Here is a 1153433-nt window from a genome sequence, read left to right on the forward strand (position 1 = left end):
CGAATGAAGAAACGAGCAAGAGGCCGAATGGCTTGTTTCACGTAGCTATCAACCTGAATTCGGGAGATAGTGGGTTCGAACCCCACTGTAGGCAGCCCTAAGGACGGTTTTCTGTGGTTTGCAGTTTTTACACCAGGCAAATGCTGGGTCTCTACCTTAATTAAGGCCACGGTCACTTCCTTTCCACTACTAGCCATTTTATATTCCATCTTCGCCATGATATCGTTATATGTACGCGAAGTAAAGCAGAACTGAAAAAACACGAAGAATTGGATCACACACAATAATTGACTCGTAACCATGGAGTTGATGCGAATGACTTGAATCATACTACAGGCTACAGTGCCTTAACAGCCATGCACGGTCAGAATAACACTGAATGGTATTCCAACGCAACATCAAAGAAATAACCATTCAGAAACCTAAAACTGATTTTTGTTTGAGTCACTAGTCCATACACAGGTTTGATGCAGCCCTCCATGACACATTATCCTGTGCTAAATTTTTCATTGCTACGTAACTATTACATCCTAAATCTGCTCTAATATGCTTGTCGTATACATACCTTCGTCTACCCGTACCGTTCTTACCTCCTACACTTCCCTCAAAAACCAACAGAACAAGTCCCGTTTGTCTTAAGATGTGTCCTACAATTCCATCCCTTATTCTCGTAAAATTTATCTAAATCGATCTCCACTCACCAATTTGATTCAGTACCTCTTCATTCGCGATTCGATCTATGCATCTAACCCTCAGCATTCTTCTGTAACACCACATTTCAAAAGCTTCTATTCTAGTTCTTACCGAGCTAGTTATCGTACATTCTTCACTTCCATACAATGCCACGCTCCATACTAAAGGCTTCAAAAACTTCATTCTAATTCGTATATCAATGTTCGAAGTGAGCAAATTTCTCTTCTTATGAAAGGCATTCTTTGCTTGTGATTGTATGCATTTTATGTCCTCCTTACCTCTGCCATAATTGGTTATTTTACTACACAAGTAACAATTTATCTACTTCCTTTAATATTCAATTTCCTATTGTAATACTTCCTGCGTCACTTGACTTCGTTCGACTGTACTCCGTTAGATGTATTTTGGACTTATTTAATTTCATATTTTCTCCTTCGGCAAGACCCTGCCCTTCAGCAATTTCTTCAGATCATTTACAGGTTCATATCATCGGCAAATCTCAAGGATTTGATTTCCTGTCCTTGGATTGTGATTTCCTTTCCAAATTCCTTTTTGATTTCCTTTACTGTCTGTTCTGTGTGAACATTGAAAAGGGGCGGGGACATACTGCAGTATTTTCTTCACTCATTTCTGGATTGATAATTTTATTTTTCGAAGCCCATGATTTTTACCAATGCAGAAACATTTTTGTACAGATTACAGGCAATTCTTCGTTCTCGGTATCTGATCTCGATCATCTTCATAATCCAACCAACATTATCGAATGCCTTTTCTAGATCTACAGACGCCATGTACGTGGGCTTGTCCTTCTTAATTCGGTCCTCTAAATTCAGACGTAAAGTCAGGATTGCTTCACGTGTTCCTACATTTCCTCTGGAGCCAAATTTGTCTTCTTCCAACTCAGTTTCAAGTTGTCTTTCCATTCTTCTCTAAATAATGCGTATTACAATTTTGAGGCAATGGTGAGATAGTTTAACGCTTGTCAGCTCCGGCTTTCTTGCGAATATCTATAATAACATTCTGCCGAAAATCGGGTGGCACTTCTGTATCACACATCTTGCACACTAAATGAAATAACTTCGCCATGCTGGTTTCTCCTAAGGCAATCAGTAATTCTGAGGCAATGTCATCGTTTCCCGCTGTGTTGTTCCTATTTATGTCTCTCAAAGGTCTGTCGAATTCTGAATTCAAAATTGAGTCTCACATTTTATCAGCATCAACAGCTTCTTCATGTTCCGGAACCATATATCATCCACTTCTTCACCTTGATACAACTGTTGTGTACAGTATGTTCCTGTCATATTTCTGCCTGGTCTTCTCTCCCTAGAAGTGGTTCTCCATCTCAGCTCTTAATATTCATACAGCTAGGTTTCCTTTCCCCAAAGGTTCCCCCTATGTTCCTGTATGCATTATCTACAGCACTTTTCCCAGGACCATAAAACATTCAACATCCTTACACTTCTCTTTCAGCCATTCTTTCTTAGCTGTCCTGCACTTCCTGTCCACTTCATCCTTTAATCGCCTGTTTTACTTTCTGCCATCCTTAATTTTGAATTATTATAGTTTCGTCGTTCCTCAATCAGGTCAAATATCTACCGAGTTTTACGTTGACTTTTAGTTAATCTCTCCTTTCTTCCTAACCTTTCTTCAGAAGCCCTACTGACCTCATTCTTCACGAATCTCCATTCTTTCTCTAATGTGTTCACTTCAGCCTTTTCATTTTGTCTTTGTGAAACACGTTTCTTGAAACAACCCTTCACACTCTTTTCTCTCAACTTTCTAGATTCTGTTTCCTTGTATTCCTTTCTTCAATTTCTTCAACTAGAGATGAAATTTCATGAACAACGTGTTGTGGTCAGAGTCCACGCCAGTTACTGGGATGGTCTTGAAATCCAACACCTGGTCTCTGAATCTTTGCCTAATCACAATGAATTCCACAGGAATCGTCCACGTACACAGCCTCCATTTGTAGTGTTTGAACCAAGTATTATCAAAGACTAAACTATGATCGGTGCAGGATTCAACCAGCCGACTTCGTCTTTCATGCCTCTGTCCAAGTCCGAGATTTTCTACGGCATTACCTTCTCTTCCTTGGCCTACCGCTGCATTCTTGTCCCGCATCACAGTTAGATTATCGTCTCCTTTTAAATATTGTATTAAATCTTCTATCTATTCATATATTCTTTCGATTTCTTCCTCATGTGCTGAACTGGCTTGGTGTCTATCTTGACAACAATGATTCGTTCACTATGATCATAGTAGTACTCGTAGTTTACCCGCTGCTCTGTCTTCGTATTCATTAGTAAACCAACCCATGCATGTCCCATTTTTTATTTTGTTGTGATAATTCTGTAATCGCCTGAACAAAACTCTTTTTCTTCCTGCCAACGTACTTCACTTATACAAACTACATCTAACATTAGTCTATTTTTTCTCTTTTCACACTCTCTAACCTAAAACGACGTTCGAAACTTCTAACATTCCACGCCCGACTCACAGAATGTTAGTATTCATCTTCCTAATGATAGCCCTCTGCTGTGTAATCCCCACCTAGAGATCCAAATGGGGGTCTATTTTACGTCCGAATAATTTTACCCGGGTGCAAGCAATCATCAGTACATTATTCATTCACACAGAGACACCTGCATGTCCTCAGGATTTAGTTACGGATGTAGTTTCCCGTTTCTTTCAGCTGTGCAGGCGATATCATACAATTATCCTACTTCTTAAAGGCTGCTACCTCTCTTTCGATGAAGCATTCCATAGTCTGGTCTCTGTACAGGTACCCGTCCGATATGATTGCACCCATGGCTCGGCTGTCTGCATCGTTGGGAAGCGCAAACCTTCCCACAGCGGCAAGGTCACAAGCTTCCCAGAGGAGGTTTACTAAGATAGATAACTTTAATCATGTTCTCTTCATGTCATTTCCAGCTATGAAAGTAATTGGCTATGGGATAAACATTGGAGAACTCAAACGTTCAAGTTTAGAGTGATTGTTTTTGAACTAACCCATTCTGGTAACATCAAGACTCGTCATATTCCAAGCCACTATTCGTACAAGGGGTTGCCTCAGTTGCCCAATCGAGGATGCAAACGTATGGTCCCACATGTTTTTGCTCAAGTTCCGCACGCTGACGAACGGTTGGTATGGTAAGTTGAGCTATATAACCATTGAGTTGGTTAGAGTCGAGTAGCTGTGAGCTTGCATTCGGGAGATGGTGGGTTTTAATCCTACTGTCGGCAGTCCTTACGTTTGTTTCCCGTGTTTTCCCATTTTCAAAACAGGGAAACGCTGGAACGCTAGCTTAAGTGAGGCCACGGCCGCTACCTTTCCAATACTAGCGCTTTCCCATCCTTGCGTCACCGGAAACGTCCCATGTATTGGAAGACGTTAAACCACTAGCAACAATAGAAAAGTTGCGCTGTAATAATGGATGCACGGATGCATGGTTTGTTTTGAAACAATTAGCTGGTAAATATGAATAAAATAAGATGAAATGGAAGAATTGACACCTAGTAGTAGTAGTAGTAATAGTAGTAGTTGTGCAGTTGTACAGAATAGCGTGTCTGCCTCATACCCAGGTGTCATTCTGGGCTAGTCTAAGGATTTCATCCTGAACTGAGGCCAGCAACGGGGTCCACTCGGCCTTATGAGTCATACTGAGGAACTAATGATATGAGGAACAGTAAAATAGAGGTTGTTAATAGAATGAGCCAATAGTTCAGTGGAATTGTTGACTGTCTGTATTGGCTTGAGATAACACCTGTTTTATCAAGAGCAATAGCCTTACCATCAGAGAGACCTAAAATGTTCTTTTCAGATTTGTGCACGGCAGACTCGACTGCAGTCTTACTTTAGTAATTTAAACATGAAGTAAAACCTTTCACATTTATGGATGGACCTACAAGTCCGATAGTTCGGCCGCCACCGTCAGCGTTTGCACTCTTTTAGCGGTTAGCCTCGACATCGAACTTGAGCTTGTAAGGTGACCATGTGAGGTTAAGCCTGAAGTGGAATCCAAGCCTGTTAGGTTAAGCCTGCACACGTAGTCAGCGTTGGGTGTTGAGGTCAAGTGAGGTTACACATGCAATCTTAGCTGATACACCTCAGTGGTGGATGCCTCCTCTTATGCACTGGCGGTGGCAGTTATGGGTGAACTGACCGATTTCTACCACTATAATGGTTGATTTTGAAGCAGTTGGGGACAGCCTAACTTCGGACTGATGCAGAATTAAGATTGGCGTTACAAAGCTTTATGCTCATAGCCACTTGTTGCCAAATATTACAAGAAAGGCACTGACATCTTGCGTGAACGTAGTTCATCTTCGTATTCAAAAGATAGGATAAAAACCTCGACATTTTTGAAAATTGACGCTTATCCGATTTATTCGAAATACCGCCTGATTTGTTCATTGATGATATACAGTATTTATTATCGCTGTAATATCAAAAAATCATTACTTTTGTTCTTACATTATTGAGTCTCGAAAAACCGATAGTTGAAAGAAGGTCGTTAAATGCAGAATAGTTTGTTAAGAGGTACGTGCACTTTAAATATAAACATAGTGTATTAATTTGCATTTTAATCTGTATGATATCCTCTATTACTGGGCTCCATATCATCAGTTGTTAATTATTTATTTAGAAATGATACGAATTAGAGTCACGTGGAAATTTATTTGAGTAGAGTAAAAATGATAGGTGAAGACGATGCTGAAGATAATAATTAAGGTGGTTTCTAAGCAACAGGAAGAACAGCCAAATTTCCATTCCGAGGTCTTTTCATGATATATTTTAGGCTCGAACGGTTATGATGCATGTGGGAACTTGGCGAGATCAAAAGTCACACAGAGTAAAGGAAAACTGCCGTAGTTCAGTGCTCTTCTTTTGATGAAACGCGAGCAAATTCAAATGCAATTACATGGAGCCTGTTGCTATTCCTTCAGAGTGAGAAAGTCATGTTCAGTTACGGCTTCAAGCAGACACTTTAAGTACCACCAAATTATCTTGGGATTCTCGCGTTTAAGTACGTGTTCCAACAAATCAGCGCTTCCTTCCAACTTTCCTTTCTTTTATCTCTCCTTTACGAGTTGTTAAAGGGAAGTGGCAAGGAAATGAATGGCTTCATATATCTAGATAATGTGATAAAACACCTGTTAGTTTCACAAGTGCATGGTTAGTTTCGTATGTGTGATATACGTTGTGGAGCAAAGACGGCTGCTTTCGCACTCCCCATTCCTTCAACTGCCTCCCTTTATAAAATTCGTGTATAATATACTGCTGTGAAGAGAGGGCGTTCTTTCGTTAGGTATAGCCTAATTATGTGAATAAATTTCAAATAATAAACTGTCTACCGGTCTGAAACCATTTTCATGCATCATAGGTACTTTCGCAGTATCTGGACTTGACCATTATTATAATGGTTCCTTTCTGGTGAGAATCTGACGTGGAATTTCTGAACTGTAATGAACTCTATGGCTGAAATGTTTCCGGCACATTTCTCAAAATGTGTTTCTTACTCAAACGTAGAGGTATACATCTACATATATAAAATTGGATGTTGGTGTATTTCAAATTAATAGAATCAGAAACTACTGCACCGATTTCGCTGTAATTTTCACAGTTTGTTCTTATTACATTTAAGAGGGATTATGAAGTGGTTTGAACGAAATCTGATTGGTAGTCCGGCACTAAGGGGTGAAAAATAAAATAGGGTAAGATAAGCAAACCGCAAGACAAGCCTGATCAGCGGATTGCCTACACAACAATATATGAGGATTATGATGTGTTTCTTAAAACTTATTTCTGCTTTTATCTTCTATATAATTATATAAAAAGGAACAGTCAAAGTTCTGTCCCCATGGCACAGGGGGGTGAGAAGGTAAGAAAATGTCGCAAATTACAGAGATTACGGGTGAATGTGTGTATGTTCCAGCTTAGCTCTCAACCAAATTTGATACTCATATAACTTACTATCTGGAACAATTACTGTAAGGGCAAGAAACCCCTAGCATCCCCCTAAAGGAAGGGGGATGAAATTTAAAAATCCGAAAATGACGATATGAGACGAATTCATAGCCTTTGGGGTCGCTGAGATGAACTGTGACACTCTGAATGCTGCTTAAGTCAAAGTTCGTTCCCAATTGGTATGGTAAACATATTACGACTTACTGTTTTTGTGAAAGAAAACTGTAGGGTAAGACACACATACGGGCGGTATCGTACAGTATATAGAATGACTGTCATGACTGACTGACTGACTGACTGACTGACTGACTCATTCATCATAGCCTAGCCAAAACTGCTGGACATAAAGATGTAATTTTGGATTGTTTCCGGAAATTCCTTTTTAAGGGGGTGCGGTGTAAAGAGGTTAAACAGAGGCTGAATACTTTTTACGAGGATACTTATATCTTAAAAACTGAAGATATTACAGACGTTAAAAAATTGGTATTTGGAATCTTCTTTAAAAATGAACAAATTTTTTATTTTTGGAAAATTCAGTTTAATAGGTGTGAACGGCATTGACAAAGAGGGTGAGTTTTTAAAAAGACTATATATGTCTACAGTATTTCTCAGAAAGGTAACATTTTACACACAAGAAAATTGGTATTTGGAATGTCCTGTGAACGTAAAGAAACACAGGTAATTTGTTTTCGGAAAATCCGCTTAAGGGGAACTGAAAAAGAGGATGAATTTCTAAAATGAGCGTATCGATAGCACATCTCAACACTTAACATGTTACAGCCCTGAAAATTTGTATTTTTAATCTCTTTTAAAAATAAAGAACCACATATTTTTTCCAGAAAAAACACTTAAGGACTGAAAAGGGAGTGGCATTCTCTCAAAAATTGAAGATTTTACAGACGTGAAAATTGGTATTTGGAGTCACCTTTAAAACTAAAGGAATACGAATTTTTTTGTTTTCAGAATATCCACATAAGGGGGTGAAAGAATATTTTAATTATTTGTATGAGGATACTTATATTTCAAAAATTAAAGGTGTTGCAGACGTGAAAATTGGTGTTTGGAATCTCCTTTAAAAATAAAGAAACCTGATTCTCTTGTTTCTTGAAAATCCACATAGGGGGAATAATTGAGACATTAGTTGAATTATTTTTACGAGGATATTTGCATCTCAAAAGCTGAAGATGTTATAAACGTGAAATTGGTATTTGGAATCTGCTTTAAAAAATAAAGAAATGTGTATATATTTTTTTTTGTTTTCGTAAAATCTACTTAGGTGAGTTGGGGTGGGGGTAGGACAGATAAAGGGGTTGCATTATTTCTATGGGGATACTTATATGTCAAAAACTAAAGATGTTACTGACGTGGAAATACCTAGGAATTTTGAATCTCCTTCAAAAGTAAACTTTCATTCGACTTGAGAGAAGACTATTTCCCACACCTACAGTTCTAAGTCGCATCTTAGAACCCAAAAGGCAATAGAACAAACGTGGTTTACAAAGACTTTCTGGGGTAAATGAAACTCAATTCTTCGGTGAGTTTTTATACTTTAGGTATTTTCAGATAATATCTTAGCACAGTACCGAGGAACGATTACTTGTATCAGATGACGAAATCCACGCGAGCGAAGCCACAGATACATACTATGTTCATTTACCATTGGTACATACTGCCCTGCCAAATGTCTTGGACTTAACATTTTTACTTGGACTTACTATTAATTCCTGTGCTTTTTCTTGCTGATTCTCCTACAGCATGCCTGTACGCCTCCCACTCACTTTCTATACTCCAAACCTGTTAACCGGCCATTGTTTGAAACTTTTCCCTAATCGTACCCACGTACTGCTAATTTCCTCAACCTAGATATTTTCTACGTTCATCCTTCTGCACGCAGAATCCATTTCCTCTACACTAGGGTTAGTGATGCTTAATTACTTTAATTATATTGTCGAAATAATATATTTTCTAAATTCAAAGTCAGTTATGATGTAGTCTATTACCGAGGTATTTGGCAGCGCAGTTTTGGCGATATAGCAGTGATCTTGCACTCGTGGGGTGGTAGGTTCGATTCCCACTGTCGGCAGCCCTAACGATGGTTTTTCGCAGCTTCCCATTTTCTCACATATGTTGGGGCTGTACTTCAATTAAGGTCACGGTTGCCTTAAGACCTGTCTACGTGAGTGAGACATAAAATAAATAAATTGCAATATAGTCTATTATGGATGTAAAGTCCCTAATCACACGAATAGCCTTATACTTGAAAACGAATTAGCAAGTGCTAATTACATATTAGCACGCAAATCTAATAAACGCTTCCCGTTCGTATTAGCTTCCATATCTGCCCTTCCCTCTCATCCCGATTATATCCAAATAACCTTCAGTTCTAATTCCAATGCTCGCATTTTGATCACCCATTGACACTATGCTGCCGTTGCTGTTGACGCAGACTACACCACTCAGTGCCGAAAAAAAATCATTTTCTCCTCCACATGGTGAATACACTGAGGCGTATTAATTCGTGCAACTACCAGATCTATCCACATCATTAGTTCATTTAAGTACCTTTATGCATATTGTGTTTCTTCTAATAAACAATTCCACACCATACTCTACCTTTTCCATTTTAACACCATTAAGACAGCTGCCTCGGTGGACCAGTGGTAGAGTGTCGGCCTATGGCTCCCTAGACAGCGGGTTTAAACCCAGCGGAGGTAGTCAGATTTCTGTTTGTTGTTGTTTGTTGTTTAAAGGGAACTTACAGCTATTTGCTTTACGTCGTACCGACACAGATATGTCTTACGGCGACGATTGGATAGGAAAGGCCTAGGAATTGGAAGGAAGCGGCCGTGGCCTTAATTGAGGTACAGCTCCGGCATTTGCCTGGTGTGAAAATGGGAAACCACAGAAAACCATCTTCAGGTCTGCCGACAGTGGGGCTCGAACCCACTATCACCCGATTACTGGATACTGGCCTCACTTAAGCGACTGCAGCTATCGAGCTCGGTAACTTACAGCTAGGTCATAGGCCATCAGGTTTCTGAAGGGTGGATAAAAGTCCATTTAATACGCCGTGTCGTGCGATGTCAGCATGTAAGAAACCTCTAGAGACCCTTTTGGTGTTTACGCGACAACGTTTCTTTAAAGCTCAGCCATAGACTACTAACAGAGATTCCGTTTACTCTGCCATCTGGTAGAGTTGCCCCTCGAAGTCGATGAGCAGACAGTCAGATGCGTCAAGTTGTTTTGCACACAGTAGCTGAGGCAATACGATTATTATTATTTTACCTGTTAAGAATAGTTTATTATTTAAAACCTCTTCCGAGTTATCTCGCTTTACCGAAAATCATTAACCTAAACACATACAGACACATCCTCTTTGCTCCAGTTCTACCTTTCTTAAATCAATCAATCAATCAATCAATCAATCAATCAATCAATCAATCAATCAATCAATCAATCAATCAATCAATCAATCAATCAATCAATCAATCAATCAATCAATCAATCAATCAATCAATCAATCAATCAATCAATCAATCAATCAATCAATCAATCAATCAATCAATCAATCAATCAATCAATCAATACTGATCTGCATTTAGGGCAGTCGCCCAGGTGGCAAATTCCATATCTGTCGTTTTCCTAGCCTTTTCTTAAATGATTTCAATGATTTCTTCTTCCATATGCCCCATTGATACTGATAGCACTCCGTCGAATTCTACATTGTTCGCGAGTTGTTTACATAGAGTCCCCGGTCTGTCGAATACAAATGGGATTCCTTCACTCCCATAGGTCTGAAGCTTTCCAACACCCACAGTTCCAGTGAGAATTTTTACTTTAACAATTTAGATACCACCGGTGAATTGGATATTCCAAGCGCTTGAACATAAGGGGAGATTGTTCTTAGAATATCTCCGAGATGCTCCGAGATAGCAACTGGTATATCGACTCTCTTGGCCACTTACTAGGCCACTCGCCGGTTGGATATCGTTCAACTACGACCATGACACCTGGAGCCCACACTACAACCCATAAAATAATTGAAAGAATGTTCAAGTGTACATTAATGGTGAATACTTTATTATTAGCTACGTAATTACAGCAAGTAGCGTTGGATGTAAGAGTTCTCTAAAGACTAAAATATTTTCCTGGATTTTGGAAAATCTGAGATTGATAGTTGTTCATTTGTCGTAAGCTCTAACACAGAGACTGGGGTGAGATAAAATAACTTCAAATCTGACTGTTGCCTTACGGATATTATTTTAGTTTTAAAGTTAGAAATACATTGGGAAGGCCCATAAACTCAAACGATCTTAAAACGATGTTCTAATCGGTGTCTAATGTCATGAAATATAGAAATTTCTTCGACTTTCATGACCATGCGTATCAGATTGCTGGCATTGCGGGAATTGCTTGTTAGGAATATGGAAGCTGAAGTTGAGTAGTGTGAAGACAGGTCACAGTTAATTGCAACGCAAATACTGCGAATGTGGTTTTTTTACTACTGCGCCAAGAAAATATTGGAGAGTGCACGCCGTTTATATCCCTAAACTCTATAATCACACTGGCTTTTGCCCACCGAAACGGATGCAACAGACATGCGTTTTATCATTGCTATTGGGCAAAATATTTCCTGTAATTAATCCATTACCCCATGTCTCGAAATAAAAACTGCAACAATAACTTTTATTTCAGAAATTGTATTTTCATCTCTCTAACCACCGAACTAAATACAAGCCATAATTTCTTCTTCTGGTCGGCTGGGGTAAACTACAAAACTCTGAACTCAAAAAAAATATAGTAGGCACCACTTAAAGTAGTTAATATCTACTTATTGAAATTTAGTAAATTGTGTGTGTTTGTGTGATCCAGTTAGTTCTATAAACCTTGGTAATTATTATTTATTTGTAGTAATTGAGATTAGTGATAATGATTTAGATTTTACGTTGAGTAGTTCCCTAGGTGTACGGTAGATTACGTGTTCGATTTTGGGTTGGGAGAAAGGAAGATATAATATTAACTTCTTTTATTTAAATATTGGTTGGTTCGTTGATAGAATACTTACTTACTTACAAAGCAGCGTTTAAATTCGTACAGGCAACAGACACAGTATCTCGAAGAGCATTTCGCCGGTTAAACCTATCGCGAATGTACCGTATCATTAGCCACCATCGAGAATAAAGAGAATAGTGTACTGTAGTCAAGAAAAATCAACTTATGCCTGTATTCTGGTAACTTACTTGTAATTTGTAGATTTTAATTTCTATTAGAGCATAGTACTACAAAATAGCAATAATGGAAGGCAAAGTACGTTCTAATACAATGGGTGCTGCGTCAGCATTTTCCCACATTTTTGGCGGGAAATTTGAATTTTTGCTGAGTCAGCATTTTTCTGTTGTGGAACGATCATTGACCCCTAGTCAGTGACGTCACCATGGCGTCAAACCTCACCTGCGTGGGCTGACCTAACCTCACATAGGTGAGGCTATACGTCATGATTACGTTTTAACCTAACCCTGCAAACACGGTCGCTAACCTAACCTCACTGGATCACGTTGGCGACCGAGTTTTTTGGGGAGGGTGTAGAGGGTCCACTCCTCACCCCCTGGATGCCACCTTCCGACCCCTAGCAAAAACATGGGAAGGTATATAGACTGCTCTTTCTCCCAGAGGTCCACCTCCCGATCCTTGACCAAAAATATTTATGGTTTCTTCGGGAGTATACTAGAAGCCAGGCATGGCACTTCGTACAGTACACTCTGATGGGCGCGTGTGGGAATAGACTTTACTGTTCAACTCTTAACGTCGAAGAGTAAAAGGTGGCTAGTGCGCATGCGTAGAGGTAGCATACATGCGCAACTAGACATAGTGCACTATAACAGACAAGGAAACAGAAAGTGTATACAAAAAAATTACTAACACATCGGACTAGCGGACTAGCAGATAGTTCTGTATCTTCTGCTTGGTTGCGTATATGAAAGAGATGTTAGGCTCACCTGCCAATATTGAATCCATACAACTTGTGTGTGATTCCCTGATGTTTTGTTACTCTGTTAATAGAAGGGGGTAGGTGTGGAGGTAGGGGGGAACGCATTACGCGTGTTGGGGGACGTACAGCATGCGTCCTCTGCCAAGTAGCGGAATTGAGCAAGATGGCAGCGTGCCTAGCAATTTTGAATGCATACAACCCAAATTTGTGCTTAGAACATACATGGTCGGTTGTTACTTTTCCGTGTTCATGAATTTAAAATCTACATGTATTTTGTAATGAACAGAAACGTTTTGAACAGTAAGCGTACAATACCTTATGTTCTGAACAGAAAATAACGTCTACATGTTCATTTTTGTGAAGGAACCTCGCCATTTTGACACTTCTAAGAGGAGTCGGTAATTGGGACGCTTTGAAAGGGGGAGAGTGGGGTTACGTTAGGGTTTAAAGGCAAGGTTAGGTTAACACACGTGTTAACCTCACCTACAAGTTACCTTACGTGTTCAACTCCTTCAAGGGGAGTCATTAAAGATCGTGTGTGAGGTTAGTAACAAAGTTAGGTTATAATGTCATAACAACGTTCTAACCTCAGTTACATGTCATCAAATTGATTAAGCTTTTCTAAGAGCAGACGGCAAAGTGCCTGTGTGAGGTTAGTTTAGGTTAACACACGTCTTAACGTTATTTGCAGGTCAGCTAACCAATTCGGCTTCTTCAAGGGGGGGGCAGGAGGGGGGGTGACACATCCAGTTTGACTCTTCTAAAGGTGCTTATGACCTGACGGGTCAGAACCGCTTCTAATAGCAGAATTAGCTGAAGCCTACAAAAATTAATTCTTTAAACTCATGCACAAAAAGCACTTACTACTTTGGTTAAATTTCTCTTTTAACGTTGACAGCTCTGATATACTTACGCCTATGATAAGTCTTGGAACTGGAACATAAGCTTCAAACCTACGTATGAACTAATACTTAGTTGTAACATAATAAACAAAAATTAAGACGAGATGCTTTCTTCTTCCTAAATTTAGGGTTGAAATGTTGATATTGACATGCAGGCTATTCAGATGTTAACGCAAGCTTCGGGTTAGTGTAGAAAGAAACGGGTTACTACCCCCACACCTATGAGAAGAATACAGACACTCAGTCCCTGCGTTAAGCTATTTATGTATAAAAGATCATCGACTAGTAAAATTTCATTCATGTAACATATGTTCCTTCACATACTATTAGACAATGAAACACACAATAAAAGCAGTTTCGGTGGAGTCGAAATTTTGTTAACTGATTCGGTCCTTCAAGTGGACCCCGTCCGTTGCGACTCCTCCAAAATGGTTCGTGCCTTGACCGATGTGGATAACTGATTCGGCTTCTTCAAAGGACCACCATCCGTTTCGGCTCCTCCGAAGGGGTTTGTAACTTGACAGATTTGGCTAAATGATTCGGCTCATTCAAGGGATTCTCATCCGTTTCGGGTCTGAAGTTGTGCGTTGTGCTTCTTCAGAAGAATACAAACATTCAGTCTCCGAGTTAAAATATTTAGGTACAAAATATCTTCGACTTAGTAGAATTTTATCCTACAAATATTCCCTTACATACTATTTACAGTAAAAACACACAATATAAGAGAACTGATTGATAACAATAGTTTTTGTACACTCAGAATTTTGTCCCAGACATCTTCAAAAATTCTACACCTCTACTCATGCATTGCTAGACCTAGCTAGGTTACAAGACTCAGCATATACCACACATATCAACAACCACAACAACAAAATCCGTAGTTCTAGACGACATTATATTGATATTAAAGAACGCATTTACGGAAACATAACACTTAATACAACATGAAATCACCATGAACAAGAACATGAACACGTTTAATGATGCACGCACTTCTATCACATCGTTGTGCATATCGTACTTACTTTGCCTATATTATAGACTTATAACTAAAAACGGGGGATTATTCATAATTAATATCAAAGCATGCATACGGTCTTCAGTCATCAAGTGAAATAAATGCATGACGATATATTCCAACTAGTGCTGGGAATAAGGAGGAAGTCTCGAACTGGATTCAACTAGACGAACGCAAGAAATCTGACGCGCACTAATGCACATCCGGAAGCAAGCTACTACGATCTGTCTAAGCATCCATAATAATAATAATAATAATAATAATAATAATAATAATAATAATAATAATAATAATAATAATAATAATAATAATTAGTTTACTGTGTTCTGATCAATATTTGTAACAATAGTAAACTTCTTTCAGCGAATCTCAAATATTTCTATGGTCATGGGAGCTACTTGAGCTGATTTTCTTTTTTTGCTAATTGCTTTACGTCGCACCGACACAGACTGGTCTTATGGCGACGATGGGATAGGAAAGGGTTAGGAGTGGGAAGGAAGCGGCTGTGGCCTTAATTAAGGTACAGTCCCAGCATTTGCCTGGTGTGAAAATGGGAAACCACGGAAATCCATCTTCAGGGCTGCTGACTGTGGGATTCGAACCCACTCTCTCCCGGATGCAAGCTCACAGCCGCACGCCACTAACCGCACGGCCAACTCGCCCGATGGTAAAAAGAACAAGAAGAAATCATGGGAGGTTAACAGTATAAGGGTAAGGTTCTGAATAAGCTAGCCAGACAAGCAAAAATTTAATGTATAAGCATTTTATGCGAGAATCACATGCTGGCACGCCGATTCACGACGTTGCCAAGTCACAGGAATAAACAGCTGAAGCTGAGGGGCAAGTGGGAACGTACTGTTACAGTAAACAGGTAAACATCAAACATGAAAAGACTGTGACGAATTTAGATGGTTTTAATAAAGACATTCTTAGGGTACGTTTATGCTGCAGCTTCGCAGATGGCACATGGATGCTCGCGCTAGCACCTCGCTGCTGGCTATAGCCAGGCTGCTAGCCATGAAGCTTTTACCCTGCAGCAGTCCCGCGCGCACGCTACTGGCAGCTCTCAGGTGTAGTCGAAAATTGAAAACAGCGGAACTGATAGTGGGTTCGAATCCCACTATCTTCCGGATGCCAGCTCACCCCATTGTCGGCAGCCCTGAAGATAGTTTTCCGTGGTTTACCATTTTCACACCAGGCAAATGCTGGGGCTACCTTAATTAAGACCACGGCCACTTCCTTCCAACTCTTAGGCCTTTCCTATCACATCGTCGCCATAAGACCTACCTGTGTCCTCTGCTCCTCTTGTGTCAACTGAAGTAGAACGAAGTTTTTTTCAACGTACAAGGCTTTGTTGGCTGAAAATAGGAAATATTTTTTATTTGAAAATTGGTACAAGGTATTCATTGTATATTGTAACTCAGGGCTCATAAACTGAAGATACAGAAGCTTGTAAAAACAATCACAGCATGCTTTCTCTATTTACTGACAATTTTAATAAAATAAGACGCAAGAACAACAATATCAAATTGTATAGTTTAACTTCTCTTGTGCATTTTATTCATAAATAAATGGTACGTTGTCATAAACTGACATATAAATTGATTTTACAACTGGAAATTTACCTGAAATATAATGCTGTCAAGTCATATTTTTATGTTATTTTCCATATATTGGTAAATTTTAGGTCATATGAGCAATTTTTCTGTGCATGTTACGGTGATTTTTAGGTCATAAAAATCATAGCCTCAGTTATAAGGTGTAAAGCGCCAAGTATAAACAATAAGAAGGCTAATATCGTAGCATGGTTATCCAGTAAATCAATTCCACACTCGGCTCCACAAACACGCGCGGAATTGTTGCAGATGTTTAAAATGAATTAAGTCGCGTTATAAAGTTTACGAACTTCACGTTGTCACTCGTGAGCAATGTCATAGCGTTGTACGCTTGCCGCCGTACGTTGCCAGTACAGTCGGCTATAACATGAATGGGCACGAGTAGAGGGATTCGTGTCACAAGGAAACACTACTTTCAAACTCGCATACACGGAGAAATTAGTTCACGAAGCTATTGAAAGTATTACGACAAACGCATAGATGGTCTGTGTTTGGCATGCTGAAACCATCCTAGAAGATGACTTCAAAAGGGAGGTTATTATCGATAAAGCCTTGGAACCGGTAATCATCAACCTGCAAGGATCTGCATCGCGTACTTATACGAGTGATGGAGAGGAGAATACGGAATAATAAATGAGGTACGGTGGAGTAATTTTACTTGAATCTCTGACAAGGTATCGAGAATCCATTATTTACAGAATTTACATTGTTATTGCTTTCACATTGCGTCTTCGTTCAAATATGCATTGATGTGAAATTCATAAAACTAGCCTATATGTAAAAAGTGTCTTGTAAACCGGAGCTTTGTAGCTCAATATCCTCAATGGCTAGAACTTCCGAAGTAATCTTACGGGATGATTTACATAGTAATTAAAGCTAACAAAACAACCTAATGTAAGGATGAAATGAAATGGCGTATGGCTTTTAGTGCCGGGAGTGTCCGAGGACTTGTTCGGCTCGCCTGGTGCAGGTCTTCTGATTTGACACCCGTAGGCGACCTGCACGTCGTGTTGAGGATAAAATGATTATGAAGACGACACATACACCTAGCCCCCGGGCCGGCGGAATTAACCAATGATGGTTAAAATTCCCAACCCTGTCGGGAATCGAACCGGGACCCCTGTGACCAAAGGCCAGCACGCTGACCATTTTGCCATGGAGCAGGACAATCTAAGGATAACTTTTAGCTATTGCATTGTCTCCCGCGTTAGAACGTCATAGTTCGTATTATCCCTCTATTTCTGTCTCTGTCTGTACTACCCGACATCGTTCGTGCCGCCTAGTATAGAGCTGCATTATAAATGACGTAACGCTTCACGTCATCAATATTAGTTAGCAGCAGGAAAACGTTCAGAACACCCTTCATATGAGTGAGACTGCATACGACACTGGGGACGAGGCATTTGTCTGCAGTACCACTGCCTTCGTGATGTACTTCACGAACGCAGTGACAGCACCATTAGTCCACAGTCATAGTACAGCTCTAGGCCTACCTGCCTACCTATTTCTTTTCCTGCGTGCATTAAATAGTCACGAATTGTCAATAACATGCGGCCATTTGTTTACCGAAAAATACAGTTTCTCTCAGATGCACCCCTGAATGTTGCCGGACTGAGTGGCTCAGATGGTTTCATTGCTCACCTCCTGACCCCAACGTGGCAAGTTCGATCCTGGCTCAGTCCGGTGGTATTTGATGGTGCGCAAATACGTCATCCTCATGCCGCTGGATTTTTTAATTTTTTTGCTAGTTGCTTTACATCGCACCGACACAGATAGGTCTTATGGCGATGATGGGACAGGAAAGGCCTAGGAATGGGAAGGAAGCGGCTGTGTCCTTAATTTGTCGATAGATTAACTGCCACTTAAAGAACTTCTACAGGACAAATTTCCGGCACCTCGGCGTCTCCGAAAACCGTCAAAAGTAGTTAGCGGGACGTAAAACAATAACATTATTACTATTCTGCATGTCAAAGATATCATTCTTATTCACACTAGCCTACTCTTGTTGAGTATAGGAATGTGAATCGGACTTGTTTTCCTAATTCGGTGAGTGGACACGGTGAGAGTGATTTTTCTGAGTTTTCCCAATCCTTTCTTTCTTTCTTTCTTTCTTAATCTGCTTACCCTCCAGGGTTGGTTTTTTCCTCGGACTCAGCGAGGGATCCCACCTCTACCGCCTCAAGGGCAGTGTCCTGGAGCGTGGGATATTGGGTCGAGGGGTACAACTGGGGTGGATGACCAATACCTTGCCCAGGCGGCCTCATCTGCTATGCTGAACAGGGGCCTTGCGGGGGGATAGGAAGATTGGAAGGGATAGACAAGGGAGAGAGAAGGAAGCGGCCGTGGCCTGAAGTTAGGTACCATCCCGGCATTTTCCTGGAGGAGAAGTGGGAAACCACGAAAAACCACTTCCAGGAAGGCTGAAGGGGGAATCGAAAGCACCTCTACTCAGTTGACCTCCCGAAGATGAGTGGACCCCGTTCCAGTCCTCGTACCACTTTTCAAATTTCGTGGAAGAGCCGGGAATCGAACCCGGGCCTCCGGGGGGAGCAGCTAATCACACTAACCACTACACCACAGAGGCGGACTTTCCCAATCCTTTCGGGAGAAGTCACAGATTTTAAATTCCCGTAGCAGCTATTTCAGTCTCAGCATCAAAATAAGTTCAAGGAAATGTCTAGTTCAGTCTTACCGTAGGATGATTTTTGTGGTTCCTCATTTTCACACCATGCAAATGCTAAGGTTGTAACTTCCTTGTAACTACCTTCAAAATACAGTGTTGCTGGAAAGACACCTGGGAATTCCGAAATGAAATGCTGCTTCAGACACAAGACACAAGAATGTGACGTATTATGAGTCAAGGCTGATATGTTGTTAATACGAGTACATCGAACATAGTGCATGTAAGAACAACAGTCATGAATACTTACGAATTGTCGTCAAATAAATTTAATATTATTTTAAAAGGATTTCCTTCCCTCCTCTGGAAGACAGTTGGTGTCTTTCATTCATTTCAATACTTCCCTTGCATTTCAAGTAGGCAAAGTTATACTCTTTGCTTTCCATATTGAAGTTACGAACTGGTCGGCAAATAATACCCAGAATCGTAATTCAATATTACAAATCCTTCTCCAGGCGAGATATCAATCCTCAGTCTAATGGATGTGACTGAATTCCAATAGATTGATGCCACTCTTTCTTAGTAAAGTTTACTTCGAAACTGCAGAATGTGGGAAGTCCCGCTATCATCTCATACACACACCCCCTCTAAAAAGTACTCCCGCATCTCTTCTTGAAAAGTTTGGAACTGGCATTTTTCTTTCCCTCGCGTTGAATCTTGCATGGTTGTATATATATATACGTCTTGAAATAATCAGTACACGTCTGGCACACTCCTTGCATTATGTTGTTCGGCTGTTCAATTGCGTTCATATTATTAGCCTACATTATGCTAGAGATTTATTGCACCATATTTTTGGAGATCCAAATATAGCTCGATTTAAATTATCTGTATTCAGAATGAAACATTCAACAACGGCTTCTCTTAAACGCAGATTACAATGTTGTATGATTCTGGTGAAAACGTACAGTGACTAAGAGAGAAACTGAGCTGATACACTAGAATGATGGATTTAACTTACTAGGAATTTCACGTGTTATGTCCGTTCAGTTACACTTAGAGAAATATTGATCGTGAATTTTGAAATTTTATTTCTTTCCTTTTTTTCCTAGTTTAAAATATGTAAGTTGCCCCGATGTGTTTATAACTCACTGTCCCAAAAGGGAACGAACACCAGAAACAATTACCGACTAAACGGTGGCATGATTGCCCATACTAGATGGCCTTAATATAAAGATAATAGGTTGAACATGACTGGGCATAAACAACAGGCTAGGAGGCGAAACATCTGCCCTCTTATAGAAATAGTTAAAATCCTAAGTGGGCTTATGGCCCAATGATACAGTGGCTGAAAAATGAAATGGCGTATGGCTTTTAGTGCCGGGAGTGTCCAAGGACATGTTCGGCTCGCCAGGTGCAGGTCTTTTGATTTGACTCCCGTAGGCGACCTGCGCGTCGTGATGAGGATGGAATGATGATGAAGACGAAACATTCACCCAGTCTCCGTTGCAGCGAATTTAACCAATGATGGTTAAAATTCCAGACCCCGCCGGGAGTCAAACCCGGGACACCTGTGACCAAAGGCCAGCACGCTAACCATTTAGCCATGGAGCCGGACGATACAATGGCTAAACCTATTCTACACCGAGGTGAATAGGTGAGAAATATTAAAGCCAAATATGATTAAAGGTATTTAGAGGTTTTGAAAAACTGTAGTCACCCCATTCAAGTTGAATGGGAACCAACAGAGGGTCATCACTCCTTATTTCCTTACATTACGTATTTCCCAGTAGGGAATAATATAAGGTCCTCAGACTTTCCGAAAATTCCACATTTAAACCACCAAATTTAGAAATTTACATAAAGAAAAGACGCTGAAGCCTTCCCCTCACACTATGAGCAGGAGCTATCACGTAGCTATGAAAATTCTGCCATTACCTTCAGTTGCTGGGCCTTCCAAACGCCGCCTGCGCCACTGCCTCCTGGTTCAAGACAATTCACCCTCATCACACTAGAGCAATTCAGGCCATACGGCCTTAAAGCGCCCAGCTTTTAAAATATTTTTTAGGAGAAGCTTCCAAAACTCTTTACTGATAGGATGGATTCCAGTACACGCCCCAATTTTAATTGGATAGAGAAAATATTTACAGGTTACACATAGGTTGATTACTATTGGAAAAGAAACAACCTGAAGTGTAGACAACTTTAATACATAAACAAAACAATCCTCAAAACTTAAGGTTGGCCAACAGAAAAAATAAATATTCGTTTTTAAAACAGTTAGAGTTCGATCCGCTAGAGGGAGCAATTAAAGCGATGATAGAGACATCTAACAGTTGAATACGAAAGTATCTTGTAGTACACCAGTTCAAGTTTGTTTACATAGATGGCCTTATAGAAGGCGTGCAGTTTAACTGGCCGGGGAAGGTGTACCCCGGTAATAATAATAATAATAATAATAATAATAATAATAATAATAATAATAATAATAATAATAATAATAATAATAATAATAATGATAATAATAATAATAATAATAATAATAATAATAATAATAATAATAATAATAAGTGTGAACGATGTCCTCTGTGTTACGTGAAAATTGAACACAATAATGAATGTTACCACCTATGTTTGACAATTGCAGTTGTTATTATTATTATTTCAATTACAGCCATTGAGCAAAGTTAATCATATTCTCTTCAGGTGACACGCAGTCCTTAATGGCGCAGTGCAACCGCAACTCACAGCGTCCTACAGCTGAAGTGCCCTGAGGAATGACCTTCGGGCCCTGGGCACTGGTTTGTGGCAAGGCGTAAACGAAAGCCACCAGCGGTTGTTTTTAACTACGCTGTTGTAAATGACCCGTGTGTTTTTGAAGATAGTCTGGAAGCCAGTGAACATTACTCGGGAAATGAACAGTCAGCAGACGCAGAAGACGAGGGAGTCTTGTAAAAATGCATGTCATATGCGGAAAGTGTGCCGTTTGATGCCACACAAAATGTGACCGATGTCCCAAGTGGTATAATGAGACATGCCACTTATAAGCCTAGATCTGTTTGTACCTTTAGTTACACATTCCTTTTCTAATAACATCTATATATATCAAAGAAGAGTTTTGTCTGTACATTGCTCAGAAATTAAAAAGGATAGTATTTCTGTATTGGTCGTGTCCATAGCATCAAGGAAATGCACTTTTTAATTTTCCGTAATTTCTGTCTGTCTGTCTGTCTGTCTGTCTGTCTGTCTGTCTGTCTGTCTGTCTGTCTGTCTGTCTGTCTGTCTGTCTGTATATATGTATGTACACGCATCACGAGAAAACGGCTGAAGAGGACTTAATGAAAATCGGTATGTTAAGTCCGGGAATAGGCCGCTACAATCTAGGCCATGAATAATCTTATTCACGATGAGAGAAATGGTAGTTTAAGGGAAGAACTAAAATTTAATTCTCAAATGTTTATGTTATTAGTGGTCCTATCTTAATGAAAATTGGTATATAAAGTCCCGGAATAAGTCGCTACAATCTAGGCTATCGTATTCACGCTGAGACAAATGGTAGTTTAATGGAAGGACTAAAATTAAATTCTTAAATATTTATCTTATTAGAGAGGTCCTATCTTAATGAAAATCGGTATAAACGTCTGGGTATAAGTCGCTACAATGTAAGCTATAAATAATTTTATTACCGCTGAGTGAAATGGTAGTTTAGAGGAAGGCCTAAAATTTAATTCTCAAATATTTGTGCTATTAGTGGTCCTATCAACAAATACTACATAACTAAAGTTATGTAGCATTAAAATTTCCGAACATTAATTCTTATACACCGTACCAGCTATGATAACAGAGATATTCATGAAATTGGACTTTGTTACTAAGTCGGTACCAACGCCGAGAAATGTGTAAACAGAATTTAATGAAAATCGGTATATAATACAAGACAGAACAACTTTCAGAAGTGTGATACGAAATTTCAATGGTTTCCAGGAGAAGGAAAAAAGGAAAGGTAATAATAACATCTGGACACAAGAGAGAAAGAAACAGCAAAGTGAAACAACGAATAACTATTGGGAGTCAAGAAAAGAAGGATTAAGATGAATGCACAGGGTTACTTTCCATGGTCCTTAGATGGCCAAAATGGAAGAAAGAAGAAGAAACTCGGTATGTAAAGTCGGGGAATAAGGAACTACAGTCTACGCTATAAATAATTTTGTAAGATGTCATAATGTCACAGAGTCGAAAGAAAACTAAATGTGAAGGCCTACAATACAGAAAGCTCATAACACTGATCAACAATAACGTTACATTGACCATTGTTTGTTGTGATGTGCTTTGTGTCTCTCCTGCCAGTCATCTCCGATAGATACGATTACTGCTGTATACAGAGTATTTTTTCTTAATTTGCTTTACGTCGCACCGACACAGATATGTCTTACGGCGACGATGGGATAGGAAAGGGCTAGGAGTGGGAAGGAAGCGGTCCTGGCCTTAATTATGGTACAGCCCTAGCATTTTCCTTCTGAGAAAATGGTAGACCACGGGAAACCATCTTCAGGGCTAGAGACAGTGGGGTTCGAACCCACTACCTCCCGGATGTAAGCTCAATGCTGCCCTTCCCTAATCGCACGGCCAACGCGTTCAGCCGACCGAGTATAACAGCCTGTCTGAATATTGGTGGGAAGTAGCTGGGGAGTTAGATAACTTTCCTTGGTTCATAAATTTTCTGATACTACTGGTACGTAACACACCGGTTCATCATAGCATTCAATCCCTACTGTGAGGCACTGAATGGAATGAGCAGTGTGCATAACGGAATAATGGCAGAGGAGTGTTCACGGTTGTCTGCTGCCTGGTCATTCCAGCACTGGAACTTTGGGCTGTTAAATCGGCACCATAGTACAGTTCGTTAAAAGTGAGAAAATGTGCGGTTTTTCATTTGATCGAGAATTTTATATGATAACATTTCTTTTAATCGCTACATTCCTACAGATGCTTTTGTAACCGCCTACCGAGCTCGATAGCTGCCGTCGCATAAGTGCGGCCAGTATCCAGTATTCGGGAGATAGTGGATTCGAACCCCACTGTCGGCAGCCCTGAAGATGGTATTCCGTGGTTTCCCATTTTCACACCCGGCAAATGCTGGGGCTGTAACTTAATTAAGGCCACGGCCGCTTCTTTCCCACTCTAAGCCTTTTCCTGTCCAATCGTCGACGTAAGACCTGTCTGTGTCGCTGCGGCGTAAAACAACTTGCAAAAAAAACGTAACGCCCTAATTTGACTACAGTTAGGAAAACCACAAAGGCGGCCTTTCTGAGAATCCCGTAGCGAAGCACGGGTACATCAGCTAGTCATGTAAAAAGTACAGTGCTTTTTTGATGAAAAGTTTTGTCAGTACTAAAAAGAAAGTTCCTTACGTTTAATATTTGAATTTTACAAGACGTAATTTTGTGCACATTTTTTTATATGTCCAGTGTTCGCGAAGTAGTAAAATAACCGACGGTTTTTATTATTGGCACTAGGCTACTTCCCAAAGTTCTGCTCCATACAATAACTTCATTTTAACTACAGAATTAAATGCATTTTTCTGAATTTTATATTCCATGTTCGGCATATTTCTATCCAGTATATTTATATTAGCCAGAGAACTAACTGAATTCAGTTTTGCTCTTTATTACCGGTTCTTTCGATCGATTGCTGCTTCTAATCGACAAGAGGTAAACTTATTTTTTGTAAGAACTTCTAGTTTTGCACTTCCCATCCACAACTCTTCACTCTTTCAAGGTTTATAACCCCGTTTTACACACCATAACTCTGGTTTTCTGTGGATGAATTTTCAGATTAAACTCTTTATAATAATTTACTATATCATTAATACTATTTTGCCTTTGACTGGTATTAATGTGAGTGTAAGGATATCGTCTGCGAAGATCAGACCAGGAATAGCCTATATTGTTTCTTGAGACATGGAGAGGCTCGTCTCTCAAAGCCTTGCAATTGGAAACTGGCATTAATAAATAATAAAAAATGTTGGTGACGATTTGCAAACCCCATCTGAGGCACAGTTTTGAAAATATCTCTCCCGCTACTACACTATCTTTCAGTTTCATAGAATATTTAAATTCCACACATGCTTTTTCAATTGTTCTTATAATCTTTCTTGATATTCCAATCACACACCATTACATACGACAGCCCGTACGTTCACCGAATCGAAAACTTTCACCAAATCGATTGCGTGATGAACAGTTCGCTACTTTTCTTCTTCATGTATTTATTTATTATCGATTCCACAGACTTTTGTGTTATCACATGCCATCATTCCCATGGGCGCCCACAGGATCTTTTCCAGGGGGGGGGGGCACATTAACAATTTTCTTGAATATAAAAACCAATATAACGACAGCAACATTAAATTGTTTACAGAAATTTCCGGTTATAACAGATGCTAGGTGACTGTCAGTAATTGCAGTTTATGAAATAATCTGGTATGATATTAAACAATTGAACATCAACATTTTAGAATTCCAGGGGGGGGGGCAAGTGCCCCCCCTTGCCACCCCTTGCGGGCGCCCATGATCATTCCCTTTCTAAATCTTAACTGGAGTCTCGACAGGATGGAACACCCCTTCACCCAGTTCATTAGTCATTTTTCCACTATCGCTGCTACTTAGAAAATCTAGTAACGTTATACGTCTGTAGTTACTTGTATTTGATCTCTAACACGTTCCTTGTATATGAAGTAAATTACTACATCCTGCCACGATTTGGTACTCTCACTTCTTCAAATATCATATTGAATACTAGCAAGATACCCGTGCTTCGCTACGGCATTATACTGAAATTTATAATTGAATGCTTATTGTATTAGATATATAATCCGCCGAAATTCGCGATCTGACTCGTTTTCTGCGAGAATCCACCAAAATTCCCGATCTGACTGGTTTTCTATGATCTTACGGCACGTTTCCTCCCACTTTTAAATCTTCCTTTCCAGCAATCGATTTCGTACTTCCCGGGCTAGGCTCAGGTATTCCTTCCGGTCAGTTGGGTCCGTAAATCTTTGCCATCTTTTCCTATAATACATTTAATATGGATAAAATCCTTCAGGAGATCCGGCGTGGTGTCATATTGGGTGCCTTGGCGGCACTGAACCCGCGGCCGGACTGCATTCTTAGTCATTACCCGTCCAGGAGCCGTTCCCAGCGCGGTCCGCAAATTTGACGACGGTCCGGAATATTATTATTATTATTATTATTATTATTATTATTATTATTATTATTATTATTATTATTATTACTATTATGTGTTGCTGGAATGGCTGATGACAGGGAAAACCGGAGTATCCGGAGAAATACCTGTCCCACCCCCGTTTTGTCCAGCACGAATGCCACATGGAGTGACCGGGATTTGAACCACGGAACCCAGCTGTGAGAGGCCGGCGCGCTGCCGCCTGAGCAATGGAGGATCCTTATAAGTACATTAATAACAGTGAAATCAATTGGTCTCACCTCCTTCTACACCCCAGCGCCGTTAAGTTCATTTACCGCCACCCCCCCCCCCCCCGCCAAAAAAATTAAAAGAATGCTTGTTTCTTTATGTTTAAGGGAGATTAAAAACACCAATGTTCACGTCTATTACCTTCAGTTTTGAGATAAAAAAATAATTCACTTTTTTCACTTCATTTCGCAATAATCCCCCCCCCCCTTTTAAATGAATTTTCCCGCAAATAATACTTGTTTCTTTAATAGTAAAGGATCTTCTAAATACCAATCATCACGACTCTAACTTCTTCAGTTTTCGATTTATGTGTCCTCATGAAAGGAATTCAACTCCTTTACACTCCCGCCCTCTAAGATGGTTTCCCCACCAAAACGCGTTTTTCTTTGTTTTTAAAGGAGGTCCAAATAAGAATTTTCACGTCTGTAACAACTTTAGTTTTTATTAGATGTATGTATTCTCATACAATTCAGTCAATTAATTTTTCAATTCTTTCAACCCCCCCTCCCTTCATTGGATTTTCCGAGAATATGTGTTTCTTTACTTTTAAAGCAGATTGCAAATATCAAATTTCACGTCTGTAACATCTTCATTTTTGATATATCAGTAGCCTAATTAAAAGAATTCATCACCATTTTCAGTCACTTTTACCCCCCCCCTCCACCCAAGTGGTATTTCCGATAACTAAAAGTACACGTTTCTTTATGCTTAATAGAGATTAAAAAAATTCCATTTTTCACTTCTGTAACATGTTAAGTTTTTTTAGATATACTGTTAAAATTCTCATTTTAAAATTTCACCCCTTTTGAGTTCCCCTTAAGTGAAGTTTCCAAAACAAATCACCTATATTTCTTTACATTTACAGGAGATTTACACTCACTCTTTACTCTGTAACATTTTACGTTTCCAAGGTATTCTGTAGATACAGTCTTTCAAAAAATTCACCCCAATTTGTCACTCCTGTTTAACCGCCATTAATTGGCTTTTCCAAAAACTAAAAAATACGTGTTTCTTTATTTTTAAAGGAGATCCTATATGCAAATTATCAGTTCTGTAATATCTTTCGTTTCTGAGATATGTGTATCCTCAATTAAGGCATTGAACCCATTTTTCACCCTTTTACACCCCTCCTATTAGGATTTACAGGAAACAAAAAATACGTGTTCCTTCATTTTTAGAGGAGATTCTAACTACCAATTTTTACATCTGTAAATTTTAAAATTTTAAGATGTAGACACACTCATTTTAAAAAAATCACCTCCCAATATTTGGATTTTCCAAAAACGAATAAATACGTTTTTCTTTACTTTTAAAGTAGATCCAAAATACCAATTTTCAGGTCTGTAATATCTTCAGATTCTGAAATATAAGTAGCCTCATGAAAGGCATTCAACCCATTATTCACCCTTTTACACCCTTCCTATTGGGATTTTCCGAAAACAAAAGAATACATGTTTCTTTATTTTTAAAGGAGATTCTAAATACCAATTTTTACATCTATAAACTTAAAAAGTTTAGAGATATAGATACACTCATTTTAAAAAGTCACCCCATTTTCACACCCCCCATTAATTGGATTTTCTACAAAAAGAAAAATACTTGTTTCTTTATTTTTTAAGGAGATCCCAAACACCAATTTTCAGGTCTGTAATATCTTCAGGTTCTGAAATATAAGTAGACTCATGAAATGCATTCGACCCGTTTTTCAACCTTTACCACCCTTCCTATTACGATTTTCCGAAAACAAAATATAAGTATTTCTTTATTTTTAATGGAGATTCTAAATACCAATTTTTACATCTATAAGCTTTAAAAGTTTTGAGATATAGATACAGTCATTTTAAAATATTACCCCCTTTTCACCCCCATTAATTGGGTTTTCCAGAAAAACAAAAAATACGTGTTTCTTTATTTTTAAAAGAGATCCCAAACACCAATTTTCAGGTCTATAATATCTTCAGTTTCTGAGATATAAGTACCCTCATTAAAGGCATTCAACCAATTTTTCACCCCTTTTCACTCCTCCTATTGCGATTTTCCGAAAACAAAGAAATACGTGTCTCTTTATTTTTAATGAAGATTCTAAATACCAATTTTTACATCTGCAAACTTTAAAAGTTTGGAGATATAGTCACTCATTTTAAAAATTCACCCCCTTTTCACCCTCCCATTAATTGTATTTTACAAAAACAAAAAGTACGTGCTTCTTTATTTTTAAAAGAGATCAAAAGTACCAATTTTCAGGTCTGTAATATCTTCAGTTTCAGAGATATAAGTACCGGTATCCTGATTAAAGGCATTCAACCCATTTTCCCCCATTTTCACCCTTTTTCATCCCTCCTATTGGGATTTTCTGAAAACAAAAAAATACGTGTTTCCTTATTTTTAAAGAAGATTCTAAATACCAATTTTTACATCTGTAAACTTTTAAAGTTTTGAGATATAGATACACTCATTTTAAAATTTCACCCCCATTTTAACCCCCTTACCGAAGGAATATCCAAAAATCCTCTCTTAGCGAGCACCTACATCATAACATGAATATATCCCAAAAATTTCATTTCTTTATGTCCAGTAGTTTTGGCTCGGCGATGATGAATCAGTCAGTCAGTCAGTCAGTCAGTCAGTCAGTCAGTCAGTCAGTCAGTCAGTCAGTCAGGACAAGCTATTTTATATATATACTAGCAAGATACCCGTGCTTCGCTACGGTATTATACTGAAATTTATAATTGAATGCTTATTGTTTTAGATATATAATCCGCCGAAATTCTGCGAGAACCCACCAAAAGTCACGATCTGACTCGTTTTCTATTAGATTACGGCATGTATCCACCCATTTTTCAATCTTCTTTTCCAGCAATCGATTTCGTACTTCCCGGGCTAGGCTCAGGTATTCCTCCCGGTCAGTTGGGTCCGTAAATCTTTGCCATCTTTTTCTATAATCATTTTTAACATGGATAAAATCCTTCAGGAGATCCGGCGTGGTGTCATATTGGGAGCCTAGAAGGCACTGAACCCGCGGCCGGACTGCATTCTTAGTCATTACCCGTCCAGGAGCCGTTTCCGCACATTTGACGACGGTCCGGAACATTATTATTATTATTATTATTATTATTATTATTATTATTATTATTATTATTATTAGTATTATTATGATTATGTGTTGCTGGAATGGATGATGACAGGAAAACCGGAGTATCAAGAGAAAAACCTGTCCCGCCTCCGTTTGTATAGCACGAATGTCACATGGAGTGAACGGGATTTGAACCACGGAACCCAGCTGTGAGAGGCCGGCGCGCTGCCGAGGATCCTTATAAGTACATTAAGAACAGTAAAATCAATTGGTCTCACCTCCTTCTACACACCATCGCTGTTAAGTTTATTTACCGGCACCCCCCACCCAAAAAAAATTAAAAGAAGGCTTGTTTCTTATGTTTAAAGAAGATTTCAAACACCAATGTTCACGTCTATTACCTTCAGGTTTGAGATATAAGTATCCCCATAAAAATAATTTACTTTTTTCACTTCATTTCACACTACTGCCCTCCCCCCCCCCCCAAGTGAATTTTCCCGCAAAAAAATACTTGTTTCTTTAATAGTAAAGGATCTTCTAAATACCAATTATCACGACTCTAACTTCTTCAGTTTTTGATTTATGTGTCCTCATGAAAGGAATTCAACTCCTTTACACTCCCGCCCTCGAAGATGGTTTCCCCCGAAACGCGTTTTTCTTTGTTTTTAAAGGAGATCCAAATACGAATTTTCACGTCTGTAACAACTTTAGTTTTTATTAGATGTATGTATTCTCATTCAATTAATTCAATTAATTTTTCAATTCTTTCACCCCCCCCCCACCTTTCATTGGATTTTCCGAGAATACGTGTTTCTTTATTTTGAAAGCAGATTGCAAATATCAAATTTCACGTCTGTAACATCTTCATTTTTGAGATATCAGTAGCCTAATTAAAAGAATTCAACACCATTTGCAGTCACTTTTACCCCCCCCCCCTCCAACCAAGTGGTATTTCCGAAAGCTAAAAATACACGTTTCTTTATGTTTAATAGAGATAAAAAATACCATTTTCACTTCGCAAGCTGTCCATAGATTAATTTGTTGATTTTTCACTTCTGTAACATGTTAAGTTTTTTGAGATGAACTGTAAAAATTCTCATTTTAAAATTTCACCCCTTGTGAGTTCCCCTTAAGTGGAGTTTCCAAACACAAATCACCTATGTTTCTTTAGATTTACAGGAGATTACAAACACCCACTTTTTACGTCTGTAACATTTTACGTTTCCAAGATATTCTGTAGATATAGTCTTTCAAAAATTCACCCAATTTGTCACTCCTGTTTAACCGCCATTAATTGGATTTTCCAAAACTAAAAAATACGTGTTTCTTTATTTGTAAAGGAGATCCCATATACACATTTTCAGTTCTGTAATATCTTTCGTTTCTGAGATGTATGTATCCTCATTAAAGGCATTCAACCCATTTTTCACCCTTTTACACCCCTCCTATTGGGATTTACAGGAAACAAAAAATACGTGTTCCTTTATTTTTAGAGGAGATTCTAACTACCAATTTTTACATCTGTAAATTTTAAAGTCTTAAGATGTATACACACTCATTTTAAAACATTTACCCTCCCCCTTTTTAGCCCCCAATATTTGGATTTTCCAAAAACGATAAAATAAGTGTGTTTATTTATTTTTAAAGGAGATTCTAAATACCAATTTTCACATATATAACCTTTACAAATTTTGAGATAGATACACTCATTTTAAAATATTACTCCCTTTTCAACCCCCCCTAAATTGGATTTTCCAGAAACAAAAAAATACGTGTTTCTTTATTTTTAACGGAGATCCCGAACACCAATTTTCAGGTCTGTAATATCTTCAGTTTCTGATATATAAGTAGCCTCATTAAAGGCATTCAACCACTTTTTAGCCCCTTTTCACTCCTCCTATTGCGATTTTCCGAAAACAAAAAAAATACGTGTTCATTTATTTTTAATGAAGGTTCTAAATACCAATTTTTAAATCTGCAAACTTTAAAAATTTGGAGATATAGATTCACTCATTTTAAAAATTAACCCCCTTTTCACCCTCCCATTAATTGGATTTTCCAAAAACAAAAAATTACGTGTTTCTTTATTTTTAAAAGAGATCAAAAGTACCAATTTTCAGGTCTGTAATATCATCAGTTTCTGAGATATAGGTACCGGTATCCTGATTAAAGGCATTCAACCCATTTTTCCCCATTTTCACCCTTTTTCACCCCTCCTATTGGGATTTTCTGAAAACAAAAAATACGTGTTTCCTTGTTTTTAAAGAAGATTCTAAATACCAATTTTTACATCTGTAAATTTATAAAGTTTTGAGATATAGAGCAACTCATTTTAAAATTTCACCCCCTTTTTCACCCCCTTAGCGGAGGAATATCCAAAAATCCTCTCTTAGCGAGCACCTACGTCTTAATATGAATATATCCCCAAAATTTCATCTCTTTATGTCCAGTTGGTTTGGCTCGGCGATGATGAATCAGTCAGTCAGTCAGTCAGTCAGTCAGGACAAGTTATTTTATATATATAGATAGATTTTCACTATGCTTTCGATATAAAGTTATTCTCAACCAAATTCCTCCCAAAATTCATTACTGACACCTGAAATTGCTCTCTCTTTTCGCCTTTTCTCTATTAAATCTTTTACTTTACCATCTGAAATTTTCTCATCTAAAGTCGGCAGGGTGCACTCCATTCCCCTCGATATTCCAGTCCTTTTTTTTAAATTTCAAACTATCCTCCTCATTTAATAGCTGTCTGAAATGTTCGATCCATTCACCATTTCATGTTCACTTTTGCTGTGATTTCTCTTTCTCTCCAGATTTGGTTTAGGCCTATGCTATTCCACACTTTCTTGCTGTCTTTACATTTAGGATCTCTGTATATTTTGCCAGCTTGTTTCTTCTGCCATAAGTACTGTGGTGTGCATCACGGTGACGTAATTCTCACAATGTCATGCAGTATCATCCACTCAATTACAAACTATCTTGTTATTTACTCTTTTACCAGACTACGAACAATAATGATTCCTGCTTCATTGTCTGGATAGATGTGGTGTTGATGTATCCTGGAAAAGAAGTAAATATTATTTCCGTTCAGAAGACTACAAATTGGTGACCCCGACGTGATCCCTGTGAGTTGAAATTCATTATTTCTTCCCCGTATGAATTGTTATATGAGGGCCATTCATAAAGAAACGAACCGGAGGCTGTAAAACGAAATCCTGTACCGTTATTTCAAAAGGATTGCCCAGCACTGTTGAGGAACTTGTCCTACTGCGACACAAGGCGGCGAATGGCCGTCTCGTCAAATTCCTGGGGCTGCGTTGTGAACCAGTTCCGAACGTACTGCTTGACGCCGATGTTCAAGGTAATCGTTTGCCTTTCAGAGCCTTCTTTAGCTGACCTTGGATTTTTTGGTTCGCGGCGACCCTGCATGCTTCCACTGGAGACTTTGTCGTTTTGACCACTCCTGACAGGAATTCATTCCCTTCCTTGGTACAGCGCAGCAGATGGTCAAGAGAGAGGTCCATTTGACATTCTTCCTGTGCTGGTTGAATACTATGAGGCACTCATTGGTCGCACTTTTAGCCAAATTTCAATGTCCTTAATGATGGCGTGAACACTTCCCGACGCTCACTCTGACCTCTGCGTTAATGGCTGCACAGTCACTTTCACACCAGGCAAATGCCCTAACCACAAGGCCAACTCGCTCGGTAAAATACAAATGTTTTGAAGAGTATATCATTTAACAATGGGACAGAGCCATGCGGTCGCTAACATAAACTGTACCTGCCACATTGCTATCCTTTGTCTCTACTCGCTGAACTTGCTGTTGCTGCTTCGTCTGCTCTCAGCTTCCATGTTTATACTTTATGCGTTCTGATGTTATTTGAGATTGCCGTAACAAGCTTATAGTGACTTTCCTAAAGCCGTATCTTCTCTTGAACTGCCCGACAAATTTGCTAGAAAGATCCATTCACCGAAATGAAAACGTTAATGAATGAAACATTAAGCACCTCTGTAGATCAATGGTAGAGTGTCAGCATTTGGATGCCAAGATGGCGAGTTTATACCCGGCAGAGGAAGACGGATGTTTGAAGGGCGGAAAAAAGTCCGTTCGGCGCTCCATGTCGTACTACAGTGGTGGAGATTTGTATAAAGGCACGTGATTTTGTGTGGGGGAAAAGTTATTTACTTAATTAGTACTAAATGCATCTTTTTCCGTACAGTTTACAATCATATCATACAAAATACATCCTCATTTTACGTTCAGCACTTGTACTTGAAAGAAAAATACATATCATATACCTATCTTATACCTATGTGGAAACTGATATAAAGGCAATTATGTAGTTTTGTTAGAATAAACTAAGTTGAACAGTAAACATATCACAACAATGACCAAGTACTTTATCGAACTTCCATTGTTATTAATAACTACCAAAATCTTCTTGGGCATTGATTGCATAAAAGCAGTGATCACTTCTCCTGAGATTGAGGTCCACTCAATTCGAATTGCAGTTTCGAACTCAGCAACTGTCGCTAACTGCCATCCACCGTGATAAACACGTATTGCTAGGACCCCTCATAAATTATCTCTTGGATTTAAATCTGGACATCTTGATGGCCAGCTCACAAGTGTAATTCCTTTACCTGGAAACCACTTTGTTGTCTTGGCAGTCCTGTGAATCCCTGCCTTATCTTGTTGGAAAATGAATTTATTATCGTCAGATTCCTCATTCATAAGAACCAATTCAAATTGCAGAGTTTCTATGTAACCATCAGATTTAAATTTGGGGTGTAGCCATGCTACTATAGAAGTGCCTTTAGCACAGAATGCCGCCCAGATCAGAACGTTGACACTGCCAAAATTTATGCTTATCCGAACTTGTTCTTCTATTCGAAGATCTTGCTAATACTGCTGAAACCCATCTGGCCCATCCAAATTAAACTCTTTCTCATCGCTGAATATGACTTTGTTCCATTCTAAGGTCTATGACATACTGCACGTTCTTCAGTGAACTTCACTCTAGCCTCATAATGAGCACTGTTTAAAGGTGACTTATGGAGCCGTTTCTTGAATGCAAGATTCTCGTCTTCAGCCAGGATACGCCTAGCCCGTCTGGAAGTGACGTAACTGAAAACCAGCAACGATTTTTAGAGGAACACAAGCTGTTAACTTTTGCTTTACGGATAATGAAACAGACAAACATCAACAAACAGAGAATAGGAAGAATGTTTCCAGAAGCAGAAAGAAAATTACGTTCAGAAAGGATGAAACAGTATTGGATTGACAAAAAGAAGAAAACCTCCATAAACCTGGCTAAAAATTAAAATTATTATTATTATTATTATTATTATTATTATTATTATTATTATTATTATTATTATTATTATTATTATTATTATTATTATTATTATTATTTAGACAAGTTGAAAGAAAGGAAAAAAAAAGAAAAGAGTGTGAGGGACTGTTTCAATGAACATTTTGCACAAGGACTAAATTAAAAGGCTGAAGCAAACACAATGGAGGAAGAATGGACAGTTGTGAATAATGAGGTCTCCAGGGCTGCTGAAAACTGATAGGAGGAAAGGGAAGATCACCTAAGAATCAATAGATAACTCAGGAAATACCAGACCTGATTGATGAACGACGAAAGTAAAGGAATTCAAAAAAATGAAGAGGGCAAAAAGGAATACAGGCGATTAAAGAATGAAGTGGATAGAAACTGCAGGACAGCTAAGGAAGAATGGCTGAAGGACAAGTGCAAGGATGTTGAAGGTTGTTTGTTCCTTGGAAAGGTAGATGCTGTATACAGGAAAATCAAGGAAACCTTGGATAAAAGAAAACTAGGTGCATGAATATTAATAGTTCAGATGGAAAACCACTTGTAGGGAAAGAGGACAAGGCAACAAGATGGCAGGAAGATATCCACCAGTTGTATCAGGGTAAAGACGTAGAGGATATGGTTCTGGAACAAGAAGAAACTGTTGATGCTGATGAAATGGGGGACCCAATTTTGAGGTCAGATTTTGACAGAGCTCTTAGGGACCTAAATAGGAACAAGGCACCTGGAATTGACGACATTCCCTCTGAATTACTAACTGCCTTAGGAGAAACCAGCGTGGCGAGGTTATTCGATATACTGTGTGAGATGTATGAGACAGGAGAAGTGCCATCCTGTTTTCAGCAGAATGTCATTATACCTCTTCCCAAGAAAGCAGGTGCTGACAAGTGTGAAAACTACCGAATCATTAGTTTAGTATCTCACGCCTGCAAAATTTTAACTCGTAGTATTTACTGAAGAATGGAAAGACGAGTTGAAGCTGAGTTGGGAGAAGATCAATTTGGCTTCAGAACAAATTCTGGAACACGTGAAGCAATCCTGTCTTTACGTGTGATCTTATAGGATCGAATTAAGAAGTACAAGCCCACATACATGGCGTTCGTACATCTAGAAAAAGACATTCGATAATGTTGATTGGACCAAGGTATTTGAGATTTATGAAGGTGATCGGGAACAGATACCGAGAACGAAGAATTATCTACAATTTGTATAAAAATTAGTCTGCAGTGATAAGAATCGAGGACCTTGAAAAGGAAGCAGCAATCCAGAAAGGAGTGAGGCAAGGTTGCAATTTGTCCCCCCTACTTTGCAATATTTATATAGAACAGGCAGTAAAGGAAATCACAATCTAAGGAGAGGAAATCAAAACTCTGAAATTTGCTGATGATATTGTTATTTTATCTGAGACTGCAGAAGATCTGGAGAAAATGCTGAGTCGTATGGACAGAGTTTTGGGTACGGAGTACAAGATGAAAATAAATAATTCCAAAACAAAAGTAATGGAGTTCAGTCGAACGGAGTCATATGATGCAGGGAATACTAAATCAGGAAATTAAGTCATAAAAAAGTAGATGAATATTGTTACTTGGGTAGTAAAATAACTAACGATGGTAGAAGGAGGACGCAAAATGCACATTAGCTCAAGCAAAGAAGGCCTTTCTTAAGATAAGAAATTTGCTCACTTCGAACATTGATATAGGAATTAGAGAGATATCTCTGAGAACTTTCATCTGGAGCGTGACATTGTATGGAATTGAAACATTGGACCATAACTAGCTCAGAAAGAAAGAGAATTGGAGCCTTTGAAGTGTAGTGTTAGAGAAAATGCTGAAGGTGAGATGGATAGATCGAATCACGAACGACGAGATTCTGAATCGAATTGGTGAGAGGAGATCGATTTGGCTAAATTTGACGAGAAGAAGAGATAGAATGATAGGACCGATCTTTAGAAACCCAGGATTTTTGCAGTTGGTTTCTGAAGGAATTGTAGACGGTAAGAACGGTAGCGGTAGACCAAGGTATGAATATGACAAGCCGATTAGAGAAAATGTAGGATGCAACAGTTTCATAGATATGAAAAGGTTAGCACAGAATAGGCTGGCATCGATAGCAGCATCAAACCAGTCTATGGACTGATGATTCAAACAACAACATTATTATTTTAATTTAATAAGAAAAACCAAAGAAATAAGAGAGAGAGAGAGAGAGAGAGAGAGAGAAAGTCAGAAAATATCCACCTGATGAAAAATTACAAAATTACGGCAGGGTCATACAAACCCAGGTGCGCTATCAACAGGCACTAAGTTACTAAGGAGCTTCAATGAACACTCACTTGTAGAGGAGTTGTGGTTTGAAGCGGTTATTGGTACCTCCGTAGATGTCTTTGGTGTGAAAAATGAAGGAAGGACAGCCTAGTAACTCAGTGTGTCAGTGAATTGATCTGCCCTATACCAGTTGAGGTTTAAGTGATGCCATGGTGTTAAAATTTTGTCCAATACGAGCACCGTAAGCCAATGACATAAGCCGTCACACCGCAGTTCCCTTATATACTATCGATCTCAGCGTGGATCGACCTGAAAAACTAGGGAACAGAAGGACGACGCACGCTAACTGCGCCACTGATATTGGGGTTCACATAATTGATTCCGTTGATTTCTACGCCGCTTAGTTCAAAGTAGATATTCTTTGTCAATGCAATTTATGAACGTTCCAAGCTTGGAGGTGAATATTGCGTTCATCATAGTTGATATAATCATGATAATAATTATTATTATAAGATGAAAAGATAAGAAGAGAAGAAGAATGTTATAAGTTTTACGTCCAACTAACTGCTTTTAGGGTTTTCGGGGATAGTTTGTTTCATGAGGAAATATGGCGTTAAGTCAAAGTCTGCAGCCGCTGTCATGGCTTAGAGCTTAGCCCATTTGCTTGCTGTGTGACAGGCTCAGATTTATGATTCTGCTACGAATTTAAAGAGAACTATCTCAGATTGGAAAGGATATATTTTTCCTACTTTTATTGGCATTTTGCAACATGTCCTTGCACGAGTTAGTGTTACAGGTCCTACTTACGACCGTGTGTTTTATATATGGTAAGTTATGAACAAGAGAGTTACCAGTAACTGACTTATTATATTGAAGAGATCGGGATTGCCTTACATGGTGCATTTTGAACCATTCCTGAATGATGCTCATTAATTATTTTTCTTTCATCACGTACCGATAAATAGAACGGTATATTATAGCGTATTGTTATATATAGTATATTATTACTTCGTACAAGCAGTTTCAAAGGTTGTGAACACAATGAAATTAAATGGGGTATGACTTTTAGTGACGGGAGTGCCCGAGGACAAGTTCGGCTAGCCAGGTACAGGTCTTATCATTTGACTCCCGTAGGTGACCTGAGCGTCATGATAAGGATGAAATGATGATTAGACGACACACACACCCGGCCCCCGTGCCAGCGGAATTAACCAGTGATGGTTAAAACTTTCGACCCTGCTGGTAACCGAACCCGGGACTCCTGTGACCAAAGACCAGCACGCTAACCATTTAGCCATGGAACCGGACGTTGTGAACACAGATGAAGCATGAGACGAATATTCAAAGAACTGTGTACATTGTGATGACTCGCCCCTACTTTCTAAGTGGTTGCTCCGGATTCCCTGTTCCCGATTATGTACCGCTAAAAAACAAGAGTAATAGTGTTAACTTTGAGAGATGTTCCTTCTTAACTATTTCCTCACTTCATCTGAGTCTAGAAATATAATAAAGTGGTAGACTATTATACCATCCCGTTCACATAGGCCCTATTTCATCTATCTGGATTTTCCCAAATTTATTGGCACTTGATCTGAATTTGCCCTAGTTTTACGACCGAATTCTCTTCCTGACGCCCACAACAATATTGCTTGATTTTTGGGTGGCTTGTAGTGTGCTGGTACGTTGTATGTAGGTGAAGGGAAGTGTATAAGGAAAAACAAAATATCCCAGTCCATGAGAGAGAGAAATTAAACCTACGCAGTCTAAATCCGTGTCTCGGCCTGTAATAGAACCCGAGACTCTCTGAACCGAAGGCCAGTAAAATGACCATTCATCCGTATAGATGGACACCGTCCTTTACATATCCTAGAGTTAATTAATCAGTTTCCCTTAAAACACAAACACAATAACGCATATTTTCAGCAACGTTGGCTCTCGACTAAAAATCACGCTGTTCCCTTAAATGTAAATTAAGTAACGCTGTTAATAACAAAACTGAAAATAGGAAATTATTTATTTTGTCCCAATAGCCACTGGTTGAGAAAGAAAAAAATTCTTTACATTCCTGTTCTCCTGCCGGAAGAGATAATGACAATTCCGCCCACGATTTGAACGATCTCCACACTAAACAATATATTTACTAGAATGAATTTTACGAGCAGGTCACTAGACCACTTCATTTATTCGACCAGGAACTAGAATTGATTTTAGGAAAAGGAGCGGTTTCTTTTTTTTCTTTTTTGCTAGTTGCTTTACGTCGCACCGACACGGATAGGTCTTATGGCGACGATGGGACAGGAAAGGCTTAGGAGTGGGAAGGAAGCGGTCGTGGCCTTCATTAAGGTACAGCCCATTTGCCTGGTGTGAAAATGGGACTGTGAGCTTGCATCCGGGAGATAGTAGGTTCGAATCCCACTATCGGCAGCCCTGATAATGGTTTTCCGTGGTTTCCCATTTTCACACCAGGCAAATGCTGGGGCTGTACCTTAATGAAGGCCACGGCCGCTTCCTTCCAACTCTTAGGCCTTTCCTATCCCATCGTCGCCAGAAGACCTATCTGTGTCGGTGCGACGTAAAGCCCCTAGCAACCAGAAAACTGAAAATGGGAAACCACGGAAAATCATTTTCAGAGCTGCCGACAGTGGGGTTCAAACCTATTATCTCCCGAATAGTGGATACTGCCCGCACTTAAGCGACTGCAGCTATCGAGCTCGGCGGGAGTGGTTTCGACAGGCGTTCCAGCCACGACCTTTCCTGAATTAAGTGCATATTTTACTTATTAACCCATAAAGTTTTTCTTAAAATACACAATAACGAACACCAATTGGTCTGTGTTATTAAACCGTTTTGAATTATATCAGTGAATCGTTTATATTTTCTTCGATTAACTGTGAAAGGAGTTTTTCCTGTTCGACGTCGGCCAGACGTAAGAATAGCTACTTTAATTCCAGCGACGCAAGCCTGGAGTGCGGCTGGAGGCTGTGGGGATGACATATGGCTCGTTGTGACGTGTCCGAGCAGAGAATAGGCTGTAGGCACTTGTCGCCCAGCTGAAGACAAATGTCATCGCTTAACTCCTCCCTGAAATTCTCTCTCAACCTACCTTTTAGCCTTTGTGTGGATAATGTTATGTGTATCCATAATGGAAGATGTGGCATTAGTTCTAAGATAAGGCACACAAAACCATCTCTACGACAAAGGAGCGACAGTTTGAAATCCTGGAGGTTGTCGACACTAAATGGGAGCTCAAATGAAACTTGTTGTCATGAGCATTTCCATTCTAACTTCAAATTGCACAAATATCTTGAATGTTTTCTAGAAAAACATGAAATATTAGTATATCATCCGCTCATATACCTCACTGAATTGAATTTAACCGCGAGAATCGCGGGTGGAAGGATGCCATCATTTCACCAATAGCTAGTAGTTTGATTCTTGTCAGGATAATCGATATTTGAAGGACAGGAATGTCTATGATAGTCCAAAACAATTGTACTGTAGGAAAGAAGAGAAAAGTTACTACCTTCCATCGTAATTCATTTAGTTAGTCATAATCCCCAGGATAAGGAGTTCGATCCTGGCTCAGGTTCATAGGATTCAAGTGTATTTAAATACTCTTTTATTATTATTTTTGTAAACAAAGGAACAAATCCGTGTGCAACAGCCCACTAACGACCTCGGTCTGCCAAAACGACTTCTACCTAACCAGACGGTATGCAGGTACTGGACTGTCACATGGCCAGTGTGATGGCATCCTTAACCATACTTCTTAACCGGATCCGCTACCTCTCGTATGATAAAATAATGTTGTTTGCTTTACGTCCCACTAACTACTTTTACGGTTTTCAGAGACGCCAAAGTGCCGAAATTTAGTCCCGCAGGAGTTCTTATACGTGCCAGTAAATCTACCGACACGAGGCTGACATATCTGAGCACCTTCAAATACCACCGGACTGAGCCAGGATCGAACCCGCGAAGTTGGAGACAGAAGGCCAGCGCCTCAACCATCTGGGCCACTCAGCCCGGCAACTGTCGTATGGAACAACTCCTCAGTTGGTCTCACAAGGCGAGTGAAATCTATTTGAGTCCACCTTTCAGAATTTAAGTCTTGGTCTGTCCAAAAATCGAACCCGGGTCCGCAAGAAGGAGACAGGTATGCTACACTAACATGTCGGAGCTGGATATTCTTATTCTTCAAACAGTAAGCATCATTTGAGTATTAATCTTACTGATCAGGTGACCGGTGGTAACTTATGGGCTACATAGCCATCAGCTTGCATTCGGGAGATAATGGGTTCGAACCCACTGTCCACAACCCTAAAAATGGTTTCCAGTTTTCACACCAGGCAAATGTTGAGGCTGTATCCACGGACACTCCCCAACACCCAGCCTATATACAGTATGTCAATGCGACGTAAAACAAATTGAAAAAAAAAGTATTAATCTTAACCCGTTCGTCCGACTCCTTGTTTGAATAGTCAGGGTGGCAGCCTTCGGGTCATAGGGTCCTGGATTAGATTTCTGGCTAGGTCGGGGATATTAGATGCATTTTGTCAATTCCTCTACCTGTGTTAGTGTAATTGCACAGCATCATGTACCCACACCACACCCGACTTTTAACCGCCATAGAAGAATGAATATGTTTCCTCTATTTGCGTTACATTGCACCGACACTGACACATTTTATGATGACGATGAGATAGGACAAGGCCACTATGTCCTTAATTAAGGAAGAGCCTCAGAATGTGAGTATTATGAAAATGGAAAACCACGGAAAATATTCTTCATGGCTGCCTATTACCTCCCGAATGCAAAGCCACAGCTACGTGACCCAAACCGCATAGCCAACTCGCTTGGTAAGCATGCTAAAGTAAATATATCTCTCTACACAGGATTGGAGTCATAGAGGGCATCCGACCATAAAACTGCGTCATGTCCACATGCGAGACGATATTCGCACCCGTGATCCCACTGGGGAACGTGTTAAAGAGTGGTAGAAGAAGATGACGACCATTTTGCTATTGATTTTACGTCACACCGGCTCAGACAGGTCTCTTGGCGACAACGGAACAGGACAGGGTAAGAATGGGGAGGAAGCCACCCCCTGGCCTTAATTAAAATAATGCACCAGCAGATGCCTTGTGTCAAAATGGGAAACCACGCAAAAACATATCCATGGCTACCGACCGTGAGGTTTTAACCATCATCTCTCGAATGCTAGCTCACAGCTATGTCGTCGGAACCACCCAGTCAAGTCATTCGATAAACTTTTTTTGCCATTTGTTTTACGTGGCACCGACACAGATAGGTCTTATGGCGACGATGGGATAGGAAAGAGCTAGGAATGGCAAAGAAGTGGCTGTGGCCTTAATTAAGGTACAGCTCCAACATTTGCCTGGTGTGAAACTGGGAAACCACGGAAAACCATCTTCAGGGCTGCCGACAATGGGGTACTATCTCCACAGCTGCGCGCTCCTAACCACACGGCCAACTCGCCCGGTGCTCGATAAACTAGAAAAAGAAGAAGAAGCTCAAGCCATTAGCCACGGATCTACAAATGTTGCGTGGAAATACAATTACTGGATCAAGCTCTTTAGTTTTGAAAAAAAATCTGTGTGCATTACCCGGGATTCGAACCACAGCCACCTTAATGAAAAGCAATTATGAATCAGTCAGTTATCACTCCTGCTGAATGGAATAGGCTGGGGTATTTTACTTAGGACGACCAACCTTAATTAGACCCTCGTGTTGGAAACCCCGTCTTCTATAAAGTAAATCTTCCTGATCTGAAGACCTCAACGGATTACCGGATGTCCTCAGGCTACTTATATCCTGTTCCTACCTTCCCTACTTCTTCACTATTTGCGTAAGCACGAACATTTTCTTCCGTATGTTTAGCGGAGGTAGCGCAAAGTAAATTTCATGCCAATTCGCTATCTTGACTGAAACACGGCTGTTAGACCACCGTACCGAGACGTAATTGCATGTAGCTGTAATGGCATAGTGGTTACGTGACTGGTGATCAAATGGCGATCATTTCCAACTTGTGACAAACAACTTTACCGTACTGACGCCATAAATGAGAAATGTGTTTCAGAATTATTACTAAAATGAACGTACTAAATTTCACCTACTCTTTGATATCAATAATATATGAAAATGCTAATTGCAGTTCGAAAGAAGGGGGCCTTAGCCATATAATATTGTGGTAGTTAACATTGTAACTTTCAAGTTTATTGGCACACTTCCACGTACTGAACTGAAAGCGTTATCTGATGTTCTGCAATAGGATTAAAGTTGCACCTTCAGAGATTAGAAGTTCAAATCACGACAATCTGAGGAGCTGGTCAGCGTGAAGCTACACTTCGAGTTCTACAATGTCCATTGTAATTTTCATAACTATATCCTATTTCAGTATTCCTATCATCTACAAAAAATCCTAAAAAGAGCAGTTAAACACACCACCATTGTACTCACAACAGTACAATTTAACAAGTAATGTTTACATTTCCAGGCACACTGGGCTGATGACCTAAAATATACTGAACAGCAAGTGTCAATCATCATAACGACAATATTGATGGTACCCCCTAGATGGAGAATTGAATAACATATACTGTATGTTGATAATATATCTTTTTTATAATAATCTGTTCGTGGCAACGATACAAACAGGTCTTATGGCGATGATGGGGTCGGAAAGGGCTGGGAGTGGGAGGGAAGCGACCATGTTCTTAAGGTACAGCAATATATACATATTAGGCCTTACACCACCTCCCTAGTCCCATACGAACAATGTATAGTCGCCAGCATGTACAAATATAGTAGCTCAGCTCCGAGGCTCTGAAGGCGCCCTCCAAAGTTATTCCCATACTAGCAATTATACGCGGCTTCACTCGCGAGAATTTCGTAATTTGATCTAAGTAATCGTTCTTCGGCATTGTACTAAGACATTAACTGAAAATTCCTGAAGTATAAAGTATGTTTCTTTATGTTTCTTTATTTTTAAAGGAGATTCAAAATACCTATTCCACCATCTGTAACATCTTCAGTTTTTGATATATACATAAGTATCCCCATAAAAAGAATTCAATCCTTTGATCAGTCCTTCCCCGACTCTCACCCCCATCTAAGTGTATTTTCCGAAAACAAAAATTACGTTCCTTTACTTTTTAAAGGAGATTCCAAATACCAGTTTGTAAGTCTGTAAATTTCAAGTTTTGAGATACAGATATCCTCATTTTACAAATTCACTCCTTAGTGACGGAATATCCAAAAATCCTCCCTTAGCGAGCACCTACATGTTAATATGAATGTATCCCCAAAATTTAATTTCTTTATGTACAGTACTTTTGCCTCGGCGATGATGAATCAGTCAGGACAAATTATTATATATATATAGCACAGAAAGCCATATATATATATATAAGCAATGTATATTAGGTCTTACACCACCTCCATAGTTCCATCATAAAAATGTATAGTCGCCATCTTGTTCGATTGTAGTATCTCTGATCCGACGCTCTGAGGAACTCCCCCAAAGTTATTCCTATATATGCAATGCATACTTATGGCCTTACACCACCTCCCTAGTCTCATTAGAACAATGTATAGTCGGCATTTTGTTCAGAATTCCAAGTTCAGCTCCCAGGCTCTGAGGTCAACCTACAAAGTTAATTTTAAACAAGCAATATAGGTCTTATTTCGACGATGGGTTAGGAAGGGGGTAAGGAGTAGATTGAAGCAAACTTTGACTTAATAAAGGTACAGTCCCAGCACTTGCTTGGTGTAAAAGTGGAAACCACAGAAAGCCATAGTCAGGGCTGCCAACAGTGGGATTCGAACCCACGATCTCAAGAATGCATGCTGATAGCTACGTAACCCAAAACGCCCAGCCACTTGCTTAATCGTTTATGTTTTTAATTCGTAGTTCTAGGGTAGGCATATGACAGAGTACCGCGGGCAAAAGGTGTTAGCCGTACGAATACATTCTTCAAGCATCAGTCTACTCACCACTACACATGGGTGTGTGGCGAAGCCACGTCATCCCTCCGCCACAGGAACCTAGAGGGCAACAGTTGGACCTAGCCACACTAGGCAACGCCAGTGAATGCGTGTAGACTGCCCACCTTCTTTATGATTTCTATGGCAGCATAATTAAAATAAGATATAGTAAACAATTACATCGAGTGCCTTTCAGGGAGTTTGGGCTCCGCATAGTGCTATAATATATTCTGCTTGTATAAATTGATGCTATATTCACCGTGATCAGGTGATACGTTAAAATAGGTCTTACGAGAAATTAAAGTAGAAGAGCAGAACCTTATCAACTGTGCTACGCGGCCATTCCTACTCTGAGATATTTGCATAAGCCTAACCCTAGATATAACCTACTGCATTCTTTCGAAGGGCGCTACCATCAATTTTTTGAAAAGTGCGTGGGAACTTTCCTTATAATCTGACTGTCTATCTACTAATTATTCAATCTGGAGTATGCTTGGATCCTCAACTATCACCACTAAAGTTCATGCGGTTATTAATCGGGAAACCTCACAAACCCGTCTTAGTGCGAAAATAAGGTTCACAGGATCTGACGTAGAGTAAGGACATTTCCCACTGCTTTCCTCACGGGAACACAAAATGTTATAGTGGCTTGAATGTCGCCAGGACTAACATATAGGTACACTTGTCATACTCCCAGTATCATTACACACTTCGTCCATTAACTCAGCTGCTTCCATATCGGTAGTCCCTCTGAACGTCAGTGCGATTCGAATCCGGGACACTCGACTTGGGAGATACACCAGTAAGCAACACTCGTAACAATGGCAATTTTCAAACAAAAAGCAAACCAAATAACTAGTTTCTTTTTTGTTACAACAAGGTAAAGAGGGGATCGCCTCAATCAGTCTACACAGTGCTGGAAGCGGAGCGAGTTCATTGCAGCGTGTATTCCTGTCGCCGGTCCACCCCTGAAGTGTTTACAATCCACTAGATATTTGTTTTAAACTGTTTATATATCCCCAGCCTATGCTAATGTACCGCACTTAATTGCTAGGTGCTATTCGTGCGTGATGTTGGCTGGGGGATTGCCGATGCTTTTGGCCGTCATATTGGAAAACCTATCCCAGTCACGTGATCTCCTGAGAGAGGGCTAGAGAGGTACATTGTTCAGCTCCATTGAGACAGTAATTTTCTCTCATATGTAGAATCGATTTTTGCAATATATACTATGAATATTTTGTGAAGAATAGTAGTTAATAATCGCATGGAGATTTATGCGGTGAAGTACGTTAGTTGGGTATATAGTCGTCACATTCCTTAAAAATGGTGCTGAAATTAAGATAACGTTATATAATATCTCATTTACGTAACACAAACATTCAGTATTTTGAAAATATGCATTTGATCTGAAAACTTTATAACTTCAGTAGCACAATTCATTTCAATTGAATCAGAGAAACTGTATCGCTGACTTCTATCGGAGGTGACGACTACGTTGGTTGTCTGCTGTTATCGAGGGCAGGGATTTCCTCCAGATCTCCTTCATTAGCCTCGTGTTTGTAAATAATTTAGTATACTGTATTTACATGCTATTGTATTCCATGGTTTCCTACTTTCACACAACGCCACTCTGGCTTCCTTGTGAATGATATTTGATTCATATCAGTATCAAAACATAACTATCAGTGCTGTGGATATTTAACACACTTATCTCGGAATTATCGCGAATCATATATATAGCAAAGAAAATACGTACAATATGAATTTTGAGAAGATATTTTCATAAGTCTTCCACTTCGGACATCCATTACAACACATTAGTGATGGAATATGCGATTCATTTTACTGAATCGATTCATTTGATTCCGTTCACGTTACTGAATCGATACATTGGTCCGATTTATGGCACATTAGAGTCACCGGTCCTATTACATCTGTATAGTGTCTACTGATAAGACAGCAACAACAATATTCAAAGCTTGCTGCTGCCATCTGGTCTTCATTCTATGAACTACTTTCCTACGCGTCATCTAGCTTTCATATTCAGGTTTCTCCATCAGCGACCTCTTCGCATCAAATTTATTGTTACAAAGCCTTGCCCCCACAGTGACAACTCCACTAAATAGGTATATACAGTAGAATTAGTAAAAAAAATATCTGCACGCACATTAATAGTTAATAATAATAATAATAATAATAATAATAATAATAATAATAATAATAATAGAAGAAGAAGAAGAACTGACGTAACTCAAATTGTATACGCTAACTTATGGTTTTTCCTCAGTTCTCTGAAAGTCACAACTCTATTATATATACAGAATTAGATATAAAAATACGTGTTCGAAATAAGTAACGGTAGCCTACATATTAAGTATAAATCAAACAGTTTGCTTTACCTCGTACCAACACAGACGGGCCTGATGGCGACGATGGGCTTGGAGTGGAAACGAAGTGGCCTTGGCCTTAATTAAGGTACAACACCAGCATTTGTCTGGTGTGAAAACAGGAAACCACGGAAAACCACCTTAACGGCTGCTGACGAACCCACCATCCCCCGAATGCAAGCTCATACCTACGCGACCCTAATAGCATGGCCAACTCGCTCAGTCATGTTTGAAAATATGTCTATTTTTATCACTAGAGATATTTTTCGTCATATTTTGTATAGGCTACCCGAGATGCAGAGTAGCCCTATTTTTTTTCTGATTCAACAAAATTTTATTTAAGTTATTGCGTCAGTCGGCTCACTTACCCACTGTCCACTTACACCGATGACCTCGTGATTCGATTATTGTCATCTTGTGCAATGGTGCGATATACGGACTGAGAAAATACAGAGCGGTTCTTCCCAACATAAAACAGTCAATTTTGAGTCATAAGGTAGGCTAGGGAGTTGAGTTGAATTAATTGTCGAATGCCAATCAAATTATAATACTGATTCATTAAACTAATAAATAGAAGAACCTAATAAAAAGTAAAGCAAAGTCACCTCCGTATAGTCCTTGGAGGAGTGTAAGGTAAAGGCTTTCACCATTGTTAACCTCGGCACGTGATGGGGTAGAGTGGTTAGCTCTACGCCCGGCAGCCGTTGCCCCCAGGAATTAACCTGGTACTCATTTTTGGCGTACGCTGAGTGAACCTCAGGGCCATATGCACCTCCGGAAGAGGAAATCACGTTTCCTAAATTTTACGATTTCCTGACGGGGATTCGAACCCACGTCCTTCCGGGCGAACTGAGCACGCCTTTACTGCCTTGGCCAGGCAGCCCCGAAGAACGTAATAGCCTACCTATTTACTAGCTAGTTACTTTGGAATTATGTTTTGATTACCGTGCCTTTTTTAACACTTCAAATAAATCCATATAGTATATTATTTAAACCTCCCAGTATGAAGAGGAGAGTGAATGCAAAAGTGTATTGTTTTCAAATGGGCTGAGAGCGAGAGCCCGTCTTAGCGTACGATTCTTTCAGTGTGCCGTGGCTCTGTTTGTCTCGCTGCAGCGGAAGTTCGGCTCCCCGCCAATGTCCACAGTGCCGATATGAGCCGCGTGTGTGTGTGTTGTGTCTCATTGAGCCGTGATTGCGTACTATTATTTCAGTGTGCTATGGCTCTGTATGTCGCGCCCACAACGGAAGTTCAGCTCCCAGCCAATGCCAAGTGTACCGATAATGAACCGTGTGTGTGCGTTGTGTCTCACTAATCCGTGAGTGAGCCACTCAGCGCTGTCTGCTGCGAGTCAACGGAATCGTGTGCCGTGAGCTCGTCGTTCCCGAAAATCGATTCCTCAGATACTTGAATGAATCGATGCACTGCTTCGAAACATATACTCAGTAGCCAACACTACAACACATTCACACCAACCTTGGAACTCACAATATACAGGTCATGTATGTTTGAGGTTTCTATTTTCCTTCTTTTTGTTTTCTTTTTTTTACAATTTGCTTTACGTCGCACCGACACAGGTAGGTCTTATCGTGACGAAGGGATAGAAGTGGGAAGAAAGCTACTGTGACATAAACAAAGGTACATATATTTGTCTGGTGTTAAAATAGGAAACCTAGGACAACCATTTTAAGGGCTGCCGACAGTGGGGTTCGAACTCACTATCTCCAGAATGTATAATAATGCCTATGTGACCCAAATCACGCAGCCACTTGTTTTGTTTGAGGTTTCTAAATACATACACAAGGGAGGAGCACAAATTAAAAGTGGCAAATTGGTATTCTAAAGTACCCGTGTTAAGATAAATTGGCTGGGGTTCACATAATCCAATAATCATGAAGTGGTTAACGTTAAGAAGCATGAAAATCCCATTGTTTCGTTTCCTTATGCAACAGTCCACACACAATGGTCCGTACAAGGGAAGTTCGTGTACCGGGGAATCATCGAACTTACGTGGATTATCCACGCATGCTAAATGAACCAAAAAAAAACACAACGGCCGAAACATTAGATTTGTTTCGGAAGTTAACTAATTCTACCTACAGAAAGAGTAAAAGTTAGTATGTTTCAATTAGCGCCTTTGACTACACAGAACTGTGTCACGTACTGCGTTTACTCGTCAAAGGGCCGCTACTCCATACCCTACCTGCAATTCGCACCGCCCAAAAGCTGATTTGAGACCACGCTGGTATTAGCGTCCAAAAGCTGATTTGAGACCACGCTGGTATTAGATTCTTGTTGTCGTGTGGGATAAGTGGTTGTTTGTATAATGACTATCAACACATGAAAAGTTATTTTTGCTTTGGAAGAAAAATATGGATATGAAATTAATCCTCTCAACGTTGAAGAACATGACGTGCTGGACGATATTGACAATATGTAGATGGATCATCTATTTATTGGTTTGCGTCTCTTTCAAATCTTGTGTTTATTTTCTTACGTACTGGCATTTACAGGTATCATCAGAAACTGCCTCGAAAATTATAGCGTTTACGTGGACAGCATCTCTTGTCTCACGTTTGCCTCAAATGACATATCGCGTGATTTTGAAGCAAACGACTCGGATGACGAATATTTGATAGAAGTTGATTAGCCAACGCTAAATTTGAATTCATAGATATTGACTACAAAAGGAAGGCTGTTGAATATTGGAGAAGTGGTTTTCGTCGCTAAAATAAAACTTCCGTCGTGTCAAGAGCAAAAATTATATCTTTATATGGGAAAACCATGTAACGAACAGTGGAGTGTGCTGCGACAAATTTTGGAAAATAGTACGTATTGTCAGAACAAAATATGATTTTACTTATCGAAGTAATGAGATAATTCACTATGTGACCATCCAGCAGTGGACTATGGAAGTTGCTTATGACGAACAATGCGCGGATTTTAAGGTATGCCACACGTGGTTGAGTAACTTCACATAGTGCAACGGTATTTTTTCGTGGAAAATAATATATACGTAACGAAGGAAAAGAGGACCAACAAAGAAATATAAACCATGGCGACAGCAGAAATATTAGTAGAAGAAGTTGAATTTGTTATAGAGTCCTACAACCACGAACACGTGTGTAATTTTGATCAGAGCAGGTTAAATGTGAATATGCACACGGGAAGCACATTGACTTCAAAAGGGAAAAATTACTTACCACCGCAGTGCAATCTGCGATCTCCACCACACACAGTTACACCGTATTGCAGACAGTTACCGCAAGTCGGGGACCTTTGAGGATCTTATGCATCACGTTCAGATAGTCGTATTGTATGTTTGGTAAGAAGGTGAAAAAGGTAATATTTTCGCATGAAAGTACTCATGTTGGATGCATGAGGTCCGGAAAAATGGGATCTAAACTTGTGAACGAATGGTTTAATCGCGTAACCAATTATAATGCACCGTTCAGTAAAGCTGACCTCCTGCAGGATTCCTTTCCCGGGCATAAATCTGTACAAAATGAAGATAACGTACAACTGATGGTAATCCCTTCTCGTGCCACAGCTTAGTGTCAACCACTATATGTATTCGCGTTTAGAGTATGGAAATGCTTTATACGTAGAATATCTGACACTGTTGTATTATTCAATTTGGATATACTTTCGACGCAAAGAAACACCATCTTGAAACTTTAGTCTCTGACATATCAAAACTTGTCTTATATTTATGTGAGAATTAGGGACATCAGAGGAGGATTCCAGGCAAAAATTGGAATGACGAAATATACAAATTTAAAAGTTCTTACAGAAGCAGAGTAGATTAAAGAAAGGTGGATGGACTATGTAGACGATTTGTACAGGAAAGATCTAAATGCTCCTGACGATGAAATTACTGTGTTGTCAGAGCCAGAACCAGATATCCTAGAAAGTGAGGTCGAGTGGGCCCTAGAAAGTATCGCAAACAATAAGGCATGTGGTTATGATGGAATCCTAGCAGAACCGTTCGAAATCCTAGGACAGGATCCTGTGTATGTACCATATTCAATATGTCAGCAAATACGGTAAACCCAGCAGTGGCCAAAAGATTGGAAAAACTCAGTGTTCATCCCAATTCCAAAGAAGGGTAGTGCTAAAGAATGTTCAAACTACCGAACAGTCACACTTATATAGCATGCTAATAAAGTTATGCTCAAGATCCTGCAAAATAGGTTTCTGTAGTATGTAGATCGAGAACTACCTGAAGAACAATCCGGTTTCCGTAAAGGTAGAGGAACCAGAGATCAAATAGCTAATATTCGCTGGATTATGGAGAAAGCAAGATAATACCTATGCTTTATTGACTATGCTAAAACCTTTGACCGTGTTGACCACAATAAACGGTGGCACGTACTAAAGACTAAGGGAATACCAGATCATCTTATTTGCCTTATGAGGAATCTCTACTCTGATCAGGAAGCTACGGTGAGAACCCTATATAAAACAACTGAATGGGTCAAGATTGACAAAGGTGTAAGTCAAGGCTGCATATTGTCACCTTACTTATTCAACTTAAATGCGGAGTATGTGATGAGGAATGTCAAATTAGATGGAATAGAAATTGGAGCTAAAATTGGTGGGAGAAATATAAATAACGTTAGATATGCAGATGGCACCACACTGATGGCATGAAGTGAAGAAGAACTAAAGTATCCCCTAATGAAGGTGGGGAAAGAAAGTGCAAAAGCTGGAGTATGGCTGAATCTCAAGAAAACAAAGATAACGGCAACTAAACCTATCGCCTCCTGGCATATAAATGGTGAAATAATGGAGGTTGCTCCTAGCTTCATCTACTTAGGCTCCAAAACAACTGCTGACGGCGACTGCAGCCATAAAATTAAAAGACGTAGGCTCCTTGGAAGGGAGGCAATGGCGAACCTTGACAAAATTGTCAACAGTAGAGACTTAAATTTAAGAACGAAGATTCGTATAGTGAAGACTATGGTCTTCCCATCAGCAATGTACGGAAACGAGACCTAGACAGTAAGAAAGCCTGAACGTTAAAGAATAGACGCATTTGAACTCTGGTGTTGGAGAAATGTCCTTAGAGATCCTTGGACTGCGAAGACATCTAAGACGTCCATATTACCGGAAATCAACACAGGCTGTTCACTGGAAGTTCAAATACTCAGACAAAAACTAAAGTACTTCGGTCATATTATGAGAAACCAAGATTCACTTGAAAAAACCTTAATACTGCTGGAGACTTATGGTAACAGGAGAAGAGGGCGACAACGGATGAGGTGGATTGATGGCATCAAGAAAGCCATAGCTCTCAATTTAGAAAGACTTCGGAAAATAGTACACGACAGAAGGAAATGGCTCACATTGTTCTATGGGGTCATGGAGAGTTGGAAGCGACTAAACGACTAACAACAACTATAAATCAAAACTGAAGTCTCCTCGTTTTTGTCCCATGTGGTAATATGCCTGATACCGAAGACAGTGCCTGACTATAAATTCTGGAGCCTTTAAGTATCCTGTGCAATATTGTTTTGACAACAGTGGCGTAAAATATTCCATTTGCCTTTATCCTAGCTTCGTTAGGTGTGGTTGCTGTAAAGCTGCTTTGTGCTATCAACATTGCTATCACGAGCATCAATGTTGCAGATACTATAAGGAGTAACTTGCTTTCGTGTGTAACGTACGTTGTTCTGCTGTTGTAATATTTACATTTATACCTTTATTTTCCCCCCACAAATGTCTTATTGTATTACCTTTATTGATTCTCAACCAATGCAGAAATTGCATTATTTCCCTTAATGACGCTATATCATTTTTGCGAAAGGCTGCTCAGTTATTTGCGGAATGGTGTGTGAACCCACCACGCGCCGCAGCCCTGCGCAGCCAAGCGCACTAATTCAAACATACGAACTCTAACGTTTTCTGAAGGTCAGATGAGTTAATTTCTGAAGTAAATGTTCGGGCCATTGTGTTAGTCCTGGCCCATTTAACGTGTGTGCAAAATTTACGTAACATCGGTGACTCCTAGATACGAGTAATTCCCTTGTTAGATGAACGTCACATGAAATAAATATATCGGGCTGTTGATCACTTTAATCCAAGGATCAAAAGTGAAACACCACAAAGTGAAGGGAGACAAACTTATGTTTACATGTACACTTACATTTACGGAAGAAATTTTTATGAACTGCATGAACATGTATATTTCGCAATGTTAGGAACTGAGAACATCATTGTCCATACCCCTATTTACTTGTGTGTAGCTAACCTATTTTTTTTCCTACGTTACGCTACTGTCTGTATTGTCACGAGTAACTTTAATTTGGTGGGTCGAGGAATGAGATTCATCTCTCAAGATAACTACACACCATGCCGTCATGTTCATGAGATTTGAGGAATGGAAGTAATCCTGGGTGTAACTCAACTATCCAGTGGATATCTTAAACAAAGAGAACAATTACTCAGAAATTATTATTATTATTATTATTATTATTATTATTATTATTATTCTTATTATTATTATTATTATTATTATTGGCTAGAGCTGGCTTAAAATTTGCACTAGCAAAAGTAATTAATTATAATAATTGATCAATATGATCAGTATGCCAAGCAAGGTGTTCACTGGCATTTTGAAAGGGAGGGTGAAATCAGTGGTTGAGAGTAAGTTGCATGAAAACCATTGTGGTTTCTAACCACAGAGGGGCTGTCAGGATCAGCTTTTTATCATTTACCAGGCAATTAATAAATCCTACGAGAGAATATACAGTTATGTTTATGTTTCGTAGATCTAGAGAAAGCATATGACAGGGTACCGAGGGAAAAGATGTTCGCCATACTGGGGGACTATGGCATTAAGGTCAGATTATTAAAATTAATCAGAGGAATTTATGTCGACACTAGGCCCCCCGGTGAGAATTTATGGTGGAATGAGTTCTTGGTTCAAAGTCCTTGTACGGCTAACTCGCACGGCCCAGTTAAGTTCTGTGATGTTGTAAAGCCAAACGACATGGGATGTGATGACATTCTAAAGTGAAACACATACGTATCAAACATCCTAAATTACTAGCTCAGGCAGCCTTCTGATCTCAAGTTGGCGGGTTCGATCCCGGCTCAGTCCGATGGTATTTGAAGGTGCTCAAATACGTCAGCCTCGTGCGGTTAACTTTACTGGCACATTAAAGAACTCCTGCGGGCCAAAGTTCAGGCAATTCGATGTATCCAAAAACCGTAAAAGAAGTTCGTTTGACTCAAAACTAATAACAAATGTGTTATTTATTATTATTATTATTATTATTATTATTATTATTATTATTATTATTATTATTATTATTACTATTATTGGTCCGCCTCTGTGGTGTAGTGGTTAGCGTGATTGGCTGCCACACCCGGAAACCCTGGTTCGGTTCCCAGCTCTGCCACGGAATTTGAAAAGTGGTACGAGAGCTGGAACAGGGTACACTCAGCCTCGGGAGGTCAAATGAGTAGAGGTGGGTTCGATTTCCACCTCAGCCATCCTCGAAGTTCTTTTCCGTGGTTTCCCACTTCTCCTTCAGGCAAATGCCGGGATGGTGCGTAACTTAAGGCCACGGCCGCTTCCTTCCCTCTTCCTTGCCTCTCCCTTCCAACCCTTCCCATTCCTCCACAAAGCCCCTGTTCAGCACAGCAGGTGGGTCCACCTGGGCGAGGTACTGGTCATTCTCCCCAGTTGTATCCCCCGACCCGTTGTGTCGCGCTCCAGTACACTGTTCTTGAAGCTGTAGAGGTGGGATCCCTCGCTGAGTCCGAGGGAAAAACCGACCCTGGAGGGTAAACAGATTAAGAAGGAGAACAAGAATTTTATTGTCTTTACGTCCCACTAACTACTCTTTTACAGTTTTTGGAGACTCCGACGTGCCGGAATTTAGTCCTTCAGGAGTTCTTTTACGTACCAGTAAATCTACCGACACGAGGCTGACGTATTTGAGCACCTTCAAATACCACAGGACTGAGCCAGGATCGAACCTGCTAACTTGGGGTCAGAAGGTCAGCGCCTCAAACGTTTGAGCCTCACAGCCCGGCATTATTATTATTATTATTATTATTATTATTATTATTATTATTATTATTATTATTATCAAACATTCTAAATTTCTTACAATTACCAAGTGTTCTCTTTCATTACAAACCATTAGTCTATAGGGTCAGTACCGGCAAATATCAACCTATGGGCCAGCGATCATTTATCTCACTCTTCAACTGCTTCACCTCGCCATTATTTTGTCAAAACAGTTGTGAAAAATGAGGTCCACAGAACCTATTATCATGTCGTTGTGACATTTCATTGCAGGCCAAGTTGAATAAATCTATCTCAAAATTACAGTTCAGAGGAGGCTCTTATAATTAATGGAGACAGATAATGGAATATCCATGTACTACCTGTCTCAAAATTATGTTCATTTTAAACAATTCAGCATTTTCACGTTGTCGATAAAATGCAAGAATAAAGCAGTCAGGAAGTTTGAAGCAAAACGATGAATGTATTCTTGTTCTCTTTAAGAATGAGAGTGTGTGGAATAGGCTATTTGGTGGTGCACACATATCGACACAAACTATATGTGAACGGCTGTATAGCGTACTCGGCTAGACACTCATCTTCTGTGTTGTGGGCAGTGAGGTTGAATCCCAAAACAGCCAGTTGGCACTTTATACTGTTAACACGTGTAGGACTCGTTTCAGTAAATTTACTACAATGTCATAATGGCTGAATGAACAGGGTAGCAACCTTCGGTTCAGAGGAACACGGGTTCGATTTCCAGTCAGGACGGGTATTTTAGCCACGTCTAGTTAATTCATCTGGCTCGAGTACGGGTGTTTCTGTTCGTTTTAGGGCACATCTCTTCATTTACACACATCACACTATCAACCACCACATAAACATGCAATAGTGAACACATACCTCTACATAAGCTTGGCGTCAGAAAATACATTCGGTCGTAAAACTGGACTTGTTTGAACCCCACTGTCGGCAGCCCTGAAGATGGTTTTCCGTTGTTTCCCGTTTTCCCATCAGGTTAATGCTGTGACTGTACACCTTAATTAAGGCCATGGCCGCTTTCTTCCCACTCCTAGGCTTTCCCTATCCCATCGTCCCCATAACACCTAGCTGTGTCAGTGCTACGTAAAACAAATTGTAATACAACATCTAAACTGGACTTGTTTCGTATGCAGTGCTTATTCCAAGCACTGGAAGAAGTCTAAGTAGAAGAATAAGAAGAAGTTAAAATGACGTCCTATGAGCATGATTCTGAAAAACCAGATTATTTTACTATTATTTTTATTATTGTTACTATTTTTTCTTTCTTTCTTTCCTACTTTCTTTCTTTCTTTCTAAATTCGTTTACCCTCCAGGGTTGGTTTATCTCTCGGACTCAGGAAGGGATCCCACCTCTACCGCCTCAAACGCAGTGTCCTGGAGCGTGAGACTTTGGGTCGGAGGATACTTCTGGGAAGGAGGACCAGTACCTCGCCCAGGTGGCTTTACCCCCTATGCAAAACAGGGGCCTTGTGGGGGGATGGAAAGTTTGGAAGGGATAGACATGGAAGAAGGAAGGAAGTGGCTGTGGCCTTAAGTTAGATACCGTCCCGGAATTTGCCTAGAGGAAAAGTGAAAAACCACAGAAAAACAGTTGAAGGATGGCTGAGGTGGGAATCGAAAACCCTCTTCTCAGCTGACCTCCAAAGGCTGAGTGGACCCGGTTCCAGACCTCGTACCATTTTTGAAATTTCGTGGCAGAGTCAGGAATCGAACCAGAGCCTTCGGGGGGTGGCATATAATCACACTAATCACTACTTTAGAGAACCGGACATTATTATTATTACTACATATTGTACGTAAGTTTTGGTCTATGCAAATGTGTGTCTGAGTAGTGAATGGATTATTGCTAAGTCCATCGTTGTGAGGTGGAATCTCGGCGTGGTGGTCGGAAATTACACTGGCACTATTGGAGGCTAAATAGTTATTTCTTCTACAATACCCGAAACAAACATGATCATCTTTAAATGTTTTTCATATAGGATTAAAATTTCAGAAACGGTGAACATTTTTCGTCACAAACGTTGAACGATACAAGCACACCGAATATCAGACTTCAGACGTGCTAGTCTATGTGATAATATCTACTAGGATATCCCAATACCCCCATATAAGACATGAACCACCACAGCTGTTCGACGAAGGAAGAACGTTTCCCGCGGACTGTGGTTTGCAGGAAATATTCCATTCGATATGACTGCCTCAAGCAGTACAAAAATTGATCTATTGAAATCCATAAATTGTTTCCGCTTTGCGTGGTAAATTTTGTACCACTAAGCAGCAACATATATTTTTGATATGATTAATTTTCTTGCTGAAACGTGTACATTAAATGAATGGATTGCCCTGCGGAAGTACACGGGGGACATGATTACCAATTCTGCGTTATCCCTGATGAAGAATAATCAGTTGATTTTTGCGAGAGTCAAACGCGTGTCTGAATTACGGAGTGTGAAGAGTCAGTATGTCATCGGCGGGCATGAATCTCCCACTTATAAACATCTGCTCTCGTTGCCCTTCATACTTCCACACCACACCAAACCCACGCCATGGTTACCGGTCCCCTCCTACATTCCTGTTTCGGAGAGGTACTTTATAAGTTATTCTGAGGTAGACTTTACTCAGAAACAATTGAACCCGTTGTTACGAATTAAACACCGACTGGTTCATTTAAACCGTTTAATCGATGATTACTCAGGTAGTAAAAAAGACACAGACACCCACACACATACACACGCACACACAAATATACTCTACAATAAATGACACTTCACTAATTCCTCACTATTTACAATAGCCACTTTACCTCACAGCGTGTCTTCGGCCGGCAGTCTTTTTCTAGAATGTGCGAGCCTTCGTAATTTTGACTGATATGTTTCAACTTTCACTTCCCTTTGAGTGCACTAGAGTGACGTTACCCAGCAACTCCATGTAGTCAGGTTCGATTACATGAAAGTTGGCACTCACAACTCAAGACGACTCTCCATTTGGCTCGACTCAAGACAAGACCGATAACTCGCACCATCAACACACGTGACTTCTCTACACACTGAATTCTCCGCTTACGATTCGTAACTGATTACTCAACACATAACACTCAACAACAACGCCACAACACAACAACCAATCTTCGAGATCAGTCTGATTATATGCACCTGTTGCTGAAGTTCTAGTATCTTCGGGGTACGGCCAGAGTATTAATGTTCTAGTTTCGCCTTCCAGAATATTCATGCAGACACCAGACGTACGGGAAAACAGAACCAAATTCGTTTCATACCCAAAGGAAGGCTGGTTTCTCCCCAGCCTCACTCACTGAAACGTTCCAGAAAATACTGAGAGGGGCTTCCAGAGAGCTGACAGTCGCATTATCACGTAACACTATAGAGATTGTGTTTGTTCTGGATGTCCACAGGGGTTGTATCTACATGGGAGGTGAATTATATTTAGATAATACGTAAAAATGAAGTCTGGTAAAATATAAAATGCCAGGAACACACAATACCATGTTCTACTAATTTATTTGATCCAGTGGATGTGCCTGCCATGTCCGTAGACCCTTCCAGCACTATGAAAAATTCTACAAATTCCTTCACATTACTCGTTTATTGCCGGAAGACATCACCAGCCATGACACTAATGCGGCGAGTAACTGTTCGCCAGGAATGGCTTATTGCTACAATTTATTGACATTCATTGATCACAAATACTTCACAATACTAATGATGCACTCTTTTGTAAACTCCCCTTCGCGAAATGGAGTTCGAAATCTTTCGAGAGTTTTACCGCTACTTTATATCTTGTATGTACTACTGGGCTATCACAGCTGTCACCCTGTAAACTTGACAACGGTACACGACAGAATTATCGCAGTTCAAATCATCATGACCTATGCTAGTCAATGAACATTAATCAGGTGACGCACGATTACTTGTTTTCAGAACGATCGATTTTACATCAGTTCGTTGCCCACTAAGTGTCCGTATTCGTACTTATATTAAGTGTTATAAAGGCGTTCTGGACTGAACTTTCACAGGCCAGGTAACATATTGTATTAAGCTAACTTTTGCAATTTTCGTTTTAGAAAAGCGCACTTCTCAGTCAGTTTTAAATTACGACGACATCATGTCTTCGTCCATCCGCTTCATTGACGTACTTCGTATCATTTTAAAAGATAATAATAATAATCTTACCCTTGCCTGCGAACCATGTGACCTTGCCGCGGTGGGGAGGCTTGGGCGTCCCATTGAAGCCATTAGGCTACCAGTAGGTGCAACCATACGGGATGGGTATCTATCGAGAGACCACACTAACGAATGGTTCATCGAATACGGGGTAGCAAACTTTCGGAAGTTGCAAGAGCGGCAGTCTGGATGGTTCAATGATATGGGCTTGTAATAATACTTACCATGGCTTAGCTATGTTGAAACTGACACGTGGCTGAAAGCAAGGGGAAACAACAGCCGTAACTAACTCCCGACGACATAGAGTTCTTTCTGTATTAGTGATGTACTTCCTCCCAGGCAAACTATTCCCGAGGAAAAATAGTTCCCCATTCGTATCTCTGGGTGGGGACTACAAGAGAGTGGGCAATCATCAGAAAGATGAATACTGACGTTCTGCGAGGAGGAGTGTGGACTTTTAGAAGTGTCAATCGTTGTGGTAGTTTAGGGACTCTGAAAAGGGAAAAGGATAGATAGATAGATAGATAGATAGATAGATAGATAGATAGATAGATAGATAGATAGATAGATAGACACCAAGCCATGGTCCACCAAAATGGTGCGGGACTATATGCCCGCTGTTTCAGCGGCTGATGAAGGAATCGAACTAATATACGAAGAGAGAGAGAAGATTTAATACAATATTTAAAAGGTCACGAGAATCTAATTATGATGGGAGATTGGAATGCAGTGGTAGGCCAAGGAAGAAAAGGTAATGTAGTTGGAGAATTTTAATGGGGAAGAAGGAATGAAAGAGGCAGTCGGCAGAGGAAACATAAGTGCAGTTTTGGTTTTTCCCTCGGACTCAGTGAGGGATCCTTCTTCTACCGCCTGGAGCGTGAGACTTTGGGTCGGGGATACAACTGGGAAGGAAGACAGTACCTCGCCCAGGTGGCCATACCTTCTATGCTGAACTGGGGCTTTGTCGGGGGTGGGAAATTGGAAAGACAAGGAAGAGGGAAAGAAGCGGCCGTGGCTTTAAGTTAGGTACCATCCCGGCATTTGCCTGGAGGAGAAGTAGGAAACCACGGAAAACCACTTCGAGGGTGGCGGAGGTTGAAATCGAACCTACCTCTACTCAGTTGACCTACCGAGGCTTAGTGGACCCAGTTCCAGCCCTCGTACAAATTTTCGAATTTAGTGGCAGAGCCGGGAATCAAACTCAGGCCTCCGGGGGTGCAGCTAATCACGCTAACCACTACACCACAGAGGTGGACAGTTTTTTGATGGGTGAATAATTGTATTGATACAATTACTGTTAAAATTGTTAATATTGTTTTCATAGTATTATATTATTGCCATTAGCAGTTATTATTAACAGTGTTCTAGGTTAAAACTGGTTAAGTACATCCCTAACTAATCCAGAATAAATGACTATTATTATTATTATTATTATTATTATTATTATTATTATTATTATTATTATGATTATTATTATTATTAATATTATTATTATTATTATTACCCAGTATCGTGAGGACAACTGTGAAGAGAAATGTGTTCGCACTCTATCATCGGCTATTCAAGTTCCTCCGAGGATTTCCCACTTCAGTTGCAGACGAGTTTCGGGATGATATGCATTACGTTCTGTTCAGATTATAGCTCAACGCACTACTGCCAATACAGACAGCATATAACTACATACGCCCGTACTAGTTTAGACAAAAGTCTACAGACAACAATCACACGCACTAAGTAAATAGAGCTGTTGTCAGAGATTTTTCGGGCCTCTAAACCAGAGAAACGGTAACTTTTCCGCAGCAGAACCTCAGATATCACATGCAGGTGGCAAGTGCTACAGAACCAAATACGGCTCTGCTCTTTGATAGTAATCGTCAACCGATTTACTGAGACTACACAAGGATTGACTCCCCATGCGCGAGTAATCAAAACATTTTCTATGACACATGGCTAATTTTGGCAAACCCTCGGCATAAAATTTGAACAGATTCGATTATGTATGACCAACTTAGGAATTTCAATTCTTCCTTTAGTTATGTAAACAAGCAAACAAGCTCGTAGTTTAATGTGGCCGTTGATGTCGTGATCATAGGCACAAAACTTCCAGTCTTACGTGAAATCGGAGCCAGTAGGACGTTGATTTTCATTTCATCCCACATGCATTAGCCCGGATTAGAACCATGGTCACCTCGAGGAGGAGATAGTGATGATGTTAGTTAACTATGTAAAGTATGTATATATATATATATATATATATATATAAATACACCGATGAGCCATTGGATTATGAACACCCTGAGCCGGAAACATGTAGAGGGGGAAGAGTAACACATGACATGCTGGTAGCAGAACTTCAGGCTTTCTGTTACTAGTGTCTCCGACATGAAAATGGGAAAAGCGTCCGATCTCTCCACTTTCTGCAGAGTGCAAATTGTGGTGGCACGGTGACTTGTACCAGGATATGCGAAACGTGCGGCCAGTGGGTTGCTCTCGTGCCGCAGTTGTGAGCATATATCGAAAGTGGTGGAAAGACACTCACTCAACGATTCCAACGAGGCCACAGTTCGAGAAATCGCCAACAGGTTCACTGTATGACAGGACACTGTTTGACAGCACACGCACCATCGAGAACTGCTACACATGAGACTTGCGGAGTCGACTACCCGGTAGAACTACAGTGCTAACTGCACTCCACCGAGAGCAATGCATGAGATGGGGACAAAATTATCGCCACTGGACTGTAGACTGGAAAGGGTTCGTCTGGTCTGACGAATCGAGATTGTTGGGTCATCACGTCGATGACCGAGCGCGTGTACGCCGATTTTCATAAAAATCTATGACACGTGGTTGTTCGGTGGGGCGGAGACAAGCTGGCGAAGGAGTTGTGATGAGCAGGGTGGTCTTTCATGGGACGCACTAGGGCCTGTTATTCCGATATACCAATCCATAACAGCTATCCAGGATCTGGACGTTATTGGGAACCAAGTCCATCCGTTCATATCAACAGTGTTCCCTGACGGTGACGGTCACTATCAACAGGACAGCGAGCAATGCTGCCCTGCCTGGATTGTGAAATATTGAGCCAAGGAACATGGCAGTGAATTTGCTTTAATGCCGAGGCCCCCAAATAGCCTCAATATGAACCCTATGCAATATTAGCGGTTGCGCTAGGAGAAGCGGATTCGTGGTATATCTCCACCACCCAGCAGTGTACGTCACCAGGAGGACCTACTGTTGCCCTTATGGAGCACATAGCCCAGGGTACCCTTCGCCCTCTAGTTGAATCGATGTCTTACTGAGTTGCCCCGTTTCTATAGACAATAGGCCTATGTGATCCTACGTCGTATTAGGTGGGTGGTCATAATGTAATGGCTCATCGGTATATATTGCTATTGGTTTTCCGTCACACTGGCTCAGACAGGTCTTATAGGGGGAATGGAAAAGAAGCGACGGCAGCATGAATTCAGTTATACTGTAGTTCCTGGTATGAAAATGGGAAACAATGGAAAACCATCTTTACGGCTGCCGACAGTGGGACTCGAACCCACCACACCCCGAATGGAAGCTAACAGTTACATGCTGCGAACCGCGCAGCCATTCGCTCGGTATGGAAAGAAGATATTTTTTTTTGCTAGGGGCTTTACGTCGCGCCGACACAGATAGGTCTTATGGCGACGATGGGATAGGAAAGGCCTAGGAGTTGGAAGGAAGCGGCCGTGGCCTTAATTAAGGTACAGCCCCAGCATTTGCCTGGTGTGAAAATGGGAAACAACGGAAAACCATTTTCAGGGCTGCCGATAGTGGGATTCGAACCTACTATCTCCCGGATGCAAGCTCACAGCCGCGCGCCTCTACGCGCACGGCCAACTCGCCCGGTAAGATATTTTTTGTGATTGTTGTCGTTATATAGAGATGACATTAGAAAGTTTGCATTTTCTCCATCTGCAAAGAAAAAAATCAAATTTTATAAATTGTTATCTCAGCTTTTATGCTATTATTAGGCCTGCATATTTTACAGCGACAGGGCTATTATCTTGTCACCGCCTGAGGCTGTTGCATTGAAGATGGCTGTTGTACCAACACCACGTGTTTTAGTGTGCACTGTACATTGCACAATTTACTTTTACGTGATGCTGTGAAATGGCACTAAAATGACGCCGTTGGCAGTGTTGTATCGCGTAGTGACACTCCTTAATGTCAAGGTGCTCTGTTGAATAGCCAGAGTAAGTTAATGTGAAGAACTCGTGAAGTTTACGATGAGAAAATGCTGTAAATTCGCCCAAATAAAGGGCCACTCTTCTCTTCCTGCAGAGGCGCTTAAGGGGAAAATAGCCTACTGTCAACTGTTTTATGTTGTTTCGTACAACGATCTCATGAACACGCTAAGGTTGCCTTTTACGCGTTCTTTCTTCAACCGGGCTGTGTAGGTCAGGTGGTCAGTTCGGATGTCTTTGAATGTGCTAAACGACGTCAGCCTCGTGTCAGTAAATTTACTGGCACTTAAATCCAATGGGACCAAATTCCGGTACCTCAGCGTCCCCGAAAGCCGTAAATGTAGTTAGCGGTTCGTTAGATAAGTACAATTATTATTGTATCTTCCTTGGAACCGTGCAAGTTGGCCTCGCGATATCTGTTACGTCGTTGTGAGCTTGCATTCGCGAGATGGTGAGTTCGAGCCCCTGCCAATAGCCCTGAAGATGGTTTTCCGTGGGTTCTCATTTTTACACAAGGCAAATCCTGAGGCCTCGGTGGCTTATTTCATAATCCTAGCCGTTTCTTGTTCATCGTCGTCATAAGACCTCCCTGTGTCGTGCAACGTAATGCAAGTAGCAATTATTTCTTTAATTCACAGAACAGACGGACTTGCACATTCGAGATTTCTTCGTTTTATGTTACTTTAATACAAGCATTCCATTGTGAAACACGTCTGGTCTACTCTCCTGTAAGTTGCCTCAGATCGAGCGGAAAATTGTTCGAATCCCTGATTGATTGGCGTACTGGCCTGCGCTTCAGAGATCCCCAGGTTCTATTCCCGGCTGATCCGGGGATTTTAACTGCGTATGATGAATTCCTCTGGCTTGAGGAATGGGTATTTGTGCTAGTCTTCAAACACTTCTACATGCAGCATACCGCTCTACCAACCACTGCGGAAACACAAAATACACTAGCGAACATATCCGTCCACATAGGTTTGGCGCCAAGGAGAGCATCCCGCCGTAAAACTGGGACAAACCAACACAATGTGCCGAACCCATTGGAGAATAAGAAGAAGAATAAGAAGAAGAAGATAATGGTCTAGGGGAATGTACTAAACTTTCTGTATTAGAACTTCCTAAAATTAATTTATAAGCCATTGGCTCTTCTTTGATAGAATTATAATGTGAATTCCTGTTATGTTTTTATCGCGTTCCTGTTTTGTCAAATTGAATGGTAATATGTCGCGCATAATTAGGGGATATTAATTTCCCCTGGATTGTTGTTCTGATATGTTTTATTTTCAATAATAACTTATTATTTTGGTTGGGGATAACACGCGTGATTTCTGTGACCCATTTGGAGCTGGTCAAATTAAATCTTCTGCTGTTGTATTTAAAGTTAACGTTCGTTTCTTCCCGTAATACTCATTTTTTATTCTTAGAAGAGTGTGTTTCAATACATCACATATTGTCAGCCACTTCCCAGCAACCATAATTTCCATTTTTTGACTGTAAATGAACGTGTTCCTATGCGGATCATGTGTTCGGAAATTGTCGTATATCCACCGTCACTTCCATCTTCCAGATTGTACTTTCCTATTTTAAAGTAACTGTTATTAACAACAACAATAATAATAATAATAATAATAATAATAATAATAATAATAATAATAATAATAATAATAATAATAATAATGGTGCATGGCCTCAGGAGAGGTCTGGTGCAGGTCTTTTTCTAGCAGACGGCTTATAGGCGAGCTGCTTATATGTAAGGATGTGGACCTACCTAAGATGATATCTAATGACGAAGACGGCACACACCCAGCCCCGAACTAGACGAATTAACCAATTAAGTTTAAAATCCACGACCCAGCCTGGAATCGAAGAATGTTCTTACACTAGGCAAATGCTGGGATTTATCTCAATTAAAACCACGGACGCTTTATCGCCAGCCCTGCCTCTTTCCAATCCCACCTTTCTGAATTAGTATGACGGTAATAATAGAAAGGAATAATAATAATAATAATAATAATAGTAATAATAATATTAATAATAATAATAATAATAATAATAATAATAATAATAATAATAATAATCTCGGATTGCCAAAATTACTAAGCGCTAATTATTAGATTTGGAGGCATATAGGCGACCTGGGTGTAACCTCCGTCGTTATTCCTCACAAATTTGTTAACGTAATCGGTACCATTGTTAGTGCTTCTAGCAGTGCCACCGAGAATTTCATGATGGCAAATTTGATTGCCAGGAGATAGGAGATGTTTGTGTGCACCACATTTGTACTATAGCATTCTGTTACTGTCGAAATAAATGACATGGCGAGACAATCACTTTGTCTTCTTCGGAAATCTACTAGATTTACTGTAATGGGGATCGAACCTACAACCTTGGGCACACTTTCCATAAAATTAACAGCGCCGACAGTCTGTATATACTTCAGATGAATGTTGATAGTAATAATTCATAATTTTCTACAAACGCAGTTAAATGAGCAGCTGAAGTAACTGAAGAATCCCTCAATTTTTTTCATAATAATATCAGTTTCCCAGTTTCACACCAGACAAATGCTGGGGCTGTACCTTAATTATGCCACGGCCGATTCCTCCCCACTCCTAGGCCTTTCCTACCCCATCGTCGCCATAAGACCCATCGGTGTCGGTGCGACGTAAAGCAAGTTGTAAAAATAACATTTTTTTCGACGAAATATAACTAATGTTCACAATCAGTGACAATATGCACTATTAAGAACTCACTTCCTTATTCACACACATTCATATACCATCTTTAAATTTCTAACTTGTTCCGTTTACCGAAATATTCTTGGAGTAACGACTAGATCAGTGGTCCGCAGAGTGCGGATGGGGGTGACGGGAGACTTCTCTGGTTGGGCGTGTCTAAGATTGGAAGTTCATATGACGATACAAACTCCATCTCACTCTTGATCAATTATTGGCTAGCCTCAGATTCTCATTAAAATAAGCCAGACATAAACTCTTCCACTTCTGTTCAAAATTACGGTAATATAATTTCACTGAAACACTGTACCTTTTTTAATGCTATTTGTTCGGGGCGTCGACCCATGTGGATCTTTTGCCCCTACTGGCACCATATTGTATGAACCTGCGTGTAATTGGAATGGCAGTAGTGTGGAATGTTGTGCGTGAGGAAAGGGAGATTAAGAACGTCATAAACAGCCAGTCCCCAGGCCAGGGATGTTAATCATTAAAAGCCCCTGACCGGCTGGAAATCGAACCCGGGGCCGCCGGGTGACAGGCGGACGCGTTGCCCCCTTCCCCGTGGTTCCGGACAACACTCTACCTTACTTAGAATTTCACAAGTGTTGACCTGAAAGGCTAGCAATTTGACCTCGCCAGCACGAGTTCGGAGATTAGGTGCTGTCACACGAACCTACCACCCAAGGCGCCAAATTTCACCCATTGTAACTTAATGACAATAAGCCACTTGGCAATGTTACCGCCACTACCTCGCTACGCTACGAGAATAGATTTTTCTTTCTCAGCCTGAAACTCGTTGTCACTTACTGCAAAGACTAGGCCTATAAGTGAACAGTACACTGTGGTGTACAGATGGATTCCTGAGCGTTCTTGGTAGGGGTAGTTAGCTTCTGTTTAGGGGTACAAATATATCGTCATAAACATAGACAAGTGACTGGATCACAGCAGTAAATAAGCGATCCCGGGAACGGGTTTCGTCGAGAGCCAGTTCTCCCACGAAAATATCAAACAAGGAAGAGGATGCAAATTTAGTTGTACTGTATATGAACCTTCAATATCTGCTTCAGCTCTCACCGGTAAGGTTAATTATTCAGAAAACAACAATTCGCGAATATAAAGAATATGATCCAAACCTAGGTTTCATCTACATTTTTGTGATTAACTAGGAACGACCACTTGGATATTTTACCCAACAATAGTTTGAAACCTGTAAAATTTACAAGACACATCTAGACAAAACATCCGAAGCATGTGAGTAAACCAACAGGGTTTTTAAACGTCACGTGTAACAATTGAAAGCAAACATAAATTTTCTAGAAAAGCATGGTAAAGTTCCTAAGAAAGCACTAGAGCATTCTTAGAGGAATCTTACTTAGTTGCAAAATCTATGACGCAGCATATTATTGGTGAGAAATTACTTCTCATATAGCTGTAAATACGTGCACTATCATGCAAGGAGGAATGTGTGACGAGAATCTAAAGGAGATACCACTGTCAGGAAACACAGTGGCTCGGCGTATTGATGCAATGTCCTCTGTTATAAGAAAATACAATTATTAACACGCCTCCATGGCAGTCCAAAATTCAACTTGCAAACTGGTGAAAGCACGGATATTGTAAGTCACGCTCAGCTTCTTGTATGTGATCGCAATACTCACCATCATGATATCCACGAGAAGTTTTTATTTTGTGAAGTTCTGAAAGGGAGGACTAAAAGAGAAGATATTTTATCACTTGTGAATTCTTCTTTCACAGACAAAATCTCTCACGCACTCATTGCGTTGGTATATGTACATATGGGGTACCTGCATTTACTAGGACTTAAAAGGGATTCAGAGCAGGAGTGTTGTTAATTCATCTGTAATATTTACACACTGCATAATATATCGGGAAGTGCTGGTTTCAAAAGTATTACAGCCCGAAGACAGTAAAGTGCTAAACGAATCGGCGAGTATTGTGAATTTTAGGAAAGCAAAGTTAACTCCTTCGTGTCGTTGTGGAGCTGAGGATGAACTTCGTCCTTACCTATTGGACTTCAGTCCTACCTTTGCAGCTCTGTTCATGGACGAGAAAAGGGGTTTTACATGTATTTGAGAAACTGAATGACTTCACGTATCAACTTGTGAAAATTTGGATTATATAATTCCACCTTTACAATACTGCAAGTGTCTTTATTGAAAAGACTACATTAAATTACATTCATGATACATGTTTCGTCCTCTTATGGGACATCTTCAGTCACAAATACAAAACATTAAAAATAAGGCGAGGACACGTTGAATTGAGTAGATAAAAAGTCTTAGTATCATGTGACGCGGCGTGGTGGCGTCTTGTCAATCATCAATATTAAAATGGTGCGGCGTGAACATGATGTGAAACATGAAGTCCAATAAAATCATAAGTTAAAAATGTTGTTCAAAACGTCGAATTGTCAATTATAAAACACAGTAAGTGGCTGTGCGAATAAAATTATGTGCCTATTGTACAAAAACAGTGTTGAGGTGATGCCACCTTACAACAGCTTTCTTGATTAGGACGTGGAGTTATACTGGTGATACAAGTTGAAACTGATAGTGTGTTGACAATAGGGGCCTAAAAAGAAAAAGATATATGAATGAACTAAAGAAATAAAATTCAATTGAAATGTAAACTAAGTTCCCATCCAGTCACTCACCTCCTTGCCCGTCCTACATCGACCACTCCACCTCAAGTGCTAAAGCTAACTGAGTGACGTCCTTGAAGGTCGTTGAGGACTGACCGTGAGGGGAGGTTGAGGGGAGTTTGTTGTAAGGGGAGAGGCGTGAGGTAAAGCATTACTCACGCGCCTTCGTGAAAAGAATTTCTTGATTAACTCCTCGACAAGTATATTAATGTCCACCGATATCTCATTAAGATTATAAATCGGGTTGCATTTTTGATCAATATTTATAAAAATGTTTTCTAAAATATTCAATAGGTTACCTTTCTTACATAAATGGAGAATTTGAAGGTCTTGTTGTATGCCCGTGAATGAATGATTAGTATCGTCCATATGAGAACCGAATGCTGAGAATCTGCCTACGTTGACTCATTAACATGTTCACCATACCTTATATTAAAATTGCGGCCTGTTTGTCCGATATAACTGGCGGAACACTGTTGGCACTTTAATTTGTAAACACCTGATTTCTGAAATTTCCTACTGCCGCTGTTGATAGTGTGTTGATTGAAGAAAAGATGAGCGTTGTTATTGGTTGTTTTAAAAGAAACGTTCATATTAAGTTTCTTGAAAACATTCGTGATATCGTATATTTTATTGTAACTATAGGTGAAAAGGTAGTAACTATCTTCTTTCTTTTCGGTATCCTTAGTTAATGTGGAAAATTATTTTTTCTCAATTTTGCTAATAATTTTATCCACAAATTGCCTGTTGAACCCGTTTCTTTTTGCTATAAAATAAATAGTATCCAACTCATTTTTACGATCTGCTTCTGGCATGGGTATATTATAAGCTCTATAAATCATACTGTAAAAGGAAGCCCTCTTATGTGCTGCAGGGTGTACGGAATTTTGTCTAATTACGTTTGCCGTTTGAGTGGGTTTCCTGAATATTTTAAACCTAAGATTATTAGAGTCATTAATAATTGTTATGTCAAGAAAATTTAATGCTTTATTATTTTCAGTTTCGAAAAAAAAATTACCTGCGAATCCATATTGTTTAATTGTTCTAATACCTCGTGTCCATTAGTAATGCTATGGTCTATGATAGCAAACGTATCATCCACGTATCTCAACCAGATTATTATACCATTAATGTTGTTAATTTTGCTCTTTTCAAGAAGATCCATATAAATTTCCGCCATAATTCCCGAAGCTGGGGCTCCCATTAGAAGACCTTCCTGTTTATATATTTGGCCGTTGAAAGTAAAGTAATTATTAGCGACGACGAACTCCAAAATATTAATAAAATCGGCTATCTCTTGCCTACTCAAATTACTATATTTAAGTAGATTATTCTTTACAAGAGTTATTGTTTTTGATACTGGAATATTCGAGAACATATTTTTGACGTCAAATGAATACATCTTATAGTTTGATTGCATGTTTAAATCTTTAATACGATCGCAAAATTCTTTGGAATTCTTCATAGACCTATTACCCTCAAATTTTTAATGTTTTTTAGAAAATTGTGTATAAATCTAGACGTCACCCGGTTAGCTTTAGCACTTGAGGTGGAGTGGTCGATGTAGGACGGGCAAGGAGGTGAGTGACTGGATGGGCACTTAGTTTACATTTCAATTGAATTTTATTTCTTTAGTTCATTCATATATCTTTTTCTTTTAGGCCCCTATTGTCAACACACTATCAGTTTCAACTTGTATCACCAGTATAACTCCACCTCCTAATCAAGAAAGCTGTTGTAATGTGGCATCACCTCAACACTGTTTTTGTACAATAGGCACATAATTTTATTCGCACAGCCACTTACTGTGTTTTATAATTGACAATTCGACGTTTTGAACAACATTTTTAACTTATGATTTTATTGGACTTCATGTTTCACATCATGTTCACGAAGCACCATTTTAATATTGATGATTGACAAGACGCCACCACGCCGCGTCACATGATACTAAGACTTTTTATCTACTCAATTCAACGTGTCCTCGCCTTATTTTTAATGTTTTGTATTTGTGACTGAAGATGTCCCATAAGAGGACGAAACATGTATCATGAATGTAATTTAATGTAGTCTTTTCAATAAAGACACTTGCAGTATTGTAAAGGTGGAATTATATAATCCAAATTTTCACAAATTGTAATTTGACAATACGGGCTCTAATATGAAGTTTTTCACGTATCACTTCAAGGTCGGAATAGTAATATCATCTTGTTGAGTAACAAAGTGATCGCGTTTAAGAAGAAGCAATTGGAACTGTGGAAAAAACAGTCAGGAAAATATAACTGAGAAATGGTTCCGCGCCTGAATAAATTCTGGGAACAGAATGAGGTGGCCTTAAGTAAGATTAATGCCTCTGTTACAGAATATCTGATTTTTTTGGCGGAAATGCAAAGCTCTTCCCGAAAATTCACCTGGATGTGACTGGATCCGAAGTCCATTTCATACGAACGTAACGTCCCACTTGCCAAGAGTAGAAGAAGAGGGTCTAATAGAGCTATCAAGGGACTCAATGAGTTCAACTCGAGGTCTCATGACAATTTCTGGGTACTGAACTTATTGGGATTGAATATCATTATTTAACAATAAAGTCGATGGACGTTCTTTGGCCTTTCGCATCAACTTATTTGTGTAATTCATCATTTTCCGCAATGGTATCCATCAAGACGTAGCAATGATCTCACTTGCAGCTGAAAGAGGATTTGTGGATTGCAGCTTCAAAGATTCACTGCCCTCATAGCAGGTTAAAGCCCACCCATCTCACTGAATCGGTAGGTGAATTTGAACGACCAGTGTTGAATTTCATAGTAATACATGTATATTTATTGAATAATTCTGATTAGTTCAGAGTATGTTATAGATACTGCTCTTCTGACTCTTAATTCCTTTTAAGCATTGCTAATGTATGTGCTTTTATATTATGTGTGTTATTCCATTTGGTGTTTTCGCAAGAGCATTGCCATTCATAATACTTTCGCTTCGAAAATGTTAAAAATATTCTAAATGAACTATGCTAAACTGAGCAAGATGGCCGTGAGTTTAGGGCCACGTAGCTGTGAGGTTCCATTCGGGAGATATTTGGTTCGAACCCTACTTTCGACAGCCCTGGCGGTGGATTTCCGTGGTTACCTGCATTCCCACCAAGTAAATATTGGGGCTGTACCTTAATTAAGGCCACGATCTCTCCCTTCTCACTCCTAGCCCTTTGCATTCCCGTCGTCGCCATAATACCTATCTTTGTCGGTGCGATGTAAAAAATATATATACAGGGTGAAGCGAAATTCGCGCACTCGGGCGTCGCAGCGCGACTTCTCGCATGCCAGCAATAAAAAAATGTCTCTCAAAAAAGTTCGTCCTGCGAGTATATCCGGCAGAAAAAGAACGTTGAAGAGTGGCAATCTGGCAACACTGTAACCACATGTAGTGTAACTACCTCTGTCCGCACTTACCAAGTCGTGCTGTATAGGAGGTGCAGAGGATAGAGCTTTGGGTTCGGTCCAGGATTGAGGCGCACTTTTTTTATTTGCTAATTTCCATCGGACATTACATACTGTAGTACAGTAAGACACCGTTTCTTATGTCACATGTATCCTACATTTACAAAATTTTGTAACGCTGAACACGTTGTAACGCATCTAGTAAATGAAGTGGTGCGAATAAATTCACGCCCACGACTTGGAAAGGGCGTCTTTCAAAGCTGACCTAAGAAAACGAATGTTCGTGTATTTCTGAGATCGTAGTATGTAAGTGCAAATGGTTTCTAGAGGACACGCTGCAATCGCTGTTGACGATTAAGATGCCAGATACTATACCACCTGGACTACATTTCGTTCGTTCGTAATCTGTTTTCCCTCCAGGGTCGGTTTTTCCCTCGGACCAAGCGAGGGATCCCACCTCTACCGTCTCAAGGGCAGTGTCCTGGAGCTTCAGACTCTGGGTCTGGGGATACAACGCCCAGGCGGCCTCACCTGCTATGCTGAACAGGGGCCTTGTGGGAGGATGGGAGGTTTGGAAAGGATAGACAAGGAAGAGGGAAGGAAGCGGCCGTGGCCTTAAGTTAGGTACCATCCAGGCATTTGCCCGGAGGAGAAGTGGGAAACCACGGAAAACCACTTCCAGGATGGCTGAGGAGGGAATCGACCCCCCTCTACTCAGTTTACTTCCCGAGGCTGAGTGGACCCCGTTCCAGCCCTCGTACCACTTTTCAAATTTCGTGGCAGAGTCGGGAGAATCGAACCCGGGGCTGTAGGGGTGGCAGCTAATCACACTAACCACTACATCACAGAGGCGGACCTGGACTACATTTGCGAAATAAAAAACATACGCCTCAAACCAGGATCGGACCCCTCGACCTCCTGCATGCTAACCCAAATCTCTATCCACTGCACCAATTGTACAGCGCTAGTAATATGTGCTGACAGAAGCAGTTGCCTTACATACGGTTCCAGTGTTGCCAGATTGCCGCTCTTCTACGTCCTTTTTCTCCCGGATATACTCGCAGGACGAACTTTTGTGAGAGATATTTTTTAATTGCTGGCATGTGAGGAGTCGCGCTGCGACGCCCGAGTGCGCGAGTTTCGCTTCATCCTGTATATTGTGCCAGAAAGGCATATGGCCTGGCACATCATTTTTTATAGGTCATTATTTATTAAAGGGCTGCCCAGCTCTAGCGTCTGAAATAGCTGTACGAACGACAGTTTTGGACTCCGCTGCTTGCTGCAGGAGTGAGAGAGACAGCACGAGAGGGGAAGAGTCCGAGTGACGTAATCGCCACATGTTCTCGACTTACCCTATAGAATTCCCTGGAAATATTTCCGTAACTTTTGAATGCTTAAGATACAGAAATGAGAGCTACACCAACGTGAAGCTCACATTTTGAAAGTATAATAGTCGAAATTTGGAGTTAATCCATCCAGTAACTTTGAAGATATCAAAGGTAGAAGTTTGTAGTACGAAACAACTTTTCTGTCGCTTGGCGCAGTGAGCCAGCCCACAGCGGGGTATATAAGGTCAACGAATTGACAGGTATACTTAGTTGAAATCCGCAACTCAACCATGGGAGAAGATTATGCTGCTGCATCGCGTTACGCGAAGTGAAAGTGAATCGTGCCGTAATACTTAGAATTTCGTCGTGCGAGACCACGATACTTAGAAATTTCGACCGCGTCTCGAACGTGTGAAATATTTTAAAGCACTTCAAAATTGAGCTTCGTGTTACAAGACTTAAGAACTTTTCTACCAAGTAGCGAACTTGTGATTTTGAAAGTGTGTTCAGGTTGAATTTAATACAAGTGCTAGACTTGTCAATTTACAGCGCATTGTAGACTAAACTATTTTCAATGTGTCACTCTGTCACTATCACGTACTGTGATAAGAACATTGGAAGGACTGTGCGCGATAATTTAAACTTATGACTGTTGACAGACTCATGAATTTTGAGACGTTTCGACGTGTGTTTCGTCTGTAAATCTGATTTTGAACTGTTCAATGTGTTATGCCAATAAAATACTCAGTTATTAGTGAGATTGAATGTGGCCAATATTCACGTATTTTGTGAATGTTTGAACGGTATCATTGGAAAAGAGACTGAACCTTAAGGACATTTTACGTCGGTAATAGGATATATGAACTCTGGTTAGGCTAATTCACACAGGCAATCTACTTAAGAAGTGAATTCTAGAATTTTAGAGACTGTCGCATAATCATGTGAACTGAATTTACGCATGATTTTCCATTGACTGTGACTTGAATATAAATGCTGAATTTATTACGTGATTTTTGAATATTCTGAACTGTGCCCAGTGTTCAGTTCCATGCTATACGAACTGTGCATTTAAAATTCGTAACTTAAGAAGTGATTCCATTTTCATCGTAAATATTTTCCACAGAGACCTGACTTGTGTTTCAGACTGTGCTTAAAGACTGTGTTATTTCGAGTCACATGTTAAGTACTGCGTTATAAAGTGCAAGTATGAACTATGCTTTCAAACTCATCTAAGTGTAAAGTGCAACTAATTACTCTTAACTGACAGTGCTACGTCTTGTATTTTCGTGCCAATTGAACTTCCCCCTGTGTCCATTTTCTCTGACAAACACCGGAAATCTTGGTAAATTGTCGAAACCTCGTATTACTTTAAACATCAAATCCAGCGTGGGACGGGCTACATCGTTGGAGATACGTGGTGACATCGAGGGATGATACGTGGTAACATCGAGGGATGAGACGTGGTAACATCGAGGGATGAAACGTGGTTTGCTGCTGTTGGTGCTGAGTTCGACATCAGACTGATCGTCTTGGGAGTTCCAGCCGCCGAGCATTGGAGCCGCATTGCAACCATTCCTGTTGCTGAATTCAGGTGATATAAGTGCATTTTACAATCTTTCTTGGGTGAATAATCTCAACATATTGCACTAAAACATAAACTGACTTATTGCCAAGGCACTCTATCAACCACAATACCTAGTGCTACGTTAGCCAAGTGCAAGTGCGTAATACATAAAAATATTTTGGTCGTGTGAATTTCAATTTTACCACCTATTGAAATTGTAGGAAGTAAATTATAAGAACTGTAGATCTATTTATAACGATTTAAAAAGACTCTTGGATCTTTCCGAAGCAAGTGTAATTTGGAATCATTCTATTACAACTGAATAGGACTTAAGGATTTTTTACAGCAAATGTATAATTTAAAGTCCGCCTCTGTGGTGTAGTGGTTAGCGTGATTAGCTGCCACCCCCGGAGGTCCGGGTTCGATTCCCGGCTCTGCCACGAAATTTGAAAAGTGGTACGAGGGCTGGAACGGGGTCCACTCAGCCTCGGGAGGTCAACTGAGTAGAGGTGGGTTCGATTCCCACCTCAGCCATCCTGGAAGTGGTTTTCCGTGGTTTCCCACTTCTCCTCCAGGCAAATGCCGGGATGGTACCTAACTTAAGGCCACGGCCGCTTCCTCCCCTCTCCCTTGTCTATCCCTTCCAATCTTCCCCATCGCCCGCAAGGCCCCTGTTCAGCATAGCAGCTGAGGCCGCCTGGGCGAGGTACTGGTCATTCTCCCCATTTGTATCCCCCGACCAAGAGTCTGACGCTCCAAGACATTGCCCTTGAGGCGGTAGAGGTGGTATCCCTCGCTGAGTCCGAGGGAAAAACCGAACCTGGAGGGTAAACATATGATGATGATGATGTATAATTTAAAATCATGCTTAATCTATTTAAAAAGACTTTAGGATTTTTGAAGCAAAGTGTAATTTGAAATCATATTTAATCTATTACGACTTAGACAGACTTTAGGATTGCACAGAAGTGATTTGAAAGATTTAATATTTAATTTGAAGTTTGAGATCCTAGTCGGTTGACGAAGTAATTTAACCTTAAGGTTTATGAGCAAGGTGTTTATCTCGAATTTTATTTAATTTGAATCCATGAGTGAAAATTTAATTGGACTTAGGGTGTATTTAACTGAAATTATTGAGAACAATAATTCATTCTGGACATTTTACAAACATCATGGGGATATATTGTAACCTTTCCAAGGCATCAGTACATGAACCAGTTACCATTGTTCATAAATATGACGTTAGAATGGAGCACCATCGGTGAGCTTCGAACTCAGCCCGGTTTGTCGAAGCCTCACCCTCCCCTACTAGAATAGTTCGCTAGCTGAGTCGGTATCGCATTTTCGGGTCTGTGGACTGTCCGATGGGGCGGTAAGTCCTTTAGAAAAATAGTCTCTATAGTAGGGGGAAAAGTTAATTATGAGAGGAATACCATTTCATTACTAATGAGAAGAGAGACAATATCTTGTATAACAAATTTTTACTTATACTAGTGAAACACATTATTTGCATGGATATGCCATACAAACACCTTACATATAGTAACTTGGGTGATCTTGACGTTTAAATGTTCGGTGGTCCTTTTCTACACTTCATTATACGTTTAAATATTCAAACTTAAGAAGGCGTTCCCTCTCGAACTATTACACTACCTCAGACTTAGAGAGGCGTTTTCTCTCTAATTATTTCACTCTACACTTATATTACATCACACACATATTTAATCATTATGGACACACCCCGCCGTAAATCTGTTTACCTGCCAAGAATTAATATATTCAATTTTGCATCAAATTATGATATAAGTTTGCTAGTATCGTATGAACTGAAATAGGCAATTTACACTCCCAATCCTTTGAAAGTCGCGTTACAACACTACCTTAAGTTAAACGTTGCCAAATGTGCAGTATGATAAACACGCTCATTTCATTAGGATTTTTATCAACACATATATCAGGACATTGTTTACACAACGATGTTACCTATGGACAAGCATTTAGCGACTTCAATACCAGACATCATAAACAAATTATTATAGCACTACCTGCAACAAATGGACAAGAATATATACATTTCACATACACACAATGAGCCGCAGGTGGCCTTATTCACCTGCCGCTTGTGACAGTAAGCTTTACTGTCTCCTGCAATGAACTCAGGACCTTCTGAGACAGGGTATATCTGACCTGGAATTCCCTATACGCTGTGAATAATTAAAGAAATAAATTGGAGGGATCCTTCATTTAATGCTCATTTGGAATCTCTGCGACGTTGGCTCTATTTAAATTAACACGCGTAATCTTTGTGCCGAAAGGAAAAGAAACTCGCCACTTGTATCTGTTCTATTTCACTGAAGAAAACGCCTTCACTCCCCCGTTTAAATGGGCTCATAAAACTCCAGCTGTGAGCTGCCCGTGCCACACTTTCAAAGAGCGGTCCACTAAGCCTTCTCGGGCAATGGCTTCACGGCAAATAATCTATTCACTTCTTTCAATACTGGCCATCATGGCATCACACAAATCACGGCCCTATATCCTGCCGTAATCAACATATTCACATCGCGATATGCGCCTCGCGTGTCTTAATGACAGATTCCAAGGGAATTTCACATTTCATTCCACAATATATATTATGGCTACAGCCTGTTCAGCCATTTCATTTCCTCTCGGTACATTGACCACGATGCAGATCTAATGATGATCTCCTGCCACCAGGGTCCAAATTAACTTGCGCATTCGCGAACTAATTAGCGATGTAAGATATCTACCCCAATCTCATGCTCCATTCGTTGTTCTAGCAGTTTTAATTCCTAGTAAGGAGGATTTCCGAAAAGCTTGTGAAGTACAAAAAAAATCAGTTACTGAGATATCTTGAGGACTCCTATTGGCTGTAGAAAGATGATAACTGGAGTCGTTTACGTAGAATATTTAAGCCCTTTTACTTGACAGTACTTCACACTTAATTAATCTGAGGTCCTTAAATTTACGTCATGCATTATCAAACCGTTGTAAAAAAATGGAAGTAAAATATGGTCGTTCCCAAACCATGAAGAAAGTATTCTATAAAAGACCCAAATAAAAAATGAAATTATGATTATTATCCCTCTGAAATGGCGTGCTTGCAGTCTACGTTATATCTAAGTGAAAAATCTACATATTTACAACGGGACACGACCTTCAAAGATATAAATACTTGGAAATGTACTCAGCCTTCCGGATACCACGTTCACAGCTTTACAGGAGGGCACTCCATGGATTTAAGCTGCTTGCATCACGTTATCGGCGATGTGAAGACCCATGATGACTTCCTGGCAGGTCATACACATGACAGCGACGTTCCAGACGTTCTCTGCTACCAGACGAAATTCCGACAAACAGCTAGATGACTCGTTCACTCCGGTACACAGGCAAAATTCTGGCATTCAACTGGACGTCGGCGTTCACTCCGGCGTTCTCGTAGACATGTAAATGAGGGGAAATTATCTCAAGTGAATGCGTTAGTTTATTACACACCACAATTTGAATATATGGTTGGATCTGCTCAATAGCACGAGCATTCCAACCCAATGCCGGTATTGTCTCTGTAGCCCGACACTGCTCCCTTCTCATGTACCTATTCTTTTATAAACAGCATACAGCTATTCTAGGTCCTGAATAAAGAATGTCACCGGTTAGGCCACTACTGGATTAAAATTTCTCGTCTCACACGACCACACTTCAAGCATATTCTATTTCGCCTAGTCATGCGTAAGTCAGGCTCTCAACTACATTATAGATTTATAGACGTGACACTACCCTTAATTATGCCGACACTGAGCCGTTCACGCACTTTCTTTGTATCTCTCAATTATGTCGAGACACACACACACAACTCCACGCACTGGGATACCTGGCTATTGTGGTTAATTGAGCCGTATTAGTATCGGCACATATGAGGCTCGACGCACGACCTCTTCGACACACGGACAGCGGTCATTTCGGTTTCGTGCTGCTCCCACTATATTAATTAGCGACACACTGTACTCGCAAAAAAACTTACTTAGATTGTGGGTATTTTCGCAGATGTTCACAGGCTTTAATGAATCTGCATAACACTGCTCAAATTACAAGATTATTTCTTCACAAACGACTCATACACAAACCACGACGAAATACTACCGTACTGGCGTTACACTGAGAATGCACTGGGTAGTGTCTCCTCCTCAGCTCATGAATATATAGGCGCGCTACGCTAGAGACCCGAATACTGAGGGTGGGGGAAAAATGCAATCCTTTCTCACACGTTGGTCCGTTAATACGCAACGTACAGTGACGAACAGGGTATCAAAATGTAGCTCCTGTATTCCCATCTCCACTGAGTGACTGTTATTAAAATAACTTCGTAGGTTCTGAAGCAATCTTAAAAGCGTCCTTTAGTCTCTGGCGGTGAATGATGACGAGCACAGGGGATTCCTTGTGTTCGCTCTCACGGTTAGGGTCCAACATCTGTTAGTCATTAAGACGCGCCCTTGTTTACAGCGTAGTTACCGCTCTGTCAGTTAAGTAGAGCACTTCTCGGTCTCATAATGTAAAGAAGATTATATTTTGTTCACCTTTAACAGCATTTAAAATTCTGCAATTTTATTTCAATCTGAACATGTTAATGGAAGATTTACTTTCAAGACAATCTTTAGTATTTGAATGAATAATAGAAGCAGGATTATTTTTCTTCAAATCGTTAATAAATTTATCAGGAAAATTTTAATACCATCTATTATTCGCCCTGCGAAGCTTCCTTCTCTGTACCTGCTCCAAAAAGACGGTACACTACCTGAGATCCTTCCCATGCTCTTGTGCGCAATAACTTTTGCTGGTACTATACTAAGGGAAACACAGATGTGGGTTGGTAAATAACTAATTAGTGACAACGTTTCTGAAGTGAAATGTGTCAGGTTCTTCGTTCTCAACGGGCAACCAATGATATTTCCGAGTTACAGTAGTATTAACATCAAATCTTCAGTGCCATATTAAGTAATAATAGAGGATTAATTTCCACAAAGTTATCGATATCATGTGCCTTAAGGTGCTATAGGCTTCCAGTTTTAGTGAAAGTGATGTTTCTGAATTTGCTCTTTTCTTCGTCGAGTGCTTTTCTTTATCGCACATATTCGTGTATGTTTCAGGTTGCATTAAATATATTGGTTATCAGTTTATTAATCACCACACATAACACTCTGCTCCACCACAATAACACCCAGCTACCTACACATGGCACATGCCACCCACCCTCATCGGAGGGTCTGCCCTACAAGGGCTGCACTCGGCTAGAAATAGCCACACGAAATTAAATTATTAAGTTTATTAATACCATTTATTATTTTTTAGAAAAGATAACTGCCATAATTTGACGTCACAAGCCACTGTTATTATCACTACTACCATGTCCGACTCGTTGGCTGAATGGTCAGCGTACTGGCCTTCGGTTCAGAGGGTCCCGGGTTCGATCCCCGGCCGGGTCGTGGATTTTAACCTTAATTGGTTAATTCCAATGGCCCGGGGGCTGGGTGTTCGTGATCTCCCCAACATCCCTGCAACTCACACACCACACGTAACACTATCCTCCACCACAATAACACGCAGTTACCTATGCATGGCAGATGCCGCCCACCCTAATCGCAGGGTCTGCCTTACAAGGGCTGCAATCGGCTAGTAATAGCCACACGAAATTATTATTAATATTATTACTACTACCATAAGTTCTCGTGAACGGAATTTTTGTGGAATGTAATGAGTAGTAAGGGGGAAGGAAGGAAGTAAGAAATGAAGGAAGGAAGGGAGGAAGGATGAATGGGATTGCGTGACATAAAAAGTTTGCGGAGGACTCGAGTAGATGTTGCTTCATTTGGAAGTACTACAAACTGTAACTGCTTGAATCTTTCAATCAAAACCTCTTTACATAACTTTAAAAATATCTTCCGTGTGTAGTTTGTGGCCTCAGGCAGATTTCCAGCTTTAACATCTGTATACCGTATTAACTGGGATTCTCAATTATATCACAGTAACCTACCTGTGCAGACCGTCTGATTGCAACGTATATACAAAATATAGATAGATAGATATTAATTTGACCGATTTCCAATATGTTACTTACTGAAAATAATTGTTCCAGAATTTTACTACATTAACAATGTTATTGTTTTTACGTCCCATCAAGTACGAGGGCAAGTCAATAAGTAATTGGAAAAATATTTCAACATAGTCACCCTGATTTTCGATGCACATGGTCCACCGTTTCACACGCACTTTTCACCGTCTGCAGAAAAGGTTTTATTGTTGCACAGCGAGCCACGTATGCACCGCTTCCTTCCCCTCTTGATTGGAGCTGAATCGATGGTCTCTTAGAGCATTTTTAAATGGACCAGACATGGTAATTCGGCGGGGCGAGATCGGGAATGAACGCAGGATGCTCAACACCTGGAAACGCAGCATCTGAAGTGTTCGAACATTCTTCCACGTTACAGAAACGTTGCGTCATTGAGATAGCCAGTTCTCAATGAGAGTAACTTTGAGAAGTGCTCTGCTCAGATGTGAAGTGAACTTGTAAACTAAACAGAGAACCTCCTCTTGTTACCTGCCCTGTCTTCTCTCGTATAATAAGAACGATGAGAAAGACCTTCTTCCTCTATCATCATGACCATCAGATGCTAAGAAGTTCAGAAGCTGAGATGTTAAGATGATCTCATATTAAGACGTTAAGATATTAAGACCTTCCGACGATAAGATGTTAAGATATTCAGCAATTAAAACCTTCACAATCTCCTGTCGGTGATGTATACAGGCTCCAAAATCTCCCTCCATCTACGACATCACATGGTTCAGTAAGATCTGATGTTCTATCCCTTCTTCTTTCGATTGTGTATATCCGTCACCATGTCTCGTAACGTTTATTCAGATAGGTAGAAAGTTCGCACGTTTCGTAACGGTCATGTAGGAAAGTTCGAAAAGTAGCAGTTACCAAGTTCTGCCTCTTCAAAATATGGAGGGTACGGTATAATTCTACAATCTCGATGATGTCCTTTTCCTGAAAAATGGCTAAAATTAGCATGGCGTGCCCGGTCGCCTGACCTCGGGTTACCGGAAATTTACTGCAAGCTATTAATACGGGTGATCTTGTTACTCAAGATTTAACTCGTTCATTTTTCCTTATTGCACTGATATAAATAAATGAGATGATAATGTGAAATCGGTGACTAAAAACCCTATGTATATGTATCAAAATTTAGAATGGCCTAACATAAATTCAATATATGTATATCTTACAAATATGTATATCTTACAAATTAATTTCACAGTTTGATAACTGTATACACATGGTGTGATGTTCAAAACATCACAAGTTATATAAATTAAATTTAATGCCTTCTAGAATCAGTGACATACTTTCCTTTTTTTATAGCAAATGTATGAGCCACAGGAATGGTGGCAATTCATTACAGATGTGAATTAGCATATCCTTAAAACTAATTTTCGAAGAATCCATACATATACGCCAATCTTAATTATTGTACACAATGTTTAGTTTCGACATCAAACCATTCACATGACAACAAGCGCAGAGCGAATCATCTTTCCTAAAATAGGCTATGGTAATAGGTATTAATTTTTGTTTCAAGGAAAAAGATACGTTTCGTGTCATTTCTCAGCAAATTCCATTCCTGAAATCATGAAGCCGGGTATTCTGCATCTCGCTTCGTCAGGTGTGAATCATGCACTAAGTCATTCAGTTCGTTTTGTGTAGGAATTTGCGGTTTACTTACTTCCTCAGGACTGTGAGATGAATCGGTCGATACTAATGCCATCACTCTGTTATGTGAATCGTTATTCTCTGATTATGAAAATTCTTGACAATTTTATCGAGCTAACGGTATTGGTTTATTATTGCCGTGAGGTACTGGTCGGATGGCTGGATGCAAATTGGGGTATGAAATTCCCCGTTTATTTTTTATGAAAAACCTGTTATTTTGGATGTGCAGAAATAACAGTCATTGATATGTTTTCCTTGAGCACACCATATCATGGGGACTGCAAAAGGCATATGCTGTTTTTTTCTCCTTTCATCCACTGGGTCTCTTTTACACGGAGCCTGTTGTAAGTTATATGTGGCCCGAAAACTTTATCTTGGTCACCGAGTGAATAGTTGGTTTCCTTTAATTAATAGTTAAGAATTCCCCACATTTGAAACAAAATCAATACAGAGAATTAGTAGGCCTACAACCACGTGTGTCCTCCTGCATTGTTTAAGCATATAAAAGAAATGAAAATGCGTATGGCTTTTAGTGCCTGGATTGTCCAAAGACATGTTGTGCTCGCCAGATGCAGGTCTTCTGAATTGACACCCGTAGGCGTCCTGCGCGTCGTGATGAGTATGAAATGATGATGAAGACGACACGTACATCCAGCCCCCGTGCCAGCGAAATTGACCAATGATGATTAAAATTTCCGATCCTGTCGGGAATCGAACCCGGGACCTCTGTGACAAAAGGCCAGCATGCTAACCATTTATACATGGAGCAGTATGTTTAAGCATACAAATACGACAAAACTTCAAAATTCAAAACTTTGTATTGTACCCGCTCAAAGCCTGAGTCCCAACCAGCATTCATCTCAGGGAGTGTTACGGTCCGAATCCATCGCAACTAATACTCAATAAAAAAATATTTTGAGATATAAGATCTCAAACTAAATGTAAGGGCGCCATCCAATCAGTACTACAGTGTTGAACGGGACACTCTAATCTTTAACTTTAAGGCTCATCATAAAACACACAAATTATGTATATATATATTCAGATCAAAGGGAAATTATGAAGGCTCCATCTTAGGGATGGGGACGGATATTTAAACGGTCACCAAGGGTTTACTATTCTACAAGAACAAGAACCTGGAACTGTTTCCTTGCAAATGCTAAAGGAGCATTTTATTTAAGTAAACAAAATCATTTTTACACACAACAAAATCTGTTGACCCTTGATTTGCCGGTAATTTGGCAAATTATTCCTGAGAAATGATTACATAATATTTATCACTTTTGACCACCCTTCCATTTGAGTGGTAGAACCGTTGATGTCTGAAGGTATCAGATTTACCTTCGTTAACACCATGACCATATTTGATCATGGACCAATCACCTGTTGGCTAAGTAGGCGCGATCACATGGACCATGTTATCGCCTCCACTTTGATTGAGATGAGACCAAACCGGGAAACTACAAACTCTCCCCGGGTTCCTAACCAAGATATGCTAATCGTTAGTTGAAGGAATACGACAAAGGGACTCTAACCTAATGGTCCAGATGTAGGGATTTGCCTTCATTTTACACATATTAACTTAACTTATTATTTACAACCAATTGACATTATTACGTTAATTCGCCAGCTGACTTGCCTAGTATCATCCATCATCAGCATCCGAAATAATAAGAAAAATAAATAAAATAAAAAATATTTTATTAAATATTATTATTATTATTATTATTATTATTATTATTATTATTATTATTATTATTATTATTATTATTATTATTATTATTATTATTATTATTATTATTATTATTATTATTATTATTATTGGAGATCATGATTATCGTAAACCGTAATCATCCTCGGAATAATATTTCAACTTTTCGCGATTTTTATTTTCATCTTAAATAAATAAAAGTAGCTTCTTTGATTATTCTTCTTCTCCTTCTTCAAATATTCTCATTATTATTATTATTTTTAGTTAAAAATCTCAAATTATTTATTTCAACTCCCAACATCATTATTATGTCCAAAATATAAAAAAAAGTAAATTCTTCTTCAAAAAAAGTAGTTTAAAAAATATTTATTATTATTATTATAAATTCAAAAAAATTAATTTCGCCTGTTACACGGTAATCCACTCTTAATACGTTTAACGCATAACCCCTTTTACAATTATGATTTATTTTGGCACTAATCAATCCAGATATGATTTACTTGGAATATTATTATTATTAATAGTATTATTATTCTTTCGAGAATCTTTATTTTTATTCCCCATCCTTATAATTTAGTCACATACGTTCTCTCCCAAACAGAAATCACCAAGATCCGAATTCACATCGGTCGGGACATAATAGTGTTCGAACCCGCAACCTTATTTTCGTACTGTCGTTAATTCATGGAGACCATATGCTCCTAAGACAATTCTCAAATCACATAACACCTCGCAGTTGGGCAAATACCTCCAATCTCTGCAAGTGTTAAATTATTCCTTCCTTTTCCATTTTGAAGTCCATTTATCCATCGGAACTCTTCAAAACATTTTCACTAATTAACCCTCGGTGTGTGGACTCTATTCTGCCACTCAATACACCGGTATATAAATACAACCTCTATGTGGGCCTTAAGATCCATCTATTTCTTCATCAACATCAGTACAATTCACTTTCATTTCGGGCCGGATTTCTGTCCCACAAAACTCCAAATCTCAACTTTTGGCTCAATTCCCTCTGGATCTCAAACATAGCGTGACCATATTATCAAAATGACTATCTCGTTTCTACCAAAATTATTAATGATTATTATGGAGTCCAAAAACGTTAAATCAAAAATTAGTGTTAAAACCGGATTCACTGCACAAATTATAATTATTCACGGCACATGTGATCTCCACATTTAAATTACTTTAATTTGCAACCATTCTATCCAACTAGGCCCGTGCCTTTATTCTCAAAGATTATTATTAAACACGCCTTTACACATTACCAAATTTTAAGGTACTACTTCGACACTTGTACAGATTGTTATTATTTTGTCCACTGGCGAACTTCACGATATTTATAGACAAATCAATGGACTTCATTCCGTCCCACAACAATTTAAATCACTTGGCAATCCTACCCCTGGATTATCTTAACAACATGCCTTAATATCTATAAAAAATCCGATAACGGAAAAACACTTTGGAAGCACTTCTAAATGAATATTAACATTATCTTTACGTGAAACGTGCTCCATATCATATCAAACAACTCAAGCACTTGAATGAACAACTCAACCCTACTATACTCTATTTAGTAATCAAATTTATGATGAGTGCTCGATCTAATCATGTACATATTAATTTGTCCCTTTGTCTTTCTATCTTTGAATTTAGACGAGACGGAAACGGCTCGTTTTACAATCAAGTTACCATGATAAAATAATATGATTTCCTCCCCCTAACGATAGCAATCTACAAATATTTGAAAAGGTTACTCATCTCTTCTTTGTAGTCTGCTAAGCCGGACGAGAAGCACAGGCCCCGTCCAGTCTTCAGCCCTGCATTCCATTGGTATTCATGCCAGCTTGAAGAATTAATCCTTGACCCTTTTCAACTTTACACATTTTGCATGAAAACAAATAAAATAACTGTTGCACTCTGGAATAATTTCCACCCTAAATTCTACTCACAAATTTTACACTCTCGGCCTTGTATCTAGCCCACTTAATGTAGATATACATTCTTCATTCCTTTCCCGGAGACTAGGAACATGGGATATCTCGGGATCCCCTTTACAACGGCCCGTGCGCGCACTTGAATTTCCCGTCTCACTTTCGCGTAGCTGACCAGGTATCAGTTTAGAATCGACTGTTTACTAGGTGACATAAACACTCGTGACCGTTCTCACGTAACGCACTTCCTAATCTGTTGGTAGAATCTCACACTCCGTAAGTTATGCTTTACTGAGTCCTGTCTATGTGAAACACTTCATACTAGTATACTGCTCAAGACTGTAATATGAGCTACATCACGTCATGAATCACTGTACTATGTAACAATATAATACTTCGAACCCTACTCCATGAGTAAGTACACACACACACCCCTGGCATAATCACGGCTCGAACAAATATCAGAAGTAGTTGTCACGCACCCCTGGCGTGGTATCCGCTCCGACCGCTTTGTCAAAAGTAGTTACGCACCACTGGCGTGGCGACCGCTCGAACACTTTATCAGAAGTAGTTACGCACCACTGGCGTGGTGACCGCTCGAACACTTTGTCAGAAGTAGTTGGTCCTTGTCCACGACCTCATATTTATACTCGTATCCCTTCTCTTCCAAGTTCAACGGAGGTCATCTTGGGACGCACAGTCCCGATATCTTCATACGACAATTTGCGGTTCGGCCCGTGGCTTAAATATCTAATGATATAATTATGTTCTCAAAGGCTCTATACCAATTCTCAACTATTATCGTTCGCTGGTAATGGATATAATCGCGAATTTAGCTGCCGTATCCCGGCTTGGGATTTCGCTCTCTTTTGTGGCTTCCTTTCCCTTCAGCCAATCAACGAATAGCGTCCATGAATTCTCAGAATTACACCATGCAATCTCCCGCAATAATTAACTTTTTATAAGTTTTATGATATAGTAAGGCTCCTAAATTCCACTTTATTCTGAATTGATAACTCATTTCCTTCTATCAGTTTAATCCACGGAATTAGCCTCGCTAGTGCTTCTTACAATACGCAGTTGTCGCCTCGCTTTGGTCAAGTGAATTTTTCCATTGGTCCACCTAAACCACGTGACCGGGAAGGTTCATATTTTTTTCTTCCAGTGCCAACCCCGCGTTCAACTCTCGCTAGTTACATGGAGATACCCTGCCATGAATTCTCAGAAATTTGCACACGGCTTTCTGCGCTATTGCCTCTACCTAGACTGCCCGGGGCTATGAAAACCTTCCGCAACTAGTCAACAACTCGTGCCTTTCTCTTTCCCCCTCGTCACAATTTCTGAGAATTCTAATTCTGCAGTTCATTGTGTTGGTTAATCTCAGTGGAGACAATATTCTGTGCATGTTTCACCATACCATCTCGGCCTGGCCTGTTCTTACTGTATGTACAGTACGATCTTCTCGCTTCTGAAAATGAAATATATATTCCTCCATAACTAATTATAATTGCATGACGCTTATCACACCCCCACCAGGGCGCAGTATGCAACAGCTATATCCTACCACTACGGTTTAAACATATACTGGTAAATGAAAATATTGAGAAACAGAACTTCGTACTCTATAACACAACCGCTTTACACAAGACAAACGGTTCTGATCTCATCCACTTCACAAAACTGGTATTTAAGCGTGCAGTGGTTAACATAAACCACGATATATCATCTTCCTGATGCGATAGAAGCATTTTTTAGCTAAATAATCAGCAGATTATTTGCAATAAAGTCCACCGCTCCCTCTCCTAATTCATTAAACCTTGTTGAGTTGCGTTATAATTACTAATATTATTATTTGTCGTATCCTAGAGGATAGATCAGGCTGGACACTGGATAGGTTTCTAGGCACAAATGACTGTACAAGAACAACACCAAGTTAAGTGGCCTTATGCCGAACTGAATGTATTGAACGATTACTGAAAATTACACAAATATATCCAATTATGCACAGTTATGTGTTATATAAATTTTCTTCTCCTTATTAGGGAACTTCCTAACCCATTTACATTCAAGCTAACAAAAGGTCTTTGGTTCCCTGTTTCCCTTTAATAGATAGTTCTGGTTAATACTTCTCTTCCGCGCTGTGGGAACTTCCCGCGACGTCTTCCTTCTTTCTCCTATGACATTCTCTGACACTGACACTCGCTAGGCTTGAACACTTCACACGCTTCAACCATTAAGAGAATGCAGCTCTGACAACTCTAAGTCTCTCAGAATGGATGTCTTCCCTTATATTGGACTCTGTTACTGCCTGTGTCTAATCCTTCCGTGGTTACCTCTTCCCGATTGTCTTATTTCCCGTAAGTGAGTCTTTCTCCCTTGCTCGAGTCTCTAACCTGATGATTTAATGTTTATTACTTGAACAGTTCCCGTAATGTCTTTACTTTAATCTGCGGACTCCTGCATGGACCATCAACCGATCACCTGAGGAATGCGACCAACGTTAGCTTGCAGTCTTTGGTTAACTACCCGGGATTGTCTGCATACGGTGACTATGTAATTGTGACGATCAGCTCCCAGCTTATTTACTGTTTAATTGCCTGATCGATCGCTACTGTCCATATGGCTTCTTTTCTGACTCGGCAGACATTACCGGACCCGTTTAGGAGTCGATTTCAACCCTTAACTACCCGGTCTGACTTTAAGTGATTTCCTGAATGCCGCTCCCTGACTGCTAGGTCCTGACTCCGAGCCCTCACTCACTATCTCCTCACTACCAGTTGCCAACTCTCGGCCTGACCGACTTACTGTTGCTGACTGACTTGGACTCGCTCCCCCTTTCTTGTGTTTCGGGAACCTACGATTCATCGTCGACTTTGTTCTACTCGTGATCCTGAGCAGGCGTTATCCCATTGGTCGGCGCCTTCCCTTCCCCATTGAGGTTGCCGTCATCCGTTCTTTCTCGAAGCTTGGGGAATGTGTAATTTTCCGTGGCTACGTGCGTCCTTGCGAGTTCTCATCTACTGCCCTTTGAATATGTACACTGGTAAGGATGGCACAAACATCCTCTAGTGTGTTCTAATTTTTCCTCATGCCCTGGTTAGCTTCAAATTCTCAAGAACTGCATTGTTTTATGTAAACTTACTCACAGGTATTTTATTACGCTGAATCCTGAGCACTTTCGTAATTCGGTATTTCACTATGCCGTTGGTATGATTCTTGGAATTGAGTTTCCCTTTTACTTAAATGTATGGTACTTGTTTTACCCTACTCGTCATATTGAGAGGTCGCTGTTCGATTCTTGTTCGAACCGTTCGCCCTTTCGTACGCGGGCTGAGAGACGCACCGTGTTAAAAGACAGGACATAATATTATTGTGATAAAAATTAAATATTCACCTCAGTAATGAATGTTTGGAATATGTATTTGTTTCTTAATATAAAGTGAATGATTCGGTCAACTATTGAGTATTCGCCATTCCGTACTTCATGCTTTTCATCGTTTCTTAGGTAAACACTCATAGAGTTGTGTTTATTAGAAACGGTTTTAGTTTGGGAGCTTGATGCATTGTCTTGGAAAAAACTTTCACGGTGTTCAATCTTATGTCCGATAAGTCATTTCTACTTCTACGTTATTAAAGTTTCTTACTTTCTAACCTCTATTTTTGAAAATAGTGTTTCTCCCTTATTTTGTGTATTTTTTATTTTTACAGCTTGCTTTACGTTGCGCCGACACAGGTAGGTCTGATGGTGACAATGGGATAAGAAAGGGCTAGGAGTCGATATGGAGCTACCGTGGCGTTAATTAAGGTACAGCCCCAGTATTTGCCTGGTGTGAAAATGGGAAACCACGAAAATCCATCTTCAGGGCTGCCGACAGTGGGGTTCGAACCCACTATTAGACGGATGCAAGCTCACAGCTGCGCGCCCCTAACCACACGGCCAACTCGCATGGTGGTAGGTTTCTTGACAGAATATCTTTCTGTTCCAGTTGAAGAACAATGCAGATTTTATGTACAGCAAAGACCAAGAAAGAAAGCTTTTTAGGAGGATTGGCGTAAATGTCCGGAAGTTCTGAACTTGGAATGCATGCAGCACTGATACTAAGAAATTAACATTTTTCATCGTATGTTGCTAACAATCGACTGTGCCACAGGTACTTTTTTTGATAGTTGCTTTACGTCGCACCGACACAGATAGGTCTTATGGCGACGATGGGACAGGAAAGGGTTAAGAGTTGGAAGGAAGAGGCCGTGGCCTTAATTAAGGTACAGCCCCAGCATTTGCCTGGTGTGAAAATGGGAAACCACGGAAAACCATTTTCAGAGCTGCCGACAGTGGGGTTCGAACCTACTATATCCCGAATACTGGATACTGGCCGCACTTAAGCGACTGCAGCTATCGAGCTCGGTAGCAGGTACTTAGAACAAGATGACCATGAACCTCTAGTAGAGAAGATCATGTTGTCTATGTAAATGGGGAGTTCGAAGGAAGCACACAGAAATCCATACGATAGAATTTCGTGAAAGTGTTCTATTTTATTATACAGCTGCAACTATTCTGAAGAATTATCTCTCGGGGAAATCATCGAAGCGACATATCGCGCAGCAACTGCTTCCTGAGGACTGTCACAGATGGATGGAATGTACAGGAATTTGTCCGGGATGACATGATCACTGATCCCAAGTGTTGGACGATATTTTGTGGTCAGCTGAGATAGTTATCCACAGTGATTCTTTATAAATGGGTACATTTGTCATCAATTGGCTAGTTAAAAACTACTTTAAATTGACATAGTTTTGTCCGAAAGGAACAGTGCAGTGACTGGTAAAGATATACGGAAAAGTTGAAAGATCGTATATGACCAGTAATTTCTCCCGTAAATGAAATTTCACAATGTACATTCCTGCAAAATTCTGCAAATTGCCATTCTTAGAAAGATATTGACAGTTGGCTGAACGATCGTATTGCTAGGCAATACACAATTTATCTATCTACTGTTAGCAGTTAAAAAGCGTAAACCCCAACAATTTGTACGACTATTCGTGGATGAGTTACTCCGATACAGTAGAATAATTAAGTTGACGCACTTTGTAATAAGATTACTCTAGCTATAGGTGACTTTGGTAGATTATAATGTACAATAACTAATGGAATTTGAAGAGTATTTACCATGCAAAAATTGATTATCATTTTACATACATGTTAGCAGCCTCCGTGGCTCAGGCGGCAGCCCGCCGGCCTTCAAATACCGGTCACTCCACGTGAGACTTGTGTTGGACAAAGCGCAGGCGGGACCGGTTTTCCTCTGAGTACTCCAGTTTTCCCTGTTATCTTTCATTCCAGCAACACTCTCCGATACCATTTCATTTCATCTGTCAGCCATTATTCATCGCCCAAGAGGAATGCGACAGGCTTCGGCAGCAGGCACAGTTCCTATCCTCGCCGCTAGATGGGAACTTAACTTATTCCATTCCTGACCTGGATGAAACTGGAAACAGGCTATGGATATCTCATTGCATACGTGGTCCATATTTGGACATGTCGCAAGAAGAATATCTTTAACAGAAATGAATATTCTGAATAAAAGGACACTAAATACCCTCTTGAACCTACTATATGGACACCTAACACCAACTGAAGTCCTTTATGAATACTGTAATATTCTATCGCTCACTAATCTCTGCCAGTCAGTTTCAGCTCTGTCCATAATAATATAAAATAAAATCAGCTTTCTGTCTGCACTTTTTGAATACTAACCTCATACTTGGTTCTTACATCAAACAGGATAAATAATGGACCCTGTCGGATTCATTGCATATTTAGTGGGTAGGGTTTGTTTGGTGTTATGCAGGACGGGAAAATCGACGGGAGGTGAAACCTGTCACCGGGAAAGAGAACTGTTATAATTTGCAAGGCTATTACGAAATTATTCTACTTTTTCTTCCTGGTAGTTTGATGGAACTCTCAGGATTCTCTGCATCCTAAAGTGTATTTCTTGTTGTTGCTGATAACTAGAGCCCGGATTTCCATGCAAATGCATGTTTTTAAATAAGCTGGTTACAATTCTCAAACTATGCAAATATTCGTTTCATGGCTTAACGATTCCAAATAACCGTTCTTTTTCCGTGCATATTTGCATGATTTGGCCTTTTTAGGACAACATTCATGCATAATGCATATTTTGAAGATTTTGGATTTAATAGCGAATATTTGGACGTCTAATATTGCATAAAATGACTTTTCTTGTGACTTTGGCGCATATATAATGCTAACTTGCATGATAGTGCCTTTTAGGAATGTTGGTTTGCAGAATTTGGGGCTATTTTTCCACGTTATACAGAATGTCTATTACTGAGAAACGGAGAGAATGTATGCAGAATTTGGGGCCTTTTTCCACGTTATACAGAATGTCTATTACTGAGAAACGGAGAGAATGTATTCCTGGCATCGTACATGACAACCAAAATTAGTACATAATCCAATTAACCAAACACTTTCTTATCTGCTGCTTGAGTAAACATTGACGTAAGCCGGAAGGCCCCACGTCGATCTGTGTAATTCTTGGGATTAAATTGTCCCAGTTATACATTGTTATAAATCGAACCATAAATTGTGCATTACTCACTGACGGCTCATTCTTTCGTCTGTGTTAGACGAACAAAATAAAACTTGTATCGCGTTTCTGTGATGCCGCGTTACAGAGCTAGCAGCTGGTTTTGCACTGAACCCTCTTCCGTTGTTATCCTGGATTTTCCTACCGGGAACTCTCACTCGTCACTTTGTTACCGCAGCAGGCAATCAATGCCAGTTATTGAGGAGATTTAAATGTGTCTGCCATCATAGCTGCGGCAGCTAGATATAAGTTGAAAAAAGTGATCCGTTCAAATCCTGATTTTGATTCGTCAAGCTTAAATATGACGTATTGTAGTGAAAATGAAAAAGACGTACAATATGACCTCACTTTGTCCCAAATGTCTTCAATTAACTATGCACTGTCACTTCTTGTGACGTAGAACTTCAGTGCTTAAGGATGTGCTGACAGATAAATGGATGAGCTTAAATCAAGGCAATTTGGAGAAATTAGTTGTTGCACAAATGTTTCAAAAGGAAGGGAATTTTGATTGTGCATATTTCCAGTTTATCGTGCATGTTTTTCCATTTGACAGTGCATGAATGCATGCATATTTTGAGATTTGATAGTGCATGGAAATCCGGGCTCTACTGATAACATTCTTATAAGTTATATTAAAGGTCATGTTCTGGTGGTCAACTTGTTAATCTACAAGCTCAATTTTGTCTTTGTAATTAAATCGGATTGTAAAATATTATATGTTCCAGGAGGAGTAGTGAACTATCAGATTCCCGAAGACACAACTCGTGAAACCGAAGAGGATTTAAGTGACATCTCCTACGACGGGGAACATCTTGGTGGATTGCTTGTAGGTGGCTTGGGACGACTGGTTGACGGCGAAGTCGGCGGAGACAATTTCCGGCTTGACATTGGCTATGGCAGAGGTGAGTTGTTTTCCTCGCAGTAGTCTGTTGAGGTGCTGAATTAATTGCATGTTCTATGTCATCATGTTTTTCTACCAGCTTTCCTGCACTCGAGTGCGGTCGCAGATGCGAACTGCGTCATTTTACGCCAACCTTAAGCGGAGGGATGTATTCACTATTGCGTGCCTCATTGGTGCCAGGCATTGTGGTGTTTTGTAAGTGCATGAAGAGGAGAGTATTGGGTCAAACAAAAAAAAACCAGTCCCCAGGACAGAACGATTTGCCGCACGTGATTAAAATCCCTGACCCTGCAGGGAAATGAACCCAGGATCCTCTGAACTGAAGGTCTCACTGCTTACCATTCAGCGAAGGAGTTGAATTGTTTACGCCATCATCTATAGATCTATAATAACTATCGTAAAACTGGTATGATTTAGTACAGTACAAGCACAACATTTCAAAACTAGTTTGCCTCTTCGCAAAGTTACTCATCCTCTCACATTCACTTTCTATCCTTTCTTTAAAATTAATGAGTCCCACCACGGCCTGTAATAATATAAGTGAATCTACTACTGTACACTTAACTGTGAAGGAAAATTAATAACACTTTTATGTTTAAAGAGGCTCCTGGACAGAAGTTCGTGATGTAGCAATAGAAATCTTCTAATCTGGTACTAGGAGAATATTAATACAGGAGTAGTATACAAGGAAATCCAGTCGACCGTCGATATCTCGAATCACTTCGGGAGTTAAACTTCATTTAAAGTTACAGAAATTTCGAGATATAGTGAATTCAACGTAATCGAATCATACGAATCTACGGATTGATACTGTATACCGTGTTATCTATATATATATATATATATATATTATATATATTATCTATATAAAATCTCTCTATATAAAATAACATGTCCTGACTGACTAACTGACCGACTGACTGACTGACTGACTGACTGACTGACTGACTGACTGACTGACTGACTGACAGGTTCATCACCGCCGAGCCAAAACTACTGGGCATAAAGAAATTAAATTTTGAGGATACATTTATCTTTGTTTTCGGAAAATCCTCTTAAGGGGTGTGAAAAAAGGTGAAAAAGGGGGTGAGTAACTTTTATGTTGATACTTATATCTCAAAAACTGAAGATGTCACAGTCTTGAAAATGAGTATTTGAAACCCTCTTTAAAAATAAAGAAATACGTACTTTGTGTTTTTGGTAAATCTCCGTAAGAGGGGGTAAACAGGAGTCACCAAGGGGGTGAATTTTTTAAATGAGCATACCTGCGATATATCTCAAAAGCGTAACATGCTACATACATGAAAAGTGGTATTTGGAATCTCTTGTAAAAGTAGAGGAACACGCGTAATTTGTTTTCTGAAAATCCACTTAAGGGGAAGTGTTAAAAGGGGGGTGAATTTTTAAAATGAGCAATCTATAGTATATCTCAAAAACTTAACACATTACAGACGTGAAAATTGGTATTTTAAACCTCTTTTAAAAGTAAAGTAACACGTATGTTTTTGTTTTCGGTAGAAACACTTAGGGGGGCGGGATGACGGAAAGAGGGTTAATTATTTTTAACTAGGATGCTGGTATCTCCAAAAGTCAAGATATTACAGACGTGAAAATTGGTATTTGGAAACTTCTTTAAAAATAAAGAAACACGTGTTTTTTGTTTTCGGGAAAAACACTTAAAGGGGGGGGTTAAATGACTCAAAAGGGGTTGAATTATTAATACTAGGATACTGGTATTCCAAAACTGAAGATATTACGGACGTGAAAATTTGTATTTGTTATCTTCTTAAAAATAAAGAAACACGTATCTTTTGTTTCCGGAAAATACACTTAAGGAGCTTGGGTGGGTGAAGAGAACTGAAGAATGTGTTGAGTTATTTTTATGAGGATACTTATATATCAAATACTGAAGATATTACAGACGTGAAAATTGGTATTTGGATCCCCTGTAAGAGTGAAAGAACACGCATAATTTGTTTTATGAAAATCCACTCAAGGGGAAGTGTTGAAGGGGATGAATTCTGAAAATGAGCATATCTACAGTTTAATAAAAAAACTTCCCACATATTACAGACATGAAAATTGGTATGTTTAATCTCTTTTAAAATAAGGTAACGCGTGTTTTGTTTCGAAAATTGTCTTAAGTTTGTCGTGGTTGTTGTTGCGATTTTTTATTTTAGTTGCTGTATTCTCAAGGTGTTTCCTATAAGAACGGCTGCGATCCACGGTCACTCCCAAGTTCTTGAGAAATTTACTCTTCATAAGGTTTGTTCTTCCAAAAGGTACTTCAATGACATTGTTCGCCATCTTGTAGTTGAGACTGAAACAAGACACCTCAGTTTTAATTGAGCTTGGTTTAAGCCTCCACTTGAAAAAATAGCTTTTAAGGGTATTCAGATTATTTTAAAGCGTTCTTTTCTTTCAGTTTCGGTGTTGCTCCTGTGCCTTGTAGCAAGAGCTATATCGTCATTATAGAAGAACTTCTTTGACAGAGCTTCCGGTAGATCTGATATGTATAGGTTAAAGAGGAGATGAACCAGGACTGATCCTTTTGAAAGGTCGTTGTTCATTGTACTAATTAAAAACCCAGAACATCCCTTACGAGTTTCAGCTATAACAGACAACAACACAACACCAGCAGCCAGATTTAAACAGCTCTGATTCTCCCTTAGTTATGGTGGCTGGTAGCTGCTGTTAAAACGTTCATGGAGTATGACAGGGGATAAATGAGAGCGACGACCGAAGATCGCGGAGAAAACTCTGTCCGCCTCCACCTTTTTCGTCTCAAATTTCACAAGACCGACCGAGATAAGGAACCAGGATGCATCGTTGAGGACAATGGTTTGCCTGGGACAATAATCTCCTTTTTAAGTGACTGCTCCTCAATTATATAATAGGACGTATTATTGGAGCTTTATGTTATCTCATGTAGCCTATGTAAGCCTAAATGAAATGAGTGAAGAACCGGAATCACAAATAAGGCACTACCTTCAGGTGTAAAACTACAATAACGGCGTATGGCCTCCGGAGAGGCCTAGTGCAGGTCTTTTTCTCATAGACGGCCTATTAGGCGACCTGCATCTATGTGAAGATGAGAGCCCTACCTAGGATGATTTCTAATGTTGAACACGCCACACACACACACCCAGCCCCCGAGCCATTGGAATTAAACAATTAAGTTTAAAATCCCCGACCCAGCCGGGAATCGAACCCGGGACCCTCTGAACCGAAGGCCAGTACGCTGACCATTCAGCCAACGAGTCGGACAGGTGTAAAACTGTGTCTATTTCATAAAAATCTCCTTTGTCTCGTACAATTTTTATCTGATCTATATCAGAATATTCAAATGGAATATAATTCTGGCCAAGCTATAAAGCAATATTTTCCTACATATTGACATTTTTAAGATAATATTTGCTTAATCAGAACTTTAGACATTTCAGTTTTCTTAACTTCCTGAGATTTAAGAATGACAGGAGGACTGATATGTTGCTAAAATGGTACGTGTAGTTCACATTCATGGGGGGTGTGCCTGAAAAGAGCTGCTTCACCTCGGGGCGAGGACACGAGTTTATTTTTTGTCTGGCACCGTGGCTAAATGGTTAGCGTGCTGGTCTTTGGTGGAAGGGGTCCCAGGTTCGATTCACAGCAGGGTTTGGGGATTTTTTCCTTCGGTGCATAATTCCGATGGTTCGGGGGCTGGGTGTATTTGCCGTCTTCAGGATTAGAATTCATCAGGCCCCATTCTCACAGACGCGCAGGTCGTCTGTGTAGGCGTCAGCTCGAAAGAACAGCCCCAGACCACTGCGGAGGACACTCGCCATTATTATTATTATTATTATTATTATTATTATTATTATTATTATTATTATTATTATTCGAAATTTGTAATTAGTTTAGCCCATGCTAGTGCATTTAACTCTTACCAATCGTGGTTTGTGCATCTTAATTTTAAAAACGGGAGTAGTATTTTATTTACGTTCCCTTTCCTCGTCGGGGAATAGTGTGGGGCACATTCTTCACCCTTTCATTCATCCCTCCCAATGGTTTTAACTGTACTTAATTCTTCCCACACCTCAAACTATGTAATATTTAAGTTAGTATAGTACTATCAGTCAGTCGATGTCCACCTCCATGGCTACTTGGTTAGCGTGCTAGTCTTTGGTCAGAGGGGTCCCGGATTCAATTTCAGGTAGGGTCAGGAATTTTAACCACCATTGGTTAATTTCGCTGTCATGGGGGCTGGGTGTATGTGCCGTCTTCATCATCATTTCATCCTCGTCACGACGTGCAGGTCACCTGCGGGAGTCAAATCAAAAGACCTGCACCTGGCGAGCCGAACATGTCTTCAGACACTCCCGGCACTAAAAGCCATACGCCATTCCATTTTTCAGTCAGTCCATATTCGCTCCCTCCAATAGCGATTGCTAACTTCCGCGTATGTGACATGCAATTTGCGTTCCTTCATACACATATCGGGCATCACATTTGTGCGTTCAATCAATCAACAACTTAACTGAAAATACGCTCATTTTAGGTGTGATAAAGAAGGATAATGCTTATGGCTTGAGACAACGAATACTATTTTCTATCGCGAAAGAAAAATAAAGCTCATAACGTTCTCAGAACTCTCCAAATAAGAAGTATTCCATTGAGAACAGTGATGCTATTTGGTCGAGAGGCAGATTACGATGCTTATTCTGTATCCACTGTCAGTTGGCATTTTAGATATACTATATTCTAGGAACAAATAAACGACCCGCCACAACGAGCCGGAGTCTCTAATTAGCGGTTTACAAGCAGCGCACAAGGTAGTGCGTTCCTTTCACATCTGAGTGCACTCAGAGCAGCTGCTCTACTTTGTATTCAAACGTCAGTGATATGAATAACTAAGCCGGTGTATTTGATCATACACAGCTCCACCAGGCGCACTCAAACGCTGTGTTGACATGAGTTAAACAACATCAAAACTGTACTACTCATTCAACAGAATGTGAACACTGCACAATCTAGGAGCTCAACACTTGTTTGATAGGCTAGTCTGATGAATACACGTTATCAAAATGTTTCTTTGCTCAGAATATATTGGCGATTCATATCCAGCTAGGTCATTGTATACTCGTATATCACGAAAACGAAAAGCGTCTCAACCGAGCAAGAGTTAGTGTAGGCCCTACAGTAATAACGAACAATATGGTCTTCTATATCACTGAACACTGTTGCATTAAAGGCAATATAAAGCAAAACACGAGAGCTGCAATGACTGCGGGAATATTATCATTCTTCTAAAATGTAAAATGTAAAACAAATGAATTAAGCGGATTTGTATTACGAACTCTTCTTATGAGGTTCACCAAATGTTAAAACGGATCTTTATCTGATTGCGACCAAACATCACAGTGAATTTCTGTGATAAGTTAAAGTTAAATGAAAAGTGAATAATAATAAATGGATGGATCTTAGATCACACTAGCTACGTTACGGTTTTCAGAGACATCGAATTTCCAGAATTACGTTCCACAGGAGTTCTTTCACGTGCCGATAAATCCACCGGCATGAACCCGGCGTATCTGAGCCCCTTCACATACCACTGGATTGCGTTAGGATCGAATCAACTATCTGCGCCACTCGAGCCACTTAGCCAGGTAAACATGAAAAGTTCCTGTATTATAGGTTTTGATTGCTTAATAAAATCATTGTTAGCTTTTCGCCGCAGTGGTAACGGTTAAAATTTAGTCTGATGTTTGATGTAGAGTGTCCAATGATATTTGTCACATATTTTTTTTGACGACCGGGCGAGTTGGTCATGCAGTTAGGCGCGCACGGCTATGAGCCTGCATCCGGGAGATAGTGGGTTCAAACCCCATGGCCGGCAGCCCTGAAGATGGTTTTCCATTGTTTCCCATTTTCACACCAGGCAAATGCTGGGGCTGTACCTTAATTAAGGCCACAGCCGCTTCCTTCCCATTCCTAGGCCTGTCCTGTCCCATCGTCGCCATAAGACCTATCTGTGTCGGTGCGACGTAAAGTAAATAGCAAAAAGTACATATATATCCGTGTCTTTAGCCACGTAAGGCGAACATTTAAAGAAAGAAAACCGGGCAATATTGAAAAGTTCCATCGACATATACTTTGTCACATGAACAAAGAAATTGTAAATTTGTATCGCAAGAAAATACAGTATAATAACGTTACTTACGTCATTGTTGTAAAGTAGAAAATCTTCCTTTCGATTTGTATTATGACTATAGGCACTAACAGCTTCATGCACATCAGGTAATGCCTTCGCCATTGGTGGCAATGCAGCTTTCTTCACGTTCTGTAAGTGGCGTCGAATGCGGGTAACATCTTTTGTTGTTAACGATAGTTCATTTTCATGTTGAGAGATTACCGCAAAGTGCAGTCCTGTCTTGTACCGAGCTCTATACAGCTGATCTGGAACATACTTTTAGCACAGATGTTAGATTTCTAAAATACGCTGACGACGTTACGCTTGGTACTTCATCTACTCCAATGTTATTGCTCGTACCCTCGACTACGCTGCACACAACCTACGAATAGTTAAGAAATAACGGACTCCTCTTATCCCCTTCTAAACATCCTTGCCAGATAGCGGACTGTTCTTACTATTACGGATGTACACCTGGAGCAGTTCATCTTTCCAATTCTACCAAATATACGACTCTTGGGCTTGCATATTTTGGATAGTCGCTGGCATTGTCATATTACTCATATATGGACTAATACTGACCAAATACTGAACATCCAATGTAGTTGGCCGTGCGGTTAGGGTCGCACAGCTGTGAGATTTCATTCGGGAGATAGTGGGTTCGTATCCCACCGTCGCCAGCCCTTAAGTTGGTTTTCCGCAGTTTCCTATTTTCACACCGGACAAATGCTGGGGATGCAGAATACTTAAGGCCACGGCCGCTACCTTCCCAGTCCTAGTCGTTTCCCCACCAAGCTCGATAGCTGTAGTCGCTTAAGTGCGGCCAGTATCCAGCAATCGGGAGATAGTGGGTTCGAACCCCACTGTTGGCAGCCCTGAAGATGGTTTTCCGTGGTTTCCCATTTTCATACCAGGCAAATGCTGGGGCTGTTCCTTAATTAAGGCCACGGCCGCTTCCTTCCCATTCCTAGGCGTTTCCTTTCCCATCGCCTCCGTAAGACCTATCTGTGTCGGTGCGACGTAAAGCAAATAGAAAGAAAGAAGTCCTTTCCCAACTTTCCGTCGCCGAAACCTTCCATGTATTAGTGCGACGTTAAACAAGTAGAATAAATGCGTACTTGGTGGGGTACAGACCCTGTATGTCCCACAATATATCCTTGAGAAAATCAATATTCTTCAGAATCGTGTTATGGGTAATGTCTGGGAAGCTACTAATTCATTGCTGATAGAGGTTGGTGAGATGCCATATAATATACGCCGTGAGATACTCTGCTGCAAGAAATTCCTTCTTCAACGTTCGAGTTTGACTCAACACTCACTGCTTACTGCACTTCGGAGACTAGATGGTATTACTACAAAACACATCAGAAGAGCTCAGTACAAACCATATCTTCGTGTGCAGTGTTACAAATAATTGGAGTATATTCTACCTCTCACTCTGAAATGATCAAGTATTCATGGATTTCAGTACCAGTACACTCGTTCTTTGAGTAATCTACCCATATACTATTCACCAGCAAACTTCCAACCCTACGTCTCCTCCCACAGGTAGGCTATGTTATGAAATTCAAACAATCCTTGTGGCCGTTACGTTTCTTTACCGATGGCTGTAAATACGAGGACGTCTTTAGATTTGCATGCTAATGACTGCAAACTTACGAAAAAGGCCTGTTCTCCTCACCATGTGCTATATCGATTTACAGTGCTGAAATTATCGCCATCAGAGGAGCTCTTAGGTTCTCCTGGCGCAGGAAATTCCCATTAGCATTCATTACAACCACTGATTAAAAAATTGTTCTCAATAAACTTCATGATTCCTCAGTGGCATACTCAGAAATACGCCTATTTGTTTGATACAATCGACATTACTTTACAATTGAAGTCAACAGGCCATCATTTATCATATCTCTGGATCAAAGTACATTCTGGCATCGTGGAAACGAGAAAGTTGACGAATCGGAAAAATTTATTGCTCTTGATGTACTTGGCAACATGCATCCTCTACCGTATGTGGACTTTTATCACCTCGTTCGAAATCAAACATACAAAAAATGGCCATCGAACTAGGAAATATCAACAACATACATAGGACTTGACTATGCTCTAATTCAACTCACCGTCTGTCAACAACCATCGTTTTCGGATCTCCTACACAGCCGAAAGTCGCAAGTATCCACAATTCCCATGCGATTTAACCATGCAACATTCCAAGCACACCTATTCCCGCAAAGTAGTGATCACTTCTTCACAGTATTAGTGTCATTCCCCAGGAACTGGTGTCATGAATTACATTTTATTTCAATGTGCTTATTAATCTGGACCAAGGATTCAATTAATGCATTCGTTTGGTATGTTCGAGAGTTCCTTTTCCAACGTCATTTCCCTGCTTCAGGATGTAAAACACCTAGACGTTCAAGTAACCCTGATACATTTTTTAAATCATGTGTTTTTGGTATTGTTGTTGTTTGAGTCATCAGTCCATAGACTGGTTTGATGGAGCTCTCCATGCCACCCAATTCTGTGCTAAACTTTCCATTTCTACGTAACAATTGCATCCTACATGTGCTCTAATCTGCTTGTCATATTTATACCTTGGTCTACCCCTACCGTTCTTACCAGTTACATTTCCTTCATAAACCAACTGAACAAGTCCTGGTTGTCTTAAGTTGTGTCCTATCATTCTATCTCTCCTTCTCGTCAAATTTAGCCAAATCGATCTCCTCTCACAAATTCGATTCAGAATATCTTCATTCGTGTTTCGATCTATCCATCTCACCTTCAGCATTTTTTCTAACACTACACTTCAAAAGCTTATATTCCCTTTCTTTCTGAGCTAGTTATGGTCCAGGTTTCAATTCCGTACAATGCCAATTTGCATTTTGCTTCCTCCTTCTGCCATCGTTAGTTGTTTTACTACCAAAGCAACAATATTCATCCACTTCCTTTAAGACTTCATTTCCTAATCTAATATTTCCTGCATCACCTGTCTTCGTTCGACTGCACTCCATTACTTTTGGTTTGGAATTATTTATTTTCATCTTGTACTCCTTACCCAAGACTTCGTCCATACCATTCAGCAGCTTCTCGAGATCCTCTGCAGTCTCAGATAAAATAAGAATATCATCGGCAAATCTCAAGGTTTTGATTTCCTCTCCTTGGATTGTGGATCTCTTTCCAAATTCCTCTTTGATTTCCTTTACTGCCTGTTCTACGTAAAGATTGAAAAGGAGGGGGGGAAACTGCAGCCTTGCCTCACTCCTTTATGGATTGCCGCTTCATTTTCAAAGCCCTCGATTCTTATCACTGCAGACTGATTTTTATACAGATTGTAGATAATTATTTGTTCTCTGTATCTGATCACAGTCACCTCCAGAATCTTAAATACGTTGGTCAAGTCAACATTATCGAATGCCTTTTCTAGATCTTCAAATGCCGTGTACGTGGGCTTGTCCTTCTTGATTCGGTCCTCTAGGATCAGACGTAAAGTCAGGATTGCTTCACGTGTTCCTACATTTCTTCGGAAGCCAAATTGATCTTCTCCCAACTCAGCTTCAACTTGTTTTTCCATTCTTCTATAAATAATACGTGTTAAAATTTTACAGGCATGAGATACTAAACTAATAGTGCGGTAGTTTTCACACCTGTCAGCACCGGCTTTCTTGGGAACAGGTATAACAACATTCTGCCGAAAATCGGATGGGACTTCTCCTGTCTCGTACATCTTACACACTAAATGGAATAACCTTGCCATGCTGGTTTCTCCTAAGGCAGTCAGTAATTCAGAGAGAATGTGATCAATTTCAGGTGCCTTGCTCCTATTTAGGTCACTCACAGCTCTGTCAAACTCTGACCTCAAAATTGGGTCTCCCATTATGAGGTGATGTGTACTATTTGGACTGAATGTGGACACGAACTATTAAAAGTTGGAATAATATGTACGCCAAACCTCGATTCTATGGCAATATGTGCTGTAAAGTTTTATTTATTACTCTTTTTATATTGATGTATGTGATGGTCAAACGTATCCAAAGATCATTAAAAATAAAAAAATAGTCTAAAATACTGACTCTATGACAAACTTCACAATCGTGCAAATTATATCAGACCATACATTCCCTGGGTACACACGGGATGATTACCACATGTTTGTCCCCTTAAAATATCCACCATCACCAACGTACATACCAGGGCTGAGTATCTCGAACAGTACAGCGCTGGCCTTCTGACAGCACTTTGCAGGTTCTATCCTGGCTCAGACCGGTGGCATTTGAAGGTGCTCAGATATGTCAGCCTCGTTTCGGTAGATTTACTGGCATATAAAAGAACACCTGCGGGACTACGTTCCGGCACCTCGGCATCTCCGAAAACCGTTAAAGTAGTTAGTGGGACGTAAAGCCTATAACATCATTACAAACATAGTTTCCATATTACCTTCGATGAATGAAACACAAAAAGAAACGGAAATGAAATGCACAAAAATACTATTGTGGGAGCACCGGAAGATTAGGGAGGAGGTCGAATACAACTATTTGAGTTTGATGTACGAAGGTAGCTTACGTCTAGTGCTTATACTACCGAACGGGTTAGCTTAGTGCGTTGAGTCACAGTGAGCTATGTTACTAGCTCTGAACTCGGGAGACAGGTGGGTTCCAATCCCCCGTCGACCGTTCTCGAAATGGTCTTTCGTGGTTTCCCATTACAGTCAATCAATCATCATTGATATGAGTTTAGGGCTGCCACCAAAGTGGCCCATTCCTTATCAATTATATACCTAGTCTTTTCTCCAATGATTTGAAAAGAACTTGGAAATTTTCGAAGTTTCCTTGATAAGTTACTTCAATCCCTAATTCCTCTTCTTATAAATAATTATTCTTCTTCTACCGCTTTTCTCACATCTGTGGGTTGCGGGTGTGAACTGTGTCACACATGTGTTTTTGCCCCGTTTACGGAAAGATGCCCTTCCTGACGTCAACCCAATATCAAGGGATATAATCACCGTTGAGTGTTTCTGTGGTGGTTGGTGGTATAGTGTACTGTATTGTCTGAATATGAAGAGGAATGTGATGGGACAAAAAATAACACCCAGTGCCTTGCTCGGAGGAATTAATCAGTCGTGATTAAAGTCCCCGACCAGGACGGGAATCGACCCGGGACCCTGTGACCGAAGGCCTCCAATCTGACCATTCTGCCAATGAGTTGGACCTCTTGATATACATAATTATATGCCGCAATTTGTTCTCTTGAACTCCAACTTTATTTTCATATTCTGACCTTTACTATCTTTAAAAGCTCCACTCTAGCTTATTCCTCAAATCACGTTAGATGCTAATTTAAACTGGGATGCACATGTTTCAAATAGAAAACGTAAAATATTCGGCGTGATGGCGTCCTCAAAAGACTCATATACTGGAATGAACAGTCAGCAACTAAGGAACATTTATATTTCCCTCATTCATTCTCACCTTCTGTACATGAGTACTCTGTGGAGTAAATGCAATATTAAACTCATCAAAGATTTAGAAGTGTTCCAGAAAATAGTAATTTAAATTATGTACAATTTCAAATTTGCAGTGCTATCCACTGATATATATATAAAACAATACCGTAATCTGCCTGTTAGAACACAAATTGAGTACTCACAACCTTTGTTCATGTATAAATGTAGGAATAATACGTATGTATCAATACAAAAGTACCTTCCAAAGAGATATCGGCCCTGAATAGTGTAAACTTACAGGAGTCCCGTAAGGTTACAATACATATAACACAAGGTCGAACAACCAGTTCTATCTGGACTAATCCACTACAACGAAACGTGGCAGTAACTGTGTTACATTCTCACCATGCAGAACTTATAATAGCCTACCCTAACGAATAAGAGAACGTAAGAAATTTGGTATTTTCAGAAAGAAACCAACGAAGTGCTTATTTGACCAGTATTTCAAAGACTATAATAACAAATCCTAGTGTAAATTTAGCTCTTTCGATATACTGTGGAATTGTGTGAAACAGTTAGTTAGATTTTGTGAGATTATCACTTGCCTTGAACTTATACCAGGTGTACGCAAAAGTCATTTCCGGTTTAACCAAGAGATGACGACAGCGAACAGTACGCAGCGCATGTATTTGACATATACGTCAGTTTGTTCGTCTGACATTAACCTACCAATACACACAAGTTGAGTCCGCCAAATACTAGCGTCTGTGTTGTATCGTTCAGTGATCATGTCCACATTTGCGGCACTCATTCCTTTCCTTATTTAATCAAAAGAAAAAAGGGTGTGGAAAATCACCGTTTGCTGGTAGAAACATTTGGTGAACACGCTCCATCGATTAGAACAGGTGAGACATGGTTTCGACAATTTAAACGTGGTGATTTCCACGTGAAAGACAGTGCGCGCTCTGGTAGACCACAAGCGAAGACGAGCAATTACAGGAGTTACTGGATGATGACACAACAGTAATTGGCATAAGAATTAAATAAGTCAGAAGAAACAATCATAAGACGTTTACGAGCAACGGGAAAGGTCAGGAAACTCGGTAAATGGGTCCCACACGATTTAAATGAACGGCAAATGGAAAATCGCAAAGTCTCTTGTGAAATGCTGCTTCAACGCCACGGAAGAAAATCATTTCTGTACCAAATTATGACGGGTGACGAAAAAGGGATTTATTTGAAACCCCGAAGCGGAGAAAATCGGGGCTGTCACCTGGCGAAGCCAGTCCTTCAACACCAAAGCCAAATCGCTTCAGCAAGAAAACCGTGCTTTGTGTCGGGTGAGACCAGAGCGGTATTGTGTATTATGAACTCTTGAAACTCGGCAAAACCGTTAATGCACAACGCTATCGCCAACGAATGATTAATTTAAAACACGCATTGATCAAAATACGACCGAAATGGGCCAGAAGACGTGGCAAAGTGATTTTGTTACACGACAATGCGCCGTCTCACACAATAAAACCAGAGAAAGACACCTTGAAATCGCTTGGATGGGACATCCTTCTGCATCCGCCGTACGCTACCGACCTGGCGCTATCTATCACTTCTTCGCTTCAACAGGGCATGCGCTCGCATAGCAGCACATAAGCAATTTATAGAAAGCTGGAAAATGGCTCGACGAATGGCTTGCCGCAAAAGGCAAGCAGTGTTTTGGCATGATATCCATAGCATACCTGAAAGATGGGCGAAGTGCGTAGAAGCCGAGGACCAATATTTTGAATACACAAAAACGAATTTCCCTTGAAAATTGCGTGTTTTCATTACCACAAAACCGGCTAAAACTTATGCACACATCTGGTAGGTGTTTTAAATATTATCTATGTTGTTGCTAATATTATTGCAGTATTAATAATAATTTCGTGTGGCTTTTTTTTAGCCGAGTGCTGCCCTTGTAAGGCAGACCCTCCGATGACGGTGGGCGGCATCTGCATTATGTAGGTAACTGCGTGTTATTGTGGTGGAGGATAGTGTTATGTGTGGTGTGTGAGTTGCAGGGATGTTGGGGATAGCACAAACAACCATCCCCCGGGCCATTGGAATTAACCAATGAAGGTTAAAGTCCCCGACCCGGCCGGGATTCCAACCGGGGACCCTCTGAACCGAAGGCCAGTACGCTGACCATTCAGCCAACGAGTCGGTCATTGCAGTATTCATCACCTCGTACTGTATATCTGACTTTGTAAACAACAGTTCCTTCTTTGAATACTTCGCTCATTGAGATATTTTAAAAGTAAATAAGTATATAAATAAATAAATAAATAAATAAATAAATAAATAAATAAATAAATAAATAAATAAATAAATAAATAAATAAATAAATAAATAAATAAATAAATATTTTTTTGCTATGGGCTTTACGTCGCACCGACACAGATAGATCTTATGGCGACGATGGGATAGGAAAGGCCTAGGAGTTGGAAGGAAGCGGCCGTGGCCTTAATTAAGGTACAGCCCCAGCATTTGCCTGGTGTGAAAATGGGAAACCACGGAAAACCATTTTCAGGGCTGCCGATAGTGGGATTCGAACCTACTATCTCCCGGATGCAAGCTCACAGCCGCGCGCCTCTACGCACACGGCCAACTCGCCCGGTAATAAATAAATAAATAAATAAATAAATAAATAAATAAATAAATAAATAAATAAATAAATAAATAAATAAATAAATAAATCCACGCCGTCTATCCTCTAATAGCTCGGAACATACCAGTCGAGCAGCTCGCCTTCTTACACCCAAGTCTTCCCAGCACAATGTTTGCAACATGTTGGTGACGCTACCCTTTTGCCTGAAATCACCCGGAACAAATTGCACTGCTTTTCTTTGGACATTTTCCAGTTCTGGGATCAAGTAATCCCGGTGTGGATGCCATACACTGGAAGCATACTCTAACTGATACATTACCAGAGACTTATACTGCAATGCTTGAATACCCTTATGACCAAGTGAAGAAATCTGTAACCTGTCATTTCGACCTAGTTAGTGTGATTAGCCGAATAAAGACCTTTCCTTATACTATTAACATCTTGGTACTTACAATGATTCCTGTGTGGTACATTCATCCCATTAACACATTCATTCAAACTGAGAGGACATTTCGTCCTGGTGAAACTTATAACCTGTATTTTCATCTCGTTTACCATCATGCATCGTCTGTTTTCCGCCTCACAACATAGTAGAGGTCATTCTTCAGAAGCTCATAATCCCCTACAACAAGAATCTGCAAAGAATTTTTAAAACGGGCGAAGTGGAAAGCTCGACTATATTTTTACAGGTAGACCTACTTAACAAGAAAACCAAGTTTTCACAAATTTACTGGTAGAAATGTAACGTCATATAAATACAAAGTAGACCACAATTATTGTTTGGAAGACAGCTTTACTGTACTAACAAGGTGAATAAAATTGCTTTTTTTAAATATAACATTTGACCGAATTGGGGGTCAAAGTTAGTATTACCCATCATCAAAATTGATTAAAAATTTTCAGCTGTTACTGCTGACCTGTATTGAGATTTTACATATCTAATCTTTGAAAATGTATTTTCACACAGGTAGGTAAAACCAGAGATAAACACCTGAGTAAATTACCTGAGTTCACTATATTCATCACTTGGAAGACGCTTATGGAATACTATTACATGCTTCTTTTGGAATTCGCCTTTACGCACTTCATCTCACTGCAGATTAATAACTTCCAAATCAAGGTCAACTGGAATTTTCTCAATTGTACTGTGAACTGGATTTTGAAATATAGAAATGCCCTTTGCACTTTACATCAAGATCCGAAAAACGTTGCTGGAACTGTTGTTAGAGCCAGGAACTACAGTATATGGCCTGAAAATGTGTGTGGGAGTATAGATTTCTCTTTTTTCAATTTTTGACAACATCGGAAATACACGCGGCAGCTTTATGTGATTTGTGACTCAGTGAAAGCCAGTTACGTCTAAATGACTTTACTGCAGTCCAAGTGTCACATATTTGTACTGTTTTGCTTTGTTGTTTCAAACTGAATCCATTAACAAACCCTACGACGTCAGCTGCAAATGTTAATGTCCAAAGCCATTCATTGTTCGATAATAGTGTTTGAGGGCGGTTTTTATCGTTGAGAAAAATTTCATTCTCTGCTTTGAGTTCAAAAATGTAAATAAAGCCTTACCACCACTGAGCCACCGAACTGCTGTATGGTAGAATACGTCAGGATATTTAGCTTCCACTTCTGACAAACTCATGGAAATGACGGTAGTTCAGTCCATGAGAACGAATAGAGTTCACCATTGACTCAACTCGTCTAAAATCACACGATAGATTCAGATATTTTGCACAAAGCACCTGCTAATGAATAACCATAGGCTCTGAACAACTTGCATTTTCACAAACCTTTCAAACGTTTCCAACTAAGCCTTTGCCTGTTCCAAATATATTTTTACCACCATCTGTTGTGACTCATTTTAGCTGATCCCATTTCAGAGTGTACTTTGTTAACATTTTTTCAACCTCCTTGTAAATATTTTCGCCTCTAGTTGTTGTTCCACGCAGAGTATTCAAAGAAGCTAATTCTTCAGTCACTTCGAAGTGGGCATTGACTCGTCGAATAAACAGGAGCAATTGAGCGGTACCTCCAATGTCTATCGACTCATAAAGAGACAAGGAATATCACTTGAAATCATTTGCTGTATTAATTAATAGGTTACTGATGTTGCTCCAAATGCCCTCAAGTTTTCGAGTAACTGTTCTCACAGAAAGGCCAATGTTATTAAATTCAATTTCTCTGGACACTTTTCTTCGGCTGCTACACGTAAATATGATTTAATAAACTCACCATCAGTAAACGATTTTCCTTCCTTAGCTAACAAATGTGCTACCTGAAGATGTATTTTAGTTGTAACCCCAATTTCAGTTTTCATTCTTGTGAAGAATCTGCTCTGTAATGAAATACTCCGTTTTAAATTTTCTGATTTTTCTGATCGTTCCTACCCTATGCTTTGGACATACTGTGACGAGTGCTTAGTCTCGTAATGCCGACGTACATTGTACTCCTTTAGTGCAACTGCACAATGAACACAATAATTCGCCATGTAATTCAGTAACAAAATAATTCTCAATCCACTCTGCCTTATAATCACGACACTCGAAGTCCACTTTTCTCTTATTTAAGGAGTTTCGACAGCGACAGCATGCACTCATATTTAAACGAAAGCAAAATGTCGTAGAACGTGTGACGTAAAGCAAGTAGCAAAAAAAAATGTCGTAGAACAGTGATACACGAGGCAAGGTATCGCTGCGTATTTATAACTGCGTGTCATCACAGCAGAGGCCACGAAGCAATGTGCGAATGCGAAGATATAGGGGCACCACACACGATCTTTCTCGCAACTCCTCAACTCCCAGAACACATTGCACTGTTTTTCTTTGGACCTTTTCCAGTTCTCGAATCAAGTAAGTTAGGGCGAGTACCAGTCATAGACAGTACGTATCAGAAAACGTAGGTTTGTTCCAATACAGTTTCATAGAATTTGAAATTAATTCCATCGAATTTTTGAGCTTCATGATGTATTATCCCAATTTTAAACCTTTTTAATATTTTTAGTATTTGGACATGTAAAATCGTGTTTTAGGTCGTGGGCCTCAAAAAAAAAATCAATGGGCCAGATCAGGTCCGCGGGGCCGCAATTTACCGAATTTTGTCCTACAATATAACGTCATTTGCAAGAAGCCGTATTTTTTTATTTCAATTCTTTACCCATATCATTTATACACGTAAGAAAATATAAATTTAATATAAGAAATTTAAATTGTAATCATTAGAAGGATAAGTTATTCTAATTATCTGAGTTCCATTTTCTGGAATTTCGAACTCTCTTTTGTCTAGTACAATAGCCCACATTTTCATGAGTAGTCTCCCATGATCTATCATACCAAAAGCCTTGGATAGGTCAATAGCGATACGGTCCATCTGAATTTTTGAATATCAAGTATTTGCTGTGTCTTGCTGGAATATAAGCTGAGACAGTGGTGCATTTTAGAGTTAAGAAATCAGCTCCTTGTATCCGCCAAAACAGCCAGGCGGAACGATACTCGTCTCTCCGAACTTGTTTAAACCCGTACCCTCACTGACTCGACCTGCCTGTCTAAGTACTCGTCTTGTGCGTGTATACTCTGCTGACAATAATTTCGTGTGGCTATTTCTAGCCGGGTACAGCCCTTGTAAGGCAGACCCTCCGATGAGGGTGGGCGGCATCTGCCATGTGTAAGTAACTGCGTGTTATTGTGGTGGAGGATAGTGTTACGTGTGGTGTGTAAGTTGCAGGGATGTTGGGGACAGCACAAACATCCTGGCCCCGAGCCAATGGAATTCACCAATGAAGGTTGAAATCCCCGACCCACCTGGGAATCGAACGCGGAACCCTCTGAACCGAAGGACAGTACGCTTACCATTCAGCCAACGAGTCGTACATTCTCCTGATGTCGACTGGTTTACGCTTACATTGTACTCGTGTGCTCACCACGTGGGTAGAATTTGTCCTGAACCACGTGGTGAGGAGGAGGAAGAAAAGGGTTGAGAAGTGTACTCGTGGACTCACTGCATACGCAAGCATTTTCCAACTGACAATCTTTGTTTATCATTGAGATTGAAAATAATTACATTGAGTTAGTTATTGAATATTTTTAGTCATGTAAGTTACTTACATTAGTATATGTATTCCTTTACCTTTCTTTTTGATTTGTTTTCCTCGTCACCCATAGGTTTTAGATACTTTGCAACATATGGCATTTGTGATTTCAATTATACTGCTTGTATTTTAAATTGTTTAAAATAATTGAGCGGGATCCAATACCGTACTTTACGTTTAAAGTACATTATGTTATATATAAGTGTAGTTGTATTATATTACTTACTATACGTTGAACGTTCCGCCATTAATGTTTAATATACGAAAGATAGCTGTTGTATCACTGTGGTCAGTAAACTTAATCATATTGAGGAACATTTTTGTTTGATTCCTGGAGAGTCACACTGTATTTGGTATTCATCAAAAATATTCGGGTCTAGAAACAGAGACGTAAGATGACGTGATGAATATACGTAGGTAATTAATGTTACCTTTCCCTTACAATGGTTTTGCGTGTTAAATGTTTTTGGATCTGGGATTGTAGAGGTAATAACTGTAAAAATGCACTATTATTTTAAACATTTCCGAACTCGCAAAGGCATATTCGTTTACATCCTGTAAATTTTGTATGCGTTCCGTCTGAAGCATGGATTATGACATCAGAGGTTTTCCACGTGCCACTTTCATCATTTTACCTATATTCGTAATTGAATATATATTATCGCGTAATTTGTACATTAAACCACCCGCGGTCTCGGCTTTATCTTCATCATGGTGGAGTCCCATATTGTTACAGTTTAAGCTTTATACAAGACACTGTGATACGCACTGACCTTCCGAACTAAGTCACAACTTAAATATGGCCGCACTGCTCCACGCTGGGAACGCCTATTGAGTACAGCAAGAGTAAGGAATACCAGTGCCAATTGTGTCAGTCTCGCCATACTTGTGCAACTTCAGTGTCAGCTCATGGCCTCAAAGTCCGTTAGGCTTAAAAGAGGTTACCAGCGTTGCTTCTGCAATCAGAGCAACGCCTTACCTTCAGGTGCAGACAATCCAAAACACCGGAGGTGTGCCTGGGAAAGCAGCTACAGAACTGGCGAGCTAAACTGTCCTCGGACACTGCTATCACAAAAAGCCATACGATTAAAGAAATGCAATCCCTACACATTCCACATTCTACTGGTCTCAGTTACCTGGTCTGATTGCTATATGAATGTGCAATTTTGGCGGCATTACATTCATAGTATGCCATTTTAAGTAGCACTAAAGTTCATGATAAATTAGTGCTAAATTTAAGCTGGTGTATAACTGCAAGGGATGGATCAGCCCACCTGCTTAACCTTGGGTTCTCTGGCTCATCACAATCTGCAGTAGAATTACAACGCTATCTACTACATTGTAACACCGTCCATCGGCCACACAACTCCGCACAAATTAACCTGTGACATCTAGTGTGCTCCGTTTACGTTATTGCGCCACTGATTCTGGAACTGACTCTAAAATTAAAATTCCCTCTTGTATTGGCTCGCTGTCTGCATATCTATTACTACTTTGTCCATAAATTGGCAGTGAACAGTGGACTCTTTTTCCGACTAAAGAATCTTCGATATCATGCACCTGCTACGTACTGATGTCAAAGTCAGAAGATATTTCAGGCCTGCTGGACCCATCCGACGTTTTAAATTCCAGTGATTCGGTCATCTGCCCGGAGGCTGTTTCTTTTACCGTACACCAATTGTGTGATATTCGGCCAGCTTCACGCCACAAATGACTGCTCCATGAGAGGTGACAGATCCCAGAAACCAAGATGTGCTAACTGCAGTGAGGAACACACCGCAGCTACAAGGGCTGCATTACCTACGCCAGGCTTATCCACTCCCAAAACTATAGACTCCCCTTCCCCGGTAAAGGTGCCCGGAGAATGCACTTCTCAATCTCTCTGCTTGCTATATACCCCCGAAAGCAACGTTTGACTCAGCTGATATAGATAAAATTATCCTGCTTGGTCAACAATTCCTGCTTGCGGGTGATTTTAACTAAAAATGCTACGACGGAAAAGTTGCATCTCCACCGCACGACACAGCCGACTAGCAAAGTACTGCGACAGCTTCTCCTGATTCACGGACTGGACTGGCACACCTACTACACCCACAACCCTAATCTCTGACCTGACACACTGGACATTGCCAGCTACCTAAACAACGGTCACCACCATCGACGCCCTTGACCTTCCAGTCCTCATAACTCTAGCCTCTAGTCCAGTCCACCTACCCACTTCCATTCCACCCTAACATGGTATCACAGCCCAAGAGATCCACATCTAAAGAGAGGGCGGAATAGGCAGAAGAAGAACTTAGCCAATCTTGTCCAAAAACCACAGAATACGTGCCCGGAAACCAGACTAGCTAACCTAAAGTTTGCTGATAGCTCACTGCACAGGATGGCTAGGGGTTACAGTAAGAAACGGACATGCATGCCATCCCTTCACTGACAATGAGGATTGGCCCATATCGCTTTTGACAAGGCCATCAAGTGCCTCTCAGAAATCATTCCCATAATGAAAGCCGAAAATAAGCTAAACCTACGAAACAGGCTCATACTCTGTAATTCTTCCATACGGCCAATTCCTGAATATGTTCCATTGAAGGGAACGCAGCCAAAATCTACCTCGATAGGGTCCAATGCTTCCAGAATAGATCTCTACGCATGATTTCTGGTGCACAATTGTTCTGACGGAATCGAAAAATACCTGGCGATCTATAGATAGCCCAAATACATTTTCCGGGTTGTCTTCTGGATTCTGGTGTTAACTTCAACCCAAATGACCTCGTCTCCTCATGGAGCAATGAAAACACTGAAAGCCTTAGATACAAGAAAGGCTGTAATTTGTTTCATAGGTTCGAGGCATATAGTCTGTCTGCCATTCTTTGTCTCGTGTTATGCTACGCCGAGAGAGGGAGGAAATCGGCTTTGTATTTACCTGCTCCCAGAATCACTTCACACATAATTTCGCTGGACTTCACAACCTGTCATATTAGGTAAGAGCTGGAAAGGATGCAATGATTGTTAGCAAGTCCCAATTCAGCCATTTGATACTACCTCTAACTTGGTAAATAAATATGGGTAGCCATTTTTAGTGTGTTGTGTTAAAGGAGCAAGGGACCTGGCGGCGACGGGTATTCGAAATTGTTTCCGTCTTAACCTTGCATTAATGTGGAACTCTGTGGCTCCAAGAGGGTAGAATAGCCAAGAGGGTATTGTAGCCAGTACCTTAAGTCGTATGCGCACGTTTTTAAGTAATTGCCTTCGTGGGCCACCATGTTCATATAAATGTACAGTTTTTGTAACAAATGTTTGTCTCCATTGGAGATTGCTCTAAATTTATTTACATTATCTTGTAAATATTACAACTTTTGCCCACATTTTAAAATATCTTCATACTTTCATGGGACATGTACTCCTACTGGTGCTTGAGACTGCACCTATAACGAAGAGCCGAAGTGTCCTCTAGCAATTTAATAAAATGTAACTTTAAATGGTTTTCTAATATTCTAGATAGATATAACTTCGTAAAGAAACATTAAACATTTTGGGGATTACCCTTCCTCCAAACACTGATAGACTTGTGGAACTATCAATTACGTGAGAGTACTTATATGATTCCTAAACATTGCCTACACCATTCTTTCTTTCCTTTGCCATTGTTCATTCCGGAAATACCTCTGCTTAGTTCAGTTAATGCGCATGCGTAATCTCTGGATTTTCTCACTGCGTACATTACTACTCTGCTAAATTGTCGGTCATCTCGCAAATAAATGGGCGCTTAATTTTGAGAACGACCAGGAAGTATTCATTGTTGAGTATATGAACCTTATTATTGAGATTTTTTTCTGGATTTGTATTGACTTGTAACCCAATCAATACACCGTATTGCACACTTGTTCCATTTAAGCGATATCGTGCTACACGTTACACTACGAGAACTCAGGTCACAACGTACAGGTGCTGTTACTGTTAGTTTACGTTCACTTTCCCTTCATGGTCGGGCTGAGTAGATGAAATACGTCAGCGCCGTGTCAGTAAATTTACCGGCACGTACAAATCTCCTGCGGGACAAAATGCCGGCACCTCGGTGTCTCCGACAATCGTTCAAATAGTTAGTGGAACATAAGAACCATTAACTGTATTATTATTTTCTCTTCATAACATGAAAAATCAACCAACTTTCCTCACATTTCTACCGCAGAAAGGACTAATATAAATGATAAACAATTCAACGTTAAAAAATACTGAAACTAGGAAGTTATTAGGAGTGTATCAAGCAGCATTTTTTGATAAACACAAAAGGTATACCTTTAGAAATACTGCAATAATATTTTCACGAAGTTTTACTTATTGTACTTCAGTCGTCTTGAATAACGGGCGGTGACCGCAAATTAGCCGGAATAAACATATAAATATATTTATAACTGATGTTTTTATGTTACATTTAGGTCTAAGTGAAAGGCATGCGTTGATATTAGCTCAATATACAAATCATGAATTTGTTAAACCTGTCTGGTATCCTGAGTTATTGCGGCGTCTGGTGTGTATCGCCAAAATATAAAGGCGATGTAGAACTGGACATATGTGCCTACTTCGAAAACCTCCTGGACTGTATGTGGAGAGGCGGAAAATCTCATATTCTGGACGGAAAGTGTTACTCACTGTTGCAAGAAATGAACCACTGATCATTGACTTGTGCGTGCTTGCCTTGGTACACACAACAATAAATTATATACAGGTGAAGTATAACTGAAATGTACAATGAGCTGAGAGACAGTCAATGCTTAAAATCTAAGGTGTTTGTAGGGGCCGTTGATCTTAAGTGTTAGGTCCCTTTAAACAAAAAGTATCATCATCATAAGGTGTTTGAACATTATTCTATAACATCCATCATTGCTATAATCTATTAGTGTGTCCGTGAACTGGTCCCTGAACCTCTTATTCTAAGGAACACGACACCCCCGAATATTTCCGGCACAACAATGCACTTCAAATATCTCATGAACCGCTGGACATAATAGTGGCTATAACACAGATAACCTGACATAAGAATACCAGTGATTCTTGATCAACTCCAAGAACTGTATCCGATTCCAGCCTCAATATATGTAATATTTGAAAATAATACCCTTAACCCCAAAACTGTACCATATGTATATATGCTAATATTAAGTAATTTTAGAATAGTGGTATCATGTTTATTTAATGGCATTCTTGTTTAGTTTTAAGTTTAGTACTGTTTATTCTGTACAGTCGCTATTAAGTAAGTTCTCTAACAGCTGATGATGACCTATTTACGGGTTGAAACCGGTACTGTTTTTATATAAATTATTGACACTATGTAAAATAGAGTATTGATTACGTGGAGAACTCATCCTTCATACTTTTACTATCCATCATTGCTTCGTAAAAACAAATTTCTTGTGAGGTCTAAAGTATACAAAGACTATTGCTAATGGTCAACTTGCTTCTCCAAAGAAATGAGCAGCAGGAGAGCGAATTACACGTACATTCTTCATTCGTGTTTGTCTCTGAGCCACTCTTGTTGCTTTGTATGATATTCGGACAGGCACAGTATGAACTCCCTCACAACTGTATGTATGAAGAGTTACAGTATATTCGGGAATTCTCAAATGTTGTTTCCATATATCGCTTCCTCTTTATTTAAATGATCAGTTGTGACATATGTGACAGCTCTGTCGTTACACTGGCGGAGCGCTACCGTGGCTTTCCACATTAAATCCACCCCCTAACTGCTCTGGTTTGTTGGGAATCTCGCTATCAGCACTGATTTGGTGAGTAAAGAGCGCTGATCTATATAATCAGTCTAGTGGCCTCCGTGGCTTCATGATTAGCGACCTCTCCCATTTGTTAGCAACATAGTACTCACACCTCTCAGCAGGGATATGCTAGCACCACAGTCATGAAATCGCTCCCGTTTAATTAACAGCTAAACTGCTGGTTACTGATAACTCGGAAAAGCACGTGACAAACACCTTGCTGTCTTCTATTGTAAGTCTTCCACCTAAGTGTAAAATTTTGTTCAGCGATCTGGTTGTACCAGGTTATATTCTCCATTCTGCCACGAATTCAAGGACAGTTTCAGGCACTGGAGTGGGCAACTCTTAGCTTCAGGTGACAGAACTGACTGTGGAATGCGTCTCGCCATATTACGAGAGGTCTATTCGTAGCCATCACCCCTTACGTCAACACCAAGTGAATGATAGGATGACGACGCACATGTAGACAGTTTCCTCAATATTTTTTTTCTTGCTACTTTGCTTTACGTCGCACCTACACAGATAGGTCTTATGGCGACGATGGGATATGAAAGGCGTAGGAATATCTCCCGAATATGTAAAATCTTTAGACTATATACGAAACGCACCTTCATTTTAAATAACTTCTATATGTACATAATTTCGCTTACTCTTCAAATGACGGAGAAAATTATTATTCCTTACAGGCATCATGCTCTGCAGTCAGTGACGGACACCCTCGCAGACCTACAGTTCTGTGGCTTGGTTCTAAAAGGGCCAATGTCATTTTTGATCGAAATTGAGATATTAACTGATACAAACGCGTGTTATCCTGGCTCGCAACATGTTAAAAGGGCCAATGTCTCTGTTAAGTACTAAACGAACAGTTAACGTTTAATTAAATAAGCACTTGCCAATAATGTTAAAATACCAGTAAAGATTAGAGACTTGGCAATTTTTAAAGAATACGATAGAAAAAGTTAGCGTTTAACAAGGTGACTTCCACAATGAAAGTATAAAGTTATTTATAGTTGTTGAAAAAAATAATTGGAAAACTATAAGCAAAACTTCAAATGCTCATAGCTCAAAAACAGGTTTTTTGACATTGGCCCTTTTAGAACCAAGCCACAGAGTTATTTTATGATTCATAGCAGGAGAAAATCAGAGAATGCAACATATTTCTCTCGGCTTTAAAATTACCCCACCTAATATATCTGAACACTGAGGTAACATGAGGTAGAACTTTTCCCTTTTGTGTATGATTATCTATCTGTTTGTATATTCCTTAAATTTCGAAACTGCTGGACTTATTTCAACCAGACTATGTATTAGGATTCTACTCATTCAGGATTGTGTTATCAGGTGCATATGATGTCACGGTGATCACATGGAGCTGGTATTTTCAAGAAGATTATTCTCCAAGATTTTCGTTAACATTAGGTATATCAAAAGGCTGTATACAACATACGTTTAAGAAAATGTTATTTGCGTTTCTTTATGCCGTGTACGTATTTACCGTACGACGGATAATAACCCAGAATATTACGAAAAGGTGGATTTTTAGTCCAAGTCCCATGGGACATGTCGTGCATGTCACTTCAAGGTGGGCAACGTGAAAAATTAAAGAGCCATTTGGTTCCTTTCGAGAGGACGGATATTAAGCGTGGTATCATCAATGTCAGAGTGCCACACTAGTGGTCAAATATACAATATGCAACCTGAGAACCATGTAGAGTTTCGCACAAGTTCGGATAAGGAACTGTACCGTACAATAAATTCGTAAATCGTCATAATTCTCGACTTTGCTCAGTTTCATCATATTTCACGTTACTATCAATCGCTTTCGCGCGAAAATACCATTTTAACATGTCACATTAAACGTGTGAATGGAGCCGTGTTACTTCGCATAAATTCCTGAAGGTAGCATGTAATCCACTGTAAATTCCCGTGCGAAGAACGGGTACAAATAATGCTAGTGGCAAATAAAACGCGTTGTAATAAATGCCGTGTGGAGGTGTGATAAATGTACTATCACAGAGTCAGGCTTCACTCTGTCCAAAAGGAACGAACGTGTGTTTCCAAACAAAAATTACACATTTCTCGAACACAAAGGAGGAGTGTCTGTTGAAAAGGCGCTATTTCCACCCTGAAGAATTTGTGGAAAAACGCAAGGAAGCGTATAAATAAGGCACATAGAACAAACCTATAATCGGGTGTGGTACTACCTTTAGGTAATTACATCATTGTGGTCTGGTTTGCTAGTGGTATTCGATATAATTCAACTACTGGTATGCATGTGGACAAAATCTTTCTTCCTGTTTTTATTAATCCGTTTACCCTCCAGGGTTGGTTATTCGCGCGGACTCAGTGAGAGATCCCACCTCTAGCGCCTCAAGGAGAGTGTCCTGGAGCGTGACACTTTGGTTCGGTAAGATACAACTGGGAATGAGGACCAGTACTTCGCCCAGGCCGCCGCACATGCTATGCGGAAGAGGGGCCTTGTATTGGGGATGGGAAGATTGGAAGGGATGGACAAGGAAGAGGGAAGGAAGCGGCCTTGGCCTTAAGTTAGGTACCACCCCGACATTTGCCTGGAGGAGAAGTGGGAAACCACGGTAAACAGCTTTGAGGATGGCTGAGGAGGGAATCGAACTCCACCCCCCTCTACTCAGTTGACCTCCCGAGGCTGAGGGAACCCAATTCGCGCCCTGGTACCAATTTTCAAATTTCGGGGCAGAGCCAGGAATCGAACCCTGGCCTCCACTCAGCCTCGGGAGGTCAATTGCATCAAAGAGTTCCTGTGACACTGCATCTAGGATATTGCCAAATGTTGGAGTTCCAGGGCGCATATGCAGAACGAAGCCACGGATAAGCACTGTTAACTAACGGAAGAAACTGAGTGTCACTAAAAGGTATATTGAGTGTTCTCCTGAATTTAGGGATTCGGTCATTTTCACAGACGAAAGCCAATTTAATGTCTTCGTGTCATTTGGACTGCGATACGCACAGCGGCAGCGAAATTAAGCCGTTGAAGATAAAAATCTACGACCCACTATCAAACACGAAGATGGATCCGTGGTGGTATTGGCCTGTATGTCAAATGTAAGACATCGAAACAATTGTGAACAAATCGGCCCTACCCCAGTTTATCAATACTACGTAAGAATGTTGGGGAAAGTGCAGCGAAACTGGGATTGGGACTATCTTATTATTTTCAGCCAGACAATGACCCCAAGCACACTACGTGGATTGTGAAAGTGTGGTTATCGTACAACACACCGAGAAGTTTGAGGACTTCACCATTGTCTCTAGAAGCAGGTGCAAAGGCACAAAGTCAACAACACAAATGCATTCAAACAGATGCTGCAAAACGAGTGGCAGAAGATTCTTTCTTCAGTGACCCGAAATTACGTACAATTCATCTCTGGGAGGCTAATTGCTGTTAAAAAAGCTAAACGAGATCCTGCCGGCTATTGAACATTATTGAATTTAAGAACGTTGTTACAATAATATAAGGTTGCATGCTCAATATTGTGGTGCTTGCATAAGCAAATTTAGATTATGAATTAATTTTGCTTTGTATAAAGTATTATATACATTGAAAGAAATTATATCCTGCTGTAAAAATGTCCAGAGAATACTAGTTTGTGTTTATAACAAATGTAATGCAACTGAATCAACATCTATTTTGTATATTGTACCCTTGTAGCATTACGGTTATGGGTGCGCTCAATCACGATAGCAACTGTATAACCGTATCAGTTAAGAGTTCGGCTGTTTGTCTAATGGTCAGTATAATGTTTTTGGTTCAGAGGGTCCCGAGTTCGACTCCCAGCCCGGCTGAGGATTTTAACTGCACGTGATTACTTCCTATGGTTCGGAAAATGGGTGTTTACGTTCAGCTTAATGCATTTCCTGTTCATACACACACAACACACTATTAACTACCACAATAACGCGCAACAGTGAATAAATTCCTCCACATAGTGTTGGCGTCAGGAAAGGCACCCAGCTGTAAATCTGGGCAAATCCGTATGAATTGATGACCGTAATAAACTAGGAAAAGGCCAGAAATAATAATTGTTTTTGCTATTCTGCTTTACGTCTCACCGACACAGATAGGTCTTATGGCGACGATGGGACAGGAAAGGCCTAGGAATGGGAAGGAAGCGGCCGTGGCCTTAATTAAGGTACAGCCTCAGCATTTACCTGGTGTGAAAATGGGAAACAACGGAAAACCATCTTCAGGGCTGCCGACAGTGGGGTTCGAACCCACTATCTCCCGGATGCGAGCTCACAGCTGCGCGCTCCTAACCACAACGCCAACTCGCCCGGTGAAGAAATAATAATAATAATAATAATAATAATAATAATAATAATAATAATAATAATAATAATAATAATAATAATACGAAGAAGAATCGTATCAAGTAACACCTAGCTCATTGAAGTCTAAACATCACTGCTCGGAATACTCCTTGCTTAAAACGGGTAGCCATCTACTTCAGAATTACCGCATACGGAGATCACTGTCACGATGAATATTCATGAGACTCTCGTTGTCTTTCAATGCTAAACTCTTTATCGTAAAGTTAGTTAAATAAATAAATAAAATGATGGTGATAATGACAAAAATTGATGATGATGATGATGATGATGATGATGATGATTGTTGTTTTAAAGGCACAATCATACAGGTCATCTTGTTGTACTGTTTTCTCTAAATTTTTCATGGACAACTATTAGTTTTTGTCATTCTTTTATTATGAATTGAAATAGTGACGATTTCGCTTAATTTGAGAGAATGGAGGAATCTTGGTAATCGATGCTCTTATTTAACACTTTCAAATGGCGTCATTGATAATTTCTGTACATTTTACAGTTTCACTTTATAATATTTCGTATTGGCGTACGAGTACCATCTCGCCTGTACCCACTGAAATTACTATTCGAATAATGAAAATAGTACCACACTCAGGGCCAGTAAAAGTAATTCAAGTAGACATGTACATGAACATAGGCTGGACAATTTATTATTTTTCCTTCTTTAGTTTTCAAAGAATTTGCATCGAGTTTTCACTCCTAGTTCACATATTAACACACGAGCCATGGAAAAATCTAAAAGCTTCAGTTCAGAGTGAATTGTGATATTTTCCGTACATAATTTCGGAATAGGCACACTGCTTTCGGTGCTATTTCAAACATTACAGCGGGAGATTGCCTCTTCCTGTGCAAGTTAAGACTTACAAGATCAAAGAATCTCTAACCTAGATATTAAGTTCCGCAAATCTCTGACAAGGGAGTATAACGTACAGGGGAATCATGGATCTTACGTCAATTTTTCCCTCACGTTCAGTGAGCCAAAAATAACATAACAGCTAAAATATTTCTTTCGTATATTAACTTATGCGACCTACGGAAAGCGTTGAAGTTCACATGTTTGAACTGGCACGCTTGGCTACGTAGGACTGCGGCACGTGCTGGGTTCACTGGTCGAGGGACCGCGCCACAAATCTTCTTTTCTATTCTTTTAGTAATTGCACACCACGTCGCGAAAATGATGTAGTGGCATTTAGTCAAATAACGTAACCTGCATTGATTGTGGGTCAATAAAGGCAATAGGTTAAGATTATTGTAGTGGAAATAAAGGTTAATCAGTATAACAATAAAGCAAGTTACTCCTTACGACTTCTGCAACAAGGGTAGAAAAGTTGGTTCTACACCAACCACACCTAACGAAGCGAGGATAAGGGCTTAGTATCGCATATTCCATATTTTTCTTGCAACGGAAAAATATCTTTGCCTGTGCTGAATAACTTTATACAAACAACCACTTGTCCCATACAGTGAAAAATGAAATGAAATGGCGTATGGCTTTTAGTGCCGGGGGTGTCCGAGGACAAGTTCTGCTCGCCAGAATCAGCTCTTTTGATTTGACACCCGTAGGCGACCTACGCGTCGTGTTGAGGATGAAATTATGATGAAGACGACACATACACCCAGTCCGCGTGTCAGCGAAATTAACCAATTAAGGTTAAAATTCCCGACCCTACCGGGAATCGAACCCGAGACCCCTGTGACCAAATGCCAGCACGCTAACCATTTAGCCATGGAGCCGGACGTCCCATACAGTGACTATAAGCTTATGCCAGATTTGCCTCTAAATCAGCTGTGGGACAGTGCGAGTTGCGGGTAGGGTTAGGAGTAGCGGCCTGCGTATTAGCGCGCTAATTCAAACATGCGAAGTTAACGCTTTCTGTAGGTCGCACGAGTTAATTTCCGAAAGAAGCATTTTGGCCATTGTGTAATTCATGGCTCATTTAACGTCTATACAAAATTTATGTAAGATCGGTGATTCCCCGTTACGCAACCTTCCCTTGTTAGAGAAGATTTAGCTCACTGGATTCAGAAAATTGGAAGAGTAAGATTTTTTGTGTGATTCCCTTAGATACCGAAGTCGTTCCTCTACGTGTCGTAATTTGAAGTCAAATTGGTTTTCTTAGATTTACTAAATACAACCCAATTTGTATTTCTATTCCAACTGTTAGTTTCATATTAATTTCAAAGTACAGTATATATATATAGGTTATACTCACTGTGTTATAAGCTCTTGGCTACCCCTAAGAATTATCCTAATCCCACAACGAAATCTAGTGAGCAACTATTTACTGTTGCAGTATACATTAACTCATCCTCCCTGCCTCATGTCCTCCACATCTCATAATTCCAGACGTCCTCTAAGTTATCGTACTTATTCTCTCTTTACCGTGATTCATTCAAGGATCTACTGCTTTGAATAGTAAGTACTTCTCCGCAGGCAGACTGGGTAACTCAGACGGTAGAGCCTTTTGAGTTGAAGTTGGCGGGTTCAATCCCGGCTCAGTCCGGTGGTATCTGAAGGCACACAAATACGTGTGCCCCGCGTCGTTGATCTATTGACAACTAAAAGAACAATTGAAGGATAAAGTTCAGGCACCTCGGCACCTTTGAAAATCCTAAAAGAAGTTAGTTAGACGTAAAATCAATAAAAAGTTATAAATAACTTCCCTGCAATAAGTTAAAAGATCGTCATCGTTTTTTCCTTCTCCCATTATCACGTCCTCCTTCATATTCCTCACGAATTTTTAATTTTCAAATTAAACTATCAAATAATGTACTTCGATGGCATTAATACTCCTTTGAATGATTATTAGATGGCCGTATATTTTCCTACACTCTCAACTCTCTTAATTCTCAATCACATCATATTATTCAAAGTGTCTCAACGAACTCAATTTGAAGTACACCTTCACCATAAAAAAATTCCCGAGAATTTTTCTCCCTTTGTATTTTCGTCTACTTTTCATTTAAATGGAACTTGAAGGACTCATCATTTTAGGTTCTCCATCTCGTCAAATCCTCTCTTCCTGGAACTCTAAGATATGCCCTGTATTAGTTTCCTTATATTTTATATTTACCTACCCTCTCAACTCACTTAATTCTTAATTCTTAATCCCATCATATTATTCGAAGGGTCTCAAAGTAGTATAAGCCAGGGATTCGGCGGCCACCCCCACCTCCGGCTCTCGGGAGAGGCCTCCACCTCATTGACCTCCTGCAAGGTCATGTTTGTAAACGAAGCCACGTGTTTTTGACAGCCACGTGCTTTTTTGACAGCTGTCAAGCTGACATCCACATGCTTTTTGACAGCAGCGATCTTTATTGTAAACAAGGCAAGTGTTTTTTGACAGCCACGCCCTTTTCTGAAAGCTGTCAAGCTGACAGCCACGTGATTTTCTGAGAGCGGGCATATTTAATCAACAAAGCATCGTGCTGCCCTCCTTATGGTACTAAACCTCATCATGGTGGTGGGTAATTTAAAATCCACGTGCTTTTTGACAGCTGTCATCCGCCATCGTGCATCGCTAACCTCAGTGCTGCGATCTTTACGGCACAAAGGCGGGCAATTTCCACTGCTTTTTGGACAGCTGCCATCTTTAAAAAGCAAAGCATCGTGCTGCCATCCTTACGGTACCACTTTTGGAATGTGGTGGCGGCAATTTCTACGTGCTTTTTGACAGCCGCCATCGTTAATGAACAGAGCACCATGCTGCCATCTATACGGCACTACCTATGAAATGTGGTGGCGGGCAATTCCCTCGTGCATTTTGACAGCTGCCATCTTTAAACAACGTTTCCGTAGTTTCTGATTTTCGTAGTAGGCAAATCACTGAAGTTGAACTTTTGCTGTATACATATTTTGTAAATGATTGTTTACTAGGCGAGTTAGTTAAGCGATATGTGCAGAGTGTGTTTCCGTAGTTTCTGACTTTCCTATTAGGCAAATCATTGAAGTTGTACTTTTGCTGTATACATATTTTGTAAATGACCTTTTACTAAGCAAGTTAGTTAAGCGATATGTGCAGAGTGTGTTTCCGTAGTTTTTGATTTTCACACTAGGCATATCATTGAAATTGTACTTTTGCAGTATACACATTATCGTTTACTGAGCGAGATAGCTACGCTTGGAACTGAATGCAGGCTTTTGGCACACAATCTAGTCATTAGAAATTGTATACCACCACCTCCCCTACCCTACCGGTTATCATTCTGATGTTTCGATCAACGGGACTCGAACCAGCTAACCTCGGTGTCAGACCGTTAATGTCCCCATCCGACGGGTGGTGAATCACCATCAACTGCGTTATACCTGCATGCATTAAATTTAAGTGCGGCCAGTATTCGGGAGATAGCGGCTTCGAACCCCACTGTCGGCAGCCCTGAAGATAGTTCCGAATTTTCACACCAGGAAAATGCTGGGTGGCTGTACCTTAATTAACACGACGGCCGCTTCCTTCACCCTCCTAGCCCTTTCCTGCCCGATCGTCGGTCTTCCTGACAACAACGCTAAGATGTAATTACAAGAAACATAAGGACCTGTTTTACGGCCGGATGCTATTCCCGACACCAAAGGTGTAACAAGTAACAGGACGTTACGTTGCCGGAATTTGAATCGCAGTATCCATCATTTTTTTCTAACTAAATGTAAGTGTCTGACTTGTGCATGCAGGAACAAGGTAATGCGTATTTTTGTTGAGATGACATGTCACTTCCGTTCAAGTTTTCGCAAGCAGTAGCAGAAACTAACAGTAGTGTTCCCATTTGGTCTTATAGCTTGGAGGAGACTACATGCATACAAAAAAATTATGATTTATTCTTTTTCCTGCTCCGTTCTTTTAGATGTGTGTATCTTAGGTAATTCATATATCTGTGTGTAAGTGGTATCTCGCAACATTCTTGTCCGTGTGAAATTATTGTTTACTGGGCGAGGTAGCTACGCGATATGTACGCAATGTGTTTCCGTAGTTTCTGATATTCGTACTAGGCAAATCATTGAAGTTGTACATTTGCTGTATACATATTTTGTAAATGATCGTTTACTGTACGAGTTAGCTACGCGATATGTGCAGTGTGTGATTCCGTAGTCTTTGATATCCGTACTATGCAAATCATTGAAGTTGTACTTTTGCTGTATTCATATTATCGTTTACTGAGAGATTTAGCTACGCGGTAGGTGCACAGTATGTTTTCGTAGTTTCTGATTTTCGCACTACGCAAATCATTGAAGTTTTACTTTGCTGTATACATATTATCGTTTACTGAGCGAGATAGCTACGCGATACGTGCGCAACGTGTTTCCGTAGTTACTGATTTTCGCACTAGGCAAATAATTGAAGTTGCACCTTTGCTGTATACATATTTTGTAAATGTTCGTTTACTGATTGATTTAGCTACGCGATATGTGCACAGTGTGTTTCCGTAGTTGCTGATTTTCGCGCTAAGCAAATCGTTGAAGTTGTACTTTTGCCGTATACATATTTCGTAAATCGTCGTTTACTGACCGAGATAGCAACGCGATACGTGCGCAATGTGTTTCCAAAGTTTCTGATATTCGCACTCGGCAAATCATTGAAGATGTTCTTTTGCTGTATACATATTTTTAAATGATCGTTTACTGAGCGATTTAGCTACTCGATATGTGCACTGTGTGTTTCCGTAGTTTCTATTTTTCGCACTAGGCAAATCATTGAAGTTGTACTTTTGCTGTATACATATTTCATAAATGATCGCTTGCTGAGCGAGTTAGCTACGCGATACGTGTTACAGTGTGTTTCCGTAGTTTTTTATTTTGCCACTAGGCAAATCATTGAAGTTGTACTTTTGCTGTATACATATTTTGTAAATGATCGTTTACTAAGCGAGTTAGCTACGCGATATGTGCACAGTGTGTTTCCGTAGTTCTTTATTTTCACACTAGACTAATCATTGAAGTTGTACTTTTGCTATATTCATATTATCATTTACTGAGCGAGTTCGCTACGCGATATGTGCACTGCCTCATGCATAAGATCGCGTTGTTATAGGAATGTATGTACCATAGGGACATAAAGCTATGCCTTGACAAAGCAGGAGGAGGAGAAGGAGGTTATAACGGTCTATGTATAGCCGCTATCCTGTGCAAGCTGTTCAGAATTCTAGTCTTATTATTTTTTCTCTTAGAACAAAGGTATCCTCTGACATGTTCTGAACACATGTTGTATGTGTATCGTGTTCTATTCTAGTCTTGTTGAGTTTTAATGACTTATTTAGTGATCTGAACACATCAAACAATGTTCTGATCACATGTTGAAGTTAACGACATCGAGCACAGTGTTCGATTCTACTCTTCTAGTCTTCGTATGCTTCAATCACTTCTTTTGTGATCTGATCTTCTTTGAACAAAGGTATCCCCTGACATGTTCTAAACACATGTTGTTAAGTAACGACATCGAGTACAGTGATCGATTCTAGTCTTGTTATGCTTTAATCACTTATTTAGTGACCTGAACACATCAAACAATATTCTGAGCGCATGTTGAAGTTATCGACATCGAGTACAGTGTTTGATTCTAGACGTGTTATGTTTCAGTCCCTTCTTTTGTGATCTGCAAGTCTAAACTTGCACAATGATGCTATCGCTGCAACACGTGCACACTCTTGCCTTCGCGATGCATGTTCGATAAAGCTATGTTTGAGAGAGGAGGAGCAGTAGGTGGAGGAGGATGAGGAGCAAGAGGCCTTAACAGCCTATGTATAGCCACCATTGTTCAAAGATGGCCACTGACAGCTGTCAAAAAAGCACGTAGAATTTTTCAAATTACCCGCTACCACATATGAAAGGTATGTGGATTTGTTCCGTAAAGATATCAGCACTGTGCTCTGTTGATTAAACGTGGAGGCTTGTCAGAAAAGCACATAGAATTTCAAATTGCCGCCACCACATTTCAAAGTTAGTGCCGTAAAGATGGCAGCACGATGCTTTGTTGATTAAAGATTGCCGCTGTCAAGAAAGCACTTGGAAATTGTCTGTTACCACATTTCGAATGTGGTAACTAAAGATGGCAGCATGATACTCTGTTGATTAAATATGGCCGCTGACACCTGTCAAAAAGCCTGTGGCTTTGAATAGCACGTGGAATTTCGAATTGCCCTCCACCACGTGCATAATGATAAGGTTTCGTGTCTAAAGCGGGCAGCACGATGCTGTGTTGATTAAAAATGACCGCTGTCAAAAAGCACGTAGAAATTGCGGCTACCACATTTCAGAGGTAGTGCCGTAAAGATGGCAGCACGATGCTTTGTTGTTTAAAGATGGTGGCTGACGGAATTTTTTCTATTGCCCGCCACCACATTGCAAAGGTAGTGCCGTAAATATGGCAGCACGATGTTTTGCTGATTAAAGATGGTGGCTGACGGAGTTTTTTTATATTGCCCACCACCTCATTTCAAGTGTAGTACCGTACGAATGGCAGCAAATGCTTTGTTGTTTAAGGATGGCAGCTGTCAAGAAAGCATGTGGTAATTGCCCACCACCACATGTCAAAGGTAGTGCCATATAGATGGCAGCATGATGCTCTGTTGATTAAAGATGGTGGCTGTCAAAAAGCACGTCGAAATTACCGCCACCACATTTCAAATTTAGTACCGTAAGGATGGCAGCACGATGCTTTGTTGTTTAAATATGGCAACTGACAAAAGAGTAGTGGAAATTGCCCGCCATAATGCCGTAAAGAGGGCAGCACTAAGGTTAGCGTTGCAAGATGGCGGATGACAGCTGTCAAAAAGCACGTGGATTTTAAATTACCCACCGCCGCGATGACGTTTAGTACCGTAAAGAAGGCAGCACGATGCTTTGTTGATAAAAATGCCCGCTGTCAAAAAGCACGTGGCTGTCAGCTTGACAGCTGTCAAAAATGGACGTGGCTGTCAAAAAGCACGTGGCATTATTTACAATAAAAATGGCTGCTGTCAAAAAGCACGTGGCTGTCAGCATGGCAGCTGTCAAAAAAGCACGTGGCTGTCAAAAAGCACGTGGCTTTGTTTACAAACATGACCTTGACAGAGGTCAATGGGGTGGATGCCTCTCCCGGGAGTCGGAGGTGGAGGTGGCCACCGAAACCCTGACATGTATTACATCACAACGAACTCAATTTGAAGTTCAATCTCACCTTCATCATCAATGTTTTTCCGCGTATTTTCTCCGTGTATATTCTCGTCTGCTTTTTACTTAAATGGAACTTGAAGACCTCATCTTTCTAGGACCTCCACCTCGTCAAATCCTCGCTTGCTGGAACTCTAAGATACGACCTGTATTATTTTCCTAATTTATTGTGTAAGCTTTCTATATTTAAAACCTTACATTCGGTACTAGTTGTTTGGGTTACTGGGCACACAGCATATAAGTGGGCGGAAGAGCGATCAGTGAATGCACTTCAGCGACATCAACATTGCGGTTTCATCGCAGGTTGTTAAGGTCAATGAATTCATTTGCATATTAAAAATTAAGGTCCGCATCTACGGTGTAGTGACTAGTGTTATTAGCTGCCACCCCCGGAGGCCCGGGTTCGATTGCCGTCTCTGCCACGAAATTTGAAAAGTGGTACGAAGGCTGGAACGGGGTCCATTCATCCTCGGGAGGTCATCTGAGTAGAGGTGGGTTCGATTCACACCTCAGCCATCCTCGAAGTAGTTTTCCGTGGTTTTCCACTTCAACTCCAGGCAAATGCCGCGATGGTACCTAACTTAAGGCCACGGCCGTTTGCTTCCCTCTTCCTTGTATATCCCTACCAATATTCCCAGCCCCCCGCAAGGCCTCTGTTCAGCATAGCAAGTGAGGCCGCCTAGACGATGTACTAGTAATCCTCCCCAGTTGTATCTCCCGAACCAGAGTCGTAAGATCCAGGACACTGCCCTTGAGGCAGTAGAGGTGGGATCCCTCACTGAGTCCGAGGGAAAACTCACTCTGGAGGGTAAATCGATAAAGCAGAAGAAGAAGAAGAAGAAGGAAAAATTATCTGAATAGTGTTTATATATTATTTCAAGTGGGCAGAAAATCGGGTCATTTTCGATACAACATAGGCCCTACATTGCACGATTTCCTTCCGTTCTGTTTACGACATTGACCGGATAGTTTATCGGTACCTCAAAATATTTTTGTGATGAACTGGTATTTTCTCTATTATATTTTATGAAAGCTATGCTTTACAAATACTTCTAATAGAATCACGAGTTAGTCAGATATGTTGTAGTTTGTTGCTTGACTTTAAATGATCTGACAAACCCATTACCAATCCAACCATGCTTACTGGCAATAACATTAGTTAGATTATTTAATTAAAGGCATACTGTATATCTACTTGTTAATGCATTTTAGGTGTTGTTGGTACTTTGATGGTAAATATCTGCGTCTGCAATAGTAATGAAACTCACTCGCTATTTAGAGGCTAGCTTTTATCAATGGACGTCTAATGGAAAGTTTTAAATACTATTTTCAGAAATTCGTCCGGCTCCATCACTAAATGGTTAGCGCGCTGGCATTTGGTCACAGTGGTCCCGGGTTCAATTACCGGCAGGGTCAGGAATTTTGACCATCATTGGTTAATTTTTCTGGTACGGGGGCTGGCTGTATGTGTCATCTTCTTCATCATTTCATCCTCATCACAACGCGCAGGTCGCCTAAGGGAGTCAAATCTAAAGCCCTCCACCTGGCGAGCCATACATGTCCTCCGACAGTCGCGGCTCTGAAAGCCATACGCCATTTCATTTCAGAAATTCAATGAACAGGGAAAGCCACATAGCATTAAAACACTGCCAGAATCGAGCATTTAATTGTTGAAGTAAGTAATTGTATTAGGTACTACTGGATGAATGACAGGAATTTAACTCTTCTTAGTGGTAATTTTATCATTTCCTGTCATTCACATGCAAGAAATTGTATATCGTAGCTTGCACGCTTCAACCCCTTGTATTTTTACATTATAACCAGAAACTTATAATGTGTCAGCTTCCTTCGAACGTGAAAATATTGCAAAATAAAAACATGTCTATTAATATCGAGCGTAGTATAAATCAAAATGGAATATTCTTAAAAGGTCGGTTTTTCTTGCGGTTATAGTGTCTTTATTTCATATACTATACTCCGGTCAACATTTCGTTTACCGAGCTCGATAGTTGCAGTCGCTTAAGTACAGCCAGGATCCAGTAATCGGGAGAAAGTGGGTTCGAGCCCCACTGTCGACAGCCCTGAAGATGGTTTTCCGTGGCTTCCCATTTTCACACCAGGCAAATGCCGGGGCTGTACCTTAATTAAGTCCACGGCCTCTTCCTTCCACTTCCTAGGCCTTTCCTATGCCATCGTCGCCATAAGACCTCTCTGTGTCGGTGCGACGTAAAGCAAATAGCAAAAAAAAAAAAAAAAAAGAATTGTTTAATTGTGAGCTTCGTAGTTACAATCGAACGTTACCGCCCTTGTCCTGTGCTGACCGTGTTCGCTCTTTCGCTTTACTGGAACGTACGCATGGTACGTGCACTGCCTACATTTACGTCAAGCGAGCCCGGCGGCACTGGTCTGGTCCCAACTGAGTCTCAGCTGAGTAACTCTGTTCTAGAGAATTGTAGTTGTTGTTATTTCTCTTCTTATTCCACTAGTTCCTCAAATTAGATATGGACTATCTTCCAGGATAGCCAAGAACAACGCACAATATTTGAATACTGGCAGATAGGACTTCTGCATTTCAAGTTGGAGAAGGCTAATTTCCGTTTTACTGACGTAGTGCATGAACGCTGACCATTTGCCTGTTTTACTGGCTTCTTCTTCTGAACGTCCCCTGTACTTCACGGATTCTGGCAACTCGCTTGTTACATCTATCATTCCATCGGCCGATCGTTTCACGATATTGCTATATCGAGTCACCTACAGCGCAATACACTTATCACTCACAGTGACACGTTCGCTTGCGTAGCTAGTTCGTGATCAACTGTAAATTAAAGTTTCCATTGTATGATTTCCGGACGATTTGACCTCTGTGAAAAGTATGACTTGCAAATGGCATTCTCTTGTGTAGTGCACCCGACGCTGTTACCAATGTCAGAAGTATGAAATTATTATGTTTGTTATTGTTATTTACTCTGAATGTTACTATCTGAATAAGATTTTAACTACAAAGGTTGTAAGGCACACAACAAACGGTGCAAGCAGTTTCATAATAACCTCTACCACACCATGTACATGAAGGATATACAGTAACATATTTCAACGTATCAAGTTGAAGAATATACGCATTGCAAGATTTCCTGTCGTAATTAACTAGCCTATGAAGGGAACTGTAGTTTCAGCGCAGGTGAAAGACATCGTGTTCCTTTTATTTTATGAATTCTCAAGGGTTCCATAGTAATTGGAAATCATACAATATAAAAATAATATAGTCAGACTTCGTATTCCTGTAGTGGGCTACCTGGAAGATTTTCCACTTCAGGTATTCTCTTCAAATATTTTCATCGTAAATTGTCCCTACTTGAAATCTGCTTTCCGTACCTGGACAGAATTCCTCTTTAACCACACTGACATGCTCTCGAGTGAGAGAACGGCATGAAATTGTGTGATCTTACGTAATGCGTTCTTTAAAATCCACACTCTTACTTTCAATATTTCTGGCTTTGTGATTCTTGAAGTGGTCTCATGTCGTTTGGCCACTTTGAAGTTAATGATTCAATCAATGGAGGAGCCCGCTCAACGAATCCTTGAATAGATGGTCACAGAACTGTAAAAATAATAGGGAGGACAGGGCAAAGATTGTGGTCTAAATATTTGCGTGTTTGGGAGGGGGTGGAGGCTGAGCGAGTTTAGGCAACTTTCAGAGATAAGTGCAATAACATACTTAAGAATTAATTGAGACCGAGATGAAAATGACAAGCATTCGTCACTAAACTAACCGAAATCAATGTTATGTATGGTAAACCACGCAGCATATTTAAAAATATCTTCACATCTTCAATCCTTCGGAGCCATCTATAAGCATTATTCTTTACCGAAATTAACCAGACCAATACCTCTATCAACTCAAACGTACCATCGCTTCCCTCTCCCCTTCTCAAGTCAAGAAATTAGTCTATCAATCGTACCGGTGTGTAGAAATGACGGAAGTTCTTTATCTGATTTAGAATATAATAGAAATAGAAATATATTTATTTAAAGTTAATTACAAGTGGGACCATAGGTCCCTTTGGCTGTAACTAACTGCACTTTAACTTAAATGTATCAACTAATATACACAATAGAATAAAAAGAATACGAAGAAAGCGTAAGATATATTTTCCAACTGAGGATATAAGAATAAGATTAAAAACTAAACATCTAAGAGATTACAATAATACTTTTACCATTTCATAAAGATAGACTATACTAGCAAGGAAGAGAAGACATAAGAGAAACCTAAGAATTTTAATGCCGAAGATGAATTAGGAACAAAACTGAGCATCTTAAATATATCTAAAAGATTACGATATTTTGTACTATTTAATTAATTTGGTGGAAATTCACTTACATGGCTTAATAAGTGGAAAGCTAGCGGTATTTAAGAACTTTTTCTGAGTTTCGACACTACTTTCCTGTATTGCATGTAATTTGAGATCGTTGTATAATTGAGAGGCAGTGATAATGAACGACCTACTGCACTTTACCGTACGATGCTGTGGAACCTGAAGGGTGTTAGCTGTAAACCTATTGTCCAGATCATGCACTTGACTCATCTGAACAAATGACTTGGTCAAATATGAGGAGCATTAGATTTTAAAATTCATAGGAGTAAACAAGCAGCTGAGTATGATCTTCTATACCTGAGTTTCAACCACTCTGCGGCTTTGTAGTAAGATGTTAAGTGACAGTCTTTACGAATATTGAAGACGAATCGCACACAGGCATTCTGAATACGCTGGAGTTTGCTATTATATTCTTCTGATATACCGCTGTACATTACTGCGCCGTAATCTAAAATATAAAATACTATAGATTGGATCTACATCTTTCTCACCGAAAAAGGAAGATACGGCAAGTTTCGTCGAAACTGATACAATATGTCAGTCACTAACTTGACCAAATTCTTGGCATGTAAGGTCCAGGACAGAGTGTTATCCATTAGAATACCTAAATTCTTAACACATTCCTGATACTTGACTACAACACCGTTTGCAATTATTGGAAGAATGTCCCTGTTGAAAAGATTTGATAAATTTCTTCGATATCCTAGACAAATAACTAAGGATTTGTTTTCATTTAATAGTAAATTATTACTTAGTGTATATTGATGTAGTCTTTCTATATCTAGATTTATTTTACTAATACATTCTACAACAGGAAGATGGTAATAGATCTGTAAATCATTGGCATACATATGATGTCTCGTGTGCCGTAAATCTCCAGGAAGATCATTTATATACAGCGAAAACAAAAGGGAGCCCAGAATACACACTAGACAATTTACAGAAATTTTGTTTGTCAAAAACAACACGCATTCAAGAACGCTTCAAACCAAGGGAGAGCTGATAGAGATAAGCCCATTGTAAGTAATTTAGTCAGAAGAAGGTCATGATGAACTCTTATCAAATGCCTTGCTTAAATCGAATAGTACCAGAAGTGTAGTTCCTGTCCGTCCATTGCAAACTTGATATCATCGGTGAGTTTGAGAAGTGCCGTCATAGTTTTATAGCCCGTTCGAAAACCAGACTGAAACGTGTTAGGAATAGAATTAGTATTTAAATACGAAGTGAGTTGTTGGTAAACAAACCTTTCTAATCTTTTACCTCATATTGACAAAATACTGATTGGCCTTGAACCATCAAATTTTTGAGGAGAAGGAGGTTTAGGAACAGGTTGGATATTGGCCATTTTTCATACAGCTGGAAAGACTGCTGATTGTAAACTGAAATTATACAGGTGAGCTATAACCGCAGTGATTATATCCAAAAAGTTAATTAGGCAGGAATATAAGATACCACCTGGTCCAACAGCCTTGGTATTCATGCTCGTTGACTACATCCTCTGGGTAAATGTACGAAAAGTGTAAGAGATCATGTTGAGGTTCATTTGTGTTCATGTAACTATGAATAATATCGGATATTCTGTGAGAATTGTTCACTGGTGAAATGTTTAGGAAACAATAGTTTTGCAATTCTGATGATATGAATGAGGAAGTAAGTTGCGAATTTTTCTTAGCTATACGTAGTGATTTTATAGTTCCCTAGAGAGCAGACGGAGTTGAACTCTTACTGAACAAAGAATGCATGTGTTTTACTTTGGCATCTCGGATCGCGAGTTTGGTTTTATTACGCAAGATGCGAAAGGTTTCAAAGTCTTGAGGTTTTCTGGTTTTGATGTGATTTCTTTTTGCCTTGTCCCGCGCGGAGGTAAATTTCTTAACTGCATAACTTATCCACGAGTTGGGCGGGTGTTTGGCTCGAATTACTCATTTGGTATCGCTCCTTCACGCGAACAGTAGTCAAAGAAGTATTTCAGACATGGCGCTATATTCCAACCCGTGGCCTTTAATATAGCCCCAGAAATCTTATCAATCCCGGCTGCCCTTCTAGCTTTCAATTTAAATATCTTAATTATCATAGGAAAATTCCAGTAATTCATCAGTATTGGGCGCCTCATCTATTTGAGCATTATATACTTATATCCAACTAAATGCACATACTACTGACTGAATACCGGTGCTTCTGCCTTCTGTAAGTCCTCACATATACAATCCTCTTCTTCATTAATGATTCCTGGAATGCCCTCACTGGAACCTGTTTCTGCTTCAAAGTATCGTTGCATTTACCTCGAATGCTCCTTAAAATTAGTATGGCTACCAATTATGTTTGCCATCATGTTATCCTTAGCTGCCTTTTCGCTAAATTCAATTTTCTAGTAAGCTTCTTCAATCTCTTCTTACTCCCGCAACCATTCGTAAGTCTATTTCTTTCCATTTCCGGTAAAGATGACAAAAATTGTTAGTGTTAAACTTTAGAAGTAATGTAAAGAAAGGAATAGATTTAAGTGATCTGATAGATTCCGCTGATGTGGAATTATTTGATAAAATAATCAGCTACGTGGGGAACGACACAGAAAGTAACGTTACTGTAATGGTTGATCTGAACATACCAAATGTTAACTGGGAAGGGAAGGCGGACGACATAATAAGCATGACCAGCAAATGGACTCGGAAGCGGTGATGACAGTATATGAAGCATGAAGTCCAGTAAGGATGACAAAAAATTGTTAGTGTTAAACTGTAGAAGTACTGTAAAGTGCCATGTCAACAATGTATATGTTAATAATGCGGTGATAAAAAACGTTTGATATAGGTTCGTATGAACGATAGAAAGGTGGTGAAAAATATTATGTGTGTTAAATATCCATCCTGGAGGCTGGATTGATTCTGTTTTTTTTTTTTTTATTATTTTTTTTTTTTTGGCTGGCGATTATTTAAACCTAACGAACGAAAAATTAGCGACTTGTGCCAACAAGAACAGTTACTTATAAGCTTTCGCTTATGCGCATTAACTTGTCACCAACGCTGTAGTAGGCCGTGCGGAAATATTGTTCGTAATCACAGTTGGGCCAGTCCATTGGGATTTGTAGTACAAGTTGCATCAATGATATATCGTAATACGGAAAAGACTCAGTATAATTTGCTGAAATTCTTTATTAGATTTAGACCTTCCTGTGAACTAATTTATGAACAGTTTAACCTTTGTGCTTTCACAGCATGTGTCAAATAAAATGACAAAGGCATCTCCAAACACTGGCCAACTATGGAATGCACTAAGCTATTTCAAGGATGATTTAATCGAAAGTGATGTTAAAATATCCGCCTCTATGGTGTAGTGGTTAGTGCGATTAGCTGCCACCCTGGAGGCCCGGGTTCGATTTCAGGCTCTTCCACGAAATTGGGAAGGTGGTGTGAGGCCTGTAACGGGGTCCACTCAGCCTCGGGAGGTCAACTGAGTAGGGGTGGGTTCGATTCCCACCTCAGCCATCCTGGAAGTGGTTTTCCGTGGTTTCCCACTTCTTCTCCAGGCAAATGCCGGGATGGTACTTAACTTAAGGCCACGGCCGTTTCCTTCCCTCTTCCTTGTATATCCCTTCCAATCTTCCCATCCCCTTCGAAAGGCCCCTGTTCAGCATAGGAGTAGAGGCCACCTGGGCAAGGCACTGGTCATCCTCGCCAGTTGTATCCCCGACCCGGAGTATGAAGCTCGAGGACACTGCCCTTGAGGCGGTAGAGGTGGGGTCCCTCGCTGCGTTCGTGGGAAAAACCGGTTCTGGAGTGTAAACAGATAGAGAAGAAGAAGAAGTGATGGTAATATTATCCACTGTTCCTTGTGGGGCGTCAATCCTAAGGTAGATGGAAAAAATGTAAAAGAAAGAATAAATCAACACCTTCAATTTATAGGAATCAAAACAACGTCGTGGGAAATCGTTGACACAGTCCTTCATACAGACACCTTTGCAGAAGGTAGAAGAGAACCACAAAAGCCAGGATGCTTTCTTCCCCAACCTTACAGCTGCCTTTGTACAATGCTGTCCGGCTCCGTAGGTAAATGGTTAGCGTGGTGGCCTTTAGTCAAAGAAGTCCCGGGTTAGATTCCCGGCAGGGTCGGGAATTTTAACCATATTTCTTTTATTCCGCTGGCACGAGAGCTGGGTGTATGTATCGTCTTCATCAAGATACGCGGGTCGCCTACGGGAGTCCAATATAAAACCTGTACCTGGTGAACCAAACAAGTCCTCCGACACTCCTGGCGTTAAAGTCATGCACCATTCCATTTCATTTGTGCAATGCTGCTTTCCCGTTCAGAAATTAAAAAATGCTTTCAATAAAAAAATTCTTTGAAACGTATACAGAAAGATCTGTCCTGGATCAAAGCACTTTGTGAAGGTATTATTTGCAGCCAATATATACAATATTAACGTGACGGGAAATCATACCGTTTGCTTTTATTTTCTATGAAATATCCGATTTTGTCTTGAGAGCTGTCCTGAATAGTCTTGTAATGTTCGTATCAGGAGAGCCGTCAATGCCAATATTATTTGCAGACAGTCAACTCTACAGCTATCATGCAGAGTTTCAATGACTGGTGCTGCAAGCTCTGGTCTCTGGAATAACGTGCAAGAAAATATGGCGAGTTGTTACTGACTAGGCACGCACATGGTCTCGGTATTTGGGCACTGGAGACGTCTATATGCCAATCTTCATCACGTAACCTGTGTGGCTCAAGCTTCACATCCTAAGTGCGGCCAGTATCCAGTATTCGGGAGATAGTAGGTTCGAACCCCACTGTCGGCAGCCATGAAAATGGTTGTCCATGGTTTCCCATTTTCACATCAGGCAAATGCTGGGGCTGTACCTTTATTAAGGCCACGGCCGCTTCCTTCCCACTCCCAGGCCTTCCCTGTCCCATCGTCGCCATAAGACCTATCTGTGTCGGCGCGACGTAAAGCAACTAGCAAGCTTCACATAGGGTATGCGAAACTGTCAGAGTAAACCAGACAGTAAAGCTCTTCATCTCCGAACTCAAGAAAATGCTCATTAAGGCTCAGAGAGATTACACGCTTGGCATTGCCCCAGTTTCCCTTTATAACTAGTGGGGTACATGGATTTCATATGATGCTTTTCTACGTGATAATTTTAACAAGATTAAAAAGTTGTTGATGTTCTTAGATGATAAATTATCCGCAGCTGTAGTAAAAGTGAAGTCTTTATTGAGGAATCTAAATGTGAAAACTGAACAGTATGGACTTCACTCTTTCAAGTTACTGCTGGGTGGCATCATCAGTCGAAACTGTCCAAGGAGATCCAGTGGAGTGTGGTAGAAGAGGTTAACAGCATTCTGGATGGATTTCCTAACGAGAAAATGAGCGACGTTTATCAAATAATCCAGAAATTTAAAAAATATGAAGTGTGCTGATTTAGAGTTCAGGATAAAAGCCAAATTTTCACCGCAGGTTTCGGTTGTTGTTGAGCGGCCATTTTCTGTTTATGATGAAATTATGCTTTCAAAGAGGCAGAGTCTGACTTTTGAATATAGGCTATTTAAATGTTGAATGCGATCAAATACAACATTCCTTATATTGTGAAGTTATAAATATAAGATGATGTTTTGCTGCATGTATCCTTGAATGTGCTGAAGTGTGTCTTCAATTATAACAGCACTGTTTTCAGGGGCTAACATACTCCTGTTAAAGGTACTTCTTTTTGCCTATGACTATATTTTTTGCTCTTTTTATGAAAATGTTATCTTCAAAAATAAGTCTCTGGTCGTTACCTAGCGTGATCAGCATTTAAGCCCTCGGTTCAGAGAGCCCTGGGTTCATTTCCAGGCCGGATCGAGGAATTCAATCACGCGGACTGGGCTTTGATGTTTGTCCCAACACTCTCCTCTGCACATTCAGATAACACACCACACTACCAACCACCACATTAACACGTAATACTAATTACATCCCTCCACATAAGGCTGGTTCAGGTAGGCCATCCGGCCGTAAAACAGGGTCAAGCCACACGTAGCTGAATCTACATATATTACGTTCATTAATCCTGTGGAATATGTCCGTAAAGGAATTTCATTAACTGATCCTTCCTAAAGTGGATTAGGGTTAGGGAAATTGGATTTCCACCTTATCTACTGCATTGAACTTCAAATACATATATGTTTATGATTATCAGGTTTCGTTGTAAGATGCATCCAGAAACTAAGAAAATCATATATGTTCGTAGCTTAGAATGAATATGTACATTCTTAAAACAAGATGATGATGATAAATCCACCCGTGATGATTTGACTAGTGAATACTATTGAAAACGGATGTGAAAGGGAAACAATTTGATAGTATGTAAGGAAAGGATAGAGAGCTGATTGGACAATATATTAACCCTTTCAGTCCAGGTGTACAGTATACTGTACATCAAATTCATTAGCTTATAGCACCAAGAATTATTAGTGAATAGAGGAGTTCTCTATCTTGCTAGAGACTTCTATGCTTTATCTTTGTTTCTCAATTGGTTGAAGTGACATCTACCAACACATTAGTGAATTATGAAGATAAACAACAAACATGGCAGACAAGCATGCTGTTAGTGGAGGTAAGTGGGTTAATTTTATTCTTTATTTTTAACATTTTATTCTGTTTAGCGTAAAGTTCTGTTTGGGGGTTAAAAATAAAGGTTTGAATAGAATATGCATACTAATTATAGTTAGTCTTTCATATCCCTTGCCTCATAACATCCATGTATATTAGCATGTACAGTATACTGTACATGGCGTCCCAAGTGTTGCAAATAGTGTGACTGAGTTCATTATCTTTCACAAAGTTTTATTTATATACCTGGTAGTTTCTAGTAATATAGAAGAAGATTAAGTGTTGTATACTCTAGATTGTCTCTTAGAAATGTAAAAAGAAACTTTGTTTTTGTTCTCCGAGTTCCCTAAAATATATTTTTGTTGAAATTCAGGCACATCAAGGATGAAAATGAACCCAAGCGACGTTGATATGATTTTGAAGTTGTTGGAGAATGGAGATGTGTCTGATGTGGAGGAACTAGCCAGTGATGATGAGGATGAACCACAAAGCAACCACAAATACAGCGCATTGGTACGTTATCACATTCAATATTATTACACATTATGAAACTCCAGTACTCTTATGGCAAACTGAGTTGCCCAAATTTTTAGCTAATAATTATTAAAATATAGCTTTATTTTGCTATATGTTTCAGGAGCTGATGTTGAGATGATATCTGTAAGCAGCCCAACCGAGGCAAGTGGCAATGGATATACTACTTCTGGAGATGCTGAACTTTCTGTTGAAGATATTTTCCTGACACAGAGGCCTGATATTCTGCTCCCATAACAATGTGCAAACCAAACAAAACTTTAATTACTTTCCTCAGGTTTAATTGGCTTGTATGTCACGTCTTTCTGAAGTACTAAAATATTTGTTTTCTCTGAGTGATGGAGTACAGCCAAATGCTAGAAATGCTGGGTTGGCACAGAAGGAGATAATGGATTTGTTAGATTTCAGGCTTAGGGTAACTGAAGCGTTTGTGAAAGTTGATAACCAATTCAAGGGTATCAAAAGAGGAAGGCTACCTACAAGCCCTGTATGATCACCTTCAAATAATAAAAAACAAACAACTGAGACGAGACCACAGAGGGAAGTGCGGACGGATAGTGTTGATCACTTACCAGAGCATGATGGCAATAAAGAACCTACTCGATGCAAGAAGATTAATTGCACCCAGCGATCACACATTATCTGCACAAGAAGGGGAGTACATCTTTGTATAAATAGGAACAGGAACTGCTTTGCAGCATTTCATAAGCAATGAAATGAATGTGAATTGTTATGAAGCATTTCCTTGTCGGTAACATGTGAACAAAATATAAATATTTGTAAACAATTATCTGTAAACAATGAAAATATCTCAAAAATAGATAATTTCAGTTCTATAAGAATGTATAGCTTACCATTTAGTACAGTATAAACATTGTATACCTCCAAATCCTGTCCTAAGAAGGTTGCCATCCCAAGGTAAAAGTTTAGGATTCAGCAACACTTGATACCAAATGTACAGTATACTGTACATTATATTTTTTTTAACGGAAGGTCTCTCATCAACCAAATTTTGTAAGTACATCCCCAGTATGACCTAAAATCAAAATCCAGTCAGAAATAAATTTTCTTTCTAAACAGAAAAAATCTTTGTAGATTTGTTTGGTGGCATGTGAGTACGAAACAACGTGTCATCTGCCGTTGGTGGTGGTGAAACCTGTGGTTTCAAAGATCAATTGTTATGTACATAAGAGGATATAAAAATAGCATTTCAGCCATAGACGTTCTTTTGTTTCTCCTCTAGAAAGAAAATCTCGAAGAGATGTGATGATGACTAACTGTGTAATACACTAAATTGTTGGTCCCATGATTATTCAGCACATGGTACAGGAAGTGTATTACAAACTGTGAAAAGCAGATTTGGGAAAGTGTGTAGTCTGAAAATATTAAAACGCTTTGATCAGAGAGTACTAACAGGACAAAACCAAGGAAAGACGTCCTTGTCTTGATAAATTCTGTGCTGAAACTCATATCTAATTGAATACGCTATTATTTATGACCTGTTTTGGGGATTTGATCACAAAGGTTGAGATTAATTCATAATTGATCTTAGGGGATTCTTTATGATGGAAAAGGACAACGATACAACTTTTGAAGCTTAGTGAAGTCACACAAATTTTCAAATGATCCACAGATAATGGTATATATAAGTGAAATCCTGTCTGCTTTCGTATCAAAATTCAGTTACTAATTGTTGGTGCAATGGTGAAATTCACCGACGTGGCATTAATCTTTTAAAAATGTTTTCTTTCTTCCCCTTTGCTAGTGGTTTAATTTCGCAATAGATACTGACTAGACAATATTAGATAAATGATGGCATGCACACTGTACATAGCGAGCAGGACCTACCAAGCATTCTTTTATATCCATGGGTTCAATTAGAGTCACCTCATATTTCCATATATTAATGAACCTAACCCCGATGAATGCTGACTCATTCATCTACACATATTTCGTGCAGGACTCCTGTGACATATATCCGTAAAAAGTTAGTAATTAATATTTTCATTAAAAGGTAGATTTGGGATAGAGGAATGGTATTATTTTTATTTTCCATTATACTGAACTTCAAATCTACATGGATTTATTTCATTTCTTATATTCTTATGACCCTTTCGTTGTAAGCTGCATTCAGAAAATCGTGTAATCGTGGCTTGGAATAATCATGCATATTCTTAAAATACTACTACTACTACTACTACTACTACTACTACTACTACTACTACTACTACTACTACTACTACTACTACTACTACTAATAATAATAATAATAATAATAATAACTGCATTCCATGAAGCAGTCAGGGATTGGAAGTAGGTTACATTTCTATGAAGCAGAAGTATAGGTGATGACCATACAAGACAAAGTGGTAGCCAAAAGGAACAAAAGTACGTTACCGACGTCAGACACGTACGTAACAAAACACTGTAGAAAATGTCATATGGGCAAAAAAAGTATACAGGACAACAGAAGTGGCTGCCCTGCCTTATTACCTGTTCACTACACCGAGCGACATAACAGCGATTGTACGAACCGTGAAAAATGAATTTAGGTTGAAAGGTCTTTAATTTTAATATTAAGTTCATTAGCCCCACGCACGTAAGACAAAAATGTATCAATCAATCAATCAATCAATCAATCAATCAATCAATCAATCAATCAATCAATCAATCAATCAATCAATCAATCAATCAATCAATCAATCAATCAATCAATCAATCAATCAATCAATCAATCAATCAATCAATCAATCAATCAATCAATCAATCAATCAATTAATCAATCCCGATCTGCATTTAGAGCAGTCGCCCAGGTGGCAGATTCCATATCTATTGTTTTCCTACCCTTTTCTAAATGATTTCAAATAAATTGGAAATTTATTGAACATCTCCCTTGGTGAGTTATTACAGTCCCTAACTCACCTTCCTATAAATGAATATTTGCCCCAATTTGCCCTCTTGAATTCCAAATTTATCTTCATATTGTGATCTTTCCCACTTTTAAAGACGCTGCTCAAATGTATTCGTCTACCAATGTCATTGCACGCCATCTCTCCCCTGACAGCTCGCAACATACCCCTTAGTCGAGCAGCTCGTCTTCTTTCTCTCAGTTCTTCCAAGCCCAAACATTGCAACATTTTTGTAACGCTACTCTTTTTTCGGAAAACAGCCAGAACAAATCGAGCTGTGTTTCTTTGGATTTTTCCAATTTTTTAATCAAGTAATCCTGGTGAGGGCCCCATACACTGGAACCATACTCTGGTTGGGGTCTTACCAGAGTCTCATATGCCCTCTCCTTTACATCCTTACTACAATCCCTAAACACCCACATAACCATGTGCAGAGATCTGTACCATTTACTCAAAATCCCATGTATGTGATTACCCCAAATCAAGATCTTCCCTTATATTTACACCTAGATACATACAATGATCTCCAAAAGAAACTTTCACCCCATCAACGCTGTAATTAAAACTGTGAGGACTTTTCTTATTTGTGAAACCCACAACCTGACTTTTAACCCCGTTTATCACCATACCATTGCTTGCTCACAACATTATTAAGGTCATGTTGCAGTTGCTCACAATCTTTTAACTAATGTATTATTTTATACAGAATAACATGATCCGTAAAATTCCTTACCTCTCTTTCCAGTTCTTTACTCATATCATTTATATTTATAAGAAAACATAAAGGCCAAATAATACTGCCATGAGGTATTCCCCTCTTAATTATTACAGTGTCAGATAAAGCTTCGCCTACTCCAATTCTCTGAGATCTATTTTCTAGGAATATAACAACCCATTCAGTCAATATTTTGTCAGGTCCAATTGCACTCATTTTTGCCAGTAGTCTCCCATGATCCACCATATCAAATGCTTTAGGCAGGTTAATCGCAATACAGTCTTGCTTGGGATAAAACTAATGGCACTATTTGTCATACTAATGAAATAATTAAGTGATTAAATGAAATATTGTTACTAAGAGATGCATCGAAATTGGGAAATATCCCGGGGAATGATGACTTACAGTAGTGTGATAATGAAGTTAAAACACACTGTAATTTCCCAACGACAACAGCAACAACAACAACAACAAGGCTACAATAAGCAATTCCAGGTAAAGAAAATATTGCAGCAAATACTACTAGTTAACATTCTAAATCCAGCATCATCGTATACAAATTTACTCACAACTTAAGTATTTCCAGTGCTTAATGCTACGGTTTGCAATACTATAGGCCGAGCTTACTGCTAGCTTAAGATTACAACACCATCATACACAAACTCACACATACCTTAAGTATTTCAAAATTTTACACTATGACTTACAACAACAACAACAACAAGACTACAACAAGCAATTCCATGCAAAGAAAATATTGCAGCAAATACTACTAGTTAACATTCTAAATCCAGCATCAACATATACAAATTTACACACAACTTAAGTATTACCAGAGTTTAACCCTAAGGCTTAAATTTCTATAGGTTGAGCTTACTACTAGCTTAATATTACAAAACCGTCATATACAAATGCACACGCACCGTAAGTATTTCTAAATTTTACACTATGACTTACAACAATAACAGCAGCAACAACAACAACAATAATAACACCAGTACAACAAGCAATTCCATGGAAAGGGAATAATACAAGAAATATCACTAGTTAACATTCTAAATCTAGCATCATCGTATACGAATGAATACACAACTTAAGTATATCGAGTGCTTAACACTACGGCATACAATACTATAAGCAGAGCTTACTACTAGCTTAGAATTACAACACCGGCATATACAAATTCACACATAAATTAAGTATTTCAAAATTTTACACCATGACTTACAACAACAACAAGAGTACAACAAGCAATTCCATGGATAGAAAATAGTACAAGGAATGCTACTAATTTAACATACTAAAAACAGCATCATATACAGACATTCACACACAACTTAAGTATTTCTAGTGCTTAAAACTACGGTTTACAATATTGTAGGCTGAGCTTCCTACAAGCTTAACATTACAACACCGTTGAACTCTTGAACTTACCATTCCATCGTTGGTCGGCCACAGCTGCTGCAATAGAGCAATATCGAACTCTTAAATCTCGGGACGTAGCGGGTATATTTCGGTCACGATCTTGACCAAACGATGGGGTTCAGAAGAAAGCCTAACTACTTGAAATGAGTAGCAAATATGTGCTTACTAGATTTTATTAAATTAGCAAAATGCAAAAAATTATGTTTATAAGTCATTCATCAGAGAGGAAAAATTTAATTATTTAACATTTAAACGCAGTCACATTGCATTGCGTGAATGTTATCCTTTATATTTATAGAAGAATTTTCTTCGGAAGAAAGTAGAAAATATCACAAATTAGTGGAGAGCGAAAACTAGAAAGACGGAAGTAAAACCTGAAGATCGGGCACCTTTTTGATCCAGACGATAACTGAGGATTAATCCACACGATCCGCAGAAAATCTGACCTTCAACAAGTAGAATTCCAGATTTACATTTAATTAAGGTTATCCACCAGTCAAATACCTTGCCAGATATGGGAACACCCACCGAATTGACCCTTAATCGAACCAAATTGACTATCAGTTGCTTTGGATAGGTTGCGAAATACTACTGGAAAGCATGGTGTTCACTACAAGTTAACATCAGCAGTCATAATTGAAACTGAAATCCCACCACGTATTGTCATCTCGTGACACACTTAAGTTATGGAATAATCTCGATGCTGAAACATGCATCACCCATACAGCTGTTCAGAAGGAACCAACAATAACTCGATCCGAGAGGATCTTACATTACGTCGTTCCGAAGGAACAAAATTGCGAAATGCAGGAAACTCTTATTCATCATGCATTTAGAAGAAATGCTATACACTGAAGTTAAAGAAAAAGTGGTAAATAACTTGAAAAATATTCTTGTAAAACCAAATTTCAGGTAATGAAATGTCGTATGGATTTTAAGTGCCGGGATATCCCAGGACGGATTCGGCTCGCCAGGTCCAGGTCTTCCTATTTGACTCCCGTAGGCGACCTGCGCGTCGTGATGATGAAATGATGATGAAGACAACACATACACCCAGCCCCCGTGCCATTGGAATTAACCAATTAAGGTTAAAATCCCCGACCCAGCCGGGAATCGAACCCGGGACCCTCTGAACCGAAGGCCTGTACGCTGACCGTTCAGCCAACGAGTCGGAAACCTTTTAGGTTATTAACGGTTATGTTAAGTTTAATAAATTTACAAGTCCACATGATAAAATAAAATACAAAAATACCAAAGGGAAATCTAAGGAATTCTTTCATTTAACAAATTATGACTACCATTACAAATCCGTCTACTTATGTATGTCCCAATAAACTAACTACAAATTATTGATAGACCAAAGTCTCACCTACGATATAAAATGAAAGAACGAAAATTGAAAATAAAATACATTCACAACTGACGAATCGAAACCGCATTCGTAACTCAAGTCTCTAATAAATAATCTAAGTGTCCACACGCACACTATCAAAGCAATCGGACGTCTGAACGACAAAATAATTAAGTCAAGAAATAAATTAAAATACTAAAGTTCAATGAACTCGAACACGCGGGGCAAACAGCAGTAATAATCAATCTCCGTTAGCTCAGTATCCAATGCTGGACAAGCCTCACGTTTATGCCACTAGTGGTTCCATGCTCTTATGTAACCACATTCTAGCTGGTAAGGATTGTGCCGAAACATGGCCTCAATATTACTTTGCTAACACTCTTCGCATTACATACACTACTACAGACACTACCATCGTTCAAGTCACTTCGCAGAAACACATAACCTAAGACTTGGATATAAACAGACGACACCCTAATCCTGTCGTTCATAATGTCTACACACCCTAACAATAACATCTATATACTCACGCAGCACCCTAAACCTATCGTTGAGCATATGATACGCGCAACGTCCAAACTCTATCGTCGAGTGGAAACTGTTATGTCTACTCATCCGTATATCATGTCAGGCGAAATCGTAACTTCAAACATAACTGCTGATGTTTAACTTGAAACCTTGTCGAAACTATAGCACACAATGAAACGAAGCTTGCCACAGAATGAACGCAAGTCTGGAAATACAACAAAGTCCAATCTCGTCAATAAAACTTGAAATTGAAAATTAATAACGCGCGGCTACTCAATCCACGACTCAAACATGATCTCAACACACTCAGTGAAATTTAGAAAAATAATAAATTCAGCGCTCGTCTAACTTTGCGTGAATATCGCCAAAACAATAATCACCACCATTGAAAATCCACACTGAAATTCTAGGGTGAGGCCCAAAAATCGCCTACCACCTCACTGTTCCAAACATCTCTATCCACGAAATATCCAGTGAAGCGAAAATAATTGAATCTACACAGCCAAACAATCACTTTAATAACGTCCAATATCTCATCCCACAATGTTTCCGATTTAATGACAATCTCGTCTCGTGATAAAAATATACAAAATGGAAATTTGTTACAACAATTAGATAACACCAACCGTGTTTTCAGAATGCCCTTCTGTTCTTGAGGTTGCTTACTATAACATGCACTATGCTGACTTTATATAAATCGTTATTTGGACTTAACTGCCAAAAGCTACAATCTTCTACAGAAATTGTTTATAACGGGGAGTTCTGGATTTGAAATCATAATGTGCGTCACAATGCCTTACTTTGACTCTGACCCTCATCAAATCAGTCAGCTGTTCCGGATTGCTAACGGGACATCATTATACAGCCAGTCTCAGAAATATCACATTTAGTATAAAGCCTGTCTCAAAAATTCTACGCCATCGACAAATATAGCCTGTCTCAAAAATTCTTCTCCATCGCCTATCATCACGGCGGCATTACTTATGAAATACAGTCTTCCTATGACTTCAACATCTACACAACTACTCTCTCAAAATATCATTCCGACAAAATCCATTTCTTCCTGTTTCAAAACCTTGCAAGCCTTGATATTCCCATGACGAACAATTTTATAAGAATATTTTCATTCATTTCATTATATCTTTCGGACCTCAAAGACAAAATAACATACCGTGATTTCCTATATCACAAATTACACGGAGTCACAAAAATTAACTTCCCACGAATAAATATAACTTTGTCAGTCTTCACTGGATTCCGAAACGAACCCAGATCTTCCTCGACATTTCTGTTAAATACATGTTTAACACAGAAAAATTGTATCATGTTCTAAATATTATTATTATTATCATTATTATTTCGACTATTTTTTTCTGAACTCATAGGATATTCGAAATTATTGTATTCACCGTCCGCCATTGTGGTGTAGTGGTTAGCGTGATTAGCTGCCACCCCCGGAGGCCCGGGTTCGATTCCCGGCTCTGCCACGAAATTTGAAAAGTGGTATGAGGGCTGGAACGGGGTCCACTCAGCCTCGGGAGGTCAACTGAGTAGAGGTGGGTTCGATTCCCACCTCAGCCATCCTCGAAGTGGTTTTCCGTGGTTTCCCACTTCATCTCCAGGCGAATGCCGGGATGGTACCTAACTTAAGGCCACGGCCGCTTCCTTCCCTCATCCTTGCCTATCCCTTCCAATCTTCCCATCCCCCTACAAGGCCCCTGTTCACCATAGCAGGTGAGGCCGCCTGGGCGAGGTACTGGTCATACTCCCCAGTTGTATCCCCCGACCAAGAGTCTGAAGCTCCAGGACACTGCCCTTGAGGCGGTAGAGGTGGGATCCCTCGCTGAGTCCGAGGGAAAAGCCGAACCTGGAGGGTAAACAGATGATGATGATGATGATGATGATTGTATTCACCACGACTACATTATCGTTATCACCTTCCTAACTTTAATCACTTTGAACAATATCTCAAAAATTTAGCACATTATTTAAACTTCGCATTTTACAGTTTCTCAACGTGATTTTTACTGCTCTGTAGAGTTTTACGGGACGACCAGTAATATAACACTCTCGCCTGGTCAATTTTAAATACTGACTCGATACACGCACTGGAAAATTTCATCGGGAAAAACAAATTCTATCTACAACATTAATACAAAATGTAGGCAGACCTGCAATGTAGTCATCTTTCTGACTCTGGCTACATTTTAGCCAGCTGATCTCAGATTCAGCCAATCATGACTGTAGAATATATCATCTTCTTATAGATTACTTAAAAATACACAGATTTTACACTCGCTATTGATTACCAACACAAATGACGCACATTACTCGCTTTTTATCACGCGAACGAACTTCCCTCTCTGCTGTCGACTACGACTGTTTCCCGGGACTCTGTTCTCGTTCACTCTAATAGTAGGCCAGGTGTTTCAAAAGATAACAAAATCAGACCTCTCTCTGACTAGCCTCCAAACCTCCATTGACAATTTCAAACACACAATGTAATAAAAGGAAATCAGCTACGTATTTTAATTAGATATCTATGCCTTCACGGTTTTTCGTCGGCGGAAGCTCAGGAAAATTTCTATCACCTTCAATTAAATACTCTACTTGAACCATCCACATGAATATACAGGGTGAAGCGTAATTCGCGCACTCGGGCGTCGCAGCGCGACTCCTCACAAGCCAGCAATAAAAAAATGTCTCTTACAAAATTTCGTCTTCCGAGTATATCCGGTAGAAAACGGACGTTGAAGAGTAGCAATCTGGCAAAACTGTAACCATATGTAGGGTAACTACCGCTGTCAGAACAGTTCAGTCGTGCTATATAGTTAGTGCAGTGGGTAGAGTTTTTGGTTGGCATGCAGGAGGTCGATGGTTCGATCCTGGGTTGAGGTGCAGTTTTTATTTGCTAATTTCCATCTGACATTACCTACTCTAACACAGTAAGACACCGTTTCTGAGGTCACATATATCCTACATTTACAACATTTTGTTACGCTGAGACAACAAATACCTGGTTAGACTAATAAGAAATAGACAGCTGAAACAAATGACCAGTCATAGGACAGAATAACTACACAAACAATATCACTTTCGATATGCTAAAGATCATAGCACAGTACAATAACACAACATCTACCTCGCCATTTACATACTACATGTAAAATAAAAATGTTATTTGTTTCACGTCCCACGAACTACTTTTTAAGGTTTTCGGAGACGCCGCCATACTACATGTAATATGTTCGCGCAGATGTAGCACATTAGCACTAATATTGTCCATAGTAAATTCACGCCCACGACGTGGAAAGGGCGCCTTTCAAAGCTGACGAATGAAAACGATTGTTCGTCCATTTTTAGAATCGTAGTATGTAAGTGTCCGCCTCTGTGGTGTAGTGGTTAGCGTGATTAGCTGCCACCCCCGGAGGTCCGGGTTCGATTCCCGGCTCTGCCACGAAATTTGAAAAGTGGTACGAGGGCTGGAACGGGGTCCACTCAGCCTCGTGAGGTCAACTGAGTAGAGGTGGGTTCGATTCCCACCTCAGCCATCCTGGAAGTGGTTTTCCGTGGTTTCCCACTTCTCCTCCAGGCGAATGCCGGGATGGTACCTAACTTAAGGCCACGGCCGCTTCCTTCCCTCCTCCTTGCCTATCCCTTCCAATCTTCCCATTCCTCCGCAAGGCCCCTGTTCAGCTTAGCAGGTGAGGCCGCCTGGGCGAGGTACTGGTCATTCTCCCCAGTTGTATCCCCCGACCAAGAGTCTGAAGCTCCAGGACACTGCCCTTGAGGTGGTAGAGGTGGGATCCCTCGCCGAGTCCGAGGGAAAAGCCGAACCTGGAGGGTAAACAGATGATGATGATGATGAGTATGTAAGTGCAAATCGTTTCTAGAGGACCCACTGCAATCGCTGTTGACGATTAAGATGCCAGATACCATACCACCTGAACTACATTTCATCATCATCATCATCATCATCATCATCTGTTTACCCTCCAGGGTCGGCTTTTCTCTCGGACACAGCGAGGGATCCCACCTCTACCGCCTCAAGGGCAGTGTCCTGGAGCTTCAGACGCTTGGTCGGGGATACAACTGGGGAGAATGACCAATACCTCGCCCAGGCGGCCTCACCTGCTATGGTGAACAGGGGCCTTGTGGAGGGATGGGAAGATTGGAAGGGATAGGCAAGGAAGAGGGAAGGAAGCGGCCGTGGCCTTATGTTTAGGTACCATCCCGGCATTCGCCTGGAGGAGAAGTGGGAAACCGCGGAAGACCACTTCCAGGATGGCTGAGGTGGGAATCGAACCCACCTCTACTCAGTTGACCTCCCGAGGCTGAGTGGACCCCGTTCCAGCCCTCATACCACTTTTCGAATTTCGTGGCAGAGCCGGGAATCGAACCCGGGCCTCCGGGGGTGGCAGCTAATCACGCTAACCACTACACCACAGAGGCGGACCTGAACTACATTTACGAAATAAAAAACATACGCCTCAACCCAGGATCGACCACTCGACCTCCTGCATGCTAACCCAGAACTCTATCCACTGCACCAACTGTACAGTACGACTAGCGTGTGCTGACAGAGGTAGTTACCCTACATGTGGTTACAGCGTTGCCAGATTGCTACTCTTCAAAGTCGTTTTTCTGCCGGATATACTCGCAAGACGAAATTTTGTAACAGACATTTTTTTATTGCTGGCATGTGAGGAGTCGCGCTGCGACGCCCGAGTGCGCGAATTACGCTTCACCCTGTATAATAAGTTATTTTTAAGACACAAATCCCGCACTTCCTTGTAGACGAGCGATGTGGGTTTCACCGCCAAGACCTACAGATAGAATGTGTAAATGTGGGTGGAGGAGATTCCTTTTATACCCTCTGAGAGGACGCTACCCTGCTTATGAAGCTTAGTGGTGCAATCTTCTAATTCCAAATCCGCTGGACCCATCTTCCTAAAATTTATTCCACTATTTCAGACAGAACTATAATTCCCTCTGGTGATGTTTTTATATTTTTCCCATACTTGCAACGGGCGTAATAATTTATTTCTGACATGTAACTTCGCGGGCTTTCTTAGGGATTGACCTCGGCACGTATCGCAAATCCGCCGGTACGGAAGCGAACTTTCCTCCAGGCTTAATTACAATTATATTCACCCTGTGGATTCTGTCTTCATGTAATGTTAATTAATAATTTCAGTCCTTTATTCCTGGATTAACCAGGAAATCTCCCGTTGTGAAGGTTTTTCCTAAATTGCTAAATTAGTCAGTACTCGAAATCAATCGAAGTGTCCCGGCATTTCACGAGCGGGTGGCTCGCTCGTGACGGTGAGTTCTGTTCCCACGGAGGGAGCGAGACTCTTGAAATAAAACATGGCCACTCTCAAAAAAGTTATTTGTAGCTGAAATAAATATCTGCAATTATTTATCATCGTAGAATTATGTGTTCACCGTCATATACAAAATTCACACGTACCGTAAGTGTTTCTAAAATTTACACTATGACTTACAAGAACAACAAGAATACAACAAGCAATTGTATAGAAAGAAAATATTACAAGAAATACTTCTAGTATAATATACTAAAACCAGCATCATCATGTACATGTTTCACACAACTTAATTATTTCCAGTGCTTAACACTGCGGCTTACAGTACTATAAGCTGAACTTACTACTAGCTTAACATTACAACACCGTCCTATACAAATTCGCACGTCCCGTAAGTATTTAAAAATCTTACACTATGACTTGGACCAACAACAACAGTGCAATAAGCAATTCCATGGAAATACAATATTACAAAGAGTACTACTTGTTTAACATTCTAAAACAAGCATCGTCGTATACAAATTAATACCTAACTTAAGTATTTCGAGTGCTTAACACTACGGCATACAATACTATAGGTTGAGCTTACTACTAGCTTAACATTACATCACCATCATATACAAATTCACAAGTAACTTAAATAGTTCAAAATTTGACACTATGACTGGTAGTACTTTGTAGATTGAGCGGTCCAATTACTAGTATCTTAGCATTGTAAATACAGCACGTCCATACAAATACACACATACCTTAATTAATTCAGATGCCTTAACACCAAAATTTACAGTGGGTTGAGCGTTGCTTTAAACTATGACACCATCACACAGAAATTTACACGCATTTTGCAGAATGCTTCAGTGCATTCTTGAAGCACCTTATATTTTGGGGGGAAAGCTCTAGGACAGCTGCGGGTAATGCGTTCCAATAATCAATTCTCCGATTTACAAACGAATATTTACCATAGTTTTCTACGATCTAACTTTAACTTTATGCGGATGAGCCTCCCTGCTTATGTAACAGGGCTTTTCTAGTGGACTGTTCAACTCTCCCCATTCTGGCTTATTCGTGTAGGCATTATACATGGCACATAACCGTGTTCGTTTTCTTCTATTCCCTAGTGTCTCCCAACGAAGTTCTTCTATCATACTTGTCACACTACTTCTGGGATTGAAATCGTTATGCACGATATGCATTCGCTGTACCAACTCAAGTTCCGTAATATGTCCTGTTTGGTAAGGATCCCATACAGTTGCTCTATATTTCTGGACTGGTCTAATGAGTCATATATAGCCCTCCACCTTCGCCTGATAACTGCTGCCCTTCAGCACTCTCATCGCGAAGTGTAATGTCATAACAAGGTAATAACTTAAAATAGATACAATAAAGTATTTGGACGAAATGTCCGTAATTTCCGTATCAGAATTCACCAAAATGGATCCCTTGAATTTAAATTTGATACATAATTTCTTATTCTGGGGCGCATACATGTGCACGTATTGGTACATTCTTTACGGGCTTTATCTGATCCTCCGGAAACGATTAAACCGGTAGGAATTACACCTAGGTTCTCCTATAATGATCCCACTAATGTAAAATAACTAACTATATGCTGACTTACATCAGTGAATGAATAGTTCATCAACACACAGAAATATATCATACACACTCAGAACATAAACAATTGCTGGAAGGCTCTCCTTATGCACATAAAATGATTCTCTAAGTAAGACAGGAGTACCATTTTTAGTGGGCCCGATGACCAACAATTACAATACATTGTTTCTGTGTATCAACACAAATTGAAGGCATGAGGAATGTTAAGTGTATAAAGAACACTGTATATGAAGCTGAGTTATTAGCTGAGAATACTACTAGCACGAATTCTAGATCTATTGGTGTGCGAATGGTGCTAAAATACTTCATTTAGAATGCACTGCATGTTGTCACTTTACAGATTTCCACTTTTTATTGCGGAGGAGAAGTGGACAAAGACCAGTCGTATGCTATTCTCACTCTCAATGTGACTGGCAATAGTGTACCACGGTCACAGCTACATTTTTTGATTACAGTGTTGATGATCCTAGCTATCTTCTGACTGATTCCCGTGATAGTGATGATTATGTTCAGAAATCTCCAATAAAATCAAATTTAAACCAGTCAAAAGGAAACTTTATCTCAACAGTGGACAAGGATGCATGTCCACCAGTGAAAAATTAGTTCCAGGACGTAAATCTGAGGAATTGCAGTGCCAGCGGCAATACACATAGGAGTTCTACGAAGATATGAAGAAAAATATTCTTGACAGTTTTAATAACTTTATAATAAGAAGAATGTACAAGATACATTTCTGTTCGGTTTGATGACAATGCAGTCCGTTGCACGGTACGTGTAATAAATAGCTTTGCTTCGTATTCTTATTCGAGTTTGACAATTTTTGCCAAGAAATGTTCATTTCACACGTTTAGGAGGTGACTAATTTAATGCAGCAAGCAAAAGAACGCGAACAATGCAATCAGTCTGAGTCCGCATATACTTAAAAGCACAGAATGATTTCATTTTACTGCGAGATATGTAGTTGGTTATATTTTATGAAAATGACAAGTGGAATAATACATTTGTACTGAACTATACAGTTCCTATATTGATTGATTTATTTATCTATTTTAGGTTAATAATGGTGCAAAGGAAGTCGTTGTTCTTAAAGAAGTGTTCTATGATCTTCATGCCATGCATGAAAAAGGAAAGGATCATCAGACTACTGCAGCATCGTATTCACAATGTATCACCATCCATGGATTAGACTGGTCTCCCTAAAAAATCAAGATCCAGTAAGAAGGCTCAGCCCTTCAGAGATCAGGAAGCTTCCCATTCCGATTTCCACATTATTCTATAAATACTTCCAAAAGGAAATGTTTAAGTTAATATTTGACAGTGAAGAAGATGCATATCCTTTAATTAGAGAAACATGAACCGAAAACGTTTCTCAAATGTTAATGAAGGATTAATAATGAATACTAGAGCGACATTTTTCGCACATGATTCAATCTGTAATTTGGACAACCAAGGTCTGATACATGGACTGAGTGTGATTCTTGAAAAGTGGTGCCGGGACTGAAAAAGATAAAGCAAAAAATCTACCTACTTATGCAATCGCGTTATAAAGCTGATGCTTTTAAAAGGATATGAAGGAAAAATATGAACTTGTCAAATGAGATAATTTTATGGAGGTTGTGTTTTTACTTCCAGTGGAATCTTACTGTGCAGTTATCCCAACAGGAGACATATTTGCTGTCATTAAGTATGAATTTTAACCAGTGTGTATATTCGTGCTGAGCTAATGAGAACAGGATGTACATCTATGATGAAGTAACGGGAAACAAGGAGTGTAATGTGACAGTCATCAGTAAAGCCGCGTAAGGTGATACCTCGTGTGTGACCATTCCGTATTTTAATCATAAAGACAAAGGTGTATTAGCAATGATTTCTGAAGTACGAGTATGGATATGACGGGTGTGACATACAGCACATGATGGAACATGGAAAATAGACTGAATATGATGACTTGATATTTTCATTTAATTTAATCTCCAGTAACATTTTATTATCTTTGAGAAATGATTTAATACTCTTCACACTGTTTTTCTGACTTAATAAAATTGTTTGTAAGGAATCGGTAAAGATGTTAAATAATTCTGTAATGAAGTACAAGCATTTGCGTTTTATTATGTTAAGTTTTGGCTTGGTACATCTTACTGCGTGCTGAATTTTTAAGGACAATTTTTACGATTATATTTTTTACTCAATATTTTTGTATAACCCTTAGGTATACAGCCGCATTAAATTAGATGTACAGTATTTGATTCAGCATGATAATTGAAAAATCAGGTAATATATTATCTGTAATATAGGATTTTGAACAACTTTTACTTCTTCTTCTTGTTTTCGAATAGGTCTACTATGGACCACGTTAAGTATCATTCATTTACGGTTCTTCCTCTTTCGATCGGCCCAGTACTTCTTCATCCTTTCGGAGTGGGCTTCTTTACGTTCTCGTGACCAGTTGTTGCCGGTCCGTTTTTTTCTACTTTGATCTTTGAATCCCTTAATTTTGTTGATGATTTTTCTGTATTCCTGTCTGTTGTACACTGCCTGCTGTGATATATTATTTTCCTCCATATCCTCCTTGACCCCTTTAAGCCAGCTAGTTTGTGTCTTCCTGTTCTCCATGTATTCCAGAATTCGCTTGGCTGTTCTCTCTGGTGGCATTCTTTTAATGTGTCCGTAGAAGCAGAGTCTTCTCTTCTTGAAGGATGTTGTGATTTTTTCGGTCCTTTTGTATAGTTCCTCATTTGGTCGCAGTCTAAATTCTTGACCCACTTTCCTGGGCCCTAGTATCTTCCTCAAGATCTTCCTTTCTGTCTTTTCAATGTTTTCTAGTAAGCCCTTCCTGTTCAGTGGAATACATTCGATCGCATATAGACTCTCTGGTTTGATGACAGTGTTGTAATGTCTGATTTTTGCAGTGAATGAAACTGATTTTTTATTGTAGACATTTCGACATAACTGGTATGCTGCTTCCATCTTTCTTGCCCTTTCCTGTAATGCTATTCCTGGTAGTCCTGTTGGGGTTATCCATTCCCCTAGATATTTAAACTTCTGTACTCTTTTAATTGTTCCATATTTGGTGACAATATTTTGTGTCGGATCCTTTTTGTCCTGAATCATTAGTTCCGTCTTTTCGAAGGATATCTGAAGTCCCGTCTTTACAGCAGTCTCTTGAAGTGTTTCAATTTGTACCTTGGCTGTTTATGCAAGCCCCTCCCCATGCCACTATTCCACAGCTATGAACAAACTGAACCAAATAACAGTTTCATACTGGCTATGTATCTTAAATTGTGAAATATATAAACCGTTCTTAAACTGATAATGTGTTTTTTACATTTACTGTTCCCGTCAATTGATTAACCCAAACAATAAACTTTACTCACTTTATGAATTTTGTAGCAGTTACACGTGATTACATTTACAGGTGATGTTCTGTACAATCAGTTCATTAAAATTATTCCTTGTATCCGATAGGCCTATTGAAAAGTTCATAAATTTTGTCTTGTTCATATTTAAAAACATTTTTTTTCTAACCAGGCTTTGACATTACGTACAGCTTGATTTGCTCGCTGTCTGACGAAATTCCAACTATTCCTTTCAATATAAATGACTGTATCATCTGCATATGTTACAAAGTGCGTATCTTCAACGTTTGCTACAGTTTTCACCAAATCATTTATCACTAGAATAACTAGCAATACCAATGGACCTAATAGTGCACCATTTAGGACACCCTTTATTATCTTCATTGGTGTGTTCAGAGAGTGGTTAATTCTGACATACTCTACTCGACCTGTCAAGTAACTCTCAAGCAAATCCAGCACCTTACATCAAATGCTGTATTTTCCCAATTTCTGGAGGAGTAAACGGTGCGACACAATATCGAAAGTCTTTCCATGGTTGATAAATATCCATTTGGGCAGCAGAGAAGAATTAAAATGTTCATATATTCTCTTGATTCAGGTGGATATGGCATCAGTCGTACCAGGATTTTTAATTAATCAGAACTGTCTGGGCGCAAGTATGTGATTTTTCTAAATATTGAAAGCTATTATTCTTTAAACACTACAGGAATATTTTGGATATTGTTGTAGTTATCGGAGTGGGTCTGTAATTTCTAATGTCATAAATAACCTGAAAAGGCTAATTCAGACGGAATGGAAAATTTCTGGAGAGTATTAAAGCATTTTAGAAAGGGGAGGAGAAAGGAAATTATTAGAGTTTTGAATAAATCAGGTGAACTCATAATAGATCCAAGGGAATCACAGGACAGTTGGGGGGTAGTATTTTGAAACTCTTCTCCACGTAATAGGAAATATTTCTGTTGACGTCGTGCGAACAACTGAGCTCATTGGGAGGAGGACAATGATGTTAGTGAAATTACGCTTGAGGAAGTGGAAAGAATCGTAAATATACTCCATTGTCATAAAGCAGAAGGGATAGATGAAATTAAAATTGAAATGATAAAACATAGTGGGAGAGCAAGGATGAAATGGCTTCGTAGAATGATAAAATTAGCATGGAATATTTGTGAGGAACCTTCTGACTGGACAAAAGCAGTAATTTCACCTATCTATCGTATAAGCAAAAGCACAGGAAGTATTGCAACTGTTATCTAGGCACTCATTGATCGGTATACCAGGCAAGGCATTCGTTGGCAATTTGGAAAGGAGGGTGGGATCAGAATTTGAAAATAAGTTGGATGAAAACGAGTGTTGTTTCAAACCACAGAGGGGCTGTCAGGATCATCATTTCAGTATTTGACAGGTAACTGAAAAAATGCTACGAGAGGACTAGGCAGTTATGTTCATGTTTCGTAGACCTAGGTAAGGCATATGTCAGAGCGCCTTGGGAAAGTACAGTATATTTGCCATACTGGGGGATTATTGGTTTAAGGGTAGATCATAAAATCAGTCACAAGCATTTATGTCGGCAATTGGGATGCAGATGTAATTGATGATAGAATGAGTTCTTGGTTCATGGTACATACAGAAATTAGACAGGGCTATAAGCTCTCACCTTCGCTGTTCGTAGTGGAACCTTTCCCATCAACCCCCATAGTTCATGGGACCATGTGACAACGAAGAAACTATCCCGACTGGGTCATGAACACATGGGACAACGCGTCACAGAGATCAACAGTCAAGGGTCCTTTTCTGTCCAGTGACAAATGCCACCTCATCCGGATTGTAACAAGTAATCCAAACACGTGAGACAACAAATGCCCTTACGACAGTGCGAGGTCAACCGCACCTCTTCCGTTCCGAGATACGAGCACAAGCCTCCCAGGGACACAGATCGTCCTCGGCTACGAATTACAACTAACTTAAATCTAGCTTACAGGCATAAATAACGGAAGAGACTAGTATGTATTCTTGGCAAAAGATAAGCAAAAAATTGAAGTTTAAAAGGTTTAATTAGCATAATCAAAATGTTATAACCCTGATAAATAAAGTACATGTGTTTAAATAAATATTTTTAACATTCAATGGGCAATGGACAGCCAACTCCATGCTATCAAAACCAGATAAAATACAGATCGCACCTTCACGAATGTCCTTAATTGGATTCTTAAGTTCATGGTTTCAGTACACACTTATTTACAGAATAGTCCATTCATTTGTTAATTATGTACTTGAGTGTTTCCTTATTCAATTATACTTGATTAAAAAATTGAAATGCTTTTTAAAGTTCAAATGTTTTACTGTTGATGTTGACCAACCTTTCATTAAATGTCGGCTGTTAAGCACTACTGATAAACACCTTTCACTATAACGTCTAAACATATTATCTATTTGCACATGATTAACGATTTTGCGAATGCGAAAATATTCCCCGGGAAGACTCCCAATTTCCATATTCAAGTAAAACTTATTTACTCTGGGATTAGTCTTAGAGTGGCCGCCTAATTTAAATATAGCTCAATCAAATTATATACAAAACGTAAACTGAAGGGAAAGCTAAAAAATACATCTCATATGATTACGACATGTGATCCATGAATAATAAAAATAAACTGAATCACGGTGAATACAAATCACCTCGTTTGATGACCAACAATACAAAAGTCAAGAGGATCAGAACCTCTTCACATCAACAACACTGTAAATGAATCTCACGATGTCTAATTTCAGCAAAGCAACATTTACATAAAAAATACACAGATATTTATAACACCTGGAAAAGAAAACATATTACACAAACATTGGCTGTATTCTTGTATTAACACGTTGCTGTGTGACTGGTAGTCCTCATGTGCCCTGGGATTCGAAGTAGTGGCCTCGATTTCACCATCAGTAGGGAATCCTTCAAAACCCTAGCTATCGCCTCTATATGGGTAATAATTAGTTATTCAGGCATTAATTTAGTCATATCTTGTTACAAATACGGAAACCAAATAGAAATATATCTCCTGCTAAGAGTTGGAAATTGTGTGTAGGAACCCGGCATCTTAACAACATTGAGATTTCTGTTCGTTTGACATCATCTTCGCCACGTCCCCTAGCTCACCAGGCCCTCGGCCATAAATCATTGTCTGGCCACGCCTATGGCACAAGGGAGGTGCATTACTTCAAACCAAGCTTCTGTACAAATAAATACATTCTCAATGCATCTTTTGCAACTAAATATTCAACACAATAACATTGATGCACCACTCACAATGCTCAAATCAGCTCGTGTATTTATTACACTCTTGAAATATCTCTCAGTATCATGCCGCTATATCATTTTGATTCACCTCAAATTCACAGAAGGGCGGGTGTCAGTCACAGCCCCTACATCGGACAGTAAACCACTGTTTCCCCTTGCTCACAAGCCAAAATGTTATCATTACCTCTGACAAAGATATGAGACTGTAAGCATGAAATGAAACGAGTTTACTATAAATAAAACACAGCATCTAATCTCAAATAAATAAAAAATACACATGGGCCTAGCTACTTTTTGGGAGGATGGACTTTCGAATCCAGGCACGTCGTCTTCTTCATACACAGGGTATACAGCCATTACTTAATCTAAAATGCAATCTACACTACAAATTTACATTATGAATAGAGTGTTTTTTCTATTCCCGCATTATGATACTTTCAACAGGCAGTGTTGAGGACCCTATCGTCATGTCATCCTGACTCATATTCAATAATTAACTCAGAGGAAAGCTACTACACTTAACTCGCACCAATATTAAAAGACTTTTCCCCTTCATAAAGCACTCTTGACCATATATTAAACCAACACATGCCCATGCAGTGAAATAAATCGGACTAAAGTGTTTGAAATTAGCCTTCTTTCCTTCCCATATAATCTCACATAATTAAAGATAAAAATTCTTCTGACCACTCTAAGCTAAAACTATATATCAAATTATTTTAATCCTATCCTTAGATTCCCTACCTATTTACAATAAAGAATATTGGGATTCACAAAGTCGTAAAATCGTACTCAACACTGTGACGGGTCCTCCATCGTTCGAGCCCCGGAAGGCTCGCAGGGTTAGCCTACTCAATGTTGCCGGTGTGGTAGACCATGGGTTCCAAACGTCCCTCGATGACTCTTGAGGCATCCATGGGTCTTGAGTTCACGAGCACAGGAACAATACTAATCACACCACGTTCAGAACGACTCCTTATCCAAACGTCACAGTTATTTTTCCACTTGCAATTTATGATTGCATTCACCCTCAGTATGAATATTAAATATTCATTAATCTGATTCCGACAAAGGCATTGCTACTTTAATCAGACCAAGCTAGTACAGTAACCAGTGTTTCGACACTGCTACAGTTTAAGCAATTTTAATAGAATGTGATATTGGATTCCTATGTTCAAAACCCTGTCTCGTATATCTGATTTTCTGCACACAAAGACTGACACTCCGTAATTCTCCAATACAGTTTTAACTTTGAGTTTTATTTATGTTATTTTACATGGACTTCCCTGCTTCGATTCCCGCGTGTCTATCCACACGATTTCACAGTTTATTCACGCGCACACCGCGGTCTCTCTCTCTATCACAAGACATTGTCTAGAGAACAGTTTCCTTCATCCGACATTCGGCACGATACAGCGTCACGGTCTCGCGATGCGAATGTACGACACAGTTTATTCAAGTGTCCGGCTCGTCGCGACCGACCCGTAGTTTGTACGGCACTATCGTTTAATCACGGTTTTCCATAAATTAAACCAACACATGCCCATGCAGTGAAATAAATCGGATTAAAGTGTTTGAAATTAGCCTTACTTCTTTCCTTCCCATATAATCTCACATAATTAAAAATAAAAATTCTTCTGACCACTCTAAGCTAAAACTATATATAATGATGATGATGCTTGTAGTTTAAAGGGGCGTAACTTCTAGGTCATCGGCCTACCTTCTCATGTATATATTTACTAGTAGTTACATACATAATCTCTGTTCCTCCTTTTCCACATTCGATAACTTTACGCAGTCTAAAATTTCTCCCCCCCTCCACCACAGTTTTCTTCTACCGCTTTTTTCCACTCTGGTAGGATCGCGGGGATGAACTGTGTCTGACCCGGTTTAACGGTCGGATGACAACACCATGCGCAGGAATGTATTCTTTGTTACGTGTTTCTGTGCTGGTTTGTAGTGTGATGTGTTGTGTGAATATGAAGAGGAATGTGTTGGGAGAAACACAAACACCCAGTCTTGGATACACTGTTAAAATCTCTGGCCCCTTCCGGCCGGGAATTGAACCCGGGACTCTCTGAACCGAAGGCCAGTACGCTGAAAATTCAGCCAAGGAGCAGGTTGGAACTTTCATTCGATGTTTAATCATTTAAGCAGAGTGTAACATTCAAGTTCATTTTCAGTTCTACAGACTGTATATCATTTTCATAAATACTGTTTTCTCTGATTTCTCTGCTTTGAACATTTTTAGTAGGCGAGCCTCTCAGCTTCGTACCATGGGGCGGCAACCTCGGACCCTTAGCTACGTTTGGCATTTCATCCAATTATTATTATTATTATTATTATTATTATTATTATTATTTATTCGCTGGAGCCATTGAGGACCATGTTAAGTCTTGTTACATTTGGCAGTGAACTTTGCTTTCTTTTGAGACCAGAATTACCTCATTCTTTTTGAGTGGACCTGCTTGCGTTCCTCTGTCCAAGGGACACAGTGTCTTCTTTTCGGTTGTTCGTCTCGATTTAGCCCGTTCGTCACTATCTTCTTTCGGAAAAGATCTCTGTCAAAGGCGTCTTGCGGTTTGATCTGCAGCACTTGAAGAAGCACTATCGTTTAATCACGGTTTTCCACTGATAATGCACTAGGAATGTATTCATTCTCCGCACTCCCGTTTACTTTCACGGTTTTCCACAAAGACAATGCAAAGTGCGACCATAGAACGGCCGTGTGGCTGTCTCAAAGACTCGGTGTCGACTTCTCCTTCAAACTCACAAGCGTAAGCTTATATGATTTCACACAGGATGGGAGGTAAGCAGAGAGACGGTCCCCACTCAAATTTTTAGATCTGAAATCCACGAGGTCTACGGTAATTAGCGATGCGTCAGATTGTGTGGCCTGCCAATCACTATCACTTGCTGTAGGGTCGGAAACGAAAACGATCAGTAGTTTAATAATAATTTAGCCATGTAAATCAGGTCTCCGACGGGGATTCCCTATTGCCGGTCCGGTTCACGGGTAGCGTGGGTACGCTCCAGCCGCTTACATAACTACTTGGTGGCGTAATTTCATAAATGATGTTATATTCGTCTGATTTATAATTTTGCCAAGGACCAAATATTCTCGATGTTACTTTGACGCGTGCTTTATGTTTAATTTAGACGACGTTCTCCCGAATATGCTTCCAAAATCACCTTCTCACGTTGGCTCTGCTGTGAGTCGGCATTTGTTTTACGGGTGGAGTCAACTAGATACATTTTTCTTCCTTGTCTTCCCTCATCGTTCGCTTTCACTTCTGGAGTTTCTTCAGTTACGAAACGCGTGAGATCGGCGTCAGCCAGTCGGGGATGTTGAGCAATGTGATGCAACTTAGCTCCCGTCCGGACAAAGAACCTGGAAGCATGTATACTTCCCACATATTAATTTCAAAATAAATATTGATAGTGCCGTTACGGTCACAATAGTTCACATGGATAACCTAATGAAAGATATAAATTGTTAGGGAGGGATTCAGTTAAGTAGAAATATAGTAAGCAGTTTGGCCTATGCTGATGTCTTGGTCTTAATGGCGGATTGTGCTGAAAGGATAAAACCTAATATCTAACTTGAAAATAGGTACAGTGAGTAAGGTATGAAAATTAGCTTTTCCAAGACTAAAGTGGTAGGCCTATCAGTAGGTAAGGAATCTAAGAGAACTGAATATCAGTTCAGGAATACGAAGCTGGAGCTGGTAGATCGTTTGTTGTTTTCCTTTTTTTAAAGGGGCCTAACAGCTAGATCTTTGGCCACAGGTAGGTCATTTCAAGTACTAAGGATGTGTATTCTTCCAGAATGGCAACAGAGTATGTGAGATTGAATAAAGGTGCAGCAACGCGTATGCAAGTCAGTTGCGATCAACAGTATTTTGTATGAAAGAAGTCAGTTCCCGGATGAAACTATCTTTATACCGATCTGCTTTCAGACCAAGTTTGCTTTACGGGAGTGAAAACTGGGAGGACTCGGGATGTCCTATTCATAAACTAGAAAATAACACAGGTATGAAAGTAACGAGAATGATTGCTTGTACAAACAGATAGAAACACTTTTAGGAGGTTATTCGGAATGAGATACACACTAATATAGGAATAAACTCCATTGATAAAACGGCATAAACTGGCTTCGCTGGAGAAGTCATGTAAGGAGAATGGAGTACCTAGGAGTATAAGGGACTTGGTCATATAGGGTAAAAGAAAGTAGAGGGAGACCAAGACAACGATGGTTAGACTCGGTTTCTAATGATTTAAAGATAAGAGTTATGGAACTAACGGAGGCCACAGTGATAGCTACAAATAGAGGACTATGGAGGTGTTAAGTAAATTCATAGAAATTTGCTTACTGAACGCTGGAAGGCCTAACAGCCTATTATGAATCTCTATGTGTGTATGTATGTATGTATGTATGTATGTATGTATGTATGTATGTATGTATGTATGTATGTATGTATGTATGTATAAATACTTCCAGATTTGTGAAGGGGTTTTACTATTTTTGTTCAAGCTGCTTTTGGAGGTAACTTAAGGTGAATAACTCATTGATTATATTCAGCAAGAGTTTCTTTAATGACTCGATATTTTCTTTAATAGTCCGGCTCCATGGATAAATGGTTAGCATGCTGGCCTTTGGCCACAGGGGTCCCGGGTTCGATTCCCGGCAGGGTCGGGAATTTTAACCATAATTGGTTAATTCCGCTGGCTCGGGGCCGGGTGTATGTGTTTTCTTCATCATTTCATCCTTATCACGACGCGCAGGACGCCTACGGGAGTCAAATAGAATGATCTGCATCTGGCGAGCCGAACTTGTTCTCGGACACTCCCGGCACTAAAAGCCATACGCCATTTCATTTTTCTTTAATAAGTGAAGCCGAAATACATCTTTATTTTCATTTACTTCACTCAAACATCCTTTCAGATCGTATTCTGTTACCGGTAAAATGAGGCTAGTATGATGGTTGTGAGTGATATTTGATGAGGACTCTGAAATACGCCTACAACGCTTTGCCATATCACCGGTACAAACACAGTTAAATGTATCAGAAATGTTTAAGTCATCTTTATACACTCCACCTTCATGTCATATTTCCTTTATCTCTTCTTCTCTAACTGACTTTTTTGTTATTTCAGTGACTATTCCCCAGAGCTTAACCCGATTATTTGCATTGCGATTGATCAGATTCCTACAGTACCCCAATTTCGTGTACACAATTAGATTATTTTGTTCCTATATTTCCTTTGCAGTTCTTCAATTTCCAAGATATCTTTATTTGTTAAATATTGTTGATACCATTTTTATCCTGTGTGAATAGATTTTACCAAACCTTAAGTAATTCACTCTGTTCCTTTATGTTCTTTTTATTCAAATTGTACTGTGCACATGCTCATGCAGCTTCTAATTGAGTTCACGAACTTATCAATTTTATGATCTAAATCGTTATTTAAGATGTCTTTCCAATGTATTTTACTTAAATGCTTTTGGAGCTGAATGTGATCTTTTTTTAAACAGTTACGCCGAAAAGGTTGTACATTACTAGGGACCGAGGCATTTTGAATGCTGAGGCTTACTATAATAGGATCATGGTCAGAAATGTTACTTTGATACATGACAGAGAGAATGTTGTCATTTCTCAATCTACTTTTAATCAAAGAATTATAAACACAGGTTTTACTTTACAAGATACTCCAGTAAAGTGGCTGCCTGGCCGAGGCGGTAAAGACATGCTAGGTTCACCCGGAAGGACGTGGGTTTGATTCCCCGTCAGGAAGGAAAAAGTTTTTTAAGGCGGCTGTTCTTAGAGTTTTCCACTCTACCCTACCAAGTGCTGATGATACGGATAGTGGAAGCCTTTACCTTCCACCCCTCCAACGGCCGTCATGCACTGTATGGAGATGACTTTTAGACACTGTAGTAAGATTGTTTATCAAGGACTGGAAATTCTTTTCTTGTAAAATGTTGAGGTATTCGTCACAATCGTTTTCGTTTAAAAGGTATATATTGTGTCCCCAATTATCAGTTCGCTTTCAACATGACATCTACCCTGGATATAAGAATACAACCTACCGATAAACCGCTACGTGGGCTATTCGTACGACCGATACTTTCCTGTAATAGCTACTTTATTGTTGTCATAGTTAATTATTCTGAGAAACGTAAGGTCATCTTACTCAAGAATTTCCATTTCGTAATCTAAACCATTTTAAATCATTATTACAGCGTTATCACACTTGTTAATAGAACCCTCGTTGTAACAAGATTTGTGCATTTCATGGTTACTTACATTTACATTATTCAGTGATCAACTTTCTGTTAAAATTATTACATCGAACCTACGATCATATGCTTTCAATACAAAGTCTAAAATATTCTTCTTTTTTTCTTATTCTTCTGATATTATGGGAAACAGTATCTAATTTACGCTTCTCTTCAGGATGATTTTCGAATCTACTCATTCAATTCTTGACGCCCTTACTCACCTCACATTCGGGCAAGTAAGGCGGGATGATTTAGCAGAGAAGGGAAGAGAGAGATAATGCTTGTTGTTTAAAGGGGCCTAACAACGAAGGTGATCGACCCGGGATGAGAGAGAGAGAGAGGGAGAGTGAGATGCCCTAGAAGAGGATATTAAACTCAACGATGGAGGGTTACCAACTTAAAGCCGTAAGGGGCTTTGATCAGGGTTCACCATCACTTGTCCAGACATTTTTGCTGATGATGCTTGTTGTTTTAAGGGGCCTAACATCGAAGGTCATCGGCCCAGACATTTTTGACGCCGTACATGGAGATAGCTGCCTTCAGAACCGTAAGCCTGGCAGAGGTAAGGTCATCCAGGATCCTTACTTGAGTTCATTTCAGATTCCCTTTGTCTGTAAATTTCTCTTCCCCGGTGTGATAACTTGGCATTTTCACGATAATAGACGGGGGTTTAGCACCAATTTTACACCTAACCCTGTGGCTCCGGTCAATATTAGTCAGTTTTATTTCTGCTCTATTGTCACGCACAACGTTCAATACCAGATTTTCAATGTCCTCATTTGAATCGGAAACAGGAGTGCCAATAATAATAATAATAATAATACGTCATCAGGGAATGGAGATCTGGAATGACTGAAAAGGAAACTCAGTGGGGGATTAAGAAAGGTTGTCGGAAAATGCCCTCATGTTGGAAAGTCTAGCCTTCGCAAATTACGTCGTTCTGATAATAGATGACCCTCACACAGCCAAGAAGCAAGTTGAACAACTACAAAATGTTGCGGCCGATACAGGATTAAGAATTCCTTTTCAAAAAATGCCTCAATGGACTCAGGCAAAGCAGATGACACGGACATAATTGTTACTCAGTTTGGGGACATCCATCGAGTTCATAAATTCAAATACCTGGGAAGAATTCTCACTCCCAGTGGAAAGGAAAAGAAGGCAGTAAAACAGAGGGTGAGGAGGATGGAGATGGCCTTCAGACTATGCCATGACACATAGAAGTCCAAGTCCATTTCCATTCAAACCAAATTAAGGTATTACTGTTCATTGGTTAGAACGGAGTGCCTTCATGGAGCAGAAACACTGAAAAGGGTCGAAGGTTCAGACCTTAAAAAGAGAGAAAAGAAGTTTCTACGAAAAATCTTGGGTCCAAAGAGGTAGCAAAATAACCAGCATACTTTCCGGTTGTGATAAAACCGGAAACTCTATAAAACCACCAAAAACATTCGTCGACGACGAGGTAAAGACTGACCTTCAGTCGACACATTAAAAGGATGAATCAAGAGAGGTTGGCCAACAAAAAAATCATTTTAGAAGGAAAGTGAAAAACACAGCCTGGGTGGCTTACACAAGTGCACAGAGACCTAGCAGAAGTGGGTGTCTAACAGGAAGAGGTACAGGACAGAACAACAACTAGTAAAATGTTTGCAGGAGTGAGGGATGCACCCGAAAAGCCACTGGCCAAGCCACGGAACATTTCGGTGGAAGAAAGAGACAGGAGGAGCCAAAGACTTAAGGATCTTCAGTGAGAATGCGAAGAGGAGGGCAATACTCTGCGTGACAGAAGGGCAGGTAGATTGTGTAATCGTGGCCCACAGATGGCCGTATCAATGCACGAAAATTATTATTACTAATAATAATAATATGTGGATATAATATAATAATAATATATAATAATATAATAACATAATAAGTAATATAATAATATGAGGATATGATATTCCGAAGAACCTTTAATATATTCAATCTCTATGGTGAGGGAACATGTGCATGTGTATAGAATGTAACCGACAGAGTTAGTAACATATACACTATAAGTAGCATCAATCAATCAATACTGATCTGGATTTAGGGCAGTCGCCCAGGTGGCAGATGCCCTATCTGTTGTTTTCCTAGCCTTTTCTTAAATGATTTCAAAGAAATTGGAAATATATTGAACATCTCCCTTGGTAACTTATTCCAATCCCTAACTCCCCTTCCTATAAATGAATATTTGCCCCAATTTGTCCTCTTGAATTCCAACTTTATCTTCGTATTGTGATCTTTCCTACTTTTCAATCAGTTACTACTGATCTGCATTTAGGGCAGTCGCCCAGGTGGCAGATTCCCTATCTGTTGTTTTCCTAGCCTTCGAATTGGAGCGAGCGCGCTGTTTGGCAAAAGCTGGATTGTTTGTCACTTTCACTACTGGAGCTTCCCGAAAAGTTAAATTCTTGGTGAAAATCACGTTTCGACGTTGTGAAATCTTCCCGAGTGGACTATTGATGTTTGTGTACCAAGCTTCTTTGTAACCCAAGCATTAAATGTTATTTGGGATTATCCTTATATTATCTTATTGTTTCCGTACCTAGTAAAACATTCTGCATTTTGTATAATCGTGTCCTACCTCTTTGTGTCAGCATACTCTAATGATAGCACTGGTATATCGTTAGTCCTTCTTCTGATCAAAATACGCATTCCACATGACCAGTGCATAATTTGTTACTTCACTGTATGCGAGGATTTATCGATTTCAAAAGCATAATATCTATCTCTAAAAAGCACTTCTTTTTTACTGTGCTGTATTTGTGTTGTCGTGTGTTGTCATTATTTATGATGAAAGGGATGAAAGAAACAAATGCCTGACTCACTGCCGTAGTGGTTCAGGACAGAGAACAAAGACATTGTAACTGTGCTGTATGACAAAAGTAGTCTACTTCAGTGCCGAATATAGACTTTCACTTTCATGAGTATGTAAAACAACACCAGCTTTCTATTTTGAAAAATGTTATTTATCATGATTCACTACATGTAGAATAAGTAATTCTGGAATTAAAATCTCCCGAAATAAAAACTGATATATAGATGGCGCGGATTACATGTCCTTAGCATACAAATATTCGTAAGCATATCAATATTCTTTTTTGCTAGTTGCTTTACGTCGCATCGACACAGGCAGGTCTTATGGCGACGATGAGACAGGAAAGGGCTAGGAGTGGGAAAGAAGCGGTCGTGGCCTTAATTAAGGTACAGCCCCGGCATTTTCCTGGTGTGAAAGTGGGAAACCACGGAAAACCATCTTCAGGGCTGCCGACAGTGGGGTTCGAACCCACTATCTCTCGAATATTGGATACTGGCCGTACTTAAGCGACTGCAGCTATCGAGCTCGGTATCAATATTTTAATGCGTGAAATGTTTCCGCATTTTGATAATATATCGAATCCAGGGTAGACCTCGATTGGTGCGGTTTCTAGGCCTGTATTATATAATGCATCTATCAATATTCTGTAACAAAGGGTAAATTATGGTACTGTAAAAGCCCATGATGATTTCATTACATTTATGCGAAGAGGTTGCCGTGAATTTATGCCTGAATTATGACAAATTATCTGGTAACCTGTGTTCTAGCGCCACTGCTATTTTCACTGTATTTAAATGAATTACCAGAACATTTCTACGCAGATGGCATTCAGAGTATATATATACAAACCCTAAAAACATCCAGCTATTCATTAACAAACTAAATGATGACCAGAAATATATAAAAGTCTGGACTAAAAATAATTCTCTTAAAGTCCATCCATTCAAATCGCAAGCAGTTAAAACAGGATTCAAAAATAATTATACCAAATTGGAAAGTGTTAAAATTGCTCCAATCCTATTCCACGCAACACCATTAAAAATAAACAAAACGGTAAATAACTTTAGCCTCATTTTTGAAAAGTACTTAAACTGGACAGAGCACACCACGAAAATTTGCCAACGAGTATTCTTTCCTTTGCACTCCCTTAAACGTTTATGGGATCTCTTTCCACTGAATACCAGGAAGTTATTACTTATTCAGAGATTAATTCTACTCCCTTCAATTATGGTGACGGAATATACAACCGAAACACCAGACTTAGCGTCAAACTTCAGGGGGCCTATAATACATGCGTCCGTTTTGTATTAAATATGTCCAGGTATTCCCATATATTATCCTCTCTTGAACAGCTGTCGTGGTCTTACTTGGCAGAGAGAAGAAATTTTCACTCGGTCACGCGTGCCCATAACATCCTCCACACAGACACACCAAGTTATCTCAGAACGGGTATTAAATACTCTTTATCCCCAGACAGTATATCTACAAGGTCAGAAAACTGTTCCCTATTGATCTTGCACATGTACAACACGGCAAGTGACGGTAACTCATTCACACCTGGAGTTCGTACCTGGAATTTCCTTCGGCTGTAATTACGCACATAGTAGAACTCTTTTTAAATTTCATTGTACACAAGTAACTCATGACCAGTGGCGTAGAGCATGTATTCTCTATAACTACATTGTCCATCAAAATGGCAGATAACAAAAGAATGCACTTTGGAAAACAGAGTGTTTAGAGAACCTAATCATAAGAAGAGAAAAATTCCCGACAATGCAGCTATTCATAATGAATATGTTACAGATAGGAACCTAGTAACTAGTGTCAAACGAGAACTCAAGTTGAACTGTTATTAAAATAAAATAATGAAACTAAATGAACTTTAGTGGGCTGTTAACGACATACAAAGAAGAACTGATATGTGGAACGGCCTCTAATTAGCAGATTTATGATTACCACCCTTTCTTTATACCCAAGGACTACTATAGCAACTTCCCTTACTTTCACAACGATTTCTAAATCTATTTCATTCCAACCTGCTCCTCCTTCTTAGTCCCTCTACCTCTCTGTTGAAATATAACGGGTCTTCTCTACTCCTTATCACATTTAAAGGTACATACTGTACCGGGAACACCGATGCGAGAAAGCAAGTTCGAAGTATGAGAGTTAAAATTCGCGCGAGGTGAAGGATAGGCAAGCTTGCCGAATTCGGCTGACGTACACAGAAGTGACGTGGCCGCCTCGGCCCGCCTCGCTCAGCGAGCATGACCATATATGGTAATCTTAGAAGTGAAGCTTCCACGGTGTAAAGAATTATTTAATTTATTTTCCGGGTTGAACCGTGTTGTACTTGTACGCATATCACGTACAGTTTGCCGACGTTTCGAATACATTGCAGTATTCATTGTCAAGGCGACTGAAATACCCCTACTCGATCCGAGGTAATCAGTCTCCCAGGCAGAGTTACACTACTAGAGTGGCCTTGATCTTGGCCTTTTATATCCTAGCCTATCTGGCTGGCGTAAGCCCTGGCTGTCTCGCGAGGCTTCTGGAAAGTTTATGTCACAGCCAGGTAGTGGGGGCTTGCCCGCGCTGTTATGTAATGGGGTTGCGGCCCGTGTGTTTATGTTGTGGTCTGTATGTCTTAAACTATGAATGATGGGCATCCAAGAATTACTGATTTTGTATCCTTCTTCTAAATTTATGTTATTCGGATGTTTCTTGATTTCGATAGCCTCGCGGATTTTTCTTTCCAGATTCCAAGGGATAGCTGCTAGGATCTTGGTCTTGTCAAATGATATTCCGTGCCTAGTTTCGTAGGAATGCTTGGCTACTGCTGAAATATCTGTGTATTGGTTCTTGGTGTGACGGATATGTTCTTTTAGGCGGGTGGAGATCAGACGTTTTGTCTCACCTACATAACAAGCTCCGCAGCTACATTCAATGTGATACACTCCAGGGGCCTGTAATTCTATTGTGTCTTTTACTGGTGGTAGATAACGGGCTAGCTTACGGTGAGGTTTATAGATAGTTTTTATGTTGTATTTGTCCAGTATCTTGCCGATCCTGTCTGTAGTGTTTTTAATGTATGGCAGTATCGCTGTTTTCTGGCGGGTCAGTTCTTCTTTCCCGTTGTTTTCTCCTGCGACGGTCTTTTCTTTCTTCTCTTCTGATTTTTTGAGGACTCGTTGGATGTTATTGAGCGAGTAGCCATTTTTCCTAAGGGTTTCCGTGAGGTGTTCTTTTTCTTCCTCGAGGTGCTCTGCGTCAGATATCGCTAAGGTAATGTTCAGATCCATCTGTAAAAAGTCTATTTGGAGTTAAGATACAATTATTTTTGCACCACCAACGTCGAGCCTATAATAACAACTACAAAGTACATAATTCTTGAGCAAATCTACCTAATACTTTAAGAGTTATAGAGGTGGATAATATCCACATTTCGAAATGCTTCATCGGCTCCAGGTATAAAAGCATGGCAATCTAGGCTACCGGGAGACAGTACTTCTCCATCGTCTCTGCAATACGGGTGACGGCTGGAGCTCTACAAGTGCGGCAGATCGGAGCTATGTCCAGCCGGGACTCGGTATTTCGGTGAGACGAAACTCTGACTCTCTAGTGCTCGGTTCCGTTGGAACATAGTATTTTTCTTCAAGTGCCATACTAGGACTTGTGTTTTCTTTAGAAACAGCTGCGTTCCAAAGGAACATATAATTTTTTCCAAGTGTTGCAATTTCTCCAAGTGTTGCAAATTTTTCCATGTGTCATATTGAACTTGTGTTGTCATAACAGACTGTGGGAAAATAGAATATTTCCTAGTGCCACATTTGAACTTGTGTTTTCGAAACCATCTGTGGGAACATAGAATATTAATGCCACATTTGAACTTATGCTTTCATCGCGTGAAGTTCCGAGAGAACAGATAATTTTCAGTGCCGTATTTAAGCTTATAGTTTCTACTTCGTAATAATTATTCACAGACAGTGTTAAGCATTCTTAAAGTGCAGTTAAACTTTAATGATTATTTATAGACTGTGTTGAACATTTCCGAGTGCGATTAAACTTGTTTTATTTATAACAAACATGGTAATATGTCTTGAACTTGCATGAAATGTAAATATTACGTTCAGAGTTGTGTTCTAATCGTAAAAATGGCAAAGCAAGCCAGTTAGGAACAGTGATAATACAAGTTAGCGCTATAAGAGAATATTTCAGACTGTCGTGCCAATATCAGCGGACTTACGTCGCGAACTTGACATTGTAAATTTGTACATAATTTTCCAAGTATTAATACGGCTGACAAGCAACGTGTGATCAATTACTCATTTCAAATGTTTTCTTTTCAAGTGTCAATTTCATGAACCTTTGATATGTGTGATTCAACGAGGTGTTTCAGTCAAAGATTCAAGTGTCAATTGTGAACATTAAAACCAGATTTTGAAACAAATATTAATTCAGTGAACTAATATCCCTCTCTGTACCAACTCCAATGCTTACGTTCCACCCCTTAGAACTAGCCCATGCTCTTCAAGCTAGTATCAGCGGCTAAATACGTTTTTCCTTGTACAATACCTGTTTTCACATTCCTGAACACTTGCGTAGAACCGATTCCATAAGCTGTTAACATTTTTATTTACCATTTTCCGCCTATAAATTACTTTCTAAGGACACCCTTGTTTCCGTCTCATCGACCATATAGTACTGGCCAATAGTCCTAGTTTTCCAACTTTCCTTTCTATAATATTCATTTTTAACTTCAACAGAAACAGCTTCGTAATCACTCTCTATAGAATTCATCTGGGTTTACGAGCACCAAGCCCACAATATTCTTCCATTTAGTTGGTTTCATCACTTTAGGATTCATCCCTGTCCTTCCTAGACTAATTTATTTGCCATTTGTTTGTCATGCTTCCCGTCGTTCGCATTACCTTCCCAATTTATATTTATTAAATTGAGATCACCCGCTACAGTCACGTTCCTATCCTTGCCGTTTTACGAATAGCTGATTATCTTATCAATAATTCCGAAACAGCCTCAGCGCCACACTTTCCATGTCAGCAAACCCCAAAATATTCAAGTTGCCTTTTATCTTTAGAGATAAGCCCTAACCAAGAATTCCGTGTTCCTCAACTTTAAATTCTTGGTACCTTACAATTCCTCTTTTGCCAGAATTAATACTCCCCCTCCTACCGTTCCTATCCAGTCTCTAAGATAAACACTCTAGTTCCGTAAGAAAAATTCCACATCCATAACGTCACTTATCAGCAATGATTCAGCCCCTATTACTATATCTGGTAAACACATATCTATTAACCCTTAAATTTTCAATTTATTTCTTAATTCAAATGTGATTATTTTTTATTCCAGAAGTAGTAAATTATTTACAGATAAAGATTTTTTTAAATCTTTGTCAAAATAAATATTTTTCATTTATTTTGATCAATCAAAATGTTAAGAATTAAGAATGTTTTAGGTATCGGTATATGCAAAGCTGTACGATTACTGTAGCTTCTGCCATACTTTAGTCTTAGGAATGTCCTTGCTCAAGAATTCTCGGAGGTAAACAACATTTTATTTGTTTTACCTTAACTGCTTAAATTTTACAATTAACTCCAGCTGATTAGCAAGAAAAATCATAAAATAAAGTATATTTTATTTTGCCATTGATGCTTTCACGGCCCGTAATTATAGACATGATACAATATAGGCTTTTGAGCTTATGCCATGTCAAGAAATTAAGATGAAATTCTTCACGTTTCGCAAAGAACTGTGCTCTGCGTCATCAGAAGAAAATCTCGACTCTCCACGAGATTACACGCAGATTACAGATCAAGAAGTAAGAAGCCTTCCTCGTGGACAGTCTATATTTTCTACTGATGACGCAGAGAACAGTTCTCTGCGAAAGGTAAAGAATTTCACTTTATTTCCTTGACATTGAATAAGCCCAAAAACCTATACAGTATCATGACGATATTTTATTTGTAATACACTAGCGACCACTAGCGAGTTCGTCTGCGAGGCAGAAGTAAATGCACAATTGTGAATTCGTAAAGCAGATATATTAAGCAAGTTAATATGAAATATTGTTCATTTAAGGGTTAAATTACTTAATTTATATCTTTCTTTAGAGTACATATACAGTTTGACACGAACAATTGAACGTCACCCTTAATTGAATTCCATCTCCCTATACTTAAAACCACCGCTTCGTAGCCCAACCGGCTTCCCTGAATGTACCTCCCTACGACCGTTCTAAACAAACCTCCGAAGTTATACGTACCATTGGGATTCAGGGGAAGGAAATCTGAGCGCAGAACCCTACCTCCTACCCTTCCATTAGAATATATAAATCTAACTCCCATTTTCCCCCATATCGACTCCATGGTTTCATTTAAATTCCTGATATGACACATATTGCATGTAACCTTTGGGAAATTATTCCTTGTGATTATATTAGACATGTTTTGCGAAATTACTAACTAGTTTGATTGAAGGCAGTTCAGGTTTAGGAAGTGTTATTCTACCGGGGCTCAACTTGTAGGATTCCCGCAAGTATAGCAGATAGTTTATATCCAGGAGGTCAAAACGTCTGTATCGTGATTGATCTGTCTAAGATGTTTGATACGGTAGATCGTGAGATAATATAGTCAAAACTGAGTGCTACTGGACTAGTCAAAAGAGTGACTAAATTGTCACTATATTTCTATAAAGTAGAACTCAGAGTATAGCGTAGGTGAAAGATTATCTGATCCCGTAGTGTTTAAGGGGGGAAATCCTCAGGGCAGTATTATTGGACCTTTATGTTTTGTTATATAAATGCGTAGAGGCGCGCGGCTGTGAGCTTGCATCCGGGAGATAGTAGGTTCGAATCCCACTATCGGCAGCCCTGAAGATGGTTTTCCGTGGTTTCCCATTTTCACACCAGGCAAATGCTGGGGCTGTACCTTAATTAAGGCCACGGCCGCTTCCTTCCAACTCCTAGGCCTTTCCCATCCCATCGTCGCCATAAGACCTATCTGTGTCGGAGCGACGTAAAGCCCCTAGCAAAAAAATTATATAAATTATATTAGTAATAAAATGGAATCAGAGATGAGGCTCTTTCCAGATGATGCTATACCGCATAAGGAAATAAATGAGTTACAATATTGTGAGCAACTGCAAAAAGACCTCGGCATGTTGCATGGGCAGCGGGCAATGGTATACTTAAGAATGGGGTGACAATTCCTAATGGGAACCATTAAAAGTAGTTAAGTGTTAATGTAAGGAAAGATCTACATTGGAGTAATCATATTAACGAGGTCGTAAAGAAAGGTTACAGACTTCTTTACATGGTTATGAGGATATTTGGGGGTTTCCGTATAAGTCCCTGGTAATTAAAGTATGCTTGCAGTATATGGCACCTACAGCAGGATTACTTGGTATGAGAACTGAAAAAAGGTCCAAAGGAAAGCGGCAAAATTTGTTCTGGGTGGTTTTCGAGAAAAGAGTAGCTTTACGAAAATGTTGTAAAGTACGAGCTGGGAAGACTTGGGAGAAAGGAGACGAACTGCTAGTCTAAGCGGTAGAACAAGTTGAACAAGTTTAAGTGTTTTTTAAAGTAGGGAGGATTATAATATAAAGAAAAATTGTAATTCAACAGGGAAAACTGGGATAAATATACGTTTATAGGAAGAGAAGTTAGTGACTGGAATAATTTACCAAGGAGGATGCTTGAGAAATTTCTAAATTCATTGGAATTATTTAAGAAAAGCCTATTAAAACAGATAGGGAATCTACAACCTGCGCAGATTACAGATCAGAGGTGGTTGAATGATGGTTCAGCGTCGTTCCAGCAGATGATACACCTTACATTTTAAATGAATGTTTGATTAATGTTGAACCAGAGCTTGCTATCGAAATATCCTCGGAAAATAATTAATTTCAGTTGCAATGTGCCGACTTCCATCCAACCAAGCCATGTTCCCATTTTCTTTCCTCCAATACCTCCTAATGGAATAGCTGGTGTCAGGCAGGCACTCAATAACAATACAGCATAGAAACAGATGGTCTCTCAAGTGATATACTTGTCAAATGTAGAACCACCAGGAATGGAATACTAGCTGATTTCGTCAAAGTCCCCCCTGGATCAGGAGCTTCTCCGAAACTATTGAAGCTAGTTTGGGTGATTCCAGTATTCGTGGTAGGCGTTAAATCGGGCCCGTTAACTTCCCAGTAAGTCCTAACATAATCTGTATTGCAAAAATACTGACATTCTTGTAAAAAATCTGAAGCGATGCATACAGTAAACGTGAAAAAACTTATATGGCATCAATATGGATTCAGAAGACTAATTCCTATCGTAACCTGTTTTTCAAACAATAGTGAAATTTGTGTAAAAATATAAAATTCAAAAATGTTATAAAGGAAAATAATCTTCAGTATGGTTGTATCCTTTAAACTGTTCAGTTTTCGAGATATAGATCCACTCATTTTAAACATTCGGCCCTTTTTTTCACCCCCTTAGCGACGGAATATTCAAAAATCCTTCCTTAGCAAGCACCTACTTTGTAATATGAACGTATTCCCAAAATTTCATTTCTTTACGTCCAGTAGTTTTGGCACGTTATTTTATATATAGAGAGAGATAGATGTACATTCACAAGATTTCTAGGACTGGTTATGGGCCAGAATGTACCATGCAATGAACATATTAAGCATGCTTCCAGAAAAGCTGCAGGAATAATTAGAGTAATGCATGGACTTAGAGGCGCTTCACCTTTCAATACTTTTGCTAATTTACCACAGACTTATCCAGTCACACTTGCCCTATATGTGTTTTATTTAGTCGTGTTACAATAAATATAGTTTGAAACCACTGCAGACGTTGTAAAAAGTCGCTATATTATAATTGTGAAACATTTAAAAAGTATTGTCTTCGTCAGATGTGAATTTTGTTCTCAAAATTCTTTACTTTACTAACCTTGAAAAATATGTTAACAGTTATAATGTGATCATCATTTTACTTTTTGGCTGCATGTGTCTTTAACACAAACATAAATACTGTATCTATGAACTCGTGAATAATCCACGTATAAACGTCCATGCCAAAAACAGGTTCTGATAAACACAATCCTGCCCTTTGAATCGTCTGACCGTGTGAATTATAAATGGTCTTAGTGGAGGCCACTTTTATTGGGAATTGGGAACATGCATCATTTTCAAAAATATTTTTTTTTGAAAAGTACACCAATGAAATAGTACGTAAACGTATTACATTGTGGTATGTTGCCTTGTTTTCTACCATTAAAAAAATATTTAATAGTGCCTTTCCGCAAGGCGAGTGAAACGGCCTCTGACGTAAGCGGCGCGCTGTGACGTCACGATCCCGTATCGCATGGAGCTCTACCAGCCGTTGTGCATCAGCCGTTGCTAAAGCCGATTGTTTATTATTCATGATCGCGAATAACTTCAGAATGACAGAAGAAAGGTTCAAAACAGCACAATCAGACAATCTATCATGTGTAGATGTCATCATTCTTGAAAAATAGTGACTTTTGTGGCCGCAGAATTTTGCGGATAAAAAGCAAGTTTGTAAGTGGCATCTTTTATATACGTGCAATGTACTGTAACCCATAGTATTAGGATAACAACTGAACCTGGATAGATATCACATCACTTTCAACATTTCCTTCTAGACTGATTCCCCTATTAAAGAATAACATTACATTTTCGGGCTTTCAGCATTAGTAAAGTAAGAAATCGGATTTCAGCACTAACATAAACATATAGGTAGCATTATAGTACTAGTCCGCTTCTGTGGTGTAGTGGTTAATGTGTGCCATTCCCGGAGGCCCGGTTTCGATTCCCGGCTCTGCCATGAAAGTTGAAAACAAATAGTACGAGGGCTGGAACGGGGTCTACTCAGCCTCGGGAGGTCAACTGAGTAGAAGGGTTTCGAATCCCACCTCAGCCATCCTCGAAGTGGTTTTTCGTATTTTCCTACTTCTCCTCCAGGCACCTAAGGCCACGGCCGTTTCCTTCCCTCTTCCTTGTCTATCCCTTCCGATCCTCCCATCCTCCAACAAGGCCCCTGTTTAGCATAACAGGTGAGGCCTCCTGGGCAAGGTAATGGCCCTCCTCACCAGCTGCATCACCATACTCAAAGTCTCACGTTCCAGGACACTGCCCTTGAAGTGGTAGAGGTGAAATCCCTCGCTGAGTCCGAGAGAAAACCAACCCTGAAGGATAAACTGATTAAGAAAGAAAGAAAGAAGGAAAGAAAGAAAGATCATAGTACTATAGGGCTATAATCTATCATTCCCAAAAAAATATATATTTATGGTTGGGACAACTGGCCTACTCACTTCCGGGGCCCATGAAAGAGAATTAAATATCTTTGTGGAGGGAAAAAGTTAAACATGATAAAGGTAAATATGACTTCATCTAGTTTTCACAAGTCGGGCTGAGTGGTTCAGACTGTTGAGGTGCTGGCCTTCTGACCCCAACTTGGCAGGTTCGATCCTGGTTCAGTCCGGTGGTAGTTGAAGGTGCTCAAATACGTCAGCCTCGTGTCGGTAGATTTACTGGCACGTAAAATAACTCCTGCAGGACTAAATTCCTGCACATCGGCGTCTCCGAAAATCGTAGAAGTAGCTAGCGGGGCGTGAAGCCAATAACATTAATTACATTTGGCTTTTAACAAGCTGAGCATATCAGGAAAGAAAAGTGTCCTGGTGACATTTTAGTCGTTCAATACAGGAATGTCTTTGGGTGCTGTGACTTTAATTTTTTTTCTGTTTGCTTTACGTCACACCGTCACATAATGGCGACGATGGGACAGGAAAGGCCTAGGAATGGGAACAAAGCGGCCGTGGCCTTAGGTACAGCCTCAACATTTGCCTGGTGTGAAAATGGGAAACCACGGAAAACCATCTTCAGGGCTGCCGGCAGTGGGGTTCAAAACCCACTATCTCCCGGATGCGAGCTCACAGCTGCGCGCTCCTAACCGCACGGCCAACTCGCGCGGTATTTTTACCCTTCGGTTTATTGACTTGGCTTGTATAACCTAAAACTTAGGCTAAGTTGGATTATATTTTAAACACCTACATCACTATTTTCACCTGTGTGCAATTATGTTATTTATTTCATTAATATTATGATAATTATTATAATTGAGCATTGTTAACTTATAAGACTCCAACAGACAAGCATTGGTTTTGTGTAGAGTTATACATTTGTTAAATTCACGTCGTTTCCTTTCATGATGTACACGCCTATTCTTTGCTACATTATAGGGTATTTAGATATAGCCTAAATTTCTTTACCAATTAAGCTCTTCAATAAAGACATACATAACTGTCCCATGCCAAGATATATTGGTAGAATTAGAGCTGTCAAAATGGTTCATAACCCCTTTGATTTATTATCTTGACATGGATCACCCAAAACATAGGTTAGGTTTGGAGAATACTTTAATAATTAGCATTATTTAATGCACCGTTTATTACTTTCATATTCCAAGATGTAATTGAAGCATTTAAATAAAGCATCATACATTAAAATTTAAAGTTTTACCACTAGAAACAGCTGATATGGAAAAGTGATTTGAAAATTCAAACAAATTCATCTTACGTTAAAATTTTCAAAAAAATAAACTGTAGACTTTTCCGATATATCACCAGCATTTCTCCAGCTCGCCAAAATCCATTTCTCCCTAGTTTTAGCGTCTTTGGAACGTTTATAAACAATTTGTTTGGGATGGTATGCGATGTGCTATTGCACATCGGAACTCTACACCATTTATAAGTTTTCTGCCTCACTGTCTGCACAGGATTCATTTTGTCTAAAATATACCACTCAGATTATTATCCAATGTATAGACCTCGAATTTAACCATACTAGACACCAACGTAAAGTAGAAATACGCGAAGTGTATCCTGCTTCTCACAGCACACTGCGTGTTATTTCGTCTGCTAATTCAGTCAACCTGTACGATGACGTCAGGCCAATGAGATCGCGTACTTGCGTGACGTGACATTTTCGTAGATTTTTATCATGTTTGGAGTTAATATTTGTACATTCTGATCACATTTTTGAATTCTGCATGCAATTTTGTATCAGATTAGCATATTTTTAATTAAAACCCCGGATCATGCATGTTCCCTATTGTTTTCTTATCTTTTGGATAGGCACGGTGGGATCAGAAGGTGTAAAGTTTATGCGGGGTATGAGCATAGTTTTACCGGAGTGAATGAATTTAGCAGTGATGTTGTACTCGCTTAAGTGAGTTATCACTAATTTTCCAATAATTAATGATTTTCATTAATATTTCTAATTAACATAATTATAGCATTTTTCTTTAAAACAATTTATGAGTTGGTAATCCGGGCGGGTTTAAGGAGTTCAAGAATTCCGTGGGGTACAATTGAACGTTGTTTATATCTTCATGTTAGATAGAATGAGAACTGAGGCAAATCTTTACTTCTACAGGTAACAAGTCGGAAATGGCATATTAATTAACTGTTGTACAAACATGGATTTTTAACATAAAATCGCCGTTGAATAGAATTGCCAAACATTTTCATTGATTTCTGTGGTATTGAATATACTATGTAATTACAATAACAATGTTTTGGAATTTTGATCGCTTCACTGTAGTAATCTATTTGAACTTGTAAATCGCCGTTTAAGTAACCATTCAGTGCAAACGGAATCATCATTTTCCCTCATATTTTGAGTCAACTTATTAATTCTAACATGAGATCACAAGGGCGATTTTTAACTGTACTATCAACGATAGCTGTTCTAATGGCATGTCTAACAACGGTTAACACCTGTCGGAAATCTTCATCAAGCAGAATTATTTTGCCTCCAGGGGGGTGATTATTATTATGTAATTTAAAAGTCGATCGACAACGCTTAGCGCTTTTTCGGAACTATTGACATCTCGGTCCAAATGATGAAGTCTGAGTCACGAAGAAGCTGTGCATCCTTGGGGTAGGCTTCTGTTCCATATTGTGCAACGGTCACAACGTGGCTCACTAGCTTGAATTGTTGGCAAGATTTGCCATGATATTGCCATGGACGTATGTATTTAAAACGGATACAGGTAGTTTGAAAATCGAATCTGATGTTCATTAATCTGGTAAGAAATTGGCAGCTATACCTGTCCATACAACTGGTAAAACAACCTTGTTTTTACCTTGTAAAATGTGGCACAATATTTGGTAGACAAATGTTTTACCAGAGCCCTGCGGTTTGTCAATGAAGTAACAATTGGGAATTTTATTTCTTACATTATGTAAGGCTTTCTCTGCTATTACGTTCTGTTCAACGTTTATTATTTCATAAGCTGTCTTGCCGTTCGTACGTTCTTCGTCTACGCTGTAGGTATCTGTTTTATGTTGTGCAACGGTCGCAACAGGGCTCACTAGCTTGAATTGTTGGCAAGATTTGCCTTGATATTTAAAATGATTCTCCAATTCTTGCAGTGTAAGGTTGTAGGCTTCAGGTACCGTGTGATGTCTCTGAAAATCTTCTGAAAGTGCGTCTTGAAATATTGTTAACAAATCTGGGATATTTGAAGAAGAACAGAATATGCAGATGGTAGCTAAGAGCCATTTTAATTGCTTTGGCATTTTGTGCCAGAGCATTGTTGAATTTTCTAATATTTTCTAGGTAGTTCTTAGTATAGTCACTATTCTGCTGTATGAGGTTATGAAGCACTTCACGAACGTAAATAGGTTCTAAATTAACCTTTCCCATGTGGCAACACATTGTAGCTGAATTGTCACGGGACTTCCCTGTAATAAAACCTTGAACTAAACCAACACTATATGTTTTCACTTCATTGTCTTTAGGAAAAAAGACGGACAGAACAATATTCTCTTGGAAGTTTATATAGTTGTCCTCTTGCACAGATGTTTTCTGATGAAGGTGAAGTAAGCAAGTTGATGACACAAAGTTGTTATCTTACACTAACTGCTGTCGTTGAGTATTGAATCTGTCTTGTCTAAAAGTGCGCTGAGCTTCTCTATATTTCTGAAGTCGAAGTTGTCATTGTTCATCATTTCTGGAATTTATTTTTCTGCTGTCTGTGACACGTTCCAATGGTGTGGAACGCCCTCTTGTTGGAGTTCCGTTTAAACAGTTTCTTCTTTTTTCACCTGTGACACGTTCCAATGGTGTGGAAAGCCCTCAGGTTGGAGATATACCTCTCGATCTGCCTGTTGTGCCCCTTGGCATCGTGGAATGAATTGGCAGGTCAATGTTGTGCAGGATAGGAGCGATAAAAGTATACGGCACTTGATTTAAAAACAAAAAGCTAATTGTAAATAAATGGCGCCTTATTCTTCTTCTTCTCCTTCTTCTTCTTCTACCTATTTCCCCCACATCTTGTGGGGTCGCGGATGCGAAGTGTGTCGCACACATGCATGTGGTCCTGTTTTCCAGCCCTGCCTGACTCTAACCCTATGTGGAGGAATGAAATCACTATTACGCCTTTCTGTGCTGTTTGGTAGTGTGGTGTGTTGTCTGAATATGGAGAGAATAATGTTGCGACAAACACAAAGACCCAGTTCCCGTGCCAGAAGAATTAATCACATGCGATTAAAGTCTACGACCCAGCCGGGAATCGAACCCTCTGAACCGAAAGCCTCAACGCTGATCATTCAGCCAAGCAGTTGGAGAGATAACGCCTTCCACGTTCTTCAAACATTGTAAACAACGCCTTCTACATTCTTTATGCAAATAAGTTTTTAGGAATAATGTTTCTTAACTAAAACATTAATTTTTAACTATTTGTTTATTTTTCCTCATTAGCAGAGAACATAATCTTCAAAATGATGTCTCCAAGATTAACTTCAATGAAGTACAGTATTAAGGAAGATATGGCGTAGCGACAAAAACACCTTTGAGAAATAATATATACGATTATTATTAGTGTGTTGTTTCATGTTTAATTTCTATTATTTTGCATAATTGTGAAATTTGAAATATACAAATAATGCGTTGCCCCTCGCTGTGAACTTCAAGCTCGTTGGGGTACTGATAGGTAAATAAATAAAATTGTAAAAAGAACATTTTCACCCACTGCCACTCAACCTTGGTGAACATTCAACAAAGACTGGAATTATGGAATTCGTTCTTTATTTGTTATATACCCAAAAATACAATACCATTAATGCTCCTAAAATTCCAAGTTATGCACTTCTAGCTTCTCCATCTCGCAGCTTGAGTGGATAGGTCCTTTGTGAGTTGGGAAATTTAAATCCACTCTTGAAACACACAATTCATCATGAAATAGTACTACAAATGAAATAAAGAAAGATTCAACTTCCAGAATGTTTTAGAGACTGAAGCAGTAAAGGTGTGGTCGGTTTAACCGTAAGGACATGGGTTCGATCCCCCTTCACGATGTTGAAGATATTTAAAAGCAGATTTTCCTTTATGGGAGGCATATCATCCTGAGGATCACTCAGCCTACAGAAAAAATTGGTACCTGGTTAATTGATACGGGAAAAATAATATAATGGCGTATGGCCTCCGGAAAGGCCTGGTGCAGGTTTTTTTCTAGGAGACGGCCTATTAGTCGACCTGTATATCTGTGAAGACGAGGACCCTCTGTGAAGATGAGGGCCCTACCTAGGATGATTTCTAATGTTGAATACGCCACACACACCCAGCCCCCGAGCCATTGGAATTAACCAATTAAGGTTAAAATCCCCGACCCGGCCGGGAATCGAACCCGGGACTCTCTGAACCGAAGGCCAGTATGCCGACCATTCAGCCAACGAGTCGAACACGGGAAGAAAGGAAGTGGACATAGAGCATATCACTCTGTTCCAATAAGTGCTGGGGTTACGGATAGTGGAAACCTCGACATTCCACTTCTCCAAGGGCCTCCATGGACGGTATGGAGTTGGCTTTACTTTGTTTTTATTCATGGTTGAGGAAGGTCGCTGAGAGTGGACACATATTCGTAAAGTGCAGAACGGAAAGGGACTGTCCATTTTACATAGCCGTAATCAGGGGAAGGAATAGTACTGTCTCCGAAAAAATAATTTGGCAAGGTGCCTAGAAAGATTGTTTCAAGGATCGAGAAACTGTACTACTTCTCTTCGAATTGTTGAATTTACCTTATACGTTCATTTATCAGAATCAACGAGAGAAACCTCAAATATACATATATATATATATATGAAACACTCTGTATATTGTCAGTTTATTAGATAGTATTTCGTATTAAAAGAACATAATGATTCACCAGTAATACAGGAGATCTGACGTGAAGCATTGTCCCAGGGCATTTTTTTCTTCATCATTAATTTAATTTCAGCCTAGTTAATGGTAAATGATGTGGTCTGGACCGCATATTCCGATGAGAGCTATTATGTACCACGAAATGGCTGCTAGGTGACAATAATAATAATAATTGAACTCACGGTTCTCCTGGCTGGTCGTAGGGTTCATTAACCACTTAAAACTGCTACTCGTCGTTCGACCTAATCAATTCCCCACACATGTTTCGTCATAGGTGTGTGTAACCCGGAATTTTAGCAAACATTTTCATTATAAGTGATGGTTTATACTAATTAACATGTTTATATTCAGGGGATGGCAATACCACATGGAGAATGAATCTAATTAATTTTTGACACCTGATAAACTCAGTGGATTTAATTAGCAAAATATTACTCTTTGGCGTGTGCATGAATGCCTTTAATAGAGAAATGATGATGATGATGATGATAATTGGTTTATTAAAGGTCAAGAATCAAAGTATTAGCCCCTGAGAAGAAAAGAGGGTTTATCTCACTCTCTCGCACACATACACGCGCGTGTGCGAGCGCAGAGAGAGGGACTGAGAGAGAGAGAGAGAGAGAGAGAGAGAGAGAGAGGGAAGTGCGGGGGAGGTAGTAAGGGAACCAGTTACAGTTTCCGAGGAGCCTTAAAGCTTCATTCGATGCAAGTTTTTCATATTCCAAGGCGAATTTGTCATTCCTTCTTAAGTGTCATGTTGCTAAATAACTTGGCAGTGATTTCTGAATCAATCTGATGTCATTTCATGATTACCGCACCGTGGAACTCTATTGATGCTTGAAAACATCAGCGCTTATTTATACATACACCATCATTATAGACCGTTATGCCTTTCAGCGTTCAGTCTGCAAGCCTCTGTGAATTTACTAAACGTCGCCACAATCCTCTATATGGAACCAGCTGTGGCCTCATTTAGTTATATACCTCTTATCTTTAAATCGCTAGAAACTGAGTCTAACCATAGTCCTCTTGGTCCCCCTATACTTATCTTACCCTCCATAACAGAGTCCATTATTTTCCTACGTAACCTATCCTCCTCCATTCGCCTCACATGGCCCCACCACGGAAGCCAGTTAATGCGCACAGCTTCGTCCATTGAATTCAGTCCTAACTTAACCTCTATCTCCTCATTCCGAGTATCTTCCTGCCATTGTTCCCATCTGTTTTTACCAGCAATTATCCTCGCTACTTTCAAGTCAGTTGCTTCTAACTTATGAATAAGATATCTTCAGTCCACCCAGCTTTCGCTCCCGTAAAGCAAAGTTGGTCTGAAACAGACCGATGTAAGGACAGTTTCATACGTGAGCTTACTTCCTTCTTACAGAATACTGTTGATCGCAACTGCGATCTCACTGCATTAGCTTTACTGCACCTTGATTCAATCTCACTTACTACATTACAACCCTGGGAGAGCACACATCCTAAATACTGGAAATTATCTACCTGTTCCCGCTTTGTATCACCAATCTGACATTGAGTTCTCTTGGATGTCTTACCTACTGACATCAATTTAGTCTTCGAAAGGCTAATTTTCATACCATACTCATTGCACCTATTTTCAAGTTCCAAGATATTAGACTGCAGGTTTTCGGCACAATCTGCCATTATGACCAAGTCATCAGCATAGGCCAGACTGCTTATTATATTTCCTTGATATCACTGAGCCGGTAGAGCACATTCAGTCCTATAGAAGTGATCCATATCCCCCTAAATTGCTTTATTCATTAGCCTTAAGACGAGAATATTTGTTGTCTTAGAATATCCCCTCGTATGCAGAGAAGGTTGGATTTCTTTTTCGCTGGATATTATTTCTTAAGTTGTAGTAATTCGCCTACAGTACTTCTGTACAAGGCATTATTAGTGTACTATGTGAATTGCTGTATCTTTACTTTGTAACATATCAGAGTGAAAATGGTACTCACGATGTAATAAGAAATGAGGATATGATCAGCAAATTTGCAGAATTATACCAGGTAATTCAAGACGTTACGAAGAAATTGAGTCAGCCCATAGAGGGTACGTATAGGAATGTATAATCTAGGAGGAAACCCTGTGTCATAGCCTGGAAATGTCACAAACAACATTATAGACTATTTTTTCTTTCAAAATTGCTCCCCATTTACCAAGTATGCGCAACGGACAATCAGTAAAGTGATAGCCTTTCATGCATAAAGTTCAAAAACTGTTCGGACTGTCGATGCAGGCATCCCGTCAGCGTTGCAAAATCCATAGTCGAACCTCACTGATATTCATTAATACAACAGTACTATAGACTTGATTTAAAACTTTTTCAGAGAATGAATGGACTACTTCCCCCACGCAGTTTCCTACATACGGCAGATGCCGTCCACCCTCGTCTGAGGGTCTGTCTTACAAGGGCTACACCAGGCTAGAAACAGGGACACGGAATTATTATTCTGTACCATAAAAATAGCTGTGCAGAACGTAAAATAATATAATAACTTCCATCGTACAAACAAGAAATGGGCGATTAAGGTACTAAGAAATCTACAAATAATTAATATATATTGTACTGAATCTGTGGTGGAAGGGAAGATTTCCTCTCATAAAGAGTTGTATTTGATCTGTTCAATAGTACTTTACTTTCAGTGTATCCATCCATATTTCGATTCTATTCATACTTCATGTCGCTTATCTCTCTGTCTGCAAATTCAAACTTGGTTCAACAAGCGAACGGCTGTGGAAAAATTAATTGAGAGCGTAATATGATTTTTATAATAGATTAGCAATATACTATGATATCAAAATTATACAAAATGTTACTCTATTTGTGGCATAATTGATTTTCTAACACAGAAGTGCCAACGTGTAAAAATATGTTTGGTGGTCTTTGTTGATTGGGTCATCAATACATAGACTGGTGTGACACAGCCCTCCTTGCTACTCTATCCTCTGCTAACCCCTTAATTTCTACGTAACAACTACATCCCACATCTAAACTAATTTGTTTGTCATATTAACACCTTTGTCTACCCCTACCGTAAATACCGCCTAAACGTCCCTCAGAAACTAACTGAAGAAGTTTTGGATGTATTAGGATGTGTCCAACCGTTCTATCTTAAAATTCTTCTCTTCAGATTTTGCCAAATAGTTCTCCTCTCACCAATTCGAATAAGCACACTGTTCATTCATGATACTATATACCTATCTCACTTTCAATATTCTTCTGTAACACCACATTTCCATAGCTTCTATTCTCTTTCCTTCTGAGATAGTTAAGGTTTATGTTTCACTTCAGACAAAGCCACGCTCCTGACGAAAGTCTCCATAAACGTCTTCCTGATTCCTGTATCATTGTTTTAAGTGAGTAAATTATTTTCTTAAGAAAGGCCTTCCTTGCCTGTGCTAGTCTGGACTTTTTATTCTCCTTAATTCAGCCATCATTAGTTATTCTACTATCAACGTAACAATATTCATCTTTCTTTAAGACTTCATTTCCTAATCTAATATTTCCTGTATCACCTGACTTCATTCGTCTGCGATCCATTATATTTTTTCCGATTTACTTATTTTCATCTTGTACTCCGTCTTCAATATTGTGTCCATGCCATTCAACTATTTCTCCAGTTCTTTGGCAGACAAAATCTCATCGGAAAAAATTCTTGTTTTGATTTCCGCTCCATGGATTTCGAATCCTTTTCTAAAAACATCTTTGATTTCCTTTACCGCCTGTTCTAGATAACCATTGAAAGTGAGGGGAGTCAAATTGCAGCCTTTCCTCACTCCTTTTGGATTACTGCTCCTTTTTCATAGCCTACCGTTCTTAGCACTGCAGACTGACGTTTGTACGGATTGTAGATAATTATTTTTTCTCGGTATCTGATCCTGATCAACTTCAGAATCTCAAATAGCTTGGTCCAATCAATATTGTCTACACCGTTTCTAGATCTACGAATGCCATGTATGTGGACTTGTCCTTCTTAAATCGATCCTCTAAGATCAGACGTAAAGCCATCATTGCTTCACGTATTCCAACATTTCTCCTGAAGACAAACTTATTCTCTCCCAACTGTACATTCAACTTGTCTTTCCATTCTCCTGGAAATAAGACGTGTTAAAATTTTGCAAGCATGAGGCACTAAGTAATGGTGCTGTAGTTTTCATATATGTCAGCACCTGATTTCTTGGGAATATGTTTAACAACATGCTGTCTAAAATCGGATGGCGCTTCTCCAGTATCATACATCCTACACACCAAATGGAATAACCTCCAATTCATGGTTTTTCACAAGGCGGTCAGTAATTCTAAGGATATGTCATAAATTCCAGGTGCCTTTTGCCTAAATAGGTCTCTCAAAACTCTCTCGAATTCTGAACTGTTCCAAAACCTAAGCAACTACTTCTTTCATTTGATATAATTGTTTAATACGTCCGTGCCATCATTCTGCCTTGTCTTCTTTCCTAGAAGTTGTTTTCTATCTGAACTCATACTACGATAATTTTCCATTCTCCAAAGGTTTCCTTGAATTTCCTTTATGCAGAATCTACCTTTTACACAACCATAAAACCTTCAATATCCTTGCACTTTCCCTTCGGTCGTTCCTCCTTGGTTGACCTGCACTTTCGATCTACGTCATTATTTAAGCGCTTGTATTATTTTGCGCCCTCCCTATTTTTTGCATTCGTGTAATTTCTCCCTTCGTGAATCAGGTCTAATATCTCTGGAGTTATCCACTGATTCTTACTTGACCTTCCCTTTCATCCCAACATTTCCTCAACAGTCCTATTGTTCCCAATATTCATGATTGTCCACTCTTCAAATATTGTTCTCCTTTAGCCTTGTCATTTAATTCTTGTGCGACATGTTCCTTGAAACACTCTTTCATTTCAATTTATCTAGATCCCGTCTTTACGCATTCCTTCCTTTCCTCAATTTCTTTAATAATTTCAGAAGACATTTCATGAAGACCAAGTGGTAGTCAGTGTCTACGTCTGCCCCTGGGAATGTTTTGAAAACCATCACCTAGTTTCTGAATCTCTGCCTAATCATAATAAAATCTATTTGATACCTTCTTATGTCTCCAGGTCTCTTCCACGTATACAGCCGTCGTTTTCGGTGTCTGTACCAATTACTAGCAAGGGCTAAATTATTATAATGAAGATTTCAACTAACCAACTTCCTCATTCATTTCTTTGTCCCAGTCCGAATCTCCTTCGGCATTACCCTCACTTCCCTGGCCTACCACTGCATTCCAATCTCCAGTAACCATTAGATTCTCCACCTCTTTTACATACTATATTAAATCTTCTATATCTTCATATATTCTCCCTGTTTCTTCATCACCTGCTGAACTACTTGGTGTACAGACCTGCACTGTTGCGGTGGGCATTGGCTTGGTGTATATATTGAAAACAATAATTCGTTCACTATACTGACCGTACAAAGTAGCTTACCCACTGTCCTATTTTCTTTATTTGTCATTAAACCAACTCCTGCATTACCATGTTAGATTTTGTGTTGGTAATTCTGTAGTTGCCTGACCAAAAATCCTGCTCTGCCTTCCAACGGAATTTTCTTATACCAGCTACATCTTAATTTAGTCTATCCCTTTCCCTTTGCAGATTTTCTAACCTACCACAACGAATCGAACATTTAACATTCCACGTTCCTGCAAGCAGAATGTCGGTATTGATCTTCCTGATTATTGCCCCCTCCCGTGTAGTCCCCACCCGGAGGTTCGAATATTTAACCTCCGGCATATTTTATCTGGGAGGAAGCCATCATCAGTGCATCTTTCATTCAAACAGACAGAGCTGCATGTCCTCGGGTTAGCTAAGACTGTAGTTACTCATAGCTTTCAGCCGTGTAGCTGTATCTCTAAAGCTAAGCCACGATAAATATTATTACAAGGCTATATATTTACCGGGTGAGTTGGCCGTGCGGTTAGGGCCGTGCAGCCTCTTCTTCTTCATGTGCCATGTCCTCGCAGAACGTTTGGAACACGTACGACATAGTTATCTGGTTGCCTGTGTCCTTGCCACAGACCATCACATCCTCGTCCAACCCAGCTCCATACCCTATGCCACAATACCAACGTTCCTTAACAGGGCCAAATAAATGAGACTGTGTGAACTATTAAGTATGCAGCCTTGCCACATCCAAGGCAATTGGCGGTAAAAGAAATACTTGCGTGGGATTCCAACCTCCGTACTCTCGAACACTGACCACTATCAGATCTCCGACAGCTTCCCTGTCATGTGAGCTATTGCTAGACTTAACATACAGCGGACAGTTCACAGCCTATACAATACCTGTTCCTAGTATGTGTTCTAACCGGCACCACCCTCTAGGACCCCGGTTACATCCTAGTGGTGATGAGGTTAATAACCTTACCCACCAGCTGAGGTAAAAAAAAAAGGAGAGAGAGAGAGAAAGAGAGGGAGGCACAGCCTGGTGTGAAGGTTGCTATTGTGTCCGCCCCCAATGGGTAGATAAAGCGAACACAAGAGAGAACAAGGGGCAAAAGTAAACCAACAAGTCACCGTACATCAAAAAATTAAAGGATAAAAACAACACCAGCCAACAACACGATACTAAAATTACCCAAAGGGAGAAATTGAGACACTTACCCGAAACGTAGAGGAAAAGCGGCTTAAGGCCCGTGGACACCCAAACCAAAAGAAATAGTTGCAGCGCTGCACCAAATGTGGTAAATGAAAACCAACTCTTTAGTGATATGAAAGAAAACTTTAATAGAAATTAAAATGAGAGGTAACAATTCAAAAGGATAATATCTGGAGGAAACCTAGGTTCATCATTAAAGGAGAAGATTAAAGTCAGATAATAAATTGAACCAGGTGTTAAAAAGAATGTAAATACTCGTTTAACAGTAATTGGATTAACTTGCAAGAACTTATTATGTTTTGTTAATAAATAGCCAACAAGGCACCTTTAAATAAGAAAATGTAGACTTCATTTAACAAATAATAAAGGAACTAATCCGTAAATTTCAACAAGGAAAAACAACAGTGACCTCCATACCAAAACAAGGTAATTAATATATTGATTTAAATGTGATCGATCACGCGTTAAAGAGAAAAACAAATACCATACTTAGTAAACAATCAGTAGATCCATGACCTTTAGGCCGGTTGCCTTTTAACTTTACCACAATTCATTCCAATTTCTACCAAGGGCAATTTCCAAGGTCACACGAAAATAATGGTAGAAGCTACACATTTCTCCCGGACAGAGTAAGAGGCGAAACCACAAAGAGGTTGGCCGAAATTAATAACTTTATATGAAAGAAATGCCAACGATACCAGGCAACAAAAATATTTCATCCAAGAAGCACACACGAACCAACAACAATCCCCATTAAAACAAAAAACCCACACAACAATGACCCAAACACACGTTGCCATAGTAACGGGAAAAGCGAAGCACAGTCTACAAATAAGAAGGAAAACAAACGGAATTAAAATAAAAATTCACAGAAATCCCAGAAACAACGAAATTATACAAGCAAGGAGAAATAAATCCCAGAAGGCAACAGGAACCCGAAGGAAAGCTAACCCCGCTACCTTGGAAACCGCGCCTTGGTTCACACCATAAGGTACAATCAAAGTGCAAAAAAACTTTTACTTAATTTTAAAATAAACATACTAATTTCTTTCACCGTGCGAACTGCATTCTAAAATGATTAATTGCCGAAACCGTTTCCTATGGTTCACAGACGCACACGATATCCAGCACAAATTTCGAAGAGGAAGTCTTAATCCAAATTATTATTATTATTTTTATTACTGTTATCTTGAAGTGCCCCAAAACACATTAATCTTCTTCTTCACGGCGAATTACCTTAATCCAAAACAGTTACATACCTTTGAGTCCAGAAAAATTGAGAAGCTCAAACCTGGCCATTGTTATTGAAGAGAAGCCACCCCGAGGCCCGGGAACTAAGGTTGTTCACCAAGGATCCTGGAGAATTATCGTAGCAAAAACATAGTCCAATAAAACAGTAGGAGGCCAGCAACTAATCCAGTAAGGGAATATCCCTCTTAATGAAGAAATCACGGTGGTTTTAGAACGACCTTCCGCCGCATAGCGGAACACACACTTTCACGTCCATCCATGGCGGCTGCAGAACGCCAACTCACACGGAAGTAGTGGCTCGCAGTCAGCACTAGACTAGCCTCACACTAACTCGCGCACGCGCAGTAGGCACAGACGCAATACTCAGAACAGCAGCGCATGGCATACCGTAACCGAAAAGTATATTGGCCAAAAGCCGATTGACACAGAATTTCCAGATGGCAACGCAAACGCCAGTTTGAAAAGGATATAGGGGGAGTCTCAAACGACTAAATACTGTCTCAGTGTGTGCACCTCCTTTTGTAAGGTACATGCACTCCATATATGTATTCATTTTACGAGTTAATTCGAGGTACCCCTAATGAATTAATAATGGTGCTCATAAGCCCTGCTGCCTTCCAGCCAGTAACCACACATCTTGTTAAATTACCCCGCTGTAACCCCGGTGTGGGGAGAGGGAACAATATCTTTCAGAATTGTAATAAATGCGGCGGGTTGTACAAAAATTGATCGCAAGGGACGGGTGGACCACCCGTTTCTCCAGTGGAAACCGTTCCTAGTACTATATAACATGTTAAACCAGCCTCATGTGCTTATACTGGTGTATTCAATGTTCTACGAGTTGGTAATCTAGCTAGTATCGACCCTGAAGTGTGCGAATCATAACTGCGTGGTTAGTTGTGCCGTATACGTGAAGGCGAGTCGTTTCGTGTTGTGTCGTAATACGTGTATTTATAACCCAAAATACTAATCGTTCTTTTATTTTGACCATAAGGCCATACTTGTCTTCAATCAGTTGTAAAGGAGCTGTGATCAGGGCATAGTGGCCTTGGATTGTGTGGGTGTTTCCATCGGCAAGTGTACACGAATGTAGCCTATAAGAAGACTGAATATATTGTCGTGCTTAACTAATTTCACCTGAATGACCACGATGACGACCTAGTACATCTAAGAGGGATGTCAGTTTTTCCAGTCGAAACCTTTCCTAAGTACTATATATCATGCGAAATTCCCTGTACTTGCGGTAAGGTATACATCGGCCAAACATGCCGGTCTATTGATACCCGTATCAAGGAACATGAACATAATATTCGTCTCAACCAGCTGGACAAATCAAAAATTGCTGAGCACGCTCTATCATCGGGTCATGATGTCATGTTCCAAGATGCTCGAGATCTTACCCACACTAGACACTACAGGTCCAGGATTATACGGGAAGCTGTGGAAACACGTAGAAATCCTAACAGTTTCAACAGGCACACCGACCATCAATAAAGTAATACCTGGTTGCCCGCCATTAATGATTTACGGAGGTAGTTCCCTTCCCTGTCCCTTCACTATTGTTATTTCGTCTCGGTGTTTTCCAAATTCGTACGTTCCTCATCGCCAGATGTTTCATTCCAAGCTTGTGTCAATGTCATACACCTGTCAATGTCATATGTTACGTACTCATGTTATGTGACTCTCTTAGACTGATTCAGATGGTTCCGTCAGCTTTCGCTTCGAACGCTAGCACTGGTGACGAATGAACGTACCATTTCCACTTCTATTATAACGCCTAAATTCAAAAGCTATTTGTTTAAGAAACCTTTCTGGTGGACAGTGGAGATTTTCTTTTGATGACCCAGAGCACAGTTCTCTGCGAAACGTAAAGAATTTCGCCTTATTTTCTTGATACTGCATAAGCCCAAAAGCCAATATCTTGTCTAGAAGAACGGGCCGTAGAAGCATCAATGTGAATACTATTTAACATGTTAATCCGTCCTCATGAAATTATATTGGTGTATTCAATGTTCCACGAGTTGGCATTTTGTATGAACATTTATGGAATAGCCTAGCTATACTGTATGTTTCAAGGAATTTTTATTTTATGTCATGGAAGAATGACAGAGCAATTAGTTTAGGATCTGAGAACTAATGATCGTGATAAAAATTCGTAAGTTTAGGCAAGCTAAATATCAAGCTAAAATCCAGGAAGTGACTTGTCAACTCAGAAAGATGTCAAATTCCCCTCTCATATAAAAATAATAATATTTTCAGTGGGTCAAGGATTAAGCCATGTAACAGAAAAAATTACCCCAGTGCCATGTGAATGGTTTCATACTAGAAATTTAAATGCTTGTAAAGTGTAGGCCAAGACTACAGATACTTAAAATATAATGCTAACAATAATTATAACTAATAACTTTACAATCAGCCTCATAACAACTAATCAGTATCACATGCATGTGTACAGTCTTTGAGTAGGCCGATTGTGGTGTGGATTGAATTAGGGTAAATTTGTATTCCCCTTGTGTGGTGTGTATCGAAGTAGGGTACATTTGTGTTCGCCCTGTGATGTAAAGTGCAAGTTGAGGCCACTGTCCCCGGAGTGAAGTGAGGTCGTCCGTTTAGCACATTTACGAGGTCCACCAGTGTTTCATGGGTTATTGTGGTTAAGATAGGGCAGTGCTCCCCTGCTGTTGAGATAAATGGCTATGTTTCAGCCCAGTTTCAGGTGTGAAATAATCAACTGTGTTGGAAATTTGTTTGCATGCTGGCGTTTTTCTGACAGACTTGTCAATACAGATTTTCAGCCTGTTCATTACATTTGTATTCTTGTTTGTAGACTTGGCATGATTTAAAGTCGTCAAACAGTGTATTTCTCTTAGTATTTGACTTCGGAAAATGTATTTGAGATACTGAAGCTAGCATGACCATGTAATGTTAGAGAAGGTGCCACTACCTTCCCAATCCTATCCATTTACCATCCTTCTGTCACCGAAAAACTTCGTTGTGTTAGTGCCACGTTAAACCAATAACAAAAAAATTAAGTGCTGCGCAATTGGTTCCGTCCTTAACAGAAAAGGATATTATATGGTCTTAACTGACAAACCCGACTCGTTGGCTGAACGGTCAGCGTACTGGCCTACGGTTAAGAGGGTCCCGGGTTCGATTCCCGGCCAGGTCGGGGATTTTAACCTTAATTGGTTAGTTCCACTGGCACGGGGGCTGGGTCTGTGTGTTGTCTTCATCCTCATTTTATCCTCATCACGACGCGCAGGTCGCCTACGGGTGTCAAATAGAAAGACCTGCACCTGGCGAGCCAAACCCGTCCTGGGATATCCCGGCACTAAAAGCCATACGACATTTCAGCTGACAAACAGCTTGAAAATGTGCTAGCCAGACTTCATATTAGACCGTCTAGCCGTATAGCCGTTTATCACATGAGTGATATCTCAATCATCTCATTGATTTATCTGATTGTTTCCTCTGTAAAATTTCTGTCGAGCACAAGTTAAATGTTGCAGATACTGTTCCTCGTGTAAACTTCTGCCGATGGGTGCTACAATCTGTGCATGGCGTAGATTTAGATCCTTCGCTCTTGATCAGGCCTGATGAAGCTTGGTTTCACCTCAGTGGGTACATTAACTCTCAGAACACTCGATACTGGGACACTAAAAATCCCCCCCCTCCCCGCGGTGCACGCGTTACTTCTTCATGACACGAAAGTGGGTGTTTGGTGTGGAGACGGTAGACGAAGGTTATTTGTACACATATTCTTTTTCTGAAACACTGACCTCCAAACGATACCTGCACACTAGTTTGCATGCCTTCTTTAAAATATTCACTGAGGGAGAAAGTGAACTACATCTACTATCAGCAAGTCGAGACTGCGGACTACACTTCTCGTAATTCTATGCCTGGAATTAGAAATTTGTTCGGTGATTGGATAATTAGAAAGGTTTCGTGGCCACCTCGTTCTCCAGAGCTCAATATATGATACATTCTACTTGTAAGGAATCTTGAAATAGAAAGTCTATCGGAACAACCCGCGTACAGCTGAGTTCCTGGAAAACGAAATTCTGATAATGATACGTGAAATAACGAGGCAAATTACGACGCCTGTTACGTAATTTCCTTCGAAGATGCCAGGTCTGCATAAATGCAAATGGAGATAATTTTCAGCAGCTAATATGATATTGAGGTAAGAAGATGAAAAAATTTGAATGCTTCTATCTCTTTCCTGTTTTTCATGGTAATGAGGGTGTTCCTTAATTCGGTCTTTTAGATGAGAAGAGTGGTTGTCTCACGCGGAAAGTACCAGTCGTGTTCTGAGGGAATACAACCTGTCATTCCCATCAGCTCAGTATGAGCGCCACCGAGGAAGTGGCCGTGCGGTTGCGGTCGCACAGCTGTGGGCTTGCACTCGAGAGATAGTGGGTTCGAACCCCAGTGTTGCCAGTCCTGAAGATTATTTTCCGTGGTTTCCCATTTTCATGCCTGGTAAATGCTAGGGATGTGCCTTAATTAAGGCCATCGGTAGTACTGTCCCACTACTATCCCATCGTCGCCATAAGACATACCTGTGTCGCTGTGATGTAAAGCCGATTGTAAAACATTACGTTACTTGGCTTGCCATTAATACTCTTCTCCTCTATGCTCTTGTCACTTCTCTCCAGCTCTTCATTTCACACTTTGTGCTTAATTATGAGCTAACAGCATTCTCCTTACTCATCCTGTGATTACGCTGCGTAATTCGATGGACATCCCGTAGTTCAGGAGAGGATCGGAGGAGCTGCGTGTTTGTTAAACTATGAATATGGAGGAACCACACAAGATAAATGCGTAGTTAACTTTCTGATCTTTGTGGGTCTTCATTAGAATTATTTTTCTACGTCATGAAAGTCCCTTGTAAGGTCCTAGTCTACCACTGAGTTGAGATTCATACATTAGTTCCCACAAAATATAAAAGTTTGTACTGTATTAGATATGGAAATTTAAGGTAGCGGAAATTTTTAGCAGTGGAATACGGTGTAGGAGGGATAATGACTGGAAGGTGCTTGGGGATTTGAATGAGACTCTGGAGTGGGTATGTGGGAAACTGGGAGTGAGATTTCTAGATCCTAATGTGTGGGTAGTAGATAGGGATCTGAGCTCAGATGGCCTTCACTTGAAACGCAGTGGTACATATAAGTTAGGAAATTTGTTTAGAAGGATCATAGGGAGGTACATTCAGGGAAACGGGGTGGTCTAGGCAGCGGGGTGATAAGGGTACAGGTATCTGGAAGTCAAGTAGGGATGACATAAAGCGTTAGCGCAGAACTGTAGAAGTATTGTACAGTAAGGAGTAGAATTAAGTAATTTAATAGATATATACTTACCAGACATTGTAATAGGAGTTGAATCATGGCTGAGAAATGATATAACGGATGCAGAAATTTTGACACGGAACTGGAGTGTAGAAATATGATAGGAATTGGAGGAGGGGCAGTATTCTTTCTGGTGAAAGAAGAATTTGTAAGCTACGAAAAAGTTAAAGATGACAAACAAAAAATTCCATGTGTAAGGCTCATCTCTAAAGATAATAGGCAACTTGATATTTTCGGAGTCAACGGAGAGGGAAAGGGTAGCCCTGACGCTGATTCAGAATTATTTGATATGATAATCAGTTATTTGGGAAACGATATGGAAAGGAACGTGATTGTAGCGGGTGATCTCAATTTACCAAATGTCAATTGGGAAGGTAATGCGAACGACAGAAAGCATGACCAACAAATGTCAAATAAGTTAATATGGGAAGGGCAGCTGATTCAGGAAGTGATGGAACCAATTAGAGGGAAGAATATTCTGGATGTGGTGCTGGTAAAGCCAGATGAGCTCTATCGAGAAACCGAAATAATAGAGGGTATCAGACATTACGAATCTGATTTTTTCGTAGTTAAAAATAAATGTGATAGAAAGGAAGGTATTAAAATTAGGACTATTAGGCAGTACCATATGGCTGATAAAACAGGCATGAGTGAGTTTTTAAACAGTAACTATGATCGGTGGAAAACAACATCTTGTTTACAATCTTGAGTTGACGTAAACATCAGGTGCTCACTACGTAACCTTGAGGTGACGTAACATCATGTGCTTGCAGTGCGGTTCCGTAGTTAAAGCTGAACGCTCGTTAGTACTCGATCAACAGCTTGAGCACGAAGGAAAGCCAGCCTTAACATGGTATGTCCATAATTTTTACAACAACATTGTAAGTTTACATGTATTGATTTCATAATTTTAACACTTGGTTCCTTTTTTTTTTCTCATTTTACAGTTGATGTCAACAGGGCTACAAATTTAAACTCATTTTAACTCATTTTGACGACACACTTATGTGAAATTAAATTTAAATATTAACACTGATGATGGACCTTAGTGTCCGAAAACCGGTTATGTTTTAAAAACGTGTGTGCTGATACGACTGTATATATCAATAATAATAATAAAATAATTATATCAGCACTGTCAAAATGGCTTTGATATTTTATAATGATTATAATTCGGTGGAAAACGGTAAATAAAAATGTAAGTAGACTCTAGGATGGGTTTAAAGCACATGTTGAGGAATGCGAAAACAGGTTTATACCTTTAAAGGTGGTAAGGATTTGTAACGACCCACTATATTGTAACAGAGAAATAAAGATAATAAGAAGGAGGTGCAGGTTGGAAAGAAATAGAGTTGGAAATGGCTGTGGAAGGGAGGATAAATTGAAGGAACTTGCTGGGAAATTGAATCTAGCAAAGAAAGCACCTAAGGATAACATGATGGCAAGCATAGTTGGTGGTCATACACATTTTCGTGAAAAATGGAAGGGTATGTATAGGTATATTAACGTTGAAACAGGTTTCAAGAAGGACATTCCAGGAATAATTAATGAAGAAGAGGAGCGTGTATACAAAGATCTTCAAAAGGCAGAAGTATTCAGTCAGCAGTACGTAAAGATTGTTGGTTCCAAGTATGATGTCAAGATAGAGGAGGTGACTTACTTTAAATAAGTATTAAACTTACCTATGATAATAATGAAATTCACAGTAAGATACAAAAGTTGAAAACTTGAAAAGCAGCTGGAATTGATAAGGTTTCGGGAGATATTCTAAAGACAACGGGTTGGGATATAGTACCATATCTGAAGTACTGTACTTATTTGATTATTGTTTGCATGAAGGAGCTATACCAAATAACTGGAAAGTTGCTACAGTAGCCCCTGTGTATAAAAGAATGGTTGATAGACATAAATCTGAAAATTACAGAGCAGTCAGTTTGACATGCATTGCATGTAAGTTTTGGAAAGCATTATTTCTGATTATATTAGATATGTTTGCGAAATGAATAACTGGTTCGATAGAAGGCAGTTCTGGTTTAGGAAAGGTCATTCCACTGAAGCTCAACTTGTAGAATTCCATCAAGATATAGCAGATATCTTGGATTCGGGAGGTCAAACGGCCTGTATCGCGATTGCCCATCTTAGGCATTTGATAGGGTAGATCATGGGAGACTTCTGGCAGAAATGATTGCAGTTAGACTAGACAAAAACGTGACTGAATGGGTGGCTATATTTCCAGAAAATAGAATTCAGAGAATTAGAGTAAGCCAAACTTTTTATGACCCTGTAATAATTAAGGGGGAATTGGTCCTTTATGTTTTCTTATATATATAAATGATAAGAGTAAGTGGAATTAGAGATAAGGCTTTTTGGAGATGATGTTATTCTGCACAGAGTAATAAATAAGTTAAGACATTGTGAGCAACTGCAAAAAGACCTCGATAATGTTGTGAGATGGACAGTAGTAAATGGTAGGATGATGATCAACGGGGTTAAATGTCAGGTTGTGAGTTTCACAAATAGGAAACGTCCTCTATGTTTTAATTACTGCATTAATGGGTTGAAAGTTCCTTTTGGAGATCATTGTAAGTACCTAGGTGTTAATATGAGGAAAGATCATCATTTGGGGTATTCACAAATATGGGATTGTAAATACATAGACTGACAGTGACAATGCAACACCAAGGAGGAGTGGTTCGAAAGGGATGAAAGTTGGGGAAAAAACAGAGACGGCACGGATGAATAATTGATGTTTATTTCAAACCGATATGCAGGTTACACAATGCGCACGGCATCGACTCAGTAGGATGTAGGACCACCGTGAGCGGCGATGCACGCAGAAACACGTCGAGGTACAGAGTCAATAAGAGTGCGGATGGTGTCCTGAGGGATGGTTCTCCATTCTCTGTCAACCATTTGCCACAGTTGGTCGTCCGTACGAGGCTGGGGCAGAGTTTGCAAACGGCGTCCAATGAGATCCCACACGTGTTCGATTGGTGAGAGATCCGGAGAGTACGCTGGCCACGGAAGCATCTGTACACCTCGTAGAGCCTGTTAGGAGATGCGAGCAGTGTGTGGGCGGGCATTATCCTGCTGAAACAGAGCATTGGGCAGCCCCTGAAGGTACGGAAGTGCCACCGGCCGCAGCACATGCTGCACGTAGCGGTGGGCATTTAACGTGCCTTGAATACGCACTAGAAGTGACGTGGAATCATACGCAATAGCGCCCCAAACCATGATGCCGCGTTGTCTAGCGGTAGGGCGCTCCACAGTTACTGCCGGATTTGACCTTTCTCCACGCCGACGCCACACTCGTCTGCGGTGACTATCACTGACAGAACAGAAGCGTGTCTCATCGGAGAACACGACGTTCCGCCATTCCCTCATCCAAGTCGCTCTAGCCCGGCACCATGCCAGGCGTGCACGTCTATGCTGTGGAGTCAATGGTAGTCTTCTGAGCGGACGCCGGGAGTGCAGGCCTCCTTCAACCAATCGACGGGAAATTGTTCTGGTCGATATTGGAACAGCCAGGGTGTCTTGCACATGCTGAAGAATGGCGGTTGACGTGGCGTGCGGGGCTGCCACCGCTTGGCGGCGGATGCGCCGATCCTCGCGTGCTGACGTCACTCGGGCTGCGCCTGGACCCCTCGCACGTGCCACATGTCCCTGCGCCAACCATCTTTGCCACAGGCGCTGCACCGTGGACACATCCCTATGGGTATCGGCTGCGATTTGACGAAGCGACCAACCTGCCCTTCTCAGCCCGATCACCATACCCCTCGTAAAGTCATCTGTCTGCTGGAAATGCCTCCGTTGACGGCGGCCTGGCATTCTTAGCTATACACGTGTCCTGTGGCACACGACAACACGTTCTACAATGACTGTCGGCTGAGAAATCACGGTACGAAGTGGGCCATTCGCCAACGCCGTGTCCCATTTATCGTTGGCTACGTGCGCAGCACAGCGGCGCATTTCACATCATGAGCATACCTCAGTGACGTCAGTCTACCCTGCAATTGGCATAAAGTTCTGACCACTCGTTCTTGGTGTTGCATTTGCTCTGTCAGTCAGTGTAAATGGTACAGATCTCTGTACATGGTTAGGAGGGTATTTAGGGGTTGTAGCAAGGATGTAAAGGAGTGGGAATATAAGTCTCTAGTAAGACGCCAAAGAGAGTATGATTCCAGTGTTTGGGACCCTCACCACGATTACTTGGATCTAGAACTGGAAAAAATCCAAATAAAAGCAGCTCGATTCGTTCTGGACCATTTCCGACAAAAGAGTAGCGTAACGAAAATGTTGAAAAAAGTTTGGGCTGGGAAGACGTTGGAGAAAGGAGACGAGCTGCTCGACTAAGTGGTATGTTCCGAGCTGTCAGTGGAGAGATGGCGTGGAATGACATCAGTAGACGAATACATTTGAATGGTGTCTTTAAAAGTAGGAAAGATCACAATATGAAGATAAAGCTAGTATTGAAGAGAACAAATTGGGGCAGATATTCGTTTATAATAAGGGGTGTTAGGGATTGGATTAACTTACCTAGGGATATGTTCAATAAATTTCCAATGTCTTTGCAATCATTTAAGGAAATGATAGGAAAACAACAGACAGGGAATGTGCGACCTGGGCGACCGCCCTAAATGCAGATCAGTATTGATTGATTGATTGATTGATTGATTGATTGATTGATTGATTGATTGATTGATTGATTGATTGATTGATTGATTGATTGATTGATTGATTGATTGATTGATTGATTGATTGATTGATTGATTGATTGATAGGCAGCTTTGAATTCTTCGTGTATTTGTATGCTGGCATTCTGAAGGCGGATGGTTCGAAACCCACTTTCGGCAGCTCTGAGGATGGTGTTCCTTATTTTTAGCATTTTGAGCTGAAGGATTCACTTAATGTTCTCTTAGAATTTCATTACTTTAGAAGGCCTTTCATGTGATTATGAGGACGCATCATCCACAATAAAGTACGTTCCATTCTAGTTCCAAAAAAAATGCATTTATATACTATACCTATATAAAAATGTAAACTACCTCGCATGGACTGTACTTCTACTTGAACTGATCGAACGGAAGTACGTATACTTGATATACTTTTGTATAAAAATCCACAAGCGTTCTCTATAGCTTTCAGCGCCGCCAACCACAGCGATGAATAGCTCTCGAGTCGTTCCTGTGATGGTGCCACTCCTGCTGCCTCCAAGCTACAATCGGTTCCCATCGGACACACTGCATAAGCTTTTAGAGTTCATTGTAATGTCGTATGCCACTTCAGGCACTAGAGAGAGTGAAAAAAGTGGTGAATGCGGAGAGTAGAGGAGTGAGTAAGATGGGGATATTTTACATACGCTGCTTTTCATTCCCCGGCAGTCTACTGTGCTGGAGCTCTGCAGTTGCTTCCCAAGTACGAATAGAAATCTCTATTGTCATTGAACATTTCCTTAAGAATGTGATTTTTTCTAAGGCACATATGGAATAATCGGTAACACACACACACACACACACACACGCCTTGCTAGACAGTAAAACATTATAGTATTCATAGTAATAGATACGGTATTAGCCTAAGACAATATTTTAGAATTGGTTATAATTAGACAGAGCTTTATTGTCCGCGGCGAAGTTAGGGCACCTGGCCCTCTCTCACACGTTTATATCTTTATTATAAGCAACAATTACTTTCTCAAGGCGCCGTTCATCTCTTGCGGAGCTATCTATAGGGGAAAAACATAAAGTGCAAAACATTTATAAATAGGACAACGAATTAACACATTAATGATGGGCTACGTTAATTAACGTAGTTTCATATTGGTGCGCGGGCGACCGGCTACATAAATTAACGTTTCCTCACGTTGCTTCATTCTTGTGTGATTTTTCCACTCCGCTGTTTATCAATTGAATTATTTCGTGTTGTTTACAAACTAAAGTCTTTGTTGATCGGAATTTACATAGATATATTGTTTCCTTGGCAATGCTTTCGGCACAGGAAGTGTGGTTTCATAACACTCAGTACCGCGTGACCGAGTGTTTTGTCAGGTGTCAGCATGGCGCGCCGTAGCAAAGACAGCTTGAACGATGATGAAATATTTCTAAAATTGCATTCTGATAGTTTATCTGATGTCCCCAGTGATTGTGAAAGTGTAAGTATTAGTGATTTTGAAGATGTGTGTCCGTCAACATCAAAATATACGCGCGGAAGTGAAAGTGCGACATTCAGTTCAGACGAGTCTGTTGCCGGCGACAATAATACGGGTGAAGATGCCAGTGATAGTAGTGACAGTGAGGTTGATGGATGGACAAATAAGGATGAAAACAGATTCCTAGAACCATTTATGTATTTTACAGGCCTCACTTATACGGCCAGTAATTCCGCGAGTTTTCCCGGAGGTAGTAGATCGTTCTCTAGAAGATGACTTGCTTCAGCTTCTTGTGGAACAATCAAACCTCTATAATGAACAAAATTCCGGGAAGTATAAAACCTCCCCAAAATCTCAGAAATTGAAAAATATAAATGTGATGGAAGGAAAAAGGACCCTCAGAAGCCCTGCAGAGTATGCGCTGCACACAAGAAACGCAAGGACACAAGGTACAACTGTTCGGCTTGTCAAGTTCCCTTGCTCAAGGGCAGCTGCTTCACGCAATACCACACTAAAATCAAGTACTAGAATCACTGGTAAGTGCTCTCACCAGGTTTCAATAATTTATTCCATGTCGTTTAAAATTACAAGTATTTATATTTCATCCTACTTCTCAAGCTAGGCGTGCTTCTGTTGCCGGTCCACAGGAAGGAATGGAGTAGTGCGCGCCCGGACAACAATTTGTTAAGACGGGTGAGAGGTCTTTGAATGTTGGAGTGTTTCTGACATACATTTACATGAAAAGGATTTGAATATTTCTTTAGCGCATGGCTTTTAGCGCCGGGAGTGCTCGATGGCATGTTCGGCTCAACAATTATGTAGCTGCTTTTCCCGGTACACTCCATGAAGGTGAGCTGCATATATCGCGGTGTGAGGGTGTAGGTGTAATTGTAACGGCTAGAAATGCGAAGGAAGTGGCCGTGACCTTGAGGAAGGTATCGTCCCAACATTTGCATGGAGATGAAGTGAGAAACCACCGAAAACCATTTAGAGGATGGAAAACGGGGTTTCGAACCTACCTGTCTCCTGAGTATAGAGCTACCAGACATATCTGACCGCGCAGCAACGCATTGAGAGAAAGTGTTCTGTCATTTAAAGGTACAAGAAGTTTTACATTCAATGGTGCATGACCTACTCCCTCGTTGCAAGATACAAATCAGCCATCACAGTATATTTCTATTTCATAGTTGACAGAAAATTCAAACAAGTTTGACCAACATTAAAACTCCCCTACAGGAATAACGCTAATTTGTCAAAACATGCGACGGTGCTCGTCTTCCAAAGTACTGCAGATAGAGCAATGAAATTTGATGTTTATGTACCAGTTGTCCTCGTATCTGTGTTATATGCTTTCGAACAGTATTAGTTCCACTATGTTCTTTTTTATACATCATGAATTTTAATATATTTTTACAGGTACTCCTTTTTATGAACAAAGTTTCAATTGTTATACAGTTAATTTATATTTAATTTGGAGGACAGTGTTAGTTTTAAAGGCGGTAAAAATGTAATATCGATATCTTCAGTAGTTTACAAGATGAGCACCCCACACCTTAAAAAATTATTTATCAGACAACACTTAAAAGTTATAGTAAGGAATGCAAACCTACTTCTTGTGATACAAAACTTTACAGCTCCAAACTCGGGATCAACCACGTCTTCATTCCTCCTTTTTTCTCTTCTCTCCTTTCTTTCTTCCATGGTCGTCAGTTCTGCCTGTTAAAAAGCATATTTCACTTGATGGTCGTCCATTTTCTGAAGCTGTCGAATGGTGTTCAGGCCTGGTTCAATCTCAAGGTGGTCAAGTACCTGAGCTCTCCCAATGTTTTCTATGTTAAAAGACAGAACAATTTCCAGTGCCCCCATTTTAAGGGTAAAGTAGCCAAAAAACACATTCTTGGGTATTTTAGTCCATATCACATTGCTGAACGACTCATTAGGGTTCTGGGTTTGACCATGAAAATCTACTATTAGAAAATATGGATGAGCCAAGTCCCGAGGTATAGGTTTTATTGCATCCAGAATAGAATCAGGAAAACCATGGTGTCTGTATATTTCCCATTCAGGAGTATTATACTTACACCATGAAACTGTAGACACGATCCTTGTTGAGGCCGATCACCTCAACTTTCCAAATCCTGCACACTTTCTTTATGGCTTTACCATAAAAATAATTTAGCGTGTGAATTGCACTATTAGATAATTTCTTTACTCCCCTAATTTCCTTGCCATCAGATAACTTCTTCCTCTTCATGGCTTGAAAGAATCATCTTAGCCTGGACCGTATTCTTTTACGAGTATGCCCCATGAATTAATTTTCTTATTTTGATATTTTCATTATAGGGATTACATGAAATAGCTCTAAAGTACCCTTTACTTTCACGATCTAAATACTCTCCGTATTTCATTCCTCTACTTTGCTCTGATATCAGAAATATGTGAAATACCATTTCAGCGTCCATCCGACCACTTGTTCCTTGAAAATGTCCATAACATTTTTCATGATTGTCGTTGTCTCCATTGTTTAAATACCATGCAATATATTATAAGCAATTCAGTACAGATCTCGTTCCCAGTGTCTAAACTTGTGCACTTCTAACTCCATTCAAGGTAATGCGATCTCTTTTCTGCAGCTCTCACTGCTACTTCATTCGAACCACTGCTTACTAACACAGTTTTCTCTGTTGAAATTTCATAGGGGCCAGGAGCGCAGGACGACGAATAAATGTACAATTAAAAGCGTAGGTAACTTTCTCACAAAGAAATCTGTGGTATTATATGTAATACTTTTAGAATTAAAAGTCACATTCCACTGGTTCAGACTCCAAGTTAGACAATAGTTTCCTTTGGACATGTTCACAAGATCTGAAGTTACGCAAAATAAAATCTTGTTATTTCTGCTTACTGTAATTTAACGGTTCTTGGAGTTATTTATTATCGAACAATCTTTCAAACAGTCTTCGAGATGTTTGAATCTTCATCTGAACATTCGTCGACTATTATGAACGACTGCTATTTCACGAGAACTGCCTCACGAGCGGAATAATGTTCTCTTTCTCTAGCCTGTAGTATCATTTATATTTTCCAGTCATGTTGTGTTTTTTCACGCAGGAACTGGGAACTTCAAGGGCATGAGATCTACCGATATACTGTGCACATACATAGTATCCATATTTACATGTTAGAAGTCACCGTGTCTCACCAAATAGTTGTTTAAATTTCTGCTCCTGATCGTGTGATATGCACAGAAAACTTACATGGATAGTTTAAGAATAATTTTATAAGAAATAATAGCAGCTGTAGAATCCAGAATTTCATAACCATAATCCAGCTTGTAACAGTTATAAGCTCGCACTTCCAGAATATTGCGGTATGGTACCTTATTTGACTACCGGAGAGGATATAGCGTGCTCGTGTATCTTTACTGAAACACTCAGTGGTGCAGGCACGGCGATGATACACTTACCAGGTAATATGTACACTAAATATATAATGTGTGGTAGCTATCCATACCAGTCATTCAATCTCTGCTAAAAATATGCGTCAGTATCTGTACCCTTATTTCACGTCCTTCGATAAAGTACATGCAGAAACACCTATTGAAGGTACATACGCTATGATATTGTTTCTCGTATCTTAAAATTACAAAACCTTTTACTTTCAACTGTGTTGTACGCTGCCATTCTTACAAACAAGAAATTATATGAGAAGGTCTATTATAATCTAGTATATCGACTGACCGTAAATTTTAGTAGTCGAATATTTTAAGATTACAATTCTTCGTTCGTCTAATCGATATGCATTTACTTGTGAAAGATCAGTGCCTTTGTATCTCGTTATTTCATTCACATGTCCTATTTAAAATAAAATATTATATAATTTGAAAACATAAATATTCTCGTAAATGGTTAGGCTACATCAGTTAAACATCAAGCATCAAAACGATTCTTTACTATTAAAAGAGTGAGAGAAACCTTCCAAAACTCTAACATCTGGAATAGGGTGGCACCGTATCTTATTTTTCGCTATTGTAAAGATATAATTAACTTTTAGTCATATGATACCCATGGTTGCCGGCTGCCATTTCATGATGGATACAGTACTTTTGTATCCATCTCTTGGCACAGGCCAGAGTAAAGTGTAGCTTCCACCGAAGTCCCAGTCTCATCCATGGCTGTGACAATATGGAAGCTGCTGGGGTATGGGTGGTGCTGAGTAATGACATTCAGAGCACGACTAGTGCATCTGAGTGTTATGAAAGGTGTTGCTCATAGGGTCAGTCGTGCTGCAATAGCACTTTCTGACCCAGTGAGGAAAGCAATGGCAAACTACCTCGCTCCTCGTCTTGCCCAGTACGCCTCATTTTGATGCTGCCATTGGTTTTTGCGGTTTCCTTATAACCGCATAAACTTTGGTGGTGCTATTTGAGGATCCAACCAGCCTCTGGGCCGATGACCTAACAGACAGACAGATACCCATGGCAACGCGTTAGTGTCCACACTCGGACATGTAGTTGACAAATCACCGTTGTCTAACATTTCCCGTAAACGAAGATTTATTTTTCAAATTCATTCAACGGACTGAAGTACGCTTCGGTATTCTTATAGTTCCACACCCTTGTGAAAAATAATTAGGACAGTGTAGCACTTCACTAAATTTAGTATGCCATAGAGCATATGCCCGCTATAGCTCTTCCTACAACGCATGCAGAAATTTTATGTGCCACATGTACACCTGCTTTCCATTGCAAACAAAAGTGATTCTCGTGAGAGCCTTGCCCTTGTGCTAAATGAAATTCAATGCTTTCAGTCGTTCACTTCCGTCATCATGTGTCTTGAAATTTCTTTACGAAATCATCCAGACTTCCAAAAGATGCTTAACTGAAATTTCACACGAATTGTATAATGTCTTAGGTATGTAATAATGATTCACACTCATGATGAGACACTCCAGATGTTTCGAACTACGAACTTCTTTTTGGTATTTTCGTTTCCTTCGTTTGTAGCTGCTGTAGCCTACTATTTTTTTTATAGTTTTCTCGATTCTCGTGGTCACCTGTAATTTCAAGTAGATTATTAACTTGTGGTTGATTTTATCAATGACCGAAATATTATAATTTAGCAGTAGAAGTTATGTAAGATGAATTAATACTATGTAGGTCTATGTGAAACGAATTTGAACAGGCAATTTATTTCAAGTACTTGATGCAGCAAGATGTTAGTCACCTCCGAAGTTTACCTATTTTTACTGTAGCCTATATCACTGTTAACGCGATTCCCGGCTCTGCCACGAATCAGTATTTACTTGAATGTTTAGAGAAGGGTGTATTAATGCTCAAAAATACTACTGGAAAGAAATTGGATAATTTTGCATTCTCTGCCATATTAGAAGCGATTTTCCTTGACTTAACACAACATGTCCAGGACAGCACCAGGATGGTACAAAAGAAATAAGTCAAGGCCACCTCCTTCCGAAAACTATCCCCAATTAATAACAAATGCAAGCACGGATGCATTTATGAGAGGTACGCAGGTTATTATGCAGAGCTCACACTCTAAGTTCGCGGGAACGTTGATCACCGTGTTTCAAGCACCTAATATAAAACAAAACAAAAAAGACACAACAACAAATCATCATCATCATATCAAGATTTACCTTAGAGAAAGCATAAGAATTAAGTTTTAAATAATGTAGTGAGTTATCAGTTGTAACGCACTACATTTTATGATATGAACGATGTTATTCCTTGAACTACCTTATGACTTATTCCCTCATTGCAACCTTCTCACGTTTATTTGGGATCATTAAGAATTTAGGCTCAATTTAGGGCTGATTTTGGGGGCTGTCCGTTCTGCTGTCATGCGCTAGAACCAATTATAGCAATACAAGTAATATCTTCCGTCTAGAGCTAGTTAATGGCTGATTTTTTCAGTGTCACCTTCTCGCCTTTATGTGGGATCGAAGAGCACTCGTGCTCAATTTAAAACTTAGCTGGGGGATGTCCTTTCTGCTGTCACGCACCAGAACCATATTATAACAATAGATGCAATGATTTCCAGAGTATGGTTACGTAGGCTAATTGAATTCCTACTTCTTTCGATGTTTCGTCTGCAACTACGGCAGATATCTTCAGTGATCTGTTCATTGGCCATTACTCTCTTCGAGTTTTGAGGTAACAGCTGTATAGATAACAGAAAATGTGGAAATTGAAATACAAATGTATGACGGCGGTCCATCCGGATAATTTTATATCTATTGCCGTAAGTAAGTTCCAGAACTCTGCGAAAATAAAACAGATCAAATAAGATAACACTAATGAAAATTCACGTGTAAGGTTGGCCATGTGAGTGTGTGTGTGTGTGCGTCGGCCTATTTGGTGTTGTCATGTCATCCGAAGGTACGAGGAAAGGTATCCTAGCAGGTTCATGAATTCAGGTGTAAAGAGTAAGAGATCCTGGCACGGAGGTTACAGACATTACACAGTTAAGTGAAAATGAAGTATGTGGAATTAGACAAAATCAAATTTCAAACTGAAAGCTCTTCGTGCACTCGAAGAGGTTATTATATCCTAGACTTAGTAGGATATACAGTAATAACAATTGATAACTAAACGTCTGAATTCGCTGTATGGCATGGATTTCAAGTTGGAGAAATGAAAAGTACGATCTTCTCCTTCATCTACAGCTTTTCTCAAACCCTCGTTAGGTTGCAGGTGTGATCTGTGACTCACAGGTGGAATTGGCACTATTTTCCACCCGAATGCCCTTCCTGACGCCAGTCCTAATAGAAGGATGTATTCACTATTATGTGCTTGAGTGGTGGTAGCTGGTTTAGTACGTTATGTGCTTATCGAGTTTAGCGTGTTTGGATAAACGCAAACATCCAGTCTCCGAAACCGAGGAATTAACCAGACGCGATTAAAATCCCAGATCCGTCCGGGAATCGAACCTGAGACCCCCTGAACTGAGGGCCTCAAGGCTGTTCATTCAGCCGATGACTAGGACAAATGAAATATTTAATTTCTTTCGATATACATATCCGCAGGAAGAATAATATAAAACGTCAAAATCATGAGAACTATTAGAGGAATCAAAAATTTAGGCTCCGGATAAAGCATTAATACATACATATTTATTATAGACTGTTATACCTTTCAACGTTCAGTCAGCAAGCCTTTGTGAATTTACTAGCCACAGCCATAATCCTTAATTCATAACTACTGTAGTTCTGTAGCCTCGTTTAGTTATATATCTCCTATGTTTAAATCCTTAGAAAGTGAGTCTAACCTTCGTCGTCTTGGTCTACCTCTACTCCCCTTACCTTCCATAACAGAGTCCGTTATTCTTTTCTCCTAGATATCCTCGTCCATTCGCCTTAATTGAGCCACCCCCGAAATTCGTTTATACGTACAACTTTACCCATCTAGTTCTTTCCAAACCTGGCCTTTATTTCCTCATTCCGAGTACCCTCCTACCATTATTCCCACCTGTTTGAACCAGCAATCATTCTCACTATTTTCATGTCCGTTACTTCTAGCTTAAAGACATCATGAGTTTATACCAGTTGTACCGGCAATTACTGGTACAAGTAAGCAAGAACAACAGTTAGCAAGAAACCATGAAAAAACATGAAAAGGAAGCAGCAAATACTCACCAAAATTCAGTAATGGGCCATAAATCAGAGGCAACTTAGATCGTAACCAAAATCATTTTTCCCGGTCGTATATATCGGAAGAAAGAAAGAAAAACACTGTTTAGTTTAAAAAATAACTAAATCATTTAATTACTGTGATTAAAGAAATTTATATATGACAGTCAAAACAAAACGATAAAGAGTGGCAGGTGCACCTACACGAAACGCCTAAGAGTAATTACCTAAGTGGTAAATTGGTTAAATACCAAGCTCGATAGCTGCAGTCGCTTAAGTGCGGTCAGTATCCAGTATTCGGGAGATAGTAGGTTCGAACCCCACTGTCGGCAGCCCTGAAAATGGTTTTCCGTGGTTTCCCATTTTCACACCAGGCACATGCTGGGGCTGTACCTTCATTAAGTCCACGGCCGCTTCCTTCCCACTCCTAGCCCTTTCCTGTCTCATCGTCGCCATAAGACCTATCTGTGTCGGTGCGACGTAAAGCAAGTAGCAAAAAAAAATTGGTTAATAATATAAAATTTGAATAAACACAACAATTAATAAAACGGTTAAATAAGTTAAACTTAATTGAAATCAAGGATACCTTGAAACGAGGGACGTCCTCTAAACTAAGAAAATTAACTGAAGTTTAACTTGAAACCAGATCAATTACAAGAAAATTTCTTTTTTCAAATAATGTCCAAGGACGAATTTTATTGCCCGTCAGAGGGATCGAGTAATTACCTTAACCTTACAAGGATTTACTTGTATATTAATGATTTTAAAAATTCCTTCTCCAAGAATTTTTGTACTTAAAGTGAAAGTATGTTAAAGAGAGGCCGTGAGATTTTCTTCTGAACCGGGACACAATAACCGCAACAGGGAATTAAATAACGTGCACAGAATGCATTTTCCAAAACCGGAGAGGCACGCCAAAATTTAAAGACACTAGAGAGGCCGTCAAATTGCCCCAAAATTACTCAACGCTTTGAAAACGAAGAACAAGAAAACACCATGGATAATGGGGTGCTCACCAAAAATTTGAAAACCGTCATAGATAATCGGAGCGAACAGGACGAGGCATAACGGAGCGTGCACACATAAAATCAAATCGCCGTGAATGGCAGGTTAGCTCAAACCAGCAGGAAAGTTCACAGTTTCAAATCATAAATCAATTAAGAAGATGAATAAAGAGCCAATAGCTCCCAACATAATGGCACGCTCGTCACAAATTCAATTAAACATCAATCCACCATTAAAACGTAATTAATAATAATCGAACAAATCAATAGTTCCCACTGGCAACGGTTGCCTTGGAAACATAAACATCAGTGAGCGTGCCGAAGCAAAAGGAAGGATTTACAAAGGAAAAGAAACACCGAAAAGATAGAATTAAACCAGAACTAGATTCCGATTCACGGAGATAATCTCACGATCTCAAACCTACTAAGAGATGCCTTTACATTATTAAATTAATTTCCACCAAACATCATTAACATAATTTGAAACAGCAAAAACGTTTATAACATTTATCCGAAAAGTATTACTCCCACAAACACGTAGCTGTTTTGTACAGTTATTAATCTGGAAGTTTTCGTATTGTTAAATTTCCACGTTCTTTCGAAATGAAGATTTATTAGACTAGGTGATCGTAGAACGGAACAATTTCCACAAGTTAAATTAAGGTTTTGAGACACGTCAATCCAGCTCCGGGCGAAAAGTTAAAATATAATTATCCAGTATGAAGACTTACTTTTCATCCATGAGAAGAAACCTAACGCACGGCGTCAGCTTGAGATGCAGCTTACTTACTTTCTTGTAGCACACAATTTAATCAGGAAAAATAACGGACGTCCACTCCTAAAAGAAGAAAATACTAAATAATAAAAGAAAAGTAAAACACTTCAGGGCCTTAGCCCATATCCACTGCATATCATCCAGACATATCTAAATAAAAAGATGCTCTTTCAGGGAGCTCACGCGCAGAGCTTCTATCCATCATGGTGCACGACAATGGACTAAGTTTGCGGTACAAGGCAAGCTGCAGCAAGAGGGGTAGGACAGCGAACGAGGCAAACATGAGGCTCGCTCTCAGGCTGGTCCGAGGCGGACCAATAGGTACCAGGAAATAATCGTGAATTACATCATAATAAACATTTAAAGACATTCCGCGGACGGAGAGCTACAGTAAGCGACAAATTGGCGCAGGAAATAAAATTAAAAGCGAGTTTGGAATAAAATTCTAAAGTCATACAAATTTCAAAGGCGAGTCACCCGGGCCTTAAATGTTGGGGAGAAAGGCTAAAAACGTGTCCCACTGGGACAGCTCCACCCAGCATTCTCTCGCGCAGAGCTAAGTTGGTCTGAAATCAGACCGACATATAGTTCCTCCTAATAGAATACTGTTGTTCGCAACTGCAGGCTCACTGCGTTAGATTTACTGCCCCTAGATTCAGTCTTGCTTACTATACTACCATCATGGGAGAAGCACACATCCTAAATACTTGTCTACCAGTTCCAGCTTTGAATCCCCACTCTGATATTCAAATCTCTTGGAATTCTTACCTACTGACATCAGTTTAATCTTACGAAAGGTAATTTTCATACCATACTAATTGCACGTATTTTCATGTTCCAAGATATTAGACTGCAGGCTTTAGGCACAATCTGCCATTAAGACCAAGTTACTATATTCTACTATATTTTCACCTAACTGAATCACTCCTAGCCACTTTATAACTTTCAGCTGATGATCTATGTAAAGTGTGAATGACAAAGGAGAAAGATGCCAGCCATGACTAACATCTGTAAGTAACTTTAACCAAGAAATCATTATAGCATAAATTCTCACAGCACCCCAATCGCCAACATAAAAAATTTTGATTGCATTTAATAATCTACACTTAATCGTATAGTCCCAAAGTACGCCCAACAACTTTAACCCTTGGTAAGCTGCCATATGCCTTCTCTACATCTACGAAGCATAAATGTAACTACCTATTCCTCTCGTAGTATTTTTCAATTACCTCGAGCATACTGAATATCTCATCCTGACAGCCCCTCTGTGGTCTGAAACCACAACGGTTTTTATACGACTTCCTCTCAACCAGTGATCGCACACTCACTTCCAATATGCCAGTGAACACTTGCCTGGTATACTTATCCATGAGATAGCTCGATAATTGTTGCAATTCTTCCTATTTCTTTGCTAATAAATAGGTCTAATTACTGCTTTTGTCCAATCAGAAGGTACCTCACTAACACTCCATGCTAATCTTTTCACTCTATGAAGCCATTTAATCCCTGCCTTTCCACTCCTGTGTACTTCACCATCTCAGGTCTAATTACATCTCTCCCTGCTGCTTTATGACAATGGAAATTTTTTACCATCTTTTCACTTAAGTAACTTCACCAAAATTACTGTCCCTCTGACCATGAGCTCGGTTGTCACCAAGAAGATTTCCTTTTACTTTGGTGGGATTTTCAAAGTATTCCTGCCACCACTCCAGTGATTCCCTGGGATCTATTGTGAGCTCACCTGATTTACCCAAAACACCATTCATTTTCTTTTTGACTCCCTTCCTAAAATTTATTATTACGGTCCAGAAAAGTTTCCCTGCTGCTTGACCAAGCCTTTCCAGATTATTACCAAAATGTTCCCATTAATTCTTCTCGGATTACACCTCTATTTGTTTCCCTCTGTTTACTTCTTCTGTGTACAATTCTCTGTCTGCATCAGTACTTTCTTGGATCCATTTCGATACGCCTCCTTTCTATATCTACAAGCTGTTCTCACTTTATCATCCCACCAAGATATTCGGTTTTTCATCTTTACACACGTCCGATTCGTTGGCTGAATGGTCAGCGTCCTGGCCTTCGGTTCAGAGGGTCCCGGGTTCGATTCCCGGTCGGGTCGGGGATTTTAACCTTCATTGGTAAATACCAATGGCTCGGGGGGCGGGTGTTTGTGCTGTTCCCAACATCCCTGCAACTCACACACCACACATAACACTATCCTCCACCACAATAACACTCAGCTACCTACACATGGCAGATGCCGCACACCCTCATTGGAGGATCTGCATTACAAGGGCTGCATCCGGCTAGAAATAGCCACACAAAAAATATCTTTACACACAATTGTTCCTAGGCATTTGCATGCAGTTTCCACTACAGCATCCCTGTATTCCACCCTTTCTCTTTCTATATTCTGAACCTGCTTACTCTTCACTGCTTGAACATTTTTGCCAATCGTACCCATGTACTTCTGTCCATTTTTCTCATCGTGGAGATTTTCTAGCCTTATTCGTCTGCAGATAGATTTAACTTTCTCTACCCTATGCCTAGATATACTTAGGTCACTACAAATCAGATACTAGTCGGTTTCATTAAAAATCCCTGGAATACCCGCATGTTCCTAACAGATTTCCTCAATTCAATTTTGGTTATCATTCGCTCATTTACGTGCCTAACAGAAACTATGTTGCGTGCAATGTTACTCCTGATGAGGTGTCCTACGCCAGACTCTGAGACAGAGTCTATTATGGATCAGTTGTTCATACCCTTCTATGCGTAACAATGCATATAATTAAGCTTTTCGCAATTGCTAATCCCATACTATCACAGAAGTCCAGCAAACGCTTCCCAGTCCTGTTGTAATCCATATCTTCCCCCGATGTACCGATCACCCTTTCGTATCCTTCAGTTCTATTTCCAAATCTCATTGAAATTGGCCATTAGCACTTTCCTGCCCTTGCTGCTGACCCTGACTACGATGTCTCTCAATGCGTCATCAAACTTGTCATCTTCATCCTCCTCTGCACCTTCACATGGTGAGTACACTGACACAATTCTGGTCTTAATTCCTCCAACTGCCAAATTTACCCAAATCATTCGCTCATTTACGTGCCTAACAGAAACTATGTTGTGTGCAACATTATTCCTGATGAACTGTCCTACGCCACAATCTGCCCTTCCCTTTTTAACATTCGCCAAATACACTTCATAATCTCCTATCCCTTCCTCGTCATCTCCGTAAATCATTAAATTCTAACACATCCAGACATCCCCTGACTGAGCCCATTCTACTTTATTTCTTCCATAGGCCACAGTAATATTGATTGCTCCCCATCGAATTCCATTTCATTCTCCAAATTGTTTCCAAGGAGTCCCTCGCCTGTCAAATGTGAGTGAGGCTCCGTTATTACTCCCATAGGTCCGAGGCTTGCTTAAGGCTGCTCGTCCACTGGAAGCGACTACACGCGGTTACGAGTTGAGGCGACTACAGGCGACTTTGATTCGTGCGATTACACGTGACTGGGGTCGTCCATTGCAGGCTACTTCGCGCGGCATCTGTACTCTGTACAGGTCTGTGTGTGCTTCCGTAGTGGACGTTGTCAAGTTATTAAACGTATTAAATATTCTGTGAGAGGATGATGAGGATTTAGTTTACATTCTGGAAAATCTTTACTTGACGAAGCGTCGGAGGAAATATCGCAAAAGAAGACATCGGTGCTGGGTAAACCCAATACTAGCTAAAAGGAAGCTAATAGTAGAATTCCATCATCTGCACAATGATCCGGATAAAGACCCCAGAAGTTCATTGATTATTATCGGATACGTCCAGAGACGTTCCACTATATTTTGAATGCAATAGAGCCAAAAATAGCCAAAACGTCAAACTTCAGGTAGACAATAACACCTCTGGAACATTTAACTGTGACTCTAAGGTAAGTGATATGAATAGATATTAAAAAGTGTTGATATATATATATATATTTTTTATTTATTAAAGAATAAAAGTTCGAATTAAGTATGCAATTTCATTTATCAGTGTAACATACAAAAAAGAGAGAAAAGCACACAATCCACAAGGAAAAAGTAAAAAGGGTTAAATAGAAATATAAAACGTTTAAATCTAATTTGAAAAGTCTCTAAATGTTGTTTTCAATCATACTCTCTTAGGTACTGTTTCCACTTAAATTTGCCTTTTTTCATTTCCTTTTCATTTAATATTACAACAGGAACTGCACAAGTTCCCGTATTGAAATCATAAAAATAATATATTATAAATAATAATAATAATGTTATAAGAGCCTTCGGCCTCTCACCGCTGGGTTCCGTGGTTCAAATCCCAGTCACTCCATGTGATATTTATGCTGGACAAAGCGGAGGCGGTACAGGTTTTTCTCCGGGTACTCCGGTATTGCCTGTCATATTTAATTCCAGCAACACTCTCCAATATCATTTCATTTCATCTGTCATTCATTAATCATTGCCCCAGAGGAGTGCGACAGGCTTCGGCAGCCGGACAAGGTCTATCCACGCCCCTAGATAGGGGCTTCATTCATTCCATTCCTGACCCGGTCGAATGACTGGAAACAGGCTGTGGATTTTCAATAATAAAGTTATTTGTTGAATGTACCGCTAACTACATTTTATGGTTTTTGGAGACGCCGAGGTATGGGAATTTTGTCCTGCACGAGTTCTTTTACGTGCCAGTAAATCTACCAACACGAGGCACCTTGAAATACCATAGCCATGATCGAACCTGTCAAGTTGGGCTCGGAAGGCCAGCGCTCTACCGTAATAATGAAAGGTTGATGAAAGGTGAGGCGTGATTCAGACACAAGTCCCCCGTATGGCATTCACCTTACTTGTAGCACTGTTAAATAATAATAATAATAATAATAATAATAATAATAATAATAATAATAATAATAATAATAATAATAATAATCAGGAGAAGAAGAACAGAGTGCACAATTTACGTTTCAATCACCTTTCACAAAGCGTCATCAGTTAATGGAGGAGACAGCTTATTAATGAGTTTTATTTTTAATACTTCATAGCCATCAAGATATGGTACATCAATGCATCTACTACCCTTAGTATATAAGCAACGTACGTGTAGTCTATGACTCAGAATAGATACCTTGTTTTGTGTACATCAACACACTAACTGTATGTATGTATGTATGTATGTATGTATGTATGTATTGTACCGGGAAAAAATGTCCGTCTTTGGGACGCTGACACTAGCTTGAAGAGCATGGACTATTTCTAAGGGTGTGGCATGGAAACATTGGAGTTGATACAGAGAGGTGTATTAGTTCATTGAACTTAAATTTTTTTGAGAATCTGATTTCATTGTTCATTGAAAACAAATTCATATCACCTTTCATACAAGTTGAGTTGAAGCGTTGTAACAGGCTGGAATCTCCGGACTCAGGGCCCTGGGCACGGCCTGGACAGGAACCACGCCCGTCCTGGACGTGAAATTCTCTACGTTCTGGAATTTCTCTAAGTTCTCGAGAATCTGAGAGTTCTCGAATCTCTAGGTGCACACGTTGCGGGGTTCGATCTCACACGGCAATGTTGATGAAAGGTGAGGCGTGATTCAGACACAAGTGCCCCGTATGGCATTCAACTTACTTGTAGCACTGTTAAATAAATTGACCTTTAAATATTGCGTTCACTCATTGCAAATTGAGTATGTCAAATGTTAATGAAATTGACACTAGAATCTTGATTCAAACACCTCGCTGAATCACAAATGTTCATAAATTATCACTTGAAAATAAGACGATTGAACTAAATATCTGGCCATGTGTTAGATGTCAGCCGAATTAATATTTTGTAAAATAATATATATAGTTATAATGTCAAGTTCATGACATAAGTTTGGTAATATTGGCACGGCAGACTGGAATGTTCTGTTGAGTCAATAATTATTGTCATCACAGTTCCCAACCCACTAATCTCGTCAGTTTATGATTGGAAACAATATTAAACACAAGATGCACAGTTTATCCAAGTTCAGGACACATTGGCACGTTTGTAACAAATTAAGCAAATTAAATGGTACTCGGAAATGTCCTATTCCGTCGATAAACAAAACTACGTGTACCTCAAGACTGTTAAGCAATGCCATTAAGTGATCATTAAAGTAGAACTGCACTTGGAAAGAGTCTAACACTGTCCATGAAAAATTATTACGAAGTATAAATTATAAGTTAAATTATGACCCAATGAAAGTTCTATGTTCGGTCGGAACTTTACGAGAGGAAAACACAAACTCAGATATGGCATGAGTACTCAAGCTCGTATGTTTCCACAGTCTGTTACGATGACACAGGTTTAAACACAAGTCCGGATGCGGCACTCGAAAAATATTTCATGTTCCCACAATCTGTTATGAACATAAGTTCGAACGTAATACTCTGAAATACTCTAAGTTTCCACAGTTCGCCACGAAACACAAGTTCAATGTGGTACTTGGAAATTGCAACATTCACAAGAAAAGTGTTATGTTTCCAGAGCTTGTCGCAAAACACAAGTTCAAATGAGACACTCGGAAAATTTGTATGTTCCCAAAGCCTGTTTACGAAACACAAGTTCAAAATACAAGTTCAAAAATATCACTTGCAAAAGTTACAACACTCACGAGAGAAATTCTAAGTACCTTCAGTTAGTCACTGAAACACAAGTCCTAACATGGCACTTGAAGAAAATAAAGTTCCAACTCCGCTGGAACCGAACACTCGAAATGCAAAGACTCGTCCGACCATAGGTTCGGTCCGCACTTGTAGAGCTCCAACCGTCACCCATGTCTCAGAGACAGTAGAGTAACACACACTGAATCTGTAGTCCAGATCGCCCTCCTTTTATACCAGATTGTGACGAAGCATCTAGAACCTGGGTATTATCCACCTCTATAACTACTAAAGTACGCGGTGGATTTTCTCAAGAATTTGACAGATTGCATATATTACGATGGCCTCCACGATGGCGGTGTCAAGACAACAACATTTTAACGCTAAATAGACTTTTACACATGGGTCGGGACGTTACCATACATGGTCACGCTTGGCTGTGTTGAGCTCACTCGAAGCGGCTACGTCACGGATGAGTACATCAGCGAGTTCGGCGCGCTGCCTATCTACCACCCCGCGTGTAGTTTAACACACATACTTGGAACTTCTTTCACATAGCGGCGTTTCCGGTTATGTATGTATGTGTATGTAGTGTGTATGTATGTATGTATGTATGTATGTATGTATGTATGTATGTATGTATGTATGTATGTAAGTAAGTAAGTAAGTATGTAGTTGCACAACATTCGTTACTACTGTATGACTTATCGAATCGCAGATATTAGAATTCTTAATATTCCCTTCACTTTAAACCTACTGCACGTCACTATGTGCTCGAACACAAAATGCTAGTGAAATACATGTACAGTGCATAAGGTGCTGTGAGTTTGCATTACAAACAAAGAGAAATACAGATATTTCATTCTACGGAATAAAGGTCTCAAACGGTTGCAAAGTGTCTTCGTTGGAATGCATTATTTACAAATATGCTGAGAAAACGTGAAGGAGAAATATTAGCATGTCCAAGTACTGAATAACACACGTATGTGCTCGAAGCCTATACACGCCCATTGCAGTCTATTGCTTCCCATAGTCTGTATGCGTACAAATAACCTCAATTGTACCTCTCCCTCACGTAGCCCGCATGGCTTACGTTATAAAACTCTAGCTGTGTCTAGCGAATGGCGAAGCAGTGGCAGTAGCATCTGTGTGCAGTGTACAGTAGATTGTGAATTCTGCACACGTGGTAACTGTATGTACGGCAAGCGCGAGAGTAACATGTGGTATCAGATGCAGCGAGCGCTTGTCCATCACTGCCAGGGGAATGAGACTGATTGAAAACCATTCCCCCCACTCCCATTACATTATCTCAGAGATCACCTAGTTTGGAGGAGAGAAGCTTGCTGGAAACAAACCGACTTGCCGGGTGTAATTCAAATGGACATTGGGAGGAAATTGTTCAAAACGCATGTTGCGCCTGTGTTTTATCCTGCTAGTAATGATTTAACATTTTGTATTTTAAATGGCCACTTACGAATAAAAATCTAGTTTCATGGATAATCATGAAGGCGGCCACCTGTGAGCTACATGTGTACTGCATATGTGGTATATATATAACTTCTGTGAAGATACTTGGTTGCCTAATAAACTAACCTAGTTGTTAATTGTTTCTGTTGGTATTACGTCGGGAAACATGCAATCAAATGTCTGAGAGAAACAATAATATTCTGAGGAATAAAAAAAAAGAAATGGAGCATTTCAGCGAAAATGGATTTGATCGCACAATCTGTTTAATTACTATTACCGTCATGAACACCTGACTACTATGGGTGAGAAATTCGTTCATTGATTTTTGATTCTGTGGTATGTACAGCGCGTTGTGAAGGACATGGAATTTGATTGAATCTGATATGTAAAAACATAAAATATTTTAAGGAATTTGAAACCATAGAGATTGAAATCTAAACCCATGCACGTTAAGGCGTTGGGGGAAACCTGGATAAGTAGAAAGTAATGGATTCCTACGTTGTAACACCACACTTGCGATCAATACTTGGAGAGAAACAAGAATATTCTGAAGAATAAAATATAAGAAATGAAGTATTTTAAAGAAAATAGCGTTTATCGTATATTCTATTCAGTTAGCTTCGGGAATTGAACTGGTACAGTTCTATTAATTTGTGCTGTTTTCGAAGTATGTCCAGGGCCAAATTAAGGGAATCTATTGCAAAATTCTCCTTCAAAAGTGGAAGACTCCTTCCTAAATTTCTCTACCACACTGCAAATCAAACCCATCTCCTTCCATGATAACAAAATATACCTTTACCGCATAAGCGAACAAATAACCAGCTAGTAATCATATAGTCAACTCAAGAACGCTCAAACATCATTCACAATATAAGCAAATGCCTTCATTCGAATATCATAAAAAACCCTAATACTGTACAATACTAAGCCAATCCTTAATGTTACTGAAACGTGCCAAAAGATCAACATAAAGCTTGGATGATACTTTAATTTAAAAATGCGTAAAGAAATCTGATCATGACATTCTCTGGAGGAGAGGAAGGTAGTGGATTCCAATATCCTTAATCTCGGTGCTGACTGGGATAAAGTGATTAGACCTATTCTCTGCTGCTCTTGACCATAGTAATTAACCTGGTAATAATTTTTTGTGTCGGATGAGTGCACCTCCGGTCTATGTGCCTATACAGAAGAGAAAATCTCGTTTCAAAAATTTTTAACTTCAAGATGTTAAAACGAAGCCAGTTACTGTAATTAATATTGTGATGGTGTCCGCTATTTCATTGACGGCTTTGGGAGGATCAAGTTAGCCTGGCTTCAGCCACAAGCGCATCACCAAGTTAGAGCACCGACCTACAGCCACTACAAACAACCAGTCAGATACGAGTCAGGCGTGCAAGGCCAGCCCCACTGCCACCACAACTGTCGTCACTCCATGCCTCCCGGCTGTGTGAGAAATAAACAGAAAGTTGAACCCTTTCGAATTCCAGAGAACCTCAGGGAATTCTCCTCGTCCAAAGTATCTGGGAGGGCTGACCTCCCTATATAAGGCAGGCCAGACGAGCTTCAGAGAATTCAGTTCTGCCAGCGACTGAGACGGCTTTTTTGGATTCAGTTCTAAAAGTGATTCAGTCAGCGAGGCAGTGCTGTAAAGTGAGTGCACTGCTGTGGAATACTGGAAAAGCTAGTGGTCAGTGTCGACGGAGTGCTGTTTGTGAACTGACTGAAAATGCTGAACAGTGGAACTGCGCGAAGAGGGACAGCGAGTGAAGATCACTATGAGTGTGATTGTGAAACTGTGTTGAGCGCACGTAAACTGTAGACTGTTCGGCCGCTTTCATTATAGAGTAAGTTCCATCGTGAGCTGCCCTAGGCTTTATCCCGAAGCAATAAAGCTATTATAAACTCCTTCGCAAGAAGTCAGCTAGAATATTCATCCACCATTTGGAATCCCACCTTTAGACTATATGAAAACAAAGTTGAAATGGTGCAAACAAATTCCTTAGATACCTTACATACAAAATAACTAATAATTACCCTAAATTGGATTCGTATGATGACTTAATGAAACAACTTGGCTATAAGTCTTTAGCAAAAGTCGAGTCACATTAATATGTTCACATCCTGGTATCCAGGGTAACCAGACAGACGTGCTCTCGGAGACTCAGGCTGGTGCTGATAGGTCTTCATGGGTACCTGGAACCATGCTGTCTGCGGTGTATACTACAACAGTCGAAGGGCCGCGTGGCGGAGCAGACGGACGGTGAACACGACAATCGAGGTAGTCCCACAGAAGTTCAACAGGATTGAGTCCGGGGATGTCTGGTCGCCGGAGAGGAACTTTTGGAGTCTTGATCGCGCTCTTCCAACCACGTGTGGACACTTCGAGCCGTGTGGCAAACTGCATTATCGTGCTGGTTGATCCCATCCTCCTGAGGAAAGGCGTTCATCAAATGAGAGTGGACGTGATAGCTGAGGATGGATTCATAAATAAATCGTTCAAGAGTGTCTTGCACGCGGTTGATGGGACCTAGACAATATCACAAGAACATTCACCACGTAATAACACTGCCCCTACCGCCTTGTGTCCGTACAGCAGTGGTTGAAGGCTGTTGCTTCTCCAACGTTTCTCGCCGAACACGCTGGGGTTCATCCGACCTATTCAACTGAAAAAGTGAATCATTGGAAGAGGTTATCTTTCGTCAATCAGCAGTGGTCCATTTGTCACACTTTTGAGTTGTTTTGTCGGTGCACCTGTGTTAACATGAGTGCAGTTTCCTTCCATCAACTCAGGAGTTCCATTCGCCTAAGGGTTCACTTAACTCTTATGGTTAAACCGTGTCTGGATGCCCCCCGGTTCATTTGGATGATGAGTGGTTCCGTTGAATTTTTGTCGGTTGATTTTCACATACCATCCTTCACCTCAGACGTCAGTGGTGCATGGAGCTCCGCAATTTCCATGACGATTATTCCCAATGGCGCCATTCGTCGATTCACGATATATCCTTACCACATGAAAGGTTCACAAAAATTGCTGTTTCTGAAATGGTGCTCCGTTTGCCGAAGCCGAACTCGGTTAAATCGCTTGCCTTACCCTTTACAGCAGGAAGTACAATGTGCACAGCCAGTCTGTAGGTTGAACTTTATACCCGCTTCACCAGTCCACGTTACGGGCCATACGCCATGGATTACGCACATATAGAACTTTTAGCAGATGGTCATAATAATGTGATAAAACTGTGTATGTGCAATGTTATACCCAGAGGCTTTTACGAATTGAAAACTTGTTAATGTACCGGAAGAGAAAATCAGATTAAGCTGTTCATGAATGTTGTACTGTGTTCTGTAATTTGTTGAGGTACTTAGCTTATTTGCAATCGCTGTTGCATGTTCGCTCGTTGTAGTCGAGCAAGCACGACTAAGGTATTCTTTACTTGCATCTATTTAAACGAATTTTCTTTTCAAGCACTGACCTAATCTATATATATAAAGTAGCTTGTCCTGACTGACTGACTGACTGATTCATCATCGCCGAGCCAAAACTACTGGACATAAAGAAATGAAATTTTGGGGATATATTCATATTAAGATGTAGGTGCTCGCTAAGACAGGATTTTTGGATATTCCGTCGCTGAGGGGGTGAAAAGGGGGTGAAGTTTTTAAAGTCAGTGTGTCCAAATCTCAATACTTTGAAAGTTTACAGATGTGAAAATTGGTATTTAGAATCTTCTTTAAAAATAAGGATACGCGTATTTTTTTGTTTTCTGAAAACCATATTAGGAGGGGTGAAAAAGGGTCAAAATGGGGAAAAATGGGTTGAATGCCTTCAATCAGGATACCGGTACTTATATCTCAGAAACTGAAGATATTACAGACCTGAAAATTGGTACTTTTAATCTCTTTTAAAAATAAAGAAACACGTATTTTTTTGTTTTCGGAAAATCCAATTAATGGGAGGGTGAAAAGGGGGTGAATTTTTAAAATGAGTGAATCTATATCTCCAAACTTTTAAAGTTTGCAGATGTAAAAACTGGTATTTGGAATCTTCGTTAAAAATAAAGAAACACGTATTTTTTTGCTTTCAGAAAATCGCAATAGGAGGAGTGAGAAGGGGTGGAAAAAGGGTTGAATGCCTTTAATGAGGCTACTTATATCTCAGAAACTGAAGATATTACAGACCTTAAAATCGGTGTTTGGGATCTCCTTTAAAAATAAAGAAACACGTATTTTTTTGTTTCTGGAAAATCCAATTAAGGGAGGGGGTGAAAAGGGGGTAATATTTTAAAATTAGTGTATCTATATCTCAAAACTTTTAAAAGTTATAGATGTGAAAATTGGTATTTAGAATTTCCTTTAAAAATAAAGAAACACGTATATTTTGTTTTCGGAAAATCCTAATAGGAAGGGTGGAAAAGGTTGAAGAAGGGATCGAATGCCTTTCATGAGTCTACTTATATTTCAGAACCTGAAGATATTACAGACCTGAGAATTGGTGTTTGGGATCTCCTTTAAAAAAGAAACACGTATTTTTTGTTTTTGGAAAATCCAATTAATGGGCGGGGGTGAAAAGGGGGTGATTTTTTTAAAATTTGTGTATCTATATCTCAAAACGTTTAAAGTTTATAGATGTAAAAGTTGGTATTTAGAATCTCCTTTAAAAATAAAGAAACAGGTATTCTTTTGTTTTCGGAAAATCCCAATAGGAAGTGTGTGAAAGGGTGAATAATGGGTTGAATGTCTTTAACGAGGTTACTTATATTTCAGAACCTGAAGATATGCAGGCCTGAAAATTGGTATTTGGGATCTACTTTAAAAGTAAAGAAACACGTATTTTTTCTTTTTTTGGAAAATCCAGATATTGGGGGGTGAAAAGCGGGGGTGAATTTTTTAAAATGAGTGTGTCTACATCTTAAAACTTTAACATTTACAGATGTAAAAATTGGTAGTTAGAATCTCCTCTAAAAATAAAGGAACACGTATTTTTTTGTTTCCTGTAAATCCCAATAGGAGGGGTGTAAAAGGGTGAAAAATGGGTTGAATGCCTTTAATGAGGATACATATATGTCAGAAACGAAAGATATTACAGAACTGAAAATTTGTATATGGGATCTCCTTTAAAAATAAAGAAACACGTATTTTTTTTAGTTTTTGGAAAATCCAATTAATGGCGGTTAAACAGGAGTGACAAATTGGGGTGAATTTTTTGAAAGACTATATCTACAGAATATCTTGGAAACGTAAAATATTACAGACGTAAAAAGTGGGTGGTTGGTATCTCCTGTAAATATAAAGAAACATAGGTGATTTGTTTTTGGAAACTCCACTTAAGGGTAACTAAAAAGGGGTGAAATTTTAAAATGAGAATTTTTACAGTATATCTAAAAAAACTTAACATGTTACACAGGTGAAAAGAGGCATTTCTTTATCTCTATTAAACATAAAGGAACGTGTATTTTTAGTTTTCGGAAATACCACTTGGTTGGAGGGAGGGAGGGGGGTAAAAGTGACTGAAAATGGTGATGAATTCTTTTAATTAGGCTACTGATATATCAAAAATGAAGATGTTACAGACGTGAAATTTGATATTTTCAATCTGCTTTAAAAGTAAAGAAACACGTATTCTCTTAAAATCCAATGAAGCGGGGGGGGGGGGGTGAAAGAATTGAAAAATTAATTGGCTTAATTGTATGAGAATACATACATCTAATAAAAACTAAAGTTGTTACAGACGTGAAAATTCGTATTTGGATCTCCTTTAAAAAGAAAGAAAAACGCGTTTTGGGCGGGAAATCATCTTGGAGGGCGGGAGTGAAAAGGAGTTGAATTCCTTTCATGAGGACACGTAAATCAAGAAATAAGAAGTTAGAGTCGTGATAATTGGTATTTAGAAGATCCTTTACTATTAAGGAAACAAGTATTTTTTGCGGGAAAGTTCACTTACGGAAGGGGGGGGGGGGGATAGTGTGAAATGAAGTGAAAAAAGTAAAATACTTTTATCTCAAAACTGAAGGTAATAGACGTGAACATTGGTGTTTGGAATCTCCCTTAAACATAAAGAAACAAGCCTTCTTTTAATTTTTTTTTTTTGGGGGGGGCGGGGTTGGCGGTAAATAAACTTAACGGCGGTGGGGTGTAGAAAGGGGTGAGACCAATTGATTCTACTGTTATTAATGTACTTATAAGGATCCTCCGTTGCTCAGGCGGCAGCGCGCCGGCCTCTCACAGCTGGGTTCCGTGGTTCAAATCCCGGTCACTCCATGTGACATTCGTGCTGGACAAAACAAAGGCGGGACAGGTTTTTCTCCGTCGTCAAATGTGCGGACCGCGCTGGTAACGGCTCCAGGACGGGTAATGACTAAGAATGCAGTCCGGCCGCGTGTTCAGTGCCGCCAAGGCACCCAATATGACACCAGGCCGGATCTCCTGAAGGATTTTATCCATATTAAAAATGATTAAATGAAAAGATGGCAAAAATTTACGGACCCAACTGACCAGGAGGAATACCTGAGCCTTGCCCGGGAAGTACGAAATCCATTGCTGGAAAGGAAGATTGAAAAATGGGTGGAAACGTGCTGCAAAATAATAGAAAACGAGTCAGATCGGGAATTTTGGTGGATTCTCGCAGAAAACGAGTCAGATCGCGAATTTCGGCGGATTATATATCTAAAACAATAAGCATTCAACTATAAATTTCAGTATAATACCGTAGCGAAGCACGGGTATCTTGCTAGTCTATATATATAAAATAACTTGTCCTGACTGACTGACTGACTAACTGACTGACTGACTGACTGATTCATCATCGCCGAGCCAAAACTACTGGACATAAAGAAATGAAATTTTGGGGATATATTCATATTAAAATGTAGGTGCTCACTAAGAGAGGATTTCTGGATATTCCGTCGCTAAGGGGGTGACAAGGGGGGTGAAATTTTAAAATGAGTGTATCTATATCTCAAAAGTTTAAAAGTTTACAGATGTAAAAATTGGTATTTAGAATCTTCTTTAAAAATAAGGAAACACGTATTTTTTTGTTTTCAGAAAATTGCAATAGGAGGGATGAAAAAGGGTGAAACTGGGGGAAAATGGGTTGAATGCCTTTAATCAGGATACCGGTACTTATATCTCAGAAACTGAAGATATTACAGACCTGAAAATTGGTACTTTGGATCTCTTTTAAAAATAAAGAAGCACGTATTTTTTTGTTTTTGTAAAATCCAATTAATGGGAGGGTGCAAAAAGGGGGTGAATTTTTAAAATGTGTGAATCTATATCTCCAAACTTTTAAAGTTTGCAGATGTAAAAATTGGTATTTAGAATCTTCATTAAAAATAAAGAAACACGTATTTTTTTGTTTTCGGAAAATCGCAATAGGAGGAGTGAAAAGGGGTTAAAAATGGGTTTGAATGCCTTTAATGAGGCTACTTATATCTCAGAAACTGGAGATATTATAGACCTGAAAATTGGTGTTTGGGATCTCCTTTAAAAATAAAAAGACACGTATTTTTTTGTTTCTGGAAAACCCAATTAAGGGGGGTGAAAATGGGGTAATATTTTAAAATGATTGTATCTATATCTCAAAACTTTTAAAATTTATAGATGTAAAAATTGGTATTTAGAATCTCCATTAAAAATAAAGAAACACGTATATTTTGCTTTCGGAAAATCGTAATAGGAAGGGTGGTAAAGGTTGAAAAAGAGGTCGAATGCATTTCATGAGTCTACTTATATTTCACAACCTGATGATGTTACAGACCTGAAAATTGGTGTTTGGGATCTCCTTTTAAAATAAAGAAACACGTATTTTTGTCTGTGGAAAATATAATTAATTGGGGGGGGGTTGAAAAGGGGGTGATTTTTTAAAATGAGTGTATCTATATCTCAAAACTTTTTAAGTTTATACATGTAAAAATTGGTGTTTAGAATCTCCTTTAAAAATAAAAAAACACGTATTCTTTTGTTTTCGGAAAATCCCAATAGGAAGGGTTTAAAAGGGTGAATAATGGGTTGAATGCCTTTCATGAGGCTACTTATATTTCAGAACCTGAAGATATTACAGACCTGAAAATTGGTATTTTGGATCTACTTTAAAAGTGAAGAAACACGCACTTTTTCGTTTTTGGAAAATCCAAATATTGGGGGTGAAAAGAGGGGGTGAATTTTTTAAAATGAGTGTGTCTACATCTCAAAACTTTAAAATTTACAGATGTAAAAATTGGTAGTTAGAATCTCATCTAAAAATAAAGGAACACGTATTTTTTGGTTTCCTGTAAATCCTAATAGGAGAGGTGTAAAAGGGTGAAAAATGGGTTGAATGCCTTAATTGAGGATACACATATCTCAGGAACGAAATATAATACAGAACTGATAATTTACATATGGGATCTCCTTTAAAAATAAAGAAACACGTATTTTTTAGTTTTTGGAAAAGCCAATTAATAGCGGTTAAACAGGAGTGACAAATTGGGGTGAATTTTTTGAAAGACTATATCTACAGAATATCTTGGAAACGTAAAATGTTACAGACGTAAAGAGTGGGTGTAAATCTCCTGTAAATGTAAAGAAATATAGGTGATTTGCTTTTGGAAACTCCATTTAAGGGGAACTCAAAAGGGGTGAAATTTTAAAATGAGAATGTTTACAGTATATCTAAAAAACTTAATATGTTACAGAAGTGAAAAATGGTATTCTTTATCTCTATTAAGCATAAAGAAACGTGTACTTTTAGTTTTCGGAAATACCACTTGGGTGGAGGGGAGGGGTAAAAGTGACTGAAAATGGTGATGAATTATTTTAATTAGGCTACTGATATCTCAAAAATGAAGATGTTACAGACGTGAAATTTGATATTTGCAATCTGCTTTAAAAGTAAAGAAACACGTATTCTCGGAAAATCCAAAGAAGGGGGGGGGGGGTGAAAGAATTGAAAAATTAATTGACTTAATTGTATGAGAATACATACATCTAATAAAAACTAAAGTTGTTACAGACGTGAAAATTCGTATTTGGACCTCCTTTAAAAACAAAGAAGAACGCGTTTTGGTGGGGAAAACATCTTGGAGGGCGGGAGTGTAAAGGAGTTGAATTCCTTTCATGAGGACACATAAATCAAAAACTGAAGAAGTCAGAGTCGTGATAATTGGTATTTAGAAGATCCTTTACTATTAAAGAAACAAGTACTTTTTGCGGGAAAATTCACTTAGGGGAGGGGGGGGGGGGGAAGGAGTGTGAAAGGAAGTGAAAGAAATTGAATTATTTTTATGGGGATATTTACATCTCAAAACCGAAGGTAATAGACGTGAACATTGGTGTCTGGAATCTCCCTTAAACATAAAGAAACAAGCATTCTTTTAAATTTGTTGGTGTGGGGGAGGGGCGTTAATTAAACTTAACGGCGGTGGGGGGTGGGGTGTAGAAGGAGGTGAGACCAATTGATTTTACTGTTATTAATGTACTTATCAGGATCCTCCGTTTCTCAGGCGGCAGCGCGCCGGCCTCTCACAGCTGGGTTCCGTGGTTCAAATCCCGGTCACTCCATGTGGCCTTCGTGCTGGACAAAACGGAGGCGGGACAGGTTTTTCTCCGGATACTCCGGTTTTCCCTGTCATCAGCCATTCCAGCAACACATAATAATAATAATAATAATAATAATAATAATAATAATAATAATAATAATAATAATATTCCGGACCGTCGTCAAATGCGCGGACCGCGCTGGAAACGGCTCCTGGACGGGTAATGACTAAGAATGCAGTCCGGACGCGGGTTCAGTGCCACCAACGCACCCAATATGACACCACGCCGGATCTCCTGAAGGATTTTATCCATATTAAAAATATTATAGGAAAAGATGGCAAAGATTTACGGACCCAACTGACCGGGAGGAATTCCTGAGCCTAGCCCGGGAAGTACGAAATCGATTGCTGGAAAGGGAGATTTAAAAATGGGAGGAAACGTGCCGTAAAATCATAGAAAACCAGTCAGATCGGGAATTTTGGTGGATTCTCGCAGAAAACGAGTCCGATCGCGAATTTCGGCGGATTATATATCTAAAACAATAAGCATTCAATTATAAATTTCAGTATAATACCGTAGCGAAGCACGGGTATCCTGCTAGTCTATCTATCTATATATATAAAGTAGCTTGTCCTGACTGACTGACTGACTGACTGACTGATTCATCATCGCCGAGCCAAAACTACTGGACATAAAGAAATGAAATTTTGGAGATATATTCATATTAAGATGTAGGTGCTCGCTAAGAGAGGATTTTTGGATATTCCGTCGCTAAGGGGGTGAAAAGGGGGGTGAAATTTTAAAATGAGTGTGTCTATATCTCAAAACTTTAAAAGTTTACAGATGTGAAAATTGGTATTTAGAATCTTCTTTAATAATAAGGAAACACGTATTTTTTTGTTTTGAGACAATCCCAATAGGAGGGGCGAAAAAGGGTGAAAAAGTGGTTGAATGCCTTTAATCGGGATACCGGTACTTATATCTCAGAAACTGAAGATATTACAGACATGAAAATTGGTACTTTTGATCTCTTTTAAAAATAACGAAACACGTATTTTTTTGTTTTGGGGAAATCCAATTAATGGGAGGGTGAAAAAGGGGTGAATTTTTAAAATGGGTGCATCTATATCTCAAAACTTTTAAAGTTTACAGATGTAAAAATTGGTACTTAGAATCTTCATTAAAAACAAAGAAACACGTATTTTTTATTTTCGGAAAATCACAATAGGAGGGGTGAAAAGGGGTGAAAACGTGGTTGAATGACTTTAATGAGGATACTTGTATCTCAGAAACTGAAGATATTACAGACCTGAAAATTGGTGTTTAGGATCTCCTTTAAAAATAAAGAAATACATATTTTTTGTTTTTGGAAAATCGAATTAATGGGGGGTGTGAAAAGGGGGTGAATTTTTAAAATGAGTCTATCTATATCTCAAAACTTTTAAAGTTTAAAGATGTAAAAATTTGCATTTAGAATCTCCTTTAAAAATAAAGAAACACGTATTTTTTTGTTTTCGGAAAATCCCAATTGGAAGGGTGGAAAAGGGTGAAAAAGCGGTTGAATGCCTTTAATGAGGCTACTTATATTTCAGAACCTGAAGATATTACAGACCTGAAAATTGGTATTTGGGATTTACTTTAAAAATAAAGAAACAGGTATTTTTTGATTTTGGAAAATCCAAATAATGGAGGGTGAAAAGGGGGGTGAATTTTTAAAATGAGTGTGTCTACATCTTAAAACTTTAAAAGTTTACAGATGTAAAAAAATGGTATTTAGAATCTTCTTTAAAAATACAAGAACACGTATTTTTTGCTTTTTTTAAATCCCAATAGGAGGGGTGTAAATGGGTGAATAATGGGATGAATGCCTTTAATGAGGATACATATATCTCAGAAACTGAAAATATTACCGAACAGAAAATTTGTATAGGGGAGCTCCTTTAAAAATAAGGAAAAACGTATTTTTTTTTTTTTTGGAAAATCCAATTAATGGCGGTTAAACAGGAGTGACAAACTGGGGTGAATTTTTTGAAAGACTATATCTACAGAATATCTGAGAAACGTAAAATGTTACAGACGTAAAAAGTGGGTATTTGGAATCTCCTGTAAATGTAAAGAAAGATAGGTGATTTGTTTTTGGAAACTCCACTTAAGGGGAAATAAAAAGGGGTGAAATTTTAAAAAGCGAATTTCTACAGTATATCTCAAAAACTTAACATGTTACAGAAGTGAAAAATGGTATTTTTTTCTCTCTATTAAAAATAAAGAAACGTGTATTTTCAGCTTTCGGAAATACCACTTGGGTGGAATGGGGGGGGGGTAAAAGTGACTGAAAATGGTGTTGAATTCTTTTAATTAGGCTACTGATATCTCAAAAATGAATATATTACAGACGTGAAATTAGACATTTGGAATCTGCATTAAAAGTAAAGAAACACGTATTCTCGGAAAATCCAATGAAAGGGGGGGGGGGTGGTGAAAGAATTGAAAAATTAATTGAATTAATTGTATGAGAATACATACATCTAATAGAAACTAAAGTTGTTACGGACGTGAAAATTGGTATTTGAATGTCCTTAAACAAAGAAAAACGCGTTTGGGGGGCGGGAGTGAAAAGGAGTTGAATTCCTTTCATGAAGACACATAAATCAAAAACTGAAGAAGTTAGAGTCGTGATAATTACTATTTAGAAGATCCTTCACTATTAAGGAAACAAGTATATTTTGCCGGAAAATTCACTTACGGGGTGTGGGGGGGGGGGAGGGGAGTGTGAAAGGAAGTGAAAATAAAGTGAATTATTTTTATGGGGATACTTATATCTCAAAACTGAATGTAACAGATGTGAACATTGGTGTTTGGAATATTCTTTAAACATAAAGAAACACGTCTTCTATTTTTTTTTGGGGGGGGGGTGTAAATAAACTTAACGGCGTTGCGGTGTAAAAGGAGGTGAGATCAATTGATTTTACTGTTCGTAATGTACTTAAGGAGCCTCCGTTGCTCAGGCGGCAGCGCGCCGGCCTCTCGCAGCTGGGTTCCGTGGTTCAAATCCCGGTCACTCCATGTGACATTCGTGCTGGACAAAACGAAGGCGGGACAGGTTTTTCTCCGGATACTTCGATTTTCTCTGTCATCATTCATTCCAGCAACACTGTCCAATATTTCATTTCATTTGTCATTCAACGATCATTGCCCCAGAGGTGTGCTTCGGCAGCCGGCACAATTCCTATTGTCGCCGCTAGATGGGGCTTTATTCATTCCATTCCTGACCCTGTCGAATGACTGGAAACAGGCTATATAGTTTCGATGTACTTATTCTGATCATAAACCGATCATTTTTAATCTTTCCTGGGTTCGTTTTCAACAGCCATCTTTTCCTTCGGAGAACGTTCTTAGATTACAGTAGATTCTCCTGGCATGTAAATAAAAATTTAAACACATTTGAAATAAACGATAGGAATGAGATGGACCGTCAAATTGTTCACCTCTATAATAAGGTCAACAATGCACGGAAGTATGTCATTGGTATCGCCAGAAATCCCGCACACTTGCCTACGCGTGACGATGGTGCTGGTCACATTGTAACAATGACACTGGCAGCAGGAGTAATTTACCGCCAAGTAGCGGTCTTGCACCTTGCTGTGGGGTTCAGAACATCTTTGAATAATAATAATAATGATAATAATAATAATAATAATAATAATAATAATAATAATAATAATAATAATAATAATAATGTTCTGGACCGTTGTCAAATGTGCGGACCCCCCTGGAAACGGGTTCTGGACGGGTAATGACTAAGAATGCAGTCCGGCCGCGGGTTCAGTACCGCCAAGGCACCTAAGACGACACCACGCCGGATCTCCTGAAGGATTTGATCCATATTAAAAACGCTTATAGGAAAAGATGGCAAAGATTTAGGGACCCAACTGACGGGGTGGAATATCTGGACCTAGCCAGGGAAGTACGAAATCGATTGCTGGAATTAAAGATTGAAAAATGTGAGGAAACATACCGTAATCTATTAGAAAACGAGTCTGATCGCGAATTTTGGCGGATTCTCGCAGAAAACGAGTCAGATCGCGAATTTCGGCGGATTATGTATCTAAAACAATTAGCATTCAATTATAAATTTCAGTATAATACCGTAGCGAAGCACGGGTATCTTGCTAGTATATATATAAAATAGCTTGTCCTGACTGACTGACTGATTCATCATCGCCGAGCCAAAACTACTGGACATAATGAAATGAAATTTTGGGGATATATTCATATTAAGATGTAGGTGCTCGCTAAGAGAGGATTTTTGGATATTCCGTCGCTAAGGGGGTGAAAAGGGGGGTGAAATTTTAAAATGAGTGAATCTATATCTCAAAACTTTAAAAGTTTACAAATGTAAAAATTGATATTTAGAATCTTCTTGAATAATAAGGAAATAAGTATTTTTTTGTTTTCAGAAAATCCCAATAGGAGGGGTGAAAAAGGGTGAAAAAGTGGTTGAATGCCTTTAATCAGGATACCAGTACTTATATCTCAAAAAATGAAGGTATTACAGACCTGAAAATTGGTACTTTTGATCTCTTTTAAAAATAAAGAAACCCGTATTTTTTTGTTTTTCGAAAATCCAATTAATGGGGTGTGAAAAGGGGGGTGAATTTTTAAAATCAGTGTATCTATATCTCAAAACTTTGAAAGTTTACAGTTGTAAAAATTGATATTTAGAAACTTCATTAAAAATAAAGAAACACGTATTTTTTGGTTTTCGGAAAATCCCCTGTAGGAAAGGTGGAAAGGGGTGAAAAATGGGTTGAATGCATTTAATGAGGATACTTATATCTCAGAAACTGAATATATTACAGACCTGAAAATTGGTGTTTTGCATCTCCTTTAAAAATAAAGAAACACGTATTTTTTGTTTTTGGAAAATCCAATTAATGGGGGGTGAGAGGGGGTGAATATCTGAAATGATTGTATCTATATCACAAAACTTTTAAAGTTTATAGATGTAAAAAATTAGTTTTTAGAATCTCCTTTAAAAATAAAGAAACACGTATATTTTTGTTTTCGGAAAATCCCAACAGGAAGGGTGGAAAAGGGTGAAAAATGGGTTGAATGTCTTTAATGAGGCTACTTTCATTTCAGAAGCTGAAGATATTACAGACCTGAAAATTGGTATTTGGGATCTACTTTAAAAATAAAGAAACAGGTATTTTTTCGTTTTTGGAAAATCGAAATATGGGGGTGAAAAGAGGGGTGAATTTTTAAAATGAGTGTATCTACATCTTAAAACTTGAAAAGTTTACAGATTTAAAACTTGGTATTTAAAACCTCCTTCAAAAATAAAGAAACATGTATTTTTTGTTTTTGGAAAATCCAATTAATGGGGGGTGAGACGGGGTGAATATTTGAAATTTGAAAAGTGGTACGAGGGATGGAATGGGGTCCACTTGTGGAGGGAAATTGTGAAATTTGATATTTGGATTCTGCTTTAAAGTAAAGAAACGCGTATTCTCGAAAAATCCAATGAAAGGGGGGGGGGTGATAGAATTGAAAAATTAATTGACTTAATTGTATGAGAATACTTACGTCTAATAAAAACTAAAGTTGTTACAGACGTGAAAATTGGTATTTGGATCTCTTTTAGAAACAAAGAAAACGCGTTTTTAGGGGGGGGGGAATCATCTTGGTGGGCGGGTTTGAAAAGGAGTTGAATTCCTTTCATGAGGTCACACAAATCAAAAACTGAGGAAGTTAGAGTCGTAATGATTGGTATTTAGAAGATCCTTCACTATTAAAGAAACAAAGTTTTTGCCGGAAAATTCAATTCGGGGGGGGGGGAGAGGAGTGTAAAGAAAGTGAAAAAAGTGAATTATTTTTATGGGGATACTTATATCTCAAAACTGAAGGTAATAGACGTGAACATTGGTGTTTGGAATCTCCTTTAAACATAAAGAAACATGGCTTTCTGTTATTTTTGTGTGTGGCGAGGGGGGGGGGGGTAAATAAACTTAACGGAGGTGGGGTGTAAAAGGAGGTGAGAATAGTTGATTTTACCGTTCATAATGTACTTATAAGGAGCCTCCGTTGCTCAGGTGGCAGCGCGCCTGCCTCTCACAGCTGGGTTATGTGGTTCAAATCCCGGTCACTCCATGAGACATTCGTGCTGGACAAAACGGAGGCGGGACAGGGTTTTTCTCCGGATACTCCGGTTTTCCCTGTCATCATTCATTTCAGCAACACTGTCCAATATAATTTCATTTCATTTGTCATTCATTATCCATTGCCCCAGAGGAGTGCGACAGGCTTTGGCAGCCGGCACAATTCCCATTGCCGCCGCCAGATGGGGCTTTATTCATTCCATTCCTGACCCTGTCGAATGACTGGAAACAGGCTGTAGATTTCTGATGTACTTATTCTGATCATAAACCGATCATTTTTTATCTTTCCTGGGTTCGTTTTCAAGAGCCATCTTTTCCTTCGGAGAACGTTCTTAGATTACAGTAGATTCTCCTGGCATATAAATAAAAATTTAAACACCTTTCAAATAAGCGATAGGAATGAGATTAACCGTCCAATTGACCCAACTGACCGGGTGAAATACCTGGACCTAGCCCGGGAAGTATGAAATCGATTGCTGGAAAGAAAGATTGAAAAATGGAAGGAAACTTGCCGTAATCTATTAGAAAAGGTGTCAGATCGTGAATTTTGGTGGATTCTCTCAGATAACCAGTCAAATTGCGAATTTCGGCTGATTATATATAAAACAATAAGCATTCAATTATAAATTTCAGTACAATACCGTAGCGAAGCACGGGTATCTTGCTACTATATATATAAAGTAACTTGTCCTGACTGACTGACTGATTCATCATCGCCGAGCCAAAACTACTGGACATAAAGGAATGAAATTTCGAGGATATATTCATATTAAGATGTAGGTGCTCGCTAAGAGATGATTTTTGGATATTCCGTCGCTAAGGGGGTGAAAAGGGGGTGTGAAATTTTAAAATGAGTGTGTTTATATCCCAAAACTTTAAAAGTTTACAGATGTGAAAATTGGTATTTAGAATCTTCTTTAAAAATAAGGAAACACGTATTTTTTTGTTTTCAGACAATCCTAATAGGAGGGATGAAAAAGGGTGAAAAAGGGGTTGAATGCCTAATCAGGATACCGGTGCTTATATCTCAGAAACTGAAGATATTACAGACCTGAAAATTGGTACTTTTGATCTCTCTTATAAATAAAGAAAAACGTATTTTTTTGTTTTTGGAAAATCCAATTAATGGGAGGGTGAAAAGGGGGTGAATTTTTAAAATGAGTGAATCTATATCTCCAAACTTTTAAAGATTGCAGATGTAAAAATTGGTATTTAGAATCTTCATTAAAAATAAAGAAACACGCATTTTTTTGTTTTCAGAAAATCACAATAGGAATCGTGAAAAGGGGTGAAAAATTGGTTGAATGCCTTTAATGAGGCTACTTATATCTCAGAACCTGAAGATATTACAGACCTGAAAATTGGTGTTTGGGATCTCTTTTAAAAATAAAGAAACATGTATTTTTTTGTTTTTGGAAAATACAATTAATGGGGGGGTGAAAAGGGGGTGATTTTTTAAAATGAGTGTATCTATATCTCAAAACTTTTAAAGTGTATGGATATAAAATTTGGTATTTAGAATCTCCTTTAAAAATAAAGAAACAGGTATTCTTTTGTTTTCGGAAAATCCCAATAGGAAGTGTGTGAAAGGGTGAATAATGGGTTGAATGTCTTTAACGAGGTTACTTATATTTCAGAACCTGAAGATATGCAGGCCTGAAAATTGGTATTTGGGATCTACTTTAAAAGTAAAGAAACACGTATTTTTTCTTTTTTTGGAAAATCCAGATATTGGGGGGTGAAAAGCGGGGGTGAATTTTTTAAAATGAGTGTGTCTACATCTTAAAACTTTAACATTTACAGATGTAAAAATTGGTAGTTAGAATCTCCTCTAAAAATAAAGGAACACGTATTTTTTTGTTTCCTGTAAATCCCAATAGGAGGGGTGTAAAAGGGTGAAAAATGGGTTGAATGCCTTTAATGAGGATACATATATGTCAGAAACGAAAGATATTACAGAACTGAAAATTTGTATATGGGATCTCCTTTAAAAATAAAGAAACACGTATTTTTTTTAGTTTTTGGAAAATCCAATTAATGGCGGTTAAACAGGAGTGACAAATTGGGGTGAATTTTTTGAAAGACTATATCTACAGAATATCTTGGAAACGTAAAATGTTACAGACGTAAAAAGTGGGTGTTTGGAATCTCCTGTAAATGTAAAGAAACATAGGTGATTTGTTTTTGGAAACTCCACTTAAGGGGAACTCAAAAGGGGTGAAATTTTAAAATGAGAATTTTTACAGTATATCTAAAAAAACTTAACATATTACAGAAGTGAAAAATGGTTTTTTTAAATCTCTATTAAACATAACGAATCGTGTATTTTTAGTTTTCAGAAATACCACTTGGCTGGTGGGGGGTGGGTAAAAGTGACTGAAAATGGTGTTGACTTCTTTGAATTAGGCTACTGATATCTCAAAAATGAAGATGTTACAGACGTGAAATTTGATATTTGCAATCTGCTTTAAAAGTAAAGAAAGACGTATTCTCGAAAAATCCAATGAAGGGGGGGGGGGGGTGAAAGAATTGAAAAATTAATTGACTTAATTGTATGAGAATACATACATCTAATAAAAACTAAAGTTGTTACAGACGTGAAAATTCGTATTTGGACCTCCTTTAAAAACAAAGAAGAACGCGTTTTGGTGGGGAAACCATCTTGGAGGGTGGGAGTGTAAAGGAGTTGAATTCCTTTCATGGGGACACATAAATCAAAACTGAAGAAGTTAGAGTCATGATAATTGGTATTTAGAAGATCATTTACTATTAAAGAAACAAGTATTTTTTGCGGGAAAATTCACTTGGGGGGGGGGGGGAAGTAGTGTGAAATGAAGTGAAAAATGTAAATAATTTTTATGGGGATACTTATATCTCAAAACTGAAGGCAATAGACGAGAACATTGGTGTTTGGAATCTCCTTTAAACATAAAGAAACAAGCCTTCTTTTAATTTTTCTTGGTGGGGGGTGCGGGGGTGGCGGTAAATAAACTTAACGGCGGTGGGGTGTAGAAGGAGGTGAGACCAATTGATTTTACTGTTCTTAATGTACTTATAAGTATCCTCCGTTGCTCAGGCCGCAACGCGCCGGCCTCTCACAGCTGCGTTCCGTGGTTCAAATCCCGGTCACTCCATGTGACATTCGTGCTGGAAAAACCGGAGGCGGGACCGGTTTTTCTCCGGATACTCCGGTTTTCCCTGTCATCAGCCACTCCAGCAACACATAATAGTAATAATAATAATAATAATAATGTTCCGGACCGTCGTCAAATGTGCGGACCGCGCTGGCAACGGCTCCTGGACGAGTAATGACTAAGAATGCAGTCCGGCCGCGGGTTCAGTGCCGCCAAAGCACCCAATATGACACCGCGCCGGATCTCCTGAAGGATTTTATACATATTACAATTATTATAGGAAAAGATGGCAAAGATTTACGGACTCAACTGACCGGGAGGAATACCTGAGCCTAGCCCGAGAAGTACGAAATCGATTGCTGGAAAGGAAGATTGAAAAATGGGAGGAAACTTGCCGTAATCTAATAGAAAACGAGTCAGATCGGGAATTTTGGTGGATTCTCGCAGAAAACGAGGCAGATCGCGAATTTCGGTGGATTATATATCTAAAACAATAAGCATTCAGTTATAAATTTCAGTATAATACCGTAGCGAAGCACGGGTATCTTGCTAGTATATATATAAAGTAACTTGTCCTGACTGACTGACTGATTCATCATCGCCGAACCAAAACTACTTGACATAAAGAAATGAAATTTTGGGGATATATTCATATTATGATGTAGGTGCTCGCTAAGAGAGGATTATTGGATATTCCTTCGCTAAGGGGGTGACAAGGGGGGTGAAATTTTAAAATTAGTGTATCTATATCTCAAAACTTTAAAAGTTTACAGATGTAAAAATTGGTATTTAGAATCTTCTTTAAAAATAAGGAAACACGTATTTTTTTCTTTTCAGAAAATACCAATAGGAGGGTTGAAAAAGGGTGAAAAATGGGGGGAAATGGGTTGAATGCCTTTAATCAGGACACCAGTACTTATATCTCAGAAACTGAAGATATTACAGACCTGAAAATTGGTGCTTTGGATCTCTTTTAAAAATAAAGAAACACGTATTTTTTTTGTTTTTGGAAAATCCAATTAATACGAGGGTGAAAAGGGGGTGAATTTTTAAAATGAGTGAATCTATATCACCAAAATGTTTAAGTTTGCAGATGTAAAGGTTGGTATTTAAAATCTTCATTAAAAATAAAGAAAAATGTATTTCTTTGTTTTCGGAAAATCGCAATAGGAGGAGTGAAAAGGGGTTAAAAATGGGTTGAATGCCTTTAATGAGGCTACTTATATCTCAGAAAATGAAGATATTATAGACCTGAAAATTGGTGTTTGGGATCTCTTTTAAAAATAAAGAAACACGTATTTTTGTTTTTCTGGAAAACCCAACTAAGGGGGTGAAAAGGGGGTAATATTTTAATGACTGTATCTATATCTCAAAACTTTTAAAGGTTACAGATGTAAAAATTGGTATTTAGAATCTCCATTAAAAATAAAGAAACACGTATATTTTGAATCGGAAAATCATAATAGGAAGGGTGGTAAAGGTTGAAAAAGGGGTCGAATGCATTTCATGAGTCTACTTATATTACACAACCTGAAGATATTACAGACCTGAAAATTGGTGTTTGGGATCTCCTTTAAAAATAAAGAAACACATATTTTTCTTTTTGTGGAAAATCCAATTAATGGGGGGGTGAAAAGGGGGTGATTTTTTAAAATGAGTGTATCTATATCTCAAAACGTTTAAAGTTTATAGACGTAAAAATTGGTATTTAGAATCTCCTTTAAAAACAAAGAAACACGTATTCTTTTGTTTTCGGAAAATCCCAATAGGAAGGGTGTAAAAGGGTGAATAATGGGTTGAATGCCTTTCATGAGGCTACTTATATTTCAGAACCTGAAGATATTACAGACCTGAAAATTGGTATTTTGGATCTACTTTAAAAGTATAGAAACACGTATTTTTTCGTTTTTGGAAAATCCAAATATTGGGGGGTGAAAAGGGGGGGTGAATTTTTTAAAATGAGTGTGTCTACATCTTAAAACTTTAAAATTTACAGATGTAAAAATTGGTAGTTAGAATCTCATCTAAAAATAAAGGAACACGTATTTTTTGGTTTCCTGTAAATCCTAATAGGAGAGGTGTAAAAGGGTGAAAAATGGGTTGAATGCCTTAATTGAGGATACACATATCTCAGGAACGAAATATAATACAGAACTGATAATTTACATATGGGATCTCCTTTAAAAATAAAGAAACACGTATTTTTTAGTTTTTGGAAAAGCCAGTTAATAGCGGTTAAACAGGAGTGACAAATTGGGGTGAATTTTTTGAAAGACTATATCTACAGAATATCTTGGAAACGTAAAATGTTACAGACGTAAAGAGTGGGTGTAAATCTCCTGTAAATGTAAAGAAATATAGGTGATTTGTTTTTGGAAACTCCATTTAAGGGGAACTCAAAAGGGGTGAAATTTTAAAATGAGAATGTTTACAGTATATCTAAAAAACTTAATATGTTACAGAAGTGAAAAATGGTATTCTTTATCTCTATTAAGCATAAAGAAACGTGTACTTTTAGTTTTCGGAAATACCACTTGGGTGGAGGGGAGGGGTAAAAGTGACTGAAAATGGTGATGAATTCTTTTAATTAGGCTACTGATATCTCAAAAATGAAGATGTTACAGACGTGAAATTTGATATTCGCAATCTGCTTTAAAAGTAAAGAAACACGTATTCTCGGAAAATCCAATGAAGGGGGGGGGGGGTGAAAGAATTGAAAAATTAATCGACTGAATTGTTTGAGAATACATACATCTAATAAAAACTAAAGTTGTTACAGACGTGAAAATTCGTATTTGGACCTCCTTTAAAAACAAAGAAGAACGCGTTTTGGTGGGGAAACCATCTTGGAGGGCGGGAGTGTAAAGGAGTTGAATTCCTTTCATGAGGACACAAAAATCGAAAACTGAAGAAGTCAGAGTCGTGATAATTGGTATTTAGAAGATCCTTTACTGTTAAAGAAACAAGTACTTTTTGCGGGAAAATTCACTTAGGGGAGGGGGGGGGGGAAGGAGTGTGAAAGGAAGTGAAAGAAATTGAATTATTTTTATGGGGATATTTACATCTCAAAACCGAAGGTAATAGACGTGAACATTGGTGTCTGGAATCTCCCTTAAACATAAAGAAACAAGCATTCTTTTAAATTTGTTGGTGTGGGGGAGGGGCGTTAATTAAACTTAACGGCGGTGGGGGGTGGGGTGTAGAAGGAGGTGAGACCAATTGATTTTACTGTTATTAATGTACTTATCAGGATCCTCCGTTTCTCAGGCGGCAGCGCGCCGGCCTCTCACAGCTGGGTTCCGTGGTTCAAATCCCGGTCACTCCATGTGGCCTTCGTGCTGGACAAAACGGAGGCGGGACAGGTTTTTCTCCGGATACTCCGGTTTTCCCTGTCATCAGCCATTCCAGCAACGCATAATAATAATAATAATAATAATAATAATAATAATAATAATAATAATAATAATAATAATAATATTCCGGACCGTCGTCAAATGTGCGGACCGCGCTGGAAACGGCTCCTGGACGGGTAATGACTAAGAATGCAGTCCGGCCGCGTGTTCAGTGCCGCCAAGGCACCCAATATGACACCACGCCAGATCTCCTGAAGGATTTTATCCATATTAAAAAAGTTATAGGAAAAGATGGCAAGATTTACGGACCCAACTGACCGGGAGGAATTCCTGAGCCTAGCCCGGGAAGTACAAAATCGATTGCTGGAAAGGAAGATTGAAAAATGGGAGGAAACGAGCCGTAATCTAATAGAAAACGAGTCAGATCGGGAATTTTGGTAGATTCTCGCAGAAAACGAGTCAGATCGCGAATTTCGGCGGATTATATATCTAAGACAATAAGCATTCAATTATAAATTTCAGTATAATACCGTAGCGAAGCACGGGTATCTTGCTAGTTAATTATAAAAGTCCCGAGCTCATGGATACTGTAAGATTTAACCGTCTATTTCACAGAGGCCTGCATAATGGAGAAGACTTTGCATTTATGAAATAAATTCACATCATAAACAACACGCTTACACCAAAGACAGACGATTGTCTCAGTATCCCGGTAGCCGCAATGTACATTACTTAAACCTCAATATATTAAAACTAAAATAAATGATGTCTATTTGGACAACAATGTGACCAGTACCATTTACTCGAGTGCACAGCAAGAGCTAAATCATTAAGATTTTTCGCCGAAGACAACAACTTTCTGTAAAGATCTGTAATATACACATTTTGTTTAATAAATCTTAATTAATTAAAATAAATGACGTTATTAAACACATAAAGGCATGTTTTGCCCAATCAAATGGATATTCTTCCATTCTTCATATCACAGTTAAAAATAAGAATAAGATTGGAAAATACATACAAGTATTAACTGCAGATGCAGATGCAAATGTTGTAGCATTCAATAGTAAATTGAGAGAGTTGGCCGTGTGGTTAGGGTAGCGTAGCTGTGAGCTTGCATTCCGGTCTGGTACCTTAGTTAAGACCACGGCTGTTTCCTCCTCACTCCTATCCCTTTCACATCCTTGCATCGCCGTAAGACCTACTGTATCTCCGTCGGTGCGACGGAAAGCAAATTGTAAAATAAACAAAAACCATTGGAAATATTTTCGATCAAGTCCTCTAAGCATGTGATTTGTCTATCGAGTTCTTAGTTCATCTCATAATCCGACTATAGTGTGAAGTTTCTACAGTGCTATTGTCAGTAATGGCAATAATGATTAGGCCTAATATAGAAAGCCATGGTGTAGGAAATTTGACGAACACCATAATATAAAGTAAACGGGCATATAACAAAGCCTATCGTGTTCAAAATGAGTACAATGAACGAATGAACCTTATAAACCAATCGTTTTCCGTGGTGTCCTCATTTTCATGCCAGGCAAATGCTGGAGCAGTACCTCACTTAAGTCCACGGCCGCTTCCTTCCTACTCCTAGCCCTTTCGTATCCCATCGTCGCCATAAGACCTATCTCTGTCGGTGCGACGTAAAGAGATTTTATATATAAAGCAATGTATGTAAACTTTGAAAACTTCTGGAACGAAAATATGAATTTATAACAATTAATGGAAAAGAGATATATGAGACATACGTAAATCACCACTGCCAATATAGTATATTACGAATTATTTTATATTTTCCATGCTTCAATAGGCCATGGGGGAAGAAACAGAATGACATCGGATCTTCAGTATCGCAACATCACCTGGAAAATTATTATGATTTACTTACGTCTTTGTTTGCACTGTCAGAAGAAGTCAAGTAATTTGAAAATAGGGACAATGACCAGAATTGTTCTACATTCAGCATTTAACTCTCGACCCCAATTCGATCAGATTGACATTCAGTCGCTAAGCTACAATGGCTTTCGATTTATAATGCTTTATCAGGATCATTTGACTAAATGCATTGTTTTGAAAACACTAAAAATTAAACGAGCAGAAGTAGTTGTCAGCCTGATTGATATTATCACGATTTTAGGACGTCCTGTAATATTACACTCTGTATAAACCAAGACACAAACAGAGTCAGGATTAGGTGGAAAGAGCGAACCGGAATATTGAAGTAATGTTGTATTAGATTGTCACTACGTCAGGAGTGGACGATGTGTACGTCATGCTCATTGATGGAGCAAATTCATAACCCGAACTGACTTACGGGGCTGTAATTCATTCCGTTTAAGAAAAATAGAATCGTAATCTCCATTTAGGTAAGGAATGTCCATTAAAATCTTTAGCTAAAATTCCCATAAAAATTAGTTGGTGTCTAAATATGTTTCGTAAAGCTTGCTTTCTTCACAGTCATTTTATAGCAACTGGTCGATCGTCATACGATGCGATTTTGGGATTTTCTGCTCGAGGTGAGTTTTTTTGGCCATATCTATGCCTTTCCACAATATTGGCAGGATTGTAACGTGTCATAGGGGCGCGGAGGGAAAAGCAGACTGCAAGAGTCAACCTCCCGGCTAAAGCGCTGCTTATCCGTTAACAGGACGTTATCCCACTGTCCGTGGGTCCAATCATGATGAGCAAGACACCATATTCGTAGAGCCGCGTGGTGCCTTTGTACGAGAGGAGTGTATCTGGCCGAACATACAGAGCAACCTCCCGAAGCCGACGATACACAGTCTGACGGAGGCTATGTGCCCAGAGGCTGCTATGAAATTTTTAGTGCCAGGCTGAGTGGCTCAAACGGTTGTGGCGCTGGCCTTCTGACCCCAAGTTGGCAGTTTCTATCCTGGCTCAGCCATGTGGTATTTGAAGGTGCTCACATACGTCAACCTCGTGTCGGTAGATATACTGGCACGTAAAAGAACTCCTTCTGGACTAATATCCGTCACCTCGGCGTCCCCGAAAACCGTAAAAAGTAGTTAGTGGGACGTAAAGACAATATTATTATTATTATTATTATTATTATTATTATTAGACTTTTAGCCAGTGCAGGTGTGGTGCTGGTAGGATGCCTTCAGGCACATAGGCAAGATAACGAACCTGACGCTGGGTTGTAGCATGGGGTCAATCTTGTCCGTACTGCCGTTTAATACTTCCTCCCTCCCGGAGCCTCTTCCATAGTCGTGAAATGACGTTATGGGCGACACCTGATGATTACTGTGGCCGGCCTCTAATCTGCCGATGATCCGACCACGTGTAATGTCATCCAAATGTGTTCTCTGTTCGGTTCTGCTTCCCTACCCCTCGAATATTGTGTGCCAAACGGACACACCAAGCAGGCAGAAACAGCAGTACCCAAGACCTCTGCCCGCACGGAGTTTTTCAGGCACACTAATCGGTCTCGAACTGAGCTGCCAGGTTTGACGGTGTGTTTTCGTGTTGTCCAGCCACAGTTTAGTTCGCACATCATCGCCAAAACGCAATGATTTCACGTGGATCTTGAAGATTCCTTAACTTACGGGCATGCGTGTATAATAGCATCAAACAGTAATGGTGCTTCACATTGGAAAATTAATGCATGTGACTACTACCGTGCAATCGTAACCTTGTTCTCTCGGCTTAACTGTTTCACATATGTAGTTTACATATTGAACCCTTTAGGTCCATATTGAGGGATACCTACCTTCCTTACCTATCAGCAAAGTTCATGAGATCTGTCTCATGGGTCGTTTCGGGTTCTTCGTCACTTGCTGAGGTAAAGGTAGGGTTCATTAATTCTAATCTATCTACTGGAATGAAAGGTCTGTTTAAAAGATTCCTATTTATTCAGGAAAATTCTGAAGCATGTCAATGGTATCATAGAAGTCAATTGTGTCCACTGGACACCACAATCATTTTTACATAAACGTCAGAACACTGGTGTGAGACTTTAACGTAACTGCCTGATGGGCATTCTTACTAGAAACCATTGTCTCAATTATTAATCATTTAAGAAAGGAAAGTCTTTAAATCCTTAAAGTCGGCTTCCATGTGAGACCACATGTACCATCATAGTGATTCGTTATGGTCCAGCCCTCGTAACACGAACTCTGGACTCTGAGTATAATTAAGGCCGTCCAATCGGTGTGTGCCACACAGTGGTTCTACGGCATGGACCCTTAATTGAACCGATGTGACCTGCGTCTATGTCATGGACCGACATCTAATCTTCTAAGTTACTTTAAAGTCATTGTGGATGATGACCGCAAGGAAATGATGCTACGATGGCATATGGCCCTAATCTAAGTCACTGAGGTTGATGACCCCCTGACCATCCAAGTTTCTAGGCTGAAGGCTAAACACAATTAAGTTACATCGGTTGATGACCAAAGTTCCACTTTACTATCCCCAGCACATTCACTGCTCAATCAATCAAAGTTCAATAATTACAACAATAGCAATGCTCACAAACTTTGTGGCAGTAAAAATCCATTTCCTTCGGATATGTCCCCTTAATCGTTACTTTACATGTTAATATTCCCCAGAAAACAAACTAAAATTTCCAGAATGCATCTCCAAGTTATTCGCTTGATTAAAGTTATTTCAAATGCGGTTTCACTGAATTTAATAATTAAATAAATTTAAATGATTTAACGAAATATTAACGAACAACAAATTTTATCTCCGCGGACTTTGGTTTCTTCACAAATTTCTACGCAGCTGTGAAGTGAGTTCAATATTGCGATGTTTATCTGGCTGGAAAAGAATTTTACATAATTCATGTCCAGCTATATATTCCTGTCTCGTGATATCACGCTTAAAAATCTAATCTAGTCCTAACCGTTATTAACACTTGGATATCCTAATAATCTACGTACAAACCAAACAACCCGCCATATAATTACGATGTCATATCTCATCATACCATTATGAATTTTGCACACCCCTCACAGACAAACCGATCATCACGACCATCGCTCTATATTTTGGACAACCCTGAAATTGGGTTACTCTGTCCCTTATACTCAAAGTTCGTGATTTCAAATGTTCATTACGTCCCCAATTACAGTATTTCACAATACTTAGATCATTACCGGCTATGAATTTCAACTAAATCCAGCATTTTAACGTTTCCCCTGGCCGAGAATTACAGTACAATCTCAACTCCACTTCTTTCCCGTTATTATCCCGCTGTCCGCTGAGGCCTCTCACCGCCAGTTCGCTTGGCAGTTACATGAAACACCTGTTTGTTCCAGTTGACTGGCTTCTCAAAATGCTCACCTTTTAAACTCTGCCGACATAATTAAACAAATACGATATTCTAACCAACAAAATGCACAAATTATGCTTCAAGATGCCCACACTAATTATACGCGTCGCCAATTTATACCGCTATGGATTTCTATGAATTTCTTTCCATTCTCAACATTATGAAATATTCCTCGGGCTATCATGTCCCGGCTTCAAATGACAGGACTCTAACCTGATTCGCACATCTCATCTCAACTCATATAAAACATTCCTCGGGCTTCCGTGTCCCGGCTTCAATGACAGGTCCAACCTGATTCACAAATCTCATATCAACAAACTAACCTCTGTTTCCCAGCTCCACAATTATCATCGACCAAGAACTGGAATGAAATCCTTACTAGAAATCCCGACGTCTAATATCGCACAATGCATTAATCATGAATAACTTCGCATAAATGATATCGTATTTAATAACTTGATTTTTACGAGAAATGACTGAAACATTCTACTAGATCTTTTATTGTCAGTCAGACACAGTTTTAAATGGGCATAGAAAAACGTTTCTCTCCGTGACCAAATTCATCACCCTAGGCTCTCACCCGACAGCGCGCTTCCACTCGATTGAAAATGAGTAACCATGGATTATTATTATTAACGTCAAATTGCAGACAGAAGAATTTTACGTTGAATGAACATCTTAATTTGACATCACAAAATATAGGCAGTACACTCACACGGATGACGATCTACATTGGACGTAATATCACTTCGGAACCCTATGCAATCTTTTTACAACATTATACGGCACTCGCAAGACTTCAAACTTTTATCCAAGTGGAAAATAAAACAAATGACTCTTTTAGTCGTACTCTCACATTTACAAAACTTAGTAGGGGTGACCACTGCGTCGTATATCCCCATTCAAATACAAGAAATCACGAGACAAGATATAAGAGGTAGTAAGATGGAAAGTCACCTACCTCATGTCACGCCAGTATTCGTCATTTTATTTAGCCATTTTTACATTCATGGCTTCACAATTCATTGTTAATTTTCTTCAGGTTTCCTGGAATAAAGCATAAAAAAAAGAAAATACCCTTCACTTGTTTGTTGAGTGCACACGATGGACTATAGTTATTTACGCACACGAATTACTTAATCACATTAGAATTTATTCAGTACTTTGACCGTCCTATCTGGTATAATTATTTCACTCAAGAAAACTATCTCCTCATGGAGTCAAGACTTAGCCGCAATGGCTAAAATCTGCAGTTGAACTCAGTCTACTTTCGTTGGTTTGATTTCGCAGAGCAGCTCAACAATTTTTCGTCCGCTTTGTATCACAAATGCCGGAGAAGGAGACTTCGTCATGGCGTCCCTTCATATTTATAGCAGTTACCCCCTCTCTTCGGATCTCTCCCTTTGCCGCCAAGAAAATTTCTATAAATTTTCTGACTTACCTAAACTGCAATTTCAAGAGTTTTGAAAGTGACTACATGCTTGCTACATTTCTGGCGGTAGTGTTCATGGACATTTAAAACTTTTACGGGTTCGATTTGTGAGATGATTGACCCCCTTTGATAGGCACTATATTTTTTTGACTTGGCGTGGGTCGCCATGTACACGCGCTTTGAAATAGTTCACAAAAATGACTTGAGATTCTTCCGCCGTCGACACGTGTGGTTGACGTCACGTACCCCAGAGCGTGGGACCGAAAGTAATCACCCCCTCGTCACGTGTCAAATCCATGCTATCAAGAATCCAACTTTTAGTTTAATTGTTACATTATGCATAATGTTCTTAGGGCACAAAGGTCATGGGTTCAATATTTTGGGGTTTTCAGTCGACTTTCTTTCATTCTCTCACGTTTGGAAATGACATTTCTTTAGACCTTTCTTTCGTTTAGTCGCAGGAACCTTACCCTTGTCTGAAGCCATAATAATTTATTCTAAACTGTAGCAACCATTAACACAAATACCGCTGTGAATGTCCTGCATGAACACAGGAAATACGAGGAAACAGCAGAAACGTGCGTGACATGTAGCCAACCTAACAATTTGAATTTAAAATCCATTCTAGGACATAAGAGGATTCTGCAACAAAGGAATAGTTTAAAGTTGTCGCACTCACAGTTCGTCACGGACTTGAGCGGTTTTAATATGAATCGTTGTGCCTATATAAATAGTTTCATATGACCAACAAACATCAAAGGATGAAAATAAATGGGCAAGGGGGTTTCTGCGCCAAACCATTCAAGTGTTATAATGTTCTGTTTAATGTAAAAGAAAAAGAATAGTATATTTTGATATGATGGTTCGCTTAATTTCTTTATTCAAGAACACCGCCCAAATACAACTGGCCATTAACATCATTGTCCGGGTAATGTGTGATAACGATTTTATTTATTTTCAATTATAAAAGAATTGCCCTAAACTTTTCGATCAGTTACATACATCACCGGCCATTTATGATATTAACTAGAAAAGAAACAAACAACAGTAATGTTAATATACGGCAACCACATCATCCTCTTATTGGAAACTGACTTGCCTTCCACTCTTCAGAATCACTTTAGGTATTCCTGGTAAGGACCAATATTTGATTATCAGAAGCAACTCGAATCCACGATACTGGAACAATGCGCAATTTTAACAAATTTTGAGCCCTATCAGCTTCTGAAGCCACATCCAAAAAATCTCCATATTTCATTCAAATAAATTAATTTTTCTCATCAGGAACCATGCATTTATAAACCATACTCCGTTTCTTCAATGACCCCGAAATCCCTGTCACAAGGCATGTAGCTGTGTCCACTAACCAAGCATTTCATAACTGTTTGAATGTGAGGGCCATCATCACAATTCTATTTTTGTTTTGCCCAGTGCAGTTGTCACACCGTATTGATAGATTTTTCTTTGCTGTAAAATCTGACATCAGTACTTGAAGAAGGCACGACGATATTTCGTTTCCCCCATGGTATGCTAGCCCCTCGTGCCACATACACATGAAAGATTCGCCTGAGTCACCTACATTAACAAAGAATTTATAGTTTGCAAGCTGCCCACTGTAAGACATACTGCTGTGTGTTAGCAGTGGGGAGAGACTACTACTACTAAAATGTTTTCATTCCTCCCCTGAAGGGGGAGGCGGGCCTTTTAGACGGTGGCGCCGTCTCTCAAGCCGGGAGATTTGTTACGGTGAAGGAGATGCTCGGGGAAGGTGACGGGGTTGGTGGCCGTGGCCTATACTAGGAACTGTCCGGACATTCGCCTTTGTGCAGGAGAATGGAAAACGACGGAAAACCATTCTCAGGACAGTCGATGGTTGGGACCAGCCGTGAGGTCCAGCCCTGTCCCGTCTTCTGAAGGCAGAGTCGTAGAGCCACAGTAGAGCCGTGGCCACCCCTCTTCTACTCGGTTGGCTGATCAGAGTGCAGAGCTGTTGGACCACGAACCAGCCGTGGCCACTTACGGGCCGAGACCCACTCTGCATCTATCGACCGACCGTGGGGAGAGAGGGACCTGCTGAATGTCTACTAAAACTGAGCGAGTGTCGCTTAAAGGTAGCTACGAATTCTTCATGTTTTTGGTAAGCAAGTATAAAGGCCGCAACGCACAGAAAGCTAGGCTAAGCTAATATAAGCTACGCGGTGTTATGAAAAATATCGCTCCCAATGCATATAAGTACGATGACACACACAGGCCGCCATGCTAAGCTATACTATGCCAAGCTAAGCTAAGCTAAGCTAGACAGATCGCTAGGCAGGCGATTTTCTTGGCTGTGGCTGGCCTGGCGCATGCGCTTTTCATTTCTGAGCAGTTGGTCTGGCGGCCTGTCGTGTATGTTTAGTCGTGTCGTGTGAGTCTCTTCCGGAAGTATATCGTTATTTTAATACAATGGATGACAGGCCAAAACCAGCCGTACTTACATGGCATAAAGGAACGTAAATAACATATACTTAAACGTTTGTTATATACAGTATTTTGATAGATTTTTGATAGACCTATATCTACGAAAATATTTGGGAATAATCTTCTTATAAATACCAACTCCGTGTGATTACCATGACCTAATATGCACCTGATAACACAATCCGGAGTGAGTAGATTTTGTTGAAATAAGTCCACCACTTTTCCACTTTTAGGAATATACAAACGGATAGAAAGACACCAAAAGGAAACGTTCTACCTCTTTTTTTCCTCAGTGTTCAATTACATTAGGTGGGGTTAATTTTCAAGCCGACGGACATGTTATGCATCCTCTGATTTTCTGCCGTTATGGATCCTTCAAATAACTATAGCTGTGCGAGGGTGTCACTGGCTGCAGAGCATGATGCCAGTAGTAAGTAGAATTATTCTCCGTCACTTGAAGAAATAGCGAAATTACATACATAACAAAAATTATTTAAAATGAAGGGGTGTTTCACATATAGTCCATATATTTTACATATAATCAATAGTCTAAGAGGAGATTGAAAAGAACCTCTTCTGGTCCTCCTATAAACCCCCAGACTATTCAGTGATTTTTAAATGTTGTGCATATCGAAACTTGTTCCTGGACGTTTAGACTCTAAATATGAAGTTCAGTAGAGATGTAGTCAATAGTGTAAGAGAAAATCCAGAAAATCTCTTCTGGTCTTCATATAAACCCCCAGTCTATTCAGTGATTCTGAAACGAGATTCATAATGGATCCTGCTCCTGGATAGGTAGACTCTAAACATGAATTTTAGTCGGGATATAATCAACAGTGTAAGAGAAGATTGAAAGAAAATCCTTCAGGTCTTCATATAAACCCCCAATCTTCAAATATGTGCATATCGAAACCTGATCCTGGATGAGTAGACTCTCAATGTAAAGTATGCTCGAAATATAATCAATAGTGTAAGAAAAAACTGAAGAAACCTCTTGTCTTCCTGTAAACCCCCAGTCTTTTCAGTGATTCTTAAAAGATATGCATACTGAAACATGCTCCTGAACGAGTAGACTCTAAAGATGAAATTTGGTTTACATACAATTAATAGTGTAAGAGAAAACCGAAAAAAAATTTCTAGTCTTCCTATAAACCCCCAGTTTATTCAGTGATTTTTAATTATATGTATATCGAAACCTGGTCCTCAATGAGTAGACTCTAAATATGAAGTTTGTTTAAGATCTATTCAGCCGCTTACCCGTGATGATGGAAGAAACAGACAAAAAGACGGACACGAAATCTAAAAGCTACTGATATGATCTCGGGTCGACCTAAAACGGATAAATATACAGTATCAAACAATTGGCGAAATATATGACATAACAGACAGTGAGCCCCCTAGAATTTTATTTATAACATTACAGATAACGGACCCCTCGATCTCTATTTATGAGATAACATACGCAACTGGTGGCTTGATTTTCTGATTTTCATCCCTCCTTTAGTGGTTGTGTGTGCGTTCCCTTACTGCCGTATTTCCTTATTTCCTTCGTATTTCTTTGCCTGTGATACTTTTATAGTTAATGAATTGTATTGTGCGTGATAAATGATACAGAACTGTTAGATTCACTTTAGATCAACACAGAGAATACCCCCCCCCCCCTCACAACATGCACTACGTATCATTTATATCGTTCATCAGGGCTATAATATGGGACTTACATCAAGTGCTATCTAGTAGGGACGTCCTTAAATACTGCATATTAAATTACGTTTTTCACTTCGACATTGACGCTGTTACGTATATCACATTCCATGGCAAAGCAAAATTTGATATAGGTGGCAGTTATCGGCCTACCGTTTTCCATTTCTTCTCCTCAATTTACTTCATTATCCATAACAATAATTATACATATTTGAACGCTAGGTATAAGGGCAACACCCATCAGGGCAGTGTTTATGCTGCACTCACTTTGGAAGGGATGCTAATGTAACGCTGCTTGCCGGCGGGGCTTCAGTTACGGACCAGTACTAGCATGGGTAAGCATGGACTGAGGTTGGTCATGGCAGCGTGCTACAGCATTGACCACAGCTTCCTACTTATATTGTACAATATTTATTTAGTTATTTAATAAATTAATCACGGCTTTTACTTTCGTTTCGCCTTCCCTTTGCACTTAATGAAGTACATTTATGTGGACTGTGGAAAGAGCTAGACACCGTACCATATGTTCAACCAAATCGAACACGAGGCCGAACAATACAACAATAACTTTTTGTCAAAGTCAAACGTAAACTCGCAGAAAACTGGACTGTTTCCAGCTTAGGTAATTATATTGTCATTACAAGATAATTAAGTAATAATTTAGTATCTAAATAGTATAGACGGGAAATCTTGCTATTGCAGTAATTGTAAAATTGCGCTGTCGACTACGACTTTTAATGTGCTTAGTAATAGGCATATTTAGTGGTAACTACGCATCTCAATTAATTTAGCAATAGTACTGAAGCTGAGCAGTATTCATTATTCTCCTTACTGATCCCGATAGCTGCAGTCGCTTAAGTGCGGCCAGTATCCAGTAATCGGGAGATAGTACGTTCGAACCGTACTGTCGGCAGCCCTGAAGGTGGTTTTCCGTGGTTTCCCATTTTCACACCAGGCAAATGCTAGGGCTGTACCTTAATTAAGACCACGGCTGCTTCCTTCCCATTCCTAGGCCTTTCCTGTCCCATCGTCGCCATAAGACCAGTCTGTGTCGGTGCGAAGTAAAGCAAATAGCAACAACAACATTATTCTCCATCAATTCTTATTCCTTTGCGTGTCATCAGTATTACCTGTACCTCAATGAAGTTATTAACACAGATGTCAACGACCGCCAAGTTCCGAAATATTAACGCAGAAACACATACTAAGTTTCCAATCGTTTGTACTTATAGTGTTAGTCTCATTTTTTCCGGCATTATTGGTGTACTGTACAGAGCTGTTAAAAAATTATTCGACGGTTGGAACATCAGAATATTAGTAGCGAATTCCGTGACAGCCAGTATCTGTATCCCGTTATTGTATTTCATTGTCGACTTCTGATTAAATTAATAGTCGAATAATATCTTAGTAAGGAGTCGAGAAATGCGAAAACTTCGTAGAACAATATCAAATATTAGCATCCATCCATAGCTTTCCTTTGTAAGCAACAATGTATACCATAATTATCTTCTTGATAATAGAATAACTTCATTATATGCTCCATTTCCTAAAACTTGAGGACTTAAAGCTCAATTTAAGGTATTAACGTTTTCGCTCGGCATCTTCGAGAAAGTTTTCTGAATCTCGTACAACTGAGCGCCACTAGATGCGTAATTTAATTGCGCGACTGCACCGAGTGCGGGGAGGACTTCTTCCTTCAAGCAAGTTTTGCCACTTCAAGCGACACATAAGCACCAATGTGAAGCGAAGAGTTGCTAACAAAATCATTTATTCCAGCATATGCATTGTTCGGGAAGAGCGGAGTTCTCTTTAGATAGAGATGCCTGAGGCCTCATCAGTTCATTTCTTAGGTTATTCTAAAGACAATGATTAAATAAGCCTTAGGTCAAACGATTAATGGGTACAAAACAAAATTAAATTATGTACTTTTTGGCCAAATACGAACATTGTTTTAGTTGCATGTAACTAATTACGTACTTCATAAAGAAACGAAATGAATAATAATAATAATAATAATAATAATAATAATAATAATAATAATAATAATAATAATAATAATAATAATAGTAGAAATGTTTCCTTAGCATCCATTGAATTACTATGAATGAGCGGAATGTTTGAATTTCGTCCTGCAGGAATTTATTAACGTGCCAGAAGCTATAACAGACTGCGACAATGAAATCAGCTATGTGTAGTGTTAAAGCATTTTATTTTTTAAATTATTTTTATTCTACTTATTTTTAATGCTTTTCCAATTATTAGTTTCAAAATATAATTACAGGTATGACTAGTCTCATATTTAATTAGTTCAACACACCGAAATATGTGACACGACCAGCAATCCCGTCAAGATCTTTTAAGGTAGGTACGGTCTATGACGTTGTCACTTGAACAAGAAGTTGGTCTTGTGCTTTCTCTTTAAGTCCCATGCTCTTACTCTGCACAGATCAGTAATGAATTCAATTGTAGATTAAGTTCTAACTCTTACTCCTGCATAAATTTGTTTAAGAAAATAGATCTCAGAGAATTAGAGTAGGTGAAGCTTTATCTGACCTTGTAATGAAGAAGGGAATTCCTCATGGCAGTATTATCGGACTTTTATGTTTTCTTGTATATATAAACTAGCAAGATACCCGTGCTTCGCTACGGTATTATACTGAAATTTATAATTGAATTTTGTCTTAGACATATAATCAGCCGAAATTTGCGATCTGAATCGTTTTCTGCGAGAATCCGCCCAAATTTGCGATCTGACTCGTTTTCTAATAGATTACGGCAAGTTTCCTCCCATTTTTCGATCTTTCTTTCCAGCAATCGATTTCGTACTTCCAGGGCTAGGTCCAGGTACTCCACCCGGTCAGTTGGGTCCCTAAATCTATGCCATCTTTTCTTATAAGCATTTATAATATGGATCAAATCCTTCAGGAGATCCGGCGTGGTGTCGGTTTGGGTGCCTTGGCGGTACCTAACCTGCGGCCGGACTGCATTCTTAATCATTACCCGTCCAGGACCCGTTTCCACCGCGGTCCGCACATTTGACGACGGTCCAGAACATTATTATTATTATTATTATTATTATTCTTATTATTATTATTATTTGCTAGGGGCTTTACGTCGCACCGACACATATATGTCTTATGGCGACGATAGGATAGGAAAGGCCTAGGAGTTGGAAGGAAGCGGCCGTGGCCTTACTTAAGGTACAGCCCCAACATTTGCCTGATGTGAAAATGGGAAACCACGGAAAACCATTTTCAGGGCTGCCGATAGTGGGATTCGAACCTACTATCCCCCGGATGCAGTCTCACAGCCGCGCGCCTCTACGCGCACGGCCAACTCGCCCGGTATTATTATTATTATTATTATTATTATTATTATTATTATTATTATTATTATTATTATTATTATTATTATTATTATTATAGATGTTCTGGACCCCACAGCAAGATGCAAGACCGCTACTTGGCGGTAAATTACATCTGCTGCCATTGTCATTGTTGAGAATGTGACCAGCACCATTGTCGCGCTTAGGCAAGTGTGCGGGATTTCTGGCGATACGAATGACATACTTCCATGTATTATTGACCTTATTATAGAGGTGAACAATTGGACGGTCAATCTCATTCCTATCGTTTATTTCAAATGTGTTTAAATTTTTATTCATATGCCAGGAGAATCTACTGTAATATAAGACCGTTCTCCGAAGGAAAAGATGGCTGTTGAAAACGAACCCAGGAAAGATTAAAAAAGATCGGTTTATGATCAGAATAAGTACATCGAAAATATACAGCCTGTTTCCAGTCATTCGACAGGGTAAGGAATGGAATGAATAAAGACCCCCATCTAGCAGCGACAGTAGGAATTGTGCCGGCTGCCGAAGCACCCCTCTGGGGCAATGATCGATGAATGACAAATGAAGTGAAATATTGGACAGTGTTGCTGGAATGAATGATGACAGGGAAAACTGAAGTATCCGGAGAAAAACCTGTCCCGCCTCCGTTTTGTCCAGAACGAATGTCATATGGAGTGACCGGGATTTGAACCACGGAACCCAGCTGTGAGAGCCGGCGCGCTGCCGCCTGAGCAACGGAGGCTCCTTATAAGTACAATATGAACAGCAAAATCAATTGGTCTCACCTCCTTTTACACCCCACCGCCGTTAAGTTTATTTACCCCCCCCCCCAAAAAAAAATTAAAAGAAGGCGTGTTTCTTTATGTTTAAAGGAGATTCCAAACCCCAATGTTCACGTTTATTACCTTCAGTTATGAGATATGGGTATCCCCATAATAATAATTCACTCTTTTCACTTCCTTTCACACTCCTCCCCCTCACCACCACCTTAAGTGAATTTTCCGGCAAAAAATACTTGTTTCTTTAACAGTAAAGGATCTTCTAAATAGCAATTATCGCGACTCTAACTTCTCAGTTTTTGATTTATGTGTCCTCATGAAAGGAATTCAACTTCTTTCCACTCCCGCCCCCCAAGATGGTTTCCCCCACAAAACGCCTTTTTCTTTATTTTTAAAGGAGATCAAAATACCAATTTTCACGTCCGTAACAACTTTAGTTTTTATTAGATGTATGTATTCTCATACAATTATGTCGATTAATTTTTGAATTCTTTCACCCCCCCCCCCTTCATTGGATTTTCCGAGAATACGCGTTTCTTTATTTTTAAAGGAGATCCCATATAAAAATTTTCAGTTCTGTAATAAATTCAGTTTCTGAGATATATGTATCCTCTTTAATGGCTTTCAACCCACTATTCACCATTTTACACCCCTCCTACTGGGATTTACAGAAAACGAAAAAAATATGTGTTCCTTTATTTTTAAAGGAGATTCTAAATACCAATTTTTACATCTGTAAACTTTTAAAATTTTAAGATATAGACACACTCATTTTAAAAATTAACCCCCCTTTTCACCCCCCATTATTTGGATTTTCGAAAAACGAAAAAATACGTGTTTCCTTATTTTTAAAGTGGATCCCAAATACCAATTTTCAGGTCTGTAATATCTTCAGGTTCTGAAATATAAGTAGCCTCATTAAAGGCATTCAACCATTTTTTCACGCTTTTCCACCCTTCCTATCGGGATTTTCCGAAAACAAAAAAATACGTGTTTCTTTATTTTTAAAGGAGATTCTAAATACCATATTTTACATCTATAACCTTTAAATGTTTTCAGATACAGATGCACTCATTTTAAAAATTCACCCACCTTTCACCCCCGCCATCAATTGGATTTTCCAAAAACAAATAATACATGTTTCCTTATTTTTGAAGGAGATCCCAAACACCAAAATTCAGGTATTTAATATCTTCAGTTTCTGAGCTATAAGTATCCTCATTAAAGGCATTCAACCCATTTTTCACCCCTTTTCACCCCTCCTATTGGGACTTTTCCGAAAACAAAAAAATATGTGTTCCTTTATTTTTAATGAAGATTCTAAATACTAATTTTTACATCTCTAAACTTTAAAAGTTTTGAGATATAGATGCACTCATTTTAAAAATTCACCCCCCCTTTCACCCTCGCAATAATTGGATTTTCCAAAAACAAAAAATATGTGTTTCATTATTTTTCACAGCGATCAAAAGTACCAATTTTGCGGTCTGTAATATCTTCAGTTTCTGAGATATAAGTAGCGTATCCGGATTAAAGGCATTCAACTCCTTTTTCACCCTTTTTCACCCCTCCTATTGGGATTGTCTGAAAACAAAAAAATACGTGTTTCGTTATTTTTAAAGAAGATTCTAAATACCAATTTTCACATCTGTAAACTTTTAAAGTTTTGAGATATAGACACACTCATTTTAAAATTTCACCCCCCTTTTCACCCCCTTAAAGACGGAATATCCAAAAATCCTCTCTTAGCGAGCACCTACATCTTAGTATGAATATATCCCCAAAATTTCATTTCTTTATGTCCAGTAGTTTTGGCTCGGCGATGATGAATCAGTCAGTCAGTCAGTCAGTCAGTCAGGACAAGCTACTTTATATATATAGATAGACTAGCAAGATACCCGTGCTTCGCTACGGTATTATACTGAAATTTATAATTGAATGCTTATTGATTTAGATATATAATCCGCCGAAATTCGCGATCTGACCAGTTTTCTGCGAGAATCCGCCAAAATTCGCGATCTGACTCGTTTTCTAATAGATTACGGCAAGTTTCCTCCCATTTTTCAATCTTTCTTTCCAGCAAACGATTTCGTACTTCCCGGGCTAGGTCCAGGTATTCCACCAAGTTAGTTGGGTCCCTAAATCTTTGCCATCTTTTCCTATAAGCATTTTTAATATGAATCAAATCCTTCAGGGGATCTGTCGTGGTGTCGTCTTGAGTGCCTTGGCGGTAGCCTACTGAACCCGCGGCCGGACTGCATTCTTAGTCATTAGCCGTCCAGGACCCGTTTCCAGCGTGGTCCGCACATGTGACGACGGTCCAGAACATTATTATTATTATTATTATTATTATTATTATTATTATTATTATTATTATTATTATTATTATTATTATTATTATTATTATTATTATTATTATTATTATTATTATTATTATATGTTCTGGACCCCACAGCAATATGCAAGACCACTACTTGGCGGTAAATTACATCTGCTGCCATTGTCATTGTTGACAATGTGGCCAGCACCATTGTCGCGCGTAGGCAAGTGTGCGGGATTTCTGGCGATACGAATGACATACCTCCGTGTATTAGTGACCTTATTATAGAGGTGAACAATTTGACGGTCAATATCTTTCCTATCGTTTATTTCAAATGTGTTTAAATTTTTATTTATATGCCAGGAGAATCTACTCTAATCTAAGAACGTTCTCCGAAGGAAAAGATGGCTGTTGAAAAAGAACCCAGGAAAGATTAAAAATGATCGGTTTATGATCAGAATAAGTACATCGAAAGTCAACAGCCTGTTTCCTATCATTCGACAGGATCAGGGATGGAATGAATAAAGCCCCATCTAGCGGAGACAATATGAATTGTGCCGGCTGCCGAAGCTCCCCTCTGGGGCAATGATCGATGAGTGACAAATGAAATGAAATATTGGACAGTGTTGCTGGAATTATTGATGACAGGGAAAGCCGGAGTATCCGGAGAAAAACCTGTCCCGCCGCCATTTTGTCCAGCACGAATGTCACATGGAGTGACTGGGATTTGAAACACGGAACCCAGCTATGAGAGGCCGACGCTCTGCCGCCTGAGTAACGGAGGCTCCTTATAAGTACATTATGAACAGTAAAATCAATTGGTCTCACCGCCTTTTACACCCAACCGCCGTTAAGTTTATTTACTCCCACCCCCCAAAAAATTAAAAGAAGGTGTGTTTCTTTATGTTTAAAGGAGATTCCAAATACCAATGTTCTCGTTTATTACCTTCAGTTTTGAGATATAACTATCCCCTTAAAGTTAATTCACTTTTTTTAACTTCCTTTCACACTCCCCCCTCCCTCAAAGTGATATTAAGGCAAAAAAATACTTGTTCCTTTAATAGTAAAGGATCTTCTAAATTCCAATTATCACCACTCTAACCTCTTTAGTTCTTGTTTTATGTGTCCTCATGAAAGGAATTCAGCTCCTTTTCACTCCCTCCCCCACCAAGGTTATTCCCCCCCTTCCCCAAAACGCGCTTTTCTTTGTTTTTAAAAGAGATCAAAATACCAATTTTCACGTCTGTAACAACTTTAGTTTTTATTAGATGTATGTATTCTCATACAATTAAGTCAATTAATTTTTTCATTCCTTTAACCCCCAAACCCCCTTCATTGGATTTTCCGAGAATACGTGTTTGTTTACGTTTAAAGCAGATTCCAAAAATCAAATTTCACGTGTGTAACATCTTCATTTTTGAGATATCAGTAGCCTAATTAATTCAACACCATTTTCAGTCACTTTTACCCGCCCCCCACTTCCCAAGTGGTATTTCCGAAAACTAAAAATACACGTTTCTTTATTTTTAATAGAATTAAAAAATTACCATTTTTCACTTCTGTAACATGTTAAGTTTTTTAAGATATACTGTAGAAATTCTCATTTTAAAATTTCACCCCATTTTAGTTCCCCTTAAGTGGAGTTTCCAAAGACAAATCACCTATGTTTCTTTTCACTTACAGGAGATTCCAAATACCCACTTTTTACGTCTGTAACATTTTACGCTTCTCAGATATTCTGTAGATTTCAAAAAATTCACCCTAATTTGCCACTCCCGTTTAACCGCCATTAATTGAATTTTCCAAAAGCAAAAATATACGTGTTTCTTTATTTTTAAAGGAGATCCCATTTACACATTTTCAGTTTTGTAATATCTTCAGTTTCTGAGATATAAGTATCCTCATTAAAGGCATTCAACCCATTATTCACCCTTTTACATCCGTCCTATTCGGATTTAGAGAAAACAAAGAAATACGTGTTCCTTTATTTTTAAGGGAGATTCTAAACACCAATTTTTACATCCGTAAACGTTTAAAGTTTTAAGATGTAGACACACTCATTTTAAAAATTCATCCCCCTTTTCACCCCCCATTATTTGGATTTTCCAAAAGCGAAAAAACACTTGTTTCTTTATTTTTAAAGTAGATCCCAAATACCAATTTTCAGGTCTGTAATATCTTCTGGTTCTGAAATATAAGTAGCCTCATTAAAGGCATTCAACCTCTTTTTCACCCTTTTCCACCCTTCCTAATTCGATTTTCCGAAAACAAAATATACGTGTTTCTTTATTTTTAAAGGAGATTCTAAATACCAAATTTTACGTCTATAAACTTTAAAAGTTTTGAGATATAGATACACTCATTTTAAAAATTTCATCCCCCTTTTCACCCCCCATTATTTGGATTTTCCCAAAACGAAAAAATACCTGTTTCTTTGTTTTTAAAGTAGATCCCAAATACCAATTGTCAGGTCTGTAATATATTCAGTTTCTAAGATATATGTATTCTCTTTAAAGGCATTCAACCCAATTTTCACCCCCTTTTCACCCCTCCTATTGGGATTTTCCAAAAACAAAAAACTACGTGTTCCTTGATTTATAATGAAGATTCTAAATACCAATTTTTACATCTCTAAACTTTAAAACTTTTGAGATATAGATGCACTCATTCTAAAAATTCACCCCCCTTTTCACCCTCGCATTAATTGGATTTTCCAAAAACAACAAAATATGTGTTACTTTATTTTTGAAAGCGATCAAAAGTACCAATTTTGAGGTCTGTAATATCTTCAGTTTCTGAGATATAAGTAGCGGTATCCTGATTAAAGGCATTCAACCCCTTTTTCACCCTTTTTCACCCCTCCTATTGGGATTTTCTGAAAACAAAAAAATACGTGTTTCCTTATTTTTAAAGAAGATTCTAAATACCAATTTTCACACCTGTAAACTTTTAAAGTTTTGAGATATAGACACACTCATTTTAAAATTTCACCCCCCTTTTCACCCCCTTAGGGACGGAATATCCAAAAATCCTCTCTTAGCGAGCACCTACATTATAATATGAATATATCCCCAAAATTTCATTTCTTTATGTCCAGTAGTTTTGGCTCGGCGATGATGAATCTGTCAGTCAGTCAGTCAGTCAGTCAGGACAAGCTACTTTATATATATAGACTAGCAAGATACCCGTGCTTCGCTACGGTATTATACTGAAATTTATAATTGAATGCTTATTGTTTTAGATATATAATCCGCCGAAATTCGCGGTCTGACTCGTTTTCTGCGAGAACCCACCAAAATTCCCGATCTGACTCGTTTTCTATTAGATTACGGCATGTTTCCTCCCATTTTTCAATCTTCTTTTCCAGCAATCGATTGCGTACTTCCCGGGCTAGGCTCAGGTATTCCTCCCGGTCAGTTGGGTCGGTAAATCTTTGCCATCTTTTCCTATAATCATTTTTAATATGGATAAAATCCTTCAGGAGATCCGGCGTGGTGTCATATTGGGTGCCTAGAAGGCACTGAACCCGCGGCCGGACTGCATTCTTAGTCATTACCCGTCCAAGAGCCGTTTCCAGCGCGGTCCGCACATTTGACGACGGTCCGGAACATTATTATTATTATTATTATTATTATTATTATTATTATTATTATTATTATTATTATTATTATTATTATTATGTGTTGCTGGAATGGATCATGACAGGAAAACCGGAGTATCCGGAGAAAAACCTGTCCCGCCTCCGTTTTGTCCAGCACGAATGTCACATGGAGTGAACGGGATTTGAACCGCGGAACCCAGCTGTGAGAGGCCGGCGCGCTGCCGAGGATCCTTATAAGTACATTAAGAACAGTAAAATCAATTGGTCTCACCTCCTTCTACACCCCACCGCCGTTAAGTTTATTTACCGGCTCACCCTCCCCCCCCCAAAAAAAAAATTAAAAGAAGGCTTGTTTCTTATGTTTAAAGAAGATTTCAAACACCAATGTTCACGTCTATTACCTTCAGTTTTGAGATATAAGTATCCCCATAAAAGTAATTTTCTTTTTTCACTTCATTTCACACTACTCCCCCCCCCCCCCCTAAGTGAATTTTCCCGCAAAAAATACTTGTTTCTTTAATAGTAAAGGATCTTCTAAATACCAATTATCACGACTCTAACTTCGTCAGTTTTTGATTTATGTGTCCTCATGAAAGGAATTCAACTCCTTTACACTCCCGCCCTCCAAGATGGTTTCCGCCCAAAACGCGTTTTTCTTTGTTTTTAAAGGAGATCCAAATACGAATTTTGACGTCTGTAACAACTTTAGTTTTTATTAGATGTATGTATTCTCATTCAATTAATTCAATTAATTTTTTGAATTCTTTCACCCCCCCCCCCTTCATTGGATTTTCCGAGAATACGTGTTTCTTTATTTTTAAAGCAGATTGCAAATATCAAATTTCACGTCTGTAACATCTTCATTTTTGAGATATCAGTAGCCTAATTAAAAGAATTCAACACCTTTTTCAGTCACTTTTACCTCCCCCCCTCCACCCAAGTGGTATTTCCGAAAGCTAAAAATACACGTTTCTTTATGTTTAATAGAGATAAAAAAATACCATTTTTCACTTCTGTAACATGTTAAGTTTTTTGAGATAAACTGTAAAAATTCTCATTTTAAAATTTCACCCCTTTTGAGTTTCCCTTAAGTGGAGTTTCTAAACACAAATCACCTATGTTTCTTTAGATTTACAGGAGATTACAAACACCCACTTTTTACGTCTGTAACATTTTACTTTTCCAAGATATTCTGTAGATATAGTCTTTCAAAAATTCACCCAATTTGTCACTCCTGTTTAAACTCCATTAATTGGATTTTCCAAAACTAAAAAAATACGTGTTTCTTTATTTTTAAAAGAGATCCCATATACAAATTTTCAGTTCTGTAATATCTTTCGTTTCTGAGATATATGTATCCTCATTAAAGGCATTCAACCCATTTTTCACCCTTTTACACCCCTCCTATTGGGATTTACAGGAAACAAAAAATACGTTTTCCTTTATTTTTAGAGGTGATTCTAACTACCAATTTTTACATATGTAAATTTTAAAGTTTTAAGATGTATACACACTCATTTTAAAAAATTTACCCTCCCTCCTTTTTACCCCCCAATATTTGGATTTTCCAAAAACGAAAAAACACGTGTGCTTGTTTATTTTTAAAGGAGATTCTTAATACCAATTTTCACATATATATAACCTTTAAAAATTTTGAGATAGATACACTCATTTTAAAATATTACTCCCTTTTCACCCCCCGCAAATTGGATTTTCCAGAAACAAAAAAATACGTGTTTCTTTATTTTTAACGGAGATCCCAAACACCAATTTTCAGGTCTGTAATATCTTCAGTTTCTGATATATAAGTAGCCTCATTAAAGGCATTCAACCACTTTTTAGCCCCTTTTCACTCCTCCTATTGCGATTTTCCGAAAACAAAAAAATACGTGTTCCTTTATTTTTAATGAAGGTTCTAAATACCAATTTTTACATCTGCAAACTTTAAAAGTTTGGAGATATAGATTCACTCATTTTAAAAATTCACCCCCCTTTCACCCTCCCATTAATTGGATTTTCCAAAAACAAAAAATTACGTGTTTCTTTATTTTTAAAAGAGATCAAAAGTACCAATTTTCAGGTCTGTAATATCGTCAGCTTCTGAGATATAGGTACCGGTATCCTGATTAAAGGCATTCAACCCATTTTTCCACATTTTCACACTTTTTCACCCCCCTTATTGGGATTTTCTGAAAACAAAAAAATACGTGTTTCCTTATTTTTAATGAAGATTCTAAATACCAATTTTTACATCTGTAAACTTTTAAAGTTTTGAGATATAGAGCAACTCATTTTAAAATTTCACCCCCGTTTTCACCCCCTTAGCGAAGGAATATCCAAAAATCCTCTCTTAGTGAGCACCTACGTCTTAATATGAATATATCCCCAAAATTTCATCTCTTTATGTCCAGTAGTTTTGGCTCGGCGATGATGAATCAGTCAGTCAGTCAGTCAGTCAGTCAGGACAAGTTATTTTATATATATAGATGATATGAGTAAAGACGTGGAATCATAGATAAGGTTTTTGGGGGATGATGTTATTCTGTATATAGTAGTACATAACTTACAAGATTGTGAGCAACTGCAAAATGATCTCGATAATATTGTGAGATGGACAGTATGATGATAACGGGGTTAAAAATCAGATTGTGGGTTTCACAAATAGGAAAATTCCTCTCAGTTTTAATTACTGCGTTGATGGAGTGAAAGTTCCATTGAGGGATCATTCTAAGTACCTAGGTGTAATATGAGGAAAGATCTTCATTGGAACAAGACACCTTCCACATTACTACAATGTGGGTCAATGGAGTATTCTGGGATCAAGACGTGGGCTACCAAAAAACTTAGGTTACCCCTTTTCAATGTCAATGTTAAGGCTTAAGCGTTTTGTGCAACAGCCAATAGTCACCGGAGTAACCTGCTGAATTGTCAAGACTGTTTCACGCAAACTACTGCCCTGGCCTCTGTCAGTGCCAATACGCAACTCCTGATCAGTGGAGATGGTAACCTAGGGTTTTGTAAATTAAAGTCCTTAGCAAATTAAAGTACCTCTTTGTGGTTAAATGGATAGAATGAAAGCCTTTGGTCCGAAGGCTGCAGTTCAGTTCACTGGATGCTTGTGTTCGTCTTAACATACACCTCTTGAAATAACCAGAACACTTCACACTAGCAACCACCAGAGCGTAATGCCAAAATGAATACACCCTTGAACATAGAATCAGGAAACGGTTACGGTCATAAAAATGGGCCCGAATCCACATGTAGTGCCAGTCCTAAAGAGATGGAAAAATGCCGGGAATAATAATAATTCGAATTAAAATGAAATTTATCACAGTATGTGTGATGTAGTGCACAACGTGTAATAGTTTATTTATTTAGCATATGGCGCTAGACTTCAAAATAAAATGTTAAATATACTGGGTAATAGAAACTAACTTTCAAATTTGAATGCGTATTGCTCAATCCACTGAAATGCGGATGGATTAGCAAACCAAAAGTCATTTATATGTACATAGTACAAACCTTGAGGGCATTCAATCTCCAGTCTCCGGAACGGATGCACCTGAATTCTCAGCCCGACCGGGAATCGAACCCGCGACCATCTGGAACTAAGGCTACTACACTGACCATTCATTTCTGTCTAACATGATGTTTTTGTTTGACTCATCAGTCCATAGACTGGTTTGATGCAGAACTCCATGCCATCCTGTCCTGTGCCTACATTTTCATTTCAACATAATTCTGCATCCTTCATCTGTTCTAATTTGCTTCTCATATTCATACCCTACCGTTCCTACCCACTACATTTCCCTCGAAAGTCAAGTGAACAAGTCCTGGGTGTCTTAAGATGTGTCCCATCATTCTGTTTCACCCTTCACGTCAAATTTAGCCACAACGATCTCCTTTGACCAATTCTATACAGTATCACTTCATTCGTGATTCGATCTATCCATCTCACCTTCAGCATTCTTCTATCACACCACATTTCAAAATCATATATTCTCTTTCGTTATGAGCGAGTTATCGTCCATGTTTCACTTCCATATAATGCCACGCTCCAGACGAAAGTCTCCATAAACCTTTCTTCTAATTCCTATATCAATGTTCGAAGTGAGCAAATTTAATTTCCTAAGAAAGGCCTTCCTTGCTTGTGTTAGCCTCCATTTAAGTCCTCCTTACTTCTGCCATCGTTAGCCATTTTACTACGCCAGTAACAATATTCATCTACTTCATTTAAGACTTCATTTCCTAATCTAATATTGCCTGCAACACCTGTCTTCGTACAACTGCACTCCATTACTTTTGTTTTGGACTTAATTATTTTCATCTTGTACTCTTTCCCCAAGAGTGTGTCTATACTATTCAACAATTTCTCCAGATCTTCTGCAGTCTCAGAGTAACAATATCATCGGAAAATTTCAGGGTTTTCATTTCCTCTCCTTGTATTGTGATTCCCTTTCCAAATTCCTCTTTGATTCCCTTTACTACCAGTTCTATACAAACATTGAAAAGGCGAGGGGGACAAACTGCAGCCTTGCCTCGTCTCTTTCTGGATTGCTGCTTCCTTTCATAGCCCTCGATTCTTATCACTGCAGACTGATTTTTGTATAGATTGTAGATAATTCTTCGTATCTGACGCCGAACACCTTCAAAATCTCAAGAAGCTTGGTCCAATCAGCATCATCGAATGTCATGTACGTGGGCTCGTCTTTTTTAATTCGATCTTCCAAGATCAGATATAAAGTCAAGATTGCGTCACGTGTTCCTACATTTCCTCCGAAGCCAAACTGATATTCTCCCAACTCAGTTTCTACTTGTTTTATAATTCTCCTGTAAGAATGATATGTTAGAATTTTGCAGGCATGAGATAATAAACTAATGTTGCGGTAGTTTTCACACTTGTCAGCACCGGCTTTCTTGGAAATAGGTATAACAGCATTCTGCCTGAAATCGGATGGCACTTCTCGTGTCTCATACATCTTACACACTAAATGGAATAACCTCACTGTGGTGGTTTCTCCTAAAGCAGTCAGTAATTCAGAGGGAATGTCATCAATTCCAGGTGCTTTGTTCCTATTTAGGTCTCTCATAGCTCTGTCAAATTCTGACCTCAATATTGGGTTTCCCATTTTATCAGCATCAACAGCCACTTCTTGTTTCTGAACCATATCATTTACGTCTTTACCTTGACACAACTGTTAGATATGTTCCTGCCATCTTTCTGTCTTGTCTTCTTTCCCTAGAAGTGGTTTTCCATATAAGCTCTTAATATTCATACACCTATTTTTCCTTTCTCCAGAGGTTTCCTTGATTTTCCGGCATGTAGCATCTACCTTTACTAGAACCATACAACCTTCAACATCCTTGCAATACTTTTTTAGGCATTCTTCCTTAGCTGCCCTGCACAGTCTATCTACTTCATTCCTTAATCGCCTGTATTCTTTTCTGCTCTCTCCATTTTTTGCTTTCTTGTATTTTGGTCGTTCATAGATCAGGTTTAGTATTTCTTGAGTTATCCGTTAATTCTTAATTCTTTCCTTCTTCCTGACATTTCTTCAGCAGCCCTAATGACTTCATTCTTCATGACTGTCCATTCTTCCTGTACCGTATTTTTTCAGCCTTTCCATTTAGTCCTTGTGCTACATGTTCCTTGAAACAAAACCTGACATTTCTTTCTTTCAAAATGTATAGATCCCGTCTCATTGGATTCCGTCCCTTCTTCAATTTCTTCAACTTAATATGGCATTTCATGACCAACAAGTTGTTCTCCTGGGAAAGCATTGCAATCCAACACCTGATTTCTTAATCTCTGCCTAATCATAACGAAGTCTATTTGATACATTCCAGTGTCCCCAGGTCGCATCCATGTGTGCAGCCGTCTTTTGCAGTGTTTGAACCAAGCATTAGGAAGGACTAAATTGTGATTGGTGCAGAATTCAACAAGCCTTCAACATTCAACTTTCCTTTGTCCCAATCCTAATGTTCCTACTGCATTACCTTCACTTCCTTGGCCTACCAATGCACTCCAGTCTCCCATCACAATTAGATTCTCGTCATCTTTTACATATTTTGTTAATTTTCTGTCTCTTCATATATTCTTGCGATTTCCTCATCATCCCCTGAACTAGTAGGTACTTAGACCTGCACTGTTGTGGTGGGCATTGGTTTGGTGTCTGTCTTAACAACAATTCTTTCACTACGCTGGTCGCAGTAGCTTACCCGCTGCCCTATTTTCTTATTCATTATTAAACAAAATCCCGAATTTCCCCTTTTTGATTTTGTGTTGGTAATTCTGTAGTCGCCTGACCAAAACTTCCGCTCTTCCTGCCAATGAACTTCACTTCTACCAACTACATCTAACGTTAAACTATCCATCTCCCATTTCAGATTCTCTGACCTACCATAACGATTCACACTTCTAACATTCCACGGCCAATTCGTAAAATGTTAGTATCCGTCCTCCTGATGATTGCCCCTACTGGTGTAGTCCCCACACTTAATAATCCCTGGTATTACGTACTCATTACAGTATAATGCTTCTTTTCGCTTTTATTTACAAATTTTGCTTTAGGTCGCAACGACACATATAGATGCAATGGCGACTATGGGATAGAAAATGGCTCTAGGAGTGGAAAGGAAGTGACCATTGCCTTAATTAAGGTACAACCCCGGCATTTTCTTGGTGTGAAAGTGGGAAACCACGAAAATCCATCTTGAAGGCTGCCGACAATGGGGTTCGAACCAATTATCTCCCGCATGTAAGCTCACAGCTACGTAACCCTAACTGAGCGGCCAGCTCTCTCGGTCGTTTCGGTTTTAGTGGTGATTTAAATTCGTAACACAAATTTTAATGACTACGTAAAATAGAATTTGTAATACATTGTAGATTAGACTATATTGCCCATCAGTAAGAATGTGGGTTACATTCCCCTTCAGGAAGTCGAGAAATCTGAAAACGACACTGCGAATTCTGAACTTGCCTAGGTTACGGATTGTGGGTACCTTTACCTTCCACTCCTCCCAGTGACTCTGTAGCCTGTACGGAGATGGATTTGCATAGATGTGCATTTACATACGTCTGATTCGCCTCGAGACTAGAAGTCCAATTTACTGTTCTTGGTACAGCAAGAACTGTTTTGGATATACGTAGTATATATAAATTTACAACTACTAAGGTCCTTCTTAACTTCCCTCAAATATAGATTACCTCCTTCTCGCCAGATATTCGAATCTCATGAACTTCATAAAGCTCTATAGCCATGCCTCGACCAGTGATGTTTTGTTGGCAGAGTGTAATTGATTTCTAAGAATGCATTTTCAAGGCTGAGGGTAAAGTAATCTTTCTCCTACTGGTTGGAGGATATATTGGGATGTCCCTTAATTTCTTGTGGGAATAATTAATTGATATTGAAATATACGCTCCAATGGAAACTCCCCATAAATTGAATCTGACACAGCATTTAATGCCAAGAAATCTTTATGGGTAAGCAAGAAATCGTCCAGACAAAGTCAAGTCGACAGGCACAACAGCCTCAAATATTTACTGTTACTAAAATAGGAATTTACTGAATTAAACATGGAAGACTTATGAAAATCGTATAAACTTGTAGCACTGGTGAAAAGTATAGAAAACAATATTAAACGTAAGGAGGACAATAAATGAAAATTACAAATATAATCACGCTAAACCGTTTAAAAACAGAATTGAGGGAAATAGTAGGCGTTCATCAGGTTAGAATTGATTTTGTACAAGATGCATCTTCCTCTCCTAATAGAATCATTATGCTGAGATGTTGAGCCGGCCCCTCGGAGTAGGAGTAGCGTGCCTGACTCTTACCCGGACGCCCCGGGTTCGATTCCCGGCTAGATCATGGAATTTTACCTGTATCTGAGGGATCCATTCAGCCTATGTGATTACAATTCAGGGGCTATTTGATGGTGAGATAGCGGCCCCTGTCTAGAAAGCCAAGAATAATGGCTGAGGAGACTCGTCGTGCTGACCACACGACACCTCGTAATCTGCAGGCCTTCGGGCTGAGCAGCGGTCGCTTGGTTGAACATGGCCCTTCGGGACTGATGCGCCATGGGGTTGGGTTTGGTTTGGTTGACATCTTAAGTGTTCTCGGCACTTAAATTTGTAGTGGAAGAGGCCGTTACAATATATGTGTTTGAGCTACGGCGATATTGCTGCATGCTCCGTGTATAAGGGATTTATCGTCTTCGTAATAATTAATAGGTGTTTCAAGGATACAAGGATAAATAGTACATGGGCAATCAATCCTCGAAAATTAGTATGTATTTGCATAAAGTACGAAGGGATAATACGAGTATCTGAAACTTGGAACAGAAGGAAGTATGGAAGATAGACGTACAATGAGGAAATTACCGATTCCTTGGTTAGAGACCACCCGATAGTGGTCTGGCATGTCATCAGATGATCTATTCTTGAGCATGCGTGGGACATATTAGTGGCCAATGCCCTCTGGGGACTTATACTGGGAAAAGGACAGGAAGTTCTCACACATAGCAATTTAAAAGGTAAGACATCATACTTCCTAGTCGTACCGAAGAGCTACTGTTGTCTTCGTTTTTCTGCATCGTGTAAGAAACTTCGTCGTTTGTAGTCTCTTACACTCGTGGCATGTTAAATCTGTATGGAATCCTTTCTAGTTTTGTAATTTGTACTGTTAGTTTAATAAATAACGATATTCATATTAACAGGCCTAGACTAAATATCTTTCTGCCTCTCACTATTCCTTGAGAGATGAAATGAAATGTCGTATGGCTTTTAGTGCCGGGATATCCCAGGACGGGTTCGGCTCGCCAGGTGCAGGTCTTTCTATTTGACACCCGTAGGTGACCTGCGCGTCGTGATGAGGATGAAATGATGATGAAGACAGCACACACACCCAGCCCCCGTGCCATTGGAATCAACCAATTAAGGTTAAAGTCCCCGACCCGGCCGGTAATCGAACCCGGGACCCTCTGAACCGAAGGCCAGTACACTGACCGTTCAGCCAACGAGTTGTACCCTTCAGCGATGCAATATATTTATGTCTGTCACTTGACACTGGCCACAGCAATACCGTATATAGCTTTCCCTGAATTCTCTGTTTGATTTATAGCTATGGCAGTATGCACGCATCGCGTCTCAAACTGTAGTCATTGTCATCTTCTCCTCTTCTTACTGCAGAACAGAAGTTCACTGTTTTTAATTCTTCGGTACCGAGCGACATAAAGCAAATTATAAAAAAGAAGACAATGTTCGGTATGTCACACTTTAGCATATCCATTTCCGACTGTGGCTCTGGATATTATCCGTCTCAAATTACTCGAAGACGGAGATAAAGTGATCAGATGCAACCTAAAAAGAACTCTCCAGCTTTCCATCGAGAGTATGATATATACTTGAACCCTCACCGGAAGTTGAGACGCTCAGGATTCTTCCTATCACAGTGGGAAGCTGTCCTGCAACGAAATTTTGGCAAGTAGGCACCAGTCTAAACAGAGTAGCAATTTCCTCAAAAATTTTGCATAACATCTGGCGATAGTTTCTTAAACGTCAAAGATGGTTTCCTTGATTCTATGAAAATAGGACAAACACACCAAGTTCGGGAACGAAAAAATTGTGTCTGCTCCCTCCGAAAGGAAAAGGCGTTTTAATATTTAAGGAACATCCTCCAGATAACAGTGTTGGGTAAAGCACCATTAAGGATTATCGTGTGGTGAACGGCGAGACGATTTAAAAAATGACTGCCAATGATTCAGTAGTTCGGGCCGCGCCAGGAGATTTCGGGACAATAACCGTCGTCGGCATTGCCGCATCGAGTTAGAAAACTTTTCCCATGTTCTGGGATATTTTTCCCACGGTGGAATCTTGTGCCGTACTATACACCACACAATACGGTCCATCATTGCGCAGAGATTACGATAAAGTAGCTGTACTGTGCATGAAGACATCAACGGCTTGTCGGAGAACGGAAATGAGTGTGGGATCAATATCATAGCCTTCAGGAGCAAAGTCGAAGGATATCTAAGATCCTTCTGTTCTCTTAGAATTAAATGTTAACTAGCCAAACAAGGTATATGAGGAAAAGAAGGGAATACACGACCTGACTCCCCCCTTCTACCGACGAGTATACGGACTTCAGAATATCACTGTAATAGGCCTGCTGATAGAAGCAAGAGGAACGATTCCCAAGGCGTTCAGGAAAATCTCCTTCGATCAGTGGCCTTCTCAACCTTGGAAGGCTCTGTTTCAGTTGTGAAGCACCATCTCTGCTGGTAAGGACATAATGCTTGTAATGCATTTTGTCCTCGTGGAGGAAGTGTTTATTCGTTACTGAATGAATTGTTGGTTTTTTTTTTTTTGCTAGGGGCTTTACGTCGCACCGACACAGATAGGTCTTATGGCGACGATGGGATAGGAAAGGCCTAGGAGTTGGAAGGAAGCGGCCGTGGCCTTAATTAAGGTACAGCCCCAGCATTTGCCTGGTGTGAAAATGGGAAAACACGGAAAACCATCTTCAGGGCTGCCGATAGTGGGATTCGAACCTACTATCTCCCGGATGCAAGCTCACAGCAGCGCGCCTCTACGCGCACGGCCAACTCGCCCGGTGAATTGTTGTTTGTACCTGCTGAGGTATGACTGATGCTGAGTGATTACATTCGGAGCAAACTTGTCAGTCTGAGTGTTATTAAAGGTGTTACTCGCAGTGTCAGTCGGGCTGCAAGAGCTATTCATGGTCCAAAGAGGGAAACAATGGCAAATTATCTCATTGATAATCTTGTGAATTATGACTCCGCCATTCGGTTTTAAGATATTCCGATAACCATATAACCTTCACGGGTGCTATTCGAGGACCCTTCCAGGCAGGCTACAATTTACATAAAACCTTGGCTTACTCTGCGAAACCGTTAGGGAGCAATAACGAAAACACTTTTAGGGCGGCCAATAGAAATAAAATACTCTTCTTCTTAGCTGAGTTCGCGAGGCTGGATGCTACCCGTATCAGAGCCTGAAATTAGCCTTAAATTCTTGGCAGAAACAGAATCGAACCTTGACAAAGAGGACAGGAGACAACCGAAATACACTGTAGCTCTACTCGAGAATGCATGAGCACTCTTTAAATATTTATCATCATCATCATCATCTGTTTACCCTCCAAGTTCGGCTTTTCCCTCGGACTCGGCGAGGGATCCCACCTCTACCGCCTCAAGGGCAGTGTCCTGGAGCTTCAGACTCTTGGTCGGAGGATACAACTGGGGAGAATGACCAGTACCTCCCCCAGGCGGCCTCACCTGCTATGCTGAACAGGGGTCTTGTGGAGGGATGGGAAGATTGGAAGGGATAGACAAGGAAGAGGGAAGGAAGCGGCCGTGGCCTTAAGTTAGGTACCCTCCCGGCATTCGCCTGGAGGAGAAGTGGGAAACCACGGAAAACCACTTCGAGGATGGCTGAGGTGGGAATCGAACCCACCTCTACTCAGTTGACCTCCCGAGGCTGAGTGGACCCCGTTCCAGCCCTCTACCACTTTTCAAATTTTCGTGGCAGAGCCGGGAATCGAACCCGGACCTCCGGGGGTGGCAGCTAATCACGCTAACCACTACACCACAGAGGCGGACTTAAATATTTATCACAATAGCATAATATGAAAAGGAGCGTAGAAACTTATTGTGTGATCATTCGGTCACCTTCTTGTATGTTGTTGAGATTTTATGTTTCCTTACCGTGGAAAATTACAAGGAGCAGTATAACAATATGTTTATTTGGAAGCCTCCATGCACTGAAATTTGATGTGTGGAAATATAATTCCCTCGTGGTTATTTCGTTTCAAGCTGGACCTGGCTATTATATGACTCCCACCAGACGTCCTAGCAGCACTCAGTTCAGCTTTACCTGTAGCTTTTCCCTCGACAACTTATATGTTGTTAGAGACCTACAGGCGTTTAGCTGGCTCTACTCTCTCTATCTCCTCTCTTTACTATCCCCCTTTAAATGGATACATTTGCATTTGATCAAAATGGAAATGAGGTATTTAGATATCTAGCTGGGTGGTAAGACGCAAACTTAAGCCTGAAGAGGGAATATTTTACATAAACGTCATTTCTTATCCCTCCTCCATAAATTTAGATATTAGTAGCGGTAGTTTTCTTTTCGTTTGGTAAAATTATTCTCCTGATGTCTGTTAAATCTGTACTCATTTCTGCTCACCTTTTACTATTTGCAGACCTACTCTCAACGAATGTCAGTTTTATACTGTCATTGTTACATTGTTTTTCTCTCATCGGTATAAATTAAAAAATAGAGAACAACTGATATTCATCATCATCATCATCATTTGTTTACCCTCCAGGTTCGGTTTTTCCCTCGGACTTAGCGAGGGATCCCACCTCTACCGCCTCAAGGGCAGTGTCCTGGAGCTTCAGACTCTTGGTCGGGGGATACAACTGGGGAGTATGACCAGTAACTCGCCCAGGCGGCCTCACCTGCTATGCTGAACAGGGGCCTTGTGGAGGGATGGGAAGATTGGAAGGGATAGGCAAGGAAGAGGGAAGGAAGCGGCCGTGGCCTTAAGTTAGGTACCATCCCGGCATTCGCCTGGAGGAGAAGTGGGAAACCACGGAAAAACACTTCCAGGATGGCTGAGGTGGGAATCGAACCCACCTCTACTCAGTTGAGCTCCCGAGGCTGAGTGGACCCCGTTCCAGCCCTCGTACCACTTTTCAAATTTCGTGGCAGAGCCGGGAATCGAACCCGGACCTCCGGGGGTGGCAGCTAATCACGCTAACCACTACACCACAGAGGCGGCACAACTGATATTTTGGAACCAAATTGTTGTAATACATGAGATGTACATGTCCAAACCCTCAAGGGGAAGCTTGGTTTTTGAGGGTATAGAAACTGCGAGACAATGCCTCGTATATGCTAGTTTAATTAACATGTTTAAACTTTTGGAAGGGTCCCATATTCATTTAGAAAACTTAAGGACTTTCCCGTATTTATATATCGTTCATATCTCGGATTATTATTATTTTTATTGTCCGACTCGTTGGCTGAACGGTTAGCGTACTGGGCTTCGGTTCAGAGGGTCCCGGGTTCGATTCCCGGCCGGGTCGGGGATTTTAACCTTAATTGGTTAATTCCAACGGCACGAGGGCTGGGTGCATGTGTTGTCTTCATCATCATTTCATCCTCATCACGACGCGCAAGTCGCCTACGGGAACCAAATAGAAAGACCTGCACCTGGCGAGACGAACCCGTCCTGGGATATCCCGGCACTAAAACCATACGACATTTCATTATTATTATTATTATTATTATTATTATTATTATTATTATTATTTCTCCGTTAAGGTCTCCTAGGGACCACGCGACAATTTCATTGCTTCATCCTTTGTTGTCCCTTCTTCTTCCTCCAATACTCTTTCATCTGCTCACTATGTCTCCTTTTCCTCTCCATCTACTTTTAGCATTTATCACACACACACACACACACACACACACACACACACACACACACACACACACCTCAAACTTGGAATTCGTCCATTTTTAACTTTTTCTTTCTAAAAATCTCTCTCTCTGTTGTCGCTTCCCCTCGTATATTGTTTCTTTCAAAATCTTTCTTGATTTCATGAATTAAGGTTGTTGTTTACTTCTTGTTCCATAGATGTTTTAAGATGTGTTTGGTTAACCTGTTGTCATCCATTCTGTATAAATGTCCAAAAAATATCAATCGCGTCTTCCACATTGTTTCTGTTACGTTTTCTATGTTACAGTATATTTCATAAATACTTCTTGATTTGCAAGGGTTCTGTAGTTCTTAGCAGACCAAGTATTTCCTCTATAATTTTTCTTTCCAGTGCTTTTAATTTATTCAGTTTGTAATTCAATACGACGCAATCACTCGCGTGTAGGCATTCTGGTTTGACTACTGTGTTGTAGTGTTTTCATTATTACACTGAGCAATTTGAAATCTACCGTCCCTGAAGACCAGTTCTCTAAAACTGACTCCCGGAAAATCATTTTTTTTAAATGGAAATAATATTTCTCCAGTTTCGACCCAGTTAATTTATTTCAGTGAGGTTCGCCAGTCTGTCGGAACTAATTTGATATTCAGAAGATACCTCAAAAGGAAGACGTTGTTTTATAATAGTTAAAAGCTTTTTTAAATTAACGGCACCTTTCTGCAGGTACAATCTGCTAATAAATGTTGTCTTATTCTGGTATTTTCTATATATGTATTATACTGAATTACTTTCGGTAGACTGAAAAGCTCACAATTATTCTAAACCGTGGGGAAGAAACACTTGACGTCTTGTGTCTGTGTGCAACATTACTCTTAGAAAGATGACCCAAGAGAAAGATCACATGCCAATTTGCTAATAGATAAGGAAGGTAGGTATCCTACGAAGGACCTTAAAGGGCTCAATTTCAATCTCGGTTATGTTATTGAACTTTGGAATAGTCATATGTTAGTGCCCTGCAGACAGTCACAGACTACTTTCTGCCTGTCCTGAGGTGTGATTTACGTGTGTCACTGATGATTGGATATCCTGAGCACTCATTATATGTAAAGGTGTTACAAGATCGCTCATTCTACCCTAAGCAAATAGAGGGGAAATATTTCTTGAGACTGATCGTACATACAACATAGGGGAATATATAAAATGCTCAGAATGGCCATTGGTCCAATATATCATGTTTAAAAATGAAACATCACAAAACAACCTCGATTCCTGGTTACCTGTATGTGACACCTATCTCCGGAGAGGCACCGGTATCGGAGAGATAGGTGGCGTGTGAAGTACCGATACCCGTGCGCTTTATCGCGATCCTCTGTCGGTCTGTAATGTGTGTATAATTTGTGTATTTTAATCAGTGTAGGTAGGTTTTATCAGTAAAATTATATATTTTTGTTTGTTTTAACTGTATGTGTAAGTGTGTTCGGTGTTGGTGTACCTGTGTGCATAAGTGTGTGTGTGTGTGTGTGTGTGTTTGTGTGTGTGTGTGTGTGTGTGTGTGTGTGTGTGTGTGTGTGTGTGTGTGTGTGTGTGTGTGTGTGTGTGTGTGTGTTTGTGTGTTTGTCCAGAGGAAAATGACTCCAGTGTTGGCTGACACAGTAATTACGTGTGTGTCGGTATGCGATAGTCCTGGGTGGTCTCCTATCCGGGTACTGACCACGCCCGTTATGCGTTCGGAAATTTGCAGCGGACTACACCGGCATCGTTACGCATTGACAGTCCCGTGGAAACTTACCCTTGAATATGCCAATATCACTGTCGCTTTGATTACAAACGATTGTCATCTGAGTAAGGAAATACAGTGTAGGTAATGGGCAAGATGAAGGATAAATCATGTTCTTTGTTTTTTTTTCTATTTGCCTTACGTCGCACCGACACAGATATATCTTATGGCGACGATGGGATGGGAAAGGCCTAGGAATGGGAAGGAAGCGGCCGTGGCCTTAATTAAGCTACAGCTCCAGCATTTGCCTGGCGTGAAAATGGAAAACCACGGAAAACCATCTTCAGGGCTGCCGACAGTGGGGTTCGAACCCACTATCTCCCGATTACTGGATCCTGGCCGCACGTAAGCGACTGCAGCCATCGAGCTCGGTAAATCTTGTTCTTATTCTCCTCTCGTTCGTCTCCATAGAGTATCGGTTAATGTTATTAGCTGCCGTCCTCGGGGGCCCGGCTTCTATTTCTGGTATTGCCAGAAATTTGAAAATGACAGCAGGGCTGGTACGTTGTCCAAATGGTACATGCAGCGCACCTCCATTCGGGGTGTGCCTGAAAAGAGCTGCACCACGTCGGGATGAGGATACGAGTTTCCATAACACCATCCTTCACCACAAAACACGCAGTTACACACACATTGCAGATGCCGCCCACCCTCATCAGAGGGTCTGCCTTACAAGGGCTGCACCCGGCTAGAAATAGCCACACGAAATTATAATATCCTCTCGAAGTGAGACAGCAATTTCTTAGAGTGTGCCATTAAATTATGACTAAGCAACGGGGAAATCTGTAATCTATCAGATAAATATGAAATCTTCCTAGTAAAATAATAAAAATAAATCATCGGCTACCTGTACTAGTGTGCAATTTTTAGTACCGCTAATTCACATTTGCAGTGCATTAGAATATTTTTCGGAAGATCTTTGAACTCTGATTATGATAACTGATAAGGTCAATGAATTATTTCAAATTCACACATAAACAAACAGAATAAAAGAAATACATATATTCAAGATATATACGAAATTTTATATTCATAATATTGTAAAAGCAACTAGTCCAATCTAAATATATAAAATAAGAGTTTTGTCTGTACATTGCTCAAAATTTAAAAAGGATGGTATTTCTGTATCAGTCATGTCCATAGTCACAAGGAAATGCATTTTTTAATTTTCCTTAATTTATTTCTGTCTGTCTGTCTGTCTGTCTGTCTGTCTGTCTGTCTGTCTGTCTGTCTGTCTGTCTGTCTGTCTGTCTGTCTGTCTGTCTGTCTGTCTGTCTGTCTGTCTGTCTGTCTGTCTGTCTGTCTGTCTGTCTGTCTGTCTGTCTGTCTGTCTGTCTGTCTGTCTGTACACGCCTCACGAGAAAACGGCTGAAGAGAATTTAATAAAAATCGGTATGTAAAGTTCGAGAATCAGTCGCTACAATCTAGGCCATAAATAATCTTTTTCACACTAAGAGAAATGGTAGTTTAGGGGAAGGCCTAACATTTAATTCTCAAATATTTATGTTATTAGTGGTCCTATCTTCATGAAAACCGGTATGTTCTAAAATAAGTCGCTACAATCTACGCCATAAATAATCTTATTCACGCTGAGAAAAATGGTAGTTTAGTGGAAGGCCTGAAATTTAATTCTGAGATATTTGTTATTAGTTGTCCCATCGTAAATAAAATCAGTATGCAAAGGAGGGGAATAAGTCGCTACAATCTAGGCCATAAATAACTTCATTCACGCTGAGCGAAATGGTAGTTTAGGAGAAGGCCCAAAATTTAATTTTCGAATATTTGTGTTATTAGTGGTCTTATTGACAATTACTATATAAATAAAGTTACATAGTATAAAATTTTCGATCATTTATGTCTTATACATTTTGACCGTACCGGCCATTCATTAATACGGATTTTTGTTGCTAAAATCATATCAGCGCCGACACGAGAAAATGGGTGAACAGAATTTAATGAATATCAGTATGTAACGTCGGGGAATAAGGAAATACAGTCTACGCTATAATTAATTTTATAAGACGGCCGTATATTAGAGAGTCGAAAGAAAACTGAATGTGAAGGCCTACAGTCCATAAAGCTCATAACATTGATCAACAATAACACTACATTGACCATTGTTTGTTGTGATTTGCTTTGTGTCTCTGTTGCCATTCATCTCCGATAGATGCGATTACTGCTGTATAACGAGTTTTGTTTTTAATTTGCTCTACGTCGCGCCGACACAGATAGGACTCATGGCGACGGTGGGATACGAAAGGGCTAGGAATAGGAAGGAAGCAGCCCCTACGTTAATTACGTTACAGCCCCAGTATTTTCCTGGTGTGAAAATTGGAGACCACGGAAAACTACCTTCAGGGCTGCCGACAGTGGAGTTCGAACCTCCCGGATCCAAGCTCATTGCTATGTGCCCCTAACCGCACAGTCAACTCACCCGGTCGTGCCGAGTATAACAGCCTGCCTGAAAACTGGCGGGAAGTGGTTGGGGAGTTAGATGAATTTCTAATACTACGATACGTAACAAACTGGTTAATCATAGCATTCGAGCTATTCAATTCCTACTCTGAGGCACTGATTGGAATGAGCAGTGTGCATATTTGACGGAATAATGGTAGAGAAGTGTTCACGGCTGCCTGCGGTCTGGTCATTGCAGCATTGGAACTTTGGACCGTTAGATCGGCACCGTAGTACTGTTCGTTAAATGTGCGAAAATGTGCGGTTTATTAATTTGATCGAGTATTTTATATAACACTGCTTTTAATCACTACATTCCCTCTGACGACTTCAGGTACGAAAACCACAAAGACAGTATTTCTGAGAATCCCGTAGCGAAGCACGGGTACATCAGCTAGTCTATATATATAAAATAACAGCTTTGTATGTACATTGCTCAACATTTTAAAAGGATGGTATTTCTGTATCAGTCATGTCCATAGTAACAAGGAAAAGCATTTTTTTAATTTTCCGTAATGTCTGTCTGTCTGTCTGTCTGTCTGTCTGTCTGTCTGTCTGTCTGTCTGTCTGTCTGTCTGTCTGTCTGTCTGTCTGTCTGTCTGTCTGTCTGTCTGTCTGTCTGTCTGTCTGTCTGTCTGTCTGTCTGTCTGTCTGTCTGTCTGTCTGTCTATACACGCATCACGAGAAAACGGCTCAAGAGAATTTAATAAAAAGCGGTATGTAGAGACCGAGAATAAGTCGCTACAATCTAGGCCATAAATAATCTTTTTCACACTAAGAGAAATGGTAGTTTAGGGGAAGGCCTAAAATTGAATTCCTAAATATTTAATATTAGTGGTCCTATCTTCATGAAAACCGGTATGTTAAGTTCTAAAATAAGTCGCTACAATTTTAACTATAAATAATCATATCCACCCTGAAATAGATGGTAATTTATGGGAAGGTCTAAAATTGTATTCGTCAATATTTATGTTATTAGTGGTCCTACCTTAATTGAAATAGGTATGCAAAAATCGGCGAATAAGTCGCTGTAATCTACGCCATAAATAATCTTATTCACGCTGAGAAAAATGGTAGTTTAGTGGAAGGCCTGAAATTCAATTCTCAAATATTGATTAGTTGTCCCATCGTAAATAAAATCGGTATGCAAAGGAGGGGAATAAGTCGCTACAATCTAGGCCATAAATAACTTAATTCACGCTGAGCGAAATAGTAGTTTAGGGGAAGGCCCAAAATTTAATTCTCGAATATTTGTGTTATTAGTGGTCTTATTGAAAATTACTATATAAATAAAGTTACATAGTGTAAAATTTTCGATCATTTATATGTTATACATTTTGACCGTACCGGCTATGATAACGGAGATGTTCATTAATATGGATTTTTGTTGCTAAGATCATATCAGCGCCGTCACGAGAAAATGGGTGAACAGAATTTAATGAATATCAGTATGTAACGTCGGGGAATAAGGAACTACAGTCTACGCTATAATTAATTTTATAAGACGGCCGTATATTAGAGAGTCGAAAGAAAACTGAATGTGAAGGCCTACAGTCCATAAAGCTCATAACATTGATCAACAATAACACTACATTGACCATTGTTTGTTGTGATTTGCTTTGTGTCTCTGTTGCCATTCATCTCCGATAGATGCGATTACTGCTGTATAACGAGTTTTTTTTTAATTTGCTCTACGTCGCGCCGACACAGATAGGACTCATGGCGACGGTGGGATACGAAAGGGCTAGGAGTGGGAAGGAAGCAGCCCCTACGTTAATTACGTTACAGCCCCAGTATTTTCCTGGTGTGAAAATTGGAGACCACGGAAAACTACCTTCAGGGCTTTCGACAGTGGAGTTCGAATCTCCCGGATCCAAGCTCACAGCTATGCGCCCCTAATCGCACAGCCAACTCACCCGGTCGTACCGAGTATAACAGCCTGCCTGAAAATTGGCGGGAAATAGTTGGGGAGTTAGATAAATTTCTGATACTACTGATACGTAACAAGCTGGTTCATCATAGCATTCGAGCTATTCAATTCCTACTCTGAGGCACTGATTGGAATGAGCAGTGTGCATATTTGACGGAATAATGGCAGAGAAGTTTTCACGGCTGTCTGCGGTCTGGTCATTGCAGCACTGGAACTTTGGACCGTTAGATCGGCACCGTAGTACTGTTCGTTTTAAAGTGCGAAAATGTGCAGTTTATTAATTTTATCGAGTATTTGATATATCATTGCTATTAATCACTACATTCCTTCTGACGACTTCAGGTAGGAAAACCACAAAGACAGTATTTCTGAGAATCCCGTAGCGAAGCACGGGTACCTCAGCTAGTCTATATATATAAAATACCTTGTCCTGACTGACTGACTGACTGACTGACTGACTGAATGACTGAATGATTCATCATCGCCGAGCCAGAACTACCAGACATAAAGAAATGAAATTTTGGGGATACATTCATATGAAGGTATAGGTGCTCGCTAAGAGAGGATTTTTAGATATTTCGTCTCTAAGGGGGTGAAAAGGGGGTTGAAATTTAAAAATGAGTGTATCTATATCTCAAAACTTTAAAAGTATACAGATGTAAAAATTGGTATTTAGAATCTTCTTTAAAAATAAGGAAACACGTATTTTTTTGTTTTCAGAAAATCCCAATAGGAGGGGTGAAGAAGGGGTAAGATAGGGGTTGAATGCCTTTATTCAGGATACCGGTGTTTATATCTCAGAAACAGAAGATAATACAGACCTGAAAATTGGTACTTTTGATCTCTTTAAAAAATAATGTAACCCGTATTTTTTGTTTTTGGAAAATCCAAATAATGGGAAGGTGAAAAGGGGGGTGAATTTTTAAAATGAGTGTATATATACCTCAAAACTTTGAAAGTTTACAGAGGTAAAAATTGGTATTTAGAATTTTCATTAAAAATAAAGAAACACGTATTTTTTTGTTTTCGGAAAATCCCAATAGGAGGGGTGAAAAGGGGTGAAAAAGCGTTGAATGCCTTTTATGAGGATACTTGTATCTCAGAAACTGAAAATATTACAGACCTGAAATTGGTGTTTGGGGTCTCCTTTAAAAATAAAGAAACACGTATTTTTTTTGTAAAATCCAATTAATGGGGGGGGGGGCGGGGGTGAAAAGGGAGTGAATTTTTAAAATGAGTGTATAATATCTCAAAACTTTTAAAGTTTAAAGATGTGAAAATTGGTATTTAGAATCTCCTTTAAAAATAAAGAAACGCGTATTTTTTGTTTTCGGAAAATCCCAATAGGAGGGGTGAAAAAGGGTGAAAATGGGTTGAATGCCCTTAATGAGGCTACATATATTTCAGAATCTGAAGATGTTACAGACCTGAAAATTGGGATTTGGGATCTACTTTAAAAATAAAGAAACAGGTACTTTTGGTTTTTGGAAAATCCGAATAATGGGGGGGTGATAAGGGGGGGCGAATTTTTCAAATGAGTGTATCTACATCTTAAAACTTAAAACGTTTAAGCAAAGCAAAGCAAATACACCTCCGTAGAGGCCATGATGGCATATGGAGGAGTGGAAGGTAAAGGCTTCCACCATTGTTAACCTCGGCATGTGAAGGGGTAGAGTGGTTAGCTCTACGCCCGGCCGCATTAGCCCCCAGGAATTAACCTGGCACTCATTTTCTTTGTAGGCTGAGTGAACCTCAGGGCCATATGCACCTCCGGAAGTGGAAATCTGGTTTCTTAAATTTTACGACTTCCAGACGGGGATTCGAACCCACGTCCTTCCGGGCGAACCGAGCAAGCCTTTACCGCCTCGGCGAGGCATCCCCTCTTTAAAAGTTTACAGATGTAAAATTTGGTATTTAGAATCTCCTTTAAAAATAAATAAACATGTATTCTTTGTTTTCGGTAAATCCCAATAGCAGGGGTGAAAATGGGGTTGAATGCCTTTAATGAGGATACTTATATCTCAGAAACTAAAGATATTACAGACCTCAAAGTTGGTATGTGGGTTCTCCTTTAAAAGTAATGCCTTTGGTAATCATAAATGAACAAGAAATATTGGAATTTTTACTAAAAAAGCCAAAATTAAAACCAAGTAAAACATAACATTAAACAAACTTACTTTTTTTTTGCTTTTGGAAAATCCAAATAGTGGGGGGTGAAAAGGTTGTGGAATTTTAAAACGAGTGTATGTATACCTCAAAACTTTAAAAGTTTCCACATGTAAACATTGATATTTAGAATCACCTTTAAAAATAAAGGAACGCATATTTTTTTGTTTTCTGTAAATCCCAACAGGAGGGGTTTAAAAGGGTGAATAATGGGTTGAATGCCTTTAATGAGGATACATATATCTCAGAAACTGAAGATATTACAGAACTGAAAATTTGTATATGGGATCTCCTTTAAAAATTAAGAAACAAGAAATTTTTTTTGTTTTGTTTTTGGAAAATCCAATTAATGGCGGTTAAACAGGAGTGACAAATTGGTGTGTACTTTTTGAAATACTATTTCTACAGAATATCTGAGAAACGTAAAACATTACAGACGTAAAAAGTGGGTATTTGGAATCTCCTTTAAATGTAAAGAAACATAGGTGATTTGTTCTTGGAAACTCCACTTAAGGGGAACTAAAAAGGGGTGAAATTTTAAAATGAGAATTTCTACAGTAGATCTCAAAAAACTTAACATGTTACAGAAGGGAAAATGGTAATTTTTATCTCTATTAAAAATAAAGAAACGTGTATTTTTAGTTTTCGGAAATACGACTTGGGTGGAGGGGTGTAAAAATGACTGAAAATGGTGTTGAATTCTTTTGATTAGGCTACTGATATCTCAAAAATGAAGATGTTACAGAAGTGAAATTTGATAATTGGAATCTGCCTTAAAAGTAATGAAACACGTATTCTCGAAAAAACCAATGAGTGTGGGGGAGGTAAAATAATTGAATAATTAATTGACTTAATTGTATGGGAATACTTACATCTAATAAAAACTATGGTTGATACAGGCGTGAAAATTGGCATTTGGATCTCCTTTAAAACAAGGAAAAACGCGTTTTGGGGGGGAGGGGGGGCGAATAATCTTTGGCGGCGGGAGAGAAAAGGAGTTGAATTCCTTTCATGAGTACACATAAAACAAAAACTGAAGAAGTTAGAGTCGTGATAATTGGTATTTAGAAGATCATTTACGATTTGATAAACAGGTATTTTTTGCCGGAAAGTTAAGGTTGGGGAGGAGTGTGAAAGGAAGTGAAACAAAAGTGAATTATTTTTATTAGGATACTCATATCTCAAAACTGAAGGTAATAGCCGTGAACATTCGTGTTTTGAATCTCCTTTAAACATAAATAAACACGCCTTTTAATTATTTGTTGCGGGGAGTTAATAAACTTAACGGCGGTGGGGTGTAAAAGGAGGTGAGACCAATTGATTTTACTGTTCATAATATACTTACAAGGAGCATCCGTTGCTCAGTCGGCAGCGTGCCGGCCTCTCACAGCTGTGTTCCGTGGTTGAAATCCCTGTCACTCCATGTGACATTCGAGCTGGACAAAACGGAGGCGAGACAGGTTTTTCTCCGGATACTCCGGATTTCCCTGTTATCATTCATTCTAGCAACACTGTCCAATATCATTTCATTTCATTTGTCATTCATTAATCATTGACCCCCGAGGAGTGCGAGAGGCTTCGGCAGCCGGCGCAATTCCTATTGTCGCCGCTAGATGGGGCTTTATTTATTCCATTCCTGACCCTGTCGAATGACTGGAAACAGGCTGTAGATTTTCGATGTACTTATTCCGATCATAAACCGATCATTTTTAATCTTTCCTGGGTTCGTTTTCATGAGCCACTTTTTCTGCGGAGAACGTTCTTAGATTACAGTAGATTCTCCTGGCATCTAAATAAAATATTTAACAACTTTGAAATAAACGATAGGAGTGGGTTTGACCGTCCAATTGTTCTCCTCTATAATGAGGTCTTAATGCACGGAAGTATGTCATTCGTATCGCCAGAAATCCCGCAAACTTCCCTACGCGCGACAATGGTGCTGGTCATACTGTCATCAATGACAATGGCAGCAGATCTAATTTACCGCCAAGTAGCGGTCTTGCATCTTGCTTCGAGGTCCAGAACAACAACAACAACAACAACAATAATAATAATAATAATAATAATAATAATAATAATAATAATAATAATAATAATAATAATAATAATAATAATAATAATAATAATAATTTACCTTATGTCAGTTTGGACACCCCCGAGGGGGTGCCTAGTGCGGTGCCAGTACCGGTGCGCTATGCCGCGCTCCTCACCTGGCCTGTTTGTGAAAATAAGTATAAAAATAATAAGTATATAGAATTTGATAATAATAATAATAATAATAATAATAATAATAATAATAATAATAATAATAATAATAATAATAATAATAATAATAATAATAATGGTGGAATTTGTACTGAATTGTGGGTGCGGTTGGGTGTAATATGATTAATCATAACGTTATTGACCGTATTGACCATGGCTGGGTGTTAATAAAAGTTTCTAAATTGCTTTTGAGCCAGCGGTAAGGGCAAGGCCAGGGTGGTCACCCATCCAAACCTTAGTCACGCCCGATGTTACTTTGATTTAACCGGGCCTTACCGCTGGATTGTTTCGCTGGAATAAAATTTTATTCATGAGTATCGGCTGTTTGAGATACTTTAAATTTATAAAGACGGCATATGAAGTTGCAGCTTCTCTGAGTGTCCGCCTCGACTTCCGGTTGTTTCCAGTGCTTCTTTAGTTGTGGTAGTCTGATTTTTTGGTGGTTGTGCTGGTTTTGATTGGGTATTTTGGCTGTATTATGGTGTAGGGTGACTTGGTAGGCTAGAAGGTCGCTTTTAGGAAGTGAGAAATTTCATGGTTATTCCTCTTGTCTTGGTGGGGAAAAATGACTTGGTGGGGGCGGTTACTGGGGGGTGGCGTGGTTTTGCGGGATGGGCGTGGGTAGTGATCCGGCTTGGGTTGAAATGAGGTTGAGTAATAACGTTCTGGACCGTCGTCAAAATGTGCGGACCGCGCTGGAAACGTTTCCTGGCCGGGTAATGACAACGATTGCTGTCCGGCCGCGGGTTCAGTGCCGCCAAGGCACCCAAGACGGCACCACGCCGGATCTCCTCAGGGATTTGATCCATATTAAAATGCTTATAGGAAAGGATGGCAAAGATTTAGGAACCCAACTGTTCGGGTGGAATACCTGGACCTAGCGCGGGAAATACGAAATCGATTGCTCGAAGGAAAGAATGAAAAATTGGGAGGAACCTTGCCGTAATCTCTCAGAAAACGAGTCAGATCGCGAATTTTGGCGGATTCTCTCAGAATACGAGTTAGATCGCGAATTTCGGCGGATTATATTTAAAACGTTAAGCATTCAATTATTAATTTCATTATAATACCATAGCGAAGCACGGGTATCTTGCTAGTCTATATATATAACAGAACTTGTCCTGACTGACTGACTCACTGACTGATTCATCATCACCGAGTCAAAACTACTGGACATAAAGAAATGAAATTTTGGGGATACATTCATATTAAGATGTAGGTGCTCGCTAAGAGGGGATTTTTGTATATTTCGTCGCTATGGGGGTGAAATGGGAAAGGGGGGGTGAAATTTTAAAATGAGTGTATCTATATCTCAAAACTTTAAAAACTTTAAATTGGTATTTAAATTCTTCTTTAAAAATAAGGAAATACGTATTTTTTGTTTTCATAAAATCCCAATAGGAGGGGTGAAAAGGGGTGAAAAAGGAGTTGAATGCCTTTAATCAGGATACTGGTACTTATATCTCAAAAACTGAAGACCTGAAAATTGGTACTTTTGATCCCTTATAAAAATAAAGAAACATGTAAATTTTTGTTTTCGGAAAATCCAATTAATTGGAAGGAGAAAAGAGGGTGAATTTTTTAAATGAGTGTATCTATATCTCAAAAATTTGAAAGTTTACAGATGTAAAAATTGGTACTTAGAATTTTCACTAACAATAAAGAAACATGTATTTTTTGTTTTAGGAAAATCCCAATAGGAGGTATGAAAAGGGGTTAAAAAGGGATTGAATGCCTTTAATGAGGATACCTATATCTCAGAAACTTAAGATATTACAGACCTGATAATTGGTTTTTGGGATCTTCTTAAAAATAAAGGAACACGTATTTTTTCCTTTGGAAAATCCAATTAATGGGGGGTGAGTAGGAGGTGAATTTTTAAAACTTTCAAATTTTATAGATGTAAAAATTGGTATTTAGAATCTCCTTAAAAAATAAAGAAACATGTATTTTTTGTTTTCGGAAATTCCCAATAAAAAAGGTGGAAAAGGGTGGAAAATGGGTTCAACGCCTTTAATGAGGCTACTTATATTTCAGAACCTGAAGATATTACAGACCTGAAAATTGGTACTTGGGATCTATTTTAAAAATAAATAAACAGGTATTTTTTCGTTTTTGGAAAATCCAGATCATGATGGTGAAAGGGGGGAGAATTTTTTAAATGAGGGTACCTATATCTCAAAACTTTTAAAGTTTATAGATGTAAAAATTAATATTTGGGATCTCCATTAAAAAGAAGGAAACAATTTTTTTGTTTTCGGAAAATCCCAATACGAAGGGTGGAAAAGGGTGAAAAGAGGTTGAATGCCTTTCATGAGGCTACTTATATTTCAGAACCTGAATATATTACAGACCTGAATATTGGTATTTGGGATCTACTTTAAGAATAAAGAAATAGGTATTTTTTCGTTTTTGTAAAATCCAAATAATGGGGGGTGAATTTTTAAAATGAATGTGTCTAAATCTTAAAACTGTAAAAAAAATTCATATAAAACAATTGGTATTTAGAATCTCCCTTAAAAGTAAAGGAACATGTTTTTTTTTGTTTTCTGTAAATCCCAATAGGAGGGGTGTAAAAGGGTGAATAATGGGTTGAATGCCATTAATGAGGATACATAAGCTATATCTCAGAAAGTGAAGATATTACAGAACTGAAAATTTGTATGTGAGATCTTTAAAAATAAAGAAACACGTATTTTTTGTTTTTGCAAAATCAAATTAATGGCGGTTAATCAGGAGTGACAAATTGGGGTGAATTTTTTGAAAGACAATATCTACAGAATACGTGAGAAACGTAAAATGTTACAGACGAAAAAGTGGGTATTTGGAATCTCCTGTAAATGTAAAGTAACATTGGTAATTTGTTTTAGGAAACTCCACATTAGGGGATCTAAAAAGTGGTGAAATTTTAAAATGAGAATTTCTACAGTATATCTCAAAAACCTTAACATGTTACAGAAGTGAAAAATGGTATTTTTTTACCTCTATTAGAAGTAAAGGAACGTGTATTTTTAGTTTTCGGAAATACCACTTGGGTGGAGGCGGGGGGTAAAAGTGAATGAAAATGGTGCTGACTTCTTTGAAATAGGCTACTGATATCTCAAAAATGAAGATGTTACAGACGTGAAATTTGATATTTGGAATCTGCTTTAAAAGTAAAGAAACACATATTCTCGGAAAATTCAACCAGAGGGGGCGGGGAGGTGAAGGAATTGAAATATTAACTGACTTAATTGTATGAGAATACATACATGTAATAAAAACTAAAGTTGTTGCAGACGTGAAGATTGGTACTTTGATCTCCTTTAAAAACAGAGAAAAGCTCGTTTTGAGGGGAAATCATCTTGGGGGGTGGGAGTGAAAAGGAGTTGAATTCTTTCATGAGGAGACATAAATGAAAAACTAAAGAAGTTAGAGTCGTGATAACTGGTATTTAGAAGATCCTTTGCTATTAAAGAAACAAGTATTTTTTGCTGGAAAATCCACTTATGGGGGGGGGGGGTGAAAGGAAGTGAAAAGAAAGTGAATTATCTTTATTGGGATACTCATATCTCAAAACTGAAGGTAATAGATGTGAACATTGATGTTTGGAATCTTCTTTAAACATAAAGGAACCCGCCTTCTTTTAATTTCCTTTTGGGGGAGAGGTGTAAATAAACTTAACGGCGGTGGGGTGTAAAAGGAGGTGAGACCAATTGATTTTACTGTTCATAATGTACTTATAAGGAGCCTCCGTTGCTCAGGCGGCAGCGCGCCGGCCTCTCAAAGCTGGGTTCCGTAGTTCAAATCCCGGTCACTCCATGTGACATTCGTGCTGGACAAATCGGAGGTGGGACAGGTTTTTCTCCGGATGCTCCGGTTTTCCCTGTCATCATTCATTCCAGCAACACTGTCGAACATTTCATTTCATTTGTCATTCATCGATCATTGCCCCGGAGGTGTGCTTCGGCAGCCGGCAAAATTCCTATTGTCACCGCTAGATGGGGCTTTATTCATTCCATTCCTGACCCTATCGAATGACTGGAAACAGTCTGTAGATTTTCGATGTACTTATTCCGATCATAAACCGATCATTTTTAATCTTTCCTGGGTTCGATTTCAACAGCCATCTTTTCCGTCGGAGAACTTTCTTAGATAACAGTAGATTCTCCTGGCATATAAATGAAAATTTAAACACATTTTAAATAAACGATTGGAATGCGATTGACCGTCAAATTGTTCACCTCTATAATAAAGTCAATAATGCACGGAAGTATATCATTCGTATCGTCAGAAATCTCGCACACTTGTCTACGCGCGACAATGGTGCTGGTCACATTGTCAACAATGACAATGGCAGCAGATGTAATTTACCGCCAAGTAACGGTCTTGCATCTTGCTGTGGGGTCCAGAACATCTAATAATAATAATAATAATAATAATAATAATAATAATAATAATAATAATAATAATAATAATAATATTCTGGACCGTCGTCAAATGTGCGGACCGCACTGGAAACGGGTCCTGGACGGGTAATGACTAAGAATGCAGTCCGGCCGCGGGTTCAATACCGCCAAGGCACCCAAGACGACACCATGCCAGATGTCCTGAAGGATTTGATCCATATTAAAAATGCTTATAGGAAAAGATGGCAAAGATTTAGGGACCCAGCTGGCTGGAAGGAATACCTGGACCTATCCCGGGAGGTACGAAATCAATTGCTGGAAAGAAAGAATGAAAAATGGGAGGAAACTTGCCGTAATCTATTAGAAAACGAGTCAGATCGCGAATTTTGGCGGATTCTCGCAGAAAACGAGTCAGATCGCTAATTTCGGCGGATTATATATCTAAAACAATAAGCATTCAATTATAAATTTCTGTATAATACCGTAGCGAAGCACGGGTATCTTGCTAATGTTTTAATAATTAGTAGGAATTAAGTCGTTAAATTGTGCATAGGTGGAATTTCATTTGATCAGTCGCTTCATGTTCATTCTCCATGAACATTCACCTACTATTTTCTTTTAGAAGTACAGAAAATCCAAAGGAGACAAAGATTGTCTGTCCGGATATTAGAAGAAAGGTGTCAAGGGGTGAATCTGAAATAAGATCGGACCTTAAAACAGATTAATTGATTTGGTCTTCCCTAGAGCAAATACAAAGATATTTCATGATGTCAATAATACTTTTCGAAAATGAGTTTAATTTTCCCGTACATTAGTACATTCCTATTATGAAATCGATTATTTCAGTGATAGTTTTCTTCGTATCAACGAGGAAAATGATTATAGCTAATAAAACGTCATGTGTAAATTCTTCTCTAAATGAATAGTTACAGTATATTTTTTAAGGAAGGGTGCAAATGAGGCACATGCATATCTTTAAAATATACCTAATAGAATCATGAAATGTTTCACTTAATTTCATGACGATATTCCCTTTCTGAAATTCAAAATAGGGGATTATTTTTCTGTCTGGACTGGCACGAAAAAGAGAACACTTGAGTCAACCACTTTCCTAATTGAACGGTAACTCTGTTGCACATACAGTTCCTTAGGAGCCTTGACCTGGAAAGAATACTCCTGCCTAGACGACTGAAGTGTCACGTCGTCTGAATCATGATATTTTTATCGTGATATTTTCATCAGTATTTCTTGGCGTGTCCACTGATTTTCATCTCAGACAGTCCTTAATTAGGCACCACTATGCAAAGCGTATCCAGTTCTAATCCATAGTGTAGGACTGAAATCACTGGGTGAGCCGAAATTGAACCCGAGGTCTCCAGGTAAGTGATAAATACGTTGTCGCTACACCACAGGAACGACATACGGAAGGGAACTGAACCAAATGGACATGGTATTCCCGAACGGTCACCATGTAGTAACAACAATGTCTAATGTTGCTTTAGAGCGCTGCTTGGAAGAAAACCTATGTATTTACCATGGTGTCGCTGTTGGCTGCAAAGGTAAGAAGTATTTTAATCATCATCCTTGAGGGCTTCGAACTTATTACATTTTTACCTTGTGTACCATTATTAACATATTATTTTTATATCTCTGATAATACAAGTTTTTGAGTATGATGAACAGTAACATATAAAACCTCATTCCGTGGTTTCTGGCATTGAACGTTGCAGTTTGCACCATTTTTGTGTACCAGTATGATTCAATTACGAGTTCCACACATACATTATCTCAAACCGTTAGGCGATCTCAATCTGGTAATCATGAAAGGGCAAACAGAGAGATTAACTGGGTCAGTCTGTCAAGAGATACTGTACTCCCATGCGTCACGCTGTACACGTGTCGGGCTGTTGTAATGTGTCTTGCTGATCGTCAGTACAGCAAATCCGCAATTTTTCTTTCTCCTACTATTACCAGATACCAACTGTTATCAACACTGTTAGTTTACAAGGAAACTAGACATTCTTAGAATCTCGTTTACATCTATTTTTGAGCATCAGTCCGCCAAATAATGGTGAAAATATTTCTGAAAATTAAAATGCCATTACTGTTTTAACATTTTTAGAGATCTGTTATTATTTTAATATTAATTAGGTAAACGGCCTGAAAAAAACACGAACGCCACTAAAAATTCTTCTTTCTTTGAGTACATTGTTTATCCTATCAAAACTCTTCCTCCTTCTGGGTTATTGTCATGGTGTGAGCCTTGTTTTCGAAAAACAACTTTCCTTATTGATAAATAATTTTTCTTATAACATACTATAATTTTTCCTTCTTTTCTCCCTCATAACTAATAGTTCGTCTGTAAACCATAAAATTCCTTAAAATTCCCACACACCTTTCGCCTTAGTGTCTTTCTTTCTGTTTCAAGAAGGTGTAACCATACAAATCCCGTTACAAGCATTCATCTGTATTATTACTTTATTTGTATTGCTATTATCGTTATTTTAATTATAATAATTATTATTTTATTATTTGGATTATTATTATTATTATTATTATTATTATTATTATTATTATTATTATTATTATTATTATTATTATTATTATTATTATTGTAACTAATATGGATGTTTGATTCAATTCTCTAATCGGATTTCGCTATGTATTAATTAATTATCGCTTGCTTTATCGTATTTAATTTATTGTATATATTGTACCAGGAACTGTTCCAGCCCGGTACATTATTTTAAAATTGCCGGAATATATGGAAAAGGGAAGGCAGAAATATATGTTCGTATGCCCGACATCTTGTGCGAGCGTAATACGGAGTTCCTCGTGGCGAGCTGGACACGTCACGAGTAATGAACCTGCGGGTGACGTCACTACCACATGCTGCACGCCATTCTCTCGAATGTACTGGCAGAAAAATTTCTAACTTTTCAGCCGATAAAGATACGGAAATGAGACATACATCATCGTGTAACGCATGTTCTGAACATAAACATATGTTAATTTCAATAAAATCCATCACGGCATTCAACAGATATAAGCGAGAAAGGAATCACACTTCCCCCAGTGACGTGGCAAGCAACCTTGGGTCGTACGGAATATAAGCAGCAGACCAAACCATAGCAATTCAGTTCGCATTTTTCACAGCTGGCTCGCATGTCATGCTGCACGCGACGAGTCAAACTCAGTGTTCGTTCCGCCGGAAAATCGTCATACTTATACAATTTCGACTGCAAGTTGACACTTAATTTCTATGAATACCTGTGAGTAACTTATAAATTGTTGGACTTGCAATTGCCAGACGTTTAAACTTGGGAAATTAACGTGTGTATAACATCAAAGTCATAAGACTTGTAATATTGCGCCAATATTTGGACTTGACATATGTCTCAATATTCGTGTGAATGACTTGAACAAACTCGAAGTTAGCACGGCTACTATAAATTGTAATGATCTTGAACCATTTCTACTTAGAATATCGTGAGTGCAGGTTGCAACACGTTGACTATTTTGAGTATTATCAGAGCCTAGAACACTTTAATTTGTGCCGCAAGACTGTTCGCGTATCGTCATAACAGACTGTACCACTTGAAACAACCCGTGTGGATAGACTGTATAATGAACTTCGTAATACAGTGATATTGTGAAGTATAGGACTCATACATGAATACTTGTAGAACTGTGACAGTGATAAGGAACATTACGAGATATTACGAGAGAGAGAGCCATTTATTTATTTCTTTGCTGTGAAAGTGAGCTATGATAAACTGTGCTTCGAATGAAAGTTATTTTTGACAATACGAACAGTGTGCAGTAAGTGTCAAGATGAACTGTGCAGGGAAGTGTATTTTCTCATTATCGCAATTTAGGATAATAGACAGTGCACCGACGTATTTCTCATCCAATGAATGGTGATTATTTATGAGACAATCATAATCAGTTCTAACAGTGCAAATCAAATGCTGCACATGTCAACTTGGTCAGTTGGACTTTCTCGTGTTAAAGCCACTATTTGATTAACATGAGAAATACTGACTCGAGACGACGGAGATCGACGGAGAACGACGGAGATCGATGGAGAACGACGGAGATCGACGGAGAACGACGGAGATCGATGGAGAACGACGGAGATCGATGGAGAACGACGGAGATCGACGGACATTTGATGCAGAACAACGTGGACTTGGTACTACGAGGGACAGTTCCAGAAACGTGGTACAATGGAACATCGCGGTGATAGCTGTTAGCTGAGTTCTAGATTGCTGCTTGCAGAGCAGTATTCAACTGTTCGAGCTCAACGAGAAGGCGTATATCAGGTGATATCAGTGTCCTTTTTCCATTCAAAAACATAATTCTGACTTTGAACAGAACTTTTACAAACAGTGTCATTACTGGCAAAGAACATGAAAGGCTCACTTATTTAATATTTCATAAACTTGGAAAATTAACGGTTTACGACACTCAAAATTAAAGACAGGCTTTCAAATAACAGTGTGCTCTGGTAATGTCGTATTTTATCCTTTATTGGAACTTTAGGATTTCAACTGAGTGTTTCATTCAAAGTGAAAGTGTATCATAAACTCTTAATTTACGATATTTATGTCACGTGCATAATAAGTTACAAAAAAATAGGACAATACTCAAAACTTTATACCAGAAGATCAGATTTAATTTCAAGTGTTTCATATTTGAGTTTTATATGTTTACAAGAAGGAATTACAGATTTTACTTTCTTTAATTTATGTAGAAAGCGTAAACTAAAATCGCAAGTGCCATTAGAAAGACTTTTTTTTGCTAGTTGCTTTACGTCGCACCGACACAGATAGGTCTTATGGCGACGATAGGATGGGAAAGGCCTAGGAGTTGGAAGGAGGTGGCCGTGGCCTTAGCTAAGGTACAGCCCCAGCATTTGCCTGGTGTGTAAATGGGAAACCACGGAAAACCATCTTCAGGGCTGCCGACAGTGGGGCTCGAACCCACGATCTCCCGGATGCAAGCTCACAGCCGCGCGCCTCTACGCGCACGGCCAACTCGCCCGGTCGAGAAAGACTTTAGGATTTCCTATTTACTTACAACATGCTTTATTATTAATTTATGCCATGAAAGCTACGATGGACATGACTGATTGAGAAAGACATTATTCAGTTGAATTTTACTTGATCAACTTGGTTTTTTATATTCTGTTGTTGAAATTGGGATTCATTTTCAAGTAAATATCTATGATCCGGCGACATAATAGGGTGTCCTCCCAGAGATTGAATAAAGGAAAGAAAAAATATATCTATTTTTTCGCCTTGCTATCCTTTCTCTCTGTACCATCTCCTAAGGACTAGACACCACTTAGAAAGACCTCATGCTCTTGAAAATCAACTTTTCCAGGTACAATATATATGTGTGTGTTTGTGTGTGTGTTAGCATTAAAATCATGTAGACTAAGACAAACTACTTTATATCAGATATGGATATGTTTTGTGGAACCTTTTGACATTGCAACGTATGGTGTAATACTGCTACAGTAACTGTCGAGTCATCGCTCTGTCATTGTATGCATTTAGCTATGAGATCATATTTAGGGAACTCCTAGTGTGCCTCAGGCTATTCCTGCACAATATGTAACATTTGTAGCTGGGTGAGAGAGACATGATAGTTACTTTGAGAGATGACGAGTGGGTGTCAACTTGTGTCTATATATATGGGCGGTATCCTATAGCGGCAGCCAGTTGGATAGTTCATGTGGTTGGAAGGAGTTGAAGAGACTTGCCATGAAGTCAACTGGAATCAGTTGGAAAGGCTGTTAGACCACAGTTGTCAGTGAGTCAGTGAGATGAAGAAGCAGTCGCATGGATACGTAGTCGTCAGTGACCATATGGATTATACGTTCGGAGTGTTTTTCGTCTATCTGTTCGGTTGAGTTCTTGTGTCACTTCGGTGACAGCCGAATATTGAGTCGTCGTAATGCAGACTGACAGTTATCAGTGAATTACTTGTAAAGTTGATTGCGAAGTGCGAGTATAATTTCAAGCCATGCTATATCTTTGTTTTCGAAACTAAAAGGATATCTCCCCAAATTAGGTTTGAGATCCCACCGCTGCCACCACTTTGTGACTATACAAATATATGTACCGGTAACTATCTATGAATGAAAGCCTTGAATATCTCTAAGGTGTAGGGTAATGAGCTTACTTTGACAGCGTAACATATAGGTTCTGGGAAAAGGAGATTGGCGTTCGGTCTCCCCATTGAAAAGTGAGGTTATCTGATCTACTATTGAAATGACACAATTAATTTATTTGATTCTAAACAAAATATATCCTTTAAATGCTGATGCTAACGAGTGAGATTTACTGCGATAATTAAAAGCACAATATAAAACTCTGACATTATAACTGAAGGAAACTCTAGGCATTAAATTTGAAATCCTCTTGAGCGGACATATAAAAGTTCTACAAGAAATTTATCACTCACTGGTTCACTTAATTGTACCTTGAACACTTTGAGTGTTTTTATGACGTATTCCTTTGAATTAGTATCAGCTGTAGGCATCTAAAACCTATTTTGGTGATGTATCCTTTCAGTTTCACAAACGAGATATAGCATGGCTTGAAATTATATTCACACTTCACAATCAACTTTATAAGTAATTCACTGATAACTGTAAGTCTGCATTACGACGACTCAATGTTTGGCTGTCACCGAACTGACACAAGAACTCAACCGAACAGATACAAGATAAACACACTCCGAACATATGGTCACTGACGACTACGTATCTACTGTATGCGACTGCTTCTTCTTCATCTCACTGACTCACTGACCAAATGTGGCCTAGCTCTCCTTTCAGCTGATTCCAATTGACTTCATGGCAAGACTCTACAACTCCTTCCAACCAACTGCTTCCAACCAAATGAACTATCCAACTGAATGCCACTGTAGGACACAGCCCATATATATAGACATAAGTTGTCACCCACACGTCATCTCCCAAAATAACTATGACGTCACTCCCACCCAGCTACAAATGTTACATATTGTGTTGAAATAGCCTGAGGCACACCAGGAGTTCCCTAAATATGATCTCATCGCTAAATGCATACAATGACAGAGCGATGACTCGACAGTTACTGTAGCAGTATTACACCATATGTTGCAATGTCAAAAGGTTTCACAAAACATATCCATATCTGATATAAGGCAGTTAGTGTCACTCTACATGATTTTAATGCTAACACATACACATATATACACAATAAACTAAATACAATGAAGCAAGCGATAATTAATTCATAGCGAAATCAGATTATAGAATTGAATCAAACATTAATAATAGTTACAATAACGGTAATAATAATACAGATACAATAATAATAATAATAATAATAATAATAATAATAATAATAATAATAATAATAATAATAATAATAATACAGATGAATGCTTGTAACGGGATTTGAACCGTTACAATTCGCCTCCCTAAAAAACGAAGAATCGATTGATTTATGAACAACATACTATATATAACATTGACATCTACAGACACTTTTAAATGTGTGTACAACTATTATTATTATTATTATTATTATTATTATTATTATTATTATTATTATTATTATTATTATTATTATTATTATTATTATTATTATTATTATTATTAACATAGCAATGTATTTTATAAAATATTATATATTTTACATGAGAACTTTTCTAGCACATTGTCATCACATATAACTCTTAAGTGTCCCGTGCTCTCCTTATCATACAATTCACAACAATATAGCACTTACTTTTCCATGCCCTGGAGTTCAGTGCACCAATACGACGTTGATTCACACGCAAATTCACAGACGTTACAGTTTATTTTATGCCATGCTATATCTCGTTTGTGAAACTAAAAGGACACACCACCAAAGTAGGTTTGAGATACCTACAGCTGATACCAAATCAAAGTAATACAGACAAAGGAGAAGAAGATAATAGTAATACAACTACTGTTCCAGACAAGGCGTTGACGTCAACAGAGGGTGACATAATCAAAAATGACCATTGAACTGGCCAGCCGTTTAAATGCTCGCTAAATAACCCCTTTATAATTCACGAAACAAATAAAAACGATAATAATAATAAAATTAATAATAGTAACGGGAGAAGTAATAATATTAGTAATAAACCTAAAAGCACAGTTCAGCTTGTTGTTGAACTCTCCGAAATTTGATATAACGGAACGTTAACAAACAAACTGGACAGATGGACTCACGCCAATGATAGAGTTCTACACCACCTTTCTTCCTATGCTAGACTGTTAGGGAGTGAGGAAGCACTTTTAGAGCTATTCATTAACTTATCTTTTTGTTTAATTTTCTCTACCTGAAAATGCTACGAAAACTCGGGTAAGCAAGAGATAGTAAGTATTTAGCTCAGTGACGTGATTATCGACGATTAGAACATCTAGAAGGGTACAGCGTGTATGTGAGTATATGAGGATGTTACCATTGTCATTGTAAGATTCAGACATGTTTACAATATATTAGAATGAAAAAATGGGTTGAATGTGTGAACGCGATGACTGCATTATCATTACTATTTCAAGTCATCGTCAAAGTATTTCATGGGCGTTAATCTTAACAGCCAAGGCTATTTCTGGTGACCAGAAGCTTCCAAACAGTCGGAGTGAAGTGAATCTAAAAACGTATCTCTTTACTAGTGAGAGGAATCTAACCAGAATGATCAAATATTGTCGCACCAATGTTGATTACTAGATGAAAGGAAACTTAAAGTAAAATATCATCAGTCCATGTGTAGCTGTTTCCTTACAATGTTAGAGTGTGGTAACACAATTATTAACTTCTATTGATCTTGGTGAAAAACCAGATTTATATTCTGAATATTTGTTTTATACTTCTGAATTAACCCCGTTTGAAAGTTCAAATTGTGACTAAGTATGTATAATTAATATACTTAGAATATAACACGTGCATAAAATCCCTCCATTTGTTTATTAATGTATATTTTGATTATTTATTATACAATCTTTCTGCAACAGCTGCAGGTTGCCCAAGGACAAAGAGTGCCTTGACAACAATGGTGGATATAGATACAGTAGGTAATGACATCGTATGAGGTTAAGTGTAGGCAAAAGAGTGAGGCACGTCAACATTTCTTTGAGGGCCGCAAGCATGGTTGTTGAAGATCATGATGAACTTTTTGAGTGTGGTAATGGCAATGTTATAGATAAAATCTTTATTCAGCCCAAAGGTATTGCATAAGTTGACAAAAAATTATGTATGGTTCCTCGATCACCTAACATTAGGCCGATTACAGAGGTGGATGAGAGTTTATACGTTTGCTTATTCAAGTCCATACTTTCATCATAAATTCTTCTCTTTTAGGCATCGTCCTCTTCTGGTTGTTCTCAAATCGAATTATTGGATCAATGATGAAGCCTTCAGAACCGGATAGCGTAAAAGAAATAATGTCAATGCGTCAGTTATTTCCTCAGTTGGAGAGACCGCATACTTCTTCAGAGAAAATCTAACCTTGTCCCCACAAAGCGTTAGCTATCATTGATTTGGCTACATTATGATGTGCGGTGCGTAATAATTCATCATGTGGACAGGCTCCCAGCACATGTGAAAGGGTCTCGAACTCTCTGTGGCAAAGCCGACTGAGGCTGTTGCCCTCGGATATGCCAGGTACAGTACGCACAGCAGTGTCATTGGCATTCATTTTTATTTCATCAAGCCATTCGCTGCAAGACAACCTTTTATGATCACGAATCCATGTTTTTGCTGGAGTATACTGTTTAATTAGTACTACACCTTTGCCTTTATGCTCTTCTTGCCCCAGTTGTCAAAAGCTCTTCTTCTCAATTCGGGTTGAACTTTCTTTGTATCTACAAAACCATGCCTTTTCTCTCGAATAAATTTCGTTTCTGCTGCATTCAGTGCGGCGAGGCTCGTGCTGTTTCCTTGACATAAGTTTCTTTTTGAGTATAGAAACGTTAATGGAAGATTTCAAAATTTTGCATGCATTCAAATGCTGTACAAAATAAACGCAGACCTTTAAATTTCATTTTAGCGTATATCATATTGTTCGGGACATCCATGGGAAGGAGTGCAGCCAAGTTTATTGAATGTCAGGTCAACTATGTTAAGGAAAATATGGGTGGTTAATCTCCATAGAAACGGGTCATTATGTCAAAATTTTACCTGACATTCTTCCGTAATAAAGACGTTAAATGAATCTGGCAAGGAAGTCCATGAAGTGCCCGCCGAAGATTTTTATAAAACGGTAAGGCTTATAGGTAATTGACACTATTGTGAAGTCTTAAGTTTCGCAAATCATTTCTAAAAGTAATTCAAACCGAAGGAATATGTTAAATTTTGTGGACAGCATTTGGTGTTTTACCGCGTATAAATCAACGCAAGTTTCAAAATATACAGTACTGAAAATCGACAGCCATAAAAGTTCAAACTGTCTATTTCCAGAATGTAAAAACTGTGTGTGAAACGGCTGTGTTTCCAAAACTGTGTTGTGACAGTGCATTATCACGGTAGTACTTAACACACATCATGGTATTTTCTGTAATATGAAGACCTTCAAAATTGTTTGTTACCGCTTCTGATCCACCATTTATCTTCTTATATCTCAAAAAGAACACCACGAAATTTATATCGTTTACTATTAAATCACGGTAACTGGTAATCCCAGTAATTGCATTGCCCACGAAGCAAGAATGAAAAATAAAGTCACCTCCATATAAGGCTTTTATAATTACTAGTTGAGTATGCAGCAGAAGTTATCACTTTACGTAACCCCGGTGCTAGACAAGATGGAGTGGTTGGCTTTATGCCTTGCCCGCCAATAATTAACGCGGCACCGTTTCTACTGAAGCTGGGTGGGCTACAGAGCTATACGCCTCTCCAGAAGTGGAAGGCTTGATTCAATATTTGATGACTTGCTCAGGAAATCCCTAACGTAGGTTGCATTGAGTCATCCAATGCTGAATCATACGAAAGTTGAGAGAAGTGATACACTCTTTTTCCAATACGTACCAAATTTGTTCACAAAATTCCATTTATCACCTGTTATCCCTTCCATGTTCCATATCCATCTGTCCTATAAATTTTCTTCAGTTACACCTCACTTCCATATGGGTTTTAAAATGCAAAACATGGTTATGCTTGGCAAGAGATGAACTCTTGTTATAACTGACAGTACCGCATGTAGAAACCTGTTCCTTCTGTATTATTATAATTTCAATATATACTGTAAATAACAACACTAAGGACTGTTTTACGTATACAGTTTATACAATCGCATGTTTAGTGTCCTCTATAGTCTAGGTCTTCTCGAAACAATTTTGTCATCTTTGTAGATTTATCCTTTGTGTCACAAAACCAAAGAACAATGATGTTGGAGATCAGTGAATGGTTTGGTTCCTGTGAATAGTCCTGCCTGTCACCTCATGGAACATGGTTCAACAATCAGAGACGAGCATTACCTCCCACAGCGCTCGAACTTACCGCTCTTTCTTTCCAACACATCCTATCAAAAGTCGGTCAGTTATTAAAACTACACTGACTTAGCAAATGTTCTGGGAGTGTCACCTAATAGTATGTGGGGCCTCCCCTGGCCCTGCGAACTTCAGTGAGACGCTGTGGAAGTGAGTCATCAAGTCCATGGTAGTCCTCTGGACGCAGCTGACACCAAATCGTTTGCAGAGCGGCCGCCAATGCTGGTCTGTTCGTGGGTGCAGGATCCACGCCACGGAGCCTGCGTTCCAGGACATCCCAAATATGCTCGATAGGGTTCATATCGGGGCTCCTGGGTGGCCATGGCAGTCGTTGGACCTCCTCTGCATGTTCCTGGAACCATTCCTTGGCAACGTGGGAGCGATGTGGCAGCGCGTTTTCATCTTGAAACACCGCAGAACCGCCTGGGTGCTGGAAGGCCAAAATTGGGTGGAGATTGTCTCCGAGCAGCTCAACATACCGTGTACCATTCAAAGTCTCTTCCAGAACAACTAGGGCGCCCATTCCATACTAGGAAATTGCACCACAGACCATAACAGAGACACCAGCGCCCTGGACCACACCTTCGAGGAAGGCGGGATCCATCGCTTCATGTGGTCTGCGGCATATACGGTGCCTCCCTTCGGCATGGTGCAGTTGAAATCGTGATTCGTCCGACCATATCACGTTACGCCATTGTTCCAGTGTCCATCCCTGGTGACTGGCGACAAATGCGCGTCGTTGTGCCCGATGACATTGGGTTAACAGTGGCACCCGTGTGCGACGCTGGCTCCCGTACCCCATAGAACACATGTTCCTATGGATTGTCCATTGGGAGACGTCTCTAGCACGGTCTGTGTTGAATTGAGCCGTGATTTATTGCACGGTTGCCCGTCTGTCACTATTGACAATCCGTCTCAAATGTCGCCGGTCACGGTCGCCGAGGGTGGCTGGACGGCCGGCCGTTCGTCTGTTGTGGACGGTGATACCCGCATTCAACCATTCACGGTACACCCTAGACACGGTTGATCGTGTGAAGCCAAATTCCCACACCACTTCCGAAATCGCACTTCACATCCGTCGGGCACCGACCACCATATCCCGTTGGAACGGTGTCAGCTCACGACGACGTTCCATGTTATATCCGTCACATGCACAGCCACTGCTCACAAGGTCTCCTATACAACTGCCGCTGGCACAGGGAGCGTGTGGTGCACAGACAACACACCTGCACATCAGTGCTCCGCTGTCCCATGACATTTGCTCAGTCAGTGTATATTCTTGCTTATAGACATTATATGTATCGAATATTATTCGCAAGTAAGAGGTATTATTTTCATTATTCGTATTATTATTATTAATTCATTTGTACATTAATTCTTAATATTTTAAGCTGGAAAGTCTCCATATGTGATATGAGTAATTTGTTTGTACAAGTGGATGGGAAAACAGTGTTATTTACGACTGGAACTACGGTCAGCCCAGAGTCCGATGACATGTCCCTGTTATTGTCTTGCGAACCGGAAGAGCTTCGAAGCGTGGTCTTGGAACGGCAAGAGGATCTTCTATTCGTGATTGGATGGCAATCAGGACCAATCTAGATGTACCAACTGAGAGTAGGGGAAAGCTGGGTTCTGCATAGGCATGTGAAAACAGCGGAGGGGAAGAATTAAACCTTTTGTGGAACGTGGATGACTAAATTTTAGTGGAAAGTGAAGTGTAGTACTGACCTACAAACTATGGAGTGCTTAGGCACTTGGTATTTTATCACTTGTGTCGGCTTGATGTATTATATGTTGGTGAAAGCTATGGGGTACTGTATTTCAGACGTTCCATAATTTATGGTCTGGAACAACAATCGTGTCTTGCTCAAGTGAAAATATGCTGAAACCAAGTGTTAGAATCAGTGAACACAGAATTAGAAAGGTATAGTATCAGTGTGATATAACAAGTGCAGATAGTGAGAATCTGCACATTGTGTTGATATACGGAGACAGTGAAAAGTATTTATCCATATATATATATATATATATATATATATATATATATATATATTGTAGTGATTGGTATTCATCGGGTTAACTACAAATGGTAGCTTGGTCCTCACTTTTGTTTCTTACTGTTGGTTGTTGTTGGATAACTGTGTAAATATAGAGTCTACCAGCAATATTATGTGAGTGTATTCTATGTATATTTTGGTGTTATTATTATTATTCTTATTATTATTATTATTATTATTATTATTTAATTTGTATATTTATTCTTAACATTTTTAGCTGGAAAATCTCCATATGTGATATCAGTAATTTGTTTGTGTAAGCGGATGGGGAAACAGTGCTTTTTACGACACGAAAAGTATCCGTGGGTCATGCGGACGGCCCAGATTCCGACGACGTGGCTTTCATGTTATTGCGGACCAATCTAGACGTACCATGTGAGAGTAGGGAGGAGCTGAGGTCTATATAGGCATGTGAGTAAACAGCGGCGGGGAGGAATTGAAACTTTTGTGGAACGCGGTTGACTTAATTTTTTGTGGAATGTGAAGTGTAGTACTGGCCTACAAACTGTGGAGTACTCAGGCACTTGCCATTATATCGCTTGTGGCGGCCTGGTGCTTTATATGTTGGTAAAAGCTTTGGGGTACTGTATTACAGACTTTCTGTAATCTACAGTGTAGTCTGGAACAACAAGCGTGTGTTGTTCAAATGAAAGTATTTTAAACGAAGAGTTAGAATCAGTGAACACAGAATTATAAAGGTACAATATCTATATGATATCACAAGTGCCGGTAGTGAGGATCTGTAAGTTGTGTTTTGATGAACCTAGGTGCAGCTCCTACATATTTAGTCGTTTTCAGAAGATTAGCTAAGGCCTGCAGCTGATGAAACCAGTACGCAGTTTTATGTACACACTCTGGAAGAGAGAAATATCATGCTCTATTAAAATTTGAAACACTTCCCAGTGACGAAGTAGGCGGTTGTGGCAACGCACCTCAGCCCTCGGCGGAAAATATGGTGCTCAAATTCGCCGTCGTGAAGGATACTGGGCCAGAGCGGGGTAGAGGGGTAGAACCTTACCCCGCGCCAGCACCACTAGCCAGTTCCTCTGACCCGGTCGGAGATGACAATTAGGGCACTGAAACAATAATTTTCTGGGAGACAGTGACTGTTTTTATGCAGAGAGAGTTCCTTTATATTTGTTTTAGAGGAGCAGATACGGCGGGCGGCATCGAGGATGAGTGTGAAATACAGGGTCAGTTTTGGAGGCGGGAGAAAGGTAATGGCAGACGGGCAACGGAAGTAAAGCAGTCTTTGTAGAGGGAAAGGTTTGCACAAGGTGGTACAAGGTCACAAAAATATATCTTAGTTATACTGCAATTTGAACAGGGCAGAAGGCCTCACTCAATATTATAGTTAAATAGATGAATATTCCAAGCTGTAAAGGAAAGAAATATAACTACCTTCCCACTGCCATGACTTAGCAGCCCACACTGAGAAACAAAGGATTTCATGCGGGCTTTACTTGTGACAAAAGAACCCTAAAAATTCTATCAGTGGCTTGGTTGCTCACCAAAAGGGTGACCGGAGTTTAGAAATTCAAGATAATACACGGTCTATGAAATCTATCAGCAAGCCTGTCTGCAGGTACGAAATTCTTAGCCATGACTTGATCTCCTACGTTTTAAATAGGTGGGTCTCCCTCCAGGATCGTATCTATATTTAACTTTTCATGAGAAGCCTTGAGGTTACTTTTAGCCTTCCTTGATAGGTCTCTGATATTATCGGGATCTATTGTCTCTGGCAAAATCTTACTGATGGTCCATAGATTAGACAAGGGCGTGTTCGGAATAAATTTAAACCTGAGAGAACACGAGTAAACTTGTGTGACTCATGAGCAGCCGAATTTAACACAAAAGGTAACCAGTGCAGAGAAGTACCCCACCGAGAATTATATTTATGATGAAAGGCTTTCAAACAGATCGAAGATTATGATTAACGCGCTCAGCCAGAGATAGTTGAGGATAATAAGCAGAAGTAGTGACATGGGATATGGATAAGTGAAAACAGAATTTTCGGAATAAATTATATGTGAATGCCTTAGCATTATCAGAGACTATATATTAACAAGGGACAAAAGAAGCAAAAATAGTATTAAGGTAAAAGTGGTAGACTGAGCGGTAGTCAGCGTAGTCGGAAATAACCATGAATATCTGGTAAAACCATCAACACACACCAGGATGAATTTGTTCCCATTCCCCTTAGATTGAAGGAATATTCCGACGTAATATGTATACAAATGCTCCATACGGCGAGATGCTTGATGACATGACAATAGCCCTAGCTTAGTAGACAAGGTGGGCTTACTATGCAAGCAAGCAAGCTGTTTAGGCTTAAAAAATTTCCCTGATTTCGCCATCCATACTCTACCAGATGGGCATTTCTCTAATTTTCTCTCTGGGTTTGAAGATGGCTAAATGTCCTGCTAGTGGGGTCTCATGATAGTACTTGAAGATCATGGGCACAACAACACCTGGAGCAACTACTTTCATCTTCTGATCATGCCTCGAAGAGCAACACAGAACTCCCTTCCTCAGCACGCAAAGGGCAACATGTTCCCCAGCAGAATGGGTTCCCATTATTGGAGCCAGCACTGCATCGTCCCATTGATATTTTTCGATATCATGAAATAACATAGGGGCATCAGTCAAAATGGCACTAACACAAGGAGGTTCGGAAATGGAAGAAGAAGAATTTTTTCGTGTGTAATGGAATCACCGTCGGCAGAAAACATGCGGCCAAAACCTTCCGCGACCACATTCTCAGATCCTCTGGTGTGTCGCATGTCGAATTGAAAAACTGAAATACCGATAGCCCAGCGGGCGATACGTCCTGTACGACGAGGCCTAGCTTGAATACCTCTTAAATCCTGATTGACCATATCTAACTCAAATTTAACATACTCCAGATACAGACGGATCTTCCCCAAGGCAATTAGGACTGCAAGTCATTCTAATTCATAGATGGAGTACTTGGCTTCTTTAGCCGATAAGATCCTAGACGCATACGCAATAGGCAGCCTTCCGAAGTCGGTTCCTTGAAGAAGGACAGCAGCAACAGCAGATGAATAGGTATCAGTTTTGAACTATGAATCTCTTAAAGAAAACTGCAACTGCAAAAAGACCTAGATAATGTTTTGAGATTGACAGTAGGCAATGGTATGGTGACAAACGGGGTTAAAAGACAGGTTGTGAGTTACACAAATGGGAAAAGTCCTCTCAGTTTTAATTACTGACTTGATGGGTTGAACGTTCCCTTTGGAGATCATCGTAAGTACCTAGGTGTTTATATAAGGTAAGATCTTCATTGGGGTAATCACATAAATATGATTGTAAATGAAGGGTAAAGATATCTGCACATGGTTATGAGGTTATTTAGGGGTTTTAGTAAGGATGTAAAGGAGAGGATATATAAGTATCTAGTAAGACCCTAAATAGAGTATGGTTTCAGTGTATGTGACACTCACCAGGATTAATTGATTCAAGAACTGGAAAAAATCCAAAGGAAAGCAGATCGATTTTGTTCTGGGTGATTTACGACAAAAGAGTAGCGTTACAAAAATGTTGGAAAGTTCGGGCTGGGAAAACTTGAGAGAAAGGAGACGAGCTTCTCGACTAAGTGGTATGCTCCGAGTGGTCAGTGAAGAGATGGCGTGGAATGACATCGGTAGACGAATACGTTTGAGTGGTGTCTATAAAAGTAGAAAAGATCACAATAAGAAGATAAAGTTGGAATTGAAGAGGACAAATTGGGCCAAATATTTGTTTATAGGAAGGGGAGTTAGGGATTGGAATAACTTACCAAGTGAGATGTTCAATAAATTTCCAATTTCTTTGCAATCATTTAAGAAAAATCCATGAAAATAACATGTAGGGAATCCACCAATGTCCTTAGGAGGCTTGAAATCACGAATAGCTTGCGTTCTAGAATGGTCGTTAGAAATTCCATCGGGCGACACAATATACTCTAAGAAAGACCTAGAAGTATTATCAAAAGCCATCTTAGATAGCTTAACGGTTAATCCAGTCTTACAGAGGCGATTTAGAACTTCCTTAAGATGATCTAAGTGTTCTTCAAAAGTTTCTGGAAATACAACGACATCGTCAAGATAATGGTACAGATGTTCAAATTTGATGTCGGAGAAGACTCTATCCAGCAGTCTGGTAAGAACAGCCGCGCCCATGGGGAGCCCGACAGGCAAACGGCTGTATTCGTACAAATTCCAATCAGTAGCGAAAGCCATCATATATTTTGAATCTACCGCCAGAGGAATCTGTTTATACGCTTGGTTAAGATCTAAGATGGTAAGGAAGGTAAGCCTTACGAAACCATGAAGAACATGAATGAAGATCAGGAAGCGGCAGTGACTGTAATACAACCTTACATTTTAAAGCCCTGTAATCCGTGACAGACCTGAAACCCCCTTGGGGTCTCTGTACAAGAAGAATGGGCGATGAATACGCCGACTTTGAAGGTCGAATAATGCCATCCTTCAACATATGGTCGATGATCTCTTATGGGCATTCATTTTAGGTGGAGATGGTCTATATGGAGGAAATATTATGGGAATAGGATCCGTTACCTAAATCTTATACTCAATTAGGTCAGTGACACCAAGGGATTCCGAAAATACATCAGGAAGAGACTGACACAACCTTCGTATACCTTCACCATGGTCCTCAGGTAGATGCCTAACATCTAACGACATCTCACTCTGGATAGACAAAATGGATTAAAACGACGCAGAATTACATTTTAAAAGATGGATATTTACGTTACTATGAAATTTGAATGTGCACGACTTACTCTTAAGATAGAGCACAACTGTGTGGGTTGGCCGTGCGGTTAGGGGCGCGCAGCTGTGAGCTTGAATCCTGGAGATAGTGGTCAGCCGGCAACCCTGAAGATGTTTTTCAGCTGTTTCCCATTTTACACCAGGCAAATGCTGAGACTGTACCTTAATTAAGGCCACGGCCGCTTCCTTCCAACTCCTAGGCCTTTCCCATCCCATCTGTCGGTGCGATGTAAAGCCTCTAGCAAAAATCGAGCACAAGACCAGAATGCAACATAAAATCAGCCCCCAACATTACTGGGCAAGGCAACTGCAACAAACAACTTTATTTTCCAAGTAAATTCGGAAATGCGAACTTAAGTAAAAAATGAAGCCTTAAAATTCTCAAGTTTAAGAATTTTCCGAAACGCATTTAATAGAGGACAAAAAATAATCTGCGAATTTACAACAACTTTTCAATTTGGAGTACCATTCCTCAGAATTTATAGAGCTAACACTTCCTGAGACGAATAGTTCCATGACGGGTTCATTATTAATGTCAATTTTAAAAAATGGTACGAATCCTGGGGTCTCAAAAGCAATTCTATCCCTTAGGCCTTCAAGTGATAAATAAGAGGGGGTATCTTCCTCGAAGTGTTCGATGCCAGACTTAACATGGGCTGAGCCTCGTGAACCTGAACTTAGTGACTCAGCCGATGGCGCTAGTCACTTCCTATCGCATACGTTAGTGGAGGCAGCACCAGAAGTAGAGGAAGGTGTGCGGTTAGGTGAAGCACAGTTCTTGGCCAGGTGACAGAACGACCCCGCACTTAAAACAACCCTGGGACTGGCCTGCTCCGTTCCTAGTTCCACTAGGTTTTACCAAGGGACACTTATTCCTCAGGTGTTCTGCCGCTCCGCACGCATAACACTTGTGCGGTGCGAAGGTTCGGGGAGGTGGTGGCTGGGAACTGTTAGATGACGGAGGGGGTGCCCTGGCGACTCGTAAGGTGTCACCGCACCTCACTCCCACGGCTGACATTGCCATTGTCTCCAGTTCAGAGAAGGTTTGTGGTCTAGAACAATGACCCGTACGATGGAGAAATTCCTACGAAAATGATCTGTACGATTTGATCTTCGGGAAAATGAAGAGTGAATACCCTCGTATAGAACTTTATGTCTTGGTTGAAATCGGCCAAATTCTCATCCAACTTCTGGACTCGGTAGTAGTACTTCTGTATTAGAGATGACATAGCTCTAGCTGGACTGAAGTTAGCCAGGAGATTGGCATGGAAGTCTGCAATAGAACACCTGTCAGCTATTGACTTCACAATTTTATCCGAGAGAACACCTAAAGAATATGAGTAAATTATTTGAAGAAATTGCGAATGAGATAGAGCAAATACCAAAAGCATGATCCTGTAACTCAACTAGGGATCTCAGAAATGAAATTACATCGTTAATTGAATTTATCGAAAATTTGGAGATTCCCTTAAGCAATATGGCTAAGGGGTGTGGTAAGCTGCTAAAACCTGGCGAAATAATAGGGGACGACATTGGAGTTTGAGGGGGTTCAAAAGCTGCATTACTAATAAAGAAAGGTGAGAGTTGTTTTCGATGATGAAATACTTGTTCCGATGGGGCAGATATTGGTGTTATAACTACCGATTTCCTACTCTCAGTAGAGCTACTAGTGTCCTCTTCCGTTGTTAAGTTTACAGTAGGAATATGGTCATTTTTGCACTAGTGGCTCCGGACAACAATTGACTAACCCTATAAGACATGTCAGAAAGGTGTTCGACTAAATTACTATCTTCCTTAGCATGATAATCCTTCAATTTTAGAGACAATAGGTCCCTATCCCTATTGCAAAAATGGAACAGTCCAGCTTGAACACGCTTAAACTGATTGGCAGAAGGGCCACTTACTTCAAAGAAACTTTCAACAGATCCTAGCCCAGTGGCATTATCAGTGATAGTGGACAGGGCCTCGTCAATTTCCTTCTCCCCAAACACGGGAATAGAGATGGGAAACTCTAACGATTCTTTACGTTTCGTAATGTCTGCCATAACTGTGCCACGAGACTGGACCTTCCTAATTAAGAATTCATAAATTAATTCATCCTTGCGCAGGTATCCCGGTGCAAGGACTTCTCGAGAACCAGACATCATGAGTGAAAAGCTGACCAAATTTTGGAAAACCCAAAAATGGAAAAAAAATTAGAGTTCGGTGTCGAATACTATGAGTAGCCGTCAAAAGGGGCTTTATCCAGACCCATTCAACCACGCTCTGCTACTACTTGTTCCGGGGATACCGTGGAACGCACAGGTTAAAGAAGGTGCGGGCATGAATGGGCGGATATATAAAGGACAGAAGATTAATTTAAAACTTTAAAATTTATATTTCTCCCTTATATCTTGTGTTTCTTTTGAAAATTCTGAACCGGATTAGAAAATAACAATTAATCAGGTACAAGAGTTTAGCTCGAAGCCTTGAGTAAAAATTTTATAGAGGTCTAGAATAATCATATAACGATAGTTGAACAATATGAGCTTGAAGCTCAATAATTACAAATTTTACATGAGCACTGCTGCTCCTTTCAATCAGCAGTCAAGGACACGGATATCCCAATTTTTACAACAACGTCATTTCTCTACACAATTACTTCCTAGGAGACTATTCTCCTAAATTACAAGCTCCAGGCCTATCAAGGCACCTACCTACATTTAACAAAACCAAACACTAAACACTGTCTTATATGATCAACAGTCTAATTTACCTTAAAAATAAAAGAATGACATTGAATTTAACAGGGGTAAAAAGTACGCATAATACGTGGCCTTTGGGAAAAATGAAGGGTTAAAGTTACTGGCCGAAAATCAAAATGTTAGGTTGCGAACACTTGTACCCCTTGAGATTCACATGAAAATACCTAAAAACCTTGTGGCTTATGGCCCGCCGTTACAGAGGCTAAGCCTATCCTACTGAGGTGATTAGATGGAGAGAAAGTTCACAAAATTAAGAGAAAAATTTAAAGGTTAAAAATTCATAGTCAACTCAATATCAAGTTGAGAGGGAATGCAAGAGGATTCCTGACTCTTTATTCCATAAGTTCAAGAAAGTTCTTTAGACTTGAGCGTAAATTTACGTGAAGAAATAAAAGTTAAATTGCGAAAGAAACTTAAAAGCTTCCCCTCCAGCTAGCTTTCAAACACTATTACGTTGTTAAGCAGAATCTACCATTACCTTGAGCTGGTTGACCTCCAGAATACGGCCGAGGGAGCCCTTTCCCCCTGCCTTCGTTACGAACAAACTCTAGACTGGAGCTCGATAGCTGCAGGTACAGCTCCAGTCGCTTAAGTGCGGCCAGTATCCAGTATTCGGGAGATAGTAGGTTCGAACCCCACTGTCGGCAGCCCTCAAAATGGTTTTCCGTGGTTTCCCATTTTCACACCAGGCAAATGCTGGGGCTGTACCTTAATTGAGGCCACGGCCGCTTCCTTCCAACTCCTAGCCCTTCCCTGTCCCATCGTCGCCGTAGGACCTATCTGTGTCCGTGCGACGTAAAGCAACTAGCAAAAAAAAAAATAGAAATACAACAGCAAGAAATCACCAGTAAACCAAACATATTTCAATGAAACCTGGAAACGAGTAGCCAAAATCATCAGGCAGGTCAAGAGAAAACACTTGAAGCAACAACTGGACTCGATTGAAGACAACTTTCGTAACTACAACGTACGAGATTTCTACAGGGAATTCGGAGGAAAAGTCCTTGGGTATGCTCCTCAAAACCTGGCTTTCAAATGATCAGAAGGAAAACTTGCACTCAGCAATCAGGAAAATTGTCAGGAACTAGCACTTTACTTCGCTGATCTCCTCAACTGTCCAGAGCTCCTTGCAAGATTCCCTCAAGAACCCCCAAGGCACACTTTCTCAGAATCTCCACCACCGACAGAGGAATAAATCCGCGGCCACATCCTCAAATTTAAAAAAACAGTAGGACCTCCGGAGAAGATGGCATCATTGCGGAACTTCTGAAAAATCTTGGACCTAACTCCCTCAAGGAGCTCACTCAAATCATTACAGATATCTGACAATCGGAAGAATTACCTCAGGACTGGAAGTGCGCCCTCATCCACCCATTACACGAAAAGGGAGATAAAACTGACGTGAACAATTACAGGAACATTTCTCTTCTCCAAGTGGCACACAAAATTCTTTCAGCTTGCCTTTTGAAGAGAACGCAAGAACAACTCGAACAAAGTAGTGGGGAATATCAAGCAGGCTTCCGCTCTGGTCGCTCGTGTGCAGAACAAATATTCAACTTGAAGGCAACACTTAAATACAAAGCATTGAGGAACAAACCGGTCATCTGCATTTTTGTTGACTTCAGGAAAGCGTACGACTCTGTTGATGGACAATCTCTCTTTGTTATTCTTGAGGAACTGGGGCTTCATTCCAAGACCCTCAACTTGATCAAGACCACGCTCACTGACACTATCTCCAAAGTTAAATTCATGGGGGAAATCTCTGAACGATTCCCAATTAAAACTGGCGTCCGACAAGGTGACGGCTTATCTCCGCTTCTTTCCAACCTCGTCCTAGACAAAGTCATCCGCGAGTGGGAGAAGCCATTGAAAGAGGTGGGATACTGGCGCCCCATACGACTAGGACAACTCAACGACGTGATTGAGATAACATGCTTCGGTTTTGCAGATGACCTGGCCATACTGATAGATGATGTAGTCACAGCCGTCAACCAAATTGAAACCCTTAGCGAATGTGCTGGAAAGTTTGGCCTACAAATTTCCTTTGAAAAGACCAAGTTCTTCTGCTCAGAACTTGACATCCAAAATTTGAACACGACATATCGGTAAATCAACTGAGTACCACACTTCAAGTACTAGGGAGAAATACTTGAACCAACGGGAGGCGAGAAGGCTGCCCAGAAAATTCCCCTACAAAAATTCCGGAAAGCCTACGGTAGGGTTCACAACATATACAATAAAAAGTACTTGTCCCGCCATGCAGAGGTCAGACACTATAATACAGTAATCAAGCCCGAAGTCTTATATGACAGCGAGACCCTTACAGTAAATGGGAAAGGTGACACAGAAAATATTTTAAAAGAAGAAAGAAGAATCATTAGGACAATTCTCGGCCCCCGAAAAACAGAAGATGGATATTCACTGAGGTCACGCGGGTGACATAAGAGCTTTCCAACAATGCAGCAGACATACGCAAAATACGACTGAAATTTTATGGGCACGTCCGCAGACTGCAGGCAAGTAGACTGACACGCAAGATTCTCACCTACATAGAACATTGAAAAAATATTCAATGGGTCCTGGAGGTGAAGAAGGATCTGGAAAAAGCCCAGATGAACTCAAATGACACCGCGGACAGAAACCTCTATAGGAAAAAATTTCATGGATGGAAAGTGCAACCAGAGAACGAAGTGAAAAAGAAGACTGGAGCAAAGTGGACAGAAGAACGAAAAAGGATCCACGGAGAAAGGATGAGAGCTGTTTGGCGACTCAGAAAACAGAATCGTTAGAGCTTTCCGTGATCCATTGGGTCCATACGCATATAATAATAATAATGATTGTTCCGGGGATACCCGTGGAGCAGATATATGTTAAAGAAGGTGCCGGGGTGAATGGGTCTACCTACAATGTCAAGAATTGGATTATAACTTTTAAAAAAGTTATATTTCTTTAGAATTTCAAAAATCTTTTTTTTTTTGCTAGGGGCTTTTACGTCCCACCGACACAGATATGTCTTATGGCGACGATGAGATTGGAAAGGCCTAGGAGTTGGAAGGAAGCGGCCGTGGCCTTAATTAAGGTACAGCCCCAGCATTTGCCTGGTGTGAAAATGGGAAAACACAGAAAACCATTTTCAGGGCTGCCGATAGTGGGATTCGAACCTACTATCTTTCGGATGCAAGCTCACAGCGCCTCTACGCGCACGGCCAACTCGCCCGGTATTCCAAAAATCAACAAATAACAATATAACAGGTACAATTAGCAATTTTGGAACAAGTAAAGGAAAATACAATATTAGTGAATTCGACAGGTCCTGGGCTTCAAGCCCCTCGCTTTACAATTCTTGAGCTCCCAGCCCAAATTTATAATTTTAAAAAAGGACAACTTTATTAAAGGGCAGAAATCCTCCAAATCAAGAGCACTTGCTCCCAAAATTACAATATCTAGCCTTCAAAAGGCACTCTTTAATCTTACCAAAACTTTGAAAGAGAGCAAACAGGCTCTCAGTATCTTTTAGCCTATTCAAGGCAATATCAGAAAATTACAACCACTCGCCCATCAAGGCATAACTTACAAACTGAAATATAGTGTTATACAGGGGTATCTAGTACCCAACCTACAGGGCCTTTGCGGCAAAGAACAGGTTAAGTAAATTGCCCGAAACACAAACTGAAATGAGGCGTATACTAAACCAATCTAATGGGCTCTAGGCCGATGAACCAGGGGCTATTCCCAAACTACTGAGGTGACTCGTATATAAATTACTTTACCACATTACAGAATGAACAACAGCTATAAAAACGTAGTCACCTCAAACCAAGATGAAGGGGAGCTCGAGAGGGTAATTCACTCTCTATCACCGATTTACAGTTAAAGATTTTATGAAGCTTTTACATTAGCCAGAATAAGTTACATTTTAGAAAAGCTGGTTACATAACTAAAGAGTCGGTCCTTTCCCTCGGGTTAAACTGCGGAGGTAGCAAGAAAGAAAGAAAGAAGCTATGTGACCATTACCTGGTAGAGGTTCTGTTGACCGATGAAAGAGGCCGCCCGCCTCCTGCTTTGACACACACCCACACTCAGTAAGATGAAGATCAATTGGCGAAGAAATGAGAAAAGCCGCAGTTTATAAACCCTCAGGGAAGGTTCGAGATCATTCAAGATTAAACTAGCCACACCGTCTCAATTGTATTGGATAAATTCAAAAGTTACACTTAGAATCGAACAAGAAGCCTGTGATAGGTTGAAAATAAAATACCGAAATTAGGAGTTGGCTAGATCAAAACTGGCGGAAAGAAACAGGAAATATTGCCAACCCAAAAATAAATGAACATCATACAGTTACAACTCGCACCAGGGTGCATGATCATCCTTTTTAGTGGGGTCCTCTGTGAAAAAATGTCCAAACTTCTTGATGAATGTCGAACAAAACAAGTAGAAATTCACTCAGGTTAGGCAACTGCACAATAACAAAATTACTCAATATCTCAGTGGTGACATCTGATTAAAGTTCCGAGTTGGAGTAGTTTCAGTTTCACTGTTTTACCAATAGAGGAGTTCATTTAGGCGCTAGTTTTGAATGCGCGGCGTTGAGGTGTACCTCCCAGTATAATAATAATAATAATAATAATAATAATAATAATAATAATAATAATAATAATAATAATAATAATAATAATAATAAACTTGGAAACTGGTCACAAATGGTGATGTCAAAATTCAACTATTCTTAACCAATACTGCTCCTACAGTCGTATACACGTACTTACTATTTGCACATCATAGTTTGCTATAGGTGCGTTGAAGATGGACATCCAAGTTTTGATGGGTACAGTTTGGAAACTTCGCCAACTAGAGTCAGCGTATAGAACCCTACGTGAGGAGATTGCGTGGTGATTAGAGTCAGGAGATCCCATCTTTGATCTAGTTCAAAGAGTAGACTGATCAACAACTTGTTGCGAAATGTGTTAAAGAGAGGTGATTGAGCGAGTGTTCCAGGGTGAAGGGGGGCGGAACAAGCAATTGATTATGTATCAAACATACGTGATTTGCTGCTAAATTAGTTTGTCGGCTGTCTCCAGTGGAATTTAGTCAACGTGACTTGCGTGCATGAGGGTGGTTACCACAAGGGAATGAAGACCACTGGCCCTACTCCCAACTTCAGACTCAGTTCCATTATAACGTTACACCTGCTGAACTCTACAAATTCAGATATGAAGGGAAACTTGTTCCCAGTCATTATGTAAATATGGCATTACGTTGATTCTTGAAATGCGATGTGCGATACAATTGCGAGTCATGTATGAAAAGTACAATTGCAACAAACATTTAACTCCTTTGATATGAACAATCTGTGTACATGTTGATATACATGATTATGTAAGTGTACTTTATATGGATTCACAAGTTGAAGGTAGAATTATCTTACCTGTGCCTGCCTAGTCCAGGCGGTTCACCGAGAAGGACGTGGGTTCGATTATCCGCCACGAAATCGAAAATTTCAGAAAAACGTTTTCCACTTCTGGAGTTGCACATGGCCCTCAGGTTCACTGAGCCTACACAAGAAATGAGCTCCTGGTTAATTCCTGTGGGCAAGGGTGCCTTTACTTTTACCTTCCACTCCTCCAAGGGCCATTATAGTCTGTACGGAGAAGGTTTGTGACTGAAAACAGCCCGATCATGTACTGTACCTCAAATGAATCCTAAATGAGTTACAGAGCGAGGAATCGAACTTGGACCAACTAAGCGGGAGGCTATGACGGTATAAAATTGACTAAACCTTCACAGATAATCATACATCATTCAGTCTGTTGCACAGAGATATTACTGCTAAAGGTTGAAGAATACATGACTAAAAGTGGGAGAAGGAAGCCAAGATATTATAGACAGCTTTATAATAATAATAATAATAATAATAATGATAATAATAATAATAATAATAATAATAATAATAATAATGTTAATGATAATAAGAACTTTACAGGTTTCGGAGACGCTGATGTGCCTGAATTTTGCCCCACAGGAGTTTTTTCTCGTGCTGGCAGATCTGTTGACACGAGACTGACGTATTTCAGCACCTTCAAGAACCACTAGATTGAGCCAGGATCGAACCCGTCTACTTCAGTTCGGAAGGTCAGCGCTCTAATGCCTGGGCTACTGAGGCCACCAGGCAGTTTTAAGGACATATTTATTTAACTACTCTGAGATGTGAACTTATAGGTGTACTTTGTTCAACGAAAAGTTCTCCGTCAGAAGTGAATCTTACAGTTAAAAACCTGGATATATGCACCTTCCCTTAATTGACTCAACTTAGAGCAGAAATGAGAGGCACAGGCCCTACTCATCTTTTAGGGATCAGGGTGGCTACTTTATTCCACCTTCTGCTATGGTCATGAATAGAAGGCATTCCTGATTTCCACTTCTTCAGGAACCCTCTTGGGCCTGTGAAGGAGATAAGTGCTTAATCGTTTAAATGCCCTTTTAATTTAGCAAACACAACGACATCAATAGGTAAAGATTCCAATCAAGTCTCAGAACTTAACGATATAGAGCTGTTTGTTTTTTGAAAAGCTGTGATAAATGTTTACACTTCCTGTCTTTGTTGAAGTCACACTAGGACTTGATCCGAAACGGAATATTTCACAATTCACAGTTGATCATTGCTGATTGAGGAAGTTATGTAGAGTAAAAATCTACTCGAGATGTACGTGTTTAAATAATTCAGAAGAAAATGAAGTAAAAATATCGTCTCGAAAATCAAATTACATTTAATTAACAATATTGATGTTAGGCGTGACCTTAAGCGATATTTAATAATTAATGTTATGAATAACTTTTAAGCAACATCATCCTACGTGTGGTACTACTCATATCACCAGAGGCATCCCTGATAAAAAATAGCAGGAATACTCATGAATGGTTGATTAATTATTGTATTTAATGGACCCTTTGTCAGCCGTAATAATGGAAAATTACCAGTTCTAGGTTTTGAGCATGTTAGTAGATCCTCTTGTCTCAGGGTGTGTTGACGGCTCTTCGTCACTTGGTGACATGACTGTTGTATGTCCGGCGCTCCCTTCTCGCTCCGCCAGCCAGCTACACGCGCGCCAAGTGTCATTCTTCTAGCCTCGACGCGCAGCCCTCAGTGCGCGTGCCTGAACTGTCGTGTGTGTACTATAAAGAGGAACTCCCAGCCTGTCCAGATGCCCACTTGCCCCGGTGTCCAGCTCCAGAATACACCCTACGTCGAGCACGGAGGCTACTCCTCTTGAAAATGTGCTTCGGCCAGGTGGACTGAATTTCTGGCAGTACGAGGTCTCACCTCTGGTCACCGCTCCTCTTCCGCTGCCCATATCCAGTCATACTATTACATACCGTTATATTTCCCTAATTAATGCAAGCTCCCTTGGTTTCGCCAAGTAAGAATTCTTCCAACATTGAACTTGCTTTTATGAACTCAGCAAGGAAGGACATTCCAAAACATTTATGTCAATACTTCTGATAATTTTCGACTATCGACTTTTCATATATCAAGGACTATCTTTTCGAGATAGTAGTGGATGTAAATACTGCAAACCTGTATATAGTGTACAAAAGATAGACTCTTTCTCAAGATTCCTAATTCATTTTGCTTCAAGTTAAATTTCAGTTTTATTTGTGTAAATAGTGTATTTTGCATTTGAAGCGAATAATAAAGTTGTGTTTTGTAAATCTCAACCTTGGTTACAACAATGACTGTAGGGTGTTAAGATAAACTATCTACGGTAAATCAAAGGCATATGTAAACTGACTGTATTTATTAAAGAATATGAGCAAGAAATATTTCGAAAAAACAAATAGGCCATGTTTTAAAATATGGGGTCAATGACCTTAATGATGGACATCTGGACGATTTCAGGATGTGTTACGCCTTTATAATCTGTCTGAAGGGCTGCCACTTAAGGGAACCACTTCCAACACTAACGGTACGTCTTCAATCATCATCATCAACAACAACAACAAACTGGAAGCACTAATATTCAGTTCGGTAAACAACTGCGGTTTAATCATCAATTTCGGGAATGCCTAAACATCACGAGCTGATTTCCAGACATTCTCTTAAATTAAGGCTGTCCACTAGCTGACGACCACGTAGGACGAGGGATACGGAACCTTAATTAAACTGAGTAAACTTCAGTTAGGCATACCGCCAGGAACCGATCATCGACACCCCTTAATGTGAAATTAAAATAAGCCTCCATGGTTGACGACCATGATGTCCCTTCATTGATGTTGAATTATCTTTCAGTGAGGTTATGTTGAGTCAGAAAGTTGTCGATGACCAAAGTGACCAAATATACATCATCATCATCATCATCATCTGTTTACCCTCCAAGGTCGGCTTTTCCCTCGGACTCAGCGAGGGATCCCACCTCTACCGCCTCCAGGGCAGTGTCCTGGAGCTTCAGACTCTTGGTCGGGGATACAACTGGTGAGAATGACCAATACCTCGCCCAGGCGGCCTCACCTGCTCTGCTGAACAGGGGCCTTGTGGAGGGATGGGAAGATTGGAAGGGATAGGCAAGGAAGAGGGAAGGAAGCGGCCGTGGCCTGAAGTTAAGGTACCATCCCGGCATTCGCCTGGAGGAGAAGTGGGAAACCACGGAAAACCACTTCCAGGATGGCTGAGGTGGGAATCAAACCCACCTCTACTCAGTTGACCTCCCGAGGCTGAGTGGACCCCGTTCCAGCCCTCATACCACTTTTCAAATTTCGTGGCAGAGCCGGGAATCGAACCCGGGCCTCCGGGGGTGGCAGCTAATCACGCTAACCACTACACCACAGAGGCGGACGACCAAATATACACTGAAATAAAATTAAATAAACGTGACTGATGGCCAACGTGTCCCTCCAAAACAAGAGCAAATTATAATAATTTTACTGAAGTTACGTTAATTAAGTTCTAAATACCATAAAATTCCCTCACAAAATAAAAAAATGATTAAATGTGTAAAAAATCAACCAACAACAACAATAAATAATGTTATTGGCTTTAGGTTCCACTAACTGCTTTTACGGTTTTAGGAGACGCCGAGGTGCTGGAATGTATTCCTACGGGAGTTATTTTACGTGCCAGTAAATATACGGACACGATGCTGACGTACTTGAGCACCTTCAAATACCACTAGACTGAGGCAGGAGAGAACCTGCCAAGTTGGGGTCAGAAGGCCAGCGCCTCCACCGTTTGAACCACTCATCCCGGCCCACCAACAACAACTACGCCTTCCAGGTTGAGTTTCAAGTGAGTACTTGAACCTAAGTAAGAACACGCACACTGTTCTTAGCGTAACCGTTGAACAAATACTCAAACAAACACCTGATGGGTGGAAAACAAATAACTGCCGGGAATACCTAATGGATTTGACAACTCAATTTGCGGCCATTGCATAAACATTACTTACCGCCGACGTTTATCATCTCGAAGCAACTTGATCCGAATCGAAGATCTGGAAAATAAATCCTGTGCCACTACATGGTAAATGCGAATAAACTTTGTCGTCATCATTATCCATGGTTGTTTTTTTTTCGTGTGGCAATTTCTAAACGGGCGCAGCCCTATTAACTCAGACCCTCCGATGAGGGTGGGCGGCATCTGCCAAGTGCAGGTCACTGCGTGTTATTGTTGTGGAATATAGTGTTATGTGTGGTATTGAGTTGTAGGGATGAAGGGGACAACACAAACACCCAGACCCCGAGCCACGGGAATTAACCATTTAAGGTTTAAATCTCCGACCCGGCCCGAATCGAGCCCGAGACCCTCTCTACCACAGGCCAGCATACTAACCATTTAGCCATGGAGCCGGACATCCATGGTTTTGATAACCGTACATTAGAAATCATAATTTGTTACCCAACTCATGGACAACCTAGTTATAACATGAACGTAATAGGACACTAAAATAACCATGAAGAAAATAATGAGACATACAAAAAGAATAAATCATTCGATTAACTACTTAAAACGGATCAGAATGCAGCGATATCCCTTGAACAATGACTAGAGCTACCTCATCCGTTGCCATGTGCTTTGCTGGCAAATTCAACATTCAAATAGAATGAATTGGCTATCTGCATCACTTTCTCAGTCCTGTCTACGGCCCAACTATCTCATGGATTCATCCTCATGTAGACCATTAGGCATTAGCCGTGGAGCAACTCTCCGATAATCCTACACTATCAAACTACTTTAAATACTAGTACAAAGTCTAAATATAACGTTCTCCTATATTTACACACGTCTATTCGACTTTAAGCGATATTCATAAAGAAAATATGAACTGCAATTAAATTAAGAGGTAAACTAAAGTAAACTATTCCGGTCAAACTCGTTAAACTCAAATGCGAACTCCCGTATCTAGGTCATTTGACTCAAAACCTGAACTATCTCGGCTTGGTAAGCGTGGCTACCGTCATATCACATTGAATTTCCTGGGGAATGAAAACTGATCCAAATGATATGTACTGTATAATATAATTCAGAAAAGACTGCCTCCAATGTCCTGCTTTTAATTTCAACTAGGGTGAACCTTTTACTCAACACAACGTGCACACCTCTTCGCCGACAAGATCTGTCTGCCTGAAGACCCCCTTGTTGCACAATGCTGAACCCAATTTACATTTTATGCAGTTCAAACAAAAATATAATTTAGCACAAAATACTGGAATCTGTAACAACCTAATAAGACTAGTGGAATATGTTACATGCCATCTTGAATTCCACATTTTCAATAGAGGTAAATAACCGCATTTCACTGTTTTTCGACTCACACAGGCTCAGAATTAGGGTCATTCTCACACTTCAACGAACACGGTTCTAGGGTTTTCTCCTAGTGTTTTCCTCAAAACACCGGTACCAATATATCTCCCCTCGTATCTTCACCAGGAATACAACACTGCATTCACCTACAGAATCACGTCACGAAAGAACAACACTACGGCTCACGGTCTCACACACATGGACATTTCTTTCTCCACGAATCAACTTCGAACACTTGCGAACTTCTCACAATTTCTCCTTTTGATATCACGGCAATCTAGACATAAATATGGAATTTTACCTCCAACGCAAGATCCAAAGTCTCATCTGATTAAACCCAGGTACTTCACCACCCCACTAAAATTTTCTAGGTGACTTCTTCCAGACTACATAACTTTATACATGGGCCTAGATTGTGACATGCCTCATTCCCCAGTAGAATAAATATTATTACAGCCATTATGAATATTATTACGGTATCTTAACCCCAAATATTGACTGACACACGCAGGTGCACGAATATTCATCCAAACATGAAATACTTCGCTCTGACACGTTCACACACCTCTTTTACATGGCATACACAGAACACCCTAACTTCCACAATACGATAGCGAATCTGCGCTCTGGGGCGTCTAAATAAATAACACAAGAAATGACATGGAGGAAATGAACGGACTTGATTATCTCCCACAAAAATTTCATATATAACACACAGAACATTATTACATCTCCCAATGACATCTCAGTACATATCCTAAAGGAAAAACTGCCCATGAGTTGTCCACGACGTACAGAACTAAGTACACACCGTGGTAGAAACCCACACACGTAAATATGAATCGGGCATAATTTTGCACCCACGCGGAATTAATGAAGACAAGGTTTATCACATGACTACTTCAAAGAAGAGGCCTAATGTACATACCTGATGTAAATACTGACGCCAGCTTACATTTTGTACACCAGCTACCTCTGAATTATTTAACAAGCTATTTCAAACAAATTTGTCCTTTTATTGATAATATCCGGGAAAATCAGAGGCTTCAAACATTTCATTTTACATGTGATTTTCTTCCTTATGGCTTATACCTAAAAACCTCTAAAAGAATGGAAACAACAAAGTACCCTAGAATACACGCTATATAGTATATCACACACGATTTCTGAAAGTCAGATCTTTCACCAGCACACGATAGACAATAAGTTTACTGACACCAACAACCTCTTCGGCTCAGCCAAAAGAATATGGTTTACTAATAACGGATAGGCCGTTACCACGCAGCAAATGGCAATGTCTAGCGTATGTTTTTCCCTCCCACCTTCCTACTGAGTAAAAAATGGAAAATCCAGTATTCGGGAGATAGTAGGTTCGAACCCCACTGTCAGCAGCCCTGAAGATTTTTTTCCGTGGTTTCCCATTTTTACACCAGGCAAATTAAGGCCACGGCCGCTTCCTTCCCAGTCCTAGCCCTTTCCTGTCTCATCGTCACCATAAGACCTATCTCTGTCGGTGCGACGTAAAGCCAATAGCAAAAAAAAAATGGAAAGCAGATAATTTACAAATGTGCCCACTCATTATTTAAAAATCACTTTGCATAGAAATACAAATAACTCACTTGAAATACAACTGATACTTGAGGTTTTATGACCACCTCGCCTGATATTTTAAATTTTTACTACCACCTTGGGTGATCGAATGATTTTTAAGCATCCTCGGAGATATGGTTTAACGTCATTGAAAGTCACCTGATTTATATGATTAATGTTTGGGGATGTTTCAATAAGGAACTCTTTGAGAAAGTTGCCATTTTACAAAAAAAGGCAAGAAAAATATTTTATAATTTACCGCCCTTAAGAGCCACGGATTATTTGCACAAGAAATGCAGACTTCTTCTACTCCACGTTACGTGATAGAGCTTCAGCTATGACGGTATTTGAAATTAAGCATAATTTGGTTCATACAAACACTCTCTGTATCATAAATTCTGACATACACTCATATAACACTCGAGGAGCAGAGAGAGTCCATACAGAATTTGGAAAAACTAGTAAGCACTACTCTGTGAAGATGTACAATGCTCTCCCTAAACATATACAACAGCCAACAACAATTTCAAAATTTAAACCAAAAATAAATAACCAATGGACTAAAGAAAATATGCAGTAAATCTGACAAACCAAGTCATGTATAGTGGTCTTATATGGTCGTAAGGGTTTCCTCTTCTGTCAAACTGTAACGTATTTAGAAATAAGGTATTATCTTATTGTAAATCCTTTGTAAACTCTGCCAATATTTAATCCTTGCATTGCACCGTTAAGAACCTCGGCTCAGGTGCCCTTTCTTGAGTAAGTACAAAAAAGTTAACATTTCAGTCCTTACTGCTAAATTTTTCCTTACTTTAAAAATTCAACAAGTGTTCCCTTGCTGTAAAATTCTGTCCTTAAGACATTTTTTTACATATATATGGATAATTTAAAGGGATTTGATTGCTCCTGAGGATGTTCTTGTAGAACGAAACGTACCAACCGTCGTTTATTAGTGTGCGTTGTTATTACAGGTATGCTATAGTGTTTTCGACAGACTGAAAACTTTTAAAGTTACGTAAACTGGTTCAACATTGCAAAATATAGATTCCTTCTTAACAAAGTGCTCAATTCGAAACAATGCAATGCAACGCCAAAACAACTTGCACTGTACCTCACCCTGTCCTCTAAATTTTGGCCTAGCTCAGCGGAGAAGCTGCGTGGAACGTGCGGGTGAAAATCGAGTCTCAAAACCTATCTAAAATGAACTTAAATCATTAGGACAGGATCTAGAATGCATTTTATTAAATGATAAAACGTGAAATAAAGGGTGCAACCAAATTTTTATCAGCAACGTAAGAGAAAATATAATAATTTTGCAAGATAAATTTTTTTAACAATATCAAATTTACAAAAATGTATACAGGAAATTTAACGTCACAAGTGTGATTCGAAACGCAGGTCTCGAAACCAAAGCAAAAACATCGTGAGTGGAAATGCCGGTGGCATCATTGTATTTTTGCGGAGTGTACAGATGACTTAGTTCTACGGGTGGCCCGAAGCCTCAAATTTACTAATCACTGAAACTAACATACAATTATAGACTCGCATATCTCGCCCCAGTTTAACAAATCCAATCCAGTCAGTAAACATATGTTAAAAATGTCTTGGGACTGACACATATCCCCCAAAAGAGCACTGAGGTTAATATCACGGAATCCGCCCGGATAACTGGAGAGGATGGAACCTCGCAACCAATAATCCAGCTCGTGCTGTAATCCCATTGTACAACGCTGCACTCAAACAACAAACAACAAAATGAACTGCACACACACACACAAACAATAAAATACACAATGAAACAATCCTGAATAAAAGAAAACACAAAAATACATTTGATGTCGTCGTCGGATATCCTGGCCGAGGACTCGATATATCACCAGCTGTATCCTGCACACATGGCAAGTGTCGGCCGACTAGGCTAACATTACCAGATGAGCAGTGAATGTGATTGAGCAATGAAATGGAGCTTTAACTGCGGACGGACCTTCCCTTGCCTCGGTGAGAAACATAACTGTACCGTGTGTTCACTACCACGTCTCGGGTCGCTGACATTGAAACTACCAGAGTTTCTCAAAAATATTTATCCTTATGGCTTACAGAAACTAGCTTCAACTGCGACATTAGCAGAAAAGCGACACAAATAATCCCTCTTCGCATTCCAACATTTTCGTCAAAATAAACGCCCCGTCAGAGTTCACAGTAACTCGTACTTCCCACATATACTCATTAGCGCTTCTGGCGTCTCGCATCTCGAATACACAGGTTCGAATCTTGGCTCACTCTCGGCCCGTTATCTGAACCTTCTTTCGGCTAATCTCAATAACATCTCGGCTCATTCTCGGTCTGTCAACTAAGCCTTCACACTGCTGGTTCCACTATTGTCTCGTGGCGGTAGTACACACAAATATCTGGGCTCATTCTGGCCTCACATCTACCCCCTGTGGATTCACATTTCACCCTCGGCTACGGATCGGTCTACTGCATATAAATCTAGAAGATCCTCGCTCATCATAGCGATGGAAATTATTGCACTGATCTGGCTCCAAGTTGAAAATCATGCTTCATGCAACCCATGCACATCCTGACATTAACTGCATGGTATTCGAAACCGGGTTCCCCGTTCGAAACACTAGAGGTGATCTTACCTCCGAATCTAACTGAAGGCAATGACATCAATACCCCTAGCACCACAAAAATGTCGCTTGAAGGAACACATAATAACCACTACATTATTATTGCCCACATACCTTCTTAAACCAAACTAATAAAACGCATGGCTGGCGCGTATCGTCAGTCCCAAATTAAATTAATTAATGTACACTCGGAATGACCATGCTTAAGGCATTGAACTTACATAATTAAATATTTACATGGTTGATAAAAAAGGGCCTGAATGGAGTCTGTATGTGTACATCATGCTTAAAAATTGCAGTTTAACTCATCTGATATCCACCGCCATTGCCTGGGGCCACCGTCCGGGGCTATTGGTAGAATTAAGCCATCCTGGAGTTGCGGACGTTAAATCTGGAAGCCTGGCACTCGACTCCAGAGAACGCCATCACTGCTGCCGTCTGCTTCTTTCTTGTCTTCTCCGCACATCCTGGAAACTGGCTGCTGCAAGTAAATATTCTTCCTTACTGCCTCGCACGTATATGCGCACATGCTGTGACCTAGGCGAGATCGTTTAGCTAATATCCTACTTATGAATTAGTCCTGTCACAAGTACAGCCTATTTCGGTATGAAACTGATGACCACAAGTTCATTAGGCAGATATCGTTGTGCGAGCCACACTAAAAATTACGAACTTGATCTAGTTCAGCTATCCTCGATTCACAGTACATGCTCGGGCGAGGTAGTTACGTCCTATTAACAACTCTACTATCACCTTTTTAATGCACTGAATTTCAGCCAAATGTTTAGAGGTTACACGCGAGCGATACACACTTCGCACTGGTCTGTCAGTCACAAGGGCTGAGCTCCCCGGCCGGTTCTCCTTTGTATAAAAGGTCTGTTTCCGTTACGGGTGGTATATCCCCGTTCTCTCTACAGACTGTCTTTGTGTACTGGCGGTTTGCCGTCAACGGTCGTTTGAATTTGAGTTAAGGAACACTAAAGTTCCTTGCTTCTCACCGCAATGGTGCAAATAGCCTTCCATAAATTAAATCAACGGGTTTTAGTATCCAATGAACGATATAACTGGCGCTTGTGTGGAAACAGCTTGATCTAATAATTTGTTGCCAGGCCTGAAGTGCTCATATTTGGCTACGCGTGGTTGGCACTATTCGCTTCTCGTGACAAATTCAGATTTCTCTGTCACCCTCGCACGATCTCTTTTCTCTCTCTCTCCCTGGATATATAAAGCTATCTTCGGGGTCTTTACGAGTATTTTTTGAAATAAAGCTTCTTTCCCGCCCGGGGTCTTCACAAGTAATCGCACGGACTGGAACTTGCGGTTTTGGGTCGATTCCTCCTTAAAGCAAGGAGTTCGGGCTCTGCGTTGTACTAAATTTGAATATACTTGTTATATATATTATGCTATTTGGACCGTGAACTAGTGATACGGTTCAGTACTTTGGATAAACCAGTACACATATGGCTGAATCACACTGCTATGTATCTACCTGGGGAAGATGGAAACGACCGAGCGAGTGGCCACGCAGTTTTGGTCACGTAGCTGTCAGGTTGCATTCAGGAGGTAGTGTGTTCTATCCATATTATTGGCAGCCCTGAAGCTGGATTTCTGTATTTCCCATTTTCACACCATGCAAATTCTGGAGCTGTACCTTAATTAAGACCACGGGCGCTCCCTCCCCACTGCACCACACACACCCGCAGCACACACTGCCGCATACACACACTCACTCATGCCTTCCACACACTCTGCTACCGTAGACACGCACACGCACATACGCACACACATACATACGCACACACGCACGCATACACACACCAACAGGTCCGTGAATACTTACCAACTTACCTCATGAGACGAGGCCGTGGACGGGCTGGAACAGACTAAAACAGTCTGGAGCTGGACTCGAACCAAATTAAACTAAAGGGAGGAACGGGAGACGGAAAGAACCCAGAACCCTTCCCGATAAATGAAAGAACGGGGTCAAAATACATGGGGGTTTATTAATGAAAATAAAGCAGGATAAGGCAATAAAAAATATTTAAGTTTGAAACATTATTCACGGAGATATGCGTAGAAACTTATCGTGTAGGTTATTCATCCAATCATATCAAGAGGCAGATTGCAAACATATCAAACATGGCCACACAAGCTTCTTACAATCAAAAACTTGTAACATACGATTTACTTCCTCCACATAACTTCATACACGCGACGTATGACACATTCGTCCTCGCAATGAACTAATATCAGTGGACATACATCGAAAGAACTTACACGCACATCAAATAAAAACATACACGTTACATCTCACACATCTCCAAGTATATGGACCAGCATCCCAGAGAAGAGATCCATCACGCAACAATCCCCCATTTGAAAAAACACAGCATCCCAGAAAGAAAAAAATCAAAGAATAAATATGGCTGTCATAGTTACGAGGCAAGTAAACAATGCTAACAATGAAAGAAGACTCATTCAAATGAAAGCAACAAACGTAAATATATAATTAGGCCAGCAAATAGCCTGAGGAATGAAAATAAGAAAATGTAAATAAAACTTAAAAAAAATAACACTGTAAGAAAAGGAGAATGCTGTTAATCAGGCAAGCATACAGCACAACCACACGTACACACTCACCATAGAGACCCAAAAGAAATGTATACGGGTAGAATAATCAGTTTTGTCCAGACACATAACGAACACAGGGAGATCCGCATAGCAAGACACGTGCTTTCATGGACTCATGAGCTCAATACAAGACGCGTAAAATAACAAAGGATTGCCGCATTAAGGCAAGGCATATCCCCACATAATTCACAGTAGCTTCATCGTAACCATCACGCTCGCAACGTATTCATATCGCCTCACCACGGACGAACATGAATACCAGTCATAGCGTCAAACACAACGTCACGCATCAAGAGCTCGGCCATGAGAAAAATAGACGAATTAAGAAAATGGCAATAGGTCTCGAACTTCAGATCACATACACGCCAAACAAACACACAACTGACTAAAACCAACCTCCATCCTTACAGGTTTAAGTCACACAAAAAACAGAACACACAAGATCGGAGAAAACTAGCAATAAGGCAAAATGCAGCATTAACAGTTAAATGTACATAACTAATACGCCCACGCAACCATAGCAAGCCAAAAAAGTTACCTTAATAGTCAGGCGTTGCTCAGAGCATTAGGTAGTCACAAAATAGCGACAGAGATAAAGAGTCGGGCATTCAAGTAGATAAATCCACTGCATGAAAAATAAACGGCACAGGTCAAAGATCTCGTATCTCAAAATGTACATTGTTGTATCGACCGCCATGTCGGCTACAACCGTCCTGCGAACTTGTTTCAAAGAAGGCGGACACAAGACTGACAGAAGAGACTTCGGCTGATGGCCGGAAGCGCACTCTGTCAAGGAGAAAACGAGTCATACGTCACGTCCAGGGATAAATCGACCGAAAAGTCGATTGCAGTCAAAGAATGTATTACATACAGAGGAGTGCGCCACCAAGGGAAACTTGGTGCGGCACACCACTCCTATCCCTTTCCCATCCTTGCGTCGCCATAAGACCTATCTGTGTCCGTGTGACGTGAAGCATATTGCAAAGAAATAAAAATAAATGAAATACAAGATACTGAAGCCATCATTTAGATGTAACGGTCTCGGGAGGGCGCTATTTTGGTGGTTCAAAGCGAAGTAGCTATATTGTGTGTATGGCCTTGACACGTGCAGACAATTTCAGGAAAATGGAAGGGAGGATTTTTCCGACATACGTGTATGTGAATTTTACCTTCATTAATTACCTGTCTGAAAAGCGGACTGTTATAGGAACTGGTAATTAATAATAAAGTAAGTGATTTTTTTCTGTATATTTTGATTCCACTTCTCACCCTGGAGTCCCTCAACGAAGAAGTGGTAATGTTACAGAGTATTGCGCCATAGGAGTCCCTGTTCCAACAGCAGGCGTTCAAGATGACATTACTCGTTGGGGAGATTATGATGGAGAAAAAACACGTTAACCCCTAGTATCTCCGACGAAGCCCAAAATGTTATTTAATCACCTAAGGTGATAGTGCAAATTTAGCCTATGAGGCGAGGTACTGTAGTCACAATACCTCAAGTATCAGTTGTATTTGAAATAAGTTGTTGTATTTCGATTCAAACTGATTTCAAATAGTGGAGTAGGTACCGCTGTAAATTAACTGCTTTCCATTTTTACTCAGAAGGAAGGTGGGAGAGAAATAAATACGCTAGGCATTGTCATTTGCTGCGTTGTAAATATATTTTAAAAACTTATGATTGAATTTATGTATTAGTCTGTGAGGCACTCCAATTGCTGGAGTAATTTTTTTGCGTGTGGTTTTAACTTTCTCGTTCCAGTGAAGCATTTTGTCTATTTTTAACCTAGAAATTTAGTAAATTACACACTTGGTAAAGGATGATCGAAAAAAGTTAATGTAAGATCAAGAAGAGTTGCACATGAGGGCTTGTGAAAAAGTATGTAGATGGTATTGCTAAGATTGATGGGTAATCTATTGTTTAAAAGCAAAGTTTGTAATAAGCTAATATCATACAGCATTCTTACCTCAAGTTCTTTAGCAGAAGTACCAACTTAAAAAGTATTTATATCATCTGCAAAAGGTATAATTTTCCCTGTAATTTTAGGGAGCCTATATCATTCACAAATATTATAAATAAAATTGGACCCAGTACTGTACGCTGAGGAATACAACGTGATATAGGAATAGATAAAAATTTTGCGTTTTTATGTGAAACGAACTGTTATCGATCACTGAGATAATCCTTAAACCAGTTTATCTACACTTCTTACTCCTACTTCTTCCAGTTTTCTGAACATGATCTCGTGATTAACTGTGTCAAGGGCTTTTCTTAAGTCTACAAATAACCCATAAGCTAATTTTCGGGAATCAAGAGCTTCCTGCGGTCTAATGATTCTATCCACAACAGCACTATATGTGCTGGAAATTGTAATAAAGCCATATTGATACCTATAGAAGTAATTATTCTTAATAAGGAATTTTAATAATCTTATTTTTACAATTTTCTAATATATTGGCTAAATGGGAACGATAGAGATCGGTCTGTAGTTGTGTATGTCTAATTTATCTAAGCCCTTATGCCTTTGGCAATTATTAACAATGGAGTAACTGTACCTGCAGCTAACGATTAGTTAATAAATTCAGTGATGTATGGAAATAATTTGGTTGATAACTGTTTGAGAATTGTGTTGCTTAAACCATAACAATCGCAACTACTGGAATTTTAGTCCTTTTTACATACATGTTACTTCTTCGCTGTCAGTTGCCTGAAAGAATAAAGAATTCCTTGGAGCTGTGTGATAACTGTATGAATTACTGGTATTGGTTGTAGGCAAATTAACAGCTAGATTCTGGCCAATACTAGTAAAATATTCATCTAATATTGTTGAAATATCACAGGGATTGTTGATTATATTATTATTAATTTTTAGTTGAATATCTCCATTTTTGCTATTTGTTGTTTGAAGTATCTCGTTAACTAATTTCCAGGGATTTTTACTAGAAACTAACCTGTTACTGTAGTAAGAATTTTCAGCTTCTCTTTTACGTTTAGTGACCTTATTGAGAGTATATTATATTCAACTTTTAAATATTCTGAGTCATACTGGCATCCCCTTCCCAACCTATAATGCTGTCTCATAATTTTCCCTATATATTTTATTTTGTATGTTTTATGAGGTTGAGGAGTTCAGGAGCCATCCATGGACATCCTGAGCTTTTATGTCTTGATTCAGTTATTATCTTAAAACTGGATATGCTGGCTTCTGCTAAGAGATTAGTTAATTTATTAACAGTAGTTTTACAGTTGTCATTGGCATCAAATATCAAATGATTTTAGATAAAAGTTTCCTGGCGCTTTTAATGTCTATTTTAGGGTGTGTGTTGTGCAATATTTAAAAACACTACTACTATCTCTTACCGGAATGTCAAGATCACAGACCATTACATTTTCATCACTGAAGTCCCTGTAAATATTATACATATTTTTTACAGGGTGCATTAATATAAATACGATCCAAAAGGGTAGAACTCTTTTCTGTCACTCTAGTGGGGTATATATTATTACATGGCAGTTGGCCATAGCATTCTCCTAGTTTACTCAACTCAATAGGTTGCTGATTTTGTGATATTTTAACAATATTAAAGCCCGTAATTGTAACACAAAAGTACCTACAATTCTTGATCCATATTGCTTCAAGTTCACTTAGAAAGGACTTACTGAATTTATAATGTGGGTTAGAGCAAGCTAAAATAACTATTCCCCTTTGAAACCCACTGATTTCTATTAATAGAATATTGTACGGTTTATCTAGGGCCTATATAGTTAACTGACAATAATGTTAGGGCTTGATGATCTTTTTAATATAGATAAGAATTCCAGCTCCCCCATTGTAATTTCTAGAACTAAAATAACTGTCATAGTAATTCATCATAGACTATTTCTCTTCTTCAGGATATAGCCATGTTTCAACAATTATTATAATATGAGGCGCTTGGATTTGTTTTTTAGAGTGTACAGTTCTAACCACTTATTATAAAGATATTGAGCATTAACATACAGAATACGAGTGCTATGAATTTTCTGTATAGTTCTCCTAGATCATTTAACTGAATATCTAAATCATTTCAGTTACCTTATTCATGTTTAGACAATGAATGCCCTTAAACTAAGAATAACATAATCTAGTTACGCCGATTCTAATTTTAAAATGTCCTCTATGCTCGGTACGGTTACTAACAGTGTGGTCTCATTTTTAATAGCGAGATTTTCCCTTCTCTGGACCATGTATACTTAAATCCCCTCGTTCTAATGTCCTTTGCTCTCTTTAAGAGTCCCTTTGCTTTGGGAGTTAAGTGTTCGTTTATATGGATCGGCTGGTCCTCAGAATTAATACCAACAGCCCGAGATGAAATTCGTGGACTTCTTTTCTTGGCGCTGAAAAATTCGGCTCCCTTACATATATTCACAAACTTCACAGCTATCGGCCTCGGTAACGCTGGGGTTCTGCACGGTAACCTATGTGCAACGTCAATATCATTTTTATCTACATCACCTCGTACGATCACTGAACCTATTGCTACTAATAATACTGTAAACATTCATTACGTACTTCAGGTACACCATGGATTTCACGTGGTTCAGTCTCATATTATTGCCCAAAAGTTAAGCATAATCACTAAACGAGGCCATACTGCCTGATAGGAATGTCAGACGGATTGCTGAACAAACGCAAGCTGAATCACACACCATATGTCACACAACTTGTCCAAAAAACAGTGTCAGAAGGTTTTTGATAGCTAAGGCACACCTTTGACAACAACTAACAAAACTTGGCAATGCCTTCCACAACAAAATATGCTGTTAATAGGTATATGGTTACCCCTAACGGCCACACATCCTTCGCAGCGACGTGGCATGCTCTCTATCAAATGCTCCAAGACCTCCTGTGGCAGTCGACCCCATTTCTCCGAAAGGGCAATGCGAAGGTCTTGGAGGGTCCTTGGTGGAGGATGGCGAGATGCAATTCGCCTCCCCAATGCCTCGCAGGCGTGTTCTATAGGTTGAAATCCCCAGATCTCGCTGGCCAGTCCATGCGATTAATGTCTTCCCCAGCCAGAAATTCATCCACCAGAGCAGCGCGGTGCGGTAGGGCATTATCGTCCATTAAGGGGAAGTCTGGACCAACCGCACCCCTGAAGACTCGAACATGTGGTCTCAGTATCTCATCCCTGTACGTATCTCGAAGCATTAACAGTGTTCCTCGGACCACCCATGAAGTTGTGCAGGTTCGTACGGCCATTCAACATGATGCCGCTTCACATCATGACGCCACCACCACCATACTGGTTCCGTTCCACGACGTTCCCGTGGTTGTATCGGCTAGCCGGTTCTTTCCAGTTAATGTGCGATGGGAATCGTTCTGCAAATTGAAGCGAGATTCATCTGTGAAGAGCACATGCCTCCATTCATGCATGGTCCAGTTTCGATGTTGACGGATCCACAGTAAACGGGCCCGTCTCTGTGCTGGAGTGAGCGAAACGCACACCGCTCGACGTCGGGCAAACAGCCCTGCTGTTCTGAGCCTCCAGTACACAGTTTGCAGTGAAACGGCAACCCCTGAGGCAGCTGCAAGCTCCGCCGACAATAGTCTTGCAGGTGCACTCCGATTCTCTCGGGTGGTTAAGTCCAAATATCGGTCCCGCTGTGGCGTGGTTTCCCTCGGTCGACCTGGTACTGGCCTACGACTAACATCTCCTGTATCTCAAAATCGTCTCCAAAGCCTTAAAATGACACTTTGTGGCCCATTCAAGGATACGGCGACTTCGGTCTGTGTCTGGCCTGCTTCCAGGTGGGCGAGAATTCTACCCTGCAAAACAGGATACAAATGGCGTCGTTGTGCCATTATATTGTCACGTTCACCAACAGGCTACACTCCGCACACTATAACAGGGCAAACACGACTGAGGGAATATGGGGAGTAGGCACTGGCTGTGTTTACCTTGCGGTTACGCCGCTAGTCAAAGCAGGGTACACCCGTTTCCTATACAGAGCGAACACCTAAGTTTGGTAGGTGCATATGTCGTGCGATTTTCGGTGTGTTTCCTGTTTCCCTGCTTACTCATAACTTATGCTTAACTTTTGGACACTTGTGTACATTGATTGTTTGATTCAACCTCTTCGTGTTCGTTGGAATTCAGCACGTCTAATAGCTGTTGCAACTCACAAATCTTTTGATCTCTCTGACTATGTTCTGCCTTTAAATTAGTTATGATTTTATTGTTATAGTCAATACTGTCAGTTAACCTAGGAATCACTTTTTGAACTAGACGTCCCAACACTGCATCTAAGAATTTAGAGCTCTGCATAACTCGAATTACCTCCTGAGGATATGTAATTACTTCTTGAACATTCGTTACTCTTTTCCCAGCTACGCAGCTCTGGCTTCGGTCTGGCAATAGTGTGGGTGAGTTCTCCATCTTATTGTTTTTGTTCTTCTTTTGATTTCCCATGCCTTCATCAACAGGACACAATAACACAAATCATACTTATACTAATGAATTCCACAACTGTTGCATCCGTCTCATGCAAAGCACCACTCTGTCCCGCTGCTATTTAGCCGTTTGAAGAATAAGTACGAGACTGTTTTACTCGCGAATTACCGAAATTTAGGAGACCTCACACACAGTCTTGTTACTCTTCCACACTCTTGCTTGACTAAGAGGGAAATGAAAGGGATAATTTGATGGCTGATGGGAGTGTACAAAAAATAATTCGGTGCATTTTTACAATAAAGATACGGAAGTGGCTCACCTACTGTAAGACTGCAAGTAAAAAAGAAAGATCTCCGAATAATGTTCATATTGGAAGGAGATAGGTAATCGAAAATGAACCTGAACTTTACACTCGTTACAGATAATGGAAGTCACCAGGGTGAGCAACAAAACTATGTAATATTATTAGGGGAATGTGTAAAAAGGAATCTAAAGAGGAAGAAAATAGGGAAGATGCACGTAGCTAGTATTAAGAATATGTATGTGGAACGTATACTAGATTCGATGACGTAGTTTAAGTATAGGAAGTGTATCAACGGCTACGTTTATAAAATCATTAATGAAATATACGTCCAAGTACAATTTATGGGAAATTCTGTATGTTAGTAAGCATACTTAAATAATTTTGTATCATTATTTATTAGTTGGATTATTTTATATTTTATATTGGAAAAACTGACTGCAGGTATTACTTATAATTACATGAAGTGAATACTTATTTCCCAGTTTGTGTTCATCCGGGACTGGTAGAGAAGAATATTCTTTTCATTCTTCATAGAAAATAATTGTGAATTGGTGATTTTATGAACAAGTGAGACAAATTATGATTGTAATACTCCACCATCTTGACCTTAGTAACTTAGAAAACATTCTTCGTACTTAAACCACGTGTTATATATGTTATAATTAGCGTTTTCGACAGACTGAAAAGCTTTATAGTTACTTATATGAAGTGAATAATGTGTTATTTTAGTAATTGTTACGGAGTATCGTGGATTTGCAGAGGTGAAAGAAGGCGCGGGGGTGAACAGGTCTCAAAATACGAAATTAAAGTTAAGATAACATTTAGCAAGGTTATATTTTCTTTCCAAGATTAAGAAATAACAAGAATGGCAGGTACAGAGTAGCGAAGCAACCGATCGAGAATGTACAATTACAGAGTTACAGGATTTGGGCTCAGAGAGCCAGACACATAATTCTTGAGCAATAAGCCCAACCTTACGCTATACAATATTCAACAAAGGGGCAGAAGACCCCAATCATGCCCAGGAGCTCTTGCTCCCAATTACACAGTAAAGCCTCCTCGAGGCACGCATAAACAAATTTTAAGAAAGAGCGACCCGCTGTTAAGTTCAAGCCTATCAAAGGCCACACCAAATTCCACCTTCAAGCTGTCCCCCAAGGACACATACACAGGGGTAAAAATACCCAACCTACTGAGGCCTATTCAGAGAAGAAACAGAAATATTACATGGCCTCTAAAATACCAACTTGAGCGGAGGCGTTCTTGCACTCCTAATATACTTTATTTAAAACCTACTTGGCACTAGGCCTCAAATGCAAGGGCTAATCCCATACTAAAGAGGTGACTTATAGAAGGAGACAATTTACATTACGTTAAGGAAGAAACGGTTGAGAAAATAAGTTCACCTCAATGCAATATGAGTGGGAGCTCGAGAGGGTTAAGCACTCTCTATCCCAATATGTAGTTTAACAAGATAGAATTGATACCAAGTGTCTTTACATGTTAGGGAAAAGTTACATGGTAAAACGCTTCGGACCTTCCCCGAGAGTTAAACTGCTGAGCTAGCAAGAAAAGAAGTTATTAAACGGCCATTACCTGGTGGTTGAACTGCTGCCCGACGAAACAGGCGCTTCCCGCCCCCTGCTACGTACTTTACACACTGAAAGATGTTACTGAAGTGGCGCGGAGACCCGAAAATCAGCAGTTTATATACTCTCGCGGAAAGTTCGAGGCGTTTCAAGAATGAGAACACCCTCCCACAAGAATTTTATTGGCTAACCAAGAAAACCCCTACACAAGATGAAGAAGAAACACATTATTGGTGGAAAATTAATTCGAGAAATTCGGGATTGGTAAATTCAAAACAAGGGGAAAGAAAGGGTTAATATTGCCAACTTAAACAATGACTGAAAGAAATTTAACAAAGAACAAACTTTTGAACACCAAATTTCTCCAAAAAAACAGTTCTTTCACTTCGCACTAGGGTGCACCATTGTAGTCCTTCAGTAGTGCCATCCAGAAGAGAATGTTCGCACTTCTTACTACAGGCAAAACAAAAATACATCGAAAACGACCCAGTTCAGAAACTTCGAAATTTACAAGTAGGGACATCTTCTGAGAAACTTGAAAATTAACACAGTAGATAAAGTTCAGGCTTCCTCCAGTAGGGGAGTTTCAACCGGCGCAAAGTTTGAATTAGCGACGTGGAGGTGTACCACCCGGTACAGTAATAATAGTAAAAAAAGATATATAATTTTACTTCATAAAATTTTGAATACTTTAATATGGGCATTAGGTAGATTGAGTGATTAAATGTTGGCAAAATCAAGAATGGGAGAAGTAATAAGTACAGCCTAGCATATTTATAATTCACTGATGAATGTTATCTTATTTCTGAGTACGTTTTGGTTTGTTCCGAAAGTGATACGTAAAATTATCATCGTCATAATCACAAACGTTTTCATTCACCACCCTGAACGGGAGGTGCGTGTCATCTAGAAGGTTACGCCTTCTCTCTGGACAGGAGATTCGGTGGGTTAAGGGGATATGAAGGAGGATGGAAGGGATTGGGTTAGATTTCAAGGGTTGTGAACGGAGAGGGGAGTTTTCGGCCCCTTGGTTGAGTAGATTGAATTTATTTATACACATATTTACACGATGGACCATTGATTTATGATATTAATGATAAATTTGGATATTTTAAATCTGACGTAATGTTTGTAGGAGAAACAAAATATCCACCGGGGCGAAGGTTTTACAAGGTTTACACTGGTTTACAATGAATTTTAAATATTATATACTCTAGATGTTTTCATTCTTATTTTATTTATTTCTACTTTTTTGTTTTTGTATCGGTGTTTTTATTGATTTTTTTATTTATGCATTGATTTCATTTCTCTGTTTTAATTCTCCTTCTCCTCCTTTCCCCTTATCAATCTCCTGCAGGGTTGGGTCTTGTATCACAAGTCTCCACATTCCTCTTCCATCATTTTGTCTCAGTCTAGGTTCCCTCTTCTTGCACTTCTCTTCATTGAACCGCAACCCTTTGTTCTAAATGTCACTCCGTTTCCCTCTAACTTCATCTCCATCATCTGTTTTGGTATTATTTTCTCCTCCATCCTCCTTTCACGTCCAAACAATCTTAGTTTACTCCTATCAGTTCTGTCAATTAGGTTTACGATTCCGAGCTCCTTTCTCACATCTTCGTTCCTCAATCTGTCTTTCCTTGTCTTTCCTATCATACTTCTCAGGTATTTCTTTCGCTGGCATGAAGTCCACTCTCCTTTCTATCTGTCATTGTCCAGATCCAGCCTCATAAATCATTATGGATGCATTATACATGTTGTACTTTATCTCTTTACACTTCCTTGGTACTTCCTGATTCTAGTGAAGATTTCTTACACTTTGGTAGAATATATTGTCCTCTTGCACACTATTGCTAATTTACACGTCAAGCCTTGCATTCTGCATTCCCTAGGCATTTGAAAATGTCAAAAAATGTACGACTTTGACCATCAATTTTCACATTGCGTTTTCCTTGTCTATCTTCTCTTGATATTACCACGGTCTTGCTGTTCTCTGCACTAATTTTCATACCATACTTTTTAATTATCTTGTTCAGTACATCAAGTTGTTCGTGTAGTTCTTTGCTGTTCGTTCCCCAGACCACGATATCGTCTGCAAATAGTAATAAATTCACCTCCCTATTCCCATTTGCTTCGTTTTAGTCCTTAAAAGTTTCATCCACAACCATTAGAAAGAAAAACGGTGACAGGACACCACCGTGCCTTAGTCCAGTTCCATTTCTAAACGATTTCGTCTTTCCAACCGAAATATGTACACTAGTGGTGCAGTTTTTATACATTGCTTGCACCATTTCTACAGTTTGTGTACCCAGTCTATATGTGACCCTGGTTTCCCAAACCTTCTCCCTTGAAACACTATAGTATGCCTTTGTTAGATGTATGAATGTCATGACTATATGTTTTCCATATTCCAATTTCTTTTCCATTAATTGCACATGCTGAAGATTGGGTCCACTGTAGGTCTTCCACTTCTAAAGCCATACTGTTCCTTGTGCAACTCACTTTCTTCCTTTCTTCTCATTCTCCTCTCTAATATACTTTCCATTATTTTTGCCACTGGTGATAAACGTGGCAAACGTTTCTGTTTCCATATGCACTTTAGAAAGTTGTACACCCATTCAAGTCCAACAGGTCCAGCAGCCTTCACAATGTCCACACTACCGAGCTCGATAGCTGCAGTCGCTTAATTGCGGCCAGTATCTGGTATTCGGGAGATAGTAGGTTCGAATCCCACTGTCGGCAGCCCTGAAAATGGTTTCCCGTGGTTTCCCATTTTCACACCAGGCAAATGCTGGGGCTGTACCTTAATTAAGGCCACGGCCGCTTCCTTCCCACTCCTAGCCCTTTCCTGTCCCATCGTCGCCATAAGACCTATCTGTGTCGGTGCGACGTAAAGCAACTAGCAAAAAAAAATGTCCACACTAATTTCATCCACCTAATGGTGCCTTCCCCGTTTTTATTTCACGGACTGATATTTCCACCTCTAACATTGCTATATCATTTTATATCCTCTTATAGCTTATACTGTTGATTCATCCCACCGTATTACTACCGTCTCCTCTGCACAATTTCTCTCATTCAGCAGATTATCAAGATACTCCTTCCATCTTCTCTTTATTCCTTCTGGATGTGTTATCAATTCTCCACCTTCCTATTTCATCAGATTTGTATAAAATATTTCTTTCCTATTACTTCGTATAATTCCATATATTTTTCTGTACTGCCAGCTCCAACTGTTTCCAACTATTGAGCAAATTCTTCCCAACTTTTCTTCTCTTACCAATTTATTATATTTCCTTTTATTATCAAGATACCTACTTTTTCTTTCTTCTCTGTTATATCTAGTCCATTCTTGCCATGGTGTCCTCTTCTCCTTAACTGCTTCCTTCACGTTCTCATTCCACCATTGTGTCTCCTTTTCTTTCACTTTCTTCGATGTTCTACCACACGCTCCTCTGCCCACTAACAAAAGCCCCTTTGATGTTGGACCATTCACCTTCCACATCTTCTACTTCAGTAACTGGAATTTGTTGTTTCGGCCTCCCCAGAAATTCTTCCTGTATAATCATATCTTCTAATTTCCACACTTTTCTTTTTCTATCTCTTATTTTCTTTAATTTTTCCATTCTTCTCACTCTCAGCTTTGCTATCACAACGCTATAGTCTTCATCGAATGCTTCTTCTGGTAAAACTGTTACATCCAATAACTGTCTGCGACTTTCCTTTCCACCATAAAGTAAACAATTACTAATTTTATTCCTCTGTCTCCCCAGCCATATCTCGCAATTTTCCTGCTGTTTTTTCCGGAACCATTTGTTGCCCAAAGCCATTCAATTCCTCTCGCAAAACTCAAGTAGCCTCTCTCCCGATATCCATATGGTCCGATTACTTTTTTTTCCCCCTGTCATTCGTGCAGGGCTTTCTGTGAACGTAAATGATCGACCCCGAACTCAAATGCTCATGGATTAACATCTTGAGGTAGCGTTTTAATGGATGCTTTTCACACTCATACTAGAATCAACACACGAATAAACCTGATTTTAAAATCCAGATTGTCTTTTCCAACGCTATTTCAAACAGGATAGAGAAATATACCATTTCATAGGTTATCAGGAAATATTTAAATTTATGTTGATTTCACGAAATTTAAAAGTACAACGTATATAGAATTTGTTAACTGTGTAATTAATGAAACTGAAGACTTGAATAAGTTGAATTAGAAATGCCAGCTATAACTTCTGTTATGTTTCATGTCGTTTGTACTGTCTGTAGTATTAAATAATAATAATAATAATAATAATAATAATAATAATAATAATAATAATAATAATAATAATAATAATAATAATAATAATAATAATAATAATAATAATAGGAAAGTGAGTTTACTCCGAGTCAGGTATAATCAGAGAGCAGCGGGCCTAATCTTGTTTACTTTCGCTTTGCAAGGGCTTCTGTTCATAGTTACCGGAATTCCTCCCTGCATTACTTGAAGAGTTCTCTCTAAGTAAGTTATTAAACGTGTATTACCAGAACTGTAGAGGTCTAAGGACCAAGCTTGATTTATTTTATACAAACTTATTAGGTGAGAACTTCGATCTGTTGGCTTTGACGGAGAACTGGCTAAATTCATCTATTAGCAATTATGAGCAATTTGATCAGAGATAAAACGTATTTCGATGCGATGGTAATAAAATATCGACAGGTGAAGAACTTGGCGGAGGTGTTTTACTGGCTGTCAGCAACAAATATAAGGCCTCACAGGTTGACATAGATGTTTCATCTGAGCATGTATGTGTGAAACTTCGGAGGGAAAATCTTCATAGTATCTTTATTTGGGTGTACTTTCCGCCTAGTACTAAGCTGGCAACATATACCGGTAATGAATTTTACGAAGGTATTGAAGCCAGTCCTATTTTAATAGTAAACAGTTAGTAACATTAGGAGACTTTAATTTACCACAAATTAATTCAGAAAACGATATAACGTGTACATCCTTACGCTTAAACAATTTCTTACAATTCATGGGATTAAGAAATGTTAAAGGCTTTGTTAATAACAATGGCAGAACGCTTAGCCTAGTATTGTCAAACATCACTCCCATTACTGTCGACAAAAACTCCGATCCTCTCGTAACAGAGGACAAACATCATCCGGCCTTAAACATTACTTTCTGTTACCAAAAAAGGGAGCAAAATGTAATGATGCAGGAAATAAAATTGTATACAATTACAGTATGACAAGGCAGATTTTGAATTGTTATACCGAGGACTTTCGCACATAGATTGGAGATTTCTGGAAAATAACACTGATGTTAACAAGCATTAGATAAATTTTATTCTAAATTTTATTCTGTTATAAATTCCCGTGTTCCGGCAACCGTCAGGAAAAAGAAACGATATCCCTGTTGGTTTACGCAAGAGATAATAAGAAGTTTTTTTTTTTTGCTAGGGGCCTTACGTCGCACCGACACAGATAGGTCTTATGGCGACGATGGGATTGGAAAGGCCTAGGAGTTGGAAGGAAGCGGCCGTGGCCTTAATTAAGGTACAGCCCCAGCACTTGCCTGGTGTGAAAATGGGAAACCACGGAAAACCGTCTTCAGGGCTACCGATAGTGGGATTCGAACCTACTATCTCCCGGATGCAAGCTCATAGCCGCGCGCCTCTACGCACACGGCCAACTCGCCCGGTATAAGAAGTATTAGGCGGAAAGCATACCATCACAGGAAAACACGCGAAGGGCAGAGAAATCAGGCTTCCCATTTCTTCAAATTCGAAGAATTGGGAAGAAGTTTTAATTGTCGCGTATAAAGCCTATATCGGCCAGGTAGAGCATGAAACAGGCGTAAGTACGAAGAACGTTTGGTCATTCGTTAAAAGTAAGCAGAGGAACCCCTATGTCAGTGTAATGAAACACAATGGAAAATGTCTATTAAGCGACAAATCTGTTGCTGACAGTTTTGCAGGCTATTTCTCGTCAGTGTACTCAGAGAAACGAGCGCGGTATGATTTACTGAAATATGAGAATACAGAAATAGATCCATTGATGGATGTATTAAATGTTAACGAAATTAGTACTACCGAAATTCAAAACACAATACGCAAGATGAAACCTAACAAAGCCCTATATCGGCATGTGTTCGAACATGTATAATTTATCATCAGTTACATCCAACATAGCTTCAGACCGGGAAAATAGACGACGACAAATCTATTGGAGTTCAGTCATGAAGTATCGTCAGCCATGGATGCAGGAGGCCAAGTTGACGTAGTTTTCGCAGATTTTAGAAAAGCATTCGATAAAGTTGATCACGATGTACTTTTAAATAAATTACCTTATTTTGGACTCTCTCACAGCGTAATCAAATTATTTGCATCATATCTCTCTGATAGACAACAACTTGTGTCTTATGAAGGATTTGAATCTGAGTATTAGCATACTCGATCTGGTGTCCCACAGGGCTCAAATCTGGGACAATTACTTTTCTTACTACTTATTAATGATCTTCCTAAATGCATACAGTATTCAATTTTAACCATTCGGTCACAGGAGGACCGTAGATTTCTTCAGAAAGATCTCAATAGCATATCACATTGGAGCGTTATTAACAAGTTTGATTTTGACGTTAACAAGTGTCACGCAATGGTATTTTCCGGGAATAATTATAAAATTAGTCACTCGTATAATATTTTGAATACTAATCTGTCATCACTGAATTCTATCAAGGACCTTGGTGCGCATTTTGACGCTAAATTGACGTTCTCTCTACACAAAAACGGTGTTGTTGCATATACTTACAGAATATTTGGATTTATTAATAGATGCACACGTGACTTCACAAATCCCGAGGCAATAAATCCACTACACAACTCCTTTGCAAGAAGTCGGCTAGAATATGCATCGAACATTGGGAATCCCAGCTTTAAACTATATGAAAACAAAGTTGAAATGGTTCAAAACACATTTCTTAGATACCTTGCGTACAAAATAACTAATAATTACCGTAAATTTTATTTGTATGATGACTTAATGAAACAACTTGGCTAAATGTCCTTAGCAATGAGACGAGTAATTGCAGTTCTTCTATTTATCTACAAATTATTTAACAATCTTGTTGGTAGTCCTAACTTGCTCTCTCTGTTCAACTTGTCTGTCCCTAATCCAACTACAGGTTCGAACCCCACTGTCGGCAGCCCTGAAAATGGTTTTCCGTGGTTTCCCATTTTCACACCAGGCAAATGCTGGGGCTGTACCTTAATTAAGGCCAGGGCTGCTTCCTTCCCACTCCTAGAACTTCCCTGTCCCATCGTCGCCATAAGACCTATCTGTGTCGGTGCGACGTAAAGCAACTAGCAAAAAAAATCCATCTACACGCCCAAAAATATTACTTTCTACTGCTCTAGATCAAGAACCCAACAACATAGTAATTCACCGGTGTTAAACTGAACGAAAATATTTAATAAATATAGCAATGAGTACAGATAGATACGTTTGCAACTAACTTACATGCACTTCCATAGTAAAACAATGTAAACAAATAACTTAATTGTTTACTGTTCTAAGTTAAAATGCCACTTCGCTGACTCTTATTGTTTAGCTCATAACTTTAGTTCTTTTTCTAGTTTCTAGTAATACCATCTACCTCATCATCATTAACATCTTCGATAACATCCCTACCATCATGTATAATTACCGTACTAATGCAGCTTTAAAGCCATTAGTAAGTCATGTTAATTGTAATATTTTAAATACCTTGTTATACTATGTGCATATTTAACTGAATATTTTTAATATTATGCTACTGAAGAAAAGTGTATTTTTATTTCATTTATGACTTTATTTTACAAGGAATTTCATAAGAGATAATATAATTTTAATTTGATATTTGTTTTTGTCTGGTGTAATAATATATGTACATGTGTTTCACATCATTAGTTTTATACCTGTCTGAAGAACAATAAATAAATAAATAAATAAATAAATAAATAAATAAATAAATAAATAAATAAATAAATAAATAAATAAATAAATAAATAAATAAATAAATAAATAAACATAAAATAATGCCAGATATTCACATTAAAGGAAAATATAGTTGAACGGATGCAGGAAAGACTACCGGTGTTGAATGCATAGGATTAGATAATGAGAGGAATTCAACAATGATATGCCTTCTTCCTATAAAATTTACGAGAAATGAACCTTAATGAAGCCGTCATGTTTACAGATAAGATCTTGTCAACACTACGCTGATTCGACACATTATTTACGATGCTAATTCCGCAACACTTTCCAAAATGTTCCCCAGTCTTTATTACAGCTAAGCGCTTATGCTGCTTCATCACGATGCTTGCATAATTCGCATTACAAACAATTTTCTTGTTGAAGCCACTCCAAACTTCCGTGATTTGCATAAGAATGCCATGAAGCTTCTCTGCACACACTTTCCCGACGACAGGGTTTACGCAATCTTTATGGAGATCATTTGCACAAGAATTACATCTTACAGCAAATGACACTGGGTAAGAACCATGTTCCTACTTGTTGGACCTCTCCGTACTCGGACAAAGAAATCGGAAATGTTTTCTGATAAACGTTCTGTTAAATATCATTATAGTGTATTGTGTTAATCCTGTAAGGGACATTTGTTCTATTCTGTGATATAAGACATCAAGGTTCTAGGTAGACTTCAACTCAATAAATTGTTTGTTTCCATACCAGTTGTTAGTAATATGGCATTTTATGCATTAATTAAAAATATAAATTCCGTACTATAATTGTGTAAATTTAACGGCCTATTAATTTTCTAAGTTCCTAAAAATATGCCACATAAAATGCAGCAAATATTGTTGAAGAGCGATAAGGTTTCAAGGAATTGTACACGTTACATTACTTGGACAAACGAAAAAATACTCAGCTTACTGGCGGCCACCTATTTTGTGAAGATTATCTGCATCCAAAGAGAAAACCGTACCATAGCAAGCTGAAATGAGGAGATATGAATGTTTGAAATATCTACAAAGTACATGTGCTGAACATTCGTTGAGAATTTAGTTCAGTATGCTGCAGCAGTATGTCTCTGATGATCAGAAGTTATAACTAAACGTGGAGTCCTCCCATGTTGGCACAAAGGGTCAGCTGTAGAGTCAAAAATATAGAGCCTTGACACTTATTTCATTATATATAGGAAAATACAGTAGTTAATTTGCATGCTTACTTTGAGATAATATCATCGTGACATTTATCCACATGCAGAATGTACGCGTGCATTTAATTAACGGGGTGCTTGTCAACGAATAGGGCCTTTTTCTTATTTGATGCAACCACAGAGTGTGTAATCTATATATATAAAATAAGAGTTTTCTCTGTACATTGCTTAGAATTTGAAAAGAATGGTATTTCTGTATCGGTCATATCCACAGTAACAAGGAAATGCACTTTTTAATTTTCCGTAATGTCTGTCTGTCTGTCTGTCTGTCTGTCTGTCTGTCTGTCTGTCTGTCTGTCTGTCTGTCTGTCTGTCTGTCTGTCTGTCTGTCTGTCTGTCTGTCTGTACACGCATCACGAGAAAACGGCTGATGAGAATTTAATGAAAATCGGTCTGTGAAGTCGGGGGATCAGCCACTACAATCTAGGCTACAAATCATTTACTCACGCTGAATGAAATGGTAGTTTAGAGGAAGGCCAAAAATTTAATTTTCAAATATTTATATTATTAGTGGTCCTATCGATAAATACTACATAACTAAAGTTATATAGAATTAAATTTCCGATCATTTACGTCATACATAGTTATCGTACCGGATGTGATAACACAGATATTCATGAATTTGTATTTTTGTTGCCTAGTCCGTATCAACGCCGAGGCACGAGAAAATGGGTTAACAGTATTTAATGAAAGTCGGTATGTAGAGTCAGGGAATAAGAAGCTACAGTCTAAGTTATAAACAATTTTTTTCACCCTGTACGAAATTGTAGTGTAGGGTAAGGCGCCTAAAATTTAATTTTGGAATACCTATGTTATTGGTCCTATCGAAAAATACTACATAACAAAAGTTATAGGGAATACAATTTCCGACCATTTAGGTTTTAATTTTAAGAAACTACAGTCTAAGTTATAAACAATTTTTTTCATCATGTACGAAATTGTAGTTTAGGGTAAGGCGCCTAAAATTTAATTTTGAAATACCTATGTTATTGGCCCTATCGAAAAGTACTACATAACAAAAGTTATAGAGAAAACAATTTCCGACCATTTAGGTTTTAATTTTACCGTACCAAAAATGATAAGAGTGGTATTTCAGACTCGGAAGAAAACTAAATGTGAAGGCATACAATATTGAAAGCGCAAACATTGATCAACAGTAACATTACATTGACCATTGTTTGTGGCGATGTTCTTTGTCTCTTATGCTGCTGCTCAGTTCCGAAAGATGGGATTACTGATGCGTACCGAGTATAACAGCCTGACTGAATATTGGCGGGAAATAGTTGGGGAGTTAGAAAACTTTATTCTTTAGCATGTCATTCCTCTGGTTCATACATTTTGTGATACCGTACTGCTGGTACGTAACTCACTGGTTCATCATAGTATTCCAGTTGTACGATCCTTACTCTGACGCGCTGCTTTGGATAAGCAGGGTGCACTCTTAAGGCAGAGGCTTACTTAGTAGTAGTAGTAGTAGTAGTAGTAGTAGTAGTAGTAGTAGGATGGCGACCTGGTTAATAATTACAATTTAGGCATATTCCAAATTACAGCGCCACAATTCACTAAATAACTCAAAATTCAACCCTGAAAAGAGACGTTTCTTAAATAAGAGCTTCTTCCTCTTCACTTTTATTAATTTCTACATTCATTTTATTCAAAATTAGCAGTGAAGAGGGGGTTTCTCCTCTGGCTTGGAGGAAAAAAATTGCCTCCAAGTCAGATAGTTTCTTCCGTCCCCAGTGTAATGAATTGAGATTTTCCGACTCATCGGTACTCCTAAGAAGCAGATTAGTAAAAGGGCATAGTTTTTGCCCTGGGACTCTCCACTATTCGACCCCCCGCCCCCGAAAAATGACTAAGAGTGTTCACGGATCATGGCTGTCTGCTGCCTGGTTATTCCAGCTCTGGAACTTCGGACTGTTAGATCGGCAGCGTAGTACTGTTCGTTAAAAGTGAGAAAATATGTGGTTTTTTTCATTTGATCAAGTATTTCAAGTATTACTCGTGCCATTCCTACTGATGTCATTGTATTGACCTATGTTCATTTCAGTTGGGAAAACCACTAAGACAGTCTTTCTGAGGACGTAAAAAGGTAGGTGGAGGGTGAGTGTCTGCCATTGTAATGCAATTCACCAGATTGTGACTGATGCTAGGCAAGCGGGCCTATAATTTTTTTCTAGGGGCTTTACGTCGCACCGACACAGATAAGTCTTATGGCGACGATGGGATAGGAAAGGCCTAGGAGTTGGAAGGAAGAGGCCGTGGCCTTAATTAAGGTACAGCCCCAGCATTTGCCTGGTGTGAAAATGGGAAACCACGGAAAACCATCTTCAGGGCTCCCGATAGTGGGATTCGAACCTACTATCTCCCGGATGCAAGCTCACAGCCGCGCGCCTCTACGCGCACGGCCAACTCGCCCGGTGCTATGCATTTTAATACAGTCTTGCTCACAACGTGTACTCTACCTAACCTACAATTCTGTATACAATGTAGAATTCCGTAGCGAAGCACGGGCACATCAGCTAGTTTAATATAAATATCAAGAAAAAAGGACCTGAATCGTTCCCTTTCACCTGAACCACTTTCCATGTAGTCCCATTTCGGCGTAACGTCCTTTCACTACGGGTACATTAGGATTATCCACTATACAGGAACTTTTCTGGAGATAAATTCCGGTCGAAGTGAGCCGCCGTGTGAATTTCATTCCCAAGCAAGTATATTTGATTTGGTTAATAATAATAATAATAATAATAATAATAATAATAATAATAATAATAATAATGTTATTCCTAAAACCTATTCTAACAGATAACGGTCTAAATAGAGGCTAAAGATTCGAACAGCAGTTCCTTTACTTGCCGCAAGCCAATAACTCGGTTTCCTTTATTTTGCCGTGTGGCCTCCGGAGAGGCCTGGTGCAGGTCTTTGGATTTGACGCCCGCAGGCTACCTTCGCGTCGTGATGAGGATGAAATGATGATGAAGACACATATACCCACTCCTCGTGCCAGCGAAATTAACCAATTATGGCTAAAATTTCTGACCCTGCCGGGAATCGAACCCGCTACCTCTGTGACTTAAGGCCAGCACGCTAACCACTTAGCCATGTATCCGTACAATGACTCGGTGCTGATGCTTTTAAGTACAACTGCAACCAAACTCAGCTATGTCGCTACCATGGGAACAGAAGTTCAACCAATAACTGTCGCATTAAAGTCAGATTGATAGAGCAGTAAACAGTCAAAGGAATTTCAGTGGAATGTATGAATTTACGTCATTCTCAAAAGGACTTTCTTGTATAAGCACCGGTCTCATATCACACCATAATGGAAGACGTACGAGTAAGTATCAAGTATCTAAAGCCACGTTATACCTTACGATAATATGAATACGCCTGTGTACAGAACAGTTAAAAATAATAAAGACCTGAAAGATAACATGATTCATTCTATATTCATTTATGTGTAGTTTAGTCACTACAGTGAAATGAACGTGACGCACAGAACTGATACAAAAGCTTTAATGCCTAGAATAAATCGTACATTGTGAAGGTCTTTTACCATTTTAGTAGAACAATTCCCAGATTTATTCAACACTATTGCCCTAAGACAGAATTTAGGAATTACATTGTGGAGTTTATTGATAAAATAGTTACCCTTATTATTTTTATTTACTTAGTAGAATATCCTTTAGAATTTTTTCAGTATATCCGACTGTGTGCCTCACTTATTGAAAATAAATTGCTAATTTCATTTCTACCAGAGATATACCACCTGTACTAAAACATGATTTTATTTCTTCAGTGCTTAATGGAACAAAATTCCTCCCGTAGAATAGTGTGGCTATATGAGTCGGAAAAACTTCCAAACCGATGTGTGAGGGTCTTGTTTTAAGTAGATCTAGTTAAACTGAAATTTATTCTAAATGCTCCTATTGTAACTTGGCGACTGCTATTAAATATGCATGGAATCACTAATAGCGTGTAATATCCCTTAATTTCTTCTTATACTTTGAATTTAGATACCTCGCTGTTAATAATTTTGTCATTTATTATTTAATTTCACGCGTAAACTCTGAATCATTTTAATGTATTTATATACGCCTCTAATTCCACCTTTGGCTTCCTGTATACGTTGCTAATAATTATACTGATATATGTACACAAAATTTAAAAAAAATGATGTAACTAATAGAGTATCAACCTGTTAATAAGTAAGAGAAGGTCACCTGACCATAAAATTGCCAGGGTAAATAAATAAATATGGAAGTAAATACACTGGTGTTTTAATATATCAATAGATGATAATGAAGTCAGTCATTCATTCCATGATGCCTTTGGCCTTCCTCACCTGAGGATGGAGTAATGTCTGAATGATTCTCGTAGTGACATGATTTCAAATTTGTTCTGAGCCCCAACATAAAAATTACAGTTTATAAGACGAAATAGCTGGAAATGTGGCCACCATCTGAACCCAAATCCGAATGCTCGCCTCTTCAAGCCGTTTACGTTAGTGAATTCTACTGCGGGAGTGGGTACACGAAACGGTTAGGTTCTGTGTATATGATTTTGTATTAGTTGTCTGTTGGACAGTCATGGGATAGAGTAAATTACTTTCGATTTACTATATGATGTACTAGTGCTTTCTGCAGGATGTGTCGGAAACTATGTGGTATGGCTTAAGAGGGCTTCTACTTTTGCATTGGTGTGTTGAATTTTTTCTTCAGTCTGATAACATGTAACAAAATCTCATTCAGCATTTTGATGTTGAAATATAGTGTGTGAAATAACCTACAGAGCACAAGCGGCTAATCGATATCAGACTGTGAGGGCTGCAAACCTGGCCAACAAGGAATAGTGTTTGAAGCTACATGCATCGACTGGGTTTCGTAATGGCATTTACTGGTGAAAGAAGAAATGTGTGTTTTATCACTTCTGTAGCATCGCGGAGATCTACGCGTAGTCTTCCAGTCTCATTTGAACCGGCCACGCTGATACAGAATGATGACTGAACTACCAGGAATACGACAATGTGCCTTTTAAAGCGTGTCTGAAACTGACTATGGTTTTAATCTACATTAGACAGTTTTAAAATATTCCTCAAGTACGAGTCGCGTATTGCCTGCTTAGGTTGGAAACGGGCAATATGACTAAGAGAGCTTAAAGAAATCATTCTTATGCACTAATCGTCGTTAAGGGATGCACGTAAGCAATTTGATGAACCTGAAGATACCAGTTGGATTAGTAGACATATGGAACGCAAATAAAATTTCCTATTTTTCTGCAATGTTCTCTTGTTAGGCACGTTTCTAGTTGCGTACTTCTCACCACCGCATAGTATAATTTCCTTGACGCTCACTTTAAATGTTCGATGTTGCGGACTCGTTTTAAATGCAGTTTTCAGTTAAGGGCACCTACATGCGAAAGGTCCGTGTCTGTTAATCTACCTTAACGAACCCCTTTTAAGGAAAAAATAACACAAGGCAGCGTGCCTTGAAATGTACGTTATAATTGAAGGACGTTAAGCACTTTTCTTTATTATCCATATCAAACAATGTTATAATTGAAGGACATAAAGCACTTATCTTTATTATCCATACGAAACGGGGCACTTGTTATTGTAAGAATATAATCCTACAGTGACTCGCGGGATCTGTGTGATGTATTACCCATATTTGTCGCAATTATTTAACAACGCCTTGTTCATGAACTTAAAGAAAGGGAACTAAATATATAATGTTTTATCGGTACAGAGGGCACATTGATGTTAGTATGTAATACATTACAATAATACTTTTACCGCCCTTTCTTCACGTCATTTACACAAAGTGTCCTGAAAAAATAGTTCTCACATTAATAAATAAATCTACTAAGTAATTACTTGCATACCTTCGCCGTGTTATAAGAAATTCATGTAATAATAGACTATCGAGAGTTGTAAGCAATCTGAGTTTTCTCAGTACACTTGCGATCACCATATTATTTGCCCGGCTCCATGGGTGAGAGGTCAGCGTCTTGGCCTTTGGTCCTCAGTGTCCTGGGATTGATACCCGGACGGGTCAAGGGATTTTAATCCGAAAATAGCTAATTCCTTTGTCTTGGGTAATAGGTAGTTTTTGCTGTCCCCAACAGCCTTGAAACACACACCATGCAAAACACTATCCTTCACCACAATAACACGCAGTTTTCTACACAGTGCAGACGCCGCTCATCCTCATCAGATGGTCTGTTTTATATTGGCTGCACTACAATAGTAATAACCATATAACATTTTTGTTATTATTATTATTATTATTATTATTATTATTATTATTATTATTATTATTATTATTATACGAGACCATATGCTTCAATTTTTATGTCATATTATTGATAAATTTTGTCGTAACCATGAGCTAAAATGATCGTCGATGGCAATAAAAGAATGAATCAAATCTATTAATTTTCACTGGTTATTATATCAAATGACTATGATGTTGTCGGGAAGAGCTGAATAAATGGTGAATGGAGATCTGTAAATACGACTTCATTGATTCAGTTTAGAAGCTTTTAACATCAGTTTCGTTTCCATGTATATTGGGAATGTAACTCATTGCGAGGTTTGTGTTATTGCATGCAACTGAAGATACAAGGCCCCATATCGACATTTGCACTCTATTATTAAATAACGTATAATTCAACTTATTATCAAGAGTCAAACGCCCAGCAAAACTAAGATTCGATCGTGGGAATCGAGAACAACTCTTCTCTCATACAATTTATTCCTTGATGATGAGAAATTCATTGTGTCTAATAAAATTCATCTTCATCTCACACATGTTCCCTATTTGTTCCCTCTTCGCTTGACAATAAGTCTGATACTGATTATTTTACGTTAACATTTTAGCTAGTATCACCAACTGGAAAAAATTACTGTGTTTTATATACTTGAAGCTATTGTTTGGCAATTCCATCTACCCAACTTATCGACCTTGTTATATGTTTGCATCGTGATGTATTCTAGTAAATAAACTGTAAAGACTTAAGAACTAGAAGTTGCAGAGAGGGATTAATCCAATTGAGAATTTTCAACCAGTGACAGTGAAAAACGGAAAACATTTTTGTTAAACTATACTCATTTTCGATAGAGATAGGAGAAGAAACGGGAATAGATATAAATGTGGATTGCCCAAGATTATATTTGTTATATATTTTGAGGGTCCGCCTCTGTGGTGTAGTGGTTAATGTGATTAGCTGCCACGAAATATGAAAAGTGGTACGAGGGCTGGAACGGGGTCTACTCAGCCTCGGTAGGTCAACTGAGTAGAGGTGGTTTCGATTCCCACATCAGCCATCCTGGAAGTGGTTTTCTGTGGTTTCACACTTCTCCTCCAGGCAAATGCCGGGATGGTTCCTAACTTAACGCCACGGCCGCTTCCTTCTCTCTTCCTTATCTATCCCTTCCAATATTCCCATCACCCCGCAAGGCCCCTGTTCAACATAGCAGGTGAGGCCGCCTGGGCGAGGTACTGTTGTATACCCCGACCCAGGGTCTGAATCTCCAGGACACTGCCTTTGAGGCGGTAGAGGAGGGATCCCTCGCCGAGTCCGAGGCAAAAATCGACCCTGGAGGGTGAACAGATAAATAAGAAGAACAACATTATATTTAGAGGTCCGCCTTTGTGGTGTAGTGGTTACTGTGATTAGCTGCCACCCCCGGAGGCCCAGGTTGGATTCCCGGTTCTCCCATGAAATTTGAAAAGTGGTGCGAGAGCTGGAACGGGGTCCACTCAACCTCGAGAGGTCAACTGAGTAGATGTGGGTTCGATTCCCACCTCAGCTGTCCTGGAAGTGCGTTTCCGTGGTTTCCCTCTTCTCCTCCAGGGAAATGCCGGGATGGTACCTAACTTAAGGCCACGGCCGCTTCCTTCCCTCTTCCTTGTCTATCCCTTCCTATCTTCCCAACCACCACCAAGGTCCCTCTTCAGCATAGCAAGAGAGGCCGCCTGGACGAGGTTCTGGTCCTCCTCCTCAGTTTTATCCTCCGACTCAATGTCTCAAACTCCAGGACACTGCCTTTGAGGCGGAAGAGCTGGGATCCCTCGCTGAGACTGAGGGACTGAATGGTAAGCAGATCAAGAGAAGAAGAAGACGAAATCGCCTAGCAACGTCCTCTTACCATTTAACCATGTTAATGAGTCGTGCCTCGTGACAGGGTGTAACGAAGAGGGGGATCAATGCATACAACTAGGTACCAGTACAGTACTTAATGTCTTAAACACCGAACCGGATGGCATATGTACGCTGTTCTCCTCGTAATGAAAGCAAGTTTTCAGCAGCGTAGCGTAACGGATGTGGTTAGGCGTTCGCCTAACGATCGACGGAATGTGCCAGCGTCGGTTCGAATTCTGCATATTTCAAATATTGTTGCAGCGGTATGATGTTTGAATACGTATACACAGGCCCACGTTTGTCACACTCAAACAGTACAATGACGCTGTTATTCATCTTGGGCCCTGCGCAAACTCCGCTGGTTAGGGCCTGAATGTACTGTAATCTCTGCTGTCATTCGGCATATTTACTACAGAGGAATACTTTGACATGCTCCTCATTTAAGGGAAAGCAAGAGAGAAACTCGCGCAAGCCACTACGTCTGTACGAGTAACGGTATCCCGACAGGCGACACCTGGCTTCTACAACATTCCGCCGTGTTGAAAGACGCCTAAGGACAACAGGCGTGATTTCCAACCAACCACCAGTCCGCGATAGGCCCGTTACATCGGATGAAACAGAAGAGGTCGTTCTGAAGGCAGCTCGTAATAATTCACACATCAGTACAAGGGCGATTACATGATAGGTGAACACCAGCCAGCCATCCGCCTGGCGCATGCTGCATGAACATAAAAGACATCCATACCAACTTGAGCTACACCAAGAGCTTCATGGGCGGGATTTCAAAGCTAGAAAGAAGTTCTGTCTGTGGCTATTTGGCAGACTGGCATATGATGCAGAATTCGTATAGCAAATCTTGTTCTCGGACGAATTGCGCTTCTACATTAATGGGAACTTCAATCGCCATAATATGCACTATTGGAGTTCGGACAATCCTCAATGGGTGCGATAGGCAGCTCATCAAGTACGATGGGGAGTGAAAGTTTCGTTTTGAATCTTCGGAGATCGCCTGATTGGACATTATTGCTTTGAGGGCCATCGGACGGGCCCACGCTACCCGCTCTTTCTGCGTCAGGAACTCCACTGCTGCTGGAGGATGTGCCCTTGCACGAACGTTCGACGATGTGGTTACAACAGGATGGAGCTCCACCACATTCCACTTTGCCCGTTCGTAACAATCTGAACGAGGAACTGCCAGGGAAATGGATAGGACGAGGAGGCCCTGTTTCTTGGCCGGCCAGATCACCGGATTTAACGCCGTTAGACTTCTTCTTGTGGGGACATTTGAAACACGTCGTTTACACTCAAGCGCCGGAAAACCCCGACCAGCTCCGGCTGATCATCACGGACGCCTGTCGAAGAACTAAGGAGAAATCACCACATAGCCATTGAAGGCATAAAATTCATTAAACCCTTACTTACCAATATTCTTCGTCTTCCAAGACGCTCATACGTAATATTAGCTAATTAACAACTGGAATGGTTCAGCACGCAAGACGATCTATTGGACACCAGGCCCGAATGTGAATAAACCAAAACGGTCACCACATCGAGCATTTTCTGCGATAAAACATTGTCAGGGCAGTTGTGTTCCTATTATTTCCGGTCTGTATGTGTTCGGCCTGCTAACTAATCGGCCGTTCTTAGGGCCACAAGCACATTCATTCACACACAACTTGTACGAAAGGGGGTATTGAACTTACATTGCGTGTGGTACTTATTAAATAAATATTTCAAAGTTTTCAAAAAATTGTAACCTTCTCCCCGAACTCGAACCTCCCACGTGACAGTCAAGCCCGCTCCGCAACGCCTTTACCAACTACACTACATTTCCGTACAATGGGCAGCTTATATGTAGCAAGTATTAGGTTTACTGCGGTCACGATATCGATTTAGTGTTTAGCCGATGTGTCAGGTTCATATGATCTAGAAGGCACATGCATGTCCTACAGTGTGTAATACGAGTATAACATTACGGCGTCCTATCATGGTGAGGCGGTAAATATCAAGATATCCGGTTGTGTTTTCTGAGCATACCGGCAGGGCAGATGTTTTCAGGACGGAATGAATATTGTGGGTTGCATAAAACTACATTGGAAGGGGCGGCTGTATCACGCTGTATACAGTCGTCAAACTATCTAAGTGGTTTTTTGTTTCTCAGTGCGTAAAAATTCAGTTATGAAGCGGATACGATGCCATCCACTTTTTATATCGCTCAGGAATTACTTTATTTTTGGGTACATTGATGGTTTCAGCGTAGTTCGATATGTAATAAAGGCATTTCAAAATCCTTTCACTTAAATTATGGAAATTCTGGTCGGTTACTTGTTGCCCTTCTCTTTCCATTCCGTTGGTAATAAGTATTCATTGTTAAACGTTTCGTCTTACAACTTTCACTTCATATGCTCGAAAAAATGGACATATTAATAAAACTAAGCAAATGCATTTCGCAAACGTAAATAATATTGGTACTTAGTATTAATCACTGGGTTAAAAGGAAAATATGGACGATGGGTAAGTGTTCGGGGTTTGTCCCTTATAGCACTTTACGACCATAACAGACTGCCTGCCTCTCAAATAACAGTGGATAAATAGTATCTTATCCTCTGAAAATGTCCTTCTCAAGTCAAAGGTGACAATGGGGTGTTTATACCCTGTATGGCGGTCCGTGCGCCTTAGATGTCCTTCTCTCTACGGAAGCGAGCCTCTATTCTGTTTATCGACTTGGCTCCTTTCTCCGGTAGCTACATCAATAAAGATCAGCTAGTAGCAGACGATCCGTTCAATTCGCTGCCTGCGAGTTAGACAAGCCATTGCATGCCATAAACCAGCGGGAAGTCTATACAGGCTCTCACGGGGGTACACCGATTACATGGGTGGGGGGCGAGAGAAATGGAGGGCAGAGAAAAGGAGGGAAGGAATTCTGCGATACGAAGGAAAGAGAGACAGGGTAATGACGGGTATTTCTAGAGAAGAGCCTCAATATACGCTTCCAGAATTGAGTCGTATTCTACGGGAATGTTGCTTGGCTTTCCATTGGCAGAATTCCTGACCGAGCAGACTCTTGAAGACTCGTTTGTCGCGCGCTCATGAAAACAAGAACTAGTAAGAACACAGTTGGCAAAACTTCCTTCAAGTCACCAGTTTCCAATTTCTAGGAAAGATAAATTTTCTCTCGCCACTAATTTCCGTTCTTGTTCTCCATATTTTGCACATCTCTGTTATCAAGAATTCCTTTATTATTGTGCCTTCCTCCCCTCTTTCCTTCGCTTTGTCATAGAGAGCATTCAAGCTATTATCTTCTTGCACTTACAGTTCCCTTTTGTTCTTCTGTGATGCTGAGATCAAATTAACATTAGTGTTTTGTACAATTAGAAATAAGGTTGTGAATGGATGACAAGAAGAACTTTTCATTACTAGAACAGTGTAGGTTAGAGAGCAGTTTCTTGCCCAATTTGTGATTGTTTTGTTTAACGAAATTATCTAAGAGGAACGCCTTTTTGAATAGAACTACAATGCAGCTGTTATTTCCTGGAAGTACATTTATTTTTATGTTCAATTGATTTACCGACCATTACTTTTTATTCTATTTATACCTATTCGTCCATTAATTCATACACTCATGCATTCCATTCGCTGAACTGTTCAAAGTGCATTAACTTCAAATTATTAGTTCCACGGCTGAAAAAAGGAAGAATATTAATTAATCTCCTTGAAAAATTATGTAATTAACTACCAGACACTTCTAAGGCAACTCCATTGCTCCACGTTCCTCTACTTAATTTTCCTTATATTTTATCCCTTCATCAGTTATTGGTTTTTTACAAAATGATATTACATATACAATGTCTGTAACCTAGGACAAAAGTATATAATTCAAAGACCTCAGACGAGTTGGCCGAGACAAATTAGACGATGTTCTTTCGGTTCCACGGACGGAGGTAAACCGCACCTACCATGCAGGAAAAATGGTATTTACTTTTAATGAGTAAATCTACGATCGACACACCCCTATTCTCACGAAAATGGAGGTCAGAGCTCCAAAACCATGGATGGATAATGAAATTCGTAAAGTAGTGGCTAAACTAGGCGTTTCTCACGGACGATATAAACACTACCCAGTGGAAATGAACCATCAGACTTATAAATAAAAAGCTTCGTAATAAAATTAATTATAAAATTAGAAGCACTGGCCTATGCTCGCCCATGACTTGATTACATGTGACGTACGAACTCTATGAAATGTTTTGGCATTAATAATCGGAAATCTAAGAAAGAACTCATTATTGGCGTGTATGAATTGAACGGCTATTTTATCTCATTACATACGGCAATTAACACAGTCGTGAAAGAGAAATTAATTTTGTTTATTTGACAACACTCTGGCTTCATATAGGGATGAATTTTATTCCAGTCATGTCAAACTTCAAGGAGTGACTGATGCAATAAAACGCAATAGGGTCATGTGTAGGGATGTAGATGATATAGGCTGAGAAATGTTAATGAAAATACTCTATCACATCATGCATCCATTGGTGAATATCTTTACACTGCAACAGGGAAATTATTCTGAAATATGGAAAACGGCATAGTTAGTCCACTTCTGAAAATAAGGCTGGCAAAGGAAGTCAGTGACTGTCGGCCGTTTATCACCTTACCTTTACCATTAATGACTTTAGAATTACAAACTGTAACCATTATTACCAACAATCTTACTCAAGACAATCTATCCGATATCTACCAATGCGGCTTTTGACCACGACACAGTACTTGCACTGCACCAACGTAGGTGACAGATTACCTACTGACAGTTCTGGCGTGATTAACCTTTAGTAAAGCTTTCGACACTGCTGACATAGTCATAGTTAAATTCAAACTGAAGAGCTTAAGTTTCACCGCGAGAATCCAGTGGATCAGTTCGTACCTCAATAGCCGGCAGCAGCGTATAATTTTCAATAACAAAGACATCCGACTCGTTGGATGAATGGTTAGCGTACTCGCCTTCGGTTCAGAGGGTCCCAGGTTCAATTCCCGGCCGGGTTGCAGACCTTAACCTTCATCGGTTAATTTCAATGGCTCGGGGGCTGGGTGTTTGTGCTGTCCCCAACATCCCTGCAACTCACACACCACACATAACACTATGCTCCACCACAATAACACGCAGTTGCATACACATGGCAGATGCCGCCCACACTCATAGGAGGTCTGCCTTACAAGGGTTGCACCCGGCTAGAAATAGCCACACGAAAGTAATTAATAACTAACATTATTCATATTGGTGTCTGGTCGACGTGTGCGAACAAGAGGGATTTGTACTGGGCTACCTACTTCTTTCTTTGTATATACATGACATAGGTTCTAAATCAAAACATTGTAAATACCACTTATACGCCGAAGATTTACACACATATTCAGGCGGTCCGTTCCAAAACTCGTGTTAACCTGTTTAAAAAAAAAATTACGGTACTTAAAGTCAGCATTGTATTCTTGGTTAGGTTTTCGATGATCCTATCACGAGACTAGGCGTGGAAACTTGCCTTTTCCCATATAAATATGTAACCAGATTTAGGCTGGTGTCCCATTTCTGGCCTTATCCACGGCGCTTGACGTTCCAAAACTCATCTTACCCGATCAAGCAAAAGAAAGGTATAATTTCAGCACGTGACTTCAAGCTATATTTTACCCGCGGCTTATGTCAATTATTCGTGAACGATGTTAGTATTTCATGCAGTGTTGTGCTCTGAATACAGTCCATTAAGACGACAGAAATCATTACTCCTGTTACGGAAGGTATAGGGAGAAAAACGAAAAGTGAGTCGGATTCCTGGAGGAAAAGCTAAGAAGAGAGAGATGTGGTCTATGAATATTTCATCCTAATATCTTAGTTGGTTGAAATGAAAACCTACAGCCTGTTTACCAGTCATTGACCGGGTCAGGGATGGAATGAATGAAGCCCCCATCTAGCGGCGAGGATAGGAATTGTGCCGGCTGCCGAAGCCTGTCGAACTCCTCTTGGGCAATGATTAATGACTGACAGATTAAATGAAATGATAGTGCAGAGTGTTGCTGGAATGAAAGGTGTTAAGGAAAACAGGAGTACCCAGAGAAAAACCTGTCCCGCCTCCGCTTTGTCCAGCACAAATCCCACATGGAGTGACGGGTATTTGAATCACGGAACCCAGCGGTGAGAGGCCGACGCACTGCCGCCTGAGCCACGGAGGCTTTTAGTTGAGAGTTACCACGTTTAAAATACAGTGAAACCTCATTAATGCATTTCTGCTGGGGGCCATTTTATTGTGTACACCTGAAGGATTGTAATTGTGTCTTCATTAGTTAATAATTTAACAATTTTTTCGTCTACAGTATATCCCAAATTTCTCATCAGAGTGCTGAAGATGTAGATGTATGTATTTATTGTTGTAGTTAAGGCCATTAAGCTTTTTCTATCACTGAACCAGTTACTGCACATTAGTACCATAATTAATATAATCGTTATTGTATTAAATAAAGTAGAATAATTTAACTCATTCAAAATACACACACCCATAGGCACAAAGGATTACGGTACTAGTAAACAGGACGAGCTTGACGGACGAGCTACTTGTTATTCGCTACTTCCACGCGTCCCGAGGTAAACGGAAACAAACTTGTTGAAGTTCTTTGTGATGAATCTCAAGTGGAGGGATCAGATTTGAGAGTACAATGAATTATTAACATGATTAAAAACAACGAAGTGTTGTTCTACTGTTGAATTTATGTCTATTGTGAGTGCAGTGTAGCATGTAAAGGAAGAGTTTTCTCTAAGTATTGTACGTCCCAGTCGTTACAGACGACCTGAAAAGTAAATATTTTATATTCAATTTTAGTGTTTATACACTCATGTTCATAAAAAAACAGAACACCTTGAAAGACTAGAGGTAGGAAGTTAATATTCAGAGGACATGTGCGTTTGTCTGTTTCGATTAGCATTTGAACCATGTCAGCCCTCAGGTTTAAGGTACACATCGATATCTCGGCGCACCACCACCAAGTAGTAAAATGTGTTTGCAGTTCTCTTTGTCGCTATAAACCGAAGGTAATGGATCAGTGTGACATGAGCAGATGTGCAGGATGCCTTGCAGACGTATGCTTGAGTCGTACCGTCGAGTGAGTGAGTTTGAAAAAGGGCGCATTATTGGCATGAGAGAACGTGATGCACCCATCCGGTAAATTGCTGCTCGTGTGGGACGAAGTGTGTCGGCAGTGCTACAGGTGTGAACAGAATGGTTCACAGAAGGCCGTAGTACACGACGAGATGGGGCTGGTCACACCGCTCAGACCACCACACGAGAAGATCGTCAACTCATTCGAATGGCATTGCATGATATATCTGCGTCCTCCTCGGCTCTGGCGCAAATGTGTAACAGTGTAACACATCGCATACTATCAGGAGTGCCAGTCCGTCACCGTTTATTACGGTCTGATTTAACGGCGCGTCATCCACTTCTCCGCCTACCTTTGACTAATGTGCATAAACATGCTAGACTGCAATGGGTGTAAGGGACGATGTCACTGGGGACAGGAATGGCAGCAGATAGAGTTTGCGGACGAATCCAGGTTCTCTTTGTTTGAAAATGATGCGCGCATTTTGGTCTGCCGCAGACAGGGGGAGAGGAATCCCACTGACTGCATTCGCACAAGACATACAGCGCCATCTGAAGGCCTTCTGATGTGGGGTGCTATTGGGTACAACCAAAAATCACAGTTGGTGCGTATCCAGGACATTGTGACCAGTTTGACATACGTGAAAGACATCCAGCGACCCGTAGCCATACCCTTCCTGCACGATACATCTGACACCATATTTCAGCAGGACTGTTACCCTGGCCCAACCGATCACCGGATGTGTCGCCAATCGAAAATGTATGGGATATGGTGAAACGACGGGTGCGGCGCTGTGACCAAGTGCCAACCACAAAATATGAACTGTGGAACCAGGTGTATGCAGCATGGATGGCTATACCCCATGACGCCAATAGCGTTTTATATCCGTCGAAGCCATCACGCATGGAACAAGTTATCATTGCCCATGGATGAGCCAGTGCCTACAAGGAAACAGGACACATGCAGAACCTACGCGACTGAAATACTAATCGTTTCTGCAGAACATACTAATGAACATGTCCCGTGAATATGAACTTCCTATCTCTAGTCTTTTAAATTGTTCTGTTTTTATGAACATTAGCGTATTTATGTAATTTTATGTCTGTTACGTGTATGTATATAGAGGGTCATTCATTTTTTCACTTGCCGTTAATACATCCACTATCAAAGTAATTAGAGACTTGCTAATGTATGTTATGCGTAAAATAATGATTTGAAAGAAGTTGGCGAATAGAGGATAACGTTTACACCAATTTGCTTCGACTATTGTTACCGAATTTCTATACCTGGTATCATGTTCGATAACATCTAATTCAGTTCATAGAAAAATGTGAGCAATCGATTTGGTTAGGTGGGAGTATATTAAACATTTAAGCCTGCCCTGATGACTTGGTTTTGATGACGGACTTGTTTGAAATATTGCTACATTGTCTTGAGACTTAAAACGAGATCCAATGAATATGGTATTGAAAACAACGTCTCCAGGACTAAAATCATGTCAGTTGGCGAGAGACATAAGCAACCGGATGTCATTTAGGGAAAGTGAAAATGGAACTTTCAAATACTGTATGTTAGATATTGTGTTCTCCCAGGATGGTACCGGATGAGGGGAGTATGAGTTGCTCGTGCGTCAATCCAGCTCCGATGTTGACGACGACAGACAATCCGGAATTCGCTAGATTCATTCAAATTGTGAGTGCATTATCAGTCTGAGCTAAGCAGCTATTGAAACAGCACGTGTACAGTTTTGTGCTAAGAAAGTTTTGGCTAATAATAGGCCTACGTATCACATTCTACGATTATTTATTTAAGATTGGAATGTGCGTACAAAATATGTCCATGCTCTCAGGAGATTATTTCAAGAAGAATTACTTGACCATCGAGCTCCAATTCCTACCCTGCATCCATAAATTAGTTAACAAATTCCTAGAAATGAGGATTGTTGGAGTTAGGAAGCGAAGACGACGACGTACAGTACTCACGGAAGAAGATCTTGATGACATCCTGCACTGCCTAAGAATTCGCTTAGGAAATCTATTCGGTATCCTTCTCAGCAATCTGTACTTTCCACTGTTGTATACGAACAACCCACTTCCCCGATCTAACCCAATGTGATTATTATCTCTGGAGTTCAATAAAATATAAGTTCAGGAAAAATCCATTCATCTAAGTAGAACTGAACACGATCATCCGACTAGAAATAAATTCACTTGTCCTGCAGGTATTAAGTACAGTTATGGATAATTTCATTAATCGATACCAGAAATGTTTTGAAAATGTACTCGTAAGAAAGCTATTCCAGCATCTCCTTGCGTGATACACGGAATACATGTCTTTAAGGACACTGGGTACTATTATACAATAACAAAATATCTAGTCCTATAAAGTTCTCTAATATTTTCTGAATCCTAATATATATTCTATTGGGTTCCCGATACCTACAAGTCGTCATTTAAAATGGTGCCTCATGAGCCATCCCCATATTAAATTTCATCGGTTTTCATTGCCCATACGCGTGTATAACGCAGAAGATTTCATTATTCAGAGCTTTGACGAGTGATGCAGATCTGTGCTTGCAATTCGGCACTCAAAATCCCAATGGGAGTCTTGATCAATATTTTTAGGAAAGAATACAAAAAATGCTATTGTCGGTCTAGATACCCTAGTCGCGTATTCTGTTTCATTAATGGAATATAACGATCTCGAATTAATTCAAGAATGAACTCTCTAATCTTCTTTATAATCTCCTTTTCCAAGGAAACTATATAAACTGCCGGAAAGAAACTAGTACACCCACTTAGAGTTTTACAATTCACTCAATATTTATTGATGAAACAGTGCATATGGATTACATGAAATGATTAAATTTAATGAACAATAGCTCAAGCGGTACTGAGGTACCAAGTGTCGATCCCTGCTTAAACACCCATATTAGTACGTAGTGTATCCTCGGCGGCCGGCAATGCAGACGCTGATTCTGGCATCCATTCGATAATACAGATGGCGAATACTGTCTTGGGATGTACTATTACACGCCTGTTGGACCTGTTCACGGAGTTATGCAAGAGTTGAGGATTAACAAGTCGCACGTGTCAGTTGTCGCCCCGTTATATCCCATACGTGCTCTATGTGAGTCAAGTCCGGAGATCGTGCTGGCCAGGGAGTTGCTGCACGTCTTGCAGAGCACATTGAGTTTCAAGCGCAGCGTGTAGGCGAGAATTATCCTGTTGCAGCAACACATCACCTTCCTGTTGCACGAATGGCAAAATAACGAGTCTTACAACATCCAGCATTTGCCTGGTGTGAAAATAGGAAACCACGGAAAATCATCTTCAGGGGGTCCGGTAGTGGCATTCGAACCCACTATCTTCCGGATGTAAGCTCACAGCTGCACGCCCCTAACCGCACGCCAACTCGCCCTGTACGAAATAATTTTTGGATAAAGGGAGGAATGTTATGTGTAGAAACATTACACCACAATCATTTTACCTGGTGATAACTGACATTGCTTAAATGTTAAAGATGTGCTTTTTTTCTTTTTTGCCGTAACGGATCCATTTCTTCATCGTTTTCTTGATTTATGGCTATGTCCTCGTAATAAATAATAGTGATCTCATCGAAGTCCGCCTCTGTGGTGTAGTGGTTTGTGTGATTAGCTGCCACTCCGGAGGTCCTGGTTCGATTCCTGGCTCTGCCATGAAATTTGAAAAGTATTACGTGGGCAGGAACGGGGTCCACTCAGCCTTGTGAGGTGAAATGAGTAGAGGTGGGTTCGATTCCCCCCTCAGCCATTCTGGAAGTGGCTTTCCGTGGTTTCCCACTTCTCCTCCAGGCAAATGCCGGGATGGTTCCTAACTTAATGCCATGACCGCTTCCTTCCCACTTCCTTGTCTATCCCTTCCAATCTTCCCATCCCCCACTCAGGCCCCTGTTCAGCATAGCAGGTCAGGACACCTGGGCGAGGTACTGGCCATTATCCCCAGTTGTATACCCCGCTCCAAAATCTCACGTTCCAGGACACTGCCCTTGCGGCGGTAGAGGCGGGATCCCTCGCTGAGTCCGAGGGAAAAACCAACCCTGGAGGGTAAGCAGATTAAGAAAGGGGAAATATATCATCGAATCTTGGATAATGTAATAGTTATTACTTTGTCTTTGCCACTTACATGTCTTACATCAGTTGTGAATTGCGATATATGCCGTAAATGGCGTTACTGTCGAAGTGAGGCATTCTCGTTCTTCTGGCGGAATGTGTATGGATTTATGGTCTGTAAATATTGTGAAGTCTCTCCCTTCCTTGAAATGTTTGCACTTTTTAACAGCCAAGTAAAATGGTAGTAATTGTTTGTCATATGCATATTTTTCTGAGAGTCGCTGAGCATTTTGGAACAGAAGCCAATAGGCTTCCAACAGTCGTCTTCCTCTTGCTGCAATACTGATCTAACAGCTTGATCCGATGCATCCTTTGGGTAGTCTATGTGTTAAGGACCAAAGACCTGAAAGTTGGGTCCCGTAACTGAACAATAATCAAAACCATCGTTACAATAATAATAATAATAATAATAATAATAATAATAATAATAATAATAATGATAATAATAATAATACCGAGCTCGATAGCTGCAGTCGCTTAAGTGCGGCCAGTATCCAGTATTCGGGAGATAGTAGGTTCGAATCCCACTGTCGGCAGCCCTGAAAATGGTTTTCCGTGGTTTCCCATTTTCACACCAGGCAAATGCTGGGGCTGTACCTTAATTAAGGCCACGGCCGCTTCCTTCCCACTCCTAGCCCTTCCCCGTCCCATCGTCGCCATAAGACCTATCTGTGTCGGTGCGACGTAAAGCCTCTAGAAAAAAAAAGATAATTATAATACGCCGTATACTATAGGTAACACTCGCTTGGATCTAAAGAGAGGAAACCATGCAAATTCACATTCAGAGTAACAGAGTGAAAATATGCCGACCCATTTCTGTTCTTAGTTGTGTTACATGATCCTGAGTGCACACAAGACTTTCAGTTCCTCGAACTAGTCATAACCTCCTGGCAGAGCCAGATATCGTACCATAGTAAATAAAATGAGAAGTTATTATTTATTCCCCAGACTACGCTTGCAGACGAGCGGAGTTCAATTCGAATTTTCGTGTAAAATATATGTCTGATACTCCTATTACTTTTGGAGAACGATCAGATGGATCTATATTTCGTTTCATAAAAGATGGTATAGGGCCTATTTATTAGATGACACCGAGCTTCCCCAGACTACAAAATAATGTTATTTGCTTTACGTCCCACTAACTACTCTTTTACGGTTTTCGGAGACGCCGAGGTGCCGGAATTTAGTCCCGCAAGAGTTCTTTTACGTGCCAGTAAATCTACCGACACGAGGCTGACGTATTTGAGCACCTTCAAATACCACCGTACTGAGCCAGGATCGAACCTGCCAAGCTGGGGTCAGAAGGTCAGCGCCTCAACCGTCTGAGCCACTCAGCCCGGCCCCCAGACTACAGAACTCGCAATAACATCAAAAATTGCAACTAGGATATAATCTATATTATAATCTATATATATATAAAGTAGCTTGTCCTGACTGACTGACTGATTCATCATCGCCGAGCCAAAACCACTGGACATAAATAAATGAAATTTTGGGGATATATTCATATTATAATGCAGGTGCTCGCTGAGAGAGGATTTTTGGATATTCCGTCCCTAAGGGGGTGAAAAGGGGGGTGAAATTTTAAAATGAGTGTGTCTATATCTCAAAACTTTAAAAGTTTACAGATGTGAAAATTGGTATTTCGAATCTTCTTTAAAAATAAGGAAACACGTATTTTTTTGTTTTCAGACAATCCCAATAGGAGGGGTGAAAAAGGGTGAAAAATGGGTTGAATGCCTTTAATCAGGATACCGCTACTTATATCTCAGAAACTGAAGATATCACAGACCTCAATTTTGGTACTTTCGATCGCTGTCAAAAATAAAGAAACACATATTTTTTTTTTTTGGAAAATCCAATTAATGCGAGGGTGAAAGGGGGGTGAATTTTTAAAATGAGTGCATCTATATCTCAAAAGTTTTAAAGTTTAGAGATGTAAAAATTGGTATTTAGAATCTTCATCTATCTATCTATATATATAAAGTAGCTTGTCCTGACTGACTGACTGACTGACTGACTGATTCATCATCGCCGAGCCAAAACTACTGGACATAGAGAAATGAAATTTTGGGGATATATTCATATTATAATGTAGGTGCTCGCTAAGAGAGGATTTTTGGATATTCCGTCCCTAAGGGGGTGAAAAGTGAGGTGAAATTTTAAAATGAGTATGTCTATATCTCAAAACTTTAAAAGTGTACAGATGTGAAAATTGGTATTTAGAATCTTCTTTAAAAATAAGGAAACACGTATTTTTTTGTTTTCAGACAATCCCAATAGGAGGGGTGAAAAAGGGTGAAAAAGGAGTTGAATGCCTTTAATCAGGATGCCGCTACTTATATCTCAGAAACTGAAGATATCACAGACCTCAATTTTGGTACTTTCGATCGCTGTCAAAAATAAAGAAACACATATTTTTTTGTTTTTGGAAAATCCAATTAATGCGAGGGTGAAAGGGGGGTGAATTTTTAAAATGAGTGCATCTATATCTCAAAAGTTTTAAAGTTTAGAGATGTAAAAATTGTTATTTAGAATCTTCATTAAAAATAAAGGAACACGTATTTTTTTGTTTTCGGAAAATCCCAATAGGAGGGTTAAAAGGGGGTGAAAAATGGGTTGAATGCCTTTAAAGTGATTACTTATATCTCAGAAACTGAAGATATTACAGACCTCAAAATTGGTACTTTTGATCGCTTTCAAAAATAAAGTAACACATATTTTTTTGTTTTTGGAAAATCCAATTAATGCGAGGGTGAAAAGGGGGGTGAATTTTTAGAATGAGTGCATCTATAACTCAAAAGTTTTAAAGTTTAGAGATGTAAAAATTGGTATTTAGAATCTTCATTATAAATCAAGGAACACGTAGTTTTTTGTTTTCGGAAAATCCCAATAGGAGGGGTGAAAAGGGGGTGAAAATTGGGTTGAATGCCTTTAAAGAGAATACATATATCTTAGAAACTGAATATATTACAGACCTGAAAATTGGTATTTGGGATCTACTTTAAAAATAAAGAAACAGGTATTTTTTCGTTTTTGGAAAATCCAAATAATGGGGGGTGAAAAGGGGGGTGAATTTTTAAAATGAGTGTGTCTACATCTTAAAACTTTAAACGTTTACGGATGTAAAATTGGTGTTTAGAATCTCCCTTAAAAATAAATGAACACGTATTTCTTTGTTTTCTCTAAATCCCAATAGGAGGGGTGTAAAAGGGTGAATAATGGGTTGAATGCCTTTAATGAGGATACATACATCTCAGAAACTGAAGATATTACAGAACTGAAAATTTGTAAATGGGATCTCCTTTAAAAATAAAGAAACACGTATATTTTTGCTTTTGGAAAATTCAATTAATGGCGGTTAAACAGGAGTGGCAAATTGGGGTGAATGTTTTGAAAGACTATATCTACAGAATATCTGAGAAGCGTAAAATGTTACAGACGTAAAAAGTGGGTATTTGGAATCTCCTGTAAGTGAAAAGAAACATAGGTGATTTGTCTTTGGAAACACCATTTAAGGGGAACTAAAAAGGGGTGAAATTTTAAAATGAGAATTTCTACAGTATATCTTAAAAAACTTAACATGTTACAGAAGTGAAAAATGGCAATTTTTTAAATTCTATTAAAAATAAAGAAACGTGTATTTTTAGTTTTCGGAAATACCACTTGGGATGTGGGGCGGGGGGGTAAAAGTGACTGAAAATGTTGAATTCTTTTAATTAGGCTACTGATATCTCAAAAATGAAGATGTTACACACGTGAAATTTGATTTTTGGAATCTGCTTTAAACGTAAACAAACACGTATTCTCGGAAAATCCAATGAAGGGGGTTTGGGGGTTAAAGGATTGAAAACATTAATTGACTTAATTGTATGAGAATACATACATCTAATAAAAACTAAAGTTGTTACAGACGTGAAAATTGGTATTTTGATCTCTTTTAAAAACAAAGAAAAGCGCGTTTTGGTGGGGGAAATAACCTTGGGGGGGGGGAGTGAAAAGGAGCTGAATTCCTTTCATGAGGACACATAAATCAAACACTAAAGAGGTTAGAGTGGTGATAATTGGTATTTAGAAGATCCTTTACTATTAAAGGAACAAGTATTTTTTGCCTTAATATCACTTTGTGAGGGGGGGGGGGGGAGTGTGAAAGGAAGTTAAAAAAGTGAATTATTTTCAAGGGGATACTTATATCTCAAAACTGAAGGTAATAAACGTGAACATTGGTATTTGGAATCTCCTTTAAACATAAAGAAACACACCTTCTTTTAATTTTTTGGGGGGTGGGGGTAAATAAACTTAACGGCGGTGGGGTGTAAAAGGCGGTGAGACCAATTGATTTTACTGTTCATAATGTAGTTATAAGGAGCCTCCGTTGCTCAGGCGGCAGAGTGCCGGCCTCTCACAGCTGGGTTCCGTGTTTCAAATCCCGGTCACTCCATGTGACATTCGTGCTGGACAAAATGGCGGCGGGACAGGTTTTTCTCCGGATACTCCGGCTTTCCCTGTCATCATTAATTCCAGCAACACTGTCCAATATTTCATTTCATTTGTCACTCATCGATCATTGCCCCAGAGGGGAGCTTCGGCAGCCGGCACAATTCATATTGTCGCCGCTAGATGGGGCTTTATTCATTCCATCCCTGATCCTGTCGAATGATAGGAAACAGGCTGTAGACTTGCGATGTACTTATTCTGATCATAAACCGATCATTTTTAATCTTTCCTGGGTTCTTTTTCAACAGCCATCTTTTCCTTCGGAGAACGTTCTTAGATTAGAGTAGATTCTCCTGGCATATAAATAAAAATTTAAACACATTTGAAATAAACGATAGGAATGATATTGACCGTAAAATTGTTCACCTCTATAATAAGGTCACTAATACACGGAGGTATGTCATTCGTATCGCCAGAAATCCCGCACACTTGCCTACGCGCGACAATGGTGCTGGCCACATTGTCAACAATGACAATGGCAGCAGATGTAATTTACCGCCAAGTAGCGGTCTTGCATATTGCTGTGGGGTCCAGAACATATAATAATAATAATGATAATAATAATACTAATACTAATACTAATAATAATAATAATAATAATAATAATAATAATAATAATAATAATAATAATAATAATAATAATAATAATAATGTTCTGGACCGTCGTCACATGTGCGGACCACGCTGGAAACGGGTCCTGGACGGCTAATGACTAAGAATGCAGTCCGGCCGCGGGTTCAGTAGGCTACCGCCAAGGCACCCAAGACGACACCACGACAGATCCCCTGAAGAATTTGATTCATATTAAAAATGCTTATAGGAAAAGATGGCAAAGATTTAGGGACCCAACTAACTGGGTGAAATACCTGGACCTAGCCCGGGAAGTACGAAATCGTTTGCTGGAAAGAAAGATTGAAAAATGGGAGGAAACTTGCCGTAATCTATTAGAAAACGAGTCAGATCGCGAATTTTGGCGGATTCTCGCAGAAAACTGGTCAGATCGCGAATTTCGGCGGATTATATATCTAAAACAATAAGCATTCAATTATAAATTTCAGTATAATACCGTAGCGAAGCACGGGTATCTTGCTAGTATATATATAAAGTAGCTTGTCCTGACTGACTGACTGATTCATCATCGCCGAGCCAAAACCACTGGACATAAAGAAATGAAATTTTGGGGATATATTCATATTATAATGCAGGTGCTCGCTAAGAGAGGATTTTTGGATATTCCGTCCCTAAGGGGGTGAAAAGGGGGGTGAAATTTTAAAATGAGTGTGTCTATATCTCAAAACTTTAAAAGTTTACAGATGTGAAAATTGGTATTTCGAATCTTCTTTAAAAATAAGGAAACACGTATTTTTTTGTTTTCAGACAATCCCAATAAGAGGGGTGAAAAAGGGTGAAAAATGGGTTGAATGCCTTTAATCAGGATACCGCTACTTATATCTCAGAAACTGAAGATATCACAGACCTCAATTTTGGTACTTTCGATCGCTGTCAAAAATAAAGAAACACATATTTTTTTGTTTTTGGAAAATCCAATTAATGCGAGGGTGAAAGGGGGGTGAATTTTTAAAATGAGTGCATCTATATCTCAAAAGTTTTAAAGTTTAGAGATGTAAAAATTGGTATTTAGAATCTTCATTTAAAATAAAGGAACACGTATTTATTTTGTTTTCGGAAAATCCCAATAGGAGGGTTAAAAAGGGGTGAAAAATGGGTTGAATGCCTTTAAAGAGATTACTTATATCTCAGAAACTGAAGATATTACAGACCTCAAAATTGGTACTTTTGATCGCTTTCAAAAATAAAGTAACACATATTTTTTTGTTTTTGGAAAATCCAATTAATGCGAGGGGGAAAAGGGGGGGTGAATTTTTAGAATGAGTGCATCCATATCTCAAAAGTTTTAAAGTTTAGAGATGTAAAAATTGGTATTTAGAATCTTCATTATAAATCAAGTAACACGTAGTTTTTTGTTTTCGGAAAATCCAAATAGGAAGGGTGGAAAAGGGTGAAAAAGAGGTTGAATGCCTTTAGTGGGGCTACTTATATTTCAGAACCAGAAGATATTACAGAACTGAAAATTGGTATTTGGGATCTACTTTAAAAATAAAGAAACAGGTATTTTTTCGTTTTTGGAAAATCCAAATAATGGGGGGTGAAAAGGGGGGTGAATTTTTAAAATGAGTGTGTCTACATCTTAAAACTTTAAACGTTTACGGATGTAAAAATTGGTGTTTAGAATCTCCCTTAAAAATAAAGGAACACGTATTTCTTTGTTTTCTCTAAATCCCAATAGGAGGGGTGTAAAAGGGTGAATAATGGGTTGAATGCCTTTAATGAGGATACATATATCTCAGAAACTGAAGATATTACAGAACTGAAAATTTGTAAATGGGATCTCCTTTAAAAATAAAGAAACACGTATATTTTTGCTTTTGGAAAATTCAATTAATGGCGGTTAAACAGGAGTGGCAAATTGGGGTGAATTTTTTGAAAGACTATATCTACAGAATATCTGAGAAGCGTAAAATGTTACAGACGTAAAAAGTGGGTATTTGGAATCTCCTGTAAGTGTAAAGAAACATAGGTGATTTGTCTTTGGAAACTCCACTTAAGGGGAACTAAAAAGGGGTGAAATTTTAAAATGAGAATTTCTACAGTATATCTCAAAAAACTTAACATGTTACAGAAGTGGAAAATGGCAGTTTTTTAATTCTATTAAAAATAAAGATACGTGTATTTTTAGTTTTCGGAAATACCACTTGGGAAGTAGGTGGGGGGGTAAAAGTGACTGAAAATGGTGTTGAATTCTTTTAATTAGGCTACTGATATCTCAAAAATGAAGATGTTACACACGTGAAATTTGATTTTTGGAATCTGCTTTAAATGTAAACAAACACGTATTCTCGGAAAATCCAATGAAGGGGGTTTGGGGGTTAAAGGATTGAAAAAAATTAATTGACTTAATTGTATGAGAATACATACATCTAATAAAAACTAAAGTTGTTACAGACGTGAAAATTGGTATTTTGATCTCTTTTAAAAACAAAGGAAAGCGCGTTTGGGGGGGGGAAACAATCTCGGGGGGGGGGGGCGGGAGTGAAAAGGAGCTGAATTCCTTTCATGAGGACACATAAATCAAAAACTAAAGAGGTTAGAGTGGTGATAACTGGTATTTAGAAGATCCTTTACTATTAAAGGAACAAGTATTTTTTGCCTTAATATCACTTTGTGAGGGGGGGGGGGAGTGTGAAAGGAAGTTAAAAAAGTGAATTATTTTTAAGGGGATACTTATATCTCAAAACTGAAGGTAATAAACGTGAACATTGGTATTTGGAATCTCCTTTAAACATAAAGAAACACACCTTCTTTTAATTTTTTGGGGGGTGGGGGTAAATAAACTTAACGGCGGTGGGGTGTAAAAGGCGGTGAGACCAATTGATTTTACTGTTCATAATGTACTTATAAGGAGCCTCCGTTGCTCAGGCGGCAGAGCTGGGTTCCGTGTTTCAAATCCCGGTCACTCCATGTGATATTCGTGCTGGACAAAATGGCGGCGGGACAGGTTTTTCTCCGGATACTCCGGCTTTCCCTGTCATCATTCATTCCAGCAACACTGTCCAATATTTCATTTCATTTGTCACTCATCGATCATTGCCCCAGAGGGGAGCTTCGGCAGCCGGCACAATTCATATTGTCGCCGCTAGATGGGGCTTTATTCATTCCATCCCTGATCCTGTCGAATGATAGGAAACAGGCTGTTGACTTTCGATGTACTTATTCTGATCATAAACCGATCATTTTTAATCTTTCCTGGGTTCTTTTTCAACAGCCATCTTTTCCTTCGGAGAACGTTCTTAGATTAGAGTAGATTCTCCTGGCATATAAATAAAAATTTAAACACATTTGAAATAAACGATAGGAATGATATTGACCGTCAAATTTTTCACCTCTATAATAAGGTCACTAATACACGGAGGTATGTCATTCGTATCGCCAGAAATCCCGCACACTTGCCTACGCGTGACAATGGTGCTGGCCACATTGTCAACAATGACAATGGCAGCAGATGTAATTTACCGCCAAGTAGCGGTCTTGCATATTGTTGTGGGGTCCAGAACATATAATAATAATAATAATAATAATAATAATAATAATAATAATAATAATAATAATAATAAAAATGTTCTGGACCGTCGTCACATGTGCGGACCACGCTGGAAGCGGGTCCTGGACGGCTAATGACTAAGAATGCAGTCCGGCCGCGGGTTCAGTAGGCTACCGCCAAGGCACCCAAGACGACACCACGACAGATCCCCTGAAGGATTTGATCCATCTTAAAAATGCTTATAGGAAAAGATGGCAAAGATTTAGGGACCCAACCAACTGGGTGGAATACCTGGACCTAGGCCGGGAAGTACGAAATCGTTTGCTGGAAAGAAAGATTGAAAAATGGGAGGAAACTTGCCGTAATCTATTAGAAAACGAGTCAGATCGCGAATTTTGGCGGATTCTCGCAGAAAACGGGTCAGATCGCGAATTTCAGCGAATTATATATCTAAAACAATAAGCATTCAATTATTAATTTCAGTATAATACCGTAGCGAAGCACGGGTATCTTGCTAGTTATGAATAAATTCCTTTAGTGAATTAAGGAGGTTATTGGCTCCAAATTACAGCTTTTCAGGATAACAACGTAGAAATATTTCTTGTATTCCTGGGCGTTTAAGTCCGTCAGACTGTTCAGATGAAGACAAAAGTCCTCTGCGGTGAAGAGCTAAGAACACAAGACACCTTCTACGTGACTCAATGACTTGCCTGTAGTTCATTTTTCCTCTCAAGACTGCGACCCATGTGATTTTCGTGTGCGGATGTGAACAGGCGACCCGAGCAGGAAATGTCAACACGAGCCGGCGGTGCTCTGTTTGATAGGGGCAAATACAGTCGATGTATAGTATGCCAGCTTGGTCTGTCGTGATATTGACCGTCACTTCAAAGCTGTAACAATCCATTCAGTGCCTGTGGACGTTGCTCCTTTGTCTATAAGAGAAATCCGTGCTCCTCTGCCCCAAAGTTAGATATTTTACGGTGTTGTCATAAAATTATAGAACTAGTCCTCACTGAAAATCGATCCGACGAATTTTCAATCTTAGAAATTTATGTACTCACAGGTATACAGCAAAGTAAATACTTAGTGATTCAGTTCAGTAGATTGAATTAATGGGATATGTCTTATAAAAGGTAGGTTACGAAGCGACTTTCACAACGAGTTTATACGTTCAAATCAAATTTGTTAAGCCAGTATCCGTGTAATATTTATTATAAAAGGATCGTGCAACTTGCAAGTATCAGTACTGAGGAAAATGATATAAATATCCCAAGTAGATAGAGTCCGCCTCTGTGGTGTAGTGGTTAGCGTGATTAGCTGCCACCCCCGGAGGCCAGGGTTTGATTCCCAGCTCTGCCAAGAAATTTGGAAAGTGGTATGAGGACTGGAACGGGGTCCACTCAGCCTCGGGAGGTCAACTGAGTAGAGGTGCGTTCGATTCCCAATTCAGCCATCCTGGACAAAATGCCGGGATGGTACCTAACTTAAGGCCACGGCCACTTCCTTCCCTCTTCATTGTCTATCCCTTCCAATCTTCCCATCCCCCCCGCAAGGCCCCTGTTCAGCATAGCAGGTGAGGCCGTTTGGGCGAGGTACTGGTCATCCTCCCCAGTTGTATTCCCGACCAGAGTCTGAAGCTCCAGGACACTGCCCTTGAGGCGGTAGAGGTGGGATCCCTCGCTGAGTCCGAGGGAAAAACCAATCCTTGAAGGTAAAAAGATTAAAAAGAAAGAAAGAAAGAAAGAAAGAAAGAACTATGTTCTGTTAATCTGTCACCATAATCATTTACAATGGATTTCAATTCATGAGCAAAATACGCGCGTAAAATACAATTTAGGATCATTTGTAAAAACCCAAAATGTGATCTCTTGCAGAATTCTAGATATAAATATATTTAACGTTATTTGCTTGTGTTGTAGTAAATGTGCAGTTCACTTTCGATGAATAGCTATTACTACATATCGTTACACTCCCAATGAATTGCATGTACTGATACTGAAGAGCAGTTACCGGTGGGACGCATAAGTATTCATGAATTGTATGCCGTAAATTATATGCTGTAAACAAGTTTGTGTCGTTAGTACAAGCACAATTGCTCAAAATGTGAATAAATGCTTGTGAAAAGGCGTAATTTTTTGTCGATAATACCAGGCAATACACCTGATTATTCCCAGACGTACTTTGCTATGGTACTGCCGTGTGGAGATAGTGGACCGTTCTATCTATTTCGGACAACTGAAGAAAGATCTAGGTGGAAGATGAATAGCGACTGACCAAGGTTGCAGAACCGTCATATCCGGACGTCAGGTGTTCGACTATGTTGTCTTCTTTAAGCATATATCGTGGATGTCTTGGTATACCATTAAATAAAGTGGTTAGAAAAGTGCTAAACTAATGAGTACAAAGTCTATGGTGTGTATAATCTGTGTATGAAGAAGTTCTGTACATTTACACAGTGAGTGACCTTGTAGTATTATTTATTTATGGTTCCTCCTATTTTGGTGATGTAAAGTGGTATAATGAGTTTTGTAAATGTAAAGACATGCATTACCTCAGATAAGTGCTCTTCGAAATCTTCACGCTTATGATATGCAAGTTTGACGATCACTTTCTCACTTGATTCTGTATTTCTTTAAGTACACCTCAGCCAGATCCCTCGAATCATTTCTGTATGAACTCATTTCGTCAAATCCTTTTCAATTCCAACGTTGAAGATGCTAAGTCTTTTCATATCGTGGCTTTTCCCAACTTTTGACTTTTGTTACTACTGTCAAAGGCGTCGACGATCTTTCCTTTTCCCCTTTACTTGTAAAAAGCTGACAATTACGTTGACACCATGATTTGCACATCAAAGGATTGTTCTGTTATACAGACTGCATTAAGGAAACGATTTCCAACTTTGTAAAATATATGAGATCCCCTACTCCAAAATAAATCGATATTTCTAGCGTATGGTTTCTAGTGCCGGGTGTGTCCGAGGACACGTTTCGCTCTCCAGTTCTTTAGGTTTTTCTTCCGTTACCCTGCATGGGTGTCAGCTACACGTACCGCTGTGAGAGGCTGTGATCTGTGGATGTAAATACCATTGATCAGACGAGGAATTGGAAAGAAGTAGCCGTGGGCTTCAGAACGGACCCATCGTGTCATTTGAGTGGAGGTGAAATGGGTTACCACGGAAAATCACTGCGTGGATGGCCGACGGGGAATTCGAACCAATCTGTCTTCACTAGCAACCACAACTGGTCGTGCCACAACGCACTAAGCTTACCTGTTTGGTAATCGACAATTGATTAAGGTAGAGTTTCCTTCTTCAAATTGTCTACATTCACAGAACTACCGTAATGATGATGATGGTGATGATTATATAAATTAAGTGAATAAGAATAAGAATAAGAATAAGAATAAGAATAAGAATAAGAATAAGAATAATTTCATCACCTTATCCCAATTACTTCCGGAGTTCAGGTTTTGACAGGTGGTTTAAGACCGAAAGCGCTTCTTGACTTTACGTGATGCTTTGGATGAAAATTCTGCCCGAAATTTGAAGTAATTCGAATTTCTATCATAACAGTGAGATTTCATGAGAAAATTCATTTAACAAATAATTGCTCATTTTAATTATAATATAAAGAAGATAAACTTAGGGAAGAGAAATAGCACAATGAAGTAGGAGAATGTGAGATGGTAAATACACTCTATGATAATATTTAAGTATCATAAGCAGTAAGAAAACATGATATCTGCAAACGCCCTGAACATAGCTTAATGTCACAATTCCTTCTTTTTGATAAATTTAACAATAATCTTTTGTATTAGTTCAATTCGAAAACTGTTCGTAAACCGAGCTCATTGGTGCTAAAGACACAATTACTGTGTTAATCCGGAACAGATTATACTAAAGACATTGTGATACAGTTCTAATATTGTCTAACTGAAAGACATATTCTTTTTCCGACCACAATACGCGCGAAGATCTGATAACACTTTACTTTTAACTTTAAAAGAAATATTGTCAAGCGTTGTTATAAAGTGCAATTCTTTATCAAGACGATACGTTTTCAGTGCATAAAGTGTGAAAACAATCCTTAGATGTACATCGGTACCATTTTGATATCATAAACGTCAGCAATGAATTTTCACTGTATACATATCAATTCAATATTGAGAGAGATATTTCTTAAAGAGGAAATAGTTTTCTTATCTTATTGGCATTGCAATGTGATCGGAGGCGGGCTTCCTACCGCAGGGCTGAAATGCAAATATGTTGTAAAACAACTGCCTCTTCCTTTGAGGGAGATGCCGCTATCAGAATTATTTTCCAGTATTCCCTGTGGTCGATCATTTCATTCAGAAGGGAGAACAGAAGAACAGGGAATAATTCCATAAACCCTAATGGGCTCACTTAGTGATCACACCTCCGTGACGTTAAAGGCATAAGAACATGTACTTCAGAACGTCATGTTATGTTCTTGATGAGGATGTATTCTCTGAGGCTGGTATCAGTATGGCCATTTGTCCGAAAAAGCCACTCGAATCCGTTGGTAAAGCGATTCTCAACCTCGTGAAACGTGCTTAATGAAGTCAAGAATACTAGTAGTTCATTTAATTACTAAAATTCCTGCATAGGCTAATTGAAGCACATACATCTCGAATCTGCTTACAAATTTTAGAATACTTTCTGTTCTTACTTATATGAAAAATGAAGAAGGTTTTAGTTTTGGTTTTAAGTTTGCATTCAGTTTTCTTTCTCGCGGTACATTTGACCGCCCTTCACCACTGTGCGCACGGAACATTTATGTTGCTATCCATCGTACGTAGTAATGGACGTTGTTATTTCACTATTCTCTCTCCAATAGTAGCAAAAAGGGATACCGAAGGGATGGTGTCCACTAAAAGTCCCAAATAATCAATATAATTCAACATTACGATACTGAATTTTTACTTTTGTACATTTACGACCCCTCCTTTTTTACAATTTGCTTTACGTCACACCAACACAGATAGGTCTTATGTCGACGATGGGGCAGAAAAGGGCTAGGAGTGGAAAGGAAGCGGCCGTGGCCTTAATTAAGGTACAGACCCAGCATTTGCCTGGTTTGAAAATGGGAAACCAGGGAAAAGCATCTTCATGGCTGCCGACAGTGGGGTTCGAACCCACTATCTCCAGAATGCTGGATACTGGCCGCACTTAAACGACTGCAGCTGTCGAGCTCGGTCCATCACCTCTCAGTGTCTTTACTAACTTATCAGTATCTAGTGAAAATTACAGGAATATCTCAGTAGTTTTATTTTTAATATTACTGTCAGTTTGTTGAAACCTGAATGGGAAGGGGCTGACATCTCATATGATTATTCTTCAAAATAATGTTTTGTTTTTGCGAGAGGGAAGAAAAATGACTGTGTACCAAAGTTTAAATCCTCAGTTCATTACGCAATTTCATGCTATGTGTTACATCACAAAATATAAATTTACGGGCTTCTTTTTAGCCTACTGTATATTCTATCCTGGAACCAACCACTGAACTGTTGCTATATTATCGTGCATAAATATGCACATACGTATTTTGAGACATTTTAGAATACACTCTAATTGTTTACTAATTCAAATGGGAACGAAATTATATTGAAGCCTCGCGATTTTGAATGTGACGTTGGTAATGTGCGTTGCGCGCATCTTCTTCCTTTACCCCTCTCCGAAGTGGACTCGCTCTCAAAGAGCGGGAGAGTAACTGACGCGAGAAGTTACGAAGTTGGGGATGGAATCGGACGTATTTCTTAAGTGTGTGTGAACTCCCAACTTACAACCATGAAGACTGTCTGGCAGTGGTGAAATTATAATTCACCGTAAGATATTGAATGCCTTGCTTTTCACAGGATTTGTAATACTTCTATTGAATTGTTTCTGTGATTTAAAAATTATGGTGAACTAAGTTATTGTAGTGACAGGATGTATCAAAGGTGAGTGCCTTTTAAACTTAAAGCCTTGTTTCGAGGATGTAAGGACTGAACTGCTCCACCTAAAATTTTAATATTGAGAATTCATTCTTAAAATATTTCGCTTAAACGGCACGGTTATGTGTAGGCCACACCGCGTGGATTTTTTTCCAATATGTCTACGGAATTTTAAGTGCAATATTTTATAACAGACTTGCATTCGTTGTGAAATGTGATTTTGTAATTTCTCCTTCTAATGTGTTAATTCAGATTGGAAATAAGTTCCTTGATTTGAAAAGACTGTCTTCTACGGTGATCACATTTTACTTTAATTCAGGACGTAATTTATTTTATTTTTGAAGTCATTAATTACCTTCATTCTGTTATTTGTGTTTGATTTACAACATATCTGCATGATATTCCCGGGATTAAATTTTAAAATTATTGTTATTTTTAATTCATAACTGAACGTCACTTAAGATCTTTCAACTAGAATTCCGTTTGGGCCATCTCATCTGATATAATATCGTACCTGTCTTTCGGGTGGAACTACATTTTAGTGGTTTTTTGGGTTGTTCCAGAGATCGTATCTCGTTGTGGTTTATGGGCTGAAACATTTCCTTGCGTTTGGTACGTCGAGTTATATTGTTAATGTTATACGTGGTTGTCGACTTGTGTTTATTCGATTACATTCTCTAATTTGTCTTGGGTTTGTTTAATGCATTACTTCTGGGTGCGGAAAATATGATTTATAGTTGAAGGACCCTTAATCTGGCATTAACTTACGAAATGACAGATGTATGTAAAAAGAGAAAAAATACAAACAAGGTGTGTTTATCTGTTGAAAAGGTGTTGTTGAATTAATGAAATTTCCTGCCTTTCCTTGTAATTGTAATGTTCGTTTATTAGCATTTGCTTTAAATAACACTCCGGAGTAGGATCCTTAAATTAAATTTATACTTTTCTTTCTATTTATTGTAATGTTACCTTGATATCTTTCCAATAACTGTAATCAAATTATTCGTGAGTTTAATTATATTTCCGAGTCATTCATTTAAAGGGTATCATTTTCGGGCATGGGTGTTCAATAGGTCCCGTCTCTCTTTTCATTAAATTTGGCTGGTCTCCTATGCAGTGTCTTCCTTGCGTAGGGATATCATATTTGTGTATCCTAACACCAAGTAAGAGCTTCCTTTATTTGTCCTTGTGTTGAGTTTCTTGTTTGATATGCCTATAAATTGTGTTTTTTGCTAGGGGTATTTTTTTGCTAGGGGCTATACGTCGCACCGACACAGATAGGGCTTATGGCGACGATGGGATAGGAAACGCCTAGGAGTTGGAAGGAAGCGGCCGTGGCCTTAATTAAGGTACAGCACAAGCATTTGCCTGGTGTGAAAATGTGAAATCACGGAAAACCATCTTCAGGGCTGCCGACAGTGGGATTCGAACCCACTATCTCCCGGGTGCAAGCTCACAGCCGCGCGCTTCTAACCATATGGCCAACTCGCCCGGATTTTGTTTAGTAGGAGTGCTTTCGTTTTCCTTCATTTATGTTTTGCCCTGTGATTGCACAGCTAGAGCGTACATTTTCATGCTCGTAAGCCACTTTTTTCTTTCTTTCTTTCTTTCTTTCTTTCTTTCTTTCTTTCTTTCTTCCTTAATCTGTTTACCCTCCATGTTCGGTTTTTCCCTCGGACTCAGCGAGGGATCCCACCTCCACCGCCTCAAGGACAGTGTCCTGGAGCTTCAGGCTCTGGGTCGGGGGATACAACTGGGGAGGATGCCCAGAACCTCGCCCAGGCGACCTCACCTGCTATGTTGAACAGGGCCCTTGCGGGGGGATGGGAAGATTGGAAGGGATAGACAAGGAAGAGGGAAGGAAGCGGCCGTGGCCATACGTTTGGTACCATTTCGGCATTTGCCTGGAGGAGAAGTGGGAAACTACGGAAAACCACTTCCAGGATGGCTGAGGTGGGAATCGAACCCACCTCTGCTCAGTTGACCTCCCGAGGCTGAGTGGACCCAGTTCCAGCCCTCGCACCACTTTTTAAATTTCGTGGCAGAGCCGGGAATCGAATCCGGACCTCAGGGGGTGGCAGCTAATCACACTAACCACTACACATCAGAGGGGGACAAGCCACTTTTTCCTGAGTAATTTGTATTTATTCTTTTCGTTAGTTTTTTTTTGGGGGGGGGGTAGATTTCCTTCACTCTCCAATTGTACGTTGCCTAATGTAACTATGAACAAGCTATCAGTAAAATGCACGTTGACACATTATTTCTTCCATTAGCGTCTCGTGGCTCAAATGGCAGGTGGGGCTAATGTGGGTATTATTATTATTATTATTATTATTATTATTATTATTATTATTATTATTATTATTATTATTATTACATTGTTGTGTGTTCCTATTATGAATATTATTATTAATGTAGTTTTTGTTTCTTCTGCTGTTCTACATACACCCATATTAAACCTTGTCATTACATTTTTATTGGCAGTAAAATGAAATGGCGTATGGCTTTTTAGTGTCGGGAGTGTCCAAGGACAAGTTCGGCTTGCCAGGTACAGGTCCTTTGAATTAACCTGCGCGTCGTGATGAAGATGAAATTGTGATGAAGACGACACATACAACCAGCCCCCGTGCCAGCAAAATTGACCAATTATTGTTAAAATACCTGAGCTTGCAGGGAGTCGAACCCGGGAACCCTGTGACCAAAAACCAGCAAGCTAACCATTTAGCCATGGAGCCGGACTTTATTGGCAGTATCAGTAGGCTACAGTTAAGTATGCTTAATTCTCATGCATGCTAATAACGAAATACCTTAACAGTGAGGGCCTACCTCATTTACAAAGGAACTGCGCTCGGCCATTCTCCTGTGGTGCAAACTATTCACTATTTTAAACTCTACATACTAATCCTGAACTATCCAGAACTTACAGTCTTCACTTCGCAAATGCTAAAAGCGTATTGTAAACTAAAATTCGAAACGAGTCGAAAGCTTCACTCTGTGAATGATCACCAGAACATGTTACATGAGGTTAGAAGAATACAAGTGAGTTTGCAATAACATCGCCATAACACCCGCTGCTGCCAGGCCCGGGTTCGATTCCCGGCTTTGCCACGAAATTTGAGAAGTGGTACGAGGGCTGGAACGGGGTCCACTCAGCCTAGGGAGGTCAACTGAGTAGAGGCGGGTTCGATTCCCACCTCAGCCATCCTCGAAGTTGTTTTCCGTGGTTTCCCACCTCTCCTCCAGGCAAATGCCGGGATGGTACCTAACTTAAGGCCATGGCCACTTCCTTCCCTCTTCCTTGTCTATCCCTTCCAATCATCCCATCCCCCCGCAAGGCCCCTGTTCAGCATAGCAGGTGAGGCCGCCCGGGCGAGGCAGTGGTCATCCTCCCTAGTTGTATCCCCCGACCTAGAGTCTGATGCTCCAGGACACTGCCCTTGAGGCGGTAGAGGTGGGATACCTCGCTGAGTCCGAGGGAAAAGCCAACGCTGGAGGGTAAGCAGATTAAGAAAATTAGAAAGAAAAGAAACTTTCACTCCCTCAAAGGTTCACGGACCTTCAAAACAGTTACCAATACTCACCGTGAGGGCTAGGATGAACGTAGAAAACATGTAATAAAATCATGCTTTCACTTTCTCATTTCGTTAATTACTGCAGGACAGTGGTACTCAGATATCTTTTTGGTTTCATTAAATTAATTATCCAAAATATAAATAATATAATATTCCTAAACTCATTATGTCCGAAAATGTTGTGGGGCTAAGCCTCTTTAGCCCTTAATGACGCACCGCCCCTGATTTCTTCCTAAAATTATAATTTCTTTAGTCATTATTCAGTGGCGCAAGTACTGTTTCATTGTAGAAAGAATGTAAACGCAAGTAAGCAAGGCCACGAAACAAAACGTTCCAATTTACAATGATAAAATAAAATTAAATTAAAATAATCATAATCAATTACATAATGGGTTTCAGAACCTATGCAAGATATGTATTAACATAATGCCTGAAAAGGTTTGACACATGGGTTACGATTTTGGGAAATTATAATTGTGACAGATGTGTTCTGACAGTATATTCGTTGTTTCTAACTACATTATTTAAGTCACCTGACTACAGTCTCTAATTACAACTACAAACATGATATGCATGTACGAGATATTTGTACTGTGTTATGCTGTAAGTAAAAAATTTAACCACCGAGCGAGTTGGCCGTGCGATTCGTGTCGCGCAGCTGTGAGCATGTATTAAGGAGATAGTGGGTTTGAACCCCGCTGTTGGCACCCTGAAGATGTTTTCCTGTGGTTTCCCATTTTCACTCCGGGTAAATGCTGGGAGGTGTGCCTTAATAAAATCCACAGCCACTTCCTTCCCACTCCTAGTTCTTCTAGTCGGGATACTTCGGTGGACCTCGAGTAAAGAATAATTTGTCAATTTCGAGAAATCCTTCATAACGAGAGATTTTGGCGACATGGTGAATCCAGGAATAAAGGATCTAAATTATTTATAAACAGTATGTGAAGTTAGAAGTTAGAAACCCCAGGGTAAATATAAATTCAGTTAAGCCCGGAGGAAAGTTTGCCTCTTGCTCCCTGATCGGCGACACGTGACAAGGTCAATTTCCTGAAGAATATGCCGCGAAACTCCAGGGCAGAAATAATTCATTTCGCCCGTTGCAGGTATGGGAAAAATATGAAATTAACACCATGGTAAATTATAAATCTGTCCGAAGTTATGGAATCAATTTCAAGAAAATTGGTCCAGAGGATGCGGAATTAGCAGATTGCATAACCGAGCCTCGTGGAGAGGGTGGCGTCCCTCCCAGTGGGTATAAAAGAAACCTCCCTGCGCCTATTTTACACACTCTGTCTGATTGTCTGAACGGCGAAGCCCACGTCATTCGTCTGCAAGAAAATGCGGGGTTCTGTTCTCGAAGTAACTTGTTACATATTCGCGTCAATGGTTCAAGTAGAATATTAAAGTAGAAGGTGATAGAAAATTTCCTGAACTGCCGCCGATGAAAACTTTGAAGGTTTAGGTATTTGGTTAAAATACTTAGCTGAGTTTCTCTCTGTATTAAAATTATGTCCGTTTAATATTTGTCAAAAGGAAGTCTGGAGGCTGGCCGCGAGGTCTGAATTTCTTGTCTGTTTGGAACACCTGGCTAGCATTAGTGTGAACGACAGCAGGATCCTGGGGAAACTGTGGCAGTCGCCTTTTGAGAAGCGTGCTCGTCGCATGTTAAACGCGAAGAAAGTGCGGCATTTGCGGTGTTAATCGACACCGAGTGTAAAATCGGTTTAGCTTAAGTAATACATATAAGAAGATGATGTAAAATGTAGCCATGGAAGGCTAAGCACGAGGCCAGCTGGCTAAATGCAGCCAGAATCTCCAAGGTGGCTATGATTACAGGTCTGTAACAATATTTTTTTCAATGTTGTAGTTAGAATTTGTTTGTCCCAATAAATTTTCAGTGCGTGTATCGAATTGATATTTAATAATGATCAGGCGATTGTGTTATATTTCTGGTCGTCGTGCGAAACTCTTCAGGGCTGTAAAATTCACGTCGAGAAAGTATAAAATGCGAAGTTTCAATAATGTGTTCATATTCTTTGAGATATTGTTCAAATTGAGTAAAATTATGAAGGTGACAACGAAAATGTAGTCGTGGTGAATGACTTAATTTCGAATATCGTATGAGTTCAGAAATTTTTTGTCGAACTAATAATAATAATAATAATAATAATAATAATAATAATAATAATAATAATAATAATAACATTTACCACGGGATAAAACTTTCTATGTTAAAAGTGTATTTAACAGTTATGTTCAATAAGGTTTGCGTGTGTCTCGAAATTTCATTGAAGTCTGATAAAGTTATATTTTTTCATGGGAAGTTAAATTTTGTGACATCGTGTATGTCGGTGATATAGGAAATCACGGTGTGTTGTTGTACTCCTGAGGTCCGAAAGTTGAAGTAAAAATAAATGAAAAAGGATTTTTATAAAAAGTTGTTTGTCACGAGAAAATTGAGGTTTGAAAAGTTTAAAAAAAATGGATTGTGCCGAAATGATATGTTGAGATAACAGTTGTATAGATGTTGAAGGCAGAGGAAGCCTGTATTTCATGTGTAATACCGCCGTGAGAGGCGATGAGAATGAATTTTTGAGACAGGCTGTATTTGCTGATGGCGAAGAATTTTTGAGACAGGCTGCATATTAAATGTGATATTTCTGAGGCAGGCTGTAGCATACTCCGCTTACAATCCGGGACAGCTGACCGAGTGAAGGTTGGTTCGAGATGAGTATTGTGTGATGCACAGTAAGATTTCAAGTTAAGATCCCCAGTGAAAAACCATTTCTGTTGAAGACTGTAGCTCTTGACAGTTACATCCAAGTGACTAGTTTACGTAAAGTCAGCATAATGAATATTATCTTATACGACTTCAAGGGTAGAAGAGCATTCTGAATACACGGTTGGTGTTATTTGACTGTAATGACAAATGTCCACTCAGAAAATTTCATAAATCACGAGACGATAATTTATCATTAAATCATAAACATTGTGGGATGAGATATTGAACGTTCTTAAAGCGATAGTTTGGCTATGTAGATTCATTGAATTTCGCTTCACTGGATAGTTAATGGATATGGATATTTGGAATAGTGAGATGGTAGGCGATTTGAGGGCCTCACCATAGAGTTATAGTGTGGATTTTTGCGGTGGTGATGGTTACCGTTTTGGCGATATTCACGTAATGTTAGACGTGTGTTGAAAGTCATAATTATTTTTCCAAACTTCATTGGGTAGATCGAGATCGTGTTTGAATTGTGGATTGCTTGCCACGCGTTATTCATTTTCAATTTCACGTTTATTAACAAGATAGGGACTTAGTTGCATTTTCCGACTTGCGTTCATTCTGTGGCAAGATTTGTTTCATTGTGTGCTATTAGTTTCGACATTGGTTTCCAGCTAAAATGTCTAAGAGTGTGTTTGAAGTTACGATTTCGCCTGACATTCTAGAGGAAGCGTAGACAACCCAATTTCAGATTTAGGACGTCACTTGTTATCCTAGGAGTATACTGATGATGAGACGTCCTAGTTCACGTTTGAGGATAGGTTTGTTGTTGTTGTTGCTTGTTGTTTTAAGGGACCTAACATCGAAGGTCATCGGCCCGACGATAGGTTTAAGAAAGTGTGTGTGTATGTACATAGAGGTTAGTGTTAGTGTGTGTATACATTATGTAGGCCCGACGATAGGTTTAGGGTGTCGGCTGTAAATATTCAAGTCTTAGATTAGGGGTTTCTGCGAAATGACTTGAGCGATGGTAGTGTCTGCAGTAGTGTATGCAATGCGAAGAGTGTTAGTTAAATAACATTGAGGCCATGTATTGCGCACAGCCCTTACCAGCTGGAAGGTGTTTACCTAAGATTATGGAACCAATAGTGGCATGAACGTGAGGGTTGTCCAATATTGGGTACTGAGCTAACGGTGATTGATATTATTACAGTTCGCCACGCGTGTTTGTGTTTATTGAACTTCAGTATTTTATTTTATTGACGGACTTGATTGTTTTGTCGTTCTGACGTCCGTTTGCTTTGCTAGTGTGCGTGTTGGCACTCGGCTTATTTGTGTGAGACTTGAGTTACGAATGCATGTTCGATTCGTCAGCCGGAAATATATTTTATTTTCAATTTTTCGTTCCTTCATTTAAATACGTAGTTGATTGTGGTCTATCAATAAATTTGTAGCTAGTTTGTTGGGACAAACAGTAAGTAGATGGATCTGTAATGGTAATCGTTGTTGTACAGGAAGGAATTCCTAAATTTTTGATTTCATTTTACCATGTGGACTTGTAATCTTATTAAGCGTAACGTAACCGTTTATAACCTAAAAGTTGGTTTATAATAATATTTTTCAAGTGATTTACCACTTTTTATTTAACTTCAGTGTTTGGCATTTCTTCTAAATGCGTGATGAATAAGTGTTTCCTGCGTTTCGCAGTTTTGTTCCTTCAGAACGACCTAACTTAAGGCCACGCCGCTTCCTTCCCTCTTCCTTGCCTGTCCCATCCGATCTTCCCATCCCTCCACAAGGCGCCTGTTCAGCATAGCAGATGAGGCCGCCTGGGCGAGGTTCTGGTCATTCTCCCCAGTTGTATCCCCGACCCTAAGTCTGAAGCCCCAGAACACTGCCCTTGAGGCGGTAGAGATGGGATCCCTCGCTGAGTCCGAGGGAAAAACTGACCCTGGAGGGTAAACAGATTAAGAAGAAGAAGATTTAACACGTCTGAATGTTCACCTGAAATTTCAGCTTACTATGAAGTGCACATAGAGGTTGACGTATAATGTAAAACGTCAGTATTAATGCTACTTTTAGGTGTAGAAATCGTCGCAATTAATTTCACAGTTTTCCATAATTGATTTATAAGTGCAATGGGATAATTTAACGTTGAATCTTAATGAGCAAATTATATAGTAGCAAAGACAGTATGATAATCGTGTAAAACATCAAAATAAACTACGTTTACCACTACTGACATTGAATTCAATAAGTATTGAAAATACATTTTTGAATACTACTTTTAAAACAATGGAAACCGACATGAACAATAATATAACAATTACGAAAGAAAGATACAAAGAAAGAAACAAACAAACAAAGAAAGAAATTGCAAGTGTCTAATAGATAAAATTACGGTACCACTATAGTTTAAATAGCCATCAGTATTTAAGTCTCGTGTTATTATCTTCATACGCGTATTTAGTGTTCATCTGTCTAGTAAACTAAATGTTACGGTCGTAATTTTGTTTTTGCTACTTGCTTTACGTCGCACCGACACAGATAGGTCTTACGGCGACTATGGGATAGGAAAGGGCTAGGAGTGGGAAGGAAGCGGCCCTGGTCTTACTTAAGGTACAGCCCCAGCATTTGCCTGGTGTGAAAATGGGAAACCACGGAAAACCATCTTCAGGGCTGCCGACATTGGGGTTCGAACCTACTATCTCCCGAATACTGGATACTGGCCGCACTTAAGCGACTGCAGCTATCAAGCTCGGTAGGTCGTAATTTTAGAAGACAAGGAGGATGAATTGTGTAAGCAGCATATTAAGTAGCAGCATATTAAGTAGTGGCGGGGATTTAAGTTTTGAATGCAGGATAGAATTAAGACTTTCCCGGCCGAATTTAAATATTGCACGAGAACAGAATGGTTATAAGAACGAAAATGCATAAACTAGGGAATTCATTTCGTCACTAGCTGTGCGGATTAGAAATAAGGAATGCGTTCTTGTGTTAATCATGTTTGTCAATGAATGTCATGGATCCTACTCGGACATCAGTCGGGCTTTCAGGCATAAAGCACCTTGGTGAAAACGTTAGATGGAAAAACATAAAATGAGTGAGAAACACATAAACGCTGGTACTGAATTTGCTAAGCTTTGTGGAGTAGATATATGATGTCAATTATTCAGTGCACACAGACTTAAAATTAATCCAATGAACAGGTTTGGAAGAATCGATCCATGCCTAGTAAGTCAATCTATGCTCTTAAGTTCTGTAAAAAAATGAAATGGCGTATGGCTTTTAGTGCTGGTAGTGTCCGAGGACAAGTTTGGCTCGCCAGACACAGGTCTTTCGATTTTACACCCGTAGGCGACCTGCGTGTCTTGATGAAGATGAAATGATGATGAAGACGACACATACACCCAGCCCCCGTGCCAGCGAAATTAACCAATTAAGATCGAACCCGGGACCCTGTGGCCAGCATGCTAACAATTTAGCCATGGGGCCGGACATGGCGGCAGAGCCCAGCCAGGATAAAATGTCATGAAATGCCACTGCTTTTATAATGGATGTGTTTAGCACTATCGGCATAGGCACTGAATATTCACGTATGTGCCCACTGTATTTTAAAAACCCGGCAAGTACTTCTCAAGAAAATCGAATGTCTTCATTTATGCTTCAGTTGCCAACCATGAGCCGCCATATTCGAATGAATCACCAACCCAGTGGCCAAGGCATGCATTACATATGAATCCTGAGCCTGTTGACATACAAATGTCCTTCACCCACTTCTGACAACCAGTCATTCGCTCACACTTTTATGTCATACTATCATAATATAGTATGACTTAAACATGGCATCTAACCATTAACACTGAACGTTTGAAATGAAACCGAAGTTCTATTGATTCCGTAATAACATAATATGAATAAACAAGAAAGAAGACTAACGAGTTGTAACGATGGGGATAATGGTTAATATTACATGGTACGGAAATAATGTAGTCCCTCAAAAGTAACCGCATTGCTTTACCTGCTACATACGACAGTATTAAAGGTTTTTAAATCATACAGTGTTATCAGATTGTATTTACAGTACGTATACATTAGAGTGAATGCCTAGCTATGAGAAGCAGGTCGAGGGTATGTCAGTAAACACAGAAATGATGCGTTGCACGTGCCTTGACCGTCTCGCTAGTGATACTGAGGAATAGGGTGCCCCACGTCTGGCAAATGAAACATATTTGAAGACAATTTCCTCGAGAACTTCTCGTCGGATTTCGAAAAGAATCACATCCCTGATTTTACAGTGTCCATGATTTTAATGCTAGATGTATAAAGCACCGAGATCGATAGCTTCAGTCGCTTAAGTGCAGACCGTGTCAAGTATTCGGCCGATAGTAGGTTCGAACCCTACTGTCGGCAGCCCTGAAGATGGTTTTCCGTGGTTTCCCATTTTCACACCAGGCAAATGCTGGGCTGTACATTAATCAAGGCCACGGCCGCTTCCTTCCCACTCCTAGCCCTTCCCTGTCCCATCATCGCCATAAGACCTGTCTGTGTCGGTGCGACGTAAAGCAACTAGCAAAAAAAAGGATGTATAAAGCAGCGTAGTTCCATTTAAAGAAAACAAAGTCATCAACGTTATCTCGGTAAATATCGACACTGTGGAAAACCACTGCATGTTCAATTATCAGCCCCTTCGTAGCATTACTAAAAGTGAAAAAAATTCGACGCCTTTAACGAGTTATGAGTTCTTTGAAGTGAACATGTTAGCTGACTCACTCAATACATGCGACTACAATAGGTCTGACGACGCTGTACGGGCTTAGGATGTATTTGGTCATGAGACCTGACGACTTGAACTTAATTGGAAACTGAGTCAAAAATATTTCCTGTCTCCCGGGCTGAACAGCTCAGATGGCTGATCTCTAGCCTTCTGAAATCTAGTTGACTGGTTCGATCCCTTCTCAGTCTCGTGTTTCTAAATTTATTGAGCCGCGCTGAGTAGTTCAGACGGTAGAGCGTTGGTCTTCTGACTCTAGGTTGGCATTTTCGATCCTGGCTCAGTCCGATGGTAATTAAAGGTGCTCAAATACGCCAGCCTCGTGTCGGTAGATTTACGGACACCCGTGCGAAACTAAATTCCGACACAACGGCGTCTCCGAAAACCATAAAAGTAGTTAGTGGGAAAATTATTACATATAGATTTACTGAACCGTACAAAACTTCCAAAGACAAAATTCCGGCATCTCGATTTCTTCGGTGAAATTAGTGCGACTGAAATCCATTAATATATTATTATTGTTATTATTATTATTATTGTTATTATTATTATTATTATTATTATTATTATTATTATTGTGCATTTTGCCCTAGAAGTAACACGTAGAACCATTAGTTAGCATTGGTCTTCTTGTCATCATCTTCCCAAAACTTCCTCATCCTCTCGCCATGAGTCTGTCGTCATTCTTTTGTCCGTGCGTTTTTTGAGTTTCAAATTTCTCTATCTTATTATACATTTTACAATTTGCTTTACGTCGCACCGACATAGATCAGTCTTTTGGCGACGGTAGGAAAGGACTAGGAGTGGGAAGGAGCGTCCATGACCTTAATGAACATACAGTCCCAGTATCTGCCCGGTGTGAAAATAGGAAGACACAGAAAGAAATATTTGGGTCTGTCGACATTGGGATTCGAACCCACAATCCCACGAATGCAAGATGACAGCTACGTAACCAAAATTGTACAGCCACTCACTTTGTATCTTATTACATTTTATAATATTTTTCTCTTGTATACCTCAGAACGTGAAACGAATTACAGTAACTATGATGTAAAAATCTGCATATTCGGACTAAAATGGTGTCGAATTGGAAGAAACTAAGAGATTCGAGAACCCGAAGTAGAATATTTCATTGCTGTATCTATAATATTGATGATGAATCTTACTATTAATTAACATTTCCCAAATCTTCGATTCTCCTCATTGTCCCGACGTGAGGAAGGAGACAATATTTACTGTTGCCTCAGAACGAACCATTCGTTTTTGGTTTCTGAGTCCTATGCCTTACTGTGTCGCAGAGGGATTAGCTTTGGAAATCGGTAGCAAAGCGTAATTTTAGCTTGTTCCTAACCCTAAAAGAGGAATAATTGTTTACTTACCCTTATATAATTGTCTGTGGATTGTTGTTAGTATTGAAGATTTTTTTTTACAGTTGCCCTTGAAGGATTTTTCTAGTCAGCAACTAGCTTATCAGTAGCCTACTTTAATATTTTCTGCAATATAGTTACAAAGATACTTTTATATTTCAAAGAAATGTTATGTATCTCTTTTGTAGCAATGTTATTGGTAAGAATTATTGAATTAACGCAGGTAGAGAGTGGGTAAGATGGAAATAGAGTGCACTTTGGGGAGGTCTAATAGGAAGTTAAACGGAATGTATTAACTGGGTTCATGCACGTAATTTCTCTGCGGTCCAGCGTCCCTTTAATTTGTGAAGAGTATATCGGTTGTTATGGGATTATGGGATTGTGGTAAAGCGCCTTCGTGTAGGACGGACCTGCTTTCTGGGCTGAAGATAGCCCATTATAATAGCAGTAGTGACCCGTTTTAACGAAGTGATGGGTGGAACAGGAGAATATGCGTGACATAGGCTTACGAGTTCTCTCTACAATACTGGAGGAACCTTATCACTTTTTCTCAAGACCATTATGTGTCTATTAAACTTACTGTTATTGATTCCCAAACATGACAAATAGATCTGTGTTGTTTCTAGACACATCTAGACTCTCCCCGTGTTATTTTGCCTTAGAACCAATGCCGTTAATTATGTTATTGCATACTGTATGTCTAATTGTAATTAACACTTAGGACGATGATGGGTACAATGGAATTAGAAATAGTTCTTCATCCCGGCATTTTTCTGAAATGAGCGTGGAAAATTCCCGAGGATAAATGAATTTTGAGCGGCGAATTGACATTACCTTGCGTTTGGTTAACCTGTTCATATTTTCTTTACAGTTTCATTCGTAGATAGGAATCTCCCATAATGCACTTGCCTGTAAGCTAACTTCATTGTCTGTTGTATTTTGGTCTCTTCAACGAATAAACTTGGTTTTGAAGATTATTTGGGGTCCGCTTTCACTTACCACCGCTTGAATCCAATTCGCATTCCTTACCACCGCTGAAGCACTCATCAGTTAAATAAATCCCTCCACACAGAACTAGAAATCAAACCCCTGTCAACCAGACAGGATTCATCAAGTTAATTTGTAGACTGATGGCCTAACAAGCCATGCCAAATAATCGAACATGTATGATTTACTGAGTATGCAATTTATTTTTGTCCGATAGTACTGTAGTTATTTAAGATCGAACTTCCAGTCCTCACATCTTTCGTACGACTGAAATGATAAGTAACAATTACGACTTGTAGTTCATCGTTCAAATGCTGGGCTCTCAGATTTACCTGCTATACAAAGAGGAAATAATGAGACAGGTGAAGAGCCAATGTGAGTGGAAGCGTTCCATTCTCGGCTAAATCGCTATTGGTATCGATGGGGAAGTACGACACATTTTTTAACTTTTAGAGAGGTTAGCTGTTTCGTTACCTGAGGGAGCAGTTTCCGCGCCGCATACCGGTCAATCTGCACTACCGAGAACTAGGGACGGCGCTATACCCAGTAACTCAGCAGTGATCACCGTTAACTACCAGGTCAAGCGGAAAGGCTCGACGTTGACGCTGATCTCAATCGTAAAAACTGTCGAAAATATTAGTCCTCCACATAATAGATACGAGAGCTTTGTGTACTTTACGATTACGAAACTCTGTCCACTAGCCTCATTTCACAGCACATCAGACACCTGTGAGTCAGATTTGGTAGCTTAATCCGATAACAGCTCACTGATAAAGGGATAAGTACCAGTTAGTAACGATGAAATTGATTTACGGTTAATATTACATACCACGATGTCACATCATCTATAAGATATAGCCGCAGAGAAATGGTATTGGTCTCTATCTATCTATCTATCTATTAATGCTTCCATTCCCCATCCTGAAGGGGTGGGGCGGGCCACCTAGAGGGTTACGCCCTCTCTCTGGCCAGGGTATTGGTATATGTATATAAAATACCACTTTTTATTTAAAGAGAAGATAATTCTTTTTGCAGTAGGCTATGATAATTATTCCAGAATTCAATATATTATAAGGGAGGTTACCTTTGTTATTATAAAACACATGAATGTCCAAGCATGTTATTAAATAAATACGTTGATACTAATTACGTAGCACTGAAAGGCCAATAGATACAGTTGAAAGTATGTAATGGGTATGTACTTCGTACTGTTTCCACTAGATGGAGCATGAGTGCTCTGATGAAACTCCCAATGTCAGTCTCGTTGGAGCGATGCATGTTTGGAGTAATTGAGGTTGAAAAGCACTCGTACATTGCGTGAAAATAGTCTAGTACTTAACCGCGTAAGCACTGCACAGGATTGTCCTGCAGAGCTTCATGAAGCATTGGGCGAACGTGCTCTACCATAATACGAGGGTGAGTCAATTAAATAAGTCGCAAACTTGTGTGTGCCTTATACCGTTTGAAATTACACGCGCAAGTTTTGCCAGCAGATGGCAGAATATGTATGCTTGTCGTACGACATCTCGCAGGCACTCAGTCAGTCAGAGGCTGTTAGTGCACGATGGCACATGTGATGCATGACTGTACACGAGATGAACAGTCTTATGGTGTAACTGTGAATGCCGCGTCGTACTGTACCACTCTGAGGGAAATCCGACAGGCCATTCGGCGCAAGCGACCTGGACTCCTATCAAAGGGTGTGATTCTTCTGGATCACAGTGCTCGCCCGCCCTCACACAGCAAGACTAACGCAGGAGATGTTACGAATATTTCATTGGGAACGCTTGGAACATCCACCGTACAGTCCTGACTTAGCCCCCAGTGATTTTCATCTGTTTGGGCCCCTAAAAATCATTTTGATACAGATGATGCCGTAATCTGTGAGGTTAGACGTTAGATGCGACAGCAACCAAAATACTTCTTTGCTGCTGGCTTTCAAGGATTTGTAAAGAGATGGGATAAGTGCCTGAATGTACAGGGTGAATATGTGGAAAAGTTAAATAAATGTCAGAAAGTTACTTTGATTATTTTTGCCTCAATTCAATTTTGCGACTTATTTATTGACTCACCCTCGTATAACATCATGTCTAGGTGGGAAGAGACTTTTAAGTATGGAAGAGGGTCATCTGCCGACCTTTCCCGTAGTGGACATTCTGTGTCAGCTTGCGAGATGGCGGTGATCGAACAGTGCCCAACGAGGACACTAGTCGGACTGTGATGGAATTTGTTGGGCATGAATATATACCTGCAATGCCAGTGCACTGAATTCTACAGCAGGGCATAAATATGCGGAAGACTGCTGCCAAGTGGACACCACTTCACTTAACTGAGGTAAAGTTATACACGCTATGAGGCATGCCATACAATCTGCAGAGATTTAACCATGGAGGAAATTTTAATCAGTTAAACATGGTCACAAGTGAATGGTCATTGTGTGGCGTTATTTTAGTTCACAAAAGCTGTCACCAACGAAATTGATGTTCATATGATCATATGATCATATTAAGTGGTCGAAGAGTTCCCGTGTGTCATCCAGGTCATGATGGACACAATGTAATTGCTCAGTATAACATGTCATGTTGGTACCATCCTCATTGTACATTACGGACAGTGCGTAAAAGGCGTTCAGAACTGTTGGGCGACGAAATAATCGTAAATCGTTTGATTTTATTTCTCATTAACGACTATATATCAGTTATTTGACTAAGTTTGGGACGGCTCCACTAATTTCATCTCGCAGTCAATTTCGTTACGTTAGATGACGTGCAAATCTCAGGGTGCTCTTGTTAACAACAGCTGATTATCCAGTACCGTCGGACATCTGGCATGCTTGTAAGGCGATTACACGAGAAATTAAGACTGATTCTTAATTGTGGTAACTATCATTAACTCTTATCCATTTATCTGATTAATCAGGGAATGTACACATAAAATATCAAGAATGAATCCGTACAGTCCATATTTTTAATTTTAATTTTCGCTCGTACATTAGTGAACCTCACGTTAATATAATTAACATCAAATGACATAAAATTCCTTTTTTAAAAGCGCAATTGAAGATGAACTATTGTGGGAATACGGATACTAATTAACTGTACTATAAACGACAAGAGAAGGAGAAGAAGCGCAGCCTTTGTACTTCATTGGTTTAAGACATGTTACTTGAAAGCAAAAGTGGCCACGATGTTCAGTAGAGAGGTGTTTGCAGAGGTACAATTTATTCAAACAGCTTTGCATACAACCAGCTGAAAGGTATAAAAATCTATAGTCTGTTGTAAGTGTCTCTTATGTACCTATTCTATATTAGATTTGACGCTTCGAATTTTCTTCAAAGTATTCCCCTTCGCAATCCGTACGCTGCTGCCAAAGATTAAGAAAGTTTTGAAATAAGCCACATTGATCCTTCGGTCAAGGAATTTAGGACAGCTATCCCATCTTTCTTACACAGGTCACTGTACGATTTCTTCATCCTTCTCTGATCGATAAGATCAGTGCTGAGGACATTGTAGGTGCTGAGAAAGCTGCCGTTGTCAAGCTGAAACCATTTTGAACAGTCCGCTTTTGAAACTTCCCTGAACCTTGACTGCAATGTGTCTATTGCGAGTAAGCCATGAGACTGGATAATCCGCACTTTACGCGGGTAAAACTTACGATAACCGATATCCTTCGTTAAAACACAGAACTTATTTAATTTCAATTTAATTCCGGGCTGTACCCAAGTAAGCGAACTAGCCATGTGTGGTTCGGTATCTGAATCTCAAACGAAGCAATGCAAGTGTCGAGGTGAACTACTGAAACACTTTGCACCTCAAAATGTAATTCCAGCTTATGTTGCCTGAACAAGTAAAGAAGTGGAGTAGTGCAATTTTTTAGTAAATTAATGATGATAAATATCTTAATTGCTATTTCTCTTGTTTATGTTTTTTTTTTTTTGCATGCTTAATATGCATTAGTCCCCAAATTTTGTTTAATATTTTACACGGATTCTCTTATATCTCAATCTTGGTCGAAGGTTTATGTTAAAAGTAAAGGGCACTTTATTTAGTGCAAGCATATTAAAGGCTTGATTGCCCTGGTTAAGTTCATTCAGAGTTAATTTTAAATGTATAATCATATTCTAAAAGTCGCATTAATCTCTCAATTGTAATTTCTCTTGATTTATGTTTGTATCAGCTTATTTTATTTGCCCTGACGCCACCCATTTCGGTTTCGTATGTTACTTTCATTGTTTTGTGACCTCAATCAGCACCAGAAGTTTTACGTTGAAAATAACTACAAAGTATTTATGTAGCGTACGTAAATTGCTTTACCCAAAGAGGGTTGGAAAGACCACACATTGCCCAGTTGAAGAATTTTCTTAACATATCCTCCTACATTTACTCAGATGCTGTCGGTTGTGATAAATCGCAGTCTACCCAATGTATGTGCTTTGCCCGTAACATATATAATTGTTTGAAGGTTACACTCTTAGCATGGTTGAAGTCATATGGGATACCAATTCAGTGTACGGTGATGATTGTTATCACTGCTTCATTCCCAACTTCCTATAATCGCAACCCTCGTTACTTTCACGTGGACCGAGCTCGATAGCTGCAGTCGCTTAAGTGCGGCCAGTATCCAGTAATCGGGAGATAGTGGGTTCGAGCCCCACTGTCGGCAGCCCTGAAGATGGTTTTCCGTGGTTTCCCATTTTGACAATAGGCAAATGCCGGGGCTGTACCTTAATTAAGGCCACAGCCGCTTCCTTCCAATTCCCAGGCCTTTCCTATCCCATCGTCGCCATAAGATCTATCTGTTTCAGTGCGACGTAAAGCAAATAGCCAAAAAAAACTTTCACGTGGTTGAAATTATATTCACTTCACTTCATCTCCGCCTTCATTTGCTTCAACTTCATTTTATCGTGCGGCTCTGATCTCTGATCAAGAGAACCTGAACCTCTGTTTGCTCGCTGACAGGTGAGAGCAAGTTTATTGGAGCTGGGAGGTGCTGATGGCACGTTTCTCATTCCGTGTGGAATAAAGCAGGGAATTATATTGTCGTTGAAGAAACAAGACCTCGTATCCCACAATGTTTTCCCTATCAATTATTTTCCTTAAGCTGGTCACGCCTCCTTGCCACATATGGATATGCATTCCGTCAGAACAATTATTTTGTGTTCATTTTCCTATGCATGTGTATACAGGAATGAATTTTGCGTGACGTACGTACGCACTCTTTCAGTATACTGTATTTAAGTGTCATTTTCCTTTACACCTTCGTATAGGAAAGTGAACACAACGAACATTGTTCTGATGGACTTCATATCCACTTCTGTGGTTGGGAGGCGTGACAAATCTTAAGGGAAATAATGGATAAGAAGAGCGCTGTCACATATGAGGTGTTGTCTCTTCACCTACCATATCATCTATTTCAAGGAAAGCTGCACCTGTATACGACAGAATGGCGCATGTCCTCATTCATTTCAGAAATCGATTTTTATCTTAATAAAAATAGACGTATAGTGTAGTGATGAAGGCATTGAAATATTAATGCAAAAAGTAAGCTCCCCTCTTCAGTAGGTAAGGGCTATTAATTTATTCTGTAGGTTAAATGTGATTCATTTTCACAATAAAAGGAAAACCACATAAAGGGCAATATTCTGGTCTTTAAAACATTATTGATTCTCCTTTTATAGCATGTTGCTGTAAATTGGCGTTGTATAGTGATGTGCTATGCATTTACGATGTCTGCGCTGCACTCTCTCTCTCTCTCTCCGTCTTTCTGTGTCTGCGTGTGTGTGTGAGTGAGTGAAAGTTATTTCTATCCAACATTTCCACCTATTTTGTTGTTGTTAACATTGTTAACTTAAGCTATCCACTCCCTACATCAACCATTTATCTGTCTGGTGTTTCCTACACTATAATCCGGGAAAATGTTCACTGTAATGACAATAAACTAATAATATTGTAGAATGTTCTTGAACAGTGCATTTGTACCTCAGTGAAGATCACTTATTCTTCAATGAAATTCTATTTTTACAGTTGGATTAACATCGCACCGACACAGATAGGTCTTATGGCGACGATGGGATACGAAAGGTCTAGGAGTGGAAAGGAAGCAGCCGTGGCCTTAATTAAGGTACATCCCCAGCATTTGCCTGGTGTGAAAACGGGAAACTACGGAAAACCATCTTCAGGGCTGCTGACGGTGGGGTTCGAACCCACTATCTCTCGGATGCAAGCTCACGGCTGCGCGGCCCTAACTGCACGGCCAACTCGCCCGGTATGAAGTTCTTTGTATGAGTTGGAGTGTGTCGTTATTTTACTAACATCATGTACAGGTTGTTAAAGTTTCGAATACGCATTGTAGAGATAGCTTGCCTACCACAAATACGAAGTCCCCAGGCTCGATTCCTAGTACTTACCGGACCTCTGGCTTGGAGGAATTTGTCTTAGCAAGTCAAGGCCCTAATTTGTCTTGTCTTGTAACAACTAGTATATAGCTACTCATCTTCTTATTATTATTTTTCTACCGTTTTTCCCACACCTGTGGGGTTGCGGGCGCGAACTGTGTTGCACGTGTGGATTTAGGTATGTTTTAGGGGCCGGATGCCCTTCCTGACGCCAACTGTGTATGAAGGGATGTAATCACTATTGCATGTTTCTGTGGTGGCTGGTTAGTGTAGAGTATTGTGTGAATATGAAGAGGAAAGTGTTGGGATAAACACAAATACCCAGTCCCTGGGCTAGAAGAATTAATCAGACGTGATTAAAATCCCCGACCCGGCCGGAAATTGAGCCCGGGACCCTCTGAACCGAAGTCCTCAACGCTGACCATTCAGCCAAAGAGTCGGGCTGTATCCCTACTCCGTCCCAGGCGATCATTTACTCCGGGCTTGATAAAAACCGGGCCAGTTGGCCGTGCGCTTAGGGGCGCGTAGCTGAGAGCTTGCATCCGGGAGATAGTGGGTTAGAATCTCACTGTCTTCAGCCCGGAAAATGGCTTTCTATGGTTTCGCATTTTCGCACAGGCAAATTCTTGGGGGCTGTACCTTAATTAAGGCCACGGCCGCTTCCTTCCCGCTCCTAGGACTTTCCTCTCCCTTCGTCGCCGTAAGACCTATCTGTGTCGGTGCGACGTAAAACAAACAGTAAAAAAAAAGGTAGTAGCTTGATAAAGGAATACTACAATGTGCCCAGAATGTCGGTTACTTGTACATCATATCACAAAGACACAGTCCATCCCAGAGGAAGAACGTAACTGCAGAGAAAGCACTCATCACTGAGGTTCACTTGCAGGATCGTGAGTACTTCAACTCATCGAACTTTTTCTATGGTTGGCAATTAGTTTTTTGATTTCGATGGAATACCTAGATTTGGATTGGAATTCATGAGTTTCGTATTTCAGATCAGAGAAGGATTTAGAAAAACAGCCCGATCGCGGCAGTAAACAAGGTATCATTTCCATAAATTCTGGAACTAGGTGGTGGTACTCATACTCACGATTGTCCTTGTATCTTACTGATGTTGAGCCTTAAATTTCAATTTCCTCGTTGTCTCAAGATTCGTGTCATATAACATAAGTTAAATCTCAAAACTCTGAAAGGAATGTTATTGGTTGCAACAAGAATTCAGTTTTCTCTTCATATTCTTCATATTACAGAGCATTAGACATGCATAAGAGCTTCGCAGACTGTACACCGCAATTTCAACTGATTTCAGGACGTGGTTGGTATTTCGTGCAGCGAAGCATTCAAAATATAGCTTGTCTATGTCGAAGAAGTAATTTGATTTTTTTTTTTTTGCTAGTCGTTTGACGTTACACCAACACATCGACGGTTTTTGGCGACGCAATGATGAGGAAGGACTAGGATTGGGATGGTAACAGCCCTGGCCTTAATTAAGATGCAGCCCCAGCATTTGCTTGGGATGAAAATGGGAAACTACGGAAAACGATCTCAAAGGCTACCGACGGTGGGATTCAAACCCATCATCTCCCGAATGTGAGCTCACAGCTACACGACACCAACCGAACGGCCAACTCGCTCGGTACGGAGAGGTACACACGCAGTTGATTTTAGCTAACTTGCACAATATATCAGTGCGTGCAACCATTTTACATGCTGGGATGAAGGCAAGTAGACAAGTAAATGATGGTAACAATGTTGTTTCAGGTTATACACAGCATTTGTATGAGGATAAGCATAATGGTAGTCACTGGTCACGTACAGACATCAACAAACATGTGGGAGTATTGCCAAAGCCGTTTGTCTAGCTAGGGTTTGTTCTCACATAATGAGACTGACAAATTTCGTTACGTCACGCACGTGCACAAATATGCTGTGAAGAACATATTTTTGCCAGAGATGTGTTCTGAAGTGAGCGTATTTTGCGTTGAACTGTTGGGATAAAAATTACTACTACTACCATTTTGTGAAATTATTGAAAATATGTCAATAAGGAAAGAAAGAATCCCAAATGGAGAACTAAGAGGTGTGGTGTGGTGTAGTGGCTAATCGGAGAATGTAAAAATAAGGGGCTGAGAGAGAAACATAATGAAAATCACTGTTTTCTGTGTGGAGAAATAATGGAAGAGCCTCATGTATTGAGAGTATATAGGGGAATTGATGCACTTAAAATTACATATTTTGGTGGTGAATATAAATTTAAAAAAGAAAGAGGGAAGGAAGTCTATACAATAGCTAAATTGTTAAACACAAAATGGATCACACCAGGACGAATAGTAAAGTTTTTTTGTATTTTAAGAAGTATATGGCAGGTCCGCCTCTGTGGTGTAGTGGTTAGCGTGATTAGCTGCCACCCCCGGAGGCCCGGGTTCGATTCCCGGCTCTGCCACGAAATTTGAAAAGTGGTACGAGGGCTGGAACGGGGTCCACTCAGCCTCGGGAGGTCAACTGAGTAGAGGTGGGTTCGATTCCCACCTCAGCCATCCTGGAAGTGGTTTTCCGTGGTTTCCCACTTCTCCTCCAGGCGAATGCCGGGATGGTACCTAACTTAAGGCCACAGCCGCTTCCTTCCCTCTTCCTTGCCTATCCCATCCGATCTTCCCATCCCTCCACAAGGCCCCTGTTCAGCATAGCAGGTGAGGCCGCCTGGGCGAGGTACTGGTCATTCTCCCCAGTTGTATCCCACGACCGAGAGTCTGAAGCTCCAGGACACTGCCCCTGAGGCGGTAGAGGTGGGATCCCTCGCTAAGTCCGAGAGAAAAACCGAACCTGGAGGGTAAACAGATGATGATGATGATGATAATATGGCAGAAGGAAATGAAAAGAGATTAGTACTAAGTGTTAAATTGCATGTGAATCTGCTTAGCTTGCAATAGATGAACTGTATCTTACTCATCTGCCGGAATTCCGTAGCTGTAGGTCGAGAATTCACGGTGTCTATTGTAAGACGAGGAGAAATTTGTTCGGACTCAAAACAAATACTCGCGGCAATTAATAGTAAATGTAAGGTAGTCCGGCCCCGCGGTGTAGGGGGCAACGCGTCCGTCTGTCAGCCGGCGGGCCCGGGCTCAATTCCCGGCCGGGTCAGGGATTTTTATTTGTAAGTGATTGATATTCCTGGCCTGGGGACTGGGTGTTCGTGTCGTCCTTAACGTTCTTTTCCTCACATTCAACACTCTACACTTCCGCAATTAAACTTACACGCAGGTTCCTTTCAAATGGTGAAAGTAGAGGCAAAAGATCTGTAGAGGTCGACACCACGAACAAATATCATTAAAAAATGTAATGTACATGTTGTCCTAGACAATGAAACACTGTTAATGCCTAGGACAAACATAAATAGTTTTCATTTTTTAAACAAAAATTTACTAATTAGGGGGAAATAGTAATTAGGTGTAAGGGTAATGTTTAATATACAAACAAACAAACCCCATGGCACTACAGCCCTTGAAGGGCCTTGGCCTACCAAGCGACTGCTGCTCAGAACGAAGGCCTGCAGATTACGAGGTGTCGTGTGGTCAGCACGCCGTTGTTCTTGGCTTTCTAGATCGGGGCCACCATCTTACAGTCAGGTAGCTCCTCAATTCTAATCACGTAGGCTGAGTGGACCTCGAACTAGCCCTCAGGTCCAGGTAAAAATCCCTGATCTGGCCGGGAATCGAACCCGGGGCCTCCGGGTAAGATGCAGGCACGCAACCCCTACACCACAGGGCCGGCAATGTTTAAGAAAGTAGTAGATAAATTTAAATGTAATAAGAATCTTCTGCATGTACCAGAATAATGAATTTCAATAAATGATTAAATGATTACTACTAATTCTACTACTACCAATACTAGTACCAGCATTATTATTTACTCACCTCCTTTGGAACAACATTTTACCGTAATTGGCTAATTTCGCTGGCAGGGGGGCTGGGTGTATGTATCGTCTTCATCATCATTTCATCTTCATCACGACGCGCAGGTCGCTTGCGGGTGTCAAATATCAAAGACCTGCATCTGGCAAGCCGAACTTGTCTTCGCACACTCCCGGCACTAAAACCATACGCTATTTCATTTCAGAGAAACAGAAAGAGACAAAGGCGATGATAGTTAGATTAAGTGTTTATTGATTCCAAGGGATGAGGTATAAAGTTGAACGAGGTAACTGTGTTAGTTGCATTAATTAATGTAGCATAGGATGAGCATGTTGGTGATTTTGATTATGGTGTCAGCTGTAACAATAATAATAATAATAATAATAATAATAATAATAATAATAATAATAATAATAATAATAATAATAATGCCGGGCTGAGTGACTCAGACGGTTAAGGCGCTGGCCTTCTAACCCCAACTTGAGAGGTTCGATCCTGGCTCAGTCCGGTGGTATTTGAAGGTGCTCAAATACGACAGCCCCGTGTCGGTAGATTTACTGGCACGTAAAAAGAACTCCTGCGGGACTAAATTCCGGCACATCTGCGTCTCCGAAGACCGTAAAAGTAGTTAGTGGGACGTAAAGCATATAGCATTATTATTAATAATAATAGCCCTTTCCTGTCCCACCGTCGCTATAAGACCCATCTGTGTCGGTGCGACGTAAAGCAACTTGCAAAAAGGGCTAAGAGTAGGAAGGAAGCGGCCGTGGCCTTAACTAATGTACAGCCCCAGCATTTGCCTAGTGTGAAAATGGAAAACCACGGAAATCCATCTTCAGAGCTGCTGACAGATGGGTTCGAAGTCACTATTCCCCGAATGCAATCTCACAGCTGCGCGCCCCTAACCAGACACCCAGCTCGCTCTGTGAAAGTGAGTTTGATCCCGGTTGAGGTCGGTGGCAACTAGGGGTGTTCAAATTAGACAACTGCCTGACGTATAGTCCTAGGATGAACCATTGGCAAATGTAAATATTTGCCATAAGTAATGATACACGAACAATCGTTTGCAACTAACACAGTTACCTAGTCCAACTTTATACATCATCCCTTGAAATCAATAAACGCTTAATCTATCATCACCTTTGCCTCTTTCTGTTTCTCTGAATTGAAATAGCGTATGACATTTAGTGCCGGGAGTGTCCGAGCATAAGTTCGGCTTGCAAGACGCAAGTCTTTTTATTTGACTCCCGTAGGTGACCTGCGCGTCTTGATGAGGATGAAATGATGACACATACACCCAGCCCCTGTGCCAGCGAAATGAGCCAATTATGGTTCAAATTCCCAACCTTGCCAGGAATCGAACCCGCGACCCCTGTGACCAAGGGCCAGCACGCTAACCATTTAGCCATCGAGCCGGACTTCCGTTTCTCTTACCCACCACCGTCGATGCCATTATATCTCCCCGTTTTGTCTCACATGACCCTGTCACCGAAGCCTATTCATTCACACAGCTTCAGCAATCGACCTCATTCCTTACTAAGCCATTTTCTCCTGATGGCGAGTGCCCTTCTGCAATTGTTCCCTCACCTCTTTGCACCAATGATCGCTTTCCCTATTTTCATGTCTTACTTTCAGCTTATGAATGCAATTTCACGACTCCACTCAGCTTTTACATCCGTCCTCAAAATTCTGCGTAAAATAGTACAATAAAAACATAATTGTTTCTAGGAACTATGCCCCTTCTTATAGAGTACCATTGATTGTTATCGTGACCTCACTGCATTATATTAATTTCTTATATCTTGATTCGATTTCACTTACTATATTCATCCTGGGAGAATGTACATCCCCAGAACTCTATTGGTAGAAAAGGACATTAGAGACAACGAAACTTACCTAAAATACAGCATAGCTTTATTTTTATTTGCGATGACCTGCTCTGACATTTTATTTTCATGCACTGCGAGTATCACATACTTCCTAGAAAATATTAAAACTCATATTTCTTTTCTTTTTAGGTAATGGCTGGGTTGCTTGGAACAACGAATCATTCCCAAACAAGTACGTTGAGCTGATATTTGAATTCGATCAAGTGCGCAACTTCAGTGCCGTACATATATTCACCAACAACTTCTTCAGCAAAAATGTACAGGTGAGTGTTTTACCAGATTAATATGATTTATCTTCACGCTGTGTGGTCATATCTATGTAATAAAGATAAATCTTAATGTCTTGTGGGTTATGAACAATTTATTTTGGTTCTCTAAAAATTATTCGCTTATGTTTTCTCTTCCATTCCAGGAATGATCTTTTTTCCTTTCTCGTGGTATTTGCTGTCTAATCTTTCCCTCCCTTGTACTGTAAACTTTATCTTCCATGTGATTATGGATATTTCGTCAGAGGGTTTCTAGATAATATGACCTGGAATTTCATGTAATTACTTCGTATGTATTAACTCGAATAACAGTCTGTGTCTGTGCTTTGTTCTCACAGGTGTGTTTTTATCATGAGTGTGTGGCAACTTCCGGGGACGACAATATTAAGGCTCAAATACTGTATTATTACTCTTCGGACTACCGAACCGCTAGTGACCTTTTTGGACACGCTTACCTTTGGACGACTGGGACACCAAAGTTAAAACGTCCGATCCCCAGTCAAGTTGACTAACTACAGCAGTTTTCAATTTTAATATTTCACAGACGTCTAGACATGTACGACAAGGAGTAGCTTCTCATTAGAAGTGCAGGAGTTCTTAGTTTAATGTCTGGCTCCATAGCTGACTAGTTAGCATGCTGGTGTTTGTTCCGAAGGGTCCCGGGTTCTCGTTTTCTGTTCTTGACCCGATTGGGGATTTTAACCCTCATCTGTCAATTGGTATGGCTCCGGGGCGGGAATTGTGTGCCGTCTTCAACATTAGAATTCTTGCTAGGTAAGGCCCCATTCTCACAGGCGCGCTGATCGCCCATGGGTGTCAATTCGGTACACCTTCACCAAGCCTCTCCCATTATCATACCTAGTTTAATTAATCATTATTCATCATTACATATCCACCTACGAGGCTAATATGAAGATATACAAATACAGTAAGTTCACGACACCAATTACCGAGATGTTCTTAGTTTCTGAGATAGAAAATAGAATGTTATTCTCGTGACATATCTTTGTAATTTCCACCTCCGTAGCGTAACTATTGGCACTACTTTGCATTAGCTGCTATCCTCGGAGGCATGGGTTCGATTCCCGGTACTGCCAGAGATTGCAGAATGGCAGGAGGGCTGAAATGTGGTTAAAATGGTACATGCAGCTCAACAGCATTAGGACTGTGGCCGAAAATAGCTGCACCACCTCCGGTGAGGGTTCGAGTTTATATCTTTACTTAGCGAGCTATATCAGAAACTGGAACATGGGATTACTTGTCACTTAATCTAATAGTAGGTAAAAATATTAGCAACAACACCAGACGTTGCCTTTACTGGAAGGTGAAAATAAATATGAAACAAACTAGTATCCATATTCGATACATCCGCTTGCCCTAGATTTGATTATTCGTTCATCAAGTGTTCTAAACTGAAAGTGGGCCTATTCAACCTCACAAAACATATTTTAGAGAAACATTTACTTAAGGCGTTTTTAGCTACCCACGAATAGGATTTACATGCATTCCTACTTAAACGTCATCCGAATATCACAATAGTATCTGTACCGGGCGGTACACCTCTACTCTGTTTATTTAAAAGTTGCGCCAGTTGAAACTCCTCTTCTGGAGGAAGGTTGAACTTTATCTATTCTATTAATTCTCTACTTTCTCAGAAGATGTCACCACGTGGAAAATTTTGAGTTTTTGAACTGTGTCACTTTTGATGTGTTTTTGTTTCGCTTGAAGTAAGAAGTGGGAACTTTCTCTTCTAGAGGACACTACTGAAGAATTACAATAGTGCAACCTAGTGCGAAATCAAAGAACTATTTTGTTGGAGAAATTTTTATTCCAAAAGTTTGTTTCTTGTTAAATTTCTTTCTGTTATTGTTTAAGTTGGCTGTATACCCCTCTTTTTCCCTTAGTTTGGATCTAGCCAATCCCGAATTTCTTTAATTAATTTTCCACCAATAATGTGTTTCTTTTTCCTCTATGTAGGGGTTTCTTTTCCCGAACCAATAAAGATTTTGTGGGAGGGTGTTTTATTTCCCCTAACGCCTAGAATCTTCCGCGAGAGGATATAAACTGCTGATTTTGGGGTCTCCGGGCCATTTCTGTTCCATCTTTCAGTGTATTAAGTACATAGCAGGAGGCGGGAAGCGCCTCTTTCCTCGGCAGCGATCTACTACCAGGTAATGGCCTATTAATATCTTCTTTTCTTGCTAGGTCGGCAGTTTAACTCTCGCGGCGGGTTCGAAGCGTTTTCCATCATGTAACCTTTTCCTAAAATGTAACTACTCTTTTCTTCTTTTTCTTGTAAAGTTACATATTGGGATAGAGAGTGCTAACCCTCTCGAGCTCCCACTCACATTTGTTTTGAGGTGAACTTATTTTCTCAAACTTTTCTTCGTTTATGTAATGTAAAGTGTTCTTCTCTAAGTCACCTCTGTAGTATGGGATTAGCCCTTGCGTTAGTGGCCCAGAGCCAGATTAGGTTTTAAAAGCAAAGTGTATTAGGAGTGCAAGTTCGCCTCCTCTCAAGTTGTATTTTAGAGGTCATGTATTAATCTTTTCTCACCTAATAGACCTCAGTAGGTTGGGTATTTTACCCCTGTGTATATGTCCTTTGAGGACAACTTGAAAGTTGAGTTTGGTGTGGCCTGGGAGAGGCTTAACTTTAAGAGCGAGTGGCTCTTTTCTAAAACTGAGAGTTGTATGCCTCGAGGAGGCTTTGCTGTGTAATTTGGAGCAAGGGCTCCAGGGTTTGAGTGGGGTCTTCTGCCCCTTTTGTTAAAATTGGTATATCGTAAAGTTGAGCTAGTTGCTCAAGAATTGTGTTTTCAGGGCTCGAAGCCCAAATTCTTTAATCCCTGTAATTGTACATTTCAAGTTGTATTTCGGCTACTAAGTACCTGTTCTATTTGTTGTTACCTAATTTTGAAAAGAAAATATAACCTTGTTAAATTTTAAAATTTAATTTCTCTTTAGTAGCTTGAGACCTATTCACCACCCAGCACCTTCTTTCATGCTTAACTACCACAAAAACTCGGTAACAAGTGGTAGCAGAGCGTGGTTGAATGGGTCTCAATTTAGCCCCTTTTGACGGCTAAACATTGCTTTGATTCGAACTCTAACAATTTTCTCAGTTGCTGGAATTTTTTGAGTTTTTCAAAATTGTTCTGTCATCATGCCCGGCCCTCGCGATGTTCTCCTCCTTAACTACTTGCGCAAAGAGGAGTTGATATATGAGTTAACTATCAGAAACGTTCAATCTGGAGGCACGGTTGCAATAGACACTAACAAGCTTAGAGAGTCCCTTGATTTGCCCATTTCCATCCCCAATTTGGGAGAGAAAGAAATTGACGACTCTCTTTCCACGATTGTCGAGAATATTACTGGGCTAGCATCGGTAGTCAGCTTTTTTGATGAAAACGATCCATCTCCTAATCAAATTAAGCGTGTGCAAGGCAGGCTGTATCACTTTGCAAATAGAGTTAATGATCTATTGTCTCTAAAGGTGAATGACGTTCAGAGGAAGCAAGCTAATACGCTCCTTGAAACTATTTCTGAATTGTCTAATAAGGTCACTCAATTGCTAACCGGCGAAGCTCCTCCCAAAACTGATCAACCCGCCACGGTGAATGTAGGTAACGAGGAAGAGCCTCCTCAGGGAGAAGTCAATAGGATAACCGTTGCTGCTCAAACTATCTCTGCCCCATCGAACAACGAATCTGAACGCCGTGCGTCATTGAGTAACATCCGCTCTGAATTAACTTCCTTGCCCTTGAAACCTTTAACGACTATGACACCTGGGTTCAGCAGCTTGCCTCATCCATTGGCAATGTTGCTTAGAGGTATCTCTAAGTTTTCCGTCAACACCACCAGTGACGTAATTTCATTTTTAAGATTTCTAGTGGAATTTCAGGATCATGCCCTTGTGTTTTCTCTTTCCCCATGTCAAATTTTGCAAATTATCTATCCTTATGCTATTGGTGTTCTATCTGACAAAATAGTTAGAGCCATTGCCGAGCAATCTTCTATTGAGGATTTCCACGCCCATTTGCTAGCTAACTTCATCCCGGCTAGGGCCAGGTCCTCCCTTATTCAGAAATACTATTATCGGGTACAGCGCTTGGATGAAAACCTGGCAGACTTCATCCAAGATATTAAGTTTTACACTAGGGTGTTTGCTCTCCACTTCCCTGAGGATCAGATCGTGCAAGCTATTGTTGAAGGGATTTCACCACCCTACAGGTCATATTTGTGTTTCGCGGCGTGCCCGCAAACCTTCTCTGAACTGGAAGCATTAGCCGTCTCTGCGGAAGGAGTTAGGTATGCCGATTCCTTGCGTGTGGCGAAAGAACCCCCGCCTTCCTTTAGTAACACTCGGCCTCCACCTCGCCGACCAGTCAATCCCCGTAAATGTTATGCTTGTGGGTCGCCTGACCATCTGCGGAATAAGTGTCCTCTGATCAAGTCAAGTGGGACAAGGAATGGAGTAGGGTCATCACAAGGCTGTTTTAAGTGTGGGGCCTTCTCACATATCGCCAAGAATTGCCCAAACTCAAATAGCACCCCCTCCTGCTCAACTTCTGGTGCAAATTCCAGCTATTCCAATAATAAAAAGTGACTAGTGGCGTCGGCTGAGCCGACTAATCCATCTTCCCGAGACTTAGCCCCTAGTAAACAGGTTGTAAATGCAGAGAACGACCAGCCTTCAAATTCATCTTTTGAATGCCCTAAAGAGTGTCTTAGGATTGCGGCGGATACCCCCGCACCTGTTCCTTTTCTTAAGATTGAGTTAAATAACGAGCCTATAACAGCTCTCTTAGATTCAGGCAGTGTTTGTTCCATTATTTCGGCTGATTGGTATTTTAAATTGAAATCTGTTTGTAAACTCCCTGACTATGTCTCTTCTCCTGTTCAATATGTTTCGGCTAATTCATCTCCATTAGAAATTCTAGGTTCCATACATGTCAAAATTCGGGTTTTTAAGTTTACATGGAAGATCAAATTGTTTGTGGCCAAGCGTTTGTCTTGCCCCATCATATTGGGAGCGGACTTCATTTCTCACACTGGTCTTGTGCTCGATCTCCAGAGTAGGTCGTGCATATTCAAATTTGCGTCCAATTGTAGAATTCCCTTGTTAAAGTGTAATTCTGTATCATGTTCATCTATTTCGCCTACCCAGGATGAGATGTTGTTAGACCTTAGACATCTACCTGAGGAGCAGGCTGATAGTATTCGGAAACTGTGTCAGTCGTTTCCCGAGGTGTTCTCTGATACTCTTGGTGTTACTGACCTTATTGAATACAAAATTGAGGTCACGGATTCAATTCCTGTCCGTTTTCCACCGTATAGGCTATCTCCACCTAAAATGAAGGCTCTGAAAGAAATCATCGATCAGATGTTGAAGGATGGTATTATTAGGCCCTCTAAGTCAGCGTATTCTTCGCCTATTTTTCTAGTCCCGAAACCCCAAGGAGGCTTCAGGCCTGTCATTGATTACAGGGCTCTCAATCGGAAGGTGGTGTTGCAATCTGTGCCCCTTCCCGACCTTCATTCTTGCTTTTCATGGTTTCGTAAGGCCAAGTTCTTCACCATCTTGGACTTGAATCAGGCCTATAATCAAATTCCCCTTGCCGAAGAGTCTAAACATCTTACAGCGTTTGCCACGGACTGGAATTTATATGAATACAACCGCGTGCCTTTCGGGCTCCCCACGGGGGCAGCTGTGCTCACTAGGCTACTAGATAGGGTCTTTTCCGACATCAAATTTGAGTACTTATATCACTACTTGGATGATGTCGTCGTATTTTCCGAAACCTTTGAAGAACATCTAGATCATTTGCGAGAAGTTCTCAATCGCCTTCGTAAGGCTGGGTTAACTGTTAAGTTGTCCAAGGTTGCCTTTGCTAAGCCCTCTATGTCATTCCTAGGGCATATTGTGTCACCTGATGGTGTAGCAGTCGATCATTCTAGAACACAGGCCATCCGTGATTTTAAACCTCCTAAGGACATCAAAGGTATCGCTAGATTCATTGGTATGGTGAATTTCTTCAGGAAGTTTATTCCTAACTTCGCTAATAGAGCGGCGCCCTTAAACCTTCTTCGTAGGAAAGGCATCAAATTCGAGTGGGGACCTTCTCAACAAGCCGCTTTCGAAGATCTTAAATTAGCTCTCTGTAATGCCCCTGTACTTGCTATGCCTGATTTCTCGAAGAAATTCATCGTCCAAACGGACGCGTCGTCGTCAGCTGTAGCTGCAGTCCTTCTTCAAGAGACTGAACTAGGGAGGCGTCCCATCGCCTATGCATCTAGGACTCTATCGGTTCAAGAAGCCAAGTATTCCTGGAGACAGATAATCAAGCCTTAAGCTGGGTCTTAGGTAGGCCGCGTCGTACTGGTCGTATAGCCCGTTGGGCCATCCGTATTTCTGCCTTCCAATTTGATGTACGACATATCAGAGGTACCGAAAATGTTGTTGCTGATGGACTCAGCCGTATGTTTCATAACGACGTCGAGACCCACGAACCGGTCGATAGTTCATCACCTTCCGAGTCCATACTATCTGGTGTTAATGCCATCTTAACAGGTGCTCCCATGCTTTTTAGGGATATTGAGAAATACCAACGTGAAGATCCGACGCTGGCTCCTATAATGGAAACCCTTTCTTCTGGGGAACATGTTGTCCCTTATGTTCTGAGGAATGGTGTTCTATGTTGCCCTTCGAGGCATGATAAGATGATGAAAGTTGTTGTTCCAGCGGTTCTTGTACCTATGATCTTCAAATACTATCATGAGACCCCATTGGGGGGGCATCTTGGAATCTTTAAAACTCGTGAAAAGATTCGTGAAATGTTCATATGGAAAGGTATGGACGGTGAAATTCGAGAACTTGTAAAAGCTTGTAAATCTTGTTTGATCAGTAAACCCACCATGTCCACTAAAGTAGGCCTTTTGTCTTCTCATCAAGCGTCGCGCCCCATGGAACGCCTGTATATCGATTATGTGGGACCCTTCCCCCAGTCAAAGGGTAATGCCAACAAGTTCATCTTTGTGTGTGTAGATGGTTTTACAAGATTTTCCTGGTTATTTCCGACTAAGCTGGCTACCGCTCAGTCCACCATTACTTGCCTAAATTCTATTTTTGCTTCTTTTGGTCCGTGCCAATACATTGTATCTGATAATGCTAAAGCTTTTACATCAAATCTGTTTCGTAAATTCTGTTTTGACTTGTCCATCTCTCATGTAACTACATCTGCTTATTACCCTCAACCATCTCTGGCTGAACGGGTTAACCGCAATCTCAGGTCCGCACTTATTGCCTATCATCATGAAGATCATTCTAGGTGGGACACGTCCCTGCATTGGTTAGCTTTTGCTTTGAATTCGGCGGTTCATGAATCTCACAAATTTACTCCAGCTTCTTTGATGTTTAAGTTCGTTCCCAACACGCCGCTCTCTAACCTCTGGTCTCTGAATGACATTCTGCCCGAGACAATAGATCCGGACAACATTAAAGATCTTTGGAAGAAGGCTAAAGCTAATCTTAAAGTGTCTCATGAAAAGGTTAGGGAAAGGTATGATCGTGGACGGAGACCCACCACTTTGAAGGTAGGTGACCAGGTTATGGTCAAAAATTTTGTTCCCGCGGGCAAGCTTGCCCCCAGATTTCATGGGCCTTGTATCATTCTCGATTTTCTTACGCCGGTTACCTTATTGCTAAGTAATCCAGCCACCGAGAGGATATTTAGAGTTCACCTGTCCCAGGTGAAACCGGTGTAATTTCTGTGTTAACTTGCTCCATATTATTTTGAAAGGATATGAAGGTTATATTTTTTTTGAGTTTCACTTTTATGGCATTCTGCCCCTTCTGTAATATTTTGGTTTTAGATGTAAGCCTTATGTAAAACCTGCCCCGACCCGTTAAACTGCCATCCTGTTCTTGCCACGGCCATTACCACGCTCCCGTCTCCTGCTCCACTCTACACAGTGGCTTAATGAATACCATGAATATCGGCACGCCGCTGGCCCCTCACTCTCTCTACAAGCCTGTACCCTCAAAGAAAATAATTGTCCAACACAATTCTGCCGCCTAGCTTTAATGTTTCAGCGCCCCCGCAGCCGCGCAGCGCCGTGCAGCGACTGGGGAGGGGGATGGGCCCCCTCCTCTCCAGCGAGGACGACATGTGCACGGCGAGCCGGAGCTCACCTCCCGGCCAAGGCTGATGTGCGGCGCACGACCTGCTACATGCCCGCAGCCTGTATCTGTTCACCGCGGGCGCGGCGTACTTCAACACCTCTGCTCCCCTCATAGTGCGGGCGAGCGGTATCTCAGGGTACTTGAGGGGTCCGAGCGGCCTTCGTTGGACGCAAGCTGCAACGGCCGGTCTGGCCATCCGACTCAATCTACATCAACTACATGGACAGTCACCATAAGCAATAATTACATTTGGGAATTTAATAACAATATTTGGTGGACATTGCAAAATTTTTCTTCACCTTTAAGTATTAAAAGTTTATCTTCAGAAATACAAATTCTACAAACATAAAAACTTTACTGCACCGGCAACAACAAAATTTTGAAATTGCAACCAACCAAATTACTAAAATCTTATAAATGCTTCCGCAATTAATCTTAATATCAACATCAAAACTTGGACCTTATTTTGGAAACAAAGCTTATGTTCTTCTGTGTTACCCCTTGGAGGAACTTTTGGGGGGGGAGGTCTGTACCGGGCGGTACACCTCTACTCTGTTTATTTAAAAGTTGCGCCAGTTGAAACTCCTCTTCTGGAGGAAGGTTGAACTTTATCTATTCTATTAATTCTCTACTTTCTCAGAAGATGTCACCACGTGGAAAATTTTGAGTTTTTGAACTGTGTCACTTTTGATGTGTTTTTGTTTCGCTTGAAGTAAGAAGTGGGAACTTTCTCTTCTAGAGGACACTACTGAAAAATTACAATAGTGCAACCTAGTGCGAAATCAAAGAACTATTTTGTTGGAGAAATTTTTATTCCAAAAGTTTGTTTCTTGTTAAATTTCTTTCTGTTATTGTTTAAGTTGGCTGTATACCCCTCTTTTTCCCTTAGTTTGGATCTAGCCAATCCCGAATTTCTTTAATTAATTTTCCACCAATAATGTGTTTCTTTTTCCTCTATGTAGGGGTTTCTTTTCCCGAACCAATAAAGATTTTGTGGGAGGGTGTTTTATTTCCCCTAACGCCTAGAATCTTCCGCGAGAGGATATAAACTGCTGATTTTGGGGTCTCCGGGCCACTTCTGTTCCATCTTTCAGTGTATTAAGTACATAGCAGGAGGCGGGAAGCGCCTCTTTCCTCGGCAGCGATCTACTACCAGGTAATGGCCTATTAATATCTTCTTTTCTTGCTAGGTCGGCAGTTTAACTCTCGCGGCGGGTTCGAAGCGTTTTCCATCATGTAACCTTTTCCTAAAATGTAACTACTCTTTTCTTCTTTTTCTTGTAAAGTTACATATTGGGATAGAGAGTGCTAACCCTCTCGAGCTCCCACTCACATTTGTTTTGAGGTGAACTTATTTTCTCAAACTTTTCTTCGTTTATGTAATGTAAAGTGTTCTTCTCTAAGTCACCTCTGTAGTATGGGATTAGCCCTTGCGTTAGTGGCCCAGAGCCAGATTAGGTTTTAAAAGCAAAGTGTATTAGGAGTGCAAGTTCGCCTCCTCTCAAGTTGTATTTTAGAGGTCATGTATTAATCTTTTCTCACCTAATAGACCTCAGTAGGTTGGGTATTTTACCCCTGTGTATATGTCCTTTGAGGACAACTTGAAAGTTGAGTTTGGTGTGGCCTGGGAGAGGCTTAACTTTAAGAGCGAGTGGCTCTTTTCTAAAACTGAGAGTTGTATGCCTCGAGGAGGCTTTGCTGTGTAATTTGGAGCAAGGGCTCCAGGGTTTGAGTGGGGTCTTCTGCCCCTTTTGTTAAAATTGGTATATCGTAAAGTTGAGCTAGTTGCTCAAGAATTGTGTTTTCAGGGCTCGAAGCCCAAATTCTTTAATCCCTGTAATTGTACATTTCAAGTTGTATTTCGGCTACTAAGTACCTGTTCTATTTGTTGTTACCTAATTTTGAAAAGAAAATATAACCTTGTTAAATTTTAAAATTTAATTTCTCTTTAGTAGCTTGAGACCTATTCACCACCCAGCACCTTCTTTCATGCTTAACTACCACAAAAACTCGGTAACAGTATCTATCATGCTCATGCCTTATCAAATTTATACATAAACGTAAAGTGCACAGAAATAATCAGAACCACAATGGTCATCAGACAACCTTCGCGAAGCTGCTAACCAAGACTTTCCAGAACACTTACATGAAGGAACAACTACTCTTTGTACAACTCATCCTTGCGAATATTACGGTTATATGTGCTGAACATCTTAGCTAATTAAATAATGGTCCTGCAAGGTACAGTCAGTAATATTTGGGGTTTAATTTCTGGCCACCCTGCAGTTCGACAAACAGTTAACAATTTTATCAGATATGCGTTTCTTTATGAATGACTCCTCTAGTAATTGATAAAATTTAGAGGGTGAAACACGTGCCAGGTTCACACAGTGAAGAAGGATTGCATGCAGAATAGAGGCTACAGACATTCGAGGGTAAAATATATGAGAGTTGCTTTAATACAGCGTTAGAAGGGGAGTTTTATACCGGTATCCTGTGTGCCTTCAAGTGGAATAATTAAATGAGAATTTTAAAAATACAAGGTCAGGCATAACGACATCGGTGGAAAATTGAGAAGGTAAGGCTTTCTTGAAGCACACACATTCCTTTCTCTGCATATCACAAGATGAAATAACGTAGTAACAGGTCGCACTATAGATTCCTCGATGGAGCGTTCCTCAGTCCCATCTGTGGATGGAAAAAGGATAAATTGCCTCAATCACTACGATTTAGACAGCATGAGTACAGGTATTGCACGTCCTTTTGAACCCATGACAGAGGACATCAGTTTTTGGCTCCATAAAACAGTAGTAATCGTATTTATCATCACTATTATAATTACTATCATCATCGTGAATTCAAAAGTACTTGAACAACAGCGTTCGAAGAATAATCAAGATAATGTCAAGTAAAACTTTTAATATTGGCTCTTAATGTAGTCTCTAGCTAGATATCTAGAAGAGTTACGGACAGCCTACAATTCTTCTTCTTCTCCTTCTTCTTTTACTACTTTTCCCACACCTGCGGGGTCGTGGGTGTGAATATGCCGCACATGTGGATTTGGCGCTGTTTTACGGCTCTTCCTGACGCCAATCCTATTTGGAGGGATGCAAGTACTATTGGGTATTTCTTTGGTTGTTGGTAGTGTGGTGTATTGTCTGAATATGAAGAGTAGAGTGTTGGCACAATCACAAACACCCGAGCCAGGAGAATTAATCATACGACATTGAAATCCCCGATCCGGCTGAGATTCGATCCCTGGACCCTGTGAACCGAAGGCCTCTACGGTGACCATTCATTCAATGAGTTGGACGGGGTGGAGCCTACGGCTATACGAAAATATCCTACAATAATTCATTGGTCCTAATTGTGACTGATAAGCGCAGAATTTCCTCCTCACTTAATACCACTACATTAATGTACATTAATAGTCCCCTTAAGAGAGATCCAGACCGCGTTCTGGATCCTGGTTAGCTGCTGGCTGAGACGTCACAGCGTGGGCGATTTGAAAAGTGAGTGAGGTGCTGCCCCACGTGAGGGCATGTGCTGCGCTCTGGCGGCCGAAGTAAAACGTAGTGGACATGGGTGCCAACTGTACAGACCCAAGTGCGATGCTGAGAAGAGTGTAAACAGGCTCGAGGCTTACCGTAATGATACAGACCCCGAGTTAGATGCTCAAAAGAGGGTAAACAGGCTCGAGCCGGCTACCCTTGCCGACGAAGGGATTATTATTATTATTATTATTATTATTATTATTATTATTATTATTATTATTATTATTATTATTATTATTATTATTATTATTATTATTATCAGCAAAAGCAAAAGACATACTTTAGATAAAAGTTTACCCTCACCGACAGTAATTTTTCATTCGAATTGTACCGAGCTCGATAGCTGCAGTCACTTAAGTTCGGCCAGTATCCAGTATTCGGGAGGTAGTTAGTTCGAATCCCACTATCGGCAGCCCTCAATATAGTTTTCCGCGGTTTCCCATTTTCACACCATGGAAATGCTGGGGCTGTACCTTAATTAAGGCCACGGCCACTTCCTACCCACTCCTAGCCCTTTCCTCTCCCACCGTCGCCATAAGACCTATCTGTGTCGGTGCGACGTAAAGCAACTAGCAAAAAAACCTTCGAATTGCTTTACTGAAATCGTTACTGCTCAGTTTCCCTTGGTCACAGACGAATGTTTCCAAACATAAACTTTTTCTAGGTATGCTATAGAGAATGATGAAAACCGCTTCACAATCCATTCCGTAGTTCTCAAGATTAGTCGTTGCAGACAGACAGGCAGACAGACCACAGTTTAAAACGGTAGACAGGCAGACTGATAGACAGATAGAATCGAGGACTTCATTTTATACTATGTAGAGATGATATGAATACAAACCGGAATCAGAGATAACCCTTTTTGCGGATGATGTTATACTGTAAGGGGTAATAAATGACATACACGATTGTGAATGACTGAAGACCCCGACAATGTTTAGGCGTATAAGATTAAAAGGAGTGTTTAGAAGTGGGAAAGATCATTATATAAAGATATTATTGGAATTCAAGAGGACAAACTGTGACAAATATATTCGTTTATAGGAAGAAGTATTCGGGATTGGAATAATTTACCAAGGGAGATGTTCGATACATTTTCAACTTCTTTGATATAATTTAAGAAAAGACTAGATACACGATTGATAGAGTATCTGCCACCTCATCGGCAGCGCAAAATGCAGATTGATTGATTGATTGATTGATTGATTGATTGATTGATTGATTGACCTTCTCAAGCTTTCTTCGGTTGATCGCAAACACCTGAGGCATTTTGTTAGAATATCCTTTTCTGTTCCCTTTTCCTGGACACTTACGTTCAATATTTCGGTGTAAACCGCAGTCGAGCCCATACTCGGAAAACGGTATCATTTCTATAGAGTTTTGGACTATACTTGTGCCTCTATCAAAGTATGTAGAAGTCACTTCGTCCCAAACCCAGATTGTCTTGTAAAAATTTGTTGGTGAGTAGATGGAACGTCGACACACGTCACATGCACCTTCCTGTTCCAAAATGTTGACTCATCAAATGCAACCTTACCATTTGATAGATAGTTTTACGCATCTGAATTTAGACACAGCTAGTAATATCAACACTAAAATATAGAATAATCACATGAATATACTATTCTGTCAAGGATAGACAAGTGGGTTGAACCTCTTGGCATTCATCTTAACAAGTATTCTCTTAGACAATAAATATTTGCTTAATACACAGTATCGAATGGGGTTCGGGTGAGTGGGGGGAGGGGTGATTAGCTCAGTGGATTAGCTGTTGGCTTCTCACCCGGAAAACGAGTTTCGAATCCCGGTCGATCCTGGGTTGAGATTTTCATCTCAACAATCACGTGGCGTCAGGAAGGGCATCTGGCCTTAAAATCCCGGCCTAAAACAAACATGAGCAGGCGTGTCTCCAGCTACCCCATAAATAACTGGGATAAACTGAACAAAGTTTTATGAAACTGAATTAAAATATCAGTGGAAAACTGCCCCATCAGACTGATGGTTATTTTGAACGCACGAACAAATAACAACAAACACAATGGCTAAAAATTGAAGTTCTTCTTAAGCTATAAAATAAATCAAATCGATTGGTCGTTTTCAAGAAACTTGAAAAATGTTCATATTCTAGAAATTTCCAATAGCTAACCGTAGATTTGGTTGTCAGAGGAACACGACATATTTTCAGTTAATTCACTTTCCTGTCGACTGACAGCCTGTTGCAAAAATATAATTTTCACGCCAGCGCAGGTGCATTTATATCCAGAAATCCGCAGTAATCAGCTCTGGGAGAGATGCAAGTAATCCGATATTGTAGCCTAAATATTTATTACATTTATAACTGCTCACCACGAGCATTTTTGTCGATCTGTAATTAACCCACTCCTCTGTAAGTTGTGTTCATATAAAACTATCTTCTTCAAAAGTAAACAGTCAAATATTTGAACAAGAACACTGAAACTGGAAAGAAACACACCGCTCACTAAGTAAACCTTTCGTTGTTTTCGGAAGGATTTGCGAATTTTACGAGTTGCATCAGTGAACATCGAAGTTTACAAGCGTAGTATGTTTAGAAAATCAAATATTATCTAGGAGGTAATTAATGTGCTCGGTGTCCTAGAATGTGAGCTAAACTGGGTAAGCCCAGTTTTCTTACCATAAGAAAGGAAGAAAACATTGTTTTAGACTATTAATGATAAAATACACTTGATTTGACTTCTTATTAGTTGTACTAATGACTGGAGGAGCCAAATGCTAGTAGTTATAAACAGAGTTTGAATTAAAATCTATGACTTACTTCACCTAGTTAGTTGCGCCAAGTACTTTTTCTGCATTCAGCCGCAAAATGAATGCCCACTACTCAAAAATAACTACTTTGGCAAATTAACCCTTCAATACAGCTATTTTCCTTCTGGAGGGTCAAGTATAGCGTGGTCAGCGTTTCATATCTCATCTCGGTTAATATAGGTTTTCGAGACAGGTGTTGCATCGATTTCCTCACATTGCTCAGAAGACTAACGGTGATTATTCAGGAGATTGATTCAATACATTTTTCAAATTGAAGAAAGTATGTACTCTAGCGGGTTTTTTTTTAGTAATAATCATGCGAGAGATTCGTACAATGGAATTCATAAAGAAACTCAGATATGGTGTATGAAGATAATGTTCATGAGAAGATGGAAAGTCAGAGATATGATTCTTATTTGAAATCAGACATGTGTACAGAAGTAATAGAATTTGTCTGCTCAAGAACCTTTTTATGATACCGTATGTTCCATTATTCTCCCAATTATTGGTTCAACAGTCATCTACCAATCATCACTGATCGATATTTAGGACTGTCGCCCAAATGGCGGATCCCATACCAATGCTTACCTAGTTTTTCTTGAATTGCACGTCTGCCGTTTTAATATTTCGTGCTGATAATTAATTCAACTAGTCAGTTGCTTCCTTTGTATCCTCATTGAATATGGTAACAATTACAGTGAATCGGGCGAGTTGGGCGTGCGGTTAGGAGCGCGCGGCTGTGAGCTTGCATCCAGGAGATAGTGGGCTCGAATCCCGCTGTCGGAAGTCGGCAGCCCTGAATATGGTTTTCCGTGGTTTCCCATTTTCACACCAGGCAAATGCTGGGTCTGTACCTTAATTAAGGCTACGGCCGCTTCCTTCCAACTCCTAGGCCTTTCCTATCCCATCGTGGCCATAAGACCTATCCGTACCGGGCGAGTTGGCCGTGCGCGTGAAGGCGCGCGGCTGTGAGCTTGCATCCGGGAGATAGTAGATTCGAATCCCACTATCGGCAGCCCTGAAAATGGTTTTCCGTGGTTTCCCATTTTCACACCAGGCAAATGCTGGGGCTGTACCTTAATTAAGGCCACGGCCGCTTCCTTCCAACTCCTAGGCCTTACTTATCCCATCGTCGCCATAAGACCTTTCTGTGTCGGTGCGACGTAAAGCCCATTGCAAAAAAAAGACCTATCCGTGTCGGTGCGACGTAAAGCCACTAGCAAAAAAGCAACTACAGTAATTTGATAATAGAGTTAGTAACATTGAAAAGTATTGATGAAGTCAGCAGATCTCAAATACTTCAATATACTAGTTTACCAGGCAAAAGAGTAAAACATATTTTTCAACATCTTAACATGGTTCACAAAACTGAAATCACAACGAATGACGTGGTTATATCACGTCGGTAATATAAAGCTGCAAGAGAAAAATGAACCAGGAAGTTAAAGAGTTGGGAAAAAACATACCAAAAATGGTTCAGTGAGTGGGGTGCAACTAGCAAAAGCAAACACTACTTGATCTGAAATTCAGTTCATGAACATTTCCCCTTATTTCCAAACATACGTGACGAAGCAGGAATATTTCGGTCAAGTTAACGGAGAATCTCCAAAACTACGAGGCAAGCCCACTAGAAGAGTCTGGTCTTCCTTCATTTCACTTGTTCCAGACTCTTCGGTAGCTGCAGTCGCTTAAGTGCGGCCAGTATCCAGTAATCGGGAGATAGTGGGTTCGAGTCCCACTGTCGGTAGCCTTGAAGATGGTTTTCCGTGGTTTCCTATTTTCACACCAAGCAAATGCCGGGGCTGTACCATAATTAAGGCCACGGCCGCTTCCTTCCAACTCCTAGGCCTTTCCAATCCCATCGTCGCCATAAGACCTATCTGTGTCAGTGCGACGTAAAGCAAATAGCAAAAAAAAAAAAAAAAGAAAGAAAATAGGTGCAATGAGTATGGTATGAAAATTAGCCTCTCGAAGACTAAATTGATGTCAGTAGGTAAGAAATTCAACAGAATTGAATGTCAGGTTGGTGATACAAAGCTAGAACAAGTCGATAATTTCAATTATTTAGGTTGTGTGTTCCTCCAGGATGGTAATATCGTAAGTGAGATTGAATCAAGGTGCAGTAAAGGTAATGTATTGAGCTCGCGGTTGCGATCAACAGTATTCTGTAAGAAGGAAGTCAGCTCCGAGACGAAACTATCTTTACATCGGTCTGTTTTCAGACCAACTTTGCTTTACGGGAGCGAGAGTTCGGTGGATTCATGATATCTTATTCATAAGTTAGAAGTAACAGACATGAAAGTAGCGAGAATGATTTCTGGTACAAACAGGTGGGAACAATGGCAGGAGGGTACTCGGACTAGGGAGATAGAGGCTAATTTATGAATAAACTCGATGGATGAAACTGTACGCATAAATCGGCTTCGTTGTTGGGGCCATGTGAGGTTAATGGAAGAGGATAGGTTACCTAGGAGAATAATGGACTCTGTTGTGGAGGGTAAGAGAAGTAGAGTTAGATCAAGACGACGATGGTTAGACTCAGTTTCTAACGATATAAAGATAAGAGGTATAGAACTAAATGAGGCCACAGCACTAGTTGCAAATCGAGGATTGTGGCGACGTTTAGTAATTTCACAGGGGCTTGCAGACTGAAAGCTGAAAGGCATAACAGTGTATAATGATAATATATGTATGTATGTATGTATGTATGTATGTATGTATGTATGTATGTATATATGTATGTATGTATGTATGTATGTATGTATGTATGTATGTATGTATGTATGTATGTATGTATTAGCTATACGCTGTGCGTAGACTCTCGTATTTCATCTGAACGTGATCTATCACCAGATAGGTTACGAGTCCGAGAAACACTGAGATATACCGTGAACACCGATATCGGTGGTCACGGATATACCCGTCTAGCAGCGGGGAGTCACAAGGATCCACGAGGATGGACCATTCATGATCCCGAGCTGAATCAGGGAAGTAAGTGTTCATGATATTGCTGAGGATGATACAACAATAAAAGAATCTGTAAAGTTGACATCAGCTTTATTAATATATAATAAATCCAATAAATGAATGCAAGATAAGTCGAATGACTACTGAAATTCAAGCATTAAATATGAAAATGACTCTATAATATTTCAAAATCTATATACATAAAATAAGAGTTTTGTCTGTAAATTGCTCAGATTTGAAAAGAATGGTATTTCTGTATCGGTCATGTCCACAGTAACAAGGAAATGCACTTTTTACGTTTCCGTAATGTCTGTCTGTCTGTCTGTCTGTCTGTCTGTCTGTCTGTCTGTCTGTCTGTCTGTCTGTCTGTCTGTCTGTCTGTCTGTCCGTCCGTCTGTCTGTCTGTATACGCATCACTAGAAAACGGCTTAAGATAATTTAATGAAAATCAGTATGCAAAGTCGGAGAATAAGTCGCTACAATCTAGGCTGTAAATAATTTTATTCACGCTGATTGAAATGGTAGTTTAGGGGAAGGCCTAAAATTTAATTTTCAAATATTTATGTTATTAGTGGTCCTGTCGCATTAAAAATTGGTACGCCAAGTCGAAGCATGAGCCACTACAATCTAGGCTATAAATCATTTAATTCACGCTGATTGAAATGGTAGTTTAGGGGAAGGCCTAAAATTCAATTCTCTAATATTTATATTATTAGTGGTCGTATCGATAAATATTATATAACCAAACGTGCATAGAATTAAATATCCGACTATTTATGTCTTTTACATTTTTCCCGTACCGGCTATGATAACACAGATATTCATAAATTTCTATTTTTGTTGCTAAGTCCATATCAGCGCTGAGCCACGAGAACATGGTTTAACAGAATTTAGTGAAAATCGGTATATAGAATCGGGAAATAAGAAACTAGAGTCTAAGCTATAAACAATTTTATACACCTCGATGAAATTGTAGTTCAGGGGAAGGCGCCTAAAATGTTAAATACCTATGTTATTGGTCCTAGCGAGAAGTCTACTACATAACAAAAGTTATAGAGAATACAATTTCCGGTCATTTATATTTTATTCAGTTTTAACGTACCGACTATGATAAGAGTGGTATTTCAGAGTCTGAAGAAAAATAAATGTGAATTCCTACCATACCGAAAGCGCGTAACATTGATCAACAATAACATTACATTGACCATTGTTTGTTGTGATGTTCTTTGTCTCTTATGCTGCCTCTCAACTCCGATGAATGGGATTACTGCTGCGTACCGAGTATAATCGCCTGACTAAATATTGGCGGGAAATAGCCGGGGAGTTAGAAAACTTTCTTCTTTAGCATGCCATTCCTCTGGTTCATACATTTTCTGATTCAGCTGGTACGTGACACACTGGTTCATCATAGTATTCCAGCTATTCGATCCCTAACATGATGAGCTGTTTCGAATGAGCAGTGGGCATACTTAAGGCAGAGGCTCACTTAGTAGAGTAGTAGTATGGCCTGGTCTAGGATAACAATTAGGGCAATTCCAAATTATAGCACCACAATTCACTAAACAACTCAAAATTCAACCCTGAAAAGAGTCGTTTCTTAATAAAAGCGTCTTCCTCTTCATTTTTATTAAATTCTACATTCATTTTATTCCAAATCAGCAGTGAAGAGTAGGTTTCTCCTCTGGCTTGGAGGAAAAATTTGCCTCCAAGTCAGATCGTTCTTTCCGCCGCCACTGTAGTGAATTGATACTTTCCGACTCATCGGGTACTCCTAGGTAACAGGTAGGAGTTGCGACTATTCGACCGCCTCCCCGCCGAAAAAGGACGAAGAGTGTTCACGGCTCACGGCAGTCTTGCAGCTTGGTCATTCCAGCTCTGGAACTTTGGACTGTTGGATCGGCAGCTTAGTCCTGTTCATTAAAAGTGAGAGAATGTGTGGTGTTTCATTTGATCGAGTATTTCATATGAAAGCATTGCTTTTCTCGGTCATTCCTACTGATGTCATCGTAACGCATGTTCATTTCAGTTGGGAAAACCACCAAGACAGTCTTTCTGAGGATGTAAAAAGGCAGGTGGAGAGTAAGTGTCTACCATTATAATGAATGCTCCTCAACCTGACTGTGACTGATGGTATGCAAGCGAGTCTACCATTACAGTGAAAATTCCCTAAGTCAGTCGTCATATGAGAAAAGATGCTTGGTGACTGCTCCGTCGCGTTTCTAGGGTAACGTTAAGAACTATGCAATTTCATACAATCCTGCTCACAACGTGTACACTACCTAACCTAGAATTCTGTATACAATGTAGAATTCCATAGCGAAGCACGGGTATATCAGCTAGTCTGTAAATAATATCAATGTTGCGTTTAACTGTCACTAAGGTATTGACACTCATTTGCTTTTTTTTTTTTTACAACTTGAATTTTCATGAAAATAGTTCAGTAGTAATTACATTACATCATAGTTACCAAATTTTGAATCAAGATCACTAATAACTTACCTCCTTCATTTAAGTCCACTCTCGAAATGATTCGGAAAATTGGGATTATAAAACCTAGTTACAAATTTCTGGCATTGAAATTTAACAATATCTTTGAAAATGAACACAATGAAAATGACTTGAAGTGGATTATGATTTTGAAAATTGTAATTTGTTTCAATAGTCCTTCCAGAAGTGTATTCAAATTAGTTACATCCGTCCTGACATTTTTCCCATTCAATTATCAACCTGTATGTTCTACAATATTTATTTATTTGACTGAAACTAGTGTGAATTAAGATTCCACCACTGATTATTCGTTCTCATATTTTAACTAAACATTTACATATTATATTCAGACTCTTCATGACTATAGATAAAATTTAGGCCAAATTGTAAACAAGATCACAGATGAGATCGTAGGTAGATTTTACACCTAAACAAAAATTTATTTTAGTAACGATCTTGCCTTTATCAGAACTGAACTGAAAGCTACCCGTCTCTTAAGATGAAAATAAAATATGACAGCGCTGGTGTTTCATTAAATATTCTCATCTGCCACTAGAGGAAATGACTGGCATCAAATAAATTGACATGGTATTTAAATATAGTGAACAAAAATTGTTACGTTCAACAAACATAGTACACACGTAAATGATAATAATACAACTATGATATACGTATTTACATCAATTTTAGTTGGGCGTATTCATTGATTTTAACGTAATTTACGTTTAAAATTGGGAGGAAATATAACGCGCTTCAATGGTTTCTAGAACACGTGGTCAATTCAAATTGTTCGTGACCGGAATTTAAGTTATTTCATCTGATCTAATAAACAGCAAACTTGAGCACGTTATGATGATGAAAATCAACTTGAAAGACAGGGACAGATGACCATAAGGAATTATGAAATAAATCAATGGCACTCTTAAATCTGTCCAGAGATCGTATTAAGATTGAACTCTGTATGACAGGCCCTAGTATAATTGGTCAAGTATATTTCATAGCACAACACATGCTCCACAATACATCACGTAATTCTCCCAAAAATCGTCATGTGACGCTCACTAAATAATATCCACACAGTCAAAATGTCCTACAGCTTCTCTCCATATAGCACAAACGCAAAAAAAGATGCTAATCCAAGGAAGAAAAGCAGTAGGATCGGAGCAATGCTCGCTATCATCTTATTTAGTTCCATAATTATTCTCACGAGCTAACAAGTCATTACTATTATTATTATTATTATTATTATTATTATTATTATTATTATTATTATTATTATTATTATTATTATTATTTTATTCTTGTCATCTTTCTAACTTAAGAGTCCATTATGATGATTTATAATTTCACCACGAGTAAAACTGCCAAGCTAATCCCATTCTAGAATTTACACTCCATCTTTACTCCTCTCATCCCGGTGGTTTCGTTCTAGAAGTCAAAGCGGCGCACTCATTTAGCTACACATGGTAGTAGGCACATTCCGGATGAAAAGCGCACGTAACGTTGGCTTGAAATGATGATCCATTCTTAGGTAAAGTCGAGCACAATCGAAGGTGCAAAGATCTCCAACCTGAATCTTAAATCCGCACGTGTTACGATAATGTTCGTTCAACACCTGTTTAACAAGTAGTTTAGAAACTGCTATGCTTAACTTCCCATGTCGCCAGTATAATAGTGAGAATGAAGCTCGGTTAACACACCCCAGCATATCTCGTGCGTGCGTGCATGAAAAGTTTTCATACCCCACCCTGAAGGGGCGGAGCGGGCCACCTAAAGGGTTACGCCCTCTCTCTGGCCAAGAGATTGGACGGGGTTAAGGAGATATGATGGAAGAGGGAGATGGGTAAGAAGAGCATACTTCACCTAGTGAATGACGTATGCGAGTGTCGAACCGTGATTGGACACAAGTGATATTATACAGAACAGTCTGGAACATTCACTTTAATTTCCACTTCCGAAATTTTCTTGGTTAGATAGCTTGAATTCCTAAACGCACGATATGCATACATTTCGGTGTCCAATAACACGCAAATATGTTTTTAATTCGTTAGTAAACACACACTAAGTTATAATGGGATCGTTGCAGGTGGTTCGTAACCTCATTTAGGCTCGATAGAGGGTGCGCTCGTGGAATGCAAAGAGTTTTCAGGGCTAGATTACACACTCGCTATTCCGCAGAATGTGCCAGAATAATTACAATTCATAAAAACTTTGTGACATGCCTGATGACATTTAGTACGTTGACAAATACATTATTATTATTATTATTATTATTATTATTATTATTATTATTATTATTATTATTATTATGGAGCATTACTGGAGAAAACATGATTTGGGTCCATTAAAATTATTTTCAGAAATCCAAGATTCTAAACCAAGATATAATACTAAATATCAGAGTTCTTTCCTCATTAACCACTTAAAGGCTATTCACACGAAAAAATGAAATTGATTTCTACAGACGGATTCAACCTAGTGCTGTTGTAAACTGTTGGAGTAATGGTCTCATTAACTGACGGTGTCAACCGTACATTGTATTTCTACGTCTTACTTACTTGTTGAAGCTCAGAGATGGTCATTTTCCCAAGGCTGACGACCCTTTATTCCCCTACACAGAACATCAGTGAATATGTAATATCACAAATACATTTACGTAAAAATGTACATGGACGAATTCACACGTAACAAATGTAATTCACCTTGTTTAAGATGAAATCTACATTTTCTGACAAAGTAAGGAATGCATGAAAGTGTCCATGACATTTACACTTCAGTAAATTAAGTCTCATTATGAGTTCTTATCCAACCCTATTTCAGTTATGACACTTCTTACAGTATGTGCCACATATAGCCTTGAGTTGACGTGTGGCCTATAGACCACGGCTATCATGCTTACGACAATACTGTCATTAATAACGGTAATTTATTCACTGCTAACTGCTCTGGTCCATTTGTTCTAACTTGGAAGATTCAAACAAACCTTCCTAAGGAACAATGGATATAAATTGAGACCGCTGGGACAACAGACAGCTGCGCTGTATATTAGACTTGGACATTACTAATGAAACATGTATATTTTATTCTAGGGGGAAATTTAAGACCAACATTCTATAGCTGCAGCGTATTTAATACGTATTACTAATTTTCTAACATTATGAAATATTTAACAATTTAAAAATGACATCTTACATCATGTAAAGGAGAATAATTAAGCGTATGGAACAAATTTACATTTTATAGAAAACAAAAAAGAAAGCAAACAAAGTTGATCCCTATATAAAACCAGAGTTCAAAATGTTGTCTACTGATGCAGACATGCACGCGTCACAGAGGTAAAATCCTTGATGTCTCATCCATATGCTCTTATGGGAAAATTTTGAATGATGTGCTTCACTGTTTGTCTATCGGCTACATCGTCGCACTTCGGAGAAGGTAACTTATTTTACTTAAACTGAGAATCCGCACAAACTCCTGATCCCGATCCGGTTTAGTTGTGACCATAACTCGCGAGCTAGGCCAAATCCAGGAACTTTAGAGGTGACTTATGACATGCCTCGAAACTCCCGAGGAGCGAAAGTCGTCCAATCTTGGGACCTCTGTAGCAGCATATCACAGTTTGATTAGTCTCGCACCTGTCTTCATAGTATAGGATGACCAGACATCCTCTTTTTAACGGAATTGTGCTTTCTTTGACGGGACGGAAAACGACCAGTTTTTTCACATTCGTCCCGTTATATCCCATTTTCTTGAGGTATTTTCATGCGTGCGCTATTTTGCATACATGCTTAAATTACCCATTTCATTTGTTTTTCTATAATTCAAGATTCAGGTGTTATCCGTGAGATGGATTCAGGGGAGCGACACTTCACAGGAAGTATTGAAAGTGGTTTTTGGCCGGCAGTTTAACCTTTGGCAAACAACCAACACTATAATTCTCTTTCCTAGGTTAATTTCGCAAATAATTATCTTTTGTAGAGTTAATTTCGAAAACATGGATTGGCTTTATACATGCCGAAGCGCGCGGAACAACAAATTTGTAACATAACACTATCAAAGCTGCGTGCGAGGTAAACTTGGTACACGAACCCTTCATGAGATTCCTTCACGTTTAACGCCTTGTAAACTTTAAAAGCACGCGTCCTTCAGTATTCTTCTGTTCTTAATCGTGACGAGTTGTTCCGTATTTTTTGTTATTAGTAGTTGAGAATGCCGAATCGAAAGTGTAATTCTTAATAATTTCCTTTTATTAAGCGCGATCAAGACAAAGTATTGTGTACTTTATGTAAAGGTGTGTTTTCTATCGAGCATTGTGGTCGGTTGGACATATCCCAACACGTAAAAAAGAAGCAGCATGAATAGGCAGAGGCTGCTAGGAGCTCAAGCTATAAATTAAACTCCTCCGTGAAAACGCAAGGGAGAGAGGATTAAGAATGTATTGTATATATTGTATGTCTTGCTGCTGAAGAAGTTTTTTTCTACTTTACATACGGTTAAGCAAAACTACTCCTTCCAATCGATGGATAGCTCATCAAATCTTGTGTATTCTTCATTTGAAAGGAAGTTTACATGTGGGAGAACAAAGTGTGAGACCATCGGTGTTCTAACAAAAAAAGCTACAGAAACCTGCGCAAGATACATCACGCAAATGTATCTTGGTTATGCTCATAGCCTTAACAGTTTCAACATTAAACCTGTCTTTTTCATCTGACCACATGCACTTGATCATTGAAAACACTCTCTCTAAGGCTGCATTAGTTCCTGGAATCGTCAAAGCAAAAGTCACAAGACACGCAATACATTTGTATTCAATGTTTTTACTGCTCATAACATTAAAAATCTCAAGCCACTTGTCTTCAGCTGCTGTGTCATTAATCTTCCAAGTTTCACTTTTTTCTTCAAAAATTGTTTATACACGCAAACCTTTTGAACGCAAATACTGACCCAAATACTGGATGTGAAAAGGTTTTCTTAGACAAGGATTCGATGTAGAAGTGATTTGTTTAAAATATATTCCTTGTATAAATTTTAGAATATATTTGAGACTGTCTATAGTGATGTGATATTTTTTATACCTTCCATACGGTTAAGGAAAACCACACCTTCCAATCGATGGCTAGCTCATCAAATCTTGTGCATTTTTCATTTGAAAGGAAGTGAAAGGAACTGACACACCAGATCATGTTTTAGCGAATACAATATTTATTTTGAAATTAAATATCTGAAATATTATGCATGATTGTCCAATTATAGGATCCACTTTTTCGATAGACAATCAACGCGGCATGCCTCAATGTCCCATATTTTTTTCATTTTCAATTGGTCACCTTCTCATAGGGGGCTGTTTTGAACGACGAAAATAGCCCTGTACAGGCTAATTTCGTTTCCGTTAACAGAAAGTCATTGACCGAATGGCGTCATTCTCCAAAGGGTCTATATTGAAACGGGTCAAATAGTTCCATAGCATGCCTTTGTATTTCAATCCACAGTGAATGTCCGTTTATTCTCAGCTGTCTAGACCAGGGGTTTCCAATTTGTAAGGGCTCCAGGGCCGCATCGGAAACCTTAGGCACTTTAATAATAGGTCAATTTTCGTCAAATTCTGCAAATAGAACAGAGGAACCGGTATGAAATAATATGCATAGTTAAACTGAAATGAAGGTTAATTGCTTCAAGCACTATTTTACAATTTAATAGAAGAGTGGAATTAAAAATAAACACGATTATACCCAGGGCAAATGAATTTTGAAGAAGAGCCCCAAACAATGTCAGTTCATCTGAAATAATATTTGACAAATGATCAATGGAAAAATAGGAAGCCTAAAGACAAACTGAAATTAATAATTTGGTCAAATCAGAACTTAAATAAGGACAATTTAGTAGGACTAGTGTCGTCGATCAGCTGTATCTACCAATGAACGAATGCCTCTTGTTGCTAATCTCAAAGACTCATCAAGGGAAAATCTGAAAGTCGACTTCTGAATTTATTTTTAGTGAATTTCATAGAAAAATAAAACACTTTCACATATGTACGTGCTCCCGAACATTGAAGTCATTTTTTACCCAACTTATATTAACTTTGGTTAATTTTCGCTTGACAGCACTTTAAAACATGGGATTCCGTTCCTTGTCTGGTCTGTAGGAACGTATTGGCTTATACATCGCTCAGATAAAGTTGTATATATGGTTCATGCTCCTCGATCGTAACACCAAGAGGACTCACGTAAATTTGTATACTGCTTTTCAGAATTTGTTTCCTTGAATCATGTGTTAAATTATTCAATAATCCCTTGAATATGTGAACTGAAAACTGAAAAATAAATAGTTTCCTGGTTTTTCTTCGCCATTTACTGTAGACAGCAAGGGAAATGTGTCAATTCATTGTTTTGTTATGAACTTGGAAATTATTTAAATTGTTTCGAATTCCATTCACCGTTCCCATCATATCTGACACCACCTGGTTTCTTACGTGACTATTCAGGTTGAAGGTGTTAAGGTGATTTGTTGTGTCTTTTACGAAAACTAGCTGCTTTAAAATCTCTGAGATTTAAATTTCTTCTTCTGGTTCTAAGGTATCAGATGAGACAAACTTATTAAGGAAATCACGGATTCCCTTGCGAATTGCAAAAAGACGTTCAAAGCACTTCCCAGCACTCAGCCACCTTACATGATTGTACAGCAGCAAGTAATATTCTGCCTCAATTTCCAGCAAGAACTGTTTGAGTTGTCTATGAGAAACGGCTCATTTTCCACCTATTAACATAATAAATGTAACCACACGTTCAAAACTTCCCTGGTGTATGAGACAGTAGACCATTGGATATGTTTCGCCGTTTTCTGTTAGCAATCCCGTCAGCCCTGTCTTACCCCCCTGTCATAGCCGACGTTCCGTTTTTCACAGGGGCTAAACATTTACTGAAGCCTCCAACTCCGTCGACAGTTCTTTTAACAAAATCATAAATGCCCCTCCCTTTTGTTGTTCCTTGAAGAGAGCAGACATCAAATATCTCATCTTTACTGCTGAAGTTTTCGAAGGTGGTGCGCACAAATAGTAATAGCTGGCTGACATCTGACTGATCAGTGCTTTCATCAAGGCATAGCGAAAAGTGGGTATTTACTTTGACCAATCCAATGAGCGATTTTTCCATACGTTCTCCCATATCAGTGACACTTCTCCGTACAGTTTGGTTGGAAAGTGGCACCGATTCAAATTTCTCGGCCATTTTAGCATCTCCAAAATATTTTGCATTTCCATAGTAAACTTTTTAACCAGGCTGCTTTCCGTGAAGTGTGTTTTTTTCCCTGCAAGTTCAAGTGACACTGCGTAGGAGGCTGTGCTGAGAAGACTTGACTTTACTAACATACCTGTTTGCTGTTTTAATTTCTTTTTGAAGTCTGCAACCAGTGCGTGTCGAGCTTCTTCCTTACACGTTGCATAGTTACTCTCGTGCATTATTGAGTAATGCAGTTTAAGAGCTCCCTACTGTAGTTAGTAATTAAACAGTCACTCTCCCAGATTGCCTTTTAAATTCTGTTTTCATTTTCAATTCTGGCCGACTCGTTGGCTGAATGGTCAGCGTACTGGCCTTCGGTTCGATTCCCGGCCGGGTCGGGGATTTTAACCTCCATTGGTTAATTCCAGTAGCCCGGGGGCTGGGTGTTTGTGCTGTCCCCAACATCCCTGCAACTCACACACCACACATAACACTATCCTCCACCACAATAACACGCAGTTACCTACAAATGGCAGATGCCGCCCACCCTCATCGGAGGGTCTGCCTTACAAGGGCTGCACTCGGCTACAAATAGGCACACGAAATTATTATATATTTTCAATTCTGCGTTTCACTGAGCTTTTGCTCATTTTATTCACGTAAACGACGCAAGCAGTGGTACACTTTTCACTCAACACGAAACAAAGTCTCCAAATTGGACAGTAACATGTGAAACTTCACTACACGTCAAGCAAGCGCGACTGACCGTAAGTGGAGATGGGAGATATGGCCAACAAGCCTGGCCGGGCGAGTCTATTGTTGCGTGAGTGAAGTGGGTGGAGGACAGTGGAGGGACCCACGTCTGCTCTTACCAGATCATGCACTGTGCGATATTGCGCGTTGCTCGTAGGACGGCTGACTTTTAATTCATTATCAACTTCGTTTGCTCACATTTTCTGTATCCCTTACAGACCAGCCACTCACGGTTGCAGGTGTCTTTTATATATTCCATTCACACTAGCGATTGGAGTTCAGTTGCTGTGGAGATGGGACTGGTTTCACATGAATATGAGGATTCGATGTATCAATTAGGCAGTGCATTTCTACTAAAACGTTTCGTACGCATGTTGGCAATTACGAAACAGTGGAATGTTTTTATGACATCATTAAGATATATATGGCAATATTCAAAGGTAAGTTATTGAAATATATTCTTAAATGCTTAAATAATTATTTTATATTAATTGTGGCAAGATATACACAAAACTGAAAATGATATTCATACGAAAATATATTCCCTCACAAGAGTGAATATTCGGTCCGAATTCATGACTATTTAATTTTAAATTCACGATTGATAAAGCCTAAAGACTTAAAGAACTTAAATGTTTTTAACATTTGCAATCGAGGAAATTGAATTATAGTTTCCTTTTAGGAACCTTATTTTTTGATATAGGTCAAAGACAGGCATTTATACAAGTGGAGGCACATGCTTCCCCCAGTGCACCGTCACTGCATTGTGTCCTACATAGGAGGCTTGCAGTGGTGTCTCAATGGCGTACTAGCGCCAGCGTCTTGGAAGGGTGTAGCATTCTAACTGATGAGCCCACTGGGTGGTGAAACGCTGGTAACTTCACGATTGAAAAAGCCTAAAGACTTCTAGGGCTTAAAGTTAATTTCAGTTTAAGGCTGACCAATAAACATTTCTGATATGTAAAAGTGGGACTTGGCAATTGAACTTGACCGCATATTGCAGCTAATTGAATGGGACGCTTCAAACCTTGGCCAGAGTGATATCGACGATGATAATGAGGCTGAAACAACCCAAAATACTGATGTTTATGAAAGCAACGATTCGGACGTAACTAAGGGTAGCAATTTTCAGAACAACACGTACGGAACAACTGTTCCTGAACCACTATAGGCTAAAATCACTTTCCAATCCAAAGATATTTCTTATGAAGGGAATAATGATATACAGTTGTAAGAGCTTAAAATCCCAGCAACGTACTTCCAGGAGTACTTCCCTCAAAATTCCTTCGAGTGTGCAGCACTATGTAACAGCCAGTATTACCAACAAGAGAAGAATTACAACCGATTCTTACACCAATGGAAATTAAAGTATTTCTCGGTATTCATTGCATGGTACGTTGCATAAAATGTCAACAGTGAGGTCGGCATGGAGTTCAAGATTTGGTATGGATCCCATAGGCATTTTTATAATGGTTAAGACCTAGCACTGGCAATTGTGAGGGCTAATTTACCCCCGAAGTTTGGGTTACAAATTTGTAAAAAATAATAATAATAATAATAATAATAATAATAATAATAATAATAATAATAATAATAATATATTCAGATCAAGTTAAATAAAAACAGGAAATAATATTAAAACTGAATTAGTTCTGACTTTGCACTATAAGGGAAATAAAAATTTATACATTTTTGTACGAGCTATGAAATATTTTTGTTCATTTTCTTCACATTTCTTAATATATAGACCTACGTGTGTTTTTAAGAAGCTCTCGCGGGAAGCAAAATATGGCTTCGCGGGGCTCCATTTGAAAACCCCTGATCTGGAATTTAGTATAAATATGTAATTGGAAAAGGTCTCCTTAATGCCACTGGGGCGCTGGCCACTCATGATACTGCCCCCATTTTTCCCGAGCTAAGCCCAGCCATCGAGCGATGAGTCCCAAGGTGGACCGTTCGATCGTTGGCTATCACTTTCTAGAGGCATTTAAGGGTTATAAGGATTGATGACCAAGCAGGATAAAAAGAAATATTAAAACAACACTCTGACATTTATTCACATAAGCAATTAAACAACAAAATATTCTTGCTAATATTTCCTTTTTACATAACAGAGCTTTCATAATATCGGGTTTCTTCCTCGATTTAGAGTGACTTGTGTTCATATCTCCAGCTCTACTGTGCTGTAAATGAAACCAAAGAAGTAATTAGGCCACTTGCCTTTTTAAACCAAACATTTGACTGAAAGAACTAAATAAACATGTGTTCAAAGTTTCACCAATTTAAAGTTGCCTCAACACGTGGTCTTTACGATGTACATAACTGAATTAGTCATTTACAATATTTAATAATGGTTAATGACACTAACGTGAACTTCAGTAGCAAAGAAAAACTGTTTCCAAAATTCTTTAAAATTAATCAATTATTGTCTCGATTATTATTATTATTATCATTATTTTGTCATACAGTTAACCTGTTTCATTGTAACACGATCGTGCTCTTACTAATTCTCCACCGCATCATTTATCTAATGTTCATCATTAATGTTTCAGAGTAATGATTTTTGATTAATTATTAATGACTTATTTTCACAATGTTTTAAAGCAATCATGCGGCTGACAAAGTTTCTACCTTTAATCTTTGCATTTCATTTCTATTCAAATTAATCTTGAAGTATTTCAGATTTTTAGAAATTTACATTACCAACGTGTGAGCTAGTTAAATAAATTTTGTTACAAATCGAGTGCCTTTACAAAATAACGAGATGATCTTTCCTTTTAAATCTCGCAAAAAAAATTAAATTCCTTCCTAGTCTTCCTTGACTTAATTTAATTAAACTTTCCCTTAAGGGCATGAAATTATTTCTTAAGGCAACACACAACGATGAATGTGATCCGCGTCACGGCGAGTGCGCGACCAGATCAGAATTAAATGAAATAAACATGGCACAAGAGAAATATACACACTTACACACACACATTCATACTAGGGAAACACGTTTTATGTACACTATTTACAGCGAATCCTGACTTGGCAATTTTAGTTATGATTTTTTATCGATGGTCGGGACGCGTAATGTCTCGCAAAAATAATTCGTGCACAGAAATTCTCTTACATTAATGGTGGCTAGTGATCGAAGTCATGGGTATCACTTGGTAGAAATACATTTCACATATCAGCGCAAGTTCATCTAATTCATGAGATTATAATGGAAGATTCTAGTAAAATCCATAAGCACTACCATCATGTGGGCTACAGGTTGAATTTACCGCAAGCGTGAGCCTTACTCGCATTATTTTTACTTCCTACCTGTGAAATACACTCACAAACACGTGCTCCACTAATTATAATCTATCTTGCGCTCCAAATACACAAGAATAAATCAATATCACCACTAATTCATCATTTACTTAATTATGCAACGAATATCCCTCAGGATAGGCCATATTCCAGACCCTTCATGAACAGAGCACATTCTATCTCACATTTAGGAATTCTACAGTAGTTTTATGGCTCACGAGCGTTTACTTCTGTTTTACCCGATCTTTAATCAATATTATTATTATTTAAGTGATTATTACATCTACTGATTCTCCTGGAATGTCATAAAATTAGATGACTTCATCATAAAAAGCAACAAGTGATTTTAAAAGACACTAGGTTCGACCCTATTCACTCAAGATGTACACGCAAATTCTCCGTCCGGTAACTCTCAATATTACAAATAAAGTAGATTTATCGTGTGGTCAGTGATTATTAAACTTAAGCTCCTTAAGCATGGGAAGTCAGTCAAAGACAACCTACATGTCTACTCTAATAGATCTCAAAATCTCATTCACACGTACCTAGTCTACCATGACACCTTAAGAAGTAGGAAAATGAAACATTTCTAACTACAGCAAACTGATAGATCTACGACTTAAGAAGAAAGATCTCTAGTTGTACAGGAGATAGGACAGATAAATTAAATTAAAAAGGTACTCAAGTTTTAGTAGAGTTCGATTCCCGTCGACAGTCAGTTATTTCAGCATACTCCGGCCAGTCTTCTTCCAATTACCAGAGACGCCTTACATCTTTACAGCTCCATGGAGGCTCTGCGATGGATGTCCCTCGATGAAATGATGTTGGTAGTTGCGGAATTCTTCATCTTGAGATCTTCAATTCCAAGACGTCTTCGTTGATTGCTGGTCACAAGCTGTAACTGAGATGACAAAATTAAGTATTTTGTACAAGCACACGCAGAATATAAACAGCTCGTCTACACTGTCACACTTAACTTGGCTCCTAGGTGTTTTTATTCCACAGAATTCACTAATTATCAGACTAAATTCTGGTAGAACGGGCGTCGACTTGTCTTGAAATTTCTCCTTCCACGTGGTCCGCAGCGAACAAGCATTAAGAAGAGTGTAAAGCGAAGAGCATTAAGCATTAAGAGAGCGATTCACTCGAAGCAAGGCCTTTTATATCTAATTAGCCCAGGGAGGCGTGTTCTTCAGCGAGTACGGTAATTGGCTGATGATCACCTTTAATTTGCGCAGACTATTCCAGAAACAGGCTGAGTCGCGCGTGCGAAGGTAGTCACGTGGTTAGCTATAACCTTGACACAGTCCTGCCGGTGACGTATCGCGCCCCTCTGAACGACAAAAAAACTCGTTCACGGCTCGCCACAAGTTCCCAAGTGATGTGTTGCAGCTTCAAGCAGACAATAAAATCTTTGCTTTCCACATGTCAAAATATTCGTAAAATCGCCAATTTTCACGGGGACATCTCTCCCTTGGTTGGAGTATAATTTCATTTGTAGATGAAATTATTACATGACAGTGTCCATTACTATTGTTCCGGAAAATTGGTTGTTGAATCACCTGGTAGTAACTTAGTTGAGCTCGCGATAGGTGTGAGACTCGGAGTTCCTCGTTCCGCTCCTGGCATCCAGTAGCCTAGTCTCTCCATACAGGGTGTTTCTCAAGTTTTATTTCCATCTTCAGTAACTTATTTTTCCCTTTTAACAGATGGTTACACGGTGTCAGCTAGTGGTGTAGGTGTTCGGTAGTCCATGCGTCGACCTGTATCGCACTTCCTTCTTGAAGTTTAGTGATTTTGCCTTCAGGATTCGTTCTATCTCTTCTCATTGGAGATGAGGTCTTTTCTTAATGGCACCTTGGCTGTGCTCCTGACTCGAGTTGTTATGTTGGCTTTCCCCGAGCCTTGGCCTCTTGGTATTGAAGGCTTTCCGCTCCCACGATATCAGGGTTGGTATCCTGGGTTTGGATTGCTCTTCGCCATCGTTCGTTTTCCTGCGTCGAGTTTTGAAGGTCTTTCAGATATTTCTCCTTTTCTTCTTCTCGCCAGTCTCTCCTTCCTCTTGAGTGGCGGAAGTCCTGGTTTCGGTTCCAGCTCCTTCGGTAATCTGAGTATGGACGCTTCCTCTCGTTACGTCTGGAATATTCCCAGTTTCTAATGGGTCTATTTCTGCGTACGGGCGATCGATCACGAGGTGAATCTTGCCCTCCAGGGTTACGTTTCCACGTTCTCCCTTGGTTGACTGATTTCGATTCTTCCTCCTTATTCGTTGTTACCTGATGGACCTGAGGTTCCGAGTTTCGTCCCTGACGAACTGGTTCCTTGGACGTCATGTCTAATTGTCTTAACAACGCCTCAGCCTGAATTGCAGATTGCGTATTTGAGGCTATCATGATCCTCTGCACATCTGGTGGTAACTGTCGGGTGATCAACTTAACCAACTCAGGTTCTGATGGCGGTGAGTCTAGTTCCCTTAATTTTCTTAATTGGCTGGATAGGAAGTCCGCATATCTCGTGGGCGTAGATGATGCATATTTCCTGGCGTATAACTCCGTCCTAAGGTTGTATTGAACGTCGCTATTCCAGTACTTCTCCAGGAATGCTTTCTTGAAACTTTCGAAATCGTCAAACGAAAATCGAAATGCGACAAACCAGGTATGAACTGAGTCTTCCAGGAATTTTTCGGTGACTCTTAGCTGCCTTTCTGGTGGAATTTTCGCATCGCGAAAGTAATCCTGCAGTTCCCGAATAAAGCCTTTCGGAGTCACGTTTCCTCTAACGTTATTGAATTTCTTGGGTTGGTCTTCGTGAAGACGAATTATATTTACTATTTGCGTCTGGCCGGTTGTATTCATTTGAGACGCATTTACTGTCGGCTCCGAAGAAATGTCGATTGTATTCGCAGCACCTGTCCCTGCAGTTGCAAGTGGAGTTGACGTCAGACCCGTGCCGGTTACACGTTGCTCCAGTAATGCCTGCTTCTCTAGCAATGAGTTGGTGACCTTGCTAGTGTTCTCGTTCTGGATTTTCAGGAGATGCATTTCATGTACAAGCTCCTTCATTCCATCCGTGTACTCCTTTCGAATCCCTTCGGTTTCAGTTTTTGACTCAGTCGTGACCTTATGTATGGCATTCATCAGGGTGGTTTTGATGGTTTTTATTTCGCCCCAACTATCCTCAAGCGACTCGTGGATATAATCCATCCGTTCCGAGGTATCGACTTGGGATGTCTCGATTTTGTCGAGAATGCCCTTTTCGACTTGTTGTAGTTTCTCGTTTAATCCAATGAATTTCTTCGCCCAGGCCGTTTTCGTAACCTTAAGGTCCTCTGAATTTGTGTCAATCTTTTCCTCAATATTCAGGAATGATTGTTCAACTTCGCCCTTGTATTTGTCGATTCCAGTTAATATGTCCTGCTGAACGTTTGCCAGTCGTTCACTGAATTCATTGGACATGCCCGCCATAGACTTGGCAATGTTTTCGTTTACCTCCTTTTTCATAGTAGCGAAATCATTCTTGACTATTACGAGCTCGCTCTGCATTGAGGCTAGCTTGCCGTTAAAAAGTTTAATGTCCGAACATATTTTTCCTAAACCTTCTTCAGTTTGGTTTTTAATGTCCGTCAACTTTTCTTCAATAGCTTCCCCGAGAGATTTTTCGAGGTTTATTTGTGCGTCACTGAGATCACTAAGTCCCTTTTCTAAGTGTACCTGAGTGTCACTAAATTTTTTCTCTAGGTTTTTCTCTAAGTTAGCTTGACTATGATTGAGTTCAAAGAGTCCTTTCTCTAAGTTAGCTTGACTATTATTGAGTTCAAAGAGTCCTTTCTCTAAGCTTTTCTCTAAGTTAGCATTGATCCTCTCCTCCATTGCCAACAACATCTGCCTTAAGTCCTCCATAGTTACAATTATTCATTAAATGGCTATTCTGGTACTGGAAGAATTCTAACCGGACTACTGAAATATTGGGAATCGAACTCCATCAAATTTGTAAAGGCACCGATTTGTCGATATCATGAAAGTTCCAAATTTTCACCAATATCGGTCGCAATTATGAGTCTAATTATCATCGCAGCAAATTCAAATTTCTAATTACCAGCAAGAATTTGTTTTTAACAATATTCATACAAGTTACATTTAACATGTGCTTATGTTAGCCACAAGAATTTGGGCGAATAAATGTGTCAGAGTCAGCCTAATTTAATTGGTCATCTGATCTTGTCGATGTCATAAACACTGGACAGCACAAGATCATTTTCGAGCTTGGATAAGCCAATCTCGAGCCCCACGCTTGGATTAAGCCATCTTAAATGCCCCCATTTTTCCCGAGCTAAGCCCAGCCATCGAGCGATGAGTCCCAAGGTGGACCGTTCGATCGTTGGCTATCACTTTCTAGAGGCATTTAAGGGTTATAAGGATTGATGACCAAGCAGGATAAAAAGAAATATTAAAACAACACTCTGACATTTATTCACATAAGCAATTAAACAACAAAATATTCTTGCTAATATTTCCTTTTTACATAACAGAGCTTTCATAATATCGGGTTTCTTCCTCGATTTAGAGTGACTTGTGTTCATATCTCCAGCTCTACTGTGCTGTAAATGAAACCAAAGAAGTAATTAGGCCACTTGCCTTTTTAAACCAAACATTTGACTGAAAGAACTAAATAAACATGTGTTCAAAGTTTCACCAATTTAAAGTTGCCTCAACACGTGGTCTTTACGATGTACATAACTGAATTAGTCATTTACAATATTTAATAATGGTTAATGACACTAACGTGAACTTCAGTAGCAAAGAAAAACTGTTTCCAAAATTCTTTAAAATTAATCAATTATTGTCTCGATTATTATTATTATTATCATTATTTTGTCATACAGTTAACCTGTTTCATTGTAACACGATCGTGCTCTTACTAATTCTCCACCGCATCATTTATCTAATGTTCATCATTAATGTTTCAGAGTAATGATTTTTGATTAATTATTAATGACTTATTTTCACAATGTTTTAAAGCAATCATGCGGCTGACAAAGTTTCTACCTTTAATCTTTGCATTTCATTTCTATTCAAATTAATCTTGAAGTATTTCAGATTTTTAGAAATTTACATTACCAACGTGTGAGCTAGTTAAATAAATTTTGTTACAAATCGAGTGCCTTTACAAAATAACGAGATGATCTTTCCTTTTAAATCTCGCAAAAAAAATTAAATTCCTTCCTAGTCTTCCTTGACTTAATTTAATTAAACTTTCCCTTAAGGGCATGAAATTATTTCTTAAGGCAACACACAACGATGAATGTGATCCGCGTCACGGCGAGTGCGCGACCAGATCAGAATTAAATGAAATAAACATGGCACAAGAGAAATATACACACTTACACACACACATTCATACTAGGGAAACACGTTTTATGTACACTATTTACAGCGAATCCTGACTTGGCAATTTTAGTTATGATTTTTTATCGATGGTCGGGACGCGTAATGTCTCGCAAAAATAATTCGTGCACAGAAATTCTCTTACATTAATGGTGGCTAGTGATCGAAGTCATGGGTATCACTTGGTAGAAATACATTTCACATATCAGCGCAAGTTCATCTAATTCATGAGATTATAATGGAAGATTCTAGTAAAATCCATAAGCACTACCATCATGTGGGCTACAGGTTGAATTTACCGCAAGCGTGAGCCTTACTCGCATTATTTTTACTTCCTACCTGTGAAATACACTCACAAACACGTGCTCCACTAATTATAATCTATCTTGCGCTCCAAATACACAAGAATAAATCAATATCACCACTAATTCATCATTTACTTAATTATGCAACGAATATCCCTCAGGATAGGCCATATTCCAGACCCTTCATGAACAGAGCACATTCTATCTCACATTTAGGAATTCTACAGTAGTTTTATGGCTCACGAGCGTTTACTTCTGTTTTACCCGATCTTTAATCAATATTATTATTATTTAAGTGATTATTACATCTACTGATTCTCCTGGAATGTCATAAAATTAGATGACTTCATCATAAAAAGCAACAAGTGATTTTAAAAGACACTAGGTTCGACCCTATTCACTCAAGATGTACACGCAAATTCTCCGTCCGGTAACTCTCAATATTACAAATAAAGTAGATTTATCGTGTGGTCAGTGATTATTAAACTTAAGCTCCTTAAGCATGGGAAGTCAGTCAAAGACAACCTACATGTCTACTCTAATAGATCTCAAAATCTCATTCACACGTACCTAGTCTACCATGACACCTTAAGAAGTAGGAAAATGAAACATTTCTAACTACAGCAAACTGATAGATCTACGACTTAAGAAGAAAGATCTCTAGTTGTACAGGAGATAGGACAGATAAATTAAATTAAAAAGGTACTCAAGTTTTAGTAGAGTTCGATTCCCGTCGACAGTCAGTTATTTCAGCATACTCCGGCCAGTCTTCTTCCAATTACCAGAGACGCCTTACATCTTTACAGCTCCATGGAGGCTCTGCGATGGATGTCCCTCGATGAAATGATGTTGGTAGTTGCGGAATTCTTCATCTTGAGATCTTCAATTCCAAGACGTCTTCGTTGATTGCTGGTCACAAGCTGTAACTGAGATGACAAAATTAAGTATTTTGTACAAGCACACGCAGAATATAAACAGCTCGTCTACACTGTCACACTTAACTTGGCTCCTAGGTGTTTTTATTCCACAGAATTCACTAATTATCAGACTAAATTCTGGTAGAACGGGCGTCGACTTGTCTTGAAATTTCTCCTTCCACGTGGTCCGCAGCGAACAAGCATTAAGAAGAGTGTAAAGCGAAGAGCATTAAGCATTAAGAGAGCGATTCACTCGAAGCAAGGCCTTTTATATCTAATTAGCCCAGGGAGGCGTGTTCTTCAGCGAGTACGGTAATTGGCTGATGATCACCTTTAATTTGCGCAGACTATTCCAGAAACAGGCTGAGTCGCGCGTGCGAAGGTAGTCACGTGGTTAGCTATAACCTTGACACAGTCCTGCCGGTGACGTATCGCGCCCCTCTGAACGACAAAAAAACTCGTTCACGGCTCGCCACAAGTTCCCAAGTGATGTGTTGCAGCTTCAAGCAGACAATAAAATCTTTGCTTTCCACATGTCAAAATATTCGTAAAATCGCCAATTTTCACGGGGACAATACTGAAAAAAAAAGCTGTCTATCGTAATTCTCGTATTTCCAGTTTCACGTGTTGTTGTTAGTGTTGGTAATGGGTTCGCAGTACTGTAACAATAATTGAAATTAAGAGGGGTTATCCTATTTAATACAAAGATATTTATTATTTTGAATCAATCACATGTCGTTCACATGTGGTACTAGTTTCGGCATTAAACTTGTGCCATCATCAGCCAACGAGTCAAATCAGGCAAGCACAATACAACTTTAAAACAACTTTAAAACACACTGTAACGCCTGCATAGATGAATATTAAATAAAATATGGTACATGATGATATTGCACTTCAGCATAAAATCCTTTTAAAATGACGATGACTCCGTTGTTGTATACAAATGGTGGTTTGTCCAGCTTGTGTAAGTCTAGTTCTTTGATCTTGTTGAAATTACGCTGCAGAGTTTAATGCAATGTAAGGTTAACACTTTGTTTGATCTGTGGTTTGGTTCCGAAAAATAAACGTGCATGTGATGAAACTGGTTAGACCCAAAGAATAGATTCTCACTTCAATATGGGGTTTTGGAACCTTGAGCAGCCGGTTTGATCGGCGAACGGAGCTGGACAAGGTTCCAAATCCCCATATTGAAGTGAGAATCAATTATTTGGGTCTAACCAAGTTCATCACAAGCACGTTTATTTTTCGGAACCAAACCACAGATCAAACAAAGTGTTAACTTCAATGATATCAAACTCTGCAGCATAATTTCAACAAGATCAAAGAACTAAAGACTTATACAAGCTGGACAAACCACCATTTGTATACAACAACGGAGTCATCGTCATTTTAAAAGGATTTTATACTGAAGTGCAATATCATCATGTACCATATTTTATTTAATATTCATCTATGCAGGCGTTACAGTGTGTTTTAAAATTGTTTTAAAGTTGTATTGTGTTTGCCTGATTTGACTCTTTGGCTGATGATGGCAGAAGTTTAGTGCCGAAACTAGTACCGCATGTGAACGACAAGTGATTGATTCACATTAAAAAAGGTCTTTGTATTGAATAGGAGGACCCCTATTAATTTCATTTATTGTAATTCCACTTCAATACGGATCATGAAATTTCTAAATATCCATAAAACTGTAAAATGTTTGTTATTGGGACTTGATAGTTGTTACGCGTTAATTCGTTTATATATTTTGTTATGTAGTGTAGTTATTTTTGTTTTGTGTTTAAATATATTTGAATATGTGACATTGTTAATGGCATTTTGCACTTCGAACGGTAAAAATGTAAATGGGCACTATCATTTCACGAATATTTCGCTGATAAGGGCAAATATAATGAATGGCTTAATGCGACTTTTTGACAATAACTTTGTCCGAAATAGAATTTCTGCTTCTTCTGTGTAGGTGAGCATGGAAATCTCGGGTCGATACGGGTCAGTATGTAACATTGAATGCTGTAGGATGACTAGACTCGCAAAGAGAAGGTTATAGTTGAATGAGAAAAACGTCTAAGAATATATGTATAATACAAAAAATTTTGGAAAATACCATGACATCACAAATCCAGCGTGATAACAAATATAACAGATATCAGCCTGCCATAATTGTACTGACAAATTCAGGCAAACATCCATAAAAGATAAAAGATTTGAAACAGATTGACATCTCCTTTGCACTGTGCTTTTCCCTCCTATTTTGTGGGCAAATTATACTACTGATAAACCAAAATTGTGCTATGACCGAGCTCGATAGCTGCAGTCGCTTAATTGCGGCCAGGATCCAGTATTCTGGAGATGTTGGGTTCGAACGCCACTGTCGGCAGCCCTGAAGATGGTATTTCGTGGTTTCCCATTTTCACACCAGGCAAATGCTGGGGATGTAACTTAATTAAGGGCACGGCCGCTTCCTTCCCACTCCTAGCTCCTCCCTGCCTCATCGTCGCTATAAGACCTATCTGCGTCGGTGTGACGTAAAGCAAATAACAATAATAATAAATTGTGCTATGGCATAATCATCAGTGATTAAGAATTTACCATGACCTTATATTTCAACTGAACAACAGAACAAAAGCTTTAACATCAGCTGTGGCTTTACTTCATCTTCTATTATAATTCAACTATTAAATTCTTCACTTTATTAACACTCATAATCACTTGAATGTCCTTTATTGTTTGATTTTAAAACCCTCAAACAATATATTTTAGTACTCCATAGTCATCTTATGAAAATTAGGGCAAAGATACTTAAATTACAGATATCACACTCATCCAGGTAATTCATGAATATTTAAATGTTAATTAACCAGTCCAGAATAAGCTTGCATTAATTTACACGTACTGTTACCAAAGTACACCCAGTGAAAACTGTGCACACTAATTTAATGGAATTCTGAATCTAAATTTCACACTCATGATAAAGGTTGAAACATGGTTTGGTTATCGCTTGAACTCGGAAATATAAATTCAATCAACATCTCAATTCGAATCCAAAAGACTCATACGAAAAAATAACCTCATCCTTGTCATCATGTAAACAAATGCTATGCTGGAATTGTGGCAATTTATTGCGACGTGATTTAAGGGAAAGCAATGAGAAGGATAAGATCACCTTCCCCCGCCACGTGGTCATGGCGGTCTCCACTATTCGTACCTCATTTCTGCCCCTTTCGGAAGTGCTTTACGACATGTGCGTTTCTCTTCAGCTCTCCCCCAAGATTTAAGCTCCAATCTTGGGACTGAAAAGGGTTGCTGGTTGGTTGGTCGTCATCGAACTCCTATACATGCCGAATCCGGGTGAAAAGGGATGTGGACGTCTTTGTGAAGCCTTGCAGGTCATATTATGATGCCTTAACCCTGATTAACTCGTGCCGCGATGAAATGAACCTGCAGAACCAATTAAGGTTAAAAAACCCGACCCGGCCGGGAATCGAACCCGGGACCCTCTGAACCGAAGGCCAATACGCTGACCGTTCAGCCAACGAGTCGGACATGACAAACATAAAAGGAAATGTTGCTTGACCTTGTCAAGGATTGACGTGCACATGTCACAATTTGTAAAACACAAGAACATTGTTCCGCCTCTGTGGTGTAGTGGTTAGCGTGATTAGCTGCCACCCCCGGAGGCCCGGGTTCGATTCAAGGCTCTGCCACGAAATTTGAAAAGTGGTACGAGGGCTGGAACGGGGTCCACTCAGCCTCGGGAGGTCAACTGAGTAGAGGTGGGCTTGATTCCCACCTCAGCCATCCTGGAAGTGGTTTTCCGTGGTTTCCCACTTCTCCTCCAGGCGAATGCCGGGATGGTACCTATCTTAAGGCCACGGCCGCTTCCTTCCCTCTTCCTTGCCTATCTCTTCAAATATTCCCATCCCTCCACAAGGCCCCTGTTCAGCATAGCAGGTGAGGCCGCCTGGGCGAGGTACTGGTCATACCCCCCAGTTCTATCCCCCGACCAAGAGTCTGAAGCTCCAGGACACTGCCCGAGCACCAGAAAATATTTACAGCTTTTTAAATAAAAATGTTATATAAAATCTAATTTAAATTCCATTTGATCTGAACGTGGTACAGATTGTAGTATAACACTATGGGAGGAAACTCTGAAAAAATTCATAATTAACTGTGAATCAGTAAGAGGGTTATGAAGAAAACCGTGATATATTGTTAAAAAGGTAGGAAATTTTGAACTTTTTATTTGAAAATGTTATAATTAGAATTTTGACATTAATGAATGCCGCCTCTGTGGTGTAGTGGTTAGCGTGATTAGCTGCCACCCCCGGAGGTCCGGGTTCGATTCCCGGCTCTGCCACGAAATTTGAAAAGTGGTACGAGGGCTGGAACGGGGTCCACTCAGCCTCGGGAGGTCAACTGAGTAGAGGCGGGTTCGATTCCCACCTCAGCCATCCTCGAAGTGGTTTTCCGTGGTTTCCCACTTCCCCTCCAGGCAAATGCCGGGATGGTACCTATCTTAAGGCCACGGCCGCTTCCTTCCCTCATCCTTGCCTATCCCTTCCAATCTTCCCATCCCCCTACTAGGCCCCTGTTCACTATAGCAGGTGAGGCCGCCTGGGCGAGGTACTGGTCATACTCCCCAGTTGTATCCCACGACCAAGAGTCTGAAGCTCCAGGACACTGCCCTTGAGGCGGTAGAGGTGGGATCCCTCGCTCAGTCCGAGGGAAAAGCCGAACCTGGAGGGTAAACAGATGATGATGATGATGATGACGTTAATGAAGTTGCTTCTGATTGCTCTGAAGCATGTCAATACTGGGATATGTGCAGCATTTGTCAACAACGTTTGTAACATATATAACAATCGAATGAATATTGGCCTATTATCCCCGTGTTAAGCTAGGTCTCCCCCTTTAAGGCAGTTTGGAAATGGATATAAATATGGCAAGAACGAGGTGAAGGATTGGTAGACCCGATATAACGCAGCTACAAAATATTCCTAACTACTGTAGTATAAAATACTTTTCGGTTAAAAACCTCCTTTACCTCTTAATACTGTAATTATCAGAGTAGGTTACTTTTTTAATTGTTTATGTTAAAATGCTATTTGTTCGGGGCGTCGACCTAGAGAGTTCTTTTGCCCCTACTTGCACAATATATGAACCTGCATGTAATTGGAATTGCGGAAGTGTTGAGTGTTGAATGTGAGGTACGTTAAGGACGACACAAACACGCAGTCCCCAGGCCGGGAATCGAACTTGGGGCGGCCAGACGCGTTGCCCCGTACACCGTGGGGCCGGACAAGTATGTAATCTAATGCTGTACTTCAATACATCCGTCACTGTGCCCATTTCGATCACAACAAAGTCTTGTAGCGGGCTGTCTGCAGGCAGTCCATGCAGCAATGCGTTAAGCGAGAAGGTGAGTCATTGTGCCTTCGACACTACCCCTTCACTCTCTCCCCTTCTGTTCAGTACTGGAGTGGGGCAGTGTTGATTGTTTATGTCGGAACACCATTAATGTGCACGTCTGTACACACTATAGCGCTTGCATGCTCGCATTAGTGTAGGTGAGTGTTCAAGCTCCAAGCGCCCAATTCGACGTGGTAGAAACTACTCTCGTCCGCCTCTGTGGTGTAGTGGTTAGTGTGATTGATGATGATGATGATGATGCTTGTTGTTTAAAGGGGCCTAACATCGAGGTCATCGGCCCAGGTTAGTATGATTATCTGCCACCCCCCGGAGGCCCGGGTTCGATTCCCGGCTCTGCCACGAAATTTGAAAAGTGGTACGAGGGCTGGAACGGGGTCCACTCAGCCTCGGGAGGTCACTTGAGTAGAGGTGGGTTCGATTCCCACCTCAGCCATCCTGGAAGTAGTTTTCCGTGGTTTCCCACTTCTCCTCCAGACAAATACCGGGATGGTACCTAACTTAAGGCCACGGCCGCTTCCTTCCCTCTTCCTTGTCTATCCCTTCCAACCGTCCCATCCCCCAACAAGGCCCCTGTTCAGCATAGCAGATGAGGCCGCCTGGGCGAGATACTGGTCATTCTCCCCTGTTGTATCCCCCGGCCCAATGTCTCAAACTCCAGGACACTTGAGGCGGTAGAGGTGGATCCCTCGCTGAGTCTGAGGGAAAAGCCAACCCTGGAGCGCAAACAGATTAAGAAGAAGAAGAAGAAGAAGAAACTACTGTCTCGAACAAAGTAAGGTTTAAATCTTATCTAACATCAGTACGACAACCTTCTCAAAATTTCGAACAACACTTCGCTGTTGTGCAGAAGGTGTTTCAGAATGTAAAGAGAACAAAGTTCTTCTCTGCGTCCGTTTTATTTCCCTTCATGTTGTCCAAAGACTTCCCAATATCACCGTGTGGTCCAAAGAACACATCGTGAAGACGTCACACATGCGCCCGGGAAACATCAGGATGGATTCATACATGTGACCATTTCGGGTACAGTGCTGTATGTAGCCTTCATTTCAAATAATATAACAATTCATCTAGGAGACTTACGTATGGTTCCGTACTATCAGTATTCCACCCGTCGGGAGTAATCACCCAGTATACTCGCGCTGTTGCAGACGCTGCCCTACACCTCCACCAAACTAATCTGAGCTCATATCCCCCATCAGAACCATCGAAACGCCAACATCACCCAACCATTCTCCTTTCTCGCCACCTACAATAGAAAATCTCATCCGTTTCTTAACCATTTCATCGCTCAGTATTCATCCTTACAACAGATGTTTAGTACTTAATCACTTACAAGCTGTCCGACTCGTTGGATGAATGGTCAGCGGACTGGCCTTCGCTTCAGAGGGTCCCGGGTTCGATTCTCGGCTCGGTCGGGGATTTTAACCTTAATTGGTTAATTCCAATGGGTCGGGGGCTGGGTGTGTGTGGCGTATTCGGCATTAGAAATCATCCTAGGTAAGGCCGTCAGCTTCGCAGACATGCAGGTCGCCTAACAGGCCATCTACGAGGAAAAGACCCGCACCAGGCCTCTCCGGAGTCCATACGCCTTTATTATAATTACTTACAGGCTGCGGCAAACCAAACTTTCACTCTTCACTTCTCAACCATTTATTTTGGATTAAATTATCATTTCAACTTCACACCTCTTGTATCCCTAGTCAAAACCCACCCACAGCTCTCCCAGCTCCATATTCCACGACGAGAACAGTCACCAATGATGCAACTTACATTACTCTTATCGTAGGTTGTAAGTGTACTAAAAGAACAAATTGTATCCCGTACTAGCATATTAACATATTTAACGGTCTGCTTTTGTATGAGTACTTCTGGGCGTAGGGCTCAACGGACCGGGAGAGTTGGCCGTGCGGTTAAGAGCGCGAAGCTGTGAGCTTGCATCCAGGAGATGGGGGGTTCGAATCCCAATGTCGGCAGCCCTGAAAGTGGTTTTCCGTGGTTTCTGATTTTCACACCAGGTAAATGCTGGGGCTGTACATTAATTAAGGCCACGACCACTTCCTTCCCATTCCTAGGCCATTCCTCTGTCGGTGTGACGTAAAGCAAATTGTAAAGAAAAAAACTCAACGGAAAACTACCAGTCAGTTCCTTGTTAAAACTCCAGAGTTTATTTTTGAATGTATGTACCTGTAGATCTTGCAAAATTCAAAGAAGGAATTACTACAATATATGTAAAAAAAACAAACCATAACCAAACAATCATTAAATCTCTCCCGTTATTGTAAACAACAAAATAAATGCAACTATACAATGCTTAGCCGAAAGGTTAGAAATCCCCCCCCTGCAGCTCCTAATTATTCATATCCTTTTACCTACATCCCTCTTCCGTCACATCTCCTCAACCCGCCCACATCTCTTGGTCAGTGAGAGGGCGTAACCCTCTAGGTGGCCCGCCCCACCCCTTCAGGTTGGGGATGAAAACTTTTGTGATGATGATGATGTATTTCCTCACCATAATCGAGTGCACTGAATAGTCAGAATTAAACTGTTCAAAATTTAACACTGGTTTGACACCCGTCCCTTCCCCAATTAGAACTGCGAGCAGTTGAAGAAACTACTAAGCTGTACCTTTCATCAGAGCGCTTACTTTGCTCCTTTATCTGCCTGAGCTGGAGCGCTGCTCATTGAGCCAGCCTTTTGTTCAGAGAGTACGTGATAGAAAATTCTGCAGGTTTCTTGTGTTCGTGCTAATCATCAGTAATATTACTTTTAGTAGGAATATTCCATTTTGTTATTTAATATGTTATTAGAGTTTAGCTTTCCCATACTGAAGTGGAGGGTTAATGATAGGCATATGACATATATCAAATTAGTTAATTGAAATAATACTGCGCACTTTGTCGTGGCGTCGTTCCTGATCGAAATCAGGAGGTGAATAAATAATCCATCGTTCGTCATGTTCTTCATATTAAATCCTTCCCCTCAAAGAGCTTTCAGGTCATACCTAATACCTCATTCGAAGTTTGAAAACTATTAAAGTATTAAAAGCTTAAAAGCTAAATTATTTACGCATAACAAATGTATATCGCTACATATTTATAAGTCCAATTGCATTACTGAGTAAATACAGATATTATGTATTTCACTGAAATCAGTACACTAACATTCACCTGTACTTCTTCACTACGATTTTGACCATATTTCGTCTAATTGTTCCGTATTGACTTCTAAAAAATATTCTCTTTCTTTAACTAGAAGTAATTATTTTGCAGTCTAAGGGTTTTAGACATGCTAAGTGAATTTTATAATGGTGGCTGATGAAAGGAATGGTATCTTTCCAGAAATATGTACCGCATATAACTATGTAAATTAAAAAATATGAGTATATGCCAGGCAGTATTGACGAGGCGGACCCATACAAGATAATATATTTCTTTCATCATTTTCAAATCGTTCTCTACGGTGAATTCTTGGTTTGTACGAACGAGCATACACATAATAGGTGTACTTAGTTTCCCTTCGGTAACTTTCCTGTCCAGGCTTCCAGCAGCCACGCATTAGTGTACGTGTAGTGTGGCTACGTTTGTAGATAATGGAACTCAAAAAAACAGAGAATTAGATTAGGTGAAGTGTTATCTGTTCCTGTACAGATTAAAAGTTGGGTTCCACACGGACATATTATTGAAACTTTATATTTCCTTGGATACATAAACGATATTCGTAACGAACTTGAATCATAGATAAGGCTATTTGAGGAAGACGTTATTTCGTATAGAGTAGTAAATTAGTTACAGGATTGTGAGCGACTACAAATGGATCCAGACAAAGTTGTGAGATGAACGGCAGACAATGGTATGATGGTAAACTGGGTGAAAAGTAAGTTGTATGTTTCACAAAGCATTAAGAGGAAAAGTCCACTCAATGTTAATTACTGTGTTAATGGTTTGATAGTACCCCATGACGATCACTGTATTTGACTGGGTGTTAATATAAGGGACGATTTTTATTGGGATAATCACATTTACGAGGTTGTAAAGAAACGATACAGATATTTCTTATGATTATGAGGGTATTCATGGGTTGTAGTAACGAAGTAAAAGGGAGGCCATATAGGTTTCCGGAAAGGCCAGATTTAGCGTATTTGGGATCCACGCTAGGACTAATTTATACGAGTACTGACAAAGATGCAAGAAAATGCTGCACCATTATTGGTCTTGGTGGTATCAGTCAAAAGATTAGTGTTACGAAAATGTTGCAAACTTCGAGCTGGGAACACACGTATCGAGCTGTCAGTGGACAGACGTCCGGCTCCATGGCTAAATGGTTAGCGTGCTGGCCTTTGGCCACAGGGGTCCCGGGTTCGATTTCCGGTAGGGTCGGAAAGTTTAACCATCATCGGTAAATTTCGCTGGCACGAGGACTGGGTGTCTGTGTCGTCTTCATCATCATTTCATCTTCATCACGACGCGCAGGTCGCCTGCGGGCGTTAAATCAAAAGATCTGTACCTGGCGAGTCGAACATGTCCTCGGACACTCCTGGCACTACAAGCCATACGCCATTATTGTTAGTGGAGAGATGGCGTGGAATGACATTAGTAGACGAATAAGCTTGAGTGAACCTTTGAAAAGAAGGAAATGGGACAAATTGGGACAAATATTAATGTACTAGCAGTTACCCGCGGCTTCGCTCGCGTGGATTTCGTAAGCTGTTGAAAGTAATCGTTACTCGGTACTGCACTTACACATTATCTGAAAATCTGTGAAGTATAAAGACTCACCGAAAAATTGAGCTTCATTTACCCCAAAAACTCTTTGTAAACAATGTTTGTTGTACTGCCTTTTAAGGCTAAGATGACCAGGCAACATAGTACTGTACATGTAAGAAAATTTCTTTTCTAAATTCGGAAAAACAAGCATTTTTCCTTATTTTTGAAGGAGATTCCAAATACGTATTTCCACGTATGTAACATCTTCAGTTTTTGAGATATAAGTATCCCCCTTTTCACCCTTTTTCACCCATCCTAGTGTGATTTTTCGAAAATAATACATATTTCCATATTTTTAAGGAAGATTCTAAATACCAGTTCTTACATCTGTAAACTTTTAAGATTTTGCGATATAGATACACTCGTTTTAAAAATTAGAAATTAACCCCCATTTTTACCCCGTTAGAGACGGAATATCAAAAAATAGTGAGCGCCTACATTGTAATATAAATGTATCCCCAAAGTTTCATTTCGTTGTGTCCAGTAGTTTTGGCTTGGCGATGATGAATCAGTCAGTCAGTCAGTCAGTCAGTCAGTCAGTCAGTCAGTCAGTCAGTCAGGACATGTTATTTTATATATATGTAGATATGACGAGGAGTAAGAGACTGGAATAATTTATCAATAAGTTTCCAAGTTCTTTGAAAGCATTTAAGAAAATACCAGATAAACAACTGACAGGGCATCTACCAACTGGATGACAGTCCTAAATGCAGATCATATTTACAGATGATTGATTGCCACTTGCTCGGTTTTGACGTACTCGGTAAGTAAAACGCTTACCTTTTCACACTCATACAGACAGGCTTCAATACACTAAACAAAATTGAAATGCAGTGTTAGTACTCCCCATGTAAACCTGTAAGGAATATGCCGTTAAGGTTTCTATATTGGCATCTAACAACTTGTTTCCAAGAAATTCTAAATTATCCTTTCTTCACCTCTACAGTATTTGTCCGTCTGTTTACTCATACACACTGCCGACTCCCCGAGGCGAGATCAAGATAAGTTGATTGTGAGGTTTGAATGTCAAAAATCTCTAACTTCACGTCCGAGAGTTACCTCGTTCCAGTTTCTACCAGAGTATGAAAATCTTTCAGATGGACAGTCACAGTTCCAGTTATCACACACTTCTTCATATCCACTGGAAAAAGCAAAAATCTGGCGTAGAGGAGGAAAAATGCGCTTAATATTACAGTGGTAATGTAAAGTGTACAATTGCAATTTTTCTATATACTATGTTGCCCCTCCTCATATATTTCCTCTTTACTTTTGCCCTCTCCCATAAATGTTTGTCTATCAGTGGCCTATTCTTTAGCTACAGGCTGAGTTTACAACATTATTCAGGTCCCTTTTACACCCCACTAACTGTTTTCACGGTTATTGGAGACACAGAGGTGGCGGAATTTAGTCCCGCGGGAGTTCTTTTACCTGCCGGTAAATCTGCCAAAATGAGGCTGGAGTATTTGAACACTTTCAACCACCAGACTGAACCGGGATCGAGCCCACCAACTTCGACACAAAAGACCAACGTATCCCTTGCCTTAATTACTCAACACGGCGAATGTATGTACTGCACAAATTGACTGGATACAGTATGTATGTATGTATGTATTTATGTACAGTATGTATGTAGTATATTAAAACTGAAAATAAAATCATCGCTGAGAAAGTGGAGAGAATGGTAAATTAGCACGTGCCATACGGTAATAATAATTCCGTGTGACTATTTCTAGCAGCGTGCAGTCCTTGTAAGGCAGGGGCTATCTACCATGTGTAGGTAACTGCTTGTTATTGTGGTGAAGGACAGTTTTATATGTGGTGTGTGGGTTGGAGGGATGTTTGGGACAGCACAAACACCCCCTGGAATTAACCAATGGAAGTTAAAATCCCCGACCCGGCCGGGAATCGAACTCGGGACCCTCTGAACCGAAGACCAGTATGCTTACCATTCAGCCAACGAGTCGGATATATCATACGGTAAAATTATAGGACAATATAAAGTCCGCAATGGTGAAGTGTAAAAGTAAAGTATGGACAAAATTATTCCATGGAGCAGCAGGATTACTAGGAGATTTCAGTAAGGTGAGGTGAATGAACAAAAAATGTAGATGTACCAATATATAAGCAAGGAAACAGTAAATATCACAGCAAATGCTTATAAATCGGCTGCAATCACGTACATTATTGAAGCTGCCAATGCTGTCTACTTCAATCGTTACTTACTCAGATATTCAACTCCCCTAAAATACTTTCGAATTAACCTGGCGCGTTATGCGCTGTTGTAGGGGAAGCATTGAGTTCATTTGTGTGATAAATTGTATATATTGTTATTACTGATTTAGGTGATATTGCATTTTGTTCAAATTTATTCTAACGACTAGTGTGTAATTTATAGTATAAAATGTATCGAGATATTCTGTTATCAGATGGAAGTATATTTACTATGCATCACAAAATTTCTTGTTTCCGTTTACCAAATGGCTTTCAGATAACTTCAGAGATTCCAAACCACTTATCCTAATGATGAAGAGAGTAAATTAATGCACCGAGGGATTCGTTTGGAAGAAAATTGGACGCTTCACTATCCCTATTTTGAAGGAAATGTAGTGTCCACATATCCGATTTCGTTTGAATTTACCTCGAATATATTCCAAATTTTTCTAAGAGGCTACAGAAATATAGAATTAAAATGAATAAATTGAGTATTACAATTAATGAAATCATGGCGTAGGGCCTTATGGTTACATCCTCCACAGTGTTTAGATCATCCAGCCAAGCTTTGCCTTTCAAATTCAGTATATTGCGGAATTAGCTGTCTTATTGACAAACTTGTTGTCGTTATCATCCACTTTATCATCCAGATTAACTTTCTGTTGAACATCCTTTTGAATATAAATGCTTTTAGAAAATTCTTAAAATAACACACTTGTTCACACTTCCTAGCATGCCTTTGTTGTTCAGTTTTTAACTAAGGCCATTTCGTCAACAATGTTCGTGTTTAGCTAAACGTTCGTTGATCCACACATGCTTGATCATTAAGTGATAATATTGTATTGTTTCATTCTACCATCAAATTTAATTAGATCACCCACTTGACAAGCACCAAACAACCGCAGCGCAGAGGGAAGTTCCTCTATGTTTAATTGTAGGTGTTCAGTATTGATCCAGCATCCGTTCTCCTCCTAACCCTCAAACATTTACCTTCGACTGGAACAATATCAGCAGTACACAGATTCGAATGTGGTTGATACCTCTCTCCTGTTCTTTACTGTTGATATTTACAGCTTTGAGTATAAACAGGGTACAAGTTTTTATTTTTGCTTCTTGCTTGAACGTAACAGAAAAAGCATAGCACATTAGAAAATAAGAAGTATTTAATACTCCCTTATTTATTTATTTATTTATTTATTTATTTATTTATTTATTTATTTATTTATTTATTACCAAAATGCGGCACCGGATGAACGTTATTAAAAGTGCAAATTAGAAATGTTTACCTAAACACGTAAGATCTGCTTTCAGCAATTAAATATCCCTTTCCGACAATGAGGGAAATCTTAGCATTTAAGTTGCAGGGAGATGAATTTACAAGAATCTGTAGAATTGCGGTATTATTACAGTTGTTTCCATCCACAGCTCGGTCGCGTAATTCAAATCATGATATCGTACGTTCTTGACATTACTTCTTTTACTTCGTATCGTTGCACTGTACGACTCCTTGGCGGAATTGTCAGCATAGTCGTCGTCGGTTCAGATGGCCCGGGTTTGGTTCCCGCGTGGGTTGGTGATTTTAACCTTAACTGGTTAATTCCCCTGGCTCGGGGAATAGTCGTTTGTTCTGTCCCAAATATCAATGCAACTAACACACCACACACAACACAATTCTCCACTATAATGACAAGCAATTCCCCTTACATGGAAGATGCCACCCAACCCCTTCGGAGGGTCTGCCTTACAAGGGCTGCACCGGGCTCTTAATAACCGCAAGAAATATTATTATTATTATTATTATTATTATTATTATTATTATTATTTCATTTCTTCGTGGTCTGCAGTCCTTAGATAAGAATCTACGTTTTAAGGCTAAGAGAAACTATCATTGTGTGTGTTCTGCAATACTGTCCATTAAGAGGCAAGTTGTGTATCACCTTATAAACAGTATGTTGATTATTTGTCAGACCCCTTTCGAACATCTATGTTACCTCAAACTGGCTGTTTTAATGGCCTTTGTGAAAAGATAAACGACCAGCTGATTCAGAGTTACTTATACTACTATCACCAGGCGAGTTGGCCGTGCGCGTAGAGGCGCGCGGCTGTGAGCTTGCAGCCGGAAGATAGTAGGTTCGAATCCCACTATCGGCAGCCCTGAAGATGGTTTTCCGTGGTTTCCCATTTTCACACCAGGCAAATGCTGGGGCTGTACCTTAATTAAGGCCACGGCCGCTTCCTTCCAACTCCTAGGCCTTTCCTATCCCATCGTCGCCATAAGACCTATCTGTGTCGGTGCGACGTAAAGCCCCTAGCAAAAAAAATACTACTATCGACAGTTATCGAGTCCATACTCAACCAGTATGAGAGTCTCAAAGTTAGGGGTTATAGGGTGTAAGAAGTAATAGGATATGAATCGGCACGAAGAGGAGTATAAAAATAAAGAAGTAAAAATGTAAAAATCTGATTTATTCATAATCTATCGTCCCTGTCCTTAATGTGGATGATTATGCCATATGATGGTTATATACAACGCTACACAGAATTCAACCAGATAAACATTTTCATTACGGCCTCTTATAAAATGGATAAGTTCTTATTATCAACAGTACGATAAACACTACAAAAATATCAGTTTAAACTGTCATTATCAAATCAGAAATGCAAATAAGAACTCTATTTCATATAAATTCCAAATTCGAACGATTCTGACGATCCTAGGAATGCCGTTCTATCCCAAACGACTCCCATCCTCAAAAGGCTCATCATGGACGCACGAGCCTCACGATCATTCACATAACTGCTAATAACGTTTTGTTTCTTGCACTGCAACCCAATTCAACGTTCTGATTCTCAAATAAGAAGGCCGTTCATAAAACAGCTCAGAGATATTTACCCCAATAACTCGGTCAGCTTGAAGTCAAGTCGAAGAACCTATTAACTTCACATTCAAACATCACAAATGCAGTTGACTCTAAAATGGCATTAATTACCGTGATGATCAGTTCTATTTTACAACTATTCAGCATATTAGATATTACTTAGATAATGACGCTCATAAATACGAAAATGAAAGAATAAATTCACTACCACTTTTTTAAAGATCAAGCGAAATCACCTAAGTGATAAGTTTAGTGATTTTTATAATACACGCTGCCTTTAAAATCAATAACATCCATCTACACTACAAATTGATGTTATATGAAACAAATAGTGTCACCTAAGCACTTCCCGATCACGTATTTTACAAATTGATGTTATATGAAACAAATAGTGTCACCTAAGCACTTCCCGATCACGTATTTTACAAAGTTAAATTTTCATTGATTTATCTTGTTGTTGGCTTTAGACCATCAGGTGAGATGTGGCTGTATTTTTATTTAGTTGGTCATGGATGATGTCCGCCTCTGTGATGTAGTGGTTAGTGTGATTAGCTGCCACCCCCAGAGGTCCGGGTTTGATTCCCGGCTCTGCCATGAAATTTGAAAAGTGGTATGAGGGCTGGAACGGAGTCCACACAGCCTCGGGAGGTCAACTGAGTAGAGGGGGGTTCGATTCCCTCCTCAACCATCCTGGAAGTAGTTTTCCGTGGTTTCCCACTTCTCCTCCAGGCAAATGCCGGGATGGTACCTAACTTAAGGCCACGGCCGCTTCCTTCCCTCTTCCTTGTCTGTCCCTTCCAAACTTTCCCATCTCCCCACAAGGCCCCTGTTCAGCATAGCAGGTAGGCCGCTTGGGCGAGGTACTGGTCATCCTCCCCAGTTGTATCCCCCGACCCAGAGTCTGAAGCTCCAGGACACTGCTCTTGAGGCGGTAGAGGTGGGATCCCTCGCTGAGTCCGAGGGAAAAACCGACCCTGGAGTGTAAACCGATTACGAACGAACGAATGGTCATGGATGACTTCATTGTGGTACCACAATGATCTGTTCTACCATTCCATAGTATCGAACCCATGGCATCATGATCTTGACGTTCCCGGGTAGTTCAAATATATTAATCTTTATGCACGGCACCAAATCAGGAAGACTGCTCAGTTGAACCAGGCACTTCAAATAACAGCAGAGTACATCCCCTTAAAGGCTCCACTTAGGAATGAACGGACCCTGTTGTGAAATTCACACACGTATTTTATAATGAACAAAATCTTACACCATGTCACACACTGTTCTGCTTGAACATTTTGACTGAAATTAGCGAAACATTGTACAAGAAATATGTGCACATTATACGGTTAAGACTTGTTCACGGAAGTTCCCAACTCGTCCTATACGATTCTAAGACCGTCACACGCTGTGGTGCTTAACATTCACATTCACGCGACCCGCAGAGTATCCTCATTCGCGGGCTTCGAGTGTAAGTATCCGCCAATATTCATATACGACACACGTATCACTCATAGCTCCAGTCCGCGATACCCGACGCACTTAATGCCTTATTCTTCGAAATTCAGAATTTTAGCTTTCAGTACCAGCACAAGAGTGAGTGAAGAATTATTCTATCTGCCACAAGACAACTCGGTATTTCAAAACAACTGAAATCTCGCGCACCTTCGGGCGTGTAAATTGGACGACAGACCAATTGTGGGCTTCCCTATTCTTTATGTACTGTATTGGAAGTTATAGGCAATTAAAAAGTGATATTGGGGATTTAACAAAGGAAATGTTATGGAAATATTTATATGCAGATCATACTGTCAAGCTGGTATTGACAAACTGCTTCTATCCACACACGGTCCAACAGGTGTGAGAGTGGCAGCCAACGAACTACTCACAGAAAATGTGATACATCGCTACGTTTTCGGAATTTGGAGTTAACAGATATTTTACTCGCGGGATAATGAAGCTGCAAGGAACATACAGTATGTAAGGTTTCAATACATAATTATAATTTTTCGCAATGCATTGTGAAATCCAAAGCAATTTGTATTTAAATCTCCCTACAAGTACCATGCCATACATCAACCTAATTTACCTAATATTATACGCCACAATGACTGAACTAATGTCTGCTACCAAATAACTTTCTATAGACCTCTTTAAACCCATACTGTTTTCAGTTTTCTCGCATTCATTGCCTTGGATTTTTTACACTGACTGACAGAGCAAATGCAACACCAAGAAGGAGTGGTCAGAACTTTATGAGAATTGCAGGATAGACTGACGTCACTGAGGTATGCTCATGATGTGAAATGAGCCGCTGTGCTGCGCACGTAGCGAACGATAAATGGGACACGGCGTTGGCGAATGGCCCACTTCGTACCGTGATTTCTCAGCCGACAGTCATTGTAGAACGTGTTGTCGTGTGCCACAGGACACGTGTATAGCTAAGAATGCCAGGCCGCCGTCAACGGAGGCATTTCCAGCAGACAGACGACTTTACGAGGGGTATGGTGATCGGGCTGAGAAGGGCAGGTTGGTCGCTTCGTCAAATCGCAGCCGATACCCATAGGGATGTGTCCACGGTGCAGCGCCTGTGGCGAAGATGGTTGGCGCAGGGACATGTGGCACGTGCGAGGGGTCCAGGCGCAGCCCGAGTGACGTCAGCACGCGAGGATCGGCGCATCCGCCGCCAAGCGGTGGCAGCCCCGCACGCCACGTCAACCGCCATTCTTCAGCATGTGCAAGACACCCTGGTTGTTCCAATATCGACCAGAACAATTTCCCGTCGATTGGTTGAAGGAGGCCTGCACTCCCGGCGTCCGCTCAGAAGACTACCATTGACTCCACAGCATAGACGTGCATGCCTGGCATGGTGCCGGGCTTGAGCGACTTGGATGAGGGAATGGCGGAACTTCGTGTTCTCCGATTTGTCACGCTTCTGTTCTGTCAGTGATAGTCATCGCAGACGAGTGTGGCGTCGGCGTGGAGAAAGTTCAAATCCGGCCGTAACTGTGGAGCGCCCTACCGCTAGACAACGCGGCATCATGGTTTGGGGCGCTATTGCGTATGATTCCACGTCACCTCTAGTGCGTATTCAAGGCACGTTAAATGCCCACCGCTACGTGCAGCATGTGCTGCGGCCGGTGGCACTCCCGTACCTTCAGGGGCTGCCCAATGCTCTGTTTCAGCAGGATAATGCCCGCCCACACACTGCTCGCATCTCCCAACAGGCTCTACGAGGTGTACAGATGCTTCCGTGGCCAGCGTACTCTCCGGATCTCTCACCAATCGAACACGTGTGGGATCTCATTGGACGCCGTTTGCAAACTCTGCCCCAGCCTCGTACGGACGACCAACTGTGGCAAATGGTTGACAGAGAATGGAGAACCATCCCTCAGGACACCATCCGCACTCTTATTGACTCTGTACCTCGACGTGTTTCTGCGTGCATCGCCGCTCGCGGTGGTCCTACATCCTACTGAGTCGATGCCGTGCGCATTGTGTAACCTGCATATCGGTTTGAAATAAACATCAATTATTCTTCCGTGCCGTCTCTGTTTTTTTTCCCAACTTTCATCCCTTTCGAACCACTTCTTCTTGGTGTTGCATTTGCTCTGTCAGTCAGTGTATATACTTCCTTTTGTTTTCTGAATCTCAGCATGGCACAATAATTTAGTTCCCGAATATTGAACACTGTAAGAATAATATGATTTGACCACTAACGTTGTTAAACTTGATTGTGGGTATTGTGTATATTATGATAAACTAAGACTGATACTGAGCAACGTTCTCTGGTAATTTAAATAAGATTCAGTACAGGATTTGTATGGAATGAATGAGATGTTGGAGAATCTATAGTAAGGATGAAGATCGAACTTCACTACAGCATATAATTCATCCATCCACCACTGTCAGTCCTCCTTCGAGGTTCCAAAATTGCAATGCAGATGATATGACATAAAGCGCCACTTACCACCTAGTTCGCATGTGGAGCATTAGCTATTCATAGAAAATCCTCCCCACAGGAGAACGATGGAAATTTCAACTGTCCGTGATGCAAAAGGTATCCGCGTGGGAGGTACGAGTTACATTCCAGCATACCACATGAAACTCCTTCTTACATGAACTGTTCAAAATGCCCTCCGTTAGCATTGATACACGCCGGCCCCGCAGTGTAGGGGTAGCATGCCTGCCTTTTATCCGGAGGCCCCGGGTTCTATTCCCGGCCAGGTTAGGAATTTTTACCTGAACCTGGGGGCTGGTTCTAGGTCCACTAAGCCTACGTGATTAGAATTGAGGAGCTATCTGACGGTGATCCCCCACCGAAGTCTTTAACTTTTGCCTCTTTGAGAGGTTAAACTCCCTAGGAACATGCGCAGCGTGAAGGAATGGGATCCAGCTTCCCTAGGTTTCTGGTTGCTACCAGAACCGGTGGGCACGATTTTAAGCTGGAAAATCAATCCTTTTTAGTAGACACACTGAAGGCATCTACGGCGAACATGAGGATTTCAAGAAAATGCGCAACGGTAGTTTGCTTTTGAAGACCCGTACGGCACTGCAAGCCGAACACTTGCTTATGTACGACCACTTTGGCGAAATCCCCGTCAAAGTGGAGGAGCACAAATACTTGAATCTTCCAACGCGACCTTGGGCAGGTCGATGACGTTTCGAAGCCATGCCCGAAAATCATCCTCCCCGAATGCCACCCACTCCGAACAGGGGTCTCTGTAGCCGAACCAAGCTGCCAAGGCAATACCCACCTGGTCATAGCCGGTACTGCCCAGGGCCCGATGGTGGACGATGCCTAATACGGGATGACTGAGGCAATGATCAGTAGCACTTAACCCATAGCATGTACAGAGCACTAAATATAGACTAGAGAAAAAGTAATAAATAATTAATAATAATATGTCCATCTAGCATTCGGCTGTGCGGGGACCTGTGTTGTCAGGCTGATACTACTGCAAGGGTACATGACGCTCCCACCCGCAAGATCCCTGGGTGGTCACAAATGTGGGCTTTCGGGCGTAATCGCACACGTAAGGGGCCCATCTCCGAGCAGCACGCACATCAACAATTTTGAATAGGTCTACAACCAACCCTCAAAAAACAAGAAAAAGTAAAGAGGGGACCATGGCCACATGGCCCTTTTAGTCGCCTTCTACGACAGGCAGGAATTACGTGTGCATGTATTCAGCCCCTCCCATCCACAGGAGATCCAACATATTGTACCAAACCGCAATTCATGTCCGCGCCTAGGTCGTCCCTTTTAGTCGCCTCTTACGACAGACAGGGAATACTGGAGGTGTATTCTAGATGTGCGTCCTCCACTCGCAGGGGATACACCCTGTGTAACGATATGGTACGAACAAACTTTCAGGACACATTCCTTATATATAGAAGCTATGATGATGACTGGACGGTGAGATAGCGACCCCGGTCTAGAAAGCCAAGAATAACGTCCGAGAGGAATCGTCGTGCTGACCAGATGACACCACGTAATCTGCAGGGCTTCAGACTGAGCAACGGTCGCTTCATAGGCCAAGGCCCCTCAAGGGTTGTAGTGCCATGGGATTTGTTAGCACTGATACACGTATCAACCAGCCATCAACGCATCCGAGATTCAAAGTGACGGTGGGTTCATTCATGTATCAATGCTAACGGAGGGAAATTTGAACATTTCAGTTCAGAAAGAGTTTCATGTGGCATGCTGGAACTCTCTGTTCCTGTGTGTTTCCCATGATTAATGCATCATGTAGACTTGTAGAAATGAAATGAAATGGCGTATGGCTTTTAGTGCCGGGAGTGTCCGAGGGCATGTTCGGCTCGCCAGGTGCAGGTCTTTTGATTTGACGTCCGTAGGCTAGTGTTGGTGAGGATGAAATGATGGTGAAGACGACATACACACCCAGCCCCCGTGCCAGCGAAATTAAGCAATCATGGTTAAAATTTCCCGACCCTGCCGGCAATCGAACCCGGCCCTCATGTGACCAAAGGCAAGGACGCTAACCATTTAGCCATGGAGCCGGACTGCAGTTGTAGAAAAAGAGTTCTAACATGGAAATGAAGCTTTCCGGACTTATATCCATATAACAAAATATCTTCTTCTTCTACGTGTGAGGAATCTGTCCTGAAACTTCGGCCGCACCTTATTGCTACACCCGGTATATTGGCAAACATATAGTAAACATTTGGAAGGAATGCAATGACTCTTACTTGCAGAGACTTTTAATAATCCGTTAACCCGCGAGGGGTTGCGTTTCGAGTGTAACGTCAGGAGTCGCGTACGGTCATTTCGACCGGAAATCAATAAAACATCAAACGCTTAATTAATACGCTATTTGTTGTTAAAACAGTACAATATTATTTAAACACATACAAACACTTTTAACATAATAATTATAACAATGAGATTGCCTTTTGTTAATGAAATGGAAAATAAAAATTCATGTTCTGTTTATGAAAAATACTTTTAATATGATGTTTAATTTCATTTTACACACATCTAGATAATGCTTCTTGTCCCTCTACTCAACAATAAATGATAACAGTGCACTTTCCGTATTATGTATAAGTACTAGCAAGATACCCGTGCTTCGCTACGGTGTTATACTGAAATTTAGAATTGAATGCTTATTTTTGATATATTGAAACGGGAATGCCTTACGAGCATTCACGTTTCATTCATTTATTAAGAGGAACTCGCTAACACCCGGCCGTAAGCATTTAAAACTTGCGCCGAGCGCCCAGGCATTGTGGGAACTGCAAGCAAGCTCGCGCTGTTCCAGAACACCGGCCAAGGTCAAGCGACGTCACGCAGAAGGTTCTTTCGTGTTCCATAGCATTGCAGCATGAACGAAATGTGATATCAATATTTCAATAACGTCACCTTGCAGGCAGGAATAATGAACGCTGCTAGCCGAAATTTAATGTCAATCGGTGTAAAGATGCCCAAGATATAAAATTTTCTTGGGGCCCACATGTGTAGCCACGCCCACCGACCTTCGGCAATATAAGCGAATCGCCAGCCTGGGGTAAATCAGAGAGTGTGCAGTGTGTGCAGTGTGCAGCTGCAGTGTGCCATAGGCAGAGAGAGTGAGAGGCGTCGACAGAAAAGCCGTGAGCTCAGTGTGTATGTGCAAGTAAGCACGTCGCGATATAATTCGTCACTCGGTCCGGCTGTGTACTTGAGTTCGGAAACGTTAGTGTTGGAAGCCTTCTCCGTGGGCTTGAACTTTGTGCATGAACAAAAACGTAATTTCGTTTTTATCAGTCTGTACGACTGGGCGATTATATTTCGTTTGTGGACTATGGATGTGCGTTATAAACTCTGCAACCTTGATTTCATTTAAAGACTGTGTGAAAACAGCGATAATGTTTCTAGCATAAACTGTGCCAACCTTAATTTCATTTAAAGACTGTGTGAAAACAGCGATAATGTTTCTAGCATAAACTGTGCCGACCTTCATTTCATTTAAAGACTGTGTCTATCCATTTTTCGGAACTGTGTTCGTGATAAAACTGTGCCGACCTTCATTTCATTTAAAGACTGTGTCTATCCAGTTTTCGGAACTGTGTTCGTAATAAAACTGTGCCAGCCATCATTTGATTTAAAGACTGTGTCTATCCATTTTTCGGAACTGTGTTCGTAATAAAACTGTGCCGACATTCCCTCTTAAAGACAGTACCAACTTGTGGAATACGGTATCGTCATTTCTTTCCGAGGGACCATGCCAATTTCCATCATAACCTGTTCAGAATCACGTATGATCTTAAGTATCAGTGATAATCTTCTGAAAATTACGACGTAACAGAACTTGGACTGTCGTTTATTTCAACAAGTGTGTGAATATTGTGCTCATGGTGTACAGTGCAGAGACTGTACCCGGTGAATTTAATTTTCTTTGTGAAGTGCTTAATCACTGCACCTCGGAAGGTCCTAGATTGTTTTCGTTTGTTTATTATTCCAAATACGATAATTCCTTCCATCTTATTCTCATGGAACTGTGACTCTGACTTTATCCTTGTTGCTAAAGCGCGTTCAACATCATTGACTGTGGGAACTATTTTGATGTGCTTCGCCTTAGAAAGGTGTCACACCAGAGTCCCATGACGTCCGATGCGGAAGCTCCACATTTCCCCGTTCCTGCCTCAAGTTCGAGACGCCATCAACACTAATACAGAGAAAACACCAACGACGGAAGACAACGCCGACGCCGATCACAAGACGACGCAGACGCCACAGGACGACGTCCCCTCCACGCCTTCAAGGACAACCCCACGATTCAACTGTAAAAGGTGACATAATTCTTCGCATATCTATTGAATAAACTGAAGGATCCACCTTAATCGTAATTTTTTTTCACTACCCTTCTCTCTCACTCTCTTAGCATGGGCCGTACACGCCTTGTCGTTTCTCATGCTCTCCGAAAAACTGAAGTACCGGCGTTCCTGTTTCAATATAATCCACCGAAATTCGCGATCTGATTTGTTTTCTAATAGATTACGGCAAGTTTTCTCCCATTTTTCAATCTTTACTTCCAGCAATCGATTTCGTACTTCCGGGGCTAGGTCCAGGTATTCCACCCGGTCAGTTGGGTCACTAAATCTTTGCCATCTTTTCCTATAAGCATTTTAATATGAATCAAATCCTTCAGGAGATCCAGCGTGGTGTCGTCTTGGGTGCCTTGGGGATACTGAACCCGCGGCCGGACTGCATTCTTAGTCATTACCCGTCCGGGACCAGTTTCCAGCGCGGTCCGCACATTTGACGACGGTCCAGAACCTTATTATTATTATTATTATTATTATTATTATTATTATTATTATTATTATTATTATTATTATTATTATTATTATTATTATTATTATTATTATTATATATGTTCTGGACACCACAGCAAACCGGGCGAGTTGGCCGTGCGCGTAGAGGCGCGCGGCTGTGAGCTTGTATCCGGGAGATAGTAGGTTCGAATCCCACTATCGGCAGCCCTGAAAATGGTTTTCCGTGGTTTCCCATTTTCACACCAGGCAAATGCTGGGGCTGTACCTTAATTAAGGCCACGGCCCTTCCTTCCAACTCCTAGGCCTTTCCTATCACATCGTCGCCATAAGACCTATCTGTGTCGGTGCGACGTAAAGCACCTAGCAAAAAAAAAAAAAAAAAAAAAAAAGCAAGTTGCAAGACCGCTACCTGGCGGTATATTACATCTGCTGCCATTGTCATTGTTGAGAATGTGACCAGCATCATTGTCGCGCGTAGGCAAGTGTGCCAGATTTCTGGCGATACGAATGACATACTTCCGTGCATTATTGACCTTATTATAGAGGCCGGCACGCTACCGCCTGAGCAACGGAGGCTCCTTATAAATACATTATGAACAGTAAAATCAATTGCTCTCACCTCCTTTTACACGCCAACGCCATTAAGTTTATTTACCCCCCCCCCCCCCCAAAAAAAAAAAAGAAAAACTAAAAGAAGGCGTGTTTCTTTATGTTTAAAGGAGATTCCAAACACCAATGTTCACGTCTATTACCTTCAGTTTTGAGATAAAGATAATTCACTTTTTTCACTTTCACACTCCTCTCCCCCCCCCCCCTCGCTCTAAGTGAATTTTCCGGCAAAATATACTTGTTTCTTTAATAGTAAAGGTTCTTCTAAATACCATTTATCACGACTCTAACTTCTTCAGTTTTTGATTTATGTGTCCTCATGAAAGGAATTCAATTCCTTTTTCACTCCCGCCCCCCCCCCCCACCCAAGATGGTTCCACCCCCGAAAAACGGGTTTTTCTTTCTTTTTAAAGGAGAACCAAATACCAATTTTCACATCTGTAGGCCCTAACAACTTTAGTTTTTATTAGATATCAGTGTTCTCATACAATTAAGACTATTCATTTTAAATTCATTCTACCCCCTCCCCCCCCTCCCATTTATTGGATTTTCCGAGAATAGGTGTTTCTTTACTTTTAAAGCAGATTCCAAATATCGAACTTCACGTCTGTGACATCTTCATTTTTGAGATAGCAGTAGCCTAATTAAAATAATTCAACACCATTCCCCCCCCCCCCCTGTAACGTGTTAAGTTTTTTGAGATATACTGTATAAATTCTCATTTTAAAATTTCACCCCCTTTTTAGTTCCCCTTAAGAGGAGTTTCTAAAAACAAATCACCTATGTTTCTTTACATTTACAGGAGATTCCAAATACCACTTTTTACGTCTGCAACATTCTACGTTTCTTAGATATTCTGTAGATGTAGTCTTTCAAAAAATTCACCCCGACTTGTCATTCCTGTTGAACCACCATTAATTGGATTTTCCAAAAACAAAAAATACCTGTTTCTTTGTTTTTAAAGGAGATCCCATACACAAATTTTCAGTTCTGCAGTATCTTCACTTTCTGAGATATATGTATCGTCATTAAAAGCATTCAACCCATTATTCACCCTTTTAACCCCTCCTATTGGGATTTACAGAAAAAAAATTTCCATTATTTTTAAAACAGATTCTAAATAGCAATTTTTACATGTGCAAACTTTTAAAGTTTTGAGATGTAGATACACTCATTTTAAAAATCCAACCACTTCCCCCCCCCCCGCGCTATTTGGATTTTCCAAAAGCAAAGAAAAGTGTTTCTTTATTAAAGGAGATCCCAGATACCAATTTTCAGGTCTGTAATATCTTCATTTTCTGAGATATAAGTATCCTCATTAAAGGCATTCAACCCCTGTTTCACCCCTCCTATTGGGATTTTCCGAAAACAAAAAATACATTTTTTTTAATTTTTAAAGGAGATTCTAAATACCTATTTTTACATCTGTAAACTTTTAAAGTTTTAAGATGTAGACACACTCATTTTAAAAATTCACCCCCATTTTCACCCCCCATTATTTGGATTTTCCAAAAACGAAAAATTACCTCTTTCTTTATTTTTAAAGTAGATCCCAAATGCCAATTTTCAGGCCTGTAACTTCTTCAGGTTCTGAAATATAAGTAGCCTCATTAAAGGCATTCAACCCTTTTTTCACCCTTTTCCACCCTTTCTACCGGGATTTTCCGAAAACAAAAAATACGTGTTTCTTTATTTGAAAGGAGATTCTAAATACCAATTTTTACATCTATAAAGTTTAAATGTTTTGAGATATAGATACACTTCTTTTTAAAAATTCACCCCCTTTTCAACCCCCCTCCCCAATTAATTGGATTTTCCAAAAACAAAAATTACGTGTTTCTTTATTTTTAAAGGAGATCCCAAACACCAATTTTCAGGTCTGTAATTTCTTCAGTTTCTGAGATATGAGTATCCTCATTAAAGGCATTCAACCCCTTTTCTCACCCCTTTTCAGCCCTCCTATTGGGATTTTCCGAAAACAAATAATACCTGTTTCTTTATTTTTAATGAAGATTCTAAATACCAATTTTTACATCTGTAAACTTTCAAGGTTTTGAGATATGGATACGCTCATTTTTAAAATTCACCCCCCTTTTCACCCTCCCATTAATTGGATTTTCCAAAAACAAAAAATACGTGTTTCTTAATTTTTAAAAGAGATCAAAAGTACCAATTTTCAGGTCTGTAATATCTTCAGTTTCTGAGATATAAGTACCGGTATCCTGATTAAAGGCATTCAACCCCTTTTTCACCCTTTTTCACCCCTCATATTGGGATTTTCTGAAAACAAAAAGTACGTGTTTCCTTATTTTTAAAGAAGATTCTAAATACCAATTTTTACTTCTGGGTACAGTTTTAAAGTTTTGAGATATAGATACACACATTTTAAAATTTCACCCCCCTTTTCACCCCCTTAACGATGGAATATCCAAAAATCCTCTCTTAGCGAGCACCTACATCTTAATATCAATGTATCCCTAAAATTTAATTTCTTTATGTCCAGTAGTTTTGGCTCGGCGATTGTGAATCAGTCAGTCAGTCAGTCAGTCAGTCAGTCAGTCAGTCAGTCAGTCAGTCAGTCAGTCAGTCAGTCAGTCATTCAGTCAGTCAGTCAGTCAGTCAGTCAGTCAGTCAGTCAGTCAGGACAAGTTATTTTATATATATATATAGGCCTACGCCATAAGTCGCGTATGATTGATTAGAACGGACACAGATAAGGTGAGAAGTCGCGTGCGAACGAAACGAACGGATAGCCAGCTTGTCACTCACTGAAAAAGTGGAGAGTGGTGTGACAGAAGTGTGGACGAGTCCATTAAAAGGTACTAAGATGTAGAAGTATAATAAACAGTGTTCGCGGAAGGATTGATCAAAATAAATGGAAATCGTTGAAACGACCGGACGCGACCCCTCACGAGTTAAAAGAGTTCCGTTAAAATACCCACGTGGGAATCTTTATCTACCGTTTCTTAAAGGAGTGTACATTTTCCACATCAGTTCCATGTGATGAAATGTGTTACCATTGGACATGTGTCACCCTTAAGTAATCATAAATATTTGAACTTACTATGAGGGTAGTTTCCTGGACCTGAGATAATGGTGTGTTATCACTTTTGTTATTTGGTGGTGGTCTAACATCACACCAACACACTGAAGGTTTACGGCGACACAAGAATGAGAAAGGGCTATCGTCGGAAAGGAAGCGGCCGTGGCCTTAATTAAGCTACAGCCCCAGCATTTGCCCGGTATGAAAATGGGGAAAGCATTGAAAGCTATCTTCAGGACTGCCGACAGTGGCATTCCAACTCACCACCTGCCGAATGCAAGCTCACAACTACGCAACACTAACCACACTGCCATCTCACTCGGTACTTATATTGTAATTTGACTCATAGGACTAATAGGATAGTTTTCCTAATGGAAATCTCGTTTCCTACAGTCACCGTAAACAAATAACCTTTTCTTCAGGTGGTAGACCGACACCCATAAACTTGCCATGGAGGCAAGTTGGGAGAGCTAACGCAAAGCGAGCAGCTTCCTGTGTTTTTGCGAAACGTGAGAGCTCTGTATGTTAAGTACAGAGTGATCAGATATGCTTTCTCCAGCGCGGAATGTTTTTCCTGTGGGCTCTTGTTTATCAAGTACGGGAAGGGGAGAAGGTTAAGTACGCCATCACATATCTTGTTCCCTGAAACTGAACTTTGTTTTGAGAACGCATGCATCCCTGCTAGTTGATCTTGTACACGAGTCCGATGTCGCAGTCGTATTTCAGCCGTTCCCAAGTGTGTGTGTGTGTGTGTGTGTGTGTGTGTCATGTTCTTTGCTTAATTCTGTAATTAGTCATAAAGGCTATTATGGATCATGCGTTTTCAAAGGCAAGCGTGTATTTATGTACGATTATTACGTGTTAACTCAGTCAACTAATGAAATTCAAAGATGGTTTCAAGAAAGATTCCTATTGTAACTTCCAAGTAATAAAGCAGTCGGTAATATTTATACTAAATTCTCTACTCCACCATAAGACTATCTTCACGTAAGTGGGAGATGTTTGTTTCAACAGTTAACGCCATTATAAACAAGGACCTGCAATTAGAAAAGCGGCATAAGCACCGAGTTCACAAGTTGTTGCCTCCTCACACATTTCGTAACGTCGCACTAACGCAAGAAAGCTGTACGAGGGTTATCTGGCAGGGGGCAGGTGGAAAAATGTGGTGACATTAGAGGAAGAATATATGTACATTAGTGATTTTAACAAAAAACGCTCGATTTACTACCGCCCTAGAGACAAAAGAATGATCAAGCATTGTATAATGAATACCAGGAAAGTTTTCTACGGGGTTTCATGATCATCGATAGATACTGCAACAATGGCAAGTTAACCATTCGCCGTGTCGCCAATAATGTGAAGGTGAACTCTACATACTGTCAGCAAGAGGTTTTAACACTCATTTACAACACAGTTGTCTTAGCACTGTATGGGAGGGCGAAAAATCTGGTATGAGTACATCAAGATAAAGCATCCAGCTACACCTCTCGTTCGACTCGTCTGTTCTTAGAGAGAATGGAGATGGAAACTGGAATCGATGCTATTCCTTTTACTGACATTCCTATGAAGGCACCCGATGGGTCACCAATGGACTTCTGTGCATTTCTACCCCTGAAAAGGACTTTAGGAAATAGACGTCCATGAACTCTGGTAAGCTTGTCAGGAGGCGTGGGATAAGATAGACATGCTAGCTCTGGGAATATATCTGCTGAAATGGAAATTACGTTGTCGGGCTATAGCTAGAAATGATGGCTTTCCAATTGATCATGATTTTTTCGTAAGCTAATTACACTTCAAACATCGTCCGTAGAGATCCATAACGACCTGCTGTAATGACGTATAAAGTAACTGTGGCACGTACTCTTCAACAGGTGGCCCTGTACAAAGGCGGACATTTTGTGAGTGGAGACTGGAAAATGTATACGATAAACAAATAAACCCTCATTTCATATTAATTTCGGATGAGGCCTGGTTCCACTTCGACACTTACGTGTATGTATAAAACAATCATTTCTGGTGTGTTGTCAAACCTGACTTCGTAAGCGAAGTGCCCCTTCATGATACAATAATCCGCGTATGGTATGCCATCAATGTTGAAAGAATCAAAGAACCAATTTATTTTTGGAGTACGGATGATTGTTTCTCATGTGAACAACATTTTAACCCCCGTTTTCAGAGATTTAACCGACAGGGAGCGTGATTTTGCACATTTTCAACAGGGCTCTGCTACTGCTCACACTGCAAAAAATACTATGAAAGAAATCCACAAATTGGTTCCACGGAATACGGTTATTAGCAGGGATTTTTGGTCCCCTTGATTCCCCGTTTTATCCGCCTGTGATTATTTGTGGGGTAAATTTTAAAACGTAGCATGTACAAGACGAAAATGGAAATAATTTTCGTAAGGAAACTGCAGATTTCTAATCCTGAAGTACAGCGAGTGATGAACAATTTCCTAACCAAGTGCAACACATGTATGAAGAATGAAGACGGGCAGTTTCGACACCTCCTTCCATAATTCGGCAAGTAATGAACTTCTTAAATTTGTTTGCGTTATTGTTGTATGGTTTACCTTCCCATTACAGATCTCTCGATCCATACGCCGCAAAAGACCGCGCGCTCGCCCATAGGAAAAACACCGCGCGCCATAGTAAAGCCTTTCTCGTCATCTTGTAGAATGAGATAGGAGTATGTTGCATCAGGTCACATATAGCCAAACCACACAAGGTCTGATATTACCATGGAGGAGAGTTGCACCTCTGCAAAACATAACAGGCCTCTCTCTTTGGAGTGCAACGGTCAGCCTCAGCATTGCTTCTCTGTACCTTGCGTTCGTAGCCAATTAATCAGATATTTCCTTGTTGGTCTAGAACAAACATTAATATCCATTGCCCACGTAGGGGGATATAACAACTTCTTCCATTGTGGAGACGAGTACGTTCCTAACAGAACAGATGAACGGTGGCAAGTTGATCGTATCTCATCGAAACTTGTGAAATGATTAGTCATTACAGTACACTATGTGGCTAGAGTGCAACTCGAGTACATTCAAATTCCAACGGCCGCTATCCACGTAAATTCCTCTAGCAACCAATATTATTAGATTTCCTGAAGTTTCCGTTTCTCTAGGAAGTCCTAATCGCTATTGTAGTATTCCAATGTTTGGAATAAATGAGCGACGGGACAGAAGCGATAACTATACTCAGCCTGGATACTGTAACAAATGAAATTGAAACCTAGGCATCTGAGAATTATTGTTGAGTATTTTTTCAAATAATGAGTTAAGAAGGTACGTGTCATGTGGAGAATATGTGAATATGTGAATATTTGAATCACCTTCTGAAGATAAACATAAAGGAATTTAGAGTAAAGTAGACCAAAAATATTGGGATTAAAAGTGAACTTAGTTTTAGGTAATTTAATTAATACGTAATTCTTCATATTCGGATCCGGAACTAACGTTTTATTAAGTTATTGTATTAGTATTAGGAAATAAATTATTGTCCTCGTCCCAAGGTGATGCAGCTCATTTACGGCAGACCCCCAGTAGAGGTGACCTAACCACATACCAGTCCTCATGCCATTCTTAAATTTCTGGAAGTACTGGGAATCGTACCCGGGCCACTGAGGACGGCAGCTAATAGTACAAACCATTACGCTTCGGAGGTGAAGTAGTAGTAGTATTAATAGTAGTAATAGTAGTTGTTTTTGTTGTTGAATTTATAAGTTTAGGACATTGATAAACTGAAAGTGTAAGAAGAAGTGTTTAATAACACTTGTTAAGTGCTATTGTGCAGCATAACATAGCACCCTCGGTTATGAAAGTTATCCTTATATTTCATTTACAGATTGAAGTCACTATCTTCTGGGTAGAAAATACCGATTACACTTTACGATTCAACTGTACGTTGTCCTTGGGTATCGGTCGGCTATTAAATATGATGTTAAAAAGTATTACTTCAGAAGTTTCTTTTATGAATCAACAGTGTTATTTTAGACATTAAGGAACTTTTATTTATTTATTAAAATAAGTCTACTGGAAAGAGTAATACTTTTATTGTATATTTGACTTGGCTTTCCCAAAGCTGGTTAAATGCACATAGCACACGATAAGTACACAGCCATACTAAAGGCCAGTAAAATAGTACATTAAAAACCTTCCAGTCTGTCAAACACAAAAAATGTCAATAAAAATTGTAACACTATAAATATACCTGTAAAAAATACACACTATTACACAAAGAACGACGTGTATCATTCAACAAGAACATCCTCAGGTTCTATCAAATCACTTAAAGCATGCGTAAATATGTACAGTATTGGTTACGTTGCGTAAACGTGTCAATGATAGAGAGCAAAAATATTGGGATTAAAAGTTAACTTATTTCAGGTAATTTAATTATTACGTAATTCTTCATATTCGGATCAGCAACTAATATTTTATTACGTTGTATTAGTAAGTAAATTATTGTCCTCACACCAAGGTGGTGCAGCTCTATCATTGGTGCTCCAGTCGAGTCTGGAAAGTACGGCTTCCTTCTTAACGAAGAAGGTCCAATAATTCGCTACTTTCCTGTGCCGATCGATAATATTATAATATACGATACTGTAATGGTCATTTTCACTTGTATAATATATTGAAATGTACGGTACAGTAAAAGGTACAGAACTCATTGATCTTCACGATAGTGTCAATTCATGCGGACACGGAAGCTACGACGGAACTGCGAAACACATATGAAGACAATTCTAAGGGATTCAGGTAATGTTCTTCATTGCCTTCTTTACCATATTGATTATCGGCTTCAATTGGAAGGACTACCAAAATATTAATTTCCCCAAACAGTTCCATCACCGATAGAATTCATTATATTAATCTTGTTGGTGTAATATTCTGCTGTGATGGTACGCCTCAATCAGGATGGCACATCTTTAGGTAAAAGATTTCGGTCGTAAATGGAACTATCGATGTTGAGGGAAACCATAATTTCGGTTATATAGTGTCGTAACTATTAATACTCTTTATAGAGAGACTTATTTCGTGGAAAGTATTTTACGTGTAACAGAAATGTGGTCAGGAGATGGCAACATAAAAAAATCTACGATATACTCTCATATGAAGTGAAAATAATGGTTTTGTGCTCGGACTGCCTCGTGAAAGATTTTGAGTTCAGTTTATACTTGCTTCAATCATTATGCGGCAATAATCCGCTTTACAACACCCATTTATAAATCGTTGACATACAATACCTCTCTCCATACATAATTCTATACTCCAGAGGGTTTTGTCTGCATTATCTTGTCATCTGTTCAGATAACTGAAACTTGTTGAAAATGGCTCTTTGAGAGAAATGCTTAAAGATCACACACGTCGTTTTTCCAAGCAATTTGCAGTGGCTCGTAATCAAATGCTCAGAGAAAATAGATTCGGTCTTACATTTCAACATTAATCCAACAAATTTACAAGCATTGCCTTGGGGTCTGAGTAATAGTTTCCCTCCCGGTTGACTCGGCTAGTCACGAAATTGATTGAGGGATGGACTAGATTTACAACTATCCGTCATCCTTAAAATCCCCTTGTGTGATGCATCAGTTTAACTCGTGTGATTTTAAGGATATCTACACCAGCACACACAGAGATCAATGTAGGTTAATCGCTGGAATTCACACACACATGGTATATGGGGTTGTTGACCAGGATGCCCCCAGCTCCTCAGAGCCATAATTTCTGGAAAGTAATCATCAAAGTAATGAAACCACAGCTTAACATCAGATATTCACTATTTAAATTTATGTAATATGTTGTACACTTACTTCAACAGGTTATGTTCTACACTGGGGTTAATATTGAGAAAATATAATACTTTTATCTATAACGTAATTATATGTACATGAACAGTCACTAATTAACTCAACCTAACAGTTTGCAATGTCCAGAGTTGTCGATAACATTAAAAATTTCCATCTTTGTAAATTATACTCATCTTAGTTGCACTTAAAATAGATTATTGCCAGTCATAAGGAATGCATTGAGAACAATGTATTTATAACCCCAGAATATTTTTAAAAAATTGTATCAGCAGCATTGACTTCTATATACGTAGACTAATCGTATTCATACGAATATCTCATGACATTCCTAACTGTGTAGTGTATTTATTTGTCTTGAGACTGTCTTCAACAAACTTTTATGCCATAACGGGAATATAACATAGTCAAAAGTGTGAAATTTTATGAATGATAGGTAACGGTGAATACGAGCAGCAAATCATATAGTTACTTTCGCCGTGAAAACTACAATCACGAGAATTTCAACTGCAGAAGTCAAACACGAAAATAGTGAGTGCAGAGGGAAATATGTATTTTATATGAAGTTATTTTAGTACTAAAATGCTAATGGATAGTGATTTCATTTACAACAATCAGAGGCTTAAGCTTAGTGATGGTGCTTATTGTTTTATGAATAAATAGAGCAGGAGTATCACCTCCTCTTAATATCAGTGCTACGGGAAGGAGCCCACGTCTCCGAAGAATGAAGGTGTGGGCCAGAGTTGCTCAGACAAGCCTAGTGCGCCCGGGCTCGTTTTTCTGAAATGCGGACAAGTTCCGTACCAAGGCTATGTCACAGTCGAGCGAGAGAGAGAGAGAAAAACTCGGCACAGGACAGGAGCAGTGACGTTCGATTATAACAACTATCGATAAACGTTAACTGCAATGTACAGAAATAACTTACAGTATTTCAACGTACGTTGTGTTGAAAATTGTCTGGGTTTCTGTCGACTGGAAATAAAATCAGCACTTGAAGTGTAATATTTAAGCGTTTACTGTCCTTCACGTCTTCAGCACTGTCTGCCACTCCCCCTCCTCTATTTTAGTCACCAAATTTCCCCTTTTATTCCAAACTTTAATGTTTCTTTTGTTTCTCTGCGGCAAGTCTCGTAATATCAGGGATAATTTTTCTAGAAGTATGCAGCCGAAGGAAAAAGTGCAATTTATCATTATCGAAGAATGATCTGCGGCTATTTTTATATATTTTATGGCAGAGAAAATCTATTCGCACAAATTTGTGAAACCAAAGATGCTTGTTAACCTTGCTGATCACCAATGTAGACGTGAAGGAACATCTTGCTGAGCAAAAGAATACCATTCAACTACATTAAATGCCACTCTCCATTTCTCGCAAATAAATCTATCACACTGAAGGTGTGCGTCTGGGTGTACACCGACGTAAACAACAATTTTGATTTCGGGTGGTGCTTAGTTAACAACATTTAAAAATATATCGGAAAGCGATTGAAAGTGACCTGTTTCACGAAATCTTGCATTAAATGCGTTAAGTAATTCCATGAGGGACTGAGTGAAAATTTGCCAGTGATCATCACCAATGCCGACTACAACAGCACTTAAACTGGGAAAATGAATTGTGTTGTGATCTTGAACATTTTTTCTCCACAGCTGAAGTTTCTATTTGAAGGACTGCACTCTATCAAACATTGTATAAACCAGCTGATCTCTACCCTGCAAATATGTATTAAGAGAATCCAGATGATTGGTGATATCCATGCAGGGTCAGAAATTTCAAGGACAAGTTTTCCCTTCATATCCATGAATATCCTCACCTCTTCAAACTTCTGAAAGAATCGCTTGAGAGTCCTACCCCTCCTTAGTCACCTAACATGACATAAAAACAAACAATCTCCTCATATTCTGTTTCCAGTAAAGTCAGAATTTGATGGAACTACCTATGACTGAGACCAGTATGCCTTTAGAAGTTCCCACATTATTCATAACATCGCCAAATTTTAGTGTCTCGGCACAAAGTGTCTCTTGATGAATAGCATAATGTATGGACAGAATTTTGTGATAGAACGAACATAGGCATACTCATAAACGAACGAGACAGAGCGTTCTCAAACCAGGTTCATTGCTGCTTAGTCGAAGTGGTCGATATTTGAACACTGAGCCGTGTGAGCCAACCTGAACTCAAAACTCGACGTCAGGCTCGGTTTGCCTGCTGTCATTTCTTGATGGATACAGTACTTTTGCATCCATATCTTGGCACAGCCCAGAGTAAAGTGTAGCTTCCACCGAAGTCCCAGTCCCATCTATGGTTGTGACAATATGGAAGTTGCTGGGGTATGGGTTGTGCTGAGTAATGACATTTGGAGCACGAACAGTGAGACTGAGTATTTTGAAAGGTGTTGCTCATAGGGTTAGTCCTGTTACAATAGCACTCTCTGGCCCAGTGAGGAAAGCAATGGCAAACTACCTCACTCCTCGTTTCGCCTAGTACGCCTCATTGTAGTGCTGCCATTGGTTTTTGCGGTTTACCTATAACTGCATAGCCTTTGGGGGTGCTATATGAGGATCCAACCAGCCTCTGGGCTGGTGACCTAACAGACAGGCTCGGTATATCATTCCATTCAGTTGTTCAGTCACTCATTGAGTGATCAGGCAGCTAGTTGTTGCCATTTTAGTGCCTAACGTGTGTTTTTAATGAGTGTTGTATGCAGTGGCTAAACAAGAAAGGTGTTCGGAGAACCAATACATGTGGAAACAGTGTACCAACGAGTGGGTCTCTTGAACTACCGATTTTCCGAGCTGCTCGATCTGTTCAGACTCGTTTCTGCTCATTGTAATCAGACAGTATGGACAGCTTGGTAGACACGCTTGTTCAATGAAGTTGAGCTACTTTTCGTTTTTCATCCTTCTAAAAACTCAGAGTGTTCGCGCAGGAAGTTGTGAAAGAGTCTAGACAGAGTGGGATCTATTTCTTGTGTTATAACGAGTCTACAGGTCGGTTTGCACAGCTATATCCCACGGTAATTCTACCTTCCGCCTAACTGGCTCAAAACAACGAAAAATATCCGCCCCGGTTGTGGTAACCTTCGCCGTAACTAGATTCAGTAGCTCTTCCGTAATATGAAGATTTTTGTCCACCTCTCGAATAAACATTGAAAGATGTTCTATGTCAACAACGTCAGTGATTTCGTCGACGCAAATAGAACAGGCAACGTATTTCTTAGCTCTTAGTGCCAATTGTCGTTCGATACCTTCTCCATGTTATTCTGTGCGTCAAGAAATAGTTGCTCGAGGAAGGTTAATTTGACTGAATGTTCTTTGTTCAGTTAGACATGCACATTTTATCCTATTTCGATTCTGTAGCTGGCCCTAAAATTTTCTCCACCCTTTGACAAGTGTTCTCTATCCTCTAAAGACTAAGGAAGTGTAACTCCCTTTTTATTACTTACTGCCAGCGTGAACACACAATGAATATTCTTTCAGTAACTTTGTTTACTTATGTCGTTCAAATGTTCTTTATTAATATTAATACGAGCGTTCTTTCGACAGTCTCATTAGAATAAGCTTGTTTTGTTTTGTATTGGAGTTATCCATTATATGTTTTTGATATAACACTCTGCCCACACAGTAAGAATTTTACATGGCCCATGCTTGAAAAAAATGGGGTTTTCTTACCGGATCTCTGCAGTTAGATTCGGCGAGACCCACTTACCTTAATATATTTCTGCCTCCATTTCAAATTGGAGTACCGCTGCAGTGATCGAGAGTGACTGCAGATATTCGCCCGACATTGAACTTCACGGCCTGTGAAAAAATGTCGTATGGCTTTTAGTGTCGGGATATCCCAGAACGGGTTCGGCTCGCCAGGTGTAGGTCTTTCTATTTGACTCCCGTAGGCGACCTGCGTGTCGTGATGAGGATGAAATGATGATGAAGACAACATATACACCCAGTCCCCGTGCCATTGGAATTAACCAATTAAGGTTAAAATCCCCGACCCGGCCGGGAATCGAACCCGGGACCCTCTGAACCGAAGGCCAGTACGCTGACTGTTCAGCCAACGAGTCACGGCCTGTGACGTAATGACGTCACTGTTTCTTCATTTTTTCTGGGGAGGGGAGCAGGGCTAAGTACGCCCCCCCCCCATCCCACCCGCGTGGTGATCGACTCTAATCTACATCGCCTTCGATAAGTCATTATTTCTACGAAGAAAAGACAGCAGGGAAGATTGTGATGTTTGATATTAAGGAAGTATCTACCTCTCCCCATGCTCAGCATGCTGCCAGGCTAGGTGTGGTGATAAGGTAATCGGGTAATAAGTATCAGGACAAAACCACATAGGCAGAAATAAAACAATGCCTACATGTAGAACCTGGCATTGTGCATATAGCACATGCAAGGGTATGGTTCCGAAAGGTACAGGTAATTGTGTTTGTTGCAAACAGGTGTCATGCATAAGTCATTAGCCCGTTCCTCGCCAGTCCAGTTATTCAGGGGATCAGTCCTTCTGGGCACTGCTGTGACTAGCGCGGCCTTGCGGTTTACCGAGCCAGACGGCGTTAAGCCCTAAGGCCGGCAGCACCGCTGCGTCCCCTTGGGGTCCCTGGTACCCAGACTCCAATCCCGGAGAATAAGGCCACGCCCGACGAAGCGGGGACCTTCTGGATCAATCAATCAATCAATCAATCAATCAATCAATCAATCAATCAATCAATCAATCAATCAATCAATCAATCAATCAATACTGATCTGCATTTAGGGCGGGCGCCCAGGTGGCAGATTCCCTATCTGTTGCTTTCCTAGCCTTTTCCTAAATGATTTCAAAGAAATTGGAAATTTATTGAACGTCTCCCTTGGTAAGTTATTCCAATCCCTAACTCCCCTTCCTATATATGAATATTTTCCCCAGTTTGTCCTCTTGAATTCCAACTTTATGTTCATATTGTGATCTTTCCTACTTTTATAAACGCCATTCAAACTTATTCGTCTACTAATGTCATTCCACGCCCTCTCTCCGCTGACAGCTCGGAACATACCACTTAGATGAGCAGCTCTTCTTTTGTCTCTCAATTCTTCCCAACCCAAACATTGCAACATTTTTGTAACGCTACTCTTTTGTCGGAAATCACCTAGAACAAATCGAGCTGCTTTTCTTTGGATTGTTTCCAGTTCTTGAATCAGGTAATCCTGGTGAGGGTCCCATACACTGGAACCATACTCTAGTTGGGGTCTTACCAGAGACTTACATGCACTCTCCTTTACATCCTTACTAGCACATGGTTGTGGTACATTGCACCGGGCCTCCTTCCTTTCTGCCCTGGCCATGCCCTGTAAACCAGGCAACTGTATTGAGAAGCCGGATGACCCGCCGCACAGCATGCGCATACCGGCGCCTCCTTAAGTGCTGCGCAGTCCGTGTAATGGTGATCACAACCACAACGGTTGTATCTCACTTGGAGCCTACACTTATCCTGACGGTCGCCCAACCTCAAACAGCGGAAATACTGCAAGAGCTGCTGAGGGGTACGTTTCGGTGTCACTTGACTGCCGCTGCCCGCTGAGGTCCTTTCCTGATTGGTTCCTCACTTGAGTGCCTTCCTGGGAGCAGCCCTGGGCTGCGGTTTTGTGGTCCCATCCTGGTGGGCCGGCGTCTTCTTCCTGGATCCGGGGCGGCGTCTGCTTCCTGGTGGTGGCGTTCTCTTCTCGGTAGGAGAAGAGGCCTCATCCTGGTAGCCCTCCTCCCGTCCTGATGACTGTGGGATAGTGGGTTATCCCACTGCGGTGCCGGCTTCTCCCTCCTCCTGGATGACGGCAGCGGCATCGTTCGTTGCTGGTATCCTAGTGGATTGCCTGTCCTGTGCGGCGCACACTGATATCTGTATCGTGAAGGAGGTGCATGTAGGCCATGAGCCTCTGAACACCCAGGTTCGCCTGCATCCATGCCGCCTTCGTCTATCCGGGGCACCTTCCTGGTCTGCGCCCGGGTGCTGTACCTTCCCTGGGCAGTTGGTGGACGTTCCTGATTGGCTGCCTTGTCCATCTGCGTTTACTTCGTGAAGTGCAGCAGTTCGAACTGGGTCGCGCCATCGCGACGCTCGGGAGTGTTGCTATCGTCCTTGGTCCTCTCAGTTAAAAGCTCCAGGGCAGCTGGGGGGGGGGGTAAGAATTATTGCCCGCTTGCTTATCCTCAGCCTTCCGGCTGTCTGCGTGGTGACGGTGTTCCAGTTTACGCCTAGAACTTGTATCAGTGCGCGTATTTCTTGTCTTTCGGCCTTCCAGATCGCTTTAAGTTGCTCTTAATTGGTAGCCAATTTAGACAAGGGAACGTTAATCAATTTCATAGGTGCGGTAATTTCATATTATATGGCAATTGCAGAACATTTTGGTGCCAAAACTCGGAAGTGTTCAATTAACCGGTACATTACATCACAGACAAGATAACTTCAAGATTACAAGACTACATCTTCACGTTTAGCACGCGCTGGAAGTAATAAGGCAATATTAAATACTTATAAAATTCCACGGACTAACCAGACGTTTGATCACACATAGAAGCCAGCAAAGCTTTCACACAAGCCTACAGATAAGTCACCAGTAACTAATTGTGTACTGTCTAAAATTTGCTTTTAAGAACATTTCTGCTATTCCACGTGGTTTCCCATCCTTAAACCAAGGAAATCTTAATTAATACCACGGCCAATTCCTTCCCATTCCTACCCCTTTTCTATCCTATCGTCGCCATAAAACCCATCTAAGCAAAATAAAAGCAACATTGTTAAAACAAAACGTTACTGGTTTTAAGTCTCACTAACTACATACTGGGTGGTCGAAAACAACGTGAAGCACGTATATAAGCGTTAGGGGGTTGGTAAGTAAGTAAACTCGGGTTCTCGTCCTCAGGTGGTGCAACCCCTTTCAGGAAATATCCCCCATAAAGGTGAGCTGCATGTATTATTTTAAGCACATACCAGCACTCCTGCCATTCTAAAATTTCTGGCAGTATCGGGAATCGAACCCTGGCCCCCGAAAACGGCAGCTAATAGTATTAACCGTTACGCTACGGAGGTAGACAGAGGTTGGTTATACTGATAAAGAATTTTTTGAAAAATAATTCATCTAGAGAAAGCATATGACAGGGTACCGAGGAAAAAGGTGTTCGCCATACTGGGGGACTTCGGAATGAAGGGTAAATTATTAAAATCAATCAAAGGCATTTATGTTGACAATTGGGCTGCAGTGAGAATTCATGGTAGAATGAGTTCTTGGTTCAAGGTGCTTAGAGGGGTTAGATAAGGCTGTAATCTTTCACCTTTGCTGTTCGTAGTTTACATGGATCATCTGCTGAAAGGTATAAAGTGGCAGGGAGGGATTCATTTAGGTAGAAATGTAGTAAGCAGTCTGGCCTATGCTGACGACTTGGTCTTCATGGCATATTATGCCAAAAGCCTGCAGTCTAATATCTTGCAACTTGAAAAAAGGTGCAATGAGTATGGTATGAAAATTAGCCTTTCGAAGACTAAATTGATGTCAGTAGGTAAGAAATCTGAGTGAATTGAATGTCAGATTGGTGATACAAAGCTGGAACATGTAGATAATTTCAAGTATTTAGGATTTGTGTTCTCCCAGGATGGTAATATAGTGAGATTGAATCAAGGTACAGTAATGGTAATGCAGTGAGCTCGCAGTTGTTATGAACAGTATTCTGTAAGAAGGAAGTCAGCTCACAGACCAAATTATCTTTTCATCGGTCTGGTTTCAGACCAACTGTTCTTTACAGGAGTGAAATCTGGGTGGACTCAGGATATCTTATTCATACATTAGAAGTAACAGACATGTAAGTAGCGAGAATGATTGCTGGTACAAACAGGTGGGAACGATGGCACAAGGGTACTCGGAACGAGGAGATAAAGGCTAAATTAGAATGAACTCAATGGATGAAGCTGTACGCATAAACCGGCTTCGTTGGTGGGGTCATGTGACACGAATGGAGGTGGATAGGTTACCCAGGAGAATAATGGACTGTGTTATGGAGGGTAAGAGGAGTAGAGGGTGACCAAGACGAAGATGGTTGGACTCAGTTTCTAACGATTTAAGGATAAGAGGTATAGAATTAAATGAGGCCACAGCACTAGTTGCAAATGGAGGATTGTGGCGACGTTTAGTAAATTCACAGAGGCTTGCAGACTGAACGCAGAAAGCCATAACGGTCTATAATGATAATGTATGTAATGTATGTATAATTCCGTACCTAGCGCTCTTGTCCTGTTATCAGCTACTTAAGTTGGCCAATCAGATGGCTTCGCGGCTGATTTCAAGTGGGCTTTGCTAGGCGATGTTGTAACATTTTCAAGTGGCTTAAGACCGGATTGAGAGCACCAATCGAATAAGGCTTGCGTTGCAATGTAAGTTCAAGTGTCGTTGCAACGTAAAAGGAAAGCTAAATTACGGTGTGGCCATGTATCAGCATTCGTTTTTAATATAAGTTAGAAGAGTCTTCATCAAAGCTAAATTTGTTTGGAAATGCTACCCCACACTTTGTGTTTCAGTTACCCTACGGGGTGGCCCTTACCAGGGCCCAAAATCTTAAGCAACTGAAGCACTCACTATTCTACACATAGTTTACGAGGCCTGTACCTCTTTCCCCTCATTCAGTCCAAGCAAATAAGAGCGATTTCGTGTACCATAGATATTTTGGTACAATGCCTGAAAATTCGTGAAGATTAATTCTGTTCATGGCAAGCCTACAGTATAATGAACGTGTTCATATACAATTTATATACATGATAATAATTAAGACCGACAGATGAACGCTGATTCAATATTCCTTTCATTATTTCTCATAAGGTATAAAAAATGCATTTGTTAATACCCCATTAAACGGAATTAAAATCTAGTTGAATACAACAAACACATTTGGGAGATAAAAATTGAAAACTGAATTTCACAGGCAATGTCGTTCAGAACTATAATTAAATTTAATATTTTAGCATTCCACAGGTTTCAATTCGATTCCTCAAATGGAGGTGTATGGTGATGGAGATTATTTTTAAGAGCACAAAACTTGATTATCACATAGTTGGTAACTGAATTATTTTTTATTATTATTATTGTTATCATTATATATTAATTGAAATATTTCTTCAAAAGCGGATGTCTCTTTGATAATAATGTTATTTGTGTATACTTCTCACTAACTATTATTTTTACGATATACATAGACGCCGTGGTGCCGGAATTTAGTCCCACAGGAGATCTTTTCCGAACCAGTAAATCTACCGACACGAGGCTGGCGTATTTGTGCATCTTCAAATACCACCGGACTAAGCCAGGATCAAACCTGCCAAGTTGCGGTCAGAAGGCCAGTGCCTCAACCATCTGAGTCACTCATGGAGTATACTAATGACCTGGGTTGCTATTCTGACGGAGGACGGGTCTACTGTTGTTATTCCATTGCACAGTATAAACCTGAGAATATTAATTTATCCTAGCCCAAGTAAACGCGAAACGGACAGCCCAAAAACCATGTAACACGTTATCACTCAAACATGAATTCAGTTGAACACTGCATGGTTACCATCTCGCTGAATTGTTTGACCATTAACTCGGCTCTCCTACATCACATCCTGTATTACTCAATCTCTGTTTATCATTGCATGAATTTCAGTAATGTTTATGTTAAGTACAGTATATTAATCACATTAACAATGTCGGATGCCTAACCTGTAGGAAGATATATATATATATATTTACAGTTGTCTGTACGTCGCACCGACACAGATAAGTCTTATGGCAAGAATGGTATAGGAAAGGCCTAGGAGTGGGAAAGAAGCGACCGTGGCCTTAATTAAGGTATAGCCCCAGCATTTTTCTGATGTTAAATGGGAAACCACGGAAAAACATCTTCAGGACTGCCGACAGTGGGATTCGAACCCACTATCTCCCGGATGCGCGCCCCTAATCGTACGGCCAACTCAAACGGAAGTGTTTGTTGTTTAAAGGGGCCTAACAGTTAAGACATCGATCCCTATATAGGAAGATAGTTCCTATTTTTATTCATCACTAAATTTACAAAAATGTGTACATATTTAATGTCAACTAAAGACAAAGAGAAGGAAATCATAAATTGTGGGAACTGCTTTTATTTCTTAAATATTTATAACTGTCCTAATTCTATAATGTTATAAGCGTTGAAAGGTATAAATATATTTCATGGGTGTTACTAGTAATTTTACTTTAGATTCCAGATTTACTGTAGATAATTTTTTACATCTCATCACTCGTTTACAACTCCATGTGAGCTTCGGATGCGCATTATTGATAATCTTTTGACAACTGGCACTGTGGTCCTATTATAATGCTCCCATATCACCAAGTATTAGCATCGTTGATCACCATGTCGAATGTCGAGATTACATGTCTTCTCGTGCAGCACCCCGCACTTTCTTTACCGACTTTATCTGTGTCCATCAACGTTTTGCAACTCATTTCATTACGAGAAACTTTATCCCTGATATTTCGTAGAACACTACCAAAATCCAGTGCTTACAACTTTGACCATGCATGTTTCCGTAGTCTACGACTAAAAATAAGTTTCACTAATTACACATCAGTATTGCCTTTACACTATAACTGTACAAAGAATGCTATTAGGGGAAAAATTTCAGAACACAGATGTCTTAATCGTTTAGCTTGTATTTATAGTTTGATTGTGCAGTCTTGTACACTGCTCGATCTGTGACTTTGCAAAATCCTGCACGAAATACTAGTTCCACTGTATCCTATTTAATACACATCTGAAGGCTAACCAAAGCAAATCTCCAGTCACTGTCTTTGCAAGGAAGGCCCTTATCATATGACCATAATGAGAAAAGAAACAGCAGAAACAATGATTATAGTGAGATGTCACTCTGTCATATCATTACAACTCTCTAATCAAATAGAAAATCCTCGCATGTTACCTGAACAAAATCCAAATAATGAAGAAGTACTGTCTGTAGTCAACGCCGTGAGGTACTAATATTGAACAGATTATTTGAAATACCTATGTGTTATTTCTTTCGGATTTTTATTGTACAAAGTAGCTAAATAAATCATGTACAAGCAGAGAAAGTGCTAGGGCTGCTCCGGGAAGTCAGGTATCAGGTATTGTAGGGTCAGCCTCGGATAATTATTTCTTATGTTTGGAAGATATTCAACAGGGTACACATGAAGACACTTTACTGCTCTGTTACTATGTATCACATCAGAATTTCGTGACATACATTCACTGTCTCAAACTTTTGTCCAATTAAGCAGAATGTGCAGCTTCAAATAGTTTACCTGTATTTGGATCACCTCAGTCGAGTCTCGCAAAATTTTATCAATATAAATACAATTGACAAAAACGTTATACGCTGAACAGTGCGTGGAATTCTGTGAGTGTTGGGTTCTCAACACTACAAAATAACTTGTGCTTCTAAAGCCAAACTCTCAGTGAAAAGGACCAAGTTCATAGAATGTTGCAATGTTACGGTTCAGGGTAGAAAATAATGATGGATGGATGCAAAGTCACCGCGTATATTACCCCTGTCTCTTATTTAGACGAGGACCTTATAAATCAGATCACACAGTGTATTAAGACTCTTCAGGAATGGCGAATTGCGACTGGCCTGTCTAAAGCATTCGTTAGGGTGGATCATGGGAGACTGCTGGCAAAAATGAGTGAAATTGGACTAGACAAAAGAGTGACTGGATGGGTTGCTACATTTCAAGATATATCTCACAGAATTAGAGTAGACGAATCTTTATCTGACCCTGTAATAATTAAAAGGGGAATTATTGGACCTTTATGTTTTCTTATACATATATAAATGATATGAGTAAACAACTGGAATCAGAGGTAAGGCTTTTTGCGGATGATGTTATTCTGCACGGAGTAATAAATAAGTTACAAGATTGTGAGTAACTGCAAAATGACTTCGATAATGTTGTGAGATGGACAGTAGCCAGTGATGATAAACGGGGTTAAAAGTCAGGTTGTGAGTTTCACAAATAGGAAAAGTCCTCTGAGTTTTAATTACTGCGTTGATGGGGTGAAAGATCCTTTTGGGGATGATTGTAAATGTCTGGGTGTTAATATAAGGAAAGATCTTCATTGGGGTAATCACATAAATGGGATTATTAGTAAGCGATATAGATCTCTGCACATGGTTATGACGGTGTTTAGGGGTTGTAGTAAGGATGTAAAGGAGAGGGCTTATAATTCTCTGGTATGAACCCCACTAGAGTATGGTTCCATTGTATGTGAACCTCACCAGGATTATTTGATTCAAGAACTGGAAAAAATCCAAAGAAAAGCAGCTTGATTTGTTCCGGGTGATTTCCGACAAAAAAAAAACAGCGTTACGAAAATGTTGCAAAGATTGGGCTGGGAAGAACTGGGAGAAAGGAGACGAGCTGCCCGACTAAATGGTATTTTACGAGCTGTCAGCGGAGAAATGGCATGGAATGACATTAGTAGACGAACTAGTTTGAGTGGCGTCTTTAAAAGTAGGCAAGATCACAATATGAAGATAGAGATGGAATACAAGAGGACAAATTGGGGCAAATATTCATTTATAGGAAGGAGAGTTAGGGATTGGAATAACTTACCAAGGGAGATGTTCAACAAATTTCCAATGTCATTGAAATCATTTAAGAAAAGGCTAGGAAAACAAAAGATAGGGAATCTGCCACCTGGGTGACTGCCCTAAATGCAGATCAGTATAAATTGATTGATTGACTGATTGATTGATTGATTGATTGATTGATTGATTGATTGATTGATTGATTGATTGATTGATTGATTGATTGATTGATTGATTGATTGATTGATTGATTGATTGATTGATTGATTGATTGATTGATTGATTGATTGATTGATTGATTGATTGATTGATTGATTGATTGATTGATTGATTGAAAGTGCCTGTGGGGACAGGATTATTCTACATCATATTTGTTCAACGACATTACGGTTTTGTCCCGACAGTACCAATTCTTATATTTCTAAAACTAGATAAACGGATGAAGTTGACACGTTTTATGAAGCATTGAGTGGCATTGTGGTTAGGGTCAACAACAAGGATAGAATAGTGCTAATGGGCGATTTCAATGCGAGAGCTGGACATAGAACTGAAGGATACGAAAGGGTGATTGGTAGATGTGGGGAAAATATGAAAGCTAATAGGAATGGGAAGCGTTTGCTGGACTTCTGTGCTAGTATGTGTTTGGCAGTTACGAATACATTTTTCAAGCACAAAGCTATCCGGCGCTACACATGGGAGGTTAGAGGTACCAGGTCCATAATAGGCTATATCTTAACCGACTTCAAATTCATGAAATCTGTTAGGAATGTACGAGTTTTCTGGGGATTTCTCGATGATACAGACCACTATCTGATCTGTAGTGAACTAAGTATCTCTAGGCCTTGGATAGAGAAAGTGAAATTTGTCTGCAAAAGAACAAGGGTAGAAAATCTCCAGGACGAGGAAATTAGACAGGAGTACATGGATATGATTAGAGAGAAGTTTCAAACAGTAGATAGTAAGCAGGTTCAGAATATAGAAAGAGAATGGGTGGCATACACTGATGCTGTAGTAGAAACAGCAAGATAATGCCTAAGAACAACTGTGTGTAAAGATGAGAAAAGGCAAAAATCTTTTTGGAATGATGAAGTGAGAGCAGCTTGTAAACATAAAAAGGCTTATAAAAAATGGCTCCAGACAAGCGCCGAGGCAGACAGGGATTTGTACGTAGATGAAAGAAACAGAGCGAAACAAATTGTTGTTGAATCCAAAAAGAAGTATTGGGAAGATTTTGGTAATAACCTGGAAAGGCTAGATCAAGCAGCAGGGAAACCTTTCTGGACAGTAATAGAGAATCTTAGGAAGGGGGGAAAAGTAAATGAACAGTGTTTTGAGTAATTCAGGTGAACTCATAATAGATCCCAGGGAATCACTGGAGAGGTGGAGGGAATATTTTGAACATCTTCTGAACGTAAAAGGAAATCTTCCTGGTGGTGTTGCGAACAGCCAAGCTCATGGGGAGGAGGAAAATGATGTTGGCAAAATTACGCTTGAGGGAGTGGAAGGGATAGTAAATAAAGTCCATTTTCATAAAGCAGCAGGAATAGATGAAATTAGACCTGAAATGGTGAAGTATAGTGAGATGGCAGGGATGAAATGGCTTCATAGAATAATAAGACTAGCATGGAGTGTTGGTAAGGTACCTTCAGATAGGAGAAAAGCTGCAATTGCACCTATCTATAAGCAAGGGAACAGGAAGTATTGCAACAACTATCGAGGTATCTCATTTATTAGTGTACCAGGCAACGTATTCACTGGCATCAGGTGCGATCAGTCGTTGAGAGGAAGTTGGATGCAAACCAGTGTGATTGCAGACCACAGAGAGGCTGTCAGGATGAGATATTCAGTATGCGCCAGGTAAATGAAAAATGCTACTAGAGGAATAGGCAGTTGTGTTTATGTTTCGTAGATCTAGAGAAAGCATATGACAGGGTACCGAGGGAAAAGATGTTCACCATACTGGGGGATTATGGAATTAAAAGTAGATTATTAAAATCAATCAAAGACATTTAAGTTGACAATTGGGCTTCAGTGAGAATTGATGGTGGAATGAGTTCTTGGTTCAGGGTACTTACAGGGGTTAAACAAGGCTGTAATCTTTCACCTTTGCTGTTCGTAGTTTAGATGGATCATCTGCTGAAAGTTATAAAACGACAGGGAGGGATTCTATTAGGTGGAAAGTAGTAAGCAGTCTGGCCTATGCTGAAGACTTGGTCTTAATGGCAGATTGTGCTGAAAGCCTGCAGTCTAATTTCTTGCAACTTGAAAATATGTGCAATGAGTATGGTATGAAAATTAGCCTTTCGAAGACTATATTCATGTCAGTAGGTAAGAAATTCAACAGAATTGAATGTCCGATTGGTGATGCAAAGCTAGAACAGGTAGATAATTTCAACTATTTAGGTTGTGTGTTCTCCCAGGAATGTAATATAGTAAGTGAGATTGAATCAAGTTGTAGTAAAGCCAATGCAGTGAGCTCGCAGTTGCGATCAACTGTATTCTGTAAGAAGGAAGTCAGCTCCCAGACGAAACTACTGTATATTTACATTGGTCTGTTTTCAGACCAACTTTGATTTACGGGAGCGAAAGCTGGGTGGACTCAGTATATCTTACTCATAAGTTAGAAGTAACATACATGAAAGTAGCGAGAATGATTGCTGGTACAAGCAGATGGGAACAATGGCAGGAGGGTGCTCGGAATGAGGATATAAACGCTAAGTTAGAATTGAACTCGATGGATGAAGCTGTACGCAAAAACCGGCTTCGGTGTTGGGATCATGTGAGGCGAATGGAGGAGGATAGTTTACCTAGGAGAATAATGAACTATGTTATGGATGGTAAGATAAGTTGAGGGAGACAAAGACGACGATGGTTAGACTCAGTTTCACGCGATTTAAAGATGAAAGGTATAGAACTAAATGAGGCCACAGCACTAGTTGCAAATAGAGGTTTGTGGCGACGTTTAGTAAATGCACAGAGGCTTGCAGACTGAACGCTGAAAGGCATAACAGTATATGATGATAATGTATGTATGTATGTATTGCCCCCAATTTTCCCGAGATAAGCCCAGCCATCGAGCGAGAGATCCCAAGGTGGACCGTTCGATCGTTGGCTATCACTTTCTAGAGGCATTTAAGGGTTGTTAGGGATTGATGACCAAGCAGGATAAAAAGAAATGTTAAAACAACACTCTGACATTTATTCACATAAGCAAACAAACAAATGAAATACTCTTGCTGATGTGTTTTACAAAAATAGAACTTTCATAATATTGCATTTCTTCCTCGATTTAGAGTGACACGTGCTCTTAATCTCCAGCCTTACTGTGCTGTAATGAAACCAAAGAAAAATTAGGCCTCTTGCCTTTTCAAATCAAAATACTTGACTGAAAGAATTAAATAAATTAACATAGAAGTCCATAAAATCATAAACAGCTGTCTTGCTAACGAGGGTTTTACAATAAATGTGTTCAAAGCTTTACCAACTCAAAGTAGTCTCAACACGTGCTTTTAAGATGTACTCAACTGAATTTGTCATTTACAGTATTTAATAATAGTCAATGACACCAACATGAACTTCAGTAGAAAATGAAAATTGATTTCAAAATTCTCAAAATTAATCAATTATTATTGTGATTATTATTATTATTATTATTATTATTATTATTATTATTAATTTCTCATCATTTAATTAGCCCATGTTTCATTGTCACACGATCGTGTTCTTATTAATTTTCCACTGCATTATTTACCTAATGATCGTCATTAGCATTTAAGAATAATTATTTTGAATTAATTATTAATGACTCATTTCCACCATAACTCCAATTAATCATGCGGCTAACAAATTTCTACCTCTGATCTTTGTATTTCATTTCTATTCAAATTAATCTTAAAATATTTCAAATTTTAGAAATTTGCATTACCAACGTGTGAGCTAGTTAAATAAATTTTATTTACAAATCGAGTGCCTTCATAAAGTAACGAGATGATCTTTCCTTTTAAATCTCGCTAATTAAGAAAATAAATTCTTCCTAGTCTTCCTCGACTTAACTTAATCAAACTTTCCCTTAAGGGCATGAAAATTATTTCTTAAGGCAACACACAACGATGAGTGTAATCTGCGTCACAGCGAGTGCGTGACCAGATCAAAATCAAATGAAATCAACATTACACAAGAGAAATATACATATTTACATACACGCACACATTCACACTAGGGAAACACGTTTTTATGTACATTATTTACATCGAATCCTGTTTTGGCAAGTTTATGCATAATTTTTATTGGTGGTCGGGACGCGTAATGTCTAGCAGGAATAATCCGTGTACTGAAATTATCCTTCATTTATAGTGGCTAGTGATCGAAGTCATGGGTATCACTTGGTAGAAACACATTTCACATATCAATGTAAGTTCATCTAACTCATGAAATTATAATGGAAGATTCTAGTAAAATCCATAAGCACTACCATCATTTGGGCTACAGGTTGAAATTACCGCAAGCGTGAGCCTTACTTGTATTACTTTTATTTCCTACCTGTGAAATACACTCGCAACACGTGCTCCAATAATTATAATCCATCTTGCGCTCCCAATACACAAGAATAAGTCAAATATCATCACTAATTCATCAACTGCACAATTATACAACAAGTATCCCTCAGGATTGGTCATATTCCAGACCCTTCATGAACAGAGCACATTCAATCTCACATATAAGGATTCTACAGTAGTTTTATGGCTCACGAGCGTTTACTTCTGTTTTACCCGATCTTTAGTTAATATTATTATTATTTAAGTGATTATTACATCTACTGATCCTCATGGAATATCGTAAAATTAGATGACTTCATCATAAATACAACAAGTGATCTTGAAAGACACTAGGTTCGACCCTATTCACTCAAAATGTACACGTAAATTTCCATCCAGTAACTTTCAACATTACAAGGAAAGTAGATTTATCGTGTGGTCAGTGATTATTAAATATAAAGCTCCTTAAGCATGGGAAATCATTCAAAGACAACCTACATGTCTACTCTAATAGATTCCAAAATTTCATTCACACGTACCTAGACTACCACGACACCTTAAGAAGTGGAAAAATGAAATATTTCTAACTACAACAAACTAATAGATCTACGACTTAAGAAGAAAGACCTCTAGTTGTACAAAAGGTAAGACAGATAAATTAAATTAAAAAGGTACTCAAGTTTTTGATGGGGTTCGATTCCCGTCGACAGTCAGTTATTCCAGCATACTCCTCCGGTCAGTCTCCTTCCAATTACCAGATACGCCTCACATTTTACAGCTCCATGGAGGCTCTGCAACAGGTGTCCCTCGATGAAATGATGTTGTCGGTGGTTGCGGAATTATCCATCTTGAGATGTTCAATTCTAAGACGACTTCCGTAGAATGCCGGTCACAAGCTGTAACTGAGATGACAAAATTAAGTATTTTGCACAAGCACACGCCGAATATAAATAGCTCGTCTACACTGTCACACTTAACTTGGCTCCTAGGCGTCTTTATTCCATAGAATTCATTAATGGTTTCTCTAAATTCTAGCAGAACGGCGTCGACTTGAACTGAAATTACTTCTCCACGTGGTCTGAGAACGTGGTGTCCCAGAAAGAGCTTCTGAACATCAAGAGCATTAAGAACACTAAGAGCATTAAGAACATTAAGAGTTCAAGAGAGCGATTTACTCGAAACAAGGCCTTTTATCTAATTAGCCTGGGAGGTGTGATCTCCAGCGAGAACGGTAATTGGCTGATGGTCTCATTTAATTGGCTCAGACTATTCCAGAAACAAGCTGGGTTGCGCGCGTGCGAAGGCAGTCACGTGGTTTGCTCTGACCTTGGCACAGTCTTGCCGGTGTGTCACCCCTCTGAACGACGAAAAAAACTCGTTCTCAGCTCGCCACAACTCCCCAAATGATATGCTGCAGTTACAAGCAGACAATAAAATTTTCACTTTCCACTTGTTAAAAATATTCGTAATATCGCCAATTTTAACGGGGACATCTCTCCCTTGGTTGGAGTATAATTTCGTTAGCAGATGAAATTATAACATGACAGTATCCATTTCTATTGTTCCGGAAAATTGGCTGACAAATCACATGGTAGTGACGTAGTAGATCTCGCGACAGGTGTCCGTCTCCTCGAAACTCGGAGTTCTTCGTTCCGCTCCTTGCATCCAGTAGCCTAGTCTCTCCATACAGGGTGTTCCACAAGTATAGCTTCCATCTCTAATAACTTATTTTTCCCTTTTAGCAGATGGTTACACGGTGTCAGTTAGTGGTGTAGGTGTTCGGTAGAGTCTTAAATTAGCGGCATTGTGGACAGCTTCGTAAGATTTAACCAGACTTTGTATTTTATAAGAATTATTGCCAAAGACTTTAATAATCTTATAGGGTCCCACAAACAATGGTGCAAATTTAGCATAAAATTTCCTCGTAGGCTCGGACACAGCAGGTCTCCTCAATAATACATATTCGTTTAATCGGAGAGGCCGGTGAAATTTTCTCCCTTGAACCCTTCGGTTACGCCTCTCAGCGTGGCGTCTCAATGATTCCGTTGCCTTTTCAATGTTTTCCTGGGGAGTAGGTCTTACGGTACCAGGACACTGAATGATGTGATCCCAAGATCTCACAGGGTAATTATTAAAATGAAGCACTGATGGAATCTGGGAGGTTGCTTCGTGAACAGTGCCATTAGAACACTCCATAATAATTGGAAGTACATCTACCCATTTCCAATGAGCATTCCCGCAAAATATTCTACAGAACTTGGCCAGCTTTTTCATTACACGTTCCGCTGGATTACTGGACGGATGTCTCACGGAATTTAGGACATGTTTGATGCCCAGTTGGGTCATGGCTTGCTTGAATTCGGTCGAGGTGAATTGTGGTCCGTGATCTGTTAGTATGGCCTGAGGCTTTCCCATGTGAGGAATTATATTCCGGGTGATTCTCCACAGAACGGCTTTAGTAGTGGCCTTCTGGATTGGATATAACGTTACATACTTGGAAAACACATCGATGGTCACAACCACATGATGGTTCCCTCGGTTAGAAGTTGGAATTTGACCGAACAAGTCCATTGCGTAGAGTTCTTTCGGAGCAGATGGCAAAATAGGAATGGGACTTTGCTGTAACAAATGAGAGCTTGGTTTGACTCTCTGACAAGTGTCACACGTCCTGATGACATCATTTACAAAAGTTCTCAATCCTTCCCATGTGAATGATTCTAATATCGTGGCGACAGTCTTATCCACTCCACCATGACCTGTAATTCTATGGATGTGCCAAGTAAGAAGTTCCCGTAGCTTCAGCGGAATAACAGCTCGTAATATCGTCTTGGCAGGGTCAATGAACTTATACAGGATTCCATTGATATAGCGGAAATTTTTAGCTTGCCTCCTTATTTTCCTAAATCCTGGCTCGTTTGGAGTAAGCTTGTCTTCAAGACAGTCAATGATAGGCCGTAACTTAAGGTCCCGTTTCTGTGCCTGTCGAAGGTAACCAAGTTTGCGTAGGAACTCGTGGTCTTCCCGTATTAGAGTTATCTGATGTATCTCTGCGACTTCAGAATTAGGATTTCGACTTAGGCAGTCAGCTAACAAGTTGTGTTTCCCAGAGCAATGTTCTAACTGGAGATGAAATTGTTGTGCAAAGAGTGTCCATCTGAAGACTCGTTCGGAAGCCATAGTTGTTTTTAACATGAAGGTTAATGCACGATGGTCAGTCCTGACAACGATGGGAAATCCATAAATTAATTTCTGCCAATATTTAAGAGCGTAGACTATGTATAACATTTCCAGTTCAGTTACGGAGTAATGTTTTTCGTGCTTCCTTATCTTCCTGCTGACGAAAGCCAAGTATGTCCTGTTTTCAGGGTTCTACTTATCTTCTTGGAAAAGAACGGCCCCTATCCCAATGTTTGAGGCGTCTGTTTGTAGAATAAAGTGCCTAGTAAAATCAGGGTATCCCAGCTTAACATTGTTTACGAGCATTTCTTTCGTTTTAGCGAAAGCTTTGTCACATTCGGCGCTCCACTTCCATCTGTTGCCCTTTCTTAAGAGATCCTGCAACGGAGCTACTGTCTGAGTGTAGTTAGGACAGTGGTTCGAAAAGAACTGGGCCATTCCCAAGAATTGTCTGACTTGTTTCACTCTCACAGGCTTAGGAAAATTACTAATGGCTTCGATCTTGACTGGGTTGGGTTTCACGCCATCGCCGTCTATGACATGTCCCAGAAATAGAATCTCGGACTTGCAAAAGTGGGATTTCTTCAGGTTCACGTGGAAGCCAGCATCGGATAAATTCTTGAGGAGTTTCTCCATTTTAACGAAGTGTTCCTCTAAGGTCTCACTCGCTAGGAGTAAATCGTCAATATACCTCGTTGTAAAGGCTTTTACCTCGTCGGTTAGGCATCTGTCAAGTGCTCGGATAAGCGCGGAGCCAGCGTTACGGATGCCGAAGGGAAGCCTGCAGAAAACATAGGTTTGTTGGTCGTATATGAACCCTGTCAATAGCCTGGATTTTTCTTCAAGCAGAATATGGAAGTAGGATGACGTAAAGTCAACAGAAGAGAAGTATCTCATACCCCTAAATTTTCTAATGATGTCTTTAATCGTCGGAGGCTGATTATTCTCCGGGATTAGCTTTTCGTTCACAGATCGAGCGTCCAAACACACGCGCAGTGATCCGTCTGGCTTCGAAACGACTACTAAAGGGTTAATAAATGGACTGCTAGCTTTCATGACGATTCCATCCCTCTCCATCTCTTCAATAATCTTGCCGACTCTGGAGTGAAATTTTTCCGGTATCGGATACGGCTTCTTCTTGAAGGGTAGCCAGTCTGTCACAAGAAGTGAGTACTGAAAGTTAGGAATAAGACCTGGTTTGGAATCGAACAAGTTCTTATATTTCAGCAGCAAATTCCGAAGCTGGATCTGTTCCTCTTCCGTACACATGGCTTGCCTTGACTTCTCAGAAATGAGATCGAAGGAGTGTACGTCGCTATCGCCTTCTTCTAATACTTTATCCATGACCATTAAAATTTCCTCAGAAGCCTCATGGTCTTCGGTTTCCCTCGGAGATAAGGCGTTTGTCTCCCCGCAATAAGCATATGGATCGTATACATCTGAAGGGTTTAACATAGCAGTCTCGGAAAAATCCGCCTTCCTGAATTGAATTGAGTTTGACTGCATGTCAATCATGGCTTGGTAAGACATTAGGAAGTCTGCACTTAGAATAATGTTAAATTTAATGTTGGACATGGCTAGGAATACTTGAGGAAATATCGTCCGTCCGATCTCGACATCCAACAATGTCTGTTGTTTACACATGACAGACTTGTCCGGTATTATGCCCTTAATTTTCACATGAGATACCGGTATGACAGGTATATCATTTCTGTCCCTGAGATCTCTCAAAAATGCCGTCGAAATGACGCTAATCGTCGACCCAGTATCTATAAGACATTTGACGTGAACATTGCAGATTCGTGCTGAAATAATAGGTAAAGTTGATGGTATTTCATCGTTACGCTGACCAACTTCGTCCAATAAATCTTCGGGCTTGGTAGTCCATGAGTCGACCTGTACCACAATCCATTCTTGAAGTTTACTGACCTTGCCTTCAGGATTCAGGCTATCTCCTCTCACTGGAGATGAAGGTTTTTTTTAATCGGCACCTTGGCTGTGCTCCTGACTCGAGTTACTCTGTCGGCATCCCCGAGCCTTGGCCTCTTGATATTGAAGGCTTTCCGCCCCCACGATATCAGGGTTGGTATCCTGGGTTTGGATTGCTCTTCGCCATCGTTCGCTTTCCTGTGTCGAGTTTTGCAGGTCCTTTAGATACTTTTCCTTTTCTTCCTCTCGCCAGTCTCTCCTTCCTCTTGATTGGCGGAAGTCCTGGTTTCTTTTCCAGCTCCTTCGGTAGTCCGAGTATGGTCGCTTTCTCTCGTTACGTCTGGAATATTCCCAGTTTCTGATGGGTCTATTTCTGCGTACGGGCGATCGATCACGAGGTGAATCTTGCCCTCCAGGGTTACGTTTCCACGTTCTCCCTTGGTTGACTGGTTTCGATACCTCCTCCTTATTCGTTGTCACCTGATGGATCTGAGGTTCCGACTTTCGTCCCTGACGAACTGGCTCCTTGGATGTCATGTCTAATTGTCTTAATAACGCCTCAGCCTGGATTGCAGATTGTGTATTCGAGGCTATCATGATCCTCTGCACATCTGGTGGTAACTGACGTGTGATCAATTTAACCAACTCAGGTTCTGATGGTGGTGAATCTAGCTCTCTTAATTTCCTTAATTGACTGGAAAGAAAATCCGCATATCTCGTGGGCGTAGAAGATGCATATTTCCTGGCATATAGCTCCGTCCTAAGATTGTATTGGACGTCGCTATTCCAGTACTTCTCCAGGAATGCTTTCTTGAAACTTTCGAAATCGTCAAACGAAAATCGAAATGCAACGAACCAGGTATGTACTGAGTCTTCCAGGAATTTTTCGGTGACTCTTAACTGCCTTTCTGGTGGAATTTTCGCATCGCGAAAGTAATCTTGCAGTTCCCGAATGAAGCCTTTCGGAGTCACGTTTCCTCTGACGTTGTTAAATTTCTTGGGCTGGTCTTCGTGGAGACGAATTATATTGACTATCTGAGTCTGGCCGGTTGTATTCACTTGAGACGCATTTACTGTCGGCTCGGAAGAAATGTCAATTGTATTCACAGCGCATGTTCCTATAGTTGCAAGTGGAGTTGACGTCTGACCCGTGCCGGTTACACGTTGCTCCAGTAACGCCTGCTTTTCTAGCAATGAGTTAGTGACCTTGCTAGTGTTCTCATTCTGGATCTTCAGGAGATGCATTTCATGTACAAGCTCCTTGATTCCATCCGTGTACTCCTTTCGAATCCCTTCGGTTTCAGTTTTTGACTCGGTAGTGACCTTGTGTATGGCATTCATCAGGGTGGTTTTGATTGTTTTTATTTCGCCCCAACTATCCTCAAGTGACTCGTGGATATAATCCATCCGTTCTGAGTTATCGACTTGGGATGTCTCGATTTTGTCGAGAATGCCCTTTTCGACTTGCTGTAGCTTTTCGTTTAATCCCAGGAATTTCTTTGCCCAAGCCGTTTTCGTAACCTTAAGGTCCTCTGCATTTGTGTCAATCTTTTCCTCAATATTCAGGAATGATTGTTCGACTTCGCCCTTATATTTGTCAATTCCAGTTAAGATGTCCTGCTGAACGTTCGCTAATCGTTCACTGAATTCATTGGACATGCCCGCCATAGACTTGGCAATATTTTCGTTCACTTCCTTCTTCATGGTAGCGAAATCATTTGTAACTATTACGAGCTCGCTCTGCATTGAGGCTAGCTTGCCGTTAAAAAGTTTAATGTCAGAACATATCTTCCCTAAACCTTCTTCAGTTTGATTTTTAATGTCCGTCAATTTTTCTTCAATGGCTTCCCCGAGAGATTTTTCGAGATTTATTTGTGCGTCACTGAGATCACTGAGTCCTTTCTCTAAGTGTACCTGAGTGTCACTAAATTTTCTCTCTAAGTTCGCCTGACTATTATTGAGTTCAAAGAGTCCTTTCTCTAAGTTTTTCTCTAAGTTTTCCTCTAAGCGTACCTGATTTTCATTAAGTTCATTAAGTTTTTTCTCTAAGTTTTCCTCTAAGTTTGCCTGATTTTCACTAAGTTTTTGTTCTAAGTTGGCATTGATCCTCTCCTCCATAGCCAACAACATCTGCCTTAAGTCCTCCATAGTTACAATTATACATTAAATGGCTATTCTGGTACTGGAAGGATTCTGATCGGAATACCGGAATGTTGGGAATCGAACTCCATCAAATTTATGAAGGCCGCGATTTGTCGATATCATGAAAGTTCCGAATTTTCACCAATATCGGTCACCATTATTAATCTAACTTTAATTAATTATCATCGCAGCAAATTCGAATTTCTAATTACCAGCAAGAATTGTTTTTGTAAACAAAATTCATACAAGTTACATTTAACAAGTGCTTATGTTGGCCACAAGAATTTGGGCGAATAAATGTGTCAGTCAGCCTAATTTAATTGGTCATCTGATCTTGTCAATGTCATAAACACTGGACAGCACAAGATCATTTTCGAGCTTGGATAAGCCAATCTCGAGCCCCACGCTTGGATTAAGCCATCTTAAATGCCCCCATTTTTCCCGAGCTAAGCCCAGCCATCGAGCGAGAGATCCCAAGGTGGACCGTTCGATCGTTGGCTATCACTTTCTAGAGGCATTTAAGGGTTGTTAGGGATTGATGACCAAGCAGGATAAAAAGAAATGTTAAAACAACACTCTGACATTTATTCACATAAGCAAACAAACAAATGAAATACTCTTGCTGATGTGTTTTACAAAAATAGAACTTTCATAATATTGCATTTCTTCCTCGATTTAGAGTGACACGTGCTCTTAATCTCCAGCCTTACTGTGCTGTAATGAAACCAAAGAAAAATTAGGCCTCTTGCCTTTTCAAATCAAAATACTTGACTGAAAGAATTAAATAAATTAACATAGAAGTCCATAAAATCATAAACAGCTGTCTTGCTAACGAGGGTTTTACAATAAATGTGTTCAAAGCTTTACCAACTCAAAGTAGTCTCAACACGTGCTTTTAAGATGTACTCAACTGAATTTGTCATTTACAGTATTTAATAATAGTCAATGACACCAACATGAACTTCAGTAGAAAATGAAAATTGATTTCAAAATTCTCAAAATTAATCAATTATTATTGTGATTATTATTATTATTATTATTATTATTATTATTATTATTATTAATTTCTCATCATTTAATTAGCCCATGTTTCATTGTCACACGATCGTGTTCTTATTAATTTTCCACTGCATTATTTACCTAATGATCGTCATTAGCATTTCAGAATAATTATTTTGAATTAATTATTAATGACTCATTTCCACCATAACTCCAATTAATCATGCGGCTAACAAATTTCTACCTCTGATCTTTGTATTTCATTTCTATTCAAATTAATCTTAAAATATTTCAAATTTTAGAAATTTGCATTACCAACGTGTGAGCTAGTTAAATAAATTTTATTTACAAATCGAGTGCCTTCATAAAGTAACGAGATGATCTTTCCTTTTAAATCTCGCTAATTAAGAAAATAAATTCTTCCTAGTCTTCCTCGACTTAACTTAATCAAACTTTCCCTTAAGGGCATGAAAATTATTTCTTAAGGCAACACACAACGATGAGTGTAATCTGCGTCACAGCGAGTGCGTGACCAGATCAAAATCAAATGAAATCAACATTACACAAGAGAAATATACATATTTACATACACGCACACATTCACACTAGGGAAACACGTTTTTATGTACATTATTTACATCGAATCCTGTTTTGGCAAGTTTATGCATAATTTTTATTGGTGGTCGGGACGCGTAATGTCTAGCAGGAATAATCCGTGTACTGAAATTATCCTTCATTTATAGTGGCTAGTGATCGAAGTCATGGGTATCACTTGGTAGAAACACATTTCACATATCAATGTAAGTTCATCTAACTCATGAAATTATAATGGAAGATTCTAGTAAAATCCATAAGCACTACCATCATTTGGGCTACAGGTTGAAATTACCGCAAGCGTGAGCCTTACTTGTATTACTTTTATTTCCTACCTGTGAAATACACTCGCAACACGTGCTCCAATAATTATAATCCATCTTGCGCTCCCAATACACAAGAATAAGTCAAATATCATCACTAATTCATCAACTGCACAATTATACAACAAGTATCCCTCAGGATTGGTCATATTCCAGACCCTTCATGAACAGAGCACATTCAATCTCACATATAAGGATTCTACAGTAGTTTTATGGCTCACGAGCGTTTACTTCTGTTTTACCCGATCTTTAGTTAATATTATTATTATTATTTAAGTGATTATTACATCTACTGATCCTCATGGAATATCGTAAAATTAGATGACTTCATCATAAATACAACAAGTGATCTTGAAAGACACTAGGTTCGACCCTATTCACTCAAAATGTACACGTAAATTTCCATCCAGTAACTTTCAACATTACAAGGAAAGTAGATTTATCGTGTGGTCAGTGATTATTAAATATAAAGCTCCTTAAGCATGGGAAATCATTCAAAGACAACCTACATGTCTACTCTAATAGATTCCAAAATTTCATTCACACGTACCTAGTCTACCACGACACCTTAAGAAGTGGAAAAATGAAATATTTCTAACTACAACAAACTAATAGATCTACGACTTAAGCCTCTTGGAGCCAGGAGCCGATCTGATCGGCCGCTCACTAGCAGCTGGAAGAGGCCAGAGCTCCGCCTGCACTCTACTACTGTAAAGTGCCAGGCCGTTTTTAGTAGAATTACGTGCATTTTAACATTCGCGTATATCTACCGGTGTATGTCAAATACCGGCAAGAAATTTTCTATACGTCGACTACATAAAATAAACAACTGATTTAGAGTGATATAAATAATTAAAAAGTATTATTGTTGATATTATGGTTGTCGAAAACGTTTACTTTTAGGAAGAGAAAAACATTTTTGCACTTTCTTTCTCAATATCTACTTTGAAAATATCATCTACGATACAAAAGAATATACGTCTAAATGCAGAATTTATTTCTAAATATAATTCTATAAAATAATTATTTTGTACGCGAAAAATAAAAATATAAAAAATTAAAATTCAAACGTATGTCCCTAATGAAAATAAGACAATTTTACTCACCGATAAAATTCATGTATATATCGATGTATGGCAAACACTTAAGATAAATTTTATATATGTGGTGTAGATTGTATAAAAATAGTTCTGAGTTATTAAAAAGTAAAAAATAATAGTTGAGATTATAGTTTTTATTTTATCGGAAATCCCCTTTTCTAGTTTTCTGTTTCAGTATCTATTTTTAAAAACATCTTACAATACAATACAATATGCGTAATTAAAACATCTATGGCACTAAAGCCCTGATGGGCCTTGGTCTACTAAGCGAGCGCTGCTCAGTCCGAAGACCTGCAGTTTACGAGGTGACGCATGGTCAGTGGGACATTCTCTCGTTCATTATTCATGGTTTTCTAGACCAAGGTAGCTCTCTTAGCCTAAGATCTCTCCTCGATTGTCATCACTTAGGGTTACTTAGTTTGAGTGGACCACGAACCAACACTCAGACCCAGGTAAAAATCGCTCACCTGTCCGGGAATCGAACCCATGACCTCCGAGTGAGAGGCAGGCACAGTACACTTGACCCGTGGGGACCGGCATTTACGTAATGATACAGAATTAATTTATGAACAGAATAATTGCTCTGAACGAGAAAAAGAAAAACAAAAAATGCAAACACAAATTTACTATGTCACTAGTAAAAAAGAAGGAAAATGACAAAATAAATTTACTTACCGAACATTTTTGAGAAGAAGACCCGTCACCGCTATATAATGTTGTTCAAAGTTTGAGACCACTGTTGAAGCACTTAAGGTTATTTACACTAACACTAATCACTTATCACTAACACTAATCACTTATCACTAACACTAATAGGAACAATAAAAAGCGTAACGCAACGTCATATAAAATCTCTATTTTTTGTTCAAGTAGAACTTCAAATATATTTTGTTTATTTAGGGCACTTATGAACAGCTGCACATTTAGTATGCAGGCCTTTATCGCACTTGACGCACACAGTTCGCGACCTCTTTCTCCGTTGCGGAGAGCTACATACAACGCACCGTCTTTCTAATGTACCTGACAAAAGTTTTACGCCACACACGGGAATATTCGTGATAATCTTTTGTCTATTCTCAAACCATTCAGTACTCAGAGATTCAATTATACTGGAGTAGAACTGGAGCCTAGTCATTTTCTTTCCGTTACAGTTTTCTAAATACATCAAATAAGCATTTAAGACCATTCTCGAAATTATATTGAATGCAACTTTTTTCCAGAATTTCAAAGTTCTACGTTCATCTAAATAAAAATACACCATCATGTCATTTGTATCAATGCCACCCATATAACGATTATAGTCTAAGATATCCATGAACGAAACAGCAGGCTGAGGAACGTTGTCAGGTTCATTGGGAGAAATTTCCACAAAATGTTCTCCAGAGACATCATCATCATCATCATCATCGTCATCACTAGTTTCATCAACAACAGTATTCACAGTAGCTTTACTGCCATTAGAAACAAATAAACGCCTCTTCTTTAGCTGTGGTGATCCCGGGGGCGTGTCTGGTATAATTTCATCACTACTCTCTGAACTAAATTCACTACCGCTATCCGATAAATCATCCGCGTTCACTTCGCATTGTTCCAAATATTCCATTAATTTATCGTCATCAATACCTGCTGAAAATATATCACGTGATCCACTTGCCATTCTGCTGTCAAGAATACACTCACTGCAAGAAGCAATCTTGTACTGACCGGTTAGCGGTATTTCTAAACACAGGAAACAACTCTTGTGAAAGCTAGAACACCCTCTTAGAAATTCCAAAGCAAGGTCAGGCGCATTATACCTTGTAGCCCCTTTACTACAGGTTGTCACAAAAGTATGCACGTCACTATAGACTGCCAAAAAGTATGTATATCACAGAATTTCCAGCCGGCCGATGTAATCGGCTCTGGCAACTTCCGCACGGATATTTAAAGGCCGATCTCATCGGCTCTGGCAATTTAAAGGGCGGACGCTCGCAGTACCGCCTGGCTCCAAGAGAGTTAAGAAGAAAGACCTCTAGTTGTACAAAAGGTAAGACAGATAAATTAAATTAAAAAGGTACTCAAGTTTTTGATGGGGTTCGATTCCCGTCGACAGTCAGTTATTCCAGCATACTCCTCCGGTCAGTCTCCTTCCAATTACCAGATACGCCTCACATTTTACAGCTCCATGGAGGCTCTGCAACAGGTGTCCCTCGATGAAATGATGTTGTCGGTGGTTGCGGAATTATCCATCTTGAGATGTTCAATTCTAAGACGACTTCCGTAGAATGCCGGTCACAAGCTGTAACTGAGATGACAAAATTAAGTATTTTGCACAAGCACACGCCGAATATAAATAGCTCGTCTACACTGTCACACTTAACTTGGCTCCAAGGCGTCTTTATTCCATAGAATTCACTAATGGTTTCTCTAAATTCTAGCAGAACGGCGTCGACTTGAACTGAAATTACTTCTCCACGTGGTCTGAGAACGTGGTGTCCCAGAGAGAGCTTCAGAACATCAAGAGAATTAAGAACACTAAGAGCATTAAGAACATTAAGAGTTCAAGAGAGCGATTTACTCGAAACAAGGCCTTTTATCTAATTAGCCTGGGAGGTGTGATCTCCAGCGAGAACGGTAATTGGCTGATGGTCTCATTTAATTGGCTCAGACTATTCCAGAAACAAGCTGGGTTGCGCGCGTGCGAAGGCAGTCACGTGGTTTGCTCTGACCTTGGCACAGTCTTGCCGGTGTGTCACCCCTCTGAACGACGAAAAAAACTCGTTCTCAGCTCGCCACAACTCCCCAAATGATATGCTGCAGTTACAAGCAGACAATAAAATTTTCACTTTCCACTTGTTAAAAATATTCGTAATATCGCCAATTTTAACGGGGACAGTATGTATGTATGTATGTATAGATAAACAATGTATGTATGTATGTATGTGTGTATGTATGTATGTGTAGATAGATAAACAATGTATGATGGTGAAGGAATGTCTGCTGCGACTTTTGTGTACTGGTTATTGAATGATTTCCTGAACTGTTTAGAAGAGCGAAGCATATGAGTGAGGGAAATGCTCCTTATCGTTTCATAACTTTGCATAAAATTACAATATAACCAATATGAAAGATATTATTGAAGGGTGGAGACTCAAGGTATCGAATTCCCAGCAATTGGAACTAAAATCTTACTTCATCCTCGTGTAAACTTTAGTGTGTTCCAGTTACATTCTTATTTCTACAACTAAATATTTATATCCGAACTGTCAACCAGATCTACTGCAAAGCTCAGGCAATTGTTATTGGTATGGTCAACCGTTCCATGTAGTTAGTTTTCTTTGCTATTTGCTTTACGTCGCACCGACACAGATAGGTCTTATGGCGACGATGGGAGATGAAACGCCTAGGAGTGGGAAGAAAGCGGCCGTGTCCTTAATTAAGGTACAGCCTCACCATTTGCCTGGCGTGAAAATGGGAAACCACGTTAAACCATCTTCAGGGCTGCCGATAGTGGGACTCGAACCCACTATCTCCCGGATTCAAGCTCACAGCTGCGCGACCCTAACCGCACGGCCAACTCGCCCGGTCCATGTAGTTAGTCTAATAGTCTAAATGCGAGTGAAAATAATATTGCTTTAATTATATCTGAGGTTGTCATGGCTATACAACAGATATATTCCCAGAATTGGTCCCAATTTGATTTGGGAAAACAATTCTGTGTTGTCTATGTGTGGTTAAGTGCACCCTGTTGTAAAACTCGCACGAAGACCTCAAGTTCCCCCAGTAGATCCCTGCCAAATTAATTGGTATGTTTATGCTTAACCCTAGACCATGATGATGACCGCTGGCAATTCAAACACTCACGTATTCTAGTTCAAAGTTAAAAAGCTGACTTTCGGTATTCTTCCATTTGATATGCACTGACATCAGTGATTCTCAAAAAAAAACTCCACAAGAGCTAATATGCTATTTCTCATTTCGTATGTTCACAGGTTTTCTCCAAGGCTCGAGTGTTCTTTAGCTTCGGTGGAAGGTTCTACAATGGTCGACCCTTTTCGTACTCGTATATGCCCGACACAGTGCTGGAGAATGCGCGAAACGTCTCTATCAACCTCCATCAGAGGGAGGGCCGCTTCGTGAAATTGCATCTGTACTTCGCTGCTAAATGGATCATGGTTAGCGAAGTGGTCTTCGATTCAGGTAGGTGTGAAATCTGAATCGCTGTTCAATGGATTTCCTGTTGCCTTCTGTAAATTGAATTACTAACAAAGCCAGGTTGTTTAAACATATGACAAGTGGGTGGGTAAAGTATGTTAACTCCACATATGGCTGAAATTTTGTTATCAAGTGCACCTTGTGAAGGAATGCAAGATGCACACAATTTCGAATAGAATCGAAGGTATGATGTTCTCTTTTCTGTGTTGATTCGCTAAAATCGTAGTTACGGGCGTGTAATGAGCGTTATGTCCAGCAAGATCTGATTAAAGCTATTTTCACTGCTCTAAAGAGTATTTTATGCGTGCGTAATGAGCGTTATCTCCCTCACCACATGAGTTAACGTACTTTTCACAACGAGCATAAGAAATACACTAGTGGGGTCTGCATTTATTCCTTGGACAATAAATGTATCATTATTAACATAACTGGTGTTAATAAACATAATATAATTCATGGCACTCTCAAGAATGCAAAATGTCGTTTCCGCCCTGTTAATACATTTTAAAAAAGCCATTCATGGTCAAAGAAATGCTAGGAAATGAGTTCCTTGACTTTTCCTCGCTGTTGAAAGGCCCTCTGCAATGTCGATGGGTTATTAACAATGATGAGCGGCTGAAGTGGAGGAACGTCAAGTGGCTACATTATTTTCTACAAGGCCCTGGTTGAAGCGATATTCCGAGAAGTCAGTTTTGTAAGGAGGGCAAGAGCTGGTACCCTCACACCACCGGAGGCATACAATGCAGCTTTATCAATATCATTGTCGAAGAAGAAGGAGAATTTTCTGGATTTACTGAAGTGTGTGTCGCCTGTTTTTCAATCACTTCTATCAGGTGCTCACTACAAATGAAACTGTCCATGAAGTGCATCCATATAGAGTTTCAGAGGACGAGGAAACCACAGATTTAAGTTTGGGTGCAGACTATATGATTATCTCAAGTAATTAGACACTACTGTAAAATAAGACACCGGGCGAGTTGGCCGTGCGCGTAGAGGCATGCGGGTGTGAGCTTGCATCTGGGAGATAGTAGGTTCGAATCCCACTATCGGCAGCTCTGAAGATGGTTTTCCGTGGTTTCCCATTTTCACACCAGGCAAATGCTGGGGATGTACCTTAATTAAGGCCACGGCCGCTTCCTACCAACTCCTAGGCCTTCCCTATCCCATCGTCGCCACAAGACCTATCTGTGTCGGTGCGACGTAAAGCCCCTAGCAAAAAAATAAGACAGCTGTGTATAATAATAATAAAAAACGTGATGGCACTGAGTTAAAATGAACTTTATACCATTTCTAAAACATTCTTGTCTCCTAACTTACAGGTATCATGAACTCCATTCAATTATATCAGTTTCCTTTCAAGTAATGCTGTCGTCCAGGTGGCAGATGCCTTATCAATTGTTTACCTAGCATTTGTTAAATATTTTCAAAGAACTTGGTATTTTATCGAACATTTCCCTTGATAAATTATTCCGGTCCCTTACTCCTCGTCCTGCCAATAATTATTTGTCCAATTTGTCCTCTTGAATTCCAATTTTTTACTTCTCACCTACTTTCAAAAGCTCAGTCCAAACTTATTCATCTACTAATGTCATTCCAAGCCATCTCTTCACTAACAGCTCGGTACATATCACTTAGTTAAGCATCTCGTCTCCTTACTCCCAAGTCTTCCACACCCAAAACTTGCAATATTTTCTTAACACTACTTCTTTGTCGGATATCACTCAGAACAAATCGTGCTGCTTCCCTATGGATCTTTTCAAGTTCACACATCACGTAGTTCTGGTGTGGGTCGCATACACTGGAACCATACTCTAATTAGTGTATTATCAGAGAATTATATGCCCTCTCATTCACATCCTTACTACAACCCCTAAATACACTAATAATCATGAGAAGAGAAATTCGGTAATGTATTTACCATTATGGAGAATTTTTTATATTTTTCAGTCTGCTTTTGGTCACACCTACACAGATAGGTTTTATAGTGACGATGAGATAGGAAACGGCTAGTAGTGCGAAGGAAGCAGCCGTAGTATTCATTAACGTACAGCCCCAGCGATTAGTGGTTGAGAGGAAGTTGAATGCAAACCAGTGTGGTTTCAAACCACAGAGGGGCTGTCAGGATCTGATTTTCAGTATGGGCCAGGTAATTGAAAAAAATACTACGAGAGGAATAGACAGTTATGTTTATGCTTCGTAGATCTAGAGAGGCATACGACACGTTACCGAGGTAAAAGATGTTCGCAATACTGAGGGACTATAGGATTAAGGGTAGATAATTAAAATCAATAAAGGCATTTATTTTGACAACTGGGCTGCAGTGAGAATTGATGGTAGAATGAGTTCTTGGTTCAGGGTACTTACAGGGATTAGACAAGGCTGTAATCTTTCACCTTTGTTGTTTGTAGTTTACATGGATGATCGGCAGGGAGTGATTCAGTTAAATGGAAATGTAGTAAGCAATCTGTCCTACGCTTATTACTTGTTCTTAATGCAGATTTTGCCGAAAGCTTGCACTTTAATATGGTGGAACTTAGATATGGTATATGGTATTAAAATTAGCCTTTCGAAGAATTGATGTCAGTAGGTAAGAAATCCAAGAAAACTGAATGTCATATTGGTGATATAAAGCTGGAACAGGTAGATAATTTCAAGTATTTAGGATGTATGTTCTTCCAGTATGGTAGTATAATAAGGGAGACGGAATCAAGTTGCAGTAAAACTGATGCAGTGAGCTCGCAATTGCGATAAACTCTATTCTGTAAGAAGGAAGTCAGCTCCCGGGCGAAACTATCATTATATTGGTCTGTTCTCAGACCAACTTTGCATTATGGGAGTGAAAGCTTTGTAGACTCAGGATATCTTATTCATAGGTTAGATATAACAGACATGAAAGTAGCGAGAATGATTGCTGGTACAAACAGGTGCGAACAATTGCAGGAGGGTACTCGGAATGAGAAGATAAAGGCTAAGTTGAGAATGAACTCGATGGATGAAGCTGTACTGACCAACCGGCTTCGGTGCTGGGGTCATGTGAAGCAAATGGAGGAGGATAGGTTACCTCGGAGAATAACGAACTCTGTTATGGAGGGTAAAAGAAGTAGAGGGATACCGAAATGACGATGGTTAGACTCAGTTGCTAACGATTTAAATATAAGAGGTATAGAACTAAATGAGGCCACACCGAGCTCGATAGCTGCAGTCGCTTAAGTGCGGCCAGTATTCAGTAATCGGGAGATCGTGGGTTCGAGCCCCACTGTCGGCAGCCCTGAAGATGGTTTTCCGTGGTTTCCCATTTTCACACCAGGCAAATGCCGGGGCTGTACCTTAACTAAGGCCACGGCCGCTTCCTTCCAATTCCTAGGCCTTACCTATCCCATCGTCGCCGTAAGACATATCTGTGTCGGTGCGACGTAAAGCAAATAGCAAAAAAAATGAGGCCACAGCACTAGTTGCAAATAGAGGACTGTGGCGACGTTTAGTAAATTCCCAGTGGCTTGCGGACTGAATGCTGAAAGGCATAACAGTCTATAATGATGATGCATGTATGTATGTATGTATGTATGTATGTATGTATGTATGCATTCCACTGGTTCGGGAACTGTCCTTACACAGTCACCTGACCATACTACGAACCACCACAAGACCACGTAGATGGTGAGTCATGTTTCACAAGCGAACAATTCACGTCTGTGCACATCACAGCCTCGCGTCAACTTCGCAACCTGGAGGTGGTCCGTCCATGAACAATCCGCATGTCCTGAAACCGGTATCGTTTACGTACCTAGCTGGTACCATTGCCTTGTCTCCAGTGTCATTTCTTCGTGGTGCTGAAATTTCCAAATTTCTACCTGTATTTAAAAAGGGTAAATACATTTGTCCATATATTGCCTGTTCAGAGGTTCGTATAGTACATCAATCAAGTTCGGAAACCTTTGTGCTGATCGTTGATTAGTTTTAAAAGAGAGAACAAAGAGCTTATCTGCTCACGTACACCTCTTTGCAGTCCTAGAATGCAGTTGAACTTTCTACTAAGGCTTATCTGTTTATTCTTTGTTATTGTCAAAAGTGTGAATTATTCTCTTAATATACACCTTCCAAATAAATACCTCACTTCATAATAATCTAACATTATTTTAGCTTATACTGAACTAGCTGATGTACCCGTGCTTCGCTACGGGATTCTCAGAAAGACTGACTTGGTGGTTTTCCTAACTGAAATCCACATAGGTCATTACAAAAACGTCAGTAGGAATGTAGCGATTGAAAGCAATGTTATCATATAAAATACTCAATCTAATGAAAAACCGCACACTTTCTCACTTTCAACGAACAGTACTACGGTGCCGATCTAACAGTCCAAAGTTCCAGAGCCGGAATAACCAGGTCGCAGACTGCCGTGAACACTCCTCTGTCATTATTCCGTTATATGCAAACTGCTCATTCCAATCAGTGCCTCAGAGTAGGGATTGAATAGCTCGAATGCTATGATGAACCAGTGTGTTACGTACCAGATATATCAGAAAATGTATGAACCAGACGAATGGCATGCTAAAGAAGAAAGTTATCTTACTTCCCAGCTACTTCCCGCCAATATACAGGCAGGCTGTTACAGTCGGTACGACCAGGCGAGTTGCCCGTGTGGTTAGGGGCGCGCCGCTGTGAGCTTGCATCCGGGAGATAGTGGATTCGAACCTCACTGCCGGCAACCCTGAAGATGGTAGTCCGTGGATTCCCATTTTCATAGCAGTCACACCAGGCTGTACCTTAAAGCCAAGGCCGCTTCCTTCACACCACTATTCATTTCCTATCCCATCGTCGCCATAAGACCTACCTGTGTCGGTGCGACGTCAAGCAAATTAAAAAAACCTCGGTACGCTGCAGTAATCCTATCTATCGGGGATGAGAGGAAACAGAAGACAAAAAGCACATCACAACAAACAATGGTATGTTATTGTTGATAAAGTTTATGAGCTTTCTACATTGCAGGCCTTCACATTAGTTTTCTTCCGACTCTGTGATATTAGGGTGACTTACAAAATTATTTATATCGTAGACTGTAGTTCCTTATTCTCAGACTTTACATACCGATTTTCACTAAATTCTGTTTACCCATTTTCTCGTGACTCGGCGCTGATACGGACTTAGTAACAAAAATCCACATTCATGAATATCTCTGATTATATGCGGTACGGTAACAATGTATAAGACGCAAGTGATCGGAAATTTAATAATGTCTTACATAAGTACTACTAACTTACGACATAACTAAAGTTATGTTAGTTATGTAGTATTTATCGATACAACCACTAATAACATAAATAACTTATTTGAGAATTACATTTCAGGCCTTCCCCTAAACTACCATTTCACTCAGCGTGATTAAAATGATTTATAGCCTAGATTGTAGCGCTTCATCACCCGACTTTACATTCCGATTTTCATTAAATTCTCTTCAGCCGTTTTCTCGTGATGCGTGTACATACATACATACACACAGACAGACCGACAGACAGAAATTACGGAAAAGTAAAAAATGCATTTTCTTGTTACTGTGGACATGACCGATACAGAAATACCATTCCTTTCAAATTCTGAGCAATGTACAGATAAAACTCTTATTTTATATATATAGACAAGAGCACTCCTTTCATCAGCATCCACAGAGACTTGCTGACTGAGTGATCCTAAAAAAGAATCTTTCTTTTCAATGAGAATTTCTACCTTAGAAAATATAAATTGGTACACATGGCAGCTATTCTCCCAGATAATGGCTTAAATAACTATGCATAATTACTCGTGAACTATTAGATGACACGGATACCAAAACTGAGTGGTTTGACTTTTCGTCACGATGATCTGGAACGACCATTCTGAGGATTAGAATTATCTCCGTCACTCACTCCATTGCATGGATGAAATCCATGATGTTCGATGTCGACTTTATAAAATTGAGAATGTGGAGAAAATCTATAATATGAAAGAAACGCCAATAGAAAAATTTCGGAACATACAGATTTTTATTGAACATATATTAAATTTTTGTCCAATCAAGTGGACGTTTTTAGACTCTTCAAATCGCATTAAATTAAATAAATAATAATATAATAAATTCGTGTGGCTATTTCTAGCCGAGTGCAGCCCTTGTAAGGCAGACCCCCCGTTGAGGGTGGGCGGCATCTGCCATGTGTAGGTAACTGCGTGTTATTGTGGTGGAGGATAGTGTTGTGTGTGGTGTGTGGGTTGCAGGATGTTGGGGACAGCACAAACACCCAGCCCCCGAGCCATTGGAATTTACCAACGAAGGTTAAAATCCCCGATCCGGCCAGGAATCGAACCCAGGACCCTCTGAACCGAAGGCCAGTACGCTGACCATTCAGCCAACGAATCGGCATTATATTAAATTAAAAATTATATTTTAAATATTTACTGGTAATATATACCGGTGCATCCTCGAATTATGAACTAGTTGTTGTATTGTGGAGAGCAAGCTAAGTATTCCAATGACGTAAGTTCAATAATAACAACAGTGTGTGTGATTTATACGCCATGGAGTACCATTTAGCTACTTAACATGCTATTCCTTTCCAGCAGAGCAACATGTTCTCAGTTCGTAAATGTATAAGACGTAGCACTACTTCATATTCCTAGATGATTTGTTTTTATACTATTTGGGAAAAGTTCACTTGATTGGAAGAAAAATGTAATTCTGTATATAATAATGATTCCTTTATGGGCCGATCACCTAGATGTCAGGCCCCTTCAAACAGCAAGAATTATCGTCATCATAAATGATTCCTATTTCAACTCTTAACTTTCCGTTTCCTATAAATTCTATTGCACCAAAAGAACTATTATTTTGAAATATTCGTTCTAGACAATTGCAAGAATGGCACATATTTTTAATTTTCGAAGCACCTTTTCACAATCTAGATTGTCGTAGGACTATATACAGTACACACAAAATTTAATCATCTAAGCTGCAATGTTTCGTTTCATAACAATAAAGCCAAAACATACTGGCCTAAGACATAAATTTCCAAAACTGACAGTTCCTCGGCCATCTGTTTAACAAAATAAAGCGAACAAATCTATAGCTCGTTTGTTAGAATTGACATCAGTTGACCTTTCGATCTGTGTGGTGACTCATTTATGACCAGTAGAAGTATCATGGTTAACGGTGCTCTCTTTCCACCAGTTTGTTCACGGGAATTGATTTTATTCTTTACAACTCTGCGGTGATGTGAATGGTCCTCGAATTTGCATTCTGTCCACTACATGGGATACTCTACGGTCGCGGTTAATTATCGTCAGCTTTTCTATGTAATCGCCAAGTACTCAACCTGTATACACTAATTGCTATAACATCACCTGGTGCGGTGTGTAAATAGGAATGTTTGGCGCGTGTATTTGGTTCGGATTACTGACATGATGGTTCGTATCTCTCTATCGGTTCGCTCTCTAATTGAGTTATTGCATTTGACTTCGATACTCGAGACCGTTCAAATGCGTACTTAGAGATAAGTATTTCTGAAAAAATACAACATTGTTAATATCGAATGCATTTCATAGTATTGCGTAATGCAAGTTCGTGAATTCGTTCTATTGCACATTTATCACTAATTAAGGATTTTGTAAATGCATTGCACTCAGTTAAAAACATCAGAAGTGAAATACTGTTTGAAATTACAGTCATTTATAAAGATGAATATTCGTGGAATGTGATAAATAGCTCTACAAGAGAATGAATTGCACGACCACGAAAAGGAAATATATCAATTAAAATAAATTAATCTTTATAAAGTAAAATGCCAACAAATATCACAAGTTACCCTAAAATTTTGCACTTACCGATCGATAATGATAATAATGTTTAATAACATTTGTGCGGCTACCATAGGTTGATTGCGCTCTTCTGAGGCAGACTCTGCCTGAGTATAGGTGGCATCTGCTGGGTACTGTGGCCGTGAAACCAGAAATCACATCATTGAAACGTTCTGTGGTGAATACCTGTGAAATACCTCGAAAGTATGAACATGTTTATATATCATACTACAAATAAATTTACAATTTCCTAAATACATTTCCTAGTCGCTTATTAAGTATTTCGTTCCACACATAAGTTATTCATATTTACTTACTTCATACTTCGCAAGTTTCTCTTGAAACCTCAAAATTTCAAAACCCAAGTGACAGAGAAAGTTATGGTTTCCACTAATTTATAGAACAATCTCATTATTACGTTGGTCGTATTGTCATAAAACTATGACTGTTAGAGAATGAGGTGCTTGGCATTTAATTCAGAAATTCATTGTATGAGGATTTATCCATATTTTGACGGCAGCTTTCGACATTTGATATTTTAAATACATTATCTTCGAATATCTCTCCAACTACAATATGGATAATATAAGTTTTTATCAAGGCTTTGAAGATACCGAAATTAACCACCGAACCAAAATCGTAGCAAAGATTTTCTCATTGACTGTATTAGACTTTCCGCAGTATTTGTTATTTGGACAACTTGTTATAATTAAAATATATTCGTACAATGCGTAATAAAAAGAGGACCAATATTTCTCTTCATGTAGGAAAGAAAAGCCATATGAAAATTGGCCCGAAAATGCTTAATGAGTTAACAGTTTATCTAGAACGAACTGAGCGTCCACTGTATGTTCTTTGACTGGAATTTAATCCGAGATATTGATGTATTTTAATTTTTATCTATCTAGCCTGGACTTAACGACATTATACCAGCCCTCTGGGAGTTAGTTAATTATAATGATATTGACTGTACGTCCCGCTAACTAATTTTAATGCTTTTCGAGACGCCGAGATGCCGGAATTTAGTTCCCGTAGGTGTTCCTTTACGTGCCATTAAATCTACCGATACGATGCTGACGTATTTGAGCACCTTTGAAAACCACCGAAGTAAACCAGGATCAAACCTACAAAGTTGGCATCAGAAGGCCAGCGCCTCAACCGTCTGAGCCACTTAGCAAGGCTGGCAGTTAGCTGTGAAGACTATGAGGCAACAAAAACTCCGTGGGGAAAATCGAAGCTTTTTCACACGTCAACGAAGTGACGGATCGAGAGTTGTATGCAGACTTTTGAATATTAGATTTAGAGAAAAGCAAAGAAGTGTATCATAATTCCAAAAATAACCATATATGATTCCACGAAGATCGTACTTAAAATTCATATGGGGCCTAATTTGCTAGTTGCTTTACGTCGCACCGACACAGATAGGTCTTATGGCGACGATGGGACAGGGAAAGGCTAGGAGTGGGAAGGAAGTGGCCGTGGCCTTAATTAAGGTACAGCCCCAGCATTTGCCTGGAGTGAAAATGGGAAACCTCGGAAAACCATCTTCAGGGCTGCCGACAGTGGGGTTCGAACCTACTATCTCCCGAATACTGGATACTGACCGCACTTAAGCGACTGCAGCTATCGAGCTCGGTGGGGACTAATTTGTTATTTCCCTACGGTCATAAATGAAATTCATATAACTCAGAACCAGGCACTTCCGGACTCAAGTTGATATAACCTATCCTTATTCTCCACGTATAATGAAACTACCCTTGAAATGTTGGTCTGTATTTTTGTTACACTCTGTATATCACATTTAAGACAGAAATGTCACTTCATTCCGGTTTAGTAAATTTACAAAACATGTCAAAGACATATCTATATGCTTCAAAATCATAGCTAAGGAGATTTCAGTGTTAGAAGGGCATAAATTTGGCAATCGGATTTTCCAACACATCTTAAGGACCACGGTAATCAACTATACACAAGGATATCAGCGATTCAAAACACGTCCGAGATGCCCTGCAACTGGCGTCCCGAATCTGAGGATTCAATCAACCGTTTTCCATGGAAATCTGCATCAAAATAATGTAAAGAAGCAATAATAACTCCGTGTTTGTGTTACTCTTGAGGAACATGAAGATAAACATGGAATTAAAGAGGACAAACTGGGGCAAATATTCATTTATAGGAAGGGGAGTTAGGGATTGGAATAACTTACCCAGGGAGATATTCAATAAATTTCCAATTTCTTTGAAATCATTTAGGAAAAGGCTAGGAAAACAACAGGTAAGGAATCTGCCACCTGGGCGACTGCCCTAAATGCAGATAAGTATTGATTGATTGATTGATTGATTGATTGATTGATTGATTGATTGATTGATTGATTGATTGATTGATTGATTGATTGATTGATTGATTGATTGATTGATTGATTGATTGATTGATTGATTGATTGATTGATTGATTGATTGATTGATTGATTGATTGATTGATTGATTGATTGATTGATTGATTGATTGATTGATTGATTGATTGATTGTGTTTATTCATTTTATTTTCATTCCCAAATATATATCATTCAAATTGTCAGTGGAAAAAGTCTCGAATTAACCGCAATCTGGATGGCATTTTGAATGTCCAGTGATGTTCTGTGCCTTGTCGGCAGTTTTATTTTAAACTAGCGAATGTACCCGCGCTTCGCTACGGTATTCTACATTGTATTCGAATATCGAAGTAAATAGTGTACATGCAGTAAATAAGATTGTTTTAAAATTGCATGTCTCTTAGCGTTATCCGAGAAAGAGCATGGGGAGATCCCCGTACGTTGTTTCCAATGTAAAGTGTTTGTTACGGATTTGTGATATAACGGCAGGCTCACTTGCCTACTGCCATTCACAATCGAGTTGGGAAGTTTACATTATAATTACAGGCCCCATTGCCTACTACGCGGACAGAATCGATTTGGGGAGTTTTCGTTAAAATGGCAGCCCCACTTTCCTACTTCCAGACAGATTACAGTTGAGGAGTTTCTATTATAATGGTAGGCAATTACCCTAATATCACTCGAAATTGAGTTGTGCAGTTATCATTATAATGCCAGGCCCATTTTCCTACTGCCAGCCAGCTTACTGCCAGTCACACCAAGTTGGTGATTTTCCATCAAAATAGCAGGCCTCTATGCCTAATGCCAGTCACATTTTAGATGAGGACATTTCTTTATAATGGCGGGCACCCTAGCCTACTGTCGAACACAATCGGGTAGGGGAGTTTTAAACAAAACTGCATGCTCACTTGCCTTCTGCAAGTCAAATCGAGAAGGGAACTATTCATTACAATTGTAGGCCTTCCTTACTAATGACAGTTACACAGGAGTTGGAGAAGGAACCCTTTCCTACTGCCAGTCAAAGTCGGTGTGGGGAGTACTGATTACAATAGCAGACCCACCCTTTCTCGATCGCTAAAAATCGACATCACTGAATATATATAGATCGACATACGAAAGTATATGCGTGTTTACAATATTGAAGACCTTCATTTACAGATTAACTGCTACTAAACGTACGTCATATCGACAAAGGATTATACCATAAGACACGCCGGATTTAGTGGCCTAAATGGCTGGTCCTATGATATGTCATCTATTCTTGGGTCAGATTGAGTTAGAAACGTGGAACAGGGTAAAGGTTTTGTAAGATTATCTCACATTGCATTACTTTTCGGATAATTATGTGACAGCTCATATATGGCTACTGGGTGGGCCAATTTTCGTGAAGAGTTTGATGATTCTGTATTTCATATAAGTAATTGAAAGTATGAATTATGCATGTGAAAATTCCAAATTGACTTAACATCGATTAACAGAAAAAAATCAAACGTAAAAGGGATACAGATACGGCAAAAAGTCATAAGACCAAGGTTGTAGATCATTCCAAATTAAACGGAGATTGTGCAATCCGTTATGTGATAGGAATTTCCGAAGGTCTGCACCATCAATTAAACTGCCTGCATATTTCGATATTCTTCGGGGATAAAAAGTGAAAAATTTAATGATCTAGGTCGTTTTCCGTTCGTTACAGGCTAAAACGTAAAATTTTGTCAAATTTCAATTATCTTCTTTTTCTTCTGGCAGATTATGCCGCAATGTGGATTTTGGGCGAGGCGGGTAAAAATTAGGACTTTCAGGAAACTAAACCAAAAATTATGGAGATGGTCATTATTACCCCTTAAACGGAAAGCTGTACGAAAATTTCGCCAAAATAGTCAGTGTAGAGGCACACAGTCGTTACGATTTGATTTATATAGATAAGGAATCTGCTCCATGTAAAACACATTTTGGGCATTGTCCGCTGGACTTAACCTGCAAAAGTGACCATTCATGATATCTACCTTATTAATCCTCCTGACGAAAACATGCACATGAAAAAAAAGGTTTAGTGGTGGAATTCCATCACGTTTGGTTGATTTCCAGTCAGGTTGGCCTTGTTCTGTATATATTGTGGAAGAGTAAAATCACCATTTGTGTTCCCTATAAACCGCCTGTCCATTCCGGAACATGAAATGTTATTTACGTTTAAAACCTACCTTTGGACCGGTGGATGCTAAATATAAATTTTGGTTCGAATGTCTTCAGTAGTTTTCAAGTTGTAAGGAATACGCTTTACACGCACCCGCTCGTGAGTCAAGTCCGATGGGACTTGTACAGAAAAACGGTCCCTTATTGATATCTCCCTTATTAATCCTCGTATCGAAATGTTGCACATGAGGAAAAAGGTTTAGAAATTTATATCTACCAAGGTAGGTAGATTTCCATTAAGTTCTTTGTGTATATTTTGTGGAAGTGCAAAATCACTGTTTCGGTTTCGTATAAAACCCCAGTCAATTCAGGGATTTAGAAACAATATTTGCCCTAAAACCTATCAAGGACAGGTGTATTCTAAATATGAGTCTTGGTGGAAATACATCCAGTAGTTTGTAGCAGTCGCGTATGTACGGCGTAATTAAGGAAGAAATAATACAGTTAAGAAAGTTGAAAGTAATAGAAAATGGATTATAACTGAGGACAGCCGGATAACGACAAATATGTAAATGCCAAGTGAATGTATTGGAAAATCAAATGCCCCTCAATAAATTATGCTAGTGTGAGTAATGGATATAATAAAGCGGTAACAGAGGAGAAATTTAGGTCCAGTGATTCTTAGGTAAACAAATAATAAGAAGATGACTAATGGTGTTATTACTTAATCTATTCGAGGGTGGTTATAACATCCAACGATATTCCGCCAATATCCCGCAGATAGGCCGATTGACGCCTCTCTTGCCTTCTACCCAAGGAACAACCACGAATTTAAAAGCATGATGAGGAAAATGGCAATACGTTACTTCCCTGCTGGCATGCAGTCAGAGACGTTGCCATGGTAACCTGTAGGTTCGTTGTCGGTCTGTCGGTCACTCAATGCAGAGCATGATACCAGCTGAAAATAGTAAATTTCTCCGTCATGTGAAGGGTAAGGTAAATTATGAACATAACGAAAGTTGTTTATAATGAAGAGACGTTTCACGTACGGTAAACGAAGTTTACAGAAAATCAATAGTATAAGAGAAAATGGAGGAAAACCATTCTTGTTTCCTATGAACCCCCGTCTATTCAAAGATTTTAAAATGATATGCATATCGAAACCTTGCCCGGGATGAGCATACTCTAAATATGAAGTTTGGTTGAGATCTATCCAGCCGTTTCGAAGTGATGTTGGAAAAACCATTCGGGTTTTCGTATAAACCCGCGGTCTATTCAAAGATTTTAAAATAATATGCCTTTCGAAACTTTCCCCTGGATAAGTATACTCTAAATATGAAGTTTGGTTGAGATCTATCCAGCCGTTTCGACGTGATGGTGGAAGAAACATTCTGTTTTTCCTATAAACCCCCCGAGTATTCAAAGATTTTAAAATGATATGCATATCGAAACCTTCCTCGGAATGATTATACTCTAAATATGAAGTTTGGTTGAGATCTATCTAGCCGTTTCGACGTGATGGTGGAACAGACAAACAGACAGACAAACAGACAGACAAACAGACAGACAAACAGACAGACAAACAGACAAACAAACAGACACGAAACGTAAAAACCACCGATTCGGTCTTGAGTTGACCTAAAACGGATAAATATCTGGGAAATTGGCAAAATAAAAGAAATTACAGACAGCGGACCCCCTACAATTTTATTTATATAGACTAGCAAATGTACCCGTGCTTCGCTACGGTATTCAATATTGCATTCGAATATCGAAGTAAATAGTGTACATGCAGTAAATAAGATTGTTTTAAACTTGCATGTCTCTTAGCGTTATCCGAGAAAGAGCATGGGGAGGTCCTCGTACGTTGTTTCCAATGTAAAGTGTTTGTTACGGATTTATGATATAACGGCAGGCTCACTTGCCTACTGCCATTCACAATCGAGTTGGGAAGTTTACATTATAATTGCAGGCCCCATTGCCTACTACGCGGACAGAATCGATTTGGGGAGTTTTCGTTAAAATGGCAGCCCCACTTTCCTACTTCCAGACAAATTACAGTTGAGGAGTTTCTATTATAATGGCAGGCAATTACCCTACTATCACTCGAAACTGAGTTGTGCAGTTATCATTATAATGCCAGGCTCATTATCCCACTGACAGCCAGCTTACTGCCAGTCACACTAAGTTGGTGATTTTCCATCAAAATAGCAGGCCACTATGCCTAATGACAGTCACATTTCAGATGAAGACATTTCTTTATAATGGCGGGCACCCTTGCCTACTGCCAAACACAATCGGGTAGGGGAGTTTTAAACAAAACTGCATGCTCACTTGCCTTCTGCAAGTCAAATCGAGAAGGGAACTATTCATTACAATTGTAGGCCTTCCTTACTAATGACAGTTACACAGGAGTTGGAGAAGGAACCCTTTCCTACTGCCAGTCAAAGTCGGTGTGGGGAGTACTGATTACAATAGCAGACCCACCCTTTCTCGATCGCTAAAAATCGACATCACTGAATATATATAGATCGACATACGAAAGTATATGCGTGTTTACAATATTGAAGACCTTCATTTACAGATTAACTGCTACTAAACGTACGTCATATCGACAAAGGATTATACCATAAGACACGCCGGATTTAGTGGCCTAAATGGCTGGTCCTATGATATGTCATCTATTCTTGGGTCAGATTGAGTTAGAAACGTGGAACAGGGTAAAGGTTTTGTAAGATTATCTCACATTGCATTACTTTTCGGATAATTATGTGACAGCTCATATATGGCTACTGGGTGGGCCAATTTTCGTGAAGAGTTTGATGATTCTGTATTTCATATAAGTAATTGAAAGTATGAATTATGCATGTGAAAATTCCAAATTGACTTAACATCGATTAACAGAAAAAAATCAAACGTAAAAGGGATACAGATACGGCAAAAAGTCATAAGACCAAGGTTGTAGATCATTCCAAATTAAACGGAGATTGTGCAATCCGTTATGTGATAGGAATTTCCGAAGGTCTGCACCATCAATTAAACTGCCTGCATACTTCGATTTTCTTCGGGGATAAAAAGTGAAAAATTTAATGATCTAGGTTGTTTTCCGTTCGTTACAGGCTAAAACGTAAAATTTTGTCAAATTTCAATTATCTTCTTTATCTTCTGGCAGATTATGCCGCAATGTGGATTTTGGGCGAGGCGGGTAAAAATTAGGACTTTCAGGAAACTAAACCAAAAATTATGGAGATGGTCATTATTACCCCTTAAACGGAAAGCTGTACGAAAATTTCGCCAAAATAGTCAGTGTAGAGGCACACAGTCGTTACGATTTGATTTATATAGATAAGGAATCTGCTCCATGTAAAACACCTTTTTGGCTATGTCCGCTGAACTTAACCTGCAAAAGTGACCATTCATGATATCTCCCTAATTAATCTTCCTGACGAAAAATTGCACATGAGAAAAAAGGTTTAGAGGTGGAATTCCAACACGGTTGGTCGATTTCCAGTCAGGTTGGTCTTGTTCTGTATATATTGTGGAAGAGTAAAATCACCATTTGTGTTCCCTATAAACCGCCAGTCCATTCCGGAACATGAAATGTTGTTTACGTTTAAAACCTACCTTTGGACAGGTGGATGCTAAATATAAATTTTGGTTCGAATGTCTTCAGTAGTTTTAAAGTTGTAAGGAATACGCTTTACACGCACCCGCTCGTGACTTGTACAGAAAAACGGTCCGTTAGTGATATCTCCCTCATTAATCCTCGTATCGAAATGATGCACATGAGAAGAAAGGTTTAGAAATTAATTTCTACCAAGGTAGGTAGATTTCCATTAAGTTTGGTTGTGTATATTTTGTGGAAGTGCAAAATCACTGTTTCGGTTTCGTATAAAACCCCAGTCAGTTCAGGGATTTAGAAACAATATTTGCCCTAAAACCTATCAAGGACAGGTGTATTCTAAATATGAGTCTTGGTCGAAATACATCCAGTAGTTTATAGCACTCGCGTACATACGGCGTAATTAAGGAAGAAAATAATATAGTTAAGAAAGTTGAAAGTAATAGAAAATGGATTATAACTGAGGACAGCCGGATAACGACAAATATGTAAATGCCAAGTGAATGTATTGGAAAATCAAATGCCCCTCAATAAATTATGCTAGTGTGAGTAATGGATATAATAAAGCGATAACAGAGGAGAAATTTAGGTCCAGTGATTCTTAGGTAAACAAATAATAAGAAGATGACTAATGGTGTTATTACTTAATCTATTCGAGGGCGGTTATAACATCCAACGATATTCCGCCAATATCCCGCAGATAGGCCGATTGACGCCTCTCTTGCCTTCTACCCAAAGAACAACCACGAATTTAAAAGCATGATGAGGAAAATGGCAATACGTTACTTCCCTGCTGGCATGCAGTCAGAGACGTTGCCATGGTAACCTGTAGGTTCGTTGTCGGTCTGTCGGTCACTCAATGCAGAGCATGATACCAGCGGAAAATAGTAAATTTCTCCGTCATGTGAAGAGTAAGATAAATTATGAACAGAACGAAAGTTGTTTATAATGAAGAGACGTTTCTCGTACGGTAAACTAATTTCAGAGAAAATCAATAGTATAAGAGAAAATCCTATAAACCCCCGTCTATTCAAAGATTTCAAAATAATATGCATATCAAAACCTTCCCCGGGATGAGTATACTCTAAATATGAAGCTTGGTTGAGATCTATCCAGCCGTTTCGAAGTGATGGAGGAAAAACCATTCAGGTTTTCCAATAAACCCCGTCTATTCAAAGATTTTAAAACGATATGCATATGGAAACTTCCCCGGGATGAGTATACTCTAAATATGAAGCTTGGTTGAGATCTATCCAGCCGTTTCGAAGTGATGGAGGAAAAACCATTCAGGTTTTCCAATAAACCCCGTCTATTCAAAGATTTTAAAATGATATGTATATCATAAACTTCCCCGGGATGAGTATACTCTAAATATGGAGTTTGGTTGAGATCTATCCAGCCGTTTCGACGTGATGGTGGAGAAACCATTCTGGTTTTCCTATAAACCCCCCGTATATTCAAGGATTTTAAAACCATATGCATATCGAAACCTTCCCCGGGATGAGTATATTCTAAATATGAAGTTTGGTTGAGATCTATCCAGTCGTTTCGACGTGATGGTGGAAAATCCATTCTGGTTTTCCTATAAACTCCCCGTGTATTCAAAGATTTTAAAACGATATGCATATCGGAACCTTCCCCGGGATGAGTATACTCTAAATATGAAGTCTGGTTGACATCTATCCAGCTGTTTCGAAGTGATGGTGGAACAGACAAACAGACAGAAAAACTAACAGACACCAAACGTAAAAACCACCGATTCGGTCTTGAGTTGACCTAAAACGGATAAATATCTGAAAAATTGGCAAAACAAAAGAAATTACAGACAGCGAACCCCCTACAATTTTATTTATATAGATGAGGGCATTTCTTTATAATGGCGGGCACCCTTGCCTACTGCCAAACACAATCGGGTAGGGGAGTTTTAAAGAAAACTGCATGCTCACTTGCCTTCTGCAAGTCAAATCGAGAAGGGAACTATTCACTATAATTGTAGGCCTTCCTTACTAATGACAGTTACACAGGAGTTGGAGAAGGAACCCTTTCCTACTGCCAGTCAAAGTCGGTGTGGGGAGTACTGATTACAATAGCAGACCCACCCTTTCTCGATCGCTAAAAATCGATATCAGTGAATATATATAGATCGACATACGAAAGTATATGCGTGTCTACAATATTGAAGACCTTCATTTACAGATTAACTGCTACTAAACGTACGTCATATCGACATAGGATTATACCATAAGACGCCGGATTTAGTGGCCTAAGTGGCTGGTCCTATGATATATCATCTATTCTTGTGTCAGATTGAGATAGAAACGTGGAACAGGGTAAAGGTTTTGTAAAATTATCTCACATTGCATTACTTTTCGGATAACGCATTTGGCTCACATATGGCTACTGGGTGGGCCAATTTTCGTGAAGAGTTTGATGATTCTGTATTTCATATAAGTAATTGAAAGTATGAATTATGCATGTGAAAATTCCAAATTGACTTAACATCGATTAATAGAGAAAAATCAAACGTAAAAGGGATACAGATACGGCAAAAGCCATAAGACCAAGGTTGTAAATCATTCCAAATTGAACGGAGATTGTGCAATCCGTTATGTGATAGAAATTTCCGAAGGTCTGCACCATCATTAAAATTGCCTGCATATTTCCATATTCTTCGAGGATAAAAAGTGAAAAATTTAATGATCTAGAATGTTTTCCGTTCGTTACATGCTAAAACGTATAATTTTGTCAAATTTCAATTATCTTCTTTTTCTTCTGGCAGATTATGCCAAAATCCGGATTTTGGGCGAGGCGGGTAAAAATTAGGACTTTCAGGAAACTAAACCAAAAATTATGGAGATGGTCATTATTACCCCTTAAACGGAAAGCTGTACGAAAATTTCGCCAAAATAGTCAGTGTAGAGGCACACAGTCGTTACGATTTGATTTATATAGATAAGGAATCTGCTCCATGTAAAACACCTTTTTGGCTATGTCCGCTGAACTTAACCTGCAAAAGTGACCATTCATGATATCTCCCTAATTAATCTTCCTGACGAAAAATTGCACATGAGAAAAAAGGTTTAGAGGTGGAATTCCAACACGGTTGGTCGATTTCCAGTCAGGTTGGTCTTGTTCTGTATATATTGTGGAAGAGTAAAATCACCATTTGTGTTCCCTATAAACCGCCAGTCCATTCCGGGACATGAAATGTTGTTTACGTTTAAAACCTACCTTTGGACAGGTGGATGCTAAATATAAATTTTGGTTCGAATGTCTTCAGTAGTTTTAAAGTTGTAAGGAATACGCTTTACACGCACCCGCTCGTGACTTGTACAGAAAAACGGTCCGTTAGTGATATCTCCCTTATTAATCCTCGTATCGAAATGATGCACATGAGAAAAAAGGTTTAGAAATTAATTTCTACCAAGGTAGGTAGATTTCCATTAAGTTTGGTTGTGTATATTTTGTGGAAGTGCAAAATCACTGTTTCGGTTTCGTATAAACCCCCAGTCAGTTCAGGGATTTAGAAACAATATTTGCCCTAAAACCTATCAAGGATAGGTGTATTCTAAATATGAGTCTTGGTGGAAATACATCCAGTAGTTTGTAGCACTCGCGTACATACGGCGTAATTAAGGAAGAAATAATATAGTTAAGAAAGTTGAAAGTAATAGAAAATGGATTATAACTGGGGACAGCCGGATAACGACAAATATATAAATGCCAAGTGAATGTATTGGAAAATCGAATGCCCCTCAATAAATTATGCTTGTGTGAGTAATGGATATAATAAAGCGGTAACAGAGGAGAAATTTAGGTCCAGTGATTCTTAGGTAAACAAATAATAAGAAGATGACTAATGGTGTTATTACTTAATCTATTCGAGGGCGGTTATAACATCCAACGATATTCCGCCAATATCCCGCAGATAGGCCGATTGACGCCTCTCTTGCCTTCTACCCAAGGAACAACCACGAATTTAAAAGCATGATGAGGAAAATGGCAATACGTTACTTCCCTGCTGGCATGCAGTCAGAGACGTTGCCATGGTAACCTGTAGGTTCGTTGTCGGTCTGTCGGTCACTCAATGCAGAGCATGATACCAGCGGAAAATTGTAAATTTCTCCGTCATGTGAAGAGTAAGGTAAATTATGAACATAACGAATGTTGTTTATAATGAAGAGACGTTTCATGTACGGTAAACGAAGTTTACAGAAAATCAATAGTATAAGAGAAAATGGAGGAAAACCATTCTGGTTTTCCTATAAACTCCCCGTTTATTCAAAGATGTTAAAATGATATGCATATTGAAACCTTCCCCGGGATGAGTATACTCTAAATGTGAAGTTTGGTTGAGATCTATCCAGCTGTTTCGAAGTGATGGTGGAAAAACCATTCTGGTTTTCGTATAAACACCCGGTCTGTTCAAAGATTTTAAAATAATATGCATATCGAAACCTTCCCTGGGATGAGTATACTCTAAATATGAAGTTTGGTTGAGATCTATCCAGCCGTTTCGACGTGATGGTGGAAAAACCATTCTGGTTTCCCTATAAACCCCCCGAGTATTCAAAGGTTTTAAGATGATATGCATATCGGAACCTTCCCCGGGATAAGTATACACTAAATATGAAGTTTGGTTGAGATCTATCCAGCCGTTTCGACGTGATGGTGGAACAGACAAACAGTCAGACAAATAGACAAACAGACAAACAAACAGACACGAAACGTAAAAACCACCGATTCCGTCTTGAGTTGACCTAAAACGGATAAATATCTGGGAAATTGGCAAAACAAAATAAATTACAGACAGAGGACCCCCTACAATTTTATTTATGTAGATAAGGATCACATTCAGGTAAGTTGAAAATTACAACTGTTACAAATTTACAAGAGTTAATTATTCAATTGTAACTTTACACTTAAAAAAATAACATTTTTGGATTATGTTTCTTTTTACCAATGACATTATGAGATTTTGCTAGCCTAAACTCCATGAAATCATTAGAATTATCATTTCTAAACCACAATCATTCACTTTCAATTCATTTTTTCAGTAAATTTTAGGAGATAGCATATTTCTTAGTAAACCAATGGTATGTTTTCACAAAGATCCGTCATTCACTGCAATTCAAAATAGCATGTTCCTCTCAAAAAAACGTATCATAGAATTACGTGTTATTCAATTAAGCCTCAAGCCCTGATGATCGAGTCCTCATTTAATTCATTTAATTTTGGGGGGCTCCTATCCAAGATTGTAAAGGCGCACTTGGTTCACCCGAAAGAACGTGGTTTCATTTCCCCGCCAGGAAGTCGAAAAATTTAAGAAACGATATTTTTCAACTTCTGGAGTGGCTCGTGAATCTTAGGTTTACTCAGCCTACACCAAATGTAAGTTCCAGGTTAATTCCTGGGGGCAAAGACAGTCAGGTATAAAGGTTTAAATACTGAAAGCCTTTACCTTTTACTCCTATAAGGGCCTTCACGACCTCTTCGGGAAAGGCTGTGCCCCCTCTACTCAGTTGACCTCCCGAGGCTGAGTGGACCCCATTCCAGCCCTCGTACCACTTTTCAAATTTCGTGGCAGAGCCGGGAATCGAACCCGAGCCTCTGGGGGTGACAGCTAATCACCCTGACCACTACACCACAGAGGCGGACATTTTTTTCAGTCGAAATGCTGTTCCTTAGAAGTTCCTAGATGGATGCAGTTCTGGATGGATGTTTGTTCTGATTTATGTTCCTACCGTCTCAACTCATCCGTTTTAATTATGTACGATTTGTTTTTAAACATCTATACAGTTAAATGTCACTAATAATACAAAAGATTCGTATTACGAGTGGAAATGAATGTATCTGTATGGTTATTTGTTATTGCTAAAGAGACCAAAACTACTCCAAATACAATATGAATGAAAAAAAAAGTCTTGGTGAGTTTGAACACCACTGTCGACAGCACTGAAGATGGTTTCCCATGTTCATACCAGGCAAATGGAGAAGCTGTACCGTAATTAACACATTCACGCCCATCATCTGAGCAGCTATTTAAAGGGCTGGCCCAGCTATTCCAGCTGTTAGTTGCAGAGCAAACAACAACTAATTCTTTTCACAATAAGTTCTAAACTAAACAAGATATGGAAACAACCTTTTGCACATACCGTAATGAAGTCCTCTAGTATCTCGGTAGGGTGCGGTAGGTAATGTTACACTTTCCTGGGTGAATGGAAACACCACATTTTCCACAAAAATGCCGTGTTTCACTAATAATTTTATTTTTAAAGCACGCTTTGCACCTTCTTCAGGGGAACTTGACTATCTTTGATGGTGGAAACTTTAAGAAAATATGCTCTTTACCCATCTAACCTAAATGATGGATCCTTGGCCGGTGCCCTTTTTGGCGGCCAAATCGCAGGGCGTTGACTTGGAGATGATGAAGTAGATGGAGCTGAGATTTCGGAGAGAGGTGACTGTACTTGTATGTCGGGTTCACTTATTCCCCCCGTTTGAAAACTGCCTGGTGTTCATTTAGATCTTTTGATACACCCCTATTTGACCGTATTGTTCCACATACGGCAGTGTTCTGTTCCCGTAATTGTTTCGCGAGTCCAATGCTATTTGTAATAATTGTCCATATAGACTATGTACACGTGGCCAAGATAATTTTCAAGCAGTAGAAAAAGTGCGCTTTGTAAACTCGCATCACTTGCATCATTTATATTGTCCCTATACGCCATGGTTACACTTCCGAACGCGATTATACACACGCTTGTGTAATCACAAACCAACTACGCAGCTAGTTGTGCCAGCGCTAGGCTACGTACAGAAAAAAAAAAAAAGAAAGTGCATTGGGAGGGAAAATCGCCGTAGCCATGTGGTATCTGGTGAATAGAAGCATTCATAAGGGTATTACTTTCATCTCTCTTGCACATATTTGTGACCAAAATAGACCCCAGCTGCGTAGGAACGGCTCCAGTTCAAGGTTACGTTTATCCGGGCTAATTCGGATACGGTCCACAGCATGGTCACGCGCTATAGGCAATAATACGGATACGGGCGTGAATTATAATGTATAATGGTGTAGTAAAACTAATGCAATGAATTTGCAATTGCGATCAATGGAATTTTGTAAAATGGATGTGGGTCAACAAGCGAAGGAATCCTTACATTGCTCTGTATTGAGACCAACTACGCTGTACGAGAATGAAAATTGCCTGGACTCTAAGAATCTGATGTAACAGACATTAATACAGCTTGGTTGATTGCTGGTACAAGTAAGTGGTGACCGTGACAGGAGGAGTTGTAATGAAAAAACCGAGACTTAAGGTAAAAATTAGCTCGATGGATGAGACTGTGCGTCAATGGGGACATATAATGTAAATGGAGCAAGTAAGGTTAGCCGGAAGAATAATGTTTCCGGTAATAGCAGTAAGAGAAACTTACGGAGATCGACGATATGATGGCTAGACTGCATTTTCTGTGAGATCTAGGTAAGGTCAGTCGACGGAAAAGAGGCGTTGCGGTAGATGCGTATAGAAGTTGCGGGCTCTCAGTTCATTCACGTCACTTGAAGACTGAATACTATATCTACACAGTGTGATTCAGCAGCCCCTAACAATATCGTTTTCTGCATCCCAACTAACGTGCACATGGTTATAGGAGTGCTATTCCCCTGTAGGCGTACTGTATGGTAATAGTGTTCAGTGAGCACATTTTGCACACTATTCTGAACCCCAGTGAAATGTTATATCATCCGTTCACAAAACATGACGCCTTGAAATCATGTAGCAACTTTCTTTACCATGTAACTATGTTAATGTGTCATGCCACGTGACCGGGGGTAAGGAAGAGGGGAATTAATGCATACAACTAGGTAACAGTGCAGTAATTAATGTCCTAAACACCGAACTGGGTGGCGTATGTACTCTTCTCTCTTCGAACTGCCAGCATGTTTCCATCAGTGTAGCGTAGCGGATGTGGTTAGGTGTTCGCCAAAACATCGACGCTATTTGCCATGGCGGCTCGAATCCTGCATCGTTCAAATGTTTTTTCATTGGTATGATGTTTGAATACGTAAACACAGGCCCACCTTTGCCACATTCAAGCAGTAGAACGACGCTGTTATTAAACCTATGCCCTGCAAATACTCCGCTGGTTAGGGACTGAATGTACTGTAATCTCTGCTGTCATTCGGCATGTTTTCCACAGAGGAATACGTTGACATGTTCCTCATCCTTGGAAAGTCAAGACAAAATGCGTGCGAGGCACTACGTCTGTACCACGAACGGTATCCCGACAGGCAACACGCGGCTGATACGAGATTCCGCCATGTTGAAAGACGCCTAACGACAACAGGCGTGATTTCCAACCAGCCACCAGTCCGCGATGGGCCCGTTACATCGGGTGAAACCGAAGAGGCCGTTCTGGAGGCAGTCGTAATAATCCACACAACAGTAAACGTGCGATTGCACAACAGGTGAACACAGCTAGCCGTCGGTCTGGTGAATACTGAATGAACATAAATTTCACCCACACCATCTTGAGCTACACCAAGAGCTCCACGGGCGGGATTTAGAAGCTCGAATGGAGTTCTTCCGGTGGCTAATAGGCAGGCTGGAGAATGATGCAGCATTCGTATCGTTCTCGGGCGAATCGGGCTTCCACAATAATGGGAACGTCAATCGAAACAAAATACACTATTGGAGTCCGGACAATCCTCACTGGGTGCGACAGGCGGCCCATCAAGTGCGAGGGGGAGTGTATATTTGGTGTGAAATCTTGGGGGAACGGCTGATTGGACCTTAATGGTTTGAGGGCCATTGTACTGGCCCACGCTACCTGCTCTTTCGGCGTTATGAACTCCCACTGCTGCTGGAGGATGTGCCATTGCACGATCGTTTGACGATGTGGTTGCAACAGGATGGTGCTCCACCACATTCGACTTTGACCGTTCGTAACAATCTGAACGACGAACTGCCAGGGAAATGGATAAGACGAGGAGACCCTGTTTCTTGGCCCGCCAGATCACCGGATTTAGCGCTGTTTGAATTCTTCTTGTGGGGACATTTGAAGAGCGTCGTTTACACTGAAGCGCCGGAAAATCCGACCAGCTCCGGCAGCTCATCACGGACACCTGCGGAGTAATTACGACTGGAATGCTTCAGCACGCAAGACGATCCATTGGACACCGGGCCCGAATGTGCATAAACCAAAACGGTTATCACATCGAGCATTTTCTGTGATAAAACATTGTCAGGGCAGTTGTGTTCCTATTATTTCCGGTCTGTATGTGTCCGGCCTGCTAACTAATGAGCCCTTATTTGGTCCACAAACACATTCACACACAATTTTCATGAAAGCGGGTATTGAACTTATACAGCGTGCGGTACGTATTAAGCAAATATTAGAAAATAAAGTAACCTTCGCCCTAGACTCGGACTTCCCAACCGGCATCAACCTCGCTCCGCCATGCCTTTACCAACTACACTACGGATCCGTAGAATGGCCAGCTGATATGTAGAAGTATTAGGTTTACGGCAGTCACGATATCAATTTAGTGCTTCGCGGGCGTGTCAGGTTCATATGATCTAGAAGGCACACGCATGTCCTCCAGTGTTTAATACGAGTATAACATTATGGCGTCCTATCACGGTGAGGCGGTAAATACCGAGATATCCGGTTGTGTCGTCTGAGCATATCAGCAGGGCAGATGTTTTCAGGGCGGAATAAATATTGTGCGTTGCGTAAAACTACATTGGAAGGGGCGGCTGACTCACGCTGTATAATAGCCAGAAGAATAAAATGAAGAAATATTATTATTATTATTATTATTATTATTATTATTATTATTATTATTATTATTATTATTATTTACTTTACGTCACACCGACACAGATAGCCTATGTCTTATGGCGACGATGGGACAGGAAAGTGCTAAGAGTGGGAAGGAAGCGGCTGTGGCCTTAATTAAGGTACAGCCCCACATTTGCGTTGTGTGAAAATGGGAAACCACGGGAAACCATCTGCAGGGATGTCGACAATGGGGTTCGAAACCACTATGTCCAGAATGGAAGCTCACAGTTGCGCGCCTCTAAACGTACGGCCAACTCACTCAGTATTATTATTATTATTATTATTATTATTATTATTATTATTATTATTATTATTATTATTATTATTATCAATGAAAGTAATGTGCTCGGAATGCCATGGTTAATGGTCCCGATGAGGCAATAACGGAGACGTCATACTTCAATGAAATTAATCAGAATTCCTGTAAGCAATCATACAAAACATTACTCAGAAATCCTGAAGATCGTCATCTGTCACTGTCAATAGTTCAACGTCAACGGCCTGGATAGTACAATAGCAAAACGAAGTTGCCCTACACTCTAGTAGGTAAGTAAGAAATGAAGTAATAAAATAGAAGAAAGAATGATATAAATAAAGGAAGGAGTTCTTCAGTTCTTAAAATGCTGCTGGGCTGCGTATTACTTGGAGTGAAATATTCCCTTTGGCAATGGTGAGAGTTCTGATTTCTCTTTGTTCTACAGTTCGAGAGCTTTCTCTCAGAAAAGGAGACTGCCATTCATAAAGTAATGCGAGACACGGACATGGTTCTCCTCATGAATACAAGCTATTAATATCAAATAGTTCAACAACATACCGCTTTTAAAAGCATTGACTGGTTCTTCACGCTCTTACTCCCTTCTGCAAATACTGTACTTGCGTAGATTCTATGACTGGACACGAAACAAATGTCCTCTTTTTGTACAGTCAAAATATGTGAAAAGGATCCATAGCAGCAGATATTAAAGCAGATATGAAGCTACAGAGTTACGACAGTGATACTCCTTTAAAGTGTAGTTTTAACCTGGTGTTCATTGTGATAACACGCATGGCAGAGCGCAAGGCTTTATGAGCTAAGCTGCGAGGACTGACTTATCACCGAATAATTTGTTTGTTGAACGCAATGCATCGCTGAACAAGTTGTGTTTGTACGTGCGCAAGTTCAGAGTGCGATAAGCTCTCGTTTATTTTAACTCGTGAAACTAATAACGCATCTAAACTGAGGACAGGAGAGCTGCAAATTAATGGTCGGCCAATTAAACAGGTTCGTCACTCACTCAACCCTCGATAATGAAAGTGTGGGATTAAATCTTACAAAGGAAATAGCAAAAGATGCAGTGATTGAATATATAAGTAAACAAGTGTACATATAAACGAACACAAATATGAATATATTAACCCATTTGTAATACAAATTAGTAGTCTGACTGGGAACTGCTCCGGCACGGGTTCTTCTCCACCAAGATTACGGCCAAGATGGCGGCGAACACGCTGCCAACTTGATGGGAATAAAATTGTCTTGTACGGGAGCAAAATACTTCGCATAAGACCAAGGTGGTGATGGCTGCAACCTTCCCCGACCCACCCCTCCCGGTCCCTTTTCCACTTCCTGTGGGGGATTTAAAATGGGTTGAATAATAATAATAATAATAATAATAATAATAATAATAATAATAATAATAATAATGTATTATTAAAAGGTCTAATTTTACAGCAAGCTGCTCTTCCCTGTTAGGGTTCGTGAAATCAGCCGAAATTTACAACGGGCTTCGCTTCACTGTTTGGGTTCATGAATTCATCCTAGCTCTACAGTGAGCTGTTCTTCCCTTTTTGGATTCCTGAATGAAGCCGAGTTATAGAGGGAGCTCCTCTTCCCTGTTTGGCTTCGTGAATGAGTCCAGCTCCATGGCTAAATGTTTAATGTGCTGTCCTTTGGTCATAGGGTTCCCGGATTCGTTTCCCGGCAGGGTCGGGAATTTTAACCTTCATTGGTTAATTTCCCTGGCACGGAGGCTGGGTGTATGTGTCGTCTTCATAATCATTACATCCTCTTCATGACGCGCAGGTTGCCTACGGGAGTCAAATCAACAGACCTGCACCTGGCGAGCCGAACCCGTCCTGAGATCTCCCGGCAATAAGAGCCATACGCCATTTCATTTTTTCATGAATGAATCGTGACTTTTACATCAGGCTGCTCTTCCCTGTTTGCGCTCATAAATTAAGCCCCGTTTTACAGGGGCTGCCTTTCCCTGTTTGGGTTATGAAAACTTTTGCAAAAACTGCTCCATGGTGAGAGTGATCAGCTGCTATCTACGCGGGTGCTTGCTGAGAAGGAAGAACGTTCCACCCAAAATTTGAAAATTAGTATATCCCTAGTCGTAAGCCTCTACATCTTATACCATAGCATTTTTGGCAGAAATCTAATAAACATATCATAATGTGAGACATGTGCTAAGAACGGTAAACTCTCAAGTTCTTTTTCAGTCATATCACAAGTGTTCTATGTGAGTAACTCGCGTAACACGACATGCTTGCTTGCTTGCTTGATAGGTTTTCATTCCCCGCCCAAGGGCGGGGTGAGCCCCCTAGATCGTGTCGCGATCTCTCGGGCTGGGAGGAGGGAAAAGAATTAGGAGGTGTGATAGAAGAAGAAGATGGGTATAGCGATGTGAAAAGTCATGGTGAAGTAACGGTTTGTCTTCTTAGCTTGGGAGATGGGAATGATAGTTGTGCGCTAGGAGTGAAGTTTAAATGAATGTAGCAGGGTGGAAATGGAATGTGAGAAGTTGCAAAATTGTTTTGATATTCTTGAGGTAAGAGATGAGGAGGCGGATGATATCGAGCGTTGGAGGTGGTTGGGGGAAGAAACTAGGTGGGGAAAGGTGTGGGCAGACGGGTGTACTAGGTGGAAAATGAGGGGCTGGCCGGGGACGGCGATGTGGTGGGTTGAAATGTTGGCGAATAGGTTGAGGTGGGGAGAGAGAGGGCTCAACTTAATGACGATGGCGATAGATGCAGGCTCCATTGGCAATAAGTCGTTGGACATCTTCGGCAGTTGGAAGGTGGACGCGGACCATATACGTCGGGCCGGAGGAGTTCTTGATCCGAAAGACGCGACGGACTGGGACGCCTTCGTCTTGAAGTTCCTGGAGAATCGTTCGGGCTGAGAGAGCGGGATCCACTCCGCGGATCACATAACTGTACATGGTGTGACAGGTCGATGAGAACTGCGTGATGGTGGTGCGGCGGAGGTTGCTGTGTCGGCGGCGTGCGTAGATGATGGTGACGAAGGCATTGCTGCAACTGTAGACGGAGGTGACTCAGTGAGCTGGTACGGGGGTTGAGGTCCTTCAGGGATAGGACAGGGAGGGAGGGAAGAGGTCATGAGAGGAGAAGGATGACATGTTACAACAGTTGTGACCGGAACAGAATTATGGAGATAGATGGATGGCGTGGTGGTCTTTGTGACGGTAGTGGTGATGGTGGTGGTGCTGGGAGTAGTGTAGGAACGAGAGGAAGATGGTTGGGGCGCTGCCCACTGTGGTGGTGCTTCGTCGGCAAAGTACGAAGGATTGGACGTCACTCGATGGATCTGGCGGTCCAAGAAGATTCCGTTTGCGATGAAATGTGGAACGGCGTCCGCTGGACGGAGATATAGCAGGACCCGACGTGTAGGAACTAAGTATTGCAGTAATCCCTGAGACGCTTCGGGCTGGGACGTGTGCCAGTTGGAGTTTGAGAAGTAAGTCCTGGTGAGAAAGGGCGGGATCTATATCATGGAGCACGCAGCTTGACAAGGTGCTGGGTGGGGGGGGGGGGCTGACTACCAACTAGGTGTCGGCCCAATATGCTGATTGTATCGGCGGGAAGCTCAGTTATAGATGGTGAGCCACCCGGCCGAGAAAAAATTATTTGAAGGTGCGAAGGAGTTTGGTGCAATCCAAATCAGAAATGTCAACACGACATACATCAAGCCGATAGTCTATCTCCCGAAAAACCTTGTGTAGTGTGTCGCGGCCGATCTCTGAGATGGCTGCTGTGATGCGAGCACGAAGGTCGTCTAATGTTAGAGGAAGAGGTGGTACGTAAACATGATCCTTTATGAAACCCCACAAGAAGAAATGACATTGGGTTAAGTCGAGGAAACGCGGTGGTGAACGATTGAGAGTTCGATCCTCCTGGATGCACGACATATCCAGCGTTGCTGTCTCGTTGAGATGACTCCGAACGTTGCCATGGTAATGCGGAGGGGCACCATCCAGTTGAAGGATAAAATCGGCACTATCCCCTTCGAGCTATGGCAGGAGCCATTGTTGCAGCATATCAAGAAATACATTTCCTATCACAGTAGGTTCAATGAAGAAAAAGTGTCCATAAACCTTCTCATGGGTAATGGCACATAACACATTCACCTTGGGGGAATCGCGTTGGTGTTCCGCAACTTGATGGGGATTATAAGTTCCCCAGATCCTTATGGTGTGTCTATTCACAGTCCCGGAAAGGTGAAAAGTTGCTTCATCACTGAAAATCATCCTTTCAGAGAACCCATCCTCTTCCATTAATCCCGGAAAATCAGCACAGAAGGATGCTCGAGCGGCATAATCAGTGTCATTTAAGGCCTGCACCAGTTGCAAGCGGTAAGGTTTCATTCGTAAACGTTTCCTCAGAATGCGCCAAACAGTTGCCTGTGGAAGTTCAAGTTGCCTCGCTGCCCGGTAGGTGGACTTCTGTGGACTCCGCACGAAACTGGCGCGAACACGTTCCACTGTCTCTTCCCCGGTTAAAGGACGGCCAGTCGACTTTCGCTTACAGATGCAGTCCGTGTCTCTGAATTTTTCATACCACGCACGAATGGCTTTTCCAGTACGTGGGTCTGTTCCATACCTGGTACGGAAATGAAGTTGAACACTAATCACAGACTTGGTAATCAAGCACACAGAACGACATCTGCTCTCCAGCCGCAGCCATTCTCTTTACTCGCTTCCTGCGCGCTCGTAACGGCTGAAAATGGAACCACATGGGATGAAATCTAAACTCAACTAAACTTTGAGAGTTTGTCATTCTTTGCGCATATCTCACAGTATATGTTCATTAAATTTCATGGAATAAATTTATGAAATCTAGTCCATCATTTTGAATTGCCCTGTACTGACCCGCAGCTCATACATTATGAAGAGCGAGAATGCCTTGACAATATTCACACAATATTGCATTTTAAATAACAGAACTTCACCGTCCAAATTTCTAAGCTAAATATTTCACATAGGAGGTTTTGTCCCGCCAGCGACGATATTCATTGCTCTTAAACGGAAAAATGAAATGAAATGGCGTATGGCTTTTAGTGCCGGGAAATCCAAGGACGGGTTTTGCTCGCCAGGTGCAGGTCTTTTGATTTGATTCCCGTAGGCGACCTGCGCGTCGTGATGAGGATGAAATGATAAAGACAACACACACACCCAGCCCCCGTGCCAGGGAAATTATCCAATGATGGTTAAAATTCCCTACCCTGCCTGGAATCGAACCCGGGACTCCTGTGATCAAAGGCCAGCACGCTAACCATTTAGCCATGGAGCCGGACTCTTAAACGGTTTAACATACGAACGCAAAGAACACAGAACTTACAGACAAAAATCCTCAGTAGTCTTCAAAGTACTCTCTACTGGCCACAATACACCTTTGGCAACGTGTATACAGATATTGGAAATTGGTAGCGAAGGCGTGATTTGGAATCGATAGCAGCACTGGTATCACACGTTTCTGGGTGTCCGGTATGCCAACACAATGCGTGCCGTTTAGGATTCCCTTGAGGTGGGTAAAACAGGAAGCCCGCAGGCGCCAGGATTCTCAAGACGTGGCGCATTATCAAGATTTTCCATCCCGAAAGTGTATGAACCAGTCATAAACAGATTATATGCTTACAGATTTTACTCCGCACACTTGAACTTACATCACATGCGTCTCCGTCACCGTTTTCCCAAATGGTAAGAAAACTTTATACGTTGCTCCATTTCGCTATGACACGAGTCTTCACGCACTACGTTCGACTGGCCGCACAAGAACATGCTTCAGCTCCGTGTTTTCAGTCCTACGTGGCCCTTTCCAGATGTCTCTCTATTCACATGCACATGCACGCAATGTTACCACACGTTGGCGTTGCGATACCGGTCCATTCACAGTACTTTTAAGACACACCTTGTATAACACTTTCGACGAAATTAAAATAAAATAGATAAAGTTATGTTCTTAGCAGGGATGGTGGGCATGAGCTGGAAAAAATATATATTCGCCTGATTAGTTCAGGATTCGAAACTCCCAAAGTATGCTTAATGCATTTTACCGCAATTTCGTAGCCGTTTGAACTACTGAGACGAACAGGAGAATATTGTGAATACACGAACAGAAGAACATAAAACACCCAGTCGGGTTCGATTCTCTGCCTGAATGCGCACGTTTCAGCTAAGGAACCGTGCATAAGATGGCGGGCTTTCTTAATTTGACGACATGCACACGCGAAATTGTTGTTTAATCGCGTTTTAGTACGTTTCAACGGTTGCAGCGCGTGGTAGAGAGAGAGAGAGAGACAGAGACAGAGACGGTTTGAATACATATTTTGACAAAGTGCGCGTGCCTATGATTGTTCTCATCGCACTGAGACTGCTATGTATTACATACTGTGCTACGACGGGATGCAACATTTAATATTTTTTTGAGACATGTGCAGGAAACATGTCTTCTGAAAAGCTTCAACTCTCGTTTTTTATACTTACTTGATTTACTTACAGGGGCTGCCTAGCCGAGGCGGTAAAGGCGTGCTCGGTTCGCCCGGAAGGACGTGGGTTCGAATCCCCGTCAGGAAGTCCTAAAATTTAAGAAACGAGATTTCCACTTCCGGAGGTGCATATGGCCCTGAGGTTCACTCAGCCTACACAAGAAATGAGTACCAGGTTAATTCCTGAGGGCAAAGGCGACCGGGCGTTGAGCTAACCACTTTACCCCATCACATGCCGAGGTTAACAATGGTGGAAGCCTTTACCTTCCACTCCTCCAAGGGCCTTCATGGCCTGTACGGAGGTGACTTCACTTTTACTTTGATATATCTACGACATTCTTGAGACACGTAGCATGTACATTTGTCATTTACAGCTCCAGCATTCGTCTGATGTGAAAATGAGCAACTATAGAGCTGCTGGCAGTAGAGTTAGAACGTATCTAACGTCTTAACAGTACCACAGTCTGGAATGCATAAATAGCTTGCTTGGTATCATTTTCTGTGGTAATTGCTAACCTGGTTTACTAGGTGGAGTTCTCTCATAGGAGAAGAAGCGAATTCAATCGTAAAATCTTTCCTCTTCAGGTATGATTGTGACGTTAATATAGGTACTACTCCAGCATTTGCCTGATGGGAAAATGAGAGCCACTGATGCAATGAAAGGGAAGCGGTTATCAGGCAGAGGTACTGAAAGATAGCAGATGTACCCGCTTAAAACGCTTGTACGCGTGCAGAAAATATATGTGCTGTGTGAAACATAATACGGTTGTTGTTACAGGAAAATGTAAGCAGGAAAAGGGGATACCCTTGATGAACATCCTATCTTTGTTTTTCAATGCACTTAATTTTCTTTTATTTACTTATTATTATTATTATTTTAATGTTTTATTTTTTGCTAGTGGTTTAAAGTCGCAGCAACACATCGAAGGTTTTAAATTTTCAAAGACTGTGGCCTTAATTAAGGAAAACCCCCAGAATGTGCCTGGTGTGAAAATGGGAAGCCACGGAAAACCATCTTCAGGAATGCTGACGGTGGAATTCGAAGCCACCATCTCCTGAATGCAAGTTCATAGCTATGTGACTATTCGCATGGCGAACTTGCTCGGTCAATGCACTTATACAGGTGATATCGTAACTGCTATGCCAAAATCGCGAATGTGACAATGCTCCTTCTATCCATTATTTCCCGTAAGACTGGTCACGCCTCCCAGCCACATATTGATATGCAGTCCATCAGAACAATGTTTGTTGCGTTCATTTTTCTATGCAAATATGTAACGAAAATGAACCTTACTGTACCGTACAGTAGGAATGTAGGTTTTCATGACATATTTACCCGCTCCTAGAGGATGAGGTATTTATGGTTCATTTTCCTTTATAATGTAGCATAGGAAAATGAACACAACGAATATGTTATTATGAACTGCACAGTGGCGATTCGTGCATGAAGGGCTTTTGGGCGCCATCCCACAGCCTTTTAAAGAAAACTTAACATAATTTCCTCTGTAAATGGCTGCATAAAGAGGTGGGCAAATGTGGCGAAGTCGAACTAATGGTGGTGTGATAATCAGTTATACAACGTTATCTTCATTATTTTGGCTGTAAACATTTCGCTTTATTATTTTCAAAAATATGGCAAAGACTTTCAAACCGTGCCAGCCATTCAGCAAGCACGTTTTCTCTTTAGTCCTGAGGCGGTCGTGCTCTAGCAGGAGAGCCCTGTGCAGATTCCTAGAGTTTAGCAAGTGTGCGAGGTGCGAGAGGAGCCTTAAAACACGATACGGGCTTGTCAGGGGAAGGAAGAGTGTAGGCGTGTGTATTGGACTGTCCGGCAGAGCCCGCAGCAACATCGCTAACCACATTACAATATACCTAAGCTTTTTTCCCCACGTCTTACATTAACTGTTGCTAGAGATTAATCCGAAAACATTTTACAAAACAATCAATACCATTATACTGACTGCAAGCAATTAATTTCTATAAATAAGCTAAAATAAATATTCAAAATCTAACCATAAGGTGACGGCACTATTTGTAGGTTAGTCAAATTGTTAAATATGTCTTTATGCTTCGAGATTTGGGCAAGACGAGAGAAATTCGAGCGTGGACTGTTTATTTGTCTTCCTGAATGTCGTTATTTTCCGCTTCTAATTGTTATCAGTGAAATAGTGCAGTGCCATATTGGTCGTGATTGCAGTAGCTGTTAGCTTGTTATTGTGTGTGTGTAAATTCCATTGTAGTGTAGTTAATTATTCAGTTTTGTATTGCAAGAAGCAGATTTCTATTCAGCCACTGTCATCGGGTTATTATTATTATTATCCATCTAACAATATCGTAATGCTGGTCAGTGGAAAGTGGACTGACTATGAGCGGGAAGAGATGGCGCCACAGCCCTGCCAGATTAAAATGTCACGAATCGCCACTGGAACTGTATATTAATATGAGGCTTGGAGGCGTGACCAGTCTGAAAGGAAATAATGGGTAGGAAAAGCATTGTCAGATTCGCTGTTTTGACATAGCAGCGATGGTATGAGGGAGAGAGATTGTAGTCCGTGGTGAGGAGGTATGCACATCTCTATAGACCCTTACAACGTAACGTAACATACGCAAGAATGGTATACATAGAGGCGAATTTGCGAGCTATCATAGTTTACGCCTGATTGGATGATATGAGTGTTTACGATAGAGCAACTAAAATATAATTACACTACTACATACCTTTTCAAGTATTTCCAACGGAACTGCATTACAGTATTATTCAACACAGACCTGGTTTTTGTATGACTTATTGAACATAGAATGCTATATACACAAAGAACTCGAAAAATAAAAAGTTAAAACACACGTAAAAGTTAAAAAGCGGAGAATATAACACAAAGCATGCAAAAATAAAAAATAAAGAATACGCGAAAATGAAAACTTAAAAATCGCTAAAAGTGGAAAAATGAAATTTAAGATACACTACACACCTCTTTATCTAAGTATGTTTTCCTACGCCGGAGACACATCTTCTTTTTGACGGTGTGTTGGCACCAGTGCTATAACGGCGTAAAACTGTCACAAGTACTCAGTCACAGTTGTTGTGGTGGGGTTGGTGAAGTAGGGGTGTATTTCTATTGATACAACGCCTCAAAAGCGACGAGAGGAACTTAGTTGTTGGTGCCGAAGTGCTGCTTGCTTCGTATCCTGTTGATAATGGTGAAGAGAGTGCTCCTGCTGGTGATTGACGGGACGCAGGGTGGACGTCTGTGGGGTGAGTCCTCATCCGAGCGTCAACTAGGGATGGTTGTGGAGACTGCGGTGGTGCTGACAGGGGTGGTATTGGATGCTGCTGCTACTGCTGCTGCTGTATTGGCTGTGCTGACTGGGATGGTAGTGCCGATATACTGTACTGCTGGAGGATAAGGTGCATCACCGACAAGATGTTCCTGCGTATACTCAAGTGCTACGATTGCCGTTGCTGAAAACCTGCATCTTTTACGAGTATATAACAAACGTCGATCAATACCTCGTAAACGCATTGCCGATACTTGAGAATATCTGCTGCCTGCCTTTCTCTAAACCGGCAGCAGCGAATTCGAACTCATATTCGATGCCCTGAGTCGGTAGCTCCCCGAGGATAATTATTTTGTTTATGTAGGTGATGGTGCTGCAAGCGAGCGCTGGCGTGATATCGATCGGTTCGTCTGCCATCATACACAACCGCAGAGATATTGTAATATAAATAAGATATATAGATATGAATAAATACAATAAAATAAATAATAAATAGGCTATATACCGGGTGGTACAGCTGCCCCTATTTTTCCCGAATATATGCAACCAGCTAGGACGTAAATGCCTCTTAGTCCCATCTTGCGCAACACCTTACAGCAATGTTATGTGCAGTTAACCCGATGTAGACTTCTCCGCACAATGGAAAAATGGTACAAGAGGCAGTAAGTGAGGTCCATCTCAAAAACACTGCACCATTGTATGTAGAGCGGCGTCCAATACTCTACTAATTTTTACGAAATGTTACTATACTGTACAAACCATAAACACGCCTATAGCTGTCGGTAGAGAATTGCGCACCTGATTGGTCCAAGAGGTCATTTTCTTTTGATAGAAAGGGCGGTCGTGGTATCATAGAAAACGTGATAGGGTAAGACCAATTACAGACATGTCAATGCACCACCATTTTGTACAGTCTCATCACATCGAAATTGATAGAAACGTGTTTTGCACTGTAGTTTATAATCTGTGGCACGCAAATGCTGTACAGCAGATGTGATAGCTTACGCCATGTAATTACTACCGTTAGAGCGATCAAAAAAGGCATAAAACGTGACCATAAGGCTGTTACTCATCAGTAACTTGTCGAAGCGGGAACTTCCGCTCTCCTCGTGAATACAGAGTTACGAGGATGGCGCTTGTACGTTGCAAATAGCTGCACGGAATTACGTATGGAAGACGTACTTCGATAGGTTACTTGAAACAGGAAGGGTTCCAACCATTCTTGAGTCATGCATTTTTTAATGTCATTTCGTATTCGCCTAGGCATCGTTTACGAAGACCTTTCTGAAGTCTCCGATATTCTTCTACGGAAGTTATAATAAACAGGTATCATAAATATCGCCACATACGCACCGATTGTGAATACCACCTGTAACATAACGCTGGACTCATTCAACCAAGTAACGCGTAGAAAATGGTTGCAACTATCTGGGCGTAAGAGAGACGCGATTCTTTAGTTCACTGTGGTGTTTGCACATTCGAGTTCAGAACATTTAACATCAACGATCAGTATCGAAGCGATAGCCTAGGTAATTCCATTAGTACAGAGCTACGAGACTAATTCGTTGTCGCCTGCAGGGGCTAAATGGCACCAATCGCAGCGAGCATACGATATGTTAGCAGGCATTTAGAGTTCGAATCTAGTTACGAGCTTTTCAATTTTATTTTTATATTATACTTGTAAGGCCATTCGTAATAAATATTTGACGTTCTTAAGTCTCAAAAGTAATTTGCCACCTTTACAAAGAAAGCATACATACGAAAGGAATAATAACATGCGACTTCCATACGGCAAACGACTAGAGGGAATGAAGCGCAGTGCACGTGTTGTCAACATTCTGACCCACCCATTCAACCAAGCAACTGCGCACGTTCGACTCGAAGACCAACTAACAGCGGTCTACACTTCATACGTAGGGCACATGAAACAGCATATCGTAATCCTAGCAGCAACGTGTGAGCACGTACTGTACGGTTAGCACGAAAGCAAACATTATGTATTCACGGGATGATTATGTGAATATGGTACTACTTTATGGAGAAGCAAGGCAAAATGCACGGGAAGCCAGACGCTTGTATCAAGAACGATTTCCTGGACGAAGGCTGCCAACTGCAGATACATTTCGACGTGTTGAAAGACGGTTGCGTGCAACGGGGTCATTTCATACATTACCCCCCGTTCGGGATGCTCCAGTGACGTCTGGAAATAACGACGAAGCTGTTCAAAATGCAATTGCATACAACCCGCACACAAGCTCGCGGGCCATAGGGAATGAACTGAACATCAGTCATGTATCTGTACTGCGAATATTGCACCGCCATAAATTCCACCCTTTCCATCAACAGCTGCACCAGGAACTTCACGGAGATGACTTTCCAAAACGGATAGAATTTTCGCAATGGATATTACAAAGAGTTGAAGCTGATGCGAATTTCTTAATGGACATTCTCTTGAGTGATGAATCCAGATTTCACAACAACGGAACTGTTAATCGTCACAACTTCCATTACTGGAGCGTTGAAAATCCTCACTGGATCAGGGGAGCTCGATTTCAGGTACAATGGGGCGTCAATGTGTGGTGCGGGATACTAGGTGACAAGATAATTGGACCATATTTCTTCGAAGGAAACCTCACGGGACGACGCTATCTAGAGTTTCTTCGTGAGTACCTCCCACTCTTATTGGAGGATGTGCCCCTTATGACACGGTTACGGATGTGGTTCCAGCAGGATGGAGCTCCCCCACACTGGTCGTTGGCAGTACGGAACCACTTGCATAGGACATATCCTGGACGATGGATTGGACGAGGGGGTCCGGTCACATGGCCGGCTAGATCACCTGACCTTACTCCACTCGACTTTTTCCTCTGGGGTTATTTAAAGGAAAGAGTCTATAAGCAGGAGCCTCAGATCCCGAATCATTTACGGCGGCTCATCACGGAAGCCTGCAGGCAGATTCCACCACATATGTTGCAGCAAGCAAGAATGTCTCTCCTCCACCGTGCTCAGATGTGCATTAACGAAGCAGGTGGTCATTTTGAACATTTGCTTCATTAATCGAATGGCCATGCATAAGCCCATCACACCGCTGTCGGTACAATCTCACTTTATTGCAAATAGCTCTTTTAAGAGCTCCTTAAAAACAAACATAGCTGAGTACCTGCAATATGAGAACTGATCATGATTTAGATTTGTCGTCAACAACACGACTCTCACGAACATCAACAACGCAATAAAATATTCGTCGTACACAGGACTCGAACCGCCTACTAACGCACACCGGTACTCTCCTCTAACTCTTAGCAAGCTCGGCTATCACCGGTTGCTGTTTAGCGCTGTTGTGTTGCTGGTACTTCTAGTCATTCACCAATAATATTCTCTGTACAGGACGTTTCTGCGACACATGATTTTCACGATTCTTTACCATCAATCGGTATTTTATCATTAATGCTGATTTGCTTGACACGAATAAACAAATTATGGAAAGCGTTGTAAGAGCAGACATTGTAGTGAGTAGTCAAGGTCAATATTTTTAGGTTCGACTATAATCTGCGGGTTGCATAAAACTGCGTGAATAGGGGCAGCTGTACCACCCGGTATAATAATCGTGGAATTAGTAAAATTATTAACTAAAATGTCCGGAAATTGGAGCCAGATTCCACCTAAATGGATCCCTCGAATATTGATAGAGCATGGAGTACACGGCGTGTACATAAAACTGTGTACAGGTACAACTGCTTTGGGCCTTACCTTCCCCTCTCTCCAATGGCGCAACAGTCCCGAAGGGCCATAGACTACCAAGTGACCACTACTCAGCCCGAAGGCCTGAAGATTATGAGGTGTCGTGTGGTATGCACGACAAATCCTCTCGGCCGTTATTCTTGGCTTCCTAGTCCTTCGGGCTTACGTAACCCTCTGAAAATGAGCAACAGGTAAAAACTAATTTTAAATAAACTATCTATACTCTGACCTAACCACAATATATGCATTAGCACTCCATCAACACATAATAAATATAAAATAGCAAAACACTCAACAGATATTTAAAACTGATGGAAAACTGCTTATATATATTCAATGGTCTTAGAACAAAAAGCAGTGGGAAACAAATGCGAGGACTGCATTACCATCTGTAGTCAGCCTGATAACCTATAGTTATAACGCATTTATGTTATTTTGCCCTTCAAAGTGTTTGTGTATCAGCACAAATTGCCGGCTTTCACCATCAACATTTGGTATATCACTTTGATACTGTACCTCTGCACTGACACTAACACATGGTTTTTGAGACACTTTCACTTGTACAAACACACACTGTTGGTCTACACCTTAAAACCGGGCCATAGATTACCGAATGTTGTCATGAGATATATAAGACCGGGTGCATGTGCTAGATCAGTACACTAGCACAAATATTGTATAAGTATTAACAAGTAAAATACATCACTGCTCCGTTCGTCAACAATCAATTGTAAACTCGTTAATGTTCCCACTAATAGCAATGTTCCTTGGACAGCGTCCTGCCAAAGTATAAGTGGAGTTCTCATCCCCACTCCGTCGCGGTATATCCAACCTCGTTCAGGCGTGTCTTTCCAATCATGAGCGAGAGATTTCCCACGCTATGGAAACACGTGACTATATCCCGATAACGCCCGAACCTATGACTTCAGGATATCCTTGTCTCATTACTGGAACACTCGGTATGATTCACCAAGGTTTCCTTGGATTATTTCCCAAACCTGGAAGTAGCTGTGCGTTTCCCAACCGCCTGCACAAAGTAAATTATTACGAGGGTCGAGTCGTAAGTCATGGCAACTATTTGTTTTCTCGCTAACAGAAGACAACACGGAAAATCTAAGATATGCATTTGAAAATATAGGGCATGTACGTATGCACAGTGCCTGAAAACAAATTCTGACTTCAGGAGATTCTCGTAGGAAAGTGACAGAATACAGGCCATTGATAAACACTGTTTTATTATGGTATAGACAGAATATACACAAGACTACGTACAAAGGACAGTCTTCACTGGTTATAGACCCACTGTGCGTTGCCAGCGGTGGGGCCGGCGCTGAATACCATTCGCTGCATGCGTATCGCTAACGTGTGACACCTCTCTCCGAAATGCCGTTACGATGTCCTCTTTGTTAGCAAACCGTTGTCCACGTAAGGGCTTCTTGACTATGGGGATTAGATCATAGTCTCATGAGCACACATCAGGCAAATAAGGCGGGTGTGGAAGAACCTCCAATCCCCACCGTTGTAAGCGACGCTGAACGATGGCTGCTGTGTGAGCTGTCGCGTTGTCGTGTAGGATTATGGCGTTGTCCAAAAGATCTGGACGTTTGGTTCGCACTGCACGGCGCAATTGGTACAGCTCTGCATGGCATTGGCATGCATTTCTGCTGCGGAGAACTGCTATTTTGATATACGATCGTTGCTCTTGCTGTTGACTTCCATTTTGTGACACTTTCACTCACACACTGAATTTGGGGGCATGCTTAGACCCACACTGCTGTTTACATACACCATCTAGTGGCATCATACGCAAGTACACACCGTACGTTTCCAAATGCATATCTTAGATGTTCCGTGTTGTCTTCTGTTCGCGAGAAAAAAATAGTTGCCATGACTTATGACTCGACCTACGTAGTATCTAACATGGAGATCTTCCAGCCTCAAATATTCTTACATTAATACACCAACGTAATAATAATAATAATAATAATAATAATGAAATGAAATGTCGTATGGCTTTTAGTGCCGGGATATCCCAGGACGGGTTCGGCTCGCCAGGTGCAGGTCTTTCTATTTGACTCCCGTAGGCGACCTGCGCGTTATGATGAGGATGAAATGATGATGAAGACAACACACTCACCCAGCCCCCGTGCCATTGGAATTAACCAATTAAGGTTAAAATCCCCGACCGGCCGCGAATCGAACCCGGGTCCCTCTGAACCGAAGGCCAGTACGCTGACCGTTCAGCCAACGAGTCGGGTCGGACATAATAATAATAATAATAATAATAATAATAATAATAATAATAATAATAATAATAATAATAATAATAATAATACGCTATAATAAATCCAGTGTGTGAGTGTGATATGTATATATCATCACAATATACCTGCAGCGACTTTAGCGACTTTATACGCGTGCAATTCAAGTGGCACTGAGTGGTGAATACAGCATGCTGGCAGAGAAGCGTGGAAGTTCGCCTGCAATGATGTCATAGGTCCCGAATATAGCCTGCCGAGACAAGCTCTCTTTCACAGCGGAGGTCAGAGGTTATTTTGCTGAATGTGAGCAGAGTTCGGAAGAGTTGTGACACCATATTCATACGAATATGGCTAAAAATCCATACGCGCTGTAGTTAAGAGGAAACTTCTTTTTTTTTCGCTATAGTTGCTTTACGTCGCACCGACACAGATATGTCTTATAACGACGATGGGACAGGGAAGGGCTAGGAGTGGGAAGGAAGCGACCGTGGCCTTAATTAAGGTACAGCCCCAGCATTTTCCTGGAGTAAAAATGGGAAAGCACGGAAAACCATTTTCAGGGCTGCCGGCAGTGGGGTTCGAACCTACTATCTCCCGAATACTGGACACTGGCCGCACTTAAGCGACTACAGCTATGGCGCTCGGTAGTTAAGAGGAAACGATTATTAATAATTTCTTCTTATTCTCCCTATTATTATTTTTGTTATTATTATTATTATTATTATTATTATTATTATTATTATTATTATTATTATTATTACACAGTTTCCGTGGTTCACAGAGGAATAGGAGGCGCCTGGGTCACAATGGCTGGACAGGGGAGTACTTAGAGCAGAGATTTGGAAATTTAATTTTCCTTGCATAAAATTGAGAGATAGAAACGCTAATAGAGTACCAGGGAAAAATTGCAAGTTAAATAACGAGCTCGTCAACTCTAACAATATTTGGGACTTAGAAGTTCTAAATCAGGTACAAAAACTTGAGATAATTACCTAGTCGTTTAATTACATAGGACCAGGCTCAGGTGTGAGCTCGCATCCGGGGGATAGTGGGTACGAACCCCACTGTCAGCAGCCCTGAAGATGGTTTCCATGGTTACCCATTTTCATACCAGGCAAATGCTGGGGCTGTACCTTAATTAAGGCCATGGCCACTTCCTTCTCATTCCTAGGCCTTTCCTGTCCCATCGTCGCCATAAGACCCATCTGTGTCGGTGCGACGTAAAACAAATAGCAAAAAAATAATTATATAGGACTCGTCGTCATAAGATCTATCTGTGTCGGTGCGACGTAAACCAACTAGCAAAAAAAAATTATATAGGATATGCACCGGCGTGTGAAGTGGAATGGCGGAAGTGTAGAGTGGTGAATGTGAGGAAAGGAACATTAAGGACGACACCAAACCCCAGTCCCCAGGCCAGGGATATTAATCCTTGCAATTTAAAACCCCTGACCCGGCCGGGAATCGAACCATGTGACAGGCGGACGCGTTGCTCCCTACACCGCGGGGCCGGGCAATAATAATAATAATAATAATAATAATAATAATAATAATAATAATAATAATAATAATAATAATAATGTTTCGGTGATTTCCGCGCAGCAGGCAGGGAAAGAAGCGTGAGGGGTGAATGGCTGGGCAAAGCATGTACCAAAGTTTAAATGTTGCCACTAATATCTATAGAAAGTGTATTTATTTCTTTTCTTATTACAGGGATTAATTTACAACAAAAACAACAAATTTTAACAAATGGGATACATCACAAAAGGAGCTTAGAAGCTCGAAAATTTACAATAGGTGAGTTTATGAGCTCAGAAAATGTACAATATGGGGAGAAAAACTCCCATCTTGAATAAGTCAGTCGGAGAATGCAGAACTGTACGTGTTATAAATGTACACGTTATAAGGATAGGCTAACCTTTACATAACCGAGAGAAAATGGAAAAAATACAGTTCGGAGGAAGAAGCCGTAGCTTCCAGAACAAGGTTACATAGGACGGGTTCCGAACCCTGTAGCTTATTTTAAAATATACGTTAAAAATGCCCTTTACGAGTCCAGGAGATTGCATTAATATTTAGTGTTAAACCACTAGCACTTGAGGTAGACAATACTTCGTGCTCTTAAGAGCTTTATAAACTATTACACTCGCATCCCTAAGGTAATGGGGGAGCCATATTCAATGAAAGGATCGAAAGAACCAGAAGTTTCACACAGGCCGAAGCCCATACTACACGGTCAAAAAAGGAGAGAAAATATTTAACGGTTAGCGAGAAAGACCCAGAACAAAACGTGAATAATGGAGATTGGAAAACACTCAAGCACACCAAAGTTAAAGACTAGAAAAACACATAATGCTGCACAAGGCCCGATGACAATGGATAAGTCATACAACTTGGTGACTGAGGAAAGGAAACCTAAAGTCCTAAAGAAAGGTAGATAAATTTAGAAAATAGAAAACTTAGTCACCCAGAAACGAAATAGAAGAAGAAAAACGAGGGCACGCACTCGTGCGTCCTTACAGTTTAAAAAATCCCCGTTAGGAGCGATAAACCTTAAAGTCCTAAGACTACCTAGGAAGGAATATATCTTAATTTAAAATCAAAAGAAAAATCCCTACATTAAAGTTAAAGTAAATGCAGGTTGACCTAACTGTTACATGCGAAAGGGGAACACTCCATTTCATCACACGTAGTTAATATATAGCAAAATGAAAATTGTGCCCTTACCTTCACACACTAGCCTCCGGCACAACATCTCCCGATGGAGACCTCCTTTCTAATGTAGCACACTCAAAGAATCACTGGAGTTGGACCTCTTAGCTCAAAATACTCATAGCTTTTATAGGGAGCTGGCTGATAGTTTAGAATAATAATATCATGACCTCTTTTACTGGCGGAATTGAATTTGTTAAACCCCACCTTGGCGGGTTCGACCCTGGCTCAGTTCGGTGGTATTTGAAGGTGCTCAAATACGTCAACGTCGTGTCGGTAGTTTTACTGGCACGTAAATGAATTCCCGCGGGACTAAATTCCGGCACCTCGGTGTCTCCGGGAACCGTGAAATTAGTCAGTAGGACGTAAATCAAATATTATTATTATTATTATTGAATTTGATAATGATGAATTTGATAGGCGGATAAACATTACAACAGTGATGTTAACTCCAAAATAACAAATAAACAATTGAAGGGCTGATTAGGTTACCAAACCACCAAACAGAAGTATTCTCGATAACTAGTTACAGTACCAAACAAAAATTAGCACTAGAAAATAGCTGCCAGGGACTTCTAGCATATAGCAAGTTTGATCTCTGTCAGGCAGATTACACTACAGGAAACGGAATTGCAAGGATTCAAACCTTAAATCTGCTTAAAAATTGTCACAGTTCTCCCCTACCGAAAGTGCACAATTCTAGAAGAATCAGTAAACAATTTAATACATTTTCTTCAATTTCGAGAATCTTCAAAAAATTGTAATCTAGAGGAAATCAGAAAATCTTGCGTTAGTGCCCATATTAACGGAAGAAAATTCAGTTCAAAGTTAGGAGTGATGAGTAAGTATTCATATCCAACGTATCCAAGTCCGGGCAGCAGTGACCCAAGCTGACGACAAGCATGGCCTTTGCGGCCGAGTCCGGGTTCGAGGGTTCGGAACCCCCACGTATCCTGAGATACCAGCCCCGGTATAGCGAGAGCCTGGTTTATGTGTGGAGGCAGGCTATGATCAAGGATCATTGCATCAGGCTGAATGTGAGTGGATGTGTTGGAGTTGAGTCCTTGCAAATTCACAAAGCGGGAGACCCGGGCGAACAACTTAGTGTGGGCGCCGGAACTGGATGGGCCCCGAACAAAACAGCAAATCTCCAAGGCAGATGTTATCAACACCCAATGCGTTTATATGGGAACTGCAGCATAGCACCACTCGACAGCAAAATTTTTAAAAATATCGTTTTTGGTGTTAGACTTTCTGCTCAAGAAGGGAGGGGAGGCATATTTAAATGCGAAAACTTAACTTGTCGGAATATTTTTAGGCAATATTTTTCAATTAGATATACCTTAGAAGAAAAATTTAGAGCTTGCAATTACTATAAAACTTTGGATGCACACTAACAATTTACAAAGGGAAAATATATAATAATAAAGTAATATTGCACATAATGAAAGGTTGAAAAATGCTAAATAAGCCTACCGAAAATTTAAATATAAGAAGGCACGAGGACAGCCACACTTAACTTACATAAACTTAGAACTAGACTTACGAGCTAAAATACGAAAAGAAAGAAAAGATCCCAGTAGGTTTCTAGGCAACAAAAAATGTTTGACAAAAAGCAGGTCCGTCAAGCGGGCTTAACCAGACAAAGGTGAACCCTGAAAGTTCTTTCGGTCTGCGGATTACTAGCCAAAGAAGTTACAGGAGTAATTAAATCTACAAGGAAAGAAGAACATCAGCTTAATACAAGAAAAAGAAACGATAAAGGCTCTCCTCATGTTACATTCAATAAAACGCAAAAATATCATAACTACACAGGAATGACCCTATTTTACTTTTTACCATTCTTTACGTTGAACCGGCGCAGTTAGGTCTTATGGTGACGATAGGATAGAAAGGCCTAGGAGTGAGATAGAAGGCCAACACTCCCGACAATGATACTCTTTAACAAGCTTCGTGTCATCTGAGAGATATGTCACCGAGCTCGATAGCTGCAGTCACTTATGTGCTGCCAGTATCCAGTAATCGGGAGATAGTGGGTTCGAACCCCACTGTCGGCAGCCCTGAAGATAGTTTTCCGTGGTTTCCCATTTTCACACCAGGCAAATGCTGGGGCTGTACTTTAATTAAGGCAACGGCTGCTTCCTTCCCATTCCAAGGCCTCCCCTATACCATCGTCGCCATAAGACACATCTGTGTCGGTGTGACGTAAAGCAAGTAGCAAAAAAAAAAAAGAGAGATATGTCGTTGAAATCCTTTCAAACAACATTTTCAGTACACAGAAATTTGAAGAAAAGTTGGTGCACCTCAAAATAAATGACTAGGGATGTGTAAATTATGTGTGTAAATATGTGTAGATATATTACTTGTGGGTGTAGTATAAAATAGTTGTACAGTATATATACGAAGGGAATGGGCGATGTTTCATACTATAGTATGATTTTTTAGATCATATTTTTATGGATTGCTGAACTGTTATCTATTAGAATGTACAATTATGTGATGTTTAATGGAAGAACGATATTATTTTGAGCTCCAACTGTTCCGTCATGGTTGGATAATAAATCTGTTAACAGAGTGGTAAGCAGTTACAAAGGCTATATCACGTAGAAACAAGTTTCATCGCAAATAGCTGAGTGCACATAAGAGCAAATTCTTGCTTTTGAACCATGGCCTTGTAGTATGACAACGTGCCATATTATGATGGGCGAAAGGGAGTATTTACTTTGTAGTAGAAACGGGGAAATGGGGTAATGTGAACTATGCAGTCCCTGCGTTAGTTGGAGAATTGTGTTACACTTTTTCAAGGAAAGAATGTGATAGGTACCCTGGTACTTAAATGAAAGTACTACCTACGTATTTCTATGGAGAAAGCATGGCTTAGGTTTCCGATTAAATTGAACTTACGAAGAGAGACATCTACTGTACAGACAGCTCAGGAGATGATCCGTGAAAATGCAGCAGCGTGCAGAGTGAAATTTAATGTGTTGAGGACTTTCAGGTGGGCAGACGACCTGCTATTGACTCACAGCAAGCAGTATCTCATACTGGCCTCAACGAAAATATTCACGGGGTTACATCGGGTATTCTCGGAAACAGAGAAGTAAAAGGGGCCTGGGACTCTCATTTACTCAGAAGACGGTTGTCCAGTTGTACTTCCTCTTAAAACAATAATCACCACCACCACTATTATCATTTACTCACCCTCAACAGAGCAAAGGCCGTCCTGTGATTTTAACCTTTTATTTCAACACACCGTGTGAAATCGTGATTGTGACAGTAAGCGACTGATCGCGCTTATTCGTAGATTAAAATAAGATATAACTATTTAACTACCGTTGAAAATGAATCTTAATTGAAAGTCATTGTCAATTGACTTTCAATTACGATAGTTAATACTATAATTACTGTAAAAACGTTTTCGTGCATTGCTTTGTTCTACTGTTCTGTGCTGCGCGTCGAAAATGCATTTGATCATAGACGTCGTAAGGGAAGTGCAGGCGATTATAACCTCCATAATAAATGTGTGAGGTGACACTCAGTCCATTGATTATAAGCTGTATACCCCCACCTCTTTTACCCTGCCGGCCAACATTCTGATGGTGAAATTTTTCCACCAATAGAACTTACACCGTCTAATTACGGTGTCAGACCATGAAAAGCTGACCCGTTAACAATCATGGCGACCAGGTGGCAATATCAAGATGGTAAAGTAAATTCGTGCCCTCGTCAAGAGGTGGTTTAGCTCATGTTAGGCAAACCCCCAGTGGAGGTGAGCTGCGTGTACCTTTTAACCACATACCATCCCTCATGCCATTCTTAAATCTCTGGCAGTACCGGAAATCGAACCCGGGCCTCTGAGGAGGGCAGGTAATAACACTGACAGTTACGCTACGGAGGCTGACATCAAGATGGTAACAGAAGGCAACAGGCTCTGATATAGCTATTGTGTCCAAAGCTGGAAGAAGAGTACTGGCCGGGAACCGGGATTATTGAAGATGTTATTGATGAAATCATTATCAGCAATACGGATATCCGCTGCGATGGTGCTTCTAGTGAACCATTCTCCTCCGACGAAACCGATCCGGAGTTTGCTTCACACTTGTTGAGTAATTTCAGGTATTTTATTTTCGTCTTAGACATAGCCTACTTTAATTTGGTCAGTTTAATTTCATATTTTCATTCTGGTGTGTTATTATTATTATTATTATTATTATTATTATTATTATTATTATTATTATGATTATTATTATTATTATTAATATTATTATTACTGTTATTGAAAAATGAAAACCTACAACCTGTTTTCCAGTCATTGACGGGTCAGGGATGTAATGAATGAATCATATATATAGGCTGTTAGTACGATGGGGTCGCCACTCCCAAAGTGATTTATTAATGACTGATAAATGCTATGAAATGAGAATGGAGAGTGTTGCTGGAATGAAAGATGACAGGTAAAACCGGAGTACCCGGAGAAAAACCTGTCCCACCTCCGCTTTGTCCAGCACAAATCTCACATGGAGTGACCAGGATTTGAACTACGGTATCCAGCGGTGAGAGGCCGACGCGCTACCGTCTGAGCCACGGAGGCTCTTATTATTATTATTATTATTATTATTATTATTATTATTATTATTATTATTATTATTATTATTATTATTATTATTATTATTATTATTGTTGTATTGCAACATATTAACATACTTCAAATAAGCGAGAGTCATGGCGCTTCAGAACAGACATGAAGGACTAATAAAACATCCTACAACAGAATGGATTGTGTAAAGTGGGCAGAAATCAGTTTTGACATTTATTTCGCATCAAAATGGATTTTCAGATTATTGCTCATTTATGTGAGTAAAGTCTCGTAATCCTGAGTGCAATTCACTGTTGTTCTTACCTAAATCTAAATTCCATGTGCAGAAATTTACAGAACTAATGTTTTCGGGCCGAGCAGTAGCAACACCTTTTCCACCTCTGCTCCGCCGCAAAGGATTTCCGCTCGTCAGCTCCATAAAATTATTACCTTTCGATGACAAGAATACGTAAGTTAATTTTCTTTCGTTACTCGGTGGATTTGATGTTAGTGTTATAACAAATTGGCAACAGTTTCCCCAATTACAGCACGAGAAAGTTCTAAATGCTCATTAGTCCTAAAATAAGACTCGAAAGAACCTTAAAATCCTGATCCGTTAGCCATTCAGATACTGTGTAAATAGAAGTTCCTTACTCGATTGGTTTGCAGGAATATTCTGTAGGTCTATTAATTCTTGTTGTTACATTTAATAGAGGTAATAGAATTAATTTCCTCCTCCATCTTAGTATTCTACGTCACATGGACGTTCTGTAAACTAGTATTTCTTTGTGGTCATTTATTCTGTATAGAGGAATATGTTTGATATTGCAATAGTGATTTGTCGTATGTCATGATCGGTGGGTATATGGCGTATGCTATTCCTGATGCTAGTGGTTTTCCCTTGATAATCCTACCGAAAAGACACACAGTGTGAGAAATGGTATTAACGAAGTTATCTTCTTTTTATTATAGTTATTATTATTATTATTATTATTATTATTATTATTATTATTATTATTATTACGAATAAATGTTTTATTGCACTAAATTATTAGAAGATGAACAGTTAGTACACACACACAATGATTGATAACACATCACTATTTATTTATTTATTTATTTATTTATTTATTTATTTATTTATTTATTTATTTATGTATTTATTTATTTATTTATTTATTTATTTATTTGCTTTACGTCGCACGGACACATATATGTCTTATGGCGACGATGGGATAAGAAAGGCCTAGGAATGGGAAGGAATCGATCGTGACCTTAATTAAGGTACAGCCCTAGCATTTGCCTGGTGTTAAAATGGGAAACCACGGAAAACCATCTAGAGGGCTGCCGACAGTGTGGTTCGAACCCACTATCTCCCGATTACTGGATACTGGCCGCACACAAGAGAAGGCAGCTATCGAGCTCGGTCACTAGTTAGTGACTACTCAAATCATTTCTCTTCACAGTGGGTCCCCAGTTGGGCAACTTTACCTGGAATGGTGATCCCTCGTAATTTTGATTGACATGTCTCGCTTTTCGCTTCACTTCACTTCGCTTCGCACTCATCAGTCACTTCACACAGAAGTTCCATATAGACAGGTTCGAATCCACGTCCGCTGGTTATCACAACGAAGAGTGCTCTACACTTGGCTCGACTCCAGGCAAGACTGATAACTTGCACAAGAAAGTCACGTGCCCACTCCATACACTGAGCACTTGTCTTACGACTCGTATCTGACTACACAACACAACACAACACAACACAACACAACAACTGAACTGCAAATAACCGTCTGTCCGCGGCGAGCCTGCTTTTATATAGCTGGTAATATACTTTGGCCGGAATAGGAGCGGTCTAGTTTCCCCTTCCAGAAAATCTACGGAGACACGAGATGCAAATCGCAATAGAAACGAAGGCCGTCACATACCCTCAGGCCGACTGGGAGCTCTCCAGCCTCACTCACTCATCACTTCCAGCAAATACTGGAGGGACCTTACAATGGACTGACAATCGCATTATTATTATTCGTAATAGTAGTATATCATCGTAATCATCATCAACTTCTCCATTACATCAGTAGAGACATTCTTTTAAAAGGCCAACATAGCAGACTACCTTGTTTGTTAATTTTGTTCATACCACTCCCTAAGAGTATTATTCAAATGTAGCAAAAGTGGAGACACACCATCACAGTCGTGTATAGTTGGGTTTTAATCTTTAATCAATCATCAAAGATCTGCGTTTAGGACCGTCGCACAGGTGGCAGATTCCCTATCAGCTGTTTACCTAGTCTTTTCTTAAATACTTTCAATGAACACGGAAATTCATCGAACATTTCCTTTTATGAATCATTCCTATCCCTTACTCCTCTTCTCATAGCATAAATTAGTATTTGCCCCAATTTTTCCTCTCCGACTCCAACTTTGTCTTCATGTTATTACATTTCCTACATTCAAAAGCTCTAAACAAGCTTATTCTTCTAGGAATGCCATTCAACGCAACTCTTCACCGACATTTCGAAACAAACCACCTAGTCGAGCATCTCGTCCCTTTACTCCCAAGTCTTCTCAGGCCAAAGTTTACAACATTTACGTAACGTTACTCTTTTGTCGGAAAACACCAAGAACTAACCGTGTTGCTTCCGTTTTCCAGTCCTCGTATCAAGTAGGCATGGTGTGCGTCCCATACACTGGAATCATATTCTAATTGGGGTCTTACGAGAGACCTATATCCCCCCTCATTTACATCCTCACTACAACCTCTAAATAACCTCATATCCATATGAAGAGTCTTATATCCTTTATTGACAACCCCGTTAATGTGATTAACGCAATGAAGATCATTCCTTATGTTAACACCTACGTACTTACAGTGATCCCCATGAGGTACTATCACCCCATCAAAACAGTAATTAAGACTGAGAGGATATCTCCTCTTATTGAAACGTACAACCTGTCTCTTCATCCCATTTACCATCATACCAATGTCTGCCGTTCATCTCACAACATTTTCTAGGTCTTTTTGTAGTCGGTCACAGACTTGTAATTTCGTTGTCCCCGCCTTCCAACTTAACAAAGTTTGTGTCACATAATCAAACAAGTATAACGATTGTTGGACTTGTACCACTAATGGATACCAATAACGATCTTCAACCCAATTCATCCGGTAGTACCACGCGTAACATGCGAGTCCTCCGCATCGTATGCTCCAAGTGCCTGAAATGTATCTACTTGTTCTAGCTCAAATTAATTAGAAATGCACACATTAGTAAGTTATACAGACTTCGCGTTTATTTCGTGCACAAAGTACAAGAGGCTGTCAGCTCCGCGGTGTAGGAGTTGCGTGTTTTCCTCTTACCCAGAGGATCTCGTTCGTGCCCGGTTCCGTACGAGAAGAGCTTGGGGTGACATCTGTAGTGGATGATATTGACAAGAAGTCACTCTTCTTCTTCTTCTTCTTCTTCTTCTTCTTCTTCTTCTTTATCTGGTTACCCTCCAGGGTCAGTTTTTCCCTTGGACTCAGCGGGGGTTCCCACCTCTACCGCCTCAAGGGCGGTGTACTGGAGCTTCAGACCCTGGGACGGGGGATACAACTGGGGAAGGCGACCCAGTACCTCGCCCAGACGAACTCACCTGCTATGCTGAACAGGGCCCTTGCGTGGGGATGGGAATATTGGAAGGGATAGACAAGGAAGAGGGAAGGAAGCGGCCGTGGCCTTAAGTTAGGTTCCATCCCTGCATTTACCTGGAGGAGAAGTGGGAGACCACGGAAAACCACTTATAGGATGGCTGAGGTGGGAATTGAACCCACCTCTACTCAGTTGATCTCTCGAGGCTGAGTGCAACCCGTTCCAGCCCTCGTACCACTTTTCAAATTTCATGGCAGAGCCGGGAATCGAACTCGGGCCTCCGGGGGTGGCAGCCAATCACACTATCTATTACACCACAGAGGCGGACCAAGAAGTCACTCAAATGGTTTTATCACCTTATCCGTACGGATGCTGAGAGGAAATATAAGCAAGTGCTCGAGGCTAAGGGCGTCCATGGATGAAGAGGATCTGATGGCCATTAGGAGTGCGAAATACAGGGGGAAGGACCCAAATGAAATAAAGCAACTGGAACGGGACAGAGCAGAGTACCGAAGATGGTTGAAAGACCCATCGCTGAGAGGCAGAAGGGAGTGCTGAAATAGGAGAAGAAGAAAACTAAGAAGTATAAGAAGAAGAATTGTAGCTTGGGGGAGATATTTTCTGACGTAAAGTAATACTGCACTATTTTGTAGCAGTAGTCATTTAAAATTTGGACGGCTATAAGAAATCACGCTCCACCTACAAAATAACCTATATGTGTGTGTAACCAGTAACAGGGATTTTTAGTAAGCAAATCCTTTTGTCTGTTTAAATGATCAAATCACAGGCAAGAAAGCAATTAACATTATTGTAAAAATTCAAGCAACATTAGCATGAAACCTGATTTTTATTTTAGATTACTGTCTCTAAATTTCAAGTCAGTCGTTATTTTGAAGTGATGGAAGTCGGTGCGCATCGTAACCTACCACGTTTGTATAATACAAGTGAAGTGTGAAACTATTTCCGATTGGAACATGTAAGTGATAACCGTGCTATTTGTAACTATTTTGAAAAGAGCGCCTCGCGATCAGGAAAACTCTCACAATATTTGTAACCTGAAGAAACATGTCACTTCAGTCATAAAATAGTTTTTTAGCTTTTTACTGAACATAACATTCCACAAACAAAGTCGAAACAGTGAAACTGAAACAACATTAAGAAACGTCAGTCGAATAGCCTATTCCCATTCGTTCTAATTCGAAGCCATTATTCTCGTTATCATCGTCATCATCACCATCATAGTAATCAAATACGAGTCAGAGTACTCCCTCATCTTTTCTGGTCAGTAAATCTAAATTTAAATCGGGGGATGATCGATCGAATGTAATTGCCAAGGAACTAGTTAACATTGTATGCTAAGACGACCAGCCACTTTGCATATAAGGCAGAGGATTTAAGCAGTTATTTCAGCACCTTGAACCTAGGTATACGAGTATTAAGCCTACGCATAAGCACATATCAAATGGAATTCTCCAGAACTGTATCAAGATATAGAAGCCAGAGTAAAAGCTGAGCCCCGAAATGCAGATGACATAGCACTTAAGACGGATTTGTGAACATCAACAGCTACCGACGACTACCTAAATATCATCGTTCACTTTGCAGTCCAGATCTACAAACCTTTAGCATACATGCATTCAAGGGATACTGTTTGAAGAATTGAGACACAAACGTTAAAACATTGAAAATTTCTTGAAGAATACGTTAGAAACTAGGGATTTAATGGGTATAATAGCGGCTGTGATTCATGACAACGGTCGCAAACAAGTAAGTGCCATGATTTGGGGAAAGTTTCCCTATTCGCAGTGTGTAGCTCATACACTACAACTTGTTCTGAAAGAAGAAATTTTCATTTCAAAGCATGCTAAGAATTTCATTTTGTTATCTTGAAAATTAGTAGGAAGTTTCAAACATTCCTCAAAATATACAAAGACACTCAAAGCTGCACCGAAACATCTTTTTAACACACCACGGCCTGATACAGGAATGAACTACACGATGGAACTCAACTCTTCGTATGCTAAATATACTTCAAGGAAAGAAGGGATCCATTAACTTATATCCGCATCTGCTGATATCACCCTTCCAGTAAATCTTATAGTATCGCAACGGGAAGATAGGAATTTATTTATTGATCAACTAGCTGATGTACCCGTGGTTTGCTACAGAATTCTGCATTGTATACAGGATTCTAAGTGAAGTAGCGTACACGTTATGAATAAGAATTTATTACATTTTATAGCTCTTACCATTACCGGATACTCGACGTCGTTTCTCATGTGAAGAGAGGGTTGGTGAGCTCTCATTGTAATGTCAGGCCCCCTTGCCTACTGTCAGCCACAGTGGAGTTGGGGAGTTTTCAGTATGATAGCAGGCCACCTTGCCTACTACCTGTCACATTGGAGTTTGGCATTTTTCATTATAGTGGCAGACCCTCACTCTCTACCTGCCTTTTTATATTTTCAGAAAGACTGCCTCCGTGGTAGTCCCAAACTCTTACAGGATCTGTCAGTGGACAGAAAACGGACATGACAGGTATGTATTAAAGTATTAAAGCGGTTTTCTAAATCCATATCTACAAAAGTACAAATTCAAAGGACAGATCGGCCATGTTGATGGCTGAGTTAAATGAAGAAAAGAAACTGATTCGCAAGAAGAGTAAGAAAGTAAACTCGTGTCCTCATCCCGAGGTGGTGCAGCTCTTTTAAGGCACACCCCCATTGGGGATTAGCTCCATTTACCATTTCACCCACATAGCAGCTCATCTGCCATTATTATATTGCTGTCGGTACTGGGAATCGAACCCGGGCCCCCGAGGACGGCAGCTTAAAAACAACAACCGCTACGCGACGCAGGAAGTGTGATAGTGTGATTATGGTAGTCTGTTTGTATAAGAACAATCATCTTGGTAAGTAAACTCATAATCTATGAATGGGAGTAGTGTAGATAGTGTGATATACATTGCACGGGGTATTGAGTAAATTTAAGATAGGCCTATTCCTTCTGTGAGTGGAAGGGACATCATTATATTGGAGAGCGTTGGTATAAACAATATTCTGGGTCTCACCATCTGGCGGATGTATAAAAAGGGAATAAGAAGAGCTGACTCGAGAGCAAGCAACGCAGATATCGTCCATGCGAGAAACATCCTGAATTTCCAAGCCTTTAGCATTTGGCCTTCCGACTTATTAATGGTCATGGCAAAGCAGACACTTGCGGGCATTTGCAGTCGCCTCAATTGGAAGGGACAATTGGTAGGAATTGGAGGAACATGGGATATATATACAATTTCACCCTTTCCGGTACCTGCTAAAATGTCTGCCTCAATTATATTCCTGTGTAACGTCCTTTCCCACAGTCGATTACCGTTGCATAATTTTGGTGCATTTAGTTTCCTCCGTAGCATTATGGGCACTTCTGCTTTTAACATAATTTCATGTGCTGGCAAAACAAGTGTAGAAATAGAATAGAGGAACTCAAGTGGATAATGAACCGCATCGTCGTGAACTAGTGTGTCACATACCAATAATTATCAGATCATGTATGAACCAGAGGAATGACATGGTATAAAAGGAAGTTACCTCACTCAACAGTTACATTCCACCAGAAATTCGACAGGCTGGGGTACTCCAGTAGCTAAACCCCTTATCTCACGCGGTACACAGCAGTTATACCGTCTTTCGGAGATAAGCGGCAGCAGAGGAGACAAAGCGCATCACGGTAACCAACAGCCAATATAATGTTATTGTTGATCAATTTTATTGGCTTTCAGTATTGTAGGCCTTCACATTTAGTTTTCTTTCGACTCTCTCATATCAGATCATCCAATGTAAAGGGAGTCCTTCTTTCTCCTTTCATGACACCCTCCTCTCTCTTTCTTCAAGCGATAAATCCTTCTCGATTTTTCTCAATTTTATAGTCAGTTTTCCTTGTTGATATGTACTGATGACCACGCGGCTTCTTCCCTTAAGACAATCACAACAGAAACTGCAACCGTCGCCAGTTAACGCCATTGAAGACTATTTCCATGTTAAGGGTGATGGGTGTTGATGTGGACTAGCAACAAAAATCTAAGTTCATTTGAGAATCGAATCTTAGTCCTTCCCCTAAACTACCATTTCACTCATTTATAGCCTAGACTATAGTGCCCTATTCCTGAATTCACATATGTCGATCCGTTTCCTTGTAGCTTGGAGTTGATATGGATTACGCAACAAAAGTGTAAATCATTAATATCTCGGTTATCATAGCCGGTACGGCAAAGCTTTATAAGACATACATGATCGAATTTTTTCTGTAACTTTTGTTATGTAATAAGGACCACTGAAAACATACATTCGAGGGCTGTAAATAAAATAGTAGCAACGTAGTCCAGACACTCGCAAGAGATCGGGCATGCACAAAAAGGGTATGGGAGCGGTCAGGTGGCACTGTTGTCGATGTGTAGTGTGTATTTTGTGGCCATCCAGTTGAGAGTGTTGTCACTGAGTGGCGTTGAAGTGAAGAGTTTCGATTTCACCTCTCAAAGGTGACCAGCGTTCGTGTATTTAAATCGAGGTTGCCCATGGCAAAAATGCATCAGAATGATATCGAAGATTACGTGAAGACAATGACGAGAATGCATTACTGTATAGGACGGTTGTGCGACGAGTCAAGGCTTTTCGTGTGATTCGGAATGAGGCTGCGGATTTGCACAGCACAGGTCGGCCGTCCATTCCTGAAGATCAGATTGACATCGCGAGTGGTCTCGTTTCCGTAGCCCATCGATGCACTGTCCGGTAATTATCCGTAGATGTTGGTCTCAGTCGTCAAACGGCGTGGCACGTAGTGACGAAACGCTTTAACATCAGGAAAATTGCGTTCCGTTGGAGTCCACATCAACTCACCGACAAAAATGGCACCGGTATGCACTGGCTGGCATCCACCTAGACAGACACCGCAACGAAGGAGAGGAGTTTCTGCAGCGTATTGTCGCTATTGATGAGACGTGGCTACGAGCCTACGAGCTTGAATTAAAGTGTCAGTCGAATGAATGGCGTCACCCAGGTTCACAACGTCCACAGAAATTTCGAATGGAACGCAATCTGGTTAAGCTGTATCTGAGGGACAAACCGTCAACAGTTACTGCTATTTCCGATTTCTGGAGCAATATCTGCATCCGGCTATGCGGTGCAAACGTCCAGGTTTATTACGAAGCGAGTGCCCTATCGTGTCGCATGAGAACGCACGTCGCAAACAATGTCAAGCTCTTACTCCAACGGTGGCATTGGTATGTCTTGGAGCACCCTCCGTACTCCCAGACAAGAGTCCTTTTGACTTCGACCTGTTTCCGAAGTTGAAGGAGCCCCTCCGAGGCCACCGACTTCCGGACGTGGCATCTGTACTTCGCGCAGCAGGGTGCTCCGTCGCCGTCATGAATAGAGAACGCCTAGCCAACGGTCCCAAACGACTTCCCGACATTTGGCAAAATGTAGTAGACTTAGGGGGTAACTACACTGAAGAATTTTAGTGCAATTTTACTTGTTAGTTCATTAAATTGCGTTCTATCAATATTGCCACTACTTGATATACACCCCTTGTACTTGAGAATTAAATGATAGGTTTCCTGTAAAGTACTATTTCACACCGAGTGAGTACATCATTTATAGCCTAATGGTAGTCCCTTATTCTCCTACTTAACATACTGATTTTTGTTAAAATCTGCTGAGCCGAATTCTCGTGATGCGCGTACATACGTACAGATAGATAGACAAACAGACAGACAGATAGACAGGTAGACAGACAGAGATGACGGAAAGTTAAAAATTGCATTTTCTTCTTAATGTGGACAGAGCCAATACCATTCCTTTTAATGACGAATGTACAGACAAAGCTCTTATTTTATATACACTCACGTTCGTAGAAACCAGAACACTTTGAAAGAATAGAGACAGGAAATTAATATGCACAGGACATGTGCATTACGTTCTGAAGAAATAATTAGGACTTGAACCGTGTCGGCCCTCAGTTTCAAGGTCCAAATCGATATCTCGGCACACCACCACCGACTGGTAAAATGTACATGCGGCTCACGTTGTCGCTATAAACCGAAGGTAATGGGTCAGTGTGAACTGAGCAGACGTGCAGGATGCTTCGCAGACGTATGCGAGAACCGTGCCGTCAAATGGCTGAGTTTGAAAGAGGGCGCATTATTGGCATGAGAGAACGTGATGCATCCATCCGGGAAATTGCTGTTCGTGTGGGACGAAGTGTGTCGGCATTGCAACGGGTGTGTACAGAATGGTTCACAGAAGTCCGTACAACACGACGAGATGGGTCCAGGCGTAACCACGCAGACCACCCCTCGAGAAGATCGAAACCTAAAAACGAACGGCATCGCAGGACAGATCTGCGATCTCCTCGGCTCTGGCGCAACAATAGAACAGTGTAACGCATCGTTCACTCCCAGGAGTGACAGTCCGTCGCCGTTTATTACGGTCTGAGTTACCGACACGTCGTCACATTTTGCGCCTACTTTTGACTAATATGCACAAACATACTAGACTGCAGTGGTGTATGGAACGACCTCACTGGGGATAGGAATGGCAGCGGATAGTGTTTCCGGACGAATCCAAGTTCTGTTTGGTTGAAAATGATGGCCGCATTTTGGTTCGCCGCAGACAGGAGGTGAGGCATCACATTGACTGCATTCGCACTAAAAATACAGTGCCAGTTCAAGGCCTTATGGTTTGGGGGTGCTATTGGGTACAATCACAAATCACAGTTGGTGCGTGTCCAGGGCACTGTGCCCAGTTTGACCTACGTGAATGACATCCTGCGACCTGTAGCCATACCCGCTCTGCACGGCGCCCCCAGACGCCATATTTCAGTAGGACAATGCGCGACCACATGTTGCTGCACGAACACGTGTCTTCTAGTTGTCACAGGATGTCAGACTGTTGCCATGGCCCGCCTGATCACTGGACTTGCCGCCAATCTAACATTTGTGAGATATGGTAAAACGACGGGTGCGGCACTGTGACCCAATGCCAAACGCCAAAGGTGAACTGTGGAACCAGGTGAATGCAGCATGGACAGCTATACCCCACGACGCCATTCGTGCCTTATACGCGTCGATGCCATCACGCAATTAACAAGTTATCATTGCCCATGGAGAAGCCATTGTCTACTAGGCAATAGGGTATATGCTGAACTTAGGTGACTGAAATACTGATCGTCTCTGTAGAACATACTAATGAACATGTCCTGTGAATATGAACTTCCTATATCTAGTCCTTCAAGGTGTTCTGATTTTTATGAACATGAGTGTATAATTGTATGTACCAGCCTGTCGTAGCCCTTTTCGGTACTTCTTCGAAGGAACTAGTGTGTCAGCCGATCGGTGAGCTCCCAGCTGGCCTGGATGTCGGGCCTGGCATTTCCGTGTTTTGTTCTCGTCGGCTGGATTACCTGTTGGTTTCTTGGAGATTCAGCGAGAATGTTCCGTCTCTAGACACCTCGCAAATATTCTGGTTCACGTCTCCCGAGCTATAAAAATGGAGGCTAACCGCAGACAGTCAGTTAGATTTGGGCTCCGTAGTGGTGCCATAGTCAGTGTTGGTGCTAGACTCGAAGTCAGTGTTGGACTCCGTGGTGGAGTCAGTGTTACAATCACTGCTGGACTCCGTGTTGGAGTCAGTGTTGCAATCACTGTTGGACTCCGTGGGGGAGTCAGTGTGAGACTCAGTGTGTTGGGTTTCGGTGGCTGGGCTGAGGGCGACAGAGATGTTGGCTGCCACTAGTGTCCCACTGAGGTGTGAACGAGGAGCTGTCGTTGTGCTGGAGTGTTCACTGAGTAGCTGGACAGAAGACGTGCGGAACAGAAGACTGTGTACTACCTGAGAGCCTTTACAAGGGCACAGTACTGAGTATTTCTGTGGGCTGTGGATCGCCGTGAGTCAGTGAGGGAGGCCGCCATCGTGAGTGTGAGGGTAAATTGACCAGTGTTAATATTCGCTGTTGTGAGTATTGTCTTGCTGTCGAGCTGTTGCTGTTAATTGTTCACTGCATGTGACTGTGTGAATTACTGTCTAAGGGGTCGAACCTAGGAACAGTCATCGTGTGTTGTGTGGCCCGTCGCCCTGTGTTCAAATCCATCGGTCTACGCACAGCTGCCGTATGAGGTGACTGAGTTTCTGGATGGAAAGTAAGGAATAGCCGTCCCCAGGCAATAGCAACGGGCCGGACAGCCTGCTGTGCCATAATGAACAGAGACTTGTTAATACACTGCACATAGTAAGTGTGGCCATTATTGATTGATTAGAACTGTGTACGTATATATGTGGGTGTGCAAGTGTGTGAATGTATTGGGTCATTCTGAAATAAATTAGAGTAATGAAACAGACGGAGGTTTATTCGTAACAATATACTATAGATAAATAAACATTTTTCATCAGTCAATACTAGCCTTAAGTTATTCTACAATGACAATGTCCGAAACAATCCCCATTGTGAATAGTGTCGTATCTCATCTTCAGAAGCCATAATACAGTGAATCAGGAATTCTGATATTGAGACAGTCATTGCTTGATGCAATTCAAATGCGGTACGAAGACATTGAAGAGAGTGAAATATGTTCCATCACAACGCTGTTGGAACCCCGCTTAAAGGGACGAGAGTTTTGCAGTTCGAGTACTCTCGCTGCTGCTACAGACAAACTGCTGCAACTTGCTAATCAGCAGGAGGGTTCTGAACCTACAGCTGAAGACGTAAGCCTGTAACTCGGTTTGAAAATGCTGTGTATTGAAATATTTTGGTGAAATTGTGGATTGTACATAAATAACCACTAAAAATAGTATAGTATAGTATAGTAAAGATGTTTAAGGTAACTATTTCAGATGACTCAATCTCCGGAGTCAGAAAAATTGTCTGGTATGTGGTGGTTTTATGAGCACTTCATGCAAGGAAATGACGCAACAAATTCATTGTCATTTAACATTTCTGTATATGAACTCTGCTCATAAATTACCTGAAAGATGATTTGTTGTCCCCATTTCAGGTGTTTATAATAATTGATAAACAAATGCAAAGTTTCCAAAGCTGCGAAAACTAGATGTGATATATTATTCATGTATACCGCCAGCATCAGTATTTTATGAGAGACAGCAGTACTCATATGTGACAGAAGAAGATGCAGGACGACCCCGAAAGAGTGAGAACGCTCGAAGTTTTGAACAGAAATTTATAACACACTTACTTTACTGTTTTGTCTTGTACTTGTTTATAAATCTTTTCTAAAATAGTGTCTAATAGATTTTTAACATTTGCTTTGTGGAAAGATGCGTACACCTAACTATTAACTAGAAATACATACCGCAATATATTTCAACTTGATTTTCAGTTAAAATAAAAGCGCATATTTAATAAATAATATTGTACTCTAATTATGAAGTTTTATTTCAATATTTTCTATCAGCAATTAAATATCGGAGTAACAAGTATCGAGATAAACACATATATTGGTATCCATATATTGGTATCAAATATCGAGTATCGACGAAAAGTGGTACCGACCCATCTGTAGATAATAATTTGGTTTTCTTCTTTTCATTTTTAATCAGAGTTATTGCGACAAATAGCTCAACAATCCCTTGTACATGCAAACAAGCAAACAAACAAACAAGGAAAAGCAAAGCAAAACGCCAAAAACAACTCGTGCAACATGCAGTCGATTAAGGGCTTCGGTCTATCCAAATGACTTTTCTCCAGCCGTTTACACTAATGATATGGGAATTCCACGTGGTCAGTTTAATGGCATCCTCAGTCTCCTTGCTTCGTTTTCATGAACAGACACGTTCCCTCTCATAGCAGTCCGCTCCTCTGTTATCGTTACGAAGCTGAATGAACCCCAGCCTAGCCCTTAGAGCAGAATTAAAATATTTGCACGAGCCGAGAAACTAACGCAGCGTCTCTGGGTAAGAGGAAGACACGTTACTACTACACCTAGCTGGTCACCTCACGTAAAATGCACGAATCAATTTCCATTCTGAGTGGTGTTCACTAATGTGTACATTTCTTTAGAATTTGAGCTAGAATTGGAGAAATGGTCGAAAGCGACATAACTAGATACAATACCCTAACTTCTTTCAACTTCAAGTAGGGAACTTACACCATGAGTTGAGGCTGAGATTGAAGCGGAAGTAACTGAAAACCTTACTGCCATGTATTCCATTACTTGGTGCTGGAACGTGATTTCATGACTATCCCATTTATGGGTAGCTATTGATAACAGGATTTGAAGCTGCATGTCTTTCGGTTCTTTCTCCGTGCCCGGCTCATTACCGCACAGATTGTTATCCCATTCGGTAGTAACTGTTGAAGTACATGCCTTAAATAACAACCAACTTTAGTTCGTCAAGTACAGTAATGCACAAAACGTATGTGCTTTAATTCCTTTTCATAAAGACTTCCTTTAAAATTTATGTTAAAATTTGGCAATGAGTTTCATTGTGTATTCCATATTGTTAAAACGGGACAACAACCGTTCAATGAAATTGAATATCGGCTGCGCCTTGCAGATGCTTTCGCAACACGGTTTGTTGTTTTATGTTACTGCTGACAAGAATTGATTCCAGAAGACAATATTCGCTTAATAAGCTTCTCTATACATTATTATGATGAGAGTCTGGAGCTCCATTGTGCTGATTTGAAAAATGCTCTGTGCTCGTGCACTGATAATTTGTCGTTACAAACCCCTAGCCATCGTCTATTTTGTTACAATGAAGGACAAAAAAGGAAGACCACAGTGATTGGCAGTGAAGGGAAAATAGCAGCATTGTTTACAATCAGACTTCGGAAGCGTATGCTCATACAGATTGGGTTACATCGACATATAGAATGGTGAATGGGGAAATTAGCATGGAAACTTACTTTTGCAGTGACTACTGAAGACTGCAAACATGATGATCCGTATGAATCGGAGAAATGTTACTCAGTAAGAAACAGTATTAAACAAACAAATTGAAAGAATGCAAATAAACATGCCTCTCTCTCACTGTTATATGTTAACTTCCATGAAGTAATACTGTATAAATAACTTTACTTGAGGCGTAACACCTGCAGTTTTGAACTCAGGCCGGATTCTTCATTATTTAGGTGGGTACGTTTGTTTATTACACCGGGACAATTTACTTCGATATCCACGCTTCAGACTTAAGCTTTATTCAAAAGTGCTGGTTCGAATCCCACTATCGGCAACCCTGAAGATGGTTTTCCGTGGTTTCCCATTTTCACACCAGGCAAATGGTGAGAGTCTGGAGCTCCATTATGCTGATTTGAAAAATGCTCTGTGCTCGTGTACTGCTAATTTGTTGTTACAAACCCCTAGCCATCGTCTATTTTGTTACAATGAAGGACAAAAAAGGAAGGCCACGTCCGCTTTCTTCCAACGTCTAGGCCTTCCCTATCCCATCGTCGCCATAAGACCTATCGGTGTCAGTGCGACGTAAAGCCCGTAACAAAAAAAGTACTCAGCTGGCCTTCCCGAATGGTGGGTTAGTCGTTGGTCTTCTGTTAATACAGCGATGGTGGTGGTAATGACTTCTGCTTTAAGAGGAGGTGCACCTGTGCAGCTAGCTAGTTCTATTCCGGTGAAGTCGATGGTATTTAAGAACATTTCAACAGGACAATATCCTGTCATTGGCTTCTAGCACATTAAATACGTCCTTCAGGACAAAATATCTACACTCTTGCGCCTAATTGAAGCTTTGTCATTAGAATAAACGATATTATTATTATTATTATTATTATTATTATTATTATTATTATTATTATTATTATTATTATTATTATTGTACGTAGAGGGTGGATAAAAGCGTGCGGCTGGACGAGGTATTAGAATAATAGTGCAACAAGGCAAGAGAAAATAGTATGTGTTGTATCTTAAATATTTAATTCCTTTCTTTTTTGTGTGTGTTTTCCTTCCTTTTATCTTTTGTTTTCAAAACTTTAAGAATAAAAATAAACATAATAATTGCCATGTGGTTAGGGGCGCGCAGCTGTGAGGTTGTGCCCGGGAGATAGTGGGTTCGAACCCCACTATTGGCAGTACTGAAGATGGTTTCCGTGATTTCCCATTTTCACACTAGGCAAATGCTGAGCTGTTCCTTAATTAAAGCCACGGACGCTTCCTTCCCACTCTTAGCCCTTTCCCATCCCATCATCGCCATAAGGTATATCTGTTTCGGTGCGACGTAAAGCAAAATTCTGAAAGGAAAAAAGTAATTTATAGGTGGATGTCATTAATAAAAGATAGATAACAATAGTCATACATGTTTACAATTGTTAACAGGCTTGATGCTCTCAGAGGACTGGAAGTTACTACCGAACAAATTAAGTTGCCACATTTCAGTGGGAACAAGAGAGTCAGTCTTGCCTTCAGGTGCGAATCGAACATAGTGTCAAATCATTCGACTTTCAAAAGGAGGAGAGACTACCGAAAAACGAACAGAAACAGAGCTCATACTATAAATGGGCCATGATAAATTAAATCCAAGGACAAGCAGAAGTGTCAATCTAGAATAGGTCAGAAACACAAAGAGTATAGGGATATCGGAAACATAACTCATGTACCCGAGAAATTATATGACAACAAAACCTAATGGGGCACAAATTCCCAATAACGCGGAAGATAAGCCCATGATAAAATGTGACTAGGAGGGAGAGAGACTGATACATCAAAACAAGTTAGAAAGGTTAATTTTGTTAAAGTACTAGTCTCAGTGAAGTAAATTTGAATAAAGGGAAACGAGGGTACACAGTCGTGCTTTTTTTGGCAACTACATTTGTCCACAGAACAAAAGGTTACCTAAATGAAAGCCTACATCAAAATAGAAAAAGTGAAAGTTACTGCCCTAAACGTCACATTGTAAGATCACTAGAACGATTTCCCCCAGCCCGCAGATTTTAAACAGTTGCAGTATTGTGAGGCCTCGTAGCCTAACCTTGCCCTTGCACCCAGCAGTCAATCGCCCGTCTTAGAGAGATTCGTACTCCAGCAAACGATAATCAGCAAGACCAAAGGAGGCAGCTGCAAAACCCTTTTATTTGAGGTGATTTGGCTGCTGATTCGGTGCAAGTACTGACAACTTATATAAAAATATAAGAACTCCTAAAGTTGTATTTCTTCTCTAAAAGTTCAATTTTTAAATCTTAGATGGCGACACCGGTCGATGTTCAAAGCGGTGAGTATGGGTCAGGCAGAGAAACAGAACTAAGAATGCTGGCAGTAGGATAGAGTTCAGCAGATCACGGCTACATGACACTGAGGCAAACTGTATAGCCTAAATCCGAGGTAGGACATTTCTACATGTCACAGTCATTATTAACGCTTCCTTCCTTCCTTCCTTCCTTCCTTCCTTCCTTCCTCCCTCCTTCCTTCCTTCCCAGTTGTAAAATTTTAATCTCTACTTTTGTTCATAGTGGTAGCCGGAAACTGTGGACGCACCGCAGTCTATAAACCTCAAAACTTAATTTATCAGAAGAAAGAAATCATTAAATATTAAAATACTTCCAATAAATGAGATATATGAATAGAAACAGATATACAGTTTTGACATCTGACGGAATGTAACGTTGTTATTGTCATCTGCGAGATAAAAGAATTACGTTATGTATTTTTGATCAGAAATATTGGACAAGGTAAATATAATTATGTGCACATAAGTAGTTTTCTTTCCTTTCTATGGTTTTTGTTTAAATTTAAGTTCATACTGTATGTTAGAATTTATTCTGATATTTCCTACTGATTTTGATCTTTAAAACACAAATATTTACAACTTACGTAGATTTACGCATAATACACAATGATGACTGTATAATAATATCACATTCTAAGCAATGACCATTGACTAGTAATGCTCTCTCCACAGAACTCTCACGAAATGTTTATTAATGCTACTCATATTTGAAATGTCTGGCTCCATGGCTAAATGGTTAGCGTGCTGGCCTTTGGTCACAGGGGTCCCGGGTTCGATTCCAGGCAGGGTCGGGAATTTTAACCATCATCGGTTAATTTCGCAGGCACGGGGGCTGGGTGTATGTGTCGTCTTCATCATTATTTCATCCTCATCACGAAGCGCTGGTCGCCTACGGGAGTCAAATCAAAAGACTTGCACCTGGCGAGCCAAACATGTCCTCGGACACTCCCGGCATTAAAAGCCATATGCCATTTCATTTCTTTCATACACTGACTGACAGAGCAAATGCAACACCAAGAAGGAGTGGTCAGAACTTTATGCCAATTGCAGGGTAGACTGACGTCACTGAGGTATGCTCATGATGTGAAATGCGCCGCTGTGCTGCGCACGTAGCGAACGATAAATGGGACACGGCGTTGGCGAATGGCCCACTTCGTACCGTGATTTCTCAGCCGACAGTCATTGTAGAACGTGTTGTCGTGTGCCACAGGACACGTGTATAGCTAAGAATGCCAGGCCGCCGTCAACGGAGGCATTTCCAGCAGACAGACGACTTTACGAGGGGTATGGTGATCGGGCTGAGAAGGGCAGGTTGGTCGCTTCGTCAAATCGCAGCCGATACCCATAGGGATGTGTCCACGGTGCAGCGCCTGTGGCGAAGATGGTTGGCGCAGGGACATGTGGCACGTGCGAGGGGTCCAGGCGCAGCCCGAGTGACGTCAGCACGCGAGGATCGGCGCATCCGCCGCCAAGCGGTGGCAGCCCCGCACGCCACGTCAACCGCCATTCTTCAGCATGTGCAAGACACCCTGGCTGTTCCAATATCGACCAGAACAATTTCCCGTCCCGTCGATTGGTTGAAGGAGGCCTGCACTCCCAGCGTCCGCTCAGAAGACTACCATTGACTTCACAGCATAGACGTGCACGTCTGGCATGGTGCCGGGCTAGAGCGACTTGGATGAGGGAATGGCGGAACGTCGTATTCTCCGATGAGTCACGCTTCTGTTCTGTCAGTGATAGTCACCGCAGACGAGTGTGGCGTCGGCGTGGAGAAAGGTCAAATCCGGCAGTAACTGTGGAGCGCCCTACCGCTAGACATCGCGGCATCATGGTTTGGGGCGCTATTGCGTATGATTCCACGTCACCTCTAGTGCGTATTGAAGGCACGTTAAATGCTCACCGCTACGTGCAGCATGTGCTGCGGCCGGTGGCACTCCCGTACCTTCGGGGGCTGCCCAATGCTCTGTTTCAGCAGGATAATGCCCGCCCACACACTGCTCGCATCTCCCAATAGGCTCTACGAGGTGTACAGATGCTTCCGTGGCCAGCGTAGTCTCCGGATCTCTCACCAATCGAACACGTGTGGGGTCTCATTGGACGCCGTTTGCAAACTCTGCCCCAGCCTCGTACGGACGACCAACTGTGGCAAATGGTTGACAGAGAATGGAGAACCATCCCTCAGGACACCATCAGCACCCTTATTGACTCTGTACCTCGACATGTTTCGGCGTGCATCGCCGCTCGCGGTGGTCCTACATCCTACTGAGTCGATGCCGTGCGCATTGTGTAACCTGCATATCGGTTTGAAATAAACATCAATTATTCTTCCGTGCCGACTCTGTTTTTTCCCCAACTTTCATCCCTTTCGAACCACTCCTCCTTGGTGTTGCATTGTCACTGTCAGTCAGTGTATTTTAAATGTACAGAAACAGCAGGAAAAATTCGTCGACCTGGAACTCATAGTGCTGAGAAATTCATTCTGGTCACATCAGGACAGATTTCTTTTACTACCTGCTTTACGTCGCACCGACACAGATAGGCCTTATGGCGACGATGGGATAGGAAAGGGCTAGGAGTGGGAAGGAAGCGGCCGTGGCCTTAATTAACGTACAGTCCCAGCAGTTGCCTGGTGTGAAAATGGGAAACTACGGAAAACCATCTTCAGGGCTGCCAACAGTGGGGCTCGACCCCACTATCACCCGGGTGCAAGGTCACGGCTGCGCGACTGTAACCGCACGGCCAACTCGCCCGGTAGGACAGAATTGTACAAGTCTATAAAGCAAGGGTAGATGCAGATGATGACAGCGATGTTTTTGTGAGCAGCTGTACAATGTATTCGACGAATTGCCCAGCCACGTCTTGCAATGCTTGTAAGTGATATAAATGCGTGATTCAGTGACGAATGTAATGGCCGTCAGCATGAAGTTGGACCCTCAGTGTCTGCGCTACGTATAAGTAATAATGGTGAAGGACGCAGACCGTTTTGTAACCTACGTGGTCTGCAATGGCGATAGCTTTTCTACCATCAAATTATACATAAGAAGACCTAGCGCTCGTTTGATTCGAACACTCTAAATGAAATTGATTACATTTGTATCAATAATAGATGGAGGTCATCTTCACATGACACATCACTTTAATGTGTTGTTCGGTCAGACCACTTCACGGTCCGAGCAGACTTCAAAATCAAGTTTTAATCGACAACCTATGTGACCATTTGATGTGGCAAATCTAGAAACCAAACCAGACGAAAACTCATTTTTAATCAGTCCCCAAAATCTATTTCAGACACATGAAGATCTAAATAACGACGTTGAATAACAGTGGATGAGTCACGGATGCTATGAATATATGTGCTAAGGAGACTATCGGACGGCGAAGTGGACAATGAAAAAAAATGGAGGTTCCAGGACCAAACTTGGCACCTGATACGTGAAAGGGAAATGAAAAGGCAACAGTGTTGCCAGGCTAAAGTACAAGAGCAACTCATCCTTACTACAACCCTAAATACCCTCATAACTATACAAAAATATCTGGAATCTTTGTTTGCAATTCCGTTCATAGGATTACCACATAACGACGAACTTTCCTAATCACGTACCTTAGTACGTACAGTGGTCCCCATGAAGTACTTTCACTCCATCAATAGAGTAAATAAAACAGGACGACTTTTCCTTTTGGTGAAGCATACAACTTGACTTTCCACCCCGTTCACCATCATACCATCTGCTGCCCATCTCACAAATCTGTAGACGTCCTTACGCTGTCGCTCACAATCCTGGAGCTCATTTATTATTCTGTACAGTGTAACATCATCCGCAAAATTATTTTATTTTATATATATCTAGATGGTTCGCCATCTCCTTATTTTTTCGCAGATAGGCAACGCAAATAACGTGTATAACCTCAAGATCCTCACAATTTAGTTTTGTGAACACCAAATAATGTAAAATTTCTTCTTATGGTCGATACCTGTGTCGATACCACTCGACATCGGAAATATATGCTGTAAAAATCACCAACAAAATACAAAACTCTTTGACAAGTTTCTGTAAGAATTAAAATGCACATTGTGCGAAATTTATCATATTATATAAATCACCAATACAAGCAAGCAGCTAAGCAGCAAAACTTGGTGATAAATGCATTTAGGTATGCACTTATCTCCATGTTATTAAACACTTATATGATATGCAAAAGTAACATTCCCTTCCAGACATATGCGATTCACCCACACCAATACACAAAATCTTGATCATGAATAAACAATTGAATCAAGAAACAAAAAATACCCCACTTACTGCTGCGCCTATTCCTCTCGTACCAACAATCCGTGCATCGAATGTGAGACGTATCAATCAGCCAGTGTTCACTGTTGAAACAATACGCGTACCGAGCGAGTTGGCAGTGCGGTTAGGGACACGTCCTGTGAGCTTGCATCCGGGAGATAGTGGGTTCGAATCCCACTGTCGGCAGCCCTGAAGATGCTTTCCCATTTTCACACCAGGCAGATGCTGGAGCTGTATCTTAATTAAGGCCACGGCCGCTTCCTTCCAACTCCTAGGCTTTTCTTATCTCATCGTCGCCATAAGACCTATCTGTGCCGGTGCGACGTAAAGCTACTAGCAAAGAAAGACAATACGCACACGTCTCCTAGAAAAGACAGGGTGTGTTAATTAATACACTTGAGAAATCAATTTGTAAGGTGTTATGAAAACCTTGCAGAAACCACAAACGTGAAGAAACACAGTTAAATACAGAGCCCTCATTCATTTACACCGCAAACACTAATTTTCATATCCACAATTTGCTTTGCAGTACGGTACTTCTGTTAAAACTAGCTTCAATGCGCAGAATGATCTCTCTACATCTACGGATGTGACAGGACAGTACATGAATTCGGACGCGTGTGTAGGTCTAACACTGTTCTGTTAAAACCACATTATCTGCACCAGCTAAATATTTGTTTATAGCTATCATGATGTCGCAGCCCGGATTTCGTTTAAGGACATTGCGATATTTTGTTTCCAAATGGAGTCCGAGGTTTCCTGGGATACATTCCATTTCACGCTCCAAGTACTCCATAATGTACAATGATTCACCAAGACGCAATCAACGTGTTTCTAGCCTCTTGAATGATTCTGGTATGATTTGGAAGAGGGTCTTGGTTAGTGCCAGTTCCCTTCGCACCGATTCACTGCCAAAAATCTTCACGGAATTAAATACTTTACATTATGTTGAAGACTCATTGTAAAACACGTCAAATCATGCCTTATAAAAGTCGAAAACATGCACAATAAATCCCACATTTGAAATGTATGCACTAATCAAAAATATATGCAAGTATACATGCATATGCACAACTAAAATTCGTCTAATTTCACCTTCATACGCATTTCATTGTCAGTTATGCAGATCCATATATCGGAAAACAAAATATGCATTTTCGTACAAAATCCGATTACTATGCATCATTCCGCGGCAAATACTAAGGATCATTCTGCAAACATGTGATTTATTGTGCCTTGAAATAACGAAAATTACTGTCCTAAGAATATTTTCACTATCATGGTATGAATTACTGTAGTCACGTCCTAATTCCTGAACCATGGGCAACGGCTGAGTGACCCAGTAAGTGGTCCTGAGAGTCGGGATACCAGTTGTTACGGATTTGGAGTAGGCCCTCCTTGTACTCAGACGGCTAGGAATATACAATCCACCGGTGGTCCCAAACCCGTTAGAGGAGAGATCCTCACTGGGACCATGTAAAAATAAGAGTAGCATTCTGCCTCACAGAATTTACCGAGTTCAGAACATTTTAAGCAATCCTCGGACCTTGGGGTGCAACGGAGTCCCACTCCCATATCACAGGCGAAGGACTCCTTGGAAACAACTTGGCTAACGAAATGGAATTCGGTGGGGAGCTATCTATATAAATGAGGCTTATGGAAGAAAGAAAGTAGAACTGGCTGAGTAAGCAAAGAGGACGCATCTGTATGTGCTAGGAGTAAGTGATATTCGGGTAAGGAGAGATAATGAGGAAGAGACAGGAGATTATAAAGTCTACTTGACAGGTATTATAAAGAGCAGGGCAGAGTGTGGGGTAGGGCTGTTCATCAGGAATACGGTACCACACAACATAGTTTCTGTTAGGCACGTAAATGAGCGAATGATGTGGGTAGATTTGGCAGTTGGAGGAATTAGGACGAGAATTGTCCCAGTGTATTCACCATGTGAGGGTGCAGATGAGGATGAAGTTGATAAGTTTTATGAAGCATTGAGTGCATTGAGTGACATCGTAGTCAGGGTCAAGAGCAAGGATAGGATAGTACTAAAGGGCGATTTCAATGTGAGAGCTGATAATACAACTGAATGACACGAAAGGGTGATTGGTAAATCTGGGGGAGATACGGAAGGTGATAGAAATGGGAAGTGTTTGCTGGACTTCTGTGCTAGTATGGGAAATATTCTACAGTCTTCTAAGGAATTCGATACATATGCTTGTCAGAGTCCTTCAGTACGTCCATAAAGCTCCGGCTTAATTCCTCTATTATCCTACCGATGGCTATAAATTCATGTGGGATTTGAAAAATGTCTGTAAAACCAGCACACAAGCTGAACATTCTTCATGTACGGTACTTGAGGTAAACTGTAAACATAAGTTACCATGCCGATGTTGCAAATGGCGAAGTACTGAAAAGGAGTGGTCAGCATAACCTGCACATGATCGTTGCCCAAAGAAGATTAAAACTTGCCGATCATGCTCTATGCATGGGCAATGAAAATCTCCCCAAAACGACACTGCTTTGGGTACTGCCGGATGGACACAACAGTGGAGGAAGAACACGCAACACCAGGAATCTTATATATTAACAAAGGATGTTGAACGTATGGAACTTGAATGAAGCCGAAATCCTGACGGCAAATCGGATTAGATAGAGGAAACATGTTCCCCAATATGCTACTTAGCATCGGACAAACTGCGTCTAAGTAAGTAGCGTGTGCATGGGTAAGTAATGTTAAGATGATTATGAATATTATAAAGAGTGGAACTAAAGCATCTGTTCATTCATTCAGTGTCAAATTTATCTAAATCAGGGTGATTGTTAAAGGTATCTTCATCGGTTGTTAAACCCTGATAAAAACTATGAAAGGAGAGATCTATTAAATAAAGTAAAATTAATATGTATATATTCTTTCTCTTTACTTATGACCTGTGAACCATAGCGACATTTCTCCTCATTATCTTTCAACCTCTTGAAACCAAGATTGTTTCAAGTATCGCAACTATCTTAAACATGTGAAACTAATATGTAATTTTATGATCGCAATTGCAAGAATACAAATTCTACGCTTAACAGCAGCTAAAGAATATTTCAATTGCATTTTACTAATGTCTCATTTCTGATAGTGTTTTGGCGTTGTAGCAGCGAAATGCTGCATATCACGGAGAATATACATAATAGCATAAGTGTTTAAGAAACATGGTTATAACATTTAAAAAACTTTAAATATAGAACGCGAAGATCACCATACCTGAGATGACTAATGAACAAAGGGAGTGTATATTCGTTGACTTAAATGGGGCAGAAGTATTTAATCAGCAATATGTGAAGGTAGTTGGATATAAAGGTAATGTCCTGATAGACGAAGCGACTAATAATGGCGAAATACTGAAATTTACCTATGATAAGAGTTATTTATAAAAATAAAATAAAAGTTCACAGCTAAAACGGCAGCTGGGGTTGATAAGATTTCTGGGGTATATTAAACGCAATGGGTTACTATATAGTGTCGTATATTAAATACTCATTTGATTGAAACTTATTTGATTGCTTGATTATTTATAACAATGCCTACGGGTGTACATCACAACAGACATTATATTAAGAAAAAGAACATATTTTAATTTGCTTGACGTCGTCGTTTCACCTCAACACCTTCCAATTCCAACGGTGAGAGTTGGAGCATACTGACCCGAAGCACATGTCTTTTCAAGAACGAGAATTTCTTTGAGAGTCGTCGCACAATACTGAACCTTAAGAGGACAGATTATTGACAGCCAAAAATCTAAACAGAAATATTTTCACACAGCAGTTTTCGCAGGCGCAACGACGATATGCAATTCCATATTTGGAGTAGTTTTATCTTAACAGTGCATATGTTGAGCTTTAGTCCTGCTAGGGCATATTTGAAATTATTCCTCATCTTGAGGTAGACATCATCTTCTACAGGACAATATTGGCTACTACTACAAGTTTCTTCTGAACTGTCCGGCTCCTCTGTTACTTTTGTTGCCCTTTATTATTCTGTTTTCACTAATTTGTCCACTCAGCCAGTGTGTATTTATCACTCAGCGCAAGCTGGGATTTTCATCAGCTGATCAAACACTCGGTTGGACTCACCTGGAGCAGAGTTGTATTATATTCTGCACTGTGTCCATTAACATCTATCTCTAATGTAAGAAAACGAGTTTCTAATTTAATTGACTTTAACACTTACAGCCATAAGCTGACTAACTTAATATTTCACAATGAATGCGAATTAGTAAGGTGTGATTTTCCATTTTGCGTGTCTTACACTTCCATGTCAAATCAGACTGATATTTATGTCACTGGTTTTCGAAAGGAAAGAAATGAATATACTACCCAATAAAATTGATACTTGTTTAATTTTCTAGAATCTCATACCTCATTTCTAAAACTCATTATCAGCTAATATTTAAAACGTTCTCCAAATTCGACTTAAAGAAAATTCGGCCATATCATTTTAGAATATGTTCAGAATCTACTGAGCGTGCAAGTATGGATAGATACTGGTTTAAAGGCCTATGAAAGGTGAGAACTTAGTGCAGATGGTGTGGGTATGCACAATGTCTCGAATGGTTACTTCCCCATTACTCCATTAATTAAATCCCCAGAAACATTTCCTTTTTGCAACATGCGAAATTGAAAATTTCCCGATCAGTAAATTTTAGCATTTCCATTCTAAACGAGAGTTTTCTGCGTGGTACGGGCCTTGTGGCTTGATACTGCATTCGGTGAGTGATAGGTTTGAACCCCACGTTGGAATGCTTTGCAAATGGTTCTCCCTTGTTTCACATTTTCATTTCAAGTAAATGTTGGGCCTGTACCATTATTAAGGCTACGGACGCTTCATTTCCAGTTATAGGCATTTCCTTTCAGAAAAATCTCTCTGTATTAGTGCGACGATAAGCCACCGTTTGCAAACATATGTTTTGCAGAGATTGGATTGAAAAAGGACTACCAGCTGGACACAATGTTTTAGATATTTCACAGTTATATTTCCTTGTGAGGACTTCCATCTGGCAAGGCTGTCTGAGACTGATATTGCTCTTTATCTGCTGCACAAATGCAGTATGGACGAAGACTAACACATTATTCCATGCCAGTGCGTAGAGCGTTACAACCGTTTGCCAGCAAAGATCAAGAGTGAATGTGTAGTTGTACATTCATCAGGATATTTGAAAACTGTATATGGTTCTGCATTGAGACAAGCACAGTAGATTTTACAAGATAGCAGTTGCTTTACTGATTAATTATACACGTCTAGTAGGTATACGGTGACATGTGAACGACCGAGCGAGTGGGCGCGTGGTTTTGGGCACTTAGCTGTCAGCTTGCATCCAGGAGATAGTGGATTCGAATCCCACTGTCAGTAGCCCTGAATATAGTTTTCCGTGGTTTCCCATTTTCATACCAGGCAAATGCTGGGACTGTACCGTAATTACGGCCACGGCCGCTTCCTTCCCGCTTCTAGCCCTTTTTTATCCCATCGTCACCAAAAGATCTATCTGTGTCGGTGCGACATAAAGCCAATGCTAAAATTTAAAAAAATGTGAACGATTTTTTGAAAGTCGGACAAAGTCACAGTAATCTTGTGGTGTTCAGATATTTATGAACAGCAGTGTAAATATCCTGTAAACTATGGCTGCAATGATGAAGTGCATTGGAGACAGCTCCATAAACCACGTAACGAATCAGCAAATATAACTTTAATTTGTGTGTACTAGAACAAGTGATATTATTATTTAACAATCAGTGATAGTGTACTTTCATTCATTACGTCCAGACTTATGATTTTTAATTTCGTGTGGCTGTTTCTAGCCGAGTGCAGCACTTGTAAGGCAGACCCTCCAATGAGGGTGGGCGGCATCTGCCATGTGTAGGTAACTGCGCGTTATTGTGGTGGAGGATAGTGTTATGCGTGGTGTGTGAGTTGCAGGGATGTTGGGAACAGCACAAACACCCAGCCCCCGGGCCAGTGGAATTAACCAATGAAGGTTAAAATCCCCGACCCGGCCGGGAATCGAACCCGGGACCCTCTGAACCGAAAGCCAGTACGCTGACCATTCAACCAATGAGTAGGACAGACTTAAGATAAGTATCCATCTTCAATAGTGCATATCGTCGTTGCGCCTGAAAACCCGCTGTGTGACTGGTGAGTGTTGGAGCATACTGACCCGCAGCACATGTCTCTTTAGGAACGAGAATCTCTTTGAGGGTCGTCGCACAATATTGAACCTTAAGAGGACAGATTATTTCCAGCCAAAGATCTAAGATTATTGCCAGCCAAAAATCTAAACAGAAATATTTTCACATAGCAGTTTTCGCAGGCGCAACGACGATATGCGATTCCATATTTGGAGTAGTTTTACCTTAACAGTGCATATTTTGAAATTATTCCGCATCTTGAGGTAGACATCAGCTTCTACAGAACAATGTTGGCTACTACTACAAAAATGTTTTCATTCATCCCGTGAAGGGGAATGCGGGCCTCTTAGACGGTGACGCCGTATCTCAGGCGGGGAGATTTGTTACGGTGAAGGAGATGCTCGGAGAAGATGACGGGGTTGACGGCCGTGGCCTATACTAGGAACTATCACGGCATTCGCCTTAGTGCAAGAGAATGGAAAACCACGGGAAACCATTCTCACCGTGCGAATTGGGAGTACGGTTAGGAGCGCGCGTCTGTGACCTTGCATCCGGGAGATAGTGGGATCGAATCCCACTCTCGGCAGGCCTGAGGATGGTTTTCCGTTTTATCCCATTTTCGCACCTTAATTAAGGCCACGGCTGCTTCCTTCCAAAGTCTAGGCCTTTTTCTACCCCATCTTCGCCGTAAGACCCATCTGTGTCGGTGCGACTAAAGCCACTAGCAAAAAAAACATTCTCAGGCAGACAGCCGACGGTTGGGGCCAACCGTTAGGTCCAGCCCTGTCCCGTCTCCCGATTGCACAGCCATAAAGCCACGGTAGAGCCGTGGCTGCCCCTCCTCTGCTCGGTTGGCCGGTCAGAGTACAGAGCTGTTGGACCACGGACCAGTCGTGGTCACTTACGGGCCGAGACCCTCTCTGCGTCTACCGACCCAATATTGGAAAATTTGGCATGTATTCCAGGTACCTTAATTGCTTGAAACCTGTGCGTGACTCATGCCATATTGAAGAAGTTTCTCTGTGCTGGTTATAGCCAGGTAGCCTGTTTGACAGTTGCGTAGAGCATTTAAATTTAGCAACACCAGCACTGCATCCGGCCATGGTTTCTGGTTGATGATGATGCTTGTTGTTTAAAGGGGCCTAACATCGAAGGTCATCGGCCCCTAGCCATGGTTTCTTGTCTACCTGCAACCCAGTTAGGGAAGTAGGCTACTGATTGCTAGAATGTCACTTACGACAGGGCTGTCTTTTTTCCCACTTCGTAAATAATTAAATACAATGGCCTTTCATGCAAAATTAATTCGTATCAATCCTGCTTTGGTTGTGTTGAAACAGATTGTGGATACTGTGTTGTTGCGACTTAATTTGTAATGCCCAAGGGTAAGAGAACTGTTAGTGATGCTTTGAAAGCATATGCACGCGAGTGTGAAGACATTTTAACTGACGGAGGTATTTTGTTTCCAAAATACTGTACGCCAGGCTGAGTGGCACAGACGGTTGAGGCGCTCGTTCTTGACCCAAATTTGGCACGTTCGATCCTGGCTCAGTCCGATGGTATTTAAAGGTGTTCAAATACGTCAGCCTTGTGTCGGTTGATATACTGGCACGTAAAAGAACTCACGTGGGACAAAATTTCGGCACCTCGGCGTCTCCGAAAACCGTCAATAAGCAATTAGTTGACGTGAGAACAACAGCATTATTGTTAAAATATTGTAGCCAGTGTCGTATACTGAGGGCTACCAAGGCTATCGGTGAAGCCCAAACCTCAAATATGAACGATGTAAATCTAGAGCACATTGTAATGTAAGCATCTGACACATTGTTCCATTTATAAATCAGTGACTCGAAGTTCACCGGAAGTTTCCGAATTGACACATGCGTTCCTCATCGACTTCCTCATCTCATACTCAGATAACAGAGTGCTGGTATTCACTCACATTTGCTCCTACTGTACCGTACCGTAGGGTTAAGGACCAACTAGGACGATGCCACCATTTCCTGTCTGAAATATCCGAGCTCAAGTGGGTAGATAGTGGGTTAGATTATCGTGGGTAGAAATAAAGCCGAAGTTCAACTTACATCCAAGTATAATGACAAGAATAATGGAGGTTTGTCGAATGAGAAATACATTTAAGTGGTAAGATGGATAATAATTTCCCACATTTGTTTTACTCGCAAGATAATACTCAGAAATGTTATCATTGTTATCATTATTATAATTACTATTATTGAAATACACATTGCCTTTCCAACACGCTGTTTAAATAGTATAACTAGTCGTTTGCTAAGTTGGATACAGCCGGTGATAATCTATAGATTCATCATACGCTCGCGAGGTGCGTTTCTCTTTCTTTCTTTCTTTCTTTCTTTCTTTCTTTCTTTCTTTCCTTCACTAACGGGTTCCTTCCTAACCGCCGACACCAGTATGAACTCATATGGCTCAGATCAACTAATTAGAAGAGTACTAAGTCCATAGGTGAAGTCAATGTGAATGCAAAGAGCAGTAACTCCAAGATAGACCACTCGGTTCATATATTCGAGCCATCCGGCCTATCGAAACTGTCACGGTATGTAGAACTCAACTACTGATATCCTTGAGCACAGGCGCAATGTGGATTATTTACAAATCGTCGCTCCTATGCCAAAACCGCGAATGTGACAACGATCTTCCTATCCATGATCACGTCTCCCAGCCACACATGGATATGTTGTCCATCAGGATGATATCCGTTGTGTTCATTCTCCTGTACTAATGTGTAAAAAAAAACGAACCTTAAGTACGTTATACTGTAAGAGTGCGTAGATTATTCATGCAAACATACATTCCTACAGTACGATACAAGGTGTCGGCAGCCCTGAAGATGGTTTTCCACGGTTTCCCTATTTTCACACCAGGCAAATGCCTGGGCTGTACCTTAATTAAGTCCACGGCCGCTTCCTTCCCACTCCTAGGCCTTTCCCATCCCATCGTCACCATAAGACCTAAGTGTCTCGGTGCGACGTAAAACAAATTGTAATAATAATAATAATAATAATAATAATAATAATAATAATAATAACATATGTTTGCTAACGGTGGCTTATCGTCGCACTAATACAGAGAGATTTTTCTGAAAGGAAATGCCTATAACTGGAAATGAAGCGTCCGTAGCCTTAATAATGGTACAGGCCCAACATTTACTTGAAATAAAATTATTATTATTATTATTATTATTATTATTATTATTATTATTATTATTATTATTATTATTATTATTATTATTATTACAATAATTAGTATGATATTGGGGCTTGGGGTTCGGTTCCTGTACAGGTACAAAGTGTTAGGTGTTGTGAAATTCCGTCTAGTGATACACTTATCACCGACCCTGCGGTGTAGGGGTGGTGTGTCTGCCTTTAACCCGGACGCCCCGGATTCGATTCCCGGCCAGGTCAGGGAGTTTTACCTGCATCTGAGTGCTGGTTAGAGTTCCACTCAGCCTACGTAATTACAATTGAGGGGCTATCTGACGGTGAGATGGCGGCCACGGTCTAGAAAGCCAACAATAACGGCCGAGAGGATTCGTCGTGCTGACCACACGACACCTCGTAATCTGCAGGCCTTCGGGCTGAACAGCGGTTGCTTGGTAGGCCATGGCCCTTCGGGGCTCTTGCGCCATGAGGTTTGGTTTTGGATACATTTGTCATTGGACAATTTACATCAATGTCATAGGATCGGAAAACCCAAGGGAACCACAACTGAGGTAGTGACGGGAGGAAAATGGCCTATCACAATCAGGTTCACGCGATATTACGTACGTGACCGTCGATGGCGTGCAAAGAAGTCGCGTAAGAGATCGGGCATGCTGATCACGGAATCGCTTACAGCAGCGAGAAAAGACATATTAAACGCCGTGCGTGACTACTTCGGCCAGAAATCTGTTTGGACTCGGGATGAATGATAATTATTCTAATATATGACTGGAAAAGAATTACAAGTTACCACACGAGTTGACTTTAACGATGTTATCAAGCAGTTAGTGGGTGAAACAGTGTAATGAAGTAATGGCAATGTGTATTGTGTGTGTGTGTGTGTGTGTGTGTGTGTGTGTGTGTGTGTGTGTGTGTGTGTGTGTGTGTGTGTGTGTGTGTGTGTGTGTGTGTGTGTGTGTGTGTGTGTGTGTGTGTGTGTGCGCTCGTTTTGTGTTCATATCAACGATTAGTCAATTACTGTACACCACGCGGAGTTAAAAGCTACCTGTAAAGGAGACAATGTATGTAGATGATTTTGCATTCTCTGAGGTTTGTATACACAAGGATTATGGAGGAACGACAGGTATGGGGAAGGAGGCGGCAAGGCTTTGTACATTAGGAATAAGTTTCCCGATAAATAAATGTATACATCTCCACATTCCGTTTGTCCAGGATCTGAATTTCTGTTCGTGGAAATAACTACATTTACCCAGAAAGTTCTAATGGAAATGGTATACAGACCTCCCAGATTAGGAAAATTCTTAGAATTGGAAGATAGCATACTAAGACCATTACCGAGCGATCTGGCCATGCGGTAAGAGTCACGCAGCTGTGAGCTTTTATTCGGGAGATAATGTGTTCGAATACCACCGTCAACAGCCCTGAAAGTGGTTCTTATCTGGATTCCCATCTTCTCACCAGGCGAATGCTGGGGCTGTACCTTAATTAAGGCAATGGTCGCCACCTTCCCAATCCTGGCCCTTTCCCATCCCGACGTCGCCGAAAGCCTTCGATGAGTTAGTGCGACGTTAAACATGTAGCAAAAAGAAACTAAGACCGTTACTTGCCACACTGTATGCGGACTTCAATACGAATTCACTCGTTTCTGCGTATGACTCAAGACAGTTGCATACCATATTTGAAGCCTGTAACATGAGTGTACCTCCCTTAAATCTAACCTGACATGTTCACTCATCTACGACTTTTTCCCATACCCTCACTAATCTAATGATAATAAGTAATTCTGAGAACATTCTGACTCACGGCCAGTTCCCAGTCCTGGGTATATCACATCGTCACCTCATCGATGGCAGCCCTTCCAGATGCATTATATCAGCAGTACCGACAATTTTGAACAGCATCGCGTTCAAAGAAGAACGCAGCAATTTGATTTCAAGGAACATATAGCGTGCCTGAAATTGAACCCTACAAAGTCACATGTAATCCTTCTTGGCCATCAATGTCAAATAATAAGTATAACTAAACGTCCGTTGCCAAGAGTAATCCTGCAATATGTTCCAATTCCTTTTATATCACAAGTGAAGAATCTCGGTGTTATCATGGACGAACGCATGACTTGGTCTCCACATGTCTTACATATCTGTCAAAAAGTTTACTCAGCTTTACATTCTTTATATAAATATAAACATATATTTCCAATAAAGCTTAAAAAGAAATTACTTGAAGCCCTTGTAATGCCACATTTTGACTATTGTGATGTTGTTTTCAATGACGTCAGGCCGCAATTTTCCCTAAGGCTACAGCGCGCTCAAAATGCATTTGTGAGATCTATATGCAGTTTAAGAAAATATCACCACGTGTCACCATCTTTCCTAAAATTAGAGTGGTCGCAACTTCATGTTCGTCGTAACCATCATATTTTGTCTCTCCTCCATCGAGTTCCTACTACATCTTCCCCATCGTACCTTTCTTCACGTTTCCATTAATTCTCAAATGTTCATGACAGACATACAAGGGCTCAAACATCCAACCTGCTCATCATCTCTCACCATCGAACTCCCGCATATAGCAGCTCATTCTCGGTGTTTGCGGCACGAGAATGGAATCGTTTACCGGACGACGTCAGAGGAATACCAACTACAGCGTCATTTAAAAGAGCGTTAAGAGGTACAACAGAATGCGAGTGACCTGTGAATTTCTGACCTTTCAGTGATCGTGCTACTACAATATCATTACTAGCTATTATTATTATTATTATTATTATTATTATTATTATTATTATTATTATTATTATTATTATTGCTGTTGAATGTATGTCCTACTGTGGTGGAATTTTATTTCAGTTGTATTTTGATTGTGTTTTAATTGTGTCTTCTAGTATTAATTACGGTAGTATTACTTATGATTTTAATGTATACTAATTGGTTTAGAGTAAAAAAAGGCCTAATGGCCTTAACTACGCCAATAAGGACATTTATCTATCTATCTATCTATCTATCTATCTATCTATCTATCTATCTATCTATCTATCTATCTATATATTGCGTTTAGCAACTCGCTATTCATTTAGTATAGCTCAATTATCCAAACAGTAGTAAAATAAATATTTCAGATATCCCCAGAAATCTTAGAAATCCCAGACGTTTTTCTAGGTTTCAGTTTTGTATCCTTTTTATAGATATCTTTATAATCAAAGGTAAATTTTGGTACGTACTTCACCAACATTAATCACATCCTTCACTTTGAAATTATCCTTATACCCAAATATCTTAACATACTGCTGACTGTATACTTCTGCCTTCTGTAAATCCTCACTTATAAACTCGCCTTGACCATTAATGATCCCTAGAATGTCCTTCCTGGAACCTGTTTCTGCCTGCTTATAAGGCATCATTGCTACCTCTGGCATTTGAACTGATCGAAGATACGGATTTCTTTACTTCTTCTGGGAAATGGTGCGAAAGGTGAAAGATGGACGGTGCAGTATTTATCATTTTAGTATTTCAATGACCAAGTTGTACGTTGTGATGGCATCCGGATGTACTCTATCAGGAATCGAATTTAGCTCATCTGGCGAAATATTTGTTTCGGTAGGTTTCTTGTCCTCTTTTCCAATGCTGGCTCACGTAACATCCTATTTTGAAAGAATAGGCTGGTTAACATTCGACGAATTACGCAAGATAGTTACTCTAGTTCATAGTGTGAATTACAACTCCACTACCTTTCTTCTTTGTTCAAATTACCTTCCTCCTTTCACGACGACCGTAATACACGTTCCATCTTCCTTACCATTGCCATTCCCAGCAACAAAACTGTTATTTTCAACCTGACGTTCCAAGTATCGGGTGCCGAATTCTGGAACTCTGCTCCAGTGAATATTAGAAATCTTAGAAGCTGGAAGAAATTCAGATCATCTTGCCGAAATCATTTCCTGAACTATTAAATTACCTGATTGAATAGTGCATGATTGTGTGTGTGTGTAAAATGATTATATTATTATTATTATTATTATTATTATTATTATTATTATTATTATTATTATTATTATTATTATTATTATAATTATTATTATGGATCGACATTTATAATTCCAATAAGAAAATGGATATTCATATTTTAATCTACAACCGCGAACTGTATCTCCCTGTGACAAAGGAAGAGCGGAATCTCTGGAGGTAACTACAGTAGTCCTGCCCTCCACCTTTTCTCCGGCATCCTGCTGTGTGTGCCAATGCTTGTTAATAATTCTTGCATGTAATGTGTCTTATTAACCTCCTCTCTTTCTTCATTCTAGCGCTACTCCCCATACTGCGACAAATATTTTCCATTAACTGATTTGCTGAATTGCTGCGGTTGAAAGTTTTGCATTCTTCCTTTTAGAGCTATTAACGTTCAGTGATACTACAACACACGCTCTCTTATTAACTTTTGTAAGTTTCTCGTATTGTCAGAGATTCCGAAAGAAGATTTCTTGAGTTGAAGTCCATGAAGATATAATAAGTCGCTAACCATTAAACTCTAGCCTCTGGAAAGCCGCAGCGATTAACTTGTGACAGTTTAAAATACAGCAAAGAATGTTTTTGCTGAGGTAGGCTTTTTTGCCTCCTTTCATTATGAAATGATACTAATCATTTGTGTTGCTGGAAATTTATTCAAAATGGCCTTTATACGTGGTAGTGAGAAAACGAAAAGAACATGGGCATCAATAAAAGTCATTTATGCCCGGGAAACTTGTTACAGTAATACTTTGAATAGAGGGTATAGAGTCAAATTTTGAAAGGATTTATGAACTGAACATAACATTACAACTTATAAAATCATTCTTGGCAAATAGCTTGTTTCATAAATTCGAAAAATTCAGAGTGAAATGGACGTGCATGACTGAGAAGGAGTTAATCTGGACCTGCTACAATGTTCCAGGTTATTTTTTATTTTTTCATTTGCTTTACGTCGCACCGACACGGATAAGTCTTATGGCGACTATGAGGGAGGAAGGGGATAGGAGTGGGAATGAAGCGGCCGTTGCCTTAATGAAGGTACAGCCCCAGCATTTGCCTGGTGTGAAAATGGGAAACCATAGAAAACCATCTTCAGGGCTGCCGACAGTGGGGTTCGAGCCCACGATCTCCCGAATACTGGATACCGGCTGTTCCAGGTTTAACTCAGCTAACAGAGAAAACTGTGTTATAAATTCATCTACTTTACACATGATTACAAATAACACCAGACGAAGAAAACTGTTCTTATTCCTGGGAAACCAGCAAATAGTAAAAATATGCGTTACAGAGGAACTTCAAAATAAAACAAACATTTTCAAAGGATAGTTTTGTCTAAGGAAACTTAAAATTGATAATATTTCCAAAGTAAATGGCATTGTTTTGTTGAAATAAATACGTTAATACATATACAGTACATATATCGTTGCCGAGAAGTACTCCATATGATTCAGCCACTGAACTATCACCAAAGTAAGCCATGGTAAAGGTCAAAGCAACACGTAATTGTCCTCTTGAATATCGAAGATGATTTCATTTCTTTCGAAGCGGATTTAACTTTTTACTGTTAAAAGTCTCTTTAAAAATCTCCAATATTAAATCGTTTTTTTTAAATTCAGTATTAATATTAAAAGTAAAAATATGTTTAAATATGTCTTTAAAATTAAACATATGATTCCTGCGTGGAACAAAATAAAAATACTATAATCGTATGCTATTGTTAAGAAATGAGTAGGAAAGGGATCCCCTAGGAACAATGCTACACTCAAGACTCCTTGTTGTCTGTTGTCGGAAGCGTTATAATGTTGAAGATAAAACTATTCAGTTGCTCAAATGTGAATGTGGGATAGTGACTGCCTTCTCACCAAGTTGACCTCGGTTTGAATCCCGGCCAAGGCATGTGAGATATTTGAAATGAAATTTCACGTACATGTTTTCGTATTCCACGTAAAACTGGAGGTCCTGTGGCCATGACCACCGTATAAACTGTCATGTATACCTGCAAACTTTCTTGCTTCAAATATATTCGACTGGTCTTTGTTAGTGAATTACTTAGGGATGATTCAAATTTTTAATTTAATTTGGTGAAAAACTAGAGTTCAAACAATCTCTATGACTGAACAGAAAGCCTACCTACGTAGCCGCGACGGGTAAGACTTGAGATTATTAGGCAGCGTCAATAGTGTAATTTACTTCCATATCACATTGGTATTCGGCATCTTACCTGAATGAAGATCCTGTTAAATGTTTGTGCTTTATATCATTTACCAGGGATCATATCCCAAATCAGGCCCCAATTAATTATATTATATTTATTTGGTTTGGAATAGCTGACTTCGTCTACGTGTCCGCGGTTCTGATCCTGATCAGAAACATGTGGATTATTAAAAATGAGAAATCATGTCTCTATGGTTAGGATTCCGCACAACGCTAGAGTTTCCGCTAAACTGTATCCATGTTTGCTTTATAATATTTTATTCTCGTTCACAACATGGGTTAGCAGACAGTAGCCACAAAACGTGTATTTGGATGGTGAGCCCAATTTCTTTAATACCTTCCTTACTATAAGAGCTTTTTACTTCATCTATTTGTAGAAGACAGTCGTGTGTATCTCCTGATTACTCATGGGAGCTATAAAGAAATCCTTCATTCTGTCCATTTTATCCCACGAACTTCCTTCTTTCAACATCATGAAAGTCGGGGATGAGTTCCCTACTCCAGTAAATTAGCCAGCCTAGTGCTTGTAGTCCACTCTGAAACTTTCAAGAGCTGTCGCTGGAGTACAGCTGTGTAATCTTTTCTCTTTTGGATTGGCAACAAAAGATAAAATAGTGTAGAATCGATGAACGGCCCACGCGCATGACCGAGTTCTGGTTTTAGCAAAGTTAGTTTAGCTTTGTTAAGGAAGAAAATCTGCCGCCAGGGAAGAGGTTCTCTGGATTAACGAAATCTAAAGAGTGACTAATTAGAAATGCTGAACCTAACATCTTCCGAAAGGAAGTTTGCTGTTGTTTCTTCATGTAAGGGGTATGAGAGTTCAGCCTGATTATTCGGTGCGTGCACATAACAAATGTGGCTGCAGTCTTTCTACTGGGATACGTGTTTATAACTAATTAGGGTTAGTGCTGAGAGGAGAACAGTTCGGATTCTTGGCTGAACGGTCGAAATAATGGCCTTAGTTTCGATTCACGGCTGAGCTGGGGATTTTAGCCTCATTTTGTTCATTCTTCTACATCGGAAGCGAGGTGTTTTCGATCGTCTTGAAACATACCTTCCGTTACGTACAACATATCACACTATCAACCAACGGAGAAATACGCAATAGTACCGTAAAACTGGGTTCTATCCTCGTTAGTGATGAGTGCAGATAATTAGAAGAGAAAGAGCGCCGAAAAGACAGCAGTGTTATTTCAGTGACGCTATGCGTATTTTCAAAGTTGCGATAGAAAAGTTTCTCGCCCGATAGTTATGTTAAAAACTGAGTTGGTGTCGATATCTGCGTTATTACGAACTCCACGATAAAATTCAGCAAAATTCTTCTCGAGCCCCTTAATAACATTTTAGACTATGAAAACAAAATATCCATGCCTCCAGTGGATTATAAATTATTTCGATGTAACTTCTTTGGTGAATAACGTTCAGTGATACTACTTTTGTAAGTTTCTAGTATTGTAAAAGATTCCGAAAGAAGATATCTTGAATTCAAGTCCATAAAGGTGTAATAAGCGGCTGATCTTTAAACTCTAGCCTCTGGGAAGTCGCAGCGATTAACTTGTGACAGTTTAAAATGCAGCAAAGGATGTTTTTGCTGAGGTAGGCTTTTTTTTGCCTCCTTTCATTATGAAATGATACTAATCATTTGTGTTGCTGGAAATTTATTCAAAATTGCCTTTATACGTGGTAGTGAGGAAACGAAATGCACACGGGCATCAATAAAAGTAATTTATGCCCGGGAAACTTGTTACAGTAATACTTTGAATAGAGAGTATAGAGTCAAATTTTGAAAGGATTTATGAATTGAACATAACATTATAACTTCTTAAATTACTCTTGGCGAATAGTTTGTTTCATAAATACGAATAATTCACAGTGAAATAGGACGTGCGTGACTGGGAAGAAGTGAATCTGGACTTGCCACCATGTTACAGGTTTAACACCGCTAACACAGGAAACTACAGTATGTTATAAATTCATCTACTTTACACATGATTACAGACAACACCAGACTAAGAAAACTGTTCTTATTCTTGGGACGAAAGCAAATAGGAAAAATATGCGTTACAGAGTTACTTCAAAATAAAAGAAACGATGTCTTAGTAAGGAACATTTTTCAAAGGATAATTTCGGCTAAAGGAACTTAAAATTGATAATATTTCCAAGGTAAATGACATTGATTTATTTAAATGAATACGTTAATACATGTACGGTACATATATCGTCCGACTCGTTGGCTGAATGGTCAGAGTACTGGCCGTCGGTTCAGAGGGTCCCGGGTTCGATTCCTGGCCGGGTCGAAGTTTTTAACCTTCATTGGTTAATTCCAGTGGCCCGGAGGCTGGGTGTTTGTGCTGTCCCCAACATCCCTGCATGTCACACACCACACATAACACTATCCTCCACCACAATAACACGCAGTTACCTACTCATGGCAGACGCCGCCCACCCTCATCGGAGGGTCTGCCTTACAAGGGCTGCACTCGGCTAGATATAGCCACACGAAATTAAAAGTACATATATCGTAGCCAAGAGGTACTCCATATGATTCAGTCACTGAACTATTACCAAGTAAGCAATGGCTGAGCAGATATAGGGAAAAAGTTTCTGTAACTAAGTTGAATTACCGCTAAATTAGGTGCCTAGACGTAAGACGAACTAGCCGTGCGGTTAGGGGCGCGCAGCTGTGAGCATGCATTCTGGGAGAGAGTGGGTTCTAACCGCACTGTCTTCAGCTCTGAATATGGTATTCCGTGGTTTCCCATTTTCACACCAGGCAAATGCTGGGGCTGTACCTTAATTAAGGCTATGGCTGCTTCCTTCCCACTCCTATCCCATCGTTGCCATATGACCTACAGGTGTCGGTGCGACGTAAAACAAATTGTAAAAAGAACAAAGTCCGCCTCTGTGGTGTAGTGGTTAGCGTGATTAGCTGCCACCCCCGGAGGCCCGGGTTCGATTCCCGGCTCTGCCACGAAATTTGAAAAGTGGTACGAGGGCTGGAACGGGGTCCACTCAGCCTCGGGAAGTCAACTGAGTAGAGGTGGGTTCGATTCCCACCTCAGCCATCCTCGAAGTGGTTTTCCGTGGTTTCCCACTTCTCCTCCAGGCGAATGCCGGGATGGTACCTAACTTAAGGCCACGGCCGCTTCCTTCCCTCTTCCTTGCCTATCCCTTCCAATCTTCCCATCCCTCCACAAGGCCTCTGTTCAGCATAGCAGGTGAGGCCGCCTGGGCGAGGTACTGGTCATACTCCCCAGTTGTATCCCCCGACCAAGAGTCTGAAGCTCCAGGACACTGCCCTTGAGGCGGTAGAGGTGGGATCCCTCGCTAAGTCCGAGGGAAAAACCGACCCTGGAGGGTAAACAGATGATGATGATGATGATGATGAAAAAGAACAAAACATTTAACACAAATGACTTACTAGCAGAAAAAAATACTGTGGGGTAATACACCCCCTAGCATTCCTAGGGTCGGGGGTGACATGTAAATATATTCGATAACGACCAATGTCAATGTCAAATCCATAGTTTCCTGGGTTTCTGAGATGAATAGTGACTCTCCGGATGATGTTTAAGTCTATGTTTAGTTACTAACGACATGAGGGTTGAGAAAAGGTAAAAAAGTACGTCCAAAATGGCCGAGATTATGGAATTATACGTATGTGTATAGCTCTCAACCAAACTTAGTAAGCAGATAACTCACTATCTGAAGAACAATACTGTAGGAGTAAGATAACACTAGCAGCCCAAGGGGCGCGCTGTGGACAGAAGTCAAATATCAAAATTATGGAAAATGTCTTACATTAATGCATAGTCCATACTTGTCTGGGTCGCTGAGATGAGTAGTGACACTCTGGATGTATTTTAAGTCCAGGTTCATCCTCCGTCAGCATAGAGGGTGAGAAGGGATGAAAAAATGTTATGCCCAAAACAACCTGTTATGGATGTATGTGTTTATGTTCCACCACATTTGGTGTACACATAACTTACTATCTGGAAAAAAATTTGCTAGTGGCTTTACGTCGCACCGACACAGATAGGTCTTATGGCGACTATGAGACAGGAAAGGGCTGGGAGTTGGATGGAAGAGGACGTGGCCTTAATAAAGGTACAGCCCTAGCATTTGCCTGGTGTGAAAATGGGAAACCACAAAGAACCAACTTCAGTGCTGCCGACAGTGGGATTCGAACTCACTATCTCCCGGATTCAAGCTCACAGCTGCGCGCCCCTAACCGCACGGCCAACTCGCCCCGTCTGGAAAAAATACTGTGGTGTTAAGATACCACTAACACCCCTAGAGGAGGGGTTGATATAAAAACAAACGAAAACGACCGATATTAGTGTCGAACCATGGCATTCGGGTTCGCTGAGATGAATTGTGACACTCTGGATGCCGTTTAAGTTCAAGATGAGCCTCCATCGGCTTGGGGTTGAGAAGGGGTGAACAAGAATATGTCCAAAAGGACCACTATTTGTGCTATGTCTACAGTTTCCGGGGTCCCTAGCCTAATTGGTGACAGACCCAGTGACAGCTGAAATCGTGCACGCCGTATCTATTGCACAGGTCGTAAATACATACAGTTATAACTTACTTTTATTATTTGTTTGAAAGTATCAGCAACATTGCTGACAATCTGGGCTGCCACAAGGAAATAGTTCAACGGAAAAATTATAATCTCAAATTCATCATCATCATCATCTGTTTACCCTCCAGAGTCGGCTTTTCCCTCGGACACAGCGAGGGATCCCACCTCTACCGCCTCAAGGTCAGTGTCCTGGAGCTTCAGACTCTTGGTCGGGGATACAACTGGGGAGAATGACCAGTACCTCGCTCAGGCGGCCTCACCTGCTATGCTGAACAGGGGCCTTGTGGAGGGATGGGAAGATTGGAAGGGATAGGCAAGGAAGTGGGAAGGAAACGGCCGTGGCCTTATGTTAGGTACCATCCCGGCATTCGCCTGGAGGAGAAGTGGGAAACCACGGAAAACCACTTCCGGGATGGCTGAGGTGGGAATCGAACCCACCTCTACTCAGTTGACCTCCCGAGGCTGAGTGGACCCGGTTCCAGCCCTCATACCACTTTTCAAATTTTCGTGGCAGAGCCGGGAATCGAACCCGGGCCTCCGGGGGTGGCAGCTAATCACGCTAACCACTACACCACAGAGGCGGACGTAATCTCAAATTAAAACTTAGAATTAAACGCATAACAATAACGCTAAATTTACTAAAGTGTTCGTAAACTATCAGACAACATCACAATAAAGAAATCCACAAAATTCACTTCAAACAGTTTATACGATTCGTAAAATGAAAATTCCCTGAACGGGCTGGAAATCGAACCCTGAGCTTCCGGGTAAGGGGCAGGCACGCTACCCCTACACCACGGGATCGGCATTAAATGTATGATAGAGATAAAATTATTCCAGCCTTCTGAGCCCAGGTGCTGAAATATGTTTGCCTCATAATGGAACTCTTGCGGGACAAAATTCCAGTACCTCAACATCTTCGACAACCGTGGAAGTAGTTGGCGGGTAGTAATAATATTAAATTGTTTCACGTTTGTAGCTTTTAATATTTTTTAGGTTTGAGTTCCGTGAACTTAATATGCCGTGAAAATTCTCAGATTACTACTACTACTATTATTATTATTATTATTATTATTATTATTATTATTATTATTATTATTATTATTATTATTATTATTATTATTATTATTATTGTACAGTCCATGATGAAATATTATCCAAGTTCGATTGTGGAATGTTCCTTAAATTTTTGACTGTGGTTGACGTTATAGTTTATAAAAGAAGGCGACTCCTAACGTGACTGAAGTCAAAACGTTGACCTCTTTCATTTCTGAAAATTTTCTTTTTTATACATTTTGCTTTACGTCACACCGACGCAGATAGGTCTTATGGCGACGATGGGATAGGATTAGGAAAGAAGCGGCCATGGCCTTAATTAAGTTACAGCCTCAGCATTTTCTTGGCGTGAAAATGGGAAACCATGGGAAATATCGTCAGGGCTACCGACAGGGGGGTTCGAACCCACTATCTCCCGACTGCAAGAACACTGATGTGCGATTCTAACAGCACGGCCAACTCGCTCGTATTCTTTCTAAAGTATTCAAATAGTTTACAGTGACACATTCTCTCTCCTCACCGCCACACAAACAACGCGCTGCCTGATTGCTCGTGTTGTAACACAGTGTGAAGTTTAACGAACACTTAACTTGCGGCCAATAATGCCTTGATCACGGTAATCGTGGTTTTCCATCTTCTGCAATATGTTTCAGGGCGTAAACGATTAATTACACCTTTGTGCAACATGTTAAAGTCCACACTTTGTGGTGCTTGTCAAGCAGTCTAAAACACACCACTGACTTATTGCCGCTTTGACGTTACCAGATAGGAACCTCATTACCCTGGTTTGTCAGCAAGCTATTATAGTCTTATATTCTCATTAGTGCAGTGCATTTTAAAAGTGTCAGAACTTTGATCTTGCTCTTTTTTGTGCAAGGAGTGCTATTTTGTTTTTGTTTTCAGTAAACGAATTGAATTATTCCGTATCCATAAGTCGTAGGAAATGGCAAGTGTCCTTTGACTTGATGTTATTAATTTTTTTTCGCTGTTGGCTTTACGTCGCACCGACACAGATAGGTCTTACGTCGACAATGGGAGAGAAAAGGGCTAGGACTGTTAAGGAAGCGGCCGTGGCCTTAATTAAGGTACATCCCCAGCATTTGCCTGGTGTAAAAATGGAAAAGCACGGAAAACCGTCTTCGGGGCTGCCGACAGTGGGGTTCGAACCCACTATCTCCCGAATACTGGATAATGTTTTAAATAACTATTCATATAAAGGTGGTGAAAAGCATGTCTCTTACTCCAAAATGCTTATTATCTAAGACCAATATATAAGGATAGCAATGAATCATCACTAAAAGCGCATTATTTTACTGGTAATTGCTTAAACTTAGGCAATCAGGAATGATCACATTATTATTCATCCCTATTCGACATAGTTGAAAATGACTATTCAATGTAATGATGAGATTGCATTCCACACACAGCGGTAAAACTCTCTCGATTGTTGCAACTCCTAAAAGATTAAGATTCTAAATGTATGTCTTTTGGAAACTTTAAGAAAAAGTTATCTTCTTAGTCATATAATTTTAAGTCTGATAAGGTAATATACATATGGGGTTATTCTACTAAGTTGTACACCTCAAATGCTCGTGAACTGTTCAACATATCGACATTTTGGTTCCACTTTCAGTAATGGTGCCAAGCGGCTGGTAATCGAATTTACACCACATTTTCATTGCGTCAGTATGTTCTGAGATAATAGTACTAACTTTGATTTTTAAATAGAACTACACTATTTTTACACACAGCCTTAAACCTACCAACAACAGAAATTCTGTACCATGAATGTTTTGAAAATCGGACAAGTACTTCTCGACAAAATATAATGTATTCAAACGTGTTTCACTTGCCAGCTGGGGACTGCCCGGTTCGATTCACGCTACGTATGAAACATAAGCCAGCTATTAACATACGGAATTGCTTCACCTTCTTTTTTTAGAATTTGCTTTACGTGGCACTGACACAGATAGGTCTTAAGGCGACGATGGGATAGGAAAGGCCTAGGAGTGGGAAGGAAGCACCCGTGGCCTGAAATAAGGTACAGCTCCAGCATTTTCCTGGTGTGAAAATGGGAAACCACGGAAAACCAGCTTCAGGGCTGCCGATAGTGGGATTCGAACCCACTATCTCCCGGATGCAAGCTCACAGCCGCGCACTCCTAACAGCACGGCCAACTCGCCCGGTCCACATTCTTCTGACAGATACTGTAGGTACTCTCTCTACTCTGCCCATAAAAAAATGTATGATTTAACGCCTTAAATATCGTCGTAGGTAATAGCAAAAAGAAAAGCAATCACGCGACGGGATTCCTTTCCTCTCCGACTTCCCGTAGTCAAACCTTGTTCTTCTCTGATCCAAACGGTATTAGGTTTGTGAAGCCTAGGCAGTCTCATTTTCACGGCATTTGTGTTAAGAGTGGTTGATTGGCCAGTTTTACTAATTGTGGCCATTCACTTTCTTTCTTCATTCTTCTAAGATTCGGATTTTTTTTTTTAGTGTTAAGAATGGTTGATTGGCCAGTTTTACTAGTTCTACTTCATCAAATAACACTCACTTCCACTACCTCAATTACCTTAAAACATTCAAAGTAGGCTTTTCTTTATTTTTGTCAGTTGATGTTTCTCCTTATTCTCTGTCATTTTCCCCCACAACATGGTGTGGGTGTGTTGCGATCTGAGTCACGCATCTCGATCTGGTCCAGTTTTACGGTTATATCTCTTTATGACGTCAACCATGTATGGTATTCTTTTTTTTCCTAGTGCTAGCACTAACTCATGTGGTATTCGTCCTTGATGGAATAGGACTGGCAAGGCAGCGATCATAGACTTAATAAAAGTAAAAATGATCTTAGAATGGCAAACCACGAAGAACCATCTTCAGAACTGCAAATAGAGGGGTTCGAACCTCTGCCAAACGCAAGCTAAAAGCAAAACGGCCCACCCACACCGCGCAGTTAGCACTTTCGGTCTTGTGTGGTTTAATTTCACTTCAGGATAATAATGTAGCCTGATAGAATCCGTCATATAACCGTTTTTTATTTACCTATTACCTACGGCATTATTAAATGTGTTAGATAAAATATTTTATCATAGCGCATTTATGGGCACAGTAGGGAGAATAGCTGTCTGTCAGAAGAAGGGGAAGCAACTCATGTTTTCAACACATAGAGCGAATCGAACTGGGCATTCCCCAACTGACAAATGAAACACGTTTGAATACATTATATTTTCTCGAGAAGTGCTTGTCAGAGTTTCAAAATAATCACGGTGCTGAATATGCGATGTTTGTAGATTTAAGGCTGTGTGCAGAAAACGGTGTAGTTCCATTTTAAAATATTAAAGTTAGTACTATTATCTCACATGATTACTGATGCCATAAGAAGTAGTGTAAGTTTGATTTTGAGTCCCTTGGTATCATTACTGAAAGTGAAAACAGAATGGCATTATCTTTAAACGTTCACGAGTTATTTCAGCTGAATATCTCTGTATATCGAAATAAAGTCAAGGATCTTGAACTGCTAAATTCTTCAAGTATTGAATTTATTGTCTACACATTTTCAATACTAATGTCTTACGAAATATATTTGAAATATTGAGCCATATCAATTCAGAACGCTCTGTAGTAGAACATTTAATTGAACAAAGAAGTCCAACATCCCAACTATGTAATGTAAGGAATGAAGAAGTGCCTGAAGTGGCTTTTACAATAAACCAGGAAAGTTAATTTCACAAATATTCACAATAGCTAAACAAATAATAAATTTTCAGTAATGAATTAGAGCTGTAGAGATTTAGTAAACTAAGTTTAAAAATATTTAGACAAAAATTGTTGTTGTATTACATCCCACTAACTTGGCCTATATTTTGGCGGTTTTCGAAGAGGCCGAGGTGCCAAAACTTTGTCCCGCAGGAGTTCTTTTACGTGCCAGTAAATCAACCGACACGTTGCTGACGTATTTGAGCACCTTCAAATACCGCTAGGCTGAACCAGGATCAAACCTGCCAAGTTGAGGTCAGAAGGCCAGAGCCACTCAGCCGGTAATATTTAGACATAAAATGCTTTTATGTACCGTAAAATTTTATTATAAATTCTTCCTCCACCTAGAGGCTGCCCGAAGACAAAGAATACTCATTCCATTCATTATTGATTTCAAAAGGAACAGTTTGTAAAAAACAAAAAAAATTGAAAACGGTTGTGATCTAAAGATTTAAACGATTCTGTAAAAACAATTAATGAAATTAAAAGCTACAAAACCATTTAAAACGTTTTAAAATTTATAAGAGCAATTTGAGAAATAATTCTTACAGAAATTAAAATACAGGGTGTTCGGAAACAACGTGAACCGTGAAAGTTATATGAGCGTTAGTGCACTGGTCATACTGATAAATAATTTGAAAAAATCTATATCTCGTTTCGTTGTCATATTATCAGCAGCTGAACTTAGCCTATCAGATCCCACCGCGAGCGAATTCAAATGGGCTTTGCGAGGCACTGTTGTTAAATGTGAACGTGGCTTAAAAATGGGTTGAGAGCACCAATCGAAGAAAAAATCTTCGCCTGGGGAGGGACTGAAACACGGACTTCCCAGCTGACAGGATCGTACCATAGCGGTGACATCTGCTGTATGTTTGTGTTTGTTGCTGATTTCTCTCAAGCCGGTCATAAAGCACATGCATATTTAGCAACATCGCCTCGCAAAGCCTATTTGAATTCGCCCGCGAAGCGTTTGGCTAACTTCAGAAAGATAATAAAGTAAGAACGGTGTGAGGTATCGAATTTTTTTTTTCAAATTATTTATTTGTATGACCAATTCTCTAACGCACATACCACCGTTTCACGTTGTTTCTGACCACCTGTATAAGAATGATTTGGACTTGAGACGAGTTGATGTTATTCCGATGAATTAGATGATATCTCGAAATAACGACGGAACCCCTTAGAGCTTTCAGCCCCCAGTCCATGAGTTCGTCAGTGCTGATTCCGAAGGCTCTCATGATTTCCGCCACCATTTTGGGGGTCATGCCCTGCCACTAATCATAAGACCGATCACGTGAATATCCTCTAACTGGTATTTTTCTGTATAGTAGGACACTGCAGCCAAATGTACACGTTCCTTTTTTGTCGTCGACTTCCACTGGTTGAGTTAGATGCGACTCATATCTTACCGTGGGTTCTAGAATTTGACCTGTTTTTCCTTAATGACGATCCTACCAATACTCCTTGTGCTGCCGTTTGTTGGAAGATCATGGACATCCTCGTGTACATGAAACCCTTGTTCTCTGAGGGACCGCTCTGTTGATGGTGAGATGGCGTTCGTTTCTAAGACTTTCACGATAAGAACACAAACCCGAAACGTAAGCTTATGTGTCGGTCTCCCCGCATCTTCTGCACAGGGTATCGCGATGGGATATTCGTGGTATAGCTCTTACAGGCGCCACATTGAATGTCATTTTCAGAGCATCCACCCACTCCGAACTAGAGAGACCATCATGCCTTCTTATCTAACTGTTACAAGGAGTGAATCTTATATAAACTCAAACTCCCTGCTCCTTAGTTCGTAGCTTACACAACTTCCCGCATACATGATCCCTGAGTACAGTTCTAATTTTCTTGATATTGTACCTACCATCCATATTTCTAATGCTGACGTTACACAGTGTCCACATTAAGCTCACTCGTGTAGTTTTTACTTTTTTCATTCAAGTTCCTCATAGCTTCAATATATTGGTTTCCCGACCCTTGCAATATATTGCTGCTATTTGTATGTTGAAACACGGTGTTCCAACTTGCTCGAAACATGCCAAGGGCTTTATATCGTTTGTCGGAGTAGATCATTGAATCTGGAATATATGTAGGAAGAGATAATACTTCCTTCAATGTACCTACATCTTTTTGCTTTATCAGCATCCTCTTGGCAGCGTTGATGGATTTTCTCCATAGGAACACGCAAGAACTAATATGTTAACGTGGGGCATTTTGTGTGATTCAGAAGAGTAAATTTATGGTCTGGATGGAGCCATTGATAAGATGATAATGAGCTTAGTTTTTGTTGAAGGAATATCTTAGTTTGCTTCGAATCAAACGAGATTGTATCAGCATAATTTACTCCTAAATACTCAACATACTCGATTTTAGAAATGCATTTAATTGACCATTCCTTCCTAGATTATAATGAATTCCTCTCTTAGTTTTCCTTTTCCCATATTATTAGCGACAGGCTTTGCCACATTTTATTTGAAACCTAGCTCCTGAAAACGTAACTTCGTAAGTTCGACTGCTGAATCTTGATCCTTTCCGATAATAAAGATATCGTCGAACGGTTTAGGGACACCGATTGATTAGACAGTCCTAGATGCCTTATCACAAGTAGGTCCACGAATCAGAAAACGTACAGAACGTTCACTTCTATTACATAGTTACTACTGCAGTGTTACGATTTTCAAGAAGGTTTTCATAGTCACTCAGCTGTTACTTTACTTCGTGGACTAATATGTGGCTACCGGTTCCAACAACAAGAACTACGACCAATTATCACTACAATCTTCGTGGTTCTTGAGAATTGTACTTTACCCTTACAGGCAGTTTTCCAGCGGAGAATGTCAAGACATTTCTTGAAACACCCATAGTATTTAACCTTTCCAAAAAACAAAATTACCCGTAGCAAGCACTGTTATTACAGAGTAATAAGATATTCAGACTGTAACCACACAGGAATCGAATCCGGAACTCAAGTGACATATCATCGCTCCTGCGCCAAAACAGCGAATGTGACAATGCTCTTCCTATTAATTATTTCCCTTGAGGCAGGTCACACCTCCCAACCACATATTGATATGCAGTCCATTAGAACAATTTTCGTTGAATTCATATTCCTGTGCGCGTGTCTAACCTAGATGCCTTAGCCTCGTCCAGGAGTTTGGGACGGCGGATACTAGATGCCTTGAACCTTAAATACATCATACTCTAGGAGCGGGTAAATACGTCATGCAAACATACATTCCTACAGTACGGTAGAGTACGTTTTCTTTTCCTTCACACATTAGCACATGGACCTTTAGTAGGGGAGACCTTCAGTGTCATTTTTGCCCAAGGAAGAGATGAGCTGGTTAGGGTTGGAATCTAGACCAGAATAGAATTTCCGGGTAGTCTTCTGTATTCTGGTATAATTCTCATCAATGTGATGGCCGTTATGGATGTTTGGATTCCGTTCGAACCCCTGAGCACCAGTTATAATGTGGAATGCACGATTTTGGACTAGTTGAACTCTGTTCAGATGTTTTGTGTCGTCCATCTGCCTTCTTTTTATAGAGAGGCCAGTCTTTCCAGGTGTTTTGCAGATTATAATCCCCTGTGTCTCTCTGGAAATGGGAACGTCTGGGTTCAGCTTCGAGTTGCTTCTACATGGATCTCGCGCCGTCACGGAGTGGACGAAAAGAGGCCTGCCTTGCGCTTAGCCTCGTCCAGGAGTTTGGGATGGTGGATACTATAACAATTACACTATAACTCATGAATATGTGAATGAAATAGTTATAGGGCACTGATAATTTAATCATTGAATGATAATTAATAGATGGTAGTTTTACAGGATAAATGTATAATATTAGCTTGTGGAGTCCTTTGTGATAACTCAATGTAAAAATAGATCCTAGTGTGGTAACAAGCTTGACATAACATCAGGATTCATAGTCTGAGCCACGCCATATAAAATAAGGCAATATGTCAATAAATAACTAACAACGGAATTCTAATGAAAAAAAATGAGGCGGTTATTTTTGCTTTTTTTTGCCAGGCTGAGTGGCTCAGACGGTTGAGGCGCTGGCCTTCTGACCCCAACTTGGCAGGTTCGATCCTGGCTCAGTCCGGTGGTATTTGAAGGTGCTCAAATACGTCAGCCTCGTGTCGGTAGATTTACTGGCACGTAAAAGAACTCCCGAGGGACTCCGAAAACCGTAAAAGAGTAGTTAGTGGGACGTAAAGCTAATAATATTATTACTTATTATATTTTTTTTTGCTAGTTGCTTTACGTCGCACCGACACAGATAGGTCTTATGGCGACGATGGGACTGGAAAGGGCTAGGAGTGGGAAGGAAGCGGCCGTGGCCTTAATTGAGGTACAGCCCCAGCATTTGCCTGGTGTGAAAATGGGGAAACCACGGAAAACCATCTTCAGGGCTGCCGACAGTGGGGTTCGAACCTACTGTCTCCCGAATACTGGATACTGGCCGCACTTAAGCGACTGCAGCTATCGAGCTCGGTAATGAGGCGGTTAGAAAGTCTTGCTATGTTTTTCGGAATGACGGGAAACAGTCTGGGAATATATATCTGTAAGATACATAGTGTAGTAATCAACAGAAACAGTAGACTGTGATGTTCCGTCTTTCAAACTTTTGCTTCACCAACTGCAGCAAATAAATATTCGTATATTTTAATGGACCAGCAATGAATGGACCAAGCCTGGTGGATAGATTAAGTTGCGCTTCGTACCTACTGATTTTCTTCTGGTATGAGAGGCTAATATTTAAGAGTGTGCACCCGTTTAGCATTATTCTTTCTTTCTTTCTTTCTTTCTTTCTTTCTTTCTTTCTTTCTTAATCCGTACACCCTCCAGGGTTGGTGTTTCCCTCGGACTCAGCGAGGGGTCCCACCTTTACCGCCTCAAGGGCAGTGTCCTGCAGTGTGAGACTTCGAGTCGGGATCCAGCTGGGAAAGGAGGAACAGTACCTCACCCAGGTGGCCTCGCCTGTTACTCTCAAGAGGGGCCTTGTTGGGGATGGAAAGATCGGAAGAGATAGACAAGGAGGGAAGGAAGCGACCGTGGCCTTAAGCTAGGTACCATCCCGGCATTTGCCTGGAGGAAAAGTCGGAAATCACGGAAAACCACTTTGAGGATGAGTGAGATGGAATTGAACCCCGTTTTACTCAGTTGACCTCCGGAGTTGAGTGTACTCGTACACCGTTCCAGCCTTCTTACAATTTTTCGAATTTCATGGCAGAGCCGGGAATCGAAGCTGGGCCTCCTGGAGTGGCACCTAATTAGCATAATTCATGTTGAGATATTCATATTCAGAGTGAGATTCGGATTCAGATTCTTATTATTCTTGCTGATCGTGTTAATTGTCTCAAATGATTATCGTCCGGTTGTCCGCCTCCGTAGCGTAACGTTTAGTATTATTAGCTGCCGTCCTCCGAGGCCTGAGCTCGATATCCGGTACTGCCAGAAGTTTAAGAATTGCAGGAGGGCTGGTGTGATGTTGAAATGGTACGTGCAACTCACCTCCACCAGGGTGTTCCTGAAAGAGCTGCACCACCCCGGGATGAAGACACGAGTTTAATATTTTACAATCCTGTTGGCACAGTCGCGTATCATCCCTTTGGTCGAGACATTGTTGTAAGTGCAACGCTACTAGAGTGAATGTAAGATGTTAATGTAATATATTCTTGATAAAACATTCCATGCATTATACATGGATGTTTAGGGCAGCAAGTGTTACATGTGAGGTCTACTATAAAGTCTCATTCATTCACGCAGACATCAATTCATTATACTGGTGAAAATTACGGACATACTGTGGTAGTCAAATTAGCGCAAATGGTAAATAACGTGTGCTAACAGAGACACCCAGTTGCGTGAGTCGCAACCATGAGATGGCAACAAATCAGACAAAAACTGTTAGAAGTATGGTATTCCTGTATTCAAATGCCATCCTGTATAAGTATTACATAGAGCAACTCCATATGTGGCTGATATTTATAGAACACTTCAGCAAGAAAATGTCTATATAAACGTTGTTATGGGTAAAAGCAAAAGCAAAGTCATCTCCGTATAGGCCATGAAGGCCCTTGGAGGGGTAGAAGGTAAAGGGTTCCACTATTCGTAACCTCGGCACTTGATGGGGTAGAGTGGTTAGCTCTACGCCCGGCCGCCTTTGCCCCCAGGAATTAACCTGGTACTCATTTTTGGTGTAGGCTGAGTGAACCTCACGGCCATGTGCACCTCCGGAAGTGGAAATCCCGTTTCTTAAATTTTAGGACTACCTGACGGGGATTCGAACCCACGTTCCTCCGGGCGAACCGAGCACCCCTTTACCGCCTCGGCCACGCAGCCCCTTGTTGTTACGGGTGTAAAATGAAAATTCTAATAGCATGATATGGTAAAGGAACACTCGGCAATTGCTATGATATATAAAACATGGCCTAACAGTAAAAAGTTTACGAAATACTTGGTTCCAAATTTTCCGTGACTGACTTAAATGTCAACTCTCCATCCATGTGAACATATTTCCTTGCATATTGTACTGAAAGCTTATTTCGAATACTGTTTCCCAAAACACCGTTTGGAGAGCAAGGTTTAAGGTGTTCCTTCATATAAAATATACCTGAAACTCATATTATATGGATGTTGTAGGTAAAAATGTGGTGTGTGACTGTTTCAAAATCGATAGTGTTGTGAGATGGACGGCAGGCAATGGTATGTTGATAAACGGGGTTAAAAGTCAGGTTGTGAGTTTCACAAATAGGAAAGGTCCTCTCAGTTTTAATTACTGCGTTGATGGGGTGAAAGTTCCTCTTTGGGATCATTGTAAGTATTTAGGTGTTAATATAAGGAAAGATCTACATTGTGGTAATCGCATAAATGGGATTGTAATTAAAGGGTACAGACCTCTGCACATGGTTATGAAGGTGTTTAGGGGTTGTAGTTAGGATGTAAGTAGAGGGCATATAAGTCTCTAGTAAGACCCCAACTAGAGTATGGTTCCAGTGTATGGGACCCTCACAAGGATTACTTGATTCGAGAACTGGAAAAAAAAATCCAATGAAAAGCATCTCGATTTGTTCTGGGTAATTCCCGACAAAAGAGTAGCGTTACAAAAATGTTGCAAAGTTTAGGCTGGAAAGAACTGGGAGAAAGGAGACGAGCTGCTCGACTGAGTGGTATGTTCCGAGCTGTCAGTGGAGAGATGGCCTGGAATGACATTAGTAGATGAATAAATTTTAGTGGCGTGTTTAAAAGTAGGAAAGATCACAATATGAAAATAAAGTTGGATTTCAAGCAGATAAATTGGGGCAAATATTCTTTTATAGGAAGGGGAGTTAGGGATTGGAATAAATTACCAAGGGAGATGTTTAATATATTTCCAATTTCTTTGAAATCATTTAAGAAAAGTCTAGGAAAACAACAGATGGGGAATCTGCCACCTGGACGACTGCCTAAATGCAGATCAGTATTGATTGATTGATTGATTGATTGATTGATTGATTGATTGATTGATTGATTGATTGATTGATTGATTGATTGATTGATTGATTGATTGATTGATTGATTGATTGATTGATTGATTGATTGACCTCGATATGTGACTGACTGACATCTCTGAAATTACACATTCGATACTAAGTTAGTTTACGGATCATAATTCTGTAATCACATTATATTACTCTCATACAATTTTAAAGGCATCGGTTTATTATAAAAAACACGATCAAAACACTTTCAATAATATAAATGCAGTTTTCGCACTTTAAATAACAAAAATGAAAATATCATGAATGAATAACATAAAATAATAAAATAATACCGTGGTTTACAGAGGGGAAAGAAGGTACGGGGATGAATGAGTGGATATACGAAAATTGAAAGATTGATTTAAAACTTTAAAATCAGAGCTACATTTCTTTCTTTTCTGGAACTTTTCCCTCGGCTATAAAAGCTGGCACTTTCGAACCAAGTTGTCTTATTAATTGCTCCAGTATAGAGTGTGTGTTTATAAAGGAGGCACGGGTGTCTCGTCCATCTTCGACAGGTCCACCAGCTCGAGGTAACGGCAGTTCTGGCTTAACTGTGTGATAATCATTGAAAGCTACCTTGAGGGGAAGGTTTCAAATCTTTAATAATGTAACTTTATTTTCTAAAATGTACATTCCAAACTTATATATAAATTTCAACAAGCCGAAAGAACTTAACCGAAATCAGGGAATAGAGAGTGAGGTACCCCATCGTGTTCCCTCTCAACATGATCTTGAGGTGACTATGATTTCGTAACCTTTAAAATCTATCATGTAATTTCTGTAACTTAATCTTGTTATCTAGTCACCTCAGTAGTATAGGCTTAGCCTCTGTAACTTCGGGCCATAAGCCCAAATAGGACTTTTTTGCATGTAATGTAAATTCCCAGGAGTGTAAGGGTTCGCCTCCTTTCCATTTTGGTTTTTGGGCCAGTATATAACCTTTTGTTTTCACCGAAGGCCTTGTAGTATGGGTACTCGCTACACCTGTTAAACTCTATGTCATTCTTTTCATGGTAAAGATATCAGACAGTGAGTACTGTTTGATTTTGTGAAACGTAGGATGTGCCTTTGATAGGCCTGGATATTTTTGAAAATAGATTCCTAAGTGTAAATTGATAAAGCAATTCCTATTAATGTAAAGGTGTTCATATAAAAGCTGAATGGTGCCTTTGGAAGGCTAGAATGGTATAATGTTTGAAGATTAGTCTCCTAGATAATCTCCTGGAGCAAAGATGCTCTTGTTATTTATTTACTTCTATACCTCATTGTTGTACCTGAAATCTTGTTTTTCCTTCTGTAATTTCTCTTCTGACATTACAGTAAACTTCTCTCTCCTCAGATGCCTTAGATAACAACATATTTAAATGACGGAAAGGTGCCCATAAAAATGTTGCTATTTCGTGGGTCATTGTCATCTCGAGCATAAGGGGTATGAAGTAATGGCATGATTTTATTTTCGATGCCCTCACAGTCTGAAACACAATATAGTGAAATTAATAGCTATATGCCTTAACTAATATTTATAGATATATCAGAAACTTTCTGTTTATTCATAGACCTACCTGACAATCGCCTTTCGTTTCCTCCGAATGCTTCAACAGCTCCTGTTGGCAAAGGAGAACCACATGAAGAGTAAGAAAATTTTCTCCTTCCAGTCTTTCTGTCACTTTTTTAATACGTACCGCATGCAATGTAAGTTCAATGCCCGCTTTCATGCAAATTGGGTGTGAATGAATGTGTTTGTGGCCCTAAGAAGGGCCGATTAGTTAGCAGGTCGGACACATGCAGACCGGAAATAATATGAACACCACTGCCCTGGCAATGTTTTATCGCAGCAAATGCTCGATGTGATGACCGTTTTGGTTGATGCACATTCGGGCCCGGTGTACAACAGGTCGTCTTGCCGGCTGAAGCATTCAAGATGGAATTGATCGGCAGGCCATCCGGGATGAGTTGCCGGAGCTGGTCGGGGTTTCTCGGCGCTTCAGTGTAAAAGACGGTTTTCAAATGTCCCCACAAGAAGAAGTCTAACGGCATTAAATCCGGCGATCTGGCGGCCCAAGAAACAGGGCCTACTCGTCCTATCCATTTCCCTGGCAGTTCCTCGTTCAGATGGATACCAACAGGAAAAGTCGAATGTGGTGGAGCTCCAACCTGTTGCAACCACATCGTCAAAGGATCGTGCAAGGGAACATCCTCCAGCACCAGTGGGAGTTCCAGATGCAGAAAGTGTAGGTAGCCTGACCCCGTCCCAAAATTTCACATCAAAAATTCACTCCCCATCGTACTTGATGCGCCGCCTGTCGCACCAAGTGAGGATTGTCCGGACTCCAATTTTGCATGTTGTGGCGATTGACGTTCCCATTATTGTGGAAGCGCGATCCTTCCGAGAAGAAGATATGCGATACGAATGCTGCATCATTGTCCATCCTGTTTAATAACCACCGACAGAGCTCCATTCTAGCTTTGAAATCCCACCCATGGAGCTCTTGGTGTAGCTCAAGATGGTTTGGGTGAATATTTACGTTCATGCAGTATTCGCCAGACGGACGGCTGGCTGGTGTTCATCTGTCGTGTAATCGCCCTTGTACTGATGTTTGGCTTATTGCGAGCTGCCTCCAGAACGGCCTCTTCTGTTTAGCCCGATGTAACGGGCCTATCGCGGACTGGTGGCTAGTCGGAAATCACGCCCGTTGTTCTTAATCGTCCTTCAACACGGCGGAATGTCGTAGCAGCCGAATGTCGCCTGTCGAGATATCGTTCCTGGTACAGACCTAGTGCCTCGCACGCGTTTCTTCTTGCTTTCCCATAAATGAGGAACATGTCAGCGTATTTCTCTGTGAAAAACATGCCGAATGACAGCAGAGATTACAGTGAATTCAGGCCAGCGGAGTATGCGAACTGTACAAGATACGAATGCTATATATGCTTATTTATTTATTTATTTATTTATTTATTTATTTATTTATTTATTTATTTATTTATTTATTTATTTATTTATTTATTTATTTATTTATTTATTTATTTATTTATTTATTTATTTATTTATTTATTTATTTATTTATCTGTTTACGGGGGATGGGAAGATGTGAAGGGAAAGACAAGGAAGAGGGAAGGAAGCGGCCGTGGCCTTAAGTTAGGTACCATCCCGGCATTTGCCTGGAGGAGAAGTGGGAAACCACGGAAAACCACTTCCAGGATGGCTGAGGTGGAAATGGAACCCACCTCTACTCAGTTGACCTCCCGAGGCTGAGTGTACCCCGTTCCAGCCCTCGTACCACTTTTCAAATGTCGTGTCAGAGCCGGGAACCGAACCCGGGCCTCCGGGGTGGCAGCTAATCGTTTGGGTGTAGGACTACGTTCAACAACAGTTCTACTCAATTTTATTTGCGGGTGGGCCTGATGGCAGACTTTCTAACCAGGAGTGGGCCACATTACTTCCTCTTTCACTTTCCTCCCCCCACCCCCAGCTACACACAAACACTAACGTGCAAATATGCCAACACACCCGTGTGTCTCCAAGGGCTCATTAATTGAGTGGCTGAGAGTGCGTTCCCCAGCCGGTGAATGCCGTTCAGCTGTTTTTCGGCATGCTCCCCCCACACTAAGCCCCGGTTTTTGCAGTACTTTTTTTTTTCTTTCATTACACTTTTGTTTTTCCACACCAAAACCCTGGGTTATGTAGACGAGAATGTAAGGACATATCTTTTTAAGCCAGAGTTCTTAGACCATTAAGTCATATTCCTCATTTTACACTAAACAACCAACCGACCGACCGACCGACCGACTGCTTATTATCCTTCCAATCAATCCGGTTTTTGGGCCGCTCATATTCCTTGTTCTATGGGTTGCTGTACAGACCAATCCATCCTATCCTAAATCGAGATCATTAAATGTTTCACTCAGTTGGGAAAGCAAATCCTCATCTGTTGTAATTCCATGGATGTTCAATATAGATGCCAGATACTCAGGAATTTCAAGCGCTTTGTCAACGTCACCAATAAAAATTAAAAGTTATGCTTTATTACCGACGTCATTACCTTCATTCAAAGCCAACGGTAACTACTCGTTTGATTTTGATTTTCTCTTCATTTACGAGCACCAAGTAGTCCGATTTTTTATATAGTCTATTTTTCGTCATTCCCCTAAGTGGTAAGCTGACCGAATTTATCTGTTGTTTCTTGTCAGGACACATTTCTTCAATCAGTCGCCACTGATCTGCATTTAGGGCGGTGATGCAATTGTATCTGTCTAACACTTTTCTTATTTTACGAGTACTTGGCACTCCACAACATATATTCCATTTTACACTTCATATGGTGTGGTTCATGGTGTGGGTTACTGTAGTCAGGTCCACGTTCGTGAATCATAGGTAGAAGCATGATTTTTTCGCATTAAAGATAAACGCGACAAAAATTATTTTGAAGCGATTTTGCGATATCTTTACGAATCATATGTTTCTGGTTAAGAAAATATGGATATTATGTTCGCGAATTAAAGCGAATTAAAGCGATAAAGCTATTTTGAAGCGAAATTCAATTATTTCGCGATAAGCGCGATATTGCAGTGAAATCTGTAATGAATAACGAACTTGACATTTTGTTCCAAGATTGTGTATGAAAAGAAAAGGAAGAGCGAATAAAGATTCATCAACAGGAAAGAAATATGTTATCATTAATGATCTGGAAAATCTCTTTAAGACATGGCATCAAAGAAAAGGGGTTGGCTCCAGACTTCTTGCCAAACGAAATGTTTGGAATGTTGTTCTTGTGGTAGCTGGTAATCCCACCCCAGCCTGTCTCCTCGCGGCATTGTGCAATCCTGAAATTCTAATGAAGTCTACAGGCAGCACACTTGACTGGTGTACTTCGGCTTCCTTGGTCAGGTAAAATTAAGAAAGTGATCTCAGACAGTAGCGAAGATGGGTCGCTCGACAAGTGTTACGGTGCACAGCAGAGCTAAACAGTTTGCAAGTGAAGGTTTATACGTTTCGGAAAGCAATATTTTAATGTGAAAATTTTGTAATGTTCGTATCGAGTGGGAGAAAAAAGATACTGTCTCAAAACATTGTTTTAAAAATAAGGAACATTCAGAACGTAAATTTAGCACTCCAACAGTGAAACGGCAGGCAACAATAGAACTCTCATTAAGTATGCAAAAGAAAGCTAAGAGTGAAAATATAGAATTTATTCACGAAACAACAGCGATGCTACTCAAAGCCAACATCCCGCTGGAGAAGGTAAACGACCCTGATGCCCAGAAATCGCTTCAAAAGTATGTAAGAGGTATGTACATTCTATCAAATAAACCTCCACAATCAACGATCAGTGATATAATGAGACTTTAGATTAATTTTAGAATTTGATTAAAGCGAAATTAAAGCGATACGGCAATATCTATTTCGCAAAATAACGCGAAAATTAGTATCCTCCTCGCGAAATCGTTCAAAACTGTATGCGAAAAAAATAATGCCTCTAACCATAGGCAACGGCTGAGTGGCCTAGTGAGTGGTCCTGAGCGTCGGGATACCATTTGCTACGGAATGAGAGTGGGCATCTCGGACATATTCTGAGTTATAGCCACCCTTGTGCTCAGGTTGCTAGGGCTATACAATCCACCGTTGGTCCCCAACCCTTTAGAGGAGGATCCTCACTTGGACTATGTGTAAGTAGGGTAGCATCCTGCTTCATGAATTTAACGAGCTCAGGACATTTCAAGCAAGCCTCGAACCTATCGGAGTAACGGAGTCCCACTCCCATTTGACAGGCGAGGGACTCTTTCGAAACAACTTGGCGAACGAAACGGAATTTGATGGGGAGCTATGATGAAATTGGCCATAACATCGAAGTCAGGGTCAAGAGCAAGAACAGAATAGTGCTGATGGGCGATTTCAATGCGAGAGTTGGAAATAGAACAGAAGGATACGGAAGGGTGATTGGTAAATATGGGGAAGATATGGAAGATAATGGGAATGGGAAGCGTTTGCTGGACTTTTGTGCTAGTTTGGGTTTAGCAGTTACGAATACATTCTTCTAGCATAAGTTTATTCACCGCTACACATGGGAGGCTTGAGGTACTAGATCCATAACATACTATATCTTAATCGACTTCGAGTTCAGAAAATCAGTTAGGAATGTACGAGTTTTCCGAGGATTTTTCGATGATACAGACCACTATCTGATCTGTAGTGAACTAAGTATCTCTAGGCCTAGGGTAGAGAAAGTGAAATCTGTCTGCAAACGAATAAGGGTAGAAAATCTCCAGGACGAGGAAATTAGACAGAAGTACATGGATATGATTAGTGAGAAGTTTCGAACAGCAGACAGTAAGCAGGTTCAGGATATAGAAAGTGATTGGGTGGCATACAGGGATGCTGTAGTAGAAACAGCAAGGGAATGCCTAGGAACAACTGTGTGTAAAGATGGGAAAAGGCGAACATCTTGGTGGAATGATGAAGTGAGAGCAGCCTGTAAACGTAAAAAGAAGGCTTATCAGAAATGGCTCAAAACAAGGGCTGATGCAGACAAGGAATTGTACGTAGATGAAAGAAACAGAGCGAAACAAATAGTTGTTGAATCCAAAAAGAAGTCATGGGAAGATTTTGGTAATAATCAGGAAAGGCTAGGTCAAGCAGCAGGGAAACATTTCTGGACAGTAATAAAGAATCTTAGGAAGGGAGGGAAAAAGGAAATGAACAGTGTTTTGGGTCATTCAGGTGAACTCATGATAGATCCCAGGGAATCACTGGACAGGTGGAGGGAATATCTTAAAAATCTTCTCAACGTAAAAGGAAATCTTCATGGTGGTGTCGCGAACAACGGAGATCATGAGGAGGCTGAAAATGATATTGGTGAAATACGCTAGAGGAAGTGGAAAGGATGGTAAATAAACTACATTGTCATAAAGCAGCAGGAATATATGAAATTAGACATGAAATGGTGAAGTATAGTGGGAATGCAGGGATGAAATGGCTTCATAGAATAATATTAGCATGCAGTGTTGGTAAGGTACCTTTAGATTGGGAAAAGGCAGTAATTGCACCTATTCATAAGCAAGGGAACAGGAAGGATTGCAACAACTATCAAGGTATCTCGCTGATTAGTGTACCAGGCAATGTACTCACTTGCATCTTGGAAGGGAGGATGCGATCAGTCGTTGAGAGGAAGGTGGAAAAAAACTAGTGTGATTTCAGACCACAGAGAGGCTGCAGGATCATATTTTCAGTATGCGTCAGGTTATTGAAAAATTCTACGAGAGGAATAGACAGTTGTGTTTATGTTTCGTGGTTCTAGAGAAAGCATATAACAGGGCACCGAGGGAAAAGATGTTCACCATACTGGGGTACTGGGGGATTAAGGGTAGATTATTAAAATCAATCAAAGGCATTTATGTTGACAATAGGGCTGCAGTGAGAATTGATGGTAAAATGAGTTCTTCATTCAGGGCCTTACAGAGGGTAGATAAGGCTGTAATCTTTCACCTTTGTTGTTCGTAGTTTACGTGGATCATCTGCTGAAAGGTATAAAGTGGCAGGGAAGGATTAATTTAGGTGGAAATGTAGTAAACACTCTGGCCTATGCTGACAACTTAACCCTAGAATGCTTACCTTTTTCTGCTACTCACGAACGCTTACCTGTTGTGAAGCGTCACCCCATTAGTTTCTTTCCTGTTTCTCAGGTATATGGACATATTTTATTCTATGCACTTGCGTATAATTTATACAGAACCCATAGAGCGATAGGATATGATGCGTGAAGTTAAATAGAAAGCAGGAACACAATCAATACACTAGAAGGTATACTTCGTTTTAATCTACTAAAATTCACATCTGGAAAATTCTTAACACTTCGAATAGTGTTAGGAACTTTAAAAAAGGTACCATGCCCATAAACTCTAATTATGATAACTATAAATAGTATATACCAAAGCATATTGAAACACAATCTTGGGAAATATCTGTCTGAAGTTCAAGGGACAAAAGACACATGTGACTGTATTCGTTTCTCAGTTTCCTTGCACGTAAGTCTTGCATTCTAAATGTACCTCAGGTAAACTGAACAAAAGTCACATTTTCATTTATTTTTTTTTGCTAGCTGCTTTACGTCGCACCGACACAGATAGGCCTTACGGCGACGATGGCAGAGGAAAGGGCTAGGAGTGGGAAGGAAGCGGCCGTGGCCTTAATTAAGGTACAGCCCCAGCATTTGCCCGTTGTGAAAATGGGAAACCACGGAAAACCATCTTCAGGGCTGCCGACAGTGGGGTTCGAACCTACTATCTCCCGAATACTGGATACTGGCCGCACTTAAACGACTGCAGCTATCGAGCTCGGTCATTTTCATCAGTAATCGAAGTATTTGTTACCTTTTGCTGCACATTCTGTACAAATGTTACCCCTGTCACATGAAACGCAGCTGGTTTTTGTTTCCCTGTCTTTGGCTCTAGGGCAGATAGCGCAGCGCTCTTGTTTTACTTTCTTTGCTTTCAGTCCTGGTTCTGCGTCATCCATTTCTACACCCATCACAGTTCTGATATTACTAGCAAGCACTTTAGAAATGGCTTCATTCAATTGTCGTTGCATATGGGACCTAGCAAATTCAGTTCCAAGAGTTTTCAAGTAGGAACGTCTGTTCAGCTTCTCAAATCGTTTTGCCGACTTGTAGAGTACTCTGGAGTTAATCCCTGCCAGATCCAGCATAACGTAGAAGAAACGAAGGGACCAACGCCTTGTTTCCTCGCCGCGGAGGAGCTGTGGCTCATCTGATCATGCGTGTCAACCCTCCCTTCGTGGAGTTGTAAAACAGATTAATTTCTGGCTTCTTTGTCACACTAACAATTTTATTGTCATATTGTTGACAACAATATCACTGATTCCACTTTTTCGGACAAAGTGGAACTAATGTTGTTTCGTGATCAAATGCGAACTGAGGCAAAAGAACTTCTTTTTTGCCTACACGGAAGGAACGAAGCTGGAATTTCAGGTTTATTTTTGCGCAGAGTTCCTACCATTGTTAGAGCTAAAGGTACTGAAGTGAACCAATTATCACAAGTGATGTTTCTTCCGGTTCCATGTATTGGTGCCGTAAGCTTTTTCACATAGTTCCTACCGCGATCCTGTCTTCCAATATACGGAATGGCAGACACAATGCAGTAAGATAGAGAATCACACATTACAACTATTTTCAAGCCGTACTTATCTGGCTGCCGGGCTGATTGTTTCAGACAGTTGAGGCGCTGGCCTTCTGACCCCAACTTGGCAGATTCGATCCTGGCTCAGTCCGGTGGTATTTGAAGGTGCTCAAATACGTCAGCCCCGTGTCGGTAGAGTTACTGGCACGTAAAAGATCTACTGCGGGACTAAATTCCGGCACCTCGGCGTCCCCGAAAACCGGGAAAGTAGTTATTGGGACGTTAAGCAAATAACATTATTATTATTATTATTACTTATCTGCATTGCTGGGAATGTATACTTGAAATGGACATTTTCCACAGAATCCAAGTATCTATTCGTCAGTCGTGCAATACTCATGAGGTATGTAAGCAGTACCACAATGAGAAATAAATTCTTCACATAATTCACGAACTGGAGCAAATTTGTCATTTCTGTTCCTTTTCTCTTTGTCATCAAACCGCAAACAGTTCAATAGAAACTTGAAACTTGACTCAATCATAATGGGCACGGTACACTGAAGCTCCTTAACTTGACCACATTTCTTGTGTAGCTTGTCCTTTCGTTCAGCAGTAATGTAGAGTAGTCCTATCATGGCCTTTATTTCCATAGAATTACAAGCTCCCACAAATTTTGTCTCTTTACAGTATGCCTGCCCCTTGCGGGAAATCTCTTCATTCGTACGCAGGACAATAGAGTTGATCATATTATCTGTAAAAAGAATTTGCCAGGATTTCACTTCGCTTTTCACATATTTAGCCTCGCCCTTGACACCAGGACGTCTTTCAATAATATTGCGCGCAGCAGTTCGGGTCCGAGGAGGTGGAGTAGATGACCACACGTGACCATTCCTCCCCTTCAGAACAGTCCCGGCAATGTCAGTATCACCATCAGAATCCTCAGACGCGCTTATTTCAGTACGGTTATCGGAATCCACCTCAACATTATCTTCTGTCTCACTTTCCTGAAATTCACTGTCATTTTCACCTTCACTTTCTTCATCAAGTACGGCGAGAACCTTATCGGTAAGGTTAGTGTCTGTCACACTAATTTCCATTATAAAAACGGCTATTACTTCTAATGCAGTGAACAATATCACATACGTAAACGCTTACCGGGGTGGCTAGTAACCCCACCACACGTCTCGATTCAGTTACACTCAACACATGCCTACGCAACACTGATGGCGTCACTCGGCTTGCCTTTATTAGAGACTACTGAGAAAGGGCGAGACAAATGCGCAAGCGCAGCCACGCAAAGCAGAATAAAAGAACACGATGGGGTGGCGCGTAGCCCCGGTAAGCGTTCTAGGGTTAATGGCAGATTGTGCCGAAACCCTGCAGTCCAATTTCTTGCAACTTGAAAATATGTGCAATGAATATGATAGGAAAATTAGCCTTTCTAAGACTACATTGATGTCAGTAGGTAAGAAATCCGACAGAATTGAAATCAATCAGTCAATACTGATCTGCATTTAGGGCAGTCGCCCAGGTGGCAGATTCCCTATCTCTTGTTTTCCTAGCATTTTATTAAATGATTTCAAAGAAATTGGAAATTTATTGAACATCTCCCTCGGTAAGTTATACCAATCGCTAACTCCCCTTCCTATAAATGAATATTTGCCCCAGTTTGTCCTCTTCAATTTCAACTTTATCTTCATATTGTGATCCTTCATACTTTTAAAGACGCCACTCAAACTTATTCGTCTGCTAATGCCATTCCACGCCATTTTTCCGCTGACAGCTCGGAACATACCACTTAGTCGAGCAGCTCGTCTTCTTTCTCCCAATTCACCCCAGCCCAAACTTTGCGACATTTTTGTAACGCTACTCTTTTGTCGGAAATCACCCAGAACAAATCGAGCTGCTTTTCTTTGGATTTTTCCAATTCTTGAATCGCTTAAGCCCGGTGAGGGTCCCATACCCTGGAACCATACTCTAGTTGGGAACTTACCAGAGATTTATATGCCCTCTCCCTTACATCCTTACTACAACCCCTGAGTACCCTCATAACCATGTGCAGAGATCTGTACCCATTATTTACAGTCCCATTTATGTGATTACCCCAATGAAGATCCTCCCTTATATCAACACCTAGATACTTACAATGATACACAAAAGGAAGTCTCCCATGATCCACCCTATCAAATGCTTTAGACAGGTCAATCGCGATACAGTCCATTTGACCTCCTGAATCAAAGATAACTTGATGAAATCCTACAGGTTGAGCTTCAGTGGAATAACCTTTCCTAAAACCGAACTGCCTTCTATCGAACCAGTTATTAATTTCGCAAACATGTCTAATGTAATCAGAAAGAATGCCTTCCCATAGCTTACATACAACGGATGTCAAACTTACTGGCCTGTAATTTTCAGCTTTATGTCTATCACCCTTCCCTTTATACACAGGGGCTACTATAGCAACTCTCCATGCATTTGGTATAGCTCCTTCGACCAAACAATAATCAAATAAGTACTTCAGATATGGTACTATATCCCAACCCATTGTCTTTAGTATATCCCCAGAAATCTTATCAATTCCAGGTGCTTTTCTAGTTTTCAACTTCTGTACCTTATTGTAAATAACATTGTTATCATATGTAAATTTTAATACTTCCTTAGTATTAGCCTGGACATTATCCTTGTAACAAGCAATCTTTAGATACTGCTGACTGAATACTTCTGCCTTTTGAAGATCCTCACATACACACTCCCCTTGCTCATTAATTATTCCTGGAATGTCCTTCTTAGAACCTGTTTCTGCATTAAAATATCTATACATACACTTCCATTTTTTAATAAAATGTGTATGACTGCCAATTATACTTGCCATCATGTTATCCTTAGCTGCCTCCTTTGCTATATTCAACTTCCTAGTAAGTTCCTTCAATTTCTCCTTACTTCCACAGCCATTTCTAACTCTATTTCTTTCCAGTCTGCACCTCCTTCTTAGTCTCTTTACTTCTGTTTTCACATTCCTCAACAATTTCTTTAAACCCACCCCAGAGTCTGTTTACATTTTTATTTACCGTTTTCCACCTATCATAATTACTTTCTAGAAATTTCCTCATGCTTGCTGTATCAGCCATATGGTACTGCCTAATAGTCCTACTTTTAAGACATGTACCCAGTATTCGGGAGATAGTGGGCTCGAACCCCACTGTACCGAGCTCGATAGCTGCAGTCGCTTAAGTGCGGCCAGTATCCAGTATTCGGGAGATAGTAGGTTCGAACCCCACTGTCGGCAGCCCTGAAAATGGTTTTCCGTGGTTTCCCATTTTCACACCAGGCAAATGCTGGGGCTGTACCTTAATTAAAGCCACGGCCGCTTCCTTCACACTCCTAGCCCTTCCCTGTCCCAAGGTCGCCATAAGACATATCTGTGTCGGTGCGACGTAAAAAAATAGCAAAAAAAAGAAAATAGTTGCTTCCTGCACTTTCAGAATCAGCTGTCCTTCCCATATTAGCTTATTTGCCATTTGTCGGTCATGTTTCCTGTCGTTCGCATTTCCTTCCCAATTGACATCTGGTAAATTCAGATCTCCCGCTACAATCACATTCCCTTCCATGTCGTTTCCCACATAGCTGATTATCTTATCAAATAATTCTGAATCCATGTCAGCGCTACCCTTTCTCGGTCTGTACACTCCAAAGGTATCAAGTTGCCTATTATCTTTAGAAATGAACCTTACACCTAGAATATCACGTGTGTCATATTTAACTTTTTCGTAGCTTACAAGTTCCTCTTTCACCAGAATGAATACTCCCCCTCCAACCATTCCTATCCTTGTCTCTACGATACACACTCCAGTTCCGTGAGAAAATTTCGGCATCCATTGTATCATTTCTTAGCAATGATTTAACTCCTATTACAATATCTGGTAAATATGTATCTATTAAATTACTTAATTCTATTCCTTTCTTTACAATACTTCTGCAGTTCAACACTAACAATTTTATGTCATCCCTGCTTGATTTCCAGTTCCCTGTTCCCTTATCACCGCCCCCTAGGCCACCGCGTTCCCCTGAATGTACTTCCTTCCCTACTAACCTTCCAAACAAATTTCTTAACTTATACGTACCACTGCGGTTTAAGTGAAGGCCATCTGAGCGCAGATCCCTATCTTCTACCCACCCATTAGGATCTAGAAATTTCACTCCCAGTTTCCCGCATGCCCACTCCATAGTCTCATTTAAATCCCCAATCACCCTCGAGTCAGTATCCCTCCTACACAGTATTTCACTGATAACAATCTCCGCTTCCTTAATGTCAGAATGGTAATACAAAGCTGGAATAGGTAGATCATTTTAAGTATTTAGGATGTGTGTTCTCCCAGGATGGTAATATAGTAAGTGAGATTGAATCAAGGTGCAGTAAAGCTAACGCAGTGAACTCGCAGTTGCGATCAACAGTATTCTGTAAGAAGGAAATCAGCTCACGGACCAAATTATCTTTACATCGGTCTGTTTTCAGACCAACTTCGCTTTAGGGGAGCTAAAGCTGGGTGGACTCAGGATATCTTATTCATAAGTTAGAAGTGACAGACAAGAAAGTAGCGAGGATGATTGCTGGTACAAACAGGTGGGAACAATGGCAGTAGAGTGCTCGGGATGAGGAGATAAAGGATAAGTTAGGAATGAACTCGATGGATAAAGCTGTACGCATAAACTGGCTTCGGTGGTGGGCCATGTGAGGAGAATTGATTAGGATATGTTACCTAGGAGAATAATGGACTCAGTTATGTAGGGTAAGAGAAGTAGAGGGAGACCAAGACGACGATGATTAGACTCAGTTTCTAACGGTTTAAAGAGAAGAGATATAGAACTAAATGAGGCCACAGCACTAGTTGCAAATAGAGAATTGTGGCGACATTTAGCAAAATTCACAGTGTCTTACAGACTGAACTCTGAAAGGCATAACTCTCAAAATCAAATCAAAATCTCTTTATTTGCAAATGAGGTGTCTACCTCGGTGGCAAATGGTACACTAAAATACATTATTGTCAAGCACTAAATTTTAAATTAACAGGAGACGAAGAAAATTTTCCTAGAATACAATATTATACAATTTACGCTAATAATTTTTTTCTATTAAACACACACATCATCCTTAATAAATTTATATTGTTTACAAAATTCTACTTATAATATCTTACAAACATAGTCAACTCATATACAGTACGGTATGTGAAATTACTTCTAATAATACTATACAACTGGTATAAGATTAAAATTAACACTGAATTTATTTACATATTTATATTTTACCCATTTTGGAACCTAAGTTGCATAACGACCTGCTGCGTCTTAACCAGAGCCCCTTTTGCCACCACTTTTCAGAGTTCCTGAAGGGCCTTCACAGCTACCGTAGCGGTCCCAGGGCCCTCGAAGTCCCCACTGTACTTCACCCCTACAGGCAGTCCCCTACTTGGGCTGTCCAAACTCCTTAGACCAGGGGATGGAATTAATTTAATCACACACATTTATTATTTACAATATCCTGCACTGGTCGAATGCCCTCTAACATTTAATTTATTATCTCTGTTGTTGTTTATTCTCTTCTTGAATATCTGTACAGATTTTGGAAAAGGATCAAACACTACCCCTGGTAAACTGTTCCACTCCTTCACGCCCTTCCCAATGAAAGAAAATTTACCCCAATCGCTTCTGCTAAAATTCCTTCTAATTTTGTACTTGTGGTCAGTTCTACCAATATAATTATTTTCCAACCGAAGCCTCTCACGGATATCTCCCCATGCTTCTTCTCCTGTATAGGCTCTATATAATCCTATAAGTCTAGTTTTCTCCCTTCTCTTACTTAAAGTTTCCCACCCAAGTTCCTTTAACATTTCTGATACACTACTCTTTCTCCTGAAATCCCCTGTTACAAACCTTGCTGCTTTCCTCTGCACACCATCTAGTTCTTTTATTAGGTATTCTTGGTGAGGATCCCAAACACTGTTTGCATATTCCAATAATGGACGAACCATACTTAAGTAACTTTTTTCTTTTAATTCTTTGTTGCATCCTTTAAGTAGTCTCATTATGACATGTAACGATCTGTATGCTTTCCCAAAAATGTCATCAACATGACCCTTCCAGTGCAAATTACTTTCAAATCTCACACCTAAGTATTTGCACTTGCCATCTTTTGGGATAACTACCTCATCCAAAGTATATTCAAATTCAGTTTTAAAGCTCCTGTTTGTAAATGTTGTAACAGTTGATTTGCCTCCATTAATCTTCATATTGTTTTCTTCAACCCATTCTTGGATACTGTCAAGGTCCCTTTGTAATTCTGAACAATCCTCAATGTTATTTATTTCCCTATAAACAATTATGTCATCTGCGTACAATCTTATTTTCGATGTTATATTGTTCCCTAAATCATTCTGCGTATATTAAGAAAAGTAACGGACCGATTATACTACCCTGTGCAATTCCCTTCCAGACTTTCTATTCCTGTGATATATTAATTTCCTACTTTGACTTTCTGAAACCTTGAATTTAGAAATATTCTTATCCAACGTATAACCCTTACATCCAATCCTATTCCCTCCAATTTCTTTAATAATATTCCATGTTCCACTCTATCAAAGGCTTTGGAAAGATCCATGGCTATGCAATCTAACTGGCCTCCTGAATCTAACTGATCTGATATGTCCTGCTGAAATCCCACCAGTTGTGCCTCGCAAGAAAATTTCTTTCTAAATCCATACTGGCTCCTCATGAACCAATTTTTATCATCACATATCCCTCTGATGTACTTCGATATTAAACTCTCCAGTATTTTACAAACTATACTGGTCAGGCTGATTGGTCTGTAGTTCTCTGGTTTCCTTTTATCACCCTTTCCTTTATAAATTGGTGTTATTATAGATTCCTTCCATTCCTTTGGTATCACACTATTATTTATGACATAGTCAAAGAGAAATTTTAAATAAGGCACTATATACCACCCCATTGTCTTTAATACCTCCCCAGTAATTTGATCACTTCCTGCCGCTTTTCCTTGCTGAAGCAGTTGGATTTCTCTGAAAATATCTTCATTTGTGAATGAGAAGCTTCTTGTTTCCCTCTGTGTCTCTCCCTCTCTATCTTCTGTTACGGTTTCCAAGTCCTGACAATCTTCTACTGAATCTCGGAATTCCCTACTAAAGAGGTTTGCTTTCTCAGTATCTGTTAAATAGTGTTCACCCCCTTCTCCCACCATTGTAGGAATTTGGATTCCTTTTCCTTTTTGATTCCTAATATATGAATACAGCTTTTTCCATTTCCCTTTGTGGTCATTACCCTCTTGAAGAATGCCATTCATATAATTCTCTTTTGCTTCCTTTTTCACTCTATTCAGTTCCCTCATTAGCTGTTTTCTACTTTCTCTACTCTCCCTACCTTCTTTGATTTTCCTGTTTACTATTCTACATTTTCTTTTTAATTTTCTTATTTCCCTTGTGTAATAAACAGGGTCTGAGGTCATTTTACCCTTCATAACAGGTACAAATCTCTTCTCTCCTTCCCAAATGATTCCTTTAAATTTAGCCCAAAGTGTATCCACATTATTCCCTTCACTTATCCAACAACTGAATTGTGATTTAAGGTAAGTCCCAAATTCATCAACTTTAGTTTTTCTGTATAATTTCTTGTCTTTTGTGACCCTCTTATTAAGCATTTTCGGTACGAGTCCTACATCCATTATTACAGCCTTATGGTCACCTATTCCTTCAATTACCTCAGTTTTATCAACAATTTCCCATGGTTTAACCAAGAATACATCTAGCAAGTTATTGAGACGAGTTGGTTCTTGTACTACTTGTGTAAAACCTCCCTCCCAAATTAACTTATTTGCCAGTTTCTGTTCATGGGCTTCACTTGCAGCTCCATTCCATTCAACTTCAGGCAAGTTTAGATCTCCCCCAATTATTACCGTATCATTATTGTTTTTATGAGTATAATCTATTATTTTCTCAAATATTTCCATGTCTCTTTCCTCTCTTCCAGGCCTATATGTTCCTATAATTCCCACCTCCTTCATATTATCACAAACTAATTTTATCCCTAATATTTCATCCCTTTCATCAGTAAACCATTCATGCGAACAATAAGTTTCCTTCACCAGAATAAATACCCCTCCTCCCTTTTTATCTCCTCGGTCTCTACGATAGACTGTATACCCTTCTGGAAATACTTCTGTATTACCCACCCCTTCTCTCAACCACGATTCCACTCCTATCACCGCATCCGTCTCATAAGATTCCATCAATGTACCGAATTTTAATTGTTTATTTACTACACTCTGACAGTTTACCAAGAGCAATCTCAGACCTCCTTCCTCCCTAAAACTTGACTGTTGCAATTGGGTAACGTTTGACTCATGAGTTGAGAACTTCCCTGGAACCCAGATCCTTGTACATAGATCTTGATTTAATGGTCTGGGTTTTCTGGCAAGTTTCCCTGTATGTGCCAGTTTAGTGGTATGGGTTTTCTTAAGTACAGATTAGTTTGCAAATCTCTGTTGATAATTGTAGCAATTTGTCTACAGAGAGTTGCTTTTCCATTACCATTTAGATGTAACCCATGTCTAGTGAACATTTGTCTGCCAAGACCTAAAGTAACTACTACATAGACATTTCTAAAACTCTTACTTAATCTCTTGATTTTTATATGTACATCATTTACAGCTTTGTTCACACATGAGTCCTCTAAAAGGTCAAACCTGGGTGACACATTTACTACAATTACTTTTGAGTCAGGTAGTTTGGAAATCTTACCTCTGAGAGTCGTAATTAATTCCTCATCTTCATTTGCAGCAATGTCATTTGTACCACTCACAATCACCACATAATTGTCCTTCTCTAACACAGGACCACAACTTGAAAGGACGTCTTCAATTTTGGCACCTGGTTTTATTAGTCCTAAAACCTCAGTCTCTGGATTCTGCAGCTCATCCTTGATGCCTTCTGCCATACCCCGCCCTTGACTGTCTGCGTAGAGATGAATCTTTGGCGATCTTGACTTTCGGTTGGTTTTCTTCTTCTGTAGCTTACCTCCACTGGATTTAAAATTATTTGGAAAACTTGGTGTGTCTTCTTCTTGAACTTGCTGCAATAACTGAAATCTATTTTGGCACTGCAAAGAGTTTTTTCCCGGTTTTAAGTTGTACGTAGTTTCTCCCATATGTTTAACATTAGGCCTAAAATGGCCACGCGTCACTTCCGTCCACGGCGATCTTTCTTCTCCAATGTCTTCTTTATCTTCCAGTTTCTTTATTCTTTCCTTTAAGCTTTCATTTTCATGTTTCAGAGCGCATAAGTCCTCTTGTAGCACTCCTAAAATCTTAATTATAGTTTCGTAAGTCTCTCTTTCTTGTTGTTCTGCCTCACTCTCAGTTTGTTTACACTCGGGACACAGCCACTCACTTTCTTCAATATCAGTCCTGTTTACGATATTTGCACAACGAAAATGGTACCATTCATCACACTTACGACACAGAATCCCATTTTTAACTACTCTTCTGCATTTGCCACATTTTTCACTGCATCTTACACCATTATCTACTACGGATATCACAGACTCACACACAGTAGTCGCCATCTCTATAATGTTGATGTATGTATGTATGTACTTCGTATGGTTGACACGTGATGACTTTGAATTAACAAAAAAACCAGTCGGATAAGCTAGCACTTTTAATATCCTTCTCTGTTACTTGAAAACTGAGTGAGCGCTTAGCCTGCACCCCTGATTAATGTCACCACTTTCGCCAGCACTCGACACTTTCCTCACTCCCGCACAATCATTATGGATCATAGGCGAATGCAGACCCTAACTGGTGAACCGCCGGTTGTAGAATGAATGGCTGCTGCTCTGCACTTCTGTATATGCTCCCAAATTTTGGCGCGATGTGTGGCGAAATTTACTGCGTAAGATTTGCCAACGTGGTCGTCCTGTGGATCTCATTTCTAGATTCTGTATTTTCTGATTTCATAATTTAATTTGCCTCTAACTGGTCTAAAATTCCGAAGCGTGGGTCAGATAAATAAATTCTCCTCACCATGAAGACATACGCGTTGGCTTTCGGTCGGTCGGTATCTTCCCACGGTCTACCACATTCTTTCCATCTTTGGCTAGAAGAGAACTGATGACATGATAATTCTTTCCAATTTACTGTGCCTGTCCAAGTTTTAATTTACATCTGGATAATCATTTTATTTTAGAAATTAGCCATGAATATACTCGAATTCATCCGAAATTCTCCCCTAGGATCTTATAAATCTGGATTCATTTTCTGCCCAAGGAGGTTACAATCTATCCTCAAAGATCTTGTCTCGTGGATATGAAAAGTGAAGAAGACACAGGGTGCTCCTTTAGTAATGATAGAAAAATGGATGCTCCTTTCCCAGCAACGTATCTCGCGGCTATGTTAGCTAGTAAGTTTAGGGGTCCCTTTTGGTGACTGTGAATGATGGGTTCTATTCACCGTAAAGTAATATTTAAAATTAGAAAGGAAGTGGCTGCGCGGTTTGTGTCACATAGCTATCAGCTTTCATTCTCATGGCTAATTTTAGTGGGTTCGAACCCCACTGCCGGTAGCCCGGAAGATGGTTTTCCGTGGTTTCCCATTTTCATACCAGGCAAATGCTGGAGCTGTACCCTAATTAAGGTCACGGCAGCTTCCTTCCCATTCGTAGGCCTTTCCTGTCCCATCGTCACCATAGGACCTATCAGTGTCGGTGCGACGTGAAGCAAATAGCTAATTTCTGAAATAAAATGGTTATCCAGATGTAAATCAAAACTTGGGTCGGCACAGTGGAACGCCCACTGTCGGCAGCCCTGAAGATATTGTCTCGTGGATACGAAAAATGAAGAAGACACATGGTGCTCCTCAAGTAACGATGCAAAAATTAATGCTTCTTTCCCAACAACGTATCTCACGGCTGTGGTAGCTAATAAGTTTAGGGGTCCCTAATTTCCCGTTTTCACACCAGGCAAATGAAAGGGCTGTACACACACAAAACCAGTGTATTCAGAACCTGACATACTTAAGATGAAATTTAACACGCCAATTATAGAAGCATTCGTCTCCTGTCTCCATTCAAACAATGCAGGCAATGCGGGAATTGAGTTTCATTTATAAAACGATGGATCTTCCACAGCCAATTTTCCGCGACATGTCCGAGAAAATGTACAACTTATAGATATCAGACATGCCATTACTCTTTAGAGATTATAATTAACAAGGAAGAAGAAGACACCGATATATCGTTATCCAGTGGCGATATATAGAGAAACAAAGGAGTTGAGAATGAGAGTTATTAAATGTTAGTTAATTTTCTATAAGGCTACACAGGTGTTTTGTTGTTCTAAGAATAAATAGCCTCTAAATTGAATATTTCGAAACATACAAGATATTATTGTAGAAATTAAAAAACAAAAGTATTAGCGAAAATATGCCGCCCCTTAATGCAATCGTCGGAAGGCAAGTGCGCTACTGGATACAAGGTCATTCTAAAGTCTAATATGAAATAGTGCCAAATTGGCGTGATCAACTGTTAAGATGCAGCGTCTGCTATGGCGACGTTTCGTCCATAATGGCCACAAACATTTTGAAAAACTGCGAGGATGGCACGCGACCAATGAAAGGGCTCACAGGATGGAAGAAGAATATCAGAGAAGAAATGACTACGTGCTTCTGCAACAGCATTTAGCTTCGGCAGTTTAGAAGTTTGCTTTATAAGCCACCTAAAATCCCATAATAGGCGACCTTGATCCACTGGTATAGCATCATTATACTCGAGAGAAAATGAATGCCCATTATATACAGCACCTTGTAGAAAGTCACGAGTTATTTTAACTACTTCTAGCTTCACAACCATTCTTCGGTATATACACTAGGTCCTTCGTAATTTACATTCACAGACACTAACCTAACCCATTCCACAAATCGATAATGTAGCTCACCTACTTTGGGTGTGTCTGTTCCAGAGAATAATAGATAGTGAGATGTAGGTCACACCAAAAAATGTCCGTACGGAACGTTTCATTTTCCTCCCTTTCGTTAAGGCACCTCTTCATTTTGAGTGAAACATTCTTGCAACGACCCCTGATAATGTATCATGGAAAGAGATTTTTCAGTGGATTATCTGCAAAGCGATTTATATATTCTACATCGCAATTAATTCTATTAGCAATATGAATATTATCCTAACTCGACAGTTACTTGGGTTAAACACGCTCTTTGGGTCAGTGAATATTAATGATTTGATATTGCTGAGTAGCGGCCAACTGGTGGCTCCATGATATATTTAGTTATCATCGATTCACGTCACCTATGACCTGAGAAATTAGAGTTTCGGTAGCCTTCACTACGGACTGGAAAACAACGCAGGTGCATTAGTTGAATTGCTTGTTGTAAAAAGAATATTCCAACGCATTTACCTCCACGATAGCGTACTTTGTTACAAATGATTCACTCCAAATGACCTTGGAATTAGATTATAATTCACTTTTTCATTATGCAGCAGAATATAGAAACGTATTCTCCACTTAAAACACATTATGTATGACAACCAAAAATTTATCAGACCTGTAAACTTGACTTACGGTTTAAACTAAGAGGATATTCAACATAACGTATGATGCATGGTATTATAATTAAACAAATGAACATATTTATTTATTTATTTATTTATTTATTTATTTATTTACATAAGAACGTATGTCGGACCGTGGAATTTCAGAAGTTGGAAACTTTACGGTATGCTAGAGAATCTGAAAATGGAAGTAGATGGACTAAAGTTAGTTGTAGTTGGTATAAAGGCTTATGTGATTATACGTTGGCCGGAAGAGCAGGATTTTTGGTCAGGTGACTACAGGATCCTAAACCCAAAATCAGTGCAGGACTTTGTTCAATATACACTGACTGACAGAGCAAATGCAACACCAAGAAGGAGTGGTTCGAAAGGGATGAAAGTTGGGGAAAAAACAGAGACGGCACGGACGAATAATTGATGTTTATTTCAAACCGATATGCAGGTTACACAATGCGCATGGCATCGACTCAGTAGGATGTAGGACCACCGCGAGCGGCGATGCACGCAGAAACACGTCGAGGTACAGAGTCAATAAGAGTGCGGATGGTGTCCTGAGGGATGGTTCTCCATTCTCTGTCAACCATTTGCCACAGTTGGTCGTCCGTACGAAGCTGGGGCAGAGTTTGCAAACGGCGTCCAATGAGATCCCACACGTGTTCGATTGGTGAGAGATCCGGAGAGTACGCTGGCCACGGAAGCATCTTTACACCTCGTAGAGCCTGTTGGGAGATGCGAGCAGTGTGTGGGCGGGCATTATCCTGCTGAAACAGAGCATTGGGCAGCCCCTGAAGGTACGGGAGTGCCACCGGCCGCAGCACATGCTGCACGTAGCGGTGGGCATTTAACGTGCCTTGAATACGCACTAGAGGTGATGTGGAATCATACGCAATAGCGCCCCAAACCATGATGCCGCGTTGTCTAGCGGTAGGGCGCTCCACAGTTACTGCCGGATTTGACCTTTCTCCACGCCGACGCCACACTCGTCTGCGGTGACTATCACTGACAGAACAGAAGCGTGACTCATCGGAGAACACGACGTTCCGCCATTCCCTCATCCAAGTCGCTCTAGCCCGGCACCATGCCAGGCGTGCACGTCTATGCTGTGGAGTCAATAGTAGTCTTCTGAGCGGACGCCGGGAGTGCAGGCCTCCTTCAACCAATCGACGGGAAATTGTTCTGGTCGATATTGGAACAGCCAGGGTGTCTTGCACATGCTGACGAACGCCGGTTGACGTGGCGTGCGGGCCTGCCACCGCTTGGCGGCGGATGCGCCGATCCTCGCGTGCTGACGTCACTCGGGCTGCACCTGGACCCCTCGCACGTGCCACATGTCCCTGCGCCAACCATCTTCGCCACAGGCGCTGCACCGTGGACACATCCCTATGGGTATCGGCTGCGATTTGACGAAGCGACCAACCTGCCCTTCTCAGCCCGATCACCATACCCCTCGTAAAGTCGTCTGTCTGCTGGAAATGCCTCCGTTGACGGCGGCCTGGCATTCTTAGCTATACACGTGGCCTGTGGCACACGACAACACGTTCTACAATGACTGTCGGCTGAGAAATCACGGTACGAAGTGGGCCATTCCCATTTATCGTTCGCTACGTGCGCAGCACAGCGGCGCATTTCACATCATGAGCATACCTCAGTGACGTCAGTCTACCCTGCAATTGGCATAAAGTTCTGACCACTCCTTCTTGGTGTTGCATTTGCTCAAATTCGAAACGGTGTGTTTGGAAATTGGTTACTGTGTAACACACCTCATTTCTTAGGTGAATATTTGCAATATAGCTGTAGAGTCCATAATAGCCATGTGCATAATACATAATGTTTAGGACCAGGATTATGATGACCAAAAACACTACCAAAATGCTAAATAAAATGCATGTATGCCCAAAAATGCGCAGAAAATGACCTAAAATTTAAAGAAATTGACCTTTGACTCTCTATGATTTGTGTATTTGTTATTCTTGTATGGTAACAAAATGAATTCAAGCTATTCACGTTGGAAAACAGACATTTTGTAATACTTTTTGCGTTATGAATTTTGAAAATAATACTTACATGTTTACAAAACGGACATTTCTCAGTAATAAACTTCCCAATTGTCTATTCCAAAATGTGTGAGTTGCAATGAACAACGAATACGTGGAGTAGATTTTCAAATGAAAATGACTGTCTATTATCAGCCAACAAAGCTTCATACATAGAAATGCTCCTTTCTACCTCCACTGACACAACAGGAGCATATTCAAAGGAAACAATGTCACAAAGAGAAAATGTTTCACCTGACAAAATGTTAGCAATTGAACACATTGTCTGATACCCTTCTACATCTTCTCAGATACAGCTTGTACCACTTTGCCACATGCGCGATCCAAATCACTCACCACTTTCAGCACAAGTTGTAACTGCGGCACTTCCGACTTTTCCAGAGCGGTTATGGCAGTAGGAAGAAATCCAATATTTGCTTTGGAATGTAATCAAGTTTCCCTGCAATGTCACTATCTGCCATAAGTTTTTGAGCTGCTTTGATTGATGCGGCTTCAGTGCTGTCGAATGAATCCACGATTTGTTGCACCACTTGTAAGTTCTCGCTATAATATAAGCGGGCTTCAATCCAGGTTACCCATCTTGTCAAAACTGGAGTAAGAGGAACTAGAATGTCTGTAGCTTCTGACTTGAAAGTTGAAACCCTAGAGAGTGCCTTCAAAAATACCTTTTTCACACATCCCATCAATTGGTCAACTTCTGGAAAATGACCACGAACCTCCTCCGCGACTCGGTAAAACGTGTGGGTCAAAGAAGTTAAATGCACCACTTTACAGTAGAGAGCACGAAGCGAATTAGCAGTCTTGACAATGTAAGGGGCTGCATCCGTTAATAAGAGCAACACATTGTCATGCCGAATGCTATCAGACCACAACGATGTCAACGATTTATCAAGAACTTTGCTGATTGTTGAGTAGTTCACATTTTGTAAATGCTTACAATAGAGTAGAAAGTGTTCCCCAGGAATATTCTCGTCCAGTGTTCCTACCTCCACGTTTGCTACATATCGTCCTGAAGAGTCCGTCGTCTCGTCCATCGATACCCATACATTTTATTTCCAACTCTCTTCCTGATTTCTTCCAAAGATTTTTCATATCATCATCTAACAGATTTTCCTTAACGTAGAAGAATCCTGCATGGATTTGCCCGTGTGTTTCTCTAAGAAACTGTGTAGTTTAGGGTGGTTTAATTTACTTAATTGGATATCGTCACAAAGAAACACACTACAAAGTTATTCAAGGAATGGTGAAGAGGATAAATGGGTTTCTCCAAGAATCTTCTGTTGTAGTAATGTTCTTTCATCCTGAAGTCGTTGCAGATCACGTTTGTGTTTCTTAACGCGATACATGTTGTTCCACCGTAAACATTTTTACAGTGGCCACTCTCACGTCACAAAGTTTGCAGTAAAGTATTGCCCCGTCAGTGGTGAGGACCTTTTCTCCATATTGCGAGACAAATTGTTTTAGTTTAACATACACACTTTGCTTCACTTTAAACATATCGTAACTTCGCGTCTAATAGAACAGCATTTCTGGCTCGAAGAAATACCACAAACTGAATGACTCAGTGCTAGCTGCAGCCTTCTACCTACACGAGAGGCAAATGTATTCTACTCATACTTTTGGGAATAGGGGAAGAGGGTATCCGTTTCCTGGAAAGTATGTTATGCTTGTAGGAAAAAAATTCACCACGGAAACTTAGTCAAATACAAAATTACAATAGCTAAACAAAACAAAATATCCTTCTTTCTTGAAAATAGTAGAAAAATGACCAAATTGGCCTAAAATTTTCCCCAAAAATGTCCCATCCTCAAAAATGGCAAGAAGATGACCTAACAAATAGACTTCATTGAACTCATTCTTTCATCAGATTTATATATGTTTGAGCAACGTGTCAGTCTTACAAAAAATGCAAAATCATCAGAATCCTGGCCCTAATAATTATGTTATCTTGTTCGGCGTGAACGGGTGATGAGATCCTCAAGATCGATAACTGAATTCCTCATCAAGCTAACTATTCGATTACCACATCACTGTGCATCCCCTGCAACACTAATACAAATGTCTCGGTGGGGTAATTTACAGTATCGACACGTTACAATTCTGCCATGACCAAAGCAGGATATCTACTGTTAAGGCTGCTGTATTCTCTGATTGAGCCTATTCCTTTGTCTTTGTTTTGTTTTACAAGATTTTTTACGTCGCACCGACACACGAAGTTCTTACGGTAACGGTGGGATAGGAAAGGGTTAAGATTGGGACAGAAGCGGCCGTGGCGTTAATTAAGGTACATCCCCAGCATTTGCCTGGTGTGAATGAAAACCTACATCCTGTTTTCCAGTCATTGACCGGGTCAGGGATGTAATGAATGAAGCAGATATAGGCTATTAGTACGATGGGGTCGCCACACAAAAAGTGATTTATTAATGACTGATAGATGCTATGAAATGAGAATGGAGAGTGTTGCTGGACAGGGAAAACCGGAGTACCCGGAGAAAAACCTGCCCCGCCTCCGCTTTGTCCAGCAAAAATATCACATGGAGTGACCGGGATTTGAACCACGGTATCCAGCAGTGAGAGGCCGACGCGCTGCTGTCTGGGCCACGGAGGCTAACCTTGCCTGATGTAAAAACGGAAAATCTTCTTCAGGGCTGCCGACAGTAGGGTTTGAAGTCACTATCACCCGAATGCAAGCTCACAGCTGCGCGACCCTAACCGCACGGCAAAATCGCTCGTTTAAGCCTATTCATACTCGAGCTTATTAATACTATGTGTGTATACGAGCGGTAAGGAAACATACTTTCTCTGCGTAACAGTACCTCCCTGTACTCCTGTCTTATACTAATTTTCGAAGGCGAAACAGAGGCATGCGGTTAGCTGCTGAGCTGCACTGCTAGAAATGTCATATTTTTCCCATTATTAGTGCATTCAGTACTTAACAGGTCGATCGAATGCGTCCTTTTTGACCTTACGATTTTAATGGTCAGCGGTGTGTTTTAACACTAGTGTATAAGCTAACATCATGGTTATTGTTCAAATGAGAATATTTTGTCCCGGTTTATCATTTTACAGTGGATGGAATTTTTCTGCAACGTCGAGTTTATCACTAGACCCAGCTCACCATGAACACTTTCCGTGTGAAGCTTAATGCTACGTTGAACCTGCAGAGACGTGGACACTAGATAGCAGCGTTAGGATTATACAGAATACAGATGTTAACTATTTTGTGATGTAGTTAAAGCTCAATTAAGTAATTGCTGTAAAGGTGGTATTATTTTCATTCATAAAACTTTTTTTAGAAGGATATTTGCGTTTCCGTGCAGTTCATTGGAAATTGCGCTAGAATTATGATCGTTCTGAAGTTATATTTCCTAGCAAGGGAAAGGAAACGCAGTAATGTTGAAGCGTGTCATTTTTCAGTTTTCTTAGGATACACAAAGAATCAATCATAAGGTTGTTAAAAACGTGACGAATAATAATAATAATAATAATAATAATAATAATAATAATAATAATAATAATAATAATAATAATAATCATCATCATCATCATCTGTTTACCCTCCAGGGTCGGCTTTTTCCCTCGGACACAGCGAGGGATCCCACCTCTACCGCCTCAAGGGCAGTGTCCTGGAGCTTCAGACTCTTGGTCGGGGATACAACTGGGGAGAATGACCAGTACCTCGCCCAGGCGGCCTCACCTGCTATGCTGAACAGGGGCCTTGTGGAGGGATGGGAAGATTGGAAGGGATAGGCAAGGAAGAGGGAAGTAAGCGGCCGTGGCCTTATGTTAGGTACCATCCCGGCATTCGCCTGGAGGAGAAGTGGGAAACCACGGAAAACCACTTCCAGGATGGCTGAGGTGGGAATCGAACCCACCTCTACTCAGTTGACCTCCCGAGGCTGAGTGGACCCCGTTCCAGCCCTCATACCACTTTTCAAATTTCGTGGCAGAGCCGGGAATCGAACCCGGGCCTCCGGGGGTGGCAGCTAATCACGCTAACCACTACACCACAGAGGCGGACTCGAATAATAATAATAATAATAATAATATAATAATAATAATAATAATAATAATAATAATAATAATAATAATAATAATAATATATAATAAATAATAATACTATTATATTATAAAAAATAAATTATAAATAATAATAATAATATCATCATCATCATCATCATCATCTGTTTACCCTCTAGGTTCGGTTTTTCCCTCTGACTTAGCGAGGGATCCCACCTCTACCGCCTCAAGGGCAGTGTCCTTGAGCTTCAGACTCTTGGTCGGGGGATACAACTGGGGAGTATGACCAGTACCTCGCCCAGGCGGCCTCACCTGCTATGTTGAACAGGAGCCTTGTGGAGGGATGGGAAGATTGGAAGGGATAGGCAAGGAAGAGGAAAGGAAGCGGCCGTGGCCTTAAGTTAGGTACCATCCCGGCATTCGCCTGGTGGAGAAGTGGGAAACCACGGAAAACCACTTCCAGGATGGCTGAGGTGGGAACCGAACCCACCTCTACTCAGTTGACCTCCCGAGGCTGAGTGGACCCCGTTCCAGCCCTCGTACCACTTTTAAAATTTTCGTGGCAGAGCCGGGAATCGAACCCGGGCCTCCGGGGGTGGCAGCTAATCACGCTAACCACTACACCACAGAGGCGGCATATTATTATTATTATTATTATTATTATTATTATTATTATTATTATTATTATTATTATTATTATTAGATGCGAAAAAGACCAGAAAACTGATCACGCAAAGCTCACTTAGAAGTTGTGCATTTCCTTCTTTGCCAGGCAGTCTTCAGTTTTTCTCTCATCATGGTTCTTCGTTCTTCTGTCCACTTAGCTTCTCTGACTCTACTTCCTACTTGTTGATTTTTGTTCTGTAGCAGGTTCGTTCAGCGATGTCGGCCACTTTGATTCCTGATTTTCTAGGTCTTGGCGGATTTCCGTTCTCCACCTATTTGTTTTGATGTTTTCTGTTGCCTCAAGTAAGATTCTTGTCAGTCTGTTTTCTGGAAGGCGTTTGATGTGTCCGTAAAATTTCAGGCGTCTTTTTCTGATGTCGGTCGCAAGGTTTGAGAGCTCCTCGGTTTTTGTACGAGATTACAGTCTATATCCTTCGTCAGTCAGTTTTGGGCCGAGAATTTTTCTGATGGTTCTACGTTCCTCTTTCAGGATGTCTTCGAGTACTGTTTTCCTGTGGAGATCCAGTGTTTCACTCGCGTATAGTATTTCAGGTTTGATATTATTATTATTATTATTATTATTATTATTATTATTATTATTATTATTATTATTATTATTATTGTAGATGCGATTTGCTTTACATCACGCCGACACAGATAGATCTTATGACGACGAAGGGATAGGAAAGGGCTAGGAGTAGGAAAGAATTGGCCGTTGCCTTAATTAAGATACACTCCCAGCATTTGCCTGGTACGGAAATGAGAAACTACGAAGAACTATCTTCAGTGCTGCGGACAGTGGGGTTCAAGCACAATATCTCCTGAATGCAAGCTCACAGCTGCGCGATCCTAACCGCACGGCTAACTCGCTCGGTATTATAGATGCATCCGTGGATCAATGCTGGCCTCTGCATACCAAGATCGCAGGTTCAAACCCGGTAGATGTAGTCGGATTTTTGTGGGAGGGGGGGTGGAAAGACTATATTCGGCATTCTATGTCGTATGATGTCGGCATGTAAACTATCTCTGGTAACCCATTTGGTGTTGTGGCTAAATGGTTAGCATGCGGGAATCCCGTGATCAATTCCCGGCTGGGTTGGGTATTTTAACCTTCATTGCTTAATTCTAATGGCTCGGGGGCTGTGTGTGTGTGTGCTGGCTGCGGCATTAGAATTCATCATACGTAGGGCCCTATCCTCACAGTCACGCTTCAACTCGAAAGATCTGCACTAGGCCTCTTCCGAGCTTACGCGCCATTATTAATTTGGTGTTTAACAGACAGCCGTAGATCGTACAGCAGAGATCCGATTTATGCGATAGTTTAAGGCGGCGGTGTTGGTGGTGATTACTGTTTTCAGAGAAAGTACAACCGGGAAACCATCCTGTTAATATTAGTCAGAAAGAAAAAGAACGGAAGGTATACGCCACTTCAAAAAATTAAGATATCGGCCAAAGAAAGACAAGAACCACAAAGGGCGTGAAAATGAAAGACTCCCTAGGCCTCACGAACCTAATACCGTCGGAATCGGAAAGAGTAAGCCAACGGAGGTCGGATAGGATATGTGAGAGGATCCTGGCACAAGTAAACGGAAGCAATGCCGGGACTCAGATAAGGGCCTCGTGAACACCAAACCACGCTCCTAAGTTAAGAGCCCCTGGCGACCCATTTAGTCACCTTATACGACAGATGGGGGATACCGTTGTTGTTATTTTAACGCTTCCATCCACAGGGTCATGTGCTAGAGTAAAACGGAACACTGAAATTGACGTGTAGGGAGCCTAAATTACACCAAATTAGAATTGCCTGCACGCGGTAGCTTATTTCATATTATTATCACTCGTATGATAATTATATTTTAAAATATCGTCGCTGCCGGGACAAAACCTCCTATGGAAATATTTTAGCTTAGAACTTTGGCCGGTAATGTTTCGTCATTTAAGGTGCAATATTGTGTGAATATTGTCAAGGCATTCTCGCTCTTCATAATGCTTGTACTGCGGGTCAGTATATCTACAAAAATATTATCACATAGGAGGTTTTGCCCCGGCAGCGACGATAAGTAAAAAGGATTATTATTATTATTATTATTATTATTATTATTATTATTATTATTATTATTATTATACTTACCGGTAAAAAAGCAGACCATTAAATGCTCATTAAGAACCCTTGCATATGTTTAAAAAGAATTTTACGGAGCTCGACAGCTGCAGTCACTTATATGCGACCAGTATCCAGTATTCGGGAGATATTGAGTTCGAACCCCACTGTCCGCAGCCCTGGGGATGGTTTTCTGTGATTTCCCATTTTCACACCAGGCAAATGCTGGTGCCGTACCTTAACTAAGGCCACGGCCGGTCCTTTCCCATTCCTAGCCTCTTCCTCTCCCATCGTCGACAAAAGACCTGCCTGTGTCGGTGTGACGTAAAACAACTCGTAAAAAAAGAATTATAATACGAGAAATAATAATAATGATGTCCGCCTTTGTGGTGTAGTGGTTAGCGTGATTACCTGCCACGCCCGGAGGCCCGGGTTCGATTCCCGGCTCTGCCACGAAATTTGAAAAGTGGTACGAGGTCTGAAACGGGGTCTACTCAGCCTCGGGAGGTCAGCTGAGTAGAGGGGAGTTCGATTCCCACCTCAGCCATCCTCGAAGTGCTATTCCGTTTTTTCCCCACTTCTCCTAACTTAAGGCTACAGCCGCTTCCTTTCCTCTTCTTTATCTATCCCTTCCAATCTTCCCATCCCCCCACAAGGACCATGTTCAGCATTGCAGGTGAAGCCGCCTAGACGAGCTAATGGTCCTCCTCCACAGCTGTATCCCCTGACTGAAAGTCGCATGCCTTCAGTCGGTAGAGGTGAGATCCCTCGCTGAGTCCGAGAGAAAAAAACAATCCTGGAGGGTAAACGGAAGAAAAAAGAAGAAAGAAGGAAAAGAATAATAATGTTAGCAACAACAATGATCATACTGAGAAATCACTAGGGGTAAAGCGCTTGAAAGGGAAGTGCAGCGTGTCACTGATCTGACCAAGGTGGGGGGCGTGACGTAATGGGATGTCATTGGACGGGCAGACGGTTGGATTCTAGCCAATGAAGAAGCAACGGTTTTTCAAACACCTCGCATTGTATGCTGGAGTGGAGACGAAACAAGACTGCATTAATAAGTTCCAAATTTTAAATTCCTAGGGGTGTGGACAGAAATAAAGATAAATATTTCCAAATATCGTGTGTGACTTCATAGAATCTCATGATGTTATATTAAGAACGAAACATGTCATTCTTTGTTTAATAGTGTGTATCATTCCTTGTTTAACAGTGTGTCCTTTTACAGGTATGGTATAGTGTAATATTTATACCGAACGTGTGTGTTCGACAGACGGTAAAGCTTTTAATTTTCCATTTAACTAAGTCGACATTCGAAAGTATGGCTTCCTTCGTAACAAGTTGTTTATCTGTCCCTGGAAAAAGCCGTTGATATCGTGGTACAGTATATGGAGCTGGGTTGGACGAGGAAGACGAGGTTATGGTCGTTGGCTAGCACGAGGGCAACTAGTTAGCTACGTCGTATGTGTTCCAAGATTCATAGAACACATGTAGGGCAAAGGCTACCCCATTAGAAGGATAACAAGTGATGGTAGGTAATTATGAACTTTTTCCAGACTCTGAAGACGTCCCTCTGACTACTGGAACATGGAGGAGCACACACAAACCAGGAACAGGTATTGTATAGACTGGGAACTGCCCGCTACATATCGAGCCTCGCAATAGCTCACTTTTCAGGGGCGCAGTTGGAAAAGTGATCATGGACGGTGCTCAAAGGTACGGAGGTTCGAATCCTACGGATGTAATATTTTACCACCAATTCGTGGGGCGTGGCAAGGATGCTTACTTCACGTCTATTTTCCACAGACTGATTTGCTTGTTTTTTGTAGATAATTGTATATATCTCAAGGTAGACTGCATGCTAAGTAACTACAACTAACTTTAAGGACATGTATTATCATTTCAGATTCCTTGGTGTTCTGGATAACTTGAGCAAATATCCCGCATATGATCTGGATTTATTATTATGATTATTATTATTATTATTATTATTATTATTATTATTATTATTATTATTATTATTATTATTATTATGGTTCATATTACTTCACTTTTTAATGCAGTGGAATATATCTTCTATTTACAGTGCCTCTGGGAGAAAATTACACGTTGGAAACAGAAGCTAATATGAGTGAAGATGAGATCATTGTCAATTCAGGAGATGGAGATACATCTTGGGATACCTTTGAGACAAGTAAGTTATTATTCATCTCAGTAGCTGAAACAATGTCAGAATAAAACAGTACAGTATAAAGTTTTCATTGTGTTGTAGCTATGTGCGAAGCCTTTCAATTAAATACATTGGATAGAACGTCATCTCAGTCTACGTATTCTTAGATTATCAGACGGTAATGATGACGGTAAAACATCAGCAACACTTCAAAAGAAATTACTTCATTAGGGCCAAACTGGTACTCAACTGACGCACAGTACGTTAATAGAATTTTAAATCGGAATAAACTTTCAACATATTAGGTCGTGTCAAGTTCACATAGTAAGCGTTGAAGAGATGTTAAGTACAGAAAAAAAATGCCCAACCGAACACCAGTGGGATCCAAACCCAGAACCTACCGATTTCGCGTCCGTTGCTCTACCATTGGGCTATTTATTCTGTTGGAAAACATCTAAGCCACCGCCCTGGCACTACAGCCATCACATTGTACAGTGCGTGCAAGTCGGCCATTGTGGGCCAAGTCAATGAATATTGAACAAATATGAGCTAGGGCATCACAACTCAATGTTAAAGCAACCGACGCGGAATTGGGAGGTTGTGGGTTCTGATCGCACTAGCGTCTGTTGACCATTCTGTGGCATAACATCTCTTCAACACGTTACTATATTATTCTGAACACGGCGTGATAGTTTCAAAGTTTGTTTCAATTACAATGCAGTCGTGAATATTCAATATTCATAGAACTGAATATGTTTATTTTACTCCCAAAAAGACGTGTCCATTATACGTTCAAGGCATAGTTTTGAAGCATGCTCTTCTTGTAACACACAATTTATTCCTCTTGAACTAGGCGGGTTGCTGTACAGCGCCGCTGCAAACTACAAACGTTCCTTCAAGTGTCAGTGTAGGGAATGTGCGCCCGTTACTTTATAGGACATCGCCTAGCTTTCACAAGAAGCCAACTGTGTTTGAATAGTTCTTGCCGAGTCTTTCCAATTCATGGGTTGACGAGAGTCTTCGATACAGGCAGGTCAGCATCCCGGAGGATGCTCCTACCCTCCGAAACCTTTGAGTGTTTCTAGCACTAAAATACTTAAGATATGAGGATAAATGTTTTATTTGTTTCCAGAGAAAAGTTAAGAATATTATGAATTTAGAAAATTGTGAATAATATGAGGAATTACGAATGAGTAATTTCGTTAGAAATATCGTACTGTTTACCTTTATTGTAGTATTGTAATATCTTTTGGAAAAAGGTATGTGTAGGGTCAATGCATAAGTTCGTGCTGTATTATTTTGGGTTGACAACAGTGCGGCGTGAAGGAATTGCTTATCGTTATTCCGTTGTTTTAACTGAGTTTGTGGTCTGTGTGGTGTGAAACACAGGTTTTCTTGATTGTGAACGTATTATTTGTGTATACTTCAAACAAACCGATATGGAATGTCAAGTTGAGAAAAGTGAGCATTTCCGACACATTTTACTCTTTGAGTTTAACCGAATATCCTGCAGTCGCTTAAGTGCGGCCAGTATCCAGTATTCAGGAGATAGTGGGCTCGAATCCAACTGTCGGCAGCCCTGAAGATGGTTTTCTGCGGTTTCTCATTTCCACACCGGGCAAATGCTGGGGCTGCACCTTAATTAAGGCAATGGACGCTTCCTTCCCACTCCTATCCCTCTCCTGTCCCATCGTCACCATAAAACCTACCTGTGTCGGTGCGCCGTAAAGTAACTTGTAAAAAGGAATAATAACCGAGGATCCAGTTCACCAGGAGCTGCGAGAACAATTCCTGAAGTGTACGGGAATGAAGCAAGTGCTGAAAGAACAGCACAGAAATGGTTTTCCCGCTTGACTTGTCTGATGATCCACTTTCTGGAAAACCTTCAGATTTTGACGAAAATCGCTTGAATGAGTTGCTTCATGAGAATCCTCGTCAAACGACGCTGGAAATGGCGCAAGTTTTTTAATGTGATCGGTCAACTACTGTGCGCCATTTGCATTCGATGGGTAAGGTACAGAATTAGGTATATGGATACCTTATGTGCTAAGTGTCAGTAACAAAAATAAACAAGTAAACATCTGTTCGTCATTGCTAGCGCGGCACCGGTTGGCTTGTGAGAGACACGAAGCATTACTTTCGAAAATTGTAACCGGTGACGAGAAAATGGTGCCTGTATGTCAACATGAAGGAGAGGAAAGAGTGACTCAGCCCATCAAAAAAACTCCCCGTTCCACAGAAAATCATGTTGTGTGTTTGGTGGTACAAAGATGGCATTCTTCACCATGAACTTCCTAAAAACGTAACGATTACCTCTACTGTGTACAGTGACCAGCTAAGACAGCTTGCCGTTTCTATTGGCAACGAAAGACAAAGACAACAACCAGTCTTATTGCTCCATGATAATGCTCGTCCGCATGCAACGCAATTGACCAAAGGTGTGATTTCTGAACTTAGCTGGGAACCTCTTCCTCATCCCTCGTATTCACTGACCTTGCCCCGCAGATTTTCATATTTTCCGCTCTCTTTCTAACCACATTCACGGGCAAGTGTTTCCTGACGAAGCTTCTCTTGACCAATGGCTAACAGATTTCTTCCAGTCAAAACCAAAAAATTTCTACAGGCGAGGTATACAACTGCTACCTTAACGTTGGCAGAGGGTCATAGAGATTGGAGGTGAATACATCACCGAGTGATTGAGATTGTGATTGTGAGTTGCAGTGCGTGACAGTGACAGTAAAATAAAATAAAATAAAATAAAATAAAATATGAATATAAGAACCGCACGAACTTATGCATCGACCCAATAGAAAACAACAGATGTTTCTGCAACAGACATATCTGAAGTTCCACATATAGGGACAAATATACTATTAGCATCTTCAAGTAGCCTATACAGAGGCACTGAAACAGCTGTACATCAGTGCCGCTGGTGAAGAACTACGAACACAAGTACAGGCGTAGTCATGTAAATTTGATCGCCTTGACATTGGCAACTGTGTTGGAAAGCGAAATATCCTCGACAGTACAAAGTTTGAGCTCCTAACACACTGTTGGAAACCTAGCAAGGCATGCGAAAACTTCTCTGATATACTGTCAACCGTTCGCTCGTATAGTAGTGACCTCTCAAGTTCAGAATGTGTTTTGATAGATCAATTTGAGATTGAAGGGAAAATGGGAAAACGTTGTCTTGAGTGACAGGCGGAAGAACGCAGTCGAAGCATTAGACAAGTGCTCAGAGAGTTTCTTCTCAAACATTCGAACACTGCTTCAAATATTTGCTCTCCTCCCTTTAACAACTTGCAGTTATGAGCGAAGTTTTAACTGTGTGCGTTGACCAAAAACTTACTTCAACTAGACAATAAAAGAAGGGAGACTGAGTGTACTGGCATATCTAGCTATTAACCTACATTTGAACCCTGACACCATAATTGACATTTTCGCGCAATCCCCTAGACGACTCGACTTCATTTTGTAACCTTCTGTTCGTATTTTACATTGGTTTCATATTTGTTTTTCTACTGACTACTGCACAAGTTTGATAAATTAAACAATACATTTTATCTGCCCGATATTTTTTTGCAAAACTTTGAGCTGTTTACACATTTCAGGTCGATTTAAGGCGAATGACGGGAGCAAATTAATTCGTATCTGTCTGTCTGTTTTATCGTCTTGCATGAAACTTTGTATTTAGACTAAGGCTAGACCAAATCGAAGTTTAGTGTGCATATTGTATCGAAATTCCAATTTAAATACTATGTCGTAAAAAAGCATAAAATATAAAAATGAATTTACAACTTCTGTTCTGTTCAAACTTTCAATGGAATGAATTTTGTAAATTTTTATGAAGGCGAGCAGAGCTCCGACTGGATCCTGCCAGACAGTAGAACGTCCTTTCGCTGCTAGGAAGACAAAAATGAAAATATACGTAAATATATTGCACACAGAGAATTTTTTAATATATATAATTTGTTATACGTCGCATCGACACAGATAGGTCTTATGGAGACGATGGGATAGGGAAGGGCTAGGAGTGGGAAGGAAGCGGCCATGGCCTTAAATAAGGTACATTCGCAGCATTTTACTTGGTGTGGAAATGGGAAAACCACGGGAAACCATCTTCAGGGCTGCCGACAGTGGGGTTCGAACCCATTATCTCCCGGATGCAAATTCAAAGCTCCGCGCCCCTAACCGCACGACCAACTAGCCCGTTATACAGAGACAAGTTTTTGGCAAAAATTGTATGACTATATTTTTAACAAATATGTATATTTTCGTTCCGTCTGTGTGGGTAACGATGGGTACGAACAGCTAACTATAAATAAAACATGACAATAAAACTGTGCCTTTGCATGTGAAAAATGTCATACGTGTTACAGCAATCCAACACTAAGGCATGGCTAGAGGCATGACTTTTTCGCATTAATTTAGGTTCGATTTCGCAAAAAGGAAACAATTTTTCGCGTTATTTCACGAAATAGGGCTGACCCGATCGCTTTAATTTCGCTTTAATCCTTTCCTAAAGTTTAATTCTTGAGATTTGTGAATTATTTATGTGAAAGATAAATAAAGAGAAGCAATATTGATAATCATTCATTATTCCTTATGTAATCTTGATTAGAACTATAGCCTAATATAGCCCTAATCGAGATTACATAACAAATTACCCTTTCACCCTACGGCCTACATGGCCATAGCTTTCACCCTGTATGACCATACCATTAAGGGATTTTATGAAATATTAATACTAAGAGATACTTTTGTCCAAGTGAGAAATCCTTATTCTGTGTAATGTTTCCCTTCACACGCGTGATATTGGAATACAATTTCAAGTTCGTTATTTTCCACGAATTTCGCTGCATATTCGCACTTACCGCAAAGTAAGTAAATTTCGCTTTAAATTGACCTTGTCACTTTAATTCGCGAAAACAAAAACACTAATTTCTCAACCAGAATCATATGATTCGTTAAGATGTTTCAAAATCGCTTCAGAGTATTTTTGTCGTGTTTATCTTTAATGCGAAAAAATCATTCGAACCTACTATCTCCCGGATGCAAGCTCACAGCCGCGCGTCTCTACGCGCACGGCCAACTCGCCCGGTGAGAGAGAGAGAGAGAAGGTCTTTCTTTTTGCTAGGGGCTTTACGTCGCGCCGACACAGATAGGTCTTATGGAGACGATGGGATAGGAAAGGCCTAGGAGTTGGAAGGAAGCGGCCGTGGCCTTAATTAAGGTACAGCCCCAGCATTTGCCAGGTGTGAAAATGGGAAACCACGGAAAACCATTTTCAGGGCTGCCGATAGTGGGATTCGAACCTACTATCTCCCGGATGCAAGCTCACAGCCGCGCGCCTCTACGCGCACGGCCAGAGAGAAGGTCTAGGGAATACTTTCCTTCCAAGACGACTGGTCATAAGAAACACTCCATGTTTGTCCTATGATCTACATAATATGTTTGCTGCATAATAATACACTATGTCCACCTCTGTGGTGTAGTGGTTAGTGTGATCAGCTGCCATCCCCGGAGCCCCGGGCTCGATTCCCGGCTCTGCCACGAAATTAACGGGGTCCACGCAGCCTCATGAGGTCAACTGAGTAGATGGGTTTAGATTTCCACCTCAGCCATCCTCGAAGTGGTTTTTCCGTGGTTTCCCACTTCTCCAGGCAAATACCGGGATGGTACCTAACGGACGCTTCCTTCCCTCTACCTTGCTTATCCTTTCCTATTTCCCCGTCCCCCACAAGGCCCATGTTCAGCATAGCAGGTGAGGCCACCTAGACGACGTACTGGTCCTCCTGCCCAGTTGTACCACCGACACTATCCTGGAGGCGGTAGAGGTGGTATCCCTTGCTGCGTCCTGGGAGAAACCAATCCTGGAGGGTAAACGGATTAAGATATATAGTAAAAATAGTAATCTTAATAATAATAATAATAATAATAATAATAATAATAATAATAATAATAATAATAATAATAATAATGATTTTTGCTATTTGCTTTACGTCGCACCGACACAGATATATCTTATGGCGACGATGGGATAGGAAGGGCCCAGAAATGGGAAGGAAGCGGCCGTGGCCTTAATTAAGGTACAGCCCCAGCATTTGCCTGGTGTGAAAATGAGAAACCACGGAAAACCATCTTCAGGGCTGCCGACAGTGGGGTTCGAACCCACTATCTCCCGGTTACTGGATACTGGCGCACTTAAACGCCTGTAGCTATCGAGCTCGCCAATAATAATAATAATAATAATAATAATAATAATAATAATAATAATAATAATAAAAACAACAATAAAATATTGCACAACATATAGCCTATATAGTTCAGAGCGTTGTTCATGTAGAGCGAAATATTAAAATGCCATTACGTTTATTTTCGGTCCTGTATAAGCTAGGTTTTTTAATATTACACAGTACATTATTCGAAAAATGAATCCAGCACCATGGCTGAATAGTCAGAACACCCCGGGTTTGATTCCCGACCGGACCGGAGGTTTTAATTATTTATGGTTAATTCCTACGTCTTTGGGACTGCGTATTTGTGTTTGTCCCAACACATTCCTCTTTATATTCACACAACCACTACCGAGACACGCTATAGTGAACACATCTCTTCACACAGGGTTGGCTCCAGGAAAGGCATCCAGCCGTAAAACCAGCTCAGATCCACAAGTGCGACACAGCTCGCACTCGCGACCCCACCACTGTAGGAAAAGCGGTAAAAGAAGAAGATGTAAAAATATTATTTTCAGTAATGAAATCATATTTAGCCTACATGTTTGTTACTTCTAGCTTTACAAATATGGAGGCCGAATTTCTTTGAAGATGGGAGAAATTGACAGTTTCTTCTTTTTATTTATATTGGTCTTACGATCTCTTGGTTACTATTCACAAAAATGGTTAAATGATATTTAAGTCCAATTAAGAAAGTTCGAATGACTTAGTTTAAATATAGGCCTACATTAAGAATGGGTGTGACTTCCATATAGAATCCTATATTCACGATATCCATGTATGTTTTATTTCACAGCTGTTGTACACGTCGCAGAAGGGACAATGAGATAGTTATTTTATCTCTTGTTTGTTAATAATAGTTTCAATCAACTGCGTCATGAGCAATTTTTCTGTAAAGCCAACCGTAAGATACACGGAGTTTTATGTTTATGTCTCCTCTGAAGCCCCGTCTGCTGAATTGTTTGAACAACTCACAGCTAAAATCCCAATCACCCTTATGCTAAACGTAAATAAAATTTTCATTATTATTACTGTTATTTTATCATTATTATTATTATTAATATTATTATTATTAATATTAACAAATGCATCGCAGTTGGAAAATATCCCGGTGGCAATGGTCACTTAGAGTAGTGTAATAATCAAGTAAAGTTAAGAAATAATTACCCAACAAAAACAACAACAAGAGAACCACTAGCAATTTCATGGAAGGGAAATATTACAAAAGTACTACTAGTTTAACAATGTAAATCCATTATCATCATATACAAACTCACACACACAAGTATTTCCAGTGTTTAGCACTACGGCTTACAATAGTACAGGTTGAGCTTTCTAGTAGCTTAACATTACTAGTTATAATAAAGTTAAAACGTAATTACACAGAGACAATCACCACAGCAACAAGAGTACAACTAGTAATTCCATGGAAAGCAAATATTACAAAAATACTACTAGTTTACCATTCTAAATACATCATCAACATACACAAATTCTCACACAACTTAAGTATTTCCACTGCTTAAAACTACGGCTTACAATACTAGAGATTGAGCTTACTACTAGTTTAACATTACAAGACGTGATAATAAAGAAATGTTAAAACATAATTACCCCACAAGATTAATAACAAGAGTACAACAAGCAATTCCGCGGAAAGAAAATATTACAAGCAATACTACAACTTTAACATTCTAAATCAAACAGGAAATCACAAATTCAGTGCCCATCATTTACAACTTTTACGGTTCATTTTTCATAGCAATAATGATTTTGTTAGACGATTTGATACCTGCTGCAGGTAATGTATTCCTACCTCTTATCGTCCTGTGTACGAAGGAAAACTTGCCCGCATACGTATGCCGGTTCCTGGCCCTAATTTTATGCTTGTGGTCATTTCTCGATAAGTACGAGGGACGTTCCAACCTATTACTACTCCAGGCAGCTCTTCCCATGCAGCTCTTATAAATACCATTCAGGCGAGCTCTAGTTCTTCTAGATTCAAGGTTTTCTCAATTAGTGGTTTCTTCCTTTTCCCATTTACGAAACGCATCGCTCTTCTTTGAAATTATTCCCGGGAATTCATTAAACCTACTCTGTACGGATCCAGACACGCAGATCCATATTCTAGAATAGGTCTCACCAAACATTTATAAGCTTCAATTTTGGCACCAGAATTAGCTTTCTTGAGATAGCGCATAATAAAATATAACGATTTCTAGGATTTCTTAACTACATTTTCCACTTGCTCTGCCCATTTTAAGTCTTTTCTAATTGTAACACCTAAGTACTTACGACTGTTAACTTCAACACCACTTCCCTCGCCCCCTAAGTTTGTTATCCCTCTTTTCTGTCTTCTTTTTACTGAAATACAATTTCTTGCTTTTTCTCCTGTGGATTTCCATTCGATTTTCACGCTCCCATTTTTAAATCTTATCTAAATCCTGCTGAAACAATAGTTCGTGCTCCTCATTCTTTATCCCCAGGTATATGACGCAATCATCAGCAAACAGGCGCACTTCCGATTTTATCGAATCAGGCATATCATTCATGAAAAGTATGAAAAGAACTTGCCCAATAACGCTATCCTGAGCCTCACTAGACGTAACGTTTACGTGAAGAAGATAACGTTTCTCCCACGCGCACCCTCTGAGATCTTCCATTGGAGAGAGAGGAGGATGTCATGTGGCACAAGATCGAATGCCTTCGCAAAATCAATTTCTGCTGCGTCAATCCTTGACTCATTGTCGAGCTTATCCGATATATTTTGATATACGGAACAGAGCTGACTTTCGCAAGAGAGGACTTCCCCAAAAAGCACAGTGCCACTTAAATATCACTAGCGAATGTACCCGTACTTCGCTACGGTGTTCTACATTGTATTCGAATATCGAAGTAAATAGTGTACATGCAGTAAATAAGATTGTTTTAAAATTGCATGTCTCATAGCGTTATCCGAGAAAGAGCATGGGGAGGTCCCCGTACGTTGTTTCCAATGTAAAGTGTTTGTTATGGATTTGTGATATAACGGCAGGCTCACTTGCCTACTGCCATTCACAATCGAGTTGGGAAGTTTACATTATAACTGCAGGCCCCATTGCCTACTACGCGGACAGAATCGATTTGGGGAGTTTTCGTTAAAATGGCAGCCCCCCTTTCCTACTTCCAGACAGATTACAGTTTTTATTATAATGGCAGGCAATTACCCTACTATCACTCGAAATTGAGTTGTGCAGTTATCATGATAATGCCAGGCCCATTTTCCTACTTCCAGCCAGCTTACTGCCAGTCACACTAAGTTGGTGAGTTTCCATCAAAATAGCAGGCCACTATGCCTAATGCCAGTCACATTTTAGATGAGGACATTTCTTTATAATGGCGGGCACCCTTGCCTTCTGCCAAACACAGTCGGGTAGGGAAGTTTTACACAAAACTTAATGCTCACTTGCCTTCTGCAAGTCAAATCGAGAAGCGAACTATTCATTACAATTGTAGACCTTCCTTACTAATGACAGTTACACGGGAGTTGGAGAAGGGCCCTTTCATACAGCCAGTCAAAGTCGGTGTGGGGAGTACTGATTACATTAGCAGACCCACCCTTTCTCGATCGCTACAAATCGACATCAGTGAATATATATAGATCGACATACGAAAGTATATGCGTGTTTACAATATTGAAGACCTTCATTTACAGATTAACTGCTACTAAACGTACGTCATATCGACAAAGAATTATACTATAAGACACGCCGGATTTAGTGGCCTAAATGGCTGGTCCTATGATATGTCATCTATTCTAGGGTCAGATTGAGTTAGAAACGTGGAACAGGGTAACGTTTTTGAAAGATTATCTCACATTACATTACTTTTCGGATAATTATGTGACAGCTACATATATAGCATTTGGCACACATATGGCTACTGGGTGGGCCAATTTTCGTGAAGAGTTTGATGATTCTGTATTTCATATAAGTAATCGAAAGTATGAATTATGCATGTGAAAATTCCAAATTGACTTAACATCCATTAATAGAGAAAAATCAAACGTAAAAGGGATACAGATACGGCAAAAAGTCATAAGACCAAGGTTGTAGATCATTCCAAATTGAACGGAGATTGTGCAATCTGTTATGTGATAGGAATTTCCGAAGGTCTGCACCATCATTAAAATTGCCTGCATATTTCGATATTCTTCGGGGATAAAAAGTGAAAAATTTAATGAACTTCGATGTTTTCCGTTCGTTACTGGCTAAAACGTATAATTTTGTCAAATTTCAATTATCTTCTTTTTCTTCTGGCAGATTATGGCGCAATCTGGATTTTGGGCGAGGCGGGTAAAAATTAGGACTTTCAGGAAACTAAACCAAAAATTATGCAGATGGTCATTATTACCCCTTAAACGGAAAGCTGTACAAAAATTTCGCCAAAATAGTCAGTGTAGAGGCACACAGTCGTTACGTTTTGATTTATATAGATAAGGAATCTGCTCCATGTAAAACACCTTTTGGGCTATGTTCGCTGGACTTAACCTGCAAAACTGTCCATTCATATCATCTCCCTTATTAATCCTCCTGACGAAAAAATGCACATGAAAAAAAGGTTTAGAGGTGAAATTCCATCACGTTTGGTCGATTTCCAGTCAGGTTGGTCTTGTTCTGTATATATTGTGGAAGAGTAAAATCACCATTTCGGTTCCCTATAAACCGCCAGTCCATTCCGGAACATGAAATGTTATTTACGTTTAAAACATACCTTTGGACAGGTGGATGCTAAATGTAAATGTTGGTTCGAATGTCTTCAGTAGTTTTCAAGTTGTAAGGAATACGCTTTACACGCACCCGCTCGTGAGTTAAGTCCGATGGGACTTGTACAGAAAAACGGTCCGTTAATGATATCTACCTTATTAATCCTCGTATCAAAATGATGCACATGAGAAAAAAGGTTTAGAAATTAATTTCTACCAAGGCATGTAGATTTAAATTAACGTTGGTTGTGTATATTTTGTGGAAGTGCAAAATCGCTGTTTCGGTTTCGTATAAACCCGCAGTCAGTTCAGGGATTTAGAAACAATATTTGCCCTAAAACCTCTCAAGGACAGGTGTATTCTAAATATGAGTCTTGGTGGAAATACATCCAGTAGTTTGTAGCACTCGCGTACATACGGCGTAATTAAGGAAGAAAATAATACAGTTAAGAAAGTTGAAAGTAATAGAAAATGGATTATAATTGAGGACAGGCGGATAACGACAAATATGTAAATGCCAAGTGAATGTATTGGAAAATCGAATGCCCCTCAATAAATTATGCTAGTGTGAGTTATGGATATAATAAAGCGGTAACAGAGGAGAAATTTAGGTCCAGTGATTCCTAGGTAAACAAATAATAAGAAGATGACTAATGGTGTTATTACTTAATCTATTCGAGGGCGGTTATAACATCCAACGATATTCCGCCAATATCCCGCAGATAGGGCGATTGACGCCTTTCTTGCCTTCTACCCAAGGAACAACCACGAATTTAAAAGCATGATGAGGAAAATGGCAGTACGTTACTTCCCTGCTGGCATGCAGTCAGAAACGTTGCCATGGTAACCTGTAGGTTCGTTGTCGGTCTGTCGGTCACTCAATGCAGAGCATGATACCAGCGGAAAATTGTAAATTTCTCCGTCATGTGAAGAGTAAGGTAAATTATGAACATAACGAAAGTTGTTTATAATGAAGAGACGTTTCACGTACGGTAAACAAAGTTTACAGAAAATCAATAGTATAAGAGAAAATGGAGGAAAACCATTCTGGTTTTCCTAGAAATCCTCCGTCTATTCAACGATTTTAAAATGATATGCATATTGAAACCTTCCCCGGTATAAGTATACTCTAAATATGAAGTTTGGTTGAGATCTATCCAGCCGTTTCGACGTGATGGTGGAAAAACCATTCTGGTTTTCCTATAAACCCCCCGTGTTTTCAAAGATTTTAAAATGATATGCATATCGAAACCTTCCTCGGGATGAATGTACTCTAAATATGAAGTTTGGTTGAGATCTATCCAGCCGTTTCGGCGTGATGGTGGAAAAACCATTCTGGTTTTCCTATAAACCCCCGTGTATTCAAAGATATTAAAATGATATGCATATAGAAACCTTCCCCGGGATGAGCATACTCTAAATATGAAGTTTGGTTGAGATCTATCCAGCCGTTTCGACGTGATTGTGGAACAGACAAACAGACAAACAGACAGACAAACAGACAAACAGACAAACAAACAGACACGAAACGTAAAAACCACCGATTCGGTCTTGAGTTGACCTAAAACGGATAAATATCTGAAAAATTGGCAAAACAAAAGAAATTACAGACAGCGGACCCCCTACAATTTTATTTATATAGATTCCAGAATAATCCCATTTTAACTTCAATTAATCGACTATTAGTTGCTCCATTTGTTTGCATCGGATTGACATCAAACTTATCGGTCTGTGGTTATTAAAGTCTCTCTTGTCACCTTCTTTTTGAATAGGAACTACAATGGCCGATTTCCAATCTTCTGGAACCTTCGCACTGTTCAGCGGTATATTAAAGACTAGCTAATGTACCCGTGCTTCGCTACGGTGTTCAACATTGTATTCGAATATCGAAGTAAACAGTGTACATGCAGTAAATAAGATTGTTTTAAAATTGCATGTCTCATAGCGTTATCCGAGAAAGAGCATGGGGATGTCCCCATACGTTGTTTCCAATGTAAAGTGTTTGTTACGGATTTGTGATATAACGGCAGGCTCACTTGCCTACTGCCATTCACAATCGAGTTGGGAAGTTTACATTATAATTGGAGGCCCCATTGCCTACTGCGCGGTCACAATTAAGTTGGGAGTGTCCGTTACAATGGCAGGCTCCATTTCCTACTCCCAAACAGATTACAGTCGAGGAGATTTTATTATAATGGCAGGCAAATTCCCTACCACCATTCAAAATTGAGTTGTGCCGTTATCATTATAATGTCAGGCCGATTTCCTACTGCCAGCCAGCTTACTGCCAGTCACACCAAGTTGGTGAGTTTCCATCAAAATAGCAGGCCACTATGCCTAATGCCAGTCACATTTTAGATGAGGACATTTCTTTATAATGGCGGGCACCCTTGCCTTCTGCCAAACACAATCGGGTAGGGAAGTTTTACACAAAACTTAATGCTCACTTGCCTTCTGCAAGTCAAATCGAGAAGCGAACTATTCATTACAATTGTAGACCTTCCTTACTAATGACAGTTACACGGGAGTTGGAGAAGGGCCCTTTCATACAGCCAGTCAAAGTCGGTGTGGGGAGTACTGATTACATTAGCAGACCCACCCTTTCTCGATCGCTACAAATCGACATCAGTGAATATATATAGATCGACATACGAAAGTATATGCGTGTTTACAATATTGAAGACCTTCATTTACAGATTAACTGCTACTAAACGTACGTCATATCGACAAAGAATTATACTATAAGACACGCCGGATTTAGTGCCCTAAATGGCTGGTCCTATGATATGTCATCTATTCTAGGGTCAGATTGAGTTAGAAACGTGGAACAGGGTAACGTTTTTGTAAGATTATCTCACATTACATTACTTTTCGGATAATTATGTGACAGCTACATACATAGCATTTGGCTCACATGTGGCTACTGGGTGGGCCAATTTTCGTGAAGAGTTTGATGATTCTGTATTTCATATAAGTAATCGAAAGTATGAATTATGCTTGTGAAAATTCCAAACTGACTTAACATCGATTAATAGAGAAAAATCAAGCGTAAAAGGGATACAGATACGGCAAAAAGTCATAAGACCAAGGTTGTAGATCATTCCAAATTGAACGGAGATTGTGCAATCTGTTATGTGATAGGAATTTCCGAAGGTTTGCACCATCATTAAAATTGCCTGCATATTTCGATATTCTTCGGGGATAAAAAGTGAAAAATGTAATAATCTAGGATGTTTTCCGTTCGTTACAGGCTAAATTTGTCAAATTTCAATTATCTTCTTTTTTTCTTCTGGCAGATTATGCCGCAATCTGGATTTTGGGCGAGGCGGTTAAAAATTAGGACTTTCAGGAAACTAAACCAAAAATTGTGCAGATGGTCATTATTACCACTTAAACGGAAAGCTGTACGAAAATTTCGCCGAAATAGTCAGTGTAGTAGCACACAGTCGTTACGATTTGATTTATATAAATAAGGAATCTGCTCCATGTAAAACACCTTTGTGGCTATGTCCGCTGGACTTAATCTGCAAAACTGACCATTCATGGTATCTCCCTTGTTAATCCTCCTGACGAAAAAATGCACATGAAAAAAAAGGTTTAGAGGTGGAATTCCATCACGTTTGGTCGATTTCCAGTCAGGTTGGTCTTGTTCTGTATATATTGTGGAAGAGTAAAATCACCATTTCGGTTCCCTATAAACCGCCAGTCCATTCCGGAACATGAAATGTTATTTACGTTTAAAACCTACCTTTGGACAGGTGGATGCTAAATATAAATTTTGGTTCGAATGTCTTCAGTAATTTTCAAGTTGTAAGGAATACGCTTTACACGCACCCGCTCGTGAGTTAAGTCCGATGGGACTTGTACAGAAAAACGGTCCGTTAATGATATATCCCTTATTAATCCTCGTATCGAAATGATGCACATGAGAAAAAAGGTTTAGAAATTAATTTCTACCAAGGCAGGTAGATTTAAATTAACGTTGGTTGTGTATATTTTGTGGAAGTGCAAAATCCTGTTTCTGTTTCGTATAAACCCCCACTCAGATCAGGGATTTAGAAACAATATTTGCCCTAAAACCTGTCAAGGACAGGCGTATTCTAAATATGAGTCTTGGTGGAAATACATCCAGTAGTTTGTAGCACTCGCGTACATACGGCGTAATTAAGGAAGAAAATAATACAGTTAAGAAAGTTGAAAGTAATAGAAAATGGATTATAACTGAGGACAGCCGGATAACGACAAATATGTAAATGCCAAGTGAATGTATTGGAAAATCGAATGCCCCTCAATAAATTATGCTAGTGTGAGTTATGGATATAATAAAGCGGTAACAGAGGAGAAATTTAGGTCCAGTGATTCCTAGGTAAACAAATAAGAAGAAGATGACTAAAGGTGTTATTACTTAATCTATTCGAGGGCGGTTATAACAACCAACGATATTCCGCCAATATCCCGCAGGTAGGCCGATTGACGCCTCTCTTGTCTTCTACCCAAGGAACAACCACGAATTTAAAAGCATGATGAGAAAAATGGCAATACGTTACTTCCCTGCTGGCATGCAGTCAGAAACTTTGCCATGGTAACCTGTAGGTTCGTTGTCGGTCTGTCTGTCACTCAATGCAGAGCATGATACCAGCGGGAAATTGTAAATTTCTCCGTCATGTGAAGAGTAAGGTAAATTATGAACATAACGAAAGTTGTTTATAATGAAGAGACGTTTCCCGTACGGTAAACGAAGTTTACAGAAACTCAATAGTATAAGAGAAAATCTAGGAAAACCATTCTGGTTTTCCTATAAACCCCCGTCTTTTCAAAGATTTTAAACTGATATGCACATCGAAACCTTCCCCGGGATGAGTATACTCTAAATATGAAGTTTGGGTGAGATCTATCCAGCCGTTTCGACGTGATGGTGGGAAAACCTTTCTGGTTTTCCTATAAACCCCCCGTCTATTCAGAGATTTTAAAATGATATGCATATCGAAACCTTCCCCGGGATGAGTATACTCTAAATATGAAGTTTGGTTGAGATCTATCCAGCCGTTTCGACGTGATGGTGGAAAACCATTCTGGTTTTCCTATAAACCCCCTCTCTATTCAAAGATTTTAAAATGATATGCATATCGAAACCTTCCCCGGGATGAGTATACTCTAAATATGAAGTTTGGTTGAAATCTATCCAGCCGTTTCGACGTGATGTTGGAACAGACAAACAGACAAACAGACAGACAAGCAGACAAACAGACAAACAGACAAACAAACAGACACGAAACGTAAAAACCACCCATTCGGTCTTGAGTTGACCTAAAACGGATAAATATCTGAAAAATTGGCAAAACAAAAGAAATTACAGACAGCGGACCCCCTACAATTTTATTTATATAGATTCATTTTAAGTATGGTAGGATCGCTTCACCCCCGAGTTTAAGTGCCTCCCCGGAAATAGAATCTGGCTCACAAGATTTATTTTTGTGAGTTGGCAAAGACCTTTACGCAATAATGAAGTTTTAATCTGGAAATCATTATTAATTTTCGGAAAATTGTAGCTGAATAACTGTGCCGCCGGATTAAAATAACTTTCCGTAGTGCTTATGTAATGTTTCTGCTTTATCTATATCTGTTATCGCCAATAAATCCGCTCCTATACAATGAGAAGCAATTGACTTGTTCTCTCCCTTCAGTCTTCGTATATATTTAAAAAAAGGGGTTCCAGGAATTTCGATTTTCATTTAGGGTATTTTCAAGATATTTCTCTTCAGCCACTTTCTTTTCTACTAGCAAAAGCTTCACCAAACTTCTATACTCCGCTTTGCACTCATCATTATTATTTCTTCTGGTTAACGCTCTCCTAGTTTTACGTTTAAGCTTCCTAATAATCACGGTGTAGTACGGCAGAACTGAATTTTCCCTAATTGTCTTTTTGGGAATGAATTTATTCAGTCCAGTATCTACAATGGTTTTGAAATTCTCCCAAATGCCATCTATCACCTTTCCTTCTTTAACCATTTAGTATAGCACAACCTCAAATCGTTTGGAAAACCTACGGAGTCTCTCGTCACATAGCACCAAATAGTCTTAGAAATTCCCACATGCGTCGTCTTACAGGTTCCCCAAGAGATATCATTTTTTTACAAGTTGCTTTACGTCGCACCGACACACATAGGTCTCATGGCGACGATAGGATAGGGAAGGTCTAGGAGTGTGGAGAAGCGGCCGTGGCCTTAATTAAGGTACAGCCCCAGCATTTGTCTAGTGTGAAAATGGGAAACCACGGAAAAACATCCACAGTGCTGCCGACAGTGGGGTTCGAACCCACTATCTCCCGAATACTCGATACTGGCCGCACTTAAGCGACTGCAGCTATCGAGCACGGTAAGAGAGATCGAGTACCACTGCACTGTGGTCACTAATCCCCTGAAATACGTCACAAGATATAACTATGTCGTCCGGTTTGACTAGAAAAACATCAAAAAGTGCTCGTTTACGTGTGTTCTTTGTAACGACTTTGGAAAATCCATTATTCCCCACTAAAAAGTTAACTGCTTCCTGCGATGGGCCCCTCGTAGTTGACCCAGCCCACTTTACTGACGGTAGATTTAGATCCCTTGCAATTATAGTTTTTTTTCAGTAGTTTACATTTACACATGTCAATTCTGAAACACGAATGATCGTGTTCAAACCTGATCTCGGCGGGCGACAAGCTCTAATAATGACTATATTATATTGTATTTTGAGTGCATTATTTACCTCCAACAAGAACCCACTTTAACGTACTCCTTATCTCTGACCAAACAAAAATCAAAATTCCCCCTCCTTTTGAGCCTCTATCCCATCTAAACGTCAGAAATTGTTACCTGAATATTTCTGAAGTATATATATTATCCGATAACCAACTTCCGTTCCCACAATATCAGGGTCACTCGCATCATGTAAGTTTTTGAATTTTGCGATTTTATAACCAATACTTCCGCAGTTTACCTGCAACAATCTAAAGCAGACAAACGGACATAAATTAAATTGAACCCAATATAGGTTATTTTTTCCCTGTCCGATACAAAAACCGAGTTTCAGGTTTATATATATATATATATATATATATATATTACAATTTGTTTTACGTCGCACCGACACAGATAGGTCTTATGGCGGCGATGGGATCGGTAAGACCTAGGAGTGGGAAGGAAACGGCCGTGGCCTTAATTAAGGTACATCCCCAGTATTTGCCTGGTGTGAAAGTGGGAAACCAAGGGAAACAATCTTCAGGGCTGCCGACAGCGGGCTCGAACCCACAGCTTGATATTAAAAATGTACAAACAGGAAGGTGATTATATAATTAGATCGACAGGGAACTCGTGTCCTCGTGTTCTTCGAAATATTGCAGCTCTTTTTAGGCACACTCCCAGTGGAAATTTGCTGAACGTGCCTTTTTAAATCTCATAAAGCTCCTCCTGCCATTCTTAAACCCATTGGCAGTACTGAGAATCCAACCCGGCTCGCCGAGTACAGCAGCTAATAGTGATATCCGTTACTCCACGAAAGTGGACTATTTCGCAGGTAATGTGATAGTTATAACATTTAACTTATTTATTTTATATCAATCCTTGTGCCAGTGCTGACTTGCTAAATTTCATTAGGTTCTCACTGAACAGTGATTGTTTGTTGTTGAACATTATAGGTTGGCAAATGGAAACTTTACAGTTGTTTTGTCATCATGTCCTATAGATGACCAATGGTTGTAAGAGTCACTGAGATTTTAAAGCAATTTTCAGAGTTTTCCATCAATGTGAACTTTGTGTTCCTAGACAGCAGGTAGTTTCTACCAAATAGTTGAGTGGTTAGTGCACCTTTGATTAACACCAAATAGGAAATCTCATTCTATCAAACGTCTTCAGTGTTGACCGTATCTATAACTTACCTCTTACTATGTGACTCTTGAAGCTACCCCTTTTCTCCGGTGTGTATTCCGAACCGAGAGTAAAAAAAAGCATTTTGTCCTAGACGCAATTGAGGCAAGGCAGTAAAGACGTCTCGATACCTTCTTTCAGTCAGTGTGATTTTGTTGACATCAAGCCAGCCATTCGCGTCACTGTCTCCTCAAAGACTTTGTAGGAACATGGAATCGCTTTTCTGTTTTTAGGATGGTGGCACTTACTTGGATAACATAACCACATTTCGTGTAACTCAGTCACATTTAAAACAAATAGAATACCTGCTGTTTCTGTGTAATAACAACATAATAAAAATATATTTTCCAAATTCCTCCATTTGAAATTATTACTATATTGGTATTATTGAAACATTATCAGGTATTCCATTATCAATTATTATTATTACAAAGAGAACAGAATAATCTATTCTTTTTCTACCGCTCTTCCCACGCCTGTGGGGTCGCGGGTGCGAACTGCGTCGCACATGTGTATTTGGCCCTATTTTACAGCCGGATGCCCTTCCTGACTCCTACCTTATATGGCAGGATGTAATCATTATTGCGTGTTTCTGTGGTGGTTGGTAGTGTAGTGTGTTGTCTGAATATGAATGAGAACAGATTAATGGTGGATTCAAATGCATATAACAAAAATACTAACACATATGTATTAGCCCGTTTACCGTCCAAGGTTGGTTTTTCCCTCAGACTCTGCAGGGGATCCCACCTCTATTGCATCAAGGGCAAGGTCCTGTATGTGAGACATTTGGTTGGGGTTAAAACTGGGGAAGAGGACCAGTACCTCCTATGCTGAACAGGGGTCCTATGTGGGATCAGAAGACTAGAAGCGTTAGGTAAGGAAAAGAGAAGGAAGCAGCCGTGGAATTAAGTTATGTACCAACTCGGCATTTAACCAGAGCAGAAGTGGGAAATCGCGGGAAATAACTTCGAGGATGGCTGAGGTGGGTATCGAACACTTTCTACACAGTTGACCTCCCGAGGCTGAGTGGACTCCGTTAATTTCGTGGCAGAGCCAACGACGGTGAATAGCTGTGATGGTGGTGACTACGATTTATTTCTAGACTTGACCTTTACTGAAGTCTATTTCAAGTATTTGGAAACCAAACATCCATAACTCCTACCTGAACAACTGAAAACATGCACTGGTGCTACATTAACATATTTTATCCTGACTAAATAAAAATTACACTTAGTAGGCCTAATCCTTGAAATATACAACAAGGGCATATGAATTTATCAACTTGAATCGAGTCTTAGTAAATTTAAACTAAAGGAACGATAAGCAAAAAAGAGTTTCATATCCATTACTCGGTGAGCTCTAATGTTTACAGTCCACTCTACCTTCTGGCACGAGCTCGATCAGGTTTGTTATATTCGTTGACCTGTCTCAGTAGCAATTTTGGCTTTGGTAGTACGAAAGTGACTGAGATACGAACGACCCAATTAATGCAGTTCATTATGCGCCCAGCCCTTGCGATGTATGGTGTGAAGTTGTCACTTGCAGGGTCATTTGATGTGTGCACGTCAATATGCTAGATAGACTGTTATGTATTTCCGCCTTTTGACTCTGTAAGGCAAGTAACGAGAAACTATCTCACTTCCCACTCTCCTAGTACAATTCGTCTGTGACCCCTGAAGTTTCTGTGTACCTTACGGATGATCGTTGGAAACTCAACCAACCTTCAGATCGATAACTCAACAAACACCTGTGAAACACGAAAATATTATTACATATATTAAATAATGTTATTGGTTTTAAGTCCCACTAACTACTTATACTGTTTTGAAAGACACCCACGTGTCAGAATTTTGTCCCGCAGGACTTCTTTAACGTGCTAGAAAATCTACCGACACGAAGCTGAGCCGGGGTCGAACCCGCCAGCTGGAGCTCAGAAGGCCAGCGCTCTACCGCCTGAGCTACTCAGCCCGGCATTACATTTAGTAGGCTGAAGGCAAAGAGAAAGTAGACTTAGAAAAAATACCCATTTGATACAGCACAAGTAGGTTGAGTAAATATAGATTACCTACATGAACTTCACAATTCGGAAAAGAATTTAGAAGGAAAGAAGAAGCCACGTTGTCATTGTGTTTATTAATGGAATAGGTTAACGCGGCTGCTAAGTATGCTTTCACTCGCTCTCTTCGACGTGAACCTCGGGCTCCTGAATACAGTACTGCCCCAAGAGGCTACTTCACTGAACAAATCCATTAATTTATATGTACTCATTTGAACAGTTAAAGTTACCTTTGCTAGTGGATAAATCGTATGAGAAAATACCACGAAGGAAACATTATTTCAAAAGATATGTATTCACTCTAAGTTTAGTTTAAATGAGATACAAGATCTTCTAAGCCATCAAGTTATGATCCATACTGCACGTGGTTTTCTATCTAAAAGCCGTATTTTCCAGCGTTGCATAAATAAGTTCTTAAATAACTTGTGTTTTTAGTCAAGACAATATTATCAGCGCCATACGTTGTGACCATAGAGACATAAAGTAGTGCAGTAAACGTTGGATACCAGAAAGTAAGACAAAAATCATTTAACTTGATTTACAATATTTAAAAAACTCACGTCGTGCCTAGTGAAAATGGAATCCAAATTCAAGTGTAGTTCTTATCTGAATCACAACCAAGAATGTGTTACTGTGGAGAGAGATAGCGCATCTTGCAAATAACAGTAAGTTATAACTTAAATATCCTGCTTTAATATTTGTATAGGAAGAACATTTAAACTGAGATACTCTATCTGACACGATACAATCTGATCAATATGCCGTCAGAGTGCTCGTGATATTATAATCATATGATACAAGAACTGTGAATAAAATAAGAAATGTATGTTAAAACAAATACACCATGTTCCAACGGCCGTAGCCGTGTTGAAATACCAGATCGCGTGAGATCTCCGAAGTTAAGCAACATTGGGCGTGATCAAGATTTGGATGGTTTGCAACGCGCTGTTGGTCTGGGGGAGGGGGTAAGGGAATGGAGGAGCCGAAAGGAACTAGCCACCCTACCGTACGTAAACTCCGGCTCAGGCACACCTCTGCGGAGGTTCGGACCTGCCTTAGGGCAGAATACACCCTTACCTTACCAAGAATGAGTGCTGGACACAGCATACCCTAGTAACAACGAGTCGGCTACTCTGTACGGGTCTTGTAGCAGTAAATTTGATTCGGGAAATGATGGGTTTGAACCCCGCCACCATCAGTCCTGAAGATAGTTTTCCGTGGTTCCAAAAAAAAAAGCAAAGCCTCATATAGGCCACTTGCAGACTTGGCCTACCAATACGACTGCTGCCAGGCAAAATGGCCGACAGATGCTGGAGTGTCCCATATTCAGCTTAACGACTTCCTCAATATAATTGCATGGCTTTCGTGACCGAATTTTCCATTTTCATACCAGGCAAATCATTGAGCTGTACTTGAATTAAGACCATGGCTGTTACCTTTCTAGTCCTAGACTTCACCTACACCAGCGTCACCGTAAACCTTCTTATGTCAGTGCGTTGGAACTTCAATAGTGGCAACTTATTAATTGCAACCGATACAAAATAAATTCATGTTGATAGTTTAGTAGACAGAGGAAAACGATAATATTGCAAAATGTTTTCCCATGCTTTCAAAATACCGAGTGGTTGCACAAAGACAAGGATTGGCTGGCAGAGAAATATACCTTCTCTATATGCGAAATGGTGGTAGTTAATATGACTTGTTTTATGAATAAAATGAATTATGAATATAATATATTGCCATATATTGTATATTATACAATAATCAAATAGAGTAAATATGTAAAACAGAAAGTAATAGATTCTAATTAATATGACATTTATTTTATACATTCTGTAATTTGTACCCTGTGATATCTCGACAGGCTCTGATTTATAATATTGTTTTATTTTTTTTATTAATTACCTGAACAAGGCTTGTAATAATATATGTTTGAGATCACTCCTTCAGTTATTTTCAGTGTATCAGGACACACCCAAGGCATTTCATCATTACACACCGGGCGAGTTGGCCGTGCGCGTAGAGGCGCGCGGCTGTGAGCTTGCATCCGGGAGATAGTAGGTTCGAATCCCACTATCGGCAGCCCTGAAAATGGTTTTCCGTGGTTTACCATTTTCACACCAGGCTAATGCTGGGGCTGTACCTTAATTAAGGCCACGGCCGCTTCCTTCCAACTCCTAGGCCTTTCCTATCCCATCGTCGCCATAAGACCTTTCTGTGTCGGTGCGACGTAAAGCCCATAGCAAAAAAAAAATCATCATTACACGAGGGTTGGAACTTCAATAGTGGCAACTAGTTAATTACAACCGATACAAAAGAGATAGATATTACCATGTTTTACTCTCCTTCAAAGTAATCGCCAGCATTGTGTACAACCCGTTGTCAGCGATGTGAAAGTCGTAGGATGCATTTACCTGCGCCTGTTGTATTGATAGTTCGAATGGAGCGGTCTACTTCCTGACGAATCTCTGGAACTGTTCTGAAGCGAATGACACAAAGTGGTTCCTTCATATTAGGATTCAAGTCAGAGTCACAAGGTCTTAAGTCCGGGAAATTTGGTGGATGGTACAGCAATTCCCACCCACTCTACTGAATAAATCAGCAACAGCTTGCGCTGTATGCGGCCGAGCGTTGTCGTGCAAAATCTTATAGGGGTAAATACGACTGCTGGCAGACCAAATATCCAGAACCTGATGGGTTATGTGGCAAGTGTCGCGGCTTTTTCTCAGAGCTGATCACAGGTTGTGTTCCGAAAATGAACAGTAACACTGCGCATTGGCGGTCTGCTGTGGAGGAACGTAATGCGTTAGGATAACATCATCACACGAGAATAACCGTAACTTTCACATTGCTGGGGTTCTGACGAAATTCCGATCTTCGTGGTGACCCGTAATTGGTGTTTCAGTTGTGGCTCGTACGATTTGGCTGATATCTCTTCCAGCGTAATGATACGACGTATGAAAGCCTCTCCTTCGCGCTCATAGCACTCCAAGTGGACGCGAGCAGTGTCTTATCATAACCATTTCTGCATTTCCGTCAAATCACGTGGAGCACATCGTGACGCAATTATGGTATGCCCACTCGTTCATTCAGAATATGAAGTACAGTCGTATGCGCTTATCCGGTGTCTCGGAACGGCTCACGAATCGTATGGCGTCGATCGGTGTCCCATAACGCGGCAAAAGCATGCTCTTCTTCTTCAGTACACCAGGACGACCTGGCCGCCGCATGTCTGACACATTTTCGCGTCCCTCGTTGAAGGCTTTTACCCGCCGTGCCACTGTTCTACGAGGGCGAATCAAAAAGTAAGTTACACTGGCTCTCCGCGAGAACACGCTGTGTGACGTGACCATGGCCAATGCAGAGCAAGGTGCAGTAACAGCTAACACGTCCGATAGGAAAGTTGGTGTGGTATCCCGCCGCGTTGTGTGAGCAGAGAGGGTTAGGATCAAAGGCACGTCAATTGGATGTTCGCTCCAAATGGGAGGTGCGTTCAACGATCAGATTCCTATGAGCTAAACGGCTCAATTGCACGGACATTCTTCTGAAATCGCTGCTGAGCTATGGTGAGCTTGCAATTTCTCTTCCTGGTATTTTAAGTGGTGTAAGTAATTTGAGCCGGCCCCATGGTGTAGGGGTAGCGTGCCTGCCTCTTACCCGGAGGCCCCGGGTTCGATTTCCGGCCAGGTCAGGGATTTTTACCTGACCTGAGGGCTGGTTCGAGGTCCACTCAGCCTACGTGATTAGAATTGAGGAGCTATTTGACGGTGAGATAGCGGCCCCGGTCTAGAAAGCCAAGAATAACAGCCGAGAGGATACGTCATGCTGACCACACGACACCTCGTAATCTGCAGGCCTTCGGTCTGAGCAGCGGTCGCTTGGTAGGCCAAGGCCCTTCAAGGGATGTAGTGCCATGGGGTTTGGTTTGGTTTGGATTTGGTAAGGAATTTGACGCTGGACGCACGGATCTCACGGACGAATATCGCGAAGGCAGGCCCGCAACGTCTAGTACCGTTGCAAATGTTGACCGTGTGGATGGGATCATTAGAGAGAATTGGCACATAACACTGCGGGAAATTGCCAGCATGCTGAACAATTCATATGGCAGTGTGTTCTCTGTTGTTCACCAGCACCTTGGATTCCGCAAACTGTGTCAATGATGGATCCCACGTCTGCTCACCGATGTTCACAAGGGACAACGTTTTCAATCGTCACTGGCATTTTTTAAAGGTATTCTGTGGGGTGAGGGCAACGAATTTCTGCGGCGAATTATCACAGGGAACGAAACGTGGTTTCACCACTTCACCCCCGAAACAAAGAGAACGTCGATAGAATGGGTGCACACCACATCACCACCACGAAAGAAGGCCAAGGTACAACCTTCAGCAGGAAAGGTAATGGCGAAAGTTTGCTTTGACATGGTGAATGTGGTGCACGTGGATTTTTTGCCGAAAGACACAACAGTCACTTCGACTTCGTATTGTCAAACGTTGAACTGGTTGTGTAAGGCAATTAAAGAAAAGTGGCGGGGGAAATTGAGTGCCTGTGTGATTTTGATGCGCAATAACGCAACACCTCACACGGCCTGCCAAACGTCCGAAGTGCTGCAGCGATTCAAGTGGAGGTATGGCAACATCCTCCATAGAGTCCAGACTTAGCGCCATGTGATTATCATGTGTTCGGTAAGCTGAAAGAGGAAATCGGTGGACGACGATTCGGAAACGATGAGGAGGGGAAAGCAGCTGTCTCCAGGTGGTTACATAGTGCTGGAGGTGATTTCTACGCATCTGGAAGCGAAGAGTTGCTTGACCGTTCCGAGAAATTTTTATTTTCACTTGAGGACTGTGTGGAAAAGTGAACTTACAATAGATTGTATGTTGTCATAGCCGTGTTGCCTATTTGTAGGTGGTTTCATAAATGGCCATAACTTCCGGAAGTGTAACTTAATTTTCGATTCACCCTCCTATAAGGCAATGCAGATTCCCCGCAAGCCTCTTGAGGACCTTGACGACACTATCGTGCTGTACGACCTCTGGCACATTCAATCTTTATCCAACGCCGTTGTTCCTGTTTCGTAAACATCGTGATAACACTACATTAGTCCGCCAGCCACGAGGCTCTGCTCCTCTCGTCAGTTCGCATGCGCGCAGTGGGGAAAGGGAGAGTCCATGTGCACTGCCGTAAGGTGGTTATGTAACCAACGTGCGCTATCAGCGACATTATTAGGTTCCGTTTCATCGCGTCTCTACAGCAGGGTTGCCACTCTGAATGTTCCATTCCTCGTAATTAACACCATGATTGACTGTAAGAACACTAGGTTCCCTAGAACTCATCTCATGACTCAGTGGAAGTTCTCTGTATTCTTTTTTTTACAATTTGCTTTACGTCGCATCGACACAGATAGATCTTATGAGGACAATGGGATAGGAATGGGAAGGAAGCGGCCATGGTACTATTTATGGTGTGAAAATGAGAAACCACTTAAAAATTTTCAGGGCTGCTGACAGTGGGGTTTGAACCCACTATCTCCCGCATGCAAGTTCTCTGTATTTAGGACTAACCTGTTTTTACGTGATTTCATATCGTATACCTTTAAATCCAGGCTTAGGGACTGAATAGAACTTCCACTTCCTCTTTAAGAGTTTCACTCTCACCGAAATGAGATAAATAGTAATATCGAGTGCCGTCTGTTAAAGTCAATTTCCTAATGTGATATTTCTTTGATCACCATGGAATTGTTATAAAAGTAGTGACGTTGTACCTGTCAAATAGCTTGTTGTGGTTTTAAATAAAAAGTAACGTACTCCTTTGTGGTTTTGTTTTCGTGATTAAACAGCAGGTAAAATTAATTAGTTGAAGAATACGTGGACTGACATTTCCATTCCGCACTCGCTCAGCGCTATGCGGCACAAATCTCTTAACTGGACGATGTTCTCTTTTCCTGTATAGTATTGATCGGCCCTTACACGTCAGTAGAAGGGCAAAGTAAGTTCTAAAACAATGGGTGCTGCGTCAGCATTTTCCCACGCTTTTTTGGAGTAGTGTAGTCGTGTCCATTCGGACACAATGACTTAGTAGTGTACCTATGTGGTTCCTTACGCGGGTTCAATGACGTCTCGGTGAGGTTAAGACGCGGAATAACGCCATAATCTTGCGTACGAGAGCAATCCTAACCTCACAGACTCCAGTAGACGGGCCCAATTTGTCAGGGAATGATCTGTGGTGCCTTTGAACCCTAGGTGAGGTTATGACGTCATACCCATACGTACGAGGGCAATCCTTACCACATTGACCAACCTGGGGTGTTTTAACCATTAGGTGAGGTTAGGACATCATACCCATAAGTAAGAGGGCAATGCCAAACTCACGGGCCACTTTGGAGGAGCCGAATCGGACGGTGCCCCTTGGAGGAGCCGAGTCGGACAGTCACGGATCCCTTTGGAGGATCGCAATCGCTCGGGTGCCCTTGGATGAGCCAAATCGTTTAGTTGAAATGCAGATGAGGTTAAGACGTCATTAAGACGTGTTAACCTAACCTGTCGCACGAACGCCAACCTAACCTCACGCTGGCTCTTTATCGACTCCCGTTGGAGGAATCCAATCGGTTGGATGACTTGTAGTTGTGGTCATGCCGCCATGATGACGTGTTAACCTAACCTCGCTACGAGAAACGCTCACCTAACCTCGGACAGGCTCTTTACGGGCTCTCCTTGGAGGGGCCGAAATGCTGAGGTGATTTGTAGAAGTGGGTAATACGTGTGTTAACCTAACCTTGAACACAAACGGTAACCTAACCTCACACAGATTCGTGCCGTCTCCCCTTGGAGGACTGACGGAGCTGTGACGTCACAGCTTGGGCTATTTAAAATGCAGAATGTTAGCTAAGCGTGTACGCTTATCTTCACATAACGTCATAACCTAACGCGCAGGCCTTCTCCTGACAGATACGTGACGTCACAGCGCCAGCAATCTGAAATTGTGGACTGCTGGCTAAGGGTGAATGATGTTATAACCTAACGTGGGCAGGTGTAACCTCACGGGCCCTGGGTTCGATCCCTTTCCCATGCTTAACTGTACAAGGGCGTTAAAATTACTGCCATCAACTTTGATGTCCAAGTGTAGAAGCGTAATCTAAGTAGACAAGATGGCGACACATGGGAGGTAGTGATTGACTGTGGAGTTAAACACGCTAGCGTTTGGAACACTCAGTTTTAGATTTAACTTTAGAGCTTAGAGTTTTGAAGCCTAGAGTATTCGCTGAATCAGTCAGAGACCATACCCTTGCGTTCAGAAGATACCGGAAACTTTAATTTACTAGGACAGCTATGTTTAACGCGTTGAACAAGATAGTGGGACTTAATGTCTGTCATACTAAGGTCACGCAGTTTTGAAATGCAGTGATAACGTGGACATGGATATGCATGTTTAGACTTGTTCACTAACAGGCTCTCCCTCTCTGTTAGCTCTGTAGACTGTCTTGTGCAGGTTTTACTATTGCGTTTGAAGAAATAAAATAGTCGCTTCCTGGGTTCGAGATTCGAATCTTATGCAGCGTGCATGATGTGACTAATTTCTGCTTCGTATCCGCTTAGGCCCAAGAGGCGAACAATGGTTCTTCAGTCTACATTTTCTTAAAAATGAAATGGCGACGACTAGGAAAATAGTTGATAAGTGAGAGGAAGCGAAGGGAATGCAATAAGTACGACATTTTAAAATTAACGAAATATTTATTGTGTAATTATTCACAAAATTATACAAACTACTACCGGCTTTACTACAATCCTTGTTATGGTGTCGATAAGGTTGCTGTACTCCTTAACATCTTACTGTGAAGAGGTACCATACTCAAAAGTTGTGAAGCACACTGCAACATTGAAATTAAACTAAATATTTACTATTCACGAAATTAAGTTTTCAAAATATATTATATTATGCATTTTATGCTTTGAAAAGGAGTTGTTGCTGTTCTTACCTTGATGTCATATTTATGTTTAGTTCCTTTCAGAATTATCATCAGGAACTGTAAAGAAGAGTAAGTAAAAGTTTACGCATACACTGTCTACAGTTTACAGTCTTCGGATTAGGTCCATCCCAATCGATACGGTTTTCACTTAGGTGCTTGTAATTTCATCGACAGAGTCTGCATAAAGCTACATCGATTGACATCTTACTGTGTAGAGGGAGGATGTCCTAAAAAGCATCTACGAAAAGAGCAGTATACGTAGATAAGAATCCTAGTGGTAAACACTGAATCAGATGTTTTGGCATCAGACACTGGCGTAGCCAAGGAGGGGAGGCAGAGGGGCCGTACCCCCACCTAAGTCGTTTCCTGAAACTAGAGCGAGGATCGGCCGTTGTTTTACATACGGTACGAACAACTTCCCTGCTTGAATGAAAGGAAAACATTTAGGATTTTGATGCGTGGGGATATTTCCCTGTAGAGGCCTCAGTATAGGGAATGTAACCGTGTGTTGACAAATGTCAAGAGATGAGGAAAAGGGCAATTGGCAATGGATCACTCAGTACGTGGCCGGAACGTGACCACAGAGATAACGGGGGCCACGGCTAGAATCAGTTGCAAGCTTGAAACATCGTGTCAACTCATGCACATCAGTTCCAGGAAACAACAATTTTCTATGGATCATGGGGTTGTACCGTGGTTGAGAAATGTACTGTGTTTAAGTTGCAGTGTTGAGAAGACTGTGATATGATTGTGAGCTTCACGTTAGTTCCTCGTTTTGTGCCATAAAAGTAACTTTTTTGATGATGGACCGTTTTGTCATAAAGAAGCCAAAACTATGTCCATCCTCGGTAAGTTATAAAAAAAGTTTTTTATTCTAACAGTAGCAAGACAGATCTCGGATGCGCTTCTGAGTTCTATAGGATGGCCTATATTGTTTGCCAAATGCCGTGGGACTGATTGGAACCTCAAATGGCACCATCAAGTGTGCGGGTAACTGTTTTGTAATTAGCGGATTCGGTAACTCAGTTCCAGTGGTTCTAACTTCTCATCAAGACGACCGAGGCTTGAATCGCAGTCGATGCGTGAAACATTTTTAAAATGGGAAGTCACGTTCCATTGATTCGGATCCTACTTAAAACACTAGATCCCGTCCCTTACCTTTCTTTAGTACTTTTGGTCCATAACCGCGTCATTTATGGTGGTGTATTTTGAGTATCCAACTATTCTTCGGGTTTATCTTGTAACTTAAATAGTGAGTGGATGCAGTGGTGTACCCACAATATAATTTCAGTATAAGTCTAGGCCAGTAGCGTGGATACAAATTTTCCTAGGAAGGAGTTGTGAAAAGATGTCCTATTTTTATTTGGAATTAGCTTTACGTCGCACCGTAGATCTTATGGCGACGATGAGAAAGGGCTAGGACTGGGAACGAAGCGGCCGTGCCTTTATTTAAGATACAGCCCCAGGATTTGCAGGTGTGAAAATGGGAAACCACGGAAAACCATCTTCAAGGCTGCCGACAGTGGGGCTCGAAACCACTATCTCCCCGATGCAAACTTACAGCCGTGTGCCCCTAACCGCACGGCCAACTCGCCCGGCGGATATGAAAAGATAGACGGTCCTACCGAGTGCGGTGACGTGTCTTCACTAGATATTGATGGGTTTGATTGTTACCTTGCAATTATATCCATCAAAAGAAATCATAGCTCCTGTACTCTTAATATAAACTGGCTGCATTATTGAAACTGTTTGTAAAATTGATAATATCGTTCTTCGTTTGTGAGGAAGTAGAATCTTAAAAGGAACCACTTTGGTACTACGCCCCGTGAAGGTGACTCCTTCCAGGTCGTAGATATTCTGATTACAGAAGACTCAAGGCCAACTCTATTGCTCCCACAGACAAGGAGGTATCTTCACCATCCTATGCATTTCTTAACTCTGGCAGTGCCGGGAATCGAATGCAGGATGCCTTAAGTAAGATTCCAAAATAAGGAGACCTAAAAGTAAACAGCCGGCCCCGCGGTGTAGGAGTAGCCTGCCTGCCTCTTACCGGAGGCCCCGAGTTCGATTCCTGGCCAGGTAAGGGATTTTTACCTGGTTCTGAGGGCTGGTTCGAGGTACACTCAGCCCACGAGGTTAAATTGAGGATCTATATGACGGTGAGATAGCGGCCCCGGTCCATAAAGGCAAGAATAACGGCGGAGAGGATTCGAAGTGCTGACCAACGACACCTCGTAATCAGCAGGTCTTCGGGCTGAACAACTGTCAATTGGTAGGCGGTGGCACTTCGAGACTGTTACGGCATGGATTTTGGTTTGGAAAAATAAACAGAGAAGGAAGCGATATCCCTGCAAGGCTCTTTATCTTCCAGCTAGTTCTTCCGTCCCGTCTCGTGCATTTAGAACAGTTGTAAACGTACGCCTTAATAAATGCTGCTCATAAAAACTTTGTAAATATACTAAATGCTTCTATTTATAAAAATAATCACAAACGCCTCCTTTTCATGTGGCTCAGTTGGTTGTGTCGCTGTCCTTCTGAGCCCGAGTTCGCTGGTTCAAATCCCGGCTTGGGTCGGTGGCCCTTAAAACGGTGTTGAAATGGCAACAACTCCATGTTGTTGGTTTCTGGCACGTTAATAAATATTATACATACGTATATTAGCGTCACAAAACTGGAAATTTATACTTCTATATTCTGTATCCCAAGCTTGCAAGGGAAACTGATAGGATAAAGTAAACACTACCTAACATATGCCCATACCCCATATATATATACGTGTGTGTGTGTGTGTGTGTGTGTGTGTGTGTGTGTGTGTATTTTTGCCGCATTATTTGTATAAAATATCACTTCTTTATAGCTTATCACATGACCATTATTATATAATAAAATTACCGTATTGATTTTAAACCACACTATTGCATCTTTACTCAAAGTATATATTCTTCATTTCATTTCACTTGTACTCGGAATATATGAAATGTTTCAGTTATGTTGGGGTGGGAATAACAGAGATTGTCGGGGGCGTGGGGAATGTTGTCGTCCAATGAGTAGACTACAGACACCCCGGGAGTTTTCACAAATCTACTTTTATTAAGCATTCTATATATAATGTGTATTACTATTGGCTTCCGGAATCCGCACGAATCCACCACTCTTACTGGGATCCAAGGACACTCACTTCCTTTCTAGATATTCTATACCACCTTAACTCTGGAAGTTTGGACACCTATCAAAATAAAATTTTGGATGAAGAACTACCTTAATGCTCCCCCCTCCCCAAACTGAAATACTGGCTACGTTACTGGCATCTGATACAAGGTTTTATGTTTATAGAACATCTTAATTAGCCTCACTTACTTGAAAGTGGTAAATTAAGATATAGTGTATTAGTTTCGCTGCTAGATAAAAAGGTTGCACATTCACATTTTCGTTTGTTATCGAGACAGTTGTCTGTAACAATGCAGCCTTTATCTTCTTTCCGCTCCATAGTGTTCCGTGTAGAAGCATACACTTATGATCATGATGTAGGCCTATCCTTATTTATAGTCTAGTAATGATATTCGATAGTGAATAGTGACATCACTCATGTGAATAATAAGACAATAGGCTGTTGTGTTAGCAGGAATACTTTCAGATGTTTTAAATTCTAAACGAATATCGACTGGAGATTCATAATATATAGATTTTTCATAATAAGAGCAGTCTATAACTACAATCGGTGTTTTATTTTTATATTCTTCAAGAGAAAATAGCGGGCGATCTTCTTTCTGGTAATAGGACAATTCCACTTTACAAAACATGTCACAGAGAAACCCAAATTTATTTTTCTCAAAACTATATCCATATTTTTGTAGGGATAAGTAATTCCGTTGAGATATAGTCTAATATTTCTTAATTTGCAGTGATCAAACTGTGATCTATCTCTTTTATGGTTGAATTTGCGATGGGTTTGAAATCCACAAATAATATACAAAGGCTTTTCGGTAAAGCGTGACGTTTTAACAAACCAGCTATGCTTGTTTGTAGGCGGTAATACAGGATCAGTTCTTCTACAATCTTGAGCAATTGAAGTTTTTCTTTTCAATATACGTTGAAGAGTAATTTTCGAGTCTACTGGTGATTCTGCTGCTTTAAGAGAACTGCAATCACTTCGATCGCGGATCAGAATTAGCTCTTGTTTTTGCGTTGATTATAATACGTCTGAATTCATCGGCAAAGCCGAGAATATGTTTTAATGATAACATAGCAGAGAAACTATCCTGATTAGTCATCTAGTTGTTAGTAGCTTTCGGACACCATCCTGTCATCCGTAAATGATTACATTATTCATCGCTATAAGAAGGGTAGGGTTTCATTGCACTTCTAACACCAACGATCTTCAATCTATCGATTTATATATTATTTACTTCATTCCGCGCTTCGGGAAAGATAAAAAAGAAAAGAATATCTTGGATATGGTGCTGATAAAACCAGATGAGCTCAATAGAGAAACCGAAGTAATAGATGGTGTTACTGATCACGAAGCTGTTTTTGTCGTAGTTAAAAATAAATGTGACAGAAAGGAAGGTATTAAAATTAGGACTATTGGGCAGTACCGTATGGCTGATAAAACAGGCATGAGGGAGTTCTTAAAAAGTAACTATGATCGCTGTAAAATGGTGAATAAAAATATAAACAGACTGGTTGAAAATTGCAAACTGGAGGATTGAATCATGTCTCAATTTTTAACTGTCCATGTCCCCATTATTGGACGGCACTTTTCCTACATTCTCTGTGCAGTATGATCACCAGATACTGCGTCTGGCTCCATAGCAAAATTAGTTATCATACTGGCCTTTTGTCCAAGGGGCCTCGGATTCGATTCCGAAATGGATCGGGGATTTAATTTTCATTAGTTAATTCATCCGGCTCGGGGCTTGCGTGTTTGTACCATATTCAGCTTTATACTTCATCATAGGTAGGAGAATTCATGTTAGGTAGGGTTCCATACTCAGAGACGTGCAGGTCTCCCATATGGCAAGACCTGCACCAGGCCTGACCGGAGACCACACGCATTATCATTATTATCAGCTACAGTACAGCGAGAGGTATCGCATAGTAGGCTGGGAAATAGCAGGCACTTCTCATTTTTGATGCTCAATTACCAAGAATTCTACACTCTATCCAAATTACCTTCGTCATTTCAGGCAATAACTGGTGAAAATGAAACAGCCAGCTGCCTCGGCACAAAGAGTGGCACGTTAGCTGTTCACAGACGGACGTGACCATGTTTCTTTTCAAATATATTTCTAATGTAGGCCAGAGCACGTATCAATGCAACTCCATACCTTAAATTACCTTTACGGAGCCTATAGGAGATGAACGAGATGAACGTTGAAAGAGTCATGTAACGTAAGGTGCAGAGATTTTCTTTATATACTATATTATTCGTTTTAAAAGACGCTGAGGTTAAGTTCTTCTTCATATTGTTCTTCCTCTTAATTCATTGTGAGATCTTGTTTATTTTCGGTCTTCAGCCACGAGTAACACGTGAGTTTTGAAACTCAAATCTTCAGTTAATGTGGAATCTGTGACAGCGTGTGTAGCTGTAATTATTTTGCCCCTTGGCGAGAACTAGTATATCATCGCATTACTTTCCGGACGTTCTTCAGGAATTCGAGCCTCGAATGTGCATTTCCATTTCGAATATCTCATTTGAAATTACGTAAATTCGAAAAGCACCGTCACGTTAGAAGGTTTTACACCCAAGTGTAGATATACGTTTTACAATGAATGCTCATCGATAGCATTCGTTACATGCACAAGATGGTCAAAATTGACTGACCAAACTCACCAGGATGTAAATTGTGCATCAAAATATCTATTTTAATGTATAATATATTTCACTTTGATTAAATGCGTTATTGATCGGTTGTCCATCAAAAAATAGTTATTTTCAGAAGTACGGAAGACATAACAGATCAATAGGTAGTTCTATGGAGGAGAATGTGGAGCTATTACGAATACTCATCTGCCGTATAGGTTGTTTTTATACGCTGATATGTCAATGTGCCATTACACTGAAATGAAGAATGTTGACATAATGTGTGATTTCCTACACTAGTTATATTCGTGCCGATGCAGGCTCGCATATTATAACCAGCATGGCCCGTTAATTCCAAACACACTCTAGCATACATTCTTTACCACGATTGTTGTGATACAGTTGAATGCAACAGCACCCGTACACAAGGAAAAACTATCAGCATTTGAGCGCACGAACCAACATGGGAGTTAAAAGCAAGTTTCGTGATCCATCTGGTCACTCACACCTCGGCAACCATCCCATCCCTCGCGGCGGTTAGATAATAATACACATGTACGGTCATCGCCCCGTTTGTGTAAGCCCCTAAGACAAGAAAACAACGAAAAGTAATTCTGCAATACTAAGATGGCCAAAACAGGATACATCGCGAAGAGGCGAACTTACAACGAACCCCGTCTTTTTAGTTATAAATTTATGTCCGCCTCTGTGGTGTAGTGGTTAGTGTGATTTGCTGCCAGCCCCTGAGGCCGCGGTTCGATTCCCGGCTCGGCCACGAAACTTGAAACGTGGCACGAAGGCTGAAACGGGGTCCACTCAGCCTCGGGATGTCAACATAGTAGATGGGAATTCGATTCTCTCCTCAGCCATTCTCGAAGTGGCTTTCCGTGGTTTCCCACTTTTCCTCCAGGGAAATGCCGGAATGGTACCTAACTTAGGGCCACGGCCACTTCCTTACCTCTTCCTGGTCTATCCATTCCAATCCTCCCATACTTTCCACAAGGCCCCTGTTCATCACATCAGGTGAGGCCGCCTGGGCGAGGTACTGGTCCTCCTTCCCAGTTTTATCCCCCGATCCAAAGTCTGACGCTGAAAGTCTGCCCTTGAAGCAGTACAGGAGGGATCCCTCGCTGAGTCCGAGGGTAGAAACCAACCCTGGAGGGTAAATGGATTAATAGAGGTAGAATTTAATTTAATATAATTTATGATTTTAAAAAATCTCGAGAGCATCCCAGCCAGCTATATCGTTTTCATAATACCCCACTAGGAGGTGCTCTCCTACCAAACCCCATTTTTCCTTCTTGTGTCCTTTTCTGCGTATTCTATTTCTATTTTAAATGTACTTATTTCTTCACGATTTCGTCGTATTTAATGTACTGTACTTTGTACAAATACGATACGTTCATTCAGTAAGAACTCGTAGTTTCACATCATTTTCTATATCTTATGTCATGTTATTGCAGTTTCTGCACGTAAGCCATATTCTTAAGGCATTTTCTGGAGATCACATATTTCATCGAGCTCCTTCAGGTTGTTCACGATACAGTTGTTGTTTTTAATAGCTGCTTTTCTCCTCTCCTTTCTCTCCAAATTGAGTTCTGTCTTGATGAAAACGAATCCCTTGTACTCTACATTATCCTTTAGAGTTCTAATAAGCGCATGCGTGTTACGGTGTGCTTTATTCACTAAGTTGTTGAGGCAGTAATTCCATATCTCAGCAGCACTTTTGGTTCTGCAGCACTTATCGTGATAATTCCGCATATCTGTTGAAAAATTAGGATTACCGAACCACTGCTCTTAACTAATCTACAAGTACAGAAGGTCGTTCAGGATCTCTGGTGACGAGTTTGAAGGCCGCTGCTGGCGCTTTTATCAACTTTAGCACGTGAAAACAGACAGTAATGATTAACGTCAATACTGAGAACGTGTGTGTAGAGCTTCGTGACATTAGCTGCAAAGATGCCGAAGCGGATTGACCCTTTACTGGGAGCGCTACATAACAGCCTTTTGCGATGCTAAATATAGCTATTCTGCAATCCAAGGAATGCGCTTGAAGCGTGATTCCTTGATATCAAAGAACCTGATCAGTGGTGTATTGAATAAAATGCAAAGGCCGACTAGGCTTAATTCCAGAGGGGGAAAAACAGGCAAATCCACGACCTGCTGCCAGCCATACACCAGAAGTGGTAGGAAAGTGATTGGCCTTGTCTCGGGTGGTAACCCTGCCGCACAAAGGACTATCGCATGTAAACTGGAGATCTCTGTTTTAACAGTTAATACCATAATCAATAAGGACGTGTAATTAGAAAAGCGGCATAAGCGCCGTGTTCACAAGTTGTTACCTCGTCACATTTCGTAACGTCGCAATAACGCAAGAAACCTGTAGGCCTATGAGGGCTATCTGGCAGAGGGCAGATTAAAAAATGTGGCGACATTAGACGAAACATATGTGTACCTTAGTGACTGTAACAAACCCCGCTAGATTTACTACCTCCCTAGATCCAAAAATTTCAAATATTGTATAAAGAATGCCAGGAAAGGTTTCCAAGTGGTTTCATGATCATCTCTGGATACTGCAACAATGGCAGGTTAACCATTCGCCGTGTCGCTAATAATGTGAAAGTGAACTCTACTTATTTCAACACCCATTTACAACGTAGATATTCCAGCACTGTATCGGAGGGTGAAAATTCAAGTATGGGTACATCATAATAAAGCTTCCAGCCACATATCTCGTTCGACTGTTCTGTTCTTAGAGAGAATGGGGATGGAAACTGGAATCCGTTTAATTCCATTTACTGACATTCCGATTAAGTTACCCGATGGATCACCCATGGACATCTCTGCATTTGGACTCCTAAAAAGGGCCGTAGGATATAGACGCCCACGCACTATCAATGGCCTCTGCAAAGGATGCCAGCAGGAGTGGGATAAGATAGACATGCTAGCTCTGCGGAAGTTCTGCTGCAATAGAAATTACGTTGTTGGGCTGTAATTAGAAATGCTGGCTTTCCAACTGAGGATGATCGTTGGTGGAGACATAGTTTTTCATAACCTAATTACCCTTCAAACATCATCCCCAGAGATCCCGAAGGACCTACCTTCGAAATATTCCTTGAATTCTGTGCCAAGGTCTTCTCTCCATATATATTTTGTCACTGACCTCCCTGTAATATTACTTTGATAATTCCCCCCCCCCACTATTCTCGTCCGTACTTACCATATTTATAATTATGGGTAAGTGATGCGATTCTCCCCAACCTTTAACATTTATCCTCTTAATGAGTGGCAATGCCTCCTTAGAACATATTACTAGATCAATTGCACTACCACCCATTTCTGTTATAAACGTTAAATTACCCCTTTCATCTCTTGGCCACCACCCATTTAAAATATAGAGTTCTTCTGTTCCACATAATTCTAATAGTTTTTCGCCATAGTTATTGCAAACTTTATCTTGACTAATTCTTTTTCCAATTGTTATTTCCTCAGCCTCTTTACAGTAAACTGGTTTTAGGTCTGCAATCCTCGCATTGAAGTCCCCCATTATTACAATACCTATGTCCTCGTGTATATTCTTTAATCTGTTTACTTCTAGTGCTAACTCAGTGCAGAATTCCTTGTTTGCCAATGTCGAGCCTTCGGGAGGTTTGTATACAAAACCGAAACATAGATTAACACCCCTCTTCTGTTTTACCCTTGTTTTCACCCAAAGCACTTCATCAATATCTGTTTCTATTATTTCAATTTTCTCCTTTACTTCTTCCCTAATCAAGGTTAGTATACCACCGGGATATCTACCTTTACGAGCATTCCTGCCCCTTGCCTTCCTATACGTTTTAAAACCTTCAATATATACTTCATATCCCGGTGCTATCCAACTCTCAACAAAGGTAATGATATGCATTTCTGCCATTAACAATTTCACCTGTTCATTTCCTAACTTGTTCAAGAAACCTTCAATGTTGACCATACCAATATTATATTCTGGCTATTTCTTACTTTTACCCTCAGACGAGTTGCTTGTTTTACTTCTAGTTATTCTCTTTTTCTCCAGTTCTAGAATACTACCCTCTGGTGAACTAATAATTTCTTTGTCTAAATTGTCCTTCAGTCCTTTGCCCTTTTCGACCCAGAAGTCTATTACAATCAAGGATTTACATTTTCCATCCAAAGTCTTGCTTCTGTCATCAGATGGACCGCTGCTCCCTGGATTCGTGTCGACTCGACAGTCAGCTGGTTGTCCATCCTCCTCTACTATGTGTTCGTCACTCTGCAGTCTTCTGTTCTTCTGTAGAGTATGAAGGTCGCTGTTGTCATCAGATTGTACGCTATCAGCCACGGCACAGGCAGCTGACTGGCACATTCCTTGCTCTACAGACTGTTTCTCTTCCCGGTGTGATGAACTTAACTGTCTATCCATTTCCCGAAGCTGTGCAATTGACCAGATACGCGACCAGTTACTGTCACCTACTATAAGACGTTTACCTCTTATGTACGCTTTTGGTCCATAGTTCCTAACTTTTACTAGATGAAATCGCAAGACTCTCTGTTCCATGACTGTCTCTTTATCCATATCTCTTCTTACCCAAATCCTTTCTCCTTTTAAGTTCTTCCCATTGAGGATAATTTTGTTCGCCTTCAGAGCCGAAATCAATTTAACTTTAATAGGTCTTTTCCCTTTGACTCTCCCCAGCCTATAGATTTCATCAATATCTTCTTCCTTACAAGTTTTCTTTATATGATTATTTATAATATCTATCACTTTACTAATCAGATCATTCAAATCCTCCTTTTCGTTCTCCGGAATGCCGTACATGAAAATATTTTTCCTGTTTGCGTACTGGATAGTAATTTTCTGTTGCCACTTTAATTTATCCATTTCTCCTTCAATCACCTTCATTTTCGACTTCAATAATTCTGTTTCCCTAGAGTTTTCCACTACCTTTTCTGTAATTATTCTTATCTCTTCTTTTATACGATCTTTCATTTCTGTCAAATCATTTCTCAACTCGCGAATTAGTTCCCTCGTTTGCTCAATCTGGCAAGTATCTCTGGCTATTTCCCTAATCATTTGTGTGTCCTCCCAGCTCAATGATCCCATTGGTCCAGGGTTCACTTCTACGGCTCCTATTATCAGAAGAATTGCCACTACTGCTGCCACCATCATAGCTCTCTCGAGCCCAGATTTTCGTAGGTGCACCTTATCACTTGGCGTACACACACACACACACACACACACACACACACACACTTTTCTCGCCCGTGCCATCAACCTATGGCCGCCCGATATTGCTCTACAGCAATATTCATACTTCTCGCTCAGCACTCACTGAACAATACAACCTCTCGCTTCGCTAGCTCGATTACAACTGATTGTTTCACTGACGACTAAGTATCCATATGACTGCTGATTCTCCATCCAGATGACTGACTACTATCATCTCAGTACAACGCTTCTTGGCAAGAGTCTCCATCCATATGACTTCTTAGCAAGACTCTCCTTACAATTGACTTCATGGCAAGTCTCTCTCCTTCTATGTGACTTCATGGCAAGTCTCTCCGTCCATATAATTTCAACTAACTGACCGACTGAAGTCTCTCCTTCCAATTGACTCACTAACTGACCGACTAACTGTGGCCTAACTCTCCCAAATGGCTGACGCTTAAGACGCTGGTCCTAGTATTTATACACTTAATTTGACACACCTACGCAATCTCCAGAAATAACTATGATATACTTCCACCCGGCTCCAAATGTTACATACAATGGTGAAATTGCCTGGGACACACTAGGTTTCTCCAATAATGATAATAATAATAATAATAATAATAATAATAATAATAAATACGAATATCACCCTGTAAGGAGATTTGAACCGTTACAGTTTACGTACATTTTATATTTAAATACCAAAATTTCAGGCGATTAGGTTAAATCGGATTAATGAAGCTATCGGGTAATGATAAGTTTTAGGTCAGTTTATCGTTAAAGAATTTGTGTGTCAAGATTTCATTTCAAAGCATAATGTAAAATATAGTTGAGTGTTGGAAAATTTTAGTTTTTGAGTATCGAGTAAAGAAATCGTAATGTCTAAATTAACTCATACCGAGCTCGATAGCTGCAGTCGCTGAAGTGCGGCCAGTATCCAGTAATCGTGAGATAGTGGGTTCGAGCCCCACTGTCGGCAGCCCTGAAGATGGTTTTCCGTGGTTTCCCATTTTCACACCAGGCAAATGCCAGGGCTGTACCTTAATTAAGGCCACGGCCGCTTCCTTCCAGTTCCTAGGCCTTTCCTATCCCACCGTCGCCATAAGACATATCTGTGTCGGTGCGACGTAAAGCAAATAGGAATTAAAAAATTAACTCAAGATCGGCATTATTTTTCTGTCGCTTAAAGTTTGATATTTGCTAGAAGTTGATTTCGAAAGTTACGTAATTTTAGTACAATGATGAGTCCATGAAATAAGCCACGATATTAAAATGAAATATTAAAATGAGATTAAGATAAGCAATAAAATTTGTATAAGAAACTAATCTGAGATCATATAGAAATCCAATAGCCATGATGAGAAAGGACGAACCAGCCGAGACAATGTCAAAATAAATGAGTTAGTTGGATTCCAGGATGGAAATGCCCCGAGAGAGAATCAAACTCAGAATACGTTGATGCCGGGAAGATGTAATGCCCCGAGGGAATAATATGTTATAATTCCGAGATGGAAATGCCCCGAGGAAATAATGTGTGTTAGAATGCGGTGGGAGGCACGTGCAATGTCAAGGGTTTGAGAACTCTTGGTTTCGGGAATTACGTTATCTCAGAAGGTTAGATGTAATGAGAGATAAATTCAATTGAAAGGAGTATATTGTAATCTGGCTTGTTTCAAAGTGAGCCTCTTTCCACGCAGATTCATCGCAGGTATAAACGACAGGAGGTACGGGATGATTGACAATACGCTAGGCGGAAGGGCGAGAGATGTTTAGAATACTGCGAGCCGTTATCAGACGACTGTCTGGGAGATTTGAGAGTTTCGAAGAAGTAATACTATTATGTGAACCTCGTAACTTATAGAGATGATATTTTGTATACTGGATTAATGGTTTTCTTGAGAGGTGGAATAGTTGTTGTGGCGAAGTCTTGACACAGATGTTGTGGCAGTAGATTTTTAATGTGTGTTGTGGAGAATTTATCGAATTTTGCGAGTAAATATGGCACTCGTCTGTCACGCACCCACAATTAGGATATTGGTTTATATTTTAGATTGCCTCAGTTCTAGTTGTCTGAGTGACTATCAGAGGGTTGGTTTAACAGTAGTGATCCGTTAAAGACGTAATGTTTGCGGCTAGACTCACACGTAATTTTTATTTGTTGGTTAATGGACCACACGGATAGTTGTGAGTAATGTAAGTACTTTTAGGGTCAAAGAAACGTAACGATGCAGAATGATTGAGTCATGTCATTATATTCCATGTTTTTCTTGTAACAACGTATAAAGACATCCTCTAAGAGAGAGAGAGAGAGAGAGAGAGATCACTAGTTGTAAAGTCAGCATTGTGTTGAAGATAGTTTATTTTCAATATTTATTAATTCATTTGGATAGTTAGTTCAGTGATCAGTGTCCAGTTTATTTTCAACATTCACTAATTCAATTGGATAGTTAGTTCAGTCTGCAATGATCAGTGTCCAGTTTATTTTCAGCACTTTTGTAATGAATTCGATAGTTCAGTCTGCAAAGACCGGTGTCCGCTTTATTTTCAACATTTATGAAAACAATTAGATAGTCAGTTCAGTCTGCAATGATCAGTGTCCAGTTTATTTCCAACATTCATGAAATCAGTTAGATGGTCAGTTCGGTCTTCAATGATCAGTGTCCAGTTTATTTTTTCAATATTCATGAAATCAATTAGATATTCAGTTCAGTCTGCAATGATCAGTGTCCAGTTTATTTCCAACATTTATGAAATCAAATACGATCAGTTCAGTCTGCAATGATCATTGTCTGGTTTATTTCCAAAATTCATGAAATCAGTTAGATGGTCAGTTCAGTCTGCAACGGTCAGTGTCCGGTTTATTTCCAACATTCACGAAATCAGTTAGACGGTCAGTTCAGTCTGCAATGAGCAGTGTCCGGTTTATTTCCAACATTCATGAAATCACTTAGATGGTCAGTTCAGTCTTCAATGATCAGTGTCCAGTTTATTTTCAATATTCATGAAATCAATTATATATTCAGATCAGTCTGCAATGATAAGTGTCCAGTTTATTTCTAACAATTACGATCAGTTCAGTTTGTAATGATCAGTGTCCGATTTATTTCCAAAATTCATGAAATCAGTTAGATGGTCAGTTCAGTCTGCAATGATCAGTGTCCAGTTTACTTTGAACATTCATGAAATCAATTAGATAGTCAGTTCAGTCTGCAATGATCATTGTCCAGTTTATTTCCGACCGAGCTCGATAGCTGCAGTTGCTTAAGTGCGGCCAGTATCCAGTATTCGGGAGATAGTAAGTTCGAACCCCACAGTCGGCAGCCTTGAACATGGTTTTCCGTGGTTCCCCATTTTCACACCAGGCAAATGCTGGGGCTGTACCTTAATTAAGGCCACGGCCGCTTCCTTCCAACTCCTAGGTATTTCCTATCCCACCGTCGCCGTAAGACCTATCTGTGTCGGTGCGTTGTAAAGCCACTAGCTAGTAGTAAGCTCAACCTATAGTATTGTAAGCCGTAATGTTAAGCACTGGATATACTTTAGAATGTTAAACTAGTAATATTTCTTTCCATGGAATTGCTTGTTGTACTTTTATTGTTGTTGTTGTTGTTGTTGTTGTTGTTGTTGTTGTTGGGTAAATATGTTTTAACTTTACCTTATTATCAAACCACTGTATGTGACCATTGCCACCAAGATATTTCCCAATTGCGTTGTATTTTTTAACAATAATATTCTTACTGACAAGTTTGTAGTGTTTTACCTCGAATTCCGTATGCAATATAGAATTCCGTAGCGAAGCACGGGTGCAATAGCTAGTTATCCATACTTGCCAGTTTGAACAATGTGAAAATTAAGAAAAAGTTTCGTTAATGTGCACGTTGGCATTAGCCCATGGAATATTTTACATAACTTATACTTGGTTGGTTGTTACAATGATGTTTTTATGAGGTATAGAAAAGAGTTTGAGATTTGGAAAATTACATTGCCACAGTTTTACAGTAATATAGTTGAAAGTTGGCAATCATCTCTACCATATTATAGACCTATATGCAATGATGGAAGAAGTACAAAATAAAATTAATTGAGCTGAACTACAGTTACCTGAGAACTACTTTAATCAATTACAAACTACATTTTAAACAAGTAGCCTAATTAGTAAAATTACTACACAATTGCAATTACTTCACAGGACACCAGTCTGTAGGAATTCATTGACATTTGTTTCATCCTGGGCTGGAATGACACCAACGTTTGCAGGGAAAAATATGCTTGTTCATTTTGAGCTTTTAGCATAGTAACCATAAGCGGACGACACAGTGTTGATATCAAGTAACGCAGAGAAACTTCAGGTATTATTAGTCAAAGTGAACGTGGCTTGCAGTAGTAGAGGACTGGAGATAATTATCAAGAAAACCTTGTTTATGGTCATAAGCAAAGAGCAAGACGTCAATGCGCAGTTCACTCTCGGCAGTGAGACCAGCACCAAGGTTAACAAATACCAGTAATTAACATGTTACCTCAGTGAGCATTGGGGCTGCTGCCAAGAAATTCGGGTTCGTATTGAACGTGCCAGAAGCATCTTTATGAAGAAGAGGAAATTGCTCACCAATTGTAAACTACAGCTGAACCTAAGGCTTCACTTGGTCCGCACCTACATGTTTCCCACTTTACTGTATGGTATGGACGGATAGACATTTACTCAGGCTCTCTGAAATAGACTGGACACATTCGAAATATGGGTGTACAGGCGGATGCTGCGCATTTCGTGGACGGACAGAATCCAGAATTACGAGGGGTTAGATCGACTGGAAAAGAAACTGAAGTTATGTTGACAATCAAGAAGCGGAAGCTGGAAAACATCGGCCATGTAATGGGGAATTGTAAATACAGAATCCACCACCTTGTCTTACAAGGAAGTACAGAAGAACATAGGCAGACAACTAACTCTGTGGCTGAAAAATCTCGTTGACTGGTACGGATTGAGCACTATGTCCCTGCTCCGCGTTGCTGCATCCAAATTAAAGTTTACCATGTTGTTTGCCAACCTTCATTAAAAGATGGCTCATTAAGGAGAAGACAACTATTGGCTATCATCACTTTAGGGCTTATATTAGTCTACGACCGGGCGAGTTGGCCGTGCGCGTAGAGGCGCGCGGCTGTGAGCTTGCATCCGGGAGATAGTAGGTTCGAATCCCACTATCGGCAGCCCTGAAGATGGTTTTCCGTGGTTTCCCATTTTCACACCAGGCAAATGCTGGGGCTGTACCTTAATTAAGGCCACGGCCGCTTCCTTCCAACTCCTAGGCCTTTCCCATCCCATCGTCGCCATAAGACCTATCTGTGTCGGTGCGACGTAAAGCAACTAGCAAAAAAAAAATTAGTCTACGACTGCCAGATAAATGTGCGTTTTAAATTAATGCAGCAGATTGCACATTTATCCGGAATTTGGCTTGAAAACGCGTTCTACGATATTCGTTTATATACAGTCTGGTTTAGTTATCCTGAACATGGAGCGGTAGCGGAAGTTTTATCTGGGACTCTGTCGAATTTTCTTTACTATCTAAATCAGGGCCTCTGAAACGCCTAAAATCTCACGCGTGCAAACCGAGGCGCAAAGACTCTGTGCACTGTGTATCGGTTCGACTCGGCTTGATTCGGACGGTGTAGTGCGCTGAAGGGGACGAAGCGTTCGGTGATAGACGGCTTGTTTATCAGTGAAATACATAAGCGCAAGGCAACAACTTAATAATGGAGCAACCTGTTTCGAAGAAAGCAAAGACTTCCGAAAGTCCATTTCAATCGAACTGAGAACTTTCCTATCTTTTGTCAGACGCGACGATAAAGCCAAATGCTTAACTTGTGGAACAATAATTACGTGCGTAAGATAATCGTCTATTGAAAGACACTACAACAGACTACATTCGGAAAATTATTATGAAATCATAGGAAACACCAGAGATAAAGTATTAAGGAAGTTGGAACATCTTGGAGAAGAGGATTCTATATCCATAAATGAAGTTTGTTCCAGTACTGTAGCATTTTTATCTTGGTTACTAACTAACCCATGGCTCTACAACCCTGAAGGACCTTGGCCTACCAAGCGACCGCTGCTCTGCCCGAAGGCCTGCAGATTACGAGGTGTCGTGTGGTGAGCACGTCGAATCCTTTCGGCCATTATTCTTGGCTTACTGGACCGGGGCCGCTACATTACCGTCAGATAGTTCCTCAATTCTAATCACATAGGCTGAGTGGACCTCGAACCAGCCCTCAGATCCAGGTAAAAATCCCTGACCTGGCCAGGAATCGAACCCGAGGCCTCCGGGTAAGAGGCAGGCACGCTACCCCTACACCATGGGGTCGGCTTTATCTTGGTTACGGGTCCTACAATTTTTTTAAAAAAAATTATGTCTACATTCCCCTCAAACGTGTTTTTCTAATTCACTTTTCGAATATACCTAGTTTAGGGCGAACAAGATGAAGAGTCTAGAGACGCTGCTCTTAGAGCTAGTTATAAAGTTGCTTTACGATTAGCAAAAGCTGGAAAGCCGTTTATAGACGGGCCACTAATAAAGAATATTTTGTTGGACATAGAAGCGACGATGAATCCTCCATTAGCTCCAGCATAGAGCAGAATACCACTGTCCACTATGAAAATAACTCGGCGAATCAGCGACACTGCAGGAAATTTGCGTGAACAATCGGCAGCCAAAACTGCGTACTTCTTAGCGTATTCCATCGCACTTGAAAAGTCAACGGATATCAGAGATACGTCCCAGTTTAGCCATATTTTACGTGGCGTAGACGACGACCTACACATAACAGAAAAGCTCCTAGATTTTCCTAAGCTGCATCGAGAAGCAGGTAAGATTATTTCTATGTTTGGTTCCACATGTATATGTGAAAGTACTACTACTAAAAAAATGTTTTCATTCCTCCCCTGAAGGGGGAGGCGGCCTCTTAGACGGTGACGCCGCTCCATCTCTCAGGTCGGGAGATTTGTTACGGTGAAGGAGATGTACGGAGAAGGTAAGTGGGTTGGCGGCCGTGGCCTATACTAGGAACTGTCCCGGGATTCGCCTTAGTGCAGGAGAATGGAAAACCACGGAAAACCATTCTCAGGACAGCCGACGATTGGGGCCAGCCGTGAGGTCTAACCCTGTCCCGTCTCCCGAATGCAGAGGCGTAGAGCCATGGTAGAGCCGTGCCCACCCCTCCTCTGCTCGGTTGGCCGGTCAGAGTGCAGAGCTGTTGGACCACGGACCAGTCGTGGCCACTTATGGGCCGAGACCCACTATGCATCTACCGACCATGTGAAAGATTTTTTACTTGTACGAAAACCACATTGCGTGCGAGTATTTCTGATTGTAATTTTAATGACGCTCTCAGAATTGCTGTCGGCCGATCCCTTGTTCAAGACATACTGGTATAATTGCAAAGAAAAAGGGAAAGAAGAGCTAGAGAAGATAAATTGTTTGCTCAAACCAAATTGAAAGAAGAGTTTTTTGAACCCCGGTAACCTCGTCCAATACAACTGAGTGTCTCCGCTCACCGCTCGTAAACATTTCGCAGGTACGAGAGAAACAGCGGGGAAGGTGAGGCTGGCGGAGAAAGTCCGAGCGGTTGAGAGAGGTGTTAGAAAAGAGGAGTGGGGGTTTGCACTCTGGTCAACCTAATGAAGTCGTCTCGTGCACCTTGCGTCGTGCAGTGCACTGGCACATGCACCCTGAGAGGCCCTGATCTAAATGTTGGCTGGCAAGGTGCTAGACTAAATTGGTATACAACTTCTAATCACTAGAGTGAGTGCTAAGAGCCTGGGTGCCGAGCGAATTGACCTTGTGGTCAGGGTCGCGAAGTTGTGAGCTCGCATTCGGGAGATAATGGGTTCGAATCCCACCGTCGGCAGCCCTGAATATGTTTTTCCGTGGTTTCCCTTCTTCACACGAGGCGAATGTTGTACCTTTCCCATCCTTGCGTAGCCGATGTGTTAGTGCGACGTTAAAATGTAGCAAAATAAAAAAATAAAAAGTAGCTTGGGTTCAATTCCAAACCTCTCCGCAGCACTCATATGGAGTGAGAGTAGATGACGCTGTTGATGGTCATTCGAAAGTCGAATGGGGACGTTGGGCATTGAGCAGAACCCCTCGTGTTATTCGACAGGAATGGGCTATGTGTAGACACCACTTACAATTAAGTGTATACGATCCCAATCCATGAATTTACATCACATAGCTATTATGTGAATATGAAGATAAAGCATGAAGGCATTTACAGTAGAAGCACTTCTTCCCTGTTGTAGAGAAGCTTACAGCTACGAAAATAATAAATGTACGGATGTCTATCGCTTAGTCCCGTTTTCTGATTCGGGGTTGGGGGTTGAGGTGTGTTGAAATTATAAGGTACTTTTTACGGCCGGATGCCGCTCCTGACGCTGACCTCGACTGAGGAGTTAATGAAGACGAAAAGAACGACTTTGAATGAAACTGCGTAAGGAATTGGAAGGAATCTGCTGCGGCCTATGACTAGGAACCGCCACGGTATTTGCCTAGAAGTGAAAGTGGGAAACCGCAGAAAACTATTCTCAGGACATTCGACTGTGGGATACAAGCCTTCTCGCCTTCTGATTGAAGAGTTTGGCTCCACAACCGCAGCCGCAGCACGCTAACACGCGCGGCCACGCCGCTCGGTCTAGTGAAATAATAAATAACGATTTCACAAACCATTAGCAAAAATGTGGTTTAATTTTTTTGTCTGTAAAGCTAATCGTTTCAACTTACTGATCACGATTAGAATGCCCTTAATCACTAACTTCATTCATGCTATGTTTTGCCTCAACTGGGTTCGGTTACTACCTCAGCTGTAACAAGAACGAAAAAATATTTTTTGGTTCACTGAAATTATACAAACATTCCGGATTTAATGTTTAATTATCATAAAATACCTTGTGAAATTGTGGATTGAGTCTGCCAATATGCTTCGGAGGTGCTTCGATGTCCTTCTACACTGACTGACAGAGCAAATGCTACACCAAGAAGGAGTGGTCAGAACTTTATGCCAATTGCAGGGTAGACTGACGTCACTGAGGTATGCTTATGATGTGAAATGCGCCGCTGTGCTGCGCACGTAGCGAACGATAAATGGAACACGGCGTTGGCGAATGGCCCACTTCGTACCGTGATTTCTCAGCCGACAGTCATTGTAGAACGTGTTGTCGTGTGCCACAGGACACGTGTATAGCTAAGAATGCCAGGCCGCCGTCAACGGAGGCATTTCCAGCAGACAGACGACTTTACGAGGGGTATGGTGATCGGGCTGAGAAGGGCAGGTTGGTCGCTTCGTCAAATCGCAGCCGATACCCATAGGGATGTGTCCACGGTGCAGCGCCTGTGGCGAAGATGGTTGGCGCAGGGACATGTGGCACGTGCGAGGGGTCCAGGCGCAGCCCGAGTGACGTCAGCACGCGAGGATCGGCGCATCCGCCGCCAAGCGGTGGCAGGCCCGCACGCCACGTCAACCGGCGTTCTTCAGCATGTGCAAGACACCCTGGCTGTTCCAATATCGACCAGAACAATTTCCGGTCGATTGGTTGAAGGAGGCCTGCACTCCCGGCGTCCGCTCAGAAGACTACCATTGACTCCACAGCATAAACGTGCACGCCTGGCATGGTGCCGGGCTAGAGCGACTTGGATGAGGGAATGGCGGAACGTCGTGTTCTCCGATGAGTCACGCTTCTGTTCTGTCAGTGATAGTCACCGCAGACGAGTGTGGCGTCGGCGTGGAGAAAGGTCAAATCCGGCAGTAACTGTGGAGCGCCCTACCGCTAGACAACGCGGCATCATGGTTTGGGGCGCTATTTCGTATGATTCCACGTCACCTCTAGTGCGTATTCAAGGCACGTCAAATGCCCAACGCTACGTGCAGCATGTGCTGCGGCCGGTGGCACTCCCATACTTTCAGGGGCTGCCCAATGCTCTGTTTCAGCAGGATAATGCCCGCCCACACACTGCTCGCATCTCCCAACAGGCTCTACGAGGTGTAAAGATGCTTCCGTGGCCAGCGTACTCTCCGGATCTCTCATCAATCGAACACGTGTGGGATCTCATTGGACGCCGTTTGCAAACTCTGCCCCAGCTTCGTACGGACGACCAACTGTGGCAAATGGTTGACAGAGAATGGAGAACCATCCCTCAGGACACCATCCGCACTCTTATTGACTCTGTACCTCGACGTGTTTCTGCGTGCATCGCCGCTCGCGGTGGTCCTACATCCTACTGAGTCGATGCCGTGCGCATTGTGTAACCTGCATATCGGTTTGAAATAAACATCAATTATTCGTCCGTGCCGTCTCTGTTTTTTCCCCAACTTTCATCCCTTTCGAACCACTCCTTCTTGGTGTTGCATTTGCTCTGTCAGTCAGTGTATATTTGGCGGTGCTGTTATGTTCGTCGCGTACAGGTATTCTATTCCATGCTTCATCCTATATTATTGAAATGAAGGAATGTTATACTTATTTGACTTTCATAACAACTTACAACTAAGTATTTACTCTAAAGTGAGATAAATTCTTGTGAGTAACTACTACAACATTTTCTTGGAAGAAATAAAATAGCATTACATTTGCAACAATAAATTGTGTAATGAATAATAAATTTAATGATCCCCCACCGCATGTATACCAGTCTACTAGTGATAACCGGGTTTTCCAATTTATTCTACAGTCTAACAAACTGGTAGTATTGATTTCGAAGATTCGTCGGAACGTGCATCGTGCTAATTACTATCAGAGTCAAACAAGATTATATCGTGCGGTAAGAATTATTTGACAAGAAACATAACTTGAATTTTACCTTTCGTTGCTCTCAGGCATTTTATTTTCTACAACATTTTTGTATTTCGTTCCCTACTCAATTGATTTCAAAGTCTCTTCATATGTGTAGATTTCTGTCCTATTTTCTTTTCTTGGCTGAAACTTCCTTAACATATAGCGTAATAGCAGTCTAGTATTAGACTCTTATCATTTAACTTCGATAGAAATGGTGCTAAGCAAACAAAACACCCGGGAACAGGTATACCACCGGGCTAAATTTTACAAGATTTTCAGTAACCTTATTGCCAATGCAATAAACATGTTAGAATTTCCGTATAACAATTCCATATTTCAAATTGTTGGTAATATGCAGGTAAATATTTATTTTCCAGACAGTAAAGCTTCAGTTTATCTGTTTAGCTCGGCCGAAAGGCTAACTGAATCCCAACAGTTCCACCATTAGTTGTCATACAAAGCCACGAAGCCACTGAAGAGGCGTACTGGGAAAACAAAGAGCGAGGTAGTTTGTTTCCCCTTGCTCTTCTCGATGCACTAGAATGAATTACATAAATTTCACTCTGCGAAGCCCAATGAAGTGCGCACACACCAGCTAAAAATACTAGCCACAATGTTTGCTACTACTGTCACTCACACATTAGTTGTTTTCATATTCCTAAAGGCAAAGTTGAGACCAAAACAGGTCGATGAAAGTAATAATAATGTTCTAGTCCGTATCACATGATACAGTGCACGGAGATCGCCTGGGATGGATGAGGGCAGTGTATTAGAGAAAGGAGGTGAAAGTTTGAGTAGGCCAGCGTTCAGTTATCACTAGGGCTCGGAAGTTGAAGGCCTACAAATTGCCTAAAAAATACCTATAAATAGACCTAAAATAATAAAAACTAAAACTGGAAACAAGGACGTATAAATGCGATCGAATTTTTTTCATGATTTTAGTTTTAATTACATATTTGATGAAGGAATGAAATGTTCAAAAATGCAAAATTCTGGTGGTATGCAACATACAATGAAAAAATATATCGATGGCTTTCATTTAAAACTTCGTATGTCCCAATGCTTTTCCTACGAATTATATTCCTTATGTCCGGTCACGCCTCCCGGACACATTTATATGCAGTCCATCAGAATAATTCTCGTTGTGTTCACTTTCCTGTGCCGATATGTGAAGGAAAATGAACCTTGAAATGCATTATACTGTAGGAGTGCGTAAATTCGCCCTGGAAACAACATCCCTACAATACGGGCCTGGGCTGTCGGGAGGTAAGCGATATGTACCCGAGGCCATGGTGCAGCTAATGTTGGGCCCGATTACCATAGCAGCTAAATATTATAATATATATCAGTTCGGATATGATAATCAGTACAGAAATGGACGCCTGTGTAGAAAACGGAGCTAGTTGGCAGTGAGGTAGGCTACTCGCTGCATAACTATAAGCTCGCATTCGGAAGATCGGGGTTTCACATCGAAGGTTTTTGGTGACGGAGGGATGTGATTGGGAAGATAGCTGCCGTAGCCTTAATTAACGTACAGCCTCAGGACTTGACCGGTGTGGAAATGGGGAAACCTCGGAAAACCATCTTCAGGGCTGCGGACGGTGAGATTCGAACCCACTATCTCCCGAATGCAAGCTTACAGATGCGTGGCCCTGGCCGTACGGCCAACTCCTTCGGTGATTTCGGTTTCGAATAACACAATCAGCAATGCTGAAGACGGTTTTCCCTTTTTTCCTATTATCACACCTGGCGAATGTTACCACTATACATTAACTAACCACAAGGCCGCTTAATTTCCAATCATAGCCTATTCCTTTCCCATAGTCACAAAACCTGTACGAGTGAGTGCGAACCTCTAACAAAAATACCATTCGTGAATTGTTGATTGATAGTATTTGCATCCGATGCACCTTAGTTCCAGACTATGGAGCAAATAGGAGATTCCTGAGAAAATCTGTACACTCCCCATTTCACCATGTGAGAATAAGTCATTCATCGACTAAGATTTTGAATTTTAAACTAGTGATGCAAGGCCCTCCTCAAACTGGTAGAGGGGTAATGTAAATATACCGACACAGTTTAGTTTCAATTTTACTCGTAATGTTTTCGTTTTATCTTTGAGCAACAGTGTTAATCCACTCAAAGTAATCAAGCATCGGTATGTTCCCAGAAGAAAATTCTACACAAGTATTTCACAGTACCATTCGTCTCAGTCACACTTGCGAGAGTCAACCATTACTAATGTGTGCAGCTCTAAGTTAAGTGAATTGAATTGCTAATAATGCATTCCACAGCACACCGCAGAAACATCTGTACCTTAAAGTCATGTTTCTTACTTGTTTATGTCTGTGTAGGATCAAATCGAGTGAAATAATTTGTATTTCCTAGCCACTCAGTTTAATACGCACACCACTGGAATGAATTTCTATCCAACCTAGATTTCAGGGTTTGCATGAGCACCCTTTGTTTCTTATTTTTCAACAAACAAAAATATTTTTCGTCATGATTTGAGACTTATAAGGTTGAGAAAGGTCTATTTTTGTATGTGTGGCGTTTGAATGTTTACAGTAGCAGCTCCCAACGAGGGTCAAGGCTACGTGGAAGTAGTGATCGGAGTTCTTACAGCAATCATGTTGCTCTTGCTGATTGTGTTCGTCGTAATCCTTGTCCTGAGCCGCCGTCAGAAACTGCAGGGTTCACCGACAATCCTGAGGAACCCATTCGGCGTGACTATAAATATGAAGGTGAGTAAACAGAGCTTAATTTTATTCTTATGTTGATGTCATTCGTAATATAGGAAATCGTAGTTGCTTTCTCACGAGGAGTCCAAATACAGGATGTGGATTGCTGAGTCGCGAAGAGTCGTGACTACTGTCTCCGGGACCGACACTCTCGACTCCGTTGAGACACCGCCGCCGTCTATCACCTGTTTTCGAACTGCATGGATTTATCGTTTCACGTCCCTCCCCTGATAACTCCGTTATAACTTGTGACATGATAAATAAAAGCAGAGCATTATTAGCCAACAAATTTTAAATTTAATATTGTTTTGGATTTTCATCGTTAATGTTAATGCTGCATTTTGGCAATAATAATAATAATAATAATAATAATAATAATAATAATAATAATAATAATAATAATAAAAATCGGACAGTATGCTTTTAAATAATCACCAATGTGAACATCAGTGGCATAGACCTAAATCAGAAAAATCGGCAAGTGTTTCGAGTATGCTTTAAAAATAAGTATTTTATCAATTCTTGGGCATCATAATAGCCGGTCCCGAAGGCTAGGGGTAGCGTACCCGTAGGCCCCGGGTTTGATTCTGACCATGTCAGGGATTCTCTCTTGGATCTGAGGAGCTACCTGACGGTAGAGCTCCAGTCCAGAAAGCCAAGAATAACGGCCGAGAGGATTCATCGTGCTGACACGCGTCACCTCGTAATCTGCAGGACTTCGGGCTGAGCAATGGTCTCTTGGTAGAAAAAGGACCGTCAGGTCTGTCACCCCAAGGTTTATGTGCATAGTAATAATAATATAAGAATGGCGTGTGGCATCCGAAGACGCCTGGTGTAGGTCTATCGAGTTAACGACGTATGGGCGACCTGCACGTCTTTGAGGATGGGGCCATACCTATGATGAAGATGGCACAAACAGAATCCCCGACATGATCGGGAATTGAACGCGGAACGCCCTGGATCAAAGGCCAGCACGCCCTGCAGCTGGACATAATAATAATAATAATAATAATAATAATAATAATAATAATAATAATAATAATAATAATAATAATAATAATAATAATAATAATAATATAATATAATATTCTGACGGAATAATTTTTAAAAATCACCAATGTAAATTTGATCCACATAAAACAGAAATCCTTTGAGTGCACAGAGTATAATATTACGATAAATGTTTGATCAATTATTGTTCATAATATTATTAATGTATCGTGGCAGAATCTGATAAATAAAATTTTAGGGGTGCGTTGTCTTTTACGTATTTTCTTTCACCAAATTTTGATACATACATATATATCCATTTTAGATAAATTCAAGATCGTATTAGTAGCTTTTATTTTTCGTTTTTGTTTGTTTGTTTGTTTGTTTGTTTGTTTGTTTGTTTGTTTGTTTGTGTGTTTGTTTGTTTGTTTGTTTGTTCAACCATCAAGTGTAAACGGCTGAATAGATCTCGACCAAACTTCATATTTAGAGTCTACTCCTCCGGGAGCAGGTTTCGACATCCATGTCATTTAAAAATCACCGAATAGACTGGGGTTTATAGGAAGATGAAAATAGTTCTTTCAATTTCTATTTTACCATCTTGATAATCTCTAGACCAAACTTCATATTTGAGTCTACTCATCCAAGCGCAAGTTTAAATATGCATATCATTTAAAAATCGCTGAATAGACTGAGGGTTTATACGAAGACCAGAATGGTTTATATTTCCATTTTCTCTTACACTATTTATTATATCTCAACCAAACTTCATATTTAGAGTCTACTCGTCCAGAAGAAGGTTTTTATATGCATATCTTGTAAAAATCACTGAGGATACTGGGGTTTATAGGAAGACGAAAAAATTGTTTTCATTTTCTTTTACACTATTGATTATCTCCCGACCAAGCTTCATATTTAGGGTCGCCTCATCCAAACGCAGGTTTTGATATGCATATCTCTTAAAAATCACTAAATATACTGGAGGTTTAAAGGAAGACCATAAGAGCTTTGTTTCAATTTTGTCTTACACTATTGACTACATCTCTGCCAAACATCATATCTAGAGTCCACTCATCCAGCAGCAGGTTTCGATATACATATCATTTTAAAATCACTGAAGAGACTGGGAGTTTATAGGAAGACAAGGATTTTTATTTCAATCTTCTCTTACACTATTAATTGTAGCCTAAATGTAAAATCTGTAAGGTATATGTGAAACATCCCTTCATTTTAAATAATTCTAACATACATAATTTCGCTTACTCTTCAAATGACGGAAACAATTGCTAATTTCTACAGGCTTCATGCTCTGCAGCCACTGACGGACACCCTCGCAGATCTACAGTTATATGAAGGATCCATAACAGGCGAAAATCAGGGGATGCATCATATTTCTCTCGGATTTAAAATTACCCCCACCTAACGTACCTGAACACCGAAGTAACATTAGGTAGAACTATTCCCTGTGGTGTCTGTCTGTCTGTCTGTCTGTCTGTCTGTCTGTCTGTCTGTCTGTCTGTCTGTCTGTCTGTCTGTCTGTCTGTCTGTCTGTCTGTCTGTCTGTCTGTCTGTCTGTCTGTCTGTCTGTATATTCCTAAAAACGGAAAATTACTGGACTTACTTAAAAAAACTACGCATTTGGGTTCTACCCACTCAGGTTTATGATATCAGGTGCATATTATATCATGGTAATCACATGGAGTTGGTGTTTATAGGAAGATTATTCTCAAATATTTTCATTAACATTGAAGCTCCAGTAGCTGTGTATATTTTAATGGTTTTATCTGTGTTAGAATTTTGTTTATTTTTCGTGGCTTTACCGGTGTTAAATTTGTCTTCATCGTTCATGATTTTAGCGATGTTAAATTTACAATAATTTACCTTTTATATCTTTCTACCATTTTCTTGAACTCCTAGCCCTTTCCTATGGCATAGTCGCTATAAGACCTATCTGTATCGGTGCGACGTAAAGCAAATTGGAACATGTGGTAGTTTTAAACACGTACGTAACGTCCACTTCATGTTTTACAGATTCTTCATTTATATATCGAGCCATTTAGAGAGCACACTCGTGGTTTCTGTTATTTAATAATATTATGACATAAAAGCTTCCTATTTTTGTGTAAGCCGTAACAAGAATGATATATGTTTTACTGCGTTTATTATGCGTACCGGAAAGACCGATGTTTTCAGGACGTGCATAAAACTACGATTTGCATAAAACAGCATTGGTAGAAGAAGCTGATTCACGTGGTATAAGACGATTTGTCATAACACTAATCTTTATAGCCTGAGCCACACCGTATAAAATAAGTCAATAATAAACAAAAGAATGGAAAATATTTTACTCAGTAGTAACACACTGATGCCAGTATTAAAGAGTATGCTTTTGGATATTATATTATATTATATTATATTATATTATATTATATTATATTATATTATATTATATTATATTATACTATATTTTTACCCCATGGCCTTGGTCTACCAATTGACCGCTGCTTAGCTCGAAGGACTGCAGATTACGAGGTGTCGTGTGGTCAGCACGACGAATCCTCTCGGTCGTTATTCTTGGCTTTCCAGACCGGGGCCGCTATCTCACCGTCAGATAGCTCCTCAATTCTAATCACGTAGGCTGAGTGGACCTCGAACCAGCCCTCAGGTCCAGGTAAAAATCCACGACCTTGCCGGGATTCGAACCCGGGTAAGAGGCATGTACGCTACCCCTACACCACGGTGCCGGCTATTATATTATATTATATTATATTATATTATATTATATTATATTATATTATATTATATTATATTATATTATATTATATTATATTATATTATATTATATATTTGAACGTCCCTAGGCGAGAAAACATTGCCGTTAAAATCCGAATTGAATACTGTTATGACATCCGTTCTGCGGCTGGAGATCACTTTGGTATTAAGCCGTTAGCGTAATTTGAGCTCCAGAGTTTCTGCTGTTGAGAAATCACGGAGAAGGTTATATTTAGAAAGGAAGTAGAGAAGCATGGCAAATTCCTCTCCTTGCCATTGTTGATTTGTGGGATTAACTTTGACTATCGGAGTGGTCTCTGCTACTCGGTTTCCTTACATTATGCAGAATAAGTACATAGTCTGATCCTCCTCTTTACAGAAGTTAGAGGAGACAATAAGACGTCTCTCTCCTGATCTCGTTGCCCATTTAACATTCAGTCAGATTTTCGTAATGAGAGTCCTTCATTCCACTTCACTTTACCTATCTCACTGCGGGTAAAAGGAAATGTTCGATATTAATCTGTGTGGAGTTGTACGTAATTTACGTTATTCTAACGCTGTAGATTTCTTTTCTTTTTCTTTTTTTTGTGTTTGGGGCTTATCTTATTGTTGTTGATGTTGCTTCTCGTATACTTAGTGCGTGTGAAAACTAGGAGATAACCTGTGTGACTGTCCGCCTCAGTGGCTGAATGGTCATTATCTTGGCCTTCGGAACTTCGGGGACGGATTCGATTCACGGCTGGATCCTCGGATTTCAGTTATAAATGCTTAATGTCCTTGATTCGGGAACTAGATGACTGCGCTCTCCTTAACATTCCTGAAACTTACACACCGCATAAAATATTATCGTCCAAAACAATACGCAGGTTTCCTTACACACAGACTTCGCCCACCCTTATCGGAGGGTCTGTCCTATACGGGCTGCACCTTGCGGTAATAGCAACACGAAATTATTATACCAGTGTGCCTGTGGTATCAGTACTGGTGTGTTTGTTTGGAATTAAACCGTTAGAACCCAAATTAAATCTGCTCTAATTGTAATAATTCTTAGATAAAAACAGGCAAGGGAGCTTGAACGTTTGAATGATTATTAATTCCATGATCATAGCCTTAGGGACCTCCAGTGTTACGTGGAATTCGAACCACAGAGACAAGTCTTTCTATTTCGAAAATCCCACATGCATCGGCCGGGAATCCAACCACGACCGGCTTGGTGATAAACCATATATTACGCCACTCAGCTAGTACGTTCTCATGTTTTTGAGAAGTATGTCACTATGACTACTAATACGCACGTGTGAACAAGTTTGTAAATTAATGTTCTTAGTTCAGGCGATATGTGGCATCATTCAAACGGACACCAGACGTTAAGGGTACCGTAGCAGTTTGTATTTTGTTAAATACAGAGATCGGTATGAAGTTATGTTTATAATATAATATATATTTTGAGAACACAATTATTTATGTTAGAAGGCAAAAATCATAAAATGAAAAACTATAAAGTACTGTACATCTGAATATAATAATTTAATTCATGTTGCTGGAAATATGGAAGATTTCTTAAGATATTTAAATAATGGGTGTGGACTGTGCAGGAGCGATGGCCTCAGTTCTTTGGGGCGAATAATATGTTGCGTGGGTGTTTGAAATAAGGGAATGCTCAGAATGTAGGTAGAGAAAGATTTGTGTTCTTTCCTGGCGTCTCCTTTCCTGAAGGGTGTCAAGTAAGACTATTTTCAATCTCCAGGGATTCGAGTACAACTTATTGAGTGTCTTCGGACGTATCTGCATCCGTAGGCTAGATGGGAGCAGCAGACGTAGAACTTTGATATACATTATTGTACCGCGCGCAGAAATCAAAATTCGTACCCTCCCCCTCCCCCCTCCCCCCCCCCCCCTCCCACCCCGTAGGCAAACGTTTAAGGACTTGCCAGTTAAGAAAAAGTTAGTTTCAATATTTCGTCCACATGCCTGCCAGCACGTCCGTGAAGCGGGTGACGCTGAGCTCGCTCTAGGGCAGGGCCATCCAGCCATTGCGCTCCGAGACCAGCGCTCCTTCCCCTACCACCACTACACTGTAGCAGCGAGGAGGCCTGAGACAGACGGACGATGTTCGGACTGCGCTGACTAGATACGTACGTACAGCCGTGCGGGCGATGGCTTTTGTGGGATTGTTGACATCATATTTATAGGGCACTTTTGCCATGACAAATATATCGCATATACAAATCGAAAGGTACTCCGATGTATGGAATATGCAGGAAACTAAATCAAGTGTTGAGTAAAGAATAGTGTGGTTTATTCAAAACTGAAATTTGAACATATCTGAGAGGAAAATTTAACAAAATCTTACCAATATGAACAGATAGTACAGGCCTTGAGTGACTTTTACTCAGTCGCTTTTACGAGCTTTTAGTTTTGGAGCAAACAGTCTTCTCCAAATTGGGTAGAATATTTCTGAACAGCTATTCTTAAACCATTGCGCAAGTTTCCCTCGCTCATCGTTGCACGATTTTTATTTTTGGTAAGCTTAAGAGCCAAAAAGAAACGCTCACGAATGTACGTTGAGCCGAACATTGACAGAACTTTACGTGCATGTTTATTCAAAAGGGAGTATTCTTCTTGCGGAAAGCCGCTGTAAAATTCTTCTAAACTTCATGACATTAGAAAGCGGTCTTTAAGACGAACATTTCACTGCAGTTCACCGCTTGGAGTTCTGATAATTCTGAAAATGTATTTTCAAACTCTTCTTGTAATTGGTGAATTAACTGCAAGTATTCATCAAAGTCGACACCTTCCTTCACTGTTTCATGCAATGGAAAATGTCCTGTGTTCCTTGCACGCAACTGGTTTTCCCACAAAATCAATTTTTTGAACGCTTGAATTTTTTCCACCAAATCGCACAAATTGTGCTTTTCGCCCTGAAGCGAAGTGTTCAAAGTATTCAGATGGGCAGTAATGTCACGTAAAAATGCAAAGTCTGCCACCCACTTAGGATCACGCAAAAGAACTTCGGGCCACCCTCATGTCACAAAAGTATCTATTGCGTTCAGCAAGCAAAAACACGATGAAGCACCTTCGCCTTGCTCAGCCCTCTTACTTCTGCATGGCACGGGATATCCGGATACTCCGCTTCAATGTCATCCAAAAACTCTTTGAATTGACGGTGCGTGAGTCCATGGGAGCGAATAAAATTTACCAGTCGCACTAGTGTTCCCATTACTTGTTTAATTAATCTTGACGACTTTTGCACAGATTGCCTCCTGGTGTACCAAGCAATGGATCGCCGCCATTACGGTACTACCGCTCTCAGCCATTTTTAATTTTACATAGCTGAGGAACCCCGTGCGTAGACCACGTAAAGCAGGAGCTCCATTCTTCGTTACGCTCGTCAACCACTCCCATTTTAATCCCATTGACTCAAAAACACCCTCCACAGCTTGGAAAATATTGAAACCGGTAGCGGTGTCTTTGAGAGCTACCAAGTCTAGGAAATCCTCGGTGACCTGAAGATCGTCATCCACCCCTCGAGTGAAAATGAGCTGAGCTGTGTTCCGCAATGTCGGTTGATTCGCCGAGGGTGATGGAAAAGGATACGAAATTAGCTGCCTTCTCCATTAATTGCTGTTCCATATCAACGGCCATATCGTCTATTCTGCGAGCAACAGTTTGAGGAGAAGGAGAGATTTTGTCAAATTCCTCAGCAAGCTCCATAGGACAAATACAGTACATGCCGCCACGTCCATTAGGCACACTTTGATTAAATTCCCTTCCGTGAAGGGTTTCCCAGCTTTGGCAATTCGCAGCGAACATTTGTAGGTTGCTCGTAAAATGGGTCCACCAACCTCACACTGTAGACAAAAGTACGGCAAGTCACAATTTTAGTGTTCTTCAGATAATTAAATCATTTCAAATCATTTCATTTTCAAATTAAAACAATAATACTTACACAATAGTGCTGCTTGAAATTTTCTTTTTTTAATTCTTGCAACTTCGATTGGTGACTGGCGTCCGTCAAATCGCCATAATCATCCCTGTGGTGGGCACTGTAGTGCCGTTCCAAACTGTGTGTCTTTAAACACATTAAATCTCGGTGACACACTAAACAGTTGGCATGCCTTTTATACCCTGCACAGAAAAATGAAATTTCCGATTCTGCTTTAAAGGCTGCTGCTTCCCCAATTCATTTTTTTTTGTATGATGTTCAGTCTTGACAACTATGAAATTAATTTTGTTACACGCTGTTAACAAAGCGCATTGGACTAGACTAGCGACTGATGGATCGGCTGCTCACTTCGGCGCGGCGGGCAGACCACTCGCTCAGCCAGCCAAGCTCCCCACACCACTACCGTAACTACCTTCCCCCAATGCGCTCGGAGCACTGGCTTAGAGCGCGGCCAGAGCGCTAGCGCTCGGGGAGCGCCGTTTGGATGGTCCTGCTCTAGGGCTTGCTTGACACACATCTGGCAACCGTACTGGGCAGGGAAGGAACAAGTGACAATCGAAATTGCAGCAGTTTGAAGCACCATTGCCAATTCTCTCCTACCGATCAAGTAACTAGTAATAATGTAATAGTTTTTAGGTCCCACTAACTACTTTTTGACTGTTTTAGAAGACGCCAAGGTGCCAGAATGTTGTCTCTCAGGAGTTCGTTTATGTACCAGTATTTTAACACCTTCAAATACCATCGGACCGAGCCAGGATCGAGCCTGCCAAATTAGGGTCAGAAGGCCAGCGCCTCAACTGTCTGAGCCACTCAGACAGGCAAAGTAACTTAGCGCACTGCTCGTAAACTATAATAACGCCGTTAAGCACCTGCAAGGGACTGAACTATGTGGCAAGGTTTTCTCTTGCATATTCCTTGTACAGGGGAATGTTCCAGCTGTCTGTCTGTCATAAACGAGGAACATTGAAGCTTATGTCGTACAGTTTGAGATGTTGAATATTCTGGGTCGATCAGTAGGAATGCGTGTAGGAATCATAGTAGAATCAAGCCTACAGGACCCCTCCGGCGTACCGCGCGGCATATTTTGTTGGAGCGAGTTCTACTCGGTTGCGGCCTTCAGCCCTCGGCCGCCTTGTATTTTACCTTGTAACTTATGCAAGCACTCTTATGCTCAGCCTCGGATACTTTGGACTTGTTCGATTCCGTTTGACTCATTCTTTCTTCTTGTTTCCGCTTGAGGTAGATGTGAACCTTCTTTAAGTTAAGAGGTTGAGACATTTCCGAAATTTTCACGAAGTTTACAGTTATTTTACAATGTTTCACGTACGTAATTAAGTTTGTTCACAAATATAATTACAGTTGCCAATAGAGATTGTGTAGAGGAAATAAACGGCCCCTCTGACCTTTTTCCAAATTGCTACTATCTACCGCTTCTCTCAAAGCATCATCATGGTTCTCCTCTAACCACACTTCACACAACTTAAAATCCGCTCTCTCTTCTTCATCTTTTAAAACCTCATTAACACACCACATGTTACAAACCTCCACTTTCGTCTGAACATCGGCCTCCCACGTGACTTTAACATCCTCATTATCCCACCTTAAATATACTATCGCCTCATTGTAATCTAACCGAGCTGAGTATAAACTTAGCCAGTCAGATCCCAAGATAACATCAAATATAAGATTCGGAATAACAAGACAGATCTGAGTTTTCGACTTCCCGTTAATACAAATAGGTATGGCAACTTGTTTACATATTTGCTTGGATCTTTTACCTACAGCAGTGATGATATATGTGGATTTCACAGGCATTTCTTCAATCTCAATATTCTCCTTCTTTCTGTCCTCATACCACTTCGAACTTACACATGATCTTTGACTGCCTGAATCCAATAAAGCCTGATACTGCGCCCTCCATACAACGATCGTAACAACGGGGTTATCACTTTTACAACCAACTACAACTTGATCCATTTCCACATCCCGTAATAACTCATCTCTAACATCGAGATCATAATCCATGTGCGTCATTACACAATTTCTCGCAACATGTACTGAAGACTAATAATCTGATCTCTCATTACCGTCTACTATCAGTTTAAATTACTTTGACTCCTTGTATCCTGATTTCGGCTTGTGCCTTCCTCAACATTACGTTCCCTCTGAACATTCCTATTTTGCTGGTGTGAATGATTACCTACAGGTTGTCTCGGTTGAAACTGACCACGGTGATTGTGTTATTGTCTTCTGGGTGGTGTCTGATAGTCTGTGTGCTCTCGTGTACTATTACTACTTCCTAACGCATCGAAACTTGCTAGCTATCTTTCCATTCCCTGAATAGACTCTATCTGTTGCATACAGCTAGCTTCGCGGATTTTGTTGGGAAAATGTCTGAGTAATAACTTCACAATATCTCTCTCCGCTGACATTCCATCCACGTTTTTACAAATCATAACGTGGGCCAAAAAATGTACGGTCATAGAAACTCCTTCGTGTGGCCTAAATTTCCCAAAGACAATGCGTTCTCTTTCCCTGCTTTGTATAGCTTCACTCCAAAATTTCTCCGTGAAATATTTCTGGAATTCCACCATACTGGTCATGCTGCTCTTATACACCGCAAACCATGATTTCGTTTCCCCAATAAAAGCTTTACCAATTATTTCTAACGCTTCTTCCCATTCAATGATTCCTTCTTCGATTCGCTTTTCAACTCGTTTCTTAACAGTGTTTAAAAATTCTAAAGGGTTTGTCTGCCTCCCATTAAATTTAGGTAGTTCTGTTTCATATATGAAATTTGTACCATGGAACTGACTTCCTATATTACCTTGCTTTTCTCTGATTTCTTTACGTATTTGTGCCTCCGACCTATCAATACGTTCATTTATTCTTTTCACGTCATTCGCAATGTGTTCTTGTCTTTCCTTGGTGGCTTTAATTTCAACCGCATATTCCTCTGCTTTCTTAAACTTTTCATTACATATTTTGGCATTAATCTCTACCTTACCACACAGATCATCGTATTGTAGTTTTAGTTCTTCTCTAACTTTACTAACTTCCCCTACTTGTTCCTGAATTTTACAATTAATTGCTGTGATCTGCTGGTCTACTTCGCTCCTATGTTCAGTTAACTTACTTTCTACCACTTTCTCATGCTCGCTACGTCTCATCTCCTGTTCCGCTAACTGATTCTCAAAAAGTTTCTGCTGCTCTAGTGCTTCATCTAATGTATGATCTAAAGCATCCATCTTAGCATTCACTTCTCTGCTAATTTCGGTTTTCGTCTGTTCTATCTCTTTTCTATTTTCTTTAATCTCTGTCTGCGTTTTATCTACTTCCTTCTTAATTTCATTAGTTTCCTTCCTAATTTCATTCGTTTCCTTCTTAATTTCATCTATCCCTTGCGTTTGCCTTAATATCCCTTGCATCATTAAAAACAGTTGTCGAATATTCATTTCACTATTCGTATTACTTTCTTTCTCGCCCTCCATTCTAGCTACATCAGATTCTGTGCTTTTTTCCGTGCTCCCACCACTCTCTACCGTTTTATCTACTTCAATGCTTTCATAAAAAACATTCCTAGAATTCAGCGTCTCGCCTCCCTTTACTAAGTTTCCGCTACGTAATTTCATGTCCTTTTCACCTTGTGCAGCCATGATTCCCCCAAAATCACACATACAAATTATATGGACACTCACTTAAACCCCACAAACATAGACTCTACTTTACTGCTTTTTTTTCCACGAATACTTAATGGTTTTCGAGCTCCACGTTGGTGCGACAAATGTAACTGTTCGCTCTCCTCATCAAAACACTTGGAGAGATGAAAGTTATTACCTTGGGACACATGAATTTCAAATAAACTATATGTGGCTTGCCCGCAAATTGCCACGCAAATAGAAACAATTAACATTCCATGGTTTCCTATTTCTCTATGTGATGTTTGGGCGCCAGGGTTACAGTTTTAAACAAAACTGTAAACCAAAATTTATATTTACTAGCATAGAGACTTATACTTAAATCACAGAGGTAGGATTTTAATTAATTAACCATTAAATATCGCTTAAGAAAGAAAATTAACGCAATATAAAATACAAATGAATTTATTATACAAAAAAATGAGATGAATCGGAAAAGTTCCTTAAGGCGGGGAGGGATTTAGAATTCACTTTACTGAATTTACTAATTGCATGCTTTATCTAACTGAAGCTCACCAATTGCAGCTTTCGTTGAAGTCATCTGGTTTCCGTGGTTACTCGTTCTCTTCTTCTCGATGTAGAATTTGCTCCATGGACATCCTTCCTTCCTTCTCTGATATGGTACGGGCTATCTGGACTAGCACTCCCTAATTGCCTAGTCTTTAAATTAGACATTGGCCCTATACTTGTAAAAGCTGATCAGCGTTGATCGTAAGAGGAGAAAATTCAGAGATATGAATTTTTCCATACTAGTATAAATCTCAATCCAACTGAGCGATACTATTTATACGGTACAGACTTGTACAAAATTCCGTAGACTTGAACTAAACATAGTTCTTCGTCCAGAAGATTTTCTGAATATAACACAAGCCGTAAGCTTGTTTCGTCTCACGCAGATCCGATAACATTACCGCAGCTGAGTACTGTATCGAAGCGAGCACATGCCGTCTCAAAATCAATAACGTCGTTCACAGTAGAAGTTAGGTTCTCAGCAGAAGTTGTACTTAGGATCACAGCAGAAGTTGTAGTTAGCCCCCGTTCTCGTGGTGAGAATCTCTATATATCCGGGCTCACCCCCACTCTTGGTAACAGTTCAATCTCAAACTCATATACAACGAAGTATCTGATTCGATAGATCGAATTATCAACTCCCCTTCTCTTCTTTCTTGACAAGTCCAGTGGCGTGGCGATGATGTAGCTGACCAGCTTGCAAGCCTCGCGCGCGGATCGCTGTTTACTAGCCTTGGGTCATGAGTTAAACCCATGAGTCATGTAATTTTCCACACTCAAGAATAACTGTTTCTGTATACACAAATATGAGATGAAATGACAACAACAATATTTCAACATATTAACCAAATCCAATACATAATAAATTCCTATCTTTCATAATATAATAATAAATAATAAATGATGTTATAATATATATACAATATGATTGCAACAACCTTATTTACAAATGCTTGACGTAGAATAAATATGTTATTACGAATAATTGCCGATGGCGGATAAACTTGATATCAAATGATATCGCGTAAAAATGATATTATATTAAATTAGTAGGGCTGGAGAAGCCTGGACGGTTACAATTTGAGGATTGTCAGTGCCACGAAAATGAAGTAAGCAATTGCGAACAGTTCTCTCCTACGAACCATACCGATAGCTAAGACAAATAACTGCCTGCTGTCATTTCTTGATGGATACAGTACTTTTGCATCCATCTCTTGGCAAAGGCCAGAGCAAAGTGTAGCTTCCACTGAAGTCCCAGTCTCATCCATGGCTGTGACAATATGGAAGCTGCTGGGGTATGGGTGGTGCTGATTAATGCCATTCAGAGCACAACCAGTGTGTATGAGTTTCATGAAAGGTGTTGCTCATAGGGTTAGTTGTGCTACAATAGCACTGTCTGGCCCAGTGAGGAAAGCAATGGCAAACTACCTCACTCCTCATCTTGCCTAGTACGCCTCCTTTTGGTACTGCCATTGGTTTTGGTGGCTTCCCTATAACTGCATAGCCTTTGGTGGTGCTATTTTAGGATCCAACCAGCCTCTGGGCTGATGACCTAACAGACAGACAAGACAAATAACGTTCAACAGCAAGGTTAGGAATGCAACGCTAATACCGTTAATAACGTGTGCTAAAAAAACTCTACTTGTAATCTAAGCCTTCATTCCGTAAATTACCGTAAGCCATGCTCGTTGCGCTGCCTGACTGCGCATTTTGTACCCACCACTCGGGGATCCACCTGCGAGGCAGCACCGGCTAAAGTCCCGGTAATTCTTCGTTGCCTCTCCCCTCTTACCACTTGGTCTTATAACTGGTCTGTTTCGTTTCCATTGATAAATTTCACTTACCTCTCATAAATCAGCATATCAAGTTCCTCCATGGTAGACTACTAATTCTTCTAATTCTTCTAATATTTAAAGTCAGCCATTTACTTTAATAGACATTTTCAAAAACGCCTATGGTCATGTCCTCCGAATGTTAGGGTAGTTTACTGAATATTTTAATTCCAGCATAACTGTGGCTACCTTATGTCTTCTTTATATTAGTTTGAGGTGTATCTAGATCACATCATCTCTATTGTACTATATGCGTGAATTTTCCTTCGAGGAGAAAATTCGTGTTCATTCTAACATTAGCTAGACTATAAATAATAAGAGAAGAGCCATAATTTAGAGTTCTTGGAAGATGGATCTATATGATTATATGAATTTCATTGACTTTACCAGCAATTGAGCTACGGTTGAATCACCGGTTAATATTGCACCGTAGATTATATTACGTGTGAATGAAAGTACAGTATAATATGCAGATACTATCAGTTTATATTTCCTTATCGTACTAAATTCATCATCATCATCATCTGTTTACCCTCCAGGGTCGGCTTTTCCCTCGGACACAGCGAGGGATCCCACCTCTACCGCCTCAAGGGCAGTGTCCTGGAGCTTCAGACTCTTGGTCGGGGATACAACTGGGGAGAATGACCAGTACCTCGCCCAGGCGGCCTCACCTGCTATGCTTAACAGGGGCCTTGTGGAGAGATGGGAAGATTGGAAGGGATAGGCAAAGAAGAGGGAAGGAAGCGGCCGTGGCCTTATGTTGGGTACCATCCCGGCATTCGCCTGGAGGAGAAGTGGGAAACCACGGAAAATCACTTCCAGGATGGCTGAGGTGGGAATCGAACCCACCTCTAATCAGTTGACCTCCCGAGGCTGAGTGGACCCCGTTCCAGCCCTCATACCACTTTTCAAATTTCGTGGCAGAGCCGGGAATCGAACCCTGGCCTCCGGGGGTGGCAGCTAATCACGCTAACCACTACACCACAGACGCGGACATCGTACTAAATTGCGAAGTAAAATTATTGCTCGAGATCATTTATTGCATGCATCTTGTGTATGAACGTTCCAGGTGAACTTGGAACTTGAACGTTGGCCCAAAGAGCTGACAGAACTTTAATCATTGCTAAATAAATGAACTTAACTAAAAATAAACTACTTCCGTTTTGTTACAATTTAAATATAACTTATTCACATACAACCACACTTTTTTTTGACGGTGGGACAGGAAAAGACTAGGAATGGGATATAAATGTAGAATATTTATCAATATCTCACGAATACTGAGAACTTCATAGCGGTCTAAGTGTGTAGAAACGTACTATAATGGGAATCAAAGCTGTCAATTACATCAGGTAAACGGTTTCTGTTGCTCTAATAGTAGACTAACCTATTATTGAAACCCAGCGTAGCAACATACATTCAATTGTGCACCTCAAAAGGAACTTCAAACAGTATTCCATTATATCCCACATAATTGCTGCAAATAAAATCGGTTGGTATTTCGCTGGATTCATTCAGTTTATTGCTTGTCACGCCCTGGAAGAGTGAAGGTAATTTCAGACGGTCTGGAAAGATCCCTGGAGTAAACATCACATTGACGAGGTAAGTTATGTATAAGAATATTAGAAGTGCCCCTTCAAAATCTACTTACAGGCCATGAAGACCCTTGGTGAAGATGAAGGGAAAGGCTTCCGCTATCTGTAACCTTGGCACATTGTGGGACAGAGTGGTTAGCTGTATACCCGGTCACTTTTCCCCCACGAATGAACCTAGCTTGTTGATTTACGTCGCACCGACACAGATAGGTCTTACGGCGACGATGGGACAGGGAAGGACTAGGAGTGGAAAGGAAGCGGCCGTGGCCTTAATTAAGGTACAGCCCCAGCATTTGCCTGGTGTGAAAATGGGAAACCACAGATAACTATTTTCAGGGCTGCCGACAGTGGGGTTCGAACCTACTATCTCCCGAATACTGGATACTGGCCGCACTTGAGCCACTGCAGCTATCGAGCTCGGTACGAATGAACCTGGTACTTGGTGTAGGCTGACAACATCCTTCCGGGTGAACGTGACAGCACCATCTCGGTTCAGCAGTTCCTGTTTTGAAATGAAATTACATATTTCTGTTAACTATCCTGAAGATCTCTGCGGGCTTCAGGCTATATGCAGTTATTTTAGATATGACCAATTAGATTCATCTTAGAGCTTCAGTCCGTAAATAAAATTTAAATACCATATCAGTTACCAGAATCAGCCATACTTTTACATTAATCACAAAGCATTCACCGAGCGAATGGCTGAATTCTGGAGATAGTTGGTTCGAACCCCACTGTCGACAAAACTGAAGATGGTTTTCCATGGCTTCCCCTTTTCACACCTTAATCAAGGCCACGGTCGCTTCCTTCCCACTCCTAGCCGTATCCTTTACCATCGTCGCCATAAGACCTATCTGTGTCAGCGCGACGTTAAGCAAAATTGTAAAATAAAAAACTATTCATTCGACGTATTTGGTGCTAGGGGTACGGCCCCGCGATGTAGGGGGAGCGTCCCTCCACCTTATACGGGGGTACCGGGTTCGATTCCCGGCAAGGTCAGGGATTTGTACCTGGATTTGAGACCTGGCTCGTGATCCACTCAGCTTACGGGTTCACAATTAAGGAGCCATCAGACAGTGAGATAGCGGTCCCGTTCTAGAAAGACAAGATATAATAATAATGCTATTTGCTTTACGTGCCACTAACTACTTTTACGGTCTTCGGAGACGCCGAGGTGCCGGAATTTAGTCCCTCAGGAGTTCTTTTACGTGCCAGTAAATCTACCGACACGAGGCTGTCGTATTTGAGCACCTTCAAGTACCACCGGACTGAGCCAGGATCGAACCTGCCAAGTTGGGGTTAGAAGGCCAGCGCCTTAACCGTCTGAGCCACTCAGCCCGGCAAGAAAGAAAGACAAGAAAACGACCGATATGATTCGTCGTGCCAACCACACGACACTTCATAATTTGCAGTTCTTCGGGCTGAGCATCAGTAGCGGGGTAGGCCATGCCACTTTGGGGCTACTGCACCATGGGGTTTGTCTTTTTATGGGCACAGAAACTTGTATTTTATTTCTGTCGGTTTCTCATTTATAACATGTACTTTTTAGAAATTCTAATGGAGTCGTCATTATCCCTCTTTTAATGGATTAAGTTTCTTCTCAGCATAACCTTTTACAGTAGATATTGTTTTGTTTACCTTTTGACGTTCCTTTCTTTGCTCTAATATCCTCACTTATCATTAGGCTCCTAATAGCTGCAGGTTGAAGTAAATTAACTGTCGCTACATTTACCCTCATTTCCACATGAAATATTTATTACCATCGTTCTTCTAGGACAGCACTCTCTCAGAAAGAAACTTTGTATAAACGTTACCTTCAAGAAGCTTCAGTAATTACAAGTTAACAGTTGTATCATTCGCTTAGCGACAATTTGTATCTTCATTTGAAAATAATGTCTTCTTCCAACAACCTAAATCTTTTAACTGACTCGCCATTGCAAATTACAATATTGTTTTTTTACCAATTAGAAGACTTAAATGAGGGTTACTATGGCTACATTGTAGAGGGATTTTTGTTTTCCTGATGGCGGTTTAATGTCTCTCTAAGTCAGGTTTCCGGCGACGATGGGATAGGAAAAGGCTAAGCCTGGAAAAGACGTTGCCGTGGACTTAAATATATTAAAGCCCCAACATTTTCCTGGCGTGAGAACTGGAAACTACGGAAAATAAATTTCGGGACTGACGATGGTGAGGATCAAATCCATCATCTCCCAGCTACACGATCCATACTGTGCAACCAACTTGCTCGTCGATGGTAAATCAGCCACAGTATGCCGTAGTCTACCATTAATATTAATGTCCACCATGTCAAAATTAATTTTAATTCTGCTATTCAGTTGGCCCGTCTCCTTGGCTCATGGTCAGCGTCACGGCCTTCAGTTCAGAATGCTACGGGTTCGATTCCTTGCCTGGCCGGAGATTTTTACAATTTGCTTTAAGTCGCATGGACACAGATGGGTTTTACGGCGACGATGGAATGGGAATGGGAAGGATTAATAACAATAATAATAATAATAATAATAATAATAATAATAATAATAATAATAATAATAATAATAATGTTTTTGACTTTACGTCCCACTAACTACTTTTACGATTTTTGGAGACGCCGAGGTGCCGAAATTTAGTCTCGTGGGAGTTCTTTTACGTGCCAGTAAATCTGCCGACATGAGGCTGACGTATTTGAGCACCTTCAAATACCTCCGGACTGAACCTGCATCGATCCTGCGAAGTTGGAGTCTGAAAGCCAGCGCCTCAACAGTATGAGCCACTCAGCCCATCTGGGAAGGAAGTGACCGTGGTCTTAGTTAAGGTACAGCCCCAGCATTTGCCTGGCGTTAAAATGGGAAACCACTGAAAGATCTCTTCAGGGCTGCCGACTGTGGCGTCCGAACCCACTACCTCCCGAATGCAAGTTGATAGCTGCATGACTCAATCCGCACAACCACTCTGTTGGTGCTGGGGATTTTAACTGTGTATGTTTGATTCCTCCGGTTCAGGGACTGGGTATTTGTGCTCGTCTTAATACACATATCATCAACACGCAACACGCCACACAATCAACCACCACAGAAACACTCGATAATTATTACATTCTTCCACATTGAGGAAGGACATCCGGCCGTAAAACTTGGCTAAATCCACACCACAAAGTTCCTACCTCAACAAATAGGGAAGAAAGGCCAGGAAGAATAAGACGATTCTGTCAAGTGATGGTTCAACCAGAACGCTCTTAGTATTTTTTCTTTGTAAATTAAATTATTATATCGGAACACTGCCAAGTGTCTGGTAAACCATTAGCCATTCCCAGATATTTACAAAAGTATAAATATCACAGTTGGAATTGCATATAAAGAAATAAAGTAAACTCGTGTCCTCATCCCGAGGTGGTGCAGCTCTTTTCATGCACACCCCCATTGGAGGTGAGTTGCATGTACCATTTCAACCACATACCAGCCCTCCTGCCATTTTTTAATTTCTGGCAGTACCGGGAATCGAGCCCAGGCCCCCGAGGACGGCAGCTAATCACACTAACCTTTACGCTACGGAGGCGGACATATAAAGAAATAATTGCCAACTTACCAGCAGTGGCGAAGCGTGCTGTATGCACTGTTACCACTGGTAACGGTTTGAAGATATAAAAATCGAATATTCCTTAATATTAATAATTTTGTTTCTCCACCTGGACGTGTCGCGAGAACTCTATTGCATCAGATTGCCACCTTCAAAGCTGAGCGAGAGGCTGTTACCCCTCCATGCAGTGGTTACGCTTTGAACCTCTTCTAACAGCTAGACGAGTATTACTGCGCCTGCGCCAAGCAAATCTCCTCTCCCCTCGACACTGAGATGTATCCTGCAACGTTCTCCGGTCGTGTTACCACTGTGGAAAGTGGAAACAAAAGCTTATAATGTAGGAGCTGAGCTGTTCTGTCCGTTCTTTCCGCCGCGCTGAACAGTGCATTGTTATATTATTGTGTTATTGTATTTGATTATAATACGACGTGACTTCTCTTGTTAAAATGTGAATTTATGTTAGGTAAGGATAACCTACAGGACTGCACAACGTATTAATTATTATGACTGCTGTCGCTTCCACCTCGGAAATAAATGAGTGGGTGGGCCCAGAATGGTCATGTATAATAGAAAGCTCAATGACAACGCCATTTTCGTTAAGAACTTTTGAAGAAAAGAAACATAATTGAAGAAGGTGGACCCACGCCCTCTCTTTAAAAATTTAGTCAAGGAATCTAAAAGAACAGTACGCTATTTTCATGATTCGTGGTACATAAATCTGGACTGATTATGTGGTTGTGCGAAAATGGATAAACTGTACTGTTGGCCATGTATTCTATTTTCCTCAGAAAATAATGGTTGGAATAAGGACGGTGTGGACAATTTAGATATTTTCAGAGTTTTAAAGAGACGCCATGAGGTGTCTCAAGCACACATCGACGCTGTTGCCGAAATGATTCAGTTCGGAAGGTCCGAATGGAGTTCTGTTTGAGTTCAGCTTACAGAAAGAAAATTGACGAGCATAATGAGCTAATAAAATATAACAGATATATTGTCAACACATTTATAGATACTGTGTGTTTTCTTTCAAAGCAAGGATTACCTTTCAGGGGTCATCGAGAAAATGAAGAATCTGATAACAGAGGTAATTACAGGGAGTTACTGGCGTTAATAGCTAAGAAAGATGACGTATTTCGGCATCACTTAGAAACGTCTACAGTTTTCTCAGGACTTTTATCTGATATATAAAATAATATTGTTGGAGCCATAGATGCTTTTGTGACCAGCGAAATTAAGGACGAGGTTAAGAAAGCAAACTTTATTTCCGTTATTTTGAATGAAAGTACGGACGTTTCTAACAGAACACAACTCTCGACGGTGTTTAAATATGTTGAAGTTAGTCAGGGATAAATATGACCAGACTATATTTATTCACTGCTTTGATCATAGACTCAACTTGATATTACAGTAATCTGTTAACCACATCAAGGAATGCAAAGTACTTTTTCATCCCTTGTCCGGGTTACCAGGGTTTTTTTCATCATCCCCTAAAAGGGCCGTTGATCTTGACAACGTAATACAGAGACGATTACCAAAGTAGCATCTACCCGATGGATATATGCTTGTAGGCTGGTTGAAGTTGTGTCCTCTGTCTATACAGATCTCCGTGAATTCTTCAGAGAAATGAAAGATAACCCAAACGAATGGGACGGTGGAACGAGAATTCAAGCTAAGTGTTACTATGCTACCCTGCAAGACTTTGATTTCTATTTCCTATTAATTTTATTTGCTGAAGTGCTCCCTCAATCTGTTTTTCTGTATCAGATCCTTCAGAAGCAAATATGTGATATTGCCTTCTGCTCCAATGAGGTCCAGCAATTTAAAGTGTTTGTTACAGACAACCAGAAATAATTTTGATAGTATGTGGTCAAAGTTTCAAGCCGATGAAGGGAGGCAATATTACCCTCAAAAGTATCAGAAAATTGATTTTACATGAACCAAGAAAACATCGTACCACCGATTGTATTTGGAAATAGTTGACATCATGTCCGTGCAACTATCAGGTAAATTTTCTGATATTAACAAGCTGGAGTTCCTTCAGTTAATTGATATTGACCAGTTTAACAATTTCGCGAAGAAGTTCCCGAACAGTGCCTGTCAATCGTTAATGAAGACTTATGGACGAAATTTTGACTGCATGTAACTTAGAAGTAAACTCTACGTCCTCTACACGAAGCCGGATCTTGTGAAAAATAATGCATATGACCTCTATCAATATTTGAACACCAGTCGTCTTATAAAAGTATTATCCAGAAGCAGCGAAATTTATTGACTTTATTCTCACAATCCCAGCAACAAGCACTTCCTCTGAAAGAAGCTCCTCGTTCTCATAAAAGGATACTCACCTTCCAAAGAAATTCACAAGTACAGGACAGGCTCTCTGCACTGTCTTTGATTGCGATTGAGAAGGAATTTCTGAGTGACTTAATGAAGAGGCCTAATTTCTACGGTGCTGTGTTAGACATTTTAAATGCCACAACATACCACCGTATTGACCTGAAGTACAAATAGGAAACACTAAGCTAAGCCTTAAAGCTCTGTTATAAATTCATTTTAAACTTTATGTTTATGGGTGCCGTACGTTTTGCATGATGTGAACTATTTTCAATTAGTGAATGATCGTGACTGATAGTTTCTATGATGTTGATTTTCACTAGTGTTCAATATATTATGTGCCATTTCATCATTTTCAAGTGATGTTATCTTATACAAAATTAATATCAATTATCAAGTCTTTCACTTTTATGAAATGACATCTGTACTGCTCATAAAAATGCTGGGGTGCGAGCGACAGTATACTCTCAAAACGTCACCCGTCGCCACTGCTTACCAGTAAAGAATAACATTCCAACCATCTGAAATAACAACAGTTCTTCTGAAAAACTGTAAATTGGGACATAAGCTGTTTTTCAATTACTAGCCTTTCAGATGTAGTTAATCGTTAGCTTATTTTGGCATCCCTCGTACCCAGAATACGCAAATGGATCAGTTTAACTCAACGAGCTAGAAAATACCAGCTCATTGGTTTAAATCTCCATCTCCCCTCACCCCCTACCCTCTCGTACATTATGCTCCCCTCGTTAAGGAACTAGCTTGATAACTTGCTAACTGTGGCACCATCTCGTGAGCGTCTCCTGAACTTAGCAGTACCTGACCTGATGTGCAGATGCCACTAGTGAACGAGGTTACGTTTAGTGCCACGACACGGTGAATCGTTCTACTAGTGGCGGGATGAAGTTGTCGCCAGGTAAACCAATGAATTTTGTAGATACGAAGTCCTATTATAATGCTTCTCTGCAGAGCGCGAAACCGTTAACAAGCTGTTAAAGTAATGCGAGGAAAGTAGATGTCATTTTAAGGTTAGTAATGATTATTTTAGATTCTGAAAATCACAATATTTCCATTTGAATGATAACGATCAAACATTTACATACAAATAAATTTACTCTAACGAAAGGAAAAGTAGGGAAATAGAACTCCGTTTAGTTAGTTTTACTTACTGAGTAGGCCTGCCTGACGCGTACCTGTTATTTGGAGCCGATATACCAGCAACAGCACGCTACAAATACTGACCAGTACTTCCTTCTGTAGCAGACTGATCCCGGCATAGATCTGGTGGCATCTGAAGCTGTTTACATACAACTCTGTGTGTAAGACATTCAATACTGCACGCTAAATACATGCCTTTACTGGCGAGACCCTGTGTTTACAGAGGACAATGTCTTCTGGTATGGACTAGAACAAATTTGTTGCGTTCATCGACCAGCTTGTCTCACCCTTGGATTTGTCAGCATGAAAGTGATTTGGCTATTAGCGATGCTAGTAATGATATTCCTTCTGAAGCCAGTCTCTGTTATAAATGGTGAGAAAGTGACGTTTATTGGGTAGCATGGTGCGTGCATTTCTGTAGGCTTGGCAGACTGATAAGTAATAGTAACTTCTGGAGTAATGATGAAAACAACGGAAAACTACCTCACTCCTCATTTCCCTTGCACGGCTCTTCAGTAACGCCTAGGCCATCTACGGCAGCTGATAATGGGGTTGTTGAGTATATAACGACGCCTGTTGAAGAAAATTCCGACACCCTGGCATCTCTTAAAATCCATGGCACTTGGAGGGCGATAAACAAATAATAACAATAACAGCAAGAACGCCCATATCGAAATTCTTACGAATGAGTCACACTGGGTCACTATTGACCATTGCTAGTTGAAACTGACTCATGAAAATGTTGGGTGGATGAAGTACCGGATATCCTACAGAGTGTGGAATGCACGGGAATGGAACATCAACATCCAGATGATTCACAACCCAACTAAGTGATACTTTTCTTAGAGTCTACAGTGATTGCAGTATAATACCTTAGCATTTATTCAATGATCTTCCTTCACATAATTATAATTATCAGGGAGTTTGATAACATTGACTGTTTGGTGTTTAGTAGAAGTTCTACTCTTATAGCTCTTCTGGTTTATATGCACTAGCTAATATTACGCATGAGTAGCTTAGTGGAGTATACTTGTAAGAATGGGTTTAATGAATTTTATATCTTCGATGGCAATGTGGTGGTTTTTGCTTAGTTTTCAAACATAGCTGCGCCACCTGCATTAAATATGATAATTAAAATTGGACTATTTAATAGTTTAGTTACTTGATCGTGAATAACTATGTTTACGAAAAAATTGTGTAGGCCCAAACGTTGATAGCTACACACACAGAGAGAGAGAGAGAGAGAGAGAGAGAGAAACCGTGCACACAAAAATTGTAAGTCTTGCATAATTTCGTGAACGGAGTGGCCGTTGATCTACATCAGACGCATTCGTTAGTACCATCGATGAAGTGGTATAGGAGAATAGACGAGTAGTTCTGAATCAGTTTGAGGTGTTCTTTCTATCGTCAAGGAAAGGAGACACTCAATTTACGCCAATGACAAATGAACAATATTGGTGATTATGACAAAAAATATAGGAGTGACGTCAAAATAAAACTGTGCTATTTGCCTTGACTCTCTTTAACTGTTCACTCAAAAAACATTAGAGAAAATGTTTCACTTAACTTCGAACAATCTAAATCGCACTTATTTGCACATTATATTCTGTACACTCAACTAAATAGCTTTGATTTCAGTATTTACACTTACATAAAAGTGTAAGCTTGTTTCAAAGAAATTAAGAAATTGGCATTAATATCCATGTCTGTTTTAAATTCCAGGATCTACTGATGAATCTGGCTCCCGTCAACAGCAATGGAATGGTTCATGTAAGCAGCCATCCAACACCAGCAAGTCAGGATCCCCCAAGTGATCCTCCATCTCTTACGTTTGAGCAATACCGCTCACCTCTTGTGAATTCCTATTATGGACCTAACTACGCCACTCTGCGCACCAATACAGGTGAACAGCTAACCTTACACGATACAGAATCCGGTAATTATCTGAAATAACATAGTGACTAATTTAGTGTAGAACTGGAAAAATTTCGAAACTAAATCTATGCAGCAGATTTGCCAATGTCATGAAGAAGAATGGATAAACTTCCAAAATTGTCAACAGATTATGGGAAATATTTTTCTTCATTATTGTATTAACGAAATCAGCTCGTACCTTATTCAAACTTGGACGTTGATGCGTCAGTGCCCCTATCCAGATCACGGGGCTGCTGCTCAGGCACGTTCACACGGAGTTTACTTGCGGATGGGTAACAAGTGCTTTTCCATTCCTCTTCCAGACCGTACAAGGGCTATCCATTCTAGTTATAATCACACCCATTGTTAGTAGCTACGGTAGCTGTGAAGGCCCTTCAGGAACTCTGAAAAGTGGTGGCAAAATGGGCTCTGGTTAAGACGCAGCAGGTCGTTATGCTACTTAGGTTAAAAAAAAGTAAATAAATGCAATGTAAATATTAATCTTACACCAGTTGTACAGTATCATTTGAAGTAATTCCACATACTGTATATTAGTTGACTATATGTGTAAGTAGTACAGGAGATATTATAAGTAGAATTTTGTAAACAATATAAATTTATTAAGGATGAGCTGTGTGTTTAATAGAAAAAAATTGTAAGTAAGGGTAGCACCTTGCGTTACAGAACTTTCACCGAGCTCGCTCAGAACGTTTTAAGTAAGCCTCGGACCTGTGGAAGTAATGGAGTCCCACTCCCTTTTGACAGGCGAGGGACTTCTTGGAAACAACTTGGCGAACGAAATGGAATTCGATGGGGAGCTATAAGTATTAATGGAGATTGCGGAAGAAAAGAAAGTAGAACTGGCTGAGTCAGCAAAGATGCGCATCTGGATGTGCTAGGAGTAAATGATATTCGGGTAAGGGAAGATAACGAGAAAGAGATAGGAAAAAATGAAATGAAATGGTGTATAGCTTTTAGTGCCGGGGGTGTCCGAGTAGAGTTCGGCTTGCCAAATGCAGGTCTTTTGATTTGACTACCATAGGCGACCTGCGCGTCGTGATGAGGATGGAATGATGGTGAAGACGACACATACACCCATCCCCCGTGCCATCGAAATTGACCAATTATGGTTAAAATTCCCGACCCTGCCGGGAATCGAACCCCGGACCCCTGTGACCAAACGCCAGTACGCTAAACATTTAGCCATGGCGCCGGTCAAGAGATAAGACGTTATAAAGTATACATGACGGGTGTTAAAAAGGAAAGGGCAGAGTGTTAGGCACGTAGGCACGTAAATGAGTGAATGATGTGGGTAGATTTGGCAGTTACAGGAATTAGGGCAAGAATTGTCTCAGCGTACTCACCCTGTGAGGGTGCGGATGAGGATAAAGTTGACAAGTTTCATGAAGCATTGAGTGACATGGTAGTCACGGTAAACAACATGGTTATGATAGTGCTAATGAGCGATTTCAATGCGAGAGTTGGAAATCGAACTGAAGGATATGAAAGGGTGGTTGATAAATGCGGGGAAGATATGGAACCTAATAAGAATGGAAAACATTTGCATGACCTATGTGCTAGTATGGGATTAGCAGTTACGAATACATTCTTCAAACATAAGGCTATTCACTCCTACCCAAGGGAGGGCACCAGATCCATAATAGACTATATCATAACCGACATTGAATTGAGGAAATATCTTAGGAATGTGCACGTATTCCGGGAATTTTCTGATGATTAGACCAATACCCGATCAGTAGTTAACAAAGTATCTCTAGGCCTAAGATAGAGAAAGTGAAGTCTGCCTGCAGACGAATAAGTTTAGAAAATTTCCAGGACGAGGAAATTAATTAGGCAGAAGTACATGGACATGACTAGTAAAATGTTCGAAACAGTGGACACTAAGAATGTTCAGGATATAAAAAGAGAATGGGTGGCATGCAGGGATGCTGTAGTGGGAAAAACAACTGTGTGTAAAGATGGGGAAAAACGAACTTCTTGGTGGAAGGATATAGTGAGAGCAGTTTGTAAACGTAAAACTAAGGCGTATGAGAAATGGCTCCAAACAATGACTAATGCCTACAGGGTACTGTACGTAGAGGAAAGAAACAGAGCGAGAGAAATAGTTTTGAATTCAAAAAGAAGTCATGGGAAGGTTTTGGTAATAACTTGGAAAGGCTAGGTCATGTAGCAGGGAAACCTTTCTATACATTCAAAATGAATATTAGGAAGGGAAGAAAAAAAGGAAGTGAATAGTTTTTTTCGGTAAATCAGGTGAATTCAAAATATATCCCAGGGACACACTGGGGAGGTGGAAGGAATACTTTGAAAACCTTCTCAATATAAAAGGAAAACTGCGCGGCTATGTCCTGACTTACCGAGCTCATGGTGAGGAGGAGAATGATGTTGGTAAAAATGAAATGCCGTATGGCTTTTAGTGCCGGGATATCCCAGGACGGGTTCGGCTCGCTAGGTGCAGGTCTTTCTATTTGACTCCAGTAGGCGACCTGCGCGTAGTGATGAGGATGAAGACAACACATACACCCAGCCCCCGTGCCATTGGAATTAACCAATTAAGGTTAAAATCCCCGAGCCGGCCGGGAACCGAACCCGGGACCCTCTGAACCGAAGGCCAGTACGCTGACCCTTCAGCCAACGAGTCGGACAATGATGTTGGTGAAATTACGCTCAGAAAGTGGAAAGGATGGTAAATAAACTCCATTGTCATAAAGCAGCAGGAATAGATGAAATTAGACCTGAAATGGTAAAGTATAGTGGGAAGGAAGGGATGAAATGGCTTCATAGAGTAATGCGATTAGCATGGAGTGTTAGTAAGGCACCTTCAGATTTGACAAAATCAGTAATTGCACCTATTTATAAGCAAGAAGACAGGAAGGATTGCGAAATCTTCGAGGTATCTAATTGATCAGTATATCAGACGAGGAGTTCATTGGCATCTTGGAAGGTAGGGTGCGATCAGGGGTTGAGAGTAAGTTGGCTGAAATCAGTGTTGTTTCAGACAACAGAGGAGCTGTCAGGATCAGATTTTCAGTTTTGGGCTGGGTAATTGAAAAATGCTACGAGAGGAAAAGACAGTTACGTTTTGTAGATCTAGAGACGGCATAGGACAAACGTACAGAGGGAAAAATGTTCGCCGTACTGGGGGATTAAGGGTGGATTATTAAAATCAATCAAAGACATTTATGTTGACGATTGGGCTGCAGTGAGAATTGATAGTAGAATGAGTTCTTGGTTCAAGATACGTACGGGGGTTAGAAAAGGCTGTAATCTTTCACCACATGGGAGATAGTGGGTTCGAACCCCACTGTCGGTAGCCCTGAAAATGGTTTTCCGAGGTTTCCCATTTTCAATCCAGGCAAATGCTGGGGCTGTACCTTAATTAAGGCCACGGCCGCTTCCTTCCCACTCCTAGCCCTTTCCTGTCCCATCGTCGCCATAAGACCTATCTGTGTCGGTGCGACGTAAAGCAACTAGCAAAAAAAAATCTTTCACAATTGATTTCATAGTTTACATGGATCATCTGCTGAAAGGTATTAAGTGGCAGAGAGGGATTCAGTTAAGTGAAAATATAGTAAGCAGTCTGGCCTATGCTGACGAATTGGTCTTCATGGCAGATTGTGCCGAAAGCCTCTAGTCTAATATCTTGAAACTAGAAAATGTGTGCTATGACTATGGCATGAAAATTAGCCTTTCTAAGACTAGACTGGTGTCAGTAGGTAAGAAATACAAGGGAACTGAATGCCAGATTGGGGATACAAAGCTGGAACAGGTAGATAATGCCAATTATTTAGGATGTGTGTCCTCTCATGATGATAGTATATTCAATGAGATTGAAACAAGGTGCAGTAAAGGTAATAAAAGAATTAAATGGCGTATGGCTTTTAGTGCCGGGAGTGTCCGAGGACAAGTTCGGCTCGCCAGATGCAGGTCTTTTGATTTAACTCCCGTAGGCGACCTGCGCATCGTGATGAGGATGAAATGATGATGAAGACGACACATACACCCAGCCCTCGTGCCAGCGGAATTAACCAACTATGGTTAAAATTCCCGACCCTGCCGGGAATCGAACGCGGGACCCCTGTGGCCAAAGGCCAGCACACTAACCATGGAGCCGGACAGTAAAGCTAATGCAGTGAGCTTACAGTTGTGATCAACAGTATTCTGTAAGAAGGAAGTCAGCTGCCGGACGCAACTATCGTTGCATCGGTCTGTGTTCGGACCAACTTCGCTTTACGGGATTGAAAGCTGAGTGGACTCAGGATATCTGATTCATAAGCTAGAAGTACCGAGCATGAAAGCAGCGAGAATGATTGCTAGTACAACGGGTGGGGACAGTGGCAGGAGAGTATTCAGAATTAGGAAACAATGACTAAGTTAGGAATGAACTCGATGGATGTTGCTGTACTCATCAACCGATTTCGGTGGTGGGATCATATGAGGCGAATGGAGTAGGATAGGTTACCTAGAAGATTAATGGACTCTGTTATGTAGGGTCAGAGGAGTAAAGCGAAACCAAGACGTCGATGATTAGACTCAGTTTCTAACGATTTAAAACTAAGAGATATAGAACTAAACGAGGCCACAGATATAGTTACAACTAGGGGATTGTGGCAGCAATTACTAAATTCACAAAGGCTCACAGACCGGGCGAGTTGGCCGTGCGGTTAGGGTCGCGCAGCTGTGAGCTTGCATCCGGGAGATAGTGGGTTCTAACCCCACTATTGGCAGCTCTGAAGATGGTTTTCAGTGGTTTCCCATTTTCACACCAGGCAAATGCTAGGGCTGTACCTTAATTAAGGCCACGGCCACTTCCTTCCCACTCCTAGCCCCTTCCTGTCCGATCGTCGCCATAAGACCTATCTGTGTCGGTGCGACTTAAAGCAAATAGCAAAAAGGCTTACAGACTGACCGCTGAAAGGCATAACAGTCTGTAGTGAAGATGCATCTATGTATGCATTTATGTATGTATGCATGTATTGAACCCATTACCTTTGACCACCAGGGGTTCAGTAAGTATGTAAGACTGCAAGCTTGCATTCAGAAAGCTGCAGAAAGAACGTGTGTCACCAGAGTTGGTGTAATTGGCACTAGAGACGGGCGAATTCACTGCGTACACTGCTTAAGTGCCTATATGATATCTTTGACCTGGATCATCCCACACTAGCCTATACCCCAAAATATTCCGTCCACCATGAAGAGGGACATATTCTCCTTCACCGTACACTTCCAATTATCTATGAATCCCTGACGAGGAGTAAGAAGAGTGTAGCAGGTTCTGAAATGACAACTAAATAAATCCTGCTGTTGCACAAACATAAGAACGCAACACGTTTCCATTGTTTGTGTCTGATAGGATTCTTGTAAGTGGAAAAATTATTATGCTAAAACCTCGTAACGTACTGAAATACAAACCAGTACTGGCTGATGCGACACAGATCCTTTTCTGCTATAAACAGAATAAAGGGGCGCAGTTGTTTTGTGAAGAGAACATGAAGGTACTGCATTGGCAGCTAGTAATTCAGATCAGTTTACTCAGGAATTCGCGTTCCTTTAACGCGGTCCTAAGGTGACGCAATGATGCTGTTGTCTCGTAAGAGGCTCCATACATGTTCGATAGTATTTAGCTCAGGAGAACAGAACAAGCGAATCCTTTCGCCATACTCAATTTCCTACAGCTTACAAAGGAACATCTACAATGGTGAAGTCGCCGATCGCGATGAAACTTAGCAAACACATTGAGGTACATGTAAAAACAATGCCAGCATCAATTTTAGGCGCCAACATTCATTAGCGCATTAACTAAGGGGCCTAAAAGTTGCGACATTTCAAGTTCCGCGAACAGCGATGAATTCCTCCTGACCAATGCTTAGCTGGAACACTGCTTTGTGCCACACCTCTGCTCCTCCTCCCCTCCGCCCCGCCTGGTTCAGCATCACTCGTTTCCCTCTCCCCGCGCTGCCGTCTGCTTAGCTGTCGAACAGAACCTGTGCTACACTGCGTACGCTATCAGCCTTCCTCATAGCTCCCCCTTGGAATTTCCAAATTGTATAGGCAGTTTACATTTTATGAAATATTTATGAAAACGTTTGCAATGAGTCCTTAAGGGCAATGTCACTGAGCGTGTCAAAAATTATTTTTCATCTTCAAGCAAAGCACGGAAGTCACGGTGAAGAAGGTCCGCTGAACTTTCGGGAGCTGCAGCTTTATGACGCGATTGAGGGTGAGTGTTAAGCAGTCAACTATTGTCAAATAGGTTTTGACGCTCACGGGGAGATGTCACACTGCGGACATAGGCCGTAATAACGTAGATTGAAGCGTGGTCTTTTGCGCTGCATGTGAAATTGTAGGTTTATGATATGTTGATACCGATAACTCTGTCCGACTCGCTGGCTGAACGATCAGCGTACTGGCCTTCGGTTCAGAGGGTCCCGGGTTCGATTCCCGGCCGGGTCGGGGATTGTAACCTTAATTGGTTGATTCCTACGGCGCGGGGGCTGGGTGTATGTGTTGTCTTCATCATCATATCATCCTCATCACGACGCGCAGGTCGCCTACGGGTGTCAACTAGAAAGACCTGCACTTGGCGAGCCGAACCCGTCCTGGGATATCCCGGCACTAAAAGCCATACGACATTTCATTTCATTACCGATAACACTCTCGTTTTTAAACGAATAGTTGTGTTCTCCGTTGTTCCTGTCAATACATATACACATAACAACATGTATTTTATACTGCTAATAATAAGAGTTGGCGTCTGACGTTTCTTAGAGGGAGGTCCGTTTACTGCCTGCCGAGGCGGGATAAAGGGAGTGGCAGTGTGGTTGCCATGGAAACGAGGGTGGGGCGACTGCGGTTGCCTTGGAGATAACACTTCAGGGCAGCTCGTCTTGCTGTGAGTTGCCAAATCTGTCACTGTCACTGATAAGAACCTGATTGTTTGTATAAGAGTGATCGCAAATGGGACGACACCGCCTGGCCAGGTAGTCTACAACAGATCACAGCGGCCAGAATGAAGGAGGGAACAAGTGAGCCGGAAGCGAGGGGTAAGAGTATGTAAAAAGGAATGCTGGAATGTGGTAACATCGTGAAAAGGCACGTGCAGTGCTCCTCCCTCCAACCTTACCTGTCAGACAGCAACTCTTATTATTAGCAGTATTTATTTCTCCTCGCAAGCGCGAGGAGAAGGGAGGGGAACGTGCCGGGGAGAACCACTTGGAGGGTAAAAGGCGGTGCAGAGGGTGTGTCTCCAGACGGGAAGTGTGTGTGCCGGCTTAGCATTGGCCAGCAGGTATTCATCGCTGATCGCGCGGAACTTGAAATGTCGCAACTTTTAGGCCCCTTAGTTAAAGCGCTAATGAACGTTGGCGCCTAAAATTGATGCTGGCATTGTTTTTACATGTACCTCAATGTGTTTGCTAAGTTTCATCGCGATCGGCGACTTCACCATTGTGGATGTTCCCTTGTCAGTGGTACGATGAAGGCTGGCTTTACCATCCGTAACCACGAATTTGGAGCTACTGGCACCTTGGTACCAACGTACAAGACGAAATATTATTTAATTACGTGAGATCTCGCCGGTTACAGTACATCCTCTATGAATCGGTACTGTACGTCAGTCCAGCATCTTGCTTAGGCAGGGACGAACAGTCTAACCACTATCAATCCCTTTTGACGATGTTTATCGAGCAATGAAGCCTCTCGACAGATTAACTGATGTACTGGAACGCTACCAAGTCTAAATCTACTTCCATACTTAACCTTATTCCTCTTCTGCTAAGTCCTTAAATTCGCTGTGTCACAGAAGACAGTATCTACGATAGGTGCAGATTAAGAAGAAATAGAGTTAGGAATAGTTGCGGGAGTGAGGAGAGATTCAGGAAGCTTGCTGCGAAATTGAATTTACCGAAACCATCAGCTGAAGATAACATGGTGGCAAACATAATTGGCAGCCATATGAATTTCAGGGACCAATGGAAGGATATGTATTGATACCTTAAGGCAGAAACATTTTCTAGGAAGGGCATGCCAGAGACCATTAATGGAAGAGGGGAGTGTATATGTGAGGATTTACAGAAGGCAGCAGTATGTAAAGGTAGTTGGATATAAAGATAATGTCCAGTTAGAGGAGGCGACTAATACTATCGAAATACTGAAATTTATCTGTATTTATAAAAACATTTACAAAAAGATACATAAGTTGAAAGCTAGAAAGGCAGCTGGGATTGGTAATATTTCAGGGGATATAAAGGCTATGGGATGATATCAGAAATAGTTATTTGATTACTGTTTGCATGAATGAGCGATACCAAATAAATTGAGAGTTTCAATAGTGGCCTCATTGAAAGTTACAAGGGAAAGCATGGCAAACATAAAGCGGATAATTACAGCCCTGTCAGCTTGATATGCATTGTATGTAAGCCCTGGTAAAGCGTTCTTTCTGATTATGTTAGACACGTTTGCGAAACTACTAACTTGTTTGATACACGGCAGTTCGGGCCTAGGAAAGATTATTCCAGTGAAGCTCAACTTGTAGGATTCTAGTAAGATATAGCTGATATGTTAGATTCAGGTCAAATGGACTGTATCGCTATTGACCTGTCCAAGAATTTTGATAGGGTTGATGAAGGGGGTTGCTGATGAAAATTGCTATTGGACTAGACAAAAGAATGGTTGAATGGGTGGCTAAATTTCTAGAAAATAGAACTCAGAAATATCAGTAGGTGAAGTGTTATCTGATCCTGTAATGATTAAGAGAGGTTCCCGCAAGGCAGTATTATTAGATTTTATGTTTTCTTATATATATGCATGATGAGACTGGAATCACAGATAAGGCTTTTTGCTGATGACGTTACCTATATATATAAAATAACATGTCCTGACTGACTAACTGACTGACTGACTGACCGAGTGACTGACTGACTGATTCATCATCGCCGAGCCAAAACCACTCAACATAAAGAAATGAAATTTGAGGATACATGTATATTAAGAAGTAGGTGCTCACTAAGGGAGATTTTTTGGATATCCTGTCGGTAAGGGAGTGAAAATGGGGTGAATTATTTAAATTAGCATATCTATATCTCTAAACTTAAATGTTCACGGACGTAAAAAATGGTATTTGGAATATATTTTAAAAATAAAGAAACACTTATATTTTGTATTCGGAAAATCCCAATAAGAGGGGTGAAAAGAGGAGAAAAAGTAGTTGAATACCGGTACCTTTTATAAGGTTACTTATTTCTCAAAAACTGAAGATATTACAGACATGAAAACTGGTATTCGTAATCTGTTTTAAAAAGAAAGGAACACCTATTTCTTGTTTTCGGAAAATCCAATTAATGGGGGTTGAACAGGAGTGACAAGGAGGGTGAATTTTTAGAAAAAATATATCTACAGTATATCTCAGAAACGTAACATGTTACAGACGTAAAAATTAGTACTTGGGATCTCCTGTAAAATTAAAGAAAAATAAGTAATTTGGTTTCGAAAGATTCACTTAAGGGGAACTAAAAGGGGGTGAATTTTTAAAATGAGCATATCTACAGTATATCTCAAAAACTTAACATGTTACAGACGTAAAATTTTGTATTTGGAATTTCTTTTAAAATTAAATAAATATGTATTCCTTTGATTTCGGAAAATCCAATTAAAGGAGGTGAAAGAATGAAAACTTAATTGAATTATTTGTATGAGGATACTTATATCTCATAAAAACTAAAAATGTTGCAGACGTGAAAATTGGTATGAGGAATCACCTTTAAAAATAAGGAAACAAGCATTTTGGGTGGAAAATAAATTTGTTGGGGGGGGGGGAGTGTTGAAAAGGAGTTGAATTCCTTTTATCAGGACACATATATTTCACAAACTGAAGATGTTACAGTCGTAATAATTGATATTTGGAAGCTCCTTTAAAAATAAGGAAACACGTATTTTTTGTTTTCGGAAAATTCACTTAAAGGGGGAAGGTGAAAGGAAGTGAAAAAAAATTGAAAACTTTCTATGCGGATACTTATATCTGGAAAACTGAAGATTACAGACGTGAAAACTGGTATCTGTAATCTCCTTTAAAAGTAAAGAAACAAGCATTTGGGGGGTGGGGAATCAATGGGGGGTGAGGTGGAAAAGGAGGTGAGTTATTTTTATGAGGATACTTATGTCTCAAAAACTGAAGATGTTACAGAATGAAAATTTGTATTTGGAATCTTATTTCGAAGTACAGAAACACGTATTCTTGAACTTTGGAAAAAGGATGAGTGAATTGAAAATTTAATTGAATTCTTTCTATGAGGATATCTATAAAAGGTAAAAATGTTACAGGCGTGTAAATCGGTATCTGGAATCTCCTTTAAAAATAAAGAAATACGTATTTCTTTCGTTTTCGGAAAATCGACTTGGAGGGGTGTGAAAATAAGTAAAGAGGGAGTTGAATTCTGTTATTCTGTTCAAGAGGATACTTATCTCTCAAAAATTGATGATGTTAAAGACATGAAGGTTGGCGTTTTGAATCTCCTTTAAAAATAAAGAAACATACATTTTTGTTTACGGAAAGTCCACTTAATGGGGAACGGGTTGGAAAGAAGTGAAGAAGAAGTTGAGTTCTTTTTATGAGAATACTTATATCTTAAAAACTGAGGATGACCGGGCGAGGTGGCCGTGCTGTTAGAAGCGCGCAGCTGTGAGCTTGCATCCGGGAGACAGTGGGTCCGAATCCCACTGTCGGCAGCCCTAAAGATGGTTATCCGTGATTTCCCATTTTCACACCAGGCGAATGCTGTAGCAGTACCTTAATTAAGGCCACGGCCACTTCCTTCCCACTCTTCACCCTTTCCTATCCCATCGTCACCATAAGACCTATCGGTGTCAGCGCGGCGTAACGCCATTAGCAAAAAAAAATGAAGATATCACAGAGGTAAAAGTTGGTATTTTGAATCTCCTTTCAAACTAAAGAAACACGTATTATTTCTTTCCAAAAAATCCTCTTTTAAGGGGCTGAAAAGAATAGAAAAGGCGGGTTAATTTTTAAAATGAGTACCGGTATATCTACAGTACATGTCAAAAATGTAAGATTTGTCAGACATGAAACTTGGTATTTGAAAAGTCCTTTAAAAATGCAGAAACATGTATTTTCTTTTGTTTTTGGAAAAGGCACTTAACGGGGGGGGATAAGTGAAAAATATTTGAATAATTTTTTTTATGAGGATGCTTGTATCTCAAAAACTGAAGATGTCACAGACGTGAAAATTGGTATTCAGAATCTCCTTTAATAATAAAGGAACATGTATATTTTGTTTTCAGAAAATCTACTTAGGTGGGGGTGGGGGTGAGGTGGGGATGGATGAAGGATTGATGAAGGGGTTAATTATTTTTATGGGGATACTTTTATCTCAAAAACTGAAGATGTTACAGGCGTGGAAATATGTATTGGGAATCTACTTTAAAAATAAAGAAACATGTGTTGCTGGGTTTTCTTTTTCGACTTGAGAGAAGACTATTGCTTTTATTTTTTATTTTTTTGCTAGTTGCTTTACGTCACACGGACACAGATAGGTCTTATGGCGACGATGGGACAGGGAAGGGCTAGGAGTAGGAAGGAAGCGGCCGTGGCCTTAATTAAGGTATAGCCCCAGCATTTGCCTGGTGTGAAAATGGGAAACCACGGAAAACCATTTTCAGGGCTGCCGACAGTGGGGTTCGAACCTACTATCTCCCGAATACTGGATACTGGCCGCACTTAAGCGACTGCAGCTATCGAGCTCGGTATGACTATTTCTCACATATACAGTTCTATGTCGCATCGTCACCTTAGCCCCAAAAGGCAGTACCACAAACGATATTTACAAAGAGTTTCTGGGGTAAATGAAACGCAATTTGTCGGTGAGTTTCTATACTTTAGGGATTTTCATATAGTGTCTTAGTACAGTACAGAGGAACGATTACTTTTATAAAATGATGAAATCCATGCAAGCGAAGCCGCGGGTAACTGCCAGTCTATATATATATAACTAGCAAGATACCCGTGCTTCGCCACGGCTTTAAAATTAAAGTTATTATTCTAAGTTTTACATTTTGGAGTGTCCACTGTCAGCTGAGCCTGTAATACGTCCTCAGTGCGTACGTCAAACGGTTTTGGGAAAATGATTACTTATTTTATAATCTACCACTCACTTGAACCTCGTGCGGAAGAATTTGAATATTTTAAACCTTATCTTATTTAACATCTAGGAATCAAATATCTGAAGAAATCCGAAGTATTGACACTGAATTTAAGAAGAACAATACTAGAACCCTTTACAGGACCTTTAAAGAGCACAAATATGGATATCAATCTTCTAACATGGGATTTCGAAGGATGGAAAATTGGCTGTGAATAAGGATGAAAATTGTGAGATATTAACTACATATTTTGAGAAATTACTGAACTGTGAAAAATCTAAAAATAAATTGCCAAAAGTGGATCCAAACCAACGGAATGAAAACTCAATACACCATGACGAAAAAGAACTCCGTGAAATAATTACAGACTTAAAGAACAACAAAGCTGCAGGAGAAGACTCTGTCACTGCAGAGATGGTGAAAAGTGGTGGAAAAATCGCAATCAAGATTTTAAGGCAAGAAATTAAAAAGATCTGGGAAATATAGGTTATCCCTAATGACTGAAAAATTGCTGTCATTCATCCTCTACACAAAAAAGGTGACAGAGCAGATCCTAACAGCTACCGCGGCATTTCCATCACTGCAGAAGAGACTTATGAAACCAGTGGATTACCAACTAGGCGAGCGTCAAGCGGGGTTTAGGAAGGGAAGATCATGCGTTGATCAAATCTGGAGTCTGAAACGTGTACTAGAGAATCATCTCTCAAAGGATCTGGTAGTGGTATTTGTAGACTTCAAGAAGGTGTATGATTCAGTCGACATGGAAGTGCTATTCAGTATATTGGTGGAATTTTGAATCGACGCCAGAACAACGGCAATTATTAAGCAGAATTTAACTGGGACGCATTCGAAAGTTAAGTTCATGGTAGACCGAGGGTCGATAGCTGCAGTCGCTTAAGTGCGGCTAGTATCCAGTAATCGGGAGATAGTGGGTTCGAACTCCACTGTCGGCAGCCCTGAAGATGGTTTTCCGTGGTTTCCCATTTTCACACCAGGAAAATGCTGGGGTTGTACCTTAAATAAGGCCACGGCCGCTTCCTTCCCATTCCTAGGCCTTTCCCATCCCATCATCGCCATAAGACCTATCTGTGTCGGTGCGACGTAAAGCAAATAGCAAAAGAAGTTCACGGGAGAGATCTCCAAGCAGCTCAAAATTAAAACAGGAGTCAGACAGGGTGACGGACTGTCACCAATTCTTTTCAACAGTGTGTTGGGGAAGATTATCCGGGAGTGGAAAAAAGAACTGGACAGAAAAGGACTACTTAACCAAGTATACATTGGAGGATCAAAACGTGGTGTCATGATTTATTGCCTTGCCTTTGCTGATGACCTCGCGCTGCTATCTAGGAATACTGACACAGCAATATAGCATCTGAATGTACTAAAACTACAAGCAGAAAAAGCAGGACTACAGATTTCTTTCGAAAAAACTAAATATATAACAAACATCAAAATAGCCCCTCAGTACCTGAAGAGAGAACACGGTAAAATGGAAAGAGTTGATAGCTTTAAGAAACTGGGTGAAATAGTGCAATTGAAAACTAATGAAAGCGAAGCAAACACCACCAGACGGGAGAAGATGGCTGCGGCTTTGCTTAGGACATAACCTGTATACAAGAAGAAAACCATCTCTAGACGAGCTAAACTGAGGCACTACAATACTGTTATTAAAAAGGAATGTCTGTACGCTAATGAATGCCTCCAGATGACAGGGAAAGCGGGACTGAGAGAAGCTGAGAAGTTCGAAAGAAAGATCCTTCGCAAAATAATGGGTCCAGAGGTTGTGGACGGAAAGTATAGGTTGCGAGGAAGGGAAGAACCTTACCGTGACAATGAAAGTCAAACAGAGTCCATGAGAAAAAGGAGACTTAATTTCTATGGACACTTATTTAGAATGGATGAGAAGAGGCTAACGAAAAGGATTTTCACAATACTAGACAGCAGATATAAAGGGTCGGACAAAAGGTTCAGGGAGGTGAGAAAGGATCTCACACAGGTGGGACTAAATTCAGAAGACATCTCAAACCGAACAAAGTTTAGGTCAGTGATCGACAAATTCCAGGGATTCCATGACGAACCAAAACTTAACCGTGGGTGGATGGAAGAAAGAAGAGAGGCTGCCAGAGAATTTATGCTAAAGTTTTGGGCTATGAAGAAGGCCTCCAGAAACATGTATTTGTCACCTAACATGCTCTCTAACGGCCGTAAACGAATGTAGGCCTATATATATATATATAGGACGTAAAAGCAACCAACCTATGAAATGTTGATGTTGTACGTCGAACAGTAATGGAGGAATGAATAATTTTTTGAGGGGTGAAAATTTTGAAATATTTATTAACATCTGGAATAGAGAAGACTACCCATCATAAGAAAAGTTATGTTCGTGTTTGAAATAGTTTCGGAGGAACGGGTAGGCCTCTTGTGTTTTTCAGAGTCAACTACCATCTAAACCTCTTAGGGGAGGAATATTATAAAACAACCTGATGTACCCGTGCTTCGCTACGGAATTCTACATTGTATACAGAATTCTAGGTTAGCTAGTGTACACGTTGTGAGCAAGATTGTATGAAATTGCATAGCTCTTAACGTTACCCTAGAAACGCGACGGGGAAGTCACCAAACATCTTTTCTCATATGAAGGCTGAGTTAATGAATTTTCACTGTAATGGTAGACCCGCTTGAATACCATCAGTCACTATCAGGTTGGGGAGCATTCATTATAATGGTAGACACTCACTCTCCACCTGCCTTTTTAAATCCTCAGAAAGACTGTCTTAGTGGTTTTCCGAACTGAAATGAACATGCATTACAATGACGTCAGTAGGAATGGCGCGAAAAAAGCAATGCTTTCATATGAAATACTCGATCAAATGAAAAACCACACATTCTCTCACTTTTAATGAACAGGACTAAGCTGCCGATCTAACAGTCCAAAGTTCCAGAGCTGGAATGACCAAGCCGCAGACTGCCGTGAGCCGTGAACACTCTTCGTCCCTTTTCGGCGGGGAGACGGTCGAATAGTGGCAATTCCCAGGGCAAAAATTACGCCCTTTTACAAAACTGTTTCCTAGGAGTACCCGACGAGTCGCGAAGTATCAGTTCACTACAGTGGCGGCGGAAAGAACGATCTGACTTGGAGGCAAATTTTTCCTCCAAGCCAAAGGAGAAACCTCCTCTTCACTGCTAATTTGGAATAAAATGAACGTAGAATTTAATAAAAATGAAGAGGAAGACGCTTTTATTAAGAAACTGCTCTTTTCAGGGTTGAATTTTGAGTTATTTAGTGAATTGTGGTGCTGTAATTTGGAATTGCCCTATTTGATATCCTAGACCAGGCCATATTACTCCTACTACTACTACTACTCTACTAAGTGAGCCTCTGCCTTAAGTATGCCCACTGCTCATTCAAAACAGCGCTTCAGGTTAGGGATCGAATAGCTGGAATACTATGATGAACCAGTGTGCCATGTACTGGCTGTATCAGAAAATGTATGAACCAGAGGAATGGCATGGTAAAGAAGAAAGTTTTCTAATTCCCCGGCTATTTCCCGCCAATATTTAGTCAGGCTATTATACTCGTTACGCAGCAGTAATCCCATTCATCGGAGTTGAGAGGCAGCATAACAGACAAAGAACATCACAACAAACAATGGTCAATGTAATGTTATTGTTGATCAATGTTATGCGCTTTCGATATTGTAGGCCTTCACATTTAGTTTTCTTCCGACTCTGAAATACCACTCTTATCATAGTCGGTACCTTAAAACTGAATAAAATATAAATGACCGGAAATTGTATTCTCTATAAATTTTGTTATGTAGTAGACTTTTCGATAGGACCAATAACATAGATATTTAACATTTTACGCGCCTTCCCCTAAACTACAGTTTCATCCAGGGTGTATAAAATTGTTTATAGCTTAGACTGTAGTTTCTTATTTTCCGATTCTATATACCTATTTTCATTAAATTCTGTTAAACCATTTTCTCGTGGCTCGGCGCTGATATGGACTTAGCAACAAAAATACAAATTCATGAATATCTGCGTTATCATAGCCGGTACGGTTAAAATGTTAAAGGCATAAAAGGTCGGAAATTTAATTCTATATACGTTTGGTTATGTAGTATTTATCGATATGACCACTAATAATATAAATATTAGAGAATTAAATTTTAGGCCTTCCCTTACACTACCATTTCAATCAGCGTGAATTAAATGATTTACAGCCTAGATTGTAGTGGCTCATCCTTCGACTTCGCGTACCAATTTTTAATGAGACAGGACCACTAATAACATAAATATTTGAAAATGGAATTTTAGGCCTTCCCCTAAATTACCATTTTAATCAGCGTGAATAAAATTATTTATGGCCTAGATTGTAGCGACTTATTCCCCGACTTCGTATACCGATTTTCATTAAATTCTCTTCAGCCGTTTCCTAGTGATGCGTGTACATACATGCATACATACAGACAGACAGACAGAAATTACGGAAAAGTAAAAAGTGCATTTCCTTGTTACTGTGGACATGACCGATACAGAAATACCATTCTTTTCAAATTCTGAGCAATGTGCAGACAAAACTCTTATTTTATATATATATAGACTTGTTCGACATCTCCTTAAGTACGTTTTCCACAAACAAGTAATACACGTTTCTTTATTTTTAAAGAAGATTCCAAATACAAATGTTTATGTTTGTAGCATCTTCACTTCTGAGATATAAGTATCAATATAAAAATAATTCATCCCCTTTTTCAGTTGTTTGAGTCATCAGTCCAAAGAATGGTTTGATGCAGCAGTTCATGCCACCCTATCCTGTGCTAAACTTTTCATTTCTACGTAACTGCCGCGTCCTACATCTGCTCTGATCTGCTTGTCATATTCTTACCTTGGTCTACTCCTACTGTTCTCAGCCCCTACACTTCCCTCAAAAACCAACTGCACAAGTCATGGGTGTCTTAAGATGTGTCCTATCATTCTGCCTCTTCACTTCGTAAAATTTAGCCACAACGATCTCCTCTCACCAGTTCGATTCGGTATCTCTTAATTCGTGATTCGATCTATCCCTCTCACCTTCAGCATTCTTCTGTAACACCACATTTCAAAAGGTTCTATTCTCTTTCTTTCTGAGCGCGTTATTGTCTATGTTTCACTTCCATACAATGTCACGCTCCAAACAAAAGTCTTCAAAAACCTTTTTCTAATTCCTATATCAATGTTCGAAGTAAGCAAATTTATTTTCTTAAGAAAGGTCTTCGTTGCTTGTGCTGGCCTGCATTTTATGTCCTTCTTACTTCTGCCATCGTAAGTTATTTTACTACCCAAGTAAAAATATTCATCCACTTCCTTTAAGACTTAATTTCCCAATCTAATATTTCCTGTATCACCAGACTTCGTTCGACTGCACCCCATTATTTTTGTTTTGGAGTTATTTACTTTCATCTTGTACTCCTCACCCAAGACTCCGTCCATACTATTCAGCAACTTCTCCATATCTTCTAAAGTCTCAGATAAAATAACAATATCATCGGCAAATCTCAGGGTTTTGATTTCCTCGCCTTGGATTGTGATCCCCTTTCCAAATTCATATTTGATTTCCTTTACTGCCTGCTCTATATAAACATTGAAAAGAAGGGGGACAAACTGCAGCCTTGCCTCACCCCTTTTGGGATAGTTGATTCTTTTTCACAGCCTTCGATTCTTATCACTGCAGACTGATTTTTACGTAGATTGTAGATAATTCTTCTTTCTCGGTACCTGATCCCGATCACCTTCAGAATCTGAAATAGCTTGGTCCAATTAACATTATCAAATTACTTTTCTAGATCTACGAATGCCATGTATGTGGGCTTGCCCTTCTTAATTCGATCCTATAAGATCAGACGTAAAGTCAGGATTGCTTCACGAGTTCCTACATTTCTTCTGAACCTGAATTGATCTTCTCCTAACCCAGTTTCAAATTGTCTTTCCATTCTTCTGTAAATAATACGATTTAGAATTTTGCGGGCTGGAGATACTAAACTAATGGTGCGGTAGTTTTCGCACTTGTCAACGCCGGCTTTCTTGGGAATAGGCATCACTAAATTCTGCCGAAAATCGGATGGCACTTCTCCTGTCTCATACATTTTGCACGCCAAATGGAACAACGTCGCCATGCTGGTTTCTCCTAAAGCAGCCAGTAATTCAGAGGGAATGCCTTCAATTCCAGGTGCTTTGCTCATATTTAGGTCTCTCAAAGCTCTGTCGAATTCTGACCTCAAAATTGGGTCACCCATTTCGTCAGCATCAACAGCCTATTCTTGTTCCAGAACCATATCATCTACGTCCTTACCTTGGCACAGCTATTGGATATGTTCCTGCCAACTTTCTGCCTTGTCTTCTTTCCCAAGACGTGGTTTTCCATCAAAACTCTTAATATTCATACACCTAGTTTTCCTTTCTCCAAATATTTCCTTGATTTTCCTGTATGCAGCATCTATCTTTCCTAAGACCATACAGCTTTCAACATCCTTGCACTTTTCCTTCAGCCATTCTTCCTTAGCTGCCCTGCACTTCCTATCCACTTCATTCTTTAATCGCCTGTATTCTTTTCTGTCCTCTTAATTTTATGCATTATTGTATTTTCGTCGTTCATCGATCAGGTCTAGTATCTCTTGAGTTATCCGTTGATTCTTAGTTATCTTTCCTTTCTTCTTAACATCTTGTTAGAGTAAGCTAACTTGACTCGTGCTCTTAAATTGCTATTCAAGAATGAAAACTGTAAAAAACAATGATTTATTGTTAACACAGCACCACACACAATTAACAACCAGATATAAAGAAACCCACATAAACGTACATTTCACAAGGAGGTTATACAAACTTAAAAGGAGCAAAGAGAGAATGTAAAGATTGGTCACTAAGTCTTTGGAGTCGTTTTAATGTAGATGGAGCCACCACATACCCCCTCCCCAGTGATAACGGAGAGGTACTCGTATTTAGCTGGAAAGCGAACAGTTCGACCAGAACGGGTACAGTTCTCTTCTGCTGCAGGAGATGGAGGATTGTTCTGTAGTTCTTGGTAGGTGGGCTGTTGTTTTTCATTTTGTGAAGGAATTCTATCATCTAGAAGGAAAGCAGGTTTCAGTCTGTTTATTAATACAGTCTGATCACCGTTGGGTTAGTGAATCACAAAATGTTTCTCTCTTCTAGTAAGTACTTTGAAGGGTCCGCCGTAGATTGGCTGTAATTTTTTCCGAACTGCATCATGACGAACGAATACATGGGAACAAGTTAGAAGGTCAGAGGGAATGAATGTCTTTCTCACTGAGTGGTGTACTGGTTGAACTGGACGTAAGGACTTGATGTGCTCCTTGATTTTGAAAACAAAGGAGGGTACATCTGTCATCGACGGCGTGTCCTCCACGAAGTCTGCTGGTAACCTCACTGGTTCTCCATAAACAAGAACAGCAGGAGTAGAACCTAAGCGAGGTATGTTGATAGATCGGAGACCAAGAAGAACTGGCGGAAGTTAGGGCATCCAGTTGCTGAAGAGTTATGTACGCAGTGCAGCTTTTAGTTGACGATGCCAACATTTGATCTTCCCGTTAGCAGCAGGGTGATACGCAGTTGTTTTGATGTGGTGAATGCCTAGGAGTTTCATCAGGTTACTGAAAAGAGAACATTCCAACTGTTTGCCTCGGTCAGTGGTGATAACAGATGGTATGCCGTATCGAGCTATCCATGTGTGCAGCAGGGCATATGCAACTGTTCCAGCTGTTATGACCATCTGGGGCGTAGCTTCCGGCCAGCTTGGAAAACGATCAATTATAGTAAGGATGTAGGTGTATCCTTCAGATGGAGGAAGAGGGCCGACGATTGCTACATCAATATGAGAAAAACGACGGTCCACTGGTTCATAGGTGCCTATATGGCTGGTAGTGTGCCTCGTGACCTTGGAACACTGGAAGGCTACACAGGATTTAGTCCACAATTTAATGTCCTGTCTCATTGACGGCCATATATATCGTTGTTGTACAAGTTTGGTAAATGCATTAATACCTGGGTGAACCATATTGTGTAATGCATCAAATGCAAATTTACGGAATTGACTTGGCAAACATGGTCGGAGTTCTCCTGTAGAAACATCATCAATTAATTCAGCTCCTGATGGTAATGTAATGGTCTTGAACTTGAGTGTTGTCTCTGTGGATTGTTGTAGGTGGCGAAGTTCATCATCAGATGCCTGTGCTTGGGCAATTTCATCAAATGATAGTTGTGATGGTATGGAAATGGATGAGATGCGTGCACAGAAGTCAGCTGGAATATTGTCTTTCCCACGTAGGTACCGTAAGTCAGACGTGAACTGACCGATGAAGTCTAGATGTCGAAGTTGTCTGGGCGACGCTTTTATCAAGGCGTTGTTGAAAAGCAAATGACAAAGGTTTGTGGTCAGTGTAGATGATAAAATGTCTGCCTTCTAGTAAGTGACGAAAGTAATTTACAGCTGAATAAGCTGCCAATAATTCACGGTCATACGTGCTGTAATTCTTCCGTGTATTGGAGAAAGTTTTTGAGAAGAATCATAGTGGTTCCATTTTTGTGTCACGGATTTGATGTAAGGAGGCTCCCATTGTGAAGTCAGATGCGTCAACCAATGCTAACGGTAAGTCACCTGAAGGATGTGCCAGAAGGGTGGCATTTGCTATTTGTTCCTTAAGTTGTGTGAAGGACTGTGCTGCTTCTGGTGCCCAGTTAACCTCTCTGCGATCACGCTTGCGTGCGTCTTTACAAAGACTGAAGAGTAAGCGTTGAGTAGCAGCTGTGTCTGGTAAGGACCGGCGATAGAATTTACTAATCCAAGAAATCGTCTCAAGTCAGCAGTAGTACGAGGTTGTGGGAACGAGCGAATAGCATCAACACGGTCGGAGAGTGGTTTAATACCCGAAGATGGCACACTGTAGCCTAGGAATGAAATTTCTGAGGCACCAAAAACACATTTTAAAAGATTCACATTGATACTGTATTTATGCAGTCGTTCAAGGAGGATTCTTAAGTGATGCACATGCTCTTCTTCATTTTAAGATGCAATCAGGATATCATCGAGATAGCAAAACACAAAGTCCAAATCTCTGAAAATAGAGTCCATGTCCCTTTGAAAAATTGGGCAGCATTTCGGAGACCAAATGGAAGTTTGACAAATTCTAATAAACGAAACCTGGTTATAATATTTGTCTTGGCCACATCATCTTCTGCGACTGGGATGTGGTGGAAACCTCTGATTAGGTCGATCATTGAGAAAATGGTTTTACCTGATAGTCTGGTATTGAAGTCTTGGAGATGAGGTATAGGATACCTGTCTGGAACTGTGATGGCATTGAGGGTCCTGTAGGCCCCACAGGGTCGCCATGAGCCATCTTCTTTCTGTACCATGTGGAGAGGACTGTACCAAGGACTCTTCGAAGGTCTGTGGATACCCAAGTCGATCATTTTCTGAAACTCCATCTTTGCTTGAGCAAGTTTATCGGGAGGCATTTTCCTCGCTTTGGCAGCGACTGGTGGACCGATTGTAGAGATGGTGTGGAAAAAATGTATGTCGGTTGCAGTAAATACTGGATTGTCCCGAAGTAGGCCTGGGAAGTCTTGGAGTAGAACAGAGTATTTTTTGTGAGGGTCGAATAAATGAACACTTCTTGAGACAGGGGACAATACTGGTAGTCCGTGGGTTGATAAATTAGTTGTGCCATCTATGAGACGTTTGTGTTTTATATCAACTAACAACCCGTAGTTATTAAGAAAGTCAGCACCGAGGAGAGATTGCTGAACATCAGCTATTGTGAATGGCCACAAAAATAGATCGTCTCAAAACAAAGGCAAGTGGAACTAAGCGCTTGCCATACGTTTTGATTGGTGTCCCGTTAGCTGCATATAGCAGGCGTTTGCAAGCACGCTTTTTGTCTTGTGCAGTGGGAGGAAAACCCGGCAAATCCGCTCCTGAATCGATCAGAAATCGCCTGCCAGAGGAGCGGTCTGTAATGAATAAGCGGCGAGAATTTTCATGACCCACGTCACTATGTGCCGCCTCTAGCGGGCGGCCTGAGCATATCCCGAATCAGAAGAAATAAGAGTAAAACTGCATGGGGGAGTACATTTCTTCGCCTTTTGTCGGTACGTGAAATAGTACCATCATAATGAACCACGCGGTTGATAATGTTTACGGTGAGATGGACGGGACTTTGAGCGAGAACGATACTGTGGGCGATTCAGAACACTATTTATTGATAATGTTAATTGTTCAATCTGTTCTTCAAGCCTAGAAATCCTATCGGTGGGTGATCCTGACGGTTGCGACTGAATAGCAGAATGCTAGGGCTCGAGTAAGCCAATATGCGGTCTGCTATTGTTGCTAGGTTGTCCAGTGTATCACTGGAAGGTGCTAATATAGACCTTAAATGTACTGGTAACCCTTTCATGAAAATAGTTCTTAAAAAGTCGTCCTGAACTTGTGTTCCAGCAAGGGTTAGCATTTCTCTGAGTAATTGACTAGGCTTCTTACCACCAAGTTCGACTTCTGTTCAAAGTTTGGTTACCTTTCGTCCTTCTGATTCCTCGAATTCAGTTATAAGACGAGACTTGAGGTCTGTAAAAGGTGTATTGGATAATGGTCGATTCAGAAAGTCACTTACAAGCTCTGCGACATCAGGCTCGAGCGATCCTATTATGTAATTAAATTTTGTCAATTCTGCCGTAATACCGCCCGTAGCGAATTGTGCTTCGATTTGCATCAGCCATAATTTCCCGTTCTTTCGCCAAATGGGTGGTATTTTTTCCGAGACGCGTGCGATACGTGCATTTCTGTTCTCGTAAACGTCTGTTGATGGGGTTCCTTCCGTATTCTCAGTGTTAGGCATGTTTACAGAAACACAATAGTCAACGGTTACACTGCACAACACTCGAATGCACACGTTTCTATTTCATCATGTCGGGGTCACCACTGTTAGAGTAAGCTAAACTGACTCGTGCTCTTAAATTGCTATTCAAAAATGAAAACTGTAAAAACCAATGATTTATTGTTAACACAGCACCACACACAATTAACAACCTGATATAAAGAACCCCACATAAACATACATTTCACAAGGAGGTTATACAAACTTAAAAGGAGCAAGGAGAGAATGTAAAGATTGGTCACTAAGACTTTGCAGTCATTTTAATGTAGATTGAGCCACCACAATCTCCTCAGCAGCCCTACTGATCTCATTTTTCATGACTGTCCATTTATCTTCTACTGTATTTCTTTCAGCCTTTCCATTTAGTCCTTGTGCAACATGTTCCTTGAGACAATCATTCACACTCTTTTCATTCAACTCTTCTAGATTCCATCTCACTGGATTCCTTCCCCTCTTCAATTTCTTCAACTTCAGATGGCATTTCATGACCAACAAAGTTGTGATCAGAGTCCACGTCAACTCCTGGGAAAGTTTTGCAATCCAGCACCCGGTTTCCGAATCTCTGCCTAATCATAATGAAGTCTGTTTGACTCCTTCCACTGTCCCCAGGTCTCGTCCATGTGTACAGCCGTCATTTGAGGTGGTGAACCAAGTATTAGCAAAGACGAAATTATGACTGGTGCAGAATTCAACCAGCGGACTTCCTCTTTCGTTCCTCTGTCCCAATCCGAAATCTCCCACTGCATTACCTTCTCTTCCTTGGCCTACCAATGCATTCCATTCTCTCATCACAATTAGATTCTCGCCACTTTTTACATACTGTATTAAATCTTCTATCTCTTCATATATTCTTTCGATTTCCTCATCATCCGCTGTACTAGTAGGCATATAGACCTGCGCTATTGTTGGACTTTGGTTTGGCATCTATCTTGACAACAATAATCCTTTCACTATGCTGGCCGCAGTAGCTTACCCGCTGCCCTATTTTCTTAATTATTAAACCAACTCCTGCATTTCCCCTGTTTGATTTTGTGTTGATAATTCTGTAGTCGCCTGACCAAAAATCTTGCTCTTCCTGTCAACGTTATTCACTTATACAAAGTACATCTAACTTTAGTCTATCCATCTCTCTTTTCAGATTCTCTAACCTACCACAACGATTCAAACTTCTAACATTCCACGCTCCGACTCGTAAAATCATCGTCCTGATGATCGCCCACTCTCGTATAGTCCCCAACCTGGGATCCGAATCGGGGACTCTTTTACCTCCGGAATATTTTACACGTAAGGAAGCCATTATCAGTACATAATTCATACAGAAAGAGCTGCATGCCCTCAGGAGTTAGTTACGGCTGTAGTTTCCCGATTGCCTTCAGCCGTGCAGCAGTATCAACATAGCAAAGCCATTTTGAGTATTATTACAAGGCCATATCAGACAATTATCTAGACTGCCGCCATTGTAGCTTCCGAAAGGCTGCTACCCCCCTTTCGATGAACCATGCGTTAGTCTGGTCTCTCAACAGATACCCATCCGATATGGTTGCACCTGCGGCTCGCCTATCTGGTTCATTGGGACGCGTAAGCCTCCCACAACGGCAAGGTCACATGGTTTGCAGAGGAGGATATATATAAAATAACTTGTCCTGACTGACTGACTGACTGACTGACTGACTGACTGACTGACTGACTGACTGACTGACTGACTCGTCATCGAGGAGCCAAACCTACTTTACAAAAAGGAATGAAATTTTTGGGATACATTCATATCACAATGTAGCTGCTCACTAAGGAAGGATTTTGGATATTCCATTGCTAAGGGGGTGAAAAGGGGGGTGAAAAATGTAAAATGAGTTTATCTATATCTCGAAAACAGAACAGTTTAAAGATGTAAAAGTTGGTATTTGGAATTTCATTTAAAAATTAACACAATTTTTTTCGAAAAATCCTCTCAAGGGTGGGGGAGAAAGGTGAAAATGGGGTTGAATACCTTTATGTGGATACTTATATCTCAAAAACTGACGATGTTACAGTCATGAAAATTAGCATTTGGAATCCCATTTAAAAATAAAGAAACAGGTACTTTTTGTTTTTGGAAAATCTACTTGTGGGTGGTAAACAGGAGTGAAAAATGAGAAGATTTTTAAAATGAGAGTATCTAGAGTATACGTCAAAAACGTAACATGTTCAAGACGTGAAAACTGGTACTTGGAAACTCCTATGAAACAAAGGAACACGCATAATTTGTTTTCTGAAAATCCACTTAAGGAGTAGTGTTAAAGGGGATAATTTTATTAAATGAGCATATATACGGTATATATGAAGAACAACATGTTACAGACGTGAAAATTGGTATTTTTAATCTCTTTTAAAAATAAAAGTAACACGTATTTCTTTGCTTTCGCAAAAAACACTTCACTGGGGGACTGAAAAAGGGATGAATTAATTTTATGTTGATAGTTATATCTCAAAAACTGAAGATGTTAAAAAACATGAAAATCTGTAATTTAATTTTCTTTAAAAATACGTAAAGAAATATGTATTTTTTGTTTTCGGAAAATCCACTCAAGAGGGTGGAGTGGGTGAACAGATGTGAAGAAAGAGCTGAATTCTTTTTATGGGGATACTTATGCATCAAATACTGAAGATGTTATTGTCATGAAAAGCGGTCTTTGAAATCTCCTTTAAAAATAAAGAAACACGATTTTTTGGTTTTGGAAAATCTACTTAAGGGGATATCGAACAGGATTGACAAAGGGTGTGAATATTTAAAATGAGTATATCTCAAAAACGTAATATGTTACATACGTGAAAATTTGTATTTTTAATATCTTTTAAATATAAAGTAACACATACTTTTTCGTTTTCGGAAAAATCACTTTGGGGGGGGGGTTAAAAAGGATTGAATGAGGGGTTGAATTATTTTTATTGGGATACTGGTATCTTACTGATTATAGACTTGAACATTGGTATAACGATCTCCTTTAAAAATTAAGATACACGTGTTATTTTTGTATTCGTAAAATCCGTTAAATGAAAATTTGTATTTGGAATCTTCTTTAGAAATAAACACGTTTTCTTTGATTTCGGAAAATCTGATTAAGAATGGGTAAATGAATTGAAAAACGAGCTGAACTCTTTGTATGAGGATACCTATATCTCAAAAATGAACATTGTTACGGACGTGAATCTCCTTTAAAAACAAAGAAACACGTATTTTGCGGGTGGGGGTCAACTTTTTTTTTTTGCTAGTTGCTTTACGTCGCACCAACACAGCTAGGTCTTATGGCGGCAATGGGATCGGAAAGGCATAGGAGTTGGAAGGAAGCGGCCGTGGCCTTAAACAAGTGCCTGTTTTGAAAATGGGAAACCACGGAAACCAACTTCAGGGCTGCCGACAGTGGGATTCGAACCCACTATCTCCCGGATGCAAGCCCACAGCCGCGTGCCCCTGACCACACGGCCAACTCGCCCGGTGGGAGTCAACTTAAGTGGGTGTAAAAGGAGTTGAATTCTTTTTATGAGGATGCAAAGAAGAACTGGATTTAAATTATTGTAAGATTGTACCCCTCACTCATAGCTAAAGTTTCAGTGCAACCCCCCCCCCCCCCCGAAAAAATCGTTAAATGATAGGTGTAATTTTTTACACTTTGCTTTACGTCGCACCGACGCAGATATATATTATGACGACGATGGGATTAGAAAGGCCTAGGAGTGGGAAGGAAGGCCTTAATTAAGGTACTGCCCCAGCATTTTCCTGGTGTGAAAATGGGAAACAACGGACAATTATCTTCAGGACTGCTGACAGTGGGGTTCGACCCCATTATCTCCCGAATGCAAGCTCAGATAGGTTTAAAAAATAAGAATACCTTGTTAACTATTAACGCATTTTTCATCTATATATATAAAATAAGAGTTTTATCTGTACATTGCTCAAAATTTGAAAAGAATAGTATTTCTGTATCGGTCATGTCCACAGTAGCAAGAAAATGCACTTTTTACTTTTCCGTAATGTCTGTCTGTCTGTCTGTCTGTCTGTCTGTCTGTCTGTCTGTCTGTCTGTCTGTCTGTCTGTCTGTCTGTCTGTCTGCACACGTATCACTAGAAAACGGCTAAAGAGAATTTAATGAAAATCGGTATGCAAAGTCGAGGAATAAGTCGCTATAATCTAGGCCATAAATAATTTTATTCACGCTGATAGAAATGGTAGTTTAGGGGAAGGCCTATAATTTAATTTACAAATATTTATATTATTAGTGCTTCCATCTTACTAAAAATCGGTATGCGAACTCGAGAAATAAGTCGCTACAATCTAGGCTATAAATAATTTTATTCACGCTGGGCGAAATGGTAGTTTAAGGGAAAGCCTAAAATGTAATTTTCAAATATTTATATTAGTGCTCCTATCTTAATAAAAATTGGTATGCGAACTCGAGAAATAAGTCGCTACAATCTAGGCTATGAATAATTTTATTCACGCCTGGTGAAATGGTAGCTTAGGGGAAGGCCTAACATTTAATTCTTAAATATTTACGATATTAGTGGTCGTATCGATAAATACTACATAACCAAAGTTATATGGAATTAAATTTCCGACCATTTATTTCCTATACATTTTTTACCGTATCGGCTATTATAACACAGATATTCATGAATTTGTATTTTTGTTGCTAAGTCCATATCGACGCCAAGCTACGAGAAAATGGGTTAACAGAATGTAATGGAAATCTGTATATAGAGTCGGGGAATAAGAAACTACAGTCTAAGATACAAACAATTTTATTCACCCTGGATGAAATTGTAGTTTAGGGGAAGGCGCCTAAAATTTAACTTTTAAATACCTATAGGCCTATATTTGGTCCTATCGAAAAGTACTACATGACAAAAGTTACAGAGAATACAATTTCCGATCATTTATGTTTTATTCAGTTTTACCGTACCAACTATGATAAGAGTGGTATTTCAGAGTCGGAAGAAAACTAAATGTGAAGGTCTACAATATCGAATGCGCATAACATCGATCAACAATAACATTACAGTGACCATTGTTTGTTGTGATATTATTAGTCTCTTATGCTGCCTCTCAACTCCGATAGATGGAATTACTGCTGCGTACCGAGTATAATAGCCTGACTGAACATTGGCGGGAAATAGCTGGGGGAATTAGAAAACTTTCTTCTTTAGCATGCCATTCCTCTGGTTCATACATTTTCTGATACAGCTGGTACGTAACATACTGGTTCTTCATAGTATTCCAGTTATTCGATCCCTATTCTGACGCGCTGTTTTGAATGAACAATGTGCATACTTAAGACAGAGGCTGACTTAGTAGTAGTAGTAGTAGTATGGCCTGGTATAGAATAACAATTTAGGCCTATTCCAAATTATAGCACCACAATTCGCTAAATAACTCAAAATTCAACCCTGAAAAAGCCGTTTTTAAGGAAAGCTTCTTCCTCTTCATTTTTCTTAAATTCTACATTCAATGTATTCCAAATTGTCAGTGAAGCGGGGGTTTCTCTCTGGCTTGGAGGAAAAATTTGCCTCCAAGTCAGATAGATTTTTCCGCCAGTGCAGTGAATTGATATTTTTCGACTCATCGGGTACTCCTAGGAAGCAGATTAGTAAAAGGGCATATTATTTACCCTGGGAGTCTCCACTATTCGACCCTCTCCCCGCCGAAAAAGGACGAAGAGTGTTCACGAATCACGGCTATCTGCGGCTTGGTCATTCGAGCTCTGGAACTCTGTTAGATCGGCAGTGTAATCCTGTTCGTTAAAAGTGAGAAAATATGTGGTGTTTCATTTGATCGAGTATTTCATCTGAAAGCATTGCTTTTAATCGCGCCATTCCTACTGACGTCATTGTAATGTATGTTCATTTCAGTTGGGAAAACCACTAAGACAGTCTTTCTGAGGATGTAAAAAGGCAGGTGGAGAGTGAGTGTCTACCATTACAATGAAAACTCCCCAACCTGATTGTGACTGATGGTATGCAAGCGGGTCTGCCATTACAGAGAAAATTCCCTAACTCAGTCTTCATATGGGAAAAGTTGTTTGGTGACTTCCCCGTCGCGTTTCTAGGGTAACGTTAAGCGCTATGCGATTTAATACAATCTTGCTGACAACGTGTACACTAGAATTCCGTATACAATGTAGTATTCCGTAGCGAAGCACGGGTACATCAGCTAGTTTATTATAAACCATTCTTTTAAATGCACATCGTAAATAAGACGAGATTGTGATGTTAAAAATACTTTTATAACACATCACCAAAATTTTAAGAGTTTGTGTCTGTATCAAGTATAATACAATGATAATGAAGTAACAGAGGATACCCTGTTTGTATGAAAATTTCACAGAACGCTAGATTTTAGCTTCAGTGTCAAATTAATTAACAAGTATGAAAATTTTCGATCTTGATTCTGGAATCCAGACATTGCGAACCATCAACATTTCAATGGGATTGGCGTGCCTGCTTGACACAGTTTCCTGATATGCTGTAGTCTATGTGAAACTTTCAAGTGAAGTGTGGCTCCATATATACATAATTTTCTTCTCATTTACTTCCATGTTTCAATTTTCTTCATTTCTTCCCTGAAGGCTGCTCGCGTACCCCACAAAAGTATCAGGAGTACCCCTAGGGGTACCACAGTTGTATGAACCTGCGTGTAATTGGAATGACGGTAGTGTGGAATGTTGTGTGTGATGAATGGAAGATTAAGGACGTCACAAACACCCAGTCCCCAGGCCAGGGATAATAATCATTACAATTAAAAACCTCTGACCCGGCCATGAATTGAACCCGGGGCCACCGGTGACAGGCGGACGCGTTGCCCCCTACACAGCGGGGCCGGACTTACCTCAACCGTTATTTCAGCCCACACTTCACTCAAAGGCTAACTGAACAAGTCCTCAGGTTAAATCGTTCTCCTCTCACCAATTCGGTTCTTTATCTCTTCATTCCTTATTCGATCTACCCATCTCACCTCTGGCAGTCTTCCGTAACACTATATTTTGAAAGTTTCTCTTCTCTTTCTTAGCTACCATCCATGTTTCACTTCCATTCAAAGTCACCCTCCAGACAAAAGTCTCCAAAAACATCTTTCAAATTTGTACAGAGTTCAAAAAATTACGGGAAGCATGTCTTTGATCGTATGCCATGCTCCACCAAACAATACTTCACACCCAGGTACATTACCAACTAAACCCTTATTTTTACCGTTGAAGTATACAAAAGAACATCGATGGATTCGCGTTCATTTTTCAGAACACAAACGAAAATGTCCAAATAGGGGCGAAAACAAAGTGACAACAGTCCTGCAGGGTGTATTTTTATCACAGTTGGAGAGCTTCGGTATGGTGCATGTCCTCCACGAACATTTATCACAGCTTCGCACCTACATGGCATGCTCTGTATAAGTCGACGGAGGTCACGTTGCGGTATCAAGTTCCATTCTTCAATGAGAGCCTGTTCGAGGTCTTGGAGAATCTGTGGACGCCCACGAACACTTCTGTCAAGTTTATCCCACACATGCTCGATGGGATTAAGGTCGGGACTCACTGATGGCTATTCCATCTTTTGAATGTCCAGTTCTCGCAAGACAGCTCTGGTGATGCGCGCTACATGAGCCCTGGCATTGTCGTTCATGAGTACGAATTCAGGGCCAACACCGTACGCAGCAACCAACACATGCTGTAGCAGTATCTGCTCGATGTACCCCGCAGCGGTAAGATTACCACGGACGACGACAAGATCCGTACGGCCATCACTACTGATGCCACCCCACCCCATCACAGAACCTTGTCCGAATGGGTCGCTTTATTGGACAACGTTTGGCATGTACCACTCACCACGGCGTCTCCATACACGTTGACGTTCATCACGCTGTGTCACGGGAAATCTGGACTCGTCTGTGAACAGCACAGGTCTCCATTGGCGAAGTTCCCAGTTGACGTGGGTACGGGCAAACAGATGCGCGATGTTGCTGCGTTAAACGGGGCATTCGAACAGGACGTCGGGATCGTAGGGACACTTTGTTTAACTTGTTTTATACTGTCTGGCCAGACACCGTGACTCCAGTGACCCTCCTGAGGTCTTGTTGCAGTTCAGTGGCAGTTGCTGAACGACGCCGCAACGCACAGATGGTCAGATATCGGTCATCGTGTGGGGTTGTCATACGTCCACGACCTTGTCCAACCCTCCTTGTGAACTAGCCTGTCTCATTATAGCGATTCCACAAGCGTTGAATAACTGACGGAGAGACATCGAAATCCACAGCAACACGACGAAATGTCCATCCTTTCTGGATCAATGTGACGGTCCTTGCGACTTAAACCTCGTTAAGATGTCTCATGGGATATGCTGGTTTACGTACAACGTACTCAAATGACCGAAGTAGTCTGTGTACCTCACAAAGACACACGGACGCACTGCTATTCGCTTTGTTTTGAGGGGTCACCTGACATTTTAATGCATGGCTACGCCTACAGATGGATTATCACTTCAAATTGACATACCCTAACTATCCAAGGTCTCAAGGTATGCTGTACGACCATTGGAACCCCATCTACCAAATTAACGTTCACATACCAGACGTTACAAAACATGCTCCCCTAATTTTGTTGAACTGTGTATATCAATATTTAAAGTAGATTTATTTTCTTAGTAAGAGCTTTCCTTGCTTGTGCTTGTCTACATTTTATATTCTCCTTAGTTCTGCCTGCCTTAGTTAAATTATTACCTAAGTAAAAATATTCTTCTACTGCTGTCAAGGCTTCATTTCCTGATTTAATATTTCTTGCATCGCCTGAATTCCTTCAACTGTATTACATTACTTTTTTATGTATTTATTTATTTTCATCTTGTACTCCACCAAGACTGAGCCCCATTCGGCAATTTCTCAAGACCTACTGTACACTCAGATAAAATAACAATATCAATGGCAAATCTCAGAATTTTGATTTCCTCTCCCTGGATTGTGAATCATTCTCCAAATCCACCTCTAATTTGCTTTATTGCCTGTTCTGTACAAACAATGAAAAGAAGAAGGGACAAACTGTAGCCTCACTCCTATCTTGATTGCTTCTTTTCCATAGCCCTCGAATCATATAGCTGCGGATTGATTCTTGGACATGTTGTAGATAATCCCTCTTTCCCGGCATCTGACCCCGATCTCCTTGAGAATCGCCGGACTGAGTAGCTCGGACAGTAGAGCACTGGACTTCTGAGCCCAGCACAGGCGTCCCGGCCGTCAACAATACCAGTCAGTTCAGTCTTCATCTGATGAACAGCTGTTGTCATCCATATTTAAAAGTAAAGGTTCAACGCCACCCTGAATTCCATCGGCTTTTCACATGACTCAATTCTTTTTAAATGTTCGACACAGTCTTTTTACTTTTTCGTCGAATGATACCACTCAAAAAGTCATTCTGTTTCACACTTCTGCTATTCCTGCGCAGAACATTACTTTTTCTCCATGCGTGGCGACAGCTATGGAGCTCGTTCGCCTTCACTACGTATTTTAAAAAAACAGTAGTCTTCGATATTCCTGTAGCCAGAGCAGTTTCATTCACTATACTATTCACACAGCCGTTAGGCTTAATATTTAAAAATTGCATTTGAAAGATAGTGGGTTTGAACCCCACTGTCGGCAGCCCTGAAGACGGTTTTCCGCGGTTTCCCATTTTCACAACAGGCAGATGCTGCGGATGAAACGTAATTAAGGACATACCCTCTTCCTTTCCAATCCAAGTCCTATCCTGCTCCATCGTCGCTATAAGACCTATCTGTACCGAGCTCGATAGCTGCAGTCGCTTAAGTGTGGCCAGTATCCAGTAATCGGGAGATAGTGGGTTCCAGCCCCACTATCGGCAGCCCTGAAGATGGTTTTCAGTGGTACCTTAATTAAGGCCACGGCCGCTTCCTTCCCCTTCCTAGGCCCTTCCTGTCCCATCGTCGCCATAAGACATATCTGTGTCGGTGCGACGTAAAGCCAATTGTAAAATAATAATAATAATAATAATAATAATAATAATAATAATAATAATAATAATAATAATAATTTTAAGTCCCTCTAACGACTTTTGACGGCTTTCGGGGACGCCGAAGTGCCGGAATTTTGTCCCGCAGGAGTTAATTTACATGCCACTAAATTAACAGATATGACGTTGACGTATCCTATTTGATCATCTTCAGATACCACCGGACTGAGCCGGGATCGAACCTGTCAAGTTAATTATTATTTGAAGTTAACAAGGCACTTTGAATCAATATTCATATCAAATAATAATAATGTTATTTGCGTTACGTCCCACTAACTACTTTACGGTTTTCGGAGACGCCAAGGTGCCAGATTTTATTCCCGCAGGAGTTCTTTCACGTGCCAGTAAATCTACTGACACGAGGCTGACGTTTTTGAGCACATTCAAATACCACCAGACTGAGTCATGATCGAAACTGCCAAGTTGGGGTCAGAAGGCCAGCGCCTCAACCGTCTGAGCCACTCAGCCCAGCAGTTTTCATATCATGATTGGAGATTTTGCTAAATGGTTTCCAACAACCATCGCTTACCTTTGTTAATTTTGTTTATCTGTATTGTTCAGTCAGAAAGATATATAGAGTTTTTGTCTGCAGAGTTGAACAGGCGGTTCTATATCGCCACCATGCGTAAATGCTTTGTCATGCATAACAGATTTAATGAGCAAAACACATTCACAAGGTACAATGTCCATTACAGCCATGTTACACCAGCAGTCCAAGAGTACATAAGTAGGGTTACCATATTCTGAAACCCCAGAACGAGGACACCCTCAACGGGGCTGATCAACACGCTCGTAGGACTGCCGAATCCCGAATGGAACATTATTAGTTCAATTTTATGTTGTCAAATAGCTACATTTACATAGGAAACAACAAAATAAAAATATTACACACATCACACATACCCACACTTGAGAGACCATTTCCTATAGGTATTTCTCACTGGACTGAATCCTTTTCAACAGATCTTTTTGTTGACGCAAATATTTAAAATAGTTTTTGAAATTCACATGACTAAAATTAAAATTTACCATTGCAATTCCTTTTACAGAATCAAATGTCAGTCTATTTCTCTCCTTTGTACACTGTGCCTGTATTACGGAGAACAACATCTCAACACAAGCGTTATGGGCTGGCACTGCAAAGAAAAAAATGCGCAATTTTAAGTAATCCACTGAATTGTTCTTCACTATTACACGACTCAATGTACTTACAACATTTTGTTCTGGCTTGGTTCATATATTTCATCATGTGTGGCTCTGAAGTTTTTAAAATTTGAAAAGTGATCAGAACGTATTTCATCATCAATTTCAATATTTTTATCCAACAAAAATCGATAGATCTTCCACATAATTCCATGATGCATCTGCAGAATCAAGAGACTTAAAGCAATAAAATACACTATACGGTTGAATCCACATATTCAGATACTCTAAACATCCATCATAGAGGGTTCCAACATTGAACTTAAAATCTCCAACCTTAAATGCATAACCATCATTTTCCATATGAACCAACCTTCCATTCGCCCTCACATATATACAATTATTATATTTTCTATTTTGAAGAACATCAAGGAGGGAATCTGGTACATTTTCAATTCAATAAACGAGTTTTCTTCCTTTCCTAAGTTGCTGATATAATTATGAAAAATACAAGCTAAAGACTGGATATGCCATTAATTTACTGAACCCTAAAACTTACCATTCCATTGTTGATCGTGTGCCTCGGCTGCTTCAGTAGAGCAATATCGTACTCTTGGATCTTGGGGTAGTTGCAAGTTTTTTCCCGTCACTTCATTGACCAAACAATACGGTTTAGAGAAGAGCATAACTACTTCAAATGAGGAGCAAACATGTGTTTACTACAATATTTATTCAATTTAAATCACGATTATTTATTTACTAAATTGGAAAGAAAAGTCACTTAAATTTTTTAGAATATGATTTAACGCAGTCGCAATGCATAACGTGCGTGGTAATTTTTATTGAAATTATTTATGATTGTCTTTCAAAGAATGGAAACGCAGTGTAAAATTCGTGGACAGCAAACACCAGAAAACGAGAATAAACCTGAAAATCGGACACCATGGATCGGAACGATAACTGAGAGTTAACCCACACGATCCGTGGAAAATCTGACCTTCAACAAGTAGAATTCCTAATGTATATTTAATTAAGGTTATCCGCCAGTCGACTATCTAATCGGATATTGGAACACTACCGGGAATGGATCCTTAATCGAACCAAATCGACTATCAGTTGCTTTGGATAGGTTGCGAAATATTACTTGAAAGCATGGTGTTCATTACAAGTTAACAACAATTAATTGTCACAATCAATACTAAAATTCCACCACGTATTGTCATTTCATGACACCCTTAAGTTACATAGGAATCCCGATGCTGAAATATGCATCACCCTAAAGAGTTGCACAGAAGGAATCAACAACACTTGATCCGATGGGATCTTACGTTACATCGCTCTGAAGGAACCAAAATGCGAAATGCAGGGAAACATTTATTCATTATGCATTTAGAAGAAATGCCAAACGCTGAAGTGAAATAAAAGTGATAAATCACTTGAAAATGTTCTTACTAAACCAAATTTCAGATTATGAAACAATTACGTCGTTAAATTCGTTAAAATACAAGTCCACAATATAAAACAAACAAATGAAATCTTTCCAATTTTTTATAATTACAACTACAATTACAAATCCGTCTACCTACTCTTGTCCCATTAAACCAAACTACAAGTGATCGGTAGATCAACGTCTTACATAAATAATGTGAATAACGAAAAATGAAAATAAAATAAATTAACAGCTGACAAATTAAAACGGCATTCATAGTATAAATCCCACATAAATGAACTAAGTGTCAAAACACGGCACAATCATAATATACCGGACACTCGAACAATAAATCATAAAGTAAAGGAAAGTAAATAAATATGAACAAAATTCATCGAACTTGAACACGCGCGGCTAAGCAGTAAGGATCAGTCTACATTAGCCAGATTTCTACGCGGTACAACCCTTACATTCATGCCGCTACGGATGCAACGCTATTATGGGAGCACCTTCTGGCTAGTAAGAATTATGCCGAAACATGGCCTGAATAGTACCTGCTAATACCTTTCACATTCGTATCCACTACCGCAAACACTAACATGGTTCAAGTCGATTCCCAAAAATGCTACTGATGACTTGATTATGTAGAGACGACGCCCTAATCCTGTCGTTGAGCCCACGTTACATAATATACATAATACACGCGGCATCCTAAATCTATCGTTGAGCCAACGTTATGGTATCTACACATCATTCATACTGCCAGGCGAAATCGAAACTTTAACACAATGTCCGGATATTTAAATCTGATCCTCGTTGAAACTCTAACACATGAAGTGAAATTAGCTACCTAAATGAACTCCAACCTGGAAATATTACTGTCTATTTCCTACAATAAAGCGTGAAATCGAAGTTAAACAACATGCCCGATTAGTTTAAACTATTCATCAATACAATCTCAACACATGCAGTGAAGTTCGCTGCATAAAAATAAACTTAACTCTCGCTTGATAGTACGTAATATCCCTGAAAACAATAATTACTACCATAACGATATTCACGGCACAACTCGAGTGTGAGGCTCCAGCTGAACTTCCATGATAACACTCCAAACAGGTATCATCGTGAACTGTCCAGTGAAGTTAATTCCCATCCATCTACGCAAGCTAAACTCTCATTCAAATAAAATTCATTTTTCACACCCGCAATGTTCGCAGTCAGCGATATTTTCGTCTCGTAAAGATACAGAATAGAATTCAATTTACAATAATTATTATATTGACCATGTGTCAGAATGTAATTTGTTTGTGAGGTCGGCTATCACAAAATACATTTCGCTGGTATCAAATAGAACCGTCACTTAGACTTAATTGACGTTACCTACGGTCTTACATAAAATAGTAATCATAGGAGAACATCAACTTGTACATAAAATACTCATTACAACGCGCTCACTGGGGTTTGACAGTCTTTACATTCATCAATCGTTCTGGATTGCTACAGAACATCGTTCCTCTTATACAGCCTGTCTCAGAAACTTCTCAACTTATGCACCATATAAAAAAAAATCCTCTCCGTCGAAATACAAGGCCTCTTATCCTCGTCATCCTGCTTATTCTACATCACTCATACAATGCAGGCTTACTCTGCCTTTAACATCTTCCTAACTATTCTCCAACGAGCTAGAAAGACGACTATAGTGTGGCTAACATGGCTGCTACAGCGCTCTGCATGATGCGAAGGCGAAATAGCGACGACATAGATTAAGCGCCATCCATATAATTTCTTCCGCTTATAGTTCGTTACTTTCAACAGATTAGATCGAATAAATTATGCTCTCTACGAGAGGGGCATGCAATTGCAAACGTTTTTAGAGGAAACACAAAGGATGTATCATTTGTCAATCAAGTTTGTTTAATAAAGTACACAGTTTTGGGCGATTAGCAGAATTACTTTGCCTATGTAGCACAATCCAGCACGTGTAGGTTAGGCCAACTTTTATTTTCTCGTATGAACTGACCAAACAGCCAAAAACGATAAACGGTATCCTGTTTGGCTGATTGGCTCAGACTGTAGAGCGCTGACTTTCTGAGCCGAGGTCGGCATATTTGGTATTGAAGGTGCTCAAATACGTCACCCTTGTGTCAGTAGATCTACCTGCCCGGAAGGGAACTCCAGAGAGACAAAACTCCGGCACCTCAGCTTCTTCAAAAACCGTACAAAGTAGTTGGTAGGACGAAAAAAGCAATAACACTATTTATTATTAAATGGTGGGAGCCTCCGTAGCTCAGGCGGCAGCGAGCCGGCCTATCACCACTGGATACCGTGGTTCAAATCCCGGTCACTCCATGTGAGATTTGTGCTGGACAAAGCGGAGGAAGGACAGGTTTTTCTCCGGGTAGTCCAGATTTCCCTGTCATCCTTCATTCCAGCAACACTCTGCATTAACATTTCATTCATTTATCATTGCCTCAGAGGAGTGTGACAGGCTTCGGAGCCGGCACAATTTCTACCCTCGCCGCTAGATGGGGCTTCATTCATTCCATTCCTGACCCGGTCAAATGACTGCAAACAGGCTGTGGATTTTCATTATTAAATGGTATCACTGCACTGTTCTGAAATTCCTAGTCACCTCATCCCCTCTGCCGACGATACGGAGTAATGTGAGTTATTTCAGTCCTACATCACCACTATTACTGAGCGAGTTGGCTACGTGGCTCGCGGCATATAGCTCTTAGCTTGTATTCGGGATATAGTGAGTTTTAATCCCACTGCCGATAGCTCTGATAGCTGGTTTTCCTTGGTTCCCATTTTCACATCAGGCAAATACGGGGGCTGCTGTGCCTTAATTAATGCCCCTGACATTTCCTTCGCAATCCCAGCCTTGATCTATCCCATCGTAGCAATAAAACGTGTCTGAGTGGGTGCAACATAAGGCAAATAAAAAATCGGCATTACCATAATCTTCGTCCAAAAAAGTGAATTAATCAGGAAAGATCATTAACACAAGAAGGACTGTCCTCATTTTAAACAATTATTTCAAATTGTTATCCTACAACATCCTGTTCTGATTTTATTGTTATTATTATTATTATTATTATTATTATTATTATTATTATTATTATTATTATTATTATTATTATTATTATTATTATTATTATGGGATACTTTATAACACCATTGTTCACTTCAAACCTTGTTCTCCGTGGCTCTAGAATACTTATTTTTCGTAAATTATTATTAGTTTTACGCCATAATAACTACCTTTTCGGATATGCTGGGGTGTCGGAATGTTGTCCCACAGGATTTCTTTCACGGGCCAGTAAATCTACCGACGCGAGCCGGACGGATCTGAAGACGTTCAAATACCACAGGAATGAGCCAGGATCGAAACTGCCGAATTGCTTAGTGTCCGGCTCCTTGGTTGAATTATCAGCGTGCTGGCATTCGGTTCAGAGGGCCGCGGATTCAACCGGGTTGAGCATTTTAACTGGGTAGCCGACAGTTAATTCCTCTGAATCGGAGACTGGACAATCTTCATCATCTACATACAACATAACACACTACAAACTCCCACAGAAACACGTAACAGTAGGACATCACTCCACATAGGGTTGGTATCAGGAAGGGCATCCGACTGCTAAATTGAGCTGAATCCATGCACAATGCCAAATCCAGGTAACTGGAAAGAGACAAGGAATTATATATTATTATTATTATAATTATTATTATTATTATTATTATTATTATTATTATTATTATTATTATTCAAGTTATATGAATTATTTATCGATGTTGTTATATTATTTTGTTCAAGGTTTTCTATTCTATATTTTCATTCTCTGTAAGTAGGGCTAAATTTGTTTAATGGCAATGTATTGTAATTTATTTTCTAATTACTGGAAATGCGTTAATTTTCCGTCTTTATACAATATGTAAGTACAGTATGCAGCCTGTATCTTGTATCTTATGTCCTCTTAAACAAACATGATACATCTTTGAGTGATTCCCTAATTAAGAAAACTGTCAAACGGTATTTATTCCCGCAGCCTCTGTACTTGCTTCACCACTGGTTTGATCGCTTACAATATGGCGGACGCGGCGTTCAAGTAGATTCAAATATGGCGGTCCAATAGCCACTCTATTGTCCTTAGCTCGTTGCTATTCTCATTATATTTAATTTCCATTACAATCTATTTCCTTCTTGCTTGAAACATTTCTAAATACAAGCGATCCTATGATCAAACAATTTTATAATGATCTCACATTTAACTTCTCGAAATTTTTCCTGATCTCAGGAGCAAAACAGCATACTGTGATTTTCCGTATCACAAATACACGGTGTCACAAAATGTAAGTTTTCCCAAAATGCCAACTTTATCATACTTCAATGGATTTCGATATAAACCGCAAATCTCGTTTGACATTACTGCTGAACGCATAATTTATCATCATATCAAATTTTATCTGGACGTGAATATTATTATTATTATTATTATTATTATTATTATTATTATTATTATTATTATTATTATTATTATTATTATTATTATTATTATTATTATTATTATTATTATTATTATTATTATTGGATACGTGGATATTTTACTTTATCACACTCATAACGGTTATTTTATCGTTATCACATTTGTAACTTTCACCGGCCCAAACATTATTTCAGTGACTTTCATTGCAATATTTAACTTCACTTTTACATGTTTCTAAAGAAATTTATACACATTTTAAAGTTTCTGGCGCTGACATAAATGACAGATTGCCTCCACACTAGAATAACGACAAGACACATTATCGTCGTCGCAACACTTAAATTTACACGCGCCACATATACAGCACAATATTATAATTCATTGATTAATTAATTTAAAGGGACAAGCATTTACATTTCTGACTACAAAACATGATATTTAAATTAGGCAGACCTGTAATTTCGTCGTCGGCATGGCGTTATCTTGGCTTCATTTTATGCCAGCCACCTCGGGCTTGGCCTCTGATTATTGCAGGACACATTCTTCGCTTAAGGGGAGGTTGTAAGCTATTTTGGGTTCAAATAACCCATTTTTAGATTTTTGGTAATTTTGGTAGCTGGAGGTCCGTTTTATAATGTGCATGTGTTTTTTTGCTGAAAAACGCCCCAAAAACCATTTAAAGTCCATTTAAATGCCACGTGACGTAAGAGAGCCACGCCTCCTTTCTGAATCTGTTCCTTCAGGTCTGGGAATTGCAATATTTTTCGTCTTCCAGATTAGTTCCTTTTATATATCTAGGGGATTGGGACAGCAAGGCTTTTGCAAGTGTTGTCCAAAAGAAGCCTTATGGAGAAATAATTATTGAGAAACTGGAATGTATTGGTCATATCCAGAAACGAATGGGGTCCCGTCCCCGGAGACTGCGCAGTGAATACCGGTACAAAGGAAAAAAATTATAAGATGGTAAATTAATATCAGGAAAGGGTAGACTTAGTGACAAATAAATAGATACATTACAAAACTATTATGGAATGGCTATAAGAAGTAACACCAGTAGTATGTAGGAAATGAGGAAAGCTGTCTGGGCAAGTTTCTTACACAAAATTTCTACAGATGAAGTTCACCAGCACTGTCTTTGTCCCAAAGGTTTGTCCTCCTAGTGTAAATATAATAGGTCCAAAGTTACAGGAGAAAGCTATTCACATAAACATTCATTGCCTATGTCTGTGGCTGATGTAATCAAGCCAGTATTCAGAAGTCTAGCACATCCTGACCTTCTGAAAAAGTGTTTACATGGGAAATCCTAAAACCTTAATGAAAGTTTTAGTAGTGTTATGTGGGGTAGGGTTCCGAAACGAGTATTTGTGGGGTATCAGACACTGATTCTAGGAGTTAATGATGCAGTATTGTCATTTAATGAGGGAAATGTGGGGCGACTTCAAGTGCTGCAGCAGCTAGGTATTTAACCAAGAATGAATGCACTGAAGATTTTCCAAGATCTCGACAGGATGCGGGTTACTAAAGCTGATTTAGATGCAGAAAAGCTGGCAAAAAGGGCCAGGCGGCTGCAGAGGTCTAGGAAAGAGCCAGAGATGATGAGGACAACAGTGAAAGTCCAGAATATGGCTTCGGCATGCTCTCAAGGTACTCTCAACTTTAAATCAATTTTTCTCAAAATCTTACCATGGTAACATGTTATTGCATTTTTTTCAGGAAGTTCTTTACCTAGATGTGTGAAATTCTGTATAGTTATTCTATACTTAGCTATGGTGTTACTGACTTTCTATTGTTTTGTTCCTCATTTAATCATGGAAGTTATCCAACATTTTAATGGTAAAATATGGGGAAAATTCAGTGTACTTTAAAAAAATATAGAAATTAAACTTTTCACTCAGAATTAAAACAAAAAAGTCACTGTATTGGCAAAGCATGTATCCAGCAGTGCTCATAAGTTCAACCTCATAGGTTTATTCGTTTCTGAAATAACTGCAGTCAAAGTTCGCCAATTTAACATTACCAGTATAGGGCTTACAACCTACCCTTAAACACTATCTTATAAATACACAGATTCTGCACTTGGATTGAAGCAACACACATTAAACATTTTTTTACACTTTACAATGAACTTTATTATGTACACTTATACAACAGTTAAACCACCCCGCTTCGTGTCGAGAACTCAACTAATGCAGTTTGCGGAGACCTCCCAACTCCCTCCTAACCAGGTGTTCCACAGGTGTGACTGACCATGAGACACAAGATCTCCGCCAGACTACAGCTCTCTCTTACCGATTACCAAAAATAACATCGTCCGCAGTAATGCACAAGAGCTATCAATGAATCTGCTGTCTCCCTATGCAGAAGTTCAGGAATCCTGCAATTACTTAACTTATGATTTTCTTCTTCGTCCGCGATAGATATCGTGGATACAACGTTATTAGTATCTAATTTGTCTCCGTTCACCTTTTACCACTTGGTAATATATTCCTCGCTCAAGTCAACTGGCTTTAGCGATTCTAAGTGTCTATTTAGTCCACTTTAAGCCTTCTTCCTAATGTCGCCTGACGCAGATCCACACTCTCGGCCATTGAATGATGACTGACTCTCTTGCATGAGGAGGGGGTATTTATACATGTAGAGGGGACGCTCTGCTTGGCGTTATCTACTGTGGTGCAATCATTCCAATTGATGACCACTGGACCGATATCTTCGAGACTCACCTATTTTTCCAGCCATGATGGTGTTGTTTGCTATTTTTTCTATTTATTTAACGGGTAGAATTAATTAATTTCGTGCAGGAGGGTTCTCGTGCATTTTGACAGTATGTTTTTGAAACGTATACCCCAGTCTGCCAATAAGAATGTCAACTTTTCTCCGAGCCTAAGTAAATACATTTCCATCCTGTGGATTTTAGATTCAACAGATATTTCCCGAAATTCTTCATTACTTATTTCTTTGTTAATGACAGTGCCGAAATCTCTCGTAATGAGGATTATTATCCAGAATTCCATTATTAATTACCCGAGGTCTTCCGAAATGTTCCGATCTCGTTCGATACTTGGAGTGGGGGGGGGGGCGCTTCCCCCTGTGGGTTGTCACACCACAAAGCTCAAAATGAGCTTGCAATAAAAATATGGATGCACTTCATCTTGTAGTCGAAATTTCAGCAAGGTAGAATTATTGGCTCAATATATCGCTGATAGAATCCATAAAAAATTCTTGAAGACTGCTGGAGGCAGTAAGAAAGTTTCTAGAGCAGCAAACATCTCCGTACGTCTCCGATGATAGCTGGAAATAGCGTCAGCCATCGTGTCTTGCTATGGCTGAAAAGTTGTTGTTACACTATTTCTTTAGACTCAACACAAACAGTATATAAATATTGAAAAATGGTTATTATCTTGCCAGTCAATTCCAAGGAAGTCAGTTCCTTGCTGAATGCAGTTGTTACGGACATGAGCAGGGCATCCCACTCCAACCAACACCTTGCTTAGCATCCTCTTGAGGTTAGCAAACCCATTATTACCATCACCTCTTTTAATACCACCTAAATTTGTATTACAGTTGTCACCACAAAACGCCACACATTTATCCTTAATATTGTAAACTTGTTAGGGGTGTCAGTGATATAATTTGAAATAGTTTCTGCACTTTCATTTGGCCTACTTTCAATATTAAGGAGCATAATTTGCAGTCCTCCATTTTGTGGTAAAAGTAATGAACTACGATGGGGAAAATTTTAATATCCCCATGGTTGCTAGCAGCGGTCGATACACCATCAAAAGGAATGTATCCAAGATCTTTTATGAAACATTCTACTGAATGAGGTGCTAGTCCTAAATTTAAAATATCTTCAGTTTTGATATGACCGCACTAGATTTTCGATTATATGGATAATTCAGGGAAAAATTATCTCAATAATCCAGAGGTACGATCCATAGATTTATAACTGCTGTGGTGTGATGCAATATGATAAGCAAGAGTGCCTTCAGCAGGACTTACTTTATTTCCCAGATCACCATTGAGTTTTATAAACAAAAATAGTGGATTTATTTGGTGTACTTGCACCCCTAACACACTTCATATGTTTTTCTGTCGTCAAGTGGAGTCCTAGATCGCTGGCACCATGATTTACGATTGACACATAGGTCTCCGGGCAGCAAGTCATTCATTATGCTTCCCATTGTACACTTCCAGGACGAAAGCTTGGATATTTTGCTCGGAGTTTATACCAAAATGTATATTGCCTCTTCGAAATCATCTTAAACGAAAAACGAAACAAGGTATAATCAAAAGGCATTGTTCAGCTGTAAAAATCTGAACTTATAAAATAAAACAATGTCTCTGTGCCGTACACTTCCATAATCAAGAAACTGTTGTTTCATCTTACCTAATAAGACGATTTATTGGGTGAAGAATAAGTCATTTAATGAAGATTCAGCTAGGTGAATACATTAGTTCGCTCGAGTCTACCACAAACATAAACTGTTAAGTGGAAACTGGAAGAAAGGAAAAGAATCGCAGCTATCTTTAGGCTACCTAAACAAAGATCGATACATCGATTTAAGTAATTTAAATGGAAATGTTCGATTTTACAAGCATAATAGATAGATTGTAAGTGAATAACAAACAGTGTAATTCAATAATCGATATTAAAATATATAACATTATGACGATACGAGAAGAAAACATAAAAATCAAAAAGTCTTACTTCCCCAAAATAAAAAATGCGGACATTAGCAGGAATCGTAAAATTGTACGCGGACACTACATTACACTCTGGAAATACGGACATGTCAGCATAAATGCGGACGTGTGGTAACCCTATACATAGGTTAGAAACTTAGCGACGCTAGTGTTAGAGTATATATAAACATATAGGCCTACATTGTTACATAGCGCACGAGAGTGCGTTTATACATGGGGTGCGTTCAGTTTCTGAATGCTAACATATCACCCCCGCCCGGAGGAGGAAAGTTCACAAATGGACGGACAATGAGTATTCTTCGTTCTGATCGCTTTGTCTACTTCCTGGATTGTGATGTCCATCGGGGAAGTCGGGTGAAAGAGAATTGCTAGGTGGGCTGGATGAAGTGGTGGTAGTAGATGTGTCAGGTGTGTTGGTCCAGGTAGGAACAGCGATGTTTGTGTCTATGTATGCCGACTTCACACGGTCTAAACTCACTACTACTTCCTTGTATCCAATCGTGAACGTCGATGGCTTCTAATTACGGCTAACTAAACGGTAAGGATCGGAGTATGGTGGCTGCAAAGAGATTTTATGGACAGCTCTCAGAAAAATATGAGAGGCCGTTGTCAAGTTCTTGAAGATGAATACTTTCTCTTGACTATGGCAGGAAGCAGTAACAGGTCTGAGTTCAGTCAATACCTTCCATAGTTCATTTGCGAAATCTGAACGGTCAACTGTCTGTATAAACATGCATTATTGCAGGGTAACGAGAGTGCGTTTATACATGGGTGCGTTTAGTTTCCGAATACCACCACAGGTAACATACTTGTGGAATTTATGTACCGGTACTGCATGAGTAGTTTTAGCGGCTCTTCCTTCATTGTATACCTCAGTATTTGCGTATCTCTGGATAATTTGAATTATGTTAGCATGTAATGATTGAACTCAATGCAAATTGATGAAAATGGTGAACAGTAATGGTCCTAGCTCATAAAACAACAGTGTTGATCCACATATTACAATACAACATATTCTTAATTACGTATCAGTATCATTTAGAATATTAAACTGCTAACTGATAGATTTTGTATGTTGCCAGAAAATTCATGAAACATATCGAAGTATAATATTTTTTCTGCATTCCAAAAGGACCATTAATGTTACCTATCCTTTATGTACAAACTGCCTTCGGTGGTTTTTTCATAGTAATTAGATATTATTCTGTGATCAGAGTTTGGTAAGTTATTACTTTTCACATCAACATTCATATATATTATGAGGTTCCTGATAAAATATTCAGACTTCCAGGCACCAGATACTGTACATTCACAGCAATCATTTTATTCTTTCTGAATTCCCCAGTTGGTGTGAAAATAATAAGCTCCTTTTTGCCAGTGGCACATTTGATAGCATATTGGAGTCCATTATTTCTAGTAAATTCTTTCTCTATTGTTGTAGAGTATTTCTCATTATAATACAGGCTCTTTCATTCATCCACATTAAGAATTAGTTAAATTTAAAAACAGCTGTACTATTTTTGAAGTTACTAAATTACAATCAGGAAATATCAATTGGTAATGGTGCTTTCTTTTGCATTTCTGTTATAAGCTGATATAAGCCATGTAAAAATGTTTCTATTGTGGCCGTAGTTTGTGATGTTTCAGATGAGACGGAGCGCAATGAGGTGGTTGATGAGGCTGCTCCCAAGACTCCTACGTCACCTCCAGTGGCCACTGGTAGCTTCTCATCTCTTCAGTTCCGTAGCTTGCAGACGACACCAGTAGTGGGGCCTAGATCACAAGTTATAAACCTTAGCAATTATTTTCCACGAGTGGCATCTGATCCACCCAGTAGGAAGAGGTACCACACAGCTCCCCGAGAGAAGCATAGAGTAAGTTATAAATGAAGACAGTAAAGGAGTAAAAGTGAAGTCCATGTTGTGATTCTCTATAGATATCTCATCCTGATTTCTAGTCTCTTATAGTCAACGGACATTCTCACTTGTTGAAAAGAATAAAAACTATGATAAAATGCTGACCTGGGAAAGAAAGAAGAGGATATATTTCATCATCTCTCCTATTGAAGTACCTTTCCTATATAATAAAAAGTATTACTGGGCTGGATACAATTTTACTATTGCTGACTTGATAATAGAACAAATGGAACACATTTTTATGTGAGTAGACTGTTTAATGACATTTGTTGTATATATCAAATTCTAACAGTATTTTCAGTGGTTAAGTCAAAACGAAAAGAAACTGCCTATCATTGTTTGAATTTGTGAGAATTTTCCACAATTGTTTCATCACTACCTAAGATGCCAACTGAAGGAAAGCGAAAGTTATATTACAAGTCCAATGAAAAAACATACTATAAGTCATGAAATTTTGTGAGTTAAGCATCTTACTTCTTTTAGGACCTGGATACAAATTGGATTAGTACGGGAGGAATACAGTAACAGAGAATGGATTACATTTCCCATAATTTTGTTACTTCCTTCTCTTGAAGTGATTTACCGGCACAGGCATAAGAACTATCCTACAAATTTTTTGTCACCACCTAAAGGATCAACTGATGGAAAGCAAAGGTTATATTGCAAGTCCATGATTAAAATCTCCTTAAATTAAAATTTTCCATCCAGCATACTCAATAAAGTGATAAAAATACATTATGTCATGGGAGTTTATGAGTTAAGTACTGGTATTTTACTTGTTTTGTTACCTGCCCAAGGTTGGAGATATAATGAAGAATAGATTTGTTATACTAATTGGAAAAGAAGAGGAGAAATATAGTGACAGAAAATGGATTACAAAAAAAGATTTTAGTAAGAATTTCTTGAAATATTTTTGCCATCATTTCTTTTATGTCCTTGCCTTGAATTTATTCACCAGCATAATCATGAAGAGCTTAAATTGTAACTAAGTACACTGTCGTGTATGTATCTTATCAAGATATTTCATCCAACTACAAAAACTGTGCAAGTTTGCGTTTGACATGAGAGTTAGCAACTCCGAAGTTTACTTTTATACTTATATAAAATTGTGTGAATTGTAAGAGCAATAACTACAACAACTTACGAATTCTTTGCCAGTTGATATTTTAAGGGGAGAACAGAAAGATACTTCAGAAGTTTAGAAGCCATAAATTCTAGCTTCCGATGTTATATACCTACGTATATTGTTTCAGTTAAAAACAAAATTTGTTGATACCTGTAGAGATTGCTGTCTGAGATTTATTCTATTATATTATGTTGGGATTATTTAAACATATAACTTGTAGAATTATCTACTATCTCAAAAATATAATCCTACTTGAAATTATAATGTGCATTGTATATGCCTAGTTCATTACTATCATCATTAAAATAAATGTATTTATTTGAGTATATCTACAAGGACTGCTGTGACATCAGCTAGATATCACTAAGTTTTTATCTGATTCTTGAAGAATTAATCTACAGGTATGACTATACTTGGTGCTAAAAGAGCACAATAAGTTATTACAATACAGTGGTCCACTTTCCCTGAGAATATTAGGCTACCGTACTTATCTGAAGAAAGACACAGTGACCAGTCATCTGCAGTTTTCAATAAGGATCCTTGATTTTGAAGCATAAGTTCAGACTTATGAAGAAAGAAGAAGTATGGAATACTAGAAAATGAATTTGCCCCAATCAATATTTATTTCATTGTTGTAAGTGATTTGTTTCCTCCTTACTACACCATTCTACCACAATGCAATATTCTGGAGCATTCCAACTGATTGTAAAGGTAAAAACTACAAGTGTTATCTGATGTTTTCATAATTAAATTCCTTCCCACTTAAGGATCTTATGAAGAAAGTCTAAATAATTTGACCCCTTAAAGTATAATTCTTCTAGTGAAGGGTTATATTCACATGAGTGCACCAAAAAATATCCAAGATAAGAAAGTTTCAGAAGAAAAATCTACCCAGAATTTTTAACATGAAATATTTACTTCAGTGGTAGGCTATATGGGAATAATAGTAAAGATACCTGTAAATCAAGGAAATATCACTGAAGTACTCTGTAATTCTATCCATTGGGGCTCACTTCTGGTGTTCTTCCCATTAGTACAACAATCATACCCTCCATCACCACCATCATACTACTTCATAATCGTGCATGTGAAATTGTTCATACTTTCATGCACCTTGCCATTAAGCATTTAAATTTACAAAATTACACCTAAAATATTTCATTTACCTTGTTTTAGACATGGTATCTTCAGGGGTAATATTTCTGGTTATTCCATATTACAATAGAACCCTGGTAAACTAAACTAATTGGGGCAGTGGTCTGTGTGGATTATCTAAAAAGAGTTTGTAATACTGTATATATGGTATATTATACAGTTAACAGCTACAGTGTTGGCAGCCTCATCCCAATGTAGGAGGTTTCATTCTTTACACCAAAGAAGTATTATCAAATTTTCTATTGAGTGACGGTTACTGTGTTATGGTACATACAGCATGTGAAAGTTATATCAGAAGAAAATACAATATTGATAAAAAGTGCATTACAAAATACAATAAAGTACGGTACAGTAATTACATTTTTATGCAATGAACATCTTTTGTAAGTGCAGTACAGAACACAATACGAAATTGCCAACAGTATTTGCCATTTCAGTTTTTAAAAGCTTCACTTCAATCAGCTACAGTACCAGAATACTACAATTCAAATAACAATGTAGACATGCTATACTGCAAGATTTTTCTGGATTCTATTCCTCTATATCTTAGTTTAAGTAATTAATTATAAGTAAATTACTATGATTAAATCCTTTTCCTTACGTTGCATGTGGAATATTAACCTTTCTTCCTCTTTCACGGATTGTGTTCAGATCAGTGGCAGAGCGTGGATAAGACATCTGGCGGTTCACCGCTTTGAAAAATAACGTGTTCAAATTTATAATTGCCTGATGTAGAATAGTGGTATTGCTTGATTAGCAGCACAACTTTTCTTTGAAGGCACATGCCTGCAGCTCTAGGAAGTTATCCAAAGAATGAGAAATGAAAGAGAGAGAATATAAGGTGTAATTACGTTAACATGATCCAGTTTCATCTGTTGTTGCAGACGTTTCTGGCATTGGAATAACTGCTTTAGGAAAGTCTTAGGCAGACTACTGTTATTTATGACGCATTTTGTTATTTACTTTTCAAAAAACACTGAACGTTTAAATTAATTACGTAAACTTTAGGCTAGTAATGCTATACACATTGTAGTTAACAAAATATTCTGATTCATATCAGTTAATTATACCAAGAACGTGAAGTTGCGAAATTAAAATCCCTTCCTAACCTACTACATATGGCAAATCTTAACAGCACAATCTGAGACAGTGCTTCGATTGATTTCGAAGCTGCTCGATGTAGCTCGCGTCTGTCGCTGGTGGTCGCTGGTCCCTTAACCAGCGACAAACTGGGCTAACTTCTCACTTAACCCAGAGAGCAGCCGTCCTGTGGCTTCGAGTCTCCGAATGTTGGCAGAGAAATCAGAAGGGGTAGCCTATGATTTGGGAAGCTAGTCTTGGAACGCTTCTAACACGTTTTCATTTGTCTGTTCGTAGCATTTTGATGATTAATTTTTGAGAAACTAAACACGTTGTGCCTACTCGTAGTATGGTGGTGAATGTTCAATAAATTTCCAATTCTTTGAAATCATTTAAGAAAAGGCTAGGAATACAACAGATAGGGAATCTGCCACCTGGGCGACTGCCCTCAATGCAGATCAGTGTTGATTGATTGATTGATTGATTGATTGATTGATTGATTGATTGATTGATTGATTGATTGATTGATTGATTGATTGATTGATTGATTGATTGATTGATTGATTGATTGATTGATTGATTGATTGATTGATTGATTGATTGATTGATTGATTGATTGATTGATTGATTGATTGATTGATTGATTGATTGATTGATTGATTGATTGATTGATTGATTGATTGATTGATTGATTGATTGATTGATTGATTGATTGATTGATTGATTGATTTTTGAGAAGCTAGTCTTGGCGCGCTTCAAACACGGTAGTTATCAGTTGTCTGCTCGGTGCATTGTGATGAATATTCTTTGTTTAATGTAGTTTTAATGTGTATGAATACAATGTGTTTAGTGAAGAATTGTTTTCGCAATATGAGTGAATCAAAACATCTTGTGTGTTCTGAGTGCGTCAAAAGGTATGATTATCGTACAATAAGGATTTAAGACAACGCACTTCTAAAGCGCATCCCGAAAAGTTGAATGTTATCACCCCTATACTAGCAAGTAAACATTCGTACGCCTAACAGTGCGAAATTTGCAACAATAATTTCAATTATCAATACAACTTGAGGTAAGACCAGACCCCACATTTTTTCAAAAAATCGATTATTTTTATCTGTATAAATATTTCGACTACCCTTAACATTCTGATGCATCATTTTCGTAATGAATCCATGTGCGTGTGTTTTTTATTTAAATTTAAATTTTACTTGACAGGACAAGATGTCTGCATCAATGTTTGCATCCTTTCGGACTTATATTCATATATCAGAAACTGTATGATCTTGCTTCTCTTTGGATTTTTTATTACTGATTGGCTGCACTGATTGTGATTATTCTTTGCTTATATGTCAGTAAAACAATCATAAACAAAGTTAAATATTTTGATATTTGGTAGAGTACTACTTTTATAGCGAAATTATTGTTCGTTATAGCTCTCATTTCACTATGACCAAACCCAAGAGACGTCAAAACAAAGGAAATGGGTATTATAGAACTGCATCAGTTGTGGTTAACAGTGAAGTAGTGCAAAGTGATGGTGGTGATAAGACTGATGACACTCCTCCCAGTGCATCAAGAGGAAAATTGCTATCTCCATGAGTAGGAGATACATTACCTATCCTATCCATGAAGGCAGTGGTGTAAATATAATTATAGATTTAAGGATTTTAATATCAGTGTTAAAGGAGACTGTAGCATGCAGGTTATGTGGTGGAGATATAGTGCCTTCCGAAGATGTAAATGCTAGGAGGGTGGACTAGAAACTTATGTGCACAAACTGTGATGTTAATAGGACATTTCTAACTTCTGCCAAATGATCTCATAATGAACTGTATGAAACCAATGTGAGGTTATATTGTATGGACTTAGATATATCGGGAAAGTTAGTAGTGATGGTAGACTACTTTGTACTCTCCAAAATCTACCAAACCCACCCCCACAATATGAGAAGTACACTGAAATTATTGGCAAATGCATAGACTTTGTTGCAACAGAATCATGAAAACTGCAGCTGTAGAGGCAGTATATGAAAACAGTGGTGTAAAAGACATTAGTGTAGCATTTGATCGGTCATGGCAGAAAGGGGCCACACTTCCAAAAATGGCTTTGCTACTGCAACAAGTGTTGACGCTGGTAAAGTGTTAGGTTCTAAAAATTCTTACTAAATACTGCCAGGGATGCACCTTAGTAGGTGATAATGAAGAGAAAAAGAGTCTCCATAGGCTTTTATGTGCAAAGAACTATGAAGGCTCAAGTGGCGGTATGGAATTAACAGCTGCTATGACTATTTTTTCATTGCTCACAGTCAGAGCGAGGAGTTCGATACATGACATATCTGGGAGATGGGGACTGTAAATCTTTCAACACTGTTTTAAAAAGCAAACCCTATGATGAACCTATTACAAAGCTTGTAGGTGTAGGCTATGTGAAGAAGAGGATGGGAGCCCGCCTTCGCCAGTTGAAAAAGAAACAGGGTGACACCAAATTTTCAGATGGTAAAAGTATGAATGTTCTGGAAAGCTTACTGATAAAGTTATCGATGAATTCAAGAATACTGTGGCAAAGCCATTAGGGAAAATGTGCAGGATTTTGAATGCATAAGAAGAGCAGTGTGAGCAACATACTTTCACAGGATGTCCACAGACAATAAACCTATACATTAACTGTGCCCACATACACCAAATACATGGTGCAAGTATAGAAAAGCAGAGGCAGAGTGCATACTAGATACCGTGCATTCGAACATAAACACTCAATACCTGAAGCAGTAATGGAGGCCATTAAGCCTATATTCTGAGACTAAGCACTTCCAGACTTGCTAAAGAAGTGCCTTAATGGGAAAACGCAGAATGTGAACGAGGCATTTAACAATATTGTGTGAATTTCGATTCCAAGAAATGTCTCTGTAGGCATAAAACCTTTAAGATTAGGTGTGTGTGATGCAGTGATCTCCTTCAATGATGGGAATTCTGGAAGAATACAGGTCTTGAATCAGCTGGGAATTAATGTAGGAAAGAGTACCTTGGAAACTCTTGACCGACTGAGACTGCGGAAGGCTGAAATTTCTGGTCAGCAAATGACCAAGAAGCCAAGAAAGAAGAGAAGAAGGAAGAAGTTATGCCTTCAAGATGAAGAAGAAGGATCAGACTATGAATCAGGATGCTTTTAACCGGTGCTTCAGGAAGAAAGATCTATGTTTTCATATAATTAAGTTGAATGTTATCACGCCTGTACTAACAAGTAAATATTTGTATTCCTATCAGTGTGAAATTTGCAACAATAATTTAAATTATGAACACAAATTAAAACGTCACGAATGAGACTATCATGGTGAGGGATCAGTTGCAAAGAAACCATTGAATTGTAGCCTCAGTAATTATGAAGTAAAAGCAGAAAACTATTTATTTGAACTTTTAGAATTGGTACATGAAATACCTAAAAAATCCAACTACAGTTCTGATCCTTTGGTGACTTTAGAGGTTGGGGACTGAAAACTGCAGAGACAACACGGTCGTTATTTGTTAAAAATCATGGGTCTCATGCAGCTGCTGGTAATACTATAATACATTATTATGAATGTCGTCGTTCATGGAATTTTGTCTGTAAAGGTAAAGGTCTTAGACATTTCAGCTTACAACATTAAAGGAATAGGCCTTTGATAAACCATTTTACTAAAAGCTATAAATTTCTAGGGGTGTCACTGAACCACTGAACATTAGAACGTTACGTGCCTGGTTAAGACTGTCCGAAATGTCAGATTTAGTTTACCAGGGTTGTACTGTGTATGTGCCTCAATGGGTATACTTGAGAAATAATTTTGCACAGTTTGAGGCATGATTCTGTGGTGAAATTTCTACTAGTTAGTTACCAAGGCAGTTTGGAATTTAATCTATGACAATCTATGCAAATTTCTCACTATGGAGATGGCTTAGTTTCAAATCCACTATCAGCAGCCCTCAAGATGGTTCTCACGGTTTCTAGTTTTCACACTATTGAAATGCTGGGACTGTACCTTAATGAAGGCCATAGTCATTTCCTTACCAGTCATAGCCCAATTCAATTCCATTGTCACCAAAAACCTACCGGAGTTAGAGGCACATTAAAAGACAGAAATGGGAGTGATATCTGAATAGCAATGTCACGGGCTTCTCATTAAGACGGTCACGGTTCGTACCGTGGCCAATATATGTAGGATTTTGGAATAAAGACACATCCCTGTTCCATGTAAAACTGGAGGTCCTCTGGCTGTAATCGCAATATATGTCTCTTAGAATTACAAACTCAGTTTTTAAAACTACTAGCCAAAAAATAAGATTGTGAAGAAAGGTCGAGCTTTTGAGTAATATGAATAGTTTCTTCGCAATATCACCATTGAGGTGTATCTCATCAGTTTAGAAACAGAAGAACATAACTCCATTTCCTCTCCTGTTTAGGAGAGCCAAAAGAAGCTAAAATGGCACTATATTTTATAGGTTCTAGCTACAGATGCATGTATACAAAATTTGAAAAAATGCCTTCAATGATGTTTAGAGATACGTCTCTCTGGCACTAAATGGAACGTGACACGTCAAGTAGTTACATCCCATAAAAGCAAAAACTGGCAATTTGGAAACACTGAAATTACATTGAAGTGCCGTTCACATCAAAGTAAGTTTTGCATCACCGTTATAAGTAGGCCTATTGTCAGCTTGAATGTTCATGTGCAGACTGTAGAGACGACCCTTAGGTTGTTTGTAAAGATAGACACTTGGTTGTCTAGGACTACCTGCAGACAGAATATCATAAGCCTGCTCAAATAGTAAGCGGCATCAAAGTCCTATGGCAAGAAGGGCAATGTCGATATTTGATGTCTGTGTATTGTCAACAAAGGAAGTTGCTTGACGAGTGCAAAAGAATCAATGTTTTGTGGTTTGAACATGGAATTGCTTTAAAATAAAGGGAAATGTTGCTTACTTGGCCCACACAAGCCATCCACATTCTACAACTGGAGCTGAAGACCACTTTCTCGTATTGTTAGCTGGGAAGAACCACACACTGAATGTTACAGGACTCAATTCAGCATTCGTGGTGATGTTCATGGATGACATATGTCCAATCAATTTGTTAGAAACATGTTGAATGATGCCAATGTAGGTCTACATTGCTGATGGCCATGGCAACACATCGACATCATGTAGCCTTGCACGTAATCAACTTCATAATCCATATCGATGTGTGGCGTAATTTAACCAACTGACGGTAATTATTGTTCCACCTTATAAATACAATATGTTGTGTGCCTGACCAAGTTCACAAATTAGTAGTACAGGTTTCGTTTCAATATAAACATCATCGGCTACAGATATCTTTGTTTAGGTAAAGCATAGAAGTGCCCTACACACAGATATAGTCTCCTGAAGATGATCTTAAAAACATACTTGACTACTTAAAAACATTATTTCACTACCGCACTAGACGTAAAGCCATATTAGCAGCGGGGAGGCCGCTCCAAGACTAGCAAATGAATCTTGGGACACTTTAATTTTGAGGTCACAATTGCAAAATATCAACTTTATAATGACCATTCAGTTACGGAAGGTCCCACACTTATAGCTGCCATGAGACTTCATGTTTTTCTACAAAGAAATACTATGAGTCTCATCAATTTTGAGATCTGCCAATGAGTTTTTCAAGAATGCAGTGCAATAAGAAGACACATATCACCCTAATCTTTTATTGATCACGGTGTACAAATGTATACAAAGAACATTATGACAAACTGTCACAGTTGACATCAGTTTTTTAAGTTCGTAGTTAGTAATTGTTTTAAGTCCCCTCTTGCATCTCTTCTCTCTTAGCCAATCATTACCTTTTAAGTAGTCAAGTATGTTTTTTAAGATCATGTTGAGAAAACTATGTCTTTGCATATGAAAGTGTTTACCTAAACAAAGGTATCTGTAGCTAATTATGTTTGTAATAAAATGAAACATTTACTACCGGTACTACCATGGGCGGTTATTCCATTGAATGAAGGGAATGAGTCATTCCCTTAAAAATTATAACATAAAGACAAAAATGTTGAAGCATGTTATTGCAGCCAGTATTTGTTTTAAATTTTGTGTCATTTTAGATAATGTATAATTAACTTTACCTTAATGTGACAGCGATGCATGGGCAGTTGAGAGTTGCAAACATACGTCTGTCTCCAAGAGCTACGCAAGGATGTGCTATCAAAACCGTTCGTCAGGCAAGTGGCTTGCCAGACTCGACCATGGCTTCACTTTATCCCTTCTTAATTATTCGCTTGGGTTCGGGAAGCTCCGACCTAAGGGAATGCATCTGACTACTCATTCCGTTTGAGAGTATTTGTGTGTGATAAAACTTGTGAGAAAAAGGTTTAATTGTACTTGTTTTTTCAACTGAAGTGAAATATCGTACATTGAGTTGTACTATTTAATTTGCTTTATGTTATTTGTGAAAATTACACCAAATTTACGTGCACACATATAAATTAAAGGAACTACTGAGATTCTGCCAGCTTAGAAGGGAATGCATTGACTGTGCTCATTCCCGCTTTGAGTCTCTAAAGCATTTGCAACTGTCGACGCAAGTGAGGAGAGCGGAGGGGAGTGTGGATGCGTATTAGAATCTCTCTTAATCCAGGGCATGAGTTCACGGGCTTTCCAAGAGAAGAGTAATATAATTTCCGGTGGCAGACCAATGCCTGATTATCAGGTGTAAAAACTAAAACGAAACGTGTTTGACACTTTAATACAGAGCATTATGGAAAAATAGGCTGGTTATGTGGTTGTCAAAAAACATAAAAACTCTACTGTTGGCCTTGCGTTCTATTTTCAAATGAAAAGGGGGTGTGGAACAGTGTACGCTTCGATGAAATGAATAACTTGCTTAAAGCAATCATGAACACACATCCGAGCTGAAATTCTGTTCACAACTTTTGGGACGACCAGAATAGACTTGCAACTCGATCAGAAGCGTAAACTGGAGACAATAAAGCATAACGAGTTGGTAAAACAGAATAAAAAGGTGATCCAACAACTGATTGGCGCTGTAATGTATCTTGCAAGGCAAGAACTTCCTTTCAGAGCACATGCAGAAGATAAAAGTTCCTTTAATTGTGGAAATTACATAGAACTTATAACGCTGCTGCGCAAGTATGACGACACACTGGCAAATCATTTGCAGAAAGCAACGGTGTTCACAGGTCTTTCACATCAAATACAAAATGACTTAATTGACGGAGTAGCCAGTGTGTTATTGACCGAAACAAGGAAAGAAATATCAGAGTCACCATTCGTGGCGATTATTAATGATGAAACTACTGATATTTCTGCCCATTCCCAACTTTCAACTGTTGTTAGGTACACGTCTGCTGATAGAGAAGTACAGGAGCGATTTCTTGGATTTACTGACGTAAGCGCCGATTGCAGTGCTCCTGCTCTTGTAGATCACGTGTTCCACATAATGGACGAGTTCAGTTGTGGTCCTAAACTAGTCGCCCAGTGTTACTATGGAGCCTCAGTGGTGTCAGGAGACCTCAGTGGTTTACAGAAAAGAGTGAAAGAAAAATATCCCGACGCTATATCCATACAATATTTTGCTCACAGACTGAAACTTGTCCTTACACAGACAACTTCTAATATAAAGGAATGTAAAGTAGTCTTCATGACTCTGAGTAGCTTGGCCTCCTTCTTTTCTAATTCGACAAAGGGAACTGCTGCATTAGATAAAGAAGTCAAGAGACAATATGTGTCCAACATGACGGAGTTACAATGGAAGACTTGTTGAAACATTTCATGATCAAAAAGAAGAATTAGTTCAGTTGTTCGAGAATATCCTTGATAATCCAGAGCAATGGGTTACCGTAGTCAAACGTTCAAGTTTAAAAACTTCATGTTAATTCCGTATTGAATCGAGAATCTAATGGAAACAAGAAAGGTCCACCTGTTCATTGAAACGTATCACGAAGCTTGAGGTCTTAACAGTGCTCTCTCAGAATTCCAGTTCAATTTCATTTTATTAATTTTCAGCAAGATATTTTGCTTAACCGATTCTCTCTTTGTAATTCTTCAAACGAAAGCACTGGATGTAAATTTCTGTATTGCTGAGGTAGAGGAAACAAAAAATATCATTCAAGGAAAAAGAAATGAATTTGAAAGAGTATGGAACAAATGTCAAAAGAGATACGAGCTGCCAAAGAAGATTCTACGTCAAAATGAAATCTGACATAAATTCACACTACCGTCGCATATATTGCGAGATATATGACAATATACATACCCAACTAGAAGTTCGGTTCCAAGCACTCAAGAAATTAACATTTTTACAGTTAGTTGATCAAAAGAACACGAAGAAAAGTGTTCCTGAAGCAACATTCTGTTCTTTGAAACAAAGTTATGGTCAGCATTTTGACTTCGCCCGTCTCAGAAGCCTCAGCATAGCTTATTCCTCCGATGAGTATCTTACGATGGGAGTTCTAAAACTTTTGCTTCATTAAAAAAGTAGTGGATTGTCATCTTCTGCCCTTTCTGAACTGTGGGTTGATTTCAACTATCCCAGTGCTAATGCCGAACGTTCATTTTCGGTACTTCGGAGAATCCACACCTACTGCAGAAACACACAGGGACAACAGAGACTCTCGAACTTCTCTCTACGGTCGATTGAGAAGAGGTTACTAAAATTGAAGTCATCAAAGAATGAAGAAGAATTCTACAGCCCTGTCAAGAAGGAGACAGATGGAATTAACATTCAAATAGCACAAGACAATGTGAGTTATTATATTTATTTTACAGTATATATCTTCTTAGCTTATGATAATATGTGCTTCCCTTACTGTAAACGACACGTGCCACCACTGACTGCTACTTATTTGTGAACTTACTTAAGGTGCATGACATATTGTATCGATAAGGTGGAACAATAATTACCGTCAGTTTGTTAAATTACATCATGCAGTCTACTACAGATGAACAAAAGATCATCTGAACTGCCTCTCTGTAACGTTAAAATGGGCCGTTCAGTTTTTCACATGGAATTTTAAATGTAATTCAGATAAAATGTTGTAAAACAGTACATAAACCAGCGAAATAGCTGGAAAGAATTGAAGTTCATTTTTGAAGGCTTCTTCAGTTTCTTCTTCGATGCTGACAAGGTATCACTGTGAAAGTGATGTGAAAAGACACCAGTGTTGGGTATAATTTTCATGTATTAACATGATTTGCAGATGAAATGGACAGATGTTTGAACTTGAATTTAGAATTGCAAACTAAATTAGAATTTTACAACAAAGTTGTCTTTTCAGGTTTTCCTTATTTGTAATGTTAAATATAATTGGGTCTATCCTCTTAGAAGGTAATTTTACCACAGGTAATGAGATGAGATGCTTGACTGTGTGGTATGTTTCGAGCTGTCATGGAGAGATGGCATGGAATGAGATTAGTAGACAAATAAGCTTGAGCGGAGCTTTTAAAATTAGGAAAGATCATAATATGAAGATCAAGATGGAATTCAAGAGGACAAATTGGGACAAATATTCATTTATAGGACAAGGAGTAAGGAATTGAAATAAATTATCATGGGAAATGTTCAAGAAATTTCCAAGTTCTTTGAAACCGTTTGAGAAAAAGCTAGGTAAACAATTGATTGAGAATCTGCCACCTGGATCACAGTTCTAAATGCAGATCATTGATGACTGATTGAATGATTGATTGATAAAGCATTTGTGTAGCCAACCATTGACTCTCGATGAGATATTCTATAAATGATTACAGAAGTACAATTTTATATTTTCAGTTAGTTGGTGAAATAAGCATACAAATATTCACAACAAAAAATTGAACCTCACTAAATACTTATGAATGTTCATTTACAAAAGCTAAGAAAGACTGACAGTACTATGATCATTTCTGTGAAACATAAAATTATCATCAGATTTTTTTAGTGAAGTCTTGTTATTTAAAATTACAAAAAGTTTTGTAAGGGAAAACTATCCTTTGAAATCATGTGCTGACAGAGGTGTAAATGGAAACTACATGAGTATCACCTCAGTTCTGTCAAACAGTATATGATTTCTTCACTGAACAGTTTTACATAATTTTCACAAACTCTTAAAAACCTGAGGTTTTCATCTAGTACCTACTCTACACTGCTTATTAAACTGAAAGTTAGCAACTATTGTGATATTTTACGAGAAATATTGATGAAATTCATTCCATCAGAGTGAGCTGGAGCTGCAAGGATTTGTTTTGAGTCTCAATTATGTTCTAATTTCACTTACGTTTGAGCAGCTCTTATTTATGTAACTTAGTGGTACTGATTTGTCATATTCAGCAAAAATTTTCCTGAACTACGTCTGTTGATAATAACTCTGGTGTACCATATATAGATGAAACATGAACACAATATTGTTATGTAGCAGAACATAGTATGAGACGTTCCAAGATTTCATCGGATGAACTATACCACTAATTTAAAAAATATCAGTCTTCATCTTTATGTGAAGAGGAATATCAAGATAAGTAATCAGACAATGTGGAGAAATTACAATATTCTTAAGCAGTTCTACTGATCACTTTGCTAAAGAGAACAATTTAAAAATATGAAATTCTGGAACTAAATGATCTTATCACGTACAATTTCACTGTTTCTGCAGCAAACAGCATTCTACTGATTGAGGACATGATCATGTATTATTAAGTTATTATGCAAGCTATGTTGTTGGTTCATCAGTTGGCAACTTCTCTCAAATGTCTTCTTTCATCTAAGGAATTCATGGAAAGAAAACAAAGCATTTAAACTCCAAAACAGCATAATGTACATATATATTTGTACATATATTTGTACATATATTTGTGAACAGAATCACATATGTAAATTTAAGGTATCCATTATGATAATTACTAGTGTAGTCAGAACTATAAAGAGAAACTTAAAGTAGTTTCCATAATGAATAATGTAGAAATTCTTTTATAGCTTTAAATTTGGGAAAATGCTGGAAACAGGTTTCGAAGAGTATTTGACGAATACATTTTCTCCTGAAATAGAAGGAAATTCAAAGGCAATGAAACTATCCATCAATTATATTGGAAAACATTGTATCTTTGCCTTTGAAAAATGATTTTAGAATACTGATATTGCTTCATTGGTCTTAGGTTACCTAGTACTGTAGAATTGATAAACACATTAGAAATTATCTTTGCAAAAACTCAAGAGGATGTGCTTACTGCTGCAACAATAGGCCTTAATAAAGGAAAACGGCCAGTCCATGTCTTGTTGGAGCAGCGGTTAAGAATATATTGGGATCCCAAACCATTAGAGGTTGTTCGTGGTACAGACACATGAGAAAATAAAATGTACAGTATTACATTCTGGATTAACAAAACATGTTTTTCTTCACCTTCTTGCTCTTAATTCCAAAGAACTGGTAGTGATTTATTGAAATTAATGTCCATTTTTGTAGGCAACAACAGTGAGAAAAGTGAGCAGATTAAATAAGATTTGATAGCCATTTGCAATTGGATGAATGCATATTCTGAGAATATTCAAACATTGATGTAAGTACACAAGATACTCCAGATCAATAATAATATGCTTAATGCAAAAGATGTTCAATAATTCTTCAGTCATCTGTATTGTATCCGTTGTTATTTATTTCTCAAAGGATCTTCAGAGAAGCTTCAGTGGGCTTAGCTACTTTTAGAATTTGCATTCAGCTAAGATTTGAATTAGGAAAAGTTATAACCTATTGACAAAACATGTTTCTCTTCACCTTCTTCTTTCTTCTTCTTCCAATTTCTTTGAAATCATTTAGGAAAAGGCTAGGAAAGCAACAGATAGGGAATCTGCCACCTGGGCGGCTGCCCTAAATGCAGATCAGTATTCATTCATCCAACAGTATTCATTCATTCATTCGACAAAATAAAATTCTGTTTCATAAGATTAAAGTATAAGATCTGTTCAAATTACTACATTCAACAGACAAATTCATGCTACTGTATTTTGAAATATATTTAACCCTAGAACAGCCGAACTTTCCTCATACCTATAAAGGCCGCAGGCAGTCATTTTGACCGTTGCCCCTTACTGGCATACATATATTGCATCCAGGATCTGGGTAACATGCGAATGTTCAATAATTAAATTTAAAACAACATAGTTAACCAATGGGATGTATTGTATACAAATCAATCCATTGTTATATATTCATAATTGTTCATAAGTCTCACTTCTAATAGGTAACAAAGAAATATTTTGGCAGACTTGCTATTGAATGCCTTTGTGAAAACTTATGATAAAAATAACCATCTCTATTTGTTTACAAGCCTATTTAGGCACTTGACAAGCAATTTATGCAAGTTATTACCTCACACGAACATTTTCCACAGACCACTTTGTTGCACGAAGAACATTTGTCAGAAGTTTTGTTCTGTTTACTTTGTCGTCACTTACGACTGGCACATTGGAACTGAGTCTGAGGCTCAGGCTGAAGTGTAGGGAGTTCAATCCACTGGGATCTTGTCTTCACAAAGTCACATCATAGTTCTTGTATTACTTCAAGAATATAATCACGTCGAGAGATTCTCTGTCCCGTAACTTCCTTGTAGACTATCCATGAATTTATTGCTGCTAGATCAAGTACGTTGTAAAATACATGTACAGGCCACCATCGGCATCTGGTGCATTACTAGGTTGGAGGTTGAACATGTGTGTTTACAACTTACGTGACAAAGGTGAAGCATGTTTGAACATTTATATGTGTGTGTTTCGGATTGAAATTCCTAAAATTGACAATTTATCCAATATTGATGACCAAATTATTGGTTCTAACTTGCTTACTACTTATGCAACACAGGATGCAATGACTGCTGCTAATAAAGTATGTTGGTGTTCAAAAAGGAAGGCTAAATTATGGAGGGGACACGTACTGGGTGTTGTAATAAATATTATACCAGAAGAGAGTTCTTTGGAATTAAATTTGTTTGGTAATGCAACGCTATACTTTAAAGTATAAGCGTTATCCTTTTTTCTACCCTTTCCTGTCTGTCCAGGCTTGCCTGGGAGGTCCAATGGCCCTAGCGATGTATTTACGCACCATTTGATCAGCCACATTCACACCATACTTTGTTACGTTATAAAATTCAGTAGTACCAGGGAGCTTCTTGGTATCTTCACTGACATGAATTCTTGGGTGCAGAGTGCTTAGCAGAAGCAAATTCTTGTTTACTTTTTCTTGACATACTGTGAGAGTAGTGTGTTCTTCCTTCTGAAGTACGACAGTCTCATACAAATTCATGCGTAGTGCTTTGATTGACTCCGCGATTTCCTTCGTCACTCGATTGATTGTTGCAACAATACTTGTTTTCTTCTCTTTCAGTCTCCCAGCCAACTTTACTGATGTAAAGAAGTTATCAGTGGTCACGTTACGTCCTTTCATGAGGTATGGGTCCATAAGTTTCATGACAACAATTTCAGGCAGTGAATCATTGGCAGGTCGCATTTTGTCTTTCCCAAGATAAGGAAACCCATTGCACACATACTTAGAATCGACGTCTACCAGTAGCCAGAATTTTATGCAAAAATTTTTGTTTCTTGTTGGCCATGTACTGCGGAAACCTGCACCAAGCTTTGCTGGGGAAGAGTTGTTCATCAGCTGTGACATTCACTCCTGGTTTATAGCACGCATAACAATTCTCAATAAATCTATTCCAAATAGGAGACGCCAAAGCAAATTTATCTGTCTGCAAACGAGTAGATCTAGTTTTACAGAGATTAAAGCGCAAATACATTAGCATTTCTTTGAACCTGTTCCTTGCCATAGTGTTGTAACTGTTCCCTCTCGTCATAACACTTGGGGAGATGAAAGTTATTATCTTGGGTCACATGAATATTAAATAAACTATTTGTAGCTTGCCCGCAAATTGCCACGCAAATAGAAACAATTAACATTCCATGGTTCCCCATTTCTCTATGTAATGTTTGGGCGCCATGGTTACAGTTTTAAATAAAACTGTTACAGTTTTAAATAAAACTGTAAACCAAAATTTATATTTACTAGCATAGAGACTTATACTGAAATCACAGGGGTAGGATTTTAAATAATTAACCATTAAGTATCGCTTAAGAAAGAAAATTAACGCAATATAAAATACAAATGAATTTATTATACAAAAAATGAGATGAATCGGAAAAGTTTCCTTAAAGCGTGAAGGGATTTATAATTTACTGAATTTACTATTGCTTGCTTTATCTAATTGAAGCTCACCAATTGCAGCTTTCGTTGACGTCATCTGGTTTCCGTGGTTACTCGTTCTCTCCTTCTCGATGTAGAATTTGCTCCATGGACATCCTTCCTTCCTTCTCTGATATGGTACGGGCTATCTGGACTAACACTCCCTACATGCCTAGTCTTTAAATTAGACATTGGCCCTATAATTGTAAAAACTGATCAGCGTTGATCGTATGAGGAGAAAATTCAGAGATATGAATTTTTCCATATTAGTAGAAATCTCAAACCAACTGAGCTACACTATTTATACGGTACAGACTTGTACCAAAATTCCGTAGACTTGAACTAAACATAGTTCTTCGTCCAAAATATTTACTGAATATCCCACAAGCCATAAGCTTGTTTCGTGTCACGCAGATCCGATAACATTTCCGCAACTAAGTACTGTATCGAAGCGATAACACATTGTACAAAAATAACTATGTTGCAGAGCGACCACACACTGTTTCAAATATCAAATCACGTCGTACAAACTAGATGTTCACAGTAGAAGTAGTAGTGATGGAGTACACGTAGTTAGGTTGTAAGGTTGCAAGGTTGTAAGGTCGTAAGGTCGTAAGCTCCCGTTCTCGTTTTGAGAATCAGTATATATCCGGGCTCACCCCTACTCTTGGTAACAGTTCAATCTCAAAACTTATATACAACGAAGTATCTGATTCGATAGATCGAAGCATCAACTCCCCTTTCCTTCTTCCTCGACAAGTCCAGAAGGCGTGGCGATGATATAGCTGACCAGCTTGCAAGCCTCGCGCACGGGTCACTGTTTACTAGCCTTGGTCATAAAATAAACCCATGACGCACGCAAAATCCCAAGCTTCAAGAATAACCCTCCGTATACACAAATATGAGATGAAATGAAAACAACTATGTCTCAACATATTGACCGTATTTACAACATAATGAATTCTTATCCTACATAATATAATAATTTAAATAATAAAACGATGTTATCATATATACAATATGATTCCAAAAAGCCTTGATTACAAATGATTGACGTTGAATAAATATGTTATTACAAATAATTGCCGATGGCGGATAAACTTGATATCAAATGATATCGCGTAAAATGATATTATATTAAATTAGTAGGGCTGGAGAAGCCTGGACGGTTACAGTGTTAATGAAAACAGGGGGACCCCATAAAGAAGTCTACATATGATCTATGGTTATACTAGTAAGTTTATAAGCTCCACGGGTGTATAACAAAGCAATTAAAGCATGTAATTCTTCCATAGAAATAAACCTAATTATTATCCATTGTTTGTCTACGAGCTTCGTCTCTGTGCACATCTTTATATGCTTCAACATGGATGTGTGAATGAATAAATGCCAGGCACTAAATTTGCTATTAGTCTCCACATTAGGATTAGCATGAGAAGTAGGCCCTTCTGCCTCTTTCAGTACATTCTGAGCAGCCATCCTTCCAGAAGGGTTCCCATTACTGTCGATTACAGTCCAAATAGTTGTTCCATCCTTTCCACATAACTGATCGCTTGGTGTAAATGATTAAGACTTTACCAGTTCATGACCTCTCTCCCCTCGACCCCTTCTTCTTCGAATAGGTGGCCCGCTGCTAAGAGACTGTCCTCTGCTGCAAGATTGATCATGGCTGGTTGAAGGAGTAACTGTGTCTATTGTAGGTACAAAGTCCATGGTTTGCATATTTTCATTAGCCGAATCACTATCACTATTCAACATATTACCACACTGTTGAAGTATGATATCCTCATTGTCACTCATTACGTCTGTATCTGATAATGCATCTTTGTCACCTGATTCGCCTTCTCCTAGCTTTTCAAGTTCTGCTAATAATTGAACAGGAGTAAGTTTTTGCTGCCGAGCCATTATAATGCACTATGCTACACAAGGGACAGGCACTAATTCATCCACTCGCTACCTCTGCTAGAGGCATACTATTTCGTTACATAATACCTCCGTACAGAGCCACTTATAAATATATCACAAGAAGCAAGCAGTGAGCAGAATAGACCTCTCCGTATCAAGGAAGTGAAGCGGTCAAAATGAACACTTATGGCCTTCCTAGGTATAACGGACAATATCATCTACGGATGTAATTTTTGGCATGAATGTACATAGCCCTAAAAGATTAAAAGTCACAAAAGCACAACCTCCTGTATAAAAAAGTACGAGCATGGAAATACCTTGAAATTCGCTAACGGTCAAAATGACCGTTCTGGCCGTTCTAGGTTTAAGATAGCGTACATCTTCCTAAAAGGAACTTTTCTTGTCATATTGTTGGTGTACATTTGCAACGTCATTTCCCACACAGTTTATGATTGCATCCAAGATGTTGGCAACTCTGTTTTGACCTTCAGCTGTTTTAGTTTGGAGGGAGAGTCATTCCCTGCTCTTGACTGAGTGCAGCATTTGAATTCTTGCTTCAGACAACAGTGAAAAAATATGGTTATAGCCACTGTTGGTGGAATGTACTGTTGCTAGGGAAGTGTAGGTATCCCTAACCATTAATTTTGAAGTGATCTAATACAGTTTTATTCAATGAGCTGCTTCTTTCCATCATTTATTTCTGTGTTCCATAAATCAGATTATTTTTGATTCTGTAGTGGGGAAAAAGCAAAGATATTTCCCCACGTAAAGTTGCAGTTGTCAACACTCTGCTAAGTGAAGTAAGGTATTCACAGTGGTAAATAACATGAAAATGTCTTCAAATCAAAATCTGTGAGTAGGAATAGTGTAGAATTGAGGAAGAATACAACTTATCATCAATATGGAGTGGGAAAATGAAAAACAAATCTTTCTTCATGAGACATCAGAATTCTAAAATATTTGGCTCTTCTCAATAGAAAATGCACTTCTAAGGACTTGAGCATTAAAGTGGCAGGTTATAGAGCAGTTGTTCCTCCTGAAAGTGTACAGAGGATCTTGTGTAGTGAGGGCATCCGCAGACCAAGGAAATTGACGATCACCACATTCAATGACACATTCGTGTTTGGAATGGGCAAAGGGATTTCAGCACAGGTCTCATGAATGGGAGAAAGAGTGTTTTAGTGACAAATCGTATTTCAGCATTTCTGAAGTGTTCAAGATATGTACGTCGACGATGTGGAGAGGAATACAAGTGGGAATGCATACAACAGACTATGAAGCACACAACTGCAGTGATGGTTGTGGGGGGTCGGGGGTGTAATGTCCATCTGTGAGCCTGGAGGAATTCAAATTTTAGAGGGGACAATGAAACAGGACAATTACAAATGGGTTCTTGAAGAACAACTCGTTCCTTAGGCCGAAGAATGGTTTGACGATGGCTCTTTCATATTCATACATTGATATTGCACCCTGTCATAACACCAAAAGTGTCAAATTTTTAAAGGACAAAGATATCAGTGTTCTTCCATGGCCAGGCAACATGAATCTAGTAGAAAATTTATGGAGCTTCATGAAACACAGTATGATGGATAAGAACATAACCAACAAACATCAGCTGACTGTGGAAATAAACAATCTGTGGTACACAGATATGAAACTGAAGGACATATGCGTATATCTTGTGAAAAGCATGCCAAAATGGTTAAAGAGTGTCTTTCAATGCAAAGGTACCACACAAAGTACTAAAATGCTCAGTTGTATTCAAAGGTTTAATTGTAATGAAGTAGTGGTAATTTTGTAGGTTGATTAAGTTATACATATGAAGTTAAGGAGTTGATGCGCTGAATGACAGAACTGAAAAAAGTGAGCTAGATTAACTTGCGACACCTCCAAACAGCAAGCAACTTATGCAAGGGATTGATGTTATGCTAAAATACTAGTTTTGTTAGTATAAATATGTTTTTCAATATGATTTTAGGGAAAAGAAATAAAATAAAGTGCTTGGACTTGTCTGTTGAGTCCAATAATTTGAACAGATCTGTATGTGTGAATTTCCCCACATTTTTCTCACTAAATAACCAAAAACCTGCAGGAAAAAGCCTTGATACTCTAGAACAATTTGAAATATAATAATTCTCCTGTATCTCAAAGCACCAATAATCTTAATGAACTGGCACAATTCAAGTAATAATTTCGTGTGGCTATTTCTAGCCGAGTGCAGCCCTTGTAAGGCAGACCCTCCGATGAGGGTGGGCGGCATCTGCCATGTGTAGGTAACTGCGTGTTATTGTAGTGGAGGATAGTGTTATGTGTGGTGTGTGAGTTGCAGGGATGTTGGGGACAGCACAAACACCCAGCCCCTGGGCCAATGGAATTAACCAATTAAGGTTAAAATCCCCGACCCGCCCGGGAATCGAACCCGGGACCCTCTGAACCGAAGTCCAGTACGCTGACCATTCAGCCAACGAGTCGGACACAATTCAAGTAACTTGCTATGAACTACACAAACTATTATTGAAAAATCCTTTCTTACTTTAATGCTGATTAAAGACACAGAACATCAAGATTTCCAGTTCTAGGAGCCAGGTGGTGAGGGCAGCCGTTCCATAATTATTGCAAGCATTCTGTTTCAGTAAATTACATATGTTAAGTTGGTTTATTGTCACTATGTGATGAAAGTCAGCACTGAAGAATTGTACAATAACTCTTAGAATTAATACAAATGCTTTAACATTTTGTGGCTCCACTTTTAATTAACATTTTGAAAGAGATAAGATGATGATATAGCTATTCCACTGGACAACTCACCATGTTCTAGACTGGTTATATGACCAAAAAAAATGTTCTCATAAATCTATAACTTTGCTGTTACTGGTACCATCACCTGGGAAAAATAAGAATTACTATTCAACTCATTAATGAAATAATACTTGAGTGAAACTTCTATCCTAAGACCTTTCAAGAAAATAAACTGAGATTTACTTTCAAGTCACCAAATACAAGGAGAATTTGTTCACAAGCTTTCAGAGGTGCAATCAGACCATCGCTATAACAAATTTTGTAGTTGCTCAACAGACATTTGGCTATCCAGTATGAAGTGAATATACTAATGATGAAGGGTGGTCCGACAGTGAGATGTCATATTCTGGATAGAATCATTTTCTTCTAGGCAATGTAAGTGTATTCACAATCGAACTCCCACACCTGTCACTATAAATTGAATTTGGAACAATTTAGTGGTAAGTCAGCAGCTAACCCTTTCAAACTTTTCTCTTCTTCAAATCATAATTATAGCATAATTTTCAAATTTCAGAATATGAAACTGAAGGACATATGCGTATATCTTGTGAAAAGCATGCGAAAATGACTAAAGAGTGTCATTCAATGCAAAGGTACCACACAAAGTACTAAAATGCTTTTGTGTTGTTTGCCATACTTCAAAGAACAAATTTCAGTCCATCAGTTAAATATGACATATTGTCCATATATTCATAAACGAGATAAATGTGAACAGTTCTTTATTGTACAGTTTTAAAAGGTGATACAGGAATTCATGAATTAATTTATAATATTATAAAGAAAATAACCAAAAACAAATTATTTCTGTGTGCCATTCAAGATCTTGAAATGCATAGTACTCAATGAAAGTAAGCATGAAAAACTACAGAAGAATCTATCTCATTGAGCCAGTACTAGGAGTAGAGTTTCAACCATTATTAGTAAAATGAAGAAAACCTTTCCACTCCTGAACAACAATTCAGCAAGTAAGTCTATTGGAGATATGAGATGATAGTAGCTGCATGTTCTACAAGCAGACTTCGGTCATCATGAATAAATCCAAATTGGTGTTCAGTAACTGCTGAAATTGAAAGGAACTTCGTTGTCATTGCATTATCATTGACTAGCACAACTAACAACAAAATAAATGGTAACTGTGAAATATACATTGTGTTTTACTTGCAGTGATGGGGATAAGAATAAAGCTATTCCCATTTCAATAAAACATGGCTAATTTAAGACTACTGTACCTATGTTCAGTAGTTCATATTTATGATACAACTTGGGATTAGATCTCTTCTATTACCCAAAGTAGAAAGCAATGCAAATTTAAAATTATTTACTTTAAACCAAAATACATCATCCTTAAGAATCATACATAGCCTACTCTTATCAGTAATTATAGTACATTATTAATTTTATGAAAATAAAATGACTTCACTACTCTCCAATGACAGTAATGAATTACCTCCTTAGAGCAGTTTCAACAACTGCCTTACACCAATAGGACATCAACATTGAAAAATAAACTACTAATTTTAAAATGAAATTTGTAAAGTAGTACCTCAATTATATGCATCAAATGACACTGCAAAAATGGGGATTATAATTTGTCTCATCTCTAAATGATGCAGTAAATTATGATTTAATGATATTGATAATTTGCTGTAATATATGATCAGTTCTGAAACATTCAATGGAAACACTGATTATGAGATATTACATTAAAAATAGGTACAAACATGATGGTTTATGCAATTAATGTTTCTCTATTTTAATAATTATTATTCAACATTTCTTCAATTTTAAGAGACATTTCTCTATTTAACTGGGTGTATTAATTTTGATAATACACTGATGAGCAATTGAATTAGATTTACCTGGCTGGTAGCTTGTAGGACCACATTTTGCCATGATGATGGTAGTGATGCAGGATGTTATGGGCTCAGCAAGACACTGAAGGTGTTGGGAAGCTATCCTAATCTGCGACGGCTGCACAGCCTCCAATTATGCATGGATAGAGATTAGTCAGAACAAGGGACAAGGTGCACATATCGGCCACAGTTCATGTGGAGTGAATATTCTGGCTGTAGGTGTACGTCTCCCACAGGATGCTGAAGGTGAACGAATGGGTGGACACAATCTCACCAGTAGGGGACAGTGGCAGATGTACTGTTGGAAGATCAGGAGAATAAGAATGAGGAATGTGGCTGCAAGCACAAACTTCCAGTTCTACTCAGACCAGTTGACTCTTATCTGCTATACAAAAACATTGACTCACACTTAGGGAGTTCAGTGTCTCCCTGACCAGACATGTGAACACTCAGATGAATTATGGACAAATCTGTCATTTTTTTCTCTTAGGTGTTTCGTGCATTGCTATGCTACAACTAGTAAGTGTATAAGAAGACTATCTATACTGCATCTTCCAACAAATCATCCTTCTCGCAGAATTCCTTTCCCAGTTTAACGACATGTTGTTGATCAAATTCTTTCCAGTTGACGGGTGTCACAGGTGCGATGGCATTCACCATCACTTCCTACAGGTCCATTAATGAGGTGTTACCCGTGATGTTTTGCTCTCGTGCAGTTCTTGGAATTTTCGTCTTGGTCATTTCAAAGGCACTGAGTTCACTCATGTACGAGACAAGCACAGAATGCAATTTCAGTAATACATTGAACTTATCTGGATTTCTGAACTCCTTGATTATTACAAAAATCTGAAGTTTCTTCATTCCTTAATAAACAGTACTGTGTTTTCTTCAGTAGTGTGGTGGAGAAATGAGATGATAGTAGCTGCATGTTCTACAAGCAGTTATTGTAACACCTTTAGAGGGTAGATTAGGAAGGAATTTCTCACTTACTCAGTTATAAACAAATATTTACCCCATTCATTTGACTATGGTAGGCCTACTCTCCGGTGGCCTTTCCTACTCTAAATATCAGCTTTGCGCCATCAATATATCTACTTTATACTGTCTACTCTATACTAGCATGGATGAGCAACAGTCTGTTTGAAGAACTCCTGTTGGTTGTAACTCCTTGAGTACTCTCACTCTGTCAACATTTTAAAAGCAGCTTTTACAGAGCACCAGCACAGACAGGTCTTATGGCAACAATAAAATAGGAAAGGGCTTAGAATGGGAAGGAAGTATTTTGTTTTCTTTACAATTTGCTTTAGGTCACACCAACACAGATAGGTCTTATGGGAAAGAAGTGACCATGGCCTTAATTAAGGTACAGCCCCAGTATTCGCTTGGTGTGAAAATGAGGAAACCACGGAAAACTATATTTAGGGCTGCTGACAATGGGGTTTGAACCCACTATCTCCCAAATCCAAGCTAAATTATGTGACCTAAACTGAGTAGCCAACTCGCTCAGTCCAATATTTATTAAATGTAAGGTAAATTTCTATCTGAGATCCATCGATATAAATGATATTCCTGTTCTGAGTATGGCATCTGTTCATGTGTCTTAGATAGTTACTTCACCAGTAAATAATATTTGGGGGCCAATCAGTACGCACCTGTTACTGGTGTATCTCTTCACTTGAACCTCATACTCTGCAACAAATTTCTTAAGGTGTGCACCTTCCACGGAAAGTTAATTTTCTTCATAAATGCCGTTAGTAGCTTAGCTGCTGTGGGAACAGTTCTCTGCATTAGGTAGAAGTCACTTTGGATGTCTCTAATGACTCTTCTATCAAAGTGATCATAATGAAACTTGCATTCCTAAGACCTAGGCCTCGTTTTCCTGGAGGAGGCTACTCAGTGGAGATTCATCCACAGGAAGTCTTCCCATATGGATGTTTGAGATCGTTCGAACTGATAAATCACTGTAATTCACAGCCCGAAAGTTATTCTCTTTTACCAAGTATGTGAATTAATTTTCCCTGTTTAACTTCCTCATCCACTGCTTTACAAAGTACTTATCACTTCTCTAGCTTCACTATGAGTCATCTTGCCCTTTCTTTTAATGACAGACATTACAAAACAGTTACTCACAGAGAAATAAAAAAGGGAAACAAAGGACAACAGCAATAAAAATGGATAAATGGCAAAAAGCTGAGAAAGTACTAAGAACAAACGTGGAGTAATGCAATGATAATGAACGCAGAGATGACTGGATTGCAACTGATAGTGCCAAGGGCTGCTATTTCAGGGTAGAAATAAATCACCTAGGTAGTAGCGGGATTGCTATAGTAATGATTACATCACAGGCTTGGCTGGCAAAAACTCCTTCTCTTCATGCTCGACTGGGCGTATGCATTCTTCTGATCTCCCAGCAGTACTAGGGGCGACATTTCATCTCATGTAAACAGTCTCCACAGGACAATACCACGATCACCAGCCTGAACCCTGTACCCTGCCGGTAAGAGTGATCTACTGCCTCATGTAATTGGAGACACACTTGTATGCTGCTATCAGCATATGCAAACTGATGCCTCGACTCATCCATCCAAATGATCTTTTACCATGCTTTGAGAGTTCACTGGTGATGTTCCTTAGCCCATGTCAGTTTGTGTGCCTTATGATGTGTGGTGAGGAGTGGTCCTCTGTTGGGATGACAGCTTCAGTACTCCATTATGATAAGACTGTCCAGGATGGTACGGCTGCTCACACCTCGTTGTTACCCAACATTGAATTCACAAGTAACCTCCTGCACTATGACCCATCTATCCACTATTACCATCTGAGCTATTGGACAGCAACCCCGTCAACACCATTCGGTAGACCATGGCAGTTGACACTGGTGGTGGTCCTGAATACATAGCGAAACTGCCACCTGGGCGACCGCCCTAAATGCAGGTCAGTATAGTGATTGATTGATTGATTGATTGATTGATTGATTGATTGATTGATTGATTGATTGATTGATTGATTGATTGATTGATTGATTGATTGATTGATTGATTGATTGATTTTGATGTATTTGCGATGCCCTCTTGTCATGGTGGTCAGTGGGAAGCACCGCCTTCATAACTTTGAAAATGGAATGGCCCATACCTATAGAGGTGTCAGTCTTGCTGTCATAAAATGTGCACCTATTGTCTCATTGCTAACTAATAACAAAATGCAATGGGAGTTCTGTAGATATTCAGAAAAGAAAAAATGCAAGGAACTGTTAGATTACAAGCTTATTTTTAATATGATTCTTTAGAAGAATAGATCTGTCTACATGTTCAATACAATTATGATAAAAGCCACTTAAAATTAAATGGTGTGTACACTCATAATACTAGCAAGACTAGGACATGTTTCAACCCTTTATGAGTCATCTTCAGCTAGTGTACATGAAATAAAGATATCTTCAAATTTCTGAAGTGAAATCCGTGGATAAAAAGCATAATTGTTGGAAATGTTTATAGTGTTGACACATTAAAAAGTTTTAAACATCATGTGTTGTTCACAGTCTTGGCGGCTACAGTCCTATGCTAATTATAAAATACGCCTGACTGGAGGAGTTGCTTCTTTTGTTATTCGTAGAAATTTTTTCATACAGAGTATATGGTAAAATGTGGGCGTCAGTATGGAACTTGAGTATGAAATTTGTGTACAATGATACTATTCCCCTTCTGTGAGAGGTAAACTATAATCTGAAGAAGAATGAGAATGAGAAACATTATTCTATCAAAAAATGAGTCAAACTACCTAGGCAAGTACTCACTCTCTCTCCTCCAGCTCTTTGAGTGGGCTACCCAAGTTGCATTGATGTTTGAATTGTCGCTGATCGGCGATTGCCTTCAGCTTTTGTTTATGAGGGGAAATGGCATAGGAGGGGAAGGGAGGAGAAACTTGTTAGTTTGTTGATATGAATTTACTTTTGTTATTTAATTAAAAAGAATGTTTATTTTTCTCCAAGATTTTATTCAGGTCGATAATAGGATTCATGTTTTGATCAAGGTTTATATGTATGTTTCCTAGTATGTTGATATATAAATGAAAATGAATGATTGTATTTACTCTTATATTCACTCATCGTGGAAACATTTTTGTGTTTATTTGCATTTGTATGTTGTCTATAACAAATTAGGAAACTTCTTCGAGTTTGTCCAATATAGCTAGCATCACATTGATTGCATTTCAATTTGTAAATCCCAGATAGTGTATTTTTATTGGTTTCATTAAAAATGTACACATTATAAAATAATTTGTAATTAGTTTTGTTTGTTTTGAAGGTGATGTTGAAATTTTTAAATATGTTTTTAATTTTATACAGGTGAAAGTAAAAGTGATCTAGTTCTTGTTCAATGTGGTGATGGGCTTATTCTTTATTTTATTGATGATTTTGTCAACAAAATTTTTATTGTATTACTATGTGCAATAGCGTACTGGTATATGACATTAATTTCTTTTTTAATCTTGTTTGCAAGGTAGGATGTTAAGGTCTCTGTGTATCATACTGTAGAATGTAGCTATTTTTGTGGATGTCAGGATGGAGAGAATCTTTTTAATGATGTATATTGTTTGGGTGGGTTTTCTGAAGGTTTCAAAGTTGAGAGATCTTTTATTCCACCAAGAGAGATCACAATGATCATTGCTTGTCCTTTTTTCTCACATTAGAATTTTCTCAAGGCTGTGAAAAACAATGTATGATGTTTTAAAAACATTTAATATGTCAACACTAAACGTTTCAATCAATCACATAATTTTATCCACATATTTCACTTCGGAAATTTTAAGATGTCTTTATTTCATTATACTAGCTTAAGATGACCCATAAAGGGTTGAAACGTGTCCTAGTCTTACGAGTTTTATGAATGTACACACCAGTTAGTTTTTAGTGGGTTGTATAAATATTGTATTAAACAGGTGGACCTATACAAATAGGCCTATAATCTTCTAAGGAATTGTATTAAACATTGCTAAGCTAATACAGAACCAAATGTGAGACTCATCACTTGTAATTACAAGTATATGCTTATTATTTAATGCAATTACTCTATTCATTTAGCGAAAGTAAAATATGAAAGAAAGGCTTCCAGGATACTTTGTCTTCTACTTTATCGGTCAATGATATTTTGTCCACTTTTTCCGTCCACCTATATTATGTCCACTTTCTTTTGTCCATTCATCCACAATGATTTTTCAGTCATGTGAGTTCATCTAGACGAGTACAATTTATTCATTTTTTTCCTTGTCAAATGACAACATGTTCACTCATGTCATCCACTCCAGATTCACTCGTTCTTTCCTATTCCAATTTATAAATTTATTTTTATTTAAAATAATAATACAAGCAACAGTATGACTGATTATAGTTTACATGGAGTTGTGAATTAAAATTCTGTTAAATTACAAGTGTTTGCCTATTTTTAAATGCAATGGCTACTGTAACAGTCACTGAATGTGACAGATTAAATTAAATCATCCAGACTATGTTTATCATTAAGCAAAACAGGTGTCAGAACTCAATCTTTGATCACCAGGATAAAAGGGTGAACTGAGAACCATTCAAATTAACCACCATCTTCAGTAATAATATAAGAGCTGGTATAAAAACACAATCAAGAAGTTCTAATGAATATGCCTGAAACAAACACTCTCCTGGGAGCAATAATTAATAATTTACAAAATGAAAACTATCTTCCACTTCCAGAAACACTGTGTTATTGTACAGCTATGCACAATTAAATAGTGGGCAAGAATAGGTGAAAATATTGAAGGTACAAGGACGAAATGCATATGGATCAAAAATTAATTAACGGTATAATTTTGTAGGTATAATCCATTTACTTTAATTAATGTTATCATTTGCAAGTATAATCTATTATTTAATGTTTTCTTTTTCAGGTATTTTTTAAATTCTTTTTGTCCTGAATTGATTTTCAACTGGCTGATAAATTTGTAGATGAATTCCTTTACTTGTCTAACCTTCCTGCAATTAGTAATTATCCATTCTGGTCCATCATTGATGTTTGTCATGTATTTTGTCTTCTCAAAGGAGATCTGTAGACCTATTCTTTCAGCTATTTCTTTGAGATGGTTGATTCCTAGATTGCTGAATTGATGATGTTAGCAAAATTGGCCAAGTCATCTGTAAATGCCTATATCAGACATTTGAACTTCAGATAATGTTAACATTCTTGAAATACACTAACCAAGTAAACAGAAGACTTGGTGGACACCTGGTACCTTGAACAGAGGAAAACAGAGTGTCATGTGGCAATTCCCAGGAAAGCAATAAAATAAATTATGAACATAAAAATCCGGAGAGGTTTCAAGTTTGACTCCGATCATTAACTCTCCAGGATTAAGATGAATTTCGTTCCTCATAAGAAGGTTCTTAAAATCTGTAATAGAAACTTCCAGATCAGTAAAGAAGGTGTAGATCAGAACCATCTGTCCTTCAAATCTAAGAAATGGACTCACAATTCTACAGTTCAACGAGCAACAATCCTCGTAGCCTGGAAACGAAACTGCAGATGGAAGAATGTTACCTCAGACAATGCATTGTCACATAGAATGAAGAAATGGAAAAAGTGTAACTCATCTACAAGGCAAGAAGATTTTGATTCATTCCATGAAATTAGGAAAGATACAGAAAGATACAGGAAAGGTACAGATACCGCAACTGGTGGAGAAGCCTCGTTTGCTTAAGATGGAACGATGTGGGATATGTATGTATGTGTATGTACAGCTGCAGTATTTTGCAGTTCAAGGCAAACATATAAGAAAAGTCAGATGGAATAGACTGATCAGGATTTTTGGAAGAACAATGTCAGAGACCCCTATCAGATAAAACTATCCTTAAATTGTTCAGTTTTCAGGCTGACTATGCTGTATAAGGACTCAGGATATCTTATTAATAATCTAGAAAAAAACAGACATGAATGCAGCAAGAATAATTGCTGGGACAAGCAGGTGGGATCAATGGGAAGAGGCCATTAATTTACTTACATGCGTAGGTTTTCCTGAATTCCATGAAAATACTTCCAAATGAGTATAATCTCAGGTGACTGTAGGTCCATAGGCAAGCAATTTGTGCAAAATTCCACCCTGAATCTCTCACTAAGCTTGTGTTGAAATAATGAGATTAATTAGCGGACCATTCCGCAGCTGCTAATAACAGAGCTGTGTGTCTGTCAGCTAATTAAACATGCCTGAGTTAGCATTTATGTCACTATATTGTGCTAATTTCCTAACTCCTCATTATTACTATATCCTGGTCATTTGATAATTTAAATATGTTTCAAAAATTGACAGATTTCATTCTATTGAGCCGTTCAGAGATTGCAGGTCATCATCGAGGATATCCCACGAGGCGGACTGAAGGCGTAAATCCCCAATGTTTCTTGGAGAGGTGGCTGCACCGCCTCCAGGTCGGGCTGTTGATCTGGGTTAAAAGAAGCCCAATATTACTGGAAAGTGCCGTTGAGCACCTGCACGGGTGCATAGAGGACGTACTCCGTGGTCGCAGGTGAGGGGAATCGCTCCATACGTCTGAGCCCAGGCTCCCGCTCTGACCAGGGAGTCCTACGCACCCAGTGATGTGGCCGAGTCATGGCTGCTGTTATCGAGGCATGTTATTATTGTGGTAGATCATCGCCTCGCCTTTGCCGACTGCTTCTAGTTTCATCACCACTACATAAGGAAGACCAGAAGTTCATAGTCTTGAATTATTCCATCTGCCCAAGTCTCATATACTCATTCCTAACATGTGATTCCATGAAAGTTCCAAAGAAAGTTTTGTCTGTCACCGATAAAATGATCAAAAGCATAACAAAGGAAATCTTGCTACTTCCTACTGACACACCAGACAACACGATCTATTCAGAAAAGAATTATAAAGTTGGCTCATGCCTCAAGAGATTCCCATATGGAAAGTAAGGAATGTTTAAAACTTCCCAACATTTCGGAAATCGATTCTCAAAAGCATGTAAATGCCTGGAACCGTCTGTACTATACTAACAAAATTTGGCAAGGATTAAGAGATTGTAAATTTTTCTCTTGGTGTTCATTAATTCAAAAAGGGCTTGGAGTAGAACTATACAAAGAGTATACACCAGCATATTCTCAGATCAGAAATTACATTGACCTGTCTAATAACGAGTGGAGAGAGGCAATACAAGTAATTACAAACATTTCTGCAGTAAACTCTATGCCAGCAGATCCCTAGGCAACAACTTCTGTTGGTGCTTCTGCAGAGAGAAAGGAACTCTTGTTCATGTCCTAGGATCCGTCCAACACAGAGAACTTCTGGGAAACACTCAACATCATCAAATTAGATTGTCCATGGCCAAGGAACTGAGGAAGATGGCATTTAATGTCCACGAAGGAGTTCACAGATTGGCCATGAATGGCAGTTCTCATTGTATCAACATGATAGCTGCAGGGAACACAGCCCAAAAGGCTTCATCATAAACCAACTGTATGATTTGAACACCACAAAAGCCAACCAGAAGAGGTAAACCTAGAGAAACACGAGATCTACAAACCCACAATTGCCTATTACAAGACCAAATACAATCTTTTAGAGATTGAAGTAATAAGACTAACGGTCGGAGCATGCGGCACCTTACCCCGACATTTTGCCGACACGTGAACTCGTTTCCAGCTACCCATGGAGGCCATTCACGAAATGGTTACGATAGTCCTCCAAGGTTCCATTAGACTCCTGAGGCACCACATATTCAGCATGTAATGTCATTACTGACAAGAACTTCGAAAATAATGTAATTTCTATGTTTATTCCTTCATAAACTCTCCATCACATGTGATCTGTATTACCTTTTCATTCATGGCAGCCTGTTAATACAGGAGGTTGGTGGTTTGTTTTTAAAATAATAAACCTTTGTTTTGAGGCTTTCAGTTCAGTCACTCATCATGTAATATATATATCAATGCAAAATTGTTAATGGTTAATGCAAATTACAAGGAAGTTGCAATAAAATCGGTTATTTATTGATCTTATTATAAAGTGTTCTTGCTCAATACACTGTATATAACTTAGCAAAATTCTTTTCCTTCTCTGTTTTTATAAACTGTTGATCTGCTTGGGTTAACTGCTAAATTTATAAAAATCTATCTGAAACCTGCTTTTATCATTTCAGCCATGTTACTATCTGGATAACAGATATTACTTTGTTGCAGTTGCCCCCACCTGTTATAACATGGAACATCGCTCCCAGTATGGGGCACACGTATAAGTGTCGTGAAGCTGAACTTGTACCCATCCCACGCTACTGCCTTCGAATGGTGGAGAAAGTTGGAACTTGTCATGCAGGGGAGGTAAACTAGATATTTTTTTATTTACTGTTTGTGACTAAGGGAATACTTTCTTCTGACAACTTGCTAGAAATGACATGTAAAAATCATTCTGAGTCAATATGATGAATTTCTTCCTTATATTTTATCAGGAATATGAGTTTAAACAACAAAATAATATATAGAATGTTATTCATAAGAAGGAAGAAGTGACTTACCATGTAAATACGCTTGTGAAAGTGAAATATATTAAAGGACATTAATCACAATAATGTGGGGTTTTTTTTAGAAATGTTATTTTGGTATGATCAAGTCGATGTAAAAGTGTTATGGTCTCTTATTAGCCTATGAAGATTTTAAGACATCCATTACATTATGCAGATCTGTGAAAGTCACTTCATATCTTTCATCTGTGGTGATAAGAAGCAAAGAACAACATAAATGATTCTATGCTAATCTGGAAAGAAGTAAGTTAAGACTGCAGATTTTCCAGTCCTCCTTTCAAATACTTGTATAGGGAAGAAGATAACTCATACATGGAAACATGACTGTTATCATAATCTTCTTGTCAAAAATATATTGTCTCATGTTATGCCTCTGTAACTTGTGCCACTCTTGACAAAATGGTGTTTTTATGCATTGTAAACTGCAGCACAGTGGCTGAGTATGACTGCTGTCAGTATTTGTGCGCATACTGCGAGCGTGCTATGTCCTACTGTTATACGCTCATGGTCAAGCATCTGTTGTAAACAACAACTCACATATCATCCTTCTTGCTCTCCACATAGCAGAGGAACATAGTGCATAGGATCATATAATATACTAAAGAGAATGAATTGAATGAGATGAAGCAAAGTTCATGTGTGAAGTAAAATGTTTATGCCCATTTCAGGGCTTGAATTAAAACTCACAATACATTCAGTCTTACAATATTCACTGAGTACATACAATACATAAGGAAGCATTGCATAACAGAATATAACTTGTCCTGTTCCAAATATAACAATATAATGAGTACACAGGCAGAAGGCAGAAGGTTTAGTGTACATTTTAGAGAATGATTAACTCAAACAGATCATTTGTGAGATACGCTGAACACTGCTATAGCAGGTGCTTAAAATATCCACCATTAGCAGTAATACACATGTTTCTGTAGCTGTTGCAGGGTTTCTGCTTCAGTGTAATACACCACAGATTTTAGGTGCCCATGATACAGTAGAAGAAATCAAAGATATCAGGACTGCTCATCAGCCTGCTGACAGTGCATTAACATCCAATCTATCGCTGCAGATAGGCATCATCCAGGTGGTAGTGCACTTCTTTGGTAATGTTTGGGAGTTCTTCATCAGGTTTTAACCACATATGCCATCTGGAGTTGAGAGGAATATCCTCTAGTAGTGGTGAAAATGTGCCTTCTAGAAACTGTTGGCATGATATGCCAGTCAGTCTTTGAGGTGATACTACAGGTCCTATGATAATGCCTCCCAACATTCCTGTCTGAATATTAATTGAAAACTGAACCTGGTGGTGTGAATGTCAGACTACAAGGAGATAGTTCTCTGACTACACGTGCATATTATGAAAACTGAAGATGGCACTTCCTATAAAAAAGTCCTCTCCAGTGAATGAACCATGATGCACAAATTCTGTGGGTTGATGAAGAACCCATTCTCAAAAGGCCATACAAGGCGCATAATCTCCCTCTGATAAGTACTGAACATGCTGCAAATGTTACGGAAGTTGCAGGTCTTCTCTTAATTTTCTTAAGGTGGTCCCCAACCATTCTTGCCAAGATACAAGTTCTAACACACCTTACATTGCAAGAGGAGCATGTCTAGGTCCACTGGATTCATGGGTGGGCATTATGTTTCCTGTGTTTTCTATTCTGTGTGCAGCTAGTATTGTACACTGGTACAGAGTCCAGCTTTATGGAAATCATTCCTTGTACACCTCAGCAGCTGCACCAGCTCTTTGACAGACTTTGCTGTAAATTAAAATCATGTCCAAATATTCCCTCAGTGATCGCTGTGCCATGGCTAGGTGTTATCTATATATGTTTCTGCTTCACCCACACATTAGTCATGCCGATGATGTCAAAATATGTCCCTGTCATCTCTTCGCCTGTCAACGTCCCAGCCCACCACAACAAGAGAGTACGGCCCTGTTCGGAAATGTTACCTCTCATTTTGGAGAAAATTGTTTGGCCTGCTCAGTCACCCAAACTTGGTGTCCCAGATTTTTTAATGGGGATTTTTGGAAGACTGTATGTTCAAGACGCATGTTGGGAACTTTCAAGAAATCAAACAAGCCATATCTAAGGAAGTTGCGACTGCTGATGGCAACCTACACAGGTGTGTGTTTGGCAATTTCTGGGAGTGTTTAAAATGGTGCATCGATTTAAATAGAGGCCATCTTTCCAACACAGTTTTCAAGAAATAAAGATGTAAGTTCTTGATAATAAATGGCATGTTCCAGTGTATTTAGGGACTGTTTCACTTTAATTTTTCTGGTTTTATTTCTCAATCTGTGATCATTTGAAATGTGTCAGTGAGCTCATTGCCATCGTGTAGTACCAACAAAAAAGGTCTAATGAAAATAATTATATACAATGCAGTATCGAAACTTGTCAGAGTCTAAGTCTTTGGTTCAGAAGATTCAGGTTTGATTCCTGGTGGAGTTAGGGATTATATCACGTATGGTTACTCTTCTGTCCTGGAGACTGGGTGTTTGTCTTCTCAATACTCTCTCCTTCATACACTCACGGCATATTACACAAAAATCCAGCACAAAAAATATGCAATAGCGAACACATCCCTCCACATAGGATTGATGTTAGGAAGGATATCAGCTGGAGCATATCTACTATATGGTCCAGAGGGGCCAGGCCCTACCTTTGTAATCCTTTGTAATCCTTTGTAATCCTTTGTAATGTATTATTGGTAGTTGTTATTGCAAACACTATGAAGTGGGTATGATATTCAATGCTAATAGTCCGTCAATGGCCTTAGTTCCATGTGGGAGGGCCAGCCTCTGCTGGTCCCAACCACCTCGCCTCCCCACGTGTTCTCAGTGGCTCATCAGTTGACTGGCTTATATCCCCTCCTTGGCTGCCTGGCAGAGTGGCAGTATACATGGGTGTTGCTGGCGAGTTATCGCGTCGTTTGGGACCAGAGGAAGCCGGCCTGTTGTGCTGGCTTTATTTCATGTTTCATTTGCCTGTGCGCAGAAATGTGATTATTGCAGTATGGCAGTTCTCAATTGCGGATAAGTGAGTGTCTAATTTAAGATGAACCGAGTGGATTGTTTATTAAAATAACCCTTCAGTTCATTAGGTCTAGAAGAAAAGATTCAAATGAAATGTTTAGATGCTTACCAACCAAATTATTTCATGTTGCCTCAACGTGATGGCAAGAAAAAGAGAACTTTCTGTAATACATGGTTTAGTAAAAAGTCATTGTTAACAGTGAGTGAAGAGAAACAAAGTCTGTTTTGTTTTTACTGTGTGTTATTCCATGGTGAATGATTGTGGTCAATGACTGGGTGTAAGGATCTAAAACTTCTACGTGAACAAATTAATACACATGAGGAAAGCACAATACAAAATATTTGGGACTGTTAACATTGGTGCACAAATTGACTCTGCATATATAATTTCAGTCCGGAAACATAACAAAGTGGTTACAAAAAATTGACACAGACTAAATAGAATAGTAGAGTGCTTAAAAATTCTTTGGAACTCATGAGTTAGCACTAAGGGGCCATAATGAAATACAGGACTCAGCAAGCCGTGGTAATTTCTTAGATTTGTTTCATCATTCGAGAGTGTGTTAGATGACCATCTGAACTGTACTCGTGCATCAGTTTGTAGATATACTGCAACTTTTGTTTCTGTGCAGGAAGATGAAGCAACTGACATACTTGCCAAAGTCAATTTGTTATCATATTGCAATACATTAAGGACAATAAACCTGTTGAAAAATTCCTTTCCTTTGAAAATGTTACTCTCAGCGACGTTCTGAAAAAAACAGCTTGAACCTTCCAGTGTTGAGGGAAAGCTCATAGCTCAAGCCTTTGAGGGAGGCGCAGTGGTGCAAGGGAGTATGGGAGGTGTTCAGGCTCTGATGCAGAATTCTTTTCCGTATGCCAAGTATATTCGCTGTTATGCTCTTCAACTAAATTTGGTAATACGAAATGTTTATAGCAAGAACATCAAATCTGTTTGGTTGTTCTTTGAAAACATTACAGGATTCACAACATTTTTCTCTTCATCGCCTAAGAGAAGTGATGTGTTGTGATCAGTTTGCAATAAGTGGATTCCAACAGTTTCTTCAACAATATGGAACTTTCAGTGTCGGGTTGTGAGTAGTGTTCATGAAAACAAATCACATTTATTGGAATGTTTTGAGAAGATTGACACTGAAGATGGTTGTGATGATGTAACAATAAGAGAGTGTGTTGGTTTAAAAAATTACTTAACAATTCAGAATTTTTGTTTTTTATGAAATTCCTTTATGAGGTGATGAACCATGTTGATATTTTGTATAACACAATTCAGATGCAGAGAGCCAATGCAGTTGCCATATCCAATGCCTTACAACATTTTGAATCAGCTGTTTATGAAATAAGAGAGAACACTGGAAAGTATCAGCTAGATAAAAATGAATGTTCTACTCCAACAACAAAAAGATCTAAATACAGCTCAGATGTAAATCAGACTGTAGATGCCAAAGTAGTGTGTGATATAGTGATCAAGCAAATGAAAGACAGATTCCAAAATTCTCATATACTTAGTACTTAAAAATGATTGATCCAAAAAGTTTGCTATGTTCAGAGAAGTTTTCCCAACATATTTAGTCAATACTTTTTCATTGAGTTACAGTCCATTTATTTCCCAACAGAAATTGAGAATTGAACTTTCAGTGATTTATTCACATTCTTCATGAAGCATTCCTTCAAAGAATCATTCTCTAAGGTACCACTATTGCACTAACTACTTCAGTTTCAACAGCGAAAGCAGGGCAAAGTTTCAGCACATTAAAAAGAGTCAAGAATTACCTTCGGAATAGTATGGGTCAAAACAGGCTGAATTCACTCACTGTTTGTTCAATTCATAAGGAGGAAATTGATGAAATTACCAACTTCAACAACAGAGTCATTGAAATGTTTGCCAGTCAGAAGAATAATCGAGCTCAACTGCTGTATAAGTAATTTGCCATTTGGTGTGTTAATTTTTATTTCTATATTATTAACTATTTAGTGTATATATTTAAGCTGAAATATTTTGCTATATGTACTATCTTTTGGAGTTTTTGTGGTACAGTACAGTATAGTATAGTACAGTACAGTATAGAAACCCATGTTTCAAAAATGCCTGCCTCAATCCCAGATTCGTGCTCAAGAACTCTATATCAGCCCCCACTTGTGGAATTGACCGCAAGCTGTCACTGGATATCAGGCCATAAAACATGACCAAGTCAACTTGTGGGACATGGTTTGCCATCATGACACCCACCAAGGTGTGTAAAAAGCGGTAGAATAAAAATCAAAACTTAGTTTAAAAATTAATAGAGAAGTCCTCTGAAGACTGATACCGGTATTCTTATACATTTCCTCAATCCAAGTTAAGTAGCACATAGTCTAATATTCATTTGGTACAGAACCCTTAACCTCTAATCATAACAGTCAATAACCTAAACCTTGAAAAATGAATTGATGCTATATCAGCACAAAAATCCAAAAAGTTATTTCCAGTCCTGTTAGCCTCCTTGTCATTCCAATACAGTTCTTAGGATGAGTAATGACATTAAGGGAATGACTAGTACATCTGGATGTTATCCATGTTAACAACCAGTCAACTGTAAAACCAAGCAATTTAAATCACTCAAATGAACTTAGACACATAAGTTTGGTGCAATAAGAAGTGTGTGATTCATTTTTACATTTTACTTCTTTCTACTGTTTGATTTCTTTTACAGACTGCCTACCGAATTATTTTGAAAATGTAGGACCTATTCATGTTATGCTAATGCTAAGCCCCTTTTACCATAATAAGAAAGGATTCTGTGCCATCAGCTTTTACTTCCATTAGCAAACACTTCACTCTAAAATACATTTTATTCCCTATTGAACATGTTTCTTGCACTTGCTTTGATTGATCTTAAAATTATTGAAGAATCTGGTATGGTGATGTCAGGGTATCCCTTATAAAAATCTTCTTTAACAAGATAAAGTTGATTTCATTTTAATATATAAGGGGCAGTGAAATGAAAACAAAACACCTGCTACAAAGTGACCATGGAATGGTTTTCTTAAAAAATTAATTGTGAAAAGAATTAATACATTTAATCCACTGGGAGACAAGATGATTAATTTCACTTTTATAGAAAGAAGTAGGTTGCTGGCAAATCCACTCTTGTACTTCCTCATCCGAATGAAATTGACATCCACGAATGTCTTCCTTCAGGTAGCCAAAAATGTGAAAATCACAAGGTGTAAGATCTGGGCTATACGGAGGATGATGAAGTGTTTCCCAACAACCAAATCAGTGAAGGGTAGCCTTTGCCAGATTGAAAATATGGGGGCGAGTATTATCATGCAACAGAATGACACCATCCGACAGCATTCCAGGGCATTTTGACTTTAATGAGATGCTTCCAATGTTGGCTTTGCTGTTTGCTCTTGGGCTAGAAATGGTGGCACCACACTTCATCGCCTGTGACGATATGGGGCAGAAAAGCATACTTTTTCTCGTGCGCAAATTTTCTGGAAATGCAAGTGATCTTTGGTAATGGCATGCGCGGAGCCATGGCTAATGCTGACCTGAACATGCATTTCTCGCTCTGTGATTAATCGTTTTTTTCCTAGATAAGGCCATCAGTCCGCCCAATCACATCAGAATTAATGGCTCGATGAATCTGTCCTGGGCGTGCATTGTCTTGCAGTGATGTCCACTCTTCTCAGAATCTCATATGCCACTCGTGCACACTCGTCACGGACATGCAGTGTTCGCCATACACAGCAGACATGCGATGATGAGTTTTGCATACTCCGGGACCTTCAGCCACCAGAAAACGAGCCACACTTTTCGGTTATTCTTTGCTTGCCTCCATTTCTACTGGTGGATGAACACACTAGACCAGTCCACACGCCAACAAAGACATAACCCAACGACTGCATGCACCTGTGAGTTGTCACTATGTAGTTCCCCTACCACAGGGATGGCAGTATTGATACGTAACTACAGTGTTGCAATCTTTCACACGCAATGTGTATTATGGCGGGTGTTCAGTTTTCATTTGACTGACCCTTATAAATGCTCAGTAAGAGCCAGAGTGGCCATGATTGTTGAGGCATGAAGTCCATGTGGTCTACCAAGTGATTTGTCCATGCAGTTAGTAGGAAGATAGTGGGTTCAAACCACACTGTTGGCAGCCCTGAAGATGGTTTTGCATGGTTTCCTATTTTCACACCAGGCAAACGCTGGGACTGTACCCTAATTAAGACCATGTTTGCTTCCTTCCCACTCCTAGCCCTTTCATATCACATCGTCACCATAAGACCTATCTGTGACAGTGAAAAGTAAGGCAAAATTATAATCATTTTTTTTTTTTAATCTGTATGATCTGACATCATGGTTAGCCGGTTCGAGTCCTGTTAGTCAAAAAAATGTTCACCATCAGAATGTTGGCTGGCAGGGTAGGAGAGTTGGTGGTATAGAATTTAAATCACTAGATTGCATGCCAAAGCCTGGATTAAATTCCAAACCTCATTGCAGTGCTCATATGGAGTGAGGGCATATCAGGGACAGTGCATGGTATTATTGCAGTGTTGCACAACTCCCAATAATATTACACTTCATGTATCGTCTTTTCTTCCATTGTTTTAGTTTAATAAACCTAATTTATATTCAAAAACATGTTAAAATCAACCATCTTTGGTTGTTCGCTGTACTAATGCTTCGTAACGGACCAATAAACGCCGCTGGCTTCGAATCAAACTCAGGGGGTGTGTTTACCTACGGCAACCCCCTAGTGGACAGCGTGGCGCCATGTACCTCAGCAGGGACGAGTCTTAAGCCTGTATAGCATCAGGTAGCATGATCGCCAGTATCGGTCTCAGGTAGTTGCACGAGACTAGCAAGTCCCCTATCGAGAAACAGTTCCAAATGTTCCCGTTAGATTGCACCACTCTGCGGAGATTAATTCATTCCTACTTTCTGTCCTCTCACAAATGTAATTTCATTTCCATTTTTTTTTAATTTACAATTTTTGCTCTACATTGCACCGATGCAGATAGGTCTTACAGTGACGACAGGATAGAAAAGTAAGTACAGAAGATATTATAAGTAGACTTTTGTAAACAATATAAATTTATTAAGGATGAGCTGTGTGCTTAATAGAATAATGGTTAGTGTAAATTGTATAATACTGTATTCTAGGAAAATGTCTTCTTCTCTTGTTAGTTAAAAATTTAGTGCTTCACAATAATGTATTTTAGTGCACCATTTACGACCGAGGTAATCACCTCATTTGCAAATGAAGTGATTTTGGCTTGATTTGATTTGAAAAGGGCTAGGAATTGGAAGGGAAGTGACTGTGGCTTTAATTAAGGCACAGCCACAGCATTTGCCTGGTGGGAAAATGGGAAACCGCGGGAAAACTATTTTCAGGGCTTCCGACAGTGTTGTTCGAACCCACTATCCCCCAAATGCAAGCTCATAGCTGCAAGATGCTAACCGCGCGACCAACTTGCTGGGTAATTTCTTTTCCACGCCTTACCAGACCACCCACAAAATTACCAACATCTTGCTTCAATGAAAAAGAGGAGGGCCAATTTTCAATTCAAGTTAAGCAAAAGTAACTGTGCCAGGCTAAGTGGCTCAGATGGTTGAGGCGCTGGCCTTCTGACCCCAATGTGGCAGGTTTGATCCTGGCTCAGTCTGGTGGTATTTGAAGGTGGTACGTCAGCTTCGTGTCATCAGATTTACTGGGATGTAACAGAACTCCTGCAAGACTAAATTCTGGCACCTCACAGCCTCTGAAAGCCTTAAAAAAGCGTTAGTGGGACGTAGAGCCAAAAATATTATTATTGAGAGTAACTGTACTTGTAGTGTATAATTAGCCTCTTATTTCCTGGGTACATGGATATGATTAGCAAGAAGTTTCAAACAGTAGACAGTAAGCAGGTTCAGGATATAGAAAGTGAATGGGTGGCACACAGGGATGCTCTAATAAAAACAGCAAGGGAATGCCTAGGAACAAGTGTGTGTAAAGATGGGAAAAGGCAAACATCTTGGTGAAATGATGAAGTGAGAGCAGCCTGTAAACGTAAAAAGAAGGCTTATCAGAAATGGCTCCAAACAAGGGCCGAGGCAGACAGGGATTTGTACGTAGATGAAAGAAACAGAGCGAAACAAATAGTTGTTGAATCCAAAAAGAAGTCATGGTAAGATTTGGTAATAACCTGGAAAGGCTAGGTCAAGCAGCAGGGAAATCTTTCTGGACAGTAATAAAGAATCTTAGGAAGGGAGGGGAAAGGAAATGAACAGTGTTTTGAGTAATTCAGGTGAGCTCATAATAGATCCCAGGGAATCACTGGAGAGGTGGAGGGAATATTTTGAACATCTTCTCAATGTAAAAGGAAATCATCCTGGTGGTGTTGTGAACAGCCAAGCTTACGGGGAGGAGGAAAATGATGTTGGTGAAATTACGCTTGAGGAAGTGGAAAGGATGGTAAATAAACTCCATTGTCATAAAGCAGCAGGAATGGATGAAATTAGGCCTGAAATGGTGAAGTGTAGTGGGAAGGCAGGGATGAAATGGCTTCATAGAGTAGTAAGATTAGCATGGAGTGTTGGTAAGATACCTTCAGATTGGACAAAAGCAGTAACTGCACCTAATCATAAGCAAGGGAACAGGAAGGATTGCAACAACTATCGAGGTATCTCATTGATCAGTATACGAGGCAAAGTATTCACTGGCATCTTGGAAGGTAGTGTGCGATCAGTCGTTGAGAGGAAGTTGGATGAAAACCAGTGTGGTTTCAGACCACAGAGAGGCTGTCAGGATCAGATTTCAGTATGCACCAGGTAATTGAAAAATGCTACGAGAGGAATAGGCAGTTGTGTTTATGTTTTGTAGATCTAGAGAAAGCATATGACAGGCTACCGAGGGATTAGATGTTTGCTATATTGGGGAACTATGGAATTAAAGGTAGATTATTAAAATCAATCAAAGGCATTTATGTTAACAATTGGGCTTCAGTAAGAATTGATGGTAGAATGAGTTCTTGGTTCAGGTTACCTACAGGGGTAGACAAGGCTGTAATCTTTCACCTTCGCTGTTCGTAGTTTACATGGATCATCTGCTGAAAGGTATAAAATGGCAGGAAGGGATTCAGTTAGGTGGAAATGTAGTAAGCAGTCTGGCCTATGCTGACGACTTGGTCTTAATGGCAGATTGTGCCGAAAGCCTGTAGTCTAATATCTTGGAACTTGAAAATAGGTGCAATGAGTATGGTATGAAAATTAGCCTCTCGAAGACCAAATTGATGTCAGTAGGTAAGAAATTCAACAGAACTGAATGTCAGATTGGTGATACAAAGCTAGAACAGGTCGATAATTTCAAGTATTTAGGTTGTGTGTTCTCCCAGGATGGTAATATAGTAAGTGAGATTGAATCAAGGTGTCGTAAAGCTAATGCAGTGAGCTCGCAGTTGCGATCAACAGTATTCTGTAAGAAGGTAGTCAGCTCCCAGATAACCTCACGCAACTAAAGAAAAACACACGATTAAAAGATAAGGACAAATTAGGCTGACTCCCCTGTGCAAGTTCATTTTTCATTGGATTACTGTACTGTATGCATTTTAGATGTCCTGTGCTTGCACGAAAAGTACCCGATGCCCTTAAAACATTGTTGCTTATCGAACTTTCCTATGGTGAGGGTAGAAAGTCTCTTGCTTCCATCTACATCACAACACTGTAGAGCGACTGTATCCTTGTATGATTTCCCGCTATGGTACTTCTCTCATAATTCGGTTTTTCACCCCCTGCCGTGTCGCAAAGTATTCTAAGACCCATTAACACATGCAGTCATCTTGATTCACAGTCTAAACCTTTTAAGTGCATTGGAAAATTCTATTTCTGAAATGTATCCAACAAGGCGCATTTACATTATTCAAATAATGCATTTGGATAAATCACTGGCAAAAATAACTTCATGCAACAAAAGGAAAAAAATACATGATTCAGAGATGAGACCAAATTATGCTGGCTCTCTTATGCGAATGCTTTGTTTTTTGGATTACTGTACTGTTTGCGCTTGTTAGATGCCTTGCACTTGAAGTGCCCGACACCCATTAAATGCTGTGGCTTATTGAACTCTCCTACAGTGAGGAGAGGAAGTCCGAAGTCTCTAGCTTCCATGTGGATTGCAACACCGTACGATGACCCCCTTCCCCACCCTTGTACAATTTCCCGGCTGGCACTTCTCTCCGTTAAGACCATAAGTGCTTTAGGGCTTGACGTTAAAAAACAATGCAGTTTCATCGGCATTGACAATATTGTTTGATGCGTAGGAATTGATTATATGAGCCACGTTTTTTCACCAACTGCTGGCATCGCCAGTGATTGCAGATTCTGCTTCTCCGCACACTGCCTGCTACATGATATTATGGTGTTCCTTAAATGTTGAATACAGAAGAATTATGATTTTACTCAATTTTAGCAAATATGAAGTACACTGTAGACATACCAAAGTGAGTGAAAGTACGGGTAGCTACTCTAGCACGTTCAGGAAGACGCGTTCTATCATGATGCGGTTGAATTTTTAATTTAAATTACTCTGAAAAATACTACTTTTTTTAAATGTAAAGGCAGTTTTGAATTAAAAGTCTGAATTTCGGTAATGGGACCGACATTGTTCTTCGAATTGCGAATTATCCGTACTTCAAATTAAACAATTTAAATAACATGCAAAACCGTACTTCATGTTTCCGGGAACGAGAGCTTCTTCGAATTTGGCAGGATATTGAATTAACCAATTTTGAATTATCGAGGTTCTACTGTACCACTACAACTATTGTAAGTTGCACTGGGTCCAACTAGGACTGAGGTTCCCTGATAACAACAATTGCATGCACTGGAAAACATATAGCAAACATTGTAATAACCATCAAATGATAAGACAGGCTGACTGCCTCAGACGGTTCAGGTGCTGGCCTTCTGACTCCAGCTTGGCAGGTTACATCCTGGCTCAGTCTGGTGGTATTTGAAGGTGCTCAAGTACATCAGCCTCGTGCCAGTAGATTTACTGGCATGTAAAAGAACTACTGTGGGGCTAAATTCTGGCACCTCGGCATCTCCAAAAACCTTAAAAGTAGTTAGTGGGACATAAAGCCAATAACATTAATTAATAATCAGATGATAATCACTAGACATCTACTTTTAGATTCAAGTAAGGTATTTTTAGGACATTCACGAGACAACTACTCTTAGATTCAAGTAAGATATTTTTAGGACATTTTTATAACGAAATATTAGTACCTATGTACCAGTAATTTGACTGTACCTACTGTGATACCAGTAAGTGGATATTGACTGTTCTAATGAAATTCTTTCAGTCAGCTCAAGAGCTTAATTTTCATTTTGATATTACCCAGTTCAGTCTCTAAGATGCCCAGATTTAGGCATTTTAGTTAGGTTGCAATCTTACAGATGAGTCTATCTAAAGCCTGCTTCAGGCATTTTAGTTGTGTTGCAGTCATACAGATGGAATGAAAACAAACCTATTTGAATTAAGTTGTGAGGATTAATCTTCAACTTAATGCCACACCATTTGTAAAAAATTTTGTCCTTCTCTTTTGGCCATACCCAGGCTTTTTTGGTAGGCTCAATATAAGTCTTCAGTGGCACCATCATTGCTTGTACTCTACACTAGACCTGGAAATTCTTTCCCATTCCATAGAACAAGAACAAAATCTCCTTATCTCGCATTGTTCAATAAAGGTTTATCTTTAGCATTTTCTTTGTTGGAAAGAGCGACATTTTGTTCTCAAGGACCTATAAATTCATCATCACTACTAAAAAAATAGATCACCGGGCAAGTTGGCCATGGTTAGGAGCGCGCAGCTGTGAGCTCTCATCCGGGAGATAGTGTATTCGAATCCCACTGTCAGCATCCCTGAAAATGGTTTTCCGTGGTTTCCCATTTTCACACCAGGCAAATTAAGGCCATGGCTGATTCCTTCCAGTTCCTAGGCCTTTCCTATCCCATCGTCGCCGTATGACCTATCTGTGTCGGTGCAACGTAAAGCAACTAGCAAAAAAAAAAAAAAAAAAATTGATCTATGTGTCCAGAAGACTGAAACTGTCTTCATCTTCAGAGGATGATATTTCACTTCTGTCTTCTCTTTACGTTCATCTTGTTTTGATAGATGAACCGGTTTATGAGTTGAATGTTCTTGTGTGTCAGAAGGTCACTTTCATAAATACCCTTTGCAGGGGGCACTTGCACTTTCTTCCTTCTTTTGATGCGAGGGGTACTGGTGAGTAATTCCTCATTTCCTTAAGGTGTGCTAGGAATGCTTCTCCAGTCAAACTCAGGTTTACAGATATATCTTGATTAGATAATCAACTAATAATTTTCTGTTTAAATGTTTTTAACATTTGCAAATGATGAAATTAAATTATGGTTTCCTTCTTGGAACCTTTCTTTAAAATTTCCTGTTTAGTTGCTCAAAATATTCCAGACTTCCAAAACACAGACTTCAAATTGTCAGATGAGTTTGGTGCTAATTTCTGTTGAACTTGTTGCAGTGTTGAACTCCATTTAATAAGAATTTCCTTCCATTTCATTTTAACCCTCAGTCGCAGTTGACAATAGTTCGCACAAAACTACAGTTGTGTGGTCTTCTATACCACATCTGAATGGTTGATAAAAGGTAGAAATCACCTTCTAACACCATTTTTGGCATTTTGTACTACATATTTATTCCTTGATGAACCAGAAAGTGCATCAGGTTTACAAAATGTACTTTCACCATTGTGAAAGTAGTTTGTTCCTGTTACAATCAAAATTCACATAAAAATTCCCACACATGGACACAAATGAAAATAACTGAAGGCATTTCCTTCCTGAAAACTTGAATATTATAATTTAATGTTATACAGGACTCACTGATGTGAAAATGTATAAGTGTTCTCTATAATAAATTATTCAGATAAAATCTGCTCTACTCAATTTGACCATATTATACACACTGTGGACACATTTTACTTGAACATTCTAAACAATTTGGAAATTTGCACTTGCAATACAAGTAGGTTTTTTTTTTCCTTTTTGGTGGACGAATTTGACATGTCTTCCTTGCATCCCTTGGCAGTTTGTCCTCCTCACCCTGGTTTTCATGGAGATGTAATTCGGCTCCCACAACTCGACGTACAGAAAATCGCAGTTCTCATGGAAGGCGTTTGTTCATTATTTTTTCTCGCAGTGCAGGTTCAATCAGTTGTTTTACGAGAGTTTTCCTACTAAGTACAGTTCATTCATTGAAGGACTCATGAACAATAATGTGCTAATAACCCTCATATGAAGGACACGGTCATGGGCCAGTGCTGTGTACGGCAGCTTGAAAAGTGTTTAGCGCTCTCATTATCTGTGGTATCAACCCCACCTTTTGTGTTAAATGGGCTGTAATTTAAGATTTTCCCATTTCCATGTCATCTTCTCTGGGGAGATACATTGTTCATGTGAGAATCACTGCTCTTCACATTTTAGGTATGTAGGAAAGTAGAATAATGTCTTTGGTGATTGCATACAACGTTGTTCCAAATTTACATTTCCGTGAAAGCAAGAAAGGTGCGGGTATTTCCTTACGGTTCTTCTTCATGGTCTCCGCTACCGTCAAAGGATTCTTCCACAGCACACTGGCAAGTTTGATTGAAACATACCAGTTGTATTTTTGGTTACTACCTGCTAACGGCTTGCACAACTACAGGACAGCCTGAATAGGAATGACATATTTCCTCTCATCTTGGGGAAGTCTCCTGCTCCATCAGTACCGTTCCCGAGTATTTTCTCCAAATATCTTCTAGTTTTTTACTTGTCCACATAGGTACTTCATTCAGCATGTAGATCGGGACAAAGTGCTGGGATCCTCATCACATTGTGAGCTGGAATTCTAATATTCTTGAATCTATTTCTGCCGTAAAAATATTTTGTATCATGTTGCTCACCATTTTTGCTTTCCGATTCTCCTTTGGCAGTCTCTTCTCCACTTTCTCTGTCATCTGAGACACAGGAGTCTAAGTCATGTTTGCTATGTATAAAATTACCACCCTCTTTCTCAGAAATTTCTTAGTCAGATATATCACTTCCTAGGTGATCAATAATTTTTGAAACAATGTTTTCAAAATTTGGATTGTTTGTATTTGCATACCTGTTACAGTCATCAACAGATATGGAAAACAAATAAAAACAACAAACGCCAAAAACAAAACAAAAAAAGAACAAAATGCTCAGTCTTTCATTGACTTACACACACACAGTCGTGTGGTCCCCCGTAAATTGCTTTTACAATACGAAAGACAACACACCACCTCCAACACTGAGTAGCATGGTGACCATCAGTAGACTGAGAATAAGGGAGCTACTGAGATACACAGATCTCCAAGGCCGATAATGTTCCTAGAATTAGGGGTGTGAAAAGTAGTGTGGTCCACTGTATTTAAGGGTTAAGAGACCTGAAGTAGGTAATAACCAGGGGCTGAGTTAAATGGGAGAAATTTGGTGGTAAACAGGCAAAGTGAATATTATTTTCATCACATAGTTTGATAGACTTATTTTAAAGAAAATTTCAGCTTTCCTTTGCAACAATCGCTGCTAAACATTCTTCAAGCTGTTGGTGAATATAATCTGCATAATTTTGACTTCCAGGCAATCTTTAATTTATTGTAGGGCCTATACCATTATGCTCAGACCTATGCAGAAATGACACAATGTTACCATTTTGAAGTGTGTATAAGTCTGTGGAAACAGACAAATTGTCAAACTGAATAATTTTCTTTTTTTAATATTGCAGTCTACTTAGACCCATGTCTAGACATGGGACCATGTAGCCCTGTTCTTGTGATTATGTGTACTCACTCTATAAATCACAAATTTCTACAAAAAACCTTGACATTTATGAGAAAGATTTCGACAGCAATATTATTACCCTATATGTAATTACTGAAATGTTTACTTACCACTGGGTCCACTTCCATGAAAATACAGTATACAGATAAATGTATGCAGTGAAACAATCGCATCACCTTCATCAAAATACTGTATAGATTGTGCTGCTCTTTTATTAGTATATTACTGGAGAAATAATTTGAACATGCAAATTCTTGCATTGTGATGCCACCTGTGAACTACCTCGATATTGGAATGTAGAAGTGTCTGCAGATGATGAAAATCTTTTAGTGTGGGGTCGAGTTAAACCTTAATGCTCCAAGTAACCCACCCACATGGTATATACGTAAGTACTCAGTGAGAAAGGTAACAGGAGCAAAATACTTGATTAGAAAACAGATGGGAAGCAAGGACTTGCTGTGTAAGTACACATAGGAAGAATACATATAAAAGAAATGCATGGGACCAAAATTCTTGCCTTTAGCCTTCGTCAGAGAAGGATAAATTTTCTTTCCTGTTATTGATTTTACAGCGCATCAACTCAGAGAGGAATTTGGACCAGATGAAAACACGGATTGAGAACGCTCTCAAAACGATAGTTAATATTACAGAAACAGGTGGTTACCTTAAAAATGAGAAGAAAGAAGAGATACTAAAAGCGGTAAGTGATCTGAGAAACTGCTTTGATATATTAACTAATGTAGTGAAAGACAAGAACAACGAAATGATCGTTTCTGAAAGCGAGGTTATGGAATACCAAAGAGAAGACGTATCAGAGGGAGAAGACAGTTTGATTCCAAGACAACTAGCGCCATCTGATAGCCACAACCAAGAACCTGTAAGTAACTCCAACTGGCAGCTACTTCCATCTAGCGGCCACACCCAAGCAGGAGAAGGTAGCTCGACCTCGGAACAAATAGCTTCATCTCCCGGCCACAACCAAGAACCTACAAACAGCAACAACAAGCAACTTCAACCATCTGACGGCGGAATGCAAAGCTCGCATTTACTTGAACGGACAACCCAGCTCATTCAGCAAAAGAAAGCCGTGAACAATGAATCTACAGATCTAGCGGATTTAAAAGAAACCGTAAGATATATGATGGACTTCATAACGAATAAAATAAATATAATTATTGAAGAAAAAGTTATGCAGACCCTGAATAAGAATGCAGTGCTTACTCACAAGGATAATGAAGTACCGGTACTCAATAACAAAACAGACGGAAGGGATAACGATCATAACTATAGAGGAGAAACAGAATGGACAACTGTAATAAATAAAAGAAACACACAAACCATCAGAGGGACAAGGGTTCAAGAAGATGATCTACAAGCTGCTGAAAAAATGGCATGGCTTTACCTAGGCAATCTGAAGGGAAACGCAACAGAAGAGAAGGTTAAGAAGTACCTAGAGAAAAATGGAATTAAAGATAATATCCATTGCGTAGAACTTCACACACAAAGTGAAAACAAGGCCTTCAAAATAGGTTTCCCTTTCAAATTCCTTGAAGATGCTGTACGACCGGAATTCTGGCCAAATAGAACAATCGTAAGAAGATTTCGTTTTCGGAGAGCAAACCGTGCTGAAGGAGGAGAACTACAATAAACATACACATATGCTCCTATGGAACATTGAAGGCATAAAAAACGCTCTGCCTCTCTTTCCAATAGAGACATTAAGCAACTACAACGCCATTATACTGACAGAAACATTCTTAACACAGGATTTCAACATTCAAGGATATTACGGAATTCATTCATTCGCTCGTCAGACCACAGGAAGACCATCAGGAGGGGTCTCCATCTTTCTCAAACCGAACTTAGGGAAAATAAAACAAATAATAAAAGAAGAAAACACAATTACCGTAAAGACCAGCCTACTATCAATCATTGGCATGTATGTTCAACCACATATGTCAACAGAGGACACAATCAAAAGAATAACAGAGGCCTTGTCACAAACGCAAACAGATGATAGAGTAATCTTCGCAGGCGACCTAAATGCAAGAATAGACAAACCAACCGTCAGAACAGAATTGATTAAAGAGGCTCTGGAAGAAGCCGGCTATGTCCTTGTTAACAGTCCCTACATGAAAACGTACATAGCCTCGAATGGAAGCAGCGCCATAGATTTAGTCTTTTACAGAGGTGCAGACATTAAAATATTCAGTCAAAAAGCATTATGGACTTCAGCCATAGCTCCGATTAGGAAACATATACCAATCTCGACAGTCTTTGAAATTACTCATAAAGATCAATTGCCAATACAACCAAGTAAGAAAATATCCAGGAAATTAGATCCAGAGAAACTAAGACATATCGGTGATGAGATAGATAAAGCAAGGCTATTAGTTCAACGACATGAACTAACTGAAGCAGTGGAAATGTGTGCAAGAACCCTTCAATCATGCCAAACTCACACGAAAGTAAGGAGATCACAACCATGGTTCAATAAAGACTGTTACAATGAACGGAAAAAGACCCTCCTGGCACTACATCGAGCGAAGAACACATCGAACCCGAGTCACCTGGCCCAATATGCCGAACAAAGAAGGAAATATAAATCACTAATCAAGAAAACAAGAACGGAGTACATTGAGGAAGACTCCAGGAGACGTGCTGCAAACGCCCAAAATGACCCGTTCCTAGTTTTTAGGAAACCAAAAACTTCAGTAACAAATAATATCTCAATGGAGTCATGGGAAAACCATTTCAAAAGCATTCTTAACCTCCAACACCGATCAACAGCTTTTGAATTAACTCCAGTAACAATGACGGGAAATCACATCCCCATAACGAGGCAGGAAATATATAATACAATAACAGCAGCAAAAAATGGAAAGGCCCCCGGCCCAGACAGCATTTGCACAGAACACCTGAAAGACTCTCTACCTGTCATGCTAGACTACTGGGTAGAACTATTCAACACATGCATGCACACTGGAGAAATTCCAGAGCAATGGAGATTGTCAACAATCAAAATGATATTTAAGAAAGGAGAAATTGACAATCCTGATTCATATCGAGGTATAGCCCTCGAAAATACATCATTCAAAATCTTCATGAAAATCTTAACAATCAGGCTTGCAGAAGAAATAGACTCCCAGATACCAGAAAATCAATTCGGCTTCCGAAAGGGAAGAAGCACACTACATGCTGTAAAATATCTAATAGAACAGGTCCAAGATACATTGAGGCATCCAGGAAAGAAATATTTTGTAGTCTTCGTAGACTATCGTAAGGCTTTTGACCTTGTTGATAGAGCAACACTCATCCGGAAACTCAATTACCTAATAGGAGCTACACATCCGATAGCAATCATAATCTCGAATATCCTCAAATATAACTATGTCCAAATATCAGACAACATAACCCTATCCAAAAACGTAACCCAAACAAACGGAGTCCTACAAGGTGACCCAATCAGCCCAATTTTATTCAACATCATGACAGCAGACATCACAGAAATAATCACAGATACCTTAGCATTGCTTATACTTTACGCAGATGATATGGCAATAGGCTCAGAAAACATAGAAGAGCTCCAAGAGGTCCTCAATAGGCTCACATCATGGGCAGAAAGAAACGGTTTGCAAATAAACCACAACAAAACTAAACAAATGACCTTTAGGAAAGGAGGAAAACATGCACCTAAAAATACAATAACCATGCACAACAAACCTCTGGAAGTAGTGCCGAAATTCAAGTACCTTGGAGTCACCCTCCAAACTACTCTAACATCCTACAATATCCACGTCAAAGAAAGAGCAGCCGCAGCAATAAAAGCCATCTACAACATTCAACAACCTCAACAAATATCATTGGGTACAGCAATGCTACTGTTCAGGACAGCCATATCACCAATAGCAACCTATGGGATTAGCATCACCTGGGAAAAACTCACACTCAGCGACCTGATGACAATAGAAAAAGTCAAGGCCCGATATCTCAAGAGAATACTAGGCATTGGGAAGTCAGCCCCTTCAAGGTTAACGTATGTTCTAACCAAGGAGGACTATTTCATTGACGATATCAAAACACAGTTTTGTCTACCAAACACCAAGCCCTACGAGAATACGCGCCAAAATTTAAATGAGAAAAGGAATGCTATTTGGTCCGACTTCTATTCCACGGACGCTATAATGACGGAAGAATAGAACCAAGCAAATTACGAGCTACGGCACGTAATTACACGTTACGCCACTCATGGATTTCACCACAGATTCTGCCAAACCCAAAACTTCCACCAGCCGAACGAAGACTGTATATGTAACCTGTGCAACGATCATTGTGAAAGATACCATGCACAAAACTGCAAAATGAGGACAACCTCAATAATAAGAATGGCATTAGCATAGTTGACCATCTGTACAAAAACTGTTTTTGCACGTTGTGCACTTTTCATTTAATAATAATAATAAAGGGTGGAAAAAGGCTATGAATGGGATGGAAGTGACTGTGGTCTTAATTAAGGTAAAATACCAGCATTTGCATAGTGAGAAGATGAGAAACCAAAAAACCATCTTCAGGGGTTCCCATAGTGGAGTTTGAATCCACCATCTCTTGAATGCATGCTAGCAGCTACATAGCCTGAACTACACAGCCGACTTGCTCAGTGGAAGGATAGAATAAGAGTGGTTGTGGTCGTTGTTGACAGGCAGACACTGCCATGAGGTAAGAGGTGGGGGAAAGAAGAAAGACAAGAGAATGAAAAAGAGGAGCAGTTATCTAATGTTATGGGCAGATACTTCCTTAGACCTGAGCATGAGCTGATGTCCAAAATTTGGAATATCTAAGAGCAAGAGGGTGGGAAGATGGCGGTAAATATTTAAGGACTCTAATTGTAAAATACCCATCAAATGTAGTTTTGTGCAGGTGGTGGTGAATGGGGACAGGAGGATACATGAGATGGATTTGCTTGTATTGCAGTGGGCACATAGTTTTTTGGTGGAATGTTGATATTTAACCCAGTGTAGAGAGTTGGGCAGTAGCAGTTTATACACGATGGTACTCTTAATAACTTCAGCAGGCAAATGAGAAATGATCTAGAAGACATAATGTGTACTCATACTGTAGTTAACAGGTGAAGGCAACAAGTGATAATAATAATAATACAAAAACATTTTAGACAATATGTGTGTCCTTTTTTATATGTAGTTTATCTTAATCCTTTGAGCACCGCGTGCTATTACAGTTAATCACTTCAGCAGGCAAATGAGAAATGATCTAGAAGACGTAATGTGTACTCATACTGCAGTTAGCAGGTGAAGGCAACAAGTGATAATAATAATAATAGTAATAATAATAATAATACAAAAACATTTGAGACAATATGTGTGTCCTTTTTTATATGTAGTTTATCTTAATCCTTTGAGCGCTGCGTGCTATTACAGTTTTCCTACCGCTGAGTGCCCAGGCCAGTTTCCGTTTTTTGCAAGCTTTTGTTTGTTCACTCGCAGTTCAGCTGTTATTGTAGGTAGAAACTTGAAATTTTCTTTATTATTTTACTAATATGATTGCCTATATGAATAAAGCCTCACTCAGTTCATTTATGACCATTAGTAAACATTTGGCAGCCAAAACCAAAAAATATTAATTAAAAATAAAACAAAACAAAAATTTAGCAATAAAATTTAGGTAGAACATTTTTTTTATACATCCCGAACATATTTGTTGAATAGCACAACCTATTATGAAGCTATATCGAAAATCTTATTCATTTTGTGCCAAAAATAAATCTGTAGCAAAAATAATTTACAGTATATATATATAGAAATGAGCAAAAAATACAAGTCTAATTACACTCGTTTCATCTATATATCAGTACTTACTAAATATAGTACAACTTGATACATTTGTACAATACAGTCATCAGCAAAACTAATTATGCATAAATCTTGAAATCATTAAAATAATTATTTGTGTCTAAACTGTTTACTTATTTAACATACTATGTCATTTAGTAAAAACATTAAAAATATAACAATTTCATGTCATAACATGAATAAAACCTATTAAATTAGTCACTATATACTAAAATTTAAAATCTGCTCTGCTCTTGAAACTTCTCCTTTCCTTAAGTCCTTATTTACACCTAAAAAGGAAATAAAAATACTTCTTTGTGTCTAAACAGTTCACTTAAACTTACTGCATCATTTAATAAATACTTTAAAAATACTCATGCACTGCGCATCTGAGTTTATTGTTGTCCCTCATGGCATAAAGTCGTCTAATAGGACCCCATGTTTGTCCCAAAAACAGTGCTCATAATCTTATGTGTTGACATTGTCTGTTTGACTTTCACTTTGACTGGAGATTATGTGTGTCACCATTCCATTGATCACTGCTTCGATTTGGGAGACAAATGCGAAACCCATGTTTTGTCCCCAGTGACAATGTGGTCCAAACTTTGGTCTCCTTCCTCAATGTATCGGGGAAAAAGAAGGTCATTTCTAAAGATAATAGGCAACACTGTCTTTGGAGTGTACAGACCGGGAAAGGTTAGCGATAATGCTGATTCAGAATTATTTGATAAGATAATCAGCTATGTGGGAAACGATATGGAAAGGAACGTGATTGTAGCGGGTGATCTCAATTTACCAAATGTCAATTGGGAAGGTAATGCAAATGACACGAAGCATGACAAACAAACAGAAAACAAGTTAATAGAGGAAGGGCATCCATGCGGAAAGTGATGGAACCAACTAGAGGGAAGAATATCCTGGATGTGGTGCTAGTAAAACCAGATGAGCTCCATAGAGGAACCAAAGTAAGGGATGGTATTAGTGATCACGAAGCTGTTTTTGTCATATTTAAAAATAAATTTGATAGAAAGGAAGGTATAAAAATTAGGACTATTTGGCAGTACCATATGGTTGATAAAACAGGTATGAGGGAGTTTTTAAAAAGTAACTACGATTGGTGAAAAACGGCAAATAAAAATAAAAATGGACTCTGGGATAGGGTTTAAAGCAATTGTTGAGGAATGCGAAAACAGGTTTGTACCTTTAAAGATGGTAAGAACGGTAAAGATCCAATATATTATAACAGAGAAGTAAAGAGACTAAGAAGGAGGTGCAGATTGGTAAGAAATAGAAATGGCTGTGGAAGTAAGGAGAAATTGAACTTACTAGGAAATTGAATCTAGCAAAGAAGTCAGCTAAGGATAACATGATAGCAAGCATAATTGGCAGGCATGCAAAATTTTAGTGAGAAATGGAAGGGTATATATAGGTATTTTAAGGCAGAAACAGGTTCCAAGAAGGACATTCGAGGAATCATTAATAAACAAGGGCAGTGTGTATGCAAGGATCTACAAAATGAGAAGTATTCAGTCAGCAGTTTGTAAAGATTGTTGGATACAAGGATAATGTCCAGATAGAGGAGGTGACTAATACTAAAGAAGTATTAAAATTTACCTATGATAACAATGACATTTACAATAAAATACAAAAGTTGAGAACTAGAAAAGTGTCTTGGGATATAGTGGGTTGGGTTATAGTACCATATCAGAAGTACTTATTTGATTATTGTTTGCACAAAGAGCTATACCAAATGAATGGAGAGTTTCTATAGTAGCCCCTGTGTTTAAAGGAAAAGGTGATAGATATACTGTAAAGTTGAAAATTACAGACCAGTCAATTTGACATGCATTGTGTGTAAGCTTTGGGAAAGCATTCTTTCTGATTATATTAGACATGTTTGTGAAATTAATACCTTGTTCAATAGAAGGCAGTTCAGGTTTATCAAAGGTTATTCCACTGAAGCTCAACTTGTAGTGTTCAAGCAAGATATAGCAGACACCCTGGAATCAGGAGAGCAAATGGACTGCATGGCGATTGACTTATCTAAGGCATTTGATAGGGTGGATCATGGGAGACTATTATAAAAAATTAGTGCAATTGGACTAGACAAAAGAGTGACTGAATGGGTGGCTATATTTCTAGAAAATAGAACTCAGAGAATTAGAGTAGGCGAAGCTTTATCTGACCCTGTAATAATTAAGAAGGGAATTCCTCAGGGCAGTATTATTGGACCTTTCGTTTTCTTATGTACTGTATCCTCCCCTGCGAACCATGTGATCTTGCCGCAGTGGGGAGGCTTGCGTGTCTCAATGAAGCAGATAGCCGAGCCGCAGGTGCAACCTTATTGGATGAGTATCTGTTGAGAGACCAGACTAAGGAATGGTTCATCGAAAGTGGGGTAGCAGCCTTTCGGTAGTTGCAAGAGTGGCGGTCTAGATGATTGACTGATACCACCTTGTAATAATACTCAACATGGCTTAGCTGTGTTGATACTGCTACACGGCTGAAAGCAACAGGAAACTACAGCCTTAACTACCTCCAGAGGACATGCAGCTCTCTCTGTATTAATGATGTACTGATGATGGCTTCCTCCTGGGTAAAATATTCCAGAGGTAAACTGGTTCCCCATTCGGATCTCCGGGTGGGGACTACACGAGAGGGGGCGATCATCAGGAAGATGGATACTGACATTCTGCGAGTCGGATCGTGGAATGTTAGAAGTTTGAATCGCTGTGATAGGTTAGAGAATCTGAAAAGGGTGATGGATAGACTAAAGTTAGATGTAGTTGATATAAGTGAAGTACATTGGCAGGAAGAACAGGATTTTTGGTCAGGCGACTACCGAATTATCAACACAAAATCAAACAGAGGAAATGCAGGAGTTGGTTTAATAATGAATAACAAAATAGGGCAGCGGGTAAGCTGCTACGACCAGCATAGTGAAAGAATTATTGTTGTCAAGATAGACACCAAACCAATGCCCACCACAATAGTGCAGGTCTATATGCCTACTAGTTCAGCGGATGATGAGGAAATCGAAAGAATATATGAAGAGATAGAAGATTTAATACAATGTAAAACGTGACGAGAATCTAATTGCGATGGGAGACTGGAATGCTGTGGTAGGCCAAGGAAGAGAAGGTAATACAGTAGGAGAATTTGGATTGGGATAAAGGAAAGAAAGAGGAAGTCGGCTGGTTGAATTCTGCACTGATCATAATTTAGTCCTTGCCTATACTTGGTTCAAACACCACAAATGATGGCTGTATACGTGGACGAGACCTGGAGACACTGGTAAGTATCAAATTGACTTCATTATGATTAGGCAGAGATTCAGAAACCAGGTGTTGGATTGCAAAACTTTCCCAGGAGCAGACATGGACTCTGACCACAACTTGTTGGTCATCAAATGCCATCTGAAGCTGAAGAAATTGAAGGAAGGAAAGAATGCAAAAAGATGGGATCTAGACAAGTTGAAAGAAAAGTGTGTGAGGGATTGTTTCAAGGAACATGTTGCACTAGGGCTAAATGAAAAGGCTGAAGGAAACACAATAGAGGAAGAGTGGATAGTCATGAAAAGCAAAGTCAGTAGGGCTGCTGAAGAAATGTTAGGAAGAAGAAAAGCTCAACTAAGAACAAGTGGATAACTCAGGAGATACTAGGCCTGATTGATGAACGATGAAAACACAAGAATGCTAGAAATGAAGAGGGGAGAAAAGAATACAGGTGATTAAAGAATCAAGTGGATAGAAAGTGCAAGGTAGCTAAGGAAGAAAGGCTGAAGGAGTAGTGCAAGGATGTCGAAGGTTGTATGGTCCTGGGAAAGGTAGAAAAATCAAGGAAACTTTTGGAGAAAGGAAATCTAGGTGTATGAATATTAAGAGCTCAGATGGAAAGCCACTTCTAGGGAAAGAAGACAAAGCAGAAAGATGGCAGGAGCATATCCAACAGTTGTATCAAGGTAAAGATGTAGATAATTTGGTCCTGGAACATGAAGAGGCTGTTGATGCTGATGAAATGGGAGACCCAATTTTGAGGTCAGAGTTTAACAGATCTGTGAGTGACCTAAATAGAAACAAGGCACCTGGAATTGATGACATTCCATCTGATTTACTGACTGCCTTAGGAGAAACCAGCATGGCAAGGTTATTCCATTTAGTGTGTAAGATGTATGAGACAGAAGAAGTCCCATCCAATTTTCGGCAGAATGTTGTTATACCTATTCCCAAGAAAGCCGGTGCTGACAGGTGTGAAAACTACCACACCATTAGTTTAGTATCTCATGCCTGCAAAATTTTAACACGTATTATTTACAGAAGAATGGAAAAACAAGTTGAAGCTGAGTTGGGAGAAGATCAATTTGGCTTCAGAAGAAATGTAGGAACACGTGAAGCAATCCTGACTTTACGTCTGATCTTAGAGGATCGAATCAAGAAGGACAAGCCCACATACATGGCATTTGTAGATCTAGAAAAGGCATTTGATAATGTTCATTGAACCAAGCTATTTAAGATTCTGAAGATGATTGGGATCAGATACCGAGAACGAACAATCTGTATAAAAATCAGTCTGCAGTGATAAGAATCGAGGGCTTTGAAAAAGAAGCAGCAATCCAGAAAGGAGTGAGGCAAGGCTGCAGTTTGTCCCCCCCTCCTTTGCAATGTTTACATAGAACAGGCTATAAAGGAAATCAAAGATGAATTTGGAAACTGAATCACAGTCCAAGGAGAGGAAATCAAAACCTTAAGATTTGCCGATGATATTGTTATTTTATCTGACACTGCAGAAGATCTCGAGAAGTTGCTGAATGGTATGGATGAAGTCTTGGGTAAGGAGTAAAAGATGAAAATAAATAAGTCCAAAACAAAAGTAATGGAGTGCAGTCGAACGAAGGCAGGTGAAGCTGGAAATATTAGATTAGGGAATGAAGTGTTAAAGGAAGTAGATGAATATTGTTACTTGGGTAGTAAAATAACTAACGATGGCAGAAGTAAGGAGGACATAAAATGCAGACTAGCACAAGCAAGGAAGAGCTTTCTTAAGAAAATAAATTTGCTCACTTCAAACATTGATATAGGAATTAGAAAGATGTTTTTGAAGACTTTCATGTGGAGCGTGGCATTGTATGGAAGTGAAACATGGACGATTGCTAGCTCAGAAAGAAAGAGAATAGAAGCTTTTGAAATGTGGTGTTACAGAAGAATGCTGAAGGTGAGATGGATAGATCGAATCATGAATGAAGAGATAATGAATCGAATTGGTGAGAGGAGATCGATTTGGTTAAATTTGACGAGAAGAAGGGATAGAATGATAGGACACATTTTAAGACACCCAGGACTTGTTCAGTTGGTTTTGAAGGAAGTGTAGGTGGTAAGAACGGTAGAGGTAGGCCAAGGTGTGAATATGACAAGCAGATTAGAGCAGATATATGATGCAATAGTTACATAGAAATGAAAAGGTTAGCACAGGATAGGGTGGCATGGAGGGCTGCATCAAACCAGTCTATGGACTGATGACTCAAACAACAACATATACTGTATATCTACTAGCAATTACCCACGGCTTCGCTCGCGTGGATTTTGTAATTTGATCGAAGTAATCGTTCCTCGGCATTGTACTAAGATATTATCTAAAAATTCCTAAACCCAAAAACTGAGTTAAAATTACCCTAGAATTTCTCTGTAAATGATGTTTGTGGTATTAACTTTTGGGGCTAAGACGACCATGCGACATAGAACTGCACATGTGAGAAACAGCCTTCTCTCAAGTCGAAAAAAAAAATACATGTGTCTTGATATTAAAAGGAGATTCCTAATACCAGTTTTCACGTCTTTAACATCTTCAGTTTTTAAGATATAAGTATTGTCATAAAAAATAATTCAACTATTTTTCAATTCTTTTCCTCCCCCGTTAAGTGCGTTCTCCGAAAACAAAAAGGTGCACGTTCCTGTATTTTTAAAAGACTTTCCAAATACCAAGTTTATTGTGTCTAACATGTTCAATTTTGGACATATAATGTAGATATTCCAGTACTCATTTCAAAATTCACCCGCGTTTCAAATTCTTTTCAGCCCCTTAACTGAATTTTCCGAAAACAAAAGTGTTTCATTACTTTCAAAGGAGATTCCAAATACCAGTTTTCATGTCTGTACATCTGTAACCCATTCAGTTTTTGAGATAAATGTATACTCATAGGAATAATTCAACTTCTTCTTTTTCTTCTTGACTTATTACCACCCCTCTCCAGCCTTAAGTGGACTTCCGGAAAGAAAGAAACATGTTTCTTTATTTTGAAACGAAATTCAAATTACCAACTTTCACGTCTATAACAGCTTCACATTTTAGGATATCAGTTTTTAAGATAAAGTATCCTCATAAACATATTTCAAATCTTTATATAATTATTTTCAACCCCATACCCCTAAAGTCAGTTTTCCGAAAACAACAAATGCGTGTTTCTTTATTTTTAAAACAGATTCCAAATACTAATTTTCACGTCATTAACATCTTCAGTTTTGAGATATAAATATCCTCATAAAAGTAATTCAACTCCTTCTTCACCCCCATTTCCTACCCGTTAAGTTGATTCACCCCTCCCCAAAAGTGCATGTTTCCTTAATTTTAAAAGAGATTCAAATACCAATTTTCATGTCTTTAATACCTTTAGCATTTGAGATATAAGTATCGTCATACAAAGAATTCAACTAATTTTTTAATTTATTCACCCACCTTAAGTGGATTTTTCGAAGACAAAAGAACGTGTGTTTCTTTACTTTGAATGAAGATTCCAAATATACATGTTAATGCCTCTTAACATTTTCAGTTTTTAAGATGTAAGTATCCTCATAAAAAGAATTCAACTCCTTTTTCACTCCAGCCCATTAAGTTGATTCCCCACCTCCCTCCAAACAACGCGTGTTTCTTTATTTTTAAGAGATTACAAATACAAATTTTCACGTCTGTAACCATAAGTTTTTGAGATATAAGTTTCTTCATAGAAATAATTAAATTTTTTCACTTCCTTTCACCCTCCCCCATTGAGTGAATTTTCCGAAAACCAAAAATACTTGTTTATTTATTTATAAAGGAGCTTAAAAATGCCAATTATCACAACTGTAACATCTTCAGTTTTGAGATATATGTATCCTCATTAAAAGGAATTAAACTCCTTTTTCACCGCTCCCACCCACAAGTTGATTTTCCCTCCCAAAATGTGTGTTTCTTTATTTTTAAAGGAGATTCCAAATACTAATATTCACGTCTGTAACATCTTAGGTTTTGAGATATAAGTATCCTCATACAAATTATTAAACTAATTTTTCAATTAATTCACCTCCCCCTTAAGTGGATTTTCAAAAGACAAAAGATTACGTGTTTCTTTACTTTGAAAGCAAATTCCAAATACAAACTTTCATGTCTGTAACATCTCCAGTTTTTGAGATATAAGTATCCTCATTAAAACAATTAAACTCCTTTTTTACTCCACCCCTGCACATTAAGTTGGTTTCCCCCACCCAAAAAAAATGCATATTTTTAATTTTTAAAGGAGATTCCAAATACCAATATCCACGTCTGTAATCTTCAGGTTTGAGATATAAGTTTCTCCAGAAAAATAATTCAATTTTCTTACTTCCTTTCACACTCCCCACTCAAGTGAATTTTCCAAAAAATAAACATTACCTATTTCTTTAACAGAGCTTCCAAATACCAATGATCATGACTGTAACATCTTCAGTTTTTGAAATTTATATATCCTCGTAAGAGGTATTCATCTACGATTTCATCCCTCCCCTGTACCAAGTTTGTTTCCCACCCCCAAAATGCGTGTTTCAGTCAGTCAGTCAGTGAGTCAGTCAGTGAGTCAGTCAGTCAGTCAGTCAGGACAAGTTATTTTATATATATATGCAGATATATATATAAATATATAAAAAATAACTTGTCCTGACTGACTGATTCATCATCGCCGAGCCAAAACTACTGGACATAAAGAAATGAAATTTTGGGGATACATTCATATTAACATGTAGAGAGGATTTTTGGATATTCCGTCACTAAGGGGGTGGAAAGGGGGCTGAAATTTTAAAATGAGTGTGTCTATATCTCAAAACTTTAAAACTTTACAGATTTAAACATTGGTATTTAGAACCTTCTTTAAAAATAAGGAAACACATTTTCTCCCCAGAAAATCCCAATAGGAGTGGTGAAAAAGTGGTTGAATGCCTTTAATGAGGATACTTATATTTCAAAAACTGAAGGTATTACAGACCTAAAATTGGTGTTTGGGATCTCCTTTAAAAATAAAGGAACATGTATTTTTTCGTTTTTGGAAAATCTAATTCATGGGAGGGGGGGGGGGTGAAAAGGTGATGAATTTTAAAAATGAGTGTATCTATATCTCAAAACTTTTAAAGATTACAGATGTAAAAATTGGTATTTAGAATATCCTTTAAAAATAAAGGAACACATATTTCTTTGTTTTTGGAAAATTCCAATAGGAAGGGTAAAAATGTTGAAAAAGGGGTTGAATGCATTAAATGAGGATACTTATATCACAGAAACTGAAGATATTACAGACCTGGAAATTGGTATTTGGGATCTCGTTTGAAAATAAAGAAACACATATTTTTTAGTTTTTGAAAAATCCAGTTAATGGGGGTTAAACAGTACTGACAAATTGGGGTGAATTTTAAGAAAGGCTATATCTACGGTATATCTAAGAAACGTAAAATGTTACAGACATAAAAATTGGTATTTGGAATCTCCTGTAAGAGTAAAGAAACATAGGTGATTTGTTTTAGGAAACTCCACTTAAGGGGGACTAAAAAGGGGGTGAAATTTTAAAATGAGCATTTCTACAGTATACAGTATCTCATAAACTTAACATGTTACCGAAGTGAGAAATAGTATTTATTTTATCTCTACTAAAAATCAAGAAAGGTGTTTTTTTCTTCTGAAAAACCACTAGGGTAGAGGGGTAAAACTGACTGAAAATGGGGTTGAATTCTTTTAATTAGGATACTGATATCTCAAAAGCTGAAGATGTTACAGACCTGAAATGTGGTATTTGGAATCTCCTTTAAAAATAAAGGAATACATATATTTTGTTTTTGAAAATCCACCTAAAGGGGGAGGAAAAGTGAAAAATTATTTGAATTATTTGTATGAGAATCCTATTATCTCAAAAATGATCTTAAAAACTGAAGACATTAGAGTTGTGATGAAATTTAAGCACATTTGAAATTAACGATAGAAATGAGATTGACTGTGCAGTTGTTCACCTCTATAATAAGGTCAATAATGCACGGAAGTATATAATTCGTGTCGCCGGAAATCTCGCGCATTTTTCTACGTGCGATGATGGTGCTGGCCACATTGTCAGCAATGACAATGGCAGTAGATGTAATTTACTGCCAAGTAGCGGTCTTGCATTTTGCTGTGGGTTCCAGACTATCAATGTTGCAAAGTTTGGGCTGGAAAGTCTTGGGAGAAAGAAGACGAGTTGCTCAACTGATAATGTCCAATAACGGACCAACTACATGAGTGGTATGTTCCAAGCTGTCAGTGGAGAGATGACGTGGAATGACATCAGTAGACAAATAAGTTTGAGTGATATCTCTAAAAGTAGGAAGGATCACAATATGAAGATAAAGCTGGAATTCAAGAGGACAAATGGCAAATATTCATTTATAAGAAGGGGAGTTAGGGTTTGGAATAACTTACCAAGGGAGATGTTCAATAAATTTCCAATTTCTTTGCTGTCATTTAAGGAGAGGCTAGGAAAACCGCAGGGAATCTGCCATATGGGTCCCTGCCCTATATGCAGATCAGTAGTGATTGATTGATTGATTGATTGATTGATTGATTGATTGATTGATTGATTGATTGATTGATTGATTGATTGATTGATTGATTGATTGATTGATTGATTGATTGATTGATTGATTGATTGATTGATTGATTGATTGATTGATTGATTGATTGATTGATTGAATTTCAAGCCATTCGCCTGGTTTTGTGAGATACTGTTACTGATGTAAGCAGTGCTAGGAATCCATCGTACGCACAGTTTTCTGAACTGCAATGTTTCAGGAATTATTTTGAAACCTGTATAAATTCTAGTGACAAAGTGGAAATTGTGATACACTGGTCTTCGTGGATTTTTGCATCTAATGTGCACACCAAATCATTTGAGATTACAGTAGGTTGGCCCAATCGCGGTTCATCGTGGACATTGTCCCGCCCGTCCTTGAACATTGTCAATCATTTATGCAACTTGCTGTCACTCATTACATTTGGGCCGTACACCTCACACATCTGGCGATGAATGTCTACAGGTGACACGTTCCTTGCTGTACAAAAATTGAATCACAAATCTTATTTCACACTCGGCAGGAAGCTCAATTATCTGAAACATTTCAACTGCCCACACCGAACCATATCCAACAATGTTATGTCGGGAGACAGCCCACATTTCAACAGGCACGCCAACTTTACAAAGTTACAGCTTATTTATTTATTTATTTATTTATTTATTTATTTATTTATTTATTTATTTATTTATTTATTTTATGCCTTTGTATGTGGTGAAGTTAGGGCTCATGGCCCTCTCTTACACTTAACCACTAATTGGACCTTAGTTAAAAGAAACCCTTGTATTTAACAGCTGCTGTGATGTGCACAATGGAACATTCATATTTTTTGCTCTTGAAAGGAAATGTTCAAAACTTTCATCACCAACCCCTCTTTTGCCCCATTCTGAATTGTCTTTAGCAAAGAGCATACATTAAAAACAAAATAGTATATTTCAGGTAACACTGCAACTCAACCACGATTTTGATTCACACCATTGTCTCAGAAGTGTCTTACAAATTTGCCACAGTTTTCTGAATGGATAAGCTTGGCATGGGCTTCCATTCTTTTACCTGTATTTTTCCCTCCAAAGAGAGTTGAGAAAAAAAAGGTTGGGATTTTCATAAGAAACTTCAATGGATCTTGAGATAAATTGAATGCATCAGCTGAAATGCATGTGTAGTGAAGATTAGCCTAATAGAACCTACTTTTTGTTTTCAGCTTCACTGTAACACACACGCACAGTAAGACACAAATAAAAACACAATTCACTGCATTTAAATTCCACGCTGACAATACACACTTTTGTTACTTTCATGCTGTAGTCAGTCCCATTACAAATAATACAAATGGTAAAACTTGCCTTCTAAAAGGACAGACTGACAACATGTGAACAAGCACATTTTTTACAATTCTGATTCTACAAGTGAAGTAATGTATTTCACTAAAAATCTGTTCTTTAATTACTTCCGTAATGCATTTGAGTAGTACTTTTGTGTGTCAGAAGAAGTGTCTTTATATACCACATCGGCTGTTGGACTTGCAGTGTTCAGCTACCAGTGACTTTTCCAGTGTGTACAACATATCTTTCCTGATGACAGTTTTTTCAGTATTAACTCTTAAAATAAGGACCAAATTTATTTATGTAACATTCATCATATAGAAGAATACAGCTAACAGCCACCTGTATACAACCCTGGGCAAAGTACAAATACTTCTTCTGTAGAGTGTTGCCTGTATCCTATTCAGATTTTGTGTGGTTGTAGAGAGTAACTATCATAGGGTTTTCATTAACCTTGTCATTGCCATGCATAGGAGAGAGCACCACCACAACTGTATTAGCTTTCAACCTACAGGAAACATTGGTAGATGTAATGGAAGATTTGAAAATGAAACTGGGATACTTCCTTTCTTTACTGTGTTTACTGAAAGTAGCTGGGAGTTCTTTCTTATCTTTTTGAATTGTTCCAATGAGAGTAAAATCTCTCTATTACAGACTTTCTGCAAGAGAAATTGATGCGAAAAAATGATCAGCCCAGCTGAACATATTACAATGCAGCCATTACTTTCCAAGTGATTGAACAGCTGGTGTACCTTGGCTCTCATAGAATTATCAACATGAAAAGGTCCTGGTAGTTAGACGAGTAGCAGTTCTGAGCATCAGTACAAACCGAAATTGTCTCATATCATTAGGCATAAAATCCATAAAACTACAACATCTCTTAAATTGTGAGTCATTTTATTGAAAGCACTGTTTCTGTAATTCAATCTGCAGTTACTTGTGAACTGCTCAAACAGTTCTCTTGCAGTACAGTTTGTCAGTTTGCATTCTTTGAAGCTTGTTAGGATCAGACGTATCGTCAAACTGTATCATACCGAGCGAGTTGGCCATATGGTTAGGGTTGCGCGTTGTGAGCTTGCATTCAGAAGCTAGTGGATTTGAATCCCATTGTCAGCAGCTCTGAAGATGGTTTTCAGTGGTTTCCCATTTTCATACCAGGCATACTGTAACTTTTTTAAGGCCACAGCTACTTCCTACCTATTCCTACCCCATCATTGCCATAAGATCTATCTGTGTTGGTGCAATGTAAAGCCAATTGTAAAAAAAAGGAAAGTTATATAATCAGAAATAAGAATCTGAATCTGTTTACATTAATTACTAAACAAAATACGGAGGTCGAGTCATAAGTCGTGGCAACTATTTTTTTCCTCGCGAACAGGAGACAACACGGAAAATCTACGATATGCATTTGTAAATGTACGGTATGTACTTGCGTATGATGCCACTAGGTGGTGTATGTAAACAACAGTGTGGGTCTAAGTGTGCCCCCAAGTTCAGTGTGTGAGTGAGAGCGTCACAAAATGGAAGTCAACAAGCAGGAGCAACGATCGTATATTAATATAACAGTTCTCTGTGGCAGAAATGCACTCCTATGCCATGCACAGCTGCGGGAAGCATTAGGTGTGTGACTATGATCTAATCCCCGAAGTCAAGAAGCCATTATGTGGACAGCGGTTTGCTAACAAAGAGGACATCGTATGGTAACAGCATTTCGGAGAGAGGTGTCACACTTTAGCGATACACGTGCAATGAATGGTATTCAGTGCCTGCCCCACCACTGGCAACGCACAGTGGAAACCGTGGGGGTGATTATTTCAAAGGTCTGTAACCAGTGGAGACCTGTCCTTTGCATATAGTCTCGTGTATTTGCTGTCTATACCATAATAAAACAATGTTTACCAATGGCCTGTGTTCTGTCACTTTCCTATGAGTATCTCCTGAAGTCAGAATTTGTCATCAGGCACTATGCATAAGTACATGTCCTATATTTCCTAATATATATCTTAGATTTTCCGTGTTGTCTCCGGTTCGCGAGACTAAAAATAGTTGCCATGACATATGACTCAACCCTCGTAGTTCTACGCCCAGTCCATCTCTTTCTCCAAACATCTAGAAGAATTTGTCGAGCTAACTGTGACATCACAGCAAGATAGACAAGTCCAAGGAAAGTAAACATCTGTAGGAAATCCATTTCCTTGACAACCCTTTCATGAGCTTAGTTGATTCAAACAAATCTTACTATTTCATTAGTATTATCTGTGCCACATAATCATGGCTATTGGGAAAATAATGTAAACAGAGCTGGAAAGGAATAACATTAAGAACTAAAATTCATAAAGTAAGAAATTGGCATGACAGGGACTGTGGAAGTGGGAACGTTCTATGTTTGAAGTTTATGTTACTTTTAAAACCTGCACAGATGAGCCTGTAAATTTTATAAAATAACTAGCAAGGTACCCGTGCTTCGCTACGGTATTATACTGAAATTTATAATTGAATGCTTATTTTTTTAGATATATAATCCGCCGAAATTCGTGATCTGACTCGTTTTGTGCGAGAATCCACCAAAATTCCCGATGTGACTGGTTTTCTATGATTTTACGGCACATTTCCTCCCACTTTTAAATCTTCCTTTCCAGCAATCGATTTCGTACTTCCCGGGCTATGCTAAGGTATTCCTCCCGGTCAGTTGGGTCCGTAAATCTTTGCCATCTTTTCCTATAATATTTTTAATATGGATAAAATCCTTCAGGAGATCCGGCGTGGTGTCATATTGGGTGCCTTGGCGGCACTGAACCCGCGGCCGGACTGCATTCTTAGTCATTACCCGTCCAAGAGCCGTTTCCAGCGCGGTCCGCACATTTGACGACGGTCCGGAATATTATTAGTATTATTATTATTATTATTATGTGTTGCTGGAATGGCTGATGACAGGGAAAACCGGAGTATCCGGAGAAAAACCTGTCCCGCCTCCGTTTTGTCCAGCACGAATGCCACATGGAGTGACCGGGATTTGAACCACGGAACCCAGCTGTGAGAGGCCGGCGCGCTGCCGCCTGAGCAACGGAGGATCCTTATAAGTACATTAATAACAGTAAAATCAATTGGTCTCACCTCCTTCTACACCCCACCGCCGTTAAGTTTATTTACCGCCACCCCCCCCCCCCCCCCACCAAAAAAATTAAAAGAAGGCTTGTTTCTTTATGTTTAAGGGAGATTCCAAACAGCAAAGTTCACGTCTATTACCTTCAGCATTGAGATATAAGTATTCCCATAAAAATAATTCACTTTTTTTCACTTCATTTCACAATAATCCCCCCCCCCCCCCTTGAAGTGAATTTTCCCGCAAATAATACTTGTTTCTTTAATAGTAAAGGACCTTCTAAATACCAATTATCACGACTAACTTCTTCCGTTTTCGATTTATGTGTCCTCATGAAAGGAATTCAACTCCTTTACACTCCCGCCCTCCAAGATGGTTTCCCTACCAAAACGCGTTCTTCTTTGTTTTTAAAGGAGGTCCAAATAAGAATTTTCACGTCCGTAACAACTTTAGTTTTTATTAGATGTATGTATTCTCATACAATTCAGTCAATTAATTTTTCAATTCTTTCACCCCCCCCCCCCCCCGCTTCATTGGATTTTCCGAGAATACGTGTTTATTTACTTTTAAAGCAAATTGCAAATATCAAATTTCACGTCTGTAACATCTTGATTTTTGAGATATCAGTAGCCTAATTAAAAGAATTCATCACCATTTTCAGTCACTTTTACCCCCCCCCCCTCCGCCCAAGTGGTATTTCCGAAAACTAAAAGTACACGTTTCTTTATGTTTAATAGAGATAAAAAATACCATTTTTCACTTCTGTAACATGTTAAGTTTTTTAGATATACTGTAAAAATTCTCATTTTAAAATTTCACCCCTTTTGAGTTCCCCTTAAGTGGAGTTTCCAAAAACAAATCACCTACATTTCTTTACATTTACAGGAGATTTACACCCACTCTTTACGTCTGTAACATTTTACGTTTCCAAGATATTCTGTAGATATAGTCTTTCAAAAAATTCACCCCAATTTGTCACTCCTGTTTAACCGCCATTAATTGGCTTTTCCAAAAACTAAAAAATACGCGTTTCTTTATTTTTAAAGGAGATCCTATATGCAAATTATCAGTTCTGTAATATCTTTCGTTTCTGAGATATGTGTATCCTCAATTAAGGTATTCAACCCATTTTTCACCCTTTTACACCCCTCCTATTAGGATTTACAGGAAACAAAAAAATACGTGTTCCTTTATTTTTAGAGGAGATTCTAACTACCAATTTTTACATCTGCAAATTTTAAAGTTTTAAGATGTGGACACACTCATTTTAAAAATTTCATCCCCCTTTTCACCCCCCAATATTTGGATTTTCCAAAAACGAAAAAATACGTGTTTGTTTACTTTTAAAGTAGATCCAAAATACCAATTTTCAGGTCTGTAATATCTTCAGGTTCTGAAATATAAGTAGCTTCATGAAAGGTATTCAACCCATTATTCACCCTTTTACACCCTTCCTATTGGGATTTTCCGAAAACAAAAGAATACGTGTTTCTTTATTTTTAAAGGAGATTCTAAATACCAATTTTTACATCTACAAACTTAAAAAGTTTTGAGATATAGATACACTCATTTTAAAAAATCACCCCTTTTCACCCCCCCCCCCCCATTAATTGGATTTTCCACAAAAAGAAAAATACGTGTTTCTTTATTTTTAAAGGAGATCCCAAACACCAATTTTCAGGTCTGTAATATCTTCAGGTTCTGAAATATAAGTAGACTCATGAAATGCATTCGACCCCTTTTTTAACCTTTACCACCCTTCCTATTACGATTTTCCGAAAATAAAATATACGTGTTCCTTTATTTTTAATGGAGATACTAAATACCAATTTTTACACCTATAACCTTTAAAAGTTTTGAGATATAGATACAGTCATTTTAAAATATTACCCTCTTTTCTCCCCCCTTAATTGGATTTTCCAGAAAAACAAAAAATACGTGTTTCTTTATTTTTAAAAGAGATCCCAAACACCAATTTTCAGGTCTATAATATCTTCAGTTTTTGAGATATAAGTAGCCTCAGTAAAGGTATTCAACCCATTTTTCACCCCTTTTCACTCCTCCTATTGCGATTTTCCGAAAACAAAGAAATACGTGTTTCTTTATTTTTAATGAAGATTCTAAATACCAATTTTTACATCTGCAAACTTTAAAAGTTTGGAGATATAGATTCACTCATTTTAAAAATTCACCCCCTTTTCACCCTACCATTAATTGGATTTTAGAAAAGCAAAAAATACGTGTTTCTTTATTTTTAAAAGAGATCAAAAGTACCAATTTTCAGGTCTGTAATATCTTCAGTTTCTGAGATATAAGTACCGGTATCCTGATTAAAGGCATTCAACCAATTTTCTCCCATTTTCACCCTTTTTCATCCCTCATATTGGGATTTTCTGAAAACAAAAAAATACGTGTTTCCTTATTTTTAAAGAAGATTCTAAATACCAATTTTTACATCTGTAAACTTTTAAAGTTTTGAGATATAGATACACTCATTTTAAAATTTCACCCCCATTTTCACCCCCTTACCGAAGGAATATCCGAAAATCCTCTCTTAGCGAGCACCTAGATCATAATATGAATGTATCCCCAAAATTTCATTTCTTTATGTCCAGTAGTTTTGGCTCGGCGATGATGAATCAGTCAGTCAGTCAGTCAGTCAGTCAGGACAAGCTATTTTATATATATAGATTTATGAATAACAGGAAAGGAAAAACATACAAGTAACAGATAAACTGAGGGGACATAAAACAAGGTGGGAAGAGATAAATAGCTGGAAGTATTCCCAGGCACTTTGTTAAAGAAAGAATCTTCTAGAACTGGCTTTACGTCACACTGACACGGATAGGTCTTATGGCGATGATGGGATAGGAAAGGCCTAGGATTGGGAAGGAAGCGGCCGTGGCCTTAGCATTGGCCTGGTGTGAAAATGGGAAACCACGGAAAATCATCTTCAGGGCTGCTGACAGTGAGGCTCAAACCCATCATCTCTCAGATGCAAGCTCAGAGCGGCGTGCCCCTAACCACACAGCCAACTCCCCCGGTGTTACTGAAAGAATAAAGTGTAGTGCTCATATGCACTAATGAATTAAGACAACTGTGCTCCTATGAGGAAAGAAAATAGAATGCCATAAGAGCAAAAGAACAACACCTCTGAGTGAACACATAAGATATATGATACAGTAAGAACACACTCATAGTTTTGAAACTAATTTGGAATGAAATTCTGGATAACACAAGGGGCTAATATCCACACCAAATCAGTGATTAGAAAGAAATTAATACATGGGAATTAAAAGGTCAATACATAGTCAAATGGAAGTTAAACACTTAATGATGCCAAAATTTACTAATGTCATCCAAGACAGGGCTCCAACTTCTAAAATGAGGTACATATCGTTAAGACAAAATAAACTTTATTTAAGAAGAAAACTAGGTGGAGGAACAAGTCTGGAATGTTTTCTGCTTTGGAACGAAATATTACAAGTTACAAATCCAAAATATAAAAGAAGGCATAGTGCCTAAGCTAAGGGAACCCAGTCCCAAGAACACAACCGCTCTCAACCAAACAGAGTATGCCAGGCTGCCCACAGTGACACAGTAGATAGCAGGTTGACTGAAGGACAACATAAGGGACTGATATCAGAATTCAAGCTCACACAACTCCAACAATTACAATATTTTGAGGGAAATGTAAATTTTTAATGTTACACTTTCAATTGTTTTAACTGGACATGCAGCCATGGGGCCTACATGAATGACTCCAGGCAATGGCACAGGATGCATGAACTGTACATGAAATGCAAAGGAAAGCAAAATGAGGACACCACATTGATAAGACACATGTGCCACTAGGTGCCATACTCCTCCCCTCAACTTTGAGCCACCGCTCAAACAAACAAACAAACAAAGATGCAACATACGAGGGGAGAATACAAATCTTGAGCACGTCACAAAACTGGAATATTTTTGTTTGATTGCTGCTGCTTGATGAAAATGTCCCTTCCTGAGTTGATTGTGCAAGATGTGGATATGATGACTTGGTCACTAACACCATACTTCAGGGTCGCATGCAAGTCCACAGAGAGTCATCACAACATAAACAAGGCAGCTACATCTCCATGCTAGAATTGATTCCATGTATCCAGTGCTCATCCAGTACTTGTTCAATACTCATCAGGCAACTGCTGTAACATTAACAGGCCCCAGCAGAAAAACAGCAACATATGTTAAAAGTAGAACAGAGGGGCAGGAAAAAATTGTAGAACATTAAATAGTGAGAAAAAAAAAGGGTACACTCTTTTCACTTCAAACAAAAACAACACAATATAACAACAATTTTGTTGCAGGTTCCCTGGGCCAGAAAAAGTTTTAAAAAGATTCAATTTTGAAAAATGAGGTAGTTAAGCAACATTCCATTACAAATATTGCAAACTTACAAAATCTGGGATGGTGCATCTTTTCAAAAGAACACAAAATAAGGAGAAAATCCCAACACCTAAGTAAATGTTACTTCATGGCAACGTAAACTGAAAAAAATGTAATCCACTCTTAAATATAACCTTTCAAGGTATACAGTATGACCTCTTGATTTAAAACTTCAGTACTGAATTTAAACAACCTTACGGTAGGTCAAAACCTTAAATAATATACCCCTGGGAAATCACACAAGAATAATTAAAGAGATACATACATTTCACATATGAGGGATGTAAATAAAGTTGTGCCAACGTAATCCAGACACTTGCAGGAGTTCAGGCATGCACAAATAGGATATGGGAGTGGTCAGGTGGCACTGTTGTCGATGCGTAGTGTGCATTTGATGGGCATCCAGGTGCGAGTGTTGTTGCTGTGTAGCATTGAAGTAAAAAGTGTCCATTTCACTGCTCTAAAGCTTGTTATCAAAAAGTGATAGAGTTCATGGAATAAAATTGAAGTTGCCCATGGCTAAAATGCATCAGAATATTATCGAGGATTAGGTGAAGCCTATGGCAAGAATGCATTACCATATGGGATGGTTGCATGATGGGTCAAGGCTTTTTGTGCAGGTCGGAATGAGAATGTGAATTTGAACTGCATAGATTTGCCGTCCATTCCTCAAGATCAGACTGACATCGTGAGTGGTCTCATTTCCATTGACCATCAATGGACTGTCTGGCAAATATCCATAGAAATTGGTCTCAGTCATAAAACAGTGTGGCACACACTGACGTAATGACTTAACAAGAGGAAAATTGCGTCCCATTGGGTTTCAGATCAGCTCACCAACATACAGAAATGGCTCGGTATGCACTGGCTGGCATCCACTTGGACAGATTCTGCAAGGAAAGAGATGCATTTCTACAATTTTTGCCATTGATGAGGCGTGAGCACAAGCCTACGAGCCTGAATTAAAGCATCAATTGACTGAATGGGGTCACCCAGGTTCACGACACCCATAGAAATTTCGACGGGGATCCAGTCGGGGGAAGCTTATGCTGATTGTGGTATATGACTATGAGGATGTTATTCTTACATATGCTGTGCTTGAGAGACAAACACACTGGGCGAGTTGGCCATGCAGATAGGGGCGCGCAGCTGTGAGCTCGCATCCGGGAGATATTGGGTTCAAACCCCACTGTCGGCAGCCCTGAAGTTGATTTTCTGCAGTTTCCCATTTTCACACCAGGCAAATGCTGGGGCTGTACCTTAATTAAGGCCACGGCTGCTTTCTTCCCATTCCTAGGCCTTTCTTGTCCCATCGTCACCATAACACATATCTGTGTCGGTGCGACGTAAACCAAAATAGCAATGAGAGACAAAATTCAGTAGCGACTACTATTGTCGATTTCTGGAGCGACATCTGCATCCGGCTATGCTGCACAAATGTCTACATTTATTGCAAGACGATCGCCCTGTCATGTTTCATGACTATGCAGGTTGTATGATCACAAAAAATGTCAAGCTCTTACTGCAACAGTGGCATTGCGAGGTCTTGGAACATGCTCCGTACTCACCAGACATGAGTCCTTGTGACTTTGATCTATTTCCGCAGTTGAAGCAATTCCTCCAAGGATTCCGATTTTTATGATGTGGCATCTATACTCGGTGCAGTAGGGTGCTCTGTTACTGTCATCAGCAGAGATTGCCTTGCCAACGGTCCCCAACGGTTTCCAGACATTGGGCAAAAGGTAATAGACATTGCGAGTGACTACATTGAAGGAATGTAATGCAATTGTACTTGTTAGTTTATTAAATGTTGCATTCTATCAATATTGCCACTACTTTATTTACAGCCTTCATATATTACATAATACCCAACTCATCCCTGATAAAATAAAATTCACCAGGCTGGAGCAAATGGTCAATCACTTGAAAAGGAAAGAGAGCATAGGTATCTCCAGGTAAACACACTGTAACACATTTCTGACCAATCAATCAATGATTTGCATATAGGGCAGTCACCCAGGTGGCAGATTCCCTATCGGTAATTTACCTAGTCTTTTCTTTAATAATTTGAAAGAATCTGGAAATATATTGAACACCTCCCATGGTAAAATATTCCAATCTTCCTATAATTAAATATATGCCCCAATTTGTCATCTTGAATTCCAACTTTTTCTTCATATTGTGATCCTTCCTATTCTTAAGAACACTCAAACTTATTCATCTACTAATGTCATTCCAAACCATCTCTCCACGGGCAGCTCAGACAGAACTGCTTAGGTTAAATTAATAAACTTCATTGTTTGTCCTTATTGCACCAAGACTACAACTTTTATTATAATATGGGTCCACCTTATTCAATACATAAAAATTGTTGTGTAGATATAATTACAAGATATATTTTAATCAGTACTAGTTTCAACACCCCACTGTGTCATCATCAGCTGACAGAAGTTTGTAGAAAGATTGACAATCATATAAGTTTATCAACATCAAATTGTACACAAATTAAAACCATATTAACAACATGGAACTGTGTTAAAAATACACTGTCTCTAAGTTCATATTTTCTACAAGTCCAAGACTTGCGAGTCTTATGCCATAAACTGATAAAAACATATGCAAACCGCTTTGCTCACTTATGATATAAAGTGGATTTAAAAGAATAACAAAAAAGTAAAAATAGAATTCTTGAAGCAGTATGTGCTTAATTTATCGCACTTCTTAAAACTTGACGTAGTATAGTAGTAGAAATAATTCAATAAAAACTTCAGTGTCCCTTTAATGGAACAATCCTGATGAGGTGGAAACGAGCAATAAGTCCTTTGAGATGTTATCTTATGACCACGCCCTCCAGAGCTCCAACAAATTGTCATTCCTCAGTTGCTCCTCCCACTTCCCCCTACTTCCCCTCTTCAATCCCAACCCACCTTGCACACTTGATTTTTATCACAACACTGCGTGCTGGCTTCATTGCGCTTCACATGGACAGCGACCTTTTGAGGTGAGTCACGTAAAAACAATTACGTTACAAGACAAAATTTCATATCTTGCCTCTTTAGTGACGTGATAGTTTATTAATTACATTCTTGTAATTACTGGTCCGCGTAGAACTGGGAACGTTGTTCTTGATAACATCTCAAAGGACTTATTGCTCGTTTCCACCTCATTAGGATTGCTCCATTAAAGGGACACTGTAGTTTTTATTGAATTATTTCTACTATGATACTACATCATGTTTTAAGAAGTGTGATAAATCAAGCACATAGTGCTTCAAGACTATTCAATTTTTAATTTGTTGTTCTTTATAATCCACTTTATACCATACTAACTGATATACCCGTGCTTTGCTACGGAATTCTACATTGTATACAGAATTCTAGGTTAGGTAGGATACACGTTGTGAGCAAGATTGTGTGAAATTGCATAGCTCTTAACGTTACCCTAGAAATGCGACGGGGAAGTCACCAAACACCTTTTCTCATATGAAGACTGAGTTAGAGAATTTTCACTGTAATGGTAGACCCGCTTGCATACCATCAGTCACAATCAGGTTGGGGAGCATTCATTATAATGGTAGACACTCACTCTCCACCTGCCTTTTTACATCCTCAGAAAGACAGTCTTAGTGGTTTTCCCGACTGAAATGAACATAAGTCATTACAATGACGTCAGTAGGAATGGCGCCAAAAAAGCAATGCTTTCATATGAAATACTCGATCAAATGAAAAACCACACATTCTTTCACTTTTAATGAACAGGACTAAGCTGCCGGTCTAACAGTCCAAAGTTCCAGAGCTGGAATGACCAAGCCGCAGGCTGCCGTGAGCCTTGAACACTCTTCGTCCCTTTTCGGCAGGGAGGCGGTCAAATAGTGACAACTCCCAGGGCAAAAACTACGCCCTTTTACTAATCTGTTTCCTAGGAGTACCCGATGAGTTCGAAAGTATCAATTCACTACAGTGGCGGCGGAAAGAACGATCTGACTTGGAGGCAAATTTTTCCTCCAAGCCAGAGGAGAAACCTCCTCTTCACTGCTAATTTGGAATAAAATGAATGTAGAATTTAATAAAAATGAAGAGGAAGACGCTTTTATTAAGAAACGGCTCTTTTCAGGGTTGAATTTTGAGTTATTTAGTGAATTGTGGTGCAAAAAATTGGAATTGCCCTAATTGTTAACCTAGACCAGGCCATACTACTACTACTACTACTACTACTACTACTACTACTACTACTCTACTAAGTGAGCCTCTGCCTTAAGTATGCCCACTGCTCATTCAAAACAGCGCTTCAGGTTAGGGATCGAATAGCTGGAATACTATGATGAACCAGTGTGTCACGTACTATCTGTATCATAAAATGCATGAACCAGAGGAATGGCATGCTAAAGAAGAAAGTTTTCTAACTCCCCGGCTATTTCCCACCAATATTTAGTCAGTGTATTATACTCGGTACGCAGCAGTAATCCCATTCATCGGAGTTGCGAGGCATCATAAGAGACAAAGAACATCACAACAAACAATGGTCAATGTAATGTTATTGTTGATCAATGTTATGTGCTTTCGATATTGTTGGCCTTCACATTTAGTTTCCTTCTGACTCTAAAATACCACTCTTATCATAGTCTATACATTAAAACTGAATAAAATATAAATGACCGGAAATTGTATTCTCTATAACTTTTTTTATGTAGTAGACTTTTTGATAGGACCAATAACATAGCTATTTAACATTTTATGCACCTTCCCCTAAACTACAATTTCATCCAGGGTGTATAAAATTGTTTATAGCTTAGAATGTAGTTTCTTATTTCCCAATTCTATATACCGATTTTCATTAAATTCTGTTAAACCATTTTGTCGTGGCTCGGTGCTGATATGGACTTAGCAACAAAAATACAAATTCATGAATATCTGTGTTGTCATAGCCAGTACGGTAAAAATTTAAAAGACATAAATGGTCGGATATTTAATTCTATATATGTTTGGTTATGTAGTATTTATCGACATGACCACTAACAATATAAATATTAGAGAATTAAATTTTAAGCCTTTCCTTAAACTACCATTTCAATCAGCGTGCATTAAATGATTTACAGCCTAGATTGTAGTGGCTCATTCTTCGACTTTGCCTACCAATTTTTAATGAGACAGGACCATTAGTAACATAAATATTTGAAAATTAAATTCTAGGCCTTCCCCTAAACTACCGTTTCAATCAGCGTGAATAAAATTATTTATGTTCTAGATTGTAGCGACTTATTCCCCGACTTTGCATACAGATTTTCATTAAATAAAGCCATTTTCTAGTGATGCGTGTACAGACAGACAGACAGACAGACAGACAGACAGACAGACAGACAGACAGACAGACAGACAGACAGACAGACATTATGGAAAAGTAAAAAGTGCATTTCCTTGTTACTGTGGACATGACCGATACAGAAATATCATTCTTTTCAATTTCTAAGCAATGTACAGACAAAACTCTTATTTTATATGTATAGAATTGAGCAAACTGGTTTACATTTGTTTTTATCATTTTATGGCACAAGACTCACAAGTCTTGGACTTGTAGAAAATACAGTATATTTTTAACACAGTTTCATGTAGTTAATATGGTTTTAAATTGTGATCAATTTGACATTGATAAAATTATATGATTGTCAATTTTTCTACAAACTTCTATCAGCTGATGATGATGCAGTGGGGCATCAAAACTAGTACTGATCGAAATATATGTTGTAATTACATCTACGCAACAATTTTTAACACAGTTTCATGTAGTTAATATGGTTTTAAATTGTGATCAATTTGACATTGATAAAATTATATGATTGTCAATTTTTCTACAAACTTCTATCAGCTGATGATGATGCAGTGGGGCATCAAAACTAGTACTGATCGAAATATATGTTGTAATTACATCTACGCAACAATTTTTACATATTGAGTAAGGTGGCCCCAAATTATAATAAAAGTTGAATACTGCTTAGTCGAGCAGCTCATCTCCTTTTTCCCATGTCTTCCCAGCCCAAACTTTGAAACATTTTTGTAATGCTACTCTCATATTGGAAATTACTCAGAACAAATCAAGCCAACTTTCTTTAGTCTTTTTCCAGTTCTGAAATTCAGTAATTCTAGTGGGGGTCTCATAATCTCACCAGATACTAATATGCTTTTTCTTTTACATCCTTACTATACAACCCCTAAATATCCTTATAATCATTTTAAGAGATCAGTCACCACTGATCTGCATTTAGGGCAGTTTCCCAGGTGGCAGATTCCCTATTTGTTGTTTTCCTAGCCTTTTCTTAAATGATTTTGAAGATATTGGAAATTTATTGAACATCTCCCCTGGTGAGTTATTCCAATTCCTAACTTCCCTTCCTATAATCGAATATATGCCCCAGTTTGTCCTCTTGAATTCAACTTTATCTTCATATTATGATCTTTCCTACTTTTAAAGACACCACTTAAACTTATTCGTCTACTAACGTCACTCACCCCATCTCTCCACTGAAAGCTGGGAACATACCACTTAGTCGAGCAGCTCGTCCCCTTTCTCCCAAGTCTTCCCAGCCAAACTATGCAAAATTTTTGTAATGCTACTCTTTTGTCAGAAGTCACCCAGAAGAAATTGAGCTGCTTTTCTTTGGAATGTTTCCAGTTCTTGAATCAAGTAATCTTGATGAGGGTCCCTTATACTGGAATCATACTCTAGTTGGGGTCTTACCAGAGACTTATATGCCCTCCCTTTTACATCTTAGTATAATCCCTAAACACCCTCTTCACCACATGCAGAGATCTGTACCCTTTATTTACAATCCATTTATGCAATTACCCCAATGAAGTTTTTTCCTTATATTGACACCTAGGTACTTACAGTGATCTCCATAAGGAACTTTCACCCCCATCAATGCAGTAAATAAAACTGAGAGGACTTTTCCTATTTGTGAAACTCACAATCTGACTTTTAACCCCATTTATCATCATACCACTGTCTGCTGTCCATCTCACAATATTATCGAGGTCATTTTGCAGTTGCTCACTTACTTGTAACTTATTTATTACTCTATACAGAATAACATCATCTGCAAAAAGCCTTACCTCTGATTCCACTTCTGTAATCATATCATTTATTTATATGAGAAACAATAAAGGTCCAATAATACTTCCTTGAGGAATTCCCCTCTTAATTATTACAGGGTCAGATAAACCTTTGCCTACTCTAATTCTTTGAGATTTATTTTCTAGAAATATAGCAGCCCATTCTATCACTCTTTTGTCTAGTCCAGTTGCACTCAATTTTTCCAGTAGTCACCAATGATCCACCCTATCAAATGCCTTCAACAGTTCAATTGCGATACAGCCCATTTGACCTCCTGAATCCAAGCTATCTGCTATGTTTTGCTGGAATCCTACAGGTTGAGCTTCAGTGGAATAACCTTTCCTAAACCCGAACTGCCTTCTATCGAATCAGTTATTATTTTTACAAAAATATCTAAAATAATCAGAAAGAATGCTTTCCCAAAGCTTGCACACAATGCATGTCAAACTGACCGGCCTTTAATTTTCAGCTTTATGTCTATCACCCTTTCCTTTATACACAGGGGCTACTATAGAAACTCTCCATTCATTTGGTATAGCTCTTTCATGCAAAGAATAAAATAAGTACTTCAAATATGGTACTATATTCCAACCCATTGTCTTTAGTATATCTCCAGAAATCTTATCAATTACAACCGCTTTCCTAATTTTCATCTTTTGTATCTTATTGTAAATGTCATTATAATAGGTAAATTTTAATACTACTTTAGTATTAAACACCTCCTCTATCTGGACATTACCCTTGTAACCGACAATCTTTCCATACTGCTGACTGAATAATTCAGCCTTTTGAAGATCCTCACACACACACTGCCCTTGTTCACTAATGGTTCCTGGAATGTTCTTCTTGGAACCTGTTTCTGCCTTAAAGAACCTATACATACCATTCCATTTTTCACAAAAATTTGTATGACTGGAAAGCCATCATGTTATCCTTAGTTGACTTCTTTGCTAGATTCAATTTCTTATTAAGTTCCTTCAATTTCTTCTTACTCCCACAGCCATCTCTAACACTATTTATTTCCAATCTGTACCTCCTTCTTAGTTTCTTTATTTGTCTGTTATAGTAAAGTGGGTCTTTAGATTCCTTACCACCTTTAACCCTGACAGTAACACCATACGTTTTTCTGACGTGTTGTGCGAATGAATGCCATCTATTCCTCTTAAGGAGGGAAGAGTTATCCCCTCCACCACCTCTATTCCTTGTTCATTCCATCTGGTAAATTTAATGTAACTTTAAATAATAGGCTTTGAGTGACACGTCTTCGAAACGTGTGGTGTAACTAAAGCGATATTTATAGATGTGTTACTGTCAGGGTTAAAGTTACAAACCTATTTTCACATTCCTCAACAATTGCTTTAAACTCATTCCAGAGTGTTTTACATTTTTATTTACCATTTTCCACTGATCTTAGTTACCTTTTAAAAACTCCCTTAAGCCTGCTTTATCAGCCATATGGTACTGCCTAATAGTCATACATTTAAGACCTTCCTTTCTCTCACATTTATTTATAACTACGACAAAAACAGCTTTGTGATCACTAATACCATCTATTACTTTGGTTTCTCTATAGAGCTCATCTGGTTTTACCAGCACAATGTCCAGAATATTCTTCCTTCTAGTTGGTTCCATCACTTTGTCATACAGCTGTCCTTCCCATTTTAATTTATTTGCCACTAGTTGGTCATGCTTTCTGTCATTCACATTGCCTTCCCAATTGACATTTGGTAAATTGAGATGTCTCAAAACAATCACATTCCTTTCCATACCATTTCCCACATAGCGGATTATCTTATCAAATAATTCTCTATCAACATCAGCACTACCCTTTCCCATCTGTGCACTCCAAAGATATCAAGTTGCCTATTATCTTTAGAAATGAGCCTTAAACCTAGATTTTCATGTTTGTCATTTGTAGCTTTTTTGTAGCTTACAAATTCTCCTTTCACCAGAATGAATACTCCCCCTCCTATCATTACCAACCTATCTCTACCATACACACTCCAGTTCCGTGAGAAAATTTCTGCATTCATTATATCATTTCTCAGCCATGATTCGACTCCTTTAACATTATCTGGTAAGTATATACCTTTAAAATTACATATATAAATTAAAGATCTGTAACCTTTATTTACAATCCCGTTTATGTGATTACCACATTGAAGATCTTTCCTTGTATTAACACCTAGGTACTTACAATGATCCCCAAGGGGAACTTTCACCCCATCAATACAGTATTTAAAACTGAAAGAAATTTCCCTCTTTGTGAAACTCACAACCTAATTTTAGTCCTGTTTACCATCATACCATTGCCTGCTGTCCACCTCACAGCAATGTCAAGGTCTTTTTGCAGTCACTTACGATCTTGTATTGTATTTTTTACTCTATATGCTGTAGTACATCATCATCCACAAAAGGCTTTATCTCTGATTTCAGTTCTTTACTCGTATCATTTATATTACGTTTATGTTACGTGTTGGTGGGGTGAATAAGTAAATAAATGAGTACAGAACCTGGTAGCATCCTATTCTAAGATTTATTATCTAAGCAACAAACTGCACAGGACTACACAAAACTTTCGCTTATAACACATATTTACGCAGTTCGTGCGCGCTCTCTCTCTCTCCCCCTTAGTTTCTCACTTGTTCTCACAGCACACACTTTTACATTCACATACAAGGTCCCACATCACATGGCTACACGTTCTCTCCTTCGCCATCGGTCTGCACTGTAGCGCACTACTCCAACAATCACGGCAGTTCAGACATTTCACAGCACTGGCAGTCGCTCACGGCTGAACCACACCAACTGCAACCGAGGCAAATCACTCCTCCCTTATATATCTGCGCCGGTCCTTCCAGAAAAGTATATCACAAATATTATAATAATAATATTTATAAAACCACCTATTCAATACAATGAGAATAGTTACTTGTATCCTTCCAGAACAGTCCAGATGCTGGATGTGTCCAAGAAGCTCATGAGATGGAAGACTCCAGATTAATCGTCTGGTAATTTCCACAGTCCCATGCCACGCTACCACGGACGGAAGCAAGTGGGGCCCGGTCTAGCACTTAAGTCTTGCTCGTGATTGGCGCGTTCGAAGCGTAAGAGTGTGGGTCGATACCGTGACGTCCTCACCCATAGCAAGTTGGCATGGTGGATGTTATAAAGATTACATTGCCCCCTCCTTAAGGCTGCCCATCCTGAGCTGCTCCACGATACAGTGCCAGATGGTATGTTCAGTTGGCCACCACCTTCCCATGGAGGATCCGCTGGGTCCGATCGATGGTTTCCTCATTCCCGATGATAACAATCCACAAGTTCTCACGTGGCAGCTGGAACTTTGGTGGTTTTCCTTTTGTCCACACCCGCGTCTACTTTCAGGACTTGAACGCCTTTGTAGTCCTCCAGTGTGATGTACGGGACTGGTTTGCTCATACCAGATTTAGCCCTGTTGAATTTCCTCTTCTTCCGGGGTGCAGAATTCGATGTTCGTACCGGCACACAGCTTCGTGCTGGAACGAGTGTCCTGGTCGGGTGGCATCCTCGTTCGTTGGTCATCACTTCGTCTTCCGTTGGTGCTCCGTATCCTACTAGGGGTTCCTCTAGCTGCGTCATTGCCATCGCTGGCTCCATCTCCTGGGACATCATCAGAGCCTCCTCGTAGTTCTGCTTCCCGCTGATCATCCTCCCTGGACATATCCCAGCACTGCGCAACTTACCACAGGTGTCGGCTACCTCAAGCTTGCTGTCACCTCGGGGTAACTCGCCCACAATCATGTCTCCTATTTGCTTGATCTTGGCGTCAAATACCTGTGGCCTTCTATCGGCGAGCTTAGTCCTCTCCTGCAGCTGGACTCGGTAGGATCGGATATTCGGCTCTCTTCTTGGACTTCGATCTGTCTCGAACCGGGTCTGGCATGTTCTCCTGGAAGTAATCCCTTACTCCCGTGGGGTTTCCACCTTCATGATGGTGGAGCCGCCATCGCTGCTAGCAAGTAACATTCCTGTCTCCACAGCCATCGTGTTCGCATGCAGGGCACACACTTCCACCGCTGAACCTCGAACTCCAGACTCCACAGCCGTGAGCATCTCTTCAGACAGCTTCGCGTCCAGTTCGTTGTCATCCTGTACATCATCATTATTGACCTCTGTTTCGTCTTCATCCTTGAACTGCTCACTCTTCCGTTCATTTAAGTCTGTTTTTAGTTGGTTGGGGTTAGATCTCCTCTCAGATCTCAATTCAGTAATGAGTTCGTCCTAGCCAGATAAGATTTTATTTTCAAATTCACTACACATACTTAGAAAAATCTGAAGCTGTTTGGAATTCATTTCACTCAAAGAAATTTCTGCCGACTACAAAATACGCTACTAGATACTTGATTCTGGCACCACTTTTAACATAAGAGATTGTCCACTAGTTTATCACACTTGTCCATCCCACTTCTGATGCCAGTTGTTACGTATTGGCGGGGTAAATAAGTACATAAATGAGTACAGAACCTGCTACCATCCTATTTCTATGATTTATTATTATCTAAGCAGTAAACTACACAGGACTACACACAACTTTCGCTCTTAACACACACTTGCGCAGTTTGCGCGCGCTCTCTCTCTCTCTCTCTCCCTTAGTTTCTCACTTGTTCTCACACTACACAGTTTTACATTCACACACAAGGTCCCATGTCACACGGCTACACATTCCCTCCTTTGCCGTTGGTCTGCACTGTAGCACGCTTGTCCGACAATCACGGCAGTTCACACACTTTGCAGCACTGGCAGTCGCTCACGACTGAACCACACCAACTGCTATATCTGCGCCAGTCCTTCCAGAACAGTCTGGATACTGGATGTGTCCAGGAACCTCATGAGATGGAAGACTCCAGATTATTCATCTGGTAATTTCCATAGACCCATACCGCGCTACCACGGACAGAAGCGAGAATGGGCCGGTCTAGCACTCAAGTCTTGCTCGTGATTGGCGCGGTCGAAGCGTAAGCGGGTGGGCCAATACAATGACGTCCCCACCCACAGCAAGCTGGCATAGCGGATGTTATAACCATTACAAGATATATATATATAAGAAATCATAAAGGTCCAACAATACTGCCTATGGGAAATCCCTTCTTAATGATTACGAGATCAGATAATGTTTCATCTATTACAATTCTCTGAGTTCTATTTTGTAGAATTATAACCACTAATTCAGTCACTCTTCTGTCATTTTTGTCAGTAGTCTCCCATGATTTACCTTATCAAAAGCCTTAGATAGGTCAGTCACAAAACAGTACATTTGACCTGAATCAGAAAGTATCTGCTATACCTTGCTGGACTCCTACAAGCTGAGCTGAGCTGTCAAACCGGCACCACCCTCTAGGTCCCCAGTACAACCTAGGGATGATGGGTTTATAACCTTACCCACCAGAGTGAGAGGAGAAGAGAGAGGGAAAAAGAGCGAGAGAGAGAGAAAAGAGAGAGAGACCCTGGTGAGAAGGTTGCTAGCATGTCCGCCCCAAAATAGAAGTTTAAGCGAACATGAGGGAGAACAAAGGGCACAAGTAAAACAACCAAACAAAGGTCCGAGCACAATAAAATAACATGAAACCTTAGAAATTACCCAAAGGATGAAGTTAGCACACTTACCAAAAGCAGCGGAGGAAGACGATTTAAGGCCGTGGAAGCAAATACTCAAGAAAATTGGTGACAGTGCTCCACCGAACGTGGCGAAAGAAAACCAACACTTTAATGGAATCATAAAAACTTTAATTGAAAAGTAAACTGGAGGTAACAAATTAAATCTTCAAGCAGAGAAAACCTAGGTTTATTTTAAGAGGAAAAATCATAATCAGTAAATAAATCCAACGTAAAGTTGAAAAGGGTGAAATGTAAATAACAGTTAAAGATAATAAAATTAATCAGAAAATACCTGGTATAGTTTGGAAATAATTAACACATTAGTAATCAACAATCAAGAAAAATAGATATTCTTTAACAAATAATAAATTATTATTATTATTATGAAAACAACGAAATAAGAAAAGAAAGGGTTGACCTCCGTACTTAATGTTTGGTTAAATAAAATGTGATTTGAAAACAACAGCAAACAAGTCGACCTCCTTACATTGATACTAGCTTGAATAAGGTTAAAATAATATGTGATCGATCACGGATAATTAATTAATTAAAAATACCATACTCAGTTAACAAGGTTTTCAGTTAAATTAATGGTCAACGCGGCTGCTTCTCATGATTACCATAATTAATTCATTCAATTTCCACCGAGGACAGTTTCCAAGATAAATAGAAATTTTACATAGAAATTACACAACCACCCGGACCAAGAAAAGGTAAAACAACATTAAAGGGTGGCCAAAATTAATTAATGAACTTTTAAAAACAGCAAACGATACACACAACACAAAAATATATAATTCAAGATCCACACAGGATCCGTGCGCCTGACTACAACATCAAAATCCCGACAACAATCACCCACACAAACGGTTGCCAAGGTAACAACCAAACAAAAGCAATGCCTCCTAAAAAAACAAGGAGGAAGACAGGCTAGAGAAAATAATTCACAGAAAACCCCAGGGGGGAAAGAAAACATACCTAACAAAGGGGAAAACAAATCACAGGAATGCAAACAGAAACCCCAAGGAAAGCTAAACCCGCTATCTTGGAGATTGTACCTTGGTTCACAAGGAAAGTTACAATTTAAGATGCAAAAAAAACTTTTATTTTAATTCTAAATTAAATATCCCAATTCAGTTCACTGTGGACCATCCACGTTAGTGTGATTAGTTGCCGAAACTGATTTTCAGACTTTCATAACCGCACACGCCAATAAGTACCAATTTAACAACGAAGTTCAAATCGTTATTATTATTATTATTATTATCATATTTCCTGAAATCGTCGAAAATACCAAAATCCTCTTCTGGACGGCCCTTAAGAAGTTTCAAACACTGGTACATATCTTTGGTGGTGAAGAAATTTTGAGAAATCCAAACCTGGCCATTATTGATGAAGGAAGCCGCCACGAGGCCAGCAAACAAGACCTTGTTAGCAAGAATCCAGGAGAAATATAGTTGCAAAAATATAATCCAAGCAAATGGTAGGAGGTCTCCAACTAGTCCAACAGGGGTATATCCCCGTTAATCAGGTATTTACGGTGTTTTAAGATAATCCACCACTGCATGGCATAACGCACACTCACACTCCCGTGCATGATGGCTGCCAGAAGCGAACTAACTCTCGCGTCAGGAAGCGAGGTGGAGGCAAGTCTCCTTGGTAGCAGGTGGACGCATGCGCAGTTATGCGCAGCCATACACGAAATCAGAACGATGGTGCGCTGCATACAGTAACTTAAAAAGGTATATTGGCGAAAAGCCGATTGACACAAATTTCCCATGGTACAAGACCAGTCCAAAAAGATTATAAAGGGAGGCTCACAGTACTTAATACTGTCTCAGCTGAGTGGAATAAGTTTTCCTACACCTAAACTGCCTTCTGTCAAATCAGTAAGTAATTTTGCAAAGATGTCTAATATAATCACAAAGAATGCTTTCCCAAAGCTTACATGCAACATACGTCAAGATGAATGCCCTCAAATTATTAGTTTTATGTTTATTAACCTTTCTCATGTTCAGCTCCTAGGTTGAATGGTCTGTGTGGTTGCCTTCGGTTCAGAGGGCCTTGGATTCAATTCCCGGTTGGATCAGGGATCCAGTGACTCAGGGGCTGAGTGTTCGTGTTGTTCCCAACATTCCTGCAACTCATTCACCACACACAACACTATCCTCCACCACAGTCATACTGAGATTTCCATACACAACAGATGCTGTCCACCCATGGGACAGATTCCGCAAGGTGACGGTGATGCAAGTCATTCACATCCAATCCCAGCCATGCCTCTTGCAGCATCTCATGTAGATGACACATACATTGTGGTGGTATAGGAGCAGCCCTAGTTGCACATTCCATCATATCGCAGACATGTTTGTTGGAGTTACAGTCTGGGGAGTATAGGTGATGTCAGAGTGGAGAATTCATTGCCGTATTCCTTTGCTGGGCTTAGCAGCTCAGGCAGTTGAGGCACTGGCCTTCTAACTCCAACTTGGCAGGTTCGATCCTAGCTCAGTCCGGTGGTATTTGACGATGCCCAAATACATCAGCCTTGTATCGGTAGATTTATTGTCACATAAAATAACTCCTGTGGGAAAGAATTCTGGACCCTAGGTAACTCTGAAAACCATTACAAGTGGTTAGTGGAACATAATAAACAAAAACATTATTATCATATTCCTTCTACCAGTCAGTAGTGACACAAGAACAGTGACACAGTGCAGACACAGTGCAGACACAGTGCATTGTCCTGTTGAAATATGGTATTTTGTTTGGGAAAGGCTGCCTGGAAATACAGGTGCAGACTGTTGGCTAACAGGTTCCGGCAGTCTTTTCCACAGAAGGTGTGCGGTACAATGACAAATGACCATAGGGGATGCTAGGAGAATGTTCCCCAGACCACCACCACTACTGATCCATTGGATGCCCACAATACAAGCAGTGGAGGCCACCTCATGCCGTTTGCCCCAAATGCGGATATGGCCATCACTAGTAGCCACAGTCATTAAGGCATCAGTCTATATGGTCTGATACCATGGTTAGCCGGTTTGAGTCCTGTTGGTGGAAAAATTTGTCATCACCATCAGATTATTGGCCCGCAGGATTGGACAGGTGGTGGTATATAATTTGTAATCACTGGAATGCATGCAAAAAGCCTGGATTCGGTTTCAAACCTCCCTGCAGCGTTCATATGGCGTGAAGGTATACGATGCTGCTGATGGTGATTCATCTGTCAGATGGAGATATTACCGCTTGGTTTGGAAGGACAAGCGGATCTTTGATATGCTGTCGACTTTCTATAAAATTCCACTCAGCCTGTTCAAAGAATAAGACGTCTAAGTGCCGAGAAATTAGTAGAGAAAACTACTGCCATATTTGCTTATAATCAATGCATGGGGTGGCGTTGATCTTTCTGACCACTATGCTAGCTCATACCCATTCACACGTAAGTCAGTAAAGTGGTGGAGAAAAATGTTCTTCTGGCTTCTGGAGATCACAATAGTGATTGCCTTCCTACTCTTCAATGAAGGTAACAATGGAATCATCCATCTGAATTTCAGGAAAAACTTGGTAAGACAATTTGTAGGAAAAGTACAGAATACACAGAACAGGAAAAGGGGAAGACCTTCCTCAACAGATGAAGAAGTGAGGCTGAATGGCAAGCTGCACCTGCTGTACCCCCATCCTGAAGACAAAACTAAGGATTGCAAGGTTTGTAGTGACAGGAAAGTTGTTGGAGGGAGGCGAGAGACAGTGAAGAATGCTGACAGAAATAAATATGAATTGGGGGAAACCAGGACTTACAAATAATTCAAGTGGAAAGGGTTAAGTATTATATGAGGGTCGAGTCATAAGTCATGGCTACTATTTTTTTTCTTGCAAACAGGAGATAATACGGAAAATCTAAGATATGCATTTGGAAATATAGGGCTCGTACTTACGCATAGTGCCTGAAGACAAATTCTGACTTCAGGAGATTCTTGTAGGAAAGTGACAGAACACAGTGGCCTTCGGTTCAGAGGGTCCCGGGTTCGATTCCCGGCCGAGTCGGGGATTTTAACCTTAATTGGTTAATTCCAGTGGCCCGGGGGCTGGGTGTTTGTACTGTCCCCAACATCCCTGCAACTCACACACCACACATAACACTATCCTCCACCACAATAACACACAGTTACCTACACATGGCAGATGCCGCCCACCCTCATTGGAGGGTCTGCCTTACAAGGGCTGTACTCAGCTAGAAATAGCCACACGAAATTAAAAAAACTAGTAAACATTGCTTTATTGTGGTATAGACAGCAAATACACAAGATTACGTACAAAGGACAGGTCTCCACTGGTTACAGACCTTCGAAATAATCGCCCAAGGTTTCCACTGTGCGTGTGACACCTCTCTCCGAAATGCTGTTTCGATGTCCTCTTTGTTAGCAAACCGTTGTCCACGTAATGGCGTCTTGACTTTGGGGATTAGATCATAGTCACACACCTAATGCTTCCCGCAGCACTGTGTGGCGTTGGCGTGCATGTCTGCTATGGAGAACTGCTATTTTAATATATGATCGCTGCTCCTGCTTGTTGACTTCAATTTTGTGGCACTCTCACTCACACACTGAACTTGGAAGGAAGCTTAGACCCACACTGTTGTTTACATACACCATCTAGTGGGATCATACGCAAGTACATACTTCACATTTACAAATGCATATCATAGATTTTCCATGTTGTCTCCTGTTCGCGAGAAGAAAAATAGTTGCCACGACTTATGACTCGACCTCTGTATTTTAGGTGGATTTAAGGGTGTTGGAATTGTTGTACATGATCTTTAAAAAAAATTATTCTTAACAAACCATCTATCTATCAATGTTTTCATTCAACTCCGTGAAGGGGAGGGGCGGACTACCTAGAATATAACGCCCTCTCTCTGGCCAGGAGAAATGGAGGGGGGGGGGGGTTAAGGGAGTTGCACGGGAGGAAGAAGGTGGGTAAAGTGGGATTGAGAAATTTGAGGTGTATATGTGAGGGGAGCGGCATCTTGGCTAAGGTTGCTTTATTAGGATTTTTTTTTTTTTTTTTTGCTGGTGGAGGGTGAGTGCTTTTACATAAAGAATGCATATATTTTGAAGGGAAGAAGAAAAAATGCATAACATGATATGAAGAAGTAAGTAATACAGAGTAGTTAGAAGCTCATGGGTGATCCTTCTGGAAAGCGAAGTGTGATTGCAGATTGCCGATGATGTGATGTTTGTGGCTTTCTTCCCCCATCATACACTGAAGAGAAAAACCAGTGGTAGGGGCAAGGGATGAGCAACAGGGTTCAGACAAGAGTTTCTAAGGGGGTGAAATGGAAGTGAGCATTTAGGCCAGAATGTGAAGCCTGAAGGTGGACATTGAGGGTTTGGTTTGCAGCAGCTTGTAGGTGTGTTAGATTGGGGGGGGGGGGGGGGGTTAAGGGGGTTGCATGGGAGGAAGAAAGTGGGTAAAGTAGGATTGAGAAATTTGAGGTGTATATGGGAGGGGAGCGACATCTTGGTTAAGGTTGCTTTATAGGGAATTATTATATTTTTTTTGCTGGTCTGGATGGTGAGCACTTTTACATAAAGAATGCATATATTTTGATTGGAAGAAGAAAAAATGCATAACATGATATAAAGAAGTAAGTAATACAGAATAGTTAGGAGATCATGGGTGATCCTTCTGGAAGGCGAAGTGTGATTGCAGATTGCCGATGATGTGATGTTTGTGGCTTTCTTCCCCCATTGTACACTGCAGAGAAAAACCAGAGGTAGGGGCGAAAGATGAATGACAGGATTCAGACAAGTGTTTCTAAGGGGGTGAGATGGAAGTGGGTATTTAGGCCAGAATGTGAAGTCTGAAAGTGGACATTGAGGGTTTGTTTTGTGGCAGCTTGTAGGTGTGTTAGAACGAGAGGACGGTGGTAGAGGTGAATATTGTTGAGGGCTGTGGTGACGAATCAGATTAAATCCTCGACGGTAGGTGAGGGGTGTAGAAAGCAGCTAGGACTGTGAATCGACTGTGCGCACAGGTGCAACAAGTTTGGAATTGTCAGGAGGAGGGGCAGGACGAGCTTTACATCTGCAGGCATTGGTCAGTTGTGCTTCTCCACAGGAGTTACAGACAGGGGGTTGCTCAGTGTTAGGGCACTTGTAGATTGGATGTTCTTGTAGACAATGCCTGCACTTTCGGTTCGGAGCATGGCACTGGTTGGTGCTGTGAGAGTTGTATGTCAAACGTCTCTCGTAGTGAGTAAGTTGCGGCCGGGGTGCACAGGAAGATTCAACTTTGTAAAGGTGACGGTAGATGGACACACCCGAAGCTAGTACCCTGTCGAGATCTGTGATGGTAGGCAGTAGAATTCGCACCATGTAAGTTGGGCTTGCTGCATTCTGTATTCGGAGGGCTTTGCAAGTTGGGATACCTTTGGAGTGTAATGCAGTGATAATTTCCTCCTTGTAAGTTGGGCCTGCTGCTTTACGAGTTGGGATACCTTTGGAGTGTAATTCAGTGATGATTTCCTCCTTGGTGATGGCTGGATCTATATCACATACCACACAACTGAAAAGGCTATGTCTAGGAGGTAGGGATGGAGTCTTGAGCACTGATTGCGAGAGAAGCTTGAATGGAGCGGCAGAACCAAGTGCTGCTCCGATGATTGCAATGAGTTTTTGGGCGGCAAGGTCTCAGTTCATCTTGATGACAACACCGTTTGTGGTTGGCTGTTGGTCTGCTATATCTTCTCGGTGCATATTAAACTGGAGGAGGGTGGAAGGGATGTTCCGAGGGGAGCGGAATTGCTGAGCTGGATTTTCAAGGAGATAGACGTGGGTACCAGTGGGTGGGGTCTGGAGAGAGCGTGAATTGCTCAGATGATGGCGGGCTTCTGAGACTGGAAATGATTCACTGGTGAGAGGAAGAGGGAGTTTGGGTGCAGTTTCCATCCAGGGAGTTGGAGATTGATCAAGATTGGCCTGATGAGTATCTATTGGACTGACCGCCAAACGCCGGATTTGCTGTGCATCTTCAGGAGGGGTGGTCGGGGCAGACCTTTTATACTGAAGGCTGTTGGCGTCCCACGTTGGAGATGAAACTCATGGTAGAAATCTTGCCTGGTAGTTGGGATCTGCGAAGGAGGACATGATGGCAGCATGGTAGGCTATGGTGGCAGAGTCAAGAGCTGCGGATGCAACAGAAGTTGTTGATGCAGTAGTGGTGCGGATGTTGCTGGTGGTGGTGACTGCGTAGCGATACATGACAATCCACAAAGTTCAATTAGCTGCTCTACATTAAGATGGAGACCTCTGGTGGAAAAGGCAGAAACCTCGACAATCTTCTCGGTAAGCTGCGAGCAGGAGATACAGTAGTACGTTGCTGAACTTGCAGGACAAGTCCTGAGGTGAAACCTTAGCACCTGTCTAGACACGTTTTCAAGCAACTATAAATTGCTGCGTTAGATTTTGGCGTGTGGGTGTCGACAGACAGTAACGATAAGTGTCGCAAGATTTGCTGTAGGATGTGTAACAAACCATCAGATTTTGTCATTATCTAACTTTCACTAGTGTATCTCAACTACAAGTGGAACTGTTGGATTCACCCTGGATCATTTTGGGTTGTGATCAGAGGTTTAAAACTAGAAGCCCTACCCGGTGCAACATATTTATTGAGATGAAGATCCCAAATTTGTACCGAATGGGATTCATACTTCAGCTGTCTAAGTAAAATTTCAGTCTTTAAACCACTTCACTAATCATACTTCCACCTGACACTGCCCAAAACTCATTATATAAGGTGTTTCACAATTGCAGGTACAAACTGCAGGGTTGTGTTACAGGTAATGAAACAAGGAAAGATTTCCTAATAAAACCTTGTTCATGCTTTACGTTCCAGGTACTAGGCTCCACGTAGTGTGTGAACATCATCTTTCTTTTGTAGCAGCCTATGGTGTGGGAATTTCCTGGGTGTTGCCAGTTTAAAACTGATAAAGTAGAGGAGAGGATGAAGTTCCTTTTGAGCATTCCACCATAATTTAATAGGATTTTTTTTTCCAAATACAATATCCAATGTGCAGGATTATATGAAGAATAATAGAACTATAAGAATAGTAATAACAAAACTGTGGAAAAAATTAAAATTTCCTGAAGTACTGTATTTGAAGATCCAGCAGAAGTTGTGTTGTGTCTCCTTGTACTTCAATTTCAATCTGTTTCTTTTTCCAGCTTCATTGTACTTTTCTGTTGAATTCTTAAGTGTACAGCATAATGAGAAGTCTATTCTTGTTTTGCTAAAATGTGCCAGAGAAAGAATGGATACAACATAACATTTAGAATTTTCATCACAAGGGCACAGAACACAGGAACTAGATTCTTGATACAATCTTTGGACCAGGCATATTTCTTTTCATTTGAAAAACGTAAATATGACCAACTAGAGAGTTTTGATAATTTTTCACAGCCACGGTCATTCTCTATACCATGACGCGTTAAAATGTCTTTCAAAACTGCCATGTTATTTAGTCTTCAAGTCTTTTAATCAAGGTGTTGTTCTGCCATTCTAAAAAATATTATTCTCACTAAATGTGCATGATCCTAAGGAACTGTTTAAAAGGCCCTCTATAATGCAGTCACAATCATACAAGGATACTTCACTAGTCAATTTTGAAGCCATGCTTAGTGAGTGTAGGGGAAGGAAGAAAATCACCTTTTGCCTATGTGTCTCACAGCAAGTAATGCATGAAACTAAGCATGACACACTCCCACCATGGCACTGACGATCACTGACACCAAGCCTAGGCTAGTTCGCTGTTGAAGCACTGCAGGCAACATGTGGCATAAATCGAAAACACTGGAGACTTTTATGTATGTACTATGTATCAGTTCAATTTTTCAGCGCTAGATAGCAATCATGTCTTCTCTGTCATGCATTAGAAGAATCTACTGAATTTAGACTGTTGATACAAATATATAAATTATATAATAAGGAATATACATATGGTAATTTCTGTTTTCCTCTATGTTGCCGGTGGCTACACTACCTAGATGCACACCATTAGTAGCAGCATTTAAAGTACTTGTCGTGGTACCATTGCTTGCATGTTTCCTAAAGACCAACGAAGTTGGTTGTACGGTTAGGGTCACATACCTGTGAGCTTGCATTCGGGGAATGGTGTATTCGAATCTCATCGTCGACAGCCCTCACATTGGTGTTCCTTGGTTTCTCATTTTCTCACCTGGTAAACGCTGGGGCTGTACCTTAATTAAGGCCATACCCTCTAATTTCCCAATCCTAGCCCTTTCGCATCCTTGCACTGCCAAAAACCTCCAGTGTGTTGGGGTGTGACCTTAAACCTCTGTTCGCCTCTGTAGCATAATGGTTATCAGTATTAGCTGCCATCCTTGGTGGCCTGGGTTCGATTCCCAGTCTTGCCAGAAATTTAAGAATGGCTGGAGGTATGGTATGTGGTTGAAATGGTACATGCAGCTCACCTCCATTGGGGGTGTGCCTGAAAAGAGCTGCACCACCTCACGATGAAGACACGACTTTACTTATCTTAAACCACTAGCAAAATAAAGAGATGGCCAATGTCCTTTTCCTATATGGATATGCTGACATCTGAGATGCCATGACAACTCCTTCAAATGCTGCTGCAAATACAGGACTCTGCTGACATCCAGTATGGAGCCTGGTGCTTGGAACATGAAGCATGAAGCGTGAACAATGTTACAAGCCCCACACATCTCTGAAACAATTTTTTGTTTTTATTAGGACTTTTCTCCTTGTTTCATTTTCCTCTACTCACCCCTGCAGGTTGTACCAATAATTTTGAAGAACTCTGGACAATTCTACCTTGGGGGCATGATTAGCTCAGTGGCTTAGCCACCAGCTTCCAACCCAGAAAGCCAAGGTTCGATTCCTGGTCAATCCTGGGTTGAGATGTTCATCTCAAAAATCATGTCCCATCAGGGAGGGCAATCGGTCATAAACCCCCGGTTAAAACCAAAATGAGCCTAGGAGACTCCAGCAATCCTAGGAATAACTGGGATAAGCTGAAGAAAGTCTGTACAATTTTACCTTCTTTAAAATAACAGAAGTAGAAATTTATAATAAAATGTAACTTAAACAATCTTTTGCAATAGTTTATATAACATAGAAGTGTACATTATTTTGACTCCACTGTTATGTCTAAGGGTTTCTAGATGTAACATGTCACCTAATTACCTAATTGTACTGTCTGTAAACTAGGTAATCCTGTGTGAAGCTGAGGGTCTTGAGGATATTGTTCCTGGTGCTGGGCGTATGGTGGCTGTAAGAACCACAGGTGTGAATACTTCTGATGCCCTTCGTGAGGTTCGATTCTTAGCCGGCCTCTCAGATTCAAATGTGGTTCGTGTTCTTGGTGTGTGCACTGCTGAGCAGCCACCATGGACTATAATGGAGTATCCTGAAATGGGAGACCTAGCTCATTATCTTCAGTACCGTGTACCTAAGACTGCATCAATACGACCTGCTGCTAACTTGCAGGCTTTGAGGTCAGTAACAATATTCAATTTTTGACATAATTTTTGTGAGTATATCAAAATTGAAGTGAAACTTATGTTCCCTTCAATGGAAGCTCTTTTATGGTACTGTAAACAATTGTAAAATCTGATGATTACATTTAATCAGTGCTAAGATGCAATAATAATAATAATAATAATAATAATAATAATAATAATAATAATAATAATAGTTTTTACAAGAATTATGGCATGCCTGGTGAAAGAAGGCAAGAAACATTCATCTAGAAAAAAAAAAGTGCACTGTCAGAAAATGAAATCCCAATGCCAAGAAGACAATTTAGGCAATTGCCTAGGTAACGTATTTATTTGACGAAAGTTTCCAGGTCAGAGTTTCAAGTATATGCGTGAAGACATGTTACATTGAGGTAAATTAATAACCGCTGTAGTTGCCGTGATTTTGAATCCAAGCATACAAACATGCATTCATTGCTTTGTACAGGTACTGTACGTCATTTTGTGAGATGGAGTTCCATACCTGTTGCACTTGGTCAGTCAAATCGTCAACAGTTAATGTCACTATTGGATGATGCTGGGTTTATCATCGCATAATGTCCCATATGTCCTCAATGGTGAAAGGTCTGGTGATCTCGTGGGCCAAGGCAACTGGTCGACTCTCTGTAGAGCATGTTTTGTGACAGCAGCGGTATAAGGACGAGCATTATTCTGTTGGAAAACACGCCCCTTGAATACTGCGTATGAATGGCAGCATAACTGGTTCCGTCACCAGTCTGACATACAAGTCTGCTGTCAAGGTTCTTGAGATAATAATGAGAGTGCTACTGCTGTCAAAGGAAATTGTTCCCCAGACCATTACTCCTGGTGTAGATGCAGTGTATAGATGCTGCAAACAGCTTGGTTCCAAGCACACATCTGGCGTTCTCCTTACCAACCTGCAGCCATCACTGGCACCAAGACAAAAATGGCTCTCATCTGAGAACAAAACAGATCTCCACTCTGCCCTTCAATGAATTCTAGCTTGACAACACTGAAATCGCAGTTGGCAGTGATTCGGAGTTAGAGGCTTGAACATTATGGGATGTCTGGCTTGGAGCTGTCCCTCAAGTAATCCATTTGTTATAGTTTGCTGTGTAACTCTGGTACTAAGTAAAGCTCCCATGGCTGCTGCCAATGCAATATCATCCACCACAGCCATGTGGCAAATACGGCGGTATTCCCTCTCCATAGTGGTCCTGGTCTTCTTGAAGCAGTGCCTTCCCGTGACCATTATTGCCAACACTGATACACTATGAATATATTCCTGCGAAGTCTTTCTGCAAGATCGTGGAAAAAAAATTCACCTTCTTGAAACCCGATTACACAGTATCGTTCAAACTGAGTAAGCTGCTGATACATCTTCTTAAAGGCTTCTTTTACTCACACTTACCTTGCAACACCAAAACCGGATGATTACTAGAGACGAAAATTATAGGGACTAAAAACAGTTAAAATAGGCAGGCATATAGGATCTTAAATAAGCCAAAATAGGCATGTAAATAGGCACTAACGTTCAAAATAGGCATGAAAAAAATACTTATAATTTAATAACACGCTCAGTTACTATAAAAGGAATTTACAACAAGCAACGTTTCAATGTTTTCTGGTAACAATATCGTTCTCCTGTCGGGCAGAATGTTTTGTACTGAGAGAAATCTCTCAACATCACAGGAAGTGATTGGACAAAACTTCAATGAAGCCACTTCATCTGGTTTTAGTTCAACCGCTTCATCTACCTCACCTCGTAGCACCCTGGCTAATTTTACCATCACTTTCCATCATGTATTTTGCTGCAGGACCCTTATAGATTTTTTTGCTGACAGCGGCTACCTTCCCAGAGATTCGGTCAAAACTTCTCCTGACTTTTTCCACAACCCTAAATGAATCCACCGGGGGATAACCACTCGTCTCCAACTCGGTGATAGCTCGCGGCAGCTTGTTGAAGTTTGAAGATGCTCCAGTGTATGCAGGGGGATATTAGCTCCCACCATTGCAGTGCACAGGTCTATAGAAAATTGTTGCTGGCCGTTGTTCACAGTGGACTGGTAGGAAAGCTGCGATGACAACGCTTTCTGTACTCGTGTCAAATGCATTGCAGTATTTCTATGTTGATCTATATGGTATCTTTTCACATTTGATCTGAAAAATAATAAAATTGACTTAAATTTCAATATTCTTATATTTCTACAGCTGGGCTAATTGGCAATAATGCTTAGTATAAACATAATAATGGCGTATGGCCTCCGGAGAGGCCCGGTGTGCGTCTTTTTCTCATAGACAGTCTATTAGGTGACCTGCATGTCTGTGAAAATGAGGGCCCTACCTAGGATGATTTCCTATGCGGAAAATGCCACACACACCCACCCCCAGAGCCATTGGAATTAACCAATTAAGTTTAAAATCCCCAACCTGGCCGGGAATCGAACCCGCGACCCTGTGAACCGAAGGCCAGTATGCTGACCATTCAGCCAACGAGTCAGACAGTATAAACATGCATTTGTTTCATAAAAATAGGAGAAAACTTTTTTTTTTGCAAGTTGCTTTACGTCGCACCGACACAGATAGGTCTTATGGCGACGATGGGATAGGAAGGGGCTAGGAGTGGGAAGGAAGCGGCCATGGCCTTAATTAAGGTACAGCCCCAGCATTTGCCTGGTGTGAAAATGGGAAACCACGGAAAACCATCTTCAGGGCTGCCGACAGTGGGGTTCGAACCTACTATCTCCCGAATACTGGATACTGACCGCACATAAGCGACTGCAGCTATTGAGCTCGGTGAGAAAACTATTAGAGGTGATGTTTCTAGAAGTACAAAACTTTAAAGTAGGAACAAGAGAATCTGTAGTTTACATGGAAATATGTTCTCAAAAGTGTTCAGCTATAATCTGGCAGTTTCCTGTCAAGTTCACTGGGTGAAAAAATAATAAAAATGATGTGAAACGATATCTGAGTAGCGTGGAGGAATGATCCTTCTTATATGCTTGCCAGAAACTCACCAAGCTGCCCCTAGCAGTATTCTTACTTACATAGAATTAAAACAGAGGTACTATCAATCTCAGATTTGTGAACATTTTATATGTTGCTATTCGCCGCCTTTGGTCAGCTGGATCAGCTGTCATAAAGACTATTTTCTGTTGCCTGCAATAGATCCTGCTTCATGTGTGCCTACAAGACTGCCACCCTCATTTAAAATTAGAAAATCGCACAATTTGAAATTGTGGCATGCGCCCATAAACTTACTTTCTGTTATAATTTAGCAAGACTCTAGATGGGATGCTAGAGCTTACGCACCCCAGACTCTCTCTGCTTGCCCCCTCCCCCAGCACAACGGTTACTAACCAGACCTCACCAATCCAGATCAATGGTCTTCCACTGGTCTGGTCTTGTAAAGATAGTCTTTGTAGCCTTGTTAAACATGCTATGACATCGTCCAAGCCATGCCACCTTGTAGAGTTCACTAGAGGCTACACATAGCACTCGTGAAAATTACTCACGATTTTAAAAAATTACATTTCAGTTGTAGTCTGCTTCTGTGGTGTAGTAGTTAGCGTGATTAGCCGCCACCCACAGAGGCCCGGCTTCAATTCCCGGCCCTGCCACGAAATTTGAAAAGTGGCACGAGGGCTGAAACGGGGTCCACTCAGCCTTGGGAGGTCAGCTGAGTAGAGGTGGATTCAATTCCCACCTCAGTTGTCCTCGAAGTGGTTTCCCACTTCTCTTCAGGGAAAATGCCGGGATGGTACCTAACTTCTTTGCCTGTCCCTTCCAATCTTCTCATGCCTTCACAAGGCCCCTGCTTGGCATAGAAGGTGGGATCTTTCACTGAGTCTGAGGGGAAAACCTATCCTGGAGGGTAAACAGATTAAGAAAGAAAGAAGAAAAGAAAGAAAGATTGAAAATATTTCAGTTGCAAATCTCTGTTTTCATGGGAATGGAATCAGAGTTCAGAATACCAATTTTTAATTTTCATCCACTCTGTGACAAGAGACCACCAGCGTTCTGACTCCTCATTCAGTAATTAAATGATTATTTACATTCTGGCAGTATAAATTTTTGAAAGTTCACAATTAATACATCATTGCAACAAAACAACTTTCCACAATACGTAAATTAAGCATATAAATGCTACAATGAAATGCGATCATAGTTCAGCCACAAAAACATAAAAGGAACAAATGAACTTACCTCCTTACAGCAAGCTTGGGAGAAGGCTACCTTTCCATCCATAGCGAAATTGGAATCCCCTGAGATCCACCGCTTCAACCAGTAAGACTTCCATGATTTTTCTCTGCAATTACAATTTTTTACGTCACGCCGACACAGATAGGTATTATGGGGATGATGGGATGGGAAAGGCCTAAGGGTGGGAAGGAAGCGACCGTGGCCTTAATTAAGCTACAGCATTTGCCTGGTGTAAAAATGAGAAACCACGGAAAACCCTCTTCAGAGCTGCCGATAGTGGGGTTCGAACCCACTATCTGCCGGATGCAAGCTCACAGTTGTGCGCCCCTAAGCGCGCGGCCATCTCGCCCGGTGATTTTTCTTTGGGCATTGCCACAGACACACTTCTTCACAATAAATCACAACATGTTCTGAAGATAAAGCATACGCATACAACAGTTCACATCGAGGAGGAAGTAGAGGGTTCGACGTTGATTGGTTCTCTCATTTATGTCTTAGAAGGTTGGAGGGGTTGAAGGCTTCGAGGTCAAATTGTTCCTTGTTTCTCCTGAAGGAAATTTCCCAAGTACTATTTCTTGTGACTTCCAAGAATTCCCATTTTTGTTCGTGGGCTAAACAGGTCTTGAGAAATGAGAAGATAATACTGTCGAGCACATCAGTAACAATACTGTATAATGCACGGGAAGAAAATCGGCTTCTTTAAAATAGATTCAAAAGCCATCAAACAGGTAATTATACACCAAATAGGCACAAACCCCTGAAATAGGCATTTATAGGCATAATAAAATGAATGAAATCTAGCTTAAAGGACCCTAAAACAGATTAACATCTCCAAAGCCTACATTTCTGAACACAGGAATAAAATAGGCAAATAGGTAAATTCCCGTCTCTAATGATTACTAATGCTTACGAAGTGTGCAGGGTGTATTTACAGCAAACTTGCTTTGCAAGGTCATAGTGGCACTACTATCACCAGTCTTCATTGACTAGTGCGCAGATATGAATGGGCAACGTCTTTCAGATGTGCAAAAACACCTTCCAAATTTCATTAATATAGCTCAACTCCTTCTTGGTACTGTGATTTGATTTTCCACCAGTGTATATATAGTAGTAGCAACATTATACCACTTCTGAATTCCTACTTGATTGTTTTTATCAAATAGCAATGTGAACTACATCAGTAACACCGTCCATTTTAATTAAGAGATGTGAGTTCCCAGAGCATACCTAGAAGCTAATAACACTAACCATTATGCTACAGAGGCGGACAAAACCCCCAGGTGAGTAGGCCGCGTGGTTAGGGGTGTGCCACTGTGAGCTTGCACCTGGAAGATAGTGGGTTCGAACCCCACTGTTGGCAGCCCTGAAGATGGCTTTCCGTGGTTTCCCATTTTCACACCAGGCAAATGCTGGGGCTGTACCTTAATTAAGGCCATGGCTGCCTCCTTTCCACTCCTAGGCCTTTCCTAACCCATCGTCAGCATAAGACCTATCTCTGTTTGTGAGACGTAAATCAAGTTGTAGTAAACCTAGCTAGATGCTAAAAGGAATTAATATTTCTTGAGGTACTTGTAATCTATATATGAACTTGCTTAATTAAAAGCCAGACCAAATATCTCTCTAGCTATGATTGAGCAATTGGGATTAGTTGCAAACTAACCAGTCTCCATTAAAATATGAGTTGCAGAACCATTTAGCTCCAGCCAAACATCAGTCTACTTGTTCATCTTTGATGTGCAAAGAGAAACTGTTATTTCATGCTTGTGAAACACATCTTGATGTTCTGACATTTCTGTATCGGTGTGACAAATAGCAAAAAAAAAAAAAAGTTCTGACAGTTATGTGCATTTTGGATTTTGGAACTTCATGATGTGGGTTATTGTAGTCACACCCCAGTTTGTGAATGATGGGCAATGGCTGTGTGGCCTAGTAAGTGGTCCTGAGAGTCAGGATACCAGTTGCTATGGAATAGAAGTGGGCATATAGGACATAGAATGTGTCATGGCCCCCCTTGTGCTCAAGTGGCTAGAACTTTACAGTCCACCATAATCTGTGACCCGTTAGGGGAGAGGTCCTCAGTGGGACTATGTTAAAGTAGGGTGGCATCCTGCTTCACAGAATTCACCAAGCTCAAAACATTTTAAACAAGCCTTGGACCTATGGGAGTAGTAGAGTCCCACTTCCATTTTACAGGGGGGAGAGTCCTTGGAAAGCTGGTGAATGAAGCGGAATATGATGGGGAGCTATCAATATTTATAGGACTTACATAAGAAATAATGTAGAACTGGCTGAGTCAGTAAAGAGGATGTGGTCCAGCCCCGCAGTGTACGGGGCAACGCGTCTGCCTGTCACCTGGTGGCCCTGGGTTCGATTCCCAGCCAGTCACGGTTTTTTAATTGTAATGATTAATATCCCTGGCCTGGGTACTGGGTGTTTGTGATGTCCTTAATCTTCCTTTCCTCACACACAACATTCCACACTACCGCCATTCCAATTACACATAGGTTCTTACAATTAAGTGCCAGTAGGGGCGAAAGATCCACATGAGTCGACGCCCCAAACAAATAGCTGTAAAAAAAAAAAAAAAAAAAAAAAGAGGATGTGCCTGAATGTATTAAGGTGTTAATTACGTTCGGGTAATGGGTGACAACTGGAAAGAGAAAGGAGATTTAAAAGTAATCCTAACAGGTGTTAAAAAGGGAAAGGCAGAGCATGGGGTAGGATTGTCAATCAGGAATATTGTTTCCTGCAACATAGTTTCTGTTAGGCTTGTATATGAGCGAATGATGTGGATAGATTTATCTGCTGCAGAGATTAGGATGACAATTGTCTCACTGAGCTCAGTAGCTGCAGTCACTTAAGTGCGGCCAGTATCCAGTATTCGGGAGATAGTGGGTTCGAACCCCACTGTCTGCAGCCCTGAAGATGGTTTCCGTGGTTTCAGATTTTCACACCAGGCAACTGCTGGGGCTGTACCTTAATTAAGGCCACAGCCGCTTCCTTCCAACTCCTAGGCCTTTTCCTATCCCATAATCACCATAAGACCTATCTGTGTCGGTGCGAAGTAAAGCCAGTAGCGAAAAAAAAAAAAAGACAACTGGCTCAGTGTATTCACCATGTGAGTGTGAAGATGAGGATAAAGTTGACAAATTGTTTGAAGCATTGAGTGACATTGTAGTCAGGGTTAACAGCAAGGATAGGATAGTTCCAATTGGTGAATTAAATTCAAGAGTGGAAAATAGAACTGAAAGACAAAAAAAGGTGATGGGTAAATGAGAGTAAGATATGGAAGACTAGAGGAATGGGAAGCATTTACTGGACATCTGTGCTAGATGGGATTAACAGTCAAAATACTTTTTTCAAGCATAAGGCTACACATGGGAGGGTAGGGGCACCAGATCCATAATAGATTATATCATAACTGACATAGAATTCAGGAAATCTGTTAGGAATGTCTGGGTATTTCAGGAGTTTTCTGATGATACAGACCAACATCTCATCCGTAGTGAACCAAGTATCTCTAGGCCTAGGTTAGAGAAAGTGAAATATGTCTGCAGAGGAATAAGGGTAGAAAATTTCCAGAATGAGGAAATTAGACAGACGTACATTTATACGATTAGTTAAAAGTTCCAAAGAATAGACAGTAAGCAGGTTAAGGATATAGAAAGAGAATGGATGGCACACAGGGATGCTGTTGTTCAAACAGCAAGGGAATGTCTAGGAAAAAGAGCAGAAAAAACGAACATCTTGGTGGAATGATGAAGTGATATTAGGCATATCAGAAATTGCTCCAAACAAGGACTAATATTCTTCTATTTGTAACTAGCTTTGAGGCCTTGTTTAGTTCCATGCTTCTTATTTTTAAATCATTAGAAACTGAGTCTAACCATCGTCGTCTTGGTCTTCTTCTACTTCTCTATCCCTCCATGACTGAGTCCATAATATTCACAGGTAGCCTATCCTCCTCTATTTGCCACTTGTGACCCCACCACTTAAACCACTTTATGTATACTGCTTCATCAGTTGATTCATTCCCAACTTAGCCTTTATCTCCTAAATAGCAAGATACCCGTGCTTCGCTACGGTGTTATACTGAAATTGATAATTGAATGCTTATTGTTTTAGATATATAATCTGCCGAAATTCGCGATCTGACTCGTTTTCTGCGAGAATCCTCCAAAATTCGCGATCGGACTCGCTTACTAATAGATTACGGCAAGTTTCCTCCCATTTTTCAATCTTTCTTTCCAGCAATCGATTTCGTACTTCCCGGGCTAGGTCCAGGTATTCCACCCAGTTAGTTGGGTCCCTAAATCTTTGCCATCTTTTCCTATAAGCATTTTTAATATGGATGAAATCCTTCCGGGGATCTGTCGTGGTGTCGTCTTGGGTGCCTTGGCAGTAGCCTACTGAACCCGCGGCCGAACTGCATTCTTAGTCATTAGCCGTCCAGGGCCCGTTTCCAGCGTGGTCCGCACATGTGACGACGATCCAGAACATTATTATTATTATTATTATTATTATTATTATTATTATTATTATTATTATTATTATTATTATTATTATTATTATTATTATTATTATTATTATTATTATTATTATTATTATATGTTCTGGACCCCACAGCAATATGCAAGACCGCTACTTGGCGGTAAATTACATCTACTGCCATTGTCATTGTTGACAATGTGACCAGCACCATTGTCGCGCATAGGCAAGTGTGCGGGATTTCTGGCGATACGAATGACATACCTCCAGTATTATTGACCTTATTATAGAGGTGAACAATTTGACGGCCAATCTCATTCCTATCGTTTATTTCAAATGTGTGTAAATTTTTATTTACATGCCAGGAGAATCTACTGTATTCTAAGAACATTCTCCGAAGGAGAAGATGGCTGTTGAAAAAGAACCCAGGAAAGATTAAAAATAAGCGGTTTATGATCAGAATAAGTACATCGAAAGTCTACAGCCTGTTTCCTATCATTCGACAGGATCAGGGATGGAATGAATAAAGCCCCATCTAGCGGCGAAAAGAGGAATTGTGCCAGCTGCCGAAGCTCCCCTCTGGGGCAATGAACGATGAGTGACCAATGAAATGAAATATTGGACAGTGTTGCTGGAATGAATGATGACAGGGAAAGCCGGAGTATCCGGAGAAAAATCTGTCCCGCCTCCATTTTGTCCAGCACGAATGTCACATGGAGTGACCGGGATATGAAACACGGAATCCAGCTGTGAGAGGCCGGCACGCTGCCGCCTGAGCAACGGAGGCTCCTTATAAGTACATTATGAACAGTAAAATCAATTGGTCTCACCTCCTTTTACATCCCACCGCCGTTAAATTTATTTACCCCCACCCCCCAAAAATTAAAAGAAGGCGTGTTTCTTTATGTTTAAAGGAGATTACAAATACCAGTGTTCACGTTTATTACCTTCAGTTTTGAGATATAAGTATCCCCTTAAAAATAATTAACTTTTTTTAACTTCCTTTCACACTCCCCCCTCACAAAGTGATATTAAGGCAAAAAATACTTGTTCCTTTAGTAGTAAAGGATCTTCTAAATACCAATTATCACCACTCTAACCTCTTCAGTTTTTGATTTATGTGCCCTCATGAAAGGAATTCAACTCCTTTTCACTCCCGCCCCCCCCCCCCCCAAAAACGCGCTTTTTTGTTTTTAAAGTAGATCAAAATGCCAATTTTCACGTCTGTAACAACTTTAGTTTTTATTAGCTCTATGTATTCTCATACAATTAAGTCAATTAATTTTTCAATCCTTTAACCCCCAAACCCCCTTCATTGGATTTTCCGAGAATACGTGTTTGTTTACTTTTAAAACAGATTCCAAAAATCAAATTTCACATGTGTAACATCTTCATTTTTGAGATATCAGTAGCCTAATTAAAAGAATTCAACACCATTTTCAATCAATTTAACCCCCCCCCACTACCCAAGTATTATTTCCGAAAACTAAAAATAAACGTTTCTTTATTTTTAATAGAATAAAAAATTACCATTTTTCACTTCTCTAACATGTTAAGTTTATTGAGATATACTGTAGAAATTCTCATTTTAAAATTTCACCCCTTTTTAGTTCCCCTTAAGTGGAGTTTCCAAAGACAAATCACCTATGTTTCTTTACACTTACAGGAGATTCCAAATACCCAGTTTTACGTCTGTAACATTTTACGCTTCTCGGATATTCTGTAGATATAGTCTTTCAAAAAATTCACCCCAATTTGCCACTCCTATTTAACCTCCATTAATTGAATTTTCCAAAAGCAAAAATATACGTGTTTCTTTATTTTTAAAGGAGATCCCATTTACAAATTTTCAGTTCTGTAATATCTTCAGTTTCTGAGATATGTGTATCCTCATTAAAGGCATTCAAACAATTATTCACCCTTTTACACCCCTCCTATTGGGATTTAGAGAAAACAAAGAAATACGTGTTCCTTTATTTTTAAGGGAGATTCTAAACACCAATTTTTACATCTGTAAACGTTTAAATTTTTAAGATGTAGACACACTCATTTTTAAAATTCAGCCCCCTTTTCACCCCCCCCCCCATTATTTGGATTTTCCAAAAACGAAAAAATACCTGTTTCTTTATATTTAAAGTAGATCCCAAATGCCAATTTTCAGGTCTGTAATATATTCAGTTTCTAAGATATAAGTATTCCCTTTAAAGGCATTCAACCCATTTTTCACCACTTTTCACCCCTCCTATTGGGATTTTCCGAAAACAAAAAAATACGTGTTCCTTTATTTTTAAAGGAGATTCTAAATACCAAATTTTACATCTATAAACTTTAAAAGATTTCAGATGTTGATACAATCATTTTAGAAATTTCATCCCCCTTTTCACCCCCCCCCCCATTATTTGGATTTTCCCAAAACGAAAAAAATACCTGTTTCTTTATTTTTAAAGTAGATCCCAAATACCAATTTTTAGGTCTGTAATATATTCAGTTTCTAAGATATAAGTATTCTCTTTAAAGGCATTCAACCCATTCTTCAAGACCTTTTCACCCCTCCTATTGGGATTTTCCGAAAACAAAAAATACGTGTTCCTTTATTTTTAATGAAGATTCTAAATACCAATTTTTACATCTCTAAACTTTAAAACTTTTGAGATATAGATGCACTCATTTAAAAATTCACCCCCCTTTCACCCTCGCATTTATTGGATTTTCCAAAAACAAAAAGATATGTGTTTCTTTATTTTCGAAAGCGATCAAAAGAACCAATTTTGAGGTCTGTAATATCTTCCGTTTCTGAGATATAAGTATTCTCTTTAAAGGCATTCAACCCATTTTCACCCCTTTTCACCCCTCCTATTGGGATTTTCCAAAAACAAAAAAATACGTGTTCCTTTATTTTTAATTAAGATTCTAAATGCCAATTTTTACATCTTTAAACTTTAAAACTGTTTGAGATATAGATGCACTCATTTTAAAAATTCACTCCCCTTTCACCCTCGCATTAATTGGATTTTCCAAAAACAAAAAAATATGTGTTTCTTTATAATTGAAAGCGATCAAAAGTACCAATTTTGAGGTATTGTAATATCTTCAGTTTCTGAGATATAAGTATTCTCTTTAAAGGCATTCAACCAATTTTCACCCCTTTTCACCCCTCCTATTGGGAGTTTCCGAAAACAAAAACATACGTGTTCCTTGATTTTTAATGAAGATTCTAAATACCAATTTTTACATCTCTAAACTTTAAAACTTTTGAGATATAGGTGCACTCATTTTAAAAATTCACCCCCCTTTCACCCTCGCATTAATTGCATTTTCCAAAAACAAAAAAATATATGTTTCTTTATTTTTGACAGCGAGCAAAAGTACCAATTTTGAGGTCTGTAATATCTTCAGTTTCTGAGATATAAGTAGCGGTATCCTGATTAAAGGCATTCAACCCCTTTTTCACCCTTTTTCACCCCTCCTATTGGGATTGTCTGAAAACAAAAAATACGTGTTCCCTTATTTTTAAAGAAGATTCTAAATACCCATTTTCACATCTGTAAACTTTTAAAGTTTTGAGATATAGACACACTCATTTTAAAATTTCACCCCCCCTTTTCACCCCCTTAGCGACGGAATATCCAAAAATCCTCTCTTAGCGAGCACCTACATCTTAATATGAATCTATGCCCAAAATTTCATTTCTTTATGTCCAGTAGTTTTGGCTCGGCGATGATGAATCAGTCAGTCAGTCAGTCAGTCAGTCAGGACAAGCTACTTTATATATATAGACTAGCAAGATACCCGTGCTTCGCTACGGTATTATACTGAAATTTATAATTGAATGCTTATTGTTTTAGATATATAATCCGCCGAAATTCGCGATCTGACTCGTTTTCTGCGAGAATCCACCAAAATTCCCGATCTGGCTCGTTTTCTATTAGATTACGGCACGTTTCCTCCCATTTTTCAATCTTCCTTTCCAGGAATCGATTTCGTACTTCCCGGGCTAGGCTCAGGTATTCCTCCCGGTCAGTTGGGTCCGTAAATCTTTGCCATCTTTTCCTATAATCATTTTAATATGTATAAAATCCTTCAGAAGATCCGGCGTGGTGTCATATTGGGTGCTTTGGCGGCACTGAACCCGCGGCCGGACTGCATTCTTAGTCATTATCCGTCCAGGAGCCGTTTCCAGCGCGGTCCGCACATTTGACGACTGTCCGGAACATTATTATTATTATTATTTTTATTATTATTATTATTATTATTATTATTACTATTACTATTACTATTATGTGTTGCTGGAATGGCTGATGACAGGGAAAACCGGAGTATCCGGAGAAAAACCTGTCCCGCCTCCGTTTTTTCCAGCACGAATGTCACATGGAGTGACCGGGATTTTAACCACGGAACCCAGCTGTGAGAGGCCGGCGCGCTGCCGCCTGAACAACGGAGGATACTTATAAGTACATTAAGAACAGTAAAATCAATAGGTCTCACCTCCTTCTACACCCCACCGCCGTTAAGTTTATTTACCGCCACCTCCCCCCCCCCCCCAAAAAAAAATTAAAAGAAGGCTTGTTTCTTTATGTTTAAAGGTGATTCCAAACACCAATGTTCACGTCTATTGCCTTCAGTTTTGAGATATAAGTATCCCCATAAAAATAATTTACTTTTTTCACTTCATTTCACACTACTCCCCCCCACCCCAAGTGAATTTTCCCGCAAAAAATACTTGTTTCTTTAATAGTAAAAGATCTTCTAAATACCAATTATCACGACTCTAACTTCTTCAGTTTTTGATTTATGTGTCCTTATGAAAGGAATTCAACTCTTTACACTCCCACCCTCCAAGACGGTTTCCCCACCAAAACGCGTTTTTCTTTGTTTTTAAAGGAGATCGAAATACGAATTTTCACGTCTGTAACAACTTTAGTTTTTATTAGATGTATGCATTCTCATACAATTAAGTCAATTAAATTTTCAATTCTTTCACCCTCCCCCCTCTCATTGGATTTTCCGAGAACACGTCTTTCTTTAATTTTAAAGCAGATTGCAAATATCAAATTTCACGTCTGTAATATCTTCATTTTTGAGATATCAGTAGCCTAATTAAAAGAATTCAACACCATTTTCAGTCACTTCTACCCACCCCCCACCACCCAAGTGGTATTTCCGAAAACTAAAAATACACGATTCGTTATGTTTAATAGAGATAAAAAAATACCATTTTTTCACTTCTGTAACATGTTAAGTTTTTTTAGATATACTGTAAAAATTCTCATTTTAAAATTTCACCCCTTTTGAGTTCCCCTTAAGTGGAGTTTCCAAAAACAAATCACCGATGTTTCCTTACATTTACAGGAGATTCCAAACACCCACTTTTTACGTCTGTAACATTTTACGTTTCCAGGATATTCTGTAGATATAGTCTTTCAAAAAATTCACCCCAATTTGTCACTCCTGTTTAACAGCCATTAATTGGATTTTCCAAAAATTAAAAAATACGTGTTTCTTCATTTTAAAAGGAGGTCCCATATACAAATTTTCAGTTCTGTAATATCTTCAGGTTCTGAAATATAAGTATCCTCATTAAAGGCATTCAAACCATTTTTCACCCTTTTACACCCCTCCTTTTAGGATTTACAGGAAACAAAAAAATACGTGTTCCTTTATTTTTAGAGGAGATTCTAACTACCAATTTTTACATCTGTAAATTTTAAAGTTTTAAGATGTAGACACACTCATTTTAAAAAATTCACCCCCCTTTTCACCCCCCAATATTTGGATTTTACAAAAACGAAAAAATACGCGTTTCTTTACTTTTAAAGTAGTTACAAAATACCAATTTTCAGGTCTGTAATATCTTCAGGTTCTGAAATATAAGTAGCCTCATTAAAGCCATTCAACCCATTTTTCACCTTTTTACACCCTTCCTATTGGGATTTTCCGAAAACAAAAGAATACGTGTTTCTTTATTTTTAGAGGAGATTCTAAATACCAATTTTTACATCCATACACTTTAAAAGTTTTGAGATATAGATACACTCATTTTAAAAAATCACCCCCTTTTCACCCCCCATTAATTGGATTTTCCAAAAACAAAAAAACATGTGTTTCTTTATTTTTAAAAGAGATCCCAAACACCAATTTTCAGGTCTGTAATATCTTCAGGTTCTGAGATATAAGTAGCCTCATTAAAGGCATTCAACCCCTTTTTCACCCCTGTTCACGATTCCTATTGCAATTTTCCGAAAACAAAAAAATACGTGTTTCTTTATTTTTAATGAAGATTCTAAATACCAATTTTTACATCTGCAAACTTTAAAAGTTTGGAGATATAGATTCACTCATTTTAAAAATTCACCCCCTTTTTACCCTCCCATTAATTGGATTTTCCAAAAACAAAAAAAATACGTGTTTCTTTATTTTTAAAAGAGATCAAAAGTACCAATTTTCAGGTCTGTAATATGTTCAGTTTCTGAGATATACGTACCGGTATCCTCATTAAAGGCATTCAACCAATATTTCACCCTTTTTCACCCCTCCCATTGGAATTTTCCGAAAACAAAAAAATACGTGTTTCCTTATTTTTAAAGGAGATTCTAAATACCAATTTTTACATCTGTAAACCTTTAAAGTGTTGAGATATAGATACATTCATTTTAAAATTTCACCCCCTTTTTCACCCCCTTAGAGACGGAATATCCAAAAATCCTCTCTTAGCGAGCACCTACATCTTATTATGAATGTATCCTCAAAATTTCATTTCTTTATGTCAAGTAGTTTTGGCTCGGCGATGATGAATCAGTCAGTCAGTCAGGACAAGTTACTTTATATATATATAGATTTCATGCACCCTCCTGCCATTATTCCCACCTGTTTGTACCGATAATCATTCTCTCTCTTTCACATCTGTTACTTCTAGCTTATAAATTAGGTATCCTGATTTCACACAGCTTTCACTCCCATATAGCAATACTGGCCTGAAAACAGACCGGTGTAAGGACAGTTTTGTCCAGGAGCAGGCTTCTTTCTTGCAGAATACTGTTGATCTCATCTGCGAGCTAATTGCTCCTTAACATTTTAATTCAATTTTCTTAAAATTTTTAACTGTTTCTGTTTGACATTGATTCATATCCATGTTGTTGCTTGAGTCATCAGTCCATAGGCTGGTTTCATGCGGCCTTCCGTGCCACCCTATCCTTTGCCAACCTTTGCATTTCTATATCCTATATCTACTCTAATCAGTTTGTCTGGTCTATGCCCGCTGTTTCTACTAACTACACTTCCCTCATAAACCAATTGAACAGGTCCTGAGTGTCCTATCATTCTGTCTGTTTTTCTGGTCAAATTTTGCCAAAACAGGAAATTAGACAGACTTACATGGATATGATTAGTGAAAGTTCCAAAGAATGGACAGCAGGTTCAGGATATAGCACACATGGATACTGTTGTTGAAACAGCAAGGGAATGTCTAGGATTCGATTTGTGATTAGATCTACCCATCTCACCTTCAGCATTCTTCTGTAACACTATATTTAAAAGCTTCTATTCTCTTTCTTTCTGAGCTAGTTGTCATCCATGTTTCAATTCCATGCAGTGTCACGCTCCAGATGAAAGTCTTCAAGAACATCTTTCTAATCCATATATCAGTGTTCGAAGTGATCAAATTCCTCTTCTTCAGAAAGGCCTTCCTTTTTTGTGCTAGTCTGCATTTTATGTCCTTCTTACTTCTGCCATCATTTAGTTATTATACTATCCAAGTAACAATAAACATCTACTTCCAAGACTTCATTTCCTAATCTAATATTTCCTGCATCACTTGATTTCATTTGACTGCTCTCCATTATCTTTGTTGTGGATTTATTTACTTTCATCCTGTACTCCCTCTCTAATTTCTCCTGATCTTCAGCATACTGAGGTAGAATAACAATATCATTGGCAAATCCTGGAGTTTTGACTTCCTCTCCTTGGATTGAGATTCCTTTTCCAAATTCCTCTTTGATCTCCTTTTCTGCCTGTTCAATACAAACATTGAAAAGCAGAGGGGACAAACAGAAACCTTGCCTGACTCTTCTCAGGATTGGTGTTTCTTTCTCAGTATCTGATCAGAATCATGTTCAGAATCTCAAATAACTTGTTCCAATCAACATTATCGAATGCCTTTTCTTGATCTATAGATGCAATGTACGTGGGCTTGTCCTTCTTAATTTGATTGTCTAAGATGAGGCTTAAAGTCACGATTGCTTCACATACCTCACATTTTTTTCTGAAGCCCAACTGATCTTCGCCAAACTCAGCTTCCACTTGTCTCTTGATACTTCTGTATGTGTTTGTATGTGTTAAATTTTGAAGCATGAGATACTAAACTAATGGCGCAGTACTTTTCACACTTGCCAGCACCTGATTTTTTAGGGATGAATATAAAAACATTCTGTCTAAAGTCAGATAGCACTTCTCCCGTATTACACATCTTACATACTTAAAGGAATAACCTCAAAATGCTGGTTTCTCTTAAGGCAGTCAGTAATTCTGAGGATATCTCAAAGCTCTGTTGAATTCTGACCTCAAAATTGGGTCTCCCATTTCATAAGCATCAACAGCCTCTTCTAGTTTCTGAACCGTATCATCTATTTCTTTCCCTTGAAATAGTCTTCCATCTGAGCTCTTAAAATTCATACTCCCAGTTTTCTTTTCTCCAAAGATGACCTTGATTTTCCTGTATGCAGCATCTACCTTTGCTACAACCACACAATCCTCAACATCCTTGCACTTCTCTTTCAGCCATTCTTCTTTAGCTGAGCTGTGCTTTCTACCTATTTCATTTTTGAATTGCCTGCATTATTTCCTGCCCTCCTCATTTTTTACATTCTTGTATTTTTGCAGCTCATCAGTCATGTTTAATATCTCCCAAGTTATCAACTGATTCTTACTTGATCTTAACTTTTTTCCTATCATTTCTTCAGCAACACTACTGATCTCATTCTTCTCAACAGTCCACACTTCAACTATTGTGCTTCCTTCAGCCTTTTCATTTAGTCCTTATGCAACATGCTACTAGAAACAGTCCCTCACACACTTTTCTTTCAACTTATCTAGATCCCATCTTCTTTCGTTCCTTCCTTTCTTCAATTTCTTCAACTTTAGATGCTATTTCATGACCACCAAGTTATGGTCAGATTCTACATCTGCACCTGGGAAAGTCTTGCAATCCAACACCTGGTTTCTGAATCTCTGCCTAATGATAATGAAGTCTATTTGATACTTTCCTGTGTCTCGAGGTCTCGTCCACGTGTACAGCTGACGTTTGTGGTGTTTGAACCAAGTATTACCGAGGACTAAATTATGATCAGTGCAGAATTCAACCAGCCGACTTCCTCTTTCATTACTTTGTTCTAGTCCAAAATCTCCTGCTGCATTGCCTTCTCTTCCTAGGCCTACCACTGCACTCCAGTCTCCCATCTCAATTATATTCTTGTCTCTTTTTACATATTGTATTAAATCTTCTCTCGTTTCATATATTCTTTTGATTCATTCATCATCTGCTGAACTAGTAGGCATATAGACCAGTACTATTGTGGTGGACACTGGCTTTGTCTCCATCTTGACAATGATAATCCTTTCACTATGCTGGTCATAGTAGCTTATCCGCTGCCCTATTTTCTTATTCATTATTAAACCAACTCCTGAAATCCCATGTTTAATTTTGCATTGATAATTCTGTACTTGCCTGACCAAATTCCTTCTCTTCCTGCCAGTGTATTCATTTCTACTGACTACATCTAATTTTAGTCTATACAGTTCCATTTTAAGATTCTCTAACCTATCACAATGATTCAAACTTCCTACATTCCATGCTCTGACTCGCAGAATGTCAGTATTCGTCTTCCTGATGATTGCCCCCCTTCCCACTTAGTCCCCACTTGGAGATGCAAATGGGTGATTATTTTAGCTCTGGAATACACTGAGCAGCCACAAGTCATGGGAAGGGGTGTCCCATTAGAAAATGTGCTGTGTATGTCCCCTGAGCATTACAGGTAGCTGTGACATAGCTGAGCAGTCTGTTACAGATACCAGTGTCGTGAAGATGGTAACACGTAGCGAGTTAACCAGCTTTGAACCTACGCACGGTACATGGGTCATAGCATTGAGAAGATTACACGCGAATTCAGGTTTCTGAGGTCATCAGTGTTGAGGGTGGACCTTGAATATTGAAGAGAAAATGTTACTACCTACATAAACTGCCGCACAGGAAGACCACACGTGTTTAACAAACGGACATCATGTTGCCTCTGCAGCACCATACTGGGCACTCGATGGGATACTGTGAGTCAGATCACCACCCGGTTGAATGTTGGGAGTCAGGAACCCTTTTATACCAGGACTGTAAGGAGGCAAATTGCACTGCATGGGCTTCAGCAGCCGACGACCAACTCGTGTCCCTTTGCTGACACCTCGACACAGAGCTCAACGACATGCATGGGTCCACGAACATCGGCAATTGACCATGGATCAGTGACTGCGTGTGTTATGGTCCCATGAACCCCGGTTCCAGTTGTATCGAGCTGATGGGTGAGTGATAGTTTGGCATATGCCCCGTGAAGCTATGGATCCTGCGTGTCAACAATGTTGTTTCCAGGCAGGAGGTGGCTCAGTTCTAGTCTGGGCAGCGTTCTAATGGTCGCAATTAGGCTTCATTGTCCGGCTGCAGGGAGAGCTGACAGGTGCACCTTATGTGGACACTTTTTCAGAACATCTGTGTCCCTTTCTGGCCCTAGAGTACCTTGATGGAGATGCCATGTTTTAACAGGACAATTCGCCATGTCACCATTTTTTGGTGGCACACAGGTGGTTGGAGGAGCACTCCAGTGAAATTATGGCCATGCATTGGCCCTCCAGATCCCCCAATCTTAATCCAGTCGAGCAAATATGGGATGCTGTCGATGCTGGTGTATGCTCCATGAATCCCGCACTAACTACACAAGACCAATTGTGGGTAGTAGTGCAAGATATCTGGGTCCAGATCTTTCCAGAAAGATTCCAACACTTTGTTGAGCCAATGCTCCACTGTACTGCTGCCATTTTGAGGGCTTATGGAGGAGCAACTCATTATTAATATAACATTCAATGTCTTCCCGCGAATTTTGGCCACTCAGTATATTTTACCCAGGAGGAAGCCATCATCAGTACATCATTCATGTCCTCAGGAAATGCATGTTCTCAGGTGACAGTTATGGCTGTAGTTTCCCATTGTTTTCAGCCATATAACAGTACAAACACAGCCAAGCCATATTAAATATTATTACAAGTGCATATAAGTTAATCATCCAGACCGCCACCCTTGCAACTTTGAAAAGGCTGCTATCCCATTTCGATGAACCACATGTTAGTCTGGTTTCTCGACAGATACCCATCTGATATGGTTGCACCTAAGGTTCAGCTATTTGCTTCACAGGGATGTGCAAGCCACCCCACTGCAGCAAGATTACATGGTTCACAGAGGTTCATATCCATAACAGATGTGAAATTGTTTCAATCCTACGTCTCCATACCCTACATGTAATATTCTGCGTTAATGCTGGTAAGTTTATGGTAGTGAGGGAGCCATCCAGCCTTGGCCAATGCTTTCAGTATGCCAATGCTCAAGGACATTATAATTGAATTTTATGTTATTGTAAGAGCATTTAAACGAATTATGCATGTATATCTACCATTTAGTCCTTTTTTTTAATACAGGTCTACTATCTTCCCATCAGATTGCTTCAATTGTAATCACATAGGTGAAGTAAACCTCAAACCAGCCCTGAGATCCAATTAAAATCCTGGACCTGGCTGGGAATTAAATCCAGAGCCTCAAGGTAAAAGGCAGGCATGCTACTCCTATACCGTAGGGCTGGCTATTAATTATCTTCAAGTCGTCCACCTCCATAGCGTAACAGTTAGCACTATTAGCTGCCAGCCACAGGGGCCCAGTTTCGATTCTCGGTACTGCTATAAATTTTAGAATGGCAGGAGGGCTGGTATGTGGTTGAAATGGTACATGCTGGTCACCTCAATTGGGGGTGTGCCTGAAAAGAGCTGCACCATTTCAATATGAGGACATAAGTTTACATCTTCAAGTCTACATATATCATCCATGTATGCTCATATAATTTATCATTTCTAAAATTAAAAAAATTGCACACTCTATGTTCACCCTGTGGGTGTGTGATTGATTGGAATGCAGAGATATTTACTATTAATGTTTAACATGCATTTCAAAGTACATTTTTTTAACTATCATTGAAAAGGCACTATTTGGTTGGGATATATTCTGTCAGACCCATTTTGTCGGAAGGCTTCTGATATCCTTGCAGGACACTAGACTGTCTTCAGTAAAGAATGACAGCAAATCCTTCTCTCTTCTTCAATAATATATACCTTCCATTTTAGGTTCAAATACATTGTTTTTCCTCTATTCTAAAAGTGTGTGCTACAAGACTTAATGTAGGTCAAATTTGTGTTCACTGCACATCCCAGTTTACATTTGACATATTCCTTGTCCCTGGCTCCTCAGTATTAAAAAGAGATGTTGAAAATGTTATTCAATTCAAATAAGACACCTTGTTCAAATTCAAATATTAAAACACAATAATATCATTAACACTATATTCAGTGATGGGGCAAGTACAAAGTAAACGTAATGGGTCTCAATTACAGTTATCTGAGAAATATTTTTCTAATTGCAATTACTAACTACTTTTTTCAACAAGTCATCACTAAAATAACAATTATAATTATTTAACAGAATGTGAGTCATTAGGAACTCACTGAATTTTTTTTCATTGGAGTGGAATGATACCAAAGTTTTCAAGGAGAAAGTCATTTGTTCATTTGGTGTTTTTTTGCATAGAGATATTAAGTGGCTATCATCACTAAATGAGACTAAACAGACTTCCAGAATGATTGCTCCCAAGCAAAGCTTACACGTCACATCATGTTTTAATTATTTTCAAGGCCAGTTAATTCTAAACATTTATTCAATTGGGGAAGAGAAATTCCTTAACCCCTTTGCCATCACATGTTTATTCTGGTATTATTTTCGACCATGTGGTACATGATTATCCAAATATCAGAAGTAACCACAACAAGCTGTGAGTAAATGAACAGGTGAGCATCATACCCTTGGCTTTATACCATTGACGCAAGTGTTGGGACTCCAAATTTGCCAAATTATTGATACGATGTACATCAATTACTAGAATGTAACGATTACTAAAACTGTAATGATTACAGTTGTATTTCAAGAAGCAGTTTATGGGTAAAAATCACATTTGTGAAAAGTAACAACTACAAATACAAATTGCTGAAAATTAACCATTAGGGCCTGCAAGTAATAGGATTACTTTTACTCAGTTACTTTCTGACTTAGTGTATAATTTTCTTTAGACTAGGATAGCAAAGAAACATTAAATCTACAAGTCAGACCTTCACAATCCTATTTTAAGGTTTGGTTTTTAATTTTCAGTTTTATTATGAATATTTCTTCATTTTTTTAAAGTGATTGTTGATGGTTTTATAATTTATATTGATACAAATTGCTTGGATATGATATTGATCTAAAGAATTGCACTAGTCAACGAGCTGAATGTATGGTTTGGGTCACTTAGCTGTGAGCTTGCTGTGGGTAGATGGTAAGCTTGAACTCCACTGTCAGCTGCCCTGTAGATCGTTTTCAGTGTTTTCCCCATTTTTACTCCACTTTCACAGTCTTTTCCTCACTAACCATATCCCATCCTTGCATCACCAAAATCCTTCCATTTATTTATGTGATGTTAAACCACTAGCAAAAGAAAGAAAAAAAATTCACATGAAGAAACCCGTAAAGAGTATGAGACATGTATTATGTGATAGGCCTATACTGAAAGAAAAATGATGAAGTATTGATTGACAGATGTAAAGGTTTAACTACATTTAACCAGCGAGGGGTCGTGTCAAAAGAGTTGCGTAATGAGTCAGCATAGTCGATTTGACGGCAAGTATAAATACCAGTTTTTGTACCAAAACTCATTGTATTAATAAGGGAAAACATGTCCATGAACCAAAATACCAGTTTTTCATACAAAACACATTGATTTATGTAAGAAAAATATACAAAATGCTTGTTTTTATAGCAAAACAAATTGTATTGTTAAGGAAAAGCATATCCATGGAACAAAATACCAGTTTTTCGTTATTAATGAAAAGTGTATCCCTGAAACAAAAAAACAATTTTCTTGCAAAACACATTGTACGTTAAGTAAAAATATATCCATGAAACAAAATACCAGTTTTATTAAAGAAAAAAATACATCCATTAAACAAAATAAGTTTTTCTAGCAAACACAGTGTATTATTAAAGAAAAGCATGTCCATGAAACTAAATACCAGTTTTTGTAGTGAAATGCAATGTCACCCAGTCGGATATATTTTTCCAAAGTGATGACGTGCGGTTCTCTTGTGCTTAAATGTTTCCTGAAAGTCGACGTTAAGTTTAACATCAACCCCAAGGAAATAGTGGGTGGTTATTAAATTTTATGTGTAAGGGAAGGTGGGGGTATTTTGCCACCGTGGGCAATACCATCACAAGTGAAATTTGAATAACCACACATTGAACATGTGCGCGAGTAAGCATGATCTCTAGTGGATGTTTACCGAAACACTGCAAGGTGTGTCAGTTTGCTGTACGTAAACATGTTTCTCCTTGGAGATCAAAAATCTATAATCATTCTTTATCATGTTATTTTGTGACATCAAATAAGCTGAGATAAGGGTAGTTTAAATTAGCGATCATCAAATTAAGGTTATATTTCATAGAATTGTGATCAATATTAAGTATTTCATAATAAACTTTTGTGTTGTTTGATTTGTTGGTTATATAGCATTTTAATACAAAGCTAACCATATGCTAATGAGGTAATATAACCACAGGTGGCGCTATTCCCCCATGCAACTTTTATTTGCAGATGCCTTGAAATAGTTTGAGAAGAACGGAAAAGGCCAAATGGACTGTGGAATATTTTCAGAAAGCTATTAAAGCAGTTGGTTAAAAGTGTGTCTAAGATGTTGAACATACCAAGAACAACATTGTGAGATAGGCTCAAAGTCAGTAAGTTAGAAAAACCTGCTTTGAGGCAAAAACCTTTGTTTTCTGAAGAAGAAAAAGACATTTGTGGTCACCTTTTGCTTTTATAAAATATGTTTTATGGCTTTTCCATTGCAGAAATTTGTCATCTGGCATTTGATCTGGCAGAAGCAAATGGGATTGCTCACATTTTGAGCCAGATGACAAAGCTGGCAGGTCCAGATTAGGTTTATGGTTTTTTTAAGAAAAATTTAGAAGTTAATCTTTGAAAATATGAAAGGGATTTCAACCTTTAATGAAATCGAGCTACCTTTGTTTTTTTTGCAAATCTAGAGGGTGTAATGGTAAAATTTGCATATCCTACATCATGAATATATTACATACATGAAACAGTGATTTCCACTGTCCATAAACCAGCAAAAATGTTAGGCCCTAAGAGCCAGAAACAAGTACAGAAGTTACTTCAAACTGCTGGGAAGGAGAATAATATGTTACTGTGGTCTGTGCAATGAGTGCAGCAGGAAATTTCATCCCACCAATGTTCATATATCTATGACAAAGGATGATACCTTTGCTGCAGGAGGGACATACGAGAGATGTAATCTATTGTTGTTAAAAAAAATGGCTGGAATAATGAGGAGCTTTTCTTGGAAAGGCTAAAATACTTCAGCAAACACACAAAACTTGCAAGTGAGGATCCTATATTGTTTATTCTGGGCAACCACTCAAGCCATAAGAATTGTGAGGTGTGTAATTTCTGCAGGGAAACTAATATTCATATTTTTTGCAATTTGCTTTACGTCGTACCGACACAGGTAGGTCTTATGGCGATGATGGGACAGCAAAGGGCTAGGAGTGGGAAGGAATCGGCCGTGGCCTTAATTAAGGTACAGCCCCAGCATTTGCTCGGTGTGAAAATGGGAAACCACGGAAAACCATCTTCAGGGCTGCCGACAGTGGGATTCGAACTCACTATCTCCTGGATATAAGCTTACAGCTACGCGCCCCTAACCACATGGCCAACTCCCCGGTTCTTTCCTACTGCCAGTCACATATGACTTGGGGAGTTCTCATTATAATGACAGATAATTTTTCCTTCTGCCAGTCAAAGTTGATTTGGGGAGTTTTGATTACAATGGCAGGCCCCTTTGTCTATTGCCAGTCACTATAGATTTGGGAATTTTCATTAGTATGGCAGTTACCTTTTCCTACTGCCAGTCGGATTTGAGTTGGGGATTTTTCATTACAATTGAAGGCTCCCTTCCTACTGCCTGTCACAGTTAAGTTGGGGAGTTTTCATTATAATGGCAGAACATCGTTCAAACTGCCAGGCACAGTAGAGCACAATATTTTTCATTAACTTGGCAGGCCCTTTTTCCTACTGCCAGTTACAGTTGAGGTTGGGAGTTTTTGCTGTAATGGAAGGGCCCCCTGCCAGTCTCAATAAAGTTAATGTTTTCATTATCATGGCAAGCAATTTTGCCTTCTGTCAGTCACAGTCAAGTTGGGTATTTTTCAATACCATGGCAGTCCCCTTTTCCTACTGCCAATCACAGTGAAGTTGGCAATTTTTTGTTATAATAGCAGGCCCTTCTTTGTTGACACAAAGCAGTTGGCATGTTTCAATATAATGGCAGGCCCGCTTGTCTATTGCCAGTCTCAATAGAGTGTTTTCATTATCATGACAGGCCAAATTGCCAACTTCCAGTCATAAATGACTTGAAGAGTTTTCATTATAACGCCACTGACAGTCGAGTCGTGGATTCTCAATTAGACTGGCAGTAGGCAAGGAGTTTTGCCACTGAAGTGAAAAATCCCCAACTCAATTTGACTGGCAGTGGGCAGTGGGCTGTACTCCCCTACTCAATTGTGATTGGCAATAGACAAGGGTGCCTGCTATTTTAATGAAAGAACCCCAACTTGAGTGTGAATAGCAATAGGCAAGGTGGCCTGCTATTATAAGTAAAATGTCCATCTTGGTTGCGACTTGAAGTAGGCAAGGTGGCCTGCTCTTATTAGCAGTAGTCCCCATGTTGGTTGTGACTTGAAGTAGGCAAGGAGGCCTTCCATTATAATAAAAACTATCCAACAAGATTATGACTGGCATTAGGTAAGGGGGCCAGCCATTACAATGAAAACACCACAAGTTGATTTTAACTGTCAGTAGGCAAGAAGGCTTGATATTATAATGAAAACTCCCCAGTTCAATTCTGACTGGCATTAGGCAAGGTGACCTGCCATTGTAATGAAACCTCGACAACTCAACTGTGACTCAAAGTAGGAAAGCGGTCCTGCCATTGTAATGAAAATTCTCAAATCAATTGTGACTGACAGTAGTCAAGGGAAGCTGCCGTTATAATGAAAACTCCCCAACTTGATTGTGAATGGCAGTAGGCAATTGGGCCTGCTATAATAGTGAAAACTTCCAAATTTGATAGTGAATGACTGTAGACAATGTGACCTGGCACTATAATCATAACTCTCAAACCCAACTGTTACTGGCAGTAGGAAAGGGGGCTTGCCATTATGGTTAAAACTCACCAGCCCTGACTTTACATGAGAAACAACGTATGGGAACTTCCCTGGGGTTTTTCTCAGGTAACATTAAGATAAATGCAATTTATTGAAATCTTACTCACAACATGTACAGTAATATACCTAGAAATCCATGTTCAATGTATAATTCCATGGTGAAGCACAGGTACATTAGCTAGTACATTATAAATTCTAAATTGATGCTTAAATTATCTTTTGAACATATTCAGATGCATAATTAATTTTGATGCTTTATACACATTTTGCTATTCTGAACTTAAATAAATTTTTAAGATCGAGTGCTATAATTTCATTAACAAATACAAACCTTCTTTAGTTCAGATGTTTGTATAGTAACATGAGTGCTTAGTGTGTCAAACATATTTTGTAACTTTTTTGTTATTTTTCACCAACAGTTTTGGATGCTTGCTCTACATGGCCACACAGGTTGCTTCAGGGATGAAATATTTGGAGTCTAAAAGTATTGTTCACAAAGATCTTGCTGCAAGGTATGTAAACTTGTTAATCTTCTTCAATTGTGCAGTAATTTAATGTGAAATTCCTGATCACAAATTGTACATTTTTGCGGGAATCTGGCACAGTCATTGCTGGGGCATGGTCAATTCTTGCTATTGACAGCTCTAAGTTGATATAATGTCTGTAAACTTTTCCAGAATAGCAGCTTTAACTAGATCCACAGCAAACTTTTGCATTCCAAAATACAGTATATCGTTAAATTACTTTTGTTTCTGTTTTCATAAATGCTCAGGTTAGAAAGCCAACAGGAGTGATATATATAGGTTACTTGTCTAGGTCCAAAATACAGTATATCGTTAAATTACTTTCGTTTCTGTTTTCATAAATGCTCAGGTTAGAAAGCCAACAGGAGTGATATATATAGGTTACTTGTCTAGGAAACAGATGGAGAGCTGGAAATTGACATGTAAGACTGCATGGATAGAGCCCACATAAAGGAAAAACAAGGATCCAAAATTTTTGGCTGCAGCATTTGTCAGTGGAGGATAGAGTGATAATGGCCATTGATGGCAAGTAGAAGCTGTGTAAGGTGAGGAGAGTGGGGGGATAGGCAGACAAGGGAATGAAGAAAAGAAGAAGTTATTTATTATTAAGGCCGGTAGGTCACCTGGACCTGAGGACCGGGTGATGTCCGGCTTCAGAATCTCTAAAGGTGAGAGGGTGGGAAGTAGGGGGTAAATGTTTGAGAATTTTAACTGTCAAACATTCATCAAACATGGTTTTGCAGGTACTGCGGTGGCCACATGTAAGTTTAGCTAATGTATTGCTAGTTAAGCCAATATAGAATGATGGATAATGTTGAATAAGTACAGTCATGATGACCTTGAATGGGAAAAGACTTGTTGGTGATGCTGCTGATGAAATTGGTGCTTGGTATATAGCAGTAGCAGGTCTTATAATGGCTGCGTTCACAGGGGAAAGGCCAGAAGTGAGAGAGAATGTTTTTGAGGTTTGGTGGGTGCCTGAAAGTGACTGTGAGGCTTTTTGGAATAAGATCCTGGATTTAGGGTGAGGATCATTTGATTTTAAAATGTGATTTATTTTATGTAGACCAGGATGATATGTGGTTATGTTGGTTCCTAGTTTAGGTTGCTTATGGCATCTGGGGACAGAGCTCATGGGCCGGGAGTTCTAGCAGACAACCAATTTGGTGGGGGTAGCCCCTACCTCAGGTTGCTGTTGTTGTTGTTGTAGGAGGCACAGGCTTTAGAGGTTGAATAGATCTGTTTACCCCTGATGGCTAGACTGAATGTTAGAGGTAGGTTTGTGTGATGGGTGTTAATGGAGATACTGCTGATTGTTGGTAAGTTTGATGTGTACTTGTGTCGATTTTTCCATTAATGAACCTCCATCAGAATAGGAGCTAGAGAAGTTGACATCTATAAAATCTTTGTGTTAAATTCAGAATTCCTTTATTAGTAAATTCTGTGTACTATAGGTGAAAACTGAGAGCAAGCAAAACAAGCTTGTAGATTTATAAGGCTGTTTAAAATGTGATCATAGCCTCAGAACCTCTAGTTTTTAGTGGAATCCAAACCACAGGAAGTTCCTTTCTATTTCTAAAATTACAGATGCATTGATTTGAACTGTAGATGTGTTCATGAGAGGCTATTGTTTATGTAACATCCTCTTGCAATTTAAGAATCTGCTTTCCTTACCCTCTCAGCAGTTCATTTGTGTTATTGCCCACTTGGTGACCATGATTCTTATGCTGTCAAATCTCTATGGTTTGATGCCAAGGTTAGCCGGTGTGAGTTCTATAGGTGAACAAAAAATCATTGTCAACAGGTTAGTATACAATTTCTAATCACTAGAGTGTGTTCCAAATGACTGGATTAAGTTCCCAACCCCATAGTGTTCATATGGAGGGAGTGTTAATGGTGATTTGTCTGTGCGATGGCAACATTAAATCTTAAGCCTTGAGTAGATCACTTGGTGTAGATCAACAGGAGTAGGCTATGTACTGACACCAGGTTTCACACTCTACCTACATCATCATCATCATCATCATCATCGTCTCCTCCCCCCCCATTTATTTCACAGAATGGGACTCATTAGGAAATCAGCAACATTTTTTCCTATGGGGCTGGAATGATACCAAAGTTTACAAGGACCGGGCGAGTTGGCTGTGTGGTTAAGAGTGCACAGCTCTGAGGTCGCATCTGGGAGATAGTGGGTTTGAACCCCACTGTCAGCAGCCCTGAAGATAGTTTTCCATGGTTTCCCATTTCCACACCAGGCAAATGCTGGGGCTGTACCTTAATTAAGGCTACAGCCGCTTCCTTCCCATTCCTAGGCCTTTCTTGTCCCATCGTCGCCATAAGACCTACCTGTGTCAGTGCGACGTAAAGCAACTAGGAACAAAAAAAAAAAAAAGAAACTTTACAAGGGATATCCAGATGTGCATATTGCTCATGGATGTCAAATAAAAATACCTGCACCAGGAGAGCCAAATATCTCCTTGGACATTCCTGGTACTGAAAGCCACATGCTAAATAAATAATTTTCTTTGATTCAAGTGGAAGACATACTGAGTTATTTTTTAAGCTGCATTCTCTCTGTCCAGAGAGATTTGTGTCAGTGATATGAGGTGCAGAGGAGATGAGGATGTAGCAGCCATGGCATAGAAAAGGATCTGTTCTGCCATTTGCCTTAGTGCAGGAGAATGGAGAATGACGGAATACCATTCTCAGGACAGACGATGGTGGGACCAGCCCATCATCTCCTGAATGACATGGTAAAAGCTGTGGCTGCCATTAACCCGTAGCCTACTCTGCTCAGTCCCTCTGTATTTACTGATAAAGAAAATAGTAATCATCTGTCTTATGGTCCAGCTCCATAGCTAAATGGTTAGTGTGCTAGCCTTTGGTTCAGAGGGTCACCATTCCTCTTTGGTGGCCACATGCCATTATTATTATTATTATTATTATTATTATTATTATTATTATTATTATTATCTGTCTTAAGTGGTACTAATTGTATATGTGTATTAACTGAAATGATAATCTCTTCTTCTGTAATGTATCTACTAATGGATATATCTATAATTAGCTGGCACAAGACTGAACGAGATCCCATGGGACTTGAAGTTGAATATTCTCCCAGTACTGTCTCAACCAAAAAAGATGAGCCTTGGCAAAAGTCAGATTCAGATAGGCCCTGAAAGCATTATAGCTCAATATGAGCCTTGCTTCTCTCTAATACTGCAGTATGAGCCATCATACAGAAATGTTACCTTATATGAGCAATTAAACTCAGATGCATGTTCCAAGGATTTAAATTTTTTGATGCTTAGGTCACTAAACTAATTTGCATTTTTTCATGCCCTTCCAGGAATTGTCTTGTTGGTCGGGGATATGTGGTAAAACTAGCAGATATAGCTGTATGCAGTGGACTCTACCGCAAGGACTATAGTGAGATAGGAGGACGACCACCAGCTCCAATTCGATGGCTACCGTGGGAGAGTATCTTACTGGTATGTTTCAATTTATAACCTGTCAAGTTTGCTTTCAATATGTTTATTTTGTGGTATCAGACTACTTTGAATTTGGGTAGTAGCTTATAGCGTATGTTAGAGGATATCTCCATTCAAAATCCTGATTACATATCTTATTAAAATATGATTATTAATAACTTCATTACAGCATAACATTTTGACCATAAATGACTGACTGAATAACAAAAATTAAGAGTGAAAAATTGAACATTAGAAAGATTGTTAAATTTTTAAGAACCCTCCACGGCATTACAAAATATTTTATATATAAATACTAATCTATTTATAAGAATATCAATCAATCAATCAATCAATCAATCAATCAATCAATCAATCAATCAATCAATCAATCAATCAATCAATCAATCAATCAATCAATCAATCAATCAGATTACTTATATATTTAATAAATTATCATCTGCAAAAAGTCTTATCTCTGATTCCAGTTCTTATATAATTTATATAATATAAGAATCTACAAGAATAATAAACTGATTGATCAGTCAATCAAACACCACTGATGTGCATTTAGGGCTGTCGTATAGGTCGCAGATTCCTTTGGTAAATTGTTCCAGTCCCTCATTCCTCTTCCTATAAATAAATATATACCCCAAGTTATCATCTTGAATACCAAATTTATCTTCATATTACGATCTTTCCCACTTTTATAAACTTCATTCAAGCTTACTTGTCTACTAATTTCATTCCACTCTATCTCTCCACTGATAGCACAGAACATATTGCTTAATCAAGCAGTTTGTCTCCTTACTTCCAAGTCTTCCCAGCCCAAAGTTTGCAACATTTCCATAATGGAAAATTCTAAATTCCCATAGAGGGAATTAGATATTTTTCACCAATAGAGCATGTCAAAAACATATCAGATGTAAGGCTTTTCAGGCGTTTGCTCTATTAAATAGCGTTTCGTCTTAGGTCTAACACTAGACTCGTCAGAGTGGGATGTGTCAGACCCTACCCACTGACGCTGGGTGTATGCAGTTGAGATTATCAGAAGCCTATTTATGAGGCACACTCTGATAACTGCATACGGGAGATAAATCTCCACAATGGAATTATTGCCCGCCTAGCAATTCCGAATGGATAACATTACTTTTTTTTTTTGCTAGGGGCTTTACATCGCACCGACACAGATAGGTCTTATGGCGACGATGGGATAGGAAAGGCCTAGGAGTTGGATGGAAGCGGCCGTGGCCTCAATTAAGGTACAGCCCCAGCATTTGCCTGGAGTGAAAATGGGAAACCACGGAAAACCATTTTCAGGGCTGCCGATAGTGGGATTCGAACCTACTATCTCCCGGATGCAAGCTCACAGCCGCGCGCCTCTACGCGCACGGCCAACTCGCCCGGTACATTACTCTTTTGTTGGAAACCACCCATACCAAATCGTGCAGCTTTCGCTCAGTTTCTTTCCACATCTCGAATCAAATAATACTGGTGAGGGTTCCATACATGGAAAACTTATATGCTCCCTGCTTTACATCCTTACTATAACCCCTAAATAACGTCATAACTAAACTACCAGATTTGTGCCTGGGGTGGCTGTACATGGTACTGATCTGCCATACAATTAATTATGTGTTCAAAATCCCATCTTATTACTCTTGTGCTTTTGTTGTATTTCTGTTAATTTTGACTAGCTGACAGCACGTTGTCTTTCTTTGTAAATATAATGTATGTGTATAGAAAAACCATCTCCATACAGGCCATTAAGGCCCTGGGTGGAAGAGAACCCACTATCTGTAACCTCGGCAATGTATGTATATATACGTAGTAAAATTAAAAGTACATTAAATCAGAAAATGCAATTTTTTTATCACTGTACTAGACATATTCAAAAGCACACTTCATTGTTATAGAAAAAATAAGTATGGTTTAGTGTAGTTTTCTACTCATCCTTGCAGATCTCACTTTCAGCAAACATGAGTTTCTATTTATATTTTTTTTTTCTACAGATGGTTCATGTTTGTGGGTTACTGTAGTCATGTCCTAGTTCGTGAACCATGGGCAACGTCTGAGTGGCCTAGTAAGTGGTCCTGAGAGTCGGGATACCAGTTGCTATGGAATGGGAGTGGGCATCTCGGACATATTCTGAGTCGTGGCCCTCCTTGTGCTCAGGCGGCTAGGAATATACAATTCACCGGTGGTCCATAACTCGTTAGAGGAGAGATCCTCACTTGGACTTTGTGCAAGTAGGGTAGCATCCTGCTTCATGAATTTACCGAGCTCAGAACACTTTAAGCAAGCCTCGGATCTATGGGAGTAATGGAGTCCCACTCCCATTTGACAGGCGAGGGACTCCTTGGAAACAACTTGGCGAACGAAATGGAATTCGATGGGGAGCTATCAATATTAATGGGGCTTATGGAAGAAAGAAGGTAGAACTGGCTGAGTCAGCAAAGAGGATGCATCTGGATGTGCTAGGAGTAAGTGATATTCGGGTAAGGGCAGACAATGAGGAAGAGATAGGAGATTATAAAGTGTACTTGACGGGTGTTAGAAAGGGAAGGGCAGAGTCTGGGGTAGGGTTCTTTATCAGGAATACCATTGCACGGAACATACTTTCTGTTAGGCACGTAAATGAGCGAATGATGTGGGTAGATTTGTCAGTTGGAGGAATTAGGACAAGAATTGTGTCCGTGTATTCACCATGTGAGGGTGCAGATGAGGATGAAGTTGACAAGTTTTATGAAGCATAGAGTGACATCGTGGTCAGGGTCAACAGCAAGGATAGAATAGTGCTAATGGGCGATTTCAATGCGAGAGTTGGGAATAGAACTGAAGGATACGAAAGGGTGATTGGTAAATGTGGGGAAGATATGGAGGCTAATGGGAATGGGAAGCGTTTGCTGGACTTCTGTGCTAGTATGGGTTTAGCTGTTACGAATACATTCTTCAAGCATAAGGCTATTCACTGCTACACATGGGAGGCTAGGGGTACCAGATCCATAATAAACTATATCTTAACAGACTTTGAATTCAGGAGATCTGTTAGAAATGTACGAGTTTTTTGAGGATTTTTCGATGATACAGACCACTATCTGATCTGTAGTGAACTAAGTATCTCTAGGCCTAGAGTAGAGAAAGTGAAATCTGTCTGCAAACGAATAAGGGTAGAAAATCTCCAGGACGAGGAAATTAGACAGAAGTACATGGATATGATTAGTGAAAAGTTTCGAACAGTAGACAGTAAGCAGGTTCAGGATATAGAAAGTGAATGGGTGGCATACAGGGATGCTGTAGTAGAAACAGCAAGGGAATGCCTAACAATAACTGTGTGTAAAGATGGGAAAAGGCGAACATGATGAAGTGAGAGCAGCCTGTAAACGTAAAAAGAAGGCTTATCAGAAATGGCTCCAAACAAGGGCCGAGGCAGACAGGGATTGGTACGTAGATGAAAGAAACAGAGCGAAACAAATAGTTGTTGAATCCAAAAAGAAGTCTTGGGAAGATTTTGGTAATAACCTGGAAAGGCTAGGTCAAGCAGCAGGGAAACCTTTCTGGACAGTAATAAAGAATCTTAGGAAGGGAGGGAAAAAGGAAATGAACAGTGTTTTGAGTAATTCAGGTGAACTCATAATAGATCCCAGGGAATCACTGGAGAGGTGGAGGGAATATTTTGAACATCTTCTGAATGTAAAAGGAAATCATCATGGTGGTGTTGCAAACAGCCAAGCTCATGGGGAGGAGGAAAATGATGTTGGTGAAATTATGCTTGAGGAAGTGGAAAGGGTAGTAAATAAACTCCATTGTCATAAGGCAGCAGGAATAGATGAAATTAGACCTGAAATGGTGAAGTATAGTGGGAAGGCAGGGATGAAATGGCTTCATAGAGTAGTAAAATTAGCGTGGAGTGTCGGTAAGATACCTTCAGATTGGACAAAAGCAGTAATTGCACCTATCTATAAGCAAGGGAACAGGAAGGATTGCAACAACTATCGAGGTATCTCATTGATTAGTATACCAGGCAAAGTATTCACTGTCATCTTGGAAGGTAGGGTGCGATCAGTCGTTGAGAGGATGTTGGATGAAAACCAGTGTGGTTTCAGACCACAGAGAGGCTGCCAGGATCAGATTTTCAGTATGCGCCAGGTAATTGAAAAATGCTACGAGAGGAATAGGCAGTTGTGTTTATGTTTCGTAGATCTAGAGAAAGCATATGACAGGGTACTGAGGGAAAAGTTGTTCGCCATACTCGGGGACTATGGAATTAAAGGTAGATTATTAAAATCAATCAAAGGCATTTATGTTGACAATTGGGCTTCAGTGAGAATTGATGGTAGAATGAGTTCTTGGTTCAGGGTACTTACAGGAGTTAGACAAGGCTGTAATCTTTCACCTTTGCTGTTCGTAGCTTACATGGATCATCTGCTGAAAGGTATAAAATGGCAGGGAGGGATTCAGTTAGGTGGAAATGTAGTAAGCAGTTTGGCCTATGCTGATGACTTGGTCTTAATGGCAGATTGTGCCGAAAGCCTGCAGTCTAATATCTTGGAACTTGAAAATAGGTGCAATGAGTATGGTATGAAAATTAGCCTCTCGAAGACTAAATTGATGTCAGTAGGTAAGAAATTCAACAGAATTGAATGTCAGATTGGTGATACAAAACTAGAACAGGTCGATAATTTCAAGTATTTAGGTTGTGTGTTCTCCCAGGATGGTAATATAGTAAGTTAGATAGAATCAAGGTGTAGTAAAGCTAATGCAGTGATCTCGCAGTTGCGATCAACAGTATTCTGTAAGAAGGAAGTCAGCTCCCAGACGAAACTATCTTTACATCGGTCTGTTTTCAGACCAACTTTGCTTTACGGGAGCGAAAGCTGGGTGGACTCAGGATATCTTAATCATAAGTTAGAAGTAACAGACATGAAAGTAGCAAGACTGATTGTTGGTACAAACGGGTGGGAACAATGGCAGGAGGGTACTCAGAATGAGGAGATAAAGGCCAATTTAGGAATGAACTCGATGGATGAAGCTGTACGCATAAACCAGCTTTGGTGGTGGGGTCATGTGAGGCGAATGGAGGAGGATAGGTTACCTAGGAGAATAATGGACTCTGTTATGGAGGGTAAGAGAAGTAGAGGGAGACCAAGACGATGATGGTTAGACTCGGTTTCTAACGATTTAAAGATAAGAGGTATAGAACTAAATGAGGCCACAACACTAGTTGCAAATCGAGGATTGTGGCGACGTTTAGTAAATTCTCAGAGGCTTGCAGACCGAACGCTGAAAGGCATAACAGTCTATAATGATAATGTATGTATGTAATGGTTTTCCACAAACAAACTAGTCTCTTAAAGATGCAGATTCCTTTCTGCCTATGACTTTTAATTAACTATGCACTATAATACTAATAAATTGTTTAAAGTGTATATGTATCCTACAACACTGGACCCTAAATTTAGAATTAGAACATGTCCCATTACTAGAATTATTAAGTAAGAGTGAAGCCATCAAACATTTCCAAATATGGGAGTTTCAACCAAAGCTAGTGTTTCTGTGCAAAGACTTATGTTAAATTATTTCTCTTGGATTAATGGGATGAGGGGAGGGGATTAAATGAGGTGGGTAGGGTTGAGGTTCTGGTCATGGGTGATTCTATTGTTAGACATGTGGGGAAATTGTGTGGATAAAAGGGAACTAGGGTAGATTGTTTTCCAGGAATTACGTCGAGGCAGATGTTGAGGAAAGTAGAAGAGAAGGAGGAGGTGGTGGTGTTTCACTTTGGTAATCAATCAATCAATCAATCAATACTGATCTGCATTTAGGGCAGTCGCCCAGGTGGCAGATTTCCTATCTGTTGTTTTCCTAGCCTTTTCGTAAATGATTTCAGAGAAATTGGAAATTTATTGAACGTCTCCCTTGGTAAGTTATTCCAATCCCTAACTCCCCTTCCTATAAAAGAATATTTGCCCCAGTTTGTCCTCTTGAATTCCAACTTTATCTTCATATTGTGATCTTTCCTACTTTTATAAACGCCATTCAAACTTATTCGTCTACTAATGTCATTCCACGCTATCTCTCCGCTGACAGCTCGGAATATACCACTTAGTCAAGCAGCTCTTCTTCTTTCTCTCAATTCTTCCCAACCCAAACTTTGCAACATTTTTGTAACGCTACTCTTTTGTCGGAAATCACCCAGAACAAATTGAGCTACTTTTCTTTGGATTTTTTCCAGTTCTTGAATCAGGTAATCCTGGTGAGGGTCCCATACACTGGAACCATACTCTAGTTGGGGGTCTTACCAGAGACTTATATGCCATCTCCATTACATCCTTACTACAACCCCTAAACACCTTCATAACCATGTGCAGAGATGTGTACCCTTTATTTACAATCATATTTATGTGATTACCCCAATGAAGATCTTTCCTTATATTAACACCTAGATACTTACAATGATCCCCAAAAGGAACTTTCACCCCATCAATGCAGTAATTAAAACTGAGAGGACTTTTCCTATTTGTGAAACTCACAACCTGACTTTTAACCCCGTTTACCAACATACCATTGCCTGCTGTCCATCTCACAACATTTACGAGGTCACGTTGCAGTTGCTCACAATCTTGTAACTTATTTATCACTCTATACAGAATAACATCATCCGCAAATAGCCTTACCTCTGATTCCACTCCTTTACTCATATCATTTATATATATAAAAGAAAACATAAAGGTCCGATAATACTGCCTTGAGGAATTCCCCTCTTAATTATTACAGGGTCAGATAAAGGTTCGCCTACTCTAATTCTCTGAGTTCTATTTTCTAGAAATATAGCCACCCATTCAGTCACTCTTTTTTCTAGTCCTATTGCACTCACTTTTGCCAGTAGTCTTCCATGATCTACCCTATCAAATGCCTTAGATAGGTCAATCGCAATACAGTCCATTTGGCCTCCTGAATCCAGGATATCTGGTATATCTTGCTGAAATCCTACAAGCTGAGCTTCAGTCAAATAACCTTTCCTAAACCCAAACTGCCTTCTGTCAAACCAGTTATTAATTTCACAAACATGTCTAATATAATCAGAAAGAATGCTTTCCCAAAGCTTACATACAATGCATGTCAAACTGACTGGCCTGTAATTTTTGGCTTTATGACTATCCCCCCTTTTGTTTATATACAGGGCCTACTATAGCAACTCTCCATTCATCTGGTAAAGTTCCTTCATGAAAACAATAATCAAACAAGTACCTACTTCAGATATGGTAATATATCCCAACCCATTGTCTTTAGTATATCCCCCAAAACCTTATCAATTCCAGCTGCTTTTCTAGTTTTCAACTTTTGTATCTTACTGTAAATGTCATTGCTATCATAGGCAAATTTTAATACTTCGTTAGTCTTAGTAACCTCCTCTATCTGGACATTATCCTTGTAACCAACAATCTTTACATACTGCTGACTGAATACTTCTGCCTTTTGAAGATCCTCGCATACACACTCCCCTTGTTCATTAATGATTCCTGGAATGTCCTTCTTTGAACCTGTTTCTGCCTTAAAGTTCCTATACGTACTCTTCCATTTTTCACTAAAATTTGTATGACCACCAATTATGCTTGCCATCATATTATCCTTAGCTGACTTCTTTGCTAGATTCAATTTCCTGGTAAGTTCCTTCAATTTCTCCTTACTTCCATAACCATTTCTAACTCTATTTCTTTCCAGTCTGCCCCTCCTTCTTAGTCTCTTTACTTCTCTGTTATAATATAGTGGATCCTTACCATTCCTTACTACCTTTGAAGGAACAAACCTATTTTCACATTCCTCAAGAATTGGTTTAAACCCATCCCAGAGTCTGTTTACATTTTTATTTACCGTTTTCCAGTGATCATAATTACTTTTTAAAAACTCCCTCATGCCTGTTTTATCAGCCATATGGCACTGCCTAACAGTCCTAATTTTAATACCTTCCTTTCTTTCACATTTATTTTTAACTATGACAAAAACAGCTTCGTGATCACTAATACCATCTATTACTTCAGTTTCTCTATAGAGCTCATCTGGTTTTATCAGCACCACATCCAAAATATTCTTCCCTGTAGTTGGTTCCATCACTTTCTGAATCAGGTGCCCTTCCCATATTAACTTATTTGCCATTTGTTGGTCATGCTTCCTGTCATTCGCATCACCTTCCCAATTGACATCTGGTACATTGAGATCACCTGCTACTATCACATTCCTTTCCATATCATTTCCAATATAGCTGATTATCTTATCAAATAATTCTGAATCAGCATCAGCGCTACCCTTCCCCGGTCTGTACACTCCAAAGACATCAAGTTGCCTATTATCTTTAGAAAAGAGCCTTAAACCCAGTATTTCATGTTTTTCATCCTTAACTTTTTTGTAGCTTACAAATTCTTCTTTCACCAGAATGAATACTCCCCCTCCTACCATTCCTATCCTTTCTCTATGATACACACTCCAGTTCCGTGAGAATATCTCTGCATCCATTATATCATTTCTCAGCCATGATTCAACTCCTATTACAATATCTGGTAAGTATATATCTATTAAATTACTTAATTCGATTCCTTTGTTTACAATGCTTCTACAGTTGAGCACTAACATTTTTATGTCATTCCTACTTGATTTCCAGTTCCCTGTTCGCTTAACACCGCTCCCTAGGCCACCCAGTTTCCCTGAATGTACCTCCCTATAACCCTTCTAAACAAGTTTCCTAACTTATATGTACCACTGCGGTTTAAATGAAGGCCATCTGGGCACAGATCCCTGTCTCCTACCCAGCCATTAGGTCTAGAAATCTCACTCCCAGTTTCCCACATATCCACTCCATACTCTCTCTTAAATCCCCAATCACCTTCCAGTCAGTATCCCTCCTACAGAGTATTCCACTGATAAAAATCTCCACTTCCTTAAACTTCATCCGTGCTTCATTTACCAGATCCCACACATCCCCTACTATGTTGGTACTTATACCTGCTTGCCTTACGTTGTAAGTAGCAATGCGAAACACTACCACCTTCTCCTTTCCCTCTTCCTTCTCTTCTACTTTCCTCAACATCTGCCTCAACCTAATTCCTGGATAACACTCTACCCTAGTTCCCTTTCCTCCACACACTTTCCCCACATGTCTAACGATCGAATCCCCCATGACCAGAGCCTCAACCCTACCCACCTCATTTGATCCCCTCCCCTCCTGGTCAGCCCTATCTTCTCTCACTGTTGCAGAAGCTACTTCCTCCTCCATTTTCTCCCTCCCATGACCCTGTTCCACCTGTCTTTTCCTTTCCACTACACTACATTTCCCTTTCCTACCCTTTCCCTTCCTCCTACACAACTCAATAACAGTTCCCTGTTCCTCATCTTCCCTTGGTTGTTCTACCTGCAGTGACTCGTACCGGTGTCTAACAGACACCTGTCCTGAATTCTGATCTGAACACAGCCCTTAGCCTGCAATTTCCTTCCCCTTTAAACTCTAGACCACCTGTCTTCTACAATTCCCCCATTTCCTTCCCATCCCTCCTTTACACCTACTGTATCCTGTACATTATTTGAGGGAGGTCCACTTTCCTTCCTGTCCTCTGAGAGAATCCTAATTATCTCCCTCAAACTCTCCAACTTCTCCCTCATACTCCTTAATACCTGGTCACACCCGCAGTTCCTACAGTTGCACTGCTTAGCCATTATTTACGGAATAATGGGAAGAAAAGGAAAAATAAAATAACTTATTCTGTGCAAATGAAAATGAAAGGAAAGAAATATTACCTATAAAAATGAAAAGAAAGGAATAATGCCTATAAAAATGAAAAGAAAGGAATGTTATCTAGGATAGTTCACAAAAATCACACAACATTAAAGTAATTAATGTAAGCTACTACTACACTACAATACTACCAGTACTTAGTTGTACGAATTTTTTTCTACAACACCCTAACAGAATGAAAATTGCTGTTAATTACTGAAAACCGAAAGTAATACACAAGAATTAGGTCTACACAATTCTAAACTGCAGTTAAGTCTGCCCTAATTACTGCAACAGAATTCTAGTAAGAGAGTTAATACAGATACCACAGATACTATAGATACTACAGATACTATACTACACAAATATTTCACCGTAATAGAATAAATGCACTAATTTATAATAAAATACCTGCTATAATACACTACAATGATTTTAAACTATGTTCAAACGTAACCTAATTATAATACAACAGGTTATTAATAAGCACAATCTGAAATGGAAATTACAATTAAAGTTTGAAATTCGCAAGACTACTCAAAATAATAGAATAAGCACTCTAAATCCTAATAAGTCACTACAATACACTACAACAGTTTTTAAACTACGTTCAGACGTATTCTAATTACAATAGGTTATTAATAAGCACAAATAGAAATGTAAATTGCAATTAGGCCTAAAGTTTGAAATTCGCAAGAACTACCGTACTCAAGGATTACCAACAAAGTTAAACGCGTAGACAGAAGATTATTTCTTTAGGGTATAACTTTATCTTACTATGCTCTAATAGAAATGAAACCTTGTGTTTGCTTAAATGCTTAAGTAGCGAAAGGATTGCCATACACAAAGAAAAACACGAATATAACAGGCAAGATACTTTCTAATATACCTTATCTTCACTACAATTCTCAACTGAAACGTGGTTATGTGGTTTTCTTGGTGCAGCGCTGTCGTGCAGCTATGTTGCGCCACCGTTTAGTCAACCATACATCAGCTGGTGTATATTCTTGCTTTGTTCAACAAAGTGCAAAGCAATCTGAAATAATGGAACAATTTTTTGTTACTACTGAACTGAATTCTGTATACAGTAATTGTATTACAGTACTGTAATTAAAGCATGTAGTACTGCATTTTAATAAACATGCAAAATCAATCTTACCTCCAGCGCATTAAATCCATCATCTTCTGTTCCTTAATTCTCAGAACTGCTGTTGTCAAGGTCTGAGTCATCTGCATAATCTTCATGACGAATAATAATAATAATAATAATAATAATAATAATAATAATAATAATACAGTGATAATAATTCCTGCCTGTTCCAGAAAAATGTATCATGGAACAAATAAACTATTTTGTTTTATGCTACACGTGCATCCTGGCATAAGTCATAATACAAAAATAGGGTTTGCCAGATAGCTCTCAGCACATATAGCAAGAGAATTACTAATATCGACGGCTAAGAACGAGAGTAATAAACCTCATGGTTGGGTTCCGTATTGAGTTAAGACTTAATTTAAAATGAATACAAGATTTATTGCTCCACCTACTCAAAACTTAAAATCATTTAACGTTTAACAAAACATTATAATACGATAGTGTCAGGTAGTAGTTTCGGTCCATTTTTTGACCATCATCAGCCTAGCCGAATTGCAAGCAGAAGACATAAACTAAATTAATATGGATGAACAAGAGGATGGATGGTAGTGGAATGACATACAAGTAAAAACCTTATACATAAGTTACAATAAACACTTTAAACACAGCATTTGCTTAAGCTACATAGAACAAGTCCAGCTTTCTCAATTCATCAAGTCTATATATTGGTCACATTGGACAATTCCCTCTGTGCCATCGTGGAACTTGCCCCCAGAACTTTCCAGAAAACTAAGACTTCACTTGAATTTAAATGTGCAACACGAGTCCAACCGTCAACCTAGACTTTGGCATCAAGAAATTTTAAAAGACATCACAATTATTTAATTCATTTGTTAATTTTAACATATTCTGGTCATATTTATTGTAACTTATGTATGAGGTTTTTACTTGTATGTCATTCCACTACCACCCATCCTCTTGTTCATCCATATTAATTTAGTTTATGTCTTTTGCTTGCAATTTCAGCTAGGCTGATGATGCAAGTGATAAAAATCATTGTTATCCGTATTGAAGATACTGAATGTAGGATGCTAAAAGGTTTGTTTTGTCACCTATTCAATACATATAAATTATACAATTTAGGAATTTATTATTGATTCCACTTGAGACATGTTTCGCCCTTCATTGAGGGCATCATCAGTCAAATTATCTCCTCAAGGCAAAAATCAGGTACCTGGTTAGTAGTTGACATGCACAAATTAATAATTATAAATACACATTACAAAAATTAAGTATGAGAAAGAGTTGTACATAGTGATGGTTGAACATATAGGTTTATAGAATAAGAAGTCAGCACCAATGTGAAAAATTAAAATAGTAGAGTTTGGCAGTGGTGCTCTGGAGAACAGTTGACGCAATCAATAGGAAAAAATAAAGTTTTAAAAATATTTACATTATAACAATCAAGGGAGAAAGGGTGTAGTGCTCGGCGTCAATGTTGGTAACCAACAATTAATGTCAATGGTTGGTAACTATTCAGTATTTACATTGTCCAATTGAACATTTGAGAATAAGGTTTTAAAAATTATTTACATTATAACAATCAGGGGAGAAAGGGTGTAGTGCTCGGCGTCTATGTTTGTAACCAAAAATTAATGTCAATGGTTGGTAATTATACAGTATTTACATTGTCCAATTGAACAGTTGAGAATTTTATAATTTATATACATATTTACACAAGAGCAGCTTGGGGAGCAAGGATAGCAAAAAAATCTAGTCAAGTGCGTCTTGTTGTTTTAAAGGTTGGACGAAGAATGTAGCATTGACATTTCAGAAAAATGCAGAGTGGTTTATCTTAGTTAAAATCACCAGGGGTAGGGAAATATTCCATAGCCAAATGAGGTTTTATAAGCATCAAGCTGAAAGTTGTCTGGTTGCAGCACCGAGATCGGTACGGAGACTGGTCAGTGTGGATGGAGACTCATGGGTATTCAGTGCATTTGAATGGCAACAATGATGACAGTTATTTGTAGGTGATTGCTTATTAGGAATATGTTGCAGGTTGAAACCTTTCTTTCACACCAACTAATACTTTTAACATCTCAATTACAGATAACTTCCACTTCATACAATAAAACTTTCAACAACACGCCAGAACCCAGCGCACATCGGCACGAATATGGCGTGCCACTACGGCTCCTCTTCGCTGTCAGAATGAAAAGATGCCTCATCCCAGCTACAACGCTCTGACTCTGCAGTTACCGTATACATTCTATCTCTCCACTGCAGTTCACAACACAAGCAACTCTATTCTTTTCCACCAGACCAGCAACAAAAAACAATAACTTTGTCCCGAGGTCCGTCGTACTTTTTTCCATGGAATAACATCAATTTAGTCTCACCGGCATCTCACACCGATGTCTTCACATAACATTCGAAGCTACAGAAGTCAACTAAAAGAATAAGCGAAAGTTTCAACCCACAACATATTCCTAATAAGCAATCACCTACAAATAACTGTCATCATTGTTTCCATTCAAACGCACTGAATACCCATGAGTCTCCATCCACACTGACCAGTCTCCATACCGATCTCGGTGCTGCAACCAGACAACTTTCAGCTTGATGCTTATAAAACCTCATTTGGCTATGGAATATTTCCCTACCCCCAGTGATTTTAACTAAGATAAACCACTCTGCATTTTTCTGAAATGTCAATGCTATATTCTTCGTCCAACCTTTAAAACAACAAGACGCACTTGACTAGATTTTTTTGCTATCCTTGCTCCCCAAGCTGCTCTTTTGTAAATATGTATATAAATTATAAAATTCTCAACTGTTCAATTGGACAATGTAAATACTGTATAATTACCAACCATTGACATTAATTTTTGGTTACAAACATAGACGCCGAGCACTACACCCTTTCTCCCCTGATTGTTATAATGTAAATAATTTTTAAAACCTTATTTTCAACTGTTCAATTGGACAATGTAAATACTGTATAGTTACCAACCATTGACATTAATTGTTGGTTACCAACATTGATGCCGAGCACTACACCCTTTCTCCCTTGATTGTTATAATGTAAATATTTTTAAAACTTTATTTTTTCCTATTGATTGCGTCAACTGTTCTCCAGAGCACCACTGCCGAACTCTACTATTTTAATTTTTCGCATTGGTGCTGACTTCTTATTCTATAAACCTATATGTTCAACCATCACTATGTACAACTCTTTCTCATACTTAATTTTTGTAATGTGTATTTATAATTATTAATTTGTGCATGTCAACTACTAACCAGGTACCTAATTTTTGCCTTGAGGAGATAATTTGACTGATGATGCCCTCAATGAAGGGCGAAACATGTCTCAAGTGGAATCAATAATAAATTCCTAAATTGTATAATTTATATGTATTGAATAGGTGACAAAACAAACCTTTTAGCATCCTACATTAGGCTGATGATGTTCCAAAAAATGGACCAAAACTAGTACCTGACACTATCATATTGCAACGTTTTGTTAAACGTTAAATGATTTTAAATATTGAGAAGGTGGAGCAATAACTCTTGTATTCATTTTAAATTAAGAACGAGAGGCTAAAACAAAATATTAAAACACAATTTCGCAAGAACATTTCAGTTAAGCCGGATTTCAGTTAGGCGAAGTTCGGTTAAGCAGGGTTATAATGTACACGAAACCCTTGCAGGTAGGAAGGTGAGCCTAGTGGTAGCCATGCACTTATAAAAGAGACCCGATCACCGCACTTATTCTCAGTGTTTCACTCATCCTCAGTATGTTTCGTTCATTCTCATTGTGCCGACTTTTCTCAGTGTGCAGATTATTCTCAATGTGCCGTTCATTCTCAGTGTGTGGATTCTGTTCTCAGCATGTTACATATCACCAACATTAATCTTCAAATGAGTAAGTTACTTCTAGACTTTAATTTGTCTGTGTCAAGTCGTAAACAATCATGGGAAAAATTAACGTTAAATCAGTCATGCCGACAAGTAACTTTAGACAGTCAGAGTTCAATGCTCAATGAGATAAAGTATTCATTCAGAATAAGAATTTCCAGTGGGAAAACAAACAATCTAAGCCTAACTTTAACGTATTATTAATTTCATGCCTTGCCACATAAACTATGTTATTGGCAAATGCAACAGCAGTTCATTTTCAAGTACTGTTTCTGTAAATATAAGACAGGTAGATTACAAGGAAAGCAGATGAGCAGTGGTTAACAAAATAGATGCTTGGTCATAATTGTTTGGTCAAGGACAGGTAGCTGCAAGTAGAAGAATGTGTGATTACCAGACAGCTCGCTCGGGCTAGTTCAAATTCCCGGAATGGCAGGGTGACTGACCTTGAAGCGTAAACAAACAGTAAGCAACCTTCTGGAAAGGGAACTAATCCAGTGTTAAAGACTGCTCCTTTGGGGAAATATTTCTATGCCCAGCTGTTCAGAAGTTTGCGTAGGAGAACTCCAACAGTGATTTCATTATAAGAGCGATATTATAATCGTGTGCAGAGTCCATTATTTTTGATCAAAAGTGTTAGCATAAGACTAGTAAGTAAGCATCAAGACCAAGTTTCATGTGTGTAATGAAGTGTACATGAAGATTCCAATCATGTCTGGACATGACGGTTTCATAACAACGTCCTGTGTCTCAATCGCCATGGCTTAAGCCCTAGCAGCCGCATGGATTATGGATGAAGCAGCCAGCAGTTTTCAAATGAGCAAGTCAACTGCAATCTAAGATGTGGTTTATTCTAATAATGTAAAATATATTCTGTGTAGGATGCAAGCTGTCAAAGATTAAATGCCTGTAGCTTAATTTGCACACATTGTTAGTCATGTAGTAATAATATCACTGTCATTACCTTGTAAATAGTTTTTGTTTACCATTCACGCACTATGACAGTAATTATATTATTTAACTAGCTGATGTACCGGTGCTTTGCAACGGGATTCTCAGAATGACTGACTTGATGATTTTCCTAACTGAATTAATGTAGGTCATTTACAAAAATGTCAGTAGGAATGTAGCGATTGAAAGCAATGTTATCATATAAAATACTCGATCAAATGAAAAATCGCACACTTTCTCACTTTCAACGAACAGTACTACGGTGCCAATCTAACAGTCCAAAGTTCCAGAGCTGAAATAACCAGGTCGCAGACTGCCGTGAACACATTATTCCGTTAAATATGCACACTACTCATTCCAATCAGTGCCTCAGAGTAGGGATTGAATAGCTCGAATGCAATGATGAACCAGTGTGTTACATACCAGTAATATCAGAAAATGTATGAACCAGAGGAATGGCATGTTAAAGAAGAAAGTTATCTAACTCCCCGGCTATTTCCCGCCAATATATAGGCAGGCTGTTACACTCGGTACGACCAGGCGAGTTGGCCATGTGGTTAGAGACGCGCAACTGTGAGCTTGCATCCGGGAGATAGTGGATTCGAACCCCACTGCCAGCATCCCTGAAGATGGGATTCCGTGGTTTCCCATTTTCACACCAGTCACACCAGACTGTACCTTAATTAAAGCCTAGGCTGCTTCCTTCACACTTCTATTCCTTTCCTATCCCATCGTCGGAATAAGACCAACCTGTGTCGGTGCGACGTCAAGCAAATTTAAAAAAACTTGGTACGCTGCAGTAATCCTATCTATCGGGGATGAGTGGAAACAGAAGATAAAAAGCACATCACAACAAACTATTGTCAATGTAATGTTATTGTTGATAAAGTTTATGAGCTTTCTATATTGCAGGCCTTCACATTAGTTTTCTTTCAACTCTGTGATATTAGGGCGTCTTACAAAATTATTTATATCGTAGACTGTAGTTCCTTATTCTCAGACTTTACATACCTATTTTCACTAAATTCTGTTTACCCATTTTCTCTTGACTCGGCGCTGATAAGGACTTAGTAACAAAAATCCAAATTCATGAATATCTCTGTGAATATATGCAGTACAGTAACAATGTATAAGACATAAGTGATCAGAAATTTAATAACTTCTTACATAACTACTGAGGATGAGTGAAACACTGAGAATGAGTGCAGTGATCGGGTCTCTTTTATAAGTGCATGGCTACCACTGGTCTCACCTTCCTACCTGCAAGGGTTTGGTGTACAGGTGTAACTGAAATCCGGCTTAACCGAAACGTGTGCATCCTGGCATAAGTCATAATATAAAAATAGGGTTTGCCAGGTAGCTCTCAGCACATATAGCAAGAGAATTACTAATATCAATGGCTAAGAACAAGAGGCTAAAAACAAAATATTAAAACACAATTTTGCAAGAACATTTCGTGAATAAATTTATTTATTTATGGCCGAGATTATATCGACTTATTACCCTGACTTTGCATACTGATTTTCATTAAGACATGACCACTAATAACATAAATATTTGAGAATTAAATGTCAGGCCTTCCCCTAAACTACCATTTCACTCAGTGTGAATAAAATAATTTATAGCCTAGATTGTAGTGGTTCATCAACCGACTTTACATTTCATTAAATTCTCTTCAGCAATTTTCTCGTGATGTGTGTACATACATACATACATACATACATACATACATACAGACAGACAGACAGACAGACAGACAGACAGACAGACAGACAGACAGACAGACAGATAGACAGACAGACAGACAGACAGACATTACGGAAAAGTAAAAAATGCATTTCCTTGTTACTGTGGGCATGACCGATACAGAAGTACCATTCTTTTCAAATTCTGAGCAATGTACAGACAAAACCCTTATTTTATGTATATAGACTAGCAAAATACCCGTGCTTCACTATGGCTTTAAACTTAAAATTATTAATAATGCAAGTATGAAGAATGAGATTTCCACCTAATCAATACTTTATTACAAACTGTTTAGGGTAATCTACATTAAAACAGTACCGGTTTTGACCTGTAAAATGGTCATCATCAGCTGTTGGTGAACCTGCTTAATAGTGATTGTACATAAAACATTACTAAAAACTAATTTAACAAGAATGCCTTATTCTAATATAATACTACTATTAAGATATATACATATGGTACAATATGGGGCTTGGACTCGGAGTTCCATTCAAAAATCTGTACTGTTGCCAACATTACGTCAAACAAGATACATATATACATATGGTACAATAAAGGGCTTTGGCTTGCTGGAGTCCCTTGAATGCCACACACTCCAAAAATTGTATAACAGAGGTTGAAAACACAGTTCCTATAGAATGGATGATCACTGAGGTTTCGGTGTCAAGTTCAAATGTCTATTCAGCATGTCGGCACTGAGATCAACCGTTGTGAATATACAATCAAGGTGCTTTGTTGGGCCGCAATTTTGCGGGGAACGTAATCGACTGAGGTTCTGTATACTTGTTTAACATGTACTATGTTCATTCTTGGTGTATGATGCTGCTGATAAATACTAGCTTTCAGGATCCTATCTTGAAAGGATCCTATCCTGAAAGGATCCTATCCTGAAAGCTAGTATTTATCAGCAACATCATACACCAAGAATGAACATAGTACCTGTTAAACAAGTATACAGAACCTCAGTCGATTACGTTCCCCACAAAATTGCGGCCCAACAAAGCACCTTGATTGTATATTCACAACGGTTGATCTCAGTGCCGACATGCTGAATAGACGTTTGAACTTGACACCGAAACCTCAGTGATCATCCATTCTATAGGAACTGTGTTTTCAACCTCTGTTATACAATTTTGGAGTGTGTGGCATTCAAGGGACTCCAGCAAGCCAAAGCCCTTTATTGTACCAAATGTATATATGTATCTTGTTTGACGTAATGTTGGTAACAGTACAGATTTTTGAATGGAACTCCAATGAGTCCAAGCCCCATATTGTACCATATGTATATATCTTAATAGTAGTATTATATTAGAATAAGGCATTCTTGTTAAATTATTTTTTAGTAATGTTTTATGTACAATCGCTATTAAGCAGGTTCACCAACAGCTGATGATTACCTTTTTACAGGTCGAAACCGGTACTGTTTTAATGTAGATAACCTTAAACAGTTTGTAATAAAGTATTGATTAGGTGGAAATCTCATTCTTCATGCTTGCATTCTTAATTTATCAATACGGACAATGAAGCTGATAGATTATAGATAAAATTATTATTCAAAGTTTTACATATTGGAGAGTCCACTGTCAGCTAAGCCTGTAAAATATGCCCTCAGTTTGTATGTGAAACCTTTTTGGGTGGATGGTTATTTATTTTCTGATCTAACACTCATTTGAACCACATATGGAAGACTTTGAATGTTTTAAACCCTATCTTATTTAAAATCTGGAATGTAAAAGTGACCAACCTGTCAATTTTTTTTTAATGTTGAACAGTAATGGAGGATGAATACTTTTTAAAGGGTGAACGTTTTAATATATTTATTAACATCTATAGTATAGAAGACCAACCTTTATAATAAAAATATGTTAGTTCCTGAAAGGGTTTAGAAAGAATGGATATTATGTTTCTGAGGGTCAACCACCATCTAAACCCCTTAGGTGAGAAATATTTTGAAGTATACAATAATTTACACGTAGGACATGAAAGAATGCCCTTCTCATAAAATTACAACTTTGTACGTCAAACACTTTAGGGTTGGAATGTTAAAAAATATTTTCTATTTCATACCTAGGATTTGGAATTGGAATTTTGTCTTCGCACATTAAACCATCTCGGAGGAAGGAATGAATATATTTTATTTTAGATCTTAACCCCTATTTAATTCTCTTAGCATTTAAATTTGTTTTAACCCTTCTGTTATTTATTGCCTAGGATAACATTTGAAATTTTTATTTCATAATTCAAATGGTTTAATATTTTTTGTCATGATTCCTCACCCCCCAGACAAAATCCCCTTAGGGGTGTATTGTTTTAAGTCCACTTCTTATTCGTATCGTCATAAATATAATTCAACTCCTTTTACACCCCCTTAAGTTGATTCCACACTCCCCTCCCCCGCCACAAAATACGCATGTCTTTATTTTTAAAGGAGATTCCAAATACAAATTTTCTTGTCCGTAACATCCTTCGTTTTCGAAATATAAGTATCCTCAAACAAGGAATTCAACTCATTTTTCAATTCATTTATTTTCTGAAAACAAAAGAATACGTATTTCTTTCTTTAAAAGAAGATTCCAAATACAAATTTTCATGTCCGTATCATCTTCAGTAATCTATATATATAAAGTAGCTTGTCCTGACTGACTGACTGACTGACTGACTGATTCATCATTGCCGAGCCAAAACTACTGGACATAAAGAAATGAAATTTTGGAGATATATTCATATTAAGATGTAGGTGCTCGCTAAGAGAGGATTTTTGGATATTCCGTCGCTAAGGGGGTGAAAAGGGGGGTGAAATTTTAAAATGAGTGTGTCTATATCTCAAAACTTTAAAAGTTTACAGATGTGAAAATTGGTATTTAGAATCTTCTTTAAAAATAAGGAAACACGTATTTTGTTGTTTTGAGACAATCCCAATAGGAGGGGCACAAAAGGGTGAAAAAGGGGTTGAATGACTTTAATCGGGATACCGGTACTTATATCTCAGAAACTGAAGATATTACAGACATGAAAATTGGTACTTTTGATCTATTTTAAAAATAAAGAAACACGTATTTTTTAGTTTGGGGGAAATCCAATTAATGGGAGGGTGAAAAGGGGGTGAATTTTTAAAGTGGGTGCATCTATATCTCAAAACTCTTAAAGGTTACAGATGTAAAAATTGGTACTTAGAATCTTCATTAAAAACAAAGAAACACGTATTTTTTGTTTTCGGAAAATCCCAATAGGAGGGGTGAAAAGGGGTGAAAACGTGGTTGAATGACTTTCATGAGGATACTTATATCTCAGAAACTGAAGATATTACAGACCTGAAAATTGGTGTTTAGGATCTCCTTTAAAAATAAAGAAATACATATTTTTTGTTTTTGGAAAATCCAATTAATAGGGGTGTGAAAAGGGGGTGAATTTTTAAAATGAGTCTATCTATATCTCGAAACTTTTAAAGTTTAAGATGTAAAAATTGGCATTTAGAATCTCCTTTAAAAATAAAGGAACACGTATTTTTTTGTTTTCGGAAAATCCCAATTGGAAGGGTGGAAAAGGGTGAAAAAGCGGTTGAATGCCTTTAATGAGGCTACTTATATTTCAGAACCTGAAGATATTACAGACCTGAAAATTGGTATTTGGGATTTACTTTAAAAATGAAGAAACAGGTATTTTTTTGATTTTGGAAAATCCAAATAATGGAGGGTGAAAAGGGGGGTGAATTTTTAAAATGAGTGTGTCTACATCTTAAAACTTTACAAGTTTACAGATGTAAAAAAATGGTATTTAGAATCTTCTTTAAAAATACAAGAACACGTATTTTTTGCTTTCTTTAAATCCCAATAGGAGGGGTGTAAATGGGTGAATAATGGGATGAATGCCTTTAATGAGGATACATATATCTCAGAAACTGAAAATATTACGGAACTGAAAATTTGTATTTGGGAGCTCCTTTAAAAATAAGGAAACACGTGTTTTTTGTTTTTGGAAAATCCAATTAATGGGGGTTAAACAGGAGTGACAAACTGGGGTGAATTTTTTGAAAGACTATATCTACAGAATATCTGAGAAACGTAAAATGTTATAGACGTAAAAAGTGGGTATTTGGAATCTCCTGTAAATGTAAAGAAAGAAAGGTGATTTGTTTTCGGAAACTCCACGTAAGGGGAGATAAAAAGGGGTGAAATTTTAAAAAGCGAATTTCTACAGTATATCTCAAAAACTTAACATGTTACAGAAGTGAAAAATGGTATTTTTATCTCTATTAAAAATAAGGAAACGTGTATTTTCAGCTTTCGGAAATACCACTTGGGTGGAAAGGGGGGGGGGTAAAAGTGACTGAAAATGGTGTTGAATTATTTTAATTAGGCTACTGATATCTCAAAAATGAAGATATTACAGACGTGAAATTAGACATTTGGAATCTGCTTTAAAAGTAAAGAAACACGTATTCTCGGAAAATCCAATGAAGGGGGGTGGGGTGAAAGAATTGAAAAATTAATTGAATTAATTGTATGAGAATACATACATCTAATAGAAACTAAAGTTGTTACGGACGTGAAAATTGGTATTTGAATCTCCTTAAACAAAGAAAAACGCGTTTGGGGGGCGGGAGTGAAAAGGAGTTGAATTCCTTTCATGAAGACACATAAATCAAAAACTGAAGAAGTTAGAGTCGTGATAATTACTATTTAGAATATCCTTTACTATTAAGGAAACAAGTATATTTTGCCGGAAAATTCACTTACGGGGTGGGGGGAGGGGAGTGCGAAAGGAAGTGAAAATAAAGTGAATTATTTTTATGGGGATACTTATATCTCAAAACTTAATGTAACAGATGTGAACATTGGTGTTTGGAATATCTTTTAAACATAAAGAAACACGTCTTCTGTTTTTTTTTGGGGGGGGGGGTGTAAATACACTTAACGGCGGTGGGGTGTAAAAGGAGGTGAGATCAATTGATTTTACTGTTCATAATGTACTTAAGGAGCCTCCGTTGCTCAGGCGGCAGCGCGCCGGCCTCTCGCAGCTGGGTTCCGTGGTTCAAATCCCGGTCACTCCATGTGACATTCGTGCTCGGCAAAACGGAGGCGGGACAGGTTTTTCTCCGGATACTTCGATTTTCTCTCTAATCATTCATTCCAGCAACACTGTCCGATATTTCATTTCATTTGTCATTCAACGATCATTGCCCCAGAGGTGTGCTTCGGCAGCCGGCACAATTCCTATTGTCGCTGCTAGATGGGGCTTTATTCATTCCATTCCTGACCCTGTCGAATGACTGGAAACAGGCTATATAGTTTCGATGTACTTATTCTGATCATAAACCGATCATTTTTAATCTTTCCTGGGCTGGTTTTCAACAGCCATCTTTTCCTTCGGAGAACGTTCTTAGATTACAGTAGATCCTCCTGGCATGTAAATAAAAATTTAAACACATTTGAAATAAACGATAGGAATGAGATGGACCGTCAAATTGTTCACCTCTATAATAAGGTCAACAATGCACGGAAGTATGTCATTGGTATCGCCAGAAATCCCGCACACTTGCCTACGCGCGACGATGGTGCTGGTCACATTGTAACAATGACACTGGCAGTAGATGTAATTTACCGCCAAGTAGCGATCTTGCAGCTTGCTGTGGGGTTCAGAACATCTTTTAATAATAATAATAATAATAATAATAATAATAATAATAATAATAATAATAATAATAATAATAATAATAATAATAATAATAATAATAATAATAATGTTCTGGACCGTTGTCAAATGTGCGGACCCACCTGGAAAATGGTCCTGGACGGGTAATGACTAAGAATGCAGTCCGGCCGCGGGTTCAGTACCGCCAAGGCACCTAAGACGACACCACGCCAGATCTCCTGAAGGATTTGATCCATATTAAAAACGCTTATAGGAAAAGATGGCAAAGATTTAGGGACCCAACTGACGGGGTGGAATATCTGGACCTAGCCCGGGAAGTACGAAATCGATTGCTGGGAAGAAAGATTGAAAAATGTGAGGGAACCTACCGTAATCTATTAGAAAACGAGTCAGAGCGCGAATTTTGGCGGATTCTCGCAGAAAACGAGTCAGATCGCGAATTTCGGCGGATTATATATCAAAAACAATTAGCATTCAATTATAAATTTCAGTATAATACCGTAGCGAAGCACGGGTATCTTGCTAGTTGAGATATAAGTATCCTCATAAAAGGAATTCATCCCCTTTTACATTCCATTTTACAACCCTCGTCCCTTAAGCATTTTCTCTGAAACAAAAAAAAAAATTAAAAATACCAATTTTCATGTCTGTAATATGTGGTAAGTTTTTGATATACTGTAAATATGCTCATTTTATAAATTCAGCCCCTTTAACACTTCAATTTAAGTGGATTTTCGGAAAACAAATTATGCGTGTTCCTTTACTTTTACAGGAGATCGAAATACCAATTTTCACATCTGTAACGTCTTCATTATGGGATATATAAGTATCCTCATAAAAATAATTCAGCACTTTCTTCAGTTCTTTTCACCTACCCCACCCCCTTAAGTGGATTTTATTAAAACAAAAGAATACGTTTTTCTTTATTTTTAAAGAAGATTCTAAATACAAATTTTCATGTCTGTAACACCTTCAGTTCTTGAGATATAAGTACCCTCATAGAAAGATTTCATCTCACTTTTCAGTCCTTTTTACAATCCCCTTAAGTGAATTTTCCAAAAACAAAAATACGTGTTTATTTTTAAAGGAGATTCCAGATACTACATCTGTAATATCTTCAGTTTTTGAGATACCAATGTCCTAATAAGAATAAATCAACCCCTCTTTCAGTCATTATACCCCACCCCTTAAGTGTTTTTTCCGAATACAAAATATATGTGTTACTTTATCATCATCATCATCATCATCATCATCATCATCATCTGTTTACCCTCCAGGTTCGGATTTTCCCTCGGACTTAGCGAGGGATCCCACCTCTACCGCCTCAAGGGCAGTGTCCTGGAGCTTCAGACTCTTGGTCGGGGTTTACAACTGGGGAGTATGACCAGTACCTCGCCCAGGCGGCCTCACCTGCTATGCTGAACAGGGGCCGTGTGGAATGATGGGAAGATTGGAAGGGATAGGCAAGGAAGAGGGAAGGAAGCGGCCGTGGCCTTAAGTTAGGTACCATCCCGGCATTCGCCTGGAGGAGAAGTGGGAAACCACGGAAAACCACTTCCAGGATGGCTGAGGTGGGAATCGAACCCACCTCTACTCAGTTGACCTCCCGAGGCTGAGTGGACCCAGTTCCAGCCCTCATACCACTTTTCAAATTTCGTGGCAGAGCCGGGAATCGAACCCAGGCATCCGGGGGTGGCAGCTAATCACGCTAACCACTACACCACAGAGGCGGACGTTACTTTACTTTAAAAAAAATACCAAATTTCACTTCTGTAATATGTTAAATTTTTGAATTTTTGAGATATACTACATATTGCTCATTTTAAAATTCACACCCCTTTAACACTTCCCCTTAAGTGGACTTTCAGAAAACATTTTATGCATGTTTCTTTACTTTTACAGGAGATTCCAAATACCAGTTTTCACATCTGTATTGTATTACTTTTTGAGATATATCGTATATATACTTTTTAAAAAATTCATACTCTTAGTGACACCTGTTTATCCCCTCTCAAGAAGATTTTCCAAAAACAAAAAGTATGTGTTTATTTTTAAAGATTTCAAATACCAATTTTCAAGACTGTAACATCTTCAGTTTTTGAGATATAAGGTAAGGTAAGGGTTATTCTGCCCGAAGGCAGGTCCGAACCTCCACGGAGGTGTTCCTGAGCTGGAGTTTACGTGCGGTAGGGTGGCCAGTTCCTTTCTGCTCCTCCATTCCCTTACCCCCACCAACAGCGCATGGCAACCCATCCAACTCCTGACCATGCCCAATGTTGCTTAACTTCGGAGATCTCACGAGATCCGGTGTTTCAACACGGCTACGGCCGTTGGCTTGAGATATAAGTATCCTCATAAAAGGTACTCAACACTTTTTCACCTTTTTTCACACCGAAAAAGAGGATTTTCCAAAAACAAAAAATGTGTGTTTCCTTATTTTTAAAAACTATTCCAAATACCAATTTTCACGTCTTTAAACTGTTAAGTTTTTTAGATATAGATACACTCATTTTGAAAGTTCACCCCCCTTTTCACTCCCTTAGTGACGGAATATCCAAAAATTCTCCCTTAGTGAGCACCAACATTGTAATATTCAGACAATATACCACACTACCAAGCACCACAGATACACGCAATAGGGATTACATCCCTCCATATAGGGTTAGCGTCAGGAAGGGCATCCGGCCATAAAACAGGGCCAAATCCACATGTGCAACACAGTTCGCACCCGCGACCCCACAGGTGTGGGAAAAATTGGTAGGAAAAGAATAATAATAATAATGATAATAAGATTATTTCATGCAGAGAGATGTTTATGACGTGACAGTTTCATGGTTAGCTATCCCATTAGTTGTGATGGTTACGTTGAAGATTGCACATGTTACGGGATCATTAATAATCATGTAAGTCCTGGAAACCAGTTGAGATTGTTTTTGTTGTCTTTTGAGTAAAAGTAAAGAATCCATTTTTGCTATATTAAAGTTAATGAATTGGTTTGTGGAAGGTGGTTGAACATTGATTGGTCTGTTATGACAAAGAATTACGAGCATTTATTGTGAATTTATCCTGAAAGTAATAAAAGAGATATTTCTATGTCAGCGGATTAGCTGAGAGACAAGTGATATAAATGAGAGTAAAGAAGGAATTAGTTTATATGCCAGCGGAGAAGCTGAGAGATAAATGACATGAATATTAAAGATATAAGAAATGCGTGAAGCTCCGTGTACGAAAGAATAGGGCAATGATTTGTATACTCAGGAACATGAATGTCATTTGAGGTCTACGATGATATGAATATAGAAAAAATAAAGATAACTGGAGAAATAAGGATGTAAGAAAATTCTCACTACAGTGATAAAAAAGGACCTAGTTAAGAAGGAAGAACCCGTATAACCAATCGTTGAACATTTACTTATGCAACGGTTATATAATGCACCCTGACCCTTACCGCGGAGCTAGGATCATTATTAACGAAAATAATATCAAATTATTTTCATCGGGAAGTTTTGGAAGGAATAGGGTGTAGCAGATATAATTGTATTTGGTTTTATATTAACGTCACCAAGGAGATTTTCTCGCGTCATGTTTGAATTGATAATTATAATTCTTTCTGTTATGAGATGTCATTTGAATTGTTGTATGTGAGGAGACAGCCATGAATAATAGTCTACACATTACGGTCACGATTGGCGCTGATTTTAATGATAATATCCATGGACATTGAAATCAACACGCATCGTAGAAATCTGTAAATTAACTGTTCACTATTTTTGCATCGGAATTAACCATGTGCATGAATCGGCATATACATAAATTCAAAGATATAAACTTCATTGTTTTTTCGTATTGAACTGAGATTACAGAGATAAGTTTTAGTTAGGTTCAACCTTTCCAATACAAATTACAAGTTGTATAAAATGTTATCTACAACATCTATTCAATAGTGATATCAGTTTCGACATATACAAATGTCATCATCAGCCTATATCGCACAAATTGAGCAAGTACATATTAATTAAAATTGCTATGGTGACATATAGGGATACACATATTCATACACTATTTTTCACCAAATAAATACATTGATTAAAAGTTTTAACATGCTTTAACATGCTTTAAGAAACTCCTAAAGATGTTTTCACATTCAAAGTGTAAAAATAAAAAGGTTGAAGGTACAGCTAAGCATGTTAAAACTTTTAATCAATGTATTTATTTGGTGAAAAATAGTGTATGAAGATGTGTATCCCAATATGTCATCACAGCAATTTTAATTAATATATACTTGTTCAATTTGTGTGATTTGTGTGATTTAGGCTGATGATGACATTTGTATATGTATTTGTATATGTCAAAACCGGTACCACTATTGAATAAACATTGTAGATAACATCTTATACAACTTGTAATTTGTTACGAAAAGGTTGAACCTTACTAAAACTTATCTCTGTATACATAAATTAGTGTAGGATACTTGAACAGATATCTCTTTATTTCAGTAGTGTTTTCCTTTTTATTTATTATTTTATTTTAGCATAGGTGGCAACTGACGGTGATTATAAATATAGATAGATTTTCTTGTATTAAGATGGAAGATTTTCCGCTGTGTTTGGTATAATATTAGGTTCACAAGAGCTCGCGTCAATTTAATTTGAAAGCATCTTAGAATCACTTCTTGTTTACGTAATAACGGCAAACATAATTAGAAACGCAACTGAACAGCGCACCCTACAATTGTAAATTTTTTTATGTGTAAATTCAGACAAGGTCAATCCAGAAATTATAAATATGTGTTAGGTACTTTTTGTCCTGTTCAGGTAGTTTGGGTCCCTGTGAGACCGAATAAAGACGAATTACTTACTTACCATATGATTACTAAACTATCCGTGCCATCTCCCTGACTTACTCTACATCAGATATTCAGAAATTCAGTCCACATTTTTGACAAACTTCTTTTTATGCTAGGTCGTGGCTTGTATCTCGCTTCAGTATTAATGGTATTAATGTAAGTAGGTTATTAGTTTTCTAATGGTGTGTGACCTCCGAAGAGGCCTGATGCAGATTTTTCAAATTGACGCCATATAGGCGAGCTGCGCTTCTGTGAAGATGAGGTTCTATGTGTGATGAATTCTAATGTTTATGATGACACACACACCTGGCCCCCGAACCATTGGTATTAACCAATGAAGGTTAAAAACCAGAACGCTGCCAGGAATCGAACCCAGGACCCTCTAGGCCAAAGGCTGGCAGGCTAACCATTTAGTCTTGAAGCCAAACAGTAGATTATTCAAAGAACTCTTTTGTTTGAGTGTGTGTCACCTGCACCACCTCTTACTTAGTGTCAAGGTGAGATGGTGTTATGTACTTTATATACTAGGGAGAAATGAAGTTTTGAAGTAAACTATGATTACTACTTTAATATATTTATTTACCTTTTATACATTCACTTCTCTTTTATTCCTCAGTCTTTAATAAATCAATTGTTTCGAGCTGTCAGTGGTGAGTTGGCGATGAGTGACATAAGTAGAAGAATAAGCTTGAGGGGAGCTTTTAAAAGTGGGAAAGATCACAATATGAAGATAAAGTTGGAATTCAAGAGGAGAGATTGGGACAAATATTCATTTATAGGATGAGGAGTAAAGGACTGGAATAAATTATCAGGGGAAATGTTTGATAATTTTCCAAGTTCTTTGAAAAATATTTAAGAAAAACCTAAAACAATCATAAATAAATGTAAATATGTGTTAAACAATTGATAGGGAATATCCCACCTGGGCAACCACCCCAAATGCAGATCATTGATGATTGATTGAGTAATCTTCAAGATTTATTCCATCTTTTTTTTGATAGGTTTTGCTACTCTCTTACATCTACAATCATTATACAAGTTCTCATATACTGAACAAGATTCACTTCTTGCAGTCAATGCTCTTAATCCAGTCATCATTTTTTGTTTCAAACAATAGTTTTTCCAACACTGCACACACGCACGCACGCACGCACGCACGCACGCACGCACGCACGCACGCACGCACGCACGCACGCACGCACGCACGCACGCACGCACGCACGCACATTTGTTGCAATCATCAGATAGTGGATTAATTTGCTCATCCTGAATCAGTCTCCGTAAACCGTTAAAGAGTAGTTAGTGGGACATAGAGCAAATAACATTATTATTATTGATCCTGAATGACTTCAGCTTCTTCATTGGTATGAGGATTTTCTGCTTTCACGCTCCTTCTTTTCATGGCACTGGTTGCAACTTTATTCCTTTTTTATTATTGAGATTTCTCTCTTTTTTGGATATATTCTCAGGAAAGTTAACTCATTGGCTGATAGCTTTCTTTCTGCCACTTTTTGTACCATCAGTTTTGGAACTGGACTGATTTTATGAAGTAACTTTGTTGGAGTAGAGCCCGCACTTGAAGATGTCTAGGTGGCGTAAAAGGAATAGGATTGCTTGTTTGGGAAGTAATGGTTGAAGGTGGTGCTCAAGATCCTGATGGTAGGGCTGTTGATACAGGGATAAGGGAAGCTGGAGGGCTGGTTATTGATATATTTGATCTATTTCCTCTTATTAACAAATTTGAAATTGCAAACATATGTTTAGGGGCAGCATAAGGGCAAAGAGGGTAGATACCACATGATATGAAACCACCGACATCGTTTCCTACTGACACTGTCCTCTTCCAAGCTATTCCCAGCAATCTGCAAAATTTCAGTCTTTTAATACTGTCCTTCCCTTCCTTGTTGAAAGCAGCCTGAGCTTCAAGTTCGAAGTAGTGTTCCAAAAAGGCAAAAACCTGTCTTGTGGCTACAGGTTGTGAGTAGTATTAGGCTCAGTAAACATAACAATACTATGTCATTACCACTTGCTAACTAAAGCAAAAGCAATTCAACAGTACTGCAATGAGAAGTGCGTCCATTCAGGATCAACACACTCCTGCCATATGACTTTCTTGGAAGAAAATTCTCTTTAAACCATCTGAGGAAAAGCTCACCAGTGATATAGGTAATTTTGGTTTCATAAACACATAAAAACCTTGAGGAAGTCCATTGGTAGCCTCAGCTTTCTTGTTTCTTCGCTTCATAATGAACACTGGTAGCAGATATCTGCTTTCAGCATTGTTACATCCAGCATCCATCACTGTTTCTCCTCTTTATCCAACTGTTAGTGTATTTGCACTGTTGGACCCTTGTTTGGTGTTTACTTTTTCTTTGAATTATTGATGAGCTGAATTCCAGACACTTTCTGGTTTTCCATGTAAGTTATCTTTTGTTAATATTTCCTGAAATGAATCAACGAATGCTTTTACTTCTTCTCTGTTCAATCTTTGGGCCCTGCGGCTGTCTCAAACTCAGTTCAGGCTGCTGTCTTGAAAACTGCTTCAGCCAAATATAACTGACCTCTTGTTTCTCCTTGCTGAACAGATGATCAATGTTTAGTTTTTCAGCAAGTTGGAACTCAATTTGATATACAGTTTTATTATCAGGTTAAAATACCAGTTCTCGCAGTTGCATAATGTGTCAAACTAGATGCTTTTCCTTTTCAGTACCTCATATTTCCTAAGAACCATGGGATATTTCTGAAACATTTCCCAAAATCTTCCTTCTGTGCCCTGTTGTCTCAGAAGCTTTTAAAAGCTGGAAAGACCGGACGAGTTGGCTGTGCGGTTAGGGGCACACAGCTGTGAGCTCACATCTGGAAGATAGTGGGTTCGAACCCAACTGTTGGCACCCCTGAAGATGGTTTTCTGTAGTTTCCCATTTTCACACCAGGCAAATGCTGGGGCAGTACCTTACTTAAGCCCATGGCCGCTTCCTTCCCATTCCCAGGCCTTTCCTGTCTCATCGTCGCCATTAGACCTATCTCTGTTGGTGCGACATAAAGCAAAAAAAAAAAAAAACCAGCAGGAAAGATCGTAATCTATATATACAAAATAGGAGTTTTGTCTGTACATTGCTCAGAATTTAAAAAGGGTGGTATTTCTGTATCGGTCGTCCCCGTAGTAGCAAGGAAATACACTTTTTCATTTTCTGTAATTTCTGGCTGTCTGTATATCTGTATGTACGTATGTACACGCATCACGAGAAAATGGCTAAAGAGAATTTAATGGAAATCGGTATGTAAAGTCGGGAAATAAGTCGCTACAATCTAGGCCATAAATAATCTTATTCATGCTGAGAGAAATGGTAATTTAGGGAAGGGCTAAAATTTAATTCTCAAATATTTATGCTATTAGTGGTCCTATCTTAATGAAAATGGTATGCTAAGTCGGGAAATAAGTCACTACAATCTAGGCTATAAATAATCTTATTCACTCTGAAATAAATGGTGGTTTAGGGGAAGGCTAAAACTTAAATTCTCAAATGTTTATGTTATTAGTGGACCTATCTTAATGAAAATCGGTATGCAAAGTCGGAAAATAAGTCGCTACAATTTAGGCCATAAATAATTTTATTCACTCTGAGTGGAATAGTAGTTTAGAGGAAGGCCTAAAATTTCATTCTCAGATGTTTGTGTTATTAGTGCTCCTATAGACAAATACTACATTACTAAAGTTATATAGTATTAAATTTCCAATCCTTTATGTCTTATACATTTTTACCGTACCAGCTATAACAGAGATATTAATGAATTTGGATTTTTGTTGCTAAGTCCATATCAGCGCCAAATCACAAGAAATTTGGTTAACAGGATTTAATTAAAATCATTATATTAAGTCGGGGAACAAGGAACCACAGTCTATGCTGTAAATAATTTTGTCGAAAGAGTCGAAAGAAAACTAAATATGAAGGCGTAAAATACAGAAAGCTCATAACATTGAACAACAATAATTTTACATTGACCATTGTTTGTTGTGATTTGCTTTGTGTCTTCTGTTGCCAGTCATGTCCGATAGATGGGATTACTGCTGTATACCGAGTATTTTTTAAAATTTGCTCAACGTCGCACCGACACAGATAGGTATTATGGCGACGATGGGATAGGAAAGGGCTAGGAGTGGAAAGGAAGTGGCCCTGGTGTTAATTACAGTACAGCCCCAGCATTTGCCTGGTGTGAAAATGGGAGGCGACGGAAAACCATTTTCAGGGCTGTCGACAGTGGTTTTCGAACCCACTACCTCCCGAATGGAAACTCCCAGCTGCGCTCCCCTAATCGCACGGCCAACTCACCCAGTCGTACTGAGTATAACAGCCTGCCTGAATATTGGTGGGAAGATAGCTGGGGAGATAGATAACTTTCTTCTTAAGCATGCCATTCATCTGGTTCATACATTTTCTGTTACTACTGGTACGTAACAAACTGGTTCATCATAGCATTCGAGCTATTCAGTTCCTACCCTGAGGCACTGATTGAAATGAGCAGTGTGTATATTTAACGGAACAATGGCAGAGGAGTGTTCACAGCTGTCTACAGCCTGGTCATACCAGCACTGGAACTTTGGACTGTTAGATCGGCATCGTAGTACTGTTACATGTGATAAATATCATAAATAAAATATCATAATAAAATAAATATCATAAATATCTTTGTCTAATTGTAACCACTGGTCGGTCAACATAATTTTATAGCAATCTTACCACTTGTTTTTAACAGACTGTTGCTTTGTTCATTTTAATTATAATAGTAGCCTTCTAATGTCAATATTGCAAATACTTTCACCAGTTGTAAACTCCTCACTCATTGCAGTATCTTTAATACCAACATTGTGCAAGTATTTTACTATATGTTAATGTTAATATATGCTAATTTTAATATAATTTTAATATATATATTTAATATATATTAATTTTAGTTCAAGTCTCTCCAAGAATTTTTAAAAATTATTTTTATTTTATTTGTATGTGAATCAGGTGCCTGATTTTATTTCAAAGTTAAGGCAATGATTGATGATGCCTATATACAAGGCGAAACATGTACCATTTTAGTTAACATGTCAATGTAAATCAACAAAGACAAGACTTACTGTGTTGATTATGTGGTCAAATTAATAAATTAACTTATTGTTATAATTCCAATCGTAGTACTGTTCGTTAAAAGTGTGATAATGTGTGGTTTTTCATTTGAGCGAGTATTTTATATGATAACATTGCTTGTAACCCCTACATTCCTACTGATGTTTTTCTAATAGCCTATGTTAACTGTAGTTAGGAAAACCACAGTCTTTCTTAGAATCCCATAGCAAAGCACAGGTATAACAGCTAGTATGAATATAAAGTCGGAATTCAAGAGTACAAAACAGGACAAATATTCATTTATAGGATCAGGGGTAAGGGATTAATATAAATTATCAAGGGAAATGTTACATAAATTTCCAAGTTCTTTGAAGATGTTTAAGAAAAAGATAAACAATTTATAGGGAATCTGCCACCTGAGTGACAGCCCTAAATACAGATGATTGATTGATTGATTGATTGATTGATTGATTGATTGATTGATTGATTGATTGATTGATTGATTGATTGATTGATTGATGTAGTACCAAAAGGCCTCCGTAGTGCTGATGTCTCCAGCATTAATGCATTTAATGGATTCTTCTAGTATATCATCTTCTCACTGAACCATGGGTGGAGTTCCCCATTTCTGATTGTACTTAGCTGTCAACTCTCTAATAAGGAAGAAACATATATATAGATTTATAACACTTTTAAGAAAAATGAATAATAGACTTATAATAGAAATTTGTATTTTATGATTACAATTACATTTAGTGTTGCATTAAGAGTACATACCACAAACTTTGGTTGCTTCCACTTCAAAAACATATCAGATGTAAGGCTTTTCAGGCTTCCACTTCTCCATAATTGGCATAATTTTACACAGAATTTAACAAAATATATATATGCCATATATTTTATTAACGGACTGATTTATAGAATGAAAACATATTTTAGTCATAAATGGAAATATACAAATATACTTTGCCATTTCTCCTGAAATGTAGCCTGCCATCGTACCTGATGTTTGGGAAAAGATGGGGCAGCCGCTGTCCCAGGAACTGTGTTGGCCAACATGGTGTGCAACACTAGCATAGTTCTTGCCAAGCCTAGTCACCTATCTGTGGCAATGCAAAATTAATTTAGCTTCAACAGGCCAGTGAGAGGTCCTTTACATCATGCAAGGTCTAGCAAAACTTTGAAAGTAGACAAGATGTACTTACCAGTAATATACACATTTTTTTTCAGCATGTGACATTCAAAAAATGGCTTTTGTGTTCATGTATACACTGAGCACATGGAAAACACTGGTTGTCCATTCTAACGGGTGAATATCATACTAGCTTACCCCTCACCGTCTCTTCTGGTGCCCCTTCTCCCCTATCCCTCCCTTTTTCATTGGCTATACATCAATCTATCTTTCTTAATATTTTATTTAATTACTGGTTCCATGTTTCCTTCTAATTTGCCAACAAATTTCCTGTAAGAACATACTGAACATTCAGTTTTAAACACACGTGGAAGTTAAATATAATGTGATAGATATTTTGTCTTTTTGCAGGATCGGTACACTTGCTCAAGCAGTGCTTGGTCGTATGCTGTGACTTTATGGGAAATCCTCAGCCTTGCAAGAGAGAAACCATTCCAGCATCTGAGCAATGAACAAGTGATTCAAAATGCTGAACATATGTATTATGGAGGTGAACTTCAGGTAAATAATAACATTATCATATTAAAGTAGGTCTGGAAAAAAAAGAAAAGAAAAAAAAAGTTACTTTTAGGAGCCTTCACAGATATTTGCTTTCTTACAGAAGAATCAATTAATCATTGTACACTTGAATAGAATGCAAAATTTGTATGGAAAATATAAGATTTGCAGAGAAACACAAGTAAACAGAATTATTGGCACCTCTGACACCAGGAAGAACTATTTAGTCACATTATGACATTCAAAGACATATTCTTGAATAGTAGGTAATTTTAGACTCCTCATGAGTATACCCACCAAAGTGCAGTCCATTGGCTGAATGGTTAGGGTACTTGTCTTAGTCTCAGAGGGCTCCAGATGTGAATATCAGCCAGGTAGGAATTTTAATTGCTTGTGGTTAATTTCTCTGACATGTGGGCTGTTTTTTTGTGTTCATCTTAACACACACTTCTTCATCCACACACAACACAACACAACACACTACCACCACCACCACCACCACCACCACCACGAGTAGGGCAATTGGGAATTAAAAGTGTGGGAAGGGGTGTGTTATATAATTGTGTAGACAACAGAGAACAGAGAGTGCTGGGGTGTCTGGGGAATATAGCAGGGAGTAGAAAACAAAACAAAACTGAAAAAAATAGCTAAAAATGGTTTCTTATGCTCCCTGAGAGAATTTTGAGAGAGAACTAAAGTGTTTATTAACATAACTGTGGTAATTAATAGTTTAAGATTTTGATTCAGTACTAGATACAATAAAACGTTCACCAAAAGAACAATTACACATGTATTACATTTTATAGAATTAAGGAGTGATTGTACAATTAAAAAAAGTCCATTTAGTATTTGACCACACCCTAATAAAAATAACAGACACTGGATAGAACTAACCAGACACACTGACTGAGTAAGACTGCCAGACTGACGAATGCACGCACCAAGCGAGTGAATTATACCACATTTTCCATGACCTTGGCAAAAAACATGCCCCTGTTTCCTTCCTCACAGCACATGCTAGAAGTATGATTGCTATCTGATGGTACAGACTGCGTGAAGCCCCAAGCTTGTAGGGGAAAGCAGCGGAAGGAAGATAGTGGAAGGGGTAACTACTCCTGAAATACTGGGAGCAAAATGAAGCCTTGTCACCTTAACATAGTCACCAGGAGCCAATGTGAACACTTTGGCAGCAACTAGTGAAGTGAACGTTCCTGCCCTCTAAGGCATGCTGCAGCACATGAATTTGTCCGCATACAAAATTCATTTAGGGTGCAACTAAGGTTTTGTCACATAAGATACTAATTGCGCCTCTACAGACTGCTGTATGGGTCTACAATACTTGCTTTAGTGCTGTGTGAACCTGTTAGCTGCATCAAATGACATTTTGTGCATATTTCCACTAATTAATTTTCTTTTAATATTTAAAGAAATTAAAGGACAGATTTTGTATAATTTTATTTATAATTCCTAGTTTCTAAGTGGCTAAAGAGGAATAAAACATAATTTTTCTCCATAAAGTGGGGGAAGGGGTCAAGTGCTCCCATCACCCCTCTCGAATTGTCGCCACTAGCCACCACCACTGTGGAAACATGCAACAGTGAATACATCCCTCCACACAGGGTTGGCATTAGGAAGGATGTAAGGCTGTATAACTGAACTAAATAGACATGAAATGCTGACCCCAATACATTGGGAAAAAGGCCAGGAAGAAGATGATTATACTAACTGAACAGAATAATATTCATGTTTCCCACCTCTTATTTATATATTTTACTAGATGGAAGAAATTGTGGCATTTGAAAATTTTCCTTGAAGTATTGTGTTCATGTTATATTTTTTAAACTGGGTTATGTTAAGGATCACTCTAAAATAAACTATGTAGGAATTTCAATTTTTACATGTTAACCTTTAAAAAAATGTTTATATACACAGATAGTTTTGTAAGTCATGACAGCTATTCTTTATTTTCTGAAAATATGCCATCAACAAGTTTGCAATGTCAGTCCTTTTGTAATGCAAGCAACTGAAGTTCAGTAGGGCTCAAATATCAAGATTGTCAAGCTATGCTGCTGCGGAGTCATGGAGAGCTTTGTGAAGCATTTCTAGAAATCGATAGTGTTTGATTCATCAAACGTTTAATAAATGGTAAGGATAATTTAAGTGTGTTCTTTAGATTTATCTTATTGCTAAGTTAGCTGCAGTCCTACACCGTAAGGGAAATTCATGAGCCGCCACTGGTCTCTACCCATTTTGCCATGGCATAGTAGTTTTGAGTATGATTGCTAGTATATTGGTATTATAAATTCACTCATTCAGGACCAATATTTCAGATTCGAATGAAGTCATCGCACACAAAATACAATGTTTACACCAGTACCTATGTTCTGATTGGCTGGTTCTCATACTTAATGTAAAATTAACCGCAAGAGTGTGGAGTTTGCAATTGCTTAATTTTACGGACTTGCAGTTAAGTTTACGTTATTGGACATTATAAATTTTCCAGCTAATTAATTCCTGGTTGCCAGCGTTTTGCCCCCGTTTGCCAAGTTGGGCTCATCAGTTGGTACTTAGCACACCTACCAAGACGCATGGCTAGTGCACACCGTGGAGGCCACTGCATAGGCTACTTGGAGCCACCGGCAGTGTCAATTCACTATGAGAGACTTTGTCTCATTACCAAAAATTGATGCCTGCTTGGCCATCAGATGATATACCGGTAGATGTTGATGCATGCTACCTGATGCTCTATAGGCTTAGGCTCATCCCTGCTGAGGTACATTGCGCCGTGCTGTCCGCTAGGGAGTTGCTGTAGGAAAGCAAACACCCCCTGAGTTTGACTCGAAGCCAGCAGTGTTTAGTGGTCTGTTACGAAGCATTAGTACAGTGAACAACCAAAGATGGTTGATTTTAACATGTTTTCAAATATATGTTAGAAAAGACGACAAATGAAGTGCAAAATTATTGGGAGTTGTGCAACCCTGCAGCAATACCATGCACTGCCTCTGAGTTTAGTATAGTCCAATATGTAGGTATTGGTCCAAGTCAAAGAGGCATAAGTAATTACAGGGTGAATGAATGATTTGTATATGTTCAGGATTTGTTGGGATTTTAATCCCCAGGAATGACCTGTAAGGGAACAGAGAGTACAGAATCGATTTAAGGCTTTGCGATGAATTGAGAAGAGGAAGAGTTCCCATTTGAGGTTATTTTAAAATTTTATTCCTAAGTAGGTTAGTTGGTTAGACTTTATAAGTTGGACACCAGATATGGGATTTAGCACAGAATACAATAAATCAAGTTTTACTGGACTTGACAGATAAATGCCAGGAATTAAGCCAATTTTCAAATGTATTGAGGAATTTTTGGAGCTTAAATTGAAGGGAAGCATGGGTGTGGCCAAGAGCTAAAACGGCAAGGTCATCGGCATATTGGTATAAGCGTAAGGGAGCTGATGGATGTGGGATATCGCACATAAACAGGGAGTAGAGGAGCAGGGAAAGTGGTGAACCATGATCAAGTCCGGAGGTGGTGGGGAAAATGATGGAGTGGGTTCTATGAATGACCGTGTGAGCCCAGCAGGAGTTAAGATAGTAGGCATAGATATCAAGGATATCAAGATAGTTGTAAAGAAAATGTTGGATGGTGGTAGGAAGTGGTAAATGACTGAGTTTATAGAAAAAGCCTGGATGCCACTTGCTAACAAAAACCTTGTCGACATCCAGACAGATTAAAGTAGCAGGTTTATGGGTTTTAAGGTAGGTAGTGAGAGAGGAGGTGATATGAAAGAGGTGGTCCTGGGTAGAGAAGTGAGACCTAAAACCAGCTTGGTAAGAAGGAATGAGATTTAAGGAATGTAAATATTGAGATATTCTTTGAATAGGAATGCCTTCAAATATTTAGAAAGGACTACAAGAAGGGATATAGGGCGGTAGGAGTGGATATGTGACAGGTCTTTATTAGGTTGAAGGAAAAGCAGGATAGTAGCTTTACCCCAGTGTTTAGGATAAACACCGGTGTGATGCATGGTGGTGTATATACTGGAGAGAAAGTGGATAAGGATCATGGGAGCTTTTCGAATGTGACGATATGTAATGCGATCACTAGCGGGAGCTGTGTTACAGCGAGGGACTCTTGAGGAGTGATGGGGGCATTGAGGGGATGATTAAAATCTATAGTAGGGAAATGAAGAAAGGATCCGTTGTAAGTGAGGGAGATTAGGATGGTAGTATTGGTATACGGTGGGTTCATCCAGGTGATCATGGAGAGGGTTGGTAGAAGGGAAAAAAATAGTGGTATAATGGATGGCAAATGCATCAGCTTTATCTTTATCGGCCAGGGGAGGGGTGGATGAAGTGCGGATTGGATAAGTGCGAAGGGGGTTCCAAGTTTGCATTATGCAGAGAAAAGTGGTCCAGAATGTTTGAGAGTCATTCAAATTGGATAGTTCAGTACAGGCAGTCGTCCATTGTTTATGTTTAATAGCTTTAATATAAGATTGGGAATGTCGTAGCATTGCTCAGTGTTGTCATATGGTAGCAGGGTCGTGAGTTCGAATGTAGGAATGGTAGAGATCATGGGAATGTTTAAGTAGGGCAGTAGGGTGGTAGAGTGGTATGAATGTCGGGGTATATGTAGAAGGTCAGCTTTGATAAGAGCTTGTTCTACTCTTTCGACTGGGGAAAGGAGATTAGGTAAGGAAGTAGGAAGTGGACAGTCGGTAAATAGATCAGGTATTGTTTGTTGGTAACTATCCAGTTCGTTTATGAATGGCGTCTAGTAGGAGGGGGTCGAGAGGTAGTGGAGCAGTGTTGATAGGATATATTAGGTAGGGTTATAAGTGCTGGAGTGTGGTCAGAGCCAAGTGCAATGGATTTGGTGATGATAGGAAAGAGGGAGAGAGAGAGAGAGAGAGAGAGAGAGAGACAGAGAAGGGGAAAGGATAAGGGCATCAGGGATAGTATTAGAAATTGGACATGTGGGTAAAGGAAAAGGGATTTGTACGCCCTGAAGCTGAGAAACTGGATCTTGAAATTTGACTTGTTGTGCTATGGGATAAGAATGAATATTAGTGTCAGAAATAAAAACATAATTTTGAAAAGTAGTATCAATATATTTAATAACGTCAAGGGAGGGGGGGGAAGGCAAATAGTAAAGAATACAAGTGATGAATTATCAGGTAAAAATAATTGTATTATTAGATATTCTGAGAGAAATAATTAGGAAAATTATAGAAATGTTGTTTTGTGGAAAAAAAATCTTGACTCCAATAGCCACGCCGCTGTGGGCTTCTCGAAGTTTATCAGCATGATAAAAGTTGTAATGTGAGAAACGTGGTTGAGTTTAGGGGTTAAAAATGTTTCATTTAAAATGAAATCTTCAGGGTTGTACAGGGAGAGGGAGGTGTCCAATGGAGCGCAGTTGGTATAAACAGACATAATGTTGGAAAAATATGCCTTGATTACTATAGTAGCTGATCGAGGGAACTGCATTTAGGGGAAGAAATGCAAATTGCATTTTATTCCCCAAATAGGCTACATTGAGATGAGTATTAAAGACCAATCATGCAGCCAATTGGATCTGGATTAGGCAGCCAATTGGATCTGGGTTAGGATGTGGGGTCGACTGAAGGGAAGGATGTTCTGAAGCATGGTCGCTACAAAGCGGATGATGTTTTCAGAACTGGGGGGGGGGGGCAGGAGAGTGGAGGAAGCTGGGGTGGGTAGGTCTTGAGATATAATGGGTAGATTCAGGTTGGGAAGGATTGGTGGTCCGTTTGGCCTTGCATTTGTGGGAAAAAGCAGGGGGTGGGGGGAGGGAACAATTTATACACTTGAGTGTAGCCCATTTGGGCATATCCCGCATACCTGTTGCTGAATGCACGGTGTGCTGGGCGGGTTGTGTAGTGCTGGCACCTGTCACAATGGATCCTCTGTGGCGGCACCGAGTGGGAGGGCTCCACCCAGTGGCGACATCCATATATGACAACATCTCGAAGTAGTACGTCCAGGTTGGTGACATCCTTGGATGGGATCTGGATAAGGAACGTGGGGCCTCTCTCGTTGTCAATTGGAATGATTTTGAAGATTTGGTGGCCCTCTAGCTGGAGTTGAGTGGCCAGTTCATCATACGTCTAATCGCGATCCACGCCGTAGGTGGCCATGGACATTATAGGAGATGGTCGAGATTGCTGTTAAGTGATATTTGTGGTACAGGTATGAGGCCCAAACTCTTCCACCCCAACAGCTGTCACTAGGTGGTTGTAGAACGGCTTAGAGATTTTAATAAATAACAGTCTCTAGTACTCTGGATCTCGATATGGTAGTCCATGTAGTTGGGTGTGAACCTGGTTACAGTTTGGTAAATTGTCCTGGTATTTGCTTTTGCTGTATGTACAGTATGTACATTAATTTAACCACATAGCAAGGTGCAGCTGGTAGCAATGAGGGGTGTACTATGCTGCGCCGCCAGATGTGTAGTGCCAGTGATGGATTTTTAGCAAACTCAGCGAAAGTCCTTACATTAGTGGGCATGTAAGCTGTAGCATTTGTGGGCAGTGGTGGTGAATATGATGGCAAATTAAATGGTGTCACAATATTCCGTCCCGAGAGGTCCAAGAGTGGCTCAATGCCTGGCACCGGGGAACCCATGGAACATTCCAGAATGGAGGGAGGAGAAGTATATGTTGAGCCAGAGATGAGCGAGGCTGCATCCCCACATACTTTCTTCTGTTCACCATCGGGTGTCAGGGATTCCACTTGATGAATTCTACAGGCTTGCTTCTGTTGTTCAGTTTCCATGGTCAGACTAGATTTTTCCAGATACCTTGCAGGAAGACGAGGAGGCGACTGACTCAGGATGAATGGAGAAGTTCTTCATGACACTGGAGTTTTCTAGAAGCTTCCACATAGTTGTAGACAGAAAAGCGTAATGGTGTCCGTAAGTTTCCAATGACATATATATATTAGGTGACCTTGGAGGCCACTGTGTAGGCTACTTGCAGCCACCGGCAGTGCCAATGCACTATGAGAGACTGTCTCATTTACAATAATTGATGCCTGCCTGGCCATCAGATGATATAAATGTTGATTCCCATAGCAAACATGAAATATTTGTCCTTAATGAGTAAATTTATAATACCAGTGTAGCTGGTCCGTTAATTAATTAATTTCATGTGGCTATTTCTAGCCGAGTGCAGCCCTTGCAAGGCAGACCCTCCGATGAGGGTGGGTGGCATCTGCCTGTGTAGGTAACTGTGTGTCAGTGTGCTGGAGGATAGTGTTGTGTGTGGTGTGTGAGTTGCAGGGATGTTGGGGACAGCACAAACATCCAGCCCCTGGGCCATTGGAATTAACCAATGAAGGTTAAAATCCCCGACCCGGCCGGGAATCGAACCCGGGACCCTCTAAACCGAAGGCCAGTACGCTGACCATTCAGCCAACGAGTAGCTGGTCCGTTATTGGTCTTGGTAGGTATTTACCAATTGATGAGCTCAAATTAACACACTGTGGTGGAATGCTGGCAACCAGGAATGAGATAGCTGGAAAATTTATAATGTCCAATAACAGACTAACTATATTGGTATTGTAAATTTACCCATTAGGAACAAATATTTCAGATTCTCTATGGGATTCAATATTTATATAATCTGATGGCCAGACAGGCATCAATTTTTGTAAATGAGACAGTCTCTCATAGTGCATTGGCACTACCGGTATCTCCAAGTAGCCTACACAGTGACCTTCACGGTATGTGCCAGCTGTGCATTTTAGTAGGTGTACTATTTACCAACTGATCAGCCCTAAATAGCACACTGGAGCGAAAAGCTGGCAACCAGGAATGAGTTAGCCAAAAAATTTATAATGTCTCATAACGGACTAACTGTATTGGTATTACACACTGCTTACTCGAGCTGCTAATCTCCTTACTCCTAAACCTTCCCAGCCCAAAGTTTGAAAGCTATGATAATTTCATAAGTGAGATCACTTGCTCTGCATTCATTCCTTCTCATGGCTGTGTTGTAGTCCATGTGAATATGCAATAGTTGGAACATGCAATAGTTGGAATATGCTATATTTGGAAATCATTCAGAAAAAGCGTGCTGCTTTCCTTTGGATCTTTTTGGGTTCTCATATCAAGTAATCTTGGTGTGGGTCCAATATATTAGAACCAGAGACTTATTCACCATCTCCTGTATGTCCTTACTACACTGCTGTGCAAAACATAAGGACGAAAGTAACTTTTGTATGTACTTTTGGCAAGTAACATAGCTGGATGAAACTTGAACCATACATAGGAAGAATTGCTACAGTATGGTATGGAAGGCAACTGAAAGGAATATGCAATGAGACAAACAGAAATGACACTTTAATACAGAGGCAATTAATTACACATAAGTCATTGCAAATCATGATGTTCCCCTGGATGTCACAAAAGAAGGGACATAGTTCATAAAATGGTGTGTAATCACCATAGACAGCGATGCATGCCCTGCAACATGTTACCATGCTGGTCACAAGATTGGTAAGGAGTTCTTGTGGTAGGGCGTTCCATTCCCCTACCAGCGTGGGTTAACAACCGCTGGATGGTCGTTAGTGCATGTGGACGTGCTGCTATATGTGTACCCAACATGTCCCACACATACTCGATGGGATTGAAGTAGGGGGAAATGTTCAGCCCAGTCCATTCGCAGAATATCCTCTCATTTCCAGAGCTCCTCCACCTGCGCTGTTTGATGCAGTCATGCATTGTCTTTCATAAAATGAAGTCAGAGCTGAATATACCCCTGAAAACATGCACATAGGGAAGGAGTACATTGTCATAATAACATTGACCGGCGAGGGTAGGGCCTACCCCATTCAAAGATTTGGAGTTCGGTACATTCATGCAACATAATGCTTTCCCACACCATAACACTTGGACCACCAAAAGGATCATGTTCGACAATGTTCCTGGTTGCATGAGGTTTTTCCACCTCTTGCTAGATGAGGATACATCTTAAATCACTACTAAGACTGAATCTGCTTTCATCTGAGAAGAGCATGCGACCCTATTCCTTGTCGGTCCAGACCTGATGCTCTTGGCACCATCACAAACAGTGCCATCGATGTGCGGGTGTCAACAGAACACAACGTAATGGTGGTCGGACAAACAGACCACCCCCATGCAGTTGCTGCACCACTGTGGAGCGTGAGATTTAGTGCCTTGCAGCCCTGTTAAATGTGGTTGCAATTACGCTCCCTGTTTGATGTGAGTATCTTCTTGATTGTTGCACAGTGTAGCGGTCATCTGCTACTGTAGGTGACCATGGTTGACCCCTTCCTCCCCTTCAAGCAGCAGTGCCTGTGGTTCGGAATGCTCTCCATGCATGGAAACAACGCTGTGAGCAATATCAAACTCTTGGGCTACACTTGCACACTTTGTCCTTCTTCCAGTTTCCCAATGATTCTTCCCCATTTGAAGCCATCCAAATGTTGTCCCTGTGTCATGTTGTAATGAATATCATCACCACAGTGTACTGTAACAGCTTGCAGATTGACTCACACTGTCTTTCCCATTCCTTCAACTGTCTCGTTTTGTGGGGCCAGATCCATTTGGCGCTATAGTTGCGCTGAGCTCATGCCAGGTTTCTATGCATGTATGGGAGACCTCTGGCAACATGTTACCACAGTTTCATTCATTTCCACCGAGTATTTGATTTGTAATGTTGCTTTATCCATCTTGTCCTTAAGTTTCGCACAGCAGTCTACAACCCATAAATATCCTCATAACCATATGAAGAAAATAATGTTTAACTTGGTGTCTCATTAACAACTGAAGGTCCTTAGAAATGCCAGAGTACTGCAGTTTTACCCTGAAAATTATCCTTTAATTCATAGGCATGGATATCTTTCATTTAGTGAGTACCTAACCAACTGACTTGAACTACTATTCACATTCAGCTTTGATGTCAGTAATAAACTCAATCTACCATTGATTTTTTATTATTTCATTTCAATATAGGCACCTGAGCCAAGGCTCTTCTTGGTGCAATACAAATAAATTACAATGGCAGCTATATTCACAATGTAATTACAAAATAAAATACAGTAAGTACCGGTATATAATTTAACATGATGTAATAGATAAGATAGGACAAAGCTTCCTAACCAAAATTACCATACTACTTCAAGTATTTAGTTACATTACTCTTGAAGATAGATAAAGTTGGTAATATTTTTATACTTTTTGGAAGCGAGTCATACATAGTTATAGAAAAATGCCAAAGAGAATTTTGACCATAACTAGTGGAATGAATCTGATTGTAGTGAATATTATGAATAATTCTTGTTTCATAATTATGAATCTGTGAATTAGTAATTACTGATATGTTTGAGCGGACCAATTTGTTTTGAATTTTATAGATCATAATTATAGAAGCCTTTATGCGGAGGTTTGGAAGTGATAATATATTACAATGTTTATACAGATCTTTAGTCGGTGTCAGAATGGGCAGTTTGAAAATTATTTTTAGTGCTCTCTTCCTAAGGACCTCTACCTTTTCAAATAATTCTTTATTACAGCATGCCCAGACATGTATCATATAAGAGATGTGGCTTTCAATAAGAGCATAGTAAATACCCTTCAACAACCCACGAGAGAACTTATATCGCAATCTACTGAGGATACCAATCACAGGGATAATTTTATTACAAATGGTCTCCACGTGATTACTCCACAACAGATTTTCATCTATAATCAGTCCTAAGAATTTAGTACTGTGTACTTTCATTACTCTGTGATTGAAGAAAAGGAGATTTTTATCCAAATATAATACATATAAAGGTTTGTGAAAATGTATGTAGTTTGTTTTTGTTAGATTTATCGTTAATCGGTTGGAATTAAGCCATGTTTCAAGTAATCGAATATCCTGCTGCATATTTTGTTCAAGTTCCTGATTGCTAGAGCCTATATAAAAAATATTGGTGTCATCAGCAAAGATGGATAGTCTTCCATTTAATTTAAGGTGACCAATATCATTAATGAAGATAAGAAACAATAAAGGCCCCAGCACAGAATCCTGAGGCACACCAATGGATGTCACCTTTACATTACTCTGAGTATTATTACATGTAACAAACTGCTCCCTATTAGAGAGGTAATCAACAAACCAATCCAATGCAATACCTCTAATGCCTGCTACTTCTAATTTATGTAATAGAATTTTATGATCAACTGTGTCAAAAGCCTTTTTAAGATCTATAAATAAGCCAGCTGCTAACATACCTGAGTCTAAAGCTTGTTGTAGTTTAATAATAATATCCTCAATAGCATTACTGGTACTCGAGTGAGGTAGGAAACCATACTGAAATTGATAAAAATATTTATTATTTAACAAAAAATCTAATAATCTTTTTTTAACCACTTGTTCTAAAATCTTAGATAAAGGAGGTAGTACCGAGATTGGTCTGTAATTACTTACATTAAATTTATCCATGCCTTTATAGATTGGTACAACTCTGGCGATTTTAAGTTTGGCTGGTACTTTACCTTCTGATAGAGATTTGTTAACTAATTTTGTGATGTGAGGTATAAGAAATTTAGAGAGTCTCTTTATAAGAGTACTAGCTGATGTACCCGTGCTTCGCTACGGGATTCTCAGAAAGACTGACTTGGTGGTTTTCCTTAATCCAACATAGGTCATTACAAAAACGTCAGTAGGAATGTAGCGATTGAAAGCAATGTTATCATATAAAATACTCGATCAAATGAAACACCGCAAACTTTCTCACTTTCAACGAACAGTACTACGGTGCCGATCTAAGAGTCCGAAGTTCCAGAACTGGAATAACCAGGTCGCAGACTGCCGTGAACACTCCTCTGTCATTATTCCGTTAAACATGCACACTACTCATTCCAATCAGTGCCTCCGAGTAGGGATTCAATAGCTCGAATACTATGATGAACGAATGTGTTACGAACCAGATATATCAGAAAATGTATGAACCAGAGGAATGGCATGCTACTTCCCGCCAATATACAGGCAGGCTGTTTCAGTCGGTACGACCAGGCGAGTTGGCCGTGTGGTTAGGGGCGCGCAGCTGTGAGATTGATATATATAGATTTATCTATACGACCGCTAATGACATATGACTAATGACATAAACAACTTATTTGAGAATTACATTTCAGGCCTTCCCCTAAACTACCATTTCACTCAGCGTGAATAAAATAATTTATAGCCTAGATTGTAGTGGATCATCACCCGACATTACATGACGATTTTCATTAAATTCTATTCAGCCGTTTCCTCTTGATGCGTGTACATACATACATATAGACGGACAGACAGAAATTACGGGAAAGTAAAAAAATGCATTTCCTTGTTACTGTAGACATGACAGATACAGAAATACCATTCATTTCAAATTCTGAGCAATGTACAGGCAAAACACTTATTTTATATATAGATTACATTTCAGGCCTTCCCCTAAACTACCATTTCACTCAGTGTGAATTACATTATTGATAGCCTAGATTATAGTGACCTATTCCCAGACTTTGCATATCAATTTTCGAGAAGATACGACCACTAATACAATAAATGTTTGACAATTAAATTTTAGGCCTTCCCCTAAACTACCATTTTTCTCAGCGTGTATAGCCTATATTGTAGCGACTTATTTCCAATGTTTGTCTACTGATTTTCATTAAGGCACGACCACTAATAACATAAATATTTGAGAATTAAATTTCAGGCCTTCCCCTGAACTATCATTTCACTCAGCGTGATCAAAATAATTTATAGCCTAGATTGTAGCGGTTAATCACCCGACTTTACATTCCGATTTTCATTAAATTCTCTTCAGCCGTTTTCTCGTGATGCGTGTACAGACAGACAGACAGACAGACAGAAATTACGGAAAAGTAAAAAATGCATTTTCTTGCTACTGTGAACATGACCGATACAGAAATACCATTATTTTCAAATTATAACCAATGTACAGACAAAACTCTTATTTTATATACAGGGTGAAGCGAAATTCGCGTACTCAGGCGTCGCAGCGCGACTGTTCACATGCCAGCAATAAAAAAAATGTCTCTCACAAAAGTTCGTCCTTCGAGTATATCCGGCAGAAAAACGGCGTTGAAGAGTGGCAATCTGGCAACACTGTAACCACATGTAGGGTAACTACCTCTGTCAGCACGTATTGTTTGTGCTGTACAGTTGGTGCAGTGGTTACAGTTTTGGGTTAGCATTCAGGAGGTCGAGGGGTCGATCCTGGGTTGAAGCGTATTTTTTTTATTTCATAAATGTAGTCCAGGTGGTATGGTATCTGGCAACTTAATCGTCAACAGCCATTGCAGCGGGTCCTCTAGAAACCCTTTGCACTTACATACTACGATCCTACAAATGGACGAACAATCGTTTCCCTCGGTCAGCTTTGAAAGACGTCCTTTCCACGTCGTGGGCGTGAATTTATTCGCACAAATTCATATACTAAATGCGAAACCTGTTTTCTTTCTACCGTCCTCCAACGATCTCATAGATTAGTAGCAACTGTTATTCTTGCCTCGTTCAAGTCCATTGTATTTCGTAAGGGCTTACGTTACCAGTAGGCCTAGCAAGGTATTAGTTGTGTTCAGCGTTACAAAATGTTGTAAATGTAGGATACATGAGACATACTGTATTACAGTATGTTATGTCCGATGGAAATTAGTAAACAAAAAATTGCGCCTTAACCCACGATCGAACCCTCTACCACCTGCATGCCAACCCAAAACCCTATCCAATGCACCAACTGCTCAGCACGAATACGTGATGCTGACAGAGGTACTTACCGTACATGTGGTTCCAGTGTTGCCAGATTGCCACTATTCAACGTCCTTTCTCTGCCTGATATACTCGCAGGACGAACTTTTGTGAAAGACATTTTTTATTGCTGGCATGTAGGGAGTCGCACTGCGACGCCCGAGTACGCAAATTTCGCTTCACTCTGTATATAGACTACATTTCAGGCCTTCCCCTAAACTACCATTTCACTCAGTGTGAATAACATTATTGATAGCCTAGATTATAGCGACCTATTCCCCGACTTTGCATACTAATTTTCGTGAAGATAAGACCACTAATACAATAAATATTTGACAATTAAATTTTAGGCCTTCCCCTAAACTACTATTATTCTCAGCGTGTATAGCCTATATTGTGGCGACTTATTTCCCATCTTTGTCTACCGATTTTCATTAAGACACGACCACTAATAACATAAATATTTGAGAATTAAATTTCAGGCCTTCCCTAAACTACTATTTCGCTCAGCGCGATTAAAATAATTTATAGCCTAGATAGTAGCGGTTCAACACCCGACTGTACATTCCGATTTTCATTAAATTCTCTTCAGCCGTTTCCTCTTGATGCGTGTACATACATACATATAGACGGACAGACAGAAATTACGGAAAAGTAAAAAATGCATTTTCTTATTACTGTGAACATGAACGATACAGAAACGCCATTCTTTTCAAATTCTGAGCAATGTACAAACTCTTATTTTATATATAGATTACATTTCAGGCCTTCCCCTAAACTACCATTTCACTCAATGTGAATAACATTATTGATAGCCTAGATTATAGCGACCTATTCCCCGACTTCGCACACCAATTTTCGTGAAGATACGACCACTAATACAATAAATATTTGACAATTAAATTTTAGGCCTACCCCTAAACTACCATTTTTCTCAGCGTGTATAGCCTATATTGTAGCGACTTATTTCACATGTTTGTCTACCGATTTTCATTAAGACACGACCACTAATAACATAAATATTTGAGAATTAAATTTCAGGCTTCCCCTAAACTACCATTTCACTCAGCGTGATTAAAATAATTTATAGCCTAGATTGTAGCGGTTCATCACCCGACTTTACATTCCGATTTTCATTAAATTCTCTTCAACCGTTTTCTCGTGATGCGTGTACATACATACATACAGACAGACAGACAGACAGACAGACAGACAGACAGACAGACAGAAATTACGGAAATGTAAAAAATGCATTTTCTTGTTATTGTGAACATGACCGATACAAAAATACCATTCTTTTCAAATTCTGAGCAATGTACAGACAAAACTCTTATTTTATATATATAGATTACTAATACCAAAACAGTCAACACTACAACTGTTTTTAAGATTATTAATTATTTGTTCAATTTCATTTTCATTAGTAGGGGTTAAAAACAAGGAATTAGATGGGCCAGGTTCAAGGTGAGGGTATTTACACTGAGGAATGTTCTTAGTTAAAGACAGACCCATATCAGTGAAATAGTCATTAAATATAGTTGAAATTTGACTAGAGTCAGTCACCAACTTATCATTTACTTTCAATTGTATTTCTTCATTGTTACAGTTATTAGTTGTTAAAATATTATTAATAACTTTCCACTGATTATTTGTGCTGTTTAACCTATTGATATAATAATTATTTTCTAGATCTCTTTTCATTCTAGTAACCCTGTTGCATATGTCTTTATAGTCTTGTATTAACTGCTGTGAAATATAGCCACATCCCATACTAAATCTCATCTGTTGTCTTTTAATTTTATAATATAAATTATTTTTATGTTTGATTAAATTTAACAGCTCTGAAGTAAACCATGGGCAAAAGGGTCTAACTTTCTTATTTAGATTAGGACTTTCATGTTTAACTAAAGGAGTACTTTCTTTAAAATATGTCATTAATTTATCTGTTATGATATCTGAGCCATCCTCTTCATTTGTAGTTAATGGCGTTTGAGACATGTATTTTTCCATAGATGGGACATGGTATTTTGTAGGTTGCATTACATAATTTCTTTGTGTATTCATTTTGGGTGTAATATTAATATCCAAGATTAATAAATTGTGATCACTCAGATAATTTTTTATGTTATATATTTTGTATTTGCAGACTCTGTTTACGTAAAAATTGTCTATAAGTGTACTAGTTGTCAATGAAATTCTAGTAGGAAAGAGAGTGTTACATGAACTCTGATTATAACACCCACACAGATTCTGAAGCTCAGCAGATATATGGCTGTGTTCTAATTTATTTATATTAAAGTCACCAACAGTAATACAAAATGTTTTGCCACCTGTATTCCAAATATCTTCTAAACAGTCCGACTCGTTGGCTGAACGGTCAGCGTATTGGCCTTCGGTTCAGAGGGTCCCGGGTTCGATTCCCGGCCGGGTCGGGGATTTTAACCTTAATTGGTTAATTCCAGTGGCACGGGGCTGGGTGTATGTGTTGTCTTCATCATCATTTCATCCTCATCACGACGCGCAGGTCGCCTACGGGAGTCAACTAGAAAGACCTGCACCTGGCGAGCCGAACCCGTTCTGGGATATCCCGGCACTAAAAGCCATACGACATTTCATTTTTCATTTCTTCTAAACATTTTAGAAAATCTTTCGAAAATTGAGTATGAGGGTTATATACTGCTACTAAGTGAATGTCATTCACAAAATCCTTTATCTCAATTAATAATATACTATATGAACTAGCATTACTGTTAATAGATAATAATACATTAGCCTTATACGGTTCCTTTATATAAATGGCAATTCCACCACCTCTATTATGTGATCTAGAGCAAACGAGACCATCATATCCATTTAGATTGAAATATTTCTCTTCCTCAGGAGAAACCCATGTTTCAACAATTACAATGATTTCAGGATATTGTGCTTCCTGTACTGTATAAAGTAAATTACTCCACTTATTACGAATAATTTGGGAGTTGATATATAGAATTCTAGTTCCATCTTTGCTAGTAAGCTCCTGTAGTTCACTTAGTTCGAATTGAGAACCTTCCATAAAAATAACATGGATTATTCATCTACCTACAAGTAAATAGCCTACGTAAGTCCTAAGGGGAAGAGAGAACTAAGACATCATCTATGTTTCTGATATGTATAATGCTAGAAGTATCATTTCTCCTTACAAAAATTCTCCCTTCCCTTGACCACACATACTTGAAGCCTTTTGCTCTAAGGTCTTTAGCTCTCTTAAGAAGACCTTTAGATTTAGCTGTTAGGTGGTCATTGATGTAAATAGTATGGCTAGTGGCATTAATATTAAGTGCAGTGGATGAAAGTTGCCTAACATTTTTCTTTGCAAACATAAGTTCATGCTTCTTCCATCTATTCACGAACTTAACCACAACAGGTCTAGGCAGAGATTTATTGGATGTCGGAGTTCTATGAGCAATGTCAATGTCTGTTTTATTGATCACACAACCAACTGCTGACCCAATATCCGTGACTAATTTGTATACATCTTCACTTTGTAGTTCTGGTATACCATGAATTTCCACGTTATTACGTCGCGAGTATTGATTGAGTTGATCAATCTCGTCACAAGATCTGGATTTCAAAGTTTCCAGTTCTAATTGCAATTCTTTTATTTTTGTATCTTTTTCATTCACTACCTTTCTAAGATCTTCAATAATCTTCGTATTGAAGTCGATGCTGTCCTTAAGCCTATCAATTACTTTATCGATTAGTCGCTCAAGGATACAATCGAAGAACGTAGAAGAACTCAGTATTTCACGAAGAGTTGATTCAAGATTATCAAGTCCACTTTCAGCAACTCGGATGTTAGTTTCGTCCACTTCGAGACACTTTAACTGACCCTGGGTATCCATCATGCTGTTGTTCTTGCTCTTATTCTTTTGCTTTTGCTTATTCCGTGACATAACCTACAATTACACTATCACCAAGTGAGAATACGAAATTATATAATTACACAGCACTTTAAGGTTAGCCAACAGTACGTGATTTTTCCTTTCAATAGTCACTCGGAAATGAACATTACTATACGTAGGAAAACTTCAAATAACCCGCCACAAACACTATTATAAGAGACAAACATACATCACACAATATTAGAGCCGCCATGTTCCACTAGTTCCAGTAATATTGATTAGTACTGTACATCATACATATGAACTGAAACTCAGTTTGTAGAATCCTTGCCAAATTAAGAGTTAGAACGATTAATATGAAGCAGATTAATATGAACAACTTGCAGGTCATAAATTACACTGATCAACTATGAATAATGAAATAAATTAAACTCCTTTTATTTTGTAGGTTTTGCTGCCTAAACCAACTCTTTGTCCAATTGAAATTTATGATCTGATGTGTGAGTGCTGGAAGAGAGATGAGAGCTTACGGCCCAGCTTCAAAGAAATCTACATGTTCCTGAAGCACAAGAATATGGGTTATCGTCCAGGAGACTGAAGTGAGATACAAATCATTTTGTGTTCTGCACTCGTCTATTGATACATGGAAAATGTACTCTGGCTATTCTGGCAATTTCGAGGCCAGTGGTTTCTTAAACATTGCATTTAAGTGATTGACCAAACTGGTTCACTTTTATACAATTGTGAAGTTTGTTGTAAATAAAAATTTTATTAGTTTAGGAGTGAAATGGGAAGATCTCTATGGCTCCATTCTTAATGAGTAAAACAACTTGAGCACAATTACAAATGAGTGCAGTATTTTATAAGGACTTTATTCTCTGCAACTATTTCACAGTAGTTTTCTTCTTTAAGTATGGTGCTTCCAATCTTCTTCATTTCATGACATATTAGATAAACATATGCTTGTATGTTTTCTAATTTGGTTCACCTTCAGTAAGACTGTGTGTATATGTGTGATTTACTGTTGATAATCACTGGCACTAGTTTTAAAAACTTGTTATGTAAACTATCGACCAAATTTGCTGAAGATGCTTGTAGTGACTGATTAATACAAGATTGAAATAAAATACTCATCAGAATGAGAACTTTCTTTCCCTCTTTCACTCTATCCTAACAATTTTACAATACTGTTTTTGATGGTACCAGTACTGCTTCTTGTTTTGGGCCAGATAAGAAAGCATGGGAATGTAATAACTTGGACTTAAAGTTGAGTTTTGGATCCACTAAAATTATTCCTTGCCCCTGAGAAATGCTAATTGTAGGTAAAATGTTGAAAATCCATAAAGATATATTTTTATGTAATTACTGGAGATATTGTACATTAAGAATGCAAAGGACTTAACATTTATATTTGTACATCTCTGTGCTCTACTATTAAATGCCAGTTTAGCAGCATTGAGAATCTATTGCTTACTTTCTATTGTGTAGGTGGTTTTTCATAACAGAATACTGAGTTTTTTAATGTAGGAGCAAAATATTGTAGAACCAATATGTTGTACTTTACCTGTGAATGTTTTAAATTCATGTACAGAAAATCATGTTGGTTTTAAATATTTAGTTAAGTTCCGAAGAAATATTTAATAGATGATTCTATGATGAGTATATTATACTGATGTCCTTAAGCATTGCTCTTATTTTCCTCTTTTCTCATCTGAAGGTTAATTGGAAGTACAGGAAAATGACAGAATCTGTTCAATATTTAAGTTAGCAAGGTTTACAATGTTCTGTGTTGTAATTGAAACCTGTCAGATATATTTGAATGTTTGCTTAACCTTTTGATCTATTAAAGTGTAAAATAAAGTGAAATGATAATTGGAAATTAGAAGTAGTTTTATTATTTTTGCAAATTTGCCCTGTTATTTGTGTTAAGGCTGCCACTTGGCTGGTAGAATTACTTCATACTCTCTTAGCAACACCAGTATTAGGAAACAGGAGAGTCAAGCAAATATTGTTCAAGATGTGTATTGAAAGTGCAGAAATTCTTTCAAGTCATGACTCCCCAGTACCACACCCCATTTTTGAGCGATGCACCTTCCGAAGGTAATTTATTAGTACTGGACATCTGAAAATTACATCCAGTAGAGCCCAAGGGAATTGCTATTGGTGAGACATAATAGGTCACAAACTTGACAATTATTACATAATTATCATGTGTACAAGGGTAATCAATCAATCAATCAATCAATCAATCAATCAATCAATCAATCAATCAATCAATCAATCAATCAATTAATCAATCAATCAATCAATCAATCAATCAATCAATCATTGTTCTGCATTTAGGACTTTCGCCCCAGTGGCAGATTCCAAATCAGTTATTTACGTTGTCTATTCTTAACTGATTTCAAGGAAATTGCCAATTCATCAAACATTTCCTTTGATAAATAATTTCAGTCCCTAATTTATCTTCCTATAAACAAATATATTCCTCAATTTGTCCACTTCAATTCCAACTTTATTTCCATATACGTTTGAAAGCTCCACTCAAGCTTATTTGTCTACTAATGTCATTCCATGCCATTTCTTTACTGACAGCTTGACATATCCCACTTAAAGGAAAACACAGGTACCGGTATGTAATAAGTCCACCTTGATCAGTACAATAAAAATTAAAACACATTAAAGGTACATGATTTGGCCTTCTTCAGCCTTGGAAAAAAATATAAAGTTTATAGAATCCTGGAAGGCTATAACTCATCATACCTTGAAAACAAGCGTAATTAGAGATGACATTTTTAATGCCTGTTGGGGAATTTGAATAGACACCACCCTTGGAAAAGATGGAGTAAGGTTAAAAGTTATTAAAGACCTCAGTGCATACCAAACAATTTCCTTCATTGTAACTTACATTGTTCATTGGTGTGATGTACCTTTGCGTTTCAAAAATGGTAGAATGTGAACGACAGGAAGCATGACCAACAAATGGCAAATAAGTTAATATGGGAAGGACAGCTGATTCAGAAAGTGATGGAACCAACCAGAGGGAAAAATATCCTGGATGTGGTGCTGATAAAACCAGATGAGCTCTATAGAGAAACTGAAGTAATAGATGGTATTAGTGATCATGAAGCTGTTTTTGTAGTAGTTAAAAAAAATGTGATAGAAAGGAAGGTCTTAAAAGTAGGACTATTAGGCAGTACCATATGGCTGATATAGCAGGCATGAGGCAGTTTTTAAAAGGTAACTATGATCGGTGGAAAACGGTAAATAAAAATGTAAAGGGACTCTGGGATGGGTTTAAGGAAATTGTTGAGGAATGCGAAAACAGGTTTGTACCTTTAAGGATGGTAAGAAATGGTAAGGACCCACCTTATTATACCGTAATCTATAACTTATATATGAAATAAGAGTTTTGTCTGTACATTGCTCAGAATTTGAAAAGAATGTTATTTCTGTATCAGTCATGTCCACAGTAACAAGAAAATGTATTTTTTACCTTTCCGTAATTTCTGTCTGTCTGTCTATCTGTCTGTCTGTACGTATGTATGTATGTATGTATGTTCACGCATCACGAGAAAATGGCTGAAGAGAATTTAATGAAAATCGGAATGCAAAAGTCGGGTGATGAACCGCTACAATCTAGGCTATAAATTATTTTAATCACGCTGAGTGAAATGGTAGGTTAGGGGAAGGCCTGAAATTTAATTCTCAAATATTTATGTTATTAGTGGTCGTGTCTTAATGAAAATCGCTAGACAAAGATGGGATATAAGTCGCCACAATACAGGCTATACACGCTGAGAAAAATGTAGTTTAGGAGAAGGCCTAAGATTTAATTGTCAAATATTTATTTTATTAGTGGTCATATCTTCACGAAAATTGAAATGCAAAGTCGGGGAATAAGTCGCTATAATCTAGGCTATCAATAATGTTATTTGCACTGAGTGAAATGGTAGTTTATTGGAAGGCCTGAAATGTAATCTATATATATAAAATAACTTGTCCTGACTGACTGACTGACTGACTGACTGACTGACTGACTGACTGACTGACTGACTGACTGACTGACTGACTGACTGACTGATTCATCATCGCCGAGCCAAAACTACTGGACATAAAGAAATGAAATTTTGTGGACACATTCATATTAAGATGTAGGTGCTCGCTAAGAGAGGATTTTTGGATATTCCATCGCTAAGGGGGTGAAAAGAAGGTTGAAATTTTAAAATGGGTGTATCTATATCTCAAAACTTTAAATGTTTACAGATGTAAAAATTGGTATTTAGGATCTTCTTTAAAAATAAGGAAACACGTATTCTTTTGTTTTCAGAAAATCCCAATAGGACGGGTGAAAAAGGGTGAAAAATGGGTTGAATGCATTTAATCAGGATACCGGTACTTATATCTCAGAAACTGAAGATATTACAGACCCGAAAATTGGTACACTTGATCTCTTTTAAAAATAAAGAAACACGTATTTTTTGTTTTTGGAAAATCCAATTAATGGGAGGGGGAAAAGGGGGGTGAATTATTAAAATGAGTGTATCAATATCTCAAAACTTTGAAAGTTTACAGATGTAAAAATTGGTATTTAGAATTTTCATTCTAAATAAAGAAACACGTATTTTTTGTTTTCGGAAAATTCCAATAGGAGGGGTGAAAAGGGGTGAAAAATGGGTTGAATGCCTTTAATGACGATACTTACATCTCAGAAACTGATGATATTACAGACCTGAAAAAAGGTATTTTGGATCTCCTTTAAAAATAAAGAAACATTTACTTTTTGTTTCTGGAAAATCCAAATAGTGGAGGGTTGAAAGGGGGGTGAATTTTTAAATGAGTGTATCTATATCTCAAAACTTTCAAAGTTTACAGATGTAGAAATTGGTACTTAGAACCTACTTTCAAAATAAAGAAACACGTATTTTTTCGAAAAATCCCAATAGGAGGGGTGAAAATGGGTGAAAAATATTTTAATGCCTTTAATAAGGATCCTTATTTCTCAGAAACTGAAGATGTTACAGACCTGAAAATCGGTATTTGGGATTTCCTTTATAAATAAAGAAACATGTATTTTTTGTTTTTAGAAAATCCAAATAGGGGGGGTGAAGGGGGGGTGTATTTTAAAACTTCAAAAGTTTGCAGATGTAAAAATTGATATTTAGAATTTATTTTAAAAATAAAAGAACACGTATTTTTTGTTTTCGGAAAATCCCAATAGGAGGGGTGAAAAGTGTGAACAAGGTGTTGAATGTCTTTAATGAGGATACTGATATCTCAGAAACTGAAGATATTACAAACCGGAGAGTTAGTATATGGAATCTCCTTTAAAAATACAGAAACATTTATTTTTTTGTTTTTGAAAAATCTAATTAATGGGGGTTAAACAGGAGTGACAAATTGGGGTGAATTTTTAGAAAGACAATATCTACAGTATATCTCAGAAACGTAAAATTTTGCAGACGTAAAAATTGGTATTTGGAATCTCCTGTTAAAATAAAGAAACAGGTATTCTCGGAAAATCCAATGAACGTTGGGGGAGGGGTTGAAAAATTGAAATATTTATTGAAATAATTGTATGAGGATACTTACATCTAATAAAAACTAAAGTTGTTACAGACGTGAAAATTGGTATTTAGATCTTCTTTAAAAATAAAAGGACGCGTTTTTTTGGGGGGGGGGCGGAGAATCGTTTTTGGGGGCGAGTGTGAAAAGGAGTTGAATTCGTTCAATGAGGACACATATCTCAAAAACTGAAGATAATCGGTATTTAGAAGATCCTTTACTATTAAAGAAACAAGTGTTTTTTGCCGGAAAATTCACTTAAGGGGGGGCGGGGAGTGTGAAAGTAAGTGCAACAAGTGAATTATTTTATGGGAATACTTATATCTCAAACTGAAGGTAACACACGTGAACATTTTTATTTGGAATCTCCTTTAAACATAAAGGAACACGGTTTCTTTTTTTTTGCGGGGGAGGAAAATGACTTAACCGCGGTGGGGTGAAAACGGAGGTGAGACTAATTGATTTTACTGTTCCTAATCTACTTACAAGGAGCCTCCGTGGCTCGGGCGGCAGCGCGCTGGCTTCTCACCGCTTTGTTTCGTGGTTCAAATCCCGGTCACTCCATGAGAGATTTGTGCTGGACAAAGCGGAGGCGGGACAGATTTTTCTCCGGGTACTCCGGTTTTCCCCGTCATCATTCATTCCTGCAACACTCTCCAATATCATTTCATTTCATTTGTCATTCATTTAATCATTCCCCCACGGGGGTGCGACATGCTTCGGCAGGGCTTATTCATTCCATTCCTGACCCGGTTTTAATGACTGGAAACAGGCTGTGGATTTTCAATGTACTTATTCTGATCATAATCCGATCATTTATAATCTCTCCTGGGTTCGTTTTCAAGAGCTATCTTTTCCTTTGGCGAGCCTTCTTAGATTACAGTAGATTCTTCTGACTATAAACAAAAATTTAAACATATTTGAAATAAAAGATAGATATATGATTGACCATGCAATTGTTAACCTCTGTAATAAGGTCAATAATGCACCGAAGTTTATCAGTCGCATCGCCAGAAGTCCTGCGCACTTGCCTACGGGCAACAATGGTGCTGGTCATACTGTCATCAATGACAACGGCAGCAGATGTAATTTAATGCCAAGTAGAGGTTCAGTACCGCCAAGGCACCCAAGAAGACACCACGCCGGATCTCCTCAAGGATTTGATCCACATTAAAAATGCTTATAGGAAAAGATGGCAAAGATTTAGGGACCCAACTGTGCGGGTGGAATACCTGGACCTATCCCGGGAAGTACGAAATCGATTGCTGGAGAATAGATTGAAAAATGGGAGGAACGTTGCCGTAATCTCTCAGAAAACGAGTCAGATCGCGAATTTTGGCGGAATCTCTCAGAAAACGAGTCAGATCGCGAATATCGGTGGGTTATATATAAAACGATAAGCATTCAATTATAAATTTCAGTATAATACCGTAGCGAAGCATGGGTATCTTGCTAGTCTATATATATAAAATAAGAGTTTTGTCTGTACATTGCTCAGAATTTGAAAAGAATGGTATTTCTGTATCGGTCATGTCCACAGTAACAAGAAAAAGCATTTTTTACTTCTCCGTAATTTCTGTCTGTCTGTCTGTCTGTCTGTCTGTCTGTCTGTCTGTCTGTCTGTCTGTCTGTATGTATGTATGTATGTATGTATGTACACGCATCACCAGAAAACGGAAGAAGAGAATTTAATGAAAATCGGAATGTAAAGTCGGGTGATGAACCGCTACAATCTAGGCTATAAATTATTTTAATCACGCTGAGTGAAATGGTAGTTTAGGGGAAGGCCTGAAATTTAATTCTCAAATATTTATTAGTGGTCGTGTCTTAATGAAAATCACTAGACAAAGATGGGAAATAATTCGCTACAATATAGGCTATACACGCTGAGAAAAATGGTAGTTTAGGGAAAGGCCTAAAATTTTATTGTCAAATATTTATTTTATTAGTGGTCATATCTTCACGAAAATTGGTATGCAAAGTCGGAGAATAAGTCGCTATAATCTAGGCTATCAATAATGTTATTCGCACTGAGTGAAATGGTAGTTTAGGGGAAGGCCTGAAATGTAATCTTATATATATAATAAGAGTTTTGTCTGTACATTGCTCAGAATTTGAAAAGAATGGTATTTCTGAATCGGTCATGTCCACAGTAACAAGAAAATGGATTTTTTTACTTTTCCGTAATTTCTGTCTGTCTGTCTGTCTGTCTGTCTGTCTGTCTGTCTGTCTGTCTGTCTGTCTGTCTGTCTGTCTGTACACGCATCACGAGAAAACGGCTGAAGAGAATTTAATGAAAATCGGAATGTAAAGTCGGATGTTTAACCGCTACAATCTAGGCTATAAATTATTTTAATCAGGCTGAGTGAAATGGTAGTTAAGGGGAAGGCCTGAAATGTAATTCTCAAATAAGTTATTTATGTTATTAGTGGTCGTATCGATAAATACTACATAACTAACATAACTTTATTTATGTCGTAAGTTAGTAGTAGTTATGTAAGAAGTTATTAAATTTCCGATCACTTATGTCTTATACATTGTTACCGTACCGCATATAATCAGAGATATTCATGAATTTGGATTTTTGTTACTAAGTCCATATCAGCGCCGAGTCACGGGAAAATGGGTAAACAGAATTTAGTGAAAATCGGTATGTAAAGTCTGATAATAAGGAACTACAGTCTACGATATAAATAATTGTGTAGGACACCCTAATATCACAGAGTCGAAAGAAAACTAATGTGAAGGCCTGCAATATAGAAAGCTCATAAACTTTATCAACAATAACATTACATTGACCATTGTTTGTTGTGATGTGCTTTTTGTCTTCTGTTTCCTCTCATCCCCGATAGATAGGATTATTGCAGCGTACCGAGGTTTTTTTTAAATTTGTTGACGTCGCACCGACACAGGTAGGTCTTATGGCGACGATGGGATAGGAAATGAATAGGCCTAGTGGTCTGAAGGAAGCGGCCTTGGCTTTAAGGTACAGCCTGGTGTGACTGGTGTGAAAATGGGAAACCACGGAATACCATCTTCAGGGTTGCCGGCAGTGGGGTTCGAATCCACTATCTCCCGGATGCAAGCTCACAGCTGCGCGCCCCTAACCACACGGCCAACTCGCCTGGTCGTACCGACTGTAACAGCCTGCCTGTATATTGGCGGGAAGTAGCTGGGAAGTAAGATAACTTTCTTCTTTAGCATGCCATTCCTCGGGTTCATACATTTCCTGATATATCTGGTACGTAACACACTGGTTCATCATAGTATTCGAGCTATTCAATCCCTACACTAAGGCACTGATTGGAATGGGTAGTGTGCATATTTAACGGAATAATAACAGAGGAGTGTTCACGGCAGTCTGCGACCTGGTTATTCCATCTCTGGAACTTTGGACTCTTAGATTGGCACCTTAGTACTGTTCGTTGAAAGTGAGAAAGTGTGCGGTTTTTCATTTGATCGGGTATTTTATACGATAACATTGCTTTCAATCGCTACATTCCTACTGACGTTTTTGTAATGACCTATGTTGAATTCAGTTAGGAAAATCACCGAGTCAGTCTTTCTGAGAATCCCGTAGCGAAGCACGGGTACATCAGCCAGTATGAAGATAAAGTTGGAACTCAAGAGGACAAATTGGGGCAAATATTCATTTATAGGAAGGGGAGTTAGGGATTGTAATAACTTACCAAGGGAGACGTTCAATAAATTTCCAATTTCTTTGAAATCATTTAGGAAAAGGCTAGGAAAACAACAAATAGGGAATCTGCCACCTGGGTGACTGCCCTAAATGCAGATCAGTATTGATTGATTGATATAAACCGTGAGATCCAGACAAAGTCCACGACTGGTGACGTGTAACATTCTACTCCATATTATGGAGATTTGTTGAAACAGTAATAGATAAAATGCTGAGCAAAAATGTCGTACCCAGTCCTAATCGGAATGGTTTTGTATCTTACCCGGGAACTTTGATTTTTAATTCATCTATTGTAGAGAGTTGCGTGAAAGTCTCAAAACTTAAAAAAAGAGCCTCCAAAGCATTTGATAATATATCCCATGAGCATATAGAACGAACTCTTAAGCACCATTCCTGTTTTACCAGAACTTAGAAAGCTAATTAGGCCTATATTGATCTCCGTAAGAATAATTCCTATCAAGAAATGCGTAGCTCAAGGTTTTAGCTGTTGACCATGTTCTGAGAGAACTAAGTGAAAAAGAATTAACCGTGGAATATGGGTACAACTTAATCGCAGGTCTGGAAAATCTGATAGTGCCTTGCTTTTGCCGATGATTTGGCCTGTTTATGTAAGAACAAAGCAGCAGCTGAACAACCTACAGATGTAGTAACAATTTATTTAGCCGTGATCGGACTCTAAATAAATTCTGTGAAAAGTAAGACCATATTGATGCGTCAAGTTTGGGAATTGGGAAGATGTAAAGGTTGCGTGTGTAGTAGATCTCCAAAGGATGATTAGGATTAGTCTTCTCTCCATGGATAGAAGTGGATGGAGGAGATCACGGTGGGTGCTAGTTGCAGCAGCTAGGCTGGATGTCTATATGTGGCGAAGGAGCGAATGAAAAATGTGTGTGAGGAGTAGTAGTTGGGAATCGAGACCCCAGCTGTTTCTGGCATGCCGGCGGAGCAGCTGGGATCGGGTCTTGATATGAAGCAAGCATGGGCGGAAGGTTAGATGTGTTCGTCTGTGATAATTCTTATATATTTGATGGATGGTTGGGGCGGATAGCAGATGCGGGTGGTGAGCTTGAGTCAGGATTTCGTGTAATGGAGACATTGTGGGACAGATAAGGGAGGACTGGGTATAAGTGGGATTGATCCTTGGATGCCGGAGACCACACCATAGTACAAAGGATTTAAAGAAGGGTTGGAGACGCTTGTTGTTGCTTTCGACGGATGGAAATGGAGCGATAATGGCTGTGTCGGCTGCAAATTGTAGTAGATGAAAGGGGGTGAGAGTGAGGAATGTCCACAATGAAGAGAATGAATAGCAGTGGAGCAGTGGGGAACCTTGGAGTACGATAATACTCATGTGGAAGCGTCGAGAATGATGGCCTTGAACGTGAATGGTTGCGGAGCTGTCAGCGAGGTGTGATAAAAGGAGACATGTGTTGGATTGAGGAAGAGTGAAATAGTGTAACTTGAAGATGAGAGCATCATGTCATGTGGAGTCAAAAGTTAAATTAAAATCAAATTTGGTCAGGAGTGTAGGACGGCCCTTATCATAGTTATTGGAAGTAAACTGGATGAGACGTAAGAATTGGTGGTAGGTGGAGAAGCCGGATCGGAAATCGCATTGGCAGGCTGGGATGAGGTTCATGGAGTGAATATAGTTAGAGAGATGATGGATGAGGATTTTATCAAGGATCATGTCTATGACTATGATATGGCAGATAGGGTGATAGGAATCGATATTAGTGGGGTCCTTACCAGGTTGAGGGAAGTGCAGCATGGTGGCATGTTTCTTAAGGGAAGGGTAGTAGCCGGAAGTGAGAGGGAAGGTGGAGAATGGAGCTAGTGGCAATATAAAGGTGGCCGAGCTTTCCTTGAGGTGGTGGTACTGCACTTTATCGGATCCTGGAGCGGTGTTTCCTGTCCGGTATAGGGCATCCAGTGGGACTATCGAGATTGTGATGGTTAGGGTGTGGATGGAAGAAGGGGAGAGCGTGGGTTATGTGCGGATTGTGTAATACAGTGCGTGGTTGGTGTAGTTGAAGTTTCCGTCCCATGAGCGAGTGAAACAACGTTTGTAGTGGTCTACGAAGGCCTCCAGCTTTTCTATACCTTGCTGGAGGATGGGATACTCAGTGTAGCTTGTCTGTCCAAGGAGGGAGGATAGTAGTCTCCAGAATTGGGATGGGCTAGCACGAGCCTTGGAGGTGGGCGGATTGGTCTGGATGGAGCATGTTTTAATATACCGGTACTGTTACTACTACTACTCAGGGGCGGTGCGTGGTATTGTTGCAGGTTTGCACAACTCCCAATAATTTTACGCTTGATTTGTCGTCTTTTCTTCCTATTTTGCAGTTTAATAAACCTAACATGTACTCTAAAATGTGTTAAAACTAAGCACCTTTTATCGTTCGATGTACTAATACTTCGTAACGAACCATTAAACTCCGCCGTCTTTAAATCAAACTCAGGGGGTTGACTTTCCTACGCCAAACTCCCTAGCGCACAGCGCGCCGCTATTTAGTTTCAGCAGGGTCGAGCCTAAGCCTGTATACGATGTATAGCATCAGGTAGCAAGCCCGCCAGTATCGGTCCTAGGGAGTTGCATGAGACCAGCAAGTCCCCTATCGAAAAACAACTCCAAATGTCCCCGTTAGATTGCACCACTCTGCAGAGATGACTTCATCCCTGCTTTCTCTCCACTCGCAACGGTAATTTCTTTTCCACGCCACTAGGGTAAGGGTAAGCTGCACCGCACCATTCACAATGTTACCAACATTGGTAATTCATGGGCAATCATAACCTTTTATTAAATCCCAAAATTTGTTTTGAGGATATACTTTCGGAGGAAACGTTTTCTCATCAGCATAACTTCATGTTATGCATTTGCCAACCGTAAAACGAGCTTTGTGCCAACATTGTCACATGTTGGTAAACGGCTGGACTATTGCGACATGGAGTTGTTGGTGTTAATGTAGACGTTATGTTTACATTTATCACGTGCAGGCCTTGGTGTGTTTTCAGGTGATTGAGTATTTTGGTTCTAGATAATTTTTCTGTGCGTTATTATTAAAACTGATGGATTCTAAATTGTGAGTAAAAGTTCGTCACAAAGCTGCCGGTGTTTGTGTAGTTTAGTTTCAACAAATAGTGTATACGGTTTTGGACAAACTGAAACTACGCCATGAACTATCGTCCATCTATTTAGCACAAGAAAGCAAAGCAAAGTCACCTACGTACAGGCCATGAAAGCCCTTGTAGGAGTGGAAGGTAAAGGCTTCCACCATTGTTAACCTCGGCACATGATGGGGTAGAGTGGTTAGCTCTACGCCTGGCCACCTTTGCCCCTAGAAATTAACCTGGTACTCATTTTTGGTGTAGGCTGAGTGAACCTCAGGGCCATATGCACGTCCGGAAGTGGAAATCTCGTTTCTTAAAGTTTACTACTTCCTGACGGGGATTCGAACCCACGTCCTTCCGGGCGAACCGAGCACGCCTTTACCGCCTCGGCCAGACAGCCCCTATTTAGCACAAGAATTCAGATCATTGTCGGGCCCTGTTAGTTTAGCAGAGTTTATAATAACCAACAACCTGGAGAGGACGTTCACTGAACTGAGTGCTTGAAACTGCTGAAGTTTAATTTTACAATCCCTATGACGTCTGTCGAAGCAGAAAGATGTTTTTCTACTTTGAATAAAATAAAAACTTCCTTAAGGAACTCTACGACCCAGGAAAGATTGTCGGCCTTGGCGATGCTTTCTATAGAAAGAGATCTGCTGATGGAAATCGCGGACTTCAATCAACGGGTGACTGACAAGTTTGCATCAATGAAAAACAGGAGGGCGAATTTTCAATTCAAGTGAGATAAGAATAACTGTAGTTATATTCTTATTTCCTGTGTTTTAATTGCTGGATATGTATTTCAATTTTAATATGAATGCAGTTCATTACATACGGATACTAGGGATTCTTTTTATTTCTATTAGATTCTCATTTAAAATTGCAACATTGAACATGTTGGTGCAACACCCAGCCTCAGATACGACCAGCCGCCACTGCTACTACTACTACTAATACGTTTTCATTCCGCACCTTAAGGGACGACGGGCCTCCTAGATAGTAACGCCGTATCGCAGGCCAGGGAGATGTTCGGAGAAGGGGTGGGGTGGTTTACCTAGACGGGTACGCTATGTGTAGTATGTAGGTTGGTACGTACTCTGGTTTGCGGTTTAAAGCCTCTGAAAGTAAGTCCTTATTGACAGAGTAGATGTGCGGCCAGGCATGGCCAGGCCGCTCAAGACGATGTCATCATTGCCATGGTAACCAGTGAACCTCCTATACTAGCAGTGAAATTCAACAGAGGATACTAGCTTAATATGATAATAGTGGAAACTCTCCTCACTTACCACGCAGAGCAGCAGTGATAGCGCTTAGTGCTGCCATCTAGCGGCTCGAGAAGAACACTACCACAACGAGCTGTTAAAAAACATATTTCGACTTCGAAAACCCAATGAAATACATATTTTACGACGTTTACGTCGTTCTTGTAACAGGGAAGGAAGGAGGTGGGTGTTGATCTGAAAGAAACAGTGATAAGAGTAAAACGAATGTATTATTAAATTATACATTTGATCATCATGTTATAATTACAGTCTGATAGAGACGCAGAGGGGCTGGGCCCTACCGTTGGCTATTCTGGGAATGGTTTTCTGTGGTTTTCCATTCTCCAGCACTAAGGCCAATGCCAGGACTGTTCCTAGTATAGGTTACGGCCGCCGACCCCCTCACCTTCTCCGAACATCTCCCTGGTCTGAGAGACGGCGTTACTGTCGAGGAGGCCCACCGTCTCTTTCAGGGACGGAATGTCTATTACTACTAAAATGTTTTCATTCCTCTCCTGAAGGGGAAGGCGGGCCTCCTACACGGTGACGCCGTCTTCCAGGCCGGGAGATTTGTTAAGGTGAAGAGATACTCGGAGAAGGTAAGGGGGTTGGCGGCCGTGGCCTATACTAGAAACTGTGCCGGCATTCGCCTTAGTGCAGGAGAATGGGAAACCACGGAAAACCATTCTCAGGACAGCTGACGGTTGGGGCCAGGTGTGAAGTCCAGCCCTGTCACGTCTCTCGAATGCAGAGGCGTAGAGTAACGGTAGAACCGTGGCCACCCCTCTTCTGCTCGGTTGGCCAGTCAGAGCGCAGAGCTGTTGGACCACGGGCCAGCCGTGGTCACTTACGGGCCGAGACCCACTCTGCATCTACCGACCACGGAATGAAAACGTTATTAGTATTAGAAGTAGTAGTTGTAGGTAGTAGTAGCAGTAGTAGTAGTACTGGCAAAATTTTTATTTGTTGGTTCTATTCACATGTGCCTTAATAAGGACTTTGAAATACTTGTCAGTCAGTAATTTTATATAGCGACTAGCAATTACCAGTGGCTTTGCTCGCGTGGATTTCGTAATTTGATTAACGTAATCGTTCGTCGGCATTGTACTAAGACATTATCTGAAAATTCCTAAAGTATAAAAACTCACCCAAAAATTGATTTTCATTTACCCCAGAAATTCTTTGTAAACCATGTTTGTGGTATTACCTTTTGGGGCTAAGACGACCATGCAATATAGAACTGTATGTTGTAAACAAGATAAGGTTTACAAGAAAACAACTTATTTATTTGCTTCACACAGAATTCTACAGTATGTACAGGAATAAAACATAAAATTGTCTTGAAGCAAAGTAGATGATTAATCTTGAGAGAGTTTCTGTTTTATACACTATGTACACTCTGCATGTATTTACACTCACTGCTATCTTGAAAAGATAGTTCTTTGGGAAAGATATAGTTCGTGATAGTTGAAAACTATCATTTGCACTAGCATAGATTAGCTAAGAGAGTTCCTTCTAACTTGAAGTGTCTGAGTTCATAAGCTTGCACTAAATGAAAGCTATGTTCACAATTAGAGAATCTAATGTGTGTGTCAGAGCTTGAGTGAGCTTGGGGATGTGTGGCATACAACATCGGGGCTCGACATGATGAAGGAACGGGAAAGTGGAGTAGTGACCTGAGGTGAAACCTCATACTACCAGAATTCCGTCCACCTGGTCGATACACATTTTTAAGAGGAGTAGCCTCCGTGTTCGACGTTCAGTGTATTCTGGAGCAGGACACTGGGGAGAATCCTAATAAGTGACAGACAGGGAGCTCCTTATATACTGCACACGACGTAACAGACACGCGAACTGAAGACTGCGCGTCGAGTCTCGAATGATCCACGCTTGCGTGCGTGCGGCTGGCTGGCGCTGAGCGAAGAGAGCGGAGGACGTACAACACCCTCCCCTCCTAAATACGCCGATACGGCGTGAAGCGGCGGCGGCGCTGGCGGCGGCTACGATGCTGGGCAGGAGCTTCTGACGTCTCTGTTGTATTGTCCGGAGCTGTGACTGGGCGGAGTGGCGCAGCATCGTCCTGAAAGGAACCCATGGTTATTAAATGGTCTAAAGCTCGTTCAGCAATAGATTTATCTGGCTTAACAAGAGATTCAATAGCCGGATATGGACGGTAGCGCAGGCGTATCTGGTCCTGGTGGCGGCAAAGGCGTTTCTCAGCCGTCTGAATCTCGTAGAGAAGATGGCCCAAAGATCTACGGATGACACCAGGTAACCAGAGCAGGTTTGTCTTGAATGTCCTTATGTAGACCCTGTCGTTGACGGTGAACTTTGTTGGCGAGGTCTTAGGCTGGGCCGGAAGAGGCTGCAACAGAGAAAGTAAAGTTCTATGATTTTGTCCATGGAGCTTTTGTGCGGGAGTGACATTATCAGTGCCGGGCAGAGTTCTGTAGTTGCTTAAGAGTTGCAACAATGCTTGGTCTTTAGTTAAGCCTGAAGAGACAGCTTTTTTCAAACTTTTCTTAAAAGTTTGTACAAAGCGTTCAGCTTCACCATTAGATTGAGGGTGAAAAGGCGGTGCTAGGATATGGCGAATGCCATTATATGTACTGCACCCATAAGCGAATGTGCATAATGAATGTATAAATTAAATGTTTAATAATTCGCATATGGGAATACTGCAGTATGCTGGGAAAAGCTTGCAGTCTCACAAAGCAACAGTCAGGCGCCGTTCAGACTGAAAATATATCCACAGAGTACGTCTTAAGGCACGAACAGGAAGTAGATAGCCTGAGTGGTACGTCCAATTATGTTTTATGATGCCGACGAGAAGTGGAAACTTTCTATCCAGTTCCCACGTGAATCCGCACGTCAAAATTTGCCCTGCCTAGAAGAGCGAGTGAGATACGAATAATACCCGTCATCCCTTGGCAGAAAGTGAAAGAATCCAAACTACTAAGAGCGCGAACCTCTCAGCCAATCACAAAATTGCAAATTTTAATGTCTTGTCATAGCGGGAATCTACAGCTAGTATTTCGCGATTTGGTGCCCGAAGTAGCTGTAAAAGATTGTGTCCTGACTTCCAAACAATATTTGAGGATTTATCAGTGCAAATGTGTGGTTAATCAGTGGTTAAATAAGAAATTTTCAATTTTTCATGGAAGGGTGGTATCGCCCAGGAAATGAACAGTCATGGCTGGAAGGCGCCATACTCTTACAGAAAATAGAGCCAGTGACGCGTGCCGTCGTAGAAATTAACCTGTGATCGTTTCTCATAACGCAATGTAACACATAAATCGGACCAAAATTAGGAATGTTTAGAGCACATTTCCTAAAATTCTAACCTACGGACGTATGATAAATCGGTCCCAAGTGCAGGATTATTACGCCACATCCCTTCCACAGAACTATTTTCGAAGTGGGGGAGGACTGTTTACAAAAACGAGGACACCAATGTGGTGAACCTCAGTCTTGGGGTGAATCTTCAGTCTTGTACGAACTTTCAGTCTCGTCAGAATTCTCAGTCTTGTGGTGAATCTCAGTCCCGTGAGAATTCACAGTCTTGTAAGAATCTTCAGTGTTATACAGTAGTTGGCATCCGAGTGAGTAATGTATTTATTTGCGTGAGTAATATCTTAGCCGAAATGAACACTTTGACAAACTTTTATTCTACTTTAGTTTATGCAGAGATAATCAGGCAATTAAATTAACAAGTGACAATGGTAGTTATATTTTCAACACTTGCCTTGAATGAATTTATAACATGCTAGGACCGGAATGAACAATGAATTTCTTCGTAACACGTAGCTACATAACATTTCCCTAGTTTACGTGTAGCTTGTATATTTCGTGGAAAAGTCATATTTTGGAGGACGATTATTATAAAATTCTCCACATCATTTAATTTTTCCACACTCTCATAGAACTATTATTGCAAGTGAGATAGTTGGGAGCAGAATTAGTCAAGCCAGTAACAGGGAGAATAACTTTGTTTCGCTTGTGGAAGGCTGCCGCACTTAGACCTTGAGTCCAGTGTTATCGTCAGAAAAGGTGAATAACCAATAATCCTTTACACAAACAAACTGAGAGGGGTGAGAGAGAGACGACAGCAGGCAGGTAGCGGAGTCCAGACTTTCAACTTCACGTCAGGTGTTCAATGCAGTGTCATTGAATATTCTTCGTAGGAGTGTTAAAAAGGCGAGTGCTAATATAAATATGGACGTGTGCAATGCTATTGTAAAAATGCATCAAGTTTGCGGGTGTGACCTCTTGGATAACATCAGCTTGAAGATGAAGTGCTAAATCCATCATGACGGAGTCCGGAGGATGATCTGACCTGCCTCCAGCACAAATAAGGTAAATGAGCAGAAAGTAAATATGTAAATATGTAGGACTCTGAACTATCGATGATCAAAAATGTAGTTTAGAATTTTAGATAGGATTGTAAATAATTCACGGATCGGATGGTAATTATAAAAATTAGGATAATAATAATAATAAAAAAGTGTTAGTGAGTGTTATTTGCGCAGTTTCCTTAAGTTAATGTTTTTCATATTACACTGACTGACAGAGCAAATGCAACACCAAGAAGGAGTGGTCAGAACTTTATGCCAATTGCAGGGTAGACTGACGTCACTGAGGTATGCTCATGATGTGAAATGCGCCGCTGTGCTGCGCACATAGCGAACGATAAATGGGACACGGCGTTGACGAATGGCCCACTTCGTACCGTGATTTCTCAGCCGACAGTCATTGTAGAACGTGTTGTCGTGTGCCACAGGACACGTGTATAGCTAAGAATGCCAGGCCGCCGTCAACGGAGGCATTTCCAGCAGACAGACGACTTTACGAGGGGTATGGTGATCGGGCTGAGAAGGGCAGGTTGGTCGCTTCGTCAAATCGCAGCCAATACCCATAGGGATGTGTCCACGGTGCAGCGCCTGTGGCGACGATGGTTGGCGCAGGGACATGTGGCACGTGCGAGGGGTCCAGGCGCAGCCCGAGTGACGTCAGCACGCGAGGATCGGCGCATCCGCCGCCAAGCGGTGGCAGCCCCGCACGCCACGTCAACCGCCATTCTTCAGCATGTGCAAGACACCCTGGCTGTTCCAATATCGACCAGAACAATTTCCCGTCGATTGGTTGAAGGAGACCTGCACTCCCGGCGTCCGCTCAGAAGACTACCATTGACTCCACAGCATAGACGTGCACGCCTGGCATGGTGCCGGGCTAGAGAGACTGGGATGAGGGAATGGCGGAACGTCGTGTTCTCCGATGAGTCACGCTTCTGTTCTGTCAGTGATAGTCACAGCAGACGAGTGTGGCGTCGGCGTGGAGAAAGGTCAAATCCGGCAGTAACTGTGGAGCGCCCTACCGCTAGACAACGCGGCATCATGGTTTGGGGCGCTATTGCGTATGATTCCACGTCACCTCTAGTGCGTATTCAAGGCACGTTAAATGCCCACCGCTACGTGCAGCATGTGCTGCGGCCGGTGGCACTCCCGTACCTTCAGGGGCTTCCCAATGCTCTGTTTCAGCAGGATAATGCCCGCCCACACACTGCTCGCATCTCCCAACAGGCTCTACGAGGTGTACAGATGCTTCCGTGGCCAGCGTACTCTTCGTATCTCTCACCAATCGAACACGTTTGGGATCTCATTGGACGCCGTTTGCAAACTCTGCCCCAGCCTCGTACGGACGACCACCTGTGCCAAATGGTTGACAGAGAATGGAGAACCATCCCTCAGGACACCATCCGCACTCTTATTGACTCTGTACCTCGACGTGTTTCTGCGTGCATCGCCGCTCGCGGTGGTCCTACATCCTACTGAGTCGATGCCGTGCGCATTGTGTAACCTGCATATCGGTTTGAAATAAACATCAATTATTCGTCCGTGCCGTCTCTGTTTTTTCCCCAACTTTCATCCCTTTCGAACCACTCCTTCTTGGTGTTGCATTTGCTCTGTCAGTCAGTGTATTTCTGGATCATTTTGAAGTAAGTCATTTTGACATGAGAATCCTATTTTACTAAGAAATTTACATACAGTGTAGTGCAGATCTGAAAGTGATGATAATAATAATAATTGTGGTAATGAGTGTTATTTTTGTTGACGTTTTGATTTTGTAGATGCCGTCATGTTAGTTTAAATGTTTACTTTTGCTATTAGCGCATTCAGTTTATTATTTTATGTTCTGTAATCATTCTTCAGATGACCGTTTCCGGTAGCTCTCATACTTTGTACTTAGCAACGATCTGGTTGATACGCAAAAGTTAATTTCTTTATTGTAACGTGGTTACACATTTCGATAGCCGTGTTTTTGAGAGGCAATCTCGTTATTTCAGTTAAATAATTAGTGACAGGAAGCCATTGATAAGTTAGCTCTGATATTTCATAATATATGAAACGGTGGATGATGAAAATAACGAGTAAAGTAATAGTAATATCCCTGATGTTCTGCGTTGAAAAATGGAAAATGTCGTAAAAAAATGAATGTGTGAACGACACAGTTATTTTGCCCTCCTGATATGAGCGAGGCCGTACTATGAGTTACTACGTCGAGAATATTGATGAATAAATAGAATTGAGAGATGAATAATTTAACCGAGAGTGTTAAATATGCGACGACATGGGTTATGGTTGTAGGCGGAAAGCCTGTATTGTTTCAAATAGTTTCCAGGGAAAATAAATGCTCGGAAAATATGCAGTTTAGAGTCCGAGGTAAATTGTGAACAGAGCCACCGATCAATGTGTGTTTCGGCAGTCATGTATAATCATTGATGACACGTTATACCAATAATTATTGTCCGTAAAGATTGAATAGGGTCATGTCCAGACGATTTAGTCTGAGGTTAGAAGATTGCCATCAAATTCACATAATTTTGCTACTTGAATCAGGGTAATAATTTATACTTCTACATTGCGCATTTTTATTTTAAATTTTATTAGGCAGCGATTTTTGGGATCTAGATTTTTATTATGATATCATTTCTTTGTATATATTTTGTCACCGTATTATTTTAAAATCTGATACGTGAATTGTGTTTGATTTAATGTCTGTAAATAAAATAAATAGGTGTAGTCAGGTTATTTTAATTTCAGTATTTCTTGGGAGCAGTGTTTCTCCATTGACATGTTCATTTATGTAAATAAGATTTCATGTGTTAGGGTAAGAGATCATCGATTAGTTCATAGTCAAAACCATAGTAGTGGTATGCTCATACCAAAAGACAGTCAGTAATCACTAAGCCTTAGAAATCCACTACATTTTAGTTAGGCAAATGAAGCGATCTTTAATAAGCAGTTGTATCACAAGTGCCGCAGATGACTTACATGAATAAGATGAAATCTGCCTCCATCTAGAGTTGGTACCACACAAATAGGCATTCGCATTGAAAATGCAGGTAGCGGCGAACTAGGTAAAGTTAACGATGTAAAGGGATCGCTTTCATTTGAGATGTAAACTTGAGGCACTTGGCCTAATTAATTTAAGTATTTTAAGCGTCCAGACTATCACAGTTAAATAAGTAAGGTTTAAACAATTGAATGAGTGATGGTAGCACTCAGGATTTTGGTTCAATACATTTTCTTGTTTTCAGCCACGAGTAGTGTAAATATGTGGCAAAGCTTATATAACGGATAAAGTACCATGTTCATGGTTGTTTTGTTTTTCTCTCTTTTTCTTTTATTATTACACATGGTTAATGCATTCTATTATTATTTTAGAGTTGGGTGTTTCCCAACTGGAATTGAACATGGGTTAAATGTTCGATAGACACCTCAAGTCAATGTCAATTGGATGAATTAATAAATTAATTAATTAATTACTGAGTTTATTTTGAGAGGACATTTTCCAAGGTATTGTAAATCATTTATTCAAATGAGGCTGTACTTCCGACCAGTGTTTGAATGTGGTCACGTCATCGTCATGGAGACAGTGGTTCGATGTAATCCAGAATATTTAAATCTAATCAACCTTCAGTCGAAATTTATTAAGGCAGATAATTAACCTATTGTAATGCAGATCTTTTGATTATCTTAAATTTTAATTTCATTTCATATTATTTTATTTTACACCAGTTTACTTTCATTTACACTTTGCAAATTTTGTTAAATAAACCATTTTATTTATTTCAATTTTAATTCAGTCTTTGGGTACCGTCATTTAATAGTTTAGTTTACCCCATCTTTCATTTCCTCACTCCCCGATCGACGTGTGGCCCATCAACCCGAGGGATCGAAGGACGCACCACCTCTGAGGAAGAAGAGTCTACATGAGGCGGTAGGTATTTTTTTAAAATGTCATTATTTTCAGGAGCAGCCGGCGCGCATATCAAGAAAGAAGACCACCGCCTTGGGTGCCTTTAAAAAGGGCACAGTACAGAAGTTCTTAAAAGCAGTAGCTGTAAATTTCGGTTCATTGTCAGAAATTAGGACTTGAGGTAAGCCTTCAGTTGTAAATATTTTCTGAAGAGCACGAAATGTAGCTTCTGTAGTAGTAGTCGAATGCATATCCACTACATAGGAAAAGTTCGATAGAGAATCTATGACGATGAGCAACATGGAATTGAGGAAAGGACCTGCGAAATCGATGTGAACTCGTTCCCATGGAGAAGTAGCAGGAGGCCATGAAGCCAGATCAGAAGACGGGGCGTTCTGATTAATTTGACATTGTTCACAATGGCGGATGAGCTTTTCGATGGCAGCATCAATACCAGGCCAGTAGCAGTGTTGACGTGCCAGTTGCTTAGTGCGGGATATACCCCAATGACTTTGGTGTAACAAGTCGAGAACTTGTGTCTGTAGACTAGGTGGGATAACCACTCGGAAGGTGGTGCCGGTTTCGAGGAGTATAAATCCGGCACGAGTCGTAACACGATGCTGAATACGATGATAAGGCGCAAGGTGGGCAGGAAGTATGTTCTGAAGGGGCCAACCATTGCGGATGTAAGTACGTACCGTAGCAAGTGTATTGTCCTTATCCGTAGCTTTAGCAATGCAGGTAGCGTCGATAGGAAAGGTGGATACGGTGTCTTCGAGTTCTATGTCTAACTGAAGACATTCGGATTCTTGAGAATCGAAGGTGGTATCAGGACCGACTGGTAAGCGAGAGAGGGCATCAGCATTACAATGCTGGGATGTGGCACGATAGGCGATCTGATAGGAATAATCAGAAAGGAACATGGACCATCTTTGAAGCTTTCTGAGGGAATGCTCAGGGATCTTATTACCAGGATGGAATAAGTGTACTAGAGGCTTGTGATCAGTAATGATCAGGAAATGGTTGCCATAGAGATATTCATTTAAACGGCGAATGGCCGTGCGCGCAGAGGCGCGCGGCTGTGAGCTTGCATCCGGGAGATAGTAGGTTCGAATCCCACTATCGGCAGCCCTGAAGATGGTTTTCCGTGGTTTCCCATTTTCACACCAGGCAAATGCTGGGGCTGTACCTTAATTAAGGCCACGGCCGCTTCCTTCCAACTCCTAGGCCTTTCCTATCCCATCGTCGCCATAAGACCTATCAGTGTCGGTGCGACGTAAAGCCCCTAGCAAAAAAATAAAAATAAACGGCGAATACCAAAGATGATTGCTAAAGCTTCTTTTTCTATCTGGGAGTACCGACGTTGATGCTCATTAAGTGTCTTCGAAGCAAAGGCGATGAGGCGTTCTTGTCCGTGACCATCCTTCTGGGAGAGAACGGCGCCGACGCCGTAATCTGATGCGTCAGTAGCTAGCGTGATGAGCTTGCCAGGCTAAAAATGAGTTTAACAGCTTGAACAAGGGCTTTGTTGATCGTTTGCCAGGCCTGTTGGCATTGCGGAGACCACTGAAATTTAACACCTTTTTTGCGTAAGGCGTTTAATGGAGCTGCAACTGAAGCGAAGCGGGGAATGAACTTGTTATAGTAGTTCGCTTTGCCTAGGAAGGATTGGAGCTGCTTGATGTTCTGTGGTACAGGCATGTTTACAATCGCCGAGACATTCCGTTCACTAGGTTGAATGCCGTTTTAATCGAGGATGTGTCCCAGGTAGTGAACTTGCGGCTGAAAGAAAGTGCATTTAGCGAGATTCGCTCGTAGGCCATTGTCTTTCAACTTCGTGAGAAGGAGGCGCAGATTATGGAGATGGTCTTGATGATCTTCGCCGGTCACAATGATATCATCAAGGTAGTTAGCACAACCGGGAATGGAGGCGGTAAGTTGAGCTAAATAGCGCTGAAAAATAGCAGCTGAGGAAGAGACGCCGAACGGGAGACGCTGGAGCTGGAGCAGTCCGATAGGAGTGTTGAGTGTGAGAAATTGTTTGGATTCTTCGTCTAAAAGTAGCTGTAGATAGGCTTCTTTAAGGTCCACTCTAGAGAAGAATTGTCCACCAGCTAGACGACTGAATAAGTCCTCTGGACGGGGAATTGGAAATATATCTGTGTCGATTTGTGCGTTGATCGTAGATCGGAAATCACGACAAAGTCGTACATTGCCATCAGGTTTCTTGATTACAACTAGTGGAGTGGCCCATTGACTGGAATTAACTCGTACCACTATTCCAGCTTCTACCCATCTATCTAACTCCTTAGTGACCTGGTCTTGAAGTGCCAGGGGTACTGGACGTGCTTTGAAAAAGCGCGGCTTAGCTCCTGATTTCAGCTGTATGTGAGCTGTATAGTTTTTGGCGGTTCCGAGCGTAGAGTCGAAGACTTCAGGAAACTGCTCGAGGAGGGCCGTAATATCAGAAGTAGGTTGCAAAGTAGATACCACGTTGATGTTGTCATGAATCTGGAAGCCGAATAAATTAAAGAGATCCATGCCCATAATGTTCGATGCGGTGTAGTTGTTGACTACGAGTAGTGGAATGACCTTCCGAACTCCTTTATAACTGGCTGGAAGTGTGATTTGGCCTTTAATGTCAATCTTCCGTTTGTTTAATGTAACAAGCTGGATGTCAGCTGGAGAGCATGAAGGTGAACCTAAGTCGTGATATGTAGCCAGGTTAATGATAGAGACAGGTGATCCAGTGTCTAACTGAAAATCGACAGAGCGATCAGAGAATGATAGAGGAACGATGATCTTGTGAGAATTCTTTGTGGGAAGAATAAGATTTATCTGATCAACTTCCATGTCCTGTCGGGGCTGTATATGCTTCGGGAGTGCTGCAGGAGTCTTAGCAGGGCGGAGCGAACTCTGACATACAGTCTTGATGTGTCCTACTTTATTACATCGTTCACAAGTGGCTTTGAAAAAACGACAGGCACGACGTTCATGATGTTTGAAACATCCTCTGCAGGAAGGTAGGAGTTGCGACTTGCTCTTAGAAGTGGGCTTCCTTGGAGAAGAACGAGAGGGAACCGGGCGAGAATGCTTGGCAGAGAGCGACTTGGCTGCGCGGTTCAAGGTAGCAGAGGACTGGCGGGCTGGAGTAGAGACTTGAGCGACTTCGTGTTTAGAAGCTATTTCTGCCGCAGTCTTGGTAGTAAGTTCGTATACAGTAGCAATACGCTGGACGTCTTCTAAAGAAGGGTTACTCTTCTTGACAGCGTCAAAACGAACTTTATCCTCAGGAGTATGCAGAATGACCATATCCCGAATGAAGGAATCGGTATAGGGCGTACCACAACCGTCCTTGGAACATATAAACTGGCAGGGTTTAGCTAGACCTCGCAATTCCGCTATCCATTCAGCATGAGTCTGATGCAGTTGCTTCCTGCTCTGAAAAAATATGTAGCGAGCGGCCACTGTGTGCGGGGCTTTAGCATAGTGTTCACTGATACGGGTCAAGAGCTGTGCGAATGGCACTTCAGAGAGTTGCTCCTCTGGACTTAATTTGTGTAGTAATTCGCACGTAGCATTGCCAACCGAACTGAGAAATTGTGCACGTTGGCGCTTGTCATCCGTGACGGAATGGCATATGAAATGTTGCTGTAGGCGGGCGAAATAGAGTGACCATTCTTTCTTAGCCGGATCAAAAGCGGAGAACGGAGGAATTGCTGAGGGCTGTGTAGAAACAGAAAGAGTTTGCATAGCTGTGAGCAATGTCGCTTGTTGTTGCTGCATGAATTGCTGTTGTTGCTGCTGTAGAGCTTGCAATACGGCAGCTAGCTGCTCGGCTGTAGCCATGTTGAGATGCGTGAGAGAAAAGAACTTGTCTAGCAGCGTGTACTGAGCTGGCTGTAGGCGAGACCTTCACCGGAACAGCTGGGAGTGTGTGAGAGAGCAAGCAAGCTGAAGCGTGCCGAACAGGTGCTGCGAGCGAGAGAGAGCCTTGGATGTCGGCTGACTGTCCGTAGTTCGAAAGAGGCTAATAGTTGCACTGTAGAAAAGGCTAACTGCTGGTAGAGGCCGTACAGGTTCCAATGTGGAGTGGTGATAGTTACGGAGTATAGTGTCACTGTGCCAATGAGTGGACGATATCCTGTAAGAGTTTGTTGCCCTGTCGCGAATGAGTTGAAGACAGAATGTAATCAGTTTTGTACCTCGTTTCGAATGAGTGAGCGACACACTGACCACTGTTTGACTTCGTCGCCAATGTGTTGGTGGCAGATGGCACATAGTTTTTTTACCTCGTCGCCAATGAGTTGTGTTGTAAACAAGATAAGGTTTACAAGAACACAACTTATTTATTTGCTTCACACAGAATTCTACAGTATGTACAGGAATAAAACATAAAATTGTCTTGAAGCAAAGTAGATGATTAATCTTGAGAGAGTTTCTGTTTTTATACACTATGTACACTCTGAATGTATTTACACTCACTGCTATCTTGAAAAGATAGTTCTTGGGAAAGATATAGTTCGTGATAGTTGAAAACTATCATTTGCACTAGCATAGATTAGCTAAGAGAGTTCCTTCTAACTTGAAGTGTCTGAGTTCATAAGCTTGTACTAAATGAAAGCTATGTTCACAATTAGAGAATCTAATGTGTGTGTCGGAGCTTGAGTGAGCTTGGGGATGTGTGGCATACAACATCGGGGCTCGACATGGATGAAGGAATGGGAAAGTGGAGTAGTGACCTGAGGTGAAACCTCATACTACCAGAATTCCGTCCACCTGGTCGATACACATTTTTAAGAGGAGTAGCCTCCGTGTTCGACGTTCAGTGTATTCTGGAGCAGGACACTGGGGAGAATCCTAATAAGTGACAGACAGGGAGCTCCTTATATACTGCACACGACGTAACAGACACGCGCACTGAAGACTGCGCGTCGAGTCTCGAATGATCCACGCTTGCGTGCGTGCGGCTGGCTGGCGCTGAGCGAAGAGAGCGGAGGACATACAATACTGTACATAAGAGAAACAGTCCTCTCTCAAATCGAAAAAATAAATACATGTTTTTTTATTTTTAAAGGAGATGCCAAATACTTATTCCCACATCTGTAACATCTTCAGTTTTTGAGATATACTTAAGTATCCCCATAAAAAGAATTCAACCCCTTGATCAGTCTTTCCCCATCCTCACCCCCATCTAAGTGTATTTTCCGGAAACAAAAATACATGTTTCTTAATTTTTTAAGCAGATTCCAAATACCAATTTTCACGTTTGTAACATCTTCAGTTTTTAAGATATAAGCATCCTAATAAAATATAATTCAACTACTTTTCAGTTTTTAAGATATAAGCATCCTAATAAAATATAATTCAAGTACTTTTCACTTCTTTTCAACCCTTGTTAAGTGCCTTCTCGGAAAACAAAAAGATACAGGTTCCCATATTTATAAAGGACTTTCCAAATACCGAGTTTCTTGTCTCTAACATGTTCAGTTTGTGACATATAATATAGATATACAGGTACTCATTTTAAAAATTCACCCGCTTTTCCAATTGTTTTCAGCCCCTTAACTGGATTTTCCGAAAACAAAAAATACGTGTTTCATTATTTTTAAAGGAGATTCCAAATGCCAGTTTTCATGCCTGTATGATAACACCTTCAGTATTTGAGATAAATATATACGCATAAGAATAATTCAACTTCTTCTTATTGTTCTTCACTTTTCCCATTCCACTCTCGCCTTAAGTGGACATTCCGAAAACAAAAAGTACGTGTTTCTTTATTTGGAAGGAATTTTTTTTTTTGCTAGTAGCTTTACGTCGCACCGACACAGATAGGTCTTATGGATGGGATAGGAAAGGCATAGGAGTTGGAAGGAAGCGTCCGTGGCCTTAATTAAGGTACATACGCAGCATTTGCCTGGTGTGAAAATGGGAAAAAAAACGGAAAACCATGTTCAGGGCTGCCGACAGTGGGATTCGAACCCTAACCGCACGACCAATTCGCCCAGTGGAAGGAAATTCAAAATACCAACTTTCACGTCCGTAACAGCTTCTGTTTTTAAGATAAAGTATCCTCATAAACATATTTTAAATCCTCATTTACCTATTTTTAACCCCACAACCCTTACGTCGATTTTCCGAAAAGAAAACAACCAAATGCGTGTTTCTTCATTTTTAAAGGAGATTCCAAATACTAATTTTCACGTCTGTAACATGTTCAAATTTTGAGATATAAGTATACTCATAAAAGGAAATTCAACTTTTTTTTAAACCCCTTCTTACCCGTTAAGTTGATTCCCCTTCCCAAAAAGTGCGTGTTTCTTTATTTTAAAAGGAGATTCCAAATACCAATTTTAACGTCTCTAACATTTTTAGTTTTTGAGATATACGTATCCTAACACAAAGAATTCAACTATTTTTTCAATTCATTCACCCCCCCCCCTCCCGCTAAGTGGATTTTCCGAAGACAAAAGAACACGTGTTTCTTTACTTTGAAAGAAGATTCCAAATACAAATGTTCATGCCTCTAACATCTTCAGTTTTGGAGATATAGGTATCCTCATAAAAATAATTCAGCTCCTTTTTCACGCCAGTCGTTAAGTTGATTCATCCCCTCCAAAAAAGCGTGTTTCTCTATTTTTAAAGTGATTCAAAATACAAATTTTCGCTTGTGTAACGTTAAGTTTTGAGATATAAGTTTCTCCATAAAAGGAATTACACTTTTTCACTTCCTTTCACCCTCCCCCCTTAAGTGAATTTTCCGAAAACCAAAAAAACTTGTTTCTTTATTTATAAAGGAGCTTCCAAATGCCAATTATCAAGACTGTAACACCTTCGGTTTTGAGATATATGTATCCTCATGAAAAGGAATTAAACTCCTTTTTCACCGCCCCCGCCCCAAATTGATCGCCTCCCCTCAAAATGCGCATTTCTTTAATTTTATGGATGATCCTAAATACTAATTTTCACGTCTGTAACATCTTTAGTTTTTGAGATATAAGTATCCTCATACAAATATTGAACTAATTTTTCAATTAATTCACACCCCTTAAGTGGATTTTCCAAAGACTAAAGATTACGTGTTTCTTTATTTTGAAAGAAAATTCCAAATACAAATTTCCATGTCTATAACATCTTCGGTGTTTGAGATATAAGTCATCATCATCATCATCATCATTTCCCTTTATCCAGCTGTAGCCGGGTAGGGGCAAATATGGTTCCTCTCCATTTTCTTCGGTCTTTCCACCACTCCTCCTCCAACACTGTGTCCCAGTCCAGGTTTCTTCCTATAATACTGCGTTGGATTGGGTCCGTCCATCTCAATCGTGGTCGACCACGGCCTCTCCTTCCTTGCATTTGCATTTCCATCACCTTTTTTGGCATTCTTTCATCACTCATTCGCTTTACGTGCCCAAACCATCTTAATCGGCTCTTCACAATTCTATCATTCATTTTTTCCACTCCAATTTCTTCCCGGATTTTCTCATTCTTTATTTTGTCTCTTCTACTCTTCTGTAACATACTCCTCAAGAAATTCGTTCGGCTGCCTGTATTCGAGTTTCTGCCCATAAGTAGTTATGAGTACGTAACAGTGGCGTATACTGAGGGCTACCAACATGGGCGCCCGCAGGATCTTTTCCAAGGGGGGGCACATTAACAATTTTCTTGAATATAAATACCAATATAACGTCAGCAACATTAAATTTTTTACAGAAATTTGCGAATATAACAGATGCTAGATGGCTGTCAGTAAGTTCAGTTTATGAAATAATCTGGTATGATATTAAACAATTGAACACCAACTTTTTAGAATTCCAGGGGGGGGCAAGCGCCCCCCCCTTGCCCCCCCTTGCGGGCGCCCATGGCTACCAAGGTTATCCGTGAAGCCCAAACCTCAAATGCGAGCGATGGAAATCTAAAGCACATTATATTGTAAGCATCTGACACATTGTTCCATTTGCAAACCTTGAAAGCAATGAGAAAACTACGTCGCACGTGTTTCTGAGAACAAGGCTTCGGAGACTGATATTGCAGCCCAGAATCTTGTCCCTTCCCATCGACTCGCCTCACGCGGCTTGCTGCTGTCTGCCTACATGTGCGGGGACCGGCGGAGGATAGCTGTGCTAGGCTTCGGTCCGTCAGATCGCCACTGCTATCACCATCCTCATCCTTCTGTCTTAAATATATAGATAACGGAGTGCTGGTATTTCACTCCCGTTTACTTCTACATCCTTGTAGGAAGACACTGCAGGGCTGCTGTTATAGGAGTAATATAGTTTTCTTTTTATTGGTAGATCTGCTAAAATGAAACGCAATCTATCACATTTAGTGTTCTCTTTTGTTGGTTGGAATCGAACCGTGATCATGGGTCGGACACCACCAATGATCTTCCGAGGAAGATAATTAACCACTGAACGATGGGTACGACCGCTGTAAAATTCAACATTGTTATTTAACGATAATAATAATAATAATAATAATAATAATAATAATAATAATAATAATAATAATAATAGTGCATGGCATCTACATAGACTTGGTGGTGACCTAATAAGGATAACATGAATGGCGAAGACGTCATAAATACCCAGTTCCCAAGCCAGGGGAATTAACAGTATGAGGGGGTTGATTCTGAAAATTGAACCGGGGCCGTCGGACCAAAGGCAAGCATTCTATCCATTTAGCCTCAAAGCTGGGCTTCAATTTGCTAACCCTTAGGCTACCAACTCGATTGATCAAGTGTTGAGTATTGGCGGTGGCAGAGGCCAGGGCAGTAGCTTGTGAAGCAGCCTTGACAACACAGCGGGCAGCTCCGTTGGCTGTTGGATGCAGCTCAAAATGCTTAAGGCTTGATGTTCCCTAAACCAACTATCGAAAAGGGGTAGCCTAAGTCTAGTGGTAGCCCACGTCTTGATACCAGCTTACGCCACTGGTACGTAATACATCTTGTACATAGTTTCCTTTACTTCCATTGGCACATCTTTGTCCCATAACATGTTTCTTACACTATGATAGAAACAGCTTCCACCTTGAATCCTCTTACTAATTTCAGCATCCAGTCGGGCATTCTCCATTAATTCAGTCCCCAGGTATTTAAATGTTTCCACTACTTCCAGGGGCTTGTCTGCAAGTCTAATTTGGCCTTTCCCTTCTTTCTCCCCTCTAGTCATAACAAGGGTTTTACTCTTCTCTACACTTATTTTCAACCCAAATTCTTCTATTTTCCCATTCACCACATCCAACTGCTCTTGAACCTTTCTGTCGCCTTCTCCCCAAATCACAATATCATCTGCAAATAACAGCATGTTCATTTCTCTTCCTCGATGTTCTGCTTTTTCCGTTCTCATGATGTCATCCATTACTATGGTAAACAGGATTGGTGATAGAACACTTCCCTGACTCAGCCCACTAGTCATTTTGAACCAACTTGTCCTGCCAACTTGTGTTTACACGCAACTACAACATTCCTTTTACATTGCCATGATCATTTTTATTAATCCCTGTCCAATTCCTTTTTGCACCAGACTGTCCCAAACTTTAGTCCTGGGGACACTGTCATATGCCTTTTCAATGTCAATGAATGTCATCACCATATCATTCCCGTACTCCCATTGCTTTTCCATTAGCTGTCTCATTAAGAAAATGGGCTCTATTGTTGAACTTCCACTTCTGAAACCAAACTGATTTTCCAGTATCTGATTCTCAACCTTCAACCTTATCCTACTTTCCAGTATCCTCTCCATTATCTTAGCAACATGGGATATTATAGTAATTCCCCTGTAGTTCTTCAAAGCTTTCTTATCGCCTTTCTTGAAAATTGGGATGATTATTCCTTTTTGCCAATCATCATGGACCTCCTTTTTCTCCCAGACAATCCTGAGAACTCGATATGTCCACTGCAGGCCTACAGCTCCAGCTGCATTTATCATCTCCACTGAAATTTCATCTATTCCAGCTGTTTTTCCATTCTTCATCTTTCTTACTGCCATTTCACTTTCATTCAATGTAATTTCTTTATCCATTTCTACATCGACTAATTGCCTTTCCTGGTCGTCCATTGAATGACTGTCATCAGTTCGTAGGTTCAGCAGCTTCTGAAAATACTCTCTCCATCTATTCCTTATTTCTTCTGGCTTTGTTAATATTATGCCGTCCTCATCCTTCACAAATCTGGTGTTTACTTGATCTCTCTTTTTGTTTCTTAAGATACCATACAGTAATTTCCTGCTGCCCTGCATATCATCTCTCAATTTCTGTGTGAATATGGCCCAGCTCTTCCTCTTTTCTTCCTCCACTACTTTCTTGGTCAAATTCTTTGCCTCCACATATTTTCTTCTACTTTCTTCAGTCTTAGATGTTTTCCATGCTTTCCATGCCATTTTCTATCCTTCACTTTCATCTTTACCCTATCATTCCACCAGTGTGTCTCTTTGTCCTTCACATTTCCTGATGTTCTACCACATACCTCTTCTGCACATCCCACCAGTGTTTCCTTAAATCTTTCCTATTCATCTTCAACACTCCCCACCTCCGTCCTGGGTACCAAGGGTATTATTTGCCTTTGAAATTCTTCTTGTATGCTTTTCTCCTTCAACTTCCATACTTTAATTCTTTTATCTATCCTCATCCATCCTATTCTATCCTCATGAAAATAATTCAACTCATTTTTCACTCCACCCCCGCCCGTTAAATTGGCCCCCCCAAAAATGCGTGTTTCTTTATTTTTAATGGAGATTCCAAATAAAAATTTCCAATTTCAGTTATGAGATTTAAATTTTTACAGAAAAATAATCAATGTTTTAAAACTTTGTTTCACATTCCCCACTCAGGTGAATTTCCCAAAAACAAACAGCACAATTTTTTTAAAAGAGCTTCCAAATACCAATTATCACGACTGGAACATTTTCAATTTTTGAGATTTATGTATCCTCGTAAATGGAATTAATCTCCGTTTTCTTCCAGCCCCACTACCAAGTTGATTCCCCACCAAATGCGTTTTTCTCTATTTTTAAAGGAGGTTCCGAATACCAGTTTTCACGCTTGTAACATCTTTAGATTGGTACGTATATATATTCATTCGCATACAAATAATTCCACTAATTTTTCCATTCTTTCACCAGTCCGCGTTAAGGGTTTTCCCGAAAACCAAAGAATACGTGCTTCCTTATTTTTAAAGGAGATTCCAAATACAAATTTCCACGTCTGCAACATGTTACGTTTTTGAGATATACTGAAGATACGCTAATTTTAAAAATTCACACCCTTTTTCACTTCCCCTTAACTGGATTTTCCGAAAAAATTACGTTTCTTTACTTTTACAGGAAATTACAAATACCGGTACCACTTTTCAAATCTGTAATATGACACCTGTATCAGATAATTTGCAGCTACAGTCTTTATAAAAATTCACCCCGTTTGTCACTCCTTCATCGGATTATCCAAAAACACAAAATTACGTTTTTCTTTATTTTCAAAGGAGATTCCAAATTTCAATTTTCATGTCTGTAACATCTCCAGTTTTTGAGATATAAGTCTCCTCATAATAGGTGTTCAACCTCTTTTCCCCCTTTTTTCACCCATCTCAAGGGGATTATCCGAAAACCAAAAAACATGTGTTTTATTATTTTTAGAGAGATGCCAAATACCAATTTTTAGGTCTGTAAACTTTTAAGTTTATGAGATATAGATATCCTCATTTTGAAAATTCACCCCCACTTTTTCATCCAGTAAGCGACGGAATATCCAACAATTCTCCCTTAGTGAGCACCTACATGTTAACATGAATGTATTCCCAAAATTTCATTTCTTTATGTCCGATAGTTTTGGCTCGGCGATGATGGATCAGTCAGTCAGGCAGTCAGGACGAGTTATTTTATATGCATGGAAGACTAACAAGATACCCGTGCTTCGCTCCGGTATTATACTGAAATTTATAATTGAATGCTTAACATTTTACATAAAATTCGCGATCTGACGGCAAATTTCCTCCCATTTTTCAATATTTCTTTTCAGCAATCGACTTGGTACTTCGCGGGCTAGCTCCAGGTATTCCGCTCAGTCAGCTAGGTCCCTAAATCTCTGCCATCTTTTCTTATAAGCATGTTTAATATATGGATCAAATCCTTGAGGAGATCCGGCGTGGTGTCGACTTGGGTGCCTTGGTGGTAGTGAACCCGCGGTAGGACTGCATTCGTGGTCATTACCCGTCCAGGACCCATTTCCAACGCTGTCCGGACATTTTGACGACGGTATTATCATTATTAGGGTGGGTGATTTTAGTTGACTTAAGGTTATTATTATTATTATTATTATTATTATTATTATTATTATTATTATTATTATTATTATTATTATTATTATTATTATTATTATTGACCCCGGAACAAGATGCAAGACCGCTTTTGTGCGGTAAATTACATCTGCTGCCATTGTCATTGCTGATAATGTGACCAGCACTTTTGTCGTGCGTAGGCAAGCCCGTGGGACCTCTAGCGATAAGAATGATATAGGCCTATTTCCGTGCATTATTGACCTTATTATAGAGGTGAACAATTGCATCGTCAATATAATTCCTATTTTATTTCAAATGTGTTTACAATTTTATTTATATGCCCGGAGAATTTGCTGTAATCTAACTCTAAGTTCTCCAAAGGAAAAGATGGCTCTTGAAAACGAACCCAGGAAAGATTAAAAATGATCGGTTTATGATCAGAATCAAGTACAATATTTACAGTGAAATCAATTGGTCTCAACTCCTTTTTCATCCCACCACCGTTAAGTTGATTTCACCCCCCCCTCCCCCGAGAAATGCAGGCATGATCCTTTATGTTTAAAAGAGATTCCAAATACCAATGTTTGTTCACGTCTGTTGCCTTCAGTTTTGAGATATGAGTATTGTGCCCTATAATGCCTTAGTCAACGTCAAGCAAATGCTGAAATATGACCAAGTACATTATAGTGGACTATACACTTATCACCTGGTGAATCCCTTTAACACATAGCTTACCTGACTCGTCCATCCTCTTCTCCAGGTCGGCGTAGCTCAGGCAGCAACCGAAAAAAATGGGTGTATATGGGTCACCGTAATAAAAAAGTAAATAAGGACGAATAGAACGATCAGGATATAAACTAACTCAAGCCAAATAAGAAATTATAAATGAGCTGCAAGTACGCTGAAATAATGTTATTTTATTACAATAATAGTTGAAGATCGGATATAAACCAAAATTAATATGTGAAATTTACGTAATTGACAATGTTGTCATATAAAAAATTTGAGGTAACGAGGCACTTCCCCTGAAGTTCATGGCATGGTGTAGGAGATTCCTAACATCATATCCCATTGATACTGCAACAGCCAGCATAATGGCTCCCTCAAAAAAATTCTAACTGTAAGTTTGCGCATAGCCAAACCATATCTACAAACAACGTAACATATTCCTAAAATGAATCTATGCCACAGGACTCGAAATTAATATAGGCTCTAAAACTAAACATGCAATACACAATCTACCGTCTGGAAATCGAACACGAGACTATACCGAATCCTGCGACAGCACAACTTATGGTATGATAAGAAACACACCATTTACACGGTGCAGACATATTATGAATAGTTACGTTCACCTCTAAATTACACACGCAGTCGTGTATAAATTTATCTTCCAGTCAGCAGTACAAATAGGTCAACGCTCTTTTCCTCCCTTGAGAGAAACCGTATTGTTCCACAAAGGCAGACTCGCCTGTCGTGGCGTCAGAACGACCTACCTATTTTCTTTTAACACGTCTCGGCTTTTGTATAAACTGAGCGGCCATGTTTTTGCAACCATAATTTTCGATCGGCTGACAACTGGTAAACAGACCCAAGTGAAGACTCTCACTCGCATTCTAGCCCATTGATCTACACTTCGTGGTGCCCTCTTAATCATATAATTCATATGTAATTACCACATATCTATTCATTCCATATAGGGCGAAATTCAACACACTATTCTAATTATCACTCAAATACAACTGGCACATTTATTCAAATCCACACTGGTGCTCTTATTGGCACACCGAACTATCAGGTTACAACTTAGGCCTTCATTCGTCATGCTATAACAGGCCTTATCTCTTGACTCTGGGCCTATTATACATATTCCTCATTTCCTATGGGTTTCTAAGTTCATGACCAGCTCAATTTAATACGCTATTCCGAGTGCATTAAAGAAATATAGAAGCTCTTATGCTTTCCTTCGTCTCACAATAAACATTATAGTCTACCATGACTCATGAATCTAGCTACTCTCTAAACATCTTGTCCTGCCTATAACCATTTGAGACTGTGTAAGTCTTGGATATATGAAAGTACACGGCCCTGATGTCCGTAGATTGAAACATTATGTATATAAAGTTGTGACACTAACAACATAAAATGAGAAACAAAAGCATACAAACATAAACTATCCTACAAGCATTGAGTCCTGGGCATAAATTCTATATGCATGTGCTCTTGGACACCTTTCCTATTTACATATTGGCGGAAGGCCAAAGTTTATCTGTTACGATCCTATCATTGTGCTACCTGTTGCATGCTAGGAAATGGGGTAGTCTGACCTGAGTCTTGTGATAGCATCTGAACAGTTCTCCTACGGACATGCTAATTTAAGCCATCATGTTAACGTTGTGGACAGGCAACAGCAGTCTTGGCTTGGTGACTGGTGACGTCCTGGTCTGCTGCGACGTTCAACTGCGACTCGTTGAGGTGAGTGGATTGCCGCCTCCTCGATGTGCTCGGTGTGTTGACTGGACGTTGCTGGTGGTCCACGCTCGTACCTCGATGCCGTGAAGGATGTTCTGATGCTCCACTCGAAATTACTGCCTCAGCGTGATGGATGGGCAGCGTCCGGTACACACGTGACGTAAGAGAAACTGAAAGGAAAAAACATATTACGATCTGTTCTTACTTCGATGCCTAGGTTTCCCTCTTGCCTATATTTTAACTTCCAACTCCTAGGCCTTTCCTATCCCATCGTCACCATAAGACCTATCTGGTGGTGTATATTGCCGTCTCTCATTTCCGCTAACTCTAATCTCCCTTGCACACAAGAACAAGCATATTTAGAGTCTAATCATCGAGGATCAGGTTTTGATATGCATACCATTTGAAAATCACTGAATAAACTGAGGGTTTATAGGAAGACTAGAAGAGTTTTTAATTTTCTCTTACACTTTGGATTATGTCCCTAGCAAACTTCATATTTAGAGTCTACTCATCTACGTGCGGGTTTCATTATGCATATCATTTAAAAATCACTTAATAGACTCGGGGGTTTATAGGAACACCAAAGGAGTATTTTTTTCAAATTTTATTTTACACTAGTGATTATATCTCAAACAAACTTCATACATAGAATCTACTCATCCAGGAACAGGTTTCGATATGCATATCATTTAAAAATAACTGAATACACGGGGGTTTATAGGAAGGCCAAAAGAGTTTTCTCAATTTTTCTCTTACACTTTTGATTATATCTCCACCAAACTTCATATTTAGAGTCCACTCATCCAGGAACAGGTTTCCATATGCATATAATTTAAAAATAACTGATTACGCTGGGGGTTTGTACGAAAACTAGACGTGTTTTTCTTACATTTCTCGCACACTATTGATCATATCTCAAACAAACATCATATTTCGAGTCTACACATCCAGGAGCAAGTTTCAATATGCATATCATTTCAAAGTCACTAAATAGAATGGTGGTTTACAGGAATACCAGGAGGTTTTTTCAATTGTCTCTCACACTATTGGTTATATCTCAGCCAATCTTTATTTCTAGAGTCCACTCATCCAGGAGGGGCTGCCTGGCCAAGGTGGTAAAGGCGTGATCGGTTCACCCGTAAGGTCGTGGGTTTGAATCACCGTCAGGAAGTCGTAAAATTTAAGAAACGAGATTTCCACTTCCGGAGGTGCATATGGCCCTGAGGTTCACTCAGCCTACACCAAAAATGAGTACCAGGTTAATTTCTGGGGGCAACGGCGGCCGGGCGTAGAGCTAACCACTCTACCCCATCACGTGCCGAGGTTAACAATGGTGGAAGCCTTTACCTTCCACTCCTCCAAGGGCCTTCATGGCCTGTACGGAGGTGACTTTGCATTTTTTTACTCGCCCAGGAGCAGGATTTGATATGCATATCATTTAAAAATCACTGAATAGACGGGAATTTATTCGAAGACCAGATGAGTTTCTTCAGTTTTCTCTTACACTATTGATTACTGTATATGTAAAATCTGTAGGCTGTTTGTGAAACGCCCCTTCATTATAGATCATTTTTATGTACATAGTTTCGTTTTATCTTCAAATGACAGAGATAATTACTATTTTCTACGGGTTCATGCTCTGCAGCCAGTAACGGACACCCTCGCAGACATACAGGTATTTGAAGGATCCATAAAAGGAGAAAATTAGAGGAGGCATCATATTTCTCTCGGCTTTAACATTACCCCTCACCTAATGTATCTGAACACCGAGGTAAATTGAGGTAGAACTTTTCCCTTTGGTGTCCGTCTGTCTGTCTGCTTATCGATGTGTTTGTAGAGTCCAGGGTGTGAAATCAGAAGAAAAGGGTGGGGGGAAAGATCATAGGGCTTAACTACTAGTGTTTATTTCAGGCAGTGCACGGCGGGGAGGGGGTATTAATTCCCGTAAGTAAATTACCCCCCCCCTTCCCAGGAAAAGTACATTTTAAATCTTTTTTTACTTGAATTCTGTTGTTATAACAAGAATGATAATTATTGGAAAGTTGTTCTTTGTAGGCAATTACATTTTTTGCAGTTGGTCATAACTAAGGCTCGGATGTTCTTTGTCTCTATGTTCTTGCCTGATTGGATATTGGTGCAAATCAGGTAATTATCGTCACAAATGAATGATTTTCATTGGTTATATAAATGCATATTTTGGCTATTTTTTGTCACAAGGTCATATTTTGAGCTATTTTTGCGGAAACGTCATATTTCAGCCATATTTCGGCGGTTTGACGACAGCTGCAGTTGTGCAATATCATCTTCAACTTACCGGATACGAACGAGTGTTCACAAAACTGCTTCTCAGTATCACACCTGCAGTTAATACAAGTGAAATACCCACTGCACCCCTTACCCCACCCGCTGTATTCGGCAACACGGTCTCCCAAGTAGTGACAGAAATAATCCTGAAAAACCCATCCCAGCAGTGAGCTAATTACTTCTAGCAATCGTTAACTTGTTTTTGTTCAGATATTAGAACCTCAACCTCCTATAACTTACACAAGCGTCAGTTTACCGTGAATTGTATCCCAGCACACATTCCAGTATGCCAAAGGAAAAGTCTTCTACTAGAGTTAAGTTACGAAGCTCTGTTAAGGAATTTGGGGAAGAATATTTCTGTACAGACGGTTTGGTTCTATTTTGCAAGTTCTGTGAAGTGAAAGTCGTAGCTGAAGAACGTTGTAATGTGCAACAATATTGTAAGACAGCAGAACACAGCAGCAATGTAAAACGACAACACGTCAGTAAGAAGAGGCAGCAATTGATATTCGGCAAGGCTGTTACATCTTCAGCGATGGACAGATGTTCGGATTTTTCAAGAAACTTTGTGAGATGATTGTGTCTGCAAATATTTCTCTAAACAAGGTGAAAATCCTCATTTCAAGAATTTCTTGGAGTAATACACAAAGAAATCTGTTCCTAGAGAATCAACACTGCGAGAAAACTATTTGTCGCGTTGCTACGAAGATACTTTAAATCGAATACGATACAGTGTAGCAGACAGTAAGATCTGGATATCTATTGATGAGACGACGGACACTGTAGGTACATATATAGGGATTGTAATTACTGGAACACTCCGTGCTGACCGCTCTGGGGATTTTTTACTTACTAACCTCAGAAGTTTTACATAGAGCAAATAATGATTCAACGATTGAAATTCTTTTTGATAATGCACTAAAATTTTGTGGGAGCATGAACTTGATTGGGAGAACCTTCTCTTTGTTACTGATGCTGTTCCGTATATGGTGAAAGCTGCTGAAGGCCTAAAGATGTTTTTTTTTTGCTAGGGGCTTGACGTCGCACCGACACAGATAGGTCTTATGGCGACGATGGGATAGGAAAGCCCTAGGGGTTGGAAGGAAGCGGCCGTGGCCTTAATTAAGGTACAGCCCCAGCATTTGCCTGGTGTGAAAATGGGAAACCACGGAAAACCATCTTCAGGGCTGCCGATAGTGGGATTCGAACCTACTATCTCCCGGATGCAAGCTCACAGCCGCGCGCCTCTACGCGCACGGCCAACTCGCCCGGTCAAGATGTTTTAAACAAGAATGACTCACCTCACTTGCCTTACGCATGCTCTGCACAGGGCGGCAGAAGAAATTCGTGGAAATTTTCCTGAAATCGATAAATTAATATTTAACGGCAAACTTATTTTGAAAGCACCACTGCGCGTTACGACTTTCAAGGAGTTAGCTCCTTCGACACCACTCCCTCCACAGCCTATTCTTACTAGGTGGGGGACGTGGCTCGATGCTGCCGTGTATTATTGCGATAACTACTCCACTATAAAAAACATTGTTAACGGCTTCAACAAAGATGATGCCTCTCCTATCAAGATTGCGCAGGAATTGTTTCCCAACAGTTTGTCAGAATGTCTGGCATAAGTCGAACTTTGGAATTACATCGAGTGCAATTACTCGTTTAGAAGCTGCTAGCTTAGAAATTCATGCCAGTACTGAAATTGTAAGATGTGCTGAACTTTCAGCACAACAATGACATGGAATAGATAGCGACAGTGTAAAACGGAAACTTCAAAACGTGCTTAATCGAAATGACGCCGTGTGTGCAAGATAAATTATGTTCGTAGAGGAGAAGGTACCAGACACTACAAGATGGCTGCATACTCGACAGCAGTGATTTAGCATTATTTAAATATGCACCAATAACGTCTTATGACTTAGAAAGGAGCTTCTCTTCTTGCAGGAATCTGTTATTTGATAATCGGAGGTCTTACGCGCATGGTGCTTTGAAGATGAATCATGTCACACATTTCAATTCCATCCGCGGAGAAGAATGAAAAAGGTATGCGTGTATGCCGCCCTGCCATAATGTATAGAAAGACATCTAAATTCGTTTCGTGGTGCTCAATTTAAACTTTAACGCATTTACAACATTGATTAAATCTGCGCTTAAACGTTCCAAAATATTTAAATTGATTGATTTCTATTTTTCTCGTATTTCACGGTGCAAACATGTTTTGACATTTAAAATGTTGTGTGATTTCTCGTATTTCAAACCATCAATGCAGGGTGCAAACATGTTTTGACTTTTAAAATATTGTTTGATGTGACAATCTTAGCGAACTTAGTACTTTATAGGTATGTATTCACAAATGTTTGACAAGTGAATCAAGGACAATGGAGTGAATAACTGCTAAACATGTATATTCAGAAAATTAATATGGAAGTAAGAATAACACCTTAGTTAACAAATACGTAGCAAGGGAATTGCCTTTTCTATTTATAACTTATTTTAAACTGGCCATATTTAGATTAATTATTTTCGAGTCATATTTTGAAATTTTTACGTCATATTTCTTCACTTTTGAGGTCATATTTTGAGGTCATATTTGCTTGCTTATTTCGGCCATTTTTAGGTCTTAAACATCCGAGCCTTGTACTCATTACACAGTTCAATAAAAATACTAGTATCAAGTAGGCACTTCGAACTAGGTGCAATTTCACTGAATCCCTACAAGTATTCGATGGAAAAAGTCAATGTGAAATTCGGAAGTCTAGACACTCATCTCTCTCTCTCTCTCCCCTGAGCACGGTTGATGGCAGACCTTATGAGTTGCAATGTTGAGCAATAATTTATCTGGAACAGATGCTGGATCGTTGCACACATTGCGGCCATGGAATCCTATAGCGACACAGGGAGTAGAACTGTAAACAAAATTTAACTTAATAAACTAAATAAAAGATACAATTTGTATAATCCATCATTTTTGTCCTATATTTGTACCACATCCCCAAGAAGATCTTTTCTGAAAGAAATCCTGTCAACTACCAGTGGACTAATTTTGGAAAATCATAAGTGAAAAATAAAAAAAAGTGAATGAATGAAGCGCGAAACTGACTCTGAGGAAATAAAATGTGCCAGCTGGTGAGGCCTATTGTACTTCTCTGGACGTTGATTAATGAATGAAAAATGAGGAGATTGTGGAAAGTGTTGCCGGGATGAGAGATGCCAGGAGAAACCTGAATAAAGTTGTTCCTGCTCCGCTTTCTCCAGCACTAATCTCGCATGGATTGATCAGTGTTTCAACCACCGGAGCAATGGTGGCAGGTCGACGTTCTACCAACTGCGTCACGGAGGTATCTTAAGTAATTTAAAACCTTTAAAATGAAAATGAAGATCATTTTAAATAAAAGGAAATGATTACAAGATAAGAAAGAAAATAAAACGAAACTCACCTCAAAGAAAATTCTGAGGTTGTACTTCTCTTCGCTGCTGTTCTTCAATAAGTAATGTTTGTCTGCCAAGTGATGCCCAGAGGTGACCCATTTATCAGCGACGGTAACTGCATCCCACAATCCCAAAGGAGGTCCACTGAATTGAATAGTCATCAGAGCCTGCAAAGTGTTTACCAACAAGAGATTTCTTTCTATTGTTTTGATGCTATGTGAAACGCTGAAACCGCGTTCACTAGCAGTGGTTGACATGGGCACTGAACGATTTTTTCTTATTAATCCTTTCAAATGAACCAAATCATTTACGGTTTTAGAGGCCATCTTATACTCCCTCCATTGCGATACCACATTATCACCATCCAAACCAAACAACTCAGCTGCTTTACATATATCAGAATTGCCATACAAAGCACTCATAGCACTACTTGTTTCCTTTTTTCAAACACTGCAAAACACTTCAGTACTACACTTGAAGGAAATTTTCTTTCAACTTCATCTACTAAACCCTGAATTATTTGTCCTCTTACTCTGTCAAACTCTCTCTCTCTTCATCCTCTTCAGAATCACATTTACCGAGCTCGATAGCTGCAGTCGCTTAAGTGCGGCCAGTATCCAGTATTCGGGAGATAGTAGGTTCGAACCCCACTGTCGGCAGCCCTGAAGATGGTTTTCCGTGGTTTCCCATTTTCACACCAGGCTGTACCTTAATTAAGGCCACGGCCGCTTCCTTCCCACTCCTAGCCCTTCCCTGTCCCATCGTCGCCATAAGACCTATCTGTGTCGGCGCGACGTAAAGCAACTAGCAAAAAAAAAAATAACATTTTGCAATATGTTAAATATTTCTCCTCGGAAAGAGTCAAAGAAACATGGTCTTTCACGCGCATTTCTTTAAGAGTCTGCATTGTGGAATTAAGCTTGTTTTTGATTTCACCATAATAAACCGATTCTTTTTGCATTGTTTTACTCAGGAAGGACAGTGCACACGATACATCTAAGAGAAAACCCAAAAATAGAATATTTTTTCTCTGCGAAAACTTTCTGTAAAGCCCTGGAAATTTACATCGATCTTTATTCAACACTTCACGGTTTTCAGATTCACAGATTAGGTACTCCATGATGCTACGGAAGTCTTTGAAAACTGCCAATAAACAGTACTTATCACTTGAAATTCAACTAAATTGGAAGAGGTTTTTGACTTTCAAGAACCCTGAAACACCTGTGACTGTCGCAATATGTCTCAGTTCGCAGCTGCAGAAGGTCTACTGAAAAGTTTGTAAAGTTCGTCTAGTACGCATTCAAAATTATGAACAGCATTCACAACACTAAAAACCTTGTTCTGAAACAAGGTCCATTCTGTGAGCCATACAATGCACGCTGATAAAGTGTGGAGATATGTCTCTCCTGATTTTAACAGCAACACCTTCATTTCGGCCAGTAAACACTGAAACTCCGTCCGAACCAAACCCTACAAGTTTATCTTTGAGCATTTCTACCTCTATTATCATCTTCTGAAAAAGCTTGGACAATTTTTTTTTCCAGCGACTTAGCATCAGCATTTTGAACAGGCACTAGCTTATGGAAACAGCAGCAGGCTTCATTTTGTTCGTTGACGCACGTAATGTACAAAATTAAATGTTTTTTTTTCTGAAAACCTATCCGTAGACTCGTCTACAGTAATTGAAAAACAGTCAGTCACTTAAATGTAATTGTTCCGCAACAAAATTGGTCATTGCCGCCGCAGTCTTGTCTGTATTAAGATGTGTCCTCATGTCTAAGCCATTTGCAATCTGTAGATTTATAAGCTCCGGATGATCACGGAAACTCCACTCTCTTTTCGCTACTACATAAACTGACCTTAACACTTTAACAGTTGTATCTAACTTTTCCTTCGACTTTTCATAAACAAATCACGAGCACTCGCTGTACACGCTTCTAGGACCTGTTTCTTACACATTTAATCCTGCTGCACACAGTGAGAATGAATTACGTTAGTTTCGTGTTTATAAACAGCATCCAGATTGTTCTTTTTATTTTCCCTCATTTCATCGTCTTTTGCCCAAGATAAATCATTAGATGAAGTTCCTACCATTTCACACACGTGTTGTGAATGTTTAACACACAGTCCACATCATTACTTCGAAGTCTTTCTCATTGATAGTAAACAGCAACCAGGCTCGATTTTTCTGCCAAGACGTCGAAAACTTCTCGGTTGCCACCAGCATTGATGATCCTGGAATATCTTCACTGCTGCAATTGACATTGTGCTCGCTGTGTAAAGGAATTCCGCAGTCACCTTATGTAACACTTCATCACATTTAGGTTTTTTATTGGATTTTTCCTGCAAATCATCTTCATATGTCACTGAGTGAACTTGCCTCGTGACTGGTAGTGATAGTATATTATCATCACCAGTTATAAAGAATTTAGTAATTCAACTAATCTTACTTTTCATCGCACGTTTCATGACGATTCCCGTCCTCGACTGTTCGTTACCGGTACCATGTACAAGCTTGCAGATTGCAGAGTGGTGTCAATGGTGGATTTGATAGCGGTAACGTCAGACAAGTTCATCTAAAATCCAGACGGGAGGGGCTGTTCTACCGAGTAAGAGAGAAGTCGATGCGGCGAAGGAGAAAGAAAGAAAATCTGCTGAGAACTTTATGAGAGACTGTCCCTTTCGTAAGAAAGGCCAGGCGAGGCGCGGTTTGTCCTGATTTATTGCTTTACTAGCTGATGTACCCGTATTTCGCCACGGAATTCTACATTGTATACGGAATTACAGTGTACACGTTGTGAGCAATATTGTATTAAATTGCATAGCTCTTAACGTTACCCTAGAAACGCGACGGAAAGTCATCAAACATCTTCTGTCATATGAAGAATGAGTTAGGGAATTTTCACTGCAATGGTAGACCCACTTGCATACCATCAGTCACAATCAGATTGGGAAGTTTTCATTATAATGGTAGACACTCACTCTCCACCTGCCTTTTTACGTCCTCAGAAAGACTGCCTTAGTGGTTTGCCCAACTGAAATGAACATACATAACAATGACGTCAGTAGGAATGACGCGATTGAAAGCAATGCTTTCGTATGAAATACTCGAATCAAACACCACACATTTTCTGACTTTTAACGAATAGGACTACACTGCCGATCTAACAGTCCAAAGTTCCAGAGCTGGAATGACCAAGCCGCAGACAGCCGTGATTCGTCTTCGTCTTTCTTCGGCGGGAGAGGGTCGAATAGTGGAGACTCCCAGAGCAAACACTATGCCCTTTCACTAATCTGTTTCCTAGGAGTAACCGATGAGTCGCAAAGTATCAATTCGGAGGAAAAACCCCTCTTCACTGATAATTTGGAATAAAACGAATGTAGAATTTCATAAAAGTGAAAAGGAAGAAGCTTTTCTTAAGAAACTGCTCTTTACAGGGTTGAATTTTTAGTTATTTAGTGAACTGTCGTGCTATAATTTGGAATAGGCCTAAATTGTTATTCTAGACCATGACATACTACCACTACCACTAATACTACTACTTCTACTATTACTAAGTGAGCCTCTGCCTTAAGTATGCACACTGCTCATTCTAAACAGCGCGTCAGAGTAGGGATCGAATAGCTGGAATACTATGAAGAACCAGTATGTTACGTACCAGCTGTATCAGAAGAAGTATGAACCAGAGGAGTGGCATGCTAAAGAAGAAAGTGTTCTAACTCCCAGCATTTTCCCGCCAATATTCAGTCAGGCTATTATACTCGGTACGCAGCAGTAATCCCATCTATCGGACTTGAGAGGCAGCATAAGAGACAAATAACATCATAAAAAACAATGGTCAATATAATGTTATTGTTGATCAATGTTATGCGCTTTCGATATTGTTGGCCTTCACATTTAGTTTTCTTCCGACTCCAAAATACCACTCTTATCATAGTCGATACGGTAAAACTGAATAAAACATAAATGATCGGAAATTGTATTTTGTGTAACTTTTGTTATGTAGTACTTTTCGGTAGGATCAAAAACATTGGTATTTAAAAAATAAATTTTAGGCGCCTTTCCCTAAATTACAATTTCATCCAGGTTGAATAATTTTTTTTATAGCTTATACTGTAGTTTCTTATTCCCCGACTCTATATACCGATTTTCATTAAATACTGTTACCCTTTTTCTCGTGGCTCGGCGTCGATATTGTTAGCAACAAAAATACAAATTCATGAATATCTGTGTTATCATAGCCGCTACGGTAAAAATGTATAAGACATAAATGGTCGGAAATTCAATTCTATATAACTTCGGTTATGTAGTATTTATCGATACGACCACTAATAATATAAATATTTGATAATTAAATTTTAGGGCCTCGTCTAAACTACCATCTCATTCAGCGTAAATAAAATAATTTATAGCCTAGATTGTAGTGGATCATTCTCCGACTTTGTATACCAGTTTTCAATGAGATAGAACCACTAATAACGTAAATATTTAAGAATTAAATTTTAGGCCTTCCCCTAAACTACTATTTGACTCAGCGTGAATAAAATTATTTATAGCCTAGATTATAGCGACTTATTTCTCGACTTTGCACACCAGTTTTTATGAAGAGAGGACCACTAATAACATAAATATTTGAAAATTAAATTTTAGGCCTTCCCCTAAACTACCATTTGTATCAGCATGAATAAAATTATTTATGGCTTATATTGTAGCGACTTATTCACCGACTTTGCATACCGATTTTCATTAAATTCTCTTTAGCCGTTTTCTAGTGATGCGTGTACAGACAGGCAGACAGACAGACAGACAGACAGACAGACAGACAGACAGACAGACAGACAGACAGACAGAAATTACAGAAAAGTAAAAAGTACATTTCCTTGTTACTGTGGACATGACCGATGCAGAAATACCATTCTTTTCAAATTCTGAGCAATGTACAGACAAAACTCTTATTTTATATATATATATATATATATATATATATATATATATATATATATATATATATATAGATTAGTGGAACCTTCCTCTGACAGGGCTAAATACTGACTGAACAAATTTGTCAGTTTGTACACTCCTTAAGTGAAAAAAATGAAATGGCGTATGACTTTTCGTGCCGGGAGTGTCCGAGGACAAGTTCGGCTCGCCAGATGAAGGTCTTTTGATTTGACGCCGTAGGCGACCTGCGCGTCGTGCTGAGGATGAAATGATGATGAATTTCCGACCCCGCCGGGAATCGAACCCGGGACTCCTGTGACCAAAGGCCAGCACGCTAACCATTTATCCATGGAGCCGGACTCTCCTTAAGAGAATATTGTCCTATTGGCTACCTATCGGAAACACACACTCTCCAAGAAGTACAGGAGTGGTGTAAGCTTGAGCTACTTATTTTTTGCCCGGTTTTCAGATGGTCTTGCCAGATTGAAAGAGGAACAATAGGCTGCAGGTGCGGAGTTGCCACCACTACGTTGCTTTATAGCTCAAGGTCTGATACTCATTCTATTATTTCTATATTATGTGTATTATTGCCAATATTTTTATGAAAATATGTACAGAAAGAATATTCATTTCAATAATATATGTGTTATACATTTTTTTTCCTTCCTTCCTTCTTTCTTTCTTTATTAATCTGCTTACCCTCCAGGGTTGGTTTTTTCCCTCGGACTCAGCGAGGGATCCCACCTCTACCACCTCAAGGGCAGTGTCCGGGAGCGTGAGACATAGTGTCGGGGATACAACTGGGGAGAATGACCAGTACCTCGCCCAGGCTGCCTCGCCTGCTATGCTGAAAAGGGGCCTTGGTGGGGGATGGGAAAATTGGAATGGATAGACAAGGAAGAGGGAAGGAAGTGGCCGTGGCCTTAAGTTAGGTACCATCCCGGCATTTGCCTGGATGAGAAGAGGGAAACCACGGAAAACCACTTCCAGGATGGCTGAGGTGGGAATTGAACCCACCTCTACTCAGTTGACCTCCCGAGGCTGAGTGGACCCCGTTCCAGCCCTAGTCCCACTTTTAAAATTTCGCGGCAGAGCCGGGAATCGAACCCGGGCTTCCGGGGGTGGCAGCTAATCACAGTAACCACTACACCACAGAGGCGCACTGTACATTTTCCTCATTATTTTATAATGAAAGATACCTCCGGGCAATTATAGTGGGGGGGAACCTCTGAGATAAAATTGTCGGTGGGGGGAAACCCCATTCCCCGCGATTTCGCACTCTGTTATATTCCTAAAAGTGGAAAACTACCTGACGTATTTCAACCAAACTACGTACCGTATTTGGATTCTACTCACTCATGATTGTGTTATTAAGTGCCATGGTAATCACATGGAGTTGGTATTTATAGGATTATTTTCAAATATTTTCGTTAACATTAGGTCTATCAAAAGACTGTATACAACAAACGTCTCAGAATATGTTATTTACGTTCCTTTCTGCTATGTACGTATTTGTAATACGACGGATAATAACGCAGATGAGTACGAAAATTTGGATTTTTAGTCGAAGTCCCGTGGGACATGTTGTGCATGTCACTTTAAGGTGGGCAACGGGAAAAATTAAAGAAACATTTTACTCTTTTCTATAGGACAGATATTAAGGGAGGTATCATGAATGCCGGAGCGCCACGCCATTGGTCAGAGATACAATATGCAACCTGAGAACCATGGAGCATTTCACACAACTTCGGACCAGGAACTCTATCGACCACAACAAATTTGTAAATCGTCATCATTCGACTGTGTTCGGCTTTATCATATTTCACGTTAGTGCCACGCGCTTTCGTACGAAAATATAATTTTAACATGTCGCATTAAGCGTGTGTATAGAGCCATGTTACTTTGCATAGATTTCTGAAGGTAACATGTAATCCACTGCAAATTCCCATCGAAGAACGGTACAAATACTAGTTCATAATAAGTGGAGATTGGGTTGCTGCAGCATTTCAAATTAGTTAGCTAATATATGATAATAGGTACATGATGCTCATCTCCACTGGGGAGGGGGGAGGGGTAATTCTGCAAAAACCTGCAACATCTCGGGATAAGGACACGAATTGACACTTTACCTCTTTTCTGTCCACACCAGGGCCTCTCAGAGTGCATGCACTGTGCACGGTGCAAAAGACGACTTCGCTAGGTTGACCAGAGAGCAGACCCCCACTCCTCGATTTGGAGCAATAGCACCGTCTCTCTTTTTCCCCAGACCTGTCTCGCTCGCTCCGCCTGTCTCCTTCTTCCTCACGTGCTCCGTAGCGCTCCAAATCCGAGCCGAGATGAGCCGAGTTGAGCCGAGCTTAGCCGAGTAGCCCAGAGACGAAGCGTTGTTCCGAGCCTAGCCGAATGGGACCGATGCACTGTGCACAGGAACTCTGCGCCTCAATTTGCACGCGTGAGATTTTGAGCGTTTGAGAGGCCCTGGTCTACACAAATAACGTAAGCACTCTTTTCTATCGGCCACTGAAGCGAGCAGTTGGGGCCTTGCAGTATTCATTCTCCTTGTCTTACTGATGTCGATTGAATTTATTGCTGTAATTCTTATTCACTTCATTTCCCAATACACAGTTGTCCGGCTCCATGGCCTAATTGCGTGCTGGCCTTTGGTGCAGGGTGTCTCGGGTTCTGTTAGCGGTTGGGTCGGAGACTTTAACCTTCATTGGTTAATTCCGATAGCTCGAGTGTTGAGTGTGTGTGCCGTCTTTACCAATAGAATTCATCGCAGTTAGACGCGCAGTTCACCGATACGGCGTCAGCTCGAAAGATCTGTACCAAGCCACTTCGGAGGCCACACGTCATATTTTCTTCTTTCTTTCTTCGTTATGCCCAACTAAGGAGCGCGATTGAACTTATTCAGCTGATGTCGCCGTTGCCTTTTTCTTCTCCCAAAATATCTTCATTTTCTATTTTTTTTCCTAGTACTTTTAAATCGCACCGACACAGATAGGTCTTATGGCGACGATGGTATAGGAAAGGCCTAGCAGTTGGAAGGAAGCGGCCGTGGTCTTAATTAAGGTACAGCCCCAGCATTTGCCTGGTGTGAAATTGGGAAACCACGGAAAACAATCTTTAGGGCTGCCGACAGTGGGATTCGAACCCACCATCTCACAGCTGCGCGCCTCTAACAGCACGGCCAACTCGCCCGGTCTTCATCTTCTTGCTGTGGCTTTTCTTGCTATCTTCTGACTACGTTTTGTTGCTGGTACAGCTTGGGTGTGTGTAAAGCGGTGACAGTCGAGTCATTTTCTGAACTTAGATCTGTCTAACACAATGTCATCTGTGATGTCTATTTCCTGAAGATATTTTCCATCTTCGAGCAGCCAATTGGTTTTTACTTTTATTGATAGGTCAATCCCTGATAACTCATTCTGAGAATTCGTCCGTAAAGTTTCAAACGTGTTTTCCTAAATGTGTCTGAGATTTTCTCTGAGTCTTCGTACAGGTAATGAGATTCCCTTATTAGCCAGATTTCCCCTGTACAAACCGGTCCAAAAAAATTCCGTAAGATTTTTCTTTCTTGCTTTTCTACACATTTAATCAATGATCATCCCCCCCATGAGCAATGTTTCAGATACATATAGTGCTTCAGGCTTGATTACCTTATTGGAATGCCTTAATTTTGCATTTCGGGGTATGCATTTTTTATTATATCTGTTCCAAGCGAGTCTGTATGCTCCTTGTAGTTTGCAGATCCTTTCTTTGCTTCACGATTTAGCCCTGAAGGCTGGATGACTTTTCCCAGGTATATGAATTTAGATACTTGGGATATTTTACCATATTGGGTTTTCATTGGTTGTCCATCTAGGTACCGAAGAGATCCTTCCATGTAGTAAGTTTTCTGGTATGAGATCTGGAGTTCTGTACTGGATGCAATTTCATGCAGTTGTTCAATGGATACAATCTATTCCTGTCTGTTATTGGACAACATTGCTAAGTGTAACTGTAAATTAATTTTGATTTCACGTAATCTGCCATGTGTTATTCCTTTAACTTCTTTTTGCCAAGTCCTAATCACTTTTACAAAAAACACGTTATTATTATTATTATTATTATTATTATTATTATTATTATTATTATGTCCGACTCGTTGGCTGAATGGTCAGCGTACTGGCCTTCGGTTCAGAGGGTCCCGGATTCGATTCCCGGCCGGGTCTGGGATTTTATCCTTAATTGGTTAATTCCAATGGCCCGGGGGCTGGGTGTTTGTGCTGTCCCCAACATGCCAGCAACTCACACATCACACACAACACTATCCTCCACCACAATAACACGCAGTTACCTACACATGGCAGATGCCGCCCACCCTCACCGGAGGGTCTGCCTTACAAGAGCTGCACTCGGCTAGAAATAGCCACACGAAATTATTATTGTATTATTATTATTACACAGTTAATACGTACAGGTCCACCTCTGTGGTGTAGCGGTTAGTGTGATTATCTGCCACCCCCGGGGGCCCGCGTTTGATTCCCGGCTCTGCCACGAAATTTGAATAAGTGGTACGAGGTCTGAAACGGTGTCCACTCAGCCTCGAGAAGTCAACTGAGCAGAGGGGATTCGATTCTCACCTCAGCTATCCTCGAAGTGTTTTCCTTGGTTTTCTACTTGTTCTCCAGGCAAATGCCGGGATGGTAAGTAACTTAAGGCCACTGCCGCATTCTTCCGTCTTCCTTGCCTATCCCTTCAAATTTTCCCATCCCCCACAAGGCCCCTGTTCAGTATAGCAGGTGAGGCCTCCTGCACGAGGTAGTAGTCCTCCTCCGCAATTGTACATCCATACATACCTACATACATTATCATTATAGACTGTTATGCCTTTCAGCGTTCAGTCTGCAAGCCTCTGTGAATTTACTAAACGTCGCCACAATCCTCGATTTGCAACTAGTGTTGTGGCCTCATTTAGTTCTATACCTGTTATCTTTAAATCATTAGAAACCGAGTCTAACCATCGTCGTCTTGGTCCACCTCTACTTCTCTTACCCTCCATAACAGAGTCCATTATTCTCCTAGGTAACCTATCCTCCTCCATTCGCCTCACATGACCCCACCACCGAAGCCGGTTTATGCGTACAGCTTCATCCATCGAGTTCATTCCTAAATTGGCCTTTATCTCCGCACTCCGAGTACCCTCCTGCCATTGTTCACACCTGTTTGTACCAGCAATCATTCTTGCTACTTTCATGTCTGTTACTTCTAACTTATGAATAAGATATCCTGAGTCCACCCAGCTTTCGCTCCCGTAAAGCAAAGTTGGTCAGAAAACAGACCGATGTAAAGATAGTTTCGTCTGGGAGCTGACTTCCTGCTTACAGAATACTGTTGTTCGCAACTGCGAGCTCACTGCATTAGCTTGACGACACCTTGATTCAATCCCACTTACTATATTACCATCGTGGGAGAACACACAACCTAAATATTTGAAATTATCGACCTGTTCTAGCTTTGTATCACCAATCTGACATTCAATTCTGTTGAATTTCTTACCTACTGACATCAATTTAGTCTTTGAGAGGCTAATTTTCATACCATACTCATTGCACCTATTTTCAATTTCCAAGATATTAGACTGCAGGCTTTCGGCACAATCTGCCATTAAGACTAAGGCTCTATAAGATGTGTATGCTTAGCCGCCATTTTGGTTCATACACGCGCAATGAGCCATGTGATCAAACTCTAGTTTCTCCTACGAGCGCTCGCTTCATCACATTGAACGTATCGCTTTAATCACCACGTGCATGGACAGAATAGTGCTATATTTGTGTGTGTAGAAGTATTTCATTATGGTGAGTTGTTCTGCACCTAATTGTAGTAATGTCTCTAGTGCGGGATACAGGTTGTTTAGATTCCCTTCTGAAAATTCTAGGAGAGCAATCTGGCTTCAAAACTGTAGACGTGACAGGTGGAAACCAACATCGAGGCTTTGTGAGGTAAGTATTTCACATTAAACATTGGGTTAGAAGTACTGTACCTTTTTAATGATTAATGTTCAGAGTCTTTTTTTTTTTTCGCGCTAGAGCTTGCCTCTTTGTTATCGGTATTCTTTTCAAGTATGCACGGTACGAGCAATTATCACTTCTTATGCATCGAAATTCTGATACAGCTTTGGTCTGATCAAAAAGGGCAGACTACCGATAATAGCCACATAGATTTAGTAGAAAGGCTGTCTGCGTGGGAATAATGCCTGATCATAAAATACTAAAACTTCCTCGTAATATGCCTAATTCAGAATAAAAGTATATTAGGCCTATATGCTGATGAATAGCATACTTAGAAAGGTCATACTTCTGTCCACCCAAGTAAAGGTTTGAAATTTTACTTACCGTTTAAGCAATATTCCATTAAAATAAGTTAATGTCTATGTGTACCTTACCACTATGATATTTTAAATATTGTCTCAATAATCATAAGCCCTTGATAGTTTTGATGTGGAGGTACCGGTAGGTAAGGTGTAAATGTTTGAGGATTTTGTTTTGTTAATAAATAGGCCTACACTTAAGATTTTGTGGTACCTGTGTAACATGATTGCAAATTTTAATCAGGCCTAGGAAATAAAAACTGGTACCTACTTCAAATCAGTTACAAAATTGTAAGTACCAGTTCAACAATAATGTCAACAGATATGAGTACCATTTTAGGTATGTGCATATATTTTGAGCATTTTATAATGCTTTTCTGTAAGGTTCATAGCTGTAATGATGGGCATCAGTTATTATAAAAATATCATAGAATGGTACCTATTCTAAGCAGAGAAGAGGGAACACTGTTTCTCCCTGCTTAGTTGTATTCATCTATCTAGCAGAAATGTCTGATTTGAAATGACCACAGTACTAGAACTCATGACATTGTCATACGAACATAGAACGTTAGGTCTATTGCCATGTTTCTGCTTAAATTATTGAAATTCATGATGTTTCAGAACAAGAACATGAGTCAGGAGATGGAAAAGCCATTGTAAGTTGGTTCATGACCTTTTGTAGTACCGTACCTGATTCAATTGAGGTTCCAGTATTATTTACAAATGAGTCCAAATTAATCTTTCATTGTAGTGGACACATCAATTCATTGTAGCAATGGTGGAAATACATTTATTCATAAAGGTGAATTTTCTTTACCAGGTTCAGAGTGAACATGATAATGCAGAGCATGGTTGAAAAATACAGAAAACAATGAATTTATCTGCTTTCCCTCTTAAAATCAAATATTGGATAGGTCTGTTTATAGTGGATGCACTAGTGCACTAGTAGGTACGATAACTAGGTGAACATTATTTATATTGATTCATAATGTGTAAATCCACAGATATAAAAACTTGTACTATCTTGTATGAGAGATGCTAACTTGAAATGCAGGGCAAGCTTCTTTCAGTTGGGGATCTAGATTCATAATCTTCATGTGCAATGTTTTCCCTTTTAGGTACACTTTGAAGATAATCAGTGGGAACATAAGAGAGCAGATGGTTGGAAAAAACTGAAGCCCAATGCAATTCCTACATTGTTTAATGTCCCAGATCCCCCCAGGAGACTGCCAGAAAGTCTCAGTATAAAGTATGTATAATAATATTTATTCTTCCTCAAATGACTGAGGTTGCCAAACTGACAAAGAATACCATAAAATATAAATTTTGTTCAGAGTACAAAGTAAAAAAACAATCAATCTATTGATAATGTACAGAAAAGAACGAAGCAGCAGATAAATGACTTTAAATATGTTTTAGCAAAAATGTATTGTTTAACAAATAATTGTAAATTTAAATGTATAGTTTTTCTGATTGCCTAAAATGAGCCAGTCTTTAATTATTCTGACAAAAGGAATGCCTAGTGGAAGGAGGATATGTGAGATCACTTTTATTTCAGATCCATTATGTGCTTCCTTGTTATAATAATATTTACATTCTCTTCCAGAAGACTTCACAAGATGAAAATAAGCATTCAGAAGGGAATGTTTCTGAACAACAGCTTCAGGATGAAGAAGGCTGTTCATCAAATAGTGAAGCCTTTGGACCTTCTACTAGTTCTACAATAGCAGAGTTGTAGGAAGAAATCAACTCATTAAGAAGTGAACTTCACAAGAAAAATGCATTAATGAAAACATTTCTTAATGATGAACAGATCTCAGCCTTAGAACACATGCCTTCGCCATAGAGCAGTGAATCCATTATTTATGGTTTAAAGCTTAGGTTCAGTTTAGGTATTCATAGCTACAATTATTTATGTAGCACAAATTATCCTATCCCTTCCTACAGTACACTCACTAAACAAATTAGACATTTAAGAATAGAGTTTGGCATTTTTAAAGACCTTCTTGAGCCTTTGAGATGTAAAGTGAAAGCTCTTGATGTATTAGAATGAGTGTGTATCCTCTCCATCGATGAAATGGAAATAAGTAAGTCAATTGATTTTAATAAGCATGAGTATTCATTTTGTGGAAATATTACCCTTGGGGATACTGAGTCTTTAGGTAGCCACATTACTCTTGTTCTAATCAGAGGTGTAAAAAGTGCTTGGAAACAGATAATAGCATGTGAAGTAACGGGCCCTTCAACCAAAGGTATTTTACAAAAACATCTTATTGAAAGATGTATTAATTTTTCAGAGCTGTGTGGCCTTCATATGAAAGAAATAATTTGTTCAACATTGGTGGTAGTACAACAAATGCATTACTGAAAACCAAGATCTGTGATATATGCAGACAGTTTTTGAACTATGAGCTTTCTGACTCGAGCTCTGAAACATTAGTAAATTTTTTAAATTTGGGTGGTCTAAAGAAACCAAATTGTGAAGTTATGGATTTAATTTTTAACTGTGAGGTCTTCTATAGGGACTATAAACATTATATAATGCAAAATGGTGCAAATCTTGTAATAGAAAATATTTTGAGTGATAAATGTACCAGTACATGTTTTCCAATGTGTTGTAATTTAAAAGAAAAAATTGTTAGACATTTCTTCAAAATTCGATCCTATGCTGTTGTGGACTTTAACAAGAATGTACGGAAACGAGGTAAAATGTATGGGACTGCTTCGGAAAAGAAGAGAAAAATGTAAACAAGGAGTGTTATTGTTTTGTAAATACTGTAATAAAGGGAGACAGTAAATTTGTAAAATTTTACTTAAATTTCATATTTTTTAAAAATGTGCTCCCTGAGCAAGTTAACCAATGTTGCAACCCTTTGAAATTTAATAAAGTGAGTCGTGTTGAGAAATCATAATACTCCTCCTCAAACTAGAGGAATCTCTGTAAAAAAAAAAAAAAAAAAAAAAAGCTACTGTTAACTTTGCCTTAGTAAAAAAAATTCAATATTCTCCACAGCTCATGAGTCACTCCCCTTACAAGTCACTGTAACTGATTATCAGTGCAATACTCCAGGCTGGGAGAGAAGATTCAGCTATAGAAGTAGTTACTCTATTCCTGTTTTCTTCCTGAATGGAATTTATGATAATATTTGTTTCATGAATAAACTAAAATCCTCTGTTAATTACAACTGCATCAGCTGATGAGATGCATAACATTCACTAAAAATTAAGTTTATTTTGCACATAGAATGTCCTTTTTTTAAATACTGGTAAATAAGAAAAGGGGCCCGCCTCTGTGGTGTAGTTGTTAGTGTGATTAGCTGCCATTCCCGGAGGTCTGGGTTCGATTCCCGGCTCTGCCACGAAATTTGAAAAATGGTACGAGGGTTGGAACGGGGTCCACTCAGCCTCGGGAGGTCAACTGAGTAGAGGTGGGTTCGACTCCCACCTCAGCCATCCTAGAAGTGGTTTTCTGTGGTTTCCCACTTCTCCTCCAGGCAAATGCCGGGATGGTACCTAACTTAAGACTACGGCCGCTTCCTTCCCTCCTCCTTGTCTATCCCTTCCAATCTTTCCATCCCCCCGCAAGGCCCCTGTTCAGCATAGCAGGTGAGGCCGCCTGGGAGAGGTACTGGTCATCCTCCCCAGTTGTATCCCCCGACCCAGAGTCTGAAGCTCCAAGACACTGCCCTTGAGGCGGTAAAGGTGGGATCCCTCTCTGAGTCCGAGGGAAAAACCAACCCTGGAGGGTAAACAGATTAAGTAAATAAATAAGAAAGGGAACTAAATTTTAGAAGAAAGAAATAAGCTTAAAAAATCCCAGTTACTTCGGTGTGTTCGTCTTCATACATCATATTTCAGCGTTATTTTTGTTCGATGAATATTTTTCTTATTATTTCGTCAACATTGAAAATAGCGCTGAATCAGTTTGACGCAAGTATGAAATACCGACTGAGATCATATATGATATCAAAATCTTCTATCACAATTTATGTATCTTCAACACTGACCGATTATCACGTCAAATTCCACGACTTAAGAATGACAGTAGTCTAGGCCTATCAACACCACGGTTACCCTCATTTCATTTGACGGTACCGCGGTGCATAGGTTACGACCAACCTATTCTACTTATCAATAATATAATAATAACAAACCGATTTATTAGTACCGGTAAGCTATTTTTCGTAATATTTCTCCATTGAGAATACAGTATATGCCTAGTTTTTTTGTTTTTAAAAGGCAAATTACGAGTATCAACGACATTGCTTTTACAGTCACCGTCTCGAATAAAAATTACAAAATAATGCCCGAAATATGGTAACATTTGTGTTCAGTAACCGTTTGAGTAACATAGAGTATGAATATTTTTACATTATGTTAGTTTAGTATCATTTTCAGGCTTGATAAACAGAGGGATATACAAGGCTGGGGTGGTCAACTGCCTTACGAACGTAGTGCAGGAATGAACCAAAATGGCGGGCGAGTATATCTAGTCTTTAGAGAGCCATAATTAAGACCAAGTCGTCAGCATAGGTCAGACTGCTTACTACATTTCCACCTGACTGAATCCCTCCCTGCCATTTTATGCCTTTCAGCAGATGATCCATGTAAACTACGAACAGCAAAGGTGAAAGATTACAGACTTGTCTAACCCCTGTAAGTACCCTGAACCAAGAACTCATTCTACCATCAATTCTCACTGAAGCCCAATTGTATCCTCGACCAAAATATCTCACTCTCCAGGATACTTCCCTTGAAGCGGTAGAGTTGGGGTCCCTCGCTGAGTCCGCGGGAAACCCAACCCTGGAGGGTAAACGGATTAAATAAATAAATAAATAAATAAATAAATAAATAAATAAATAAATAAATAAATACAAAGTATGGAATTCAATGCAGCTGAATGCAATTATACATAATTATACATAATGGAACACGTACCATCACATCTATAAAAGATATGAATTACAACTAAATAGGAATATCTCTCCAAGGGAATGTAGAAAATGAAAACTACAAAGGGCAAACCTTTGTACGTAACCAGAACTATAATGGGTAAGAATTACAGCTAATAACTCAATTTAAGTGATAATATTCTCTTCAAGAGAATGTAGGGTAGAGAATGATAATGTTGGTAATGTTATTTGCTTTACGTCCCACTAACTACTTTTACGGTTTTCGGAGACGCCGAGCTGCCGGAATTTAGCCCCGCAGGAGTTTTTTTACGTGCCAGTAAATCTACCGACACGAGGCGGACATATTTGAGCACCATAAATACCACCGGACTGTGCCAGGATGGAACCTGCCAAGTTGGGGTTAGAAAGCCAGCGCCTCAACCGTCTGAGTCACTCAGCCCGGTGGTTAGAGAATGAAACAATGAATATCACTAGGTGCCAAACTTCAGTTCTGTACGAAACATCATTTCTCACTACTTTGTTCACTGCCCATTTACAAATTAAAATGATGATAAATTGTTTGATGAAGAGTGGATTATTTATGCGACTTTTACATTAACAAATTTAATGAAATATTAGCCATTCATACAGAATTCATGCCCGAAAATGTATTTTTCGCCAACGCTTGGAAACTTCTTACGACGGACAATGGACTTCGCCTTAAATTATTAATGGGAATCCAACTCAAGTAGATTGCATTATGCACTGGGTATGTACAGGTCAACAAGCAAAAACTGTCGCATTTCCGGAGACGTGAAATACAAGGAAGTATATTTCGGCTATGTTCGATGACATAGGGACATCATCCTGGGCCCAATCTCATGAACAAGGAATAATCACATTGCACTGAAGCCCCAACTATACTTCCTGCCACTCCCGTCCCAAAGTTGTACTTAGACTTTGTAAATAGCCACTAATTAAGGCACTGTTGTCATTCATTCTGAAATGTAATTATGTGTGTGTGTATGCTCGTATGTGTGTGCAGTGAGGTGATTAGGTGGCGCGAGGGGAGGCAGTGGAGAAAACATATTTTTATTCCATTTTAGCCTTTTGAAACTAGGAATTATAGGAATTATTTAAAAAAGCAATTTGTACAAGCCCTGTTGTCTTATCAACTAATTATTCCTTTATTTTCTTTAATTATTAACAATTCGGGGTACTTTTCCTTGTCTGTAAGTTTTTTGCCTCTCCCACTCTAATTCAAAATCGCCACTACTGTGCTTATGAACAATCTCGGTCATTATCGATAAAATAGACAGTGTTTTATTCGTAAAAATGTGTATAAAATGATACGAATTAATGATTGATGTCAAATATGTGTTAGCAATGTTTTGTGAAGAATGAACACCCAGTAGTTTACACCTGTGTTACATTTGAGCCTTCGGGCAGTTCATTTGCAAGCTAATGGATTTACTGTATATTCACACATGTTCTCCACAGATATGTGACTGACTGTTTGGCAGCAAAAAAAAAAAAAAAAAAAAAAAACTTAAACAAACAGATAATTACAGAGAGTGACTGGGGAATACGATAAGCGGATCGTTTCATATCCTCTGGTGATCAATGTGGCATCTAGGCGTACTCATATCGTAGGTCGTGCACACTCACCTGTATAGCAAGCCTTAGGTATTATTGTGAATAAAAATGAAATGCATTTGTACTGATTAATGATAAAGGAGTATAGCTCTCATGTTCAAAATATAAATATATTTCCTGGAAAGTTCAATCGAATGAGTTGGTTGCCATCTTAACTCTAGCCCGAAAACTCAAAACTATTTTAACCCCGCCTAAAGTAAGAATGTGGAACTTTCTTCAGTCAGTAGTAAAAATGCTACCTTATAAACGAAAAATTAAGATCGTACAAGCTTAAACAAAAACTTTGTTAATTACTTTTTCAGTTCTCATGTTATCTTCATTTTTCGCTTATATATTACGTCATATCAATCGTTAATTTGCATCATACTTGTACATTTCTACACCTGTATAATTAGTAGATATCAGGTATTTATGAAGTCCACTTCCTCTCTTCTTCCGTTTTGGCCTTTCCGCAATTAGGCCTATTTGTAGTCCGAACTACACTACCGCTCATTAATTTCAATACACCCAATAATTAACATCTCGTTCTCTGTAGATAAGGTCTAATACCGTGGGTACGGTTGAGGAAGCAAAGGAATAATACAGCAGTTGTACACATGACATGATTTTTGTTTGTGGTCATCGAGATACAATAGTACCCAACAACCAATGTTGTGTACATAAACGTTGTGTACCTATCGGATATGTTTGTTTACCTATTTGCCGACGGACGCCGCATTTGGTGCATCTGTGTTGTTCCCTGTAGTGATGTGATATCTGCAGCGAACGGCAAACATTGCTACGATACATAACATGCGGTTCCTGCATATCAGTTCCTTCGTGACATTTGAAGTGTGCACATCGCTAGTACGGCTCCACGAGTGGATATATCCATAGAAAAACGTGCTACAATTGTAGCAATTAGCCAAGCAGGTTTATCTATTCGCCAAATTGCGAAACAGTGTAGTGCGTGTATAGGAGAGTGCAATACACCCTACACACCCTTCACCGCCAGAAGACAACAGGTAGCAATAAGGACATACCACGACCAGGACGACCTCGTAAAACAACTAAAAGTGATGATAAATATATCAGAATTACCAGTAAGAGAAATAGATTCCAAACAGCGCCCTAAATTCGTGCAGAATTGGTAGAAATGAATTCGACTAAAGTATATGTTGCAACAGTAAAAAGGAGACTGATTGAAGCCGGCTTGAAAGGATGTGTCATAGCAAGAAAACCCCTTCTAAGGCCCATAAATAAACAGAAGAGGATTGAATGGGCTATAAAACATCGTAACTGGACATAGAAAAAGTGGACGAAGGTGTTATTCACCGATTAATCGAAGTCTAACTCGAGATTTTTGGAACCAGAAGGAGAATATTTGTTCGCCGATTTGTAGGGGAAAGGGTATCCCAGCAGTGTGTTCTACCTACAGTTAAACACGGCGGAGGTTCTATTATGGTTTGGGGATGTTTTGCCCGAGATAGAGTTGGCGACTTTATGAAAATAGAAGGTTGTATGGATCAGAAGCAGTACCAGCGCATACTTCAGTATCATGCAGTACCAAGTGGATTGCGCTTAATAGGGAAAGGGTTCACCTGACAACAGGATAATGGCCCAAAACATCGGTCAGAATACTGTACGAACTACATTGCCTCAAAGCTATGGCCGTCCCAAAGGCCCGATTGCAATCCCATTGAAATTGTCTGGCATGAAGTGGACAGACGTATCAGGGAAGCTAATATATCCAGCAAGGAACATCTCTGGAATATTGTTAAGGATGTGTGGAATCATATAGATTCACGATCCCTACAAAAACTGATTGGCCGCATGCCTCGAGTTTGCGAGGCAGTGACTCCAGCGCTACTAGAGGGACGTACAGCACATGCTTCTGTGGTAGCGGATAGCGTGGTGTATTGTGGGTCAGCAGAAGTGTATTTGACAACGTACACAAACATCCAGTCTGCGAGCCAGAGGAATTAACTGGCCAGGAATCTAACTCGGAGCCCTCTGAACTGAAGGCTGCTAAGCTAACAAAACATCCAGGGAGATGGATTTATTTGTTAAATCTACACACCGTAATATAGTAGTTTATTTCGTAAGACGTTAACGTTCACTAACCCGATATACTGCAATAACAAGAAATATATAAGTCGGCTGTACATCACTCAGCCTCCAGCCGCATTTACAGCAACCCACATTAGGAAGTTCCCAGATGAAACATAATCAACAAATATGATATAGACAGAATTTCCCTCGATGACTCATTTGTTTATCTTAAATTCAGTCTCAGTCCAATAATCTGACTGCAAATCTTTCGCAGCCTCTAATTTCCTCCCATATTCACTTTACGCTCTGCGCTCGCTTGACTCACAAGTCTACCAGCATCTCACTCATGTGGAAACGGATGTTTCTTCCATAACAGTTCACTGCCCGTGTCTAGGCACACAAGCAGTAGCAATTATATGGCCGCCTTCGAGTTCAACTCGACTCCACCAATAAAGCGATTATCGATGATATATGGCAGGACCTCTGCGTGGGGGAAGTCCGCAGCAATTGTTTTGTTTAGAAGGAGAAAACAAGAGACACGGCCAGGCAACTAAAAGTCTCGAGACGGGGAGGGGAAGGGGATGCAGGGAGGAAAATAATAACGAGCGAATGAAGTCCACCGAAACTTTTACTGTCGGCAAGGGCAGGAGAAGACAACCATAGGACTATTTACCTCACGCTGGGAGAATCTGCGGCACTACACTGCTAAAAATGTTTCTCTACAAACTTTATCATTCGGTTAGTTTGCAAGTTACCGGTATGACCCTGCATAGTTAGAGAGCCATGATTTGTTTTGTGGCTTTTGTGGCTTTAATTAGGAAATATGCCAAGTTAGTTTTATAATAATAACTAAGGCTCGGAAGCTCATGCCCTAAAAAAAACTAAGAAATATGCATGCACATATGCTCTTAAAAAATTGAAAATATGCCAATAAATATGCACTATTAAAATGAAAAAATGGCAGTAGACAAGTCGGGTTAGTATTGATAATAATAAACTTACATTTATTCGTTGGAGGTTGAAGCAAAAATGGTTCACAACCACCACTTTGCACATATTTTCAACTGAAAAACATCATCTCATGTCTCGCAAAACACTTTTGTAACCTGACAAACTTCTTTCCACATCACAAGATGTTATTGGGGCATATTTAAATGATGATAACTGCTCCACAGAAGGAGGCAAATCGATCTACCAATGGGAAATAATTGCGTACTGTCTCAGCAATGCGATTAAGAGCATGTGCCAAACAAGTTATATGAATTAAGTTAGGAAAAATGCCTTTCAGTGTTTGTCCAGATTTTAACATATAGGTACCTGCATCGGTAACAAATAAAAGTAGCCTGTCGTATTTGATTCCAAATGGTCATAATAATTTCAATGAGTCCATCATACACTGCGTTACAGTTACATTGTTAGTGACCGGCAATTCATACGTATTAAGAAGATATGGTATCGTCTTTTGTTCCTCATTTAAGGCGCCCACATTTACATTAGCAATAAATCGGCCCTCAGAATCAGTGGTTTCTTTAATAGACAACCACACAAACTGATCCGCAAATTCAACTTGTAAATTTGACAATACGTTATTGTAACAACGTCCTACGTAAATCTTACCCAATGTACTTGCTTGAGGCACATGTTGTCAAGTGTATTTGGCAAGAAATTGTTTTAATGTAGGGTTATTAATTTTACACAAGGGAATATCAGCAGCTGAAAATGCTTGGCACAAGTTGTAAGAAAATTCTCGAATCCTACTTTCTACTTTCTGAATAGGCTCTTTATTTGCGAGTTTGCTAGTTAAATTCTCCATATGTTTTGCTGTGTTTGTGTGTTGAACTATTTGAAATCTTTTCTCACTCTCTATAGTTTTCTCACACGCTCCACAGAACAGTACCCTATTATCTGTAGATATTAAGTCACCTGAAGTTTTTCTGTAAATTAGTTAATCTACAACTCGAAGTTGCTCTTATTTTCAGCACTTAAAGAACTTTTTAATGGACACTTTATATGCGAAATATAGTTTGGTCACAACCAGTTCACAACACCGTTACATGATTCAATGGGCAGGCAGTCGACTGCTAAAGTGCTAAGCACAAAACGCGAGGGTAGATGATGAAACAGGGGATTCACTGCGTGACATCATAACTCCTCACCACATGACAAGTTGCATCATCATGCGCAACATTACTGCCAACATCAACCAGATGAAAAAACTGATTAAAATACTGTAAAACCATTAAACGGATTAAATTTTGCCATACAGGCGCTAAAATATTGAAATATGATGCATTTATCCAAATCACTAAAATATGCAGTTATATGCACCATAAAAGTACTGTATGTTCAAATGACTGAAAATTCCATAATTCGTGCACAAAATGTATAAGCATACATCTTAACCCCTAAGAAAAACATGCACAATGCATGAACTTCCGACCCCTAATAATAACCTATGCAAACGTGGGGGAGTTGTCCGGGGACAACGGGTCATTTAACAGTAAGGTTGCATTCGTAGAATGAAAAGTTTGAACTCACTGGCACCCCCTGAATATGGTCTTTCGCAATTTTGATGTTCAACAGCAACAAGAATAAACTACGAAAGACATTCAGGCTGACAATGTACGAAATTCTGCCAAAGGCTCACACGATATAGCCACCGAGAGCTATTCGGGCTCATGATCAGCCTCCTACAGTTGGCTCCCTACGGGTCTAAGCTTAATGCGGCTGTCGATGCCTTACAAGAGTCTTGGAAAAATAGCCGGATAAGACAACCATATTCACATTACATCAGTGCCGTATCGTAACCATTGTCATTTTACCATGCTATTTTTCTGACAGTGTTGTTAATTTGACCCAAATATGTCCGAAAATGATATCGAGGAAGAAGAAAATATTCATTTAGTAAACAATGGTTCATCTCTTAAGTGCATTTAAACTGTTAAATACGGGAAGACGTTTTCTGGAGGTAGATTTGTTTGGTGTTTTATTGGAGGCTTCGCTCGCGCGGATTTCGTAATTTGATCAAAGTAATCGTTCCTCGGCATTGTACTAAGACATTATCTGAAAATTCCTAAAGTATAAAAACTCGCCCAAAAATGAGTTTCATTTTCCCCAGAAATTCTTGGTAAACCATGTTTGTGTTCGGGCTAAGACGACCATGCTAATTAGAACTGTACATGTGAGAAACAGTCTTCTGTCAAGTCGAAAAAATTAATATATGTTTCTTTGTTTTTAAAGGGAGATTCCAAATACCTATTCCTACATCTGTAACATCTTCAGTTTTTGAGATATACGTAAGTATCCCCATAAAAAGAATTCAATCCCTTGATCAGTCTTTCCCCCACCCTCACCCCCATCTGAGTGTATTTTCTGAAAAAAAATACATGTTTCTTTAGCTTTCACGTCCTTAACATTTTTCGTTTTTTGAGATATAAGTATCTTCACACAAAGAATTCAACTAATTATTCAATTCATTCACCCCCCTTAAGTGGATTTTCCGCAGACAAAAGAACACGTGTTCCTTTACTTTGAAAGAAGATTCCAAATACAAATGTTCATGCCTCTAACATCTTCAGTGTTTAAGACATAAGTATCCTGATAAAAAGAATTCAAATCATTTTTCACCCCAGTCCGTTAAGTTGATTACCGCCTCCTCCAGTAAATGCGTGTTTCTTTATTTCTTAAGGTGATTCCAAATACAAATTTTGAGATATAAGTTTCTCCACGAAAAGATCTAAATGTTTTCACTTCCTTTCACCCTCTCCCTTAAGTGAATTTCTGAAAACAAAAAAAAAAGGTTTCTTTATTTATAAAGGAGCTTCCAAATGCCAATTGTCACAACTGTTACAACTTCAGTTTTGAGACATATGTATCCTCATTAAAAAAAAATAAACTCCTTTTTCACCGCGCCCGCCCCCAAGTTGATTTCCTCCCTCCCAAATGCACGTTTCATTATTTTTAAAGGAGATTCCAAATAATAATTTCCACGTCTGTAACATCTTTAGTTTTTGAAATAGAAGTATCCTCATACAAAATATTCAACTAATTTTTCAATTAATTCACCCCCCTTGAGTGGATTTTCAAAAGACCGAAGATTACGTGTTTCTTTACCTTGAAGGAAAATTCCAAGTACAAATTTTCATGACCGTAACACCTTCAGTTTCTGAGATATAAGTATCCTCATGAAAAGAGTTCAAATCCTTTTTCACTCCATCCCCGCCCGTTAAGTTGGTTCCCCCCCACCCAAAAATGCGTGTTTCTTTATTTGTAAATTAGATTCCCAATACCAATCTCCATGTCTGTAACCTTCAGTTTTGGGATATAAGTGTCTCCAGAAAAAGAATTCAATTTTTTTTCCTTTCACACTCCCCACTCAAGTGAATTTTCCAAAAACAAACAGTACCCGTTTCTTTAAAAGCGCTTCCAAATACCAATTATCACGACTGTATAATCATCAGTTTTTGAGATTTGTGCATCCTCGTAAAAGGAATTCTTCTCGGTTCCATCCCCCCACCTACAAAGTTGATTACCACACCCACAAAAGCGTGTTTTTTATTTTTAAATGAGAATGCAAATACCAGTTTTCACGTATGTAACATTTTAAGATTTTGGTACATACATTCTCATGCAACTAAACCAACTAATTTTTCAATTTTTTACCCCCCACCTGCTTAGAGTTTTTTTCCGAAAACCAAAGAATACGTGTTTCCTTATTTTTAAAGGAGATTGCAAATACTAATTTTCACGTCTGCAACATGTTCAGTTTTTGATATATACTGTAGACACGATAATTTTAAAAATCCACCCCCTTTTTAAGTTCCCCTTAAGTGGATTTTCCCAAAATATATTTATGTTTCTTAACTTTTACAGGAAATTCCAAATACCAGTTTTCAAATCTGTAATATTTTGCGTATCTGTGATAATTTTCAGATATAGTCTTTTTTAAATTCTCCTCGTGTGTCACTCCTGTTCACCCCGTATTCATCGGATTATCCAAAAAAAAAGCACGTGTTTCTTTATTTTCATAGGAGATTCCAAATTTCAATTTTCTTGTCTGTAACATCTTCAGTTTTTGAGATATACGTCTCCTCATCAAAGGTGTTCAAGAATTTCTCCCCCTTTTTTCACCCCCTTAATGGGATTTTCCGAAAACAAAAAAAATACATGTTCCTTTTTTTTAAAAGGAGATTCCGAATACCAATTTTTACGTCTGTGGGCTGTGGAGGAGTTTACTGTTGTATTCTTCCAATCTTTTCCCTTTCCTTTTACAGCTGATGAAGAGTTCACGCCGTAACATATGCGAGCTTTTTTGGTAGAAAGAGCGAAAAGTGTTCCACCTCAGCAACTTTCTGGTGATCGTCAATTTACAAAACTATCTACCCTTAGCCCCTGAGGATATTTCTATTTTTATTACTATCCAATGCGTCCGCTTCTGTGGTGTAGTGGTTAGTGTCATTAGCTGCCACCCCCGGAGGCTCGGGTTCGATTCCCGTCTCTGCCAAGAAATTTGAAAAGTGGCACGAGGGCTGGATTGGGGTCCACTCAGCCTCGGGAGGTGAAATGAGTAGAGGTGTGTTCGATTCTCACCTCAGCCATCCTGGAAGTGGTTTTCCTCTTGTCCTCCAGGCAAATGACTGGATGGTACCTAACTTAAGGCCACGGCCGCTTCCTTCCCTCTTCATTGTCTATCCCTTCCAAACTTCCCACCCCAACAAGGCCCCTGTTCAGCATAGCAGGTGAGGCCGCCTGGACGAGGTACTGCTTATTCTCCCCAGTTGTATCCCCCGACCCAATGTCTCACGCTCCAGGACACTGCCCGTGATACGGTGGAGGTGGGATCCCCTGCTGGGTTCGAGGGAAAAGTCAACCTTGGAGGGTAAACCGATTAAGAAGAAGAGGAAGAAGATTACTATCCAACATGCGGTGTTTGCATAACTCCATATCCCATCACTGTTAAATGTACTACACACTTAGCTTATAAGTAGCCTGCTGAGTTACAAAGCACAAGGATCACATCATCAAAAGTTTTCATTCCCCTCCCTGAAGGGGAGGCGTGGGCCACCTAGTAGGTTAAGCCTACTCTCTGGCCAGGAGAGTTGCGTGGGTTGGAAAAGGAGTGGAAGAATTGGGAGATGGGTAATCGGATCAGTTCACTGGAAGAAGGAGGAGGGTAGGGGAGGTTTCTTTTGCCCGTTTTTCTATGCTTTTTAGTACAATGTATGTCTGGTACTGCAGCATTTACAATGAACTATAATAATTGTACAATATATTTACAATACAGATATGCAGATTTCGCATGCATGGTTTAATGTAGAGAAAGACAGAACGATAAATCGTTACACATATTTAACATATAGGTGACGGGGGGCCTGGATGAAGTGTGGGGAGGGAGGAAGTGGGCCTTGGAGGAGCTGGGAAAGGGAGGGATGGTCCCGAGTGAGGACACAGGGGATGGCGCGTTGAAAATAGACGAGGACGTAGGTATCGAGTTCGGGGAAGAAGAGGATATAAAGATGTCATAGAGGTCTGAAGTGGGGAAAATGAAAGGAAGGCTGAGTGCTTAGCGGACGGTACGTCGTTCAAGGGATAGGAGTGGACGGTAAAAATTTGGATTGGAATGAAGGACAAGGACAGGAAGTGTAAACCCTTTTGTTAATTGCCTGCTAGTGTTAGAAGTACCTATATGGGAACCCTCTCAACTGTAAGTCTCTGATCTGACTGAGATGTAGTACGAAGAATTCAGTAGGAATCCTTCATTCAGTATACCAAAATTAGATCCCCAATCGTTTATTTAGCACTTGTTTTGGATGATTTGGATGTCTTAGGATTTGTCAGCTGCAGTCCGGGGTAGCGATCTTCTTTCTCGACTAGCTGGGGATGTCACAAACAAATTTACGATCACACAACATTTAAGTAAACTGGATTACTACCGTCATCTTTGATCACTCTCTATCCCCTCAGTCCCGCGAACATTAACTAACTGATGTTTTACCGTGATGCTGTCTAGAGCATAGGTATGTGTGTTCGTATGCTAAGGTGTAATGAATTAAATTTTCTGTTACTGATGTGCGGCAACCATCTTAAGACTACATGATTGTTCGTGAATAAGTCTTTTGCTTGCCACGGCTGGTATAGAACTGGAAATGAATATTATTATAATTTTGTCGCACTCAAGTCTGTGCGAAATTAGTCCGTTCACAGCACTCGCGATATTATGAATATTAATTACAGGTTATATTCCCGTGATGTTGTTCCTTTACTAACGTTAAGTTTCTCACAGTTGTGTATTTGAAATGTTCTCACAAGTTTTCAAGTGTAACTTGCCACTTCATAGTAGCTTTCACTAAGTCCCGCGACATAACGTTCGTGTCTTCACGATACCAAATATCTTAAACACTCGATTACATTGCATCTTGAAGGTAAGTCAATTATACTGGCGAAAGGACCGTAATATATAAGAGTGGTCACAAGACCGTAGCAACTTCTAGAAGAATTATGACTACAAATTTCATGAGAATAACACTCGTCCGGAGACATCACAGAGTAACACTCGTCACGAAAATCTTCACCATATAAGACTTAGAATCTTACTCAGAAAGAAACAACTATATGGGATAAACTTCAGACTCCGAGATAAATTCTAAATAAAGGACGTGGAATAAAGTTCACACTCCAAACAAAACTGAAGAAGAACGACCTGTATTAAGACTCACACACAGTTCACAATCCAAAAAAATATGAATAATGATAGGTGAGTTGTAATAAAGAAAAGTAAGACATTCTCATAACATCTATGTAAAATGTCGTAAAGAAACAATGTAATGCATTTTTAAGAAAATAAATAAATAAATAAATAAATAAATAAATAAATAAATAAATAAACTGAACGCTTCCTGCATACGATAATAATTATATTTGTATAAAATTAAAAGTATAGTATAATCTTAAACTGTGCACTAGTTTTCCACAAACATGATAATTTTCTAGCCATTCAAATAATTAGAGGAAAGTAACCAGGGAGAAACGGAAACTGAATGGTTCTTCATTACCTTGTTAATAGGAAACGACTTTCATTTCTGGCTTCTAAAAGAAATGTCTTGCTCTCTAGTTGCCTTCTCAAGTTGCGTCGATTTTCTGCAAGTTTTACGGCCTTTCGAGCCCTCTTCCTGGTATCTTCTTACCTATAACCAAACTGTGTGTTCCAGTAAGACTGTAGGGTTAAAGCACTGAAACTCCATTGATTTAGCAGTTTGAAAACAGTGAATTACATGCGATATCCATATTCATGAGAGCCTGATAATGATAAGTATTCGAATGGGTCGAGGCCAATAAGTTATTCACAGGCGAAAATGGACAAAGTACTGTAACGGTTCAAATCCCGTTACAAACATTTCACTGTGTTATTATTATTATTATTATTATTATTATTATTATTATTATTATTATTACTGCAACTATTATTTTGTTTGATTCAATTCTATATTCTGATTTCGCTATGTATTAATTAATTATCGCTTGCTTCATTGTAGTTAATTTGTTGTATATATATATATATATATATATATATATATATATATATATATATATATATATATATATATATATACATGTGTTTGTGTGCTTGTATATTAGCATTAAAACCATGTAGAGCGAGAGTTGCTGACTAATATCAGATATGGATATGTTTTGTGAAAACTTTTGACATTGCAACATATGGTGTAATACTGTTACAGTAACTGTCGAGTCATTGCTCTCTCATTGTATGCTTTCAGCGATGAGATAATTTAGGGAACTCCTAGATTGCCTGACTATTTCATCACTGTAAGTAATACTTCGGAGCTGGGTGGGAGTTACATCCTGTATTCTTTTAGAAATGACGTGGGTATGACGACTTATATCTATATAAAGGGCTGTATCCTATAGCGGCAGTTCAGTTGGTTGGAAGGAGTTGAATGTAGAGACTTGCCATGAAGTATTAGAAGCTTGCTTTTTTTTCCGGTGGTCCCCGAAGCCCGCTCTCCCCCACGTGACCATCGACTCAATCTACATGGCCTCCGACATGCTATTAATTTCTAAGGAGAAAGAGATAGCAGGGAAGAGTGGGAAGTGATAAAAGCAGTATCTGCCGGTTTCCGAGTTAGACTCGCTGCCACGACGGAGTCTGTGTTGGTAAGGTAGTGTTAAGGCGTGGTATTGAAGGGTCAGAGGAAAAACCACAAAGACAGAAAAGAGAAAGAGCCTACATGTAAAACCAGACATCTTGTGATAGCACATACAAGGATATGGGCTGGAAAGTTCCAGTGGTAGTGTTAGTTGAGAAGAGGTATCATGCACCAGCCATGAACCATAGTCTGGCCGTTCCATCTGCCAGGGGATCAGTCCGTCTGGGCACTGCCGTGACTAGCGCGGGCCTTGCCGGTTGCGGAGCCATGCGTCTAGTACCACTAGGGCCCGCCGCACAGCGCCACATCCTTGGGGTCCCTCGTACCCAGTCTCCGATCCCGGAGAATGAGGCCAAGCCCGCCGGGGAGGGGGCCTCATGGAAGGAGCTGGGTCATGACGCCGGGCCTCCGTCCTCTCTGCCCGCGCCATGGCCCGGTGGACAGGACAACTGCGGTGGGAGGCTGGGTGGCCCCCCGCGCAGTTGGCGCACACCGGCACCTCTTTACGTGCTGCGCAGGCTGTGTAGTGCTGATCACCCCCACAACGGTTGCACCTCACTAAGAGCCCACAACTCTCCAGACGGTGGCCCCAACTCAGACAGCGGAAACACTGCAAGAGCTGTTGAGGGGGACGTTTTAATCTCACTTGACTGCCGCTAACCGCTGAGGTCCTCTTCTGATTGGCTCCTCGGTCGGCTGCTGTTCTGGGAGCAGCCCTGGATTGCGGCTGGGCAGCTCTCCTGGCGGGCCGGCGTCTTCTTGTTCCTCCTGGTCCGGAGACGGCCTCTTCTTCTTCCCGGGGGTCTCTTCTCTGTAGGGGAAGAGGCCTCTTCCTGGTGGCCCTCCTCCCGGCCTGGTGACCCCGGGGTAGCTGGTAGGTACGCTGCGTCGTCTTCTTCTTTCTCCTGCCGGCTGGCGGCGTTGGCGTCGGTCTGCGCTGACACCCGACTACTTTCCCAGTCCTGTGGGGCGCACATCGATGTCTGCAGCTCGACAGACACACTGGCAGGCTGGGCCTCGACAGCAGCCTCTGAACGCCAGGGGGCGTCCTCCTCCACTGCTGTGGTGCCGTGCGCCATCGCGGGCGTTTTCCTGGATTGCGCCCGGGTTACAGGTCCTTACTGGTGGGCCTGGGTCTGCGTCCACTTCGCCCTGGCAGGTGGTCGACGTTCCTGGATGGCGGCCTTGTTGGTCTGCGTGTACTTCGTAAAGTACAGCGGTCCAACTGGGGTCACGCCTTTACGGCGCACGGGAGCGCCGCCGTCGTCCTCAGTCCTCGGCTCCGTCTGGGTGGTTGTGTCCTCCTGGCTTCCCCAGACATCCAGCTTCTCCCTGAGTCCTGGTAGCTGGGCAACCTGGTATAGTTGGGGCACCCGCTCCACCAGCACCACCCAAAAAGGGATCACCTCGCCGATGATCTCGGTGATCGACTCTCCCAGGAACTCAGCGATCACACTGAGGAGATCGATCATGTGGCTCGTCCTCTTTTAGGTGTGCATCCCCCACCGGTTGTACACCACTAGCGACGGGCGTCGATAATCAGGGGCGTCCACCGACATGCGCTTCGCTTGTAGTCTCGCCACGGCTCCCTTGTGGTTGTAGTCGGCCGGTCTCGCTGGAACTGGTGATCTTCTCCATCCTGTTTCTCCTGAAAAAAAATCCTGAAAGGGCGCATAAAGCGAACACTGAGAAGTGCTCAGCCCTGACAAAAGCACTTTCGAAGTTGTACTAACAAGTACAGCTGCCGGACTAGCAGTTAGAAAGTACAAAGCGCCTAGCGAGGAGAGGGACAGCGGAGCGAGAGGCACGTACAACCTTCCGCTAGCACAGTCAAGCTCGTCTTCTAATTGAATTAGCTGGAAGGAGAGTTAGGCCACTGTTGGTCAGTGAGTCAGTGAGATGAAGCAGGCGCATGGATACGTATACGTAATCGTCAGTGACCAAATGGATTATATGTTCGGAGTGTGTTTCGTGTATCTGTTCGATCGAGTTCTTGTGTCAGTTCGGTGACAGCCGAATACTAAGTCGTCGTAATGCAGACTAACAGTTATCAGTGAATTACTTGTAAAGTTGATTGTGAAGTGTGAATATAATTTCAAGCCATGCTATATCTCGTTGGTGAAACTAAAAGGATACATCACCAGATTAGATCTGAGATACCTACAGCTGATACCAATTGAAAGGAATACGTCTTAATAACACTCACAGTGTTCAAGGTACAATGAAGTGAACCAGTAAGGGATAAATTTCGTGTACAACTTTTCAATATCCGGTCAAGAGGATTTCAAATGTAACGCCTAAAGTTTCCTTCAGTTGTAATTTCAGAATTTTACATTATCATTTATATTATCTCAACAAGTCTTGCCATTTTGATCAGTAGCAGCGATTAGGGGCGGAAGGGGGGCAGTTGGCCCCCACTTTGTGGAGAAAATATTACATTTTTATTTCATTTTAACCGGATGAAACTAAAAATTACAGCAATTATTAAAAAAGGCAATTTTTACAAGCCTCGTTGACTTATCAGGTAATTCTTTCGTTTATTTTCTTTAATTATTAACAAAATAACTAACCGAAATACACAAAAAATGTCGTTCGTCCCGGCTAACCGATTTGTATAGCGCCACAAGGTGCTGCAGGTTTGCATGTGCTGTGAGGAAGGGTATGATTTACCTGCTTGCCGCACGCATTCGTCAGTGTGGCAGTCTCTTTAGTGCCTGTTAGTTTCTTAGTGTGTAGTGAAATGCTAAATGATTTTAATTGTATAATAGCACCATACTTCCTTTTAATTGTGATAAATGTGTAATACTGTTTCTTTGATGAAAGTTTTATTGTATAGTATTGAATCGAAATCTCAAAAGTAATTTCAACCCTTTTAGCTCTCCGTCAAAGTTCGTTCATAGAGGATCAAAAAGTTTACCATTTTGTAGCTGTTATTTAAGAAATGTATATAACTCCCTCCCAGTCGTCCGCTACATCCCACAAAACCGACACTGTTCGTTGTCTGTATATTTTTTTTGGCCCCGCACTTTTAATACCCAGTCGCCGCTACTGATTTCAATTATCAATTTAAAGAATATATTTTGTTTAGTATAAAATACAATTTATGGTTTTATTTCAATGGTAGAATTAGATAACCTCAAATTTTAATGGGGAAATTATACTCTAATGTCCTTTTCCCAGAACCTGTATGTTATGCTGTCAATGTAAGCTTATTACCTCACACCCTAGATATATTCAAGATTCTCATTCTATTATCGTTACATTTATTTGTACCTGGTGCCCATCAACAATTGTATGTGTAAGTAAATCAGGTAAACACTAAGTGTGAGTACATAGTCCGACGATTGAATATTTTATTATACGTAGGTCGAGTCATAAGTCATGGCAACTATTTTGTTTCTCGCGAAAAGGAGACAACACGGACAATCTAAGATATTCATTAGGAAACGCACGGTATGTACTTGCGTATGATGCCACTAAATGGTGTATGTAAACAACAGTGTGGGTCTAAGCATGCCCCCCATTTCAGCGTGTGAGTGAGAGCGTCACAAAATGAAAGACAACAAGCAGGAACAACGATTGTATATTAAAATAGCAGTTCTCCGCGGCACCGCCTTATTCGCCTGATCTGAGCCCATGTGACTATGATATAATCCCCAAAGTCAGGAAGCCATTACGTGGACGATGGTTTGCTAACAAAGAGGACATCGTAATAGCATTTCGGAGAGAGGTTTCACACGTTAGCGATACACATGCAGCGAATGGTATTCAGCCCCTGCCCCACCGCTGGCAACGCACAGTGGAAATTTCGGGTGATTATTTCGAAGGTCTGTAACCAGTGAAGACATGTCCTTTGTACGTAGTCTTGTGTATTTGCTGTCTTTACCATAATAAAACAATGTTTACCAATGGCCTGTGTTCTGTCACTTTCCTACGAGAATCTCTTGAAGTCATAATTTGTCTTAAGGCACTATGCATAAGTACATGCCCTATATTTCCAAACGCATATCTTATATTTTCCGTGTTGTCTCCTGTTCGCGAGAAAAAAAATTGTTGCCATGACTTATGACCCTCGTATGAATATTTTAATTCAGTTTCATTTCAAAATAATGAGTAAGTCACAGTACAGTAGGTCAATCTTATCCTTTCTTTTCTTTTATTTGCACGAACTGCCATGTGGTATAAAAATTTTCCTTATTATTTTGACATTTGTTCTGCCTTTATAAAGCCGTTAAATTTTAAATTACTGCAGAGTTTATTTCCTGTAGGTTATATTATTATTATTATTATTATTACTATTATTATTATTATTATTATCTTATTATAAGATTAGCATTGAGTGTTGGTAAGCTACCTTCAGAATGGACAAAAGCAGTAACTGCACCTCTCTATAGGCAAGGGAACACGAAGGAAGGATTATAATAACTATCGGGGTATCTCATTGATACCCTGGGAGAGAGGGTGCGATCAGTGGTTGAGAGGAAGTTGGATGAAAACCAGTGTGGTTTCAGACCACAGAGGGGCTGTCAGTATCAGGTTTTCAGTATGCGCCAGCTAACTGAATAATGCTACGAGAGGAATAGATAGTTGTGTTTATGTTTCGTAGATCTAGAGAAAGCATATGACAGAGTACCGAGGGACCAGATGTTCACCATACTGGGGGACTATGTGATCATGTGTAGATTATTAAAACCAATCAAAGGCATTTATGTTGACAAATGGGCTGCAGTGAGAGTTGATGGTAGAATGAGTTCTTGGTTCAGGGTACTTACAGGGGTTAGACAAGGCTGTAATCATTCACCTTTTTTGTTCGTAGTTTACATGAATCATCTGCTGAAAGGTATAAAGTGGCAGGGAGGGATTCAGTTAGGTGGAAATGTAGTAAGCAGTCTGGCCTATGCTGACGCCTTGGTCTTAATGGCAGATTGACCCGAAAGCCTGCAGTCTAATACCTTATTCATAAGTTAGAAGTAACAGACATGAAAGTGGCGAGAGTGATTGCTGGTACAAACATATGGAAACAATGGTGGGAGGGTACTCGGAATGAGGAGAAAAGGCTAAGTTAGGAATGAACACGATGGATGAAGATGTATGCATAAACCGGCTACGGTGTTGGGTCATGTGAGGCAAATGGAGGAGGATAGGTTACGTACGAGAATAATGGGTTTTGTTTAAGAGGGTAAGAGAAATAGAGGGAGACCAAGACGACGATGGTTAGGTTCAGTTTCTAACGATTTAAATTTAAGACGTATAGAATTAAATGAGCCCGGAGCACTAGTTGCAAATAGAGGATTGTGGCTACATTTAGTAAATTCAATGAGGCTTGTAGACTGTACGCTGAAAGGTATAACGGTCTATAATCGTGATGTATGCATGTTATTTCATTATTATTATTATTATTATTATTATTATTATTATTATTATTATTATTATTATTATTATTATTATTCTCAACAACCACAATGAAAGTAACCTGGCATTAATTGATTATGATCATCAGAGAACCAAGGGTGTTTGGTAAACCGTTCCTTTGTAGTTATTGTCAGTGCTGAACAAACACTTAAACGCCATACGTATTGGGGCGAGATTACATCGTGCACATTTCTTCATAACTAGTTTACAGTTAATTAATTGTTTTCCTTGATTAGGGGAAGCCAGTATAGCCAGAATGTTTAGCCATAGAAGTATCTTAATCAGTTCCCTAGGAAATGGTCTTGGGAGTGATCTCTAAGTGCGTAACGTCACAGGTCACACCTCCTGGAAGACGAACGCATGTGTCGTTACCTTGCTTACTTCCCCTTCATCCTCGGGGATGGCCAAAATCTACGCCTAAACTTTACCTGTTTTCCTTTCCACCCGGAATTCTTGTGATCACGCGTATACTTTTGTAGATTGTAACACACAAAATATAACGTGTCAGTTTTCTTTGAATGAATATGTATAAGAAAATAAATTTAACTGTTTATATCGAGCGCAGTATAATTCAAGCAGAAATATCTTTAAAAGGCCCGTGTTTTGTTGTGACAATTAAGGAGTTTTATTTTAAATAATTTACCCCAATGAACACTTCGGTGAGTAGTGGAGGAGAGCTTCGTAATCACAATCGAATGTCAATGCAACCTCGCATCCCTGCAAAGTGTGTTGACTGTGACGAATGCTTGCTACGTAAGTTGCCCGCATTTACGTCGCGCCATCCCGGACGCACTGGGCTAGACTCAACGAGCACCCAGCTGAGCACCTCTGGTCTGAAGCACTTAAATAACTTTTCAATATTCTCTATTGGGAACTGGTTTGAGAGACGACAGTTACGTAATTCAATTTCATCAATAATTAGGGAATTTCTTATTTTCAGCCACGGTCATTGGTTTGAGAGCAAATTACAAGGGAAAATTCTTCTATTCAATAATTCAACTAGTTATTGGCCTTAGCAAATTTTTTCGTTCCAAAGTGATTAACGCAGTTATTTTTAATCCTTCGAGCAATATTGGTACCGATGTTTGCCTCATTTTGCAGTCACAGTGGTTCAGATACAAGTAGTTATTGATTGCCCTCACAGATAATGACTTATACAAACATGGATCTAGTAATAGAGCTAGGAGCATCGGTTCTCAGGTTATTGGATTCGATTCTACCAGTTCTATAGCCGGCATATCCCTAATAATAGTGAAGAGTGTGTTTATAATTACTGGTTTCTTTTGCACAAACTGTAGATCAGATATTTTGTTGTTTTTACTTGCTCAGTAACCGGTTTACCTACCCTCAAGAGTACGTTTTGAGGTGTGGATGAGGGAAATCTTACCAATGGAAATGGATTACTGCATAATCGAACACGACCTGAGGTCTATTTTCTACAATTGAAATCATTTTAATTTAATTTTGGATTTGTATGCCGGCCCCGTGGTGTAGGGGTAGCGTGCCTGCCTCATACCCGGAGGCCCCGGGTTCGATTCCCGGCCAGGTCAGGGATTTTTACCTGGACCTGAGGGCTGGTTCGAGGTCCACTCAGCCTACGTGATTAGAATTGAGGAGCTATCTGACGGTGAGATAGCGGCCCCGGTCTAGAAAGCCAAGAATAACGGCCGAGAGGATTAGTCGTGCTGACCACACGACACCTCGTAATCTGCAGGCCTTCGGGCTGAGCAGCGGTCGCTTGGTAGGCCAAGGCCCTTCAAGGGCTGTAGTGCCATGGGGTTTGGTTTGGTTTGGTTTGGTTTGGATTTGTATGTACAGTGGACATCCTTTTAACCGGCCGGGGAATTAGCTGGCTGACCCGGTGAATAATGTCGCTTCTGGTTTACCAAGGTCACAATCTCCCACGCTGCTAACCATGCAACCCCACTCACGGACGATACACACATTCTTTCATATTGCTTATAGCTTACAAATATCTTTATTCAATTTATAAGCCTGATATATTTCGAAACATTGTTTAAAACATCTTCAATCAAAATCGTCGTCTTATCCTTCTTGGCCATTTCCCAGTTACCCAGTGGCGTGCGGTGAACATATTCATTACCCCAGCTGCAAACCAGTTTTTTAAAAATATAAACAATCGTAGCCCCACTACACTCTCTAAAGTCAACTTTACTGTTTTATAAAGCTGAATTTTTCCTGGAAAGGTCTACCTGAGAAAGATATTTCAAGAATATTTTCAACCATATGCTCGCACATACTTCCAAATTGATATTCACGGCATTGACGATACCATCAAAATTTAATCTATAGCAGAGTTTAAACAATTTATTTACAGTTTCATCCGGTGACGCTTCGTGATAGTACTGAAACGTTCCGTTCATGGTCAAATAGAGACAATTATAATATGGTAGATGAGACCACACAGGAAAGACATTACATTTGATATTATTGTGCAATAGGACGCGACACTGCGCGCTCTTTTAGAGAGCAGAGCGTCAGTAGCGAGCTGAAGTACCCAGCATGTACAATGAAATTTATGAACCCACGATAACCACTTATCTTATAGTGTCTGACGCTAGCAACTTCATGAGAAACCGTGGGGAATTCAGCTTGGAGGGAAACAAAACTTATTGAATATTTCTGCCCGCACGAAAAATTGCGAGATTCGGAAATAATAGTTGGAATGAGTATAATTTCCTGCACATTTTGATATGCTACATGACGGTATTAATAATCTCAACGAATTAATGAATAATTATCTCGAGTACCCTGAGAGAATTCCCATCTCCGCGCGCACGCTTTCCAGTGGACCACACAAAAGGATCTCGCGGGCGTGGGTAACGCTCGTTCATATATACAGCCCGCGAGGACGCGAGAAAAATTCACTGTGCGTATCGCTGACTGAGAGGTGTTCATGTCTGACGGCAACTCAACGACGAGAAGACAGCTTTTGTCTCCACGCATCGCAGTTAGAGACTACATTGTCCTAGTGACATGTAAGTAACAACATTGTGAGATGTAAATAGAAACTTTATACAGAAAATTGATTGAATTGATGTTCTTTGAAAATATTTCTTCGTCATTAACTTCTCTACGCAAAGTTGTATATAACAATCTGATGCTAACGTGTTCTCAATTAGCGTTCCAAGTTAGTGTATGCTCGGAAAGACAGTATTGTTTCAAGTATGTCAGATTATCTCGGTCAATTATACCGTAAGTTCCATTTCTTATGGGAATCGTGTGACTGTTTCATAAAGATAAACTTAAAAGACAGTGGACAGCTAAGGGGAAGAGTCAGAAGGCAAGAAGGGAACCTAGGCATTGAAATAAGAATACGTAATAGCATGTTTTCCTTGCAGTTCTCTAACATCACGAATTCACCTGATACTGCCGATTCATCACGCTGGGAGCTGTGGCACGTACAAACAACGGGACATCCTTCACCGCAGCGAGGCAGCGAACGAGGACCCGCTGACAGCCTACATCGCATCCAGTCGAGGCAACGTAAACAACGAGGAGGCGGCGATCAACTCACCAGTACGAGCATCGAGCTGAACAACGCAGATCCTCGTGATGTCACCAGTCACGAACCCCGGACTGCTGCCTTCCATCAACAACATTAGCATGGCTTACTAAGTCGCATGTCCATGAGGAGAACTGCTCAGGTGTGATCGCAGATGCAGATCAGGCAAAGTCTAATTTCTCAGCATGGCGCAGAGATAGGATAGCGTCAACTATTTAAAAATGTAAAGTAACATTTTAGGTTAATAAGTAAATAGTAAATATGTCCTCGGGCACTTGTACATAGATTTATGCGCAGGACGCACATGGTTAGAATAGTTTAATTTGCATGCTATATTTCATGATTTGCTTTCATTTGTGTCATAACGTGTTGTACATAATGCCTTCAGTCACTGAAAAAGGGGTAGTTGTGATTTCATCAACCAGGAGACTTGCATACTCTAAAGTTTCTTATATGCAGACCAAGAGTCTTAGGGCCTAGCTAGAATGCATTAGGCATGTTTAAATATAAGTGATTTGTTGGTAGATGTAATAAGATAAGATCTTCTACATTTCCTTAATGCACCTGGTGTTTCGCACTAATTCGAGTTGCCATGAATGCACGCATAAATAAATCAGAAACAAGGAACATGTGTTTGAAAAGCCCAGAAATGATAGATAATAGCCCTAAATTGCGCAATGAATGCAGGCATATTAAGTGAAATGATAGTTATAGGTGCCGGAATATGCACGAGAGTGTAATAGAATAAATGCTCTAGGTGAGCTGGAATTATGAATAAATTTAGAGTGCTGTGCTTTACACTGCATGAATAAGAATACGTGTTGAACTTACACGTGAGTTGTATTAATAAGAGGGTCTGGTATTTAGTGATCTTGAATGGGAATGATGGTGAAATGACTGGGAGTTCGCCTATTGGTTTGTTTACTACTTGTCAGCCGATCGTAAATCACCGCGGTTCAGCATGGCGCTCGAGTCGGGCAGACTCACAGGCTCGCCAAAAAATATAAGCTTACTGACGTCACTCGCTAGGGGAACTCTCTACATATCTGACTTGTACAATAAAGTCTCTGTCTAATGAAGGGATATTTGACCTGACTCGTAGGCGGTTTAAAAGTACAATTTATACACGGCTGCTTGTACCTTTCGTACATGTAATTTTGAGATCCATTATCTGTCTGTGCATTATCATAAAGTGTTTCAATTGTATCATGATTAGAGTGGTTGCAGCTTGTTCTGCGAAGTCATGAGTTCGAATCTTTTACATTACGCCTTTGCGTTGCATGTTTAGTTGTAAGTACGTGTGTGGTTACTCCAAGTCCTGTAGCATAACGTCAGTAGGGATAAATTTTTATATCGTTTATGTAAGCGAGTTAGCTATCTCTTGATTCATTATTGGTTTAATTTTTTTGGAGGTTAGCCAAACGCCTAGGATGGTAACCTGATTGCCGATGCATCTAAGTTTGGGATGCGAGCTTTTCACGTCATTTTCGCAGACGACGAGTGAAGATCCAAATTTTTATGTCATTACAAACGGAAGAAGAATTCCTTGTTTAAATTTAATTTGTTATTAATTTATATGTTAGTCATCTTACTCTCATTTTGTAATAAATATTTGTTTTTTATCGAAATTTTGCAACTCACATATTTTATTATTTTAGCTTGTGTTAGTTATAACCTGCTCTCACAAGTCCTCTTCATTTGTTTATGGTTTTGCTGACCCATTTTACCCACTTTCCTCATTTTCCGACTGAGTTATGCTGTGCTGCAGAAGAGGCTTTATGATTCAGTTAAGCTATGTACCAAGGTTACTTACCGTTAGGTGAGTAAGTACTGTCCACTATAATGTACCTGGTCGGTTCTCAGCATTTTCTTGATAACGACTAGGGCATTGTAGGACTCAGTACAGTCATGGTTTTCACAAAAATACAATGCAACTAACTATTCGTTTTTTACATTAAAAGCCTAATCTAAACTAATCAGCTTGCATCCGGGAGATAGTGGCTTCGAATTCCACTATCGGCAGCCCTGAAGATGGTTTTCCGTAGTTTCCCATTTTCACACCAGGCAAATGATGGGGCTTTGCCTTAATTAAGGCCACGGCCGCTTCCTTCCCATTGCTAGGTCTTTCCTATCCCATCGTCGCCAAAAACCTTTCCGTGTCGGTGCGACATAAAGCCAATAAAAAACAAAAACCTAATCAGCAAAATTTAGCTGGTATTTTACCGTCGTTGCCGTTTATAGTCTCACTCGCACTCTGGGTGTGCGTGCGTCAACAGTAAACGAGGGGAAATATTTGTCACGACGTAAAACACACGTTATATTCATGATGAATGCCACAGAACTCACGAAACATTCACCTATAATCCAAGAGGAACACTACAAAAATTCACTATATACCATCATCACAGATAACACTTCGCGCTTAACTCTGTGTTCATGCTGGGCAACCCAAATGTTTTTCTGCGGCTATCGGAACACATACTCTACAGTAGGGTGGGTCGAAAGAAGTCGAATTCATTTTTACAAGTCGTAATACCGCGGAAAAGTTGCGAATTGGGGAGAATAAAACGGGGCCAAAGAAGAAACATAGGTTCGTTTCTTCCGATCGCGTCTTTGCTCTAAAGCTCGCCAAAATTCGGAAAAATGTAAATTTTTACGATCATTTTCTACCTCGCTTAACGTGCCAATATTTAAATGTAATAGCTCTAGTCGACTCTTACTCGAACCAATAATGATTTAGAAAAAAAGAATGGTTCAAATCGGTTAAGGTCTTTCGCTCGCGCAACAGCCGTCAAATCTAAAAAATTCTCGCGCTCGTCGTAACTTGCTCGGGTCAAAGCCCCTGACGCTCCACCCACATATAACTCTCGCCACCTTGCCGCGCCAATGTTGTGTCAGTCTGCACTTATCCCTCGTATCTGATGTGTTTTTCATTCGCTCTTCCTGTTACTATTGTGTCATTTGCATCTACTGTATTTCGATGTTTGTTTTTTTGTTATAACCGTTTTGTGTAACTTTGTGACTTAACAGTGGTATACTATAGCTGTAGCTAAGAAACTCATCACAAGACAGGTATTTGATTGGCCTCTATATTGTGCACCTAAAGACAAACAAGCTTCCTACTTGTGAGGACGTGATTCGGTGTTGTTCACAGGAGAGATACCACTTGGCGCTTAAAATTAATAATAAGGGGTCAGTTTTTCACACGTTGAAAGTTCAGCAGCTAACAAAATAATCGGTTTGTATCACAAAGCATCCATCCAAACGGTTACAAATAAGAGAATTGAGCAATTTATAAAAGCGTTGCATGATAAATATTACAGTATTCGAAAATCATGTACTCCAGATAAGAAGGAAGATTCCTTTAAGCAGAAAATTGACGAGTTTCAGCAAAAATGCTCATTGCTTTTTGACGTAGCGACTTGCTTATGACCCATTGTTGTTAACTGCATTTGTAAAAGAACCTCTGATTTTATGTAAATGCGATATAACTGTCAACTGTGTTTGTACAAAATCAAACAAAGTACCTGCTATTGAGCCAAGATTTGTTTACTTATTACGAGCACACGGAATAGGAAAAATTGGAGGGTTGAAACAAAGAAACGTATTCAATCATTGGAAAGAACATCGCGTGACAGCCATTTAACTCTGGATGATGAATCTGAATCTTATCCGTTACAAATGCAATTGCTGCACTATTCTCTTATCTGTTAACCGTTCGGATGGATGCTTTCTGATACAAACCAATTATTTTGTTAGCTAATGTACTGGCAACGTGTGAAAAACTGACGCTCTTCTTATTAATTTTAAGCGCCAAGTGGTATCTCTCCTGTGAACAACATTGAATCACGTCCTTACAAGTAGGAAGCTTGTTTGATGAAAAGTCTTTCGGTGCACCAAATAGAAGGCAATCAAATACCTGTCTTGTGATGAGTTTCTTAGTGGGCCCTTTTGGTAAGCAGAACTGGCGTTGTGGGATGAACCAAACGCAGAGTTAAGGCGCTTGAATGGACGCTCGTGGGAAACCATGAAAGGCGTTGGTTGCTTAAGACAGCAGGACGGTGGTCATGGAAGTCGGAATCCACTAAGGAGTGTGTAACAATTCACTTGGTGAAGCAACTAGCCCTGAAAATGGATGGCGCTCAAGGGTCTGCCGTCAGCTCGGCAATGAGGGGTGCTCGGTTTCGTTTCGGCGGCCCGCCCCGTTAAGCCCTGACGAGTAGGAAGGTCGCGGTGGTGAGGGCAGAAGGGTCTAGGCGTGAGCCTGCCTGGAGTCGCCGTCGGTGCAGATCTTGGTGGTAGTAGCAAATACTCCAGCGAGGACCTGGAGGACTGACGTGGAAAAGGGTTTCGTGTGAGCAGCCGTTGCACACGAGTCAGTCGATCCTAAGCCCTAGGAAGAATGCGATGTCGATGGGGTCCGAGACTACAGTGTTAGGACCCCATGGGGTGAAAGGGAATCCGGTTCCTATTCGGGAACCCGTCAACGGAACCGTAACAATTCGGGCCCCTCGAATGAGTAGCTCGTCGGGGTAACCCAAAAGGACCCGGAGACGCCGTCGGGAGATCGGAGAAGCGTTTTCTTTTATGCATGAGCGTCCGAGTTCCCTGGAATACTCTAGAAGGGAGATAGGGTTTGGAACGCGAAGAGCACCGCAATTGCGGCGGTGTCCCGAACTTTCCCTCGGACCTTAAAAATCCGGGGGAGGGCCACGTGGAGGTGTCGCGCGGGCTCGTACCCATATCCGCAGCAGGTCTTCAAGGTGAAGAGCCTCTAGTCGATAGACTACTGTAGGTAAGGGAAGTCGGACAATTGGATCCGTAACTTCGGGATAAGGATTGTTTCTGAGGATCAGGGCGTGTTGGGCTTGGTAGGGAAGTGGGTCTGCGCTGACGTGCCGGGCCTGGGCGAGGCGAGAGCGCGGGTGTCGGCATCCGTCGTCACTTCAACGCTGGATCCGAGCTCGGTACCCTGCCTTGGCCTCCCACGTACCTTCCTTGCTGCGATGCCGCGGTATGCCTTGTGGCGACGCAGTCGCCTCTCGGAGGTTGCAGCCGCGGGCCTCTTAAATTTATTAGGAGGTACTGGACCTTCCTTGGTGCCCTCAACACTTTATATCCTACTTATTGCACAAATACTTTTAATAACACTAGAATATTTGTAATCAAATGCCATTGACGTCCGTGTGTTTTAATATTTCCAATCTCGTACTTTGTGGTATGCTTTTTTTAGCTGGATTTTATTCTAAGGATTTAATTTTAGAAATTGTTGGTTTATCTTATATTAATATGTTGACCCGTATACACCATCTCTAATGGTAAAAGGGTCTTCAGTATATTCATAGGCTTGAAGAATGATGAAGTAAATACCTAATAAGATTGTAAAGAATAATCTTTGAGTAGCATGACAGTATACCATCGTTAAGTCACAAAGCTACACAAAAATGTCATAACACAAAACAAACATCGAAATACAGTAGATGCAAATGCCACAATAGTAACTGGAAGAGCGAATGAAACACACATCAAACACGAGGGATAAATGCAGACTGTCACAACATTGGCACGGCGTGGTGGCGAGAGTGGTAGGTGGGCGGAGCATCGGGGTCTTTGACCTGAGCGAGTTACGACGAGTGCGAGAATTTGTTACATATGACGGCTGTTGCGCGAGCGAAAGACCTTAACCGATTTGAACCATTCTTTTTTCTAAATCATTATTGATTCGAGTATGAGTCGACTAGAGCTATTACATTTATGTATTGACAAGTTAAGCAAGGTAGAAAATTATCGAAAAATATACATTTTTTCAAATTTCGGCAAACTTTAGAGCGCGTGCGTGGCCGAAAAAAATGAACCTATTTTGTTTACTTTGTTACCCCGTTTTATTCTTCCCAATTCGCAACATTTCCGCGGTATTACTACTTGGAAAAGAGAAGTCGTGTTTTTTTGGCCAACCCTACTCTACACGTGCCATCAATGAATTGCTCGAAAAACCTATATACATGCCGAAACCCAAGACTAAAGTATATTCTTCTATATTACAATTGATTTCATATACTGGCTCTATATTTATTAGCAAGACAATGTGCAAGTGGCTGTACTGTTAAGATTATGTTATTTTTCTCGCAGTCTCTAGTGTGTGGCACTGAAGAGTTCGAGTGTCAAGTATTAAAACTAGCACCCCTTACCTAAGCTAGCTGGCCTGTCGCCGTAAATTGCTATCGAGGAGGGGGCACAGCTCCGCCTTGAGGAAGCTTCAAGTACATGCATCAACCAAGCGACCTTAAATTTCGCTGAGGGTAGCTCTCTATTTCGCCGACAAGGAAACGCAGCTCGCTGGAGAAGCTGAACTGCCGCTGGAGAAGCTGAACTGCGGTAGTGCGAGCGGATTGTCGTGAAAGCTGTACTTGGCTTGGCTTAGATGTTCGCAATTTTTTAAATATTATAAAAAGCGTTCTAAGGAATAACTAGAAAATGTGCACGCCACTGCAGTTACCTTGTGTCGGCACTAGTTCTTTTTATAAATTGTTTTACGTCGCATCAACACAGATAGGTCTTATGGCGACGATGGGAGAGGAAAGGCCTAGGAGTTGGAAGGAAGCGGCCGTGGCCTTAATTAGGGTACAGCCCCAGCATTAGCCTAGTGTGAAAATGGGAAACTATCTTCAGGGCTGCCGACAGTGGGGTTCGAACCCACTATTCCCGAATACTGGATACTGGCCGCACTTACGACTTCAACTATCGAGCTCGGTTGTCGTCACTTGCTATGAATTCAGCCCAGTTTTACGGCCGGATGGATTTCCTGACTCCAATCATATGTGGAGGGATGTATTAACTATTGTGTGTTTTTGGGATGATTTGTAGAGTGACGTGTAGGTGTGTAGTGAGAAAACCACGGACACCCATCTTCCGAACCAGATGAATTATCTATATGCAGTAAAAAAATCCCGATCCGAACCAAGAATCGAAGCCGGAACCCTATGGACCGAAGGCCAGTACGCTGAACATTCAACCAAGGAGTCGGAAAATTGTCATCAGTTTATTCCAGTTATTCTGGGGTGGCTGGAGCCACCCAGGTTCATTTTGATTTTCGGCGGTGCCTATCGTCGCCCGCCCTTCTTGACGCCACGTGATTTTTCAGATGAGAATTAGAACCCAGAAACGACCAGTATTCGAACCTCAACCACGCGGTTGTAAAGGCAACAGTTAAGCCACTGCGCTGATCATACCCCGACCTTAAATCTAAGTATAAATCGCTGGAAAAGCATGTTGTTTTAAAATTATTAGAATAATAAGCCATTTGTTTAATCTGACCAAGGACCCAGTGTCAAACAGGTCGGTTATTAGGTCGTTTAGTGTAATTGGACGTTTATCTCCCTGGCACCCGATACTTATTTCTCTTGCCGTAAAGTGACAGTGCCCCCATCGTCGGAGTTGCTATCTGCGTATGGAAGACCGGCGGCGTTGCATAGTTTGTTAAGTGTTCTTAGGCTCAATGTTGCGAGATCAATACCTCAGTAGTAAGTAGACAATGAGGAGTGTTTAAAAGCAAGCTAGGAACACGTGTCGGTCAGGTCATTTCAAGTGGGATAATAATAATGTTATTCATTTGACGTCACACTAACTACTTCTGACGGATTTTGGAGACGCTGAAAGATCGAAAAAGTAACATCATCCTCGAAATGTCAGTGGCTGTTATAACATTCACGCACACGTGGATGTCTTCTTAATATTAATCAAGCCGAAAGTACAGTATGTTAATCATTGACACTGAATTTTTCTTTATAGTTCTTACAACGGGATATACTCTGAATTGTGTGATTAAGCAGGATTAGTAAAATTGTGATAATAATCGAAACACTTAGAAAGAAAATTTCCTATAAGATTTTCTATCTGCTCTTAAAAAGGTGAAAGTTACAAACAAGTACCGGTTGTTGTGAACGTGGAACCTTTTTATTAATTCGTGTCATTGTGCTGCTTTAGAGAGTGGGTGAAACAGAAATCACAGGCGTCAAGTGATGCGATAGTTAGGCGAGTTGTTACTTCATTTAAGGAGCTTGGGACAAATGAATCAACAGTTGCATATACTTACGAGTGATTTTTCCGTGCCTAGATACCCAAAAAGAAATGATAATCGGCTCATTGCACCAATCAGAGGATTCTCATGGTGAGTCTCATGATGATAGTTAACATGTCAACTGAAACGCTTCCCCTGCAGTGCTCTATACGTAAGTTAAAACAATTTTAATGACACTTTTGAGATGTTTTGAAAGTATTTTTCATGGATGCACTCCTATGCTGGTTTTATATATTCATTTGTTATTTTTATCTATAATAAATGTCGTTCTTTTGCAGATTGAGAGAGTGACGATATTTTTAGCGACGAATTCTAGAACGTTACCTGGACGCAAACAGTGTACATTAACGTAAAGTGAATTTTCTTACTAAGAATAAAGATAAAATCGTGTATCGGTTCCGTCGAGTTCTTGTGTCAGTTCGGTGACAGCCGAATATTGAATCATCGTAATGCAGACGAACAGTTATCAGTGAATTGTAAAGTTGATTGTGAAGTGTGAATATAATTTCTAGTCATGCTATATGTCGTTTGTGAAACTAAAAGGAAACATCACCGAATTAGGCTTGAGATACCTACAGCTGATACCAACTCAAAGGAATAAGTCGTAATAACACTCGAAGTGTTGAAGGTACTGTTACCTGAACCCGTGAGGGGTAAATTTCTTGTACAACTTTTAAATGTCCGATCAAGGGGATTTCAAATTTAATGCCTAGAGTTTCCTTCAGTTATAATGTCAGAGTTTTATATTATCGTTTGAATTATCGCAGTAAAACTCACTCGTTAAAATCAGCATTTAAAAAATATATTTTGTTTAGTATCAAATAAATTATTTGTTTCATTTCAATAGTAAATCAGAAAAGATCACATTTTATTGCGGAAACCGAATGCCAATCTCCTTTCCCCAGAACCTATATGTTATGCTGTCAAAGTAAGCTTATTATCTCACACCCTAGAGATATTCAAGACTCTAATTCTATTATCGTTTCATCTAGTTGTAGCTGGCGCCCATCAACAATAAGTGTAAGTAATGAGGTAAGTACTAAGTGTGAGTACATAGTCCGACGATTGAATATTTTATTTCATGAATATTTTTATATCTGTGAGTAGTCACACTACTTCCAAAAGTCAGCCTTTAGTTAGTGATAGAGTCACAAATTCACTCCAGCTCCAACTGAACAATACGACGGTGGGTGGACTTATCAGAATCGGTGTACTGTGAACTGAAATAAGATCATTTTATCAGGTTTGATATGAAGAAGTGCGAAAACAATCTGGTAGGAAAACTATACTCAAGATGGTCGTCGGGATCGGAGATCAGATCTCCGTAACCTCCGTAATCTTATCATAAACTTCCTCGAGATGATGGCATACGTCCATAGACAGTGTACTCTACGAAATGTTTGCATACAACACACAACTTGTCACACCTTGGCAACCAACTTGGATACCGTTTCTCCTTCCGCTTCTATCCTCGTCATGTCTGCTGAAGTAATTTACTTCTGCTGTTCGCAGTATTGCAGAAGCCTCGGTAGTGATCGATGCCGATATTGCCCGTTAACAAGTCGCGTTTGTAAGTGTTCTACAACGTTACCTAGACTATATTTCGTCACTTTTCGCCTATGATAGCTACAATATAAAGCCAGACGTGGTTAATTGGACTTGGATGTGTCTAGAGAATAGTTATAAAACAACCCATTATATATAATAGCAACTGTCCGGCTCCATGGCTAAATGGTTCGCGTGCTGGCCTCTGGTCACAGCGGTCCCTGGTTCGATTCCCGACAGGGTCGGGAATTATAACCATCATTGATTAATTTCTTTGGCACGGGAGCTGAGTGTATGTGTCGTCTTCATCATCATTTCATCCTCATCATGACGCGCAGGTTGCCTAAGGGAGTCAAATCGAAAGACCTGCACCTGGCGAGCCGAGCATATCCTCGGACACTCCCGGCACTAAAATCCATACGCCATTTCATTTCCATTTCATATTGTAACCTTTCGTGGTATCAGTACATCAATAGACCATAATATTCCCGCAACATGACGTTAAAAAATGGAACACCTTGGATGAGGCCTTCGACCGGGAGCGGCGCCGAAGACCCCTTCTCCCCTACTAGCGTTACAAGGCACTAGCTGAGCCGGTAGAGACATACGGGTCGCAGTCTGTCCTTACTGGGCAGTAATCTAATAATTTACAGTAGGGGAATCATAATAATGAGAGGAATACTATTTACCTATGAAATGAGAAGAATGAATTACATTTCTTTTTTTAAAAAAAATTTAATGCCTGAGAAAACACGTAGATAATTTATACATGGATATGCCACCATATTAAACATATAAATTAGACACCGTAAATTTTCTTGAGTGTGTAACTGCCCTCTCTAGTCCTTTCCCTAGAATTGCAATTCACTCTGAAGATATTCAAACACATTATGCACTAGTACCGTTGTACACAGAAATAATTGGATGATGGCGTATCTTGTATTACTCGCCTTATTTACATTATTACACCATATATTCAAATACCAAGTCGTAGTCCTATTGGCGAGAATTAAACTTAGCTATCGAATGAACCAGGTGAGGCGTATTTGATATACGAGCTTGTCTAAAATACCTGAAAGTCGTCTCACTTATTAGAAAGAAAAACACCTATCTCGCTATCTCATGAGATAAACAAATAATACACATCGTGTGTTCCAAGGGGATGTCATTTAAATATATATATATATACACGAATTAGACATCTGGACAACGATGGCCCCTAAATGAATCATGTTTAGCGAAACAGAAACAATACAGTATTCAAATACATATCACACCTGTGGAGAGAAGACAATAAATACACTCGACATTCACAATATATATCACGGACCGGGGCATCCGCCCGTAGCTGGTGGCAGCAGCATAACTGCCTCTGGCGCTGATGAGACATGAACTCATGTCCCGTGACAATTGTGAAGTGTGACTTCCACTCTGAAAATCCCTAGTCGTTTTAGTTACATAAAGAAATGGGGGAATTCTCTCATTTATTGGAATTGTAGGTCTAACCAACGGTGTTTATTTCTGACTGGTTGCATGTAATATCGATGCCGGAGAGAAAGAGAACGAGCCCTCTAACACTAAGTTCCTCTCACAGCGGTGATAGTATTTCACATCCCTCCTTACCTGGCCGGACTTTAAATCTCACCGGCCAGCTGTTTACACTGTCCTCACCCTGCACTTTCACTTTCAACACAAGGGAACTCGGTCCCGTTATCTAGCCACCTCGGCATTTCGCTTCAAAATATCATTATTCATTGGATGCCACACGCATCAGTTAAACACATCGGCTTGCATCTAGCCTACTTTATACCATTAGCACGGGATAAACAACCTTGCGCATACTTTGCTTATATTTCATCAACACCGCATTCGATCTATTCCTTATCAGCTGGAGTAGCTCGATCTCACTTCTCGACATAACCAATACACGCATATTATGGAAGAAAGAAGGGCCCTAGCATTCGGGACAAAGTATGCTAACACTCGCGTTCTAAATAAATTCACACATTATCACACTTCACTTGTCATATCGAGGTTTCTTCTTCGCCATACTTAATTTATACAGGGGATGACCTAACACATTACGTGAAGCATCTACTACAGAAAACCTTGAAATTTCCAGATGACTCATATTACTCGTATCTTTTTATCGATGGTACAGGGAATGATTTTCAAGAATATTAAATAATCCCTTTTAATTCCCATAGTGCTCCACGGTAAATCAAATCTAGGGTCTTAAATTATCATGCATGAATTCCCATATTAAATAAAGAAATACGATCCCCGACCGTGAAGAAACATAAACACTAGCCCTATCAATAACTACTACCATCCCTTTGAGAACAACGAAATCCTACCCTACATTTCTAAAGAATCTGCATGCATTAAATATTTACATTTTTACAGGAAATAGACTTTCAAATATTTTCACAATACTCATCTGCCTGGATCACCCCACAGCTCACCCAAGAAGGCACATCTAGTCGTTTAGTCGTCCATTACGACAGTATCAGCAACCTGGAGTCCGGTGTTCGGCTGCCGCTGGGTCGATGGCATGATGTCTTGATTCGCCGTACACAGTAGGAAGTCCTTGAGGTTCCACGGCGTCTTGATTAAGTGCGGGCCTCCCGTTGATTCTCTTCTTTCTCGGAGACTGATGTCACTGGCACACCACAATGAGGGAATCTGACTTAATTATAATTGTGATAATTGGCAACACATTATAATTTTCTATGATCAGAGAGACTCATGGGCTCGAGTCCTCTAATCAAGCACCGGTAATGTTTGTAGCCCGTTGCTTTCCCTATTGGTTGTCTATTCTACTATCGGCAGTTAGGCCCTAATTATCACGTTCACACTTTCACTGTTATTAGAAGTCCCAAAGCTACCCTTACGAACGTGGTTTAACCTTGCCTAATTCAGCTGTAGTTTATATGGGAGTACAGATTAGCTACCACGTCTGGGATTTTTTTCTTTACCGATATCGCCCTGAGTTTACGCGTCGCCACTGAGCCGCACTTTCTCCTACACCTGATCATTCATCATTATATGGTTACTGGATCTCCCATGTTATTTCTTCGGCAGTTAATACACTCGTGAATTTACTTACACGATTTCACAGCCTACTAGCGTTTGATTTGCGTTCTCTTTACTCATATATTCGTACACATAAGCACTCTGCATATCATATGACCGTCATGGTTAGGGTTAAATACCGCACTCTGTTAGTATCAATAAACCTTCACTCCACTGTCACATAATCATATCACTGATAGAACTTCAGCTACATAAACACTATTCAAATGATTATTGACTGGTCACACTTTGTAGCACTGAAGCGAAGAATACTGAAGAATCACTCGCATTAGGTACCACCTCACTATGCCACTGGCAGAATAGAACAAGATGCTTGCCTCAGTTCGCACCCCCTTTTATCATGAAACGTGTCAGACTTGAGAGAGAGGGTAAGACTCCTCCTACCTGCAGAAATCGGTCCGGTGGCACGTGGTTTCCAGGATCGATCAATGCATCAAATTAAAGCTCAATTGCGCGAGTTTCTACTGATCACTTATCATTTTGATCACTTCACGTGTTTTGCTTTAATCTCGAAAGCGTCCTTTGATATCCCAGTGAGGGAGGGGCTTGCAATTTGGCGGTTCCGTGGCTTCGGTCACCCTAACAGCTTTCTCCATATGGTGAACACCTGTGGGATGTCCACAAACAGCGTAGATTATTCCATTAGAATCATGTAAAGGACTTCTTGGTGTCAAAATTTTCTATAAAATTCGCCGCTTTTAATGAACCTTGAGTCATGAAAATCTGCCTTGTAGTATGCGAGTTATGTTAATTTCTCTCCTGAAAACAATTGAAGACAGGTTTCTGGCAGCGGTGTTTCCGCGGGAAAAGGAGCGAAAAAGTGATATTTGCCAACGCTGGGCACGACCTCCGTGACCTACTTGCTGTGGGAGTGTTTCTTTCTCTGTCGCGCCTGAGTGAGAGCGCTTCTGGCCGGAGGCGAAAATATGTCTCGGTACAGTACTTACGCGCAAAGAGAGTTTGGTGCGTGGGGCTGACAGCTCGCCACTCGCACCCCGTGGAGGGTGGACGTGCGCTGACTTGGGCGCTAATTAACGTATGAAAGCGCGGAAAACGGCATATTTGAGCGGCGGAATGCCACAATATAGTCTTGATGATGTGATGAACGGTCACAATATAATAGCAACAAGAACGACGTCAGTAATAATGATGCTGATGGTGGTGGTTAGACGTGGTCACGGTATCACCGTTTTCGTATACATTAAATTGTTACTGTAGTAGTCTGAAATTGTAATGCAGGACAACTACGGTCATATAACATGCCCATCAAATTAAAGGAAAAATTCCGTATTTCATTCATGAAATATTCGACCATACAACCCCTAGTCAGTGTCTCTACTGGCCAGTGACGTACATGATGATAACTTTCTTATATTCAACGCAGAACTGAAACGGAAATAAATGCATTACGAGTTTGATCCTGCCTGTAAGATTTGTCAACAGTCTCCAACATTTAATAAGTAATTACGGCACATTGGTCCCTCGAAATCGCCAACATTGTAAATAAGCGTACACGTATTCCTACGTTTTGAAAGCAGCACTATTTTTAAGATAGAAGATGAATGTCTAAAACTGAACGTGTCGCATACATACTTTTAGTGAGGAAGAACTCTCAACGAGTAACGTTGTCATACATTTAAGACTGAAATAAGGTGATGTGATCCGAGCATGGACTCGTTACACAGTATTGTTACGTGTCAGCCTTGTCTCGGCTTCCTTCCGCATTTCCTAGAAGGGATGACTAAGCCAAGCAGGAAATTCCCGGCCGGGTTGAGGACATGTCGCGGCCTCTCCTCTGTTGTTCTCTTCGTCTAGTTTCCAAGAACAGGAGAATCACCCCTAAAATATAGTTTAATGAATCTTTTAAACCTTTTAAAATAGGCCTATACACATTTTCAAATATTCGACGTTCATTTACGTTTACAGCAGTGATTTACTTTGTCAGTGCCAAAGGGCACGTGATTATTAGGGATGGGGGGACTGCGAGAGGAATTATAGTTCATTTACATTCAATTCATGTTTGTGGGTTACTGTAGTCACGTCCTAGTTCGTGAACCATGGGCAACGGCTGAGTGGCCTAATAAGTGGCCCTGAGAGTCGGGATACCAGTTGCTATGGAATGGAAGTGGACATCTCGGACATATTCTGAGTCATGGCCCTCCTTGTGCTCAGGCGGCTAGGACTATACAATTCACCGGTGGTCCATAACCCGTTAGAGGAGAGATCCTCACTTGGACTATGTGCAAGTAGGGTAGCATCCTGCTTCATGAATTTACCGAGCTCAAAACATTTTAAGCAAGCCTCGGACCTATGGGAGTAATGGAGTCCCACTCCCATTTGACAGACGAGGGACTCCTTGGAAACAACTTGGCGAACGAAATGGAATTCGATGGGGAGCTATCAATAATAATGGGGCTTATGGAAGAAAGAAGATAGAACTGGCGGAGTCAGCAAAGAGGATGCATCTGGATGTGCTAGGAGTAAGTGATATTCGGGTAAGGGCAGACAATGAGGAAGAGATAGGAGATTATAAAGTGTACTTGACGGGTGTTAGAAAGGGAAGGGCAGAGTCTGGGGTAGGGTTCTTTATCAGGAATACCATTGCACGGAACATACTTTCTGTTAGGCACGTAAATGAGCGAATGATGTGGGTAGATTTGTCAGTTGGAGGAATTAGGACTAAAATTGTCTCCGTGTATTCACCATGTGAGGGTGCAGATGAGGATGAAGTTGACAAGTTTTATGAAGAATTGAGTGACATCGTGGTCAGGGTCAACACCAAGGATAGAATAGTGCTAATGGGCGATTTCAATGCGAGAGTTGGGAATAGAACTGAAGGATAAGAAAGGGTGATTGGTAAATGTGGGGAAGTTATGGAAGCTAATGGGAATGGGTAGCGTTTGCTGGGCTTCTGTGCTAGTATGGGTTTAGCTGTTACGAATATATTCTTCAAGCATAAGGCTATTCACCGCTACACATGGGAGGCTAGGGGTACCAGATCCATAATAGACTATATCTTAACAGACTTTGAATTCAGGAAATCTGTTAGGAATGTACGAGTTTTTCGAGGATTTTTCGATGATACAGACCACTATCTGGTCTGTACTGAACTAAGTATCTCTAGGCCTAGGATAGAGAAAGTGAAATCTGTCTGCAAACGAATAAGGGTAGCAAATCTTCAGGACGAGGAAATTAGACAGAAGTACATGGATATGATTAGTGAGAAATTTCGAACAGTGGACAGTAAACAGGTTCAGGATATAGAAAGTGAATGTGTGGCATACAGGGATGCTGTAGTAGAAACAGCAAGGGAATGCCTAACAATAACTGTGTGTAAAGATGGGAAAAGGCGAACATCTTGGTGGAATGATGAAGTGAGAGCAGCCTGTAAACGTAAAAAGAAGGCTTATCAGAAATGGCTCCAAACAAGGGCCGAGGCAGACAGGGATTTGTATGTAGATGAAGGAAACAGAGCGAAATAAATAGTTGTTGAATCCAAAAAGAAGTCATGGGAAGATTTTGGTAATAACCTGGAAAGGCTAGGCCAAGCAGCAGGGAAACCTTTCTGGACAGTAATAAAGAATCTTAGGAAGAGAGGGAAAAAAGGAAATGAACAATGTTTTGAGTAATTTAGGTGAACTCACAATAGATCCCAGGGAATCACTGGAGAGGTGGAGGGAATATTTTGAACATCTTCTCAATGTAAATGGAAATCATCCTGGTGGTGTTGCAGACAGCCAAGCTCATGGGGAGGAGGAAAATCATGTTGGTGAAATTATGCTTGAGGAAGTGGAAAGGATGGTAAATAAACTCCATTGTCATAAGGCAGCAGGGATAGATGAAATTAGACCTGAAATGGTGAAGTATAGTGGGAAGGCAGGGATGAAATGGCTTCATAGATTAGTGAAATTAGCGTGGAGTGTTGGTAAGGTACCTTCAGATTGGACAAAAGCAGTACTTGCAACTATCTATAAGCAAGGGAAGAGGAAGGATTGCAACAACTATCGAGGTATCTCATTGATTAGTATACCAGGCTGCATCCGGGAGATAGTAGGTTCGAATCCCACTATCGGCAGCCCTGAAGATGGTTTTCCGTGGCTTCCCATTTTCACACCAGGCAAATGCTGGGGCTGTACCTTAATTAAGGCCACGGCCGCTTCCTTCCAACTCCTAGGCCTTTCCTATCCCATCGTCGCCATAAGACCTATCTGTGTCGGTGCGACGTAAAGCCCCTAGCAAAAAAAGTATACCAGGCAAAGCATTCACTGGCATCTTGGAAGGGAGGGTGCGATCAGTCGTTGAGAGGATGTTGGATGAAAACCAGTGTGGTTTCAGACCACAGAGAGGCTGTCAGTATCATATTTTCAGTATGCGCCAGGTAATTGAAAAATGCTACGAGAGGTATAGGCAGTTCTGTTTATGTTTCGCAGATCTAGGGAAAGCATATGACAGGGTACCGAGGGAAAAGATGTTCACTATACTGGGGGACTATGGAATTAAATGTAGATTTTAAAAATCAATGAAACGCATTTATGTTGACAAATGGGATTCCGTGAGAATTGATGGTAGAATGAGTTCTTGGTTCAGGGTACTTACAGGGGTTAGACAAGGCTGTAATCATTCACCTTTGCTGTTCGTAGTTTACATGGATCTGCTGAAAGGTATAAAATGGCAGGGAGGGATTCAGTTAGGTGGAAATGTAGTAAGCAGTTTGGCCTATGCTGACGACTTGGTCTTAATGGCAGATTGTGCCGAAAGCCTGCAGTCTAATATCTTGGAACTTGAAAATAAGTGCAATGAGTATGGCATGAAAATTAGCCCCTCGAAGACTAAATTGATGTCAGTAGGTAAGAAATTCAACAGAACTGAATGTCAGATTTGTGATACAAATCTAGAACAGGTCGATAATTTCAAGTATTTACGTTGTGTGTTCTCCCAGGATAGTAACGTAGTAAGTGAGGTTGAATCAAGGTGTAGTAAAGCTAATGCAGTGAGCTCGCAGTTGCGATCAACAGTATTCTGTAAGAAGGAAGTCAACTACCAGACGAAACTATCTTTACATCGGTCTGTTTTCAGACTAACTTTGCTTTACGGGAGCGAAAGCTGGGTGGACTCAGGATATCTTATTCATAAGTTAGAAGTAACAGACATGAAAGTACCAAGAATGATTGCTGGTGCTAACAGATGGGAACAATGGCAGGAGGGTACTCGGAATGAGGAGATAAAGGCTAATTTAGGAATGAACTCAGTTAATGAAGCTGTAGCCTACGCATAAGCCGGCTTCGGTGGTGGGGTCATGTGAGGCGGATAGGCTACTTAGGAGAATAATGGACTCTGTTATGGAGGGTAAGGGAAATAGAGGGAGACCAAGACGACGATGGTTAGACTCGGTTTCTAACGATTTAAAATTAAGAGGTATAGAACTAAATGAGACCACAACACTAGTTGCAAATCGAGGATTGTGGCGACGTTTAGTAAATTCTCAGAGGCTTGCAGACTGAACGCTGAAAGGCATAACAGACTATAATGATAATGTGTGCAATGTATGTATGTATGTATGTATGTATGTATGTATGTATGTATGTACATTCAATTGTGTTACCCAAGCCGGAGTTCTCCCAGTTCGTTTCCCACAAACCAGTCAAATTAGGATTGAACACTTGAATGCCTTTTGGAAAGCTTCCATTTTAAGCCGTGGATTATACTGGTAAGACTTATTCTAATTCAGTAATTACTATCAATGTAGACGTACTACCTGTATGTCTTCCACTTAATAAGTTGATAGATAGTCTCTAAATGCCCAGACACATTCCAGTAAATAATCCGTCCGTAGAATAACTATTAACGTTGAAGTAGCTCAGGGTTTGACTCTTGCAACCCCTTAGAACGTTCTTCATCCACGTCACCTTTTCGATAAAAAGTGACCTTCAGCGTATCTTAACGCCCGTTCCACCTTCATTGGCAAATCATGAAGTTCGTTGCACCAGTGAAGTGGGTAACATGATGCATTACAATTGGTCCCAACAACAACGTAGGCGCCTTTTCTGCCTTTTGCTGCATTTTATATAGTTGAAAACTGTTCGCTAAAGCTACCGGATTCTTTCCTGTATTAGGAGACATGTATTCAATAGCATTGTTGTGAGAATACTTTAAAACATCGTGGTCAACTTCTTCACTCTTCACCCACTACAGTACAGTTTTCGCCACTGTCTTCCACCTCAATTTCCTCCGCCTCCCTCGAATTATTTTTTTCAGAGTCGGGAACACAATTTTCACTTTCATAACAGGTCAACAAATCAACGTCAATATCGCCCCTGTCAAACAACCGCCTATAAATATCATCGGATTTCATGCCGCGTCTAGTGGGTGCCATGTTTATGGAATATATAAACACAACAGCAACGAACTATCTCCAAAAAAAAAAAAAGAAGGTAACAGTAGTTGTCAGCACGGAACGGAGAAGTTTCCAGGCCGAATACTGCGTAAAGCTTGGTGCCATTTTTTGCTCCAACATACGAACTACCGATATATATTGTAACCATACAACAGGGATACAGATTTCATTCAGCATTTACTGTATTATTATTACCATTAACTGGTCCGATCTATTAGATTTTATATTCTGATTTTCATCATTTAGGCTGTAATATAATTAAGTATCACGCATATTATATCTTTTAACCATAGGATAAGGGAATTTTGTTTGTAATTATTCTGTACATAAATAAGTGAGATTTGTTGATTTGAAATGGTCATGCTGTGACTTGTAACTGTGGGTAGGTGAGCTTGCATGATATTTTGCAACCGAGGCTATGTTTAACCGAGGCTGTTTTAGGCAAGTGAATTTCCCGCTAACACATCTTTGTAGCAATCGTTTGGATACGTGGGTAAGCTATTGAGACACATGACTTCTTCGGTATAGTGCGTGGCTACGTGTTTCGATAATCTGTCTGTATTCGCCAGCTACCGTGTGTCGATGTGGAAAGGATGACAAGATAGTAGGGAGATGATTGGTCATCACGAGTTTATATAAGTCGATGTAAGAGTGGTGGTCAGTGCTAAGAGGTGTTTGAAGAGGTCTAAGAATCGTCGATGAGGTGTAAGAATGGTGGTCTGATCAGAGTAGAGACTTGTACTGGGCTGATAATGATGCAGCAACATTTAATTGCGGGTTAGAACTTTGCAATGTACGTTTATTGCAGTAGATTTAACATAGATTTAGTGCCGTGTTCTGCAGAGGTATAGGAAATGTATATATATATCAAATTTAACCGATATATGTAGTTTACAGCTGTCATGGTACTTCGAATTCTTTATTGATTTCTACTATGCAATTCGCATAGAATTGAATCTAACGTAGATACATCTAACATCGCAAAGAACTGGTATTTATTTAAACAGTCTCTATATTAGCTATCTGGACGTGTGAAACTAGATAGTATGCCTGGTTATTACAGGTTCTTTAAGTAAAGTTTTCCAAGTTCTAACAATAAATGTTGAGTGGAAGTAACCGCATTGGAGCTTACTACACTCGGACAGGGAATGTAGGTCAACTCCAGGTTATGTAAGAAGATAAGATAACAGCAGACGGCTTCCGACTTCAACCCAATGGTTTTCCCAGGAATTTCAGGTTCAACAGTGGTACGTTCAGACACCAGGTAATTACAGCATCAGACATGTTATGCACAAATAACATGAAGAAGAATGTAATCAGCGGCGAAATCATAGTTCAGTTCAAATTCATGCCACTAGCTTTCTTTATTTATATCAAATTTTCTGTATATGTAAAAACAAATCTTACAGGGTATTTTTATAGTATTAAAATAAAGTACGGCAATGCTAGTTCATTTTGACATAAAGTAGAGTCATAAATTCAATTTTCTTTTAGTAATAACAAGTGATTCCATTTTCAAGTACAATCCACAGTTGTGGAAATGTAAGCATAATCTATTGTCCTGATCCATATTCCTGTAGATTGCCAGATGTGTGAGTTTATCACCTCACGCCTTGAGAATAATTGAGATAAGAGACATGCTCTCCAAAATTTATTGCTTATTACAGGACTGGCGCTCAACCAATTTAAAGTCTATTCTGTGAAGGAAGTCAGTAGTAATAGTAGTGGCAGGAGTAGTTACAATATAACCTTAATATTGTGTCGGTCTAGATCCGACATAGGACCGGAACGGAAAATTAGTGATGTCGGACTGAGTCCGACATAGGACCCCGAAGGGTTAAACGACAATCATCATCTTCTTCTTCTTTTGCTACGGCTTTTTCCCACACACTTGTAGGGTCGCAGGTGCAAACAGCATCGAACATGTGGATTTGGCCGTGTTTTACGGCCGGATGCTCTTCCTGACGCAACCCTATATTTAGGGATGTAATCACCATTGCGTGTTTCTGTGGTGGATGGTAGTGTGAGATGTTGTCTGAATATGATGAGGAGAGTGTTGGGACGGACAGATGCACCCAGTCCCCGAGCCGGAAGAATAAATCAGAAGCGATTAAAATCCTCGAACCGGTCGGGAATTGAACCCGTGACCCTCTGAACCGAAGACAAGTACGCTGACCATTCTGCCAACGAGTCGGACAAACGACAAGCATCATCATCAAGCAAAAAATATAGCCACCGAGCGAGTTGGCCATGCGGTTTCCTCACTATGCTGCTCAGCATGCGCCTATTGTATGTCGAACGATGTTGTATCATACGGCTGTGGCTGATAAAGCCATTATTTGTCTGACTGGTTATTTTAAATTGATTCTTCTAGACGTATTTGCTGTTCGGCGCTTTCTTCCAATCCAACACCATAGTTTGGTTTACGCCGACAACAATGAACGGCGGCGGTTTCATTCCGGAAGTTTAATTAACTTCCTCAATGTCTTCTGATGTTTCAATTGGAGTACTGGATGTTGATTTCCTTTAGACCATGAATATTGTCCGTGAGATAATGGATGAAGGAGGAAATAATGCAATTCTTACTTCGTTCCCTCTTGAATCACAAAAAGGAAAAAAAAAAAAAAAAAAACCTTCTTCGTCGAGATAACACTAACCTCAGATGGTTTCCTTGCCTCCATCCTGTACTGTTTTATAGGACACTTTTTAGTAGAAATGATGCTTTAAATATGATCCTTTTTTAAATGCAATCTCTTGCACACATCTAGCAACCTTGAACAGTCATGCTCACAGCCTCAACAATAGCAGATTAGAGCTGAGTAAGGCCATTCTGTTGCAGTGCTTTATGCACCATAGTTTGAGTCGTACTTCGCTTGTTAGTGAAAAGAGGTCTTTGTCTTCGTAATTGTCCTAAACATGAGTAAATATACTGTGTTCATCTTTTTATGAAATTTGTATCAACATCCTGGAAAGCCTTGGGAGTACGGAGACGAGCTGTTCGACTGAGTGGTATGTTCCGAATTGTCCGTGGAGTGATGGCGTGGAATCAATCAATCAATCAATCAATCAATCAATCAATCAATCAATCAATCAATCAATCAATCAATCAATCAATCAATCAATCAATCAATCAATCAATCAATCAATCAATCAATCAATCAATCAATCAATCAATCAATCAATCAATCAATCAATCAATCAATCAATCAACCAATCACCACTGATCTGCATTTAGGACAGTTGCCCAGGTGGCAGGTTCTCTATCTGGTTTTACCTATTGCTTTCTTAAATAATTACAAAGAATTTGGAAATTTATTGAACATCTCCCTTGGTAAATTATTAAAATCCCTAACTGAATGAAGATTGTACCCGGAGGTACACCTCAACGCCGCGCATTCAAAATCAGCGCCAAATGAATTCCTCTATCAATCAAAAGTGGAACTAATAACACAACCAACTGGAACTTTAATCAGAAGATGTCACCACCGAAATATTATGTAATTTTCTTATTGTGCAGTTTCCTAAACTGAGTGAATTTCTCCTTGTTTTGTTAGCCATTCATCAAGCAGTTTGGACATTCTTCCATAGATGACACTACCAAAAAACTATGACCATGCACCCTGGTGCGAGGTGCAAGAACTTATAATTTAAAGAAGTTTTGTATTTCTAGGTTTTTGTAACTAATTGATGTTCATTTCTTTTTGGATTGGCAACACTTCCTTTTCTTTTCGCCAGTTTTGAATCTAGCCAATCACTAATGATTAGTGTACTTTCTGCAATTAATTTTCAACCTATCATAGGCTTCTTGTTCGATTCTGAGTGTAACTTTAAAATTAACCAATTAAATTGAGAGGGTGTGGCTGGTTCAGTCTTGAATGATCTCGAACCTTCCTTGAGGGTTTATAAACTACACCCTTTCACGTTTCTTGGCCAATTGATCGTCGTCTTTCTGAGTGTGTGTGTTAAGCAGGAGGCGGGCGGCCTCTTTCGTTGGCTGCTAGAACATTTACATGGCAATGGCCACATAACTTTATTCTTTTTTGCTATCTCCGTGGATTAATCCGAGGGAAAGGACCGAATCTCCAACCATGTAATCTACGTTTCTAAAATGTAACTTTCTTCCGGCTAATGTAAAACTTTCATAAAATCTTTAACTGTAAATCGGGGATAGAGAGTGATGTACCCTCTCGAGCTCCCCTTCATCTTGGTTTGAGGTGACTACGTTTTGTAACTGTTTTTCCTTCTGTAATGTGTTAAAGTAATTTCAATGCGAGTCACCTCAGTAGTTTGGGAATAGCCCCTGTTTCATCGGCCTAGAGCCCTTTAGGTTTTTAGGTTTTCATTGTCTTGGAGCGCAGTGTATGCCTCCTTTCCTTTTGTGTTTGGGCCAGTTATTTAACCTGTTCCTTTCCATGAAGGCCCCGTAGGTTGGGTATTAAATACCCCTGTAAGAAATCATTTTTCAAATTGTAAGTTGTGCCTTGAGAGGCCAGTGATTGCCTTGAGTAGGCTTGGAAAACTGAGAGCCTATTGTCTCTTTTTCAAAGTTTTTGTAAGATTAACGAGTGCCTCTAGAAGGCTAGAAATTGTATTTTGGGAGCAAGTGCTCCATGAATTAGGGGGTTTCTGTCCTTGAATAAATTTGTGCTCTTTTGTAAATTTTAGCTGAGAGCTCAGGAATTGTAAAGCGAGGGGCTTGAATCCCAGGATTTGTAAAGTTCTCTAATTTTGTATTTTTCTTGACTTGTTTCAAGATTGTCATTGTACCTGATGTTTCATTGTTATGAAAAATCGTTAAGTTTGAAGTCCTAAAAGAAATATAAACTTTGTTAAAGTTTTAAATCAATTCTTGATATTGTAGTTAGGCCCATTCACCCGGGCACCTTCTTTAACCTCTTTCTTCTCTACGGGTAACCCCGTAACAAAGATAATAATGAAGTTCAAGAGGACAAATTAAGGCAAATATTAGTTTATTATCAGCAAGGAGTATTTATGTTACCTGCCGATTGTATCATGTATCATTGTATCCTGTTGCTAGCCCAGATATAAATAGTAATTTTTCTCCCAGATCACTGGCGGCCTTTAGATGATTGTCTCAATACAGTAGCTCAAATATTATTTATCCATTCATCGCCCTTCTGAAGGAAGGTGAATTTGAAATACGGTTTTCTATCAAGACAATGCGACCTCCTAAACATGCAATCGAACGTTAGGCCTGTTAAAGGAAGTCTTTGGGAATGGGGTAGAAATTCAGTACGTGCAGCGTAGTTTATAGTATCATAAGGGATTTGAAATGTTACAAATCTTATCTGGAATACCTTGTGGAAGAGAGATATGTTCACTGCGACTGCCAGAGACCCACCCACCGTCCCCCAGATGTACTGTACATTTACTTTTATGATCTAATATAATTTGTCACACGCCGTTATTCATTGCTCAAGTGGACTGTAGCATTTCCATTGGCTGAGATGCAATCGGATATGACGTCATTCTCAGCAATCGAGTGAAATGCATTCCGTTACCAACCCGCACACAATAAAAACACAACTAAATGCAATCTGGAAGGAAACAGTGTGCACTACTGACCAATAGCTTTGTCACTAGCAGGCATGATCAATTATTTCAGCTTCTTTTATGCGCTGCTCTCATCGTTCTCAATGCTAGAGTCCTAAAGCAGCTTCGCGGCCCTAACCTGGGGTCTTAAGTCCCCACACCCCTTTCGCTTGATCCCAGTCGAAATGTTTTGGCAACAACCTAACCAATCGCGACCAATGGTTTTGTCATTAGCCGTACCTAAACAATCCTGACCAATGGATTTGTCACTAGCCGTACCTAACCAATCCAGACCAATGGTTTTGTCACTAGCCGCACCTAAACAATCCTGACCAATGGTTTTGTCACTAGCCGTACCTAACCAATCCAGACCAATGGTTTTGTCACTAGCCGCACCTAAACAATCCTGACCAATGGTTTTGTCATTAGCCGTACCTAACCAATCCAGACCAATGGTTTTGTCACTAGCCGCACCTAAACAATCCTGACCAATGGTTTTGTCATTAGCCGTACCTAACCAATCCAGACCAATGGTTTTGTCATTAGCCGTACCTAACAAATCCAGACCAATGGTTTTGTCACTAGCCGCACCTAAACAATCCTGACCAATGGTTTTGTCACTAGCCGTACCTAATCAATCCAGACCAATGGTTTTGTCACTAGCCGTACCTAACCAATCCAGACCAATGGTTTTGTCACTTGCCGCACCTAAACAATCCTGACCAATGGTTTTGTCATTAGCCGTACCTAACCAATCCAGACCAATGGTTTTGTCATTAGCCGTACCTAACAAATCCAGACCAATGGTTTTGTCACTAGCCGTACCTAACAAATCCAGACCAATGGTTTTGTCACTAGCCGCACCTAAACAATCCTGACCAATGGTTTTGTCACTAGCCGTACCTAATCAATCCAGACCAATGGTTTTGTCACTAGCCGTACCTAACCAATCCAGACCAATGGTTTTGTCACTAGCCGCACCTAAACAATCCTGACCAATGGCTTTGTCATTGGCCGTACCTAACCAATCCAGACCAATGGTTTTGTCATTAGCCGTACTTAACCAATCCAGACCAATGGTTTTGTCACTAGCCGTACCTAACAAATCCAGACCAATGGTTTTGTCACTAGCCGTACCTACACAATCGTGACCAATGGTTTTGTCACTAGCTGGACCTAACCAATCCAGACCAATGGTTTGGTCACTAGCCGTACCTAACCAATCCTGACCAATGGTTTTATCACTCGCCGGACCTACCCAATCCAGACCAATTGTTTTGTCACTAACTGGGCCTACCCAATCCTGACCAATGGTTTTGTCACTAGCCGGACCTACCCAATCCCGACCAATGGTTTTGTCACTAGCGGTACCTAACCAATCCAGACTAAAGGTTTTGTCACTAGCCGGACCTATCCAGTCCTGACCAATGGTTTTGTCACTAGCGGTACCTAACCAATCCAGACCAATGGTTTCGTCACTAGCCGGTCCTAACCAATCGAGGTCAATAGCTTTGTCACTATCCGGCATGATAAATCACTTCAGGTTTTTGAATGTGCTGCTATAACCGTACGACATGCTAGAGGTCTAACAGCCGATTCGCGCCCCTAGCCTGGTGGCTTAAGCCCCCAGACTCCCTTTGCTCGGTCACAGTCGAAACCAATCCGCTAGTTCTTAAGTTGAAAACTAGGGCTGCCGCACGTAACAATGTACGACTAGTTTGGATATGACATCATTCCCAGCAATCAAATGAAATGTATTCCGTAACCAACCCGCACACAATAAAAACACAACTAAATGCAATCTGGCAGCCCTGTGCAAGGTACGATCACGACCATCGCGAGAAGTCGGCGAGGAAGAAACAAATGACAGTGCAATCGCGTCCAGATGTCTGCGCTGAAAAAGTGGTGCAGCAACTGACCTTTTGCCGGGAATGGATAATCACTAAAGGACTATGCCCATCTCGCTCTCAAGACCTTATGTCCCCTGATGATATCATCTAGCGTGCCACAAAATCCTCGATATATATGAATAACCCCAAAACAACTGATGAACTGAAGGGAGAAATCACTAATTACATGAAGTCAGTTATACGGGAGACCCAACAGAAAGAGTTCGAAAACAACTGTAAAAGAGTCGAACTCTGCCTTCAACAGCGAGGACGACATTTCCAGAATCTTCTGTAACAGTGGTACATAATTGAATTTAGTACATCTTCATTCCCAATAAAGCATGTACTGTATATGTCTCTAAGTCTAGTGGGCTCCGTTGCCAACGTAGGCGAGTGTAACTGAGCGTGCTAGCGTATTCACCTGACTGCGGAGAAAATTTAGCCGCGCACTGTAGTACCCTAGTATCAATGTTCATCTTCCTTCGTTAAGACTTCATTTTTTAATTTCATATCTCCTTCATCACCTGAATTCGTTCGACTGCATTTTATTACTTTTGCTTTGAATTTATTAAATTTGCACTTCTCCTCCAAGAGTATGTCCATATCATTCATCAGTTCCTCTAGATCCGAAAGTGGAGGTTCTACTACACCGTCACCTCCAATAAAGGTCTCACGCTGACTTACGGAGGGTTATTTTTCGGATACACATACTATAGGTTATGGACCATGGTCATGATAAACATGAAACATGTACCATTAACGTTTTAGTCTTAATGACGCGGATACCACATTACGATAATTAAAAGGCTAATACTACATTTGTTAGGCAATGCATCTGTGAAAATCCTAAAATCTACAGTTTTCATCCTATCACCTTAGAATCTTGATCATTTAATATCAGTATCAGCATGATACAACATACAAAGTTTCAAGTTTCTATCAATAACAGTTTTTGAGATATTCATAAATTTATTAATATTTTTAACAATTTTTGATGTCTTTATAAAATGCTCCTCATGCCAAACGGCTCAACAGATCTGGCGTAAAATTTAATCTTAGTTCTAAAAGACCAATATAAAATAAGTGATGTGTGGGGTTTGACAAATTTTAATTACACTGAAGGGAACAAGTTATTTCTCATAGGCTTAACTTTTTAAATATACTTTATGATGATCATGATGATAAAAAACTAGATTGCCACTGAACTATTGCATGTATTTTAAAATTTGCACATCAGTTTGTTATTATGTTGTATCTAAAACTATCCTAAAAGTTTCAAGTAGATTGATTGAAAACTGAGGCATGAGGAGCATTCTGAATCTTGAAACGTGCTGGAAAATAAATTCTGAGGAAAAAGAGATTGAAATTTTAGAGATAAACAATAGTCCAGTGCCTGAATCTAGTTGACTTAAATCTCTCCAGCACCATATGTTGGACCCTCTGCTGCCTTCTTCCTGGCCTCACTAGCAGTTTTGAGAGTTTTAGTTTCCTTCAGGCTGTTTTGAACCCTTGTCGCCCAGACACTCCACTGTGGTCAATTCTACGCTTGTCCGACATTACACTAATTTTCTGCCCTGAGCTGCTGACTTTAACACCCCTAACACTATCTTTTATTTTCTAACTTGCTTCACAACCCATGTTGAATTCAGCAATATTGCTGATGTTACAGCAATCTCCAGTTCTTTATTTGACATAAACACTTCCTTCGGACACTTAGCCCAAATTACATTATGCATTCCCCGGGCACAATATTTGGTGTGGGGATTTGAACTTCCCCAACTTGATCTTGTAAACTAGTACTTACATTCTTATTCCTGTTAGAAATGGCATTTTTCACTTTATCCAACACTTTACTAGGACCTTTCTTCCGGCGACGACAAGTCTCAATCCTTCTGCCCATTATGTACACTGATAATTACACAACCTCACAAATCCCAAGCTCAAAAACTAAGCTGCTTGCACTAAGTAGATCCTGTTATTGTTTATTGATCATTTATAATACATTTATTACAAATATAACATTTAAGAAATTACAGAAAAGCAGAGTAGGCCTAAAACACGAATGATAAACTCAAAACGTGAGATCACAACTCTTTGTTTACATCCAACACATGGACAAGCTCCATCACTGAAATAAGCGCCAATTCCACTCGATATATTGATAGTCCATCAGAATAGCCAACATAAAGACCTACAGGAGCAAAATTTCTTACATTCAACCCGCGCGCTCAATTCAAAATCTTCGAAAAACAGAACGAAAGATATTCATGAGAATTGTGTCGACGGGCGGCAACCCCCACTTACGCCGGATCATTTAAATGGCCGCTAAGGGCTTTAAATGGCTGATATTTAAATAAAACAAAGCTCAAAAAGAAAGTACAAGGTATAAACATTATAAGAGCGTAAAAAACTAAAAATGGAGTTTTTTCACAATTTTCAACAAATTTCACCGATACATTGCCTTGATGTCGGCTACGCCAGAGGATGGGATTCAACTACTAATGCCAAAGACCGTGACTAACACAAAGATTTGCTGGAAATAATAATAATAACAACAACAATAATAATAATAATAACAATAATAATAATAATAATAATAATAATAGCAGAACAAAAAGGCTTGCGGATATCCTTCGAAAAGACGGAAGTAATGACAAACATCAAAGACAACACGACCCAATTGAACACCAAATATGGAACAATAAACCGTGTGCATAAGTGTAAATGCCTTGATGAGTGGATCCAATCAGACGGACTAGATTCAGAGGTCTAAGCGGCCAGAACAAAAAAATAATGAAGGTAGCATTCCAAACCACCCGGAACATAAAGAACAAAAGGTGCTTTTCTCTAAATACCAACATTCATTATTGTAACACTGTCGTCAAGCCGGTATCTCTCTAAGCGTCAGAATATCCTTTCCTCTCTCAGAAATGTGCGCTCGCTAAGGGAGAGAAAGAGTCTCCTTACTACAACCCCTAAATACTCTCATAACCATGCGGAGAGATCTGTAACTACCTTGTTAATATGATTATCCGAATGAAGATCATTCCTTTCGCTAACACCAAGGTACTTACATTGTTCCCCATGAGATGCTATCACCTCATCAACCCAATAATTAAAACTGAGAGGACGTTTCCTCTTGGTGAAACTTACAACTTGACTTTTCATCCGATTTACATTCATACCGTTGTCTGCTGTCCATCTCACTACATTGTGTAAGTCGCTTACAATCCTCCAACTCGTTTACTACTCTATACAGTATAACATCAGCCGCAAATATCCTCATATCATTTATTATGCATATAAGAAAAAGTAGAGGTCCAATAACACTGCCCTGCGTAACCCCCCTTTTAATCATTACAGGATCAGATAACGCTTCACCTACTCTAGTTCTCTGAGTTCTATTTTCTAGAAATCTAGCAACCCATTCAACAACTCTTTTGTCTAGTAAAATTACCCTCAGTTTTGTCAGTAATCTCCCATAATCTATCCTATCAAAGCCTTGGGTAAGTCAATAGTGATACAGACTATTTGGCTTCCTGAATCTCAAATATCTGCTCTCTCTATCTTAGTGGAATCCTAAAAATTGAGCTTCAGTGGAATAACCTTTCCTAAATCCGAACTACCTTCTACAATTCCACGGTATGTTAATGTCAAGAAAGACCTCGAAGGAATGGGCCTACGGCTAGATGACGCACACAAACTAGATATTTTCAGTACAAACATCGTGACTTTTGGGACTTTTTAGAAATGAACTGGATACCTGGTGCAAACTTGCCGGATGAATCCCGCGCTTGGTACAGTAAGCTAATGAAAAACCTACTGGATCAATCCAAACTGGGTAAATGCCAGAATTTACATGAAGCTCATCGTGGTCCCTACTTGGCCAATTAGTAAATGAATAAATAAATAAATAAATACTACTACGAATAATAATATTAATAATAATAGTAACTCGTTATGTTTAGCTGTGTTATCATCATTGGTGTCTTTGAGTACTGTCGTAGCATCTGTTCCTTCGGTGTTGACAGCTTACGGTCCTTTATATCCACTTAAGGTAAACCTGGTTAAATTTATCCTAGTTTCCACTTTATTTGCCTGAATTGTGTATTCTTATTCCACCTTCCCTCTTCTTTGTGGAAATAGTCAGTTTCAATGTTTCAGGCAATGACATGTTGAAAACTAAGAAGGATTTTTCTGAGCTAAACAAACTTTGTCTACATGGAAAATTTCTGCAGAGGGATTCAATAAGACAGCCCCAGTGTATTTGCTAAGGGGAAGAGGGAAACTTTCTCTCCAGTTTCTTTTCATCTTTGGCTGGGACGGGATGGGACGAGACTAACAGAAAGGGGATGGGGAGAGGGTACAGACATCCCACCATAAACCGGAAATAGAGAGCGGGCAATGTAAAGTTTGGGAGGATCGGCAGAGGGGAGTCCAGTGAGTCTGTGAGTCTGTACACTTGCCGAGTTCAAACAAAGAAACTGCAACTCTCTCTCTCTCTCTCTCTCTCTCTCTCCCTCTCACTTCTCTGTGTGTATGTGGATACACTGTAAACATTTCAGGCCTGTTAGGTAAACTGTCGCAGTGCATGTCCATGTTTGTCCCGTCCATGCATCACAAGCTGCAATAGTGCGTGTCACCATGTTCATTCATTCATTCATTCATTCATTCATTCAAACAGAAATGTGTAATCGAAAGCTACGACGAATCCGATCAACTTAATCATGGTAAATATATTTAGGTTAATACAATTATTGAGAACCGTTCCCCTATTAGGCTCCTTGGCTGAAAGATCTGTGTATTGGTCTTCGGTTCAGTGGGACCTGGGTTCGATTCTCTGCCAAGGATTTTAATTCTCTGCCACAGGGACTGGGTGTTTGTGTTCGTCTTGGTACAAATATCTTCATCAACCTACCACACTGTTAACCACGCAATAGTGAATACATCCATTCATGTAGGTTTGGTGTCTGAACGGGGCATCCTGCCGTAAAATTAGGCCGAATATACATGAAGTTCCGATCCCAAGGAAATTGAAAGGAGCAACGAAGAATAAGAAAAGGGAAAGGAGATTGAGAATCATTACCACTAGAACAAACACTATGTCTTTATTTCAGATTTTGGAAGGATTTTGACAGTGTAAATATTCTCACCGTTTTGTGATATTATATCTATACGGATGTTTTTTTTTTTAGAGAATCAAAGGTTTTTTCCTTGAACCCCTGGGCCAACTCTATCGATCGTCGGCCATTTGCCACAGCTGCTCCGGTAGTAACATTCAATTCTTGAAATTTTGGGAACGTAAGGGGTATTTTTTGTCACTTCACTGACCGGTCGAGACGGTTCAGATGAAGGTATAATCATTTCAAATGATAGGCAAAAATGTGCAGACATTTATTGAAATGAAAAGGGCGTTGTGTTAAGTTAATTTGTTGTAAAAATATGCCACTGAAAAAGAAAATATGTTGTTGTTGGTGTTGTTGTTCGAGTCATCTGTCCATAGACAGGTTTGATGTAACCCTCCATGCTACCCTATCCTGTACTAAACTTTTCATTTCTACGTAAAGAACACATCCTACATCTGTTCTAAACTGTTTGTTATATTCATACGTTGGTATACCCCTTCCATTCTTGCCGCCTACACTTCCTTCAAAACCAACTGAACACGTCCTGGGTGTCTAAAATGTGTCGTATCATGGTCTCCCCTCTTCTCGTCAAATTTAGCCAAACCGATCTCTTCTCACCAGTTCGAATCAATACCTCTTCATTCCCGATTCACTATATCCACCTCACCTTCAGCATTCTTCTGCAGACTCAGATAAAGTAACAATATCATCGGCAACTCCCAGAGTTCTGATTGCCTATCCTTGAATTGCGATTCCGATTTCAAATTATTCTTTTATTTCCTTTTCCGTCTGTTCTATATAAACATTGGAAAGGAGGCGGGACAAACTGCAGCCTTGCCTCACTCCTTTCTGAATTGCTGCTTAATTTTAAAAGCCCTCCATTCTTATCACTGCAGATTGATTTTTGTACAGATTGCAGATAATTCTTCTCTCTCGGTACTTGATCCCGATCACCTTCAGAATCTCAAATAGCTAGGTCCAATCAACATTATCGAATGCCTTTTCTAGATCTACGAGCGCCATGTACGTGGGTTTGTCCTTCTTAATTCGGTCCTCTCTAAGTTCAGACGTAAGGTCAGGATTGCCTTGCTTCACGTGTTCTTACATTTCTTCTGAAGCCAAATTGATTTTCTTCCAACTCAATTTCTAATTGTCATTCCATTCTTCTGTAAACAATACGTGTTACACTTTTGCAGGCGCGAGAGACTGAACTAATGGTGCGGTATTTTTCACGCATCGGATGGCACTTGTCCTGCCTCATATATCTTACACACTAAATAGAATAACTACACCATGCTGGTTTCTCCTAAGACAGGCAGTACAATTCTAACACCAACAGGAAGTTAAAACGAAACGAAATATTGCTAAATGCAACCAACTACACTATCACTGCGATGAATACACTATTCAGTTACTTGAGGTCGATTAACAAACTACTTCTGAAGCTCTTTAAAAAGAGGTATTAGATGGACGTAACATGACATAGACCTGTGGTCTCATGCGGAAAGCAATATTTAGACACTGGGTTCACATCGTGCACTCATCTACGATGGGCAGTTCTATTCCTTAAATTGGCCTTGTGTTACATCTTCGTCGTCATAAGTGCAGGGGTATATCATACCTGTCTTACAACTTCCTCGTCACCATTATAGAGCGCATTCTAACTTCCTCATAACGTCTCAGAGCTCGTTTATTATATAACACACAAGTGATTCCATAATACATACAATTTTCCACCACAAATGTTTACAATGACCAATCTAACTCTGGACCTCAAGAAAATGACATACTAGATCTTATTCCAAACAAACCTGACTATAAAATCCCTTTACAAATTCTTCAAAATTCACATTTCTTGATATCGTAAAATACCGGCAATGATTACAAACAATATTATTACAACCACTATTATTAACATTTTTAATGTTATTATTTTCATCGCTTTAGCTAGCGCAAATTATTAGCATAAATTTACCACGGCCGTTAACTTAAAAAATAGCAGATCATTTATTTACCACGAAACGTGTAGAATATATAGATGACCTGAGCCGATTTATACACGGAAATATTCAAACATTTCCACATGCGGAATGAAATTGACTGTAACATTTCCTTACAATCTCACACATGCAAAGTGGGGTATTTGGCAGATTTAGGCGCCCAAAAATAGATTTAATGAATCTTATTCTATATGGAAGAAATGCGCAACGTAGCAAAGCTAGAAGGTCAGGGAACTACATGGCTATTCGTCTGGGATGATTCAGTAGAATTCGTCAACAGGCCATGCAGTCAAAGACAGTGTATCTGTTGAAGTGCACGGAGCTCATAGTAGCGCTCTGCTGGAGTCCGTATTTTGTACTGAATATTTATGCTTCTGGTTATAATGTGAACGAAATAATTATGGAGGGTGATGAAGGGGCGTGAGTGTGAATATATTTTGTTAAGATTTACTTAAAACTTTACATTACTTTAATTAAGTACACTGTTTTGAAAATGCACTATTTTTATATTAATATTGAAAACAAATATTTAAAATTTAGGTTGAAAGTTATACTTCCCGATGTTTTCGGACATTTATTTTCAGTTTCACAGAAATTAGAATGTTTCTACTGTACTACACCATAACAATTAGCTATGCTATACCGTGCTTTTAATTGAAGTAGCCTCATGAATAATTTAGGGGAAATACCTATTTTTTGCCATTAGTTCCTTTCTGATCGGAGATGTTTTAATTTTGTTTTAGAGTAATCGGGCATTATGACAATGACTCGAAGGTGTTTATTTAACATTATGCAGCAGCAACATTTACCGGATTTGAAAGGGAAACTGATACTTGTGGAAAATTATATCTTGTCTAGTGAAAACGACTCTAATGAACACATGAAGGAGATGAAAAATATTTTCGCGTTTCAAGTGTGAAATGAAAAGAAGAGCGACCACGGCAAACCAAAATAAAGATCGATTTATGGAAAAAAAATACAGTGTTTGGCTCGAAGGGACACTCACGTTTCCTAAGGTAGTGACTAGATCGGGACGACCAACGAAAACATTTGAAGACGTAAGTGACAGAAGAAAATGGAGGGAAACAGAACCAGTTACGAAAGTCTACAGAAATGGATGTGCTGTGTTATGCTACTCAGGTTAAATTAGGAAGTCGTGAAAAGAGATATGCGTCCAGAGTACTGAAGGAAATTACGTCTTACCCAAAACGGGCCAGGAAATACACGCGCGTTTTCCATAAAGCACAGAAAGGAGGAAAAGTTCCATTAACGCGATTGTAAGCTCTGTCCATCATTGATGAGGCAGGATTCCTAGAAGACAATACGAAATAATGAGGAATTGTAATAATACCTTCGGTATTTGCTACAGTCTACTGCAAAAGGAACAGGAATTTCAAAGTGATTTTGATTGCGACGCTAACATTTTTCAGAGGTTTTTGTCCTATTACAACTAATTTCTAATGCAAAACTGATATGAAAAAACCCAACTACTTCTTCACCTCGCTGTTTTCGACCAATCAGGATAATATTTATTAAGGAATCCAATTACGTCACAAATTAAAGAATAGACTATACAAAAATCGTTACAGTTTCAATACAAGAAACAAACCTCATGTTAGCATGTAGGGATTTTTCCGTCAAACATAGACAGAGTTTCACCATAGTTTATGCTAAGGTGTGTAATGCTACCACTCACACAACTTCAAAAATGAAATCTATATATATAAAAGAACATGTCCTGATTGACTGACTGACTGACTGACTGACTGACAGATTCATCATCGCCGAACCAGAACTACTGGACATACAGAAATGAAATTTTGAGGATACATTTATATTATAATGTAGGTGCTCGCTTAGGGAGAATTCTTTGATATTCAATCGCTAAGGGGGTGAAAAGGGGGGTGAATTTTTAAAATGAGTGTATCCATATCTCAAAACATTATAAATTTACAGATGTAAAATGGTATTTAAAATCTCCTTTATAAATAAAGAAACACATATTTTTTGTTTTCGGAAAATCCCAATTGGAGGGGTGAAAAAGGGGTTTAATGCCTTCAATGAGGATACTTATATTTCAGAAACTGATGGTATTACAGACCTGAAAATTGGTGTTTGGGATCTCCTTTAAAATTAAAGAAACACATATTTTTCTGTTTTTGGAAAATGAAAATAATGGGGTGAAAGGGGGCGTGAATTTTAAAAATGAGTGTATCTATATCTCAAAACTTCAAAAGTGTACAGATGTAAAGAATTGGTATTTAGAACCTCCTTAAAAAATAAAGAAACACGTATTTTTCGTTTCCTGAAAATTCCAATAGGAGGGGTGAAAAAGGGTGAAAAAGGGATTGAATGCCTTTAATGAGGATTCTTATATCTCAGACACTGAAGATAATACAGACTAAAAGAAAATAGGTATCCGGGATCTTCTTTAAAAATAAATAAACACGTATATCTATGTTTTTGGAAAATCCAATTAATTGGTTTAAACAGCAGTGACAAACTGGGGCGAATTTTAAGAAAGACTATATATACAGTATATCTCAGAAACGAAAAATATTACAGACGTGAAAATCGGTAATTGGAATCTCCTGTAAATGTAAAGAAACAAAGGTGATTTGTTCTTGGAACTAAAAAGGAGATGACATTTTAAACTGAGAATTTCTACAGTATATCACAAAAACTTAACATGTTACAGAAGTGAAACATTGTATTTTTTATCTCTATTAAAATAAAGAAACTTGTACTTTTGTTTTCGGTAAAACACTTGGGTGGGTGGGGGCGAAAGTGACTGAAAAGGGGGTTGAATTCTTTTAATTAGGATAGTGATATCTCAAAATCTGATGGTGTTACAGGGAGAAATTTGGTATTTGGAGTCTGCTTTAAAAGTAAAGAAACACGTATTCTCGGAAAATCCAAGGAGGGGGAAGAGGGCGATAAAGAATTGAAAAATTAATTCAATTAATTGTATGAGGATACTTACACCTAATCAAATCTAATGTTGTTACAAACGTGAAAATAGGTTTTTGGATCTCCTTTAAAAACAAAGAAAAACGCGTTCTTTTTTTGGGGGGGGGGAGGCGGAGGATATCATCTTGTGGGGCGGGAGTGAAAGGAGTTGAATTCCTTTTACGAGGACACATATCTTAAAAACTGAAGATGCTAGAGTCGTGATAATTGGTATTTAGAAGATCCTTTACTATTAAGGAAACAAGTACTTTATTCCGTAAAATTCACTTAGGGGGTGGGGGAGATTGTGAAAAGGAGAGTAAAAAGTGAATATTCTTAAAGGGGATACTTACGTCTCAAAACTGAAGGTAACAGACGTGAACGTTGGTATTTGGAATCTCCTTTAAACACAAAGAAACACGCCTTCTATTTTTTTGGGGGGGGGGATAAATCAACTTAACGGCGGTGGGGTGAAAAAGGAGTTGAGGCCAATTGATTTTACTGTTCATAATGTACTTATTAGGAGCCTCCATGGCTCAGGAGACAGCGCGCCGGCCTCTCACCGATAGGTTCTGTGGTTCAAATCACGGTCACTCCATGTGAGATTTGTGCTGGACAAAGCGGAAGTGGGACAGGTTTTTCTCCGGGTTCTCCGGTTTTCCCTGTCATCATTTATTCCAGCAACACTCTCCAATATCATTTCATTTCATTTGTCATTCATTAATCATTGCCCCAGACAAGTGCGGCAGGCTTCGGCAGCCGGCAGAATTCCTATCCTCGCCGTTAGATGGGGCTTGATTCATTACATTCCTGACCCGGTCGAATGACTGGAAACAAGCTGTGGATTTTCAATGTACTTATTCTGATCTTAAAACGATCATTTTTAGTCTTTCCTGGGTTCGTTTTCAAGAGCCATGTTTTCCTTCGGAGAACGTCCTCTGATTACAGTAGATACTCCTGGCATATAAATAAAAATTTAAACACATTTGAAATAAACGATAGGAATGATATTGCCTGTGCAATTGTTCACCTCTGTAATAGGGCCAATAATACACGGAAGTATATCATTCGTATCGCCAGAAATCCCGGGCACTTGCCTACGCGCGACAATGATGCTGGTCACATAGTCAGCAATGATAATGGCAGCAGATGTAATTTACCGCCAAGTAGCGGTCTTGCATCTTGCTCTGGGGTAGAGAACATCAATAATAATAATAATAATAATAATAATAATAATAATAATAATAATAATAATAATGTTCTGGACCGTCGTCAAAATTTGCGGACCGCGCTGGAAACGGGTCCTGGCCGGGTAATGACTAAGAATGCACTCCGGCCGAGGGTTCAGTACGGCCAAGGCACCCAAGACGACACCACGCCGGATCTCCTCAAGGATTTGATCCATGTTAAAAATGCTTATAGGAAAAGATGGCAAAGATTTAGGGACCCAACTGACCGGAAGGAATACCTGGACCTAGCCCGGGAAGTACGAAATTGATTGCTGGAAAGAAAGATTGTAATATGAGAGGAACTTTGTCGTAATCTCTCTGAAAACGAGTCAGATCGCAAATTTTGGCGGATTCTTACAGAACAGAGTCAGATCGCAAATTTTGGTGGATTATATGTAAAACGTTAAGCATTCCGCAGCGAAGCATGGGTATCTTTCTAGTCTATATATACAAAATAACTTGTCCTGACTGACTGACAGATTCATCATCGCTGAGAAAAAACTACTGGACATAAAGAAATGAAATTTTGGGGATACATTCATATTAAGATGTAGGTGCTCGCTAAGAGAGGATGTTTGGATACTCTGTCGCTAAGGGGATGAAAAGGGGGGTGAAATTTTAAAATGAGTGTATCTATATCTCAAAACTTTAAAAGTTTACAGATGTAAAAATTGGTATATAGAATCTTCTTTAAAAATAAGGAAACACGTATTTTGTTGTTTTCAGAAAATCCCAATAGGAGGGGTCACAAAGGGTGAAAAATTGGTTGAATACCTTTAATCAGGATACCGGTACTTATATCTCAGAAACTGAAGATATTACAGACCTGAAAATTGGTAATTTTGATCTCTTTTAAAAATAAAGAAAGACGTATTTTTTGTTTTTGTAAAATCCAATTAATGGGAGGGTGAAAAGGGGGTGAATTTTTAAATTGATTTTTTCTATATCTCAAAACTTTGAAAGTTTACAGATGTAAAAATTGGTATTTAGAATGTTCATTAAAAATAAAGAAACACGTATTATTTGTTTTCGGAAAATCCCTATAGGAGGGGTGAAAAGGGGTGAAAAACTGGTTGAATGCCTTTAATGAGGATACTTATATCTCAGAAACATAAGATATTACAGACCTGAAAAATGGTGTTTGGGATCTCCTTTAAAAATAAAGAAACACGTATTTTTTGTTATTTGGAAAATCCAATTAATTGGGGGGATGAAAAGGGGGTGAATTTTTAAAATGAGTGTATCTATATCTCAAAACTTTAAAAGTTTACAAATGTAAATATTGTATTTAGAATCATCTTTAAAAATAAGAAAACACGTATTTTGTTGTTTTCAGAAAATCCCAGTAGGAAGGGTGGAAAAGGGTGAAAAATGTGTTGAATGCCTTTAATGAGGCTACTTATATTTCACAACCTGAAGATATTACAGACCTGAAAAATGGTATTTGGGATTTGCTTTAAAGATAAACAGGTATTTTTTCGTTTTTGGAAAATCCAAAAATGGGGGATGAAAAGGGGGATGAATTTTAAAATGAGTGTATCTACATCTTAAACCTTTAAAAGTTTACAGATGTAAAAATTGGTATTTAGAATCTCCTTTAAAAATAATGAAACACGCATTTTTTTCGGAAAATCCCAATAGGAGGGGTGAAAAGAGGTTGAATGCCTTCAATGAGGATATTTATATCTCAAAATCGGAAGATATTGCACACCTGAAAATTGGTATGTGGGATCTCCTTTAAAAATGAAGAAACAATTTTTTTTTTGCTTTTGGAAATTCTAAATAGTGGGGGGTGAAAACGGGGTGAATTTTTAAATTGAGTGTATCTATAACTCAAAACTTTAAAAGTTAGCACATGTAAAAACTGATAATTTGAATCACCTTTAAAAATAAAGAAACACGTTTTTTTTTCTTTTCTGTAAATCCCTATAGGAGGGGTGTAAAAGGGTAAATAATGGGTAGAATGCCTTTAATGACGATACATATATCTCCGAAACTGAAGATATTACATAACTGAAAATTTGTATATGGGATCTCCTTTAAAAATACAGAAACAGGTATTTTGTTTTTGGAAAATCCAATTAATGGCGGTTAAACAGGAGTGACAAATTGAGGTGAATTTTTGAAAGATTTTATCTACAGAATATCTGAGAAAGGTAAAATGTTACAGACGCAAAAATCGGCATTTAGAATCTACTGTCAATGTAAAGAAGCATAGGTGATTTGTTTTTGGGTACTCCACTTAAGGGGAACTAAGTAGGGGGTTAAATTTTAAAATGAGAATTTCTACAGTATATCTCGAAAACATAACATCTTACAGAAGTGAAAAATGGTATTTTTTATCTCAAATAAAAATAAGGAAACGTGTATTTTTAGTTTTCGGAAATACCACTTGGGTGGAGGTGGAGGGGGGTGTAAAAGTGACTGAAAATGGTTTAGAATTCTTTTAATTTGGCTGCTGATATCTCAAAAATGAAGATGTTACAGACGTGAAATTTGATATTTGGAATCTGCTTTTAAAGTAACGAAACTCGTATTCTCGGAAAATCCAATGAAGTGGGGAGGTGAAAAAAATTGAAAAATTAATTGACTTAATTGTATGAGAATACTTACATCTAATAAAAAGTAAAGTTGTTACAGACGTGAAAATTGGTATTTGGATCTACTTTAACAAAGAAAAACGCGTTTGGAGGGTTGGTATGGAAATCATCTTGGGGGGCTCGAATGAAAAGAAATTGAATTCCTTTCATGAGGGCACATACATCAAAAACTGAAGAAGTTCGTTTCGTGATAATTGGTATTTAGAAGATCCTTTACTATTAAAGAAACAAGTATTTTTTGCCGGAAAATTCACTTAATTGGGGCGGGGGGGGGGGGAGAGTAGTGTGAAAGGAAGTCAGAAAAAAGTGAAATATTTTTATGGGGATACTTATATCTCATAACTGAATGTAATAGACGTGAAAATTGGCGTTTGGAATGTCCTTTAAACATAAAGATCCACGCCTTTTTTTAATATTCTTTTTCTGGGGGGGGGGCTGTGTAAATAAACTTAACGGCGGTGGGGTGTCAATGGAGGTGACACCAATTGATTTTACTGTTCGTAACATACTTATAAGGCGCCTCCGTTGCTCAGGCGGCAGCGTGCCGACCTCTCACAGCTGGGTTCCGTGGTTCAAATCCCGGTCACTCCATGTGACATTCGTGCTGGACAAAACGGAGGCGAGACAGGTTTTTCTCCGGATACTCCGGATTTCCCTGTTATCATTCATTCTAGCAACACTTTCCAATATCATTTCATTTCATTTGTCATTCATTAATCATTGCCCCACATGAGTGCGACAGGCTTCGGCAGCCGGCACAGTTCCTATCCTCGCCGCTAGATGGGGGCTTTATTCATTCCATTCCTGACCCTGTCGAATGACTGGAAACAGGCTGTAGATATTCGATGTACTTATTCTGATCATAAACCGATCATTTTTAAACTTTCCTGGGTTCGTTTTCAAGAGCCACCTTTACCTCCGGAGAACGTTCTTAGATTACATTAAATTCTCCCGGCCTATAAATAAAAATCTAAACACATTTGAAATAAACGATAGGAATGAGATTGACCGTCCAATTGATCACCTCTATAATAAGGTTAATAATGCACGGAGGTATATCATTCGTATCGCCAGATATCCCGCACACTTGCCTACGCGCGACAATGGTGCTGGTCACATTGTTAACAATGACAATTGCAGCAGATGTAATTTACCGCCAAGTAGCGGTCTTGAATCTTTCTGTGGGGTCCAGAACATCTATAATAATAATAATAATAATAATAATAATAATAATAATAATAATAATAATAATAATAATAATAATAATAATAATAATCGCCCGTGTGGGGATTTTTCGGTTACCTCCATCGGGCGCGTCCCATTGGAATTGGGGAAGCTCGCTGGCTCTGCCACCAGCAGAGTCAGAGGGTAGTAGGGAAATAAAATACCACCGTGAAAAAAAAACTGGTCCCTTGCCAGGGTTACGGCGAAGACTGGTAAATGACCAAAAGCCAGAAAACATCTTGAGGCAACCTCTAGGGCTAACAACCCTAATTTGAAAAGGATGGGTACCCGTCCAAAGCAAAGTCAAGTCAAAAAGCATGATGGCACAACATTTCAAGAAACATACCCCAGGGGGTAAATCTTCGGATAAATCCCTCGTCGTGAACGCCACGGCGCACGAGTGTCGTTCGGATTCTGGGGGAGACTCGACATCATGCAAGAGACGAGTCGGAGCGTCTCGGTGTACCCCGAAGTGTCAAAAACGCAGGCCAAAATCTAAAACCTTTCTAGCAACTTTCAACATAAATTCACTTACACAAACTGGCAAGCTGAAAACCCTCACCAAAGCTCTTCACGAAAATCAGATATCCATAATGGCCCTACAGGAAACAAGGTACCCAGATGAAGAGATTTTTGAATCCGAAGGCTACCGATTTTTCAAGAGCAAAGCGCAAAGAGGAATCCTCAATGGAGCGGTGATGCTTGGAACCGCGTTTGCTGTTAGAACCAAGATCCTTAAATCGGTTGCAAATTTCGAACCTGTGAATGACAGATTGTCTATACTCACAATTAAATGCGCGAACAAAACCTACGCCTCCAAGAAAGACTCAATGCGTGGAAACATTACTACTCTACGAAATCAGAAAATGATTGGGAAAACTACAAAACCCAACGTGTCCAAGCAACTAGGGTGTTCAGAACTGAGAAACGTAAATACGAAAAATCTCTCATTGAAAAGATAGAACAAAACTTTAGGAAGAATGAAAGCAGAGAGTACTACAGAGCCTTCAAACGCAAACTCTCTGGCTATAAACCACCATCTCTATGCTTTGAGCGAAAGGACGGCTCACTGGCGACGTCAAATGAAGAAAATTGCAGCGTTCTGGCAGACTACTTCAAGAATTTACTTAATTGCTCTAAACCGCAAAGCCCCATTGAAACCAAGGAACCCTTACTCAGGTACCCAGATTCCAGATCACCCGACAGAGATGAAATCAAGCGCCACATTGCCCGTCTCAAAAATAACAAAGCGCCGGGGGAAGGCTCAGTAGTAGCAGAACTATGGAAATATGCCCCAGAGGAATCACTTGATATCTTGCAAAAGCAAATAGAAGAAATTTGGAACAAGGAGACCCTACCCGAAGATTGGAAAATAGCTTTGATCCATCCAATACACAAAAAAAGGCAGCATGAAGAACATCAACAACTACAGAGGAATATCTTTGCTACCCGTGACTTACAAAATTCTATCACTTGCCATCCTGGAGCGTTTGGAAGCACAAGTCGAACATCAAATAGGTGAATACCAAGGAGGCTTCAGAAAAGGTCGCTCAACAGCTGAACAGATCCAAAATCTCAAAACGATCATCAGATATTGTACACTAAGGTCCAAGCAGTATGTGTCTGTCTTTGTGGACTTTAAGAAAGCGTACGACTCCATTGACCGGGAAGTCCTGCTAAACATCTTAAAACCGGGCGAGTTGGCCGTGCGCATAGAGGCGCGCGGCTGTGAGCTTGCATCCGGGAGATAGTAGGTTCGAATCCCACTATTGGCAGCCCTGAAAATGGTTTTCCGTGGATTCCCATTCTACACGGCAAATGCTGGGGCTGTACCCTAATTAAGGCCACGGCCGCTTCCTTCCAACTCCTAGCCCTTTCCTGTCCCATCGTCGCCATAAGACCTATCTGTGTCGGTGCGACGTAAAGCCCCTAGCAAAATAAAGAACATCTTAAATGAATTTGGAGTTGATTTGAAACTGCTGGCATTAATTAGAGCCACCCTGACCGATACAAAATCCATGGTTAAGTTCCACGGATGTCTCTCGCATTCCTTTGACATCAAAACAGGAGTCCGACAAGGTGATGGGCTATCCCCGATACTCTTCAACTGTGTTCTTGAAAAGATCATCAGAACCTGGCGGGTGAGATTACAGGAAACCAACTACAGTCCATTGAGAATAGGAACCAAATCTAAGGGGATCGCAACGGACTGCTTAGCATTTGCCGATGATATTGCTGTTCTCTCAAACGCCATAGAAACCGCTAGAGCTCAAGTTGAAATTTTAAAGGAAATTGCCGAACAAACTGGTTTGCAGATATCGTTTGAGAAAACAGAAGTAATGACTAACATCAAAGAGGCTCCACCAAAACTCCATACAAAATACGGGGACATCACCCGAGTAGACAAATTCAAATACCTGGGTGAGATCATCATGAAAAATGGACTGGACAAAGAAGCACTTCAGGAGCGAGTACGCAAACTGGAAATAGCCTACCAAACATCCCGCACAATCTACAACAAAAAATGCCTTTCCCAAAACACCAAGATACGTCACTATGAAACAGTTCTGAAGCCAGTAGTTCTATATGCAGCCGAAAACCTGTCTCTAAATGCCAACAAAGGACTCCTTGAAGAACTGGAGAAGAGAAAACGCAAAATTGTGAGAGGAATCTTGGGATCAAAGTACAGAAATGGAGTCCATCAAAAGAGATCCAACAAGGAAGTCTACAGCAAAATAGAGAAAATTACCGACACAATCAGAAAAAGACGGGCACGATTTTACGGTCATCTGAAAAGAATGGACGGAAGAAAGTTAACTAAAGAAATATTTCACTTTTTTGATTCAAACCCCAAAACCACAATTCCCTGGTTTAGAAATACCAAAGAAGACCTTCAAATGCTACATATCTCAGCTGAAGACGCCCTTAACAGAGATCTCTTCCGCATGAAAATATTGACGAACAGGCTAAACCGAGACGAGCAACCGAAGAGAAGACACGGTGCCCCTTGGACAGAGGAGTGTAAGCAGGCCCACTCACAAAGAATGGGGGAAATTTGGGCTCTAAAGAAGGCCAAGTTCAGTGTCAAATGCAACAAGACTTAACGTGGTCCTTGATGGCCCTAGCGAATTATATATATATATATATATCGACGTCAAATGTGCGGACCGCGCTGGAAACCGATCCTTGACGCGTAATGACTAAGAATGCAGTCCGACCGCGGGTTCAGTACCGCCAAGGCACCCAAGATGACACAACGCCGGATCTTCTGAAAAATTTGATCCATATTAAAAATGCTTATAGGAAAAGATGGCAAAGATTTAGGGACCCAACTGACTGGGTGGAATACCTAGATCTAGCCCGGGAAGTACGAAATCGATTGCTGGAAAAAAAGATTGAAAAATGGGAGGAAACTTGCTGTAATCTATTAGAAAACGAGTGAAATGTTGAGGATAGATTTATAGCATGATGTAGGAGCTCGCTAAGGAAGGATTTTTGGTTATTCCGTCGCTAAGGGGGTGAAAAGGGCGTTGAATTTTTAAAATGAGTGCATCTATATCTCAAAACTTTAAAAGTATACAGATGTAAAAATTGGTGTTTATAATCTTCTTTAAAAATAAAGAAAAGCTCAGTCTTTGATTTTGGAAAATCCCACTAGGAAGGGTGAAAAAAGGTGAAAATTACATACCTGAAAATTGGTATTTGGATTCTCGTTTAAAAGTAAAGAAAAATGAATTTTTGTGCTTTTGGAAAATCCAATTAATGGGGGTTAAGCAGGAGTGCGAATAGGGTGAGTTTTTTGAAAGACTATTTCGGTATATATCTGAAACGTAAAATGTTACATTCGTAAACATTGTTATTAGTAGTCTCTTGTAAAAGTAAAGAAACATAGGCGATTTGTTTTCGAAAATTCCACTAAAGGGGAACTAGAAAGGGAGGGGAGATTTTAAAACGTGCATGTCTAGAGTATATCTCAAAAACTGTACATGTTACAGAAGTGAAAAATGGTATTTTTAATCTCTATTAAATATAATGAAATACTTATTGTTTGTTTTCGGACAGACCACTTGGATGTGGGATAAACATGACTTAAAATGGGATTGAATTCCTTTTATTAGGATACTGATATCTCAAAAACTGTTGATGTTGCAGACATGAAAATTGTTATTTGGAATCTCCTTTAAACGCAATGAAATAAGTATTTTTTGTTTTCGGAAATCCACTTTAACGAGGGAGGGGCGTGAATTGAAAAATAAGTTGAAATAATTGTATGAAGATACTATTATCTCAAAAACGAAAAATGTTGCAGACGTGAAAACTGGTACTTGGAATCTGTTTTAAAAGTAAACAAACACGTATTCCTTTGATTTCAGAAAATCCAATGAATGGGTGTGTGTGTGTGTGTGGAAGAATTTAAAACACTGAATTAATTGTAAGAGGATACTTACATCTAATAAAATTTAAAGTTGTTACAGACGTGAGAATTGGTATTTGGATCTCTTTTAGAAACAAAGAAAAACGCATTTTTGGGGGAAAGTCATCTTGGGGTGCGGGAGTGAAAAGGAGTTGAATTCCTTTTATGAGGATACGTATCTCAAAAACTGAGATATTACAGTCGTGCTAATTGGTATTTAGAAGATCATTTACTAATTAAAAAACCAGTATTCTTTCCGGAAAATTCACTTAAGGGGGTGTATGAAAGGAAGTGAAAAAACGTGAATTCTTTGTATGGGAATACTTATATCTCAGAACTGAAGGTAACCGTCGTAAACATTGGTATTTGTTATCTCGTTTAAACATAAAGAAACACGCCTTATTTATAAACGGGGGGAGGATTAAATAAACTTAACGGCGGTGGGGTGAAAAAGACGTTGAGCCCATACTGTTCATAATGTACTTGATTCTGATCATAAACCGATCATTTTTAACCTTTGCTGGATTCGTTTTCAAGAGCCATATTGTCGTTTGGCGAACTTAAATTTAGATTACAGCAGATTACCCTGGCATATAAATACAAATTTAAAATTTGAAATAAACGATAGAAATGCTAATGACCGTGCAATTGTTCACCTCTATAATAAGGTCAATAATGCACGGAAGTACAATAGTGTCCAAAAGTTAAGCATAAGTTACCAGTAAGCCGGGCAACAGGAAATAGACCGCAAATCGCACGACTTACGAGTATTCACTTACCAACCTTACGTGTTCGCTCTGTACAGGAAAGGAGTTTTCCCTGCTTTCACTAGCGACGTAACCGCAAGGTAAACACAGCCAGTGCCTGCGACCCATATTCCTCAGTCGTGTTTGCCCTGTTATAGTGTGCGGAGTGTAGCCTCGTGGTGAACGTGACAACATAATGGCACAACGATGCCATTTGGACCCCATTTTGCAGGCTAGAATACTCGGCCGCCTGGAAGCAGGCCAGAAACTGTCCGAAGCCGCCATATCCTTGAACGTGCCACAATGTGTCATTTCCAGGCTTTGGAGACGATTTCGAATCACAGGAGATGTGAGTCGTATGGCCAGTACCACGCCGACCAAGGGTAACCACCCCATAGCAGGACCGATATCTCGCCTTAACCGCCCGACGAAATGGAAGTGCAACTGCAAGGCAATAGTTGGCGGAGCTTGCAGCCGTCTCAGGGGTTACCGTTTCCCGACAAATTGTATACCGGGGGCACAGAACAGCAGGGCTGTTTGCCCGACGTCCAGCGGTGTGCGTCTCGCTCTCTCCAGTACAGAGACTGGCCCGTTTATTGGGGAGCCGTCAACAACGAAATAGGACCATGAATGAATGGAGGCATGTGCTCTTCACAGATGAATCGTGCTTCAGTTTGGAGAACGATTCCCGTCGCACATTAATCTAGAGAGAAACGGGTAGCCGATACAACCACAGAAACATCGTGGAACGGGACCAGTATGGTGGTGGTGGCGTCATGGTATGGGGCGGCATCATGTTGAATGGCCGTACGGACAAGCACATCTTCATGGGTGGTCCGAGGAACACTGTTAACGCTTTGAGATACAGGGATGAGGTACTGAGACCACTTGTTCTACTCTTCAGAGGTGCGTTTGGTCCGGACTTCCACTTAATGGACGATAATGCCCGACCGCACGCGCTTCTCTGGTGGATGAACTTCTGGCTGGGGAAAACATTAATTGCAATGACTGGCCAGCGAGGTCTGCTGATCTGAATCCTATAGAACATGCGTGGGATGCATTTGGGAGGCGAATTGCATCCCGTCTCCGTCCATCATGGACCCTCCAAGACCTTCGCATTGCCCTTACGGAGGAATGGGATTGACTGCCACAAGAGCTCTTGGACCATCTGATAGAGAGCATGCCAAGTCGCTGCGAAGCATGTGTGGCCATTAGAGATAACCACACACCTTATTAACAATATATTTTGTTTAGGAAGACATTGCCAAGTTTTTCTCTTTTTCTTTTTGACGAGTTGTGTGACATATGGTGTGTGAGTCAGCTTCCGTTCGTTCAGCAATCCGGCTGACATTCCTATCGGGCGGTAAGGCCTCTTTAGTGATTATACTTAACTTTTGGACACTAGTGTATATCCTTCGTATCCCCAGAAATCCCGCGCACTTGCCTACGCGCGACAATGGTGCTGGTCACATTGTCAGCAATGACAATGGCAGCAGATGTAATTTACCGCCAAAGTAGCTGTCTGCATCTTGCGGCGGTGTCCAGAACATAAATAATAATAATAATAACAATAATGATAACCTAAATTGAACTAATATCACCCACCCTAATAATAATAATAATAATAATAATAAAAATAAAAATAATAATAATGTTCTGGACCGTCGTCAAAATGTGCGGACTGCGCTGGAAACGCGTCCTGGCTGGGTAATGACTACAAATGCAGTTCGCCGCGGGTTCAGTACCGCCAAACCACCCAAGACGACACCACGCCCGTTTCCTCAAGGATTTGATCCATATTTGAAATGCTTATAGGAAGAGATGGTGAAGATTTAGGAACCCAACTGACCGGGAGGAATAGCTGGAGCTAGTCCGGGAAGTACGAATTCGATTGCTATAAAGAAAGGTTGAAAAATGGGAAGAACATTGCCGTTATCTCTCAGCGAGTCAGATCGCGAATTTTGGTGGATTCTCTCATAAAACGAGTCAGATTCAATATTATAAATTTCAGTATGTAGTGAAGCACGGGTATCTTGCTAGTGTTACATATGCGGTGTAATATCTAAAGACTTTAGTAATATAACACTCAAGCGGAATTATAAAGAAGGAACCTTATCGATTCTGGACACCAGGTTACGTGTTTTTGAAAACCTTTTACATCTGTCATACAAACTGCTGATTAAGAAATGGCGGTTGATATTAGAAAGTGATAAGGTCATTGTATGTCAAAGGAAATTAAACATTCAAGAAGACTTCAGAAATGTATTGGGACTGATATTTTTTCCAGTTGGCTTTACGTAGCATCGGTACAGATTGGTCTTTTGGCGACGATGGGATAGGAAAGGTCTAGGAGTGGGAAGGAAGGGGCCGTGGCCGTAATTATGGCACAGCCCCAGAATTTGCCTCGTGTGAAAATGGGAAACTACGGAAATCCATCTTCAGGTCTGCCGACAGTGGGGTTCGAACCCACTATCTCCCGGATGCAAGCTCACAGCTGCGAGGCAAACTTGTCCGGTGGGACTGATAGTTGGCATACCAAAGCTTGGTTTTGGTAATACTAATGATGACAATTCTAGTCGAAGGTTTTTCCTTCACCCAGAAGTAGCTGCTGAAATAACAGGAATACATTTCGATCTCGAATACCGCTTCAAGGTGATCCTAGAAATAATATCAAGTTCACGTGAAATGCATGTGGATAAATTTACTCGGTATGCAATGGCTACTGCAGAGATATATGTCCAGTTATATCCATGGCATCCGATGACACCTACAGTTCACAAAACCCTCATTCATCGTCCTACGTTGAGAAACAATGCTCTACTTCCAATAGCAGTGTGTTAGTAATCTTCGTGGCGTGCAGTTGCTTGTGTGTACGCTCTGTGTGACTCATGCTCAGTTATCGTACGGCAGTACGGACTTAGTAGTTGTGTGGACATTTATTCGTGCCTTTCTCTTACTACGTCTATTAGTGTGTGCCTAAGACATACCTTGCAGTTTAATTAGCAGTTAGTGCTATGGAAGGAGGCCTATATGGGGAGGGCAGTTCTCCCCCCATATCACAGTCTAATGTGCTCATACCGAACAGTATACAGCAGGTGTCTCATAGCGTCCGTAGTGCTTTGGCGGTTCTAAATCCACCACATACCTACGACTGTAATATGAAGGCGAGTTTTCCATCTGCTCTAGCGGCAAACAAGCGAGCATCAGAAGAACCTTCAGGAAACATCGATAAGAAACAAGCAGTTACACCAGAAAACGCTACAGGTTTTATTTCTCAACAGATATATTCTCCCAATGATTCAGGGTCTAGCTCAGCTTCTAGTAAAGGTGATAGTGTTTCTGACTTGAATGAGGTACCAGCTGTGCTTCCTCCTCAAAATAGCTGAGCACCGCCTCGGCTCGGTGCATATGATTATAACAATGCTAACCTATATCGCACTGATTCTTCAGGGCCTTGCTACATCTATGTGGAAGGGAAAGAAGTAAACATAGGTAAACTACATGCGATGGCGTTTGGTAATATGATTTATCAGGAGTGTCCATCTCAACGTCGAAATATCAAAGATATTTCTTCCACCGGGAAACATCGTCTTAAAAATGGAATTTCATTCAACACAAGCAGTAAACTGGATCGTTAGTTCTACTTTCTTTTCCTCACATAATTAGAAAGTTATATTCCGTCTCACGTCATAACTCGACAGGGTGTCATTCGAGATGTGCATACAGAAATAGAGGAAGACGAACTATTGCAAGTGATAGATTTTTCTGTTAAAATCAGACGAGTCCGTCGTATGTACAGGCGCACATTGAAAGACAATGTTTCAACTGCTGTTCCAGTACGGACTTATGTGGTTACCTTTGGCTCGGAGATGCTGCCACACAGTGTGTCAATATGTGGGGCACATTGTGAGGTTTGTCCATATGTGGCTCCAGTACGTAATTGTTGCAATTGCTTGAGCTTCGGGCGTATTAGCAAACACTGTCGCTCACAGGGTACATGCAATAACTATGGTGTGTCACATACTCCAAACACCTGCTCACTGCCTCAGCCTCAGTGAGTATATTGTCAAGGTCAACACAGTGCCCTCAATAAAGAGTGCCTGGAGTACAACAAACGATTAGCGATAAACGAAGTTTTGGCCAAATATAACATAACATTCAAGGAAGCTAAGCAAGCTGTCATGAAAAAATCATATGCTGAAGTGGTTCAGCCATTCCCTCTCACACATGAGCAAGCTTTTCCTCCCTCATAAAGACAACAAAATCACAAATTTACCGTTTTTCAACGTCGGCGACCTCCTCCGGTGTTACCCAGAACATCTATCCCCACCCACCGGTATTTTATGACCCACATGACGTCAGTAGAGGTCCAGTAGGCCAAAAACTCTTATCCTACTCATCCGCACTTAATAGCACCCCGTAGTGCAAGTCCCATGCCTGGCAGCTCTTCTCAACTACGTACCACTTACCTCATCAGAATCCCTTATTACTGGTATCCTAAACCTAGTTATACAGCTTCCACACGGAATTCTCCTATCACATCGTTGCATCCCTTTCGGCATCGGAACTTCGCGAAATGATAACACAAAACATTCATGGAAGCTTTTGAAATATTGCAATGGAATACCCAATCAGCGCTGGCTCATAAACACAGTCTTCAAAAAGAATTACATGATCGGCACATCAACTTGGCAGCATTATCCGAGACTTGGTTTCGCGCTGGTATACCAGTTATATTTCCTGGATATCGTGTTCTGCGTTCAGGCAGAGATGATGGATATGGAGGAAGTGGTCTGTTAATAGGCAACAATATTCGTCACAGTGCAATATCCCTTATTTTTCCCGGAGTTCTTTCATTCCAAGTGGTTCGTAACTTCCTCCCCAAGGTGGCATTTGCATTAATACGGTATCTATATATTGTCCATATCGTACTATTATTCAACCAGGCGAATGGGACAGCTTATTTAACCAACTGGAACCTCCATACATTATATGTGGTAATCTGAACGCCCTTAGTGTAGCTTGGGGGTGTGCTTATAAGGACCGTACTGGAATAGCCATTCAAGATGTGATGGATGACTACCACCTGGTCATACTCAGCGACGGTAGTCCTACACTTATATCTCGCCACTGACATAGAACTTCGGCAGTAGATGTCACTATTTGTTCTCCAGCCATCGCTGCCAACCTAATCTGGGAGGCATGACGATACTCCCTGGGATATGATCATCTTCCTATCGAAATTCATTTACAAAATAGCTATGCCTTACCTACAACCTTCTACCCCACCACAACGCAACGTTAGGCCTGCAGAGGCATCGAACGTCAAGTGTAGGTAGGCATTTTATTCTGTATTCGAGAATTCTGATAATACGCGAAATCCTGCAGAGCTAAATTCCAGCAACACATTATTTTTTACGTATTTTATTGGGTTGCAAACTTTGTAGGGAAACAACTTTTTACTGTATGTGTCAGCGAATACATCCAAAACTAGTTAACTCGCACCTGCAGTTATTTTTTGGTGATTTGTTCATGCTAGGCTCTCCGTTTTTTAGAACTTCGAAGATGCTTCCCATATGTATAGCCGTAAGCTTCCACCAATCTCAGCATCAAAGTCCCTTGATAATATCTCATCTCGTCCAGTTAGGTTGAGCGTTAAGATTGTATCTCAAACTTGAGACTGTGACGCCCTTGTAAAGTTAAGCCTGGAGTCAAATGCATGGGTTAACCTAGCACGCTTAACCATAATCAGGTAAGCAGTTAAGTCTTAAGAATTTCATGATAGGCCATGTAAGGTGAGGTACTGGTCCTCCTCCTTAGTTGTGTCCCCGATCCAGACTCTGTAGCTCCAAAACACTGTCCTTAAGGCGGTAGGGGTAGGATCCCTTGCTAAGTCCAATAGAAAAAAACCGACCCTAAATTGTAAACAGATAACGAAGGAAATTAGGGAACACCTGTATAAGCCTCTGTGTATGTCTATTTACCCCTGTGTCCTAGCACAGCTCTCCTCCGAGTTAGCCCATCCCTTTCAGTCACCCTTACGACTAGCAGTATATCATTAATGAAATTCTACCCCTCCACCCTACCTCATAAAAGAGTTCAGATCTAAGTAGAGTAACATCAACATAGTAGCGAGAGATGTAGTGACGTTAGCACTAAGAAGCTTTGACCTGTAGCTGGGGACTCCCAGTTCTCTCAAGTTAGGTGTCTTGTATCATAACACTTTGCCAGCATTCCTTTACTACACCAGATGGAGAAAATACAGCCTAGCTCGCAAATTCATTTTTTTTCTTTCTGCTGAGGTGTGCATGTCTCCACATTTACTGTAGTCAGTGTACCTTAATTGTGCGCACATTTCAATCAAAGTAAGGATATTTGAATTGCACATAAGCTCTTTAGTTTTGAGTTTATGTCAACTTCACATTCAAATCCTTAGAAGTGGCATTTACTCTGCTGCCCTAGGGTTGAAGTGTCGTCCTGCAAGAGTTAGCCAAAGAAGTTAAATAGACGACATCTTCACACACACACACACACACACACACACACACACACACACACACACACACACACACACACACACACACACACACACACACACACACACACACACACACACACACACACACACACACACAAGACATGTCTAGACACAGCTAAAGACCCCACGATTTCGCCAATGCAAACACAACAAGAGCACAGGTTGCTCGGCTCCTACCTAAGGCAAGGGTGCCTCTGGAGGAGTTTTACTCTGCTCGACCCCCACCACCTCGGATTAAAGTGTCCTACAAGAGTTGGCCAACGAGGTTAGGTAGACGGTATGCCTAGACTCAGCTAAAGACTCCTCTAGGTCACCAATGCAGACACAACAACAGCACAGGTTGCTCGGTTCCTACCTAAGGCAAGGGTGCCCCTGAAGGAGCTTTACTCTGCTAGAATCCGACCACATCAGAATAAAGTGTCCTACAAGAGTTGGCCAAGGACGTTAAATAGACGACAGCTTAGAATACATCATGCCTAGACTCAGCTAATGTCCGGTAGTTCGCTAACCCATGCTCTCTCAAGTCAGGTACCACTTTTAGTCGCCTATTACAACAGTATTCCATAAGATAACAACATCCTATAGTCTGAAGGTGTCAGAGATCGTAGCGCGTAGCTAGAGGTGCATTACGCGTGGCGGCCATCTTGCGCATTATCCCCTGGTTCAGAGTCCCTTTTTTATCCCTACTTACTTAAATTTCAAATTATTACACATAACGGAACGGCTAATTTAAGTTATACAACCAAAAAACTTTGGCCCTTAAATCGGCAAAATACCCCACTGTGCGATGACGACACCCGTCATTCAAACATTTAAGGAGAAAAATTATGACACTGTAACTACATTGAATGGTTTAAAGGAGACAGATCTTTAGTTGAGATGATCGCGTGGGTCTCCACTGCCTAGATCTTACTCCAGTGATCTCGTTAAGTAAAACCAAGATGCTTGTGACTGTGGTTTCTTCAGTTTGAACTTCAGCCATGATTAGTCGTAATTCTTCTTAATAACTGCTTTAAATTACACATGCTTTACTTAAACATTTTGTTAAGAAATACATTTCAAGCTCTCACGTTAACGCAGACACTGCGCATAGCATTCTCGTAGTAGTGTATCACTTTGACAAACCCGATATTCAGCAACTTTACGAAAGTTCTCAATGTTCTGATTTCTTATACAACAACTTCCATCACCTCACACAGTGAAAGTTACATAAGTGATATATTTCCTATTGAGCTGAAAATTTGTGGGAATGACTTATTAAATTTCTTCTAGTAATTTCATTTTTAATGGAGGCCAAAGTATCTCAATTTATTGTTACCAATAATTTATTATTTTAACACCCGAAACGTTCCGAAAATCTCCCGCCTTCATCAGTGTTTCGGGCCACTTGACGCTCAGCCAAGAAAATCAAAATACAAGGATCTCTGATATCAATTTACTTGTCCACTCTGAAATAAATATGGATGCTATCTATCCGGCGCACACAAATACATCGACTCCCAATGCTGTCATTTTGACCATGTAGGATATGGGTTCAATTTGTCTGTCACCAGACTACAATGACAGTAAATTTTAGAATTTACTATTTGTTCAATGTTCTGTTGTAAGGTGAGTCCGACCAGTCATCTTTATTGTTCATACGTTTCCCGGATCATTTTCCGAAAGGCGAATTGTCAGAAATGAATGGAAATCTTAGAAAGAAATTTGACTCATACCACATCCTGCATATAATAATAAACGGTAGCGAAAATTTCCAACGTAATGAGTCGAAACATACAATGTGGTGTATGAGTAGGCACATTCAAGGCTAAGCTGATGCCACGAAATATTAAATCCAATATTGGAACAGGTATACCATTCACTGTTATTTGGTTATGTCTCTTTTCTTCCGAATAGCGGTGTTATGAGGTATGTAAAGAAAGCGTAGAAAAACGAACACAGGTTTCTTTACAATCAGAAAATGAGTTGAAATATCGGCGAAATTCTCCTCATATTGGTCTGCAGTCAGAGCATTTTTACAATGCGAGATTGGAGGATGGTCGAAAACAGGGCATCACTTTTATTGCTTGGAGGTTACACACTTCTAATCAAGGCGATTATGGTTCATATCTCGTAAAATGCTGTTGAAAAGTCACCACTGAATCGTTCATATTGCACGTCTCCGCCCCGTGGCTACTGACAGCATCGTTAGTCACGTAAATTTATTTCTTCTTATGTAGGTGACGTAAATGGTAGCTGTTACCAGCAGGCGCGACTGTACTTAGGAGTAATTTCTAATTACGTTTGAAATGACGTATTTGGAGGGAATTTTCACTTTTTCATTTTTGTTTCCTAATGAAAGCTTAATTCTTCTACTTTAAGAAAATGTATAGTTCTTACATGTTTCGTGCACAAATATGCTCAGAAAATTGATTTAAAGGGAACAGTGCACCCGTGTCTCAGTCTGAGGTGGGCGTGGCATCGCTACACGGAGAATTTCATGGTTCCTTTCGATGTTTTAATTCAAGTTTGGCGCTCGTTGTTGCAGAATAGCTCTCCACAGATGGCTCCACGTGCGTATTCTTTGTATGCAGCAGTAATACTCTTTGGTGATGGCAGCTTCCATGGTTTCCATAACTGCGCGTTTTGAGTGAAAATATTGTCACGTTGCCTGTTTACCTACGTGCATTTGGATGTTTATTCATTGTTGGGATAATGTCCAGAAACTGTATTGAATGTAGGAAGCATTCAAATGATGATAAGCATTCCCCATCCTATTTAGGTTGGAAGGCTGATCATGCTGCAGTCTGTGCCAAAAATTACAGTGGGTCTTTTCCTAATATGGAACAGTAAAAATATTTTCTCGCTCAAGTGAGAGTAGAGGTCTGGAGTATGTATATTTCTATGGGGATGGGGTTTCCAAAAGTTACAAGGCAGCGTGTGATTCCAATCCATACATTGGTAAAGAAATCAATAAACTTGAATGTGTGGGCCACTACCGAAAGCGTTTAGGAACAGCTCTCAGAAAATTTGTACAACATAACAAAAAGATGGGTGGTAGACGCAAATTAACTGGAGCACTGATAGTCAAGTATCAGAATTATTTTTGAATTGATTTGCGTTCCAACTACAGTTTCATAAAAGATATGACAAATGCTATATGGGCAACATTGTATCATTTGACTGCCCATAAAGACAGGCCTTCCGATCACAGGTGTCCTATAGGAACAGATAGTTGGTGTTCATACCAACGAGCCAAAGCTGGAAATATAATTGACAATTATAAGCATAAAGCAGGAATACCACTAGAAGTCCTACATGCAATGAAGCCTGTGTATGAAAGGCTCTGTGATCCAAAAATGTTATCAAAATGTCATTATGGTTTGACTCAAAATACCAATGAGTTATTCAACGGTACGGTATGGAAAAGGTGTAGAAAAGATACAAACTGGGTGTCATGGATGCAGTTTTACACTTTAATTGTGGAAATAAGGTTGAAATAGAGGTTTTAAGAAGAATGAAGATTGTGCCTGGTATGTCACAAGCTGATGAGGCACGTGTACGCAGAAGTCAGCTTCAGAGCACTGCTGAACAACAACAGCGAAGGAGGTACCTCAGAGGAAGAAGAAAGCTGAAAGGGGACAAGAAACTTGAAGAGGAAGGTCCCACCTATGCAGCGGGAGAATTCTAATATTTTCAGGTAAAAAGAAAGAGGTCTAATCATAATACAAAACTTTCAACTTAATTTACTTAAAACTAAAATTTATGCCTTCTTAAGGTTCGAACAACAATAAGTCGAGTTCTAATTCAGATATCTACCTCAAAAGTCTCAAATTGAAGATAATTAACTTAAGAATGTCCTGTACTAGAACGGAGAAAAATATATCCCCGTTCAAAAACTGAGTGCGAAGAAATGAAAAATTATTTTTGAAATTTTAATTTTTGAAAGAATGCGTTTTAATTCTTTGTGTGATTGTGATAAACTAACACATTTCGTAGGGGACATCACGAACACTAATGATAATAGTTCGGCGAAAGAAATATTAAAATAAATACATTTTTGTAGTTGCTACGTATTCTCAAAAAAGTGCCATTTTTGTTAACAAAAAAATTCTTGGACAGCCCTTAAATTATAAATTGGGCAATCTTGTAGCATAACAGTCTTCATTTACCTTGCTGTTAACTACTAACAAAATTTAAAAATGTTGCTATAAAATTATGGATTTTTAATGAAAAGTATAGTATATGAATACCTTGAGGAATAGAAATGGAGTTAGGAATTATAATACAGGTATTCTATGAAACTACCTACTCCAGCCGACGTAAAAAGGAAGAAATTCAGGCAAGGAGCGGATTTATACTGTCCACACGGGCTACGTAAGAAATGCTCTTAGGGCGAGTTCGTGTGTCACCAGTTGTAGTATCATTTAAAAGGAACCAGTTTAGGAATTTTGTGATATTACCCCAGTAAGAGCAGATAACGAGAATACATAATGTCATCCCCTTTATATCAACATGATTAAATAGGGATTTTCAGACACTGGAAGATGTCTTACGTTCCGAGGAACACGGGTTTAATTCCACCCGCTTCTCTGTGTAGAAGCGTTGATTTTTCTCAGTGTGTGTGTTATTCCTTCCAGGTCCTTCATGATAACATGTTTTTGTTCATATATGTGAGTTCTTTCCCAGTGTTTTCCTCGTTTTTCGGGCTCCGACCCAGTTGTTGGCTTGGGATGACTTTGGATTCACCTGGAAATTCAGTGTGCTGGGAGGGGGGGAGTATATTTTTCTTCTGTGTTTATCCCGTGTATTGCATCATTGGAATTGTGATATTAGCATAGGGTCTCATTTAATTTTATTTAGCTAGATTATGTGTATTGTTTAGCCCTGAGTGCTTATGGGATTAGTTTAAATGTGTTTCTTTTACTGCGTTACTTTGCATAACTTCCATCATGCTGACAGCACGGGCATAGAAATCCTCATCTCGATAATTCCATGGGTGGCTTTGTAAATAACGACGCTTCACGACTGTTGAAATAAGAATTTGTAGCCTGGGAGCTCATATTTCAGACTTTTATGTTTCGAATGAAGTGTTTAATGTCTTTCTGGTGTCGACTTTTCTTAGAGAGCAATAGGCCTAAATTCAATTTTCTGACTATATTGGGTTCTCATTTTTAAGTAGTATTTGTGCATCGTTTCCATGCCTTCCATTAATTTTGAGTTTGATCAGGTCTTTCATCATTGAACTGATCAAGCCCTGACGGGTAGTGGGAGTAGACATAGATGGAAGGTACGGTGCAATATATACCACTGGCCGCAACAGATTTTTACAGAGAAATACATTCATTTCCTCTTTTTCCTGCCTTTTCCTCAGTTTTCTGGTCTAAGCACTAATTTTGATTAAGTCTAGTTTAACGGTCAGTCGCCATTCTTAATGCCAACCCTACTTGGTGGCAGGTATTTCTTATTACATGTTTCTGTACTGGTTAGTAGTGTGGTATGTTGTATATAAACGATAATGTGTATTAAGACCGTCATAAACACCCAGACCCTAGTTAGAGGAATTAATCAAACATGGCTCAAATACTCTGCCCGGCCGGGGATCGAACCTGGAGCCCTCTGAACCGGTGGCCATTACGCTGACCATTCAGCCAAGGAGTCGTATTAACAGTGAAATGCAAATCATAGAACACATCATGAATTAAAACAACAATCTACCCAACAGGGTAGATGTTTTATTCCGAAAACTGCGAAATATCTCAAACAAACCTCCACAAAACATGAAATACACTCCGGGAAAATGAAAAAAAACACCATGAATTCGTCAACCCAGCAGAGGGAAATTTTATTGACACACTCCTGAGGACGTATACAAAACACGATCACAGCGACAAAGCTATACGCATCTGAGTACAGTCGACAGGGCGTGCTCAATATCAACGCTAGTACTGTGTATACCCTCCTTTTGCAGCAATTCAGGCTGCATTTCTGCCATGGAAACGATCGTAGAGGTGACGAATATAGTTTTGCGGAATGGCCAGCCATGCAATTTCCACCTGGTGCCTCAGTTGGGCCAGATCTCCTGCCCGTCGTGCAGACCGCGTAAGATGATGTTAAATCCGGTCCCAAACATGCTCAATGCGGGACAGATCTGGGGATCGTGCTGGCCAGGGTAATTAATATACTCTTTCAAGAGCACATTGGGTGGCACGGGATACATGTGGACCGCATGGTTCTACGGATAATGACATCACCTAGTTGGTGCATGAACGGTAGTACGACTGGTTGAATGATGGTTTGGATGTGCCGTGCACTGTTCAGTGTTCCCTCGATCATCACCAGAGGAGAACGGCCAGTGTACGATATGGCTCACCACATCATGATACAGGGTTTTGGCCCTGTGTGCCTATGTCGTATACACCGCAGATGTTGGCGTTAACCTGAACGACGCCACACACGCGTGCGATCATTACTGACACCTAGGCAGAAGCGACTCTCCTCACTGAAAACGACACGTTTTCATTCGTTCTTCCATAAGCGCCTATAGCGACATTACTGGAGGCAGGCTGCTCGATGTTGGGGCGTGAGCGGAATACGCCCTAATGGCATGCAGGATTGTAGCCCTGCTTCACGGAGACGGTTTCGAATGGTCCTCGCTGATACTCCCGGAGCAATAGTGTCCATAATTTGTTGTGAAGTCGCGGAGCGATCTAATACGTCACTTCGTAAGATGCGACGGTCTTAGCGTGCATCTGTGCATCGCAGTTGTCCGTTCTCAGACCAAGGGGCATGTGCATCTTCTGCTGATCACTGGCAACAACATCGATGCACTGTGGAGACCTCTCGCCCCACGTGTTGCGCGATTCTCGTAGACCCGCTATACGCCCTTGCTAAAACTCCATCAGTTGAACAAACGGTTCAAGTATACGCTGTCGCGGTATGCTAACAATGTTGCAGACACAGACGGGGCTCCGTATGCCATGGAAAACTGGTTGTCACTGGTTCTGGCTATGACTAACGGATGCGCAGCTTGCAGTATTCCACAGCTGAAAACGCTGTTCCTGGTGTGTTCGCGTTTGATCATCGCATGTACTGCCCTCACGTAGTGTCCCGTGCAAGTATGGCAGGCCTTATTCACTTGTATAAAGGTGAACTTTCTTCAGTTTCCGGGAGTGTGTATAATTTTCAATTTAGTGAAAAATAGCATGTTTATGACAGCTTATGTAATTTTAAAAGGGAGGTTTAAGAATGGCATTAAGAACGATCAACACGTTACGGAGACATATTTGCAAATCAATTTAACTTAAAAGGGCTATTTTCCAGATCGAAAATATGTGAAGTTCAATGCCAAGAACCAAATTAAATGCCACGTATGTCGGCCAAACTAAACGAATTTCCACAAGAGGTACCATGAACACAAAGACGCAGTTGGACACTATCGACATTCAGCCTTCTAAGAATGACAGCTCCCATCTTTTCACCGACATCCACAGAAATCGTAAGATATTATATATTGAAAATAATTAAAAATCACTAGATATAAAAAGGTAACAGTAATATACTTCGCGAAAAAAGCCAGTCATAACAACTTTAAATATCACACATAAATGAAAAATTCCCTCCTCTTGCCTCTGCTAATGAAGTCAAAATATCGATAAAACACAGCGTTCCACACTTCTTTTAATGTTTAGCTTTCATTAATTCACTGTCACGCAATAGGGCTCCCGATAACCGGTGACATCACCAGTGCATGCCAGTGACCTGGCGTGACACTAAGGATTGTGTGAAGCATTCTAGACTTGACTGCTGAAAGAACAGATTTTGCAATAGACCAAGCACCAAGTGATAAGCTCAAAAACAATTTTTCATTTTTTTCGGCAGTGAAAACCGTTAACGTAGAATATTGCCATACTTTTTCATAATAATCACCCGTTCTTAATCAATAACACTTACAGACATATACATGTGTATCAAAAGAGTGATTTGAAATATAACCTTATGATGTTCTTCCAGGAACGAAATATGTCATTCCGCTATTAATGACATATTTTCTCTTTCAGGTACAGTCCAATGTTTCTTAATATTACATTAGTTTCGACAGGCTGTAATACTTAAAGCCGATAGGTTATAAAATACCCTGATGAGATTAGATGGCAATGGTGAATCCGAATGCAATTTGGGTGAATTCTTTCCGGACTTGAGCGTTGTGTTTCTTTGACACAACTTCTGCAATAGCAACCTGAATTACAATGATGAAGAAAAAGAAAGCTCTCATTAATCCACTTCGTAAGCATTAGAGTAAGGTCCTGCATTCTCAAGCGTACACTATCACCGAAGCATCGAGTCTTTTATTCCACTTAAGGTCTAAAACATTATAAACATTATTGTAGACTTCACGATTTGTTTCCCCACTTCCATCAAACTTTTCTTCATATGTTGGTGTGTGTTCGGGATTCACGTTGGCTTAAAACAAAAAGTGAGTGCCGACGTAGAGAAACTCTTATTAATACTCAACGGATTGGACTAGTGTAATGCAACTCTCTACATTCGAGAATTTCTTCAATTGCGTGGCAATGGCATCATCCTCCTTATTTAATTTTCACATATGACACCTCACATGATGAAAGGGTTGCATGAGATGCCTGTAACATTTCATTTTCCTGTTTGTGTGATATTTCCACAATAGACAACGTAAAATGTCCTTGTATTCTTCCTGTACTTCAGTCGTCTCGAAAATATTTCTAATACCTGAAATTACTCCACTTATTTTCCCATCAAAATCTTAGGAATTTCTTTGACGTAGTTGGACCCCTTGTCTATGTAGTCATTGAGTGATATTACATCAATATTCTTACAAGAAGCGTCAAATATAAGGCAAAGAGGAGTCGTCATACTACTCTCTTGGAACCTGATAATAGGTGTGTTTATTCTTTTTCAGCCTGCTTAGAACAATGTATTCTGTTTTCCGGTTTCGACCATCTGACAATTTCACTGCTGTAGGTTCCTGAGCCTATAGTTTCGAGACTCCATAACTGCGTTATAGATTCATGACAATACGCCATTGTAATCGTGAGATAGGCCATACTTGCTTCAGAAAGCTCTGTGTGTCTCTGACTTCATAGTGTCCAACTACCTTTCGGTCGATAACGGTTAAGTCCACTTGACTACGGGAAACTTCCCTGTTGATATGTTTGCATATGCGTCCAGGATAAATATGAATCTATATTCCAATCATCAACTCGATTAAGAACAGTTTTCTCTAAGATCACTAAACTTTACCTTCTTTTTCCCTAAGCATTTCCATTGGCCCTGAAGAAATATTTAATGACCGAGGAGACTGTTTCCCTATATCTCATTTGGATTTAAGGGAATAATTGTCCCCTAATTTTTTGTTATTTCAAGTTATATTACTTGGAACTCACTTTAGAAGTCTGACTCCGAACACGATATGAGCTACTGCCTCTTCGGCAACATCCAACAAACCTAGCCCTTCTGCCGTTGTCCATAATGTATATGAACGCTGGGAAGTATAATCTAGAATTTCTCGCATTGTTTTATTCCTTTTTCTTCCATAAGTAGAGGCCATGAGGGTTTTAAGTACTGGTACCACCTTGTTTGTGCATACGCAGTTATCCATATCTGAATTAATACTTATTATTACTTATCCTTCGTTGACTGTTCGGATTCGCACTTTCTCGATGATTCTTCTCCTTGAGAAAGTTTAAAACATATTACTGCGACATTTTAAAAATGCTATTTGTTCGGGGCGTCGACCCATGTGGATCTTTTGCCCCTTTACTGCGACATACTTCCGGAGACAGACAAAGAATTTCACCTTCGCTTTACAGTGGGAACCACGTGATTTGGTTGTAGGCAGACTTAATAACATTTCTTCTCCTAACCTTTGGGCATTCCATCGCGGAATGGTATGGACTAAGTAACAAAACAGTCTTTACTTTGGTGATTTTTCTTGCTAAATTTGCAGCTTCCCAAGTTGATGCTATTTAGAATAGGTACAGTAGGGATATTGTCAACTTTCTTCACCTGTTATGCTTTGTAATTTGACGATCTGGGAACGTTTTATAATTCCTCCCCAAAGAATTCTCAACATCGAATGGACCAACATAACTTGCTACTGACGTTTAACATTCATTTAACAAATTCCATAACTAATCAAGTCACATTTGAGAATTATTTCCTTCGATGTTAATGTGTTTGGATATCGAGTTTCACTGGTAAGCTCACAAAATTCTTCAGGGTAATTCATCGGAACCAAGGGGTACCGCTATGAACTAGGATATGCATAATCTAATATTAGAATATTCAGTAACCGAAAATGTGTTTCTAAATTGATCATAAAATTCGATTATGGCATATATAAGTTGCATTAGAGGTTACTAACTTCAACAATTTCCTCACCTATTCCACTACCCTCCTCCAAAACGTTCTCTGAGCCATCCAGTTGACTCACTACAGTTACCGTCTTTCTGTAAATAATTTATTACAATCTCTCTTGCTTCAGTTCTAGTTTTCATAGTTTGACATAAGTACTGATACGAGTCTCTTAAACGCAAACTCTCATCTTCATGTATTTTCTTGTACTATCAACAGAAACCTTATCATTCTTTCAAGTACACATTAAAAGGTTTAATTGAATTCTAAAAAGTGTATAAGACCTCTTCTTTGCTTCAGTGGGCACACTGAAAATCCGTAAACAACATAAGAAGACAGGCCATCAGCATTCCCGTATGTCATGTTGATCAGTAAGACCGTATTTACTATATGTTTCATAACCTCAAATTCCGCCGGATATTCTTTACCATTTCACGTTCTACAATATTTTCTTCACTCTCACCTTGCTCTAACAGCGAGTGCCATTCCCTTATCTTTTATTAATTAATCCAATAGTCGGAAATTGACCTTCAAACACACCCCACTATCTGATGACATAACCTCCAACCTAACTATGTCCTTTATTACATTTAAATTCCGCGTACACAGTGTTCTTATTGATTTTCTCGCTATCGTAAGCTTCTCCAACACTTGATTTGCAATTTGTTAAATACATACCCACTAAAACTAAATCCACAACACCATCAGCTAAAATATCAACATCACAATTGCTGGTGTTATGGATAAGAAACGAAATAAAATTCGTACACATAAAGATATTTAAAAACACATTTTAAGCACCCATTTAAACCTAATCAATTTTTCACACTCCGCCTAATGGAAATCGTATACTATTATTTTACAACATTAAATCGGAAATTAAGCCATCAAAAATAAGAGACCATTGACAACAAAATCAGTAAATTAAGCAATATTCAAACTAAGCCAGAGAACAATAACTACGCCAAACGTACTAATTTTCAGGGTAGAATAAATTAATATACCAAACAACTTTTCAAATAAAGAATTCAATCTGTTAGTAAAAATGGTTTTGAATTTAACTACTATGAACGTCATACCAAAAACAACATAAAGCAACTAATGACTGATGAAGAAATTGCTTGCGAAAATATATCCATGCCAAAAAGAGAAATGATAGAAGTACGTTCCCACCAGCGAAGCTCTAAAAAATAAGTAGTTTCCTGGGAGTGTTTGCCAGTCATACAATAACGTTGCACACCCAGGGTATGTTACGGTACATCACATTATGTTTACAGTACATGCCTGGTATCCATTCTGTGGCTGAACTCACTCCCAGGAAACTACTTGTGCGTCAATATGTCCTTGCCCGACTTCACGCCGTCAGATGCGGCATGCAAAACCGCGCATGCTGTTCTTATTTATATTTCAAAAAGTAATTTTGAAAATACTTGCATATTTGAACTTGTACGTACTTGAACGTTTAGGCCAGCTTTTGTGCCTTTCCATTTAGAATATGGAGTTAATACCGATATCTCGGTTATTAATCACTTCATGAGACTAAGTTGCACGTTATTTTACAAGACCCTGGGTACTATTTACGAATATGAAAACAGAATGCCGATATCTTGAATGGTTTAGAAGTTATTTCCGTGTAACATGTTAGGTGAATAACCCTGTATATACTAAGGAATGCGTATCAATGGTCTTACAAATCTATACATATAAAATAAGAGTTTTCTCTGTACATTGCTCAGAATTTGAAAAGAATGGTATTTCTGTATCGGTCATGTCCACAGTAACAAGGAAATGCACTCTTTACTTTTCCGTAATTTCTGTCTGTCTGTCTGTCTGTCTGTCTGTCTGTATGTACACGCATCACTAGAAAACGGCTAAAGAGAATTTAATAAAAATCGGTACGCAAAGTCGGGGAATAAGTCGCTACAATCTAGGCCATAAATAATTTTATTTACTATGATAGGAATGGTAGTTTAGGGGAAGGCCTAAAATTTAATTTTCAAATATTTATGTTATTAGTGGTCTTATCGTAATGAAAATTGGTATTCAAAGCCGAAAAATGAGTCGCTACAATATAGGATATAAATAATTTCATTCACGCTGAGTGAAATGGTAGTTTAGGGGAGGGTCAAAAATGTAATTCTTAAATATTTACGTTATGAATAGTCCTATCTCACTGAAAATTGGCATGCATAGTCAGAGAATGGGCCATAATAATCTACACTATGAATCATTCTATTCACACTGAGTGAAATGGTAGTTTAGGGGAAGGCCTAAAATTTAGTTCTCGAATATTTAAATTATTAGTGGTCGTATCGATAAATACTACATAACTAAAGTTACTGTATATAGAATTAAATTTCCGACCGTTTATGTCTTATACATTTTTACCGTACCGACTGTGACAACACAGATATTCATGAAATTGTAATTTTGTTGCTAAGTCCATATCAGTGCCGAGCCACGAGAAAATGTGTTGACAAAATTTAATGAAAATCGTTATATAGAGTCGGGGAATGAGAAACAACAGTGTAAGGTATAAACAAATTTATTCACCCTGGATGGAATTGCAGTTTAGGTGAAGGCGCCTAAAATGTAATGTTTAAATACCTATGTTATTCGTGCTATCGAAAAGTATTACATAACAAAGGTTATAGGGAATACAATACAAATTTCCGGTCATTTATGTTTTAATCAGTTTTACCGTACCGACTATGGTAAGAGTGGTATTTCAGAGTCGGAAGATCAACAGTAACATTATATTGACCATTGTTTGATGTGATGTTCTTTGTCTCTTATGCTGCCTCTCAACTCCTATAGATGGGATTTCTACTGGGTACCGAGTACAACAGCCTGACTCAATATTAGCGGGAAATAGCTGGGGAGTTAGGAAACTTTATTCTTCAGCATGTCATTCCTCTGGTTCATAGCTTTTCGGATAAAGCTGATACGCAACACACAGGTTCATCATAGTATTCCAGCTATGTGATCCCTAACCTGACATGCTGTTTTGAATGAGCAGTGTGCATACTTAAGGCAGAGGCTCACTTAGTAGTAGTAGTAGTAGTAGTAGTATGGCCTGGTATAGAATAACAGTTTAGGCCTATTCCATATTATAGCACCACAATTCACTAAATAACTCAAAATTCGACCCTGAAAAGAGCCGTTTCTTAATTAAAGCTTCTTCCTCTTTACTTTTATTAAATTCTACATTCATTATATTCCAAATTATCAGTGCTTGGAGGAAAAATCTGTCTCCAAGTCAGATAGATTTTTCCGCCGCCAGTGTAGTGAATTAAGATTTTCCGACTCATCGGGTACTCCTAGTTAACAGATTAGTAGAAGGGCATAGTTCATGCCTTGGGAGTCTCCACTATTCGACCCCCTCCCTGCCGAAAAAGACGAAGGGTGTTCACAGATCACGGCTATCTGCGGCTTTGATCATTCCAGCTCTGGAACTTTCGACTGTTAGATCGGCAGCGTAGTCCTGTTCGTTAAAAGTGAAAAAATGTGCGGTTTATTCATTTGATCGAGTATTTTAAATGATACCATTGCTTTAAATCGCTACTTTCCTACCGAAGTTTTTGTAATGACCTATGTTGACTTCAGTTAGGGAAATCACAAGGTCAGTCTCTCTGAGAATCCAATCCCGTAGCGAAGCACGGGTACATCAGCTAGTCTTTCATAAAGATATATAAATCAAGTGTGCTATTCACAACAATTGATTATTTAAGATTTTATAAAGCGCAATTGTTATTTCCCAAGAATATTATCAAGAGTATAATGGACAATTCAACTGTTTTTATCGATCATATGACTTAAAATATTAACACAATTTCTAAGATCTTATTTTAAATGTCGTAACCATACATCAATATTTTAATTTGTCTTTCCAATTTTAATAATATCTATTTTGTATTCTGATATGAAAATGAAAACCCACAACCTGTTTTCCAGTCATTGACCGGGTCAGGATGGAATGAATGAAGCAGATATAGGCTGTTAGTACGATGGGGTAGCCACTGCCAAATGATGATGCTTGTTGTTTAAGGGGCCTACCATCGCAGGTCATCGGCTCCACCCCGCCACTCCCAAAGTGCAGTATTCTGATATATTAATGTTAATTTATTATAGCTAATGATGTCCCTTAGGAGACGAAACATGTACTAAATATAATAAATTATATATATTGTATTGAACAGGTGGACCACTTGGTTATAATATTTATCTTGAATATTCACTACTTGATTATAATCAATACGGGATTAGTATTACTTGAAATGAAGCTGTTAAAGCTTGTTACACAGTTTTCAGGTTGTATTGTTTAATTTTTAAGATACAGCAGGTGAAATTACCATACATTAGCTTGACAGATGGCAGCTTTTACATGTTTCCCCCATGAGACTACAGCCCTTGAAGGGCCTTGGCCTACCAAGCGACGCTGCTAAGCTCGAAGGCCTGCAGATGACGAGGTATCGTGTGGTCAGGACGACGAATCCTCTCGGCCGTTGTTCTTGGTTTCGAGACCGGGGCCGCCATCTCGCGGTCAGATAGCTCCTCAATTCTACTCGCGCAGGCTGAGTGGATCTCGGACCAGCCCTTAGGTCCAGGTAAAAATCCATGACGTGTTTAATATACGACGCCAAATTCTTTACGACGAGAGGTCTAACAAACATGATTTAACTAATATCCTGATATCTTCTGCTTACCAGGCCTTTGTCGGAACACGATGTCGGCGTCACGAGAAAAGTTCGGAACATCACAACGGTAGAAGAAACAAATTCATGAACTTAGCGTAGTCTACAATATTTTGTTATACAAAGCGCCGGTAAAAGAAAGAATAGAACGACAAATCATAAAAATTATTAATTCAAAGATAACCCAGTCAAAGATATTAACGCATAATTTTCTAACCCTCTCTTCGGAGCTTTGGTCTCAAGATTTAATCCAAACGGATATTTCCATTGAATCTGTGAATAAGTTTTCGTGAGGGAATACAGGCCTGCATTCTGGAGTAATTAAGATGATCCTATGACTTCAATCACATACCTCCCACACGAGATTTACCTAATATGAATATACTCAATAGCTTCCCATATGACTGGTCGCCAGTCAGAAGTGATAACACTCAGAGAGTGGACGTTCCGGACTAAAGTCCAGCTGTCAATCCAGAATATTCAGAATGTTTGGGAGCTTCGTGTCGATTATGTATTTTCTATTTTGAATTGCCCCTGAACCTGCTCATTTTCATCTCTGTTATTGATGCTGATGATTTACGATACGTATCTTAATTGTGGTTATTTCATCAGAAGTAGTTTTACGAACATTCCGCCCATTGTGGTTGTCCACGTTAATTTGATTCTGTATTTTATTTCCTTGTCATGTGCGAGGCGCCTTCAAAACGTAAATTCTGCGTTATTATGGCAGGCAAATATACTGTATATTTAGTGAGTTGCACAGTAACACAATATAATGGGACATAGATATACCACATATTTTTTGATATACCCACCCAGTCTCTGTAGGCATCTGTCGAAACTTTCTACCAATCGTTAAATTCCGTGACGACAGAAATCCACTCCTTAGTTCTGGTACAATCGGAGAACCGCTGTTTGAAAGTATCGTAAGAAAATATTGCTCCACCTTATAGTTCTTTCAGCTTGCCGAAGTCATAAAAATCGCATGGTAAAAGATCCTGACTCTATGCTGGATGCTGCCATACCTGCCGTCGACTCCGCTGAAACAAAGCATGTGCTGTGCATGCCTTGTGTGTTATCGCATTGTTGTGACTGAGAACAGCGTTCCCTATGTTTGGCTGCAAGTGTCGGTATTAATGGTTGAGTTGCGTAATCTCTATGTAAACGAATTCTTCACAGTCGAAGAACTTGGAATTGTTTCCCGTCGATCGAGGATGTGTATGTCTGTTCCACGGATAACCTCTTTGTTTTTGGCGTGAAATGATGCACTCATGTGTCGTGATGCAGCTTTGAAACTCAATCCCTTCCACAGTGTAACGCTGAGGGAAGTCCAGGGAAGCTATGGACATTACTACTTTGTGTTCGGGAATGAAACCCAGCGTGAGTCTTCTGCGGCTAACGTTGATGGCCTTATTCTCTGATCAAAAACACCCGCGCCTGTGAGGCTTTCTTTCAATTGTAGGCACCACTTCACAATGGATGGACGTGACATTGCATTTGGTACATACACTGTCACAGTTTTACGAGTTGTACTCTTTTCGGACAAAGACACGTTGTTCCATTTACGATTTACCGGGCGTCGTATAGCTTAATGTGCAATAAGTTCATTAAAAGGAAGCATGGACGCATATTATGGGTATGCAGTGGCGTTTGACTTACTTGTCGGTATACCTGATTTAGGACATTCCTCTTAGCATTAATACAAAATTACATCGCAAGTAAAGCAATGGGATCATTTATATTACCACACACAGTAGAAAAATGTGACAAGTGGACGTGTGTTGAACGATAATAAATGAAGTAGAGTAGATGTGAGGGTGCATGGTGGTGCAAATTATGTACCAGGATGAAGGGTGCTATATTCAGGATGCATTGGCCCGATAACCTGGACGTTAGGCCGCTCGAAACAGCAATCATCATCATCATCATCATCATCATCATTATCAGCAGACGTCGTGCTTTGGGTGTGCTTACATATTATGCATGCTTGTATGCCACTGTATACACATGAAATATGAGATAGTACGTTTGTGAGTTTTATGGTATGATTGTTTGTCCGGCAATGGTCAGCGTAGTGGCCTTCGGTTCATAGGACCCCGAGTTTGATTCCTGATCGTGTCGGGGATTTTTGCCACGTTTGATTAATTCCTCTATCACAGGACCTGGGTTCTTGTAGTTGTCTTAATACACATCTTCATTTACATGCAGCACATTACACCACTAATCACCATAGATACACGAAATATTGAATAAAACCCTCCACATTGGGTTGGAGTCGGTAAGGATATCCTGACGTAAAACTAGGCTGAATACACGGAAATGCTGACCCGATATAGGTGAGAAAATAGAACTGCTTTGTACACAAAGTACGCTGAGTTAAAATTATTAAATATGTTTCCATTCTATCGACCACTACTTCAATGATTTAATGATAGCTACTGGGAGATATGTCACATGGGAAATCTGATTAGAGTTTCGAGTTCGTAACAGTATACCCTTGATCAGAGAGATGAATTTTGATGTCTTGGAATCTCGATACTATCTCAGCTCTCATTGGAATCGTCCTTTGTGAAGTTTCTTGGAAATATAATGAGACGTGATTAGAACAGTGCAAGTACGGAGGGTGAGCTGTTGATATGCGGAAAGTTATCGATACGTCGAATCTATGTGTTTATCGATATCCCTTGAGGCCTTCAGTGTCAGTTGTTCATTCGTATCATGTGTATAGCAGTATCGACAAATCCAAAAAATTGGAAGAACGCATGGAAAATAAGAAAGCCTGGAAATCATAGGAAACACTGGTGAAGTACGGGGTATTCCGAGAAGTATTGGAATGTTGTTCAGCTGAGACATAAAAATTAGTGAGGTTGACTGTTTGCAAGTACGAGGGGGAATTATGGCAGGATTCTTTTTGGAATGATGAGATGGAAACTAAGTTCGGAAATTCGATGAAGATGTGGAAACACTAAGATTCACATGTCATACGTTCGGGATGGACGAGAAGAAATTTCATGGGAGACTGGTGGTCTCATGAGAAATATACTCACAGATGTACAAAACATTGTTAAAATGTACGTTTTGTTAGGGAGAATACTACATTGATTATGTCAACATGCCGTTTTGCTGATAAAAGAAAATGACGAAACTGTGCGATCAAATGTCATTGCTTCAGTTTCAAAACATTTTTAATTTACGTTTAGCATTCAATAATCTTTACTTGCACGATATTGTTGAAGATTGGGTGAAGAGTAAGAGTAATTTGAAACTGAATAGTCCGATAAATGTAGACTTCTGTCAGCTGCAATTAACACACTATAACCGTATGTGTATTGAATGAATATATGTTTAAATTCTAGAAGCTTCTCATCAATGAATTTGGGTTTCAGCCAGTTCTACCTTGCAGAGAATATGGGGAAAGATTGTGAAGAATGGGATAGGAATTAATGAATGTTCGCAGTTCGAAAAATATGTTTTTTTAAAACAAAGGATGTATTATTTGTCCGAGGTAGGAGCTTGGAGCACAGTGCCGTGTTTGGGAGGTAGGTACCAGCTTCGATTGCTCCTCGACTTTCACCACCCGTCGTACCATATACTTAGGACTTCGCGAAAATGGTTGTAAACCGTTTATTTACTTTTTCTGTATGATTTACTCGGCCCTTGAGACAATGACGGTAACTTGTCTACTTCTGACATTGTGACAAAGTTTAAAGTTTCAAACCAAACGTGTTGATGCTCAAAGTCTGATAGCCCGATGTGTACGGCCGTTTCTCTTACCCATTGTTGAGGCATGTGCACATTAAATTTAATATGAACATAGACTAAATGTGGTTTGTTCGGACATGCAAAGATTCACAAAAAGATCTTCCTAAATTTTCGAGGTTCTTCTCTGTTACTAGATCCACCACCGCTATGATTTGTTCGCGTGTCTTACTTGGTGTATGGATGATATTTAGAAATTGTTAGGTAGCTTAATCTCTCTTTCCGCCTGCTTCTACGAATCAAAAATCTTTCATGCATTAGCCATAGCACGTTATTGAATCTCAGCATCTTTCACTTACAATTTATGAACGTAGACACAGATATTTCAACATTAATGATAATGTGGATGGCAAATCCCTCAATTATTGTTTCACTGATTCAATTGACAGCCGATTGAATGATAAAATGATTGTATAATATTTATGAGAGATGGAAAAGGAAAATATGCGGCCCTTGGATCTTTGCTCTTAAATTACTTCAGCGTTGCTTCCCGGATAAATTCACGCATTCTTCTCGGTTCGTCTTAGTTGAGTAGATAGATGAGGAAGCAGCCGGAGGAAAAGAATGCCCTGGAGCGTATTTCCCGATCCCATTAAAGAAAATTAATAGCTGTCTTTGAAACGATAGCGAATGATACCTAACCGCATGGTAATTGAAATTTTATGGGATGAAAAGCAATTCTCTGCGAATATAAAATCACATTTAACACTTCTGTGATTACGTGAACAGGAATTTTACACAGTGTGAATTCGTCTCTTCCTATTAGCTTTTTCACTTACTTCTGCTTCTCTAATCCGGCAGCTGCACGAGTCAAGATAAGGGATTAATAAATCAACAATCAAACTGTCCTCTTCTCTCTTCTGAAATAATGGATTTTCCGACGTGTAGTCCAGGTTTTTCAAGCAAGGAGATAAATATAATTCGAGCAGCTTGCTACTCACACTCTGCCATTGAGTCGAGGGAAGGTAGTCACCAATTACTTACAATGGATGGAAGGATCCGAAATATGTTATTGTCATGATTATTTAATTATAGACTATTTTCATGGTTAACTTGGTATGTGTTTTTTTTTTGCAGCCATGTTCCGTAATCTATGAAACGCAGACGCCGGCTGAGCTCTGCAGTGTTGATTCTGAAACTCGACGGCAGGGTTTTAGAATATAATCCAGTTCGAGATCTTTCTTTGTACATTCAATGAACCGACAGTCCCTAAGCCAGAAAAATAGAAAGTTCACTCAGTGTATGGATAATTAAGATCAAAACCTTGCTCCACTGACATTCAACAACGAACACTTGCAATGTTTCTGACAATGGTTCGACTTAGGAGATGTATCTCGACTCATTTCTATTTGTAGGAAACTTACTTGCAAAAGGTTGGCCAAGCCGAATAAAACTCGGCAGGGTGAAATCAATCAATCAATCAATCAATCAATCAATCAATCAATCAATCAATCAATCAATCAATCAATCAATCAATCAATCAATCAATCAATCAATCAATCAATCAATCAATCAATCAATCAATCAATCAATCAATCAATCAATCAATCAATCAATCAATCAATCAATCAATCAATCAATCAATCAATCAATCAATCAATCAATCAATCAATCAATCAATCAATCAATCAATCAATCAATCAATCAATCACAATTTTTCGTATACTGTATATCAAAAGATAGTAAGATGGAATAAACAGAGCTCAGATATTTTGTTATACTGTAGGCTACATATTAGTGACGACAAATGTTAAGCATTATGAAGAATTGATTGAATGTGGACGTAATTTGTAACACATTCGTACCATCAATGTGTATGTGAAGGATTAGAGTTGTTGTGACCTGTAACATTTGCAATAGCCGCTAGAATGCATATTAGCCTGAGTCTGCCTACGGCGCCCATATGGCCACGGGGTTGGTGTATTTCGTTAGTTGCTTGTTTCTCCAAGAGCGGGCATGTTACCGCAATAATTACTTCCCATATTGCAAGAGATGTCAATCCAGAGTGAGAGAGTACATCAGTACATCAGATAAACAATAACATACTTCGAATTTGGCTGTTGGTAACATTGTTCTCCAACACAAAGTAAGATTATTATATTTTTGTGAATATAATTGGAGGTAATATGTTAGCTTTTGAAATAAATGGGTCTTAAATGATCGTATATTCATAATTCTGTGGAATTTTCACGATTCTGTTTACGAAGATATCGGGCACGCTAGGCAGTTCCGATAGCAGAAAGCTACATGTTTCTATTTTACATGTTCTGTATTTAAGATCGCTTCCTCTGAATGAAATACTGGTTATCATCGAAGAAAATGACATTCCTGACTGATGCTTGTGACATGTATCATGCGGCCCGCAAGCGCCGTATTTCCTACTTACAAATGTCCCGCATGCCCTAGTGATGCATGGGATGCCTAATCACTTATTTTCGAAGGAGTGCTACAACGTGCTGTGAAACAGATAGCACTCATTTTACTGCACACGTTCTATAACAGGGTTCATCTGTAAATATGAAAAAGATGTAGAAAAAATATAACATATTCATTTATACACGTGGAGACATTCCACTCTATAAAAGAGTTGTTTGTATGAAACAAAAACTAATACGTATTACTCTAGCTTCAAAGCTCAGAAAATTAAAATGTCTCACTTGGATCTACCACAAAGTTTTCTTCTACAACTACTCATAATTTATATGCTCAAAGTCATGTCTCTGATGGTGAGGGCAGTGCTGAACACGTCTCGCAGTGCCTGCACGGACATGTTTCAAGGTGGAGTTTGCTAGGAGGGCACAGGTCTGATGAATTCGTTGTTGTAGTTGTTCAGCCTTTTCTGGCTCAGTTTCGTACACATTCCATTCCATATATCCCACATATCCCCCACAGAAAAAATTCCAGAGGGGGGTGGGGTGTGTTTGTGAGATCAGCTGATCGAGGTACTGGTCGTCCTCCCCAGTTGTAACCCCGACCCAGAGTCTGAAGCTCCAGGGCACTGCCCTTGAGACGGTAGAGGTGGGATCACTCGCTGAGTCCGAGCGAAAAACAGATCCTGGAGGGTAAACGGATTAAGATGAAGAAGAAGAAAAACTTTTACAATTAAAGAAAACGATGCCGAAAACCGAAAAAGTAGTTAGTAGGTCGTAAAGCCAATACGATTATTATTAAAGAAACGAACAATGGAGTTCTGTATCACTATGGTCATGGTCCCAAACAGGAAATAAACACCCCCTACATCCTCGCTTTAAAGCGCTGGGGATATCGGGCTAGAAAAACATTAGGGCGAAGGAAGAACAATAATTTTAATGGCTTTACGTCGCAATAACAACTTTTACGGTTTTTCGAGACGCCAAGGTGCCGGAAGTTAGTCCCGCAGGAGTTCTTTTGCGTGCCCTTAAATCTACCGACACGAGGCTGACGTATTTGAGCTAGCGAGGGGCAAATGATACCCGTGTTTGAGCGGGATGGAGCCGATCCGATAAGCGCCGAGGTTCGTGCCTGATCGAAGCACGGGAATTTTAACCATCATTATTTAATTTCGCTGGCAAGGGGACTGGGCGTATGTGTCGTCTTCATTATCATTTCATCCTCATCACGGCATGCAGGTCGCCCACGGGTATCAAATCAAAAGACTTGCACCTGGCGAGCCGAACATGTCCTCGGACACTCCCGGCATTAAAAGCCATACGCCATTTCATTGTGCTGTTCGCTGGCTTTGTCGAGGTGAAGTACTCGATGCGTTTTTTCAACTACGACAAGATATAGCTACATTTATGGAGCACCAAAATGTGCCAGTCCCCGAACTACAAGATCACAGGTGGATTTGTGACCTCGCATTTCTTGCAGATTTAACAGGTCATTTGAACATTCCGAATGTCTCTATCCGGGGAAAGGGTTTAATAATTGCAGAAATGTTTTATAGAGTGAAATCGTTCAAATTGAAATTGTGTCTGTGGGAGCGCCAGTTCATGAACAGAACTATTCCACATTTTCAAAAACTGCTTACGGTGTTTCAATGTGCTACGGCTGAGGATATTGATAGGTATATCAAAATCATAAAAAAACCTATATTTGGAATTTGATTCTAGATTTAACTATTTGGAGTGTCTGGAAACTGATTTTCAACTCTTAACTACGCCATATTCAGTTGTTGCAGATAACGTTGATCCAGACCTACAATTAGAGTTAATAGATTTACAGTGTGATAGAGAACTAAGAGATAAATATGTAAATGAGAAGGATTTGTGTGACTTTTATAGACATTTTTCACGAAAAAGGTTTCCCCGATTGCGTAGGTTTGCAGCAAGAATGTTGAGTATTTTCGGTTCTAAGTATGCCTGTGAACGACTCTTTTCTATTTTAAAAACAACTAAACCAAAACAGAGAGGCCAGTTGTCAGATCACAATTTGAAGTGTAGCCTTAAACTTAGTGTTTCTCAAACATTAACTCCAAATATTGAAAAACTAGTCAACGAAAAAAGACTACAAAAATCAAGGAAACCCACAAGTGGCAACTGAGTATCGATATCGTGAGGTAAAACGTATGTTTTGAGTTTACAGATTACTCTTTGTACTATTTTTGTTGTAAAACTGTACTGTTTCTTACAATTGGTACTCCTTTTACAGTGCATGATATTGTAAAACACAGCAATTTTTTTGTTCAATATCGGTTCCGAGGGTGCACCGACAGAAAACAAGTTTAGTTTGTATATGTAGAAATAAAGTTGCTTTATAACTCTTAAGTTACGTTAAATAAAATATGTAGAGAGAAATATGTACTGCACATACCGCATTGTACCTGCAGCCCTTGGGCCTCCCCCTACGAATGGCGTTGTGTTTCCCCTCGCCCCTCTATCCTTCACTTCTCAGTTACAGTACTAAGTACTTCGTTTCGCTGCCCGAGCAGCGTGTATGACGTTTTACCCGACATCACTCGTACACCCAGTTGGCTGACCCTGTCTGAATTCATGATTTTCATAATCTCCGTGTTGATGTCCACTGTTTCAGTAGCTTTAACTTTATTCAGACACTTCCACATAATCAACAGTTACCCAGACGGGTGAAGCTTATGCATACGACTACGACGGTGTTATTCTTAAGCACTCTCTACTTGAGGAACAAACCACCAACAATGACTACTATTGACGATTTCTGGAGGGAGATCTGCGCCGGGTTATGTGGCGCAAACGTGCACGTTTATGGCGAAACGATCGCCCCATCATTTTGCATGGCAAATCATGTTGTCATGTCGCAAACAATGTCAAAACCTCATCGCAACGGTGCAATTGGTAGGTCTTGAAACACCCTCCGTACTCATCGGGAATAAGACCTTGTGACTTCGACCTGTTTGCAAAGTTGAAGAAACCCCTCCGAGGCCGCCGATTTCCTGACGTGGCATCTGTACACCGAGCAGTAGGGCGCTCCGTCGCTGTCATCAACAGAGAACGCCTTGTCAAGGATCCCCAACGGCTTCCCGATATTTGGCAAAATGTAGTAGACTTTGCGGATGACTATAATAAAGGAATGTAATGCAAGTGTACTTGTTAGTTCGTCAGTGATTGAGTTACATCAATATTGCTACTACTTTATTTACAGACCTCTTATTTTCAGTTCTGTTCTGGGGACTGAGTATGACATTGGGCTATGACCATTGTCTGTATGATCAGCCTGTATGTCGGTTAGTGAGGATTAAATATTATGGTACCGACCAAGTTGGGCGTGCAGTTAGGGTCGCGTAGCTGTGAGCTTTCATTTGGGAGATGGTGAGTTCCAATCCCACCGTCCGAAGCCCTGAAGCTGGTTTTCTGTGGTTTCCAATTTTCACACCTGGTAAATGCTAGGCTGCACCTTAATTAAGATCACGGCTGCTTTGTCCCCAATCCTAGCCCTTTCCTATCTTTACTTCGCCGAATACCTTCGATGTGTTTGTGCGACGTCAGGCCACTAACAAAAAGTAAAGGCATACAAATATATAGTGTAGGGTACGTACAGGTCTCACGTATCGAATGCGTTACACTTACGTATTAAATGTCATAGGAGATACAAAAAAGCTTTTTTCTCTGTTTTTGATTTTCATTTTCATATAGTTCTTACAATTCGTGACTTAGACGCTCTTGAATTATACTCCTGCACTTATGTACTTCCTTTCACTGATTTCCGTTCACCTATATGATCATCAGCTTGTCCCACAAATGTGAATAAAATTGACCGCGTATTGTCATTCCTTTTCTACATTGTGAAAGCCTCTACCTGAGACACTTAAGAACAAAACACATTCTGCAATATTTCAATATCTTGGACTAGAGTAAACGTCTGCATTACACAGATCTCCGCGTTCTTCAGAGAATTGTTAATGGTCGTCTTGAATGAGCATATTTGTTACCTAATTTCCCGTTACACGTTCATCCACTGAAAATTCCATAAAGACCACTATTCCATATTCCTCATGTGCACCTAACACTCCAGCATCGCTCCATATTCTATTGCCTTCCCACAACAGCAAATGCCCTGCATGAAATTGACATCTTCATTCGCTACCATATCTTCAAAACAAAATTGAAATGTACATCTTACTAAAGGAGTTCGGTCTCGATTCTCTGTTGACAACCTGGCCAGAACGTAACTAGCGACACGGACATTATATATCTGTTAATTCTTTGTTATTTAATTTCTAAATAGCTTATTAATATTAAGTCCACTCTCTCTTAAATTTTATTTTTTGTTTTCTTACTGTTAATATTTTATACAAAGAGTAACTGAAACAGAGAATGTCCGTTAAACTTGTGATAGAATATACCACTCCAAGAAATTTATGCGAAGAAGAAAACAAAGATAATTGTAATTTAAAAACTAAACATGAAGAAAGTAAACGATTTTAGGTTCTCGGCAACTCTTCCGACTGGAGTGGGAAACGATATCGAATGATGATGATGATAATGATGATGATTGTTGTTTAATGGGCTTAACATCTTGGTCATCGGCCCTGCAAACGGAGTCTGCTTTAGATGGAGAGGTTATTTGCGAGGCAAGTTTGGTAAGGGGAAATTATTGAGATATCCAAGCATAATTACCTGTTGGCAGGGTGAGAAGTGCAGGGAAATTGATAAGAGAACAGTGGCGCCGGTATTGCATAATCCCTACCTCAAGAAATTGCTGTTCTTCTTGAAGCTTCACATGAAGGATTGAGATATTCGGACAGTTAGTACTGTGTAGCTTACCTAGTAAGTGCGGAAGCGCTGATTGATTGATTGATTGATTGATTGATTGATCGATCGATCGATCGATAATCTATCCCTGTGTGGAAGTATGTTTGAGAACATACAGTATATCAAAGCGCTGTCTACTAAGCACTGCTGTCCCACATGTCATAAGGTCCTACCAATATTTTAACGAAGGGTTCAACGAAGAAATACTGAAACAGAAACATCATCTTCATTTTACGGGGGTTAAGATATGAATTAAAAGGAAACTCCTCACAGTGCTGAGGTTTAAGGGTTTTAATGCTGCATCCAGGTTTCAAATTTCGGTCGGTGCATGCAAAATTTATACAGGACAGAGTGAAGGTGAGACAGGGTTTTCTCCGCGATCTCCGGTCTCCCCTGTTAATTTAATTCCAATAATATTCGGTAACCAATCATTTATTATCGCACCGAAGGAGTGCGACGGGGAATCTGTCACTGAGTGATGCCGTTTTAACAGCGTAACTACGGGGAAGATGAGAGTTGTTTAAATCTTGCTTGATGGTATTCTGTTATTCTCGGTTTATAGCTGAAACTTATGAAGAGTGTTGTGGATTTTTAATTCGTACATGATAAATCTCATGAGATAGTACCTTTGAGAAATGTACGGGTCCATCGTTTCAACACTGATTACTTGTCCACGGATTTAAATGGAATTCACAGTCATTGTATTTATTGTAGAGCTTGTTTCGTACTGATTCGAGAACATCTTCAGCTACTAAATATCAATAATTACTGGTTATAAACTGTAAACCAAAATGAAGTACTTTACAGAAACTAAAATAATTATAAACAAAGTGTAAGAAACATTTTCTGCCTTCAAGATTGCCGCAAATAACAGATGATGTCCGTGAATGAATACTTGGCTCTCCTCGGAAATCATTGCGCCGATGTTCGTAGGAGACTGGTCATTCTATGAAGGAGTGCCAAAATATGCAAGAATCAGGCCGTACAGAATGACAGTTGTACACTAGCTGCCGGAGTCTGATAATACCAAGCGTATGCAGTATAGCAATTGGTTCCTCTACGTCGTGAGAAAAGACTTCAAATTTGACGATGACGTGGTTTACCGATGAAGCTTTATTTCATCTCTCAAGGTATGTGAATTCTCAAACCACAGGGATTTCCTCAGCAGCAAAATCGCATTAATCGGGCAACCAATTCTGTGACTAAAGCTGGGCATATAGTGTGAAATTTCCATGAGGAAATCATTGGACCAATTTTCTTTGAAAGCACTGTGAACACAGCTGTTTACATAAACATTCCAATGCCTTTCGTGGAGCAATTAGATGACACTGGACTTTTCCACGGATATTTCCAGAAGGATGGTGCCAAGTAACACACCTGTATTGAGCCCATGAAACTCATGTCGTGTACGGCGGTTCACCACGCGCCTTCCGCGTATTAACGAGAGAGCGAACGGGTTCGAAGGGGATTAGAATCCGCGAACTCCAATGTAGAAAGCCTGTGATCTAAAAAGTAGCAGGCATATAAACGCATGTATATATGAAGGGAAATTACAAGAGAGTCTGTATATGTTTATAATTCATAATTCATAAATGATAGTAATAATAATGGGAATGACAGAATATTTCAAAGAAGGGTTTAGAACTTTCGATGTTGCGTAGGAGCTCGTAAGCCAAGAGCTTTGTGTCTTAATATTGTGAAACGTTGTGTAAGTTAAATACGAACTTCTTCTGGGTTGGAAATATACAGAGTCACGTGTAAGGAACAGGAATAGCTCCTCAGAGCTTCTGGAACAATGTGTGTAGTGCAACGTGACAGGGAGGTTCCATACTAAGGAACCAATCAGAGAACAGTGCAATCGTGACGTGAACTAGTGACTTGTAGTGGTGGTATATGAATCAGTAAGATTATTCGTGAAAGAATAGAAAGAAACTATATAACTTGGTAACTGGTAAACAACAGGGCTTTTGAACTCACAGCACTCGAAGACGACTTTTGACTGGGAACTCTGGGACTGAAGGCTTTTTGACTTTCATCCCTCGAAGGAGGCTTTTCGACTGTAGACAGTATCGCACAGAAAAGTGAGTAATTAACTAGGGAGAACTGTTGGAGTGCTGGCAGACTTAGTATTGAGCCGCAGTACACAGTACAGTGATAGTAAGATAGAGGGTTATCAGGCTCTTGAACTGAGTGTGATATTTTGGTGAACAATCACAAGGGTTTTCCACACCGATTGTCAAAGTAGGTGTTGGAATATAAGATTATAGACCAGCAACTCAATTTTAATTGGGAGGATTCACGTCGCCATGAAGAGTAACGAGTTCCAGGGATATCTACGCAGAAGAGGAGGAGGCAAGAAAAGAAGAGCGAAGACGTCAGCTGCACAATAGGCCAGCCATACTTCGTAGTTAAGTATTCAACCGGTGAATATATGCATTATACGTATTCTTGTGTGTCCTAGGAAAATGGTGTCAGAGATATAGTGTTTAAATTTTACATTCATCTTGTGTACATTTGTGTATGTGAATATTCTTGGGTTTAGAATATAATTGATTCGCAAACTTTGCCGATCTAACTATACGCTCCCAGAACTCCGAACCCAAGTCCTCAGCCTGTTGATAATCCTTAGGATCACGACACTCATCAGGAGACTCTCAGAAGATTGTATTATCTCCAAAATCATCTGGCCTGCAAGATCACCAGTCTTTACATCAGCAGATTATTTCCTGTGGGTCTACCCTTTGAATAGGCCAAGAACTGTTCAGGTCCTCCTGGCAAACATCACAGATGAAATGACCAATATTAGGGCGGAAATTTAAAGACATGTTTCAGGAAACATTGTGAATCGTACGAGAATATGTCATGAAGGCAATATGGTTCACTCTCAGCACATGGGTTGGTGGTAGGCCATTCTCCCACGATTTTCCTCTAATTTGTACGCAGTAACGTTGTCGCAATCCTACATCTATTTAAAAAACGGGACCTCCCCCTGACGTACCCTGTAGTCCCCTAATCTTTTTAGTTTTTGATTTTTGAGCGAATAGTGTTCCAGGTTGTTTTATCCGGCCAGCAGAATGCCTCGGGTGACTGTACATCCAGGTTTTCAAAACAAGTACATTATAGGTTATCAGTCCTGTAGCGCCGATACTTTCTTTTTATCGCCAGACACAATTGATGGCCTTAGAAGGCGCCAGAGTCTCCTATGGAATAAAATCCATAACATGGGGTGTCTGGCATGTCACGAAGTATACTCACTCAATCACTTCGAAATAGGGAGGGGATGTTATAAAACGGGGAACAGGTGGAGTCAAACAAGGGCTTTATAGCACAATGTAGTAAATATTTGATATACGCACTTTCATCTATATATGTTCTGTGATTTTGCCTTTGTTTACCAAACGCCATAATATAAGAGGGAAGATACAATCTTCGCTCCCAATTATGAATAAGTTTCAGCCGGTGGAAAACATGCCTCTTATAAGCCAGCTATACAAATGACTTTGGCAAACTCCTGTTAACACCTTCCATCATATTTTAGGATGGAGCTTCAATCAATCACTACTGATCCGCATTTAGAGCAGTCGCCCAGGTGGCAGATTCCCTAACTGTTGTTTTCATAGCCATTTCTTAAATGATTGCAAAGAAATTGGAAATTTATTGAACATCTCCCTTGGTAAGATTTTCCAATCCCTAACTCACCTTCCTACAAACAAATATTTGCCCCAATTTGTCCTCTTGAATTCCAACTTTATCTTCATTCATGTGATTCAGAGAATATGTATGTTAAGAAAGAGAGAAGTTAAACCTTTAATGAATACAATCTCTGTGCCTCTAACACATTTCTTAAAAAACGACTGCCTCTGTCAATTTGGTTGATGAAATTTTACTATTGCTTCCATAGAGCAAATAGGTCTTAATCATACCTAAATTAAATGGAAACCAGGTAGATCATTTTCCTTATTTTAAACTTACATTGCGGAGCTAAGAAGAGGAGAGTACACAGCCTTAGTCCACACCTCATTTTAATTCCCAAGCTTAAGTTCTCAATCTCTGCCCACATGACAATAGCTGCTTAATGAAAATAATATTTACCGGGCGAGTTGGCTGTGCGGTTAGGGGCACACTGCTGTAAGCTTGTATCAGGGAGACAGTGCGTTCGAACCCCACTGTCGGCAGCCGAGAAGATGGTTTTCCATGGTTTCCTATTTTCACAACAGGTAAATGCTAGGACTGTACCTTAATTAAGGCCAGACCCGCTGGACCCAAAAGGCAATACCACAAATGTGGTTTACAAAGAGTTTCTGGGGTAAATGAAATCCAATTTTTCGGTGAGTTTTTATATTTTAGGGATTTTCAGATAATGTCTTACTAAAGTACCGAGGAACGATTACATTTAACAAATTATGAAATTCACGTGAACAAAGCCCTAAATGCAGATCAGTATTGATTGATTGATTGATTGATTGATTGATTGATTGATTGATTGATTGATTGATTGATTGTCTTAGGCTTCCAGCATGTGACTAGATGATTCATTCAAGAAATTAAACTGATTCCAGCCCTCGGGTTATGAGGAAGGGACGGACACCTGAAATTCATGTTACGAAATATTTAAATTGAATCCTAAATTTCCTTTATAAATAAAAAGAACTCATCATTTGGGGGAAATCAACTTAAGGAGGGCTGGGAGGGGGGGGGGGGGAAATGAGTTGAATTCTTTTGATGAGGATACTTATAAAATTTCGTCATATTGCTATTGTCCTTGTGGACCTATTGCCAAGCTAGACGCCGCTTCCTTTAAACGTCTAAGCCTTTCCTATCCTATCGTCGCCAAGAGACCTATCTGCGTCGCTGCGACATCAAGCACATTGCAAAATAATAAAATAATATTTTAGACCTGTCTCGAATCTTCTATGAACATGGGAGCAATGATAAAGGAGCTTCCGCATTAAGATTTAATTGTGAGCCGTCAAAGGGTCAGCAGATATACTTTTAAAGCTATTTTCGTGACCATGGTTGAAACACTAATTTATTTCTTCTTTGTATTATTCTTCATGCCCCACCGTAACGCAGTATTTGTTCCAGTTTAAAGCTTGTTCTGAAGAATATCAACGACTTTCTTCTGACATGAAAAAGCAGAATTACTCTACGTGAGTTTTGTAGCAGCATTAAAAGATAATATTTTCAATAATATTTTCTGGCTGATCTTCGTTACAGGTGCATTTTGCACAGTTCTCAAGTCGAACAAAAAAAGAAACCAACATGTTTCTTTATTTTTAAAACAGATTCCAATTACCTACCGAACTTCCACGTCAGTAACATCTTTAGTTTTTCAGATATAAGTATCCCCATGAAAAGAATTCAACCCATTTATCAGTCCTTCCCCCACCCTGCACCCACCTAAGTGGATTTCCCGAAAATGAAAATATAGACGTTTCTTTTTTTTTGAAGGAGATTCCAAATACCGATTTTCACGTCTGTAACATACTAAGTGTTTGAGATATAAGTACCCTCATAGAAAATTCAAATTTTTTATCACTTCTTTTCACTCCCGTTAAGTGCCTTTTCCGAAAACAAGAAAAGCATGTTCCTGTGCTTTGTATTATTAAAGGACTTGACAAATACCAAGTTTCACGACTGTAACATGTTATGTTTTTGACATATACTGTAGATATACCGGTACTCATTTTGAAAGCTCACCCGATTTTTCAATTCTTTTCACACCCTTAAGTGGATTTTCCGAAAACAACAAACACGTGTTTAATTTGTTATTAAAGGATATTCCAAATACCAGTTTTCACGTCTGTAACATCTTCAGTTTTTGAGATATAGGTATCTTAATAAAAATAATTCAACTTCTTCCTCACATCTTTCCACCCTTCTTCCCCCTTAAGTGGACTTCCCGAAAACAATATACGCGTCTTTCTTTATTGATAAAGGTGATTTTTTACGTGTATAACGTCTTTTGGTTTTAGCATATAAGTAGCCACGCACAAAGAATTCAAATATTTTTTCAGTTCATCCCCCTCCCTTTGGTTGGTTTTACACAAACAAAAGAATACGTGTTTCTTTACTTTGAAGGAAAATTCAAAATACACATTTTCAGGTCTGTAACATCTTCAGTCATAATAATTGGTATTTGGAACTGTAACGTATTCAGTTTTTGAGATATATGTAACCTCATAAAAAGAATTCAACTCACTTCTTCATCCCCCCTCCCCAAGTTGACTTTCCCCTCAAATTGCGTGCTTCTTTACATTTAAAGGAGGTTAAAAACAGTTTTCACGTCTGTAACATCTTTAGTTGCTTTTAGATATAAGTATCCTCATACATATAATTCAACTATTTCTTCAATTAATTTACCTCACCAACTTTCACGACTGTAACATCTTCAGTATCTGAGATATAAGTATACTCATAAAGAGAATTCGACACTTTCTTTACTTGCTTTCACCCCCACCTTAAGTCGATTTTCGAAAATAAAATACGTGTTACTTTATTTTTAAAGGAGATTACAAATACCAATAATCACCACCGCGAGAGACGAGAAGTGCGTGTTTCATATTTTCAGATATCACTATCGTAATAGAAAGATTTCAACCGCTTTTTCAGTCATCCCCAATGATTTTCCCGAAACAAAACATACACCTTTCTTTATTTTTAAAAGAGATTATAAATACCAATTTTCACGTCTGTAACATGTTACGTCTATGAGATGTTCTGTAAATATTCTTATTTTAAAATTCACCCGCTTTTACAGTTCCCTTTAAGTAAGTTTTCCGAAAATAAATCATCTATGTTTCTTTACTTTTACAGGATATTCCAAATACCAATTTTCACGTCTATAACAATTTACGTTTCTGAGATATATTGTAGATAAAGTCTTTTTAAAAATTCACCCCATTTGTCACTCCTGTTCAACCCCACTAATTGGATCTTCCAAAAACAAAAAGTCCGTGTTTCTTTATTTTTAAAGGAGATTCCAAATACCAATTTTCACGTCTGTAACATCTACAGTTCTCTAGAAATAAGTATCCTCATAAAAGGTATTCAATCCATTTTCACCTGTTATGCACTCCCCGCAAGAGGATTTTACGAAAACAAGAAATTCCTGCTTCTTTGTTTGTAAAGGAGATTCAAAATACCAATGATCTCTTGAAGGTGTGAACTGAAATCTGAAATTAACTGACATTGGCATTTGAGAAGGCTCATTTCCCCCATGAGTCAAAAATAATTCATTCAGATCAAGTGAATACTTAAAAACAGGAAATAATATTAAAGAATGGATTAGTTCTGAATTGGGTCTATAAAGGGTATAAAAATTAATGTATTTTTTGAACGAGCTATGAGGTTTCTTTGTAGATTTGGAAACCCTGATATAGATATATAATCGAACTGGGTATCAAGTTGATAGGTATTGTGTTACAAAACTTCGGATTGCTTGGGTTATCTGGCGATCATTAATACATCATGCTCATGTAGTGTTCTGGAGTACAGTAGGCAAGTGTCCATCTGCGATGTTACTCTAGAAAATATGAACCGTTACCAAATGAGGGGAGGGGCAGGGTAGTTCAATACCGTCACTGAAAGCAAAAATTGGGATGGCAAAGCTGAAGGCTGGTTACAAGCAGATAGCATTCTCTTTCAGAATGAATGTTATTAGTAGGACGATTACCTGTAGGATTAGCGTTATCAGGCAAACAGACAGCGACCTACGCTTGGCTGAGCTGGATCCATACTCCACTGTGCGTCGCTGAGGATGGCACGCTGAGACGAGTCGTTCGGACACTAGGCAACATTAAAGTTACTTTTAATCAGGGGAGAACTGTGCAAAATGCACCTGTAACGAAGATCAGTCGGTGAATATTATTGAAAATATAATCTTTTAATGCTACTAAAAACTCACGTTGAGTAATTCTGCTTTTTCGTGTTAGAAGAAAGTCGATGATATTCTTCTGTACAAGCTTTAAACTGGAACAAATACTGTGCTACGGTGGGGCATGAGGAATAATACAAAGGAGAAATAAAGTAGTGTTTCAACCATTGTCACGAAAATATCTTTAAAAATATACCTTCTGACCATTTGACGGCTCACAATTAAATCTTACTGCAGAAATTTAGGACTGAATTTAGATATTTCGTAACTTGAATTTCAGGTGTCCGTCCCTTCCTCATAAACCGAGGGCTGGAATCAGTTTAATTCCTGGAATGAATAATCTAGTCACATGGTGGAAGACTAAGACAATCAATCAATCAATCAATCAATCAATCAATCAATCAATCAATCAATCAATCAATCAATCAATCAATCAATCAATCAATCAATCAATCAATCAATCAATCAATCAATCAATCAATCAATCAATCAATCAATCAATCAATCAATCAATCAATCAATCAATCAATCAATCAATCAATCAATCAATCAATCAATCAATCAATCAATCAATCACTACTGATCTGCATTTAGGGCAGTCGCCCAGGTAGCAGATTTCCTATTTGTTGTTTTCCTAGCCTTTTCTTAAATGATTGCAAATAAATTGGAAATTGTATGGCTATAGAAGAAGCAACGTCATTAAACACAAGAACAATCAATGCAATGTGACGGACTGCGTTTCAGAACCTGCCCCGTGTCAATTTCAACCTTATGAAAGAGAAATTCTTCTTAAGCAAATATAGCATTATGTTATTAATTATGAAAGTTGTGTCTGTATTAAAATTTCTACATTAGTTTTCAGCATTGCCTGTTTTTGATTTTCAAAATGCAATACGCATGCCATCCGCTTACAATACTAAACTGTACCATGTGCTGAAGTGTAACCTTACGTAAGTCAACCAGGTGCCATAACAAAGGGCTTTCAATATTGGGGGAGTTTTAAACCTGCAATGTGAATAAAACAATTTCGTCTGCAGTATTAAAAACTTGCAATTGGAAAAAGAAGAATAATTCGAAATACGAATATGGATGAGGGTGATGAAATGTGTGAACGAAGATCTGCAGAAATGAGTCAGGACATTGTTTCAGAATATACAAATCTAGTAAGATACCCGTGCTTCGCTACGGCTTAAAACTGAAAATAGAAAATTATTATTCAAGATTTTACATTTTGGCGAGTCCACTTTCAGCTGAACCTGTAAAACGTTTTTGGGGAATGATTATTTATTTTGTGATCTAACGCTTATTTGTACCCCATACGGAAGACTTTGAATGTTGAAAACCCTGTCGTATTTAAAATCTGGGATGTAAAAGCGACCAACCTGTGAAATTTAATTTTGTACGTCGTACAGTAATGGAGGATTGAATACATTTTAACGGGTGAATGTTTTTAAATACTTATTAACATCTAGAGTATAGAAGACCAACCTTCATAAAAAACGAAGTTAGTGCCTGAAAGGATTTCGGAAGAATGGGTATTGTGTATTCGAGGGTCAACCACCATCTAACCCCATTAAGGGAGAAATATTTTGAAGTATACGATATTTTACACCTAGGACATAAAGGAACACCCTTCTCGTAAAATTACAACTTTGTACGTCAAACAGTTTTTGTGGGATAAATAATTTCGTTTATCGAGGTAACCACATTTAACACGTTTGGTTTGAACGATAACAAATTTTTCCTATTTCACACCTAGGATTTTGGAATTGGAATTTTGTCTTCGTTCGTTAAACCGTTTCGGACGAAGAAATGAATAAATTTGTTTTCGGATCTTAACCCCCATTTAACTCTCTGATCGGTTAAATTTGTCTCAAAACTTCTGTTATTTAACACCTAGGATATAATATGTAATTTTAACTTCAAAATTCAAACGGTTTCATATAAATATATATTTTTGTCATCATTCTTCACCCCTAGTCAAAACCCGCTTAGGGCTGTGTTGTTTTAAGTCCACTTCTTATTTAAATCCTCATAAAATAATTGAATTCCTTTTACACCCCCTTAAACAGATTCCACAACCCTCTCCCGCCACAAAATACGTGTGTCTTTATGTTTAAAGGAGATTCCAAATACCAATTTTCTCTTCCGTATCATCCTTCGTTTTCAAGATATAAGTATCCTTAAATAAATAATTCAATTGATTTTTCAATTCATTTATATCCCCCCTTAATTTGATTTTCTGAAAACAAAAGAATACGTATTTCGTTTTTAAAGGGAATTCCAAATACAAATTTTCATGTCTGTGTCATCTTCAGTTTTTGAGATATACACTCATAAAAAGAATTCATCCCCTCTTGCAGCTCTTTTCCCAACCACAAGCACTTAAGTGATTTTCCGAAACAAAAAAGTGTTACTTTACTGTATTTTAAAAGAGATTCAAAATACCAGTTTTCATGTTTGTAACATGTGGTAAGTTTTTTGAAAAACTGTAGATATGCTCATTTTAATAATTCACCCTGTTCAAGACTTCCCCTTAAGTGGATTTTCAAAAAACAAATTGTGCGTGTTCCATTACTTTTACATGAGATCCAAATACCAATTTTTACATCAGTAACATCTTCAGTATTTGATATGTACTGTAAGTATCCTCACAAAAATAACTCAACACATTCTTCAGTTCTCTTCACCCACCCCACCCCCTTAAGTGGACTTTCCGAAAAAAAAAGAATACGTGTTTCTTTGTTTTTAAAGAAGTTCACAAATACAAATTTTCCCGTCTGTAATATCTTCATTTTTGGAATACCAGTATCCTAATATAAATAATTCAACCGCGGTTCAGTCATTTAAACCCCCCAATTAAGTGCATTTTTTCCGAAAACAAAAACATGTGTATCTTTATTTTTAAAGGATATTGCAAATACCAATTCTCACGCCTGTAATATCCTCAATTTTGGAGACACCAGCATCCTAATTAAAAATAATTCAACCATATTTCCTTCATTTTACTCCCCCTAAGTGGTTTTTCCGGAAACAAAATATACGTGTTTTACTTTATTTTCAAACGAGATTAAAAATACCAATTTTCACGTCTGTAATATGTTAAGTTTTTGAGATATACTATAGATTGCTCATTTTAAATATTCACCCCCTTTTAACACTTCCCCTTAAGTGGATTTTCAGAAAAATGTTCTGCGTGTTCCTTTACTTTTACAGGTGATTCCAAATACCAGTTTTCATGTCTGTAGCATGTTAAATTTTTGAGATATATCGTAGATATGCTCATTTTAAAAATTCACCCCTTGCTCTTAAGAAGATTTTCCAAAAACAAAAAAATACGTGTTTCTTTCTTTTTAAAGAAGATTTCAAATACCCATTTTCAAGACTGACATCTTCAGTTTTTGAGACTTAAGTATCCACCCCAAAGGTACTCACCCCCTTTTTCACCTTTTTCACACCCCTTACGAGGATTTTCCGAAAACAAAAAATACGGGTTTCCTTATTTTTAAAGAAGATTCTAAGTAAGTTTACCAAATTTTACGTCTTTAAACGGTTACGCTTTTGAGACATACATACCCTCGTTTTAAAAACACCAATCCTCCTTTTCACCCCCTTAGCGACGGAATATCCAATAATCCTCCCTTAGTGAGCACCTACGATGTAAGGTAAATGTATCCTGAAAATTTCATTTCTCTATGTCCAGTAGTTTTGGCTCGGCGTTGATGAGCCAGTCAGTCAGTCAGTCAGTCAGTCAGTCAGTCAGTCAGTCAGTCAGTCAGTCAGTCAGTCAGTCAGGAGGTGTCAATATTTTTTCTTTTTTATCTTGAGCTTGTAGATTGCAAGTTTTGAGTTTCGAAAATTGACAGAGTCCTAATAAAATACTGAGAATTCTTTGTAACATTAGCTTCAGATCTCTCAATTTTCAGAAATCTTATAGACAATTATTTCCCCAAATTTGAAATATCAAAGTACGATAATATAGACGTTATTTCTCACTTTTCTTAAAATGTTAAGAAAGTCAGATGGCAGATTTTGCGAGTTATCCTCTCCTACACTGAAGAAAATGGAAATTGCAACACCAAGAAGGAGTAGTGCTACATTTCTGCAATTGAACATGCAGGACGAGTGTTCGGTTGTGATTCGATGATTACACTTTCAGGTCTCTCTGACCGCAAGTTTGGACAACAATCAATACAGGATTTGCCCACCACGAGCTGCAATACATTGATGAATTCGTCGAGGCATGGAGTCAATAAGGCCCTGGATCGTTTCCTGAGGAATTGTGGCCCATTCTTGCTGCACTGCACGGGTCAGTTGTTCCAGATTTGTGGGTGGCTGAGGACGGTTGGCCAACTGTCGACCCATCATGTCCCACACATGCTCAATAGGACTGAGGTCCGGGGATCTGGCGGGCCATTCTATGGTTGTGATATCGTAGAGAACTTTTCTGGTGTTGCGTGCAGTGTGAACCCGGGCATTGTCCTGCTGAAACATCCCATTAGCAATGTTCGCCATCATAGGGACAACCACTGGATTGAGTACCCTATCAACATACCGTCGAGCAGTCATAGTACTCTCAATAAGCACTAATTGTGATTTTACACTAAAGCCAATAGCTCCCCAGACTATAATGCTTGGTGTTGGCTCTGTGTGCCTCTCGACAATAAGATCTGGGCGGCCCCTCTCCCCTGTACGTCGGCACACACGATTCCGGCGATCAGAAGCCAGAAGGGCGATTCATCACTAAAGACGACCCTATGCCATTCGTCGAGCCATGTCGATCTTTCTCCACACCAGGCCAGCCTTACACGTCGCTGTTGTGGAGTCAATGGAACACCTTCTGCAAGGACACGGGCTCGTAAGCCAGCTGCACCCAGGCGATTACCAACTGTTTGTTGTGTAACGTGGGGTGGCACAGCTACTCGCATTTGCGCTGCTGTTGCGTGGGGTTCAATCCGGGCCATCCGAATGATGCGGCGATCCTCTCTCACAGTTGTCTGTCGCGCTGGGCCTGTACCAGGTCTACGAGTGTGGGTACCTTCATTTGACTACTGCTGCCATACACGTTGTATTGTAGATACCTGTCGGCCAACACGTGCAGCGACAGTCCTTAGCGATAATCCAGCCTCACGCAGCCCAATTATCCGAGCCCTCTCAAACGGCGACAGTTATTGATAGCGTGCTCTTCTCTGTCGTCGAGGCATGTTTGACGGGGAACACTTCACTGCACAGACTGCAAGTCAACTACGCTACACAAGAGTCCGTATACTGGGGTTGATTCCTCCGCGACCAATCACATGGGGAGACCTGTAGCAATAATCCAATGGGTCTGAAACTTTGATCGTTTACATACCTACACGGCATCGTTCCATATCTTGAAAATCAACACAAACGACTAATGCCCTCATGGTGTTGCAATTTCCATTTTCTTAAGTGTATTGACTATACTTCGGTATTATTTTTTTGCTAGTTGCTTTGCGTCGCACCGACACAGATAGGTGTTTTGGCGACGATGGGACAGGAAAAGACTAGGATTGGAAGGAAGTGGCCGTGGCCTTAATTAAGGCACAGCCCCAGCATTTGCCGGGTGTGAAAATGGGAAACCGCGGAAAACCATTTTCACGGCTGCCGACAGTGGGGTTCGAACCTACTATCTCTCGAATACTGGATACTGGCCGCACTTAAGCGACTGCAGCTATCGAGCTCGGTATACTTCGGTATTAAGTTCCAATGATGAAACTACTTTACACATAGCTCGTTTGGATGTGTGGATTGTACAGAAGGTGTATAGTTTAAAGCACCTACGGCGTGGTATATCCGACGTCTGGGTATGTCTGACGTTGTATTGTAGTTAAATTTCATGTTCTGTAGTTGTGGATAGTCTGTAGTGTGTCAGTAGTTCTGCGATCATAGACGAGGCTTTCTCTACAGCTGAAAGATTTGATACATATAGGATAAGGAATATGAAACTTGATACCTGCGAAGGAAAAGCCAGACTTTCCTGACCATTATATAATATTGCACAGTTTACTATTGCAAAGAGACCCTAGACTGATCATGAAAATTGAATGCAGTAGGCTCCAAAACTCAGCGATAATTATTGACTGGTCAACATAGCGGGGAACCGGGCGAGTTGGCCGTGCGCGTAGAGGCGCGCGGCTGCGAGCTTGCATCCGGGAGATAGTAGGTTCGAATCCAACTATCGGCAGCCCTGAAGATGGTTTTCCGTGGTTTCCCATTTTCACACAAGGCAAATGCTGGGGCTGTACCTTAATTATGGCTACGGCCGCTTCCTTCCAACTCCTAGGCCTTTCCCATCCCATCGTCGCCATAAGACCTATCTGTATCGGTGCGACGTAAAGCCCCTAGCAAAAAAAAACATAGCGGGAATGAAATCTAGACGTGAATGGGTGTGGAAATGGCAAGCAATATATTTGGACGTGCGGTTAGGGGTGAGCATTTGTGAGCTTGCATTCGGGAGATAGTGGATTTGAGCCCCTCTCTCGGCAGCCCTGAAGATGGTATACCGTGGTCTCCCATTTTCACACCAGACAAATGCTGGGGCTGTGCTTCAATTACGACCACGGATGCTTCCTTCCCACTTCCAGGCCTTTCTTTTCCCATCGTCGCCGTAAGACCTATCAGTGTCGGTGCGACGTTAAGCCAATTGTTGTTAACCAAAATACTCCTCTCCATTCCGTAACGTCAGAAGAAAGGCCATTGTGGTGACACAAAGCCACCTAATTAGTCATTTCAGCACCACCAGAAACGGATACAGCCCTCATGGTATAGCAGAGACAGACGAGATTCGTCAGATGAGGAAATTTCATATGTTACGATCTAGGCACCATTCCAGACGTCTGTGATGTGCAGTTAAAGGTAACGTCGCAGTGACTGCACATGAATCTAATGGAGTTTGGTTGCTATGAAACACACCCAAATCCTTAAAAGAAAGTTTATAATTTGGATTTACGTTAGGTAATAGCTAAAAATTGAATTGTGTTTGTTACCCTAACTACGTGCTGTGTTTCTTATCTTCTGATAAGTTAATGCATTTGCTGATTTAAGTGATTTGTTATAAACTTTAACCTAGTGAGTAAATTTGTTAAAATGTGAATCCTATTGTATCTTTAAACACAAAAAATCGTACCTTCCATTTTTTTAAGATTATGCCAAGAAGCAAGTCGGGTATCCAAACGGTCTTGGTGAACAGATTTCTTGAAGGAAGCCGTTGAAGCAGCTTTGGATCCTTCTGATACAAACATTTATATCAGGGAAACTTGCAAAATGTATAATGAAAAGCTAGTTTCTCTGTCCAGACATTTGACAAAATTTCAAAACTCTAGAGGTGAAATTAGGCAGTAGAAGAGTACAGTACTTTTTGAGACCGAAGAAAATTATTTATTGAAGTACGCGGGAACAACCACAGACATGTACTATGCTTTGACCAAAATGGGTGTTAGTGAACTAGCTTAAACATTTTCCTCCGCCAGCAATATCAGTTTCCCTGAGTTATAGAAGAAACAAGAATTAGCTGGAAAGGAATGGATGAGGGAATTCATGAAATGTCAACCTGACAGTTCAATGATAACCTCACGAGTTACAAGTTTGAAAAAGAAGTATAACATTGTTATTCGACAATGTTGAGTAAATTCATCCTGCCAGACAGCTGGGTATTACATGACGTTCAATGAAGACGTCGTTACTATCCTTGTTCCACGTCAACCACATCTAAAATATCTCTCCCGAACTGTGGTAGAACTACCACCGTCCATGTACGAGTATATTTGAAAATTAAAATCCTCCAATGAAACTAACTGAAAGTGGAGGTATTATGTGTGGTAAAATGACCGTCATGAGGTTTAATTGACGAATATCGCATGGAACTCTCTCGTGGCAACTCTTAGGTACAGTCTGGCAGCCGGTAACACACTTTTAGTAGTGCTAAACGAGACACACTAGAATTTGTTGCGAACATACATGTGCTTATTTCAGGATGAATTTCATAGTGACCACAGTACACTTCAATGCTTACATATCAGGTATATACTGTATCTTCGTTATTATTAATACAACAGCTTATACATTTTATTTTGGGTTCCGTAGTGACGTATGTCGTTGATGAACTCAATTCTTAAAAATAATTTATTATACAATTCCATCTATTCAATACGTAATGATACTGATTACAATTAAATTACCTTAAACATCTAGGACATCTTTTGGCCCGCTTGTGGCCACCGTCAGCTAAAATCATTAATTATTTTATCACTGAAGAAGGTTATACGTTTTGAATGAAAATACACATTAAACACATATACTATTACAAATTAAAATATTGTGCCACCTTTATGAAGTTGCGTGAAGCGTTTGTTGGCTTAAAATGATCTAATATAGTCTTTAGTAAAATAATGTTTATATGAAGATGCTACCCATTATTTACACATATGTTTTGTTGGAATCCAGTCAAAAGGTGCTGGAAGTAGTCTACTTGGTTGAAATGCTGTCAGTCAGTGTGATTAGTGTAGTACAGACGTTTGGTATGGCTCACAGGATTATTTCATATGCATGGAGAGCATTCCGAACCACAGGCACTGCTGCCCGGAGGAGAGGAAGGGGTTCGACCACGGTCAACGATGGCAGCAGATGAGCGTTACATTGTGCAACAGTCAAGAAGAGACACATGTCAAACTGCGGGTGCAATTGCAACCACATTTAACATGACTGCAAGGCACCCAATCTCACGATCCACTGTGGCACGGCGACTGCATGGGAATGGTCCGCCTGCCTGACGACCATTACGTTGTGTTCCGTTGACACCTGCTTATCGGTGGCACCGTTTGCTCTGGTGCCAAGAGCATCAGGTCTAGTCCATGAGGAGTGGGGTCGCGTGCTATTCTGAGGCGAGAGCAGATTCAGTTTTTGTAGTGATTTTAGTCGTACCCTCAACTGGCGAGAAGTGGGAACACGTAATGCATCCAGGAACATTGTCGAACATGATCCTTTTGGTGGTCCAAGTGTTATGGTGTGGGGAAGCATATGTTGCATGGGCGTCCAGGCCTCCAAATCTTTGTGCGGGGTCGACTCATCGGTCAAAATTATTATGACAGTGTACTCCTTCCCCACGCGCGTCTTTTCAGGGTTTCATTAGGCGCTGACTTCATTTTTATGGATGAAAACGCACGACAGCATCAAACAGCACAGGTGGAGGAGCTCTGGAAACGAGAGGATATTCGGCGAAAGGACTTGCCGGGCAGTTACCCCGACTTAAATCCCATCGAGCACGCGTGGGACATGTTGGACAGACATATTGCGGCACGTCCACATGCACCACCGACCATCCAGCAGTTGTCAACCATGCTTGTGGAAGAATGGAACGCCCTACCACAAGAACTCCTTACCAATCTTGTGGCCAGCACGCGAACTCGAATAATATAAAGTGACTAGAGTCATCGGCTGAGTCGGCATGTTCATCTTCCCAAGGCTCAGCCCCTGTTAAACCCACCGAAAGCTCTAGTAAAGGTAAAAGTTCTCCTAATCCATCATTTGAAGGCCCCAAATAATGCCTTAGAATTGCGGCGGAGGCCCCCGCACTGGTACCATTTCTTAAAATAGAATTGAATAATGAACTTATCACTCCTCTATTAGTCTCAGGGAGCGTGTGTTCTACGATTTCGGCTGAATGGTATTCCAAATTAAAAACTGTTTGTAAGTTTTCTGCCCCTTTTTCGTCTCCAGTCAAATGTGTTTCGGCTAACTCTTCTCCATTAGAAATTTTGGGTTTCATCCTTGCTAAAATTCGTATTTCTAAATTCACCTGGAAAATAAAATTGTTTATGGCTAAACACTTGTCTTGCTCCGTAATATTGGGAGCGGATTTCATGTCTTCTACTAGTCTGGCTCTCGACATTCAGGGCAAGTCGTGCACCTTCAAATTTGCTAATGATTGTAAAATTCCTTTGCTCTAATGTAACTCTGTGTCATGTTCATCTGTTTCGCCTATCCAGGATGAGACGTTGTTAGACCTTAAACATCTAGCTGAGGAGAAGGCTGAAAGTATTCGTAAATTGTGTCCGTCATTTCCCGTTTTTTTTTCTGATACTCTTGGTGTTACTGACCTTACCGAATAAAAGATTGGGGTTACTGATTCGATTCCAGTTAGATTTCTTCCTTATAGGCTGTCTGGTCCTAAAATGAAAGCTCTTAAGGAAATCATCAATCAAATGCTAAAAGATGGTATTATTCGACCTTCTAAGTCGGCGTATTCATCACCCATTTTTCTGGTGCCGAAACCCCAAGGTCGCTTCAGGCCTGTGATTGACTATAGGGCTTTAAACCGTAAGGGGGTGTTACAATCTGTGCCCCTTCCTGATCTTCACTCTGGTTTTTCATGGTTTCGGAAAGCCAAGTTCTTTACCTTCTTAGACCTTAATCAGGCGTACAAACCAGATCCCTCTAGCTGAAGAATCCAGACATGTAACAGCTTTTGCCACGGATTGGAACTTGTATGAGTACAACCGCGTGCTTTTAGGGCTCCCCACGGGGGTAGCTGTTCTCACTAGACCACTAGATAGGGTCTTCTCCGACATCAAATTTGAATACTTTTATCACTATCTTGATGACGTTGTCGTATTTTCTGAGACCCTTGAAGACCACCTAGATAATCTAAAGGAGGTACTCAATCGCCTTTGTAAAGCTGGGTTGACTGTCAAATTATCCAGGGTAGCCTTTGCTAAGCCTTCCATGTCATTCTTAGGGCGTATTATGTCGCCTGATGGTGTGTCTATTGATCAGTCCAGAACTCAGGCCATCCGTGATTTCAAACCCGTGTATCCCAAGTTGTAGAGGTGAAGAGGCCATTCACCATTATTTAACCTGGTATAATTCCATGTGTTGGACAAGATATTAGTGCAACATACTGTAAATTGCACGTGTCTCAGTTGTCAAGAGTTACTTGTATTTTAACTCTGTAATAACCAACTGGTTTCTCGTCCAATTTGACGCATGCATTAGCGTACAAAGTCTTTTGAAGTAGCATGCTGAGTTAGCCACTGTTAATTAGACAGTTCAAATATGATTCACATAGGCTTTTCATGCATTACTGTAATTACCACCACACAGCACGGCAGCGGGTCCAGGTGTATAAATGCGTAATGAGTGATCACCGTGTAGCAGTCCTGAGGCAGTCTGATGTTTCGTCTATTGATAAATATTTTATATATATATATATATCTATATATATATATAAGAATACAATTTACTTTATAATATCCTTACTCTTAAATGACAATTCTAATAATAATAAAAATGTTATTTGCTTTACGTCTTACTAACTACTTTTATGGTTTTTGAGACCCCGAGGTGCCGCAATTTTGTCCCTCAGAAGTTCTTTTATATGCCAATAAAACTATCGACACTAGGCTGACGTATTTGAGCACCTTCAAATATCATCGGACTGAGAAAGGATCGAGACATAATTCTATGACACTTCATAGTCAAAAAATGTTATGAATTATGTTATAGATTTTAGTCCCACTAATTACTCTTACGGCTCTCGGAGACACCGAGGTGCCGGGATTTTGTCCCTCATACGTTATTTAAGGTGCCACTAAATCTACCGACACGAGGTTGGCGCATTTGAGCTCCTTGAATTACCACTGGACTTGGCGAGCATCGGAGCTTCCAAGCTGGGCTCAGAAGAATGGCTTTCTATATTCTGAGCTACTCAACCCTACGGGCTAAAGGTATTCAGCGTGAAGCCTGTTATAGTGATATCGGTTTCAGTGGCACCTCGTCCATAGCGTCAGATAATCTACAGTACAAACATATTCCACATATACAAGCGTTTTTACCAAGCCAGTTGGCAATGGGGTTAGGGGCGCCCAGCTGTGAGTTTGCATTTGGGAGATTCGACCCCATTGTCGGCAGTCCTGAAGATGGCTTCCCGTGGTTTCCCACTTACACAGCAGGCAAATGCTCGGACTGAACCTTAATTAAGTCCACGGCCGCTTCCTTCCCACACCTAATCCTTTCCTCTCACATCGTCGCCATAAGGCCTAACTGTGTCGGTGCGTCGTCAAACAATTTACAAAAAAAAGCGTTTTCGGCCTTGCTTAATACGACGGGCATATATCTGTCTACCTTGTATATAATGTCATTTTAAATTTAATTTTGGAATAGGATTTTCTAAGGACCACTGTATATGAAGATCTCTTGTGACACATGTGAGGCGAATGTACGAGGGTAGATTATCTAGGAGAATAATGGACTCTGGTATGGAGGGTAATAGAAGTAGAGGGAGACCAAGGCGACTATGGTTAGACTCAGTTTCTAACGATTTAGAGATAATGGGTATTGAACTAAATGCAACCACAGCACTAGTTGCAGGTAGAGGATTGAGGCGACGTTTAGTAAATTCACAGAGGCTTGCAGACTGAGCGCTGAAAGACATAACGGTCTATAATGATGATGTATGTATCTAATGTCATCTGTCACATTCAGGAATACTGCCGTCATGTTATGTTTTTCCTTAAAGCCCGGCTGGTAAGAGTCGAGTGAAGTATACTTACTTAAGTACGTAAAGATTTGTTCGTGTATCAGGCACTTCAGCACTTTGAACAGGAGTGGTACGATGGAAAGTGGTCGGTAATATGAAGGAACACTAGGTGCATCGTTTTACGGGATCGAAATAATGATGGCATCCTTCCACTTCTAAACCCATACTAGCACAGAATTCCAGAAAGCGCTTCGCGTTCCTGTTAGCTTCCATATCTTCCGCGCATTTACTAATCACTCTTTCGTATACTCTAGTTCATATTTCCAACTCTCGCACTGAAATCGCCCATTAACACTATCCTATCCTTGCTTTTGACCCCCACTACAATGTCCCTCAATGCTTCATAAAGCTTGTCAACTTCATTCTCATTTGCACCCTAACATTGGTGAATACACTGAGACAATTCTCGTCCTAATTCCTCCAATTGCCAAATCTATCCACACCATTCGCTCATTTACGAGCCTAACAGAAACTATGTTGCGTGCAATAGTATTCCTGATGAACAGCCCTACCCCACGCTCTGCCCTTCTCTTTTTAACACCCGTGAAGTATATTGTAATCTCCTAACACTTCTTCGTTATCTCCCCTTATCCAAATTTCACTTACTCTTAGCACATTCAGATGCATCCTCTTTGCTGACTCAGCCAGTTCTACTTTCCTCCTTCCATAAGCCCCATTAATATTGATAGATCCCTATCGCTACCACGCTACCACTTGTTCCGGGGGTATTTGTGGAACGCAGAGGTGGTGAAAGAAGGTGCGGGTTTGAATGGGTCTAACTTCAATATCAAGAATTGAATTAAAATTTAACAAAGGTTATATTTCTTTCAATATTAAAAAAACAAAGTTAACAAATTTCCACTAGGTGAAATCACAAGGAAAAATTAGGTACAATGATAATCTTGAAACGAGACTTCGAACAATCCAAGATTCAGAACTTTAACAATTTTGGGCTTAAAGCCTCTAGTTTTGCAATTTCTGAGCTACCAGTTCAAGTTTACATTTCGAAATGGAAATAATTTAGTCAAGGGCAGAAACCCCTAATTCAAGAGCACTTGCTCCCTAAATTACAATGTCTAGCCTTCCATAGGCACACTTCACTATTACATAATTTTGAAAAGAGCTAACAGGCTCTCAGTTTCTTCCAGCCTACTCAAGGCAACATCAAAATCTTACAATATCTGGCCTCTCAAAGCACAACTTACAAATTGAAATAGTTTTACGCAGGGGTATCTAGTATCGAACCTAGAGGGCGTTTGCGAAAAAAGAACAGGTTAAATAAACGGCCCGAACACAAACAGCGTTCCTAGATAATGAAAATTAAAAAACCTACAGGGCTCTAGGCCGATGAAACAGGGGCTATTCCCAAACTATTGAGGTGGCTCGCATGGAAATAACTTCAATACATTGCAAAACAGTTACTAAATCGAAGTCAGTTCAAACCAAGATGAAGGGGAGTTCGAGAGGGTAACTCACTCTCTATCTCCGACTTACAGTTACAGACTTTATGAAGTTTTACATTAGCCGAAAAAAAATTTACATTTTAGAAAAGTTTGTTACATACAGTAATTAATGATTCGGACCTTCCCCTCGGATATAAATTTGTGGAGACAGCAAGAAAGATAGAATTTACGTGGCCATTATCTTGTAGATGTTCTGCTGGCGGAGGAAGGAGGCACCTCGCCTCCTGCCTTAACACACACATACTTAGAAAGACGGCGATCAATTGACAAGGTACCCAGAAAAGCAGCAGTTTATATACCCTCAGGGAAGGTTCGAGAAAAATCAGGATTAATCCGCACACACCCTCACAATTTGTATTGGCAAATTTAAAGTGAACAAGAAATGCGGGATTGGTTGAAAATTAATTACAAAAAATTATGATTGGCTAGATTCAAAACTGGCGGAAAGAAAAGAAGTGTTACCAACCCATAAAGAAATGAACATAGATTCAGTTATGGAAAACCTAGGAATACGAAACTTCTTACGAGTTCTTCCACCTTGCTCCAGAGTGCATGATCAGAGTTTCTTGGTAGTGACAACTCTGGAGAAATGTCCAAACTTCTTGATGTATAGCAAAACAAATCAAGGAGAAATTCAGTCAGTTTAGGAAACTTCACAATAACACAATTACTTAATATTTCAGTAGTAACATCTTCTGATTAAAGTCCCAAGTTCATGTAGTATCAGTTTCACCTTTTGGCCGATAGAGGAATTCATTAAGGCGCTTATTTTGAATGAGCGGAGTTGAGATGTACCTCCCGGTACAATGTCTTCTATTATATTTCATCCCTGGCCTTGAAGTAAGAATTACAGAAGTACAGAGCTCCTTGAATATTTCATATCCTCCCTACCGTACATTTACGGATTGACTTCTCATTGCATTTTATTTAGAACTTTCTACCAACAATATCATATCCTTAACCAATCATTATACTGAAGTTATCCTACTCTCGTGTACCCGCAGACTTATTTCCCTGTGTTTTATATCTAGTTGTACTTGGTTCGCATTAAAAATTAGGTGTTCGTCTTATCATCGAAAAATCTCTGCAATGCACCTACATTACTGATACATTTCTTCAATTTAAAGTCAGTTATGACATAGTCAATTACAAATCTGGTGCTCATACCCTCCTATGTAATTTACTATCTTGAATGGCCTTGATAATTTGGAAAGAATTTGCAGCTGTTTTCCCCATTAAGGTCCCTTCAATGTTTGATATTCCACACCCTACCCACATTTATGGATCAACTTCTTACACTCCTGATATTGCTTCAGTTCCTGCTCAGCAGTTACCAATTTAAATAATACTACTTTTGATATCGATTCAGTGCCTTTTACACTTTGCGCATATCAGCTTCATGTGTTCCTACACTGAGACAATCGTGTTCCCAATATCCGGAATGAAAACGTTCCCCCATATCACTCGTCAATTTTCATCTGTCGAAAAATAATGGGTGATTACATAAAAGAGGTCTAATTCTCATCTAAAATATCGATCACTTCGTCCACCTTCTAACTCTTTTATATCAGTCCCTAATCTCACGATTGAAAAATATTCTCAAGCAGAGAGGAAACATTAAACATGGAAGACAAAAGTCACACTGTTGGAGGAGTACTAAACAGATCGCGTAGCCATATCACCCAAATCTGTAAAAGAGATTTGTAAAGTGAAAGTACTCAGAAATGTGAACGTAGAGTCAGATGACTACAATCATCTCTCAAGTCAAACTAAATGTTATCCCCAGGAACCACAACAGAAATAACAAAAAGCCGAAATAATGCATTCCAAAGCGTCATATCTACAAAATCAAACCCACAAAAGTTTCAATGAACACCTTAGCAACCCTTTAGACCTACACCACTAGAAAACTCGGAGCAAACCAAATACATTCTAATCCCAAAAGCACAGGAAACAGTCTGAGACATAAACAACCGTGGTGGAGCCAAGACTGCAAGAAGGTCACAGAGGAAAGACAAGAGACCTGCAAAAGATGGAGCAAGCCCAAAGAGCAACGCTAATGGCTCTGTTTCCTTCTATCTAGAAAACAAATATCCAATGTTATTAGACAGGTTACATGAGGCACTGTTAAGTCCACAGAAGTCAGGCTACATGGTTAAATGGTTAAAGTGATGGCCTATGGCCACTGGGGTCCCTTGTTCGATTCCGAGAAGGACGGGATTTTAAACCATAATTCGTTAATTCCGCTGGCACGGCGGCTGGGTGTATGTGCCTTCTTCATCATAATTTCATCCCTATCACGGCGCGCAGGTCGCCTACGGGTGTCAATTCAAAAGACCTGCATCAGCAAGCCAAACTTTTCCTCGGACACTCCTGGCACTAAAAGCCATACGCCATTTCATTTCATTCAAGTCCACAAAAAGAGAATTTGAAATAATCATTTAAAAGAAGCATTCATTAGTATGAATCACCCTCTCTCGGCTTTGGATACCAAGACTGAAGAATACACAACAAACCTGAAACGTTACAAGAGACAAACAAAGTATTTTGAACAGCTACTTAACTGTAAAAGTTTAGAGCTAATATTGACACAAGTGAGTGTTTGAACTCAAAACCTCCGTACCATCAAAACGTGAAGTAAAACAAGCTATCATGGAAGTTAGTAAAAATACTGGTGAGAAGATTCAATCAAACTGAACTGTGGAAGTTCGCGGATAAATAAAATTGTACAAAATACCTGGATAGATGAAGAAATATCGGAAGGATGGTTCACTGCACTAATCTACCCTCTGCACAAGAAAAGAAATAGAGAGGATGCAACTACAGATGGATTTCTCTGCCCAGAGTAACAACAATTTCTCCCCAAAATGTTATTCGTTTAGACAAACAAATACATCAAACAACGCCAGCTTTACTGAACACTCACTCCTACGTCAACTTAGGGGAAATATTTGAAGACCTTTCAAGATTGTAACTACAGTCGGGCAGAGAGACGGGCTCTCTCCCACTTTGTTCACATGTGTTCTTGAAAATATATTCTTATAATGGGAAGGAGTTCTATAGGATACAAACCTTAGAGTCATAGATAAAAAGAACGAATCTTAAGAGTGGATTTGCTTCGGCTTTTTAGATCATACAGGCATTCTAACACCGAGAAAACACCGACAGCTTAAACCATAACCCCAAAATTCATAGATACCAAGACTGATCATCAGTTTTCTTACAATAAAACTGTCTTCAAGACCAACGACACATCAACACCAGACCGGGCGAGTTGGCCGTGCGGTTAGGGGTGCGTGGCTGGGAGCTTGCATCCGGGAGATAATGGGCTCGAAACCCACTGTCGGCAGCCCTGAAGATGGTTTTCCGTGGTTTCCCGTTTTCACACCAGGCAAATGCTTGGGCTATATCTTAATGAAGGCCACAGTCACTTCGCTCCCACTCCTATGCCTCTCCTGTCTCATTTTTTTCATATACAGTTTTTCGGTGGGTCATTGGTATCTTCCTCCCGCAAATGCTGGGACTGTACCTCAATTAAGGTCACGACCGCTTCCTTCCCGCTCCTAGCCCATTCCTATACCATCGTCGCCATGAGATCTATCTGTGTCGGTGCGACGTAAAGCAAATAATAAATACATCAACACCAGAATATATTTTACCCGTCACCAATACTCAACAAGTTAGAGTTCAAATATCTAGGGGAGTTGATCTGTCAGGATTTTAAAAGTGACGAGGAGGAAATTGTCAGGTAAAGGGATATAGCCGACAATTTATGCAGGAAGGCTTACCAAATGAAATCCATAGCGAACAATGCAAAACAGAGACACTAAACCACAGCAATACGTTGCACTGACACAGATAGGTCTTATGCCGACGATGGGATAGGAATGCGCTAGGAGCGGGAAGGAAGCGGTCGTGGCCTTAATTGAGGTACAGTCCCAGCATTTGCGGAAGAAAGATACCAAAGACCCACCGCAAAATTGTATATGAAAAAATAAACTTTCACTTACGAAATTATCATAGGACGCCTCAGATTTTATGGCCACCTGGAAAGAATGGAAGAAATAAGAATGACTAGCTTAATCCATAGAGCCAACTGGCATAAGAATATATCATTTTAGTACAAACAGGTCAGACAAGATCTTGAAACTTTCAACATCCCAGACACAATAAAACACTAAGAAAATCTTCCCTAATAGTGATACAAAAACCCACAAATCATGCCTATGAAAGGATGGAGTCAACAGAGATCAAAATAAGTAAGTTATGAGGAATGTACAAGCAACTACAGTAGTCTAAGTTGCATATCATATTGTAGGTATTCTGACATACGCCGAGGAAACAGCGACAGTTCAGATCATTACTCTACAATCCATAGATACCAAGACTGACCTTAAGTTATTTTACATGGTTTTCAGTGGTTTACCATTTTCACACCAGGCAAATGCTGGGGCTGTACCTTAATTAAGGCCACGGCCGCTTCCTTCCAACTCCTAGGCCTTTCCTATTCCATCGTCGCCATAAGACCTATCTATGTCAGTGCGACGTAAAGCCCCTAGCAAAACAAAAAAGTTATTTTACGTGAAAAATGTCTTCATGACCAACGATACATCATCTGCAGAATATCTTTAACCCATCATCAATACTCAAGAAGTTAAAAATTCAAATATCTACGTTTGTTGGTCAGTGAGTGATTAAAAAATGGCAAAGTATAAGAAAATATTGTGAGGAAAATTCATGCTGGAAGTATTTAGCTCCATAATCTGATAATAATAATAATAATAATAATAATAATAATAATAATAATAATAATAATAATAATATCCACATGCATCCTCTTACAAATATACTGTAATTTAGCGAAATTTTACAGCCATAGTTTCATTTGTTTCATTTATTAGGTTGTTACAGACGGTCGTTGGGAACTGACAATATCCGCAATTTGCAATTTGCTTTACGTCGCACCGACACAGATAGGTCTTATGGCGACGATGGGACAGGAACGGCCTAAGAATGTGAAGGAAGCGGCCGTGGCTTTAATTAAGGTTCAGCCCCAGCATTTGCCTGGTGTGAAAATGGGAAACCACAGAAAACCATCTTCAGGGCTGCTGAAAGTGGGGTTCGAACCCACTATCTCCCGGATGCGAGCTCACAGCTGCGCGCCCCTAACCGCACGGCCGACGCGCCCGGTCTGACAGTATCCGAATATAGTCGGAATGGGCTTACTGCATTGATGGTGTAATATAATTTACGGCATATTTTCGAATTTGTATGTTGAAATGAACTCTACAAATTGTATTTTATAATTAACGTAGTTTCACTTCAGTGACTAATTCACGCACTTAGAATTCTTGCAGTAGGTTGTTACTGAATCATCTAGGCGATGTGGTCACCGCGATTACCACCCAGTATACAAAAATGCCGGAAAACCAATGAAACTATAATGTGACGTGCACAGACACATTTCAGATATTCAGAAATTAATCGGGGAGTTTGAATAACGAAGTGCCCCACGACGTGACCTAGTTTACACACAAGAACAATTACTGTAAGCATAGATTTGGAGGTACTAGAAAGTTACTGAAACTATCTTTAGTTCTTATTGGGTGTAAAGCCTAAAAATGCGTCGAATTAAATTTTTCGACTATTTCTTTCCCTTCCAATTCATTTAGGTCAGATGTAGCTTTTACCAACATTGTAAGGAACACATTTCTTATGAGAGATTCAGGATCGACCATTATACTTGATTTGCTTACTTTTCTACGCCTACACGACAAGGGAGACCAGGATTTTCAGTTTATGTAACATAACCAATTAAAAGTTTTACCACTAATATTTCCATCATGGATGCTTGACAAGCAGTCACGCGGCCTACAAGGAATAACATCCTATCACGTGTTAATAAACTAGTAGGGACTTTGAGCAATCTTCGATCCCGGCCAAGCAACTCCTCTCTAAAAGTAGGAGTTTTCGTTTAAAATTGCGCTTGAGTACGCCGAGGAAGTTTAAACAGTTTGAGAGTCTATTATTTATTTATAAAATAGTTACCCATGAGCGACCTCTGTGCGCAGAAAACAAGGCAAATTATCGACGTACAGCAAGGGGATGTTGATGATGAAGGCAGATAATCAGATTAAAGTAGAAAAGGGAAAATGCTGCAGATATTTTTATTCATACAATATTCCCAGGAATACGAACAAAAGTAGAAACTATTTCCAGGTTATTGTAATATATAGCAGTAATGAAGATCATTGTTTTGAACAAACCGATTTGGCTACGCTATTCGGGTCACGTAGCTGTGAAATTGCATTTGGAAGATGATGGGTTCAAACCCAAACTTTCAGAGCCCGGAAAATGACTTTCAATGACTTCCCATGTTCACACCAGGCAAATGATTAAATAAGGCAATGAATGCTTAATGCCCATTCCTAGCCCTTTCCCATCTTTGCATCGCTGAACACCTTCCACGTGTTAGTGACAACATCAAACTACTAAACCTCCTGCAAAGTGGTAAAATAAATTGGAATATACTCAAATATATAATAATTTCGTGTAGCTACTCCCAGCCTGGTGCAGCCCTTCTCAGGCAGACTCGCAGATGAGGATGCGCGGCATCTGTGTATAGGATACTGCGTGTTATTGTAGTGGAGGGTAATGTTGTAAGTGTCGAGGAATTTGGCCGTGCGGTTAGGGGCGCGCAGCTGTCAGCTTGCATTCCGAACCCCACTGTCAGCAGCCCTGAAGATGATTTACCGTGGTTTCCCATTTTAACACCAGGCAATTGCTGGGGCTGTACATTAATTAACGTCGCGGCCGCTTTCTTCCCATGCCTAGCCTTTTCCTATCCCATCGTCGCCATAAAACCTGCTTGTGTCGGTGCGACGTAAAGCAACTTGTAAAAAAATTATGTTTGTTAGTTGTAGTGGTGCTTGGGACAGTACAAACACCGAGTCCTAGGGCCAATTGAATGAACCCTTTAAGATCCGGTCAGGAATCGAGCCTGGGACCCATCTAAACAGCCAGAAATATGCTTGGTGAAAGACCTCATTGATTCCTCAACATGAAATAGCAGCAACATATACCTCGCGGAACTAAGAACCAGAATTTCCATGCGTGTGACGGGAATACTCTTGCTCTGCGTGGTGATAAGCCGTGATCCGCAAAGTGGTGGATGCGCCCCCTGGAGGAGAGGATGGGGGTGGGATGGAGAGAGTAATTTACACTGTGTTAAAAAGTTCATATAATATCACAAATTTCATCTGTTTAGTGAAGTTATTAATAATTAATAAATTAATATGTATATATAAAAGAACAAGTCCTGACTGACTGACTGACTGACTGACTGACTGACTGACTGACTGACTGACTGACTGACTGACTGACTGACTGACTGACTGACTGACTGATTCATCATCGCCGAGCCAAAACTACTGGACATAAAGAAATAATATTTTGAGGATATATTTATATTACAATGTAGGTAGTCGCTAAGGGAGGATCTCTGGATATTCCGTCGCTAAGGGGGTGAAAATGGGGGGTGAAATTTTGAAATGAGTGTATATATATCTCAAAACTTTAAAAGTTTACAGATGTAAAAATTGGTATTTAGAAACTCCTCTAAAAATAAAGAAACATGTATTTACTTGTTTTCGGAAAATCCCAATAGGAGGGGTGAAAAAAGGCGAAAAAGTGTTTGAATGCCTTTAATGAGGATACTCATATCTCAGAAACTGAAGATATTACAGACCTGAAAATTTGTATTCGGGATCTCCTTTATAAATAAAGAAACGCGTATTTATTTGTTATTGGAAAATCCAATTAATGGGGAGTGAAAACGGGGGTTAATTTTTTAAATTAGTGTATCTGTATCTCAAAACTTTACATGTTTGCAGATGTAAAATTGGTATTTTTAACCTCCTATAAAAATAAAGAAACACGCATTTTTGTTTTCTGAAAATCCCAGTAGGAGATGGGAAAAGGGTGAAAAAGTGGTTGAATTCCTTTAATGAGGATACTTATATCTTAGAAACTGAAGATATAACAGACCTGAAAATTTATATATGGGATCTCCTATGAAAATAAAGAAAGATGTATGTTTTGTTTTTCAAAAATCCAATTAATGGGGAGTGAAAAGGGGGGTGATTTTTTAAAATGAATGTAACTATATCTCAAAACTTTAAAAGTTTACAATGTAAACATTGGTATTTGGAATCTCCTTTAAAAATAAAGAAACAATTTTTTTTTGTTTTCGGAAAATATCAATAGGAGGGGTGAAAAAGGGTTGAGAAGCAGTTTAATGCCTTTAATGAGGATACTTATATCACATAAACTGAAGATATTACACACCTGAAAATTGGTACTTGGGATCTCATTTAAAAACAAAGAAACACGCACTTTTTTGTTTTTGGAAAATCCGTAATGGGGGTTAAACGAGAGTGAGAAATTGGGATGAATTTTTAGAAAGATTATAACTACAGTATATCTCAGAAACGTAAAATGTTACAGACGTAAAAAATTGATATTTGGAAACTCCTGTAAAAGTAAAGAAACAGAGGTGATTTGTTTTTGGAAACTCCAGTTAAGGGGAACTAAAGAGGCGGTGAAATTTTTAAATGAGCATTTCTACAGTATATCTCAAAAACGTAACGTTACTGAAGTGAAAAATGGTATTTTTTGTCTCTGTTACAAATAAAAAAATGTACTTTTTGTTTTCTGAAAAACCACTTGGGTGGGGGTGAGGTAAAAGAGGCCGAAAATGGGGTTGAATTATTTTAATTAGGATACTGATATCTCCAAAACTGACGATGTTACAGACGTGAAATTTGGTATTTGAAATCTCCTTTAAAATTAAAGAAATGCGTGGCTATTGCTTTCGGAAATCCACTTAAAGGGGGGAGCAACATTGAAAAATTAGTTGAAATATTTGTATGTTGATGCTATTATCTCAAAAATGAAAGATTTAGCAGACGTGAAAATTGGTGTTTGGAATCTGCTTTAAAAGTAAAGAAACACGTATTCTCGGAAAATCCAATTAAGGAGGGAGGGGCGGACGTGGAAGAATTGAAAAACTAAATGAATAAATTCAATGTGGATACGTATATCTAATAAGAACTAGTGTTGTTACAGACGTAACAATTGGTATTTGGATCTCCTTTAAAAAACAAATAAAAAGGCGTTTTTGGAGGGAAATCATCTTGGGAGGCGGGGGTGACACGGAGTTGAATTCCTTTCATGAGGACATATATCTCAAAAAGTGAAGAAATTGGAGTCGTGATAATTGGTATTTAGATGATCATTTCATATTAAAGAAACAAGTACTTTTTGCCGGAAAATTCAGGAGTGTGAAAGGAAGTGCAAAAATTAAATTATTTTCATGGGGATACTAATTTCTCAAAACTGAAGGTAACAGGAGTGAACATTGGTATATTGGTATTTGGAACCTCCTTTAAACATAAAGAAACACGCCTTCTCTATTCTTGGGGCGGGGGAAGGGGTTGAATCAAATTAACGGCTGTGGGGTGAAAAAGTAGTTGAGAACAATTGTTTTTACTGTTCATAATGCACTTATTCTGATCATAAACCGATCATTTTTAATCATTCCTGGCAGTGGCAGGCACATGAAAAAAAACGTCCTACGTGTTACAAGAAACGCTAAATACGCTGTTTTCAATCTGCATATTGCCATGATGAACAACTCATAACTTACTTCAAACTTGTTAATAATAATAATAATAATAATAATAATAATAATAATAATAATAATAATAATAATAATAATAATAATAATACCCGTGTGGGGATTTACCGGTTACCTCCATCGGGCGCGTCCCATGGGAATTGGGGAAGCTCGCTGGCTCTGCCGCCAGCAGAGTCAGAGGGTAGTAGGGAAATAAAATACCATCGTGAAAAAAAACTGGTCCCTTGCCAGGGTTACGGCGAAGACTGGTAAATGACCAAAAGCCAGAAAACATCTTGAGGCAACCTCTTGGGCTAACAGCCCTAGTTGTAAAAGGATGGGTACCTGTCCAAAGCAAAGTCAAGTCAAAAAGCATGATGGCACAACATTTCAAGAAACATACCCCAGGGGGTAAATCTTCGGATAAATCCCTCGTCGTGAACGCCATGGCGCACGAATCTCGTTCGGATTCTGGGGGAGATTCGACATCATGCAAGAGACGAGTCGGAGCGTCTCGGTGTACCCCGAAGAGTCAAAAACTCAGGCCAAAATCTAAAACCTTTCTAGCAACTTTCAACATAAATTCACTTACACAAACTGGCAAGCTGAAAACCCTCACCAAAGCTCTTCACGAAAATCAGATATCCATAGTGGCCCTACAGGAAACTAGGTACCCAGATGAAGAGATTTTTGAATCTGGAGGCTACCGATTTTTCAAGAGCAAAGCGCAAAAAGGAATCCTCAATGGAGCTGTGATGCTTGGAACCGTGTTTGCTGTTTGAACCAAGATCCTTAAATCGGTTGCAAATTTCGAACCTGTGAATGACAGATTGTCTATACTCACAATTAAATGCGCGAACAAAACCTACGCCCTTAACGCACATGCTCCTACAAACGATAAGAACAAGTCTGATCCAGACGAAGTTGATAATTTCTGGGACCTACTGGATGAAAAATTGAACAAAATCCCCAAACACCATGTCAAGCTTCTTTTGGCTGACTTCAATGCCCAACTAGGTCGTGAGCAGAAGTACAAGGAAGTTATAGGAAATTACCCTGCTCACAAAAGAACCAATCCCAACGGCAAAGGACTGGTGACCATTTGCGAAAATCCCAACCTGCAGGTCATGTCGACCTACTTTCGCCATCTACCCAGAAAGCAAATGACTTGGCGTTCTCCCGTCCAAGCTCTCGGAGAGTTCCAAATTGATCATGTTGCAATCTCCAGGAGAAACAGCCCTGAGATTATGAACGTCAAGGTAAAGAAAGGCATCAATGTGGCCTCAGATCATTATATGTCTCTTATCAAATTCAAACCAATTCCCGCAAACACAAGGAAGACAACCAAACCGATCACACGCTTCGACAATGATAAACTTCGGCAAAGGTCGAGGAGTTCCAGGAGAAGGCTAGACCAAATGACTGTGACTTTAACAACGCCAAAAGTCTCCTTGTTGAGGCCGCCAAAGACGTTGCAGAAATCAAGAGAAGCAAAAAGCATGCCTGGTGGAATAGTACCTGCGAATTAGTCCTCCAAGAAAGACTCAATGCGTGGAAACAGTACAAATCTACGAAATCAGAAAACGATTGGGAAACCTACAAAACCCAACGTGCCCAAGCAGCAAGGGGGTTCAGAACTGAGAAACGTAAATACGAAAAATCTCTCATTGAAAAGATAGAACAAAACTTTAGGAAGAATGAAAGCAGAGAGTATTACAGGGCCTTGAAACGCAAACTCACTGGCTATAAACCACCATCTCTATGCTTTGAGCGAACGGACGGCACACTGGCGACGTCAAATGAAGAAAATTGCAGCATTCTGGCAGATTACTTCAAGAATTTACTTAATTGCTCTAAACCGCAAAGCGCCATTGAGACCAAGGAACCCTTACTCAGGTACCCAGATTCCAGACCACCCGACAGAGATGAAATCAAGCGCCACATTGCCCGTCTCAAAAATAACAAAGCGCCGGGGAAGACTCAGTAGTAGCAGAACTATGGAAATATGCCCCAGAAGAATCACTTGATATCTTGCAAAAGCAAATAGAAGAAATTTGGAACAAGGAGACCCTACCCGAAGATTGGAAAATAGCTTTGACCATCCATTACACAAAAAAGGCAGCATGGAGAACATCAACAACTACAGAGGAATATCTTTGCTACCCGTGACTTACAAAATTCTATCACTTGCCATCCTGAAGCGTTTGGAAGCACAAGTCGAACATCAAATAGGTGAATACCAAGGAGGGTTCAGAAAAGGTCGCTCAACAGCTGAACAGATCCAAAATCTGAAAACGATCATCAGATATTGTACACTAAGGTCCAAGCAGTATATGTCTGTCTTTGTGGACTTTAAGAAAGCGTACCACTCCATTGACCGAGAAGTCCTGCTAAACATCTTAAATGAATTTGGAGTTGATTTGAAACTGCCGGCATTAATTAGAGCCACCCTGACCGATACAAAATCCAAGGTGAAGTTCCACGGATGGCTCTCGCATTCCTTTGACATCAAAACAGGAGTCCGACAAGGTGATGGGCTATCCCCGATACTCTTCAACTGTGTTCTTGAAAAGATCATCAGAACCTGGCGGGTGAGATTACAGGAAACCAACTACAGTCCATTGAGAATAGGAACCAAATCCAAGGGGATCGCAACAGACTGCTTAGTATTTGCCGATGATATTGCTGTTCTCTCAACCGACATAGAAACCGCTAGATCTCAAGTTGAAAATTTAAAGGAAATTGCCGAACAAACTGGTATACAGATATCGTTAGAGAAAACAGAAGTAATGACTAACATCAAAGAGGCTCCACCAAAACTCCGTACAGAATACGGGGACATCACCCGAGCAGACAAATTCAAATACCTGGGTGAGATCATCATGAAAAATGGACTGGACAAAGAAGCACTTCAGGAGCGAGTACGCAAACTGGAAATAGCCTACCAAACATCCCGCACAATCTACAACAAAAATGCCTTTCCCAAAACACCAAGATACGTCACTATGAAACAGTTTTGAAGCCAGTAGTTCTATATGCAGCCGAAACCCTGTCTCTAAATGCCAACAAAGGACTCCTTGAAGAACTGGAGAAAGGAGAACGCAAAATTGGGAGAGGAATCTTGGGATCAAAGTACAGAAATGGAATCCATCAAAAGAGATCCAACAAGGAAGTCTACAGCAAAATAGAGAAGATTACCGACACAATCAGAAAAAGACGGGCACGATTTTACGGTCATCTGAAAAGAATGGACAGAAGAAAGTTAACTAAAGGAATCTTTCACTTTTTTGATAAAACCCCAAAACCACAATTCCCTGGTTTAGAAATACCAAAGAAGACCTGCAAATGCTACATATCTCAGCTGAAGACGCCTTTAACAGAGATCTCTTCCGCAAGAAAATATTGACGAACGGGCTAAACCGAGACCAGCAACCGAAGAGAAGACACGGTGCCCCTTGGACAGAGGAGCTTAAGCAGGCCCACTTACAAAGTATGAGGGAAATTTGGGCTCTAAAGAAGGCCAAGTTCAGTGTCAAATGCAACAAGACTTAACGTGGTCCTTGATGGCCCCAGCGATTTATATATATATATACTAGCAAGATACTCGTGCTTCGCTACGGTATTATACTGAAATTTATAATTAAATGCTTAACGTTTTATATATAATCCTCCGAAATTCGCGATCTGACTCGTTTTCTGAGAGAATCCGCCAAAATTCGCGATCTGACTCGTTTTCTGAGAGATTACGGCAAAGTTCCTCACATTTTTCAATCTTTCTTTCCAGCAATCGATTTCGTACTTTCCGAGGTAGGTCCAGGTATTCCACGCGGTCAGTTCGGCACCTAAATCTTTGCCATCTTTTCCTATAAGCATTCTTAGTATGGATCAAATCCTGAAGGAGATCCGGCGTGGTGTCGTCTTGGGTGCCTTGGCGGTACTGAACCCGCGGCTTGACTGTATTCGTAGTAATTACCAGGCCAGGACCCGCTTCCAGCGCGGTCCGCACAATTTGACGACGGTCCAGAACATTATTATTATTATTATTATTATTATTATTATTATTATTATTATTATTATTATTATTATTATTATTATTATTATTATTATTATTATTATTATTATTATTATTATTATTATTAGATGTTCTGTACCCCACAGCAAGATGCAAGACCGCTACTTGGCGGTAAATTACATCTGCTACCATTGTCATTGTTGACATAGTGACCAGCACCATTGTCGCGCGTAGGCAAGTGTGCGGGATTTCTGGCGATACGAATGACATACTTCCGTGCATTATTGACCTTGTTATAGAGGTGATTAATTTGACGGTCAATCTCATTCCTATCGTTTATTTCAAATGTGTTTAAATTTTTATTTATATGCCAGGAGAGTCTACTGTAATCTAAGAATGTTCTCCGAAGGAAAAGATGGCTGTTGAAATCGAACCCAGGAAAGATTAAAAATGATCGGTTTATGATCAGAATAAGTACATCGAAAATCTACAGCCTGTTTCCAGTCATTCGACAGGGTCAGGAATGGAATGAATAAAAACCCCATCTAACGGCGACAATAGGAATTGTGCCGGCTGCCGAAGCACTCCTCTGGGGCAATAAGCGATGAATGTCAAACGAAATTAAATATTGGACAGTGTTGCTGGAATGAATGATGACAGGGAAAACCGGAGTATCCGGAGAAAAACCTGTCCCGCCTCCGATTTGTCCAGCACGAATATCACATGGAGTGATCGGGATTTGAACCACGGAACCCAGCTGTGAGAGGCCGGCGCGCTGCCGAGTGAGCAACGGAGGCTCCTTATAAGTACATTATGAACAGTAAAATCAATTGGTCTCACCTCCTTTTACACACCACCGCCGTTAAGTTTATTTACCCCCCCCCCAAAGAAAAATTAAAAGAAGGCGTGTTTCTTTATGTTTAAAGGAGATTCCAAACACCAATTTACACGTCTATTATCTTCAGTTTTGAGATAAATGTATCTCCATAAAAATCATTCAATTTTCCGAAAATACGTGTTTGTTCACTTTTAAAGCAGATTCCAAATATGAAATTTCACGTCTGTAACATCTTCATTTTTGAGATATCAATAGCCTAATTAAAAGAAATCGACACCATTTTCAGTCACTTTTACACACACACACCCCCTTCCACCCAAGTGGTATTTCCGAAAACCCCTCCTATTGGGATTTACAGAAAAAAAAACATACGTGTTTCTTTATTTTTAAAGGAGATTCTAAAAACCCATTTTTACATCTGTAAACTTTAAAAGTTTTGAGATATAGATACACTCATTTTAAAAATTCATCCCTTTTTCACACACCCCCATTAATTCGATTATCCAAAAACAAATAATCCGTGTTTCATTATTTTTAAAGGAGATCCCAAACACCAATTTTCAGGTTCTGAAATATAAGTATCCTCATTAAAGTCATTCAACCCATTTTCACCCTTTTCTACCCTTCCTATTAGAATTTTCCGAAAACAAAAAATGAGTGTTTATTTTTTTAAGGAGATTCTAAATACCAATTTTTACACCTATAAACTTTAAAAGTTTTGAGATATAGATA

At 39.7% G+C, this 1153433-nt stretch overlaps 1 protein-coding gene across 1 annotated transcript; it reads left to right on the forward strand.

The window, feature by feature from the left end:
• The first annotated feature begins 3800 nt into the window (after positions 1-3800).
• LOC136863572 (discoidin domain-containing receptor 2) lies at positions 3801-958246 on the forward strand. Its single transcript, XM_068226000.1, has 15 exons — positions 3801-3843; positions 94322-94498; positions 413010-413143; positions 515893-516100; positions 651583-651690; positions 704975-705150; positions 729275-729455; positions 747822-747854; positions 776025-776251; positions 809658-809795; positions 873465-873751; positions 900488-900580; positions 903942-904083; positions 938698-938847; positions 956966-958246. Exons 1-15 carry the CDS (start codon positions 3801-3803, stop codon positions 957113-957115), a joined length of 2247 nt encoding a protein of 748 aa, XP_068082101.1. The 3' UTR covers positions 957116-958246.
• Positions 958247-1153433: the final 195187 nt, after the last annotated feature.

Source organism: Anabrus simplex, chromosome 2 (assembly GCF_040414725.1).
Source record: "Anabrus simplex isolate iqAnaSimp1 chromosome 2, ASM4041472v1, whole genome shotgun sequence".
Taxonomy (NCBI): Eukaryota; Metazoa; Arthropoda; class Insecta; order Orthoptera; family Tettigoniidae; genus Anabrus; species Anabrus simplex.

Bases quoted from the DNA above. Each gene is read 5' to 3' on its own strand.
- LOC136863572 (XM_068226000.1), top strand. From the start codon at position 3,801: ATGTTTTTGCTCAAGTTCCGCACGCTGACGAACGGTTGGTATG. The intron at 413,144-515,892 runs GTGAGTGTTTTA...GTATGTTCACAG, and splicing joins TCTTCAGCAAAAATGTACAG to GTTTTCTCCAAGGCTCGAGT. The intron at 904,084-938,697 runs GTATGTTTCAAT...GTCTTTTTGCAG, and splicing joins CGTGGGAGAGTATCTTACTG to GATCGGTACACTTGCTCAAG.